Here is a 1,153,433-nt window from a genome sequence, read left to right as displayed (position 1 = left end):
TTTCACTTTATTGCGCTTTGCAAATATTGTGGTTTTTACAAATGGAAGGTTTTTGGCAGTCCTACATTAAGTGAGTCAATATATTGGCACTATTTTTTCCAATGGCATTTGCTCACTTTGTGTCTCTGCATCACATTTTGGTGATTCTCACATTATTTCAAACTTTTAAAATTGTAATCATATTTGTTAGCGTAATCTGTGATCAGTGAAATTGATGTTATGTTATGGAGTGCCCTGACCCATATTCATATAAGACGATGAACTTAATTGATTAAATCTTATGTTTTCTGACTGCTCCACCAAAAAGCTAGTCCTATGGCTCTCCCCTTCTCCTCATTCCTCCCTATTCCCTGAGACATAGCAGTATTGAAATTAGGCCAGTTATTAACCCTAGAGTGGCCTCTAAGTGTTCAAGTGAAAGAAGAAGCCACACATCTTTCACTTTAAATCAAAAGCCAGAAACTGGGACTTCCCTGGTAGTCCAGTGGTTAAGAGTACTTTCTTCTAATGCAGGGAATGTAGGTTCAGTCCCTGGTCAAGTTCTAAGATCCCACATGCTGTGTGGTGCAGCCAAAATCCTTTTAAAGAAAGAAGAGGCATTATTTATTTATTTTTAAAATTTATTTATTTTATTAAAAAGCAAAACACAACAACAACAACAAAAAATACAAAGTCAGCAACTGTTAATTTTAGGGAGAAAGACATATTGAAAGCTGAGATAGCCTGAAAGTTAGCCAACTTGTGAATGCAAAGGAGAAGTTCTTGAAGGGAATGAGCAGTGCTACTCCAGTGAACACACAGATGATGAGAAAGCAACAAAGCCTTAATGCTGATGTGGAGAAAGTTTGAGTGGCCTTGATAGAAGATCAAACCACCTCAATATTCCCTTAAGCCAGAGCTGAAGAGCAAGACCCTCACTCTCTTTAATTCTGTGAAGGCTGAGAGAGGTGAGGAAGCTTCAGAAGGAAGATTTGAAGCTAGCAGAAGTTCGTTTATGAGGTTTAAGAAAAGAAGTCATCTCATACCATAAAAGTGCAAGATGAAGCAGCCGGTGATGATGTAGAAGCTGCAGCAAGTTATCCAGAAGATCTAGCTCATATAATTAATGAAGGTGGCTACACTAAACAGTGAATTCTCAGTGTAAACGAAACTGCCCTGTATTGGAAGAAAATGCCAGCTGAGTCTTTTCATAGCTAGAGAGGAGAAGTCAATACCGGCTTCAAAGCCTCAAATGGTATGCTGTCTGTCTTGGTAGGGGCTAATGCAGCTGGTGATTTTAAGTTGATGCCAATGTTCATTATCATTTCAAAAATCCTAGGGTCCTTAAGAATTGTGCTAAATCTACTCTGGCTGTGCTCTATAAATGGAAATAACAGGAAGAATATTCCTTTTTAAATTCTACTGCTCATTCACAATACACTTGATCACTCAAGAGCTCTGATGAAGATGCACAGTGAGATGACTATTTTCATGCCTGCTAACTAACACAGTATTCATTCTGCAGCCCAATGGTCAAGTAGTTTTGAATTTCAAGTCTTATTTTTTTCAAGAAATATATTTCATATGGCTATAGCTATCATAGATAGCAGTTCCTTTAATGGATCTTGGCAGAGTAAATTGAAAATCTCAGGAAAGGATTCACCATTCTAGATACCACTAAGAACACTTGTGACTTGTGAAAAGAGGTCAAAATATCAACATTAACAGAAGTTTGGAAGAAGTTGATTCCAACCATCCTGATAACTTTGAGGGGTTCAAGATTTCAGTGGAAGAAGTAATCGCAAATGTAACCAGAAATAGAATTAAAAGTTGAGCCTGAAGATGTGACTGAATTGCTGCAATCTAGAATTTTAACAGATGAGAAGTTGCTTCTTATGATTCCATGGTTTTTTAAGTGGAATCTACTGGTGAAGATGATGAAGATTGTTGAAACAATAGTAGAGGATTTAGAGTGTTACATAAATGTAGTTGATAAAGCAGCAACAGGGATTGAGAGTATTAACTCATTTTGAAAGAGTTTCTTCTGTGGATAAAATGCTATCAAACAGCATTGCATGTGACAGAGAAGTTGTTTGTGAAAGGAAGAGTCAGTCGATGTAGCAACCTCCATTGTTGTCTTATTTTAAGAAACTGCCACCACTATCTCAGCTTTCAGCAACCTCTACCCTGATCAGTCAGCAGCCATCAGCATTAAGGCAAGACCCTCCACCAGCGAAAAGAATATTGATAAAGGCTCAGATGATGGTTAGCATTTTTAGCAGGAAAGTATTCCTTAGTTAAGTTACGTACATTGTTTTTTAGACGCAATATTGTGCACTTAATAGACTATAATATAGTGAAAACATAACTTTATATGAACTAGGAAATAAAATTCATGTGATTTACTTTATTGTCATATTTGCTTTATTGCGCTGGTCTGGAACCAAACCTGGAATATCTCCAAGGTGTGCCTGTGCAGTTTAATTATAGAGAGTCCTGCATTCAACTGTTATTACATATAAGTGTGTTTCAGTATTTTAAGTAAATTCTCCATATATGAAATAAACATGCATACTATTTTGTTTACATTAATCCTTGACTATTACTGACTTTGGTGAAGCTTCTATCTTCCTGCCTACCTTAGAATTATTTAAATTACGAAGACAGCCAAGTGGATCTCAAACTAACATATCTCTAGTTGTCTCTCTACTGCTACATGCTCATATGGAAATTGTCTTTTCTTTTGAACATGGGCAGCAGAGTGTTCTACTCCAAGGAGACCACGAGAATTTCAGTCTTTTCCCTTCCCAAGCCCTCTTGTCATTTGTGTAAAACAATACTAAAATTATCCAAATGTTCCTCACTGCCTCTTTCTACCATCTATATTCCTTTAGCAGTGGATTTACTCTAAAGCATATCTTCCTTGGGTTCTCGTTCCTGGTAGCTTATGATTTACTAGGGCTAAACATATGCATAGTACATCATGAGAAACGCTGGGCTGGAGGAAGCACAACTGGAACCAAGATTGCCAGGAGAAATATCAATAACCTCAGATATGCAGATGACACCACGCTTATGCAGAAAGTGAAGAGGAACTAAAGAGCCTCTTGATGAAAGTGAAAGAGGAGAGTGAAAAAGTTGGCTTAAAGCTCAACATTCAGAAAACTAAGATCATGGCATCTGGCCCCATCACTTCATGGCAGATAGATGGGGAAACAGTGGCTGACTTTATTTTTGGGGGCTCCAAAATCACTGCAGATGGTGACTACAACAATGAAATTAAGAGACGTTTACTCCTTGGAAGGAAAGTTATAACCAACCTAGATAGCATATTAAAAGCAGAGACATTACTTTGCCAACAAAGGTCTGTCTAATCAAGGCCATGGTCTTTCCAGTGGTCATGTATGGATGTGAGAATTGGACTATAAAGAAAGCTGAGCGCCGAAGAATTGACGCTTTTCAATTGTGGTGTTGAGAAGACTCTTGAGAGTCCCTTGGACTGCAAGGAGATCCAACCATTCCTCCTAAAGGAGATCAGTCCTGAGTGTTCACTGAAAGGACTGATGTTGAAGCTGAAACTCCAATACTTTGGCCACCTGATCCAAAGAGCTGACTCATTTGAAAAGACCCTGATGCTGGAAAAGATTGAAGGCAAGAGGAGAAGGGGATGACAGAGGATGAGATGGTTGGATGGCATCACTGCCACAGTGGACATGAGTTTGGGTAAACTCCGGGAGTTGGTGATGGACAGGGAGGCCTGGTGTGCTGAAGTCCATGGGGTTGCAAAGAGTCGAACACAATTGAGCAACTGAACTGAACTGCACATTAACCTAGGAACCGTGTACTTCCAATCCTGTCCCAGACATATCTAGATGTTTACAATTCACACTGACCTTGAGGTTCATTTTTTGAGGGCATTTTTGTTTATTTGTTTTTGTGTTAATTGGCAGTGCATTTTATCTCCATATTATAGTATTCTGTGTAAACAAAAAATCATGATACAAAATATAGGGTTTTTTTGATATTTATCTTATCCATTGAGTAGCTTTGATAATAAAAATTTTTAATAAAAAATAAAAATATAATCCTGATTAAAGTAGCCAAATAATGTAAGGAGGGAATGAGAGTATGTTGCAAAAATCTGTGTGTAAAAATTTCAACAACAGTATAGAAACAAGTTGGAGATATCTGGAAATTAGTATGTGGAAGACACAAAAATGCATTGTCACCATCAGTATTTTATATTAACTTCTTGAAGTAGAATAATGATGAAATATTCCTCTTAGAATATTTCATGCCACTAATAGGACCAAGGACATTTGAATAGCCCAAAGTTCTAGAACAGTGCTGTCCAATCAAATTTTCTGTTCTGATAGAAATTTCCTATATTTATACTATTCCCTGGTGGCTCAGAGGTTAAAGCGTCTGCGTCCAGTGCAGGAGACATGGGTTTGATCCCTGGGTCGGGAAGATCCCCTGGAGAAGGAAATGGTAACCCAGTCCAGTATTCTTGCCTGGAGAATCCCATGGACAGAGGAGCCTGGTAGGGTACAGTCCATGGGGTCGCAAAGAGTTGGCCACGACTGAGCGACTTCACTTTCACTTTTAAGAGATGTAAGAGACTTCCAAATTACCCTTAAGATTATCACCCATGCAAGGTTTCTAGGTCACTGTGTGATCATTCTCAGGCCAGTGCCATCCTACAAAGTAACACAAGTCCTATATCTAACAACAACCAACAAAACAAAACAACTCATCAACCAAAATCAAACACAAACAAAATTTAAAAAGAAATTTTTATTATTTTTTTAAATTTAAATTTATTTATTTTAATTGGAGGCTAATTACTTTACAATATTGTATTGGTTCCGTCACACATCAACATGAATCCGCCATGGGCGTACACATGTTCCCCATCCTGAATCCCCCTCCCACCTCCCTCCCTGTGCTATTTACTAATTATTTTTGGAAAAGTGACAAAAATACTTAAGGGTTCTGTTAACTCTTTGCTCTTCTTGAAGACCTCTCACCATGCTTTGGGATTCCCTCTTCCCACTTCCCTTCCAAACACTGTCCCCAACTGAACTTTTCATATCTTACGTCCCTCCACTGCTTTGGTCCCCTTATCTCACCTCTTCTCTAGACCTTTTCAGTTCTGCCTCTGTACCCATCATCACATCCAACACATCAACAGGCCCCTGACTAAGAACAGGAAACACAAAATCCTCATCCCCAGAGAGAGGGTGGGCAGTCTGTAATTGTGCTGTAGGAATAAATATTTGCAAGGTCTAACTTTGGGTTATATATTAGAATCATTTATAGATGTCACCCTTTTTCTACCCTCTAGGCAAGATTATTTCTAATCTGAATTTCATGAAGCCTCCAGAGTTTTACAACAAGCTAATGTTTACTGAATGCTTTGAGTAGTAGCAATACCCCAAGGCAAGAATAACATCTCAAGGTCTCTTCTGCCTCTTTGATCTGATGAAAAATTGAATAATAAATATGCACACTAGATATGATGCAAACCAATGAGCAAATGAGTTTGTAAGTGAAAGCAATTATCAGAGGCAAAAGCAAAAAACAGATACCCTCCATTTTCTCTGAATTGTGAGCTTACCCTTTAGACTTTAGGGTATAATCATTTGGAATTCATCCAACAAGTATTTGTTGAGATGTGACTGTGTTAGGCACTGTTTTTAAGATAATTTATATGTATTTCTAATAAACAATAGAATGTAGTCTTTGCACATATAGAACCTACAAGCTATAAGGGAGGCAGTCAGAAAACAACTAAACTCATATCATAAATATAAAATTACCTTGGATGAATGAATGGGATGAAATGATAAAATATAGCAGGATAGGGATGCTATACTAATGCATGGCTTAGAAACTAAGACCTGCAAAAAATATAGAGTAAGACATATGCATAGGCATTCTTTCACGGTTTGTAGATTTGACTTTGCAATCTATTTTTTTACATATTAAACATTGATATCTGTAAAGGACCTTTGGTAAACCATAGTCTGACCTTTTGAATAGCAGATGTAATGACTTCAGGTCCTTCCATGAAACTGCTAAATGGCAGGCAAAAGTTGAGTTTGAGTGACATTTCCCTTTTTGTGTAATGAGCACTAGGAATGCAGTTGTTTGCATTTTTGAAACTTGTCCATGTATTTTATGAAAATGAATAAAAATCAATAAATGAAATGCTGACATTGATAAGGATAGTCCCATGAAAATTATACATGTTGCATTAGCCTTAGGTGCATCTACCATTAGACATAAACTAATAGATAGTGGGCTCCAGTAAAGAAAAGTATCTCCATTAAAGAAAAATAACAAAATCAAAGAGAACATACAACATGCTAGCCCTGAAACATCCTCAGAGTTGTGCCCAAAAGTTAAGATCTAATTGAATATTTTTAAAATGTATGCTAAGTCCTGGTGACTCAGATGGTAAGGAATCCACCTGCAACGTGGGAGACCTTGCTTCAATCACTGGGTTTGGAAGATCCCCTGGAGAATGGTTAGGCTACCCACTCCAGTATTCTTGCCTGCAGAATTTCACTGTCAGAGAAGCATGACTGGCTGCAGTCCATGGTGTAGCAAAAAGCTGGACACGACTGAGCAACTTTCACTTTCACTTTGGGCTTCCAGTGGTGGCTCAGACAGTAAAGAATCTGCCTGTAGTGAGGGAATCCCAGGTTCGATCCCTGGGTTGGGAAGAAGGAAATTTCTCCAGTTCCTTCCTTGGAGAAGGAAATAGCAACCCACTCCAGTATCCTTGCCTGAAAATTTCCATGGACAGAGGAGCCTGGTGGGCTACAGTCCATGGGGTCACAAAGAGTTGGACACGACTGAGCAATTAACACACACACACATGCAATAGGAACCTGTTTCCTGTCATATATGTTCACTCAACTTGTGCACATTTTAAACTTCATTTAAAATTCATTGTGTATACATTAATTGGAGTATTTCTTATATATTATATTTATTTCCAAGGTGTTATTTCTTTCTATTTATACCTGATAAAATGGATGTTAAGTAACTTGAGCAACATAATGTAGCTAGGAAATTGCATACATAGGATTCAAATTCAGTATGATCTAGCTTCAAAGCTTATGCCATTTTTGTGGTGAATGACTTAGTTTAAACAGTATGTTTATCGTGGGTTTTAGTTGAATCATCACAAAACTGTTTTCTTCCTTCATTTATGTAGGCAGGAATAAAGAATGAAATTGCAGCAGATAAGGGAGTACTTTAAATATGCTCTTTTTTCCTGCTGTTGTCAAGGATGAGAACTTTGGATTCTGTTTTCTTTTTACAACCTAATTTACTTTCCTGCACAGAAAAGGCATCAATTTATTTTTAGAAATTTAGTACATTTTTGGGGGGCTAATCCAACAGGGAGGATTATTTCTTAGGATTAAGTGTAGTCAATTGGTATTAGGAAGATGGGAAGTAAAGTGAAAAATTCTATTAAAGACTTAGTGATTTGAATTTATCAAATGAAGAGCCATTCCCATTCTTTTAATGTATTTGTACTTTGATGTATATGCAAAGTTCTGTTTCAACTTCTAGACATAATTTTTGAATTTTCACCAATACCGTAAGAAACATTAACTTATTTATATTTTAGGATTTATCTTGTAATTGTCTTAGATCCACATATTATTGAAAGAATGTCTCCTTTGTGTGTTTAATTTTGAAATAATGCCTATAGTCAATTCCCCACCATTAGGGAAAGTGCAGGTTTTGCTAGAAGTCTGAAAGTCTACATAGGAATGTTGTTTTAGATAATATTCTGGAGATTATTTGGTTTAATGTAGTAGCAAAGTCAGTTTATATAGTAGTCTTCTTTGCAGAAACATGGACCTAGAGACTTGGTGCTCCAGTGTTGTGTGGGAGAATTATACTGGCTGATTTCAGGGGAAGTTACCGTGGGAACACATTTTATTTAGTATAGTTTTGCTGCTCAAGCCAGAAAGCTGGATGCTTTGTTCTTCCTGAAGTCCCCAAAGTAAAAATTCATGAAATCTGACATCCCACCTGCTCCCTATCTGGGCTAAATGCTGTGGCAAACTTTTCTTGAGGTTGAAATATTTGAAAAGAAAATCAGTAGGTAGATACATGCAGACACACACATACATATATATTAATTTCTTTACTTGAACAATGCTGTGGAATTCTAATTACTAAACTCATATGCTGCTTCTTCCCAAGGAATATAGAATATTATTGCTATCAAGATATTATGCCATACGTATCCACACTGGCTACCTTACCTCTCAGTTCTCCTTGGTGGTTGTTTGCATTAATATAGAGAAGCACAAGTCTTACATAGAAGGGATATGTTGACAGATGGTGGTTTTTGTCTTGAAAATTTTACCAAATGTATGAATTGACTTTGTCATTTATTGGAATATGTGTGTTGAATGCCCTCTGTGTGTCCATCAGGACAAGTGGTGTAATCAAGTTCAACTGTTCTGTGTCTATTTGGCTCGGCTTAATTAAAATTCAGCCCTGCTTTTGAGCAAGCCGCAGTGGTTTGGCAGACCTTCAAAGGGCTATACTGCAGCAGACAATAAAAGTGATAAAGGCACGCAATAACAATCAATACAATGTAAATACCCCTGTTACTTATAAATCAAGTAGAAAGTGGTTCCTTGAAGCAATCTCATCTGCTTTTGGTGATAAAATTAAAATTTTTGAAACACTTTATTTCTAAGTTTGCCTGCACTCTCCTTGTCAATGGGCTGCTTCCCACCCCCTTCCCCATTTTTGGCTACTAATGAAGGAAAAGAAAATGATAGTAAGATAAATCAGCACAGTGTAAGTCCTTTAAAAAATTTTACTCTTTATTTCATTGGTTCTACATGTGGATGAAAAACTGCATGAAGGGATTTTACCTGCATGAGGAAGAGAGCCCTAATTCATGCTTCCATTCATTCGTGATCATTGGTGGGGGGTTATATTCTTGGTGATCATCCTTTTTTATTCAGTCCACTGTTTTTGGCTGACTGCCCTGGTCCCAGATTTTCACACAAACTGCCATCTGGCATTGTCACTGTCCCCCACATATAGCTCCTTCAGGACCTCCTGCAAGCAGACTGGAGAATTTCACAGCTTGGGGGCATAGGAGTATACATAAAGTTGCAGCCACTTCAGGATGGATTTCTCACCTACAACCTATATATCTGTCATTGCTATATGTTGAGTAGGAAGAGCTGCTTGTGTACTGGGATCTGGAGACCTGGGAGGAAGACCCAGAATACCTGTGGTTAGCTGTATATCTTCAAATCTGCATTTGAAGAATGGAGGTTGAAAAAGCCAGATAGATCTCTCTTCTTCACAGGTTCATCTTGGAGCGTTAGTGTGTAAAAATTCTATGGAAAATGCTTTTAAAAATTCAAAGGAGATTATTATTACTCTTACAGCAAAAGTTATTATAGGGTTTCAAATTTATCAGTGAGTGCTATCTTTCATTTGGGCAGCATATGTAAATATCACTTCATATTGTAACAGATATAAGATAAAGAAAGTTTCACAAGCTATTAAAAATGTATACACAGAGACATGATTTTTCAGGAAGTCTGAGAGTATTTTGTTATCGTTTTCACCCCACTGAAGCACTGTCTCATCTCTTTGTAGGCTTTAGGTTTGATGTTTAACTTCTGGGTTTTATTCAAGCAGTGAGATAATTCTTATAAAATATGTTTCACCATTGTCTTAGCTTTATCACTGACTTCTACAGCTGAAAAAGAGATGTGCTGGGATAGAGCCATCACAACTGTTCATAGGATTCTGGCCAGTGGAATTGCTGGTCTCAAGGCCAGGATTTTGTGAACTGTTTCTATGGCTCCGTCTCAGTACATCTCTTATCAGCTGTAATGGAAGCCATGTGCTTTTCCATTTCTCTTCTGTCCATTACCTACTCATTGCTCTCTTAAATTACCTAAAGGTTTCATTCTTTTGTTGTTCTGTTAAGACCACAAATGGAAAAAAGTAAATTTGAAAATGTTATTTGATTATTAATGTAAGAACAACTACCTTAACACTTTGAAAGAAATTAATTGCAAATTCAAGAAGCCAGCTCAGGTGTTAATTTGCATTGAAGATGCAATATTAAGATAAGTTAATAGTCTTCATAAAAGACTTATGCCCGTAGTGATATACTAATGCATGTACAAGAGTCAATGAGATTTCTGCTGTAGGATATTTACTATGACATTTCAGTTTTGTATCAAACAATTATATGGATTCTAAATGTCTATAAGACAAAGTTGCAAGCACAACTAATATCATTTCCGTTCTTAGGTAATTTAATCAGAATCTCCATGTGAACAGAAAATATAGAATAGTGAATGTTTATTCATTCTTGAAATTTCCATCATTTCTTTGTGTAGTCAATATTTTGGGGAAAATATATGCTTGTAAAAACTGAAATTTTCATAAAATGTCATGAGTATATTGCTGAACTTTAATATTGTTATGGTAGAAAAATTATTTATAGGTAGTTATGTTAAACAATTATGACACAAAACAATGACTGTCAGATAAAAGAAGTCAAGTATGCAATATATTCGGTAAAGACTGATTTGGTAAATTTTTGTATTTTAGCAAGCATACGTCTTCTCTGATAATGTTCCTTATGTTCTGAATTATAATGTGTTAAACCTGCATTAGAGGAACTAAACAAAGGTAAAAATCTCAGAGAGTCATTTTACAAAGTCTAACACAAATAAAAACTCAAATGGATCAGCAGCCACCAAGTTGGTCCTGCTATTCTCCACTTGATCGGTTTCATTCTTGAATGGATATATCCTTAATCTGCTTTGGGCAGTGTATTGAAACTTCATTAGTCTTTGTTTCAGTCTGTCCCTTTTCTGAGCCAAATCCTCCAGCTTCCCTTTGAGATCATATCTGGAATAAGCTTATATTGTTGTATTAGATCACAAAAGTTTCTTAAAGCTAAATCAAAGATCATATCATTGGTCAGTAAAGTTTCATAGGTCTGGAGAGGAGATATCTGCATCAAATGTGAATTAATCTAAAATCCTTTGACATACTAAATAGTTCTCTGTATCTGGGAAATAGACACGTATTCGCTCTTTCTTTTCTGACCCTTATCTCAAGCTTAAGTTTCCTAGTTTTCCCCCACTCTCTTGCTCACTTTTGACTTATGTGTAAGAGTGAGGCTAAAGATATATGCCATGAAGTTGCTAGAGGAGAAATAAGATATATGTGGGATCTGAGGCCAGCTGCCCTGCCAGTAAACAGAGTTCTCAAACTTTTGAAGCTCTTGATAGAGCTCATGTTTTAGAGTCTATAGTTTTAACATTTTCTGAGGAAGCTAGGTAAAAAGTAAGAGTATTTTGTGCACGCTCTCACAGATAAACACATGCACACACATATAGCGGAACATTCCATATGCAGAGTCCACCAACTACAAAGATATAGGAGACTGAGACAGACCTTTGGACATCTCCAAGTAAAGAATTGAAATATCAGATTTGAGCACTGTTGTGTGAGTCACCCAATAATATTGATGTGTGTATGTATGATGGTTTTATTTTGGACTATTTTCCTGTCAAATCTGTGGGGGCTTTTTGAATAGGGATTTTTCTTCTGTGATTCCAAACACCTGAATGTCAATCAGGTATGAAACTCATAACTCCAACTTCTCTTACAAACTGTAATTTGAAAAAGAAATGGCTAAACGAGCGTGTATGGGCATATACACCCTCACATACAAATGTTTTGATAATGAATGCTCCCTCTTAGAAATCAGAAATGCATTCATATCAACTTACATTTGACTTTAATTCTGTTGTAAATGTAACTCTTAGGTCTCCTTTTTAATTTGTTATGGGAGTCTTATTTTTTACTATTTTTATTGAAGTATAGTTGATTTTCAATATTATATTAATTTCAAATGTACAGCATAGTGATTCAGTATTTTGATAGATTATACTCCATATATCTTTGTTGCATATCTGTTTTATGCATAGTAGTTTGTATATCTTAATCCCTTATCATTATGGGAGTCTTTTAAAGAGATGAAATACAGCCAAAATAAAAACTAGATAGATTCTGCTGTGTGTGTGTGCATGTGTTTATCTGTGACAACATGCACAAAATACTCTTACTTTTTTACCCAGCTTCTTCATAAAATGTTAAGACTGTAAACACTAAAACATTACTATCAAGATGAGCTTCAAAAGCTTTGAGAACTCTCTGCATATCAGATAAAATATGAAATGGTATTATAAAAATGTTTCTGGATCCCATTAAGATAGTTTAAAATTATGTCAAAGAAAGATACATAGTGTGACAGGGTTATTGTTCTTCTGACCTCATTCTTTATTAAAACTTAACCTTTGATTTCGTGATAAATAAATATAAAAATCCCATAACAGTAGATTTCTATCTTATTCTTGCTCTTTCAGAAAACATGGGTTGAATTATGCCTTTAATGTTGACTGACTGGATGATTTTGAAATTGAATGTTTTTAAAGAAGATTAACTTTTAAATAGAGTTTAAAACTTGGTGGACAGTAATGGAGCTGGGAAATGAGATCAAGCTTATTTCACCCTTAAGTTAATAAATTTTCCATTTTTCTAGATTAGATAATAAGTGTATAGGAGTGAATGAAAATTGCAGTTTTATAGAAATAATATAATTGTTATTTGATTTGGTTTAATATGTCTTGAAACTTCATTTATGTAATCAAATATTTATTAAATACTATTTGGCAAGCATAGCTTGAAATCTTGGGGATATTGTCAGAAATATAAAAACAGATCCTACTTTGCTCAGATTCTAGTGTGGAAATGTAGACAATATAAAGATTTACATGGGAAAATATCAAGTTTTGAGAAGTACTATGGTGAAAATAAATCAGGGAAACTATTTTAGACTAGATCATCAGGAAGTTTTCCCAAATGGACCCGAATGACTAAAAGAGCCATCAATGCCAAGATGTGGGCAAGAATGTTTGAGACAGAGGGAAAAAAAAAAAAAAAAAAGAAAAGAAAAACTAATGCAGAAACCTGGAGATTGGAATGAGTTTGATGATTCAAGTACCCGAGAAAAGTCAAATGTGACTAGTACAGTAGCTATCAAAGGGTCTTGTTAATGTCCTTGACTGGAAAACTATACTTTGATTAAGTAAGACCTTAACTTTGGGGGACCTTACTCTTTGTCCTATATTTGAAACTTATTTGTAAAGTTTGAAAATATTTGCAAATGAAAGTCTAAAAATGTAACTAGAAGAACTGTAAAGGCAAAGTGAACGATTTTAAACAGTGGAAGCAATGGAGTGCTGGGATCTAGTCTGTGTTTTAGGAAAAATATTCACGCTATGGTGTGGAAAATGGTTTGGAAGAGAGAACTAATGTTCCTGGAATGACCAACAGAGGGACTGTTAGCATTGTCCAGAGGAGAAATGGTGGTGTCAAGGTCAGGCAAGATGGTGGTTGTGGTAAGAACTGTGAGCAAATCCATAATAGAAGACCTTGAAGTTAAACTGACAAGGCTTGCAGATGGATTGGTTGTGTGAGATAGTGACAGCAATAGATCAGGTATGACTTAAGTTTCAGGCCTGAGCCATTGGATTGATGCCAATAGTAATTATTGAGAAGGCAAAGACTGAAGTAGGAGATTGACAAATAATGACATGTGATTAATTTTATAAGTAAATTGTTCAATCTAAACAAACAATTCACAATGCTTTTATGAGTAGTTGTGATTGGTAGCTTTAGTGACAAATTTAGCTTGATGGATGCCATATTGACCATAAATAAATGAACTCAACTTGGGTAGTCTCATAGTTATCCTGAGATTTTTAATTGAATGCATTTTTGAAACATGAAACTTAACTATATTAAAGGAAATAATTAATGATACTAATTGATATTCTTGATTAGGTCTTCTGAATTTTTATGTTTGTGTGTAATTTGTCAATTAATTCAACAAAAATTCGTGGAGTGACTGCTTGTACCAGGTGCTGCTCTGATCACTGGGGATACACCAGAGAACAAAACAGATCAAAATTTCTGCCCTGATAGAGTTTGCATTCTAATATATTCTAGTAGAGGTGACCCAAACAATTTAAGAGAAATAATTTAAATGTATGGCCTATGGGTAAAATAAATACTCTGGACTTAAGCAGAATGATTCTTAAGTCATATGGTATAGAGACAGAAAGCAGAGAAGAATTGGTCAAGTGAGGGGAAGAAGAGACTGGAGTCTGGAATGGATTTTATTTTAAAATAAAATTGATATGAATGATCTTGTAGATTGAGGGAGGGAGCTCTGAGGTGGATTACCCGGTGGCTTCGTGGTAAAGTATCCTCCTGCCAATGCAGGAGACACAGGAGATGTGAGTTTGATCCCTGGGTTGGGAAGATCCCCTGGAAGAGGAAGTAACAACTCACTCCAGTACTCTTGCCTAGAGAATCCCATGGACAGAGAAGCCTGGTGGGCTACAGTCCATAGGATCTCAAAGAGTCAAACATGACTGAGCGGCTGAGCAAGCTTGCACATTCTGAGGTTAACTGCTGAAAGAGCTTTCCAGACAGAAGAAAGGTTAAATGCAAAGTCCCATCTGTGGTGGGCAGGGTGAGCTATGTGCAGTCGTTAAGAGGTTAGATAAATGTGGGAACAGGCAGGTATAGAGGGCATTATATGCATCACTGTGAGGACTTTGCTTTATATTTTGCATGAGATGAAAAGTTTTGAGCACAAGGTGACATGATTTTCCTGGCCTAAAACTAACATTCTAGATCAGAGTGGGCCATAGACTAATGCAGAGACCAATTAGTTACAAGACTATTTTAATAATTTAAGTAAGAGAAAAGATTACCTAACCTTGGATGCTATTCCTGGAGGATAGTGAGAATTTGCTGGTTTCTAGATATATTTTGAAAGTAGAGCTAGTAGGATTTACTGATGGGTTGGGCATAGGCTGTAAATGAAAGAGAAATTTCAAAGATGACCTTAAATGATTAACCTGAACAACTGAACAGATGGCATTGCCACCTTTTGGTATGCAGAAAATGACAGGAAGGGTTGGTCTGAATTGTGGGCATGGTTAGAAAGTTACTTTGGAGCTGATAAGTTTGATATGCCCATTAGACTTCCAAGTGGAGATCTCAGTGGACAATAAGATGTAAGAAATCAGAAATCAAATGAGGAGACCAGATCTCTGAGTAGCAAATATCACTGCACTTATATTTTAAGTAGTTTTGTTTATGATGTTTTGCCAAGAATTGTAATGTATAAGAAGAGGGTCTTGTTAGGTTTAAATGCATTGAGGACTGATTTCCTCAATACTTATGAGAATTTGGTTCAGAATGATTTTATTTCAATAAAGAATCTGGAAGATCAATCACAGCTTAATTACATTACTATTATTAAAGGAATGGGACTTAAGCATGTGGTAAATTTAATTAAAATATTACTCTCTTATAGGAGAACGATCATAGTAGGGAGCTCTTCTTCTTTCTTAAAATAAATTGTATGTCTTCAGCAGCACTTAACTTTACAGAATGTGGAAGACTAAACATAAGATCACTTCTATCTACGTCATGTTATTATGGGATAGAGAAAGGAAGTACATGGAGCCATGCCATGCTAGCTTGGGTTATCTTTGAAGCCTTTGATTGGGATTGTTTACTAAATGCTATAAATGGAATATAAAAACTAAATTCTGCGTGTGAGTATGACCTGACATAGCTGTGAAGCCATTGAGTGCCCTCTGTTTTCCTGTCAAATGCATGGAGGCAATCACATCAGCTGTTCGGTATTTATATTAAATAGTTTGAGAATTAAAACAATTAAAATATCTTCTTTGCTCAGGTCAATAGTAGGGAAAGTGTGTAGTGGCAGAGGAGAGAGACAGAAAGCTAACTTTGGGAAATATCAGTACAGCAGATGCATTCCCCCCAAAGCTTCCTTTGTGTTGATATAGGTTCCCACACACTTAGCAACATCTACCAACCAAAAAAAGTCTCACTGGAAGGTGAACTCTTAACCACTGGACCGCCAGAGAAGTGGAAAGAACAGGTAGACAAAAAGGTGGGAAATTCAGAGAAATTACTTCTCTGAAGTAGGGATTGTTTGACACTGAACAAATGATGAAAGATTTCTTCTCTGAGGTTTTCACTTATAATCCTTGAACTAATATTTGTATTATCGCTGCCAAGGTTTTGTGGGTTCCTAGTTATTAGTAGAGGGATTCAGAAAGAGAGGCAAACTCCTAAATAAACTGTTCCACCACTCCCAGTCTTTGATAATTGATGGATTTGAGACTCACCTTATAGAACATCTCATTGCCAAGCAAATTATTCTGCAACTATCTGTCCCCTTAATGTACCTGGAAATTGTTAGTTAGGTCTAATGTTACCCACCAGTGAGGATTATTGTCTAGATTCATTAATTCATTAGAGGTTGCAAAATGATATTTAAATTCTATTATTCCTTTTTCATAGATTAGGTAGAATACTGTCTGTAATATGTCTCATCAACTGGTTATCTTCAAAGGCAGTTTGTATGGGAAAGAATGTTTGATTCTTTCCCCTTATTTACCAGTTTTAAAAATTATGAGCTGGTTTCTTAGAATCCTACAAAGATGAACAATAATTTTTATTCAATATTGTTATGAGCTTGTGGATTTAAACATTTTTTATCTGGTTAGTCCATTGCATTTGATCTTCAAATTATGCCGTCTTTTCAAGTTGGCTCCTGAGCTCTTTTAACATGATTTTAATTAATGGATGTATTGTATATACTTTTTTCGGCCGTGCTTTGTCTTTGTTGCTTTGCATGTGCTTTCTCAGTGGGGCTACCCTCTAGTTGTTACTTGTGGGGTTAATTGCCCTGTGACATGTGGGATCTTCCTGCACCAGGGATCGAACTCGTGTCCCCTCTATTGCAAGGTGGATTCTTCCACACTGGATCACCAGGGTAGCTTCTGAATTGTTTCATTATTTAATCACCGATGTCATAGGGGATATAGGTGGTATTTCATTATGCTTTTGATTTTTATTTCTTTGGGAATGATTTTGAACATTCTTTCATTGGCCATTTGTCTTCTTACATGGAGAAATGTGTATTAAAACCTGTTGTAAATTTTAAAATTCAGTTATTTATCTTTTCATTTGTTGAGTTGTAAAAGTGAAAAGACTCACTATTAATATAACTATGAATATGTTAAGTGAGAAAAATTAATCACCCAATGCTATCACTTTAAATGTATTTGCCAGTGACCCTGGGCTTACCTAGTATGAATATATGACATCTTTATGACACTGGAACATTTAGGTTGGGTGACTATATGTCTGAGATAGTGTGGAAGAAATTGTCCATAAGGCAAACATTTTCACAGCTTTATCTCTGAGAACATCCATCTCTGAAAAAACACATGTGAAGAAATATGTTGAAAGACATGAGCATTTGTGATGTAAGAGCAGATTACAGGATATGAATTTGTTTTGTTATAAGCAACAAGAAAATGCTTTGAAGAGGATTTTTCTTGAAATAAATTCTTGAGGAAAGTATTAGATAAAAAGATATTCCAGATTTCTTCACATAAGTGTACTCATTAGCAAGATGTCTCTAATAGTTGATGTGCTGATGAGATTTGGTCTATATTTTTGAGAGCTGAATGGAACTTTGTGTTTCCACTGTTGAGATGGAATGTGGTTCAAAATGAGACTTAGGATAGCTGATGGACATTTTGCCCCCTTTTAGGTTCGTCATTTATTTTGATATGATTTCAGAAGGAGGAAATCATCTTATTGGCATACTGTCTTATATAATTTATACAGTGTACTCAGTATGTGATAATGCAGGACTGAGTCAAGTGAGAGAATGTGAGAGTTCATTTTATTTGCAAAGGGCTTCCCTCATAGCTCAGTCGGTAAAGAATCTGCCTGCAATGCAGGAGACCTGGGTTCGATTCTTGGGTTGGGAACATCCCCTGGAGAAGGAAATGACAACCCACTTTAGTATTCTTGCCTGGAAGATCTCATGGACAGAGGGGCCTGGTAGCAGTCCATGGGGTCACAAGAGTTGCACACAACTTAGTGAATAAACCACCACCAGGTAACTACAGACATGTACAGTTATTAAACTGAAAAGGAATTGATGACAAAGCCAAGATCTTGGTTATCCCATTTACAGTTTCTTAGTCTGCTTCTGAAAAAGTTGAGTGCCTTCCAAGATCCTAACGCTCTTCCCATCCCCAATCCTCCCGCCCCAACCAGATTTCTTCCAGGCAATAGTAAATACACCTGGTATGCAAGGGAAAATATTCACTTTTAAGCCAGTTTTGAAGGAGTCTCCAAGACATTGAAAGGCGCCAGATGGTGTGCAGACCATTCTATAAAGTTTACGATTACTTTGGTTAAAGCAGCTGGTCTCTGCAGTGAAAAAGTTGTCATGGCAGAAAAATCCCCTTTTCCCTCAGTGCGGCTGGGCTTGTCCAAGGAAGGCCTTTCCCAGGCTAGTGTTCCGTCTATGTTTCATGTTTGCAAGTCTGTTGTACTTCAAGAAGGTAAACCAGTTTTGTTGAACCAAGTTCACAGAAAAACACAAATGAGCTAGCATTAATTTTTTTTTTTTTTTTTTTCCAGCTCAGTGTGGCTTAATTGCCTTTTCCCCTCAAGTTTTGCCTCTTTGCAGTCCTTTTCTGTCTGGCATCAGAAATAACAACTGAGACTATTGAGGAAAAAAAAAATGGCATTCTTCCAAAAAAGAAAGTGAACTTCAACACAATTCCTAGATTCAAAAGGATTGCAAAGGAGAATTATTTCTGCTAGCTTTGGTCATTTGACAGCTACAATTCTCCTTCTCAAAGATGTCATCTTAAATCTCCTTCAACATACTAATGAGAATCCTGCATTTAGTTCTTTCATGTTTGTGATGAGAGAGAGAGGAAGGGGGTGAGGGGAGGAGAGAAAGAACTTTTACTCTGTTTATGTGATAAGTTTAAATGTAAATAACTGTTGTTCTTTTGCCTTTGAAAATGTTATTATTGCATCCACAGCCTATGGATTTTAAATTGACGTTCAATGTGTTTGCAAAAAATGATTTTGCAGCGAATCTATATATGTAAAATAACAGATTTTATTGTAGCTAAAAGAATATTTATCAGAATAGAATCATAAGTGTTCCTGTAAAGAATGGATCTATTTTACTTTATCAGCAACTAAAACAAAAGTTAATGAGTATGATGTGTCTTTGCTGTTCTGTGTGAAACGTGCAGTGTTCTACGCTGTTGAGATTTATGGTGTGGAAGACAAAGCAGGTGCTATTCCAAGCCTTCTTTCACAACAGAGTGTAAACTTGGGCCAGAACTTATCTGGTCAAAAAGTAAGTTAAAAGAACTTGAGGGAAATCCTTGAATTTCACACTTTTCCACACCTTCCATTCTCTAGCTCAGGAATTTAGCCAGCGTGATTAATGATCACTGCTATTTGTGAGCTTTCCAAGTCCCTACAGACATAATGAACTTGACTCTTCAGCCACGTAGAAGAAAACAGGCTGTTAGAGGTGCACACCATGACACATTCGTGATTATGAGCTCTTTGTGCTTTGAAAGAGGAGGAAAGAGGAAATGTCATCCCTGCTCATTACATAAATATACCTTAAAACATTTTCAACACCCTCTCTTGTTTCTTCTCCCACCTTTCTGCCCCCCCAATACATACACACCCACATACATGCAGAATCTCTTCTCTGCTTTTTGATTATTCCCATCAAAGCCTGAGTCTTCTTAATCTTGCCTCTTTTTTGCCTTCATATGAAGTCAGTCAATCAAGCCTACTGATTACTTTGACAAAAATATCTTTCAGATTGTTTTTCCTCTGTTATATCTTACCTGCCCCTCATGTTGGTGTTATTCTAACCCCTTAATTATTTTATGCTCCAAACCCTCTCCCTGTCGTCTGGGGTCCTGTAGCCTCATCTCCTGTGTCCTTTGTTTTAACCCCAGTTGTTTCTTTTCTTGACACTCTTCTGACTCCACATCCAGGCTTGTACATTCCCTCTCTCCTTGTCCTCTCTAGTAGGCATATGTCTTTCTCACATTTACCACTTCCATCAATATGCAATTTACAATGCATGCTCTTTCATCATCCTCCTCAGGCCAGCCTCATATAGTAATCATATTCTTTACTTTTTTTGTGGAGATGAGAATCCATTCTGCTCAACTGCATGCAAGGGTTTTACTCTGTAACATCAATTATGTCTTAGACTCTTTAAAGAAAAGACAACTTCTAGCTCGTTTTAATTCTTTCTAGTGGTAATTACTCTGCTGTCTATAGTGTTGGTAGTGATGATGCCTTATCAAATATGATTCAAACCGGGTCACTTTGCAACATGAAGAAGCACTGACTGTAAATTTCCAGCAATTCCACTGATTCCCCAGTTCCTCCAGAGCACTCTTAGAAACTATATTCCTTATAACCCATTGAAAAATTTATATCGCTTGGTAGAAGAAGATTTCAGAGATAAGTCTGCTGGTTTATCCTGGTGCTATAAACCTTGTGTTGAACAAAAAAAGAGAACTTTCCCGAATCTCCCTGAGATATGATCAAGAAGTGGGGGAAAATTAATTTCCATCCCCTACCAGTGTTTGTATAAGATGCTGCTTAGTGTCTGTCCCAGTTGGTAGTGTTCTTTTGACTAGAAGAAGGATTAGGCATCACCATGGGAGAAAGTCACAGTGTGATGAAGTTAATAGGGATTTTCGCTCACATCCCATGTTTTCAGCTTGAACATGACAATTCTTTCTCTCTTGTTCCCACACCAGAAGCCCAACAGGTGAATGGCAATAATATGACACCATCTTGCTTTTTTATTGCTTGCTAATTCCCTTCTACTCAATTCCAAGATCCTTGAATATAGACCCTATGTCTTATTCACCTTTGTGTGCCTACAGTTATCTCTGAGCCCTGTACACAACAGGTGTTCAATAACTGTTTGCTGAACAGAATTGTCATTTTCAAAAATTAGTCTCTATAATTGACTTGGATGATTTCTGTTTATTCTACAAAAAGATTTTCTATCCTGATTGCCCTTAACAAGTATCATACCATTCACAATTCAGCATGCTCTTCCATCAGACCAGAAAATGTAGATGAACACAGCTGCTCAGGTATTCCTCATTTTTTTCTTTTGAACTAATTTTAAAGACGTTGATTCTCTCTGTTATGGAAAGTAATTATCCCATTTTGTGGTAGATCCCGTCTTACAAGTATGTCTTCCAGTAGACTGTGATTTTTTTTTTCAAAAAGGAGACAATTTCTCAGTATTCTCAGGACTTAGCAATGTGTTTGATAGTTGTTGATTGATTCATTTTTGTATAGGTTGATCTCCGTGTGGTCTTTTCATGCTTTTTCTGTCCTCTCTTCAGATTGTGTTTAGTTTGTCTTTGGATTTGTGTCATTGTCTCTTAGCCTCCTGCAGCCTTTCACCACCTCCATCTTTCTTTCTATTGATACATTTCTCAGGTGAGACATGTGATTATCTTTATTTATCCTAGGGAGCCTTCTCCTTAAGGACAATGTCACAATATGACATAGTATGCATTACCTGATCTGGAAAATAAGGCATAACACATGTGGGAATAGTTCCATAAATTTCACTGTAAACCAAAAGTATTTTTTTTGAAAAATCATACTTAAAATAATAAGTTTTCATTTCTCCCTGGTACCCAAGATGCCCTCACTTATTAATAATAAGCAAATAAATTGATTATTTGACTATAACATCTGGAAAGAGCCTTGGGAGACTACTTGGTATTTAATTAAGGTACAGAGAAGGTAAGAAGTTACTCTATATTCACACAAGTCGTCAGTGGCCGAGTGACTATATAGCCCAAGTCTTTTGGCATAATTATAAGGCCACATATCAATCATGGTGACTCATGGCTTTATTCACATTGATCTTGTCTTTTTTTTTTTTAATTTTATTTTATTTTTAAACTTTACATAATTGTATTAGTTTTGCCAAATATCAAAATGAATCCATCACAGGTATACATGTGCTCCCCATCCTGAACCCTCCTCGCTCCTCCCTCCCCATACCATCCCTCTGGGTCGTCCCAGTGCACTAGCCCCAAGCATCCAGTATCGTGCATCGAACCTGGACTGGCATCTCGTTTCATACATGATATTTTACATGTTTTATTGCCATTCTCCCAAATCTTCCCACCCTCTCCCTCTCCCACAGAGTCCATAAGACTGTTCCATACATCAGCGTCACTTTTGCTGTCTCGTGCACAGGGTTATTGTTATCATCTTTCTAAATTCCATATATATATGCATTAGTATACTGTATTGGTGTTTTTCCTTCTGGCTTACTTCACTCTGTATAATAGGCTCCAGTTTCATCCACCTCATTAGAACTGATTCAAATGTATTCTTTTTAATGGCTGAGTAATACTCCATTGTGTATATGTACCACAGCTTTCTTATCCATTCATCTGCTGATGGACATCTAGGTTGCTTCCATGTCCTGGCTATTATAAACAGTGCTGCAATGAACATTGGGGTACACGTGTCTCTTTCCCTTCTGGTTTCCTCAGTGTGTATGCCCAGCAGTGGGATTGCTGGATCATAAGGCAGTTCTATTTCCAGTTTTTTAAGGAATCTCCACACTGTTCTCCATAGTGGCTGTACTACTTTGCATTCCCACCAACAGTGTAAGAGGGTTCCCTTTCCTCCACACCCTCTCCAGCATTTATTATTTGTAGACTTTTGGATCGCAGCCATTCTGACTGGTATGAAATGGTACCTCATAGTGGTCTTGATTTGCATTTCTCTGATAATGAGTGATGTCGAGCATCTTTTCATGTGTTTGTTAGCCATCTGTATGTCTTCTTTGGAGAAATGTCTATTTAGTTCTTTGGCCCATTTTTTGATTGGGTCATTTATTTTTCTGGAGTTGAGCTGTAGGAGTTGCTTGTATATTTTTGAGATTAGTTGTTTGTCAGTTGCTTCATTTGCTATTATTTTCTCCCATTCTGAAGGCTGTCTTTTCACCTTGCTGATAGTTTCCTTTGATGTGCAGAAGCTTTTAAGGTTAATTAGGTCCCATTTGTTTATTTTTGCTTTTATTTCTGATATTCTGGGAGGTGGGTCATAGAGGATCCTGCTGTGATGTATGTCAGAGAGTGTTTTGCCTATGTTCTCCTCTAGGAGTTTTATAGTTTCTGGTCTTATGTTTAGATCTTTAATCCATTTTGAGTTTATTTTTGTGTATGGTGTTAGAAAGTGTTCTAGTTTCATTCTTTTACAAGTGGTTGACCAGTTTTCCCAGCACCACTTGTTAAAGAGATTGTCTTTAATCCATTGTATATTCTTGCCTCCTTTGATCTTGTCTTTAATTGTGTGAATTCCACAGAAAAAAAGATGGTAGCATTTTCACAGGTTAAATGAGTGAATACTTGGTGGTATGTACATTTAAATGTGACCTTAGTAGATTTGAAATTTTTAATTTTGTTTTTAGGGAAATATATTTAAATACACATGTTTAAGAAAACCTTTAAAAGTTAATCTAAAAGGCAAAAAACTTAAGTGAATTTATGGAAATTGAGCAAAGTTATTCAAAGTAACATTAAATGCAGTTTTTTTCTGAGATCATCAAATATTAAGATAATACATTTATCAGAATTATTTTTCATATTATAAAATTGAAGCGATTTCAATTGGAATGTTCTTGAACAGTAGAATGGTTAAGACATTGTGGTACATTTATACAATCGAGAAGGATTTGGAAATTATAGACCTTCAGTTATGTGCTATAGCATGGACGAAGCTTACAAACATAATCAAAAGAAATGAGACTCAGAGGAGTACTTACTATGTGATTCTATTTATATGAAGATATAAATTTCAATCTATCAGGTTAGAAATTAAGATAGTAGTTATTACTGAAAAGAGGGAAGTCATAGTGATTGGAAGGTGTTCAGCAGGGGCTTTTGAGTTCTGGTAATATTCTGTTTCCTGACCTGGTTGGTAGTTATACAGGCATGTTCATGCTGTGATAATTCATTAAGCTGGTGATGTATGTACTTTTTTGTATCTATGTTTTTATTTAATACAAATTTTAAAAAAAATCAGGAAAATTATTGAATACCATTGGCTTTTTTATGTTTTATAATTTTAATTTAAGAGTTTTAAAAAGAGTCCTATTTCTTTCTTCAGATTCTTTTTTCTATTTTAACTGAAATACCTTGTCTTGGTAAAAGACGACTTTTGAGGTTGCAAAATTGTTCGAAACTAGATGACAGTTTTTTTTTTTTTTTCTGGTGAAAGCAACATTAAAAAAAATTGCCAACTTAATCTGCCCTTGCATAACATAAAATAATTAATTGAAGCTTAAGAAATTTAACTAGTTATACTGTGTGTCTGAACACACACATACACACATTTACAGTATCATAAAGTGAAGCATTCATTGTAACGATGGTTTTGTGTATATAGTGTCCAAAGAAATGTTTTAGGCAGAGGAGGCAAAAGGGGAAAAATGGAACCTTCCTGAGAGAAAATATTAAATTAAATCCTGTTATGGGATCTTGGGGGAGAAGTGAAGGCCCCTCATTTGAGATTGGTTATGTAAAATGTTGGGTGCCTAAAACTTTCAGGCAAATAAAGCAATGAGGAAAGGAACTCCCAGCATAAAGTACTCTGTGTAACAAACTTTGGAGGTGAAAGCATAGACTTCCACATAGTACCAAGTGGATACATGAGGGTGAATTTAGAGAGAGGTGAGGATCATGTCATGAAGCCTGATACATTGATGAGTTCAGTCTGTATTTAATCAGGAACTTGTAGATCCTCAGAGATTTGAATCAGGGGAGGTTTTTCAAACTGATAAGTACCTGAAAGCAGAAAGACAAGGGAAGGTTGATATGGTTACAGTGATCAGGGTACATCTGAAAGACTTTTCCACAATAAAATTGGTGGAACTTGTGTTTTGATAGGAAGTATGAATATTGGGAAGCCACTGTGGGTGATTTCTGAAGATTTATTTTCCAGGAACTGCTACACAGTATGTCACAGACATGATGGGGAAATGCTTTTAAAGGGATTTGGGTTCTTCTAAAATTTTACTCAGTAAGTTTGAATGAGGTCCAATATACATTGTGACTATAGATTTTTATTCAGTTATACAATCTCAGTACATGTTATTTACTTAAGGTACTTGAAAATGAAAATATACTTGACAGTAAGCTGATGAGATATATGCTAATTTTATAGCATGGTAGATCAGAAATCTTATAATACATGTTAAATGGGGAAATGAAGAAAAACAAAACTGTGTATTGTGAAAGAAGACCCTGTTATATATGTAAGTTATAATTGGTTTAATAAATGCATATGATTAATGTATATTATCGTCTTTGAAAACAAAGATGCATATGTTCATTACATATTTTAACAGATTTTTTATATGATAGCAGATCTTTGAAATCAAAGTCTTTATAGAAAATGTATTAGTTTTATGTATATACTCTTGTAAGTAGTAAGTGCTAGTCGCTCAGTTGTGCGCAACTCTTTGCGACCCCATAGACTGCAGCCCACTAGGCTCCTCTGTCCATGAGATTTTCCAGGCGAGGATACTGGAGTGGGATGCCATTTCCTTCTCCAGGGTATCTTCCCAACCCAGGGATCAAACCCGGGTCTCCTGCACTGCAGGCAGATTCTTTACCAACTGAGTTACAAGGGAAGCCCTAATAAAATAGAAAAAACTGATTTGGGCTATTTTGCAAATGCTAATAATTATCCAGAGTAGGTAAAGGACTTGATGTATAAAATATACCCAATATCTTACAATAAATTTATCTGGAGGAAACTACTTTTCTTAGGCAGTGAACACATAAGGAATTTGATCTAAGTCTTACCAAAGAGAAGATTAATAGAAAATAAATTATCTTCTTAAAGGGATAAAATAATCCATGAAGCATTACTAACAAACACAGATTCAATTTTAGTGAAAATCTTTGGAAAAATTCTTAGAAATCTCATAAGGTCTATACCCAACATAAAGAGAAAAAATTCTAGTCAGCTCCAACTGTGGCTACTCCTTGCGGTTGTAATAAGTACCGAGTTTTGCTGACCTTTTAAAAATTTAAGTGAGCCAAATCATATTGTTTAATGAGTTCCACCTGACATTTTGAACTTGTTTAGAGACATAGCAAATAGGGCTATTAATAGTGTGTTGAACTGTGAATTGATATGATCCATCTGAAGTCAATTGAGTTTTTGAACTGTGTCTATTAGAATGGAGAAAAGCAACTTAAAGATTTTGAATAGCATGGACTTAAGAAATTTGGTAGACTAAACTACCTTAGAACTAATTATGTAAAAATGAAGCGTTTGCTCAAGGATCTGTTTAACAGTGCTTACTGTTGCTGTTTTATAAGGTTTTTTTTTTAAGCATTGTAGTAAAAAAATTCCCTCACATTGCCAATAATTTGGAATATTATATAACAAATGTGATAAAACACTAAAATTAAAATGTGTGTGTATCTGCATACACACATGTATATTTTATATATATATATATATACACAAACACACTGTTTCTAAAAGTACAGCTAGGGTATGGAGATCAAGATGGTGGAATAAAAGGACATGGAGCTCACCCCCTCCCACAAATATATCAAAAATACATCTATGTGTCGAACAATTCTCACAGAATACCCACTGAACCCTGTCTGAACATCTAATACAGCCAAAGCTGCAGGAAAGATCACCATGTTACAGGGTAGGACAAAAGAAGAAAAAAGTTAATTGAGATGGAACTTGTGCTCCTGGGAGGGACCTGTGAAAGAGGAAAGGTTCCCTCACCCTGGGTCACTCCTTCACCAGCTAGGATCTCAGCTGGGACAGAGAGGGAACTTCAGAAACTTGGAGTAGAGTGCAGCAGCTGGCTTGGAGAGGGCAGGACAGGTGGTCCTTGCTACTTTGCTGCATTTACCAGCCCGAGATATCTACCTGCTGTTGTGTGTGGTTCCTGGGTGCTGAAACTCTGCCTTTAGTGGACAGACTCAGGAAAAGAACTTGGTTTGACTGCCTGGAGACAGCCTGAAGGGTCTGGTGTGTGGTCTGGACTTCAGGTAGTGGTTTGTACAGAACAGAGCACAGATCTGACATAGGAGTCATACCTTTTCCCCTTGCAGTGAAAGTGTGGAGTCCTAACCACCCGATGACCGGGGAAGTTCCTACTGACACGTTATGATACTCCTAGTAGATCATCTGGATAAGGCAATGGCACCCCACTCCAGTACTCTTGCCTGGAAAATACCATGGATGGAGGAGCTTGGTGAGCTGCAGTCCATGGGGTCGCTAAGAGTCGGACACGATTGAGCAACTTCACTTTCACTTTTCACTTTCATGCATTGGAGAAGGAAATGGCAACCCACTCCAGTGTTCTTGCCTGGAGAATCCCAGGGACTGGGGAGCCTGGTGGGGTGCCATCTATGGGGTCGCACAGAGTTGGACACAACTGAAGTCACTTAGCAGCAGCAGCAGTAGATCATCTTTCCTGGACCAAGAAATTCACAAGAAATAGATATCTGAACAGACCAGTCACTAGAAGTGAAATAGAATCTGTAAAAAAAAAAAAAAAAAAATAAATAAAAATAAAAGTAAAAGGCTCGATGGCTTTGCTGGGGAATTCTACCAAACATGCAAAGAAGAACTTATACCCATCCTTCCCAAACTCTTCCAAAGGTTGAAGAGTCTCCAAAATCATTCTGTGAAGCCACTGTTACCAAAACCAAAGAGACTACCAAAAAAATGTATAGGCCAATATCTTTGATGATAAAGAAGTAGAGTGCTGAAGAATTGATGCTTTTGAACTGTAGTGCTGGAGAGGATTCTTGAGTCCCTTGAATGTCAAGGAGATGAAATCAGTCAATCCTAAAGGAAATCAACCCTGAATACTCCCTGGAAGGACTGATGCTGAAGCTGAAGCTCCAATAATTTGGCCATCTGATGCAAACAGCTGACTCATTGGAAAAGACCCTGATGCTGGAAAAGATTGAAAGCAGGAGGAGAAGAGGACGACAGAGGATGAGATGGCTGGATGGCATCACCGACTCAATAGACATGAATTTGAGCAAACTCCGGGAGATGGTGAAGGACAGGGGAACCTGACGTGCTGCAGTCCATGGGGTTGCAAAAAGTTGGGCATGACTTGGATACTGAACAACAACAATATCTTTGATGAACATAGATGCAAAAAGTCTCAAGAAAATATTAATGAACCAAATCTAAAAACACATAGAAAGGATCATAAGCCATGATTAAATTGGATTCATCCTAGGATCAAAAGCATGGTTCACAATATACAAATCAATGTGCTACACCATATCAACAAAAGACAAAAAAGACATTATCATCTCAATAGATGCAGAAAAGCATTTGATAAAATTCAACATTCATTCATCACATATACTCTCTCCAAACTGTGTATAGAAGAAAGAACATGTCTCAACACAATAAAAGCCATTTATAACAAATCTAAAACCAACATAATACTCCACAGTGAAAAGTTTAAAGCCTTAGCACTGACTTCTGGAACAAAATAATACTTATTTTTATTCCACCCTCATCCTTCTGTTGAACTCAGTTTTGGAAGTCTTAGCCATAGAAGTAAGACAAGAAAAAGAAATAAAAGGTAAATGTTAAGAAGTAAAGCTATTATTTTACCAGCAGGAGGAGAAGGGGATGACAATGGATGAGATGATTGGATGGCATCACCAACTCGATGGACATGAATTTGAACAAGCTCCGGGGGTTGGTGATGGACAGGGAGGCCTAGCGTGCTGCAGTCCATGGGATTGCAAAGAGCCGGACATGACTGAACTGAACTGAAAGTTATTACTATATACAGAAAACATGGTACTCTACATACAAAACCCCCAAAATGCCACACAAAAACTATTAGAACTATTAGAACTGATTAACAGATTCTGCAAGGTAGCAGAATACAAGATTAACAACAACAAAAAAATCTCTTTAATTTCTTTACCCTAACATTTAAATGGGAGAAGGCAATGGCACCCCACTCCAGTACTCTTGCCTGGAAAATCCCGTGGACGGAGGAGCCTGGTAGGCTGCACTCCATGGGGTCGAGAAGAGTCAGACACGACTGAGCGACTTCACTTTCACTTTTCACTTTCATGCGTTGGAGGAGGAAATGGAAACCCACTCCAGTGTTCTTGCCTGGAGAATCCCAGGGACAGGGGAGCCTGGTGGGCTGCCGTCTGTGGGGTCGCACAGAGTCGGACACGACTGAAGTGACTTAGCAGTAGCAGCAGCAACATTTAAATATCAGAAAGAGAAAGAAAAAAAATCACCTTTAAAAAATCACATGAAAAAAGCTACTTAAGAATAATCCTGATAAAAGGAGGTGAGAGACAGATAGACAAATATCACATGATATCACCTATTTGTATAATCTAGGAAAATTATAAAAATTAGCTTATTTACAAAATAGAAACAGATTCACAGATATAGAAAACAAACTTATGGTTACCAAAGGGGAAAGCATTGGGAAATGAAAAGTTGCAAGCTGGGAATTAACAGATACACACTGCTGCTGCTGCTAAGTCGCTTCAGTCGTGTCCGACTCTGTGCGGCCCCACAGACGGCAGCCCACCAGGCCCTGCCGTACCTGGGATTCTCCAGGCAAGAACACTGGAGTGGGTTGCCATTTCCTCCTCCAATGCATGAAAGTGAAAAGTGAAAGTGAAGTCGCTCAGTCGTGTCCGACTCTTAGGGACCCCATGGACTTCAGCCTACCAGGCTCCTCCGTCCATGGGATTTTCCAGGCAAGAGTACTGGAGTGGGTTGCCATTGCCTTCTCCGAGATACACACTACTATATATAAAACAGACAAACAATAGTGACCTACTGTATAGCACAAGGAACTCTATTCAGTATTGTGTAATGACTTATGGGGGAAAAGAGTCTGAAAGGAATATATGTTTACAACTGAATTACTTTGCCATATACCTGCAAGTAACACAATCTTGTAAATCAAGTGGAATTTTTTTTAAGTGATGCTAAATGTGTGCTATATATATTACTATACAATGTATGAGATTGGAATTAGGTGTTTTTTTTTCTCCCATTTGAAATTTTAGTACACTAATACTGGTGAAACTGAGTATATGTTCCTTTAAGGTCTTATAAAATGAGATTTTGGTGTCATATTTTATCTGTCCTTTTAAAAATAGTAAACTTTGCATACTGAGAATTCCATGAAAGCAATTGCAGAAAGCACTTATATAGCTCCAGAGTTTTCATTATGGATACAGAGTGGTAAAAATCAATTCATTCTTGTTGCAGCAAGAAAGATGTTTGAACATTATTTTAGCAACTATTACTTTTGAAAGCAAATTTTTAGGGGAAGACAGTCTGCATTTTTCTCCGTTTGGATTTGTCCATGTTTGTGAAAAAAGACATATATTAATTAAAATGTTTTAAATATACAACTAAGATAAATACGTGAAAGCCCCAATAAAGGACCATGCTTCATCATCATTGTAATTCCCCTTGTCATTGTAAATGTACATATTTACAACAAGGTTGAAATGTATAAACACTGAATTATATGTCTTGATGTTAGAACTTTGGAAAAATCTAGCTTACTAAAATGAAATCTTGTAAATGGACTGTGATTTAACAAATATATATATATATATATATATATATGTATACACACATATACTTATAAATATTTCTGTGTTAAGAAAGGGATAGAAGTCATGTTTCAGCTATAAACTCAGAGGTAATACCTTGAATATCTCTGTTCCTTTTCCCCCACATCCATCTCTAGTCATCCCCGCTATTATGTGTACCTTTGGATTAATACCTATAAGGAATATGTCAGGGCTTCCCTATCCTGTCTCTTCCAGGTGGATGTGGTCAGTGAAGAACATCAGAAAGAGTTCATTGAGAGGGAGAATATTGAGTGCGGTAGATTTGTTTTTCTGATTCTCTTTCTGCAAAGTAGTTTTTGAAGTGAACTGGTGGTCAGATCCATGGTCACCGCTCCTGTCAGAAAGCCCTCTCTTCTCAACTCACCCTCCATAACGGGGTTCTGATGTCTGTTCCATATCTTTGCTTTGTTTTGACAATATCGACAATACTGTTTTATTATTTTTTAATTTAAATCGATTTATTTTAATTAGAGACTAATTACTTTACAATACTGTTTTAAAAATTAGAGTCTCCTCAGATTTCTTGGTTCAGTGATGCTGTTTGTTTCCTAGAAACAAGAAAATGTCTGGAATCCACTTCTTTTTTTTTAATTTTTATTTTTTTAAATTTAAATTTATTTATTATTTATTTATTTTAATTGGAGGCTAATTAGTGCTGAAAATCTTGCAGTGAGAGTGGGACTTAATTCCAAATACACTGAGATTTTAAATTTATGTCATTTATACATTTATAAAATGTCTACATCAACTTATTTTTAATCATAATAAAATACATATCAAGTAGTTGAGTGGTTTAAAGGAAAACCATTCATTTTACTGATTTTTAAAATGTTATGTGTAGGTCATTTCAAAGTTTGGAATTTGTGAGTGGGAATGGGTATGAGCTTTACTAAAGAATTACAGTCTACTTTAGGTAAATATCAGCATTTTTGAGTTGTACACTCTTTAACACTGGCAACATTTCTAGTAGGACAAACATGTAAATTGTGAAAGTACTAACTGAAGAAATATAATTATTAATAAAAGCTAAGTGTCTGTTCAGAAATGCATTTTTAGAGACAACAGTTTTGGCTATTGGTCAGGTATGAAGGTCAGTGAACTCTTTCCCCCCAAAATGAATAATAAGGCTGGACAGTGTCAATTTAGCACTTTGCAAATTGACCCAAGTCATGTAGTCATCTGAGGGGTCGTTCATAGCTTTGTAGTATAAATTAAAATTGTTTAGTAACATATAGATGAGGGGAAGTAGTGTCATATTGTGATGAAGAGCTGCATCTCTGGGCTCAGGCGGCCAGGCTCAAAGCCTGACTCTGCCACTTGATTTTGTGATCATGGGCAACTTATTTATCTCTTCAGTTTTCTCATCCGTAAGATGGATTCAATTTTAGTACCTTTCTTCATAGGGTTATTATAAGTATGTATATAATATATATTAACTACTTCGAGACGTGAACATGGTAAGCACTGAGTAAATGTTAGGTGTTCTTACTTATTTTATTTATTTATTTATTTTTACTTTATTTATTTTAATTGGACTTCACCACAATCTCTTACTTGTGAGAAGGGAGGAAAAATCCAGTTTTATAATTGTTTAGAATAGTCAACTTATGTGTCAGTGCCAATAAATGGACTTCATCATATATAGTACACATTAAAGATTAGAAGGGATGCTTCTGTCTAGTAAATGTATGTATAGCCCTTGTGCTGTTAAGAGTACATGAACACAGAGCCTGTAGGAACCAACTGACCACAGGGATGTTAAACAGTATGGCCGTGTTAGAAAACAGTGTAAGCTTCTGAAAAAGTTAAAAATACATCTCTTGTATAACCTAGCCTTTCTACTCCTGGGTGTTTACTCATGAGAAATGAAGGCATATGTCCATGCAGAGTTGTCCATGAATGAACAAAGCAGCTTTATTTTGTAATAGTGAAAAACTGGAAACAGACCTGATGTTAATGAACAGATGATTTTTTCAAATGGTGGTTATTCCGTATGTGGAATCCAAGTCAGTAATAAAAAGGAATGAACTATAGACACACTTAAATACATGGATGAACCTCAAAATGATCATGCTGAGTGAAAGAAGCCATACATAAAAAGAGTACAAGTGGTATGATTCCATTTCTGTGACATTTTTGAAAATGCAAACTAATTTATAGTGAATAACTGCAGACGAATGGCTGTTTAAAGACAGTGGAGATAGGATGGAAAGGGCGAGATTACTAAGGAGCTTGAGAAAACTTTTGGATGTGATATATATGTTCATTATTTTTATTGTGCTGATGGTTTCCTGGGTGTATACATAGGCTTCAGTTCAATTCAGTCGCTCAGTAGTGTCCGACTCTTTGCGACCCCATGGATTGCAGCACACCAGGCCTTCCTGTCCATCACCAGCTCCCAGAGTTTACTCAAACTCATGTCCATTGAGTTTGTGATGCCATCCAACCATCTCATCCTCTGTTGTCCCCTTCTCCTCCCACCTTCAATCTTTCCCAGCATCAGGGTCTTTTCAAGTGGGTCAGCTCTTCACATCAGATGGCCGAAGTATTGGAGTTTCAGCTTCAACATCAGTCTTTCCAGTGAACACTCAGGACTGATTTCCTTGAGGATGGACTAGTTGGATCTCCTTGCAGTCCAAGGGACTCTCAAGCATCTTCTTAAACACCACAGTTCAAAAGCATCAATTCTTTGGTGCTCAGCTTTCTTTATAGTCCATTTCTCAAATCCATACATGACTACTGGAAAAACCATAACCTTGACTAGATTGAAGCATATCAAATTCTACTCATTCAATATGAACAGCCTTTATATTTGTATGGCAATTATAGCTTAAGAAATCTGTTTTAAAAATATATTTCTTCCATAAGCTAAATGGATATAAAATTTTAACATTTTCTTGAGTTGTTTTATTGCTGGTTTTTATTAGTGAGCTCAATTGGAATTTTATCTTTAAAATTTAAACTTCAGTTTAGGTTCATTGTAACCTAAGATGTCCTGCATTCTGTACAAGATTATTTATGCAAAGTAATAAATTATAAACTAACAAAAGTGATATTTTATATGACAGTATTTCAGTTGAGTGTGTTTTCTCTGTTAGGTATGGATTTCAGCAAGTTCAGTTCATGGAAATATTTGTTTCAGTGCAGCTTCAATCCCACATGTGTATCTACACTGCAGTTCTTTGGAGAGGGGAGAAGGTTATTGAAAATATTATCCTAGAATGATTATTTTACATACAGTGATTGAGTTGTAAAAATTTATTTATGTGTATATTATAGGGAGACTTGATCATTCAAAGGGAGACATGTGCATACAGTTATAAGGAGCCATTTATTTTTTTATTTGTAAGTTTTTGGATAAAATTGGTTAATAATAAGCAAACTTTGGTAGGGTATTTTAACAGAATTCTGAATATTCCATATTTGAGTCTGCCAAATACTAAAGTTATCAGGAATGTAATACTTTGTCATTATCTTAGGTCATTTATGTAAAATAGGCTCCATTTATTCCAAAATGAGAATTACTTTGAAACTTCTAATGCTTAGATATTTAAATGCTATGATTATGCTGTAATGAATATTTAAATCTTTGGAGTCAGACATAGTTGCTGCTAATGCCAATCAAACCTAGGATGACCAAAGAAACCCTGCTTTCATGAATAAGTAATCTTTCTCCCCATGAGTTTTCTGAATAGTCTGAGAACTCACGTGGGAATAGGGAAAACACTATTTGAATGACATTTTATCTAAAAAAGTGAAGCAACCACAGGAGCAGATGTAGTGTATTAGAGTCTGCTTGACCTGTTCACAAGGCTTTGTGAGTTTTGAACTCGAAATAAAATGCTTTCTTTGATTCTAAACTATAGCCAACAATATCAGATTGGTGTCTGAATATATAATGTCTTTATTATTCTTAGGAATTACATATTGGTAATCAAGTATGAATTCTCAAATAATTTAGTGGTTGCTATTTTAACTTTATGATGGTAATAATGTTCTTGTACAAATAAGCTTCCTAAATTTCAAAGGTCAGTATGACATTGCAGCTTTGCCTGTGAAATTTCGTAGTAGTCATGTTCAGTTCAGTTCAGTCGCTCAGTCGTGTCTGACTCTTTGCAACCCCATGAATCGCAGCACGCCAGGCCTCCCTGTCCATCACCAATTCCCGGAGTTCACTCAGACTCACATCCATCGAGTCAGTGATGCCATCTAGCCATCTCATCCTCTGTCGTCCCCTTCTCCTCCTGCCCCCAATCCCTCCCAGCATCAGAGTCTTTTCCAATGAGTCAACTCTTCGCATGAGTAGTCATGTTACTCTATTTTAAAACATTTTCTAAATATCACAGTGAACTGTATGAAATTGTTTAAAGTTTGAACTATATTATAGAAGTATTCTACTGGTGGTAGATGTCAAGATAGTTCAGTTGTAAGGTGTATTATTAAAAGAAAATTTCTCAAGAGGATAATTAAAAGTAAGTACTAAGAAAGACCTTGTATTAGACTTAAATCTCTACTAATACCAGTGGACTTGTAGTCTCTTTGGGAATATTCCTGAGGTTTCAGGATAGAGCAGTATCCATTGTTTCTGTAAGGCCTCTCAAATCCATCACCCAAAGACAGGACAAGAAATATTATCTTCAGAAAGAAGCTCATCTTGGAAACTAAAGCCTTGTGTATCAAAAGTCTTATGCCTATGGAGGGCAAAATTTCTCCAGTGGAACTCAGAAGAAAATGCAGAAAAGGGAATAACTGTTACTGCCAAAAAAAAAACCCATTTAAACAGTGATAGGAAATTTTGTGATTTGTACTTTTATTACTCCTAAACTTTGCACATCTCTAATTAAATTTTAATATTTATTACATGTCTAAGTAGTGTGCCAGAGGAAAATATATCCAAATATTTATACATATAAAACAGACCTGCATTTTTTGATCATTTTATTATTCAGTGAATAGGGGAAGTGGTCATTAGACATGTATATAACTACTAATCATACACAGTACATTACAATAAGTGCTATGCATTTATTACCATTTATTAATTCAGTAACTATTTATAGTCTGGCTCCATTGCTGGGAAGATCAAAATGCCTAAGGTGTGATTCTTGGTCTCAAAGAGCTCACAGTGTAATGTGGAAGATAAGCACACCGGTATAGAAGAAAAAATCGATAGTAGATGGTTCACAGGGAATGTAGGCATACAGCATTGGTATCCTGGTCTCTTCGGGAACAAATATTCTTGTGGAACTTCTTTCTAGAGGCTTTCACGGTTGTATAGGGTGTGTTTGCAAAATAGAGTGCAATAGAGGGAGTGATTCAAAATGTGCCACCTTTTTCCATTATTGTTGCTCTTTCGGAGAAACCTGTATAGATATTTAGCCCAATAGGATCAAATGGGTAAAAACACCATAAATAAATTTAATATATTTCATCTTGAATTTTGTAAACATTTGGAAATCTAGAACAGCATTTAGATACTGTTCAAAATAATTAAAAGTGAAATATTTTAATGTCATCATAGGTTGAATTTCTATATAAGTAAGAGGCCTTATATTTATATCCATACAGAAAATAAGCAGAATGTACATTTCAGTGATTGTCGTTTCAGTGTGCCAATGTATCATTTTGTTGAGGTTTTTGCATACCAAGTAATCAAACATTGTATGTATATGTGTTATATAATATCAGTATAGTAGCTGTAATGCATTTCAAGCTTGAAGCCAGTTGTATGGACTTAATTGTGATATTTGAAAAATCTTTTTAAACAGAATAATATATAAACATATATGCACATACATATATTATATATATATATTTCCAATAGATGTCTGAAAGTTCTATATCCTAGAGTCCTATGTTATTTCACAAGAACTGACAGTGAATTGCAAGTAAGAAAAAGTATTTTATTTTATTATTTTTAAAAATTGAGGTTTTGGATTATATTTAATAGTAAATCAGTGCTTCACTTTTTTTTTTTTTTACTTTGAACGTTTGTATTGAATGGATATAACTCTTTCCTATAAACTTTGACCGCATGTGATTCAGTGTGAAAATGTTAGAAGCGAATTGAATAATGAAAAAAGGTATAGAATTTCTCTTAAAATGTACTAGGACATTTTAAGAGAAAAGAAAACATGGAAGAAACATTCTGAATGAGTGGTGACTCACTCCCACACATTGCATATTGCCTCCATGAATTAATTGAAGGTGGATTTGTGTATTCATAGACTCCTTCTGTAGACTAAAAATGACAGTCAAGTCTCTACTTGCTTACAGTAAATGCTTCTCTCTCAAAAACCTTTAATCATATGAATATCACCAATGCAAAAATAGGATCCAGGTGAATCAAAGAGTTATTTCTTTGATGCTTTAAGAACTAGACATTACTATAGAAACAAGGGACTTTAGTCTATAAGGTTTTAATACCTCTGCTCTATTTACCATTGCAGATAAACAGAGGTTTACAAAAGGAGTCCTAAAGGCCTTGTTTGGATTTTCTAGAGCTTCAGCACAGTCATGGTGGATGTCAAAGCGAAGGAACCTTAAGTCCATGCAGGAGAAAAAACAATAAGCCAGACTTTAAATAGAATCTCTGATTCAGGATACAGGAAGCTTGGGGCTGGTGCAGTGGGATGACCCAGAGGGATGGTATGGGGAGGGAGGTGGGAGGGGAATTCAGGCTTGGGAACATGTGTACACCTGTAGTAGATTCATGTTGATGTATGGCCAAACCAATACAATATTGTAAAGTAAAAAAAAAAAAAAATTTAAAAAAAAAACAGAGACATCACTTTACCAATAAAGATTCATATAGTCAAAAATAAATAAATAAATAAATAGAATCTCTGTTCATCGAGGATGACCATCACCACGTCCATGTAATGGACAGTTTTGGATGTTTCCAGAATATAATATTTATAGAGGGTTTCAGTTTTCTGTGACATAATATTATTTAGAAGATCTACCCCTATCATATCATCAGTGATGGTAGGTATGTAGCTTATTTTCAAAACAATTGATATGCCTTAAAAATATATTGACTCTCCTTTCTGCTAATTATGATCCTATTGATCATTCAAGTCACTAATTTTCCTTGACCCTCATTACATTCCATTTTCTCAATGAAAAACTGTCTATATCTATATGGACATATCATTTATTATTGTTTTGTAATAAAATAATAAAATATTCATTTGTATGATCATGGAAATAATTAAATCTGACTCAGTTCTCAGTATAATTTTCCCCTTTCACCATCTCCAATTCATGATTATCAACCCTTGCATTGAAATTTTCTGATTAAAGGAAATTTACACTGTGCTAATTTCCAAATTTCAACTCTGATTGTCTCTCTCTTTTCCTGTAGCAGCTGATCTGTGTCTTCTGTTTTGTTGCTTTATGGATCAAACCAGTTTTGTATATGGTGTCTACTAATGTTTAAGTTAATTCAATTAATCACTACTCAATAGGCTTACATATTAATCTATTGATGCACTATTTATTCATACATTCACAAATACATTTGGAAAGCCTACCATATTCAAAGAATTCTACAGAGAACTTAGAAACAGAAATGAATATTTGGTCTTGTCATCCCAAAGACTGCAAAGTGTAGAGAGGAGAGAAGATAAGCAGGTAATTATAAAATAATGTGATTGATGCAGTAATATGCTTCTTCATTGAATGTTATGGAAAAATTGGGGAAGAATATCTTATCCTGGGGTGTTAGAAGAAGCTTCATGAGTAATCAAAAGCTGACTCTTAAAAGACAAGCAAGTGTTGACCAGGTAAGAAGAACATTCTGAGATGAAGGGACTTGAGCAGACACAGTGGGGGAAGAGCAGCATCAAGCTTGCAGGGAATTATTAAAAATTTAGTAGTGGCCATCTTAAAGCATGAGGCATTTGATGTCAAGGGAGACTTAGAGTTAGGCAAGGGTCAAATCATGGAATAACTTTTAAATCATGTTCAAGAACTTGGACTTCACCTGTGGGTGATTGTTAACCACTGAGGAGTTTTAAGCAGGAGAGTGATCTGGTCAGATTTATATTTTAGTTGAATCTACTGGCTCTATGTCACAAGGATATGTGGAATTGTCCAGAGAAACAGGGATGGCCATGAATACTTGGACTCTAGGAATTATTATGTGAAAACAGAACTAGATCAAGTACAAAGGACCATATGTTGCCCCAGATCCGTGATTCAGAAAGTAGATTGCCAGGTGCTAGGGAGAGTGTGGAATGGGGGATGACTACTAATTGGTGCAGGGATTCTTTGTGTGGTAATGAAAATATTCTGGAATTTGATGATTGTGAATATACTACAGGTTGTGAATATACTAAAGAGCAGTGATTGTACATTTCACAGGAGTGAATTTTATGGTGTGTGATTTATGTCTCAATAAGCTGGCATTAAAAAAGTCCTTAGTGGTGACTGAATGGAGAGAGATGGAAATACATAAGATGACTTACAAGTTTCTTGTTTTGGTGACCAGGTTGATGCTTGTGGTACCAATATAATAAAGGCTTCCAGATAAGGGGACATTATTGGATGGGAGTGATAATGAAATTGGGGGTAGGTGATGTTGATTTCAGATATAGAGAGTTTGAGGTCTGTTTAGCATTCTCTTGCACCTAAAATGGTGGTTGGTCTACTCCATAGATATAAATTTGGTAACACTTATCCTATGATTTCAGTGGCTCCCCCAATTTTTCTGCTTCTGTGTATTCCAGAAATGCAACAGAATTTCATGCATCCCTCTTGGCATGACAATGATTTCCATTTCGGAAATAAAATATATCAGAATTTACCATGTGAAGAATTATAGTTTAAACAGGTCTGCCTGTCAGAGATGTGTTCCATAGGGAATTTCTGGCCATGCTTCCCATGTCCCTCATTGGAAATTATTGATATCAATGATGGTCAAAACCATGAGGTTAGGTACCATTGCCTAGAGTTTTATGTTAAGTGAGGAGAACATTTAATGGTCAGAAAAGGAAGTGTAGTACAAAAATAGAGAATGAAAACCAACTGGAGGAAAAATACTTAGAAGATCTTGTTTTAAAATTTTTATTTATTTACTAAATGAATAAATAAGGAAATGAGTGCAATTTCCAGGAAACTAATGAAAGAATTTTAGGAGTGATAGAATGATCAAGTATTTTATAATTAAGAAATAAGTTCAGTAAGATAAAACTGAAGCATATCCATTGGATTTGATGATTAGGGAGGGATTCAGTTCAACTCAGTTCAGTTGCTCAGTCGTGTCCGACTCTTAAAGCTGAATTTCAGGGATGACTAGGACATAGCCAGGAGGAGGGGAAGACAATGGGTGTGGACTATACTCCTAGGAAATGTGGGTGGTAAAGGAGAGAGGGATTGAGAATTTAGGAGGGTTCTGAAAGAAGTTTTAATACAACTTTTTCAATATCAAGTAATTCTCATAAATAAGAATTCCTGTGATACTATTCAGGAATCATATTTAACCAATTTTTAACTCTTCTGTGATACCAGAATTAGACTGCCACCAAGTTTCTGATCATTTCTTTTCTTAATTAATGTAATGTAGAGGTCTTTAAGGGGCCATCCATTCAAAATGTCATCCATCTATGTATTCTATTTAACCCTGTACTTGGAGGTTAAATTCATGTATCGGTCTTTTTTTTTTTTTTTTTGTAGAATTGACTGATAAAACCTGGGACTTTAGTGATGTCATATCTGTAAGAGACGTGTCAGAAATTGATGACATTTCCATTGTTAGTAATTCTGTGATGTTCTGTTTTATTCTTCCCATTCGATTTTCTTGGTAAATCTCTGCTTTAAATCATAGAAATAAAAGTTCCACAGGTATTTGTTATACAAGCTGTACATATTAACATTTCAAAACATTTCATTATGCACTGTTGAAGCACATATTTCTATCAATACCAGCATGTCTGTCATTGAGAGCTATCCCCTTTCCCTTTCCTATTTCGTACTCTCTTCTTCTTTAATTCTTCCCTGGATCCCCCCCCCTTTTTTTTTTCTCTATCATTCAAAAATGTAAACCAGTTTTATTCAGTGTCATCCTTGCCTGTGACTGAAAGCAGGGGGTTGTCTTTCTGTTTTGTAGAACAACACCAACAAGTTTTATTTAAGCATTTCGTTTTACTTTAAGAATGGAGAATTCTAGAATGAGGATCTATTGTTCCTACTTTTTTCAGTACCTGTATACTGACTCCTTCACCCATTGCCCACGACTGTTGATTAAACTGTGCTTCTGAAATGCAAAAATCCTTTTATTATCAGTCTAGTGGCATTTGATAGATCATTATGCCTGAAATACAGGCAGAAGTAGAGATGGTTAATCAGTCATTTTTCTCCTTCTTGGCCTCCTTTCTGGAATTTCTTCCCTGCATGATGTCCTGATTCTTTCTCTGCATTCCACTGTCACATTCACCTGCTCCTTCAGTGGTCCTTTTCATGCCTCACTGCCAGTGTTTGTGTAAACAACGCAGCTGCTTTTTGTGCTATTTTTTTATCCCTGTTCACTCCCACCTTGCTCAAGACACTTATTACCCCCTCTGTGTCACCAATTTTGCAATGTAGATCACTCTCTAATCTTTGCCTCCTTCTAGACCCTGTCTGCTTTCTCTGACTTTGACCTGAATACTTATCTTTCCTACTGTAACTTTAAATTTGATATGTTTAAAGCTGTATTTGATAGATAAGTAGATTTCTTGCTCAGTAGAGAGGTAGCCTCAACACATGTCATAATATGCACCAAGAAAATATCATGTCAAATACAGAATTTAATTGATCAGGTTATAGAAAAGCCTCAGCTTGATGCTCTATGGTGACCTTGATGGGTGGGTTGGGGTTGGGTGGGAAGGAGATCCAAGATGAAGAGGATATATGTGTTCGTATGACTTACTCACTTTGTTGTACAGCAGAAGCTACACAACATTGTAAAGCAACTGTACCCCAATAAATTAAAAAAATGGTTTTGAAAAAAAAAGTGAACATTGAGAAAATAAAAATTCTTTTGAAATTTTCTTATGTCATTCCAAACATTGCCGAAAATGGTTTTGATGTGCACATCAGCCACAATGATATTAAGTGTTCATCATTGTGCATTTTGAGTTATCAGAGCCATTATAGTGGTAATTAGTCTAGAAATCCCATATTGAAATTAAAAAACAAACCTCCAAATTTCTTCTTTGAAAGGCTTATGCTTAAACCTGCCATTATTCTTCTCACCTAACACCCCAAACTGCACCTCATTTGATTATTTGTTTCCTGATTGAACAGTAATGTAACACACAATCTTGTTTAAACAAGTATTACAAGACAGAGTAGATTATACTTAACCATTTATCACAAACCTTTGGGCTTTATAGGAATAGCAAACTACTGTTGATTTTAATGTGTCATATTGTCATCATTCTTCTGATTTAAAAAGCAGATGGAATTTCCAATAAACCATTCACTGCAACCCACACTTGTTAGCATGATCAATTTATCACACTTGTTTTACAAAGTTGTAAGAAAACCCCACAGAAGGGTGTTACTAAAAATTACAGCTGATGTAAGCTTTTCACATTATGCCAAAGGAAGGGCAGTTGACACTACCAAGAAATAAACTCCACTGCGGCCTCCTTAATCATTTGTCAAGATATATTATGTCCTTGTCAATATCACGGGGTAAACACTGTCATTAATCTGCAAGTGAGGAAATAAGTAACCATGTCAGTGTTTGGATGCCTGGCTGTTAATGGAAATTCATCTTACTGCATCTTTCTTCCTTTTTAATTTTATCCTATTGTTCAGTTTCCATAAAATGTGCAGTTACATTGTAATGTTTGGAAAATATATATAATGCATTATTACCATGTTGGCCATTGTGAAATTTGCTGGGTGTGCTTAGTCAGACAGTCACTGACAATGCAGTAGTTAAGCTGAGCCAGCATAGATTAGTCTAAATGAGAACTCACCAGCCATAAATTTAACAAAGTGTTCATTTTCTGAAGTGATTGCTTTATGCATCTGCAAATAGAAAATAACAGAACATTCAACTGTGTTTTTTTCCTAGAAAAATGAAAACTTGGATCTCAAAAAGCTTTCTTTAGACCCTTTAAATAGTTATTTTAATTTTAGATGCTATCGCTGATGTGTTATGCAAAAGAGGGATATTACTTACAGTGGAAATGAGATGGAATTGCATTTAAAGCTCCTATTATTTGACTTAAATTGCCACTTATGTCTTGATACCTTCCAATGGAGAATCTATCAGTTATCTAAATTAATTAGATGAATATTAAATGAATGTAGTATATGATAATGTTTTATGTCCATCAGATTTTCCTATAAAATCCAATGGCATGATATTTCTCCTTTGTAGGATTTCTAGTTAAAACCAATATATTAGCAATGTATCCTGTTTATCTATCCATAGCAAATCAGTAACAGTTACCTTCAAAGAATTAACAAATGAGAAGCATAACCATGAAAACAGTTAAACTCCAGGAGATAACATTGGCTGATTGCCCCAATATAATAAAGAATAATAAAATACTATTTATTGGGTTTATATACAACCTACCTGCAATGTGGGAGACCTAGGTTCAATCCCTGGGTTGCAAAGATCCCCTGGAGGAGGGAAAGGCTACCCACTCCAGTTTTCTGGCCTGGAGAATTCCCATGGACTGTATAGTCCATGGGGTTGCAAAGAGTTGGACATGACTGAGTGACTTTCACCTGTGTCAGATACTGTGTGTTATCTCATGTAATCCGCTGAAGAACACTGTAAGATATGTATTATCATACTGATAAATTAAATGCCCTTCCTAGGACCACTCAGCTTAGTAAGTCATAAAATGTGAATTTGAACTCAAATATGCCTGGCTTGAAAATCTCAACTGTTATGGAGTGGGTTGTACTGCTTCTCAGAGGATTTGCTCAAGGAAAATATTCTTAGATTTTATTTGGAAAAATGTCAGATATGCTATGCCTAAGTCATTAAAGCACCTTAATTAGACATGAGGTATCTGCTTTCATGAAATCCTGTATTTACTTCTTAGAATTGTGATAGGCTATTCTTTCATACCGAATATGATAGGCTGAATCACATAGTGATCAACAGCACAGATTCTGGATGCCAGATGCCTGGGTTCAGATTATGGCAGTGATGTTTTGAGCATGTGTGACTGTAGGCATGTTACTGAACTGTTCTGTGCATCGGCTTAATGACTTGTAAAATAGGCCTAGTTTCATTGGGTTATTATGAATATTAAATGTGATGATAGATGTATAGCAATTGAAACAAGGCCTACAAAATAGTAACTGCGTAGTGAACAGCAGCTGTGGCTTACAATTTTAAGAAGCAGTGTCTCCAGCTCATGTATTTCTTAACATGAATGAGAATATGTATTTCACTTAACTCTGAAGTGTCCTTAATACCAGTAATTACTGTACACATTTTCTACCCATTCCTACCTTGATTCGTTCCCATTCATTCTCTTTCTCTACAGCTTTGATTGCAACATAAATCAAATAGCATCCAGTTCACCTATTTACAGGCCACAACTCAGTGGTTTAATATGTTCACAGGGTTGTGCAAACCTCACCACTATGTAATCTTAGAACAATTTGGTTCTCCCTAAAAGAGATACTATGGGCTTCCCAGGTGGCACAGTGGTAATGAATCCACCTGCCAATGCAGGAAACATAAGAGATGCCGTTTTGATCCCTGGGTCAGGAATATCCCTTGGAGTAGGACGTGGCAACCCACTCTAACATTTTGCCTGGAAGATTCCATGGACAGAGGAGTCTGGTGAGCTACAGTCCGTGGGGTCACAAAGAGTTGGACATGGCTGAGTGACTGAGCACACACAAAAGAGATACTGTACTCATTAGGAGTCACACTGTATTGCCCCCCCTCCTCTCCCTGGACAATTGGATTGTGTGACATGAAGTCTTTTGTGCCTCAATTCTTGTACCTAGCATAATGTTTCAAAGTTCTTTCATGTGTAGCATGTGTTGATTCCTTTTCTTACTGAAAAGTATTACATTGTGTGACTATACCACATTTTATCTCTTCATCAGTTACATTCATTTGGGTTATCTCCAGTTTTTGACTATTATGGGTAATGCTGCTTTGAACATTCACATATGAGCATGAACACAGTTTCGTTTTTCTTGGGTATGTACCTATGACTGAAATCGTATCAACAGCCTGATTGTATCTTGTGAGAACGATTGTGACCTACTTGGTCTTCCACCTTCTGGCCTAGTTCATTTGTGAGTGTTTTTGCACTGTTGCCAGGATGATCTTTATGAATTTCAAATGTGATCATGTTAATCTCACATTAATTGCCTTCAGTGGCTCTTCTGTTGTTTTGGAAATAAACTATGAACAACTAAGACAAAGATTTCTGCTTTAGTGTAGAGCACATTCTACTAGATGGATCTTTAAATTATATCCTAATTTTGCATGAACATTTTACTGTTTTCTCACTGACCGTCTTCATTCTAGCATATACCTGTGCCCTTTTTCCTACCTTCAGTTTGCTAACACCTGCATGTTTTTCAAAATTCAACTGAAACATTATCTTCTATGAGAAATCTTCTGAGACACAGGTCCCTTCCCCCAATCTTTATGGCCTGCAGATTAGATATATCTTCTCAACTGACTCATAACATGTTCTTCAAGGTTAGCAGACACACGGTTCTATCCAATGTCCATAAGACATTTGGTATGCACCAAAAGATCCTTGATATCTCATCCTATCCAAAATGTCCATGAATGTATATAATCCATGATGAATGGTTTTGGACAGGACTAAACATCAAGAACATTTTGGATTGGATTAAATAAGACAAAATATTAAAGAACTTTTGATGTGGACCACCAAATGTCTTATGGACATTTGGGTGAAGACTAGATGTGCTGCAAGTGTTCTTCAAACACGTGTCTTAGCCTGTACCATATTCCATTATAATAGACTATTTTTTTTGCCTTTGCCATTAAATTGTGAAGACCTACAGCAGAATCTTAACTCTCTTTATAGTTTTTGTTGCCGTCACAGTCAGTTCAGTTCAGTTCAGTCGCTCAGTCATGTCTGACTCTTTGCGACCCCATGAATCACAGCACACCAGGCCTCCCTGTCCATCACCAACTCCCGGAGTTCACCCAGACTCATGTCCATCGAGTCAGTGATGCCATCCAGCCATCTCATCCTCTGTCATCCCCTTCTCCTCCTGTCCCTAATCCCTCCCAGCATCAGAGTCTTTTCCAATGAGTCAACTCTTCGCATGAGGTGGCCAAAGTACTGGAGTTTGAGCTTTAGCATCATTCCTTCCAAAGAAATCCCAGGGCTGATCTCCTTCAGAATGGACTGGTTGGATCTCCTTGCAGTCCAAGGGACTCTCAAGAGTCTTCTCCAACACCACAGTTCAAAAGCATCAATTCTTCAGCGCTCAGCCTTCTTCACAGTCCAACTCTCACATCGCAAGAAGGTAATAATTCCTGGAAGAAAGAATTGGAAGAATAGTGTCTCTGCATGGATATACTGAACAATTATTAAGAGTACCACCATGTATCACCCTTGAAATCAGGGCCCATTAGAATAAATTACTACTAAAATCAAATAAATATTCTATAGGTGCTTCGATAATAAAAGAACATGTTACCATCTTTGCTTCTAGGCACCATGATGTATTTTTTACTACACCATGGTACCTAGGAGTAAAGATAAATATGAAAAGACATTACATGACTTTCTAAGTTAAATTGTTGGTAAGTGATTTTGATTCATGGAATAATAATAATGTATCATGTTTTCATCATTCCATACAGAGATGTTTGTTTTATATGACGTTTCCACATCCTTTTGAAAGGCATGGCAAATTACTCATTTCTATATTACATAGTGAAGTGTAGAGACTCAATAGATAACCAAAAGCACAATACTTGTGAAACTGCTAAATGTTTGTTGAATTTAACTCCAAACTTATTTGAAAACCACTGAAATATTAACAAACTAATTTTTAATTTTTATCTTTATCAATGGAGAGAAATGTACGAAGTGGGTAAATGAAGGCTTAGAAAGCTCTATGATCATATTTGCACCTTAGATTCCTGATTACATTTTCATCCCCTCTCATCTTATTCAGTTCAGTTTGGTCATTCAGTCATGTCTGACTCTTTGCGTTCCCATGGATTGCAGCACACCAGGCTTCCCTGTCCATCACCAACACCCAGAGCTTGCTCAAACTCATGTCCATTGACTCAGTGATGCCATCCAACTATCTGATCCTCTGTCATCCCCTTCTCCTCCTGCCTTCGATCTTTCCCAGCATCAGAGGCTTTTCCAATGAGTTAACACTTTGCATCAGGTGGCCAAAGTATTGGAACTTTAGCTTCATCATCAGTCCTTCCAATGAATATTCAGGACTGATATCCTTTATGATGGACTGGTTGAATCTCCTTGCAGTCTAAGGAACTCTCAAGAGTTTTCTCCAACACCACAGTTCAAAAGCATCAATTCTTTGGCATTCAGCTCTCATTATGGTCCAACTCTCACATCCATACATGACTGCTGGAAAAACCATAGCTTTGACTGGATGGACTTTTGTTGGCAAAGTAATGTCTCTGCTTTTTAATATGTTGTCTAGGTTCATCATGGCTTTTCTTCCAAGGAGCAAACGTCTTTTAATTTCATGGCTGCAGTCACCATCTGCAGTGATTTTGGAGCCCCCAAAAATAAAGTCTGTCATTGTTTCCATTGTTTCCCCATCTATTTGCTGTGAAGTGATATGGCCAGATGCCATGATATTCGTTTTTTGAATGTTGAGTTTTAAGCCAGCTTTTTCACTCTCCTCTTTCACTTTCATCAAGGGGCTCTTTAGTACTTCTTTACTTTTTGCCGTAAAGGTGGTATCATCTGCATATCTGAAATTATCGATATTTCTCCATGCAACCTTGATTTCAGCTTATTCTGGCGTTTTGCATGATGTACTCTGCATAAAAGTTAAATAAGCAAGGTGACAGTATACAGCCTTGACATAGTTCAGTTCACTTCAGTTCAGTCGCTCAGTCGTGTCTGACTCTTTGCAACCCCATGAATTGCAGCACGCCAGGCCTCTCTGTCCATCACCAACTGCCAGAGTTCACTCAGACTCACGTCCATCAAGCCAGTGATGCCATCCAGCCATCTCATCCTCTGTCGTCCCCTTCTCCTCCTGCCCCCAATCCCTCCCAGCATGAGTATCTTCCAATGAGTCAACTCTTCGCATGAGATGGCCAAAGTACTGGAGTTTGAGCTTTAGCATCATTCCTTCCAAAGAAATCCCAGGGCTGATCTCCTTCAGAATGGACTGGTTGGATCTCCTTGTAGTCCAAGGGACTCTCAAGAGTCTTCTCCAACACCACAGTTCAAAAGCATCAATTCTTCAGTGCTCAGCCTTCTTCACAGTCCAACTCTCACATCCATACAGGACCACAGGAAAAACCATAGCCTTGACTAGACGGACCTTTGTTGGCAAAGTAATGTCTCTGCTTTTGAATGTGCTATCTGGGTTGGTTATAACTTTCCTTCCAATGAGCAAGCGTCTTTTAATTTCATGGCTGCAGTCACCATCTGCAGTGATTTTGGAGCCCCCCAAAATAAAGTCTGACACTGTTTCCACTGTTTCCCCATCTATTTTCCATGAAGCAACGGGACCGGATACCATGATCTTCGTTTTCTGAATGTTGAGCTTTAAGCCAACTTTTTCACTCTCCTCTCTCACTTTCATCGAGAGGCTTTTGAGTTTTTCTTCACTTTCTGCCATAAGGGTGGTGTCATCTGCATATCTGAGGTTATTGATATTTCTCCCAGCAATCTTGATTCTAGCTTGTGTTTCTTCCAGCCCAGGGTTTCTCGTGATGTACTCTGCATATAAATTAAATAAACAGGGTGACAATATACAGCCTTGACGTACTCCTTTTCCTATTTGGAACGAGTCTGTTGTTCCATGTCCAGTTCTAACTGTTGCTTCCTGACCTGCATACAGATTTCTCAAGAGGCAGGTCAGGTGATCTGGTATTCCCATCTCTTTCAGAATTTTCCATAATTTATTGTGATCCACATAGTCAAAGGCTTTGGCATAGTCAATAAAGCAGAAACAGATGTTTTTCTGGAACTCTCTTGCTTTTTCCATGATCCAGCGGATGTCGGCAATTTGATCTATGGTTCCTCTGCCTTTTCTAAAACCAGCTTGAACATCAGGAAGTTCACAGTTCACGTATTGCTGAAGCCTGGCTTGGAGAATTTTGAGCATTACATTACTAGCATGTGAGATGAGTGCCATTGTGCAGTAGTTTGAGCATTCTTTGGCATTGCCTTTCTTTGGGAATGGAATGAAAACTGACCTTTTCCAGTCCTGTGGCCACTGCTGAGTTTTCCCAATTTGCTGGCATATTGAGTGTAGCACTTTCACAGCATCATCTTTCAGGATTTGAAATAGCTCCACTGGAATTCCATCACCTCCACTAGCTTTGTTCGTAGTGATGCTTTCTAAGGCCCACTTGACTTCACATTCCAGGATGTCTGGCTCTAGATGAGTGATCACACCATTGTGATTGTCTGGGTCGTGAAGATCTTTTTTGTACAGTTCTTCTGTGTATCCTTGCCACCTCTTCTTAATTTCTTCTGCTTCTTTTAGGTCCATACCATTTCTGTCCTTTATTGAGCCCATCTTTGCATGAAATGTTCCCTTGGTATCTCTAATTTTCTTGAAGAGATCTCTAGTCTTTCCCATTCTGTTGTTTTCCTCTATTTCTTTGCATTGATCGCTGAGGAAGGCTTTCTTATCTCTTCTTGCTATTCTTTGGAACTCTGCATTCACATGCTTATATCTTTCCTTTTCTCCTTTGCTTTTCACTTCTCTTTTTTCACAGCTATTTGTAAGGCCTCCCCAGGCAGCCATTTTGCTTTTTTGCATTTCTTTTCCATGGGGATGGTCTTGATCCCTGTCTCCTGTACAATGTCACGAACCTCATTCCATAGTTCATCAGGCACTCTATCTATCAGATCTAGGCCCTTAAATCTATTTCTCACTTCCACTGTATAATCATAAGGGGTTTGATTTAGGTCTTACCTGAATGGTCTAGTGGTTTTACGTACTTTCTTCAATTTAAGTCTGAATTTGGTAATAAGTAGTTCATGATCTGAGCCACAGTCAGCTCCTGGTCTTGGTTTTGCTGACTGTATAGAGCTTCTCCATCTTTGGCTGCAAAGAATATAATCAATCTGATTTAAGTGTTGACCATCCGATGATGTCCATGTGTAGAGTCTTCTCTTGTGTTGTTGGAAGAGGGTGTTTGCTATGACCCGTGCATTTTCTTGGCAAAACTCTATTAGTCTTTGCCCTGCTTCATTCTGTATTCCAAGGCCAAATTTGCCTGTTACTCCAGGTGTTTCTTGACTTCCTACTTTTGCATTCCAGTCCCCTCTAATGAAAAGAGATCTTTTTTGGGTGTTAGTTCTAAAAGGTCTTGTATGTCTTCATAGAACCGTTCAGCTTCTTCAGCGTTACTGGTTGGGGCATAGACTTGGATTACTGTGATATTGAATGGTTTGCCTTGCAAACGAACAGCCTTGACATAACCCTGTCCCAATTTGGAACTATTCCATGTTCCATGTCTAGTTCTAACCGTTGCTTCTTGGCTTGCCTACATTGTTGATAGCTCTAGTACTTTAAATAAATTGAATTAAATGATAAGTAGTATGACTAATGAAATTATTTGATTATCAGAAAACATGATAAACTTTTTCTCTGTCAAATTGTAAAAGACATTAATCTTCAGTAAGACGTATTTTTCAAATCTTATTGACAGAGTACAGTACTGTGGTTTTATTTGTGTTTATGTAATTAGAGCTTACATATTTCATCATATAGCTTTTATTTTATCTGAGTTATATGATCATATATGGATATTTGATTATATTAATGATGTATTTTAGGTGAGATAAGTTATATTTAAAATGGCCTTTTATAATTTGTTTTTTTTTCTCTTTTTTTATTGACTGAAATGTTCTTTACATTTTATAACACTTTGCAATTTTCAGATGTTTCACACATGTGATTTCATATAATCTTATTGTAATCCTACTGCCCCTGCCCTCACCCACTTTCCACTGATAATTGCTAGTTTGTTTTCTGTATCTGTGAATCTCTTTCTTTTTGTGTGTTTTTCATTAGTTTGATGTATTTTTAAATTCCATATATAAATGATATCATACAGTGTTTGTCTTTCTCTGACTTATTTTACTTAGCATAACGTCTTCCACATCCAGCAACATTGCTGCAAATGGCAAGTTTTCATTATTTTTTATTGTTGAGTAGTAGTCCAATGTTTATATGGACCACATCTTCTTTATCCAGTCTTCTGCTGATTGATACTTAGGGTGTCTCCATACCTTGGCAATTGTCAATAATGCTGCTATGATGTATCTTTCCAAATTAGGTTTTCATGTTTTTTTTAAAAATACATACCCAGGAGTGGAGTTGTTGGTTCATAAGGTATTTCTGTTTTTAGTTTTTTTAGAAGCCTCCATACTGTTTTATCGGAGAAGGCAATGGCACCCCACTCCAGTACCCTTGCCTGGAAAATCCCATGGATGGAGAAGCCTGGTGGGCTGCAGTCCATGGGGTCACTAAGAGTCGTTCCCGACTGAGCGACTTCACTTTCACTTTTCACTTTCATGCATTGAAGAAGGAAATGGCAACCCACTCCAATGTTCTTGCCTGGAGAATCCCAGGGATGGGGGAGCCTCATGGGCTGCCATCTATGGGGTCACACAGAGTCAGACACAACTGAAGCAACTTAGCAGCATACTGTTTTATACGGTTGCTGCACCAATTTATAATCCCACCAGTAGTGTATGAGGGTATGAGGTCACATTTCATTGTGTTTTTTAATTTATTTTTTATTTGGAGGATAATTGCTTTTTAGTGTTGTGTTTCTTTCTGCCATAAAACTCAAATCAGCCATAATTATTTATATTTATATATATATACATATATATATATCTCCTCCTTCATGAACCTCCCTTCCCCTCTGATCCCACTCCTCTAGGTAGTGACAAAGCATCAGGCTGCTCATTGTGGCTTTGATTTACATTTCCATGATGATTAGCATTGTTTAACATCTTTTCATCTGCCTGTTGGCCATCTGCATTTCGTCTTTGGAAAAATATCTGTTCAACTCTTCTACTCATTTTTTCATTGGCTTGTTTGTATTTTTTGATGTTGAGTTGCATGAAGTGTTTTTATAGTTCATTGGTTACTAACCCCTTGTCAGTCATATCATATGCAAATATCTTCTTCCATTGAGTAGGTCATCTTTACATTTCATCAATGATCTTTACTGTTCAAGAGCTTTTAAGTTTAATTATATCCCATTTGTTTACTTTTGTTTTTATTTCCATTACTCTAGGATATGGTTCCAATATTTATTGCTATGATTTATGTCGAAGAATGTTCTGTGTTTTCCTCTAGGAGGTTTATAGTATCTGGTCTTACATTTAGGTCTTTGCTCCATTTTATTTTCATATATGGTATTAGAGAATGTTATAATTTCATTCTTTTATGTGTAGCTATCCAGTATTCCCAGCACCACTTATTGAAGTGGCAGTCTTTTTTCCATTGTATATCCTTGCCTCCTTTGTCATAAATTGACATCAAGTGTGTGGGTTTATTTCTCTGCTCTCTATTCTGTTCCATTGACCTTTATGTTTTTTTTTTTTTTTTGTATACCACATTAATGAATTGAAGACTAAAAATCATATGATTATCTCAATAGATTAGATCATCTTTTGATAAAGTTCCACATCCATTAATGATAAAAAATGTACTTTTGCTCATTTTCTGCAGAAAATGAGCATAGAGAGAATATACCTTACCATAATAAAGGCTGTACTTGACAAACCCACAGCTAACATCATACTCAATAGTGAAAAGCTGAAGGCATTTCCTCTTAAGATTAGGAACAAGACAGGGATGTCCACTGTTATCACTTTTTTTTTTTCAACACAACTGTAAGAAAAGAAAAAGAAATAAAAGAAATCCAAATTGGAAGGGAAGAAGTAAATCTGTTACTGTTTGTAGATGACATGATACTCTGCATAGAAAAATCATAAAAGTGCCACCAGAAAACTACTAGAGCTTATCAATGAATTTGGTAAAATTGCAGGATATAAAATTAGTACACAGAAATATGTTGCATTTCTGTATGCTAACAACAGCCTATTAGAAAGAGAAACTAAGGAAGCAATCTCATGATCACATCCAAAAGAATAAAATGCCTAGAGATAAAGCTACCTAAGGAGGTAAAAGACTCCAGTAAACTTTAAGACACTGATGAAAGAAATTGAAGACAACACAAACAGATGGAAAGATATACTGTGTTCTTAGATCGGAAGAGTTGATATTGTTAAAGTGACGATACTACCCAAGGCATTCTATAGATTCAGTGCAATCCCAATCAAAATATTAATACCGATGGTGTTTTTCACACAAGCAGAACAAATAATTTCAAAATTTGTATGGAAACAGAGAAGACCTCAAATAGCCAAAATATTCTTAGGCAGGAAGATCAGAACTGTAGGTGTTACCCTCCTTGACTTCAGACTATACTACAAAGCTACAGAAATGAAAATAGTATGGTACTAGCACAAAATGGCCTTCTTAATTTTTAGAAATATAAAATGAAATAATTAGTGGATGAAAGATCTTTATATGGAGCTTGTATAAAAATAATATGATGGAAAGATGAATGAGAATAGAAAGAAAACAAGATTTTATGTAGATTATTTTTTGAAGCTCCGTAATAGATACATAGATACATGGCTATTCATTATACCCCTTTCTCTGTTTTTGTATATGTTTGACTTTTTACATAGTAATGTGTTAAAATATTTTGTAATTTTTTTCTTTTTGATTTTTTTTTTTGCAAAAATGGGGCAGAATGCCTAATAGAACACTGATATTTTGAATTTTCAATTCCAAAGCAGCTAGAAAAAAACTTGAATGTAAAAGCTTCATGTGGTAATTTGGTGGTAAAGAGCTGTGGTAAAGAGAGCAGATTAAGTGTAATGGTAATTCCATTAAGATCTTGAAATAATCCTATTTGAAGAATAAAAATGTCCTTTTGGGTTTTCAGAAGAAGAGTAAAGTTTGTGAGAAAGCCAAAAATAACTTTGATATTATATTAAAGTACCTATGAAATTGAAATTGATACTTGGGTCCTTCTGACTGATAGACTGTCTTAAATTATTTCTCAATTGTGCCATCATATTGTCTCCACTTTTCATCATCTTGTAAAACTTTTTTTTCTTAGTGCTAGCTTTTTAAATGATATGTTTAAAGCTGGTAATTAATTTACTTTGGCTTTGCAAGAATAATACTTCCTGGTATTCTACTTTGAGCTCACAGAGTATTTACATGTACTTTTTAATATCCTGGTTATTAATGGCTTACTTTAAGTGAAGGACTTCCTCAGTGGCTTAGCGGTAAAAAATCCACCTGCCAATGTAGGAGACATGGATTTGATCCCTAGGTTGGGATGATCCCCTGGAGAAGGAAATAGCAACCCACTCTAATATTCTTGCCTGGGGAATACCATTGACAGAGGAGCCTGGAAGACTACAGCCCATGGGACCACAAGAGTCAGACACAACTTAGTGACTAAGCAAAAACAACAACAAATTTTGAATGAAGGTAATAGCATATTCTTAATTAAAATCAGAAAACACTAAGAAGCTTGTGAAGCTAAAGCAGAATTAATTTTTTTTTTTTTTTGATACTGGTTCCTGGATATAAGAAATCAATTAGTCATTTTCCCTTGCCAATTTTACTAACCATTTTAGAGAAGCGATTCAGCACAACCATTGCCAATTTTACTCCAAATCAAGAAATCTTTTGAGTATCCTTAAAACCTACCAAAATAACCCCTTGGCAATGTATGTCTTTAGAAGATAATTTTCTTTTTCGGGTATTATATTCACTTAATTACATAAAGAATGAATGGAGGAGAAGGCAATATCTTCTCCGAGGAAGATGGAGAAGAGTGGTTACTGTGGATCAGCTAGATTTTTAGGAAAAATGAACATTTTAATTGCCTTGTGATTTTTTTTAAATTTTATTTTATTTTTTAATGTTTTTTTAAAATATAAATTTATTTATTTTAATTGGAGGTTAATTACTTTACAATATTGTACTGGTTTTGATTCATGTTGATGTATGGCAAAACCAATACAATATCGTCTTGTGATTTTTAATGAAACCATTTGAACACTGTCCTGATTTGCAAGTAGGGTCCTTTAAGGTTGCATCAAATGTACAGAGAACTTTCTTGTTATCCTTATCAAGGATTTGACAGAATAATGTACTCTAAAAGTTTGTGGGTTTAAAAAATGAAATGCTTATTTGATGACTTTCTTGGTCATTGCTGCAAGAGGATGATATATCCAGTGAGAGCATACTGTAATACATTATGGATACATACCTATGGATCCTTTCCCAGTTTGGAACAGATTTCTCAGGAGGCAGGTCAGGTGGCCTGGTATTGACATTGCCTTAAGAATTTTCTGCAGTTGTTGTGATCCACACAAAGATTTTGGCGTAGTCAATAAAACAGAAGTAGATGTTTTTCTGAAGCTCTCTTGCTTTCTGTATGATCCAGCAGATGTTGGAAATTTGATCTCTTGTTCCTCTGCCTCTTCTAAATCTAGCTTGAACTTCTGGAAGTTCACAGTTCACGTACTGTTGAAGCCTTTCTTGGAGAATTTTGAGCATTACTTTACTAGCTTGTGAGACGAATGCAATTGTGTGGTAGACTCAACATTCTTTAGCATTGCCTTTCTTTGGAATGGAATGAAGACTGACCTTTTCCAATCCTGTGGCCACTGCTGAATTTTCTAGATTTGGTGGCATATTGAGTGCAGCACTTTCACAACATCATCTAGGATTTGAAATAGCTCCACTGGAATCCCATCACCTCCACTAGCTTTGTTCATAGAGATGTTTCGTAAGGCCCGCTTGACTTTGCATTCCAGGATGTCTGGCTCTAGGTGAGTAATCACACCATCATGGTTATCTGAGTCATGAAGATTTTTTTTGTACAGTTCTTCTGTGTATTCTTGCCACCTCTTCTTAATATCTTCCACCAGGCTTATAGCAAATGTTAGTTGCTTTACATATCAAATTGATGAAGGAATAATTTCTAATTGTGTAACTTGAAGAATGCTATTTAAATTCCCTGAATGTAAATTTCTTCATAGGTATAACAGAGATGATAATACCTAACTTCAAAAATGTTATTAAGATTGATATATAACTTCTATTAGCTATATCTGTCTTTCTTTCTGTCTTCTGTAGCGTTGCAAGTGGCAGATTGTGGGTACCAAGGACATGTTAGTCCTCTCTTCTCCCATCATACCATGAACTTTTAAGGAAATGTGATTAACATCTGTCCAGGTTGTGTACTGTACAACTTCATAGAGTGACAGTCAATGAACATATAATATGCATGGCATAATGAATGAAGGGATGTGACCTGAAAAACTGAGTATAATGACTCTGCCTTTTTTCTCTATGCTGGTGATTCTGAAAATGTCAAAAGGTAAACTCTTGCATCAGAATTAGCTAGAAGTGATTTCTAAAAATGCAGATTGGTGTGTCCCTCTCCAAATCTGCATAAGCAGAATTCCTTGAGGCAGAACACATAGCATTAGTTGCTCAGTTGTCTTCGACTCTTTGCGACCCAATGGACTATATATAGTCTGCTAGGCTCCTCTGTCCTTGAAATTCTCTAGGTAAGAATACTAGAATAGGTTGCCATTTTCTTCTCCAGGGTATCTTTCCAACTCAGGGATCAAACCCACATCTCTTACATCTCCTGCACTGGCAGGCAGGTTCTTTACCACTAGAGCCACCTGAGAAGGTAGATCTTTATTTTGAATGGCTCCTCAAATAATTATTTCAATAGTTGTATTGTGATATAATGCAGAAGCCATACAATTCATCTATTTTGCCGAAGTCTTTCTTAATACCCCTGAGTCGTTGCTGTCTTGAATCCCTGGTATAGTGCCCTTGTCAAAGGGGAAAAAAAAAAAATGTCCCCAACCTTTTCTTTCTTTGTGAATCTTCCTGGCTTCAAAGTAGCAAATGTTTGTGCATATTTTCTTGTAATTGTTTCTTCTGGAATTTTCATCATGTTCCTTTATTCTTAGGGCTTTACATCTATCTTTACTTCTACTAGCTGGCATGTGCACATGGGCACACACACACACACACACACCCACACACACACAGACCTAGAGTCAAATTAGGTTTTAAATTGGGTGTGCCACTTTTAGTCAAGATGCACTCTCTTGGTTACCTGAAAAATGAGGCTACTAAATACCTAGTTCAGGTTGTATGAGAATAAAAGTGAATGGAATGTAAGGTGCTTAGTATATCATGTTGAAGTTAGTCATGTGCAACTCTCTGTGAGCCCATGGACTATAGCCTACTGGGCTCCTCCATCCATGGAATTTTCCAGGCAAGAGTACTGAAATGGGTTGCCAATTTCCTTCTCCAAGGTGATCTTCCTGACCTGGGGATCAAACCCAGGTCTCCCGCATTGCAGGCAGACGCTGTATCGTCTGAGCCACTAGGGAAGCCTCAACAAATGAGACTAATAATACCTATTTCATCAAGCTGTTTGAGAATAAAATGGAAGTTACTTAGCATATTGTGTGGAACATGCTGAACATCTGAAAATGATAGCTATAATTAAATTAGAGTAATATGTACCCCCTTATATTCCATAAATTTACTAATTTTAATAAATTAATCTAACATTTATTGATTACTTACTAAATACAAGATATTGTGTCTGTGGTGCAGTAGGGAACATAAGTATAAATATTTCATGAGCTCTGCCCTGAAGGACCTTACCATTTATACAGTACACAAATAACCACAAATAATAAATATTTTATAGTAGAATGATAGAATAAATGCTAGTGTGGATTTGCGAACAAATTTTTATCAGACAGAAAGGGGAAAGAATTTTAATTTCAGATGGGAATGAGGTGAGATTTCATGATGGAGGTTGGTAATATTTACTCTGGGACTTCTCAGATGGTGAAAATATGATTCTGGAGAATGGGAAGCCTAGTTTTACTGGGTAATAGATACAGAATAGAGAGTTTAGGGGGATATGGCTAAAAGGGGGTTTGAATCTTGATCTTAGAGGTCTAAAATGACAACCTAAAGCCTTCAAATGACATGCTGTAAGCAGTTGAGAACTAGTAAAGATTTTTGTGATCACTCACAGTCACCTAGAGCCAGACATCCTGGAATGTGAAGTCAAGTGGGCCTTAGGAAGAATCGCTACAAATGAGTTAGTGGAGGTGATGGAATTCCAGTTGAGCTATTTCAAATCCTAAAAGATGATGCTGTGAAAGTGCTGCACTCAAAATGTCAGCAAATTTGGAAAACTCAGCAGTGGCCAGAGGACTGGAAAATGACAGTTTTCATTCCAATCCCAAAGAAAGGAAATGCCAAAGAATGCTAAAACTACAATTGCACTCATCTCACACACTAGTAAAGTAATGCTTAAAATTCTCCAAGCCAGGCTTCAGCAATATGTGAACCGTGAAATTCCTGATGTTCAAGCTGGTTTTAGAAAAGGCAGAGGAACCAGAGATCAAATTGCCAACGTCCGCTGGATCATCAAAAAAGCAAGAGAGTTCCAGAAAAACATCTATTTCTGCTTTACTGACTATGCCAAAGCCTTTGACTGTGTGGATCACAATCAACTGTGGAAAATTCTGAAAGAGATGGGAATACCAGACCACCTGACCTGCCTCTTGAGAAACCTGTATGCAGGTCAGGAAGCAACAGTTAGAACTGGACATGGAACAATAGACTGGTTCCAAATTGGAAAAGGAGTACATCAGGGCTGTATATTGTCACCATGCTTATTTAACCTATATGCAGAGTACATCATGAGAAACACTGGGCTGGATGAAGCACAAGCTGGAATCAAGATTGTTGGGAGAAATATTAATAACCTCAGATATGCAGATGACACCACCCTTATGGCAGAAAGTGTAGAAGAACTAAAGAGCTTCTTGATGAAAGTGAAAGAGGAGAGTGAAAAAGTTGGCTTAAAGTTCAACATTCAGAAAACGAAGATCATGGCATCTGGTCCCATCACTTCATGGGAAATAGATGGGGAAACAGTGGGAACAGTGGCTGACTTTATTTTTGGGGGCTCTGATATCACTGCAGATGGTGACTGCAGCCATGAAATTAAAAGACTCTTACTCCTTGGAAGGAAAGTTATGAGCAACCTAGACAGCATATTTAAAAGCAGAGACATTACTTTGCCAACAAAGGTCTGTCTAGTCAAGGCTATGGTTTTTCCAGTGGTCATGTATGGATGTGAGAGTTGGACTATAAAAAAAGCTGAGCGCCAAAGAATTGATGCCTTTGAACTGTGGTGTTGAAGAAGATTCTTGAAAGTCCCTAGGACTGCAAGGAGATCCAACCAATCCATCCTAAAGGAGATCAGTCCTGGGTATTCACTGGAAGGACTGATATTGAAGTTGATAGAAACGCCAATACTTTGGCCACCTGATGCGAAGAGCTGACTCATTTGAAAAGACCCTGATGTTGGGAAAGATTGAGGGTAGGAGGAGTAGGGGACGACAGAGGATGAGATGGTTGGATGGCATCATCGACTCAATGGACATGGGTTTGGGTAGACTCTGGCAGTTGGTGATGGATAGGGAGGCCTGGCATGCTACAGTTCATGGGGTAGCAAAGAGTTGGACACGACTGAGTGACTGAACTGAACTGAAAGATTTTTGTTACATCAGCTTATCTGTATCTTAGAAAAGTTACATTAGCAGTGTGTAGAATATTTTCCTGGTGTAAGAGTTTTTAGGTAGTTATTCAGAATATTAGCAAGATTGTGAAATAGCTGTTGAGCATGGATGTGCAAAACTATCCTTTCAAACTCCGAACATAAGAGATGTGTCAAAGTCCCTACTGGTAAAGTCTTGTGGAAAAATTACACGATGAACTAGGGCAATGCCAGTGAGAATAGAGGGAAAAAAAGCAAAGAAAGGTAGGGGGAGGGGACACACACATACTCAAGAGATAACTGAATTAACTAATGGCTATATAACATGAAAAGAAATGAAAATATCTGCAAAAATAATGTAAATTTATTCTGAATAAATCAAGCAAGGCTATGTTGAAAACTACAGCAACCCTTTATATTGTTTTCTAAAACACGTTTTGGCAAAAATGACCACATATCAAAATATTGACTCTTTTCAGTTGAAAATTTTACCTGTTTTTCTATTGATGCATGCCATCTTTTGTGTCTCAAAGTATTTTGTTTTATTTGTGCATAAATTTTTAGGTATTTATGGATTTTTATATTTTGTTTATTTATGTTGATAGAAAGGAAATTTGTTGATTTACTTTTAATATTTTTTTGTAACCGAGTTCTCTAATTAGTCCTAATTATTTTTCAGATAGTATTTCCTATTTTTTCAGACCATCCTCTTTCCAAGATTTATGTTTCTTATTTTTCTTGACTCATATCATTAACTAGAACTTCTAAAGTAATATTAAATAGTGGCCATAATATCTGTCTACTTTTTCTCAACTTATTATTTTACTATTAAACAGGATTTTTGGCAATATAATTGACATACAACATTGTGTAAGTTTAGGGAGTACAAAGTGTTAATTTCATACAGCAAAGTGATTACCATCATAACTTTAGATAACACTTCTCTTACCCTATATTTTCTGTTTTTTAGTAGTAAGTATGTTCAAAGTGTACTCTCTTTGGAACATTCTGGAATATAATAGAGTATTATTAGCTATAGGTATTGTCCTGTACATTAGATCCCAGAAATTACTCATTTTTTACTTGGAAGTATGTGCTCTTTGATCAACATCTCTCCACTGTTAAATCCCTGATAACCACCATTCTAGTTTCTGTGTCTATAAGTTCAAAATTGTAGACATAATGGCCATTTGAATTAAATTCACCCATTTACATCCATTTTAGTTCACCGAGATGTCAGTGTTCACCCTTGCTATCTCCTGCTTAACAACATTCAATTTACCTTGATTCATGGACCTAAACTTCCAGGTTCCCATGCAGGTTCTTTAGTGCATTGGACTTTACTTTCAGCAGCAGGTGCATCCACAACTGAGCATTGTTCCCACTTTGGCCCAGTTACTCCATTCTTTCTGGAACTATTTGTAATTGCCCTCCATTTTCCCCCAGTAGCATATTGGACACCTTCTGACCTGGGGCGGGGAGCTCGTCTTCCAGCATCGCATCTTTTTGCCTTTCCATACTGTTTATAAGTTTCTCCAGTTGAGCATTCATCCTTTTAGTGCTTTTTATTGATTTCATTGGCTTTGGAATCTTTTGATTTTGGAAAATTTCCCAGTGTTTACTGGTAAAACTATTGAAGCCTGGAACTTTATTAGAGAAACTTCTTCACCAGCGCCTCCAGTTTCCATGATGTAGTTAAAAAAATCCTAGAATAAGTCCATGCAAAATGTTCAATTTTTCTCAAGAATAAAATGATCAATTTTACATTCTAATATTAAAGTACATACTATAGTTCCAATAATTTTTGTAAAGGTACTATTACTGTAAGGACAGACAGACACATTAGATACAACTATGGAACAGAATATACAAACTAAAAAGATAAATACAAATGCAGCACTTTAAAATATTTATTTCAAATAATGGCAGAAATGTTTTTCAAATGACATTTGGTGAAGTATTATCATTTTAAAACAAAGAAATTAGATACTTACTGTGTAGTATACACTAAAGTTAACATTAGGTGGATTAAAAGTATAAATATAAAATTGAAATGTTAAAACTACTGAGAAATTTTAGGTGACTATTTATGTGACTCTGGGGTGGAAAATGCTTTTAATAATATAACCGTAAAGGAGGAAGGCCATACTGGAAAAAGGCAAATGGATTTAACTAAATCATAACCTTTAAAGGTTGTTATTAAATATTTGAACTACTAATATTAAATCCAAGAATGCCAACAGTCCATGGTGAAAATTCTAAACTTTACTGTAATATATTTGTCATATTTATGTGATAGGATTTTTGTTTGTTGGTTTTAACAATTGAAAATGCAGCATTTTTTTATCTGCCTCTGATTGCTTTCTGTAGAAATTCCCCCAGCTGCCAGGCCAAATTTCTCACCCAGACTCAGGGACTTGCGTTGCCTATCCAACAGGGCATTGATGCTGCCAAGTTGGCATCAACTCTCTTATTAGCTTCAAGAAGACTTGAGACAGAAGCTGTCAGCACTTCATCTTTGGCATCTAAGTGGCTGTGAAAGATGATCACAATTTAGTCAAAAGACATAATCTTGTCCAGTTATATTTGAAGAAAATCATGTTTAAGGAATGTGTACACTTTTCCTCTCCTGTTTTTACACAGTTTTACAAACAGTATGTTTCACAAACATAAAAATGATTTTTAACTTCTGATACTATTTCCCTTTTTATTTTTAAGAAGAAATCCTGCAGAAATTTAGAGATAAAAAAACACTGATTTTCTGAAATAACAAAATATTTATGAATCAGTAGCCAATAATATTTAATTCCCCAAAGCAGAGCAATTGAAGCCATTTCCAGTCATCAATACACAAATAGACTGCAAAATGTTATAATTATCTTATGTTTAAAGACAATAGTTATTTAAAACAATTTGTTCTTACCTCTAGATTTTCTTAAGTCTCTTCATTATTGCTAGAAAATATTGTCAAGGTCCTTTTAATCATATCTTAGCATATTAAATGTTGGTATCCATATAGGTAACAATCGTTTATTTTTTAATCTTTTAGTATGTCTTGGGAATTAATGATTCCCCTATTTTTTTTACCTGCAAAAAAAAAAAAAAAATGTGAATTCTCTTGCCTGTTTCACCAAAGTTTGGTTCAATGTGAATTCTCTTGCCTGTTTCACCGGAGTTTGGTTCAAGACATATGCATAGCAGTGGAGCCAATGGTATCATAGTGTGTCAATTTTCTGTGAGATATTAATAAGTATTTGTTGATAAATAATTTTATGGTTGAACAACTTGGGAAAAAAACTGGTAGCAATATTTAATAAATGCTGGAAGGATTGCTCAGAACTTTTAATTTGCTAAAATGTATTTTGATGCCCTAAGGAACTTTCATAGAATCCAGTATATTTGAACATGGAATTCTTTTTGCATACAGTATATATTGATACCTTTTGAGAAAGTTGCACTAAATAGAATATAATTTGGAAACTGCTACTGCAGAGCCGTATAGGATATCCAGTAAGAAAAACTGTACATCATGTTACAAGAGCTGTTGCTATTAATTCATCTAAATGATATTTATTGAGGACATTCCCTTGAAGAACCCACGCTGAATGGCTTTGTAACTAGAAATCTGTTCTACTTCCTCTGTTCTGTGGTTTAGATTGTGTTTAATGTATATACACAAATAAATATGACCAGATCAAGCAATTCCATTCATACAAAAGACTATTTCACACACACAAAAGAGAGATTATTTCAAGTTTGATTATTTAAATTAAAGGACAGCTCACTGGTTTTTCCTCCTTTAAAGCATTGAACATATGGTCAATAAGTAAAGTATGAATGCCTTTCAATATTTTCATATTAATATATTTTTTATCATTGCCACTTTTAAAATTTGATATGGGAGTGGTTAGTCCCTAGACAAGGATTAACATGGGAGTTTTCTATTCCTTAACTTGTTTCTAAATTTTTACAAGCTGCTTTTCTGAGTTTTCCTGTACTAAAAATATAATCATATAAAATTTATATAATTCCCTTTCTCTATTTTGGGAATCAGTTTACCTTTGAATCAGATAGTAATTACTTCATAGAAGTCACTATGTTTTTTAAATTATATCTTGCTGCTGCTAAGTCACTTCAGTCGTATCTGACTCTGTGCAACCCCATAGACAGCAGCCCACCAGGCTCTGCCATCCCTGGGATTCTCCAGGCAAGAACACTGGAGTGGGTTGCCATTTCCTTCTCCAGTGCATGAAAGTGAAAAGTGAAAGTGAAGTCATTCAGTCGTGTTCGACTCTTGTATGCAGACCCCATGGACTGCAGCCCACCAGGCTCCTCCGCCCATGGGATTTTCCAGGCAAGACTACTGTAGTGGGGTGCCATATATGTGTTCAAAGTGAAGGATATAATTTGTGTTGCAATACTTTGGCACATTGACTATAAGGAATAGGAGTGTACATGTTAACTTTGATATGATACACTTTGAGAATTGTGGGTGGAAAGGCATAGTCTTTCCAAGACAAGAATGTACATCAGTTATTAGGGTGAACTGGAAATTACAGCTCTGTCTTATTGGGATGTAACATGAGCTCAAGTGACCACTGCTCTCATTGTTCATCTATTTCCTGCATTTCTCATTAAGAAGACACAGTTGGATTGCTATTCTGTGATCCAATATGGACTATTTCTGATAAACGGCGTTTCAAGTCAAGGTATCTTAGAAAGGCAGTTGGCCTCCTAGTGTCCTGACTGCCCTTTGGCTTGTGCGCAACTTCAGACCAGGTTCAGTCAGCGGAGGGCAACCCCTAGTTTAGCTTCTCTCCGTCCACATTCCATAACATCCAGGCATATCCTGTACTCGTGTTTAGTCATTCTGACTCTTTGTGACCCCATGGACTGTAGACCTCCAAGCTCCTCTGTCCATGGAACTCTCCGGGCAGAATACTGGAGTGAGCTGCCATTTCCTTCTCCAGGGGATCTTCCCAACCCAGGGATGGAACCCAGGTCTCCCACATGGAAGACAGATTCTTTATCATCTGAGCTACCAGGGATCCAGGCAGAGCTGCTCTGCAAAAAAAGATTTTCACATGGTGCCTTTTTTTCCCTCAGAGGGGCAATGTTTTAGATACTTGGAGACTTCGTGGCCTGTCAGGTAGACAAATTTAAAGTAGTACAGATGAAAGGTTTTCTGACAATTTATGGAAAGTAATGTTTTAATCTAGAGCTCTGCATTTGTGAGAGCATGGGACCAAGTGTAGATTTAAACCTGTTTGCTTTTATATATACTCTTCATAGATTTTGTAATTTGCTGAGTGTGTCCTCATAAATATAGTTAAATAGCTGTAATTAGAAAATGTGTTCTGGATGCACATCATAACTAAGTGGTAAACTTCATATAAGGCTATTTAAGTTTGTTACAAATAGTAATAGAACATTACAAAATGCATACATGAAATAAGCATGTATCTCTATTTAATGATTCTCAATATTGTTTTATTCCTGAACACAGTACTCATGACCCAGCACATTTCCCGTAGCGATACTTTCTGTACACACTGGGCTTCTGGAATGAGGGCCATTGGCTCCAATCTTTTTGGTTAGAGGAGTTGTGAAGGTTGAGAACATGTTGAAGCTTTTTCTGAGTGAAGTTGACTTATCTGGCATAATCAAGACAGATGGTATTTAGGCTAAAGCAAGATATCATACAAATAGATTATATACTTGAAATAAACATTTTTAAAATAAAAATGCAAGTACATTCATTTATAATCTTTTCATGTAAGGCCAAGACCTCTCCCTTAAATATCAATTTCCTTATTGAAATTTGAGTCTTTGGAAAAAACTCTATTTTTAATCTATCATCTACAATTTCCAATTTCAGTTCTTTAAAATGGAATAAAACATAAATGCAATCCTGTACTTTTTATTTGCCCCCATCTTTGAGCTGACTCATCCACACCTAATTTAACAGGAGTTGGTTTTAGTGACCTTTTGTTTTTTTTTGTGGTCAGATTATGAGGGACATTTTTAATTATTTAAAAACTTTTTTATGGAGGCATGCTTGGTATGTTAAAAGATATAAGTAATTAACATATATATAATTTTTTGTTTGGAGTTATATACACACCCATGAGACCATCACTACCATCCAAGGCCAAGCCTCTTGAAGTTTCCTCCTGCCTTCATCATCGTTCTTTTTGTGTGTGGTAAAAACACTTAACATGAGATCTACCCTTTTAGTAATGTGATCCAGCAATCCCACTTGTGGGTATTTAACCAAAATTTTAATAAGAGTCTTGAACAGATAACCTGTACTCTCATGTTCCTTGCCAAAGTATTCACAATAGCCCAGACATGGAAAAAAACCTAAATGTCCTTTGACATGAATAGATAAAGACAGTGTGGTACACACATACCATGGATTGTTACACCACCTTAAAAAAGAAGAAAATTCTGCTATTTACAACAGCATGGATGGACATGCAGTACATTATGCTAAGTGAAATAAGCCAGACACAGAATGACAAAAATGACAAATACTGTGCAATTTCACTTACATGTAGAGACTCTCTTCAGTCCAGCCTTTCAAAAAGTTTCAACCTGGTTTTTCTAGAAACAGTCTTTTTTTGTTTGCACTCACATTTCATCCCTTTGCATAATTTGTAATTGTATAATTACATTATGTAGCAAACTAGCACAATAGTTTCTAGGACAAACACAGTAGACTGTTGTTAAGTAGACAACTCTCTAGTCTAGGAAGCATACAGTGTGTTGAGGGAACAGAGACACCCTGTGATCCAAAAAGTCAATTATAAAAATATTTTTTGATCTCAAAACCTCCTTTCAAGAGTTTATAAATCCTTCCTAGTTCCCGGGCCTTTGCTCTACATTTCTATTCACGTGCTTCCTTGATTGAGGTCAATGCCATCTGTTAAATACAGTTTTTTTTAAATCAGTCAATACTATCTGTTGAATACAGTTGACTCTTGAACAACACAGGTTTGAACTGTGTAGATCCACTTACGTGCAGACTTTTTTCAATAGTAAAAATGATGGTATAACAGGATATGAATTTGACTGAATTTGTGGGTATAGGGGCACCATGGGTAGGGAGGGCTATAAGTTCTACTCGGATTTTGAACTGCCCAGAGGGTCAGTGCCTCTAACTCCTGCATTGTTCAATGGTCAAGTGTACTGTCATTATCCTGAATGAGTTGATTAACCCTTCCTATAAAACTGGAATCTGTTGATATTTTTAGTCCCCTGATGTGTCTTATTTATTAAGGAAGAGGGTCCCTTCTTGATTATCCATGAATTTATGAGCGTGGCATGGCCCAGGCAAGAGCAGGGAAGAGACTCCATTCAGTCTTATTTCTCTGCTTTTACCTCTTTTCCTCCCTAGTTTTTCAACAGTGTAATTTGCCCCATCTATCACAGAATGTTTTCAGAAGTTGCCACGCAACTTAAGCAGGATGAATTGTGAGCATCAACTTTAGAGGGCGCTCCCAAATTCATGAACCTTATAGAAAAAAATTATTGGGTGCAGTCCAACAGACACTGCCCCAAGACCTAATCAAGAGATTGAAGTTGCCAGGTTTGGCATCCCTCAGGAGGCACCCCTTTGCAGCACCCCACATATGAACAGCTAAAGAACAAAGCCATAAATCTTCATCTGAACTGTGCATCAAGATCAACTGTTGAGCTTTGAAAATACAGAAACCTGGGTCATCTCTCACAATCACCAAATTGGAATATTCCAGAGCAGGGGCCCAGATGAAGGAATTAGTTTTTAAAACATTACGGGGGAGTATAATCTTCAGCCAAGTTTGAAAAGTCGCTGGAATAAATAGATGAAACATAGTTGTATTTTTGGAAAAGTGAGTTTCTAAATGATAAATGTTTTCCTTCTTACATATGGATGTGCCTTTTAGTTTGGAATTGCTTCTACGACGACAAATGAAGTCATTGCAGAAACTGAAAAACACACCTTCTGATGTAAATCTGTCTGGGGAAAAAAAAAAAAGAGGTTGGCTCAGTAAATAGGTACCAGGCAGACAGCCTGTCCTCCAAGGTTCTTTGCGATTCCCTGTGAATCCAAAGGGAGGCTCTTGCTTGAATCACCTACTTCTCAAAATATTAATGTGCCTAAGGATCTCCTGGAGTGGGTGGAGGAAGTTGTTAGATAAATCTAAGTGCTGTTTAGGTAGGTCTGAGATGGGGCCTGGATCATGCATTTCTGATGAACTCCTTGGTGCTGCTACTGGTCCAGGGATCACATTGCATAGCTAGTTTAAGCCAGGGTTTAAACAACATTAATCCACCAGTTTTCAACAGCTGCATATTCTTGGCATTCAAAAATAGGTCTGCGTTCTCTGGTATTTGTTTTCCATTTACATCTGCTAAAAATTATTTTCTACCATCCATGAATTCTTTGTATAAGAAATAAAAGGAGAAGAAAAGAAATACAAACCTTTAATCACCTTACATGGAGAGATGAAGTATGGGATATATTCATGCTAGACCATTCATGATGTCAGCTTTTTGCTTGTGAATACAAGGAATGCTGTGTAATCAAGGAGATCAGATCAATTCCACTCCTAATAGAGCTGCTGTTGCTGCTGCTGCTAAGTCACGTCAGTCGTGTCCAACTCTGTGCGACCCCATAGATGGCGGCCCACCAGGCTCCCGTCCCTGGGATTCTCCAGGCAAGAATACTGGAGTGGGTTGCCATTTCCTTCCCCAATATGTGAAAGTGAAAAGTGAAAGTGAAGTCACTCAGTCGTGTCCGACTCTTAGCAACCCCATGGACTGTAGCCTACCAGCCTCCTCTGTCCATGGGATTTCCCATCTGGAGTGCGGTGCCATTGCCTTCTCCGCCTAATAGAGCTAGCCACATCCAATACATCTGCCCTCCAGGCTCAAGTCACTAAATGCCTTGTTTTTCTCCAGGGTTATTTATTAATTGTAGATGTTGTAGATAACTGATCAGTATGGCTTTCCAAAATTGATGTACATCATGGGGATGTTTGCCTTCCTTTCAATGTATTATCGTTGGTGCAGCATTTCTAGGATGATAGGAATTTTTTTTCTTTTATAGTGAAGTGTGAATATTTGGACTGAATTCTAACGCTGAGTATGTGAATCCTTCTTAGAGATAACTGTGTTCCTATGTTTCCTCAAAGAGCATAAATATTTTAGTGAATGTTGTCACTGTGTTTGTCTTCATGCAGCCCAGTGAATGTCTGCACCCTTGAGTATTGAGGAAAAACTCTCTTTTTCACATATAAAAAGGCCTGTATTGCATTGAAAATTGTAAACCTTTCTCAAATCCTAATCTACTTTCTCTGCAATCCCATGAGAAATATTCACTGGGGAGAAATTACTCTCATCTTTATTGCTTCTATCTGCTCTTCTTCGTTAGCATGTAGATGCCAGCCTTCATTTATCAACATTTGCTGGGACTCTACCCATGCTAAGCAGGGTGCTCTGCCCATGGATATAGCCTTAAAGGCCTGAGCTTTCAACCCTGCCCCTAAGGGGCTTGCCATCCATTTGGTCTCAATTTACACAAGAAGCTGAGCAGAAAATTATCAAGTTAAAAGATGATAATATGTTTAGATTTTAGAATACTTTCAAGATTCATTGTCACTTTTGTTTTCATGCACATTTTGGGGGAGAAAAAGAGAAGAAAGAAACAATCTAGGTTAGCAAGTAAGAGAGTATTCTGAAGGAGGAGATGGACTGTACTGTAATAGAGGTGCTGGGAATTCTAATAACCCACACCCTGAATCCGTGCTTCCTTTCTTCCACCAACGTTTACTGAACACATACTGCTGCTGCTGCTGCTGCTAAGTCGCTTCAGTCGTGTCCGACTCTGTGCGACCCCATAGACGGAAGCCCACCAGGCTCCACCGTCCCTGGGATTCTCCAAGCAAGAACACTGGAGTGGGTTGCCATTTCCTTCTCCAGTGCATGAAAGTGAAAAGTGAAAGTGAAGTCGCTCAGTCGTGTCTGACTCTTCGCGACCCCATGGACTGCAGCCTACCAGGCTCCTCTGTCCATGGGATTTTCCAGGCAAGAGTACTGGAGTGGGGTGCCATTGCCTAGGTTCAACCAAAAAGACCATAATTTTATGACAACGGTATGTTCCAGATACAGTATCAAAATGTTGTCTCATAAGAGGTTTCTGCAAACACTGAAATCTGTTCCTTCATTTGTAAGAACAGATAATATTTTCTTCCCTGTCCAAAGGCAGTGAGCTGAAAAGTGGCTTCTGGTTTTCTGTCTATGAAATAACCTCTGAGAAGTAAGGAGGACAGAGATGGGAAAAACTATGAGATGGAGCTTAAAATGACTTTCTCAGACAGTCTCAAAAGTGAAACCCAGCTCAACTAACACAAAATTGTAAATCAACTATACTCCAATAAAAATTAATTTTAAAAAAGTGAAACCCGATTTGCAGTTTCTCTCATTGAATATCAGGTTCACGCCCCCCCCCCCCCCCACCATACACACACACAACACACACAACAGATATCAGTTTTCCTTTTACCAGTTAACCAGTAACAGCTGGAACTGAAACATAGACTCACAGGGCCATTTCCTCTATAAGCAATATATATATCTATAATATATATATATATGAGCAATTATACACACACACACACACACACACTATGCTAGTTAGATGTTTCTGCTTGTTCTTACTCCATAAAAACCAAGTAGGTTTGGGGTCTAAGACCATATACAACTTGGTGTCACAACACTGCCTCTGAAACATTCCTTCCACCAGATGCTACCAGAAGACAACTAGTAGTTAATGTGCATAAGATTTTGAACCATGACTAGGCTCTGTCCTCTAATTCCCACTGGAACTTCCAAGAATGACTCTTGTCATATTGACTCTGTGGCCAACACAAAAGTGTTCAGTGACTTTGTAACTTTAGGCAAGATCCCTAAACTCTTTTCTCAGATTCTCATTTATAACATAGGAATAAAACTGTTTCAGGATTTAATGAGCTCATATACGCATAGTGCCTAGTAAATAGAGCAGTGCATTTTCAGCCCTCATTACATTTGTAATTATGACATTATTGAGTTTTATTATAGGGAAAATTTTACTGACCTGGAGAACAACAGAAGAGACATAAGACCTCTATCCTTCATTATAGAAGACACATAAAAATAGATACTTCTCTGAAGATTTTCCTACTGTTAGGTATAAAAGTTAATAAATTAGAAAATTCATAACTACTTGAGCTTTCTGTGAAAACTTAGGGAATAATATACCTTAATTGGTGTTTTGATTCCAAGCAAAAGCAAAGCAAAACAAGAAAAGAAAACCAAAAAAAAAAAAACCTCTTAGAAATAATTTAAAACTAAAATTTGCCTTTGGATACACTTCTTACCTGGCAGAAGTAGGCAAATTGATACAGATATTTCAATGGCTGTCACATGCCTGTCCTTGTCCCTAAAGCAAGTCAATCACAGGCATGATATTAAAAGAAAGTAGAGATGGTTACCAACTACATATAAAATCCTTGTTTTAGGGAACTACAGCCCTGTTGATGATGATGCATAAAGTACTTACTCTTCTCTTCTCATTGGCTGGCATGGTGCTTTATATTGACTTTGGGTCTTTTTACCCTTGTAACCTCTTTCTCTATAAAATCAATTTCCTTTGCCCTCTACTGAAAATCCATTTCCTGGATTTTGTCTTCAAACTCCATCCATTCTTTCATCTGTTCAGGGTAATGTATGTTTGTTACCAAGTGTGTAGCCAGATACACTCTTTTTTTTCAGGTCCTTAAACCCAGCAAATAATGTCTTAAAAGGACAGTACATTATGTTGCCACGTATTATTTTTTCCTAGTCCACCTGTTCTCTTGGAACTTTCTGCTCATTTAAGAATGCATCCAAAGCTTACCTATCCAGAGTTCATCCCAGTGATGCCAGAGCTCACCACTATTTTTAAATATTTCCCTCCACGTGGCATCTCTCCCTTTGAGCATAAATCACAAACTCACCCCTCGTGTTCTCTACCTCATGAAAATATGACTGTGCCAGAAAGCCAATAGCCTTCATCAGCCTGGCTAATCTATGAATCTGAATTCTCTTGAAATTCATTAAAGTAAAACTAGCTAATTGAAAATGAATGTAAAGACACCAAATGGGATCTTAAAACCTCATCTTTCAAAGTGATGTGCTTTACTCTTAATAGGGCTTTTATTTATTTAATTCCAGGCTCCCCTTGGTTTTTGTGACAGGGTTTGCAGAGGAAACAAACCCAAACGTCTTGTAAACTGTCAAACTGGATGCTCATCTCAGGGGAGCTCAGAGGGTATCACGTTTTAAGTGTTATCTTTCTGGAGCTTGGGACGTGTCTGCTGACAGACGGCTCCCCTAGCAATGCAACGCTGGATAATTGCATAAGCTGAATTAGACAAAGTATTTTATTAAAATAACAACTGGATGGAACTTTGAAAGTACTTTCTTATGTTGTTGTTTTTTTTTTTTTTTTCCTGAAGATTTAGATGTTAGGTTTTGTTACAGAAGTCATTTAAAAGATATTAATAGTGACTTTTCTTATTTCAAGTAGAAAAACTCAGAAAGAACTTGTGGCTCTTTTAACATTAATATGTGGCCAATAATAGAATCTTTCAGCCAAACCATGTTATATGCAAATTAGTACCATTCTTTTGTATTTGCAGATCTTATTTCTTCATAGTAATAGAAAATGCTGCCTGGCATTGTCTTATTAATCTTCATAATGAATGCTAAGGGGCTAGGTATGCAGTGTTTGGCATTATCCACATGTAATAGAGTTTTAAAAAGTGGGGCACAGGAAATAAAATAAGTCTAGCAACTTGTTACCATTCAAAGTGGAAGTTTAGCAGTGGAAATTAACTAATGTTACTAGAAAAGCTCTTACTGTCTGTTACTTTTCATAAAGACAAAATTGCCTATGCCATATTTGACACATGGTGGTTTTCCAGTTTGGATCAGACTATGTGTATGAATGTGTCTATGTGATGAATAAAATACGCAAGTATTTGATAGATTGGGACTATTTTGCCCTCTAGAGGCAGCTCAGTGGAAGAGGCAGAAACTATCATTCAGTGTTAAGGATTGAAAGATGGTAGGCCAATCTTTGGCAGGGCAATTTGAATGGTTCAAAGGCACCACCTCATTAGACTTCAGGTCTCACCGTGGACTAGATCACAATGGGACAGGTAGAGCTCAAAGCCCTTGCTATAGCCACATACAGTGGTTAATGATAACAGCAGAAGCTCAGGTTTTAACTTGGGTACTTCAACAGCCAGGGTGTCTGGGCCTGCCACCTAGTTCAGAATTCTGTACTAGAATTCACTTTTAGTTCACTGTAAGCTCTCAAAATATGCTAACTGAATGGATAAATGAAAATATTGCCAACTAATATAAGTTCTTTTGTTAGCAGAGTGTATGATAACCAAGTGAAAATATTTTTCTTTGTTGCATTCTTTTTACATGCACATGTACATATGAAAAAACAATTTTTTTCCTTTTTTTTTTTAAAGCTAGCTTTCAACTTGCTACTTATTACATATTGGTCTATCATGTTCCTAAAATCCAATTACTCCTCTGGTGGTTTTAAAAACTTGTTCCCAAGTGGCATGCCACTTGATTTGCTGTTTTATCTTTGAAGTAACATATTGATGGAAAGAGGTGTGGACAAGGGTAAAGAACAGCAGCAGAGTGTACATATTTGCTAAATGCCCTTTCTATGTCAGACCAAGTACTTAGTACCTTGATTCTCACAACAAGAATACAATGAATTGTGCCATTCTATAGATGACAAATCCAAGTCTTTAAGAAGTTAAGTAACTTACCAGGATCACATAAGCACAGAACTGAGATGTGAATTTGTGTGCTCTGATGACTGACTCAGATTATCTCATGACCCAGAACTACGGATTGGCCTCAGCTTTGCTCAGTACTGTTAGATATGGAAGCTGGTGTTGCCAGATTCTCTACCTCACCACCACTTTGGAGCCAGGCAGTGATCGCATCCTAGATTTTGATTGTCATAAGATAGAAGGATGCCTGCTGGTGGTGGACAGAAGACTTACATTCATTCACAGACTTGAATGTGTTAAATGGTCACAGGCATCATCCTGTCCTATGAATTGTTGCCATTTAGAAATAAGGGAGGGGGGCGGGAAGTACCTATTCCTTTACAGTTTATAAAACCCAGTGAAGTTAAGGGATCTCAAGGGGTATACTCAAGCACACAGTACTTTTGTGTGGCAGAGTCTGAAATGGAATCCACACGCCTTGATGCTAACTGCAGTGTAATCCCCGCCCTTCTACATGGCCTGAACTTCTTGTAGTTGTTGCTTGGCTGATGATACCTTTGAATAGAAAGTAAAAACCGGTTGGATATTTTCCAGAATATCTTTCATTTCAGATACATTCTTAATCCATCAAATAAGACATTCTACATAAAGGCACATCTCTACATGATATGTTAATGAAGAATGGCAGGGAAAAATAAAATGAAACCCTATCGGTGAAGGTTTTTCAAGCCAAACTCCAGCTGTTTGAAGAATGACAATACGATATCACACAACTGCCACTACTCCTAATTAATTGACTTTGGAGGTTTTTAGATATTCACTGACATGCCTTTTACTTATGACTAAAAACGCTCATTAACGATCTAGAGCAGTGTTACAACACAGATAGCACATTGTCAAATGCTGCCATGGCTATAAACCTCTCATTTGCTCTCGATCTGTTAGGATGAACCACTTGAGAATTACAGATGCATTTATCCCGGCACTTTCCAAACGGCAAGGACATTTGTTGCTAACAGTCTCTGATGGGAAGGAGGAATTTGGGATTAAGGTTAAAGTTAGGTAACACACTTCTGGAACTAGAGAGGGTGTTGACTAGGGAACATCTGATATTACTTGTGACCATTGAGCCTGAATCATGTTTAATGAAGATGCCTTCTTTTACATTTAACCTTTTTCAATATAAATCCAACCTTTGTCCTAAAATTTCCTTCCTTCACTTAAGTGGACATCCCGTTTTATTTTTCCTCCTCTTATCTCTTATATAATGTGCCCTGCATCTTTGTACAGATTTGTCATATTCTTCTCTTGTATGGGAACTATTTATGTATCATATTTCCCTATTTACTCCTCTGTCCATTCTCTACCCTCTTCCTTAAGAAAACTGCATTTTCCGTGAAAGAAAGGCTCATGCAAATTTTGTGTGTGTGTGTCATCAGCCTCCAGCACTTATTACTGTTATATATTAATGGATCTGTCTTCTATTAGTGTCTCATTATATGAATGAAGAAATGAATTAATGGGGAGTGAATTAAATGAATTTAAATGAATGATACAAAGTAGGCCATCCCACCTTAAATTTTTCAGTTTGAATCAAAACCAACATCCTGCTAAAATATGTTTTTTTTTTTTTTTTGTATAAAGGTGGTAGAATTATTAGCCAAATGTTTTGTTAGCATCTCATGCCAAAACTTCCACTCGTCAATGATTTATTTCAACAATAATTACCCAAAATCTCCAAGTGTAGGTATCAGATGTTGAATATTAGTGTCCTGGTGCTTGGGGAGCTTTTCCCAGGATTTTACATATGCTTCTCAATGTGATTCCAGTTTCAGCATACAGATCTTTTATTTCCTATCAAGTCACTTAGCTGATTGGTTAAGCAAATAGAGTGTTCATAGCATTTCTTGAATATTCTACACATTATCTTAACAATTCCTACTTGGCTGCTCTATTAACATTCAGGTAGAGAGGAAAATTAGGGAAGGATGCCAATCCCACATGTAAAACCAAAGTAGAAGTCATTCACAAGTATAATCTGCATCAGTCGTTTTCTCCTGTGTGGTTCAGTATTAGTGCTAAATATAATAGTACCAACTTGCATATGAAAAACAAAGAATTAGTCACCATTTTTTTTTCAAATGTAATATGCCATCAATTTCAAAACATCACTATTTTATGAACCATGGAGGAAGGAAAAACTGCTGCTAAATTAAACAATGTAGGTTATTTTAAGCTATATTTTGATTTTCAGTTCAGTTCAGTTGCTCAGTCGTGTCTGACTCTTTGTGACCCATGAATCGCAGCACGCCAGGCCTCCCTGTCCATCACCAACTCCCGGAGTTCACTCAGACTCACGTCCATCAAGCCAGTGATGCCATCCAGCCATCTCATCCTCTGTTGTCCCCTTTTCCTCCTGCCCCCAATCCCTCCCAGCATCAGAGTCTTTTCCAATGAGTCAACTCTTCGCATGAGGTGGCCAAAGTACTGGAGTTTCAGCTTTAGCATCATTCCTTCCAAAGAAATCCCAGGGCTGATCTCCTTCAGAATGGACTGGTTGGATCTCCTTGCAGTCCAAGGGACTCTCAAGAGTCTTCTCCAACACCACAGTTCAAAAGCATCAATTCTTCGGCACTCAGCCTTCTTCACAGTCCAACTCTCACATCCATACATGACCACAGGGAAAACCACAGCCTTGACTAGACAAACCTTTATTGGCAAAGTAATGTCTCTGCTTATGAATATGCTATCTAGGTTGGTCATAACTTTCCTTCCAAGGAGTAAAGCGGCTTTTAATTTCATGGCTGCAGTCACCATCTGCAGTGATTTGGGAGCCCAAAAAAAATAAAGTCTGACACTGTTTCCACGGTTTCCCCATCTATTTCCCATGAAGTGATGGGACCGGATGCCATGATCTTCGTTTTCTGAATGTTGAGCTTTAAGCCAACTTTTTCACTCTCCTCTCTCACTGTCATCAAGAGGCTTTTGAGTTCCTCTTCACTTTCTGCCATAAGGGTGGTGTCATCTGCATATCTGAGGTTATTGATATTTCTCCTGGCAATCTTGATTCCAGCTTGTGTTTCTTCCAGTCCAGCGTTTCTCATGATGTACTCTGCGTATAAGTTAAATAAGCAGGGTGACAATATACAGCCTTGATGTACTCCTTTTCCTATTTGGAACCAGTTTGTTGTTCCATGTCCAGTTCTAACTGTTGCTTCCTGACCTGCATACAGATTTCTCAAGAGGCAGGTCAGGCGGTCTGGTATTCCCATCTCTTTCAGAGTTTTCCACTGTTTATTGTGATCCACACAGTCAAAGGCTTTGGCATAGTCAATAAAGCAGACTTTCAATTAGCTACCAACAAAACATATTCCTTATATACCCTCTAAGTTGTAATGGTAGTCTAAGAGTATGAGTACAAATCTCAGCATACAATTATAATAACAAAGGTGAAGTAAGAAGGGTGTTGGAATAGGATGGTAAAGATGAGGGGACTTGGGCTTGCTGTTGTCTATTCCACACATAATTGACCTTCAGTCTTTCAACTGCAGGACAGCAAACTGACTGAGCCTACTCCTGTGATCCTTCATTATTTCTTCTCAGCTTTGTCTCCCATATTTATCTTCATTTCTGCTATGAATGCAATGGATAGTACATACTACCATTCCCACCGCTGCCATCACTACTACTGCTATGACCAAGTCATATATATTTAGCATTGGTATGTGCCTGGCAGTACTATGTCACATATATATAACCCACTCCAGTGTTCTTGCCTGGAGAATCCCAGGGATGGGGGAGCCTGGTGGACTGCTGTCTATGGGGTCACACAGAGTCAGACATGACTGAAGTGACTTAGCAGCATGTATATATATATTCTGATTATATATATAATCAAGATATATATTCATGCATTTACTGAAATATAGAATATATTTCATTTACAATGCTTGTACTATACAGGAAAGTGATTCAATTATACATATATATATTCAGTTATACACATAATTATATGAATATATATATATATATACCTTTTCAGATTCTTTTCTGTTATAGGTTATTATAAGATGCTGAATATAGTTCATGTATATTAATCAACTTAACTGATTTACTTTAAATAGCCTTTATATTTTCCTTTAAATTTAGCTTTACAGCAAAGTTGGAAATGTAGTACATGGAATTCTCATATACTCTTCATCCATTTCCTCCAGATGTTAACATCTTACACAACTGTGTTACATTTGTTGAGATTGATAAATGAATGTTGATTACTATTAACTAAATTCTAGACTGCATTTGGATTTCACAAGTTTATTCACTCATGTCATTTATCTGTTCCAAATTCCATTCCATGACACTATGTTGAATTTAGTCATTATGTCTCTCTAAGCTCCTCTGATCAATGACAATTTCTCAGTCTTTCCTTGTTTGGCATGACTTACTCTTTTAATGAGTACTCATTGGCTATTTTATAGAATGTCCCTCAATTTGGGTTGGCCTGCTGTTCTTTCTATGATTAGACTGGGATTATGGGTAACTCATTCACTTTTTCAACCTGTAAAATGACGCTTTTATGATTCTGTTTTACAGATGAGGTGACTGGGGCAGAGAATAGTTGAGTAATTTGAGGCCAAGGGTTTGAATGCACAAAGTCTTTTTGTAAACCCTGAACTCATAAATACTAGGTTATATTGAGTCAGGATTTATAAAGCAGAATCATTATGTCCTTCTTATTGTCTCTCTAATATGTGTTGGCTTCAGATTACTGTTAATCACAGATTAGCTGTGAAACAATAATAATTGTGCTTAACATGGTGCTGCTCAGCACAGTATTTTTTATTAAGTTTCCAGACCATGTTCGCTGTTAGCACAGCAATGATTTTTTTTAATGAAGTCGGCTCTATTTTTTTAGTTGCATAAACACAATTCTGTGAACCTGAAGGGGATATGAAATCGTAGGTTTTGGTTTTTTATTTCATAGGTTTTTTTTAATTTCACTTCTCGAAGGAAATGCACTGGCACTCTGTGTCCCTTATTTTTAGGGAGAAAAAACTCTGAATTCTGCAAAGCAATCCTTATGCAGAAGAGGAAAACAGGGCTGCTCTAATAGTCCCCACAAGTTTGGGAATTGATGAAAAAGATAAGGCCAGTTTCCAAATGAACTTTAAAATTTCTAGACAGCTCTCAGAGTTAGGCTGTAGAAAAAAAAAAAAAAGTAACATTGGAGAAAATTCCAAAAATGTGAGTTGAGCAGACTGTGTCTGTACATATGCTTATGCATGTTCTTTGGAAGCTCATCCTCTAGCATTTAGCTATACCAGAATTTCTATGCCAGTAACATTAAATGGAAATCCCTTCCTCTCAAACTGGAAACGGTCTTGTAGGTTAGCATGTGTATAAAAGTGCAAATGCCTTTCTTTGAATTTAAGACTTGAGGGAAGATAAAATACCTATGATATTTGTTCATTTACTGAGGAAAATATAAGAAATTACTCCAAAATGGTGTTACCAATTTAAATTAGCTATGTTTGTTTCTAATCTCACAGAGATTGAGTCCTTGCTGTGGGCAGGGCACTTTCCTTGGTGCTATGTCCTAGGTCACATGTTGCAGTTAGTACCGAATTTTCTGCTAAAAGGCTATAATGCTTGGAAAAGTATTTTTCAAATGTAGCAAAGGGAATAGCCTCTCTGAGGAGACTATCGATGGTCTTGAGCTAAAGTATTGAAAGGCAAACTTCACAAACCACAAGAAAATGCCCACATTGGAAATCAAAAGTAGTTTGGTCAAGGATCACACAGCAGATGTCCTCATTGGGTGGGATATGGATTTGGTGAGGGTTTGTGTGTGTGTGTGTGTGCTTTCCAATTCTAAAATCTTGAGATTTTTCTAATGTTAAGTTACCTGGTTGTAATCAGAAACCTCTGTCATCATTCAAAGATGTGGAAGTCAGACTCCCTGCTGGAAGTGTTAAAAAAATATACTTTGGAAGGATCAGTAAATAGCTTGACTCAGATTTTTCAGAAGTGCCACCTTCTCGGTGGCATGTGATGTTGCATCTGGGGCTGTAATGCCTGTGGCTGTGATTAGCTAACACTTGTCCAGCAGCTCATATTTTTAGGTTTCTCTCAGTAGTGCCAAGCAGTGGAAAACATTATTTGTTGGCCTAGTTTTCTCATTGCATGTGTATAAAATGATACTGAGATTCCATGTCTGTAAATGAATGAGACTCTGTAGCTACCTGCCCTGTGTTCCCGTCATATGAAAAGGAAGGAAATATATGTCTGGATTTAAATTGGATTCTAGTCCCTTTATTAAACTTTCACGAGGCTTTCATTCTGTGTTCTCAACGGGCTATATCACATCAAGCATGTTTATTTTTCTACTGTGTAAAATCAACCGAAACTCCTTATTTCTCTATGCTAAACCTGTTTCTCCTCCAGTCGGCTCTGTGTCCCAGAAGGCTGTTCCATTTCCTTAGTTACTCAGAGCAAAAACCTCGGAGTTTATTCTTGACTCCTCTCTCCCTCATACAGCGTGTCCAAATCAGCAAATCCTGTTAGCTTTATCTTCAAAATATCAATATGTCTAGAATCCTATCACTTCTCATATCTCTGTTACTAGCATTCCGTTCCAAGCCAGCATCTTCTCTTTCTTGAATTATTTTAAGAACTTTCTCCCTAGCCTGCGTCCAGCTTTGCCAAACTGTGTTCTGTTGTTCTCTGAAAGTAGCCTCAGTGATTTTTTAAAAATGTATGTCAAGTCATCTCTCTCAACATCTCCCTCAGATCAAAATTCAAATTCCATGCCATACATAGAAAATCTATGTCCCTTTATCCACCTGACAACATCCATTCTGCTCTTTGTTTTCTCCACACCATCCACACCACACATTTTGCCGTGTTTGAACACACCATAACTCTCCCACTCAGAGCTTTTAAAGTCACTTTTTTTTTTTTTTTTTCCTAAAATGCTTCTCTCCAAGGTATCCATCCTCAAGGTTTGCTCCCTTAACTTTCTTCATGGCCTGTCTTCCTGATTCACTCATCAGAGAGGCCCTTCTTGATTACCTCAAACCAAGGCCACAACCTCCAACTCACTCCTCACTCTGTGTCATTACTATACTTTGATTGCATATCATTTACTACCACCTAACATATTATTTTATTTTCTGCCCCTCCCCATTAGAATATAAGCTCCATGAGAGCAGAAAGGCATCTGTTTGTTTGTTTGCCTTATCACCGAAGTGTAGAATGGCACATATAGGAGATCGGTAATTACTAATTGAATGAATATAGTTTAAAGACACACTTTCATTAAATTGTACTAGGCCAAGTACATGTATAGATCAACTTTCAGTGGTATATAGAGAATGGCTTATATTTACACATATTCAAATCTGGTCTTCTAATGTATTTCATATTCCAAAACTATAAATATTTACTGCTATGAGAAGGAATGATGTCAATTATTTTACTTATATGGCATTTGAGAAACTACATGGAAATTGTACTATTTGTCAATTTTATTTTTTCTCTAGATCTAACAGGCCTTTTTTTTTTTTTTTTCCTTCTGGAACTTTCTCTTCAGTGCAGTTTTAAAAATTACTACAATTTTGAAAGCATTTTTGTTTATAAAGTCTAACTAGTCTAGATCAGGGCCTATAATACTGTCTATATAATTCAGTATCTTCCAGAATGTGTTTTTCTTTGTCAAAAACTGTGGTTCATTATCATGGATGTTGTGCATGCAGATTTAGAACTGAAACTGTTAGCTGTGTTCTTATTACTTGCTTCAATCATCATTGTCAAATGCATATCAATAGAAATTGCAAAAACATTTAATGGTATTGGATTGATACTAACATTCTTTCACAATGTAGTATTGACTGTGGTGCTAAAAATAGTAATTTCATTCAATAGAAAAAAAAATAACATGGCCTAGATGAATGAAAAAAAGATGATATGCCTATTTTGAGTAGAAAAATATATTTTCCATGTTTTTTTCACTTTTCTCAAAGCAACTGAAATTTGTAAGAAGATGATTTTTTAAAGTTATGTCCATGACTAAAATTAGAAAAATAATAAAGCTGATAATGATACATATTTTAAACTTAAAGACTCATTTTTGTGTGCACCCAATATGTAGTTTAGAAATGATTGTGCTATTAGATTGAATTTTTAACGTACTGGAAATTGGTGTTCTAATTTAGATGCATGTGTATGACTCCCATGTCTATTTTAGGATAGATTTAATCATAAAATGATTTACCTTGGGCAAATTAGAATAAACTCACTTGAGTAATTAATTTAGGTGTTTCAGGGAGTTAATTTAGATCACATAAATAAGAACCCTGTCTCAAGGAATCCTTTACTGTTCTGTATTGCTATTTGACCTAGACCCGTTTTTTTTTTCCCATCCCAGAAGAAAATCTGTTGATAAGCTATGTGTCATAGCTTATGTTTAGTATTAATGTTTAGTATAGTTTCTTTATTATATTGAGTACTGTATTAGTGTCTATAGAAACTGATGCTTCAATATTAACATGAATTCATTAGAAATGAAATTTTGAAAAAAAAAAAGAAATTTTGCTCAGTCCCTAGTTAGAATATTTGATTTCATATATATTTTTCAGGCTCACAGCTGAGAATAATTAATATTATTCTAGATTTGGGCCAATTTACACTCAGTCACAGACTGACAGAGAGGGAGACATCTTGTCAGTAATATGTGTGTTATGTATCACTATATATATATAGTTATCTATAGTTGTTTCAGAGAAGGCAATGGCACCCCACTCCAGTACTCTTGCCTGGAAAATCCCATGGACAGAGGAGCCTGGTAGGCTGCAGTCCATGGGGTCGCACAGAGTCGGACACGACTGAGCGACTTCACTTTCACTTTTCACTTTCATGCATTGGAGAAGGTAATGGCAACCCACTCCAGTGTTCTTGCCTGGAGAATCCCAGGGACGGGGGAGCCTGGTGGGCTGCCGTCTTAGGGGTCACACAGAGTCAGACACGACTGAAGCAACTTAGCAGATAGTTGTTTAGAATATTAACAAGAGAGATTTGTGCATTATCATGTGCATTTTTCTGTAGCTTGCAGTAGCTGCAACCCTTCAGGTCAGTAAAATCCTAGTGCTGATTAGGTTTAAATGTCTAATATAGATGTTCATAGTACGTTCCCTTGTGTAATGCTGGGCACCTATATTAACAGAAGAGTAACTATTTATATCACCTGTTAATAGAATGCACATTGCTTCCACTAAATAATTCTTCTTTTCTTCATTTGTGGCCTGTTATCCATTATCAGACATGGGGAAACATTAATCGTCATGACAGTTTAAGCATTTTGAAGCTTAAAAATAACTCAGTACTTGTTAGGCTGGGAAGGTATTTTAAAAATTCCAAACGCATGCGTAGGAAGTTTTATTTTTGCATTAAAAAATAAATTAGATGAAATTATCACATTAACTCTTTCAGACAAGTAGGATTCATTTACCTAAATGTTCATGTTAGTATAGGAATTGTTACCCTACCAATTTGAAGATGTTAATTGAAGCTCCAAAAATTATACCCAGGGGGTAATTTCTATCCTGGCAGCTATGTGCATATTAGGACAATTAAAGTGCCAAAGGATTCTCATTTTATTTCTTTGTTATTATGTCTAAGGATATTGATGGCACATTATTGAGGTTTGTTCAGGATCCAGTGATTAAAATAAAAATGATGATCTCATCATGTTATTCACACAGCACATTTATCCATTTCTCTTTTGATTTATAACTTATTTTTACCTAATGCAGTTTAGTCAAGTCTCCTGGGCTCATGTAGTTTTTTAGTCTTTGATAATCTATACTAATGGACTGCAAGGGTAGGACTATAATCTAATGATATGGCTAACCCAGAGTCTTGGGAATGGATTATGATAGTTTGAAGCAGATCATGTTGTTTAGTGTAATTTTATGACTGGTTCACATTTATTAAGCAGATTCTTGCTGGATGGGTAGTTCAGAGTGGCTGAGATTCAAATAGAGAGTTGGAGAGTATCAAAAGAGACAGTTTCTAGGAAGAGGAGTAGAAGTCCAAAAAAATATTTAAAATAAACAGTGTGAATCAACATTTGGTGTTAACTGATAATTCTCAAAACTCTATTATCTAGTTAACTTTGATACAATTGCCTGTTAGTTAATCAGGATGACTGTGTATATGACCAGGACTTGTGAGTTTTATTTATTATTGTCTTCCTGAATGTGACTGGCTAGTAAGGATGTTCTGTTCATGAAAAATGGCAGATCTAGTAATGCTAACATACAAAAGAAATGTACACTCACACCATTCCTAGGTAAAATATCACATCTGTAATTGAAATGTCTATTTGGATGAAAGCATTATGAACTGCAGCAGTTCTATGTATGCATTTCCAAATATAGCAACCTTAAAAAATAATTTTTTTCCTTTGTGTTTCATGTTTAGTACTAGGAGAAAGTGATTTGTGCCTATTTAACATTCAAGTAAAATTAACATTTATTCTAGGGCATTCTAAGTACTACAGCCTGTCCCATTCATTAGAACATTGTGTACTTATCTGCAGAACGACTATCCTCAGAAGAGAATCTGTTGAATTTCTGCATCTTATCCAGTATCAATCACTTTGATTAGGGTCTCACTCCATGATCCAGGCAGCTTCTCTCCACAGCAGCTCCATATGTCTCCTGCAGCTGTTCCACTTTCTAGGCAGAACGTGACTCCCTTTGACTCATAGTTTGTGTCCCTGTCAAAAAGATAGTTGATAGCTCCTTTATTATTTTGATTTGCCAAGTCTCTTAGGGCTTGGGATATTACCGGTGGCGAATCCTGAATCTGATAACTGTAGAATGAAAGACACTGTGTCCATGAATGTTTTGATGTGTGGAATATTTTTACATCAGTAATGATGCTAAAGAGCTGTTTGAAGAGCAAGTATAGGGCAGAAACTTTGCTTATGAAAAAATTGCTCCAGAGAAGTTTTCATTGTGCAACTCAGTGATGAAAGGCTACCATCTTTTGTGTTTTATGTTAATGAGGGTTAGATTGCCTTTTCTCTTTTCTATGGTTGGTTTACAGTCTGCAGATTTTATATTAGAAAATATTTTTTCACGTTAGCATACTTGTGTTATTATATTATATGATGGAAAGGCAGAACAACTATTTTACATTAACTTTAGAGCCAACAGAATTTTTCTGTGTATTTTAGAATCTCTGCAATAGCCAAAATGTTAGCTGCAATATTTTCACTGTAATGAAAACATGTAGAATAAATAAAATGGGAGAAAACAGATTCAGAATACAAGAAACTTTCATTTCTATAAATGGCAACCTGATTCATTCATATCTAAAAATGCAGAGTTTTTGTGGATCTTAATGTAAAAAGATAAAGCAAACATCTTTGAAGAAAAAGTACAGTATTACCTCCTGAAGCTTGTTGAACAAACATTTTTGGGGAATGATGATAAAAGTTTTGAGCTCAAACTTTTAGGATTGCAACTGAAATTTCAAACATCTAGAAACTTGATTATCTTGTTGAAAGAAAGATGTTGGGATATCTTAAACATAATTTGGTAAGATTTTAGTATTGAGCTTCTGTCTTTAATCAGAATATCTACCAAAAGCAAAAGACACTAGTTTATATGCCATGCATCATCTAAATGAAACCTCAGTGCACCTGTGCATGGATTTGGGAGGGTTATATGAACATTTCCTATCACCAATAGCATGTATAGTCTTTAAAAGTAACAGGGAAAACAAAAGTGTTTGACTCTTGATTTTAGTATGTTATACCCTTGAGTTTCAAATGGCTCGTTTGGTAGCAACTTTCCTTGTTTGTGGAAACCTAGAAGTGGTCTAAATATTACTTGACGATGTTTTATCTGAAAGGCAAAAACATTAGATGACTTCAATTTCCCATACAGATTTATACATTCAAGCTAATGTCTGGTTGTTGAAATGGAAGAAGGAAGAGGCAGATGAAATAATGTAGGTACAGACTTGACAGGAGGTGCAAATGAATAAGCAATTGGCCATTTGAGTTGTTAAGAACCATTGCACATTTTATTATAGCTATAATTCTTTGAGTTTGTGATGCCATATTCAGGTAGGAATACACACACATATTTTAAATAAGTATAACCATCAAAAGTAAGTCATTCTGGGATAAAGAAGATTGGTGCATGCATACAATGGAATATTACTCAGACATAAAAAAGAACAAAATAATGTCATCTATCGCAACATGGATATATTAACACATGACCCATACACTTAAAAAGTTCTCAGCCTCAATAATCCTGGGAATATTTTAGTACTGTCTTTACCCTCAGTCTCTCTTATTTTCCCGACCATTGACCTATTCAGTTGGGCACCAAATCTTATTTTTCCATCTGTTAATTTGTTCACATAATTAATTTCATTTACTCACATGTCTGTCCATTGCCATGACTTCTTAATGAGTAACATTCCACGGTGGTGTCAGATATTAGCAGTTAAGTGTCTACTGAATTAATGAGCATCAATGCTTTGAAGAATGCAAAGTAAATATTGATTAATATAGAGTAAAGGAAGGAAATTTCTAGGTGGTGGTACCAAAGAAACCTTTGTGATTGCTATGAACTAAGTCTTTACCTCTTGAGTATTAGAAATTCTGAACATGAGAGTTGGGGCATATAGGTAACTTACATGCTGATATTATTTCTACTTTAAATGGTGAAATGAATATATTGAATATATGTTCAGATTTAAAGTTTCAATCTATTCTTTTCTTTTCTATACCCAAGAGATATTATTAATGGAAATTAAATTTTCTATTTAATTATTATTAAAAGGAAGAGTCCACTCCTAGAGGCACTGAAATATGTGTATCTTATTTCCCTCTCTCTGTCATCAACTATATCTCACCTATTGCTCTAACCACTTGCTTATATTTCTAAAATGTATCTAGAATATCTATTACTTTTATTTCTAATATTTCCCTCCCTTACCCTCCATTATCTTTCTTATTTCTATAGTACCTTATACACTGCTGCTGATGTCTCTTTTTAAAACACATAATCTGTTCATATAATTACTAATGCTTGAAAATTTTTCATGATTTCCCATTAAGGAAAGTTATGACCAACCTAGACAGCATATTAAAAAACAGAGACATTACTTTGTCAACAAAGGTCCGTCTAGTCAAGGCTATGGTTTTCCTAATGGTCAGGTATGGATGTGAGAGTTGGACTATAAAGAAAGCTGAGCACTGAAGAATTGATGCTTTGGAACTGTGGTGTTGGAGAAGACTCTTTAGAGTCCCTTGGACTGCAAGGAGATCCAACCAGTCCATTCTCAAGGAGATAAGCCCTGGGTGTTCATAGGAAGGAATGATGCTAAAGCTGAAACTGCAGGACTTTGGCCACCTCATGTGAAGAGTTGACTCATTGGAAAAGACTCTGATGCTGGGAGGGATTGGGGGCAGGAGGAGAAGGGGACGACAGAGGATGAGATGGTTGGATGGCATCACTGATGCAATGGACATGGGTTTGGGTGGACTCCAGGAGTTGGTGATGGACAGGGAGGCCTGGCGTGCTGCGGTTCATGGGGTCACAAAGAGTCGGACACGACTGAGCGACTGAACTGAACTGAGAGCATATAAGCTTCTTAAAAAGGCATTCAAAATTGTGCAGTCTGTCCCACACATACATGTTCATCATTTTCTCTGTCACTCCTCTTCATAGCCTTTCCAATCTATGTAACCCACATAATCACCAGAGTTTAGGAAGCCCAATCCTTGAATGGTATCTAGTTCAAGGAAACAGTCTGACATCCAAAGACTAAATGAAGTATTTCAATATTATTTTGTCTATCTCACAATGAAACATCAAGGTGTTGGGGGGAACTAATTCTAGTTCACAGTTAACATCTTGAATATTCTTGTCTACCATTTGTGTCTCCCCAGATCTTGATTGGAAGGGCAGTCTTTTATTCTCTCTTCCATAACAATTCTTCCCACTTTCTGAAACTCAGCAGTCATTGCTTTATTTTTCTATTCCACCTGCCTCAGCATTTTAGTTGTAAATAAATTTAGCCCATTTGTTTTCTTTTGTATTTTATCTTCTTCACTCATTACTCAGTTTTTTTTTTTTTTTTTTTTTTTGGTTGGTTGGTTTTTTTTTTTTTTTTTTACAATTAGAGAAAAAAGCTTATAAGATGATTCAATAAACAAAGCTCTTCTCTGTCAAAGTCAGGGAAATGGGAGAAAGTTTGAAATGCTCATTTTAAAATAACTTTTGTCCTCATTGCAAGCCTATATCACAGTTACTTATTGTATGCTACTGAGAAAATGTTTCTGCTTCCTTTTTCTCCCTTTTCTTTCTATATTCAAAATACAGTGTCTTTTCAGTTTAAATGCCCCAATTCCTCAAGTCAGAATCGTCTGTCCCCTTCTCTATGCACTTTCAGATTCTTTGCCTGTTCTTCTGGTGCACTGTTTGCCTTCCTGTCTGCTTCATCTCCTAGGCAGTGAAATAAGTGCTGACTTGGACAGTGGTCTTATTTGTGTTGTCCCCAGTACTAAGTAAAGTTCCTTTGACAAAGGGGAGGTTCTTATAGGTGTTTGTCAAATTGCTTTCTTTTGAAGGACTATTATTTCAGAGGTGGGTTTTGGTAAATTCACAGGCAGTTATACTTTAGCCTGTCAATAAAAACCATGTAGTTTTGAATCAGTAACTGTATGCATTGAATGAATGAATCACTTATAAACCTTTATCACAGATTTCAGTATGAAATGTAATCATATCACTGGCATGATGCATTCAAAGTTATGATCAATGTATTTGACCAAAATAATTGTCTTTTCATATTTACAATTTTGTTGGAAGTAGTTGGACCAACATTATAAAATCATGTCTTTAATTTGATCAGCTTTACCCACTGTGTACATTTTCCTTATAAATGTGATTATAGATAAATTGCCTATTTTTTTGTATAAATGATAAATGTCTGCACGACTGTTGTTACAATGATTCTAAATTTTTTAATGTCATGTATAATGCCAAGGAGAAGGCAATGGCACCCCAATCCAGTACTCTTGCCTGGAAAATCCCACGGATGGAGGAGCCTGGTAGGCTGCAGTCCATGGGGTCGCACAGAGTTGGACACGACTGAGCGACTTCACTTTCACTTTTCACTTTCATGCATTGGAGGAAGAAATGGCAACCCACTCCAGTGTTTTTGCCTGGAGAATCCCACGGACGGGGGAGCCTAGTGGGCTGCCGTCTATGGGGTCGCACAGAGTCAGACACGACTGAAGCAACTTAGCAGCAGCAGCATAATGCCAAGATGACCATTATGTCTAGTACTGTGGGCAGGAATCCCTTAGAAGAAATAGAGTAGCCATCATGGTCAACAAAAGAGTCCAAAATGCAGTACTTAGATGCAAGCTCAAAAACGACAGAATGATCTCTGTTCGTTTCAAAGGTAAACCATTCAATATCACAGGAATCCAAGCTTATGCCCCAGCCAGTAACGCTGAAGAAGCTGAAGTTGAACGGTTCTATGAAGACCTACAAGACCTTTTAGAACTAACACCCAAAAAAGATGTCCTTTTCATTATAGGGGACTGGAATGCAAAAGTAGGAAGTTAAGAAACACCTGGGGTAACAGGCAAATTTGGCCTTGGAATACGGAATGAAGCAGGGCAAAGGCTAATAGAGTTTTGCCAAGAGAACACACTGGTCATAGCAAACACCCTCTTCCAACAACACAAGTGAAGACTCTACACATGGACATCACCAGATGGTCAACACCGAAATCAGATTCATTATATTCTTTGCAGCCAAAGATGGAGAAGCTCTATACAGTCAGCAAAAACAAGACTGAGAGTTGACTGTAGCTCAGATCATGAACTCCTTATTGCCAAATACAGACTTAAATTGAAGAAAGTAGGGAAAAGCACTAGACCATTCAGGTATGACCTAAATCAAATCCCTTCTGATTATACAGTGGAAGTGAGAAATAGATTTAAGGGACTAGATCTGATAGACAGAGTGCCTGATGAACTATGCACAGAGGTTCGTGACATCATACAGGAGACAGGGATCAAGACCATCCCCATGGAAAAGAAATGCAAAAAAGCAAAATGGCTGCCTGGGGAGGCCTTACAAATAGCTGTGAAAAGAAGAGAAGTGAAAACCAAAGGAGAAAAGGAAAGATATAAGCATCTGAATGCAGAGTTCCAAAGAATGGCAAAGAGAGATAAGAAAGCCTTCCTCAGCGATCAATGCAAAGAAATAGAGAAAAACAACAGAATGCGAAAGACTAGAGATCTCTTCAAGAAAATTAGAGATACCAGGGGAACATTTCATGCAAAGATGGGCTCGATAAAGGACAGAAATGGTATGGGCCTAACAGAAGCAGAAGATATTAAGAAGAGGTGGCAAGAATACACAGAAGAGCTGTACAAAAAAGATCTTCATGACCCAGATAATCACGATGGTGTGATCACTCACCTAGAGCCAGAAATCCTGGAATGTGAAGTCAAGTGGGCCTTAAAAAGCATCACTACGAACAAAGCTAGTGGAGGTGATAGAATTCCAGTTGAGCTATTCCAAATCCTGAAAGATGATGCTGTGAAAGTGCTGCCCTCAATATGCCAGCAAATTTGGAAAACTCAGCAGTGGCCACAGGACTGGAAAAGGTCAGTTTTCATTCCAATCCCAAAGAAAGGCAATGCCAAAGAATGCTCAAACTACCACACAATTGCGCTCATCTCACACGCTAGTAAAGAATGCTCAAAATTCTCCAAGCCAGGCTTCAGCAATACGTGAACCGTGAACTTCCAGATGTTCAAGCTGGTTTTAGAAAAGGCAGAGGAACCAGAGATCAGATTGCCAACATCCACTGGATCAGCGAAAAAGCAAGAGTGTTCCAGAAAAGCATCCATATCTGCCTTATTGACTATGCCAAAGCCTTTGACTGTGTGGATCACAATAAACTGTGAGAAATTCTGAAAGAGATGGGCATACCACACCAGAGAAACCTATATGCAAGTCAGGAAGCAACACTTAGAACTGAACATGAAACAGCAGACTGATTCCAAATAGGAAAAGGAATATGTCAAGGCTGTATATTGTCACCCTGCTTATTTAACTTATATGCAGAATACATCATGAGAAATGCTGGGCTGGAAGAAGCACAAGCTGGAATCAAGATTGCCAGGAGAAATATTAATAACCACAGATGTGCAGATGACACCACCCGTATGGCAGAAAGTGAAGAGGAACTAAAAAGGCTCTTGATGAAAGTGAAAGTGGAGAGTGAAAATGTTGGCTTAAAGCTCAACATTCAGAAAATGAAGATCATGGCATCTGGTCCCATCATTTCATGGGAAATAGATGGGGAAACAGTGGAAACAGTGTCAGACTTTAATTTTTTGGGCTCCAAAATCACTGCAGATGGTGACTGCAGCCGTGAAATTAAAAGACACTTACTCCTTGGAAGGAAAGTTATGACTAACCTAGATAGCATATTCAAAAGCAGAGATATTACTTTGCCAACAAAGGTCTGTCTAATCAAGGCTATGGTTTTTCCTGTGGTCATGTATGGATGTGAGACTTGGACTGTGAAGAAAGCTGAGCACCGAAGAATTGATGCTTTTTGAACTGTGGTGTTGGAGAAGACTCTTGAGAGTCCCTTGGACTGCAAGGAAATCCAACCAGTCCATTCTAAAGGAGATCAGTCCTGGATGTTGATTTGAAGGGCTGATGCTAAAGCTGAAACTCCAGTACTTTGGCCACCTCATGTGAAGAGTTGACTCATTGGAAAAGACTCTGATGCTGGAAGGGATTGGGGACAGGAGGAGAAGGGAATGACAGAGGATGAGATGGTTGGATGGCATCACCGACTCAATGGACATGGGTTTGGGTGGACTCCGGGAGTTGGTGATGAACAGGGAGGCTTGGCGTTCTGTGGTTCATGGCATCGCAAAGAGTCGGACATGACTGAGTGACTGAACTGAACTGAACTGATAATGCCAAGACAACCAGCAAAACTGTTTAAATATATTTTGAAAGTACTGAATTTGAAGTTTTGGATCTAAGTTATGAAAAAATTATATTAAAATTAGTTTTTTTTAAAGTAAAATACAATACAAAAACTTAAATAAAAGTTTTATTTAAAAATATTTTTGTCCATCTACTTTAGGGATTCTAACATCTGTATTATTATTGTACAGTAATTAGGCAAGGGAAGATGAAAGTGATATAAATATATTTTTAAATATCTTGACTAGTCTCTATGGAAACTGTCCTTTTTCTTCATGTGGAGATATCTTTTTAAAAATACCTACTCCTAGATATAATGTAAAATTCCAAATTTAATTAAATTTACAAACTGATATTGTAAATATATGATAACCTAGACAGTTAAAATTTGGAGACAAACTATATGATATATTTAGACAAGCTAAAATAGAATTAGATGTATAATTTTATATTAAGGAAAAAATAAGACTTTTATCAATTCTAAACTTAGGTAATTCTGTATGAACTTTTTGTCCCTTAATAAAATTAATTAAAATTACTTTGCCAAACTTGCTTAAAGAAGTAACACATGATTAATTCTTTGGACCCAACAGCATGAGTAACAAGATGGTGACGTATGAAAAGTTAAAGTCGATTTTTTATATGTAGGGTATACTTAACAGTATTCAACTGATGAAACAGTGGTTGTTTATGGTACTTACCTTCTGAGACAGTTTGGTAATGGCACATGTATTATTCTTTCTTGTCCTCAAATGGCCTGGGAGCTGTGGTGTATTCACTGTCATTTTGGTTTCTTTCCCACCAATGTGAAATAGCCCATTCTACTTTGAATTTCTTCACATCTCTTCTCTTCCTAGTTGCTGTGGTTTCCTAACCTCCTGGTGGTAGCCTTCATTCCTTAAAGCTTTGTTTTTTCTATATTTTCTTTGTCATTTGGACAACTACTGCAGAACACATTTTCTAAAATATTGCCCCTTTATTCCCATCACATGAACCTATCTGTGTAAACCCAAGTCAAATAGATTTATTTACTTGTCCAGGCCTATACTTGCAAAGCTGAATATTGGCACAGAAAAATCATACAGCCATGAAACATAGTGTCAATGTATATTGTAGTCACAACCTTTATCTGTGTCTTCCATACAGTCAGCCACTGTAGGCTTCATTGGCATTCTCCTGACTTTATCAGTAGTTATCAATTAAATATGCAGTGTATTTTAATGTTAAAATGTTTGATAGTGCTTACTTATCAAATTAGGGCTTCCCTGTAGCCTCAGTGGTAAAGAATCTGCCTGCCTATGCAAGAGACGCAAGTTCTATCCCTCAGTCGAGAAGATCCCCTGGAGAAGGAAATGGCAACCCATTCCAGTATTCTTGCCTGGGAAATCCCATGGACAGAGGTTCCTGGTAGGCTACAGTCCATGGGCTCACAGAGTCAGGCACGACTTAGCAACTAAACAGCAACAACTTATAAAATTAACTATTTTTAATAGCTATTATATAAGGTTATTTTTACTTAGGATGAAATTTAAAAGACTGGCTTATTTCAGAGTGTGTTCCATAATTTTATAACTGCTCTCCTCGTTAGTATAGTGGTGAGTATCCCCGCCTGTCATGAGGGAGACCCGGGCTTTGATTCCCTGATGCGGAAGCAGCACCCCCTTTGGGCTTCCCTGGCTCAGTGGGTAAAGAGTCTGCCTGTGTTCGATCTCTGGCTTGGGAAGATCCCCTGGAGAAGGAAATGGCAAACCACTCCATATTCTTGCCTGGAGAATTCCATGGACAGAGGAGCCTGGCGGGTTACAGACCATGGAGTCACAAAGAGTCGGACATGACTGAGTGACAAACCCTTTCAAGAATGTCAAGTCCTTATATTGTATATATGAAAAGTTTTACTAGGGTGGTTCCTTTCAAATACATATAGGTTTAAATTAGTGTCTGAAGAAAGGTAATCCATGCTTTTAATTTTATTTATTAATACAGTACTTTATTGATTGTGTTAAATACTATATTCTAGCAATAAAAATACAGTATTTAACAAACACAATAGATAAATGTTTATTTAATACCAACTGAACCATTGAGCAATAATTCTGAAAGTGCTTTACAAACTATAAAACACTGTGCCAAACTATAAAGTGCTTTTACTAATCAATTTGGAAATCATAGCACCTGGTCTAATGAGCATGCTTGTTTTAAACTGAACAGATGCAGAGTGTGATGATATACCGCATTAAAGTTATGAGTGAATGGATTTCCTTGCAGTTACAAGTCATATAGTGAAGGTAGTTAAGCTGTATATACTTCTGCCAATGAAGGAACTGTATAATTTCAGGTATTTTAAATTGTATTTATAAACTAGCCTTCAGAAAATGGACATGACACATAATGTATTTTGTTGATAGTATTGTGGTCGTTTTTCAGTTGTCATTTCAAACTCAAAGCTAAACTCTATACCAGAAAATAAAAATAAACCTAATCAAATTAATCTGTCCACAAAAATTCAGCATTATGGACCCAAGTACTAGAACTTTTTCAGTTTTAAAAAAGTTTAGAGATATAATAGGAGGAATTCTGAATATGAGTGATATATGATAAAAGGAAAAAAAATTATTCCCATTCCATAGCCTATAATGTATATGTTTTGTATGCAATTGTTACATGTACATACATACGTGTCTTGTATATAATTCTTGAATTAATATATTTTCAGACAAGAGAATGGTATTGCACTAGAGTTGGCTAACAGCAGTGATATGGAACTGAATTTCAAGTGTACAAGGAAACTTCAATTTATCTCATTGGTTATAGGTAATTTGAATATTCTTTACTATAACAGTACAAATACAAAGTCAAACACAGGTATATTCTCCTAGAAAATAAGCATTTCCTGAGTGGTGTTATGAATTGACACAGAATAGCCAGGCTTGCATTCTGTTTCCTGCAAAAGCCTTCTTTCCAAGTTGTATAATTTTTCTTAACACTGAAGAGTGCTATAATGAAATTTCTTCTGGAAAATTTATGTGTAATGATAAACACAAATCATTTAAAGAATGCTACAAGATAGAATATCATTAAATAGTACTGTCTCAGACCAGGTAAATGACTGCTTCTGTGATTCGGTGATGAGATGGTGTGATTCTAGAAGATGAATATTGCAATGTAAATCAAAAGCAAGATATGTAGAGACATTTTCTTAAAGTAATAATTAGCAGTACTTGGAGGTGGGCTTAATGTGAAGAAATAATAAAAGCAATAACATTTCAAACAATAAAAATTCATGCTGATTCGATTGTATGTTGCATAAATTCTCTTTACAACCCTATTATATTTTCCCTTGTATCAGTTTCATTTAGGATTTTTACCGTCTTTTTGTTTTGTTTCTATGAGCTTCCCCTTAACTTTTTCTTCATTTTTGTCCTTTTATTATGATTTCTTTGACTCCAGATTCTTTTGTCATGTCCATGTATTTCAAGATGGCATCCGAATGTTTTCTAAAATACTCTTTAGTTTCTGTGGAAAAAAATTCAAAAGACCTGTTCACTTTCTAAGCTTCAGGATTAGCGTGTTAATATTAATTAGGAAAATTTCTATAGGCAATTTCTTGTACTGCTCCCTGAGCCTTACTATGAAGACCCAGTATGTAGGCCCAGTGTTTGGTAGCAGCTTGTATGATTTGACTTTCTTCTCTTCTCTGTCTTCATAAGTGGAGATTGATGTATACAGCCTAAACTAGTTTCTGGTGCCTATTCAGTCTTTACCCAGTACTGCTTTTGGATGCATGTGGAGTTTATCCAAATAAAACTACAATATCCTCTAACCATACTAGAAAGAAGCAGTCTGTATTTATAGACATTTTCAGTTCAGTTCAGTTGCTCAGTTGTGTCCTACTCTGCAACCGCATGAACCGCAGCATGCCAGACATTCTACCGTAAACCTTTCTTATGGCAGTTTTGAAATGTATATAAAATAGAGAATAACAAATGAAGGCTCATACTCATAAGAAAATCTTGGTAATTACAAGCACTCTACCACTTTTTGCACTTTCTGTACAGGCTTTTTACATGTAAATATTGATCCCCAATATGCACTGTTCTAGATTCTCCTCTCTACACCCACATACACTGCTTTTCTGGAAATATGCACCAGTCTGAGCATGCTGTATGATCAACTGTCCACTTTTTCCTCCCAACTGTATTTTGATCTGTGAGTTACAATACTGAATCTGTGAAGGAAGAGAGAAACTAATATGGAAAGGCCAAAGGGAAAAAAATATGACAGATTTTGGTAGTTCTAATGAACCAGGCAGTGCCTCTCTTACCTGCGATTTCACCTTTTCTGGTGTCTGTAACTCATGGTCAACTGTGGCATAAAAATATTAAATGGAAAATTCCACAAATAAATAATTCATAATTTTTAAGTCATGTGCTGTTCCGAGTAGGGTGATGAAATTTCATGTTGTCCCACTCCATCCATTGATGCCAAGGGCATCAATCTTGCTTTTGTCTGGAGTATCCTGCCCATTAGTCACTTAACAGCACTGCCTTGGTTATCAGGTGGACTGTCATGGTATCACAGCACTTGCATTCAAGTATCCCTTCTTTTTAATTAATAATGACCCCAGAAGGAAGAGGAGTAACGCTGGCAGTTTGGTTATGCCAAAGAGAAGCCATAACGTGAAAGTTCTGGACTTAATACAGAAAAGAAAATCAAACCACATGATGAGATTTCTAAGATACACAGATGGAATGAATCTTCTGTCTGTGAAACTGTGAAGAAGGAAAAAAAAAAAATCCATTCGAGTTTTGCTGTCACTACCTTAAACTACAATCACTGCATAGTATATGATAACTGGTGAGTTAAGATGGAAATGTTATTAAATTTGTATGATCTTTTGAGAGAGCAAGAGAGACCAGATTCACATAACTTTCATTAGAGTTTATTCTTATGATTGTTCAATTATATTATTATTGTTGATAATTTCTTACTGTGTCTAATTTATAAATTAAACTTTTTTATAAGTATGTATAGGAAAAATATTATTTGTAAGATTCAGTACTCTCTTTGGTTTCAGGCATCCTCTAGTGGTCTTGGGAAGTATCCTCCTACTGTAAATGCCTAATTTATAGTTAGTGTAAGTATCGGTCACTCAGTCATGTCTGACCCTTTCCAACCCCACTGACTGTAGCCCGCCAGGCTCCTCTGTCCATGGAATTCTCCAGGTAAGAATACTGGTAGCCATTCCTTTCTCCAGGGGATCTTCCTGATCCAAAGATCAAACCTGGATTTCCCACAGTGCAGGCAGACTCTTTACCATCTGAGCCATCAGAAGCAATGCTGTATAACACAGTAATACAGCACCTTCTTGACAATGTCATGGTAGTTTCTGACCAGAGGGCAAACTATGCATAGTTCAGAATTGTATGCAGTCAATTTAACCCAGTACATATTTTAGACAATGTAATTTCCCCCCAAATTTGATATTTTGTCCATATTGTGTTTTTAAAACCTAGTTATTTTTTTTAATGTATATATAAGTAGGATAAGATAGGATTTCAGACATTGGTAATTTTTACAGTGTAAATGCCAGTTACTTTACAGGCCCATTTCCCTGTAATGTTGAAACTCCTGCCACAATCTGGCTTCCTACAGCCTACCCTACTGATTATTGAAATCTACTCAAAGAAAAATGAATGAATGGAGAAAGCATATACTCAGCCAGCTCCATGGACAATCATTACCCTACCCGCAACAATAGGGCAGGAAAAAGGCACATTTAATCATTTTTGAAAGATAATTTTTACTGGATATAAGATTTTTGATTTATGCTTTCTTTTTCCAGCACTTTGGATGTTTTCCCAGTGCCTTCTGGTCTTCATAGTTTCTATTGAGATGTGAATTGTTAATATATTGGAGTTCCTTTGTAAGTGATGAGTCATTTTCCTCTTGCTAGTTTCCAATTTTCTTTTTGTCTTTCAGCATTTTTATTATAATGTGTTTGGGTGTGGATCTCTGTGTTTTTCATACTTGGAGTTTGTTGAGCTTCCCGGATGTGTGGATTGATTTTTTTTTTTTTAATACCAAATTTGAGAAGTTTCAGCTACTGCTTCTTCAAATATTTTTTTCTTCTCCTTTCTTTACTTCTGATATTTCCATTACATGTAGATGTTGTGTGCTTATTGGTGTCCCAACTTTCTCTAAGGTTATTAATTTTCTCTCATTCAATTTTCTCTCTGTTCTTCTGATTGCATGCTCTCTGTTGATCTACTTAAAGTTTACTGATTCTTTATTCTGCTAGTTCAAATCTACTATTGATTCACCCTAGCAAAATTTTAATTTCATTTATTGTAAGCTTTTAACTCCACAGTTTTCATTTGGTTGTTTATATTAATTTATTTGTCTTTATTGATATCTTTAATTGATGCAACATTGTCATCATTGCTTCCTCTACATTCCAAAATATATCAGTATTGTCCTTTATTGTTTTCAACATAGTTATAATGGCTGCTCTGAGTACTATGTTAAATCTGACATTTATTCCTTTCCAAAGGCAATTACTGTTGCCCTGCTTTGTTTTCTGTTTATAGGACACATTTTTCTGCTTTTCTGTGTGTCTCATAATTTTCTTGTTGAAAATTGGACGTTTTTGATAATGTAGCAACTCTGAATAGTGACATTCCCTCCACACTCTCACATATACACACAGACACACACACTCTGGGGATCCTTGTTGCTATTTTATTGTTTATTTGTTTTGTGATTGGCTGGACTCTTTTAATGAAGTGTATTTCCCCCATAATATGAAGCTTCTGATACCACTTCTCAAGGGTGCAGCTTCAGACATGCACATAGGCACCCTGGATTGATAGAAGTTTCAGGAAGTCTCTGTTCATCTTTCTTTTTTCCTGATCTATTAAACTGTTTGTCTTTGCTGGTTTTAGACCCAGTTTTTAGGCTCCATTAATTGCTGATTGCTCTATTGTTTTGGAGGATACCTGGGGGTATAAATCACTCCACAGTCTTATTCCATTATACTCATGCTCCTGTGCAAGACAATTTTTAGGCACATGTTTGAATTATTGGGCTTCCCAGGTGGCTCAGTGGTAAAGAATCTGCCTGCCAATGAAGGAGACACAGGTTCGATCCCTGAGTAGGGATGATCCCCTGGAGTAGGAAATGGCAACCTGCTCCAGTATTCTTGCCTGGAAAATTTCATGGAGAGAGGAGCCTGGTTGGTTACAGTCCGTGGGGTCACAAAGAGTTGGACACGACTGAGTGACTGAGCACACATGCACTTTTAATGATTCCTCATCTCAGAGGGGCTTTTGGCTGTCGCTTTCCTTGATTCTGTCTGGTAAATTAGCTATCCCATGGTCTATCTAATTTTTCCTAATTGCCTCTCACCAGACTCTCCATTTATTTCAGGAGTACCCCTAGACTTGAACTCCCACATACTCTCATATAAAGTTTGTTCTAATAGAGAATGCTGGGTCTCTCTTACTGATTGATTTTTTCAGTGGGCAAAATCTTTGCTTCCAAGTTGGGAACAGGGAAGTAGACTGATTGACTGGCACACCTGCTTTACAGGCAACATGCTGGATAGGTTCTGTAGCCTCTGTCTTCTTAGCTTACCTCTGCCCTATGAATGAGATGTGGTGAGGGTGTTTGGCCCCAGCTCTGGTATTCTCAGCTTGGCCCTATGCGTGGGAGTCAAGTACAGGAAGAGAAACCCTTGTTCTCTCAGTTACATTCATCAGGAATTTAGCCACTGCAACACGGACGTTCAGCGGATGAGAAATGCTGATGTCCTGCTCCTGTTGTGAAGATACCATAGCCTTTGACTCGGGACTGGGGAGAGAGGGAGCCCTACTTTTTTGGCCACACTTGCCCATATTTGAACTTTGATCACCCTGCTGAGATGTGAAAGGTGGAGGGAAGGAGGGGATAGATGATGATTCAAATATCACAGAGTGTTCCTGCTCTTGTTGATATTTAGTAGAGTTTATTGAATAAATGTTCTTTTACTTGCTATATTCTCTTAGGATAATTTGCTCTGTGCCCTTAGGACAATTTAAATAGTTGTTTTGTGTGTGTGTGTGTGTGTGTGTGTGTGTGTGTGTATTTTAACAATTTCTTACCAGTTCTAGTTGTTTCCTGAGGAATGAGACTATGCAACTCCTCATATTGCCATTCTGAAAGTAGAAGTCCTCCATGATATATTTTCAAGCTCTTCTAGGTTCCTTGTTTCTTAAATATTTAAAACACTGAAGTGTTAAATATTTCTTTGTATGTTTCATGCTACTTGTAGGAAAAATAAAGCAAGATTTTCCAAACATCTGTGACTCAGATTAAGAAATAGTACACACTTGAAACAAAGCATCAATGTCTTGGTGAAATGAGGCAAATGTTAGCTTCTCGATCATAAGTGGATGTGGGCTTGGTTGTTTAAGTGAAACAATATTTCTCTTTTTTGTGTGTGTGAATGGATCAGAGCAATTTGCTATTGCAAACTCATAGACAATTTCTCATTGTTAAGCTAGAACACTTTCATCATTGAAGTGTTCCACCAAACAGGTTATTTCATACCAGTTAAGAGCTTAGCTAGAATTCAAGATGAATGCAAATAACAATGTTTATAATGAAGATTGTGGGATGCTAGGAACAACAACTTATATAATTTTCTCTCCTCATCCACTCTCACTCACGTGGTGCTGGAATCAGACTACTTCGTTTTGAATCCTGGATTCACCACTATGTACTGAGGACTTTGAAACTGTTACCCCAAACTTTAGTTTCCCATTTAAAGAATTGAAGTGATAATAGAGCATCCTTTAGGGTTGTTATGAGGTTTATAAGCATTGATCATTCATATAAAGTAGTAAGCAATCCCTAATGTGTAATAATAATACACATATGCATTAACAATGCCTGATGTATAAGTTTAACATAGTAGTAGAAGTAAGAAATCATAAGTCCAATTTAGTGAAATATAATCCTCTTAGCAACTTGACATAATCAATAAAAATTGAAGTCTACAAGCCTTTTTATTTAATGAAGTATAGATTGTGTAATAGAGAAGAATTTTCTAACTGTTGTTATAATCACTGGTTTCATGTTATGAGATTTTCTTAAACATTATATATTTCTGTTAATACCTTCTCTATGAGAATATACAATATTTTTCTTAAATATTAGCCTAAAACACATAAAATTATTTTATCAATGTAGGCAAACTAAATAATGAAACTGGTGGTGACAGCCTTCTCTCCAGTCAGTCATATAATTTTTAAAGAACTCAAATTGTTTTGTGTACACCCACCATGTAGTACCCAATATGAAATGAATCTTCATGCGAGGCTTTCTTCTACATGTTATTCATTCAGTAGGCTTTACCCAATCTTCTATTGTACCAGGCGCTCCATTAGGCATTTGGAAGGCCGAATTGATTTCTTCAGCTGAAACAAAGAGATAGCCATGAAAGCAAACCACTAGGATAAATTTTGATAAGTACTTTAGAGTCATATTCCAACATGTTGTAGAAACACAGAAAACAAAGACCCCTTAGGGAATCTTCAAAGAGGACAAGAAAGATCATTCATCTAATGTTGTTTATAGATGCCAACAAAGACTTTTCCTGGTATGGTGAGATGCAGGAAGGCCATTTCTGGGACAGAGAACAACAGATGAAAGCATGAAATAATTAAAGTGCTTGTGTTGTTCAAAAGATTATGAAAAGTTCAGATATTTGGAGAATCCAGTGAATGGGAAGGATAATAAGATGGGAGAGCAGGGGCAAGTAGAAGCCAGGTTGTGAAGAATTTTTATGCTGTTGAAGAGTTTGGATTGCATACTATAGGCAGAGGGAAGCCAGAGGGAAGCCAGAGAGAATTTTAACCAGAAGGAGTGGCATGGTCATTTAGGTCTTTAGAACAGTAAGTCTGCCTGCATTGTGAGTGATTGAAGGACATAGTGCTTAAGTTTCTATTGTAATGGTCTAGGTCAGGGTAGGTCAGAGCTGGATAAAAATAACTAAATCCAAGACTGCTTTTCTGTTCTGTGCAACAGAGTTTTTCCTCCCTAATCCCCCTTCTTCCCCAGAAAATGCATTCAGTCTTGTTATGAAACTGTTAAAAGTATTAAGTTTCAACCACCCAGGTTTTTGATTTTTTTAAATTTTTTTATTTTATTTTATTTTTTTTTTGCTTAGCCTGCTCAGATAAATTGCTTTAATGATGTCCATGTTTTAAGGGAAGCATATTCTAATTTGGGAAATATATATCAGATGCCTTTGAAATTATGCATTTTAGTGCAATGAAGAAATTGAAGTACATAGTGAAATGTTTTGAAATGTTGTTACTGGTGATATTATCTACTACCTACATAATATAATGTACATTTAGCAGAAATAAAATGACTTTTGTGTCTCTTCTGCCCTAATGATGAGAGACAAATGTTAAGTATTTGGGAGCTTAATCTAAAGTGTAGGTTGTTTTAAAGTGAGCTCTTTTCTTCCAAACAAAGAAATTAAATGAGAAAGTGATGTATACATATGATAAATTGTGTTAGCCAAAAAGTTCATTTGGAATTTTCCCAAACAGACTTTTTGGCCAACTTAACCAAATGATTTCCAGTGGCTAGTCCTAATTTATTCATTTGCTATCTTCAGCTTCAGATTGTTGCAAAGTCACTAAATGGCACTAAACACATTCACCCACTATGCTTTGCTTTCTTCAAATCTTTCTTACAGAACCCCCCCCCCCATACACACAGACACACACCTGTACACCTATCTCCCTGACATTTTTTTTAGAGAAACCTATGATCTTCTATCATATAATTATATCAAGACATATTTTGTTACAGTAACTAATTTTTATTTTGAACCTTTGTTCCCATACTAAGGGGAGCTTTTAAAATTGCTCTCTTTTCCTGAGCATTAACAGTGAGAGATCCAGCAGCCATTACTGGTGTTGCTATCAAGTAAACACTTGGAGTGTGTAGATTTAATGGAATGTTATTAGAGATAATAGCTCTTAACTTTGCTCAAGAACAGATCACCCCATGACCATCTGGTCCCTTGTCAGTTCATTTCTCTTATAATTCAGAAATGAGTGTTTTTGGAGTACATGCGATGTGACCTGTGCCTAGAAGCTTTGCCATATATGGGGTTTTCTTGAAATTTGCTGATTCTTCTGTTATCTTTGGGACAAGTACTTTTCATGCCTAGTGGGATAAAATACATTTATAGTCTTTATATCCTCATGTTTCCTGAAGATGGTTAGAATAAAAAAATATTTTTCATCCTGAAATGCTACTTTTAATTGTTAAAAACACTGAAATGATGTAGATTCCTTCTAAACTGAGTAGACTATTATCTGGATTATATTTTGCTTCAAGAGCCGTAATTTTATCTTTATTCTGTGAGCCTTAGAATGTTTATAATTTTCATCAAAGCAGCAGATATCAGCACTCTAATTAACACCTTCTACCATTCCTCTTCTGATACTTGAGAAGTTGGCTGTACTACAAATGAAACAGAGGCTGAGACACTAAAATGGGCCTGACACAGATGGATATCACTTGTCTTGCATGACCTTGGGTAATTACAGATTTTTGTGTATGTAATTATTCCCCTGGATCCTGCTTCCTGTCTTCCGATGCCATGTTTTTGCATGTTCATTTTTCAAACCTGAGACATCATGAGCCAAAACTAGCAAGTGGTCACGTAAGTCTGGCCCTCCTAACACATTTAATATGGGATGAGAATGAGATTGATGCAAGGAAATATGACAAGTTATACGAACACTTCAGGGTTACTAATACTTTTGCTGTACACTTGGGACACTCTGGAAAATTAGTAGTTGATAATTTCTAAAGGTAGTGGAAAGTAAGCTATAAAAAAAGTAAAAATGTTGACTCATGAAGATAATAATAGCTTAATGTTAATCAGGACTTTTACTTGTGTCTTCCTTTACTTTTCTGACTATATTTCCCCAAAATTCAGAGTCCTAGAGTTTTATAAAAAAAGATTATTATTTATCTCAGATATGATTAGAAATCAGTATCAGTTCATAAAATATACTTTGTTACATAAACAACTGAAAATGTTAGAAGTCAAATCATGAAGTGGTAAAGATTTGAGATACATGAAGACTGAGAATTAACTACTAAAACTTTTCAGGGCTTGAGAACTCCTATTAGAGAATCCTAGTGAAGTCTCCATCAAGTCCTCCTTTGCATTGGTAGCGTTTATATTTGGACTGCAAGGAAGAGAATCTGGCTTGGCCTCCTGTCTTAATACAGGAGAGCGAATATAACAGAAGGACATTGTGTCAGTCACAAGAGTTGTTTGTTGTACATCATAGGCCCTAAGGATGGACAGAAGGGCATTTCTAGACAGTGCAATATCAGAGTTTTATGAATAATCTCTGTAGAACCTTCTAACCAAGAGAAACCTGTTCTATTTTCCTTCTAAATTCCCAGTGGAGTGCCTGATTGGCTAAGCTTAGGTCTTATCCATACCCGTGGACTGATGTGTGGAAGCAGACACTGAGGCTGACGTGACTGCCAGGATCCCAGTCATTGAGAAAAGGCACTGCTTTTCTTTGCTTGCTAATTTGTTTTTCCTGTTGCTGAGCTACATGCCTGCCCGAGTCCTTTTATCCATTCCTGAAATGGAGCAGGATACAGAAATTCTTCCCTGCTGAAACGAACACTTTGTCATTTTGTATTTTTAGGAATTTTTACACTGAAGCAAAAGATCATCCATAAAAACAAGCAAATGATGCTAATACGCTTTGTCATCTCAATTCCTCTCTTTGTTTGCTTTGTGAATCCCACTGGAATTGTTAGTTTATATCCCAGGAATCTACTTTTATTTAGGTTAAGTTAATCTAAATAATTTACCTAGAGGTATATTTGGGTTGGTATCAATGTTGGAAATGATCAAATATTTGTTCTATTTCTAAATCTGGTTCCCAGCCATGTTTAAGAGTACCTTTTCATACACCCCCAAATTCCAGTTCTGGATCTGTGCAGTACTTCATTGAAGAAACATTTATTTAGGCCAGGCTTATCTGGTGGCTCAGTGGTAAAGAATCTGCCTGGCAATACAGGAGAAGTGGGTTTGATCCCTTGGTCAGAAAGATCCCCTGGAGAAGGAAATGGCGACCTTCTCCAGTATTCTTGCCTGAAAAATCCCATGGATATAGGAGTCCATTGGGTCACACAGGAGTCGGACATGACTTAGTGACTGAGCAACAAAAACATCAAGAATGTGTCAGTCCAAATATGGTAGATTTTGTTTTTAATCGTATGTGCCAACTCCTGAATCAGTAGAGGCTTACAGTGTTCTTTCCTTTGTGAGCTTGGGGCTAGTGCACTGGGACGACCCAGAGGGATGGTATGGGGAGGGAGGAGGGAGGAGGGTTCAGGATGGGGAACACATGTATACCTGTGGCGGATTCATTTTGATATTTGGCAAAACTAATACAATTATGTAAAGTTTAAAAATTAAATAAAATTAGAAAAAAAAACTAAAAAAAAAAAAGAATATATAAAACCATTCCCATCTCTACAAAAAAAAAAAAAAAAGAAAGAAAGGAAAGAAGTGGAAGAACACTGGAACCAATTAATAGCATCTGTTGAGACTCATGAAGGGGATCGTGGGTGCAGCTCCCACACACGTGCTTGTTCTGTTGTAGACACTGTAAGGGTTAAGATGACAAGTGTAATATGGTCATCCCTTCTGAAAATTATTATTAACTTGGTATCCCAGTTACTAAGTTCCCATAGTGTTCAAGGTGAGTGGAGATGAAGACTTAGATAGGACAGATACTCAAAAGGGAAGGAAATTGAAAAGTAAAGAAAGTGAAAGCTGCTCAGTCATGTCCAACTGTGACCCCATGAACTATACAGTCCATGGAACTCTCCAGGCCAGAATACTGGAGTGGGTAGCCTTTTCCTTCTCCAAGGGATCTTCCCAACCCAGGGATCGAACCCAGGTCTCCTGCATTGCAGGCGGATTCTTTACCAGCTGAGCCACAAGGGAAGGCCAAGAATACTGGTGTGGGTAGTCTGTCCTTTCTCCAGGGGATCTTCCCGACCCAGGAATCAAAGCGGGGTCTGTTGCATTGCAGGCAGATTATTTACCAACTGAGCTATCAGGGAAGCCCTGACATGGATAAGTGTAATATTTTCGTTGTTACAGCTAAAGAGATGCTATAGATACCCTAGCACTCTAGGCACATTCTTTGGTCATTTCAACACTGAAGAATGGGAGCCACATCGTTTTGTTGTTTTGCTTGCTTGAAGTACTTTTTATCCTTAGTTTGTGCTCCTCTTTTCTTTCCATTATCTTCAGTGTAGTTTTACAAGATATGAATGCTGTGTCTCACCAGCTTGGGAATCTGTTTGTTAAAGTCTTTTCTTTGCTCCCACCTAACTTCTTTTTATTTTTATTTATTTATTTACTTTACAATATTGTATTGGTTTTGCCATACATTTACATGAATCTGCCATGGGTGTACATGTGGCTCCCACTCAGTAACCAGCTACAGGATAGATAGGTAATATATTATTGACAAAAAAAGGTAGAACTATACTTGGCTCAAAGGGCTTACCTTTCCCCACTTACATGAATTGTCTAACTCCTTATTAAAGAAAAAAAATTTTTTTCTGTAGACTCTTTACAGCATTAGTTCAGGATATCAGCATTCCTTAACCATAAAAGGAAAACAGTAGTTACAGTTTTGTGATGGAGTCTCAAATTATTGACACTTTGCTGATAAATGAGTAGGGTAACATAGAGTCCTTTATTTTCAGAAATTGTTCTGACCTCCATTCCTACTGGGTCAGAGATAAACTAATTTTTCTATTATCTGATCTAAACCCATTTTAATCTGTATAATTCAAGCAGTCTCTTTAGCTTTAACTCAGTCTAATTTGAAGATAGCTTTCTATTGGAGACTCCTGTACTTCTGCCTAAAATAGCATCTGAAGTATGGAGAAGTGGCTCTTGTAACACTGTGTTGAAGACAGGAAACTAAACTCTTCCCTTTAAGCTGGTTCTGGGGGGAATTAACGGCAGAAATCCATGTACTGGGTGCTCTGCTCGTAGGGGATGAATGAAATTGGCAGTTGATAAACTTCAGAATCCAAATTCTCTCAATTGATTAAGGTCTTACTAAAATCCTTGGCTTATTTAGCTACTGTAAACCCATCCCTAAAATTGTCTACCTTGTCTTCCATCTTTCTCCAGGTACAGGCTGTTTTTCCATTGTAAGATTACCAGACCCTTGGGCTTAGTGGCTGGCATACAAAAACTGAGGAAGGCGTGGGAGGGCAAACGGATTCACCTCTGTGCCTAATTGTGTCAGCCTGCTTCATAAGCTGAGTTATAGATTCCTGTGTTTCCACAGTTTCCTTGCACAACAACTTTCTCTTAGTGTTCAAAATGGAGATAGAAAGGCCCTTACTGCTTCTCACAATGTATGGAACATACTTCTTCCTCTTGACCAAAGCATAAGGAAGGGGAAGAACAGATATGCGTCTTTCTCACCTGTATCTCTTTTCTGTCCTCTTTCCAAAAGCCTCCACTAAAAAGAAAAAAATAAAACTTATATTCTTAGTTTTCAAAAGTCTTAATCATATTACATTATCATTCAATAATAAAAATTATAACAATTTTATTGTTTTTCTTTGTGGTATCTTTCATCTTTATCTTTTTTTTTTTTAATTTTATTTTATTTTTTTTCTCATCTTTATCTTTTATTCACCCTCACTAAGGCTTCATTCTGTTACATTTGATTTATTGCAATAATTTTTAACATCTCTTACCTCTTTTTCTCTTCCCCCTTCAAGCTATTTTCTATTCTGTTGACAGACTTTTCTACTGATCACTCTGCTTGGATTATACCATTTTTTCCCTTTAAGTTACTCTAAAATTATATGTTTTCATACCCAATATTTTCTTTAGGTCCTATCTCTGCTGAAACCTAAGACCCCTTTCTTCTTATTATAATTTCCTTGGGACTTATATCTAGATTGATTTCTTCCTCATGGCTCCTTTGTTTTGTCATAGTATCTCTTACTAATAAGATGTCCATACATTGTCTGTTTCTTAGCCTTAGACCCACATGAGTGAAACTGACTCCCTGTATAACTGCACTGGTGCAACAGGTTTGCTAGAGAATTGAGTCTATAGATCGTATCTTGAAGTGACTTTGTAGGTTTTGTACTTACCTTTGCTCATAATTCAATTGTAAGCATCTTAAACAAAGAATCATGTTTTCGGGTTTTCAGTTTTCATAATCTCTAATAGGCAGTATTGAGCCTTAAATAGTTACTTTTTAAAACAAAATTGAGTAGGAATTTTAAAGTAAAAGTATATACAAAGACACACACAAAAACATGGGTTTGGATCATCAAAATATTGCCTTTTTGTGCTGTTTTTTGGATTTATTTTTTGTGTTCTTGTTAATAAACATGTATTATTCTTATAATTTAAAATTGTGAATTCAGTACTGTAATTTAATTACTCTGTGATATAAACAGACTGTGCAAAGTTTTCAGAAACACCAGTAAGTCTGCAGTTAATCTTAATGCAGTATTTCTTGAGCTCATTTCCAAACATTTTAATCTGTTATTAACTTAAAATATTTGTAACATGCTGTTTCTCAACTGTGACCATGATTATTCCCTCATATTTATATTTAATCATTGAGAAGAAGCTCTCAGTTTCTCATTATTCACTTTTAAACTAAATCAACCTAACATGAATCTGATAAAATTAGAGTTGTTTAGAACAGATGGTTCATCAGAGATTTGAACCCAGGCAAGGTTTGGTAGATTCTGTAGATAATTAAGGCTTTTAGTTTCAATTAACAACCATGTTCCACTTCTCTTACAAAGTTTTAAGGATTTAGACTTAACACTGCCTTTCAATTTATATATGAGAGAATTGGTTTGGCTGATGTCTTGATTCTTTCTAGTTGTTATGTTTTGTGCTTATATAGTCAGTTTGCAAGATCCCTTAGGGAAATTTGTATACTTGAGTTAGTAGGGACTTATAAAACTTAGGTTTTTCCGTAACATCCAGACATATTTAGGTATGGAAAACACTTGGACTCTTAGACAGTGAAGGTAATGAGTAATCTTTTTTTTGTATGTCAGAAGTTCTGTAAACTATTAAATAGAAATACCTCACGAACTAAAATGAAGAAAACAAGAGAAATATACCTATTTGATTGAAGGGAGTAATTACTGTACTCAGAAATTTCTTTGGTTAAAAAAAAAAAAAAAGCAATGATCCATTCCCTATGAAAGAATACATAATTGTCCACCCTTAGAATGAGATGTTCTTTAGCTCTAAACTGATGATTTTGAAGAAAATTCCAGAAAAAAAAAATAACAAACACTTCAGCAAATGTTGAAATAATGGTATAGGTTTACCATTTTCTCATCAAATTTAGACCAGCCTTGAGAGTACTGTAAGGATAATATTTTCTCAAGGATGAAATGTTCTGGTTCAATTTCTCTATAGAAAAGGGATATAAGTGAGCCTGTTATCTTAATATTTGGATACAGAGGTCATCTTCAAAATGTGTTTTACTATTTCTAAAAAGAAGAATATAAATGCACTTATCCTTGAGTTAGGCAGTACCCAGGGCTGATTCATAGAGGAAAAATTTGAGATCTGTCTATTTCAGGGCCCTTTCTCTCTTAGTGCACCTATAATAAAAAGGTCATGGTTCCTAATATCTTTTTAAAAACTATTCTTTCTAGAGTGTACTTGAAACTGTACATCTCAAATATTAATATTTTAGCAAATATCCCTAAATATACAGTTACTAAATAATTTCATCCATTAAAACATACTGCTTTTGCTTATATAAGAAATATTTCCTTCTCAAAAGAGCCTGCTGCTAAGTCACTTCAGTTGTGTCCGACTCTGTGCGACCCCATAGATGGCAGCCCACCAGGCTCCCCTGTCCCTGGGATTCTCCAGGCAAGAACACTGGAGTGGGTTGCCATTTCCTTCTCCAGTGCATGAAAGTGAAAAGTGCAAGTGAAGTCACTCAGTCGTGTCCGACTCTTCACAACCCCATGGATTGCAGCCCACCAGCTGCAAAATCCCCTGCCCATTGGATTTTCCAGGAGTACTGGAGTGGGGTGCCATTGCCTTCTCCACTCAAAAGAGCCTAATAAGACCAAAGAGGTTAAATCAGTTAGAATGATTAATTTAAAATCATATTGAAGTATTAAAAGTGTTACTCTTCCTTTCCTAATTTTCAAAGGAAAATACTTTATCTTTTTTCTTATTGTTTCCAGCTCTTTCTAACTCTGTTTTAATATTTGACATTAATACGGTATATTGTATATAAGTGTTTTCCTTATCTTTTTACTCTTCTATAGAACTCACTTTTATTCAAAAAATTATCTACCAAGATACCACAGGATGAAAGGTCAGAAAGATAAAAGAGAATTTCAATGTATGCCTAACTCTGAACAACTATGACCACCATCAAGGCATAAAGCCATGTGATTTCTGTCACAAATTCAGTATTTTTCCTAAGGTACACTGTACTATATTCTTAAAGCTTAAGCAACTTTGCTTTATTTCTAATTACTGGGTAGAATTTTCTACCCGGAAAACTTTCCTTCTATCCCTTGTGAAATTTCAGCTTTATATTTGGAGCTCTAACCCGGATTATTTTTCTGATGGATTTTCACTTCATTCATTCATTCACAGATATTGTTATTCACCTGTAGTAGGTCATAAGCTTTATAAGTCATGGAAAATAGTAAAATCCATAGCATTATCTTTCCCTTGAAGCATGTTTTCATGGGAGAAGTCAGAAATATTTATTTAAATTACATTGTGATAAATTAGATTGTTTAAATGTATGAAAGGGAAATGAAAAGCAAAAAAGGAGAGAGACCGCTTATATCTGAGTTGTAGATTTAGAAAGACTTCATGGATAAGGTGATCCTGAAGGAATCTATGAGTATTCCTCAGCTCGTGGTGGCAGGACAGACAGGGGCACGAAGCATTCAAACAATGTGAAAAGAATTTGCAAAGATATAACGTGTTCTGAGTGTAAAATGGCTTTCTAAAACATGTTGGCTCCTGAAAGAAGTGTTGAGATAAGTGAATAAAGCAGTAAATATAGAGATGATCATGAATGGCCTTGAAGGCCACATGCAGGAATTTGGACTGTATCCTAAAATATTATGGAGAGCTATTGGAAGATTCTGAGCAGCTGCACAATTAGGTTATTCTAGTGTAAGTGTGCAGAGTTGGCTGGGTGGGAAAAAAAAAAAAAAAAACGAATGGAGAAAAAGACCAATTTGAAAGCTGTTGTAATAGTCCAGTGAGAAATGATAAGAATGCCTACCAAGTGAGTGGAGATAAAATGAAGAATGCTAAGCCAGCCAGGATGTATTGAGAGGCTCAGGTAGCCACTTTGACGGCTCATGGAGACAACAGACAGTATTGGAGCAATTACAAGAGAAGACAAATCTAGGGAGGAATTAGTCCTGTTTGGTTTGAGGTGTGCTGCATTTGAAGTGCATAAGTAGAGGAGTGTTGAATAATTAGGATGAGAGGGTAGTGGTCATAAATCTGAAAGTCACTGAGGTATAGACTCTTGCTTGGGACAGTCTGAATATTCATTGGAAGGACTAACATTGAAGCTGAAACTCCACTACTTTGGCCACCTAATGCAAAGAACTGACTCATTTGAAAAGACTCTGATGCTGGGAAAGATTGAAGGTGGGAGGAGATGGGGATGACAGAGGATGAGATGGTTGGATGGCATCACCGACTCAATGGACATGAGATTGAGTGAACTTTGGGAATTGGTGATGGACAGGGAGCCCTGGCATGCTGCAGTCCATGGGGTCACAAAGAGTCAGACATGATTGAGCAACTGAACTGAATTGGGACAGTCTGAGCTTGGGAGTAGGAGGAGAGTCATGCTGTTGGGCTACAGTCCAAGGGGTGGCAAAAAGTTGGACTTGATTGAGTGACTGAGCACATACACACAGCATGTAAACAAAGAAAAATCATTGCCAGATGAAAGTCAAAGTTGCTCAGTCATGTCTGACTCTTTGCAACCCAATGGTTGCCAGATGAGATCCTGCAGAATTTCAGCATAATGAACAGCATGCAAAGAGAGAGTTTTTTCAATCATGGTTTTTAAATAGTTAAGGTGACTGAGTATACATAACTCATATTTCAACCATTTGAAAGGGGCCCCATCTCTTCATATACTTGCAGATGGAATCCTAATCACATATGGTTATAACCAGATTGGTTTGGTTACCGATTTGGTTACCCAGAGAAAAATAAGGCCATGACATAGAATTGAAGGCCAAAAAAGTCACAAAGTCAATATCTCATAGATAAGCTATTTAGAAGCACATTTTGTTCTAGGAAGATTCAAAGTGTTATTTTACTCATGATAACGATTTCCTTCTTATCAAAATTCCATGGAGAGATAATACATCATTGTTTATTTTATATTGAATATAGACCATGAAGATTAAAAATAATTCATGAATAAGGAAAATAGAAACTCTATATATGAGATCAAGGAATTAAGGTAACAATTCCTTGATCTTGTGGTCTGTTACATAAATATATGTGATTATAATTTCAAAAGCTGTGTTATTTACTCAGTAGTTTAGCAGCTCCTTCATAAAACAGTCACTTTCAGAATGCAGGAGATGTATAACAATACTTGCTAAAAGAGTAAGGATGAATATATTCCAGTGAATTTAAAATGTATTTTTATGAGCCAGACTTAAGAATTTAAAGATATACTTGCACTATTTTTACTTCCATACAAAACAGTACTGCTGCAGTATCACTCATTATTACCCAAGATCATATATGGCATACATGAAGACTGTTGCAGTGAACGGTCAGAATGAATTGGTGGTATACTCATCAGTTTTTCTGGGCCAGACTTATTTTTTCCCCTGTTGTTCAAGTGCCAGTCATAGGAGGTACATGAGTGCTCTAACCAGAGATCTACAATTTCAGGAAGAAGGAAATTGTCATCCATCCATTCAGTCAATGAATATTTATTCAGGACCAAAAATGTGCTATTCATGGGGCTCACTTTTGAGTATCACAGAAATGAATGAAGCACGTGTCCTACCATTACATGTCACTCATCCGGTAGAGGAAGACAGATAAATAAGTGTGTGAATTAAGTCATAAGGGTCATTATATTGCACTGTTTCTGTGAAGTCATTGGCCATTGCTGTAAAATATTGAATGTTTTACAAGTGTTACAATAGAAATTTATATAGGGCACAATTTTATATAAGTGGTGGTGAAAAAGTTGCTTGGAATGAGCGAAGTTTTAATATGTTTGTTAGGCAATCAGTGATAGGTGAGTGTGTGTCTGGGGGCACACACACATGTGAACATGCATATGTGTGTGCATGCATGTAGAGGGTGCATCATTCTAGAAAGATAGAATGGTGTGAGAAAGGCTAAGAGGTTTGAATCTTAGCATAAAAGTAATTATTTATGTCTAGAATGCTGCAAAGGATAAGGCCAGGATAAAACACAAATGCCTAACCATGAGGAACATTTTGTACCATATCATTAAGTGTTTTGCTGTGCTTTTGTAAGTAGAGGGCTGTTTAAAGTGCACGAAGTAAGGTGACCTACTTCTTTATTTTAGAGAGATGATTCTAGCAATAATGTGAAGGAAATCACACCATCAGCATATGAATAATAAGTTAATAATAGCCAACATTTATTGGATATGTCTGTGTGTCATACATTCTTCTCATGCTTACAACAACCCTGTAAAGTAGGTATTACCACGTGCCTTAGACTGAAATCTATGATTGATTTTTATCATAAAGCAACAATTACAGTATCATAAGATGACTATTTGAAATGGAAAATCAAAGGGCAATGAACAATCTGAGAAAAATGAGAATTTTCCATTTCTTTCCAGTTTGCATCTTTAATGCAGTTATTCATTTCATATGAAGATAACAGACAATGAGAAACAAGATGGTTCCTAGCTTTTTGGCTTAGATGTATGGTGATGTTATTCACTGAGAAAATTGGGCAAGAGGAATGCATTTGGAGAGAAGATAATAATTTAAATTGGGATATTTGATTATGTATTGCCAGAGAATATTAACTGAAGATATTTCAGAGGAAGTTGGATACATGAATCTGAAGCTTAGAATAAAGATGTGGGTTGGACACATGGATTTTACAATTATCAGAACAGAGGCAGTAGTGAAATTATCTCCAGAGGATATGATTTGAAAAGGAAGTTAAGCAAAGACATCCAGTGGCATTCATATTGGTATTTCAGTGATCAGCAGAGGAGAAAGCACCGTAAGAAAACAATGAGAAGGAATAGATGAGGTAGAAAAGGAAAAAAGAAAAAGCATGTTTTATCTAAATGTAAAGAAGGTGAATTCAAGAAGGCCATTGTTAAAAAGGCCAAATGTTCCATAGAAGTCAAGTATGATGAAAAGTCCATTGGAATCAAGTCATGAGCAATTGTACTGAGAGCATGTTTAGAAAAGATTTGCAAACAGATGAAAGGCAACTTGAGGAGACGGTGCCTAGACCAGTCAATTATGACCAATTCTTCTAAGAACTCTCATAATGAAGGAAACAGGGGTGGTGTTCAGGGTCTTTTTTTTTTTTTTTTAGGTTTTTTATTGTGTGGCTCAGGTTTTGTTTTCTGTTGTAAATATTTAAACATATTTATACACAGTAGTGGCTTCCCTGGTGACTCAGCAGTAAAGAACCCGCCTGCAATGCAGGAGATGCAGATTTGAACCCTGGGTCAGGAATTCCAGTCCCTTGGAGAAGGAAATGGAAACCCACTCCAGTATTCTTGCCTGGGAAATCCCATGGACAGGAGCCTGGTGGGCTGCAGTCTATGGGGTAGCAAAGAGTAGGACATGGCTTAGCTACTAAAGCACCACCACCATACACAGTAGAGGAAAGGGTGTTTATACACAGTAGAATTAGCAGGGAAAAAAAGAGAGGGGAATCAGATTAAGAATAAAGAAGTGGCTTTGATCCATGAATGAGATAACGAGTTCATCCTTGTGTGAAGCAGGAAGGAGGAAAGATGGATGGAATGGTAAATTCTGATATAAATGCAGGTAAATGGCACCCCACTCCAGTGTTCTTGCCTGGAAAATCCCATGGATGGAGGAGCCTGGTAGGCTGCAGTCCATGGGGTCGCTAAGAGTCGGACATGACTGAGCGACTTCACTTTCACTTTTCACTTTCATGCATTGGAGAAGGAAATGGCAACCCACTCCAGCATTCCAGAGTCCCAGGGATGGGGGAGCCTGGTGGGCTGCCGTCTATGGGGTCGCACAGAGTCGGACACGACTGAAGCAACTTAGCAGCAGCAGCAGCAGAGAGTCCATAACCTAATTTTTCATGTCAAATCACAAACAAAGACATTTAAAACTGTCACTAAAAAACTTTAACATGTGCTTACATTGCACTAAAAAAAATACTGTGTTTTGTGTTTCAGTTATCATTCTTGAGAGCAATACTTTCTGGCTTGAATGCCCTGCCTAATTAGTATTTGAGTTAATCTGTATTGTCCAAGGGACCAGCATGATTTTGCTTCCTAGGAAAGGACATTAAAATGTGTTAGTTATTTCTGACCAATATGGCTCACTTTTTAAGGAAGTTGTTCATTTCTTGAATGATTGCTTATCTTTGGGCTGTTTCAGAGAATGTATGATAGTGCAGCGATCAGAAATGACACACATATTGAAAAGATTATTGCTCTGATTTTAAATTGTTTAGTTCTGATTTTGGAAACTTCATCTGCCTATGAAAAACTTCAAACTTCTGTCTTACGCTTACCATATAGGAAGTGAATCTAGTATACCATTGAGGCCTTCTACTGGTAATGATTATGTCCTGACTCTGGCTTGAGGAATCCAAAGAGGAGGCAGAGAATCCGGTGTGGATATCCTAAGTACAGGCTACCTGTTCATAATAAACCCTTTCAGAAGCATTCCTTTGTATGAGCTCCCATAACAGATCTTTTTCTAGGACAGGCTCTGAAATGGAATTTCTGTACTTTCACCAAACTTTAAATTCTTGATTATTATGTTATCATCAATGTGTTCATAATAGAATATTACTAAAAAACCATTAACATGAATTTATGAAAACACATTGATTTGACAATGTCACACTCATATATAACATTTTGAATATGAGTCTTCCTATGAATCCATTGTTAGAAGTAGTTAATTGAAGTTTATTTGGAAATAATGGTATAATAATCCAGCTTTGATTTTTACTACAATATTTTGACTATTCATAACGTCCCCATACATAAAGGGTAACTGCATAATCTTTTTTTTCTGGTTCAGATATTATGCAGAAAATCCAAAATAACATTTTTATTATGTTTAAAAATATGAGGACATTTACAAAGAAGCTGCTGTAGGTTTTGCTGGGTTTAACCAAGTAAAATATGTGCCCAATAAACTTTTACAGAATAAAGTATACTCTGATAAAAAGTTACTTTGGGGCAAACTGACCATATTGGAATTGTTACCTATCACTCAGCTGAAACCAAATCATTGTCTGGCTTTGGGCAACCGTGCACCCTAAATTGAAAATTTTGTAATCCATTCATGGCTTACTGCTGAAGGGCTCTAGAGTCTGTCTAGGTCAAATCAAATCCCCAAAGAACATGAGATTTTGGTCAGTTTGCTTTTACCTACACCTGGAATCCTGTTCTGTCACGTGTAAAGACTGTGGCAGATGTCATGAGTCAGTACACAGCCGTATACATGGCTGTATGAAGGTCTACATGATAATGTTTTTATCATGATGTTTCTGTGTACTTATGGGAATAAATATCTGTCTGAATTCTCAAAGCCTCAGCATCTGGGACTAAATTAAACTGAAAGAGAATGTAATATGCTCTTTATTTTTATACTGTTGAATATATATATACATATATGTGTGTGTGTGTGTATACTGTTTATATATATATATGTGTGTGTGTGTGTGTGTGTGTGTGACAGTTATGTGTAAAGCTATCTCTGTGCACCTAACAGTGCTAAGTCTTCTATAGATATGGATGAAAATGGCTCTCATATAATCACTGCTCTTATATTTATAAATGCTCGTATGTAATTTTCTTTGGGAAGGTTTTAGGTTTGCATTTGTTTAGTAACATGAAAATCAATGAAAAGAAACTGGAAAGTACTTAGGGTGTGGCAACATTGGGAATGATAGAAATATTATTAGAAAAGTTTGTATTGATTTCTGTATGTACTAGTGATGCATGTATTCAAATTTAACCTCATGAGAATCCCAGGGAATAGAACTCTAAAGATCAGAGTATGCACAGTCTCTTGGAAAAATAGGGCTTCCCAGGTGGCGTTAGTGATAAAGAACCTGCCTGCCAATGCAGGAATCATAAGAGACATGGGTTCTATCCCTGGGTCGGGAAGATACCTGAGGGAGGGCATGACAATCCACTCCAGTATTCTTGAATGGAGATTCCCATGGACAGAGGATCCTGGTGGGCTACAGTCCATAGGGTCGCACAGAATCAGACACAACTGAATCGACTTAGCACGCACACACTTGGACAAATAGGGCTTGCATTTGCAAGCTCTGATAATAAAAGAGGCAGCCCTTCCATCTTGGTTGTACAAACTGGAAACCAATTTAGCTTGCAGTTATAAGAGATCATGATGCTGTAATAAATCCCTAAACATATTCATCAAAATGAGGGGCTGCCCAAGTTAAATATAGAAGCATGTCCTTGGAGAGTCAGAATTTGATTGTTTGGCATGATTTTAGTCAGCACTCCTTGTGTGTGCAGTGGTGGCCAATGTGGTTTGCTTGAAAGTTGACCTGCCTTGCCACCAATCAGCTGAGAGAACTTGGGAAGACCTCTTAATCTCTCCTGGTACTACAGCAACCTATGAGAAGAGAGACTTAGAGTAAGTGATTTCCAGTGTTCTTAATGTGTAATGATTTGATTAGTTTAGTACTAGGAGAAAAGTAAAGAAAACGATAACGCTGTCCTGTGGTGGGTATATATAGGGAGTGATTCAGATAGAGATTACATATAGCAAACAGCCTAAGAATTTCTTTTTCATGAAATAACTGACAAAAATTATATGAAAGTAAAGAGTTACACGGATAAAACCTTCCAAGGTAGTGCTTATGTCTTCAGAGAGCAAAAGAGACCAGACAGACTTATATTGTTGAGAAACAGGTAGCCAAGCAACTGCCTGAAAAGCCACCAAAGGGAGCCTTCTTCAAAGGGATGGGCGCATTGCTGTGATAATCCCGGGTTTAGCCTTTGACAGGCTGCATCTCAGACTCGCTTCTGTTTGAGCTATTATGTGCTGACTTCAGCATGGGAGCACTGAAATTGGGGCATGACTGCACATTTCATTACCAACTCTGCTCTCCCAAAACCTGGGAAAATAATACTTAAAAAAAAAAAAAAACAAACACCTATATCTGTCAATCCTATAAAAGGGGTATATACAATAGATAATCAACTTGTCTCATCAGATTATCCATTAATAGAAGAAAATCTAGGATGAAACAGTCTTTCAATCAGTAAATCTATGATTTTTATCAATGAAATAAAACTAACTGCTAAAACATTTTAACAACCAGTGAGCTTGTTAGGCTAAGTATAACCAAACAATCATATTTTATAAAAATGATTGAACCCAGGTTCCAAAATAAAGATATCTGCTTTGGAAAACATGCAATTAAAGGCAACAAAAGAATCAAGCCCTTATTCAGCCTAAGACTTTTAAATCAATATAATGTTAGTTTATAATATTCATACATGAGAATTTGTACATTTGCATTAGCTTAATGAACACCTAGGGAGTCTGAACAGTTAAGTTATATAACTAAAGTTAGTACAGATAATGAAGGTTTATTTGTGTATTGTGCAGTATTATCTGGTGTTCTGATGAAAGTCAGAGATCATATACTTTTCAATAAGCATAGATTGAGATTCCACTTAATTAAAGGCATACATTGATAAATAAGGACCCTGCCCTTGACACACATAATTTTAGTTATAAAGTAATATAATTCTATTAGAATAGACTAATAGAATTATCAGATATCAGATCAGATCAGTTGCTCAGTCGTGTCCGACTCTTTGCGACCCCATGAATCGTAGCACACCAGGCCTCCCTGTCCATCACCAACTCCCGGAGTTCACTCAGACTCACATCCATCGAGTCAGTGATGCCATCCAGCCATCTCATCCTCTGTCATCCCCTTCTCCTCTTGCCCCCAATCCCTCCCAGCATCAGAGTCTTTTCCAATGAGTCAACTCTTCACATGAGGTGGCCAAAGTACTGGAGTTTCAGCTTTAGCATCATTCCTTCCAAAGAAATCCCAGGGCTGATCTCCTTCAGAATGGACTGGTTGGATCTCCTTGCAGTCCAAGGGACTCTCAAGAGTCTTCTCCAACACCACAGTTCAAAAGCATCAATTCTTCGGTGCTCAGCCTTCTTCACAGTCCAACTCTCACATCCATATATGACCACAGGAAAAACCATAGCCTTGACTAGACGGAACTTTGTTGGCAAAGTAATGTCTCTGCTTTTGAATATGCTATCTAGGTTTGTCATAAATTTCCTTCCAAGGAGTAAGCATCTTTTAATTTCATGGCTGCAGTCACCATCTGCAGTGATTTTGGAACCCAGAAAAATAAAGTCTGACAATGTTTCCACTGTTTCCCCATCTATTTCCCATGAAGTGGTGGGACCAGATGCCATGATCTTCGTTTTCTGAATGTTGAACTTTAAGCCAACTTTTTCACTCTTGACTTTCACTTTCATCAAGAGGCTTTTTAGTTCCTCTTCACTTTCTGCCATAAGAGTGGTGTCATCTGCATATCTGAGGTTATTGATATTTCTCCCGGCAATCTTGATTCCATCTTGTGTTTCTTCCAGTCGAGCGTTTCTCAGGATGTACTCTGCATATAAGTTAAATAAACAGGGTGACAATATACAGCCTTGACAAACTCCTTTTCCTATTTGGAACCAGTCTGTTGTTCCATGTCCAGTACTAAGTGTTGCTTCCTGACCTGCATACAGATTTCTCAAGAGGCAGATTCAGAATTTTCCACAGTTTATTGTGATTCACACAGTCAAAGGCTTTGGCATAGTCAATAAAGCAGAAATAGATGCTTTTCTGGAACACTCTTGCTTTTTCCATGATGCAGCGGATGTTGGCAATTTGATCTCTGGTTCCTCTGCCTTTTCTAAAACCAGCTTGAACATCAGGAAGTTCACAGTTCACATATTGCTGAAGCCTAGCTTGGAGAATTTTGAGCATTACTTTACTAGCGTGTGAGATGAGCACAATTGTGCGGTAGTTTGAGCATTCTTTGGCATTGCCTTTCTTTGGGATTGGAATGAAAACTGACCTTTTCCAGTCCTGTGGCCACTGCTGAGTTTTCCAAATTTGCTGGCATATTGAGTGTAGCACTTTCACAGCATCATCTTTCAGGATTTGAAATAGCTCCACTGGAATTCCATCACCTCCACTAGCTTTGTTCGTAGTGATGCTTTCTAAGGCCCACTTGACTTCACATTTCAGGATGTCGGCTCTAGGTGAGTGATCACACCATTGTGATTATCTGGGTCATGAAGATCTTTTTTGTACAGTTCTTCTGTGTATTCTTGCCATCTCTTCTTAATATCTTCTGCTTCTGTTAGGTCCATCCCATTTCTGTCCTTTATCGAGCCCATCTTTGCATGAAATGTTCCTTTGGTATCTCTGATTTTCTTGAAGAGATCCCTAGTCTTTCCCATTCTGTTGTTTTCCTCTATTTCTTTGCATTGATCACTGAAGAAGGCTTTCTTATCTCTTCTTGCTATTCTTTGGAACTCTGCATTCAGATGTTTATATCTTTCCTTTTCTCCTTTGCTTTTCACTTCTCTTCTTTTCACAGCTATTTGTAAGGCCTCCCCAGACAGCCATTTTGCTTTTTTGCATTTCTTTTCCATGGGGATAGTCTTGATCCCTGTCTCCTGTACAATGTCACGAACCTCATTCCATAGCTCATCAGGCACTCTATCTATCAGATCTAGGCCCTTAAATCTATTTCTCACTTCCACCGTATAATCATAAGGGATTTGATTTAGGTCATACCTAAATGGTCTAGTGGTTTTCCCTACTTTCTTCAATTTAAGTTTGAATTTGGCAATAAGGAGTTCATGGTCTGAGCCACAGTCAGCTCCTGGTCTTGTTTTTGCTGACTGTATAGAGCTTCTCCATCTTTGGCTCCAAAGAATATAATGAATCTGATTTCGGTGTTGACCATCTGGTGATGTCCATGTATAGAGTCTTCTCTTATGTTGTTGGAAGAGGGTGTTTATTATGACCAGTGCATTTTCTTGGCAAAACTCTATTAGTCTTTGCCCTGCTTCATTCCGTATTCCAAGGACAAATTTGCCTGTTACTCCAGGTGTGTCTTGACTTCCTACACTTGCATTCCAGTCCCCTATAATGAAAAGGACATCTTTTTTGGGTGTTAGTTCTAAAAGGTCTTGTAGGTCTTCATAGAACCGTTCAACTTCAGCTTCTTCAGCATTACTGGTTGGGGCATAGACTTGGATTACTGTGATATTGAATGGTTTGCCTTGGAAACGAACAGAGATCATTCTGTCGTTTTTGAGATTGCATCCAAGTACTGCATTTCAGACTCTTTTGTTGACCATAATGGCCACTCCATTTCTTCTGAGGGATTCCTACCCGCAGTAGTAGATAGAATGGTCATCTGAGTTAAATTCACCCATTCCAGTCCATTTCAGTTCACTGATTCCTAGAATGTCAACATTCACTCTTGCCGTCTCTTATTTGACCACTTCCAATTTGCCTTGATTCATGGACCTGACATTCCAGGTTCCTATGCAATATTGCTCTTTACAGCATTGGACCTTGCTTCTATCACCAGTCACATCCACAGCTGGGTATTCTTTTTGCTTTGGCTCCATCCCTTCACTCTTTCTGGAGTTATTTCTCCACTGATCTCCAGTTGCATATTGGACACCTACTGACCTGGGGAGTTTCTCTTTCAGTATCCTATCATTTTGCCTTTTCATACTGTTCATGGGGTTCTCAAGGCAAGAATACTGAAGTGGTTTGCCATTCCCTTCTCCAGTGGACCACATTCTGTCAGATCTCTCCACCATTACCCGCCCATCTTGGGTTGCCCCAGGGGCATGGCTTACTTTCATTGAGTTAGACAAGGCTGTGGTCCTAGTGTGATTAGATTGACTAGTTTTCTGTGAGTATGATTTCAGTGTGTTTGGCCTCTGATGCTCTCTTGCAACACATACTGTCTTACTTGGGTTTCTCTTACCTTGGGCGTGAGGTATCTCTTCACAGCTGCTCCAGCAAAGTGCAGCCATTGCTCCTTACCTTGGATGACGGGTATCTCCTCACCACTGCCCTTCCTGACCTTCAACGTGGGATAGCTCCTCTAGGCCCTCCTGCACCCACGCAGCCACAGCTCCTTGGACGTGGAATAGAAGTTAAAAATGAAAACTATTCATAGATATACTAAGGTCTAATATTGTATTCTATAGAACTTGGAGGAATTTCAGCATCAATCTAGGTAAGCCAGATGTGATTTGGTCAGTTGAGTGAAAGGGTGGAATTACAAGTGGGCAGTCAGGAATCATGCTTGTTAAAGAGCTTATAGCAGTAGTGGTGAGGATGATGATGGTGATAATGAGAAAAAATAGAAGAAGGAAGAGAAAAGAAGAATATTAACTCATAATACTATAGAGCTTACTGTGTGCTAGATTTTTTTTCTAAAAGTTTTGCATATATAAACTGAGTTAATCTGCACAATAATCTTTTGAAACACAGTTTAAGTTCAAATGCTTTCCTTCTGAGATTCTGGGATTTTGGTACATGTAGGCAAAGGGTGCCTATGCAGCCAGCACACAATAAAAACCATAGGTGCAGAGTCTCTATTGAGTTTCCTTGTCAATTTTTACGTGCGTGCAAAAACAAGATTTTTACATCTCGTTGCTGAGGGCTTGGGGGCATCCTGTGTGAGTCTACCGAGAGAGATCTCTTGTTACCTTACCCTGGGATTCCCCTTGATTTTGTCCATGTTCCCTTTCCCTTTGCTGATTTTGCTTTGTGGGCTTCCACTCTAATAAACTGTATGACTTTTTAAAAAATCAAGAGAGACGTGTATGATTATTAGTCCAGTTTTCAGTTCAGTTCAGTCACTCAGTCATGTCCAACTCTTTGCGACCCCATGGACTGCAGCATGCCAGGCTTCCCTGTTCATCACCAAATCCCAGAGCTTACTCAAATTCATGTCCATAGAGTCAGTGATGCCATCTGACCATCTCATCCTCTGTTGTCCCCTTCTCCTCCCACCTTCAATCTTTCCCAGCAGTAGGGTCTTCTCAAATGAATCAGTTATACACAACAGGTGGCCAAAGTATTGGAGTTTCAGCTTCAGCATCAGACCTTCCAATGAATATTCAGGACTTATTTCCTTTGGGATGGACTGGTTGGATCTCCTTGCAGTCCAAGGGACTCTCAAGAGTCTTCTCCAACACCACAGTTCAAAAGCATCAATTCTTTGGCACTCAGCTTTCTTTATAGTCCAACTGTCACATCCATACGTGACTACTGGAAAAACCATAGCTTTGACTAAACAGAACTTTGTTGTCAAAGTAATGTCTCTGCTTTTTAATATGCTGTCCAGGTTGGTCATAGCTTTTCTTCAAAGGGGCAAGCATATTTTAACTTTATGGATGCAGTCACCATCTGCAGTAATTTTGGAGCCCAAGAAAATAAAGTTTGTCACTGTTTTCATTGTTTTGCAATCTGTTTGCCATGAAGTGATGGGACCAGATGCCATGGTCTTAATTTTCTGAATGTTGAGTTTTTAGCCAGGTTTTTCACTCTCCTCTTTCACTTTCATCAAGAGGCTCTTTAGTTCTTCTTCGCTTTCTGCCAGAAGGGTGGTATCATCTGCATATATGAGTTTATTGATATTCCTCATGGCAACCTTGATTCCAGCTTGTGGTTCCTCCAGCCCAGCATTTCTCATGATGTACTCTGCATATACGGTAAATAAGCATAGTGACAGTATACAGCCTTGATATGCTCCTTTCCCAATTTGGAACCAGTCTGTTGTTCCATGTCCAGTTCTAACTATTGCTTCTTGATCTGCATACAGATTTCTCAGGAGGCACGTCAGGTGGTCTGATATTCCCATCTCTTTAAGAATTTTCCATAATTTTTTGTAACTGTCCAGTTTGAGTTGACTCATTGGAAAAGACTCTGATGCTGGGAGGGATTGGGGGCAGGAGGAGAAGGGGACAACAGAGGATGAGATGGCTGGATGGCATCACTGACTCGATGGACGTGAGTCTGAGTGAACTCCAGGAAATGGTGATGGACAAGGAGTCCTGGCGTGCTGCGATTCATGGGGTCGCAAAGAGTCGGACACGACTGAGCAACTGAACTGAACTGAACTGAGTTTTATAGTTAGGGAAATTCGGGGACTGAGGAGCTAGCCTGTCCCTGACCACCCAGGCAATAAGTGAGTTCAGTTCAGTTCAGTCACTCAGTCGTGTCCAACTCTTTGCGACCCCATAAATCACAGCACGCCAGGCCTGCCTGTCCATCACCAACTCCTGGGGTTCACCCAGACTCACGTCCATCGTGTCAGTGATGCCATCCAGCCATTTCATCCTCTGTCGTCCCCTTCTCCTCCTGCCCCCAATCCCTCCCAGCATCAGAGTCTTTTCCAATGAGTCAACTCTTCTAATGAGGTGGCCAAAGTACTGGAGTTTCATCTTTAGCATCATTCCTTCCAAATAAGTGAGTGGTTGCTGTTAAAATCGGGGTTTGCCCATGGAACATGAACATGGATGTTCCAGAGAAGGACTGAGAAGCACTGGTGGTTTATTTCACTCCAGTATCTACAGTAGCCAGATAGAAATGTGGATGATTTGATCCATAAAATGATGGGTAGACAGTGGGGCAATCTGGAGAGGATGGATGGTAAACTTGAGAACTTACAGCCCATCTGATTGTGGCCCTCTAGCAGTGCTGTCCCCATGTTATCAAATCATCCAAGTTTGTAGTCTCAAATCTGGATTCATAAGTGAAACCTCCAGAGTATTAAGTATTTGTAAAATGAAACCTCCCAATTATTAAATTTTTGGCAGTTAATTAAATTTTTTTTAAAGATAAAATGTTAGATGTGCTCCAGAGCGCCATCAATCACAGAGTTCCCATGGGAGCCACCAGGGCACCGTTCCATCCTTATACAAAGCCATTGACTGACTTTCCCAACTTTCCAGTAGTCTAAACTCGGAACAAAATAAACAGTAGTTAAAAAGCACTTTCACTCAATATTAATAGTCCTAATTGCTTAGTGGGTTGATTTCAGTGCTAAAATATTTGTTTTCAGAACAAACACAGGAGCATGAAACATAAAAGTTCAGCTACATATTTTCAGTTTGGTGCCTTAGCTCTTATGCTCCATCATTGTGAGTATCCCTGGGTTTACTCTGATTAACTTCTCATGAGCTGTAGCTGTCTCAGTCCATGTATCTTATATAAGTTTATGAAGACCACTGGAAAAAAAGAAAAGTCTAATTTCCAAAGAATAAGTTAGAAAGCCCTGTTTGAAACCCATATGACAGCATTAAATCCTTTTATCTGACAATCTTGAAGTAGAATTTAGGCTCATATTTCTGACAGTATCAAATGTCATGAACTGTTTCAAAAGAGTTGACACATATACTGGTGTTTTCTTGCTTGCTCTACTGCTTGTGTTCTTGTTTGTTGCTTCATTCCTTCCTGTTTCCCTTTTGTCCCCATCCAGTTTACTTGTATTCTCTGTTTTCTGGATTCTTAATATTATCCTTGACCTCTGATGCAATCATAACTTGATTGTTTTGGCACTAGGTGCTACTTTACAACAAAAGGATTGAAATTATAAAAACATATGGACAAGATAAAACATGTCTTTGATAGAGTGATATAAATGGTGAAGAATGTCAGCCCCATGCCTCATGGGGAATATGTAAATAAATTATGAGAAAAAGAATATCTACAGGAAATAGGATAGCAGTTTTGAAATATTTAGAAGGTCAGCAATGAAAATCTAGTGTTTAGCTTGTTTGAAAGCTTATTCTAACTTGGAAAGTGTGGAAGTTATGGGAGGTAGATTTCAGTTTAATAAATAAAGTTATCTATCTGCAAAGATACCTAAAAGTATAGTAGACACCTTAGAAAATATTTAAGAATCTCATCAGGTTCCTGAATTGCCAGCAGAAGTAATTGACCTCTAAATGTGTGCTCAGCCTCAAGAAGTCAAAAGAAAATCTGTTAGTATAAAGCAATACCATTATTTAAGATGATTCCTATGATATAGAGAGGATACCATTTTATCTAATCTAACTATAAATATCAAAACAGATTACATCATAAGTTGACATTAATAGAAACTCAAAGTTTGTTGGTATTCAGGATGGGGAACACATGTAAACCTATGGCAGATTCATTTTGATATATGACAAAACCGATACAATATTGTAAAGTTAAATAAAATAAAATTTAAAGAAATCTTATAATAAATAAAAATAAATAAATAAAAATAAAAAGAACAAATCAAAGCAGAAAAAAAAATGTTACATTCTTCTGTCATATTGAGCCTATTTTCTCAATACATTGGTAAACAAATAATTGAGCAACAAAACTGGTGCATCTAGAAAAAAGTTAAGAAAACCTCAAAATGTTTCCAGAACTAGTCCCCTCTGCCATATATTTTCACGTTATAAGTTAAAGAGATGATGATCTTATTTTTAAGTTCAAAAAGTCTCTATAGCACTTTCTCATTGCTTGAGTTTTTCATAAAGCTATGAAAATATATGCATATTATATCGGCTTTTCAGCACTCTCTACTTAGTAATAGTTTCTTCAAAATATATTGGCCTCACTGTATTAACCAATCATGATCAAAAGATGGTGATGGTTTTCTAGGAAACTCAGAAAATTTAAGATTACTCCAGAAAAAAAAAAAGTTTTTAAGTTATATGGTTAATATTGAGTCATTTCTTCTCATTCACTCTACAGATCTGGCTTCAGGTGTAATACCAAGTGACTGGGAATTAAATGTTGATATTTAAGTGATTTTTATTGCATATTTATGTGAACACTAGGCTATTGTAGAAAATTCTAATAATGGTCTTCAGAAGAAGTAGATCTTAAATAACTCCCAGTTAACACATAATGCTTTACAAATGAAATGGAAATAAATCCCCAGTTATATTTAATGCAACAAAGGGTTACAGGATATCCTTATGAAGAAATAACATAGACTACATTGTAATCTTAGTCTGTGGCCCTGAAAATTTTAGTTGCTACTGTTATTCTCTACAGACTTCACTGTAGCATGCTTCACTGTTCACCAGTTGTCAGGGAAAAATATTTGTACCCTGGAGAAAATGAGACCAGTCTTACCTGTAAGCAAATTGATATTGATGCCTTTTGTCCTAGAAATGCACCTTCATTTTATTAATGTTCTGATTTGGATCACTTTGCTTTAACTGGTTATTTTTTTCTGGTTATTTTGCCTGGGGAGGGAGCAGAGAAGAAGAGAGCAGTGGGGTAAAGTAGAAACAAAATACTGTTGGATTTAGGGCCTGTAGACATAGCTTGAATCACTGGAAAGCAGATTTTCATTTAACGTTGAAATCTTTTCCTCTCGTTTCTTCATAGTCATTATTAATTTTTCTATTTGCAAGCAGATAAATGTGAGTGTACATATACATATAAAGGGCAGCTTCTTTCTACCTTTCTGCATTCCCTGTTTTGCCTTAAGTGGACAGTGAACTGCTCTGCTGGAAAAATGAGGGAAAGCTGACATGACTGAGGTTAGCATGCGCAAAACAAATGGTTTGGCTTTGTTTTTTGAGATCTTTTTCTTACTCATTTCATCCCAGGGAGATGGAAGCCTTTGCATGGCTTAAGTTTTGAGCCTAGATGTCAACCTGACTAGAGGGTATGACAAGTACAACTGTAATGAAGTGTTCTGCAAGTGATCTCAATTCTACTGCCTTCTGGAACATTCTGGGGTGTGTGTCTCAAGCTCCTTATTTTTCTTTTTCCCCCGCAATCTGTTTAAGCTCTTTTACTGTTTAGTAGTAATGCCTATTCAGAGAAGGCAATGGCACCCCACTCCAGTACTCTTGCCTGGAAAATCCCATGGATGGAGGAGCCTGGAAGGCTGCAGTCCATGGGGTCGCTAAGAGTCGGACACAACTGAGCGACTTCACTTTGACTTTTCACTTTCATGCATTGGAGAAGGAAATAGCAACCCACTCCAGTGTTCTTGCCTGGAGAATCCCAGGGATGGGGGAGCCTGGTGGGCTGCCGTCTATGGGGTCACACAGAGTAGGACACGACTGAAGCGACTTAGCAGCAGCAGCAGTAATGCCTATTGATCAGGGAACAAGATGGTTTGAAATATGATTTTCTTAAAGCTGGTTTGAAAGCTTAGAAGAAATAGAAGTTTTGTTTAAAACATTGTTTTGAAATCCAGAAATTTTCTTAGTATTTCTTTGCCTGTCCCTCATTACCCTAGATTATAGAAAACTGCCCACCCCAAATTAAAATCATAGGAAGAAAACAGTTCAAGTGGGAGAAGTCTTTATATACTCTTTAATAAAGCTCAAACTGAGAGGAAAACTTTTACATTTAATTAATGAGACTTCAACCCTTTAAAAGTTCGATGACTTATGAAACTTCTATACTTATATAATCTGATTCCATCTCTAGGGATGAAAAAAAGACATTTTGCTTTCATTAAAGGAAAAATGACCGAAAACGTTGACCATACATTTGCTATTAAGGATAGCTATATTTAATTCAACAGAAATCGGTTTTTTACCAAGTCTAAATGACCTGCAGCATTATAGATTTGGCTGCCGTTCTTTCAGTCAGAAACCAGGCTGTGGAAAGCCAGAACGTTCCTGTACATCCTAGTACAAAGATTGTGCTTAGGGTTTAAATAAAATGAAAAGAATAAGGTGGAAAATTAGAATATGTTGAAGGTTGAAAGATTTATCCTGTGACTTTTACATAACTCAGGAAGGAAATAACCCAATTCCTCTTCACTTTTAGTGGAAAAGCAAGTCAAAACCATAGAGGCTGAGAACTTTCTCTACAAGGATTTTCAAACGATTTATATAAAGATGTTGGGGAAATTCACAAAGACCTGGATAATGTTGGAAAAACCTCATGTTTTGAAGGCAGGACAGAGCTACCTGATACAACAATGCCATCTATCGGCTTCCAAGGAATGGCACTGACCATAGCTTGGTTTGAATGTCTGAAAAGGGAAAAGTTGAGCAGTTTGGAACTTGTGAATAGAAGCTCATTAAAGGAACATGTGCTGTTTCTCATGTGCTTTGCTCTTGAATGAGAAACTATATATGATGTGTATACTCCACACATAAAAACATAATGCATATGAATATGCTTACATCCAGTAAACAGCTCTCTCCTCTATGCTAAATGATGAGTTTTTATCATCTTATTTTTAGAGTAGCTGGGCTTTGCCTACCTAGTGACTTGCAGATGTCATAAGGGAGGATTTGCTTTTATTTTAATGGACAGCACTCTCTCTTTTTTCAGTATGTTGCTTAAGTCTTAGTTTCCTACCCCCTGCCCATTTCCATAGTTGTGATTTGTAGGCTGACTTAGAAAAAGCATAGAGGACAGGACCATCTCTTGAACCAGATCAATTTTATATTGAGATATTATAACTAAGCATGTGAAAGAGAGTTTTTGACTACTTTGAGGAAAGAATAAAATATTTGATTGTGGGTGTTTTAGTTTATTTGCCTATAAAGTTCATTAAAACTTATGTCTTTTAAAATCAGTTGTAAAAACAGGTGATAATTTTGGAAGATAGCATCTCGATTATAAAATAAACACATGCCTGATGTTTACATGATTCACAAGTATACAGGGAGTATGCATATTATTTCAAATAATATTAATATTAAGGGGCTCAGTAGTACAATAACCTAATAAACACTGAGGATACCAAATTTGTCCATCTAAAATGTAGCTAGAATTTAATGAAGTAATTAATTCTCAATACTTTTTGTTCTTGAATAATATTGAGAAAGTGCCAAAGAATAAGGTTCTTGACATGCAGTAAATTAGATGTGATTTTCCTTCATTTCCTAAACAATAAGAAAATAATTGGTGCAAGGAATTCTTGTGTTATATTTAATTTTATGTCAATAGTTGTATATGCATAATAGAATTTTTGAACGATCATTGTAGATAAAAAAATCTGCACTGAAAAACTAACATTTTTATTTAAATAATTCGCTTCTCCTCATTTTCATCAATTTGATCACTTACTTTAGCTTTTGTGGGTTCTAGGTGGCACTTCAGCTGACTCCTACTGATTAGTAATTTGGCTAATTGATTGTCAAATTGTAATTATTGCTACGTAGCATAAGTGTTTACTTGAGGGTAGTAAAGACTATCTATGTCTTTCTCATTTAAAATAGTTACACTAATAAGACTCTATTCAAACAGACACATTTATTAGCATACTGTGGCTCATTTGAAAGAATAATTGAGTTATAAAATAGGAACCTATTGTATTGTTTCTACCAGCCCAAGTAAAAACACAAAATAGCATGTTACTTCTGAAACTTGAGTCCTGTAAACTGTAGCGTGTTTATGTTGGCCATGTCGATTACTAACTGTGCTTTACATACTTAATATCTTTCCTTAAATTGACTCTTTTTTACTAAAATATATTTTTAAAGGAAGTTTATTATAAAAACTAGAGTTCCTACGAAGAGTAGGTTAACAATTTAAAAAATGGGGAAAGTCATAATATTGTTGTGTTATTTAATATAGTAAGTAAACTGTTATTACATCTAATTAATTTACCAAAAGTGAAATAACTGTTTCAGGAAGAAAAATTCAGGTATTTTTCATCAGTCAGCAATAATGGAATATTTGGCTTAATTAATGATAGTGTCGGAAAAGGCAATGGCAACCCACTCTGGTACTCTTGCCTGGAATCTCCCATGGATGGAGGAGCCTGGTGGGCTGCAGACGGGGTCGCTAAGAGTTGGACATGACTGAGCGACTTCCCTTTCACTTTTCACTTTCATGCATTGGAGAAGGAAATGGCAACCCACTCCAGTGTTCTTGCCTGGAGAATCTCAGGGACAGGGGAGCCTAGTGGGCTGCCGTCTATGGGGTCGCACAGAGTTGGACACAACAGACACGACTTAGCAGCAGCAGCAGCATAATAAAGTATGGTTCTTGGGATCAACAGGAAGTTTCTATCTTTTAGTTCTTATGTTAACTAGTAGTGAGAATCACAGCTTGCATATGTGAGTTTTCGGGAAGGTAAACATCATTCAATTCGTTTTTCCTAAGCATGTTGTAAGTGACTTTGATTCAACAAATCTTTTTCTTTTGCATTAAGAATCCATTTGAAGAACAGGTCAATTGTACTTCAAAAACAAAACAAACAAAAAGAACCTATTTGAAAAACATCTGCTCTTAACAAAAGAATCTGGATTAGTGCTCATTGCTGCTATGTTGCTTAGAAAAGTACTTTAAAATTTTATATCAAAGTGTTTAACCATCTCTTCATACTTTACAGTATAGTTTCAGTAGCATCCTCAGATGATTCCATAACCAGGTCAATCAGGTTACCTTGGCTATCAATAATTGTTGGTGGATTGAACATATGAATATTAAGAAGACATGTTCTCAGTTTGCTGGCAGAGCTAATGCAGAGTGATCATCTTCTAGAAGGGAAGATTTATTATGTCAGGCACTATGCTAAATGTGTCATATTAGGTATTTAACCTCACTGCCACCTTCCTATGTGCGTGATAAGTCACTTCAGGTGTGTCTGACTCTGCGACCCCATGGACTGTAGCCTGCCAGCCTCCTCTGTCCATGCAATTCTCTAGGCAAGAGTACTGGTGTGGGTTGCCATGCCCTCCTCCAGAGGATCTTCCTGACCCAGGGACTGAACCCTCGTCTCTTATGTCTCCTGCATTGGCAAGTGGGTTCTTTACCAAAGCTACCTTTCTATGTGGGTACTATTGTTATTCCCATTTTGTAGCTAATAGGCTGAGGGCCAGACAGGTGACGTGATTTGACTAAAGTCTCCTAGTTATGACCATTTAAAATTGTGATAGCAATGAATTCTCTGAAAATGTTTAAGTATGTATTTCATTTCTGAAAACCACAGTGAATGCCTATCCATTAACTGTGGCATTATGGTCACTGGGGGTTTTCTTAGTTGGAACTTAGTAGACAGCTTCTTGGTTTTCTTATGCATGTCTAGGTTTTTAAAAATTCTATTTCAGAGAAATGTGTATTTCTTGAGAACTTTTAGAAAATACATATAAGATAAAATAAATAAAACAATTATTAATCTCATTGCCTAGAGATAATCACTTTTAAGATTCTTTTGTGTTTATGTCTTTCTTCTTTCCCATTGGTTTTAAATTTTGGTTAAATGAGAGCACCATTTCTTTTTTATAGGTTTTTCTTTGAGGGAGCAATTTCCTTTATCTTAGTCGAGAATTTCATATTCATTCCTCTTAAAGATCCTTATTTCTTGTGGGTCATGTTATTGTTTTTTATGTGTAGTATAGACAGAGTACTTTTGCTTCCCCAAGTAGCAAATTGTATATTCAACAACATGTGATGCTATTTTGCATGCAAAGAATGTAAATGTTTTATTTTTTCACCTTCGAAGACTTATCTTTTCTCTCCCCCTAAGTTTTAGGAGGATTCTGATTTTCCCTTTCTTTCCAGGTTGCTCTTGTTAACAGGTAGAGTCACAGTAGAGAAGGCTGTTTTCACATATCAGTCACTTGATGGTAGTCTTTGCAAATCCAGAGGTTCTGTCTTCAAAGTTTTGCATTGGTACAATTCAGTGGTTTTCAAAACTGGATAAATGAATCACTAAAAGGGTTAGCATTTTAGGGAATTCCCTGGTGGTCCCGTGGTCAGGACTCCACTCTCACTGATGAGAGCGTGGGTTCAAGACCTGATTGGGGAACTAAGATCTCTCAAACTGAGCAGTGAAGTCAAAATAAGGGTGGTGGTGGTATGGTTTAGCATCTTAAAGAGCAAATTTCCAAACCTCACCTAAGCCAGAGTCTAGAAGATATTCCGGATATTTCATGATTGAGCGCTTCCTGATTGAACGTACTCCTGCCCACATTCTATCATAGGACCTGGCACACAATAGGCTTGATAAATGTATGTTTAATTTATTTATTTTGGCTGTGCTGGATCTTCTACATGACACTTCTCTAGGTGGGGCAAACAGGCTCTAGAGAGCAGCTCGTGGGCTTAGTTGTGGCAGGTGGGATCTTAGTTTTGTGATCAAGGATCAAACATAGGTCCCCTGAATTGGGAGCATGGAGTCTTAGCCTTGGACCATCAGGGGAGTCCCAATATATATGTTTTAAATTAATAGAATTTTGACAAGATTTGCCATCACTTCATGGCAAATACAAGGGGAGAACGTGGAAGCACTGACAGATCTTATTTTTAGGGGGCTCCAAAATCACTGTGAACAATGACTGTAGCCTTGAAATTAAAAGATGCTTGCTCCTTGATAGAAAAGCTATGACAAACCTAGACAGTGTATTCAAAAACAGAGACATCACTTTGCCAACCAAGGTCTCCATAGTTAAAGCTACGGTTTTCCCAGTAGTCATGTATGCATGTGAAGGTTGGATCATAAAGAAGGCTGAGCACTGAAGAATTGATGCTTTCGAACTGGGGTGCTGAAGAATATTCTTGAGGGTCCCTTGGACAGCAAGGAGACCAAACCAGTCAACCCTAAAGGAAATCAACCCTGAATGTTCCTTGGAACGACTGATGCTGAAGCTGAAGCTCCAATACTTTGGCCATCTGATACGAAGAGCTGACTCATTGGAAAAGACCCTGATGCTAGGAAAGGTTGAAGGGAAAAGGAGACTGGTACAGCAGAGGATGAGATGGTTAGATAACATCACCGATTCAATAGCCTTCAACTTGAGCAAACTCTGGGAGACAGTGAAGGATGGGGGAGCCTGCTGTGCTGCAGTCCATGGGGTTGCAAAGATTCAGACACAACTTAGCAACTGAACAACAACAACAAATGATGAGTTGGAAGCATGTAGAGCATTATTATTGGTGACCCTAATCTTTTGTACAGAAATAAATTATATAATGTTCACAGTTTTATTAAAAAAGAATGAGCCCCTTGCAAAAGAAATGGTTTTATACGGTGAGCTTTGGGTATAATTTGAATTCATGGCAATACTGCATTTGCCATATCTTTTAGTATCTTTGGAGAAGGCCACCTAGAGATAAGAATTTAAGTGGAGTGCTTTGTATTTTTGTCAGTACCTTGAGATCAGTTTTTGTTTTGCTTTTAATGGCGATACAAATAGAGCCTCAAAATCCTAGACATGGCTGATAAATGATTTAGTGATTTGGCAAGTAAATACCTCAAGAACTTCATTTGTACCACTTTGAAATATGATTGATTGATTGATTGATAAATGCGGACTTTAATTCTCTTACATTTAAAGAGGTAGCAATGCTCTTTGAATGTTTAATTTCCCTTGGTAATCACTCGATGAACCTTTGTAGAATTTACTGGAAAAGTATTTGTCTGTTTGAAACTAGAATGCTAGACAGTGCTTATTAGTATACTGTTTTGTGCAGTACTATACAAAAACATAGTCCGGTAGTTGCTTTATCTAATTTTCCTTTGGTAAGTTATTTTCATAAAAGTTGGAAAAAACACCAGAAAAATTTCATTTCAATGAAACACCTGTAAATACGGCCATTTTTCTTGCACTCCAACTGCTCATATGTCTTCTGCCTAAAGGGGAATATTGGTGAAGCCAAGATAGTTGTTAAACTAGTATATGTGTATTAATGACAATATTATTTCATTATAGACAGGCCTATCATTTGTTGTTCAGTTGCTAAGTTGTGTCCAACACTTTGCGACTCCATGGACTGCAGCATGGCAGGATTCCCTGTCCTTCACCATCTTCTTGAATTTGCTCAAACATAAGTCCATCGCGTCAGTGACAACATCCAACCATCTCATCTTCTGTTGTCTCCTTCTCCTCTTGCTTTCCATTTTTCCCAGCATCAGGGTCTTTTCCAGTGAATTGGCTCTTCACATCAGGTGGCCAACATATTGGACCTTCAGCTTCAGTTCCTCCAATGAATATTCAGGCTTTAGGATTGACTTGTTTGGTCTCCTTGTTGTCCAAGAGATTTTTAAGAGTCTTCTCCAGCACCACAGTTTGAAAGCATCAATTCTTCAGCATTAGCTTTCTTTATGTCTAACTCTCACAACCATACTCTTAAAGAATTTAATTTCTATAGATTTTTTTTCAAATACTGGCCAAGTCCTGAAGTATAATATACCTATATTATAAGGACAGATGCCAATTATAAAAATCATTGTTTAGATGGAAACCCAGAGTACTCACGCACAGTGATCATTACTTGTACTTATACATTGACATTCTGATCAAGTTGTTTCTTAATATGCAGCTTCCAGATGCTAATATTCAATTTAAAATATTTCTTAACTGAAAACAAAGATTTCTTTGAAGAAAGTAATTGATTTGAACAAGAAAAACATGTAAGAAATGTGTGCATATACATATATTTGGAGAGTAAACATATGTATATAATACAATATGTGTTTATACAATAAATATTGCAATAAAATACATTAAGATTTTCAAGGTGCTAGGTTGTTCAGTGTTAGGTCTTTACACATGCTGAAGGGTAAGATATTTCACTAATTTCAAAAGCATACACTTTGGTTAGCTTACAGTTGTTTGAGATCATTCAAAGATTATGCGGAAAAGTATACCATGGTGAGAAAGAGTCAACTCTAATATTTATTGTGAAACAAAATAAAGGAAAAGATGGATATGGCATATCATTCCATGTCATGATTTCCATGTCAAGGGCATCAGTGCAACAGAAATATGAAACAAGTCATTTTGGCTATAAACTTAGTTAATAAGCCCATATTTAAGTGTAGCTTTGGTTAGTTTATTCAGTCATAGCATCAGTAGTTTATAACATCTACTGAGAACTGAGAAAATATTGTAACACCCACACTTTGAGTCTTCTTTAAGTAATTTCTATCAGTATGTCCTAGGAATCAGAGAGGAATGATGATAATTCCTTGCCTGCCACAGTCCATGTTGTTCTTTTGCTGTTTTCACATCCATTTTGAGTGTTCTTTCATAAGGTATCCTAAACCCACAGGAAGATTATTAAATGGACTCGTAGAACTAAAAGGAAAGCTCTCATTCTTATAGTCCAGTGAATGTAGACACATTTGAATGCCTTAAATGCACACATAAGACAAAGTCTCTTTGTCAAAAGGGCAGAGCAAGTACTGAAGCTTTTCCACCTAGGAACAAGAGGAAAAAAATCTATTCTTAAGATCATTTGTTCATGTTCCCAAAGTGTTCGAGGAGTTAAACTTTCAGCTTTTCATACATTCAATCAAATATGAATATGAATTAGTGATTTCAATGGTTAAGACTAGTCATCCCCATTTCTTCCTTGCTTGTCTATATTTTGTTGGTTATTTAGGTCAGGAACTTTTCCTTTTACATTGAAAATCATTTGGTTAAAGTTAAGCATCGTATCCCACAGCACTCAGAAGCTGATTTCAACAGTTATTGTACAGCTTAACACACACACATTTAGCTCATCTCTCACGTTTGTGTTGTACAGGTTGAATGGGTTTTGAGCTTACAATTTGTGGGAAAAGTGTCAGCAAATGCACTTTCACCAAAAGAGTAGATATGTAGCATTTTTTCCCATCACTTTCATTATTTTTAAAACTCCCTGATGACTGTGTACCCTCTCTTACATGAAATTGCCTTTGACCTGATCAGATGTAATGGACTTAATTATGTCCTTAAACCATCTCAAACCTGATCATAGGCACAGCAAACCTGCTCGGGGTGAATGGCCTAGATTTAAATGACCTCCTTGCCTTCTAAATCCTTCTTTTGGTCATGGGCAGAGTTGATAGTCTCTTGCTCTGGGATTTAACTATGTATGGATTTACACAAATTTGTAAAATGAAAGTTGTAACCTCTATATCTGTTTTACTAGAAAAGACACCCATCTTCTGGTTAATGATAGTTTGTTACACAAACTTGAATGATCTAATGACACTTCACAGTTGTCCAGCCAGTACTTAATCAGGAGAATGAAGAGCTTATCATCTGCAGATGAAGTCAAGTCTACAGTTCTTCCATCCTTCTCTTCTGTTTCCCCTATGTTCTCTTTTCTTTTTCTTGCAAACTTCTGCTCTGTTCCCTTTGAATCCAGCTACACTTCCACACTCTCCACCACCACTACCTCTCAGCTTTTTCCTGATCTTCTTTTTCTTCTGTCTTGCATCTTCCATGGCTCCCAGTGTTCCCTCCAATTTTGTGTTGTTGTAGTTTAAAGATATATTCTCCCTGGTTTTCCTATTTACCTTTGGAATGAAACTATCAATTTTAAATTATTATAATGTATCATCACTTAAAATTTTCACTACCAAGTTGCATATTGGAGTCTTACTACTCAAACTATAATCCATGGAGCAGCAACTTGGACATCACTTGTGAACTTGTTAGAAATGCCAAACCTCAGGACCTTCCCCAGACCTTGAATCAGAATCTCCCATTCAACAAGATCTCCACATCATTGGAATACACCTGAAAGTGTAAGAAACACTGTACTAGAATACATTTTCTACATAATAAAGTAGCATTTTAAAAAAAGAGTTTACAAAACAATATTAGTTATTTCTTATTTAACGGGGAAAAATTGCTAAAATGGTGTTACCTTTTTTTGCTTTTACAACTAAAGCTTTGTGAGGACAGAGTTATTCTTCTTCTTATTCTTATTAAACACTTAATAGTGTTTAATAATATTCTTGAAACTTTAAAATACTATGGTATTAGCTATTATTCTAGGAATAATTTTTTTATTTATTAATTTACTCACTAAGTATTGAAAACATTAAGATCTGTTTTACATATACAAACTAAGGGCCCAGGTAAAAACAAAGATTCAGATATATCCCTCAACATCTGCAGATCAAATTTTATTATGTTTATGTTTGGATCATATAACAGTATATTGAGTGTTAATAATCATTATTTTAGGTAGTGATTGTGGAAAGTTTATAATTATGCAAGTTAGCACTAAATATTTCAACAATATTACAATATTACTGGGTCACAAATCTGTAATTCTCATTCTCAGAAGAGGGGACTGAAGCCAAGTTTCATAAGCTTATCAGTGGCAGAACAGGGATATAAAGCCAAGTCCATTAGATGCTAGAACTTATATTTTTAAAATTTGTGTTATACTTCCCCTCTTAGTGTTTAGTGTACAATTAGGTTCATTAGATGAAGCAGCAATTAAAAAACCTTACATCATAATAGCAGATTCTCATCTAGGAGTTTGGGATGGACATGTACACACTGCTATATTTAAATGATGTATGGAACAGTCTTATGGACTCTGTGGGAGAGGGAGAGGGTGGGAAGATTTGGGAGAATGGCATTGAAACATGTAAAATATCATGTATGAAACGAGATGCCAGTCCAGGTTCAATGCACGATACTGGATGTTTGGGGCTAGTGCACTGGGACGACCCAGAGGGATGGTATGGGGAGGGAGGAGGGAGGAGGGTTCAGGATGGGGAGCACATGTATACCTGTGATGGATTCATTTTGATATTTGGCAAAACTAATACAATTATGTAAAGTTTAAAAATAAAATAAAATTTAAAAAAATAAAATAGATAACCAAAGAGGACCTACTTACACAGAACCGGGAACTCTGGTTAATACTGTATAATAACCTAAATGGGGAAAGAATTTGAACAATAGATACATGTATATGTATAACTGAATCATTTTGTTATATACCTAAAATTAACACAACATCATTAATCAACATTGTTATTTTATTGTATAAAATAAAAATTAAGAAGAATAGACATCTGTGAAGTTTTCACAATGAAAGATTGGTATTCTTTCAGTTATCACAGTGATATCAGTAATTTCCCTTTATTTTAATCTTTTAACATTAGACATGTTGTTGTTGTTCAGTCCCTCAGTTGTGTCAGACCCTTTGTGACTCAACATTCAAAAACTCTTTGCGACCCCATGGATTGCAGCATGCCAGGCTTCCCATCTTCCCATCCTTTACCATCTCCCAGAGCTTGCTCAAACTCATGTCCATTGAGTCAGTGATGCCATCCAACCATCTCGTCCTCTCTTATCCCGTTCTCCTCCTACCTTCAATCTTTCCCAGCATCAGGGTCTTTTCTAATGAGTGGGCTCTTGCATCAGATGGCCAAAGTATTGGAGTTTCAGATTTAGCATCAGTCCTTCCAATGAATATTCAGGACTGATTTCCTTTAGGATGGACTGGTTTGATCTCCTTGCAGTGCAAGGGACTCTCAAGAATCTTCTCCAACACCACAGTTCAAAAGCATCAATTCTTTGGCGCTCATCTTTCTTTACAGTCCAACTCTCACATCCATACATAGCTACTGGGAAACCCATAGCTTTGACTAGACAGACCTTTGTTAGCAAAATAATGTCTCCACTTTTTAATATGCTGTCTGGGTTGGTCATAGCTCTTCTTCCAAGGAGCAAGGGTCTTTTAATTGCATGGCTGAAGTCACCATCTGCAGTGATTTTGGAGCCCAAAAAACTAAAGTCTGTCAGTGTTTCTATTGTTTGCCGGTCTATTTGCCATGAAGTGATGGGACCAGATGCCATGATCTTAGTTTTCTGAATGTTGAGTTTTAAGCCAACTTTTTCACTCTCCTCTTTCACTTTCATGAAGAGCTCTTCAGTTCCTCTTCACTTCCTTTCATAAGGGTGGTGTCATCCACATATATGAGGTTATTGATATTTCTCGTGGCAATCTGGATTCTGGCTTTTGCTTCATCCAGCCCAGCATTTCTCATGATGTACTCTGCATATAAGTTAAATAAGCAGGGTGACAATAAACAGCCTTGTCATACTCCTTTCCCATTTTGGAACCAGTCCGTTGTTCCATGTCCGGTTCTAACTGTTGCTTCTTGACCTGCATACATGTTTCTCAGGAGGCATGTAAGGTAGTCTGGTATGCCAATTTCTTGAAGAATTTTCCACAATTTGTTGTGATCCACATAGTCAAAGGCTTTAGCATAGTCAATGAAGCAGAAGTAGGTGTTTTTTCTGGAATTCTCTTGCTTTTTGTATGAGCCAATGGATGTTGGCAATTTTATCTCTGGTTTCTCTGCCTTTTCTAAATCCAGCCTGAACATCTAGAAGTTCATGGTTCACGTGCTGTTGAAGTCTACCATGGACAATTTTGAGCATTACATTAGACTTAATCCTTCTTTAATTTCTCAAAACCTCTAAACATTTCACTAATGTATTACCATGTATTAATATATTTTAAAATAGCTTTGTAATTATTTGTGTATTAGTTTTTCTTCCTCCTAGTATGACATTAGAGTTAGTCCCTTAGTTCTTGAATTCAGCTCTCTGGATTATCATCAGGGTTTCAGCATTTATAAGATATGTGACAAAAAATCCATATTAACCTCTACTTCAGTGATCACGTCTTTAAAATGGGAATATACAAGAGCATCTATCTCACAATTTTGCTTTGAGAATTATGTTGGATGATTTATGTAAATTGCTTAACATATTTCTGTACAAAAATAAGCACTTGTATCTATTAATATTATTAGATTTTAATGACTTGAGAATAAAGATTTTATCATATACATCCTTGTATATACCAGTTCTGGTATATGATGGTTATTTTGAGGACTGAGTTTGGCTGTAAGCATCAGAAAACCTGTCAGTAGCTTAAACTGATAAAGATATATTTTTCTCATATAAAAGGAGATCCAGAAGCATGCATTTGAGTACTGATGTGCTAATACACCACTAAGATTTCAAATTTTTTCTGTCTTTCTGAAGCACCATTTTTTAGTCTGTGCATTTTATCCTCACATGTTCACAGGACTGCTGCAGTAAGCCAGATACTGTGTTCATATTCCAAAAAAATGGGAGGTTTGGTGGGCAAGGAAGGGCAAAAAAAGAAACAAAAATGTAGGGTGGGGAATGTTTGCTGTATCTATCCATGGTAAAATCTTTCCTTATATTCCTAACACAGGATTTCTGCTTGCATCTTCTTGGCAAGAAATCAAGTTATCTAGCTACCTTTAGCTGCAGGAAAGCCTAGGAAGGTAAATATTTTAGATTTGTAGCTCCTAAGTAAAGAAAAACCATGGAGAAGAAGAGGCTGAACGCCTTCAGGGTAACTGATCCAAAAGATCTACTATAATATACATTGATCATTCAGTGTACCAAAGAAAAAAGTCAGTATGTAACCCTTTAAATAAAATGCATCAAGCCTTTTTATATAAAATAATTCCACATATTTATTTAAATATGATGATTCCCTTTATCCAGTATTTTGCCACTAAAGTGTTTGAAGTAAGGAATGCAACTTTACATCGATAATTTACTTTGGCAGCATTGTCATGGTGACAGCGGAGGGGGGAGAATTGTCCCTAGAACAGACCCTGAAAAAAACTGCTCTTAGCAAATACTTAGAGGTGTTTCTGCTGCTACAGATAATCGTAGGCATTGCCAGAAATTAAAATGTGCAAAGGATAAATACAAATCTTTCCCCTTCTCTGCAGTGTTGGAGAGATTTCTTTTTTAACCTCCATAGTCTAGTTGTTTATAGCTTCTTTCTTTGCAGTGTCTGTGACAGCTCAGTTATCACTATTTCCATCTGTGTAACCACTCAAACTTCTGTCAATTGTAGATGTGTGATTTCAGGAAATTGTTACCTGATCTCTTTGTCTTTAACCAGTCCTCCTTGAACTCATCCATTTATAAGGCTGCTGTATGCTTCTTATCCCAGCCTCAGTTATCTTCCATGGATTTTTTTTTTTTTTAATCGTGAAGGCCCTCCACAAGCTCTGCCCACTGTAAGTTGATTCAACTCTTCTTCTCCTTTCCATGCCTTAGTATGCTCACATTCATGAAAACTCTCACCTTTTTGTCTCCACAGAAAGTCTTTCAGCTTACAGCATAAAATTTTCCTTCCCCAATAGATTGTAATCTCCTTGAGAGCCCACTCTAAATTCTTTAATCCTATAAATCCTATGTTTAGCAAAAGGTCTGTGTATTTGTGCGTGTGTGCGTGTGAGCTGCTCAGTCGTGTCTGACTCTTTGCAACCCCATGGACTGTAGCTCACCAGGTTCCTCTGTCCATGACATTCTCTAGGCAAGAATACTGGGGTTGGTTGTCATTCCCTTCTCCAGGGGATCTTCCCAACCCAGGGATCGCACCCAGGTCTCCTGCATTGTGGGCAGATTCTTTACTGTCTGAGCCACCAGGGATGTTCCCAAAATATTTGCTAGTTCATCACTGAATGAATCAACCAATCAAGAAAGACATGTGGACAAGGAACTCAATTTTAGGGGGACTGTTTCACTTTTACTCCCTTGGGTGAAAACTGAATGCTCGTGATTTGTTCAAGTGAACATCTAGTTATTCAGGGGCATCCCTGGTAGCTCAGTCAGTAAAGAATCTGCCTGCGGTGCATGGGACCCAGGTTCAATCCCTGGGTTGGAAGATCTCCTGGAGAAGGAAATGGCAAACTACTCCAGTATCCTTGCCTGGAAAACCCCATGGACAGAGGAGCCTGGTGGGCTGTAGTCCGTGGGGTTGTGAAGAGTTGGGCAGGACTGAGCGACTAACATTTTCACTTTCTTTCTAGTGATTCAAGTTAACTCTGAATGAATTTGTTTTTCATCTTAATTAAGAGTAAGTTCCTTCCATAGTCAGGTAATCATTTTCAGTGATCTGTAGCATTTCCCAAAAAGTTAAAATCTTTGTGAGTGTTTGAATCTTAAATTATTGTTTGTTCTCTCTTGGCTCAAAGATCTCACTCTTTGGAATTACAAAACCCTTTCTCTTGTTGCTGAAAGCATTTAATGTATGCAAACTTACATTGGCTTGAAAGCATTTTTAAAAATAAACTTTTTCAAATTGGAATGTTCTTACTGAATTCAAGCTTTTATGATGCTGTTTGATTTGGCATATGTTGCTTGTGATATCTGCATTGAAAACACTTTGCATTTGAGAGACTTTCCCTGCCTTATTGGGACATTTCAACTCAATTTATAGTTATCAAGAGGAAAAGAAAGAAAACATTTCCATCCAAAAGAGATTTCAGTAGAATTTAGCAGTAAGTACTTTAGAACAGCATCAACCTTGAACCTTTGCCCACTTTTTAAAAACAAAGCAACATTACAAGATTATCTCTTCCTTTTTTAAGGATCCACAGAAGGAGGGTTCTTTCTAGCCTCCTTGAAAATTTAGTAGTCTTCTAGATTTTCAAGTCTTCTAGAAAAGTATTCAATAAATTTCTTTCTCTCTTACCTTATCCAGTTACACTCAGAATAAGACTAAATTTATTTCATGATGTTACCCTTAATTCTACAGTGTTGACCATTGGTTGTATTCTCAGATCCTTCACAGAGAACCTGTGTCTATCAGGATGCATTTGGCTTCACATAATAGTCAATTCTTAGAGGTTTAGACCATGAGGATAGTTACTATTTACTTACAGGGAGTTTGAGGGGTAGATATTCCCATAGTTAAAAACACATATCATGGTTAGAGGGCCCCCTGATTTTTCACAAATGGAAGACATCTGGAAAATTAGCATGTAACTTAGTGTTACCAAGTCCCCAGAAACTCCCTTTTTGCTCTCTTGTAATCATTAACCTGCCAAGGCACCCGCGGTTTAGGCTTCTGAAAATAGGTTATTTTTTCTCCTTTTTGTACCTTTTATAAATGATACCATACACGATGTACTCCTTAGTGTCTGACTAACTCCTTAGTGTCATGTCTTTTTCAACATGATGCTTGTGAGGTTGATCCCATGTTGTTGTATGTACCTGAAGATTGTAGTCATTACTGTGTACATATATTTTCAATTTTGTAAATATATTTTCCAATCAGGGGGGAAATATAAAGTGAAATATGTGTGCAACTAATTGTATTCAGTTGTAAATAAGGATGTAAAAACCAGGAGAGGGAGAGTATATTTATACTAGGTCACAAAAGAACATTCAGAAAAGCAAACAAGTATACCTTGGGTGTATTGTGCTGTGTGCTAAGTCACTCAGTTGTGTCCAGATCTTTCCAACCCTATGGACTGTATGTAGCCTGCCTGGGTCCTCTGTTCATGGGGATTCTCCAGGCAAGAATACTGGAGCGGTTTGCCATGCCCTCGTCCATGGATCTTCCCAACCCAGGTATTGAACCCAGGTCTCCCACATTGCAGGCGTGTTCTTTACCGTCTGAACCACCAGGGAAGCCCATTGGGTGTATTAGAGAGTTAAAAAGGATAAATCCAGGTTTTTTAAAAGTGGCCTAGCCTCCCCCCCCTCTTGTAAAGAATCATGTAAGTCATTGAGGGAAAAAAAAAAGAATACTTGTCATTTCAGAAAACATGCCTGTTCTATTTTTTTTTTTTGGTAGAAAGTAACATCCACATGAAAATTAAACTTCGAGCAGATCATGGGAGATAACTGCAGCCACCTAAACCCTGTTTTTCTTTTTTCCTTCTTTTTACATTTTTTTCTATATTATTGAAGTATTTATAGCTATATTCAAATTTCTTGTATTTCAATTTTTAATAATATTGAATTGTTTCAGGATATCTGATCTTGTTATAAGAAACATCAAAGATTTTGATGTAATTTTTAGTCAATTTTATACCTACCAATTCCATATTGTGTAGAGGAATGAAGTGGGGCTTTCTCCTGCTTATGATCCTTTCTGGGACTGTAGGAGATATTGACTTGAAGTAGAAAATGGTGGTTCATGTTTAAATTGATTTAGCTAAAATTTTTCAAAACCAAATCCTAGTTCAGTGGTATTCTTTCAGTTTATTTCTCACTGTCAAAAGTCTCCTTCAATGTCATTTCAAGTGAAAAAGTCACATGGTGTATTGAAACATTGGCTTGAAAAAACTGTAGCTGTTTGCTTTGATGAGAAGGGAAAATAATTTCCAATATTAGATTAGACCGAAAAGAAATATAAAAGAGAGGTTTACTGGAAGATCTCTGCCTTTTATCCTTTTAAGGTTTCATGCAACTGTTATAAGACTATTCTGTTTTGTCTAAGATGTTCCTTTAAGTGACTTTCTAAGCCTCAAGGCATTTATCTGGGGCTTTGTACTCTTGGGCTATATTGTCAGAAATCTTTGTTTAAAAAAGCCTTTAGTAAAATTCTTGAACTTTGAATTTAGGCCACAATAACAATAGCAACAAAATACTTAATATTGCTGCCTTTCTTTATGTAATAATCAACTCCTCTTCTGCTCTCCTTTATGTTGGTGAGCCATTTTCCTGAATCTTTTTTAAAATGAGGTTAAAGAATAATGTGAAATAAATCTTACATGTGTGCCCTGATTTTTAAAGCAGCTTCATTTTTACTTTTGTTGGTCTAAATATAGAAATGACCTCCTCCTACGCCCCTCTCCTCAATTAGCTGCCAATGGTCTGGAACCTAACGATTTTACCTCATGTGATTCTATTTGTTTATAATCCTATATTCAACATTGTACTGAAGTCTGTTAAACATTGATAAGCTGGTTTTTATGCAGCAGGTCCTCAGAGAGCATTGCACTAAAATGCTGTAAAGACTGGATTAGGTTTAGGTATTGTAAGGTGGTTTTGAGACATTTTCCTAGTGTCTGTTCTTCCAAAGGTGCCAACTCAACTTGGCCTTGATTTAATATTGTAAAATCGCAATGCTGAGCTGACTTGGGGCTTCACATACTTTAGAATGAGTCTTTCTAGCGGTGATTTCACAAATAGTTCTTTTTTTTTTAAGTCCTGTGGAATGCAGTGCACACATGGGAGATTATTGAGTGGTTGCTGTGAAACATTGAGTTCTTTGCCAACATCTCAAGTTCCTTTCATTGCTATTCTAGTTATACCTTCTTCTTATCAGTTGCCAGGATTATCAGTTATAGGTTGCCAGGATTCTAACAGCCTCATCTGATACTGTTTTTATTTAGTAAGGAGAGTTATATTGTGCTTAATTTCTTCTGAGTTGTACATAATTAAAATCATCCCGCATTGTAGAGATAACCAATATTAACATCTGTGAGTATATCTTTCCCACATATTATGCTTTCTATACATAGACATCTATTTTGAAAATTAAAGCAGTATCATGCAGATCATTTATAACTCACTTTAAACACTGTTTTTGATATATAATATCTCATACACAGATCATAATATACATGCATATTGTATGTATATTATAATAATGTATATGTAAGGTATAAATAATAATAAACATACTCCATAACCATCACCTAACTTCCAGAATGATGCTGATACTTTGAAGTACCATGTATCCCTGTGAAACAGTAGTCTTCTCTCTAATGCAAGGATAATTAGTCTTTTTTAATTATGTATTTATCATCTTCTTAATTGAAAAAAGTTCCAGCATATGTACATGTGTACACACACACATATATATATACATGTTCATGTACACTGAGTAGTTTTTGTGTGGTTTTCAACTGTATATAAATACTGTAATGCATGTAATCTTTTCTGACTCATTTGTAATTCAACATTTTCTCTGAGGTTCCTCACATGGGCAAGCACAGCTGTAGTTCCATCCTTTTGACTGCTATTTATATAACACTTTGTAGTTATGCTCTTGCTGATGGGAAGTGGCTTTATCTCAGGGTTGTTCTAATAAACCGTACTCCTGAGAAAATTATTGTTTATGTCTCCTGGTTGAACATGAGCAAGAATGTCTTCAGTGCCAGTGACTAGGAATGTAATTGATGGGTCAACTTATATGGACACAAACTTCAAGATGATACAGTATTATTTTCTAAAATGTCTCACAAAAAACCCTAAAACCATTAGTGTGTAGAAGCTCACATATTTCCACACTTTTACTAACTCTTAGTATTAAAGACTTGATAAAATGCTGTCTCATTTAATTTAGATTTCTCTGATTAATAGTGATGTTGAATAACATTTTACATTTATTGCTCCAGTCTTTTGTGTGAGGTAACTATCTAATCCCTCATATTCTGTATAATGATTTTTGTCAGCTTAGGGTTGATTATTAATCTTTTCTCTGTAGGTTGTATTTTCACCTTATTGGTATATTTTAAAAATCGGAAACTCTTACTTTTCATATAGTCATATTTGTTAATCTTTTCCTTATAGTTTGTCTTTGAGTTTCATTTAAAGAATTCTTCCCTACCATGAGATCACACAAATATTCTCTAGTATTTTCTTCAATCATTAAAAATGTTCTTTACCCCTTTAAATCTATAATCCATCAGGAATTCAGTCCTTTAATGGTGTGAGAGAGTGATCTGAAGTTTTTTCCAGTACGAATAATCATTTATCTGAACACTTTATCTTGAATAATATATTCTATCCACACTGAGTTGCAATAGTAATCTGTGTCCTATGTCAAATATTTTATAATAAAGTGTGAAAGTGTTAGTCACTCTGACATGTTCAAGTCTTTGCGACTTCATGGATGGTAGCCCACCAGACTCCTCTGTCTATGGAATTATCCTGGCAAGAATACTGGAGTGGGTTGCCATTCCCTTCTCCAGGAGATCTTCCCGACTGGGTTTCCTGCATTGCAGGCGGATTCTTTACCATCTGAGACACCATGGAAGCCCATAATAAAGTCAGTTGCTATGAAAAAAACTAGTCCCCCCGAAATTCAGATACCTCATACTATGCAACTGGCTTCAGTCAATATTCAAAACCCAAGCTCCTTCCCTCTTATGTCTCTACCATCCACTAGGACATTATGTAGTCTTCTGTATCCAGTTTAAAGATAGAGAAAGAACGGATTGAAAATGCATGCCAGCTTCTGAAACAACTTGGTCAGAAAATGATCATACTGCCACTTACGTCCCTCTCGCCAAAACTACTCATGTGGCCACTCGTAAATGAAAAGGGTGCAGAGACATATTGTTTGCTGGTGGACACTTCCCAGAGGCGTTGTTTCTTTATGGAAGAGTGTGATCTTTGTAGTGCTCAGTTAGCTTTGTTGTTCTTCAGTCATTCAGTTATGTCTGACTCTTTGAGACCCCATGGACTGCTGCACGCCAAGCTTCCCTGTCCTGTACTGTCTCCTGGAGTTTGTTCAGAGTCATGCTGTATCAGGTTTCCTTTTGTGCATGTTACCTATGCTGTACATTGCATTCTTATAACTTAGTTATTTCATGCTTAGTGGTTTATACCTCTTAATCCCCTTCGTCTATTTTGCTCCTCCTCCTCACCCCACTCACCCCGGTGACCACAGGTGTGTTCTCTATGTGAGTCTGTTTCTATTATTTTCATATTTGTTCATTTGTTTTATTTTATAGATTTCACATATAAGTGATAACATACAATATTTCAATGAGCACATTTCACTAAGCATAATGTCCAACTTCACAACCCAGGTAATCACAATGGTGTGATCACTCACCTAGAACCAGACATCCTGGAATGTGAAATCAAGTGGGCCTTAGGAAGCATCACTACGAACAAAGCTAGTGGAGGTGATGGAATTCCAGTGGAGCTATTTCACATCCTAAAAGATGATGCTGTGAAAGTGTTGCACTCAATATGTCAGCAAATTTGGAAAACTCAGCAGTGGCCACGGGACTGGAAAAGGCCAGTTTTCATTCCAATCCCAAAGAAAGGCAATGCCAAAGAATGCTCAAACTATCGCATAGTTGCCCTCATCTCACATGCTAGTAAAGTAATGCTCAAAATTCTCCAAGCCAGGCTTCAACAATACACAAACCCTGAACTTCCAGATGTTCAAGCTGGATTTAGAAAAGGCAGAAGAACCAGAGATCAAATTGCCAACATCTGCTGGATTATGGAAAAAGCAAGAGAGTTCCAGAAAAAATATCTATTTCTGCTTTATTGACTACGTCAAAGCCTTTGACTGTGTGGATCACAAGAAAGCAGACCACCTGACCTGCCTCTTGAGAAACCTGTATGCAGGTCAGGAAGCAACAGTTAGAACTGGAAATGGAACAATTGACTGGTTACAAATAGGAAAAGTAGTACATCAAGTCTGTATACTGTCACCCTGCTTATTTAACTTATATGCAGAGTACATCATGAGAAACGCTGAGCTGGATGAAGCACAAGCTGGGATCAAGATTGCCAGGAGAAATATCAATAACCTCAGATATGCAGATGACACCACCCTTATGGCAGAAAGTGAAGAACTAAAGAGCCTCTTGATGAAAGTGAAAGAGGAGAGTGAAAAAGTTGGCTTAAAGTTCAACATTCAGAAAACTAAGATCATGGCATCTGGTCCCATCCTTCATGGCAAATAGATGGGGAAACAGTGGCTGGCTTTATTTTTGGAGCTCCAAAATCACTGCAAATGGTGATTGCAGCTGTGAAATTAAAAGACACTCCTTGGAAGAAAAGCTATGACCAATCTGGAGAGCATATTAAAAAGCAGAGACATTGCTTTGTCAACAAAGGTCCGTCTAGTCAAGGCTATGGTTTTTCCAGTAGTCATGTTATGGATGTTAAGATTTGGACTATAAAGAAAGCTGACTGCCGAAGAATTGATGCTTTTGAACTGTAGTGTTGGAGGTGACTCTTGAGAGTCCCTTGAACTGCAAGGAGATCCAACCAGTCCGTCCGAAAGGAGGTCAGTCCTGAGTGTTCATTGAAAGGACTGATGTTGAAGCTGAAACTCCAATACTTTGGCCACCTGATTGAAGAACTGACTCATTGGAATAGTCCCTGATGCTGGGAAAAGTTGAGGGCAGGAGGAGAAGGGGACAACAGAGGATGAGATGGTTGGATGGTATCACTGACTCAATGGACATGAGTTTGGGTAAACTCCGTCAGCTGGTGATGGACAGGGAAGCCTGGTGTGCTGCGGTTCATGGGGTTGCAAAGAGTCAGACATGACTAAGTGACTGAACTGAACTGAATGTCCAACTATGATGTTGCAAATCACAAATTTTTTTTTTCCTTTTTGTGGCTGAGTAGTATTCAGTTATGTGTGTGTATATTTATATGTTATATCACATTATATTTAAAGCTCTATATAAAGATATATATATATATAAAATATCTTTGTCCATTCATCTATTGATGGGCACTTAGATTGTCTCCATGTCTTGACAATTATATGTAATGCTGCCATGAATACTGGGGTGCATATATCTTTTTGAATTAGTGTTTTTGGTTTCTTCTGATAATTACTGGCTGTAAAATTGCTAGATCACATGTTAGTTCTGTTTTTGAGTATTTGCGGAACCATCATACAGTTGTTCTCCATAGTGGTTGTCCCAATTTACATTCCTATCATACCAGCAGTGCATGTGGATTCCTTTTTCTCTGCAATTTTTATCTCTTGTCTTTTTAATGGTATTCATTCTGACAGGTGTGAGGTGATAGCTCACTAAGATTTTGAATTGCATTTCCCTGGTGATTACTGATGTTGAATGTCTTTTTATGTGTCTGGCCATCTTGTGACTCAGCTGGTAAAGAATCTACCTGCAATGCAGAAGACCTGGGTTCAGTCCCTGGGTTGGAAAGATCCCCTGGAGAAGGGAAAGGCTACCCACTCCAGTTTTCTGGCCTGGAGAATTCCATGAACTGTATAGTCCATGGGGTCACAAAGAATTGGACACAACTAAGCAACTTTCACTTCACTTCACTTCACATCTTATATTCCTCCTTTGGAAAAATGGCTATTCAGATCCTCATCCCATTTTGTTCAATTGGGTTACATTTTTTTGTTTGTACATTGAGTTGTATTAATTCCTTATCTATTTCAGATATCAACCCCTTATTGGATATATCATTTGAAAATATCTTCTCCCATTTAGGAGGTTGCCTTTTCATTTTGCTGATGGTTTGTTTCTCTGTGTAAAAGTTTTAAGCTTTGCTATGTATATACATTAAACATATCTTTTAAAATCTCTTTTATGAATATATGCATTCCTCTTCCCTTTATTTTGTTATCTTTCCTTTTGTCCTGATCAGTTTTCCATGCAGGTTTAAAATTTTATTATTCTCTTCAAGTCTTGCCTATTTTGAGGTTCTCTGTTAGTTTCTGTTTCTATTTTTGTACTTTTTAAAAATTTATACTTTGATAGAATTTGTTTAGTTCTTTCTCTGACTGTTTTATGATCTATATTTAGGTTAATTTCTCTGTAAATATTAACAAAAATTCCTCCAAGTACCTTAAGTGTTTTGTTTATTTCCAAGTATATTTAATTTTCCATTATGATTTCTTCTTTGACCCTTAATCATTTATAATGTTTTAAAATTTCTAGATGTATTTTCTAATTTTCTTTTTGTTATTTATAACTTGATTGTGTTGTGTGATGTCAGATTTTTGAAATTTGTTGAGATTCTCTTTATTGAACAGTGCATGGCAACTTTTTGTAGCTGTTTTATATGAGCTTAAAAAGTATTTAGACACATATTTGGGAATATGGTTTTTACATGTTTATGTAATCAGGCTTATTAACTGGATTGATGGGAATTTCTGTGTGTGTGTTGAAATCTACCACTAAGCTTGTAGATATGAACATTTATCCTATAATTCTTTCAGGCCCCTTTACCCTTCCCATATATGGAGACAATTTTAAGAAAGTCAAAGTTTAGAGTAGTTTAATTCACCTTGATTTGACCCTTTTGCTATGTAGTAACTTTTTTTTTTTGCTGCTGCTGCTGCTGCTGCTAAGTCACTTCAGTCGTGTCTGACTTTGTGCGACCCCATAGATGGCAGCCCACCAGGCTCCCCCGTCCCTGGGATTCTCCAGGCAAGAACACTGGAGTGGGTTGCCATTGCCTTCTCCATTGTGTGAAAGTGGACACGACTGAAGCGACTTAGTAGCAGTAGTATGTTTTATCATCAAACTTTTGTTCCACGTGTACATTCAGATATGTCTCTTTCTGTCTCTTATAAATACTATATTGCCAGGTTAAAAGCTATGTGCATCTATCTAGATAGATATCCACTCTGATCACATTTGCCATTTAACTGGAGAGTTTATTTCACTCATATTTTATATATATTTCTCATAATTACTGTAATGCAATTGATTGTTGAAAAATGATGGGGTTAAGATAGGTACCCTCCCTGTAGTCAAAAATGTAAGTATAATGTATAGTCAGCCCTCCCCATCTGCTGCTGCGGCTGCTGCTAAGTCGCTTCAGTCCTGTCCGACTCTTAGCGACCCCATGGACTACAGCCTACCAGGCTCCTCTGTCCATGGGATTTTCCAGGCAAAAGTACTGGAGTGGGTCGCCACTGCCTTCCCCATCTGCAATTCCCCATATTCAGTTTCAACCCCACTGTGGGTAGTGTAGTACTATTTTACTGTTTTTTACTATTTTTTACTGTATTTTTTTATAGTAAAAATATTTTATAGTAAAAAATATTTTACTATATTTACTGTTGAAAAAAAAAATCCAAATAGAAGTGAAGTTGCACAGTTTTAGCCTTTGTTATTCAAGGGTTAACTGTACTTGAATTTACATGTAATATAGTATTTTTTGCTATTTAGTTGCTTTGTCTTTGTTCCTTATTTCCCTTTCTTTACTGTATTCTTTTGGATTGTGTGAGCTTATATTCTTGTTCTAATTTTCCTTCTTGTATTTGGAATTTATGCACTCTTTTTTATTATTTTATTGGTTACCCTTAAAATTTTACTCTGGATTATTTTAGAAGCTGAAAAGTAATCATCTAGTTTTTCCTCCCAACCAAAGTAAGAACCTTTATGATCCATCACCTTCTTTTCATTTTACCTGCTCTCTTCATCTGGTATTTTGTTCTATTTCATACACTTTAATCTTCAATTTTAAATATTACAGATATGTTTATATGATTAGATTTACTCACATATTTACCATATTTTGTGTACCATTAATAGAAAGCTTAGATTGGAATGGAGATTTTATCCAGTAGAGAGGGGAAATTATGGACATATTTGATCTGAGGAAAGACGTGATCAAAGTGATATTTTAGGGAGATGAATGCCATGCAGTCAAGAAAAGAATGCAAGGAGGAAGAGATGAGAAATAGAAGCACAAATAAAAGATATTTCAACAGTTACAGCAGTTTGAAAGAACGATCTGTGCTAGTGGGATGGTTAAGGAGAACACATAGAATTAACAACTGGTTTGATGTGAAGTGGTGATGAAAAAAAGTGATAATACGGTTTTTGAATCCAGATTATTAAATGGTTGGCAGAAATATCAGCAAGTAGGAAAGTCACAAGGAATAGCTGCTTTGAAGAGATAGAAATAGCAATGCCCATAGCATATACCGATGATGCATATGTCCTCACAGAGTTCCACATACAACAGAGTACTTGGGAGATAATTACAACAGAGGAAACAGACATTATAGACATAAATGTATACATGCAGTAAATGGAGACAGATATATGAGTCAGTGAATGTGCCCAATCAAATGAAAGTGCTTTGTGTCAGACTTGTCATAGATTCACCCCAAAGATGTTCACATTTGGAAAACCCAAGAGTCAGCACTAGATATATAGAATTTGGTAATTGAGAATTCAGTCTTGTGAAGTATCATTTGCATATGATATTGAGATAGGTATTTCCTATCTATATTATCTCATGTAATAATCTAATGATGTGGTAGAGTCTCAGTGGAGAAAAAGGTTTTGAAAAGAACAATGTGTTCAGTGGTGTCAAATGATGCAGAAGTGATAAGAGGAGAATGAAAATTAAAGAAGAAGGATTGTGTCATTAGAATGTAATTGATAAATTGGGCAGAGAATCAGTTCAGATTAAAAGAGATGGAAGCACAACTGAAAGAACTTGATATAAGAATGAATCCTGTGCAAGGGAATCCAGAAATACAAACAAGATTTAATAATTCACTGGTGAAGAGTTGCAGCAAGGCTGCAAGAAGGTGCTTTTCATTTAACATAGTCGCAGATGAGCATCCTATCTATATATAATCACCACTTAACCAATGTATTTGGAAGGAAAAACTATATGTTCAAAGTTTGAAAAAATAGGATCCAGAGGGAAAGACAGAGACGCTATTGAAAGTTACTGAATTGATAAATTCTGTGATTTAAAGCTTCCAATAATATCTATAAGGAACACTGCCTCATGAAATTGCACAAATAAAGCATAAGCTTTGGATGTTTTTTGATTTTTTGTACATGTTTTTAAATGTACAGTATGTATAGGGAAATAAGACAAGCACTGATAAAGTATTACTTAAGAAATGGCAACTTGCTATCAATAACAATTGGCATTTAGTATTTAAAAGGCCCAAGAAAGAAGAATTTGGATACAAGATAGATTTTCACTTGAAAACATGAGTATGTAGGTACATAGAAGAGATATTCTTGATACAGAATTTTATAGTTTGTCTCAGATGTGAGTAGCCTTTTTATCTTTAGCTTTCAGAACATATCTTCCCCAATCATAATGCCAAACACTCCATGCAAATCTCACATGACTATTATTTTTGTTCACTTAAATGTGTATGTATCTACTGACTTTTAAGATCCCCAAAATGCTTTTCTCCAGGTTGATTACTCTCTGTATCTCAGCATTGCAGTAGTGCCTGGAAGAGATTTCACTAGCAAGATAAAAATTTGTTGACACATGTAAATAACTTTCCAACAAGGGATAGACTCAAATATCAACAATTGCAAAATGGTCTTTCATGCCTTTTTTTTTTTTTGCTTTTTTTTACACTTTAATCTGAAGTCTAAATGATTGTCTTAGTAGGACATATTTGCATGTGTATTGCTTTTCTGCATAAGTACTGAATGACTAAAACGTGATTTCTATATGTTTAAAGAAATGAAGTAGCTGTGAGGTATTGAGAATAATACTAGAAATATTTATTAATCACTTACTACATGCTAAGCTGTGATCAAAACACTGTATCAGTTCAGTTCAGTCACTCAGTCATGTAGACTCTTTGCGACCCCATGGACTATAGCATTCCAGGCCTCCCTGTCCATCACCAGCTCCTGGAGTTAACTCAAACTCATATCCATTCAGTCAGTGATGCCATATAACCATCTCATCCTCTGCCATCCCCTTCTCCTCCTGTCTTAAATCTTTCCCAGATTCAGGGTCTTTTCAAATGAGTCAGTTCTTCACATCAGGTAGCCAAAGTATTGGAGTTTCAGCTTCAACATCAGTCCTTCCAATGAATATTCAGGACTGATTTGCTTAAAGATGGGCTGGTTAGATCTTGCAGTGCAAGGGACTCTCAAGAGTCTTCTCCAACACCACAGTTCAAAAGCATCACTTCTTTCGTGCTCAGCTTTCTTTATAGTCCAACTCTCACATCCATACATGACTACTGAAAAACCATAGCCTTGACTAGATGGACTTCTGTTGGCAAAGTAATGGATCTGCTTTTTAATATGCTGACTAGGTTGGTCATAATTTTCCTTCCAAGAAGTAAGCATCTTTTAATTTCATGTCTTCAGTCAAAATCTGAAGTGATTTTGGAACCCCCAAAAATAAAATCTGCCACTGTTTCTCCAACTATTTCCCATGAAGTGATGGGACTAGATGCAATGATCTCAGTTTTCTGAATATTGAGCTTTAAGCCAACTTTTTCACTGTCCTCTCTTACTTTCATCAAGAGACTCTGTAGTTCTTCTTTGCTTTCTGCCATAAAGGTTACTGATATTTCTCACAGCAATCTTGATCCCAGTTTGTGGTTCATCCAGCCCAGCATGTTTCATGATGCACTCTGCATATAAGTTAAATAAGCAGGGTGACAATATACAGCCTTGATGTACTCCTTTTCCTATTTGGAACCAGTCTGTTCCATGACAGTTCTAACTATTGCTTCTTGACATGCATACAGATTTCTCAAGAGGCAGGTCAGGTGGTCTGGTATTCCCATTCCTTTCAGAATTTTCCACAGTTTCTTGTGATCCACACAGTCAAAGGCTTTGGCATAGTCAATAAAGCAGAAATAGATATTTTTCTGGAACTCTCTTGCTTTTTTGATGATCCAATGGATGTTGACAGTTTAACCTCTGGTTTCTCTGCCTTTTCTAAAACCAGCTTAAACATCTGAAAGTTCAGTGTTCGTGTATTGTTGAAGCCTGGCTTGGAGAATTTTGAGCATTACTTTACTAACATGTGAGATGAGGGAAACTATGCAGTAGATTGAGCATTCTTTGGCATTGCCTTTCTTTGGGATTGGAATGAAAACTGGCCTTTTCCAGTCCCGTGGCCACTACTGAGTTTTTCCAAATTTGCTGACATATTGAGTGCAGAACTTTCACAGCATCATCTTTTAGGATTTGAAATAGCTCCACTGGAATTCCATCACCTCCACTAGCTTTGTTCATAGTGGTGCTTCCTCAGGCCCACTTGATTTCACATTCCAGGATGTCTGGCTCTAGGTGTGTGATCACATCATCATGATTATCTGGGTCATGAAGATCTTTTCTGTACAGTTCTTCTGTGTATCCTTGCCACCTCTTCTTAGTGTTTTCTGCTTCTGTTAGGTGCATACCATTTCTGTCCTTTATTGTGCCCATCTTTGCATGAAATGTTCCCTTGGTATCTCTAATTTTCTTGAAGAGATTTCTAGTCTTTCCCATTCTGTTGTTTTCCTCTATTTATTTGCACTGATCACTGAGGAGGGCTTTCTTATCTCTCCTTGCTATTCAGTATCATTATATAAAACACTTGGTTCATCCTATGGAAAAGACAGCATTATTCCTATTTTATAGAATGGGAAGTCGCTGTCTGACTCTTTGTGACCCCATGGACTGTAGCCTACCAAGCTCCTCTGTCCATGAGATTTTCCAGGCAATAGTACTGGAGTGGATTGTCATTTCCTTCTCCAGGGGATCTTCCTGACCCAGGGATCAAACCCGGGTCTCCCGCATTGTAGACAGACGCTTTGCCATCTGAGCCACCAGGGAAGTCAGAAAGGAGGGTGATAAAAGAGGCACAGAGAAGTTCAAATAATTTGCTTATGATAACCAAGCCAGGAAGCTCTGAAGCTGAAATTCTAAGCCATGCATGCCCACCCCACCATATACATTCTAATCAACAGACTCTATTGTGATTTTATATTAGCTGAAATCCAGAGATGCAGAAGTTTTAATAACGGTTCCTATGCCTACCCATTTCTATTTTTAAATAAAAATAAATCTATAAATTTCCTCTCCTATGATTATATCTTAACAAAATTTTCATGTAAGCCAAGTGTTCATGTAAGCCAAGTTTATCATGTTATACTAAGTTGTAAAAATAAGTTAAACTCTAGTGTATACATATGTATATAGTTTGGAATCATATACTTATTATGCTCAAATTGTAGGTAGCATTATTTAAGAAGTTATGATTTAAGTGGAATTTTTAAAAATGGATTAGTTTTGAAGAAAACTGTAAAATTGTCACATTTTTACATATGTTGACCTAGGCTTGCAACAAGCTTGGAATCAATATTGCAGGGAGAAATATCAAAAACCTCAGATATACAGATGACACCACCCTAATGGCAGAAAGTCCCACATAATTGCACTCATCTCTCAGGCTAGTATAGTGATGCTTAAAATTCTCCAAGCCAGGCTTCAGCAATACATGAACTGTGAACTTCCTTATGTTCAAGCTGGTTTTAGAAAAGGCAGAGGAACCAGAGATCAAATTGCTAACATCTTCAGGATGATTGAACAAGCAAGAGAGTTCCAGAAAAAAACATCTATTTCTGTTTTATTGACTGTGCCAAAGCCTTTAACTGTGTGTATCACAAGAAACTGTGGAAAATTCTGAAAGAGATGGGCATACCAGACCACCTGACCTGTCTCTTGAGAAACCTGTATGCAGGTCAGGAAGCAACAGTTAGAACTGGACATGGAACAACAGATTGGTTCCAAATGGGGAAAGGAGTACATCAAGCCTGCTTATTTAACTTATATGCAGAGTACATTATGAGAAATGCTGGGCTGGAGGAAGCACCAGCTGGAATCAAGATTGCCGGGAGAAATATCAGTAACGTCAGATATGCAGATAATACCACCCTTATGGCAGAAAGTGAAGAAGAACTAAAGAGCCTCTTGATGAAAGTGAAAGTGGAGAGTGAAAATGTTGGCTTAAAGCTCAACACTCAGAAAACTAAGACCATGGCATCTAGTCCCATCACTTCATAGCAAATAGATGGGGAAACAGTGGAAACAGTGGCTGCCTTTATTTTTCTGGGCTCCAAAATCACTGCAGATGGTGATTGCAGCCATGAAATTAAAAGACGCTTGCTTCTTGGAAGAAAAGCTATGACCAACCTAGACAGCATATTAAAAAGCAGAGCCATTACATTACCAACAAAATTCTGACTAGTCCAAGCTATGGTTTTTCCAGTAGTCATGGATGTGAGAGTTGGACCATAATGAAAGCTGAGCACCAAAGAGGTGATGCTTTTGAACTGTGGTGTTGGAGAAGATTCTTGAGAGTCCCTTGACCTGCAAGGAGATCAAACCAGTCCGTCCTAATGACAATCAATCCTGAATATTCATTGGAAGGACTGATGCTGAAGCTGAAGCTCCAATACTTGGCCACCTGATGGGGAGAACTGACTCTTTGGAAAGACCCTGATGCTAGGAAAGATTGAAGGTGTGAGGAGAAGGAGACAAGAGAGGATGAGATGGTTGGATGGCATCACTGACTCAATGGACATGAGTTTGAGCAAGCTTCGGGAGTTGGTGATGGACAGGAAAGCCTGGCATGCTGCAGTCCATGGGGCTGCAAAGAGTCAGAGAGGACTTAGTGACTGAACTGAAATGATAATAAGTTCTTGTAACTTTGATTGTACACATGTATATTATATCATTGTGTGAATGAATTTGTATTTTCTAGTTAGTTCACAATAGATTCTTTAAAGTATATAGATCAAGAGTCAATAACCATTATGTTTAGATATTAGAAGTATGTATGTTAATCCAAAAATAAGAAAATCATTTCTATAAGAAACAACCCAATTATGAGTCCTTGAGACCATTTAAAATAGTATTTTGTATTTAACCATAAATATAAGTAAATGTATTAAATATATACTAAATACAGCAAAAGTACACGTATATATAGAAAAAAATATATATATAAGATGAATAAACATATGTTTCACATATTTAAATACTAAAAGAACACTGGGAAGAGATTATGGGTACATTTATTTCATTCTATATTCTTCAAATATCCAGAGGTGAGAGCCATCTTTTCGTCAAGGTCCTTTATGGACCAAAATCCTCAGAATCAACAGACCATTTTATAGTCACACTGAAAAGAGACTTAGCCAACAGTTAGGTGGATTTCCAGTTCATGGAATTGCAAGAAAGGAGCTTAGTAGTCACTACTCAGTCATGACAACAAGTAGAAAGATCAACAAATTGGGGGAAAAAAACATGACTCTTTGTAGAAACCATTAGAAGAAGTGAAGTCACAGGGTAACGACATGCTTCCAAAGTTCGACAAATAGGCAGATATAGAGAATAAGAGCTTACCCAAGTAGACACCCACAAGAAGAAACCTCCATTGGAACCAGTGCTGCAGTAGGAAAATAAACTGCAATTAACAAATTATGGGAGACTCAATGTGGGCAAATCTGAGAGTTAAAAACTCCAGCAGGGCTCTGTCTTGGGGGCTCCCAAGCTTTTGTGACTTTTACCTCTAGGATCACTACCTCATGGTGAATATCAGAGAAAACCTCCCCCTGTGATTTTGGAAAGGGGAAGGGAAAACTATTTCAAAAGATTTCTGGACATTTTGTTATTCTTTTTTTTTTCTTTTTTGTTGTCTTTTGTTTGTTTGTTTGTTATTCTTAACAAAGCCTGCCCTCAGGAGCCAAACCTGCTGAGATGTTGTCTCAGTCTTTGAGGCAAAAGGAAATACCAAACTCTAGTCCCTTCTGGCCATGCAGTTCCACCTAGGGTGGGTTAGGGAGAGCAATCTGAGGTATACTGGTGAAGTTCACAGTGCAGAAGGTCACTGAAAGACTGAAATTTGTAAGAGTATAGAATAATTCTCTTTCATGATAACACTACATCTCTCATGTAACTACTACTCTTTCAGTAGTAATAGTAACAGTAACTACTGTTACTCAAAGATAATACTACTCTTTCATTTTAACACTACACTACTAAAGGCCCGTTTACCCCAGTTCCTTTCATTCCCTGTATCTCAATAAAAAAAGTGCAAGGCTTACTGAAGGGCAAAATAAAAATACATGTTTTAAGGAGACTGAACAAGCATAAGAACCAGAGACAAATGACAGGGATGTTGGAATTATTAGGCCAGTCTTAAAACACACACACACACACACACAACGATTAATATGCTAAGGACTTTAATGGAAAAGTAACTTATAAGAACAGATAGGTAATGTGAGAAGAGAGATGGAAATTCTAATAAAGAATCCAAAAAATGTGCTAACATTGAAAAATGCTTTTCATGGACTTACTAGTATACTGTACACAGATGAGAAAGGAATCTTTGAGCTTGAGGATGAGACAGAAGAAACTTTGAAAGATGAAAAGTGAAGAGAAAAAAGACTGGTGGGAAAAACAGAACAATATCCAAGAACTGTGTATAACTATCAAAGGTGTAGCATACTTGTAATGCAAATATCAAAAGGAGAAGAAAGAAAAGAAATGAAGAAATAATAACTAGGAATCTCCTTTAAATTAATTCCAGACACCAAACCAAGATGAAGAAGTTCAAACGTCAACAGGCAGGATAAATGCCAACAAAATTACACCTAGTCATATAATTTTCAAACTTCACTAAATCAAGGATGAATAAAAATCAGGAAAGAAACCAGGGGAACTGGTATTTTACCTAGAGAGGAACAAATATAAGGATGAATCCATCTTTGCCTCAGAAACTTTTCAAAAAATTGAAGAGAATGAAATACTCATTCTGTGAAGCCGGCATTACCTTGATACTAAAGCCAGACAGTTACATTACAAGAAAAGAAAACTAAAGATCAATATCACTTGCAAACATAAATGGAAAAAGCCTCAACAAAATATTAGCAACTTTAATCCAGCAATGTTATAAAAAGAATTATACATGGTCTCCAAGTGCCATTTATCCAGGCATGAAAGGCTAGTTCAACATTTGAAAAATTTTTAATGTAATCCATCACATCAACAAGCTGATGAAGAAAAAGCACATGATGATATTAGTGGATGAAGAAAATTGATTTCACAACATTTAACATCCATTTATGATAAAACTAGGAATAGAGAGGCAGTTCCTCAACTTGATAAAGAGTATCTACAAATAACCTACAACTAATATCAAATTTAATGATAAGAAACTGAACAATTTCCTGCTAAGATCAAGAACAAGGCAAGGATGTCCTCTCTCACTACTGTTTTTTAACACCATACTCTAAGTATTAGCTAGTGTAATAAGACACAAAAGAAATAAAAGGTATTAGGGTTAGAAAGGAAGAAACAAAATTAACTGTTCATAGATTACATGGTTGTCTATGCATAGAAAAGCCAAAAAATTCAATACAAAAATACCTCCTGAAACTAATAAGTGATAATAGCAAGGTTGCAGGATATAAGGTTAATATACTAAAGTAATTTGCTTTCCTATATACCAGCAATTGATGAGTGGAATTTGAAATTAAAAATGTATTACAATTTAAATTGGTACTGTCAAAATGAAATTCTTTGGTATAAATTTTAAAAATATGTATGAGATCTATGTGAGGCAAATACAAAATTCTGACATCAAAGAACAGTTTAATAATTTCTTGTTTATAGATAGGAAGACTCAATATTGTCAACATGTCAGTTCTTTGCAACTTCGTATTTAGATTCAGTGCAGTTCCAATAAAATTTCAGTGAGCTATTTTGTGAATATCAACAAACTGATTCCAAAATGGAATATGGAAAGTCAAATATCCAGAATAGATAACTCAGTATAGAAGGGGAAAAACAAAGTCACAGAACTGACACTACCCAACGACAGGGATTACTGTAAAGCTACAGCAATCAAGACACTGTGATATTAGAGAAAGAATAGACACATTGATCAATGGAACAGAATAGAGAGCCTAGAAATGGACTGACATTAATATAGTCCACGAATCTTTTACCAAGGAGCAAAGTCAATCCGTGGACCAAAGATGTTATAACAAATGGTGCTGTAAAAACCTCACATCTACATGCCAAAAAAAGTGAGTCTAGACACATACCTAACACTCTCCACAAAATGCACTCCAAATGGAGTATGCTGCTGCTGCTGCTAAGTCGCTTCAGTCGTGTCTGACTCTGTGCAACCCCATAGATGGCAGCCTACCAGGCTCCCCCGTCCCTGGGATTCTCAAGGCAAGAACACTGGAGTGGGTTGCCATTTCCTTCTAAATTGGAGTATAGTGTGTTAGTTGCTCATATGTGCCTGACTCTTTGCGACCCCATGGACTGCAGCCCATCAGGCTCCTCTGTCCATGAGATTTTCCAGGCAAGGACACTGGAGTGAGTTGCCATTTCCTTCTCCAGGGGATCTTTCCAACCTAGGAATCGAACCCTGGTCTCCTGCACTGCAGGCAGATTCTTTACTGACTGAGCTATATAGACCTATGTAAATCACAGAACTATAAAACTGCTTTACATGACACAAAAGAAAACCTAGAATAGCTTGTGTATATCAGTGTCTTTTTAGATACAACTCCAGAGCCTTTACTACTGGAAAAAAAAAAATACTGTATCTATTTGGAGAAATGTCTGACTCCAGGTATAGAACAGGAAATAATCAAGATAAAACCTAGGACATAAGCCATTCCAAAAAGCAGGAAACCTGTGAAAGGGGTTCACAACAGCCAGCTGTAGAAATAAAAATTTTAAAAGATGGATATCTTCAAAGAAATTACATATATAAAATAAGTTTAAATAAATTCCTAAGAGCACTTACCCCCCCAAAAAAAAAATATGGGAGTCTTTGGAAAATGCAAGAGAACCAAATTATCAGTCTTTCCACTAGTAAGTAAAGATGAGAATTAAAGTAATTATTGTTTCCTTCCAGTCCAGACAATACTTTAGGGTAAGCAAATAGGCTATGAAGAATAATTCTGAGCTTGTGGCCCTCTCCCCTATCTTCAAACCCAGTAAAGTCAAATATCTCTGACCCTTCTTTCTATTATCACATGTCCCTGTGATCCTAGGTGAGAAAGGGACTCCAGTTTAAAGACTCGTTGTTAGGTTGGGCCAGCCTGGATAATCCAAGGTGATGTCCCCATCTCATCTCATCTCAGTTTCTTAACCTTAATCACATCTGCAAAGTCCATTTTACCATGTAAAATTGTATATTCAGAGGTTTCCAGGATTAGGATATGAACATCTGCATACCACATCCATCCATCCAGTTACTTCTAGTTTGCTACTGCTAAGTCACTTTAGTCCTGTCTGACTCTGTGCGACCCCATAGACGGCAGCCCACCAGCTCTCCCATCCCTGGGATTCTCCAGGCAAGAACGCTGCAATGGGTTGCCATTTCCTTCTCCAATGCATGAAAGTGAGAAGTGAAAGTGAAGTCGCTCAGTTGTGTCCAACCCTCAGCGACCCCATGGACTGCAGCCTTCCGGGCTCCTCCATCCATGGGATTTTCTAGGCAAGAATACTGGAGTGGGGTGCCATTGCCTTCTCTGTACTTCCAGTTTACAATCTAATTTATAGAGACTTGATGTTTGCCAGCATAGGTGATATTTACTACTTTAAAGTACCCTGTGAACTTTGTTATACTAACATTAAAGACATAGAGGGGAAAGTGCATTACCACAGGTTATTTAACTGAAGTAACTTATCTCTATTTCTGTACAATAATTCTCTACAAAGTACTTATTCAATAAGCAAGAACTATTCATTTTTTAAATTAGGAAACTATTGTTTCTTTAAGTTTTATTAGAAATATGACCCATTGTGAAGTGGACCATCATGATTTAAACTCTTACTACTCAGCATTAATTTACATTTTATATGTATCTTTGTTAGTATAAGAAAATTTCCATTTCTGATTAGAAAGCAATATGTGTCTTTTATAATGTGAACTGTATTAACAGATTAGATTAAATACTGTCTTCTACTTGTTAGAGTTAATTGCCATGAATATTCCACAATAAATACTCTGAACAATTAATTCACTTGGGTTAAAATGTTTTTTGACTTTTAAACTGTCCCTTGCTTGGCTGTACATTGGGTGTTTTTCTACTCCATCATGAGCCTAAAGGGAAGTCGTTGTATGTTTCTGTTACCTAAGATTCCTAAAAAAAGCATCATGAAGTATTCATTTTCCAAAGTTTGGTGATACCTATGACTTTAAGATTAGCAAAGGCAAAAACAAAGGTAGCAATTAATAACAGTAGGGAGGTTAAATGGTGTCAGGATTAAGGAATAACACAAAGTAGAATCATTGCAAGAGACTATTGGTTGCAGAGCCTCCTGGTGTTTGATATTGCTCTGACTTGACGCTTGGAGCTTTACTCTGACATTATGCTGAAGGACATGCTCAGAAAGAGCTTTCTTTTCTTACTATCTAGCCATGCCCTTGGGCTAAGCACAAGAAATTTCTAAGGGGCAATGTAAAAATAGAAGAGCAGTTAGTATTGGGAGTATATATGTACTTTCACATTTCAGATTTACAAATGCAAATGGATCAGGTCAATTGTAGAATAGAACATTTTTAGAGTGGTTTTATGTTCAGGAAACAAAAAGAAAAGAAAGATCCTCGAAAATTTAATTAGATTAGAAGGAAACTTTGTAAACAGATTAAAATAAAATTTGGTATTAAGAGATTCAGATGATACATATGAAAATATTCAACTGTAAAACATGGTTAAGATGTCTCTGTGATAAATATCATTATGACATAGTCCATAGTAAATTGTGGGCAATGTGTATTGATGTGATTTTATGGGATATCTCATTTCTTTTGGCTATGTCTTTATAGCATTACTTTTACTTATAACATGCAAATGAAGAGCAACTATATCAAGAAAGGAAGAGAAAATGTGGTACTTTTATAGTGATATTGCTATAGATTTTAAAATCATTTAAGTTTTATTTTGGAGCTGGGCTGTCTAGCATAGCAGCCACTGGCCACATGTGGTTGTTAAACACTTGAGATATGTTTAGTCTGAACTGAAATGTGCTGTCAGTGTGAAACACACGCTGAATTTCAAAAACTTAATATGAAAAAGAAGTAAAATACTATATTTTAATAATGATTGCATTTTGAAATGGTAGTATTTTTGATGTATTGCATTAAATACATATATTCTGAAAATAAATTTCAGCTATTATTTTCCCTATTTGAATGTGACCATAGGAACATTTAAAAACTGTATATGTGGCTCACATTTGTGACTTGCATAGTATTTGTGATAGACAGTATTGTTCCAGACTTTCCTAATCACTGCACTTTTGGGGGATGGAATTTTAATTTACAAGTTGGTGATAAAACTACAGAAATATAAATAAATATACTCTATGGTAAAATATTAAAATACTAAAGTTATCATTTCAAACATTTTCTTGAATTTTATTTTTCAGTCAGGATGTGGGAGAGAATTGGCCCAAAAGATATTTATAAACTGTCCACCAATCAAAAGTGAGATATGTAAAAAATACTGGAGCTCTTATGTGTTAGAGCCTGCCCTGAAGCCTATATTACTCATAAAAATCTGTCACTAATAATTAATACTTCTCACATAGATTGTAGGACATCATTTGCTACAATAGACTCCCTCTGAGAAAGTAAATTGCATAGAAAAGATTTAACATGGAATAAATGATATACTTTGCTCATTTTTTTAGAGCATGTGAAAGAAAACTTACTGTAATCACCCTATGGCCCTAAAATAGGCTGTGTATCCAACCTATATAGTCTACATCTAACATGAAGACTTGCTGAGAAGGATTGGTAAAAGAACGGCACTTGCTGGGAAAGGTTTTGTAGGTTAACCCACAGATTGGCAATTGAAATTGTTAAAGTAATGATTGAAACTGGAACATCAATGTAATTGGCAAGCCACATGTCACCGTTTTTGCTGGGGATAAAACAAATAATTCCCATTAAAAAAAAAAAAAAGAGCAGAAAGCCTATAAAGAATAAGAAAGTAATGATAAAGTAAAACTAACTGTAAACTTAAATAGGCATTTATTATAAAAATTTGGTGTGTGTGCATGTGCTCAGTCATGTCCAACTCTTTATGACCCCGGGGACTGTAGCCTGCCAGGCTCCTCTGTCCATGGAATTTTCCAGGCAAGGATCTGGAGTGGGTTGCCATTTTTTGCTCCAGGGGATCTTCCTGACCCAGGGATGGAACCTGTGTCTCCTGCATTGAAGGTGAATTCTTTACCACTGGGCCACCTGACTGAGTGATAATTAGGCCTAACAGATATATTGTTCACAAAAAGTACATTGAGACAGGAATAGTGTACCTTGTACTATTGTATCTCCAAAACCTATCCCAGGACTCAGCATTTTGTAGAAGGAAAATAATGAACCAATTACTAGTATTATATGTGTAGATAAAATATCAACAGACAAGATTGGGAATAGAGAAGACAGAGAAAAAGATTGTGATTCTAATGCTCCTCTAAAAATGATCAGGATTTATTCTTCATGTGTTTTAGCTTTTCCAACATGAATTCCTCTACCCTTTGCTTGCCTTCTTTAACCAACCTTCTTTTAAAGTGCCTTGGGTTGAGTAGCATATTTTTATAAAATGGCCCTCTGTGCCATTTCTGAGAATCATAGGTCAAATTAGTCAGACTGCTGTTCTAACAATGATAATTAGATTCACCCCCTACCAAAATCTGCAGTTAATTGGTGGAATTTCAAGCTTTGTGGGTTTCATTTGTTATAAGCATCATACGGAGAAAATACAAAGGCTGTCCTAAGTAAATGACTTTCAAAATTGACTATTAAAGGCTTTCCTTTAGTCGGAAAGAGTCATGGCCAGCTTAATGTACGTCCTTAAATGGATTGCTTATTGTGTTCATCATTATTATATTATACATTCCCCTAACTGCATATGATAAATGTACTCTTTGTGCTGAATATTATGCTAGTCTGCATTTTGAGTTTAGGAAACACCTTAGAATGAATGTGAACAAGAGATAAACGTGAATAGATTCAGGAAATGTCTCTGTAGTCGCTTATTCACCATTTGTTATTTGGCATGAGGTTTGGGCTGTGCAATACATGGTCATCTTACTCCACAGAACAGAACAGTAGGATTTCAGAGACTTGTGATTTGTTCTGTTCTCTCTGCCATCATTTTGCTGTGGATTTACCTGGTAAGGAATGGAAAGGCAAACAGGGTTTAGATCAGCAAAATGGTACTCAGTCAGAAAGACCTTTCAGAAACATATATGGGCTTCCTTTTAAATAAATTTCTAAAATATTTTTTAAAAGAGTCAGGTTAGTTAATTAGCATTAATAGAGCAAGATGACTGAGAGTTTAGATTTGGGGAGTTGCAACATAACCATTTAGTTCTCAAATATACCATGTGTGCAATATGAATAATTCTACCTATGATTTGGTGTTGGAAGAAGAATTAAAGGTAATCCATATAATTAACTTAATGGAGTGCTTGGCAATATTTAATGCTCAGTTTGTTGTTAGAGTGGCTGCTTCTAGGAACAGGTATTAATAATTTTACAATATAATGACACAGACACAGACTGTCAAGAGCAAATGGAATGGTTTGTGATTCAGTTTTTTTTCCCACATACAGCTTTGTGAGTTGAGTGCCCATTTTAGTTGAAAATATGTTTTTTGCAGAGAGATAATTTCTAGAGGTGATTAAAAGTTTGATTATAACTACTCTTGGGTTTCATAATTTAAAAACATTTTCACAAAGTCTGTGATTAATTTTTCTCATTTAAAATTTTTATTCTCAATAATGTGTTGCATTAAATATAATTAGAATTTCATAAGGTATCTTGGGAGTTACACTTTCACATATTAAGCTGTGCAGGAAAAGTTAAATTTCATAGCTGGTCAAGAACTCAGAGCAAAATGAAAAAATAAGAAGATAGTGAAGCATGGTTCATGGTCCTTAAAAGACCTTTTAATGTGGTTAGTTATTTTCTAATGAGTACGAGTCACAAATTGAATGCCCACCTATGAACAGACCCTAAATTAACAATTTAGAAATGGAAAAGTGACATAAAATTAAATGAAACTTTTATCATCACCACTTTTCTTAGGGTCATTTGTTGATTAAATTATATCCTGTGCTTGCTGCTTGTCTTACTGCATCAATCACCCATGAATTTAAATTAGAGGCATTTTGAACATATAATTAGTAAGTGATTGCTTGTATCTATTGAGTAGTAAATTTATATTTTTATAGTACCTCAGCTATAGTGTGAACCATTGACTAATTCATTTCTCACATGAAATAGGCAAATTACAAATATCTAGCAAGTTGTAATTCTGGATAATGGTTCTTTAAAGGATGAGGAACAATAGCTAAGCTGTACCTTCAGTCATGCATGGCAATATGTAATTACTATCTGTGGTTCTTCAAGATCAACTTAATCTCTAATATGTAATTCAAACACCTGTTGAACTATACCATATAATACATGGATAATTCAAATGACTCATTTCATAACATGATGCTGTTTTTTACAGACACTGTTTTTAAAGCAATTTGAAAGTTAGGTTTATTATCCTACAGTTCGGTGGTTTTGTTTTCCTCTTCCTCTTTCTTCTTCTTCTTCATCATTAGCATCATCTAAACTTACTGCTGCTGCTAAGTCACTTCAGTCGTGTCCGACTCTGTGTGACCCCATGGACGGCAGCCCACCAGGCTCCCCCGTCCCTGGGACTCTCCAGGCAAGAACACTGGAGTGGGTTGCCATTTCCTTCTCCAATTCAAAACTTACTAGATATAGACAAAATACTTTCCCACACAGTGTCCACTTTAGTAGTCTTCAACCTCTAGAAGCATTAAAATCACCTGGATGGCTTGTCAAAACACATAATTCTGGGCATCACCCCCAGATTTTCTAATTCAGTAGATATGAAACCAGCCTTTAGAAATATTCAAGTGAGGCCAATGCTGGTAGTCCAGGGACCACATTTTAAGAAATACTGCTGTAGCAGATGCCTCTCTCTCCTTATCTGTCCCCTATCTTTTAAATATACAATATCACTGTTCTTAGCCTCACTGTATCCCAATCTCTGTGGACTTCCCAAAATAGATCACTAGCCTTGATCTTTTGAGTATCAATCCAATCTAGGAACTACTATTTTTCATCTCCACTTGGAATTCCTACAGGCTTCTTAAATTTAACCTGCCCAAATTGGAACTTGTAGGTCAATGTCCACCAAGATTTTTTCACACAGTAATCATCAGGTTTTCATGAAGAGCTTATTTGCATGTTATCTTAGTCATTTCAGGCAACTGTAACAAAATATCACAGACTGTATGGATTAAATGACAAACGTCTATTTCTCACAAATCTGGAGTCTGAGAAATCCAAAATCAAGATGCTGGGAGATTTGGTGTATACCGAATTTGGTGTATTCCTCTCTGGTCTTGAAGATGTCCTCCTCACTGTGTCCTCACATGACAGAGAAAAAGAGCAACCTCTCTGGTCTCTTCTTTGGGCACTAATTCCATCATGAGGGCCCTACCACCTGAGTTTTTCTAAATCTAATTACCTCACCCCCAATAATAAAAATAATAAAGGCCTCACCCCCCATACAATCATTTTGAAGACTCAGGCTTAAACATGTGAATTTTGAGGGACACAATCTATAGCATATGGTCTTAAATAATCTCCCCACAAATTATTTATAGTTCCAAAGGGAAAATAATAACCATTTTATAGTAAATATACATTGGAGAAATTTAACAACACCTTGAATTTGGTGATAAAAAATACCATCACCAAGGAAGGCCAGTGAACACTGTGTGCTCACAGATGAGAGGTCCTCAGCCTACAACATTGCCTCATGGCCATGTGACCATAACTCATACCCATGGCCTAGCACATAAGGCCCCTGTTTAACTTTCTGGCCTCTCTTTTGTCCTCTTCCCGCCTCCCACTTAACAAACTCACAGTGAAGAACCTGCCAGGTTCTCTCTTGCTTTAGGTTTTTTTTTTTTTTTTCTAATTGTTGTTACTTCCTTTTCTTGGCTCACCCTTCCTCCTCCCTAAGCACCTTTTGTCTCTTTACTTAGCTAAAATCAACTGGTCCTTCAAGACTGAAATTATATTACCTTCTGGGAAGGCTTCACTGCTGATTCCCCTTTCATGGATAGTTTAGCATCTCTATTCTACTTATGGCCCTCATAGCACTTATTACACTGTATTGTTATAATTTCCTGCTCACTTATTTATATCTTTTATTTGACAGTGAGTTCTTGAAGGGTGGGAACTCTTATTCATCTTTGTTTCCTCCATTTCCAGGACAGTATTAGTTAAGAAATAACTTCTTATTGAGAATGTTAAATAAATGAATAGATGGGGAAATTTTTTAATGCCCTACATGAATGATTAATTCTTCATTTTTATTTTGTGGAATACCAAGTCAAGAAAAGAACAATGATATTTAATTTTATATTTGGCACTCTGTACTGGAGAGAGAGAGGTGAATCCGTCCCATGTTCTTTATCTCATTTGCAGTTCAAAACCACTACTTCTGGGGCCCTTTTCTGCTCTGCTGTCTAAGGTGGTTTACAAATATTCAGGAAAATATAGTTTACTTTCATTAAGAATCTTCTTATATGAATGTTTTAGATATATATAACTAATTTGTTACTGAATTGATTTTATTTAAATAGCAGGCATAAATGTCCATACTCATGATTTTGTGTTTGTATATTTAGGGATAATTAATAGGGGATGACTAAAATTACATGTATAATAAAATTTTATATCTAGGTTGTGGAATTAATCTTCTCTTCCATCTTTCTAACTTTTCTATAGTTAATGTAAATTAGCTTCTATAAAGAAATAACTGAGGATTTTTAATAGTCAAGTTTACTGTTAATGTGATTGTCTAAATAAAAAAAAACATGCTTCCTATTTTTCTGTGAAGGGGAAGATTTTCAGACTAACCATCATTACATCTGTAAAGTGGATTGATTCACAATTCTGATTCAGATGTAAAGTGGCTATAGGATGAATTGATTAAAAAAATCATCAGGACAAATTTACTAACCACTCCAAGCTCTGATATATTTATTAGAGAATGATAGAGGGAGACTGCCCTTCTGAGAGCTTCTTTTATTTGCAAGCATTAAGGAAGAAACAGTGGGTTTAAAAGTACCTCAACATAATAAAAACTATATATGACAAACCCACAGCAAACATTATCCTAAATGGTGAAAAATTAAGAGCATTTCCCCTAAAATCAGGAACAAGGCAAGGGTGCCCACTCTCACCACTACTATTCAACATAGTTTTGGAAGTTTTGGCCACAGCAATCAGAGCAAAAAAAGAAATAAAAGGAATCCAGATTGGAAAAGAAGAAGTAAAACTCTGTTTGCAGATGACATGATCCTCTACATAGAAAACCCTAAAGACGCTACCAGAATATTAGTAGAGCTAATCAATGAATATAGTAAAGTTGCAGGATATAAAATTAACACACAGAAATCCCTTGCATTCCTATACACTAACAATGAGAAAGCAGAAAGAGAAATTAAGGAAACAATTCCATTCACCACTGCAATGAAAAGAATAAAATATGTAGGAATGTATGTACCTAAAGAAACAAAAGACCTACGTATAGAAAACTATAAAACACTGGTGAAAGAAATCAAAGAGGACACCAATAGACGGAGAAATATACCATGTTCATGGATTGGAATAATCAATATAGTGAAAATGAGTATACTACCCAAAGCAATCTATAGATTCAGTGCAATCCCTATCAAGCAACCAACAGTATTTTTCACTGAACTAGAACAAATAATTTCACAATTTGTATGGAAATACAAGAAACCTTGAATAGCCAAAGCAATTTTGAGAAAGAAGAATGGAAATCAAGGAATCAACCTGCCTGACTTTAGGCTATAATACATAGCTACAGTCATCAAGACAGTATGGTACTGGCACAAAGACAGAAATATAGATCAATGGAACAAAATAGAAAGCCCAGAGATAAATCCACTCACCTATGGACACCTTGTCTTTGACAAAGGAGGCAAGAATGTACAATGGAGAAAAGACAATCTCTTTAACCAGTGGTGCTGGGAAAACTGGTCAACCACTTGTAAAAGAATGAAACTAGAACACTTTCTAACACCATACACAAAAATAAACTCAAAATGGATTAAAGATCTAAATGTAAGACCAGAAACTATAAAACTCCTAGAGGAAAACAGGCAAAACACTCTCCGACATAAATCACAGCAGGATGCTCTATGACCCACCTCCAAGAGTAATGGAAATAAAAGCAAAAATAAACAAATGGGACCTAATTAAACGTAATAGCTTTTGCACAATGAAGGAAACTGTAAGCAAAGTGAAAATACAGCCTTCACAATGGGAGAAAATAATAGCAAAAAAAGCCACTGACAATTAATCTCACAAATATACAAGCAGCTCCTGCAGCTCAATTCCAGAAAAATAAACAACCCAATCAAAAAATGGGTCAAAGAACTACACAGACATTTCTCCAAAGAAGACATACAGATGGCTAACAAACACATGAAAAGATGCTCAGCATCACTCATTATCAGAGAAATGCAAACCAAAACCACAATTAGGTACTATTTCATACCAGTCAGAATGGCTGTGATCCAAAAGTCTACAAGCAATAAATGCTGGAGAGGGTGTGGAGAAAAGGGAACCCTCTTACACTTTTGGTGGGAATGCAAACTAGTATAGCCACTATGGAGAACAGTGTGGAGATTCCTTAAAAAACTGGAAATAGAATTGCCATATGACCCAGCAATCCCAATCCTGGGCATACACACTGAGGAAACCAGAACTGAAAGAGACACGTGTACCCCAGTGTTCATCGCAGCACTGTTTACAATAGCTAGGACATGGAAGCAACCTAGATGTCCATCAGCAGATGAATGGATAAGAAAGCGGTGGTACATATACACAATGGAGTATTACTCAGCCATTAAAAAGAATACGTTTGAATCAGTTCTAATGAGGTGGATAAAACTGGAGCCTATTATACAGAGTGAAGTAAGCCAGAAAGAAAAACACCAATACAGTATACTAATACATATATATGGAGTTTAGAAAGATGGTAACGATAACCCTCTATGCGAGACAGCAAAAGAGACACAGATGTATACAACAGTCTTTTGGAGCCTGTGGGAGAAGGCGAGGTGGGATGATCTGAGAGAATAGCATTGAAACATGTATATTATCATATGTGAAACAGATCACCAGTCTGGGTTCAATGCCTGAGACAGGGTGCTCAGGGCTGGTGCACTGGGATGACCCAGAGGGATGGGATAGGGAGAGAGGTGGGAGGGGGGTTCAGGATGGGGAACACATGTAAACCCATGTGTTTACATGGGTTTCATGTCAATGTATGGCAAAAACCAGTAATTAGACTCCAAATAAAATAAATAAATGAAAAAAATAAAATAAAAGTACTACTAATCCCAAACATAGCAGTGTGCTCTTTTGATTTGTATACTTAAATGCTGATAAATCATGAGAGGGATAAGTGTTGACTCATCCATTATTATTTCATTTGGAAGGTGATCTGTAGTTGGATTCTTTTTCTAATTCTTGAATACATTTGCCCTTTATCCTTACTTGTCTATGTCAATCCAGTGGCAAAATACTGTTAATGAGTTGAGGCACTGTTACTTATCAGCTGACTAAGAAAATAGCCAAATTATTATAAATTTCATATTTGATTTAAGTATGGAGGAGATCACTGTTTATCTAGCTAAACATTCTGCAGTTTCAGAACTCCAGGCTATTTGACTCTTCATATAATTAAACACTGCCCTTCTTTTAACCATGACACTTGATAGTGACATTCAGTCAATGTTCCAGCACCATGATTCAACCTCTGGGACTCAGGTATAGTTTCCAGATACATCTGGCATTCACCATCATATATGACCTATATCAACTGTACTTTTTCCTATTCACTAGAGAAAAGCAAAAGACCCATTATCTGTACAGCATTTAGAGGAATGCACTCTTCACAGGTACTGGATGGATGTTAATTTCCTTTCCCTTTCCCACTCTGCCCCCCTTTACCTGCCTTGCTTACTTAGATTCTTAAAAAAAATATTTACTTGGCTACCAGTGTTTTAAAACACATTTTATTCTGAAAATGTCAAAGCATTAACAACACAGATTTGTTAAGTCAAATTTACCCTATCTTGGCAGTAATTAAGGATTGAGGCTGTTAGTCGTATGTACCATTCCATTGGAGTCTGTGTTGATTAAGAGCAAGAGTTTGACTGTGGTCGTATCAGCCACTGCTGAGAAGAAAGCAGTGTTCTTTATGCATATTCAGGTGCTGAGTGATATGTTAGTGCATTTCACATTACATATATTTAGTTGCCCAGTGCCAACTTGGTGCAGTAAATCTCCGTGCAAAGCTCTTGCCATTTTTCATAGGAGCAGAAAAAAATATATGGTGTTTCATTTTATTGAATAAATTTGAATTCATGAAAGGCTTTGAATTGTGCACACTCTCTAGTTCATATGCCTATATACACTGGCTAAATGAATGCACTAACCATCCTGAGCAGACTAATCAAAGAATCTTGTCTAATAATTTGGAAATATGATTTCTGTCTCTTTACCTTGCTTTAGTGTAATACTTCCCCTAAAGTCTGAGGAGGGTCATTTTGGGCTCATGTCCATTAAAATTTCTCATTTTTTTTTAAAGAAAGAAGGCAAACCTAACTGGTTGTAGTTTTAACCTTTCAAACTTTGAACTGGTGATGCAGCATTGTAAGAGTTCAGGAGTGGTTCCAGCTCTCGAATTTGGTGGCCATCAGTCACCTGGAGAACTGGGTAAGAATCCCAAAGGCTTAGAAACTATTCTACTCCAGGATGGGGAATTCTGGTCCATACTAGAATTTGAGAACCACTTCTCTGGGTATTCAAACAAAAAAGGTCTATTATTTGATCAAATAGAAGCTCAGGGAGCTTGAGTTATTCAGTGTGTCCACTGTCCTTGACTCCAGTGGCTGTGATAGAGCTTCATGAACTCCCCTGGGCTTTACTGGAGGAAGAGTGTGCAAGAAGCAGCGCTCCTAGTATCTGCAGTCCCCAAATCCCTAGCTGTCTCAAAATGATACTTTCTCTAAATCTGATACCAAAGTTCATTTGAGGGTAACTTGAGCTAAACATACTTATTCCCTGAAGTTTTAGTATTTATATGTTTAAGTGCAGAAATATTTGTATGTTTAAATCTAGGGTGCTTCCGTAGGGCATCCTGGGGACTTTTCAAAATATTTGGTATATACATACTGTATTAATTTCAAATATTCAAAAAGATTGTTTTTTCAACATATCTTGGTTCCAAAAGTTTCAGATAAAGATAACGCACAGTGTGCGTGTGTCTTGATAATAAATACTGTGCACCTTCTGAAGAACTGGCTTCTTTTTGTCCCATGGACTCTGCAAATGACTTTGCTAGCCATGATTCCCTGTAAGTGCAGGGGCCAGAGAGCTCTAAGCCCAACCACTGGTCTTCCATAATTAAGAGCTCTATAATGTTATTCCACCCTGATGTTGGGAAAGATCAAAGGCAGGAGGAGAAGGGGATGACAGAGGACTAGATGGTTGCATGGCATCACCGACTCAATGGACATGAGTTTGAGCAAGCTCCTGGAGCTGGTGATGGACAGGGGATCCTGGCGTGCTGTAGTCCATGGGTTTGAAAAGAGTCAGACATGACTGAGTGACTGAACAACAATGTTATTCTACATTCATTGCTAACTCTCTCTTTTTAAATTTATCTTGATATCACCATCCATCTTATTATTACTATTATTGCTGCTATTATCATCATCAATTATAATGATTTTGCTGAATGCATTTTGTAGTCTGACTTTTTAGGATTGGTTTGAATGTGCATGAATTAATTAGTTCTTCCTAAGATCCCCCGAAGAAGGTAATGGCAACCCACTCCAGTATTGTGGCCTGGAGAATTCCATGGACAGATGAGCCTTGTGAGCTATAGTCCATGGGGTTGCAAAGAGTCAGGTAAGGACTGAGTGACTAACACTTAGCTGGATAGATAGACTGGTAATGTAGACACATTCTCTGATTACTGGTCCTGGGACATTCTCTTTTGGAAAGATTGGGCATAACTGGCATCATTGCCTCTCTCTGTACCCCCATAATAAAATACCTTTAATTCTGAAAGTAAGTTTACTGGTGTAATAATGAACATCTTATTTCCTGCTAGATCAGACACCTGGTAGATGGCAGACCAAATGTTAGCAATCTCACACTCTGCTTACCTGAGTAAGTTTCCAAGAGCATCCACCTACAAAAACCACTTAAATCCCTCCAGTCTGGAGAACCACAGACTTTTACATTGTGCTTCTTGTGTGGCTCAGATGGTAAAGAATCTGCCTGCCAATGCAGGAGATGCAGGTTTGATCCCTGGGTTGGGAAGATCCCCTTGAGAAAGGCATGGCTATCCACTCCAGTATTATTGCCTGGAGAATTCCATGGGCAGAGGAGCCTGGCAGGCTATAGTCCTTGAGGTCACAAAGAATCAGACAGGACTGAGCAACTAACACTTTTCTAATTGGAACAGTTATTTCTGCACTGAGTGGTTATACGAAAAATGACACACCCTCAAAAGCAATGTCAGCCCCTCTGGGGAATACAAGGATCCCAAAGACAGCCCGTACTCAGTGATATCTTCGTGTCCCAGATCACTAGCTTGGAGCATGAAGAGGAAGACAAGTGACAAATCACTGAGTTCTCCCTCAGGTCTTGACTTATCAGCCTGGAATGCAAATAATTCTGATTTCATATTTTAGAAGTTATGCTTTCCTTAAAAGAGTAATATATTTTTAGAGCAGTTTTGGGTCTACTGAAAAATTGGACAGTAAATGAAGAGGGTTCTTGTAGACATCCTTTCCCTCCACCCCCGGTTTCCCCATTAACATCTTGCATTAATATGGTGAATTTATCACAATATGAACTAATGTTGATGTGTTATTTTTAAATTTTTATTGAAGAATAGTTGATTTGTAATATATATATACTTGTGTATATGTGTATATATATATATATATATTTACAAATATATTGCATTTGTATATTTGTATATTTCAATGCCCTAAAAATCCTCTATGCTTTCCTCTTCTCTCGCCCAACCCACCCCAACCTCTGGTAACCACTGATCTTTTTATTGTCTCCATAGTTTTGCCTTTTCCAGTATGTCATATAGTTGGAATAGTACAGACAAGCATTTCAGACAAGCTGTTTCTCTCTATGCATTTACATTTCTTCAGTATCTTGTCATGGCTTAATTCTGTTCATCATTAAATAATATTACATTGCAAGGATGTACCACAGAGTAGTTATACATTCACATGTTGAAGGGCATCCTGGTTGCTTCCAATTTTTAGCAGTTATGACTAAAGCTGCTACAAGTATTTGCGTGCAGGTTGTTTGTGTACATAAATTTTCATTTTGGTAAATGCTTAGGAATGTGTTTTTGAATGGTAATGTTATGTTTTTCTTTGTAAGAAAATGTCAAACTATCTTCCAAAGTGACTGTACCATTTTACATTCCCACTAGCAATGAAAAAATTTCCTGTTACTCCACATCTTCACCAGCATTTGGTGTTATTACTTTGGGGGATTTTTTTTTTTTTTAACATGCATTTATTAAGTGCTTAGTCCCTGGGATTACAATAAGAAATACTTTACTGAGACATTAAGGAAATCAGGATGTTCTGTTCAAGGAATTAGACACACCTAAAATAATTGTACTAGAGGAAAAGTATTATACTACAAAACAGAATGAGTGAGGAGTGATTAACTGTGTGCTGGGAGATTATAATACTAACAATTATATAAAACAGCAATATATTAAAGTAAAACCACAAATTTTAAATACATCTTCTACCTTCTGTGAGCTTCCCAGGTGGCTCAGTGGTAAGGAATCCACTTGCCAATACAAGAGATGCAGGAGACCTGAGTTTGATCCCTGGGTGGGGAAGAACCCCTGGAGGAGAAAATGGCAGCCCACTTCAGTATTCTTGCCTGGACAATCCCATGGACAGGAACCTGGCTGTGTACAGTCCATGGGGTTGCAAAGAATTGAACATGACTGAGAATGCATATACCTTCTTTAATGCTGGTAATTATGCAAGATGAGTGAATAAAATGGAAATTCATGTGAATTTTGAATGGATTGTGTATGTGCCTACAAATTTCAGAGGTTGATGAAATTGCAGCTTTGTTTTTTTTTTAAATTTTATTTTATTTCACTTTACAATATTGTATTGGTTTTGCCACATATCAAAATGAATCTGCCACAGGTATACATGTGTTCTAATACAATGGAGTATTACTCAGCCATTAAAAAGAATACATTTGAATTAGTTCTAATGAGGTGGATGAAACTGCAGCTTTGTTTTGCCTTTAAAATTTTTACTAAATTTGTTTTGCCTTTTCCCCCCTTTTTGTGTGTGTGTATTGCTTTTTTTTTTTTCTGGAGTATGATTGCTTTACAATATTGTGTTAGTTTCTGCTGTACAACCTGTGGGGAATTAAGCCAATCTAATAGATGTGCCATGATTCACTTTTGCATGTGTGCTCTGTCACTCAGTCGTGCTCCATTACTCAGTTGTGCCCAGTCACTCTTTGTGACCCCATGGACTGCAGCCCTGCACGCTCCTCTGTCCATGAGATTTTCTAGGCAAGAATACTAGAGTGAGTTGCCATTTCCTCCTCCAGAGGATCTTTCCGGCCCAGCGATTGAACCTGCGTCTCCCGCATTAGCAGGTGAATTCTTTACCAGTGTGCCACCTGGGAAGCCATGCTTCACTTTTGACATTCAACAAATAGCAATATTATGCTCACAACACACATTTCCACTATTTAACAAATTTATACCATCATGGTTATATAACATCATTGTCCTGCTTCTTTTTTCTACCCATCTTGGATCACTCCAGAGTTCACCGTTCTCTCTTCTCTCAACAAGTCTGTGGGTGACCATGCTTGTCTTGATAGTTCACTGTGCTCCCACATTCACTTAAAGTTCCTGTGTTGGCCTCTTTTGTGTCTAGCAAGATGGTGTTCCTTTCTCTCCACTCAGGACTCAAAGAGTGGCATCAAGAAGTCAATGAGTCCTACTCTAATTCCATTTTCCAACATGAGTCTCTTAACTTAGGTTTATTTGGTAATGCTTATCTAATTCTCTGGGTCTACTGCCTATGTTTTGTTGTTATGGAGAATTTCAAACATGCAAAAAAATAAGTAAAGAATGATGTACCGATCACACATTTCAACAGTCACCAAAATCACTAACCTGTAGCCAGTCCTGCCCTGCCCTCTCCCCTGTTCAGTTTTCCTGCTGTTGTATTATTTTGTAGCAAATCCCAGACAGTGTCATATTATTTCATATATAGATATGTCTCTTTTTAACATAAAGTGATTATCTCACCTAAAATAATACAGCCAGTTATTTTTAAAACAATTATAGAAACAATTTTCAAATTTAAATTAGGATCCAATAAAGTCCATGAATCATGATTGGTTCAACTATATTTTGTCTTTTTTAATTGATAGGTTTCCGTTCCATCTTTTTGCCCCCTTGCAGATTTTTGGTGAGGAGTCAAAGAAATCTGTCCTATAAAAATAGCTATAATCTGATTTTTTACTGAGTACATCCCTGAAATGTAGTTTAATGTGCTTCTCTGTACTCTCTATTTCCTGTAAATCAGTAGAACATTTATACAAGTTTTATTTTGACATGGCTACTATAACTTAATTTTTGCTTTGTGTTAATGCCAGTGCTTTACTAGTTCTCTCCTAACCTACCCCTACAGGGCATAACAGCATATCCATTTGTGCTAATTCTGAAATCTTTAATAAAGTTTTAGATGAATTCTGTAAAGACTTTCACAGTGTTGGACATTCAGTTAATGAGATAGCTGGACTAGAACCCTGGACTCCAGACAGTTAAATCAAATTCTCCTTCCCTCTAAGCATTCTGTTAGCTTTGTGAAAGTAAATTTTAAATTTCCTACAGCAGCAAATTGAAGAGTCCATTTGCAGAATGTTCTCTTTTGCTGTGTAACATGGTTGTAGTAAAAAAAAAAAAATACTTTAGTACTGTCACTACATAATCATATAGCTTGGTGATTAAAGTGTCTGGGCTCTTCACTTATAAATAGGCATGATGATTAAGGTACTTCCTGTGTGATCCGGAAGAAGTTTCCAAGCCTAATTTCTCTTCCTGTCAGGTGTGCTTTCTTTCAGTAAGGACCTTTTGGAATTGTTTCGATTATTCAGTAAAGATAATGTTGAAAAGATAATGTAGAAAATGCCTAGTACAATGTGTGGGGTGTAATAGTAAATGCTCAGTAATACTGGGGACTACAGGCAAGGAAGAATTGTTAGGAGAAAACTGAGGCAGAGATAGGGAGAGGAGATTGGCCTAATATGTAGCTGGAAAGTGCTGAATATATATTTGTAACATAATAAGAACTTGTATGTGAACTGACCCTGTTCAGCAGCCCTTAATTTGTGGAAGTAGGAACCTTATTAGATCTAGGCTGTGATGAGTTGAATCTCAAGTTGATGATCACACTCATATCGTCAATGGTACACAGCCATAAAGTCTGTTAGGCTGCTCCGGACTGCTTACTGCTAACCTTGGTTTCAGCCAGACAACGATTATTTGCTTTGTTTAAAAAAATTATACACACACACATGCATACACACATATATGCATATGCATCTGGGGGGAAGGGGTTCATCGCCAAAATATATCACATAGGTTTCTTTTTTTCTCCTCTGCACAAATGTCATAATGTTGATACATATAGTATGTTTAAGGCATAATTCTTTGGGGTAAAATTTAAGTAATGGAAATAACATGTACTACCATTTGGGTAAAAATTACAAAGGTGCTTCATACAGATTTTTTTTTCCCTTTCTGAACCACACTTATCAAGTGGTACCATAGCAGAATAAAGCTTAAAGTGTTCTAAAATTTTCCTGAGATTTTCTTCTTTCTTCATTTAATTTCACCTGAGTAGGCAGTGGATATATGAAGGTGCTAAAGCTGAAACTCCAGTACTTTGGCTACCTCATGCGAAGAGTTGACTCACTGGAAAAGACTCTGATGCTGGGAGGGATTGGGGGCAGGAGGAGAAGGGGACGACAGAGGATGAGATGGCTGGATGGCATCACTGACTCAATGGACGTGAGTCTGGGTGAACTCCGGGAGTTGGTGATGGACAGGGAGGCCTGGCGTGCTGCGATTCATGGGGTTGCAAAGAGTCGGACATGACTGAGCGACTGAACTGAACTGAACTGATATGTAATTCCTTTACTCTTCCTCTTACTTGAAGCTTCCCTTAGTACATCTTCTACTGTAAAGTGAGGATATTTCAACTTTAAATATCTGTTCTATTTAATGACTGTTTACTTTTTGTTAATTAACATATCTAAAATCCTAAATTGTTTGAAAAAGAAATAATTTCTCCTCTGTAACTTCTTAAATGTCGTATGTATGATTAGCAAACGCAGCAGCTGTTGGCTTGCCAGAACTCAAAGTTAAAATGTATGATAATGTTGATGTAATTTGTGACCTTTTATAAAGTCACTTTGCCCTTTGAAATTAAGTGTGCCAGAATCGACCTAGTATATTGAATAGCTTAACCTAGTGTTTTTGTTGACTTTTAACAAGAACTCTATAAAGCAAGTGTGCAGTGTTATTTATTTTAGCTTTTGGCACTTTCAATAAAAATCACTGAAGCAGTTTTAATTTGTACATGTAACTCTTCCTTAACATTTAAATACGTATTTTCCTTCATGTGCTTCCATTCCTTATGACTTCACATTTTCAAGTGCATACACGCAAGAAGCTGAATCCATAAACTCTCAGGTTTTCCTTGAGATAACCATCCCTTCAGCCAGACATTGTTACTTCCAAAGCTGATTCAGCCCTTTTCAAAGTAATCTTTGATTTTGCAATAAGAGAACTTGTCATCCTTCAGTGCATGATGTCAGAATGACAGTAGAGATTTCACTAGGAGAAATATGTCAGTGGTTAAATCTTGCTGGTCCACAAATAACTCTCCAGTTGCTAAATTGCATTTTACCATCACCTACAAGTATTTAATAGGAGAACTGACAGTTGAAAACTGAGTAAAACTGTATCAATTTCCTGAGGTAACTGGATAATGCCAGATTAACATTTAAGAGACATTAACAAGAATATAGGAGAATTAACAAAAGTTGAAATGTCATCACTTAATCTTTAATATTTTAAACATTTTAACTTACTTTGGTGTTTAAATTATTAAGGCTGTATTGAATAATAACAATGAGAATTTTTCCATCAGCATCATGTTGGAGCCTTTTAAGCACAATGTAAAACTGAGGAGAATCATTTCTCAGTCTGGCATTGGCTCCAGTCTCAACATAGTGTAGAGGAACTCTGGAAAGGGTGTTAAGTGTTTTCCAAGTGAGCCTGATCGCCCATGTCTTGCAGACAGCTACAGAAGGGCAGGCATCAATGGTAGAGTTCTGTGGTAAGCCATTTCCCCAGAGTCCATGAGCAGGATGAGGGAGAGGAAAACGGAGACATTGGAAAATCCTGGAGTCACAGGGGAAGTCCTTTTAAACTATCTTTTAGCCTTCAGAGAATGTTTTATGGAGCATGATAATAGCTGGGAGAGAAGAATGATAGGTGGAAAGGGAAGAGGAATTGTCTGAAGACTAACTAATGAGAAAAATAATAGAAAATGGTAGAACATTAGATCAGGCGTAGTAAACAGAAGAATAAAATTATATTTTTAATAGAACTCAGTAATATGCAGCTCTGTATACTTTTTTTTTTCCTGGCTTTAGCTTATGCTTTCATATTTGCTGTTCATTTATCTTGATTTCCCTGGTCGTCTTCTTATGTTACTGAATATATTTTTGTTAGCCAGTTGTATTAGTAAGCTTCTGCATAAACAATGATAACATATAACTCCCAGATCTCAGTACCTTTTAGTGGCATTGCTTTACGTCTCTCTCATGTTACATGCCATGTAGCAGCTGTGGCAATGTTCTGTGTGTCTTCATTCTTGGGTCCATGATAAAGGAGTAACCACTGTACAGAACATGGCATTTACATGGCATAGGGAAAAGAACAGTGGTGAAAACATGAAATGGATTAAAAAATCTGTGCTTGGGCATGAGTTGAAAAAATAAAATAATCTACTAAAATCATTTCTGGAATAGGTGTAGTATATAACATTCAGTTCAGTTTAGTCGCTCAGTCGTGTCCGACTCTTTGCGACCCCATGAACTGCAGCACGCCAGGTCTCCCTATCCATCACCAACTCCCAGAGTCCCCCCCAAACCCATATCCCTCGAGTCGGTGATGCCATCCAACCATCTCATCCTCTGTCCTCCCCTTCTCCTGCTCTCAATCTTTCCTAGCATCAGAGTCTTTTCCAATGAGTCAGCTCTTCGCATCAGGTGGCCAAAGTATTGGAGTTTCAGCTTCAACATCAGTCCTTCCAATGAACACCCAGGACTGATCTCCTTTAGAATGGACTGATTGGATCTCCTTGCAGTCCAAGGGACTCTCAAGAGTCTTCTCCAACACCACAGTTCAAAAGCATCAACTTTTTGGTGCTCAGCTTTCTTCACAGTCCAACTCTCACATCCATACATGACCACTGAAAAAACCATAGCCTTGAGTAGACGGACCTTTGTTGGCAAAGTAATGTCTCTGCTTTTTAATATGCTGCCTAGGTTGGTCATAACTTTCCTTCCAAGGAGTAAGTGTCTTTTAATTTCATTGCTGCAATCACCATCTGCAGTGATTTTGGAGCCCAGAAAAATAAAGTCAGCCACTGTTTCCACCGTTTCCCCATCTATTTGCCATGAAGTGATGGGAATAGATGCCATGATCTTCGTTTTCTGAATGTTGAGCTTTAAGCCAACTTTTTCACTCTCCTCTTTCATTTTCATCAAGAGGCTCTTTAGTTCTTCTTAACTTTATGCCATAAGGGTGGTGTCATCTGAATATTAACTTTCAACTAATGTATGTAAAGGGATATTATTAAGGTGGAAACTTAGTAAACAGTGGTAAGGGTGCTTTAATTCATTAAATTTTTACTGAACATCTGTGATAAGAAGACACTAGAAAGAAGCAAAGGTTAATAAGTACCTGTAGGCTACATTTAGCATGCTCTGATTTAAATAAGGAATACAGTAAAATATATAAAACCAACATACATGTGTCCATGGATAAGTGCTTTCTTCAGGAGTTAAAGAAGTGCTATTTTACCGAAAGTGTGAGTTAGATAAATTGTCAACCACCGAATTCTGGAAATTTGGGGATAGTTTCTGTGTGAGAATCTGTTAAACGATGGTAGTAGTAAAGATGATAAAGTAACACATGGCTTTTGTTGAGCATTTACTATATATCAATACTTTAAAATCTTAATGTAGTTTCACAATAAATAGTTAACATGTACAATTATTATCATTTTACAGATAAGAATATGAAGACATAGACACATATTGAGAGACTATTATTTATAAGGCTTGCTGAGCATGGGGTGATTAAGTGAAACACAGTGATTCAGTTAGCTTAAAATTGTTATGACTAATATTTATGTGTGTGTGTTTAAAACTTAGAAAAGTTTCTGTGCTTGCTTTCTTGGAATACTATGAATGTTGCCATACTGTAAGCTCAAAAGAAATCTTCCAACAGATGTAATCAAAAGCTATTTGCAACACAATCTCAATAAAACTTAGAGTAGAATCAATTGATAAGTTGCTACATTTCTTTATAAGAATTGTTGCAGAAAAATCAACATCTGGACTATTACTGATGTGAAGAAAAATTTTGGTACCCTTTACTTTCATTCTTATCATTAAAGCAAAGTTTTCATTTTTTATTGAGTCTGTCTTCACTCTGCCTACAGCCTTTACATGAGTGAGGGGTATTATTTTGAAGGGAAAAAAATGTAAGGAGACAAAGATTTCTACAAAATGCTTTGTTAATGAGCAAAATTGGGGCATTGTATCTTCTACGTGAAAAATGTAATTGTCAGGAAAAACTGTGGTACAAATAATCAGTATTCACTTATGTATTTATTAACTTAGGTCTTTTTATAGGTATTCCATTGTTGTAAAGCAGTATATGCTTTTCTATTGTGTAAGTGTTAATATTGCTATTGTTTTAAAAGGGCTAATTTCTATGTTTGGAACATATAATGAATTTGAAATGTGTGTACAGAAAGACAGCAGACAGTCATTACCTACTAAATTAACAAAACTATTAGAGGATATGCTATTGCACATACTGAAACAGTAGGGTGAAGAGACGTTATTTCTAGTAGCTTCTACAGATTTTTAGTTTTGCATTAAAATAGTAATCATAATAACATTTTTAAAACCCTTGTATGACTCCTGTTTCAGCCAGAACAAGAGACCTTAAAATAATGTTTTGATTTATATATTATTGCAGTTGCCTTTGAAAGAGTATGAATGAACAGTATTTATTTATTATTTACTTTTTCACTGCTTAGCTGTTTGTTTTATTGACATGAAGAAAGAACCATTGGATGAATATTATTTAATTTGTCAGGTTTGATTTATACCATGTGAAAATCATTAAATTATTTGGGATAATTTATCTAGTAATCTTATCTTCTTTAAAATGTAATTTTTATTGAGATAATAATTAACTGAAAAATAGACAGGGTTGTCTTATACGAAGCACTCAAAAGGACACAGCATCACTTCTGTGATAATTTTGCCACCAGCTGGAATTTCAACCTAGTTATGAGAATACATCAGACAAATCCAAATTGAGGGATATACTACAAAATAACTGACCAGGATTTTGAAAAGTTTCAAGGTCAGGAAAGGCAAGGAAAACCCTGGAACTGTCACAGGTTGGAGGAGACTAAGATATGATATCTAGTACAATGCGGGATCAGTTGGACCATACATCAGAAAAGAACCTTAGTGGTTCTAAGTGAAATTTCTGGTGAAATTTGAATAAGATCTGCACATCAGTTCATCATACTGTATGAACTATGATTTTCTGGTGTTAATCATTTTTTTGTGGTTATATAAAATATGAACAATAGGGGAAGCTGGATGAATCCTCTGTTCTACAGAGGAATGCGTATGGATGTTGTAACGGTATTTAACTAAAATATTAAATATCTGGGAGAGTCCTTGTAAGCATAATTATGTCCACAAACTTAGTGTCTACTATGTAAGGCATCCTACAATGCACGTGAGAGATAAAACTGGAGAAAACTTAATCTTTACTGTTTTTTTATGAAGACATTTTAACAAGTACCAATGATGTCATTTGCTAAACTGTAAAATTATGCAATATCTGAACACAAATGTTGAAAGACAAAAATATTCCCAGTGTCTGATAGGATGATCAAAGAGAGTATTTAAATCTGAGACTCGGTTACAGAATTTAGAAGATCTATAGAAACAACATCTTATTCTAGTTTGGGGGCTTGGGGGGAACAATGGTATATTGATATGATTCTGGAGACTAATAAGTCATACTTAGAGTTCTTAGGTATGAATATAGGGAAATAAGTCTGGAATTAATCCAATTATGGCAAAATTTAATGCCATATAAAGACATTTCATTTTCATTTTAGAGTCAGTCTTAATTGATCAAAGGATTTTGATTGAGTAAGCCTCGTGATTAGTTCTGTGCCTCAGAAAGTCAATGGTGGTATGAAGTGAAAATTAGAGTGAGGCAAGATGGGTAGCCAGGAAACTGGAGAGTAGAAAGTGGTGGTCATTCCAACCCACCAAATGCATGGGCCCAACTGCCTGCTGGACTCGCAATACGTATCTCAACCTCATCCTCATGTGTTGAAAACCAAGCTCTTAATCACTGTCCCCCAGCACCAAACCATCTATCACACCACTCCTTCCCCATATTGCTTAACTGCATAATTATTTTTCCTAGGAACTCAAGACAGACACTTTGATACCTTTCTTTTCCTCTCTCTCTCACCCACCATTTGATCCCTAAGAATTCCTACTCTCTTCCTTCAAAACATATTCTCACCAACTCCACCACAAGCATCTTGGTCCATCATATTTCACCAGGATGAATGCAAGAACCCTCTGACTTCTTTCTTCTACCTGGCTCTTGCTCATTTTATTCTAAACTCAGCTGGTGAAGAGAGACTGTTAAAACAGATAAGTGCTTCCTATTTCTTTGCTCAAAAAAAAAAAAACAAACAAAAAAAAACCTCCAAAGACCTGTGATCTGACTATGAGAAAAAGCCAAAATACCAAATTGCAGAGGTCGATAAGGCCCCACAAACTCTTGATCTGGGCTGATCTCCTCCCCTCCCATTCTCCCTCTTGTTTGCTCTCTTCAGCAACATTCACCTTCTTGCTCTTCCACAAACACTTCAGGAACGTCCTTGCCTCTGGGACTTGGCCCTCACTGCTTTCTCTAGCTGAACTCCTCTTCCAAAAATTTTTTTTTATATATTTCACTCCTTCAGGCCTTGAATCAAATCACTATAATTAAGGCATTTCCAGGCCACTCTAAAATTTGAAACCAACTCCCAGCCCCATTCTCCTTCCCTCATTTTCTCTTGAACAGTTATCAACATCACACTTTCTACAGTTTTTACTTACGTAAATTTTGTTTTTTCACTCTCATACACTTATCCATTTAGAATGCAAACTCCATTAAGGCAATAAGTTTTGCTTTTTTTTTAGTCAACTAAATACTGTATTATAAATCAGTATTTGTTGAATGAATTTAATAGAAAGTATGATCTAGAATCATCCTTGCTTTCCTTATCGATGTACTCATTTAACAAAATATTTTGAACACTGTTTATGTGCTTGGACTTGGGCCTAAGATTACATTGCTTTTTAGGATCTCTAGGTTCCTGGGAACAGTCATGAGAAAAATACATTTATAGTGCAGTGTTATAAGAGGAAAGGTACAATCTGGATTTTTGCTCTCTAGTTTTAGCAATAAAATATATCCTCTAATCTTTTATTCTGCTAGAACTATTCTGTAGAAGCAGCCAAGCAAATTTGTTACCTGGTTTTGTAGAAGTGACCCATAACTAACAAGAAAAAAAATCAAGGCTGTGATCTTTAGTTCTGCTTGAAATTTTAATTATAAACTCACCTATGTTTTTTTTTTTTTTCCCCAGTTTAGATGGTTTTCTATAAGGGAGGTCACAATCCCCACCAAGCAGCCAGTGCAAGGAAGTTTGGCACAATTCTTTGTGGTTCTTCAGGCTGAAGTTCTAGCAGTTTCTTCCCATAAGAAGATTCTCCTAGAGTGTGGAAGACATAGAATAAGAATACGATGGCAGTGATTGTTCTCTTTTATTGTCTTCTGAATCAATCCACAGCCCAACGAATCTGAGAAGTAACAAAATTGAGTGTTATTGGTTGTGGTCACATTCCTATTGCAACATAAGCATTTGAAATTTCTTGAGCATTTTAAGGTAGAAATTTTATGTTTTATTTGCAGGTCAGAATTATTCTGATTTAAGTAAAAATGCTCACACACAAAATTTGTATACCAGTTAGAATTTATGTCTATATTAATAAGTAAATCTTTGGTTTAGGATTCTTGGTCACTGTTTTCTAGAGGATTGAGTTTGTGCGGCTGTAAGTATATTTCGTTGCCAAGATTGGGGTGATATTACCAGAATGACCAAAACTAAGGCGAATTTCCCATTTATAAGTATAATGGTTGTACCCTCTCCACCTCAGAGAGGAGAAATGCCTGGACAGATTCATCATTGCTATGCTTTCTTGCTATAATTTTTTCTCTTCTACTTTCTGCACAAGTTCTGTAGGCCCTGTGACTTCATCAATCATAAGTTGTTTTATTATTTCAGAATCATAAGACTGTAGATCATAGTTATACTCAAAAGGCTTTCATACTGCTCTACCACATACAGAGAATATTTCTTCAAAGAGGCCAATTAGTATTTTTGATTAATCTTACCAACATAGAAAAATAGGTATTAAGTGTTACTGATGTATATTACAGCTCTAATAGAAGTCTCTAGAAGTCTGTGATCACTGCCAGTGGAGCAGAACTTTCCAGGGGCAATGCAGTACTGTTTTTATATTCAGTAATGATAAGTCAGACAACAAATGGGAGGTACCTTTTAATTAATTGCCCGACGCTAGAATTTTGTGAGAGATTTTTATAATGCTATTCAGTATTTCAGTTACCACTTTGTTTTAGAGTTTGTGTCAGAGAGTGTATACCCTCCACACATATAATCTGTATATACACACATGTACAGATTGACATGAATGTATGTAAATCTGTGTGATATACGAAATATGAATAGTGTTTATAAAGTGTACATAATGGGAGAAGGCAATGGCACCCCACTCCAGTACTCTTGCCTGGAAAATCCCATGGACAGAGGAGCCTGGTGGGCTGCAGTCCATGGGGTCGCTAAGAGTCGGACACGACTGAGCGACTTCCCTTTCACTTTTCACTTTCATGCATTGGAGGAGGAAATGGCAACCCACTCCAGTGTTCTTGCCTGGAGAATCCCAGGGACGGCGGGGCCTGGTGGGCTGCCGTCTATGGGGTCGCACAGAGTCGGACACAACTGAAGCGACTTAGCAGTAGCAGCAGCAATATATGTATAACATAGATATGCTCATACATAAATACATATACACACATATATTCTATATGTAGTATTTATGTATTCTATATAATCTCTGGAAGTTATAAGGGCTCTCAAGATTTTCCAATTATTTTGTTTTGGTGACTGTTTGGGTTTTTTGTAGAATTATGAGTTTGTGGATAACTGATCATTCCTCTATTCTCATCAGATAAGGGAGCATTTCAGTGACACACAGTCAGCAGAGCATGCATAGTGTCACATGAGCTCACTGTTGCCACCTCAGTTGTCAAGGTAAAGACATCATCTCCTTAGAAAAGACAAAATCAAATCACTTCAGATCAGTTCAGTCACTCAGTCGTGTCCAACTCTTTGTGACCCCATGGACTGCAGCACGCCAAGCATCCCTGTCCATCACCAACTCCTGGAGCTTGCTCAAACTCATGTCCATTGAGTCGGTGATGCCATCCAACCATCTCATCCTCTGTCATCCCCTTCTCCTCACACCTTCAATCTTTCCCAGCATCAGGGTCTTTTCCAGTGAGTCAGTTCTTTGCATCAAGTGGCCAAGTCACTTCTGTGTAGTTAAAATAGACTTCAGTCATTAAGCAAAAATGTTTTACTCAATATCTAAATGGTTTAAACACTGGGTTTCTCATATGGTCCCTTCAGACTCAAAGAGTTGTTCTTTGTTTTTGAAGAATATTATTTTTTAAATCAATAAAAACACTTTTACTCTCTTACCAGGACCTCCCCTTAGCAACAGAAAGCAAAAAGTTTAAACTATCATATTCCCTTTTGTCTGTATGAGTCAAAAAAAATCTTTAGGGTTACTAACGTCTTCCAGCAACCTGAGATCAGTTGTACAGTGGATAAACACAAATGGGGTTACTCCAGGCTTATGACCTTCTGAAGCATTTGTGGTGGTTTTATTTATTATGAGTTTAGATCTAATTTTCTCATGAAAAAAAAGCAGGCTGTATAGTTCCAGGTACCTGGATAATTCCAAATTTGTTTTGATGTAATCATTTAATTTCAGATGCTTACAGCTGTCTCATTCCTATCAATCCAGCACTCTAAAATTTTTCCCTGCTTGATAATCATTTGTCTCTGTGATTTCTTTACCACAGCTTTACTTGGGATCAGAACAAAGAATCCACTTAGATTAGAAGATACCAAACTATGATGGTAATTTTATGTGATAAAATATTTTGTAGACTCCTCCCAGGATAATTTGGAATAGGAAATGGCAACCCACTGCACTAGTCTTGCCTGGGAAATCCAATGGATACAGAAGTCTTGCAGGCTACAGTCCATGAGGTCAGAAAGAGTTGGACACCATCGAGCATGCACTCATGCATGCACAGGATAATTATGATACACGGAGTTGCTGCTGCTGCTGCTGCTGCTAAGTTGCTTCTGTCGTGTCCGACTATGTGCAACCCCATAGATGGCAGCCCACCAGGCTCGCCTACCCCTGGGATTCTCCAGGCAAGAACACTGGAGTGGGTTGCCATTTCCTTCTCCAATGCATGAAAATGAAAAGTGAAAGTGAAGTCGCTCAGTCGTGTCCGACTCTTCACGACCCCATGGACTGCAGCCTTCCAGGCTCCTCCGTCCATGGGATTTTCCAGGCAAGAGTACTGGAGTGGGGTGCCATTGCCTTCTCCGGATACATGGAGTAGCCACTGGTAAAAATGTCATAGTGAAGGATCTAATATGCTTTATTACTGTATCATATACATATGTTTAGAAAATATGAATACATGTTATGTATCTAATCCATTTGGATTTTCTGAACCCTTTCAATAATTAGGATGCTATCTCAGAGGTCTCTTTCTTGAAGCATGAGAACCACTCATTTGAAATGACTGATATCAGATGGGTGACATATGATATCCCATGACCTACCCTTTTTGACATTTGGCATACTTACTGAAGAAATGTTATACAACATGAAAATGAAAAAGACCTGCTCTTATCACCAATTGTCACATTACCTGTTTTCTCTCTGGACTCATAGTAGACCAAGAATTTTTGAAATAGGTAAATAAATGTGACCAATGGACATAGAATCATAAGAAAATTTCAGATTTGAAAGGGATCTGAGCAACTATGTAGCACATCTTTCCTTTTTCTTTTCTTTTAAAGCAATAGTCTAAAGCATTTACGTAACTTGTTACAGTCACACTAGTTGATGGCAAAGCAAGGCCTAAACCTCGTTTATACAAACTTTGAAAGTGTTTTGATGTATAGCAAGAACTATAGCAGTATCAGGTAATTTAGGTGCAAAATTGTCCAAAAGATGGAGATGCAGGTGGGCTCAGTCGTGTCTTACTTTGTGTGACCTTATGGATTACAGCCAACCAGAATCCTCTGTTCATGGAATTTTCTAGGCAAGAATACTGGAGTGGGTTTCCTCTTCCAGGGGATCTTCTTGACCCAGGGATCGAACCTATATCTCTTGCGTCTCCTGCATTGGAAGGTGGATTCTTTACCATTGAGCCACCAGGGGGGCAGGGGTGGAGTTGTAGAGGTTTAAATTGCCACACAAGCTGGGGAGTCATTGATTATAATGTATTTTTAAACATTCTTAGAGGCAAAAGCATGTGGTAGAAGCAGAAAGGAAAGTAAATTGTGGTGGAATGAATGCTGGATTTAGGGTCAGACTTGCTCTTTTAAGTCTCATTGCTACCAACAATTCGATATGTGGCCTGTGGCATATCCCTTAAATATCTCTGACCCCGCTATTCCTTTTCTGTAAAAATAGCAATAATAATGCATTCTCTGCCTAACACTTGAAGAGAATCAAAGTTGTTATTCAAATATACATTGTTAATCTGTATATGCTGCCCAGTCGCTTCAGTCATGTCCGACTCTGTGCAACCCCATGGACTGCAGCCTACCAGGCTTCTCCGTCCATGGGATTCTCCAGGCAAGAACACTGGAGTGGGTTGCCATTTCCTTCTCCAATGCATGAAAGTGGAAAGTGAAAGTGAAGTTGCTCAGTCGTGTCTGACTCTTAGCGACCCCATGGACTGCAGCCTACTAGGCTCCTCCATCCATGGGATTTTCCGGGCAACAGTCCTAGAGTGGGGTGCCATTGCTTTCTCCCAATCTGTATATAATTGGAGGTAAAGAAGCAATCCAGTTCAATCCAAATTTGTTGTACTTTTCTTTTCCACACATTGTGCAAAGCCTTAGGAATACAGTACTAAACAAAAGAGACATGATCATAACTTAAGGATTTTTCATTCTGCTAAAATGTCTACTTGGGTAGGGTATTATATAATTTACCGGGAATTTTCTTATTCATTATCTTGATTGAGTTTAAAAATAGTTCTAATATTAGGCTATTAGGCAGGCAGGATAGATCAAGTAATAATACTAATTAAACAATAACAAGTAACATTTCTAGTCCTTGAATGTAAAAGAAGAATTTTACATTGTTTAAATACAGCTATATGGTGGAGTAGAATGAAGGCCAAGATGGGGGAAACGGGAACCATAACACTAGAAGTAAATAAAACATCTTGGCTTTCCTTTCTGTGCAATGATAAGCATCTTAGAGCCATATGATCAAAGTAAACTCCTTTCAGTAGGTAAAAGTAGATATTTTTATTCTGATATTATAAATTGAGAGAATAAATCTTTATGTATATATATATGATTTTTTTAATTTAAAAATTTCAATAATGCAATTGTATCTATATACAAAACAGAAACAGACTCACAGACGTAGAAAACAAGTCCATGGCCACCAAAGGGGAAAAGGGAGGAGAGGGATAAATTAGGAGCGTGGGATTAACAGACACAAACTACTATATATAAAATAGATGAGCAACAAGGGGTTTACTGCATAGCACAGGGAGCTGTATTCAACATCTTGTACTAACCTATAATGGAAAAGAATCTGAAAAGTATTTGTGTGTGTTCCTTTTTTAAAAAATTATTTATTTTTAATTGAAGGATAATAGCTTTACAATACTGTGTTCTTTTCTGCCATACTTTAACATGAATCAGCCATAGGTATACATGTTTCCCCTCCCTTTTGAACCTCCCCCCATCCCACTCGTCTAGGTTGTCACAGACTCCTTGTTTGAGTTCCCTAAGTCATACAGCAAATTCCCAGTGGCCATCTATTTTACATATGGTAGTGTATATGTTTCCCTTTTAGTCTCTTTGTTCATTCCACCCTCTCCTTCCTCCCCCTGCCCACATCCATAATTCTTTTCTCTATGTCTGCATCTCCACTGCTGCCCTGCAAATAGGTTCATCAGTACCCACTTTCTAGAATTTATATATTCTATATATAAATCCTATATATTTATGTTAATATGCACTATTTGTTTTTCTAACTTACTTCACTCTGTATAATAGGCTCTGGATTCTTCTATCTCATTAAAACTGACTCAAATGTGTTCCTTTTATGGGTGAGTAATATTCTATTGTATATATAAATGACAGCTTCTTTATCCATTCATTTGTCGATGGACATCTAGGTTGCTAGCTATTGTAAATAGTGCTGCAGTGAATACTGGGGTACATGTGTCTTTTTCAGTTTTGGTTTCCTTAGGGTATATGCCTAGGAGAGGGATTGCTGGGCCATATGGTTGTTTCATTCCTAGTTTTTTAAAGGAATCTCCATACTGTCTTCCATAGTGGCTGTATCAATTTCCATTCCCACCAACAGTACAAGAGGGTTCCCTTTTCTCCATACCCCCTTCCAGCATTTATTGTTTGTGAATTTTTTGATGATCACCATTCTGACCAATGTGAAATGATATAAAATTGTAGTTTTGATTTGCATTTCTCTAATAATGAGCTGCTGCTGCTGCTGCTAAGTCGCTTCAGTCGTGTCTGATCCTGTGCGACCCCATAGACGGCAGCCCACCAGGCTCCCCCGTCCCTGGGATTCTCCAGGCAAGAACACTGGAGTGGGTTGCCATTTCCTTCTCCAATGCATGAAAGTGAAAAGTGAAATTGAAGTCACTCAGTCCTGTCCGACTCTTTGCGACCCCATGGACTGCAGCCTACCAGGCTCCTCCGTCCATGGGATTTTCCAGGCAAGAGTACTGGAGTGGGGTGCCATTGCCTTCTCCGTAATAATGAACACTGTTGAGCATCTTTTCTTGTGTTAGCCATCTGTATGTCTTCTTTGGAGAAATGTCTGTTTAGGTCTTTTGCCCACTTTTTGATTGGGTTGTTTGTTTTTCTGGTACTGACTTATATAAGCTGCTTGTATATTTTGGAAATTAATCCTTTGTCAGTTGTTTCATTTGCTATCATTTTCTCCCATTCTGAGGGTTGACAGATTGAAGTGTAAAATCACCGCATGACCTGCCCAAATGGCACATGTAATAAGTGGAAAAGCAAGGATTTGCATCCGGAGCATTCTGCTTCCAAAGCCTTGGTTATCATAATGGTACCAGGCTCCTCCCACTACCTCTAGATGCTGACCAAATCTAGGATATGAAGTAGGAGCTTCAGTACTGAAAACAAATTAAACTGTCCTATTCAGCAGCATCTCACCAACTACTCTCCTTTCTGAGTCTGCCCTGCCTGTAGGATTTGAAATCCTACCTGGCTCATTGTGCTTAAAATCAAAGTTGAGTCATCATTATTTGTCACCCCATATGAAATATGTTGCAAATTCCTGTCTGTCTCAGCTTCACAGTTTTTTTAGTCCTGCTGCTTCTGTGTGGTTTCGTCCTGGCTAATTCTTCTTGTCGTTGTTGCCAAAGCTCCAAACTGGGAGCCCTGGGTGGATCCTTCACCTCCCGGATGCAGCTGTCTTAGTTTGGATCTTCCCAGGCACAGATCATGAGAGAACACTTCAAGTGCCGGAGATTATTTGAAGCATGTTCCCCAGACCCACCAGTCAGAGAATGGGGTATGAGACAGGAAAGACAAGTCAACCAATGAAGGGTGTGCTATCATGAAAGTCATCGCTGGGGAGGGTCCTAGCAGCCATTGTGCAACATCGGTCTCAGTGTTGTTTTATCTGAGGGTCACAGGAGCTTCATTCATTTGCCAACTTCCATCAGCCATCAACTTAGGGCTATTCCTGAGGAGCCTTAATTTTTCAGTTCTTTCTGCTTATAGGATGGGTGGAAAGAGCCATTCAGGCAACCAGGCAAAGCCCTAGGTCTGACAGTTGAAAGTCAGGCCAGAGTGCACAGAAAAGATACCAGCCAGAAGATGTCTGAGACCCTGAACCCATCTGCTCCCCCAGTCTACTTACTGTTCCTGAAGTACTCCTAGCATATGACTCTGCTATAGGAAGCCACATTAGGCTGCTCATAGAACACTTTGTGGGCTTCCTGGCAGCTCAGCTGGTAAAGAATCCACCTGCAATGTGGGAGACCTGGGTTCGATTCCTAGGTTGGGAAGATCCCCTGGAAAAGGGCATAGCTACCCACTCCAGCATTCTGGCCTGGAGAATTCCATGGACTGTATAGTCCATGGGGGTCACAAAAAGTCGGACATGACTGAGTAACTTTCACTTTCACATGAATTAATTTGCTAATTCCTATCTGTTTCACTTTCACAGTATTTTTAGTCTTGCTGCTTCTGCATGGCTTTCCCCTGGCTAATTCTTTCAGTCGTTGTTGTCAAAGCTCCAAACTGGCAGCCCTGGGTAGGGCATGCTGTAGGCATTTGTGATTATATACTATCTTACTTAATATCGTAGCTTCATATCATCTACTGGCACAGTGTCCTGTGTATAATAAAAGTTTAATCAATGTTTGTGGACTCATTGTTTGAATGCATACCAACTTGTGAACTTTTCATTGTTTGTTGTTCAATCAAAACAGAAAACAGAAAAATTCTAAATAAGGAACTCCCTGAAATAACTGGATACAAAGTAGATTTATTTCTAGCAATTAATTCATAGTATCCACTTGAATAATAGAGATCAGTTTGGTTAATTACAGTATTTAGTACTTACAAGTAACTTTCCATTATGAGGGTATGATACCTTATATTTCTTAGAGTAAAATAATATTTCATCTTTGTATAAGTTTCCTGTTGCTGCTATAACAAATGAACACTAACTTAAACAACACCAATATATTATATTCTCATTCTGCAAGTCATGTGTCCACAAGGCACCTTGCTGGGCTAAAATAAAAATATTCCTTTTTGGAGGCTCTAGAAGAAAATATGTTTTCTTGCCTTTTCTAGCTTCTAGAGGTTGCATCTATTCCTTGACCCTCAGTACTCTTCCGTCTTAAAAGTCAGCAATGACCTTGTTAAGTCTCTTGCAGTGTTTCACCCTGACATCCCTCTTCTTCTTCCCTGTCACATTTAAAACCCTTGTTAATTACATTGGGACCACCTGGATAATCTAGGCACATCTTCAGATTATCAACTTGGATGATTAGCACCCCTAATTCCATCTATTATCTTATTAATAATTCCTCTTTGTCATGTAAGGTAACATATTCACAAGTTGAGGGGATTGGGATATAGATGTCTTTGGGAGGCCATTATTTGCTCGCCACATTTGGGATGTCTCACTTTCTCCCAGTAACTCAATAAAATAATCCTATTCATTTGAATTTATCAAGTAAAATATTTAAGATGTTATCCAAAGGCCCTTGATACGAGATATTGAATTATGACTTGAATAGATGTGCTTTCATGTATCATAAAGCAATATGGATATTTCATTTTTAAAGAAAGTTCATTTAGAAAATTAGAACTTCTGTGAGTGTATGCATAATAATGTTGCTACCTGAGGTACAGCTGTTGACCTACTTTTAGCATTTCCTAGATAAACTTGTCATTTTTTTCATTATCATAGCTAATTATAAAGTAAATTACACTGACCACATTGAACAAATTAAGTCCTTTAATTTACAGTGATCTATCATAGAGCATGGCTATTATATTTGTACATGATTTCAGGAGTTCCCTGGTGGCTTAGTGGTTAGGACTCTGGACTTTCACTGTAGTTGTCCAGGTCCAAGCATGGCCAAGAAAGGAAAACAAAACAAGTGTGCCTGATTTCATTGTTGGTTAAGGGACATTAGAAGGATAGGCTCCTCATCGTTGGATGGAGACCTTACACAGTAATTCAGAAATTGAATCATAGGGTAAGCATGTAATAACTGAACACAAGGAATTATACACTATAAAACAATTAGAGAGAAAACTTGAAAGAAATCCCCTAGAAACTCTTTTTTTTTTTTTTTTTTCCTTTTCAGCAGAAATAGCATTTGTTAGGTCTTGCATACTCATTTATTCCAGGGGATTTACTTTCTATCATCTCTGTGCACTTCTCCCACCAAGGCTTTACACACATGCGGTTTCTATGGTGCCCACCTGGCTCTTCATCTTCCGATCTTTGCTCATGATTCAGATATTTCTAGTTCTCTCAATCAAGAAAGGGGAGTTGGTGACTTCTTAACCCAGTTTTTTTTTCTTTTCATTTCTTGGAATCAAAATTCTTACTAGTTAATCTGGAAAATTAATCTGTGAAAAGTAATAAGAGTTTATCTTCTACATATGTGTCTTCTACGACAATACAAAGAATGCTTATTACCAGTTGCCTTCAGAGAAGTGTGGTTGTAAAATGATTAAGCTTAGCTTTTTAACCAAAGAAACTAGAACTTAAACAGTAATATTAGTGTGTTTTTGTTTTCAAAGCAGTCATTTTGAGAAGACAGGTTCTTATTCCAGTGGCCCTGACATTAATGAAATAGACTTCACCTGTTCACCTGCTCCTGCTAAGTCTCTTCAGTCGTGTCTGACTCTGTGCGACCCCATAGGTGGCAGCCCACCAGGCTCCCCTGTCCCTGGGATTCTCCAGGCAAGAACACTGGAGTGGGTTGCCATTTCCTTCTCCAATGCATGAAGGTGAAAAGAGAAAGTGAAGTCGCTCAGTCATGTCAGACTCTTAGCAACCCCATGGACTGCAGCCTACCAGGCTCCTCTGTCCATGGGAGTTTCCAGGCAAGAGTACTGGAGTGGGGTGCCATTGCCTTCTCCGACCTGTTCACTTAGTTGGTGCCAAAAGAGTTCTTCATTTTGTAAATTCTATCCATTTTTGCAACAATGTCAAATGCTTTCTGAGATGAGGTGTGCTATAAATACATATATGTAAAATAAAATCCACTCTTAATTGGCCATGAGTTCAAAATTTTTATTAAGTCAAAATTAACTGAAGGAAGCATTGTTTGCTTTTAGACTTGGACCCTCTATAGTGAAAGTTTTGCTATTAAGTTCATTCTTCCATGACTGGCTAAAAGCTCAATTTAACAGGAGCCCTCAGGTACATTCATTGTCTTCCTTAACTGCCTTTGTTTGAAACACTATTCATATAACAATATGCCCACCAAAAAGAAGTAGATGATTTTACTGATGCTGATTTTTGAGTTATAAACATATTGTAGAGATTTCTTATTAAATTTGGCTTAGTCATATTTCTTACAGGACTTCCCTAATGGCTCAGTGGTAAAGAACCTGCCTGCCAATACAGGAGATGCAGGTTCAATCCCGGGGTTGGGAAGATTCCCTGGAAAAGGAAATGGCAACCCACTCAAGTATTCTTGCCTGGAAAATTCCACGGACAGAGAAGCTTAGCAGGCTACAGTCCATGGGGTCACAAAGAGTTGGAGACAACTTAGTGACTCAGCAAGCATGCACATATTTCTCATGAGCCTTTCTTTTAAATATGAAATTGCACATTAAATATAGTAATTTCAAATATGCATGCATTTGAGTGTATTGTGTTTCTTGCAAGCAAGGATTTTGTTATATTCTACCTTGACTCTAACATGACATTAGTAGTTACTATTTAGAGAATGTATTATATTTCTAGCTCCTTCTTAGTCATTATTTTATTTTTGCTTTTATTTTTCTAACATCTGTTAGCATAATGTGATGGACACACACAAAGAATTAATTGTAAATCAATATTTGATTAACATGTACATTAATATATAGATCCTCAGTAGCATCTGAGAGTGCTCCATTTTAACCATCTTATCCCCCAATTCGTTATACTGTGAAACTAGTTCCACACTGGACATTTACAGGAATCACCGAGGTTTGAAAGCCTTATTCCTTAGTAACCAATATCTCTCATATCATCTGCAGTTATAGCCTCTAGAACATGCCCAGTTAAAAGTCATCACATTTATGGACGTTCAGTGACATGCACATCAGGCATTTATACATTTTCTTGTATGGTTTCTTCTAATCTGCTTGAGATTTACCAATCAGGACTCATTTTTACCATGATCATGCAGCATTATAATGTATTTGATATGCTGCCTTTGTTTCTGGCAGATTAGAACAGGAAATTTAACCAAATATCACATTCTAATGCAGAAGGTCAAAAATGTTCTTTACATAAAATCCCTTTACCTAAAATCATTAAGATATGGGATCTTGAAGAGTAGATTTAGGGATTAATTTTGTTATTAAGATGACAAGATTTGATTATGACCTCAAGACTTGATAGTTAAGATGGGGTGAAGGTAAAGGTCCTTGGTGTTGAGCTGAAGAGAACTGAGAAGCCAGGGTGTGAGACTGAGGACCTTGGTGTATGTTGAAACAATCAAAACGTAGATGGGAGGATGGAACAGTGACTCAGGCTCTACAGTTCTTACTAAAGGAGAGGACATGCCAGGGAGGTCCACGTGGCTCTAGCTTTCAGGGAAGGTAAGTGATGGGGTCTGATGGCATCAACTTTAAAACAGCTGAGTGTATCTGAGGACGAAGAGGGCAGTTAATTTGGAAGAAAGCACCTCTATCTCCACTTTCTACTCTTTATTGTCGTAATTCATTGAAATGTTCTGAAATATTTGAACAAATCTATTCAATGGTAAGACGGAAAACCAAACAATACAGTCAACACATGAATTTCTAAATGTTGTCATGTTTGTCTAGGTGTGTCCAATACCGTTTCTGTAGATCAGTGGTGAGTAAAACTAGGATTTGTAATAAATCAGGAACAAGAACAATGCTTGTGTTACTATAAGGAATAATAGAAGGGGTGTTAATAAGTCTTAATATAGAGAATGGCTAGGTGCAGTTTTTAGTGGATTATTATTGGCAGAATCTTTTTTGATAACAGCGGAAATAGATGTGAATTCTAAGTCTTACATTTTTTATTAGTTGCATGATCTTGGTCATATTCACTTACTTCACTATGCCTCAGATTTATCTCCTAAGACATTAGTACACCAATAACACCTACCTCTCAGGATTGTAGTCAGAGTTAAATTATATGATGCACATGAAGAGTTTAGTACAGTGCCTGGTATGGTAAATGCTTAATAAAGATTACCTGTCATTGTTTTTATTATAATTATATTAAATTGCATTTTAAGAAAAAAATTTGTTTTCCTAGTAGGTTAATATTGAAGAGTTAAAAGATTTAAGTCAAGAGGGTAACACATTCAGTTATTTTTTGAAATAAAGATATGCAATATTATAATAACCCAAGTCCCATGTGCTAGAAGAAAGAGAATAAATAAAGGATTAAAAGCAGAACATTTGTGCCCTTGACTTTAATTTTTTACTTTGGCCCTGATCCTTTGGTTATTTAGCATGATCCCAAGGAATTTTTCTTCTTATTTCATTTAAAAATGCTACACTTTTAAAAAGAATTTCTGTCCCCCTCACCTCACTCCCACTTTAAAAGACTCTTAGGTATTTCTTGCAAACACTTGAACTTTGTCTAATTTAGGATGACACAGGAAAGGATACCTTGTGTCCCAAACTCAGCTCTCTCAATCACTGGAAAATAATGCTGATTGCCGACTACTTAGGGTTATTTCATTTATCAGTTTTGATCCTTATGTAGAAAATATGCATGTTTAATTTGGTAATGATGTTTACTAATATTGCAATCTGTGGTGTCAATTTTTATTGAAAAAATTTCTCTAAATGGTCCTTAAGGGAACCTCATCACACTTGGCACACATCTTTTAGAAATCTCTGTTTTTCTGTTGCTCTTTCAACTCAAAAATACCTATTTCAGAGAATGAACACCATCTTCTCCTATCTGTGTGATCTCAAGTCACTTAATCCCTTACTTCATTTTCTGATCTGTAAGAAGAGAGTAAAAATGTGGGCTTCACAGATTTATCCTTGGGATTTTACCTGGATAATGCATTTTGAAATACTTCTAGAGTGCCTACCACAGAGAAAGTGACAATATAGTCCCTTCCAAAAGTATAACTCTATTAGTTACTTAACCACTAACATTATAATTAGAAGTTAATAAAATAAGTTGTGTAGCATTGTTTAAATGATGTGAACATTCCCAGTGTTCACTGGATGAGTTATGTCGCATATCTGTAGTTTATAATTCAATTTATGTGGAAATTCTTTTCTAGCTCTCCTCTACAAGTATTCAATCTACAGCTTGTGACACAGTGTACATGATTTTGGGTAGATGATGGCTAAGTGCATTATATAAAAGATGTATTATTTACCAGGTCAAAGGTCAATGTGTTCATAATTTAATATGCCAAGGGTCAGACAGTCCAGAAATGTCTGCGAATTTCTGAAGTGACGTACATTTCTGAAATAAAACTGCCATTTTATAATGGATAGCACTTCAACTGGGTAGCCAAGCATACTTATAAGATTTACGTGGCATAGCTCATCAGTGAGTCCCTCCATAAATCTACTCTGGGACAAATTTCCAGATTCCATTTATAAGTACCTCAACATTCTTTTCTCTTTAAATAAGTCTTTCTCAAGAAAATTATCACAGTATTGCTCTCGGGACTGAATGTCCTTATGTGGTAGACTATTACATTTTCTGAAAGATTGCTTATTAATTTGGTAAATGTAATGGAGTCATTTATCTATTTTAGTTTTCTTGGATATGTTCATAGCAAAATTACTGTCATCTTTATAGTGAGGTAGAGATGAAAGTAACTTTACTGTGATAGGGACACTGCATCTCATTTTTCTTAATGAACAATATATTATTGTTGTAAAATTTGTTCATTAGCTATGGCAGTTTTATTCTGTTTTAATCCTGAAGATTGTTTTTATGTTTTATTTTATAATATTGTGTTCCATTGAAATATTTTCTTTAAAGCATTGTCAATGGATTTCTTCATTTTACTGAAACTGATAGTAAGAATATATTGATGATAATACTAATAATAGCAGCTAGCATTTTCTTAATGTGTACCATGTCTAAGTACCAAGGCATGATTTACATACCTGATTTCATATAAAAAAAAATCCTGCGAAGTCAGTAGTATCTCATTTTACAGATATCCAATATTAAGGCCAAGCTGCTGCTACTGCTGCTAAGTCGCTTCAGTAGTGTCCAACTCTGTGCGGCCCCATAGACCGCAGCCCACTAGGCTCCCCCGTCCCTGGGATTCTCCAGGAAAGAACACTGCAGTGGGTTGCCATTTCCTTCTCCAATGCATGAAAGTGAAAAGTGAAAGTGAAGTCACTCAGTCATGTCTGACTCCTAGCAACCCCATGGACTGCAGCCTACCAGGCTCCTCTGTCCATGGGATTTTCCAGGCAAGAGTACTGGAGTGGGGTGCCATTGACTTCTCTGAAGGCTAAGCTAGGAGACCAAATTTCCATTAAAAATCTTGTAATGAATGTGTTCCTTGGTTCATTTATCTATGCAACAAATTTTATGGACTGCCTGCCATGTACCAAAGGCTTCTAAGGTGGGTCAGCGGTAAAGAATCCACCTGCAAATGTAGGAGATGTGGGTTCAATTCCTGTTTCAGGAAGGTCCCCTGGAGAAGGAAATGGAAACCCACTGGAGTATTCTTGCCTGAGAAATCCCATGGAGAGAGGAGCCTGGTGGGCTGCAGTCCATGGGGTCGCAAAGAGTCGGACACGACTGAACAACTAAGCAACAACCACCACCGTGTACCAGAGGACCTTGAATAGAGCATTTAATATTATAGGTGTAACCCCTGCCTCAGAGCACTTCTAGTCCTTGAGAAAATTTAGAAGTTAGCCAAGACCTTACAAAAAAGTGTGATAAGTATTTTGCTATAGCCAGTGGAAGTTTTTAAATGAATATCAAGGAGACCTAGCCTGGAAGGAGAGGGCAAGAGTAGCCTGTGCAGGAAAGAATTAGTCAGGTCAGTGGAGGTGCTAAGTGAAACTATGGAGTGGTTCAATAAGCTAGACATGATTCAGGGAAGAAGGTCTTGTATAGTGAATTCGCTAATCCATTGTAAGAAAATTAACTCATATTCTAAGAGCAGGCATAATTATAGAAAGGCTGTGTTACTGGAACCATAATCCAGGAAATAATCTTAAATTGTAATTTCACATTGTTTGACGATTATTGAAGCCAGTGTATTTTGAATAAATGTTTCTTATTTCTGGGTTAATATGACTTCCCCAATTGACCTTTCACAAATATCATTAGGCTTACCTTTCATTCAATAAATAAATGAAAATGCTAACTTTTAGCACTTTGCAGCAGCTTTCTTCTAAATGTGAAAACTTTTGTCTGACTGATGAAATGAAAAAATCCCACTTGCCTCTCTACATGCTGTAGTGGAATCCGTTGTAAAGCTTTTAGGTTCAGTTCACAAAGAGCTGTTTAATTCCTGTAGAGCACCGTATACTTGATGTGTCAGGTAGTGGTCTGCAAACATTTTTGATCATGCAATCATATTGGTCAAAATATTTTGGGGCAAGCAGTATTTATCTATTAACAAGGAATTGCTATGCATAATTATATTAATTAGGGCTTCTCTTGTAGCTCAGCTGGTAAAGAATCCGCCTGAAATGTGGGAGACCTGGGTTTTATCCCTGGGTTTGGAAGATCCGCTGGAGTAGGGCATGGCAATCCACTCCAGTATTGTTGCCTGGAGAATCCCCATGGACAGAGGAGCCTGGTGGACTATAGTCCATGGGGTTGCAAAGAGTCAGACACGACTGAGTGACTAAGAACAGCACTATATTAATATATAATGCACATTATAATTCTAAATAACATAGAAAATTAAAAAGTGAAAGTGAAAGTGAAGTCACTCAGTCATGTCTGACTCTTTGCGACCCCATGGACTGTAGCCTACCAGGCTCCTCTGTCCATGAAATTTTCCAGGCAAGAATACTGGAGTAGGTTGCCATTTCTTTCTCCAGGGGATCTTCCCAACCCAGGAATCGAACCCAGGTCTCCTGCATTGTAGGCAGATGCTTTTGCCATCTGAGCCACTGGGGAATTAAAGAGTAGGATAAAAATAAATTGAAAATGAAGTTGCAGATTTTCTTCTCATGGCCAAGTTGAGCAAGTGTTGAGTATCACCCAGAGAATGGGAACTTGATTTGCTTATCATCACACTGAGAGAGAGAGAGATGAACCATCTGTTAACGTCTACCTTCAAGGAAGTAGAAAATGATAATAAGACAAGTTCACCACAACAGAATGCTATGTTTTGTGGCATTTGAAATTGGAGCCTTTATGCAGTTCGAAGTCAGACTGGTGCTTTGGGGACTAATGTAGTTGTACAGTGGGGCTAAGGAAAGGGGCAATGGGCAAGAAAAACAGAAAGGCAGATTAGTGGTGCTTTGGAGCAGGGGTGCCCACCCTCCGGGATCTAATGCCTGATGACCTGAGGTGGGGCGCATGTAGTACTAATAGAATACTGTGCACAATAAATGTAATGCATGCACTTGAATCACACCCAAGCCATCCCACCCACCCTTTGTGGAAAAATTCTCTTCCACGAAACTGGTCCCTGGTACCACAGAAGTTGGGGATTGCTGCTTTAGAGCAGGACTTCTCAAAAGTTAAAAGTACCTGAATCAGAGAGCTGAGCTGAGGCCCGGGAATCTGCATTTCTAATAAACTCCAAGGTGATGCTGCCATTGCTGGTATGCAGACCACACTTTTGAATAGCCAGGCTTTAAAGGACTTTCATGTATCAGCTGAGAAGTTTTGTATTTAGTATGGGAGGCTGTTGGTGGCTTCTGAAGGTGTTCCAACTAGGGACAACATGATCAAGTTCAACTCCAGGTAAATTCATTTAGCAATAATTTATAGATTAGAAAGGAGCAGGGTGCAACCAGAGGTCTAGAGATAAGTCTGGAGGCAATTACAATAGTACAGGGTGAGAGGTACTTGCCTTTGAAGTAGGACACTTCCAGTGGAAACAGGAAGGAGAAGATAAAATTTGAAGGACAGAGTAGAAGTAGAAGCAACCTGAGAAGAGAGATAACGAACTAACACAGGTATAATATATAAAACAAATTAAATCAAGGGCATGAACTAACACAGGTATAATATATAAAACAAATTAAATCAAGGGTTAGAGAAACTAATAAGAAATCTAACCTCTTCTGTTCATTGAGTAATTTGGAAATTTGAATTTTCATAAATTTGAATACATACACATAAATTATGTGTTGAACTAACCACAGAAAGATGTCTAGTAGAAAAGATCACAAAATAAAATCAAAATGCTGGAAGTGGACAACTGGTTGGAATGTGTTTATCTTCTCTGATCTTTATTTCTGGAAGAAAATGCTTATCCTGGCAGTACATGTCCAAACAGGTTGAATAAATTTCAATGATTGTAAATAGTGCTTTATCCATCCTGAGCAAATGTTTCCTCTTCATTGGCCTCCAGATGAAAAACATGAGTGCCCACATAAAAATCCCTGAAGTTTTTGAAGCGTTAAAGAAGCCAGTGGCGGTGACAGGGAGAAATGTATTTTCTTTGTATGCTCTGAATTTCTGTAGCTGTTTTCTGCTGTTTGGCATGTCTTTCTTTGTGACCTGACTTTAATGCTGCACACAGTGTCAGTCAGAGAGACCACTGCATTCATTTCCCTTGTATGTGTTTAGGTCTGGCTTCTACTGGATGATAAGTTCCTTGACAGCCAAGGCTGTGGCTTACTCATTTTGTATCCATGGATCCCAGCACAGATGTTGCATAAACTGTTTTGAGTGAATGAGTTATCCCAGAACCTGAAACAGAAGTGAGCACAGGGAAAATTTTCTTTAAAAATGAATGAATAAGTGGGTGAGTGAAACAGCAACTGTTGACTTAGTCCTTAGAGTGGCCATTTTCCAGATTTTGTTTTCTTTATTGTGAGATAAGTACACATCTTACACAGCCCAAAGTATGCAACCAATATTTCACTCATCCATGCACACATTCTTTAAGTAGATTTTGTTTATATGGTGACTTTGAAATCAGAAGGCTAAATCTAAATTTTATTTGGGTCAAAATTAATGTGCTTTGCCTTATACTATAGTTTAAATATGTTTTCTTTACATCAGATCAATTTGCCATTTTTCACCCCGACTTTTTCATCATTGTTTCAAGCCTCCCATTTTTCTTTTTAATAAATGGTTTCTTTATACTATTATTGTTGTGTATGTGTGTTAGGAAAAACACTAACTACATTGGTGGGCATTTTGTTACTAGCCTCAGTAGTGTGATGTGGAAATCTGTATCGGTGAGCATTAACATGGTCAGACAAAGGATTTTAGCTCTCAGTTCCTTCTGCACTGGGTATGTGAAGCCTCTTACTTGTATTGACTGTGGTTAGGTCAACAGGAGACAAATATTTTAAACTCACAATTGCCCCATAGTTTTTATTGAAAGGCACCTTACATTCAGGTTGGTTTTTGTATCTGAAACCTGAAAATGTTAGTTACTCATGCTGCTGTATTGTTTTCAAACTTTCTAGGATTCTAGCACATTTTTTAAAACTTAGTTTTCTCTATTTTTTAAATGGTTGCATTTTTGGTGATCATAGATAGGAGCAGAGCCTTGGAGACCATCCAGCTGAATCCTTCTGTGGTAGGGATGGTAAAATAAAAAGTTGATTAAGTCACTTTGCAAAGGACACATAGCTGGTTATTGACAAAAATGGAGTAAAACTGAAAAATCTCCAAATCCCAAGCACTGTGATTTTCTCTTATGCTGTACTACATCATTAAAGGATTTTATCATTTCTCTGTGGCCAACAGAGAAGTTATGTTTAATGTTCAAATCTGTTTCATAGTTAATATTCGTTGGATCTGTTGGAAACCTAGATATGATCAAAGCAAAAGACAAGCACTTCTTATAAGACAGGATATGTCTTTAATTTGGATTGGAATCTCTTGAAACCCTCCCAGTTTATTGGTGTCCCCAAAGACTTACCAAATTTCTAGATTCACTGTTCTAAGGTTTGCCAGTAAGAGCAGTATTTACTCTTGTGATATTTTAGTTCTAAATTGTTTCCCTATACACTTTCTGTGTATAACAATAATGTTGGATCTTCTTGGAAATGTTATTGTTCAGTTCAGCATGAGAGTTTGTTGATCTAAATACAAATTCTGAAAATTGGTTTATGATTTGTGCTATCATACATTTTTGCACTGGAGGGCAGTCACTGGTATGTAGAATGTAACTTCTGTAGAGGCTTATAGTCTACAGTATTTCTCAGGATAATGACAGATAATGCAAGGCTAGTGCACATGGTTTTTTTTTAATGCCTTCATTCTTGGCAGTAACAGATTGAATGAGGCAACCTTTTACACAGCCTATTTCATTCCATTCTCAAAGGAGGCTATCATGCAATATGTCATTGACTTTAATTCTACCTACTTACTGTCATAGAGTAATCTTAATGGCTTTAAGAAGCCAGGGCCTCTTAAATCTCCTTCGAATCTATGCTTCTCTCCATTTCCACTACCAACAACCTATTTCAAACCATCACAACCTGAACAGTTGCAATTGCATCCACTTTTGCCCTGTTCAGCCCATTGTTTACTCAGCATTCAAGGTCATGTATAAAAATACAAATCTGATCCATTTATTCTCTGGCCTAAAACCAGTCAGTAACTTCCCATGGCTCCCTGATTCTTACTATGTCCAGAAGACAACTGCGTGATGTTTTTCTTCTCCCCTCTTCCTCCTGTCCATCTCTCCTTTCCCTCTAGTTTCCTCAGCTTCTACCATCCATGAAAGCACATGCTTTGACTTTGTCACCTCTGACATGCTTTGGCCTTTGTGTATGCTGTTTATCCTCTCTGCAAAATATTTTTTGCCCATTTATTGGCAGTGCTTCAGCAAATTATCTCCTTTTCATGCATGAATTTTCAGATTCAATGTCATTTTTCTTAGGTAAGCTTTTTCTCACTTATGAAACTAGGTTAGAACTTATTATATATGTACCTTCTAATGCTGTGCAATTCAGCTTTGTAGCAATAGTCACAGATACATTTAATTGTCAGTAATTTATTATAAATTTGTATTATAATTTTTTTTATTTTTATGCTAAGTATGGCCAAATATCCTTTATTAACCATTGCATCACAAGATACTGGCATAACTATTTTAAATATGATGGGTTTTCAGTAATATTTCTTGAGTGATTGTTTATCAAAGCTCAGTTTCCTACTAGATTTGATGAACCTGATGTTGATAAGTATGTCGTGAGAGAGTGGTCTTCAACATGGTGTTTTGAATTTTAAGGGAACCCAAAAAAGTGTATTAGTAAGGAAATATTGGACCATAAAATTGTATTTTATCATTAAAATTTTTGGTGCCTATTTTATAGTTCACGTAAAGTCTTGAGTTTATATGGACTTCCCAGGTGGCGCTAGTGGTAAGGAATCCACCTGCCAATGCAGGAGACACACGGATCAGTCCTTGGGTCGAGAAGATTCCCTGGAGGAAGAAACAGCAACCCACTCTGGTATTCTTGCTGGGAAAATAGCACGAATAGAGGAACCTGGTGGACTACAGTCCACGGGGTCACAAAGAATCAGACACAACTGAGCGCAGCACGGCACATCACAGCACACTGAGTTTATAAGTATACAATATGGAGATAAATGCAGAGAAATGTATATTCCCTGTTCCTTTTTTCTTTCCTTTCATTGTCTTTTCTTTCTTTCTTTCCTATTTTATTTTTTAAACTATTACATGATCAAAAATTCTGGAGGCTACTGATGTAGAAGAGCTTGATTTGTTTTTTACTTAATATATGTTTACCTTCTATTTAATAAGCAGAGATGGGCACATCTTTTAAATTGCATTTTCCTTGGCCTAAAATTCTACCCTATTATTTAAAAACTGCTCCATTATAACTTGCTTAAAAAAACATTTATTTTCCTTCCCAAATGAAGAGTAGTGGAAAAAAACAGTAAGAGTTTCATATTAATGAGTCAATATTTAAAACATGATTTTGATACCATGTTACTCTTATTATTGCTCTGTTGTCTTACCTAATCTGTGCTTTATGTGCCAGCACCTGTAAGTGGCTTCATATAGGGTAAATAAGACATTTCAAATTAAATGTCAAATTCCTCACCTCGCCTACATTATCAAGAGTAGAGTAAAATGAAATAGACCAAGAAATGAACTTACTGGCAAATGCCCAAATGGATTATTAGATGTGATGGTACGAATTTATCTAAATATCACATTTACCTCTGATTTTTTAAATTGAAATCTCAATCAAAGGGTGTTTTTTTGGCTACTTTTATATTCCTGTGGCTGTTTTATTTCTTTTTAATTTTTTAATGGATTCTGTAGGCATTGTCTTAAGCTATAGTCATTGTCTCACTATAGAGGTTATTTTATTCTCATTTTGTGATGTCATTGTTTTAAACAACAACAACAAAAATCATTTCTAATGATAATATTATAGCAGCTTTTTTTTTTTTTTTTTGCCTTTCTTCTGTAAATTAGAGTTTGGGGAACCTCCTTAAATACAATTTAAGCCAAAATCTCATGGGAAATTGGAGACAGAAAAATTCATAAGAATAAAAATAACAATAAATTTTGAATGGCTCTCCCTTGAAAGAATAGATGGTCATTTAGTTAAAAAAGCAATTTCAAACTACCTGGTAGAATTTAATTTAATTATTCTTACCAGATTTCTAAAAGAATATTCATTGTTGCCTCCCTTAAGTTTAATGAAAATAATTACCAAATCTCTCTGTTATCTAGAAATTGAGTAAATAAACTGGTTCATTAACTTGAAAACATTATCAGGATTCCAAAGTTTCACAAATGGAATTTTACATATTTAAATGAAGCAATAAAAGGGAAGAAAATACGTGATAAAATAGTTCTATTTAATGTCTGCATGTGGTCCATGGCAAAACCGAATGTCACTTTGAAACTTTATTCCTATAATAATACTGATTAAACTATAAATGAAACTAAATTACTCCTGGAAGTCCTTCTTATGAACTTTAGGTTTCAATTTAAACCATGTTTTTCCATGTCACCTGGAGCAGCTATCTGACTATAAAATAGAAATTCTGAATGGGGAACACATGTATACCTGTGGCGGATTCATTTTGATATTTGGCAAAACTAATACAATTATGTAAAGTTTAAAAATAAAATAAAATTAGAAAAAAAAATAAAATAGAAATTCTATAATGAATGTGCTAAATTTATACCCTAATATTAGAGCAAAATTCTGCAAAGATTACATACAATTCAATAAAGATAATGCTGATTCTTACATGGAAATAAAATATTTTACATTGTGGATATTCATATTTTATGTTATCCACAATGATGTTTTTCCTTTTTCAAGTCAACTTGCTACAGAATCCATCTTTCTAAAATATTTCTAAAATTCAATTCATATAGAAGTGACTTTCCCTAGAAATACGTGCCTATCTGAAAATAGCCAGTATTTCTTGGCATTTTCTCATGCAATGCTGTACAGGACCTTCCTTATCTGACAAGAAGAAAAAACTAGACATCAACTTTTCATCTTATTATTCATCAGAAAGACACAGAGTAGATATGTTTTCCAATTTGGCAAAGGCTAGATAGGAAGTTAGGAAGTTGAGGCTGGTATTGAAGTGACTTGCAACTCTGATTTTTCTTTTTCAGTTTAGAAGTTCTACATACCTATATAATTTTGGATTATACAAATATTCCCAGTGCTGCTTGATGAATTATTTGGAAGTGTTCTTTAGTAGGAAAATGGGAAATGTGGTTAGCAAATATGCAACATATATGTAGAATAGAAGTGATTGGTATACAATGTTTATAGCAATTTAGGAAAGTAAATAGAAAAATCACTGTACGTTATGAAGAAGTAATGCATAACATTCCAACCTCCTGATAGTATTTCTTGAAAGTCAGTATGATCATATAATTACTTCTGGTATTAGAGATACATATTTTAGTTTTATTTGAACTGAGATAACCTCAGGAAAATGTTATTAATAAGAATTACCCTTTCTCCCAGCCATTGTACTACATGCTTTAAGGACACAAAACTATGGGTGATTATTAAGTCATTGGTGAGAAATTACATTTAACAAAGTATGACTATGATTTGAATTTTCTATGGATCATGGTTTACTCATTTTTACTGAATGTTGTATCCATTATACTGAAGTCATAGGGTAAAATCGAAAGAGCATGTATGCTAGAATTAAAATTCAGGTCTGTGTGGATGATGTGAACTACTCTGGATCTTAATTTTTTTCACATGTCAAATGGGTATTAGACTTTCTGCTTTCCCAGCAAGTGGTAGGAATGGTATCATGATTGTCATAAAGTCAAAAAATTTAAATCATGTACCCACAGTATCTAGAGATTTCAAAATTCTAAGTTAAAATCAATTCAGTTACCTTTATGTGAGTATGATAAAAAAGAAACATTTCATAAGGAAAATGATGAAATCAGAGTGAAGATCAAGTCTATAGGTGTAAGTGAGCACTATCAGTAATTATGGAATGCATAAATAGAGGTAAAGTTAGTGAAAATTTGGGAAATAAAGTGTTCAATCAGTAATTTATTAGGCATGCAAAATTAAGACTGTAGACATACAAAAATAATTATCTGAGAGCAAACTAAATATCACATCTATGTTTCTAAATGTCAGTACAAATGGCAAATAGAGGAAGAGGGAAAAAAACATTTATTTTGCTTTCAGCATAGCACTGAATGCTTTTGAATGTTTATTGTGTGTGTGTTTTGTGGGTAAAATAGCATCTTCTTAACTGAGAAAATATAAATTTGTGTTCAAATAGTGCTTTTCAAGTTGTTTTAAATTTCTTACCAAATTCTAAATAACGATTCGTTTTGCCAATAATTACCTCAAGATGTGTTTAATAACTCAAGGTTTTTTTCAACCATTCAACTAGTTTGACTAAATTCAGCTTAATAGCACACATGTGGTTCCTTTTACATCAAGAAAATTACTACGTTTTCCTTTTCAAAAGGTTAAGTCTGCTGTATGACTGAAATTTTTCAAGTTTAAACTCTCTTTAATACTCTATAAGTACATCTAAAGCCTAGTTACAGAATTTGTTTCTAAAGGGAATTGTGTGATCTTAAACTATATCCATGGCTTTCAGTTCAGTACTTATAGCAATGATTCTCAAAGTGTAGTTCCTGGGCCAGAAACAATAGAATAATATGGGAACTTGTTGAAGATGTAAATTCTTGTTCTCTAGGTGGTTCTCATTTCTGGCACTTTAATGTCATAAAGTAGTGAGTGATGACAGCAGTGAAGTATAACATGTGAGGCGAAGCATCTTTTTAGAGAAGAGCAATGAGTCTTATGTGATTGATTAACAACAAGCCCAAGGAGTTGAGGAATCATGTTAAGGATGATGGGCATCACTGGAAAACTATTGGATAACTGTCTTTAAGATCTCACTTAAAGGATGGAGAATCAGGACCAAGTAGGGAGGCAGTGAAAAAAGAACTAGTGAATTTGACACAAGAGTATTTATTTGGCCACAGATTGAAAAGGGAAATTGTTGTGTCACACACACACATATAGTCATATTTCTTGCAGAACAAGGAGGTCATGAGTTTGCTGGTAAACCGACCCATGGCAACTGGCTTGAGGTACTTTTTAATCTCAAAAGAGTCTCATATTCCAGAGTATTTAGTAATCCCCTGAATAATTATTTCAATTGCAAATTCCTGAGCCACTTCCTCAGAGATTGTGACTTAAAAAGTCCAAGGACCACACTTAAAAAAACTGTGCTAAAGGGATTTGGGGGCTCCAAAATCACTGCAAATGGTGACTACAGCCATGAAATGAAAAGACACTTAGTCCTTGGGAGGAAAGTTATGACCAACCTAGACAGCATATTAAAAAGCAGAGACATTACTTTGCCAACAAAGGTCCATCTAGTCAAGGCTATGGTTTTTCTAGTAGTCATGTATGGATGTGAGAGTTGGACTATAAACAAAGCTGAGCACTGAAGAATGGATGCTTTTGAACTGTGGTGTTGGAGAAGATTCTTGAGAGTCCCTTGGAGTGCAAGGAGATCCAACCAGTCCATCCTAAAGGAGATCAGTCCTGGGTATTCATTGGAAGGACTGATGCTGAAGCTGAAACTCCAATACTTTGGCCACTTGATGCAAAGAACTGACTCATTTGAAAAGACCCTGATGCTGGGAAAGATTGAAGGCATGAGGAGAAGGGGACAAGAGAGGATGAGATGGTTGGATGGCATCACCAACTCAATGGACATGAGTATGAGTAAACTCCGAGAGTTGGTGATGGACAGGGAGGCCTGGCGTGCTGCAGTCCATGGGGTCACAAAGAATAGGACACAACTGAGCAACTGAACTGAAAGTGTTTTGGGTAGACAAAGGGTTTTACTCAAATTCCCTATGGAAATCAGTATTATGCATTGTGGTAAAAAGTAACTATTCAAAATATAAATAAGAATTATAAATATTTAAATAAAAATATTCTGAAGAAAGCTTTCTATCTTAGCTCTGTATTCCATATGTGGGGAATTCCTCTTGTCACTTTCTAGTTTCATCCACTTAATGAATGAAACGGAATCAGTACCTAAGGACTTTCTATATTGTTAAGAATAATGAATAAATAGCTCTCCCTGCATCGTTTTCTAGTGTTCTGTTTTATGAAAGAACAGAAAATTCCTACCTTATGTCTACTAACTCTAAGTGAAGTCTTTCCAGATTGATTGGTTTGATTTTTGATTGATCTAATTACATTTTCCTTATTATCACTAATGGTGATTACAAGGCCATTCTTTCCTTATTATTGATAATGATGATTACAAGGCCACTCTATTCTTATAAATTTGCTCAAGCAAGGTAGCTGAGGCTATTTCAATTATTTTCAAGCTATGAGAGTAAATCGATGGCTGAGAGATATACTGCAAATTTTAAACTATAATGACATATACTCTGTTTACAAAATGGTTTCAGTGTGTGTGACAATAACCAGTAGCCACATGTCACCTAGAGCCAAAGGGGAAATATATATGTTAAGAGGAAAAATGAAATATATGAAAGATATTTTAAAATGCATGTGATTTTTAGATTAAATTGATTATATATGAAGACATAGAAATTATAGTCATATCAAATGAAAACTTCTGAACTAAAGTAAGACATAATAACCATCTTTACATGGGAAGTTGGCAAACAGTAAATGACTTTGTTTAGTATTTTACTATCATTTAAAACTCACAAAGCTTCAGAAATACATTTATAGTAAGTGTGGTTTTAATGATATAGAATATTGGATATTTTACTCTGGTAAAGTACAGGAAACAACTTCTCTGTTGAAAATGCATGTAAGAGTTGATTTATTTAAATCGTGGTGGGTTTATTTACTAAATTCAGTTGACGAAGTTCTATACTATGTATAAGGAGGCATGAAAAAATCCAGGAATCTCAGCTTATGTACCAAGACTTCATGTTCAAAATTAATACAAGTTGTCATATTGTACTTAAAATGTTCTATGATAATTAATTTTTAAAGAAAAATGGTGATCCTTTTGTCATAGTGACAAGTCACTATACTTATTTATGTTTTGAATTTGGGTTTGTTTTTTCACTGCCTTATTACAAAACACAGTATGTCATATAAAATATATATCCAAGTGCTTTGGAAAGCCTACCAAGTGAGTTATGAGTGGGATGAGCTTAATCAGTTTATTATTTCTTAAGCTTTGTAGCTACAAGTAAAAGCAAAATGCAATTCAGTAATTGAAAATGCCACATATTGTACCCTGGAGTTTTCCATGCAGAAGGAGAAATAGAAAAATTATAGCTACTAGAATTTGGAAACTATATGTGAACAGCTTATTTTAATAAGATTCCAGTGTATGTTCCATGTAGAAATGAGAACATTAAATTTTTTTCTTGCAATAGTATATTGCCTCATATAATGCTTTTCTTTACTTTATCTTCATAGTTCTAAAACTTTAGCCTGCATCAGAATTCCCTGGAAGGCTAGAGAAACCCAATTTTCTGGGCCCCAGACCTGGAATTTCTGATTCTGTAGATCCCGGGTAGCATCTGATAATTTGCTTTTCTAACCAGTCCCCAAATGATGCTGATACTGCTGGTTCAGGGACCACACTTTGGAAACCATTGTCCTGCTGCTGCTGCTGCTAAGTTGCTTCAGTCGTGTCCGACTCTGTGCGACCCCATAGACTGCAGCTCACCAGGCTCCCCCGTCCCTGGGATTCTCCAGGCAAGAATACTGGAGTGGGTTGCCATTTCCTTCTCCAACGCATGAAAGTGAGAAGTGAAAGTGAAGTCACTCAGTCGTGTCCGACTCTTAGGGACCCCATGGACTGCAGCCTACCAGGCTCCTCCGTCCATGGGATTTTCCAGGCAAGAGTACTGGAGTGGGGTGCCATTACCATCGTCCTGCTGCTGCTGCTGCTGCTAAGTTGCTTCAGTCGTGTCTGACTCTGTGTGACCCCATAGATGGCAGCCCACCAGGCTCCCCCATCCCTGGGATTCTCCAGGCAAGAACACTGGAGTGGGTTGCCATTTCCTTCTCCAACCATCATCCTAGTCTTTCACAAATAAATGTGAAACCTCGAAAAACGGCAGCTTCAAAGGGATTCCTCAACCGTTATAAATATATTTATTATGAATCATTACCTTTAATTTTTAATGGAAAATCGTGAGCTTTTATGGTAGTTACTGAAAGAACTTCTGTTACATTTGATTTTTTTTTCCTTCTCTGGCAATTTAACTAGGTAAATGATCCATGCTTACTTAAATCTGATGATCATATCAGGGCTTGCAGAGGCACTACAGATCTTTCTTTTCTATGTGATGAATAGGCATTAGTTTGAAAATGTGCACACTTTCTGCTGCATTGCTATTGTCCCCCTCTATCAAAGTCATCAATCTTTTGGCCAGTGTATGTCTTTAGATTTCTGTCATTGACAAGCAGAAGGAGGCTGGACAGTGATTCAAATGATGTTGAGGAAGTCCAGAAAGCATTCCATTGCAGAACTGCAGAATGATTCACCATTTTCTTGAGTTTGGATTTAATGGTTTTGATAGTTCCTGAGTCATCAGTCTTTTCAGCATCTTTACTCTCTTTACAATTAAATTGAAGGCTGGCACTAGAGGAAGTAGGGCTCTGTCAAGGAGAATGCATCTCCACTTGCCTGAAAAGAGAGATGACTGTACAGCCAAATAAGCTGAATTCTGCTTCAGTGGAGATGAAGAAAAAGAGGAAATGCAGTTCTACCAATTGGAGAACATTCCAAGATGCCTGGCATATTGCTCTCTATCTGGCTAAGGGGGGCTTTCTCTTTTCTTTTAGAAAGAACAAAGTTGTTTTGCCTTAAATCACTTGTTTTACTGACTCATTATGACGATTTATTGAATGGTCATTTCAGTACATTCAGAATTAAAATAGATTTAATTCTTTCTTTTTTTAGATTTAATTCTTAACAAATGATTTTTCCTTGCTACAGTTACACTGTACTTTTCTCACACATTCTAGTGGTGTCTCCAGTTGAATATACCTTTTTTTTTGTTGTTGTTAACTGCAAAATTTTCACCAAATGATTATATTCTTTTACAGAGCAGAAGTGGTTAATTTTTTAATTTGAAATATATTTACTTTTCTTAAATATGGCAGTCAACTGTTCACACATAAAAACACATTCGCACAAAGCACATCATTTAAAAGAATTGCATTGTTTAACTGAAAAAAAAAAAAAAAAACACCCTCTTCCTAAAAAGTCTGTTTTATATTTTTCAGTTCAGCTCATTTCAGTCACTCAGTCATGTCCGACTCTTTGCGACCCCATGAACTGCAGTGCGCCAGGCCTCCCAGTCCATCACCAACTCCCAGGGTCTACCCAAACCCATGTCCATTGAATCAATGATGCCATCCAACCACTTCATCATCTGTTGTCCCCGTCTTCTCCTGCCCTCAATTTTCCCCAGCATCAGGGTCTTTTCCAATGAGTCAGCTCTTCGCATCAGGTGGCCAAAGTATTGGAGTTTCAGCTTCAACATCAGTCCTTCCAATGAACATCCTGGACTAATTTCCTTTAGGATGGACTGGTTGGACCTCCTTGCTGTCCAAGGGACTCTCAAGAGTCTTCTCCAACACCACAGTTCAAAAGCATCAATTCTGTGGTGCTCAGCTTTCTTTATAGTCCAACTCTCACATCCATACATGATCACTGGAAAAACCATAGCCTTGACTAGATGGACCTTTATTGGCAAAATAATGTCTCTGCTTTTGAATATGCTGTCTAGGTTGGTCATACCTTTTCTTCCAAGGAGTAAGCGTCTTTTAATTTCATGGCTGCAGTCACCATCTGCAATGATTTTGGAGCCCAAAAAAATAAAGTCTGACACTGTTTCCACTGTTTCCCCATGTATTTGCCATGAAGTGATGGGACCAGATGCCATGATCTTAGTTTTCTGAATATTGAGCTTTAAGCCAACTTTTTCACTCTCCTCTTTCACTTTAATCAAGAGGCTCTTTAGTTTATATTTTTGCATGTTCTAAAATAGTTAGTGTAGTAGTCACAATAATCATCCCTCAGAGATGTCAAATCCCCAGCACCGGAACTGTCTTACCTTACATGACCAAAGAGAGTTTGCAGATATGGTTAAGTTAAATATTTGAGATGGAGAGGTTACCCTGGATTATCTAGGAGAGCCTAATATTATCACAAGAGTCCTTGTAAGAGGCATGCAAGAAAGTCTGACACGGAGTCAGAGAAGGAGCTCTGTGTAAGTAAGGCTTCAGTAATCATTGTTATTGTTTAATGCATGCCAAATTGGAAGAGAATATGTTGTGACTTTCCCCTTCTTTTTTAGCAACATCAAACCATGAATGCAATTCTTTTCTTCGCTTTCAGTATGGAGTCTTTATTGACTTCCCAGGTGCCTCAGCGGTAAAGAATCCACCTGCAATGCAGGGATGCAGCAGGAGCCTTGAGTTCAATCCCGGGTCGGGAAGATCCCCTGGAGAAGGACATGACAACCCACTCCAGTATTCTTGCCTGGGAAATCCCATTGACAGAGGAGCCTGGCACAGTCCATGGGGTCGCAAAAGAGTTGGACATGACTAAGCGAATAAACAACAACAGAGGGTCTTTATTAGACTGAGTAAGAGAAGAATGATGTTTTTATATCACTGCTGAGTAGAAGAGTGGTTCTCAAATTTTATTTTGCCCCAGAATCACATGGAACACTAGCTAAAATGAAGAGTTTCTGATTCAATTAGGTCCAGGTGGGATCCACAAATTTGCATTTCTAACACATTCTCTGGCTGAGGCTGCTAAAGATCTGGGATACTTTGACATTTTTGAGATACTTCGAGAACTAATGGACTGTGTAATCCACTCATGAGCACTTGTGGTCCAGAATAGCACTTCATCTTTGCAGGTGATGAAAAAAACATGTCTCTTTTGGGCTTTGATCAAGTGAACAACAATAAAACAATTCATATTCATTTTTGCTCACTCTCTCTTGCTCTCTTACTCTCAAAAAATGTTTCTTAAAAATCTCATTCAATAGCACATATTACAATGGGGAACTTCACATAGAACAATGATTGTCAGTGCAATCAGAACTATTGTCTTTAAGAAAGGAAATAAAGTGAGCAACAAAGGGTAATGTTTTGCATGAAGAACCTCTGAAAACCTGCAGATATATCTAAGGTTTATTTTTACATATTTTAATCCTCTTGCATCTCTTTGAGATAGGTAAGATTTAAGTATTATTTATCCGTCCTTTTCAAGAAGAAAAGATTACGTTATTTTTATTTTTTGAGGGAGCAGTGGGACCTCAATTAGGCTGTTTTCCCTTGTTTCTAAATCTTGTGCTCTTTCATCTGATCCACTTTACCTACTACAAGCCTATTTCTTTTCCTGTATTTTGCTATATTGCTTAGAATTTAAATGTTACAGTGGAGTCTTAGAATCTTGTAACTTTATATGTGCATATGTACGTGTGTGTGTGTATCAAATTGTGTGAAGCAAAATAAGGGAAGCTTAATTCATTGTGTGTGTGTGTGTGTGTGTGTGTGTGTGTGTGTGTCTGTGTTTTCATTTTGTTTCCTTCTTTGGACAAACGTTATTACTAAACACAAACCAGAAAACCCCAAAACCTTCCATATTGCATTTCCACTGTGCGAGCTGCTTAAATTCTGTGGAGTAGGTTAAGTGAAAGTCATTCAGATGTGTCCAACTCTTTGCAACCCTGTGGACTTATACAGTCCGTGGAATTCTCCAGGCCAGAATACTGGAGTCGGTAGCCTTTTCCTTCTCCAGGGGATCTTCCGAACCCAGGGATCGAACCCAGGTCTCCCTCATTGCAGATGAGTTCTTTACCAGCTGTGCCAAAAGGGAAGCCCATGAAATAGGTTACATGGTGATTAAATACATGAGCTCTGCAAGCAGATGTGCTTTCAGAGCCTTGCTTTGTCACTTGCTAACATGTGAACTAAAGGAGGTTAATTAAGATCCTTTAGTCTCAATTTCCTCACCTGTAGTGAAAACTATACTAGTCCTATACTAGGGTTCTGATGAAGATTCAGTGAAATAAAATTAAGGCTCAGCATATCTCGTGTTTAAGAAAATTATTCATTGCTTTCTCAGCTGTTTAATACTATGTTCTCACTAGTATTTGTACAGTAGCAGTGTTGTGGTTTATAGAAGCTCAAAATGCATCTTTTGACTCTGAGAATATTTTACTTCAGAATCTTGGCCAAAGATATTACATATTAGGTAATATAGCTCGGTAATACATCTAGGCAATACTGTCACTGTTGCACATAGATGTGGATGTTAAGCCCCTAACTCTTCATTTTGAAAGGTACTTTCTCTACTTGTATTTTGAACACCTTGATCATTAGGCTGAAGTTCACTGATGTGGCAAACTTTAGATAGAATTCGGTAGAATCGTTCATTGACTCAAGGAATAATAATACAATGCCGATTTTGTACCACATATTCTTTTAGGGGGATTTAGCAATGAAACAAGCAAAGAAGAAAATTCTGCCCCTATGACACTTATATTCTAGTGGATTGACTGCTCTCAGATGTACATAAAATAAATAATTGCAATTGTATTTATTTAACTAAGTCAATTTTATCCTTTTCAGATTTTTGACAAAATGTTCCTTTTTAAATTTTCATACTGTAAAGCAGTTGCAACTGAAGAAAAATTGCATTCATTTTTTGCAATTTATCTGGACTCTTCACCATTTTTAATGTTAACTGTAAGTGATTTTTGAAAGTTAAACTCTCAAACACAGATATTGAGTTTTTAATTGATGTTATCAACATCAACCATTTTTGTCTCAGCATCCATCATCTTGCTTTAAATAGGGCTCAGATTTTCCTCCTGGAATCCACCAGGGCCTTGACTTACCTGCATCAAGTATTCCTAGATCCTTGGATTGGCCATGAACCTTCAGACTTGAACCTAAGCTGCTCAATACGGTCATTCCCCAAGCCTCATTGATTAGTTTGGAGATGAACGTATATGTGCCTTAGATTGATCAGTGAGGATTGGTGTTTACCTCCCTGATTTTGTTTGAGTGATAGGAAATCCAGCTGGATTTGAAACTGACGGGCTGTGAAACTAGAATTTCTGGTATTTATATAATGTGAGAATGAAGTCACTCAGGAAGGAAAGCAGAACTGAGCCAAGCCCAGAGACAGTGAAACTGAATCTGGCACCTTGCTTTATGCCTCTTGATTTAAACTAGACCCACCCATGGGCTTTTCCATTATGTAACATTCAGAACAGAAAATTTTGTGTTGGTTGATTTGCAGACAGGTGTATAGCACTGGTAATTCCATTCCAGAAGTGGCAGAGCTAAGGTGATTGGATTTTCTAAAATGGTGAAGAGGCCTTTGTAAAATTGCAAATGAAGCCAGCATCTTTTTTTGAATTGCACATAGTTAAAAGAAAAATCAATATATATTAAACTTTGAAAACTATTTTGCATGTTTGTATTAAATGGATTTAGGCTCTAGGTTCATGTAACTAGAAACAATTCTTTTCACTTTTGTAAGTGCCCAGAGGAGCATTCTAAAGTCATGCAAATAGTGGGACGATGCTTTGTCATTTGGGAATGGTAAAGGGAATGGCTACCCACTCAAACATTCTTGCTGGAGAATTCCATGGACAGAGGAGCCTGGCAGGCTACAGTCCATGGGATTGCAAAGTGTAGAGCACGACCGAACTACTAACACTTCCACTTTCATATATTCCAAAGATGTCCATGTCCTGATGCTCAGAACCTGTGAATATATATGACAAAAGAGACCTTGCAGGCACTATTGAATTAATGATCTTATGATGGAGACGTTATCCTGGATTATCAGAGTGGGCCTGTTGCATTTACAGGGTTATCTTATATGAGGGAGGAAAAGAGGGTCAGAGTCAGAGATGTGGTGAAAGGAGAGAGATGTCAGAGTGATGCAGAACCATGAGACAAGGAATGTGGGAAACTTCTAGAAAGTGGCAAAGGCATAAAAACGGATTCTTTTCTATAGCCTCCAAAAGGAATACAGCCCTGCCTATCTGTTGAAGACTTCTGATCTCCAGAACGGTAAAATAATAAATCTGTGCTGTTTTAAGTCGCTAGGTTTATGGTTAGTTTTTACAACAGCAGTAGGAGGCTAATACATGTTTTAAATACTAAATGTCAGTATTGTCTTCCAGTCAGAGTCACAACAAAAAGAAATCAAATCTTTCTAAAATGTGTACTGTGGAAATATCTTGTTCTGGTTTCTCCCTCTTGTAAATTATCAGTTCACCCTGATCTGGGCTAATGTACACCTCTACCATTTTCCCATTCTTCACATCTCCATATTTCTGATCCAGCCTCCCAACTCTGGATTGCCAGTGTTATTTTCTTTCAAATCTACATCTCGTTCTGTAAGTCGTTTGCCTGAGCATTTTCATGGCCTCTGAGATATCTGTGGAATAAAGTACAAGCAGGATAATGCCTTTAACAAAGCTCTCCACGATCTACTTCTTCATTATCTTTCCAAATATTCCCCTCATCACACTTTTATCTCTTCTCACACCCCATAGTCCAAACTGTCATCCCCAGTACATGGGAGACTGTTTTCTAGTTTCTGTCCCTTTGCTTAAGCTTTTCCCACTGTCTGATATGCCTTCCTCCCTTCTCCTTAACCCCATTCCCGTTTAAAAAAAAAAAAAAATCTTTTTTACCCCTCATTTCCAGACTCAAATTGTTTTCAAGATTTTCACTCAATGAAACTTTGTTATTCTTCTAGTTAGAACTGATCATGTTTTTTAGCCTCCCATTTCAGCCTGTATATACTTTTGTTATAAAATACACACCATCACCCTGGCTTGTTCGCACATCTAGTTCCCATTTCTAGACCATGAGTGCCTAAGCAGCAGCTATGGTATTTTAATAGTCTGTGTTTCAAGCAACTAATAAATTATTTCAGAGGGTAGTGCCTAATAAAGATTTGATGAATTAATTAAATTAACCAGTGTTCATAAGAGCCCATATGATGACATTTGATTGAAAGTTGATATTTAAATTATTATTAGGTTAAGGTTTGTTTTCTGCAAAGCACCACCTAACACACCCCTGTAGAATTAAATTGAGACATTTGAATTATGTGGTCTTCATAGGGACAGTGATCCTATTCTTTTCCAAGTTTTTTGATGAACACTATATGAAAATGATGGAGAAGACAATAACACCCCACTCCAGTACTCTTGCCTGAAAAATCCCATGGATGGAAGAGCCTGGTAGGCTGCAGTCCATGGGGTCGCCAAGAGTCGGACACGACTGAGCAACTTCACTTTCACTTTCCACTTTCACGCATTGGAGAAGGAAATGGCAACCCACTCCAGTGTTCTTGCCTGGAGAATCCCAGAGACGGGGGAGCCCGGTGGGCTGCCGTCTATGGGGTCGCACAGAGTCGGACACGACTGAAGTGACTTAGCAGCATATGAAAATGATGGGCTTCCCTGGTGGCTCAGAGGTTAAAGCCTCTGCCTGGAATGCAGGAGACCCGGGTTCTATCCCTGGGTTGGGAAGATCCCCTGCAGAAGGAAATGGCAACCCAGTCCAGTACTCTTGCCTGGAGAATCCCACGTAGGGAGGAGCCTGGTAGGCTACAATCCATGGGGTTGCAAAGAGTCGGACACGACTGAGCGACTTCACTTTCATATGAAAATGCAAATAAAATAATGTTCTCATGTCAAAACGATTTATACAGATCACTTTCTATTATTCCACTGAACTTAATGCAGAAGAAAATTTTGTTAGGCTATATAACATGTATTATGGTGTTCCCAGAAGCATGATGATTTTTATTGTTCCATGAAGGTCTCAAAAAATATTCATGGAGTTAATCGTATACTGTTAGAAATCTGTCATTTTTACCACTTTTAATGATATTTTTTAAATGATCATGTGTAATTTGTGATTTAAAAAATATATTTTTAGGTGTCAAGGCAATAAGAGCTTTTTGTCAAGTGAGTCACTATGTAAACCTTTGCATTTGTCATTCATATAATTACAGACTATTTAACAGACTGGAAATATTGCCTAGAGCTAAATAGGCATGATGGTAAATTTCTAATGTGTCTGTATTCTATTTTGCTTTCTGACAAAATCACTTAATGGCATGGACTCTTAATGTGACTTTATCCCTACCTTGCTGTATGATCTTGAGGGAAATTGCTTACCTGTGTTAGGTTTCCCTTTCTTTAACTCTAAAACTGAATAATGATATTGGTAATCTCAAAGGGTTGTTGTGAATATCAAATGAAAATTCAGGTAAAGCACTTAGCACAATGACTGACTCCAAGTAAATTCTCGATAAAGATTAGTGTAATTATCATTGTTAGCCCTGGCTCCCTATTGCTTTCTTGTTTCTAATTTAATACTCTTCACTTAGGATACATTCTATGAATAATGCTGACTCCTTACTACTGTAAGTCATAAAGCATAATTAAACTATAAACCTTCTTCTCAGGGTGATTTACAATGTAACAGAGGGAGATATTACTACGTCTATGACTGATTATAAGGAAGAATATGATTAATTGCTTGAGAAGGTAAAATGGGTGTGTAAGAAAGGAGAAACGACCTTCACCAGCTGGGCTCAGATATCAAGGTGGTGGTGGCAATGAAAGGCTCTATTTTATTTTTAAAGTATTTTTAAGTATTTTAAAATGGGTCTGATTTTGACTATGGCAATAAAGAGGTTATTCCAGGCAAGGAACAGGAAATGACTAACGAAGATGGAGAATGGGGGACTTAAATAAAATAAATAGGTCTAGTTTTAGTCCAAATAGTCACCCTACTGTTAGTTTTAGCATTTTTGCCACCTGAGTCTCTTAAAAAAAACCTCACTGTTAATAGGCTTTTTCTTATCAGACTGCAGTAAACTCTTAAAATTTATTTTCAAGTTGCTATGTGGAAATGTTTGTTTTCATTCACAAAAATTTATGACACATACAAAATATAATGATGCTATAAAAATGAATGATTAGCTTATCTGCTGTTTAAAAAACTAGGTACATGCAGCAGAGTTGAAAGACCATAACAAAAATAGTGGAATGAAATAATTATACATGTGGCCTCAAATGGCTTCTTTGCAACCAAGTTGGACAGGATGCCAGGCCAGTATGATTGGTTTTGCAGAAATGAAATATTAGGATGCCAGAAAACAGTCTGACTCCATGTGTCTAATCTTTTAGTCAAGTCTGTGACAAAGGCTAGGGACTCTACAAAGTGGCCCCTACAAAAAGGGAAAAACGGAGAGAATGTAAGGAAGAGGAGGGGGAATGACAGTGATATTTGTCATCCCCTTCCCTGTTCCCATTGTTGTGGTATTATGTTACCATGGTAACCTGAAAAAGAAACTCTGTCTTCAAACTGACACATTCTAATAAGGTTTAATATTATCTTTAATATATATTTGTCTTATGACTAGTAAGTATAACAATAATAATAGTTGATCAATTGATGAATATATGACAGATACTCTATTAGGTATTTGGATACATGATGTACACTGCTATGTAGATTTTTTTAAAATATTCATTTCATTAGGCAAGGAATTTGTTGTTGAGACAACAAATAAATGACAGAATTTGAAGGTTATACTGGATGACAGAAAAGCATTAGCCACTATTCTACACTGTGGGGCCTAGCATGGTGCTTGGCTTATATATTGAAGAGTGAATGAATATTGTATGAAAACATTTACTGATCTTTGCAACCCTCTCCTAAGAATTGTGACAGAGTCTGAGCAGACTGAGATTTGATCCTATTTATAGGCTAACGTGATGGCTTGCCATAGCTTTATGGTTACTGGCAGAAGACGTGGAGTCAGAGACTAAGGGCCTTTTTACTCATAGCGATAGCTTTTCGCCAAACCCCAGTTCCCTCGGTGTGGCGTGATGAGGGCCCACTGACACCTGCTTGCACAGCGAGTTCCATTACAGGAGGTGAACGCTGTATTAAGAAAAAACAAATATTTTACACTGAACAGTAAGCACATGTCTGCCCATTGCTCTGAAGGGAGACACTGTTTTTATCTTTTGAGGATATTGACTATACCAATATCTTTAAAAAGATAGTCTAAAAAAAGGACCTCTGTTCACAAGCTTTACAGAAATGTGAGGAACCCATGGAGAAGGTCTCTCAACACCTTTCATTTGCATAAATGCATTCTTAGGAACATGGTCATCTACGCCCCTAATTTTCTGTCCTCATACATTTTTTTCCCTGTCTTTTTAAAATAAATATTCATTTATTTATTTGACTGTTCCAGGTCTTAGTGGCAGGATGCAGGATCTAGTTCCCTGACCAGGAATTGAACAAGAGCCTCCCTGCATTGAGAACAGAATCTTAGCCACTGGACCACCAGGGAAGTCACAGGCCTCATCCTTTTTGGCTGACATGCCAGTTTGCTTCCTTATGGGAAACTCTAGCTGCAGTACTGGCATACTGACATTGGCCAGCCTGAAACCGGGAGGAAACCCTATATTGTACCGCACACAAGGGACCATGGCCATTTCTGATGTGGTGATCTAACCTGCCCTCTAGAACCCTGCTCTCTGGTGTAGTGTTAAACCAATTAGGTAAGTTCCCATACACATTCCTGTCTTTGTACACAGGAAGTCAGTGCAAAGGAAGGGGTGGATCCTCTAGCTTGGGTGGAAACTAGAGCACTTTTTCCAGGAGCCTGCACTGCTTACTGCCTCCCGGCGTGTGATTGGAATCATTCTTCTTCTACAGAATTCCCTCTATTTCTTTACAATAAACTTCCATTCCTTTAAACCATCTCTTAAAGTCTCCTCCTTTGTGACTCTGAGGAATTTGAATGGCAGGATAGTACTATATTTATCTTCCTAATTTTAAAAGCATTTAATTACTAATAATTACCGTCAATGTGTTTTTTTCCCCCCTGGTGCACATTAAAAACTTTGAATCCCATTTTCTATAATAATTTAAATCAATCTGGAGGGACAGAGAGTAGTTAATTATCTATAATTTCTCAAAATAGAAATGCTGAAATTATTGAATTGAAACAGAAATCTAGTGGAGAATAAAACTGAAAAAAAAAAATAGAATTGTGTGACAAAGGGGTATAGCAAAATTTAAATTTCCTTAAAAGTTGAAAAAGCTGTTTATTACTATAATTGAGTTTAAAAATACTCTAGTTGAATCAGTATTCCATGGCATGTTTCCTAAAGCACTGTTTTTCCACTGAAACTTAAAGAATATTGCTTGTGAAGTATTATTACTGTAATGGGTTTAATATGCAATTGTGAGCCACAAGAAGAGAACAATTGGGAAATGTGTTTTTTTTTTTTTTTTTCCCTTTTAGCTCCTTTCAGGACCAGTTGAGTTTAGATAGTCCGTGTATTTCACTTGTCAAACAAGTCTACCTTCTTTCTAATTTCTTTACAAAACAACTTCTTTGACATGAAGACAAAGCAAAATAGACCATGTGTATATACATTTTCCAATGAGCAATCATGTAAAGGGCATGGCTTTCTGCCTGTATGTTTGCATTTATTGAAGAGGATTAAATATATTTAGCTTCCCTGCTTATTTATATAACTAATTCTAGAGTACATTAGCTGTTAAGGTAATTATTTAATATTAGGTTGACCAAAAGTTTCATTCGAATTTTTCTGTAAAATCTTTCAACTTTTTGACCAACCCAATAGTTATAAGGATTAAATAAACAAGCACTTATACAATACAATCGAAACTCAACTTTACCTCCTACTTTTTTTTAAATTTTATTTCATTTTTAAACTTTACATAATTGTATTAGTTTTGCCAAATATCAAAATGAATCCGCCACAGGTATACATGTGTTCCCCATCCTGAACCCTCCTCCCTCCTCCCTCCCCATACCATCCCTCTGGGTCGTCCCAGTGCACCAGCCCCAAGCATCCAGTATCGTGCATCGAACCTGGACTGGCATCTCGTTTCATACATGATATTTTACATGTTTCAATGCCATTCTCCCAAATCTTCCCACCCTCTCCCTCTCCCACAGAGTCCATAAGACTGTTCTATACATCACTGTCTCTTTTGCTGTCTCGTTCACAGGGTTATTGTTACCATCTTTCTAAATTCCATATATATGCTTTAGTATACTGTATTGGTGTTTTTCCTTCTGGCTTACTTCACTCTGTATAATAGGCTCCAGTTTCATCCACCTCATTAGAACTGATTCAAATGTATTCTTTTTAATGGCTGAGTAATACTCCATTGTGTATATGTACCACCGCTTTCTTATCCATTCATCTGCTGATGGACATCTAGGTTGCTTCCATGTCCTGGCTATTATAAACAGTGCTGCAATGAACATTGGGGTACACGTGTCTCTATCCCTTCTGGTTTCCTCAGTCCTCTATGACCCACCTCCCAGAATATTGGAAATAAAAGCAAAAATAAACAAATGGGACCTAATTAACCTTAAAAGCTTCTGCACATCAAAGGAAACTATTAGCAAGGTGAAAAGACAGCCTTCAGAATGGGAGAAAATAATAGCAAATGAAGCAACTGACAAACAACTAATCTCAAAAATATACAAGCAACTCCTACAGCTCAACTCCAGAAAAATAAATGACCCAATCAAAAAATGGGCCAAAGATCTAAATAGACATTTCTCCAAAGAAGACATACAGATGGCTATCAAACACATGAAAAGATGTTCAACATCACTCCTTATCAGAGAAATGCAAATCAAAACCACTATGAGGTACCATTTCACGCCAGTCAGAATGGCTGTGATCCAAAAGTCTACAAATAATAAATGCTGGAGAGGGTGTGGAGAAAAGGGAACCCTCTTACACTGTTGGTGGGAATGCAAAGTAGTACAGCCACTATGGAGAACAGTGTGGAGATTCCTTAAAAAACTGGAAATAGAACTGCCTTATGATCCAGCAATCCCACTGCTAGGCATACACACTGAGGAAATCCTACTTTTGTTTTAAGAGTATGGCGCTATTGTTCCTCAGTTTCTCCATGAAATGTAGTATACAGCTGATGACCCTTTGGATCACCTTCAGAAGGCAAAAGACCCTCCTCTAAGTAATTAATGTGTCCAATAATAATCTAAAACTCTAAATGTATTTAAAGTACTGTCTTCCTGATTCCTGGGTTGGGAAGACCCCCTGGAGAAGGAAATAGCAACCCACTCCAGTATTCTTGCCTGGAGAATCCCATGGACAGAGGAGCCTGGCAGGCTGTAGTCCATGGGGTCACAAAGAGTCAGACACAACTGAGCAACAAACACTTTCATACTTTCCTTCTCCATAGCTCCTCCATTCCCTAGTGTGTCCCAGTTACAAGCTGGAAGGTGTGCATTGTTTTCTTATTTCTCTGCCATGCATTTAAAAAAAATTATTAGCCTATGGTTGATTTACAATGTTGTGTTAGTTTCAGGTGTACAGTAAAGTGAATCAGTCACGCACACACATATGTTGTTGTTGTTCAGTCGCCCAGCCATGTCTGACTCTTTGCAACCCCATGAACTGCAGCACACCAGGCCTCCCTGTCCATCAGCAACTCCTGGAGTTTACTCAAACTCATGTCCATTGAGTCAGTGATGACATCCAACCATCTCATCCTCTGATGCCCTCTTCTCCGTCTGCCCTCAATCTTTCCCAGCATCAGGGACTTTTCCAATGAGTCCTCTGTTCAGATGACTAAAATACTGGAGCCTCAGCTTCAACATCAGTCCTTCCAATGAGTATTCAAGGTTGATTTCCCTTAAGATTGACTGGTTTGATCTTGTAGTCCAAGGGACCACAGTGCAAAGGCATCAATTCTTTGATGTTCTGCCTTCTTTACGGTCCAGCTCTGACAACCATGTGTGACCACTGGGAAGACCATAGGCTTGACTATATAGCCCTTTGTCAGCAGAGTAATGTCTCTGCTTTTCAACACACTATTTAGGTTTGTCATCGCTTTCCTGCCAAGAAGCAATCGTCTTCTGATTTCACGGCTGCAGTCACCATCTGCCCAAGAAGAGGAAATCTGTCACTCCTTCCACCTTTTCCCCTTCTATTTGCCATGCAGTAACAGGGCTGGATGTCATGATCTTAGGTTTTTTTTTTTTTTTTTTTAATATTTAGTTTAAGCCAGCTCTTTCACTCTCCTCCTTCACTCTCATCAAGAGTCTCTTTCTGCCATTACAGTGGTATCATCCACATATCTGAGGTTGTTGATGTTTCTCCCGCTGATCTTGATTCTAGCTTGTAACTCATCCAGCCTGGTGTTTCTCATGATGTGCTCAGCGTATAGGTTAAACAAACAGAGTGACAGCAAACAGCCCTATGTAATCCTTTCTCCATCTTGAACCAATCAGTTTTTTCATACAGGGTTCTAACTGTTGCTTCTTGACCTGCATACAGGTTTCTCAGGAGACAGGTAAGATGGTCTGATATTCCCATCTCCTTAAGAGTTTTCCACAGTTATGATCCACACAAAGGCTTTTAGCACAGTTAATGAAACAGAGGTAGATTTTTTTCTGGAATCCCCTTGTTTTCTCTTTGTATGCATATATCCACTCTTTTTTTGTTTTTAGGCTATTTTCCTATATCAGCCATTAGGCGGTATTGAGTAGAGTTCCCTGGGCTGTACAGTAGATTCCTTTAGTTATTGCCATGCGCTTTTATATATTTTTCAATGTCTTGCCAACTTGGTTTTGGATTCCTCACAGTTAGCATGCAGGAAAGGAAAAGAGGTGAGTGGAGCAGTAGATGTTTACTTCTTGGGCATTGTGGTGATGGTCCACAGACTCCTTCAGAGAGCACTTACCTGCCCCTTTGTGCCACCTTGCACCTGTGGCTTCTATCACTGGGCAAAGTAGCTCCCTTTTAGCTTATTCCAGTCTTCTCTCCAGCCTTATGGCATTCAGTAGGTCTCCTCAAGTCTTCTTGCTGAGGTCTGTAGCCTTCCCAGAAATTTCTCTTGTTTAAGACCTAAGATGAAACCACACCATTTCTTTATCATGCACAGCCCACCTCTTTGCCATTTATGTTCCAATAAAATTTGGAATCAGTGCAAAGTCAGCTCTCTTTAACTTGACTGTATATCGCCCTAGCTGACCAGTCTGCTCAGCTGTCAGTCAGTAATGTATTCTTTTATTGTTTTCCCCCACAAATTGTAGAGTGAAGGTTTTCTCTTGATTCAGGATAAAGATGAAAATATTTCCAGCCACTCCACAGGGGACAGGACTCCAAGGCATACAGATAGGTGATTTCTTTCTTCAACTTTTTATACCTTCACTCCCTCATATAAGTGAGTAGTTAAAAGACATAGCAGATGGAATATGTTTTGTTCTTCAACTGAAACTTAAAATTTAAATCCTATTGTATAATTCTTTAGGATTTATATATTATCTCTTAAAAGCATATACTTACTGAAACAAGGCATCTGAGTTTTATAACATGCATTTGGTGCACCAAAATTTCTTTCCAGTGAACTCATTTACTAGATGAAGTGATTTTCTAATGCATAAGCATTTACCTAAGACTTTGAATTCTTATTTACAAGTAACTAGTTGCTATCATTTCCTTTGTAATGTAGTATAAAGAACTATAAGCTAGAAAACAAAAGATTGCAGTTGATCCTTGAATGACACAAGTTTGAAGTTATAATTTTTATCATAAAGAGAAATGATTAGAAAACTGTAAAGAAAGTTATCTAGACAAGATAAATAATATATTAAATACATGGAATATTAACAGCAATAACTATATAAATGTAAAATACTTAGCTTCAGAAATAGTCTTCATGCTAGTCAAAAATGATGATTATATTTGGGTGCATGGTCTATATTTATATGATAGAATCTGTGAAAGGTAGCATGCTGACAAACATTTCTCCTATAAAGCACAGCTATAAGGAAATTTGAGTGCCTGAAAAATAATTTTTTCGTTTTGTTTGTTTCTAGCTCACTTTGCTATAGCGATCCTTGCTACATGAATGTCATTGATAATCAGATTTTCCATTTCAAATTTTGTATGAGTTTTTTTTTTCCAATTGTCAACAGTGTTAATATTGACAAGTAGAAACTTAAAGGTAAATTGAACTACTAAAATGCATTAGTATTTCCTACTAATTATTTGAATTGCTAGTGATTAAACTAAGTGTTGTTTTATTTAACACAAACTCTCAGAACTCCCGCACTGCCATCTTCTAAAATAAAACTTTCTGTTCTTTAATTTATAAAGCCATTTTCCTCAATAGAAAGTGTGACAGAAAATAGAGCATTAAATAACCATTTCATTTAAGATTTTAAAAGACAGCCTTGTAGGAAAAAAAAATACAGGGAAACATACATGTATCAGAAATCTAGGAAAACTTGTTCCTTTATGGAAAGACAAGCCAATTAAACTATAGAATTCTTTTATAAAATGCAGTGTATTAAAAGATAAGCATGGGCTGGAGGTATAGGACAAGGGATTTAGTTTGATATGGTAGAATAAAACAACCCATGTCTTGATTGTGGTGTGGTTTCATGAAGCTATGCATATAGTAAATTTGTATAGAATTACATACACAAACACACGCACATACGAATCAATATATGTAAAAATTTGCAAAACCTGAATAAAGTCTATAGATTATCCTAATGTCAATTTTATCGATATTATCCTAGAGTTATATCAGATGTTGCTATTGAGGAAATTGGGTGAAAAGTACAACGGACCTTTCCATATTATTTTACAAGTTCTTTTGAATTTGTAATTATTTAAAAATAAAAAGTTAAAAAGAATAACCTCTTGAATGTTTTAAAGTTTCCTGCACTTAAGCAAAGTCACAGTTTATTTCCCTTAATAGATCTGAGTGAGGATTGCTAAAATTAAATAATAACCTGAGATATTAGTTACAACTAATATCTAATACAACTAATATTATATTAGTATCAAATATACTAAAACTCATTGAAGGAGCATTTTTTAAAAAATCACTGAACCTGAATATTATGAATCAACTATGAAAGAGAAATACTACCATACACAAATAGGAAAAAGTTTATGATTATTTAAAAAATAAGTGCTTCATTTCTTCATGAACAATTTCATTTATATTTGTGTCATTGTTAGGAAAAATCTTTCTGTTTACAGACTCCAATTTAAAAAAAAGTCTTTAGCACAAAAGAACTTCTACAACTAATTAAAAGATCATCTTTATGTTTATGGGCTATCTAAAGCAAATAAGATCTTGAGATTCAAATTTATACATTTACAAATATCTAATATGTACCTGACATGTGCCAGTCACTATTATAGATGTTGGTGGTTTAGCATTTAGTGGGGGGAAATCATGTTCTTAGGAGTTTTCTTTCTATTCTGGGGAGATGGGAATATAAATATATATATTTCAAACAAAATATTTAAAATAAAGATATTTGATCTGTAAAATTTTCTTTAAAGGCATTACTATTTAATAAATATTGGTGAAGTGAAGTGAAGTGAAAGTCACTCAGTCATGTCTGACTCTTTGCAACCCCATGGACTTATACAGTCCATGGAATTCTCCAGGCCAGAAAACTGGAGTGGGTAGCCTTTCCCTTCTCCAGGGGATCTTCCCAACCCAGGGATCAAACCCAGGTCTCCTGCATTGCAGGTGGATTCTTTACCAGCTGAGCCACAAGGGAAGCCCAAATATGGGTGAGGAATTACTTAATAATGAAATTATAGTAATAACACTTAATATTACTTCTTCAGGAACTTTCCAGTTGGTTCAGTGCTAAAGAATCTGCCTTCCAATGCAGGGAATTCTGGTTCAATCCCTGGTCGGGGAGCTAAGATCCAACATACTATGGGAAACTAAGCCTGCGTGCCATAATTAAGGCCTTATGCCACCAAAAAAAAAAAAATAATAATAATAATAACAAAATAGTAGTTATTCAAAGTGAGTTTTACTTAATTGAGTTATTTAATTTATTTTCATTTTGTTAAATAAAATTGAAGAAAAAACTCATATTAGGTCAAGTCTGAAGGTTGCCTGAAAGTTCTTGATTTCTACTTAGAAATGTAGACATCATCTTCAAGGCAAGTGTCTTATTGTAACCAAGGCTTGGTTTAGAAAAAAAATGATCTAGAATTTTTTTCCAGTTTTTTTATGTGTCTGTTTCTCTTTGGGGACCTATCTAAGGTTTTCTAGGGGGGGAAAAAAAAAGAATTAGTATGTGTGACTTCATGCTGCTGCTGCTGCTAAGTCACTTCAGTCGTGTCTGACTCTGTGTGACCCCATAGACGGCAGCCCACCAGGCTCCCCCGTCCCTGGGATTCTCCAGGCAAGAACACTGGAATGGGTTGCCATTTCCTTCTCCAGTGCAGGAAAGTGAAAAGTGAAAGTGAAGTCGCTCAGTCGTGTCCGACTCTTTGAGACCCCATGGACGGCAGCCTACCAGGCTCCTCTGCCCATAGGATTTTCCAGGCAAGAGTACTGGAGTAGGGTGCCATTGCCTTGCCCAACTCCAAACCCCGTTGTCAGCCCACATTATCATGAAAGTCAGGTCTGGTTTTGTTGAATGCATCACTACCCAGTGGTACAAATGGCCCTCTAAAATCTTTGCACTCTCCACCTATGCCGATGCCTCCTCCCTTTTCAGCAACCATTCTTAGAAAAGTGCTGATCTTTGGAATATTTCCTGTAACCTGGATTATGAGTGACTTTCTAAGTTTCAAAATGGGCAATTTGGACCATCAGTAAATGCATGATATTACTGATTTTTGACTTTGTGCTTTCATAATTTTTAGAGAGATGTTCCCGTGGAAATTCCTCAGTATGGATAGATGATTTTTCAATAACTAAAAAAAAGAAAGAAGAAAAACTGCTTCACGTGACACCATGTAAATCCTTTGGAATTTAGATGCAGGCTTAGGGCAAATAAGACAGTGTCTCAAATTCAGGTGCCCAGTGAATATTCATTTAGCTGTAGAAAAATAATAATAAAGTTTTGACTTTTATAAGCTTGAGATTCTACCCACTGTAATTACTCTGGGGATGGCATGAAGGATGACTGCTACAGCTGCTTCTAAGTCACTTCAGTCGTGTTGGACTCTGTGCGACCCCATAGATGGCAGCTCACCAAGCTCCCCTGTCCGTGGGATTCTCCAGGCAAGAACACTGGAATGGGTTGCCATTTCCTTCTCCAATGCATGAAAGTGAAAAGTGAAAGTGAAGTCGCTCAGTCGTGTCCGACTCTTCGCGACCCCATGGACTGCAGCCCACCAGGCTCCTCCGTCCATGGGACTTTCCAGGCAAGAGTACTGGAGTGGGGTGCCATGAAGGATGACTAGGAGAAGATAAAATTGGAGCCAGAGACTGATAAAGAAGTCCTCAAATATTGCAGGTCAAAAACAGAGATGAATTACATTAAACAAAGTAGCTGGAGACAGATGTAACATTCTCAGTAGCTAGTTGGATGTAGCAAATGAGAAAGAGAGTTTAGAATAGGTTATTGGAATGGTTTATTAATCTCATTATAGAAGTAGGAGATTATTAGAAGTAGGAAAATTATGATAATAATGAGGAATAAAGGAGAAGGAACAAATATATTCACTTTGGGAAGTACTGAGTTTAAGATGCCTTAAGTACATGCAAGTAGAGAAGTTCAGGAGGAAGTCAAATGTAAGGATTTGGAGTTTAGGAGTTAAATCTCAACTGTAGTTACAGATTTGGGAATAATCAAGAGTATTAGGGACTTCCCTGGTGGTCCAGTGGTTAAGACTCCGTGCTTCCAAGGAAGGGAATTCGGGTTTGATTCCTGGACTGGAAACTAAGATCCCACATGCCTTGTGGCACACTCTACTCCCCAAAAGATGATGTATTAAATGGTTGAAACTTGAACATACAGAATACGTGCTAAGTCCCTTCACCTGTGTCCAACTTTGTGACACTATGGACTATAGCCTGCAAAGCTTCTCTGTCCATGAGATTCTCTAGGCAAGAATACTGGAGGGGGTTGCCATTCCCTTCTTCAGCAGATCTTCCCAATCCAGGGATTGAACCCAGGTCTCCTGCACTGCAGGCAGGTTCTTTACCACTAGCACCACCTGGGAAGCCCATAGAAGTACATAATATGATTTAAAAAAAAAAAAAAAAAAGGGCTGAGGACAGAAGCCCAGGGTCAGTAAATCCTGGGAGGGGGGTCCTGTGAAATATAAGAGGGTTCCAAGTAAGTGAAGCCAGAGATAGAAAAGACGTAATGAAAAAAATAGGATAGAAGAAAGTGAAAAAAAAAAAAAATAAGTGTCATAGCAAAATCCATAGGAAGAGCATTTCACAGACTACCGAGTGGACAACGGTAGGAGATGATCTGATAGCCCTTACCGGTCCACTGCTTTTTCCTCATGAAATGTTAATCAGGCAAGTCAATTGAGCTGTAACCTGACAGAAGAGTAACCTGACAGAAGTGGATATTTAACACATTTCTTGTGTATAAAGCAGCTTAGACGAGTAAAATTTGTAATGAGATACTATTTTGAGTGTTAATATTTTTTCATGTTAAAGGATTTACTTATTTTAGAACTGAGACTTCACAGACACTGCATTTGTGTAGTTTATTGTATCAAAGAATGTAAACCAGGAATTTTAATAAAAGTTAAAAAAGATTTTTTGATCTGTATTCATTAGAGGTCAAATTATTATATCAAGAAGATTTTGCTATGTACATTAAACCGAAGTACATTATAGGAATACTGTTTTCATTTTAGTCTCCCTAGAAGTAAATAATGATGTCCAAAAGATGACAGTTTATTTATCTGAGATAAAAATAGTCTAGATGGAATGCTGGCATTTCTAAAACACAGTCATGATCATGCTTCTACTCTTTTCTTTTGGCTCTTGTGGTACAATATTTTGATGTGTGACTTGGATAAAGATAGAAGGCTTGTTTATTAAATTTATGGATTATGCAAAGCAAAGTAGCAGAATGAAGATTTATAAAATACCCTCAGACTAAAAGAAAGTGCCAGTGTAACAAGCTGAAAATTAATAAGGATACACAGAGTTCTCCATGCAGGCCACAGTAATGAGCTGCACAAATGAAGAATAAAGAAGATACAGCTGGATTCGGCAAACAAGACTTTAGGGAGTTTATGCACCAGTAAGCTCAGTGTAAGTTGACACTTTGATTTGACTGTTAAGAAGGCAATGACAATTGTTGGTCACCTTAACATAAATATATTACCTGGGTCAGTATTTTCAGAGTGTGGCCAATGGCATCAAAGGGACCTAGAAGTGTACATTCCAGGACCCAGCACGCTGTTCATGGAAACTGTTCACGGAAACGTAACCTCTAATGTTGGGGCCCAGAAATCTGCAGTAAAAAAACCTTCCTAGGCAGCTCTTATGTAAATTAAATTTTATCCATTGAAATAGACTGAGGGCAATTATGATACTATTCTGTTTTCTACTGTTTTATCATTCCAACATAATTGTATTCTATTACTGCTCTTATACTTTAATAAGAGAAATGTGAAATGTGCCCTGCATTCAGGAAAAAAGCAACTATTAGGAAAAGAGGGAGCTAAATCATGTCCAAGAGTAACGTATGGAGAGAACATCTTTGCTTATATAAGAGAAGGCTCCCAGGGGCCTTCATGAATTTGTTACATAATTGAACAATATGTGAATTAGAGTTATTTATTTGGCTGTTATTCATGAATATGCAATAAATATCCATTAGCAGTTAACAAATTGTTGTGAAGATCAAATAGAAACATGGCAAAATATTTGTTATATAGTAATATAAAAATTAAGCTATATTACTAATGTCAAAAACCAAGATGCCTCTTAAAGAATAACAGAGAAAATGCACCACAGTGATGAGTGATTTTGTTTGATAAATGTTGTTATAACCACTTTTATTTTTGCAAAATATTCTCTTTTTGTGAATATTCTCTCATATGGTTAAATTACTTTTCAGCATTAATTTTAAAAAACACGGAAATTACCCATTACATCAAAGAATAAACTATACTCTAGATGATGAAAAATATTATGATCTTTCCTAAAATAGGCAGATGCAACAAATGATCATATGAAAGGAGTTGGAAGTGCATTCAGCCTAGACTTAGGAAAATTATTTCTGGATCTCAACAGACTGTCATAAAATTCAATTGCTAAATCATATGTTCCAAGTTTTACTTTTAAAATATTGCTGAAGCAAGTGCGATTGATACTTTTTCACTCCATTTCCTTTCATTAAGCATCTACTGCTTGCTCAGGACATGCATATAGCTTCTTGCTGTATTAATCTAAGTTTCTAAGCCTATGCATTAAAGAAATAACATTCTAAGTTTTAAGTTGAAGGTTTAGAATATAGAACTGAGAGTAAAATGCTTATTTAAAAGAAACCAAACTCTAACAATTGAAGAAGCAACTCTGTATTATAATAAAGAAAACATTCCCTGAAAATTGTACTGCTTTACATTGCCCAGATTTTATCATTGCAATTGTGCTCCTGGGCAGAGCCATTCAAAGGCTCATTTTGGCTAAAACTATCCACTTGAGGGTGAGGGTGGTTCTCCTACTCTGGCCTAACCCCTGCTCAATTGCATTTGGTATCTCATACTCCGACTAGGGGCTTAGCATTTTCCAGTCAGAAAAAAAATGATGCAGCAATAAATTTCAGCTCTATGGAATGATCACTCTTCCTAATAATACATTATTTGGCATCTTTGAATATATGACTTGCAAATGGTTCATCTGAAATTTTAACAGGTTATTTTTCTCAATTCAAAATCATATTGAAAAGTAGAGAGAAAACTGCCACAGTTGAACATTTGTGGGTTCACCAGTGAAGCACTACTTTTTTCCCAATAAAATAATATTTTACCGTAAATTTGTGTGTGTTAACAGTGATACTTTATAGTGCATCTGAGCAAGATATAATATCTAAAGCTATGATAATTATTCTACTGTAAAAGCAAGTAAGCTCATATTAATACTTATATATTCATACTATTAAGCTCATATTAATATTACTATGTAATATGAGAGTTTGTGCTGGATGTATCATATACTGCATGTAGATTTTTCACTCTTTATTTTACCTAGTTTACAATGTATGGCATTTGATTAAGAGGAGCATGCAAAACAAGGAAAAATAAAAATAAATCTCTTTCCATTTGATAGTTTCCATTTGTAGAATCTATAATTCAGTCTTAAATCCTGTTTCATTTCACAGTATGAATCTTCTGATATTTATAAACCTTATATCTTATCAAGTACTTTGCAAATATAATTAACCATATCTTCAACTTAATACAGTTTTCATTAAATTTTTATTTATTTATTTGTTTTATATTTTCCATTGACCTTTCTCAGAATTGAATTTTTTAATTTCTAAAATGAAATATGTTTTGGTAACTGTCTTTTTCACTATAGCTGGTTCTGTACATGTTGGATAATTTTGACTATTTTTATAGTTGTTGTAACACTTCTGTAAAAATATAACAAGTCTGTAATTTATCTTAAGACAGTTTATGTTATCCATCTTTAAGAACTGATATTCTTTATCCCCAGGCAAGATTGATTGGGGGAAGGGACAGTTAAGGAGTTTGGGATGGACATGTACACACTGCTATATTTAAAATGGATACCAAAAAATAAATAAATAAATAAAATGGATACCAACAAAGACCTACTGTATGGCACAGGGAACTCTGCTCAGTGTTATGTTGCAGCCTAGATGGGAAGGGAGTGTGGGAGAGAATGGACACAGGTATATGTATGGCTGAGTTGCTTTGCTGTGCCCCTGAAACTATCACAACATTGTTAATTGGCTTACTCAAATATAAAATAAAAGGTTTAAAAAATGTAATATAAATAATCCCTCCCAGAAAGACCTCCATTTCAGTAACACAATTTAGAAAACAGTTGTGCATATGCAAATATCATGGCACCATTGTCAAACTAGCACTTTTATTTTTCTTTCTTTATTGGACATATTTATAGGCAGTTCAACTTGCAGCAAACTATTTTCACTTAGTTACAATTTCTTTTTCATTAATTTTTATAGTTTTCTATGATACAGTGTGATTATTAAAATTCCCCTCTTTCTGCAAAAGACAATTTTGCATGGGGCACTTGTTAAAAACAGCAAAACAGTAAACTTCCTCTAACGCAGTAGGAAAGAATAACTTCAGTATAAGGTGGAGTTCCTTTATATTAAATGGAAGAAAGTAGGGGAAACCACTAGACCATAAAGTTCCAGTTCAGTACAGTTCAGTCACTCAGTCGTGTCCAACTCTTTGTGACCCCATGGACTGTAGCACACAGGACTCCCTGTCCATCACCAACTCCTGGAGGTTACTCAAACTCATGTCCGTTGAGTCGGTGATGCCTTCCAACCATCTCATCCTCTGTTGTTCCCTTCTCTTCCTGCCTTCAATCTTTCCTGACATCAGGGTCTTTTCAAATGAGTCAGTTCTTTGCATCAGGTGGCCAAAGTATTGAAGTTTCAGCTTCAGCATCAGTCCTTCCAATGAGTATTCAGGACTGATTTCCTTTAGGATGGACTGGTTGGATCTCCTTGCAGTCCAAGGAACTCTCAAGAGTCTTCTCCAACACCACAGTTCAAAAGCATCAATTGGTATGACCTAAATCAAATCCCTTATGATTATACAGTGGAAGTGACAAATAGATTTAAGGGATTAGATCTGATAGAGTGCCCGAAGAACTATGGACAAGGTTCATAATATTGTACAGGAGGCAGGGATCAAGATCATCTCCAAGGAAAAGAAATGAAAAATGGCAAAATGGTTATCTGAGGAGGCCTTACAAATAGCTGTGGATAGAAGACAAGCAAAAGGCAAAAGAGAAAAGGAAAGATATACCCATTTGAATGCAGAGTTCCAAAGAATAGCAAGGAAGAATAAGAAAGCCTTCCTTAGTGATCAATGCAAAGAGGAAAACAACACAATGGGAAAGACTAGAGATGTCTTCAAGAAAACTAGAGATACCAAGGGAACATTTCATGCAAAGATGGGCACAATAAAGGACAGAAATGGTATGGACCTAAAAGAAGCAGAAGATATTAAGAAGAGGTGGCAAGAATACACAGAAGAGCTATACAAAAAAAGATCTTCATGACCCAGATAATCATGATGGTATGAACACTCACGTAGAGCCAGATATCCTGGAGTCTGAAATCAAGTGGGCCTTAGGAAGCATCACTACAAACAAAGCTCATGGAGATGATGGAATTCCAGTTGAGCTATTTCAAATCCTAAAAGATGATGCTCTGAAAGTGCTGCACTCAATGTGCCAGCAAATTTGAAAAACTCAGCAGTGGCTACAGGACTGGAAAAGGTCAGTTTTCATTCCAATCCCAAAGAAAGGCAATTTCAAAGAATGCTCAAAGTACTGCACAATTGCACTCATCTCACATGCTAGTAAAGTAATGCTCAAAATTCTCCAAGCCAGGCTTCAACAGGACGTGAACTGTGAACTTCCAGATGTTCAAGCTGGATTTAGAAAAGGCAGAGGAACCAGATATCAAGTTGCCAACATCTGTTGGATCATTAAAAAAAGCCAGAGAGTTCGAAAAAAACATCTACTTCTGCTTTATTGACAATGTCAAAGCCTTTGACTTTGTGGACCACCACAAACTGGAAAATTCTTAAAGAGATGGAATACCAGACCACCTGACCTGCCTTTTGAGAAATCTATATGCAGTTCAAGAAGCAATAGTTAGAACTGGATATGGAATAACAGACTGGTTCCAAATAGGGAAAGTAGTACATCAAGGCTGTATATTGTCACCCTGCTTATTTAACTTATATGCAGAGTACATCATGAGAAACACTGGGCTGGATGAAGCACAAGCTGGGATCAAGATTTCTGGGAGAAATATCAATAACCTCAGATATGCAGATAACACCACCCTTATGGCAGAAAGCGAAGAACTAAAGAGCCTCTTGATGAAAGTGTAAGAGGAGGGTGAAAAAGCTGGCTTAATACTCAATATTCAGAAAAATAAGATCATGGCATCTGGTCCCATCACTTCATGGCAAATAGATGGGGAAACAATGGATACAGTGACAGACAATTTTCTTGGCCTCCACAACCACTGCAGATGATTTTGTGACTGCAGCCATGCAATTAAAAGGAGCTTGCTCCTTGGAAGAAAAGCTATGATAAACCTAGACATCATATTAAAAAGCAGAAATGTTATTTTGCTGACAAAGGTCCATCTAATCAAAGCTATGATTTTTCCATTCTTCATGTGTGGATGTGAGAGTTGGACCATAAAGAAAGCTGAGCGCCAAAGAATTGATGCTTTTGAACTGTGGTGTTGGAGAAAACTCTTGGGAGTCCCTTGGACTGCAAGGAGATCCAACTAGTCCATCCTAAAGAAATCAGTCCTGAATATTCATTGGAAGGACTGATGCTCCTTCCAATGTTGTATTGTATTGCTCCTTTCAGTATTGTTCAAGCTCCAATACTTTGGCAACCTGATTCAAAGAACTGACTCACTGGAAAAGACCCTGATGCTGGGAAAGATTGAAGGCAGGAGGAGAAGGGGACAACAGAGGATGAGATGGTTAGATGGCATCACCAACTCGATAGACATGAGTTTGAGCAAGCTCCGGGATTTGGTAATGGAGAGGGAAGCCTGGTGTGCTGCAATCCATGGGGTCACAAAGAGTTGGGCACGACTGAGCAACTGAACTGAACTGAATTGGGTTGGCCAAAAAGTTTGTTTGGCTTTTTCTATAACATCTTGCAAAAAACCCCAAACAAACTTTTTGGCCAACCCAATAGAAGTCACATCTCAAAGAGACAGGTAAAGGATTTACAACTGAAAGTTTTCTAAAGTAAGCACTCTAAGAAAAGGGAGGCTGGATACCTATAATCAAGTTTTGATTGGAGCAACAGTATTTTCTTTTGGCAGTGTTGATTTTTCTAGGGAGGAATTTAAGGGATGGTGATATCATCTTTGGGATTTGGCCTTGACCTGTTAGAAATTATGCTAAACCTTGTTTGACACTCTTAAAGTGGAGGGTAGATAAAATCATCTGTGCTGAAACTTGCAGTTTTTATAGGCTAACGTTGAGGGCTAATTGAGAGGATTACTCAGAGGAATTTGACGCAAGTTCAGTCCAGTGGAGAGTCTAACCCTTTCCCTGATCTGGGGAAAATCGTCCACAGGTATTGGCTTATACTTGTGAACATAACTTTAGTAAATGCTTTAGTTTCTGATACTTACCGTTGCAATTCAAACATCTGAATTGAAGGAATAAGAATTTAGACCAGAATATTTGATTTTATTTTGTGAGATTCTCCCCAAATGTAAGCAGTTACAATGCAAGTCCAGTCATAAACATTGATGTTACTTACAGCATTCTCAACTTCATTCTTCATGATAGATGCAATGGATTCTGTCTTCAGACTGTGTGGTCTTGAAAACTGACTCTGTCTCTTACCAGGTGTATGTCTTGTGAAGTTAAGTAAGCTGTCTAAATTTAATCTTCCTCACCAGTTTGATTCTTGAGTGGAAAAGCTTCCCACTCCAGTATTCTTGGGCTTCCCTGTGGCTCAGCTGGTAAAGAATCCGCCTGCAATGAGGTTAGATCCCTGGATTTGGAAGATCCCCTGGAGAAGGGAGAGGCTACTCACTCCAGTATTCTGGCCTGGAGAATACCATGGACTGTATGGTCCATGGGTAGCAAAGAGTCGGAAAGAACTGAGCGACTTTCACTTTCATTTTTCATCTATCCAATGGATGATATAATAAATAATTGCTATTACATAAGATTACTGTTGGAGAAGACAATGGCAACCCACTCCAGTACTCTTGCCTGGAAACTCCCATGGACGGGGAGCCTGGTGGGCTGCAGTCCATGGGGTCGCAGAGGGTCAGACATGACTGAGTGACTTCACTTTCACTTTTCACTTTCATGCACTGGAGAAGGAAATGGCAACCCACTCCAGTGTTCTTGCCTGGAGAATCCCAGGGACGGGGGAGCCTCATGGGCTGCTGTCTATGGGGTCGCATAGAGTCGGACACGACTGAAGTGACTTGGCAGCAGCAGCAGCAACAGCAAGATTACTGTGAAGATTGGATGAAACAAGAGCTTGGCACTATACCTGGCAGGGAAGAAGGACTCAATAAATATTAATTTCTGTAATTTATTAGATATCATTAGTGTCAAATAAGTACAACTGGAGATAGAGGTTACCTGATCCATACATATCATTAGTTTTGAAAAATGGTGGCAATAAAAGGTTTCAAATTTTTATTTTTATTTTTCTCTCGTTTGCTCTGTATACTTGCTATTGTTAGCTCATTTTCCTTTCTATGTTATTTCCTCAATGCAAAGGAGATTTGAAAATGTGTCATATTTAAAAGTCAGACATTCATCAGTTAAATATGAATGTTGTTTTCAACAACAGGTGAAAATCTTTTTCATTCTGATTCCTATCATGAGATCCTTGAAAAAAACATATGTTTACTAACATTTGCTGTGATTGATAATTCTACCTAATATCCTCCAAAGACCTCTCTCAACTTCCAGGGTTGTATTTATTTATTTTTTGCTAACAAGAACCATGCCAAGAAATACAGATTAATCACCTGAGAGAGTAGACCTTTGAAAATGTATTACCTACATATGGACTGACTTTTTTTTAAAATTATGATTGAACAGAGTTTAAGAAAACAAATACATTTGGCAGTGTTAATCTTGGGCTCAGAGCAGCTGGGTTGCATATAGTTCCAAACTCTTTGTCAAGTGCTGTTAGATTTGTGTTTAATACCCAACTATAATGATTTTATTCCATTTTTAGATAAATAATGTTGATAGTACTTGTGTTTCCTGTGAGTAAAATATATTTGGATGTAATTTTACATGGATTACCTTCTTGTGACAAAAGTCTTATGAAATAACTAGAAAATATTTTCTCCCAGAAGGAAAAAAATAATATGTACATAAACCTTTATGTTTGTTTTATTACCAAATGGATCACTTCCTTCAAGGATACAAATATATGGCTAAAAAGATGAAATATATATATATATATATATATATATATATGAAAATTGAAAGGAATAATATATAGAAAAATAAGATTAAGTAGTGGTGAATTATATACAAAGTAGAAGCTGTAAGATCCTGTAAACTTTATTCCATTTGGCCAATATGCGTTTAACCTAATAGACACATTATAAACATTATGTTATGTTATAAAAGATAAAACTATCTTTTATAAAATTTTTCCCCCAAATTGAGATTTCATCTAAACTGGGAAAATTCCTTGTGTTCCCTACATGTCATCCAGTGGGCTGGAGATGTATTTTTATGTAGTTTTGCTTGTTTTAGGTTTTGAAAGAAGGAATGGTACTGTATGGCTAAATTTCAAAATTTTGTTCTGAAAGTAGAAGTTTTAATGTATTCTACATTTTCTAAAATTCAAGAAACAAGAGGTGGTATACACTATTTCCTGAAATAAATTTAGAATTATAGAGATTGTTCTCAAGTCGCCCAAAATAAGATAAAATTAAATGTAACTGACTGAGTTTGAAGGGTCTGCAAAAAGAAGAAATTCACTTTTCATTTTGCCAAATCCTGGTTCATGAAGATAGAATAAATGTGTCCTTCAGGGTCTAAACTCTTTGAAAACTCTGCTCTTATTCAAAAATCTAGAATTTCAATGTGTTTGTCTGCTTTCTAACTCAAAGTAGAAAAAACAATGATTTTTTTTTTTTTTTATTTTCTTGAACTGTGTAGAGTTCCATTACATCTGGCTACTGCTTTGTTGAAAAATGCTCCTTAATATTTCAGTGGATAAATATGTTATCCTAATAGCTTTCCTTCTTGTGATTTCTAGTCTGGTTTCTCAGGAGAACCTTTCTAGCCGTACTGACCTAACATAGAATATCTTGGCAGAATGGGTGTACTTACCTAAGAAAGTATGCTTTAATCATGTTTATCTTTATTTTACCACTTTGGTTTCAATCTAGTTACCTTACATAGATTGAAAAAACATGGATATATGAAGGCAACAGTTTGTACAAGAAAGAAGAGTGAACTACTAGCAACAGTTCAGTTCACTTCAGTCGCTCAGTCATGTCCGACTCTTCGCAATCCCATGAACTGCAGCACTCCAGGCCTCCCTGTCCATCACCAACACCCGGAGTATACCCAAACCCATGTCCATCGAGTTGGTGATGCCACCCAACATTCTCATCCTCTGTCGTCCCCTTCTCCTCCTGCCCTCAATCTTTCCCAGCATCAGAGTCTTTTCAAATGAGTCAGCTCTTCACATCAGGTGCCCAAAGTATTGGAGTTTCAGCTTCAACATCAGTCCTTCCAATGAACACCCAGGACTGACCTCCTTTAGGATGGACTGGTTGGATCTCCTTGCAGTCCAAGGGACTCTCAAGAGTCTTCTCCAACACCACAGTTCAAAAGCATCAATTCTTCGGTGCTCAGCTTTCTTTATAGTCCAACTCTCACATCCATACATGACCACTGGAAAAACCATAGCCTTGACTAGATGGACCTTTGTTGGCAAAGTAATGTCTCTGCTTTTTAATATGCTGTCTAGGTTGGTCATAACTTTCCTTCCAGGAGTAAGCGTCTTTTAATTTCATGGCTGCAATCACCATCTGCAGTGATTTTGGAGCCCAGAAAAATAAAGTCAGCCACTGCTTCCACTGTTTCCCCATGTATTTGCCATGAAGTGATGGGACCAGGTGCCATAATCTTAGTTTTCTGAATGTTGAGCTTTAAGCCAACTTTGTCACTCTCTCCTTTCACTTTCATCAAACAACTCTTTAGTTCTTCTTCACTTTCTGCCATAAGGATGGTGTCATCCGCATATCTGAGATTATTGATATTTCTCCCGGCAGTCTTGATCCCAGCTTGTGCTTCATCCAGGCCAGCCTTTCTTATGATGTACTCTACATATAAGTTAAATGAGCTGAGTGACAATATACAGCCTTGACATACTCCTTTTCCTATTTGGAACCAGTCTGTTGTTCCATGTCCAGTTCTAACTGTTGCTTCCTGACCTGCATACAGATTTCTCAGGAGGCAGGTCAGGTGGTCTGCTATTCCATCTCTTTAAGAATTTTCCACAGTTTCTTGTGTTCCACACAGTCAAAGGCTTTGGCATAGTCAATAAAGCAGAAATAGATGTTTTTTCTGGAATTCTGTTGCTTTTTCCATGATCCAGCAGATGTTGGCAATTTGATCTCTGGTTCCTCTGCCTTTTCTAAAACCAGCTTGAACATCTAGAAGTTCATGGTTCATGTATTGCTGAAGCCTGGCTTGGAGAATTTTAAGTATTACTTTACTAGCGTGTGAGATGAGTGCAATTTTGGGGTAGTTTGAGCACTCTTTGTCATTGCCCTTCTTTGGGATTGGAATGAAAACTGACCTTTTCCAGTCCTGTTGCCACTGCTTAGATTTCCAAATTTGCTGGCATATTGAGTGTAGTACTTTCACAGCATCATCTTTCAGGATTTGAAAGAGCTTAACTGGAATTCCATCACCTCCACGAGCTTTCTTCGTAGTGATGCTTCCTAAGGCCCATTTGACTTCATATTCCAGGATATCTGGCTCTAGGTGAGTGATCACACCATCGTGATTATCTGGGTCGTGAAGATCTTTTTTTGTATAGTTCTTCTGTGTATTCTTGCCACCTCTTAATATCTTCTGCTTCTGTTAGGTCCCTACCATTTATGTCCTTTATTCAGCCCATCTCTGCATGAAATGTTCCCTTGGTGTCTCTAATTTTCTTGAAGACATCTCTAGTCTTTCCCATTCTATTATTTTCCTCTATTTCTTTGCATTGATTGCCAAGGAAGGCTTTCTTATCTTTCCTTGCTATTCTTTGGAACTCTGCATTCAAATGGGTATATTCTTCCTTTTCCCCTTTGCTTTTCGCTTCTCTTCTTTTCACAGCTATTTGTATGGACTCTTCAAATAGCCATTTTGCTTTTTGCATTTCCTTTCCTTGGGGATGGTCTTGATTCCTGTCTCCTGTACAATATCACAAACCTCCATCCATAGTTCATCAGGCACTCTGTCTATCAGATCTAGTCCCTTAAATCTATTTCTCACTTCCACTGTATATTCATAAGGGATTTGATTTAGGTCATACCTGAATGGTCTGGTGGTTTCTCCACTTTTTTCAATTTACGTCTGAATTTGGCAATAATGAGTTCATGATCTGATCCACAGTCAGCTCCCCGTCTTGTTTTTGCTGACTGCCTGCTTCTCCATCTTTGGCTGCAAAGAACATAATCAATCTGATTTTGGTGTTGACCATGTGGTGATGTCCATGTGTAGTGTCTTCTCTTGTGTTATTGGAAGAGGGTGTTTGCTGTGACCAGTGCATTCTCTTGGTAGAACTCTATTAGCCTTTGCCCAGCTTCAACCTGTACTCTAAGGCCAAATTTGCTGTTACTCCAGGTGTTTCTTGACTTCCTACTTTTGCATTCCAGTCCCCTATGATGAAAAGGACATCTTTTTGTGGTGTTAGTTCTAGAAGGTCTTGTAGGTCTTCATAGAACTGTTCAACCTCAGCTTCTTCAGCATTGCTGGTCAGGGCATAGACTTGGATTACCGTGATATTGAACGGTTTGCCTTGGAAACAAACAGAGGTCATTCTGTCATTTTTGAGATTTCATCCAAGTACTGCATTTTGGACTCTTTTGTTGACTATGATGGCTACTCCATTTCTTCTAAGGGATTCCTGCCCACAGTAGTAGATATAATGGTCATCCGAGTTAAATTCGCCCATTCCAGTCCATCTTAGTTCTCTGATTCCTAGAATGTCGATGTTCACTCTTGTCATCTCCTGTTTGACCACTTGCAGTTTGCCTTGATTCATGGACCTAACATTCCAGGTTCCTATGCAATATTGCTCTTTACAACATCGAACCTTGTTTCTATCACCCGTCACATCCACAACTGGGTGTTGTTTTTGTTTAGGCTCCATCCCTTCATTCTTTCTGGAGTTATTTCTCCACTGATCTCCAGTAGGATATTGTGTATCTACTGACCTGGGGAGTTCATCTTTCAGTGTTCTATCTTTTTGCGTTTTCATACTGTTCATGGGGTTCTCATGGCAAGAATACTGCAGTGGCTTGCCATTCCCTTCTCCAGTGGACCACACAGAATGTGGTCTACTAGCATATTGTTACAAATGAGGGGAGATGTTAATATTAAAACAAAACTTCTGATCAACACATGAGCAATGTAATTCAAAAAACAGTTAAAACAACTTAAGAATATGAAACTTGATCTAGCTGGCTATTTTCAGCTGATTTGAAGTCACATTTGTTCCCTTTGGAGATGCAGGAGAGACATTTGTCTGCCTTTCTGTGGAAATACTCTTTTAACAGTCATATTGGCTTATATCTGGTGCAAAATAAATATATATCTAACATAAGCAATGCGATATGTTATGCAAGACTAGACAGGATATGAACAGAATCATGAAAACAAGAATCATGTTAGAAATCTTGTGCCTTGATTCTGGTTTGTCAGTGGTAGAAGAAACACAGTAAACAGGCTAATGGAGAGGTCCCCAAATCCCTCATGAGATAGCATCTCTCTGAATTTGTGATGAGAATTCAAACAGACTCAGTCAGTATCAGCCACCTTTAACCTCAAAACCCAAAATGAATTGATGACAAGGAACAGAGCCTTAGGAAAGAGTACTGAGCACAAAGAGCAAGAATCTATTGACTTGCAGTCATGTTTAGGTAGTTGGAGATTTTTAAATCTTGGCTAATCTTTCTCCATTTGTACTTCCCAAAGTAGAGGAGGAGTATATTACAAGGTCCAAGCAAGTGGGGTATAAGAGGTGGAGTGAAGTGTTAACAGTAGTCACATCACCTTAGACATCCAGACGTTTTCTGGCTTACTTCCTGCTGTAAGACAAAGAAGTTATCATCATTCCTATTTTTACAATGAAAAACATTGAGGTGCAGAAGTGGTAAATAATTTAAGAAGGTTTTGTATATAGGGAAAAAATAAATGAAACTACTAGTAGATCTTGATTCTCTTATCTTTTAATCAAGAATCTTTCACAGACACCATGCTGATAGCACTGTCTAAATGTATGTTTTTTGATGCTTTTGCCATTGGCTTGATACAAGGGATTATGTGGGCAGAGGTAACCATAATATCCATGATGCCATATCTGTATTAGTCTTGTCAGCGTCTTTAAGTGTGGGTGTACATATGCATTCCCTATTATCTCCATACCCGTATTTCATTTTCTGTTTTATATCGAGTACAATTATTGTGTTTAAGGTGTATCTTTTTTTTGAATGGTGTCCTCTCAAAATGTGAATTGTTTTCTGTTTGAGAATTATCATTTCTGTAAAATACATGCTGTTAATGTTTCATTGTTTATCTTTTTTCATAAGCTCTATTATGTGTTAGAATCGTTCATAGTGATGGGTAGTTAAGGTAGAAGCCTATCTTCTAGAGTTAGGTTGTGTACTTACTAAAGACCTTACGAGAATTAGGAGCAGCTAATTTCCCAGCTCTCCAGTGTCCTTGCCAGGGAACCCTTTGGCTAGATGTTCCTGTACGGGCACAAGTTACACATCTGTGCACATTTGCAGTGAGGGCTGTGATTTTGTATCTAGAACGTTTTACCTTTCTCTTTCATGTTGATGAATATCCTGTTTACTTCCAACTCACACCATTACGAATAACACTGTACTGAATAACCTGGCATATATGTCTTATGGACCTGTGTGAAAATTTCCCTGGGATAAATGCCAATTGTAGAATTGCTGTGTCAAAGGGTATGTATATACTTAATTTGACTAAGTAATAACAGATGGCTAGGCAGATTGCTGCTACCATTTACACTACCACCAGCAGAGCGCCAAAGCTCCTATGTCACCATATCCATGTGATTTCTCTTAAATTTTATGCATTCTTGCCTTGTCTCTACAGTAATGCTGGAGGAAGAAACTATGTCTCATACTTTTAAAATGGCCCAGATTACAAGTGCTAGGAATTATTTAACTCTAGTGATTATACTTTAATCCTGCAGGGAAAAATCAGTCACCATTCAAGTTGATTCCAATCGATCAGATGTCTTTTTAGGTACACTTGGTGTTTAGTTCATGTTTTTAGAGTTAAGGAGTGTTCTGCATCAGACCTAAATTAAGCTTGTTATAGCTTGATTTGATTTTATCTCTGGTTTGTTTCTTTATTCCATCCAACTAAACGTAATGATTTAATTTTACCCATTATTTGGTTTTGTAACTAAGATACAACAAAAATGGTGAAAATAAATATGTTGTTTCTAAATCTGTTCCGTATGAATGCCATGGATCATGAGGATTTATTGTTGCAGTCTGGGAAGTTACTATAATAGAAATGGTGAGGCTCTTCTTAAAATATTTGTTGTCCCTCTGAGCTCAGAGGTCTGACTTTTATGGCAAAGAGATACTGTCATTGATCTGATAATGTTTTAGATATTTCCTAATGAAGAGATCATTCAAATGTGTATCCTTTAAATGTGCTTTTAGACATTTTGTTCTGTCAATTGAGTTTATTGTTCCTAATAAAATAAATGATGATTATCTGACTTCAGACAGATGCAGAAAAGTACTTATTCAGTCATGTTATATTACTAGGGTTTCCCTTGTGGATCAGCTGGTAAAGAATCTGCCTGCAATGTGGGAGACATGGCTTCAGTCCCTGGGTTGGGAAAATCCCCTGGAGAAGGAAAAGGCTAATGTTCTCAAATGACACTGACTGGTCCTCTCATTCTGTTGTTGGAATTGTCTTTCTTCTAAGCCTGGATAGTAAAATTTCATTCCAGGTGTGACTTCAGAGCTGTGCTTCCTTTGGTCTTTACAATAATTCTGGGTAAATAGCAGGAACTCAGTAAATACCAACTGACTAATTAAAAAAACAGAAAAAGAAATCTTCCATTGTTAGACTCTATGTAGAAACTGTTTTTCTTCAGCTCTTGGTGGAAACCAGATATTCACTGGATCTTTTACCTTGCACTTGTATGTGCGCTTACATTTATGTCATCATTTTCCTTGTCTGGGCTTCCCTGGTGGCTAAGAGAGTAAAGAATCTGCCTGCAGTGTAGGCGACCCAGATTCGACCCTTGGGTAGGAAAGATCCCCTGGAGAAGGAAATGGTAACACACGCCAGTATTCTTGCCTGGAGAATTCCATGGACAGAGGAGCCTGGTGGGCTAAAGTCCATGATGTCACAAAGATTCAGAAAAGACTGAGTGACTAAGACTTTTCCTTGTCTAGCTGTTTATATTAGCAAAGGATATAATCTAAGAGTGGTAGATTAGTCGTGTTCCATCTTATAATAATTTATCTATCTTTGATGCTTTGCCAAATATGCACACATGGACACATGAATCCTAAAGGAAATATTCTCTCACGTTATTCTCATATATATGTGTGTGTACATATGTGTGTGTGTGTACGTTTGTGTGTGTGTACATATATGTGTGTGAGTGTGTGTATAAAAAACTGATTTTAGTAGCTGTTTTTAGAATACACATGGGGACAGGGCTGAGGAAAAGAAAAAAAATTGAGCAAAACAACCCATAAATCATTTGTTTAGAGTGAGCATCTCTTCCCAAAGTATTTGTTAAATGCTATTGATATAAACCTTTCTCTGTTCTAAAGAATTGACGGCTTATGCTTGATGATGAGTGTTCTTAAAAAGATCACCATAAAATTTATCAGGCATTCTGGGGCATTTTTTGGTCCTATTAATGATTTTGTTGACAACAGGGCTGAAACAAAACATATGCTGGTCCTGTCTGCAGGAAGCATCAATAAGAATGGGTTTTAAAGTCACTATCACCATGGTGACTAGAGAGATCAGAAAGCCACTATGCTTGATGCAAAAGCATCTGAAAAGTGGCCAAGGTGGTAATGAAAACCATATAACCAGAAGGAGTAAAGCCTATATGATGCTGAAGCGGGGAGTAAAATGATTCAAAGGTGGGGAGAGTGAACAGTAGAGATGAAATTGCTAATCTATCTGAGACTTGATCTCAATATGCAACAATTGAGAGTTTCAATATGAAATTTGAGAATAAATAAATCATTACAATAGTGATGGACATTGTTGTTACCTTTCTGGTTTCTCTAATCTCTATATGTTGGCAAGCTGTGGGCTTAATCTTTCGTGCCTCGGGTCTCTCTGCTCTTCTTTATGCTGACATTCTTGTATTCTCAGAAAATTTCCATGACCTTAAATAAAATAGCTATATGCTGATGACCCCCAAAATTGATATTTTTGCTCAATTCCAGACTCAGATTTGGATATCTAACTTCCTACTCAGCATCTCTAACTGATAGTCAGTGAACATCTCTACATCTCCAAACCTGATCTCCTGATTTTCTCTAGCCCAAAATCTGTGACTTGTAATTCTTATTAGATAGGAGCTTTATCATGTTCTTGCTCAGGCCAAATACTTTGGTGTAATCTTGACTTTTCTCCTCTTTTTATACCCCACCTCTAGTCATTCAGCCTCAACATTAAAATATACCTAGAACTAGACCACTTCGAATCTCCATTACTAATCTTCATTGTTAATGTTATTTCTTGTCTCAACTAATACACTGGCCTCCCAAGTTGTCTGAAGTTCTGTGCTCCCTGTCCATGCCTTAAACTGTCTGCTGCTAAGTCTCGTCAGTCATGTCCAATTCTGTGCGACCCCATAGATGGCAGCCCACCAGGCTCCCCCGTCCCTGGGATTCTCCAGGCAAGAACACTGTAGTGGGTTGCCATTTCCTTCTCCAATGCATGAATGTGAAAAGTGAAAGTGAAGTCGTCGCTCAGTCATGTCCGATTCTTAGCGACCCCATGGACTGTAGACTACCAGCCTCCTCCGTCCATGGGATTTTCCAGGCAAGAGTACTGGAGTGGGGTGCCATTGCCTTCTCCACTTAAACTGTCTAGTCTCCATGTATTAACTAGAATGTTCCTCTTAAAGCAAAAACCAAAAGGTGTCATTGCTCTGTAGCCAATTTTCCAATGGCTTCTGTTTTACTCAGAGGAAAAGGTCAACTTCATTGAGGCATTGACATTGCCTGCTTCCCCTTCTCCCAGATCACCCCAAATTACCTCATTCACCTTAAATCTTTCCTTGCATGTCTCCTTCTCAGTGGGCATGCAGCCCTTCTCAAAAATTCAGGCAGCCCTTCTTCCTACCATCACCAAAGCACTTACAGGCCTGCTATAATTTTCTTTGGTCCCTGTCATTTATTGTTCTCAAATATACTTTGCACTTGATTTCTTTTAATGTTTATATTACATTCTTCCAACAGGAATAGAAACTCCATAAGGACAGAGGTCTTTGTCATTTTTGCTTATAGATAATTCCCAAGTACCTTGAACAGTATCTACTAGATGCTGAATAAATAATTGCAGAATGAATAGATAAAGCAAAAAGCCTGGTGACATTTGAGTAAATGAATTACTTTCTTCACACCTCAAGTTGCAGAAACTGAAGCGATTAAATAAAATGGTCTCTACATGTCAACTCAGTGCAAATGTGTGCATCTTGTATTGATCAAGATGCAGAAATGAAAAAGTTAGAAAAAGCCCCTGATACAGAATATATTTGATCATGGTTTGATATTCATTGTTTTAAAAAAATTTTTGTTAGGGACTTCCCTGGTGGTCCAGTGGTTAGGACTTGGCACTTCCACTGTTAGGACCAGGATCAATCCCTGATCAGGGGACTAAGATCCCACAAGCCATGTGACATAGCCATTTATATATAATTAATATCAGTATGTGTAACAATTTTATTTTGGTAAAATTTTAAGGGCTTACCTGTTTGGGATGCAAAATAAAGTATTGATAAATGAATTGATAGGAGATCTAGGATTTTCTTTACAATGCTCCAGAAGAAAAATAAAAGGCATAGATCAAAAAATGGGCAAATTATTGATGTGAAGTGGTAGGTACATGGGGCTTATTATACTGTTCTCTCTAGTTTTGTGTATATTTGCATTTTTCCATAGTAAAAGTTTAAAAGGTGTGGTTTCTAAAATCCCTCCCTACTCAGAATATCTTTTATTGGAGTCAGAATTTGGTAAGTAGATCACCTAATTCACCAGTACTAAGAGACTCATTCATGTCCCCAAGACAAATAAAGGTCTTTCTTCAGTATAGCTCATCTCGACGAGCCAGCTCACTGGAAAAGACCCTGATGCTGGGAAGGATTGAGGGCAGGAGGAGAGGGGGCCGACAGAGGATGTGATGGTTGGATGGCATCACTGACTCAATGGACAGGAATTTGAGTGAACTCCAGGAGATAGTGAAAGACAGGGAAGCCTGGCATGTTACAGTCCATGGGGTTGCAAAGAGTTGGGCACAACTGAGCAACTGAACAACAGAAGTATAACTAAAACAGAAAAGAAGACATAAAGACAGAAAATCCAATATAACCTCATTTATAAACCAAGCTTAACTTTTCAATTATAAAAAATTTTTGTTCAAAATATGAGTCTGTCTAAAGAATTTTAACCAAATTTCCATTCATTTTGAATAATTAATGCAGATAAATGAGTAAATGATGTTTGCACATTTAGCAATTGTATAAGTAGGTATCCTGCATTTCTATTAGCAAAATGGAGCATATTGTTTTCTAAATAAATTCTCACTAAGTCTATTTAATAGCAATAACTATACAATTTGAGCAATAAACTAACTCTTAAACTATGTATTATATGTATCATTGCACATGTAAATACTGAAGACTGTCAAGATATTTTAAAAGAAGGATTCTTATTATTTTTCTTCTGCATGTATGTACATGGATACATAGGTCTGGATATAAATTGTGTAATACATAATGTATAGATGCATAATTGTGTAATCAAGCAATGAAGCACCATTAGCTGAATAAGTTCTGAATCATGAGTCACTGTGTTGATAAAACATAGAGGAGAAAGCGGTGAGATCATGGATGTAATTTTTTTGACAATGGTCTCATCCCATAAAACATATAGAAGCACAGCACTATAAATAAGACAGGTGAAGACAAAATATTTGGGATTTGGCACAAGAGTAAAATATTATTTTTAATCTTTAGAAATCTAAGGAAATTGATAAGGACAAGACACAGGTAATTGATTAGTTTAACCATTATTCCATGAAGCTGCTTCCTTTTGCTATGAGAAACTATCCTGAGATGGAGCACAAAATTAGTTCCAAAAAATCAGAAATGGTGAACACCTCCTTGTGTTTTATATTGTCATTTTTGTTTCATGGTCTCAAGTTGTTTAGTTGTTGCTATTTTTTAACTTTTATTAACTTTTATTTTTGCATATAATCTCGTGAACATTTCTGAAGCTTGGTCTTGTTCATCTCTCCCTAACCCTGCCCTCGGGACCACACCAAATGCTATCTCCTGGTCCCTTTTTTCAGTCTCAAAGATGGATTAAATCCCACATTCTCACCTGAGCTCAACTAGAAATGATCACTTCTCCATTAAACACAAATTCTCTCAAGCAATACTTTCTGCTTATTTCTTTGCATTTCAAAAGCAATGGTTTTCAAACTTTTTTTTGATACCTTGACACCTCCATAAGTGTTGGCCCCTGGAGTTGTGCAGTGCTTAACCTGTACATCCTTATACAATCCCTGTAATTCAAACACAAGTCTCCTGAGCCAGCACTTATTTTTACTCCATTTCAGGGAAGAACCCCAACCTGCTTGAGGATGTCAAGGAGTAGCAAGACTCCATAGGAGATGACTAAGCAAGTACCAGATTGCCGTGTTGCAATCCCATAGGTGCTCATAGTAGAGAGTGAGATTCCATGTGTCAGAGCATGACTGTTTTAATATTCACAGTACAGCAACTAGCAGGAACATCAGCTTAGTAGCACTGGTTTCTCTACCCCAAGCACCAGAGTAATACAATATGCTGAGACAGCAACTATATGCACAGTGGATTGCGCCACCACTGAAGAAACCAGGGCCAAGGACTCAGCACTTTTGTTGCAAACAACTAACAAGGTAGCCTCCCATCCCCCAATCTGCCCAAGCCCGAGGGATCAAGCAGCCTCATGGTAGTCATGCTTTGATCACTTTCACCTAACTAATTGCATGAAGTTCACACAGGGGATGTTATGAGATGCATTTCAGCACATTCAAAAAAGAACATGGAAGGATGGGTGTTGCCCATTGACAGACTACCCTTGCCAGAAATGATGTTGATTAATTCATCCCATTTTGAGAAAGTTCTGGTTAAGAGAAATAAATTGATTTCATGACCTATTAATAGATACAACTCACTGTTTGAAAATCACTGCCTCATGTACCTAGCAAACACCTTGCCCTTCTGGTTAAATGAACCATTATTAAACACCAAATATTTGCTGAATAGTGTGTGTTCCACGCTCAATATGCAGTGTGTTATAGCAAGTGGATTATGGTCTTTTTATCAGTGGTAGTTGAAGTTCCTGTTTTGCTACTTATTTTGCCATTTTGTAGTACTTTATTTTTTATTACCTTATTTTATTCTTGTGAAGCAAACACATGATATTCTAGGTAAGGTGCCTTGTAAAATGCCTGGTGGGTGTCAGGCATTAGTCTTAAATGGTCTTATCTCTGTGGATTCGTTTGCAGTGAAAAATTACACCCAAGAAGGAACTATTGGAAAGCTACTCTAAGAAACTGCATGAAAATTGAAATTATTGACCAAACCCTTGAACTTGGAAAACATGCATCATGTATACCCAGAATTATTTTTAAACACACATACACACACAAGTTTGTAATATGCACTAGTCAGTTAATGGAATATGAAATAGATTTGAAGCTCAGTGAGGCAAAAAAAAAAAAAAAAAAAACCAAAGAGCTCTGAAATTAAAAAAAAATTAATTTGTGTAGCCTTATATCCTATATGCAGCTTTGAAAATTTGCATGATTAACATTACTTAATTTTCACTGATTTTCCAGTTAAAATCTTTAAATACAAAGTCAGTCAAGTAGTGTATTTGCTTTTCTTTGTACTGAAATGAATCTCATTTGTCTCCCCTACCATTTGAGCACCCTGCAAATGTGAAATAAATATTAGTTACTTTTATAATGTAGGGTCATGCTGGATAGTACATGAAACTATTGTCCAGTGAAAGTTCTTTGGTGTGGCACCTTTTTATGTGAATATCAGTCTGGACCCATCTGGCTATAATTTTTATTTTGCAATGTTTAGCTTTACTAGTACAGTATCTTTATTATGACTTGCAAATGATTATGCTACCTTATTTCTGTAGTCTTTGGAAAAATACAGAAGCCTAAACTTTTTTTTTTAGAATAGCTATTTTATCATATCCTGGGTAAGGTATATCCAAAGCATGACAAAATAAAACCTGTCTTTATAGTAAATCTTGTTGACAAATATTTAAAGCACCCTGTAGTTACGCTATTTGGGGATTTCTATGTAACTCAAGATGAGCAATTAAGTCCTGTTGTTCTAATCAGTAGGTCTGTGGTCTTAACTTTTAAAAACCCAGAAACATGGGTTTTTGAAGGAGTCAAAAGTTGACTTTGAAGAAGTCAACCATATATATTGACTCCTTCCTAAAGATAAAGTGAAGATCATTATGAAAATAGTGTAGGCAAAAAGTTTGCATTATTTAAAAAAAAGCAATAATGTACATCTGTATATTCACTTTAAAAACTTGGGTTATTCATCTTTATTCGGGAAGCAGTGCTGATATCAAACAAGGCAAAGGATATTGAAGAATATTAAAGAAACATGCGATTCAGCATTAGTAGTCATGCTAATGGCCTCAAACTATAACATTTTAATATTACTGCCCTTTAGTCAGGTAAAATTAAAATCATTTAATGAAAAAGGTACATATTTTAGCAATCTGGGTTTTTATATGGAAGAAATATTGATTTAACACTCCATCTGTATGTCACCTCACATACTTCTAATATATCTGAGTAGACATGAAATCATTTTGAACCTATTAAAATGGACATAGGTGACAAATAGTTGATTATATGAAATGCAGTCTTTGAATCAACCTATGCTAATTTATAATTGCCTGTGTGTGATACATTTTTAATAGAAACCAGTCCTATAGCATATTAGAGTCAGAACCTGTATTAGAAATAATTTAATCCATACCCCTTGATGATTTAAAAAACTGGGAGATAAATGAAATGACAGGCCTCCCAACTAGCTTTTGAGAAAGCAAAGACTTAAATCTAGGTAAAGCATGTATTCTACTGTACAAAGAAATATCATTTAAATCATTATGTTCATTCATATGAATATTTTGCAGATATTTTCAAATACCTACATTGTGCCACACCCTGGTCTAGGTTTTTGGGATAGAAATAGAAAAGACAAGGGTCTGCACCTAGAGAGATGTAGTTTAGCAAAGAAGAGAGCTAATATTAGGAGAAAGAAGAAACATTATGATGGTAAATGTGGTATTGGTCAAGCTGAAAGTCATCGAAGGGAATTGGGATTGTGCCTAGGATCTTTGGCTTGTGGGCAGGGTGGAGGGCTCACTTGAATTGCAGCCTTTCTTAACTTGACTGTTGTCTCTCTCTTTTTTTGGTTGCACTGGGTCTTCATTGTGGTGAGTGAGCTTTCTCAGTTGTGGCAGGTGGACTTTTTCTAGTTGTGGTAGGTAGGTTTTCTCTAGTTGTGGCATGGCTTCTCTTGTTGCAGAGCATGGGCTCAAGAGCATTCAAATTTAGTAGCTGTGGCACATAGGCTTTCTAGTTGTGGTTCAGGAGCTTAGTTGCCCCACAGGATCTTAGTTCCCTGAACAGGAATTGAACCTGTGTCCCCTGCATTGGAAGGCAGATTCTTAACTACTGGGCCACCAGGGAAGCACCCTTGTTGTCTCTTAAGTGCTTTTTACACTTCCAGTTTGACCTTCCTCTAGATCTGTCCTCCACATTGCTGCCTGGGTGGTCTTTCTGAAATCTGATCAGAACTCTTGCCTGCGATGAGGGTCCAGGGCTTCAAATTCATTAAGTTCAAATTCATTATCTTAGCGTGAGACCTTTCATGATCTGACTGCAGTCAGTCATTCCAGCATTGTTTTCTGTTGCTCTTTCGGAAACATCCTTGCTTCAGCAGCATAGAACTACTTACTGTTACCTATCGGCATGGATGGATGAAGTTTAGAAACATTCTAGCCTGAAGGCCACCATTAACTCAGTGAAGTGGAAGCAAAGCCATCCTTAGAAATAAGAGGGGATGTGACAGTGTTGGTGGCCTGTGGGAAAAGTAAAAGTTGCAGGGGTAGGTACAGTTGGGGTTAAAAGTTCTTTCATTTCTCTGATCCTTAATGGGAAAACTGTTTCCCCTTGAAAACATGAAAGTTTCTGAATACAATAAATTGCTTACTCCTATCTGCTACTAGGTTTCTAGAGATTAAATTATTAAATTGGGTATAAAAAGGGGATATTCATATTATTTAAAACTCATTTTGACCAGTTCAATATTAATAGAATAAAAGGAAAACCAGATAGTCTGACGGAAAATTCAAAAGAAAGGATTATTTTGATTCTTGGCAGTTTCTTTTTCTGCTTTAGTTATGTGTGAAGGAAGTTTGAAACAGCATACTTTTAAAGAAGACTCTAGTTTATTTGATGATGGTTTTAATCTTTTGTAAGTTGACAACTAAGTTAATTGAAAAGTATGTTTGAAACTCACCTGCTCAGATGGTTGACAAATAAGCACTATTGAATCTTAAAGACAATTATTTTTTTCATTTGATATATTTTGCTATTCATGTCATTCCACTGGAATTTGACACAATAATTGTCTACAATTAAAAATCTGCCTGAAGTGAAAGATATTTACATGTCGGACATATCCAAATAGCTTAAAATTGCATTTAATGTTAGTAAATTTTTGGAGACTCTTTACCTTATCTTCTAAAAGATGGTAAGTGCAGATCAAACAGAATACAGGATACAGGTGAACACAGGATAGAAATTGAATAATTAGATTATAATTTTGAATAATGTGGAATCCTTTCTGATATAGAACTTTTAAAACTTGGCTTCATTACAGTAATGATCGTACTACTCTTGGTTGCAACAGAGAGTCTAGGCACGGATGGTGGCTATGTGGAAATTGTAAATGTCAGATCTCAGTTTAATTGTGGTGGAAATATGTGGTTGCTCATTCTGAGTATTAAACAGCTGTGCAAATATTGGCAGAGGAGAACATCTAACATAATATAGCTAATACTTAGATATTCTGAGAGTCTCAATTTTTTAAGCAGGAGCTAAAACCCTATGTAGGAAAAATAAAGGTTAGCATGCGATGTATAAATCATAGTTTGTCAACCCTGGCTCCACATTAGAAACACTTAGGGAGCTTTTAAAATAAACCAACGTGGGACCCCACTGGCAGGTATTCTGCATCAGTTAGTTTGAGATGATGCCTAGGCATTAGTTTTGTTTTTATAATAATATCTGCATCTAATTCTGCTGTGTATTTCCAGTGGAGAATCACTGGTGGACACAGGTGAACATAAAGTTCCACGGACTTCAGTTATAAAAATTAAGGTAGCTAATGTATCCTATCTTATCAGAATTTTTCATTCTACAACCATCATGCAGTGTGATATAGTTAACAAAAATTAAGTTGGCTACCTGCACTTTTATGTTTGAACTGGCCAAATGAATCTTCCGAAGATAAATGAAATAAAGCCCAAACCAGACAGAAGTGTAGATCACCCTGTCTTTTGTGATTTCACATTTACTTGACTAGAACTACTAATGCTCAGTAGAACGAATCATCCTGACAGTGCATTTTTATATACCTTGTGAAGGTCTCATAAATAAGACATGGCTGAAATCATATCAGAGGAGAATTTATGTTGAAAACCCAGAATCCCTAAAGCAAGGGATTATATATTACATATATTATAGCCATTATGCCAAAAGAGTAATAGATACACATACACACATATACATATGCCATGCTTCTTCAGCTATCTGAACTATATAACATGTATTAACAAAAGCTGCACATGTATATATATTCACTAAGTATATGTACAATAATGCAGCACTGTTATCTTAAATAATCTTCTGCCATTTTCATATAGCTCTATTACTTACCATTCTCATTTGGTATGAGAAAACTAGACCTCTTTCCAAAAGAGAATTCACTTGCAAGGGTTTATTTTTTGCCACAATTAAGAATACATGAAAGAATATGTTCCCAAACACATGCCCACAAAAATAGTACTGAGTCTGTGATCATGAGACTTAATTCAAATCTTATTTCTGTCTAAATTTTATGAGCCTTAACAATTTCATTGATAAAATTGTGATACCATTAAATGCCTCAATGAATTCTTGGGAGGATTCAAAAAGGTAAGAGCAATGAAGGCAGGGGTTATGAATGTTTGGTTCCCTGATCCTTCCTCTAGAACAATGCTCATAATAGGCACAGAGTCAGTATTTTTCAATGAATGAAGGAAACCTTAGTATACACAGTTGACTGTCCCACATCTAGTGATGCAATATTGTGCACCTGTTGGGCACCCTTGGTGTTGTGTTCTTCTGTAATGGTGTAAAGGATTGGTTCATATGTGTCTTCTTGAAAGCATTCACTAACTTTGTTTTAATTGAAAACAACAATTTTCAATTTAAATTGAAATTGTATAAATAGAATTCAATTTCAATTTAAATTGTATAAATAGAACCTAGACTATCTCAGAATATAATCAGAAAGAAAACTCAGGTAAAGAAAAAACAAGATGGTCAGGTAGTTGAAATAGAAATGGTTTTTACTATAATGTTGAAATAGATGGTGGTTATCTAATATTTGCAGGTTTTTTATCATTTGTACCCATGCTGTATACCAGCAAAAAGTGATCAATGTTACAGTCTAGAGAAGCACTTCTCAACTATTTTTTGACACTGGGAATACTCGGGGATCTTATTAAAATGGTATTCTGATTAGCGGACGAGGCTAAGAATCTTATTTTCAAAATGCACCTGACCAGTTCAGTAGTCAAGGAAGACTTTTTTCAGGACTAATGCAATAGAGGAGAGACGTTAACTCAACTGCACCGAAACAAAAGGTGAGAGAATCTTAAATGCTGGGGTAAACTAGTGGGAACGTACTGGAAGACAGAGGGGCCAGGAGACTGGAGACAGGAGCCCTATTTTTTTTGATAGTTACATTTCCAAGGGATAATTCCCAGGTCTTTGAGAAACTCATTCCTGGGTTGTAGCAGATTTCAATCTCAAAGAGACAGAGAAAGGATTTACAGTTGCAAGTTTTCTAAAGTAAATACCCTAAGAAAAAGGAGGTTAGGATCCTATAGTCAGGAAGAACCCTGTCTCAAATGTAGTCAAGTTAAGGGGAGCGCTAAGGCAGTCTTGTTCAGTGTGCCTTTCTAGTAAGCTCCCAGGTCGTATTAATGCCACTGGTCGGCAAACTGCACTCAATGGCACAGGTGTACACTGTTGCATTGATAGGTATGAGATATTCAATATTGGTGAACAGTGTTAACTTATTTTTTAGCTTCAAGAGTAGGTATAGAAGTGTGAATCTAAAGTGGTCAATACCATTGTCCTTCTAGTTGTTGTTCAGTCACCCAGTCATGTTTGACTCTTTGCAACCCCATGGACTGCAGCATGCCAGGTCTTTCTGTCCATCACCAACTCCCAAAGTTTGCCCAAGTTCATGTCCATTGCATCAGTGATGCCATCTAGCCATCTCATGCTCTGACACCCTCTTCTCTTTCTGCCCTCAATCTTTCCCAGCCTCAGAGACTTCCAATGAGTTGGCTGTTCACCTCAGGTGACTAAAATACTGGAGTTTCAGCTTCAGCATCAGTCCTTCCAAGAGTATTCAGGGTTGATTTCCCTTATGATTGACTGGTTTGATCTCCTTGCTGTCCAAGGGACTTTCAGGAGTCTTCAGCACCACAGTTCGAAGGCATCAATTCTTTGATGCTCCACCTTCTTTACAGTCCAACTCTCACAACCATACATGACCATTGAGAAGACCACAGCTTTGACTGTACAGACCTTTGTCAGCAGAGTTAAATCTCTGCTTTTCAACACACCGTCTCGGTTTGTCATTGCTTTCCTGCCGAGAACAAATGTCTTCTAATTTCATGGCTGCAACTATTAAAAATGCCCATGAGTCTTTCTTCATGAGATGAATTTTGGAATAAGGCAGGTCCCAGGGTCCAGAACATATTTGACATTGACCTCATTTCACTAAGAGTAAAAAGTGTTAAGTGAAGTTCCAGTGGTATATCTTAATTATTTTCTCTAACCCCCTAACAAATAGGTCACATCATCCATTTTTAACAGACAAAAAAAAAAAAAAAAAAACCTGTAGTCAGTTTTGGTCAGTGAAAGTGCAAATAGCACAATTCAATTCTGCAAACAGTTATTACCTGATAAAGTCAACATCGTAAATAATTAGGTAAACTAGAGCGGATATGCCAAAACTGTAGAAAATTATTAAAAATAGAATAATAAAATACTGTGGGGACTTTTTAAAACATTGAATTCTCCAAAGGACATTACTATAAACTAATTTTCCTAATTGCATAAGAATGGAGGATTTTTTGAAAAATGTGAGTCAAAAGACTTATATGGCATTTGAATCACCTGTGTGGACACTGGCTTTTATTCTGTTAAATTTGATGTGGTAATTTAAAGAGTTCTTATTAGAATAATCAGCATTCTAAAATGCAATCATTAACATATCTTATATAAAAAAACAGTGAGGTCTGAAATGCACTCAATAAACAAGCTTTAAATTGCTAAAACTAAAAGTATGTAATGATAACCCAATCCAAAGGTCAAAAAAGCATAATTAATTAAAACTGAAGAAAATAAATCAGTGAATTAATAGGATTATGAAAGCTTTGCCTTCTTTTTATCAAAAGCTAAAAAGCCAAAACTGTTATTTTTAAAAGACTAGCTTTACATGAATGGATTTTTTAATCCACTGAAAACCTAATTCAAGTTTTAGGACTCAAACAAAAAGTTCCTAACATTTTAAGTTGCACTCATTGGAGGTTCAGTCAGACCAAAACATTTAATTTGGCAGCCTCGTTTTTAACAGATAGAGCCTCGTCTTTAGTTTGCCTTGGTTAATAAAATGGATGAGTTCCAATGATTTTGGATGCAAAGTAATAATCAAGTGAATTCTATGTTCCATTGATTTTCATTGTCAAATTGTACATTTTCTTTTCCATATATCAAACATCACTCTCTGAAATGAACTCTGGAAGTTGGAAATTGAAAAAAAAGAGAGAATTAGATGCAGAACATCTCTTAGACCATCATACATCCACCACAGTTAGCATCACTCCCCCCTAATCTCCTAGTTTGCTACTTCTGGTTGCTTCCTAGATGGAACCATTTCCTGTAATAAGAGCTAATATCCTCAAAATACTTTCTATCTGCCACATGGTGTTCTAGAACCTTTACATCTGTTCATGTTCACAATTACCCAGTGAAATGGGTACCGCTGGCATTATCAATATCCATATTATTAAACTGAGGACATACTACAGCCAAGGACACATAAGTAATCAGTGTCAAAATTTTGGCTTGAACAAGGTCATCTGACTCCAGAACCTTCATTTAAAAAACTGTGTATGCTCTGTGTTTTTATAAGAAAGACAAATACTGAAAATATTTGTAAAACAAACTTTTAGTTAATGAATGTCTAATTAGTTACTAATTAGAGCAGACACCAGGAGAAGGCAATGGCACCCCACTCCAGTACTCTTGCCTGGAAAATCCTATGGACAGAGGAGCCTGGTGGGCTGCAGTCCATGGGATCGCTAAGAGTCGGACATGACTGAGCGACTTCACGTTCACTTTTCACTTTCATGCATTGGAGAAGGAAATGGCAACCCACTCCAGTGTTCTTGCCTGGAGAATCCCAGGGACGGGGAGCCTGGTGGGCTGCCATCTATGGGGTCGCACAGAGTCAGACACGACTGAAGCGATTTAGCAGCAGCAGCAGCAGCAGAGCAGATACCAGTTTTGCTGTCCTCAAAGTTGGTAGAAGGTAGACTCTTGCCAACCACTCCTGAAACCTTCCACATGCCTCCTACTCACCAGCACCCTCAACACACAAATATACAAATGTAAACACTTGAATGTGACTTTTCTAGAATCGCGGCCTTGCTTTTCTTCTTAGTTTTAACGGTCAAATATACAGCTCTGAACACTAGTTGTCTAATGTTCAAAATCTTTTAAGTCTCTTCCAATAGGCAGGTTTTCCCCTTGTATGAGAGTTCTCCAGAGAAAGGGAACCAATAGACTATATAGAGAGATATATAGATATTGATATATAATAGATTTATTATAGCATTAGGCTCATGAGGTAATGGAGGCCAGAAAGAAAGTGAAGTCGCTTAGTCATGTCAAACTCTTTGTGACCCCATGGACTGTAGCCTACCAGGCTCCTCTGTCCATGGAATTTTCCAGGCAAGAGTACTGGAGTGGGTTGCCATTTCCTTCTCCAGGGGATCTTCCCTACTCAGTGATCAAACCCGGGTTTCCCACATTGCAGGCAGATGCTTTACCATCTTAGCCACCAGGGAAGCCTAATGGAGGCCAAGAAGTCTGATGATCTGCTGTCCTCAAACTGGACAACCAGGAAAGCTGGTGTTATAATTCACTTGTAGTCTGAAAGTCTGAGAACCAGGAGGCTGCCAGTTGTAAAATTAGGTCTCTAAAGACCCAAGATCTAGGAGCTCCAAAGTCCAAGGGCAGGAAAAGATGGATCACCCAGCTCAAGAAGAGAGTAAGAAGTCTCCCTTCATCTGCCTTTTTGCACAATTTGTGTCCTCCGTGGACTAGATGATGCCCTTCTCACCTTGACCCCCATTGTTGAGAGTAGATCCTTGCTGCATGGCTTGGGGTCAGTTCCCTGACCAGAGATTGAACCTGTGCCCCCTGCAGTGGGAGTGGGGAGTCCTATCCCTTCCCTGGACCACCAGGGAAGTCCCAGGGGTTGATTTTCTTTACTCAGTCTGCTGATTGAAATGTTAATCTCTTCCAGAAGCACCCTCCCAAACATACCCAGAAATGTTTTACCAGCTGTCTGGGCATCTCTTAAGCTAGTCAAATTGACACATAAAATTTACCATCATACCTCTCTGTCATTTTCAAAGGGTTCATTTGTTGAACAAGCAGGGCTGTTTGTTCTGTTTTCCATGGTATGGCTTTTGCTGCCTGTGCTTTTGTGATATAATTTCATTTGTCCCACCACCCTTTGTATTAATTCCTGTCCTTTGTGTTATCCTGTGTTTCCTGTAAGCTCTTCTTACCTGCCCTGCTCCTGTGGTACTCAGGGCCACTCTAAATGTGGGTGACAGCTAACAGGGTTCAGCTGGAATCTCTCGTTTCTCCCGTAGGAGCTGTGAGCCCACATGTATTTGGCTTTGGGCATTGGTTCCTAAATGCCCATCCAGGGTCAAGTTCCAGAGATGACAGAGTGCTATATGGGTTCAGGGTAGAATGAAAAAAATAAGGACTACCTTTTTCTTAAAGTTAAGTTTACCCTTTTTAAAAGAGTATTATTTATTGTGAAATTTCAGCTGTCCTGTTTTACTATCATCATTTTCCCTTTATTTATACTTTTATTTGAACGAAATAAAAATCCAGTGTTGGCCTTCATTCTTTTTTATTATGCTGTTTACAAAGTTCAAAAGTTTTGGAAATACTCCTTTAGTCTAACTGTCCTACCAACAATCACAGTTTTTATTTTCATAAAATAAATTATTGCTCTGAACCAATTCTGTTTGATTAAACTTTGAAAAAATTTCTCTCTAAAATCTGTCTTAAAGAAAAGTACCTGTGATTTGTGTAAGCTTTTGTCTGTGTGTGTAAGCTTTTGAATACAACTCAAATTCTATCACAAATGTAGTTCACCACTAAAGCTGCTATTCCCCTTTATGAAAAAGGAAAAAGGCACCATTTCTTTTTTGATACAAGAAAGTTAAAAGTTCATCTCATGGAGGGAAAGGTGGCTAGGTAATCCTCCTATGGGCATTTCAGGACCTGTTCCTCAGTCAAATTGCTGCCTTAACTCTGCCTGTTCCCTTGAAAGTCCATGCCTTGCCTGTAACGCCAACATCAATTCTTAGTACAGAATCAGTTTTGCTTCTTGATGGAGGTATACTGAATTTCAGAAATTATTTTAAAAAAATATCCACTTCTACCTATCCTTTGGAAAGCAAGGAGATCAAACCAGACAATCCTAAAGGAAATCAGTCCTGAATATTCACTGGAAGGACCGATGCTGAAGCTGAAACTCCAATACTTTAGCCACCTGATGTGCAGAAGTGACTCATTGGAAAAGACCCTGATGCTGGGAAAGATTGAAGGCAGGAGGAGAAGGGGATGACAGAGGATGAGATGGTTGGATGGCATCACCGACTCAAAGGACATAAGTTTGAGCAAGCTCCGGGAGTTGTTGATGGACAGGGAAGCCTGGCATGCTGCAGTCCATGGGGTCACAAAGAGTCGGACATGACTGAGCAACTGCACTAAACTGAACCTGTCCTCTCAGCATACATATTAAATAGAGTGATCTGGGTGATTTTGTATTTGTGGAAGAATGGCAATTCAAACTTAGCTTATTACGTCTTCAGTTCTTGCAGACTGTGCTGTGCACAATCAGTCACAGCATACTGCTATTCACTGAGTATCCATGGTCGCTGGCTGACATAGCATTGAATATAATGTGGCATTGTTGCTCCAGGTCTTTTTGCCCTCGTGGTAAATGACTCAACCCATCAGAAGAAATTTATAAATGGGCATGCAGCTCACCTATTTAGACGTCATGAGATTGATTTGTTATGAAGTTACTGGTTGTAATGTCTTTGGTAGGCCTTCATTTCAAATTAAGACAGCCTCGTCTAGGGATTTCAAAGCATATCTGTATATAGAAAGTCTGTATTAAGGAAATAGGATGAAGCCAGCTGTTAAAAGTGAGGAACTGTGTGAAAGGGATTGGGATTAACTGTGTTCTACAGAGGCAGTAGATTAGGAGCTTCAGAGTATATGGAAGGTTAATATTATTTGGAAGTTTACTCTGAATTCTATGGAAAAATCGGCACTCTTATTTAGATCATGGTATCTTCATGCATTTCCAAGGTGTGTGCTCCCCATATCAACATCCCCTTCTTTCAAGCCCATTCCCTTTACTGTGGTCCCTCTAGGTACTCTATCATTATGTCCCTTAAAAAATATACGTATATGTATATCTTTTAGACAACCAGGAATTTTTGTCAGCCTACTTCCCCTCTACGCCTTCCTAGAGTCCTTTCCACCACAAGAAACTTGTAAAAACCTCATCCCATTCTCTTCTGGATGTCTAGACCTGCCAAAATTTCTTTCCTAGTCTGCCACATGACCACAAGCTAATCTGATGAACTGATTCTTACTCAATTGTTAATGAGCAGTGTCCCACCAATAGGCAAGGCCAGTCTTCAACCACTCAGGTTCTAATTGTAACTTAGTAGTCATCCTCCACAGGCAAGTCTGGTAACTGGGACTGAAAGTTTAGAATTTTCTGAGATAACAGTCTGATGACAGATGGGACCCTAGGAGCCCGATGACTGATACATGAGACCTTTGGTAGCAGAAGGAATCTGAAAGCCTCTAACTCACGGCAGTCTGAAATAGACATAGGCAAAGCCTTGTAAAGTCCCAGTGACATTTTTAAGAGATGTGCTGTAAATAATCGAGTATTACCAGTTCAGTCTGTTTTGTGTTTATCAGGAAAAAAAATTCTGCTGCTGCAAGGTTTTAGAAATAATGGCATCTTAAGCAAAAGGCTTGAATTTTGCTGCCCGGCTTCTTCCCTTTGGAGATGGAATGGTTGAGAAACAGGATGGGGCAATTGAGGGGGTTGAGGGGATAGCCACTTTATGCAGTGGCTTTTGTTTATTTTCTAACTGACCTGGCACAGCGTAGGCGGAGGCGATGCATGTTTCCTGACATTGGGCCAGTGATATATGGCCTGACCTTCAAAATGAGGAACATCTTCTCTGTGGGTGAGAGGAGAGCCGTGCAAATGCTTTTATCCCATATTGCTCGGCAGTTTGCAACCAGTTCCGACAAAAAGTACCCACCCCGCTGAGTTTGCTGAAGCTTGTATATTGGTTTTAGTTGGAACATTTTGGCAAATTAAGGACTGAGTGAAACCATAAAATTGATTTTATTTACAACAAAGCCTTGTGGTGTCTGTCAGTTGCCCTCGCATCTCTTTGCTTCCATCTTTGAGATAATTTCTGTAGGTGATTTATCCAACTTTGTAATGAATTTGCATCTGTCTCAGTTCAAGGATAATACCTCCCCTGGGTGTCCCTTTAATTGATACTGGGCATGGTCTGCCTTCTTTCTAGTCTTTGTTTCATGTAGGCCCGGTGGATGCCTTTCTTCCACCTCTCTCATTCAATATCGAGTCACTGGCAAGTGCTTTGTGATGAACAGATTACATGTCTGTTATCTGCTCTGAACTGTTAAGGCTTCTGTTTAAATTCCATCCTCTAACATTTCAAAGAAAGGGTGATACAGCAACATGGTTTGGGGGTTGTTTTTTTTTTAGTTTTAATTTATTTATTTTAAATTGAAGGATAATTGCTTTACAGTATTGTGTTGGTTTCTACCAAACATCAACATGAATCAGTCATAGGTATACATACGTCCCCTCCCACTTGAACATCCCTCCCACCTCCCTCCCCGTCCCACCCCTCTAGGTTGTTACAGAGCCCCAGTTTGAATTTCCTGAATCATACAGCAAATTCCCATTGGCTATCTATCATATATATGGTAATGTATGTTTCCATGTTACTCTCTCCATATATCCCACCCTCTCCCTGCAAACCATGTCCATAAGTCTGTTCTCTAGCAACACAGTTTTTATAGTGTGATGGCCAATATATGCGATACCTTTAAAAATATTTGAATATGTTTTCTTTCTGAAAGTACTATTATCATATTTGGAGCACCTTTTAGGGCACAATCACTTCTGAATAAACAGGAATTGTGGGGAAAGGAATGGCCTGTGTGTCAGAGATCTGGAGTCTAGTCCTAACTTTGCCAAGAACTTGTATATTTTACAGGAAGACACCTAACTTATTTGTGACCATAGTTCTGTACATATGAAATGAGGAGCTTTTCCTGAATTGATGGTTCTCAATCCCAGTTGCAGATTAACATCACTGGGGGAGCTTTTTGAAATATACTAATAACCAGCCCCCATCACAGACTAATTATGAAAGGAAACTCTTGAGGTGCGATTAGGGCACTGACAGGTTTCAAAAGCTCCCCTAGTTATTAGAACGTGCAGCAGGGTTAAGAACCAATGGATTACATGATTTCTAAAGCCCTTTACAGTCCTAAGATTATATGATTCTAATCTCTTCCCAAATCTTTTGTTATAGTTTTTTTCTATCTCTGGAGCTAAAAATAAAAGTATTAATTGAATTAGACAAACATGTTGAATCAGTACATATAGTCTCCACAGGAATAGGCAAAACGAAATGTGTCTTAAAAAATATATTTTTATACTGTCATTCTTGATCTTTGTACATAAATTGGATGACAGTACAGAATGCTGGTTCTCCCTCAACCCTGGTGATTCTGATCCAGTAGATACGATGTGAATACCCAAACTCCACATTGTCAGTAAGCACTGTGAGTGTCTTTCCCACATGAATCTATTGATCTTCTGTTTAGAAAAACTGTCTTATACGCTATCATCATTTTCTAACTCTTTGCTGAATAATAAAGGTGCACAAGACATGCCTCCTTTGGTTTACTGTAAGATGACTTGAGTTTCTCACTGTTTGGTGCAGTGGCGGGTATGGATGGCACTGGAAGAAGCTGCTAAGATTGGGCATAGTACATTTTGAATGAATTTTGAGTTTTCCTTAGAACAACAAGATTACAAGTTAGAATTGTAAGGGAGCCATCTAGTGGATAAGCATACAGACATGTGGCATCTTGTCCGAAGCTCTTTGCCTTATGGGCTTTCTCAGAATATAGATTTAAATATACATACAATTAAGTATAGATATATGCATTAAATATATATGTTTATATATTTCTATTATATAAAAATATAAATATAAAAATCCATTACATTTTAATGATATTTTGCTTGAGAAATAATAATTTCTCATTATTTTATAAATAACATTCTATATTTTATGTAGTTTAACTCCTTGTATGAAACATGGATACAGAGAAGAGTAAGATGTGATTTTTTAATGAAATAAAGCATTCTAATTGTAAGGACATAAAAATAGTCAAGTAACTAAAGCGTGGTTTTATAATCCCCACTAAATGTTCCTTGGAATTGAATGTAAGAGGAATTTTAGGACTTAAAAATAGTTTATGCAATTAGAGGATACAGACATAGTGTGAAGGATTCACAGTCTAAGATTACTCTGAAGTTTTTAAGAGTCCATAACACATGCATCGAGCTGATTTGGGCATTGCCAAAAAATACACATCATGCTGCTGCTGCTGCTGCTGCTGCTAAGTCGCTTCTGTCGTGTCCGACTCTGTGCGACCCCATAGACGGAAGCCCACCAGGCTCTCCCGTCCCTGGGATTCTCCAGGCAAGAACACTGGAGTGGGTTGCCATTTCCTTCTCCAATGCATGAGAGTGAAAAGTGAAAGGGAAGCCGCTCAGTCGTGTCCGACTCTTAGCGACCCCATGGACTGCAGCCTACCAGGCTGCTCCATCCATGGGATTTTCCAGGCAAGAGTACTGGAGTGGGGTGCAATTGCCTTCTGCAATACATCATACCACTTACCAAATTGTTTATAGCCGTTAGGTATTCGTTCCTCAAACAAATATCCTCCTGGTTTTGTGCATGTTACTTTTATAATGCAGTCATGATAAGTTAAAACATTTGAGTGACAGTGTTTGTCTTTTACCCATAAAGAAAAACAAATTTATAGGAGAACAAGATGCCCAAGACCTTCATTTTTGGAAGGCTTTATATTAATTTCAGTGTATTTTCACAAGAAGCATTTTAAAAGTTTACCATTTTAAATTAAATTGAAAATAGTCTATCACAGCTTACATTGTATCAAGTTCTTATGCTGAGTCATATCTCCCTCTCCTGTAGTCAGACTCCTGGAATCTCATTTATAGCTGACTCTGCTATTCAGGTAACTTCTAGGTTTCCCTTCCCCCTTCCCCCTTCCCCCTTCAGGACGCAGGCTTCCAATGCCTCCTGGACATCCCGTCCTGATATTCTTACAGCACCTTGACGTCTCCACATCAAATTAGGAAATTTTGGATGACAGCTCTTCAGTTGTACATTTCAATGAAAAGTTTCTAAAGTCGACAAGAAGAAAAGATTCCAATCCTCTTTAATCCTCTTTCTAATCCTCTTCTCACTTTTTTCCTGTTATATTCTGTTAATAAAATCTACCTGGCGTCATTCATTTGGGATACACTGCAAAGTGGGGGCTGTGATCCCCCTGCAAGGTTCCCACTCCCCCCTGGTGGACAGGTTCACTGTATAATCTTCTCCTCTGTAGCATCAGAGAGGCTGTGACTATGATGGATACACTGTTCTCGTGACTCAGTGACACTGAACAGGCAAAAGTGAAAGGGAACTTACATACATATTTGAGGTGGCAAATCCATTAATTTTGAGCTAATCAAAATAGAGATGATTTTGAGTGGGCCTGACTTAATCAGTAGAAGAGCCTTCAAATAGGTACAGGGCCCTTTGCTGAGAGAAAAGTTCTCTGCTGGAAACAAAGTTCTCCTCGATGAAATCAACAGCCAGGTTGTGAGAGGGCCACTAGGAATGAGCTTCAAGTGACCTCTAGGAGCTGGGAGAACTCCCACCAAGGGAACAGAGACCTACAACCACCATGAACCAAATGTGTTCCTTTAACCCGCTTGTCTCCTCCTCTGTCATTAAAATCTTCCAAATATTACTACAGTTTTTATTGTTGCCAACAACCACACAAGCTTGGAAGAGGACCCAAGCTCCAGATAAGAATGCATCCTAGCCATCATGTTGACAGACCCAGAGCAGGGGTCCCAGTTCAACTATGCCTGGACTTCTGAACCACAGAACTGTGTGATCATAAATTGTATGTTGTTGTAAGCCATGTAATGCTTGGTTCTTTGCTATGCAGTGATAGGGAACTAATAGATTACCTTGTGTTTTGGATCATTGGGATGACCTTCAAACTAAGCTCTCTTATCTATATCCATCAATCCTATATACAGAGTCATCTTCTAAAACAGACTAAAATGTAATCTCAATGAGGTAGTTTTGTTAAAAATTGTATCTCTAGAAGAAAACTAGAATATTGTGTGAATCTTAGAAAAATACTTATTTATCTTAGAAGAATGCTAAAACATTGTATGCAGGTTATTGACTGATGAGTGAATGAATGCATATCATCCATCCACCTTGACACACACCCAAACCATTGCTGGTCCTCCATTACATGCAGAGAGACATCCTTCTGATACAAGAAGGCTATGTATAAAGTGCTCAAGTATATGGATTCTAGAGGCAAAATTCAAACTCTAACCCTTACTCTAATATGCCCCAACTCTGATACTTTCTAGCTTTGTGACTTCTTGGAATTTGTATGACCACACTAAACCTCAGTTATCTCATTTATAAAACATAATATATGATAATGATTTGCACTGATGATGGTTTTAAAGACTAACTACGACAGTCCCTGGCCTATGCAATAGATCAGTAAGTGCTGGTTGTGGTTGTAGCATGGAAGCCCCTCTACTGTCTATATTTTTCTCCTGTCAACTGGCCATATGAAGCAAGCACCTCTATATCTCCTGCATTTGTGGCATGATGTAGAGTAGAATGCATGAATACTGGTTCATTTTCAGGCTCTGAACTGGTCATCGGACCTTGAACAAGATTTTTCATAGCCTTAGTTTGTCTGTCTGTGGAATGGGACAAGTTGTAACATATAGCACAAGAATTAGTCTTCACTCTATCTCTACACAAAGCAGTCACATTGAACTACAGCTCAAACTGGCCAATGAGACATCTACTATAAGGATGATACGATGGGTGCTTTTTCATAACATGTTGAAGAACCACAGAAAACATTCTCTCATTTTATTAGAAGTAGTTGTGTTGCTCTGAGTCCACGTGTTTTTGTTTTCATCTGACCAGGCTTTCTTCTTCCAGCTGGCTGCTAACTGAAAAAATCCATACTCGCTTTAGTGGAAACCTGGCTCTGTATCTTTCTATTTCCCTTACCAATTTCTCATGTATGTTTTCCTGTTGTATTTAGGTAATTTACCTTTAATTCATTCTTGAAAAAAGAAGTGAAAATAAATATATAAATGTCTTCCAGGGTTGTTACTTACATAGTAAGCACTGATATGCCATATTTCTAAGTGTGTGTATAAGCATCTTACTGGTAAGAATTAATAGATGATATCAGGAAAAAATCTGATACAGGGGAACAGACAAGAAAGCAAGTTTGGAAATCCTGTCCAGTGAGTCCCATTTCTTGCCATTGAATAGATCATAGATGCAATTCATAAAAAGGTAAATACAATGATTCTTACATTACTCACTTGGTTAAAATATCCTGATGGCTGTAGCATAAGGAAGTACGTGTGCTAGGCAGTCTATGGTTTAATGAACTGATGTTGATATTGAAACTGGTACTCTCTTCCCTCCTGGAGGTATGACTGAATCTATGTGTTAGCTAGACACTTTTCCACCAGATTTCTCTTTGAAAGTTAATTGTTGAATCATCCCAGATGCCTCATTGAACATAATATTGAGCAACAAGATTTTCTGTGGTCTGTGGATGTGTTTAAGTGGCACCAAACAACCAGACACATCAATGGAAATATTAGTCAGACCATGTCTCTATCGTTCTGCAGAAAAAACGGTTGACTGAAAACTTTCTGATTTTTCAGTTGTTTGGGTCGCTGTCTAATAAACATAAGTATATCTCTATGGAGATATACTTAACATGTCACCATGGAAGCATAATCAGGAAGTTTGATTCAAATAACACTCCCATTTGTGGATGGAGTCGCTCTTTCAAGATATTTAATACAACTTCAGTTTGCAGACTTAAAAGGAAATAACTTTTCTCTACTTCACTGAGCAGAGATACGATAGTCAATGCTGTATGTTGGGTTGGGGAGATTAACCATGCTCTGAGATCCTTAACAAAATGATGAGCACTCTTCTGGTTAGCTTAGAATAGCTGTAATTTGTGCTTGCCATCACTGACTTGCACCTAAAAGATAAATTATAAGTATAAGCAGCAAATGTCAAGGCCACTTAGGATTTTTATCCTTGTATTCCTTCTGTTTGTTAATATTTTTTCCCATTTTGAGGTCACAACGGTGACCTCATATAGCCAACATTAGAAATAAGGACATCTGTATTGCATTGATACTGTTAAATTGGTATTCAGTAAAATAAAACCATCCTTTGCAGTAATGGGTGAGAACTCGCCTTTCACCCAGAGCCAAGTTCATTGGAAATTCATGCTCACAGCCCAAAGAAAAACAGAGTTTTTATGAGGTTTCAACAAGTAATATATCTGCATGATGGGTTGTTCCAAGAAACTGAGCAAATGAAAATGTCAGTTTGCAGAAACTGTCAAAACCAGCATAACCTAATTTAGAATTGCTGCTTATTTAATAAACTACCAATAGCCCTACCAGATAGAGTCCTGTCAGTCTTGCATAAAAAGCACTCATTCCTTTTGCACTTGTTAGTTTTATTGACACCCTAGGATCTGCTAATGGGAAAAGAGCATTAACTAATTAGATACAACATCCAATCATTAAATAGCAGCAAGCATAGTTATTATAGTGTTCTTAGCTATGAAATGCCAGGAGCCTTGATCTGGGAATTCTATGGGAATTTGACCACTATGTCAAAGTGGGAGTCCAGTTTTTATGCAGTTATAAAACTGTGTGCCTTGCTCTGTGTTTTGCACATAGCACATCCTGAAAAAATACAAAATGATAACTAATTTTATTAATGTAATGTTTGATATGTGAGTTTGAGTGGCAAATATTTTCAATATGGAACTTCTAGAAGCAGTGACAGGCACTCATTTGTGTTTGCATCAAAGGGACTCAAATACTACTACCACATAATAACCACACCTTTACCAACATCATCTCTAGTTTCATGATTTGTGGTTTTTAGTTATCGTGAAACAAATGTGTTAGACTGGAAGTGGGTAACACTGCTTCCCTAGAGTAGATACATGAAGTGGATTCTAAACCAGTAATAGAGAAACTCTGAAGGGAGTGGGGCAGGGGATGACAAGGGTATGGAGTTAGGAGGGCTGTGTGGAGAGGTATTACCAAGGAAGAAAATATTCAGGCACTTTTTAATTGCATAGTATAATTTGATTGCAAGTTTCAAAGACAGACTGAAAAAGAATGTAATCAGTTCTCTGCATGTTGGCACAATAGAAATTTATGGGGAGACTGTGGTGGAAACAATATGAGAACAGCTGAATGAATTCAGTAGCTATGATGTGGAGCCTTCCTTACTGTTGAGAATGGAAAAGAATGTGAAAGCACAGCGCAACAGATTTGGCAGCAAGCTGTGTTTTCTCAATACAGTAGATCCCTATTGCTCATGAGCATTAGAGAAAGACCTACACACCTGCTTCTGTTATTCTCATGCTGAATGGTGATTACAGAGTTTATAAATAGCCTTTCTTTCCTTTCTGCTAATGTTTCCTTATATGTGGGAGAAGGTAGATCATCTGGCTAGCTAAATATCACCTGGAATTGTTACACCCTGCAGCATGTGTTCAAGAAATTAAAGCAGATGATGTTGGTTGAAAGTTTTAGATCACACAATATTTTCAACATCTATAATCATATCCTTCAGAGTTTCTATCTGTTCTTCCCTCACCACCTATGAAAAACTATCATTTTGATCCTAGAGGCCGGTTACCTGGAGGCATTTTGACATGTTTTTGTCATCATTGGCCACCGCTAGCCCAGTCACAACTGTGTAATTTTTCTTCGTATACCATTTCTTAAGGCCATCCTTGCTTTACTCTTTACTCAATCACTTGTGAATTTGTGAGTGATCTTCTTGTCCTACATGACAGCAGCCTCTCACATGGTTCTTTATCTCCTAGTTGTCTCTATTTCTAGCCATTAGAGATCCTCAAGACCCAGTTTGGTCATCCCTTGGGCTTGGGAGGGTAGAAACGTCATTGTATAGATACCTTCAGTGGCTCACATTGGTTCACTGTGAACCTGCCGTCATGTAGAATCATCAGCCTTAGAGGGTGTACATGGGCATGTGGAATCTGGAGACCAAATGCTGTTGAGGTCAGAGGCTGATGTGATTGTCTTCAAGAGTAGAGTTTTATTAGGGCATGGCCTTGAACTTAATTTCCAAAACAAAATGTGTGTATAATCCCCTCTTTTCCTTATCAATGACCTCTTAATATCCACTGAATTAGTACTGTGTATTATGATTTAAAGAATATTTTTAAAAACCTGAATTTAAACTGATTTTCATATTTCTCTATATGTTACAAAGCATTCATTCGAAAACATGACAGCCTTTAAGATTAAGATTTATGTACTATATATGCCTAGTAATCTAGAAAAATGAAAATATTGATAGGAAAATATTTTATGGTATTTATTAAAATACTATAGTGTAACTCATTTATTGCAACCTATTTAGAATTTATCTTTTATACTCTAATCTGTGTTGAAAAAGGATAGAGTAGTTGTTTTCCTCCTCATTAGTCCAGCTTTCTTATGTGATAGAGAATTGTTATTACTAAATTACATTAGTTTTGAAACATCAAAATTTGTACATAAAGGCCTTGGATATCACACCACATTCAACTTCCAGTTTTAAATGATATTAAAAAAAAATGAGTAGTGTGCATTTGATTTCCTTTGCTGCTGAAAACACTTTTCAAAAGTTTAGTGGCTTACCCAAACTTTTTGGCACCTGAGACCAGGTTCATGGAAGATAGTTTTTCTTCAAGATAGTTTTTCTTGAACCTGGGAAGGGGAGAATGGTTTGGGGATGGTTCAAAAACATTACATTTATTGTGCATCTTACTTCTATTATTATCACATCAGCTCCACCTCAGATCATCAGGCATTTGATTCCAGTGGTTGAGGATGCCTGCTTAAAATCACATAGTTTTATTATCTTACACTTCTGGAGTTAGAAATTTGACACAGGTCTTACTGATCAAGTTATTGGCAGAACTCTAGGGAAGAATTCATTTCCTTGCCTTTTCCTGCTTCTAGACGCTGTATGTGCCTCTTTCGCCATCTTCAAAGCTAGCGGTGTTTCATCTTTCTGACCGTTGTTCAGTGGCCATATCTCCCTCTCTGCCTTTATTCTTTCGTCTTCCCCCTTCACTTTAGGGAAGTTACAATTATATTAAACCATCTGGAAAATGCGGTGTATTCTTCCTATTCTGGTCAGCTGATGAGTCATATTAATTCTATCTGAAACTATAATGCCCTTTTGCCAAGTTATCCAACCAATTCACAGCTTCCTGGAGTTAAGATATGGACCACCTGGAGGCGGGCATTATTCTGCCTACCACATAGTAGTATATGGTATGTAAATATATTGTCCCCAAAATTTGCCTATTAAAACAAACACCAGTGGAAAAGAGTAAATATTTTTTAGTTTGTTATTTAGCAGTAGAATTTTTACTTATAGGATGAAAGGAAATAAGCCCAGTGATACAGTATGTACTTTGAATCCAAAGACTGAAGTCACAGAATTGCTAACATTTCCAAACTTTTCCTTACAAGCCACTAAACATTACTGATATCTCTGTGATACTGTGTTCCACAAATGAAGACACCATTTCTTTTTCTTGTTCTGTCAAGTGGAACCATTTTCAAACCCAATTCTAAAGTCCTAAATTGAGGGATTAGGAGCAGACTCTCAGTTGCTCTCATCCAGAAATCATCTGGCATTGTTGCATAGAACAGGTACCCATGAAACTTTGTATGCACTGCAACAGTGTTTTGTGTTTGGAGATTAGGACCTGTGATAATTTGGAGGGTTCCTATGAAAATAGTAACTGGTAGGGTCATAAGGTACACTGCTATATTCTTGAAGGAGCCATACTATGTGATGACATCAACTGAGGTAAGGAATTGATTTAAGGAACTCCCTTTGGGGCTGAGCTAAGTAGTTCTTAACATAAAGATACCATGATATCATGGTAAAAATAGTGGATTAGGATATAGGAGACTTAGTTTCAGTTCTGGCTCCATCTCTAATTATCTGTATCCTTTTGAACATATTAAAAGATAATCTTTTGGCCTCATTTCCTTCATTTTTTAAAATGAGTTGAGCTGGAATTATCGCTGAAGCCCTCTATCATTCAAAGCTTCTGTGATGTTGTGTTATAATCCCAGTTTTTACACGGCCACCATATGCTTCAGAGCATCTGTGGTGGCTCATGGAAGAAAGAGAGTTGGACTGAAAAAAAGTAATACAGCATTAGATGTGACATCACAAAGATATTGCAACTGCGAGTATAGAAAACAGAGCTCACTGAAATGCTAAAAGCTTAAAAGAGCTCTTTGGCACATCTTCTTGATACTTTACTGTTTTCTAAGTTCAATTCCAGTGGCACTGGTAAATGTGAAGGGGTCTTAAAAGAAATAGCATAAAGACGTTTTACTATAGGTTTGCCTTATTGTGTATGGAATAGACTTGATGCTAGAAAATTGATAGCAAAGTTAAATCCTCTGTATAGGATTTTTTTTTTTCCCCAACCGACTTCTTTTATAGAATTGAAGCTGCTCTCCTGCTGCTGCTGCTAAGTCGCTTCAGTTGTGTCTGACTCTGTGCGACCCCATAGACAGCAGTCCACCAGGCTCCCCCATCCCTGGGATTCTCCAGGCAAGAACACTGGAGTGGGTTGCCATTTCCTTCTCCAATGTATGAAAGTGAAAAGTGAAAGTGAAGTCGCTTAGTCGTGTCCGACTCTTAGCGACCCCATGGACTGCAGCCCACCAGGCTCCTCTGTCCATGGGATTTTCTAGGCAAGAGTACTGGAGTGGGGTGCCATTGCCTTCTCCAGAAGCTGCTCTCCTAGGGAAAGATAAATGATCCTCCATGATGCAACAAAAATCAGAGATTGTTACAGCAGTTGAGATAGGGGGGACCACAAACAATCTCTCTGATGCCCACATTTAATTGATAGGATGTGTAGACAGTCTTCATGGTTCATTCTGGATGATGAAGCCAGTTAGTTACAGAGTCAGGATTGAAACTGGAGCTATTCTTTCCCACAAGAGCTCTGTTCAACCTTTCATACTTAAATTGCATATGATAATGTATACTATTAAGGGGGGGCTAAATATTGATACTACTCAACATCAGTCACCAGTCATCCCATCTAGGTCATCACAGAGTGCCAAGCTCTCTGTGCTATACCAATTCAATATAAGATCAGACTGTTAAAAGTATATTTAGGAGTCCAGTGATGGAATGAATAGAAACAGATATGCAACTAACTTTCAACACGTGTGATTTTAACTTAAAAAAAAAAAGAATCATGACCTTTTCCCCTTTCCTGTTGCTCTTCTCATTTTTTTCCTCATCACTTCAATGTCGTTTCTCTTCTCTACCTCTGAAGACATACTCTTTGTAAGATCTGGAGCCTCCTCTGATTCGGGCACTCACATAGGAAGTGAACTGTCTCTCTCTCCTTTCTCCAAATAATGATGTGGTTTCAGCTTTTTATGCCTATTGAGTGACACTCTTGGAAAGAAGATTGCATCTCTACCTTTTATCTCTTTCTCCTTCTTGCCTCGCTCTTCCTCACAGAGCACTGTGTAAGTTTGTGTGTATCCCTGTTATCTATTAATATCTGTTTTTCAGTATTACAGTGACTTACTGCTTAGGAGTGTAACTGTATCTGTATTGTATTCAGATGGAGAATTGTTAAGACAAATATACAGTCTCCCTGACACTGATGCTTGCAGCCAACACTGGAATAGGAAGTTGAGAGCTGCATTAAAACTTTTGCAATTGGCTGCCATAGAAACCAGTACAAGAGTGGCTTTGCAATGAAATATGACATTGCAGGGATATGTCTGGTGAATCTTTGACACAGAAAGTGAACTAAATTAGAAAGCCATTTTATATAGACCCCCGGATCCTCAAAACCTGAGTCTCAAAACACTTGAACAAAGCAACTATGTAGAAAAAGACCTTGGTGATGAGCATTCTTAAATTAATTGAAAAGATTTTCTTTAGATGTCAATAGCATTTGACGGCAGAATTACTCTATCCAGAGCATTCAGCTCACCTGAGAAGTGAGTTAAAGATTTTATTTTATGCCTTTTAAAAAGTCAGCTTCTCATCTTCCATCCCTAAATCATTTGCAAAACTGTTAAATGATGATGATTTTCGCATTTGAAATGCAATTGCATTTGCATCATATATATTGAGGAATATGTTCTTTCATTCACTACATGTATGCAGCAATAAAGTTGGTGAATGAGTTACCTGTGTATTATGATTATTGAGGTTCCTCTAACCACTGGAACTTCGGTCTTCAATAGATGAACCAAACTTGGCAATCTTCAGATATTATAAAAGAACACCTTCATGTATATTCTAACCTCCATAGAATTCTTCAAACATGCACTTCCTGTCTTAATATACAAAGTATCTCAAACATAAATTTCCTTTACTCTCTTGGTGATTCCATATCTTATTTGTGCATCTTGGATATGGTGATCTGCTAGTGCTTGAGTGGAGGTACAAGTACAGGATAAGAATGGCTTAAAGCTCTTCTTCCCTTTTTTACAAATGTGGCTCTACAAGATGCCTTGAGCAATCAGTGCCTGAAGGACAACTGAGCCAGATGCAAACAGGCAATCAGCCTCCACCTTAGACCCCACACTTAGCACACGAAATCTCTGCCAGGTACAGTAGAGATGTCTTAGGCCTCCAGGTGCCACAGTGATGAGGTACAGGTCACTCCTTCCCCACGCTGCTCTTGACACTGACCTACCTCTCATCACCATCATGCAGCCTGGCCTTTGATGAGAGAGTTCTCATAACAGCCAGTGCAGCTTCTCTGAATCATTGCCATGGATTTGTTTCCTTTTGCCTCAGTTCCCCCATCCCCTTTTTCTTTATTCTGCTTTCTGTTGCTACTCCAAATTTTCTGTAAAAAGCTGGCTTGTGTCTAGATTACCAAACCATCAGAGAATATATATCCTTTCAAGTGGAAAGTCAAATAATCACAGCATGGTGGGCACTATTTTTATAGTTTTCTATGTTTTTGGTTTATTGCTTAGGTCCACAGAGAATGCTTCATTCTTCCTAAAGAGGAAAGGTTTGCAGTTCCTCCTTCTCTCACCCAAGTTGTCCTGCAGTCTAGAGCTATTCTCCAAGTGTGAGAGTTCTGAAAATCTGGCCTTAGGCAGGGAAGAGAGTAGTGTGTATCCATATGTGTGTACATACACACTCACTATCTTGGTCATGGTTAAATTAATTGGACATGCTGCATGCTGTTTATTTTTAACATAAGGTGAAGCACAGAAATGAACCACTATCTCAAAGATGTTGTGTGTTTTTTTTTTTTTTTTTTTTTTTTTTACACACTGGTACATTTAAAACAGATACCGAACAAGCACCTACTAGACAGCACAGGGAACTCTTCTCAATGTTATGTGGCAGCCTGGATGGGAGGGGAGTTTGGGGACAAGTGGATACATGTATATGTATGGCTGAGCCCCTTTCCTGTTCACTTGAAATTATCACAGCATGGTTAATTGGCTATATCCCAATACAAAGTAAAAAGTTTAAAAAGATAAAAATAAAAATGCCATACACACACAAAACAATTTTGCATCAAACATGAAAGAACCAATCAACAACCAATGATGCAATCATAACTCAATTAGGCTCATATATTTTGTTTTATCTGGGGCATACAAATTAGCTTTGTAAGGTTATCAGCTCTGCCTAGATATTCACTATAACCCACATTTTCCTAAAATCATATATGACTATTTAAAATTCATCAAAATTCTCTATCACAAAGTATATTAGATATTGGGGAAAAGAACTTATAAAACAAAGCACATATATTCATTAGTTTACTTATTTTAGTCTGAATAGATGGTGAAAGAAGAAAAAAAAATCAGTAGGATCCCATTATTTCAAGGACTATTACACAAATTAAACTACAACTCACCTGGCCCTAGGGACCTGTCACACGGGTATTAAAGACACCACAGTACCACACTCTAATAATACAAAGAGAGAAATAAAGGAACAAGAGATAAATACAAAACTGGGCCAATAGTAGTGCAAGGAAAGCACATTAAAAAACCAGAAGCTTTTGGAGAACAGAAAGTAAATGTCCTTTGTATAGTAAAGATGTGCAATTTAAGATGTCCTCTTTGGGATCTAATTTAGACATCATGAAAAGGAGGGGTTATTTGGTGGCAGGAATAACATGAAGAGATTAAAAAACAGGACATGTAAGACCAAGTGTGTTTTGGTGTGGCATTTTGAGCAGTTAGTGGAACCCGCCCAGGGTTCCCAACACTCTCTACTTTGGGAAGGTACTTCTATATTGCAGATAACTTTGTGGAGAGGTAGAGGAATAAGGGTGTGTTCTGAAGAGTTGACATAGTTCTGGATGCTTCAAATTTGCTGTAAATTAATAAAAGAAAAAAGCATGCACAAAAAAATAGAAAGTTGCATGCAATTCATACCACTGATGATCTAACAGGCATTAAAAAGGTTCTTACAAATCAATAACACCAACAACTCAAGACAAAAATGGACGTATTATATGACTAAACAGTTCCTAAGAAAGGATGTCAGCTAATTTTGAAATATGTGAAAATATTCAACCTCCTTCAAACTAAATAAATCTAAAGAAACAATGTCATCCATCAGGTTAACACAGTTAAAAAATGGCAAATGTGTAGACAGTTGGATGTTCATACATTGCTGATAGGAGTTTAATCAATGCAGCCTATGTTCAGAGCAATTTATCAGTATCTATTAAGACCCAAGGGCTTCCCTGATGGCTCAGATGGTTAAGAATCTGTCTGCAATGCAGGAGACCTGGGTTTGATCCCTGGGTTGGGAAGATCCCCTGGAGGAGGGCATGGCAACCCACTCCAGTATTCTTGCCTAGGAAATCTCATGGACAGAGGAGCCCAGTGGGCTACAGTCCATGGGATCACAAAGAGTCAGACATACTGAGTAAAGTACACACACACACACACACACACACTAAGACACAGATAGCACGTACTTTTTGACTCATCAATTTTCGAATTTATCCTGAAGTTACACTCATCCATGGCTACATTTCTGTTTATGTATAAGAGAGAGACTACATTCATTATCTTTTGCATTGCATAAGATTTGGAATTACTTAAATGTAAATCAACAGATGACTGGTCAAGAAAATTGTAGTTCCTCCACACAATGGACACCATTTAGGTATAAAGGAGAAAGACATTCCTGTATACACTTACATGGAAAGATCTTGAAAATGTATTATTAAATGAGAAAAATAGAGGGTGCAAAAATGGATATAAATATGCTACTGGTTTGGGAAAAATATGCTCAGATGCATGCACACATACACACACACACACACACACGTACACACTCTGATGAGCATAGGCTATCTCTGGCCTATTTATCATTCAAATTGGTTGAGGAGGTTACCTCCAGAAGATGAGACTGGTTGGTTGGGGAGATCGGACTGGGAAGAAGACTAAGTTTTTGATTCAGACACTTTTTCATACCTTTTATATTATATATCTTATTGTATCTCTCTCTACTAAAAATAATTAGAAATCAAAGCAATTAGGGGAAGATATGAGTTCTAAGATATATTGTGTCTGGGAGCAAATGTGTACAATGAACTTGAGCTACTTTCACTGTGTTAGGAATCTGGTAATAGTGAACATGAATCAGGAGGAAGAAAAACTTTCACAGATATTTTGACATCATACTGAGATCATCTGATAGTTTCTGCCTGGTTAATATGTCTTAAATGATTATGGAGAGGATGTTGTGACCCAGGACTGCGATAATTCATTATAGTATCTCAATGATATCCCATTAGCACTGACAGTACTCTGTTACCTTTAAAATTTTTCTGCATTGGAGTCTCAGTTATTTAACCATTTTCCAGTTATTAAGCAATATATGAATCAGACTCACATTCTGTATTCAGAACAGTGATCAAAATATGTATATCTTATAGCAGTTATAGATTATAACAGTAAAAATGGGTTTCAGAGTATGAAAAGAGTGGAGAACAAGTCAAAGTCTTATTTGAATGGGGGAGAACATTTTTTCTTATAATTAGAATGCCCCAATGGCCTAATTTTCCTCATTAATACTGAGTGATATTTTTGAAAAGTATGGAAATGTATGTATAACTTAGGATTCCAAATGCAAAAACAGTGAAATAAAGAAGAGATATAAGAAATAAAGACAAAGGAATCCCCATTTATTACCCAATTTACATCAAAATGTTATTTTAATTGGTAGCATAAAATGTATCAGAAATTTTTCACATCATTTTATATACCATCTCTTTCCTTGAGGTTTTGAAGGGATTATTTTAAGGTAAAAATTTAGCAAATCACGTACAAGTGACATAACTTAGATATGTATACTTTAGTTGTACATAGAATTGCTAATCCATTTTCTTCTCAATGTATCTCTCTAACTTACTGAGGAGAATATGACATTTTTTTTTCCTTTCATTCAACTTTGTTTCGTTACCACGCTTGACACTTGCATTTACCATGCTACTTAGGGATGGAAGTCCTAAAGAGGGTTAAAAAGAAAACCACAATTGAAAAATAGATACAACAACAAAAATATACCTAAATAATGAAAGAGATTTGGTAAGCATCCTGGTAATGTTCAGTTTAATGAATTCATTTGAGAGAAGGATGGGCATCACTCAATGTTTCTCACGTTTTGGAAATAACAAGAAAGCATGAAGCCAGTAAACTATTAAACTGTGGCTTGTGGATACAATTCCAGAGAGCCAGTTTAGCAAATGGTGGAAATGCTGCTCTTTTGAGGCCTCTCATTACCTTTCAGCATTTGGAATCCAAACTAGAGAAGGATTTCTCCTCAAATAACACCAGAGGCAAATTCATCATCATTTCAGTCTCTTCTGTAATATTGTTCTCTCATTTCTTCTGCTGCATCATATCTAAAATAGTGTGATTTATTTCTCTGCATTGTATCATTAAAAAGAAGAAGCTTTCCACAAGGAAAAAGAAAGGTGTTCAGCTAAGACCAGGGGCTTCCTTTGATACTTTTAAGTAAACTCCTGTTTGGTTCAGCAGTGGTACCTTGGCTGTGGTCCAGGAGTTTAATTGGCTCTCGTTTGCCTAATCTCCTATAACAGATAATGTTATTATGAAATCTCAGGACTCTAAAATCCCCCATCAGACAGAAGAAGCCTTTTAATGAAAATCCCTCATTTTACCTGGCTTTTGCCTTGGTCTGAGCCACTTAAATCCCTTCTCACTTGTGAGAAATGCATTACTTTTCTTAACAACCATGTAAATTCTAAACCAGGAAACATTTATTTTGGATCATTTCTTTTCTGGAATGACTCAAAGTTCAAGAAAGGAAAATTGAGAAGGAAGTTAAATTAGGCTGAAATAGCAAGGATACAAAATTAAATTGGATTTTATAACCTCTGTTTTGCAGCTAGGTTGATGTTAATTTGTATCTTCAAAGACAAAGCATTTGAACATTTGCTATTTTTGAGTTTACATTGTTTTCTTCTACACTAATAAATCAATGTATATAATTCATGTGTCTGGATTCTGTATTTTGTATTCATCCATTTAGTCATTCTTACATTCCACAAATATTTTGTGGGTACCTATTATGTTTAAGGCACTGCTAATAGAATACAGGGCTTCCCTGGTGGCTCAGCAGTAAGGAATTTGCCTGTGAATACAGGAGACATGGGTTCAATCCCTGAGTCAGGAAGATCCTCTGGAGAAGGAAATGGCTACCCACTCCAGTATTCTTGCCTGGGAAATCCCATGGATAGAGGAGCCTGGCAGGCTACAGTCCGTGGGGTTGCAAAGAGTGAGACACGAATTCAAGACTAAACAACAACAACAATAGAGCAAGGAAACCAACAAACACAAAAGAAAATCCTAACTCTAATGGAGCTTAAAAAAAATGGAGCTTATGGTTTCAGTTCAGTTCAGTTCAGTCACTCAGTCGTGTCCGACTCTTTGCGACCCCATGAACCGCAGCACGCCAGGCCTCCCTGTCCATCACCAACTCCCAGAGTTCACTCAGACTCACGTCCATTGAGTCAGTGATGCCATCCAGCCATCTCATCCTCTGTCATCCCCTTCTCCTCCTGCCCCCAATCCCTCCCAGCATCAGAGTCTTTTCCAATGAGTTTAGGTAGTGATAATTGTGCGAAGAAAAATAATGTATAGAGGACAACAGTACAGTATATATGTGGAGATGGGTTAAAAAAAATTTTATATTATATTGCATATAACATACCTATATCCATATCATATATGTCTTCATGGATACAGATTTTATGTTGTATTAAGGAAGTCAAGGGCTTCCCTCATAGCTCAGTTGGTAAAGAATCCGCCTGCAATGGAGGAGACTGCAGTTCGATTCCTGGGTCAGAAAGGTCCGCTGGAGAAGGGATAGGCTACCCACTCCAGTATTCTCGGGCTTCTCTTGTGGCACGGCTGGTAAAGAATCGCCTGCAATGTGGGAGACCTGGGTTTGATTCCTGGCTTGGGAAGATCCCCTGGAGAAGGGAAAGGCTATCCATTCCAGTATTCTGGCCTGGAGATTTCCAGGGACTATACAGCAGAGTTCCAAACAATAGCAAGGAGAGATAAGAAAGCCTTCCTCAGTGATCAGTGCAAAGAAAGAGAGGAAAACAATAGAATGGGAAAGACTAGAGATCTCTTCAAGAAAATTAGAGATACCAAGGGAACATTTCATGGAAAGATGGGCTCAATAAAGGACAAAATGGTATGGACCTAACAGAAGCTGAAGATATTAGGAAGAGGTGGCAAGGATACACAGAAAAACTGTACAAAAAAGATCTTCATGACCCAGATAATCACTATGGTGTGATCACTCAAAAAGAGCCAGACATCCTGGAATGTGAAGTCAAGTGGGCCTTAGGAAGCATCACTACAACCAAGGCTAGTGGAGGTAATGGAATTCCAGTTGAGCTATTTCAAATCCTAAAAGATGATGCTGTGAAAGTGCTGCACTCAATATGCCAGCAAATTAAGAAAACTCAGCAGTGGCTACAGGAATGGAAAAGGTCAGTTTTCATTCCAATCCCAAAGAAAGGCAATGCCAAAGAATGCTCAAACTACCACACAATTGCGCTGATCTCACATAGTAGCCCATTCTAGTACTCTTGCCTGGAAGATCCCATGGACGGAGGAGCCTGGTGGGCTGCCGTCTACGGGGTCACACAGAGTCAGACACGACTGAAGCGACTTGGCAGCAGCAGCGGCAGCAGCACACTAGCAAACTAATGCTCAAAATTCTCCAAGAAAGGCTTCAACAATATGTGAACTATGAAATTCCAGATGTTCAAGCTGGTTTTAGAAAAGGCAGAGGAACCAGAGATCAAATTGCCAACATCCGCTGGATCATCGAAAAAGCAAGAGAGTTCCAGAAAACCATTTATTTCTGCTTTATTGACTATGCCAAAGCCTTTGACTGTGTGATTCACAATAAACTGGAAAATTCTGAAAGAGATGGGAATACCAGACCACCTGACCTGCCTCTTGAGAAACCTGTATGCAGGTCAGGAAGCAACAGTTAGAACTGGACATGGAATGACAGACTGGTTCCAAATCGGGAAAGGAGTACATCAAGGCTGTATATTGTCACCCTGCTTATTTAACTTATATGCAGAGTACATCATGAGAAACGCTGAGCTGGAGGAAGCACAAGCTGGAATCAAGATTGCCGGGAGAAATATCAATAACCTCAGATATGCAGATGACACCACCCTTATGGCAGAAAGTGAAGAACTAAAGAGTCTCTTGATGAAACTCAAAGAGAAGAGTGAAAAAGTGGCTTAAAGCTCAACATTCAGAAAACTAAGATCATGGCATCCGGTCCCATCACTTCATGGGAAATAGATGAGGAAACAGTGGAAACAGTGTCAGACTTTATTTTTTGGGCTCCAAAATCACTGCAGATGGTGACTGCAGCCATGAAATAAAAAGACGCTTACTCCTTGGAAGAAAAGTTATGACGAACCTAGACAGCATATTAAAAAGCAGAGACATTGCTTTGCCAACAAAGGTCTGTCTAGTCAAGGCTATGGTTTTTCCAATAGTCATGTATGGATATGAGAGTTGGACTATAAAGAAAGCTGAGTGCCGAAGAATTGATACTTGTGAACTGTGGTGTTGGAGAAGACTCTTGAGAGTCCTTTGGACTGCAAGGAGATCCAACCAGTCCATCCTAACGGAGATCAGTCCTGGGTGTTCATTGGAAGGACTGATGTTGGAGCTGAAACTCCAATATTTGGCCACCTGATGAGGAGAACTGACTCACTGGAAAAGACCCTGATGTTGGGAAAGATTGAGGGCAGGAGGAGAAGGGAAGACAGAGGATGAGATGGTTGAATGGCATCACTGACTCAATGGACATGAGTTTGAGTAAACTCCGGGAGTTGGTGATGGACAGGGAAGCCTGGCGTGCTGCATTCCATGTGGTCAAAGACTCAGACAGGACTGAGCAACTTTTACTTTCACTTTCAATGATGTGAAAGATGATACCTGTCATAGGGTAACTTTTAAGAAAGTTTAAAGAAGTGAAGAGGAGTCATGTAGCTTTATGGAGCAAAGAGAATTGCAGGCAGAACACAGCAAATGCAAAGACCTGGGATGAAAGCATGTTTTATGTTTAAGGCAGAGAGTGATAGGAGTTGAGGGAAAATTGTAGGAAATGAGATGTTAGAGTCAGGGTGGTTGTGGAACAGGTCAAATAGGTCCTTGATGACTCTGGAATGATTTGAGAATGGCTTCTTTTAAATATTATGTACGTTCTTACTCACTCAGTCATGTCCGACTCTCCGACTCTTGAGACCCCATGGACTGTAGCCCGCCAGGCTCCTCTGTCCATGGGGATTCTCCAGGCAAGAATGCTGGAGTGGATTGCCATGCCCCCCTCCAGGGGATCTTCCCAACCCATGTATCAAACCCGGGTCTTCCGCATTGCAGGTGGATTCTTTACCGTCTGAGCCACCAGGGAAGCCCAATTTATACATGTAATATGTATACAATATGTGATATGTATCAATATGGTAATTAAAGTAGAAAACCATGGCCATGGTAAAAAGACTGAAGCATAAGTAGTGTATAAGAATGTTAATATGCTTTCTGTAGTTGAGCACCAGATCTCACTTTAAGTTTCTTAGTAGCCAGGACATAAAGTGAAATAAAAAAATTCATAGGTCTGATTAAATAAGTAAATAAGTGATCAAGAATACCAATTACTTATGGAAATTTTAACAAAATTACTCAAAAATTTTTGCTGTTGCTTGTTTTCTCTGTCAGCCAAACATGCTTTTGTCTTTAATTTTTATCATTTTGGTTCTTCATATTTTATTAAACAAATTTCCACACTGATTCACCTGATATGTATTTCCATCCAGTCTTTAAAAAGCTTGTAGATTATAAAATATCATGTCATTTTAAAATTATCTAGTACCATACTGAAGTTTTCATGATTTTGATATGATACGTTTTTATTTCAGTCCTAAGAGTCAAGTTGGCAACTGTAGTATGTTTTTTAAATAGAAATCACAATAAATTATTCATGTACCAAGAAGAAATTTACTTCATTGAGTATATAGATTATCTCTTTATATTCACTCTTTTATAAGTCATGTTGCAAACTCTTACATTGGGATTAATGTGTTGTTTCTTTTAATCTAGTAAACGCGTTCTTATGTCCTGTAATATTTCAGGTTAAAATACCCTGTAGTCAACTGAGATAAACTATATTTTATAGTCCAAAATCATAATTTAAGTAATTAAAAAATAATGTGCATAATTGTCTATCAAGCATGAGAGCTTACCTGTCTGAGAAGCAACAAGAAAGTGAGCCTAACATGTCTAAGACAGTTATTAGATACCTATTGTTTATAAAATTGAATAAACCCAATTACAGGAATATAGAGAAATGTGAATTATATGAAGAGACATAAAGGATAAGAGGAAAATATTGCCCTTACAATTAAAATCAATCATGTTAAATAATAGATAAAAAATCATGATAAAAAATGGATAAAATCATGATAAAAAATGGATGAGGAAAATATTGCCCTTACGATTAAAATCAATCATATTAAATAATGAGGTAGTGAGATCTCAAAAATGTTTTGGATATTCTATTCTAATATGGATAGTGATCTAAGCAAGCAGATTATAGTCTAATGCAATATAAATAGAAACATATTGTGTAGAAAGAGTTAAGATATGAATGACAAAAGACAGGAGATAGATGAAAGCGAAAGAAGGTACAGGCAGATGCTGAAAGATAAATTGTTTATGAAAACTTGCTCAGGAAGCCCCAAATAATAGTAAGAACATAATAATAGCAGCTAATACATATGGTAGTTACTGGGCAGCAGAAACCAGTGCAAGCATTTTATGCAAACTCTGCATTCAATCAGGACCACAACCCCATTTGGTATTGTTATTATTTTCATTTTACACATGATAAAACTGGGAGCAACAAAAGGATTGATTGGGTCCTAATACTCAAAGGCATTAGAATCTATAGTGTTAAGTAATTAAAGTATTTGATAAAGTTGGAGTTTATCACACAGTGTTTGGGCGCATCATTTCATGTCACTTACAGTAGTTGAGTTCAGTCAGGAGATCAGGAAAGGGACCTTTAATCAGGGTTGAAGAATGAAACTATGAATTTGGGGTAGGAGGTCGATTACTTAGGTAACATGAAAAATGGAAGGCAAACTGGTGTAGAGAGCCTATTGATTCTATGGTACAATGGAAATCACACTTGTTTCGGAATAAGGCATCTGGGCTTATTATAGCAAGCAATTTAAAAGGATAATGAAAATTTAGTTGACCATTGAACAATGGGAAGTGGGGTATTAGGAGTACTAGTCTTCTGAATGCAGTAAAAAATTGCATGTAATTTAGAGTTGGCCTTTCATAGCCAAGGTTTCTACATCCTGGGATTCAACCAACATGGATCACATAGGGTTGTAGTATTTACTTTTTAAAAAAATCTGCATATCAATATACCCACACAGGTCAACCGTGTTTTGTTCAAGGGTCAAATGTATCACTGCAGTTAGGCTGAATATAAAAGGGTGAAACAGGGAGGTAGACCCGTTAATATTTCTCCAGAGTTTACCATGAAACCAAAGACACTGTAGAAATGAAATTCAATAACTAAGAAAACCAAAACTGAAATGAATCTGAACAAAGAATAGCTGCCTATATTGGATATATTTCCTGGGAAAAGAGGCAGGAGTCCTCTCTGAAGCCAGGAGTAAATAAAAGAAATACCACCATCTTTCAAAATCTAACCTTTTCAAGGGACAATTTCAAATTTGTGATTTATATTTGTGGATATGATATTCTACTAAGAGACATAAGAAACAATTATCACAAACATTACAAAATGGAATATACATGTACAGATATTTTAGTGCTTGTGTGTGTGAGAGAGAGAGAGAGAGCAAAGTTTTAAATGTTTTACAGCTACAGGAGAGTTATGAGATTATATTAATGGTAAAAGGAAATGTTCCAATCTTAGGTGTATGCATTTATGCAGACTACTAGTATGATGAGGCTGGGGACAAGTCAAAGCACTTGAATGGAAGGCAGAAAATCATATATAAGACAGGTGAAGTATTCCAAAGTCACCTTGAAATAAATATAAAATTGATGTTGGCAGCTCAACAGTGACAGGAGTCAAGAGATTATGCTGCTGTGAAATCACAAAAGATGCAATTGATATTTTAATCGAAAATATCATGTCTGAGGGAACAGCCTGCAACTAGGAATTGTTCTTAAAAATAAAAGTGTATCTGTTGATATATATCTTACTTGACTGCTTTTCATTTTTTTTAACCCTCATACCAAGAATAATAATAAAAGTATTATAATTTTCTAGTTCAATCTATCTTTATTGTTTTTTTCTTAAATTGGGTGTCAGGTTTTAAAAAAGAAGACCCTAATTCCCTTTGAGGTTATGTCATTATATATATTAAAAACATATTGGAGATGTTTTTATTGTTAGAACACTACAATTCTTAAGATGTGAAGTGAACCTTTTCAGTTTTCAGTAACTAAGATTTGTGTGTGTGTGTGTTAAGGAACACTCATAATGTTTGTGCCTCTGTTTTCTTCAGTTCCAGTTTTCTCAGTTTGAAGCAGAATTTTATATTCCTTGTTGTGTGGGGGTGGAAAATAAAAGTATTTTGCATTTTTTCTCCCTCTTCTTCCTGACCCATTTAATCACCTAAGTGAATCATCCCCTCCTTTCCCTCCTTTCTTCACTAGACTTTTAATAAGCTCCCACAATGTTCCAAAAACTGATTCATCGCTTTTGAAGGGGCTCACATGACTCTCTGCCTACCAACTCTCATATCAACCTGCTGAAATTTCTTGAATAATCTTTTAATTATCTTCATGCTCTCTAATCTCTTCTCCTTTAAATGGTTTCTGCATTTTACTTTACAGGCCAGCATAACTTTCCTTCAAAAATATATTATTTGATTAAATAATTAATGTATTTTCCCCCTTTTCACAAATGATTTCTGGCTGTTCACATTAAAATTGCATATGATTAAATACTAGCAACAATAATATCAAGGGCAAAAATGATGCAAATAAATCAACTAAAAAGGGACAACAATTTTGTTGTGAGTGCTTCTCTAAGTATCATTTTAAAGTTCCTAGTAGTGAATATGAAGGGCAATACCCAGCCTCCTATGGAGGATTCAGCATTTGAGAGAAAGACATGTCAGTTGCTGGTTTCACTAAATTCCACCCAACCTTTTCATTCTAAAGCCTCAGTTTTTCCATCTGTACAATGAAGATAGTGCTAAAGTTCTAGCGCTATAATAAGTAATCTGATAGCTTGGTTTCCAACACTTTAGGTACCCAACCGTAACCTCTGTTAGATGGAGGTCAGTTCCATAAGGCCTTGTTTGATTGGATGATGATGATGGTGGTGATGATGTGATAATAGTTAACATTTATTGGCAACTTTTACAGTATGCTGGATATTATGCTAAGTATTATATTTGCCTGGTTTAACACCTTTAATCCTTAAACCAACCCTGTGAGATGGCTACTTTTTCAGTTCCCTTTTTGAGACCTTGGAGAGGTAGAATATCTTCATGTGCACATGTGTAATATAAATCTGCTCTACGCTTATATATGGAGTGTGTTCTCTTCATAATGATAAATATGGGAGAATTGCTCTGTTTCCTTACCTCTCACTAGTAGAAGTTATCACTTGAATGGAATAGGAGAGTAGTAAATCCAGAAGGTACAGAGTTATACTTTTGTAACACAAGAAACAAAATCTAAACATACAGAAATACTGTTAAAAAAACAGAGAGCAAAATACCTTTAAAAAATATCTGTCTTTTTAGAAGAGTAAGCGTAGTATGTTTCTGAAAGCTTTATCAATTTATCTAGTTATATTGTTAACATCAGTGTATTTGGAAATGACTTTTTTTTTTTTTTTTAGCAAAGTCTGACCCAGTGCATGGCATCACTTGAGTCCATGGAAAGATATGAACAGTGATAAGAAATATTAGTAAAACTGATTTCAGTTCAACAGCCTGTACATTGAGGTTGCTGCATCTATCTATTTACATCTCTCTGTTCTGTACAAAAACAGCATCTTAAACGATGCAGATAAATAATAGTGACATTTTATCTCCCTTTCTAAAGTTGAATTCCAGAAGGTAGCAAAGATCCTTTCATGCTTACATTACCATGACAATCTGAAAGAGATAAATCCCTAACGGATGGGACAAGATATGGGAGTTAGGGGATTGATGCTTAGATGCTTCTCCCAATTTATTTCTCCTATTATATGTGTTAAAAATATATACCATATGTCATGCAGCATGTCTTAATCCCATCAAAATTTCTCACACAATTCCTCAGGGGATACCTTTTTTTTGCTGCCAAGTTTTCACTGCTAGAATGCTGACTTATTATTCCTTTGTAGAGAGCTTCATGGTTTGTTTTATGATAACATGTTGCTATAACTTCTCCAGCTGTAATTTTTATAAGGAAAATTAGTCCTGAGGGAATTTATTTTGAGAGAAGTATGCTAAATGGTGACGGAGAAGGATAGAAATATTTCCAGAAAGCAATGCATCCTTCAGTTGTTTTAATAGAACAGAAATTCCTTTGACAGCACTTGTGAAAGCCTTTCTTATACTCAGCATTTAAATTCAGCCCTTGAACTGGGGTTTTCCCAGATCATTTGAGGGTCAATTTTGGAATAGTTCTTGCATCCTATGTCACTTGTCAATGATAGCACTTTACACAGAAGAGCAAATTTACGGGGGAAATTCTCTCTTGGCAATATTAAGTACACAGGACTTACAGCAAGTGACAGAAAAACTGCATATAATTGCCCTGAGAATTTTTCTTGCATCACATTTTTGTTTAAAGAAAAGTGTATACTTATAGTTGATTCATGTTGTTGTACAGAAGAAACTAACACAAAATTATAAAGCAATTATGCTCCAATTAAAAAGTTTAAAAAAGAAAACAGAAAACAGTCAATAAAAATGAATGCTGTTAGGTAAAGAAAGACAGCTTGAACTGATTTTCAAATGAAAACAGAGAAAAGGTTAAGACTTTACCTCAAGAATTAAGATCACATTTCCTTTTTGTTCCTCTGTGGTGGTGCTTTAGTTTTAAATCCCAATAATGCCCTTGAAGTTTTAATTCATTTTACAGACCATTGTTCAGCTAACTCACATAGGTTGGGGTCCACTCTGGTGCCCTGATATTTGATGTTTACTAATCAGGCATCACTATAAGCTTTATTTGACTTAAGTAATCAAACAAAATTGGAGTTATTTCCTTTTAAAAATTAAGTTGTTCCTAACTCTCTGTACCCTGTTTCCAATCAAATACTCTAATTATAATAACACCCCCCTACAGAGAAGCTGTTAACATTTATGGGCTATTTTCAGAAGAAATAATAAATATATGTGGGAACAATTCTGGAGGTGCTCTTTGGGTTTCCTTCCTATTATAAGATATAACATAAATGGATGACAGGTTTACAAGAGGCATATTTTTATTAGACTATGCCTGTCATGGTACAGATGCCATCTTAAAGTTCTTCCATGTGGCTTAATAAAGGCAGGGATGCAAACACAGGATTTACCTGATGACATAATACCATTTGCAATATACTGATGCTAAATGCCATTTGCAATATGCAGTGGAACTGACAAATAGATTCAAGGGATTAGATCTGATAGACAGAGTGCCTAAAGAACTATGGATGGAGGTTCTTGACATAGTACAGGAGGTGGTGATCAAGACCATCCTCAAGAAAAAGAAATGCAAAAAGGCAAAACCGTTGTCTGAGGAGGCCTTACAAATCACTGAGAAAAGAAGAGAAGCTAAAGTCAAAGGAGAAAAGGCAAAATATACCCATCTGAATGCAGAGTTCCAAAGGATAGCAAGGAAAGATAAGAAAGCCATCCTCAGTGATCAGTGCAAAAAAATAGAGGAAAACAATAGAATGGGAAAGACTAGAGATCTCTTCAAGAAAATTAGAGATACCAAGGGAACATTTCATGCAAAGATGGGCACAATAAAGGACAGAAACAGTATGGAGCATAAAGAAGCAAAAGATATTAAGAAGAGGTGGCAAGAATACACAGAAGAACTTTACAAAATTATCTTCATGACCCAGATAACCATGATGGTGTGATCACTCACCTAGAGCTAGACATCCTGGAATGTGAAGTCAAGTGGGCCTTAGGAAGCATCACTACGAACAAAGCTAGTGGAGGTGATGGAATTCCAGCTGAGCTATTTCAAGTGCTAAAAGATGATGCTGTTAGAAGTGTTTTACTCAATATTCCAGCACATTTGGAAAACTCAACGCTGGCCACAGGACTGGAAAAGATCAGTTTTCATTCTAATCCCTAAGAAAGGCAGTGCCAAAGAATGTTCAAACTACCACACAATTGCACTCATCTCACATGCTAGCAAAGTAATGCTTAAAATTCTCCAAGTCAGGCTTCAACAGTACATGAACCGAGAACTTCCAGATGTTCAAGATGGATTTAGAAAAGGCAGAGGAACCAGAGATCAAATTGCCAACATCCGTTGGATCATCGAAAAAGCAAGAGAGTTCCAGAATACTTCTGCATTATTGACAATGCCAAAGCCTTTGACTGTGTGGATCACAACCACCTGTGGAAAATTCTGAAAGAGATGGGAATACCAGACCACCCTACCTGCCTCCTGAGAAGTCTATATGAAAGTTAAAAGGCCACAGAACTGGACATGGAGCAATGGACTGGTTCAACATTGGGAAAGGAGTGCGTCAAGGCTGTATATTGTTACCCTGTTTATTTAACTTATATGCAGAGTGCATCATGCAAAATGCCAGGCTGGATGAAGCACAGGCTGGAATCAAGATTGCTGGGAGAAATATAAATAACCTCAGATATGCAGATGGCACCAGCCGTATGACAGAAAATGAAGAGGAACTGAAGAGCCTCTTGATGAAAGTAGATGAGGAGAGTCCCTTGGAATGCAGGGAGATCCAACCAGTCCATCCTAAAGGAAATCAGTCCTGAATATTCATTGAAAGGACTGATGATGCTGAAGCTGACTATCCCAATACCTTGGCCACCTGATGTGAAAAAGTGACTCATTGGAAAAGATCCTGATGGTGGGAAAGATTGAAGGCAGGTAGAGAAGGAGACAACAGAGGATGAGATGGTTGGATGATGTCACCGACTTGATTTTGAGCAAACTGAGTTTGAGCAAACTCCAGGAGTTGGTGATGGACAGGGAAGCCTGGAGTGCTGCAGTCCATGGGGTCAGAAAGAAACAGGACTGTGTGACTGAACTGAACTGATGGTAAATACAAAATAATTTTGCTTCTTTCCTCCTTCATCTTCCATCCCATAAAGTTTGCACATATCAGACTTCAGCTTCTTTTGTCAGACTCAAATTGGATTTCCTTTTGCTTCAGCTCTAGGCTCAGACTTCTATGCCCCTAATTTGGCATCTCTTCAAAGGGTTTATGGTGTAAGCCTTTTCTCTTTCAACAAAAAGTAGAGCTCATATCCACCTTATAGTAGTGAATTCTGTTTGAAGTTTTGTTTTTCCAAATTATACCATACTTTCAGAGTTCATTTTAAAAATTATTTCTACTGTTTCTATATTGAATAATCAGTCAATTTTGAGTGAACATGAATTGGTTTGAATGAAAAGTGTACATTAAGATTTCTCATATCCTGAGTTTATAGTCAAATTTGGGGCAGACACAGTACAAAGTACTTGATTTACTATAAGGTAAATTTTAAAGCCAGAATTATTTATATCTTAGGTGCTAATTCTTCATTTAGGTATTTAGTATATATTCATGTTGGCACAGATTTTAAGAGAGAGAGTTTGAAGTTCTTAAGACATAGTTCTTGAGACATACATTTTATTGTTTTGGGTGAGAGCTGTAATTATTGCAATAACTTTTCTTACTTTTTTTACTCTCTGTCCCAGTTCATTCCACCTGGGATTTAAATTATGGGGTAATTTAGTTTATCAAATTGTAGACGAAACAGAAACGAAAAGCATGTAGATGAAACAGACTAAAGATTTAACTGAGGTTTCAAGAGTTAACTGAGGATAAAACTAGAATTGGGCAGACTTCAGTGTCATACATAAGAGTGAGTGAACAACATCTTAACCTAATTTACCAGAGTGTAGCTAATAAAACATTGGGAGGGTAACACGGTTACCATTCCAGCTGTGCAGTATTTAGTCCTTCATCCATTTGCTACATTCCAAGACATAGACAATCAATTAAGAATTATAACTCCTGATTTTTCAACCCATTTGCCTATTGAAAGTTCAGTTCAGTTGCTCAGTTGTGTCTGACTCTTTGCAACCCCATGAATCGCAGCACTCCAGGCCTCCCTGTCCATCACCAACTCCCGGAGTTCACTCAGACTCACGTCCATCGAGTCAGTGATGCCATCCAGCCATCTCATCCTCTGTCGTCCCCTTCTCCTGCCCCCAATCCCTCCCAGCATCAGAGTCCTTACTCCTTGGAAGAAAAGTTATGACCAACCTAGATAGCATATTCAAAAGCAGAGACAGTACTTTGCCAACAAAGGTCTGTCAGTCAAGGTTATGGTTTTTCCAGTGGTCACGTATGGATGTGAGAGTTGGACTGTGAAGAAGGCTGAGCGCCGAAGAATTGATGCTTTTGAACTGTGGTGTTGGAGAAGACTCTTGAGAGTCCCTTGGACTGCAGGGAGATCCAACCAGTCCATTCTGAAGGAGATCAGCCCTGGGATTTCTTTGGAAGGAATGATGCTAAAGCTGAAACTCCAGTACTTTGGCCACCTCATGCGAAGAGTTGACTCATTGGAAAAGTTCAGTTACCCTTTGACTTAACAAGATTGCCACTAGAAGATGATAGTCTGAAGGAAGACCCAAAAATGTACTTAAATGGATCATGTTGACTCCAAAGAGAACACCCTGCAAGAGGATATGCATGTGTGTGTATGTGCATATGGGTGTGTGTACTTGTACACACACATACATGTAAGCACAATCACAGAATTAAAAGATTTTAGGTAAGATGAAAAATATCACACTCAATGTCCCATCATTCTAGTTTATATATGTATTAATATGTATGTATGTATGTATGTATGGTATGTCTATCATTCTTACTCTATGTGTGCAGCTAATTTTTGTAGTTGGAATAAAAACAATACATAGGTGGTGCTAGTGGTAAGGAACCCATCTGTCAATACAGGTAGATGTAATGAGACGCAGGTTCAATCCCTGGGTCAGGAAGATCCCCTGGAGGAGGGCATGGCAACCCACTCCAGTAGCCTTGCCTGAAGAATCCCATGGATAGAGGAGCCCAGTGGGCTACAGTCCATAGCATCATAAAGAGTCACAGGACTGAAGTGACTTAGCAGGCACATACTTAATAAATACATATTCTGATATATAAATAAATCCTTTTTCATTAAAATACCCCCACTGTTTTCCAACTCAAAATGGGCCTTCCTAAGTATGGTTTTAGTGGCTGTAATAATGCATGTCACTCCATGATCCCCCACAGTTGCCTTTGGATTGCTTCAAGACTTTAACTACAAACATCCGTGTGCAGATAGCATCTTCAGTGTCTGAATTATTTATTGGGAATAAACTTTAGGCCAAAAGATAAACCCTTCAGCCTCTTAACACATGCTTGTTTCCAACTTTCCAATAGAATTCCATGTTCTAAGCTGAATTCTTGATCTTCCTTGGCTTCAGGCCTCCTCAACTCAGTAAATGGTATCATTATCCACCTTGTTCAAATAAAAAACTTGGTTTATAGCTTTCCCCCTCTTCCCCACCCCATTTTCTTTCCTTTTAATCCATGATTGTTTTGTTTTGTTTTTACTTCGTTGCTGTGAGTTTCCTTAGAATAAAATCCACATTTTTTGATGCCATCTAAATACTTCCCACTCCTCTGTAACTCTCTAACACTCAGCCCTTCCAAACAAGCAAAGTGTCTAATATTAAATACCTGCTGTTTCATCTGTTTGGAAGGCTCTTCTTCCTGCCTTTCCGTGTCTGGTTTCTTCTTATCCTTTGGTGGTAACTTTTAGCATTCCACTTTTAGAGAGGTCTTCCCCAACTCCCTGTCTAAACTTCTCCCACTTAGCACTGTTCCTGCCTTTGGTGCCCTTTTTGCAGTGCATAACATGACTGAATAAGCATTTGTTGGTTAAATTGATCAATTTCTCTCTTTACAACTATATATAACTCCAAGAAGGTCAATCCTGTGTCTGTTTTGCTTTTCTCTATGCCCTTCTAAACGTATTGCCTGGCACAGTGGGCTATATGTGTTTAGACTGTGTTCACGTCCTGGCACTGTCACGTATTAACTGCTGTCCTTGGATACAAGGGTAAAAGGGGCATGACAATAACACCTAACGTATAGGGTTTCCCAAGAATTAAATGAAATTATTCACATATAGTTATTAGCCTACTGCTTGACTCAGCAGTGGCCACAGGACTGGAAAAGGTCAGTTTTCATTCCAATCCCAAAGAAAGGCAATGTCAAAGAATGCTCAAACTACTGCACAATTGCACTCAACTCACACGCTAGTAAAGTAATGCTCAAAATTCTCCAAGCCAGGCTTCAGCAATACGTGAACTGTGAACTTCCAGATGTTCAAGCTGGTTTTAGAAGAGGCAGAGGAACCAGGGATCAAATTGCCAACATCCGCTAGATCATCGAAAAAGCAAGAGAGTTCCAGAAAAACATCTATTTCTGCTTTATTGACTATGCCTTTTTTAAGGCATTGACTGTGTGGATCACAATAAACTGTGGAAAGTTTTTAAAGAGATGGGAATACCAGACCACCTGACCTTCCTCTTGAGAAACCTGTATGCAGGTCAGGAAGCAACAGTTAGAACTGGACTTGGAACAGACTGGTTCCAAATAGGAAAAGGAGTATGTCAAGGCTGTATATTGTCACCCTGCTTATTTAACTTATATGCAGAGTACATCATGAGAAACGCTGAGCTGGAGGAAGCACAAGCTGGAATCAAGGTTGCCAGGAGAAATATCAGTAACCTCAGATATGCAGATGACACCATGCTGGGAAAGATTGAGCACAGGAGGAGAAGGGGACAACAGAGGATGAGATGGTTGGATGGCATCACCAACTTGATGGACATGGATTTGGGTGGACTCCGGGAGTTGGTGATGGACAGGGAGGCCTGGCATGCTGCAGTTCATGGGGTCACAAAGGGTACGACACGACTGAGCAACTGAGCTGAACTGTCACAGTATAGGCTTTCGGCATATTAGTTACTATTGTTGCTGTTCTAATGGATATTCATTAAACATTTGTTGAGTGAGTGAAAGGATGAATTTGTTTTATGATATAAGTAAGTAGATAATTATCTCCTCAATGTATGGATGCTCCATTTTTATCTCTAGTTCATTGTGGTCATTCTTTTTTCAGTTACTAATAAGCAAAACCATCACCACCACCACCATCATCATCATTAGCAGCATCATCGTGATTTTCACTTCCTTACTATTGATTATTATAGGTAGAACCTTTTCCCATCTGCATGAGTATCTAGAAAACAACTCATGTTATTGTTCACTCCATTAATACTTTAATTGTGGAGATAACTATTTCCAAACCTATTTGATGACGTGTCCAACAGGTTCAATAGAGCAGTCAGAAATATAAACCATATTCACCTTTTTTCCCCCAGATAACTGAATTACACACAGTCCAAGTTTTATGTTAATGTAAATGAAATGTCAGGTACCAAAAGATTGAATGGCTATTAAGAGAATCTTTTGCTGGCAAGTAATTTACTATCAATTTGAAGATTTTCATTTCTCTACCAAGTGCTTAGTTAATATTAGAGGTCAGTGGCCTTTGCTCTGTTATCAGTGATCCTCAAATATTCTGCTTATATCATTTCACCATTAGTAATAAATCATATTATATTACAGTTATTTGTTTATGTGTTTGTCCTTCCCACTAAAGAATGAGCTGCTCATTGAGGGCAGAAATTATATTTTATTTTTTATGCATCTGGAAGGAGGCATTGAATATTGTACATTTGTTACTAATACTATTAGCAGTATTATTTTCCCCCAAATAAATTGATTTTACTAAACATAGACTGTGAAAGCATCAGTATCAAGCTAGTCAATACTCAGTCACCATGAGGAGGGTTAAGCAGACGTGTTTGTGTCTCAGTTGTCTTGCATATAATTCTCAGCAAGGCTGGTGAAAATATTCTCTCATGATAATGAGGGAAGAATCCAGATTAGAAAGCTTGATTATTCCTAAAATATTTGGCTGCTTTGACTCTGACCTTCAGTATATCCAGACATGCTGTGCAAAGTACAGAATTGAAATAAAATAATCCCTACTCAGATCAGAGGCTTATTTTACAGGGATAAGTAAAGTTTGTGGCTTCACCTGAAGTAAGAAGGCATTAAGTCTCCTTATCACATCCTACCATCACTATCAGATGAGACATAGAAAAGACACTAGAGGAAGAGGGAATAAGAGATAGTCCAGGAAGTATTTGGTTTCTGGTAAAATTACCCTGGAATTGGCTCACCAGTTAATCCCTTTTTATTTATAATCTTATTCATTATCCTTTCCATTCATTATCTTTCCTTCCCTCTCTTTGTCCTTCCCTCCCTCTCTCCCTCCTACCCTCCCTCCCTTTCCTCTCTCCCCAACCCTTTGCCAATAAAGCAAAGTTAAAACAGTTTGCTTTTCCTTTTAAAAGTTATAGCTCTCCAAATTAAACATGTTCTCATGTACTCGAGTCTCCCAATTATGGAAGAGTAACAAAATATGCTGTTTAGATTTCAAGTTTCTTTTAAAGTAATTCATAACATATAGGTTAGGTTTACATTAGATACACATAAACACATTCTATGGGCTTCTCTGGTGGCTCAGACCATAAAGAATCTGCCTGCAATGCAGAAGACCCGGGTTCAATCCCAGGGTCAGGAAGATCCTCTGGTGAAGGGAATGGCTACCCACTCCAGTATTCTTGCTTGGAGAATTCCATGGACAGAGGAGCCCGGCATGCCGTAGTCCATGGGGTTGCAAAGAGTCAGACACGACTTGAGTGACTAACACACTAGCTCTATACTATGCTCATTCTATAATGAAAATGATAAAATTTATATGATACCAATTTTTATCCTTTGCTTATGGTATCTTAGTGCTTACAGTATATTACGCTATTTTTTGTTGATGCTCTTAAGACAAATTGGCCCCAAAATGGACTATATCTAAAGTGTGCTGAATTTTCCTAAGCTTAATATGATTTTAATAGAGACAAATATAATTTCCATCTTTGAAGAAGTTCTGGGCTGGGGGCATCATCTCCCCACAGTCTCTGGAATATATATGTTAGCATTTTTGTGTCCTTGAATGTTCTGTAAGTAATGTACCTTTTCAGTAGTGAAGCACTGGGGACCTCAAGCACTGGGGACAGTTTTATGAGGCTATTCTAAGTTGTGAAGCCATCTGTGGTTGCAGACTGAAGACTGAAATTGGTAACAGTTCCATCTTTAAGTGAGCATTCTCAGAAGCAGAAGCGGGAAAGATTTAGGGTGCCTTGTTTTGGCTCCCATAGATCCTTTGTAACAGAATGGTAAAAATAGTGTGAAAATAATTTTTATTTTTTGTGGATTATACATTTATACTTTCTGAATATAAATGTATTATGTGACATTGACCTAATCATTGAAAAAATATACTTTCTTCTCAGGCAGTAGATCTCAATCATTGTATGTGTAGCTGTTTATAAAATACACACCAGTCCTGATAATCATTACACTGAAGTTTTTATTAAACTCTGTTTCTTGATCTGTCTTTCTGTAGAATATTATCAAGTTTATTGATCTTTTCAAAGAACCAGCATTTGGCTTCATTGATTTTCTCTGTTGTCGAACTCTGTTCCTACCAATTGTTTAAAGTGTATTTAATGGAGTCTAAGCTGCATAGTTTCCACTTATTCAGAAAGATTTAAATAACCATGAATTAATATGTGTCTGTTCAAAGCTCTCTAATTAGAAGTGAACTAACATGCAATTTGCTGGATGTGACATATCTGTTAATGCTAATGTGCAAAGAATATCTTCTCTCAAAATCAGTCAATCTTAGTTGGATTGGCTCCAGAGTGTTGCATTTATTTGGGGTTGTTGATATTTTTATTTTCTGCTAACTTAATTTGACACTTGTTCATTTACATTTTATAATAATCAGTGAGTGAATGAGAACCATGGAGGTAGAATACAAGTGTTATTAAGGACTTTCTGCAATATAGAAGGGGAAAGGAGTATACAGTTATGCTTATGTATCAGAGAAAATTATTTGGATATACATGATAATATTATCAAATATCTAGGCAGGTGCCCTAAAATGGGAATTTCACTGCATTCATTATATACTTAGAGAGAATCTGTATCATGGAACCAGTTTTGAAAGTGTGTAGTTTGTCTCTTTTAGGAGAAAGCACACCAAGTTTTCTTGGCAATATAATCAATATCGTTACTAATAGTTATCTTTGAAAAATATGATTTATCCCCACTTCTTTGCTTTTTATTTTATTTTATTTTTTTTAATTTTCAAATTTTATTTTATTTTTTAACTTTACAATATTGTATTTGTTTTGCATATATCAACATGAATCCGCCACAGGTATACACATGTTCCCCATCCTGAACCCTCCTCCCTCCTCCCTCCCTGTACCATCCCTCTGGGTCGTCCCAGTGCACCAGCCCCAAGCATCCAGTATCGATGCACGATACTTCTTTGCTTTTTAAAAATATAGATTTATAGGAGGGTCAGTTCATAATTGCAGTAGAAAGTTTGCATATGTTTAAGTGAATGTGAAATTAATGAATCTAGGTGACTGTTCAGACTGAAAGGCATATCTAAGGTGTTTAGAACTAAACAGCCCATTAAATAACTATCTTCTTGTTCATACTTCACATAACTAAACATCAGTTTATTTAAAAGGTCGAGCCTTAAGATAGTGATTGTGAGAGTTGGACTGTGAAGAAAGCTGAGTGCCAGAGAATTGATGCTTTTGAACTGTGGTGTTGGAGAAGACTCTTGAGAGTCCTTTGGACTGCAAGAGCCAACCAGTCCATTCTAAATGAGATCGGTCCTGTGTGTTCATTGGAAGGACTGATGCTAAAGCTGAAACTCCAATACTTTGGCCACCTCATGTGAAGAGTTGACTCATTGGAAAAGACCTTGATGCTGGGAGGGATTGGGGGCAGGAGGAGAAGGGGACGACAGAAGATGAGATGGCTGGATGGCATCACTGACTCGATGGATGTGAGTCTGAGTGAACTCCGGGAGTTGGTGATGGACAGTGAGACCTGGCGTGCTGCAATTCATGGGGTCACAAAGAGTCGGACACGACTGAGTGACTGAACTGAACTGAACTAACTTATATTAATTAATGAATACTTTGCCATTATTGTAGGATGATAACGAGCTTTTCCTTTACCATGTTTTAAATAGAACTGATTTATGTTTTTTAGCATTCATCTTTTGGTTATATTTTCTACGTATCCATTAAATGAAAATGCTCAGGAAAAGGAACATCTGGGATCTTTTTAATTTTTTTATTCTGGTGTCAATGTGTAATCTTTAAGATTTAAAATTGTTTATCAGTATGTACTAATGTAAAATGATGGATGCAAAATATTTGCATTAGCAATAAAAGTTAATTGTATTAGAAGAGATCACCAGCGATGACCTGACAGGTTGAAGAGAGGCACACGGAGTATTGTAGCACCTGAATAAGCAAGCCCTCCTCCCATCAGCAACTGCTATAATAAGAACTCATTGCATTTTGGGCTTTCCAAGTTTAATAAATGCATGACGGTTTTGAAAGTCACCAAAAAAGAACACAGATAGATATGTAAATTCAGAGTCATCAGTGTATACCTGGAAATTGAAGGAAAAAAATGTACAAAAATACATACACTGCAGAAAATCTCATCAGGACCACTACTGATTGTGGATTTGTAAGCAGATGTGGCAAGACTAGAATGAGCACTAATGTAAAAGAATGCAGTGGTACAGAAATAAGCTCATATAGCTAGGATGGTGTGAAATAGATACTCACATACACTGCATACAGGAATATAAATTGACACAATCTCTACTGAAGCAATGTGGCAAAACATACAATATTTTTTGACCCAGTAATCTTGATTTAGATATTCAATCTCCAAGACAAAATCAGAAATTCAAACAAAACATGTATAAAATGATATTGATCATAGTACTGTATATGAAAATAAAAATTAAAATAAATTAGATATATAACAATATGCATTTATAGAATGAACATATATGTAGCCACTAACGATAACCTTTAAAAATAATATTTAAAGAATGGTTCACATTATACACTATTAATGGATAAGGCAGAAAATGAAAGCCTGCTTTTTGTAGTGCAGTTCCAATTTCCAATGGAACTTTTCTAGGTGCAAAATTCAAAACTCTTTAAATAATTTTAAAATGTGCTTTATTATAAAGATGTATAGGATTTAGGTTCAAAACTTAAAAAAAAAAAAAAAAGGTCAAGAATTAAGTCAAGGGACTTTCTATGATCTCTGGTCCTTTCCTTAGTAGATCTCTTGGTCTCTGCTTTTTCTAAGCTTCTCCTCGTGCCTTGTCTCCCCCGTTATTTTTCTAGGAACGTGTGTGTTCTTAGTTGCTGAGTTGTGTCAAACTCTTTGTAACCCCATGGACTGTAGCCCACCAGGCACCTCTGTTCATGGGGATTCTCCAGGCAAGATTTTTGGAGTGAGTTGCCATGCCTTCCTCCAGGGGATATTCCAAACCCAGGGACTGAACTGAAGTCTCTCACATTGCAGATGGATTCTTTACTGTCTGAGGCACCAACTATTTATTCATAGTCGCTTATTCTGTTTTAACTTTGAATTGCATGTGATCAATGCTTCCCTGGCCTATATTTGCCATAGAGAAGAAGAATCTGATTGAACCAGTTCATTGCTTTTCTCAAGAAAGCAAGGCATGGGTTATTTGCCTACTTAGAAATTGGCAGCCCTTGGTTAAAAGGTCAGGTTCGTACTAATCAGTCATGGCTGGTCTGGTCATGAGGACACATTCACCCTCCCTCTTCAACTGCTTCCTCCAACACTGCCTGCCTTGGGTCTGCAAACTCTATAGTGTAGCCAAACCAAACTTCTTTTCAAATAAACCCCATTATTTCATGACTCACATCGTTAGCCTGCCTTTTCTCACTTCTTAGAATTGCTGTCATTGAATTTATGATAAATCTCAAAGCCCCATCTCTTGCATGCCCCAATGAAGTCCTTATCTGACTCCCCTAGAAAAAGAACTAACACTCTCATAGTGCACTTTTCATGACTGTATTAAAGAACTTGGGCACTGTACTTCCATTATGAGAGTGACAGACTTATTGACTAAAAGGGCATGCTTTTGACATCATTCTGTGGTGCAGTTTATGAAAGGAAACTGTGAGAGATAAGTTTATTAACATTGTAATACTGAATTTAGGGGGAAAAGTACCACACACACACACACCGCACTCCACCAATCTTAGTGTTCTAACATCCTTGCACATGGAAACTCTCAAAGTATTAGTTGCGTTGTTTTTCTCGAACATGAACCTTCATTCAAATGGTAGAAGTGATTTTAAAGCAAGGATGTCATCTTTTAAAACCCAGGAATAAAAATTTTCCATTTTCTGCATGAATCAGTTTTTTTCTGTGACTGTTGCAAGTAAATGAACAGTCACTGCATAAACTCCATGCTTTGTTTCAATGGTTTCCTTTGGGTGGTTTCACCCAAAGCCATGTATAAATTAGTCAGATAGCACATGAATTTAGATTTCAACCATCTTCCTGGAAACTTTGAAACTTATATTATTTCCCAGGACCCAGAAATTGAACTGAAGCTTGGTTCCAAAACCAGGTTGTAGCAATGGACCCAGGAGTCAGTAGCTCAATTTTCTACTTCTTTGTATCACATTTTCTCTTGAAAATGATGCATGCGATATTACAAAATGGCAGGGAGGAGCCTCTGTGAAGTGTTAGATATTTGGTTCACTGGGTCCTATCAGCAGGTAGGGCCTATAGGGAGCTTGTTTATCAGGCAGAACGATCTCATTATGAGGACAGTGAAGTAGAGTTTACTTCATACCCCGAAGCCATTCAAGGCAACAATGAATGAGTGATATTCATCCTGGGCCCTGTATTGTGCTATTATGACTTATGGTAACTGGCAGCATATTAGAATAGAGATCAGGGACTATGGCTCCTCCACTGAATGAAGTTCTGAAGTTTCAGAGCTGTTGAATTATTCAGTATTTTCCAATTTATAGAATAAAAGAATACGTGATTGACTATTTCATGATACTGTATGGAAATAAAGAAAGAGAATGCACAGGCTTGATGCATTTCACAATACGTATTTATTTCTCATAATTGCATGGTACCCAGTTGGGGCTCTGTATAGGCCAGCATGGCCCTTGCTGTCAAATCCAAAGATAAGAGCTTGACTTTAAAACCTAGGGAACAATGAAAGAAAAAAAAAAAATTTAAGCACATTAATGAATGATCACTACAAGGGGTCCACAACACTGCCTTGTTTAGCTTTGAAAATATCCATGAATACCAGATTGAAAAAATAAAGTAAGGTCTGAGACAAATATTCCTTCTTGCCCTTAACGGTCCAGTGGGAACAATGTAAGCTGTTTAGCATAAAGGAAGGGAACCCTGCTTAACGTGATATGCAATAAGATTACAAAATGCTTTCTTCCAGCCCCAGCAGTGCCCAAGGTAACAGGTTCTACATAAATATTTGTGTTTTTTTTCCTTCTTTTTTTAAAATTAATTTTATTTTATTTTTAAACTTTACATAATATTTGTTGAAATAAAGAATGAATCAGTGAATGCCTCCCTCCAGAGGTGACTCACACTAAATACTGTTAAATCATTCCTGCTGCTGCTGCTGCTAAGTAGCTTCAGTCATGTCCAACTCTGTGCGAAACCATAGACGGCAACCCACCAGGCTCCCCTATCCCTGGGATTCTCCAGGCAAGAATGCTGGAGTGGGTTGCCATTTCCTTCTCCAGTGCATGAAATTGAAAAGTGAAAGGGAAGTCACTCAGTCGTGTCCGACCCTCAGCAACCCCATGGACTGCAGCCTTCCAGGCTCCTCCATCCATGGGATTTTCCAGGCAAGAGTACTGGAGTGGGGTGCCATTGCCTACCCCCTCCCAATTCAAATATTTCCTTTTTGAAATATATTAAAGGAATGGGTCATGGTGTGACTACTAAGGATGTAGTTTTGAACCTTTGAGAGGTACATCAAGGAACCTGGGTTTGGTACAGCAGCCAAAGTAGGGATGTTGAGCTGGATGAACCATGAAGCAATATACGCCATGCGTTCCTCTTTTAAAGTATTTACTAGTGAACTAAATAAAAAGCGAACTGCCATTCCCTGAGAATTTAAACTTTTATGTAAATAATAATAACTAACTGTGATGAACATTATAATGAAGTAACATCTGCTGGGTCAGAAGATTCCTCTAGCTTTGAGTTTAATCAGTATTAATAAAAAGATTATGAAGATAATCTCAGTTAAGCCAGCAGTTTGATCTTTTAATTGCAAAGTAAAACTGAAACCGCATAAATTTGCTTTGAACTTAGTAGATGTCCATTTTAACAACTGCCCAGTATACTTTTTCACATAAGTGCTTCCTCTCAAATTTATCAGCCCTTAAAAAATGTATATAAATTTATTCTCATACCCAGAGACTACACTCTCAAAGACAGGGAAAACAAAACCCAAAACAACAAAATCTGAATCAATGTAATTTCCTACTATCTAAACTTGCTTTGATAATTTAAAGAGAAGCTGGGAGCATGCCAACAAAATCTCTGGAAAGCAGACTTTAAGGTTCAAAGAAACCTTCTATACTTGATATATTTTTTTTTTTCTTTCCTAGCTCTTTAAGTCAGAGAAGGCAATGGCAACCCACTCCAGTACTCTTGCCTGGAAAATCCTATGGACGGAGGGGCCTGGTGGGCTGCAGTCCATGGGGTCGCTAGGAGTTGGACACGACTGAGCGACTTCACTTTCACTTTTCACTTTCATGCATTGGAGAAGGAAATGGCAACCCACTCCAGCGTTCTTGCCTGGAGAATCCCAGGGACGGGGAGCCTGGTGGGCTGCCATCTATGGGGTCGCACAGAGTCGGATACGACTGAAGCGACTTAGCAGCAGCAGCAGCAGCAGCTCTTTAAGTATACATGAAAAAAAAAATCCCCCATTATTTTTTCTCTGAATTTATTACCACTTTTTTCTTGCTGCAGTCTGATAGTGTTTATGAAAATACTGTGTAAATGAAGGAATTCTGCACAAATAAAAAGGAACTGCTGTTTTTACACATGAAAAACAAAGATCACGCAGCAGGTACACAGATACTTGCTTATAATACCCTGGATAAAATATAGTCTGTCAATAGATTCCCTTCATGATAGATGTATAATTGCACATATAAATGCAGATGAATATCCAGATAGTTTTGTGTAAAGCTAATATGTGTACAGCATATTATGTATTTTCATGAGACTTCTACAGTGATAAAAATAGACTCAGCATCACTAAAAAAAAAAAAAAGGCTCTAACCTTTTATAAAATTCTGACTTAGAAATTCACTTGAAGGAGCAATATACAGACTGTGTGTGTTTAATTTTCCCCACAATCTCTGCAAGAAGTTAATCAAATAGACAATTAATCTCTGTGATATTATTCATATGAAAATACATGCATATTAAAATGCACACTAGACTTCATTCCCATTTCTCTTGAATGTTTCTCTAACTCTAGGGGTATCTAATGCCCAGCAGAGTTCACAATATGAAAGAGATACACAGAAGTGCTTTTGTGGCACAAACTAGACAATGCAAGCAATGCATTCTGCTGTATAAATACCTGTGATAAATGTCAAAAATGTGCTGGAAGAAACAAATGAGTCTTCTACCCCCACCCCACCACACTTGTCATCTGCTGACTTGAACCTGCTTCTACTCCTTGTTTCCTTTAATGATGTCACAATCATCTGAGGAATCCTGGGTTGAACTTCAAAGTCACCCTTGACTACTCCTTTCCTTCATCTGTCTTGTCTGATCAGTCCCCCCATCCTGTTGATTCCACCTCTACGATGTCCCCCACTTCTTTACTTCATCTCTATTTTCCCTGGTGTACACGGCTTTCCTGGTGGCTCAGATGGTAAAGAATCTGCCTGCAATGCAGGAGACCCATGTTCCATCCCTGGAAAGATCCCCTGGAGAAGGCAGTGGCAGCCCACTCCAGTGTTCTTGCCTGGAGAATCCCATGGACAGGGAAGCCTGGCCATCTACAGTCAAAGGATTGCAAAGAATCAGACACAACTGAGCAACTATCATTCACTCACTACTATTTTAAGAGCTTTCTAAATTACCTCCCTGTTTCTAGCTGTCTCCTTCCATCTATCCTTGATAGTGCCACTGGAGTTATCTTCCTAAAATGTAGATCAAACCACTTCACTCATGGATATTTTCCACTCTCTACATTGAATAGAGCTGTGATTGTCCAAAGTGTCATCACAGAAATATCATCCAGGACTTTTCAGAAATGTGAATTCTTAGTTACCAATCAACACCTTCTGAATCAAAGCCCTAATGGTAAAGCCAAATAATGTATCTTTTCAGAGAAAGATAAATATCATATGATATCTCTTTTATGCAGAATCTAAAAAGAAATGATACAAGTACATTTGTTTAAACAACAGTAAAAGATGCACAGACTTAGAGAATGAGCTTATGGTTGCTGCAGGCGGGGAGGGGATGGGGGAAGGGATAGTTAGGGAGTATGGGATGCACATGCACACCTGCTGTATTTAAAATGATAACCAACAAGGATCTACTTATAGCACAGGGAACTCTGCTCAGTGTTATGTGGCAGCCTGGATGGGAGGGGAGTTTGGGGGAGAATGGATACATGTATATGTATGCCTGAGTCCCTTCACTGTCCACCTGAACCTATCACAACATTGTTAATTGGCTTTACCTCAATAAATAACATTTTATTTATTGTTGTTGTTAAATTTTATTTATTGTTGTTAAAAAACAACAAAAATAATAATACAAAATTTTTAAAGACAAATCATCTTTTGATAATTCCTCCTGATGATGCTGATGCACACTGAAACTGGTCATCTACGGGATTCAGTATTAAGTTCAATTTCCTTTGTCCTTTCCTGGTATCTTGTTCATCCCACTTTTATGATCTTATTTTTACCTGGTTATGCCTTTCTGCCTACACCATCCCACTGTTTTAGAGCCTCACCCTTTATTATCTGAGATATCTCATTGACTTGGCATCTTCTCTTCCCAGTTATCATTTTGAATTGAGGCACAGTTAAAATTCCTTCTCCTTCTTAAATTCTTTTTGATCTTCCCCACTATATACTTCTCCTCCATTAGTTTACTTGAAAAATAGAAACCAGTTCTGGGTTGAGATGGAACAAAACCTCTGACTCTGTGTTTCCTCAGTAATGTTGCTTTTACTTGTAGCATTTCTCCATTCTGCCTTGTGTTATATGTAGTTTGTGACACGTACTTCCCTATTAAAAGATGATTTCCTCAAGGTCAACCCTAGCCTCAATAATCTTTGCTGTAGGCAAAGATTGTACACTCATGTGTACAATGAGTCACATGTAGTAGGTGGCCAGTAACAAATGTGGAAACACACTAAAACAGGATTTGGACTCTAATACATGATTTTGTGTCTTCATTGCTTCAAACAATAGCTCATTTGGAATTGCTCTAAAATTTAAGGACTTTTATTACTTGCAAGAATAAAAAATAGAAGTCTAGTCAGCTATATCCTCTAAAACAAAATGAAAGTAAATATGTGCCTTAAGCCTTGTTACTCTCTTTTAAGGATCAAATTGCAACAGACATCAAGAGCAAACTTCTGGACACAAGGGGAAAGAGAGAGGAGGGATGAGTTGGGAGATTGGGATTGACATATATACACTATTGATACTATTTATAAAATAATAACTAATGAGAACTTACTGTGTAGCACAGGACCTCTACTTAATGCTCTGTGGTAACTTAAACAGGAAGGAAGTCCAAAAAAAGGGAATATATACACATATAGCTGATTCACTTTGCTGTACAGTAGAAACTAACACAACATTGTAAAGCAACTATGCTCCAATCAAAAATTTTAAGTATTGGTTTGCAGGGTGCCTGTCCTGCCACATCTTTCCTGGTAGGTGTCTCTAAGATGGGGAAGAGATAAAATTTGATCTCTGTTTGGTTTGCTGCTCATCATGTTGATATTTAATCCAGTGTCCAACAAATGTCACAAAGGTATAAAATTCCTGAGATTGGTAACACTTTTGGACCTATTTGTATGCACATACCCTTTTTTGACTAGACGGTTTTGTGGAGATACAAAAAGTGAAATTAACCAAGTCTTTCATTGAAAATTTATATAGAAGTGAATGGATAAAATTATAATGTTGAATAAAAATAATTTTAAATAGAGCAAACTGTGTATGATGAGTTAAATCAGAGGTTCATAGTGAAAGAAGAGAGTGAAAAAGTTGGCTTAAAGCTCAACATTCAGAAAACTAAGATCATGGCATCTGGTCCCATCACTTCATGGCAAATAGATGGAAAAACAGTGGAAACAGTGGCAGACTTTATTTTTGGGGGCTCCAAAATCACTGCAGATGGTGATTGCAGTCATGAAATTAAAAGACGCTTACTCCTTGGAAGGAAAGTTATGACCAACCTAGACAGCACATTAAAAAGCAGAGACGTTACTTTGCCAACAAAGGTCCGTCTAGACAAGGCTATGGTTTTTCCAGTCATCATGTATAGATGTGAGGGTTGGACTGTGAAGAAAGCTGAGTGCCACAGAATTGATTCTTTTGAACTGTGGTATTGAAGAAGACTCTTGAGAGTCCCTTGGACTGCAAGGAGATCCAACCAGTCCATCCTAAAGGAACTTAGTCCTGAATGTTCATTGGAAAGACTGATGTTGAAGCTGGAAACTCCAGTACTTTGGCCACCTGATGCGAAGAGCTGACTCATTGGAAAAGACCCTGATGCTGGGAAAGATTGAGGGCAGGAGGAGAAGGGGACGACAGAGGATGAGATGTTTGGATGCATCACCAACTCAATGGACACGAGTTTGAGTAAATTCCGGGAGTTAGTGATGGACAGGGAGGCCTGGCGTGCTGCAATTCATGGGGTCTCAAGGAGTCAGACACAACTGAGTGACTGAATTGAACTGAACTCAGAGTTGATACATGATAGCTGTGACAGCATTGCCATTCAGTTATCAGATGAGTGATGTTTCTGATTACACTATATTTTTGTAAATAGAGACACAGAATTTTGCAAACTATACCTTGGTGCTCAGTTTAATAAATAGTGCATAGGAGTTAAAACAATCTTAGCACATAAAGTGATATATGCACTTATTTAGATCACTTTGGGCTTCCCTTGTGGCTCAGCTGGTAAAGAATCTGCCTACAATGCAGGACACCTAGGTTTGATCCCTGAGTTTGGAAGATCCCCTGGAGAAGGGCAAGGCTACCCACTCCAGTATTCTGGCCTGGAGAATTCCATGGACTCTATAGTCCATTTTGGTTGCAAAGATTTGGACACGGCTGAGTCACTTTCACTTTCTTTAGATGGCTATTATGAAAGGAGATTATGAAACAGTTTTTGAAAAATCTTAAAATTTCGTATAAAGCCTTTAAAAATGTATTATTTGATCCAGGAATTTTTCTTCAGGAATTATTTCATGAGGAAATTATACTTTTTTTGAGAGGAAGTTTGCAGCACACTGCATATTATATTATCGCATATTTAGAACAGTCAAAAATGGGGGGAAACTTTAAGTAGTCTAACAGCCAAAGAGCTAAGTAAGTTATATGTAACACGATTATGGGCTTTTATGTAGTTATTATAAAATATTCTGTAAAACATCATGATGTAACTTTTTATGGAATTATGATCTCAGCTGAGATAAGAAACTTATTAAACCAAAGGACAGGTTATGAAACTATGAAAATATTCCTGTAATTTCCTTTTTTTTCTTTTTATCATAAGAATACAAATAGTCTTAAGAATAAATTCTTACCAACTGTGTGTTATGCAATGCATGGGGTTTTGTATATTAGTGTCTAAAATACTTGCTAGAATGTGAAGGCTAAGGCATGACAGAGGGTTAACTATGCTGCTGCTAAGTCGCTTCAGTCGTATCCGACTCTGTGCGACCCCATAGATGGCAGCCCACCAGGCTCCCTGTCCCTGGGATTCTCCAGGCAAGAACGCTGGAGTGGGTTGCCATTTCCTTCTCCAATGCATGAAAGTGAAAAGTGAAAGTGAAGTCGCTCAGTCGTGTCCAACTCCTAGCGACCCCATGGACTGCAGCCCAACAGGCCCCTCCGTCCATGGGATTTTCCAGGCAAGAGTACTGGAGTGGGGTGCCATTGCCTTCTCCGGTTAACTATGCTACCTGGATCCTATTTGCCTTGGCATCCATCACCTGTCTCCTGATAAAGAGGAGACCATATCTTAGAAGAAATTTGACAACACCTGACCAAGGGCCGCTCCCACCTGGAGATGACCTAACATTTAGAGTGTAGCAGATGATAGCTTCTAGGCTTTGGAAATTGGATTCCTGATAATTGACAGAGTCTCTTGAGTTAACCTCAGTTCTTAACACCCACACAAATCTCTCCAACATATGTGAATGAGCTCTTTCAAAAGTGTTACATTGTTTGTATATACACACACACACATACACACACAGATATATATATATATATATCTGTGTGTATATATATATTTTTTTTAAAGATAAGAATCTGGCAATATCCCATATCAGAGAAACATAATCCAAAAAGTAGAGATGAAAATAAAACCTTGTGTGAAACAACATACACTATAAAGGTTAATTTATGACATAATTTGCTGCAATCCTTGCTGCTGACAATTTTGGGGCCATCTCTGCTTCTTTCCTGGATGGATTGAAACATTGCCAGGTTTCAATTTATGAAGTTCATATCTGGAAAGAGTAGCAGCCAGTGCAGGTAAAGAGCAGAATTCTCATTAAAATCTAGCCTCAGCCTTTCTGTTCTTTGTATGTGCATGGCTGACACCCTGTAACTATGGTCATGTCTGAAGCTTGCCTTTTCCAAGGACACTAGATGTAGAGACAAGTGATACAAATATGTCAGGTATGTGGTTTTGATCATTAGAAGTTTTAAAAAGAATATACACACACACACATTTAGGTCTGTGAGTCATTTAAAAAGTCATTATGTTTTCATTGCCTGAAAATTTTAAATGAAGGCATTATAAAAAACATTTCACAGATACCGCCACTGGACAGGAATAGCCAATTTTCAGTCTCTGATGAAAGATATGAATTGCAGAGTAAACTAACATAATGCCTCTTCTTTGATGCTTTTATTCAGTCATTCACCTACTCCTGCCAACTTTACCTCCTAAATCTTCCTCGTATCCACCCCATTTCTCCTTCTTTACTACCACTGCCCAACTTCAGACCTTCAGTAACATCACTCTCCTGGCTAAAACCTTCTACTTTACATGCCTGCCTTAAATTTCAGCCAGCACAGCACATCTGAAAATATGGGATGGTCTCCAAGAGCCTGCCATACTTTTTGCATCTCATAAAAATACCTCCACCATCTGTCCTTGCCCACTTGCCCCCATCTCTTGCTGTTTCCTTCTTTAAACTTGTTTGTACACCATAGAGCCATTTGTATTTCCTGCAAAACTCTGCTATTTCTTATTTCTGTGCCTTTGCATTCATGTAAGTGTGTTAGTTGCTCAGTCATGTCCAAGTCTTTGTGACCCCATAGACTGTAGCTTACCAGGCTCCTCTGTCCATGGGGATTCTCCAGGAAAGAATACTGGAGTGGTTTGCCATTTCCTTCTTCAGGGGATCTTCCTGACCCAGGGATCTAACCCAGATCCCCTGCTTTGCAGGCAGATTCTTTACCATCTGAGCCATAGGGAAGATCCTTTGCGTTCATGTCCACCTCCAAATTAAATATCTTTCTGCCAGTTCTTTGTATGGCTCCCTTCTGACAAACCTCTCAAATATTTTCTCTTCATGGAACATATTCCTGAGTAGCTCTGTGCATCCTTTTATCATTGCATTTCCATTGTGCTTTCAGTTTCTGTCTGTGTCTTCTGTTACACTCTGAGCTCCTTGAAAACAAGGGCTATGCCTTGTAGGTCTTGATGTCTCCAGCCCCGAGGACAGAAACTGGAATGAAAATAGTTCTTGCTCCATGGATAAATCTGTGTTAGATTGGATTTCTTAGAACAGGGCCGAAGACAAGATTTTGAGGTACACAATTGACTAAGGGAGTGCTCTTCAGGGAAAGCCTGAAAGGGAGGGAGAGAGAGAGGAAAGCAGGGCAAAAAAGGGGAGAGAGCTGAGTGAGGAGGTCACAGTTAACCTCTAAGCTTGGCCTGATCCACACACAGAGAAGCTCTGGAGCATTAACTGCCCTGTACAGTTGTTCCTACTGGAGGTAAAGGAACAACCTTTTTTTCCTTAACACTCACATCAGTCAGTTATTGGCAATAGGCAGACCCAAGGAGATGTAAATTTCCCACCAAGGTGGCTCTTGTTAATCAAGGGTAATTTTTAAGAGAAGGAGACAACTATAAACTGCTAGCAGGCAATACTCAAAGTTACTGGAGGATGGATAGATAAGTTTAATAAAGGTCATAGTGAAAGTGAAAGTCACTCAGTCGTGTCTGACTCTTTGCGACCCCACGAACTTGTATAGTCCATGGAATTCTCCATGCCAGAATACTGGAATGCATAGCCTTTCCCTTCTCCAGGGGATCTTCCCAACCCAGGGATGGAACTCAGGTCTCCCACATTGCAGACGGATTCTTTACCAGTTGAGCCACAAAGGAAGCCCTAGAATACTGGAGTGGGTAGCCTATCCCTTCTCCAGCAGATCTTCCCAACTCAGGAATCAAATAGGGGTCTCCTGCATTGCAGGCGGATTCTTTTCCAATAAAGGTGATGGGGGACCTCTATTACATTATCACAGATGCCTTAATTATTGTTTCATTATTCCAGTGTACCTATCCAAGTGGATACTTGAAGAGTAACATAATTTACCTTTTTATATGTAAAGTCTTACTTTGTCTTATTGGGATACATTACAGATAAGGTCTACGATTAGACTTTTTATTTTAAAGAATGCAAATTGCAAATTTGTTGCCATGATATATTTTGAGCCCTTATATCTATAGTAATAGTGACAATTAAAAATGCATTCGTGAATATCATTTGAGTGTATTTACATTTATCTAATCTATGGAGCCTTTGTCTATGAAATAGTACATCAATATGAATTACTTGTAAGGAAATTAGTTCTGAATCTTAATTCCATCACTGTCTTCATATAAGCTCCTACAACATTACAGGTGGTAACAAAAATAAATGAATATCGTGCTTCCTACTCTCACTCCCTCAGTGCAACTTTTTGGCTTCAGAAATTCACATTGACACTGAAGGAGTATGTGCTGTATAAGAGACATTCAACTAGAGTATTTCCATGGAATCCTCCCACCAGGGAAAGAGAATACTAATATCTAACTTTCTGACAGAGGCTTATAGAAGGGTGTTTTATTCTGAAAGGCAGAAAAACTGATTAAATGTTATTTTCCTGAAGAATTACCCAATGATAATTTAAAAATAATAAAAGTTACCTGGTAACTGACATAATGGAATTAACAGTGTCTAGAAATATAAAAATATTATTGGCTTAGAATAACTGTTTCCAAGCCAACAGAGCTTGTGTACTGAAGTAAGGAAATAGTGAACCTATCAGTAGCAATTCTTGTCATCAAGAGTTAGGTTTTATGTTACCACATATTCCTTTAAGATTTGAGACATCCCGTAGGATGAGATTTAAAAAAAATTCTTTGTGGCTATATAAGAAAAAAATGTCTTTATTCAAAGGAGATGCATACTGAAGTATTTCAGCAGTGAAATGTCATTATTTTATTTTCAAATGATTTAGGAGAAAATTGTGATACATGCAGAGTGAGAATGTGTGCAAATGTGACATGTTAACAAAGGAAAAAATAGCACTCCTCACTGATTTCATTTAGTAAAATGTTTTAATTTTTGAAAAAAAATATATGTTCATTTATTTAAATGTTTATCAAAATATTTGAAGATATCTTGAATTGTTATTTATGTTATTTTCCACCTTTCCCCCAAATGTACTAACATGTTACTAAGTTTATAGTTTACTTTTGAACATCATGTATTTATAGTTTAATGGTATTAAAACTTCCTAAGCCGTAGAACCTATGCACTATTTCCCTATTAAAATGAACATAGGTGTCTCTGATACCTAAGGGGCTGTTATTTCTTCATTTCACCTCTGCCTTTTCCTTGGCGTGTGAATCAAAGCTGTTTGAAACTTTTTTCTGCCATAGATAAAGTACTAAATAACTCAATTTTCTGTAATATTTATGGTTTTCTTTCAACATTATTCTTAGTAAGCAGATTCTGAAAGTATGTATCAATGTCTCTATCTGTCCCCCAACTCAACTCTTCTCTGTTCTCTCAATTGTATTTGTTACTAACTTTTTAGAAGTTTCTAGGCTAAATATTTTTGCTTTTAGCTTCAGGCATTCTGCTTTACCTTACAAATCTTTGGAGAGTCTGAGTAATTTCATGTCACTGTCTATACTGCTACATTAAAGGTGTTTCAGCCTTTTGCCCTGGCAGCTGTCTCCTGTGTGACAGATGGCCTCAGTTACAGGAGTGTAATTCTAGAATTATACTGTAATTCATATCATAATAAAACAAGATAATTTCATGCTTATTGCCAGAATTAACTGTTTAAAGATCCCACCTAGGATGCATTTCATGCAATGGGACAAATGTACAAAATTGTGTTGATAAGTACTGCATGTAATTGTGTAACCTTGACATCTCTGTGTACAGTTCTGTCATCCTGTTTAGTGTGGTGAGCCCACTAAGCAGCAATCATTGATAGGAATGAGGTAATGACTTGGACATTGCTGATGTCCACCAAGCTTCCAGCACATCTACTCTAGATAGTACCTTAATACAGTGTTTTATTAGGAATCTTAGACCAAAATTTGGTAATTAAAGTAACTAAATAATGGTGTGAAATTTAAATTGCCTTTATTAGGAGACAATACTATGGTGGTAGAGAAAATGAATTCTAGGGTCAGATGAGCTAGATGAGAATACCAGAAGTTTCATGTATTAGCTGGTATTGAGTCTGTTTGTTGATGTTGACATTATTTTGTTTATTTACTCAAGAATTCATTCACTGACTCATTCACTCATTCATTTAGTCAGTGTGTGTTGAGCTGGTTAGCAGGCACAGTTCTAGGCACTGAGGTTGAAGAAGTGAACTAGAGGGACCAAGTCCTTGACCTCAGGAGGCTTACATTCTACTGGGGAGACAAAGCAAGCAAAAAGTGGGTACATGACATCAGAGAACAATAAGTCCTATGAAAAAAAATATGAAAGAACAATCTGGATCAAATGACTAGGAAGGTGGTTTTGCTGGCAGGGCAGTTAGGGAGTCTTGGAGGAGGTGACATGTGGAGGAAGGTAAGGAGGAATCCATGCAAGTTGGTTGGTGTGAAAAGTTCAGTGTAGAGGGAACAATGAGTTCCAAGCCTAAATGAATATTTATGAAAGATGAATGAAACTTTGTAAGCTCAGCATGTAGTTAAGTGCTCATCAGATATTAGATAATACTTTAAGAAATTTGGCTAATTCCATAATGTGTCACCTTTGCTCTAATATACATCTTCATTTTCATTTTGATCATTTTCCCTGTCTTGAATTCTCCATTATTTTTCCTGTCCTTAGATCCTTTAGCTTGCCCTTTTGTTAATCTCAAGTGAGTTAAACCCTGCTTGCAGTACTCACACGCTCTTGCTGTTAGAGGTCCTCTTTTCTTTTTTTTTTGCCATTTTACTCAGCATTTATATACTGTGAGCTATGGCAAATTGATTATCTTTCTAGATGTGGGGCAACTTCCCTCTCTAAGCTGGAATCCACAACTTCTCTATGATCATAATAATGGTGATGGACCTGTCGTAAGGTGACCTGTTGCTGTTGTGGGGATATAGTGGGGGAGAAGTGATAAAAATGGTACCAAGATATCATTTGAAAGATGGTGCTACAAGGAAACCCAAAAAACCCAATTAGTCCCCATGCCATCAGCTCCATGTCCCACCGTGGTTTTTACTTTACTCTGCCTGATACTCCCAGAAATCAGGGCAAAGTAATGATCTGCCTCTGTCTCTGGCTGTGAAACCACTACTAAATAAACATGACCCACTTTTGTTGTCTTACTTTCTGCCTTGTTTGGCTGTATAAGACTTACTCTTCACTTTATTAGTGTGTGTCCAGAGAGAAAAAAAATCATACACTAATTTGAATACAGAGAGTGTGTGTAGAGATTGTTCAGTGCAACAGGTTATTGGAGTACTGAAGGATTGGCTAGTAAGAAAGAAAGATGTATTAGTCTACTCGGGCTGCCATAACAAAATACCATAGACTGGGTAGCCTACACAACAGAAATGTGTTACAGTTCTGGAGGCTGAGAAGTTCAAGTTCAAAGTGCTGGCTGATTTGGTTTCTGGTGAGGGCCCTCTTTCCTGATTACTAATGGCCACCTCCTTGGTGTGTGCTCACGTGACATCTCTCTATAAGTACGTAAGAGGAGAGAGACTGCAAGCTCTGGTGTCTCTTCTTATAAGAGCACCACTCTCTTCCTAAGGCTTCTGCCCTCATGACTTCATATAAAGCTAATTACTTCCCCATGGTCCCTCCTCCATGTTCCATTACATTCTCGATTAAGGCTTCAAAATACGAGTCTAAAGAGAATGCATTCAGTCCATAGCAAAAGAAAACCATAAAGAATAGGGGAATGGTTGCCGTCACCCCTAGCTGAGAGAGAGCCTCCAAGAAGAAGCTCGTGTCCTCCATTCCCAGAGTGAAATCCAGACCTCACCGGGAAAAGGCAAGGCTTAAAGTCACTGAGATGACACCCTGGTAGAACCGGTTGGAAGCCTGCCCTCTGCAGTTAGACAGAGATGCCTTGCCCTCTAAGGTATCGGGGAAAAGCTGTCCATAAGATGTCTCACCCGAGGCTCTGCTAAAAGATTATCAATCTGCTGCAATGCACACTGCAAGAATCTTCCAAGCAAGCATGCTGGAGCTAGGGAGCAAAACCCTTTCCTTTGCAGTCTCTCCAACACCCTTTACTAAGAAAACATCAGTGCCAACTAGCAAAGGAAACTATTTCACAGGTCCAGACCTATTTTCAAAAAAACAGACAAACATTTGGATTTAGAGTGGGAATGCCATAAGCCAGTAGCTGTCACACTGATTAAAGTAAGAATAAATATCATCAGAAGCAAACTAAGTGTTGAATATATTGTTTGTTAGTAGGATAAATTACTTTCCAGTGCCCTTCGGAGTTTTATCCATCACTGCACCATTTGTGCCTAGGGAAAAATTGTCCAATAGAGATGCTCAATAAATATTGTTGAATGAATAAATGAATGAATAACCTAATTGCTCCCATTGTTTTCTCTAATGTTTTTTTCTCTTTCTCTTTTTTGACTATAGCTGATGGATGCACAGATTGGTCTGTCGATATCAAGAAATACCAAGTTTTGGTGGGAGAGCCTGTTCGCATCAAATGTGCACTCTTTTATGGTTATATCAGAGCCAATTACTCCCTAGCCCAAAGTGCTGGACTCAGTTTGATGTGGTACAAAAGCTCTGGTCCTGGAGACTTTGAAGAGCCAATAGCCTTTGATGGAAGTAGAATGAGCAAGGAAGAAGACTCCATTTGGTTCCGACCAACGTTACTGCAGGACAGTGGTCTTTATGCCTGTGTTATCAGGTATGCTTTTCATCTTGTTACTGTTGAATCAATGATATCACAGGTTGCTGTCTTATATACCTAGATTTTGTGGCTCTCTCTTTAACCTCAAGGTATTGTCTCAATATTTGTGTGTGTTGCTGCTTTCTAACATTTAGAATCTAAATCATAAAACGATGGGATTGGAATTTATATTGAGACATTATTTCTGGCTTATGGAGAAAAGAGATACCATCTGGGTATCTACTTATGTTGCCAGAAATTACTAAACACTATGAAATAAAATTTATAGAGGAGGTGAAATGTTGCAAATAAAATGTAAGCAAAGACTTGCAGAAAGGATGCATAGTTTATTGCTAAATGGGTTGTAACATTCTGTTATTGCCCTTCACAGATAGTGCACAGATACCTCTGGTTCACACACATCTGCAAAGATGATTTAAGAAACATGTATGTGCACAGAAAGAGGAAAGCAGCCTTGCCTTGTTAGAAGTACAGAGACTATGTTCCAGATCATTTTGTTAACTAAAAGTGCTGTGTGTGTGCGCCTATGCGCTCAGTCGTGTCTGACTCTTTGTGACCCCATGGACTGTAGCCCACCAGGCTCCTCTGTCCATGGGATTCTCCAGGCAAGAATACTGGAGTGGGTTGTCATTTCCTTCTCCAGGGGATCTTCCCAGCCCAGAGATCAAACCCACATATCCTGGTCTCTAGCAGACATGGGAAGCCATAAAAGTGCTGAGTTAATACAAAAATATTTTGGGTCTCCCCATGCCCTTACTCCACAAAGAAACTGATCACACATCTACATATCTTTGTCTGCTTTGGGAAGAGACGTATGTGCTTTGCTTAATGATAATGCATTGAGACAGTAGCCATGTATCATATTAGCAGTGAAAAATCTTAGTTTAAGCATTAGCCCCACATGGACTCTGAATCACACCCTGCATGAATGCTTGCAGATGTCATTAGACTATAAGAACGTTGGCATAGCAGGGTATAAGCATATAGAAAGAGGCTTTAAATCGATTCCTTTGTGTCCCTATTTCAACTTACTAAGAGAAAGCCAAATCTAAAGCAGTTGATTCTCAATTTGGAGAAACTCTCAGAATCATCTAGTATCTTTTTCAATTCAAAATTCGACTTTCACTTCTGAAATTCTCATTGGCAGCTATTATTCCTCTAGCCATAAGGATTGTGTCTCCCATTCACTGTCAACCTAAAAGAATTACCTTTATGAAGAGTCATGGCTGCAGGTATATTAGGTTGTCAAAATGGGGAAAGCCACATGAAGGTTAAATATAATTTTATCTTTTAAACACTGTCAACATATAAGTTAGAGTTAAGTTTGGAAAATAAAAGTGAATGCAAATAAAGTTCTGCTTGGGAAAAATGTCGAATGAATTATATTAATAAAATAACAAAGGCATTATTCCTTTGTCAGCTTTTGTTCTTTCCCTTAAAAAAGGGAATCCAACCCTTTTATGTTTCAACTTAATTATTAATAGAAGTAGTTTTTTTAGGTACAATGATAATTAATTGCCATACTGTGTTGGCAAAGAGCCGACCCATTGGAACAGACCCTGATGCTGGGAAAGATTGAGGGCAAGAGGAGAGGGGGGCAACAGAGAATGAGATGGTTGGATGGCATCACCAACTCAGAAGAAAGTTAAAGACAGGGAAGCCTGCTGTGCTGCAGTCCGTGGGGTCACAAAGAGTCGGGCATGACTGAGTGACTGAAAAACAATATAGTTGGAGAGTACTGTTTGTACTGGCTATTCCTGCTGCTGCTGCTGCTAAGTCGCTTCAGTCATGCCCGGCTCTGTGCGACCCCATAGACGGCAGCCCACCAGGCTCCCCCGTCCCTGGGATTCTCCAGGCAAGAACACTGGAGTGGGTTGCTATTTCCTTCTCCAATGCATGAAAGTGAAAAATGAAAGTGAAGTCGCTCAGTTGTTTCTGACTCTTAGCGACCCCATGGACTGCAGCCTACCAGGGTTCTCCATCCATGGGATTTTCCAGGCAGGAGTACTGGAGTGGGGTGCCACTGCCTTCTCCGACTGGCTATTCCTACTTGACTAATAATAATTTGATTTAATTTCGCATCTGCATTTCTATAAAAAAAACATGATTTCTGATTGTTTATGCATGTGTAGAGGTGATTCTTTAAGATAGACCAATTTATGTCCTCCTTTATCTGAGATTAGAATTGAACTGAATGTTCATAGTCTAACATTCCATTCTACTATTTATTATTGATGGGAAAATAGTGATGTGTTCAGATTAGTAACCTGAATTTCTAAAGCACTGAAGTTGCAATTCTTTGATGTATTTAAGTATACATATTGGTCCAATGCTCTGAGAAATTGCACTAAAATGTCTCTGAATTTGTAGTTGCAATAATGAATGAAGGTCACAAAATTTTGAAACCATGACATTTGTCATATGTTCATGTGTCTACATTTTAATGGAAGGTGAAGTAAAAGACAAACACCTTTAAGTTTTATATGCGTCAAGTGGGATTCTAGAGGAAGCAATGAACTGCAGGAAAAGATGCTTTTGTCCCTGGAATTCAAGTGTTCCAATTGATTTGAAGCTAGTGTTCATCTGACTCCCTTTTCCAATTTGGAAAGCAGCACTCAAAATCATTATAAACAGCAGTTTAAGTAGAATGACTTGCTGTTGATGTAAAGGGAGCCCAGGGCTGTTAGTTGAATCACTGACTTTGACACATTGTTAGCTCTCAGGCCACAAAGTTGTCACCATTAGGTTTTAAATAATTCACTTACAAAGAGTTTCAGAAGTTTGAAAATGTTAGCTGCTACTGCTAGGCTCTAGTCTTTTTGATAGGTGCTCTGTGTTATTAACTTATCAATGAAATGGTTTAACAAGTGTTTTCATGTACAGCATTTATACCTAAATGGTGGTCTTGGCCGAACCTTGCGACCCCATGGACTGTAGCCTGCCAGGCTCCTCAGTCCATGGGATTCTCCAGGCAAGAATACTGGAGTGGGTTGCCATTTCCTTCTCCATTACACCTGCTGCTGCTGCTAAGTCGCTTCAGTCGTGTCCGACTCTGTGCGACCCCATAGACGGCAGCCCACCAGGCTCCCCCGTCCCTGGGATTATCCAGGCAAGAACACTGGAGTGGGTTGCCATTTCCTTCTCCAGTGCGTGCAAGTGAAAAGTGAAAGTGAAGTCGCTCAGTCGTGTCCGACTCTTAGCAACCCCATGGACTGCAGCCTACCAGGGTTCTCCATCCATGGGATTTTCCAGGCAAGAGTACTGGAGTGGGGTGCCATTGCCTTCTCCTTCCATTACACCTAAATATGTACAATTAAATGATGTTAAAAATGCAAACACTTAAAATTACTCTCAGTAGAATGAATAAGAACTTTCCTACTCCTTTCTGTAAGTAGCCATTTTGGATAGAATAATACCACATCATTCTTTGTTCTGTAGTACCTGTCTCTTTACTCAATTTTCTCCTCCTTGAATGTTTATTTTTACATGGAAAAGTGAGTGGAGGAGAGATGTGTAATAATTTCTTTCCTTTTTCTTTTGTTGCCATTTAAAGAATAAGTTTACTTTTTAAAAGAAAAACATTTTTTCTTATCCTGTTGACTCCCAGTTTTTAAATATGCCTCTTCTGAGTTATACTCTTTTAACAGTTTCATATGCATATCTGGCTGGTGCTCATGTAAGCAATTTAATGCCCCCTGAATTTTAACAGACTAAGTTGTTTGTCACTCTATTTTTCGACTAAAATTTTATTTTGTAGATTCATATTCATTTGCAAGATATTATAGTATAGGGAGGTCCCATGAATCCTTTAGCCAGTTTCCATCAGCAGTGACAGTTTGCAAAACTATAGTACAAAATCATAATCAGAATATTGATAATGCTACATTCAAGATACAGAACAATGTCATCACCTCCAGGATCCCTTCTGTTGTCCATATTTACTTCCCTACCCCAGTCCCAAATCCCTGGCAAACACTAATCTGTTCTCCATGTCTACTTTTTGTAATTCAAGAATGTTTTATAAATGGAATCATAGAGGATGTCACCTTTTGGAATTGGGTTTTTCAGTCGACATAATTCCTTTGAAATTCATCCAGGTTGTTCAACGTAGTCTGTTCTTGTTTATTGTTAAGTAATGTTACATGATATGGACATTACCCCAGTGTTTATTCACTCATTGAAGGACATCTCTGTTGTTTCCTTTTTTGGCTATTGAAATAAATCTTCTGTGAATACCCATGTACATTTTTAGTGAATATATGTTTTCATTTATCTGCAATAGATGCTCTAGAGTGAACTTGAGTTGTATGATAGTTTCATGTTTAGTCATATAAAAATTGAAAGTCACTCAGTCATGTCCGACTCTTTGCAACCCCATGGACTGTATAGTCCATGGAATTCTCCAGGCCAGAATACTGGAGTGCATAGCCTTTCTGTTCTCCAGGGGATCTTCCCAACCCAGGGATCGAACCCAGGTCTCCCACATTGCAGGTGGATTCTTTACCAGCTGAGCCACAAGGGAAGCCTGAGAATACTGGAGTGTGTAGCCTGTCCCTTCTCCAGAGGATCTTCCCAACTCAGGGTCTCCTGCATTGCTGGCAGATTCTTTGCCAACTGAGCTATCAGGGAATCCCTGTCATATAAGAAACTGCTATATTATTTTCCAGAGTAGCTGTACTATTTTATTACATTCCCACCAGCAATATGCAAGTGATCTGGTTTATCCACATGCTTGCAGCATTTGGTATTGTCACTATATTTCATTGTAACCATCAGTATATCTTGATATCTTGTGATTTTAATTTTCATCTCCCTAATGGCTAATGGTGGGATTTTGTGTGCTGATTTGCCACATCTGTGCTCATCAGTGAAATATCTGTTTATGTCTTTTGTCCATTTTATAACTGAATTATTTGTGTTCTAACCATTTAGTTTTTTTTTTTTTAATTTTATTTAACTTTACAATATTGTATTTGTTTTGCCATATATCAAAATGAATCTGCCACAGGTATACATGTGTTCCCCATCCTGAACCCTCCTCCCTCCTCCCTCCCCATACCATCCCTCTGGGTCGTCCCAGTGCTCCAGTCCCAAGCATCCAGTATCGTGCATCGAACCTGGACTGGGGAGTCGTTTCATATATGATATTATACATATTTCAATGCCATTCTCCCAAATCATCCCACCCTCTCCCGCTCCCACAGAGTCCAAAAGACTGTTCTATACATCAGTGTCTCTTTTGCTGTCTCGTATACAGGGTTATTGTTACCATCTTTCTAAATTCTATATATATGTGTTAGTATACTGTATTGGTGTTTTTCTTTCTGGCTTACTTCACTGTGTATAATAGGCTCCAGTTTCATCCACCTCATTAGAACTGATTCAAATGTATTCTTTTTAATGACTGAGTAATACTCCATTGTGTATATGGACCACTGCTTTCTTATCCATTCATCTGCTGATGGACATCTAGGTTGCTTCCATGACCTGGCTATTATAAACAGTGCTGCGATGAACATTGGGGTACATGTGTCTCTTTCCCTTCTGGTTTCCTCAGTGTGTATACCCAGCAGTGGGATTGCTGGATCATAAGGCAGTTCTATTTCCAGTTTTTTAAGGAATCTCCACACTGTTCTCCATAGTGGCTGTACTAGTTTGCATTCACACCAACAGTGTAAGAGGGTTCCCTTTTCTCCACACCCTCTCCAGCATTTATTGCTTGTAGACTTTTGGATCCCAGCCATTCTGACTGGCGTGAAATGGTACCTCATAGTGGTTTTGATTTGCATTTCTCTGATAATGAGTGATGTTGAGCATCTTTTCATGTGTTTGTTAGCCATCTGTATGTCTTCTTTGGAGAAATGTCTATTTAGTTCTTTGGCCCATTTTTTGATTGGGTCATTTATTTTTGAGAATTCTTTATATATTCTAAGTAGTAATCCTCTTTTGGATATGTGGCTTGCAAATATTTTCTGTCGATCTGTAGTTTGTCTTTTCATCCTCTTAACAGGCTTTTTTGCAGGGCAAAATTTTTATTTTTTTCCTTTTATGTATTGTGCTTTTGGTACGAAATATAGGCACTCTTTCCATAGTCTATATCCTTAAACTTTTCTTTTTAAAATTATTGGAGCTTTTACCACTAGTTTTGTAGCTTTAAATTTTACTCTCTGCTCCATCTTGAATTAATATTTATATACGGTATAATGTTTATTTTGGTCAAGGTGTAGCTTTTTGAATAGATGTCCAGTTGCTCCAGCATTATTTGTTGAAAACGTCTAGCTTCCTCCATGGAATTGCTTTTGCACGTTTATACAAAATCAGTTGGGTGGATTTGTGTGGGCAGCAGAAGATGAGATGGTTAGATAGCATAACTGGCTCAATGGATATGAATTTAAGCAAACTTCCAGAGATAGTGGAGGACAGAAGAGCCTGGTGTACTACAGTCCATGGAGTTGCAAAGAGTTGGACATGACTTAGGAACTGAACAACAACAACCAGTATCTCAATTCAGTATTATATACCTTTGATCTATGTGCCTGTTCCTTGGCTAGTACCACTCTGTCTTGGTTAGTGTGCCTATAGCTGTATAGTAGGACTAGATACCTTTCTTTTCAAGATGCTTTTAGCTGTTGTAAGGCCTGTTCCTCTCCAGATAAAATTTAGCATAAGCTTATGTATGTCTACAAAAAAAAAAAAAACATACTGGAATAATATTGATAGGAATGGAATTAAACCTATATAGCTCAATTTGAGGAAAATTGTTGTCTTTATGTTGGAACCCACAATCTATGAGTGTAGTAGGTCTCTGCATTTATTTAGGATTTCTTCTTCATTAGCACTTTGTATTTTTCATGATACAATCCTGTACACATTTTGTGAAATTTATACATAAGTGTTTCATTTTCTTTGGTGTATTTCTAAATGATAGTGCCTTTGAATTTCATTTTTAACATGTACATTGTTAGCATTGTTAGAAGTATGATTGATTTTTTTATTGGAGTAAGGCTGCTTTACACTGCTGTGTTAGTTTCTGCTGTAAAGCAAAGTGAATCAGACAGAAGGATGATTGATTTTTCTGTGTTAATTTCTTTCTAAAAGTGTACTTTTCAAAATTACATATATATAATGTATTTTATCTAGTATCTAGTTCCTTTGTCCAAGTCTTGATTTTCTCTTTAGAGACTAATTCTTCTTTCTCATCTATCAAAAGGTACTCAGTTAAATCCATTTACTCAGTCATCCATTTCAGAAACCTCAACTGATCACCAGGTGATATGCTAATGCTAGAATTACAAAGACTCCAAAAGAAACATTTTTTACCTTCAAATCATTTGCATGAGAGAAAATAAGTGTGCAATAAATTATTATAGATACTGTGTCACAGTTTAAAATAGAATGGGGTTCTGTCAAGATAAAGCAGCTGCATTCCTCACAGTCCTCCCCCTTAAAATTGAAAAGGCAGATATAACCCAGCAAAGAAACATAGCAGGTTGTGTGAAAGGTGGTAAGAAAGATTGACTAGGGACCTCAGGACTTGAGACATAACATGACCACAGTGCTTCAGTTAACCATCCAGATAATATTGGCAGGACCGCTTTGGTCCCTGTGCTGTGGTGTTGGAGAAGACTATTGAGAATCCCTCGGACAGCAAGGAGATCAAACCAACTAATCCTAAAGAAAATCAACCATGATTACGCATTAGAAGGACTGATGCTAGAGCTGATGAAAGTGAAAGAGGAGAGTGAAAAAGTTGGCTTAAAGCTCAACATTCAGAGAACTAAGACCATGGCATCCGGTCCCATCACTTCATAGCAAATAGATGGGGAAACAGTGGAAACAGTGGCATAATTTTTGGGGGGCTCCAAAAGCACTGCAGATGGTGACTGCAGCCATGAAATTAAAAGACAATTACTCCTTGGAAGAAAGTTATGACCAACTTAGACAACATATTCAAAAGCAGAGACATTATTTTGCCAACAAAGGTCCATCTAGACAAGGCTATGGTTTTTCCAGTGGTCATGTATGATATGAGTCAGTTTCAGTTTCAGTTCAGTCACTCAGTCATGTCTGACTCTTTGCGACCCCATGAACCACAGCACGCCAGGCCTCCCTGTCCATCACCAACTCCCGGAATCCACCCAAACCCATGGCCGTTGAGTCGGTGATGCCAACCATCTTATCCTCTGTTGTCCCCTTCTCCTCCTGCCCTCAATCTTTCCCAGCATCAGGGTCTTTTCCAGTGAGTCAGCTCTTCGCATCAGGTGGCCAAAGTATTGGAGTTTCAGGTTCAACATCAGTCCTTCCAATCAACAACCAGGACTGATCTCCCCCAGGATGGACTGGTTGGATCTCTTTGCAGTCCAAGGGACTCTCAAGAGTCTTCTCCAACACCACAGTTCAAAAGCATCAATTCTTCGGTGCTCAGCTTTCTTTATAGTCCAACTCTCACATCCATACATGACCACTGGAAAAACCATACCCTTGACTAGACAGATCTTTGTTGACAAAGTAATGTCTCTGCTTTTTAATATGCTGTCTAAGTTGGTCATAACTTTCTTCCAAGGAGTAAGCGTCTTTTAATTTCATGGCTGCAATCACCATCTGCAGTGATTTTGGAGCCCAGAAAAATAAAGTCAGCCACTGTTTCCCCATCTATTTGCCATTAAGTGATGGGACCAGATGCCATGGTCTTAGTTTTCTGAATGTTGAGCTTTAATATTTTTCACTCCAACTTTTTCACTCTCCTCTTTCACTTTCATCAAGAGGCTCTTTAGTTCTTCACTTTCTGTCATAAGGGTGGTGTGTGACAGTTGGATTATAAAGAAAGCTGAGCGCCGAAGAATTGATGCTTTTGAACTGTGGTGTTGGAGAAGACTTGGACTGCAAGGAGATCCAACCAGTCCATCCTAAAGGAAATCAGTCCTGGGTATTCATTGGAAGGACTGATGTTGAAGCTGAAACTCCAATACTTTGGCCACCTGATGCAAAGAGCTGACTCATTTGAAAAGACCCTGATGCTGGGAAAGATTGAGGGCAAGAGGAGAAGGGGATGACAGAGGTTGAGATGGTTGGACGGTATCACCGACTCAATGAACATGAGTTTGAAAAAACTCTGGGAGTTTGTGGTCAGGGAGGCCTGGCATGCTGCAGTCCATGGGTCACAAAGAGTCAGACATGACTGAGCCATTGAACTGAACTGAACTGAACTGATAATCCAATAAAATTAAAAAAAAAAAAAAAACTATTGGTGACTATGTACCATGTCAGATCTATTAAATACAGATGCCAGATGATCCTTTTTTTAACTAATTTATTTATTTTAATTGGAGGCTAATTACTTTGCAATATTATGGTAGTTTTGCCATACATTGACATGAATCCTCCACCGGTGTATATATGTTCCCCATCCTGAACCCCCCTCCCACCTCCTTCCCCATCCCATCCCTCAGGGTCATCCCAGCGCACCAGCCCTGAGCACCCTGTCTCATGCATCAAGCCTGAACTGTCAATCTATGTCACATATGATAATATACATGTTTCAATGCTATTCTCTCAAATCATACCACCCTTGCCTTCTCCCACAGAATCCAAAAGTCTGTTCTTTACATCTGTGTCTCTTTTGTTGTCTCGCATATAGGGTCATCACTGCCATCTTTCTAAATTCCATATATATGTGTCAGTAAACTGTATTGGTGTTTTTCTTTCTTACTTACTTCACTCTGTATAATAGGCTCCAGTTTCATCCACCTCATTAGAACTGATTCAAATGCATTCTTATTCAAATGCATTCTTCTTAATAGCTGAGTAATATTCCATTGTGTATATGTATCACAGCTTTCTTATCCATTTGTCTGCCGATGGGCATGTAGGTTGCTTCCATGCCCTGGCTATTGTAAACAGTACTGCAATGAACATTGGTGTACACGTGTCTCTTTCAGTTCTGGTTTCCTCAGTGTGTATGCCCAGCAGTGGGATTGCTGGGTCATGATGATTCTTTTATGCAGTCAGCTTATTAATCATTGCTCCCTGTTCTTATTATTCCAGTAGCTTCACTTAATAAGTATTTAATGACTCAAAAAATAATTCCAAACATTTTCACCAGCACTAGAAGTATATTTTCAGTTTCCTAACAGTCTCCTCTTTCTGTTTTCCCAAAAGACACATTGACGTCAACATGTACCAAAATGTATTTTGATACTTACTTCAACAAAGCTGTCTCCTCCTCAGATGTTTCCTTTTTTTAATGCATAGAATCACTGTTATTCCAGCAACACTATCTAGAAAATTATCACTTATCATTCTTTACCTTGTCTTAATTGCTATCAAGATCTGTCTGATCTACCCTTAGAAATGTCTTTTGGGTTTATTCTTTGTTGTTCATGCTGATTTCTACTCTGTCCTCTTAAATGAAGACACTGTGAGTGCACTGTCCTCTTGAATGGTTTCTCTGCCTCCAGATTTTTCCTGTTCATGTTACCATTCCTCACTGCTGTGGAATTACATGTCCACAACAGAGATCTTATTAAATTTCTCTACCTAAAAGTTCTTAATGGGCCCTGATACCCAATATGAAGTCTGAAGGCTTTGTTTGACATACATGTCCCTTTATAACCCAGCTACAACTTTTCCTTCTAGACTCATCTTTGGTGTTTGTCTCTGTGGATACTTTGTGCTATGTTCTCACCATCCTGCCTGCTGTTTGCAGATTAAAGTATAAATTTACCTTACTCTTTTACTTTTTGTTCCTTCATCTGAAATCCCATTTTTTTCACTGCTATCTGAAGAATATAGAGCTATTTCTTACAGAAGATCCAGTATGTGTTCATTGTCTTTCTACTTTTATCACACTGCTCCAAAGACAATTGATTCAGTTATCTATTATGTGGGGAAAACACTTCTAAACCAAGGGGTTAAAAAGAGCAATTATTTAATTTACATATGATTCTGCAATGTGAGCTGAACTTGACTGGGTGGGTCATCTGCTGATTTTGACCATAGTCACTTGAGGCTGGAATCAACTGGATACAGGATTTGCTCTGTCCGTAATCCTCAGGGCCTCCATGTGGTCTCTCCAGCTGTCTCTCCAGCAAGATAACCAGGCATTTTATAGGGCAACTCAGAAAGTATGGAGACTTATCAAGCATCTATTTGTATCATGCTTACTAATATATCCAATTAGTCGAGTCTAGAGCTCATAGGGAAGAAAACTTTACAAGAGGTTGAGTTGCACAAGATGTGGTTTTTTGGTCGGACCACCAAAATAACAGTACAGCAGAGTCTGCCCGTTAGCCTCTAGTAATCCATGCCCTAACACATACAAAATATACTCAACTTATTTCTAAGAGCCCTGGAATCTTATTATGACCTCAAGATAAGGCTAGAAGTCCAGGATCTCATTCTTGTCTTGTTCAGTCACTCATTCATGTCCAATTCTTTGCAACCCCAAGGACTGCAACATGGTAGGCTTCCTTGTCCTTCACCATCTCCAGGAGCTTGCTCAAACTCATGTCCATCGAGTCAGTGATGCCATCCAACCATCTCATCCTCTGTCATCCCCTTCTCTCCCACCTTCAATCTTTCCCAGCATCAGGGTCTTTCCCAATGAGTCAGTTCTTCATTTCAGGTGACCAAAGTATTAAAGCTTCAGCTTCAGCATCAGTCCTTCCAATGAATACAGGGTTGATTTCCTTTAGGATTGATTGGATCTCCTTTCAGTCCAAGGGACTCTCAAGATTCTTCTCCAACACCACAGATCAAAAGCATCAGTTCTTTGGCGTTCAGCTTTCTTTATGGTCCAACTCTCACATCCATACATGACTACTGGAAAACCCATAGCTTTGACTAGATGGACCTTTGTCATTAAAGTGATCTCTGTTTTTTAATATGCTGTCTAGGTTTGTCATAACTTTTCTTCCAAGAAGCAAATGTCTTTTAATTTCATGGCTGCAATCACCATCTGCAGTGATTTTGGAGCCCAAGAAAATAAAGTCTGTCACTATTTCCATTATTTCCCCTTCTAATTGCCATGCATGAAGTGATGGGACTGGATGCCATGATCTTAAAAACTGATGCCATGAGTTTTTTGAATGTTGAGTTTTAAGCCAGCTTTTTCACTGAATCTCATTACTTATGTGTGAATGAGGTTCTTCCTGCCTAATTCCTTAAGTACAGCTGTTCAGGACTTGCTCTTCCTGAGGTCTGTGAACTCGAAAGACTTGCTATCTAACCCTTATACACCCAACATTCTGTGGTCAGACAGGAATAAGGTAACTAAACTAAATAATCCTATTTAAAATGGGTGGAAGGTGGGGAGGGAGGTGGGAGGGGGTTTGGGATGGGGGGACACACGTACACCTGTGGCTGATTCATGTCAATGTATGGCAACTACCACAATACTGTAAAGTAATTAGCCTCCAATTAAAATAAATAAACTTTAAAAAAATTAAAAAATAAAATGGGTGGAAGGTACAGAGCAGTTGCTGTCCTATAGCCATTCTGAAATCCAGCTGGGCACACATCAGTAGTATTTTGGTTAGGGCCCAGTTCTGTTAGTGGGACTGGTTCTCTGTGGTTCTTGAGTCCATCCTCTGTTTTCCATGCAATGTTAAGGGGCCCAGCAGCTTCTTTTTAACTTAAACTTTACCAAAAAAGTAGTAAGATTCCTTAAAATGCTGTGCACCTTTTATGTATTTAATTATGTAGCTGTTCCATTTAACAGAGGCCACACCCACAACATTTGGGTTTGCCAAAAAGTTCCTTTCTTTGGGGTACATTTTTCAATAAAGGTCTTCATGAAAGTGAAAAATGTCTTGCATTTCTACCTAACCCTGAATGAGCTTTTGGGCCAAACCAATATATTTAAGACTAATGTCTCTCTACTTTCAAGTCAGGATGCTGGAAGACAGTACACCAAATTCTTAGACACCCCTTTGCTCAGCTAGTCCTAGTGTATGCCTCATATAACTTCACAGCTAAGTATCTTAGGATTTTCCTCCAAGACCCTTTAAGCAACCTTTTATGGAAGATAGAGTATGCATAGCATGCCAAACTTACTATCACTCATATGATTTCCCCTCAGAATCAATGTGAGATAGTGTTTGTCACTGAGAATGTACCCACAAAATAGTTACTGAATAAAATACTTCGTGATTGGAGCTAGTGTTCTTAGAATGCCTTGTAGAAAACACTGTCATAGCCAGAATTACACCATTCACTGATTCCTATCATTTTCCATGAAAAACGTAAAACAATTATGTTTCTTATGACATCTTCTCTGAAACTAACACCAGTTATGGACTGCTTTTGGTATTCCAGTTTTATTCTCTCCCTGTAATAGACCTTCACTGTTACCAGGTGGAAGTAAACAGTACTAATAAATTAGGCCTAAAAGACCAACAAGGAGGTCCAACCAGTCCATTCTGAAAGAGATCAGCCCTGGGATTTCTTTGGAAGGAATGATGCTAAAGCTGAAACTCCAGTACTTTGGCCACCTCATGCGAAGAGTTGACTCATTGGAAAAGACTCTGATGCTGGGAGGGATTGGGGGCAGGAGAAGGGGACGACAGAGGATGAGATGGCTGGATGCCATCACTGACTCGATGGACGTGAGTTTGAGTTAACTCCGGGAGTTGGTGATGGACAGGGAGGCCTGGCGTGCTGCGATTCATGGGGTCGCAAAGAGTCTGACACGACTGAGCGACTGAACTGACTGAAAAGACCAACAAAGAATGGCTTTTAGTAGAAATAACTTATCATTCATGTTAATCTGTATGATAGTATATAATTTTAGTATGTATTACTGTTTTATGTGATTGTTGCTTAAAAATCAAGTCACTTGGGATCAAAGGATAAATAATGTTGGCATCATTTTAGAAAGTCTTCAACATTAATGCCGCAAGGAGTCTTCATTTGTTCTAGAGCAATCAAAGTGCATATAAATGTTTTGTATCCTACCCAGAGATCTTAATGATCAGATGCATATGTGTCTCAAGGACCTGAAGTAGTTTCACTTTTTGGTCTCCTAATTGTTAAACTATCTCTTTTGATTGAAGCCACAGTATACCCTTGAGAATATCACCTACAATTTATAGGTTATAAAAAATACAGTTAAGTCCTACATAAGGTAGCCCTTTAAACAATCCATATACTATTGAAAGTCTTTAAAATAAGTTTTCAAGTCTGGATGTAGTGTCTTTTATGGATGATAAACTGAAATTGCAGAGCTGCACATCAGTTATTCTTTCTGTCATCTTTTGTTGGGAACCTATGTTTCTTGCCATCATAGGCCTCAAAGAGAATTTTCAGTTTTATAATTCTAATAATACTTGGAGATCATGCTGAGCTGGTAAATCAACCTAGATCCAATACTGAAGTTTACCCTTATTTCCATGCCTGAGACATGAAGATGTTTTCTAAAGGATCAAACTATATTTCAATAGGGCAATGATAAGCCAGATTGTTGTCTGAGTGCTTTCTTTTCAGAAACAACAAATCCAGTTGTTGCAAGTAAAAGCCTAAAGCTGTGTCAATTGCCTAGTCAGTTTATGGATTTTTTAAAGCATCCTGAAAATAAATGCACACCACAGCCATTTTTTTAATACTAAGAAGATGAAATAAATTCTGCTCAAGTGATGTTGGGGTAGTTTCTTAGGTCACTGGATTAAGAAAAGTGTTGTCTTATCTTTCCAAGCCTTAGAGAAAGTTTTGAGAACTATTTCAAATCAATGGTGTCAGGTTCAGGGAAGAGAGAGAGACTTATAAATTTTCTGCAAAAAGTATCAAACCAGTATGGAATTGTGGGCTATTGAAAAAAGTAACAATAACCTAATGACTGTAGAGAAGACAATAAAGAGACTGTTCATAGAAGGGCTCATGAAGAGCTTGTAATTTGAGCAGGACTTTGAAAAATAAACACATGGCTAGGGGAAGTATAATGGAGAAAATTTTCCTTGTCAGAAAGGTCTCATGACAGCACAGATGTAGAGAACAAATATATGGACACCAAGGGTGAAAGGGGGTGGGTAGAATAAATTGGGAGATTGGGATTGATGTATATACACTATTGATATTATGTATAAAATAGATAACTAATGAGGACCAACTGGATAGCACAGGGAACTCTACACAATGCTCTGTGGTGACCTAAATGGAAAGAAAATCCAAAAAAGAGGGGATATATGTATATGAATAGTTGATTCATTTTGCTGTACAGTGGAAACTAACACAACATTGTAAAACAACTATACTCCGATAAATTAAAAAAAAAAGACTAATGTAAGAAAAATTAAACAATGACCTAGAACAAGGGTTGGCAAACTATTTTCTGTAAGGGGCCAAATGGTATACATTTTAGCATTTACAGACAATATAGTCTCTGTTGCAGATATTCTGCTCTGCTGTTGCAGCAGGAAAGAGTCACAGACAATACATAAGTGAATGAGTGTGGCTATGCTCAAAAACACTTTCCAAAGTGATGGAAGTATTTAGCCTGCAGGCTAATGTTTGCTGATCTCTGGTCTAGAAAATGGTTTGCAACCTGCATATAGTTAAGCCAAGAGTAGAAACTTCTGTTGTTATACACAAAGGCAAAAAGAAAAACATAGTCTATTTGTAACAGAGTGATTAGATCAGTTTTTTTGGAAAATGGAGTTTTGGAGTTATGATGAAAGAGAAGACTTGTAAAGATGGGTGAAACGGATGCTAAGACCTAAATGGCAGATAAGTATAAAGCAAGGATTAGAAAGATAAACCAGTTTTTTCCAGAATTATGTTGCAGCAGGTATATGAATGTTTACAGAAATGGGAATGTGGAAAACAGGCACAGAGCTTTTGCAATAATTGGGTCGTGGAGTTATGGGGACTACGGTTAGAGTGTGAATGATAGGAATAACAAGGAAAAAATGGTTCATCACAGATAGTGCTTTACTGGATGTTGCTATGGGAAACAAATAAAAGGAAAAAAAAAAAAAACAAGAGCTACATCATACTAGTTTTCCAGTATAAACCTAAACTTTTTCACTGCAAAATCTGAGGGTCTTGATAAATAAAATTTATCAAGTGTTAAACCATTATTCTAGGGAAATCTTTGGAGAAGGCAATGGCACCCCACTCCAGTACTCTTGCCTGGAAAATCCCAATGGATGGAGGAGCCTGGTAGGCTGCAGTCCATGGAGTCATGAAGAGTCGGACACAACTGAGCAACTTCACTTTCACTTTTCACTTTCATGCTTTGGAGAAGGAAATGGCAACCCACTCCAGTGTTCTTGCCTGGAGAATCCCAGGGATGGGGGAGTCTGGTGGGCTGCCATCTATGGGGTCGCACAGAGTTGGGCACAACTGAAGAGACTTATTAGTATTAGTAGGGAAGTATTAAATAGAGTTCTCTACCATTGCTCCCTGACACATCACTTGAATAAAGAGATTTGGGGTCCTTTCTAGGTTCTGTGTGAGTCTACTTACTAGTTTTTTAAAAAATTAAAATCCATACTTCGTTCAGATCTCTTTTTTTTTAATTTTTTATTTTATTTTATTTAACTTTACAATATTGTATTGGTTTTGCCAAATATCAACACGAATCCACCACAGGTATACATGTGTTCCCCATCCTGAACCCTCCTCCCTCCTCCCTCCCCGTACCATCCCTCTGGGTTGTTCCAGTTTCTTTTTTAGACCATTAGCTCCATAAGGGCAGAAATTTAACATCTTGTTCATCTTTGCATCTCCGGTTATGTATATATGAGCACTGAGATCTGAGCAAAGAAAAATGTTTTGATCAGTTGTCAGGTTTGGGAACAGGCTATTTGTATATAACAAGAATTTAGAAGTAACAGTAGTTTAAGTATGAGGAACTTTCTGCTCAAAGGTTCCAGAATCAAAATTCCAGATATAGGCAGTTTGGAGCTTACATGATGTCTACTGTCTAGGCCTCAGGTTTGTTTACGATCTCCACTCTGTCCTCCCTGGGGTATGGTCCTCATCTTTGTTTTCCAAGATGAAGCTCTATCCATCATCTCCATGTTATTATAAGCAGCAGTATGTAATGAAAGGAACAAAGAATATGGCTCTTTCTGCTTTTAAGAACAAGACACAGAGGTTATCTGCTTAACTTCTCCTTACATCTCATTGGCTAGAACTCGTTCACATAATTATTAATACATCGAATGGTAGTGGTGGCTGGGATATGTAGTTTTATTAGTAGTACCCGTAGGCCTCCTAACAATATAGAAGTCTATTACTGGGGATCTTAAATTATTTCCCTAAAAAACAAAAGCCCAAGACAGGGATTCTTGGGCAAATGGTCTACTGAGGTGTATACTCAGCATTAAACCTACAAGGGGAAAAGCCAGGAAAAGAAGAGTTTTCAAAAGTCTAGACTCATCCTGATCCCACAGGGAGCTGTGAAACATAAACTGCACCACATAATTTATCCTTCCTTGAAGCAAAGGGGCAGGGCCAGGACTTTGCAGTCATCCCTATCCAGATGGCTCTTGTCATGCTACGGTGAGTCTCTAGAAAAGGATACAGGTGTGAGCTTTGTCCAGTCAACACTCACAGCGGCTGAGGTACGGGTACAACAGCTGCTGAAGCAATTCTGAGTGGAGCACCAAAAGTATCTGCTACACTGAGGAAGAAGGGGAAACAGATATTGAGGGGAAATTAGTAGCCGATTTTGGCACAGTGAAGAAGCATCCCTTCACGTATATGTGAAACTGTGAAAGTGTTAGTCGCTCAGTCGTGTCTGACTCTTTGTGACCCCATGGACTGTAGCCCATCAGGCTCCTCTGTCCATGGGATTCTCCAGGCAAGAATACCGGAGTGGGTAACCATGCCCTTTTTCCAGGGGATCTTCCTGAACCAGGGATCGAACCCGTGTCTGTTGCATTGCAGGCAGATTCTTTACCATCTGAGCCACCAGGAAATCCCCAATTTTGTGCCTTACATGTGGTAAACATTCTGTCAATGTTTGTTAAATGAATAATGAATATTCTTTTTAAAATTTTTATTTATTTATTTTAATTGGAGGATAATTGTTTTTCCTTTACAATATTGTGATGGTTTTTGCCATACATCAACATGAATTGGCTGTAGCTATACATATGTCTCCTCCATCCTGAACCCCCTCCTGCCTCCCTTTCCACACTATCCCCTCCACATTGTCACAGAACACTGGCTTTGGGTGCCGTGCTTCATGCATTGAACTCACACTGGTCATCCATTTTACATATGGTAATGTACATGTTTCGATGCTATTCTCTCACATCATCCCATCCTCTCCTTCTCTCACTAAATCCAAAAGTCTGTTCTTTAAGTCTGTGTCTCCTTTGCTGCCCTGCACATAGGATCATTGGTACCATCTTTCTAGATTCCATTACTACTACTACTAAGTCGCTTCAGTCGTGTCAGACTCTGTGCGACCCCATGGACTGCAGCCTACCAGGCTTCTCCGTCCATGGGATTCTCCAGGCAAGAACACTGGAGTGGGTTGCCATTTCCTTCTCCAATCTAGATTCCATATATATGCACTAATATATGGTTTTTGTCTTTCTCTTTCTGACTTACTGGACTCTGTATAATAGGCTTTAGGTTCATCCACCTCATTAGAACTGACTCAAACGCATTCCTCTTTATAGCAGAGTAATATTCCATTGTGTATGTACCACAACTTCTTTACCCATTCATCTGCCTATGGACATCTAGATTGCTTCCATGTCCTAGCTATTGTGTAAATAGTGCTAGTAATTAATGTTCTTGAGCAAACTTCTATTTTTTTTATTTGTGCAGCCTTCCTTCTTATCATTTCTGAAACAATTAAGCAGTATTAATACTCTGAATACTACCATACCTACCCCCAACATATGCATATGCATCATGCCTTCAGTACTCTCCATCTGTCCAGAATCACTCAGAACCAATTATGAATTACCTCATCAACATTCCTGAAGAAGCACTGGCTGGACAAATCCTTGTTCTCATAAATACTTCTAGTTCCGGTTCCAGGAAAACTTCTCATTCTCCAGGAAAGGAATAGACAACTAGCTTACTCTAATTAGCAAACACACACATTTCATGTAGTTATCATCTCTAAAGCTTAGGTGAAGAATCAGTAAGACCTTTGTCATCAGTTACCATGGCCTCAATTTCTGCAGGTTTTACAGTAGCATTTCTGGCTTTCAGGAGGGTCTCCATTTAGTAACTGCTTCATGATATAGAATCTAATGTTATAAAATGAAAACTTAAAAATTAATTGAATAAAGACTCAACTGATTGCTCTATATCTCACAGTTACAGATCCCCATTTTCTCCTATGAATGATATAAAAGATAGTTGTATAAAAGAGTCAGGCTTATAGAGTAAATGAGTAACATTTGCAATATGGTCCAGTGGTTTCAGGAAAATGTTTTGTATTGCCCTAAAGGCCAAAAAGAAAAAAAGGAAAAGAAATGAAAACATCACTTTAAATCAATATCACATCATTAGCTATAGTTCATATTATAGAAGGCTGACTTCAGTAAGATAGTTTATTCTTTCGTGTAAAGTAAATTTAAGCTATGCAACCTTGAACTTGTATGGTAGTTTCAGGGTTTGTCAAGCCCCAGATGCAGTGCCTAGCATGTGGTTTCCATTCACAAGGTCACTCCACAGTCCTAGTGCAGCCATAGACCTGAATTTTATTTTTTATTTTTTTTAAATTTTATTTTATTTTTAAACTTTACATAATTGTATTAGTTTTGCCAAATATCAAAATGAATCCGCCACTGGTATACACACATGTAGACCTGAATTTTAAATGTTATTTAATTTGAATAGCCACATGAGGCTCTTAGCCTTTGTTTTGAAATGGTGAAATCAAATCATTATTGGCTTTTTCCTATAATATGTTTATATTATATAGTTATATTTTGCCTAGAGTCCTGTAAGGTAGATGTGTAAAGGATATTAGACCACAAAGCTGTTATTTAGAAATACTGGAAATCAAACTGGTTCCTCTGTGTAATCACTGATGCTTATAAACATTCATTTAAAAATTATAATTAGGTGATGGATGTATTATTTTAATGTTGGTAGTCATTCCACAGTATATGTATGTATCAAACCATCACATAGTTCACTTTAAATGTGTACAGTTATATTCGTTAATTACCCCTCAATAAAGTTTTTTAAAAGATTTTATAATTTACTTATTTTCTTAATATTCCAAGGAGACTTTCCTTTCTTTGCCTCAAATAAGTAAGTTTATACACAATTATTATTTCATTCATTCTGATGGCATTATATTTGAAGAATGATTACAATAATCTAGCAACAAATTTTCAATCGATCTGTCCTAGTATTGAGAGCTAGGCTGTCTTTCTCGTCTTGACATTGTAAACCAATCCACTAATGGCAAACTAGTCAATAACGTACATAAAACAGGAATAGTATTTCTGTTACTGACAAAGCTCTCAAATAGGTTGCACTGAAGTTGATATGATTGATTTGGATAAGAATTTTTGATACTGTATTCATTCTGAATTGAATGAATTTTCTAGTAGATTATGAAGTGCCTACTCTATACCAGCTATTGGACTAGCTATTGAGAGCACAGTAGTGAATTAAGCAAGACAGTTCTTCCTAGACTAGGCTGGAAGTCTATTCTAGAAAAGAGTTTTTCACACAGTAATTGCTTGTGCCCTGGTTTTTAAGAAGGAAAAGATTAGGATGCCTTAAAATTAGCTAACAAGCCAACCTAGCCTACTTGGTGTACAAGCTTACCCTCAAAGTCTGCACTCTTCTAAATGAAATACAAATAAATCCAAATTTCTGGGGTTACACAAAGAATTGCCAAGGGATGTGCCACAAAGTTATTTTGAAGGGAATTCATCTCCAGAACATCACGTTCCATATGTATTCTTGCATAAAATTGCCTGATAATTCACAGTAGCACCTCTTTCACTTTATAGAGGGAAATTGCATTATGATGTATTGGATGCAACATGGACTTAGGTGCCAAACAAGGGCATAGTAGGAAATATTAGTTTGAAAAAATCAAGGCCACTTAAGCTCAGAGATCTTCTCCTGCCTGTCTTACAGTATTGCTGATAAGTTTGAAGCTTAATCCAAGTTCATATACTCTTAATTCAGAGCAGCCAACATATAGTATATGATAATATGCATATCAGATCAGATCAGATCAGTCGCTCAGTCATGTCCGACTCTTTGTGACCCCATGAATTGCAGCACGCCAGGCCTCCCTGTCCATCACCAACTCCTGGAGTTCACCCAGACTCACGTCCATCAAGTCAGTGATGTCATCCAGCCATCTCATCCTCTGTCATCCCCTTCTCCTCTTGCCCCCAATTCCTCCCAGCATCAGAATCTTTTCCAATGAGTCCACTCTTCACATGAGGTGGCCAAAGTACTGGAGTTTCAGCTTTAGCATCATTCCTTCCAAAGAAATCCCAGGGCTGGTCTCCTTCAGAATGGACTGGTTGGATCTCCTTGCAGTCCAAGGGACTCTCAAGAGTCTTCTCCAACACCACAGTTCAAAAACATCAATTCTTCGGCTCTCAGCCTTCTTCACAGTCCAACTCTCACATCCATACATGACCACAGGAAAAACCATAGCCTTGACTAGACGAACCTTTGTTGGCAAAGTAATGTCTCTGCTTTTGAATATGCTATCTAGTATACAACATATACACAACATATAGTAGTGATACAAAAATAAAAATGAAAGTGTTAGTCTGTTAGTCACTCAGTCACGTCTGACTCTTTGCAACCCCATGGCCTGTAGCCTGCCAAGCTCCTCTGTCCATGGAATTTTCCAGACAAGAATACTGGAGTGGGTTGCCATTCCATTCTCCAGGAGATCTTCCAGGGATAGAACCCAGATCTCCAAAATTGTAGGCAGATTCTTTACCATCTGAGCCACCAGGGAAACCCCATTAGTGATACAAATTAGATGTAATTGGAATGTTTTGCAGAACTGTCATGGGCTTCCCAGGTAGCGCTAGTGGTAAAGAACCCACCTGCCAATGCAGGAGATGTAAGAGATGTGGTTTCGATCCCTGGGTTGGGAAGATCTCCTGAAGGAGGAAATGGCAACCACTCCAGTATTTGTGCCTAGGAAATCCGTTGGTCAGAGGGGCCTTGCAGCTATAGCCCATAGGATCACAAAGCGTTGGACAGGACTGAAAAGACTTAGCATGAAGCATGTAAAACTATCGTATTTTGAAGATGCATTTGATAAAACCCAAGGGTAAATTTTTTTGTCTTTTTAATATATTTGATATACATGATTGCCTCCCCAAAGGAGTTTTCCTTTTTTATTACGGACCATTTTTAAAAGCCATATTGAATTTGTTACAATATTGCTTCTTTTTTGTTTTGTTTTTTTGGCTGCAAGGGATTGAACCCACAACCCCTGCATTGGAAGACAAAGTCTTAACCAATGAACCACCACAGCAGTCCTTATGAAAAAGAATATTTTCTTTCATCAAATGATGCCATAATTTATTCCAGTTATCCTATTTGATATTTATAATATCTACTATTTCTCCCTCCTATTAACAAATAAACTTCTTTAAACTTAGAAAAAATACATGTCAACTTAAATCACTCAGGATGTTTCTCTGGTCTTTTAAGGAAATTGTGACCAAAAAAAAAAAAAAAATGATAACTACTACCCACTGTTTCTCAGGTTATGATCTGATAAATAATTCGATTTTAATAATCACCAGAGGGGCTAATTTAAAAATAAATTCCTGGATCCTACCACACACCTGTTTAATCAGAATTTCTAGGGGGAAAGGACTGGGAACCTTATGGTTCAATGTGCATCCAGTTCTTCATTATCCACATTGTTTGGCAATTGATATTCAGATAGTGATCTTTTTAAGGGACTTATACCCCATCCAAATTCAGGGACAACAAAGTGCTTTATAAAATCATAAGAATATAGAGTCTCTTGATAGAGAACACCCAGAGCCTGACATGGCACCCAGCATGTAATAGATTGAAAGTGATTGAATACAGGTCTATATTAATACCTCCTTATAAAATATTCAGTTCAGTTCAGTTCAGTCGCTCAGTCGTGTCCTGCTCTTTGTGACCCCATGAACTGCAGCATGCCAGGCCTCCCTGTCCATCACGAACTCCCGGAGTTCACCCAAACTCATGTCCATCGAGTCGGTGATGCCACCCAGCCATCTCATCTTCTCTCATCCCCTTCTCCTCCTGCCCCCAATCCCTTCCAGCATCAGAGTCTTTTCCAATGAGTCAACTCTTCGCATGAGGTGGCCCAAGTATTGGAGTTTCAGCTTTAGCATCAGTCCTTCCAAAGAACACCTAGGACTGATCTCCTTTAGAATGGACTGGTTGGATCTCCTTGCAGTCCAAGGGACTCTCAAGATTGTAAAGTTAAAAAATAAAATTAAAAAAAAAATAAAAGAATAAAATAACAAACAAACAAAAAAGAGTCTTCTCCAACACCACAGTTCAAAAGCATCAATTCTTCGGCACTCAGCCTTCTTCACAGTCCAATTTTCACATCCATACATGATCACTGTAAAAACCATAGCCTTGACTAGACGGACCTTTAGACGATTTAATATAAAATTTTAAAGATGTACTCCATGGTTAACTTCTTCCAAAGACTATTTACCTTTTCATCCGAATGTAATTTACAAATGGAATCATAGGTAGTAAAGACATAGCAGGGAGCCTTCCAGATTCCACTGCTGTGATCTTCAAATGAACGAGCCCTACGGATTATTACACCTTCTGAAAAGTTCTTAATTAAGGAAGCCAGGAGTGTGCAGAGTAACAGCCTATGTGTTAACCTTGTTGACATGGCGTAGAAATCCCATATAGATATCTCATACAAAAGAATGAAAATGTTGTTTTAGTTCCTAAATGGCAATTTCCAAGTAATTGTACTTCTAATGGAAATTGCCGCCATGGATGTCTGTTCAAAGGCTTTGGTTGACAAAGGAAAGATTTGAAAATCTCAGACTTTCTTGATCTCTGGTTGTTGCTTTCATTAATTAGGTGAATATGACAGCTCTCTTTTACCCTAATAGCCCCCCTGGAGGAAATAACATTTTTGTTTGTTTAAACAGTACTTAATGACTACTCTAAAATTAGAGTTTAAAACCTTTAATTCTGGAGTGCAAAAAGCTCTATGTCCTTGACTCTGATGTTTTTCATGAATATTAATTTCTAAGCCAAGTCATGACTTAAGGTATTTGGTCATTTCAGGTTTTAATCATTTCCTTTGGGATTATTTTCCTATTAGGTAAGATTTATTTCCACTGTTCCAGACCCTTTCTCTGTTGGTCACAGAAAAATATTGGTTTCCACAGGATAGCTATCATGTTCTTTAAAACTGATTCAGTGCTGATATCTAATCATCAAATATCAGGCCATAGATATTCAGATTGTTTATCATTATTTAACTTTTAAATTATTTAAACAGTATATACACAGCCATACACAGATGCTTAAACACATATACTTTTTAAAATAAATGCAGTTCAATTGGAACATTGTTCTCTTTTGTTTGTTTGAAAGTTCAACAAGATTTATTGAACACCTACTAAGCATCAGACCTACAGTTTTGTCTGATGATATAGAGAAAGAAAAATGGATAAGAACATATTTCCTGAAGATACCACAGTCAATCAAGGAAAATGAACTCATGAGGGATTATCTGTATACTAAATGGCAAATTCTGTTCAAGATCTGGTAACAAAGTGTTACTGCAATGGGGAAGTTTCAAGGATGGATCCACAAAGTGGTGCACTGAGGCAACAGGAAATGGCTTTTTATTGATAGATAAATAGAAAGGACATTTTATATCACACAGTGGAAGTAGCACAATGCCAGCCATGATGATTTGGGAAGAGGTGCTCTGAGAAGGGAAGAACAACAGATGTATGTAGCTGGAATGAGGAGTGCACGATGGTGCGTGGGCAGATACAGAAGAACCTAGAAAGGAAGCTTGTGGGCAGATACGAGAACTGTCTGTGAATGGAATACCAGGCTCAGGAGTTTCATTTTTTTCTTAAGAGATGAAGACAGTAATCCAGGATGGCCTATATGCCATGGAGAAAGTTTTTTCTGGATATTATATCATCCAGGCAATTATTTAACTGTTCTTTGAGAGCTCAACTCGGGTCAGATGATGGCTCAGAATCAAAGCCAAGTCTTTGTCCTCAAGAATTTTATAGTATTTTGAAGAATAAAATTAATTAAGTTAGCAAATTAATGTCTAATATGAGAAAAGTTATGGGAGAGGAAAGAACAGAGTGTAATGGGTATATAGATGAGGCATGTAATTTTGAATAAAAATCAGGAAAGTCTTAATGATTTAAGTGTTGAGTTCTGTGCTGTGCTGTGCTAAGTCACTTCAGTTGTGTCCAACTCTTTGTGACCCCATGGACTATAGCGTGCCAAGTTCCTCTGTCTATGGGATTCTCCAGGCAAGAATACTGGAGTGGGTTGCTATGCCCTCCTCCAGGGGAATCTTCCCAACCCAGGGATGTAACCCACATCTCTTATGTCTCCTGCATTCGCAAGTGGATTCTTTACTGCCAGCGCCACCTGGAAAGCCTGTTGAGTTCTGATACAGGAATAAAATTTAGATAGATGAAAAGGAGGTTTTGGAGTGCGTGGGAAAATCATATAAAGCTAGAGTCATTATACATGCCTTCTGATTGTCTAGGACTATATAGCAAAGTGCCTATACTTTGTGTTGTTGTAAGATGCAACTATGAAAGATACCAGTTCATGGAAAAGTGAAAGTGAAAGTTGTTCAGTCATGTCCGACTCTTTGCAACCCCATGGACTACACAGTCCATGGAATTCTCCAGGCCAGAATACTGGAGTGGGTAGCCTTTTCCTTCTCCAGGGGACCTTCCCAACCCAGGGATCGAACCCAGGTCTCCTGCATTCCAGGTAGATTCTTTACCAGCTGGGCCACCAGGGAAGCCCAAGAATACTGGGGTAGGTTGCATATCCCTTCTCCATTGGATCTTCCTGACCCAGGAATCAAACGAGGGTCTCCTGCATTACAGGCAGATTCTTTACCAACTGAGCTATCAGTTCATGGACTTGGTGCAAAACTAAAGAGGTAAAAACATTTTACTAAAAGATGCAGGGACCCAGTGAAGGATTTTAAGCAGATGAATGACAATATCAGATTTGAGTTTTAGGGAGGTCATTTGACAACTATGTGCAAGGAAGTTAACTGGAGGGTTTAGAGCACCACCTAACTACAGGGTTGTCTTATATTGGGCATCCTAAAAAGTAGGCCCCAAGGAAGCATTACTAGAGAAATCGAGAGAAGGAAGTCAATAAAATTTTGTTATAAAGTTAGTTACTCTTTGAACAACTGGATGTTACATCCACTGGAAGACTCAAGAAAACACAGATTTGCCCTCAAGAGTTATCACTCACAAGGGAAGGGGAAGATGGGTTATTTATCCACCAGCTCTCTATCTGTTCCTTACTGAGGGCTTCTTCTAGAAGTTTTAGCTCTCTTGCATTGCTGGCTTGTCAGTCATGGAAACTTAGCTTGGTCCCAAGTCCACACAAAAGCCCTCAGATGGAAGGTTTCAAATGTGGATAGGAAGTAGCCTTTATATGGCTACTTATATGGCTATATATTTGGTCAGGGATCTGGCATCATGGGCTAGATGGGAAGTGTTGAGGACCTTCACTCATGATAGTGAGACTCCAGAGGAGATCAGGAGAGCTACTTGGCCATCACTTTCATATGATTTGACTGTGGATTTAATGTTAGGGATGAATCAGCAAGGATGATTTCCCAGAAAGTAGATAGATACTGAAGATGTTGTAAAATGTGTTTCTTTTTTAACAACCAAAAGGTTTTACTGTATGTGTGAAACCAATATTGAAGCTTCTTTATAATTGTATCTATTTCAAAAAAAGGATTATGTTATAGCACTATACACACTGACGAGGAACAAGAAGACATGGAGTAGTTATTGATGTTCAAAAATTTAAAGGTGAAGCTTGGATGATACTCTTAATATCTCAGAGTCTCTCGTGAAAAAAAAATGAGGTAAATATCAAAGCATCTTTTTATAGGCAACAAGAAACAAAGTGCATGTAAACCTCGTACAGAATTTTTGAGGGGACATATGTATACCTGTGGCTGATTCATGTTTATGTATGGCAGAAACCAACACAATATTGTTAAGCAATTAGCCTCCAAATAAAAATAAATTTTATAAATAAAATAGAAGTCACATCAAGTATTTTAGCCCTTGGACCTAGCAAGCTGTTTGTTTTTTAATTTTTTTATTGAAGTATAGTTGATTTACAACTTTGTGTTAGTTTCATGTGTATAGCAAAGTGATTCAGTTGTGTGTGTGTGTATCTATTCTCTTTCAGATTCTTTTCTGTTATATGTCACTGCAAGATATTGGTATAGGTCCCTGTTCTATAAATAGCTTTTGTTGTTTATTTTATATATAAGAGTATGTATCTGTTAATCCCAAACTCCTAATTTATCCCTCTTGCCTATGTCCTTTTGGTAACCGTAAAATTGTTTTCTATGTCTGTGAGACTTTCTGTTTTGTAAATAAATTCATCTGTATTATTTTTTAGATTCTTCAAATAAATGATATCATATGATATTTATCTTTCTCTGACTTACTTCACTTAGTATGATAGGACCATCCATGTTGCTACAGATCAAATTGTTCATTTTCAATGAATGAGTGACTCTAGTTAAAGAAGTTACATTTCTCCCATACCTGTATTTGAATGGTTGTCATTAAGTGATGTTGTGTTGTATAGTTATAGTTGCTATGTTGTGTTTGACTCTTTTGTGACCCCATGGACTGTAGCCCACCAGGCTCCTCTGTCCATGGGATTTTCCAGGCAAGAATACTGGAGTGGGTTGCCATTTCCTTCTCCAGGGGAATCTTCCTGACCCAGGAGTTGAACCCACTTCTGCATCTCTTTACCACTGAGCCACCAGGGAAGCCTGCCTTTAAGCAATAGTGCTTTGCTAAAATATCTGTACTTAGTATAAATTTCATATACTCTTTCTTTCTCTACCAAACAAGTGTCTCTTATAACCTTTCAGTCAAATAAATTAATGACTCTACATGCATATTTTAAGAAAAATAGACTTAGAGAGATAAAAGTATATTTTCACTTCTACCCCAGTAAACTTCCTCTTTATCTGTGCTAAAAAGAAATTTCCATAGGACATATTTATGAGACATTTGATTGTAACAAAATCCTCAGGTCATTGGAACTAAGTGTTGAGTTAGATCTCCACCTCCTCCAGTATGTGTATTAATTATCTAATGGGAAATAACCTTTATTCTTGACTTTTTCGAGGAAAGCCTTGAACCACATCTGGGAGTCAGGTTAGCGTTAGATCTCTTCCTCGTTCTCTCTACTTGAGAGGGGACTTATTTTTCTGGTTTTAAAGAAAAAAATTGTGATTCCTACAGAAATATACACAGGGCCAGCACTGCTGCTTTATCAGTCGAGATGAGGTTTCTCTTCCCACTTTCTCTTTCCTTTCTGGCTTTTGAAGTTCAAGCTTATATAAGAATTAATTTAAATGAATTTATTTCACAATATATTTCAATTACTTTAGCAAGCTTCTACCAGAGTATTGGGTTACTTTCTTTTTCAAAGAATTCAAGTTGTCTTTTCCAAAATGTGTGCTTAAAATTACTTTGAAAAAGAAGATAATTGGTGTTAGAAGTTTTCTTCAAAAGAATCTAGGTGGTGGTTCGGACATTGGGTAAGGATATAGATGAAATTAAATCAGCAACGTGTTGATAATTGTTGAAACTAGGTGATGGTATATGCAAGTTATTTAGATACCTTTATTTTTGCATATATTTGAAATTTTCCATAATTTTAAAAATTAAGAACACAAAAAATTTAAATGGTTGTCACAGTCTTGTTTACATAGCTATCATTCACCTCTTTTGTGTATCAGTGCTTCCCAGGTGGTGCTAGTGGTAAAGAACCTGCCTGCTGATGCAGGAGACATGAGAGATGAGGGTTCGATCCTTGGGTTGGGAAGATCCCCTGGAGGAGGGCATGACAACCCACTCTGGTATTCTTGACTGGAGAATCCCATGGACAGAGGAGTCTGCCAAGCTACAGTCCATGGGGTCATGAAGAGTCAGACATGACTGAAGTGACTTAGCACACATGCATGCCCTGATCATCTCCCCTTTGATCACCCATAAGCACTTTCCAGTCAATGACCAGGGTATTTTCCCTAAAACTCTCTTTTACTCCTCCCCCTATTTTCTTCCTCCCTGACTCCAGTCAATGTCATTACCATCCACTCATTCATCTCTTCATCCCTCTATCCATTATTAAATTGAATAAACATTTATTGAATACCCATTATGTGGCTAACACTGGGCTAATTATTGAAGAATCTAAGACCAGCAAAAACTGGTCCTTTGTCCTTAAAGGCTTTACAGAACACAGGCCAAGAAATATCAGTATAATCAGAACCTGTTATACAGAGTGAAGTAAGTCAGAGAAAAACAAATATCGTATATTAATGCATATACATGGAATCTAGGAAAATGGTACTGATGAACCTGTTTGCAAGGCAGGAATAGAGACTCAGACCTAGGGAACAAATTTATGGACCCAGCAGGGGCAGAAAAAGGTGAGATGAATTGAGAGAGTAGCCCTGAAATATGTATACTGCTGCTGCTGCTGCTGCTGCTAACTCTCTTCAGTTGTGTCCAACTCTGTGCGACCCCAGAGATGGCAGCCCACCAGGCTCCCCCGTCCCTGGGATTCTCCAGGCAAGAACACTGGAGTGGGTTGCCATTTCCTTCTCCAATGCATGAAAGTGAAAAGTGGAAGTGAAGTCACTCAGTCGTGTCCGACTCATGGCGACCCCATGGACTGCAGCCTACCAGGCTCCTCCATCCATGGGATTTTCCAGGCAAGAGTACGGGAGTGGGTCGCCACTGCCTTCTCCAGAAATATGTATATTACTATATGTAAAATAGATAGCTAGTCGGAAGTTGCTGTATAACACAGGGAGCTCAACCTGGTGTTCTGTGACAAGCTGGAGGGGTGGGATGGAGTGGGAGGTGGGAGGGAGATTCAAGAGGGAGGGGGCATATGTATACCTAGGCTTATTCATGTTGATATATAGCAGAAACCAATACAATATTGTAAACCAATTATCTTCCAACTGAAAATGATTTTTTTTAAAAAATCACATGAAATACATGTAAAATTATAATAATAACAGCTGTTGAAGGGGAAAGGTTATGGGAGAGTATAATCAGGTCTGAGTTTGTAATGATTAAACTGATTAGACCTGCAGACTGAGACAACATAACATAACCCTCAACCAACCCATGGCAGACATGTACCTTGAGTGAGTAATAAGCTTATTATTATTATTATGTCACTATAAGATTTGGGGCTCGTTGGTAGTCCAGCCTATCCTGATGAACATACATTGTGATGTGTCATCCTCCTATGTGTTGAAGACACCAAGGTTGATGACAGAGCTTGATGGGAACAGGAAACCTTGAAACCAGGTACCTAAGCCTCTTTTGAATGTGGCTAGAAAATGAGAGCAGAGAGGGCAAAAGGTTATAGAGCCAACTGGTTTAAATTTTTAAGGAGCAAGATTTTAGATGAGAGTTGTTACTAAGTTATTACTGAAAGTCATAACAGGAAGCAAGGACATCGGCAGCAACTCTTGTCTCTGAAGTGCAGACTGTGAGGAAATGAATAGGCACCACTTGAGGTGACTCCAGGGGGATTATATTCACAGAGGAGAGCCAGATTTTATTGGGTTAATGCCTGAAAGAGAAGGGAAGGCTGTGACTTTAAGGCAGTTATGTGATTATGGAAACATTATACCAGAGAGTATAGAGACTTTGATTTATGAGATAGGTGTAGGCACTGGATATGAATGAATGAATGAAATACAGAACATTACGGAGATGCATGTCTAATAAAGGTACCTGTGTCTTTGGGGAGGGATGCTAGCAGTTTTAACATCAATTTATGAAACTGAAGATGACAAACACGGTGAACTCAATCTGTCTCTTTGAGGACAGTGACTTACTTGATTAAGATGGAGGCACACCTGGAGGCCATTGGATCTGTTTTCTTTAAATATTGGGTTGCTGGTGAACCAGATATTCAGGTCCCCAGGGTCCATTACTACTCTTCAATCTCATCTCTCACTGTCACATGTTTAATTGCTTGTGTGTGTGTGTGTGTGTGTGTGTGTGAGCTAAGTCAGCTCAGTCGTGTCCAACTTCTTGCGACCCTATGGACTGTACTTGGCCAGGCTCCTCAGTCCATGAGGTTCTCCAGGCAAGAATACTGGAGTGGGTTGACATTTCCTCATCCAGGGGATCTTCCTGACGGAGGGATGGAACCCATGTCTCCTGCATTGCAGGCAGATTCTTTACCACTGAGCCACCTAGGAAACCCATTTAATTGCTTACAATCCAGCTATTGGAAAATTTTTTCCTCACCATTGATAAAGTAAGGTTTATAAATACAAATATAAACCTGAACTTGTTACTCCCTATCTTAAAATTCCTTCAGTGATGCCTCAACTTTTAAGGATAACACTTAAGACCTGTTAGAGCACAAAGGCTCTTTACCACGTCTCCTATAGCTTCTGCCCTAATAAACCCCCAAGCCACTTACCCCTACATCAGCCACTCAAAACTACAATGCTTTAAGTTTCTTATTTTTTATTTAATTTTTATTGGAGTGTGGCTGCTTTGCGATTATGTTAGTTTCTGCTGTAAGCAAAGTGAATCAGCTATATGTATACATATGTGTCCACTTTTTTGGGATTTCCTTCCCATTTAGGTCACCACAGAGTACTGAATAGAGTTTTTTGAGCTATACAGTATTTTCTCATTAGTTATCTATTTTATTTTTTTTAATTTTATTTTATTTTTAAGCTTTACAATATTGTATTGGTTCTGCCATATATCAAAATGAATCCACCACAGGTATACCTGTGTTCCCCATCCTGAACCCTCCTCCCCCCTCCCTCCCCATACCATCCCTCTGGGTCGTCCCAGTGCACCAGCCCCAAGCATCCAGTATTGTGCATCAAATCTGGACTGGCGACTCGTTTCATATATGATATTATACATATTTCAATGCCATTCTCCCAAATCCTGCCACCCTCTCCCTCTCCCACAGAGTCCATAAGACTGTTCTATACGTCAGTGTCTCTTCTGCTGTCTCGTATACAGGGTTATCGTTACCATCTTTCTAAATTCCATATATATGCATTAGTATACTGTAGTGGTGTTTTTCTTTCTGGCTTACTTCACTCTGTATAATAGGCTCCAGTTTCATCCACCTCATTAAAACTGATTCAAATGTATTCTTTTTAATGGCTGAGTAATACTCCATTGTGTATATGTACCACAGCTTTCTTATCCATTCATCTGCTGATGGACATCTAGGTTGCTTCCATGTCCTGGCTATTATAAACAGTGCTGCGATGAACATTGGGGTACACGTGTCTCTTTCAGTTCTGGTTTCCTCAGTGTGTATGCCCAGCAGTGGGATTGCTGGATCATAAGGCAGTTATCTATTTTAGACATAGAGTCAAGTGTGTAGATATGTCAGTCCCAATGTCCCAGTTTCTTAGATCTCATGTTGTTGTGCTAGTATCTGTGCTGTTAAAACTATCTACAGACTTTGTGCAATCCTTTTCATTGAGGTAACACTTCTGGCTATAGTCTGACATAATGACCCTTTGTATGTGTTTTTCTAATGGCCTTTGAAATTACTCAACTATCTGTAAATTTCAGAAACACCTTTCAGATACCGGTCAATCAGCTTATTTCAGTACTTTTCCCCTGAAATTTGGGAAGGCATGATTTTATTTCTTTTGGACTTTTTCAATATTTTATTTATGATCCCTGCTAACATAATCATGGTACATACAAACAGTTTTATGGATTTAAATACAATTAGATGAAATAGGGAGAAGAAGAAAACAAATAAGGATATATGAAAAGCCATTGCAGCAGAGAAAAATCTGTAGAAAACTTCAATGAAGATTTGGAACTAAGAGCTATACACAATCTAAAAGGGAAATATCAGAGTAAAATTTGAGTCATTACGTAGAATTGAAGTAACTGGACACATGGTTGCAGATGTTTATTTTGATAAGTGGAAAGCTTTGTCATCATTTCTACATTTTCTTCATAGTTAGTAACCTTCATAAGTTCTTTGCAAGCACTTATTTCAGTAAATGTAAGATGCCAAATATTGTAAGAGACACAATCAGTATCTGTGCCAATAAATTATGACACAATGCTTTCTATCACAGCGATTGTAAAAGATGTTCCAGTTTCAGAGATGATAAAATGTGAACAAAATGTACATCTTAGAATTGATGCAATCTAGAAATTGATGAAAATAGACAAGTCACTAAATGATTAAGTATGTGGCATTAGAGAACTTCCAGAGGAAATCAAGCCAGGCCATGAGAAATTTTTTAAAAAATAATTTAAAAAAAAATCAGTAAAATGGCTTGGCCAGTATTTGTTTGACAAGGTGTTTTTGAAACCTAAACATGTTAATTATTTCCAAACACATGATAAAGGTTATTATCTTGGACTCTGTGAAGTGAGATGTTAACTTGTAGAAAACTGATAAGTTGTAAATTATTTTTGTCTGGGAGAGATGCATATGAATTCTCTTCAAAAGAAAGTATAGTTTAGTTCAGTTGCTCAGCCGTGTCCGACTCTTTGTGACCCCATGGACTGCAGCATGCCAGGCTTCCCTGTCCATCACCAACTCCCGTGATGATGGGATCCATAAAACTGTTTGTATGTACCATGATTATGTTAGCAGGGATCATAAATAAAATATTGGAAAAGTCCAAAAGAAAGCTTACTCAAATTTATGTCCTTTCTTCTTTCTTCCAAAAGAAAGCTTACTCAAATTTATGTCCTTCGAGTTGGTGATGCCATCCAACCATCTCTTCCTCTGTCATCCCCTTCTCCTCCTGCCTTCAATCTTCCCCAGCATCAGGGTCTTTTCCAATGAGTCAGTTCTTTACATCTGGTGGCCAAAGTATTGGAGCTTCAGCTTCAATATCTGTCCTTCCAATGAATATTCAGGACTGATTTCCTTTAGGATTGACTGGTTTGATCTCCTTGCTGTCCAAGGGACTCGAAAGAGTCTTCTCCAACAAAACAGTTCAAAAGCATCAAATCTTTGGTGCTCAGCTTTCTTTATGGTCCAACACTCACATCCATACATGACTACTGGAAAATCATAGCTTTGACTAGATGACATTTGTCAGTAAAGTAATGTCTCTGCTTTTCAATATGCTGTCTAGGTTTGTCATATCTTTTCTTCCAAGGAGCAAAAATCTTTTAATTTCATGGCTGCACTCACCATCTGCAGTGATTTTGGAACCCAAGAAGATAAATCTGTCACTGTTTCCATTGTTTCCCCATCTATTTGCCATTAAGTGATGGGACCGGATGCCATGATTTGTCTTCTGAATGTTAAGTTTGTTTGTTTGTTTGTTTGTTTTTTTTTTGAATGTTAAGTTTTAAACCAGCATTTTCACTCTCCTCTTTCACTTTCATCAAGAGGACCTTTAGTTCCTCTTTGGTTTCTGGCATAAGGGTGGTGTCATCTACATGTCTGAAGTTATTGATACTTCTCCCGGCAATCTTGATTCCAGTTTCTGCTTCATCCAGTCCAGCATTTCACATGATGTACTCTGCATATAAGTTAAAAATCAAGGTGACAATGTACAGTCTTGATGTACTCCTTTCCCAATTTGGAACCAGTCCACTGTTCCATGTCTGGTTCTAACTGTTGCCTCTTGACCTTCTTATAGATTTCTCAGGAGGCATGTAAGGTGGGCTGGTATTCCCAACTCTTTAAGAATTGTCCACAGTTTGTTGTGATCCACACAGTCAAAGGTTTTGGCGTAGTCAGTAAAGCAGAAGTAGATGTTTTTCTGGAACTCTCTTGCTTTTTCAATGATTGAACGGATGCTGGCAATGGTCTCTGGTTCCTCTGCCTTTTCTAAATACAGCTTGAACATCTGGAAGTTCGCAGTTCACATACTGTTAAAACCTAGCTTGGAGAATTTTGAGCATTACTTTGCTAACATGTGTAAAGAGTGCAATTGTGTGGTATTTTGAACATTCTTTGGCATTGGCTTTCTTTGAGATCAGAATGCAAACTGACCTTTTCCAGTCCTGTGGCCACTGCTGAATTTTCCAAATTTGCTGGTGTATTGAGTGTAGCACTTTAACAGCTTCATCTTTTAGGATTTGAAACAGCTCAGCTGTAATTCCATCACCGCCACTAGCTTTGTTCATAATGGTGCTTCCTAAGGCCCACTTGACTTCACATTCCAGGATGTCTGGCTCTAGGTGAGTGATCACACCATCATGGTTATCTGGGTCGTGAAGATCTTTTTTGTACAATTCTTCTGTGTATTCTTGCCAAGTCTTCTTAATATCTTCTGCCTCTGTTAGGTCCATACCATTTCTGTCCTGTTGTGCTTATCTTTATATGAAATGTACCCTTGGTATCTCTGATTTTCTTGAGGAAATCCCTGGTCTTTCCCATTCTATTGTTTTCCTCTATTTCTTTGCATTGATTACTGAGGAAGGCTTTCTTATCTCTCCTTGCTATTCTTTGGAACTCTGCATTCAGATGGATGCATCTTTCCTTTTCTCCTTTGCCTTTACCTTCTCTTCTTTTCTCAGGTGTCTGTAAGGCCTCCTCAGACAACCTTTTTGCCTTTCTTCTTCTTGGGGGTGGTTTTGATCACTGCCTCTTGTACAATGTTACAAAACTCTGTCCGTGGTTCTTCAGGCACTCTATCAGATCTAATCCCTTGAATCTATCTGTCAGTTCCATGGCATAATCGTAAGGGGTCTGATTTAGGTCATACCTGAATGGTCTAGTGGTTTCCCCTACTTTCTTCAATTTGTCTGAATTTTTCAATTAGGAATTGATGATCTGAGCCACAATCAGCTCCTGGTCTTGTTTTTGCTGACTGTATAGAGCTTCTCCTTCTTTGGCTGCAAAGAATATAATCAATATGATTTTGGTATTGACCATCTGATGATATCCATGTTTAGAGACATCTCGTGTTCTTGGAAGAGGGTATTTGCTATGACCAGTGCGTTCTCTTGGCAAAACTGTTAGGCCTTTGCCTGCTTCATTTTGTACTCCAAGGCCAAACTTTCCTGTTTCTCCAAGTATCTCTTGACTTCCTACTTTTGCATCCCAGTCCCCTATGATGAAAAGGACATCTTTTGTAGGTGTTAGTTCTAGAAGGTCTTGTAGGTCTTCATAGAGCCATCCAACTACATCTTCTTCAGCATTAGTCATTGGGGCATAGAGTTGGATTACTGTGATGTTGAATTGTTTGCCTTGAAAACAAACAGAGATCATTCTGTTGTTTTTGAGATTGTATCCAAGTACTGCATTTTGGACTCTTTTGTTGACTCTGAGAGCTACTCCATTTTTTCTAAGGGATTCTTGCCCACAGTAGTAGATACAATGGTCATCTGAATTAAATTCACCCATTCCTGTCCATTTTAGTTCACTGATTCCTAGAATGTCGATGTTCACTCTTGCCATCTCCTGTTTGACCACTTCCAATTTACCTTGATTCATGGACCTAACATTCCAGTTCCCTATGCATTATTGTTCTTTACAGCATCGGACTTGACTTCCATCCCCAATCATATCCACAACTGGGCATTGTTTTTGTTGTTTTCCTTCTTCAGAAGAAAACCAAACCCCAAAGTTGCAGTTTATCACCCTGTAGTACATTAGCCAGTTTTGTATCTAATTTTGCAATCTTATTCCAGGACTTTTTCCTTTGTCAAAGAGATATTTCACCTGCCAGTTCTTACAAATGGCAAGAAGACTTCATTCAAGACTCACAGAGTAGGGACTAGAGATTGAACATAGTACATTTGTTTTTGTTTTGCTTTGCTTTTCTGGCTGCTTGGCTTGTGAGATCTTAATTCCCTGACCAGGGATTGAACTCATGCCCCCTGCAGTGGACGCCTGGGTTTTTAACCACAGGACCACGAAGGAAGTCCCATTGGGCATTTGTAAACAGCTCTCAGCTAGTGGAAATGTACTGGACAGCATTAAGGGAAGGCTGGTCAGCATGTTAGACCACCTGTGCTAACTGGTACTTATCAAAGTTATACTCCTACTTTTCCACAGAGACTGAGGGACAGGGGTGCTGTCCTTCTTGATGATTACATTTCAGAAGGATTCCTCCCAGGTGCTTGAGAAAGATATTCCTGGCTTGTAGAAGATTTACATCTCAAAAGACAGAACAAGAAGCTACAATTGCAAGGTTTCTCAAAAGCAAGTGTTCTGAGGAAAGGAACTTGGGCAGTGGGAGGTGATCTTCAGGGAAAAAAACCCATCTGATGTTTAGTCAAGCTGAGAGAAAGGTCAAGGCCATTTTCGTCATTTTCACAGATTGTATATCCCAGTCTCTGGTATTTGTTTAGAATGAAATTTGTTATCCTCTGGTTCTCTCCAAACCTTTCACATACGTTCATGGTGTATTTGTATGAGGTTAACGTTGTTTACATTTTTGAAAATTATACTGTGACTTCTTTTCCTCCTGTGATATAGTTGATAGAACAAGCAGAAATCAGACACTGAAATCATAAAAAAAAAGAAAACAAAATAAAAACAAAAATTCTCATTAAAACACGGATTTCGAAAGGGCCAAAAAAAAATCATTTCTGGAATCTGACTAATGAGACAGCATGGGGAAGGTTAATGGAGTAAGGAGAAGAATAAATGGAAATAATTGTGTTTGGAATGTGAACATTAACATAATGGAGAGCAATGAATAAGAAGCATGACAGTGTTAAGTATTTTATGTCATTGTCCCAAGAGATGCTCATTTGAGAGTTCACGCCAAAAAAAAAAAAAAAAAAAAAAAAAAAACCATTTCAAATCCTAGGAAGTGTATGTAATAACAAAATAATGAGGGGGCTCAGAAGAATCAGAGAATAAACAATTTATTACCACCTCTTAAGTAGCTTCCAATCCCCTTCCGAAATTTTCTTTGTAAATTCAAAAGTTAACTTGAATTCGGACTCAGACATAAATGAAGCTTGCAGCATTTCTTTCTTTATTGCCATGAGAAAGATTGATCTTGATCTGTTTAAATCCTTCTAGGCATTCCTATTTATTTAAATTTATAAATGTCCTTTTCTTTGATGTTGCTCTAAGTTTGTTTTTTTCATTGTCTGAGAAAATGAACTGAAAAATCTAATTTCCATTTCCTAAATTACTATTTTTCCCCATGAAATTTCTAGGACTCTCCAGCTGATTGGAGGAAAATAGAGTATGGCAAATTGCCTTCTAGAGGAATACTTCACAATTAGAAATTGCCAAAAATATAGATCAAAGCAGTATATGACAGCTTTAAAGCTAGCTCATGGATGATGATGCATAAAGATTTTTGCTTTAACAGTGTATATCTCATAATTATTTTTACCAAGTCACAATATAAAAGACATTTTGTACATAAAATGTATTCAATAAATGAAGGTTAAATTTTAAAAACAACTACCTGCTTTCTTTCCATTCTAAATGTAATCAGTATGCATCAAGCAGTAAAGAATATGGCAGAGCTATGTATCAGATTCCTGTAATAGTGACATCTCAGGAACAGGCTTCTCAAAGATTGTTTCCAGGACTGGTATTGTCTCTGGTTCAATGACATTAGCAATATCCAATATAACTTGAGAGTCCCTTGGACTGCAAGGAGATTCAACCAGTCCTTCCTAAAGGAGATCATTCCTGGTATTCATTGGAAGGACTGATGTTGAAGCTGAAACTCCAGTACTTTGACCACCTGATGCAAAGAGCTGACTCATTTGAGAAGACCCTGATGCTGGGAAAAATTGAGGGCAGGAGGAGAAGGGGATGACAGAGGATAAGATGGTTGGATGGCATCACCAACTCAATGGACATGGATTTGAGTAGACTCCGGCAGTTGGTGATGGATAGGGAGGACTGGCGTGCTGCGGTACATAGGGTCGCAAAGAATTGGACACAACTGAGCAACTGAACTGAATATAACTTTGTATAAAAAGGAAAGCATTCTGTTATTTTTATTAATTCAGTAATTAACCAGTAACCACATGTGACTTTTAAACTCTTAAGATGTGACTTTGTTGTTCAGTCACTCAGTCGTATCTTACTCTTTTCGACCCCATGGACTGCAGCACTCCAGGCTTCCCTATCCTTCACCATCTCCTAGAGTTTGCTCAGATTCATGTCCATCGAGTCAATGTTTCCAACCAATCATCTCATCTTCTGACGTCCCCTTCTCCTCCTGCCCTCAATCTTTTCCATCATCAAGGTCTTTTCTAATGACTTGGCTCTTCGCATCAGGTAGCCAAAGTATTGGAGCTTCAGCATCAGTCCTTCCAGTGAATATTCAGGGTTGATTTCCTTTAGGACTGACTGATTTGATCTCTTTGCTGTCCAAGGGACTCTCAGGAGTCTTCTCCAGCACCACAATTTTAAAGTTTCAATTCTTTGGTGCTCAGCCTTTTTTAATGGTCCAGTTATCACATCTGTACATCACTATTGGAAAAACCGTAGCTTTAATTATATAGACCTCTGTCAGCAAAGTAATATCTCTGCTTTTTAATATGCTGTCTAGGTTCGTCATGGTTTTTCTTCCAAGGAGCAAGCATCTCTTAATTTCATGGCTGCAGTCACCATCCACAGTGATTTTGGAGCCCAAGATCAGACTTTGGGCTGATAAAGACAGACTTTAAGGTCTGTCATTGTTTCCACTGTTTCCCCATCTTTTGCCATGAAGTGATGGGACCAGATACCATGATCTTCGTTTTTTGAATGTTGAGCTTTAATCCAGCTTTTTCACTCTCCTCTTTCACCTTCATCAAGAGGCTCTTTAGTTCCTCTTCACTTTCTGCCATTGGTGTCATCTGCATATCTGAGATTACCAGCATTTCTCCTGGCAATCTTGATTCCAGCTTGTGCTTTATCCAGCCCAGCATTTGGCATGATGTACTTTGCATATAAGTTAAATAAGCAAGGTGACAGTATACAGCCTTGACATACTCCTTTCACAATTTGGAACCAGTCCATTATTCCATGTCTTCCCTGATAGCTCAGTTGGTAAAGAATCCACCTGCATTTAGGATGGGGAACACATGTACACACATGGCGGATTCATGTTGATGTATGGCAAAACCAATACAATATTGTAAAGTAAAAAAAATAATAATAATAAAATAAAAAGACTGGAAAAAATAAAAATAAATTTATATTAAAAAATAATCCACCTGCAGTGCAGGAAAACCTGGTTCAATTCCTGGCTCAGAAAGATCCAGTGGAGGAGGGATAGGCTAACCACTCCAGTATTCTTGGGCTTCCCTTGTGGCTAAGCTGGTAAAGATTCCACCTGCAATGCAGGAGACCTGCGTTTGATCCCTGGGTTGGGAAGATCCCCTGGAGAAGGGAAAGGCTACCCACTCCAGTATTCTGGCCTGGAGAATTCCATGGCCTCTATAGTCCATGGGGTCACAAAGAGTCAGACACGACTGAGAGACTTTCACTTTCATTGTTCCATGTCTGGTTTTGGCTGTTGCTTCTTGACCTGCATATAGGTTTCTCAGGAGACAAGAAAGGTGGTCTGGTATTCCCATCTCTTTAACAATTTTCCAGTTTGTTATGACCCACACAGCCAAAGGCTTTAACATAGTCAATGAAGCAGAAATAGATGTTTTTTTTTTTCCTGAAATTCTTTCTTTTTCTAGATGTGACTAGGAAAACAAAAACTAAAATTTTTATTTTATATCATATAAATTAGTCATATATTTCTGATAGCTACTGTACTGAAAAACACAACCTTGTTTGATATAGTCTTTAATAATAAAGAAAAATGTTAAATTTTTTTGTTTAAAAAACAAAATCTTTCTTAAACCCTGCTTCACCTAGTAGCTCCCAAATTTAGTTGAGCAAGGAATTCCTCTTTTACCTCTGAAAAGAACATTGAGACTCATTTCTTTTTAAATCAACAATAAAATGTGATAAAGTATTTAGAGCCATTTACACATTATTCCTTCTTTTATTTGCTCATTCATTTGTATCTTTACTCAGCTAGCATCTCTTGAGCTAGTTGTAATGTGCAGGATTGTGATACAGTCTCATTCTCATTAAACCATCAATAGATTTAAATGTGGGTGTATAATCTTCAGTGTTCTCAACTGAAAGTGAAATTTGCTCAGTCGTGTCTGACTCTTTGTGACCTCATGGACTGTAGCCTGCTAAGCTCCTCTGTCCATGGGATTCCCCAGACAAGAATATTGGAATGGGTTGACATTCCCTTCTTCAGGGGATCTTCCTGACCCACGGATCGAACCCGAATCTCCTACATTGCAGAGAGATCCTTTACTGTCTGACTCACCAGGAAAGTTCACTGCTCTCAAAGTAACTCTCAAATTTTTAACCTGAAAGCAGGAACAGGCCTCTCATCTTTTAGTCTCCAATAGAACAGGCTCCCATGCAGGCACACACACACATGCACACACATTCATACTCACATTCTCCATCTTTTCCCACTTCCAGCAACCTGCCAGCTGATTTCTCCCATGCCCTTCTTTCTTTTCCTAATCTGTTCTCAGAAAAGTAAGAGACATTCTAAAATGTAAATCTCATTAGGACCCTCCCTAGATCAAACTCTTCTAGAGTTATCTCAGTTTCTATCAAGATAAATTCCATAATCTTGGAGCAGTTTTAAATTCCTGTAGGATGTACTGTTGTCCATGTTTATTCCTGAACCCAGAGAACTAAGCATCAGAGAAAGGTGTCTGCGTGCATGCATGCAAAGTCGCTTCAGTCATATCCTACTCTTTGTGACTCACGCACTGTAGCCTGCCAAGCTCCTCTGTCCGTGGGATTCTCCAGGCAAGAATACTGGAGTGGGTTGCCATGCCCTCCTCCAGGGGACCCAGGTATTGAAACCGCATCTCTTATGTCTCCTATATTGGCAGACAGGTTCCTTACCGCTAGTGCCACCTGGGAAGCCCCAGAAAGGTACCTTGCACACAATAAACACACAATAAATGTGAGAATTTATTGTAGGAAATGGTTCTCTGTCCAGGAAGCCTAAAGAGGTGGCACAATATAAAAACAAAAAGTGCAGCAGATGTACCAAAAAGAAAAAAAAGCAAATCCTAGAAATGTGACTAAGAACTCACCATTCCTCACAACACTAATCTAGCCTTCTAACCCTGCCTTCAGCCTACATACTTTGTAGTTTCAAAGCATGAAGTTTCTCCATTCATATCAAAACCTTTCCCTTTTCAGTTCAGTTCAGTTCAGTCACTCAGTCGTGTCCAACTGTTTGCAACCCCATGAACTGCAGCACGCCAGGCCTCCCTGTCCATCACCAACTCCCGGAGTTCACTCAAACTCACGTCCATTGAGTCGGTGATGCCATCCAGCCATCTCATCCTCTGTTGTCCCCTTTTCCTCCTGCCCCCAATCCCTCCCAGCATGAGAGTCTTTTCCAATGAGTCAACTCTTCGCATGAGGTGGCCAAAGTACTGGAGTTTGTCAGGAATGTGTCAGGAAGAATTGATATCAATACTTGAGAAACAGGTCCTATAAAGTTGATTGAAATCTTACAAGCTAATTTTATTTTACTAACAGAGACAATGTAGGATAGTTACCTCAAACTCAAATTTAGTTAAGGGTTTTTTCTTGACTCTGGGAAGTGAGTGCCATGAATTAGTGGCAAATTCCCAAAATAACCACCACTTTGATTAAGCAAAGCTGAGTTGATTACCTGATGCAGTAAAGGAGACTAACATCTTGACAGGTTCTTAATAGATTCTCAGAAGATGGAGTTTGAGGGGAAATATGTATAGATTGGGGTGGGGGTTGGATTCAAGTAGTTTAAAGCAGGTCTTTGAATGCAGAGATCAGAATGAAATTGGGAGAAATCCAAGATATAATATACAAGGATTGGTGGTTGCAGTGAATCAAGAATTTTTAATGAATAAAGAGCACTTAATCAGTGAGAGGTTTCATCCAGTTGAACAGTCCATTGTCCAATAAAGAGTTTCCCCCCCCATAATAACTTATTGTCTTTAGACAAAGCTGGTTGATCACTCTATAGTACAGATAAATGTATTTTCAGGAATTTCCTGAAGCCACCCGTGAAGCTCTTTAGTAGTTTACAGCATTATTTCCTGGGAAAGGATTTCTTGGAACAAAGAGTAAAGTCCTAACATAGGGACATTGATGATTAAACTATCTGGGTAACAACCTCTTTGAGTTTCCTGAGTTGTAAAATGGGGATACCCGTGGTAAATTTTTCTTTTAATTGTTTTGAGAACTCAATGAAGTGACATGAATAAAATCTTTAGCAGGACACCTGTCACTTAACAGATGTACAGTGACTGTAAATTATCTTTTTTAAAATAAGTATTCTTAATGTACAGTTGGTTCATTTATTCACTCATTCTAAGCCAGGAAATTAAAAGATGCTTACTCCTTGGAAGGAAAGTTGTGGCCAACCTAGATAGCATATTCAAAAGCAGAGACATTACTTTGCCAACAAAGGTCTGTCTAGTCAAGGCTATGGTTTTTCCTGTGGTCATGTATGGGTGTGAGAGTTGGACTGTGAAGAAGGCTGAGCACCGAAGAATTGATGCTTTTGAACTGTGGTGTTGGAGAAGACTCTTGAGAGTCCTTTGCACTGCAAGGTGATCCAACCAGTCCATTCTGAAGATCAGTCCTGGGTGTTCTTTGGAAGGACTGATGCTAAAGCTGAAACTCCAATACTTTGGCCCCCTCATGCGAAGAGTTGACTCATTGGAAAAGACTCTGATGCTGGGAGGGATTGGGGGCAGGAGGAGAAGGGGATGACAGAAGATGAGATGGCTGGATGGCATCACCAACTCGATGGACATGAGTTTGAGTGAACTCCGGGAGTTGGTGATGGACAGGGAGGCCTGGCGTGCTGCAATTCATGGGGTCGCAAAGAGTCGGACACGACTGAGCGACTGAACTGAACTGAACTGAAAACATCCACCATGATCCATATGATATGTCCTTTGCTGCATGTTAGAGGCACAGAGATAAAAGGACTGTGTGCTCAAATAACCTTTATACTAATAGACATGTTACCCTGTGACATGGAGCGTGCTCTGGGAAAAATATCAATGACATACCAAGGCAACCCAGTAAATTTAGAAAAGGTAGAAAAACTGTTCTAGTGAAGTTGATGTTTGACCTGAGCCTTGAAGGATGAAGGGTCAAAAGATCATTCCAGGCTAAGGGAAAAGTATGTACAAAGAGTAGGAGTTATTAATTTCCATGCTGGGCTCCAGATATGAGGGGAAAGTGTGGTTCCAGATAATTGTCCAGACAGAGCAGCAGATGAGTCAAGATAATAATGGTATAATAATACAAATCAATATATAATTACAATAATCTGTGTTTTGAATACACATAAGTTGATTCCAACCAGAGGGTCAATTTATATATATATGTATATATTAGGATAAGGAATTGGGCTTCTGCTTACATACTCTAGTGGTTATCAAATAGATTTGTACACTAAGGTCATACAGAAAAACTTTTATAATTGTCCAAGTTGTGCCTAAAACATCCTAGAAATTCTGCTTTCAATGATCTGGAATAAAGCCTTGGAATGTGTTTTTGTGTTTTCTTTGTTTAAAGCTCCCCTAGTGATTCTAATGTCTAGGCAAGGCAGAAAAACTTCCTGCAGTAAGGAGTTAAGTCTGAGACCAATAGGGAAGCCTCATATGAGTCATTGAAGCAGTAGCCTTATGGTCCATGTGAATAATTCTGTAAACAAGGCATTGAGATGTTTGCTAGTGGAACCATCCCATGATCACTCATTGTAGGAGGTAGTTCTAGCAGCAGAGAGAGAATGAATTGAAAGAGAGTGAGTTTTCAGTCATTCCTGCTTACCTGGATCTTGGTTTTAAAGAAGAAAAGGAAAGAGGTTCTCAGATCTTCCCAGCGATATTGGAATCATAGGCTAAGGTTGAGATGGTGTACATGAGATGAGATGCACTCAAAAGAAAAGAGTAAATGTTGGATTAAACCAAGATGTTGGGATAAAAAATAGAGAGGGAGCTCAGTCAAGGAAAAATCCAAGGGTTGTAGTTATTAGGGGCAGGAGTCGCAGGTATGGGCAAGGAGATAAAGATAGCAAATTCCGAAAGGTTGAGTGAAAGGGCTTCCAAACAAGTCATGAAGACTTCCTCAGGCATTCCTTCGTTCCAGACCCAGAATCCACTGTACAGTACCTTCTCTTCTGAACATCTTTACCAATCTGCTGTCTGTTCTCCTTTGTTGATAACCCCAGTGCCCTTTAGGATGTTCTTTGTGCTCTCTGTTCCAAAATATCTCCTCTACTCTTCTAAGTGTTGTTTTTTGGCTAGAACAGATCTTAGTTTATTTTTCAATCAAGAAATGAGTTATAATAAGCATCCCAGAATCAGAGAAAATGACAGGATTCCTGAACTGTCTCTGATGAACATGAAAAAAGTCAGATGTGGTCAGCTTCATAGGTGACCTCAGGGTCAAGCAAAACATTCCACCTGACCCATTGCCAAAGGTCCTGAGGCACATTATGAAAAATGAAAATTAAAGGCAAAGAGAAAGCTAAAGCATGTGTATTTTGAGTGAGAATAATAACTAGGCAGGATCAATGATGGTGTTATCTATAGGATTAAATCATAATTCTAGGACAAATTCTCTAATCCTTCCCAAATATTTTAGGATCTTGCATCATAATTGCTGAAACCCTAACTCTGGGTTTAGGGGAAGGATTAACATGGCTGCCAGCTTTTTATTGGTGTCAAGAAAAACGCTAGAAAATATGCAAAATGACTGTCAAGAGCAATGGTGTTAACATGACAACAAAAGCAAGTTTGTATTTTTTTTTAATCCCTCAAAGGTCAAGGGACTGTTGTCTTCTAGTAATTCATCTAAGAAATTAACCACCTTTGGCTTTTAAAATCAGACATATGTAGTTCATGAATACTCTCATTTTCTTTTCTTTTGAAGAATATTGTTCATAGGTGATTATTTGTTGGAAAATAGTTTTATACATAATGGTGTGTTTAGAATAGCATCTGCTGATGCACAATAGATAAAAACTGTTGTAGCTGTGACAGCAATTTCAATCAGAAAGGAATACCTTAAAGACTTCATAAAATTCACCACAATTTATGTTTCTGAGTCCATGCTATATATTTATTGATTTGTTTCATTACCTGAGGGATCAGTACTGCATATTTAAGTAAAAGAGGACATGATTGCACATTAAATATAATATGTCTTCTGGGAAGATAGAGAAATCTTTCCATTTTAACAGCATTCATGTTTGTGTGCCTGTATATGTGTGTGTATGTGTAAATTTATTCAATAGTAAAAATACCATCTTCCACTTGCATGATATTTTAAATATTTTTTCAATACATTTCTTACATATTCTCTCTTTTTAGTCCCTCAGTAATCCTGCTCAGTAACAATAATATATGCAATACTCTTAACAAAACCTTTAACATGCGACATATTATTTGAGATAACAAGCTCAGGAAGTAAGAAATGTTATCTTAATTTAAATAATGAGACAATCAGGCTCAAACAGGATAAGACAACTAGCAACCGGCAACAGGCTATTTGAGAAAGAACTTATACTTCAAACTAAGTTTTATTAGGCTTCCCTGGTGGCTCAGCGGTAAAGAATCCACCTGCAATTGTAGGAGACATGGGTTTGATACCTGGTTTGGGAAGATCCCCTGGAAAAGGAAATAGCAACCCACTCCAGTTTTCTTGCCTGGAGAATCTCATGGGCAGAGCCTGGCAGGCAACAGTCCATGGGGTCACAAAAAAGTCAGGAACAACTTAGCAACCAAACAACAGCAATGTCTTATTAACCTAGCACTGTGGTTGATTCAGAGAAAAATTTAATAAATACTTGAATTTTAATTTGTAATTTGTATAGAGATAGCATGTGAATACTGTTAGGAATTTTGGCTTCCTTTGGAAAATGTGGGTTATTATATTCCTGGGAGAGATTTTCTCTGTAGCCAAGTATCATCAGGAAGTTATTAGTTAACTGATTTGAACCATATAAACATTTCACTAATATGGGAAAGTACCCTATAATATAGGATTAAAGAGCCAAGAGACCTGCGTGGTGTGCATTATTTGGAAAGAAGCACAATATTTTAATACAAAATTACTCCTTACAAATTTGATGTGATATTTTCCCTTTGTTTCTGTCAGTATAAGTCAGCCTATCTTTAATCATTATTGGCAGACATAAAAAATAAAAGAGTTATTGAAAAATAATACTAATGGTCTAAGTATGCATAGAGTTCAGTGTTTGTTTTATTTCTCAGAAAGATACCTATAAAACTTGTATAACCAATTGACAGGCTAAAAGAATAACCTCATGTAAATGCAGAATGCAATTACCATTCTCACAAATGTGGTACATGTTGGAAATGTCACTTCAATCAGGGCTAATCATAATATGTCAGGAATAACTGTGATACCATAAGTGATAATGTTATGCTGCTCACTTTGTCTAAATTTGGTGGCAAAATATGCAAAGGAAAATTTTCAAAGAGCCAGTAAAATATGTTCAAGATTTTTCGTACTTTTTGAAAATATTTTCAGGGAAATATTCATCATTATAGAGCAACAATTATTTTGATAACTCAATTGGTCTTATACTAATCTCTTCTTAGAATTTTTGTCATCTGTTAAGTCAGGTTAAAAAGAACAAGTATCAGCTTTTAAGTGATAAGAAAATACTTTGTTGTATTTTTCTATACACATAAATTTAAATATTAGTTTTGAAAGTGTTGCTTGTTTCATTTTTCTTTTTAGCAAGTGTGCTTCTTTACTCATTATTGATAACAAGTGAAGTACTTAAAACAACAAACTAAGGAGCTCAGCATGAAGCTCCATGGGTATGTCTCCCCTTCTGCTCTTAGCACAGCATCCTAAGGGTTACCTAGATTAGAAACAATGGAGTTGTTCTTGTTCCCCAACATTCTCAATTTCTTGTTCAGTCAGACACCAAGCTTTGCACATTTTGCCAACTAAGTCTTTTCTTTTTACCCGCCATATCCTCTCTTTCATCCCTAGCACCATACCCTGATTCAAATATTTATTTTTATTTCTTTTTTGGTCTCCTATGGCAGCACACAAAATTTCACATAATTGAACATGACACACACTCTCATTTACAAAAGGATGCCCTTTTTGGATTTGGAATCATGTCATACATTTTAAACCATCTATAAGATGAGTTTATTTCCTCATGAATTCTTACATAATCACACAAACAGTTCAACATCGCTGCTTTATACACATGTGGCCTGTGTAATATGCAATTAGTTTTCTACTGTTGTCATTGTTCAGTGGTATTTTAAATTGTGAAATGTTCTGGTAAAGACCAAGCTACTCTACATTTTTTTAACCCATGCAAAATTAAAGATCATAAATATGCCTTTATATACAAACCAATCACCATAAATAAAGATTAATTTTTTTGTCAGTTTAAAAAAACAGCTGCTATTGGCTTTAACATTTTTCTATTTAGCTTTGTATGGATCAGCTCATAAATATTTGTTGATTCTCCCCCCTCTTCACATAGCATTGAAAATTCCTCCAATTTGACAGATATTTAGGTTAACTTATTAATATTATTGTCACTATTCATATTTGTCTGAACATGGAACAACAGCCTGGTTCCAAATAGGAAAAAGGAGTACATCAAGGCTGTATATTGTCACCCTGCTTATTTAAATGATATGCAGAGTACATCATGAGAAACGCTGGGCTGGAAGAAGCACAAGCTGGAATTAAGATTGCCAGGAGAAATATCAATAACCTCAGATATGCAGATGACATCACCCTTATGGTAGAAAGTGAAGAGGAACTAAAAAGCCTCTTAATGAAAGTGAAAGAGCAGAGTGAAAAAGTTGGCTTAAAGCTCAACATTCAGAAAACTAAGATCATGGCATCTGGTCCCATCACTTCATGGGAAATAGATGGGGAAACAGTGGAAATAGTGATAGACTTTATTTTGGGGGCTCCAAAATCACTGCAGATGGTGACTGCAGCCATGAAATTAAAAGACGTTTACTCCTTGGAAGGAAAGTTATGACCAACCTAGATAGCATATGGAAAAGCAGAGACATTACTTTGCCAACAAAGGGCCATCTAGTCAAGGCTATGGTTTTTCCAGTGGTCATGTATGGATGTGAGAGTTGGACTGTGAAGAAAGCTGAGCACCTCAGAATTGATGCTTTTGAACTGTGGTGTTGGAGAAGACTCTTGGGAGTCCCTTGGACTGCAAGGTGATCCAACCAGTCCATTCTAAAGGAGATCAGTCCTGGGTATTCATTGGAAGGACTGATGCTAAAGCTGAAACTCCAGTGCTTTGGCCACCTCATGCGAAGAGTTGACTCACTGGAAAAGACTCTGATGCTGGGAGGGATTGGGGGCAGGAGGAGAAGGGGACGACAGAGGATGAGATGGCTGGATGGCATCACTGACTCGATGGACATGAGTTTGGGTGAACTCTTGGAGTTGGTGGTGGACAGGGAGGCCTGGCATGCTGCAATTCATGGGGTCGCAAAGAGTCTGACACGACTGAGCGACTGAACTGAACTGATTCATATCAGTCAAGTATTTTGATATACACAATTAAAAAAAATAAAGTATGAATATATATTTCAATCACTTCCCATTTTCAGGGGACGAATGTGCATCTATTAATCGTGTTTGTACTCAGAGTACTTAGAATGGGATCTGTCCCAAAGTAAGCAGTAGGTAAACATTTTTTTTTAATTAATTAAGCTGTCAAAGATCACCCAGAAATTAATTCTGTTGGACAGATGAAATTTTTCACATCTTCATGTTGATACTCCATATTCTTCCTTGTGCAGTTATTCAAAGTTAATTGACAAGAATTGCCACTGTCCTTTTTTCATACTTGTTTTGAATTCTAAGACTATTTTGCCATCTCTATTCTTTTCACTTATGTGAAAAAATAAATATAAAATCAGTTACTGTTTAAATTGGTTGATATATTTCACAAGGGACCATTTCAGCCATTATTTTCTTGATCATTTAAAGATCCATTTGTCTACTTATTTACATGTAAGAGTATTAGTATATATTTGAAAACCTTACATATGTTTCTGTGAAGAAACACCAAAACTGTTCTTTCTCTTTTATGTTATGGAGGTTAAGATAAGAGAAAGTGACACCTGGTTTCATTCAAAGTATTTGGTTAATTCACTGACACTTGCCTTTGAACAATGGATTCTGTATCTCCTTGTCTTATTTCTGATGAATTGGTTTGTGTATAAAGGCATATTTATGACCTTAGATATAGTCAATGATGATATCTCTCTAATATAATATCTCAGTTGTATGCCTTTTTAAGGATTCTCAATTTTTATCTAAAGAAAAAGTTTCCTGTTGAGTTTGAACTTTTACCAAATAGAGGCAAAGTGTTAGCAGCCACTGTACTTTCAGTGTAGGAAAAAGATTGTATATTTTGCACATTGTTTCATTTTTATACTTGCATCTATAATCATGTTATAAATGTATTTTTAATAATACTTGAAAGATTAGTACTATTGGGAATGCATTGTTCTAAAGGGCCATAGACTTCACTATCTCATTAAATGAATGGCCTATAAAAAAGAGTTAATTATTTAATTTGTTTCAACTCTAACACTAACTTATTTGAATAATAACATAGCCACCATTTGTTATACTTTAATAATATGCTTTTTCCTATTCTCACAATGACACTGCAAATAAATGAACTATGATTATTTCCATTGCCCAGCTGAAAATTCAAGGCTCATAGCATTTATATGACTCCCCACTGTTCTATCAGGGCTAGAATCTGTACCAGCTTTGTAGAACTTAAGAACTTATGCTCTTTCTTATATAGCAATCGTTTTTAGTATTTTTCTGCTTCCATATTTCCACATAGCAACACACCCCCATTATTTTACACAAAACTTCTGCAAAAAGAAAAAGTAAAGTTATGTGTATAACCTAAACCTGTTGTCTTTTATATCCTCCTCTCAAACTCTAAAAACCCTGGATGCTCATGAAAATTATGACAGTGTACAGTAGTGGTTGAATGCTCCCTCCAGATTAGAATCTCTAATATTCAGATTTAATTTTCCTGGGTACTAGGATGTTGGTATATTTACAAGTTTCCTTGGTGATTTTAATGGATAGCTGGAGTTGAGAATGAATGCTATATATGCCATCTTCTCAAGGTTTCTCTTCCATTGTATTAAAGTGAAAAAGGCAAATTAAAATTAAAGTTGATCTATATTGTTTACTAACAATGACAGAGGTCAAATAACAAATAGTTCTTAATAATTACATTGGCACTTCATCTTTGAAATATATATCCTTAATATATCCTTTGATTTCCAGTTTTTCACCTATTTCTTTTCGGTTCATTTCATGTAACTCTGGCCTTGGGCAGTTTTCTGTTAGAGGTCATTTCTATTTTTTCTAATTCTTAAACTTTTAACTATGTAACACTATTTATTAGTTACTGTTATGTATAAAATGACTCTTTACTAAAGTGTGGCCGGGGGTAGGAGGATAACTGCTTATGGGTTGGGATTTTTTTTAGAGGGATACATTCTTTATGGATAGAAAAGGAAATGGCAATGCACTCCAGCATTCTTGCTTGGAGAATCCCATGGACAGAGGAGCCTGGTGGGCTACAGTTCATAGGGTCACAAAAAGTCAGACACGGCTGAACCACTAAACAACAACATACTTTGTGGTGATGGTTGCACAACCCTATAAATATATATACTAAAAACCATTTAATTTGCCCTTGAAATGGATGAACGATATGTTGTATGAATTATATCTAAGTGCTGTGGCTTTAAGAATGTATAAGTACATTTGGGTACATATGGGTGAAAGGATTCAAAAAGTACAGATTTCTCCTTCTCTCTCCTTCCCTGTCTCCTCCCTGTTCTGTCCATCTCTCCTCCCCGATCCCCTGCAGTTTCCTTGACTCCAGTAGCGGCATCTCTATTCTGTGTGAAGAAGACAGGTGATTATGTCCTTTCCTGAAAATCTAGGCTTCACCTCCAGGTTCTTGCTACTGAGGTTCCTATATTCTTGTTAGATGTCCACTGGACAGAGCCCAAGTCAACGGCATGTTGATGCTCTCTTCTGTGTGTTCTAACATTGTGCTTGTGTGTGAAGTCACTTCAGTCATGTGTGACTCTTTGTCACGCCATGGACTGTAGCCCACCAGGCTCCTCTGTCCATAGGATTCTCCAGCCAAGAATACTGTAGTAGGTTACCGTGCCCTTCTCCAGGGGATCTTTCCGACCCTGGGATTGAACCTGCATCTCTTACCTCTCCTGCATTGGCAGGCAGGTTCTTTACCACCAGCACCACCTGGGAAGCCTTGTTCCAACATTAAGATGACTATATAATTTATCATCCAAACTGACATACTTTTCTGAATAAAAAGGGAGGCTATTAATAATTAAGGAGAAGGCAATGGCACCCCACTCCAGTACTCTTGCCTGGAAAATCCCATGGATTGAGGAGCCTGGTAGGCTGCAGTCCATGGGGTCGCTAGGAGTCGGACATGACTGAGCAACTTCACTTTCACTTTTCACTTTCATGCATTGGAGAAGGAAATGGCAACTCACTCCAGTGTTCTTGCCTGGAGAATCCCGGGGATGGCGGAGCCTGGTGCGCTGCCATCTATGGGGTCGCACAGAGTCGGACACAACTGAAGTGACTTAGCATCAGCAGCAGCATTAATAATTAAAATGGAATAACACACAGAGAATGGGGCTGTTTTGTGGAGATGTGTCTTATTGACACCCAAGGCATAGTAAAACACTCACATGCTTGTGGCCCCAAAGTTTTTAACACAAGCTCATTTTTCCTGCTGAGGCAACTGCTTTGCCTCACTTGGATATGAGGTAAACTTCCTCTTCCACGTCTCCCAGCTGCTTAGAATACATTCCATAGATTTGGAAGGGGTCCTTGTAAGACCCCTTCAGTTGGCTGGAGACGATGGGTCATAATCGCCAACTCTTCCCCCAGGAGACAGATGACAGCTCTTTCCCAAAAGTATCTGCACCAAATCCTACCTCTGCACTTTTGTAAACCATTTATAATCTGAAAGTCATCAAAGTTTTCCAGAGTGAGGAACAGATGCTTACCAATTTCCTTTAAAAAATCTCTAGTGATTTGTAATTCACACAACTATTTCACATCTGTTGCAAGCTATTGCCTAGTTTCAACTCCAGTGTTAACATCTTGTTTCATGTATATATATACATACATACATATATTTTTTTTGTCATCACAAATGTGAGAGTTATTTTTGAGTAGAATACTAAAAGAGGTTCTTGGCTTAACTGGTTAAGTGTGGCAGAGTCTTTGAAAGCAGAAAATCAAGATTATTAGATTTATGGCTTTAGGAAAATGACTTGGTTTCTTGAAGTCAGAAATTTGTTCCCAGTCAAATGAGGGTAATAACAGTACCTTCCTCTAGGGCTATTATCATGATCATAAGCAATCACATATATAAAGTATTACTATGAGTGATAATAAGATCTGTATTAAACCATTAGTAGAACAAAAAGTGAAAAAGAGTATGGAATGTCACAAGCTATTTTTCAAGATACCATTCTAATGTCTTCAAAAGCAGGAGATGCAATTGAGAATTCCTCAGAGCACAAAATCACAAAACTACCTACATAGATTTGATAGATACACTTGTTTCATAGAGATACTCAATTAATATTGAATGAATGACACTAATTCTTTACTTTATCTTGTAGGTAACTTTACAAAGTATGGTTCAAAAAGTATATGATAGCTACAGATTTTTTGCCTGTTTATAAAAAGATATCTGAATCATATCAGTTATTCTTTTTTAAATAAACTTGACCTTCATATTCAGTTACTTGTATTAAACATATGTATAACCTGTACCATTCTGATTTCTAGCTTTATCTGTAAATACCTTTGTTTCCTTTTGTTTTTAAAGACGTACACACAAATATAAATAGTGTAAAATGTAAAATGCTAACCTCAAATGTACACTTATAAAATGGCTTTGAACATTTTACTGCAATACCTTAATAGATAACTGAGAAGATTTGCCTAAGTTTAAAAGATGTATGTGTAAATACTTATATGCATTTTTAATGTTTATCAGAATACTGCCTAGGATAGTTTTTGAAGTATGAAATTCAATTGAACCTTGTCAAGTCTTAAATTTTAAGCTGACTATGGATTATTTTATCTGAAAGCATTTTCAAAGGAGATAAAAGAGCATATCTGTATAAAATGACTTTCTTATTTATAGAGGAAAACAGATTAGTATTCTCTTTAAGTGAAAATCACAGCAGTAAAGGAATATATTACTGTACTGGCTAAAAGAGATGCTTTGCTGTTCATGATCCTTGAGTTCATGGTCATTTGTTTGTGACCTTGGAAAAGTATCTTGATCTCAATTAACTGCCATTTCCTAATCTGAAAAATGGGAGTTATAATAATGATACGTGCAGTATGTATCAAAGGATTTTTTCAGTATTAGATACTAGAAACAAAGTGCTTAAAATAAAAATTATTAACAGATACTAATTGTTATAATGATTATTCATTATATTAGAATTAGTTTTTAAAAACTTTTCTTGAAATACTCCTTTCTCTGGATTCAGCTTTCTAAGAACAAAGAGACCATATCTTGATTCTGTTTTTTGACTTCAGCAATTAGCACGGTTTCTATCGTTGAAGGCTTGAATAAATGACTCATTGAGTGAATGAATAAGTTGCTGGCTGAGTTAATTATAAAGTGCATGAGAGGCATATGAACTTAATTTCTTTAGGAGATGGTTACTTTTAGTATTATACGATAAATAGCATATATATGTATATATGTATATATCTGAGCCAAATGTATTTGAACAATGAATGCTGTATTTATAATGAGTCTAAAAGTGCTAAATTATAGGTTTTGATTCATTATAGTTTCAGGAAGGCTCTGTAGATATTATTAAAAGTTTGCTTCACTAGGTTGTTAAATATTTGCTTTTAATTTCAGACAACAATTGGCTTGAAAGAGAAGCCTGTATATTAGAAATACTGCTTTTTCATACACATCTTTTGTACTATAATTCCCTGAGGGATTAGTGACAGAACTACAACTCAAAATAGTTCAAAAGAAGTATCTTGATTCAGTAACTGAATATACGGACGGTAGAACTTTCACTGCCACAAGTGTAGATATAACTGAATCTACAAGTTCAATTGATGTCATCAGTACTTGGTCCCTCTTCTTCTTCCTCCTCTCTTTTCCTGTCTCTGTTTCTCCATCTCTTAAATTATTGTTTCTTCTGTATCCCCAAGTTAGCTTCATTCTAAGTCAGTCTCTATCCTTCTGATGATTGAAATGGCCCCTGATAGCCTCAGGCTTATATGATCCCTGGCGTCCCTCATTTGAGAAAGCTCTGGATTTTTGTTCGCTCTGGTTTTGATTTTGTGCATTGATCATATTCCCATGCCTGAACCTACCCAAGTGGCCAAGGAGACATATAGTACTCTGATTGGCCACTCTTGGATCATACGCTCATCCCCAAGGCCAGGGATAGGCTTGACCCACCTGAGTCACGTGGACTGAGAAATGTGATCCTTTCTCCCAAGCATATACTGATAATATTGTATCTCGCTATGATAATGACCCTTTGAGGAACATTGGACCAGTCTCCTAGTCAGCTTATCATACTGGAAGGATATAGGAAGCAGAACAGTTTAACTCATTTCCATTTTGGCCATGCACTCTTACTCAATTTACAAAGCTTTCTGAGCATCCATTCCCTCACTCTCAACTAAAGATGATATATAAGACTGTGATGAAAACTAAATGATATATTACATCAAGATGAACCTAATCTAGTACTTATAGAGTAAGATAGCAATACACTGATATAGACTCCTTCTGAACATATGTAGAGTCACCCACTTCCAGGGAATAAACCCCTAAAGTCAAAAGCATCTATGTAGCCCTGACTAACAGGTGAGGTGCTTTGCATTACCTGCTGATATCCAGTTAGGAGAGAATGAAGTGTGATAATTTATGGAGTAAAGAAATATATTGATTCTTTTGTTAAAAATATATAGTAAATGAGTCCAGATATAGATGCCCCAAATACTTCATTAGTGTATTTAAAAAAAAATTAAAAAGACTGCATAAGAGATAAGACAGGACATGTGCTTGAGTAAAATAGACGGAAGGGTAGTATATTGGAGCTGCAAAGAGAGATTAGAATAATGATGACTAAAGGTAAAGTTAAAAGAAATGGAACTGGAAGGACAATGAAAAGCCAGTAGTGGTTTTGAGAAGAAACATTTAGTTGGAACAAAATTAGGGGGGCGCAAAAGATTATTTTGGGAGGTGGAGAATTTTCAGTGACATGAATAAGATAAACTAATGACAGGACTGGAACATAGAATATGTTAATATTCCAATAAAAATAATGAATGCATTGAGAACAGTTTTAGGAGTGAAAAGAAGCTCAAAAATTATAAACGAACTGAAAGACTTTGTACCAATGCACTATGATTGCTATGACTTTTGTTTTTGTTTTTGTTTTAAGGCGGCTTCAGGATAAACTTTCTGGTATGAGGAAGTAGTAGGGGCTTAAACTAAGAAAACTAAGATCATGCCATCTGGTCCCATCATTTCATGGCAAATAGATGGGGAAACAGTGGAAACAGTGACAGACTATTTTTTTGGGCTCCAAAATCACTGCAGATGGTGCCTGCAGCCATGAAATTAAAAGACACTTGCTCCTTGGAAGAAAAGTTATGACCAACCTAGACAGCATAGTAAAAAGCAGAGACATTACTTTGCCAACAGAGGTCCATTTAGTCAAAAATATGGTTTTTCCAATAGTCATGTATGGATGTGAGAGTTGGACTATAAAGAAAGCTAAATGCCGAAGAATTGATGCTTTTGAACTGTGGTGTTGGAAAAGACTCTTGAGAGTCCCTGGACAGCAAGGAGATCCAAACAGTCTATCCTTAAGGAAATTAGTCCTGACTATTCATTGGAAGGACTGATGCTGAAGCTGAAACTCCAATACTTTGGCTACCTGATGTGAAGAACTGACTCATTGGAAAAGACCCTAATACTGGGAAAGACTGAAGGCGGGAGGAGAAGGGGACAACAGAGGATGAGATGGTTGGATGGCATCACTGACTCAATGGACATGAGTTTAAGTAAACTCTGGGAGTTGGTCATGGAGAGGGAGGCCTGGCGTGCTGCAGTCCATGGGGTCCAGAATAAGTCCTTCATTCAGATGCATTGAATGACAACATACTATGTTTCTGGACTCTGCTGGTTATCAGAGATTAAATTGTGAATTGAAAAAAATATGACTTTTGCCCTCATTAATCTTAGATGATAGTGGGATAAACAAGTGTATATTTGAACAGATAATAATAGTGCCGCATTTCCCCTAGTTTTAATTCCATGTAGCAGTAAGAATGCAGAATGAAATGAAGATAGGTGTGATTAGAAGGAGGTCAAGGATGTCACTTTTTTCTAGGGTGAATCATTCCACAAGTACATTTGCATCTGCCTATTAATGATGCATCTGGGCAACTTTCATCACTTCAAAAGTAGGTTATGACCAACCTAGACAGAGACAGAGACAGAGATATATTAAAAAGCAGAGACATTACTTTGCCAACAAAGGTCCATCTAGTCAAGGCTATGGTTTTTCCAGTGGTCACGTATGGATGTGAGAGCTGGACTGTAAAGAAAGATGAGCACTGAAGAATTGATGCTTTTGAACTGTGGTGTTGGAGAAGACTCTTGAGAGTTCCTTGAACTTCAAGGAGATCCAACCAGTCTGTCCTAAAGGAAATCAGTCCTGGGTGTTCATTGGAAGAACTGATGTTGAAGCTGAAACTCCAATACGTTGGCCACCTGATGAGAAGAGCTGATTCATTTCAAAAGACCCTGATGCTGGGAAAGATTGAGGGCAGGAGGAGAAGGGGACGACAGAGGATGAGATGATTGGATGGCATCACTGACGCGATGGACATGGGTTTGGGTGGACTCTGGGAGTTGGTGATGGACAGGGAGGCCTAGCATGCTGTGGTTCATGGGGTCACAAAGAGTCGGGCACAACTGAGCGACTGAACTGAACCGGGCAACTTTGCCTTCACCTTCCTCAGTCCCAACAAAAATGGACATCTGCAGAGGAAAGCTTAGAGAAAGGCAGAAATATATCCCAATATGAAGATTAATTTAGTCCAATGTTCTAATTAAATATCAGTGTTTAAATTGAAAACATGGCTTAATATGTAGACTAGTATCACCTGAATCATCTAATTATGCTATCATGCAGCATAAAATAATGATGGTAACACAAAATTTCTCTTTAAGTTCAAGTAAACATCATTAAAAGAAGCACAAAGCAAGTGGACTCTGTCATGTCAAAAAAGCAGTATAACAGGACATCACAGCTGGATCACAGGTCCCAATATTAACAGAGAATGAAGTCTGCTTTTGAGGGAATAGAATTTCAAAGATTAATGTTGAAAAAGTGCCCTTAGACAGCTCAATGTCATTACTTCTGGAGGTCTCTCTCTTAAGTGCCTGATGAAGAAGGCAGTTCCTAAACCATCTGCCAACAAGTGTTAATTACCTGGGTAATCAAAACAATATACATGTTGATTTCCCCTCTGTATTTGTCATTTAAAATGAAAATAGCTTTAACTTTTGCTGGCTGTTAAAAGAAAATACAAGTTCATTGGGAAAATACAGAAAATAAATAGCCAAATGATTAATAATGGAAATGGATTTCAGGTAATTTTTGTTTTTGTCTACTTATTTTCCATATTTTGTTCCCATGAGTCTAACAGGGAGAAGCTGAGATGCAATGAGAGGAGACCAAATGGCTCATGGGAAATGGTGGTGGGACAAAGAAGTTATACAAAGTAAATGATTCCATTTTTTTACTGTACACTAGGAATCCCCCTTATCTTGGGTCTAAGATGAATATTTTTCTTTGCTCCCAAAGACTCATTCTAAAATGGGAGCTACACTCTACTCTTGTGCTTATTAACTGTTATTCCATAGAATCAATGACATAGAAACTCAAGAATCAAATACCTCATTGATTGTATTAAATGCCTAATTTTCTGAAGATATGAAGTAGCATTATCTGATAGATATACAGTGAAAAGCATTCCATGATGAATTTCAGGAGAATGAAACACACCATAAAGTATGAGCCAACCTCATGGTATTATATGAGAAAATATTGATTTTGTTTGGCTTTTAACATCAGAAAATCCATATTTGTATATGTGTCTCTGTGTGTATAATAATCATTTAGTTAAGGGCTTAAACTTTCCCAACAAACATACATGAGAAACCCTTTTTAATTAAGCTTCCATTCTTGCCCTTCATTAGTCTCTCTCTAACACACACACATGCAGGTAGGAGAGCAAGAGAGGAAATTCTGCATTAGGGACACTTCAAAAGTAGGTTAATGCAAATGAACAAGATGCCAAATGCAGTATGAAAATTGACATTTATTAGCATACTTTGCATGAATTGCAAATTTTTCAAAGCTTTGCTATACATATGAAAATATTCCATTTTATGCCCATGTTTTCATTATTCAGTAACATGTATTACTTTTTGTTGTTCCCAAATGTAAGTTGTAAATCTGCTCAAAAAGTTTCACTGATGTGGAATTTCACTTAGTCTTTTATGATTGACCTGATCATTTCATTTCAGCCAGAAGAGTAATTCAATGGAAATGAGTAAGAATAAATAGAAATAGAAGGTCATATATCTTTGAAATTAAAAAATAATAAAATTAATTATTCATTTTTACTGGCTTATTTTTGGCCACACTCAAGTCCATATTTTCAGCTCTGGAGTTAAATCTTATCCCCATAAATATGAAATATATTTTATGTGCACAGAAAAGGAAAAATTTAAAGCCCCATTCTCCTATTTACTCATCTAGGTATTCCTTTTACATAGACATCTGCCTTGATTCATTTTCCCTTTTTAAAAAGTATTTATAGGAAATTCCCTAGCGGTCCAGTGATTAGGACTCCATTCTTTCACTGCCGTCACTTGGGTTCAATCGCTGGTCGGGGAGCTAAGATCCTGGAAGCTTCACAGCATGGCCAAAAAAAAAAAAAAAACAGTATAATTTCCATGTATTTTATGTAGACAAGTAAAACACAAATCCATTTCTACTGTAAAAAAAAAAATATTTCTGCAAATCCATTTCTAATGTGTAAAAAAAATAAAATGAATTTAAAAAATAAAATACACATAGAATGTTATTAGTTTCCCTTTGCCAGTAATCATCTCTGTTCTCTAACATCTCCAGAACACAAGTCAGATTCTTTTTTTACTGAAAGTGTATGAATTATTTTGCAAATCATCTTTGTTTTGCTATGTCAATGCATATAAGTTTACCTCATTTGTTTTAAGTCATGAGGAATATTTCACAGTTAGAGCACACAAAAATTTTATTAAGTCATTTCCTGCTGGTAGATATTTAGGATTGTCCAAATGTTATACCATTACAAATAATACTTGAGTTATAATCTATGATTATGCTTGACTGTGTACAGATAATCAAGTATTTCTCTAGGTAGATACTAGGAAGTGGAACAGATAGTCATAGGGTACAAGCATCTTTTATATTAATAAATACTGCAAAATTGCCCTCTAAAAGTCAGTATCAATTTACTTTCCCACCAGCAGGTTGTAAGAGTTCATAGGCCCCTATCATTTAGAAGCAATGAAAAGAAAAAATACTTTTGACGTTTTGTTTTAATATGCATTTCTGTGATTTCTGGTGAGTTCAGGTTTCCATATACTTAGCTGGCTCTTTTTCTCTTCTTTGAAATGCCTCTTTATAGCCTTGTTCTTTTAAATCCTTTGTATATTTTAGACATTGCAGATACTTTCTTAGAGTGTGTTGTTTTATCTTTTTTACTTTGCTTAGGTTGTTAACAATTTTTTAATTTTATAAGTGTTTAATTTATAATCAATCTTATTTTTCATGGTCTCCATCCACCCTCATTGTTGTGTGTTATTTAACAAAACTTTCCAGCCTTATCAATCCCAATATCAGTATCTAAACTCTGGTACATGTATACCTTTAAAAAAAAGCATTTTAATGTATAATTCAACTATGATTTATTATTGCGTGAATGGTGTACAGTAGAAACTGATGTATCTATGAATATGTGTCTGTCATAATGTATGAGAATTTCTTTGAAACATTAATTAATGTTAGGAATCAGAGTCCAAAAACTATGGAATATTAACTCAATTATGTGGATAATTGTTGTTGTTGTGTCACTAAATCCTGTCCAACTCTTTAAGACCTCATGGACTCCAGGCTCCTCTGTCCTCCACTAACTCCTGGAGTTTGCTCAGATTCGTGTCCATTGAGTCGGTGATACAATCCTCTGCTGCCTCCTTCTCCTTCTGCCCTCAGTCTTTTCCAGCATCAGGGTCTTTTCCAGTGAGTCAGCTCTTCAAATCAGATGGCTGAAGTATTGGAGCTTCAGCAACATCTTTCCAATGAATATTCAGGGTTGATTTCCTTTAGAATTAACTGGTTTGATCTCCTTGCAGTCCAAGGAATTCTCAAGAGTCTTCTCCAGCACCACAGTTCAGAAGTATCAATTCTTCAGAGTTCTTCTTTATGGTCCAACTCTTACATCCATATATAACTACTGGAAAAACAATAACTTTGACTATACAGACCTTTGTTGACAAAGTGATGGGTCTGCTTTTTAATATCCTGTCTAAATTTGTCATAGTTTTCCTTCCAAGGAGCAAGCGTCTTTTTATTTCATGGCTGCAGTCACCATTTCAGTGATTTTGGAGCCAAGAAAATAAAATGTGCCACTGCTTCCACTTTTCCACTTCTATGTGCTGTGCAGTGATGGAACTGAATGCCATGATCTTAGTTTTTTGAATGTTGAGTATCAAGCCAGCTTTTTCACTCTCCTTTTTCACCCTCATCAAGGGGCTCTTTAGTTTCTCTTCACTTTTTGCCATTAGACTGGTATAATCTGTATCTCTGAGGTTGTTGATATTTCTCCCAGCAATCTCGATTCCAGCTTTTGATTCATCCAGCCTGGCATAGCATTATGTACTTTGCATATAAGTTAAATAAGTAGGGTGACAATATACAGTCTTGTTGTACTCCTTTCCCAGTTTTAAACCAATCAGTTGTCCCATGTCCAGTTCTAACTGTTGCTTCTTGACCTGCATACAGGTTTTTCAGAGGCAGATTAGGTGGTCTGGTATTCCCATCTCTTTCAGAATTTTCCAATTTGTTGTGATCCACAAAGTCAAAGAATTTAGTATAGTCAATGAAGCAGAAGGAGATGTTTTTCTGAAACTCCATGGATAATTAGCAACTTTTGTATTTCTTTTCTCTGTGCTTTTAATGTTTCCTCTAAAATAAGAATGCTACTTCCTGGCTATTTAGGTTATCATCAAAATATATTCCTTCTTGTTTACTGAAGACAATTTAGTTATTCCATTTAAACCCCAAAAGGCTCCAGTGAAGAACAGATTCATTTCTTCTCTCTTCTGTAGGTGTCAGGATCCTTATCCAGTGTAGTAAGTATTAAAGTAACATCTACCTCTTTCCCTTATAAGGACCCTGGTGATTAGATTAGATCTACTTAGACAATTCTGGCTCATCTCATGATTCTTAATTTTATCACATTGGCAAAGTCCATTTTGCCATGTAAGGTAATATATTCACAAGTTCTGGAGATTCATATGTGGACATTTTTGGGGAACCCCTGCTCTGTTCTCTACAGTGCTCATCAATGTTCAACTCATTTGTAGGAATTTGTGGATGGGGAAGGGAGACAGTAATAGAGTTGCAGGAATTGGGAGGATGTTTAAGGTGCCTTCAGCTGAGCTTGAGTCTGTGCTCTCAGGGGCACAGGGCACTTTCACTTAAAAAGGTATGTGGCTAAGCAGGCAACATAAAAGATACCTTTAGCATCATTCCTCAATAGACAGGTTGAAGGAGTTAAGATAGGAAATTGCATGTTAAAATTAAATGAGTCATATTTCATAAAACAGAACAATGTGTGAGCAAAGTAAGCATTATAAATTGATGTAGAAATACATATAGATATAGTATATATATTGAATATGTACTATATAGTAAATAAAACTCAAAAAATGTTCACAAGGAAAGGAGTTTTAAGTACACAGTTGATTTGCAAATGTCATATATTCTTTTGACCAAAACAGCTGATAAGTTTTGTGAATTACTTTCCTTGGGATATATTAAACGCCCACTATTGACTGTCAGGAGAAAATATACCTTGCCAGGTTTTTCCACTGGTGGAGATGATTATGTATGTGTTATTCACTGTCAAATTTTTATGAGAATACCAAGTTAAAATCAAAAGTGAAATGTACATAGTAGAAAATGGCAGTATTAATTGGTCTATCTCATATTACTTATTGAACACTTACAATGTACCAGATTCTACAATTATGAGTTACAGTCCTTTTGCTTGAGGTTTTTGAAGTATAATAAGGTGAATTCTTCTGGATATGTAGATAATTATAATATAAAGTGGATTACATGGTAGCCTAAATAACATGTAAACAAAGAGCTGTAAAAGATTATGAAGGAGAGTAATTACAATGTAAAGATGTCTTAGAGTAAGTACTGTTTGAAATGAGTTTTTACTACAAAGGTGAAAAAGAGACAGGGACACTCCAGGCAAGGAATTAATGTTACCTAAGTTAGATAGAATATAAAGGATGTAAAATCAAAAGCTTTGGCAGAGATAGAGTCTGTTGCACCTATGATCACAGTGGGAGCAAGAATGGAAAGGTTCAGGGTAGCTTTTAGATCATATTCCAATTGTGAGGGTGTTGTACTTAATTCCGTAGGAGGTAATGAATTTTGAAGAGGGAGATGTGTCATCCAGCCTCCTTTTGAGAAAAATTGATTTGGCTGTCATGCATTAGATAAATGGAATGGAGGTAAGATCAGAGGGAGGGATAATAGTTAACAGCTCATTACCAAATGACTTAAGTGAGAGATAGTGGCAGCTTTGACTAGAATAGTGGGAAAGAACTGGAAACGAGGGGATGGATGGGAGAGACATTGTATAAAGCAGAATCCATATGATTTAGCAACTGATTCAGGAGGAAAAGGGAGGGGCCCATAATGACTGGTTGGTTGCCTGCTTGGATGACTAGGATAATGTGGTATCAGAAGCTGTTTAGTCATTCAGTTTTGTCCAACTCTTTGGGACCCTTTGAACTGTAGCCCACCAGGCTCCTAGGTCCATGGGATTTTCCAGGCAAGAATACTGGAGTGGGTTGCCATTTCCTCCTCCAGGGGATCTTCCAGACCCAGGGACTGAACCTGAGTCTTCTGTGTCTCCTTCATTGCAGGCATACTCTTCACTCACTGAGCCATTGCAAAAGGCCGAAAATGGGGCATATGATATATTCTGGTCTGTAACTGACTGGATATAAAATACTACAAGAAATTTGAGAATGACCATTTCAAACAAGTATTTGAAAATGAGGTTGGATGTTCAAGTGAGAGTTACAGACAAGAGATTTAGGAGTTTTAGTCTAAAATAATCTCAGGATGGCGGAGAAGGGACTTTGTAGCTCAGTTAGTCCTAGGAGCTCTTCTCACGTGCCTTTTCCCCATATCTGCCAAATGGCTGTCTATCCTATATTCAAACTTGGGGTCCATGACATCCTAAAACAGCATTTCTGTTTCCACCATTCAGTTAGAAATTCCTTCTTTACTGTGAGCTCTTCAAAGTCCCTTCTTTTTGAGCCAAGTTTTGTATCCTGAGACCCTACACTGGAGCCATTGCAGCTCTTCATTCAGTCTCACAAAAGTTCTTCTGCTATTTGAAGAAAGCTGTAACATCCCTGTTAAGGCTACTTTTCCAGTAAAGCAGGGCATGTGAATGATGCTCAGAGACAATGTAATATCTTTATGCCTTCTTTGGCTGTGATCCTTGCTAATTTTCCAAGATATCAATAAACTTAGGGAAAGCAGAAAACATAATTTGACTGGGTTCCAAACTCAATAAGTCTAACATTTAAAACTGAATTTTAAAAACCCCTAATGGGACACAAGGTGAAGGGGGAGGAAGGATGTAGAGGTGGGAGAAATGGAGAGAGTAAAATGGAAACACATACACTACTATATGTAAACTAGATAGTCAATGGGAATCTGCTGTATGATTCAGGGAACTCAAACTGGGGCTCTGTAACAACCTAGAGGGTTGGGATGGGATGGGAGGTAGGAGGGAGGTTCAAGAAGAAGGAGACATACATATACCTATGGCTGATTCATGTTGATGTATGGTAGAAACCAGAAATATTGTAAAGCAATTATCCTTCAGTTAAAAATAAATAAATAAATCCCTAATGGGAATCATTAGGGTTTCCCTATAGACAGATTCCTAGGGACACATGTATGCTTCTATTACATCTCCCACTACTTATATTCCTGTATTCTTATACTTCTTATATTCCTGTGAGAAGGAATATAAGGCTTCCCTGATAGCTCAGTTGGTAAAGAATCCACCTGCAATACAGGAGACCCTAGTTTGATTCCTGGGTTGGGAAGATCTGCAGGAGAAAGGGATAGACTGACTACCCACTCCAGTATTCTTGGGCTTCTCTTGTAGCTCAGCTGGTAAAGCATCTGCCTGCAATGCAGGAGACCTGGGTATGATCCCTGGGTTGGGAAGATCCCTTGGAGAAGGGAAAGGCTACGTACCCACTCCAGTATTCTGGCCTAGATAATTCCATGGACTATACAGTCCATGGGGTTGCAAAGATTCTGACACGACTGAGTGACTCATTCATTTATTCTTATACTTCTTATATTCCTATATAAGCTAAACAGTTCTAGTTCTCACAGTGATTCATATGAAGTAGTTTCCAATAACATCACTCTTCTTTGGTCTAACTACCATGGAGAAGACTAAGACTAGCCCCTCCCTCCATCTAAATATTGTTAATTAAAAAGAAATATTCGGGGAGGGAGGAGGGTTCAGGATGGGGAACACGTGGATACCTGTGGCGGATTCATGTTGATACATGGCAAAACCAATACAATATTGTAAAGTTAAAAAATAAAATAAAGGAAAAAAGATAAAAAAAGAAAAAGAAATATGTTGTTGAAATCAGTTTGGTTACATCCCCCAGCTGGCTTATAGTCAGCATGCTGCCACTGGTGCCTGTTCATCTCTGCAGCTGGCTGTGTAACCAAGTGGAGGCTCTTCCCTTAACTGATGATGCATTTTGCTTTGTTGTAGCTAATGTTACTCTAACAGACATGATCCTTTAGACCCTAAATTGATCATATTTATCAGGTTTGCCTTTCGCAATGTGAAATGGTAAACAATGTATGTTTATTATAGAATCCTTTTACCTAGCGGAGTTCTTCCAGTTTGATAGTAAGTTGTCAAAGTCTGGGAGGGAATTTGGTGGTCGGGGCGGGGCGGGAGAGGGGCGCTGGGTTGGGGGGATGTCATTAAAGTAGTATAGATATAAAATGTGCTTTGTAACATGGTATTGACTGGAAACGTATATGGCCACAAGCGTTGATTCCTGAAAAAATTGCCCAGTCAGTAACATGTTAAAATAAGATGATACTGCTCTTTTAATCTGAATTTATTCTCATATAAAATAATACTATGTTTAGTTAAGAGCCTGAGCTCATAAATCAGCAGACCTGAGTTCAAATCCTGTTCTGTCATTTTCCATTTATTTCTCCTCTAAATCTATTTTCTTAAGTGTGAAAGGAGGATATGAATTTCTTCTTTCTAGGATATTGTGAAGGTTGAGGAGATGATGTGAATAAAATACTTAGAACCTTGTTTGGTACATAATAAGTGCTTATTATTTTTCTCTGCAAGTTTGATTATAGTAAAACAAAAATCAGTTTATGCTATTTACATTAAATTTCATATTGAAATAAAAGGTATAATACTTGGGTAGAAACATGTAACATATATGGTGAGCATCAGTTTTGTTTTTGACTTTTCCTAAAAGTAGATTTTGATTTGCTCTATCTTCTTCCTATGCTTTATATAAGCAGCAAAACATTCATTTTAAGGATGAGCAAGGCTAAGGATACAGTCTATAAATATGTGGCCTTGATGTCTTTACATCTGTGCTTTTACCAAAGCTGACCTAGCATCATCTGTGACCTTTGAGAACTTTCCTATTTATAAAGAGTATTCCATTACCCATTTGTCATGGCTAACCCTGAGTAAAGAACGACGTTGGGCAGATGGTGGGTACTCCCCTAATCCACTGACTGCTGACTGCCTCCCCTCTACCACTGTGTATGTTTCATTTCTGTCCTCTCATCAGCTGTATTTAATGTTATATTTAACCTACCCCTTGATATTTAAATTTTATTTAATATATTTTATTTATCTTTTAGAAGTTCTAGGAGTTGCCTTATTTCAAATTGATTAGGTAATTTTTATACAGATATAGATATTAGGTAATTTTTATACAGATATATATATAAGTATATATCCACCTATAGGCTTTATGCTTATCTTTCATTTCTTCGTTTTAAAATTGCTGGCTGGTAACTTTAAATCTGTAGTGTTTCACTACAGAGAGTAGAGAGAGAGCTGCTCTTTATTCTTTCTAATGAATAGAATAGAAAGGCTCTTTATTCCCTTTTGTGCTTAGTTGGTTTTTGTTTGTTCATGTTTTCAATGAGCTGATCATTTTCCTTGGAATATTATTTGTGGGGGGGGGGGGGATTCTTTGAGGCCTAGTATGAAGGGGAACTCTTCTGGAAAGGATTTCCATTTGCCTTCACAAGTGCCTAAAGTGTGATCCTGATCCCCCTGGGATCACTGTAAATTAAATGAAATTCATGGCTTGAGGTTTGGGGGGAACTATGTAAGTCATATAAATGTGTGCTATAAATCTACCTTAAGGATGTGTAACAGGTTGGAGAGGGTCAAGCTTAGTTATGTTTCATCATTTTTTTAAATGATGTAGCCCTTAGCTTTACTGGATGGAGGTTTTCTCCAGTTTGAGATTTGACCAAATCCCCTATCCCTATGCTTTCAGGCCTGTGCCACCGTTAAACCGATCCTATGGTGACTGAACTTCGTAGGTTTAGTAAAAGCCCTCAGGAAAATGTCTTCAGTGGGTCACTTAATTCTTTGAGCTCAGGTTTTACTTAGATTTGGCCTACAAATCTATTTCATTTTGAGAAAAAAAAATCAGTATTTTTCCTCATTTTCAGTGGAAGGATTGGTTCAGATGACCTAGTTTGTCATATTACTAGAAACAGAACTTACCCACTGTTTACTTATATAGGAATTTTCTCAACCAAATTGTATATTTAAAATTTCGGATTTCTTGGACATAATTCTTATTCTCTGACCTTCCTTCTCTACTGTCATCTTTACTTCTAATCTCCATTTTAGCTTAATTTTACCATTGGGACAATTTCTATCAACCTTAAGCACCTTGAAATAGTTACTCTCATTAACATGATAGGGATTTTACCAAAAAATGGATGTGAGAGTTGGACTATAAAGAAAGCTGAGCACTGAAGAATTGATGCTTTTAAACTGTGGTGTTGGAGAAGACTCTTTTTTTTAAACCATTTATCATTTATTTATTATTATTATTATTTTTTACTTTACAATATTGTATTGGTTTTGCCATACATGAAGAGTCCCTTGGACTGCAAGGAGATCCAACCAGTCCATCCTAAAGGAAATCGGTCCTGAATATTCATTGGAAGGACTGAGGCTGAAGCTGAAACTCCAATACTTTGGCCACCTGATGCAAAGAACTGACTCTTTGGAAAAGACCCTGATGCTGGGAAAGATTGAAGGCGGGAGGTAAAGGGGACGACAATGGTTGAGATGGTTGGATGACATCACTGACTCAATGGACATGAGTTTGAGTAAACTCCCAGAGTTGGTGATGGGCAGGGAAGCCTGGCGTGCTACAGTCCATGGGGTCACAAAGAGTTGGACACAACTGAGCAACTGAACTGAACTTACAAAAAAATACGATCTAAAAAAAAACCTTCTGGATGATTTGGTTGTGTGATTTAAGAATGACTTCATGACTTTGAAGAAAGAGTCAGGACTTGGAAAACTGGGTGAAATAAAATGATGTAGTGAGAAACTCATAGGTAGAAAGAGAGCACTATTGAGATGATTGACCATACTATTTAGATTGTCAGGGAATTAAATGAAGCCAGGGAGGTGTTACGGAATATAAACTGATTAAAAGAGGTAAGACAGGAAGGAATGATGGAGGAAGTAAAAGCACAGGAGCCCATGTTAATCTTGGAGAATTCTAACCTGTATTCAAATTTTTATAAACTCAATAAATGAATATATAACTGTTGACCACATAAATTAGGGCTATTAGGTAGTCTTTTCTTAGAACTAATTATCAGATATTATCCATAGTAAGGGATTTTTTTACCCCAAAAGAATATACTTGGTCATTTACTCATGTAACTAATACCTTGAGATGGTAGAAAAATAGAAAGTTTCTAAAATAGAAAGTGAAGTCAAACAGAGAAAGAAAAATATCATATGATATCATTTATATGAAAATTCTAAACTTAAAAAATGATGAAAATGGACTTATTTACAAAACAGAAATAGACTCACAGAGAATGAACTTTATAGTTACCAGGGGGGAGGATAGGGGAAGGGTAGTTAGGGAGTTTCGGAGAAGGCAATGGCACCCCACTCCAGTACTCTTGCCTGGAAAATCCCATGGACGGAGGGGCCTGGTAGGCTGCAGTCCATGGGGTCGCTAGGAGTCGGACACGACGGAGCAGCTTCACTTTCACTTTTCACTTTCATGCATTGGAGAAGGAAATGGCAACCCACTCCAGTGTTCTTGCCTGGAGAATCCCAGGGACGGGGGAGCCTGGTGGGCTGCCATCTATGGGGTCGCACAGAGTTGGACACGACCGAAGCGACTTAGAAGCAGCAGCAGCAGTTAGGGAGTTTGGGATTGACATGTACACACTGCAGTATTTTAAATGGATAACCAACAAGGATCTACTGTATGGCACATGGAACTCTGCTCAATATTCTGTAACAATCTAATTGGGAATATAACTTGAAAAAGAATAGATATATGTATATGTTAAAAGAAACAAAACAAGAAAGTAAGACATCTGATATTTTATGATTCTTTTTTCATCTGGAGATAATAGAAAGAATTGGAGAAAATCTGAGAATCTGAAAGTCTCACTGTGTTATTTTCCTACCAGATTTTATTCCCCTGCTATGCTTTCTCATTTGTAACAGTTTAATGTACTACAGTTGAAAGGAGAGTATAATATGTGATTATATTGTGGAGTATAATACATGAAAAAACATATATAGATAATACTTTATCTCTAAATTTTGAAGTGCTTAAATGTTTAAATTTGCTTGACTAAGCAACTTATTGAGCTGTTTCTGTCTCTGGCGCTATGCTGTTTTGCATGTATTTTCCTCTTGAATCCTCAGAAAATCCTAAGAGCTAGAAATTTCTATTGCTATTTTATAAGTGGAAATAAGACTCATAGAAAATTAGTAACATGTAACTTTATTGTTCATGAGATTCTTCCACTTATATTTAGTTTCATGTACATTTTAACTGTGATCCTCATATCAATCCTATGAGTTAGGTCAGATATTATTACTTACTTTATACAAGAGGACAAAAAGACTCAAAGGAGTGAGACTTGCCGAACCAAGCAGCACACTGATATAGATGGGCGCTCAGTCTCAGTGCTTCTAATTAACAATGTATTAACTGTGCCATGGTGCCAACACTTCTTTGACAGATAAGTGATGATGATGATAACTTTAATGATTGTACAGAGCTTGGGATTTAGAAAACCATTACTGATCAACAGTAACTTCATTTAATAATTTGTATATCTTATGTCTAATGCTATGAGAAGAACCCAAGGGAGTTGCACAATGTGTGAAGAATTCTAAGAAGACTGTAAGAAGTAGACAATATAATCATAAATAACAATCTATATCCCAACAATTTATTTAGCTTTGTCAGATATATGTTTTAAAAAGTATTCTTTGTTATGTGCTCCAATGATTACAACCAGGAAATATTTGTAACATAAAACTATCACTCCAAGATAATTTTTTATTTCTTTTCAGATGTCAAAAATATCATGTTTGTAAATGTAGATATGATGATCAAAATCAAAAGGAGTGTTCAAGATAATACCATTAAGCTAATTGGCTAGAATTGGTTTTGCTTTGTTTATTTTAGATTCTTACTGCAGGTATGTCATGGAGTCACAGAATCAGTGGGAAAAAACCATATCTGTTAGCTATTAATAATTCTGACATTAAAAGGTCATATCAATGTATTTCAACTCTGGAATTTTAAAAATGTTTATAGTATAATACATTAAAGAGTTTGAATGTGCTTAGTCGCTCAGTCTTGTCAGACTCTTTGGGACCCCATGGACTGTAGCCCACTGGGCTCCTTTGTCCATGGGGATTCTCCAGGCAAGAATACTGAAGTAGATTGCCATGCCCTCCTCCAGGGGCTCTTCCCAAGCCAAGGATCGAACCCAGGTCTCCCACGTTGCAGGCAGGTGCTTTAAATTTGAGCCACCAGGGAAGCCCAAGAATACTGGAGTGGGTAGCCTATTCCTCCATGGGATCTTCCCAACCCCAAAATCAAACCAGGGCCTCCTGCATTGCAGGCAGATTCTATACCAGCTGAGCTACCTGGGAAGCCCTAATAAATGTTAGAGATTGGACTTAAAGCCCATGAACCTTACCTTAGCGCTATACTGTAAACCCTTAAATACTCCCAACAGGAGATAAGTGTTTCCACAATTTAAGGTCGGGTAAATTGGCCAACTGCATGTCTTGGTATCATGCTAAAACTGCAAATTTTTAGAGTCACTTAAATGTTTCTTGGCCATATAAGTCTTGGGTTACAGATGGAGTAGTCAGGAAATAATTATAGGAGTGAAAATTAAGATAAGGCTTAAAAAAATTAAGATAAAGCTCAGATTAATTATAGCTCACATATTTCACCCTTTTATATTTTTGCTTCCTTTTGGGGCATAAATACAAATTTAATATTTTTAACATTTCTGTCAAAACATTTCATAATGCTCATTTTTATTTTTACATTAATTTTCATTGGGGTAGAGTTGCTTTATAATATTTTGTTAGTTTATACTGTACTAACTGAATTCATTAACTGATTCACTAAGTGAATCAGCTATAAGTATACATATATCCCCTCTTTTTTGAATTTTCTTCCCATTTATGTCACCACAGAGCAATGAGTAGAGTTCCCTGAACTATACAACAGATTCTCATTAGTTATCTATTTTATACATAGTATCAATAGTGTATATATTTCAATCTCCCAATTCATCCCACTGCCCCCTTTTATCTATACAGTTGTTCTCTATGTCTGTGTCTCCATTATGGTTTTGCAAGTAAGATCATTTATACCATTTTTCTAGATTCCACATATATGCATTAATATATATTTATCTCTGACCTACTTCACAGTCTCTAGGTCCATCCACACCTCTACAAATGACCCAATTTCATTCCTTTTTATGACTAATATCCCATTGTATGTATGTACTACATCTTCTTTATCCATTCCTCTGTTGATAGACATTTAGGTTGATTCTGTGGCATGGCTACTGTAAATGGTGCTGCAATATTGTAAATAGTGCCCCTGCTTCATGACTTCTTACATCCCATTGGCCCAAGCAAGTCACATGGTAGACTCAGACTCAGTGGAGGTTACATGTCAAAGTATATGGGTACAGGCAGGAGTGAAGAACTGGGACTATTAAGAACTGGACATGCTTTACTAATTGAATCTAATAAAGTATATAACCTTCTGATTCTCTAATTAGAACTGAATCCTAAAAGACACACACATACACACACACTGTTCATTTTCTGCTTATCTTGTGCTTTTTGCTAATATGATTCATTAGCTAAAATATTCATTTCTGTAGAGTCTGAGGAAAAGAATAGCAGACTTTAAAATAGAAATATCACATAGTATGGACTGTGTACTCAGGATACAAGACAAATATCTACATGTTTATCAAGTAAAATTTGTGTGTATGGACGTTTACAAGCATACCTTGCAAGAAAAGCACATTTAAAAAATAAAAATAAAAATGAGCTGATCATTCTAAAAAACATTCCAGTTGCCTGTTATAATGAAATTGTGCTAAGTGTCACTCTTAAAGCAATGGAAATGGTATTTGCATATCAGTTTAATTGCTTTGGATTAAACATTGAAAGATGAGAGCCAAGAGAGCTTATTAAGCTGAAATGAGGGCAAGTGATAAAAAAGTGATATTATGTCAACACTACGTCTGGATGTCTTTTACTATTTCCAGTTTAAAACCTAATTTGCAGCGTTTCTTAAAATTATCACTGAATGCCATAGAGTCTTGAAATATAATATCAAAAATTAGAAAGTTAATGCATGAATTGTGCTTGATCAATACAATTTGAAAGCTAAGCTTGAGTTTTCTCTAGTTTATTTATATTTATTTGTTCTTAATGTACTAGACTGTAAGCATTTGAAAGAGATTGTCTCATTTATAGCTGCCTTTAGGGATTTTCAGAGAAGGCAATGGCATCTCACTCCAGTACTCTTGCCTGGAAAATCCCATGGATGGATGAGCCTGGTAGGCCACAGTCCATGGGGTCGCCAAAAGTCGGACATGACTAAGCGACTTCACTTTCACTTTCATGCATTGGAGAAGGAAATGGCAACCCACTCCAGTGTTCTCGCCTGAAGAACCCCAGGGACGGGGGAGCCTGGTGGGCTGCCATCTACGGGGTCACACAGAGTCAGACACGACTGAAGCAACTTAGCAGCAGCAGCTTAGGGCTTTTGGTCTATCTGGTTATAGGTGGTCAGTAAATATTTGTAAATGAATGAATGCGAAGTATGACATCCCCATCATAGTTACAGCTGTGAAGCATTTTAGGTGAAGGGTTGGGCACTGCTGGTTTCCACTGGTGCCTGCAGCTGTACCCACAGGCTCTCTTTCGCTCTGAAACAGTGTGTGTTCTCTGGCCAGCTCCCTCTTTGTATAAGGGAACCATCAGTCATTAAAGTCCTCATCCATCTACACTGAAGCAGGCTATGTGGAGTGGGGCATGTGTTAGACAACTTAATTTGCAATTTATAGGGTCTCCTGTAGCGATGTTTGGTTTGGGGCTTAGATAAGCAACTACCATTTGTTGGCTGTGTCCACAGCATCAGAAAATGATGTCACAGCATTTGATAAATCAACAATAATGCTGATCTCATTCATTTGCATTGGAGAATTAGTACCACTTCCAGGTGGCCCCCATTCCTCATCAGAGTGATTTCACATTTGCCAGATAGCCTATCTTGTTATATCATCTAAAACATATCCTCTGAATTTGTGAGAATAACTCCTCCATTTCAATCATTCTGGATAATTTACTTATGGAATATCTAAGGGTTAGTATTAGTTGTTCAGTTGTGTCTGACTCTTTGCAATGCCGTGGACTACCGGACTCCTCTGTCCATGGGATTCTCCAGGCAAGAATACTGGAGTGGGTTGTGATTCCCTTCTCCAGGGTATCTTCCCAACCCATGGATTGAACCTGGGTTTCCTGCATTGCAGGCAGATTCTTTACCACCTGAGCCACTGGGGAAGCCACGAGGTTCCCCTAAAGCCCCTGAAAATGAAGCATTTTATATGCCACAACTGTTGTATTGTTGTTGTTTTAAATTTTTATTCATGGCAAAAAAAAGCACACAAAACATTACATTTGCCATCTTAATCATTTTTAAGAATACAGTTCAGCAAGATTAGGTATATTCACACAATTTCTGTAACATTTTCATCTTGCAAAACTGAAAGTCTACTCACTAAACCACTCCCCATTTTTCTCACCATATCTAAGTTCTATCATCCCAAACATAGCATTCCAATCTAATAACACTCCATCAGACTGTTATCACATGACAAAAACATGGAAACAAAGACAGGAGAACATTATCTTATTTGCATACATTGGTATATGCCTGGAATTTAAAACTTCTAATAAATGAGGTGGTTTGAAATAAAAAGGAGTATCTTACTGATTAGTCATCTTCTTGCTCCTTAGTAGCCTTGGAATTTTATAAAAAGAAACTTTTATGTTATGTATGTCAGAATGACCTAGGACTGAACTGTGAATTCAGGAATTTTTTGGTTCAAAGTGAAGAAAACAAACAAGAGCTGTATTTAATTTTCTTATTTCTCATCATTATATTAACCTCTGCTTAAAGTTAAATTACTTTTAAATAGAAATAATACTCATTTAGTATTCTTTTAATGTTTTAAAGACACTTGTGACATTAAACACAGAGTTAGAGAATATGTTTATAATTATATAAATAGTAAAATTTTAACCATTTAAGTAAAAACACTAATATTCTATAAATATAAATGCAAAAATCATAAAATCTATGTTTGAAACAATTAATATGGCACACTGGAAGCACCAGTAGTTAAGTACTGCCAAAACCACAGATGTGAATGGAGAAGTGGTGAGAGATGGGGAAGAGATACAGGACAAATCCAGGTTAAAAAAAGATTAGCCAAACAATATAGTCTGAATTTGATTCTACAGAATAAGCAGATAGAGGAAGTATATTAAGCAAAAGAGTGTGACATGGTCAGAAATGTCACAGATGAAAATATTTTATCATTAATTCATTTGCTAGTCCCAGGACTTAATGAGGGTGGGTGATTGTTCAGCTATTAAGAAGGAATCCTAAGAATTTCTCTAGGAATCCTTCAGAGTTAGAGTGGAAGGAGTTTGAGATGAGAAGGGTATGCAGATAGATTTTGTATTTTTTAAATTATTTAAAATTACTTGGTGATTAATTCAGTTACTTGGTGAATTATTCTAACACCAAATAGTAAAGACTATAATACCATCAACAAAAAGATGAATGTCACCATATTTGGACATGTTAAATGAAAGATGGTTACCAGTCATCTAAGGGAATGCTTCAAATAGCAAATATCATTACAATAAAATTAAGTCTTTCAACAAAAGTAACTATTTACAAAATATTTTTTCTGATATTTTCAAATATTTCATTCTTTTCCAGCAAACTTCAATTCCAGAAAATCAGGAAGATGACATTTTTGAGTGATATAAATCTTTACATTCACATATAAGATATTTTAAAAGTATTTTCCACATGAATGCATTTACTCAAGTTTTTTGGAGGGAGGACGTTTGAACTAGTCATTTAATTTCTTACATTGGTATCCTAAAATATATTGTTTAGGAGCTATAGAGATTTTTTTTTTTAAATTAGCTAGCATGTGTATTAAGAGATATCTTCATATTAAAATTATTCATTCTTACCCCGTTGTCATTTCCTTCAACAGCTCATCTAAACTTACCATTTTTTATTCACCCATCCCTTATAAGTCAAGAAACTTTTACCCTTTCTCTCTTGTGATCATTATCTTATCTGATAGGGACAAAATAATTGAGACAGAATAGAGGAGCAAGATGAATGGCAGATAGCAGGTGCATTTGTATATTATGAAGTGTTTGCAAAATAATAAGCACCACATGAATAATGCATTTGAAGAATATTGTCTGGCAAATGATATTGGGTCATATATCCAAATCGTCCTTCAATTACTGAAGAATGAAGTACAAATGCCTAATGCATCCAGTTTGATCAGACAGAGAAAGAATTCACCATGTGGTGCATCTACTTAGAGTAAAAATGCCACGGTTTTTTAAGACAGGACTAAAATCTTTGTATTTATATCGACAATTTGAAAATGTAAGCAATATGTAATAATAAATATGTCTTGTGTTGTTCTTAAAAAGATTCTGAAGTAATGCAAGTCAGGACTTTGGAGGGGTTGGTGTGCTCTCCGTTTGACCTTTTGACTGGCTTGCTGTCTGCTCACCAGGTGGCTGTGGCTGAGCTGCTGGGGCCACTACTGTTGCCACAGCCACTGGGTGCTGCAAGATTCTGAACTGTACAGGCCGAGGCTGTGGGTGCAGCTGCAAGGTGGAGGCGAGCTGAACTCTGTGCTGAGGGAGGCTTGGCCGGGGGCCTCTCTGGGCAGAGCCCACCTGAGACAACAAAACTGCCTGGGGCTGCAGAACCATGGCTTGCTGAGCAGATAAGGCCATTTGACTGCCTGAACCTTCTGCAGGATCCTGTGGCACTGACTGTGGAGGATGTGAAGTTGTGGGCTGTTGAAGTTGTGGCTGTGGCATCAGCTGGTAAAGCCACTGCTGTGTCGGCTGCTGCAGCTGCTCCTGGGCCTGCTGGGGGTTCAAAATGAGTGAGCCTGGTGAAAGCTGGAGTAGAGTGAAGGGCATGAGACTGGGAGTATTTTTAACAAGTTGAACACCTCCTTGAGAAGAAACTGGTAGTGCGGTAGTCTGCACATTTGGTGGCTGAGCTCCTGCAGGCAGGGGGCCGGGCTTGATCCCTGTGGGCTGGCTATCTGGCTTGATCCTTGTTGGCAGGAGGCCGGGTGTGATCCCTGTGGGCTGGCTGTCCGGCTGGATCCCTGTGGGCAGGGTGCCTGGCTGGATTCCTGTGGGCAGGGTGTCTGGCTGGATCCCTGGGGATAGGACCCTGGGGCTGATCCCTGTGGGCAGAGTGTCTGGCTTGATCCCTGCAGGCAAGGGGCCAGGTGAGATCCCTGTAGGCAGGGGGCTGGGCAAGATCCCTGTGAGCAGGGTGTTCGGCTGGATCCCTGTAGACAGAAGCACAGGCTTGATCCCCATGGGCAGGAGCTTGGGCTTGATCTCCCTGGGCAGGAGCCTGGACTTGATCCCTGTGGTCAAGGGGCCGAGCTTGATCCCTGTGGTCAGGGGGTCGAGCTTGATTCCTGTGGGGAGGTGGCCAGGCTTGATCTCCATCGGCAGAGGGCTGGGCTTGATCCCTATGGGCTGGAGGCAAGGCTTGATCCCTGCTGGTTGGTGTTCAAGCTTGGTCCCTGTGGGCAGGGGGCGAGGCTTGATCTCTCTGAGCTGGGGGCCAGGCCTGATCTCTGTTGGTTGGTGGTCAGGCTTCATCCCTGTGGGCAGGGTTCCAGGCCTGATCCCTATGGGCAGGGGGCCAGGCTTGATCCCTATGGGCTGGGGGCCAGGCTTGATCCCTATGGGCTGGGGGCCAGGCCTGATCTTGGTTGGTTGGTGGTCAGGCTTCATCCCTGTGGGCAGGGTTCCAGGCTTGATCCCTATGGGCTGGGGGCCAGGCTTGATCCTTATGGGCTGGGTGCCAGGCCCAATCTCTGTTGGTTCGTGGTCAGGCTTCATCCCTGTGGGCAGAGTTCCAGGCTTGATCCGTATGAGCTGGGGGCCAGGCCTGATCCCTATGGGCTGCGGGCCAGGCCTAATCCCTATGGGCTGCGGGCCAGGCTTGATCCCTATGGGCCGGGGACCAGGCTTGATCCCTATGGGCCCGGTGCCAGGCTTGATCCCTATGGGCTGGGTGCCAGGCCCGATCTCTGTTGGTTGGTGGTCGGGCTTCATCCCTGTGGGCAGGGTTCCAGGCTTGATCCCTATGGTCAGGGGTCCAGGCTTGATCCCTTCAGGCTGGGGGCTAGGCCTGATCCGTATGGGCTGGAGGCCAGACTTGATCCCTGTTGTTTGGTAATCAAGCTTCATCCCTGTGGGCAGGGGGCCAGGCTTGATCCCTATGGGCTGGGGGCCAGGCCTGATCCCTGTTGGTTGGTAGTCAAGCTTCATCCCTGTGGGCAGGGTTCCAGGCTTGATCTCTATAGGCTGGGGGCCAGGCTTGATCCCTACAGGCTGGGGGCCAGGCCTGATCCGTATGGGCTGGAGGCCAGACTTGATCGCTGTGGTTTGGTAGTCAAGCTTCATCCCTGTGGGCAGGGTTCCAGGCTTGATCCCTATGGTCAGGGGGCCAGGCTTGAGCCCTATGGGCTGGGGATCAGGCCTGATCCCTATGGGCTGGAGGCCAGACTTGATCCCTGTTGTTTGGTAATCAAGCTTCATCCCTGTGGGCAGGGGGCCAGGCTTGATCCCTATGGGCTGGGGGCCAAGCTTGATCCCTGTTGGTTGGTAATCAAGCTTCATCCCTGTGGGCAGGGGGCCAGGCTTGATCTCTATGGGCTGGGGGCCAGGCTTCATCCCTGTGGGTTGGGGGCCAGGCCTGACCTCTATGGGCTGGGGGCCAGGCTTGACCCCTGTTGGTTGGTGGTCAAGCTTCATCCCTGTGGGCAGGGGACCAAGATTGATACCTGTGGGCAAGAGTCTGGACTTGTTGCCTATGGGCAGGGGATCCAGCTTGATCCCTGTGGGCAGGGGTCTAGGCTTGATCCTTCTGGGCTGGAGGCCAGTCTTGATCGTTATGGGCTGGAGACCAGGCTTGATCCTTATGGGCTGGGGGCCAGGCTTGATCCCTATGGGCTGAGGGCCAGACTTGATCCCTGTTGTTTGGTAGTCAAGCTTAATCCCTCTAGGCAGGAGTTCAGGCTTCATCCCTGTGGGCAGGGGGCCAGGCTTCATCCCTGTGGGCAGGGGGCCAGGCTTCATCCCTGTGGGCAGGGGGCCAGGCTTCATCCCTGTGGGCTGGGAGTCAGGCTGGATCCCTATGGGCAGGGGGCCAGGCTTGACCCCTGTTGGTTGGTGGTCAAGCTTCATCCCTGTGGCCAGGGGACCAAGACTGATACCTGTGGGCAGGAGGCTAAGCTTGATCCCTCTAGGAAAGGGGCCTACCGTGATTCCTGCAGGAGCTGTAGTAGAGTCCTGCACTGGCTTAGAGCTGCTCCCTAAGGCCAGGCCTCCTCCACCAGGCTGCACCTCTTTGGTGATATTCAGACCAGAGGATGTGGCTGACGCTTCAGTCCTTTGTGATGAGCCCACAGTGGACAGGGCCATGGCAGGAAATGAGCTAACTTGACTCACCTCCATAGAAGATTCCTGGGAAAGACTTGGTAGCTTAGGAGCAGAGGCAGGAGATGGAAATTTATGAGAGCTGCTTGCCTGCTGAGAAGTGAAACTGTCACCCCAGGAGCTCTTTCCTGGGTTCAAGGGAAGTCTGATGGGTGAAGGTGGATGTTTGGCTCCCTTGCCCAACACTGAAGACTGAACCGACCCGTTCTTAGGCTGTTCTGGTTCTTTCCCTGGAAAAGGCTGCCTGAAACTAGCTGAGTCATCAGAAGACTGAACTGACCCAATCTTAGGCTGTTCTAGTTCTTTCCCTGGAGGAGGTTGCCTAAGATCAGCTGAGTCACCAGAAGACTGAACCGACCCAGTCATAGGCTGTTCTAGTTCTTTCCCTGGAGAAGGTGGCCAGACATCAGCCAAGTAACCAGAGCTGTATGACATCTGCACTGGATATTGGGTGCTCTTCTGGGATGATTCCTCAGATGGACTGACCATCCTCACATCATCAGTCTCTGGCCCAGACAGGAAATTACAGGGATGGTCATCTGTGAAGGAATGGTAGGGAGACATCTGTCTCTCATATACGACTTTTCTTTTTTTTTTATGGGGCATGCTTTTTCCAGAGATAAGTGGATCATTAAGTGGATGCATGAGCATCTGCTTTGTTGCCGGGGAATGACTGCTGTCTTCATATCCAAATATAGAATCTTCTCCTACTTCATAAGTTGGCCAGACTGTTGGTTGTAAGTCATCATATTTGAAAGACTTAGTATGTTTCTCCACATCCACTTCAGAAGGCACAGCCAAATCACAGGGTCTCTGTTTCCACGTATCTACACACTTGCCTGCTTTCAAAGTTTTGAGGTCATACTGCTTATCTGTTTTACTTTCTTGACTTTTTGCTAAAGAAGGCAGGGCTGTTAGCTCAGGAGGAAGTGGGCTGGGAGGAAAATCCTGCTGCCGATTCAGAGAGGCTGTAGAAAATCTCTTCAAATTCCTTTTCATGGGACGAGTGTTCAGTTTTTGTTTGTTATAGAGCAGTCTGTTTTCAGTGCAAGCTACTGATACAAAAGGGTCTAAACACAGTGGTTCAGCTGTAGCTAAGATCAGTTGGCTCTCAAGCAAAAGTTTGTCCTCCTGAGTCCAGTTGTGGTGATCGCTGGCTATGGCCTCTACATCGCAGGCTAACGTCTGCATGGTGGGACGTAAGAGAATATGTCTGCTTTGGTAACTCGGAGGCTCCCCTTCACTGAACTGCCTGTAGTTCCGTATTTCCGCTATGACACACCCCTCATGAAAAACGTTAACCAGAGACTTCTCTAGGAGATTCATCAGAACAGGAGGTAATTCTTGAGCATCTAAGTATTCGAGCAATTCCCCTTCTTCATAAGGCAGTTGAATGCTCTCTGTAAATGATTCATTTTCCCCCTTGAGCATCAGCGAATAGCCCCGCTTTCCTGGGTACAGGTTAACCACCAAACAGGGCAACGATTCTCTCCTAAGGAGCTTCTCTAATAGGTTCACGTTGCTTCTTAATTCCTCCGCAACCTCAGGCTCTTTTTCACTTTCTTCTACATAAATGTCATAAAGTTTTTCATGGAGAGACATCTCCCCACTCGAGTTTTTTCTTTTCGGAGGTCTTTGTTGGGCACTTTCAATGACAGACTCTGCAAGATCCAAAGCTCTTTCTAGAGATTGTTCCATTGTAGTACAAGAGGGGGGCCGAAAGGAAGAGAAAATGGACGTGTCCTGACAAACAGGGTAAAAATCGTCTTTAATATCAATGTGTAGATCTGAAAACCACCCCTCCCGAACTTCACAGTGGGACCACCAGCCTAACTTTAGTACGCCAAGAAACTTGCCTCCACGGAAGTGTTACACAAAATTCTTGTGAGTTTCTGAAAATATTTCTATCTATAGGGGTTATGGCCTTTGTGCTAGGCCTGGCCTCACCTTTCCGTCATCTCCTCAGGCGCAGCCGGAAGTCCTTGATGTCAGGGACACAGGGACTTCCGGCGCTGACGTGCTCCTCAACAGCCTCTGCATTCGGCCCGCCTCCGTGGCGGCAGTGGGCTGGCTATTGAACTGCACTTCCGGTTCTCCTGCCTGTACTTCCGAGGCGAGTTGGGCCAGACTTCCCTATCCAGTCTGTGCGGCTTTTCAGTTCAGTTCAGTCGCTCAGTCGTGTCCGACTCTTTGCGACCCCTTGAATCGCAGCACGCCAGGCTTCCGTGTCCATCACCAACTCCTGGAGTTTACTCAAACTCATGTCCCTCGAGTCGGTGATGCCATCCAGCCATCACATCCTCTGTCGTCCCCTTCTCCTCCTGTCCCCAATCCCTCCCAGCATCAGAGTCTTTTCCAGTGAGTCAACTCTGCGCATGAGGTGGCCAAAGTATTGGAGTTTTAGCTTTAGCATCAGTCCTTCCATGAACACTCAGGACTGATCTCCTTTAGAATGGACTAGTTGGCTTTTTAAGGTGATAGCAAAAAAACTTTTTTTTTTAAGGAACTGAGGCAGTGTTATTCCTTTTTTAATGTGTAAAGTCATAGCTTTTATTTCAGCAAACTTATCTAGAATTATTTTCTTAGAATCTTTCTTCTGTTTCTTTGATTTGCTTTTTTCCCCTTTAAGGATTTCAGTTATAAGTACACTGGATAATCTCTTCCTGCCTTTTCTATCTTGTTCTTTCTAAAACTTTTTGTTTTATTTCCTTCTTTCTTTTCTATCCTTTAGATCTTTTAGGGTATCCTTGATGACCCTTTGTTAATTGTGGTTATACCTCTTCTCCCTAGGGAACTCCATATTGCTGCCATGACAAATTGCCATGAACTTGGTGGTTCATGCCATGAACACCCCTGTTTTGTTTGTTTGTTTCCTCATAGTTCTGCAAGTCAGAACACAGAGCAGTCTCAGTTTAGGGTCTTATAAGTCCAAAATCAAATTTTCCTGTGCTAGGCTCTTAACTGGAGGATCTGGGGAGGAAACCACTTACCTGTAAGCTCATTCAAGTAGTTGGCCACATTCAGATTTTTGTGGTTATAGGATTATGATTAAATTCCTTTTTTTTTTTTTTTCTGATTTCTGTCAGGATCCACTCCCAGCTCCTAAAAGTTGATCACATTCTTTGCAAGTGCCTTCCTCCATCCTCAAGCCAGTGATGACATGTTGAATCCTTTTTATGCTTCATGCACCTTTGACTTCCTCTTCTACCACCATCTGGAGAAAATTCTATGCTTTTAAGGGCCCATGTGTATAATCCAGGGTAATACTCCCTATTTTAAGTCATAGTGCCATATAATATACTATAATCACAGGAGTGTTAACTCATTATTTTCACATGTTCTGAGAATTCAAGTAGACCATCTTTCACTGGCCATTTTAGAAATTCTGCCTGTCATAGGTACTTTGTAATTCAATCTTTATTTATTCTGTTTCTACTAAGTTTGATTAGCTCCTGTTTCATAATTCATGTTGTTCTTTTGTCTTTAAAGTTTAAAAAAAAGTTTATGATTTCAATTCTGCAATGCTTATTTAAATATACGATTCCTGTTGGAGTGTCAAGTTAAAATTTTCCTCAGTTTTGTGCAAATGTGAATGTGTATGTTTGCATATGTGTTCTGCAGTGGTTTTATCTGCTGAATTAATTCTCATTGTTTACTTTTTTTTGTTCCTCCTGAACCAGCACTAGAAGATACTTTGAAGTGGGTAGGTTAGGGGATTGCATGGCTTATTTTGATTTCATATTTTAAGGTCACCTTTTTTTTCCTGTCATTATGACATATTGATTTTATTATTATTAACGTTGGTTGTTGTGGTGGTATTTTTCAACAAATTGTACATTTTTTATAAGTCTGATTTCTTCTGATTCTTAGTCACAGCCTTCATTCATTCATTAGAGTCCTTTATCTTCAGTCAGTTCCTTTTTTCCCCTCAGTCTTTGAAGGACATGTTTCCTCTTAAAGGTACCTCACTCTTCCTAAGAAGGGATGACCACCTCTGGTGCTATACTTTTTCTGTACTCCTTTCTTCTGATTTCCCAGTAACCAGCACTCTAATATACCTGGTCTCAAATCATATCTCAGTATTTCCCATCTCAGAGTTTGACCTCAGAAGTCTCCTACAAATTGATAAAAATAAGACCATTAATCCAGTAGAAAAAAAAATCAAGATGACAGTTCACAAAATAAGGGATACAAATGCTATTTAAGTATATGAAAAATATTCAACCTCAACAATTAATAAAATTGCAAGTTAAGACAAAAATAAATAAAAGACCATGTTTTAACCTATTAGATTACCAGAGATGAAAGCAATTCATAGCTTACCATGTTAGTTAATGGTATGAGAAAACTGGCACTCTCAAACATTGTTGTTGAGGGTGTTAATTGGTCCAATTCCTGTGGATAACAAAGAACCTAGTAACAGGATTTGCCCTGAGGATTGGCTTCAGGGTGTCTGGGGCTCATCAGTGGGGATTTTTTCACCATTGGCATGTACTTATTAAAAATTGACTTTTCAATTTTTTAAAAAAAGTGCAGCATTTACCCTATTACTTTGTATACCACTAACACATAACTGTGATCCATCAGTGGGGCAGCAATATTTCATCCTGAATATCACTCAACAACATGATAGTACTCAAGAGGAAATGAATAACAAGGACAAAAGCCCAGGGAAATTCTGTATTTAAGGGAAAATGAGAGAATGAACCAATATACAAAAGGAAAACCAGGAAAATAATAAAAACTCAAGATAAATGGACATAAATAAAATTAAATTGTAATATGCTCCAGCCAGATAACAGTTGAAAGTCAGGTTACTGATAATCCTACTAACAGTATTTTCTGAGAAATATTGGTGAGAAAAATCAGACGATGGTAGGAAAAGAGATGAGCCTGGGTTGAGAAAGTGAGGAGAGTAGTTAACACTCCCACTGAAAGATTTTTATTGGTGAAGGGAAAGAGGTAAGTCATAGGTAGATATAGAGGACACACACAGGCACATGAATATACAATATCTCTCTGTAAAATCTCTCAGTATTGCACCAGTGGATCAAGTAAATATTACATGCATAATGATATTATCAATAATACTATTTTGGAATTTGGGGAAAGGATGTAAGCCCTCTTGTAGACTTTTATTCAACAAATGACAAACTAACATACCCAGAGCCACAATTCAAAGTAATAATTTGTTTATCTTGTGTGCTTTATACATTATTGACATGAAGTGAAATGAAGTCGCTCAGTTGTGTCTGACTCTTTGCAACCCCATGGACTGTAGCCTACCAGGCTCCTGCATCCATGGGATTTTCCAGGCAAGAATCCTGGAGTGGGTTGCCATTTGCTTTATACTTTATTGACATGATAAATGGTAAATAAAAACACCAGTAACTGCACAGTCAAATTATGCCACGATACTTTGTACAATTTGGACTCCAAATAAATCCATGTTAGTAAAGAATACAAGAAGCCAGAACTAATGTAATAACTTTTTAAATTAGTCACCAAGGTGGTCAATTACCATCGTATTTAATAGACTAGTGAACAGAAGGGTTTTGAGAGTGGGAATGATTACAATGCTGTTGCATAGATTGTAGCTTTGAGAAAGCACTCAAGGAAAAGATATTTGGTTAATCATTATGATACTCTTCATGTATGTATGAGAAATTATTTGGGAAAACCCTGCATCCTGATAAGGCTAAATATAACGTGGATGAATTCTTCCCTTCCATAAGAGTTCTCTCTCCCTTTGTTTTCTTGCTATTATCATAATGGACTTTTAAGGAAAGAAACTGATTTTGTGATTGGAAATCATGTATACAGTAGAGCTATTTTCAGTACTTTGTAATAGTTGTTTCATGCACGAAGAACATGAGAAATAATCTGAAAGTATTGATAGAAATGTATTGTGACAGCAGACTGTTACACGGTCTCTTTTGTAATTATTCCATCTCTCCTCTGGCTTGGGATAAATGTTTTTCATATACCCATACTGTTGAATACTGAATTTCAAAATGTCTGTTCTAAGTTAACATCCACAAATATTCAACTATCCAGTTCTAGAATCTCCTTGGTGACTCATCCATCTCAAACCAGGAGAGCACAGCTAATAAGAAGCCCTCATTCATGGTATTTTCTTCCTTCCTTCCTTTCTTTCTCTCCCTGATGCTACATCTAGGGTTGTCTTCACATCAACGGCAGTTCTTTCTGGCAATGATATGAGATGAGTTTAACTGAATTTCCAAATATATGAGACTTCACTCCTGGAAAGGGTGTTCTGTTTATATTGAGCCTTTCTATAAAAATGAAAAGTTGAATCTGAAGAACAGCAATGGTAGATGGTTATATATGCAGTAGGATAAGGAGATTAAATATAAAGAACTATATGATTTATCTCTTTTATGAAGTGCTGCTGAAAAAGAGATTAAGCTTTTAAAAGTGGTGACCTTGATATAAATTCCCTGTTTAACCAGTGGTGAGAATACTATGAATAATGAAGGGGATGTGGAACACCGCCAGGCCTATGCGTGAAGATTCAGAGATGCAGTAGGTTGACAATCTAAAAGGTTAAACCTTCAGAGCAGAAAATGGTAACAGCAATAAGACATACTATGTAATGGTTTGCTCATTACAAAGTGTTTTTATATCAGGATGTTGTTCACTTCTCACAACAACTCTATGAGTTTAAGTATCCTCACAATTTTATCATCAGTTAACTGAAGTTCAGGGAAGGACAAGTTATTTATCCATGATCACAACAGCTTGTTAGTGGATTTCTTTGCCCTCGCAAATGTCCTCTTCTTTAGTATTCATTATCACATTTTGATAAAGATGCAACCCACTTATATTTTGTTTTTAACACTTTTAATCATATCTCTAATATCACTCCATGACATTGCATTCTGCCAACCTGAGTGTATTTTATTCCTACCTTCTTTGTTGACAAGAATCCATAGTACAGTTGTCACAGTCTAACCATGTTTATATTTATAAGGAAATATAAATCATGAGCTCATTTTCTTTTCCCTGAAAATGGCCTATTTTCACCAAGTAAAGTTATTAGATTTCTGATATTTAAACCATTTGTTCTTTTAGGGAATTGTAGGTGATTCAGATTAATGGCTCTTCTTTCAGGTCAGAAAAATGTAAAAATTGCAGTTGACTGGAATTGATACTAAAATTGCCTTAAAAGTATTGAAAAGAAACCAACTGTGAAATGTGCATAAATTATACAGAGTAAAAAAGTCTCTTCTCAAAAACATCTAATTCTGCTTTTAAATTAAATTAACTCACAGTTTAATTCTCTCCCCCGCCCCTTTGTTTTAGATACACAAAGGAAAGGCTTTCCTCATAGATAGGAAAATGCAAAAGCACCCTTATTTATTAAATGGGCCATGTTTAGAGATGTTATATGTAATATTTGCAAATATGTAATTTGTTTACCTCTTTATTTTACCTCCTGGGTGACTTTTAGCAATTTATGTGTAATGTAGATTAAACAGTCATATATTTGTTTCCTAAACTACTATATTAGCCAAGATCTAGTCAGTTAAAGCAAGTTCATTCTAAGCAGTTCAGTAGGGATAATTTAATGTGGGAAATGGGTTATAAATATGTGAGAAGTGCTGAAATGGTGGGACATAGGCAATCCAGGGATTAGCAACCACCCCTATATATGAAGGGAAGAAGAGAGGAAGGAATCGGTGTTATCAGACCCAGAAGCTGAAACAACACATCCTTTCTTGAAAAAAATCCAACCTGAAAGTCAGTTGTCATGAGAGCCTGGGACATGGGGAACGTATTTATGGGACAAAGTGGTAAACAAGATGAATAAGACTCCCTTTCTTGTGGAAGAGAAAATAAAAATAAAGTCAGGAAAAATATAAATTAGTGATCATTGATAGGATAAATATAATACAGAGTGGTATACTAAAGAATTATAAGCCTTTATTGTTTTCATGGATTATTTTTGTATTAATTTGGTTTTATTCAATATTGCATTGAGGTAATATTTACCTTAATTTTTGAGTTTTTGGCACCCCTCACTTGCATCACAGGCTTCCCTGGTGGCTCAGTGGTAAAGAATCTGAAGAGACACAGGTTTGATCCATGAGTGGGAAAGGTCCCCTGGAGAAGGAAATGCCAACCCATCCAGTATTCTTGCCTGGAGAATCCCATGGAAAGAGGAGCCTGGAGGGCTACAGTCCGTGGGGTTGCAAAGAGTCAGATATGACTTAGTGACTAAACAGCAAAAACACTGACATCACACTAGTTCCATTGGGACAAAACTAACATTTCAAGGGATTTCTAGTTATTTTGCTTGAGCAACTAGATAAATGTTGTGTCTGTCAGTGATAGAGGGGAGACTACTGCTGCTGCTGCTAAGTCACTTCAGTCGTGTCCGACTCTGTGCGACCCCATACACGGCAGCCTACCAGGCTCCCCCGTCCCTGGGATTCTTCAGGCAAGAACACTGGAGCAGGTTGCCATTTCCTTCTCCAATGCATGAAAGTGAAAAGTGAAAGTGAAGTCGCTCAGTCGCATCCGACTCTTAGCGACCCCATGGACTGCAGCCTACCAGGCTCCTCCGTCCATGGGATTTTCCAGGCAAGAGTACTGGAGTGGGGTGCCATTGCCTTCTCCGAGAGGGGGGGGGGACTAGGGTAAGAATAGATTTGAGGGTAGAAGTAAGGATTTATTTATGAGTCATATTAGATCTAAACTAATTTTTTGATTTCAGTTAAGTATGATAAACAACTAGGCATATAAATCTAAATTTCAGATAGAGGTCAGAGCTTTAACCTCTGAGCCACCAGGGAAGCCCAGAGATATGCATATAGGAGACAAAAACATAGAGGTGGTATCTGAAGTGAAAGGGATAAATGAGATTACGTCGAGGGAGATTAAATGAGATAATACATATAAAGATTTTTTTTTAAATAGTAGCTTTGTCGAGATGTAATTCATATATTATATTTTTCCCATACAAAGTATAAAATTTAAATTTTTATTGGGGTAAAATGCACTTAACATAAAATTTACCATTTTGACCATTGTTAGTTGTACAATTTAGTGACATTAATTGCATTCATACTGTTGCTCAATCATCACCACTATTTCTAGATATTTTTCATCATCCCAAATAGAAACTCTGTACCCATTAAACAGTAATCCCCCATCCCTTCCTCTCTCCCCAGCCTTATCTCTAGCAGTTTGCCTATCCTGTGTACATTATGTAAGTGGAGTCATAGGATATTTGTCCTTTTGTGTCTTGACTTATTTCACTTAACATAATGTTTTCAAGCTTCATCCATGTTGTAACATGTATCAGAATTTCATTCTTTTACAGTCCAAATATCCTGTTGTATGTCTATACCATGCTTTGCTTATTCCTTCATCTTTTGGTGGACATTTACACTTCTGGGCTATCATGAATAATGCTGTTATGAACATTATTGTACAAGTATCTGTTTATGTTTCTGTTTTCAGTTCTTTTAGGTATATGACTAGGAGTGAAATTGCTGGATCGTATGGTAATTCTGTGTTTAACTTTTTGAAGAACTGCCAAGCTGGTTTTCCACAGCAGCTGCACCATTTTCCATTCCCACAAGCAATGCACAAGAGTTCCAACTTCTCCATATCTTCGCCAAACTTGTTTTCCTTTTTCTTTAAAAAAAAAAAATAGATATCTTAATGGGTGTGAATTAGTATTTCATAAAGTTTTTTGCCCTAGCATTTTCTCTCAGTAGAGTATAAGTGCCATAGGACCAAGCACTTGTTTATTCACTGCTTTATCCCCAGTTGGGCCAAGCACATAGTCTTCATTCAGTAAATATTGACTGACTGAATGAATTTGAAATGTTCAATGAATGATATTTAATTAGCTCCTGTAGCAAATGATAGTTAATATATTCATTCCTGTATTATGTGAGTGTCTCCTACTGGGCTTAATAGTTTTGTTTTGTTTCTATGAATTGGCCTGCCTTTGCTATGAAAAGTTTAAGAGGCAATATGCCAAAATTTACTTAGAATGAAACTATCTCAAACCATAACAAGAGAAAAGGAAGTAAAAGACTTGAGACATTAGAAAGTGACGAAAAAGCAAGCAAGACCTCACTTGTTATCTTCAAATTGGAGCTGTGAACAGGTAAATTCAGGGAGGTCCCTGCAATCCCTTCTTCAGAAAGTAATTGTAGTTCCATATCCATTTCCCCCAAGCTTTTCTTGAGTGAGGAGTAGTTTTCCCAGATACAGATACACTGTCTGTCTTCTTTGTGTATGCAGAAGTTGAGCCACTTTTAAATATGTTACGTTCCAAGTCACTCTTTACATGAAACTCTTGACTGTGCATTTTGGTAAACATTGTATCTTCAAAATAACACCAGTCTCCAGAGTCTGGAAATATGCACCTCTTGTCAATTTTATGGAATAGATTCAGTTTTTGTGTTTTACATGTAGTTAAATATATGATATAAATGCCCATTATAATTTAGTTTATCTACCATTTTCACAGTTAATTTTGCTTATCACTTGTATTTTTATCTTGAAGTCAAGGAAAGCCAAGCTATTGTTAGGAAATTTTGACCCGGAAAGTGAAAATAAATAAAGCATATGACCATTATTATATTCATAAAATACTTAGAGAAGTATTAGTAGGAAAAAAATCACTGATTATAGCAACTATTTGGTAACATTGTCCAGATTTGGTTTACATACAGTAGGGGGAAGGGAGAAGGCAATGGCACCCCATTCCAGTACTCCTGCCTGGAAAATCCCATGGACGGGGGAGCCTGGTAGGCTGCAGTCCATGGGGTCGCTAAGAGTCGGATGCGACTGAGCGACTTCACTTTCACTTTTCACTTTCATGCATTGAAGGAGGAAATGGCAACCCGCTCCAGTGTTCTTGCCTGGAGAATCCCAGGGACGGGGGAGCCTGGTGGGCTGCCATCTATGGGGTCTCACAGAGTCGGACACGACTGAAGCGACTTAGCAGCAGCAGCAGGGGGAAAGTATGGCTTTAAATTTCAAAACATTAGGCTAACTCTGAAAAATCTATTTGTACATGGGTAAAATTTCAGCAGACTCTGGTAGTTCTCTGTCTTCTTTAAAGATCAGTATAGATTTTGTTTTACTCTATTGAAATTTTCCCTGGAATTTTCATCATAAAATGAGGGGTGGGTTGCAGGATTAGCCGAGTGTGTGAATCCTAAATCACCTCTTTTCCACAGCAGTCTCGGAGCAAGATTTAATAGTACAAGAGTTATTAGAGTCACTTTAGAAAAACCTCCCTGTGTGATGGTTGGAGAGAAAAAAAGTGATTTGCAACTGACCCAAATGTGGCTCAAACATTTATGCTCCCCTTCTCTCATCTTTCCCTTATCTTTCAAATCAAGAAGTCTACTATGCTAAAAAGGTCTGTTGTAGGCATGGTGGGAGGAGATTAACCAGGTTAGGGTTCATTGCTAGGAAATCTTTACAGCTGTGTTGCAATTTTTGCCTGGCTTGCAAGAGACATTTTCTTGGCACATCCACATTCTTGACATGTGCTATGTCAAAGAAGCATACAGAGAAAGGAAGTAAAAAGTATTGGGTTGGCAAAAAGTTCAATCACGTTTTTCTGTACCAGCTTATTCAAAAACCCAAATGAACTTTTTGGCCAGCCCAAAAGTATGGTGGGATATAGGTGAGGATTGTTTAGAGGGCTTAAGCAAAAAGCAGTGTAAATCAGAACTTTGTAGCCATGAACTAATAGTTCATTCATTCATTTAACAAATGTTTATTCAGAGTGCCTATTATATGCCTGGCACTGTACAAGACACTCAGGGATATCATTAGGTTTCTTAAGTCCTTATTCTAAATCAGCCATCACTGAACAAATTCCTATAATGTATTATTCTCCATATGTCAGGAGAAACTGGACTGTTTAGAAAAGTAGAAGAGTTTAAGAGATTTTTTTTTGAAAAGTCCCTGAATCATTTAAAACTTAAGCATAGAATAACCACAGGACTCAACATTTCTACTCCTAGATACACACACAAAAGTATTACAAGAAGTATGTAATGCATGTGTGCTAAGTTGAGTCCAACTCTTTGTGACCCCATGGACTGTAGCCCATCAGTGCATGGACTTTTCTAGGCAGGAATACTGGAGTGGGTTACCATGCCGTCCTCCAGGGAAACCTTTACCACCCAGGGATGGAATCTGAGTCTCTTGTGTTTTCTGCATTGGCAGGCAGATTCTTTACCACTGCACCACCTGGGAATCCCAAGACACATGCAAACAAATACTTGTAGATGAATGTTCATAGCAGCACTATTTTTAATAATCAAAATATGGAAGCAGGAAACTAAATATATCCATCCAATAGGCTATTGTTCAGACAAAAAGAAAAGGAATGAGTTACAAATACATATCACAATGTGAATGAACCTTGAACACATGATGCTAAGTGAAAAAGAAAAAGTCTCAGACACAAAAGTCCACATGTTATATGATTTCTTTTCTATGAAATATTCCAACTAAGCAAATCCATAAGGACAAAAATCTGATTAGTGGCTGTCGGGAGCTACGGGGCTGGAGAAATGGAGAGTGATTGCTAATGGGTCTGAGTTTCATTTTGGAGTGATGATAATGTCTTGGAACAAGATAGAGGTGATGGCCGCACAACATTATGAATGTGCTAAACGATGCTTCACTGTGCACTTGCAAATGGTTAATATTATGTTGTGTGAATTTTGAAAAAATATATGCCTTTAAGAATTCAGCCAGCATAGAGCTAACTCTCTTAATTTACCTATTACAAGAAGAATATCTATTAACAGAGGAGGCAGCAAAATAAGGGAAAACAGGTAATTATAAATTGTGATTGTTATGAAGAAAATAAACAGAGACAATCTGGATAGTGATAGAGAGGTCAGTCATAGCTTCTCTGAAGAAATTTGAAATTTACATGACCCTGAGCATACTTCCTGAGCCTCAGTTTCCTTTGGTGACATGTTTTGTATGTGTGTGTGTCTGTTTTAAATCTGTCTCTTTTTCTTCAGAAGAGGTCTAGAGGGAGACCTCAGGGTCTATAGTAATGAAGTTTCAAAGTTCTCCTGCCCCAGTAATAACTCAGGGGGAGAAATACTAGACTAGAATTTCATACAAGTCCTCTTCACATCTAGTATTCCAGGAATACCAGGCTAGAAAGATTAAAATGATAAGATTATGTTATTTGCTTTCCATCAAAAAAGAGGGAGATAATTGTTTCAAATGTATAGTTAGCAGAAGATTGTAGATGAAGTTCAACTTACCAGTTGCATTTAGGAAAAAGAATTTCAAACAAGAAGGTACTAAGCTGGTACTTTTAAGTGAAGTGAAGTCACTCAGTCGTGTCCGACTCTTTGCAACCCCATGGACAGTAGCCAACCAGGCTCCTCCGTCCATGGGATTTTCCAGGCGAGAATACTGGAGTGGGTTGCCATTTCCTTCTCCAGGGGATCTTCCCGACCCAGGGATCAAACCTGGGTCTCCCACATTGTAGGCAGACCCTTTATCATCTGAGCCACCAGGGAAGTCGCTTAAGCTGGTACTTTTAGGTCTTATCAATTGCTCCATGTTCTTATTCTTGTCCTTTTACAAGAGCTGATTTCAATCACAATTAAATCAATAGGTCCTCCAGAGCTCTTCTGAAAAGAAAACCTAATGCAAACAAATTTCACATTTTTCGTAAGTCACTGTAAGCATAGGGTGTGCTGAGAAAGATGAGATAGAGGGGCCACATGCATAGCTTCAGGCATCACTGTAAGGACTGATAAAAAGAAATACAGATAGAAAAATTATAAGGCTTTAAGATTAGAAATGAATTATCAATGTATATGTAAGCCTTAACAAACTGTAAGATGTTCCTGCCACAGTCTAACGCTGACGTTTTTGATTCCCAACATCCGTTTTCACAATAAGTGGTTAAACACTACAGTCGAATCTATAGTTTAAGAAGCCACCTTTGAAACAGTTGAGCTCTGCTCCATTCTGTAGTAACTGAACTTTCAGATTTTCCACACCTCTGTGCTGTTTTTCAGTCCCCAAACGTTTGTAGTGCTTCAAAAATACTCTCTGCTTTTGTTTTTACAAAAAAAAAAAAAAAAAAAAATTATGTACCAAAGATTATGACTTGAAAAAGAAGAATGTTAAACCATATAAAACATAGAAGCCTAAAACAACTTAATCCTTTAAAAATATCGATCAAATCCCCATCTCTTTCAGCACTTCATAAAGTGGGAAGAGATTTCTGAACATTATGGAAATATTATTATTTCCCCTAGGGACCAGGAAATTAACATAATATACAGGTCAAGTGTTCAGTGACGCCTCCATAGAGGACATATTTAACAATCGTGTTGCTGGTAATTCTGTTGGAGTGGAGAGAGACACTGAATACCATACATTATCATGCATAGGGGGTGTGATTATAGAATAATTGAATCTGTGCTACCATTAGGTATGGAATAACATGACTTTTATTATACTCTATAGCTAATCAGGTAATATACAAAATTTCTCTTCCCACATATGTTTTTCTTTCTTACCTCCTGCCTGCACTACCCAGATTTTCACACCTCGATCTGTAGCTGTGTAATACTGTCATCCTTTGAAAGATAAATTTAAAAATCTCTGGTCTCTTCCTTGCACGCCAATTCAGACTCTTGCTATTTCAAAGTAGCACACTGCTAAGGAGCCTGTGGAGAAATTTAGTACATTGTACTGACTTCCAGTGACTGTACTTACAGAAAGTATTTTAATTCTATTTTCTGTGTCATAGATTTACTTCTTGATTATGTCCAGAAATGTTTGTTAATCCCTAGTACTTGCTCTGTATTTAGGCTAGCTTTCTTTTTCCCTTATAAACACCACCCTAAGTCAGTCCTATCCAAAGCTGTTCCTTTTACAAGTATGTATATACATGTAGAAAGTGTATAGTAGAAAGAGTTGATGAAACCATGATATTTATTTAATTCCTGCTGCTTGCACCCTTTTATTCCTTTTTAGATGTTTGAGAGTTTTAAGGACCTAACTTTTCAAAGAAACTCAAGTTAAAGCACCTTCTGCCTTTCTCCCATAGGCATCTATTCTAGAATGTAAAATAATATAAAATCGGGGCTAAAAGTAGGTAGTTTTCTTTTGTTTTAAACAGTGTATATATAGTTTATGTGCACTAACCCAGCACTACTTATCTTCAGTAGTGTACAGAAGAGACCAATGAATTAGAAGTTAGGAGATATGAGTTCCAATCCCATTTCTGCCACCAGTTAGTAGAACTTGGACGAATCATTGACTTACTTGAAGTTTTGGGTCCCTTTGCTGTAACCTCAGGAGGTTGAAAGAAATAACTCTATCTGTGTTGTTTGTACAGTACGTTTTGTGCACTTGTGTATCCTGCAGGGTTGCCCTTGCTAGAACAAAGTAGGTTTTAAAAACATTTCACATTAATATTTCTTCACTGGAAATGATGAATATTAACTCTCAATTATGAACAACCATTTTGTCCACATACATGTAATATCCTGTCTCTCTACCCATTTGACAAACATTGGAACCAGCAGTCATGATTTAATTTTTGCCTACATTGCAGCTCATCTGATAAAACAATAGAAGCTGAGTTGATATGTGCTCATGATTTTTACTGTAAATCCTGGCTGAGCACTCTTTTCCCATTTACCCCCTTCCACCATATCTCCCTGAGTACAGTGACCCACAGTGCCATAGCAGTCATACTGCAGATTTAATGATGACGGATGGGACTCTTTACTTTGAGAGTGTGTCACTCCCCTCAGGGGGTCATATGTTTATTAATGTGTCACAAGTTGCTTGCTTCCTGTTAGCTCTTCTCAGTAAATAGGACTGTAGCATTCATTGGATGCTGCTTTATTTTTAGCTTTTAAAACCACCTGCTGATGAACAGAAACAGTAAACAAGTATTAAAACATCGCAAGTAATTTGAAAATAGTGCTATCCTGGGGAGTCTGGAATTTCAGACATTACCAGACGGTAGTAAATCAACAATCGCCTCACAAACCTGGGAATAAAAGACAGGAAAATAAGAATATCTAAGTTTGTTCATCTGGAGCCACATTGTGAAAATTAGGGTTCAGTTTCATTTATAAGAGAGCAAGACAGGGTGACTGAGGTGAGGAGTTTTATTTTTTATAAACTTTCCTCATTCTTGTCTAGCCCAAACACATATCCCAGAAGACAAAATAAGGACTTATCTGTATTCTTATGCTTCACACTAATTAAACACCGAGGAACTGAAGGCATCATCATGGTGATGCTGTCTATCTAACCTACCTTCTAAACAAACACTGTTTAGCCCTACTGCAAAATAGAAATATAAAGGAAGTAGGAAAAGGGAATCCAGTACAGATAATAAGCTCTAATACTCATTAAAAGACTGAAACTGTATTTTAAGGCTTCCCTGGTGGCTCAGACCATAAAGAATCGGCCTGCAATGCAGGAGACTCAGGTCCCATCCCTGGGTCAGGAAGATCCCCTGGAGAAGGAAATGGCTACCCACTCCAGTATCTTGCCTGGGAAATCCCATGGACAGAGGAGCCTGGCGGGCTACAGCCCATGGGGTCTCAAAGAGTCAGACATGACTGAACGACTGAGGCCCACACTGGCTTTATAACAAGACCATGTTTTAACATGCTTGATTCTCACAGCAGCCTATAAGGTCTTTTGTATTATTTTCTCCTTGTATAAATGATGAAATGGAAGCCTAAGGTGAAGTAACTTTCCCTGTTTTCAAAAGTAATGAGTGATTGGGCTGAAATCTGAACCTCTGCAGTTGGGCTTTAGTGATCTTACTGTTGACCCAATGGCCTTGTATTTGATACAAGGAGATGTGGGAAAACCGACAACAAAGTAAGTCTGAGGAGAAAGAAGACCTAAGACTCTTGAATTTAAAAGATTAATGTGGAAGGTTCAAAATCAGAATTCACTGATTTACTTCTTAGAAAAGTCTGTTCTTTAAGAATTCTACCATGTTCTACAAATATCAGTATGTTTCTAAGCCTCAAATGTTTTAAGACAGTTGAATGTATCCTAAAATAGTTAATAATTTAGTAAATTATTTTTTCTTAAAAAGAATTATCTCAAAAGGAGCCTGAGAAGAGCATGCTTTAGTCTGTACTGGAGTGAAATTAATAAATAATGCATGAGCAATATTGCTGGCAGACCCAAAGAGGATTTTTTTCCCTCTTGGGTGTGAAGCTCAAGCTAAAATTTAACATGCTTTCTTTGCTCTCAAAGCTTTTTCTTTTTCAATATCTTCCATGTTGAAAGATTGATGCTACCTTTCATATACTCATCTGAGAAAACTTCTTTATCATCTTATATGTCTCTCTTTCCCTTGCTCCTTCACTATCACATTGATTCTATATCTTAAATATATTTTAAACATGATCCCTCCTTTTTACCTCAATGGACATTGCCATTGTTGGAGTTGCCATTTTTTTTCCTGAGTAAATACAATTGCTTCCTAATTTGTGTCATGTACTTAGTCCTCCTTCCAATCCGGTTCAATTCATTTTTTCACTACAATCAGAAAAATCTTTCCAAAATCCAAATGTCACCATTTCCCAGCATAAAGTCCAAAGTCTTTATGGTGACTTTACAGGACTTTCAACCTGGCTTCTGCACACCTCTCCAGTTCCAATCCCTGCTGTTCTTTATCACTACCTTATAATTCAGTCACACCAAATTATTTGCATTTCTTCAAACATGCCAAGTTGTTCCATGCCTTCAAGCCTTTGTGCATAATATTCCTTGAAATAGCCTTTCTTAAAATTACTAATACTTTAAAGTTATTCATACTTTAAGATAATCATATATGACAGTTTATCAAGTCTTCTTCTTTCTTTCTTTGGCACTCCTGTGGTGGTACCTGCCACCTTTGTAGTATTTATCACGTTGAATTTCAGCTGTTTACTTGTGTATCACTTCTAGATTGTGAGGGATTGGGGCAGGGAATATGTCTCATCATTCTAGAAAAATCCCTGAGCACCTTCTCTGAGGACGTTTTTCAGGCTACTAATTGACTGTTTAATAGCTAATGGTTTCACGTATTAAGTATTGTAGATATACTTGTAGACTACATATTATATGAAGCTAGAGAAATCTAAATTCTATTTTTTTGTGGAAGTTTTCTCTGCTACCCGATATAAAGCTGAATAACTAACAGTAATGGTAAACTCTGTTTTGTTCCTTTACTCTCAAACTTCTCACACCAGATGCATGGGGTTTTTCCCACATGACATCATTCTTCAACCAGCTGGATGTCTTTTTACCATTCAGTTCAGTTCTGGCACTATCTTCCTGGACTTAGTGTCAGGCCTCACAGGTTAAGGGCTCAGTCCTGGGAGAGGCCAGTTGCAAGTCCACAAATTACCTACACTTCTGACTGACCAGCTGTCAATCAGAGGTTTGCAGAACGCACTCAGATTCTGTCATTTGCTAGAATGGGTCATAGAACTCAGAAAGTCAGTTTATTGCTATTGCTGATTTATTGCAAAGTGTATTTCAAAGGATACAAATGAACAGCCAGATGAAAGAGGTGTGTAGGGCAAGGCATGAGGGAAGAGGCACAGAGCTTGCACAAGCTCTCCAGGCCTGCCACTGACCCAGCCCTGCCTTGTGTTCACTGAAGCTGAAGCTCATCAAACCTTTTGCTTTAAGAGTTTTTAAAGCGCTCAGTCTCCAATGCCTATCCCCTTCCTGTCAGTGGGTGGGGCTGAAAGGCCTAACTCTGATCTCTTGGTCTGTCTTGCTCCACTCAAAGTCAGCTCTTAACACAAACCCAAATGTGATCAAAAGGGACCCCTTATAAATAATACTCAGGAAAAATCACTCAAGAAATTTAAGAGTTTTAGAAGATCTATGCCAGGAAAAATACCAAGTATGTTCTCTATTATACCACAGCAAATCTGGCTATCTTCTGGTCATTCTCAGTGTGTCATATTAGCATGAGAAGAAAAAAAAGCAGGAATCTAAATCAAGTTGCTGCTTAAACAACAAAGCATCTTGACTGAATAAGGAGGAGGACTTGGGGGCTGTGGTCCATGTACGTCAGTGCAAAGCAGAGAGGAATCAGCATCACTGAATACCTGTGTGTGTGTTAATCAGTCGTGCCCAACTCTTTGTGACCCCATGGACTTCCGCCAGGTACCTCTGTCCATGGAATTCTCCAAGCAAGAATACTGGAGTGGGTAGCCATTGCCTTCTCCTGATTGAACACCTAGAACAGGCCAAACAGGTTTTAATTTAGTATCACATTCAATACTTGGAAAAGTGTTGTCTCTGCACACCACTTGAGAGTTTCAGAGGTGTTTGGTGAGTTGCCTCAAGTTGTAAATATAACAGTAAGATTCAAGTCCAGGACTTTGATGGCCATATATATGCCATCAAGCACTTACCAAAAGAGTTCTCTTAAGAAAACCTTAAGTCTGATGTCTAATTCTTCTCTTTATTCTCACTGCCTGGCACAATGACTGACACGTTATTAGTGTTCATTGACTGTCCAGAAGCTAAATTAGCAAACAGAAATGGTGCAATTTACAAGAAAACTTCCTTTGGTCCGACTTTTTCAAAGAGATCTCTGAACACAATTTCTATTTTAATGCATTACATTATAAACCTAATCTCGGATCCAGCAAAGAATAAATTGATGTGCTGATTTAATCAACTGATTCTGTAGAATTTGTCTAACAGGATGGTGTTGTCCTTACATAATATATCAGTATGTTTCTCCCGTCTCACAACCTGGACTGCAGTCCAAGTGGGTATGAGTCTGTAAAGACAGATTGTAACAGAGCAATACTTTTATCCAAGACTGTTTACTGCCCATAGTCATTGAAAATGTCTCCTCTTAGCAGACAACCAGTAAGTACTTTATGACTTGAGCAGCCTTATTCCTGTCGTTCCATTATGATTAATAGACCAGTTACATTTTCCTATTTCTTTGTTCAGTTTACCAATCTTATTTTATTTTTAATTAATTTTTATTTAGGAAAATACATCCTCAAGGCATGCATGCCTTCAGGGCATGCCGACCCAAAAGACAGGAAGAGAAGAGAGGCCCCTGGCCCAATTTTGGCTTCTCTTTTTATGTTTTTTCTCCTCCCCCTGGGCCTGCCCTATGTAAATTGGGCTAGCCAGGACTGCTGTTTGTTCTACCTGAGGTCCTCACTCAGGTTCTCAGAGCTTCCTTTGTTCTATTTTCATGGGCTTTTCCCTTCCTTATCTTTTAGCCACCACCATTCTGGACTCCTTTTTCCTATTCTAACTACCTAACAAAATGAAAGTATAAAGTTCCTTGTAGATAAAGCAGGAAAAAGTGTGATTATGATAAAATATAAAGTGTATGTCTTTAAAACATTTTTTTTCTGAAAAACTTAGGGTGATAGATGAATAAAAACAAAGTTACAAACAGTATGTGTTAGTTTCTTTTTATCATGAGGGTATGCAACTACATCTCATGCAGTGTAAATTATTTCCCTAATGACCAATGAATGCCTGACTCCCTGGTGGCTCAGCAGTAAAGAACCCAACTGCAAAGCAGGAGACTTGGGTTCTATCCCTGGGTGGGGAAGATCCCTTGGAGAAAGAAATGGCAGCCCACTCCAGTACTCTTGTCTGGAAAATCCCATGGACAGAGGAGCCTGGTGGCCTACAGTCCATAGAGTCTCAAAAGAGTTGGACATGACTGAGTGAATAACAACAATTTTTATTGGAATATAGTTGATTTACAGTGTTGTGTTAGTTCCTGCTATACAACAAAGTGAATCAGTTATACATATACATATATCCACTCTTTTTTAGATCCCTTTCTCATAAAGTCAGTACAGAGTATTGAGTAGAGTTCCTTGTGCTATATGGTAAGTCCTTATTAGTTATCTATTTTATATATAATAGTGTGAATATATGTTAATCCCAGTTTCCCAATTTATCCCTCTTTGGTAACCATAAGCTTGTTTTCTATAGCTGTGACTCTATTTCTGTTTTGTAAATAAGTTAATTTTTACTATTCTTTTTTATATTACACATATAAGCAATACCATATGGTATTTCTCTTTCTTTGTCTGACTTACTTTACCCAGTAGGACAATCTCTAGGTTCATCCATGTCGCTGCAAATGGCATTATTTCATGTGTATTTATGGCTGAGTATGAGTTTACTGATTTTAGCATAATTATACCCAAACTTGATTTCTTTCTTGACCTAAATATTTTTATTACTTTTATTTTTCTAGATAACAAAAATCTCTATTGAACATTTTTTCAAACCAAACCTGTATATATTATAAAACTTTCTTCCCAGCATATGAAAAATATATAAGTGGTTTAACAGAACCAAGCATTGTTTAGCTGACAGATAAGAGCCCTGTGGAATAAGCCATGATACCATACATTAATTAATCAATAGAGTTTTTATCCTTCTTTCCCTTTTTGACTGAAGTAAATGTACTCCCTTGGCATCGGTTGCTATTTGTTCACACCAGGCCACCATATTTATTCTGCTTTGTTACAGAAACTCCACTTACTGTATGAAAGTATCCATCTCACTGACAGTAGGCGAAAATGACACTGGACTCTGCTACAATTCCAAGATGAAGTACTTTGATAAAGCTGAACTTAGCAAAAGCAAGGAAATTGCCTGCCGTGACATAGAAGACTTTTTGCTACCAAGCAGAGAACCTGAAATCCTGTGGTATAAGGTATGGACTATGAATGATTTTATTGCTCATAAATAGATTCATGTGTATCTTATAGGGTAAGTTGGATAAAAAAAACTAATGGGTGTTCTGTAGTTCAGTTCTGCCTTTATAAAATACTACAGCAAGTTGTGCTGGTCATTGTAAGTTTTAAAACGAGTGACTTTGAAAATCCTAGTCAATGTTTATATGGTAGTCCACTGTAGTAAGCTATTGTGTGAATGTTTAGATATAATTTATGCTGATAATCACTTCAATTCTATTATAATCTGTGTTGATAATTTCAAGAACTGAAATATGTCAAGCATTCATTTTAAAGCACTCATATAAGCAGTCTAAAATATCCCCAAACAGCAGAGAAAGGATTGACTTGCTTCTGTGGTAAAATTGTATACCAGTTTACTGAAATATTCTGTTTAATGGAAGTACCTATGTGCATATTCTAATCCTTTTCATATAAAAGTATGCATATTTTTGAAAACCTGATGAAAATGTATAACATTATAAAAATAGTGTTAGATTAACTTTTTTTCCCCCAAAAACCAAAAGAAAATTTAGCCTTAAACAGAATAAGCAGACACTGTTCTTCCTGTCACATCATTGAGTGAACTTCAGGACTTGAACATATTCTTTAACTATTTATATCATAAAAGATAGTTTTGTTATTGAACATACTCAAGAAAATACAGTATACAGGCTGTGAACATTTGTCTGGAATATTTTATCCATGGTTTAAAGATTCCTAGTATAAACTTTGTTTTGTCCAACTAACTAGAAATAGGAATGTAGGAAGCTGGATCTTTTACTAACTAGATTCACAAATATCAGTATACAGAATGTGAGTCCTCAGGACTGATAGCTTTTGAATTCCAAACTTGTTAGAAATGAAACAGGAAATACATCTTTCAGTTCAGTTCAGTTCAGTCGGTCAGTCGTGTCTGACTTTTTTGCAACCCCATGAACCGCAGCACTCCAGGCCTCCCTGTCCATCACCAACTCCCGGAGCTTACCCAAACTCATGTCCATTGAGTCGGTGATGCCATCCAACCTTCTCATCCTCTGTCGTCCCCTTTTCCTGCCCTCAATGTTTCCCAGCACCAGGGTCTTTTCAAATGAGTCAGCTCTTCTCATCAGGTGGCCAAAGTATTGGAGTTTCAGCTTCAACATCAGTCCTTCCAATGAACACCCAGGACTGATCTCCTTTAGGATGGACTGGTTGGATCTCCTTGCAGTCCAAGGGACTCTCAAGAGTCTTCTCCAACACCACAGATCAAAAGCATCAATTCTTTGGCGCTCAGCTTTCTTTATAGTCCAACTCTCACATCCATACATGACTATTGGAAAAACCATAGCCTTGACTAGACAGACCTTTGTTGACAAAGTAATGTCTCTGCTTTTTAATATGCTATCTGGGTTGGTCATAACTTTTCTTCCAATTTCATGGCTGCAATCACCATCTGCAGTGATTTTTGGAGCCCCCCAAAATAAAGTCAGCCCACTGTTTCCACTGTTTCCTCATCTATTTGCCATGAAGTGATGGGACCGGATGCCATGATCTTAGTTTTCTGAATGTTGAGCTTTAAACCAACTTTTCCACTCTCCTCTTTCACTTTAATCAAGAAGCTCTTTAGTTCCTCTTCACTTTCTGCCATAAGGGTGGGTTCATCTGCATATCTGAGGGTATTGATATTTCTCCTGGTAATCTTGATTCCAGCTTGTGCTTCTTCCAGCCCAGCGTTTCTCATGATGTACTCTGCATATAAGTTAAATAAGCAGGGTGACAATATACAGCCTTGACGTACTCCTTTTCCTATTTGGAACCAGTCTGTTGTTCCATGTCCAGTTCTAACTGTTGCTTCCTGACCTGCATACAGGTTTCTCAAGAGGCAGATCAGGTGGTCTGGTATTCCCATCTCTTTCAGATTTTCCACAGTTTATTGTGATCCACACAGTCAAAGGCTTTGGCATAGTCAATAAAGCAGAAATAGATGTTTTTCTGGAACTCTGTTGCTTTTTTGATGATCCAACGTTTTGGATGTTGGCAATTTGATCTCTTGTTCCTCTGCCTTTTCTAAAGCCAGCTTGAACATCTGGAAGTTCATGGTTCACATATTGCTGAAGCCTGACTTGGAGAATTTTGAGCATTACTTTACTAGCATGTGAGATGAGTGCAATTGTGTGGTAGTTTGAGCATTCTTTGGCATTGCCTTTCTTTGGGATTGGAATGAAAACTGATGCATGTTTAGTAATCTTTAAAGGATTTTCCAATATTAGCAATGCCCTTCTCCAAATGACTTACTTTCATTCTTGATTATAAACAATGGAGGATTCAGAACATCAAGGGAACTGTTGAAATAGTTTTTTACTTTTCCCTGGATTTCTGTCTTGGACAATGTTAAATAGCCTTAAAATTAGCCCCATTATTTTTGTTCCTGTGCACATGAGCTTTGTATTTTATGTCTTAATTGTATGAATATTTCTAATCCTGATTTTCTAAAATTTGCTTGCTTTCCGTTGGAAAATTCTAAGCAAGCCCTGATTATTTCCTCAAAAAAGAAGGGATATTAGGAGAGTTTGACCCAGGTCTTCAATTGCAAATATTTTTCATGTGTACATTCAACTCCTAGATACGCAATTCCTTTGTTGTTTGCTAAGACATTCATCCTGGAGCAGGAAATGGCAATCCACTCCAGTAGTCTTGCCTGGAAAATTCCATGGGCAGAAGAGCCTAGCAGACTACAGTCCATGGGGTTGCAAAGAGTCGGACACGACTGAGTACACACTTGCACGCACAAGAAGGTGATCTTAAGAGTTACACACTTTTTCTCATTTTTTGCAAATAGTAGCTCAGAATTTGCTGAAATATTAGAGACTACACACACGTGCACACACACTCCCCACACAGAGTCTTACATTCAATTTTTTAAATGACTAGCCTCATATAGGTCCTTTAGTTATGTTTCCACCATCTCCTCAGTCATTGTGACCTTAAGCTAGATAGACCATAACTAGTGAAGTGATGGGTGAAGATGCAGTATATCTGGAATTTTAAAAAGTCTTCAGATTATTTGTCCACAGTCAAGGGAACATATATGGCAAACATTTAGTGTATAATTCATGTAAACATAACCATTTATACAACTAATATGAAGATATTAAATGTGTAGTTTGCACTGAAATAGCCAGATAATTGTGCCCCAATTACACAGAGGCATTGAGATACATACTCAAAATAATGATCTGTATAAATTTGTTTTGCCAATAAATTTTTTAAAAGATATGACTTCTGGATAATGTTAAAAGTTTTAAAGCTATTTTATCCTCATTCCGTTGATTTTTAATTTGGCTAGAGAAAATGAACTCGTGTTTCTCAAAAACAGAAATCTCCTGAGCCAACATCATTATAATCCAAAACTTGAAGCAGAGACCATAATTTGATATTAACAATGAAAATTGGTATTATGGAACTATAAAGATCTTACATAAAAATCATGGCCATTTCTTCCATGAATTGCAGAATATGTATGCTATGGAAAGATCAAATTATTTCTATATGTGGCATTAAAAGATTTAAAATATTGAATTAAAGCATTTTTCTCCATAGAGTTAGTTTTTTTTTTTACTTTCCACTAAAAAATTCATTTTATGTTTTATGTTATTAGTATCAAGGTAGTTAATTTCATAAAAATCAAACATAAAATATTTTCTTCTAAAAGTGATGTCAAAAGTAATCTTAATAAATGTTCCTTTTATTATATCTAATACATCAACATGTAACTATCTGATTTAGAGACACTAATCGTATGCATTAATAAAGTGAATCTTGAGTACTTTTTTCCAAATTGAGAACCTGATTTCCTGGAAATATGGAAAAGGTTTGAAAATCTTTAGCATTAATTCCAAACTCTTCAGCATTTTTAAAATATAACTTTAGAAGTTTTAGTTTAGTCATTTTAAATATTTTATTTTTAAGTCACTGTATGTACTATAAAAATTTTATATTCTTCATGTAGGAATGTAGGACAAAAACATGGAGGCCAAGTATAGTATTCAAAAGAGATACCCTGCTTATAAGAGAAGTCAGAGAAGATGACATTGGAAATTATACATGTGAGTTAAAATATGGAGGCTTTGTTGTGAGAAGAACTACTGAACTAACTGTTACAGGTAAGCTAGTCTTCAGTATTTCACTTGCAAATAATGAAACTAACATTTTAAGTTTCACTTTTGTGCTTCATATTGATTTTTTCAAATCTTTGCAGTGAAAGAACCACTTAACCAAATGCTAAGTGTATTCCTATAGGTGAAATTTATTCCTTCTTGTTTTCAAATCATATTGCCCTGAAATGCATTTGAAAGGTTAAAGAAAATAGGCTTAGGGGATTATAGAAATGTTAGGTTTTGAAAGTACTTGAAATAATGAGTATACAATTTCAGAAAATTATGCTTATATTTTGTAGTGGTGTCATTTTTGGAAACATTTCCTAGAGTGTTGAAATGGAATATATGAAATTTACCTTGATCTTCCTGTCTTGTTGCAAATTAGAAAAATTACTTTTTTACTCTGTGAACTTGACACATGTTCTCATGAACTTGAATATAACAAAATATCACGTGCAATGTTTGAATAATTATGTGAGATGCGTTGCATGGTCTCATTCCTGTATCTGGTTACTAAGGTGGAAAGGCATGAGGGCAAGATTCAGGACAGTGTGTAATCACAGACCTACAACTCACTAGTCACGTGAATATTTTAATCACTATAACCTTCAGAATATCAGTTTCCTCATGTATAAAATGGTGATGATAAAGTTTGCCTTGTTTATTTCATAGGATTTTTGCAAGAATTGAATGAGATAAGCTAATATGTATGAAATCAATTAGCAAGATACAGAATTACATATAAATATGCATCATTTTTGTCATTTTAAGTGATATATTCTTAAATAATTTATTCATCCCTCATTTTATGTTCTTGTGTACTTCTCTCAAAGTGGTTCCAACAGATAAAGTGGGGGGATCAAAATCAATCCTTCAGTCAGTTAAAAATTCATTATTCTTATCTTATTAAGAGAGATTCTTAATAAGTGGTATCTCTGCTTTTTAATATGCTGTCTGGGTTTGTCATGGCTTTCCTTCCAAGGAGCAAGCGTCTTTTTTATTTCATGGCAGCAGTCACCATCCACAGTGATTTTGTAGCCCAAGAAAATACTATCTGTCATTGCTTCCAGTTTTTTCCCTTCTGTTTGCCCTGAAGTAATGGGACCAGATGCCATGGTTGTAGTTTTTTGAATGTTGAGTTTTAACCCAACTTTTTCACTCTCGTCTTTCATCTTCATCAAGAAGCTCTTTAGTTCCTCTTTGCTTTCTGCTGTTTAGAGTGGAATTGTCTGCATATCTGCGGCTGTCAGTATTTCCCCCAGCAATCTTGATCCCAGCTTTTGATTCATCCAGGCCAGCGTTTCTCATGTTGTACTCTGCATATAAGTTAAATAAGCAGGGGACGATATACAGCCTTGACCTACTCCTTTCCCAATTTGGAACCACTCTGTTGTTCCATGTCTGATTCTAACTGTTGCTTCTTGACCTGCATACAGGTTTCTCAGGAGGCAAGTAAGGTGGTCTAGTATTCCCATCTCTTTAAGAATTTTCCAGTTTGTTGTGATCCACACAGTCAAAGGCTTTGGCATAGTCAATGAAGCAGAAGTAAATGTTTTTCTGGAATTCCCTTTATTTCTCTGTGATCCAACGGATGTTGGCAATTTTGCTGTATGGTTCCTGTGCCTTTTCTGCACCCAGCTGTACATCTGGAAGTTCTTGGTTCACATACTGCTGAAGCCTAGCTTGGAGGATTTTAAGCATTACTTTGCTAGCATGTGAAATGAGCGCAAATGTGAAATAGTTCAAACATTCTTTGGTATTGCGCATCTTTGGGATTGAAATGAAAACTGACCTTTTCCAGTCCTGTGGCCACTGTTGAGTTTTCCAAATTTGCTGGCATATTGAATGCAGCACTTTCACTGCATCATCTTTTAGGATTTGAAATCGCTCAACTGGAATTCCATCACCTCCACTAGCTTTGTTTGTAGTGATGCTTCCTAAGGCCCACTTGACTTCACATTCCAGGATGTCTGGCTCTAGGTGAGTGACACACCATCATGGTTGTCTGGGTCATTAAGGCCTTTTTTGTATAGTTCTTCTGTGTTTTCTTGCCACCTCTTCTTAATCTCTTCTGCTTCTGATAGGTCCTTGTCATTTCTGTCCTTTATCATGTCCATCCTTGCATAAAATATTCCATTGACATCTCCAATTTTCTTGAAGAGATCTTTAGTCTCTCATTCTATTGTTTTCCTCTGTTTCTTTGCATTGTTTACTTAAGAATGTTTTCTTACCTTTCCTTGCTATTTTCTGGTACTCTGAATTCATTGGGGTATATCTTTCCCTTTCTCCCTTACCTTTCACTTCTTTCTTCTCTCAGTTATTTTTAAAGGCTCTTCAGACAACCTCTTTGCCTTTTTGCATTTCTTTTCCTTTAGGATAGTTTTGGTCATTGCCTCCTGTACAGTTATGAATCTCCATCCATACATAATTTTTCAGACATTCTGTCTACCAGGTCAAATCTCTTGAATCTATTAATTACCTCCACTATATAATCATAAGGGATTTGATTTAGGTCATACCTGAATAGCATAGTGGTTTCCCTACTTTCTTCAGTTTGAGCCTGAATTTTGCAATAAGAAGTTCATGATCTAAGCCACAGTTGGCTCCAGATCTTGTTTCTGCTGACTGTATAGAGCTTCTTCTTCGGCTCCAAAGAAAATATAATCAGTCTGATTTCAGTATTGACCGTCTGGTGATATACATGTATAGAGTCATCTCTTGTGTTGTTGGAAGAGGGTGTTTGCTATGACCAGTGTGTTCTGTTGACAAAACCTTGCTAACCTTTGTCCTGCTTCATTTTATACTCCGAGGCCAAACTTGCTGTTATTCCAGCTATCTCTTGACTTCCTACTTTTGCATTCCACTCCCCTGTGATGAAAAGACATCTTGTTTTGTTTGTTAGTTCTAAAAAGTCTTATAGTCTTCCTCAAACTGTTCAACTTCAGCTTCTTCAGCATTAGTGGTTGGGGCATAGACTTGGATTACTTGATATTGAATGGTTTGCCTTGGAAATGAATCAAGATCATTCTGTCATTTTTGAGATTGCACACAAGTACTGCATTTTGTACTCTTTCACTGACTATGAGGGCTACTCCATTTCTTCTGAAGGATTCTTGCCCACAGTGGTAGATATAATGGTCATCTGAATTAAATTTGCCCATTCCCATCCATTTTACTTCACTGATTCCTAAGATTTTGATGTTCACACTTGTCATCTCCTGTTTGACCACATCCAATTTACCAGCCCTGGGATTTCTTTGGAAGGAATGATGCTAAAGCTGAAACTCCAGTACTTTGGCCACCTCATGTCAAGAGTTGACTCATTGGAGAAGACTCTGATGCTGGGAGGGATTGGGGGCAGGAGGAGAAGGGGACGACAGAGGATGAGAATGGCTGGATGGCATTGCTGACTCGATGGACGTGAGTCTGAGTGAACTCCGGGAGTTGGTGATGGACAGGGAAGCCTGGCATGCTGCGATTCATGGAGTCTCAAAGGGTCGGACATGACTGAGCGACTGAACTGAACTGACTGAACTCAATTTACCTTGATTCATGGACCTAACTTCCCAGGTTCCTGTGCAGTATTATTCTTAACAGCTTCAAACTTCCTGTATATGAAAAGTATTTTGTGGCAGTCACATTCATCTTATAATAATCTTTAAATCTTGAAATTTTGATTAGTTTAATTTAAAAACAAAATTTGATATCATGAAATTCATTTGATGGCTGTAAGTATTCTGACTGAAAGGAAATTTAGTTAAATCATATACTCTTTGGTGATGCCTTTGAGAAATATTAGACCCAGAAGATAACTGACAGTAGCAATACATGTTATGTTTAAATAGTAACCACACATTTAATTGTGTAGTATGTACCTATGATGTACATACGTATGATTTGCACTCACTTGGTTTTCAGTTTTGTTGTGTTAATAGGCTTTTGTATAGAAAATTAAAATTTACCCCTTTATCACTTTACCTCCCTGTTTAATGGAACAGTGAAAAATACAGCTATCTATACTTGGATTTTCTCTACAATAAATATTGAATATATTATTTTTTCTTTTTTTTTTTTAATAGTTAAGGCTTTTATTTATTTATTTTTTTTATATCTGAAATTAAAATGGTATTTTTTTTCTCTTTTTTTTTCTTTAATAGAAAATTATTTAATTAGTATACATGTGTTCCCCATCCTGAACCCTCCTCCCTCCTCCCTCCCCGCACCATCCCTCTGGGTCATCCCAGTGCACCAGCCCCAAGCATCCAGCATCGTGCATTGAACCTGGACTGGCATCTCGTTTCATAATGTATACTGAAGTAGCTTTTCAAGGAGTTAAGTACTGAGACAAAGAAATCTAAAAGTATAATGAAAAATACCTATTCTGAAAAGAGAATAGAATGACTTTCTAGTCTTTATTCTTTGGGATGTGAAACTAATCTTCAGTAAACATATCTTTCCTCTTTCTAGAAACACTTGGTTACTGAAACACTGTCTAGTAAGAGGAGACTGGGAACAGTCTCCTAGAGATTGGAAACTGGATCCCAAAGAGTAAAATGATATAAATGAGTCTATTTTGTACGATTAATAATAGAATTATGAGGGGGGCTCAGGATGGGGAACACGTATACCCCATGGTGGATGCATGTTGATGTATGGCAAAACCAATACAATATTGTAAAGTAAAAAATAATAATAATAATAAAAAAAGAAAAAAAATAATAGAATTGTTTTCTCCTAAATGCTAACCAGGGCTATTATATTTTTGTGCATTCATTTTGCCAAAAATATATCCTTTTCTTCATGGAAAAAGGAGGAATAATTATTTCTTGATATCCAAGAGAAAGTTACAGCTTCAATGAAAATTTCCATCCAACTGATTATTATCATTACCTCTAACTTAGGTAGATCTACGTGTGAAATTGATTTGGGAAAATACAATATAAAGCAAAATTAAATTGTATATGAAATTTTGGTTGAATCTTAGAACTGCATATTCCAGAATCAAAGTAATATATTAAAATACATTTTAGAGTTTAATAAGAAGTCTATTGATAGGGTATACTTATCCATGACATTATTTCAAATAGTATTACTCTATAGCCCATTTAGGATTCCCTGGTGGCTCAGTGGTAAAGAATCTGCCTGCAATGCAGGAGACTCAGGTTCGATCCCTGGGTCAGGAAGATCCCCTGAAGAAGAGCATAGCTACCCACTCCAGTATTCTTGCCTGGAGAATTCCATGGACAGAAGAGCCTGGTGGGCTACAGTCTGTGGGTTGCAAGGAGTTGGACAAAACTGAGCAACTGTCACTTTTCACTTTATAGCTCATTTACTTTGCCTGTGGCCAAATTGAAAAGTAATTCTTAGAACCCGGGTTAAACTCTCAATATAGTAACAGAGGTCAGCATTTCTCTGCATGATAATTAATCACTATTTTGTATCTTGGTTTTATGTACATCATGATCATATTTTAGTTAATGTAAATCTTACACAAAGCATGGTATCATTTAATTTTAGTGGATCTGCCTTAGATGATATCACGTATTTTGAAGTGTGTTATAATGTTTCTTTAAAATAAAACCAAAGAGTCCTATATGTAAAGAGAAAAGGAAACATGGGGATAAGTAAAGTGGCATTGTACAGGTCATACTGTAAGCTTTTATGGGAGTTTTTTTTAATTGAAAGTATATGGGTCTACTAACTGAAGTAGTGGTTTAAGAGAACAGATCACAGTAAATGAAATGATAAACCTACTTGACACTTTTGGTATACTTTAAACATTTTTGAGAAATTAAATATAATATGTTTTGGCATCGTCTGTAGCCTCCAGCTGCTTCTCTATGCCTCAGCCACACTATTTCACTGTTCTCCTCCAGATATCCTCCTTCTGAACCCTTACTCCTGGAGTGCTCCTCGGGAAAGCCTTTTCTTCCATGTTGCCACAGAGCTGACACTTACTCTTTCTTTGAGGCACAGCTAAAACCTTCCCTCTGTTCTGAGGTGTAAAGTTCTTCATGACTCCATAGCATTTTTAGAATCGCTATTGCAGCTCTTACCACATTGCATTATAACTATTTGTTGACACTCCTCGATTTTCACAAGAACATGAGTTTTTCAGAGCCAAGGGCAATGTCTCTTTTTTCCTAAATGTTTTACTTTAGAATAGTTTTACATTTACAAAAAATAAAAATAAAAAATAGGGAGAAATCCCATACACCCCACACCCAGTTTTATCCTCCTATTAACATCTAACATAAGTATGGCACACTTGTTACAATTGATGAATTAATGTTTCTGTATGATTATTAAGTCTATATTTTATTCAGATTTCCTTAATTTTTACCTAATGTCCTTTTTCTGTCCCAGCATCCCATTTAGGATAGCACATCGCTTTTAGTTGTTTTGTCTCCTTAGGTTCTTTTTAGCTGTTACTATTTCTGACTTTCCTTGTTTTTATAATGTTGATCATTTTAATGAGCACTTATTTTATAAAATGTCCTTCAACTGTGATTTGCTTGATTTTTTATGTTTAAATTTGAGTTATATATTCCTGGAAGACCACAAATGTAAAATCACAATATATCATACCATCAACACGGCTTCATTGTTGATGTTGACATTCATTGATGTTGATGTTGACATTGGTAGCGTTAGTCACTTGCTGGTCAGACTTGGCCACTATAGACTTACTCTTTTTTCTCTGCTTTCACTACTCTACCCTTTGGAAGGAAGTAACTATCTGTAGTCTACACTTAAGGAGTTATGCACCTACCTCTTTGAAGTCAGAGTATATACTTCAATTATTTGAAATTCTTCAGAAGGCATATATCTATTTTCTGACATTTATCTACTTATTCCATCATTTTATATATCAGTATGGACTCATGGATGTTACTTTTATACTTTGGTTTGTATCCACCGTCACCATTGTTGCTCGAATTGTTCCAACTTTGGCCCTTTGGAGCTCTTTTAGTTGTGTGTGTGTGTGTGTGTGTGTGTATACACATTTTTGCTCTTGTGTATGTTTGAGTATTTCTTTATTTTCGAATCCTACAAGATGCTCCAGGATCATCCTGGGCATTTCATGCCCCAGTCCTACAATCAACAATTTCTTCCAAAGAGCCCTTTTTCTTTCTCTTGGAGAATGGTACTAGAAACTAAGATCTGGGCAGTGGGAGTACTCTTTGCTAAAGGAGTATAGTTGCTTTTAAGACCTCTCAATTGATAGAGCAAGGACATAGGTGTATACTAACCCAGGCATAAACATACCTAGAAATAGTTCTATATGTAACCATCCATATCTATATTGAACTAAATATGAGTTCATACTTATGTCGCTAATCCATTACCACAGAGATCATTCTAGCCTCTTCTTTTGGTTTATCTGTAACCTCCCTGTCCAATAGTGAGAAATCTGGTTACCACCAACTGCTATCTGTTTACTTGTTTACTTACAATATAGATGTGTGATGGGATTAAAATGGCTGACCTGTATTCCTGTTAGGAGCAACTTTATAGCTTCAAGTGCATTGCCTATATACAGTTTCTTTTCACTTTAGTCTTATGGACTCCACTCATTTCCCAAGTTACTTAGGTCAGCACCTTTCCCTCCCATCCCCTTCAGTGAGCTTATAATAGAGTTAGATTGTTTTATCACATTCTGCATTCCATCCTTGGATCTTCCATTCTCCTAAATAATGTCTTTAAAATTTTACAAACATTAAAGTTTGTAGGGGAGGAAGAAGAATTCTCTGTTTACTCTTCAGAGTTCTTGGCTGAGGTCCCCTATAATAAAAGGCAGGTTAACAAGAGAAAAACAAACATGTTTATTAAAATGTACATGTACCTGGAAGATACCTGGGAAACTTATTACCTTGCCAAGATGGCCAAAGCCACCTCCTCAAATATCATCTTTGGCTAAAGACAAAAGAAAGGTTTTTCAATTCAAAGGGGAGAAAGGCCAATTGTGGGAGGTTTACCAGGAAAAGCACAGCAAACCAGGGTGAGTCTAAATCTAAATGCCTTCTCCATTGGTAAGAGTTGCTGAAGATTTAGTCATTTTTCTCTTCCTGGTATAGAGAAGTCACCCTTACATAAATGAAGATTTTCTTTATAAGTGTAAATTCCTCTTACGATAGGATAACTCTTGTTTTGTTTTCAGAGCTTCTCTTATTTCTATAGTTTCTTAAAAAAAAAAAAAAAACTCAAAATAATCTTTATTCTAAAGGGGCATATTCTGGGGTGGCACTTTCTGCTCCCCTTTATTCCCATCTTTGAGACTTCCCCATTAAGTTTTACAATCTAGAAGCTGAGTTGGTAGATGGCCTCATATCTCAATGAATGATTCTTACTCCTAAGAATAGGTTATTTTAGTTAAAGAAATGTGTGTTATTTCAGGACACAGTTTTGCACATGAGCTCCCAAAGTTAAGTCTTTATGGTGCAAGCAATCAGGGGTTTATTAACAGGCATTTCTATGCAGGAGACAGGTTCGATCCCTGAGTCTCGATCCCCTGGGGCAAGAAACAGCAATCCATTCCAGTATTCTTGCCTGGAGAATCCCATGGACAGAGGAGCCTGGTGGGCTACAGTCCATAGGGTTGCAAGAAGTCAGACACAATTGAGTGACTGAGCACATAGACACATAGAAACATAAGAAAAAAAAAAAAAGTGATTCAAGCAGAATATAAGCCCAGTTTCTGAGTCATGAGGGCAGCTGGTTAAGAATATTTCTTGATATTAGGCTCGAAGAATCTTTTTTGTTTTATTTGTAAAATGTAACTAACAAAATTTACCATGTTAGCCATTTTTAGATATACATTTCACTGGCATTAAAGTGCATTAACATTGTGTGCAATGATCGCCACCATCAACCTTAGAACTTTTTCATCTTTCCAAACTGAAACTCTGTATCCTTTAAACAGTAACTCCATTAGTCCCTGGAAACCACCCCTCTATTTTCTGTGACCATAAATTAGACCATTTTAGGTACCTCAAATAAGTGGAATTATACAGTATTTGTCTTTTTGTGTATGTTTTATTTCACTTAGCATAGTGTCTTTAGGGTTCATTCACGATAGCTCATTTCTTTCTGTCACTGAGTAATATTCCATTGTGTGGCTGTACCATAGTTTTTCCATTCATGTTTTGAATGATGCATCTTGGATACTTTCAGTTTTTGAACATTATGAATAAAGCTACTATGTACGTTATTGTGGAGGTTTTTCTGTTGATGGGAGTTTCAAATTAGTTTAAAAAATACCCAGGGATATAATTTCTAGAGTATATGGTAAGATTATATTCAGCTTTGTGAGAAGTTGCCAAACTCTTCTAAAGTAGGTATACTGTTTTGCCTTTCCATCAACAATGAATGAAGAATTCTAGTGTTCTCCATCCATCTACCAATTTTGTTGCTTGGATTTTAGCATTCCAGTAGTTCTGTAGTGGTATCTCACTGTGTTTTAATTGCCAATTCCCTAATTATAAATTATTTTGACCGTCTTTTTATATGCTATTAGTGTTTTGTGTATCTTCTGTGATCTTATGTCTGTTCAGATATATAGCTCCCTTTTCAAATGGAATGTTTGCTTTTCCATTGCTCAGGTTTAAGAATTCTTCGTGTACTTTTGAATTCTTTGTATTCTTAAAGAATTTATGAATTCTTTATAGCTCTTTTATCAGATCTGTGTTTTCTAAGTTTTTTCTCCCATCCTGTAGCTTTTCTTTTGATTTTTCTTAACAATAACTTTCACAGAGCAGAGATTTAGGGGTTTTATTTTAAAGTTCTTTTTTTCCCCTAAGACTTAGACTTAATTCTATAAATTTCTTCTAAACATTGCTTTTGCTGTGTCCCACAAATTTGGTAAGTTGTGTTTTCATATGTTCAAACATTTTTAAATTGATTTACTTTTTAATTGAAGGTTAATTGCTTTATAGAATTAAATGAATCAGCCTCAACATGAATCTGGAGAAGGAAATGGCAATCCACTCCAGTGCTCTTGCCTGGAAAATCCCATGGACAGAGGAGCCTGTAGGCTACAGTCCACGGGGTTGCAAAGAGTCAGACATGGCTAAGTGAGTTCACTTTCACTTTCTTTCAATATGAATCAGCCATAGGTATACATGTATATTTAAAATTTCTCTTGCAAAGTATTCTTTAACCAGTGTGTTAGAAATGTGTTAATTTCTAGACATTTGGTGATTTTCCCAGCTGCTTTTCTCTTACTGATTTCTAGTTTATTTTCAGGGCGATCTGAGTACATACTTTGTGTGATTTCTATTTTTTAAGAATTGCTAAAGTGTCTTTAATGACCCAGAATGTGATCTTTCATGGTGAATGTCCTATGAGAGCCTGAGAGAAATGTATATTTTGCTGTTATTAGATGGAGAATTCTACAAATGTCAATTAAATCAAGTTTACTTATTGTATTGCTCAAATCAACTGTATCCTTACTGATTTTCTGCTTGCTGGATATTTCAATTAGTGAAAATAAAGTGTTGAAATCTCCAAAAATAGTGGTCAATTTTTCCATTTATCCTTTCAATTCCATATGTTTTTGCCTCATAACTTGGATGTTCCTGTTGTTAGGTGCTTAGAGTTATTATGCTTGGGTGTTGTTAGATGCTTAGGTGTTTAGGGTTATTATGTCTTCTTAGAGAATTGATCTCTTTGTCATTATGTAATATCCCTCTTTATTCACATTTTCCTTGTTCTGAAGTCAGCTTTGTCTGAAATCAATATACCTAGCTTTCTTTTGATTAGTATTAGCATGATATATCTTTCTCTATCCCTTCACTTTTAACTCTTTAAAAAATTTTTTTAAAGTGGGTTTCTTTTCTTTAAAATAGTTAGATCTTAATTTTTTATCCACTTTTACTTTCATTATATTTTAACTGATGTGGTTAGACCACTTATAGTAATTACTGAGGGCCTTCCCTGGTGGCCCAGTGCTTAGGACTCTGTACTTCCACTGCAGTGGCTCAGATTCTATCCCTGGTCAGGAAACTAAGATCCTACAAGCTGTGCAGCGCAGCAAAAAGTAGTAATAATAATTTTTTAAGTTTAAAAAAGTAATGATTGAATCATTAGACTAGTATGTCTGTCAATGTTTTCATTTGATTGAACTTATTCTTTGTTTTCCTCTCTTCTGCTTTCTCTGGTTGTATAGTTCCACTTTGCCTCTCCTTTCTTATTACAAATTTTACTTCTTTTTTAAAAAATTTGGTGTTTGTCCTGGATGTTTCAATACTTTTTAAAAACCAATCTCAGTTCTTCTCTCTCATTCCTTATGACATTGCTGTTATTCATTTCACTTATCTGTATGTTGTAATCATCCAATAAATTATTTTCTTTAATTTTTACATTAAAATTTTTTTAGATTGTATTTATTTATTTTCAGACACAGTTTGTGAGATCCCCAACCAGGGATCAAACCCATGTCCCCTGCAGTGGAAGCACAGAATCATCCAATAAATATTAATTACTACTTTAGACAAGTAGTGGTCTTTTAGATCAATTTATAATAAGATAAATAAAATATTTTATTTTACCCTCATTTGCTTCTTCTCTAACACTCTTATCTTCTTTATGTTGATCCATGTTTCTGAATCACTTATACTGACATTTCTTGCAGTGAATTTCTGGTGGTGATAAATTCCCTGTTTTTGTTTGTTCAAGAATGCCTTTAGTTTTTACCAGTTTAAATGTTTCACTCCACTCTCTTCTTTCTTGTATGTTTTTTGACAAGAGCTTCGCTCTGATTCTTACCCTTGTTCCTCTATAGATATCATTTTTCCTGCTTTTCCCAGATATTCTATTTGTGGTTGCAGTTTGAATATTTCTGGATGTTGTGATTTTGTTATTTATCCTACTTGGTGTTTTCTGAGCTCCAAGGGTTTTTTATTTGGTGTCTGTCATTAATTTTGGAAATTTCTTGGCCATTATTATTGCAGATATTTCTTTTAGTCTGTTTTTTCTTTCTTCTTGCTGTACTACTTCCTTCTCCTGCCTTTTGAAATTATCCCACAGTTCTTGTATGTTCTGTTTCATTTTTGTCATTCTTTGTTCTTTTTGCATTTTGGTTTATGAAATTTCTATTGTTCTGTCTTCAGGATAACTCAGTCTTTCTTTGGCTGTGTCCAATATACTTATAGGCCCATCAAAGACAGCCTTCATTTCTGTCAAGGTGTTTTAATTCCTAGCATGTCCTTTAGATTCCTGCTGAGAATTTCAATTTCTGTGCTTGAATTATCCATCTGTTTTTGCACATTATCTTTTTTCCATTAGAACACTTATGATATTAAACATAAATATTTTAAATTCTCTGTGGATAATGTCAGTATCTGTGTCATATCTAAGTTTGGTTCTGTTGGTTGCTGACAGAGTTTCTCACTCCAACGTCTTCTCCAAATAAACAGATCTCCACTGTGACTCTCTGTATTCACCCGTGTTTCCAAATTTTGGAGTGGTGGTTTGCCCTGAAACATCAGTCAGTTCTCTTAGAGGTCTAAGAAAAGCTTTTGGTTTTCAGGTTGTTCTTGTAACAGTGGGGATGGTGGCTTCTAAACCATTTACTCATGGAAGCTGAAACCAAAAGTAGGAGTGTTATTTCCATCTTGGGGTGAAAATCTAGCATGTCTGCCCCATAGTAGTCACTAAACAGATGTACATTCTTAAATATATCGATTGAGTATCTTGGACAGATTCCACGTTAAGTCAGTTGCTTTTAAATTGTGTTTACAATTGAGCAACATGATTGCCTTGTCACCCCAAAAGCGTAACAAATGGAGGCGTAACTCCCTCAATCTAGATCCCATGCTCCACTTTTGCTAACACTATGGGATATTACATCAACCTTTTTTATTACCTACATTATATTATTACTTTGTAGTGAGCTTTAAGTCAAATGACATTATATTCCATATATTAATTGTTAAGTGCTTACCTGTGGTTGAACTTATAGGTACAAATATAGAACTGAATTTTCCTATTAAGATTGCTTAATGTTCATTTTTAACATGTTTTCCAGTTTATCAAGTATTTTTCTATTCTAGATTCTTTATTCTACCAGAACAACTTCTGTTTCTGGACATGTGTGAAGAGATTTTTATCAGAAGATATCACTGTTTTGATTGAAATCATTGTTTAAAGTATTCTATGCAAGAAGTCCTATATAAAGCTGTGTAGCATTCTGTTACACTCCTCTTTTCTGTTTCTTCTTTCCCCATTAATGTATTATTCACCTCTCTTTAGGTACAGTTTGTTTTTTTTTTAATACTACTAAGACAACCATGGGCTTCCCTGGTTGCTCACTGGTAAAGAATCTGCCTGCCAGTACACGAGATACAGGTTTGATCCCTGGATCAGCAAGATCCCTGGAATAGGAAATGGCTACCCACTCTAGTATTCTTGCCTAGGAAATCCCATGGAAAGAGGAACCTGGCGTGCTACAGTCCATGGGGTCACAAAGAGTTGGACATGCCTGAAGTGACTTAGCACACACACAAACAGGCAGAGTCCATTCCTCTTCCCCTTGAATCTGGACTGGCTTATTTTGGTAAATGTATTGCAACAGAACTCACAACATGTCAGTTCCTAGCCTAGGCCTCAAGAGACCTTGAGTATTCTTGCCTGCGAAATTCCATGGACAGAGGAGTCTGGTGGTCTATATTCCAGGGGGTTTCAAAAGAGTCAGACATGATAGTGACTAAACAGCAAGAAATCCATGACCCAGCCCATATTTCTTCACTTGTTTCTTTTCACTTAATAGTCAAATACAAAACAAAGTACATAAAATATAAATATGTAGTTGCTTAGCATATTATCACATGAACCCACCTAGGTGAAGAAATTGAACAGTACAGGCATCACAGAAGTTCTCTGCCTACCGTTCTGAATATAAATTCCTTCTCTGCTACTGATTATGTTAATACCATCAGGAATTTTATGTTATTTGCTTTCTTGTCTTTTTTTTTACGTTATGCTTACTGATAGTGTATACACAATAACTAAGCAATGTAACTAGCATTTTTGCCTGTTTTTAAAACTTATAAGTTTGAACCCACACATTGTGTATTCTGTTGTGTCTGGCTTTTTCAGCTCCGGTATTTGCTTTTAAAATTCATTTATGTTATTCCACTTATCAGCAATTTGTTTATTACTTTTATCCTATAATATTCTATTATGTGGATATCTCACAGTTTGTTTTCAGACCATTTTAATTGTGTTGACTTTTTGCTAATGTGTGTAATATTGCCATTAACCATCTTGCAAGCACACACACAAACACATATTTTTCCTTGTACATACAGGTAGGAATTTCTGGAGGATTTTTACCTAGGAGTGGATTTGTTTATTCACAGTACGTGTATTTTCAAATTAGATATTGTTTCAGCTGCTTTGGGTCATGGGCCTTACCCCAACCAATTGGACTCAGATGAGGAGTAGTAATCCAAAGGAAATTTGAGGTACCAAGAGATGGTGAAAAATATTCTAGAGAATATAAACAACAGATACTCATTACTTCTAAACATGGTGATGTCTTGGAGATTATAAAATGTGTTTTGATATTCACAAAATTATGTTATGGATTATTTAACAATTTTCTGTACTTTATTTATTGCTAAATAACAATGTGAAAATTCAAGTTTGTATTGTTATACATTTTCATATCCTAGGGTTCCTTATACGAAACTCTAATTCACACTCTATATCCTTAACCCTAGCCCTCTGCCAGATTATTTGTGGGAGTATGGATATAGGGAAAACATATCTAGAGGTGGGCTGTAAAGGACCAAGTAATTCCAAAATGATTTAGATGAACTTGACTATACACCGTGACCCATGTAGACAAAAGTACAGACATTATTAGTTTATGGTACATGTTTTTGAATTTGTTTAGGTCTAAGAACAAAATACACCCTATATAAATTTTTCCAGAAGTAAAGATTAAATTATGTAATATTCCCTTTTATCTGTTAATACTTATTTTTCCTTCTGGTTGAAACATTTTTCTTTAGTTTTCAAAAGAAACATTCAAAACAAAATAATAATATTTCCATCATAAAATTTTGAATGAATCAGACAAGTTGAAAGCCATTTAATTTCTAGGGCTAGATCATAAAGTTATGAGAAGAAAGTGGATTGTGAAAATGTTATGTCAGGAAAATTTTTTTCTCAATACAATGTAAGAATCAGCAAGAATAGTAAGGAAGTGAGGAAAAGAAAATTGACTTGAAAAAAAAAAACAACAACAAAATGAGTGAGGTGATTGCTACAAGGATGTGATGATTTTAGTAGCATTTCTATAGTTAGTATGACATTTTTAACAGAGTTAATGTAGCAATATATTTAAACTACTTTCCAGTCAACCATAGGCTGAATTTATGTTCTCAAAAGGTACATCTTCCTCCTGTTTATATGGATGAGGAAGCTGAGGCAAAGAAAGGTTAAGTGGCTTTATCAAGGTCACAAAGCATCATGGTGACAAATTTAGGAATAAAATTTAATTTCCTGAACTTCAGTTTATGATTTACTACACTGGATAATTAATAGTAGGGCATCGTACTTTTCATATGAGCTCTACTGATCACTATGAAAGATTTATCTCTTAGGTTCAGCTGAAACACATTTTACTATGAGACCTTTAATTCTTCTGCCACTGATGTAATTACATGGTGTATTTGTGGTCTAGCCTGGGGGTGTCGTGATTACTTTTATTGTTTTTTCTATTTCTTTAAAAAATGGTGCCTTTCATCTCCCCTTTAAAAAACTATTTTTGTTGAAATATACCATAGACTTCAGTGTGCTTTGCTAACTGTAACTTAACAAGAATTGATGAAATTGATGCTAGGCACACGTTTCCAGACTTTGCGTGTTTGGTAGTGTGCTAGAATTAATGCCAATAACAACCATCATGTATATTATTTTTGATAAAATGGAGATATTACAGTCTTAGCTTAAGTAAATGTCATATTTTACAACTGAAAGATCATGTGTAAAATTGAAACTTTTGATAGTAAAGAGATTAAAGCTGATCAATATAGTAAAACTGAGTTTAATCATTTTGGCTGTCTAATCTTAATTTGGAGTTCAGTACCTAAAGTAAAAGATGTCTCTTATGAGTGATTTCTAATGTTAAATCTCCTGACACCAAATACCTTAAATTATTGTTTAATCTTTCAATATATTGAGTTATCTAAAACATATTAATCAAGCCATGTTTGATTAATGTCATTTAATGTCAAGATGTGATAACTTTGAATTAAAAGCATGATGGTTTTACTCTTAGACAAAAAAGTGTACATTTTAGATTATATCAATAGCAAAGTTGGGATGTGCCATTTCTAGCCATAGTGAAACAAAGCATTATTCATTTAGATGATTTCCATCAATATAAGCAATGATAATAAGTTTTAGTAATGACACTAGTTAATACTTACTATTGGTTCTGTGCCAGGATCTGTTCTAAGTTCTTATTTTAATGACTCATCTAATCCACACAACCCTTTAAAACACCTTTCAAGTACTTGTTAAAAAGTACCTGATTTTCTTCTGGATTTTGTAAATTGACCTTAAAAATAATCCACTTTTCATTGTCTACCTCATATGATGCTTTGAATTTAAAAAGTAACAGATAGCCATTTTGAAAATGTGGTTGACTGGGTACCCTCCTTCCCTGTTTGGAAACACCTAGAAATGCTGTATTAAGTAGAATCAGTTCAGTTCAGTTCAGTTCAGTCGCTCAGTCGTGTCCGACTCTTTGCGACCCCATGAATCGCAGCACACCAGGCCTCCCTGTCCATCACCAACTCCCGGAGTTCACTCAGAGTCATGTCCATCGAGTCAGTGATGCCATCCAGCCGTCTCATCCTCTGTCGTCCCTTTCTCCTCCTGCCCCCAATCCCTCCCAGAATCAGAGTCTTTTCCAATGAGTCAACTCTTCGCACATGAGGTGGCCAAAGTACTGGAGTTTCAGCTTCAGCATCAGTCCTTCCAAAGGAATCCCAGGGCTGATCTCCTTCAGAATGGACTGGTTGGATCTTCTTGTAGTCCAAAGGACTCTAGAATAGATGGGCCTTTTAAATGATTAGCTGAGCTTGCAAGCAACTTTGTTGTTGTTATTGTTTTGTTTTAATCTCAGGGGCCAAAAGTAAAGAAGGAATTAAAACCTAGAGCAATTCAGTGAGCCTGAGTTTGAGGCCACCTTGGGGTTGGGGATGGTGGTGGTGGAAGCAGCTAAGTGTTGAGATTGTAATTATCAGCAACCAAGTGCTTTTGTTTTGTTAGTTGCATTAGGACTTGGACTTGGACCCTCAAAGGGCGAGGAGTTAGAACGGAAGTTCCCATCTAAACCAAGGTTTCTGAATGGGTTGCCATGAAACTGAAAAGGAAAATAAATACGACCACTGGCACAGGAAAAAGACAGCCAGTTTGCCTGTCCTGGTATTAGCTCTTCATTAATTTAAAACAAGCAAAAAAAATGTATCCTATTAACCCATAGCCTTGTGTGTTTGGGCATTTGAGTTTATACCACCTGCCTGCCCTGAAAGTCATTGATCAAAAAAATTTACATAAAATGGTGCCAGGCTGGTGCTATCCAAAACCAGTATAAAGCAGAGTATCTAGAGGGATAGAACCTCAACACACAGTACATAATATTCCCGTGGATGAAACCCCACTGAGGGTTGCAAGAAGAAAATGAACATGATTGGCCACAAAAAGTATCTGAGGACAAAATACAAAGTAGGCTGGGACCCCCATTTTATGAGATTTAAACATTCTGTTGATGACAAGACACAACACACTGAGTTGAGATAAAAGGCAAGAACTCTTTATTACTTACAGATCCAACTGAGAGAAGGCTGCTTGGCAGGAGCAAACAAGGTTGTACCCGGAGATGGGATAATAGCAAGCTCCAGCTGTGGGGAGTAGCCGATGTATGACAGACAGAGTGGGGCTAGCTAGATTTTGAGGGCTCCCTGCTGATTGGCTAATTTGATTAATTTCACCAACTCAGGGACATCGGTGCTGTCCCTAGTCCTGACTGTGTGCCTTCCAGGGTGAGAGCCAAATAAGGGAAGTGCTTGAAGTATTAATACATTAATCAAATGCTTGAGAAGGGGAACTGACTGATCTCCATCCAGGGCCTTAAGTGGGCCTGGGTCAACACAGCCAAAACTGTATTATGCCCCTAAGAATGTTAGGTACTAGAATCCATAGATACAGGCTATAAAATGCTTATGCTCAAAATGATGAGTGATATCCCTTTTTTAAATTTATTTTTAATTGAAGGATAGTTGCTTTATAATATTGTGTTAGTTTCTGCTGTAGAGCAACATGAATCAGCCATAAATATACACATATCCCTTCCCTCTTCCCATCCCCCCCTACCCAGTTCATCACAGAGCACCAAGCTGAGCTCCCTATGCTATACAGCAGCTTCCCACCAGCTATTTTACACATTGGTAGCACGTATATTTCAAGCTATGACGAGTGATATTTTAAAAATCTAAATGCATGCTGCTATTTTTCGTGCTGTGCAAACACATACATCTTAAGAAGAGCACTTGCTCAGCTCTACTCCTAACCTCAGACCTCTGTGCCTTTTTGATTCCATTAAATTTTCTGGCCTTGATTTTGGTATTACCTTGTTGTCTGACAGTTTATCAGCAAGACCTAGCCTTGAATTTCTTGTTGCTTTTGATAGCATTGGATTTCTCAGTGCTTTTAATGTTTCCATTGATAGTCCCACCACTGCAATCCCATGAACTGCTTCTTTCTTAGAAACGGTTCATTATCCCTATCACAAGTCATCTTCCTTTCCTGACCCAGGTGTTAGAGCTATATTGCTCCTAGTCTTGCAGACCACTAACCAGACTCATCCCTCCCTCCTTGTTAGAGAATAGCTACTTTTTCCAGTGACTGCTAGTTTTATGGCAGGCACTGTGCAAAATGATTTATAGGTGTTATTATCTACATTTTACCAAGGAGGAACCTCAAAGTACATTGTGAGCAGGAATTTATAATTCTCAGAATAAATCATCATCATCATTTCTAATGAAGTTCCATTCTTTTATTTGCACCCTACTGCTTCCAATTCTCTTACAATCATTCCAGCAAACTCAAATGTGAAAATGGAAGAGCTGTCCAATAAATACGGTTTGATAGAATGATTAGTTAATTAGAGAAATGGGTAAGTGTCTGTTAACCATGCTGTCCAGTACAGTAGACGTTAGCAACATGTGTCACTTGAAATGTGACTCGACTGGATTGAAATGTGCTGCAGTATAAAACATCAGCTAGATTTCAAAGATTCGATATCACAAAATAATGCAAAATATCTCATAATTTTTTGTATTGAAGTGATGGTATTTGATAATATAAAATATATCACTCAATTAATTTTACCTACTTTTCACTTTTTAAAATGTAGCTACTAGAAAGTTTTTATATTTTGTATGTGATTTACATTATATTTTTATTTGGACAGTGCTTCTCTAGAAAATGACTGTGATCTCAGTCTTGAAAAGTGTAAGAGAAAGACACAGGACCCAGAGCCTTGGGTGTAGTTTGATGGGTGATTCTGTCATGCCTGTGCTAAAAGACTTTGTCCATGTCACCTGACTTGACTAGGTATTGTCTTAACATTGAGACTGTTTATACCCACTCACCATGCTCTAGTGAGGAGTACACTATCTCATGCACATGAAAACAGGCTATAGAAAAATGTACAAACGGAAGTGCACAGTGTGCACTGTCGTGATTTGGTCTGATCTGTGAATCTTTACCTTGGTTTGTTATTAATTAATGGAATGTTAATATTTCTAATATTAACCAAGTCTTTCAAAGGGCACTGATTATACAAATCATTGATTAATATTCATTGTTCACCAACGGTTTATATGTGGGAAGACATCTCAAAAAATCTTATCTCTAATGTAGTCTATTAACAAGTGAAGTCTAATGTTTAAAAGTGGTGTAAATAATGAATGAATGTATGCATTTCTGTTTTTGATCTGATTATATATACATGTTTATACATTTATATGCAAATATATATATATATATATAAAACTTGACTTTTTACCAGCACACTTTTTTTTTTTTTTTTTTTTACAAAACCAGTTTTTCTTTATGGTCACATTTCAAAAACCTATTTGAGTATGTTTCTACTTACATGAGATATCAACAATAAGTAAATTCATAGAGACAGAGAGTAGAATAGTGATTCCCGTGTCTGGGAGAGGGCAGAAAGGTGAGGTATTGTTTAGGAGGTTCAGTTTGGGATAATGAAAACATAAATGCACAAAATGTCACCAAATTGCATACTTAAAAATGATTAAAATAATAAATTTTATATCCTGTGTAGTTTACTACAAAAAAGTCCAGTTTAATATACATGACTATCCTTAACATTTTGGAGTATACTCTAAGCTTAGCATATCACATATTTTTGTAAAAAAGAACATGCTTTCCCTACTTCATGTTGGCTCTGTTGTTTGACAAGCATTGATTTTTCCATAAAACTTATGAAACTCTAGCCATTATGTTGGCACTTTATATTAACTGCTTTTAGTTTCAATGTCATCAAAATTAATTGAGGACTCAACATTGCACCAGTTTCAGCGCAGAAGCTCTGGAATGGAAAGGTTAGTAGGATGAGCTTAAGGAAACCTCTGTTTCCCAACATCCTCCATCATCTCCATCTCATTAAATCTGAGACTGAAAATGAACTCTAGGATTAGGCTTCCCTGGTGAGGATAGATAACTGCCTACCTAACAGTAAAACTTTTAGGCATAAAATGTAACATAGTAGGATCTAGACTCTTGATGAATGATTCCAGCATATTTTATGGTAATTAAGTCTTTGAGCCCCATGAATAAAGATGACTGTAACCTCAGACCTAAATTGAATGTAGCACTTCACTTCATGCAAACTCTTTAAAACATGAAGATTAAACTTGAAATATAATGTCAACAGTAACACTTGCTTAAAACGTATGTGATATTGGATAAGATAAATAGTTCAGTAAATTAATTAGATATTTTAGTGTGATAACACCTATATTTTCATAAACACATGTATATACATATATATTTTTTATTTTGTGAGTTAGAGAATTATCAGACTTCTTTTATTTTATATATATTTTATATATGGCTCCTGTATTCCTAATTTTATTGTTGCTACTTAGTTGCAAGAAATTTATTACTTGGTATAAATAAAACCAAGTTGATTTGTTTAAGCAGTAGGTTACTACTGGACTTAATGATATTATATCATTCCAATATTAGTTTGAATAAATTCCTATTATCTTATTTTTCAAAATGAACAATAATACCTAAAGTCTACAGTTGAATCATTGCAAAAGCAGTATGATCATGCTGCTGCTTCACTATGGGGTTTTTTTTTTTGTTAATAACTGAACTCTGTCAGCTTAATGTATTTAGGACTAAGGAAAAAATTAAAACCACAAGCCAATTTCCTATCGTACTCACTTTGTGTATTACTCTTAATTGAGTCCCATGTTTATTTATTTTATTTCCTAGACATTAAATTATGAAAGACAGTAAGAACTTGTAGAGAACTATGGGGGGGAGGACACTAATGATTAGAGATGGAGAAAATAGTAAAGGTTAAATGGACTGAGAATATTATTATAATTATTTGGATTTTAAAAAAACATATGATGTGATACAATACGATGCTAAGAACTGGGACAATTCAGAATAATAGAGAGACTAGCATTTAGTGCATTAAAAATATAAGTAAAGATTCCATCACGATTTAGAATATTTAAAAAAATTGTCTACTCTATACTTGGCAGTATGTTTACTTTCCCTGGATTTCATCTTCATCTCAAGGGAGGGCATTAAATTTATAGCTCTATGAGGTTAATATTTGACACTGGTTCCTGAAAAATTCATTACTCAATACTGGGAGAGATTGCTGGTATTGTCCTCTTTGCTGGTTTCTAAAATATGATAGATCCCCACCTGAGATAGGATTAAGCATAGACAAGCTGGCAGAAGGTCACTGGGAGTCTAGTGATTTTGCATTATGTTAATTTTTTTACTCATATTTTTCAAAGATATTTTATAGTTGAAAAAACAGGAAGCAGTTAAGAAAATCAAAATATTAGGTTTTGATATGACATTTTCATAATTACATAATAAGATATGTAAATGATGGATGTTATTTTCAAAAGGTTTTGACTGCTTGAAAGAGCTTTTATTATTTTTGTACTATGACAAAACCCACTAAGTATGTTCTAGGGTTTTTGCTTGTCTTTCCTGTAGTGTTGAAGGCTCTTTCTTGATGATGAAATCAAAAGGTAACTCTTAACTTGCAATTGATGCAGATATTGTGTAATACATATTTAGAAGAATTTTTCAAACTATCTTTGAGAAAACTGCATGGAAATGGAGTCAGTTTTACTCGTGTCAAAATATATGGCTCCTACATCATAAGAGGATTTAATGTTTTCATTTCTTAAAATGCTTGACCAAAGCTTTTAGTCATTATGTTAGCATCTGTTGTTCCATCTGGAGGACTGAAAAACTCCAATGAATTGTAAATGGACAGTTCAACATGAATATGCAAATTGAAGCCATTTTCTGAAATCTACGTAAGATGTAAAGTAGTAGCTTACTCTGTGCCTTAACTTGAAGGTCTTACTATATATTTCTTAGTCATCTGTTAAATTTAGCAATGAGTTTCACTCCGATATATCAATCAGGACTTCCTGGAATATAAGCAGCATCCATGGTTCATGATGATTATTATAGACTTTATCTCATGTGATACAGTGTGATGTGTTTACCAGGGAAATTTTCTTAAGTGCAAACTAAACAGTTAAGAGGTATTTTAAATATGAAAGCATTGTCTGTAGTCACGGCTTTGTTCTGGTGTCAGCAAAAGAATCTTTGGAACTTTTAATGGGCAATTATTGTTAATGTTCCATTAGATAATTATGTTCTGTTTACATACTGCCATTTTTTGAAGAACACATTTCCTTTCTTCACTAAATCTAGAAACATACCCTAAATACAAACATAAATGCTTCTCTTTCTCTCCTATGACTAATTCTCAAAGTCTTTTCTGTAAGTCTCGTAATTTCTAATCTTTGTTCAAAATTTTTGGTTTTCAGTATTTCACTTATGATAACAAAGCACATGCTGAGCTTTTTTTAAAATTGAGGCTTGTTCTGTCAAATTAGGGATGAAAGAAAGATACTGAAACATATGTCATCTTTTTTAAAGGAAAAATACATTTTAAACTTTTTAAGGAAAATTATGGCTTCTGGATGTCATGAGCATGTCATGTTTCTTCTATGTATCAACTTTTATGAATCCCTGATTAAAAATATAATTTGAAGACAGAATGTATCTAATTAGATATTGTTGCTATGGTATTATTGAGCTAGTTAATGATACAGCCCTTTCAGAATAATGAAGTTGTTAACAGTTGTCAGCATCAAACTTGAAGAAAGGGGGTGAAGTAGCAGAGATGTGGAAAATATCACATACTATTAAAACAGTATGTTATGAGGGCAGCGAAAAGGTCATAAGCTATTTACTATTCACTCATTGGTTGTGACATTGCTAAAATTAGATTAAAGCAAAAAATCTGAGTACCAGTATAATGAAATAGTTCTGTTGATGTTTTCCATTTGGGGTACATAATCAGATCATTTTTTGTTGATCTAATTTCTCTCTGAGTTAAATAAACTCAATAGTGTTGACCTGCCTTTTCATGTGTTTATTTTTCTCATTCAACAAAATCATTCAGTAAACATTTTGTAAGAAATAGAATTATATACAGAACAACAATTGTATACTTAAGCAAGCTACTTACATAATTGTATAAATGAATGTGACTTATAGTTACAGGATCTGTCTTTATTGTTTCAGGTGGAGTTTAGTTATATACGCTTTCACATTTGTTCTGTACAAAGTATAGAGTGGAAGTAACATAACAAAGGGTTGTTAACTTTGATAATAGTTACGTCTTGATGGCAGACAACAAAGGACTGAAACCCAGGAAAGAGAGGGAGTTTCAAGAACAGGTAATAGGTATGAGATATATGTAGGAGGCAGGACAAAAGAATTAGATGATTCAGTGCATGTGAGCATTGATGGAGTGGGGCTGAATTCTTGTTTGGAAAATTTGAATTTTGAGAGATTTCAAGATGAGCCTGTTTAAGAAGAGTACATTAATTAAATTTTTTTTGTTTTTTTGACTGCAGGCAACGAATGACTTACCAAGGACATGTGTTATATTTTCTAACAAGAATTTAGAAGTAGGATAGGCCCAGGGTCGGTTATTCAGCATCTAAAATGATACTATCAGAGCCACTTTTTCTTTTATCTTCCCTCTCTGCCATTGTGAGCAAGTGACCTCTCAGACTAGCTTCCCAAGATGGCATCATATGAAAGCCCTGGTGTCTACAGACAGAAAGATCGCCCCTAGTTGTATCCCTTGGATAAGAGCAAGGACAACTTTCCCCAAAGCTCCAAAAGTAAATTTCTACCCACATCCAATTATCCAAAATTTCCCATGAATAGACCAATCGCTAGAAAGGGGGCCAAGATCACTCAAGTTGAACAATTTTAGGCCATTCAGGATTCAACCCTGGGGCTTAGAAGGATCTCCACTTCCCCCTGAGTCACATGAAAACTTGGAGTAGGGTGAACAGTATCAGGGTATCAAGGATAGCAAGGAAGCAGGAGTGAGGGGTAGATTTGGGATAGGCCACTGGATTGTGTACCCAAGAAGTGACAGTTAAAGTTTGGTAATGTTGAGTATGGGATGTCTGTGGGTTATCTATTAGAGAGTCCAGTAGACCATTGGAAATATGGGCGGCCTGGAAGATATTAAATATTTGGGATCTCTACACAGATGGTACTTGAATGGGATTATCCCAGGACAGTATTTAGAGTACAATGTGAAGTGTACAAAGGGCAAAATACTATAAGGATAATGAAGATATTAAGAGAAGGTGATTTTCCAAAGAGATGGAGTAAGAGCCAGAGACACTATTTATGTGTGTGTATGTGTATATGAGAGAGAGAAAGAGAGAGATACAATTAAATTCTGAAATACAAATTTGTTATTGGCAAAATTTTCCTACCTCAGAGAAGTTCACCTTGGCCCCTGCATTTCTAATTGATAAGAATCCTCTTATCACAAATTGTTTCTTACTTTAGTTTAGAAACATATGTAATGATATATCTTTCTTATCATTCAAATAATCTCTAGGCTTTGATGCCAATTAATTAAATTCACTCCAAGAATGTGTTTTTGATCTATGCTACTTTTTTCCCCCCTAGTTATGGCATCTGGAATCCTAGAGCTTAATGACAGAGTATTTTAACAATGCCCCATGAATAGTGGTTAAGTCTTCCACATCACTGTAGCTGTTTGAGTCATAGTTATCAATACAGGTGAAGATCCCCAATGTAAACATACCAAGTGTACCCATTGGAGTCTAAGATGTTTTCATATGTGTTTCTGCACTTTGCCAAATGGTTCCCAAGTGGGTAGGTGTGGCTGAGAAGCACCTTCTTACCCAGGAATTGTATCTCCCAGCCCCTACTGCTTCTAGGCCATTGACTAGTTTTCACCAGTGAATACAAAGGAAAGGAAGAGGGGTCACTTCTGAGCCAGAATGGTGAGGCATTGAGTCCTCTTTCTTTCTGCCTTTTCTCCCTCATGAACTGCTGGATGCAGACAATGCCAAGGCCTCAGAGGAGGGAAGGAGCCCAGGTCTTTAAATCCCATCATGGGGGAAAGCTGATCCCTGACAGGAAAGACTCTCCTTGCATACTTTTGTGAGTGAGAAATGAGCATCAGTTAAGTTAAAACAATGCAGTCGTGAAGTTTACTCTTTCTGCAGCTAGCTTTACCTAGCCTTACTGCAAGCAGTGCACTTAGGCAGATTTTGCTAACACAGAGTAGAGAGATATTTATTGTCAAGTCACCAAAGACCTTAAAGGGAAACTACTATGCTGCACACCTCCCAGCCTCCTGTCTGACTGCCTCTCTCTACGCTGTTTCTCTAAGCTACTATACACACCCACAGGACCTCTGCGTGTTCAAAGTCCACCTGTCTTTCAAAGGCCAGCTCACAAACTCATACCTCCAATCAACCAGTGCAGCCTCCTATATCAGGACAGCCTCTTCTTCCCTAGAGGTCAAGTTGCTTCCACATTTTGTTTCCTGGGTGTTGATCTGATTGTTTGAATATACGGACACTTTCACAGTGGCCTCCAAGTTACTTAAAATAAGACTTTGTCTTATTTATTTGGGTTTTATCAGTAATCTCACATTATTTAACACATAGTAGAAGATGGTTAATGAGCACTTTTTGAATTATTGAATACATAGAAGCTGAATTAGGTGTGTATTTTAGGAGTGTATTATATTGTAAATAGCTCAGCTAAATGTGCTTTTAGTCTTAATCAAAAACCCCTTAGATAAATAATGATTTCAGGGCTTTCAGCTTATTCACAAAATAATTTAGAATGTACATCTTTTGTTGAAAAGCCGTTGTATATTCATGATTCTCAGATTAATATGCAATAATCCTAATGAGCTATAACAGCTGTTATTTCTTCATGATGATTCTAATGATATGATTTTCTTTTAAAGTCATCACAAAATATTTTCTTCATAAAGGGTCAGCTGAAGTGTTTTTAGAAACATTGCGTAGTCTGACCATTCATAAAGCACATAGCAAAATATTTTAAAGTTAGAATATTCAAACAAGTACTATAATGTAAAAAATAAGTAAGAATAGCAAGGCACCTTGGAAAACTAATGCTAACACACAGAGGAAAAAAAAAAGAGACATACAGAATGAATGAGCAAATGAATGAATAAAAGAACGAGGGTGGAACAGGAGGAGACGATGTGAAGGAGACAAATGAAAGGGAAAAAAAAATCCCTGGTCTTCTTGAGGAGGGTGTGTTTCCTAAGCATTGATCTGAGAGAGGGGGATGAGTGGTGGAGTGGCAATTGTCATCATGCCGTCCGTTTGCAGTATTATCTGTAACAGGACAGTGCTAGAAACAAGGCATATGTCAAAAAAATGATAAGAATTTTAAATTATAAATTATGTGAGGCAATAACATATAGTAGAAAGAATCTGGGTTAGACTGAGATGACTTCAGTTATGATCCTGTTTCCAACACTAGGGAACTCTATGGTTCCTTCCAGAGCTAAAACTTACTAATGCAATAAAATGTTTATAAGTTTACACTGTTCTGATTTTAGCAAGTTTCTTGAATGGCATATTTCTTCATAGTGTGGGGGAGAGCAGAAAGCTATTCTTGAGAGAGAAAAATCTCCAAAAGACATTAAACCAACATTCATTCTTTCAAGAAATGCTTACTAAATACCTGGATTCCAATCTAAACCAGGATTTTTCCCCCAAAAGAGTTCTATGGGCAAGTTAACCATTAGAGTTAATTTATGTTATACACATAAAATCGTGATGAGAGAGAAATTATTAATATATTTTGGCACCTTTTAGCATGTCACAGGCTTTCAATAAAAGCTTGTTTCCATCTTCTGGTATATAAAACAACAGCAAAATGCTAAATAAAAGCAGTGATAGGTTAGCTGCGTGTCTGTTCTGGTCCCAAAGGGTTATTTCACATCGCAATTTGTCAATCATTTTTCATTACTGTGATACAAACCATGGTAAAATTATATTTTTAAAAAAATTATAGGAGAGAAAAAAATAATGAATATGGTTAACTTTGACCGTAATGATTATATACATTGGGTGTTCTCCATTAAATGAGCATCTCTTTAATTCAGTGAGAAGAAAAGAGAATTTTGATGATGATGATAAGTAGCATTTACTGAATGCCTACTATATGTACCATTCTAAGAATTTTGCATATATTATCCAATTTAAATTGTATATTAAGCAACTAGGGAAAGAAAGAACAAGTAAAACACAAAGTTAGTAGAAGAAAAGAAATCATAAAGGTCAGAGCAAAAATAAATGAAATAGAAATGAATAAAACAGTAGCAAATATCAGTGACACTAAAAGCTGGTTCTTTAAGAAGTGACAAACCTTTAGCCAGACTTAATTAGAAAAAAAAAAAAAGGGAGAGGACTCAAATCAATAAAATTATTGATAGAAACAAGAAAGGAGAAATTACAACTGACACTGCAGAAATAGAAAGAAAGGATCATAAGAGACTACTGCAAGCAAATATATGCCAGATCCAGAAAGCCCAGAGAGTTCCAATGAGAGAGAGAATCCAAAAGACCTACCCTGAGATACGTAATTAAATTGTCAAAAGTTAAAGTCAGGTAAGAGAAAAACAACTTGATACATACAAAGGAATCCTCATAAGACTATCAACAGATTTTTTAGCAAAAACACTTCAGGACAGAAGGGAGTACCATGATATATTCAAAGAGCTGCAAGAGAAAAACTTCCAGCAAGGTTGTCCTTCAGAATTAAAGGCATGATCAAGAGTTTTCCATTAAAAGACAACCCACGGAATGGGAGAAAATATTTGCAACTGAAGGGACTAACAAGGGATTAATCTCCAAAATATACGGACAGCTCATGCAGCTCTATGTCAAAAAAACAAACAATGTAATCAAAAAGTGGGCAGAAGATAATAGATGTTTCTCCAAAGAAGACATCTAGATGGCAGAAAAGCACATGAAAAGATGCTCAACATCTAATTATCAGAGAAATGCAAATCAAAACTACAATGAGGTATTACCTCACCCTAGTCAGAATGGCGATCATCAAAGAGTCTATGAAAGATAAATGCTGGAGAGGGTGTGGTGAAAAAGGAACCCTCCTACACTGTTGATGGAAATGTAAATTTGTACAGCCACTATGGAGTACAGTATGGAGGGTCCTTAGAAGCTGAAACATATAATGCTACCATATGATCCAACAATCCCACTTCTGGGTGTATATCTGGAGAAAACAATACTTCAAAAAGATACATGCACCCCAGTGTTCATTGCAGCACTATTTACAATAGTCAAGACACGGAAGCAACCTAAATGTCCCTTGATTGAGAAATGAGTAAAGAAGATGCAGTACATACACACAATAGAATGTTACTCAAGCATAAAAAGGAATGAAATTGTGCCATTTGCAGAGTTGTGGATGGGCCTAGAGACTGTCATACAGAGTGAAGTAAATTAGAGAAAAACAAATATCAACTAATATCCCTTATATGTGGAATCTAGAAAAATGATACAGATGAACATATTTGCAAAGCAGAAATAGAGACGTAGATATTAAGAATGAATATATGGATATGGGGGTCGGGGGAAGGTGGTGGGATGAATTGGAAGATTGGGATTGACATATATACAGTACTAAGTATAAAATATATAACTAATGAGAACCCACTGTATAGCATTGGGATCTCCACTCAGTGCTCTGTAGTGGCCTAATTGGGAAGGAAATCCAAAAAGAGGGGATATATGTATATATATAGCTGATTCACTTTGCTGTACAGAAGAAACTAGCACAATATTGTAAAGTAACTGTACTCCAATGAAAAATTAATAAAAATAGCAAACAACATTGTAAATCAACTGTATTCCAATAAAATCAATTAAAAAAAATTATATAATAGATGACATAATAGCTTAACGTGTCCTATTTATTGACCACATCTTACTACCTACTACAACTTGATAGACTCTATTGATGTACTAAATCCATTCTTTATTCACTTTACAAAAACTAAGTTCCATGTACTGTATACTATGTTAGGCACACTATGATAAACTGAAGAATGAATGAGTCAAAAATGTCCTGGCATAGTTATCATTAAGCAGAAGAGATAAATTATGCATGTAATCAGATGCAAAATGAGAAGTGCAACATAAAAGACAGTCGTAAAGGGTGGTGGGAATCTGGAATGGTCATGGAAGATTTCCTGCATAAGTGGAATTGTAAGTCCTTCTTCAAAGGGAGCAAGAATGTGGACATGGGGTGTCAAAGTTGAAAAAAAATGAGCTTGATAAAGCTTTTTTTGGATGGATTATTGCGAAGAGGGAGACTATTGCAATAGGAGGAGGGAGATTGTTTCTATAGGGATTATTCTGAATATAAGATCTACCAATCTCTCATAGGTTAAGCAAAAAGAGTTTTTCTTTTATAGTGAGGAGAAACAAGGCTGGAAAGAACAAGGCATGAGGAAATGGGATGAACAGGAGAGGTATCATGGGACTGTAGATTAGAGAATGTTTTACCCTGAATCAGTCTAGTCTGTGGACAGGCTATTGAGGAAGGGCTGCATGCTCACTCAAGCTGAGGGGAGGACAAAGCTTGGGGGCCTGATGGAAGGAGAGAATCTTAACCAAAGTATGCTTAGCAAGCACTGTGTTCTGGTTGATCAGTGGGTACAATAGTAGAGCTGATCATTTATGAGGCAAAGAGTGGGAATTGAGAGGTCTGTGACTGACCTTATTATAGGTGATCAAAGGTGCATATGTGAGTCTTACCTAAGTCACATGGGAAAGAATGGTTTCTTACAGTAGGCTGTTTTCTGGAACACAAAAGGACGGGGGATTTTTTTAACCTCTACTGTTTTCCAAGATCTTAGGATTTGGTAGAGTTCAACATTGTCAGGGGTGTGGGGAGAAAACATCAGTGAGAACCCCCTAATGAAGAGATGTGTATAGGAAAGGATTCCTTTAGCTAGGAGGTAAAGATTATGAAGGAGAGCCCTAATTAGTAATAATAGTTTTCTGAGTGCTAGGCACTGTTCCAAGCACCTTATGTCTGTCAATTCATTTAATTCTTACAACCACCTGATGATACAGGCACGATTATCCTCCTCTTTTATATCCAAAGAATTTGAATCCCCCAGAAGATAAGTAACTTGCTCACACCACTAGTAAGAAATACAGCTGGGACTCTAACTCATGAAGCCCATGTCTCCCAACAGCTGGTCCAACCTCTTTTAATTACTTAGAACTGTTCCTTTAACCCAAAGCCAGATGGGATGAAACTGCTTGAACAAAGAGGACATGCATTGATTTTCCACCTTCCCCAAAGAAAAATGGACTCCAGCAAATACTTATGGAAGTAGTAGAATACAGAAAAAGGACAGAAAACCACACAATCTGACTTTGGATGTGGTGTACTGCTAATAGCAGCAGCCAGCAGGGGTTGCCAAAAGAGAATGATTATCAGCAGGAAAGGCTCTGGATGCAGGGAAAGAAAAAAAACAAAAACCTAAACCAGTCAGGACAGAGGGCCCACTGGTTTTTCTGATTTTTGTTTATGTGTGAATGGAGGTAGGGGTGGAGACCAGGGTCAGCCTTAACACAGTCATCTTTGTAGGCCCAGGTTTCCAGGCTTTCTTTGGCTATGAGCAAGATTATGGCAGATCTGGAGGTATGGGAGATAGGTGAAAAATGCCTGCTGTTTTAGTCCTTGGAAGCGTCTCTCAGCTATACTGAAAGGCATCCCCCAGGTATAGTGGTTAAGACTCTGTGCTTCCAATATCCAGGGGCACAGATTCTATGCCTGGTCAGGGAATAAGATCCCATATACTGCTCAGTGTGGCCAAAAGACTTAAATAAATCAACAAACAAACAGGCCTTGGAGTTTTATACTCTGGTAAGTTTGTGGTTTGTAGATAAATCAAGTATAATTTAAAGATTTGCAACAGCAACTGTAGGACATTGTGAAAATTATACTGAAGACTAAAGTCTTAAATACTTTAAATATAAAATATTAAACCAACTTCATCTAGAAGTTCCACTGTGTCTTCTATTATAGCTGTGACTTATGTCTGTTGCTGCCTGGAAGTTGAGGAGAAAAGATAAAACAGTGGCCTTTATCTCCAGCCCATAGTAAATGATCACACAAATGACTAGTGATATTTGCTTTGCTGGCGAACAGTGTCTTTCTATTCTAGAACATAAGATGATTAAAAACAATTTAAGACTGCTTAAGGACTATACTGGTTTCCTCAAACATACAGAGGAAATCAGTATAGTCCTGAAAGAACTATGATACCATTTATGCAACCTGAGACGTGAAGAAATTGGATCCTGTTTGCTAAGATTAGGGCATCTTTCTGCTGCCACCTTGCATGCCTCAAAACCATTCTCCATGTCCTGAAAACCAGATGCTCAAAAACCATCAGTGACTCACTCCATATTACTCAAAGGATAATCTAAAATCCTTAGTTGTTTTGTCAAACTATCAGTCATTAGTCCCCACTCAGACTCCTTACCATCATCCATCTCTCTTTGCCTTATTACATTTTAACTTACCCAAACTGAACTTTGACGACCACATCCCATCTGCCCAGATCACTGTCCAACCTCATCATAAACATTTACTTGATTAACTCCATTGCATTCTTCAGATCTAATTTACTGCTACACAGTGAAGTCTCCTAAAGTGAAGTTGCTCAGTCATGTCCGACTCTTTGCCACCCCATGGACTGTAGCCCACTAAGCTCCTCTGTCCATGGGATTTTCCAGGTAAGAGTAGTGGAGTGGGTTGCCATTTCCTTCTCCAGGGGATCTTCCTGACCCAGGGATTGAACCTGGGTCTCCCACATTGCAGGCATGCTTTACCATCTGAGCCACCAGGGAAGTGTCTCCTTAGCCCTCAAATTAATGGCTTCTCCTTTTGTGCTTTCCTAGTGTCAAGGCACATCTATTTCATACACTTTTATACTCATATATTTCAAGCAGCCTTTCTCAAACCAGCGTGCGTAGGAATTACACAGAGATCTTGTGAAAAACCATAGCTGTGACTAGACAGACCCTTGTTGGCAAAGTAATGCCCCTGCTTTTTAATATGCTGTCTAGCTTGGTCATAACTTTTCTTCCCAGGAGTAAGCGTCTTTTAATTTCATGGCTGCAATCACCATCTGCAGTGATTTTGGAGCCCAAAAAATAAAGTCTATCACTGTTTCCACTATTTCCCCATCTATTTGCCATGAAGTGATGGGACAAGATGCCATGATCTTAGTTTTCTGAATGTTAAGCTTTAAGCCAACTTTTTCACTCTCCTCTTTCACTTTCATCAAGAGGCTTTTTAGTTCCTCTTCACTTTCTGCCATAAGGGTGGTGTCATCTGCATATCTGAGATTATTGCTATTTCTCCCGGCAATCTTGATTCCAGCTTGTGCTTCTTCCAGCCCAGCGTTTCTCATGATGTACTCTGCATAGAAGTTAAATAAGCAGGGTGACAATATACAGCCTTGACGTACTCCTTTTCCTATTTGGAACCAGTCTGTTGTTCCATGTCCAGTTCTAACTGTTGCTTCATGACCCACATACAGGTTTCTCAAGAGGCAGGTCAGGTGGTCTGGTATTCCCATCTCTTTCAGAATTTTCAAGAGTTTGTTGTGGTCCACACAATCAAAGGCTTTGGCATAGTCAATAAAGCAGAAGTAGATACAGAAAGCTATTATCTGGATGGTCCTCGGAAATGGAAATGAACATTGTATCAGTCTTTTGTTTCCACAGGTATTTGTCTTACAGTGTCTAAGAAGAGACTTGATCTTGTCTTTAGCCTATAAAAAAAAAAATATGTTTCAGTGAATACATGCCTAGGTACTAGGAGTAGAGAAGACACGTGACCCTTTTATTCCAAATGTTTATATTTTCATGGACACTGAAAATGGAAATATGAAAATAACGCAAACTCCCTGTGGTCCCCTTTCTACCCATATTCACAGCCCTGTCTAAAATATTACAAGTAAACAGAATCTTAGAGAACAAGTGCTATAATAGAACAGTCACTGCATCCAAGGAGGAGATAGTAGAAACATTTCATCAAAGAATAATTTTGCTACTAGGTCAACAAGCTTTTAGTGTTAGAGGCAGTGCTCTTCTCCATTAGGCTTAACTGTATTTCTGAGCAGACAAAACATCAAGTAAAACTTTTGTGGGGGGAGAAAATGTGTCGTGAGAAACCTGTGGTTTTGAGAAATCACAGGGTGAATTTTATAACAAGCCTTTATTAGATTTCAAGTTTCTTTACCATCCAAAGGCACAATATAAACATATAAGGAAGAGGGTTATTTACTGTGGATTTCCATGTAAAATATGTTGTGTGACTTAGCCTGCTCTATGTATGTATGTATAGATATAGTTGATTTATCATATATATGTATATATATGTATGTATAGATATAGTTGATATATCATATATATCAGATCAGATCAGTCGCTCAGTCATGTCCGACTCTTTGCGACCCCATGAATCGCAGCACGCCAGGCCTCCCTGTCCATCACCAACTCCCAGAGTTCACTGAGACTCACGTCCATCGAGTCAGTGATGCCATCCAGCCATCTCATCCTCTGTCGTCCCCTTCTCCTCCTGCCCCCACTCCCTCCCAGCATCAGAGTCTTTTCCAATAGTTGTATGTATGTATGTGTATATATATATACATATCAATAGAAAGAGGTATAGAGAGAGATAGACACAGAGAGAGAAGAGAGAGGGAGGGATAGAAAGGGATAGATGTGATGTGGTCTATATCTACATGACATGTAAAATGTGTGTTTATATATATATATAGTATGTATTTTTATCCATATGTATGCCTTTCATGTATATGTGCATGGGTATGTGTTTGTGTATCAGTCTATATTTTCATTTTCTGGTGGCTAAGATGTTAAATCAAAAGAGAAAGTTTGTAATGTGTAGATCTATCTACTAACAAGATGTTAGATATACTCTAAATTTCATACTAAAAGCACCTTCCCCACCCCTTCAGATAAGAGAATGGAGCAATTATACTAGGGTGTGAATTCTAGCAAATTAAAAGAAATATCTGCATGATCCGCATTTCTAATTATCTGACTGAATACTGTTAATAATGCTCTGGAAGCCATAAGCACAGCAGTAGCACTTAATTATAAGGCACTCTTACAATTTATAATGCAATGCATTTTTTCGCTGCCTTCAAGAACACATTGGCAGCAGAGCCTACCATAATGAACTGTCCTAAAGCCTCAAAATGCTGTTTTCAGCAATTTTGCATTTGAGTATTCACATTGTAACATGTGGGAAGTCTGACTTCAACGTGCTCCACCATAGTAATTCTTACTTCAAAATATTAACATGTTCCTTTTTTCGATGAAAGACCACAGAGTGTTGAAAACAAATAGCTATAGTGAGCTAGCAACTAGGTAGAACCCCAAGATTCTTCAGGATGTGCTGCTGATGATTTTGTCCAACAGATTTCTTTTTCCTGCAACACATATGTTAAAAGTACTACATCCTCCCTGCATGGTTCTCAGTGATGAACACACTAGCCCATAATTATTGGCACACAGTTATTCAGTTACCCACTTGAAATCAAGAAAATATATCACTTCTTTTCTTTTGATATTTTGGTTCATATCATTCAAGTATATAGAGCACTAATAAAGTTATAATTTACACATTTGATGATTAAATAGGAGAAAATCTCTTAAATACTCTCAAGTTCTCTGTGATTTTCTTCCCTTTACCAATATTACTCCCATTTTCCTTCTCCTTTTACCTTAATTCAAAAGAGTAGCAGAGGGTTTGGTAGATGAAAAAGTTAAGTCTTCCTAGTAAGGAATATTATGCTTAATACTACTGCAGTAAATCATCATTCAGTGGGAATCAGAAGGAGTCCTTAAATGTGCATACAGTGCTATTTTTTAAAGCTTTAAAGTATTTTACTCCAATTTTTAATTCACCAGTATATACCACATTGCTCTTTATAAATTATAGGAAATTTTTACAACTCATTTCTCTTTTAAATTTCAAAGGCGAGCTTAACTGCTCTTTTTTGGAGTCAATTGTTAGCCCTAGGATAACAATTAAAAAATAATTTTAGTAAACCATAAAATAACCTAGGGGTCTCATAAATGAAAGCAGTTTACAGAGTGCTTATTGACTAAGGCAGACTTAATGTTCCCTCAGTTCCACTAACTTGAGACATTTCTTCATGACTACAGGCCCCTGACGTCCAGGTTCTTAGAACACTCACTTTAGAAAACCTAAATTTTCACATTCTTTTGTACCTCTTTGAGATGTAAATCATTTTCCAGACTCTTGTCAGTTTTACATCTCAGAAATATCTTTCTCAAAGTCCTGAGAGCCATTACTTTGAAATGTAATCCTGGAAGACAGGGCTTCTCTCTCCCAGGCTCTGTGGGAGCATAGGAGACTAACTTAAAGAGAGAAGTTAGGATTAGCAGACACAGATGGCCTAATCACATGACCCACCCTTCCCTCAAGGTCCCCCAGTACTTTTTCACTAGCTCATGCTAGTGCTTAAGACTTCTTTGTCTTTTTTTAAAAAATCTATCGGAATATAGTTGATTTACAATGTTGCATTTCAGTTGTATAGCAAAATGACTCAGTTATATATATATCTCCTTTTTTTTCCTTTAGATTCTCTTCCCATAGAGACCATTACCTTCCTTTTGTTTCCATGGAATTGCATTCTGTCTCTCTCCCCTTTTGCAATTGTCTTTCATAAAGTCTTCCTTGCCTTTATAATTCTGTTTGGTGCAATTTTTCTGTGACACTATTTAGACCTCAAGTTTAACTGTAAAGGAGTCTGAATCAATGTACATAGATTTTTAAAGGGTTTTAATGAACATTCTAAGGCATAGCAATGACTTATCTATCTGTAATCACTGTCTTAGCCTTTTAAGCCATGCCACATTTTTTTGTCTAGTTTTATCATTCATGATAGAAATTGTCCTAAAATGTAGTAAGAAGCCTTCTATTTTTCTCAGATAAAGAAAACTTTGCTTCTCAAACTGAAATAGTTGTGTGTGTTTTGTGTATGTGTGTGGGGAATGTTGGTGATTAAACAAAAGTGCACATATAGAAAAGTTAAACACCAAAAACCATAGATGAAAAGTGTCGTCTTACTGTTCTAAAAATCTAATAATCTATAATCTAATGCCCTCTAAGGAGCATTTTAAGATTTTCTTTCTTACTCACCCCACCCCCCACTATGAGGTTTCAATACCATGTGTCTGCTTATGTACTCTGACCCTTTGGAGTGCTATAAACTATTGTAATAACTAATACTTGTTTGCCCCTCAATAACCAAATTTTACATCCATGGGACGATATTACACATTGAAAATGCATGGGTTAAAGCACGGAGTAAAAAATCACCTAATAGTCTACATCACTACTTATATTTAGACATAAATCTTTTCAGGTATCTTGCTAACAGTGTTTTATATTTTTCTTTCATCTGTTCTTATGCTTTAATATATCCATATTGATATAAATAGACATCAACCTTTTCAAGTGAAAGTGATAGCCACTCAATTGTCTCTGAGTCTTTGCAACCCTGTGGACTGTAGCCTTCCAGGCTCCTCTGTCCATGAGATTTTCCAAGCAAGAATAGTGGAGTAGGTAGCCATTTCATTCTCCAGGGAATTGTCCCAACCTGGGATCGAACCTGGGTCTCCTACATTGCAGGCAGATTCTTAAATCAATTTTCTGTGACATGCATTCTTTTTTCTTCTGTTTTGTATTTCTTATAATGCTATGGTGAATATCATATCTGTGCATTTGATATGATATTTTCAGAAATAATTTCTGGACAAAAAGCTATGTCAATTTTATTTAATAAAACCTTCACATTATTTTTATTTTTTTAATTTATTTATTTTAATTGGGAGCTAATTACTTTACAATATTGTATTGATTTTGCTTTACCAATTTAAATTTCTTCATATTCTGCATGAGGAATCCTATTTACAATACTCAGTATTATCTATTTTTTAAATCTTTGCTCAACTTATAGGCACAGAGTGAACCCTCAGTATTGTTTTAATTTTTTATTATTTAATAAGCATTTGGGTTGTATTTTTAAAAGAATATTAACTATTTGCATTTTCTACAAAGATTTCCTTGATCTTGAACTTTCAGCCATTTTCCTACTTTTTTCTTTTTTTGTTCCTCCTTGAACACATTCTTTAAAATATAATCATCATGTATAATAATTCACTCTATAGTACAGTGGTCCTTGTGGGAACTTTATATGACTCCATGCCCTTTCATATCACAAATTATTTTGCTTCCTTCTAAATTTATTCTATGTATAAATGAAGTTTCTGATAACTCTAGGTGTACTGGTGTGTGTGAGCTTACTATTCACATATGATTCTTAAAATAAAGTTCATAATAATTTTATGCAGACATATTTAGAAAAACTTTTAAGACAACTGCAGATCCTTCATTATCACAGGAAGACAATTCTCTTTTATAGTTAAGAACGCTCTCATTCTAATATAATTTTTCATACTGAAATTTTTAAACTTCTCAATTCCCTTCACTCCTCAACCACTTTTTCTCTATACAATTTGAACTGACATATTTAATCTCTTTTAATCTTCATTTCTTTTTTTAAAAGTGTCATTAGACTAAGAAAAGTATAGATTTTTTTTTTTTCTGTGAAGTACCACCTTAAAAAGAGATTTTTTTTTTTTTTTTTTTTTTATTAAGCACCTTCTACCTAACAGTCACAGATGCTGGTATTAAGGCAGTAAAGGAAACAGGCCAAAATTTAAAAAAATAAAGTAGACTTTATAAATAATTTATTTATAAATTTTTATTTATAAATAAATAAAAAAGAGATTTTATGGAAATATAAATATCAAGAAGATAACAAGGAGACTCTGAACATATCAGATTAATGTATACATTGCTCTGGCTCCAGTTAGGCATATTCCAATTATTTTTAAGTGCTGATCATTTGAAGCAATACCTGTTTTCATAGTTGGCACATTATTTTATGTTGTCTATTGTTTATTTCTCCACATTTTAAAATAATGTTGTTTCATATATGATATTATACATGTTTCAATGCCATTCTCCCAAATCATCCAACCCTCTCCCTCTCCCACAGAGTCCAAAAGACTGTTCTATACATCTGTGTCTCTTTTGCTATCTCACATACAGGGTTATCGTTACCATCTTTCTAAATTCCATATATATGCGTTAGTATACTGTATTGGTATATTTCTTTCTGGCTTACTTCACTCTGTATAATAGGCTCCAGTTTCGTCCACCTTATTCGAACTGATTCAAGTGTATTCTTTTTGATGGCTGAGTAATACTCCATTGTGTATATGTACCACAGCTTTCTTATCCATTCATCTGCTGATGGACATCTAGATTGCTTCCATGTCCTGGCTATTGTAAACAGTGCTGCGATGAACATTGGGGTACATGTGTCTCTTTCAATTCTGGTTTCCTCGATACGAATCACCAGTCCAGGTTTGATGCAGGATACAGGATGCTTGGGGCTGGTGCACTGGGATAACCCAGAGGGATGGTATGGGGAGGGTGGTGGGAGGGGGGTTCAGGATGGGGAACACATGTACACCCATGGCAGATTCATGTTGATGTATGGCAAAACCAATACAATATTATAAAGTAATTAGCCTCCAATTAAAATAAATAAATTTATATTTAAAATAATGTTGTTTATTTATTTACTTTTGACTGTGCTGGGTCTTTGTTGCTGTGGGCTTTTCTCTAGTTGTGGCAGGTGGGAGCCACTCTCTAGTTGAGATGCACAGGCTTCTCACTGCAGTGGCTTCTCTTATGTGTGGAGCACAGTCTCTAGGGCTCACAAGCATCAGTAGCTGCAGCATATGGGCTGAATAGTTGGAGTTTCCAGGCTGCAGAGCAGAGGCTCAAGTTGCGGCTCATGGGCTTAGTTGCTCCTCAACATGTGGGATCTTCCTGGATCAGGGATCAAACCTGTGTTTCCTGAACTGGCAGAATTCTTTACCACTGAGTCACCAGGGAACCCCCTCTCCTCTTTATTCATAAGAATTGTTATTGATACCGTTTAATGCTTTGCTCATGTAAATTCCAATGTTTCCTCCATATTTTTGTTTATAATAATCCATATCTTAAGATAAAATTGATGGCTAATAATTATGCTTTGGTTTTGATGACTTTTTAAAATAACCAGCTACGTAATTTTGGAGTATTTTGTTAAGTGCTAAAGAAATGGAATACTGTTACATTCTACAACACGGGAGAATCTTAAAAAAATTATACTAAGTAAAATAAGCAAGTCACAAAAGAAAATCTATTATATGATTCTATTTGTATGAAATATCCAGGACAGGCAGGTTCATAGAGACAGAAAGGAGGTTCCATGAAATAAGAGGGGGGTATTGGGAAGTACTCATTAACTAGTGTTTAAATATGTGTATTAGGTCCATAAATGCATTTTTACTGGATGATTTTATAGATTTTATTATCTTCACTGCTGCTGCTACTGCTGCTAAGTCGCTTCAGTCATGTCTGACCCTGTGCGACCCCATAGACGGCAGCCCACCAGGCTCCCCTGTCCCTGAGATTCTCCAGGCAAGAACACTGGAGTGGGTTGCCATTTCCTTCTCCAATGCAAGAAAGTGAAAAGTGAAAGTGAAGTCGCTTAGTCGTGTCCGACTCTTAGCGACTCCATGGACTGCAGCCCACCAGGCTCCTCCGTCCATGGGATTTTTCTAGGCAAGAGTACTGGAGTGGGGTGCCAATTATCTTCACAGTGCTGTGCAATCATCACCATTGTCTAATTTTAGAACATTTTTTTTAAGCCCATGCTTCTTAATTCCTTCCTCCCTCCATTTCATGGCAACTAGTAATCTGCTTTCTGTATCTATGGATTTGAGTGTTCTGGACATTTTATTCAAATAGAATCATACAACAGGTGGTCTTTTGTGACTGGCTTCTTTTCATTTAACATAATGATTTTAAGGTTCATCCATGTTGTAACATGTGAGAGTGCTCCATTTCTTTTTATGGCTAAATTATATTCCATTGCAAGAACTCCATTTTGTTATGGTGCATAATTATGTTTATATATTGCTGAATTATGTTAACTAATAATTTGTTAAAGATTTTTGTGTATCTGTTCATAAAGAATAGTTGGTATCCGATGACCCTACATGCAGGGCGGCAAAGGAGACACAGATATAAAGAACAGACTTTTGGACTAAGTGGGAGAAGATGAGGGTGGGATGATTTGAGAGAATAGCACTGAAACATGTACATTACCATATGTAAAACAGATGCAAGTTCCATGCATGAAGCAGGGCACCCAAAGCCAGTGCTCTGGGACCAGCCAGAGGGATGGAATGGGGAGGGAAGTGGGAGGGGTTTCAGGATGGGGGGGACACATGTACATCTGTGGCTGATTCATGTTGATGTATGGCAAAAACCATCACAGTATTATAAAGTAATCATCCTCCAATTTAAATTAATTGATTAATTTAAAAAAACGATAGTTGGTATCATGTTAATACTAGCCACATGAAAGGAATGGAAAGCATTCTGCCTTCTATTTTTTGGAAGATATTGTGTTGAACTGGTACTAATGCTTCTTTAAATATTTGGTAGAATTCTCTAGTGAAATCATCTGGACATGGAGATTTCTTTTTTTAAGAGAATTTTAATTATGATTTCTATTTCCTTAATAGTTATAAGGCTATTCAACTGATCGATTTCTTATTAAGTTATTGTATCACTTTGTGTTTTTTGAGAAATTGGTCTGTTTCATCTAAGTTGCCAAATTAATATGTATAGAATTGTTCATAGTGTTCCCTTATTATCCTTTTGATGTTCATACGGTCTTGGTGATAGTGATTGTTTCATTTTTGATATAATAACTTATGTTGTCTCTGTTTTTTTCTTCATCAGTCTTGCTAGAAGTTTGACAATCTGATGGAGCTTTTCACAGAACAAGTTCATTATTTCATTGACTTTTTCCTCTTACTTTTCTATTTCTATTTTAGTTTATTTATTGCCCTTGTCTTTTATTGTGTCCTTCATTCAGCTTGCCTCGAGTTCATTTTGATCCTCTTTTTTTGTACTCTTGAGGTGAAATCTTAATTATTGGTTTGAGATTTAACCTCTTTTCTAACTCATGCATTTAGTACTATCACATTTAATCTTAGCACTCAGTTCAGTTCAGTTCAGTTACTCAGTCATGTCCGACTCCCTGTGACCCAATGAATCCCAGCACGCCAGGCCTCCCTGTCCATCACCAACTCCCGGAGTTCACTCAGACTCAGGTCCATCAAGTTGGTGATGCCATCCAGCCATCTCATCCTCTGTCGTCCCCTTCTCCTCCTGCCCCCAATCCCTCCCAGCATCAGAGTCTTTTCCAATGAGTCAACTCTTCGCATGAGGTGGCCAAAGTACTGGAGTTTCAGCTTTAGCATCATTCCTTCCAGAGAAATCCCAGGGCTGATCTCCTTCAGAATGGACCAGTTGGATCTCCTTGCAGTCCAAGGGACTCTCAAGAGTCTTCTCCAACACCACAGTTCAAAAGCATCAATTTTTCAGGGCTCAGCTTTCTTCACAGTCCAACTCTCACATCCATACATGACCACTGGAAAAACCATAGCCTTGACTATGTTGGCAAAGTAATGTCTCTGCTTTTGAATATGCTATCTAGGTTGGTCATAACTTTCCTTCCAAGGAGTAAGTGTCTTTTAATTTCATGGCTGCAATCACCATCTGCAGTGATTTTAGAGCCCCATAAAATACAGTCTGACACTGTTTCCCCATCTATTTCCCATGAAGTGATGGGACCAGATGCCATGATCTTCATTTTCTGAATGTTGAGCTTTAAGCCAACTTTTTCACTCTCCTCTTTCACTTTCATCAAGAGGCTTTTTAGTCCCTCTTCACTTTCTGCCATAAGGGTGGTGTCATCTGCATATCTGAGGTTATTGATATTTTTCCTGAAAATCTTGATTCCAGCTTGTGCTTCTTCCAGCCCAGTGTTTCTCATGATGTACTCTGCATAGAAGTTAAATAAGCAGGGTGACAATATACAGCCTTGACGTACTCCTTTTCCTACTTGGAACCAGTCTGTTGTTCCATGTCCAGTTCTAACTGTTGCTTCCGGACCTGCATATATTATTATTAGATACTATTAACTGATGGTTTTATGTCAAGTCAGAAGATTTGGATGTCTTATTCCTGAAGAATCTAACCCCGTATATAATTGATGGTTAGTAGGAGTTTGTTGAGTTGCATAAACTTTTTATATCATTTTCCTCCTTTCTGCTACCTCATCAACCTTTCCTGTCATCTGCTAAAATTTCCAGGGGAAAAGCAAGCAGCTAACAATGTGACCCACCATGAGATCTGACTAGGTAGGGTACAGTGATAATGCTGCATAACAGACCACCCAAAAGCTCAGAGTTTGCAATGCTAACAATTTATTTCATGGTCAAGGGTGTACACTTTGGTCGTATTTTGACTGATCTTGTCTGTTCTTGCCTGAGCTTTACTGAACTATGCTGGACTTCAGGTTTAGGGTTAGATTCAAGTCTCTTCCACGTGGGTTTAATTTTTGAATCTATGCTGCAGGAGCAATAGCTGTCTGGAACATGTTCTTTTCGTGACAAAGGGTGGAAGCTCCCGGGGAACTGGCAGAAACATGGAATATTTCTTTAAAGCTCAGCTTGTAATATTCACAGTGTGACTTCCACTGCCCATTGTTCCTTTGGTCAAGGGAAGTCGTCCATTGTTCCACTGGTCAAAGGAAGTCATAACAATATCAAATGCTAATGTGTTGGAAATACACACTCTACCTTTTTCAGTGGCAGACACCTCAAAATCACATGGGTTTTGAGGCATAGAGGTAATTTTATTACAGTGAGGATTTGAAGAATTGAAACTAATGATCCAGTTCACCTCTGACTTACTTTCTGAATCTCTTCTACTTTGTACTCTACACAAGGGTCAGGAAAATGAAAATTAACCCTCCACATGAAAAAGATCCTTATTTGACTTAAAAACTGTAAAGGATATTTTCCTTAACATAAAATTAAGTTCTATGCATTATGGTTTGGAGAATTTGAAGAAATAACTAATGAGAAAGTGGTTTAGAATATACTTCATACTGCATCAACAACAGTGTATTTTTAAACCCAGCCTATTTCCTCTGACTCTTTTGGTCTTCAACTGTACGTAAGCATTTGATTGGGAGGATTGGGGTGGGGGGAATCCTTTGTAACCCTCCACAGCTAAGCTAAATAGACAGACTTAAAATAGGATTCAGTTGTATTAATTTGACATGGTATGTGAGTGTGTGTGTATGTGATTGTGTGTGTGTGACTGTGTGTGTATGTAAGTGTGTGTATGTGTGTGAGTGTGTGTGTGTGTTTGTGAGTGTATGGAAATGTTTGCACTTGCCATTTATTTTTATCAAACATTTTCTAGGAATCAGAAATCTATAGACTGATACCTCTCAGATAGCCGTCACCCAATCCTATAGGATGATAATTGTCCAGGATTTTTCAGGTCACTATTTGAATTTTATTTGAAGAGTCTCAATAGTCATCAAAAATACAACAACAACAAAACCCTGGAGAAAGAATTCTTATTTTAAATCCAGAACAGGCATGTACTACTGCGTATTTCATATACTCACAGGACAACAGAGAACTTTCCTTACCTGCAGAGAATAAAGGAAATGGTTCCTCAGAGTCAATTCAGAATAGTAATTGGTTACAGTTGAGGTAGTGGTTTTAATGACATGGACACTTGTTCCCCAAGAATTGATTTGGGACCACCAAGACATTAACACAGACTATTAAGCACAGAAAGAACCAGTGGTGACTTTCAATCACTTCTTGTCAGATTGATTTGAACTAAAACCACTAACCCGGAAGACAGGCACCACCTCATTATCAGTTTTCTTAGGTCAATATCAAGCAAAATAAAAATAAAGAGCCATATATGAAAAGTATTTGTGTTCATAGGCATTCATATGAATGACATTTGTAACACAATCATTAGAACAAAATAAAAGTAGCTGAATTAAAATTCAATGAGAACCTTTATAATATTTGTCAAATAGAAAGGAGCAAACTTCACTGAAAAAATGGAGACAATGTAGAACATGTTTATTGCTATATGAATTTTGTCAGTTGGAGGGCAGGGAATATAGTAGAAGTATTGGCAGCAAATAAACTTTTAAGTTATTAGTTTTTTCTTCTAGTTTTCCCTTCCATAATTACTTCCAATTTCTTTTTTTTAATATAAATTTATTTATTTTAATTGGAGGCTAATTACTTTACAATATTGTATTGGTTTTGCCATACATCAACATGAATCTGCCACGGGTATACACGTGTTCCCCATCCTGAACCCCCCTCCCACCTCCCTCCCCATCCCATCCCTCTGGGTCATCCCAGTGCACCAGCCCCAAGCATCCAGTATCATGCATAGAACTTGGACTGGCGATTCATTTCATATATGATATTATACATGTTTCAATGCCATTCTCCCAAATCATCCCACCCTCTCCCACAGAGTCCAAAAGACTGTTCAATACATCTGTGTCTCTTTTGCTCTCTCACATACAGGGTTATCATTACCATCTTTCTAAATTCCATATATATGTATTAGTATACTGTATTGGTGTTTTTCTTTCTGACTTACTTCACTCTGTATAATAGGCTCCAGTTTCATCCACCTCATTAGAACTGATTTAAATGTATTCTTTTTAATGGCTGAGTAATACTCCATTGTGTATATGTACCACACCTCATGTGAAGAGTTGACTCATTGGAAAAGACTGATGCTGGGAGGGATTGGGGGCAGGAGGAGAAGGGGATGACAGAGGATGAGATGGCTGGATGGCATCACTGACTCGATGGACATGAGTCTGAGTGAACTCCGGGAGTTGGTGATGGACAGGGAGGCCTGGCATGCTGCGATTCATGGGGTCGCAAAGAGTCGGACACAACTGAGTGACTGAACTGAACTGAACTGAACCACAGCTTTCTTATCCATCCATCTGCTGATGGACATCTAGGTTGCTGCCATGTCCTGGCTATTATAAACAGTGCTGTGATGAACATTGGGGTACATGTGTCTCTTTCAATTCTGGTTTCCTTGGTGTGTGTGCCCAGCATTGGGATTGCTGGGTCATATGGCATATCTATTTCCAGTTTTTTAAGGAATCTCCACACTGTTCTCTATAGGGGCTGTACTAGTTTGCATTCCCACCAACAGTGTAAGAGGGTTTCCTTTTCTCCACACCCTCTCCAGCATTTATTGCTTGTAGACTTTTGGATAGCAGCCATTCTGACTGGCATGAAATGGTACCTCATTGTGGTTTTGATTTGCATTTCTCTGATAATGAGTGATGGTGAGCATCTTTTCATGTGTTTGTTAGCCATCTGTATGTCTTCTTTGGAGAAATGTCTGTTTAGTTCTTTGGCCCATTTTTTGATTGGGTCATTTATTTTTCTGGAATTGAGCTGTAGGAGTTGCTTGTATATTTTTGAGATTAGTTGTTTGTCAGCTGCTTCATTTGCTATTATTTTCTCCCATTCTGAAGGCTCTCTTTTCACCTTGCTTATAGTTTCCTTTGTTGTGCAAAAGCTTTTATTTTAATTAGGTCCCATTTGTTTATTTTTGCTTTTATTTCCAGTATTCTGGGAGGTGGGTCATAGAGGATCCTGCTGTGATGTATGTCGGAGAGTGTTTTACCTATGTTCTCCTTTAAGAGTTTTATAGTTTCTGGTCTTACGTTTAGATCTTTAATCCATTTTGAGATTATTTTTGTGTATGGTGTTAGAAAGTGTTCTAGTTTCATTCTTTTACAAGTGGTTGACCAGTTTTCCCAGCACCACTTGTTAAAGAGATTGTCTTTAATCCATTGTATATTCTTGCCTCCTTTGTCAAAGACAAGGTGTCCATAGGTGAGTGGATTTATCTCTGGGCTTTCTATTTTGTTCCATTGATCTATATTTCTGTCTTTGTGCCAGTACCATACTGTCTTGATGACTGTGGCTTTTATTAGAGCCTGAAGTCAGGCAGGTTGATTCCTCCAGTTCCATTCTTCTTTCTCAAGATTGCTTTGGCTCTTCGAGGTTTTTTGTGTTTCCATACAAATCCAATTTCTTGTAATATTGCAATAAACAATATGTAAGTAGGTCAGCACTGTATATGTGTCTGCAGTTGCTACGGTTGATATATTCTTCTCCAGGGATGTCTCTGTCATGACTCTTCTCTTTTCCCATCTTCTATCATTGTTGATTTGTCTCCTTCCTTTTTTTCTTCCCTTATCTGCTTTTATAACTTTAACAGTGATGCTGCATATACTGCACCAGCCTCTCTTCCGAGGAACCCATTCCATATATCCAGCTACATCCTGGAAGTGTTCACTAGCACCTATATCCATGTTACCTCAACATCTCCTCTCCCTCTTTTCCCATCCTTTGTCTGCTCTCCGCTTCCTTCAAGTTAAACAAAAAAATTTAACTCATTATTTCTTAATTTACTAGTTAGCTAATTCTGCAACCTATGTCAATATCTCCATTATCTTAGATTCTTGCCTATTCTTTAACTCCACATCTCCTTTATTACTGGAAGACAAATTGGCATGTATTTCCAGATGTGCCTCTGGTTCTCAGTGTTAATGCTTTATTTGTTAATTATGTTAGTAGTCTTAATTCACATCTGCTTCATAGTTTCACTGATCTCACTTGCTTCAAATTCTTACTAACCAATGTCTAGGTCAAAAAATGGTAAGCACATGACACATGCTCCTTAGCAGGCATTTCATTTGACCCTGACATTCTTTCTTGTTATTCCAAGACATGGCTTCAAAATGCATGTATCAGAAAGTCAAAATCAGAACAGTATCACTGGCGCAGTAGGAAATCTCTCTGCAATCTTGACCTAAATTATTATATTACAATGTAAAACCCTCTTCTGCGGATATTTCTACTCTGAATATGTTGTACAAACTTCCTTCAGATAAATCTGCCTAAAGCGTACTTTTCGTTGTGTCATTTTACCATTCCACATGAATGTGATCATTGACTATGTACACTGGTAAGTGGAAATGTTTGAGAAGTCCTGATTAAGAAGTTTACGTGATTACTACTTCATAATTTTGTGTCTCTGAACTCATTGGTGCTAGTTTGGGAGGGTCTCCCGAGATCTACTGGGAGGAATAGCTCTTCAATGTACAGCAGAATCCACCTTCTCTTCTTTGGGGTAGAAATTTTCTCAACTCTGGTTCCTCAGACAAATGATCCCACCTGCTCAATTGTATCAGCAAAATTCTCACATCTTCTAGTTAGCTGATGGCACTGATCATGTTAGTATGAAAAAGGAGACATTCTTTCCCTTATCCAATTTTTTATGTGAATTGGATTTCACTGAAAAAAAAAATAAGATAAAAATGTGCTTAGTCTAGTCTTTTATATATTTTCAACACCTTTATTTTGAAATAATCGTAACTTAGAAAAATTTTCTGGAAACAGCACTTAAAGTTCCTGTGTATCCTTTGTCCACCTTCCCCCAATTTAACAACTTGTATAATCATAGTACAATGATTGAAATTATGAAATTATCATTGATCAATAGTATTAACTAATCTACAGATTTTTTTGCAAAGTGTAATGTTTAAATATCAGTATGTTGGCTATATTTATCTAAATTTGTTTCACTTAAATACCGCACTTAGACATAGTGATTCATCTTAATATTGATAAGTAAAATAATAAAAGGTCTAAAATAATGTTTTCACTTGGTACCCATTTTCTAATTTTTTTATTACATGTTAAGTGAAAGTCACTCAGTTATGTCCAACTCTTTGTGACCCCACAGACTATACAGTCCATGGAATTCTCCAGGCCAGAATACTGGAGTGTGTAGGCTTTCCCTTCTCCAGGGGATCTTCCCAACCTAGGGATCAAACCCAGGTCTCCCGCATTGCAGGTAAATTCTTTACCAGCTGAACCACCAGAGAAGCCCAAGAATACTGGAGTGGGTAGCCTATCCCTTCTCTAGCAGATCTTCCTGACCCAGGAATCGGACTGGAGTTTCCTACATTGCAGGCAGATTCTTTACTAACTGAACTATCTTACATGTTAGCTTTTAGTTATATTATTAATATTTATCTTAGTTAACTATTTGGATTGCAAACAGCAACCTTCATGTTTGATATGGGCATGGGTCTTTGTTCTTTACAACCTAAACACTAAGAATCTTTAGCAGAATCTTATAGAGGTCTGTACACAGGAACTAGATTCTCAGTCAAAGTGGAACTGGGGACTAGAAATTAATTAGGAACCAAAATATGCACACGTTCTCTCTCTTGCTCGCTCTCCCTCTCCTTCTCTCACTCAGTGGTCACAAGTTGTCCATTTAGTACTCAGTAGGATTTTTCAATCTTTTAGTATGTCATTGTGTTCTCTCTTGTTCAGACCTTTTTCTATTCTAACAAATGGCCCCATAATGGCCACTCTAGTCAAAGTGAATCATTTTTCAGCTCTATTATTCACCGTAGACTGGAAACTCCCTTTGTTGACTCTTTATTCAAATCCAAAAGAGGGCTTTGTTGAATCCAACTTGTTCCAGAAGCAGCAAGAGAGTCCATGCCCTGATACAAAAATAATAATCATTTCTGTTCTTGTGTCAGTTTTGCTGATGTCTCATTGACCAAAACAAATTACATGACCAAACCCAGATTCAAAGAATGGAGTAGATTTTACCTCATGTTAGAAGTTACAACAGCACATTGAAAAGAGATATCATGCAGAGATAGAAGAATGTATAACCTGTTTACCATACTAACATAAGAAATAGAAGTGTTTTCTATAGAATAGTAAGTATTAAGGGCTTTCCTGGTGGCTTCAGATAGTAAAGAATTTGCCTGCAATGCAGGAGACTCGGGTTCAATCCCTGGGTTGGTAAGATCCCCCTGGAGAAGAGAATGCTACCAACTCTACTATTCTTTCCTGGAGAATTCCATGGACAGAGGAGCCTAATAGAATCCAGTCCATGGGGTCACAAAGAACTGGGCACAATTGAGGAACTAACACTTAACAATTAAGTACAGAAGGGGATGTGAGCAAATGTTTCCCCAGTCAGGTTTGTGAATGGGCAGCTCCAGAATATACTTCATACAGTGACGTCAGCAGGGTGCTGTACTTCATTTATATTGATGTGGTTCATTTTGCTCATAATTATAGTATTCTCAATAACAGAGTCATGAAATAGTTTGAGGAAAGTATATTAGTGAAAAGTGCATATTGTGTGTACAGTCAATCCTTTGATTGTTATCTAAGATCAAATAGCAATGACTGGAAACCATGTCCCCTGATGGCTATTCTGTAGCATAGATAAGTTAAAGATGTGGTGCCCTTCCTGGTTTAAAAGAACCCACACTGGGAGGGGAAAAAAAAAAACAAAAGAGGAAACCATTATCACAGTGAACACTAATTGGGAACAGTACTGGAAAAAGAAGAGAAGTTATTAAAACTTTCCTTTCATTATAGTGACCCTTAAGTGTTGAAGATAAATTACACTTATTGGTTTTGCTAGAATGTTGTACTGGTACTGCCTGTATTGTGTTTTTTCTGTGGGTAATAGAAGCAATAAATTCCCAACAGTTAATGTATTGCTGTGTAAATATAGACAGTTCATTTGTACCTAGTCCTGTGAACCTTTCTCTTCTGAAATACTCCTCAGATATAAATATTAGAATTGGACATATTCATGAAACAGAGTTAACTATGAGATCAACAGGATGCCATACTTCTTTCTGTGCACTAATAGACAAACATTGGTTCTGAAAGGCTTAATATACTTTGAAAAAGTGACACTCCATTCTCCACTTTGCTTTAGAGTCACTCTTGTGGAGAGAAGGGAACCCATGAGTGAGCAGAAAATCAATTGCTGACTTTCTGGAACAGGTTTTACCTACCAGTAGGACACCATTATCTCTTTTGGAACCCTGCTGGCTTAGCCATTAGCTCCCTTTTCACCAAAAGGGTCAGCTCTTTGCTGCTTGTGAGTCAGAGGTTTTATACATTATACAGAAATGCCCTTGTTTTTAAAAATGGAATTGCATCTAGAAATGTGTTGGTATTCCTCAGAGGTAGCTATTATCCAAGAAAATCTACAGTGAAGTAGACTATTATTGACCTCTGCCTGGCCCATTATCCGGCTATATTCAGAGTTTCGTCTGTATAGAATTATTGCAGTACTGTCAAGTGCTAAAAATAGCTGTTTAAGTTCATTTGAATCAGATGCTTTAGTCCTTTAGTTATTCTCTGTCCTAGTTCAGACATATGGGCCCTGAAAACACGTGGCCTAAAGGTTTAGATTTCTGAGTTTAAAAGGAACAATGAGCCTTTGATTTAAAAAGGGAAAATGATTCTTTACCATGATATAATTCTTTTAATGAAGTTGCTGTTTTTCAAGTATCATTTATTAATTCCAAAATCAATTTGAAAACCGCTTAAATATCTTTTAATAATTTCAGTATACTAATAGAAAATTGTTTCAACTGAGAGAAAATTGAGCTAGAAATAAATATCACTTGAGTGAATATTGCCTTGAGTTTGAAATAATAGTTGAAAGCACCATAGTTATCCAAAATTTATTACACAGTACCAAATGATTCTCAAGATCTTTTGCCTTGTATATCTTTTTAATTATAAAAATCTCTTTGAAATTTGTGACTCCTTAAAGCAAAGGCATATTGTGAAAAACAAAAAAAGCAATGTGGTTAAATATTTGAAGAATTGTGAAACATTAAAATCCTCCCTGTTGAGTGGGAACTTCATTTGATCACATCTGTGAAAGTTGTGTTATGTATTCTGAGGCCTAAATTGAGGTATATGAGACAATGCTTAGATTATTCTTCTTAAAAGCTAATAAAGACATTTTAGTGGGAAAAAGATTAACATATACTATATTAATTAATCACCTAAAGTGAGAGCCAGTTATAGTTCTTATATTTCCTAAATCGTGATTAACCCATATTATAGCCAATGTAGATGGAGGAGCCTGGTAGGCTGCAGTCCATGGGGTCACGAAGAGTCGGACACGACTGAGGGATTTCACCTTGACTTTTCACTTTCATGAACTGGAGAAGGAAACGGCAACCCACTCCAGTGTTCTTGCCTGGAGAATCCCAGGGACGGCAGAGCCTGGTGGGCTGCCGTCTATGGGGTCGCACAGAGTCAGACATGACTGGGGCGACTTAGCAGCAGCAGCAGCCTGATAACTGAGGGACAATACATACCTTAATTTCAGGTAGCTGTTTTCTTCCTGTAAGGTAATACTTAGAAGGAATGCTTCTTTGGAGTTAACGCACCTGACAATCCCCAGCAGTAAACATATTAATCATCATTTAGCAACATTCAAGTAGTCATACACATAGTACACCTGGGGAGAAACCAGTTATATTTTCAGAATACAGCCATCTTCACAAGCGAGAATGCTGTTTCATCTGGAATGGTCTCAGAACATTAAAACCAGTGTTAGGCTGAAGCCAACTTGTGCCTCACAAGGAACTGACTGACAAATTGTCCAAATCACCCCTTACATTGTGAAACTGTTGCTATACATGCACCAGCACACCACTGAATTTTCTAGGGTTTTTCCCAATGTTATTGAAAAATAATTGGTATACAAGCTTAAGCCTTATAGCATGGTTGTTCGAATCACGTATGTTGTGAAATGATTGCCACAGTAGTTTCAGCTACCATCCAACTTCTCACACAGATAGAATAACAAGAAAAGAGAAAAGAAACAAAAAAAAATCCTCAAGGTGATGAGAAATCTTAGAATTTACTTTCGTAACTTTTTAATATGTCGTGCAGTGCTGTTAGCTATAGTCATATATATCATTTTAAAATAAGTAGATTCTCTATATGATTTGGAATGAATATTCATCTTTTATTTTTCTTACTGTGGACTTTCAGTTTAAGTTAGCAGGATCAATGAAGCACTTAAAATAGTCTTTAAACTTGAAGACCATGATACATCTGTACTTATCATATTTGTTATTACATCAGACTGCCTGGCCTAGTCCTCATCTATGTTCATGAGGTTTGATTGCCTAGTGCATGTGAAAACCCTCTCAATTCCCCAAATAGATGCTTCATCTTGACTATAAAAGCCGAATTTCTACCTGATTAGTTTTCATTGTGAAGCTGCCGTTCACAGTTTCATATTGAGGCAATTATGTGAAACACATATTTTAAAAGGAATGTTTCATTAATTGCCTTCTGAAAGGAATCAAAATAATGTACTTCCTCAAAACAAGGACATGATTCTCAGTGTTTATGCATGAAGTTTATAATTGTATATATATATATATATTTTATAACTGTCCTAGAAGCACTTTTCACAATAAGATGTTTTTGTAATTATCCATCTAGAGTAATTTGGCATTTGAAGCATTGATATTAAAGGCTGGACAATGACCATAGGTTACAGAGCTTTGCTTTAGCATTACTTGTTTTACTGCAGAATTCAATGAAAGGCAGGTATCTTGTCTCATGGACTTTACTACAGCAGTTATGAACAAGAGCTCTTATAACATTTTGTCACTTAAAATGTCCATACTTAGAATAGTTTAACACAGAAAAGCTCTTCCTTTAAGCTCCAATAATGCAATTCTGCAATTCGGTTATAGGAGGTATCATCTGGCGATAAAACTGTTGACTTTCTCATCTCTTACCTACTCAGTGATAGAAAGCATATATATATATATATATATATATATATATATATATATATATCTCATTGTATATATTGTTATATTCTGGAGTCACTCAATATCCATTGCACAATAAATGAATGATGACTAAGAGCAAATGTTGGTGGTGTAAATAATAAGTCCATTCATTAATGAAAGACATTGATGGGACTTCCATGAGCACTGAGTTTATATATATAAAGTATAGCAGAGTGGTCTGGGCAGAAAAGACTTTATGAGCAAGGTTTCTGAGGTGTAACTAATGCATTTGAAGTTCAGTAGTGGGACAGGTTGGTTGAAGCCAAGGTTCACAGAAGTTAATTCTGGAGGTTGAGTGGAGAGTCGGAGTAAAACCAGGTCATGAGAAACGTTGAGAGTTTATCCTGTTGGTTATGGGGAACCACTGAAATTTTGCTTAAACACTTAATTTTAGAAAGATTTCTCTGAAATAAACTGTGACAGGGGTGAAATTGAAGTCGGAGAAAAGTGAAAGCCTGAACTATTAAACTATTAGTGCCGTGAAATTCAATGTTATTTAAATGTGTTCCCATTCTCCCTGCAAAAATCTATAAATAATCTTAAGGCAAAATTATTCTCAAATATTAAATTGTTTTAGACCTTTTTCTAGGAAAACAATACTTCTAAATTCTATGTCCATATTATGGAGACTGAGTGTAGCAAAGATTCTCAATTTTATCACCAGCCAGTACAAATCTATTGATTGGACTAGTCAAAAATGTGAAGAATTAGAGTCAAAATAATTTTAAATATATGTTAATATTTACTGAGACTCATGGACAAACAAAATACAGAAGCAAGAGTCATGGAAGCGAAAGCAAAAAAAGAAGAAAACTATGCAGTGGGTAGTTGAGAAATTAAAAATAATTAAATTATTATTTCACTTCTCAGAGGGAATTAGTTAACATTTGCCAAGCAGTACTATATACTAGGTATAGAATTTTTCATTTGCAGTTGTTTCAGCTCAGGCTGTTATAACTAATGTAGTATGTATATACCACTTCTTCTTTATCCATTTATCCATTGATGGACACAGAGTGTTTCTTTATCTTGGCTCTTATGAATACTGCAAAAAATATGAGAATGCAGATATCTTTTTGATTACCTGATACCTCCAACTTCTCACCAACACTTGCTGTCTATCTTCTTGATAACAGTCATTTTTAAAATTTTATTTTATTTTTAATTAGAGGATAATTACTTTACAAACTTGTGATTGATTTTGTCATACATCAACATGGCATTGAGACAAATATATTACCATATGGAAAATAAAGAATCAGTGGGAAGTTGCTGTATGGTGCAGGGTACTCAAGGCTAGTGCTCTGTGACAACCTAGAGAGATGGGATGGGGAGAGAGGTTCAAGAGGGAGGGATGCATATTGATGGTAGCCATTCTAACAGGAGATATATATGTGTGTGTGTGTGTATATCATGTACACATACACAATGGACTATTTATTCCCCCATAAGAAAAAGGAAATCTTGCAATTTGTGACAACATGGATAGACCTTGAGGGCATTATGCTTGTGAGCTAAGCCACAGAAGGAAAAATATTGTAAAATACCACTTATATATGGAAATTAAACCTAACTGGCAGAAATAGAGAGTAGAATGTTCATTACCAGAGGCTAGGGGAATTAGGGAGATGTTCAAAGATACAAACTTGCAACTACAAGATGAATAATTTCTGGAGATTTAATATAGATATAATATGATATAATATAGTGATTATAGTCAACAATACTGTATTATATACCTGAAAGTTGCTAAGAGACTAGGTTTTAAATGTTCTAACTGCAAAAAAGAAGTAATAATTAAGTGATGTGTTAGAGATGTTAGCTAAAGCTATGGTGGTAATCATTGCAATATGTAAATATATCAACATATTGTGAACTTTAAACTTACATAGTACCATATGTAAATTTTAGCTAAGAAGAACTACAAATGAAAAATTCCATAGGAAGGGTGCTTTAAACAACAAACATTTATTTCTCATCATTCTGGAGTCTGGGATGTTCACCATCAAGGTGCTTGCAGATTTGGTTCCTAGTGCGAAGCATCCACACTTCCTGACATGATGCGCCCTCACATGTCAGAGAGGGAGAACTCTGATGTTTCTTCCTCTTTTAATAAGGACCCTAATCTCATCGTGAGGGCCCTGTCTTCATGACTTCATCTAAACCTAATAATCTCCCAAAGGCTCCACCTCCAAATACCATCACATGATGGGTAAAGACTTCATCAGATGAACTTTGGGAAGTTGGGGACACAAACTGTATCTGGACAGTCAAAACACGTCTTGCTAAATCTAAATTGGGCTCTGTGTGAGGTGCTAGTAGTAATGTGTCGCTTTCATCCCAGAATCTCTCCTTAATAGTGAAGAAACATTTTGCAGTGTCGACTAATAAACAAAGCTTGTTTTAAACAAGACTAATTTATGTGTACAACACACATGCACACATACAGAATATAAGGAATAAAGTAATCTTATCTCATAAGACACTGTAGTTATATACCAGTGTTCTTCCTACTGAAAATAAGAGCATATTTAGTTGACTCAAAGGAAAAAAAAGAGGAACGAAATAACAAGGAAATGAAAGGAGAAAAGAGCCGGTAGAAGAAAGCTATATTAAGGGAGTTCTCTTGACAGCTGGTATGCTTCTTAGCTTTCCAATTTCTACTTCCTTGACAATAGCAGCAATTTTATTATCATAACCTTAATGACTTGGGAAATGCAAACTGGTTAGAAAGTGTCAAGGTAGGAAGGAGATTTTCCAAATTTCAGGCTTTCTAATGAGGGCTTCACTTGACAAATCTAAGTCCTTTTAGCATAATGGGAAGATATGTTATCAATTAGGAACACTTAGCTAATGTTGGAGTAAAAAATTTCAATACTTTACCATCTACTAAGTGCTGAAATGGCTGCAGTGTGTTTAGAGGATACGATGGGTTTTAAAGACACCAGGACAGGAGACACACACATATAAACATGCATGTATTTTCAAGTATCTATTATAATAGAGGGGTGGGCAAACTTTTTCTGCAAAAGGGTAGAGTAAATATTTTAAGCTTTGCAAGCCAAGTGGTCTCTGTCACAACTACTCATCTCTGCTGTTGAGACATGAAACCAACCACAGACAATATGTAATCAAATGATCATGGCTGTGTTCCAGTAAAGCTTAATTTATAAAAATAAGGAAGGAGCTAGATTTTTCCCATAAGCCAGTTTGCTGACCCTGATCTAAATTTTTTTATATATGAAATTTTATTAATTTTTGAAATTTATATGAAATTATAATGGATGTACATGTAACTTTAAGCCTCAAATAGCTAAATATATATCAAATTATTCAAATTTTTAAGAAATATTGAACATTTCTATATTTTATACTTTTTGCAGAAGTTATTTTATATTAATGTTTAATTCAAGGGAAAATCATTAAAATGAAGTGGCATCTTCATTTTCAAAATCTCCTTAAATATATTCATGCTTGTCAGTGCCTTAAATAGAATCTGTGAACAATTCTCATAAAAGAGCTCCTAAATTATGTCAAATCAACTTGTAAAATAATCTCTGAATGTTTATTTACCACTTTTTATATAAGGTTAAGGTTCCAATATTTGTGAATAATAGCAAATTACATGCTGATAGCTTGGTATTTTTCTTAAAAGAATCATAATGACATTTGGTACACATGTATACGTGTGGTCAATTCATGTTGATATATGGCAAAAACCATCACAATATTGTAACATAATTATCCTCCAGTCAAAATAATTAATTGAAAAAAAGAAGAAACTCTAAAAAAAATAAATAATCGGTAAGAAACAGTCAAGTTCAAAGGAGGTAAATGCAAAAAGATGGGGAAAATTTGTTTAGATATAAAATGAAAAACAGAGGAGCCTGACAGGCCACAGTCCATGGGGTCGCAAAGAATCAGACACGACTGAGTGACTAACACTGGACTGGATGCCTGATAGGAAAAAAGAACTAGTAGACGTTTTTAAAATATTTTAATCATAGTTTTATAGTGATCTGGGATATAGAATGAATTAATGTCTAAGGAGTCATTTGTTCTTATTTAGGAATTTGAACTGGTGTCTACCTCTGCTTAAGTCTGTCTGCCTGTCTCTCTGTCTAGAGAGACAGAGACAAAGGCAGAGACATTGCTGTTATGTATTTGTGAAAACAGTGCTCCCACATTTATATCAGTACTCATTTTGCTTGTCATTATTCAGAACAAAAGGGTATTTGGTGCCTGAACAGAAAAAGAAAATTAATTTAAAATTAGAGTGGAAAGTAAACTTAGTAAATATGATATTTTCCATCAGTTCTGTAATTTATTTTAATAAGGAAAGGATACAAGTTTCAATGCAGTATTGTTCTAAGGCTTACTATGCATATCAGGATATGGATTAATGTTTCTGAAAAGAGAAATACTTGTCATGGAAAAAGGTATGTAGTTAATGAAAGTCAAGGTGACAAAATAAGAACTATCAAGTAATTACAAATAACCTAGGTGTTTTGAAACCAGGATAACAAACTGATCTCATCAAGTGTCTGAAAACTCCATCTCTAAAAGAGTGAAGCTATCATATAAATAAAGTGTCATTACTTTTACTATTTTAAATCTTAAACTGTAGGAAACGTGTAATTTGCTTCACTTAAGAAGTTGTCTCTCTTCTCCAATTACATCTGTCGGTTTCAGATGAATTTTCCAGAGCTGATTCTTACTAAGGTTTAGGCAGTAAAATGTTGGGATAGAAAATGCACCCCCTCCAGTGCAGTCACTCATGTGTAGGAAGTATACTACAACAAGCCACTGGGAAAACATCCCTCTGGAATGGCGGTTTCCTTGAAGCTAGTGCCAGGGGATATGCATGCATGCTCAGTTGTGTCTGACTCTGTGACCCCATGGACTGTAGCCCTCCAGGCTTCTCCGTCCATGGAATTTCCCAGGCAAGAATATTGGAGTGGGTTGCCATTTCCTTCTCCAGGGAATCTTCTGGACCCAAGGACCGAACCTGCATCTTCCTGCATTGGCATGCAGATTCTTTGCCGCTGAGCCACCTGGGAAGCCCACCAGGGATTGTACCTACCTTTTATTTAATTATCTCAAAGACAATTAATAGGGCTGGGCAAGATTTTTGTGACTTATCAAGCAATTCCAGAAATTTTAGTTAGCAATATCAAACATGGATAGTCTAGCTTTCTTAACATTTCGTTTGAAGATGCTTTAGGGTAGGGACCATTTTCTCCAAGGTCCATAAGGGATTTTTGTTTGTTTCATTCTCAGCTGTATCATAAGCTCCTACAACAGTTCTGAGCCCAGGATAGATGCTGGATAAATATTTTTGAAAGTAACAAGCTTTACATTGCCAGCAAAAACTTAGGATGAACCCATTCTAACAAGTGCCTATTAAATTAAGTGGAAATAACAATTACAAATAAAGAACTATCATGCCACTCCCCACAGTGGGTCTGCAAATTTACCCTTATAAAGCTGTGGAATTTGTCCCTTTGAGAGTTTACACAGATTCTTTTTTTTCCCTACATAATGAGAAGCTGGATGCAATATAAATGCTATAAGGGCTTCCCTGGTGGCTCAGAGGTTAAAGCATCTGCCTGGAATGTGGGAGACCCAGGTTCGATCCCTGGGTTGGGAAGATCCCCTGGAGAAGGAAATGGCAACCCACTCCAGTACTCTTGCTTGGAGAATCCCATGGAGGGAGGAGCTTGGTAGGCTACAGTCCGTGGGGTCACAAAGATGAATGGATAAGAAAACTGTGGTATATATACACAATGGAGTATTACTCAGCCATCAAAAAGAATATATTTGAATCAGTTCGAATGAGGTGGATGAAACTGGAGCCTATTATACAGAGTGAAGTAAGTCCGAAAGAAAAACACCAATATAGTAAACTAACGCATATATATTGGAATTTAGAAAGATGGTAACAATAATCCTGTATATGAGACAGCAAAAGAGACACTGATGTATAGAACAGTCTTTTGGACTCTGTGGGAGAGGGAGAGGGTGGGATGATTTGGGAGAATGGCATTGAACCATGTATAATATCATATATGAAATGAGTCGCCAGTACAGGTTCGATGCATGATGCTGGATGCTTGGGGCTGGTGCACTGAGACGATCTAGAGGGATGGTACGGGGAGGGAGGAGGGAGGAGGGTTCAGGATGGGGAACACGTGTATACCTGTGGTGGATTCATGTTGATATATGGCAAAAACCAATACAATATTGTAAAGTTAAAAAATAAAGACAAAAGAAATCAATAGAAAAATAAATCAATGAAACAAAACAAAACAAAAAAAGAATGGTTTACCCTGCCTGAATATAGTCTTTATTACTATTACTTTAAAGAGAGGAGATAAAAGATACTTTTAGTTCACATGCCTATATGTCAAGTAAAATATACTTTTGATTTACAGATATGTGACCTTTTGCTTATACTCTAAGAAGTCATTGATTAGGGGAAAAAAATCCAAGAAACATAAATAATTGGATTTTTAGGTTATCGTGTTTTGTAGTCTAGTTTCAACGTTAGTAGTTACCAAGGCAACAATTCTTATTAATTACGGCAGCCACAGAATTACATGGGGATAAATATTAGGATTGTTGACTTCAAAATGACTATAAGATCATCCTCAGTAGCAGATCACAATGCAGTAGTTCTCAGCCCTGAGTGTAAGGGAGAATCACCTGGGGGAGCTTTTAGAAAATTTTATCCTCAGACCCAGATCCTAGCTTAAGAGAGTCCACAGTGGTACCTGAATACCTGTATTTTTTAAAAAAAAGGCAGCTCACGTGATTCTTTTGTGCAGTTGTGGCTGAGAAGTTTTAGTGGTCTTCAAATTGTTTCTCTCAAATAACTCTAAAGGAATTTGGAAAAACTGTGTAATCTTTCACATTTTAAATATAAAACATTTCATCATGTATTTAAAGAGCTGCAAAGAACATAAGCTCCTTTGTATCATATATATGCTATAAATACATTCTTGTTGAAAGTTAGAAGCTGGATATCTTACTCATTTGATTTATGGAAAATGTCCTAAAATAAGATAATCTGAGATAGAGAACTTTTCCCAAAGTTTGTTTCTCAGATAAAATACGGGTCTATTCCTTTTAATATTTCTTTAAGAAATGCTCTTAATGAAATCTTTCAAAGGACCAATGCATTCTCTAATAATTCCTTTGTTTGATGTCCCAGAGGGTTTCTCTCCTTGGAGCAATACCCATTTTGAATTAATTTTTGTAAATGGTGTGTAAGATAGGGGTCAAGTTTCATTCCTTGGCATGAGAATATCCAATTTTCCCAACACAATTTATTGACGAGATTATCTTCCCCCACTGCGTATTCTTGGCTCCCTTGTCAAATATTAATCGACCATATCATAGCTCAGTTGGTAAAGAATCTGTCTGCATTGCAGGAGACTCGGGTATGATTCCTGGGTCGGGAAGATCCCCTGGAGAAGGAAATGGCAATACACTCCAGTACTTTTGCCTGGAGAATCCCATGGACAGAGGAGCCTGGTGGGCTACAGTCCATGGGGTTTCAAGAGTCAGACATGACTTAGCAACTAAACCACAACCATATATACATGGGTTTATTTCTGTGAACTTTCTGTTTTAAATTCAGAGGAGGATGATTAGGAAAGATGAAAGGCTGATCACAGGCATATTATCAGATCAATTTTAGATATATTCAAAAGGCAAAGATCTGGACATGGATTCCCTTAAATATATCTATGTTTGTGTACTTCCTGAAACCTTCACATTGTAGTATGTCTACCCAGGTTGGAAAGTAGCAGCATTAGAGATGGAGCTGGTAGTATGGTGAACATACTTTTGGATAGGCATGAGAATTAGCCTGTCCCTCACTGAATCTCACAGTTGGCCACCAAGTGGATTGGTAGTTGGGAATGGTGAGCATTTTTTAATTAGAACAGGGGTGTTTGGCACATGTCAGAAAAAGATAGGTTAAAACTGAACAGTTCAGTTCAGTTCAGTCGTTCAGTCGTGTCCAACTCTTTGCAACCCCATGAACCGCAGCACGCCAGGCCTCCCTTTCCATCACCAACTCCCGGAGTCTACCCAAACTCATGTCCATCGAGTCGGTGATGCCATCCAACTATCTCATCCTCTGTCGTCCCCTTCTCCTCCTGCCTCAATCTTTCCCAGCATCAGAGTCTTTTCAAATGAGTCAGCTCTTCACATCAGGTGGCCAAAGTATTGGAGTTTCAGCTTCAACATCAGTCCTTCCAATGAACACCCAGGACTGATCTCCTTTAGGATGGACTGGTTGGCTCGTTGTAGTCCAAGGGACTCTCAAGAATCTTCTCCAAAACTGAACAGACAGGCATCAAAGTATACATTCATACCAACAGAAGGATAATAAACCAGGAAAGTAACTAGGAAAAAATTCTGAAGTGTAGGAGAAAATAGGAGAATTAAGAGGTGAAGTTGTTCAGTAATCAGCAAAACCACGGGGAATGAAAGATTATGATAAACAGGGCTAGAAAATCATTGAAAGATGCCATCACCAAATTGGTGAGAATATGTAAGGCTCCCTTCTCTCTTACTCAACAATCTTTCATGTTTCCCCTTTAAAGCAACAATAACCTGTCATGCATAGTAAATGAATACCTGCAGGCAAAAGCAGGAAATGGATAATTCCATCTTTTTGGTGTGAAAGAGGAAGGCAGCAACAGAGAGGGAGATCCTGACATCTAAATTATGGTGAATGCTCAGAAAATTTACTTCTGTTCAATGAAAAGCCATAAAATCCAACTATAGATGGCATTGACCAGAGATACAGACCCACAGCTAATGACATTTTTTACATATCTCTTTTCTCTGCAATATTTTTAAATAAAAGATTTTATAGACTTTCCCTTTTTGATAAATTTTCTTGATTCCTGTTTTCATCCAAACAGAATCCCAACCGTTATCTCTTGAATGACTAAAAGTATTTCTTAAGCTTTGAGTGCTACTTAAATATTGCAGGAGAACATTTTTTTATCTCACATTATAATAAAGACTTCAATGATTTTTCTAAAAGGAAAAGAAGCAGAGTGATAATTTTTAATTATTTAAAAGTGTGGAGACAGAAGAACTTTTACCTTGAAAGACTTTACTCTTGAGCATCAGATAAATATAAAAGTCCCATGGTATTTGGAGGAGCATATTTAAAATTGACCCTACCCCAGAAATCTGGATAAGGGTTAATATAAATAAAATATAGCACAATATTAATTTACTTAAGTGTTTATGCAGTGTTATCACAAATACAAAATGTGAGTTCACACTTGAGTCCCTTATATTTTCATATTGCACAGCATTTGTCTTTTTAATTAAGAAAAAAAAACACATTTCTATTGCATTGCCATGGGGTTCTTCATTTAATTTCCTATTTAAAAGTAACTTCATTTCTCCTTTTAATTTAATTAAAAACGTGAAAATTATGAGAGAAAAAATGTTAAAGAAAATCCTGAGTCATCACTCTTTCCCTCTCTAATTATTCACGTCATTGATGACTGTGTGTCTAGAACAAAACACTGATACCCCTCACTGGGTGATAATGAGCCTTTGCAAAATTTTAGATCAGACATGAAATGAAATGTATTTAGCCCTTTAAAAGCATTGGAACACTGGAAATTGGAATTTACTTGTTTTGTGAAAATTAATAGAAAACATATGTATACTTATGGCAGATTCATGTTGATAAACAGCAGAAGCCATCTCAATATTGTAAAGTATTTATCTTCCAATTAAAAATAAAATTAAAAAAGAAAACAAACAACCAAGGTATTTCTTTCCTTTCTGACCAGTTTTTTAAAATTATGGAAACAAAATTTCCTATGTATAGAAGCCCACAGTTACCCTACCCCCAAAGGAAGAAAGAAAATGTTTTCTTATAAACCTGGAGTTAATATATGTTACAACATCTACTTTAAGTGGATTTTGGTCAAAATATTTTATTACAGTTTTTTGAAGTGGCACATCTTGCTTTTCAGAAGCTCAGCTTTAGGAAATGAAAGAGCTAAATGGTATTTGGTTTCTCATCATTGCCCAAGTCAGGGCAAATTTGCTGGGGCAGGAATGCAGGGAGACGGGGTGCTAGTAGTCATGGCTAATACCTAGAAAATTTATATTGATGCTATTCAGTTGGGTGGCGTGCTATTGAATATGCTCTAAGACTTTTGGTTAAAGGAAAGTTGTTTACTGGGAAGTGTTCCACCAGAAATTTGCCCAAGTCATAGAACAGAAAAATGGAGAAATGAATCATTCATTTGTTTAAAAAAATAAATATGTATTGAGCCACTACCAAATGCTGTCAGCTGTACTAGGTGTGGAGGATACAGTAGCAACAACAACCAAATACAGTCCAGTCATGGCAGCAGAGATTGCAAGGGGGCCTGTCTCTTACAGAAGTCTCCAATGTTTCTAAAGCTTTAATACCACCTACTTTTTATTGACCTTTTATTGTCTTGTTTTGATTAGTTAAGGAGAACGAAAGAACATTTACACATGTGCATATTTTGATCATTATTTACATAGAGTAAACTATTTTCTAATAACACTGGAAAGTACATTGAAAAAATTGATTTATGGAAGAATCTTGAGCCCAAATCATTCCATTAAAATAAAATTTTATTATGCAATTTATGCCAGTTTTTATATGCCTCTGTTCTGAAAAGTTCAGTCATGCGCCATAAATATTTTATTGTAGTAAGTTAAGTAACATATTTGAATAATTAATTCAACACCCTGAAGTATGGATTACTGCCAGATCAATAGAAGAATGTGTACAAAAGGGATTGTACTACTTGAGTAGTCAGATTACACACACATACATACACACTGTGTTCAAATGGATCCTTGGACCATATCAAATAACATTGAATTAAGCACTAGTTGGTGATTATATGATGGTGATATTATATTACAAAAATCTGTATTTTATATATTTTCTTTAATTAGGACAATTAGTTATAAAACATTGGTATTTCCCTGATCAACATCATCTAGATCCTGGGTCAGAAAACTTTTAATATGAAAGGCCACATAGTAAATGTGTTTGACTTTGTGAGCCATGCTGTCTCTATCAAAACTACTCAACTTCAAGCCACGGCAGCATGAAAGTTGATGCAGACAACAAGCAGGATGAGCAGGGCTGGATTCCAATAAGACACAATGAGACTGATTTGGCCTGTGGGCCACAGTTTGTTCACCACTGATCTAGACAGCAGAAAAGTTGAAAGGAGGAAAGTACGGTTTCCATTTCAGGAGACTGAAAAGTGTTTCATTGAAGAGGGAGCATTTGGGACAAGCTTGAAGGCTGGGAGGATTTTGGTGAGCTGAGATTGTGATTTCTAGTGGAAGGAATGTGCAGAGTATGAGACGCAGAATTGTCATGAACACCAAGTGGTCTATTACGGAAGAAATGTAGACTCTATATAAGGAATAACTCTATAGAGAAGTTCAAATGTAGATTCGCTCATTTTTGACAGTGTTCAGTGTTACTATGAGGAATTTATACCTAATTTGATATGCAGTAGCAAGTTATTAACTATTTTATATTACAAAGGGATCTTTATAGAAAACAAACTTGAAGATAGTCCATCTACGAATGGTATACAGAGTGCATTAGAGAAGTGAAGGACTGTGCACAAAAGGACACATTAGAAGACTATCATAATAGCTTCAAAGGGAGATAATGAGGGCCCTGCTTATTGGGGCAAGACAGTTTGGAAATAAGAGCTGTTAAAGTGAACTGTAACATTTTAATGATTAACAACTGGGAATTTAAATTACTCCCAAGCTTTAGTGCCACTATATGCAGCAGTCCTGTTTCTGCTCAGTTCCTATTTCTAGAAAAGTTCTCAATGAAACATCTGTCTTTTGAATCCTGTCCTCTGGCTAAGCCATCTCCTAGAGACAAAAACTTGCCTAGATTCCTGAGGTCCACTGTTTCCAGACCTTGTAGTCTTGTAAGTTGCCTCTATGAACTTTCAAGTTGGTCAAGTCAACTCCCCTGACATGAGTTTGTAACTCCCTACCCAGACCCTATTGCATCTCGGGCCTTGTAGATTTCTGTCTCAACTCTCGTTGTTGGTGGTGGTCGGTTGCTCAGCTGTGTCCGGCTCTTTGTGACTCCATGGACTGTAGCACACCAGGATTCCCTGACCTTCACTATCTCCCAAATCTCATTAGAAACATTCATATTTGGAGGGCAGTGTTGTAATGACCCATCATATGGATTCATGACCACCAAGCCTGTGGTTGGGCAAATTCTCCCCACGGCTACTGTGTCCCACTCTGTCAAATACATGCCATGTCCCATTTCTGTTTACTCTTTTCTCCTCTGAAAAATCACCCATACCACAGACCTGAATCCTGAGATATGCCATTCTTTAGCTCTTTTTTCTTAAACTAAAGAGTAAGAATTATAGACATTTGATGTATCCCCACCTATATATATACTAAATCAAGTGTGTGACTTATCAAAAACTATTACAGAGAATTAGAATTTATATTTAACATAATTTACAGCTGATACTGTCTGGTCACTGATCCATCAAACCAGTTGCCAGACATGAATAACTCTTTGCATACCAGCTAGAAATATCAGTCTTGCCTGTGAAAAATAGAATAAATCTTTATAAAAAATACTAGAGATAAGAGATGAAACTATAAATGTCTAGAAAAAAACATAGCAGATAATCTCTGTGACCTTGGGACAGACCAAAAGTTCTTTTCATACTAAAAGCGTGAACATTATAATAAAATATTAATAAATTAAATTTCATGCACATTAAACTCTTTTGTTCTTCAAAAGATATCTTTAAGGCAATGAAAAACTAAGGTACAGACTTGAAAAAAGTATGTGCAAATTATATATAAGATAAATGACTTTTATCTCAGTTCAGTTCAGTTCAGTCACTCAGTCGTGTCCAACTCTTTGCAACCCCATGAATCGCAGCACACCAGGCCTCCCTGTACATCACCAACTCCCGGTGTTCACTCAGACTCACATCCATCGAGTCAGTGATGCCATCCAGCCATCTCATCCTCTGTCGTCCCCTTTTCCTCCTGCCCCCAATCCCTCCCAGCATCAGAGTCTTTTCCAATGAGTCAACTCTTCGCATGAGGTGGCCAAAGTACTGGAGTTTCAGCTTTAGCATCATTCCTTCCAAAGAAATCCCAGGGCTGATCTCCTTCAGAATGGACTGGTTGAATCTCCTTGCAGTCCAAGGGATTCTCAAGAGTCTTCTCCAACACCACATTTCAAAAGCATCAATTCTTCAGCGCTCAGCCTTGTTAACAGTCCAACTCTCACATCCATACATGACCACTGGAAAAACCGTAGCCTTGACTAGACGGACCTTTGTTGGCAAAGTAATGTCTCTGCTTTTGAATATGCTATCTAGGTTGGTCATAACTTTCCTTCCAAGGAGTAAGCATCTTTTAATTTCATGGCTGCAATCACCATCTGCAGTGATTTTGGAGCCCCCAAAAATAAAGTCTGACACTATTTCCACTGTTTCCCCATCTATCTGCCATGAAGTGATGGGACCAGACGCCATGATCTTCATTTTCTGAATGTTGAGCTTTAAGCCAACTTTTTCACTCTCCTCTTTCACTTTCATCAAGAGGCTTTTTAGTTCCTCTTCACTTTCTGCCATAAGGGTGGTGTCTTCTGCATATCTGAGGTTATTGCTATTTCTCCCGGCAATCTTGATTCCAGCTTGTGCTTCTTCCAGTCCAGCGTTTCTCATGATGTACTCGGCATATAAGTTAAACAAACAGGGTGACAATATACAGCCTTGACGTACTCCTTTCCCTATTTGGAACCAGTCTGTTGTTCCATGTCCAGTTCTAACTGTTGCTTCCTGACCTACATATAGGTTTCTCAAGAGGCAGGTCAGGTGGTCTGGTATTCCCATCTCTTTCAGAATTTTCCACAGTTTATTGTGATCCACACAGTCAAAGGCTTTGGCATATCAATAAAGCAGAAATAGATGTTTTTCTGGAACTCTCTTGCTTTTTCCATCATCCAGCGGATGTTGGCAATTTGATCTTTGGTTCCTCTGCCTTTTCTAAAACCAGCTTGAACACCCAGAAGTTCACGGTTCACATATTGCTGAAGCCTGGCTTGGAGAATTTTGAGCATTACTAGCATGTAAGATGAGTGCAATTGAACATAGAAAATGTATGCAGCTTGATAATAAGAATACACAACATAAAAATAGGCAAAATATCCGAACAGTCACTTCGCTAGTGAAGATCTACCAATGGCCAATAAGCACATGAAAAGATATTCAACAGCATTAGTCATTAGGGAAATACAAATTAAAATCATATTGAAATATCACATCACGCCCACTACAGTGGCTAGCATCCAAAACAGTGACAGCACTAAGTATGGGCAAATTGATAGAGAAGCTAATGTCCTCATACATTGCTGGCACAAATGTAAACCAGCAGGAGACATAAGAGATGCAGGTTCGATCCCTGGGTCGGGAAGACTGCCTGGAGGAGAGCATGACAAACCACTCCAATATTCTTGCCTGGAGAATCGTATGGACAGAGGAGCATGCTGGGCTACAGTCTATAGGGTCACACCGAGTCAGACATGACTGAATTGACTTAGCACACACCAGCACACACACATAGCCACTTTGAAATGTACATTTATTATAAAACTCAGCAGCTCCACACTTAGATATCCACTCAAGATACATGGAAACATGTCTATACGAACACTGGTACTTAATTGTTCAGACTTAAATTATTCAGAGCAGCCACAAACTGTAGATTCTTTATACTTTCATTAACTAGTGAGTGAATAAATGAAATACAGTATAAGTACACAATAGAATGATACTCCATAAAAAAGTATAAACTGCTGATACATGTCATAACATAAATGAATCTTCAAGAAGATAATGCTGAGTTGAAATAATCCAGTCACAAAAGACTACATATTGTATAATTTTGTTTATATAAAATATTCAGAAAAGAAAAAACTAAAACAGCAGAGACCAACCAGATCAATGGGTGCCTCTGGCCCAGGGGTAGGAGCGGAGATCGGCTACAAGTGGGTATGAGGAAACTTTCTGGGGTGATGGAAGTGTTCTAAAATTGGGTTATGGTAATGGCTGCCTAGATGTATAACTTTACTAAAACTCATTGAACTGAACGCTTAAAATGGTGAATTTTACTGTATGTAAATCACACCTCAGAAATGCTGTCCAGAAGCTATAGACTGCTGTTATTGGAAGATATATTTTAGTTTAAAAGACAATTTTTGTATTAAAAAAAAAGCTGTTGATAAAACTTCATCACAAAGATTTTTAGAATATCTCAAATATAAAATAGTGCATGTAAGTGCATTATAAGAGAGTTAGTGCATATAAGTAAGGCATCTTTTTTGTAGGCGTGCATATTGCAAAATTGTATAGTTCTGTTTATGACCCACAAAATGAAACTTTTTATAGAGAAACTATATTCATAGTTTTGAAGGGAAAAACAGCTCAGTGAAATAAAATATTGCTTGGGGAATTCTTTCTTACTGCTTGTCACCAAGCATTCTCACTAGCTTATAAGTTATAATTGCTCTGTGATAAAGGCATGTGCATTTCCTTCTCTCTTATAAAAATTTTAATGAGAACTTGAAGTGAACTCTCACTGAACCTATTTTCATTCCAAAATCTGCCGATTTTAATCTTATGATCCTCCTGAGACCCAGCACTGTGGTCTGTGACAGCATGAGTACTTCATAATTATTCCTCCTGTTTGGAGAAAACACCATGAAGCATCCATCATTCCCTCTGTCTCTGCTGCCTCCAGGGAGCCACAGCCTCTAGCAAGGTCAGTAATTGCAGTTTGGGTTGACAGTTCCAGGCCAAGTGAAGCACACCCAACTGGTGAAGTCCAGCCACGATGGGTACTGACTGCCTTCCCTTCAGTTTCTATCCTCCCGGTTAGTTTGGCCTCAAAATTCTTCCTTAGCTATGTGATATATGGCCTTGAATCATCTCACAGGAGATTCCCCAGAACAGAGAAAATGAATTGTTTCTCTACAGCCATGTGTATGTGTGTCTGTTGGTATTTGGGGCACAATTGATCTAACAGTCCTAGGATAAATCAAAGGTCTTTCCCGTGAGTATCACGAGAAGATCGTGTTGGAGCTTGACATTTAATATTAAGTTTGGCATTTCACTTCATTGTAGATGACCTGCATAAAATAAAATATTCAGCCATGTGGATTAAGATGGTGTTTTGGAAATAGACGTGTTTCATTTTGGTAATGTTAAAAATTTTAACTACCATAGTGGCCTGTGCATAGAAAAATAGGTGTTTTAGAGGCAATTCAAATAATTAAAATGTATCTACCATTTTATTTCTTAACAAATGCATAGAGAGATTCACACAAGAAATAATAAAGGAATACCACATGCTTTATGAAAAGGAATATATTAGCAGCCATTTAGCCTTCATAATGCATACAATAATGGTTGATGTAGATTTAGGAAAAAGATAATTTTTTATGTGAAATACTGGTGAATTCCAGAAAAAAGGAACGCCTTTAAAAGTGATATAGTTGAACTTTCTAACTTCTCATTTTGTGCTTTACTCATTTGAGTACATATGAAAATACTTGCAGAAACAAACCCAATTAGGGACAGTCTATGGCTGCCTAGAGATCCTACAATGTCTTTAGGTTTCAAATAAGTCAGGATTTGAAGTTTTTCTTTTTGGACCTCTGTTTCTGGGCTTAATTGGAGCTATAAAAATGGACTTGCTTGAGAATAACTTAACTACTCACTGTGGAGGAAATTTTAATTGAATTTAATGAAAGGCTTAAATTAAATATTAGTATAGTTATAATCATTACTCCAAAATTATTTGACATACCTTCCATCAAGATGTGGAGTCTGAGCAGGCTTGTGGTTGCTCTAATCAATAATAATAACACTATATAACTTCTAAGGCTACTTTATAAAAGGCTATTTAGTTTCTACCTGGTTCTCTTGGGATGTGTACTCTGGGGAAACCAATTACCATGTATAAAACTACCCTGAGACTACCATTTGGGGAGGCCACAAGTGGCCACTGCATTTCACAGCACCAGCCAACAGCCAGCACCAAGTACCAGTCCTGTGAGTGAGTCACCTTGGATATCCAGCCCAATCCAGCCCTTGAATAACTGCAACCCCACCTGGTGATTGACAGCAGTCCCATGAGACGCTAGGTGCTGAGGGACAGCTGCCCAGCCAATTTCTTCCCAAATTCTTGTCCCACAAAATGTTGATAATTTAATTTATTTGTAATGGTAAAACTGCTTTTACTCTCTAATTTTGATATTTTTTATATACTTATTTTCTATGTTCTTCATGCCTCATGTTCAAATAATAATTGAATTTATATTATGGACCCATGTTCAACCCATTTACCATGACACTTAAAAATGCCCCAATCATAGTCTTTGTCTTAGAAGAACTAAATTGTTAGTGGAGTAGATACAGGATCACCAAGTATCAAAATTCTGGCACATCCCATTCACATGATATTCTGTGTAAATGGTGCCTCCTTGGGTTGTGAACTGGGATGTTACTGGGAAGATAAGATAAAGAGCTATTTTAGCAGTAAGCATTATTTTATTGGTAATGTCTCAGGGATTGCTGCATAAGAGCGGCAAGGAATACTACAAAATTGTATGTTTTCAAACTTCTTTACTTTGTTGACAAAAAAGAATAAAAATCTAGTTAAAATATAAAAGTAACTAGGAATATATTTTTAATTTTGAAATTTAGAAAAATCAGATTTTTATATTCCCTGGTGGCTCAACAGTTAAGAATCTGCCTGCCAGTGCAGGAGACACAGGAGATGTACGTTCGATCCCTGGGTCAGGAAGATTCTCCTAGAGGAGGGCATGGCAACCCACTCCAATATTCTTGCCTGGAGAATCCCAGGGACTGAGGAACGTGGTGGGCTACAGTCCATAGGGTTGCAAAGAGTCAGACACGACTGAAGTGACTGAGCACGCTCACACACACTATATGCAATAATTTGTAAATGTTTGTGATGCTCTTCTAATACTTCTAGACACTTCACTCTCATGAGAATATGCCAGGTTGACTGACTAAATATAAAAGTTCCATCCTTGACTGTACATCGGAATCACCTGGGGACTTTAACAACCAGTTAATGTCTGGGTTCTGTCCAGAAGGAATCAAATTTAATGGGCCTGGGGTGCACCCTGAACTTTGGGACTTTTAATAGTTGCCAGTCTATTCTAACAGGCAACCACAAATAAGAACCACTGATATGTTTCTTGTTTTAATTCAATAATTCTCATTCTTAACTGCTTATTATATCATCTGTGGAACTCTAAAACTATCAATACTTGGTCGCATTTCCAAATATTCTGGTTTGATTGTTCTGGGGTTGGGCCTGCTTTTTGTGTGATTGTGATTGAACTTCTACCAACATGTTCATCCTGGGCTTGTAGATGAATGTTTATCTCTCTATACACACATTTCTCAGACAGTTACCATCTCATTACTAATAGGGCACAGCTAGGATTGCCAGATTTTGCAAAGAAAAATACCAGGGTATTATGCCTGAATAAATGATTTAAGATAAATGATGAATACTGGTTTTAGTATGTCTGATGAAATATTTGGCAGACACTTGTAATAAAATAATATCCTCTTTAAAAAATCTAGAATTCAGTATTATCTGGGAACCTGTATTTTATATGGCAGCTGTAACACAGGTTTTAGGCAAGAGACAGAAGCAGACCCGAACAACACATTAGGTGATGTATGATCACATTGGATTTAATTCATTCTCAGGGACAGAGTTAGAATACTCTCACTGTCCCCTAACAGCCACGGTGTAATCATTCTATCCCATAATACTATTTCTAGTTATCATCATCTGTAGCCTATTCTTTATTGAGCAGAAGCAATGGACAAATGTAGGAGAAAAAGGGGAAAGAACTAAAACCTCCTCCCGCCACGAGTATTAAGTCTATTGGCAGCAAAAACAGGATAAGGTGAAACGATGAGAATGCACTTTATGACTAAACCCCAAAACATACAAATAAACAGACTATACCTTGTGAGTTTCAATTGCTAGTACTTGGACAATTTCTGAAACATTTTTTTTTTAAATTATAGAAGATAGAAAAAGATTAGTGCCAAAGTTCTGATCTCTGGCAGAACTTCAGAGCCTTGGAGGCCACTGTGAAGCTCAAAGATTCTCTGTCCCATTTACAATGACAGCATTTCCCTCAGAGTTACAGCACTTGCCAGCAAATACCATCTCACATTTGCCAAGGGTTTGCATTTCCCATGCTCATTTTATCACTTGTTCTTCTCAGCAATGCTGCAAGGCAGGCAGGTCAATTATTATAACATCCACTCTATAAATAAGGAGAATATGACTCAGATTGCCTTGTCCTAGAGTAGTAGTGGGCTTCCCTGATGGCTTAGATGGTAAAGAATCTGCCTGCATTGCAGGAGATGCAGGTTGTATCCCTGGGTTGGGAAGATCCCCTGGAGAAGGGAATGGCTACCCACTCCAGTATTCTTGCCTGGAGAATTCCATGGACAGAAGAGCCTGGTGGGCTACAGTCCATGGGGTCGCAAAGAGTCAGACACGACTGAACAACTAACACCTTCACTTAATCCAGAGCTGTTTTCCTCCAAGTGTGGTCCCCAGACAAGCAACCTCTGCATCACCTGAGAACTTGTTAGAGATGCAGGTTCTCAGGTCTCACTCCAGACTTCCTGACTCAGAAACTCTGGGGTGCATCCAGCAATTTGTGTTTAACAAGCCTTCCAGGTGATTCTCTTCTATATTCAAGCTTCAGAACCTCTGCCCTGGAGGATGTAGTTAATAAGTGGGCTAGTAAGAAACAGAAAATTTCAATCCATATCCCTTGAGGATATTGGTAGTAGGATTTGCATGATTTTACATGGTCTCCAGGTTCAAGAGGGAGAGGATACACACACACACACACACACACACACACACACACACACACACACACAAACACAGAGTTATGGCTGATTTGTGTTGTTGTACAGAAGAAGTTAATAAAACACTGTGAAGTAGTTATCCTCCAATTAAAAAAGAAAAAGAAATATATGAATTTAAGGAGGGCCATATCTAAACCTAAATGTTTATAAGCACATTTATTTGATTATGTCCAAATTCATTGATTTATAGAAAGATTCCTAACAGCTTTTCATTTACTTCAGGATAAAGTTCAAATTTCACCTGAATAAAATTTCCTTCAACATTTAATATCTGCCTGCCCTTCATGCATTGGCCAAGATCCTAACTTGAAACATTACTGTTAAAATATTTACTTGTTGAATTTCTAGTTTCTCTTTCCCTACTGATTTTTAAAATCTATGAGGTCAACTGTGGTGTCACACTACCTGGGCACATCAAAGTAGGCAATAAATCTTTCAAATAAATTAATGAACACTAGAATGGAAGAATGTGTCCCACATGTGAGGGTTTCCATTGGCAAGACTTGCCTTACCAGAAGTATCCTATCCTAGAAAAGTCCATTGCTTGGGCACCATGGAAATGCTCATTCTCTGTTTGATAAGATCTCAGCCATTGGGAAGAAAAATGGTTGACTGCATCAATTTACCCAAAGGGATATATGTTAGTGTTTAAGTGTTTAAGAAGAAGATTTTATATTGTTTACAATAGGAAGAAACTGGAATTAAGGGTTTGATACTTTTGTAACATGGTAATTTTTAGATATATTAAGTGAAATTAGGTTCTGCATAAAAGTGTTTATGAAGTAATCTCTTCATTTATAAGATGGGAGCAATAATAAGTAAACACATCTCACAGAGTTGCAATAGCAAGTTAAGTAGACTTTCTTGTTAAGAGCCCAAGGACAATCCATGGCACAGTCAGATATACTTAAGATTATTAATGTTGTTGTTAACATCATTATCATATCTGGATGAAGAAATTACAAGCAGCCTCCTTGTTTTTTCCTAAATTATGACACTTTACCAAAAATATGTGTTGAGTTTGTTGCCAGATACAAACAGTTTAAAAAGGAAAGCTACTTGATTCAAAGAAAGTCCTAACCCTAGGAAATTTTTGAGGTTGTCCATTTTACTCGTTTTCTACTTCCTCACTTTTCAAAACTCCCAAGGTTGCCCTTGTCTGCCTCATTCTTGATGTGCCTACTTGACTGGCTGTGAACTAGCTCTTACTAAATCCTTTCCCAAAGATGAGGTTAGTTATCAGCTTTCTCAAGGATTATCATTTTCATAAGGATGCTCTAGGAAGAAGACATCCCAAGCAGCTGTTTATTACCTGGAAGGTACCATAGAGTCTCCCTAGTTCATTCCTCTCGTTGTTCACATGAAGAAACTAAATTTGCAAAAGGTGAAATTTGTGCAATAAAATACTAGAAGTGTATGGACTAGAACTAGAATTTCTTAATTCCTTAGCCTTTCATACTCTTAAGAATAATTTTGAGCAGTTTATGAAGAGTGTTTGAAATCTCATCATGGAAACTGTTCATCCTGCTGTCTCTATTTTGACTTATGGTGGAAATTTGTGTTTTTGAGAGAAGTAATGTTTCAGAGACCTGTTTTCTGACCAAGGGAAAGTGTTGATTACTTTTCCCTTCAAAGTAGGAAAAAATAATATGCAAAAGTTTAAGGAAAAATGCAAACTGACCTCTTAGCCAAGTGTCTATATTAATGTGTTCAGTCAGGGGGTTAAGATACTTCTATAATTCTCAAATATTAATTCATTGTTTATTCTACCAACAAAGATACCATACTGACTGCAGTATGTTTTAGGGAAAATATTTCTCATAGGCATGGCAGCCACTTCTTTACTCTGCTGTCTTGGCTCATCACAGTGACCTTTAATTCATTTTCTCTTGTCTGCTTTGCAGACATTATGAAACCACTATATGGTGTCTATTGAGCTAAAGTCAATTAATCACAGGGTGACTTTTAAAATCAAGATTAATAATAGGCTATTTCATAGCCAGAATACTTGATTAAGATGGGCACATTTGTGGTTCCCCTCAAGTTCAGAAATAATTTAGTCAAATTCCAATATCTCAGATAACTTTTTCTCTTGTATAATTTGCCTAACACGAACTGCTCAGATAAATGGACTTTCGTAAACTCCCACCAGGGGTTCCCAGAAATGTTTTACAAAATCGCTCCTCTTGGCTACTGGTTACCTCCAGATAGCAGCATCTTTGTAAGCCACAAAGCACTGGCATCTCCCCAAAAAAGGTGGGTGGAGGAAGAGAAAAATAAGAGAAAGTCTGTCTGAAAAGATAACAGTATCTGTCATCAACATTGTACACATCTCAGCCATGGCCTTGTGGTGGTGGGAGAAAAGTGGTTCTCTTTTTCTCTCTGTTTTTGGGCCAAATTTTCACTCCCTGTCTGCCTGAATCCGCTAATGTCCTTGGTGGGAGGGTGTTGGTTTATTAGTAGATCTAAAGCATTTCATATTCATATTCTGCTTAACAATATGATGCTACACCTTAGCAGTTTAGCAAAATGGCAATTCTGTTTGTTTAATAAGCCATATAATGTGCTGCATCATCAATTTGATTTTGCTGGGTAAACTAAGAGAGCCAGTCAGCACTGATGAAGTTGAATTTTACAGGTCATTGCACCATCCTGTATGAAAGAAATCCAGGACACCCCATGTACATATACATTGTAGCTAGGGGCTGAATACATTTCGTGCAACCTTTCATTTTCTGTTATAAGGGAAAAAATATGAAGCCCCGTACAGCTCCTATAGAAATCAGTGTTAAAATTCTGTTGCTACATTTCTATTCCTCGTATGGACCCTTTCCTAGCATTTCTACCCTAAACACAATTGCCTCTGAGTTACCAATATATGCCTGAATAGATGACAATTTCCAAACTCGACTTGGAAAACACAGTGCTAATCCTGATGTAATAAAGTTGAAGTACAAGGAGTTGTTAATGGGGTCAAATATATTCTGCTCTATACTCTCTTGAGAGCTTATGAGAACCACATCCTGATATCCTTGTTTATTGAAGAGGACTAGTTTATTTGCTACTAATCAGAAGATGGATGCCATATCTCAGCTCCCTGAATGATTGGTTTTTCTCAATCTAGTGAAAACATAGGGTAGATTTCTCCTATAACACTAATACAGTTAATGATAGGAAGACCACAGAATGAAGACTATAAAGCTAAGTTTTACTGCAAGAAAATAGTTGACTTTAGCTCTTTAAGGCAAAATTGTTGCCTTGTTGCTGAGTTGGAATTAATATCTATTTTACCTCTCAAATGTGGTATCATCTGAGTTTCACTGAAGCATCTAAGAACATACTAGTTGGATGAGGTGCAGTCTTCCCAATTACACGTTTGTCCTGTGGTTCCCCACTTTGGGAAGATATACCCATGTAGGACTCTTTCCCATTCCTGCTTTAGTCATGTGAAAGAGAATACTTCTTGTTGCATGTTACTTCATCAGCATCTTGCTGAGACGTGTCTCACCCTCACAAGTCCCCAAGTTCATTTATTGGTTAGATTTCATACGCTGCTTTGAATTTTACATTAGTGATTCAGTAAAGGCTTTTTATTCCTACCTTATCAGAGCCCCTTCATGGTTGTAAATCATATAGTGATGTAAAAAAAAAAAAGAATAATGGAAAAAAGAATTTTGATTCATATAACCTATTTTCCAACAATTATTGAAATGTGACAGGTGATACCTCAATAGCATATACCTCTCCAACCACAACCTAATATCTGTCATTTCCTTTATAACCAAACACCAGTCTTATAAAAACATAGATATAATTCATATACCAGAAGCTATCATTTTAAAGTGTACAGTTGAGTGATTTTTAGTGTATTCATTATTGTGCAGATAATTACCCCTAATTCCAGAATATTTTATCACCCCAAAACAAATCTTTTACCCATTAACAGTCATTTCCTATTCTCCTTCCTACCCAGCCCAAGGCAACCACTTATATTTCTGTTTCTGTGGATTTCCCTATTCTGAATATTTCATATAAGTGAGTTTATATAATATGTGGCTCTTAATGTCTGACTTTTTCCCTTTTATGACTGAATACTATTCTGTTGCATAGATATACCTCATTTCATTTATACATTCATCAATTGATGAAAATTTACATTGTTTCAGCTTGGAGGCTATTATGAATAAGGCTGCATAACCATCCATCTTGATAGAGTTGTCTATATACACTGTCATCTTTTAATTTCCCAGTCATTCCTCCACCTGCTTCATTTGATTTTTGCTCCAACCACTCACCTAAAGACTCTCTCTCCGGTATCACTAGCAATGGCTATGCTAGCAAATCTCTACCACTTTTTAGTATAGCTTGTCCTGACTCACAGCTGCAGTTGACACTGTAGACAGTGTCTCTTCTACCTTTGACATTTGTGACACCACATTTTTATGCTTTTCCTACTCTGAGGACAGCTGTTTCATTTCTGTCTTTGAAAACTGAACTTCTCTTCTTGGCCATTAAAGTACGATTTGTTCAAGACTAGATCCTGGCCACCTTTTCTTTTCGTTCAAAAGTCTCTTCCTAGGCAAAGTGATCTCCACCTGTGCTTTGAACAGTCATCTGTGAACTTTCAACAGTCATCTATGAATCATCTACAAATCTGTGTGTAGAAGTTAAATTTCAGGGTAAGACATCTATGTGTTCACTGGTGTACTGGAGTATTTTAAAGATACCTTAATCTAGTCAAAGCTAAACTCATCTTCTTTAAACAAGAATCGTCTTTTCTTTTTTTTAATTTATTTTCTGAATGGAATGACTTTCCTTATCACCCAGCTTAGGAAAGCACAAAATAAAGTATCTTCCTGAAGGTTAATGTTGGAGTGGTTAACAGCTTTGGAGACTGACTGTCTGGGCTTAGTTTCAAGGTCTATACATACTCCCTGTGTGAACTTGGAGATGTCACAACCATCCTGTGCATATTGCCTCCTTAGTAAGACGAGTAATCCTCAGAGTGGTTGAGATGATTACACTAGTTAAAATTTTAGTGAAGACTTTAGAACCATGCCTGACATGAAATCAGAACTTTAAATGTTCACTCTTTTCCCTCTGACTCATCTCCCATTTCTAGTACTTTATTTCCTAAGTAGTTCTCAAATTCCTCAGCTCACCTCTATTTCTACCACCTTGTAACAAACTCCTATTACGACTCAGATTCATTGATGTCGTCTAAACTGGTTACCACACTTTGGCTAAAATCACCTTTTTAAAGCCCACACTACTATATATAAAATAGATAACTAATAAGGACCTACTGTATAGGACAGGGAATTCTACAGAACACTCTGTAATGGCCTGTATGAGTAAAGTGAAGTCGCTCAGTCGTGTCCGACTCTTTGTGACCCCATGGACTATAGCCCACCAGGCTCCTCCATCCATGGAATTTTCTAGGGAAGAGTACTGGGGTGGGTTGCCACTTCCTTCTCCAGGGGATCTTCCCAACCCATGGATCGAACCCGGGTCTCTTGCACTGTGGGCAGATGCTTTACTGTCTGAGCCACCAGGGAATCATCTTTAAAAAAGAAAGTGTGGATACATATGTATAACTGATTCACTTTGCTGTACACCTGAAACTAACAAAGCATTGCCAATCAACTGTACTCCAATAAAAATTTTAATATATGAATTTGAGACTGGAGGGGGGCAAATCCACCCATAACATCTGATTGGTGCCCCACCAACCTCTCCAGGCACAAATATGCTTCATGTTCTCTAAGATTTTCTCCCTGTCACCCATAAATGAGCCTTACTTAAATGGGGCACAATATTCCCACCTTTCTAGAACTCTTTCTGGAAGAGTTTCCAGAAAGAAACTCAATTGGAAATGTAGTTCCTCAATTGGAAACATTCTTCATTCCATCTTCCCCATCCCCAAGCCATTTTTCCTGACTTATTCCTTTCATCATTCAGACTTGAAGTCAGTGAATTCCCTCATCTCCTAGGCTGGGTCACTTGGATATTGAATTTATCAAAGAATGCAACCTCTAAAGCATTTATATTGATTTTTAATGGTACATAAGTTTTGTGTCTTTTTTCCCCCCAGTCATGCCTATTTCACCCTGAATAGTTTGCTTTACCCTTTGTACTGTAAGTCCTTTTAAACATACAGTGGGAACTGAATCAGTATTTCTTAAATATAAACATAACTATAGTATTGTCATTTTAACAAATCAATATCCATGCTATTTATTACACACAGTCTCTTTTTACTCATTCCCTCTAATAACATTCCATGCACCTTGAAATCCTTTCACTTGACTGCATCTTTTGCTTGAGGAAGGATTTGAGAAAGGACACATTTTTATCAGATGCTGTATTCCCAACACAGAGAAGTTGATTGAAAGATTCTTCTTTGTTACATACTCGTAATATTTAACTGATTATTACATTAAAGGTGATTTCCAAAAACAACAAAGTCAAGCCCTTTGTTTCTATCCCTCAAATCTTAAAACAGATGGTTAATTGCTAGTATGTGTATATTTGTGTATACATTTTGACTTCCTCAGAGACATGTACAATGCAGTCTCTAATAATGCAATTGAATGTGAAATTTGAAACTGAAGTCGAAGCCAAAGTTGGAATCCCATCTCCTATACTACTCCAGCTGTGGAGCAGATTGCCTGTGAACTAAATAGCATTTACCTTGTAGCGTTATTGTAAAGATTAAATGAGCTAATACTTTTGTAATTATCATGTGGTAAGCACCAGATAAGTGTTACCTAGTAGAAGAATGAGGAGAGGATTAGTAGGAGTAGTAATATTTATAAAGTAGTGTCTCTCCCCCTAGAATGATGTGTTTTTCCCTTCTGTATCCTCACAAGAAAGAGATCTCTTTCAGTCATCTTTGCATCCTCAGGACTTGGCACAGAGTAGGTACTCAATAAGGAGTTAGTTCTATTATCTAGTTTTTAGTTGTGTATGCTTGTTATACCAGCGGCTGTCTGTACTTTACTGCAGGTCTGGAAAAGACATTACACTTTAATTGGGGTGTTGGTTTGTCATCAAGACAAATCCTTTGAATATATGCCTATTTGAGATAAGTAATGCAGGATGTTAATTAGTACTCCAATACAGTTGATGTATATTTTATAACCTGAGGTACTCCTGCTTTTTAGCATCTATGTGTGAATTAACATTTAGAGATATGAGTAATTGTTTTAATGAGAATTTCACCTCTACACCACTCCACTTTCACTTCATTGTGAATGCAGTTAGGTTTGCCATAGCCTTCTCCCTGTGAACCTGTAGATAAGGCATGGAAAAAATTATTACTTTTCCTATAATCCTTCTGCTGAAATATGATAGGAAAGCACCAATGAATTTAGGATCGTTAATGTTCTCTCTGAACTGGAACTCTTTAAATCATAAAATATCACATAATATATTTTTATTAAAGTGTTGACATTATTTCAAAATGTGTGTTTTAGAGCAAGTTTTATACAAGTTCTTACAACATATGGATATATTCTTCATCTCGTCTTTCAATTAATGTGATGACAAAGACTGTTTATTTCTGCTATGGATGTGTTGTTTTCCTGCCATTAGTTTTCCTGCATGTTGCCTGCAATAATTTATCACACATTCTGAAGTGGTGTTCGACATAAATATTTAAGTTTGTGCAAAAGTAATTGTGGTTTTGCATTGTTGAACTTTGCTATTTGATATCAGAATGCATTCTTAAGTAAATGTTGTTATACATCATTTTTAATGTACATTTCTTGCTTTATGTTATTTTGCTAATGACTTATTACTTGCTGTTTATTTTATATATGTTTTAGACTAGGGAAATGATGTTAGACAAAAAACAAATTAAAACAGTTTTCTTATTCAAGTTCAAAACGGGTCATAAAGCAGCAGAAACAACTCGCAACAGGAACAACACATTTAGCCCAGGAACTGCTAGTAAACGTACAGTGCAGTGATGGTTCAAGAAGTTTTGCAAAGGAGATGAGAGCCGTGAAGATGAGGCACTCAGTAGCCGGCCATCGGAATTTGATGACAAATTGAGATGAATCATCAAAACTGATCCTCTTACAGCTATACAAGAAGTTGCAAAAGAACATCAACATCAACCATTCTACCCTCATTTGGCATTTGAAGCAAATTGGAAAGGTAAAAAAGCTTGATTAGTGGGTGCCTCATGCATTGGAGAAGGAAATGGCAACCCACTCCAGTACTCTTGCCTGGAAAATCCCATGGATGGAGGAGCCTGGTAGGCTGCAGTCCATGGGGTCGCTAAGAGTCGGATTCGACTGAGCATCTTCACTTTCACTTTTCACTTTCATGCACTGGAGAGGGAATGGCAACCCACTCCAGTGTTCTTGCCTGGAGAATCCCAGGGACGGGGGAGCCTGGTGGGCTGCCGTCTATGGGGTCGCACAGAGTCGGACACGACTGAAGCGACTTAGCAGCAGCAGCATGAGCTGACCACAAATCAAAAAAAAAAAAAAAAAAAATCGTCATTTTGAAGTGTGGTCTTCTCTTATTCTATGTAACACCACCATTTCTCAGTCATATTGTGATGTGCTCTGAAGAGTGGATTTTATATGGCAACTGGCAATAACAGCTCAGTGGTTGGACTCCAAAGCACTTCCCAAAGCCAAACTTGCACCAAAAGAAGGTCATGGTCACTGTTTGGTGGTCTGCTGCCTGTCTGATCCACTACATCTTTCTGAATTCTGGTGAGACCATTACATCTGAGAAGTATGCTCAGCAGATTGATGAGATACACCTAAAACTGCAGTGCCTGCAGCCGCCATTGGTCAACAGAAAGGGCCCAATTCTTCTGCATGGCAACGCTCAACCACATGTCACACAACCAATGCTACAAAAGTTGAATGCCTTGGGCTACAAAGTTTTGCCTCATCCACTATATGCCTGACCTCTCATCAAACAACTACTACTTCTTCAAGCCTCTCGACAACTTTTTTTGCAAGGAAACCGCTTCCACAACCAGCAGGAGGCAGAAAATGCTTTCCCAAAGTTCATCAAATCCTGAAGCACCGATTCTTACGCTAGAGGAATAAACAGTAAAAAAAAAAAAAAAAATTCTCACTGGCAAAAGAAATGTGTTGATTGTAATGATTCCTATTTTGATTAATAAAGATGTGATTAGCCTAGTTATAATGATTTAAGTTTCAGGGTCCAAAACTGCAATTACTTCATCACCAACTTAATAGTTTCCTTTAAGTTTTTCCTTCAATATACCTCTGATGATGTTTACCTACATATCAGAATTTTTCTTTTGGAAACTTAGCATGACTACATTTTAGTTTCTTTAGAATGAAAGAATATTAACAGATAGATTTAAAGAATAAATTTTTTAGAGTTTCTCTCCTCAAAAATTGGAGCTCTTTAGGGCTCATAATGGCATCTTTGTCTTGATGTAGCAGCCAAGGCAGAGCAGAACATAAAACCAACACTAAGGTCATTACCTGATCCGGATGGATGAACTATCTCTCTGACTGAAGATCAGAAACTAAACAAGATTTCTCAAGGCACCCACAAGTTCTGTGACTGTGTGACTTTTTGGCTATTGAGCATAACAGGACACAAGAGGACCATGTTGTTAGAAATCATATAGAAGGAAAAATTAGCTTACATAAAAGGCAAAAGCAGTATTTGGATCTGAAGTTCGATAGTTAGTGGTGATGGCTAAGGGTATCTTGTGAATAGCATCACCCCATCTTTGCTAAGATAATCCTAGGCATTTTCCTCTCTGTATTTCTATCATAAATTAGTGCTGCTATTAACACACTTACTATGTTACATTATTGCCACGTTTTTACATGAGTTTATTGTAGGTAATCATTCTTTATCTGTTCTATGCAGGACCTAGCAGAGTATCTGGTACCATGCATATCAATACTCATTAGATTAGTGAGCTAACAAATTAAGTGTCTTACCACATCAATAACAAACAATAAGCCCAGAACAATCATTTTGTTCAAAACATTTGATGTCTTAACATTAACTGATTTTTGTAGTCTATTGTAAGTTCCGAGAGGTCAAGGGCTATATTAAACCACATCTTTGAAATTAACTCTGTACTTGAACAGAGCAGGCACTCAAAACTACTTTTTGAAAGAAGCAAACTAATTCTTACAATAATAGCTTTCATTTATACAGCACCTACTATGTGCCACCCAATGTTCTAGGCACTCCATTAGTTTTTTTTGTTTGTTTGTTTGTTTTTAACATATGCCTTTAAGTAATACACAATATGGATTCTACATGATATAGATCAGCTGTGCTTTCACAGAAGCTATGATTCATTCATAAAATGGAGAAAAAAGGACTGATCTCCTAGGATGTTTTGTGATGATTAAGTGAGGCAATGCTTGCAGCATACGTGACCTAGACTGGCAGAGCAGATTTGCTTAAGATATTTTAGCTATTATGACTATTATTGCTACAACTATCATCTCTTCCAACAGTGGATAAGTTAGGCTGTAAATTTAGAGGGCTTAAATAGAGAAATCTAATGAAGTCTGTGCAATCAGCAAGATGATAGGTGTACATTTTGGCCCCTCATTTCCACACCTTCTACTTCATAAGGAAGCACCATTTTCCAAGATTTCCTGTCAAATGGCACTTACCTAGCTCTTGGTATATGTATATACTGCAGATCTGAGTAGACTGAAAACAGCAAAAATGGTAATAGGTAACACTTCTTTTTAAAAATATTTATTCATTAATTTGGCTGTGCTGGGTCTTAGTTGTAGCATGCAGGAACTTTAGGTGCAACATGTGGGATCCAGTTCCACAGCCAGGGTTTAAACCTGGATGCCCTGCATTGGGAACGTGGAGTCTTAATAGCTAACACTCCTTTAGTGATTCTCTCTGCCTGGGACAGTATCTTCTGTCCACACCCTTCACTCTCTGTCTGCCCTCCCCTTAATTAGTTTCATGCTACCAGACATTCTAAATATTTAAGTGGTGAATTCCTTTATTCTCTGCTTCCTCCTCACCCCTTGTAGACTATAAAATCTGAGGACAGGAGATCATTTGATTTCCTCACTTAATGTATTCTCAGCATCAGCCCTTAGTGTAGAGTATCTTTTAAATGAACAAAAGAATATGAGTATTCTTCATACTCATCACAAATGATCAGTTCATTCATTCATCATAGCTGTTGAAAAATGTTTAAAACAGTAAACTTTCACAACCTTCTCAAAGGATTATATCAATGCAGTTCAGTTCAGTTCAGTTGCTCAGTCATGTCTAACTCTTTGCAACCCCATGGACTGCAACACGCCAGGCCTCCCTGTCCATCACCAACTCCCAGAGTTTACTCAAACTCATGTCCATTGAGTCAGTGATGCCATCCAACCATCTCATCCTCTGTCGTCCCCTTCTCCTCCCACCTTCAATCTTTCCCAGCATCAGGGTCTTTTCCAATGAGTCAGTTCTTTGCATCAAGTGGCCAAAGTATTGAAGTTTCAGCTTCAGCATCAGTCCTTCCAATGAATATTCAGGACTGATTTCCTTTAGGATGGACTGGCTGGATCTCCTTGCTGTCCAAAGGACTCTCAAGAGTCTTCTCCAACACCACAGTTCCAAAGCATCAATTCTTCAGCACTCAGCTTACTTTATAGTCCAACTCTCACATCCATACATGACTAATGGAAAAACCATAGCTTTGACTAGGTGGGCCTTTTTTGGCAAGTAATGTCCCTGCTTTTTAATATGCTGACTAGGTTGATCATAACTTTCCTTCCAAGGAGTAAGGGTCTTTTAATTTCATGGCTGCAATCACCATCTGCTGTGATTTTGGAGTCCTTCCCCCCCAAAAAAATAAAGTCTGTCACTATTTCCACTGTTTCCCCATCTATTTGCCATGAAGTGATGGGACCGGATGCCATGATCTTAGTTTTCTGAATGTTGAGCTTTAAGCCAACTTTTTCACTCTCCTCTTTCACTTTCATCAAGAGGCTCTTAGTTCTTCTTCACTTTCTGCCATAAGGGTGGGTTCATCTGCATATCTGAGGTTATTGATATTTCTCCTGGCAATCTTGATTCCAGCTTGTGTTTCTTCCAGCCCAGCATTTCTCATGATGTAGTCTGCATATAAGTTAAATAAGCAGGGTGACAATGTACAGCCTTGACGTACTCCTTTTCCTATTTGGAACCAGTCTGTTGTTCCATGTTCAGTTCTAACTGTTGCTTCCTGACCTGCATACAGATTTCTCAAGAGGCAGGTCAGGTGGTCTGGTATTCCCATCTCTTTCAGAGTTTTCCACAGTTGTGATCCACACAGTCAAAGGCTTTGACATTTGACTAGAAGTAGATGTTTTTCTGGAACTCTCTTGCTTTTTTGATGATCCAGCGGATGTTGGCAATTTGATCTCTGATTCCTCTGCCTTTTCTAAATCCAGCTTGAACATCTGGAAGTTCACGGTTCATGTACTGTTGAAGCCTGGCTTGGAGAATTTTGAGCATTATTTTGCTAGCGTGTGAGATGAGTGCAATTGTGCCATAGTTTGAGCATTCTTTCTCATATCCTTTCTTTGGGATTAGAGTGACAACTGACCTTTTCCAGTCCTGTGGCCACTGCTGAGTTTTCTAGACTTGCTGGCATATTGAGTGCAGCACTTTCACAGCATCATCTTTCAGAATTTGAAATAGCTCAACTGGAATTCCATCATCTCCACTAGCTTTGTTCGTAGTGATGCTTCCTGAGGCCCACTTGACTTCACATTCCAGGATGTCTAGCTCTAGGTGTGTGATCAGACTATTGTGATTATCTGAGTTGTGAAGATCTGTTTTGTATAGTTCTTCTGTGTATTCTTGCCACCTCTTCTTAATATCTTCTGCTTCTGTGAGGTCCATACCATTTCTGTCCCAGGCACAGGGATTATATGGCTTATGACAATTTAAAATGCATATAAACTTTGATTTGATTTTTTCCAATTTCAAATCCAAAGGAAAAAAGCATAGAGAGTGGAAGATTAATGCACAATTTTAGTCATTCCAGCATTGTATTCAATGGATAAAATTGTCAACAATCTAGATTATGTTTAAAGAGTTAATGTTCATTTATTCTACAGAATATTATATATCAGTATTGGAAAGAATGGAGTAGGTCTCTGTATTTTTTAAAATTCCCATTCATAGGGGAAAGATAAACTGAATCCTAGATAGCATATTGAAAAGCAGAGACATTACTTTTCCAACAAAGGTTCGTCTAGTCAAGGCTATAGTTTTTCCTGTGGTCATGTATGGATGTGAGAGTTGGACTGTTAACAAGGCTGAGCGCTGAAGAATTGATGCTTTTGAACTGTGGTGTTGGAGAAGACTCTTGAGAGTCCCTTGGACTGCAAGGAGATCCAACCAGTCCATTCTGAAGGAGATCAGCCCTGGGATTTCTTTGGAAGGAATGATGCTAAAGCTGAAACTCCAGTACTTTGGCCACCTCATGCGAAGAGTTGACTCATTGGAAAAGACTCTGATGCTGGGAGGGATTGGGGGCAGGAGGAGAAGGGGACGACAGAGGATGAGATGGCTGGATGGCATCACTGACTTGATGGATGTGAGTCTGGGTGAACTCCAGGAGTTGGTGATGGATGGGGAGGCCTGGTGTGCTGCGATTCACGGGGTCGCAGAGAGTCGGACACGACTGAGCGACTGAACTGAACTGAACTGAAACTGAATCCATCCCTCCTTTTTTAAATTGGGGTATAGTTGCTTTACAGTGTTGTACAACCAAGTGAATTATCTATAATTCGTACATACATATCCCCTCCCACTTGAGCCTGCCTCCCACCCCACCCTCATCCCACCCATCTAAGTCAACGTAGAACACCAAGCTGAGCTTCCTGCACTAAACAGCAAGATTCTTACAATGGTTTGTTGTTGTTGTTAAAAATATAAGCTGAAAAAATATTGTGTATAGAATAATTCCTTCCCCTATAGGCTCATATTATTCTCTCTTCCCTGTTTTCACTTTTGCCGTATTATTTTCCTCACATCTAGTTTCAGGTGCTCGTGGGTGACCACTGTTGTCCATTCATCCCACTAGTCACAACTCCATTGCTCTTTCAGTTCATAAAGTAGTTTTATTTTCTGTTCTATAGGTTCTATTTGACCCACCTCTTCCATCCCTCTTGTTTGGCTTCAAGCCAGCCACTTGGCAGAAGCCAATCTCTCTTTGCCCTCCCACTCTTCCCTGGTCACTAACAAATATTCAGGGACCTTTTCTTGTCCAGATCCAGTGGCTGCATTCTTTCTGACCTGGAAGGTCCATTTAGTACTGTGGGCCCCAATATTTACTTTTTGGGGAGTAATAAATTAGTTTGCTGGACTGATGGTTTATTGACTATATGTATCTGTGTATGCCTATGCATATATATATATGTGTGTATATATGTATGTATATATGTATACATATGTATGTATATATGTATATACATATATGTGTATATATACATATATATATATACATATACATGTATGCTGCTGCTGCTAAGTCGCTTCAGTCGTGTCCGACTCTGTGCGACCTCATAGAGAGCAGCCCACCAGGCTCCCCCGTCCGTGGGATTCTCCAGGCAAGAACACTGGAGTGGGTTGCCATTTCCTCCTCCAGTGCATGAAAGTGAAAAGTGAAAATGAAGATGCTCCGTCGTGTCCGACTCTTCGCGACCCCATGGACTGCAGCCCACCAGGCTCCTCCATCCATGGGATTTTCCAGGCAAGAGTACTGGAGTGGGGTGCCATTACCTTCTAGAGTTACACTATTACAATCATTGATAATATATTGAACTATACATTTGATCAGCTGCTTCAATTCTAGTCATCATTTGCGTTGAAGGCTTAGTCATATACTTGTAATACAAGAAATAATAATCTTGTGTAACAAGCAAAATACAAATGGTATAGTTAATAACATTAGTGGAATTAAAAGTAAATATTTTAGTCATGAGCCTCCCACACCAGTTTTTTTTTGAAGATTGTCAAGACTAGGGAATGGGTCACTTAGAGCAGAAATCTTATTTTTCATGTGGTTCAAATGTGTGTGTGTGTGTATATATATATATATATATATATATATATATGAATATATGTGCACAAATATAGTATATTATAATATATGGTATGTATATTACAAATAAAATCTCTGGGTCTGAAATATCATTTATTACCAAAGAAATGTGTCAGTCTAGCCTGACGTACTCCTTTTAATATTCTTCTATGTCTGTTCTCTTCATTAAAGGAATAAAATTATTTGAAAAGAAAGGTTAAATTTATCTCTTTATATCACTTAATGTAATATTTGTGTTGGCACTTTTGCCTTTGATGGAGATAATTTCTAATATGCATAATTAAAATTTCAGCCTTTGCAGAACTATTTATTTTGGGGGAGGGGGTAAAATGTTTTAATAAAGGTAACCCCTATTTTGTGTGTGTAATAGTAAACATAAATAAGTAAATTACAAAAAATAAGTTAAGTCTTATCATTTTACCACAATACCAATGAATAGTTTGATATATATTGTTTTCCTTTATTCCTTCTATCCTCTAGTGGAATTTCAGTATTTTACTACTTGATGTTTTTTAACAGTACATAATAGCTACTGTAACAAACATAAGAGTTTGCTATTAAATATACTTCCGTACTATCATTTTATGACTAAACAAAAACACCATCTTTATCTTAATGTTTTTACTTGTTCCAGTAGATTTCTTAGTTATATTTTCTTTATTGCAAAAGTAAATATTAATAACATCAGTCCTCCAAACAAATTATACTTAGTGATTCTATTTTATACATGATCTACTTTGAGATTTTGTTGATGCTGTATTTTTAGGTATTTGATGATATATAACACAGTATTCAGGAATCAGCCAATCATGTGACTTTCTTTTTTTACATTCTCTGCTTCTTTTGGCTAAAGTAAATACATCTTTAGCAACTAGATAAAATGATAGTCATTTGTCAGTTAATGCTGACCTTTGAAGTTTAGTATAGAAATTCTTTTGACAAATGGGATGTATATGCCAAAGCTTTTGCATTAATTGCATCAGCATGATAAATTTAGTCAGTACACTTCTTTCAAAAATAACTCTTATAGGCCAACTAACCTTCAATCATTTCAGAAAAGCAGTAACATATTATAGTCCAAGGTACTAGCAATCCAAGCATCCATCCCTTATTCCAGTAACTGAGAGAGTGCGTCAAGAACTTCGGCAGCCACCCACATTTGAAGATCAAAGCCATAAGACATTCTAAGCTCAGAGAGCCAATAACAGTTGCCTGCTTAGCTGAAATAGAGGTGTCAGTCTGAAGAATCTGCTGTAGGCCCTATCAGTTCTGTGCAACCAGATTCCGGGAGGAAGACTGTGAGAGATTTGGGGGACTTTGGGTAGATGTGATGGTGATAAAGAGAGGCCATTCCATTTTCATCCCACTTTTCATGTGAGAAACTAAGCAGTGCTTTCTGAGCAGAGCAGTTAATTGGCTGGCTTGTTCCTGCTTCCTTGAAGTCAGCCATCATTTAAGAAGGGCTGTGTCCCTAATATGAGAAGCTCCAGCTACATGGTGAGTTCCTGGAAGAAGAGACATCATGGGGACAGAGACAGGCCAAGAAGCACCTAGGCCACAGACTTGTATGTAAAGTGGGCACCTTAGAGGGAATCCTTCTGGTGAGCTGCTCTAGCTAATACCACAGATAAGAGATGAATCACCCAGCAGAGAGCTTCCTAGATTCCAAACCCACAAAATTGTGAGCAAAATAAAATGAGTTGTTTTATGTCAGTAAATCTTGGATTACGTTTTCACATGAAAATGGATAGCTGAATTAAAACATACTTGTGAATCATTCTATCATGTCATCTAATATTGTCAGGCAGATTTTTCTCATAAAAGCCTTGAGCTTCTGGGACACAGAGCTTCTGGGACACAAGAGAAGGAGGAGGAACGGGTAGATATGTTTACCTGTATAGACTTCTTTTACAAAAAGTTAAACAGGAACTTGTCTAATATTTATATTTTTTAAATTTTTAAAAAAATTTTCCCTGTTATGAAAATAACATGATCAATATGGAAAACTTAGAAATAAACATGAACAAAAACTGAAATGAAAATTAGTTTTAAATTGCTACCTGTGTTTTCCATTCATTATTTACCACTGTTAATGTGGATTAAACCTTTAAGGCATTTTTTTTTTCAATATAGGTGACTATATCTGATTATACCTATGTGTTTAGCAGGGGCAATATCACATAACAGTTGAAGACCAAGGCTTTGGAACCAAATTGTTCAAACCCCAGTATCTTCTCCTCTACTATACCTTATTGGCTTTGTGACCTTGGCCAAATTTCTTAACGTCTCTGTGCCCTATTACATATTATACATATAGGTATGATACTAGTATCTACCAGTCACAGAGCTACCTCAATTATGAGGATGTTTCACCATTTAGATTTATACTTTCTAAAGAACTTGGAATATGCCTGGCATGTAGCATGTACAAAATTAGCATTTGAGAGTATAATAGTTACATTTGAAAAGAAAAACCAAATCATAGAATATATAGCATTTTGAAACATCCTTACTTCACTTAATAATATAGAATAAGTATTATTCACTAATAAATACATATTTTGTGGCATCAATTTTTAAAAGCTGTGTAAAATTTTATTATATAGACATAATTTAGTTCCCTATATTCAGACATTTATATCATTCCACTTTTGCTTAAAGTACATTTTAACTTTTATTATGTGAGTTTTTAAACAAAGGTAGGTCAACTTGTATAGTGAACCCTCATGTACCCATTCAGTTCAGTTCAGTTCAGTCGCTCAGTCATGTCCGACTCTTTGTAACCCCATGAATCGCAGCACGCCAGGCCTCCCTGTCCATCACCAACTCCCAGAGTTTACCCAGACTCATGTCCATCGAGTCAGTGATGCCATCCAGCCATCTCATCCTCTGTCATCTCCTTCTCCTCCTGCCCCCAATCCCTCCCAGCATCAGGGTCTCACATGAGGTGGCCAAAGTATTGGAGTTTCAGCTTCAGCATCAGTCCTTCCAGTGAACACCCAGAACTGATCTCTTAGCCAGATACAATAATTAGCAACACATGGACATCCTTATAGTTCACTTTAAATACTCATTTTAAATCATCAACTCTGATAAAACTAAAATGATAGCTGTGTCCTAAGTATAGGAGCCTCCATATCTTAAGGAAATGCTATTAATTATTTGTGTTTACATTAGAAAGACACACTTAAGAGCCTCAAGATACTAGCTTTTATCTGATTCCAAACATAAAATGGTCAGTTCCCCTTATTCAGCTCCAGTGCACAGCCTTCATTATATCTTGTTTCCTCTGATATATCGAAGAAGAAAATGGAATAATTTAAAAGATGCCAGTGGGATAAAACACTATATTCCTAAATTTAGTGACATTTTCAGAGCTATTTTAACCAGTGTAATTGAAATCCTCTTGTTCTCCACTGACATATTTTAGAAGTTCATATGTTTAGAGTCTGAAATTTCATTCCAAAAATGATAGAAAGCCTCTTGAACTCAGTGGAGAGTTACTGAGCTGAATTATGATGGGCAAAGGCTTCAGTGAGCTTAGGGAAGCCTATATGCTCTTCCACATGGATTAATTTCACAATCTCTCCTAGACAGTATGGTGTGTAGGTAGCTAGTGTGAAAAATATCATGTCATCGACTTCCATGTGCTACCACATTACAGTTGAAGCCGTAAATTCTGAGATGCTATTTTCCAGGCAAATATGTTTCTTTGGAATTATAGTGGTATGTTCAGTAGCACACAGAAAGAAGTTAAAATTATGGGAGGGAAATAAGTTCCCCTAGTCATACTACAACTGTGAAGCTGTAATAAACGGTTATTAATGTAGAAATAGCTGGTATTTGTTTTTATAACACATAATATAAACATTTAATATTGTTGTGAGCATTACATGAAACCATTTACTAAAAATATTTTTTGAGCACCTATATTGTGATAGGCACTGTTCTAGCTGAGGATAAAAGAGGGACATCTCATTCCTCCAGAATCTTGCTTTCCATAGAGAAAGACAGATACACAATAAATAGGTGAACAAATAATCATATCAGTAAATCTACTTTCTACCCTAAAACACATTAAAAATTAACTTTTGCAGATCCCCAATGGTTCTTGTGATCAGTGAATGCTTTTACCAACTGCCACTAGAACCCTCCAGCATCGTGCAGTGTCTCTCTGATTCTGTTTCATCATCTAAAAATACATAAACAGAAAAACAATAGCTTTTTGTCAAAGAGACCCATTTCTCTCTTATGCCATCCAGAGTACTGAATTAAGAGCTGCTTGACTGGGAAGAGGGGGGTATGAAGAAGCTGGAAAATCAACACATAAGATCTTGGAAGGCATTAAAAGCATGAAGTTCCTACTAACTGTGTGGAAGATGACATCAAGATTACCTATGAACTACCAGGGACACCTTGCCCATAAATCCGCTCTGCTGGCTCGTGTATAACACATAATTCTGTATGCCTCACTCACATACATACCCCATCCTTTGGTCAGTTCTGGATGCACAGCCAGATGAAAAGCAGCAAGAACAAGGTTTAACAGACACTTAATGAGCATGCACAGAAAGCAGGGCCAAATGAGCCAGGGAGAAACAACAGGTTTGAAATTTACCACCATCTTTGGGAAAACAAAAAGAAGACCTGGCCTGCTGTGTTACAGGATCAGGAGAAGGCATATAAGATGAAGAATTCTGTCACAAGAGGGAGTAAGTAGCATGGAGCATATATATCCATTGGTGGTCTGAGAAAGCCTCAGAATCAGTAGGAGGGATGATGGGAAGATAGCAATGGAAAACTTCAAGTAAATGAAAAATCAAGGCAACATGACACCACCAAATGATCACAATAATCTTCTAGTACGTGTTCCCCAAGATATGGAGATCTAGGATTTACCTGGTAAAGAATTCAAAGGAAGATTTTAAGGAAACTTGGTGAGCTACAATAAAACACAGAAGGATAATTTAGCAAAATTAGGAGAACAATACATGAACAAAATGGGAACTTTAACAAAAACATAAAAATAATTTTAAAAGAACCAAACAGAAATGCTGACAGATAAATGACTGAAATTTAAAACATAATAATGAGCATCATAAGCAGAATGGATCAAGCAGAAGAAACAATCTACAAGTTAAAGACAGAAACTTTCAAATTATCCAGTCAGAGGAGAACTAGGAAAAAAGAATGAAAATGAGTGAAAGGAATCTACCTGATCTATTAGAATATGATCAAAAGAAACAATTTATATAGTATTGAAGTTCCAAGAGAAGAGAGGGAGAAGGGGGACACAAAACCTATGTAAAGGAGTGATGGATGGAGAACTTCCCAAATCTGGAGAGAGATTTAAATATCTAAGTTCATGAAGCTCATAGGTCACCAGACAGGTTCAACTTGAAGATATCTTCTCCAACACACTATAATAATAAACTGTCAAAAATCAAAGACAAAGAGAGAATCTTTTTTTTTAACCATTTATCATTTATTTATTATTATTATTTTTACTTTACAATATTGTATTGTTTTTGCCATACATCAACATGAATCCACCACGGGTGTACACATGTTCCACAACCTGAACCCCCCTCCCACCTCTTCCCCATACCTTCCCTCTGGGTCGTCCCAGTGCACCAGCCCCAAACATCCTGTATCCTGCATCGAACCTGGACTGGCAATTCGTTTCTTATATGATATTATACGTGATTCAATGCCATTCTCCCAAATCATCCCACCCTCTCCCGCTCCCACAGAGTCCAAAAGACTGTTCTATACATCTGTGTCTCTTTTGCTCTCTCGCATACAGAGTTATCGTTACCGCCTTTCTAAATTCCATATATATGCGTTCATATACTGTATTGGTGTTTTTCTTTCTGGCTTACTTCACTCTGTATAATAGGCTCCAGTTTCATCCACCTCATTATAATTGATTTAAATGTATTCTTTTTAATCACTGAGTAATACTCCATTGTGTATATGTACCACTGCCTTCTTATCCATTCATCTGCTGATGGACATCTAGGTTGCTTCCATGTCCTGGCTATTGTAAACAGTTCTGCAGTGAACATTGGGGTACACGTGTCTCTTTCAATTCTGGTTTCCTCGGTGTGTATGCCCAGCAGTGGGATTGCTGGGTCATATGGCAGTTCTATTTCCAGTTTTTTAAGAAATCCCCACACTTTTCTCCATAGTGGCTGTACTAGTTTGCATTCTCACCAACAGTGTAAGAAGGTTCCCTTTTCTCCACACCCTCTCCAGCATTTATTGCTTGTAGACTTTTGGATCACAGCCATTCTGACTGGCGTGAAATGGTACCTCATTGTGGTTTTGATTTGCATTTCTCTGATAATGAATGATGTTGAGCATCTTTTCATGTGTTTGTTAGCCATCTGTATGTCTTCTTTGGAGAAATGTCTATTTAGTTCTTTGGCCCATTTTTTGATTGGGTTGTTTATTTTTCTGGAATTGAGCTGCAGGAGTTAAAGCAGCAAAAGAGCTTGTAACTTACATGGGAACCTCCGTGAGACGATCAGTGGATTTCTCATTAGAAACCATCCAGGCCAGGAGAGATTGGGATGATATATTCCCAAGTGCTGAAGAAAAAATAAAAATGCCAGCCAAGAATATTCTTTTGAGCAATGTTATCCTTCAGAAATTAAGGAGAGATAAAAACTTTCCCAAACAAGAAAAGAGCTAAGAGGCTCCTTTACCACCACACTTGCCTCAAAAGAAATGCCAAAAGGGGTTTTTCAAGCTGTTTACTGCAGCATTATTCATAGTAGTCAAGATGTTATTAGTGGATAAGTAAGATGTGGGGTATGTGTATGTGTGTGTGCATGAAATTATTATTCCGTGAGAAAGAAGGAAATTCTGTCATTTTCAACAACAGAGATCTGAGAGCATTATGCTAAGTAAAGTAAGTCAGACAGAGAAAGACAAGTACTGTCTGATATCACTTTTGTGTAGAATTTTAAAAAACATAACTTGTAGAAACAGAATAGAATGGTGGTCTCTGGGGCTGGAGAGTGGAGGCAATTGAGAGATGCTGATCAAAGGGCACAAACATAAAGTGCGTACATTCTGGGGATCTGATGTACAGTATGATGATTGTAGTTTGCAATACTATATTATATATGGGGAAGTTGCTAAAAGGGTAGATTGTAAATATTCTCATCACACATGCAATATCAATTAAGTGAGGTGATGGAAATGTTCACTAACCTTATTGTAATCATTTTGTAATATAAGTACGTAAAATCAACATGTTGTATGCCTTAAGCTTACACAATCTGATATGCTAATTATATCTCTGTAAAGCTAGAAAAAAAGAAGAGCAAAGGATATCCTGTGTAACTTAGAAAAAGGAGCTTCTTTTCCTGGGAAGATGAATTTCATTGAGTGAGATATGACTGGATTTCCACTCCCATCACCCTTTGGCTAGATCTCTTGTGCAGAGCATGGCTTACCCACCTGATACTGAATGTGGTCTAGTCCATTTCATCTATCTAGTATCTTCTTTCTCTAATGGCATTTTACCCATTGTTCTCTAGCTTCTCTTTTTAAAACTGTTTATTTTTTCTTTCATATATAGTATTCCCAAGGGTTTCCTGGTTTATTTTCAAGGATGTATAGATAGAATCCAAGTCCTTAACTAGGTCTACATCTGTATTGCACAATTCAGTAGAGAAAGACACCACTGAATCACATAGCCCAACTCCATACCAGAGCATATGCTTTACTGATATAGGTACACATAGAAACAATGGCATCCAAAGCAGAATTAAGTTCTTACCAGTTTGCTTGGACAACTCTAACATGCTAACCAATGGAAAAAAGGGTTCTGAGAAATCTAAACTTAACAAAAATTTTAAAAATTTATTATTTTACCATTAACCCGTCTTTTAGTGCTCTTCTAAAATTACAAATATGGTGTTTATTTTATATTGACCCAGTGTACCAGTACTACAATCATTTTATCTTCTTTAAAGAGTAATTTACAAAAAAAATGTATAATTTTAATTTTCAATTCTCCTAATGACATCACTATCATTATATTTATAAGGGGATTTATCATCTATTATTTTAAAATATTCTGATAAATTTGTGGGTTTTATATCTGCTACTATAATTTCATAATTAGAATAGCACATGAGACAGTGGTTGTACAGATACTTATTAGAATAGGCTTAAGAGTATGCAAGAGAAGAGATGATTTCACTGGCCTTTGGTTTTCTCACAGAAAAGTTACTTCCTTGAAGATCTGTACAGCAAAGAGTAGAGCATTTGGCCGGATAATGCTATCCTCTTCAATGTCATTATCATTCAAGACCTTCCCTGGCCCCTAAGGTTAAAGAAGTTCAAAGATCACCTTATTTAATTCTCTGCATAGTACTCATTAATCTCTGATATTCTGGGGGTGATTTACTATTATTTAACTTTTTTTTTTTTTTGCTATCTTAATTTCAAGAGAGTAAGAGACTTCTATTATTTGTTAATTGATGTATTTCAAATGTCTGAAAAAGTTCCAGGTATGTTATATAGAGTCACAGTAAAAATTTTGGACAAGAAACTAGTGTTGGCAAGAATATGGAGGAAAGGGAACCCTCGTGCACTGTTAGTGGGAATATAAATTGGTGCAGCCACTATGGAAGACAGTATGGAGGCACCTCAAAAAAAAAAAAAAAAAACACGACCATTGTTGTTCACTCACTCAGTCGTGTCCGACTCTTTGTGAGCCCGTGGACTGCAGCACACCAGGCTTCCCTGTCCTTCACCATCTCCCAGAGCTTACTCAAACTTACGTCCATTGAGTCAGTGATGCCATCCAACCATCTCGTCCTCTGTCATCCCCTTCTCCTCCTGTCTTTTATCTTCCCCAGCATATGATCAAAGAACTACCATATGATCCAGCAATTCCATTAGTGGGTATTTATCCAAAGAAAACAAAAACACTAATTCTGAAAGATATATGTAAGCACTATGTCCATTATAGCATTATTTACAATAGACAAGATATGGAAGCAACCTAAGTGTGTATCCACATATTGATAAAGAAGGTGTGACATATAGATAGACACATATATACACATACACATACATACATACATAATACACATACACACATACATAAATATACAATGGAATATTACTTAGTCATAAAAAAGAATGAAATCTTTCCATTTGCAACAACGTGGACCTGGAGGGTACTATGCTAAGTGAAATTAGCCAGTCAGAGAAGAACAAATGCCATATGATTTCTCTTATACATGCAATCTAAAAAGCAAAATAAACAAACCAAACAAAATAGGAGCAGATTCTTAGGCACAGAAAGTAAACTAGTGGTTGCCATAGGGGATGGGGGTTGGGAGACAGATGAAGTAAGTAAAGGAGATTAAGAGGTACAGACTTCCAACTATCAGATAAGTAAGTCCAGAGGATATGATATACACATAGAGAATATAGTCAATAATATCATAACAACTTTGGTGAGGAGTGGTAACTGGTCTTACTGCAGTGTACATCTCATATTGTATAAAAATATTGAATCACTATCTTACACTTGAAACTAATAATATTTTATGTTAATTATACCTCAATTTATAATTGTTGAAAAAGTGAACAAATATATTTTTAAATGTCTTAAAAATAATATTTGAAAAAATGGAAGCAGCTCCACAAATATTTTGAGTAATGTAACTAGTTTGATTTTGTATTTCAAAATTTAATGTAAGCAAGACTTCGTTCTTTTTCTTTTCTAATATTTTCCTTTTGTTACTCTATAGCATGCCAAAATTTCCTTAGTAAAGGGAATTTTTTAACCTTTCATTCTTCCTAAAAGTAGTAAACATTTACCTACATACACACAGAGGTGTTTGTGAGTAACAGATTTCTACCCAGGTATGTGTGTATTATGTATTTTTTATAGCTATAGAAGGAATGATGCCAAAGCTGAAACTCCAGTACTTTGGCCACTTATGCGAAGAATTGACTCATTGGAAAAGACTCTGATGCTGGGAGGGATTGGGGGCTAGAGGAGAAGGGGACGACAGAGGATGAGATGGCTGGATGGCATCACTGACTCGATAGACATGAGTCTGAGTGAACTCCAGGAGTTGGTGATGGGCAGGGAGGCCTGGCGTGCTGCAATTCATGGGGTCGCAAAGAGTCGGACATGACTGAGCAACTGATCTGATCTGATAGTTGTTTATGAATGTGTTTCTCACCACTTATAGTCATTTTATGTCCTTATCATTATCGTCATTGTTTATAGATAAATATGTGGTAATTGTGTCTCCATCATTAAGTTGCAAATTCCTTTTGGGCAGCAAGCATCTTCTAATGAAGAAATTAAAGAAGTCAGAACCATTAAATTAAAAACGATGCTTTCAAGAACACTTTTGAATGTTCACCTCAGTGTTCTAATTAAATTATAATTTCAGTATACATATCTGCTTATCTGGACGCCTTTAGCAATTTGAAATGACTTACTGAGTATTCTAACTCATCCCATATTGAATGGAAGCATATAAAAATTGTCTGCTATTCAAATGTGCTTTCAGAAGCTATAAATAGAATACTGCTTGCTGCCAAAGGTGAATTAATTGTGATAAAGCTATTTTGATAAAAGTTATTCCTCACTTAAGTGAAACATGAAGTAGCTGATTTATTTCTACAGCAGCTATGTTAAAAGCTTAGTATTCAGTAACAAACTTCTACTTCAATATATGTCACCATAATTTTTTTTAGAAAAATAGAAAAGCCCTTGCATTTGATTAGCTTCAAATGATGCTTCATTGATGAGTGGAAATAATTCAACAAAAGAACCTAATTGTGTAGAACAAGTAAATATTATACATACAGTACTCATTTGCCTACAATTACACAGGTAATGTCTGTATTTAGTTTCTTAATTTCTCATTATAAGACAATTGCATCTCATCTAGCAGTGTTTAATTGCATTGTTTCTATTGCTAGAATAATAGCACATTCCTTTTTTTAAGATGTTGGATGACAAATAAATTTAGATTGTAATCACTTGTTATTCCTTCTCTAAGCAAAACCACTCAAAAGTTTCAGTTGCAATGAAAAAACTTATTTCCTACTAATGATGACCAAATGGGAGCACTCTAGAAAAGATTGTATCTTGTCTCACATCCCCTTCAATTACAGTCATAACCATTATCTTAATAAGTCTAGTTGGCTAATAACATTACTGTTTTCTAGAAGTGTCACTCTGGAACCTTATAGGGGCTTCTCTGATGGTTCAGATGGTAAAGAATCTGCCAGCAATGCAGGAGCCTCTGTTTTGCTCCCTGGGTCGGGAAGATCCCCTGGAGAAGGGGATGACTACCCACTTTTGCCTCGAGAATTCCACGAACAGAGGACCTCAGTGAGTTATAGCCTATGGGGTCACAAAGAGTCGGACATGGCTGAATGACTAACTCTTTGTAGGGCTTCTCTGGTGCCTCAGTTGGTAAAGAATATACCTGCAATGCAGGAGACCAGGGTTTGATCCCTGGGTCAGGAAGTTTTCCTGGAGAAGGAAATGGTAACCCACTCCAGTATTCTTGCCTGGAGAATCCCATGGATAGAGGAGCCTAGTGGGCTACAGTCCATGGGGTCTCAGAGTTGAACACAACTTAGTGACTAAACCAACAGAACTTTATAGTGTTTCATCTCACATCTGAAACCCCTATAATAATCTTTCTTTCTTTTCCCAACCTTATATGTCTGCATTGGTGAATGTTAGGAGTAACACATGTGTCTGATTCATAGTTTCTTACCCTAGTTCTCATTCAGACCTTAATATAAATTCTACTGAGACAAGAATGTTAGATAAGATGATCACATAGTTTCTGAGTTATCGTTTAACAGTAGATTAAGTCTTGCTGCTGCTGCTGCTAAGTCGCTTCAGTCGTGTCCGACTCTGTGCGACCCCATAGACGGCAGCCCACCAGGCTCCTCTGTCCCTGGGATTCTCCAGGCAAGAACACTGGAGTGGGTTGCCATTTCCTTCTCCAGTGCATGAAAGTGAAAGGGGAAAGTGAAGTCGCTCAGTCGTGCCCGACTCTTAGCGACCCCATGGACTGCAGCCTACCAGGCTCCTCCATCCGTGGGATTTTCCAGGCAAGAGTACTGGAGTGGGGTGCCATCGCCTTCTCCGAGATTAAGTCTTACTCACAGCTAATATTTACACGTGCTTTTCCCAATTTATTTTCTGAATAATTCACCTTCTCCTAATGTTTTGTGAGATGTCATTATTTTTATTACTGCCATAACAAATTACCACAAACTTAGTGGCTTAAGGAAGACAAATTTATTATCTTACAGTTCTGTGTGTCAGAATTATGACATGGGTCTTTATATGGTATGATCAAGATTTTGGGAAGGCTTCATTTTCTTCTGGTATCTCAGGGGAGAATGTTTTCTTACCTTTTCCAATTTTAAGAGACTGCCCAGATTCCTCGGCTTATGGCTTTTCTCTCCATATTTAAAGCCAGCAATGGTCAGTCACGTTCTTCTCACATCACATCACTTGACCCTTCTCCTATCATCACATTTCTCTCTGCTGCGAGAAAAGCTTCTTTACATTTAGGGTCTCATGTGATTACATTGGGCCCACCTAGGTAACCCAGGATAACCTTGCCTTCTTAAAGTCAGTAAACCTTAATCACATCTGAAAGTCTCGTTTACCATGTAAGGCAACACATTCACGGGTTTCAGGGATGAGTGCATGCATATCTGTGGATATTTTTGGAGGAGCTGATATTCTGCCCACTATATACAGTCTCTTACTAATCATTGTATCTAATGCAGCTGAGTGCTTCCTGTGGATGACATGCTGCATTTCATAAAATATGACATTTGGCTTATGAAGCCAAGCATTGCGATCATTACTAATTAATTCTGGAAAAAGTTTGAACACAGACTTCATTTTCAGCCCCAGCTTTCTCTTGTTCTTTTCTCATTTATTTATTTTTTTAATAAGAATGGATGATAGAGTAATTTTTTTTTTCTTTTTGCAGTATTGCAATGCAACATTGAAGAAATTGCCAATTTTGTTGATGAGCAGAGAAAGGCTGAGAGTCCAGTTAAATTTGTATCCATTTAGGAGCAAGAGCTCAGCTTTTTCATACTGGGGGATTCTCCATTTTCAGCCCAAGAATTATGGGAGAATTGGTTTTATCTGGTGAGAAAGAAGTCCCAATCTCTATGCAGCTCTTGCTAACTAATATTGTAGATAACACTGATATTGCATAAGGGCACTTTTACAAATTTCTATCATTTGATTTGTTTAATAGTCATAGTAATTACGAATATTAATTCACATTTAATACTCACATGTTGCTTGGATAGATAATTAAAGTGTAAGTCGGGCTGATTTATTCTGGCATTCTTTAATGAATGACACCCTTAATAGCTGTACCTTTTAGGAATATCTCTACTTTATTTTGCAGTATTTTACCCACCTCTCACTTTCTTCATTGCTTTGTGCATTTGGTTAAATAAATCAGGATACAAAGTATGCAGTTTACTTTTTAACCATTTTGATAATTCGCTCAGAGGAAAAATTGGTCAGCGCTTGTTGAATAAACAGCGTTTGTATGTGAACTTATAAGTTAAAAATCAATTTCCAAAAATATAGCAAAATGTTGGATATTCCCTTATATTTTAGACAATCCATTTTGAAATGTGTGTTATTAGGTTCAATCAGTTCTCATATAGTTACCTTTGTCAAAAAAGACTGTGCCAAGTTGTACTGTTAAAATTAAGCATGTTATTTACCTTTTTTTTCCTAAAGCTGTTTTGTGCGACTATTTCTGTATAAGGTAAATGTAATGAGGTTCCTGAATTTGTTCCTCTCAACATCTAATCTAACTAGTGCCTTAAGGAGGGTAACTGCTTGTATTGTGTCTCTTTACTGAAATCCCTTTAGACAGGCTTAAGATAGGCATATGACTCTAAACCAACTAAATGCAGAAACTTTAACTTTACTTCTTTCATCCTTAGAAAAACGAGCGTCATTTTGTTGATTAACTTTCATTTAAATGCTTATTTTATACTGTATTTGGACTGTGCTTCATTAAGCCTCAATTTCCATTTAAGTTTGTTTGTGTCTTATTGCTTAAGTTCCTGTGTCTCAGTTCGCTAATGAAATGTTTTCTAACCTGTGACAATTCAAAAGAGCTCAAAGACCGATTTAAAAGTACATTTCAGGTTTCTAAAAGAAAAATTCAGGTCTTCTGGGGTTATGGTACACTGCCAACCATAAACACCATTCTTACCACAAGCTATAGTCTTTGAAGTCTTTTGATTTCCAGTTTCCATATGTTAGAACTACAGATATGATAATGACATCAATTGCAAGTGCCTTATTATTTCTCTTTGTATTCTGTTTCAGTGATTGTTCTTTGTGACTTGATCTCGAGACATCTCCAAATTCATTTTGAAAATATAACTAAGCTGTGCTTCCCTTGTAGCTCAGTCAGTAAATAATCTGCCTGCAAGGCTGGAGACCCAGGTTCAGTTCCTTGGTTGGGATGATCCCCTGGAGAAGGAAATGGCAACCCACTCCGGTATTCTTGCCTGGGAAATCCCATGGACAGAGGAGCCTGGCAGGCTACAGTCCATGGGTTCGCAAAAGTCAGACACAATTTAACAACTAAACCACAACCACCATTTGTAGAAAATGAATATTAAGTGGTATTATATACATATACACACATATTTAGGTAAAATAAGAGGAGAGTGCACAGGTACAGAAAAAATATTTATTGCTACTGCTGTTGTTATTTCAAAAGATATGTAGGTTCAGGTTATAGAGTAGTTTGGGGAAAAGACAGTAGAAATAAGGACACAGAAGACAGTAGAGTTTGTCAGTCTTGTGTCTCTATCTCCTACTCCCATATCTAGGTTCATGGGACTTTACATTGAATCACCTTTCCAGCCCAGGGTTCCAGTCCCAGCCAAAGTTACTTTCTCCACCACTTATGCCCAAATCTCTCTTACTTAAACTCTAAATAGAGATTGTAGTGCCTTAGAGGTGAGGTATTGCAAGCCAATAACTCAGTGGTCACTAGTCCCTATTTCTGCTACTTTTGCCTTGTTTATAGACTACAGTTCTTCTTAGTTCTGATCTAGAGCCCTACATTAGATGTCTCTTCTTGTGATATATTCTTATTTTTTTCCCTGCAGTCCCTATCTAGGTAGATCTGAAGATTGCCAACTGTCGAACATCTAAGTAAACTTAGCAACTGAACCGACCCCACCCTAATCTTTACTATATTTAACTTTTATAGATACTGTCTTTTAATATATCATATACATCATAGATAACAAGTTTCATTATATTTATTGCTAACATAAATAACAGTCCACTCAAAATTTCTGGATTTACCATTTACCTGTATATAAGGTACTTCCTACATGAGAATATTAAAATTTTCTGAACTAAAAAGTGTGTTTTTCTCATTACAATCTCCATAATTTGATAAAATTAAATCACATAGTTTAATTTAAGACTTAACACTCATTCATTTTAGTAGAAATATCTCCACTTTTATGCATTCATTCATGAAAATTTTGAGAAAAATGCCAAATGAGGTTTTCACTACTAACCATTGAAAGAAGGAAGCACTAGTATAAATTCCTCATCCTCCAAAAGCTTACAATTTGTTGGGTGAAACAGACTGGCCATAAACAGCATTCATGAATTCCTAGTGATTGGAAATACACATAATACTCCATTTGGAAGTGACATCTAGTTGTGAACTTCTCTGGGGGTAAAGTGGATAGGAGTCCATCTGCCTGTGCAGGGGACATGGGTTTGATTCCTGGTCCAGGAAGATACCATATGCTCCAGAGCAGCTAAGCCCAGGCACCTGGAACCTGTGCGCCTAGAGCCTGTGCTCTGCAACAGGAGAAGCCACCACAGTGAGAAGCCTGTGCACTGCAAGGAAGAGTAGCTCCCACTCACCACTAGAGAAAGCCCATGCACAGCAGTGAAGACCCACCACAGCCAAAAAGAAAAGTAAAATCTGGTTGTAATAAGCTTTGGGAAATATTTATACTTTTAAACAGCAGAGCCTTCAATATTCCAGGTATGCAGACTCATGGGACATGAGAGACAACATAATACTGATAATGTGAGTCATTTTGATGAGTTCTCCATGTTTAAAGCTAAACTAAGTACATTTATAGTGAAGTCCTTAGTTTCAAGTTTTTTTTCATATGTTTTGGGAAAACCTTGGAGGCTTTTAAGTTATTTACAATTGATATGTCAGTTAAATGTAGAATTTCCTCTACTTTGATCACTGTTTAATGTAGGATTTTGTGTATGCATTAAAAGACCATTTAAACTGGATGTTTCTTAACATTTCTTATTAACAACAGATATTTTGTCATTTACTCTTTCAGAATTATGCGATTCTCACTCTTAGATTCCCTCATGCCTCTATTGACCTGTCACAGTAACATAATTCCCTATGCCCCATTTTTTAAGAGTTATCCATATGTTGAATAATATCTTTCCTCAAATATAGAATATTTTATTTTTCTACTTAGTCTTCATCTGGTTTCCCTTTGAAACCTGGTCTTTATCAAGACACAGGTTCCAATGAGTTGCTAACGCAATTTCTAAACTTGTTTTGTTTTAAGCAATAACTCTACCTTTAGTTTTTAAAAACTTTGATTGGAGTATAGTTGATTTGCAATGTTGTGTCAGTTTCGGGTGCACAGCATATACACATTCTCTTTCAGATTCATTTCCTGTATAGGCCATTACACAATATTGAGTATAGTTGCCTGTGCTGTTCAGTCCTTGTGGGTTATCTATTTTATGTATAGTAGTGTGTGTATGTTAATCCCAAGCTCCTAATTTATCCATTCCCCACACATTTCTCCTTTGGTAACTATAAGTTTGTTTTGGAATCTGTGAGTCTGTTTCTATTTTGTAAATAAGTTCACTTATCATATGATATCACTCATTATGGCATATATTTTTTAAAATGATATAAATGAACATATTTGCAATACTCTATTTTTGTTACCATAATTTTATTTTGTTGTACTCATGATTTCCAATATTCATTGATCACACATTGGAGTTTATAGTTTTCCCTTTCATAGATACTCTTTAATGTAATCTTGTATCTCATCAATTATTTCATACACCTTTCAGTGTCTTACTACTAGAAACCACAACTGAGCAATTTATTGAAGCATTTTTTTTCTTTTTCATATTCAGAATGTGAAGTTGTCTTTTTAAGCAATAACATCTTTCTATAGTTTTGGTAATGGCACTGAAGTGAATAGAAAACAATGTGGAAAGTATATTAAGAAATAGTTTAGGCATACATCATCAAATATAGACTAGTACTAGAATAACACCAACATTTGGCAAAGCATCTTTTGAGGTTCATATTGGCTTTTCCTGTTTGTCTACTTTTGTCTTGTTTAATTTTTTTTCACTCCTAAGTTTGTAGACATTTCTAGTTCAGCTCATGTTATATCCATTCAACAATTTCAACATCTTTAAAGCACCATTTAAGTTTATTTTGCTCATTAAGAGTTGCTACTTCCTTACACTTTATGAGACATTTGAGGGAATAATAGGTGTTGACAGTAATTAATATTCTTGCATGTAGCAGCTACATAGCAATTATTTATTTTTTAGAGAATTATTTTCACCATTAGTTTGTTAAAAATATTTCTTTCTGTGATTTTTTTTCAGGATTGTCAGTTTTCTAACATTAATATAGCTTTAATTCATGTGTAAGCTGAATTCATTTCAGTGTCTATTTATGCATCCTTTTGTTTTTCTTCATTTTGCTTATGTTACTTTCCATATGAAAAATACATAACTGTCTCTTTGACTAATTTCCTTCTGAATAAAAGCTGTGTCATTCTTTACCAACTCTGGGGGAAGATGTAATCACTTAAGAAAATACATTATGCCATTACTTGCATTGTATTTTAAAATCACTTTTATTTTTACGCTATCTTAAATGCTAATTGGTTCATCTTAAATTTGATGAGCCTCCATAGTTTAATAGTTGCCAGAACCAAATGTTTAATTAATCAAGAATACAGCTAACAACTGTCAGAGTTTTCTGACATGGGCTTTTTCTAAAACTTCTTAAAATAAGAAAGACAGACAGACAGACACTAAAATAGTTACTGAGAAGTCACTGGAAAATTTCTTACTAGCTACTTGGCAGGCAAATAAGGTTGCTCTTGCCAAAGGCACTAACCATGCTGACATGTTCAATCAAGAAACAGTCATTTGTGTCAATAAAGATTGAGTTCCTCTCTTATTTCCCCTTTGACAGTCATGATTTTTCTGTCAGTCCATGTCTCCTTTACTTCAAAATATGAGGCTCCCTCAATCCCTTTTGCTGGCATACCCAAGTTCCATCCTGCTGTGCTCTGAGTGGCTGCAAACAGTGGGGGCGGGGGGTGCAATTCCTGTGACGGCTTTGCAGTTTACCTTGTCTATTACATTCACTAGCACTTAATTCACTTCTACTTCATTTATTTTGTTGTCCTCTCATTTCTCCCTTATTTTCCTTTCTTTCTTTACTTTCATCTTTATTTCATTTCTTTTTTTATGCCATTATTTAAACGTAGTCCACTCATTTTGTCATTCTTAATGAATTCACTCATTTTTTGTCCATTTCTTTAGTTTTGATCATTTAAAAAATTAGTCCAGGTGAAATATGCCATAGGTTAGACACAAAAATATTGAATACTTCACAAAATGCTATTTCTGTTGATTAACACTAAAGATCCTGTCCCATAAATTTTGGAATAATTATTCTATTACCTAGCCATATCATACTTCATTCTGGATATGTGTAAGTTGCATATTTAGGCATTAAGAATATCATTCAATGACAGATATTATCTTGAGAAAACCTTTTTTGTTGAGAAGAAAAACTGTAAATTTTATGGAATATACATCATAGAAATTATAATTAAACAGTTGAGAAGCGGTAAATTCAATGAGAATTCAAAAATTAGTAAGAATCAAATCACAAGTGTTCCTTATTGACTAAAGCAGCAAGTGATTTTAGGATACAAAAATATTAGTGCAGTAATTTTATTATTTTGTAAAGTGTTATTCTAAATAAGAATTACTAAAGATAACATCTGAGGTCCCCAAGATAGCAGGTTTGAAAATTATCACTGCTAGTTGAATTTTATGTGATATAAATGCGTAACTATATAAATGCTGCTGCTGCTGCTGCTGCTAAGTCGCTTCAGTCGTGTCCAACTCTGTGCGACCCCATAGACGGTAGCCCACCAGGCTCCCCTGTCCCTGGGATTATCCAGGCAAGAACACTGGAGTGGGTTGCCATTTCCTTCTCCAATGCATGAAAGTGAGAAGTGAAAGTGAAGTCGCTCAGTCGTGTCTGACTCCTAGCAACCCCATGGACTGCAGCCCACCAGGCTCCTCCATCCATGGGATTTTCCAGGCAAGAGTACTGGAGTGGGGTGCCATTGCCTTCTCCGAACTATATAAATAGGGCATATTAAAAAGCAGAGACATTACTTTGCCAACAAAGGTCTATCTAGTCAAGGCTATGGTTTTTCCAGTGGTCATGTATGGAGTAAGAGTTGGACTGTGAAGAAAGCTGAGTGCTGAAGAACTGATGCTTTTGAACTGTGGTGTTGGAGAAGACTCTTGAGAGTTCCTTGGACTGCAAGGAGATCCAACAAGTCCATTCTAAAGGAGATCAGTCCTGGGTGTTCTTTGGAAGGACTGATGCTAAAGCTGAAAGTCCAATACTTTGGCCACCTCATGTGAAGAGTTGACTCTTTGGAAAAGACTCTGATGCTGGGAAGGATTGGGGGCAGGAGGAGAAGGGGACGACAGAGGATGAGATGACTGGATGGCATCACCAACTCGATGGACATGAGTTTGGGTGAACTCTGGGAGTTGGTGATGGACAGGGAGGCCTGGCGTGCTGTAATTCATGGGGTCACAAAGAGTCGGACACAACTGAGTGACTGACCTGAACTGAACTGATTGAATCTGGGAGGATTTGGTTTTGCCTTGTGTGTTGGCATGTTTCATCAAGAAAAAGACATTTATATCAAAGAATTGTGCTTAGTAGTGAAAGCCACACCTTCATGGATCAGAGCCTTGTCATGGCAGAGGGACTTGTGTAACTCAATGAAGCTATGAGCCATACTGTGCAGGGCCACCTAAGACGAATGGATCCTAGTGAAGGGTTCTGACAAAACATAGTCCACTGGAGGAGAGAATGGCAAACCACTCCAATATTCTTGCTATAAGAACCACATGAACAGGATGGAATGACAGAAAGATATGACACTGGAAGATGAGTGCCCCAGGTCAGAAGGTGTCCAATATGCTACTGGGGAAGAGCGGAGGGCAGTTACAAATAGCTCCAGAAAGAATGAAGCAGCTGGGCCAAAGTGGAAACAACAGAGTTGTGGATATGTCTGATGGTGAAAGTCCAATGCTGTAAAGAACAGTGTTGCATAGGAACCTGGAATCTTGGGTCCGTAAGTCAAGGTAAATTGGATGTGATCACATAGGAGATGACAAGAGTAAACACTGACATCTTAGGAATCAGTGAACTAAAATGGACGGCAGTGGGTGAATTTAGTTCAGATGACCATTATCTCAATTACTATGGGCAAAAATCCCTTGGAAGAAATGGAGTAGTCCTCATAGTCAACAAAAGAGTCCCAAATGCCGTACTTAGGTGCAATCCCAAAAATGATAAAATGATCTTGGCTCGTTTCCAAGGCAAACAACATCACAGCAATCCAAGTCTATGCCCCCAACTACTAATGCCAAAGAAACTGAAGTTGACCTTGAAGATCTACAAAACCTTCCAGAACTAACACCAAAAAAAGATGTCCTTTTCATCATAGGGGATTGCAATGCAAAAATAGGAAATCAAAAGATATCTGGAGTAACAGGCCAGTTTGACTGTGGTGTACAAAATGAAGCAGAGCAAAGGCTAGCAGAGTTTTATCAAGAGAATACACTCATCATAGCAAACACCCCTTTCCACCAACAACATAAGACGACTCTCCACATGGACATCACCAGATACTCAGTACCAAAATCAGATTGATTATATTCTTTGCAGCTTAAGATGGAAAATTCTATACAGAGCTAGTGAAGGTGATGGAATTCCAACTAAGCTATTTGAAATCCTAAAAGATAATGCTGTTAAAGTGTTGCATTCAATATGTCAGCAAATTTGGAAAACTCAACAGTGGCCACAGGACTGGAAAGGGTCAGTTTTCATTTCAATCCCAAACAATGGCAGTGCCAAAGAATGTTCCAACACAGTTGAGTACAGTTGCATTCATTTCACATGCTAGTAAGGTTATACTCAAAATCCTTCAGGCTAGGCTTCAGCAGTGCATGAACCAAGAACTTCTACATGTACAAGCTGGGTTTAGAAAACACAGAGAAACCAAGGATCAAATGACCAACATATGCTGAATCATAGGGAAAGCAAGGGAATTCCAGAAAAATATCTACTTCTGCTTCACTGACTACATTAAAGCCTTTTACTATGTGGATCACAGAAAACTGTAGAGAATTCTTAAAGAAATGGAAATATTAGACCACCTTACCTCTCTCCTGAGAAACCTGTATGCGGGTCAAGAAGCAACAGTTAGAACTGGACATGATACAGTGGACTGGTTCCAAACTGGGAAAGGAGTATGTCAAGACTGTATATGGTCACCCTGCTTATTTAATTTCTATGCAGAGTACATTATGTGAAATTCCAGACTGGATGAATCACAAGCAGGAATCAAGATTGCCAGGAGAAACATCAACAGTCTCAGATATGCAGATGATAAGATTCTAATGGCAGAAAGTGAAGAGGAATGGAAGAGCCTCTTGATGAACGTGAAAGAGAAGAATGAAAAAGCTAGCTTGGAATTTAACATTCAAAAAACTAAATTCATGGCATCTGGTCCCATCACTTCCTGGCAAATAGAAGGGAAAAAAGTGGAAACAGTAACAGATTTTATTTTTGTGAGCTCCAAAATCACTGCAGATGGTGACTGCAGCCGTGAAATTAAGACGCTTGCTCCTTGGAAAGAAAACGATTACAAACCTAAACAGCATGTTAAAAAGCAAAGACATTGCTTTGCTGACAAAGGTCCATCTAGTCAAAGCTATGGTTTTTCCAGTAGTTATGTACCGATGTGAGAGTTGGACCATAAAGATGGCTGTGCACTGAAGAATTGATGCTTTCACGTAAGGGTGCAGGAGAAGACTCTCGAGAGTCCTTGGACGGCAAGGCGCTCAAACCAGTCAATCCTAAAGGAAGTCAACCCTGAATCTTCATTGGAAGGACTGATGCTGCAGCTGAAACTCCAGTACTTTGGCCACCTGATATGAAGAGCTGACTCACTGGAAAGACCCTGATGCTGGGAAAGATTGAAGGCAAAACAAGAATGGGGAGGCAGAGGAGGAGATGGTTAGATAGCATCCTTGACTCTGTGGACATGAATTTGAGCAAACTCCACAAGATACTGAAGGACAGTGGAGCCTGGCATGCTGAGTCCATGGGATTGCAAAGAGTCACACACGACTTAGCGCCTGAGCAACAACAAGGTGAAGGCTAGTACAGTCATAGATTCAGTCAAAATATTCAAATGTTCATGGCATACTCTGGCTATTACAAGCTTTAAGGAGGCTTTGTTGCCACCCTTTTTAAAAATTATTCATGAAGTTAAAGTATGGCATGTATATCAGCCTTGTGAATTTGTTGAAAATATTATTTATGTTTTATTTATTTTGGATCCCCTCTTTGAACTATTATTATTTTCTCTTCTATTACACACACACCAGACGAGATTCATTGTAGGATAAACAGATTTAGGCTGTAGGTCAAATATAAATATGTAGTACAAATAGAAATATATAGGTCAGTCCATTTATCATTCTCCTTTAGCAGTGGAAGCCTTAATGTAATCGATTCTACAATCCTAGTACAAATGTACCTCCAAATATTCTTGTGCTAGGTCTCTGTTTGCTTCCTCCAAGTTAATGTGAAGTGAAAGTGTTAGTTGCTCAGTCATCTCTGACTCTTTGTGACCCTATGACTGTAGTCCACCAGCCTCCTCTGTGCATGGGATTTTCCAGGCAAGAATACTGGAGTAGGTTGCCCATTTCCTTCTCGAGGGGATCTTCCTGAACCAGGAATAGAACCCAGGTCTCCTGCATTGGAGGCAGATTCTTTACAATCTGAGCTATAGGGAAGTAATGTAGCTAGCTTTAAACCCTACATTAAACAAACCAACAACAACTTTAATTCTGCTCTGCCTGTTGGATTATAATCTTGTCATATTTATTATTAAGACAACTACATGTGTTATAGTCACAGAAGGACTTAAAGTATATAACACCCTCAAAAGCTTCCATTCTGTGTAGTAACAATAGTGTGCTCAACAAACCAGGTTATCAGTTGTTAATTTCTCTACTGACAATTTTAAGCCAATGTTTATAGATATGGTATTTGACATAAAAGTAAGCTTTAACTGTGGCTGTTCTAATAATGATAACTGTTCTAATAAATGATAATTTATATTCTTTAAATTTTTATAGAAAAGTTTGTTGAGAATTGTATTATTTGGGAATTTCATTGATTTCTTTTAAGGCTTTGTTTCTGTGGCCAGGAACTATTTGGAGATTAGTCTGTATAAGATCAGTATAAACCTTACACCTTATACCTGGAGAATCTCCAACTTATTTCCTTAGAAATGCTGTAAGATTCAGGAACTCTAAGTATGGTCTTCCCATAGATAACAGTTTTGATGACATGAATCTTTATTCTGCAATCAGTCCCCTTCCTCCATTGTTTATTTTTTAACTTTTTTTTTTTTTTTTTGCTTTTAAAAAATTGTTATCTGGGTTCTTTCTCTGTCCAGCAGAAATTGAAAGTGAAAGTGTTAGTTGCTCTGTCCTGTCTGACTCTTTGCAACCCCATAGACTGTAGCCCACCAGGCTCCTCTGTGCACGGAATTCTCCAGGCAAGAATATTGGAGTGGGTAGCCATTCTTTTATCCAGGAGATCTTCCCGACCCAGGGGTTGAACCCAAGTCTCCTGCATTGCAGGCAGCTTCTTTACTGTCTGAGTCATATAATTGTTATCTAACACTGCACACAAGGCACATGTAAATAAATGAATTCCTGATCCCAACTCAGATGGACTGAATCCAAGTATCCAACACTATGCCCCAGGATTGGGAATCCTTTTTGCAATTTGTGAATTTGAATCTTGCATCACCTACAAGGTTAGAATCATTATAACCTAAGCCATGTTATGGGCTTGCTATCTCTTCAAAGAAGGGTGTCTATTAAAAAGGCTAGCTTAATTCCAATGGTTATGAAATGAAAATATTTTTGTAATGTAATTTCTAAAAGGTGAATCAGTTCAGTTCAGTCCAGTCACTCAGTCATGTCCGGCTCTTTGCAACCCCATGAACCACAGCACACCAGGCTTCCCTGTCCATCACCAACTACCGGAGTCCACCCAAACCCATGTCCATTGAGTCGATGATGCCATCCAACCATCTCATCCTCTGTCGTCCCCTTCTCCTCCTGCACTCAATCTTTCCCAGCATCAGGGTCTTGTCCAGCGAGTCAGCTCTTTGCATCAGGTGGCCAAAGTATTGGAGTTTCAGCTTCAACATCAGTCTTTCCAATGAACACCCAGGACTGATCTCCTTTAGGATGGACTGGTTGGATCTCCTTGCAGTCCAAGGGACTCTTAAGAGTCTTTTCCAACACCACAGTTCAAAAGCATCAATTCTTTGGTGCTCAGCTTTCTTTATAGTCCAACTCTCACATCCATACATGACCACTGGAAAAACCATAGCCGTGACTAGACAGACCTTTGTTGACAAGGTAATGTGTCTGCTTTTTAATACGCTGTCTATGTTGGTCATAACTTTCTTTCCAAGGAGTAAGCATCTTTTAATTTCAGGGCTGCAATCACCATCTGCAGTGATTTTGGAGCCCCCCAAAATAAAGTCAGCCACTGTTTCCACTGTTTTCCCATCTATTTGCCATGAAGTGATGGGACTGGATGCCATGATCTTAGTTTTCTGAATGTTGAGCTTTCAGCCAACTTTTTCACTCTCCTCTTTCACTTTCATCAAGAGGCTCTTTAGTTCTTCTTCACTTTCTGCCATAAGGGTGGTGTCATCTGCATATCTGAGATTATTGATATTTCTCCCGGCAATCTTGATTCCAGCTTGTGCTTCCTCCAGCCCAGCATTTCTCATGATGTAAAGGTGATTGGTTTATATCTATTAGCTATATACAGTATTGCTAAAGCAAAAGCTTGCTGAAGCTAAATTAAGTTCCGTATTTGGTTCTGAGCCTCCTGATAATGAAAGGAAAAAAGGAAGTAGAGTTAATTGTAAATGCAGTATATCATCTATGTTGAATTTTTTAAGTCCTTTAGGACTGTTGACCTCTAATACACTCGAAAGGTCAAGACACCAGCGGTGAGTCCACTCTCATAAGTCCCTTAAAATCAACCAATATGGCATGGAAGAAGTCTTTCCAGAAGGAAAAACTAAAGTAGAATTGGTGGAGGACTGGAGATTTTTATATTAGTATTTCTAGGTACATTCATGTCTTTTGGTAAATTTGTTACATTAATCCCATTCTCTTTTAATATAGGAAACCTGACAACTGGTACCTATGAACTGAGAAAGTAACCTGTACTTCTTTATTTTTGTTAACACGTATTAAGTACTAGCCATTCTACATATACTTTATGCCAGTCACCAGGCTTATCATCCTCATAAAAATGCTGTGGTAAGCAAAACAAAGCTGTAGGAAATATATACTAAGAATTTTTTTTTTAAACAGGGAATTAGTTTGTGCAATTTGGAGACCTGGCAAATTTAAAATATATAGAGCAGGCAGTTAAGAAGGGCAGGCTGGAACTCCTGGACATGAACTGAAGCTGTAGTACACAGAGAGTGCTATAGAGTAGAGACTCAGAGGAGCCTCAACTCTGCTCTTTAAGGCCTTTTACCTGATTGAATCATGTCCACTCAGATGTCCAGAATAATCTCTCTCACTTAAAGTTAAATGTGGACTTTAATCACATCCACAAAATTCCTTCCAAGTAATACCTATAGGTATAGTGTAGCTACAGTGTCATACAAAACTAACCATCACAGGCGAGTACTTTTATTGTTGTAAATCCCAGATTCAGAAAAAAGACTTCAAAAAAGTTGAATTGCTACAAGTAGTAAGTGATGAAACATGATTTAAACCCAAGCCTGTCTTAGAGCCCGTATTGTAAAACCCAGATGCTAAACAGGAAAATTGACATTTGACCATTTACCTGTTAAAGAAATGATTTCTACACACATACAGGGACACACATGTCCACACCCATCCATGGATGCTACCACCACCACACTTCTACTACTATTCATGTAATAATGATAAAGAAAATATTTAGGACATCTGAATGCACTTTTTATTATTGTGGAGATTGGCTAGCATTTTCATTAAATCAGGTTAATTTTCTTTTTGGAAGTCAGGAAAAATGATCTGTTCATTGTGAATTAAAGAATCTTGGAAATAATTTGACAGTCAATCATCATTTCATAAAACTGAAATAAAATGTCAAGAGTAAACTCTTAAAGTCAATGGGCTCACTCATAGTAATTACTGTCAGTTTAAACTGAAGAAAACAGAATGTGATTTCTATCATTATTGGAATTAGGTAGTAAGTGAACTACAAATATGAATCTATAAAGTATTGTGTTTAATTGATTGAATTTCTGCATATTGGCTTAATAGATGAGTGGCAGAAATTTGTACAACAGTCACTCTGACACCCTTAGCACATAGAGTAGGCAAAAGCAACTCAGAAAGTATTATTTTATCATTACTGATTGAATTCATGATACATGTTATTCTTTTCTATGTATTCAGAAATGGTATTCTAATCTACTCTAGCTCTGAAATACGTATGTACTTTGAAAAACAGGAGAGGCTAAATGGAGGCCATTCACTCCCCACAAAGTGCTAAGATATAGAAAGACAAAAAGAGAACAAAAAAGAGTACAATCAACAAAAAACCCTGTGAAATGTGACTTTTGTTCTGAAGTTTTGTGTTTTCCAGAGACACAGTATTTTAGCTTGCTCTAAATCATTTGTGCATACTTTGCTTCACAATTTTACCATTTTACTTTTGTTCAAATATCAGAAAAATTCCCAATTAGACCAGACATGTCTTCAAGTAGCATCCCTGCTTTGGTTGCCTTTTTTGAAAAGTCAGCCTTATATAAAAAGCAAGACATCCTTCCTACAAACGTTCATTTTTTTTTTTTTTTTCCACTAAGTCTTTGCTCAGCATGAGATAATGCCCGTAGACTACAGGAAACTTTTCTTTCTAGACCCCAAATTACCATCCAACACTTACATCCTTTTACTTTCCAACACAGACATCTTCTTGTCATACTGGACTATTCATCCTCATCACAATTCTACACATTCCTGGAGCCATACTTCCACTTCCACTGTTGGCTTAATAGTCTCTCTTTTCCACATCAGATATCCTGTCCATTTCCAATTTCAAATCTTATGAAATTTCCTCTAGTCTGATCTCTCCTTTCACAAAGTTCAGATAGGAGACTAAATCTGAAAGGAACTTAACAGTAACTCTAGAGCTAGAAAAGAGAAGACTATAAGGCCAATATTTTTGTATTCCTTGAGTCTGTGAATGGCACCAACATGCACTCAGACATCTTGGTAGTCATCTGTAATTTCTTCTTCTTCCTAACTCCTGGGAACTCTTCCGACCCAGTGATAGAAGAGGATTTCCAGGATTGCAGTCTGTTTATTTGTTTTACCTGCTGAGACTATGTAATAATTTATTTCAATAAGGGTTTGCATAGTTAAAATAAATCTGAAAGGAGCTTGAAGATAACAGGTATCTGATTCTTGAATCCCTTATTTTATGGTCAAGTCAAATGATCTGTGTCCATGGAAATTATGCTTGAAAACTACTGGCAAAGGGGAACTCATTACTTTCCAATGAGGTACAGTCTTTGAACAATTTTGAAGGTTAGAAAGTTCTTGTATTAAGACTCGCCTCTGTGTAATCATTATCATTTTTCCTTTACTCTCCTATTCCCTGATACTAGTCTCTATAATTTGTGGAGAGCAAGGATAGGTTTTTATTCTCCAATTGCTAGCATGATATTGGCCATGTAAATAGATTTTAAAAATATTTTTAAATACAACCTGTGCTTGAGTTCTTTCACTCTCCTCCCCATTCTTCTCCTTATGAACCATGGTTTGTTTATGTGCCCCAGGGGGAATACACAGGTATAGACTTATCTTTATAATCCCTGATGGAATATACTCACTATAACAAAATTATTGTATTTTCCAGAAAGGCAGCCCATGTTCACATTTGCTAATATTTCATAGCTTCATCACCCTGCTGACAATAATCGTGCTTGTACTCAAAACTAAACTCTACTACTACTGCAGCTGCTACTATTTATTTTTTATTTTTATCCTGAATCATATCTTCCTTACCCTGTTTTTGTACCTTTTGTGTTCTGAGATCCGAATGTACAATATATTTTATTCTTGTTAAATTTATCCTATTATATTAGGTCTCACTCAATCCCCCTCATCAAGATCATTTTGGATTTTTATTCTGTTATCTTCTATTTGGTAATCCATCCAGATTCACATTACGCGGAAATTGCATATTTATTTATTGTATGACTTTATCCATGTCATTGACTTAAGATATTTTGAAGAGAATATGAGAAAGGCTTGAGACCTGCCATTAGAACTTTTTCTCTCTCTATCTCAAATAGATTCACTAGCCTATACTGTTTTACTATAATATTATATACTTATGCTGTATTTCTATATATTACATATATATATATACTCTATTACTATATACTAGTGTATATAGGAATACATCCTTAACTGGTTCCTTTCATGTAAATAAACTGGTGGGGTGAGATTTGTGATAAGAATATAATGAAATGACAGGCCTTATTCAAAATAAAAGGATTGATAATATAAATATAGCACACTTAATACAATCATATAAGACTTTAGGGAGTACATAGCACATGCATATTGAAATTATTAGTTGTCTTTATTATGTATATTCTCTCCTTCTAATTGGTAATTATTTGACTATACTTCCTAAAGTCAAGCAAAAGATTTCAGTGGAAATTTTCAAAAATATTATAACTTCATTATAGAATAAAATATATTCCCAAACATATCAGGAGTAGTGTAAAACAATTAATTTAATGCTAAACAATATTCTCAAGACATAAAATGATGTGTACTCTCTAAAATTTGTACGGTAAAACCCCTAAAACTCCTTAGGGATGTTTACTGTTGCTGAGGTTGTTTAATTATTTGTTTTGGAAAAGCTTAAAGATACTTAAACCAGTAAATTTCACAGACAGTTATATAAGCTTGTCTATTCATGTTGCTAAATGATCACATAATGCTTAGAACTTGCCATTTGTCACTGATTGTCTCCCTGTGATCAGGTGTTCAGCATTGTATATTCAAAAGAATAAATGACTCCACAGTTCATGGATCATGAAAATAACTACTCTTTAACTGTCAGAATATAGATAAGCACTCTCTTATCTATAGTAGTAAAACCAAACATTTATGATATCTTTTCAAAACAATCCTTTACTCTTCAAATGATTTGCATCTATTGGAAATTCCAAATTGTTTGTCTCACTTAATGACTCATGAAAATGTAACCTAAAAGTAAAAACATTAACATAATAAAATAAATAATGTCATTAAATTACTAGTGATATGGTCCATTTGTGTTAATGGTCTGGATTTCTAGACAAGTAATCATGCCCTCTTGTCTTAATTCTGTTTCAGTTACAAATCTTGCTCTCTAATTTAGCAGAAAATGTCAGTTTAAAAATATTTGTTGTTTTACTTACGACAAAGTAATTGTTTTCACTGAGGTAATTTGGAAAACATAGGAGAAGCATAAAAAGTAAGGAGGAGGACATCCCTGGTGGTCCAGTGGTTATGACTCTGCACTTACACTGCAGGGGGCACAGGTTCAATCCCTGGTGGGGAACTAAGTAAGATCCCACATGCCCTGTGCCACACCCCCTCCTTCCTAAAAAAAAGGTAAGAGGGAAAATTTGTTACCATCCTATCACCTAAGACTGCTGCTGCTGCTGCTAAGTTGCTTCAGTCGTGTCCAACTCTGTGAGACCCCATAGACGGCAGCCCACCAGGCTCCCCCATCCCTGGGATTCTCCAGGCAAGAACACTGGAGTGGGTTGCCATTTCCTTCTCCAATGCATGAAAGTGAAAAGTGAAAGTGAAGTCGCTCAGTCGTGTCCGACTCTTAGTGACCCCATGGACTGCAGCCCACCAGGCTTCTCAGTCCATGGGATTTTCCAGGCAAGAGTACTGGAGTGGGGTGCCATTGCCTTCTCTGTAAGAATGCTCTATATCAGTGTAGTTTCTTTTATAAAATGTAGATTATAATCTTCATACTTCTAGGTAACATTCTTTTCTTTCTCTTAACAATGCATCTGAATACTTCTTTGGCTAGAGCAGAATTTGCTTACCAATCTCCTATTGATGGGTGCTTAAGTTAATTTTAAGCTATTGATAAAGCAAAAACTTGATGTTTCTAAAAATGCCTCTTTAAATGAACGGGTAAAACTCTGAGCCTGGTTCTGTACAAGAAGTATATATTTGTCTTATACACATTCAAAAGAGCCCATCATTTATTCTCCACTTAAAATTGTAGAATTATGTCAATGTTGTAATGAAACAAATAGTTAGCTAGAATAATTTTTAATGCATTCTGATGGAAACTTGGAGATGCCTCTATTAAAACCTAGATTTGGACTTTGAAATTACTGCAATAGTATTGAGTATGTCTAATATTCCTTAACATGCAAGTAGCTTTTTAAAAAAGGATCTAATTAGTTGGTTCATTTATAAAAGCACTGGGTACCTTACCAAAAGAATCAAATGTCTATTAATATCCTCAATGTAAGAATATATTTTTACTAAATTTCATTAAAAAATAATCAAGTCTTATAAAAACAGTCAAGTTTACCATGGTTCTTTAGTTGAATAATTGTTCCTTAATTTCTGGAAACTTCTTTAAAATGCTACTGAGCTTAACCTGGTTTGACCTAACATTTAGTATATATGTATTTATTTTTCTATTTCTATGGATGTAGGTGATTTTCAGGGTTGTATTGGTCCATAATACTAACACAATTGTAAGCAAACAATTAATTACAAGTGAGAAAATGTTAATGTTCAATCATGTTTTCATTATATAGTAAGAAATATATGTATGTATAATATTCGATAGGTTCAATTTTGTCATAAAATTATAAAATATAAACTGTCTACTGAAATATATAATATCTGTCCTAGATTTACCTGAATACCAGAAATTAAGTATACTAAAGTAAATAACTTTGGAATTTTTTTCACACATTTTTCATATTTTGTTTTAAATGAGACACATTTGTATCATACATATTTAACTGACAACACAATTATGTGCTGAGTTTTCATTTTTAAAATGTTTTTACCTAAGAAATAAGCATGAAGACACACAAGTTTCACTGCTAAATGCAGTTATATTTATCCAAATGAACATATTTAATAAAAGTACACTGTAACTGATTTTTTAAAATCAAAATTGACTTATAAAACCCAAAGAATTGTAGTGAAATGAGTCAAGTTGGTTGTACTTTAACTGAATTTCTTAGTGTCAGGTCCTTGACATTCACTTTTTCTCTTAAAATGTAATACGCTCTTTTGCTTTCTTTATACAAATGCTGTGCATTGTAGTAAAAGCTGTCACCTCAATACAGATAAAGAATCAGTTGCATTTCTAATAATTACATTTTTCATTGAAATATATTGATCCACAGTAACTCTCAGTCAATTTTTCCTGGGTAAAGACATGTATCAAATGAAATAGTAGCAGTGAAATTATTTGGATATGTGTATTACTTTTTAATGAATATCTCTTTTTAAAAATAATTTTTATTGAAGTAAATAATTTTTATTGAAGTATAGTAGATTTGCAATATTGTATTAGTTTAAGGTATACAGCAAAATGAATCAATTATAGTAGATTTGCAATATTGTATTAGCTTAAGGTATACAGCAAAGTGAATCAATTATATATGTATACACTTATATACACTCTTTTTCAAAAAACTAATTAATTTATTTTAATTGGAGGCTAATTACTTTACAGTATTGTAGTGGTTTTTGCCATACATTGACATGAATTTAAAGTTATTTTCCCATGTAGGTTATTACAGAGTATTGAGTAGAATTCCCTGTGGTATACAGTAGATCCTTGTTATCTATTTTATATATAGTAGTGTGCATATGTCAATCACAATATCACAATATCCCTTCCCACTTCCCCCACCCCCCGGTAATTGTAAGTTTTGTTGTTTTTTTTTTCCTCCATCTGTGAATCTATTTCTGTTGTAAATAAATTCATCTGTACCATTTTGTTTAGATTCCATATATAAGTAATAGTATATGACACTTTTCTTTCTCTGTATTAATTACCTCACTCAGTTTAACAATCTCTAGGTCCATCCATGTTGCTGCAAATGGCATTTTTTTCATTATTTTTATGACTGAGTAGTATTCCGTTGTGTACATGTACCACATCTTCTTTATCCATTCCTCTATTGATGGGCATTTAGATTGCTTTTATGTCTTGCCTACTAGTACGACAATAAATGTTGGGGCACATGTATCTCTTCAAATTATGGTTTTCTCTGACTATGTGCCCAGGAGTGGGATTGCCGGATCATATAGTAGTTCTATTTTTAGGTACTTCCATACTAGTCTCCATAATGGTTATACCAGTTTACATTCCCACCACATGTACGAGGGTTCCCTTTTCTCCACACCCTCTCCAGCATTTATTATTTGCAGATTTTTTAATGATGACCATTCTGACTGATATGAGACAGTACCTCGTTATAGTTTTGATTTGCATTTCTCAAATAATCAGTAATGTTGAGCATCTTTTCATGTGCTTTTGGGGAAAATATGTCTTTCTTGGGGGAAATGAATGTCTTCTTGAATGTCTTCTTGGGGGAAATAAGTATTTAGATCTTATACCCATTTTTTGATTGAGTCATTTGTTTTTTTGACACTGAGCTGTTTTTGATATTGACTTGATACTGTTTTTTTGATATTGATCTCCAAAATATTGTATATTTTGTTGGTTATTGCATTTGCCAGTATTTTCTCCCATTCTATGGGTTGTCTTTTCATTTTGTTTATGGTTTGTTTTGTTTTGTTTTTTGCTGTTAAAAAGTTTAATTAGAATCCATTTGTTTCTTTTTGTTTTTATTTTCATTATTATAGGAGGTGGATCAAAGCTATCTCTGTGATTTATATCGAATAGTATTCTGCCTATGTTTTCCTTTGAGTTTTGTAGTATCTGGCCTTACATTTAGATCCTTAATCCATTTGAAGTTTATTTTTGTGTATGCGGTTAGAGAATGTTCTAATTTAATTCTTTTACATGTAGTTGTCCAGTTTTCCCAGCACCACTTATTGAAAAGACTGTGCTCCATTGTACATTCTTGCCATGGACATACATGTGTGAGTTTCTCTCTGGACTTTCTATACTATTCCATTGATCTGTATTTCTCTTTTTGTGCCAAACAAATTGTAAAATTTTTTGTTCTAATTCTGTGAAAAATGCCCTTGGTAATTAGATATGGATTACATTGAACCTGTAGATTGTTCTGGGTTGTATAGTCATTTTCACAATATTGATTCTTCCAATCAAAGAACATGATATATCTCTCCATCTTTTTGTATCCTCTGATGTCTTTCCGTTTTCTGAGTACAGATTGTTTGCCTCCTTAGGTAAATCTATTCCTAGGTATTTTATTATTTTTGATGTGATGGTAAAATGGAAGTTTCCTTAATTTTTCTTTCTGATCATTCATTGCTAGTGTATTAGAATGCAAGAGGTTTCTATATATTAATTTTATATCCTGCAACATTACCAATTTTATGATGAGTTCTAGTAGTTTTCTGGTAACATCTTTAAGATTTTCTATGTCTAGAATCATGGCATCTGTATACAGTGATAGTTTTGCTTCTCCTTTTCCAAGTTGGTCTCTTTTTATTTCTTTTCCTTCTCTGATGACCATGACTAGAACTTCCAAAACTATATTGAATAAAAGTGGCAGAGTGGACATCCTTATCTTGTTCCTCATGTTAGGGGAAATGCTTTCAGTTTTTGAACGTCCATTGTTTTTGAAAAATGGTTTTGTATACTTGCAGACCTTTCCATTGTAAATTTAATAATCCTGTTGTAAACATAATACTAATTTTACTAATATTTAATATAAAATTTAAGTAATTTGGATAACATTTTGGTTAATAAAGTTTTACATTGTGCCACTCACAAGTAAAAGCAGAATGTTCAGTGACTTTGGGTATCATAATGATTGTTTTTGATGAAAAGAATTAGGACACTCATTTTGGCAGGAAATGATATGCAATTCCCTTTGCTCAGAAGTCTGTGTCCTTCTTAAAGTTAAATCACTTAAAAATTATATTCCCCATTTATTTTTATTAAGATATTTGTTTCAAACTAAAGTATAAATGTGTGTGTTTTTTTTTTTTTTTTTGATTTCTAAACTGATTGCTGCATAGGGTATTAAAACTCGTGCAGTTATTATTTTTTTAACATTTTCAGAAACCTTTCTGAAAAATATATTGAGCCAAACATGTGCACATGTATTTTCTTTGGATTCATGAAACAAATATCAAAGCATTTAGAACATAAAATGTAGTCTGAATTTCTGTGGAAATCTTTTTAATGAATTAAGAATTCCCAGGAAAGCTGGAGAATTTTTGTTGTTGTTCTGGTGAAAAACATAGGTTTGGCCTTTGTTACTATATAAAAACCACATACGTGACACAAACCAAGTGATCTTACTGTCTACCTGTAGGAATCTCGCTGTGTTGCTGAAGTACACTTTGAGTGGGTTTGCTTTGGTTTTTTGAAGTGATATCTTTGACGAAGTTAGTTAAATGAGTTGCAGTCTCCTTCCTTGGCCCTGTCAAAATCAAGAGGGCTAATATGAACAAACCTATTTGAAGTGCCTCACTCCAGTGATCTCTTACTCAACTTCAACTTCCACAGCAAACTGTGGAGATGTTTACTGAATAGAATTTAAGTAAAACTTTTGAAGAGGTGGAGAGAATGAAGCTCTAATATAAAGATATGAAAAAAAAAAGAGTAGCAAAATAAGCATATGCTTCAACACAGTAATGGCCTACAGAGAAAAAGATATCTTAAATGATGTCAAGGATATTTCATATTAAGGTACTGAGAAAAATTTCTCAATTCAAGGAAAGTCATAGAATTTCCAGCTCAAGAAATTTTCAAGTTATCTCGAAGATGAGTTTTAGGAATAGTTAAATTAATTAATTTAATTTCAGTGGTGCTGTGATTCCCTCACAGCCCTTCTGATTCTAGGAATTTATTAATTACTTCTAGTTGCTTCTGTCAATTTAATTCTACAGTAGGTACAGCAGAAAGTGTAATACAAATCTCCATCATGTACATGTCTAAATTGGACTGTAGGAAATACCTACACAGCTGTTTACATTGTATAAAAGAATGATTGGACTTCCCTGGTGGCTCAGCTGGTAAAGAATCTGCCTGCAATGCAGGAGACCCCAATGCAGGTTCAATTCTTGGGTTGGGAAGATCCCCTGGAGAAGGGGATGGCTACTCACTCCAGTATTCTGGCCTGGAGAATTCCATGGACTGTATAGTCCATGGGTTCATAAAGAGTCAGACACAACTTTCACTTTCAAAAGAATGGTTACTAGAAAATATAACGATATAATTTAACAGATTATGGAAAAATTATATGTTGATATACTGTAATGCCTTTTAATATACCTATTTATACTTTTAAAGAAATGTGAAATATGTTATAAATACAAAATAATGTATGTGCCACATTCAGAAAGTTTTAAAAATAACAAAAATGAACTCCTTTGTATCAATCATCAGGTTTTGAGAATAGAGCAGTACAATGCCTCACTTGATAAACACCCTGGGGCATGACTGCCTCGATCTCAACTCCCATTTTCCCGTCCGACACAACTAACTTTATGTGTAACTACTGTCCTAAATTTTGTGTTACTCATTCCTTTCCTCTTTAGTTTTAAAATATTGTATATATTAACTAAAAATACGTAGTTTAATTTTCCTAGTTTTGTTATATAAATGTGTTCATTTGAATATATTCATTCTTCAGTGACCTATTTTTTATTTACTGTCTTTCAGATAATGCTATAATGGTGGCAGCATCAATATTTATTTGTTTCTATTGCTGTATAGTATTTAATTGCATCAGTATATCACAATTTAATTAACTGTTTTACTGTTGATGAGCATATGAGCTATTTCAAGGTTTTTTTTTTGCTATTAATATTATTATTCATAACAATGCTGCTAAGACTATGTCTATATTTGTCTCTTGGTGTACATATGGAAATATGTCACCAGGGTATGAACTGCCGAGTCTGTGTGCATATTTTGAATTATGTTAGGTAACACTAAATTCTTCTCCATACGTGTTATAACACTTACATACCAGCAAGCATTTTCAGCCACATCTGTAACTGGGCCAGTTGCCTTTGTTTGACCTTTTTACTTTGTTATTTTTCTTAAGCCTCTTGATTCAAAGGAGTATATTGCATATTCTGCATGCAATGCCTTTGCTAATAATACTGCAAATATCTTCTCTTAGTTTGTGACTTATCTTTTTATTCTCTTTGTGTTACCTATAATCAAAATCAGTTTTTAATTTCATTCTACTAAAATTTATTATCCTTTTTCTTTCCAATTTGAACTTTGAAAATATTTTTAAATTTTGTTTCTACTAGAGTGTATAGCTTAAGTTTCATATCAGTAAAATATTTACCAGAATAAGACTATTTATCTAGAATTATAACCTGTACTTTTATAAAAATTGTTAGGGTACACACATATGTAAAATGTGAGATGGCTTCCCCAGTGGCTTGGTGGTAAAGAATCCACCTGCAATGCAGGAGTCGCAGAAGACACAGGTTCAATCCCTGGGTTGGGAAGATCCCCTGGAGGAGTGCTTGGCTACCCTCTCCAGTATTCTTGCCTGGAGAATCCCATGAACAAAGGAGCCTGGCAGGATATAGTCCCTGGGGTCACAAAGAGTCAGACATGACTGAAGTGACTTGGCACACACACACACACACACACACTCATATAATCTCTCTATATATATGTATATATGTATACATGTGTATATATGCACGTATATATGTATATATGTACATATATATGTGTATACACACACACACACACACACACACATATATATACACACACTTATAAACATACACACACAGCTGACCTTGAATATCATGGGGAAGGGGCAGTTAGAGTCACTGACCATCTCCAAAGCTTAAACCTTGAGTATAATTTATAGCTGGTCCTTCATGAACATGACTCCCCCACATTCATGGTTCTACATCAGTAGATTCAGCCACTGTGGGTCATGTAGTACTATGTTATTTACTTTCAAAAAACTTTGCATATAAGTAGATCCACACACTTCACACCCATGTTGTTCAAGGGTCAACTATACACACACACATAGCAAAGTGTCTTTTAAGGTTTTCAGCTTAAGTTTTCATTTATCTGCCTTCTGCATGAACTGCCTTTTGCTAACTTTATTACTGTAGCCAGCTCCTGAAAACACTTCTACTTGGCAGAAGGGGTAGTAGCTGTGGATTTTCAGTTGTTTGCGTTTTCTCTTTGATAGATACTGTGATTTTTTTCAGCATCATGAGAGAAACTGTGGGATTTTTAACTTTGTGAGATACCATCATGCTCATGATTTATTGTTCTTTGGACAATTGATTCCAACTCAAATGTCCCATGAAATAAAATAATACATTCAGTGCAATTTGTTTTAGTAATTATTGTGTGTAACAATCTTTTGACTGTGCCAATCAAGTTTTACTTTCTAAAAGCTCCTTCCATTAGTGCTAATGTGTTTGGCTCTTTTTTTTTTTTTAATAAATCCAGTAATCATTGGGCAGTTGGTGAGGAGGAACAGATTAGAAGATTGTTCATTTGTATTTTCAGAGTGATGAAATAGGATTTTTGTCTTTTATAAACTTTTGTTGGTTGGTTTCTAGCAGAGTGTATTTTTGATTGTTAAAATGTTAAAGCACTGACTGTAATTCATCCAGAGAAACAAGGAAGGTTAATTGTGATTGGTTAAACACTCAGTATAGGTTAGACAGTGTTCTGGCCATCTTATCTCAGATTTTCTTTATTCATGCATGCATGCATTCATTCAGTCAACAAATATTTTTGAGCACTTTTCTATGTGTCAAGTTCTGTTATAGGAATTGGAATAAAGCAATGAATTAAAAAGAAAAATAATCTTATCCTCATGGAATTTAGGCAAAAAGTATAATAGATTATTGGCTTAAAGGTATGCAAAAGTTAACAAGTTCTATAAAAAAATAGCATATGGTCCTGCTTCTCATATTTTAATTTACATGTGAATCACCTGGAGATTTTGTTACAATGCAGATTATTACAGTTGTTTTTGAGTGGGAGCCTGAGATTCTGCATTTCTAGCAAGTTCCTGAGTGATGCCAGTGCTGCTAGTTTAGGAACACATTTTGAGTATCTAAGATTGTACAGCAAATGGTGGGTGGAGTGTGGGGATCAAGAGTAGAGAATGAAAGGAAGACTGGCTTCAATTTTATTTTCTTTTATTTTAATTTATTTTGGCCAGGCCACGCAGCACATGGGATCTTGGTTCCCTGACCAGAGATTGAACTTGCGACCCATGTATTGGAAGCACAGTCTTAACCACTAAACTGCCAGGGAAGTCTCTGGTTGCAATTGTAAATATAACGATTAGGATGAGTCTTACCGAAAAGGTGATGATTCAGGAAGGATATGAAGAAGGTGAGAGATTTTAGCCATACACTCAACATATGGAAGTATAGCCAGACAATACAGAGGCCTTAGATGGGAGCATGCTGGCAAAGGAGGCCAGTATGGATGGAACAGAATGAACATGTATAGAAGTGGTAGATCGGATTTGAGAGGCAGTGGATGGGGGCTGAACTTGCAGACCGCTTAGTTCTTTGCCTTTTACTTTGTAAGGAGGACCCATTCTGGAGTTCTGGGCAGGGGAGTGGCGTGTTGTAACTTTTGTCTATAAGATCACTTTAGCTGCTATAGAGACAATAAACTGTTGAAGGGCCAGAGTAGAAACAGTGAGACCAGTTAGGCTTCTTCAAAATGTATGCTGACTCAGACAAAGGTTGTAGCAGAAAAGATGATGGGAAGTGGTCATATTTGGAATCCACTTTTAAAGTAGAGGAAGTACTGAGAGGGATTCCCTGGTGGCTCAGATGGTAAAGAGTCTGCCTGCAATGTGGGAGACCTGGGTTCGATCCCTGGGTCAGGAAGATCCCCTGGAGAAGGAAATGGCAACCCACTCCAGTATTCTTGCCTGGAAAATCCCATGGAGGGAGGAGCCTAGCTGGCTGCAGTCCATGGGGTCACAAAGAGTCAGACACAACTCAGCAACTTCACTTTTACTTTTCACGTTCTTTGAAAGTAGAACCAAATGAACTTTTTGACATGCTAGATATAAGCTGTGGAAAAAGAGAAAAGAGTCAAGGATGATGACAAGGTTTGAGCCTAAGTTTTTCGAAGGATGGAGGTATTATCAACTGAAGTGGGACAAAGACTGTGTTTCTAGAAGCACGTTAGAATTTCAGTCTGTGTCTCATTGTGTCATTTAGTCCTCCAAGTCGCTAGGTGGAGTCTGGAGGTTGAAATTTGCTGTCTCATAACATTCTCATTATCTTCTGCTGTTAATCCTTTATCCTCGTTTTGGAGTTGGGAAAATATGATTAGAGAACTTAACTGACTTCACTGACAAATGGGGGAATGGAAACTCAAGAGCGTATCTGTTTAGATCCAAATGTAACACTCTTCCACGTGCTTTAATAGTAAACCAGTCAGAACTGGTCACTGCAACTGGTTATGCCTTAACTCAGAGCAAGTCGATAGTATTCTTAGGCCGGGAAATAGAGTTGGCTGTTCATCTTTTTAGCTGGCTTGTTTGCTTACTATAGACAGATTTCTTTAGGGCAATACTTGGCAGGTTTCCATGTGTTCTGGAGTGCCATGCTCATGTAAATGTGACTCATGTTTTCCTCTATCACTCTTTTCCTTTACAGCTTACTAGGGGAGAGAATAACATATGGTCTGTGATCTGGGGTTCATAGTGAAGAAATCTGTGCTTTCTCGGTTTTAGAAGGGTAGAGAAGCAGGTGGATAATATTGGAGCTTCCCTATCCTCCAGGGAGATGATTATGAAGAATGTTCTGCATGGTTTCTCTGAGGTCCGACAGCAGAACTGAGCCCCAGTTTCCCAGAGCAGCAACCCACTAATTAATATCATTTATTGACTTTCCTTGGGGCTTCCCTGGTAGCTCAGCTGGTAAAGAATCCGCCTGCAATGCAGGAGACCCCGGGTTGATTCCTGGGTCGGGAAGTTCCCCTAGAGAAGGGATAGGCTACCCACTCCAGTTTTTTTGGGCTTCCCTTATGGCTCAGATGGTAAAGAATCTGCCTGCAATTCGGCAGACCTAGGTTCGATCTCTGGGTTGAGAAGACCCCCTGGAGGAGGGCATGGCAACCGACTCCAGTATTCTTGCCTGGAGAATCTCCATGGACAGAGGAGCCTGGTGGGCTACTGTCCGTGGGGTCTCAAAGAGCTTGACGCGACTGAGCGACTCATCACCCACACACATTGACTTTCCTTATATCTATCCCAACCTCATCGTTCCCATTCTTCACTTCTTCTTGGGATCACCTCCCAAATAGACTGTCTGTACCCAGGAACATGTCTCTGGCTAATGTAAGGCAAGTAACTGTGTAAAATGTGCTTAACTGATCTATCCAGAATAGTTATTTCTGATTTCTACTACAGCACCTGGCAAATAGTCTCAAAAAATATTTGCCAGTCACCAAATGGCTCCAACTTTCCTTAATGATCACTAAGCAATAATAGTAGTTGGTGTTATGGTTATTTTAGGCAAATCCATTTTTAATAGAATAAAAATAAATTCCCCTTTTTCACTCCTGCCAATGAGACTGCTGCCAGTCTCATTCTTTTACATATCTTCCCAGAAGCCTTTTTATCAGATTTATGATTTTTAGCTCTATCCATATTATATATTTTCCACATTCCAGTTGATAAAGTTTTCCTATCTTCCCCCCTCTACAGGGTTAGAAACTATTTAGTTCTATTTATTTTTCTAGTGATTTTCTGTAAATCTTTAAGGAACACATGAATATATATTTTTATATGTGACTACAAGTAATGAGCTAATATTTTAACAACGTTACCATTAACACACTTCTCTAGTCTCCCCAAAATATAAGCTATAGCTTACTTTTCCTCCTAGCTACTCTTGTCTACTTCCACGTTTCCTAAAATTTTTGTTTGAAATTGTTCTTAAGCAAAAGAACTCTTTATTATTATTTTCTTCATTGGTTCTTATTTAAATTAATGACTTTTCATTTCTTTCATTTTCTTATTGAATCCATTTCTTTCTTCAAATACATATTTTCTTGTTGGTAAAGTGTCTGCTTTAGTCAGTTGACTAATATAGTTAACCTAGGTCTTAACAGTAGGGTTTTGCCTTGAAGAGGGAAAAAAGGAGACTATGCAAGGCGATTGTGTCTGCATTTCCTTTGCATATGTTGAATGGTCTATGCATTACCCTCTGACAATGGCTTTATGTTGCTGTGATGTTTGCAATGCAATCAGTGGTATAGTATATATATATTTATTTATATATAAATATATATATATATATATATATTTATATTTTAAAAATTGTTGAGAAAATGTACAAACTGCATGTTAAGAGGTGACCCAAAAGAAAGTGTTATCTTAGGCAGTATATTTGGTTTGTTAAAATACACAAAGATTTGCTTGTAATTACTTCCCATATTTCTTATAGCCTCATCAAATATCAGCATAATCAAATACACTGAAATTAATGAAATTAGTTAAATTTTAAAACATAATTTCTTCATGTGTTTAGCTTCAGTGGGTAGATATTATGACTATAATCGTAAATTACTATAGATCGTAAAATTACTGTAAACATAATTTTCAATGTTTGTAGACTGTGGGTCATTTATTTTTCTGGTATTGAGCTGCATGAGCTGCTTGTGTATTTTTGAGATTAATTCTTTGTCAGTTACTTCGCTTTCTATTGTTTGCTCCCATTCTGAATGAAGGCTGTCTTTTCACCTTGCTTATAGTTTCCTTCATTGTGCAGAAGCTTTTAAGTTTAATTAGGTCCCATTTGTTTATTTTTGCTTTTATTTCCATTATCCTGGGAGGTGGGTCAAAGAGGATCTTTCTGTGATTTATGTCAGGGAGTGTTTTGCCTATGTTTTCCTCTAGGAGTTTTATGTAACTTTTTATTTTATATTGGAGTAAAGCTGATTAACTGTGTTGTGATAGTTTCAGGTGGACAGCAAAGGGACTCAGCCATACATATACATGTACCCATTCTCCCTCGAACTCTCCTTCCATCTAAACTCATAGAGTCATTTTTAAGTGCTAGGCCAAACTCATTTTCTCCCTGCTCTCTTTGATGCTCATGTGATAGTATACCTAAATTAGTTCTCTAGTTATTAGTTTTATACATCACTTCTACTTCATTATTAATACCTCAGTCCTCCTGTTAGCATTCCTAACAAAGAGTTATTAGAAAATTTCAGTGACTACTATATAAAACATATATATATATATATATATTCTTCACACTGCTAGAATTCCACTCTTACACCTTTCAGATCACCTTTACACTCCACTTTGATCCTGCCGCTTTACGTGAGGTCATCCTGGCTCTTAGCTTGTTGCAATTTGCATGGTAGATGAAACCTCTGGTACTTCTAGGACCCCAAAAGTTCAACCCAATTCATCAAATCATAGGCCATGTTTTGGCTCCCCATAACAGTTGAAATTCTCCTATATATTCCTCAAAGCCGAATAATGGGAAAGAAGGGACAATGTACTTTTTTTCTCTTCTCAAGACATCTTTAATCCTTTCTGGTTTCTCTTTCCAATTACCTCATTTACTTTTTTTCTGTGATCTTTCATGTGTTGTCTCTGTGTTATTCCCTCTTGGGGAAGGCAATGGCCAGGCTGGCGGTTTGTTAATATCACCTCTGTCTGATTATAGCTTTGTTACACATGTGCAACAGAACTGCATGTCCTTTAAGAGGCCACTGCAATATTTATCAGTCTTTGTGGATTTTAGACTAATTTGACCATTCATTTAGACTTGAAGTCCACGCCATGGGCAATCCAAAACCACCACCATGACAAATTAATGCTCTGTCACAGGCATTGCTGTTGTCTCTATATCCCAAGACCCTCAGAGCATTGTTAAAACATGGCAATGCTAAATGTTAATTTTTATTGCCCAATGGAGTTAATCACACATATCCATGAAGAGTCAATTTTCAATTAAAGTTCTCTATTCACTATTTATAATTCCTTAAGAGAAACCAGTCATACTGAAAAAGAATCAGAGCCTGTTATAATTCTTACTCTCAATTTTCAAGAGAACCTGTACTTATTGTATTGGATTTCTGGAATCTAGTGTTGTAGAAATATAAATTCCATTGTAAGTGCCATTAAGTCTCCCATCACCAAAATGAACAATGAAGTTTTAACTTCTCACGCACACATATTTAGTAGTTCTCAAAATTTAAGTTTATACTGCAGGTTCTTGTATTGACAAAGTTTTAGAATCTGGTAAGCTTAGTTCAGAAAATGATGTTTTTTGGTTTTTTTTTTTTTTTTTTTTTTATATTGGAGGCTATTTTTAGCTAGTCATTAAAATACCTAATTCATACTAAAGCTTGTTAAAAACAGCCGCTTCTCATGTTTATACTATTATACTACTGGGGCTTCAAAGCCAGTTCTCTAATACACATTCCAATTACTGATTTTTATGTTATATTCTCATTCTATTTTCATCTGAAAGGAATTTATGACTTCATAATATTTTGTTCTGGCATCACGATTAAAACGTTAAGTCCACTAAAAATTGCATTTTGAGTAACCGTAAAGAGATAATAGGGCTTCCCAGGTGGCTCAGCAGTAAAGAATCCACCTGCCAAGCAGGCAACTCAGGTTTGATCCCTGTATCAGGAAGATCCTCTGGAGGAGCAAATGGCAACCCACACCAGTTTTTTTGCCTGGGAAATTCCATGGACAGAGGAGCCTGGTGGGCTACAGTACATGGGGGTTGCAAAAGAGTCATTCACTACTTAGCAACTGGGCAACAACAAAAGAGAACTCATTGTGACCCCATGAACTGTAGCCCCCCAGGCTCCTCTGTCCATGGAATTCTCCAGGCAAGAATACTGGAGTGGGTAACCATTCCTTTCTCCAGGGGATCTTCCCAACCCATGGATTGAAACCAGGTCATCTGCACTGCTGGATGAAGCACAAGCTGCAATCAAGGTTGTGGGGAGAAATATAAATATCTTAAGGTATGCAGATGACACCACCCTTATGGCAGAAAGTGAAGAGCAACTAAGGAGCCTCTTGATGAAAGTAAAAGAGGAGAGTGAAAAAGTTGGCTTAAAGCTCAACATTCAGAAAACGAAGATCATGGCATCTGGTCCCATAACTTCATGGCAGATAGATGGGGAAACAGTGGAAACAGTGACTGGCTTTATTATCCTGGGCTCCAAAATCACTGAAGATGGTGATTGCAGCCATGAAATTAAAAGATGCTTACTTCTTGGAAGGAAAGTTGTGATCAACCTAGATAGCATATTAAAAAGCAGAGATATTACATTGTCAACAAAGGTCCAGCTAGTCAAGGCTATGTTTTTCTGGTGGTCATGTATGGATGTGAGAGTTGGACTATAAAGAAAGCTGAGCACCAAAGAATTGATGCTTTAGAACTGTGGTGTTGGAGAAGACTCTTGAGAGTCCCTTGGACTGCAAGAAGATCAAACCAGCCAATCCTAAAGGAAATAAGTCCTGAATACTCAATGGAAGGACTGAAGTTGAAGCTGAAACTCCAATACTTTGGCCACCTGATGCGAAGAACTTACTCATTTGAAAAAACCCTGATGCTGGGAAAGATTGAAGGCAAGAGGAAAAGGGGACAACAGATGATGAGATGGTTGGATGGCATCACCGACTCAATGGACATGAGTTTAAGCAAGCTCAGGGATTTAGTGATGGACAGGGAGGCCTGGCATGCTGCATTCCATGGGGTTGCAAAGAGTCGGATATGACTGAGTGCACTGAACTGAACTCCTGCACTGCAGGCAGATTCTTCATAGTCTGAGGCACCAAGGAAGCCAATATGGTATATAGTCTTCTGAAAACACAAGTTCAATAATTTCTTTCTTAATGAGACAAGGTTTTAGTAATTCAACATATGATATTTAAAGTTTTTTTCAAACTTTGTTTTACTATTGAATCTGTCTCTCAGTGTTAAATCTAACGAAGAAAATATCTTCCCATATTTCTTCTAGTTTCAAGAACACTATCCACTTTCCCAAGGATTTCATTGTATCTGAAAAAATGTGAGAAGGTATAAACAACTCTGAGGCAAAAGCATTTGAATTTGATTAATGTTTTCAAAATTTAAGAAATCATTCAGGCTAACTTTGAAAATTAAATTAATTTATAAATAGTAAAATGATAAATAAAGCAATTTATTATCACTGAGAATATTAGACCATCTATAATTATGTCTTTTATAAAAACATTAAATGTAGCTTTCATGGATCATACCACTTTTAAGGTGACACTGTCTCCTATGTGTTAGATAGTAAATAAAGATAATCTTGAGAAAGATTAAAGTGCAACAGAGTACATCATGTTTGAAACTAAGTTTTAAATTATGTGACCAACACTTTTATCTTTAGACTGGACCTGAATGTATTTTTCTCAACCATTAGTTAAGTTACATGTATTTCTAACATTCTACTTGTTTTCCTGTGACAGTTTAATTTACTAGCTTCTCTGTTTTGCCCCAACGGTGCATGTTGTAAAGAATAGTTATTCTTTATTTCTTTGGTAAATTTATTTCAAATCTACCCGTGGGAGGAAAATACTCCCTAACATGTCTCCGTTTCTTTCAGCATTTGTTCATATGCTATTTCACCCAGGAATATTGTTTTTTATTTATGTCTCTTATCTAGTTGAAAACAAAGATGAGTCTGCAAATCTAAGAGAACAAAGACACATAAACAATAATACCTTATAATCTATTTTGATGATGAAGTTGCCATTAAAATGTGTAGTTTCCTGAATGTTTCCAAATGTACATTTCAGGACAATGCTGTAAATATATTTTTCTCTCATTTAAGTTTAATTTTTGCATACTTGAAGTATCTGCTCTTATGTGTATTGTCTTTTTTAATTAGAGTATAATTGCTTTACAATGTTGTGTTAGTTTCTGCTGTACAGCAAAGTGACTCAACTCTATGTATACATATATGCCTCCCTCTTGAGCATCCCTCCCCACCCCTACAATGCCACCTGTTTGGGTCATGATAGAACTGCTGAGCTGAGCTCCCTGTGCTCTATAGCAGGTCTCTACTAGCTATTTTATACACAGTAGTGTATATATGTCAATGCTCCTGTTCCCAGTTCATCCCACCCTCTCCTTCCCACCCTGTATCCACAAGTTGAATATTCTTAAAAAATTTCCCAAGTCACACTTATGTAAGCTAAGCAAACCATGCAATAGATTAAAAAAAATCATTATTTTACAAGCCCTCTTCATTACATAACAAAAGATGTATTTCTTTGTGTATTTGTGTGTGTGTATATGTATGTATGTTTGTATTTAAGTGTATGTATATGTGTCTGGGGGCTTGCCAGGTGGCTCCGAGGTAAAGATTCCACCTGCAACTCAGGAGATGCAAATGCAATCCCTGAGTCTGGAAGAAGAAGGAAATGACAACCCACTCCAATATTCTTGCCTAGGAAATCCTGTGGACAGAGGAGCCTGACAGGCTATAGTCGCAAAGAGTCAGGCATGACTTAACTAAACAACAATACGTATCTGTATATTTATTAGACACATATTTATGCAAAGAGCTGACTCATTTGAAAAGACCCTGATGCTGGGAAAGATAAGGGCAGGAGGAAAAGGGGATGACAGAGGATGAGATGGTTGGATGGTGTCACCGACTCAATGGACATGGGTTTGGGTGGACTCTGGGAGTTGGTGATGGACAGGGAGGCCTGGCATGCTGCAGTTCATGGGGTCGCAAAGAGTCAGACACGACTGAGCGACTGAACTGAACTGATTTATTAAATTTATAGAGACATATGTATAATGGATTTTAATCTTTGATATAAATTATATATAATTGCAGTGATACATACATCTGCATGTCAGCTTAAGTATTTTAATCACAAGATTTCTATGTGATTTGTTTCTAAAGTTCACTTTTTTCTGGCCATAGTAAATTTTCTATACTTTGACAAGAGCTTTTGTTTATTATCACTAGAAATACTTTTCTTGGAGTTGGTTGTTAATTAACTGTCATTTTTTTCCAGGTTGTAAAAGAAAAATGAAAAGAAGAATACATGAGCAAACTGAATTTCACACACTATTGATTGCTATAGTGTCTTCAGATTTCAAAAATATGTATTGAAATTCTTATCCTATTTACTTTCATCAGAAGCACGACATTAATCTTTGGTTCATTACACTAGAGCACTGTATAGAAACTGTTTAATATTGGATGAGAATATATTAATATAGATTTTAAAGTGGTCATTAAAAGCAGATTTCTGCTTTTCAATTTGTGTATTTTCTATGAAGACTATCATTGTGATTGTAGCTGGCTTTGTGTACATTTACAAAGCTTCCATTTTAAATGTAGAAACAGAAAACTCTGAGAGCAGCAGTGTTTCACCTTTAGCCACTATTATAAATTGACAAATGACCTAATTGCCTTTAGATTTTTTTTAAATAAACAAAGCAAGTAGGACATATGCATTAAATCATTAGGGTCATCTCAAAGAAGCCACACTTCTTGATTTCAGTGATCCATTAGCCCAAATACAATACAATTTCCCCTTTTAAAATTGCTTTCACTGGCTAGTTTATGGACCAGAAAATAAAGATTCATTTCTTTATAGTTAAAACCTCATATCTGGCCAAAAGTTATATTGCCCAGCATACCACTTAAACTCTTATTGAATCTGATTCTCAATGAATTTTGTTTCTAAAGTTCAAAGCAGTTCTTAGAAGAGTGAAGACTTTCAACCACTGAGACTATTGAGAAGGCTGAGCTATAAGATTTAAAAATTCAATAATTACAAATGCCATCACTACTTTTTGTTTCCAAAGAAGGTGAGAGGTAGGCAGCTTTCATCAGAAATCCCCAGAGGTTCTAGGGAATGCACATCCTGTTCAAAGTCATTAGAACTAGAGGCAGAGTGCCATGACACAGATTGTGAAGTCCCTAAACTTTAAAACTTATTATAAGAACATAACAGCTCATTCGAACAGATAGATAAACTTTTTGCCTTGCAGGACAGAGGAAGCACTGCAATCCCAAGCTCCAAGCCCCAGCAGGTTTCTCAACTAAACACTGGCGCTTTAGAAATCCCCTGTTACTGTAAATGTGACTTGGGCCATTAAGGTGAAACATGAAACTCCATAGGGAGCTTGGAGCTGGAGGAAAAATATAGGTAAAGGAAATGGGATGGAATGGTTGAAACAAGGGTCTGTTTAGACAGTTGGCTGGTGGCTTGTTTCACTGTTAGTCCAGACAGAAAGCCCTGACACCTTAGCTGAGGTTGGTCATTATTTCACTGCCAAGGATCAGCAGGGATGACATACTTTCATGTGCCAGATGTGTTAACATCATCTGTACCACAGATGGTGGAAGTCTGCAATCTGAGCAGGGAAGAGAGTTGAGAGTGTCCCTTTATAAAGCATGTAAGTGCTGCATGTAAAGAAATCTAATAAATAAGAGAAATACTAAAAATAGGTAACTAATGAGAACCTACAGTATAGCACATGAACTCTACTCAGTGGTCTGGGGCAACCTAAATTGAAAGGGAATCCAAAAACAGAGAGGATAGATGTATCATAGAGCTGATTCACTTTGCTGTACAGCAGAAACTAATACAACATTGTAAAGAAACTATACTCCAGTAAAAATTAATTTTAAAAATAAATTTAAAAAGAAATATCAAATAATCTTCACAGAGTGAGGTGAAAGAAAAAATGATATAAATGAGACCAGTGACAAGGGAAAAAAAAAGTTGAATTTGTTTATATATATGCATCATTGTTTGCAATTAAGAGTTCAGTGAACTCTCCATCAATATGTCTTTGTCATATCATTGAGGATTTAAAATATATCTAGAGATAATTCAAAATAAAATATAATTGAATAGACTCCAGTATCACATTTTGAAAATAATCCAATATGACCAAGTAGAATTGCAAGAATGTTTTAATATTGGAAAACCAATTATTATGACTCACCATAGTAATAGGTCCAAGAAAAAAATGTGCATTTACTCCACAGATGCCAAAGAGATAAATCAATTAGAGGCATATAATTTAGAAAAGAAGAAGTAAACTCCAATTTGCAGATGGCGTAATAGTATAGCTGCAAAATTATAGAGAATAAATGTTATTACTAACTCAATCAATAAAATTTTTCAACAAGTTGGCAATATGTAAAATTGACAAGTAAAAATTGATACTCACTATATGCAAAAAATAATAACTAAGAAGAGTTTAAAAAATTTTTAGACTGAACTGAGTTATAAAATCATATTACAAAAACAACAAAAAAGATAAAATAGGAATAAACTTAACAGAAATGTGTGATACCTATAGGAAACTATGGATTCCTTCTGAAAGTCTAGAAAGTAGACTTTAACAAAAGACCATCCCTTGTTCTTTGACAGGATATCTCAACATCATTAACATGTGTTCTCCCTAAATTATTTTATAGATTTAGTGTTATCGCAATAAAAGTAACAATACTCTGTTCTATGAGCAACACAAATTCAAACTAAGCTTTATATGGAAAAATAGGTGCAAGAAATAGCTGGGAGAGCACTAAAGAGGAAAAGCTATGAGAAGGACTTGCCCTGCAAGGTATTAGAACATGTTATAGTGCCTCAGTAATTAAATTTAATGGCACATGAATAGACAGACCAATGGAACAAAATCAAAAGTCCAAAAATAGACCCAAATACATATGGAATTGTAATATATAATAAAGTTAGCATCTCAAATCACTGAGACAAAGGTGAATTTAATAGTAAATAGCATTCATAAAAAGAAGTAATTAGATTTCTTGCTTAATCCATGCATAAGAATAAACACTAAATAAATCAGGAAGCTAAATGTATAAAATAAATTTATACAAATACTAGAAGAAAATGTTGGAGAATTCCTTTGTATCCTGAGTGTAGGGAAAGACATTCTAATTTTGACTTAAAAAATTCAGATGCCACAAATTTAAACATTAATAAATTTTTGACTATACATGATAGAAAACTTTCACAAGGAAAAATCAAAAGACAAATGAAAATTGGGGAAAAATTATCTAATATATATCACATAGGTTTAGTATTCCTAATATTAAAGAACTTTTACATCTTAAATGGGAAACAAAAGTCCTATTAAAATGCATAAAACATTAACAATTTACCAAAAGTATTAAAATGATCCTTGAAGTGAAAGTCTCTCATTTGTGTCTGACTCTTTGCGACCCCATGGACTATACAGTCCATGAAATTCTCCAGGCCAAAATGCTGGAGTGGGTAGCCTTTCCCTTCTCCAGGGGATCTTCCCAACCCAGGGATCGAACCCAGGTCTCCTGGATTGCAGGCAGATTCTTTACCAGCTGAGCCACCAGGGAAGCCCCAAAATGATCCTCAATCATATGAAAATGATTGCTTTCAGTAACAGTAAGAAAAATGCAAATAAAAACTGTAATGAGGTATTGTTCTCAGCCATCAGATTTGCAAAAATTTGAAAGCTTGGCAATACACTCCGTTCAGGAAGTACTCTCGTACATTGTTGTTAGAATTGCAAAATTGTTCACAACAAAAAGAAGGGAAGTTGGCAATTTCTCATAAAAGTGGATACGTGATTAAACTTTGACTTAGCAGTCTCATTTCTAGGAATTAACCTGAAGATACACCTATAAAACAAACATACATATGCAAAGAGTTCTTCATTGCAGTATTACTTTAAACTGCAAAATATTGGAACCTCCCTAAATAGCCAAACACAGGATATTAGTTGAATAAATTATAGTGCATGCACACAATAAAGCTGTAGGCAGATATAAAATAATGAGGATATATTGATTGACTCTTGTATCAGTAATTTCTAAGGGAAAGAAAGTTTCTCCTGTATGCTGCTTTTGTGTAAAAAAGTAAAGAAGATGAGGAGAGACTGGACATTGCCTTATGCACATATTCCCTGTGTGGTACAATATATCCTTGTAGCTTATTTATTTTTTACCTAGTAGTTTGTACCCCTTAACTCTCTACCCCTATTTTGTCCCTCTTCCTTCCCTGTACCCATTGCTAACCACTAGTTTGTTTTCTGTATCTGTTTCCGTTTTGTTATATTCATTTGTTTTATTTCTTAGACTCCACATATGAGTGATAACATACATTAATTGTCTTTCTCTGACTTATTTCACTAAGCCTAGTAACCTCCAGATCCACCCATGTTTTTGCAGATGGCAAAATTTATTCTTTTTTATGGCTGAGTAGTTGAGAGAGAGATCACACACACACGTGTGTGTGTATGTATCACATCTTCTTTATCAGTTCATCTGTTGATGAACAGTTGAATTGCTTCCACATATTAATTGTCGTAAATAACGCTGCTATGAACATCGGGGTGCATGTATCTTTTCTAATTGCTGTTTTCAGTTTTTCTGAATGTATACCTATGAGTGGAATTGATGGACCATATGGTGGTTCTATTTTTAGTTTTTGAGGAACCTCCATACTGTTTTCCACACTAGCTGTTACATCTGCATTCTGACCAACAGTGCACCAGGGTTCTTTTTTCTCCACATTCTTGCCAACATTTCTTATCTGTGGTCTTTTTGATCATGGCCATTCTGACAGGTGTGAGGTGGTATTCTCATGGTGTGATTTTTATTTTGCTTTTCTCTGATGATTAGTGGTGTTGAGCATCTTTTCATGTGCCTGTTGTCCATCTTCTTTGGAAGAATGTCTGTTTAGGTCTTCTGCCCATTTTTGTAATTGGATCAGTTGTTTATTGATGTTGAGTTGTATGTGCTATTTTTATATTTTGAGTATTAACCCTCTATCACTCATATCATATGCAAATAATTTCTCCACTTCAACAGATTGTCCTTTTGTTTTATCAATGGCTTCCTTTGCTGTTAAAAAGCTTTTAAGTTTAATTAGATCCAATTTGTTTATTTTTGCATTTGTTTCCTTTGTCTTAGGAGACAGATCCAAAAAAAAATATTGCTACAATTTATGTCAAAGAGTGTTCTGCCTATGTTCTCTTCTAGGAGTTTTATGGTCTTACATTTAGACCTTTGATCCATTTTGAGTTTACTTCTGTTTATGGTATGAGAAAACATTCTAATTCTATTGTTTCATGTAGCTGTCCAGTTTTCCCAGCAACACTTATTGAAAAGACTGTCTTTTCTCCATTATATATTCTTTCCTCTTTTGTCATAAATTAACTGACCATAAGTTTATAGTTTTCTTTCTGCACCTTCTATCCTGTTCTATCGTTCAGTATGTCTATTTTTGTACCACTGTCTTGCTGTTTCAATGACTGTAGCTTTGTAGTGTTATCTGAAGTCAGAGATTGTGATGTCTCCAGCTCTATTCTTTGTTTTCAAGATTATTTTGGCTTTGGGGGTCTTTTGTGTTTACATATAAATTCTAATTTTTTTTGTGAGAAAGGCCATTAATATTTTGATAAGGTTTGCATTGAATCTGTAGATTGTATAGGCTAAGTGGTGACCAGAATTTCTTCTAATTTAGTGTCACTGAATTAATTGTTTGAATTTGGTCCCCCCATAAAAAGGCCCTAGATCCTGGGACAAAGATTCAAGAACAAGTAGTTTATTTGGGAAGGGATACTAGAAAATTAATAGATAAGGGCAGATGAGATAGGGAGGGTTTTGTTATTGTTGTTCAGTCGCTAAGTCATGTCCAACTCTTTGCGACCCCATGGACTGAAGTCCACCAGGCTCCTCTATCCATGGAAGTTCCCAGGAAAGAATACTGGATTGTCATTTCCTTCTCCAGGGGATCTTCCCAACCCATGAATTGAACCCACATCCCCTGCATTACAGGCAGATTCTTTACTACTAAGCCACCTTTGAAGTCCCAAGATAGGAAAGGGAAGGCATCTAATAGAGGGTGTGTTATTGACCAAGTTACCACTGGGGGACTTGAGCTTAATCCCTTTGGGAAACTCTGGACAACAATGTAATACACGTCTGAGAGTTATCCTGCCCAAGGAGGGAAGGGGATGAATTATCTATACCCTGACTCTCAGACTGATTGAAAGCTTCTGGAGCATGTGAATTAATTCTTGGTACTTTCAGACTGCCCCAGTACTCCACCAGATTCCCCTAAGCAACCAGTTACAAGAGCTGATATTTGGGACATAAGACTGCATGTGTGAAAAATGATGAACACCAGGGGGTTAATGGTGAGTGCCTCCGATGAAGTGGAAAGCTGCTGAATCAGTCCCCCTGGTATTTCAGCCAGCACTCCGAGTCACTGCAGCCATAATCATGATGAGGTCTTTACCTTAACTCTGTTTCCAGGGTCTGACAGATCGGAAGTAAATTATTATCTCTTCCATTTACTAGCTCAACAACCTTGGATAAATTATTTGTTCAAAACTTTGGTTTCCTCATCTGTAAAATAGGGACAATAATAGTAAATCATGATAGAATTTCTTTAGGTGTAGCAAAATCTTGCTTTTGAAAGCTTAGTCCTAGAAAATGATTGAAAGTATGACACTGAAACTCACTCAGTTGTGTCCGACTCTTTTGCAACCCCATGGACTATACAGTCCATGGAATTCTCCAGGGCAGAATACTGGAGTGGGTAGCCTTTCCCTTCTCCAGAGGATCTTCCAAACCCAGGGATCAAACCCAGGTTTCCTACATTGCAGGAGGATTCTTTACCAGCTGAGCCACAAGAGAAGTCAGAAAATGATTACTGACTATTAATTTTAATTATTATATTTGTATCCCTTACAGTTGTTATTACTTTTCATTTTTAGTCAGTCTATTAGAGATAATTGTTCTTATCTTGAAGTATAAGGTGCAGCCCAACCTGTTATTAATGTGTATCTTGGCTTCAACAAATGTGAAATTTTTATAACCATTGAAGACTCACGACTATAGGGACTCCTATTTGCCATCTATTCTTGAAAATGACAATCAGTTACTTAGGAAAGTGACATTGGAAAAAAATACAAAGGGAAGTCAGAGAGATTGGAACCAAATAATGAAGCTCAAACACCATCAAAAATATAAGTTGTGAGTGACACATAAAGGGAAGAAAAATAAACATTATGAGGCCTGGACTAGCCATGTGCATTATGCTTTGGATGTATTTATGGAATAGTCATAGTTTAACTGGTTAACTGCATGAGCTAGATTGGACTGGGTATAGAAAACCATCTGTTCTTTCTTACACTGTACCTTCAAAACTGCCATCATGTGTTATCCTTTCCCCACCCATGAATGAAACCTCAGGACAATGCTAATCAGAGTGTATTAGTTTCCTAAGGCTGCCACGATGAAACACCCCCACAAGATAGGTGGCTTGCAAGAGTAGAATTTTGTTCTTTCATAGTTCTGGAACCTAGAAGTTCAAGATCAAGGTTTTGACAGACCTTTGTTTTCCCTAAAGTCTCTAGAAGATGATCCTTCCTTGCTTCTTCCTAACTTCTTATACCTACTTCACTATAATGTCTACTTTCATCTTCATATAGTGTTCTCTCTGTGCTTCTGTAGCTTCACAAGGCCATTGTTTAATTACATGTACTAGTCATACTGAGTTAGGGGCTCACCCACTCCATTATGACCTCATCTCAACTTAATTATATCTCAAAAAAACCCTATTTCCAAGTCAGGTCACACTCTGAGGTTGTGGAGGACTTTGCCATATCATTTTGGGGGGAGTATATTTCAACCCATAGCAAATAGATAGTTATAATCTAGCCTCATCAATAATCAAATCCCTATATCTCCTCCATTCTAAAAAGTTTCCCTTCCTATTCAGGACTTCGTTATGCCTGAAAGCCTACATATTGGGCTGAGCATGACCTGAATGGGGCTGACTTTCAAGATTTAATCAGGTAGATAGGGTAAAGGTGCTGATGTTGGAAGGAGAGGAGAGAGGAAAGGATGAAGAAACCTCTTCTTTTGACTGGTAGGATTATTTTGGCTCTGGTGTCCCCTGAGGCAGCAGATTCCAAATTCTGATTCTTCTTCTTACTCTCATTAGATTGTTTTTATGCTTCTTCAGAAACTCACTTACCCTGAATTCTAGGTATCTCTCACTTAAAGATTAATTTATATGTACAGTGTCTCTATCACAAACAATAAAATCTTCAGTCCCTTGGTGTCTTATTCTATTTCTCGGTTGGGATCTCTGTACCCTCCAGGCAGTCATCTTGAGTGGAATCTCTCTTGAAATGAACTCAGCATCCTTCCCCAAGTTTGACAGTGGCCCCACAATAAATCTGTGAATCCTTGTCCCAAGAAGCTGGAACTATTTCCTCAGACATAAACTAGTAAAACTCCAGCCTCAGATACTTGCTTTGAATTTTTAAGAGTGAGTTAGATATTAGTCCCTACAGTCATCAGTCTCCAGAGGATATATTTTAAGCTCTCCAAATCAGTTTTCTCTTATGGGGGTTCTCTCACTAAGCTTGTAGTGAAGTGAAGCACACCTCTTCCTTATACCTTTGGAAGGGGTGGGCAAAGAAAGAGAATGGATTTTCTGTCTTGCAGAATCACAGCATACTAACAATTCCCTCCAAAGAAAGCCACACTGCAGGACATTCTGACTTGCCCAAAGATTTCTTGTGTGTGTGCTAAGTCTCTTCAGATGTGTCCAACTCTTTGTGACCCTATGCACTGTAGCCCGCCAAGCTTCTCTGTCCATGGGATTCTCCAGGCAAGAATACTGGAGTGGGTTGCTGAGTTAAATAGCAGCCTACTCAAAACCTGGAAGAACGTGTTAGAATCTGTCTTTTAATACTTTCTAATATGTATTTTTCTAAAGTGTTCTACTGAAATACAGTTCACACAGCACACCTTTTACCCACTTAAAGTACACAATTCAATCTTTTTTAGTATATTCACAGTGTTTCACAAAGATCAGTTCAGTTCAGTTGCTCAGTCGTGTCCGACTCTGAGACCCCATGGACTGCAACACTCCAGGCTTCCCTGATTCACACAGCACACATTTTACTCACTTAAAGTATACAATTCAATCCTTTTTAGTATACTCAGAGTGTTTTGCAAAGATCACACAACCAAATTTTAGAATAAAAACCCTGTACCCATTAGCTATCATTACCCATTTCTCTCTCCTTCCAGCCCAAAGCAAACACTAGTCTATTTTCTGTCTCTGTAGATTTGCCTATTTGGGACATTTCACATAAATAGAATCAGATAATATGTGGTCTTTTCTGACTGGCTTCTTAGCACAATGTTTTTAATAGTCATACATTAATTTGTAGCATGTGTCAGTATTTTATTTCATTTCCAAATAATATCCCATTGCATGCATGTATCACATTTCATTGATGTGTTCATCAGTTGACAGGTATTTGAGTTGTTTCTACATTTTTACTATAAGTAATGCTGCTATGAAAGTTTGTGTACAGTTTTTATGTGAATACCTATTATCATTTCCTCCTAGGTATATACCTAGGAGTAGAATTTCTCCATTATATGGTAACTTTATGTTTAACACTTGAGGGACTACCAGGCTGTTTAAGTGATTATATCATTTTACATTTTTTTGACTGCCTCTCCATATTCTCACCAGCACTAGTTTTTGTCTGTCTTTTCTATTGTAGCTATTTTAGTGGCTGGGAAGTAATTGTTTCATATTATCTCAGCATATTTTTGTAGATGTTCTATTGCTCTTTCTTTAGGATGACTAAAGAGTTTGTACTTACTATATTTTTTTCTCAGAATTATTAGTCCTCTGCTAAATCTTTAAAATGACAAGAAAAATGGCAATATTTAGCACTCAGTTAAAATGTCAGTTTCCACAGCAATCAGATAAGAAAAAGAAATAAAAGGTCTCCAGCTTGGAAGGAGAGAAGTAAAGCTGTCACTACTTGTAGATAACATGATGCTTTACATAGAAAACTCTAAAGTCTCCACCCAAAAATTACTAAAACTAGTAAATGAATTCAGTGAGGTTATAGGATACAAGGTTAATATACAGAAATCTGTTGTTACTATACAATAATAATCAAATATCAGAAAGAAGAAGTAAAAAACCAATCTTGTGTAAAGTCACACCAAAAAGAATAAAATACCTAGTAATAAACTTGGTAAAAGACCTATACTCTGAAAACTATGAAACATTGATGAAAGAAATTGAAGGTGATGCAGAGAAATGGAAAGCTATCCTGTGTTCTTGGATTGGAAGACATGCTATTTTTTAAATGACCATACTACCCAAAGTAGCCTACAGATGTAATGCAATCCCTATCAAAATACCCATGAAATTTTTCATAAAACTAGAACAAATAATCTTAAAATTCATATGGAACTACAGAAGTCCCCAAAATGCCAAAGCAATTTTGAGGAAAAAAAGAAGCTGGAAAAAGAATCCTCCCAGACAGTATTATATGTCAAAGCTACAGTCATTAAAACAGCATGATACTGGTTTGAAAACAGAAACATAGGTCAATGGAACAAAATAGAGTGCCCAGAAATAAAGTCACCCACTTATGGTCAGTTAATCTACAACAAAGGAGGCAAGAGTATATAATGAAGAAAAGATAGTCTATTTAATAAATGATGCTGGGAAAACTGGACAGCTCCGTGTGAAAGAATGAAATTAGAACATTTTCTCACACCATTTGCAAAGATAAACTCAGAATGGGTTTATCATATGCAATGGTAAACTCAGAAACCATAAAATTCCTAGAAGAAAACATATATAGAATACTCATCAACATAAATTATAGCAATATTTATCTGGATTCAGCTCCTCAGGCAAAGGAAACAAAGCAAAATAAACAAAGGAGACCTAATTAAACCTAAAAGCTTTTGCACAGCAAAGGAAACTATTGACAAAATGGAAAGAAAGCCTACAGAAAGTATGGAAATATTTGCAAATGATGTGACCAACAAAGAATTGATCTCAAAAATATATAAATACTTCATACAACTCTATCAGAAAAAAAAAAAACCAACCCAATCAAAAAATTGGTAGAAGATCTGTGTAGACATTTCTCCAAAAAGACATACAAATGGCTAGTAGGCACATGAAAAAATGTTCAACATCACCAATTATCAGAGAAATAAAAATTAACACAACAGGGTATCACCTTACACCTGTCAGAATGACTGTCATGAAAAAGACTGCAAGTAACAAATGTTGGCAAGGATGTGGAGAAAAGGGAATCCTCTTACACTGTTAGTGAGAATGTAAATTGATGCAGCCACTGTGGAAAACAGTATGGAGGTTCCTCAAAAACCTAAAAGTAAAACCACCGTATTATCCAGCAGTTCCACTGCTGGGTATATATGCAGAAAAAAGCAAAAACACAAATTTGAAAGTACATGCTCCTTGAAGTTCATGGCAGTGTTTACCTAGCCAAGGCATGGAAGCAATTGAAGTGCCCTTAAACTGACAATTGGATTAAGACAATGTGGTATATTTATACAGTGGAATATTTCTTAGCATTAGAAAAGAATAAAATACTGTCATTTGTAGCAACGTGGGTTGGCATAGAAAATATTATGCTAAGTGAAATATGTCAGAGAAAGACATATACTGTATGATATCACTTATTTGTATAGTCTGAAAATTAATATAAATGAATATATATGTAAAACGGAAACGGACTCACAGATATAGAAAGTGAACTTCTGGTTTCCAAAGGAGAAAGGGATGTTTGTAACAAGCATTGTTCTACATATATTTTACATACATTAACTTCCTTGATTCCTATGAGAACATTACTAAATAGATATTATTATTCTCAGTTCTCAGATGAGCAAAAATCTGTAGATGACAAGATTAATCTCTCCTGTTCACAAGTAGGGGGAAGAGAAGATTGAGAGTATATTAAAAATAGCTGATGCATAAAAATCTGCAAAGGTTAAGAGCAATTATTTTGCTTATCTCTGCCCAGATCCTTTCAGGTCTGTTTTGAATATTTTTGTAGTCTGTCCTTTCCCCAGTTTCTGTGCTTTCATGCTCATTATCCAGTTCTTTTTCTAGGATTGTTCTCAGGCTACTACTGGAGTCTATCTCCTTACCTACTCCCAAGTGGGAGAGCTTAAAGACATGGAATTTTCCCTGAAGTTTTAGAAATTTCCTTAGTGATGAAACCCTTTCCTGTCCTGCTTTACTCACTGGCTTGCCCTGAAAGCGTTTATTAATTTTTTAAATGAATCACTTATACACAAATCCTCATCTCAGAGTTGGTTTCTTTGCATGGAGAGGTGTAGAAAAGGAGAATTTTAATGACATATTTGAATAGAACTTGTGTAAGGAAGAAAATTTGCCATCTCAAGCTAAAAAAAAGACAAGAACAATAGCAAATTCTCTTAAACCAGCAGGAATTTACATTAGAATTGTCATGATTTGAAAATGTTAAAATGGACTATTTACCCAGAAAAATCTGTGTACTTGCTTTCTGTGAAGACTTTAAATGTGTATAACCATTTGGGGGGAGTTGGTTTAGATATATTGAAATCCTTCTGGAATAAAATGACTAACTCAGTGTCTTCCAAGAGCCTCTTCAGCTCTGAAAATTGTATAAGAGCACAACATTATCATTAACCTAAGCAGTAAAACCTTTTTGATTATGCATTGTGCTAAGGGCTTTATCAGTTCAGTTCAGTCACTCAGTCGTGTCCAATTCTTTGCAAATCCATGAACTGCAGCACGGCCAGGCCTCCCTGTCCATCACCAACCCCCGAAGTCCACCCAAACCCATGTCCATCGAGTCGATGATACCACCCAACCAACTCATCCTCTGTCGTCCTCTTCTCCTCCTGCCCTCAATCTTTCCCAACATTAGGGTCTTTTCAAAAGAGTCAGCTCTTCACATCAGGTGGCCAAAGTATTGGAGTTTCAGCTTCAACATCAGTCCTTCCAATGAACACCCAGGACTGGTCTCCTTTAGGATGGACTGGTTGGATCTCCTTGCAGTCCAAGGGACTCTCAAGAGTATTCTCCAACACCACAGCTCAAAAGCATCAAGTCTTCTGCACTCAGCTTTCTTTATAGTCCAACTCTCACATCCATACATGACCACTGGAAAAACCATAGCCTTGACTAGACGGACCTTTGTTGACAAAGTAATGTCTCTGCTTTTTAATATGCTATCTAGATTGGTCATAACTTTTATTCCAAGGAGTAAGCATCTTTTAATTTCATGACTGCAGTCACCATCTGCAGTGATTTTGGAGCCCAGAAAAATAGTCAGCCACTGTTTCCACTGTTTGCCCATCTATCTGCCATGAAGTGATGGGACTGGATGCCATGATCTTAGTTTTCTGAATGTTGAGCTTTAAGCCAACTTTTTCACTCTCCTCTTTCACTTTCATCATGAGGCTCTTTAGTTCTTCTTCACTTTCTGCCATAAGGGTGGTGTCATCTGTATATCTGAGGTGATTGATATTTTTCCCGGCAATCTTGATTCCAGCTTGTACTTCCTCCAGCCCAGCGTTTCTCATGATGTACTCTGCATATAAGTTAAATAAGCAGGGTGACAATATACAGCCTTGATGTACTCCTTTTCCTATTTGGAACCAGTCTGTTGTAATGGTTAAATAAATTCAGACTCCATCTTTTAGGAACTTAAGAGAAAAAACTTTGAAAAAGAAATAAAATAAATCTACCATTTATTGTATGCTACAAAGTAGCATTGAAATAAATGAGAGTGAAGATCACTTCAAGGGAACATTAATAAATTACAAACATCAGTATTTCAGAAAAGGAATATTTTGAAGTGATATCCATGTTGATTTTACAAGTGAGATATAGGCAAAAAATATATTCATCGCATGTCTACTCCAAATTGATCCATTTTTTAGGAAAAGTAGAAAGCTAAAGGAGAAAAACATTAATGAAAAAATAGCTTTATCATTATTTAATATTAGAGGAAAAGATAAGGAAATACATATGTCAGAAAAATGTGAAGATATGATGCATATATAGGAAGAAATTGTAGCTGTTTGGAAGAGAAGTTTCTGGGGAGTGATTTTATTTTATACTTTATAATTTGGAACAATGTAAGGAAACAATAAAGGCCAAAGATTAAAGGATAAAGAAAGATAATAAAGCTTAAAAGTTCTTCAGTTCAGTTCAGTCGCTCAGTCGTGTCTGACTCTTTGCGACCCCAGGAATCACAGCACACTAGGCCTCCCTGTCCATCACCAACTCCTGGAGTTCACTCAGACTCACATCCATTGAGTCAGTGATGCCATCCAGCCATCTCCTCCTCTGTCCTCGGAGTAGTAGGACTACTAGATGATAAAGTTGAGGCAATCAAGATCAAACCACAACAAAATGAAATAAAACAACAGTAACAACAAAAAAAAAACTCAAATACTAAATATTTGGTAAAAGAATTGAAGAGTTTTCAATACAAATAAACATAAAATTGGAAATAAAAGACCAAATCATTTGTAGAATAGTATGTAAATGTTATAAATTTAGAGAAGTAAGTTAATTAAAAAATGAAACAAAAAGAGGGACAACAAGCTTATTTTCTTGTTTTTCCCACAGGAAAGCAGTCAGTCTGGCTTAAAATTAAAATACTTATTTTAAAATATAATTATACTGAAGCTGACCTTTTAATATTAATTTTTTTTTAAATTCTAAAGCACCTAGATGGATAACTAACAAACTGATAATTATTTTGCTTCTGATTATTTCTTCATTTATTTGCAAATAAAATTGTATCAATTATATGTCATTCAAAATGTATGACCATGCTTAACATAATCCCCTTTAATAAAATATTATCTATATATCAGCAAACTACAAGAAATTTCAGAAAAGCAGTTCAGTGCGCTCATGTATAAAAGTAACGAACAGAAAGAATATTTTACCAAAAAGATTGAAGCTCTGATAAAGAGCTGAACAGAAATTCTAGAAGAGAATAACTCAATAAATGAGATGAAGGGTGCATTCAAAAGCATTGGAAATAGAGCAGACCCTATGGAAAAGAGAATTAGAGTTTAAAGATGGAAATCCCGAAAATTTCAGGTAAAGAGCACAAACTAAGATTTTTTTAAAAAATGAACAAACTTCACACAAAGTATTCATCTCCATTAGAAAAGGCAACATAGGAATAATGGGTAGCCAAGGAGGAGAAGAGCAGGAGAAGGGAATAGAGAACTTAATGAAATAATATCTGAGAACTTCCCAAATATGGAAAATGAACTGGATATATTAATACAAGTCCACAAAGCTAATAGAATGCCTAATAATCTCAATGCAGAAAGACCTCTTCAAGACACACTATATTAAAATTGTCAGATGCCAATGGTAAAGAAAGAGTTTTAAAAGCAACCAGGGGGGAAAAAGACAGTATCTTACAAAAGTGCCTTATTAGTCTAACAGCAGATTTCTCAAAAGTAACTCTACAGGTCAGGAGAGAGTAAAATAACATTCTCAAAAAAAATTGAAATATAAAAATGGTCACTCAAGGATATTCTATCCAATAAAGTTATCCTTCATATATGAGGAGAAATATAGGTTTTCCCAGGCAAACAAAAGCTGTGGGAATTCATCACCACTACACCTGCCTTATAAGAAATGTTGAAAGTAGCTCTTATACCTGAAACAAAAAGGCTAAAGAAACTTTCAGTAAGGTGATAAATAGCCGGACAGAATCAGAAAATGACAACTCTATATCAGAATAGAAGGCTAAACACTTAATTATAGCATAAATATTAAAGGGGAAATGGCATTAAAATAACTATAGCTGTTTCAATTTGGTAATGAACTTAAACCGTAGAAAGGGATAATTTGGGAAAACAAAAACCCAAAAGGGTAAATGGAAAAGGATGGAACCTGTATGGCAAATGAAGTACTGCCAGCAGAAAAAAAGACCATTTATCTATGAGATACTTTATATAAACCTCATGATAACCACACACACTCACAGAAGCTGGAGTAGAAACATGAAACATAAAAAAAGAGGAAGCTGAGAAAAACATCATTGAAATCAGCAAAGTAAAATGGCAGATGGAAACACAAGTATAATACAAAGAAACAATAGAGATATAAGCAACCAGAATACAAAAGATGAAACGGCAGTACTACATCCTCATATATCAATAATTATCCTAGATGTAAATAGATTGAATTTACCAGTCAAAAGACACAAGTGGCTGGATGGATTAAAAACCAAGACTCAACTATAGATTGCCTCCAGTAGACTAATCTCAGCTCTAAAGAGCAACATAGACTCAAAGTGAAGGAATGGAAGATGATACATCAAATGGCAGCCAAAAGAAAGAGACTGTAGCCCTACTCCTAAGATAAAATAGACTCCAAGCCAAAAAAAGGTAACAAGAAACAAAGAAGGTCATTCTATAATGGTAAAGGGGACAATCCATAAAGAAGACATAACATTTATTAATATATTGGCATCTATAATGGGAGCACCAAAATATATAAAGCTATTACTAACAGATATAAAGTGAAAAAATGACTGCAACGCCCCACTTATATCAATGGATAGATCATCCAGATAGAAAATCAACAAGGAAACAGTCGCCTTAAATTAAACATTAGATCAGATTTACCTAACAGATATATATATGAACATTCCATCTAAAAGCAGCAGAATATCTGTTCTTTTGAAGTACATGTGGAGTATTCTAAAGGATACATCATGTGTTGGAACACAAAATAAGTCTTGTTATGTTCACAACTGTAAATTTGATAATATAGCAAAATATCCAGAGTATAACCTTAAAAGTTTTTTTTTTTTTTCAAAATAATTCAGTAGCCTTCTAAATTATCACTATTCTTATACAAATATGTAGTCTTCACTCTATTTTCAACTGGAAAATAATTTTGCATTAGGGCATAATTGCTGACCAGAATCTTAGTAAGCCTGTAGAACTGTAGCATAAGAGAATTTAGATTAAAAATACAAAATACATTATTGAAAAGATAATGGTCATAGTGGAGTGAAGTTCAACACAAATCACTACCTTTCTTTTGCAGTATATTTCAAATTTTGTGAACTCCTTTCGCCCTTCAAAGAATGTCTGGAAATTGAATATATTTGCTTTTACTTACAAATGGACAAAAACAAACAATAGTATCTGGTATAGTTTAGAGGCATAGAATATTTACTGGTTTGAATAAGAGCATACATTGGAAAGCATCAGTATCTAAGATAGGCAGGCCAAAAACACTAATTTACAACCATCTAGATGCTTTCATAACTGAATTTATTATAGAGAGAAAGCCTAACCTAGGTCAAGTATTCTACATGCTTTTCATTTACCAGTGAAATTAATCCAAGACTGAAACCAAGGATATCATCGTTTGTCATCTGGCCCAAGCTTGCTCTGCTTCATTTGCTTCCACTTCTTGTTTCCCACCAGGTCACTGATTAGCAGACCATGCAGCCCATAATTATGACCTGGGTTGATGAGTATGAGTTTTTAATTTTTAATAGGCATCTACTTTGTAGCAAGCACTTCCAAGTTTATTATCAGAAATATGTATTTAAAAAACCTTATACTTGGACCAATGGGTTTGTGAAGTAACTTATATTCAGATATACTAATGTGCTCTTGAAATGTTTATAAATATATTTTTGTTGATCTTCTCTGATCCATATTAGTTATCTGAGTAAGAGACTTGACAGCCATCCTTCTGTAGCCAGATTTCCATACTTCCTATAGTATTAGATATCCCATAACACTCACTATTTCCTACTAGCATCACAGGAAAATGTTGGGTTGTAATTATTCTTGTACACTCATCTTACATTCAGATAAGTTTATGTTATTTCTCCATTGGTTCCTGTCCCAGGAATGCCATTTCTTCTTACCCTTTTCTATCCAGCCATACTTCAGGATGTACAGTACATGAAGAACTTTCTTGTTCTCAGAATTCCTGTGGAGACTAACATGCAGCTCAGCATTTCATCATTCTCTAAATGTTTCCTACAAGCTAATTTTATCTCCAAAACCAAATTGTACATTCCCTGAATGTGGTAACATTCCCAAATCTTATTTGTCTAGTACTGCCATAAGCAGTGTGGAGCATATTTGTTACCTGTTTAACAAATAGTTGTATGATTATTTGAGATTAAGACTTAGGCTAGTGATGCGGACCTGCTTTCAGTTAAAAATAAACACAAAGATAAATAAAACAAAACTTCCCATCTGTTATGCAACACTTCTAGGCTCCTCTCTTGGCTCCCCTGAATTACTTTCACATTTTTTATTTGAATGGCTCCAACCAGAATATACTTAAAAGGAAATCAAGTTGTTGTGCATGTCTATTAGAATGACTCAGGGTAAATAAAGAAATGATAACTCAGATGATAGACTGGAAACCAAGATTCAGGGTTCATATTTCCAAATACAGGTCTATGTACCTTCTGTGATCCAGATAAGTTAGCCACTGGTTAGTGGATCCTATTTGTTTGCCTATAATACCATGCATTTCTTTTTTAGCACTTTTCCCATTAGAGTATATACCTTTCCCTATCATAGTAAGCACCTCTTTTCTGGGCCTACGGGCCCATTATGTGGCCTGGCAACCATCTTCTCTTCACCATAGTATTATCAATGCTGAATCCAAGGCCTAACACTTAGCAGGTGTTTAAAATATGTGTTGGAAGAATGAATGTATGGACTGATGGATAGATGAGAGATGAAATTACTTACTGGGTAGTGAAATAAGATATCCTTTCCTGTGAAAATAAGTGCCCTTTTTTGTTGCATTGTCTGATGCTCTAAGATATTAAGAAAGCAAAAAGGACAGAATAGAGATTAAACCTAATCAAGACTCTCTCCCCATACAAATACACAAATTAGAACATGGAATATGAATAGCTGCTTTAATCATTTCAGGGTGACATTTAATAACTCCTTTAAGCAAAAGATGCCCTTGTAACTAAGACTCAATAGTCATTTAACCTTCTGTTTTTCAATGTTCTCCTGTCTAAAATGACCATAATTTTTTTTTTACCCATTTCATAACTGGATTAAAATGTAGATCTTACTGTATGACCATTTAGACAATAGCCATTCTATACCTTTCTGTGGATCCTGACATATGGTAGAGAGGTCAGGGAAAAGAAATTTATAGTGACAGAGTGGAGTGACAGCAATGGGACAGTAAAGGGAAGACTATGTGAAAAATTCATTCAGGAAATAGGGGCACGATTCTACAGACTTAATGCATATCTCAAAGGAGAGGGAAGTGTCAAAATGATTAATATTAGAATTCAAAATCTATACTGAAAACAGATTATTAAAAATTGATTCTTTGTTTACATGTCACATATATGGTTATACAATATCATTTGAAAGAATTTTGAGTTTTAGGGTCACATAGGTATTTTGACCTAAATGTCTTCTATATAAGGGCTCAGGGACTTGGCTAATTTTATATTTTTTAACTTGTCACCCAGTCCTTTGTTTTCTCTCTCTGGATGTGCAGAAGGATTCTAAAATCTATTTATGCCAAACATTTCTCTTTCATGGGAATTTGGTTTAAACCAGCTCTGTTGCTATGGTACCTAGGTTTCAGTTAATGGAAAAATACAAAATCAAAATAATACTGAATGTGAAGTATATATATGTGTGTGTGTGTGTGTATACCCAGTTACGTATTGCTTACATCACATCAATTAAATATGCAAGTGGTCAAAAGTTGCCAAGTATATTAAACAATGTACCTAATTTATTTAGAATTCACACAATAAATACATAATGATACTTATATCTTTCAAATATATATGTGTATCTGTGTCTGTGTGTGTATTTCGTAGAAGAGATGGCTTGATGTGATGGATACAGGGGAATCCCTGATATAATAGCATTTGGGGGTAAAGAGACCAGTGATTGAGTCCCAGTTTAGCCAACTAAAAGCTAGCAAAGCTTGAATAAGTTATTTAGTGCTCTGGATCTATTTTCCCACCAGAAGTGAGTGTTAATAATTAATTACTTATTTTAATTTTAATAAATAATTTAATTTTAATAAAATTCAACAGTGTTTTAATTGTGTAAAGCAGTTGGTGGCACTGAGCAGGTTTGCATACTAGTATTTTTTAAATGTGAAGGTTTTATAGAATTTAGTCCATTGTATGTATTGGACTAAATTGTTTTCCCCCTCTTCCAAAACCACATGTTGAAGCCCTAAACACTAGTACCACAGAATGTGGCTGTATTTGGACATAAGGCCTTTCAATAGATAATTATCAATAAGTTAAAATGAGATCATTAGTGTGGGCTCTAAGCCAATCTGACTGATATCCGTACAAGAAGAGATGATTAAAACACAGAGAGAGACACCAGGGGCTCTCACACAGAGAGAAGTCCATGTAAAATCCCATGGAGGAGGCAACCAACTGGCAGCCAAGGAGAGGGGCCTCAGAAGAAACCAAGGCTGCTGATACCTTGATCTTATGTGTCTAGCTTCCAAAATTGTCTGGGGTACACATAGTCCCCAACTTACAATGGTTTGACTTAGAATTTTTTAACTTCAGAATAAGCAATACACATTCAATAGAAACTGGACTTTGAATTTGGAACTGTGATCTTTTCCTGGACTAGTGATAGGCAGCATGACCCCCTCTTGTGTAGCTGGGCAGCATCAGCAAGCACGGTTCTCAATCAGCTATGTGACCACAGGGGTCCACTGCCTGATACAAATGTTCTCTCCTGAGACAATGATTCTATTTTTTATCTTTAGCATGGTCACTCAAAAATTCCATGACATAGGCTTTGTGTTAGATGATTTTGCCCAAATGTAGGCTACTGAAAGTGTTCAGAGCACCTTGAAAGCAGGCTAGGCTCAGCTATCATGTTCAGTAGGTTTGGTATATTAAATGCATTTGTGACTTACCATATTTTCAGTTTATGAGGGGTTTATCAGGATGTATCCCCACCATAAGTCAGAAAAATATCTGTACTTTATTTGGCAGCCCTCACAAACTAATACTCTTTATTTATTAATATCTATCTAAAACAGGTCAAAAATGGTTGTAATAATATAAAAATGATAATAACATGCTGTGTTTTCCTGAGTCTTTTTCTTATTCATTCACTGCCTAAAGTATATAGATTTTTAGTTATTACTTACTTTTTATTGACTAATAACTTATTTGGTACAAAGAACCAGCCTACCAGGCTCCTCTGTCCATGAAATTCTCCAGGCAAGAATACTGGGTGGGTTGCTATTGCCTTCTCCAGAGGATCTTCCTGACCCAGAGATAGAAGCTGAAACCCCCACATTGCAGGCAGATTCTTTACCATCTGAGCCACCATGGAAGCCCCGGTATAAAGAGCACAAATCTTAAATGTATTGGGTTGGCCAAAAAGTTCATTTGGGTTTTGCTGTAACATCCGAACGAACTTTTAGGCCAACCCAATGTATACCGTTGAATCTGTGCGCATATACACATTCGTGTATTCATCACCCATCTAAAGACTTAGAACATTTTCAGTTCCCTAGAGATCTCAGTCATGTTCCTCCAAATCCCCAACCACTCCTCCCTGTCAAAGTAACCACATGTTACTTCTGGCATTGCATATATTTTGAACCTCATATAAATGGAATCACACATTGCTCTTTTGATTCTGCTTTCTTTCACATAACATTGTATGTGTGAAATCCATCCATGTTTCTATATGCTAAATAGTTCATGATTCCCTGTTTTTTTTTAATTTATTTTTTATTTTTTTCCCTGTTTTTAATATTATTCCATTGAGTGAATATATTCCAGTTTTTTTTTTGTTTTTTTTTTTTAGTGTTGAACATTTAGGTAGTTGCTTGTTTTTCATAATTACAAATGAAGTTGCTGTGGACATTCTTGTAGCTGTTTTTGGTGGGCCACTGGTTTCTCTTGGATAAGAAGTACATGACAATGCTATAAAATGTCTCCATTTTAATGTTAGTAGCACTATGAACTCAATATTTTTCTATATTTTGAGTACTTCCTTTTACTCTCCCCACTAGAATTTTCTAACATTTTCTGAACCAAGGATGGTTTTGCTCCCTAAGGAATATTTGGCAATATTTTGTCTGGAGATTTTTGGTTATCACAACTCCTGGCATCTAGTGGGTAGGGGCCAGGATTGCTACAATGGCCTACAACATACAAGATAAGTCCCGACAACAAATTGTCCTTTACCAAATGTTAGTAGTGCTTGTTGAGAAGCCCTGTATATTAGATCAATAACATTTAACTTTGTGTTTTCACCTTCTGGATATCAACACCAGTTTTTATTGCTTGACCAACCAGCCTATTCCTTATACTGGATTTTGTTAGGAATTCTAAAAGGTAGTTGTAAATGGAGCATCATCTTCCCCATTCTGTCTGCAGTATCAACTCTCAGCACCTATGTGGCCTGAGTCAAAGGAGCTCAGGCATCAAATGAGCTTAACTTTGACAATAAATATTTCTAGAAAAGAGAAATAGCATGTCTCCACTTTAAGCTTATAATACTGCATTCTATGCAAGAAAAAAATCATATATCTATCTTTATAAATGCCATCGATTGTTTCTACTTAGGCATCCATGCCATGGACTCTTACTCTGTTTCAAAATTTGTACAGAATATTCCTGAAGTCCCTCCTGTCAATATTCCCACTCTCTGGAACTGATCAGTCCATTCTGACCGCCACATGTCATTCATTGTTTTATCAGGCAGCCTCTTCTAACCTTCAGAGTAACTGAAAGTATATTATATTCACTAGCTATCAGAAATACTTAAAATAAAAAAATGAACATTTTCTGTTTCATATATCTGAGACCTCTTCTCCCATATTCCCACCCGTCCTTGCTTCTGGAAACTGAGCTTAAGGGCAGTACCTTAACTTACACTTTTTGCTGATTTTATATCATCTGTCTAGCTTCAGGTCTGACAGAGGGGATTACTTACCTCTCCAAATAGGCATAGAATTTCCACCTCATATGATTGCCTTCATTTATTTCAGTGACATTGAAATGGAAGAATGGTGTTTTGTTGGCTTTGGGCTTTAAACACACAATATGCAATATTTTTGGCTGACAACTCAGTAGTGCCTGACACTAAAAAACTGAAAAGTCATCATTTGCTCTCTTCTCTTTCAAAAATTGAAAACCACTGGTAACTAAGACTACTAAATGTGAATAGAACCCATTTAATACTCTATAACTGCCTCTTAAATTAAAAATTATTACAAATAATTCTGTCTGTGCAGCTCTAACATGTCAAGAGATTTTGGTGGGCGAGTGCTTTTATAACTTAAACTTTAGCTCTCTGGTTCCTTAATTTTAAAACTCATAGTTATTGATATTTAGTGCCTTGGCTCTGTGATGTTCACAGTCTTACTATTAAAGTGTCTCATAGAAAGAAAGACCATATATTTTTAAGACATACTAATGACTTCCTTGGCAATCAGTAACATAAAAGAGGATAACAATTTTTCAAATGATCCTCAATCTGCAATTCTAGAATCACAGAAAAGCTATGGGACACACTAGATCTGCACTCAAACTCTTGAGAAATATTTTCTTTAAGCTATTAACCATTATTGTAGAGAAATTACTTCTTTGGTCTTTTTAAAGAAAAATATGTTTTTTTCCTTTCATCTTCAGCAGCATTAACTAAGCATTAACTGTGATATATCCTTGGAAAGAAAAGGGTTCTGTGGCTGTGATGGTAAATTTCATATGTCACCTTGACTGGGCTAAGGGTTGCATAGATAGCTGGTAGAACATTAATTCTGGGTGAGTCTGTGAGAGTATCTCTGGAACAGATTAGCATTTGAGTCTGTAGACTGAGGAAGAAAGGTCAGATGTGTAGACTGATGTGACTGAGCATCATCCAGTCCACTGAGGGCCTGAATAGAACAAAGGCAATGCTTGAGCTGAGACCTTCTTCTTCTCTTGCCCTTGGATATCAATGCTTCTGGTTCTCAGACTTTTAGACTTAGATCCAGACTTATATCATCAAACCCTGATTCTCAGCTCCTCAGATTCAGATCTATATCTTTGGTTTCCCAGTTTTCAGGCCTTTGGACTTATACTAACCACCAGATTTCCTGGTCATCCAGCTTGCAGACTACAAATCTTAGGACATCTAGGGCTCCAAAACTATTGGAGTAAATTCTTATAATGAATCTCTTCTTTTATGTGTATTAATATATCCTTTCGGTTCTGTCTATGGAAATCCCTGACTACTGCTATGGTGTAAAAAGTTAGTTAAATACTGCATAAAGTTTTCCTCCACCCCTATGATGCCTTAGTTGAACCATGTGGATTTGCATATTAAAAGCTTTCAGTTCAGTTCAGTTCAGTCATGTCCAACTCTTTGTGACCCCATGGACTGCGGCACACCTGGCCTCCCTGTCCATCACCAACTCCCGGAGCCTACCCATACTCATCTCCATTGAGATGGTGATGCCATCCAACCATCTCATCGTCTGTCGTCCCCTTCTCCTCCTGCCCTCAATCTTTCCCAGCATCAGGGTGTTTCAAATGAGTCAGCTCTTCACATCAGGTGGCCAAAGTATTGGAGTTTCAGCTTCAACATCAGTCCTTGCAGTGAACACCCAGGACTGATCTCGTTTAGGATGGACTGGTTGGATCTCCTTGCAGTCCAGGGGACTCTCAAGAGTCTTCTCCAACACCACAGTTCAAAAGCATCAATTCTTCAGTGCTCAGCTTTCTTTATAGTCCAACTCTCACATCCATACTTGACCACTGGAAAAATCATAGCCTTTATTAGACGGAAGAGTCATTTTAATCTTTTTTTTTTCTTTTCTCTTCCTTCCTTCTTTCTTTCTTACTATGGCAAAAACATTTAACGTAAGATTGACCCTCTTAACAATATTTTAAGTGCATAATATAGTATTGTTAACTATAAAAGCACTATGTTGTATAACAGATCTCTAGAATTTATTCATTGTGAATAACTGAAACTTTATTATCATTGAACAGACACTCCTTACTTCCCTCCCTCTTCAGTCCCTGGCCGCCACCATTTTACTATCTGTTCCTATGAGTTTGACTATTTTAGGTAGCTTATATAAGTGGAACAATGCAGTATGTGTCCTGTGACTGGCTTAGTTGGCTTACCTTGTGTCCTCCGCGTTCATCCATTTGTCACACAGATGTATAGACCAAAGGAAGAGAATAGAGGATCCACAGATAAGCTCAAGCACATTTGGTCACCTAATCTTTGACAGGAGTTCCAAGAATACACAATGGGAAAAGCATAGTTGTTGTTGTTATTGTTGTTGTTGTTTTTTACCACAAATGTGTGGGGAAACTTGGATATCCACATGCAAGGGAATGAAATTGGACCCTTATACTATACACAAAAACCAACTCAAAAAAGATTAATATAAGACCTGAAACTATAAAACTCCTAGAAGAAAAACACAAGGAAAAACCCTTATGACTTTGGTCTTGGAAATAATTTCTTGGTCATGACACCGAAAGGATGAGCAACTAAAACAAAAGTAGATGAGTGGGACTACCTCAAAGTAAAAAGTTTCTACATGGCAAAGGAAAAAACAGAATAAAAAGCAACCTATGGAATGGCAATAAATTTTTGTAAAACATCTGACAAGAGTTTAATATCCAAAATATGTTAGAAACTCATACAGCTCAGTAATAACAATAACTGCCTGATTAAAAATAGGGCCTGAATATACATTTCTCCAAAGAAGCCATACCAATGGCCAACAGATATCTGAAAAATCACAAGTCATTAGGGAAATGCAAATCAGAACCAACCGCAGTGGGATCTCACTTCACACCTTTTAGGATGGCTGTTATTAGAAAAATAAAAGAACAGGTTTTGGTATGGATGTGAAGAAATTGCAACACTTGGACACTGTTAGTAGGTAAAATGGTGCAGCCCCTATGGAAAATAGTGTGGCGGTCCTTAAAAAATTAAATATGCATTATTTTTTTAAGTGCATAAGATTACAGGCTACTTTTTTTCACCTAACATCTAATAATATCTCATGAACTAAATGTTCTATGAAAAACATTTTGAAAAATGACTGTGGAAAGTCAAAGTATCCAGTAATATTTCTCATTCCAGTCGAAATTTAAAAATAATATTCAAAGCCAGCATTTTTATTACATAGAATAAAAGAGTTTAGTGTTTCATAGTACCTTAAAAGATCCCCTAGTAAACCTGCCTCTTAAATCTATGGTTTTAATTATCTAACTGGTAAATCCAAACAGATTCTTCAACATTATCTTCTCTTTATTAAGACCACCCTTACGTTGCTATCTTAAGGATAATTTGCATTTCAACAAAGAACATAAAGTGAATCATTTCCTTAAATAAGACTCTGACAAAGCACACATAATGTGAAACCATAATAATCACTGTTGTGAACTGTGGTCAGTAATTTGGTAGAAAATATTTTTTTTCAACTCTAGAAAGAGGGTGTGATAGACAAGTTATTCTTAAACACAGAATCAAAATCAGTTCCATATTCACAGTCATTATGTGTGACATTCTTCTGAATAAAATTTCAAAATAAATGCTGCAAAATGTTCTGAAAAATAGAACATTATCATTAATCATATTCATGCTCATTTCCTTCTCCATTTTCTAACAAAGATTTTTTTCTGTTTTACCTTTTACAATCTTTGGCTATACTAGAGATACACTTGTTCCGTTTCAAGTCAAGCAACATGGTTAGTTAATTAGTGTTGTGACTTCGGAAAATAAGATCTGAAACAAAACACCTGACCTTCAACCCTAACTTGTTCCTGGCTTATGCAAATGAAGAGAGCAGTTTTACATGTCTTACTTCTCATAAGATGCTTTGAGGTTTATGCTGACAAGGGACATTTAATGTTTGTAAAACTAGTTTTCCTAATCTGATTTGGTTTTAGCTTTTTTTCTCATTGGACAGGTTGTCACTGCTGTCTTTTTCTCTTTGTCTGGAGAGCAGATGGAAGTTGCACAGGTTTAAACTTGCACATAAAAACCAGGTAGAGTTTAAGTTTAGGTGTCTGCATGATTTCAAGAACTAGATTAGAAATTCATCTGTTGACTTAGTCATTAAGTCGTGTCTGACTCTTGCGACCCCATGGACTGTAGCCCACCAGGCTCCTCTGTCCATGGGATTTTCCAGGCAAGAATTCTGAAGTAGGTTGCCATTTTCTTCTCCAGGAATCTTCCTGACCCAATATATCTATGAAATTTTACCCATATCTTAATGTTTGTTTTATGCATTATGACTGTCCCAATATGATATGTTACTATGTAAATATTTTCAAAACTAATATAAATTTTTGTTTAAAAATAGAAATTGCAATTGAGAGAGTAGCACTGACATATATACACTGCTGCTGCTGCTGCTAAGTCACTTCAGTTGTGTCCGACTATGTGCGACCCCATAGACGGCAGCCCACCAGGCTCCCCCGTCCCTGGGATTCTCCAGGCAAGAACACTGGAGTGGGTTGCCATTTCCTTTTCCAATGCATGAAAGTGAAAAGTGAAAGTGAAGTCGCTCAGTCATGTCTGACACTTAGTGACCCCATGGACTGCAGCCTATCAGGCTCCTCCGTCCATGGGATTTTCCAGGCAAGAGTACTGGAGTGGGGTGCCAGTGCCTTCTCCACGTATATACACTACCATGTGTAAAACAGATGGCTAGTGGAAAGCTGCTGTATAGCACAGTGCTGTATAGCACTGTATAGCTCAGCTCGGTGCTCTATGAAGACCTAGAGGGGTGTGATGCAGTGGGGTGAGGGGAAGGCTCAAGAGGGAGGGAATATATATATATATACTTATAGTTAATTCACCTTGTGAGAGAGTCAGTTCCTAGGCAGCTTGATAGGGAGTCTAGGGGTCCCCAAGGAGAGAGGGGTCTCGAATTCTCAAGGAGGAAGAAAGGACAAACTTTTTTTCTTTCTCCACATTCCTTAGGATTATATAACAATAATGTATCCTGCCTAAGGACAGTCTTTGGATTCAACCTTCTGTTATCTTAAAATGTTAATTATGGGAGTAGACCTGGTCTTTACAAGGATGTATCTTGCCTGAGGACAGTGTTATCTTAAAATGTAAATTATGGGAGTAGGTCTGATGAGGTCTTTACAACCTCCAGACATTCTTTGGATTATATAACCTCATTGTTAACACTAGCAAGCGGGTACTCTTTCTGCCCCCTTCTGAAGCCTATGTCAGAAGCTTTCTCTATCTCCTTTAAACTTTAATAAAACTTTATTACACAAAAGCTCTGAGCGATCAAGCCTCGTCTCTGGCCCTGGATTGAATTCTTCTCCTCCAGGGGCCAAGAATCCTGGTGTATTCCCGTAATTCAACAACAACCTTTCACTTGTTGTACAGCAGAAACCAAATTGTCAATTTGTAAAGCAATTATCCTCCAAATTTAAAAAAAAGTGCTTTCCTGGTAGCTCAGATGGTAAAGGAGTCACCTACAGTGTGGGAGACCTGGGTTCGATCCCTGAGTTGGGAAGATCCCCTGGAGGACAGCATGGCAACCCACTCAAGTATTCTTGCCTGGAGAATTCCATGGATGGAGGAGCCTAGCGGGCTACAGTCCAAGGGGTCTCAAAGAGTCCAGATGCGACTGAGTGATTAAGCACAGCACAGCATAGCACATGGGGGACAAAAAGAAAAATAAATAAATAGAAATTGTGAAACAAAAGCTTTTATATGAAATCTACTCATCAGCATGAAATGTTCAGTCATTTAGTACCCATTTAATAAATGTATTGATTTTAATGCTTGTATTTTCTCCATTAAATTTCTCGATAATAATCCCCTGTATACAAAATAAATCCACTCATATTATTTTAAGGAAAATAAAATAAAACTCCTTGGAATGAATTGTGTAGCTGAACTTTTGTGATGATTTATTTCAATAGGGATAGAAAAGATTATTACTATGCAGATATGGTGGCAAAGAAGTCCAATGAGAAATAAAGCCTATGGACATTGCTTGCAGTAAACTGGTGGCCCTCAGTCTTCAAGGGGTTTCCAAAATGTTATTTCTAAGTTCTTATTTTCAATAAATCACATCATAGATGAAACTTTTTTAAAATGAATAGGCGTTTATAGCCCTGAAAATCATCTATTGGAATTCTCGGCAGGAAAGTGAAACCAGTAAGTTATTTATTTGTAAGTTTTTCTATGTATATATTGTATAGAGAAATGGGAATATTCTTTTTGATTAGAAAAGTTTTGACGATGGGAAAGTTTTCCTGTAACAGTGGAAAACTCATTTTTGTTATGCATGTATCCTTCTAGGTGGAAATAATGCTTTTTAGGGAATTTAAAATATATTTGGATGAAGGTGCTTTAAAGTTTTTAAGCTCTTTTTATGTTTTAACTTTTGTAATGATGATTGTATAAAGTGAATAGCATTACAACTCTGTTGTTCAGCTAAAGAAAAGTCTTTAAAACTTCCAAGCCTAATGACTTTGAATCATTATTTCCAGAATTATATGTTATATGGTCATTCCTTCTGTCACCTCCAGATATTTCTCCTACCTTAAAGACATTCACTTCAAGCTATATTGTCACAACCTTTTTTAGGTAATATATATCGATGTCTAAAAATTCAAACTAGTAACAACAAATTTGACATATAAAATCCTTCTCAACATACAAAGTTATTATTTTACAACCTCTTTTAGTGCAATACATTTTAGTGCATAAAAAAGTCTCAAATTTAATGTTTAGAATTTTCCTCAATCCAAGTATGGTATATGTATTCCAGATCTCTGCCCAATTTTTTAAAATACTTTTATTTTTGGCTGCGCTGGGTGTGTGTTGCTGTGTGGGTTTTTTCAGTTGCAGCTAGTGAGGGCTACTCCCGAGTTGTGGTGTGCAGGCTTCTCACTGTGGTGGCTTCTCTTGTACAGTTCAGGCTCCAGAGCACATCGGTTTCCGTGGTTGCAGCACATGGGCTTGGTAGTTGTGGATCCCAGTCTCTAGAGCACAGGCTCAGTAATTGAGGTGCACAGGCTTAGTTCCTCCATAGCATGTGGAATCTTCCCAGATCAGGGATTGAACCTGTGTCTCCTGCATTGGCAGGTGGACTCCTCGCCACTGAGCCACCAGGGAAGCGCCTAGATCTCTGCCCTATTAAAAATGAAAAGCCTATTCTCAATACTTTTACTTATAGGCACAAAGCTTTATTTGAAAAATTCATAACTTGCTAATTCTCTAGACTTTCTTTTCTCTTAACTGAATAATACCGTTAAACGTTCTCTGGCATGGAAGTGTAGAATTGGTTGAAGTAGGTCTATATTGAGTGGAAGCCATCTCAACAATCCAGGCAAAAAATGATGATCATTTAGATTCGGAAGTTAGAAAAGGAGAAAAAGATAAGTGGGCAGATTTGAGATATATTTGTTAAATGCTATGGACTGTGTCAGAGAAGGCAATGGCACCCAACTCCAGTCCTCTTGGCTGGAAAATCCCATGGACAGAGGAGGCTGGTGGACTGCAGTCCATGGGGTCACTAAGAGTCGGACAGGACTGAGCAACTTCACTTTCACTTTTCACTTTCATGCATTGGAGAAGGAAATGGCAACCCACTCCAGTGTTCTTGCCTGGAGAATCCCAGGGACAGAGGAGCCTGGTAGGAGGCCGTCTATGGGGTCATACAGAGTCGGACACGACTGAAGCGACTTAGCAGCAGCAGCATGGACTGTGTATGAAAGGTAATGAAGAAATTGTTATAAGGAAAAAAAAAAAAAAAAACACCTCTCCAAAAATATAGAATGCAATTTGAAAGAGTTTTTTTTTCTGAATGTCAAATGCTGATCTATTGAGAACATGACTAGTGTATCATAGCATCTCAATAAATTTACTTTTATAAATCAGTCTATGGAAGGGATCTATAAGAACTGATGTAAATGTCTCTTAATCCCTGGATGTATTAATTTCACTGGCCTTACCTTGTTTCTCCAATTTCACATTTGTTTTAATTTATTTTTCCAGGGATACACATTATCTTTTATTATATCTGAGTGTGTAGTTCTGGTGATGATTACACTAAATGGGACATCTATGAATACCTGTGGTGTACATTTAGTTCAGTTGCTCAGTTGTGTCCGACTCTTTGCCACCCCATGGACTGCAGCACTCCAGGCTTCCCTGTCCATCACCATCTCCTGGAGTTCATCTTTCAGTGTTCTAACTTTTTGTCTTTTCATGCTGTTCATGGGGTTCTCAAGGCAAGAATACTGAACTGGTTTGCCTTTTCCAGTGGACCACGTTTTGTCAGAATTCTCCACCATGACCCATCTGTCTTGGGTGGCCCTAATGGCATGGCTCATAGTTTTATTAGTTAGACAAGTCTGTGGTCCATGTGATCAGTTTTCTGATGATTGGTTTTCTATGATTGCAGTTTTCATTCTGTCTGGCTTTGATGGCTAAGGATAAGAGGCTTATGGAAGCTTCCTGATAGGAGAGACTGACTGAGGGGGAATCTGGGTGGTGTACATGGTTTCACTCAGTTTTAAAAATTAAATTAACTTTTTTTATTAATACCATGGTTAAATATAAGTAACATAAAGTTTACCATTTTAACCATTTTAAGTGTACAGTTTTGTGGCATTAAGTACATTCACATTGTCATGTAACAGTTTCACTCATTTTATAAAGTAGAAAATATTTGCTTTACTGGCTAGTATTTATTAATTTCTTGTAAGGATTCTCTTTCCACTGATATTCAGTAGTGCTTTTAGATGTTTGAATCTGTACTTATTGTATAATTAAATCATTAGCAAACTATTTTAAACTTTAAATTCTGGTATACTAAGTTCATTCACTTAAAAAATTTTTTTTCCTCCTTCCATTTTAATTTGAAAAGTTTCTCTTGACAGAGTCAGTTGATTTTCCTTGGTTGTGTCAAGTCTACTGATGAGTCCATCAAAGACATTCTTCATTTCTGTTACAGTGGTTTTGATTTCTAACATTTCCTTTAAATTCTTTCTTGCAGTTTCTGCCTCTCTGCTTATATTACTCATATGTCATTGAATGTTGTCTACTTTTTCCATTAGAACCCTTAACATATTAATCATAGTTATTGTATATTCCCTCTCTAGTTCTTTCAACATGTGTCATATTTAAGTTTGGTTCTGATGTTTGTTTTGTCTCTTCAGACTATTGTGTCTTGTCTTTTAGCATGACAGACTTTTTACTGAAAGCAGTATGTTTTTGCTTTGGGTCAAAAGAATTGAGGTAACCGGTCTTTCAGTGTGAGGATTTATGTTAATATGACTAGGAGCTGGCCTGCCTCTAATGTTTGCTGACCTTTGTAGGCAAAGTGATGTCTGCTTTTCAGTAAGCTGTTGCCATTCAGCTTCCAGGGGTTCTCAAAATTACCCTTTGATAAGACCATTTAAGTATTAGCTGCTCCAGCAGCTTTATCAGTTCTCAGCTATGATGCTCTGGTCTTGCCTCTCTCTCCAGATTTCAGGGTGGAAGTTTGCTTTGGGATGTCATTTCTTCATGGATCTAAGAAAAATCATTGATTTTCAGTTTGTTCAGTTTGTTTCAAAGACACTTTCTCCTTGGAAGAAAAGCTGTGACCAACCTATACAGCATATTAAAAAGCAGAGACATTACTTTGCCGACCAACATCTGTGTAGTCAAAGCTATGGTTTTTCCAGTAGTCGTGTGTGGATGTGAGAGTTGGACCATAAAGAAGCTGAGCACCGAAGAATTGATGGTTTTGAACTGTGGTGTTGGAGAAGACTCTTGAGAGTCCGTTGGAGTGCAAGAAGATCAAACCAGTCCATCCTAAAGGAAATCGGTCCTGAATATTCACTGGAAGGACTGATGCTAAACTGAAACTCCAATACTTTGGCCACCTGATTTGAAGAACTGACTCAATATAGAAGACCCTGATGCTGGGAAAGATTGAAGGGTGGAGGAGAAGGGGACAACAGGGAATGAGATGGTTGGATGGCATTGATGGACATGAGTTTGAGCAAGCTGCAAGAGTTGGTGATGGACAGGGAAACCTGGCGTGCTGCAGCCCATGCGATTGCAAAGAGTCAGACATGACTGAGCGACTAAACTGAACTGAACTGAGTTAGTTCAGCTTTGACTTGTAAAGATGGAAGTGTAACTTCTAAACTCTTCACATGTTGAAGCTCTTTGGTGGCCTTTTAAACTACTAATTAGTCCAGTGGGATGTAGTAAAGGTGAAAAAAGATCATCAGACAGCAGAGCCTGGACCACAAATTGGCCATCTAATTCAGCATGTGTGTGTGCTCACTGGTGTCTGACTCTTTGTGACCTCATGAACAGTAGCCCACCAGGCTCCTCTGCTCATTGGATTTTGCAGGCAAATACTGGAGTGGGTTGCCATTTCCTCCTACAGGGGATCTTCCCAACCCAGGGACTGAACCCATGTTTCTTGTGTCTCCTACATTGGCAGGTGGATTCTTTACCACTGGCGCCACCTGGGAATCCCCTAATTCAGAGTAGAGAACAAAAGATCAGTTATCCAAGTGCCTCTGTCACCAAAACAAATATGTCATTTCCTCTTGTAAACTTGGGGGTGAAAGGGTTCAAAATTATAATACATGATTTATATACAAATGAAGGGTCTTTGATTTGAGAGAGTTCAGTGGTCTGCCCCCTCAACATTCTTCATATGATGTCAATGCTGACACCTCTTTAGCTGATTTCTGTGGGGACCGAACCTGTTTATTTAGTCAAGTAAACAGCCTTCTAAGGTCTTCATTAGAAAGATTATCTAGCCAGTGCCTTAATAACCCACAGGAGAGGTCATACTATAATATATTCAATATACCCTCTCAGATGGTGGCTATCTACTCACTCACTCATTTTACAGTTTTAAGTTCTACCCTAGGATTTGTTTAAGTGTCCTCAAGGCCACAGTTTATAGCCTTATATTCGCTTTGTCCCTCCAACAGGAGTCCCCAACCTCTGGGATCTAATGCTTAATGATCTGAGGTGTTGCTAATGTAATAATAATACCAAAAAAGTGCATAATAAATATGATGTGCTTGAATCATCATCCCAAAACCACCCCCACCCCCAGTCTGTAGAAAACTTGTCTTCCACGAAACCAGGCCCTGGTGCCAGAAAGGGTAGGGACCACTGCACATATATGATGCACAGTGGTGTAGTGCCTTGGGCTTTTTTCAAAGGCTGCCTCAAAAATCAATCATGTACATTAGAATTCTCTTTTTACTATAAAACTGAGGTCACTGAGAGCATACCATGTGTATACTTATGTACACAACCACACATACACATTCCTTGTTTAACTGTTCACTGACTCTGTCCATTGTTTTCCATAGTGTTTTTTTTTTTCCTCCTCTCCTCTCAAACAGCAATTTTGAATGCTTTCTAAAATACCAGTTGAAATAACCCTTTGCTACAGATGTTAGGAAATCCAGGTGGCCTTGAAAGTCCACCCAGAGGTCACCCCCCTGGTGGCAGTGAGACTGAGAAACTCCCTAAAATGAGTTGCCAGACCACCTGTTACACTTGGATAATTCACAAATAGCTTTTCCCATTGATTCATGCCAGGCATGAACCAAATCCTAAATGAGGCATGTTATATAGCATTTGGATTAAAAATAATGCCATTATAACCATATGCCTGCATTTACAAATGTGCTCTCAGTGTTGTAGCATCATTCCACAGTTTTCACTGCCATATGTATTTGACCTGTAGTGCTCTATGAGCAGTTCTAAATGAGGGGTAAATGTTGTGAGGGAATCATTTCGTAAGTAGCTACAAACTGTGTACAAGTTTGAAGCACCCTGAACCTAAGGCTTCTGGCACCTCACTGGTACACCATTTCAAGCCAAAGAATTAGCTCCCTTCAGCCCAAATTTTGAAAAACAAAAAATGAGCAGAAAAGTTTCTTAGGTTTTGCCTCCATCCTTGTACATGCCCAGTGACATCCTTGTCACACTCTCCCGAAGTCTTGGAAAGATGGCTGGCCATCCCTTCTGTGATAGCTCAGATGTTTCCAAGCTTCAGTATAGTCTTTCTAACCCTTTAAGTTACCTGGGTGCATATGTGTCTTTTTCAGAGCCTTCAATGTCATGATAAGATATTGAGATCAGCTTTATAATGAGTTATTTCTGCATTCCTCGAAGCTCTGGCATTAAGCCTGGCACATAATTGGTATTTGGTGGGGTTATTCAATAAGTAATTGGATGGCCCATAGGTGTGTCACATTTCAGTTTTCCTTAAAGAATAACTATTTAAGAAGAATGAAGAGTGTACGTGTATGTGTGTTGGGGAAGTAACTTGGCCACGCTGACATCTGTAGCAGTGTGTACTGTATAATCAAGGTAAATAAGCCCAGTGCCTTCCGCCCTTCAATCAAAAACCTTGCTTTTCTAGAAAGAAGTAGCAGAACCCAGTGTCTGTATTTATTTCCATGATTTGTTCACCTTCTGCCTCAACCATGGCTTCTCCTCACCTGGTACTTCCTCGGACATTATCTTCCACCTTCATTCTGTGTAGTCATATGGGACAGACTGAAAGGCATAGATGGTTTTCTCTTTATCTCTATGCAGTAACTGTTGGCTAAAAACAAAACCAAAAAACAGTACTTGTGCATTTAATTATGTGTTAATTGCATCTGATGAACTCTTAAGAATCATATTTTAATATCAAAGCTGAAAGTATATTGTGGTTTGAGTGTGTGGTGTGGAAACTACTTGATGAAAGGTATACTTGGTTTAGAAAAAGGGCTGACTTCATTTTAAAAATATGTATCTTTACAAGGAAGTAAACATGGTGTCACTTAAAGTAGTGCTTTTCAATTCAGTTTGTGCATCAGAATTGTTGAGAAGCTTTTAATTAATACAGACAGATACCTAAATCCAACTCCTAATTCAGGTTCCTTTGGTCTGAAGAAAGCTTAAGCTTTTTATACCACTGACCCTAGATTACCAAGTAATTCATAATCATTCTAAGGAAAACTATTTATCTTTTCAGCCCTTTCTTTTAAATACATAGATAGTAATTTTCCTCAAAGTGGAAAATACTCATGGAAAATCCAAAAGGGATGTGCTTTGCATTAGGGGAGCCTTCTTCATACAAACTAAGTTGGTAGCAAGTAAGTTGCTGGCTGTCTAACTTCTTTTTAGATCTTTGGAAAGATGTTTCTTTTATCAGAAAACCAACCAAATGACAACCAATGAGCAGTGTGTTGAAGAAAGTAAGGGAGCTTTCACCTTCTTTAAAGGCATGGTTTACAGTGCAGCTACTTCTGGGAAAATATCCCAGGGTAAAAGGTACCTATGAGTTTTTGGGTTTTTTCATTTCTTTTCTTTTCTTTTTGAAAGAAGGATTTGATTAAAGAAAGTCATAGATTATTCATTGGATGCCAGACTCCTAAGAAAATCATAGAATGACCTTTCTGGCAGGAAGGAGAGACACAAAAATGATGGGCATTTGGAGATGCTTAGCAGGTCTCTCATTTGAAGCAGAAAGTGATAAACTTGGAAAGAAGGGCAAAATAAAATCATGATCATGGTGAATTGTCAAGAATTAGGTCATTATTAATATATAAGCATTAGTGAAGTGAAGTCACTCAGTCGTGTCCAACTCTTTGCCATCCCATGGACTGTAGTCTACCAGGCTTCTCTGTCCATGGGATTTTCCAGGCAAGAGTACTGGAGTGGGTTGCCATTTCCTTCTCCAGGGGATCTTCCTGACCCAGGGATCAAACCCGCGTCTCCTGCATTGCAGGCAGCTGCTTTACCCTCTGAGCCACCAGGGAAGCCCCATATAAGCATTATTGGGATGCAAATTTAGATAATAAAAGACCAAAAGGTGAGTTTCAAGAGAGTAATTACTCATCCATGAATATTTATGTTTACGTGTTGGCAGAGCGTGTTTGCACCTGTTCATATTGCTGATTTGGGTATTAGAGAGTTAAAGTGCTTACTCCTTGTGGATATTGTTTCCCTTCCCCCCAAGATTCTTTCTATCACCAAACCTCCCAAAGTTTGTGTTACTCTATGAATCTCATTTTGATAGTTAATGGCAATCAGAAAAACAGATGGAAAGGCATTCTTATTGGGAGTGGCAAAGGTAAAGGAGTTGATACGTTTGGAAAGATGGAATAGACAGGCAGAACATGACCATCCCATCAACAGTGCACCACATGATGGGTGAAATGGTGTACCCATCAGGATGTGCTCGGTTACCAGGCAGAAGTAAATAACCTTATTTTTAAAATTTTATTTATATTTTTCATAAAACTTTAGAAATATGACCTCATGATAAACATTTTTGGAAATACAGAACTACTTATATAAATCCAAAATAGTATAATTTTATATGTTACATATATACATATGTATATATAGTTTCATATATTACAGAGGTGCTTTCTAAATAAGAACCTACATGGACCTTTATATTTGGGTCATTCAAGTTCTTTCAATTCTGAATAAGTTAATTTTGGTCCCACTAGACTTTCAATAACAGAGTTAAATTAAAGCTGTTATTCAAAGGTTTTTTAAAATTTATGTTAATAAAGAGCTCCTCAGAGATCTTATACCTAGTTTTCCAAAAATAGTTCCTATCTTCTTAGTAATCTACAAGTCAGATTTTAGGCAGCAGCTGGTAAGAAGTTTAAGACACTCATTTCCAATTTTTCAGATTGTAAGGTTCTAGTGCTGGTCACTGCAGTTAACATATCCATCACACAGCATTATTTTTTCAAATATAGCTTAGAGATTATCATTAAATGCTGACTTCTGAAAGTTCCTGTTAAATGAAACTTTTTTTGTTTTTGAGATCTCTGAGCAGGAAGAAGGACAGCTCCAAGCTTAACTCCTTATTTTCATCACTTTGCACACAACTCTTAAATTCAAACTGACTACCTTATTTTCAGTCATCAGCTTACTTGCCTGTAGTGCTGACATTGTTGATATAGTCAAAGTAGTGAAACTGGCAATGCTGTATCTAATGCTAAAGTCCTAGGAGCAAAAAAGGGAGGCTGAAATCAAATACTCATATACCTCAGTTTTTGTAAATCATAATATATTTTTTGTTTTGTCTTTTCTTTTACCTTGGAGAAGAGTTTCTTTACTGCTATAGACAATTATACTCATTCAGTATATAGAAAGGTCTTGACCTCTCTTAAATATTCAACTTTTCTTTAAAAAAATTAATCTTTATCTCATCAAGAGTCTATTTTAAACTGATGTGAGCTGATTCATTTAAACTGTGAGGAAAAGGTATTATATCTTTTGGGCCCAGTGGAAAAGTCAGTGTCCTAGAACTTACTGATCGCACCTTCAAAGTGATTCAGCTGACCAGTAAGTGTTGATTTCCACTTTGTGATTTTAAGAGTAAGTGACAATGAAAGGATATTTCAAGACCTCGGGGCAGTGAAAGTAGCAAATAAGCACGATGATCACAAAAGCTTACTAGATTGAGTAAAGAGAAATGCACTGATGTCAAAAAGCTGAAATGTATAATAGGCAAACCGTCTTCTATCACTCTTAATAGCAAAAAAAAAAGAAATTGAGGAAGATGCTATTAAAAGACTCAGAACCTGACTCGAGAAAGACCTGCAAAAACAAACAAAAAAAACTTAAGTCCTTGGCTTTAGAGTCAAATAAATAAGTAATTGGATCCAACCTTTTGTGAACTTAAAATGAAAGGGGAAAAAAAAAAAAAAAAACTAGGGCAGGGTTGTGTATTCAATGAGATGTTTTGGGCTCTTTGGAGTTCCAAGGAAGCACAGCCACACTTGGATTGATCGTGGTTGGCTTTAAAGACCTGTGGGAACCTGAAGGTGATAGGCAGTCATTTCAGCAACATCCTGGTGAGACTCTAGAAAGTAGCGTGAGTGCATGTATGGTAAAACTGGAGCTGTCACATCATCTCTTCTTAGGGGTCAGAATGCCTTGTTATTTATGTTTCTAGTAAACTCAGCCCACTTGCTCTCCTTCTAGTACCGGTGCCACCGCTGACTTAGTTTTCTCTTCTTTCCTCTCTACTTCACTACTTGCTTGTGAGGCTTGTGGCTTCAGCTTACTGACTGGGTATAGCATGCATTTTCTGCCCCTCAGCTATTTGCTAGCCCTTCTGTTTGCCTCATTTCAAGCTCTCCAAGAGAGATGATTTCCTTGGTCAGTTCAGTTAAGTTCAGTTCAGTTGCTCAGTCTTGTCCGACTCTTTGCGACCCCATGGACTGCAGCACGCCAGGCCTCCCTGTCCATCACCGACTCCTGGAGTTCACTCAAACTCACGTCCATCGAGTCAGTGATGCCATCCAACCATCTCATCCTCTGTCATCCCCTTCTCCTCCTGCCTTCAATCTTTTCCAGGATCAGAGTCTTTTTAAATGAGTCAGCTCTTTACATCAGGTGGCCAAACTATTGGAGTTTCAGCTTCAACATCAGTCCTTCCAGTGAACATTCAGGACTGATCTCCTTTAGGATGGACTGACTGGTTGGATCTCTTTGCAGTCCAAGGGACTCTCAAGAGTCTTCTCCAACACCACAGTTAAAAGCATCAATTCTTTGGCACTCAGCTTTATAGTCCAACTCTCAAATCCATACATGGCTACTGGAAAAACCATAGCCTTTGTTGGCAAAGTGATGTCTCTGCTTTTTAATATGCTGTCTAGGTTGGTCATAACTTTCCTTGCAAGGAGTAAGTGTCTTTTAATTTCATGGATGCAGTCACCATCTGCAGTGGTTTTGGAGCCCCCAAAATAAAGGCTGCCACTGTTTCCACTGTTTCCCCATCTATCTGCCATTAATTGATGAAACCGGATGCCATGATCTTAGTTTTCTGAATGTTGAGTTTTAAGCCAACTTTTTCACTCTCCTCTTTCACTTTCATCAAGAGGCTCTTTAGTTCTTCTTCACTTTCTGCCATAAGGGTGGTGTCATCTGCATATCTGAGGTCATTGATATTTCTCCTGGCAATCTTGATTCCAGCTTGTGCTTCCTCCAGCCCATTGTTTCTCATGATGTACTCTGCATATATGTTAAATAAGCAGGGTGACAGTATACAGCCTTGACGTACTCCTTTTCCTATTTGGAACCAGTCTGTTGTTCCATGTCCAGTTCTAACTGTTGTTTCCTGACCTGCATACAGATTTCTCAAAAGGCAGGTCCGGTGGTCTGGTATTCCCATCTCTTTCAGAATGTTCCATGGTTTATTGTGATCCACATAGTCAAAGGCTTTGGCATAGTGTGCTGTTGCTGCTAAGCCGCTTCGGTCGTGTCCGACTCTGTGCGACTCCATAGATGGCAGCCCACTAGGCTCCTCTGTCCCTGGGATTCTCCAGGCAAGAATACTGGAGTGGGTTGCCATTTCCTTCTCCAATGCATTAAAGTGAAAAGTGAAAGTGAAGTCGCTCAGTCATGTCTGACACTTAGCAACCCCATGGACTGCAGCCTATCAGGCTCCTCCGTCCATGGGATTTTCCAGGCAAGAATACTGGAGTGGGTTGCCATTGCCTTCTCTGAGAGAACAGTATAGAGGTAACTTTAAAAACTAAAAATAGAGCTACCATGGTCTGTGCCCAACTCTTTGTGACCCCATGGGCTCCTCTGTCCATGGAATTTTCCAGGCAAGAACACTGGAGCAGGTTGCCATTTCCTTCTCTTGGCATAGTCAATAAAGTCAGTAGATATTTTTCTGGAACTCTCTTGCTTTTTCAGTGATCCAGTGGATATTGGCAATTTGATCTCTGGTTCCTCTGCCTTTTCTAAATCCAGCTTGAACATCTGGAAATTCACGGTTGACGTAGTGTTGAAGCCTGGCTTGGAGAATTTTGAGCATTACTTCACTAGCATGTGAGATGAGTGCAATTGTGCAGTAGTTTGAGCATTCCTTGGCATTACCTTTCTTTGGGATTGGAATGAAAACTAACCTTTTCCAGTCCTGTGGCCACTGCTGAGTTTTCCAAATTTGCTGGCATATTGAGTGCAGCCCTTTCACAGCGTCATCTTTCAGGATTTGAAATAGCTCAACTGGAATTCCATCACCTCCACTAGCTTTGTTCGTAGTGATGCTTCCTAAGGCCCACTTGACTTCACATTCCAGGATGTCTGGCTCTAGGTGAGTGATCACACCATCGTGATTATCTGGGTCATGAGGATCTTTTTTGTACAGTTCTTCCATGTATTCTTGCCACCTCTTCTTAATATCTCCTGCTTCTGTTAGGTCCATACCATTTCTGTCCTTTATTGAGCCCATCTTTGCATCTTTCCTTGGTCAGTTAATCACTATTCAGGACAGGTTATCCATCTTGAACTGGGCTATTATGCAAGACCAGATGTGATGGCCTTTGGCAAATACCCATCTGGAGTCAAATTGCAGTGACCACAGTTTGGGTAAGAAGCTTTCATTTGCTCGTTTAATGCATATAAATCAAACTCCTCTTTTGTGCCAGGCTGAGTGCAAGATGCTGGGGTTACACCAGTCATCCAATAAGAATTATGAATCTTAATTATTAGTAAGAGAAGAACAACAACTCTGAAATAGATTAAACTAAAATGAACGCACATACAAAGAAACATAGGTTTGAAAGGCACCTCTCAGAATGAGGCTGTTGCCATGACAGTCTCGATGCAGCTCTCCTGGGGGGGAATTTGTAGTCCAGCAGGTGACTTTGTATGACCTGTTCAAGTAGTTTTGGCCAAGATAATTCACATATGTGGAATTTAAATGAGAAAGAAGAATTGAAAGCAAAAAGTGAAAAACATATGTAGTCCATGTTATTTCCTTGTTGATACCATCAATCAAGTAATAGTTAAGTTGATACCATCAGTCAAGTAATAGTTAAATGTCTTTTTGTTGCTGTTGTTCAGTCACTCAGTTGTGTCTGACTCTGCGACCCCATGGACTGCCACCTGCCAGGGTCTCCTGTCCTTCACTGTCTCTCAGTTTGTTCAGTTTCATGTCCACTGAGTTGGTCAGGCTATCTAACCATCTCATCCTCTGTCAACCCCTTCTTCTAATGCCTTCAATCTTTAAATGGCTTTAAGAATAAAGAACAAGAGGTCACTTTAGGTGACATGTTTCTTTATAGTTGATTATGTAGTTTGGGTAGGACCTTGAGAAACATTCCCTCATAAATTGGAAAGTCTTTCATAAGATTATGATGACAACCATAATCTTTTGTTTTTAAATTTTTTCTTGTTAAAGGGAGTGTTGTTGTTGTTTTAACTAAGTTGAAAAAATATATAACGGTAATACATGAGAATGTAGAGAGCTTTCAGGTACTTTTGATTGGTTTATTTTATTACTGATCATTATCATTTATTTCTTTGAAGATATCAAGAGGTGATACTGGATATAAGGGGTACATTAGAGCCTATCAACCCTGTTCCCAGATTTTTTTTTTTTTGAATAGTACATAGAGTTTTTTTATTTTTTTTATTTTTTATTTTTTTTGCATTGATTGATTTTATTTTTAAACTTTACATAATTGTATTAGTTTTGCCAAATATCAAAATGAATCCATTGAAAAGTGGTGTCCATGGATTCTTACAGTAATGCAGATTGTAGTGTACTGGATTAGTGATATTGTAATACTAACTACTTGATTTAGAATTCTGTTCTGCATGTCCAATTTCCCTATAACACTTGGCATGAAAAAGAAATGAGGGCCTCTTTTCTGCTAAACAAATTTTTTCACTTGGATATAGTTTTAAATACGTATTACATTTTATAAAAAGTTTCTTTTTTTTTTTTTTTTTGCAAACTTTTGAGATGGGAGCCATGTGGCTCGAATTCCTCCTTTAAAATTTTTTCTTTTATGGTCATTCCTGCATCTTGACCCCCTCTGAAATAATGACCACAGTAATCAGAATTGGCAAGATACTCTGGAAAGTATTTGGTTCAAGATGTTGCCACTTCTGCAAGTTCTGTATGTTTTCCTTATCCCAAAGTCTAAGAGGAGGGGAAAACTTTTGAAAGTTTGAGTGTGTGAAAGGGAGAAACAGAAATGAGAGGGGACAAATAGAGCAAGACAGGAAATGGCTAGAAATTATAAATGTATTCTTTGTTTGCTATTAGAATAGTAGGGCAGTCTCTGGCATTACTTTACAAAACTGTCTTCACCAACAAGTCAGTAAAATATTATCATTATTTTTCTAATAGTAATAATGAATAAAATATAAAAACAGATAAAAGACATATACCAACAAAGTAAACCTCTCTAGACCAAACACAAAAGGCAGAAACAAAATATGCACAGTTTGGCAGGCAGATCTAAGGGCATAGTGTGCTGGGATCAAAACCTGGAAGTAAGAAGTGATGTCCTGGAATTTATATCCTTTTGGTCTATGGAACTAACCGTGCCCCTTGTGAAGGATGTAACTAGGGCTGAGCTCACTGTGCAGACTGGTGAGTGGGATGGAAGCTGATTGACGAGATCTTCCTATTGGCAGAGTCTAACTCTTAGGAGGCTACAATGGAGCAAGCTATGTTTCCTATTATTGCTGTAATAAATTATTACAAACTTAGTGGCTTAAAACAACACAGATATATTATCTCGTATTTTGTAGGTCAGAAATCTAACATGGGTCTCACTGGGCTAGATCAAGGTACCAGTAAGGCTGCATCCCTTCTGGAGGCTTCAGGCGACAATCTGTTTCCTTGCCTTTTCCAGTTTCTAGAAACCACCTGCATTTCTTAGGGGCTTGACCCATGCTTTCATGTTCAAAGTAGTAGCATAACACAATCATATGTTTTTCACCAACTCTCTGCCTCTGTCATGTCACCTCCTCTCCTCTGTTTCCTCTTACCCTCCTGCATTCCTCTTTTTATTTCTTAAAGAAACAATGGCAGTAATATGACTAAAAAAGATACTTGATCATATTTTGTAAAATAATAATAACTTTATCCAAAATGACAACAAATTAAAAGTTTAAAAAGAAAACAGACAGTGAATTGACACTCAAGTTATACAGTTACTTCATATGGAAATAAAATAATGGGTAAATACTAAAATAATTATATTCAGATTGCCTAAGATATAAATGGATAGCAGTTATTCAAAAAGAAGAGTTATTAAGAAAACAATAAGAGGCCCTAAAAACACCTAAAAGAATGAACTTAGTGAATAAACTAAATTTTATTATTGGAGAAATTTTGTACAGTATATAGAACAGGATCACTATTTTGAATATGCAAATATTTCCTACTTAACAGGAAATAACCTAATTCAACATAGTAAAAATATTTAAGCAGATAAAGAAACCAATAAGCACCGAGGTTTTCTCAGCTTCATTAGTAATCATGAAAATATCAATTAAACAACATACATGTACTGTACCATGTTCTACTGAAGAGACTTAAAATTTTGAATAGTCGTTTTTAAGGTTGATGGCACAGGTACACTTTTATATTGAGTAAATCTAAAACCTTATCACCCTCAAATTTGACCTTTTGGTGTTTCCCCTAGAGAGATACGCATGCACGTGTATCAAAAGACATGCACGATATTGTTTTTTTTTTTCATTGATCTTTATAATAGAGAAAAATTGATGACAAAAATAGGCAAAAGCTAACAAAAGAGGAGTAAATAAACATGATGTGGCAAAACATATAATGAAATTAAATGAAATTCTCTAAATTTATCTGTTTCAGCATATGGGGGAATGTAAAATATATTACTGAATTTACATGGGTACGTATTCATATATGTTCATATATATGTGTGTGTTTTAAAAATTACTTGAAAGTTATAAACCAAAGTTTTAATAGTATTTACATCAGTATAGTGGAAGAATGGATCAGCAATGGAAGTGGTGATTGAAGAGAACTTGAGCTTTATGTGTGATCTATTTTGGTTAAAAATATACCTATTTTCATATTAGTTTTTAAAGCACACAAATGAGGGTAAGAGATGTTAATTATTAAATTGCAAAAGTGATTAAATCTGTCAGCTGGCATTATAGGTGCCTCTTATTTTTATTTATTTTTATGTGCTTTTGAAATGTATAAACATATTTTCAGGGTAATTTTACCAGAAGAAATTTTTTTTAAAAGCTTAACATTAATTTTAGAAAGTACAGAGTCAATATGAAAATTAGTGAGCAGAGGAATTTATACCAAAAGCAGAATAAGGAGACAAAGAGATTCAAAATAGACACATAAGAGAATAATTAGGAGACAAGGAACATAGCTTGTGAACTTTCAACATTATTTTATTGTTTTATATTCCTATTTTATAGGAAATGAATAAGAAAGTGGCAGAGGAGCAATATTTGAAATGGTAATGTCGGAGAATTTTCCAGAACTGAGAAGTACAGGAGTCCGCTGTTTACGTGTGCACATCAAATGTCCAATAGGACCAAATCCATATCTAGAAACATTAAGTTTAATGAGAACATCTTATTAGCTGCCAGGAACCAAAGGCAGACTACCTACTAGAAACTAAAGGAAAGACAGTTAGAACAACAGCAAACTTGTCACAGCAAGAATTGATGCCAGAAAACAATAGAGGGATTTCATGAAAGCACCAGGGTTAAGATATGTCAGCCTCAAACTCTATGCCTAGCTAAACTATTATTAAGAAGGTAATATCTTCTGGCATTGAAGAACTGAGACCATGTTTTGCCCATAAATTCACCTGAAGGGTGGGAGGCTTCAAAAGCAAGAAGAAAAGTGAAGCCAAGTGACCAGAATGGATTTAAGTAGCAATGCAGGTTTTTTTTTTTTTTCCTTTCCTCTTCTCTCAAAAAAGATAAAGCTTCTGTTTGAGTCCATCTGATTTCCAGTATTTTTCCTTTAGAATCCAAGTAAAAAAAACTTGTATTCTACTTCTGAAAGTTTATTCTTGATGCAACTTTATGAAAAGTTCAAAATAAGTCAACTGACTATAGTATGTCAATTATTTGATAAAATTGATGTAGTTCATGCCAGTATACAGAAATTGGCAGTCTTTGATTCTAAAGCAGACTGACAGGAAAAAATGTAAAATGACATGTAATGTTACTTTCATTACCAAAGAAGAAGAGCTAGACATTTAAGTTAGTATACAGATACTCTGTTTGTATACAGGGTACTAAGATTTTCTTTCATTTGAAGTTCTTTTTGGCAAGTATCTTCCCTGTTAATAGAAGGCAGGAGAGCTGTGGCATTTTCAAAGGGACTTGTGAGGAAAAAGTAGTGCAGAAAACCAGCACCTGGCTACGTGAGGGTTGTCAATATTTTCATACAAATGCTTATGAAAAGGGAATGAAATCACCCCTAATTCCAACGTAATGTGTCAGATTACTAAAGGAAGTCTGTTGTGTGGTTCATAATAAGCACTAAGTGATTATATGTTGAGCTGTTAATAAAATATATCTATCTGTTCTGACCTATTAAACTTATTTTTAAGATCAAGAGTAATTTATTCATTATTATATTATTCATCTAATATACAATGATGGTGAAGGACAGGGAAGTCTGGTGGGTTGGGGTCCATGGGGTCGTAAACAGTCGGACATGACTGAGTACCTGAACAACAACAGAACAACAGATTCATATGATTATAAGTAAAATTAAATCAAATAAAAGAGAGCCATGCGTGAAAAATGTTATAAACTCAGGATTAAGAGTATACCAGTTGTGTACGCAGACACTTTTTCAGGAACAGTGAACTTTATATTCTTTTGAGAACTTTCAGTTCAGTTCAGTTGCTCACTCGTGTCCCGCTCTTTGCGACCCCATGAATTGCAGCATGCCAGGCCTCCCTGTGCATCACCAACTCCCGGAGTTCACTCAGACTCACGTCCATCGAGTCAGTGATGCCATCCAGCCATCTCATCCTCTGTCGTCCCCTTCTCCTCCTGCCCCCAATCCCTCCCAGCATCAGAGTCTTTTCCAATGAGTCAACTCTTTGCATGAGGTGGCCAAAGTATTGGAGTTTCAGCCTCAGCATCAGTCCTTCCAATGAACACCCAGGACTGGTCTCCTTTAGGATGGACTGGTCGGATCTCCTTGTAGTCCAAGGGACTTGCAAGAGTCTTCTCCAGCACCACAGTTCAAAAGCATCAGTTCTATATAAATGCAAGATGATTTACTCTTATTACACAAGCATTAAAATGGTGATTTTCTGGGGAAATCTTCCATATAGTTTCAAACTAAATTATTTACAGTTATCAAGTGAACACTCAGTTGAGCATATTTATTTAGAACTATGGGTCATATATAATACAGAAGGAGTTGTTAAAACAAATAGTATTTAGGACTAGGCCTCGGTAATGTTTTCAACTGGGATGATTTCATAAATTTAAAAAATAGGATTTGCCATAACTAAATACAGTATAATAGAGACCAAAAGTTTTCCATGCCTTGAGAAACAAGATCTCAATTCAATAGAAAAAGAAAAGAGAGCCAGGAAGGTCTTAAACAGAATATTTATTCAGCCCTGTATCACTTGGTTAAAAAAGAGATGTGGTGGTCCTTGGGAACGTCCATGAAGACAACTGCAGATGACTTTGAGAAACTATCCACTGTAGATTTTGTTGTCACTGAGCCTTGACAGCCACGTTAAATCTTTTCTGGTATACCAAACAGATGAACAATTCTGGTCATCAAAACTGAAAAGAATTGTTTACTATATAATATAGAAATATGCCTTATTTCTCCACTTTCTAGCAGTTTAATGCCTTATATTTTTTAGTTAGGTGATCCCAACCATTGAAGCTTTATCATTACAGAGTTGGGGATGGAGCCATGAATATGAGATATGGTATGTTTTAACAGTATTCAGGTTCTGACTAGAGTTTGACTGAAAAAAAGTAACTGAGTTGGTATTTTCTTCTTTGTTGCCTACTCTCTCCATGCACCTCTTAATATGATTATGACTTCAACCTCAGAGAGTCTGAGGAACTTGTCCAAGACCACACGGCTAGAACATGACCCACCTGAGGTGTATAAACAAGGGTCATTTTTCGGGGTGAAAACAGGAAATACTTTACATTTTGAGCATGTTCATAAACAGTTAAAAAATAAAAATTACTATATAACTTCAAAGCCTAATTCTCGCATTTTATCATATTGTCCCATCACTATACCCTTAGTTCAGTGTAAAGAATATACGATGATTAATTTTCTTGTTACTTTGTCATGACCATAAGTACTATGCAAAATAATGACAGATGCCATGTTTTTCTATTTTACATGTAATAATAAGAAAACAGATTGTCTAAGGAAAAATCTAGCTACCTTTTAATAACTTATAGTCATGTTAAAATGCCTATCAATATGAGATAAAGGCTTCCTAGGTGGCACTAGCGGTAAAGAACCCACCTGCAATGCAGAAGACACCAGACACAGTTTCCATCTCTGGGTGGGGAAGATCCCCTGGAGGAGGGCATGGCAACCCACTCCAGTATTCTTGCCTGAAGAATTCCATGGACAGGGGAGCCTGTGAACTACCATCCATAGGGTTGCACAGAGTCAGACAGGACTGAAGTGACTTAGCACGCATGCATAAGATAAATGAAAATATATTATTATTTGAATAGTAACATTTGCATAATTCACATATTCCCAAGAATTTATCAAACTAATGCTTTGGGCTAGAAATTACACAACCAAACACAGGTTTATAATTTAGAACCTAGTGGTCTGGTAAACCCATGTGTGTTATGATGGATATAGGAGGGCATTTAAGTAATGTTTTAATATGATCCATCATATGGAAATGTGTGAAGGCAGTTCCAGTCTTTTGTGAGGACATAGCAATGTCACTGTCATATAGAACAGTGAAATGATTATTATTTTCTCCATCAGACAGACGCATTGCTAATAAAAGATAAACATATTGATATATTGGACCCTAAAACTAATATAGCTAATTATCCAAAACTGTGAGATTTATGTTTCAGAAAGATTTTATAGGTACCCAATTTACAAAATTTATTATCAAATGAATTTTTTAATCAAAGGGATCTATGTAGTGTGTGTGTATCTATCAATCTGTGTTCATGTTCCTTAATTCTAAGTTGGCTTCTAAAACAGGTATAACTAATCTAAATGACAAATGAAACAAAAACATGTCCAATGCATATGAGAAGAATTATTTAATATAGTGGACATTAGATGCTTTCTTAATAATATAGTGGACATTAGATGCTTTCTTAATAAAAGATATAAAGGTGAAAAGGCTCAACAGTTTGACCTTTGCTCTGCTATTACCAACTGGTTAAATACAATTACATTAGTGAGTTTACCTTGATATCTTTTCTGCTGATACATGACTACTAAAAGTAAGAGGGTGTTGAGAATTTGGACACAGTTGTTCAGATTGTTAAGACTTTTATGGTAGCGATACATGATTCCTTACTTCTAGCTCTCAGTTACAAAGAGGACATTAATAAGCATGAAAACATCTACAATTTCTGCTGTTCCCTAAATACTAGGCTGATTTAATACTAAGTCTGCCTAAGATCATAGCCTTGAAGCCTCCCCTGACAAATGGTACTGGGTACTAGATTGCACTGAATAAACTGCCCACAAGTAGTTGTGATAAGAGCTTCTAATCTTATACTCGGATTGCTTTATTGTACTTGTATAAATGAAAGCAGGAGAAAATATATGAAAAGGCTTGCATATCTTATTTGTCTTTCATCCCAAAGATATCTGTAAAATCATTTGTCTAAGCAGTTACTCTTGAGCATACTTTTCGTATTGTGATGCTGATTCGAAGTCCCAAAATATTCCAGAGTTAGAATTTTAAAACTGTACCTGAAGACAGGTATTCTCAAACTAATAAATATATTGAAGCTTGTCACTAATGCCCTTTTATGTAGGCTAGAATACATGAAAATAAGATTAGTTCCTAGTAGTTACTATGTATCCATTAGATCCATCAAGAGACCTGAGAACATTTGATATCAAGGAAAATATAGCACTTTATTTCCAGTTAAATTGCAGTTTTCCTTGTTGTTCTAATAGATGCCTTTCTAATCTTGTTTCTTTAATCTGTAGCTGTTGTCTCCTCTTTTATCTTGTATATTTCCCCTTCCATATATAAAGTATATCATGTACAGACATGGGTATAGTGGCAACGTAGAACTCTCCCAATTGCATTTCAGTAGCTGTGTTGTGGCGTTCTGAGTTTCTGAGAGGGTGAGATAAAGAGAATGGATACAAAGAATGGGTTTTTCAGTGCTAAATGATCATAGTATTTATGTCCCTTCTTCCTGTGATGCCACTATATTCTGTAATTCTTGTCTCATAATTCAGAGCCCCTAGAGGTCTTGAAATTAAATGACGCTGCTTTTTGTTATTCAGTTTATTCAATAAATAATTATTCAGCAATATTCAGTATAACTGGGATAACCCAGAGGGATGGTACGGGGAGGGAGGTGGGAGGGGGGTTCAGGATGGGGAACACGTGTACACCCGTGGCGGATTCATGTTGATGTATGGCAAAACCAATACAATATTGTAAAGTAATTAGCCTCCAATTAAAATAAATTTATAATTTAAAAAATTAAAAAATATTCAGTATATATCAAGTACTGTTCTTAATTGTAAAATTTGGCAAGACTCTTTGTTCCTATTTCTCCCCAACTCCAATAAATTTACAAATAAATAATTGTTTTCTAATAGGTCTGTTATTGGAGAAGGCAATGGCACCCCACTCCAGTACTCTTGCCTGGAAAATCCCATGGATGGAGGAGCCTGATAGGCTGCAGTCCATGGGGTCGCTAAGAGTCAGACACAACTGAGCGACTTCACTTTCACTTTTCACTTTCATGCACTGGAGAAGGAAATGGCAACCCACTCCAGTGTTCTTGCCTGGAGAATCCCAGGGACGGGGGAGCCTGGCGGGCTGCCGTTTATGGGGTCGTACAGAGTCGGACACAACTGAAGTGACTTAGTAGTAGTAGTAGGTCTGTTATACTGGTCTGTTTCTTGAAAATTTGTTTTCCCTTATGAAATGAGGCTTCTCTTTGGTAAAATGAGAGAAAGGAAAGGTGAATATCCTGAGGCACTTTCTTGACCATATAGGAACTTGCATTGAGTTGTATGAAAGACTTACCTGGTTTAAAAAAAAAAAAAAAGGAAAGTTTTTTTTTGTTTGTTTGTTTGTTTTTTGTACTTCATCATCCACAAATTCCTGGAACTTCTCTGTAACAGTGAGATGATACCAGCAATAACCATTTAGGTAGATCCATGTAAAAATATCACTTGGGGAATTGTGTTTATGATTGTGGTATTAACAAAACCATATTGCAAGAGAAACTGACTTATGGCTAACCACCTTGCTTTACTGTCCTGGCTTTACTATCTTAGAAACCTAGGTAAGATAGTATGCTATTTTAATAGATTAAAATGCCTCCTAATGGGTTAAATGCACCTGGACTGGAAAAACCATACATATTTTTGCAGATTTTGAAGTTGTGGGCTTCCTTTGGCATAGGGGCTCTTGTTTTGTTTTGTTTTGTTGTACCACGTAACATGCTAGATCTTAGTTCCACAACCAGGGACCAAACTGCATGCCCCCTGCCGTGGAAGCACGGAGTCTTAACTGGGGAGGTCCCCTGTAGGGACTCTTGATATGGGGCATGCCCCTTGGAGGACTTTGGAAGCTATGCCAGTGGGATGTTTCAAGCAACTTTTGTATCTATGAGGAGTGAGACTTCCAATCTAGGGCAGTTACTCAACTGCCTGATGCATTAATAGAACTGTTTCCTTGAATCTGAACTGTGTCATCTGGGAAAGGCTCGCTCTCAGAGGGCTGTGTGAACTCTCATTTACATGAACTGCTGCAAGAATTCTGATGGAGAGGACCTCTATCCTCTGATTTCTGTCTTCTCAGTAGACTTGTGGCAAGTGTGACTGTCCCAGTCTTGAGACCCTGAGTGTTTAGTTGACTGTAAAAAGAACCCCTGGGCATTACAGTGATCTATCTCTACTCTTCAAATATGCAACCTCATTCTCACCCTCTCTGTTATCCTTTATAAAATGAAAAGACTAGAGTAGGGTTTTTCTAAGTGTGGACTTCAGATAACCCTCAGCAGAATCTCCTGAACTCCAGATTCTTGGGTCCCACCTTAGAACAATGAAATCAGAATCTTTGGAAATGGTGCACTGAAGTCTACATTTTTAACCCCTCCTACCCTGGTGGCTCAATGGGTAAAAAGAAAAAAAAATCCACCTGCAATGCAGGAGATGTAAGAGACCCAGCTTCGATTCCTGGGTCGGGAAGATCCCCTGGAGGAGGGCATGGCAACCCACTCCAGTATTCTTGCCTGGAGGATCCCATGAATGGAGGAGCCTGGCGGGCTATGGTTCACAGGGTCACAGAGTCAGACGGGACTGAAGCAACTGAGCATGCACGCATCTATGATACATGAGTACACAGCTGAACATGACACTGTTTAGATTACGTTTTAATTCCAGCTCTCTATGACTGTATAATTCTAATCATTTATTCCCCTCATTCTACATTGTGTCTTAATGCAATTAAACTGTTCATTTCTTCAGAAGACTGTCAAGGAGTAAGTAACTGGGAGTTTCAGAGATGGCAATACTCTAAAAGAGATCTTTTTAGTTAATTCAGATCAGGGACTCTGGGACAGTTTCTTATCATTATCCACCTTTTTCAAAGTCCCCTTGGTCCTCTATGATCCTTATGATTATTCAGACATATAGGTTCTTAGTACCACATGATAATTCTTTTTGAACTGTTGATTTATTTCCCATCATGTTATCACTCTTGTCACTACTGCCTTGATTGTAAGATAGTGACTCTACCTAGAAGGTCGGAGATTATATTAGGTCTTACAAAACAAGTGAAAATCAATACTTTCACTCTCTTTAGCAGAATTAGTTTCAGATATACCTCAGATGAAAGAAAAAAAATCCCTTTGTTGTTCTGCTGAAGTTGTCAAGCCTTCCATTAGTCTAGGTTAAGTTTCTGGGGTTTTGAATTTAATTTTGGTTTCTAATATTGATTTATATTTCATAAAGATGTTGCTGGTTAAAAAAAAAAAAAAAACCTTCAGTAAATTCTTCCACTTCTAGGGCACTGCTTTACTTCAAAATGAGAAGTGTTTGTCAGTGATTCAGTTTCCATTTTAGGAATTAAAATTATCAGTGAAATAGAAAAGTACTGTGAATTACAAAAGGCTATTAGACAGTAATTCAGGCCAAAGTTATGCATTTAATATAGGCTCTTGAATTTAAGAAAACTAAATGCTATTCAATCTTATTTTCTCTATTTTATCCCGATGTTATTAAAAGTTGTTTAAGATTTTAGACTCCAGGAGGGCATATATCTTTGACATCTTTGTATTTCCAGTAGTGTTTTCTTATACCACAGATACTTTGTGCATATTTCATAAATGAGTGAACAAACACATGTTATAAAGAAAAAGGAAACGTGCTATTATCAGACTCTAGGTGGAAGTAAAAAGCAATACTTAGCACAGTCCTCCATATATTGGCTTAGCCAAAAAGTTTATTCAGGTTTTTCCATAAAACCCAAACTAACTTCTTGGCCAACCGAATACTACTATACCTCACCCTAGCCTGCAGGTTCTGTTCCTTACCTCCCCGCTCTCACACACACTGTCAGAAGTTTCAGACTTCATTCCTCTGTTCCCTAGGAGAGCCACAACTCCCAAGAGTAGTGATCCACAATCCAAGAGCACATTTCCCTTTCTCTAGCATTAGACTTCATAAACCCTCAGTACCCCAATCTAAACTTCTGACTGTTCCGAGGAGAGTGATCTGGCAACTGAAGAATCGTAGCTGTAAGAATTCCATGAGCAAGTGTGTCCTCTCTGGGGGTAAAGGAAAGTGTATTTGGACTTTAGAAAATCATGGTGGAAAAATACAGTGATATAAACTTTAACACCTCCCAATGGTAAAATTTCAAGCAGTGCAGCGTATGAGAAAGGCATTTTTTGGGACAGGATCCTGAAAATGATGTCAGGAAGACTTTTCTGCCTCCTAGTACTGCTGGTTCTGCTATAACCTGACTTGATTTTTTGATTTACAAGGTCCTTTTTATAAGTACCTTTCTTCAGAAGAGCAGAGTGGCATAATAAATACTCTCTCATCACTATGTACCAGTTATTCTTTCTCATCCTTGGCTGTACATTAGAATCACCTGGGGAGCTTTTAAAAATCCTGATGTCCAGGCCATACTCCAAACTAATTAAATCTGATTCTCTGGGAGTGGAATACAGTCATTGGGGTATTTAAAGCTCCCAGAACCAGTGCTTTAAACAAGGATGAGGAATGCAGTAGATGTTAGATGCCTACAGAGGACCAATCTCAATAGTTACACATTAAGAAGCCATGCAAGAAAAATTGGAGATGATGGAGTCTGTGGGGACTGGAGAGTGAAGATTTTGGCTACTCAGCTCCAATCCAGTGTTGAAGGGAGGGAAACAGGTTGATTAAGAGGACCAAACAAATCCCCCAGATTAAAGCACTTTTCTGCCCTTTAGTATGTGAGCTTGAGCAAGATACTTCTTTATGCTTCACTTTTCTTATTAGTAAAATGAAGTTAATAATTATACCTGTTCCTTAAGATTGTTGTAAGGATTAAATGAAGTCATAAGCATAAAGTACTTAGCCTTATGTTGGGCCATAACAAACAGATATCCCATATTTGTGCTAATTATTATGGTAATGACCCCAGAAATACCAGAGTCCACTTTTCTTTTCAGTAGGCGGACCACACAAAAACTACGGAGATGGACATCAAAAATTTCTGAAAACGATCTTACTATATTTCTTATTTTTCCAGCACCTTATCCCCACTCTCAGCCTCCAAGTATTTCTTGCTCTTTGAGATTCTTATACCCACAGTTCCGTCCAACAGATTGGAAGTGTTATTTATACGTGAGTAGATGAATTAGTAGATTATCAATTGAGAGTTTACTGTGTAGCACACTTCCTCCGAACAAACACTATTTTGTGGCTTAAAACAACTACTGATTTTGCCTCACTGTCCTTTGAGTTGGTGATTTGACCTGTGCTCTGCTGGGTGGTGCTCAATCCGTAAAGAATCTGCCTACAGTGCAGGAGATCCGGGTTCAATCCCTGGGTCAGGAAGATCCCCTGGAGAAGGAAATGGCAAACCACTCCAGTATTCTTGCCTGGAAAATCCCATGGACAGAGGAGCCTGGTGGTCCATGGGATCACGAGCCAGACACAACTTAGTGACTGAACCGCCACCACCACCTGCTGGGTGGTTGTGTTTCTGGACTCAAACGTGCATCTGTGTCAGCTGTTATTCATCCTGCCAGCTCTTTATTTTGGGGCTGTCTGGCTGCAGTTGGGGTGATAGGCAGGACTAAGCCATGGGTGTCTTGTTACCTAGCAAGTTAGCCTGGGTGTTTTCATGTGATGGTAACAGTTTATAGGAGTGGAAAAGTGGAAGCTCTTGTGGTCAAGGATCAAACTGACACCATATCATTTCTGTTACATTCTTTAGGTTAAAGAGGTCATGTAGCTAGCCCATGTCCAAGGGATAGGGAAAAGTACTCCACTTTTGATGGAAGTTGCTACAAAATATTGTGGCCATTTTTTGTCATCTTTCACAGTAGCTGTTGAAATAGGACTGATAGGAGGAATTGAGGTCAGAGTAAGGGTGACGGCTTGGGCATATAAAAGACATATTAGAGATAGGATTTGGCAGATAATCTGGTGTGCATGGCAAGGGACAGGCATATTTAAGTGGAAGCTGAGACCTCAGTTATTATGCAAACTGAACTTTGATTAACTGAAATAGGAAAGCAGAAGGCAGCAAATGAGCATGGGGTCTTATCTATGTATTCTCTTATAACAGACCCGGGACTGTATTTCCTTTCTAAAATTGCTTTCTTTTGATAACCATTTTTTTTTTCTCCAGGGGCAGGGCGTATTTTAAAACTCATTAATTAAGGACTCAAATGACCAATTAAATATTCTATTTCTTAGTTGACTCCTTCATAAACTTTTAGAATGCTAATAAAAGGTATAAATAATATATGTCATTTCTAGTTCAAAAGGAAATTCCTCTAATCTCAACTCCAACGCAGGTTATTCGGTTTCAGAACCAAAATATCTAACTCTGAGCCAGGACCAAAGTCTATGTAACATTCTAAGAGAACCTGAGAGAAATTTATGAGAATAAAAATGATACAGTGGCACTTAACCATTTTCTGTATTTGTTTATGGACTCTATATAGAATTCTTCTCCAAATTTTATAGACATTTTTGTTACAGATTTGCTCTCATGAATAGAATTTTAAATTGCTTTGCTCCTACGTAACCATTTTATATAGACCACTAGACTGTGAAATAAAATCAGACAAAGGTAGACATTATTTTTTTTTTTCCTTTCTTGATTTAGTATTCAGTGATTTTGCTATAGCAAGATGGCCTCTCCTTTTCCTTTTGTGGTATTTTGCCCCAGAAAATCTTTCTTTACCTTTTGATGCATACTATTTCAAGTACTTTTAAAGGAACATCTTTTCATGAATTAAAATTCTTTAATATTAGCTTAGAAATATCCAATACCACTTCTACTAGTGCTTTTTATTGATTTTTTATTACTATTACTATTGATACTTATCTTCATGACTTAAAATGTGTTTCAAAGTAATTAAACTACTTTTTCCTCTTTTTCTCTTCTCCACTAAGCTTGGGCCCATGTTACCAGCCCTGACTGTATGTTTCTGTCTCCACGTGGAGAGCTCAGTCTGCAGGTGGGAAAAGCCTGTGTTTCTGTCTCAGGAAGAAGAGCTATTTCTTTTTATTCCCCTATAGTCTTTCCTCGGAGAAGGCAATGGCACCCCACTCCAGTACTCTTGCCTGGAAAATCCCATGGATGGAAGAGCCTGGTGGGCTGCAGTCCATGGGGTCGCTAAGAGTCAGACATGACTGAGCGACTTCACTTTCACTTTTCACTTTCATGCATTGGAGAAGGAAATGGCAACCCACTCCAGTGTTCTTGCCTGGAGAATCCCAGGGATGGGGGAGCCTGGCAGGCTGCCGTCTATGGGGTCGAACAGAGTCGGACACGACTGAAGCGACTGCAGCAGCAGCAGCATAGTCTTTCCTTGATCTATTACTTAGGTACTTTCCCATTGTGTGTGCGTGGTAAGTTGCTTCAGTCGTGTCCAGCTCTTTGTGACCCTGTGGACTGTAGCCCACCAGACTCCTCTATCCATGGGGATATTCCAGGCAAGAATACTGGGGTGAGTTGCTATGCTCACCTCCAGGGGATCTTCCCAACCTTAGGATTGAACCCCTGTCTCTTACATCTCCTGCATTGGCAGGTGGGTTTTTCACCACTAGTGCCACCTACGAAGCCCCATTTCCCCATTAAGGCTGCGTAGTAAACCATCTGAAAATTTGGTGGCTTCAAACAGCAGTCCCTAATTCTCACTCATGCATCTGTGGATCTGCTGGTGGGGAAGGGCTCACCTAGTCTGGACTCAGCTGCATTAGACTCCAAGAGATGTAGGTTGGATCTAGGTCAGTGTCATGTGTCTGTTATTCTCCTGGGACCCATTGTAGGTTTTAGAGCTTGGTGTGGTTTTGGTAGGTGACTGACAGCAATTTTTCTATTTGTTAATTTGAATGCAGACAACAATGTCTCAGTATATAAGATGTGAAGACAGGAAACAACATGCAAGGCTACCTTATTGACTTATACAAGATGACAAGCAATTCCATTTTCCTTTACTATTGCATCCTCCATTCTATTTGTGAACTTGAGCCTTCTTCATCAATTTATGAAATTCACATGTGACTCCTTTTGTCTTAATCTAAGTCTGAAATAACTTTACATTATGGAAATAAAACATCTTCCATCTCAATAGAGTCCAAAATAGGTTCAATGAGATGGTTTCCCCTGAGCAAGTGGAGTGGGTCTGCAGTATCACTTTCTCCACTCATGTTATGTCATGTATTCCGTTAGCATTTATATGAGCTGTGTATATCAAACAGATAGGCATACATAAAGGATAACAGAGCAAAGATGCTGTCACAATACACATTTTAAAACTGCTTTATCATTTTGAGATTTTGCTTGTGCTGATTTAAAAGGAAATCTACAAGTATGTGTGTGTGTGTGTGTGTGTGTGTGTGTGTGTGTATATTTAATTCAAGTAAGGGATATGAACAAGAATTCTAAACTGTTAACACTACAAATGATGTTAGAGATCATGTATTATATACAACTTCCACATTTTTCAGGTTACAGAGTACAACTCAGATACATCTAATAGCTTCTCAGACATTGGATTATAAATTATTGAAAGAGTTAGAAATGAAATCCAGCTCTCCTGAATAACCAATGGGATTTTTCCATCTTACCACTATACCTCCCAGGCCCTTGTTGGGACGAAATGCCAACAGAGTTTGCAGAGGGGAAAATGAGACACAGTTGTGTCCTGAACTCTATTATTGTGGAGACTTTTTAAAAAGTGTTTTGATTCCTAAATTAGTCATGCAGCACCTCAAAGTCCTTCTGAAACTTCTCCTGGAATCCTGTGAGAAACATTGTTGACACTATTTCTCATCTTTGAATTCTTGTGGCACTTACACATTTTGTCATAAGGATAAAGTTCTTAAGGCTAGAAAATATATCTCTTTATCCTTTGTACCCTCTCTCAGAGTTAAGAGCATGTCTGGTTACTTAATGCTGTTGACTGGAAACTCCCCCAAACCACAACAGAATAACCTGTTGACTGAGCAAAAGCTAAGTTAATTAATCCTACTGCAGTGAAGGAAGAACACTGATTACTTGGAGTCTTGGGAGTGTGTTGAAAAGGGATATTTGGAGGCTTTCTAGCCCAGGCTGGATAATTTCATGGTGGTTCTTGGAAAGTGACAGAATGGTTGGGGTTGGACTGAGTTTATATCACAACTGCTTTGGATGAATAGACACATGATATGTGGAACTTTATATGATTGTTAGTGAGCATTAGTCTTTTTTAATGAAGTGTTTGATTGGTTCACAGTTATTCTGTTCAAGAGCAGTTATTTCTCAGAACATACAGATAAATTATACTTGTCTGATTCCAGCGCTTTTAGAACAAAACCAGGAAAGTTTACATCTTCCTATAATTGCTTACCACCAAAAAATATGTTGGTATATGTCTTCAATATTTATTTGTTAATGAGTCATCATTGCATCATCCTAAAAATGAAACTCAGTCAACCCAAAGTTCCATGCCAGGGGCATTTCTCATGAACACCTTGGAATTTGAAACCATATAACTTAGACTGCAGATCCATTAGCCATGGACATTGCAAGGTCTTATGTGGAGCTGGCACCAGCGGGAGGTGCCATTCGAATTTTAAGGAGCAAAAGAGGGGTTGGCTCAGTTATTCTTTCACATGTTATTGAAATCATATCTTGAGTTTCAGTCTCAAAACTAATGAAACAAAAGGAATGTGAAAGAATTCTTTCTAGACTCAGTCCCACCTTTCCTTCCTTCCTGAAAAAAAATGGTATTTGGCAAAATCATTTGATTTTTATACATGTGGTTCAAAAGATATAAGCCACTGGGCTGCTCCCTTTTTCTCTATTGCTCTTCCCTGAGAAAACTGCCATCAGAGGCAAGATAACATGCCCAGTGTTGCAAATGGGTAAATGATACCAATGGGCCTCTAATTAAAAATATCTACTGTCCATGTTCCGTCACTTGCTGTGGCACTCTTGAGTTCTGCCCATGCACACCATTGAATGCTAAATTATAGCTCCATTTCCCTTTGCTTTTTTCTATTCAAACTACTGCAGACCCTTCATTTGCACCTTTTGTTTTGTTTTTTTTCCACCCAGTGGTACTGTTTGGCTCTGGTTCAGTCATAAGCACAGATACAACTCCAGCACTGAAGTCTTGTGACAATGCTTAATTATATGGTAGCTAATAGTTTTGGATTATCTCCAAAGTGAAAATACAATACTTTAAAATTTCTCTTGTGAACTCTTAAAACTCAGTTTAACAAATACTGCCATTGAGGCCTACTGGCATTAACATGCTCTCTTTGAATATGCACACATTCATTCACTCAGTAAATATTTCCTGAGCACCTATAATATGGCAGCCCCTAAGTTTGGCATTAGAAATTTGGTGGTAAGCAACAATAGATAAGGCCTCTGCCCCTATGAATTTACTACATAATGGATAAGGCTTTCTTTGCATAAGCCAACATGAAAATGAGCAAGGTAATGAGGAACATGGTATTACTGATGTGTAGTATGGAGAACTGTAGTGCTGAGAATGAATGGAAGCTCTGAGTCATATTAACTTAGAGTGAAATATTTTAACTACTGAAACTGTCTAAAACCTGCCCATGAGACCTGAATTGTTTAACATCATCATCACCTTGTCATCATCCACCTTGTATGTGGACAGTGTGGTTAAAAGAGGGAAATTTATTTTGTAGCATGTGATTTCTTGGTAGAAACACGTTTTGAAGGTGGGCCACACTCTGAAGGAGAGTATAAAGGAATGGGAAAGAATAAGGAGAGAATCAGGAAGGCAATAAGGATACGCTTGGCCTCCATCACTTTTTTCCTAGTGCTAACTGCATGGAAATTAGAAAATAAAGAAAATTAGAGATACCAAGGAAACATTTTATGCAAAGATGGGCTCAATAAAGGACAGAAATGGTAGGGACCTAACAGAAGCAGAAGATATTAAGAAGAGGTGGCAAGAATACACAGAAGAACTGTACAAAAAAGATCTTCACGACCCAGATAATCACGATGGTGTGATCACTCACCTAGAGCCAGACATCCTGGAATGTGAAGTCGAGTGGGCCTTAGAAAGCATCACTACGAACAAAGCTAGTGGAGGTGATGGAATTCTGGTGGAGCTCTCTCAAATCCTGAAAGACGATGCTGTGAAAGTGCAGCACTCAATATGCCAGCAAATTGGGAAAACTCAGCAGTGGCCACAGGACTGGAAAAGGTCAGTTTTCATTCCAATCCCAAAGAAAGGCAATGCCAAAGAATGCTCAAACTACCCCACAGTTGCACTCATCTCACACACTATCAAAGTAATGCTCAAAATTCTCCAAGTCAATCTTCAGCAATACATGAACTGTGAACTTCCGGATGTTCAAGCTGGCTTTAGAAAAGGCAGAGGAACCAGAGATCAAATTGCCAACATCTGCTGGATCATCGAAAAAGCAAGAGTTCCAGAAAAACATCTATTTCTGTTTTATTGACTATGCCAAAGCCTTTCAGTGTGTGGATTGCAATAAACTGTGAAAAATTCTTCAAGAGATGGGCATACCAGACCACCTGACCTGCCTCTTGAGAAACCTATATGCAGGTCAGGAAGCAACAGTTAGAACTAGACATGGAACAACAGGCTGGTTCCAAATATGGAAAGGAGTACATAAAGGCTGTATATTGTCACCCTGCTTATTTAACTTATATGCAGAGTACATCATGAGAAACGTTGGGCTGGAGGAAGCACAAGCTGGAATCAAGATTGCTGGGAGAAATATCAGTAACCTCAGATATGCAGATGACACCACCCTTATGGCAGAAAGTGAAGAGGAACTAAAAAGCCTCTTGATGAAAGTGAAAGAGGAGAGTGAAAAAGTTGGCTTAAAGCTCAAATTCAGAAAACGAAGATCATGGCGTCTGGTCCCATCACTTCATGGGAAATAGATGGGGAAGCAGTGGGAACAGTGTCAGACTTTATTTTTCTGGGCTCCAAAATCACTGCAGATGGTGATTGCAGCCATGAAATTAAAATATGCTTATTCCTTGGAAGGAAAGTTATGACCAACCTAGATAGCATATTGAAAAGCAGAGACATTACTTTGCCAACAAAGGTCCATCTAATCAAGGCTATGGTTTTTCCTGTGGTCATGTATGGATGTGAGAGCTGGGCTGTGAAGAAAGCTGAGCACCGAAGAATTGATGCTTTTGAACTGTGGTGTTGGAGAAGACTCTTGAGAGTCCCTTGGACTGCAAGGAGATCCAACCAGTCCATCCTAAAGGAGATCAGTCCTGGATGTTCATTGGAAAGACTGATGTTGAAGCTGAAACTCCAATACTTTGGCCACCTGATGCGAAGAGCTGACTCATTTGATAAGACCATGATGCTGGGAAAGATTGAGGGCAGGAGGAGAAGGGGATGACAGAGGATGAGATGGTTGGATGGCATCACCGACTCAATGGAAGTGGGTTTGGGTGGACTCCGGGAGTTGGTGATGGACAGGGAGGCCTGGCGTGCTGCAGTTCATGGGGTTGCAAAGAGTCGGACATGACTGAGTGACTGAACTGTACTAAACTGAAGTCCCTGGAGATCATCTAAATGAAGCTCTGGCAGATGGTCAGAAATTACTGATTTCTGGTGAATTATGTTAAAGGAAAACCAGGCACCAGCTGAGCTAAAGAATAAAGAATTCAGTAGAATGCTTATATAGGTTCATCAATGACATCAAGTCTGATTATTTATGCTACTTGCATTCAGTGTTGTTCTGAGCCAGCTAGTCTACCAGTGCTCCAGATCCTAAGAGAGAGATCCCCTGACAATCATTTATACCACCCAGGCGAGCTCATCCCTGCCACTCAAAGTATGGCCCTTGAATGAACAGTGTGGATATCTGCAGGACTTGGTCGGAATGCAGGATCTCAGGCTCTAACCATACCGAAACACAATCTGCATTAGAACAAGATCTCCAGGTAAATATTTGGAAGAATATTCAAGTTTGAGAAGTACTTGTCTAACACAAACTGATGTAGCTTTGGTGTTAATCACTGCTCTAGAAGCTGTGGATAGAGGAGTGACCCCAACAAGCCATGTAACTGATTTCACGAAGCTTTAGTGGAATGTTTTTTCCTTGGCAGTCTTATTTTCAGATACTCTCTTTGCTTTCAGACTATTGGTCCTGATTTTTGGCGTAAAAAGTTAACAATTATCTTCCCTCTCCTATTGTAATAAAACCAATTTTACTTCTCAGTTCAGTTCAGTCACTCAGTCATATCTGACTCTTTGAGACCCCATGAATCGCAGCACGCCAGGCCTCCCTGTCCATCACCATCTCCTGGAGTTCACTCAAATTCACATCCATCGAGTCGGTGATGCCATCCAGCCATCTCATCCTCTGTCGTCCCCTTCTCCTCCTGTCCCTAATCCCTCCCAGCATCAGAGTCTTTTCCAATGAGTCAACTCTTCGCATTAGGTGGCCAAAGTACTGGAGTTTCAGCTTTAGCATCATTCCTTCCAAAGAACACCCAGGACTGATCTCCTTTAGAATGGACTGGTTGGATCTCCTTGTAGTCCAAGGGACTCTCAAGAGTCTTCTCCAACACTGCAGTTCAAAAGCATCAATTCTTCGGCACTCAGCTTTCTTCACAGTCCAACTCTCACATCCATAAATGACTACTGGCAAAAAACAACACTCTCCGACATACATCACAGCAGGATCCTCTCTGACCCACCTCCCAGAATATTGGACATAGCCTTGACTAGACGGACCTTTGTTGGCAAAGTAATGTCTCTGCTTTTCAATATGCTATCTCGGATTTTACTTCTATTTACATAATAATTCCAATCCTTCTGATCAATATTCCAGTGTCTATCTTTGGATCCCTTTTTGGAACCATTTGTAACACCTACACATTCACTCATGGGTTAAATTAGAATCTTTGTAAACATGTGCTAATTTTATGTCTATATGAACACCATGACTTGATCCTGTTTGAAAATAATACTTTTTAACTGTTTTGGAAATTGCAACAAGATGTCCAATAAATCCACCTGACAGAGCCAGGTAAATTTCCATGACAGATATGTGTATGTCATATGCAGTTGAAGCCCACATGTGCTTTTTTTAGCTCTCCTTGGGTGAATCCAAAGCACCAAGAGAACATTGTTGACTCTGTTTTTCTGGTTTTAATTTTCCTCTCTAATAATTTTGTGTTTCTATTCTATTTTGGTTCATTTACAGCCAGTAAGTTATTACCTGTTTTTGGCAGCAATGGTTGGGAACTTGATTTTAAGGTCTGACAATTTGGAGATCCCTCTAAATGGACTAATGGTTTCTAGAACTCTAATCTCTGTTGAATGAGTGACAACAGGGAATCTGGTTTGTTCGTCTTTTTGTCTGTCTATTTTTGAGCTCAAATCAATAAAGAATGTTATGCTGTCCAGGAGAACAGCTCTTTCCTCTGAACCAGGCAGTATTTCTGTTTCTTTGTTGGCTCTTGCCCTATAGCTGAAATTATAGAATTGAAGTTATAAGGTCTATTTTTCTGTGCCTGTATGTCTATATGTCTATAATTCAGAAATACCTTCACCTCTTTTTATGTTAGTGTTTATTTTCCTACCTCCAGGTGGTATTAATATATTAGCTTATAAAGTCTCTTAAACTAGAGAAACTCCATTCTGAGAGGCATATCAAAATACCTACTTATATAAGCAGAACTTTTCTAAAATTCCCTGAAAATAAGGAAGTTGAACTACTGATCCTTTAAATGTACTGGATTAAAAAATGTGTTCTCCAAAAATACAGCACAGAAGCATTGTAAGATTTCAAATTTATGTAATTTAGGTAAAGAGTTGGTAAGAAAAGGCACATTTAATCTTTAGTGTTTAATAAAATCAACCATATCTTCTGTGATTTGGCAGTGTTAAGTATCAAGTATCACACAAGCATAGTTTTGTTTTTTTTTTCTACATGGATATGTTTTTACTAATATATGCAGATCGACTGATCATAAAACTAACATTACTCCTAGTTATCATTTAACATTATGAAAAACATACATTTATGTTTGGCCAAACTGAATCATTATTCTGACAGTTTTTTTTTTTTTTTTTTTTAACAATTTCCACAGTAAGTAAGTTTAGGAATATGTCAGTTTGAACAGAATTTCCAAGATATTCAGCTAACCCTTGAATAGATATTATATTGAAGTAATTGATGGACATCCATAGGATGCCTAGATCATTTCTATATGAGACATAATACCGAAGTACTGATTGTTAAGCATAACTTTAAGCTTTTAAAATTTTGCTTCTTATATATGCTACAGAGAGGGTATATCTTTGGGTTTGTCATTGAACATGTTGTAATCTGCCATGTTGAGAAACTGTCTAAAGGGATTGTACTGCTATAGAGAACTGAACTGTGTATATTCTGAGCTCTGCTAGTCCACCAAAATGACAGAGTATTCACAATTATCCATTGTTTAGTTTGCTCTGTGAAATGGAGGTAACTGTTGAAAAGTTGTAATTAATATGAATAAATGAGACTCTATTATAAGTTTCAATGTAATAATGCAAATTTTAGTTAGATTAAGGGGAAAAAGGAGAATGCTCCTTTCCTGAAGTGAAATGACTTTTGTTGCAGAATAAGAAAGAACATGGCGAAAGACAATACTGAGCATATGGATCAATCAAAAGAAGATTCACAGAAAGATAACCTGAAAAGGAGAACAAATTTTTGTTAATATTTTGCCAAGTAGGACTCAGTGGGTTTCATCATGAGATTTTTAAAAAATAGTTTTTGTTCCTGTAGAATCAAATATTTCAGTGGGGCAAACCTAGAGTTTTATTTCCTCTCTGTGACAGAATTTCCTTAAAGTGTTCATTTGCTCTTTTTTTAAATTATAATTTTTATTGAGTTATAGCTGCTGCACAATCTTATATGTTACAGGTGTAAGAGTATTGTGGTTCACACTTTTTTAAAGTTTATACTCCATTTATAATTATCATAAACTCTTGGGTATATTCCCTGTTGTACAATATATCCTTGTAGCTTATTTTATACATAATAGTTGGTACCTCTTACTCCCGGACCCCTAGATTTCCCCTCCCCCCTTTCCTCTCCTCATTGGTCACCACTAGTTTGTCCTCTGTATCTGTGAATCTCTCTCTTTTTTATTATAATCACTGGAATCTTGTAACTGTTGGTTTCCACATGTAATATCCTACAGTATTTTGTCTCCGTCCTCTCTTAATAAGAGATTATAAAAGTTCGCTCTTTGCCTGAGAGGCTAGTTTTTCCCAAATAGCGAAGATTCTGTATCTCAGCAGAATGACATTCTACACTGTGTTTCTGACATTGTCGTGTCCTTGATTATTCTCCTCAAAATGAAAGAAACAACAAATTTTCTTCATCTGTGAAAACGTTGAGGATTTTTGTTTTTTAAATATCACAGTATCACAACCATTCACGTTCACAGGCATACACGATCCCATCTGAAGTGATCAAATCTGGCAATTTTTGATTTCTGCCTTCCTCAAACTGAATCCTTGCTGGAAAACGGAATAAAAAGCATGAAACTTTCACAGAATCTTTTCTTTCTAAATCTTTCTTTAAGATTCCCTAGAGGATCCCTGGAGAATCACAGAAATTTGTTCTTATGGAAATAACTATAAGTTTATCGGTTATGTTACTGTTGATGAGCTTCAGAATTGTCAAGCCGAAAGACTTGCTATTTAGTACTTTTAGAGACTGCTCTGTTTTTGTTGTTGTTGTTTCTCTCTTGAGTCCCTTCTATATATCCAGTTGAAGATCTGATACAATTTTAGCATCAAAGACAGTTTGTTTGTTTGTTTGTTTTTATACAGTAGGCCCTTGTTGGTTATCTATTTTAAATATAGCAGTGTATACATGTCCATCCCAAACTCCCAATCTCTTCTCCCCCACCCTTCCCCCCTGGTAACTATAAGTACATTCTAAAGGCTACTCTGTATTTACATCATATAATCATCATTTGTGAATGAATGACAAATAGTTATGGGTTTTGATAATTTATTGCAATAGTTAGAATCAAATTCAGATATAATAGTTAAAACTGTTTATGAAATCTGTTCTATATAGTTAGCATGATTTTTAAGAAATAAATATTTACAGAAATTTTATTTTTCCCAGAACTTTGGGAGTAAGGACCCCCAAATGAATGTCTTCAGCTGATAAGTGCTTGGTTAGCTGGACTTGAAGAACCACGATTGGTATTTCAAGCATGTTTTCCAACATGCAGATCTTTTTATTGAAATTTAATTAGTCAGTTTTCATTTTCCCTGAAGGCAACTAGTTATATTTCCAATGTAGTCAATTGTTATATTTTTGTACTTTATTCACAAAACTGACAAATATTTCGTAGAGGAAATTTTAACAATTTAGAGTTTGACTTCTGTTTCTCAGTTTTTAAATGTGCATATATGATCACTTGGGGCCCAAAATTACATAATAATGGAACCATTTGCAAACATGCCATTTTCAACATTTTCTCTCCAACAAACAGTAATTTTTTAAATTTACATTCTCATTCTTAAAGTGAATCCTCAACTTTGAGTAGACTGACTCTGTGCCATTTATTGATTGATTAAGTATCTTTTAAGAAATAGGTTACTGACAAGCAAGGTGGCAAGTTGTGAACACCTACCTTTTTTACACTAAAAGACACCTTAAAAAATTATATGTAAATCTGACAGCTCTTTTAAGTACTTTGCCATGAAATAACCCATAAACTTCAATGTGGACTGAGGGAGTTTCATAATCGCTTTTCATTTCATTGCAGAGTATTGAAAAGATTTTACTATTTAAGATGATGAAACCGATAAATCTCTTTACCTTGATAATATCTCAAAATATCCTGAAGATATAGAAATGAATGAGGGGGCATTGTCAAAGCCTTCCCTGTTTGACCTGTTGTTCTCTCCATATAGCTGGTGTGGTGTGTCTCATAAGTGTCTGACACAGACAGAGGGAGGGTCAAGGTCAATCTATATGAAGAAATGTTAGTAAAGCTTTGATTTTTAAAAAATAAGTGAATAAAAAGAAAATGAGCATAAAAAACAATATAAAAGGTTTTTTTCTTGTACTCAGATAGTTTGGCTCGTGTACTTCCTTTTCAGAAGCCAGTGAAATAAACTGTTGCTTTGTATTCTCCCTCTTCACTTTATGGTGCTGGTGAATAACTAAGAGTTTCTGATGCAGGAGAAATGTGCAGCATGTAAATCATTTTTGAATATTCTAGCAACTTAAACACTCCAAACCATATATCCAAACTGAGAATGAAATGGAAATTGGCTTTTGATCACAAAGCTTCCGGTTAAAGATGCTGCTGGTTGCCTGTTATATTCCCCAGCTTTGACCTTCTTAACACAATCCTTATCTTGTTCATGATCTTTTCTGATTTGCCAGGTACTGTCAGAGTAAACTGACTCTTTTCCCCACCCAGGCCAACATGGTCTAAGCCAATCATGGCAGGCTCATTCCCTGTGCCTCTGTTTCATTTTGGAAAGGGTACATGTTACACTCTGACCAGTGAGTTGAGAGGCATAGACTTTTAGTGGGAATGCTTCTCTGCAGAAATTCCTGAGTCTTGAAAAACGTACATGAACAGGGAAGAAAAAGTTCCCTTTTACTCTTTTGTATGTTAGGGCATGGTGCCTGAAGATGCTGTAGCCATCAATCACCTGAAAGACAAGCAACAAGTGAATAAGGCTGAAGATGGCAGACTAGACTTAATATTTATGTGTGTCAATAACATCCTCTTTTTTTTAAGTAGTTGAGTTAGAGTTTTCTTTTTCTTGCAGTTTATAACCTAACATATACCTACCTATACTTTGATCATAGACTTTTGTATGTTAGAGTTTCATTCATTGTTACTATTATTCAGCAATAATTTTTTTTTTTAAACACGTTTCCTTGTCTAGTTTCCCTTCACATAGGGCTTTCGAACCAGGAAATCTTAAGATTAACATCAGGTAAGAGGCTGTAAAAAGCAACAGATGACAGTAGGAGATGTGAAAGCTGACAGGACCAAAATACACAAAATGGACATGAGTTTGAGCAAACTCCAGGAGATGGTGAAGGACGGGGAAGCCTGGCATGCTGCAGTCCATGGGGTTGCAAAGAGTCGGACATGACTTAGCGACTGAACAAAAACACAGAATGGATGCTCATAATGATGACTTTGAGCCATAAAGAAAAAAGTTAAATTATCCTTTTATTAAAGACTGAGAAGTATATGTTTTACAAACACGTCCATCAAAAAATCTGAAAATGTGTTAAATGTGCAATGCTGTTTGAAGGAAAAAGTTAAGTAGAATGTTGATTGACAAGATATTTTTTACTTCCTAACACCTAGCACAGAGAAGGGCATGGAAGACATAATGAAAAGTTGGCTAAATGAAGAAATAGGTGGATTTAGAGGATGGATGATATATGATTATAATCTAATTCCATTTTACGCAATGTCATAACTCATCTGACATAGAAATGATCACCTCTAAATACCTTTCTCCTATTAACTGTCCATGAAGTCTATCCCCCCAGTTTGTCTTTTTCAGGATATTTCAGAGAAAACACTGCAAAAGAGTTTTTATGGTTTTCCACTGTAAGTTATGCCTAGAAATGCATCAACAAAATTTTGAATTTCTCATTCAATTTCATTCATGTTGCAAGATGAAATTTCAGGTACAAAATGAAAGGCTACCAATGAAATCCAAGCGTTAAATCAATTTGTATCAGTGAAGCATGAGGTGGGAAGTAATAGAAAGCCATCCTCCTAATGAGTTGATAATGAGGCGGTGAAGTGTCTGTAGGATAACAGAAACAAACTTTGACTAGGACTTTGTTTTCCTTTCTTATTGTCACCATATACCACCAGTTCTAAACAATGTCTGTGATAAAATACTTCTTCCCCAAAAAATATTTTGTTGGCCTAATTTCTAAACAATTGATGTGGCTACTGCTGAGTTTAATATTTGTGTAAGTTTCAGAGTAACACATTTTTATTACTTATCCTTGAACAAACATTTAATTCAACTTAGCAGTTAACTTGAACCTCCTAATTATATGTTAGATCCTCAACATACATTCTCAGCTACAATGCATTTATTTCTAGAGTAAATTTGAAATAGCTTAGAACTGGCTTGAGCTGACTTTGAAAAATGTTGTTGTCTCCAGTCCAGTGGTACTTGATATTTTTTTATTTAAACAGGAGATTTGATTTAAACAATGGTGGAACAGTGTTTGTAAAGATGAACAAATAGAACTTGAATTGCTTCCATTTTGACATTATATATGACCCCTTAGGGTTTTTGTTTTTGTTTAAAATTTAAAAGATTGATGCAGAGTGTGAACTACAGGGAGTAATATTTTTGTTTGGAAAGAGTATATCTTTGATACATGAAATATGTTCCTGAAATTGAAAAATACCTTTATAATTGAAATCTCTTTTTTCATTTTTATTGTTCTGAAACTAAAGAATAGATTGGGAAATTGACTACTATTGAGTATTATATAGATTTTAATGAGACTAATTTTAGCAGATAGAAGAAGATAGTAAAATATGATCCACTTCAGTAGTCAAATTGAATACCCTTGTTACTCCACTAGATCATCGCTTCTATGTAATGTGCACAGTTTTATGGCATGAATTATTCTTAATTATCATGGAAGTCCTAATTATCATGGAAGCTTAAATGCTCGATAAGCCAGGGCAACAATTTTCCAGTCTCTGTGGATCAGTTCGGGAGCCAGCAAAGGGATCACGGTGAGCCTCCTGATATATAGGCAACCTTCCAATTCATGCCCTTGCAATTAAGTTAAAACTGTAGCTGCTTGTTCATTTTCTATCTTGAAATGATTATGTATGTGTGTGTTAGTCGCTCAGTCATGTCCGACTCTTTGCAACCCCATGGACTGTAGCCCACCAGGCTCCTTTGTCCGTGGGATTCTCCAGGCAAGAATACTGGAATGGGTTGCCATTTCCTTCTCCAATAATTATATTTGAATTCAAATATAAATAAGCATTTACTTGGTGGAAGATGAAATGGGTATGTCATGGATTGGTTAATGACATGACATCAAATATGTCTTCCTTGAGGAAATTAATTTTCCAGATAATGTTAATGATATTAAACCTCTTGGAGGTACTTTTCATTCTGTATGTAAACTGGAGCCTGTCATCATACTTCTTGGCAACATTCATAACAGAGGTTAGTGTTTCTCCTTCATGGGACCCTTCTCTGAGTCATAGTGATTCCACATTTTTTCTATTTTTCTTCTCTGTCTCATTTGTTGTTTCATTCCATATGAGCTGTACTTGTCTTCCCTTATGAGAGTTTGGCCTAGACTCCTTCCTCGTCTCATTTTATATTCTCCTCATAGATAATCTCATGAATATACTTGATTTCATTCATCATCTTTGAGTTAATGGCTTCAAAAATCTGTATTTCCAGTTTCTCTATGAGCTTCTATAGCTACTTACATCGGGAAATCTCTGCTTGTCTCAGAGACATCTCAAATTTACCTTTCTCTTTCAGTTTTCCCTTACTTCATAAATATAGTAGCTAAAACAATGAATGTCTATAATGTTTGAGAATTCTGTTCATTGCCTGGGTAGTTTTCCTGCCTCACTCGGTGTGGGTTCTAGGGTCATGTGGCTGCTTTCAGCTGGAGGCTTGGCTGAGCGAAAAGATCCAAGATGGCCCCAGTTTCCCCACAGTGTCTTTCCCTCTGAGACCCCTCCATGTGGCCTCTCTCTTCAGTAGGATAGCCCAAACTTCCTGATAGCATGGCAGCTGGGTTCCAAGAAAGCAAAGGTGGGAGCTGCCAGACCACTTAAGGGTTGATCCCAGAACTAACCGAGATCAGGGAAGCCTACTGCTTTAGCCAAAACGATATACCTGTAACAATATTCTTAAGTTTTAGGGGTAGAATAGCTATCAACACCCTCAAAGAAAGCTTCTAAAAATGGAAAGGAAAGGAGGAAGGAAGGAGAAGGAAGAAAGGTAGGAAGAATGGAAAGTTATCTTCAATTAACTTCCAAAAATAAAAGGGACAAATATTCAGCAGTATGAGTGGAGTCATTGTTACTCTATGGTGTATTTGCTTTCTTGGTATTTGAAGTGTGAGCTGCCTTTTAGCAATTCCCCCTTACACCTATCCAAAAAGGATATAGAAAAAATAAATTATATATACATTATAATTATAAAAATAGTTCCTTCCTTGGACTGCCAAGTTCTAAGTGTTATTGCTCTTCCATGATTTATGCTGATGAGCTTGGAGCTTGATGAGTTTGTTTGGTCTAACCCTTTCCCTTCCATATCAGTTCAGTCATTTATCAAATCTATGGAGTCCCTCTTTGTATGATTTCTCCCATCAAGTAGTCCATTTTCATTTTTATCACCACCATCCTGCTCCATTTCCTTTATACCTGGAATGTGAAATATTATGAAAATCTCATACCTGCCCATCCTTCATCCAATCTTGCCCTGAGTCAAGTTATTTTACACATTAAAGTAGCTATACAGATTCTCTATTGACTGCACAGCACATCCCAAACATCTTAGCATGGCTTTGAGTGTCTTCTAACTGTTCAGCTTTATTCCTATCTCTCTCATATACAAACTCTCCCTAGTGGCCAATTGGATAAGTTTCCTCTATGTAATTGGTCAAGCTGTTCCCCACCTGAGTTTTTCTTTGCTCACATCAGTTTTCTCAAAATCTATCCCTTTTTGTGAGTTTCAGTGCATGTCACATCTTATATCTTTGTGAACTACCCCAGACCTCAATAATCCTCTCAGTCATTGGTGTACCTCTTGAACTCTTGAGCCATCAGTGAACCTCTTGAGCCAGTTGGCCTTCACTGTAAGTCAACTTACTATTTTTCAATATTTCACGTCTCAAATAAGATCACAAAGTCTTCCTAGGTAGATCAGTATTTTGAGCCCTCAATAGTTGATGGAGAATAGATATTCAATTCTTCTCTTTTTTACTTTTGAGGAATAAGTAAATGACTAGTCTCAGGTTATGTATCCACTTCATAAAGAGCCACAGTCTACCACTGAATTTATTGGAAATTAAAGAAGAAGCATAAGAATCTAATTACAGAAAGATTCAGAGACAGAATTCCTCTGGGCATCCAGTTACTAAGAACCTTCTAGGCTCCTCAGGGTCTGACCATCAGGATGAATGAAATCCCACCATTTCTCATTTTTTGATTACGTTCTGTTTATAACAGTGCAATCTGAAGAAAGAGTCTGATTGCCCAAGCTTGAGCACACATTCTCCTCAAAATATGTGTTGGGGATGGGTCTGAAGTGAACCTGATTGGCTTCACATTAAGACTCTCTCTACTGAGTGAGAAGTCATTTTCCAAAACAGACTTGGCAAGCTGTTATCAAAAAAGAGGGAAACAAAGATAGGGAAAGCATCTCATTCCTCCTTTGAATCAAATCCTATGATTTATCTGAATTTAATATATTTAGAGTCTAAGCAAGGAAGCTTAATGGCAGTAAGAAAAGAGATATTGATTTGGTTAGGGTGATTGGAGGTATGGGCAGAGGAACAATTTATGTTGGGATATTGTAAAGTAATTAGCCTCCAATTAAAAAAAAAAAACTAAAAAATAAATAAATTTTTCATCATGGCCAAAATTGATTCCAAAAATACTATATTTCCAGTAAACAGTACATAGATTGGCATTTTCAAACATGTTTATAACTGTTCAGTTATTTTTTACTTTTTAGATTATTTTACCATGTTTTAAAATGCTAGTTGGGCTATCTGAAATCTCTAAAGAAAGTTCTAGAAAGTCAGATCTCTTCAGTAAGGTGCAAAAAACAGAAAAAAGATTGAATGCTTTTCAACCAGAGGATAACTTTTCCTAATGTTGAAACCCAAGCAGGATGTACTTTTCACCCTGATCCTATTCAGTGTTGCAATAGAGCAGTGGCTTGGTAATATGTTTATTAAGTCACTGGCCCTATTTTGAAATACTGATACAAACATAGTATTCTCTCTCCAAAACATACATTTGCACAAATACAATTTTCCCACAGTTTTGGAGGATTCATATGTTCCTGAAGCCCATCTATCAATGCTAGATTTAGCACCTTTTTGAAAATAAAAACCTACAGTCAAAGGGCACAATACTTAGTTCTGTTTCTATGTTGTATGGTAGCAAATTTCACGAAAAAGGAACCAAGAGATCCCAGACTGTCACCCCTCCACTCATTCCCCTTCTGTGATATATGTAAAACAAAAGGAAGTCTCTAATAAGTTTCTGAAACTTGTTCCTAAGTTTCAGACTAATAGTGACCCTTAATTAGGGACTTCCCTGGTAGTTCAGACCCTTAATTATTACTGAAGAATTTCTTTTTGATTTAGAATTATGTAAGGATCTTAATACAGGGTTTTTGTAATGTTTCGGTGACAAAGTAACACTTTCTACTTATTTTATAATTCTAATTCGATTCATTATTCATGTATTTATTTACTGAGTACTTAATATGCACCAGAAACTATGCCAGGTGCTGAGAATATGCAGGCAGCTCAGTGGTAAAGAGTCTGCTTGCCAATGCAGGAGACGCAGAAGACACAGGTTCGATCTCTGGATTGGGAGGATCAATCCCCTGGAGAAGGAAATGGCAGCCCACTCCAGGAAACTTGGCTAGAGAATCCCATGGACAGAGGAGCCTGGCAGGCTACAGTCCATGGGGCCACAAGAGTCAGACATGACTTAGAGACTGAGCATGCATGCATGACACACTTGGCTCCTGCTCTCAGGGAATGTGTATCATTATTTATTGGCTTTTAAATTCAACATGTACCTCTGTTAATTTGACTATTTTAAATCTCTAGTTAACTGGCTTAAAATATCTTTTACCCATTCCTTCTGAAGTGGACCTTCTAAATCAGCACCATGGAATGGAATTATAATGTCAACCACAATATGTGATTTTAAATATGATAATAGTTTTATTAAAATAAAAGTAAAAAGAAACAGGTAAAATTAATTTTAATTATATATTTTATCTAACCAAATGTTTCTGAAATATCTAACCAAGCATTTCCAAAATTTTGTCATTACATGTAATCATCATAAAAAGTTATTGAGCAATTTTGCAGGGTTTTTTTGTACTAAGTCTTCAAAATCCAGCCATATTTCAAGTGCTCAATAGTGACATGTAGCTAATGACTACCCTTTTGGATAGATTAGGCCAAAATATTCAAATCCACATATTTGCTCCCTCAACATTTCTGTCTGTCTATCTACCTACCTACCTGTTTTATTGAAGTAAAGTTTGTTTTGGCGTGGTGGTAAAGAATCTGCCTGCCAAGGAAGAAGATGCTGGAGACACATGAGATGCAGAGTCAATCTCTGGGTCAGGAAGATTCCCTGGAGAAGGAAATAACAATCCACTCCAGTATTCTTGCCTGAAGAATCCCGTGGACAGAGGAGCCTAGTGGGCTATAGTCCATGGGGTCACAAAGAGTTAAACACGACTGAGTGACTAAGCAGACACACACACACAGTCTGTTTACAATATTGTATTAGTTTTAAGCGTTAAGCATAGTGATTTGGTATTTTTGCAGGGTATACTCCATTATAAGTTATTACAAGATAATGACTATAATTCCCTATGCTATACAACATATCCTTGTTGCTTATCTATTTTATTCATAGTAGTCTGTGTCTGTTAATCCCATAACCCCTGATTTGTCCTTCCCTTCTTCCCTCATCAAATAGTGTCCTTGTTTGTAGCAGAAAACAAAAAGACAGAAAGACTGTTACCATGAACTGTCTGCCTAGGAAGGCAAAGAAAAGTCATAAATGTAATAGCAACAACAAAATATTTTGCCAGGAATGGTAAGACTAAAAGGGATGAATGGGCTTATTAGCTCAGTGAAACTTTGGACATGGTAGCATGTGACAGGAGAGATCGATTTTTAAAATACTGTGTTACTAGGTTATCAAACACTTATCTGTCATCTTTTATACTCAAAACTAGGGCCAGGGATCTTCTGAGAGATGGAACTCACCTGGAATAATTATAGCAGCTGACAAATGCACTCACGCTGCCCGTGGTCTACTTGCCTTATTTGCTCAAACTTTTGATTTTTAGGCAAACTGCCAGATTCTCATGGTAATATCCGTGTCCCAGCGGAGACTCTGGTGTGCACAAATCTTTATTGTGACAGCTCCCTTTGGTGCTTCTGTGGTTCAATGAAGTGAAAATAATGATGAGAGATTTCAAGATTTTGGAAAGTAGTTTTGACTATTTAAAAAGTGACTATTTTAGTTTCTATTTTATAGGATTTAGAGCTTAAAGTACTGAAAAAAAATTCTGGAAACTCTGACACCCTTAATTTTATTTTTTCAGATTCTGAATAGGAAATACTTCCTAATTGACCAAGTTAAAGAGAGACAGACATTGATGCACATTTTCTTTCAACAGTAAAAGAAAGAAAACACAAAATAGACTCACCTCCTTTTAATTACACATGAAGTTAGTATTAGTCTGAACAGCTAGGAAAGGAGCAAAAAAAGTGTGTTCATTCCTTCAAAAGCTGCCTGAACAAATACTTGATATTCTTCTTAACAAAGAATAATATCTATATATAGCTTTAAAAAACAGAATAGATTATGTCTATTATTTGTTGATGTGTAAAAGTGTGAAGTCACTCAGTCGTATCCGACTCTTTGCGACCCCATGGACTGTAGCCTACTGGGCTCCTCCGTCCATGGGATTTTCCAGGCAAAGGTACTGGAGTGGGTTGTCATTTCCTTCTCCAATTATTTGTTGATAGAAGTTTTTAAAATCATTTATTGTTGTTATTATTATTTGGCTATGCTGTGTCTTCATTGCTGCACGTGGGCTTTCTCTAGTTGAGGTGAGTGGGGGTACTCTCTACTTATGGGGTGCAGGCTTCTCATTGCAGTGGCTTCTCTTATTGTGGGGCATGGCCTCTAGGCTCCAGGGTTTGGTTGACCCATAGCATGTGGGATCTTCCTGGACAAGTGATCGAACCCATGTCCCCTGCAGTGGCAAGTGAACTCTTAACCACTGAACCACCAGGGAAACCCTTTAAAAAAAAAAAAAAAAAAACCTTCTATAGAGGTCGATAGAAGGTTTTTTTTTAGGAAACAAAAGAAGTCTTCTCTCAAGAATTTACTGCATAATAATACCATTTTCAGAGTTCTCAGAATTCCGAAATACTTGTTGGAATATGCACACACAGATGGACACATACACACAAAAGTGATCTACAGAGTTAATCACCACCTCCAAAATCTAAAGAGGAGGATTTTATGGTGTGGCTCATTTTGTTAGTGAATGGTGAAAATATAGGTGTGTTTACAAAAAGTACATATTATACAACTCTTCTAAATGTATCACCACATGGGAGAAAATAGGAAAAGCAATGTGGTTGTAAATCTAATTCTCCTGCCAGAGTAAAACAATATGTTGTGACTTTTCTAAAGCCTTACTCTGTGTGGTTTAACAGAGCACCATTTCCACCAAAAACACATACTTTTTACAAACCTTAGAAACCGCAAAGTCTCTCGATCCAAATGTTCAGTTCAGTTCAGTCGCTCAGTCATGTCCGACTCTTTGAGACCCCATGAACCACAGCACCCCAGGCCTCCCTGTCCATCACCAAATCTGGGAGTTCACCCAAACCCATGTCCATTGAGTCAGTGATGCCATCCAACCATCTCATCATCTGTCGTCCCCTTCTCCTCCTGCCCTCAATAGTTCCCAGCATCAGTGTCTTTTCCAATGAGTCAGTTCTTTGCATCAGGTGGCCAAAGTATTGGAGTTTCAGCGTAAACATCAGTCCTTCCATTGAACACCCAGGACTGATCTCCTTTAGGATGGACTGGGCGGATCTCCTTGCAGTCCAAGGGACTCTCAAGAGTCTTCTCCAACACCACAGTTCAAAAGCATCAATTCTTCGGTGCTCAGCCTTCTTTATAGTCCAACTCTCACATCCATACATGAGTGCTGGAAAAACCATAGCCTTGACTAGACGGACCTTTGTTGGCAAAGTAATGTCTCTGCTTTTTAATATGCTGTCTAGGTTGGTCATAACTTCCCTTCCAAGGAGTAAGCGTCTTTTAATTTCGTTGCTACATTGCTATCTGCAGTGATTTTGGAGACCAGAAAACTAAAGTCAGCCACTGTTTCCACTGTTTCCCCATCTATCTGCCATGAAGTGATGGGACCGGATGCCATGATCTTCGTTTTCAGAACGTTGAGCTTTAAGCCAACTTTTTCACTCTCCTCTTTCATTTTCATCAAGAGGCTTTTTAGTTCCTCTTCACTTTCTGCCATAAGGGTGGTGTCATCTGCATATGTGAGGTTATTGATATTTCTCCCGGCAATCTTGATTCCAGCTTGTGCTTCCTCCACCCCGGCGTTTCTCATGATGTACTCTGCATATAAGTTAAAGAAGCAGGGTGACAATATACAGCCTTGACGTACTCCTTTCCGTATTTGGAACCAGCCTGTTGTTCCATGGCCAGTTCTAACTGTTGCTTCCTGACCTGCATATAGGTTTCTCAAGAGGCAGGTCAGGTGGTCTGGTATGCCCATCTCTTGAAGAATTTTCCACAGTTTATTGTGATCCACACAGTCAAAGGCTTTGACATAGTCAATAAAGCAGAAATAGATGTTTTTCTGGAACTCTCTTGCTTTTTCAGTATCCTGCGGATGTTGGCAATTTGATCTCTGGTTCCTCTGCCTTTTCTAAAACCAGCTTGAACATCTGAAAGTTCATGGTTCGCATATTGGTGAAGCCTGGCTTGGAGAATTTTAAGCATCACTTTACTAGCATGTGAGATGAGTGCAATTGTGCAGTAGTTTGAGCATTCTTTGGCATTGCCTTTCTTTGGGATTGGAATGAAAACTGATCTTTTCCAGTCCTGTGGCCACTGCTGAGTTTTCCAAATTTGCTGGCATATTGAGCGCTGCACCTTCACAGCATCATCTTTCAGGATTTGAAATAGCTCAACTAGAATTCCATCACCTCCACTAGCTTTGTTCGTAGTGATGCTTTTTAAGGCCCAATTGACTTCACATTCTAGGATGTCGGGCTCTAGGTGAGTGATCACACCATCGTGATTATCTGAGTCGTGAAGATCTTTTTTGTACAGTTCTTCTGTGCATTCTTGCCACCTCTTCTTAATATCTTCTGCTTCTGTTAGTTCCTTAGCATTTCTGTCCTTTATTGAGCCCATCTTTGCATAAAATGTTCCCTTGGTATCTCTAATTTTCTTGAAGAGATCTCTAGTCTTTCCCATTCTATTGTTTTCCTCTGTTTCTTTTCATTGATTGCTAAGGAAGGCTTTCTTATGTCTCCTTGTTATTCTTTGGAACTCTGCATTCAAATGGGTATATCTTTCCTTTTCTCCTTTGCTTTTCACTTCCCTTCTTTTCACAGCTATCTGTAAGGCCTCCTCAGATAGCCATTTTGCTTTTTTGCATTTATTTTTCTTGGGGATGGTCTTAATTCCGTGTCACGAACCTCCATCCATAGTTCATCAGGCACTCTGTCTATCAGATCTTGTCCCTTAAATCTATTTCTCACCTCCACTGTATAGTCATAAGGGATTTTATTTAGGTCATACCTTAATGGTCTAGTGGTTTTACCTACTTTCTTCAATTTAAATCTGAATTTGGCAGTAAGGAGTTCATGATCTGAGCCACAGTCAGCTCCCAGTCTTGTTTTTGCTGACTGTATAGAGCTTCTCCGTCTTTGGCTGCAAAGAATATAATCAGCCTGATTTCAGTGTTGACCATCTGGTGATTTCCACGTGTAGAGTCTTCTCTTGTGTTGTTGGAAGAGGGTGTTTGCTATGACCAGTGTGTTCTCTTGGCAGAACTCTATTAGTCTTTCCCCTGGTTCATTCTGTACTCCAAGGCCAAATTTGCCTGTTACTCCAGGTGTTTCTTAACTTCCTATTTTGCATTCCAGTCCCCTATAATAAAAAGGACATCTTTTTTAGGTGTTAGTTCTAGAAGGTCTTGTAGGTCTTCATAGAACTGTTCAACTTCAGCTTCTTCAGCGTTACCTGTCGGGTCCTAAACTTGGATTACCATGATATTGAATGGTTTGCCTTGGAAACGAACAGAGATCATTCTGTTGTTTTTGAGGTTGCATCCAAGTACTGCATTTTGGACCTTTTTGTTGACTATGATGGCTACTCCATTTCTTCTAAGGGATTCCTGCCCACAGTAGCAGATATAATGGTCATCTGAAGTTGAAGAAAAACAAAAGAGTAAGTATAAATATTGGGCTTCCCTAGTAACTCAAATGGTAAAGAATTTGTCTGCAATGCAGGAGACCCAGATTCAATCTCTGGGTCAAGAAGAAGCCCTGGAGAAGGGAATGGCAATCCACTCCAGTATTCTTGCCTGGAAAATTCCATGGACAGAGGAGCCTGGTGGGCTCCAGTCCATGGGGTTGCAAAGAGTCGGACATGACTGAGCGACTTGCACTCACTCACTCACTTAAGTATAAATAATCGGTTGGCCAAAAGGTTTGGCCATACTATCTTACAGAAAAAACAAACAAACAAACTTTCTGGCCAACCCAATATTAATTACATATGCAAAATGTTATGTACCATAGCATTTTAATCATATAAAAATAGCATGTATCTACTTTTGTTTCTCATAGTGAAAGTACTACTCAGGGATGGAAATGTGGAGAGGGAGGTTCTGGAAGAGTTCTTGAAGTATAGTTGGTGGAAGAGATACTAGGATCCTATCTGTAAAAATGTATTCTGCCAGCATCCTGTCTCTGCTAGATTGTGGGCAGTGAGTGATGTGCCTTGAATGAATGAGGATTATGGGGCCCTCCAATGAGTGGGGGCTTCCCCAATTCCTCAGCAGGTAAAGAATCCACCTGCCAATGCAGGAGACCTGAGTTCAATCCCTGAGTCAGGAAGATACCCTGGAGAAGGGCATGGCAGCCCATTCCAGTGTTCTTGTCTGGAGAATCCCCATGGACAGAGGAGCCTGGTATGCTACAGTCCATGGCGGTTGCAAAGAGTCAGACATGATTGAGCATAAACCCACATTTTTTTTTCCAAATGATTAAGGCTCATTGGAGTTTTTGGAGATCATTAAATGCTAGAGATCATACATTCAAAAAGTTTCAGTAGAAACAGGAGACAGGGACGCTACAAAAGTATCACTGTGGATACTAGAATGGGTGAGAGGGCTTGTCTTTGTGCATGAGGGCAGTGATCAGAGTGTCATCATTGCTCTGAGATGGAGACTGGTTAGAAGTAAATTTTCTGAGATAGTTCTTTTGAGAGTCTATGAGATAGGCAAGAAGGCAAGTCTTCGAAATGTCTATTTTTATAATCATAGCTATCAGTTTAGTGGTACAATGTGTCCTGTTGCTGCTGCTGCTGCTGCTAAGTCACTTCAGTCATGTCCGACTCTGTGAGACCCTATAGATGGCAGCCCACCAGGCTCCCCCATCCCTGGGATTCTCCAGGCAAGAACACTGGAGTGGGTTGCCATTTCCTTCTCCAATGCATGAAAGTGAAAAGTGAAAGGGAAGTCGCTCAGTCGTGTCCGACTCTTCACAACCCCATGGACTGCAGCCCACCAGGCTCCTCCATGCATGGGATTTTCCAGGCAAGAGTACTGGAGTGGGGTGCCATCGCCTTCTCCAATGTGTCCTATTATGTTATGCTAATTCAGAGTCATTAAAAGCCTATCAGAGACCTATTTTAGAGGAATGAAGTGAATGGGCACAACTGGAAGATCCAGGAAGGTTTCTTCAGGGAATCCAGGCAAGGGGAGTGTATGCATCAGGAAAATCCACTCCTGAGCCCCTGACAGGTGTGTTTTCCATTGGACACAATACTGGGGAACTCAGTTGAGGGTGACAAAGTCTAGATCAGGTATTGTCCATTATACTGGACTGTTATAAAGGCTTCTTTTCTGATTTCTCTATCATCCATCTCTACCTTTTCAACTCTGCCCTCTAAGCTTACTCATTCACTGGATACCCATTTATGGATCATCTAGATGTTAGACACTATTCTATATTCTCCTAATATCAAAATGAGTAAAAATCAAGCATCTGTCCTCATAGAGCTTCCAATCCAAGCAATCCCAGTGAAGTGGGTGAACTGGAGTTGGGTTTATAGGAGCATGTAGCAGTGACTTCCTAGTGTCTGATTATCACTTTTAGTGATGCCAAGATGGATGCTGCTGCTGCTAAGTCACTTCAGTCGTGTCCGACTCTGTGTGACCCCATAGATGGCAAGATGGATAAGCAGGTTCAAGTGACAACAGCCTGATCTCTGCATTGTCAAATTACCCATCAGCCTTAAGATTCCTAGAATGTAAAGATCCTGGAGAATAGTTTTGTCAGAAGACGCATTCAGAGTTTCCTTTCATTCAATCATAGAGCAAGCATTTATTCAGCTTATTCTAAATACTAGGCACTATGCTAGTGATGGAGATACAAAAAGAAATAAGCCAAAGATGCGGTGGAAGAGACAGATAAATGAATAACTTCAGTGCAGTAGGAAAAATGTGCAGGGCTGGATGCAGAGCCCTCTGGGAACATAGAGGAAGCAAGGTTCCTAATAATGGCAGTCTCCAGCAGTCAGTAGTGCAGTTCATTTAGATCAGGAGCTGATAGTTATCATGAGTTATCCAGCAGCTAACATCCAGCTAGGAAACTCAACTAGACACCTTGAATTTCCGTGTTTAAAATCCAGCCATCAAAGAAACTTTCAGAGGAAGCTTGATACAGCAGGGACTTCCCTGGCAGTCTAGTGGTTAAGACCCCACAGTTCCACTGCGGGGGGCCTAGATTCAGTCCCTGAGAACTAAGATCCCACATGCCGTGTAGTGAGACAAGAAAGAAAAAGAATCTTGATTACATCAAACTTTCTGCGTTCATCCTGTTGGCTCCATCTTTTTTTTTTTTTTTTTTTTTACTTTAAAGGTCATGAGCTCCTCAGGTAGCACACTGGTAAAGAATGAGATATGAGTTTGATCCCTGGGTTGAGAAGATCCCCTGGAGGAGGAAATGTCAACCTACTCTAGTATTCTTGCCTGGGAAATCCCGTGGACAGAAGAGCCCAGCAGGCTACAGTCCATGGGGTAGCAAAGAGTCAAATGCTACTAAGCTACTCAATGCACACGCAAAGCTCACATGTGTGCATTGGGCAACCCTGCTTCATCCCCTTGAAAAACAGGCAAGGATGCTCTATGTTCCCTGGCTCCTACAGAGTGCCTAACGTTGTTCATGTCAGTAGTTCAAGGAAAAATACTCTAGGTACTCTGTTTCACAGCCTGGGTCCCCACTCATACAATCTTTGCAGTTGAAGAACTGTTGTTTCTTGCCTGTTTTGTCACATCAAATGTTGAAGCTTGACCAAAGGAAATCAGCTTTCAAATAAGAATGGTATGGCCTCTTGGGGCTCAGATGCTCTGCAAATCATGGATTATGTAAATTACAAATAAGATCCAACCTTTCAGCCCAGAGAGGACGAAGAGGCCCTATTTTCCCACTGGGTCTTATATTCTAGAGTAGGCCTTTTACTTCATATCCCAGAGAATACTGAAAATGTAACCAAAAATACAATAAGAGAATGCTGCAAATATTATCTAAACTACAATAAGAAAAGCCAGAAAAATGTATAACGGCCCTGAAATTATCCTCTTAGGATTTTAGTATTAGATAAAAAATGCTGATTAGCCTGTAAGTTTTCAACCCCAACCTCAAGCAATCAGCAATTGATTTCCCTGCATTCTGGGTGTAAAATACCACAGACTAAATAGATTATAAATAATAGAAATTTATTTCTCAGAGTTTTGGAGGCCAGAAGTCCTAGTTCAAGGTCCCGCATTGTTGGGTGAGGGCCCTCTTCTCCATTGCAGACCTCTTGCTGTGTCCGAATGTGGTGGAAAGAACAAGGAAGTTCTCTGCTGCTAAGTTGCTTCAGTCGTGTCCAACTCTGTGTGACCCCATAGATGGCAGCCTACCAGGCTCCCCCGTCCCTGGGATCCTCCAGGCAAGAACACTGGAGTGGGTTGCCATTTGCTTCTCCAATGCATGAAAGTGAAAAGTGAAAGTGAAGTCGCTCAGTCGTGTCTGACTCTTAGCAACCCTGCAGCCTACCAGGCTCCTCCATGCATGTGATTTTCCAGGCAAGAGTACTGGAGTGGGGTGCCATTGCCTTCTCCGAGGGAGTTCTCTAGGGCCTCTTTGTAAGGGCACTCATCTCATTCATGGGTGAAGGTGTTAGTTGCTCAGTCGTGTCCTACTCTTTACGATCCCATAGACTGTAGCCTGCCAGGCTCCTCTGTCCATGGTATTCTCCAGGCAAGAATACTGGAGTGGGTTGCCATTTCCTCCTCCAAGGGATCTTCCTGACCCAAGGATTGAACCTGGGTCTCCTGCAATGCAGGCAGATTCTTTATCATCTGAGTCACCAGGGGCCTCTTCATTCATGAGGGTGCCACACACACACAAATTCATATATTGAAATCCTAGTGCCCAATATGATGTTATTAGGAGATGGGATATTTGGGTTCATTAGGAGATGGCATATTTGGGTTTATTCATGAGGGTAGAACCCAAATATCCCATCTCGTAATTCCATCATATTGGGCACTAGGATTTCAACATATGGATTTGTGTATGTGGGGTGCACAGACATTCAGATCATAACACTGGGCAAGTATCCTATGGTATATGATACTTTAAAATATTTTACTTCCAATGAAGATAAGTAGTTCTTCATGTCATCTTAGGTAGATTCATTTCTTGTGGCTGCTGTAACAACTTAGCACAAACTTGGTCGCATAACACATTATACATCTATTCTCTTTAAATTCTGGAAGTCGGAAGTCCAGAATCAGTTCTACCAGAGCAAAGTCAAGGTGTCATAGGCTACACTTCCTCTGGAGGCTCTAGGGGAGGATCAGTTTCCTTGCCTTTTCAAGCTTCTAGAGCTCCATTTCTCACATTCCTTTATTCCTTCTTCCATCTTCAAAACTAGCAGTGTAGCATTTTGCATCAGTCATTCATTGATTTCTGTCTCTCTAGGCCAATCTCTCTGCCTCCTTTGCCAAAGGAGATTTGTGATTAAACTCATGGAACCCACCTGGATAATTCAGAATAATCACCATCTCACAACCCTTAACTTCACTGTATCTGCAGAGTTCCTTTTACCATATAAAGTGACATTCACAAGTTACAGTGATGAGGACCTAGCTGTCTTTGGGGGCCAATATTCAGTTTACCACAGCAAGTAATTAAGATAGTATTCTCAGCTGAAGTATCCATCTTCTCAAATAATGCAGCCCCTTTGGTCTAGTAAGGTTGTTTCAAACAATCTTTTTCTTCAAGTAATTTTAGCTGGCAAATTATAAATTATTATGGATGGAATCATTGTAAATTTGTAGTATACAGTCTGTTGAGCTAGACATAAATAGCTTTTTATCACTCTGTGGCATACACCATGGTCAAAGGAAGAATGTTTCAGTGAAAACATTATTGAATATTCAAAATGGCATCCGTTACATTGTTGAGTGTTCTGTAATGAAAAATTCCTGAGTTTTTAAAAAGTTGTGTCCCTTAGATTTAGAACTCAAATTTGTCTATCTTGATGAACTAATACACAATTGCATGCTTGCTAAATTGCTTCAGTCATGTCCAACTCTTTGTGATCCTATGGAATGTAGCCAGCCAGGCTCCTCTGTCCATGGGATTCTCCAGGCGAGAATTCTGGAGTGGGTTGCCATGCCCTCCTCCATGGGAACTTTCTGAGCCAGCGATTGAACCTGTACCTCTTACATCTCCTGCATTGGCAGGCAGATTCTTTACCACTAGCAACTCCTGGGAAGCCCCATATATTATTCATACTGATTTTTAAACATTTGTCTGGCTTCCAGGAAGTACAGGCTAAATTCAGTAGATACTTAAACTATTCTTAGCTAATATTTATTGTATAATTAAATGTTTCTCACCCCACCCCCAAATAACCGTTTCTTCTATTCCTTACTGTGATGCTTTTGATAATTTATCTTCCTGTTAACAAGCCTATTGCATGGACCTTTTATTACAATCTACCTCAAAATCCTTTTTGAAAGCAGCAGACATAAATAAAGCAAACAAATAAACAAATTTGGATGATATATAAACCCTATGAATTATGGCCCATCTGCATCTTTTTTGAGTGCCAAAAGCATAGATTTAGCAATGAATGCATTTTGTTACTACAAAAGCATTTTAAAATTGTGTTTCTGTGCATTATACAGCTTATTAGAATAGACAGATAGATAACCTTAGAAGTCAAGGATATGCAAATTAATGCCAAGATAGTCGGTAGTTTTCTTGATTTCATTCAGTATATTCCAATTTTAATAATTTACAACTAGTACCAATGTTGCTAAGAAAATTTTTAATGGAAATGTATGAGCTGGCTTTTGTTAATACCTTCTGCAGTAAAGAGACATAAACACAGTTTTGAAATCCTAAGTCTATTTTCCAAAAGATTTCCACAGGATAAGGGCTTCAGTTTGGAACTATTTTATATAGGTTCATTCTTCCACCACCTTCCATTCAATTTATTAGAACTTAATATAATATCTGTAATAAGTGATACATAAATGTGTTAAATAATTTGTATTCATCAGAGGCTAAGCATATTCACTATTGTAGAAGCATTGAAACCCTGTCCTAGTAGAGAAAAATAAGGAAAATATATCTATAAATGTGAGAGTCAAAAATCATTGGCCTTCTTTCTCATTTATTCTCTTAATCTAGTTTCTGATGGATACTCATCATGTTAGGATTTCTCATTACACTTCTAGAGTTAAAAATCTAAGAAACCTAGATGATGACTAATTTAAAAATGGTATATATTAAGCTTTAATTCAAATACAGCAAAATAAATATGTCTGAATGGGATTTAAGATTTAGAAAAACTTTGACTTATAAAGAGCAATTGAACTCAGAGAACTAAGCATTAAATTGTAATTCAGAGACTCTGAGTTCAGATTTCATGTTCACTGATTCATCTATCTATTTGAGATATAAATATTTTTAAAGATATATTTAACATTGGAAGTGATTAAACAGACCCAATTCTTTCTGTGATTTAAAAGTTAACATTGTCTTTAAAAATGTACTGATACTCTATTTTTGATTAATAATATATTTTTAAAATTTAAACATGAAATGATTCGAACAGATAGAAGTGATACAAAATAATATAATGCAGTATCTTTAAAACATTTTTACCCAAAATTCATAGAAAAAAAAAAAACTACTTTATATCACATTTACTTACATACATGCATATACAAGTAACTGAAGCAAACTATCCATAAATCACTGCTTAGATGTACTGTAACGGACACTAATATTTCCTTTTTCTTCTTTTTTTTTACTTTATTCTATTGTTTTTAAAAAGATAAGTTGCAGTCTTGCAAAGTGATTTCAGACCCACAATTTGGGTATCATCCGACAGTTTGAAAAACGTTGATATACTATTTACATTTATATATCTACCATTCATTCAGCTGCTTAAGATATTAATATTTTGCCGTATGTGCTTTAAATAAAAAGAAAATAAAACATTAGATAAATTCCAAGTTCTCAATATAGTCTTTCTTTTCCCTTTTCCTACTTTCACCACAGAAGTAACTGCTATTTTAAACTTGCTGTTTGTTTTCATCCATGTTTAATGGTTTTCACTTCCTATAGATGTCTCCATAAAAATATAGAGTATAATTTTGAATATTTTAAAGTTTACATAAAGATATTATGCTTACCTACTCTTCTGAAATTCGTCTTTTTTTAAATGTATCATTATGTTGGGTTTTTTAAATTGAAGTATAGTTGATTTTCAATAATTTATTAGTTTTATGTGTACAACATACTGATTCAGTGTTTTTGAAAAGTATACTGCATTATAGTTTATTATAAGATAATGGCTGTAATTCTCTATGCTATAAATAATATCTCTATTGCTTATCTATTTTATACATAGTAGTGTTCTTGCCTGGAGAATCCCAGGGACGGGGGAGCCTGTTGGGCTGCCGCCTATGGGGTCACACAGAGTCGGACACGACTGAAGTGATTTAGCATAGCATAGCATAGTGTACCTATTATTCCCATATCCTTACACTGTCCCTCTTCCCTTACCTCTCCCTTTTGGTAACCACATGTTTGTTTTCTATATCTGAGTCTGTTTCTGTTTTGCATATATATTCATTTGGTTTATTTTTTATTTTCCATACAAGTGATATCATACGGTATTTAACTTTCTATCTCTGATTATTTCACTAAGCATAGTATTCTCTACGTCCAACCACGTTGCTGCAAATGGCAGTAATGCACTTCTATGGCTGTGTAATATCCCATTGCAGTTCCATTCTATTGTTTATCATTATGTCTATATATTTATCAAGTTGATACCTGTAGCTCATGTTTATACATTTTAACTGTTCCATAATAGCCCAATAAATAAATGTTACTCATTTTTATTAATCAATCTATTGTGGTTGCTAACTTAGATTTTCTTATTGTTGTGGCAATAACGAATAATACTATAATGAACATTCATACCTGCATCTTTCTGCTCAAGAATAAGTGTTTCCATAGGGCCTATAACTAGAAGTGGAAGCAAAGCAATAAGCCTTGTACATGCTTGACATATATTTCCAAACTGTTCTTGCAAATAGTTGTTCTGATTTGTATATACAGTAGTACTGTCTAAGAGTTTCTGTTTCTCCATATCCTTGCCAATTCGTGTCTGTCTCTTTGCAATCCCATGGACTATACAGTCCATGGAATTCTCCAGGCCAGAATACTGGAGTGGGTAGCCTTTCCCTTCTACAGGGGATCTTCCCAACCCAGGGATCTAACCCAGGTCTCCCGCTTTGCAGTCTGGTTCTTTACCAGCTGAGCTATGAGGGAAGCCCCCTGCCAGTTCTACACATGATTAAACAAATAATATGATTGAAATCCAAGGGAAGCCCAAGGATACTGGAGTGGATAGCCTATCCCTTCTCCAGTGGATTTTCCCAACCCAGTAATCAAACCAGGGTCTCCTGCATTGCAGGTGGATTCTTTACCAACTGAGCTATGAGGGAAGCCCCCTGCCAGTTCTACACATGATTAAACAAATAGTATGATTGAAATCTTGTCTAATTTCAATTTGTATTTTATTGTATATTGTATAAAAATTTTTATACAATATTATACAATATTGTTTGTTGTATAAAATATTGTATATTGTATACAATTTATACAAATTTTAATTTGTATTTATCAACTCCACAATAGTGAAGTTGAAATATTTCATAATTTTGTTGTCAAGTTCCCTCTTCTATACATTTTCACCATTTTCCTAATGGAATGTATTTTTTATGTATGAATGCTCTGGATATTTTTCCTTTTTCTATCTTTTACAGTAAGGCCAGGTCTGTAACATCAATATTATAGGAAAAATTAAAATAATTAACCAAATGAACATAAAAAAGTTCTCAGACTTGCTGTTCATGATTACAATCAAAGTTTAGGAGTTTTTCTTGTTTCAGTTTTGATACTTGGTTCACTCGGCAAGAACAGCATTTAAAGCAGGGTTTGAGGCCAAAATTGACCTGAGTTAAGCTCATAACAATAGCTTTCCACTTGGGTAATATGTAGTACAGACCTAAATGTGTTCTTGTATTTCTCATTTTTCAAAATTGCAACAATGGAACTTCTCTGGCGGTCCAGTGGTTAGGACTCCACTCCCAATGCAGGGGGCATGGTTTAAATCCCTGATCTGGGAACTAAAACCCTGCATGCTGCATGATGCAGCAAAACAAACAATGCTGGAACAGTGGATCAAATATCTGTGGCTTGGATAATCTACCTCTGACAATTCAATGTTTCTGTATCTGTCTTCATTCCAGATTATTGAGAAAGTCAGGTACAGTGTGAATGAAGAAAGCATACATTTGATATAAACTTGCTATGTGCAGTAGTTGAGAGATGAATAGGTAGATGAATTGAGATATGAATATTATCATATCTCATTTCAACCAGAATATGATTTCATTAAGGTCTTAAAACCAGTATACATAAATACAGGGACCATATACTAGGTTGGATCTGGATCTCAGGTTTTAGTTCCAGTCTCATTCCTTTATGACCATGCCACCTTAGCCGGCTACTTTCTCTGTGGCTTCTAAACACTTAGATATCTCAAAACCATGTCTTCTTTCATTTTTTAGAATATAAAAAATGACATGCCAAGTCAGGGTTGCAAATTGATATTCATAATATTCCTATGTAATTTACTAACTTCTACCATAAGATGACATATCTTTTATTATTCAAAAGAATAATGATGAGATTAACTTTTAAAAATGTCAGTTCATCATACCAGCTGGTTGGTATAGACTTGTAATTTAACACAAATATAAAGAACATGAATTTTTTCCAGTTCTATCAATAGCTCTTTGAGTGAATATATAAATGCATTTGTAAATGATATTAGGTCTAAATTTGAATTCTTGAATCTAAGGCATGGGCCAAGGGCTCATTTGCCCCTCATCTTTCTCCAAATACCAGGGAACTGCCTCTGACCTCACCTCTGTTGACTTATTACTCTTAAGCTGTAAAATGATTTGTAAGATCCCATCCACATCTCACATATCATGGTTTTAAAGACATTCTCTTGGTAGTTATTTGTGATATTCCAAATGTGGGATAAATTTCTTTGATGAAAACAGTCTTATTTGATCTTGATGTACCATTTGGCAGGCTACTCTGGTGGCTCGGACAGTAAAGAATCCTCCTGCAATGAGGGAGACCTGGGTTCGATCCCTGGGTTGGGAAGATCCCCTGGAGAAGGGCATAGCAACCCACTCCAGTATTCTTGCCTGGAGAATCCCAATGGATAGAGGGGACTGGCGAGCTACAGTCCATGGGGTCGCTAAGAGTCAGACATAGACTGAGGGACTAAGCACAGCACAGTACCATTTTGGTATTTTTGGAAACAGAGCAACTCTTCTGCTATGTTGTTCCAGTGAAAAATTCCTGTATGATCCCAGGCTCTTCAATATAAGGCTATCGTGTGTGTGTGTGTGTGTGTGTGTGTGTGTGTGCATGTGTGTGTGCGCGCATGAGCCTGTTAGTCGCTCCGTTTACTAGTAAATCAAGTGTTTGTTTTATCACAAAATCAGTTTCTGGCAATATAACATATATCATTTTAACTTCATGAAGAATTAAACATACTAATAGCCTTATAAGGGCTTCCCTGGTGGCTCAGAAAGTAAAGAACCCACCTGCAATGCAGGAGACCCGGGTTTGATCCCTGGGTTGGGAAGATTCCCCTGGAGAACGAAATAGCAACCCATTCCAGTATTCTTGCCTGGAGAATCCCATGGACAGAGGAACCTGGCAGGCTACAGTCCATGGGGTCGCAAAGAGTTGGACACGACTTAGTGACTAACCCAGCACCACCATGGGCATGCTACAAACAGGACCTCACTAGAGAGGAATTCACGCATTTCACTGGAGCTGCAGCTCCCCCAAACTAAAATGACTCTGCTACTTAAGATCTCAGGATTTTAGTAAATATAAAGTGCAAGAAATTGTCAGTGCTTCAAAAGCAGAGATGATAACTTATCCTCTGTGTAGTCCCTATTATTACCTGGAGCTTGCCACGTAATAGGAGATTTAAGGATTGGAGTATAAAGTCATTGAATATAAAATCCTTTGAATAACAAAGCATTGTCTTCTGTTATTTCTAAAAAGGTGGCTATGTGGGCCATAGGTTTCTTACCTTTGCTTTCTATCCCTTTAGATCTATAACACAAACTAAAGCATTTTTTAGAAAAAGGTACTCCTAAAATATTTTTGTTAATGTTTCAAATGTGCAGTTGTAGTCTGAAGATCATCGGGGCATAGGTAAGTGCCTGTGGCATCCATTTTTTATAGTGGCGGCCATTGTTTACATGTTTCAAGTGCTGCCTGCAGGAGTTTTTTATTATATGAGGATTATAAGTAAATCAACATTTTAAAAAGTCTATAGGATCTAAAAAAATACAACAACCTAGTGAATATAACAAAAAAAGAAACAGGCTCATAGATAATAGAATGAATGAGTGGTTACCAGAGGCGAGAAGAGGAGGGAAAGGGGCAAAGTAAGGGTAGGGGATGAAAATAAACTATAAGGATATATTATGCAACACAGGGAATATAGCCAATATATTATAATAACTGTAATTGAACCATAACCTTTAAAAATTGTGACTCTCTATAGTTTACACCTATAACTTTTATAATACTGTGACTCAGAAGGTAGAGAATCTACTTGCAATGCAGGAGACCCAGGTTCAATCAACGTCCCCACTGTATCCCCACTGTAAGATGGCTGCCTGCCTTTCTTACCATATTCTAAAGAGATTAATCAATATTATGCCCAAGTGCCCCAAGTATCACCAGCCTTACTCCCATCTTAAATTTATCACAGATTCAACATAGTCATAAAGGGAATAATCAAAAATTCTTCTCACATCTTATCTCATTATACTATTGTGCATAAGGGAAAAATAGTTTTAAAGTTCAGAAAAGAATGAATTGGGCCATGCAGCTGCTTCCCAAGTGTTAAATTTCCTTCATTATTTTCTCCCTGAAATACAGAAATTGTTCATATTGAGATACAAGTAGTTTCCCCCAACCAAGTCTTCAATTCCTGTGGGTTTTGGTGTTTTTTCTTACATTATAATAAAAGTTAACCGTAAGGATGTCGATGCAAATGGCAGGCAAAGATCACCAAATTTTTTCTTCATACAACCCTCTGCAAGGTTTTGCTTTCCCAGCACGCCCATGTCTGTGGGAACTGGCTTTTCTTTCTCCCTCCTCCTTTTGACTGGTTACAGTGGAAGCAACCACTGTTTTTACAAAGTCACCCCACCTCATCTGTAGAGATGAAGCCAGAGGTTGGCCCTTGGATTTTAGTTAGAACTGGGAAGTGATGATGCAGTGAAACTTTGAGCTTTTAAATGGAAATGTTGCAAACTCATAAGCTGTTGACAGTAGATATTTTTCTGACATGTCCTCTAGAAATAGAACCAATTAATTTTTCTACCAGGATCGAGTCAGGGAGGGGCAGCATGGAGAGAGAGAATGAAACAAATATACAGAGAGACAGAGTTGAGATATGAAGAGCAAATTCTAGTTTCTCTACAGTTTTTGGCTAAGGCTCCATTTCACATCACCCAGTTGAATCCCTGCCCTTGGGTTATTTGAGATAGCCATATGTTCATTTAATAAATTACCTTTTGCTAAAACTAGTTCCAGTAAGTTTCCACAACGTAAAATCTAAAAAACTAATTGCAAGGTTTATTTCATACTATAAACATTCTATAAAATATAGACTATAAATATAATGTCTACAAAAATATTCTTTTATGGTGTTAAATTATTGAACAGATTTAATCACCCACAAGATACTCCCCAAAGAAAGAGACCACAAAAGATGTATGTGTATATATTTTTTTTTTCAAAAAATAAGTTTTGAGTGCCTTCAGTGAACCGGGTCACAGTGGTAGGTAGGCATATGTGCTAAGTCGCTCAGTTGTGACTGACTCTTTGCTACCCTATGGACTGTAGCCTGCCACGTTCCTCTGTCCATGGGATTCCCCAGGCAAGAATACTGGAGTGGGTTGCCTTGCCCTCCTCCAGAGGATCTTCCCGATCCAGGGATTGAACCCACATCTCTTATGTCTCCTGCACTGGCAGGCAGGTTCTTTACCTCTAGTGCCACCTGAACAAATATAAGGTCTCTGCTGCATTGAGGGAGAGACTTATTAACACAATAATCACAAAAATAAGTAAATGATTAAAGACTGTGGATAATTCTATGGGATTTTGAAGAGGTTTTGGATAGGGAGCCGGGTAGAGGAAGTAGTATATGTGAAGGCCCTGTGGCTAATTTGAAGAATTCCAGTGTTGCTAATCCAGAGGATTTTTTTCACAAAGGCATCAGTTCTGCTTTCTGATTACCATATTGATCTCTCATATAGGAAGAGCATTTTTGTTTGTGTTCTACATTTATTTCTCAAATAATCTGAAACCCCTATTTCCTTAATATTATCCAGGAAAGGCACATAGTATATGTTATTCGCACCATCAGTTGGTTAAGCAAACTTTCTTTGTAGTGAGATAAAAAAAAAAAATTCATCTCAGGTGTTTTCATGGTTTCCCCCATGGATCCATGAGCGGATTAATGGAATCGTCCTTAGAGCTGTGTGATTGTGGTGGTATTCCAGTCCATTATTCCAAGCCACCAGCTCCATCTCACTCAGGTAGGGTCTACCAAAGGCATGTGAACCCAGAGCCATGGGAATGTTTGGCTCCATTGAGAATTAATAGGAAAAGACAGTAACTTTAGTAAAATTTACTTAGGGAAGCAGCATTCAGTGCTTTCTTGGGTTAGCATCTCTTTGTTCTTAAACTGCAACCACTGCTGCTATAACATTTCAGTAGTAATCTAACAAAGGGTGTCAAGGATATAAGAGAAAATTACACTATATGATTTCTCCAAGTTTCTGAGCGATGCATGAACTATTTAACTGCATACACAAAGAACTGTACATTTAGTTGCCATGGCACTGCTTATCTGTTGTCTTTAGGGAGAATAAACTGGCATTTTAACTAGTATGACTCATCCCCCCCACCACGAGGTATAATTGATAAAGCTACTTTTCCTGACTTTGAACCAGAATCCTTCAGCAGGCAAAGACTTTTTGTTGCTTTTGTTATTGTTGCTGTTGTTAAAAGATACTTGTTCACAAACCTAGGCTTAACTCCATTCTCAACAGTTGCTAGCTTTAAGCAAAGATCACAGTTTACTGAATCTAACTGTGATAATTCACATATAATAGATGGATGACAAACCAAATGGCTATCAGGGAAAAAGCGTTTTCCCAACATGTGTTATCTTGAGTTACTACATCTAAGTTTTGACGGATGCTTACCAGTAATGACCCCTAGCATTAATAAAGAGGTTCTCATCAAAGATCTGATACATAGTCTGCTCTTGATAAGAAATATCTAGTGTTCCTTAACATACAATCAGGGAAGAGTCCAATGAGTATATGAATTTGAGAATTCCTCACTATGCACCTTAGTGATCAAAAGTATGGGTGATTCTTGGACAAATGTGAGAATCCAAGTGTATACTTGTAGGTATAAAACCCTTGCACGTTTATTAAGACTCTCCCCTGTGCTCCCATAATTCTGTGTCCATGCTTCCATTATGACACTTTTCACTCTGCTTCTTAATTACATTTCTTTCTATACCATTAATTACCAGCTTTTGAAGTAGATTAAGCCATTATTATTTTTGTTATTATTATTCTTGATTGCCAAGTGCCTAAGAAAAGGGGTCAATACATGCTTGCTATATTCTTCCCAAAGAATCTGCTTTGAGAAATCTGTGTTCATTATGTCTTAACATTCTGCAAGAGATACAAAGAGAAGAATGAATTAAGTCTGAGAACCGCTGGATTGCGCTTGCGTGCTCTGTCATGTTTGACTCTTTGCAACCCCATGGACTATAGCCCGCCAGGCTCCTCCAGGCAAGAATACAGAAGTGGGTTGCCATGTCCTCTTCCAGGGGATCTTCCCTACCCAGGGATCGAACCCGCATCTGCCAGCGTCTCCTGGATTGCAGGCAGATTCTATACCTACTGAGCCACCTGGGAAGCCTGGATATTTAAATCAACTCTATTCTCAGGAACTGCTCTGGGTTGAGTTTGGCTTAGTTATAATAACTCGAGGAGCTTAGGAGAAAACACCCCAGGACTGACAAACCACTCTTTCATTTTTATTACATAATTGATACCTTTGAGAAGGCTCTAGAACCTGCACTTTTGGAAGTCCTTAGGAGCAAAGACAAGTTATTTCCTGGACCCAGCATATATTTCAGAATGAAACAAATGAGACATCCTACATCCTAACAAATTTTCCTTTCCCCCCTTTTTTATTGAAATATAGTTGGATTTGCAATGTTGTATTAATTTCTGCTTCACAGCAAAGTGATTCAGTGATACATATATATACATTTTTTAAAAATTTCCATTATGTTTTATTACAGGATATTGAATATAGTTCTCCCTGTGCTATACAGTAGGACCTTTTTGTTTATCCATTCTATATATAAAAACTTACATCTACCAGCCCCGACCTCCTAATCCATCCCTCTCCTTCTTCCCCTCCCCTTTGGCAACCACAACTCTTTTCTCTATGTCCATGAGTCTGCTTCTGTTTCACAGATAGGTTCATTTGTGTCATATTTTAGATCCCACATATAAATTATATAGTATTTGTCATTCTCACTTCAGTTAGGATTATAATCTCTAGTTGTGTCCATGTTTCTATAAATGGCATTATTTCATCCCTTTGTACTATTGAGTAGTATTCCATTTATTCCATTGTATATGTGTACCACATCTTCTTTATCTCTTCCTCTGTTGATGGACATTTGGGTTGTTTCCATGTCTTGGATATTTTCAATAGTGCTGCTATGAGCATAGGAATGCATGTATCTTTTTGAATTGTAGTTTTGTCTGGAAATATGCCCAGGAATGGAATTGCTGAATCATATGGTAATTCTATATTTAGGTGTTTTGTTTTGTTTTGTTTTGTTTGAGAAATCTCCATTCTGTTTTCCACAGTGCCTACACCAACTTACATTCCCACCAACAGTTATAGGAGGATTTCCTTTTCTGCATATGCTCTCCAGCATTTGTCATTTGTAGACTTTTTAATGATGTCTATTCTGACTGGTGTGAGATGGTACCTCACTGTAGTTTCGATTTGCATTTCCCTAATAATTAGTGATGTTGAAAATCTCTTCATGTTCCTATTGGCCATCTGTTTTTCTTTGGAGAGATGTCAATTTCAGTCTTCTGCCCATTTTTTGATTGGGCTGTTTGGGTTTTTGTTGTTGTTGTTTAGTTGTGTGAGCTATCTGTATATTTTGGAAATTAAGCCCTTGTTACTCACATTGTTTGCAAATATTTTCTCCCAGCCTGTAGGTTGCCTTTTCATTTTGTTTATAGTTTCCTTTCCTGTGTAAAAAGCTTGTAAGTTTGATTAGGTCCCATTTGTTTATTGCTATTATTGTTATTATTGTTGTTTTTATTTCTATTGCTTTGGGAGACTGACCTAAGAAAATATTAGTATAATTTATATTAGAGAATGTTTTGCCTATAATCTCTTCGAGAAGTTTTATGGTGTCATGTCTCATGTTTAAGTATTTAAGCAATTTTGAGTTTATTTTTGTGTATAGCATGAGAGTACATTCTAACTTCATTGATTTACATGTGGCTATCCAACTTTCCCAGCACCACTTGCTGAAGAGACTCTTTTTTCCATTTTATATTTTTACCTCGTTTGTCAAAATTAATTGACTATAGCTATGTCGGCTTATTTCTAGGCTCTTTATTCTGTTCCATTGATCCATATGTCTGTTTTTGTGCCAATATAACACTGTTTTGATTACTGTAGCTGTATAATATTATCCAAGGTCTAGGAGGGTTATGCCTCCTCCTTTGTTCTTTTTCTTCAGGATTTCTCTGAGAATTGTGATTCTTTTATGGTTCCATATAAATTTTAGGATTATTCATTCTAGTCCTGTGAAAAATGTCATGGGTAACTTGATAAAGGTTGCATTAAATCTGTGGATTGCTTTGGATAGTATGGCCATTTTAACAATAATTATTCTTCCAATCCAAGAGCATAGGCTATGTTTCAATTTCTTTTAATCGTATTCAGTTTCCTTTATTATAATATTTTATAGTTCTCAGCATGTAGGTCTTTCACCTCTTTAGTCAGATTTATTCCTAAGTATTTTATTTGGCGGGGGGGGGGGGGACTGGTGATTTTAAAAGATACCCTAACAGATAGTCTTGAATCAGATAACTCCCTGGCAGGAATGAGGCAGAATTTTCATCACTAATTTTACCTTTTACAGTAAAATTCCTAAAGGAATAAGTTAATTAGGCAATGGTGAAACAAAAAATTCTGCCCCATCAATACTACAGACAGAAATGATACTGAAGTTAGTAAAATTGAGAAGTATACATCTTTCACCTTAGTAGTAATCTTTATATTAAAAACTCATAACCCAAACTTATTAAAGTTATGGTAGGTTATACCAAAGGTTTTATGAAATATCAATATGATAATGTCAAAGGGATTAAAATTTTATATTCTGTGAGATTTTACGATTGATTCTTCTTTATTGATACAGAAACAAGTATTGAAATCTCAAAGTTATTCCAGATAAGAATACTACAAATACAATAATGTATTATATTTAGAAAACTTGACTCAAAGTCACTACATACAAGTGTTATCTTTGTTTAGAAAAGTATTAGTATTTTGCATAGTTCAATGTGGCCTTCTAAACAAATGCATTTAGTTCTTATTCTCCTATGATAGCCTCTATGTTGTCTAGTCTAATTCTTTGTGATCAAATGTTCTCTGTTTTAGTTTCTCTAACCATATGTAATTTTGATTTAATTAAAAAATCAGATCCCTCTCTGTGATAGTCTGTGAACCTGTTCCTAGCTTGGTGGCCATCCCAAAGTCTTCTCTGCATCTTCTATTCCCAAGTTGCCTAGAATATTCAACTGGAATCCATCATTCAACACTGTTTGCATTCAACAACACTCAGTATAGTGGGGGAATTTTCCATCTATTTAAAAATATCTAAATATAGTTAAATTATGGTAGAGTAAGACTCAATTAATTCAAGCTAACTGGGGAGAAGATGTTGCTATTCAGTCACTAAGTTATGTCCAACTCTTTGAGACCCCATGAACTGCAGCTGCCAGGCTTCCCTGTCCTTCACTATCTTGGGAGTTTGCTCAAACTCATGTCCATTGTGTCAATGATGCCATCCAACCATCTCATCCTCCGTCGTCCCCTTCTCCTCCTGCTCTCAGTCTATCCCAGCATCAGGGTCTTTTCTAATCAGGATCTTCACATCAGATGGCCAAAGTATTGGGGCTTCAGCTTCAGCATCAGTCCTTCCAATGAATATTCAGAGTTGATTTCCTTTAGGACTGACTGATCTCCTTGCTGTCCAAGGGACTCTCAAGAGTCTTCTCCAGAACCATTTAAAAGCATCTTGAATTTATTGGGAAGGAGTTTGTTGCTATAGTTGTATAATTTAACGTTAGTGTTTTTACTTGGAGTGAAATCTAAAGTCAAGACCTGTGGAATGGCTTTCTATTAGAGAGCCTTCTTGTTTACTAGGTAACATGGTATTTCAATGTAAAGAGAGACCTCTCATAGGTTGAAAAGTTTTTTATCCTTAGTAAGCCAAATAATCTCTGAAGTCTTATTTACATTGTCTAACAGCATAGTAAATCTATTAATAGGAAAAAACATACCATAAATAACCTCCCTACTTTTATGAGTAAATGCATTAATTTACTAACATGATCTTGTTTAAAAAAAGTTCAAACAGGATAATGTGTGTGGGGAACATGTAAATTTATGCTATTTTACTCAGAACTCTTAAGAATCACCAGTATACCTAACTGTTGGCCTCTTATTTGAAATGCACTATTTAACAGTCCATAGAAAGTAGTTTCTCCAGATATTATCTAAATGTATATCAGGTTTAAATATTTAACTTTCATATATCTTTTGTCTTTTTATTCAGTTTGAACATTGACTTTTTAAAATGTAAAGAGTGCATTGAAATTATACATTTTAGGTTTAAATAGCTGAATCATAGGTGGCCAACTATTAAAAATATGCTCCTATAATGAGACCGTGTGTAGTGACAGGAAAAATATCAGTGAATGGAAGAATGAGATTGTGACCTTTAACTAAACAAGCAGTTCTTATAATCATGATTGTCTTGGGGTTAATATATGTGGCTATGACATTTGTTTCCACCATGATTTTGTACCTATTTTAAAAGACATGCCACATGTCACAGGTATTAATTTAAAATATTTCAGTGTAATTTCAGCTAATTAAATCATATACACAATCACACAACTCCATTCAAGAAATATTTGGTACAAATCTAAAAGGAGTAAAATTTAGTGTGAAGGGTCAGATAGCACTGCCCTTGATCTTCCTAAGAAACTCTAATCACTGTCAATTGAACTTCTAGATGTTAATTAATGTGACACAAAAGTTGAGCACTGTCTCACCTTTCTTTGACCAATTATGCATTTTTTTTGAGTTTTAAGCTCCTTCCATTCAGTTTTAAAATGGTGCCTCCAGCTTATCAAGCCCCTCAGAAGATTAAGGATAAGGCAGATATAATTTTGATTACAATTTTAAGTAACTAATTTATTTCATTGAACTCAGTGCTGCTAAAAATAAGTATTCTTGGTTTTGTGGTATCTGGAAAACATATGTTTAAAATTAAAATTGTTCATGTTCATAGGATCATAAGACTGCTAATACTCAGGTGACAATGAGGTCAAATGGATTGAAATAGCATTCTTCATGCTATGCTGATGATGTCTTGTGTGTTAGCATTGTCATCTGTGTACACAGGCAGGTGCCTCGTTGTCACTTCAACAAATCTAAGCATTACCTGAGTAAGAGTTTTAGAAGTAGATAGGAATGATGTCATTCCTCAGCCTTTTCCAAACCTTTATAGTGATGCAATCTTGAATGGATATGCAAGACACTAATGATTTCATGTCAGTCAACACCATGCCACATTAGCTGTGCATGATGCCCATTCATAATAATGGCACCAGCAAGATACCTAAGCATTTCTGAGTAACCTCAAATACTGATAAGGGGATGTATTTTATCACAATCATTTTGTAAAATTGTTTACTGTGCGTGCTAAGTCGCTTCAGTCATGTCCAACTCTTTGCAACCCTATGGACTGTAGCCTGCCATGCTCCTCTGCCCATGGGATTCTCTAGGCAAGAATACTGGAGTGGGCTGCCATTTCCTCTTCTAGGGGATCTTCCCGACCCAAGGATCGAATTCATATCTCAGTCTCCTGACTTCTAGTGGGTTCTTTACCACTAGTCCCCCTTGGGAAGCCCCAAAATTGTTTATTAGCTAAACATCTACAAACTATCCTTTCCCTCCTAGGTCTAGATCCAACATATATACATACATAACATGTACAAGAATGTTTTTAGCAGCAGTATTTGTAGTTGCTATAATAAAAGCTACAAACAATATTTATAGTTTTCAAATTGAAAACTACCTAAAGGTCCATCACCAGTAGAAGGAGTAAATAAATTGTGGAATGGTCACCTAATGGAATATGTTGCATTGATAAAAATGAACTCTAATTGTATACAGTAATGTGAATGAATCCCATAAACATAGCATTATGTGAAAGAGGCCACACTGAAAGAGTATATATGATTTCATTTATGTAAAATTTAAAAATAACACAATTAAGTAATACTGTTGGAAATCAGGATAGTGATTACTTTTGCTGTAGGATAGGGGAGAAGTGATGGCAAGGGATCATGAATAGGACCTCTGGGATATTGATATAATACTCCATTTCTTCATCTGGTTGCTGCTTATATGGGTATTTTCAGTTTGTGATGATTCATCAAGATATAGACTTATGATTTGTGCATACACACACATGTACATATAGTCATACATAGATATATAAAATACTTCAACAAGAAAATAAAATTCTTGAGAAGTTCTGAGGTTAAATATGTTTAATTGAACCCCAGTGTTAGTATGTGCTTGTGTTAGTTTCCTTGAGCTACTATAGCAAATAACCACAAACTAGGTAGCTCAAAACAACAGTAATTTACCCTCTCACAGTGTAGAAAGCTAGAAGTCCCAAATCAAAGTATTATTGGTAAAGCTGTTATGCTTTGGTTTTTTGTTTTGTTTTGTTTTTTGGAGCATCTACAGGAGAATCCATGTGGCTCTCCTGGCTTCCGGTGGCTGTTGCCAATACTTGCCATTCCTTGACTTGTAGACATATCACTCCAATCTCTACTTCCTTCTTCACATGATTCCCGGCCCTGTATTTCTTCTCTGTCTGATATGAATACTGGTCCTTGGATTTAGGGTCCAGTAATTGAGATTGTTATCTTAATTACATCTACGAAGACCCTTTTTCCAAATAAGATGGCACTCACAGGTTGTAATAACAGTCTTTTAATACAGGGGTCCCCAACCTCCAGGATCTAATGCTTGATGATCTGAGGTAAAGCTGATATAATAATAGTAGAAATAAAGTGCACAATAAATAAAATGCACTTGAATCATCCCAAATACATCCCCCCTCCAAGTCTGTGGAAGAATTGTCTTCCATGAAACCAGTCCCTGGTACCCAAAAGGCTGGGGACCACTGGTTTAGTAGGACCACCATTCAATTTCCTGCCATATTCCATTCCCAATCTCCATGTAAATCATAGTAAAAATATATAAAAATATTACACAGACAAAAATTATGAGAAGAATGGAAAACACAAGAGATATTTTCAAGATTTTGGAAGATGAATAGTGAATATTGGTTGATTTAGCAGAATGCAAGAAATGAAAACTGGGTACCAATAGGAAATGACTACAACCAGGCACAGAATTTGGAGACACCAAGTACTTCTGGATGCAGGGATACGAAGTAAGGGAGAAAATAGGAAGTCTGTTTGAAAGACTGGACAAGGAAATTAAAGATATCTTCCCCAGGCCTAGGCATCCAAGTGACTAATTACTCCACACTAGGAAGACAAGAAATGAACAATCAATAAAAAAAAAGGAAGAATCAAAGTAGCCTTAAGTTTGTGGACCTGAGAAATCGCCAAGGTGGAGGGGCAGGCGCTGTACTAAAACAAAGAAATTAAAAAACAGTCTGTAATTTGAATGGTGCTGACACCTACCCCCCCCCCCCCCCACCTTTCGGTGTTCTTCCAAGAGGACACTGGCAGTTAGGCTGCTAACCTAGTCAGGAGCTTAGAGGTTTCTTATCTGGGGAAAACTCTGCAGCCAAAGAGAAAAGACCTGCCCTTGACAGGGTTGCCTCCAAATGAAAGGACCAATACTTCCCTGATCACATGCACTAAAGTCCACTCTTCAGTCGCATCACCATACACACAGGACTTTCATTCAGCTTTTCAGTACCTCACTTTGACATGGCAATAGTCAGCCAAGAGTTCCTGTGTATTTGAGGAAAGCTAACATGTAAAGGACAGATTTCTTTTTTTAAAAGCATACAGATGAAAAGAACTGTGAAGAAACAAAGACTGTTCAGGGAGAGGAAAATTTCAGAAAAGGATCATGAATACTCCCAAGTAGATTAAGGAAGCAATTTATAACATCCAGGATACTATAAAAATGGACATTCAGGGAGCTCATAAGAACTCTTGAGAGATTAAAATATTATAGCACAAACCTTCCAGAATGTAGAGCAAATTATCAAAGAGAGAAGATATTTTTTCAAAAGGAAATCAGTACAGGAGGTCTATTTGGAATTTTAAAGAGCTGGGGAAAATGGAAAAAATTAGAGAAGAGGAAATTATAAAATGAGTCATGTAAGAAAGTTTTCCTTAATTGATAAACTGGATTTACCATATTTAAAAGGGTTCCATGGGTGATCAGCAGAAGGCATTTAAGATGATTTGTATCTAGGCGTATTAACCAGATGTTGTAGGACACCAAGAGTAAAGATTCTAAAAACTTTCCAGAAGTAGGTAGAGGACGGGAATCAGAATAAAATGGACTTCTCAAATGCAATGTTTGAAACCAAAAGTCAGCTAAGTAATGTCTTCCAAATTTTGACAAAAAAAATTACTGTTTATTTTCTACCTATAATTCTTTCTATAGCCAATTAATCAGTTAACCTACAAGTACAGATGTGCAGAGTTTTTCAGAAGTACATGGTCTCAAAAATATATCTTTAATATACCCTTTCACAAGAAGGTCCTAGTGGACATAGTCTGCCAAAATGAATGAATAAACCAACAAAAAGGGGTTAAGAATCAGAAAACAGAGTACACGTGGAGAGGAGAGGGGAGAGGAAGAGAAGAAAAAAGAAGTATATTGCTGGCAAGTAATAGAGAAAACAGAAAAATGAAAACATGAAAGAAAAATGATTTTCAGTGGAAGAAGCCAGTAGGAATTTAGATGATGTACGTATAAATGGAACACTGTCAGAAAAGCAAACCGCTCAATATCTCTGAACACTTGCTATATGTTTCTACCTTTTCTGTTTCTTCTGTTTCTCCTTGACAGGCACTTTCTTCATCCTCATTGTTGATGCAACTAGACCTTAAAAGACCTAACTCAAGATGTAATTGTTGCCAAAATGTAGGGGAGTAGTTCTTAGTTAAGGGAAACTTTCTTAACATAGATATAAAATATAGCCATAAAAATACAAACTAAGATCTGACTGCATTATAATTTTCAACTCTTGCAAAGCAAAAAAAAAAAAAAAATTCATCAATTTAGGAAGAAAGTGACAAAATGGAAAATTGTATTTCCACTGTTTATCATGAGAAAAACTTGGTACATAAGATATATTGGGTAACATCTTATGGAAAAACCCATATATTTTTGGCCAACCTAATATAAAGAATTCCAAGTCAATAAGAAAGTTGCACAATAAAATAACTTCATGCAAAAATGGAAAAGTTCTAACATATAATTCAGAGATGAAAAAATCCAAATATTAGAGGATGGGCAATTTCACTCTTATTAGTGCAAAACAAATTAAGACAATGATGAATTATCCTTTTTACCCATCAGATTAATTTTAAAAATATAATTAGAAAATCTGGTTATTAATTGTTTGGAAAAATTGTTAGGAAAAATGTGGGGAAAAAAATTATACTTTCAGATGCTGCTAGTGGAAGTATAAATTGGTGCAACCATTTTTGGGAACTATTTGGCAGTAGCCCATAGAATTATAAAACTGTATGCTAGGATGAATATATAATTTATTATTCAATCCAGTACTCCTTTGAACCTAAAACAGAGGACTATTAAAACTTCTTTCTCTGTGTTTTCTCTTGTGTACTGAGTTGTGTCTGACTCTTTGTGACCCCATGGACTGTAGCCCGCCAGGCTCCTCTGTCCATGGAATTCTCCAGGCAAGAATACTGGAGTGGGTTGCCATTTCCTTCCCCAGGGGCTCTTCCCAACCCAGGGATTGAACCCACATCTCCTGCATTGGCAGGTGGATTCTTTACCACCGAGCCATCTGGAAAGCCCTGTTAAAATTTATGCCGGAACAAATGGGTAAACTGGGATTTTCCCAGGCCATCTGGTTATAATGTCACCTTTGTATGACCCACTCTGTGCATAAACCCTAGATAACTTATTGTCCATATGTCCTATTGGTGTGTAAAGCTACTCTTTGTTGCATCGTTCATACCAGCAAAAACATTAGGAATAATATGTCAAACATATAATACAGAATATTAAACAGAAAGGGAAAGAGATAAACTAGATTTCCAGAACATAAACTTCAGCTATGAACAGAAAATTCCAGAAAACTATACAGGAAAATAGATTGATAGATTCATTGATTGGTTGATATTTATGTAATAGTAATTGATAAGTACAATTTAATACAGCTCAAAATTATAACGGTGGTTGCTTCTGGTAATTGAGAAAGGGAATCCTGGTCATGGTTTAAGGGTAATTAAGCTATTTTAGTAATGTCTTATTTCTTGAGAAATAATTTTAATCAAGTATGACAAATGTTAAAGTGGATAGATCTAGATCGGGGCAAAGTATATGCATATTTTAAGAAATATTATTCTTTGTATTTTAGTGACTTATTTTTCTTAAAATAAAGATAAAATGCTACCACTTCCATGAAGCCTTCCTTGATCTCTAAGCCAAACGCCATCTCTATTACTCCTGTCTCTGTAGCTCTCTCTTACAAGAGTTATGCTATTCTGCTTATTGGATTTGTCTCTTCCATCGAATTGAAAAATTCCTAAATGAAAAAACTGGTGCCTTTGTCCCTTTTTGTATCCCTCTCCATAACACTTGTCCAGAGAGCTAATACAGTTCATAGCCTCTAAGATTTAATAAACAAAACACAGAAAGAATAGCGTGATCCACATAGAAATACTTGTCTCTCTTTAGGTGACTCTAGAAAAATTTTAAACTTTCAACTCCTTGTTTTTCTGTGCATAATGGACCTAGGTTTTGTGCCAGCTTTTATTCACGTACTTTTGGAATAGATTTCTAATAAAAGCAAATGATAGTGTTCTATGTCTATATGTTCCTTAGCATGCCGAAGGTTCTGCAGACAGTTATTACCGAAGCAAACCTAGGCTAGAATGGTGATTAAAAGCATCGACTTCAGTTTCTGCTTTCTCAAAAATACCTATTCTTTTTTCTAAGGCTGAGTTCTAGATTGTCGAATGGGCTGTGACATTTTTCTCAGTTACTCTTTTGTGTCACTTCAGCTCTGTTGGCCACTGTAGTAATGTTAACTTCTTCCTGTCAACACCAATTAACAATTTTTGTACATCTACTGGATCCACAGCAGAATTTCAGTTACCTGCTGTTCATTTAGAGTCTTCTTGTTAAGCAAAGCTTGAATACAATATGGCATTTGCTTTGCAGTTTTTTTTTATATATAATTTCTAGTTTCAAGGCTTCAGTTTTTCCACTCTCATAAATAAAACATAACGCTTTTATTTTTTTCAAAGTTATCAGAATTTGTTCAGTTGAACAATGCCCAACTTGCAAATGAATACTTTTGAAAATACATATGGTGAGTATATAAGTACATATGTGAATTCATTTGGCTCCAATGTGAATTTATTAAACGTGCTATGCCGAGTTATCTTTTATCAAAAGAACTGTTAGTAAGTGAAGATATCAAGTGTGCTTCCTCATACATACACAAAATGCTAAATTTAGGTTTTAATGCAGCTTTGAAAGTGACTTCTTTGCTTGCTACTTATACTAAAAGGATTCTTGAAAGTGAAATGCATTTTTAAAGAATACTTAACCTTATTTTTTTTTTCCGATTCTTTTTGTCATCGTTGTTTTCAGCTTTCTCTGCTGTTTCAGACTTACGACCAGATAATGCCCAACTGCAATGCCCCCCTCAACCATTATCTGGCTTTCCTTTGAGACAGGACTTTGCATAGAGTGAGTTTTCTTAGCTGGTTGATTCCTGTGATGGCTGGACTGTATGTACTATGTGATGTATCTCACAACTGGATCTGACTAGTGATCTTTATTTGAAAGTGTTATTTTCAGGTACCTTTTCACCCCTACACACAAAAGATGTGCTGATAATAGCACTGACTTTTCAGAGTGATCTTTTCATCATAATTAACATTAAAAAAAAAAACAAACCTGAGTTGAAATCTACAATCCCGCGTGGCTTTGAAGCTTCTGTAGTTAAGAAGAGCAGGAACAGCCTTGGGGAACACATGCTGACTTGGCAGCATAAAGCAACTCTTTAGACGAGCAGACAAGCAAGCTGATTTCATTCATTTTACCCTCAATGTCTTACATGGACTGGCTGGTCCGTTTCTTACTCATGTTGTCAAAGCCGACCCTTAAAGACAATTAATCTGGTTAAGATTCAAATACCTTATACCCAGAGTATGGGATATGCTTCTGAGGTGGCTAGGGTTTTAAGACAGGAGCTGTATTATAAGTACCTCGCCTTTAGCAGGCTCTTGTGAGCACACTGTTAGGCAGTCAGGTATTAGAAGGGTTTTGGAAGTCCTGCTCAGCCTGTGGCATCACTTCAGCCCTCTCTAGATCTCTAGTCCAGCTGTTCAATTAAAAGAAATGAAGCTGAAGAGGCATCAGTGTGGCTCCAGCTGGTGCCATGGTGGTTGGCATTATGCTACCAGATCATGCACGCATTATTTTTACTCATGTGGAAGGCTGCCTTACTGTGTATTTCTCAGGCTGTCAGAAAGATGGATTCTCAAAATATTTTGTAAAAATGCTAAGTACTAGCTGCTTTGGGTATTTACCCAGGGGCATTGCAGCTGCCTGGCATTGCTGTGTGGCAGCTGAGCAGTAATCGCTGCTATTTCTTGGATTTGTTTGTATCTTTGTCAGCATTTGAGGAGGGGGAGGTTTAGACCCAGAGTGGAGCCCATGTCCCCAGTGATCTCATCCAGCCTGTGGCTTTCAATGCTCTGTGAGTTGCTGAAAGTGAACTGAAACCGTTAGTCACTCAGTCATGCTTGACTCTTTGCGACCCCATGGACTGTATAGCCCACCAGGCTCCTCTGTCCATGGAATTCTCTGGGCAAGAATACGGATGTGGTTGCCATTTCCTTCTCCATGGGATCTTCCCGACCCAGGGATTGAACCCAGGTGTCATGCACTGCAGGCAGACTCTTTACCATCTGAGCCATGACTCCCAAATTAATTTCTTTGGCCCTGACTCAGCCCTGCATCTCAGACGCATATATCCAGCTGTCTGCCAAATAGCTCAGATGTGGTGTTCAAGAGGTATCTCCACATTAAAATGGACAGAAGCAAGCTCCTGACCTGTCCACCCATATGCACCCCCAAATGCTCCTCCCACCGTCTTCCCGCAGCAATAAATGGCGACTCCTTTCTTGGAGTTACTCCAGCCAGAACCTTGCAATCAGCCTTGATTTTACCTCACCTTTACCCCATGGCCCACATTCCAAGGATCCATCTTGAAAGTATTAGGTTGGCCAAAATGTTTGTCTGGGTTTTTCTATAAGATGTCACAGAAAAACCTGAATGAACTTTTTGGCCAACCCAGGAGATTTGGTACCTGAATACTTCTCTGCCATCACTACTGCTGGTTTAATCCAAACCAACGAATTTCATCTGGACTCCTGTGACTGCCTCCTGACATGTCCACCTGCTTCCCCATTCCAATAGTGGATTTGCCCTGCAAAGTCAATTATAAAACACAAGTTGGATCATGTTATTCTCTGCTCAGAAATCACCAGTGACTTTCAGTCCCTAGGCCCTCACCAAACGACCAAAGCCAGTGTAAGGGATCTGACTCTGGGGTATTTCTCTAACTTTGTATCCTTCTGATCTTTCCTTAGCTCATTTCCTCAACTCATTTACCTGTTCTGACAATGGCCTCTTCACTACTTACATGCTCCAGGCATGGTTCCACCTGAGTGTTTTTGAAATTGCTCTTCTCTTTGCCTGGAATGCTCTTCTCCTGGATATTTCCATGGCCTGTATCCTCCCTTCCTTTGAGTTTCCACTCAGATGTCTCTTTATCCATAAGCTCTTCCCTCACCAGCCTTTATAAAACAGACTACTGTTCTCAATTCTCTTACTTTGCTCTATCTTATTTGCCTCTATAATTCCTGTGCATCTTTCCCCACTTTGTACAGGCTTTGTTTTATTTGCTGCCATTTCTCCAGAACTAAGAACAGCACCTGGCACACAGAGGTCTTCAGTGGGTATGTGTGCAGAGCACAGCCAGACAAATTCTTGGTTCTGCCTCTGTCACCACCAGCTGTAAAATATTCAGTAGTACTTAGAATACCTGGTTCTTTTTTATTTTTTTCCATGAGAATATTGTGTGATATCTTTAGCTCTTCAGTGGAAAAACCCATTAAAATCCAAGAACTTATGGAGTTCATTTCTCCATTTCTGACTTGACTAGTCCATGCTTCTGGAAACTGGGGCTGTGAAAAGCAGATCTTACTATATCTTGCATTCCTTGGATTGCCTAGTACTTAGTGCCAGAGTGATAATGCCTGGATAACAAAGGCTTTTCCTGTGACTTAAAATCATCATAAAGAAAAGACACTTTCTGTATTTTGGGAAGCAACTTGAACATTCACAAATGCTTCAGTGCTAAAAATTTCCTAGACAATTGACAATTTCCTAGTCAATTGCCATTGACTTCCATCCACTTTTCAAATAACCACGGTATCTGCAGTTCATCGTCTGTGTCCACAAGTAACTCACCTTTCCTCTTCCTCCTTGTCTTTTTGTTTTAATGAGAAAGAAGCCTTCCTACTCTTATTTTGTCTTGAAAATTTATCCCAAGATTTCAACATTCTGTTTTGTGATTTACATTGCCAGCAAGTTTGCTAGTTCTTTGTGATTGCAGGAACCATGAAATTCAATCCCAGGGTTTGTCATAGCATTTCACAAAAGCCTTCACCATCAGCAATATCTTTCAGCTTGGGTTTTAGCCTTTTTCAAACATCTTTGACATTCCGATCACCTATCATTTTAATTAGAAATACAAACCTGATTAGTAAGTATTTTTCAAGAGGACAAGACACTATACTTTTCTGATTGTGTGGGATTGGATACCATCAATTAAGGCACAGCTTTCTAGCTGATGTGCTGTGACACTTGACTGTACCCCAAATGGATTTCAGATCTGCTAAGATACCAGTTCCTCTGAGCTCTTTGAGGCAGCTGGAGCATCTAGACCAATCACTTCTCATCACGAAATTGTTTATCCCGGGGTACCCCACAAAAATAATTTCCAGGTAGGTCGTGGCATGAGAAAGGTAAAGCCTAACAGAACTTTCTGCAGTAATAGAAATGTCCCAGATCTGCCCATCTCATAAGGTAACCACATGACACGTGTGATTATTGAGCTCCTGAAATGTGGCCAGTGTGACTCAGGTTAGGAGTTACCATAGTGGATAATGCACCTCAAATACAGACTCTCCACTATATAATCTGTTAGGAACCAAAGATGAAAAAGAAGCCCAATATAGCAGTTTATCAGGCTCAACAAATATTAATTTGAAGCGTTAAGAACTCATTGTGGGACCAGCAGGCACACATGAAATTAATAGTGTAGTGACTTGAGAATACAGGCATCAAAGCAGACATAATTTTTTAATGTGGCTAACATAGTTGGATATTTGCTGGCTGACACTGTTCTCTTGTTTTTTGTTGTTATTTGATGATATGGCAAACTACTGTCATTGCCTGAAAGTGGCTTCAAAGTCACACCTGCAGGCCTTACCTTACTGAGTTCAGGTCAGTTGTGGCATTTACATTGTTCTTCTGATGGCGCCTGGAGCAATCTAATCATTTGCCTTTAGGTCTTACAGACTGCGTGGTATTTACCATCCACTTCTCCATCTTAAATGATCTGACAGTCATTGATGAAGCTAGTGCTCTGTGTTTACCAGCGCTTTTCTGCTAGGTTAATCAGTATGGAATTAGCTATTGGTTGCAGCCATTGTCTTTGAAACATCATTTAATCCAAGCAAGAGCATTTTGGAGTATGTAGATTTATGAATCAGAATTCATAACCTCATTCCAATTTACAGTGAAGAAAATCAGGTTTAGATAATCTATTGTTTATTTATACATTAATCCTAGGAGATTAATTTATCTGGCCTTTACTTCATGAGTCCTGTATTTGTTAATTCTTCCAATAAAATGGTTTTGAAGATGCCTATTTGCCCATATTTCTCAAAATGCCTCTGATCCACTGCCTCGTTAACCTCTCAGCTTACATGATGTATCAAGTCCAGCTGTTTCTGTATTCATGCTAGTCCCTCTTCTTGGAATGACCTGTTCCTCCTCTCTTCTCAGTTACATTTTGTCCTTACTTCTGGAGGTCTTCAAATCCCTAATATCAGTGTTAGTGCACACTTAACATTTTTGAAGCACATTTTCTGTCCTAGGCCTAATACCTTTCTGTGCTAGGCCTACCCTTATGAAGCACCTCCTTTAAACTTCATGACAAACCTATAAAAGATCAATTTTTCAAGAAATATATTTGATATCTACTTTATAGATGAGGAGACTGAGTTTCAAACATGTGAAGGAACTTCCAGAAAACAATTTTGTACTGGAACAAAGCCAAGGTTTGAACTTAGGACTTCCTGGCTCTAAATAAAGCCTTTGACTTTTGCACTGCAAATATAAGAGACAAAGAGGTCTAATAAAGGAGTCTGATAAAAGGGTTTATTAACTATTAACCTTGTATGCTTTTAGAACATACGTTATGTCTTCCTTGCTTGGCTTCTTGGTTTGCAATTCTTATTTACATTGTGTCATCTCATATCTTATGGTACATTCTCATACCAACAGAAAAGCAATTATTTGCCAAGTGTGTGAGAGGGATCATGGCAGACAGGGAAAGTTTTGGTCTTTTTGGGTAGTCTAGTTCAGGTACAGTTATCTACTCTACCTATTACATGTCCTCATCCGTGAATCTCTCTGGTTAATATCCTATCTTTTCTGTCTTTTAACTTAGAACTGTGGTATCACCCATAGCCAGAACTACATAGTTCAACTTTTTATTATATAGGCTCTTTCATTTGTTGTTGTGTTATTGGTCATGTATCTTCAACCAGAGTGTAAATTACTTGTGAATATCTTGTTCTGGACTTAACTGGCCTTGCCCTATGGCAACAACACAAATGCTAGGCTAATCACCGGCAGCTCTTACATACTATTGATTGAGTGATTGATTATCTTCATCTTTACATTATAAGTAGACAAAAAGAGACGTAATAAAATTAAGATTGATTCCCCAGATATGAGAAACAGAAGAATGTACTAACTCCTGGTCATATATTGCTCAAGAAAGATGACATATTCTCATGTAACTATGCAAATAACTGGTAGTTATTTTTCAAAATGTATTAACAGTTATTTTTTGGAGTCATGTAGTGTATTTTCTAGATGAGTAAGTTTCCTAAACTAACTGAAGCCTGTCTCATTAGCCATTTAAAATGTATTTTTAATGAACAGTTTTCAATGTAAATCTTTAGGAAAAAAAAAAAAGCATGCAATTACTGCCTTTTAAAATGGAATGCATGAAATACACTTAAATTTTTCCTTGATGAGTCATTCTACAAAAATTTTTTTAACATCTACTATATTCTACCTTATATAGAAAAAAAACCTGAAAACATTAAGGTTATGGGGCTTCCCAGGTGGCTCAGTGATAAAGAATCCACCCGCCAATGTAGGAGATATGAGAGATGCAGGTTCAATCCTTGGGGCAGGAAGATCCCCTGGAGAAGGAAATGGCAACCCACTCCAGTATTCTTGTCTGGGAAATCCCATGGACAGAGGAGCCTGGTGGTGGGCTACAGTCCATGGGGTTGCAAAAGAGTCAGACACGACCTTCTACAGAAAACACTGAAAACATTAGGAACATGCAGGTTAAAAAAGATTTTTTTAAAACCACGTTAATCCCTGTTCTCATGGAGTTTATACTTTCAAGAGTCAGTCAGATGTGTAGAAGGAAAAGTTATAACCCAGCCTCTTAAAGGCTGGATGGAGATAAGGAAGTTGTGTTTTGGGACCCCATCTGGAGGCAGGAAATTTTCACCTAAAAACTGATATCTGTGGTAGTTACGGAAGGTGCATTAGGATTGAAAAAGGAGCAGTATCACCTTTCAGAATGAGCACTAGAGGCACATTCCAGAAGAATCTAAGAGAATGGTGAACTGGGGAAATGGCAGAATGTTCAGTGTCCATGATGCAGAGCAGCCCGAGGCTAGTGCTAGGCTAAAGGAGCTTAAACATTTCACATAGGATCATGTTACTTCCCTCCTTACAAACCTCCATTGATCCCATATCAATTACTGAATAAAAGTCTCAGCTTGTAAAGACTTACATCCAAGAGATGTAAGCAAGCCCAGCCCAGGTGAGCAAAGCCACATGTTTGACTGAGAGTGGACCACAGATGCATGAGTGAGCTGGGCAAAGATCATTCCAGTGTGGGCCAAGATCCACTCTCCTCCCAGCTGTTTGGTAGACTCACAGAAAATAATAAATGGCCACTATTTTAAGCTACTAAGATTAAGGGTAATTCGTAATTCAATAATGTTGAACTGATAAATTGTATTAGTGCTTTTTTCCTAGAGTAAAATGCCTTTGCTATATTTATTATAAACAAAGAAATGTGAAGACGTATAGAAATAAATTTTGCTGAGCAAATAGAGCTGTGGTATTGCTTAGAGCTGGCATAGATGCAATTCAATTTCATTTCATTTCTTGTTATAAACTTGGCTCAAATTGGTAATTTATTCTTCACTATATGGACATATGTAGATATATGCACATATTCATGCTATAAATAGCATTCAAAAATTTTAGCAACCCCTAAAGTTTTCACATAGTGATATTTTTAAAAAACTATTTTTATGTTGGATAATTTCAAGCATAATAGACACAAAAATAGAGTAGCAGAATGAAATTCCATGTACCCATCACTCAGTTACAGTAATTATCAACATCTTGTGGATGTTGTTGTTTGTAATTGGCTTTTGTTTTGGTTCTTATTTTCTTTTCTTTTGAGGATATGAGTGGTGTTCGATGCAACTAAGAACAAATTTGCAGTTTGTTCCTGCATTGCTGAAAGGAAAATTCTTAAAATGACTAACCCCCATTTGCTGCCAAGTAACTCTTGGCTATATACTGATAGCAAAAGTAATATAACAGCATTTGCAGCATAATTAGATTTGAATAGCAAGTTTTATTTAAAGAGTGCCTGATCTTATTGCTCATAGGCATGCTTTTCTTTCTTGGACTGTTTTTCGTGGTAATCACGTTTTTAATGACTTGTGATAGACTTTTCTTTTATGAAACAATAAAAAACTGCCAAAGGAGCTCTTGAGTAAGCGTTTAGACATTGTTGAAGCTGCTTCAAATCCTTTTAGGTAGGAGGTTATTATTTGATAAATTACCATTTTTTATAAAATGATCTCTGCGAAAAAGATCATTCCCAACAGTGTTACTTGAATGAATGATAACAATCTAAATAGGAAAAAATGGTGATTATGTAGGCAAGTAAGTTATAGCCGAATAAATGAATGAATGGAAATTTAGGTTTCTGTTTTTGCACTGTAACCAGCGAGAAAACAAAATGCTTTCCCTTCAGTCTGCCTTTCAGTTGGATTTCTTGGGAAAGAAGGAAATATGACATGAAAACAGGGAGGGAGGGAGAAGAAAAGGTAGAAAAGAAGGAAAGGAAGATGGGAGGGAAGGTAAATAGAAAGAAGGGAAGATGAAGGAAGAAAGGGAGGGAGAGAGGCTATTTATTTGTAGGCATATTTCTTTAACAGTCATGTCATTAGCTGTCACAGTCAGCCTGTAACTTAGTATACAGTGTTTCTGTTACTATTATATTGGAATTGGGAGGTTCCAAGTGTATAGAAATTGGACTGGACTATCAGAGGAATCTGTGCTGTCTGCCAATGCAACCTTATCATTGACAGAGGTCAAGAAAATTAAAGCCAGTGCAGAAGTTGCATATTCATGAATATTTGACAAATCTACTGTTATTGCCCCATAGGAAGCTGATCACCAATGAAATTTGATTCATCTACAAGAGTACAATTCAGTAATAGTAGAATCATTTATTTAATTTGTGTTTCCACATTTTATGCAAAAGTGATGTTATTTTTTACAGGATATGAGTGGTTATGAAATTTCACTCTAAAGGAAGTCTCTAATACTTATACAATTACTACAAAAAATTTAAGATTTCAGTTCATATTTATGGACCTTGGATTGTCCTGGAAAATGTACTTATTAAGGTTCATTTTCTCTTTGGTAGCAATTTTAGTAGGATTTCTAGAATGCTCCCCCCACCTTTTTTTTTTTTTTTGGTCCACTGTCATAATGAGAGCCTCAAATTGTATGTCATCCTCAAGTTCTGTAATCAATAAAGGGTTCTACTTATGAGAGCTAATGATAGATGTTAACCCTCCTTTCTAATCTTAAGAAATAAGTGTTAGGCTTATTTAAATTCTACAGTAAAAGCTTCATGATTGTGAAGTACAGTTTAGTTCTAAGACAGACCTTTCCCTCTCTCTGTTTCCAAAATATATCAAAATGTTTCCCCCAGTCTGCCCCACATCATCAGACTCTCCAGAAAAACAATAAGGTGTCTAATAGAAACTACATTAGAAATCACAAATGTTGGAAAGCAGACTACAGAAATGGAAAACATGTGACCATTAAAATCCGATGACATAGGTTCAGATCTTGGCATCTGTCCTCACTGGCTATTGGTTTGGGGGGAAGCTTCTAGACTTTTTCATAGTAGGAAATGGATGATCAAATTAAATAATGTAACTGCACACCCCAAAATACCATGTGTTAATTTTTCCTACACATATACTTATTTGCAATCTTAAATTTATGTTTTTGTGTCTTAAAGGCCTTAAATTTATGCTGAGAGTTCCAGCTTACATGTCAATTTAACAGGTTGTGAATAAAATTAAGTGAAGTATGCTCTGTTAATTTTTAGTGCTAAATTGAGATATTACATGGACTACATTTTTTTAATCCCTGGCTAACTCCTCCTTGCCACTTACAAAAAATTTCTAGAAATTCTTCTACATTGAAGTATAATATAACAAACCAACCTGAGATAATTGGGAAGGACATTAAATTACATTACACTATACTCTGGAAATGTGATGTCTTACTGTGAATAAATAAGCAGAGAATAAAATACTTTCTGACTTTCAGTAGTAACATGATGCCTTTTGTGTATTCCACAATTTCCCTTAATAAGCATTTCCAGACAGCCTGGGATTTATTATTTTCATTTCTTGAAGGCCTTTTATCTACTAATAGAAAAAGAAAAAAATGATATGCTATGATAATTTTGCTTTCTTTCTCATTGCTGGGGAAGAGATACTTTCACTTATAGGACATAATTTTTTGGAATTGACTATTGTCCCTAGAAGCTAATTGGTGACCATTAATTCTTTCCTTGCCTGTCAACAGAAGTGAAAACAGTAGTTGGCATGCTTACCTACTTGATTATAGCTATTATATCAATCAGCATTCTTTTCCTTGGGTTCATCATAATTTCCACAGATAATTATGTATTGTTTAATTTTTCTCACCATTTTTTTGCTTTAGTTTTGACTACACACAAATTTATTTAGGAGGATTGAAATTAGTCATGCATTCATTTAAAAATTAGCCTCACAACATTTATGTAAAAGTCAGCAGCAGTTGTTTTAAAAATAAAAATATTAAGCCACCTTTATTCTGCCTACCTATGTTCTCTTTTGTTTGCCCTCCATATTACTCTCAGCTCATTAGGTCAGAATCATGGTGTAGTGTAGTGGGTAACTGGACGAAGTTCTAGAATCAGCTATGAGTCTGGGTGCAGCAAGTGGGGCGGTCAATAATGGAATCTGGTAAGTTGGGGCTTAAGAGATAACTGTAGAAGGTGACAAATGAAGACAGAACCTGAGCCCTAACATTAGCTCCATGTTAGTTAACTTTTCCTATGATGTTCTTTAGTGATTCTATTTTAAAAATAATTATTGAATGAAGATAATCTTTCACTGTTTATGTTCCCTGGGAGCTTCAAGATAACGGAAAGTGATGAAATATAAATCCCATAACGTCTTTGTTAATACTTTGCAGTTTGTTGTTGTTATTATTCAGTTACGAAGTTATGTCTGACTCTTTGTAAGCCCGTGGACTGCAGCACTCCAGGCTTCCCAGTCCTTCACTATCTCCCGGAATTTGCTCAAATTCATAAATTCATGTCCATTGAGTCGGTGATGCTGTCTAACCATCTCAATCTCTGCCGCCCCTTCTGCTCTTGCCCTCAGTCTTTTCCAGCATCAGGGTCTTTTCCAATGAGTTGGTTCTTCACATCAGCTGGCCAAAGTATTGGAGCTTCAGCTTAAGCATCAATCCTTCCAATGAATATTCAGGGTTGATATTTTTAGGATTGATTTCTCCTTATTGTCTAAAGGACTCTCAAGAGTCTTCTCCAGCATCACAATTCAAAAGCATCAATTCTTTGGCTCTCAGCCTTCTTTATGGTCCAACTCTCACGCTCATACATGACTACTGGAAAAGCCATAGCTTTGACTATACAGACTTTTGTCAGTAAAGTGATGTCTCTGCTTTTTAATATGCTGTCTAGGTTTGTCATAGTTTTCCTTCCAAGGAAAATGCATCTTTTAATTTAGTGGCTGCAGTCACCATCTGCAATGATTCTTGAGCCCCAAAAAATAAAATCTGTCACCATTTCCACTTTTTCTATTTGCCATGAAGTGATGGGACTGGATGCCATCATCTTCATTTTTTGAATGTTGAGTTTTAAGCCAGTTTTTTCAGTCTCCTCTTTCACCCTCATCAAGAGGCTCTTTAGTGCCTCTTCACTTACTAAATTATGTCTGATATTAAATTTTCTGATTAAATATGTGCCACATATTGAATCAGGGAAATACTAGAGAATTGTTCTTCATATCTTGGCTCAGCATGGTCCTGATTCTATTAGTCAAAAATGAATTTGCTGGTATATCATTTTTCATGAATGATGTTAAAGCAAGGGAAAATAGAGATTAGCCAAAGTTTATCTCATGATAAATGAATATGGCATCAGCCTGAAACATGGAACTTTTTAAGGTTATTTTCTCAATTCTCTGGGGGACCAGAAGGAGAAGATGAGTTGTCAGTCAGTGGCTTGCTTTTTCAAATATAAATCATTGATCAATAGGAAAGTTCTCTAGTCTCTTTGGATAATAGGCTGTGACTGAATTGATTTATAAGCTATGTCTCTTGATTCCTATCGCCTTCTTAAACTGCTACTCTTGTACTTCCCTCCATATCAGTAAATGACACTGCCCTTCATGTGTTTGCTCAAGCGCATATCTTGGGACCTCCCCCCACTTAATGCCTAGATTTTCATTTACATTTCGTATCAAATCCATCAGAAAATTTTAACTCTACCTACCAAATAGTTAAAGGAACAATACCCTACCATTTTTACCACCAACAGCAACGTATCATCACCAGTCATTGTATTGGTTCAAACTCCATCCTTCTAGACTTGAACACCAAGGTGCCAGAGTGATATTTCAGGCATAAAAATGCTGCCATTCACTCTTTCCAAAAATCTCGAATGCAGTCGCATTACATTTAGAATAGAACCCCCTTCTTTTCCATGTTCTACAAGGCCATGCCTGAATTGGTCTATGGCTGTCTCTGAACTTGTTGGCACTCTTTCCTTTTGTCAGGATAACTAGAATGATCTGTGCCTTCCCTCAAACATGCCAAGTGAATGTCCATTTCATGCCCTTTGCACTTGCTCTTCCCTCTGCCTGCCATAATTTTCCTCCAGGTCCTTTCCATGGCTTGTTTCCTCCTTTCACATAGATCTGCTTCAAATGATCTTCAAAACCAGCTTTCCTGACATTCCTCTACAATAGCACCTACATTAGTCTCTTTCCCTTTGTCTGCTTTATTTTTTATAGTACTTAGAACTACCTGATATTAGGTTATACATGCATTCATTTACATGTGTATTTTCCATCTCCCCCACTGCAATGCAGGCTCCATGAGAGCAGGAGTTGTGTCTGGCTGGTTCAGTCATATCCCCTTATAACTAGAGAACTTTCTGGCAAAGGGGAGATGCATTAAAAATATTTGTTGAATGAATGAATGAACGTGTTTTTAATTTGCATTATAAGCAACACTTATCAAACTATATGAATAAAATATCAAGTATCAAAGCTAGTCAAATTAACTTTTGATTTTCCTGAATACATGCATTCTAATAGATATAGTAAGAGTTCCACCTTGGGAGCATTTGCTTTATCACTTTGACATGACTCCAAGATCAAGGTTATCACGTATATGGTGTTAGTTTATTCATAAACTGCTCTCCCTGCACTCTCTGCTCCCTTGCTTTGTCACTTCCTGCTCTCTGAGGTTTTTGAGGCTCCATGGCACCCCTGGGAGCTAACATAATTGTTTGCAACAGAAAAGATACATTTTGCCAATCCTGATGCACTGGAGACAAGTGAGGAGTAGAGAACCTCTCTACCCCAAAATAGCTTCACCTAGTATACTTGGATATTCTCTCTGAGCCTTTCATTTTTATTCTCCCAAGGAACACGATACTTGCTATATTTCTCACAATGGCTGTGCTCCATTATTAAGAACTGCTGCTGCTAAGTCGCTTCAGTCGTGTCCGACTCTGTGTGACCCCATAGATGGCAGCCCACCAGGCTCCCCCGTTCCCGGATTCTCGAGGCAAGAACACTGGAGTGGGTTGCCATTTCCTTCTCCAATGCATGAAAGTGAAATGGGAAAGTGAAGTTGCTCAGTCATGTCCGACTTTTAGCAACCCCATGGACTGCAGCCCACCAGGCTCCTCTGTCCATGGGATTTTCCAGGCAAGAGTACTGGAGAACTAATAATCCTCAAATATTCCAGACCAAAGAAAGCAGAACTGAAATCCTATTTTGAGTCACTGAAGCTCTATGAGTAGTTTGTGTTCCCTTGACTTGCTAGGAAAATAGGCAGTTGTTTGTCAAGGCTTTAAGATAAAAAAGTACATGCAGACAACAAAACAAGCTGAAAAAAACCCACTGTAAAATGAAGCCTGTTGGTGGGTTTGCCACAGAGCATGTTTTATTGTCAGCTGAATAAATCTGTGAGTATTGTTTTGTGACCATATTTAGTTGGTAGGTTTAAATAGGTTCATAAAGTAATTATCTCTGAGTACAGCACTCATCACAGGGCTTCCCTTGTGGCTCAGCTGGTAAAGAATCTGCTTGCAATGCAGGAGACCTGGGTTTGATCCCTGGGTCGGGAAGATCATCTGGAAAAAGAAAAGTCTACCCACTCTAGTATTCTGGCCTGGAGAATTCCATGGACTGTATAGTCCATGGGGTCGCAAAGAGTCAGACACGACTGAGTGACTTTCACTTTCACTTCATAGGGCTCATCATGGGGTTTCCCTGGTGGCTAAGTGGTAAAGAATCTGCCTGCAATGTAGGAGACCAGGGTTCGATCCCTGGGTCAGGAAGATCCCCTGGAGGAGGGCATGGCAACCCACTGTAGTATTCTTGCCTAGAAAATCCCATGGACAAAGGAGCCTGGCGGGCTGCAGTACATGGGGTGGCAAAGAGTTGGACACAACTCAAGTGACTAAGCAGCGCGGCAGCATAGCGCTCATCACAATGCCTCATATAGGTGTTCTCGTTTCATACATTCTTATGTAGAACTCCATGCCTTATTGGTCTTTTTATATGTAGTACTTATTATTCGCAGATACTTGAAAAGGCACTTGATATTGATTTGTGGAGTTATGTTTTAATTATTTATCTAGGTTGTAAGCTCTGTAAGGGTTAAAAGCTGAATTTTATCTTTGAGTCGTTTACATTCCCAGTACATTGCTTGCACATCAAAAAGTCTTCCAAATGCTGTTGTTAAATTGTTTTTGAAGATGGAACAGTTGTTCTCCTCTTGAAACTAATGCAGGAAATATTCCTCATTCTTTTTCTTTTTTCGTGATTCTTATAGTCAGAATCTAAATGTCTTTTGAATTAGCTAATTCTCTACTTCATTATTTTACAGACAATAATATTTTTCTTCTCCAGCTACAAAGAATGCTAAATGCTACTGTCCCAAACCCAAACTTTGATGGGTATCATCATGTATTTTCCATCTAGCATATCAAAGCATTTAATCTGTTATCCTTTTTAATCCTCATACCAAGCCATAAGGGAAAATATCACTTTTTATATATAAGGAGACTGAGACTCGGAGAGCTTAAATAAATTCTTTAACTTGCCAAGCCAACCAGGCAGAATCAGGAATTAGTAGACTCATGTCTCCCTGAAAACTATGTGTATGATCTTTCTTACTCCACCGTAATGCTTCTAAGAAACAAAGTAGAGAAGGCACTACTTAAAATACATTTTGAAAAGTATCTGTGATTTTGAAAGAACAGATTTTTATAGTAGGACAATTTTAAGTATCCAAGAGGTATTGATTGTTCTCAATAGTATTTGAGGGACTAAAAACAAATTTTAGAGGGATGTCAAAACAAAGATCCACTCATTCTAAATATTTCATACTTCTCTTTAAGATTATTAGAAAAAATGGAGAATACTGGCCTCATTACCCTGGTCTCTTGTCACTTTTGCTTTGGAATATTGGATCCTATTTTTTTGTTATTCCATAACCCAAGTGTACATGGCACAGGGAAAAAAGAGAGAAACTTCATCTCTTCATAATTATTTGTGGAATGTTAACACAGCAATTATTCCTATATACAACTTTGTGTATACCAGCTTCTAGATGTTTCTCTAACTAGCAGCTGGTAAGCAGCACAAATGTTCTTTATAATTTCCCTTCTACTCTAAAGAATGATTTGTCAATTGGGACATATTAATAACTTTGTAAAAGATTTTTTATTCTAAAATAAAGATTTTAATTTTAAAATAAAATAATTTTTATTTTAAAATAACTGTGTTATCTTTAATGTTGTCAATGGAGTGTTCTGAAAAATAAAATGAGAAAAATAAAATAAAATCTCTGAAAAATAAAATAAAATGAGAGACAGAAAATATATTTTTTGGTGGATGTGTATAAATATTTCAATGCAGAATTAGCCAGAGAAACATCTCTACTGTACTTGTTGTATTTTTTTTTCATAGAAAAATGTGATTAAGATTTAAAATCAACCTGTGCTTCCTATCACTACTGTCAGACTTGCATTATTTTTTCAATGATTTCACCTTTGTGTGTGTGTGTGTGTGTGTGTGTGTGAGAGAGAGAGAGAGAGAGAGAAAGAGAGAGAGAGAGAAAGGAGAGAAAGAAAATGCCCCGAAAACCAAGTTGTTTTCTTGACAATAAAATGTCAGTTGGTCTAGTCATGGTCTAATGCTTATTCCTTTTTTTTTAATTGAGCTAGTTTGTTTGAGTTTCCTTTCAGTCCTACTTTTGCCCAAGCAGAAAATGAAGAGGGCTTTGTGTTTGTGTGCATGTGGTCATTTTGTTTGGTCATTACCATTCCTGCATTTGTTCTGTCACTTAGATTCAACTAATATTTATTAAACACTGTAAAGTGTCAGGAACATTCAAATAATGGGTAATTCAGCACATTTCTTTTCTTTGTGGCAGCACAATTGGTCACCCTCAAATGACTGTGGAGGTACATCTTAGCTTTAATGGTCCTCCCATTAATGGTCCTCAGTCATTGTCAGATCTGAGGTCAGTTGTTGTGCTCTCTGATAGATTCAGTTCACTTTTATCAAAGACAAGTGAATCGTACAAGAAACATGCCTAAATGATATCCTCTTATAGCATAATATCAAAACATCGAGATGACAGATTGCACAATATGAGGGCTCTGCTGTAGTAGGTCACTTACTTGCATGTTTTTGCTCTCCTAACAGATTGCTCACACCTTGAGGGGAAACACTGAGCAGAGCTGTAGTAGTTGCTTGATAGAATTTTCAAGGATCAGGTGATAAAGAATTGAGAGGCAAAGTTCCAGCAAGGACTCTAGCTGGTCTTTCCTCTGTCATTTTGGCACATTGCTTGTGCTTTTCGCACCTCCGATCATTGATCTCTAAAACAGGAGAATTGACCCAGCTCAGAATTTTTCCACTATGGCTGTTTTTTTAACTTCTAATTACTATAAGAGGTAAAGGCAAAAACCAAAGCTATTCCAAAGCCCCTGTCACAATGCCTAGCACATAACAGTGCCCAATATACAGTACATCAGTTAAGTTGGATTGGACTTTTTTGGTTAAAATCTTGGACAAAATACTGATGTGTAAGATAAATAAAAGCAGGGATATTTTTGTCAAGAGAGGAATAGGTGGCACAACAAAGTATGAAGTCAACTCCCAGTCCACCCCTTATCTCTGTCTGCATTTCATCTGCCCAGAGGGATGCTATGGAAACCATGGGGCTTTAGGGAATACAATTTAAATATCAAACAACTTCATAAGCTTAGAATTTTCTCTGGCTTGAACATTCTATGATTCTTCTGCTAACTTGGAGCTGTCCCATGAGGATAATATAAAAAGGTCTTAATGATGCAGTACTATGCCATGCGGTGGGTGGTGAATTGGAATGGAGAACCATACAACCATTTTATATTTCTGAACAAATGTCCTATGTGGGGATTTTATTATCTTTCTCTACAGATAAATTAGTCTAGAATGTGTTTGAACAGAGAATATTTTTCTCAGCTACTTACTATAACTGTTGAATTGTCTACTTGTAACTACACAATCACAAGCTTTTCTAAACTGAGTTAATTTACTGAATAAGCTGGTTATTTTGATGCCGTCAGTCGGTTCATTTCAGTTGCGTCCGACTCTTTGCGACCCCATGGACTGCAGCACACCAGGCTTACCTGCCATAGTTGCTTTCCAAGTTTACTGAAATTATTTGATAACCACGGTTTAGGACCTGTGGCTTTTTTAACCTATTAGTGGTGAACTGCTTTGCCGACATTCAGTGAATAATCGACTTATTTAGCTGATAGGAGAATAAAAAACTGTTAAGATCACTTTAGGCAAGGAATACAAGTGTTTAAGGTTAATCAGAGTGATGTCAAATTTTCGAGAAGAATTTCAAAGTGATTTATCTCATCCTATTACCCCAGCTTTCCTTCCCCCTTCCTTCCCAGCCTGGTGTTAAATATTAATGAAGATGAATAATGTATTCAATTAGTTATGAACAAAAGCTGTTGATCCTATGTGAGGTTGGTCTTTCAAACCAGGACTCTTAAAACTCATCCCTGTTTTTCTGAGTTAGGATGCATCTTCCATTTGCACTGACTGTGTTTTCTGTGAAAGAGAGAGAGTGGTGAGCTGCCAAAGCAGACTGAATTCTTGAATCCTCTGGTGAGGAGGATATGTGGCTGACTCGGGGCACTGCTGTCTAGATCAACCTTCCAGTTACCAACCACACTGGCATGTCCTGGCAAGGAAGGAAGAAAGCCCTCGATGCAAAATCATTTAATTTTTCAGTCAATTTCAGCAACCCTTAATTGGTCATTTCTGTACTTCCTACAGAGTTGAAGTTGCAGTGGCAGATTTCACAGGGACCTGGCAGGCTTCTTAGTCCAAGAGGGTGAGCAGGGAGTCTTTAATGAAGGATCACTGACTATTTGCCTAAAGTCCAGATTGTCTAGTTTAGCTCAGGATGAAGTATGGAGTGGGAAACCTATCTTCAAGATGCTTAATAGCCCACTCTTAGATCTGTGTGCTGATCATTGATAGACTGATAAGTGCACAGAGCAATAATGTGTAGAAGCTAAAAATCAGACAGTATATCATGCAAATTAGCAATAAGTATTATAAAGTATCACAGATAATAGCAATAAAGTGTTCTGACTAAATGGAAATATTTTAAAATATAACTTGGTGAGTATTTATATGCATGTTGGAGTATGCAGCTTGTACTTGTAGTAATGTAATGCCACATTGCTGTTTCATTTATAGGAGATGTATGTGAGAAATACTTAATATAATTACTAAATTAAAAGACGCTTACTCCTTGGAAGGAAAGTTATGACCAACCTAGATAGCATATTAAAAAGCAGAGACATTACTTTGCCAACAAAAGTCCGTCTAGTCAAGGCTATGGTTTTTCCAGTTCTCATGTATGGATGCGAGAGTTGGACTATAAAGAAAGCTGAGCGCCAAAGAATTGATGCTTTTGAACTGTGGTGTTGGAGAATACTCTTGAGAGTCCCTTGGACTGTAAAGTAATCCAACCAGTCCATCCTAAAGGAGATCAGTCCTGGGTGTTCATTGGAAGGACTGATGTTGAAGCTAAAACTCCAATACTTTGGCCACCTGATGCGAAGAGCTGACTCATTGGAAAAGACCCTGATGCTGGGAAAGATTGAGGGCAGAGGAGAAGGGGACGACAGAGGATGAGATGGTTGGATGGCATCATTGACTCAATGGACATGGGTTTGGGTGGATTTCAGGAGTTGGTGATGGACAGGGAGGCCTGGCGTGCTGTGGTTCATGGGGTCGCAAAGAGTCGGACACGACTGAGTGACTGAACTAAACTGAATTACTCAATTATGGATTTTGAGGCAATGTGATCCAGAGTAGGAAATCTAGGAATGGGATTAGGAAGAAATAGACAATATTATGCCCCCCAAAGTCATTGAAATGCATGATACAGTTATCATGTGTATCTTTAATTAACACAGAAAATGTAGGGTACCCTTTAAAAAGGAAAATACAATACCGATTAAAATATTTGGTAAAGTACAATCATATATTCATAAGGTCTGAGCAATCTTAATTCTGTACTTCAGCAGTCTCCTGTGACTGTCAATTTGGTAGTGTTATATTTGACTCATGTATAATCTAATAGCTTTTCAGCTTGCCTGAAGGTACTACTTGCAATATGTAAGTCACTACCTGGTAATATGTTTTGACACACTACTCAGAGAATGAGAAATATTTATGAAAATAAACTGTGTTCTCTCCTTCAGTTTATGCAGCATAACTCTAAATCTGTATTATTATTGTTTTTCAGCCCCTCTGACAGATAAACCACCCAAGCTGTTGTATCCTATGGAAAGTAAACTGACGATTCAGGAGACCCAGCTGGGTGAGTAATGCCTTAATTCTTGTTAGTACACTTTTCTTGTTACATTCTGACCATTACTAAGCCTAGATTGTAGCCTGGTGTAATACTCCGAGCTAAGGCCATGTTTATTTAAAGGGAGCAAAATTAGAAAACACCAGCAAACATGGCATATTGCATCCTGCCATGCCTGCATTAGGATTAATTTGGACATATGGATGTCAAATCTCATGTGTTATTTAGATGGTTGTTGAGAAATTAAGTGGTTGTTGAGAAATTAGATGGGCAGAGAGTTTTGCTGATATTATCTTGTCATTTTATAAGGCTTGAATTGGTTTTACAACAAGTAATGTGGAACTATTTGACTTATAATACCCAGTAATACATTAAAGTACAGTTTTTAAAATTGGGGGAAAGGGTAGAGATTCATTAAAATGAATGACACTATTACAGTTATGGATAATGTATTTATAAAATGTGAGCAAGTGGCTTTTGATTAAAGGGCTGAAACAGTAGAATATGGACAGAATATGTTCTGGTGAAAATATCTAGTTGTCCACAAATCTGAATTTTAACATATTTATCTTAGAGTTAAGTCTAGAGTTTCTTAGTCTGACTTATCTGTACTAAGTTATACCAAATTATGGGAAATTTCCCCTCTTGTTTATAAATACATACAGTACATTCAATTATATTTTTTATTTGAGATATAGTATGCATGTGTGTATATATCATAAACTTTAGCAGAAAATTATTTGCTTTTAGTGGTTTATTATGAAAGGTTGTCAAAAATGTAATTCTAGCCATATATTCATGTTTTTTAAGGAATATTTTGTTACATTAACTGTTTGAAAGTAAAAACGCATTTAATGAATACAACTAAAAAAATTGATTGCCCATCGGTTATGTTGTCAATGTTGTTATTGTTACTGGGGTGAAAATTTAGATCAAAATTGTAAATCTGTCTTCAAAATGAAGATTACAGATCTGATCATCTTACTAATAGCATATCCAAAGTTGTAGTGCAAAAAGGTAAGGTGATGGGTTTAGAGACTATAAAATAATTGTAGTCAACAAATTTCCAACACTGGAAATATTCACCAACTTTCAGGCATAAACATATGTAATTTTTATACAAGTCAGAGCAGTAATGTTTCTTTGCTGATAAGCCCAAGCCTTTGGATTAAATCCATCTGACATGCAAGTAGTATTGTAATTTCATTATTTTGAGGTAGGAGACCACAAGCAACATTAAAGCAATGCTGTATATAAAACAAACATATTAAAATTGTATTGTGCTCTTTATTCATATTATGGTATATTGAGGTATATTAGATTTGGTATATTATTAGATTAGGTATAGTATTGCTACTTTGAAAAGAAATTTTGAAATATAGATTTTCATAAGTTACAATGTTCATATAGACCTTTCAGTAACCCCTAGGAAGATGTATTTCTAAGGAGTTATGCAAAACTATGAATATCTTGTACCAAGAAGGAGTGGTTTATTGTACTAGTTATCTGTAATGAACATTGCCAAAGTGATATTAATTGTATCTCTGAGAACATAATTCAAACAATTTTATGAAAAATGGCTGCTCGTTGAATTTCCTTATATTTTCCCTAAATTTTGAATATATCAGATTGTTTCCTGTCTTCTACTAAAATGTTCTACAAAATGGAATAAATAATTCTTAAAGCTCTATTTTTTAAAAAATCACTCTTCTTGAACAAAAATTACAAAAACTAATCAAATCACATTGAAATATGAAAAATTTTGTGCAAATTAGAAGGTGTGTCTGCATATTTGTTTGAGGAAAAATGGGCATGTCTGTTATCAAAATGCTCCAGAAAAATACTCTAATTAATTCCTTTATTGTCACTGTCTAAAGGAACATGAGCTCACTTTAAATTCCAAGTAAACCATAGACATCAACCTGGGACTTACATTCTTCTAGTCAACTTTTGTTTTATTTTCTGACTCCAGTTCTCCATGTGATAAATCATTTACTAGTTTGAGAAATATAACCTTAATCCATGAATTTCTGAGCAACAGTTGATTTGAAATAACTACCCTTTAGTGTTTTAGCTTGTATAGTATTGAGGGAGATAAAGAAAGGACAAGTGAGAATAGGAAACAATGTTAAGGGCCAAAAAAAGGAAGGACTCGAGACGCCTAAAATATGTTCTCTACAAGGTGTACTTTGATTTTTCACCTCCTTTGGGGTTTGATTTTTGCCTTTTCCAGGTCTGAAAAAGCTATTACTTTCTATAGGCTCAAAATGCGTTATCAAATCCTAAGGAAGGGAACTGAGTGAAGAGTCATGGCGGCGGGGGATAGTAAGGAGGGTGGCCAGGATCAGTGAAAGGGAACCTGTAAGTTATGCCAACTTTCATGAGAAGGTAAAAATCTTCAACAAAGTTCCATTGACCAAGAGCTCAGGGGTCTGACTCAACCTTGTCCTAAATTGAGGGTTAACCTCAGTGGTGAATAAAACTACCATGTGCATTAATTACAAGAGCAACTATTAGAAATTACACAAAGCTGAGTTAAATACACGTCTGATGACCTAACACGAGCATCTTGGCTAATTTAAACACATATCTAGCCAGCAAATCTCCAGTTTGTGTGTGAATATATAAAACACATTCATAATGACTTAGACAAAAGCACGAAATGCATAGATTCGTCTTCATCTCCAAATTCTGCTTTCTCTGCTGTTTACTAGCCATGCCTGCCTTTCACTTTCCACATCCCTCGCGTCTTCTTTTCTTCTAATTCTTTCATCTTCTCAAAACTGTAAAGATTCTGATAGTGATCATTTAAACTGTTTCAGTACAGAAAGCAAAAGGCACCAAAAATTTCAAAATACTTGGGAAAAAACTAATATAATAGTAACTAAACTCATATAAAACATGTAAATTGGGTGGTTTTGAATTCCAATCAATATGGGGTTACAGCTAGTGATTATAAGTGGCATCTGTATGTTATTTCTAAATGTTAAAAAAAAAAAAAAGACTCTGTCCCTTTTAAATAACTTTCAGGCATCAGCAAACATGTGGACAGAACTTTCTTGGGCAAAAGGCCCAGAAATCATAGTGTACAGTTCTGAAGGTCAATCCAGGGGGTGAGCCTGACTTATTCTTTTCAAGCAGCTATAGTCAAAGGAATCAAAGGATATACACCATTGTCTTGCTGAACTTGAGCCCTAAGGATGTCAATCAGAGATGTGGTCTTCTTATGGCCAGGAGCCCATTTTCAAAAACTTCTAGTACAGAGGATGTTATATTAATCATTACCAGACTTTCAAAGAGTAGAAATTCATTCCATCCTTGTCCTAGTGAGACACATTATAACTTAGAATTTACTGAAAATTATCATTAATTACTCATCTAGATATGAGAAGTACTTTATTTAAATTTTGCTTTTATTTTTGCTTTAAAAATATAGGTTAGTTTCATAGATTAATTACAGATAGACCTTTGGAGGAAATACAGAAAAGAATTGTGTTTTTTATACTTTATATTGTAGAAACATTCTGCTCCTATTAAATATTCTCAGAAAATACCCCTTTAATAGCTGTATGACATCCTTGTGAATGGTCCCATAACTTCATAGATATTGCTGGAAATTTGGGTTTTTCCAAGTTTAATTATCATAAATAATGACACAGTTATCTTTAGCCATACATTTTCTGACTTATTTCAACAAGACAGATTGCTAAAAGGAAAATTACTGGATAAAAGGAAATAATTTCTCCAAAGTTTCTTGATACATAACTTTAGAATTCTTACCAGAGAAGTACAGACTCTCACTAGAAGTGAATTTAAGAACTTTTCATTTTTTTGATACATTGCATAAAGTATTATATCTTTATAACATAGGGCCCTTAAACAAAAAGCCACTTTCCTTAAGTATCAGAATCACTTATTCCTTCCCCATCTTAGTTCTTTCTTTTCACTTGCTGAATATGACTGTGGCCTCTTTTTTCAGGATTATCCACATTTAGAGGGTTTCAAATAAATCTAATCCATATTGTTGAAAAGTTTGCAGTCTCTATCCATTTTTTCTCTTGCTTATCTTAATGCTCAACTGAAAACTTCTTCTAGAGTCTGTGTGTCTTAATATAAGTACACAGTAATTTTGTGATGTGCTTTGGGCATCAGTTCAGTTCAGTCGGTCAGCCGTGTCTGACTCTTTGCGACCCCATGAATTGCAGCACGCCAGGCCTCCCTGTCCATCACCAACTCCTGGAGTTCACTCAAACTCACGTCCATCGAGTTGGTGATGCCATCCATCCTCTGTCGTCCCCTTCTCCTCCTGCCCCCAATCCCTCCCAGCATCAGGGTCTTTTCCAATGAGTCAACTCTTCACATGAGTTGGCCAAACTATTGGAGTTTCAGCTTTTAACATCATTCCTTCCAAAGAACACCCAGGACTGACATCCTTTAGGATGGACTGGTTGGATCTCCTTGCAGTCCAAGGGACTCTCAAGAGCCTTCTCCAACACCACAATTCAAAAGCATCAATTCTTTGGCGCTCAGCTTTCTTCACAGTCCGACTCTCACATCCATACATGACTACTGGAAAGACCATAGCCTTGACTAGACGGACCTTTGTTGGCAAAGTAATGTCTCTGCTTTTGAATATGCTATCTGGGTTGGTCATAACTTTCCTTCCAAGGAGTAAGCATCTTTTAATTTCATGGCTGCAGTCACCATCTGCAGTGATTTTGGAGCCCAAAAAATTAAAGTCTGACACTGCTTCCACTGTTTCCCCATCTATTTCCCATGAAGTGATGGGACTAGATGCCATGATCTTAGTTTTCTGAATGTTAATAAATACTAATTGACAATAAGATATACATGTTACAAAGGATATACATCTCCAGATTTTCTGTTAAAAAAAATAATGAGACTGAACTGAATAAACTGTTCAACAGGGCTGTTGTTTTTCTTTAATATTCGCTTCCTGTTGTTAAATTTGTTGAAAAGAAGCCTTGTGTATCAGAATGAGTTATAAGGACTCACCAGACATTGCCATCTTAAGGAAAGTGTTTGATGACAATGTTGAAACCTCAAATTTTTAAATGTCTGTCCTTGTAAAAGACACACTACACATGTGACTAGATCCAATTTAACTACAGGCTAATTAAAGTAAAATGTCACACTAGGACTTAACTAACACATCTTGCTCTGATACACCATATTATAGTTTTCAGAATTTTAAATTTCAAGCAGACTGAGGGAAAAATGTTCATGTATTATATAATAGATCCTGATTTATAATTTAATAGGAAAACTTTTTGTCATGAAAATTTTATGCTTCATTTTGTTGTTGTTCGGTCGCTAAGTCATGTCTGACTCTGCAGTCTCATGAACTGTAGCATGCCAGGCTTCCTTGTCCTTCACTTCTTCCTGAGTTTGCTCAAACTCATGTCCATTGAGTCAGTGATGCCATCCAACCATCTCATCCTTGTCACCCCCTTCTCCTTTTGCCCTCAATCTGTCCCAGCACCTTGGTCTTTTCCATTGAGTCAGCTCCTCACATCAGGTGGCCAAAGTCTTGGAGCTTCAGTTTCAGCATCAGTCCTTCCAATGAATATTCAGAGTTGATTTCCTGTAGGATTGACTGGTTTGATCTCCTTACAGTCTAAGTGACTCTCAAGAGTCTTCTCCAACACCACAGTTGGAAAGCGTCATTCTTTGGCACTCAGCTTTCTTTATGGTCCAACTCTCACATCCATACATGACTATGTTTCATTTACTATCTTGCTAAAGTGGTTATTGAAACATATTCTGCTTCAATCCTTTATATGTAGTAAAACTTATGTGTGTATATATATACATATAGTGCATGGAATTTGTTGTATTACATATCTTCTAGTCGAGTTTTTAATCCAAGAAAAGTATATAGGGAATTATTTTATGGAGTGAAAATTAGCTCTCTAACATTTACTGTCTAGGTCTATATTTTCATAGCTATTATTTTCTCGAAACAAAACACATACTATCTGAATAGTTACTTATTTAGGAAGACTGTTTCCTTTCTCAGGTAGGGAAGTTCTTAATGTCAGTATCCTAGAAACAAAATAATTCAGGTGTTAAATTTGCTACCTAATTCTGAAAGTGACACACATTACTGTTGATGCTAAAGAGTACTTTGTTGCTGAGTTATGCATCTGATTCAAATATGACCTTCCCTCCCAGAGATAAGAAAGCCAGATTTGACTGTTTGGGTTTTTCCATCTGTAAATACTCTTCTGGTTGTCATCAGCAAATGTAATGCTGTTGACTTTGGTTTTACTGCTCCATGGGGAATGTACAAACCATATTTTCACTGAAAAACTCTTATAAAGCACCATAAAACTTCCTTTTCACTCTGAATAAAAACGTTTGTATCTATGTCTTGATTTAAGATGACAAATGATGTACTTGTTGCCCACTTAAGAAAGACATGCAGATCAGCGGAGTTCTACTGCCTGAAATAAAACTTGCTAGACATAAATTAGAGCTTCTGGGAAAATAGACATCATGATTAAAGCGTGTAAAGGCAAATAGAGTAGTGTTATAATTATTTAAACTAATGGCATTCAGTTCTACTCAGTACAAATTTATTGCACCAGGATGAATGAAAGTAATAACTCTTGACAGCTGTTTTGGTCTGATATCTTATTTTTGAAACCAAAAAGACCTTAAGAATTGTGATTTTTAAGCTGAAGAGTGATATTTTCATATTAATATTTATTTAATATGTCATATCCTTATACAAATGGTAAATCAATAAATGCAAACCAGTATTAATGTTTTTAGATCATTAGATGGCCTAACATGTATGATATGAATATTGCAGATTCTCAAAATCAGAGTCCTTAGTGCTAGAGAGGAAGAATAGGTTGGGGGAAAATGCAGCTTTGCATGTTTGCTTTAAAAATTGCCAACTAAAAACCCAGAGATACAGAGAATAAACTAGTGATTACCATCAGAGAGAAAGGGGAAGGGGCCATATAGGAATGGGAAAGTGGGAGCTTCGAAGTATTGGGTGTAAGATAGACTTAAGGGTGTATTGTACAGCACAAGGAATATAGTCAAGGAATATAGTTTTGTAATAACTGTATATGGAAAGTAACCTTTAAAAATTGTATAAACTTGTTTTAAAAAAGCTCAAGACGAGCTGAGTGGCAACAATGAGAACAAACGTACACTATTTTAAAAATAACTTACTATTCTTAATATTAAGTGTCTTATTGCAGTTTCTCAGTCCAGAATAAAATCAAGCCAAAAAAAAAAAAAAAAAATGCTAGCTAAGCAGAAATCACACTTCCTTTTTAAGTATTATATGCTCAAGGCCTACTGCTAGGTCAGGCTTGAAACTCAAAGAAGATGGAGATGAAGGTTAAAACAACTCCTATGGGCCATTGATTTCTGAAAGTTTAGAAGTCAGTTGAAACATTTTTTAAAATGCTTTAAAAATGGAATAAACTGTAAGTGAGTCTGCTTGTTCTTACTTTGGGAAAAGGCCAAAAGAGAGAAAAGGAAGGAAGAAAAAAAAGGTTCAGGAAAGAATGTTGTCACAAAACCAATGCAGAGAGTCCTTGGAAATTTTCATCTCCTGGTGTAGTTCTGGTCTAGTTTGTTGAACACCAACATGAATCATATAGCTTGCTCTTTTGCTACAGCACTAAGAGTACAGTTTTGTTTGTTTGTGATCAACTGAGAAACTAGATATGTGAAACTCTTCACATTTCTAGATTTTGAAACTTTATGAAGTGGAGGGACTTTGATAGGTAGTGAGTCAAATTCTCCTTAAACTGATGAGAAAACAGAGACTAAAAATAGCTACATGTTTCTGTATCATAAAATTTGCAAAAACAAACTTATCGTCACCACCATCATTTTTTTTTCTTTTTGTTATTAATCATGATGATTATCATGTTATTATTTTGGTTACTTACACTAAAGAGGCAGCATATAGCAGTGGTTCCAAATTCAGGACAATCGAGCTCTACCATGTACTTCTGCTGAAATCTTTAACAAATAGCCCTCATTTTCCTAATCAGTTAAAAAGATACCATGATAATACCTAGCTCTGTAGAGTTAGTATGGGCATTTAATGAGGTAACACATGTAAAGATTAGTACACTGCCTGGTATATGTTTAGGTGGTCTATATGCTTGCTGCTGTAAGTTGAGCTATTTCAATGCTACACACACAAACACACACACACAGAATGCTGTATATATGAGATTTCTGAAATGCATTTGAATGCCAATGATTGTTTGATTTTGCTTATATTCTTCGATCTTGCTTATATTCAGTAAGCCTGTTACAGTATAGTATAGACAATATTTTAGAAAATTTCCACCTCTCATCTAAGAACAAAATATGCATACTATATTTTTCAACTTAAATGAAACTGTGTCTAAAAGAAATTATTGGCTTTAAATTATTTAATTCTTCAACAAATCTATCCAACTGCACGGCCATAACAGAAGAAAATGATTGCCAGCGTCTAAACATTGACCATGTAATGGACACTATGCCACATGAATTTATCAGTAACCATCAAGAAGAAAGTAAGAGTGAAAAAAGTACTTTTTCAAGTAAAGAAATTCAGATATGATATTTCCTAAGACAAAAGACATGAGAAAAATTTAGAAAACAAAGCATCAACCATTATGCCTGTCAAGTTCCTCCTGAAGGTTTTGGAAATAGTCTTATTCATTTTATAGAAAAATACTGCTTTTCCTCTGACAAGTACTATTATCACCAAGCTTTCTGAGTCATTCCTAATGATTGAAGTTTACCAGCATAGAAAAATGTAGTGAGTATCCTATGTTAACATGAACTTCTGTATTTGCAAAATAAATGCCAATTTCTCAGAAGTAAACCTATCAAAGGACTTAATGGTGTAGAATATTGAAAGAGGTTTCAGAATAAGAGTATGTACCACATGACTGATGTTCATTAAAGCAGAAACTATAAAAAGACCCACATCATTTTAAATTTTGAATATAAAGAGATGTTCATCCATAAATTTCCTTTTGAATTTTGGCTAAATAACTGAGCTTTCCTAATTATATGCAGACTTTTCATGAAAAATAACTCGTGCTTGAATATGATTATAAAAATAGGATGCCAGTAATTTATGGTCTAATGTTAACTCATTTAGCATTCCAATCATACCTTACTCTACCAACTTAGTATGTTCCTACAGATTTGTGGGTAAATTGAATCATCATCATTTCAGAGAAGTATTCCCTCCATTTCTGATTGATCTTTCATTGGTAGTGGCTTAACATGTCAGTTTTAAGAGAGTCTGTCCCCCAGTCTCTTTTAAGCAGCTAAAGTTCAATGAAAGATTTATACGCACAAGGGAAGTTCTATAAAGTAACTCTGTGGTGAATTATTTTATATAAGATTCCTTTTGTAATTGAGTAATCGCCCCTAAAACATTTCTCTGTGTTAGTGAAGATTTTTACATTTTTGTAAGATGTGGTTCACTGATATAAAACTGGCAAGTGGTATTTCTAATTAACCCAAATAAAGGATCAGCCACCTATCACTTCAGTATGTCTTCCTCTTGTCTATCAGTGGAAAATGATATCCCCTTTCTGACTTTTGCCTCCTCTGAGGAAATACTAAATTTTTCCCCAGGTACAGAATCAGCAGTAATTAATTTTAATCTAATTCTCAAAAATTCATGTGGTAGGGTACATTGTTGGAGTAACAAGAATATCTCATGCTCAGTTATGACTAAACAGTTTATTTTCATAAGAGTTACATTGTGAAGGCCATCATACTGTCTTGTCTGCCTTGATTTCATTGAACAATATCCTAATGGAATGACTGCCCATGGTATCATTTGTTTTTCCATAGCTATAACTGTTATTTCCAATTTTAAAGAGAGCGTTCTGTATTTTGATGCTTCTGGAATTTATGTGGACCTTTTCATTACATCATTCTGTTGACCACTTCTTTTTTCCTTAATATATTCCTATGTATTTAATGATATTTTTCTCTTTAATATGAAAGTATATACAATGAAATTTGTTTTGTTAGTCCATGAATACCTAAACATTCAGATTTTAAGATGTAACAAAATATATGCTCCAAAACATGCCAGATAAGTCCAGTGCACAGAGTATCCAAAAGGTTTTAAAACCTGCACTTCACCACAAACTCTCAAGAAGAGACCTGTCTTACAGTTTACCACATACAAGCCCAATGTTACTTTCTCAGAGAAACTAAGGATTTTAAAAAGTTTTATAGTTAGGATATGTAAATTTTAATTATAGCATATATTATCTGATCAAATAATTAAGAAAAGAAAAAAACTTGATAAAGTTTTTACTTTCCATTGTTCTGGTCAGAAGACACCTTCCATTTCCACTTCTGGTCCACAGTGAGCATGAGAGAAAGACTTCAAGATCCTGAGGAGTCCAAGAAAGTCAATACTCCCCTCTCCCCTCCCACTTCCCTGCAGTGATCTTCTCCTCAAACTTACAGGCAGGCTACAGGCTTTCTCAGTCTTGGAGAGATTTTGTTTCAAGTTTAATAAAAGCAGGGCACTCACCTCAGACTTGCCTGACAAAGAACTGTGTTTATAGAAACTTGGCAGTTCTTTGAGTAGGAAGAGAGTAAAGGAAAGTCCATTGCTTTTCTAGAAAAATTAAATCGAATTCATTCTGTCACATCAAGCTATCACTAGAGATAGGGTACTCACATAACATGTTCTAGGAAAATTTGAGATTGTTACCACAAATGTTCAGTAAGAAACTATTATAGGAAATAGCTTAGGTAAAGTTCAATAAATATGTTTTTGTCCTCTTATCATAAGGAATCTTCTAGTGTTTCTGATAAATAGTTCTGATTTTATCAATTATCTTGGCGACTTTAGGACTTTTAATTTAGAGATTAAAATTTTAAAATATTTTCTGAGTAATATATCTAATTTTGGACAAAATTACTTGAAATGCAATTAGACTATTATTTTATACTCTGCTTATTATATACAGCCTCTTTATAAATGGTACAAATATTTGCTTCAGAATTATATATCACATATGATACATACATAAGGATAAATATACAAAGATAGTTTTCTTAGGTATAAATGGAATTTGTAGTGATTATTTTTTTGACAAAGAGCCCTTCTCTATTTCCCATGAATAATGCATTTTTGTTCCAATGCTGTTTATTAGAATTTGCTACTACTTAGAGAGGAGGAGTAACATTTTTATGTAATGGAGATAAATAAGTGAATCTTAGATTAGATGAATATAAGAACTGTTCACTTCAGGTGATATTAAGTGTCACAGAGAACATGTTGCTATATACTAAAGAAATTTAAACCAAGAGGGAATTCTTTTGACAAATTCCAGAGCATATAGGGCTTTATTTTCAGTCACTAATACACATGAAATAAAGTAGAGAATTAAGGCAAGTAGATAATTCAGAGGGAGAATAATCCCCAAAAGTTTAGTTTTCTTCTCAAATACATGGCTATTTCAAGCAAAAGTTAATTTGAGGAATTTGGAGGTACTGAGAATCAGCTTCCTGTGCCTAGACAATTTACACACGAGGGTCACGGATTCTGATATTGCATCATCAGGGCTCTGATCACAAACATCAAATCACTTAAAAGACAGGAGCAATGCTGGCTTCAAGGGTGATGGGAACAATGCTAGAATTTTCTCTGTCTTTCTTCTCTCCTTCTTTCTGTTGATCATCATTCCTTATAGAGGTGAAGTGTGGCAAGGGTGCTGGGGAAGCATACAGGGTAAGGACAGAGCTTTTCTCAGTTCTTCTAATCAGGAGGAGCCCTAGCTGGAATTGGAGATTGCCTAAGGAGGAATTCTGACTGGCATAGCTTCGGTGGTTGTTGTTTAGTCGCTAAGTTGTATCAGACTCTTTTGTGACCCCACAGACTGTAGCCTGCCAGGATCCTCTGTCCCTGGGATTTCCCAGGCAAGAATTCTGAAGCGGGTTGCCATTTCCATCTCCAGGTATTTTCCTGACCCAGGAGTTGAACCCACATCCCCTGCACTGGCAGGCAGATTCCTTACCACTGAGCCACCAGGAAAGCCCATAGCTTTTGTTACAGATATAAATGTTGAACAGATGACTCTGGCATCAGGGTAAGGGGCATTGCCTCAGTGGCTATTGCATGCTCTGTTTCTCCTGTGGTGAGGAAGCCTGTATTTTGTGCAGGTACATGAATGAGTGAAATGGGGTTGTACCAGTTGAAGATATTATCTGAGAATCAAAGAGTTAAGAGCAACACAGTTATTTGTGGAAGGAAAATCACCCCATCAGGTAATATAGGAGTCATAGACATAATCAAATGGGCAAATTCTCTTTAGTGTTCTGGCCCTACAGAGAAATAATTATACCAACTTTATTTTCATAGACTTTTTAAGTTGACGAAAGTGGAAATATTTGTCAATTATCCCAGCAGATAGTTTTACTTCTCTCACTACAAAATTTTCCATGTATCTATGGTCCGAAGCATAAAAAGCAGAGACATTACTTTGCCAACAAAGGTCCGTCTAGTCAAGGCTATGGTTTTTCCAGTGGTCATATATGGATGTGAGAATTGGACTGTGAAGAAAGCTGAGTGCTGAAGAATTGATGCTTTTGAACTGTGGTGTTGGAGAAGACTCTTGAGAGTCCCTTGGACTGCAAGGAGATCCAACCAGTCCATTCTAAAGGAGATCAGTCCTGGGTGTTCTTTGGAAGGAATGATGCTAAAGCTGAAACTCCAGTACTTTGGCCACCTCATGCGAAGAGTTGACTCATTGGAAAAGACTCTGATGCTGGGAGGGATTGGGGGCAGGAGGAGAAGGGGACGGCAGAGGATGAGATGGCTGGATGGCATCACTGACTCAATGGACATGAGTCTGAGTGAACTCCGGGAGATGGTGATGGACAGGGAGGCCTGGCGTGCTGCGATTCATGGGGTCGCAAAGAGTCAGACACGACTGAGCAACTGAACTGAACTGAACTGAACTGGATGGTCCGAAGGCCCCATACCTGAAAGTGGGCATTGCCTAATTCACTTGCAAAGATGTACAAAGAAAGAATGAACTATGGGATCCATAATTATCTTTGCCTTGTTCATTGGAGTCTATACATAGTGCCTTTTGTGAGTTTAATGCAGTCATCATGTATAATTATCAGAGTGAAGATTTGGGGCAACAGAGAGTAGAAATCCTATAATGGGCATACCAAAAATTAAAACAGAGTTTGTCAGACTCTGGGCTTATTTTGTTAAGAAAATTATCTTTGTAAATTAAGATAAATGTTAGGTTTGCTGCTTAAAGATAATATATTTGCCTGTTGCCTCAAAGATAAAGGCCAGTCTCTTCACCATCTGACCCAATTTTTTTCCACAGTTTCATTTACTCTCCTACTTAGGTCACAGCATTGGCCAGGCACTCATGCAGTGGCTGCCATCTGGAAGTCCCTTGTGCCTACTGCTGCTGCTAAGTCGCTTCAGTCGTGTCCGACTCTGTGTGACCCCATAGACGGCAGCCCACTAGGCTCCCCCATCCCTGGGATTCTCCAGGCAAGAACACTGGAGTGGGTTGCCATTTCCTTCTCCAATGCATGAAAGTGAAAAGTGAAAGTGAAGTCGCTTAGTCCTGTCCCACTCTTAGCGACTCCATGAACTGCAGCCTACCAGGCTCCTCTGCCCATGGGATTTTCCAGGCAAGAGTACTGGAGTGGGGTGCCATTGCCTTCCTCCTACTACTCAAATTTTAAGATGTATCTCAATGTCACTTTTATGAAGTCTTTCCTAACTCCATTCCTACTGGTCAGAATTAAGTAACACTTGTCAAATACTAACAAGTTTTTCACATTTTTATTAGAGTATTTCTCTCATCATTTGGTGTACATACCATTGTGTCAATTTCCCTTATTGCACTTGGAACTGTTAAAGAATGGACTACAGTGTTTTCATCATCACAAGCCTAAAATTTTGGTCAATACCTAATACGCAGAAATATATGAATGAGCAAATAGTGTAGCATTTACTCAGCTTTAATACTCATATATGAAAACCAATATTTATAATTTACCCTTTCAAGTAGCTGCAAACTACAAAGTGCCAGAATAAACCAAACTAAAACTGTTGGTTTTGATCTGATTGCCTGGTATGATTAAAGATCCTCCTTGATGGATGAGGGAGACAGATCAAGAAATGCCTAGGAATCTGAGCTATGAAGATATAACTGGGAAGCCCAGCAATAAATCAAATTCAAATCAGACAGAGGAGTAAAAATCAGATTGCTATTGAAGGGAAACAGAACAGTAGGTTGAGCTTGGAAAAATAAATAGAGGTTCAAAGAACAGTTGCATATCACAGTTCAGCAAATAAACTGTTAATGGTTAGAGAGTTAAGTGGCATCTTGAGTTTAGGGCAGATCTCTAAAGTTTAGTCTATTAGACTCCATAATGTTAGAGAGCCAGAAAGAGAAATGGGTTCACTAGTTCCATTTACTACTGTCTTATTGTCTACTGGGCACAAGGTCTGCTAACAACTGCATATATAGGTATGTATAGGTAGGTAGATAGATAGAAATAGACATAGACACAGCATGTCTACAAAAACTTTATATTACAATTTTGATTAACCTCAGGAATGATCCTTGTTCCTCAAGAATAGGCCGATTTTCTGTCCTCGTTTATAACTTCAGCCATAAGTGAATGTCAGCTGTCATTATATGAGCTTTTTAATCAACTGGAAAGTCAGGACCCTGTGGGTTCAGCTTTCCTTGGTTAATGATCATAATCTCTCTTTGCTCTTAGAGTATCTTGCATTTGCAAGACATTTTCATATGTTGTCTCATTTCATCTTTTTAACAGTCTGTGATGTTTGTATTGTGCTTCCATTTTATAGACTGTGACAGAAGCTTATGTGCTATACTTCTTGGAACATTTCTATACACAACTGTATTGATTATTGTTTCTTTTTTCATTCCATTGTTAAATTCTAATTGTGAATAAATGCTCTCTTAAATCCATGACCCTTCTGCAATATTTAGAATGATTTCATATTATCCTTATGGACTACAGTATTTAGAATGGTCTCATCCTTATGGACTGTTTCATTTTATTTTATCCCACTGTTAACAGGTTCTGTGTCTCATCAAATAGAACATCTAGTAATAATGCAGTTGAATATGAACTTGTCCTTGAAATGTTTCTCAGGTTTTGTTTTTTTTTTTTTTTCCCTAGTCACTTGCATGGCTTCTGGATCTGCTTCTGTTCATCTTTGCCTCCTATTTCCTCATTCCCATTTTTTTGTACTTCTGCTCTCTCAAGTATATTTTAACAGACACTTTTCTTCTTCTATTGATCTTCAAGCATGAAATTTCTTTTCAAGGCACTTAAGAAAATGGAAGTACTTAGAACATTCATGAACAGAATGTCCTGTGAGCTGCAAAAGTGAATGTGAAAAAAAGCAAATAGAAGAGCCTGTTAGTTCATCAGAGATTTTACTCTTTAAAGACAGCAAATTGTAGTCCTTTCTTAAAAACAAGCAAAAAGCAAGTGGTCTCATTTTACTTCTTAAAATAGACAAAATAAAACTAATAATTGACATGTCAATTTACTGTGACTATTAATTCCCTGTGCACAAAGTTGGCTTTTGTTAATTTAGGATTTGCATTTTCTTTCTGAATATAATTAACTGACTATACATAGATGAGTAATTGAAAGCCAACTCATGATTGCTTGAGCATTTAAAAACTATGCAGACATTGGTAAATTATCATTAAAAAAACCTGTAACAACTATATTAAAATTAATGTTAACCCAGGAGTTACATAGGACTTAGGATATTTTTATGACATTTACAAAACATCATGCACATGGCTTGTAAATATATGTTAACTTTAAAGAGCTTGGTGAGGTATTCATAAAAATGAAAATTCTTTTATAATGTAAATGTTTGCTGCATTAACATAACAAAGTAATTTGCAATTTTCCCTCTGGGCTGACATGTACTAGGTCAAGGCCCCATAAACAATGGTATCAAAATGTGAATTTCCACCAACTGTGAAACTGCTTATACAAATTAAAGTAGCATAGTAACTAAGTTAACATTCCATTTTAAACTTCAGTGACTAAAAGGACCTAAGCATTAATTTATTTTATTTTCACAATAGCAGAATATTGAAAACAAGATAAAGTTGACTTTATTCTGGCTTATGAGAACAGTTTCTCAATGGGGAAAAAAGACTAAGATTCTAAAAGGTTGTTGAAATAATAATAAATTCTCTTAAACACAGAGGAACATCTGATGTTCAGTTCAGTAATTTCGAACACATGTATTTCAATTATTTTAACATTATAAGTTAGCATTTTCACTTTTAATTTTTTTTCTCTTGATTAATAAGGTCCTTGGCATCATGGTATACTGACATGAGCCAATGGTCTAGTCTTGCCCCTGACTATTTGAAAATCTCAGTAGCCTGAAAATCTTCATCTCCAACTGTCTATTGCAATGATTTTTAACAAGGAATGAATGACATAAATACCTGTAGAGCAAAACACATACATCCAGTTTTTTATCTCACCTGACTCGCTTGTTTTTGAAAATTTATTAGATCTGTAGGCTGAGAATCACTGTTCTCTGTCCTGTTGGGACTTTTAAGTTCTGCAAACAGAAAATTCCTGTAGTAATGTCTCAATAGCTACATATATCTATGTCTGTATCTCTCTATATTTGTATCTCTTCTGATCTAGTGAATCTGATGTTTTCTTTGTCATAATCATGATATCTATACTTTCTGGAGCTCTTTGCTATGCATATGAGGGAGCTTAACAGATACAAAAACTTCTGATTATCTCATCAGTCAGGTTGTTATTGTCAAGAAAGACAGACTCTGTAAATCAGGCATGGGGGTACAAGTGACATCTGAATATCCTTCCAGGTGGAAACTATGTACTACACTACAGACTGAAAGTAGGGATGAAGTAGAAAAAGAGGGAACTTCTCAAAGCCTAGTGGAAATTCAGCAACAATTTGAGTCACTCACCTTTCTGAAGGTAAGAAGATATTAAGCAGAAGATATTAAGAAGAGCTGGCAAGAATACACCAAAGAACTGTACAAAAAAGATCTTAGGAACCCAGATAATCATGACAGTGTGATCACTTACCTAGAACCAGACACCTTGGAATGTGAAGTCAAGTGGACCTTAGGAATCATCACTACCAACAAAGCTAGTGGAGGTGATGGAATTCCAGTTGAGCTATTTCAAATCCTAAAAAAATGATGCTTTGAAAGTGCTGCACTCAATATGCCAGCACATTTGGGAAACTCAGCAGTGGCCACAGGACTGGAAAAGGTCACTTTTCATTCCAATCCCAGAGAAAAGCAATGCCAAAGAATGCTCAAACTACCACACAATTGCATCATCTCACACACTAGTAAAGCAATGTTCAAAATTCTGCAAGCCAGGCATCAACAGTATGTGAACCATGAACTTCCAGATGTTCAAGCTGGATTTAGAAAAGGCAGAAGAACCAGAGATCAAATTGCCAACATCTGTTGGATCATCAAAAATATAAGAGAGTTCCAGAAAAACATCTATTTCTGCTTTATTGACTATGCCAAAGCCTTTGACTGTGTGGATCACAATAAACTGTGGAAAATTCTGAAAGAGACGGGAATACCAGACCACCTGACCTGCCTCTTGAGAAATCTATATGCAGGTCAGGAAGCAACAGTTAGAATTGGACATGGAACAACAGACTGGTTCCAAATAGAAGAAGGAGTACATTAAGGCTATATATTGTCACTGTACTTATTTGACTTATATGCAGAGTACATCATGAGAAACGCTGAGCTGGAAGAAGCACAAGATGGAATCAAGATTGCTGGGAGAAATATCAATAACCTCAGATATGCAGATGACACCACCCTTATGGCAGAAATTGAAGTAGAAGTAAAGAGCCTCTTGATGAAAGTGAGAGAGGAGAGTGAAAAAGTTGGCTTAAAGCTCAACATTCAGAAAACTTAGATCATGGCATCTTGTCCCATCACTTCATGACAAATAGATGGAGAAACAGTGGAAATAGTGGCAGACTATATTTTTCTGGGCTCCAAAATCACTGCAGATGGTGACTGCAGCCATGAAATTAAAAGACGCTTACTCCTTGGGAGAAAGTTATGACCAACCTAGACAGTATAGTAAAAAGTAGAGACGTTACTTTGCCAACAAAAGTCCGTCTAGTCAAGGCTATGTTTTTTCCAGTAGTCATGTATGGATATGAGAGTTGGACTATAAAGAAAGCTGAGCACTGAAGAATTGATGCTTTTGAATTATGGTGTTGGAGAAGACGCTTGAGAGTCCCTTGGTCTGCAAGGAGATCCAACCAGTCCATCTTAAAGGAAATCAGTCCTGAATATTCATTGAAAGGACTGATATTGAAGCGGAAACTCTAATACTTTGGCCACCTGATGCGAAGAACTGACTCATTTGAAAAGTCCCTGATGCTGGGAAAGATTGAAGGTGGGAGAAGGGGATGACAGAGGATGAGATGGTTGGATAGCATCACTGACTCAACGGACATGAGTTTGAGTAAACTCCGTAAGTTGGTGATGGGCAGGGAGGCTTGGTGTGCTGCATCCGTGGGGTTGCAAAGAGTCAGACACGACTGAGTGTGAACTGAACTGAACCTTTCTGAAAACTTATCTCAATATCTTTATTAGTTTTCTGTGGCTGTTATAATGAAGTACCCAAACTTGGTGACTGAAATCGACAGAAATTTCTTCTCTCAACAGTTCTAGAGGGCAGAAGTCTGAAATCAAGGACTGCAATCCCTCTGCAGGCGCTAGGGAAAAATCTTTGACTCCCTTAATGAGTGTTGGGAGACAGTCAGCCCCATTGACTTGTGGTCACATCACTCCTGTCTCTGCTGTTAAGGTCATTCTTGTTCTCTTTTTCAGCTGTGAGTATACGTGTGTTTTGTCTTCCGGCTATCTCAAATCTCATTATCCTTTTCTTTTAGAAGACACTTGGAATAGAATTTAGGGCCCACATGGGAAATCAAGAGTGATCTCATCTCAAAAGCCTTTAATTACATCTGAAAAACCTCATTTTCCAGAGACAGGCACACCTTGGAAATATTGTGGGTTCATATGCAGACCACTGCAATAAAGTAAATATTGTAATAAAGTGAGTCACATGAATTGTTTGCTTTCCCAGTACATATAAAAGTTATATTTATTCTATATTATAGTCTATTAAGTGTGTAATAGTGTTATATCTTGAAGAAAAGCAATGCACAGACCTTAATTAAAAATACTTTATTGCTAAAATATGCTAACTTTCAGGGAGTGGTAGTGGTAGAATCAAAGATCACCATAACACATGTAATAATAATGAAAAAGTGAAATACTGTGAGAATTACCATGTGACACAGAGACACAAAGTGAGCAAATGCTGTGTGAAAATGATAGCAATAGAGTACCAAGGCAGGGTTGCCACAAATCTTCAGTTTGCAAAGACAAAACAAAACAAAACAAAACAAAAAAAACACCATATCTGCAAAGCACAATAAAACAAGATATGCCTATAAAGTGATAATCATAGCTTCCAGAGATTAGGATCTAAGCATATCTTTTGGGGACCAGCATTCAAACTACTACAATATATATCACATGTTCTATTAATACTATATTCATAGAAGTGTGATATTGAGTAAAAGTTCACAAGATGAATGAACAGTGTAGTATTAACAAGAGCCCTCATTCAGTAATTATCAGGGTTTGCTCCTGTGTGTGTGTGCATGAGCATGTGTATTATGTGTATTATGCTGAAGAGTTATTTTTCCAGGTAGCCCTTGAGGTTAAATTGAGAAAGACATCATTACAAGTTGCCCATAACACAAGAGTTAAGTGCCTAATACAGGAAGCAAAGGGAACCCTTTCCCAAGGGGAGTGGGGAAAGACTGTCCTATAGTTCTGAGAGAACAAAAAGTTTGACCATAACTCTTCAGAGGTGAATTTGGCAATATTCAGTTGTCTTTTTACATTTGGCAAGAATTGACTCACCTATATGTGTTAGAAACAAATGTCTACTGATAAGTGGATTGATTATGTCTACTAAGAGAAAGTCATATATTGTTTCCAAACAAAACATTCACAAATTAAATGTTAAAAATAATGTATCTCTCTCCATTAGTAGACATTCTGATATCTAGCCATAACAATTATAGGCATAACTTCTTCAAACTACAGAGTTAATCACTTATATTGTGAAGTGTTCTAAGACTTATGATTCATAAGCAGAGTTATATTATATTAAAAATTGTCAAGGTACTAAGATATAACATGTTTAATCAAGCACTTGTTGAATGCTTGCCATATGACCAGTATTAGGCGTGTGCTAAGTAAAACCAAGAAGACTGTACTCTGTGAGTTTAAAGAAGGGATGTTTTCAAAAGCAGAGTCAAGCAAGGCTTCATTGTGAAAATGTTAGGTGAGCTATACCTTAGTTTAGAAGTAAGATTTAAGCAGACAGATATGAACCATAACGGCATTGCTGAAAGACCACTTTAGGAAAGGCGGTGAAATGAAACATATGTTAGCTTTGGGAACTGGGCAGTATTACAGCCAACTGAAGCAGTTGAGTCAGCTGACCTGATGAAAAGGAGTAGTGCCAGAAAAATTATGAATTTAGATGCATTTTCTCTAAAGTGAAATCTTCACCCCACTGAAGGCTTAATTTTTTTTCAAAAGAGGAAAGGAAGACAGCCTAGTTGGTAAGGTGGTCTTGTAGTATACTGTAGAATGAATAAGAGAAAAAAAAAGCCAGTACCCTGGGAACCAATTGGGAAACTAATTACCTTGGTGAAAAGTAATAGACTAGCCTCTGAAAAAGGTCAGATTTCAGGGGGATCAGAGACAATCAGAGATATAAATGTTGTTAATGTATCAACTAATAGAAAGTAAACTTGACAGAGAGAGGAGTTAAGAAAATAAGTGTTAATTATGGCTGACTGGGAGGAAGGTAATGCCGGTAATAACAACAAGAATATCAAAAAGAGGAGCAGTACTTGATGGGAATATATTGACTCAAACTGTGGTTAGAAGACTGTGATACATTTCGGCAAGGCTTTTCCAAAATTGGAAATGCAGTCATAGCTTGACTAAGGTGTTTGAGCTGGACAGGCATTTGGGAGATCCTCCTGGAGATGAAGTGAGAAAATTATTGGTCTGAAAGATTACTTATTTTTCTCACCTTGTCTCAAATTATTATTATGATAAATAGTATACTAATTTAATTTTTTAATGCCTTATTTTCCTGTTGAGAATGAGAGATGTGTTTTATTTATCTCTGAGCAACCAGTGGGTGGATTTTGTTCAATAAGTTCTTGATGAATAACTGAAAGTTAGCTACAATGTTCTTGAGAGTATCTTGTTTTTCCAAGTATAATGGAAATTGTTTTGTATTTACTATTGTGTCCTTTCACAAGCATTTTAGGAGTTTTGCTACAATCATATTACCATATCATTGTCTAATTTTCAAATTTCAAAGTATTTTTAACTTATTTTATTTCAAAACATAATTATAAGGTATAACTAAGAAAACTGCTGATTATTTTAACAATTGAGTTGTAGACATTCAAAATCACTCATCCACAAGTACATATTATCAGATTAATACTCCAGTAGAGATACCATAAATTATGCCTTTTCTTTTTGCTACTGCTTAATTTTCTTCTTCTGTCCAGGGAAGAAAGGTACTATATATACATATTATTAAAATATTTAGTAACTGTATAATTTAGACATCATTAGGGATTTTTAAAAAAGATAATTGACTCAATTTTTTCCAACAATTTCTTTAAAATATACAGATACATATTTGAATGGTATTGACTTGGAACTGTGCTATATACATTTGAATTCCTGTGACCTGCTTACCACTTTAAGGTTTTATATTGTTTTACTCTTCCTTTGCCTATCCTTCCACGTTATATTGATTTCTAAGTGTTCAGGGACTTCCATTTTCCACCTCATTTAAGTGCATTTCATCCTACTGTGTTGGTCATCAGCAAGTCATGAAAATAGTACACAAATGGCCATATAATGCAATATGATTTGAAACGGAGGAGAATTGCACTTGTCTACAAGCATGGGATTTTTATCCTGGGTTGTTCAGTGTAGTTAGAAAGTAAAGAGTTATTGGAATGTTTTTTCTTCATGAAAGGAATGAGAATTTTCAGTGCCATTTAGAGCAGCAGTTCCAAAACACATAGATTTCAGGAACCAGGTGAACTATATAGGAAGGGAGGAAGGAGGCTGGAAGGAAGAAGGCAGGAAGGAGACCATCACAAAGTTGTCAATTTATTTAGTTTGCCAAATTATATTACTAAGAAAATAAAGGAGTTAATGCTTACTTAAGAAATATTCACAACCTAAGAGTTGAGAGTTATGTTTTATTTGATGGAGATTTTTAGGACTTCAAGCCCAGGAGGCAGCATCTCAAGTAACCCTGAGAACTGCTCTGAGGTGGAGAGGAGGGAACCAGGTTTTATAGAACTTTTGCAACAAAGGGAAGGTAGTTGGAATTCAAAAGATTGCTGTTAATTAAAGAAAGCCTGATATCCCAAGTTATGGAATTTAGTGCTTTTCTATGTAGGGGAAGATGCAAGAGTCTGGGCTGACAGAAGCCATTCTTTTGATATACACCTCCGCTGTCTGGGGCCAGTATCCTGTATTATCACACCCTGAGTTTCCTTGGGGCTCACCAGGAGCAGTGGCTGCAGTCTGATGGCTGCTAGATAGCAGTTCTTTCCTTTCGAGTGTGCTCAGGACTCACTCACTCACATTGGAGGATTGCAATTGCTGATGACTGTGTCATGTTTGTTTACTGATATGACCTGAAACATTGCGTTTCTCACTAACATCTGCAATTAGTGTAATTTGTAATTTCTTAAAAGGGTAATTTAAAATCCAAAACCATGAAAGTTTTTCAGAGGAATGACTAGTCATTTGAATTGAGCAGGTCAAACTTTGTATCTATTTCTAAAATATACTATATTATCTTCTCTCTCTCCCAAAATTTTGCATCTAAGAGTATCTCAAGACTGTTACTGACCATGCCCCGACTCCAGAAATGACTCTAATTCTAATACTTCTGAATTATTCCACGCTGAAATAAAACATTTGACAGTGAAAGCTAATTAAAATGCACAATTGCATTTCTTCTGTGTTTTGTAGTGGAATATCTTCATTGATATATGTGTTTGTATATTTCACTTTCAATGCTATTTTTGTCATGGTTACATGTGCTCACACTTTGGAGTCATGTTGTAAAGGCCATATTATATAAAATATAAGCACCCCTTCTACACAACTGTGCATCTCCTGCTTACACATCCTCCTATATAGTAATTATGATTTCATCACCATCTACGGCTTCCTTGTGATTATGGAAATGCTAGTGAAAGTTGAGCAACTCAGCATAGTAATTTCCATCTCTTTCTCTTTTGCTTTACTTTCTGAGGCATTTCCTAAACTTTATCTTTCAACCCTCTTACTGATTCTTTTTCCTTTTCTGGTACATACTTTGAATTATTAAGTGTTTTTTCTTTGTTTTCTACATATGTCTTTTTCTACAGCAGCCTGTTCCTGTCATGTGGAAGCAATGGCATCTCTTCTCTCTCTGAGGGTATTTAAGTTAGATCTTTGGGATTTTTGTGGTCTGTTTTAGAAGCTTTACTTTTCTCTACATATTTTATCTTTATTCTCCCCCAAATTCCTATTATCTATTTGCATGTTGGGTTCTCCCTCATGTTAAAGGCTTCCCTCACTTTTTTTGGTGGTCCTTGATTGTCTACTCATCAATAAATATATGGCAGCAAGGAGATGCTTGGTCACTCTTCACAGTCATTTGATTTGGGGCTTCATGCTTTGTTTGTCTGGCTCATTGGGAAAACCCTGCCATCTGTATCTTTGCATCTTTTTGTACTGGTCAGATTCATAAAGAAGAATCCTTCAATATTCCACTTCTCTCTTTGCGCTTGATTCCATTGTTTCCCCACCTATTTGCCATGAAGTGATGGGACTGGATGCCATGATCTTAGTTTTCCAAATGTTGAGTTTTAAGCCAACTTTTTCACTCTCCTCTTTCACTTTCATCAAGAGGCTCTTTAGTTCTTTTTTGCTTTCTGCCATAAGGGTGGTGTCATCTGCATATCTGAGGTTATTGATATTTCTCCCAGCAATCTTGGTTCCAGCTTGTGCTTCATTCATGGAAACAATGGAAACAGTGAGAGACTTTGTTTCTGAGCTCCAAAATCACTGCAGATGGTGACTGCACCCATGAAATTAAAAGATGCTTTCTCCCTGGAAGAAAATCTATGACCAACCTAGATATGACCAACTTAGCATATTAAAAAGCAGAGACATTACTTTGCCAACAAAAGTCTGTCTAATCAAAGCTATGGTTTTTCCAATAGTCATGTATGGATGTGAGAGTTGGACTATAAAGAAAGCTGAGCACCAAAGAACTGATAAACTCTGGTGTTGGAGAAGACTCTTCAGAGTCCCTTGGACTGCAAGGAGATCCAACCAGTCCATCCTAAAAGAAATCAACCCTGAATATTCGTTGGAAGGACTGATGCTGAAGCTGAAATTGCAATACTTTGGCCACCTAATGCAAAGAACTGACTCCTTGGAAAAGACCCTGATGCTAGGAAAGATGAAGGAGGGAGAAGAAGGGGATGACAGAGGATGAGATGGTTGGGTGGCATCACCAACTCAGTGGACATGAGTTTGAGGAAGCTTTGGGAGTTGGTGATGGACAGGGAAGCCTGGTGTGCTGCAGTCCATGGGGTCGCAAAGAGTCGGACCCGACTGAGCGACTGAACTGAACTCACTTGCGCTTGATAGACGAGTGGGAAAAGAATTTACATTCAGCAGAAAAGCATGCACTCAAGTGTGCAGAGAGTCTCTTTGACCCTTCCCACAAAATAAACTTCTTGTCTCTGTCATAGTGGAGAAAAAAAAAATGGTATCTAATTTTCTTTAAAATATTTTTGAGCAATTCTCTTTTTCTGCCCCATGCTCATCCTCCCTTCCATTGATATCTGGTATCATCTATTCCCTTTGGGGAATCTAACCCCCTTTGGGGGTTCTGCATTGACAATCATGTTGTTTCTTGGCATCAGCATATGTTAGGTTGGCGTTCAGCTCTTTCAGGTCTTCTGAGTGAGTAACTACTTGTTCTCTGTCTAGCTTCTAAAATTCTGTTGCTGTGGCTCCCTCCCATCTTTCCTTTATGGGCTTGTGCCTAATTATAAAGCCCCTCATGTATATTTTTGTGTGTACCCAGGAGGGAAAAAAAAACCTGTATTTCTGTGTTCATTCTACCATCATTACCTGATAGTCTGTAAGTAACTTTACGAAATTGGTTCTTGACATTTTATATGATGATGGCATAAAAATAAACTGTCAACAAGTCTTCAAGGAGGATTTATGAGCTTGAGTAATAATTGTAATACTCTCTATTAGCTAATCTGACACAACTCTAAAGTGAACCCAGTTGTGTTTGCTATTGTTGATATGCTATGAACAATGTGAGTGACAGTCATTTTTAATTAGTCCATGGATAATTGCAGCCATGTACCTAAATCCCATTAGTGGCCACATTTTAACATCCGTAGCATGAAAATACTGAAACTGCTCTTCTTTTCTTCTTCTTTTTTTTTAATGTGGTGGAGAAGTTCAACCATGTTTTATGGGTTGGAATTATTGATAGGGTACTTTTCTTTGGCTTAGCATTTTCATATCTTTTTAGCTTAACTGTATCCTGTGAGACTAAGCTTATTACTGTCATGTAAGATTTGTTTAGCAACACTAGTCATATCTAAAATCTAGCATGTGGAATGATTTATCCTCATTTCAAAAAAAAACATACACCAGATAAAACAGGCAGCCATTCTTCTTTTTAACCTTTTAATATAAAATATATAGTATGGATAGTGGAATCCAAGCAGAATCTGCAGTGTCATCTCTTTAGAACCCAGGCACTTCGAACACTTGGAGGAAGTATACCCTGGAACCATCTATAAATGCATCCTGCTGAGTTCTGCTTTTCCTCAGTCATTTCATCCTGTCAAATATGGGACTTTTCTCCTCTTCAGTTTCTCAGTGATAAAGATTTAATTTCAGCTTGTAAATTCGATTTTATCCTTTATTACTAGAACAAGATATTTCCTAGTACTGATCCAGTTTTCACATTTACGTAGGGCCCTGTTTGCCTGCCATACAGATATCAATCAGGGAGCATGTCATTCCAGCCAGGAATATTGATGCTTGTGTGCGTGTGTATATATTAATGATGATATAATGTGAAGGATGTGGATTGAAATCTTTAGGGTGTGTTATGGGGAAAGATCTTTAAGGACACCATAGATAGCAAGGCTGTGTCAGTTCACAGGAACTAGACAGGCTTCCTTCAGGGAGGTAGTGTTAATTTAGAGACTCAAAGGATGAGTTTAATTTTTCAAGACAGAGAAATGCACACTAGACACCCCCCAAAAAAACTCAGTATCATCGAATACTTATGGGTAGCAATAAATCTGAATGACTATAATAAAGAAATGCCCTGGAATATAATGAAAACTCACCTTCACACCTAATTATAACAATAGCTAACAATGACTGAATATTTCTTATGTGTCAGATACCATGCTAAGATCTTTTCGTGAATGATCTAATTTAAAACACGAACTCTGTTATCAATCACATTTGAAAATGAGGAGCTTGAGGCACAGAGAGGCTTCCCAAGTTCACACAGTTACTATGAAAATGGGTCTTGAGCCAAAGAAGTCTGAGGCTAAGACTCATGGTATTCATCACTATGTTGACAACAACTACATAAACCCTTCCTTCTGTGAACTCTAACTGTTCTTTGGCCTCTAATTATATAATTTGGGAATATGGAGTACCCAAAGAGACACCACATGTGGAATTGTGGTTGACAATGGTGGTATAGATGCTTAAACTCTTGTTCCTCTTAGTGCTAAAAAATAACCACTCTATGTTTTAGTGGAAAGTTTTACTATAGATGGTAATGTTTATTTTCATAATAGAAAAAAATTTTCTTTTGGTAAATTTAAATACCTATGTGTCAGGTGGGTAATTTTTTTAATATGGAAATTTCTATTCATAAATTTGGAATATTTCTCAATTTATAGAGATATTATAAGGTCTTTTAACAAAACATTATAACATTTTTGGAATGCCTTATGGATAAAAATTTAAAGCAAGGTCAGGTCTTAAAATGTGTTTCTCACCCTTGACACTAATGATGTTTTGGGCGAAATAATTCTTTGTTGTGTGAGGAAGGGTGTGAACTGTAGGATATTTAGCATTCATGGCCTCTACCCACAAGATCCCAGTAGCAGTCACTCAGTTGCCTCTGCTGCTGCTGCTGCTGCTGCTAAGTCGCTTCAGCCATGTCCAACTCTGTGCGACCCCATAGATGGCAGCCCACCAGGCTCCCCCGTCCCTGGGATTCTCCAGGCAAGAACACTGGAGTGGGTTGCCATTTCCTTCTCTAGTGCATGAAAGTGAAAAGTGAAAGTGAAGCCGCTCAGTCATGTCTGATTCTTAGCAACCCCATGGACTGCAGCCTACCAGGCTCCTCCGTCCATGGGATTTTCCAGGCAAGAGTACTGGAGTGGGTTGTCATTGCCTTCTCCCAGTTGCCTCTAGACATTGCCAAATATCCCCTGTAGGGTAAAAAAAAAAAAGCTCCCACCACTTAGGATGAGAAACCTCTGCCTTACAAAATTCTAGTACGATTCCTCAACTTTACACAAGAAGGGAATTAAAGTGCTATAATGAAGGTCACACTGCTAAATAGTGGCAGAAATTTGATAGATCTCAGGTCTCTAATCCCAATTCCATATTTCACATACAACAAGCTGCCTACGGCAGTCTTCCATTTAAAGTGATACCTCCAGAATATATGGTTTTAAAAGAGCCCACACATTGTCTGTAGCAGGTCAATAAATAGGTTGGGAAAGTGGTATAAACCCAATTTTCTCAGAGAAAGAGCAAAACGAGGAAGGTTATGATTTATCCAAGATCACATATTTAGTGGAGAATAGAGACCGGACATGAGATTTCATATGTCAACTCTATTGCTCTTTCCAAAATCTATACTTGCACCAGTGGGTGGTCATGGGCTTGATTTGAGGAAGGAGCAACAAAAAAATTATTGCAGAACATTTCCGCATTATGCTCTTGTTTCTAGCACTCTGATCCTGTATCTCTGGCAGGCAGAAAAATAGCAAATAGTCTTTTTAAAATTGGTATAAAGAAGGGAGTCATAATACCTTCAAGGATGTATACTAGCTTGTATCTATACTTTTTCTTCTATCTGAATGATTAAAGAACGAAGGACTTCAAAACATAAAAAATAAAATTAGGTTATTTTATGTTATGTATGCCTCAACTATAGAAATCTAACTACTGATGACTTCCAAGGACTTATAGAGAGGTATGAATGAAGGCATTTTCTAAAACTTCTCCTGTCTTGGATTTTGTTATAGGTCTCTATCATGTAGTGATATGAAATCTAAATATTTAACTACCCGCCCCTTTCTATTCATCATTGTGCTGCCAAAAGAGAGGCCTTTATGGAGATAAATGATCTCTCCTTGATCAAAAACCTAGCAGGTCACCATGGTAAAATCTCAGCCCTTTCTAAGAAGTGAAGAGTAAGCAGTTGTGAACAGGCTTCCCTCCTATTACTCTATGCATGTGAGTTGTTTCTCTGCATTAAAAAAAAAAAAAAAACTTAGTCTGAAAGTTTAAAGTCTATTTTGTTTGTTTAGTGGCTTACATAAAACTATAAACATGATTGAAAGAAAGTATGAAGAGCAATGTTTCCATATCTGCATAAAAAGGTTTTAAGTTTAAAAAATGGCCCTAGGCTAACACAAGACCTGTCCATTATGTTTTGAACTTACTGTTGCCATCTGTGGGCAAAATGTGAGTGTGTGTGTGTGTATTGTCTGTGAATGTTGTGTGTATTACCTAAAACTAAAATTGGTCTAATAAGATGAAATTAGCAGCTGTAAATATCTAGAATAAATTCAGTAATGTTCTGTATATACTCCAGAAATTTCTAAATAAAGGGATTTAAACAATTTTCTCTGCAGTTTATAGTTCTGTGGCTAGTAGAACAGAATGTATATCTGACCCCTTACATCTAATGAATCACCAAGTTCTGTTGACAGCGTTCCCTGAATACATCCCAAACCTTCCCATTTCTCTCCTTCGCAGCCAACAGGAACACATTAGCCAGTGTCTGCATCTCATTAGGAGCACTGCAGTTGCTTTTTAATTGTTCTTCCACATCTTCTTTTGCCCACTTCTAATTAATTTGGCCCAAAGCAACCAGAATGACCTTTCCAAAATGTAAAATGGGCCATGGCATCATCTTTCTTAAATCCCATCCATGGCTTTCCATCACACTTGGAATAAAATTCCAAAGTCTTTACACAGAACATAAGGGCTCGTATAATCTAGCTCTCCCCAGCCTCTTCTTTGGCCATTTTACCCCTTCCTCACTAATCTCTATGCACACCCCATCATGCATCAGGCTCTTCCCAATTGGAGCCTTTACATATGGTTTCTCTTACTAGAACATTCTTTTTCCATGCCTTCATTTGGCCAATTTTTATTCATTATTCATTTCCAAGCTTAAATATCATACCCTCTAGGAATCTTTCTATGATTTTCCCAGAGTATCCTGGATATTCATTGTTGGTACCTTGTAACAATAATAATTCACACTTTTTTCATTTAACAGTGCTCTCATGGAACTCTGAAATTATTTGTTAACTGTCTGTCTTTCCCAATAGATCCTAAGCCCCCAAACAACATGTTCTAAGTCTGCTTTGCTCATAGTGCATCACTAGTGGCTAGCACAGTGCCTATAGGTAGGCATGCCCTGAAAGAACTTTGGATGGATCAGGAAGAAGGAAGGACGGGTGGGAGGGAGGAAAGAAGGGAAGGAGGAAGTTAGGAGTGGAATAGCCCTACCTTTAGTAGTCTAAGCCTTTTGTTTAATTTTTATTACTTTCTCCATGTAGTAATCCTATATAGCACAATGAACATTCCTAATTTAATAACTGAAATTATTTTAGAAATAGGCCAACAGTTTTAAGTTTTGAATATAAAGTTACATATTTGTTTTATATTATGTGAACGTGTGTGTGTGTTAGTTGCTCAGTCATGTCAAACTCCTTGCAAGCCACCAGGGAGGCCCCATGTGTACATATAGAACCTATAAAAGTAGCCATCTTATTATTAAGTATAGAATTTCTGGTTTTATTTTATTGTTTAGAATTTAATTCATCTTCTTGAGTATATAACTTTTGCTAGACCATAATTCAAAAGTTATGGAAAGACATACAATGAAAAGTTTATGTCTCAATTCCAGCCACACAGTTCTTTCTTTTCCCTGCATGCCAAATGCATGCCAAAATTTGATTTTGATTTAATGATTACTGAATTGGTTTACCATTTGGTTTCCTTTTGTTTTGCTTTGTTGTTCTCAGCCTTGACATTTGTCAGCATTGAAATTGTTACCTTAAATGGTAACAATTTACCTTACTATTATATAATTCACATTGCTATAACCTGTATGGATTACAAATATCTTCTAGTGTGCTTGATTCTATAATAGTTATTTCATTTTCAAATATTTCTGACTTGTAAAATAGTCATTTATCAAATGGCCTTGATTTTATAGTAATTGAACTTCAAAAACATTATTACCATGATTCCTCAGGTTCTTTGCAAAAAAAAAATTCAAAGCTTTATTCCAAAGACCCTATGCTTTTAAGAAACTCCAGTCAGAGATCTGAGTTCATAAGTCACAACAACTTAGATCTTAACTTTCTCTTCTCTGTAAAAAGTGACTAGCTCTCTAATCAGAACTTTTTGATCATGCTTTGATTGGTCTCTCATTTCCAAGTTGACTAAATGTTAGTGGTTTTTTGAAATAGCTTTCAGCAGATTCCTTGTGATTGGCCACATCTAGACTGGCCCAAAATGAAAAGATGAGTTCACCCAAACATTTATGAAAGGAGAATATGAGGACAGTCAGCCTTTTTCTTCATAAGTTGAATTTTTAGAATACAAATATGATGGTGACAATACTGAAAGTCAGTCATTTTCTTCATAAGTCAAATTTTTAGAATAGGAATACAGTAGCACAACTTTCTGTGTGGTTTCTATCTCCTGGGGGCTGTGGGCATGGTGAAGAAACCTTCAAGATGGAGGAATCAAGAAACAGTCTTCTTGACCTTACTTGGCATTTCTCTGTGTGATCTTGTATTAGCTGGTTGACTACTTGATACTTCTATTTTCTCTTCTTTAAAAGAAGAGGCATGGGAAAAAAAAAAAAAGCAGAGGCATGGATTATCTCTGGGAAACTCCCAGGCCTAAAATTCTTTATTGAATGAAAAAGGAAATGAATGAAATAAATCCAAAAAATTGAATGAATTTAAGGCCAAAGACTGGTTTGCTTTTTTGTTGTTTGATATAAAATTCACATCACACAATGTATACTTTGATCTCCACTAGGGTCTATTAGAAATCACAGTATCACATCATGTAAAACATAAAATCCTAGTTCTACATTAATTCAGAAATTATAGAACATTTTGAATATTTATACATGTGAGTGACATGCTTAATACTTTACATCAGAAGTCACTTATCTACATGAATGGGGTTCAAATTATAGATTCAATTTTCAACCCCCAAATTTCTCACATTAAAACCTCCTTGCTTCAGTTCTTTTTGAAGATACTAAATATATTTTCCTGACATTATTAATCTCCTGTTTTCTCCCTCTGTCTTATTATATGATCAATTGATGTGGAAAATGAAAATGTCATGGAATTTCACAATCTTTGAGTAATCTTTAAAAGTATTAACTGTTATTTCCTTGAAGAAGTTTTTCACAGATATTTTACTTAAATGCTATTTACTTTTTTGTCTCATCAGAGTAATAGTATTACAGTTTTACAAGAAGTTTATGTTGAAAGAGAAATGACATAAATTCTCACATAGTGTATATGTAAAGGAAGAATATGTTGACAGTTTTTCTTTCTGTGACAGATCAGAAGTTATGAGGGAATTGAGCCATATGCAATTACTGTTTGACTACATGAAATTACCATTTGAAAAGTATTCATTTAAAAAAAATCAAAGAAAATCAGTTTGTAGACTTGTATAAGAAGACATTATCAGTTCAGTTCAGTTGAGTTGCTCAGTCGTGTCCGACTCTTTGCGACCCCATGGACTGCAGCACACCAGGCCTCCCTGTCCATCACCAACTCCCAGAGTCCACCCAAACCCATGTCTATCGAGTTGGTGATGCCATCCAACCATCTCATCCTCTGTTGTCCCCTTCGCCTCCTGCCTTCAATGTTTCCCAGCATCAAGGTCTTTTCAAATGAGTCAGCTCTTCTCATCAGGTGGCCAAAGTATTGGAGTTTCAGCTTCTAAAAAATAGCTGAACTTTTAGCAAAGCAGCAAGTTCCATAATTTGCCATAAATGTAAATTTATCTATGAAGAGTAGTGACATTATGATATAGGCAAAAACTCACTAGAAAACATTGAATCAAACAACCTTTAGGAATATTGATTATAAAGAATATCCAAGAAAGGAGAACTGAAATTTCATGTTATAAAATTGTTCTGCCGACACATTTAACCCACTGTTAGAGTTAAATCAAACATAGAGTCATTGTATAGCATATTATATTTAAAAGAAAACAGCCATTTCTTGTTTACCTAGAGGCCTGTTCATCAAAATGGTTTAAAAGATGGCCTCTGAAGCCAGACCACCTAGTTTCAAAATCTGGTCTTAAGAAAATTACTTAACACCCTGCTGGGATTCAATTCATCCATCTTGAAAATGTTGGTAGCATGCATGGTTAGTTCAAAGGCTTGTTGAGAGAATTAAATAGGCTAATATGAATAAGGACAGAAAAACCATGAGGAGAACAAAGCAACATCTCAAGACATTTTAGTTGTTGTTTTTGCTGTTTATTGTTCTTACTAGTAATATTTAATAGGATGTGAAAATTGAAGTTTTGCCCAAAGTGCCAATATATAATAATTATCAGATACCCAGCTGAGTGTGAGACAGAATACCCTGGAGGAATCTTCAAAGTGGATAGATCAGAAGAGAGTCTGTGACTGTTTAAACTTTCACCCATTTTGAGAATATAAAAGAGTCTAGAACAGAGGGACAGAGAGGAGCTGGCAAAGTTTTTAGAGAGGTACTAAGGGGTCTTCTCTCTGTCTGGTGGGGTGAGCAGTCCCTGAAATTCCGAAGGGTGAAATTTTTAGAGTAGCCACTAAGAGAAGTTAATGGATGTTTCCTGGAGTTAGGAGATGGCTGTATGCTCATGCCTCATTCACACCGGTGAAAGGTAAAGCGTGTGTGCTGGTGGGTGGATTGGGAGGGAGAGAGGAGAAGGAGAGGGGTGGAGAAAGAAAGGAGAGAGAATAAAGGAACAGAAAACGATACTCCTGCAGGGAGTGGGGCAGGAGAAGGGTTAAGAAAGCACAAATGTTTCCCATGGGAGCAGATTTGGTCCACATGGAAGAGAAAGCCTATTTGGAGAGGTGGTAAGTCCTGCCCAGGAAGAGATGAGTCCGCAGAGATGCTTGATCTAAGGGAACAGTGGCCAACCAAAGGGGAGGCTCTTACCATCTGAGAAGCTTAGTCCAAGCTGGAGACCAATGACAAACTCACATCTGTACCCTTAAGTGAAAGATTCAGCTTCACATATTTGCCAGTCACCAGCCAAATAAAAATGGTTCTGTCCTTATGTCTCTATATTCCTCTGTACCCCTTTGTACCTGAGTGTGAATATGACAAGAAAGACAGGTAAGCTGGTCACATCGTTCACCATGTATAAGGCATGTCCAGGAGGATGGGAGAGGAGAGTGCTTTAGCTTTTGTGATCTTAGACCATACACTAAGGTCAGACTCATAACTTAGAGTGATTGTATGACCAAACCTTTCCTAAGAGCATGGAATCATGGGAAGTTCTGAGTTTTCATTCAGTAGCAGGAGAAATTATCCTAATAAAAATAGTCCTTAGAAGAAGAGAAACATTCCCCAAATTTTGAAATGCTTATACTGTTCTGCTGGATTGTTACAATAAAGGAGAAAGGAACTCTGAACTATCATTACAGAGGACATGAATACATAGGAAGGGTCATGGCTTAATACAACACTGATAAACTACATACTTATATGGTTCAGTACCTAGGCTACCACATGAATTTAAAACGACCTTAGGTAATGAATTAGTTTCCAATATGAATAGTGCAAAGTAAGAAAATAAACCTTAACATCTTCTTATCTTAAATGAATACAGAAGAGATCAATAAGATATGGTATTGTTTCCAGATGATTCGAATGTGTTGAAAATATACTGCATCAATTGTAAGTGGTCATAATTTGCAACCTTTCTACTAGGTTTTGCATAAATGCACTGTATTAAACAGTTTAATTGCTCTCTCTCCACTTTTTGAAAGGTAGATCCCCAAATGGGGTATACTGATTTCAATAAGACCTAGTGAAAAATATGTATCGATTGATGATGCATAACACAGAGTCTTGCACATGGAAAATGTATTTTAATACCAAGTTTTATTTGTTTTACCTTGATTTTAAGTTCAGCAGAAATACAGAATTCATATACTTACTTATGGATAAAAGATTTTTCACTTCAAAAGCATGAAACAAAGTGTACTATATTTTCCTTTGGGATAATTCAAGTGTTGAACTTACAAGCCTAAATCTTGAAAGTCATAAATATTTTTGTTGTGAAAAAAAATTACCTGCAGGAATAATTCTGAATATCAGACTTTTTAAAATGTCACTATACTAGTTTTCATATCAGATTTTATATTTTTAATTGTAATTGTTGATATCATAAAGGTTTCCTCTTACATTTTAGTAAAATGTATTATTTATTATATATACTGGAAGCATATGATATTGATATAATCTATTGGAAAATCTACTAACATGATAAAAAATCCAAACAAAATACCTGCTTTAAAACTATAGAAATTTCAACTAGATTGAACTAAATTAGGCTTACTTTTCCTCTGTGTGCTCTAAGAGAAATTGGACGTCAGAAATGTTGTTCAAAAATATTAAATTTTGTTTTATTATATGTTATATTGTCTAAAAATAATATCTGCTTGGATCCAACTCTTATAACTATAATTTCAATTTAACCTTATTGCAACTCAGTGAGCAAAATATTCTACTCTTCAAGTATTAAAGTAATAGTTCAATTTCAATAAATTTACTATGAGATTGTAAATCAATATTAGAAGCATCAATCTTAGAAGATCCAATAGTAATGAGTGATAAAATAGTAAAGTAATAAAAATGAGCACCTGTGCTTTAATATCCTAGGCTATGTATGTGGGCTTTATGAGTTGCAAATGTCATATTCCACTCTTTGCCTTTGTCATACTTAGATTCTGGTTTCTTATGCTATCATTAATATTAATGCAATCAAACTCATCTGTGTTTTTAGTTGATGCTGTTTTTTTCTTTAAAGTGCTTTCATTCCTTAGAATTAAAAATATCCTCACATATATTCATTTTCAAACTAAATGTTTTTTCTTTTACTCTGAGCGTTTTTAATCTAATATTTATTTTAGTATCTAGTGTGAAGTTAGGAATATACTTTTATATTTTTCATGAAGATAGTTAAATGTCTCAGAATTTTTTATTGAATAGTTCTTCTTATTTTTTGTAACAACTTTATTGTTTAATAGGTTTCCATCTAAGTGTGGATCTCATCCTGCGTTATCTATTTTATTTGTCCATTCCTTTGTGCAAGCCTCACAACCTTAATTAGCATAACTTCATCTAAAAAGTCTAAGTAAATCTTGATATCCAATAGATATTGAAAGAGTTACTCTCTACTAGTCTTAATGTCTTTCACTTTGCTATCAAATGTGATTGATTTATTTATTTATCTATTTGTTCATTTTGCTGAAGTATGAAAGTGTTAGCTACTCAGTTGTGTCCAACTCTCTGCAACCCTATGGACTGTAGCCTGCCAGACTTCTCTGTCCATGGAATTCACCAGGCAAGAATACTGGAGTGGGTAGCCATTTCCTTCTCCAGGGGATCTTCCCAACCCAGGGATAGAACCCAGGTCTCCTGCATTGCAGGTGGATTCTTTGCCATCTGAGCCACCAGGGTAACTATACCTACTGAATTATAGTTGTTCTAATTTTATATTAGTTTCAGGTGTACAATGTATTAATTCAAAATATTTATACATTGCATTCCATTTTAAAATATTGATATTTCTTATGCCATAAAATATATCCTTGTAGTTTTTTTTTTTTAATTTATACATGACAGTTTATACCTCTTCATCTCCTACGCCTATCTTTCCCCCTGTCCCCTCCCCATTGGAAACCACTAGTTTGTTCTCTATATCTGTGAGTCTATTTCTGTTTTGTATTATTCATTTATTTATTTTTTAGATTCCACATGTAAGTGATAACATACAATATTTGCCTTTCTCTGAGTTGTTTCACTATGCATAATATCCTTCAGGTCCGTCCATGTCATTGCAAATGGCAAAATTTTGTTCTTTTTTATAGTTAAGTCGTATTTCATTGTATATATGTACCACATATGTATGTATGTTTTATATATAGAGAAGCCTGGTAGACTACAGTCCATGGGATTGCAAAGAGTCAGACACGACTGAGCGACTTCACTATACTATACTGTATAAATATATACATATACATATAAGGTTGCTTCTATATCTTGGCAGTTGCAAATAATACTGCTGTGAACACTGGAGTGCATGTATCTCTTCCAGTTAGTGTTTTTTGTTTGTTTGTTTTTTCAGATATGTACCCAGAAATGGAATTGTTGGGTCATATAGTAGCTCTATTTTTAGTTTTTTGTGGACTATCCACCAACAGTTCCCTTTTCTCCACATCCTTGACCATCATTTGTTATTTGTGGTCTCTTTGGTGCTAGCCATTCTAACAGATGTGAGGTGACATCTCATTATGGTTTTGATTTGCATTTCTCCAATAATTAGCAGTGTTGAGCATCTTTTCACATGCCTCTTAGCCATCTATGTGTCTTCTTTGTAAAAATGTTTGGTCAAGTCTTCTGCCCATTTTTTAAAAATTGTCTTTATTGACTGTTGTTTTGCCTGTGATGGGTCTTCACTGCTGTGCAGGCTACTCTCTAGCTGCAGTGCTCAGGCTTCTCACTGCAGTGGGTTCTCCTGTTATGGAGCACAGGCTCTAGAGCATGCACAGGCTTCAGTAGTTGACCTCCCAGGCTCCATAGCACAGGATCAAAAGTTGTGGCATACAGGCTTAGTTGCTCTTCTGCCCATTTGTTAATCACGCTTTTTTCGTTTTTGATATTGAGTTGTATGAGCTGTTAATATATTTTGGATATTAACCCCTTATTGATCATATCATTTGCAAATATTTTTTCCCATTTACTGGGTTGTCCTTTCAGTTTTTCCTTTGCTGTGCAAAAGCCTTTAAATACAGTTAAGATCTGTATTTACAGATCTTACAAATAAGATTTGTTTATTTTTGTTTCCTTTGGCTTAGGAGACACATCCAAAAAATATTGCTACAGTTCATATAAAAGTGTTCAATCTATGTTTTCTTCTAGGAGTTTTATGGTTTCCAGTGAAAAATTTATGTCTTTAATCCATTTTGAGTTTATTTTTGTACGTGGTGTGAGAAAATGTTCTCTAATTTCATTATTTTACATGCTGTCAATTAAATATGAATTTTAAGACCAGTTTGTTAAATTCCATGAAAATTCCTACTGAAATTTGTTATTGAATCCAATTTATATATTGATTTGGAGAATCTCTATCTTTACAGTTTTGAGTCTTATGACACCCTTCCCGTATTATGTGTATGTAATAGATATAGATGAATTCTGTAATTTATGCCTTTGGTATACCATTGGTATACAGTATAGATGTACAAACTGGATTTAGAAAAGGCAGAGGAACCAGATATCAAATTGTAAGATTCCAAGGAATGAAGCCATACACAGATAACATACTATAATAAATGCTTTTAAAATAGCACCTCACACATTGTTACCTCATACATAAATTACCTCATACATTGGAGAGTGATATTAAGATACAACAATCTTTTAATAGATAAAAATAAGGAGTTACATCTATTAAAGGAGTGATCTATCTATGTGTGGATCACAACAAATTGGAAAATTCTTAGAGATGGGAACAGCAGACCACCTTACCTGTCTACTGAGAAACTTGTATGCAGATCAAGAATTTGAAGTTAGAACTGAACATGGAACAATGGACTTGTTCAAAACTGGGAAAGGAGTACATCGAGGCTGTATACTGACACCCTGCTTATTTAACCTCTGTGCAGAGTACATCATGCAAAATGCCAGGCAAGATGAATCACAAGCTGGAATCAAGATTGCTGGGAGAAATATCAACAACCTCAGATATGCAGATCATGCCACTCTAATGACAGAAAGTGAAGAGGAACTGAGAAGCCTCTTGATGAGGGTGAAAGAGGAGAGTGAAAGAGATGACTTAAAACTCAACATTCAAAAATATATGATCATGGCATTCAGTCCCATCATTTCATGGCAGATAGATGGGGGAAAAGTGGAAACAGTGACAGATTTTATCTTCTTGGGCTCCAAAATCACTGCAGACTGTGACTGAAGCTTGCTTCTTGGAAGAAAGCTATGACAAACCTAGACAGCATATTAAAAAACAGAGACATCACTTTGCTGACAAAGGTCCATATAGTCAAAGCTATGGCTTTCCCAGTAGTTATGTATGGATGTAAGAGTTGAACCTTAAAGAAGCCTGAACACCAAAGAATTGATGCTTCTGCATTGTGGTGCTGAAGAAGACTCCAAGAGTCCCTTGAACTGCACGGAGACCAAACCAGTCAATCCTAAAGGAAATCAACCCTGAATATTCATTGGAAGGACTGAGGCTGAAGCTGAAGCTCCAAAACTTTGGCCACCTGGTGCAAAGAGCTGACTCATTGGAAAAGACCCTCATGCTGGGAGAGATTGCAGGCAGGCAGAGAAGCAGGCAACAGAAGATGAGATGGTTCGATGGCATCACCAACTCAATGGACATAAGTTAGAGCAAGCTCCAGGGGACAGTGAAGGACAGGGAAGCCTGGCGGGCTAAAATCCATGGGGTCTCAAAGAGTCAGACACAACTTAGCGACTGAACAACAACAATAACTTTGGTAAAACTATTTGTTTAGAAGAAATTTAGATGTGTTTTGTTCACTTCCTCAGGTCCAAGGTTTCTCATTTGTAAATTGAAGATAATTATTTTTTCCTACCTACTATTCCAGGGCTAATATGAAGCAAAAAATGAAATGATACCTATGAAATAAATGCATAAAGAAGATTTTGGTTATTATTATTTTGAGCCAGAGGTATGGGTATATGCTTAATGATACTCTATGATTTTCTAGGATTCTATTTAATTAATCTCTTTCCTCCTAGTGTAAAACTTTGGATCTTATAATTATTTAAGTAAAATCATTGTTCTATTTAATGATTTCTACAATGCTCTGTGAACCATAACTTTTATTAATTCTGTGCAGTCTTTGATTAATGAGGAGTGTAAAAGTTCATTTCCTCAAGTATTTATTATATCACATACTGTGTTGCTAGCACTGAATCAGTTCTGAGATAATTATTTTTAATTTTAGGGAACAAAATAAAAAACAATAAGGAGTTTTAGTGTCCTGCTGCTGCTGCTGCTAAGTCGCTTCAGTCGTGTCTGTCTCTGTGCGACCCCAGAGACGGCAGCCCACCAGGCTCCCCCGTACCCGGGATTCTCCAGGCAAGAACACTGGAGTGGGTTGCCATTTCCTTCTCCAATGCATGAAAGTGAAAAGTGAAAGTGAACTCGCTCAGTTGGGTCCGACTCTAGCGACCCCATGGACTGCAGCCTACCAGGCTCCTCCGTCCATGGGATTTTCTAGGCAAAAGTACTGGAGTGGGGTGCCATTGCCTTCTCTGTTTAGTGTCCTGTCACCCATCAATTTTTAAAATAGTTATCAGCCTAGAATCTCTAGTAAACATAGAAGTTTTAGGTATTATTTTTATTATTGTTACTTTTAGGAGAAACAGTTCCAACATTTTAAGTTTTTCTTTCGTAATGAAAGTGAAGTGAAATATACAATTTATTTTTCTACTGTCTTCTTTTAATTAATCATTTCAGTAACGTGTATTATCTAGACTTGCCAAATCAACTATATGATCACTTCTAATTTTATCAGTGCATTATCTGAAATCTAAGGTAGTATCAGGTAATATCCACTTGAATGAATAAAGATGAATATATATATATATTTTTTTCTTTTTTTTATTTTTTAGAACATGTTTATTTTATAGCATCAGTAATATATATATATTTTCTAATCAGATAATTCATAAAGAAAATGTGAGATTCCAAGGAATGAAGCCCTACAACAGATAACATACTATAATAAATGCCTTTAAAATAGCACAAGTTACCTCATACATTGGAGAATGATATCAGGACACAACAATCTTTTAATAGGTTAAAGTAAGGAGTTACATCTATTAAAGGAGTGATCTATCAAGTCCAACTGTGAAATTCTTCACTCAGGTTCAACAACTCTGTCAGATAAATGCAGACTTAAGTGTACTAATATTGTTAGGAGTTAGTTGATGATGACCATATGTACATGTGCTATGTGGATTTAAACATTTTCTGGATACTTAGCTCATTTGAAGAGAAGACATTCAATCAAAGGGCAGGGCATTTTGATATTAGCCGTTCTGGTGAGGGTGAAGTGATAGCTCACTGTGGCTTTGATTTCGCATTTCCTTGATGATTAGTGACATTGAACGTTTTTCATGTGCTTATTGGTCATTTGTATGTCTTTGGAAGAATGTCTGTCCAGGTCCTCTGCCCCCTTTTTAAATGCATTGCTTTTTTGTTGTTGTTCAGTCGTTCAGTTGTGTCCAACTCTTTGCAACCCCATGGAGTGCAGCACGCCAGGCTTCCCTGTCCATCACCAACTTCCGGAGCTTGCTCAAACTCATGTCCGTTGAGTCGGTGATGCCATCCAACCATCTTTTCCTCTGTCATCCCCTTTTCCTTCTGCCTTCTATATTTCCCAGCATCAGGGTTTTTTCCAATGAATCAGCCCTTCGGATCAGCTGGCCAGAATATTGGAGCTTCAGCTTCAGCATCAGTCCTTCCAATGAATATTTAGGACTGATTTCCTTTAGGATTGACTGGTTTGCTTTTTTATACTGAGTCAAATGTGTTCTTTATGTATTCTGTGTATTATGTATTAACCCCTTATAAATGTGTGATTTGCAGATTTTTTTTTCCATTCAGTAGCTTGTCTTTTCATCTTGTTGATGGTTTCCTTCAGTGTGCAAAAGCTTTCTGGTTTGGTGTAGTCCCATTTGTTTATTTTTGCTTTTGTTTCCCTTGCCTGAGGAGACATATCCAAAAAAAAATTATAATAATATTGCTAAGACCAAAATCAAAGAGTGTACTGCTTCTGCTTTCTTGTAGGAGTGTTACAGTTTCAAGCCTTATATTCAGTCTTTAATCCATTTTCAGCTTATTTTTTGTACATGATACTAAGTTACTTTTTGTAATGCGTGCTAAGACACTTCAGTTGTGTCCGACTCTTTGCAGCCCCATGGACTGTAGCCTGCCAGGCTCCTCTGTCCATGAGATTCTCCAGGCAAGAATACTGGAGTGAGTTGCCATAATGGTGAAATAGGTGAGTGGGATTAAGGGAGAGAAACTTCTAGTTATAAGATAGATTAAGGCATGGGGATGTAATATACAAAATAGGGAATATAGTCAATAATATTATAATAAATGTAAATGGTGAAAGATGGTAACTAGACTCATTGTAGTCATCATCTCATAATGTGAAGTGTCCAATCACTATGTTGTACACCTAAAACGAAGATAACATTGTATATTGATTATACTTCAATAAAGTAGACTAACAACAATAACAAAAAACCAAATAGTGCATCATGCATCAGCATGCTGTGTTAAAAGAACCAGTTTTTAAGAGGGTTATTGAAAAATTAAACAATATTCTCATATAAGTAACTAAGTTGATGAAAAAGACCTGAAAACTCTTCCATAGGAATGGGTTAGAGGTCTAGAGAATATTATACTGAGAAGGGAAGACTTGTGTGTGGACACACGAGATAAAATATTTTAATAGCTGTTACATGGAACTAGATAAAATTTAATTTACTACATAAGTCAAAACCATTAAACCTTTTAAAATTAATTTATTTATTATAATTGGAAGCTCATTACTTTACAATATTGTGGTGCTTTTTGCCATACATTGACATGAATCTGTCATGGTTGTACATGTGTCCCTCCCCCAATCCTGAACCCCCTCCTACCTCCTTCCCCATTCCATCCCTCTGGGTTGTCCCAATGCACCAGCTTTAAGTGCCCTATTTCATGCATTGAACTTGGACTGGTCATCTATATCACATATGGTAATATATATGTTTCAATGCTGTTCTTTCAAATCATCCCACCCTCGCCTTCTCCCACAGAGTCCAAAAGTCTGTTCTTTATATCTGTGTCTCTTTTGCTGTCTTGCATATAGGGGTCGTCGTTATCATCTTTCTAAATTCAACATATGTGTGTTAATATACTGTATTGGTGTTTTTTTTCTCTGACTTACTTCACTTTGTATAATAGGCTCCATCCACCTCATTAGAACTGACTCAAATGTGTTATTTTTAATACCTGAGTAATATTCCATTGTGTATATGTACCACAGCTTTCTTATCCATTTGTCTGCCAATGGACATCTAGGTTGCTTCCATGTCCTAGCTATTGTAAACAGTGCTGCAATGAACACTGGGGTACATGTGTCTCTTTCAATTCTGGTTTCCTCAGTATGTATGCCCAGCAGTGGGATTGCTGAGTTGTATGGCAGTTCTCCTTCCAGTTTTTTAAGGAATCTCCACACTAGAACCATCAAAATTTTAAAGGTCAGCTTCAGCTCAACCAAAAGTTATTTTTAGACAATTAAGTTATCTAAACATGATAAGGCCTTCCCTGGTAGCTCAGCTGGTAAAGAATCTACCTGCAATGCAGGACACCCCAGTTCAATTCCTAGGTCGGGAAGATCTGCTGGAGAAGGGATAGGCTACCAACTCCAATATTCTTGGACTTCCCTGGTAGCTCAGATGGTAAAGAATCCACCTGCAATGCAGGAGACCTAGGTTTGATCCCTGGGTTGGGAAAATCCCCTGGAGAAGGGAACAGCCACCCACTCCAGTATTCTGACCTGGAGAATTCCATGGACAGAGGATCCTGGTAAGCTACAGTCCATGGGGTCACAAAGAGTCAGACACAACTGAGCAAATTTCACTAAACATGATAAAGCCTCAATTATAATTGGTGGAAGGAAGAACTTCCTAATTTTAGTGGAAGACTGAACTGCATCACTCCATCACCCATGTGTTAAAAAATATGCATAAAGTACCTACAATGTGCTAGGTGTTGAAATTTTTTTAAGAAATCACTGATCATTAATAATATATGATTCTAGATTTTAATCTATAATGTTTCCGATAGACATTTTAACACTTCAAAATTTGATAATGAACTTGTGATACTTATTACATATATTACATCATGTTGAGTGCTTACTAAGTCTACAGTTCTGCACCCAGTAGGGTGAGTAATCTGAAAACACTGACACGAAAAGACAGCACTTGATTAAATTTTAGGAATGGATTCGATGGTTGTATTAATTTGTCTAGAACAGGAGAAGAAATGATACAGGTGACCTAATAAAGTGGCAGTTAAAGAGAAACAAAGAATGGAATAGAAGAAGGGTCCCCAAGCATAGCACATGGACCAGCAGCGTAAGCATCACCTGGGAACTTGTTAAAAATGCAGATTCCTTGATCCCCCGCTAGACCTGCTAAATCAGAAACTCCTTGGGTGAGGCCCCACGGGCTATGATTGAACAAGCCTTCCAGGTGATTGTACAGTAATTCATTTTCAATTTGAGAACCACTGATGTGGGCTGCTGGTGTGAAGTAGAGTCTTGATATGATTTGGAAGCCAATTCATCATCACTGCACATCAGTGGAAATAAAGGATGCAGTGACACCATAGTTTATAGAAGCCATGTGACTGAGTGGCTAACTTAGGTAGGCATAACCCAGAGAGCACTTAAAATAGCCAGTGTTGGAACTCTTGCTTTGAAAAAAAATGACAGAGGTTTTTGTCTTTTTTTTCAATGTTACATCTACCATTTTAAATGATAGAGCTAGGTATTGTTGTCTGCCAGAACCAAGGCCTATATATTTTGTTTCACACATAATGAATTCTTTCTTCCTCTAAAATAGTGTTGGGTAATGTTCCAAAAAAGTAATTACAGGCCAGTTAGTAAATACATGCTGAGACAGTGGAGTGCCAGATAGCAATAGCTATGTCTGCCACTGCTGATTAATCAGCTAGAGAACAGACCTATTTTTTGACTTAATATGGAATAGGGACTCCATTAAGGACAGCATCTGTATCTCAGGTACTAAACATATTCCCCCACTGTTTTCATCTCAAACGCATATATTTTCTTTTCTTTTGTTGTCTAATAGAAGGACAATCAGGGCTGCACACTTTTTTACAAATTGCTCCTTCACCTCCTGTTTCTTTCTTTTATTTAATCAGCTTGTCAAGCTGAAAGAGATTATGAAAGTTTGGGGAGTTAGAAATCACAGCCAGTTCAATCTCATTTTCATAGAAACCAAATAGTACATTATTATATTGTAACAGCTTATCATTTTGGATCTAAATTACAGCAAAGTAGTTTGTAAATCCCATAACAGAGATAGAATAGTCCATTTATGTAGACATGTTACTTACAGTTTGCTATAACTTTCAGCTTTAACACATACACTCATGATCTACTGGACTTTCTGATTTTCTCTCTAATGTTAATTGCTGAAGTGAGTTAGAGACTCTTTTTAAGTTCTGGAAATGGCAACCCACTCCAGGGTTCTTGCCTGGAGAATCCCAGGGACGGGGGAGCCTGGTGGGCTGCCGTCTATGGGGTCAAACAGAGTCAGACACGCCTGAAGTAACTTAGCAGCAGCAGCAGCTTCATATTCTAGGATTATTCCTGTTTTATGTCCTAGGAAATATAGTAAGTGCTATGTCTGTAAGTGGAAGTGGCCACTGAGTCAGCCATGCTCCTTTGTCCATTTCTTGTGTCATACTTCTCTGTCTGATAATTTGATTCTTGCCATGTTACTTATGATCATACCTTTTTCTCACACTCAGCAACTGCTCTACATTAATTCTCAGCCCTGTCCTCTCTTTGTTTAAAAAGTATTAGGGAAATCTTGCCAGAATCTGCAATCTCACTTCCTCCCAACTGCTGACTATATGTCCACTCAAACAGGTATTAGAGCATTTTGAGTACCCCCGTTTGATTTGCACACTTTTTGAGCCATCCTGCTTTTTGGCCTTAAAGATTTATATGAGTATGGTCTTTTGTTGCTTCAGAAAATTCTTTGATCATCACCTAGAGTGGATGCTGTTGGTACCATACCTAGATGCTCTTAATCTGCAAGTGCACTCATTCTACATCTACTGAGAGTATTGAGTTATAACTCACAGTTATAAGAACATCACCATCTTATTTTATATATAGTAGTGCGTAACACGGAGAAGGCAATGGCACCCCACTCCAGTACTCTTGCCTGGAAAATCCCATGGGCAGAGGAGCCTGGTAGGCTGCAGTCCATGGGGTCGCTAAGAGTCGGACACAACTGAGCGACTTCACTTTCACTTTTCACTTTCATGCATTGGAGGAGGAAACGGACTCCAGTGTTCTTGCCTGGAGAATCCCAGGGACGGGGGAGCCTGGTGGGCTGCCATCTATGGGGTCGCACAAAGTCAGACATGACTGAAGCGACTTAGCAGCAGCAGCAGCAGCAGTGTGTAACAAGCACCTACTCAATATCTTGTAATAACCTATAATGGAAGAGAATGTATAAAAAGAATATATATATATATATATATGCTGGTAAAGAATCCACCTGCAATGCAGGAGACCCTGCTTTGATTCCTGAGTTGGGAAGATCCCCTGGAGAAGAGATAGGCTATCCATGCCAGTATTCTTGGGCTTCCCTGGTGGCTGAGACAATAAAGAACCTGCCTGCAATGTGGGAAACCTGGGTTCAATGGCTGAGTTGGGAAGATCCTATGGAGGAGGGCATGGCAACCCACTCTAGTCCATGGGGTCGCAAAGAGTCAGACACGACTGAGCGACTAAGCACAGTACAGCATATATATATATATATGTGTATATATATATATATATGTATATATATATATAGTGTTATATATAGTGTTTCCTAGGTGGTGCAGTGGTAAAGAATCTGCCTGCCAACTAAGGAAACGCAAGAGATGAGGGTTCAGTTCCTGGGTTGGGAAGATTCCTTGGAGTAGGAAATGGCAACCCACTCCAGTATTCTTACCTGGAGAATTCCATGGACAGAGGAGCCTGGTGGGCTACAGTCCATGGAGTTGCGGAGTCAGACACAACTGAGCACCACCACCATATACACCTAAAACTAACACAACATTGTAAAATCAACTATATTTCAATAAAAATGTTACAAAACAAAACAAGAAGAAACCCACCACTATCCTGTGGAGAATTGCCTTTTAGATCAGGGATTTTCAAGCTTTAGGTTGCCTCTGAATCACATAGAAAGTGAAAGTGAAAGTGAAAGTCGCTCAGTTGTGTCCGACTCTTTGCTACCCCATGGACTATACAGTTCATGGAATTCTCCAGGCCAGAATACTGAAGTGAGTAGCCTTTTCCCTTCTCCAGGGGATCTTCCCAACTCAAGGATCAAACCCAGGTCTCCCACATTGTCGGCTGATTCTTTACCAGATGAGCCATAAGAGAAGGCTTGTTAAAACAGGTCAGTGGGCTCGGGTCCCATTTGCTGATTCAGTACATCCAGGGCAGAGCCTAAGAATCTGTATTTCCATTCCCAAGGATGCTGATGCTATTGGTGTGAATAACAAACTTTGAGGACAACTGGTCTAATCTAAACGGGAATGTCTCTGTCCCTGGAGGCTGTGTTTTCCATCTCCTCTCCTCAGGACACACCATGATCAGTTACAGGTTGCCACCAGTTTTAAAGGGCTCTCCTGGATCCAGGTAGTATTACCTCTGTGTTTCATTCATGCTCCAGAGCTGCCTGGTGAGATCAGAATTAAATAGTCACCATGAGAAACCATATTGTGGCTTAGCTTTTTACCCTTATTCTACCCTATTTCTTTACTCTCCTTTTGAAGACTTTCTGTCAGTAAATTGCCTGAACAAAATCTCCATCATAGACCATGCTTCTGGGAAGCACGACCAGAGACTTGTACCTGTGGATTTCTGGTTTCCAGTCTCTTTGGTTCAATTCATTCAGCAAACTTCTATTGAATGCCTTTGAATACCCCAGGCAGTATATGGTATATGGGAAGAAGTTAAGACCCAGTCTCTTTTTCCCAGTCTCTCTCTCAAACAGCCCACCACTTTGTCAAAGACTGTTTAAATAAATATACAGTGTAAACACAGTGTGGCCAATGCTATGCTCCCTGGTGGCTCAGATAGTAAAGAATCTGCCTACAGTGTGGGAGATCTGGGTTCAGTCCCTGGGTCGGAAAGATCCCATGGAGAAGGAAATGGTACCCACTCCAGTATTCTTGTCTGGAGAATACCAAGTACAGAGGAGCCTGGCAGGCTACAGTCCATGGAGTCGCAAAGAGTCGAACACATCTGAACTAACACTTCCACTTTTCTCTTAAGACCCAGTCTCTTTCTCCTCGTCTCTCTCTGAAACAGCCCACCACTTCGTCAAAGACTATCAATAAATATAAAGTAAAAGGACATTGTGGCTGTTGCTATGCTAGACTAGTGCTAAGAATTTGAAACTATGAAAACTTTTATCTGAACCTTGGAGGGTGTCATAAACCATGGGAAAGAGACTCTGAGTTGGAGGTTTGCGGGTAGGAGGTTTACTGGGGCATATTTTGGGAAACACCAGTGATAAAGTAAAGGAAGCATAATTGTACAGATGGAGAGGTTGGCTGAGGCCTCAGGCAAGCCCATGGGGGAACTGTGAAGATGTCCAGGTGCCAACTGCCTACTAATAGGGACCTAACACTGGGAGAAGCAACTTTTTGGCTAAAGGATGCTCAAAAGGGATGCTCAACTGTAAGGTACCATTAGCCAGTTCTTGCAGCTGCTGGAGAAGTAGATGTCTCAGACCTGTAGCAAGAATCTGGGTAGAGAACCCCAGAATCCAGTACAGGGGCAGATGGATACAAGGAATGATCAGTCTTCAGCCATGTCATCCCAGGACCATAAAAAGTAGGTTGGACCTCGTGAGAAAAACGTTGGAGGAACCAGCTTGAAGAATATACACTCACAGGCGCACATACACACAGAGACACACACAGCGATACACACACACAGACATGCACACATTGGTTCCTAGATACCTGTCCTTGTGATCATCTCAGTTAATATATACTGGCTTCAAGCCAAGCAGCCAATAGTCCTAGTCCACCCAGTGGGAATTTTCATTGAGTCTATTCTTGAGCATTACATTTCTCAAATAGCACAGATGCTAAATGCAAGATAAACCTGAAATTTCCCAAAAATATATCCTATAGAAGGACCTGAAAGTGTTCCAAACCTTGTTGCAGTGACTCTGAGGAGCAGTGCAGCAGGTAACAAATCTGCCGACAAGCAGCAATCTTCTGAATAAACATATGTGGGCCCAGAGTTCAGAGGCTAAAGTCAATTTAATGAGAAAGCTGTCGCTGTTCTTTTTTATGTGAATTAAATGTATTCCAAGTAGCCAAAGTCACAGCCTAACGGTAAATAGTCTGGTTGCAGAGCTGAGCATTTGTTTTATGCGGTTCTCAGGGTCACCTAAAGATGAATGTGAGTTACCTGGATTGAATAGTGTTCCATCCGGCATGTCGTAAATGTGTGGTGATAAAATTGGAGAACCTAATTAAAGAGGACGAATTTGAATGTAAAATTGTTTGTTTTGCAGCTCCTCTATGGCAAACATTGAAAATTTCCATTGAGATAATAATAGCACATAATTTGTAAAGCAGAATAGAAAGTCTTTGTGCATAAAGGGCAGGCTATTAATAGGTCCCTATAAAGTTAATTACACAATATTAAGACAACAGAAGGAAGATTCCAGTAACCTATCCAGAGTAAACGTCATAAAAGTTCACAAATTTTCTTTTCCGTATTTAGTGCCAGAAATCCAACCCATGCAGACATCCACAAAAGAATGAAATAGGTCCGCATCTCTCCCTGCAGTAGCTGAAGTCTGTCCTGATGGAATGGCCTCTGGCAATATTATGAATCAGCATGAAAGCATAGCAAACCTGGTCTCTAGAAACCATCTCCCCACTGAAATGCGTGTTTAAATTACCTTGTGCAAGGCCAGTGACATTCAAGGATTGAGAATGAGGTTAGAAAAATGGAAATGTTTCTCGACTTTAGGGAAGGTCTTTTGCCTGATCAACATTATGTAAACATTTTTGCCGAAGAAAGAGTTGTACCAAAGTTTTGCAGCCAAATGATTATAGAACAGCAAACCACTTTTATGCTCCCTATGCTCTGGTCCAAGGGTTGGCAAACTGGCCTTGGGCCACATCCAACCTGCCACTCATTCTTGTAAATACAGTGTTATTGGAATACAGCTATGCTCATTTGTTTATGTACTGTCTATGGCTGTTTTGGGGCTGCAGTGGCAGAGTGGAGTAGTGTGAAATAGACCATATGGCCCACAGAGCTTAAAATATTTACTATCTAGCCATTTACAGAAAAAGTTTGCTGACCCCCTGCTTTGGTCTCTTCTAGTTCAGTATATCCCAGATTTACTAATGATAAAAATTGCTTGGAGTCCTTGTTAAACCCATAGCCCCTCAGCCCCTCCTTTGGAGATCCTGATTTAGTGAGCCTGCATGAAACACAGAAATGTGGGTTTTTAGCAAGTACTGGGATTTTTAAGAAATGGTCTAGTTCTTTGACTCCCCAGTTCTTCAGCATACCTTTTAATGGGCATCAAGTTCACATTCTTTTCTTCAGATTCTCCTTCCTCTCCCCACATAAATGTGAAGTACAGGCCCATGTCTTGGGTGACATTGTCATGAGTGGGGTTTGCTAGAAGCCGAGGGTATGTTGGGTGTGTGTTATTTGTGGAGGGAGCATGCTTAGGAGCAAGGAAGTTATGGATGCAAGATGCAGTGGGAGAAGCAAGCTAAGCAAGGTCATGGTCTCCACTAGAGAGGTACTTTGGCCTGATCCCATGAATACCTCTGTAGCATGAGATGTGCTACAGATTGTTTCCACCTTGAGGCAAGAGGTCTGGCCTTTTGTACACCCACCCCCACCCTGCTCATGTCATCATTGGATGTAGGATGCCCTTGAACAGGGGACAGCTGAGAGCCATTAACAGCAATAACTAAGGCACACAGGCACCTGCCATAAAGGAGGATGGGGGGAGATGTTCAGTATCCAGCACAAGAAGGAAACCCCCAAATGAATAATATTTATATAGACTTCACATGTGCCCTTCAGAAAGTCATATCTGCAATATTCTTTAAAAGGTAATTGGAAATGTATTTCTAAATTAGTCTTTGGGAGTAATTGATGTATTTGCTAGAATTGAGACCTTCCACTGTCCACCATCTTTGAAAAGCAAGAGGAAAACATGTCAGAGAGAAGTGACTTTTCCAGTTAATAATCATTGTTTTGTTGACCAGTGGCTTTAACCAGATACTTAGTAAGATTTCTCAGTTATTATTATCTCTGTTAGGATGAAATGGGGTTCTAATGTATTTAAATGCATGCAGCCATTAAGAGGCCACTTGGAATAGGCCTCTTATCCTAGAACATATTTTTCCAGTCTCCAACATCTCTTAGTAGATCCACTAGCATCTTAGAAAAGGTACATTATGGAAATGTAAAGTGAAGTTCATCTATCCATATTATGATTTACTTTCCAAAGAATGATAATAGCTACCACTACTAGCAAGTAGCAAATTAGCTATTAGTATTAGCAATTAGCAAATCCTCCCAGCCAGCAAGGGAGGCATCATTTTCCCCATCGTCGTCCTAAGTCACACAGCTAGTCAATGGTCGAGTTGAATGTTCTGTAGAAAGTGTTCCACAAATCTTATTTTTAAAGTTATCCTGCTTATTTCCCCCAAGTTGTTTGAATAAAATTAGAACTTACAAGCCTAGAGCAAAGACTTTCAGACATTTCCAAATTATGAATTCTTGGATTTTTCAAATAAATATCCTTTAAGCTCTCAGGAGAAGTTGATAGGAGAAGGAAAGGGGAAATGTAAAATGATGGAAGTAACACTTTTTACTATTCTCTGACCAGTTCTCACTTTCATACTGAACTTGCTGAAAGATGAGCAGTAAAAAAAAAAAAAAATCTGTGAACACCCCTCGAAGGATCCTTACTGTGAATACAGTGGGAGCAACTCCAGCAGTAAAGGTGGAGAGTATTATTACTGTTTTATAAACTTGGGAGAATCAAGTTAAAAAGAGCACCTAGAATCTTATCTCACTCTATTCTGTTTTCTGTCTCCTTGAGGCAAAGTTGGCTTAACCTCTTCTGGAAGAAAACACTGTGTGAAATAGGAATTGTTTTCCCCAAACAACTTAAGGATATTTTCAACAACTTTTAAACACAAAAACAGCTAACAAGATATGGCTGCTCAGAGGAAATGTGTTTTTGTAAAGTTGGTGGCAAAAATATAACTTTGATTTTATCTCATGTATTTTGAGGAAAGAGAGTCAAAGGCATCATGTCATGGTGAGTGGAAAAAAAGAGAATTGGCAGGGTCCCAGATTTTCCCATGATTCTACTGTGAGCTTGGGATTCCAAGCCACATCCAGCTAATTTCAAAGCCAGTGTTCTTTCTAATCTGCTGTGCCCATCTATTACAGTTCTCCTTAGACTAGGGCCAAGGAGTAACATCCAGGAAACTGACCCTGACCAAGGGAGGGCTGAATATGGGAACCAGTGAACCACTTCAGGGAATGAAACCAGCACACAAGGGTCAGCATGAACTCCTGGCTCATTTCATCCCTGAAGCCTTTCCTTCTCTCTTTGGATAGACTTTGGTGAATCTTTCCTTTCCTTATATCTGTAGTACTTGTGCTGCATTCCTCTGGTTTAGAACCTAACACACGGTTGTATCTTCTTTTTAACAATATTTTCAGATTAAGAGGTTAAGAGATTAGATTGAGCCCACCAATATCAGGTTTAGTATTCTGTCCAATCTGGTGTGCTGTGCTCCGTGAACTCAGTCACTTATTCAAAACTCATTTATTGAGTGCCTGTAGGTATTGTTTTCAGTGCAATAGTGAGACAGACAGACCAAAATTCTTGCCTTTAAAGAGCTTTCAATTTAGTGATGGAGATTACATATTGTATATTCTGTACAGATGACTCCTGAGGTCTAAAACGTAGGCTAGAAGTTGACTTGAGTGTTTGGGGAGGGTTGACATTTTAGACAGGATAAGGGAAAACCTCACAGAGAAGGTGACATTTGATTAAACACTTAAGGAAATGAATGAAGTAGTGTACAGATATTTGGAGGAAGAGAAGTCCAAGGAGGATAAAGCATGCCCAGTATGTTCAGGTAACAGCAAGGAGGCTTTTTAGGTCTGGAGTAGTGGCCACAAGGGGAAAAGTGACAAGAGAAGAGGTCAGAAAGGAAAGAAAAAGGTAGGGACGGAGATCACAGATGGCCTTGGGAGGCACAATGATAACTTTGGCTCCTTCTTTGAATGTTATTAGAAGCCACTGAAGGCTTTTGAGCAAAAGAGCTATATGAACTTTCAGTCTTAATAGGATCATACTCATGCTGAAACAATTAATGAATTAACTAAGTTACATGTATATTCAAGAAGTACACAGAAAAAAAAAAAAGTACACAGAGATGCCAGAGATAGGGTTGAATTGGAGCAGTGGATCAGATCAAGCCTAAGCACACATTCCTAGCACTTGAGGGTTCAAGATGACACCATGAGTCTTATCAAGTAGGAAAGGAGAAGACAGCCACAAAGAGTGAAATAATGCAAAATAAGACCATTTGGCTGCAGTCCACGGGGTCACTAGGAGTCGGACACGACTGAGCGACTTCACTTTATTTTTTCACTTTCACGCGTTGGAGAAGGAAATGGCAACCCACTCCAGTGTTCTTGCCTGGAGAATCCCAGGGACGGGGGAGCCTGGTGGGCTGCCGTGTACGGGGTCGCACAGAGTCGGACACGACTGAAGCGACTTAGCAGCAGCAGCAGCCCTGACAGTCTTGTATAACTCCTACTTCTACCTACATGTGCAATAATTTTCTGGGGCACAGTTAACTGAGGTTAGGGAATGTGAACAATTCCTGAGTAACAATAAGCTAGGTAAGGAAAATTGTAGTCAGAAGATACATATCCCACATACCTCTCAGTACCCAAGACTGGGCCCCTGTATCCCCACATATATTAAAAGGTCTGACCATTTGGGTACTTTAAACATACTTAATGATATGTTGAGTCCTCTTTTCTTTAAATCATTGTGGAATATTTACCTGGCCACTGTATAAAACCCTTTAGTACACACTCAAAAAACAGAATAAGCTCCCAGAAATGTTCAGTCAGAAAGAATTAAACAATGAAAAAAAAAAAAGAATGACAGCAGTAGACACACACCCCCAGGACCACCACCATGGGAGATGTTCAGGTTGAAGGAGTCTCAGTAAATTAGGAGATGAAGCCAGTTTTAACTCTTATTTTATGTCTGGTTTCACTCTTGTCACAAGGCTAATATCTTTAGTAGAAAATGTTGATTATGACAGAAACAACAGTGTCTTATAAGCATACATTTCCAGGATGATGAAAGATAATCAGGAACAATTTTACTTTGAGAGTATATGAGATTTGAAGAATGTTAAGACAGTTTACTTCACACACACAAAGGCTTAAAGTGTGTAATTAAAAATAGCTTTGTAATAGTAATACTTAAATTCCATAATTGGAATTCTTGGACCGTTTATCCAGGATTTTTTATAATCAGTCTCTGTTTTAAACACAACTTCCCATTTCTTGGAATGACCATCTTTGGTTTTTTTATTTTGTTCGTTTTTAAAGTCTGGGTCATTCCCCATTTTGTATGTATCTGTAACTGAATCACCTTCACCTACTTTGCCCACCCTCCAACCCATCATCTCTAGCAACCATCAATCTGTTCTTAGTGTCTATGAGCTCATTTTTCTTGTTGTTTTTCAGATTCTACATCTAAGTGAGACCATACAGTATTTGTCTTTCTCCATCTGACTTATTTTAGTTAGCTTAATGCTCTCAAAGTCCATCTACCTTGTCACAAATGGTAGAATTTCCTTCTTTTTATGGCTGAATAATATTCCTCTGTGTGTGTATACCACATTTCATATATCCATTTATCTGTCATTGGACACTTGGGTTCTTTCCATGTTCTGACTGTTGTGAATAATACTGCTGTTGTGCAGATACCTTTCTGAGATAGTGATTTGTTTCCTTTGGATAAAAATTTTGGTTTTCCATAGGTTATGTTGATGAATATGAATGTTTAATTGTATTTCATTTGTAAATTGCCTGTTGCTATCTTTTTGCCCACTTTTCTCTTGGCACAATCATTATTTTCTTATTGATTTTTGTAAATATTTTATATTTCAGTAGTATCAGAAATGCATTACTTTTTTGTCTTTTGCCTTGAAAGCTTACTTTAAAAATTAAATCTATATTTTTTTAGATAAATTCTGCTCTTTAGTATCTGTTTAGAAAGCTTGTTTTTACCTTAAGATAAAACAAATAAACATCTACATTTTCTTCCAGTGCTTTCCAAATTGTCATTTATCTGAATATTTTTGTATCTGGATTATCTTCTTTTTCTTTATTTTTTTCCCAAATGAGTTAACACATCAGAGTGATAAGTCCCCATTGATGTGAGTTGTTATCTCACATCAATGGGGATGTGTTTCAATAAGTGATTACATATGCTTGGCCTATTTCTGTACCTTTCTCTTGTACTTGATACCTCTGTTCTTGCACCAACAGTACATCAGGAAAGTTCTTTTAATTATTATAACTTTCACTGACATTTTGAAGTCTGCCACTTCAAGCCAATTAAAACTTTCTTGACTATTCTTGCATTTAATTTGTCCAGACTTTAGACAAGAATTTTAAAATGCCGTTGGGATTTTTGTTGAGATTACATTCAAATATTTTTATTAATTTAGAAATAATAGGCAATTTCACCATATTAACTTTCCATCCAAAGCATATGCTTTCTCTTTCTCTGTTTTTCTGTGTCCTAAAACAATTTCTCACTGTGAATTGTTATAGTTTTCTTAATGTAGATCTTGCACATTTCTTATTAAATTTATTCTTATTTATTTTATAACTTTGTTACTGCTGCAAATGGAACTTTTGAAACCATATTTCTAACTTTTATTGCTGGATATGTAAGGAAATGATAGGTTTATTTATATATATATATATATATATATATATATATGTAAATATTTCAACAGATTGGATGGAATGAGGATCTTGCTGATTTCATGTGGCTATAAATAGAACATTAGCACACTTGTATATTCTTCTACATTCCCAAGGATTTTAAAACAGTATTTCCTTTGATAATGAGTTATTCCTGAGACCTTTACACAGCACTCTGCATTCCTTTTTATGAATATTTTACCTCCTATCTGTAACTGATAGAACAAAGGAACAATGAAAAGCAACGTGATTAATGCTAGAATTGACCATCAGTTTTTACAAAGCTGCTGCTGCTGCTGTTAAGTCGCTTCAGTCGTGTCCGACTCTGTGCGACCCCATAGACGGCAGCCCACCAGGCTCCCCCGTCCCTGGGATTCTCCAGGCAAGAACACTGGAGTGGGTTGCCATTTCCTTCTCCAATGCATGACAGTGAAAAAATAAAGTGAAGTCGCTCAGTCATGTCCGACTCCTAGCGACCCCATGGACTGCAGCCCACCAGGCCCCTCCGTCCATGGGATTTTCCAGGCAAGAGTACTTTACAAAGCTATCCCTTCCCAATGAGATAACGCACGTGTTCTGGATAATTTAGCAATCAACAAGAAAGAAGTAGTGAAGTAAATAAACTTCATTTTCATTATGTTGGTATTTTAAGTTTTCTAAGTCAAGCAAGTGGTGTAATATGTGTCTACTATTAATTAATATGAAGATATTGATATGCTTGAATGACACCTTCCTGGAGTTGATGTAAGAGTTACAAATCCAACATGGCCCCATTTATTTCCCTATTCTCTTCACTGTATCATTGCTCAGATTTTCGATGACAGATATCTGAGGGCCATTGACCACTCCCTCAGGAAATCTCTGGAGCTATATAAACACCAGAGATCGATAGAAATAAATTGCAAGCTATACTTTCAGCTCTCTAATTAGACTTTCCAGTCTAATTGCAGGAAATGAAATAGAGGGAGATCAAATTTACCCAGATGACAGACTTTAGACTCGTTACAAAGAATCACATTGACAAGTACAAAGCTAGCATGCTCCTGGGAATAAAAGCCACCCGTCCTCTGCCTCATCAAAGTATCAGATGGGAATGAAACTATCTTGTCTCCCTAATTCACATGCTTGGCCACCTGATTGTAAAAAAGAAAATGCAAATAAACATGCTTCAAGGCAGTGCATGTAATATTTAATTATTTTGACTCTAGAGTTAGATCTTTATTCAAATCCTGACTCTACCACTCTAAACAGCTCACCGATGAACAATTTCTTTAACTCCTTAAGCCCTTTTTTTTGTCAGAAAAATTAGGATAATTATAGAATCTATTGGATATGGGTGTTTTGATGATAAATGAGATTTATCTTTATACAGGTTTTATCCTATCATGTGATACATAGAAAGCATTCCATAATATCACATATTGTTATTTTTATCTTTGCTAATTTCCCAATTGTTTTAAAGTATAAAAAAATATTATTCAGTTTTAAAGAGTATAGACAATTATTCAGGTAGGAGTGAAATTCTAAAGAACTATTTTCCTGGACATTTATTTTGAAAAGAATCTTAATGAAAATCTTGTATTTAGAGTGAGGAAAAGAGTCAGTTGTAAAGGTATCTGTATATATTTATGTACCTTTACATCTGCAAAAATATATACATCTATCTATTTATCTACCGATATTTATTTACCTAGCTATCTCTCTCCCTGGTGGCTCAGATGGTAAAAAAAAAAAAAAAAAAAAAAATCTGCCTGCAGTGTGGGAGGTCCGGGTTCAATCTCTGGGTTGGGAAAATCCCCTGAAGAAAGAAATGGCAACTCACTCCAGTATTCTTGCCTGGAGAATTTCATGGACAGAGGAGCCTGGTGGGCTATAGTCCATGAAGCCGCAAAGAATCAGACACAACTGAGTGATTAACACTACTACTAACTCTCTATCTATAGTATATACTAGAACCACAATTCATTCTTATGATATAAGAAGTGCTGAGAAAAATATTACTCCTTTATCTTAAACGGATTTGGTCTCCTTCAGGAGTCCTCATCCATTATGTAGTAGAAGACTAATAAATTCTCACTCGGGTTTAAGCTTTCTATTTAGGGTATAATCTTTCATAGATAGGAAGATCCAGTCTCTCATTCAGCTTTCTTCTACCTCTGCTTATTGCCAATAAGATGTTGCTCATACGTATGAGGTAAAAGGGAGGCTTCCGAGGCCCTCACATCTGCTAGGAAGAATCCATGCCCTTGGGCATAACGTTCCCTGTTTTCTGAGATAATATCCCTTCTCCTCTAGCCATTGATGAACTTGTCAGTTAGTGGAATGCATAGTGAGTCTCCTAACTGGATTAATTAGTGTCCAACATCACTTTGTGTTTTGCCGGGATTCCCTTTATATTGGAGTGACTCCAGACCCCCATATGTCTGCTCTGTTTTCTGTAGAGCCTTCTGGCCTCTGGTCCATTGGGCCAACTCATTCTGCCACTGTAAGCCTGCAACAAGCTCCTTGGCAGCATCCAACTAGAATTGTGTCTATAGATGTGCATGTGTGTATATGTGTGCATATATGTGCAACAGTGTCTATCTCCATCTTTACCCAGATATGTATCTATACACTAGACTGTCTCACAAAATTTATATGGCAAATTTTGTTCCACCCCAGCTAGGGTAGATTCTGAAATGTCCCAAAGTAGACACTGTGGCTCATTCATTTGTGGTTCACCAGCACCTCCCCCAATATTTGGAACAAATATAAATAATTCATGTGTATTGTCTTCATGACTGGCAAAAATTCTCCATTCTTAGTGATGGTGGGTTTGTGACCACTAAACATGCACCCAGTTTTGAATGTATAAAATATTGATACAATAGCACAAATGGAAAAGAAAGCATCGAGGGTCAGGCTGGGATAATAATAGATTTTTTGGAAGGGTTCTATAGATTCCATTTGATCCAACTTCTGAATTTATAATGTAAAACTTGCATTTATACTCCATCAGTTCCTCTAGTCTGAAGAGTTATTGTGGTGATTCTGGACCCAAATGCAAGAATATAGTGAGACTAGCACAGTCTCCTCTTTTTGCTTTAGTGATTTTTATGTAGCATTAAACATATAAATGGTGCTTTACAAAGTACCAGAAAGCTATCAAGACCCTGATCTCAAATACTTACATGAAGAGGCTTTACAGATTTTTTTTAAGATTTCCTTTAAGAAAAGAAAGAAACACCTCCCTTGAGAAAGGGGCATGTGGGGAAAAAAAAAAGAAAACAATAAGAAATAATTCAGAGGTGGGTTGACATTTTGAGGTTAAACTAAAATGATGCCTTCATTGCAGTGAGAGCCTTTGACGTGTGTTGAAGGTGGTACACAGTCATTGATGATGACTGCATTCTCTCTGACTTGGGTTCACAGTGCTTTGCAGTGCTGTGTTATTCAGAACTAAATAACTGTTGTCACTGCTCTATAATTTGGCCATGAGATATCTGGTTACTTTCAGACAAAAGAAAATGTCTCATAATAATGGGATTTTGTATGAGTTTGCTCTTTCTTCAAGAAAAAAAAAAAAAGCATATTTGAGGATTTATCTCTGTTCGCATTGAGGAAGAAAATAAGCTTTAAAAAAGTTTTACTCCTCCCTCCCTATAGCAATTCTCATCTGTCTTTCCATCGGGAAGAAGTGTTACCTTCAGCATATTCTGTGTATGAAATAGACAGTGCCAGATGCTTCAAATGGTCATAATTGTGAAGGATATGAAAAAGGAGACATCTTCCTACTGTGTTTCATTTCAATGTGGAGGGAAAAAGCCCTTTGGGTAAATTAGCACTCGGAGGATTTAGCAAAAGTGAATTAACTATGACAGAATCCCCTAACACATCTATGTGATGATCTTGCAAGTCTTATTCCCGGTTACCTGGGATACTCCACTGCTTTGGGATGCCACAAGGTCATTAAAATGTGAGACAGATTCTCTAGAAGAGAAAAACCAGATGAATCTTGACTTGCAGACAGGATGTCTTGCTAAACAGCATTTACTTTGACCAGCCCTACCTTTCCCTCGTGCTGAATTTCTCTCTCATATATTCATCTGAAAAAACAAAGAGCTGACTGAATTTCAGCTGCCAAAGCCAAAAGACCGTTGGGAAGACTTTTTCCAAGCAGTTAGCAAGTGTGTCATAAAAAAATGAATATACAGATGATTTTTAAAATTTATAAATTGGTATGAAAAGCTAGCCTCTATTATGTTATAAAAATAGGGAAAAGAGAAATGAAGGCAGAAGCATGTGATAACTACCTTTTGAAAAATATATAAATATGAGTCTGAAGTGAAGTGAAGTCGCTCAGTCGTGTCCGACTCTTTGTGACCCCATGGACTGCAGCATACCAGGCTCCTCCCTCCATGGGATTCTCCAGGCAAGAGTACTGGAGTGGGTTGCCATTTCCTTCTCCAGGGGATCTTCCCGACCCAGGGATCAAACCCTGGTCTCCCGCATTCCAGGCAGATGCTTTAACCTCTGAGCCACCAGGGAACCCCTATGCAATTCCTTGTACATGGTCAAAAATAGCTAGGGGTGCAAATTCCTTGGTGATCCAGTAGGCTATGACTCCGTGCTCCCAATGTAGGGGGCCTGTGTTCCATCCCTCATTAGGGAACTAGATCCCACATGTCACAACTAAAGATCCCACACGCCACAACTAAGACCTGGCACAGCCAAATAAATAAATATTTTTAGAAAGTTATCTAGACTTTACAAGATAGCTAGAGAAAATTCAGTGTTTTTGTGGTAGCTCATTCAGCCTAACTTGGATGAATTTGGCGGCTAAGTCTTACCTGATCTACTGTGAATTAAGTGGGTGGGTAGAAAGAATTCTCTTCTCTCTTCATACTGCTCTTACCTCATTGAGCCTGACTTCATCCCATGTTTAAAACCCCCACCTCAATAAGGAGAGAATTTGGAAATAACAAGGAAGACTTAATGTGAGGAAGAGACAGGAGGAAAGAAGAAAGGCATACATTCTGGAACATTCCAACTACAGTGAGCACCCTTATTCCTCCCTCTACTGCCCCTCTACCCCTAAACTCTAATGTATTCTATACTCTAATGTATTCCTTCTACTAAAGTATAACACATTTCATGTTGATTCTTGTCAATATTTGCTCCAGCTCCTAGCACAGTGACTGGCACACATTAGTTCCCATTTATGTGGCAAAAATTGGGGAATAAAGCTCTGAAGACCAGTGGATATGCTTCCCAGACATCTCACTTAGGACCTGTCTGTACCCTCTATCCAACCAGAAAGTAGGGGAAAAAATAGCCGAGGCATGCTTGTTAGCTGACAAAGTTTTAGTTTGCACTGTAATGAGATGTTGAGTTGTTATCACCTTTGTGAGTTAAGCTTCAGAGTCTGACCAACTTGGAGACAAATAAAGGGAGCCTTGAGGATTGAGGTTCCATCCTGATTTATGGAGGCATTATCACAGTGCTGTTTAGAAGGAGAGTTGATACACTTTAGGTCTCTTCAGGGAAAATCACAGCTTCACTGGGATTTCACTAACTGGCAGTCATGATTTTGAACTCTATTCCCATTTGGCCAAACTTATCACATGTGTCAAAATGACACGGATCTTCCAGGGGGCTTTTGGGAGCGAGACCCACAGCAGGCAGCTATGCTGAACAGTACGACTGAAAACAGCGCTATGTTAGTCGTTAGTTAGTCTTCCTTAGAGACATCTGGCATTTGCTTTCCATCTCCTTTCTCTCCCCAGCCTCACCTCCTGAGTTCTGAAACAGAAGCAGCCTTCCTTGGCATCTTCACCTACCCTCCCAATTAGTACACAACTTACTTGATGTTTCTTAAACAAACTCCATGGTTTCCTGATTCCTCCCAGGTTTTCTTGTCGAATGAAAACTACTGATGGCTCCTTCCTACAAACACAAGTGTAACTGCCTGGAACATTACTGAATTTCAGGTCATTAGCATAGGGGCATGTAACAAGTATGGCTTTATAGGGCTTACCCCTCTTGTTTGAGTGAAGATGCTGCAGTGGCCAAAAATACCTTCTAAGAGAGAATACTGGCCCTCAGGGCCAATTTTTTAAGCTCATTGGTCATGGTTGCCATGATACACACACCAAGAGAGGATTTGTTGCCTTCCCAGTGGTGGAATTGTTACAGATCAACATGGGAGGGCTTTGGGGGTCTCCTCATCCAATTGCCTCATTTTACCTGTTAGGGCTTCCTGGGTGGTGCTACTGGTAAAGAACCCATCTGCCAATGCAGAAGACATAAGAGATATGGATTCTATCCCTGGGTCAGGAAGATCCCCTGGAGGAGGGCATGGCAACCCACTCCAGTATTCTTGCCTGGAGAATCCCATGGACAGAGGAGTCTAGTGTGCTACAGTCCATGGGGTCACAAAGAGTCGGACACGTCTGAAGTGACTTAGCATGCACCTGTTAGGAAATTGGAACCCAGGTAGGCAAAGCCATATTCCCATGTATCTGCAATGACACATTTGAAGCTCTAAACCAACCCTCCTGGCTCCAGCTAGTTCAGTGACCATTCCACAGTGCTGCATTCAATTCAGAATTTCTGCCTTTGTCCATCATCATATCCTGAGTGTTGTAGTCTATACTATACTTCCACAACCCCTGGGATTTATACTCTTATCACCTCAAAGCTATTTTTAATTTTCTAGATCTCCCTTAATGGGTGGGTGCATTGGCCATGAGAGTTTTCCTTGTTCTCATTCATTTTCTTCCAACATGTGTTCTGTACTTGTGGAGCAGGTGAGCCTATGTTGGCAGGGAAACTGGCATGTCTCTTGGCTAAAAGAGTAAAGGGAAGAGAATAAGATAAATCTGCAGGTCATAATATAACCTTCCCTTCAGTCTCACCATGCCTGGCTGATAGAAGAGATTTGTCCCCTCAGCAGAGATTATAACTCCAACAAATAGTGGGCTGTGTTCCCCATTCTACACTAGCTCATGAGGAAACACATCCAATGGGGAAAAGTCCCTAAGTACAGTGTAGCCATCTTCAGAATCTGTGACAGAATCCCATAAATTAGGGCATGTGTCAAAGACATCTGATGAGGAGATCTAGTCCTCATTCAGTATCTGAGAGACAGTGACTCTGGTCCAGGTATCTCCATGGTGATCTCAGTGAGGGAGCACCCAGGAAGCAAAAACAGTGCAGGGTGAAAGTGGGATGCTCCTGCCTTTGACATTTCAGATAATCTAATAAACTTACCTTTCTCAGGAAAAGAAGTTGGAACTGACCTTTTGTTTTCGGCAACTGGGTTCTGACAGTGGGCAGCTGGCTATGTGCTCTGACAGCAAAACTAGGGTTTCATCCCTCAGCTGGGAGCTGGAGTAGAAGCCTATCTTCCACAAATCCTTAGCATGTTTGAGAAACATTAAGTTGAACACTGGAGCCCGATTTTCCTGCAGCTCTTTTAGAGAACAAGAGCTGAGGAAGAAACGTTGTCAGAAAGGAATTTCCTCCAAAGGTCTTAAAGCAGAACCTGGAAACTCGAGAACTGGGACATAAATTCTTTTTTTTTCAGCAAAGAAAGCTCATGTTTTTAGTCAATAGGGAGCCCTTCACTTCCTTCAGACAGCTAATGAACTACAAAACCAACTATATTTAGTATTGACTCTTTTTATAAAATAATCAACTATATTTTATAAAAGGAAAATTTTATATTCCTTATGCTATTAAATTTGAGTTGCATAGTCTCCTTTTAAAGGGATATATACTGTACTCAAAATGACTGGCAAACTTAGACAAAGAGCAAGAAATGGCCCAAGGGACTTACTTCCCTGGTGGTCCAGTGGCTAAGACTATGTGCTCCAAGGCAGGGGGTATGGGTTTGATCCCTGGTCAAGAAAGTAAGATCCCACATGCTGCACAGTGCAAAGTTATTTTTAAAAAAATTTTAAGTCTATTATTTTTATAATTAATGTATTTATCCTGGAGAAGGAAATAGCAACCCACTCCAATATTTTGCCTGGAAAATCCCATGGACGGAGGAGCCTGGTGGGCTATAGTCCATGGGGTCACAAAGAGTCGGACACAACTGAGCAACTAACACTACTACTATTTATTTTAATTGGAGGATAATTACTTTACAATATTGTGATAGTTTTTACCATACATCAGCATGAATCAGCCACAGGTATACATGTGTCCCCCCAATCCTGAACCTCTTCCCCCGCTCCAAAATCTATTCATTAAAAAAAGAAAAGAAATGGCCCAAAAATGCTTAAAATAACATATTCCACTAATGAAGTGCTATTGTGTGATGAAAAGACATAAGGAGTTAGTCTTCCTCAGAAGTAATGTGTAACAGGATTTTGTTAATTGTCATAGCTTTTTCGCCACTCACCATCCCCTCCAAACAACTGTAAGTAACTCTTTTGGTAGCTAGAACCAGGCAATATGGGATTAAATTTATCTGGTCATAATTTGACTGGTTTTCAGTAAAGTTATTTGCCTAATTTGCTTATCTTAAAATTTGCTACAGGTATAAAGGTCGGGCATCATTTGTCCATTCAGACCTGTCACCATGTCACCTCCATCTTTCTCTCAGGCATAAACTCGTGGAATTGGGTTGGCCAAAAAGTTCCCTCATGTTTTTCTGTGTTTGGCCAACCCAGTACTTCCCTTTGATTTACCCCTTTTCTGCCCTAACTCTCCTAAACTAAATGCTCTGAACTTTCAGTAAACACATGCTCCTTCCTTTAGTGGAATATGCATTTCCTTTGCTTCTATCTGATAAACCATTACTGTTCCTGGAAGTTCCATCTGACTTATTTCTCCTTCTACCAGACTCTTGTTATAGACTGTATCATATTCTTCTGCCACATCTTTCTGAATCTACCTTAGAAAATGTCTCCTTCAGCTGATCTCAGACTCAGAGCAGTTTTCCTCCACTGAAACAATGGGTTTCTATTTGTGTGATCAGTACTAAATAGTGACAGCCACCCAGTACTCCTTTTTAACAATGGTTTCCAGAACTTTCCAAGCCAAAATTGTAGCCTATCTACATTTAATATGAATTTTTCAAGTACATTCCTGACTATATATATATGTATGTATAGGTATATATGTGCGTGTGTGTGTATATATATATGTTGTTGTATGTATATGTGTATGTGTGTGTGTGTGTGTATGTTGTTTGGTCACACTGCTCGGCATAGGCATATGGGATCTTAGTTTCCTGACCAGGGATTGAACCTCCACCCCCTTCATTGGAAACATGGAGTCTTAACCCCTAGACCGCCAGGGAGGTCCTCCTGCCTATATTGTGTAAGCTGAACTTTCCTTTTCTTTTACTCTTAAATTTGGTATTTTGTCTGTAATGCATCATTTTATGGAACTCCTTTCTGGAACAAGGTAGCTAGGGATGCAAGGGAGGGAAAGGAAGGGGAGGCAGGGGATCGGGGAAAGAATCTAGACACAAAAGCTAGTTTACTTATGATTCTTTAACCTGGAAAAGTTAATAATTTTCCCTCTGAGCTCTCCTAGCACTTTGAAGAAGCCTTTATTATAGCATATATATAACTGCATGTCAATTCTTTATTTTCTTGGGTTTTTTTCTCCTACTTGACTGCAGATTTGTTAAAAACAATGATTACTCCTTACTTTTCTTGGTATTCCCAACTTCTGGCTCAGTTCCTGGCTCAAGTAACTGCTCAATATATGTTTATTGAGTGAGCAATAGCTGAAAAGTAGCTCCAGAGATTTAATCCAATCACATAAATTGATTTAACTAATTGGAGTTCTGTTCAAGATTTAGATTCATTCTCTGAATCAGGCTTCTGACCTTCAGAACTTTATATGTGACGAGTCACAGTCATATTTTTCATTGTACTTGTCTCCAACTGACTTTTAGCAAATAACCTGCAGGTTTATTTAATACAAATCAGATCATATTAAATATAATTAAAAATTCTCTCCATGAAATAGGATAAGATCCCATTGGGGCACCGCAGAACACAATTATACCTTCATGGCATATGCTCTTTTTAAGTAAATCTGTTCGTGAATATTAAAGTCTGAAAATGTTTTCTCAAAGTTTGTATCATTCTATAAATAGCAGCACACATCAAAGGAGAATTAGAAAGCCATTGTATTATCTATATCCTGGATTATTTCTCTAAGCAGAATCATCAACATTGAAACACACCAGGGCTTTACTTAAATTTAATGGTAAATTAGTTACATTAGAATAACAGATAATTATATTCATTCTCTTTAATAGATGATGAAATTCTACAATATGTATATCCCAGTAAGCACCAGGCAGGTACAAACTTCCTTTATTTGCAAGCTGAAACAGGTTTGACCACTAAAACATTTATTCATTTGAATCTCCAAGGTCATTGCTAGGGCAATCGCTTGAAATGTCATTTGAAACATTAAAATAGAAACAAAATAGTTGAAAGAAATTATTATTGATTTTGTCTTTCTCTCTGTTATTTGGAGAAGTCACAGGCATGGGAAGAGAGTGTTGTTAGCTGGAGAACCTTACACACTGTTTATCAGGTCGGGAGAATGGAAGGATTTGACAGCTTCTTCAAACAGTCATGGACACACTGTCATTTAAATAACGGGACAAGTGAAAGAAAGTGAATGAACCGTTAACACAGATGCGTGTTACATGTACATAGCTTCACATGCATAAGCACATGTGGGTCAGAGCTGCCTCTGGGTAAGTTAAAATGCTTTCACCGTAGTCACCAACAGTGAGCAGAAACCAGAGCAGAGCATATGACCTCAGAAGCTAGCTCTAGCTCCCCACCTTGCTGACATGCCGCCTTGCTGAATTTCAGTCAAAGAACAGGAAAATTAATCAATATCTGCAGCAGATGGTGTCTGGAAATTTACTTCCTAATCTAGTCAATAACTGTAGTTCTTTCAAAGATGCATCGTTTCCTTGACAAGGTATCTCATCAGTGACTTAACAATTTGGAAACATCTCCTTTTAGTTTAGTGTTCAGCGTTCTTAAAATACCAGCTGTTTCAGCCAGAAAAGGGCAAGTCACCATGTCTTTATATTTTCCTTCTTCCTCAGTCTCAGCACCAATTATAAACTGGAGGGCAGGGTACAGATTATAATGTAAGGAGGGGAAACCCAAGGTTGTGAAATAAATATGACCATTTTTGCCCCCCCGATTCCTAGGGGAAAGCACCTATTTTACACTGTTCATCAGGAGTTTCCTTTAGATTGCATCCTGGTTTTCTTTTCTTGTTTTCAAGTCCTAAAAGAGGATGAGATGATTGGATGACATCACCAACTTGATGTACATGAGTTTGAGCAAGCTCCAGGAGTTGGTGATGGACAGGGAAGCCTGGCATGCTGCAATCCATGGGGTTGCAAAGAATCTGAGATGACTGAGCAACTAAACTGAACTGAACTGAATAATTAAATCATCCTTCTAAAGTGAATATTAGTTTTCTATTACTGCTAGAACAGTTACCCCAACCTTCAGTTCGGTTCAGTCACTCAGTCGTGTCCGACTCTTTGCGACTCCGTGGATTGCAGCACACCAGGCCTCCCTGTCCATCACCAACTCCCGGAGTTCACTCAGACTCACATCCATGGAGTCGGTGATGCCATCCAGCCATCTCATCCTCTGTCGTCCCCTTCTCCTCCTGCCCCCAATCCCTCCCAGCATCAGAGTCTTTTCCGATGAGTCAACTCTTCGTATGAGGTGGCCAAAGTACTGGAGTTTCAGCTTTAGCATCATTCCTTCCAAAGAACACCCAGGACTGATCTCCTTTAGAATGGACTGGTTGGATCTCCTTGCAGTCCAAGGGACTCTCAAGAGTCTTCTCCAACACCACAGTTCAAAAGCATCAATTCTTCAGTGCTCAGCTTTCTTCACAGTCCAACTCTCACATCCATACATGACTACTGGAAAAACCATGGCCTTGACTAGACGAACCTTTGTTGGCAAAGTAATGTCTCTGCTTTTCAATATGCTATCTAGGTTGGTCATAACTTTCCTTCCAAGGAGTAAGTGTCTTTTAATTTCATGGTTGCAGTCACCATCTGCAGTGATTTTGGAGCCCCCCAAAAATAAAGTCTGACACTGTTTCCACTGTTTCCCCATCTATTTCCCATGAAGTCATGGGACCGGACCCCATGATCTTCGTTTTCTGAACGTTGAGCTTTAAGCCAACTTTTTCACTCTCCTTATTCACTTTCATCAAGAGGCTTTTTAGTTACTCTTCACTTTCTGGCATATGGGTGGTGTCATCTGCATATCTGAGGTTATTGATATTTCTCCCGGCAATCTTGAGTCCAGCTTGTGCTTCCAGCTCAGCGTTTCTCATGATGTACTCTGCATAGAAGTTAAGTAAGTAGGGTGACAATATACAACCTTGATGTACTCCTTTTCCTATTTGGAACCAGTCTGTTGTTCCATGTCCAGTTCTAACTGTTGCTTCCTGACCTGCATAGAGGTTTCTCAAGAGGCAGGTCAGGTGGTATCATACCAACTTATTTCACAGTTGTGAAGGTTGGAAGTCTGGAGTAGATCTCACTAGGTTCAAATCAAGGTGTCGACGTGGCTACATTTCTTTCTATAGGGTCTAGCAAGTCTTGGTTTACTTGTATTTGTCAGCTTCCAGAGGCGGCCCATGTTCCTTGGCTCATGGCTCATCTTCCAAGCCAGCAACGGCCAGTTGAGTCTTTCTCATGCTGCATCCCTCTCTCACTTACTCTCCTCCTTCCTCCTTCTTCATATAAGGACCCTTATAATTACATTGAGCTCACTCAGATAATTTAGGATAATTTCCCTCTTTTAAGGTCAGCCAACTTGCACCCACAAATCCATCTGCTACTTTAATCCATCCTTACCATGTAACATAATATATTCACAGGTTCAAGAGATTAGGACATGGACATTTTTAGACTCTACCTAAAGCAGCATCTTTCTGGAAGCCTTACCTTCTACTCAGAGAGACAGACCTCAATCTAGGGGCCACTTCCTCCCATTTGTGAATTTTTTTTTGATTGGAGTCCTTCATTTGTTCAGTATGGCATGGGAGTAGGCAGTGGCATTTCAGGAGGGTGAGATATTTTTGCCATTCCGAGCTCTGCAGAGGTAGAGCTGGCAAGGGGCACTAGGCTTGTGATCTTTGTCTCTTCAAGCCTAAGAATTTACACAGGGATCTCATTTATAAAAGTTCCACCAGCAGGTCTTCATTTTCTTGGAATTTTTTGGTATCTATTGGAATCATTGTCAGTTGCATATTTGCACCCACTGGAAAATGAGTTCTCAAAACAGAGACCGCAAACAGCCAGCTACCAGATAAGGTACATTGTTTTAAAATAAAGGGGAATAAAGCAATACATATAAGACTACAAAGGTATAGCAGATGGTACACCAACTAGTCCAGGGCTAGTTCTGGACATAAGGCTAATTGGTAGGTATTTGGCAACTGTGCTTCAAAACCAGGGAAACTGTTGTAGTCAGCCAGATCATAAGGAGAAAGGAAGCCTGGAAGAACACTGATGCTTGACTCTGCTTCCACAAAGAGTTGATTCTAAATTGGAGGATATGCATCCCCAAGGTTGCTCAGTCCAACCCACTGGAGCCTGGGAAGACCATGTAAGCATTTTTTTTTTATCCCCATCTCTATTTTTAAAAAGAACTTGAGGTTTACTGATACTTAAAATCCAAATTGATACTCTCATGATCATTTGGTTTGTATCTTGTGCTGTGCTATGCTTAGTCACTCTGTGTCCGACTCTTTGCGACTCCATGGACTGCAGCCCGTGAGGCTCCTCTGTCCATGGAGATTCTCCAGGCAAGAATACTGGAGTAGGTTGCCATTTCCTCCTCCTAGCCTTGGGGATTCTCCATGGGGATTCTCCAGGCAAGAATAATGAAGTGGATTGCCATGCCCTCCTCATTATTTACTTGTTTTAAGTAAGTTAACCTTCAAAACATGTGGTTTAAAAATAGTTAACTGTTTAAAGATTCCTATAAGAAACTATGGGCTTCCCTGGTGGCTCAGATGGTAAAGAATCTGCCTGCAATGCAGGAGACCTGGATTCGATCCTTGGGTTGGGAAGATCCTCCTGGAGAAGGGAATGGCAACCCACTCCAGTATTCTTGCCAGGAGAATTCCATGGACAAAGGAGCCTGGTGGGCTGCAGTCCATGGGGTTGCAAAGAGTCAAACATGACTGAGAGACTAACACTACTATAAGAAACTGTGTATGAAGATAATACTAACAAGGTGAACATGGATGAGTACCAAGCAAATAGAAGAAATGTGTCTCTGACCTCCAGCACTCTCTGCATCAGTTACCAAAAATCCCAGTTGGGTCAGATCTGACTCATTCCATTTTGAGCAGAAATTATTTTTGGATTTTACATGAATACAGTAAGTAAAAATGAGTGTAATGAATAAAATTTACAAAATTAAATCATTTTGCACTAATACTTATTCCATCTTCTGTTTCCATTTCTGTTTAGTGCATATTTTGTTTGTAATATATTAGTAAATTAGTCCACCATGTCTGTCTGTACTTTATAAATAAATATGTACACATATTCCGAGGATATGTTTTAACATTTGTTTTATGGATAAGTGTACATTATCAAGTTGTTTGTAGGCTGCTGCTCTACAGGACAGCTCCTTTTGGAAGAGGGAAGTGAATACCCCCCCAAAAAATGGTTCAACATGGAAGAAAGTTTAAAAGGGCATTAAAAGCAGCTGTGTGAGGGAGTTCCAGTGCAGGTCACAGGACATGTTTACACTAAGTTGTGAGTTTATCCCAGTCTGACACTACCAGGAACCTGAGTCTTAAACTGACCTTTGGGGGGTACTTCTGTCATTTTAATAGGGTCTATGATGTATTCAATAAAGAAAATAAGTCAGGACTGCCTTGGCAGTCCAGTGGTTAAGACTTTACCTTCCAATGCAGGGAGTGTGGGTTCCATCCCTGGTGAGGAAGCTAAGATCGATCCCACATGCCTTGTGGCCAAAAAAAACACAAAACGCAAAACAGAAGCAATATGGTGACAAATTCAAAAAAGACTTTAAAAATGGTCCACATTAAAAAAAAAAAAAAAACTTAAAAAAAAAGAGGTCCTAAAGCTCTCAGTGAGATCCTTAAACTTTTAAATATCCTCTTTGCTTAGAAAATGAACTGCTGCTAAGGTTACAGCAAAATAAGTCTTTCCCTATTACTCTGATCCTTGAAGCATCGCAGAAATATATTCATTTGAACATTAAAATATCAATCAAATTTTCTACAAAGTGGATTTAATTGGCAACTTAGCTGCAGCTACCATACAATGAGTCCTAATAATCACTAGTTCCTGTTTCTAGACACAGGGATCTTACATTCAGATATTTTATTGACTTAACAAGTATGCAACAATATGCATTTTATATTAAATGACTAAAGAATTTCAGCTACAAAGTGTTCCATCCTATGATGGTTGATGATTTCATGGATTAGGAGATTTTCATAACTTCTGTTCCAACATAACACAGAAACATCCTTTAGATTGCTGTCTTTAAGATCACAGAAGCTAAGAGATTTAAATTTCAAAGTGAATATTATCCATTTTCTATTCATTCTTAGCACTCCCAGGCAAGCTCTCTCATGCCCTCAATGTTTGTTTAATGTATTCCGTTCTTCCAGCTTCTTTGGGAATCAATTGCAGATCACAAAGGAGAAAAATCCTTTTTCCTTCCTCCAGCCCCAAGCTCACCTTCCCAGACAAGATTTTTATCTGCATTAAATAGATTCACTGACCCATTGACTAGCAACCTACCCATAGCAGCAGCTTCTGTGGTGCTCAGTGGAGCATGGGAAGGGCTCATAATGCTTGATTAAAGCCATCAGGGAAGCCTGAGATCATTTTAAAGGATTCTGGGGCAGAATGGCCCTACAAGCCATTCTTGAAAGTCTGTGTCATTTTATTGCCATTAATATGATCCTCCAGCTCTTAGTCCTAATGCGGAGAATCATGGGAATTTGAACAGAGTCCACATGAAGAGTCGTACATCCTGTGTTCTGGGACAGAAAGATAAACTCTTCTTCCCTGGTAAGATGCCCTGCCAGAGGTTCCTGCAGGGGTTTCCCCTAGGTGGTATCACATCAGTACTTGCTTTAGAGATAATGTTTTGGATTGCACCAAACAGCTAAGTATAATCTCACAGGGATGATAACAGCTGACCTGAACATTGAGGCAGTTCCTCCACGTTATCACATTTCATCCTCACAGATCAGAGAAACCCAGTTAGGTTGTATTCATAGACCAGGAAGGAAATTTCTGAGAGGTTAATTGGTGTGCTGAAGGACATATAGTAAAATGCCAGGCCCACTCCAAATTCCTTTCTAGTTCTTCTTTTTTTTTTTTATTCAACACATTAATATTAAATGAAATTTATGTTTCAGGGGAATAGAGCTCACATGACTAGTTCTTCTACATTATGCTACTCATTCTGAAGGGATTATTAGGTTGATCATGCTACTGTTATTAATTCTGCCCAAATGGTGGATAACAGACAGATCATACATTTAGGATATTGGCACTTATGTCAATTTTATTACCATCGATATTTCAAACTTTTTTATCCTAATAGTTTTGGAAAAACATAACTTTTCCTTATATATCATTTCTTCGGTATGTTTCCTGTTAAGTATTTCCCACCTTTGTCTATGACAATCCTTACAATTGATTCTCTCTACTGAAGTTGTTAACTCTCTTTTAAGCAGCAGTCACCATGGAAACACTTGTGCTACATGTCATGCTTCTTTAAATGCAATTACTCACAAGATGCAATCAATATATGAAGTGTATTTATTTGAATATTTAATTGTTAAAGTCATATAGCTGTGTTTGCTGTTAAGTCATCTCCTCATACCTCTGTGGTCATAGCTACATAAGGTGCCAACCTTTCTTGCATCCTGGTATTAAAAATGACATGTTTCAAATTTAGAGCACCTTCCTATGAGCTAGTTGTAAATATTCATTCCATAGTAAAATCTTTCCAGCCAGTTGGTATGCTGCTGCTGCTAAGTCACTTCAATCGTGTCTGACTCTGTGCGACCCCATAGATGGCAGCCAACCAGGCTCCTCTGTCTCTGGGATTCTCCAGGCAAGAACACTGGAGTGGGTTGCCATTTCCTTCTCCAATGCATGAAAGTGAAAACTGAAAGTAAAGTCGCTCAGTCGTGTCCGACTCTTAGCGACCCCATGGACTGCAGCCCACCAGGCTCCTCCATGCATGGGATTTTCCAGGCAAGAGTACTGGAGTGGGGTGCCATTGCCTTCTCCTCAGTCGATATGCACCATGCATCAAATTATACCCCTTGTCCCAATTCACATAACACATTAAACATCTAATGTGATATAGTAAGTGCTTTCTCCTTTGAAGATCTGATATAATCTCAGAATTTACTCTTTCACCTGTATAAATTTACTTTTTTAAATTAATTTTTACTGGAGTATGGTTACTTTACAATGTTATGTTAGTTTCTGCTGTACAGCAAAGTGAATCAGCTGTACATATACATATGTCGCCTCTTATTTGGATTTCCTTCCCATTTATCACCTGTATAGATTTACTCTTAAATCAGATTCTATGGCCGAGACAAGTGTCCTGAACTTTAGTTCATCATCTCTACTTTCCTAGGAGAAATAGCCAACTAGATGTCCCACTGTCAATTCAACTGGTCTAAAATCAAAATCGTTACCTTTCCCCCAAAGTTAAAGTTCTTTCAAAACTCATTTCAGTATTCAATCTGATCATTCTCTTAGTTACTCAGACTTGAACTTTTGTCAGGCTGCAGTCTCTTTTGCTCTTTTTCTCTCATGTCCTATGTCCTATAAATTATTCTGCTTATAACAGCCCTTCCATTTCCATTGCCTCCCTCTTTAACTTGCTGGGACTACACTATAGTGACTTCACCAGTCTCCCTTCCCCTCCTTCTATCTGCCTTCCAAGCCACTCAATGGTTATGTTGAAATCAACATTTCACCTGTACCCCTCATCTCCCCCAAACCACCACTCCAACATCTACATCACTCCCCAACATGGCAAGAGCTGATGGAGATAGTATGGAGAAAGAAAAAGAGACATTCTTTTTTATGTAGACCATTTTTAAGGTCTTGATTGAATTTGTTACAGTGTTGCTTCTGTTTTATGTTTTGACTTTTTGGCTGTGAGGTAAGTGGGATCTTAGCTCCCTGACCACCCCCTGCATTGGAAGGGGAAGTCTTAACCACTGGACCACCAGGGAAGTCCCCCCAAAAAGACATGCTCTAAACATTTGCCTTCTTATATCTGTGTTATGTCATTACTGAGTCAGCTTTTGCTTGAAATAAGAAAGCAAAGATTTATATATTAGTTTAATTTATAAAATTTGATAATTTCAAACAATTCATTTACATCATTTTGATTTTTCTTCTGGAGTCTGGGTAGTTTTCCAAAAGTAAAACTAACATTCCATGTTTTTCCATAGAGGAAACTTTTTGGTAGTGTTCAGGTCAACAATTATTAGAAAAATTTTAATTTGGGAATTAAGAAAGATCCAACTAATGTCAGTTCAGTCAACAGCCCGCTTGAGGACACAGCTAGACTTATGTCCATCATTTTAAGCAATGATTTGTAGGCTTATTTAAATATGGTTTTCCTCCACCTGTTATAAAAATGAAGCAGAGACCTAGGGTCTAGCATGTTAATCTTGCAAGTAAGGGATTCTTAACTGAGACTGACTCTCCACATCTTTGGGACATTTTTGCAGTCAGAAGTCCAAGGAAAAAAGTCCATGTCTCTTTGCTGACCACATACAAGTTTTTAATTAGCACAATTTTGTTGCATTTCAGCCATCTCACAAAACAGCATTTCTGTTCTGAAATCATTTTGTCTTTCCCAGAGAGACTGATAGAGGAAACAGTTTCCTGAGTTCATATCCTGGTGCTTGCATAATATTAGGAAGCTGGTAGGAAAAATATTCTCATACAAGAGCTATAAACATTATTTGAGAAAGAGAAAAATCATGTGTGTACTAAGATGAAATGGTGCCTTCGACACTTCTATATGATGTTTTTAAGCCTAAAGTATCATGAAAAGTCAAGTAAATGAATTTGTAGTGACTAGAGAAAATGAAACAGGAATATAGGTGAACAAGTATTGAATTTCTTTTCAGGTCATTTACTTTTATACTCTTTTTTTAAACTTTTAATTTTGTAACAATGTTGTGATTGTTCAGGTGAACAGTGAAAGGACTCAGCCATATATATGCATGTATCCATTCTTCTGCAAACTCCCCTCCCATCCAGACTGCCACGTAACACTGAGCACAGTCCCCTGTGCTATACAATAGGTCCTTGTTAGTTATCCATTTTAAATATAGTAGTGTGTACACGTCCATCCCAAACACCCTAACTATCCCTTCCCCTCATCACAGACTTAGAGAATTAACTTACTTCTAGACTCTTAAAGAACATAGTAGTTACTAGAATTGGTGGCCAAACTATGCTGCAAATGGAGCTAAGGTCAGAGTTAAATTCTATTTGGACCTGAAGAAAAACCTGGCTATGGCTGTAGTTGGCGCTCCTAAGACCAATCCACCAACTCCGCTGTGTTACAAAGTATACAATGAAAAGAAAAGACTGATTATATTTTTAAAGCCTTAAATATCAGAACACATGTCTTAAGGGGTTAGGTTTATTGCAACAACTTCTATGAAACAAAGCAGAATGGGAAAAAAATCAAAATCATACATTGAACCAGTGAAACATACAGATTGGTATTGCAAACAGAAGTCATCTTCACAAAATACCCATCATTTTTAGTTTGTTGATGATCAATAATCATAAACATTGCCATCACATTTAGAATATGAATATTCAGTCTGAGTTAGTAATACATAAAATCACTCTGTATCTTTCAAATATTTTTTTCTGGATTTACCAAGAGAAGAGGTTGCGGCATGGAAAAAGACCAGAGATCTTAAAGAAACTCAGATTTAGGTTCCACTTCTGCCCTTTCTTAGCTGTGTGACCTTGATCACATCAACTAAGCTCTCTGAATCCTATCCCTTTACCTGAAAGTAGAAAATTAATATTTTATAAATGATCATTTTATCTAGATATATATATGGGACATATATAGAATATATATATGACATGTATAAATAATACATATGCAATATAATACTAAAATAAACTACTTACATATTCTATATTAATATGATATATTAATATAAATACATGTATATTAAATATATATTATATAATATTATTATATATATGCATGTGTGCTAAGTTGCTTCAGTCATGTCCAACCCTGCAACCTCATGGACTGTAGCCCACCAGGCTCCTCTGTCCATGGGCTTTCCCAGGCAAGAATACTGGAGTGTATTACCATGCCTTCCTTCTGGGGATCTTTCCAACTCTGAGATGGAACCTGCATCTCTTACATCTCCTGCATTGGCAGGCGAGTTCTTGACCACTAAAGACACCTGGGAAGTTCCAATATTATATATATATTAATACAATTTCAGTATTCTCCTGTAACCACATATAGATGACAAAGCATGTATGTATATAATATGCTAAGATACTTCAGTCGTGTCTGACTCTTTTTGACCCTATGGATTGTAGCCCGCCAGGCTCCTCTGTCCATGGGATTCTCCAGGCAAGAATACTGGAGTGGATTGCCATTTCCTACTCCAATGTATGTAATATATGTACATGCATATATATGTAAATCTGTACATAACTATGTAATGTGTGTAAGAAGAAACTACATTAATTATTATGTACATTAAGAACTTTACAGTCAAAAGATTTTAAGTCAATGTTATTAGACTATAGGCAAATTTAATGCAGTTGGCTTATAAAGTAATTTACTTTAGAAGAAGCCGTTGATAAGATGATCTATTTTCAACATTGTTTTCAATACCTGGCTTGACTTTTATGCTATTATATTAGGTAAGCATTAATTTTCCACTGAAACAGATTGCAGTCAAGCACATGCATAGACATAGTGCAGTGAGGAGAATGGAACCAGTGGTAAAGTTCTTTTTCTGAAAGATAATACAGCTTTTCTTATTACTGCAAGTGCATGAATGAATGAACAACATTGTAAGCATAGGCATTCCATACATTCTGTCACCAAACAGCCCCATCACTTCCTCAGTACTTTTTTCTGTTCAGCGTTATTGATTTTTCCAACAATTGAGCTTGTTTGCAATAAGCTGAACCAGAGCATAGCCTTCCATTAATTAGAAAAAAACATGTATGGGTGTTAACTTGAGGAAGCGATAGCACTCCTTGTGTGTTTTCTAGTGCAAACTCACAGTTTGTTTGATTGCTATTGTTTTTTCCCTTGTGACAGTGTTGTTAAGTGTGATGCAAAACAAATCTGAAAACCTTTTAAGTAGTTTGTGTTCATTGCAGAGAGAAAATGACCTACCAAGTTCAGCTCTGAATAGATGTGAAACTAGCATCTTAGAATACAAATCTGTGCCATTACCCCACATACTTCTAAGCCTTTTTCATCAGTTTACAATTGTTTTTACACTCTAGTCTACATTGAAAATAAACATCTTAATTGTCTTCTTTGTTTTAACTACAGAATTTTGCATGTATTCCTTGATTCATATTTATATTCCCTTGATAATTATCACTAGGAAATCATACTGAAATAAGAAGCTAGGTTTATATGTGATTTGCTGTTGAGTTTTTCACCATTTCTGGTCTGGTTGATTGAATTAGCCAATGCAGATTTCTTAAACTCAGCAATGCTTAATCATGTAAGTAATTTAATTACATAATAAATAAAAGTCACTTTACCTCAGCATATTCACAGTGATCTATTTTTGCTGCACAGTGATTAAAAATGACTCGTTTTTCTTAAATTTGGAAATCTGACAGTATTACTTGAATGAAATAATTTATAGTAGAAATAAATTGAAAATGAAGACAGCAAGGGTCACTGAGGTGCAACCAGATGAAGGTAAAATGCAGCTTGGAGTTATTGACCAGAAATCAAGGTGCCTATACAAATGAATCAGAAGTTCTTAGGGAAATCTCTAGTAGGAAAAAGAAGGCACAAATTATCCCATTTGCATTACCATGAGATGTCATTCTATTTCTTTAATGTAACGGGTAAAGAATCTGCCTACAATGCAAAAGATGTAGGAGATGCAAGTTCAATCCCTGGTTTGGGAAGATCCCCCTGGAGGAGGAAATGGCAACCCACCCAATATTCTTGCCTGAAAAACCTCATGGAGGGGGTCACAAAGAGTCAGACATGACTGAGCAACTAAACAGAACAGAAGAGCATCATAACTCCTCCGTTTATATGAAGGAGACTAAACAGGTAATGGTCTTGAAACCATCTTTTGAAAAACTTAATAGCATAAGGTAGATATTTGGTAATGCATTCTTGCCTGAACAAAACTCCTCATGATCAATAGGGCACTATTGCTGACTTTAAAAGAAAAAATGCAGAACGTGAGAGTAGCTAGTTAAGTTTTATTTGGAGCAAAGTGAGGACTGTGGCCCGGGAGAAAGCACCTCAGATAGCTCTGAGAAACCGCTCTGAGGAGGTAGAGTGGAAGGACAATATACATGTGATTTTGGTGAAGGGGGAGTACATGCAATGAAGCACATATTTTTTTTTTTTTTTACAGAAGAATGATGCTAGTCATAAGGAACAGACTTCACCACGAAGAAATTTAGTGCTTCTCTAGATCTGAGGAGATGCAAGAATTAGGCTCATAAAATCAGCTCTGTAAAATATCTAACTCTCTGAAGACCTGTTCTGCCAGCTTTCCCCAAGCACAGAGTACCTCATTCCTAATGTCCACCTTGCACTCCTTTCAGGAGGTGGTGGAGGTGAGCAGCTGCAGCAGCACCTGGTTTAATCCTTGTAGAAGTAGATGACAAGTGCCCACAGCAAGTGCTGATTTGTAGTTGATGCTGTCATTAAACAACAAAATGCTGAATGCTAAGAATAAGTTAATTCCCCTAAGTTCCATTCCCTCATTACGGAAGATCATTCTCATAAATGGGATTCCATGTGTGATGTCTGAGAGCAAGCATGTTATTGGTTGGACTATCAGTGGCTCTGTGAGCATGAGTAGGAGGGGAAAATGATCCTTCTCTGCCTTCTCTGAGTTTCCAATAGCTTTGGTCCTCACTAGGGTTACTATAGGGACATACTTAAGTTGACCGCTGATGAGGATTATAAATCCTATTAATATTTAAAATATATGCACAAAGAGAAGGTCTCTGCCATGCCAAGACAGGTTTTGGTCACCATCAGTTGCTTCAGTTACTTTGGTTCTCAAGGAGTAAATCTACCATATTCCCCATGATTTCTACCTATTGATACCTGAGCATTACTAAGAAGCACATTATTTGGGGACATCAAAATTCAATTTCTAGTCTGTATTTTATGTCGAATTAGCACAAAGGACAGATGTATGCTTCTTGATTTACTTTTCTTCTTTTTGCAATGTGCGTTTCCTACATAAAAAATAATAGTAGCATATTTTGGCACTTGTGGAACCAACTAGCAATATGTAAATTCCCAAATAGCGTATTGTTAAAATGCTTAAATGCTTCTATTCTTCAAATCCTAATAAATTTCTAAGAAATTATAGTAATACATTTTTGAGGAATTTTTGCTCAGTGCACAGAAAACTGTGAAATAGTAATACTTTAGGAAAACATATCACTTAGAGAAATAATTTTATTATAAGAAAAGTTAAAAATTTGATAATAAGCACAATTTAATGAATAATTTTCTGTGGTGAGTCATCACTTCTTTGTAATAAAAAGAATTTTTCTCTCTATGTATGCACAGAGCAAGTTTCTGCTAAAAGAATCCAAAACTTCAGAGGAAAAGAAGCTAAGGGATTACCAAAAACTATTTCTAGCATCTTCCAGGTATTATATGATATTTGATAATACATTAAATGCCTCTTTGTGAAATATTTAATAAAAGAGAGTGGAGGAGGAAGGTTATTAATCATGGCATTACTTTTTAAAGTAAATAACAGTATGTCATTAGGTTGGTTTTGTTCACTGATATAGCCAAAGCACCATAACATGGCATGGAACATAATAAGACCTCAATAAATAATTATTGAAAAAGCTATCTGATTAGTCCCCATACACAAAGGCTGAAGTGAATTGATGGATAAAAGCTACTGGATAATCAAGCACATAATGCTGGCCTTAATTATGTGGCTGTTCCAGAGTTCAAAGGGGATGTCGGGACTCAAACCTCTTTATGCTTTGGCCACTGGGCTACTTGGGTGGCCATGGGCTTTTTACTCTTACTCCATTGTGGATTTTTGGAGCAGAGACAGTCTTATTAGATATGGAGCAGATACTACAAGTATATGGTGAGTGCCAATGTTTCATAGAGTGATAATATTTCATACCAATTAACAGTAAATTCCAAATACCATGCCAGTAAAATTTAAAGTAACATTATCCCATTGGCTTGTCTATGAAGGCAATAATGTATATTTATTTCTTTACCTACAGAATTCTTATTGAACAACTGAGCTTTCTATCACTTATCTCCTTTGCACACTGTGCCAGCTCATTAGAAATAGTCCACAAAATAACAATGGAGTACTGTTAAATGACCTCAACACAAATTCTGTGCAAAAAGATTTCTGGTAAACAATCTCTCTTTATGGAGTTTAAATTGTCTTTTAGGAACTGGAAACTAATGGATAAAATGTACAGGAACACTCTGGTTTTCTAAATAATTTCTCCATCACTTCTAATTTTTTAAAAAGGGAAATGATGGCTTTAAGAAAGTAAAATAATAATTATCAAGCCATTGTGTATGGTATAGGAGACACTTAAAGGATAAACATGTCTAGGTATCTTATTGTTACCATTTATCTCCATATTTGACTTCACTGGCAAATGTGACACCTTAAAAAAGAAATCAGGCCATTTCAGAATTTATTGCTAAAGAGCTTGCTTTTTCCTCCCAGTCTTAAGAGACTTCATGAATATTTTAATGTCAGAGTTCACAATTTAACATATCAAGACTTGATTGCTAAAGACTGATAATCCTTGTCTATGCTACCTCCCCGATTTCATTACTGTCATGCACACTTGGGACACTTCTAAAGCCAGAATCAACAACTGTAATAGAGTGTGGAGGACTAGATGCCTTTAGTTTCACTGCTCATAATATCAAGTACATTTCAGAGTATTTGTTGAAGAGCAGCATGAAAGTATCCTTCATGAAAGGATCCTTTCATGATATTCTTTATGAAGTATCCTTTTACTTTTATTTTTCTTTAAATGATATTGTTCATGGCTACTAATGTAATGAACAGATCATTCAGTAAGTAAACACATTTGATTACCAAATATATTCCAGGCTCCAAAAAAACTTTCTGGGCACACACAGCGGAGTTTAAATCTCACAAGAGGGCCAGACATGAACATCCAACTATGATCCAATAAAATATACAATAATAGAACTATGCAATTAGTGCTTTGGAACAGTTGATGATGCCATTAATTTTCCTTTGGGAAGTAATAAATATAACAGCTAATATTAACTGAGTGATTACTGTGGGTCACATTCTCTTTTAAGTGCTTTATATACGCTACCAGAAGTAAGAATGAATGGATATTATCTCCATATTTTTAGACTCTAAATGATGATGCATTTTTCCCAAGGCCATAAAGCTAATAGACAATGTGGCTTGGATTTGAACTCAGGAAATGTGGTTCCAAAGCCAAGACTCTTGATTCCCAAACCACGCTGCCTCTCTGTTTTCCTTTGAAGTCACAAGGGAAATGGTCAGACACAAGTTCATATTTGAGTTAAACGCCAAAATTGAATGATGGGTGTGTGTGCTCGGTCATGTCCGACTCTTTGCAGCTCCATGGACTGTAGCCCTCCAGGTTCCTCTGTCCATGGGATTTCCCAGGCAAAACTACTGGAGCAGGTTGCCATTTCCTTCTCCAGGGGATCTTCCCAACCAGGGGTTGAAACTGTCTCCTGATCTCTTGCATTGGCAGGTGGATTCTTTACCACTGTGCCACCTGGGAAGCCCCATAGAATGATGAATTTATCAGTTAGAGAAGGAAAAGAGAATTTTTAGCAAAGGAAATATAGTGAGCAAGGTCAGGAAGAAATGAGAGAGATAAGATACAAGTGGAAAATTACCCAAAGTCTGAGTTGCTCTTTTGGACAGCACCATTGGAGACAGTGAGGGGAATGAGATTATAAAGGTAGCAGCCTTGAGTTGGAGTGGCCTGGTAGGCCATAAAATAGGATTTGGCCTTATTCTGTGGGATCCTCTAGGAGATATTATTATACTTACTCTAAAGATTATACTGACTTCCGAACCAGGTCCAAGTACAATTTAAGCTGTCAATGAAAATTACAGGCTTTAACTTTTGTCACCGTTTTTAAAGTGCAGTATGGTATTGAATCAATCAGCTACATTCTATAGACAAAAGAAAACATTTTACTCTAAATAGTCTTAAGCAATTTGAATAATGAATGGTCTAAATGTATTCCTTTCACATAATTTATATAAACTCTCTTTGAAATGAGGTATTAAGTAATTTTAGGTTAAAAATTTAAATACTTAAAAAAATGTTCTTGCTGAAGCCCCACGTCATATGTGCAGTATGTAGTCTTTTGTATTGGAGATGCTCGTGATAAAGGAAAACAAACAAGATATCATAACCACCACTACCATCCCCACCAACAAGAAAATCTGACTTGGCTTAAGACTTTATGTAGCTTTCAAATAGCTAGATTTTGTTTAAAACATGCAGTAGAATGTGTAGAAAATGTGATGGTAAACAGAAAACACCATCAGCTAATATGAAGTTAGAAGATTCCATGTAGGGACCAAGACATTCTCACGTTCCAGTCTCTTGGAAGTTTATTTATCATGAACAGTGCTCCGTCTAATTCCCTCATCATCCATATGGCAGTACGTGCAATCCCCCTGTCTCCAAAGCCACAGGTCTTCTGTCCTCATGCTTATGGCCAGATATCCTATAATATGGCCTGTTCGCTTGATTTTGGAGTCCTGGGCTTTCTACTTTCTGTCCTTCACTCTGTGTGGTTTTGTTTAGTATGGGGGGAGCTGCACCTTTTCTTGAGCACATCTGGAATCTTGTCAGAGAAGCAATCAGTGCACTCTTCTCTCATGGCGCTTCAGTGTTCCATCCCTTCACTCTGATTGAAGCGTCCTTTCTCCAGGGACGTGTAAGGAACAACAAAAAGCCTCCTTTAAGTGTCACTTTCCTTTCAGAATTATCTTTTTATTCTCAGAAAACTTGTAGCTACTCTCCATCCAAGGTGAAAAGCCTCTTATCCACGTTTCTATTTTAAGAAAAGCTGGGTAACTTAAGAATATGACACATCAAGCAGCAGACGGGCAAGCTGTTAGAGATAATGTGTTTTTCCTATTTGCATCCTATGTCCCATTCCCCACTTTTTTTTTTCAGAAAGCAAGTCCATGGCTTTGAACTCAGATGTTTAAGAAACAAATAATTGATTGTAATTAATAATAATAATAGATTGTATCTCAAAATACATTTGAATTTTATGTGTTAACATACAGATGGCTATGGTGCAATTTTGAGGAAAATTAACATTATCAGTTTTTAGTCATTATAAATAATTGCCAGTGGTCACACTAAGAGGTAAAACATTATGAGCTTCATAAAGGATCCATTGTTTTGAACTATTAAAGGATGGCACCATATTTTACTAGATCCCCTGTCTTTCTCTCATTAGATATTAATATGTCTATATCTGTAATGAAAGGTGACACTTAGAATTCATTACAGATAATTGAAGTTTGTTTTTGTAAACCATTTAATTTCTTTTTTAACCAAACAGAATCTTTTAAAAATTATTCCTATAATTACATTGCCCTAACATGTTTTCAGTCTGATATGTGTCATTTTTCATAAGGAAGAGAGATGGAATTGGAGCCACACACTAGCTTATCTAGTAGGCCATGAAATTGAAGCATATGTGCATGTCATTCATCTCATGGGACTCAGTGGAAAAAAGGACGACAAAACTGTCCGGAATAGGTCACTGAGCATGATAGATATGCTTAGAGTCAGTTCTCAAACTCCGACTTTGGATCAGTAGAAGCCCACTGTTGGTTGAAAGCTGTACATGGAGAGGTAAAGTAATTGAACTCAACTCTTTTCTCTGCTTATTGCTATATGCAAAGTCAAGCCCTTCCTTCATTCTAGAAAGCATAGTTTTATACATGTGTATATATATTTTTAAGAAATATAACATGGGTATGTGGATTATATCACAGTGAGAATTGAAAACTAGATTCTAGTTAATATTTTGAGAAATATTAATTAAAAACCTACTATGTGGTCACAAACTATTGATACACATATAATCAAATTGGACATAATCCCTTCTCAAGTATTCTGTGTACAATGGAGATTGAAAGTGTTAGTCACTCAGTTGTGTCCGACTCTTTGTCACCCTGTGGACTGTAGCCCTCCAGGCTTCTCTGTCCATGGAATTCTCCAGGCAAGAAGACTGAAGTTCATAGTCATTCTCTTCTCCAGGGGATCTTCCTGATATAGGGATTGAGCACAGGTCTTCTGCATTGCAGGCTGGTTCTTAACCATCAGAGCTACCAAGGAAGACCCACAATAGAGGTTGGCTTTAAATAAATTATCATGCACTCACCAAAATAAATAGATGATTATCATTATTGAATCTCTGATGTTCTTGCAAAAACAATTTGGAGAAAAATTATAAAAATAGAGACTTCCCTAGTGGTTCAGTGGTTAAGACTTCACTTTCCAATGCATGGGGCACAAGTTTGATCCCTGATCTGGGAGCTAAGATTCCACATGGCTCAGGGTCAAAAAAAGCAAGAACATAAAAAGCAGAAGGAATATTGTAACAAATTCAGTAAAGACTTTAGAAATGGTCTACATAAAAAAATATCTTTAAAAAATGCAGAAAGCTATAAAGATAAATATGTTTAAGAATATGGTAGGGTATTCACCCCCTAAAATGAAATCTGCTGTAATTACTGAGAATGAAAGTATGTTTTTAAATAACATAAAATAATACGTGTTTTGAGATAAATATGAAACTTTTTAACAAGTGATTTTATTTTTGATGGTGCAATTTCAAAAATATGTAAAAATGTGAATCTGAACCTATGTATATAAACTTGTTCCATAGACCAAAAATATTTTTGAATGCTTTTATTTTAAATAAGTATTACAGGAATTGGATATAAAAAATATTGTGATACTAAGATTTGCCAATTATTAGGTTTACTGAGGGAAATAATCAAATCTATTCCTCTAATTAAGTAAGATTCTCATTCACTAGGACTCATTCCTCTGGAAATAATTGAAGGCAAGGGAGGGGATGTTCATGTTTTCTTCAACCCTTCTCTAATTGTGGCTCTATGGTTCCTTCACACTTTATTTTTTTTTTTATATAAATTTATTCATTTTAGTTGGAGGCTAATTACTTTACAATATTATAGTGGTTTTGCCATACATTGACATGAATCCACCACGGGTGTACATGTGTTCCCCATCCTGAATCCCCCTCCCACCTCCCTCCCCATCCCATCCCTCTGGGTCATCCCAGTGCACCAGCCCCGAGCACCCTGTCTCATGCATCAAACCTGGACTGGCGATCCATTTCACATATGATAATATACTTTAGTTTGTTTTACATCTTCAGGTATTTTACAGTAATTGCAATCTCTCCACCAACTGGTTTAGAAATAATAGAGGACAGATAATAAAGGTAACCAGTATTAATATGAGTCATTGATATTATCTTTTATCTGTTTCTAAGAGAAAAAGAACGGAAAATCAAACAGCTTTACAGAGTGACCTCATACCAATCAGTTAATGTACACAATGAAATCTATAACAGATTCAATATATTTTCCCTTAGCATCTTTAATCTAGTGCCTATATGGTTGGGGCTTCATAAAATGAGATGTTATAAAGAGAGGGGTACCCTGAAAGAGAAAGTAAATTAAAATATGTGCTTTGTGACATAGTTGAACAGATGGATAGTTAACTTACAATCAGGTGATTTTGGATAAAATGAAAATCTGCTGAAAACATGGTAGTCATTTAAAAACAAGTGGTAAGTAAAATAATGGAAATCACAAAAGTTATTTTATTTATCAGTCACAAACACATAGAATAATTTGATACCATTAATACTTCATTCAAGCAGGTGTTTCTCAGAGGCACACACTTCACTGTTTATTTTTCATCACTCCTAATAAACATGTACTTGAGTTTATGTCATCTGAAAATAATTGGCATGCCCTACGGAGACATGGAAAACTGATGTAGTGTTATGCCTACCCAACATTTAATGACCTTAATCTATCTCAATGACTTGCCTTTCTATTCAAATAACCAGTTTGGGATGTAATTTACTAAAATCAACTTTTGTAGTATTATTTCAACAAAGGACAGCCTTTTGTGTGACAAGCTATAATATTTAGCTATTGAAAGGCCTACCATATTTCTCTCCCACTGAGAACTATTTGTTATCTAATGTCACTTATAGACTGCATGTAAATCAAATTATTATTTCCGGCTCTGCATGGTGCAGTGCTGATTAAAAACTTGTCAAGCTATCAGAAGAATAAGGCCATTTCCCAGCATGGAATGATGTTATTTATTCTAGGCCCAATGATTGGTAACAGAACCAATGCCTAATAATAATATCTATGACCGAGGGGAGAAATCATTTTAAATGATCTCTCTTATCACAATCCTAAGGCATTTGAAATTTTGACAATGCTGAAATAATTGTGTAGCTTTGAGGACATGTTCAAGAAGGTAGGTAAACTCTCACTGAGAGAAACGTTGCCGTTCTCATCACTTAAGGCTTCACAAAAATATTTAACACTATTGGCCACTGTCCTCTTGATATACTCCTGCCTCCCACACTCTCTCACGTTCTCCAGCTTTTTCTCTACTCCTTCTCAATCTCCCTGGCTGGCCCCCTGTATTCTGTTCCTCTATTAAATGTTGTTAATTCCATGATTTGTCTTGTGTTCTCTTCTTTTTTCATTTGATTGCTTCCCCTGAAAATTGTATGTCTTCATGCATGTTCACTGCTACCCAGATATTCTCCAAGCACAATCTTTTTCTTGACCTCCAGGCCCATACATTCCATGAGACATCTCCCACAGATAACTGAAATTCAACCTGTGTAATTTCATTATCTTCCACCCTAAACTGGCTTTTCCTAATCTGTGGCTCCAGAATTCATGCAATCATGTGGCAAAATTCCCAAGAATCATCCTAGACCATGTTGTCCTCACTCACATTCCCGTTCATTAAAACCTGGGGAGTCAACCTCTTGAACACTCCTCAACCCTATTCAGTGTCTTCCCTCCCCACCACTCATGTTTGTGTTCCCTTCAGCTATGCATCATCACTGTCCCCAAAGGCTACCTGCCTACATGCTTTCACATTTCTATTCCTGGCATCCAGAGAGTGGCCCCTCCCAAACCTGAACTACTTATGTTATTTCCAGCCCTTCAATAATGCCACACTGCCTGAGGTCCACGCTCATCAGCATGGCGTGAGTAGCCTTCGTGGTTATAGCTTGGTTTGCTTTTCCACTCAGTCCTTAGCCTGAACGCCTTTATGCTCTAAGTTTCAACAAGTGTAACAGAGTACTGGGGCACAGAAAGATGTTCCACACTGTCTCTCTCTCTCTCTGTTGTGTGTTTTACACAGTTCTTTCTGCTTATAAAGTCTACTGTATTAATTATCTATTGTTATACCAAATATTACCATAAACTTGGACTTAAAACAACAAACATTTGTTATCTCACGATTCCTGTAGATTAGGAATCCAGGGGAAATCCTGTTGGGTCCTCTACTTCAAGATGCCTTAAAAGCTATAATCAAGGTGTCAGGACTAGGATCCCAGCTGAAGGCTCAGCTGAGGAAGGATCTATTTCCAAGTTCATTCAGTAGTTGTAATAGTTTAATTCCTTGAGGTTCAAATTCCACCTGGCTGTTGCCTGGAGACTTTCCTTGGTTCCTTGCCTCATAGGCTTGCTCATAGGCCACTCCTTTACAAATATGGCAGCTGTTCCATCAAAGCCAACGGGACAAGAGTCAGAATCTAAGGCGACCTTATCATACAGGTGACATCGCATCACCTTACTATATTGGGTAGAATCAAATCAGTAGATTCAGCCCACACTGGAGGTGAGGAGATGACACAAAGATACAAATATCAGGAAGTGGGATTATTGGGAGCCATTTCAGAAGCTGCCTGCCACATCCTCCAACCCGAACTTCCTTCACCCATATCCGCCTCACAAGACTTGTGCAATTTTTGAAGACTCATCTCAATTATCAATACATCAATTCATCACTGAAGATTTCCCCAACCAATCCACCCCAAAGTTGATTACTCTGTCTCTCTTTTTTTTAACTCCCACTGTACACCTAACATTATTTTAAAATTATTTGTTCAGCTTGCTTTTTCTTTCATCAGGACCTGGAGAGCAGAATTGCAGTTTACTTTTCCATTGTCTGGTAGGTTGTCATCATTCCAAAAGAAAGTACTCATTAAGTGTAAAATAATAAATGTTTAAAAATAAATGATACTGTAAATATTATGCATTAATACATGGAATTATCTGGAAACATAGTATCCCCAGGGGGATACTAACATCAAATAATCTAAGGTCTGAGCATTGCATTTACTTTAGCTAAGGTACAAAAGGCAATCTTCTTTAAGTCACATCACAAAGTGACAGATTTGTCTCTGTTATTTTAAAGTCCCTTCAAATGAAAGACTAAAATGAAATGCCATGTGGCTAATATGAAGGAAGGGTTAAGAGCATCAGTTCAGTTCAGTCATTCAGTCGTGTCTGACTGTTTGCGACCCCATGAACTGTAGCACGCCAGGCTTCCCTGTCCATCACCAACTCCTGGAGCTTGCTCAAACTCATGTCCATCGAGTTGGTGTTAGTATCAAACCATAAGATGGAAACACAAGTCTTCCACATACTATCTATGTAGTCTTTGGCAAATTATTTAACCTCCTGTGCCTTGGCTTACTCATCTACAAAATGGGAACAGTAATCAGACCTACATCATAGGGCTGTTGCAAAAATATTAAATAAAATAATTCATAGAAAGCAATTAAAATAAACCTGTTTATATTGGACTCTCAGTGAATATCAGTCATTATTATTTCCTACTGTGGAAATAATAACATGGAAAGATGTCCATGATATGAAAAAAAAGAAAGGCAACTTGGAGAACTCTATTTAGAACCTCTATTACCTTTTGCAAAAAAAAAAAAATACATATACTTAGTTCATCTGTATGTTTATATGTTGGGAAAATTTGGAATTATACACGTTAGACTTTAACAGTGATTATTTCCAGAGATTGGGGAAGCAGGGGAGGATGGAGGTGTTATCTTTATTTGTTATTTCGCAGACATTTGTATTGCTTGAGATGTTATTGAGTTGACCCAAAAGTTTGTTAGGGTTTTTCCCTACCATCTTATAGAAAAATCAAAAGAACTTCTGGGCCAACCCAATAAATAAGTATATGTTGCTTTTATAACTTGTTAAGAGTGGTAGAGAATCCGTCTGCCAATGCAAGAGACTCAGGTTTGATCTCTGGGTTGAGAAGATCTTCTGGAAAAGGAAATAGCAACCAACTCCAATATTCTTGCCTGGGAAATCCCATGGACAGAAGAGCCTGTTTGGCTATAGTCCATATGGTCGCCAAAGAGTCAGACATGACTTAGTGACTGAGCATGCACACGAGGGCTGCATTATTTCTTCTAAAATAACATGTTAAGCTCCTAACCCTCAGTACTTCAAAAATGTGACCTTATTCGGAAATAGGGTCATTGCAGATGTAATCATGAGGTTACATTGGAGTAGAATGGGCCTTTAATCTGCTAAGACTGTTGTCCTTTTAAGAAGAGAAAAGACACACAGACACACAAAGAGAATGCTGTGTGATGATGGAGACAGAAATTGAATTTGTGCAGGTACCAGCCAAGGAATGCCAAGGACTGCTGGCGAAACACCAAATGCTAGGCAGAAGTCAGCAAGGACTCCCCTATTTGATGGTAAAGAGGTGATTGTTTTCCAAACTCCATTTTTTCGTCATGATACTTGCTGGAATTTAGGAGTTTTTATTTTTATAACAAACTGACCTAATTTTCTGAATGGGTTTCTCCTCTGTACCAAAATTATTATGCTTTGATTTTGGACTTCTAGCCTCTGTAACTGAGACAATACACTTCTTCTTCTTTTTTTTTTTTTTTTTTTTTTTAATACACTTCTGTTGTAAACCGCTCAGTGTTTGGCACTTTGTTAGAAAAGCCCTGGGAGAGTACTATATAACAAAAATAAAATAATTAGTAGTTTTAAAAGTATAAGTAAAATGCTGAAAGACAGGCAGTTACATAGCTGGTAAGATTATAATTTTTGGTGAAGTTTAAGCTACAGGGTCAGTTTGACTGTAACCCTCTCCAGCCTTGGCAATAAAATTATTCTTCTTAGAAATGGCAACGAAATCTTTTTTAAGTGGTTCATAAACTCGTGAGAGGTAGTAAGAGATCTGAGGGCTCTTTCTTTACATTTTGTCCCTTCATGCAGTTTCTTCTATTTGATTTCCAATTATGTAAGTCATATCAACAAGATAGATGGTCCAAGGACTAAGTAATAGTTGATTGGCTACTGGGAAAGTATATACCAAATACTAAAGAGGAATATCAAGTAATTTTTCTGTATTATGTGATTCAAATGATACATGTTTCAGAAAAATAATTTTAAACAAACATTCAATTAGTTTCCAGCTGGTCTTTCAACTGTTTAAAATATAGTGGTAAAATGAACCTCTTTTTCAGAGGTTTATTTTCCTAATGACATCAAAGCTATTAAAATGGAGAGTCAGTTATAAATATATATACACAACAATATACATCCATAGTTTTAAAATGTTAAAATGCATATCAAATGGACAAATTGTTCAAATATTTGTAGGTAAAGATGTGCTGTGTGTGCTAAGCTGCTCAGTCGTGTCTGACTATTTGCCACCCCATGTACTGTAGCCCGCCAGGCTCCTCTGTCCATGGAATTGTCTAGGAAAGAATATTGGAGTTGCCATGCCGTCCTCCAGAAGATCTTCCCTACCTAAGGATCGAACCTGCATCCCTTAAGTCTCTTGCATTAGCAAGGGGTTCTTTACCATTAGCACCACCTGTAGGTATAGTTAGAGCTCTTAAATGTTTTGTTTAGTGGTGAAGCTTTCCAATTTTAACTTTGTTTTTTTGTATTGTAGCTGAAATTCAGCCTCTATACTCCGGGACTGAATTGAGTCTCAGAGAGAGAGTTTGGAGTGAAGTAGAAAAGAATGACTTTATTGCTTTGCCAGGCAAAGGGGACTACAGTGGGCTAGTGTTCTCAAAACCGTGTACCCCATCCCAGAGGAGGATCAGGGTGCCTGTAGGGCCTGCATTCCTGCAATCCAAGGATCGTCCTTGAGATGGGCTTCTATTGTTCTCAAGGTCTCAGGGAAGAGTGCTTCAAGTAGTTAACATCTTCTATTTGGAAGGAGTTTTAATTCTGCAGCAGAGCCCAAAGATATTGTTATGTATATGTCTTGAGGGGGAACCAGGACCCTCCCCCAAGGCTGCACTATCGTTTCTTGACTGCTCCTCCCTTGTCGTTTGGAGAAGGAAACCCTTCTTTGGCCAGAGTGGCCAAAGACTTCCCTGTTCTTCCCAATAGACTCTAGTATTCTTGCCTAGGAAATCCCATAGACAGAGGAGCTTAGTGGACTGCAGTCCATGTAGTCACAAAAGAGTCAGACATGACTGAGTGACTAAACAACAACCCTTGTCTCTGCATCATCTCCCTTCCTGCTCAGCAGCTATTTGTAACATGCCGTTTGGAACTCAGGGAAGGTCAGGAAGGCTGAATGAAGCCTGTTTCCTGCAAACTAGAGACGGAGGACCCAGAATGACTTGTATCTAGGAGCACCACAGGGGTTTCTGGGGGCTTCCCTGATAGTTCAGCTGGTAAAGAATCCACCTGCAATGCAGAAATCACGGTTCGATTCCTGGGTCGGGAAGATCCCCTGGAGAAGGGAATGGCTACCCACTCCAGTACTCTGACCTGGAGAATGCCATGGACAAAGGAACCTGGCAGGCTACAGTCCATGGGGTCGCAAGAGTTGGACACGACTTAGCGACTAAAGAGAGAGAGAGTATAGTCCATGGGGTCGCAAAGAGTCAGACACGACTGAGCAACTTTCATAAAAAAAAAAAAAGAAGAAGCCCCACAGGGTCCTGCTTCGTTTCAGTATTAGAAAGAATAAGATCAGAAATTAAGAGCTTTTTCTTTTTTCAATGTGTGTAACCATGGAAGATAGCAGAAGGAGCAGAAGAGAGTGAGGAAAAATGTAATCATTTTGATTAATAAAATAAATGGAAGAAGGGAAAGAACCAATAACCCCAAATAGTGCAGCATATATTATTATTTCTTTTCTTTGCCTCTTTCTCAAATATCTAGCTTATTCATCAAGTAGACTTTCCCTCCAAGGATTACAAAATTGCTTACGATTTAAATTTATCACAGTTTTATTATTTTTTCACAGGATTACATGTTTCTTTTAAGACTCTTCCAAATTAATGAAAACTGTTTAAGGTTGATGCTGTCCAAAGACTTCCCTGTCCTCCAATTTAAGAGATTGTAAGGAATATATGAAAATTATGTTACAAAATATGGCAAGAAAAATAGGGAAAAGAAAAGGAAGGAGATAGGGGAGGAGAGAAAGAGGAGGGAAAGAGGAAGGAAGGAAAGAAACTGAAAATGGAAATACAAATCTCTCTATTATCCATGATCAGTATTATTTGCCATTATCAGTACAGAAAACAAAACAAAAAGGTATGTGTCACATTGTCCTTGTCGTTACTGCTACTTATTAAGAGAGCAAACCAACAGTGTTTTCCTCTGGTACTAAAGCAAAGGTTAAACAGCCTGAGAATTACCAGTGCCATGGAAATGTACTCTGGGGTTAATAGGCACAAAGTGTCCATCTTTGAGCTATTTTAACAACTACCTAGAGACCAAAGATAAACCAAAGGCCTGTAAGGAAATATAATTACATTGGACACGAATGTCATGAAGAGTTAATTAGGCTTCAATGGATCGTAACTTATTTTGAGGATGTGGAATTTCAGAAAACCACCTAGCTCTCTTCATATTACCTTCAGACACTAAAGGTGTAATTGTTGTCATTATTGTTTTAATCAGTGCTGCAGTTTAATGGTTATATATGTGGTGGTTATAAAGTCTTTTAAGCTATTAAGGATTTCAGTATTTGACAGGTTACCTGAAAAAATAATTATGGCATTTCAAAGATTAAATATTGCTCTTCTCAGTTGATAATAATATTGCATTTTTGAAATGATTATTATTGGTAGAACACATGCTCAAATACCTTGCATGGCTGCCTTGTACTGCACCTCATTTATTTTCCTTGGAAGTCACTAGGATTATCTCTTTAGACCAACACTGCCGCCCTTTCTACTCAGTATATACTGTATGGTAGGCATATTGCAAAATACTAAAAGGAAGGAAAAAGATACTTGCAATTGCTTATACTGGAAAAACATTATAATTACTACAAAAGATAGCAGGGATAATATTTTATTAACAGTAGTTCTTGATTTTCTTGATTGCAAATGCTAGGTACCATATTAGGCACACAGCTTGAAATATATGTAGCACAATGAATAGAAAAGCTTACTCCCCTAAAATATAAAAGGAATGAAGAATAGGTTTTCGATGATCCCATTTAAATATTTTCAAAAAGGATTATTTTCTACCCAGCAGTAGAATAATTGATATATAATTACAAAAGAGGCTATGCCAGAATTATTGCTAAACCCTTTATATTGAGCACAATGGTCTTTATATAGTGTTTGATGGGTACTCTATCATTTCCCTTGGGGTAATGGCCAGTTCTTTTACCACTGTAACAGCTTAAATGCCTCTGTTGCTAGATTTTCTGTTAGCCACACTTGAATCTTGAAAATGGGCAAAGACAAAATATTTCTAAGACAAAGACTTAATGGACTGCCTTCACTTAGTTCCTAGGCTGACTCTCAGCTTCCAAGCCTGGCTTCTGCTCTGTAACTAGCCCAGAAAGCCCTGAGTATCATAGTACAGCAGTGGTTCTTACTCTGGCTTCATATTAGAGTCACTGGGGCTTTGGGTAGGGGGGTGCTCACTGACCCTCATCAATTCTGAATTAAATGGCCCGGATCTGGGTCCTGGGTTTTTTTTTTTTATAATGCTCTCTGATGTTCAGCCAGTACATCAGTGATTATTAGATCAGTCGTCGAAATAAGTTTGCTTCACATGTGTGAGTTGTATAGTGTTAATATTCCTGGTTATGTTATTACACTATGGTTTTGTAAGAAGTTCCTATTGAGAAAAACTAGGTACATGGAATGGGATTTCTCTATACTGTCTCTTACAACTGCATGAATCTACAGTCATTTCAAAGAAAAAGTTTAAATTAATTATTAAAATTGTCTACCCATGAATTCTGTCTAACTCATCTGGGACTCTTAAGACAAAAACTGGATCCCAACTGATCAAAGTATCTGCAAGTGGGTCCTGGAACCTTCATTTTCAATAAGCTCTCCAGGTAATTTCACTGAAATTGCAGACATTGATTTAGGTCCTTACATGTTTAGATTTTGAGGAATACTAAGCACCTGGCCAGTCTTAGGTAAGGGAGAATTAGACAAACTGACATTCTCGGATCACTCTCCTGTTCAGTATTCCCCTGTGATTCCCACTTCACTTGTCCAAAAAAAAGAGGTGGGGGATGGGTAGGAATTGTAAAGTGAGGAGCTATGATCATTCAGTCATTCATTCCACCAAAGCAGTAAAAAAATAACCTTTGTAAACCAATCAGCTCAGGCATTGTGACAAACTATACACAGATTTCTTATTTCATACTCAAAACCACCCTGAGATAGAAGTTTCTTTATTTTTCCCACTTTGTAGAAGAAAACACTGAAACTTAGAGAAACTATGCTACTTATATATACATTGCTAATGAGTTTTGGATCTAGAATTAGAACTCAGACTCTGAAATCAGAGGCTGTTTTTTGTGGTAAAATACACGTAACATTGGGCTTCCCCAGTGGCTCAGCGGTAAAGAATCCACCTGCAATACAGGAGATGCAGGTTCGATCCCTGGTTCGGGAAGATCCCCTGGAGGGGGGCATGACAACCGATTCCTGTATTCTTGCCTGGAGAATCCCAGAGACAGAGGGGCCTGGTGGGCTACAGTCTATAGCATCACAAAGAGTCAGAAAATTTTTACCATTTGAACCATTTGAAAGGGTACAGTTCAGGAGCATTAAATACATTTACATTGCTGTGCGACTATCACCACCATCCATCTTCAAAACTTCATCAACATCCCAACTGAAACTCTGCCCATTAAATGATATCAGAGGATATTTCTATTAATATTAGGCAGTATTCCCTAATCCCAGTCCTTTCTCCCTAAAAAAAAAAAAAAAAAAAAAAACTTTGAAGGTAGAATTTCAGGCAAAAAGTAGTAAAGAAAACAATTTGAGAGACAAACCTCTTGCCAGAATTCCCCAAATCACACCATGTAGACACAGCTCTGTGTCTAATGCTAGTCTTGATTTGGCTGCATTTTTATTGAATCTAAAAGAAGTAGCTGTCAGCACTATCGTATATTGATCAAAAACCCAGCTGTAAAACCAGGCTGCCCAGTTTGAAAGCCAAGGTGGCCACTCGTTAGATGAGTAACTCTGGTTAATAATTTAACCTATTTGTGCTCCACTACTTGTCATCTGTGAAACAGACATATTAATGATGCTGAAACAAAGTTTCACTCTGAGGATTAAATGATTAATGCACCTGAAATCCTTAGAACCTTGCCTGGCACCACCTCAGTTTCCCTGCCAAAAATTAGCTATTACTATTTCCCCGGTTGTCAATTTTATGTATTTAACTTCATGTACTTAATTTTCTCACATCTGTTTCACTGTTAATCTTGTAATTTAATAGTAAACACAATATCTAGCAGCCTACATTTATTTTGAGTATAAGTATTTTTTAAAAATTACAGTAATACATCCTCAAATTTAGGTCTCAAGCAATTTGACTTGGAAAGATTTTCAGGCACTGAACCCAGTCTTGAGAAAATAGTAGTATCACCCAGTCTATAATCTTTGAACACAAGAGAAATTGCTTTCATGAGTGCTTGTTTCTGTTTTTCTTCCACTTGATTAGAAAATGCACTGTTGATGGTCAATCCTTGAGCAATCTAAATATATAATTGATTAGAGGGACAAATTAAAATTGACCAGATCTGCTCAGATTTCTCAGAGTTTTGAAAAAACTACTTTTCAAATGGTTAGAACAATTACTTAGAATTGAGGTATGCATTTAAATGCAAGTCAGTGTGCAGTGGAGATACAAAAGAAAAACCAGGCTCTCATTATATTATAAGTACTAAACCTTGCTTCTTAAAACAAACCGAAGTCTCTTTCTATTGTCAGTGGCTGTCTTCTAGGACAGATAGTTTGGTATTTTATAAAGGAAAAAAAAAACTTACCAAAAACATTTCTATGCAATGTATCTCTTTTGAAAAATTACTCCTTGAATTTGAGTAAAAGAATTCATCGAAGCTAAACTACGGAGACATTTCATCTGCACAAAAGAAAAAATACTATTTAAGAAGCACATTTGAAGATGTGTCATTGAAAATCAAAGAGGATTTTAAAAATGAACTTCAAATGGGAAAAAAGGGAGAGAAATCGATGATTACAGTCATTGGTGATTTAAGTTTAGAAATTAGTGTCCATTTGTTACTTGATTATATTGCAATATAGTGGTAAACAAAATAAGCAAGAATTTGGGTTTTCTACTCTAGGAAATTGAAGCATGTATGAAGCTTCGCAACTGATACAAATTTTGCTTCAATGGTAATTATGAAACAGAGTGAGCAGGGGTTTCACTTCTAGATAAAGATGGACAATGTAGGTCAATTTCTGACTTGCCTTTTTGGATATTCAGTAGCAGCATGATTTAATTGGGATCAGATAATTGCTCAGAAGGCTACATTGAATGCATTAACATCCCTCAGTGTCACTCCTGCACAGCTAGTTAGCCTGACGTTGTTTGTCAAAAACTGTCACAAGGGAATGCGTCTCCCTGAGAAAAATAACCTGCATGTCATTGCTCAGAGTTTCAAGACCAAACCCTAAAGTGATGAAAAAAAGAATTTTTTTTCAGCAAAACTACCTTTTTTCTAAACTGATTAAATCAGCCCATATGGTAATGTGAGAACATATTAATATAAATTACTTAGGAGGAGGTTCATTATCTTTGTTCTTCTAGCTTTAGTGTGATAGTTTCAAATGTCCCTCTTACTCACTCTTAGCTTTGAAGAATATTATATCAGTCTTGAATATCTTCTGCACAATATTCTGAATTATGCAAATAAAATATGTAAATATTGTTTTAAGGACTAGTATGGGGGATTTAATTTTTATTGCAAATAATCTATCTTTTCTGTGATTTTCTGATTCTTGAAATAGAAGCAAAACCTCAGAAATTCATTGTGGCAGTATTTATCCTTTTTATTATGAATGATGACTATGAGCTCAGGAAAAGTCTAATATCATAAAAATAAAAACACCTAAGAAGGGTATAACATAATATATAATATGTATAAAAGAAATTCATGTTATTTATAATAATTGTAACATTTTAATGTTGTTTGAATTGACATTCTTAAGTTTTAATACCCACCTGTGACTTCTGACTTCTATCTACTGATGTGAAGACTAAAAAGACAATAATAAGTATAAGATTTCTAGTCTGTTAAACCTAGGCAATGAACGAAACAAATAAATAATTTGTGGTACATTTCTATCTGTCTCAGGACAGGGTATCAAGATAATTTCTACTTTTATAAAATGAAAGCAGTGACAAAGAAGCCACCAATTTTATTTCTTCAGAGTAATAGTACATAATACTATGCACTATAAGTTTTACACAAATACTGGAATGAAAAAGGAGAACTATTACAAATAAGTTGACCACTGTATATATATATAGATAGATAGATATACATAATAGCATTAATTCTCAAAGGAAATATACACATTTAACATGTATTTGTAGTGAATACATGAGAAAAGGAAATAAAAAACTGTAATATCTCTGCAATTAACATGATTAAATTATATAAATGACTTTTAATTTATAAAGGCCCTCAGAGCATGTTATAAATGAGACAGAAAACAAAATCAAATTTAAACTTCTCTAGTATTAAAGTTATTTGCATGATTCTTTTCCCTATTGAAAGTGCATGGTTTCTCATTGACATACAAACTTTGAAGAAAAACTTGTTACCAGCGTGTCATGAGACAGATATACAAAACCAAGGCCACTTTTCAGAGGGCTTCATGTCTTCAAGTGTTGCTTGCATTTTTATATGTGGAGAAGACAAGGTATAGGTGTAGCTATGAGAAAGGATTGTATATAGAGACAATTGCTTTTTCTCTTTGCCTTTGAGTAATGGGCACTCAGGCCTTCCCTGGTGGCTCACTGGTAAAGAACCTGCCTGCAATGCAGGAGACCTGGAGTCAATCCCTGGGTCAGGAAGATGCCCTGGAGAATGGAATGGCAACCCACTCCAGTATTCTTGCCTGGGAAATCGCATGGACAGAGGAGCCTGGCGGGCTACAGTCCACGGGGTCGCAAAGAGTCAGACAGGACTGAGCGACTAAACAACAACAACGATGGGCACCCAAGTGGTTTTAAGGGAGATGAACCCTTGCACTGGCTCACATGACTCTGATGAGATGCCATCTTTCTTAGTTTGAATTATTGATAGCAAGTCCTTTTTAAGGATCAATAAGGCAGAGGATTTAACGTTGATACTTTTTTTTTTCCTTTAATAATTTTGCCTGGTTTAAAAAAAAGCATTTCCTTTGTCCAACTCATATGGTGTTTGCACATTTAGCTGTAGTATTAAAATAGGGGAAAAAAATGCCATGTGTGTTGGCAAGTAGGCCCCTCTTCTGGGCTGCCCCCAATGGTAGGAACATACTTTTTAATCATTCAGAAGCCTGTCACAGTAAGGGAGTCCGTTTTACAGTCTTTGTGCATCAAGAAGTGGATTCGTTCTCCCTAGCCAAGTCAGCTCATGGCTGTGAACAGAGCTCACCAGCCTGCTGGAGGACAAGATACTCAACAAGGACAAGAGTATCAGCTGGAAACTAATTAAAATTGCTATTACAATGAATGAACCCTCTACTCACTGAAATGACAGCAAAGTGAAAAAAAAAATCATCCTTTGCATTTCCTTTGTTTCGTACAGTGGGTTATGTGGTCCATTCATTATAGGCTTTATTCTCAAGTGGAACAAAACAGGCAAGTGAAAGAAGGCATTTTATTCTTGGGCTTCAAAGAGGTTTTCCTTTTTTTTCAAACAGGTACAACTCAGCTCTCAATTGCTTTAGGTTGAAGTTAATGGCAGTGGTTCTCTGCTTTTTTTTTTTTTTTTTTAATCAGTGGCTCCTCAGTTGTCATCCCTGGTTCTTTACATGTGAATGTAGAGGCTGTATTCTCTCAGCTCTTAGACTGCCAGGACATTGCCACTGGTATAATTTATAACATGACTAATTAAAATGAATTTGCCTGCAGTAACATTCCACACGCTATTTGTGGGAAAGAAGTTATTAAAATATTCAGTACAGCAACAGTAAACTTGAATGCAAAGTAATAATAATCATACATTTTTAATTACACGTTTAATACCCATTTGGCTAATATAGAAGTATTCTGAAAATTGCTTAGGCTCAGCATAATGTTTTTGTGCTTAGTGGTATTCAAAGACATCCTTGTGAATGGGCTTAGCATATACCTTGTCATTGAGATACGGCTGTTTAAAATCAGACACACATTGTCTTCCTATGATACTTTGCATAAGAGTAGCTATAATCAATATGAGTTTATTTTGCTTATTGCAGGCATATTGAACGATCCCCATTTGTCCAGAGATTTTTTTTTGAAAAGTTTCAAACCTGCAAAAATTGCAAGACTAAAACAATGAACAACCATATACCATTCACCCAGAATCAATTGCTAACATTTGAAACCTGTTTGTATCTGTCTGTCTGTCTCTTTCTATATATATATATATATATATATGTGCTCAGTTATGTCTTACTCTTTGCAACCCCATAGACTATGGCCACCAGGTTCCTCTGTCCATGATGTGTCCCAGGCAAGAATACTGGAGTATGTTGCCATTTCCTTCTCTAGGGCATCTTCCTGACACAGGGATCAAACTTACATCTCCTGCATTGGCAGGCAGATTCTTTACCACTGAGCCACCAAGGAAACCCCTAGATATATACATGTGTGTATATGTGTAAATGTATATATGTGTGTATATATATACATATGTATAAAATGTAAAAATTATTAATACTTATATAATTTCTCTGGAGCCATTTTAGAGTTAACTTCGATATGTCATTTGATACTTTACTTCTAAATGCTGTTAACCCTTGAACAACAGGGACGTTAGGGGCACTGGCCCTCTGTGAAGTCTGAAATCCTGCTGTAACATAGTCAACCCTCCTTAACTTTGGTTCCTCCACAACCTTGGTTCCTCCATTGTCAAATCCTTTGTTCTTTTAACCTGGCAAGATGTTTCCCTTCACTCATCTGGAAGATGTTTCAATTTGTGTGTGGCAAGCTACTCTCTTATCTTGATGCTATTGATTAAAATATCTTAATATGAAGAAAAGTATTGTTACTATTATTGCCAAGGAAATTATAGTCTAAATGCTGAAAGGAAAAGGAAACATGGGGGAAATCAATATAACAATTGAATAAGGTTTAAAGTAAAGATACAGTATATGTTATGAGGCAGTTTAGCATTAATTGCTAACTGAATGGTATAGGAAATGTCTATATTGTCTGAAATGTATAAAATTATTGATTTTTATAATGCAATACCAATTGTGCAAAGTGGGCAAGAGTTAATGTTGGCTCTAGTAATAATCATTTACAAAACAGTGCATGTGATTTCAAGGAAAATAAGGTAATGGTGGCTCATAAATATGAAAATTATTCATTGATCAAAACTGTGCCACAAACTTCTGGTGTCTGATCTTTTAAACTGTTGCACTATGCTAAAGTAATTAAGAAGAAAATTGAGGCAAATAAGGCTGCTTTTAAAACATATCTTTGCACGGTGCTTCATATTGAATTAGATCATTACAAATGTGACAAATCTCTCTGCTAAGTTTACTATTTAAGAATTCTAAATTAAAAAAAAATTTCCTCTATTATATTTATCAAGACTTCCAAGCTTTATTCACTATTTAAAAAAATTTTGATTTTCTACTTCCTGACCCCAGGCAAATAGTATACAATGTTTAACTCTAACTCTTTAAAAATTATACTGATTCTTTATATTATTATGACAAGTGTTATGATGGATCTTCTTTTGGAATTCAATAACCTAGGGATGAAAAACTATTTTAGATTCAGTGATTCTAACTTCATAAATCTTCTGATTAATAAGCTTTCTCAAACGCATTTTAAGCTGCAAGAAAATCGCTGAATATAAACTAAAACTGCTCAGAGAAACGCTTTTTATTTGGCCTTTTCAAACAGAAATGAATGTACAATGAGCCCAGTTTTCTCTTTAGCACTCAGTGCATAGCTCAGGGCTACAGTGTTAGTCCAATGCCCTCCACTTCCTAGTTCCCATTTAGTATCGATTGACTGAAGGATTGCACACTTGACATCGACGATCACTGAGATACACCAACCCATGTGCAGAGCTGGCCAGGCCATTGTGTGTGCCTAGTGTTTTTTTTTTTTTTTTAATTTTTTTTAATTTTTATCATTATTATTATTATTATTTACTTTACAATATTGTATTGGTTTTGCCATACATCAACATGCATCCGCCATGGGTGTACACGTGTTCCCCATCCTGAACCCCCCTCCCCCCTCCCTCCCCATATCATCCCTCTGGGTCATCCCAGTGCACCAGCCCCAAGCTTCCTGTATCCTGCATCGAACCTGGACTGGCGATTCATTTCTTATATGATAGTATACATGTTTTAATGCCATTCTCCCAAATCATCCCCCCCTCTAGTGTTTTACTGGAGTTCAATAACAAAACTGGAGATCAGTTTCAATCAATCATATGTAGAGTACGGAAAATGCTCTGTCTTCCTATGACTGCTGACTTTTGCTTAGTGATTGTATTTTCCTAGTGGTGAATGTTAATTTTATATTACACGTAAAAGTTATATTATATTTCATTTTCCCTCATCTTCTAAACTTTAAGAGTCTGTTCTTTTTATTTGTGTTATTTAGCATGCTCGAGGCACTGCTATGAGGGCTTTAGAAATATTAGTTAATGTGAAAGACAACACAAACAAGCTCTCATATACATTTCTCTTGTGAATTCAGTGTTACTGTGAATTTTAGTGGAAGATGTTTCTGTTTATAGACAGGTCACAGAACGACTGCTACTCAGGTGCCCATCATCTGTTTAATATGGAATCCAAAACAGCCTCCTTGCAATCTGTCTGCCAACACGCTGGAAAGAACCCATGTCCCTTACCAGTCACTCCCCAATCCCTCATCCCCCAGCCCCTTGCAACCTGCAATCTGCTTTCAGTATCTGTGACTTTGCCACTCTGGATATTTCATATCAGTAGAATCCTACAGTATGTGACCTTTTGTGTTTGGCCTCTTTTTTTTTTTTTTTTTAAAGATAATGTCTCCAGGGTTCTTCCATACATGTGGCAGCCTGTGTCAGTAATTTACTCCTTTCTGTTGCTGAACGATATTCCTTTGTGTGGCTATTCCACATTTTCTTGATCTCGCTGATAGAGATTTAGCTTTTTTCTTCCTTTTGGCTACTATGAATAATGCTGCCATGAACATTCATGTATACATTTTTGTGTGGCCCTGTGGTCTCCATTTTCTTGGTTATATACTGTGAGTGGAATTGCTGAGTCCTGTTTTTGAGAAACTGCAAAACTGTTTTTCTAAGTGGTTACACATTTTACTTTCCCAGTAAGTATGCCTCTATATTTCAACTGACTGATAAAAATGGAAACACACAAAGCATATAAAGAGATTTTCACTTCAGGTTACATCTGAGATATTTGGCTATCTTTGAAAGTGGATATTCAGTATTTAACAATAAAACCTAATAACATGCCTGTTTATGTGCCTGACATTATCATGCTGGATGGCAGCAACACAATCACAGGGGAAGCACAGGCTGAGGGATTACAGAAATAAAATTGGAGGCATGTGGCCATTTAGCCTTCCAAAGCCCAACATGAAGCCAAATAGATTTGGGTCCAGTACTGAGGTGGAAGCTGAAATTCGGTACACCTCCCTTTCTATCTTCTTCCATTCCCATATCAAAAGAAAAGAAAATTCTTCCTTACAATTTATTTTTCAGTGTGAGGAGCAAATGGTATCATGAGAAAGCTAAAGTGCATACCAGTAAGGAAACCTGATAAGAGGCAGTTTGTCAAGTATGAAACTGGTAGGACGTGACTTGTATTGAATGCTCGCTGTATGCAGACACTATTGTACGTTCTTTACATGATTAATATAAGCCTGGGAGGTAGGTGCTACTGCTCTCCATATTGTGCAGATGAGGACACGAAAGCTCAAAAGGAGTAAGTGCCCCTGCTGCTGCTGTCACTTCAGTCCTGTCCGACTCTGTGCGACCCCATAGACGGCAGCCCACCAGGCTCCTCCATCCCTGGGATTCTCCAGGCAACAACACTGGAGTGGGTTGCCATTTCCTTGTTCAATGCATGCATGCATGCTAAGTCGCTTCAGTCGTGTCTGACTCTGTGCGACCCTATGGACAGCAGCCCACCAGGCTCTTCTGTCCACGGGATTCCCTCGGCAAGAATACTGGAGTGGATCACCATTTCCTTCTCCATAAGCACTTTGTGTAAAACAGATGGCTAGTGGGAAGCTGCTGTATAGCACATGGAGCTCAGCTCAGTGCTCTGTGATGACCTAGAGGGGTGGGATGGGGGAGGTTGGGAAGGAGGCTCAAGAAGGAGGGGATCTATGTATACTTATAGCTGATTCATGTTGCACAGCAGAAACTAACACGGTATTGTAAAGCAATTATCCTCCAATAAAACAAAAAAGAGTAAGTATCAGAGCTAGCAGTACAGAGCTAGAATTCAGATCTAGACAGGCTGGCTAGAGAGCATATACATTTTTTTTTAAATTAGTGAATTAAATTATTTTACTTGGCTGCATTGGGTCTTAGTTGTGGCATGTGGGATCTTCATTGCTACATGCAGGCTCTCTGGTTGCAGCACTCGGCCTTAGTTGCTCTGCAACATGTGGGGTCTTGGTTCCCCAACCAGGAATTGAACCTGTGTCCTCTGCATTGCAAGGCAGAGTCGTCACCACTGGAACACCAGGGAAGTCCTGAGAGTATGTACTTTTTAACTACTGCTCTATCTTGCTAAATGGTACCTATTACCGCCATTATCTTATTAGGAACTTTAAATGTGTTTTGTGTAATACTCGGCAACTTCACACACTATAGCATTTTGTATGCAAAGTTAAGTAAGTACGTGTCTCCAATATCTAACTTTCTGATTCAGATTTGCAGATCTACTCTGGATATCTGAAGGGCATGTCCATCCACTAACAAACTGTTGACATATCTTGTTTTGTGAGAGAGTACAATTCAGTGAGAATTTCCACAGAATGAAAGCATGATGGAGGACTCTCATTGTTGTTGTTGTTGTTCAGTCACTCAGTCACGTCCGACTCTTTGTGACCCCATGGACTGCAGCACGCCAGGCTTCCCTGTCCTTCACCATCTCCGAGTTTGCTCAAACTCATGTCCATTGAGTCGGAGATGCCATCCAACCATCTCATCCACAGAAATGGTAATTCCACGTCAATATTCATAGTTCAAACAAATGATTGTTTCCTGAGACTATTCTCCAGACTGTTATTGTGTGTGCCTGACATGCCTTTTCCCTGAAAAAGAATGCTGACCTTATATAGTACAGATTTTATGCTACTATGAGTGTCACCTCCAAGTTAAAATATCTGAAGCAGGAGAGTGTGTGAATTCTCAGAGACAAAATTGTGTCCAAAAAATATATGTCCACCTTTGATGAGCATGACTGTGTATCATAGATCATAGTTTTGGGGTCACTCCATTTCCTTCCAACAATGTTCCATGTTTTTCAAAAGAAAGTGTTGTTATACCATTTCAGATAAAGAAGGTTGCACTGCATGAGTTTTCTCTAAATGAAAGGGAGGAAAAAGTAATTCTTCCATGCTTTGAGGTTTAAACCCTGTCATTGATAGTATATCTGCACATGAAATCAGTCAAGGCTTTGCAGTAGATAATATATTTGGTAGGGCTTCTCTGTTGTTTGAATTCCCATTACAGAAAGGAAAGTGTAAGAAAAAAAAAATGAAACAAATGTCTGTTTTCTTACTTGCTCTTCAATAGCTTAGGATCACTGTTTGGGAAATCATAAGAAACCGTAATGGCTTGAGTAAATAGTACAGAGCAAATGATTTTAACCTGTGTAGTTATCTATTTGCTTTTCCCATCAATTTCAGCTCCAGTTTTAAGAGAAAAAATGCAACACAATATTTCTGACTTAGACCACATTGAAGTAGTGCTTTTTCCCACCCTTGAAGAGGAATTTCACCCTTGCCTTCTAAAATGTGAAGTTAATTCATTGTCAGTGGAATTATATAGTTATTATAATGAGATAGTTATGAGGTGACAGAATCTTCTCAGACAGTATCTGTTCATCCATAAAGGGAGTATATATTTATATCATATATTAATGACTGTATTACCCTTAAGAACCATTTATGAGTGTTCTTTGTGTGTACATCTATACTTATGTGTATGTGTTTGTGTGTGCACCAAGCTTTGTGAAGGATGCTGATGTTCTCTAAATGTCCTTCTTCTAATCTTTTATTTGAAGTTCTGAGGTCTGTGATCAGAGTCAGTGTCAAAGAAACCACTCAACTTCATGACTGGGCTTTATGCTAAATTCCAGCAGTACTGGCTTGTTTATTTCACTTCAAGTTTAGATTTTACATGTTTTTGTTCAATAGAGTGGGTAGGAGTTAATTACTATGGTCTATTGGAGGCGGGGAAGGGGGTTAACAGTGAACCAAGTGCTGATTAGTTTCTTCTCCTCTTGCTTTGGGCTTCCCTGGTGGCTCAGACGGTAAAGAATCTGTCTGCAATACAGGAGACCCAGTTTCAATCCCTGGGTCAGGAAGATTCCCCTGGAGAAGGAAATGGCAACTCACTCCAGTATTCTTGCCTAGGCAATCCCATGGACAGAGGTGCCTGGTGGGCTACAGTCCATGGGGTCACAAAGAGTTGGACATGACTGAGCAACTAACACTATCCAGAACTATCCTCTTGCTTTAGTCCTTGATAAGTAGGCACCTTCCACTTTCATTCCCAAAACTGTTATAGAGAGATGGCAGTACAGTAAGTCTCCTACACATACAAACCTTCAAGTTGGGAAGGTTCACATAAAGATGTGAACTTGCATTCATATCTCCTATCACATGTTAGTTCATGTGTCTGGTGTACATTGCCACGTGAATGCATCCTCTGCAAGTGGTTGTGCTTTCGTGTACTTGACTGCACAGTACTGTATAGAGTACAGTAGTACAGCATCTTTATTTCAAGTCCAGTATGTCTAGAAGCAAGTGTAAAAGCGGCAGTGATGTAGCTGGTGCTGCTAAGAAGCACCAAGTGGTAACGATGGAAAGAAAAGTGAAAGTAATTGAGAGAATGGAGTGAGGCAAAAAGAGACACAGCTGTTGTGCAGCACAGTACTACTGTGCTTTTTAAGGTGCTATACTGCAAGATCAAAAACTCTTCTTCATTTTTTGTGTTTGTTTTTCAATGTACTATTTGTGCATGAAAAGTTTTATAAACCTATGATAGTACAGTACTATATAGCCAGTTGTGTTAGTTGGATACCTAGGCTAACTTTGTCGGACTTACAAACGAACTGGACTTGTGAATGCACTCCTGGAACAGAACTCATTCGCATGTAGAGGGACTTACTGTGCTCTTCTCCATTTGTCAGAAATTCCTGTGGATCATTCTTATTATCATCTCCTCAAGAATTCCTTTAAAGGATCCTGCTGCTGCGGCTGCTGCTAAGTCGCTTCAGTCGTGTCCAACTCTGTGCGACCCCATAGACAGCAGCCCACCAGGCTCCCCCGTCCCTGGGATTCTCCAGGCAAGAACACTGGAGTGGGTTGCCATTTCCTTCTCCAATGCATGAAAGTGAAAAGTGAAAGTGAAGTTGCTCAATCGTGCCCAACTCTTAGCGACCCCATGGACTGCAGCCTACAAGGGTCCTCTGTCCATGGGATTTTCCAGGCAAGAGTACTGGAGTGGGGTGCCATTGCCTTCTCTGAAGGATCCTGCAATGATACTATAATCAAGCTTTACCCCTTGCTACCTATTCAGTGTCATTTCCAGTGTTTTGTTGCTGTTAAATCACATGGAAGAGAGAGTTGATAATACTACAAGGGGAAAACTTTTTTGTCTGCTCAAAATGTGAGAATTTGAAGTTATGCTAGTGGGTGGAGGCAAATACAAGTAAATATACAATGAGCTCTTACCACACAACTTGACTGAAATTGTGAGGAAATATTCTAAGGCTAGTAAGGCAAAGAGTTTCATTCCTAATGTTTGTCCCTAAGTAATTGTTGCTTGTCTACATGCAGCTAGAGATGGCATTGAGGATAAAAACTTTTTAACCTTGTCCTCACTACTTTTTTCTGCTAATTTCCAGCAGTGGAATGAGTTTCCATTACTTATTCAAGAACTGGATGTATTGAACTACCATTGCTTCTCTCTCTGCACGCACAGGTTTCCATAGCTCAGACATTTGCCTTTGAGTTTATATAGTGAGGATTTTTTATCTGTCCCTGTGTACTACCTTTAGCATAATTGCATTTAGATTTAGAAATTAAAGCTTATAACTTAATTAGGAATCCAACTACATAAGGAAGAGTTAAATTTAAATTTATTATTTTTATACCAGTGCAGCTCAATTCATATGTATTCTTATTAAATTGTCTCTCATTGAATTCATCTTTGTCATCACCTTGGACATCAGTACTTTTTCAGAGTTTCTGGCTGTAGCAACATAACAGTACAGGCCTGACTTGGGTGTGGACTAATCTTTAGATAGGATATAGGCTAATAAGCATCTTTAGAGTTCATCTGGGTTAGTAAATGCTTTGGGATGTGTGTATGTGTGTGTGTTTGCACGCACACATGCACATGTACACATATGTGTATCTTGCTATGCTAGGGCCTGGACAAAGAACATGATTAAAAATATACCTACAGGGACTTCCCTGGCAGTCCAATGGTTAAGACTCCAAAAAAATAAAAAATAAATAAAAAAAAAAAGACCCCAAACTACTGGGGTTCAATCTCTGGTCAGGGAACTTGATACCACAGGTCACAACTAAAGATCCTGTGTGCCACAACTAAGACCTGTATGATGCCAAATAAATACTTTAATTTAAAAAGTAAAACAAAAAAATGCATGCAAGACCTGACCTAAAACAATAAACCCTTGTAGATGATGTTTACAATGATGCACATTTGTGGTCTCCTAATTTTGTGCTTTATGAACTACAACATTATGTACATATGTATGGAACTCTATACGCACAGCACACACGTATATGTAGATGGTACTTGTAACAGCAGGGTAATGATAAGTATTCAGGTATGAGAAGCCACAATGTATAGACACCCTTCAGTACTCTCTCCATCTCTTGCTCTCCTCCTCCTTCCCTCCTTCCTTCCTGTCCTTCTTGCTACTTCCCTTATCCCTTTCTTTGTTACCAAAGAAGAATGGCTTAGTCAGGTAAATAACTTCTAAAGTGTTCCTTTTTAGAAAAAGAAAATGGAGGACTTTGTGAAGGTGTTTTGTTCTAAGAAATAACTGTTCTTGCAGGACCAATCTGTGCATATCAGGCATTTTATTATCAATGGAAATCTTCCATTTGTCCTTAGGTTCACAACAATATCAGAAGTAGGAACATATACAGTATCTCAAAGGAAAGTGTGGGGGCAAAGAAGTGATTAAAACATATTGCAGTATGTGAGTATGTCAGATCAACAGTCTATACACCTTAAACTCATACAATAATATGTCAATTATATCTCAGAAAGCTGGGGAGAACAGTGAGCAGTAGTGAGAGACTTGAATAAGTCCCTTTAGGAAACAACGTTAAAGCAATAATAAGAATTTAAAAATCTACGTGAGTATCATGCTAAGGTAGTAACTGCTTATTTTTCTCTCCATCTAGTTAAAATCCTAATTTATAAGGTTTTAGTGGATATAATTCTTTATATATAAACACACTGCTATATTTAAAATGGATAACCAACAAGGACCTACGGTGTAGCACAGGAAACTGCTCAATGTTATGTAAAAGCCTGGATGGGAGGGGAGTTTAGGGGGAGAATGGATACACGTATATGTATGTATGGCCGAGCTCCTTCACTGTTCACCTGAACTCTCACAACATTGTTAATTGGCTGTACTCCAATACAAAATTAAAAGATTCTTTTTAATCCACCACTTTGCAAATCCGCTATACAAAGAATTGTTGTACATTTTGGTTTCAGAAATTTTGAACTAGAGATGTGTCCGTGTAGAAATAATGTAGTTCAAACTTCTTCACCAGGCATTAGTGAGGTGCTTGTGTTGGGAAAACATGGATACTATGGTGGGGATCTGTCAACAGCTTGACTTCACACCAAGTAGCTCCATTTCAGTGTGTTTTTAAACTGTATCTTCTGGCTTCTCTCCAGAAACTAACCCTGAAGGCACCTTGATGTTGGGTTTCCAGTCTCTAGAACTATGAGAAAATAAATTCCTTTCGTTTAAAAAAAAAAGAAAAAAGAGTGGAATGCTGGTTGTCAGGGACTGAAGGGAGGAGAAAATGGGTAGTCTCTAATCAGAGGACATAAATTTTCAGTTAAGCAAGATGAATGAGTTCTCTAGATATGCTGTACAACATTGTACCTATAGTCAACAATATTGTACACAGAGTAGATCTCATATTAAATGTACTTACCACTATAAAATAAAAAAAATTTAAGTGAAATGAATGAACTAGAAAAAAAGGAAAGAATAAAAAGAGTGCCATAAAATGAGGGTAATTGAAACCTAAACAAAATCACTGAGTAGGATTTTAATTTTGTACTTTGAGCATGATGCTTAAGGAGAGCAGATGGAATTAGGGGAGGACAGGAGGCAGATGAAGTCTTTGGTAGAAATTGTAAACAGAGAATTAGGGCATTTTCAAAGGCCTTGAGCTTGAGAGAGTCATTCTATCCTAATTCACTTTCCATTTCCTAGTTGTTACTTTCATTACTCCTACACTTATTCATCATCAGGGTTGTTCAGAAGGTTACAAGTGAGTTAAAGAGCTAAGAGAGAGAGAAATCTCCTGTGATGATTAGACAAGCAAAGAGGGAAAAGAAGTTAGGAGAAATGGTGTGCTTTTGTGTGATGTGCTTGGGAAATAGTTACCCTGTGAGAAGCAAAAGGGAGACACAGACAGGTCATCTGTCATTGCTAACCCCATTGACAAAGAAACTCATCAGGTATTTGTTAACTTACTTAATACTTACTGAACAAGTTTATATGAATACTGTGTCCTCAGTGAAGGGCATTCACTGATGAACAAGACCTGCCTCGAGCTTTCAGTCTACTGGGATAACAGGCATAGAATAAAGAAGCAAGTATCCTAAGTGCTAAAAAGAAGTAGAGCGGAAAATGAGAACCTATGATAAGGCATCTATTACTGTCTCAGTGTTGAGGGAAGATTTCTCCGAGGATGAAATGTTTTAGTTGAGACCTGAATGATGAGCACAAGTTAGATTGTGTGTTGAGGGATGGGAACAGTGTTCCTGATGGAGGGAATAGCAAGTATTAAGCTGAGGAATGGATGTTGTGTTTTATATATGTATATATATAATCTAAGACATACTCTTTCTGTGGTCTTCCCTGAATGATGTGATGAAGTCAGCATCCTTCCGGTTACAAAGCCAAAGACTTAGAGTGATTTTGGAGCCTACTTTCTTTGCCACTCCAGCATCTTCTTTACTCTTGTTAATCACCATATCCATTTGATCAATTCTTTCCTTTCCTATCTCCAGATCTCTCTCAATCTCTCCATCTGTACGTCCTCCTCAAATTTATTTGGATATTTCTCACTTCTACCAGAATTAAGTATTATAAATATTTGATCATGACATCCTCACCACAAACTTACTGAATGACATAGCCCTGCCTACAGAGTAAGAGCATCATTTCTATATCGTCTCTCTCTCTCTTTTTTTTTTTAAATAAAGACAGTTTTTTTTTTTTCAAACTATGTATTTATTTGGCCACATAGCATGTGAGATCTTGGTTCCCCCACCAGGGATCCAACCCATGCCCCCTGCAGTGGAAGCATGGCATCCTCACCATTGAACCACCAAGGAAGTCCCTATATGGTCTCTTGAAAGAATCTAGATCTCCTCTCATCTCCTGCCCCTTTCTTCACCTTCTGGCCATGTGCATCTCCTTGCTATTTCCTGAGACAATAGCAGGCACTCAGGGCCTTTAAAGATGCCAGCATGGCCATCCTCCCTAATTGCCAGTCACAGTTCTTCCATCCAGCCTGTTGATTTCCTGGTCACCATACTCACAATTAATCCTGCCTGCCTCCCTGTACTCCTATCACTTTTGCCTGCCTCTCCCACTCTCCAGCATTTGCTTCACTCTGCTTATACTGTAATGTGTCATTCATCATCTCTCCAAACTAAATTTTAAATTCCATGAAATCAAGTAATTTGTCTTATTCACTTTTGTATTCCTTTGATGCCTTCTTTTTATAAATTTCCATAGTTGGAAATATAAGTTGATACTCTGGACTTTTGCAATTTCCTACAACTGAGGAGAGGGGCCTGGGGAAGAAATGATAGTTAAAAGATGCTTGAAGAAAGTAATTTAGACTATTTGATGGTTTATATTCTCTTTCTGATCATCTGGGGGTACCCTCAGAATCTTGGTTGTTGATAATGACCTAACATGAATCATCCAATAAAAGAGACTCAGGCTTTGTCTCTATGAGGCGAAACACTCACCTTTTTCCAAATGAACATTTTTAGCAGCCACGGTAAAGCTCCTTAATAATATCTGGATGTCTGGTGCTAGAGCAGACAGCTTTAAATGCTTGCTTTCAAAGACTTGCATTAGAAAAACTGAAGATTTATGATCTCAGACAAGATGTTATTGAATATAATTTATTCATTCAACAAATACTGATTGATTACTCACTGAGGATCAGGTACAATAAAACCCGAAAGTCCTTCTCAGCTTTGGTCATGCTTGCTTTACTTTATTGCTAATTGAGTCTTAAGGCTCTCACCCAGTCTAAAAATTACCTGACCTCTATCATTGGCTCCTTCCCTAACCCTGACTCTAATCACAGGCAGACTCTGAGGTAGAGAGCTGCCACATTCTCACCCTTTATGTTAGAGATCTTATTTTTCCTTTAACCAGTTTCTTGTAGAAACCAAGAGACATGCGGACAGAATAACAAATGAAAATCCCTTTCAGCCAACAATAAAATATTTCCGTAAAAATGAAAGTGCACAAGATGGCAGCCATCTGTTGTTTAAAAACAAGAGAACTATATTTAAACCTAATTACTGTGAAAGGTCTGTGCCTTGAAAGCAAGGGCAAAATTGTTTACATTCATCCAAACAGGAGGAGCTTTTGTGTTCTACTCTGTCTTTGTTCCTCTGTGCTGGTATCAGATTGGGTAACTACTGACTGAATACAGTTACTTGTATTTAATTATAGGCAAGAATGGTTGAAAAAATTGCCCTTTTGTTATTCATGAGTCACGTGGACATATCAAATTGGATGATTCTGATATTTTTTTCCACTTTGAGTGGCTTGAAATCCAGATGTATTGGCTTAGCAAATCCATAAGAAATCAGTGACAATAGAAATCACTAACAGAGCCTGAGCTTTTTCTCATTTTCTTCCCCTGAAACTTTTAAACATATAAATCATGATATTAATAAAAATAACAAGTAGCAATACAACACTAATGATATTAATAGAAACATGAAATAACGCTTTCAGTGAAGTACATACTAATGTGAGTTAGAGCCTTACTAAAAAATATTCTTCCAGATAGTCCACAGAAGTGATCCTGTTAAATTATATTGTTGATCTTGTTTACTTATTAAAAATGACTTCTATTAAAATCTTCTACATTATTCCAGCTCTTGGTATATTTTCAATGTTTATTAGAGGAATTGCATAAGTTAATCATGTAAAAGGTTTTCATCTGTCCCATTATGCTTTATATAAAGGAAACATGTGTGAGATATACATTCTTTGAAAAAGATGTTAATACCACTAATATAGCAGATTGTTTACAGAGGCTAATAAGCTATGTCCAGCAAGCACATGCTCCTCATATATGTTTTTTTATTCAATCTGCATTGTAATCTGAAAGCATGTGAATTGTTGCCAGTATTTTGCCAACATGAAAATCCAGATTCTTTTCTTCCTTTATAAAGTATAGGGCACAAACACTGCACATCTTAGCTAGGAGGTAGGGTGTATGTCTGTGTTAGTTGCTCAGTCATGTCTGACTCTGTGCAACCCTGTGGACTGTAGCCCACCAGGCTTCTCAGTCCATGGGATTCTCCAGGCAAGAATACTGGAGGGGATTGCCATGCCCTCCTCCAGGGGATCTTCCTGACCCAGGGATTGAAGCCAGGTCTCCTGCATTGCATGTGGACTCTTTACTATCTGAGCCACGAAGGAAGCCTCCAGGATGCAGGGGACAATCTCAAAACAATCTCAAAATACCTAAAATTAAATGCCAGTGCAGGATGTGAAGGGGAGGAATGTATTGCTCTTTTAAGAGGACTGTGCTCTCTGAAGCCATGATTGAAAATGAAAAACATTTCTACCTGAATGAGACAACTTATGAGGTTACATTTCAAACTTGAAATCTCCTTCACTAGAGTACAAATTCCATAAGGGCAGAGATTAGGCGCTGCTGTGTCCTCTAATCTACCAGAGTGTTAAATGAACAAATGAATGAACACACTTTCTTTCTTTCACCCTCATCTCATGCTTGTCTATCCTACAATATTCCTCTGCCACTTAAAGTTAGGTCCTGGGCTTCCCAGGTGACTCAGTGGTAAAGAATCCACCTGCCAGTGCAGGAGACGTGGGTTCAATCCCTGGTCAAGGAAGATCCCACATATCACAGAGCCCCTGGAGGTGATGGTTTAGTTGCTAAGTCATGTTTAACTCTTTTTCCACCCCATGGACTGTAGCCTGCTAGAGTCCTGTTCCATGGGATTTCCCAGGCCAGAGTACTGGAGTGAGTTATCATTTCCTGCTCCAGGGGATCTTCCCGACCCAGGGATCAAATCTGGGTCTCCTGCATTGCAGGCCATCTCCTGGCGGTCACTCATGGTTACCATATTATTTGATGCCAGAAAGCCCTCTGACGAGAGTACTCTCTTCCCTTCACTTTTATGTGTATAGTACTAGCATGAAACGGAGAAGGCAATGGCAATCCACTCCAGTACTCTTGCCTGGGAAATCCCATGGACGGAGGAGCCTGGTAGGCTACAGTCCATGGCGTCGCAAAGAGTCAGACTCGACTGAGCGACTTCACTTTCACTTTTCACTTTCATGCACTGGAGAAGAAAATGGCAACCCACTCCAGTATTGTTGCCTGGAGAATCCCAGGGACAGGAGCCTGGTGGACTGCCGTCTATGGGGTCGCACAGAGTCGGACACAACTGACGTGACTTAGCAGTAGCAGCATGCAAAGCCCCAGATGCTGGGAAAGATTGAAGACAGTAGGAGAAGGGGATGACAGAGGATGAGATACTTGTATGGCATCACTCAATCAACGAGTTTGAGCAAGCTCTGGGAGTTGGTGATGGACAGAAAAGCCTGGCATGCCACAGTCCACGGGGTTGCAAAGAGTCAGACATGACTGAGTGACTGAACTGAACCAAACTAGCATCAAAGGAGCCCAAAATCCATACATTGAGCTGTGGTTTAGTCAGACATATTTCAAATTTAAGAGTGAGTGTATTAACTGCCTTTGAAATTGACATGAAATGTTTTTTCTCTGTGGCTTATCCCTCCATGTAACTGCAGGGCAAATTCCAAATCATAGATATGGGAGTATCCTATAGGAAACAGCATAGGCAGTCCAGTCAACATTTGTCAAAGCATGGAATGAATTTTGCTTTAACCCCTATTCTAATTTAAACAAACAACAACTGAAAACCCACCCTAAACAGACTTTGACCACAATTAATTAAAAGTGTTCCTTTCCTTTGGCTCTGCTTTAATTCCTTATCTTAATTTACCTCTTAGGTTGAGCACAGGTATTTAATATAATGAAAGGGAAGACCACTTTTACCAGAAAAACGAACAAATTCATTTCAGGTTCTAACTTTCATTCCTGAGCTGCTATGTTCTCTGGTCACCTACAATGAATATTCTTAAATGAGAATTTCTGAAGTGTTAAATATTTATGACTGCATTCTCCATTTTTAACTTTTGGTGTAGTACTAAAGGTTGTGACTATCATATTCTAGCACAAAATATGGATTCACTTGCAGTCTGAAAGTTTGAAAGTTAATGTACTGGTTTTGCCAGTTGTGTCAGATGATGATATTTGAAAATCTGCCAGAACTAAAGCTGATACCAAAATTAAAAAGTGAGTGTATTAAGCCAAATGTATCTCTCATAATAAAATATAAACTATACACTGATATTAAAAGTTTCAAATTGTACATGAGAAAAAACTGGGGAGAAGGAGTCTAGTAAGTACTAAGCCGTGTGTCTCAAACTTTTGTGAATCGTGTGGAGATCTTGTTAAAATACAAATTCTTACTGGGTAGATCTGGAGTGGATCCCGAGAATCTGCATTTATAATAAGCTCTTAGGTGATATTGGTCCATGGACCACACATTGAGTAAGAAGATATTAATCAACTGATTAAATTATTCCTTGGAAAACAATCATGCTTTGAAGCTGTATGTGATAAAATTCATTATCTAACCACTGGAAAAAGTAGATTGCTGAAAATGGCCAAATGAGACACATACTTGGAGTAAGAACTGTATAGAAACAGACTGCAAAGAACCTGAGATGTAATCTGTTGCCTCATATTGCACTATGCGACTCTGAAGCCCAGAGATAGTTAGTAACTTATAGAGAGCACACAAACCACTCTGATGTGGCACCCAATTGAAACGCAGGTTTTCTTATTCCCAGATCTACCCTCTTTAAAATAGAGCATACTTCCTCTTAGATATTAAAATTATAGTAGTATTCCTTAAATAAAACATTAAAATGTTATTGAACTTTCAAATATACTTAATCTCACTCACTATTAAGTGCTTCACTAAAGTCAGTCAAAATGAAAGGAAATGGTGCATTTGTTTCCTACTAATTTTCATTTCTTATGTGCAACATTTATTAAATTTTCAGTTATTTCTCTCTACTAAATATTGAAAATAACACTGCAAAACTTTAGAATGCCTTTATCAAGCATTACTGAATATTAGATGATGAATGACATCAGTAGACTAGTTTGTTTTTTCCTTAAGAGAAAATTTAGTTTTATGACCAAAAACATAAAAACTTAGAAAAAGAAAGCAACAAAAACAACAAAAATTAATTTTACTGCTTTTACTAGTGCAAGATATGTTTTTAATTAAGTTGAATGTTTTTTGGTTGTTTTTAATATGTAAATATTTCAGTACATATTTTTTTAAAAATTGTTATTTTTTATTGGAGTATAGTTGTGATAGTTTCAAGTATACAGCAAACTGATTCAGTTATGCATATACTTAAATCTATTCTATTTCAAGTTCTTTCCCCATTTAGGTTGTTAAAAAATCTTGAGCAGAGTTCTCCGTGTTATACAGTAGGTCCTTGTTGCTTATCTGTTTTAAATATAGCAGTGTGTACATGTCCATCCCAAATTCCCTATCCCTCCCTTCCTGCTCTTCCCACCTAGTAACAATTCATTCTTAAGTGAGTCTGTTTCTGTTTTGTAAATGAGTTCTTTTGTATCACTTTTTTTAGATTACACATTTAAGCAATATATGATATTTCTTTCTTTGACTTACTACACTCAGTATGACAATCTCTAAGTCCATCCATGTTGATGGAAATGGAATTATTTCATCCTTTTTAATGGCTGAGTAGTATCCAATTGTATATATGTATCACATCTTCTTTATCCATTCCTCTGTTGATGGACATTTAGGTGGCTTCCATGTCCTACTTATTGTAAATAGTGCTGCAATGAACATAATTTTTGGAAATCTTCAGAGAGTCCCCCTCAACTCCAATGTCAAAAAGGTTTATACTTTATCCTATAGTCTTTCACATCTAATCAAAACCACCTTATTTTTACTGTATATGTGTATAAATGCAAGTGTTACAAATTCTTAAAAGAGAATTATTTTTACCCCAGTCTGCTATCAAATAACTTGAAAAGTGAAATGATCTAATGTGCTTAGACACTTAACATTTCATTTACAGTCTTGTCAAACTTGAAACAATTAGTTGAACTCAAGATTTAATCAGATTATATCACCAACTCTGAGATTATATATATCCTTGGGATCTTCCCTGGTGGCTCAGACGGTAAAGCATCTGCCTGCAATGTGGGAGACCAGGGTTCGATCCCTGAGTCAGGAAGATCCCCTGGAGAAAGCAATGGCAACCCACTCCAGTACTCTTGCCTGGAAAATTCCATGGACAGAGGAGCCTTGTAGGCTACAGTCCATGGGATCGCAAAGAGTTGCACATGACTGAGTGACTCCACTTCACTTGGGATCTTAATGGAACATCTTGGGTTTTCATGGGGAGAAGATGTTTTCATGTGGAGTATAAGAAGCCATCATCAGCTCCTCTCCTCTGTTCTATCTTTAGCCTTCTATTTCCCTGATCCATGTTAACATTATAAGAGCAACAAATGGAAGCTTCTTCTGACACAGGTTGTAAGAGCACATTGCTATGATGTGGAGAGCATAGAGGGAAATTCAGGCAACATAATTACTGTGCTAATTAGGTTCAGGCCATCAAAGATCTTACAACATTTGTCTTGTTGTTGTTGTTGCTGCTAATATCACCTAAATATGGTCTCACAGATCATAAACCACTTCCTCATATGTTATTTTCATGTCATAGATTATGAAATGCTAGCATAATAGAGCATCATGGTATTAAAAATATTATTTTAATAGCATATGAATCCTTGATTTTCAGTAAAGCCATTTTGTTTCCATAGTGACTGTGAGTAACTAATTGTTATAGATTCTCAATCAGTGTTTTGAGAGTTGACAACAGATGCTGGCATTTGAACAAAAAATAAATAATCTATGGCATGATCAGATAATTGAAGTGGTGACTAGGAATTTTTAAAAATCATAATGATGCCTGGGTGATGCCTAGAATTTTCTGCTACATAAAAATTCTTTGGTGGAATCTTAAGAAGCTTTACTGCTCATAAAAAAAAGTATCAAAACAAATACTCTACAGTGGAGGTCAGTTGGGCAACTCTTTTTTACTCACATGATAGCTTTGCCCTTATTTAGATGATAGAACTTGTAGAATTTTTTAAAAGTTCATTTCTTGTAGATTTTATTTTAATTCTATGTATAATTTTTAAAACGAAGGAATGATCTATGTTCACTTCCAAGGCAAACCATTCAATATCACAGTTAATCCATGTCTATGCCCCAACCAGTAACGCTGAAGAAGCTGAACGGTTCTATGAAGACCTACAAGAACTTTCAGAACTAACACACAAAAAAGATGTCCTTTTCATTATAGGGGACTGGAATGCAAAAGTAGGAAGTCAAGAAATACCTGGAGTAACAGGCAAATTTGGCCTTGGAATATAGGATGAAGCGGGGCAAAGACTAATAGAGTTTTGCCAAGAGAAAGCACTGGTCATAGCAAACACCCTCTTCCAACAAAACAAGAGAAGACTCTACACATGGACATCACCAGATGGTCAACACTGAAATCATATTGACTATATTCTTTGCAGCCGAAATTGTAGAAGCTTTATACAGTAAACAAAAACAAGACCAGGAGATGACTGTGGCTCAGATCATGAACTCCTTATTGCCAAATTCAGACTTAAATTGAAGAAAGCAGGGAAAACCACTAGACCATTCAGGTATGACCTAAATCAAATCCCTTATGATTATACAGTGGAAGTGAGAAATAGATTTAAGGGCCTAGATCTGATAGATAGAGTGCCTGATGACCAGGGATCAAGACCATCCCCGTGGAAAAGAAATGCAAAAAAGCAAAATGGCTGTCTGGAGAGGTCTTACAAATAGCTGTGAAAAGAAGAGAAGCAAAAAGCAAAGGAGAAAAGGAAAGATATAAGCATCTGAATGCAGAGTTCCAAAGAATAGCAAGAAGACATAAGAAAGCCTTCCTCAGCGATCAATGCAAAGAAATAGAGGAAAACAACAGAATGGGAAAGACTAGAGATCTCTTCAAGAAAATCAGAGATACCAAGGGAACATTTCATGCAAAGATGCGCTTGATAAAGGACAGAAATGGTATGGACCTAACAGAAGCAGAAGATATTAAGAAGAGATGGCAAGAATACACAGAACAACTGTACAAAAAAGATCTTCATGACCAAGATAATCACAATGGTGTGATCACTGACCTAGAGCCAGACATCCTGGAATGTGAAGTCAAGTGGGCCTTAGAAAGCCTCACTACGAACAAAGCTAGTGGAGGTGATGGAATTCCAATTAAGCTATTTCAAATCCTGAAAGATGATGCTGTGAAAGTGCTGCACTCAATATGCCAGCAAATTTGGAAAACTCAGCAGTGGCCACAGGACTGGAAAAGGTCACTTTTCATTCCAATCCCAAAGAAAGGCAATGCCAAAGAATGCTCAAACTACCTCACAATTGCACTCATCTCACACGCTAGTAAAGTAATGCTCAAAATTCTCCAACCCAAGCTTCAGTAGTACGTGAACTTGAACTTCCTGATGTTCAAGCTGGTTTTAGAAAAGGCAGAGGAACCAGAGATCAAATTGCCAACATCCACTGGATCATCGAAAAAGCAAGAGAGTTCCAGAAGCATCCATTTCTGCCTTATTGACTATGCCAAAGCCTTTATCTGTGTAGACCACAATAAACTGTGGACAAATCCTTCAAGAGATGGGCATACCAGACCACCTGACCTGCCTCTTGAGAAACCTTTATGCAGGTCAGGAAGCAACAGTTAGAACTGGACATGGAACAACAGACTGGTTCCAAATAGGAAAAGGAGTACGTCAAGGCTGTATATTGTCACCCTGCTTATTTAACTCATATGCAGAGTACATCATGAGTAACGCTGGGCTGGAGGAAGCACAAGCTGGAATCAAAATTGCCGGAAGAAATATCGATAACCTCAGATATGCAGATGACACCACCCTTATGGCAGAAAGTGAAGAGGAATTAAAAAGCCTCTTGATGAAAGTGAAAGAGGAGAGTGACAAAGCTGGCTTAAAGCTCAACATTCAGAAAACGAAGATCATGGCATCTGGTCCCATCACTTCATGGCAGATAGATGGGGAAACAATGGAAACAGTGTCAGACTTTATCTTTTTGGGCTCCAAAATCACTGCAGATGGTGACTGCAGTCATGAAATTAAAAGATGCTTACTCCTTAGAAGGAAAGTTATGACCAACCTAGATAACATATTCAAAAGCAGAGACATCACTTTGCCAACAAATGTCCATCTAGTCAAGGCTATGGTTTTTTCAGTGGTCATGTATGGATGTGAGAGTTGGACTGTGAAGAAAGCTGAGCGCTGAAGAGTTGATGCTTTTGGACTGTGGTGTTGGAGAAGACTCTTGAGAGTCCCTTGGACTGCAAGGAGATCCAACCAGTCCATTCTAAAGGAGATCAGCCCTGGGATTTCTTTGGAAGGAATGATGCTAAAGCTGAAACTCCAGTACTTTGGCCACCTTATGCGAAGAGTTGACTCATTGGAAAAGACTCTGATGCTGGTATTTTTATACCTCTTGTCAAATGTACTTCAAAACAAAATAGCTCTTGTAATAGAGTGTGCCACTGACTTCAAGTCTGTCTTACCAAGTGACTCTTGAAAGTGAAATTGAAGTCACTCAGTTTTGTCCAACTCTTTGGGACCCCATGGACTGTAGCCCAACAGGCTCCTCCGTCCATGGAATTTTCCAGGCAAGAGTACTGGAGTGGGTTGCCATTTCCTTTTCCAGGGGATCTTCCTGACCCAGGGATTGAACTCCTTGCATTGCAGGCAGACGCTTTACTGTCTGAGCCACCAGGGAATCCAATTTTGAACTTCTTCAGCATCCTTAAAAGGAGTTGACAACTGTCTCCTGCTGGTCCGTGTGGCTTGAAGGTATATTTTGTTTAGGTCATATACTGTTTCTATTTCTGTGTCAAGTGGCTGCTCACATTTAAAGCTTGAGAGTTCTCCCGAACACATTCATTTTTCCTCTTGAAAAACTGAAGATCTAGCCATATCAGACTCATGCTGAAGCTGAGTATCCCTCTCTCCTTTGGAAGGACCCTCCCCTGTCCAGTTTTCCAAGTCCTGGCAAACCTGCTTCTCTCTGTGGACACAACTGTTGTGACACCTATTGGCTTTCAATGCAGAAATGGCATTCCTAAAATTTGACCTAAAAAATGCAGTGATTGATTAATTATTTTATAGAGTTGAATGAAACATTTTCAATTTTATTATTGCTCTGTTATACACATTGAATATATAAACTGTGGTGGAAGTTAGACTTTTAAATTGGCCAGTTAACCATCATACAATTTTAATGCCTACATTGAAACAAAAGATAATTTTGAACATGTTTTTCCATTGAAAGCTACATGTCTTGCAGGTGTCAACATGGAAGGAAAACAAGAAATAGACCTTTGTATATCCTGCTAGTCCTAAGTGTGTAAATATCACATGTTGAAGTAAAGAATTATTCATCAAGATTCTATGCTGTGCTAGAAATGCACAGTTCCTCTTCTCTCAATCATGCTCGAGATGAATAGAAAGTGCTCCCTAGTTCTGTCTCCATTGCAAAGTCTGATGGATATGAAACTAAAATATAGTAATAATTAAGATAGAATGTGCTTAAAGCTGTAGTACAGGCAGGTACACACCATATGGAAAAACTGGGCAGAACTTATTCTGCCTGAGATAGTCTATGAAAGTCCCATAGAAGTGTTCATGGAACATATTCTAGGCAAATAAGTGGAGTTTTATCTGACAAAGAAAATAGGAAAAGACATTCTAAGGTGGAAATGGCCTAAGCAAAGATGTAAACATGTGAAAGTTGATTTTATATTTATTAAAATTTCTGACTGGGGACTTCACTGGAGGACCAGTGGTTGAGACTTCCTACCAATGTGTGGGGTGCAGGTTCGATCCCTTACTGGGAAGCTAAGATCCCATATGCCTCTTGGCTAACAAACAAAAACATAAAACAGAAGCAAAATTGTAACAAATCCAATAAAGACTAAAAATGGTCCACATTTTAAAAAAAAAAACAACACCTTTAAAAATGTCTGTTGGAATTTTGGAATATGTTGGAAATGAGGGATAATCAAGGAAGATGTGGAAGATAGAATAGGTGGATAGTGAGATTTGAAAAGGCCTTTTATTGTTTCTCAGAGAGCTGGAACTTTTCATGATGGGCAATAAGGAGTAGTAAATGCTTGAGGGGTGGATATGAGTGATTGGAAAGGCAACTCTGGTAACAATGCATAGTTCTGATGAGCAGTGGGGAACAAGTGAAGTCAAGAGGCTCTTTAGGAAGCTTTAGGGATTGGCAGGTAGAGAAGCTATGAGTAAGAACAGAGGTAATTGGCAATAGAGGGGAATCATAAGAGCAATAACTGAATGCTATCCTTGAAAATGTTCCCGATTGGATGGGGGTGCTGAGAGCACTCAGTGAGTTTGAGGTGTGTAACTTGAGAAAGAGTGAAGAAATCATACCAAAATCAAAATCATGATATCTAGGAAGGGAAGTAGCTTCCATTACCCTTCCCATCTTATAATTTTCTATTGCAGTAGATTGAGTGTTGTTTGATGTTTACTTGACTTGCATTGGTTGTTCACACACAGGCATGTATCTTATATTCAAAATACAATAGTGGTTATTGTTATTAAAAACATACTACATCAGGGGTCTTTCTATCATAGGATTAGCCACAAAAAAAAAAAAAGATTGTCCTTTTGAAGAATACATGGGACTATGAAAGATCCTGAGTAGCTGTTCTACTTTGTCAAATTCAGAATTAAAATAGGATTTAAGTGATTAAAAATAGAGGCATTTTGAGTTTATGGACTTTCTTATTATCTTAAAAAAAAAGCGATAGTAGGGTTTCCAGCTGAGAGGAATGGTTGTGAAAAACATTTTGTTCCAGTTAGTTAATTTTTCCCTACATGTGCTATATTCATCGTATCCATTTTAAAAGCAAATGAGCCGTCTCTATCTCCTCTCGCATTTGTGGCAAACTCTTGCTGTGCCAATTTCAGATTACATGTGTCTTAGGGAGAATAAGATGTTCTAATCTTGATTATAATTTTAAATTAAAAGAATGAAAATAGTTCAATATAAGAGTACTGCTAGATTGTGCTAGTCAGACTGCCTTTGTTTCTTTAAAAAAAAAGAAAATTAAAACATGCCTGTATACTCGATGGTAGGTTCCTGTATTAAAATACATAATAAAATTCATGATACTATCAATGCTGCTAGATTTCAACTCAATCAAGTAATCAGTTCATCAAAGCTAAAATTTGTTGATAAGCATGCTGTATACTTGAGAGTTCAGCCATTTTGCAAATAATTGCAGTGAACTTTCAATGAAATTATTTTCATTATAAAAACAGATACTTTGCCAATGAAGATATTAGTATAAGAATGGATAATAAGAACATTGAAAGATACTCAGCATGATTAGTCATCAAGGAAATGTAAATTATAAGCACAAGGAGATATGATTATGTACCTATTGTTGTTTAGTCACTAAGTCATGTCCGACTCTTTTTGAGAACCCATGGACTGTAGCCTGCCAGGCTTTTCTGTCCATGGGATTCTCCAGGCAAGAATACTGCAGTGGATTGCCATTTTGTTCTCCAGGGGATCTTCCTGACCCAGGGATCAAACCCTTGACAGGCAGATTCTTTACCACTGAGCCACTAGGGAAGCTACACATCTATTAGCATGGCTAACAAATGGGATGTGGAGGAATGAATGAATTGGAAAAACCCAGATGATCCATCAGTCTTTGTTTGAGCTTTGTGCTATTTACAGAGCTATAAAATCTGGATGTCAAGGCAGGACATCAGTGTGAGAAAGTCAATGTGTCTAATCAGAGGTTTAGCAGGAAGGATGGCATTCTTGCATCCTTCCTGAAGGAAGGATGGCATACAGGTAAGATGAAGAGACAGACTGTTTCCAAAGAAGTACAAAATGGGTAAGAACAGTAAGGAAAGTATTGTACCCTGGGGTTAGTACTGATAGGGAATCGCTACTATCCCTAGGGCTTCCCAGGTGGCATTAGTGGTAAAGAACTCACCTGGCAGTGCAGCAGACATAAGAGACAAGGGTTCGATCCCTGGGTTGGGAAGATCCCCTGGAGGAGGGCACGGCAACCCACTCCAGTATTCTTGCCTGGAGAAATACATGAACAGAGGAGGCTGGCGGGCTACAGTCCATGGGGTGGCAAAGAGTCAGATATGACTGAAGCAACTTAGCACACACACACAGGGTATAACAAGTAAGGGGGACAAGTTAGCATGGTTTTATGGAGAGATCTCCAAATAGGAGGTGAGGTCCTCAGTAGAGGAATCCAGCAGACCCATAGAAACCTGGCGGGAAGGGCCTTTGTTCTTTTTCTTGTGGCTGGAGTACATTCTCATGGGCCATACCCAACCTGGACCTGGAGGGATGGGAGGTCATAGGGGATCATGGGATCTAGGAGATGGGAGATGGTGTTGACAGTCACTCAGTCCTCAGAGCATGGAGAGTGGATCTGGAAGGGCATACACACCAAGATACCTGGTATCATGTCCATATGCTGAATTCTATATCATTTCCAAGTCCATTAAACTTTCTCAACCCATCTTAAGTGACAGCCAACATATTTTGCAACAATGTAGACATTTTTATTGCTAAGAATTTTAACTTGGAAGGTTGTTTTAGTTATGTATTCTTGTTTTAATACTGATTAGAGAACATTTTTCCATGTGATCAGTTTTTGCTTAGTTTTCTGTGATTGTGGTTTTTATTCTGTCTGTGGTCTGATGGATGAGAAAAAGAGGCTTGTGGAAGCTTCCTGATGGGAGGGACTGGCTGTGGGGAGAACTGGGTCTTGCTCTGGTGGGCAAGGCCAAGCTCAGTAAATCTTTAATCCAATTTTCTGCTAATGGGTTGGGCTATGCTCCCTGCCTGTAGTTTGGCCTGAGGCGGCCCAGTCCTGGGGTTTGTAGTCTCTATGGAAGGGCTTTAGTCTCTATGGTAGGTGTAATGGCAACCTCCTTTGGAGGACTTACGTCAATACTCCACACCTCCCAGGACTGCTGCTGCCAGTGTCCTTGACCCTGCGGCAGGCCACTGTCGATCCATACCTCCAGAGACTCCTGGACACTCACGGGCAAGTCTGGCTCAGTCTCTTGTAGGGTCACTGCTCCTTTCTTCTGGGTCCTGGTGCACACAAGGTTTTGTTTGTGCCCTTCAAGTGTCTCTGGCGGGTATGAGTTTGATTTTAAATGCGATTGCACCCCTCTTGTTGTGCCTTCTCCTTTGTCCTTGGAAGGTGGATATCTTTTTTTGATGGGTTCCAACATCCTCCCGTTGTTGGCTGTCCAGCAGCTAGTTGCAATTTTGGTGTTCTCGCAGGAGAAGATAAATGCACGTCCTTTTACTCTACCATCTTAGGGTAAAAGTTTTCCCACTTACCTTGTATAAAATCAGTCATTAATTAAAGAAGAAAAAAAGTATATGAAGGATTATGGGGTGCTCAAAAACTGTAGACAACTTTAGCGCTAAAGAGGCTCTTGAGAATACTAGACAGATGGAACTTAAGAATGCACACATTACTTTACCGTTAAGACCTTGCTTAGGTGTTTGTGACATTTGGAGCTGGGATAAGGAAATCAGGTTTTATTCCATATGCTCAAAGGCTGTATTATGCTTGTGAATCTTACTTAATCTTTTTGGCTATCATATTTAATTCCATTTCTACATTTTGCTGCAATTGTCTGACAAAGACAGCATCTTTACATTCTATAATACAATCTATGCAATGGTCACATTGGCTACTATACTCTGTTTGGAAAGTTTGTTTAAGAAGCTCTCTGGGTGTCCCTCACTGTGGAGAAACTTTTCATCTTTAACCTAGATGTTTTATCAGAAGGTACTATTTTTAAACGCACTGACAATTTTTAATGGTATCCTCATTTAAAACAAATATTTACTATTTGTCCTATATGTGTTGCTCTGCATTATTTTAATTCTATAATCATGCACGGATTGATTACCAACAGATAATAAAGGCATTAGAAGTAATGATTTAAATTCTATGTATGTATGCATGTATATGTACAAATTATTCCAAGAGATAATGGCTTTGAATTTATTCAGAACTAAAGAACATGCGACAGAATGATCTCTGTTCATTTCCAAGTCAAACCATTCAATATCACAGTAATCTAAGTCTGTGCCCCAACCAGTAATGCTGAAGAAGCTGAAGTTGAATGGTTCTATGAAGACCTACAAGACCTTTTAGAACTAACACCCAAAAAAGATGTCCTTTTCATTATAGGGGACCAGAATGCAAAAGTAGGAAGTCAAGGAACACCTGGAGTAACAGGCAAATTTGGCCTTGGAATACGGAATGAAGCAGGGCAAAGACTAATAGAGTTTTGCCAAGAAAATGCACTGGTCATAACAAACACCCTCTTCCAACAACACAAGAGAAGACTCTACACATGGACATCACCAGATGGTCAACACCGAAATAAAATTGACTATATTCTTTGCAGCCAAAGATGGAGAAGCTCTATACAGTCAGCAAAAACAAGACCAGGAGCTGACTGTGGCTCAGATCATGAACTCCTTATTGCCAAATTCAGACTTAAATAGAAGAAAGTAGGGAAAACCACTAGACCATACAGGTATGACCTAAATCAAATCCCTTATGATTATACAGGGGAAGTGAGAAATAGATTTAAGGGCCTAGATCTGATAGATAGAGTGCCTGATGAACTATGGAATGAGGTTCGTGATATTGTACAGGAGACAGGAATCAAGAACATCCCCATGGAAAAGAAATGCAAAAAAGCAAAATGGCTGTCTGCAGAGGCCTTATAAATAGTTGTTAGAAGAAGAGAAGCAAAAAGCAAAGGAGCAAAGGAAAGATATAAGCATCTGAATGCAAAGTTCCAAAGAATAGCAAGATGACATAAGAAAGCCTTCTTCAGTGATCAATGCAAAGAAATAGAGGGAAACAACAGAATGGGAAAGACTAGAGGTCTCTTCAAGAAAATTAGAGATACCAAGGGAACATTTCATGTGAAGATGGGCTCAATAAAGGACAGAAATGGTATGGACCTAACAGAAGCAGAAGATATTAAGAAGAGGTGGCAAGAATACACAGAACAACTGTACAAAAAAGATCTTCAAGACCCAGATAATCACAATGGTGTGATCACTGACCTAGAGCCAGACATCCTGGAATGTGAAGTCAAGTGGGCCTTAGAAAGCATCACTACAAACAAAGCTAGTGGAGGTGAAGGAATTCCAGTTGAGCTCTTTCAAATCCTGAAATATGATGCTGTGAAAGTGCTGCACTCAATATGCCAGCAAATTTGGAAAACTCAGCAGTGGCCACGGGACTGGAAAAGGTTGTTTTCATTCCAATCCCAAAGAAAGGCAATGCCAAAGAATGCTCAAACTACCTCACAAATGCACTCATCTCACACGCTAGTAAAGTAATGCTCAAAATTCTCCAAGCCAGGCTTCAGCAATACGTGAACCGTGAACTTCCTGATGTTCAAGCTGGTTTTAGAAAAGGTAGAGGAACCAGAGATCAAATTGCCAACATCTGCTGGATCATGGAAAAAGCAAGAGAATTCCAGAAAAAACATCTATTTCTGCTTTATTGACTATGCCAAAGCCTTTGACTGTGTAGACCACAATAAACTGTGGAAAATTCTGAAAGAGATGGGAATACCAGACCACCTGATCTGCCTTTTGAGAAATCTATATGCAGGTCAGGAAGCAACAGTTAGAACTGGACATGGAACAACAGACTGGTTCCAAATAGGAAAAGGAGTACATCAAGGCTGTATATTGTCACCCTGCTTATTTAACTTATATGCACAGTATATTGTGAGAAATGCTGGGCTGGAAGAAGCACAAGCTGGAATCAAGATTGCTGGGAGAAATACCAATAACCTCAGATATGCAGATGACACCACCCTTATGGCAGAAAATGAAGAGGAACTAAAAAGCCTCTTGATGAAAGTGAAAGTGGAGAGTGAAAAAGTTGGCTTAAAGCTCAACATTCAGAAAACGAAGATCATGGCATCTGGTCCCATCACTTCATGGCAAATAGATGGGGAAACAGTGGATACAGTGTCAGACTTTATTTTTGGGGGCTCCAAAATCACTGCAGATGGTGACTGCAGCCATGAAATTAAAAGACACTTACTCCTTGGAAGGAAAGTTATGACCAACCTTGATAGCATATTCAAAAGCAGAGACATTACTTTGCCAACAAGGGTCCATCTAGTCAAGGCTATGGTTTTTCCTGTGGTCATGTATGGATGTGAGAGTTGGACTGTGAAGAAGGCTGAGCGCTGAAGAGTTGATGCTTTTGAACTGTGGTGTTGGAGAAGACTCTTGAGGGTCCCTTGGACTGCAAGGAGATCAAACCAGTCCATCCTGAAGGAGATCAGCCCTGGGATTTCTTTGGAAGGAATGATGCTAAAGCTGAAACTCCAGTACTTTGGCCACCTCATGAGAAGAGTTGACTCATTGGAAAAGACCCTGATGCTGGGAGGGATTGGGGGCAGGAGGAGAAGGGGACGACAGGATGAGATGGCTGCATGGCATCACTGACTCAATGGACGTGAGTCTGAGTGAACTCCGGGAGTTGGTGATGGACAGGGAGCCCTGGTGTGCTGCGATTCATGGACTCGCAAAGAGTCGGACACGACTGAGTGACTGAACTGAACTGAAAGAACGTGCATTGATACCACAAATATTTATTGAGTGCCTACTATGTGCCAGACACTCTTCTAGTCCCCTGGGCTACATTAGGGAACAGAATAGTTCCAGATTCCTTTTTCTGTGGATTTGATATTCTAGTGAGGGACCATAGACTATGAATAACACGTGTAATAAAAAATAAGTGCCCTAGTATGTTAGAAGGTGATACATTTATGGGAGAAAATAGAGAATGTAGAAAATACAGCAGTTTTCATCAGGGTCATGAAGCAACCTTAATCCTACTCTAATCTTATCTCCTTGAATTTGAAATTGAAGCTTTTGCAGTTTTTGTAGACATCAATTCTTAAACGGTCAAGCCAAGATCTTTATCAGAAATCTCTGATACATTCATGCTTAGTCTGTTGATGCTTTGAATCACTGAATAAATGTAAAACAATAGACTAGTCTTTCCATTTTAATTAATAACGTGCCATAATTAACTATGTTTATGCAAAGGAAGAGAAACAATAATACTTTAGGTAACTTCATTTAATAATCAATCAATTCAGGTTGTGTTTATTGTAGCTTTTTTTGGTGCATCATTTGTCTCATTATTTTTGCATATGCTTAAAGCAGTGAATCTGGAACATCAAATGTTATGCTTTGTTTTTTGAGGAATTCTATTCACATGAATTTTAATCCACATGGATATCTCTTTCTAGTGTTGAATACAAAGGAAAAATGTTCTGTTGTGTATATGTGGGTGTTGGTTTTGAAGAGATTATATTCACATGTGGCTTAATCCACCTTAAAGTTTTCTTTTATTAAAGCTTATGGGAAATTACACAGGTAAAATTTCATGATAGCAAGTCACTCAGTAACATTCCCCAAAAATAACAGTTAGAAGTTATTTTGTTAACTGTCAGGAGAATGAACTGAGGGCAATCATCTCTTTAGGCAGTGGGCAAACAGCCCAGTTATGAACCCTGAATTCATTCAGCTAAGAAATCTATATATGATACTGTTGTCTATTAAACTTGACTTCCTTTTAACCAGCTTTTATGCTAGGTTTGGATTCTCACTTTTTATTGCAAGGTACACTGGAAAAATTGAAGAAAAGGATAATCTTGTTCTGGGTGATTGGTAACTTTGGAAAAATTAAATTTCTTGGGTATCTTTCTGGCAATAGTTAGAAGTGAAACAACTTTTTTTTCTCCAACAGATTGAAACAACTTATTTCCTCCAGAGTAATAGAGTTTGCATTTGACATCAGATAAGTGATTCTTCTAATTTGTCTAGGCTTTCAGCAAACTATTGAAAAAAATCCTTTCATTTATTTTCCACCTTTCTTCTTGAGATTCTTTTTATAGCTCAAGGTGTTCTTGGAGATTGGGGGTTGGCAATCCAGCTCGTAATAGGAATTTCAGAAAAAAACTTACTATTAAGCGTTCAAGCTTCTCAAATGAAACTCAGTATTTAACAGCAAAATAATATTATGCAGAGTTTTCTGATTATAAAAAGACAGATAGTGACTTTGGGAGAATGATTGTATCTGTAAGCCATTGAATGAACATTTATAAGCCTAATACTCCTTGATGAATTTCCTTCTGTCTCATATTATTCTTGGGTATTTAGCTCATGAGGCTAAAGGAGAAGCTAATCAGCATAAACATTTTATCACTGACATATATTTGGTGCCTTTCTGTTTCTTTAAAGAAATAAAGTTGCTCTTTAATGTTTTGGTGAATTTATATGATTTCTTTGGGAAAGTTACCACTAGGATTCACCATAAATTACAGCAGTATACTTAGTGCTATTCAGAAAACATTTCATCCCTTTCCCTGTTTCTGTGAAGGTTTATTTCCTTTTAATGTCTCTTTAATTCCCCTAATTTAAAGCCTAAGTCTCAAACATTCATGGCTCTTATTACAGCCTATAAAATATGTGCTTAATGCCATTATCCTTTCTAAAAATTTTCTTCAATCCTTACAGTTTAATCACATATCTTGCTTGTAACTAAACTCAACAATATACGTAAATTGTTAGAACTTGGGTAAAACAAAATGATGAAAAATATTATATGGTGTTGTGACTTTTTAGCAGTGGTTACATCACTTGTTTTATAAAATTATTTTATTTAACTTTTAAAGTTATATTTACACATCATCTGTATCTAATAAAATCAAACCAACGTTTAGGTAGAGTATTTTTAAAACCAAGAACCTTGGTGCCATTCTTGGTTTTTCCTTCTTTCTCACCTCTGACATCTAATCCATCAGGCCCTATTGATTGTGTCTCAAATTTGGCCCTGCACCTGTCCATAACTCTTCTATCACCATCTTATTCCAAGCTTCCTCACTCTTCTCTATAATCCATTCTCCACACAGCAGTGAAAGCCACTTCTGAAAGGTTAATTGGGTTGAACCACTTTCATACTTAAAACTGCTCAATTACTTCCTGGAATCAAGTATAGACCAGTTGCTACATCAACAGGCCCCCCTCCTTCCTTCTCTGATCTCATCTCCTGTCACATCCCTTTCTGGTCACATACCAAGCTCTACTAGAGTTTTGGCTCTTGTTGTTCCTTCAAATGCCACAAACCTCTTTCTCTGCTTCATGAGTTCTGCCTTCTCATCCCTCAGGTCTAAGCTCAGATATCATCACTCCAAAGAAGTCTTCTGACCACCCAGCCCAAAGTAGCCCAAAGTCAATCACTATTATAGGTCCCAATTCTGTTTATTTCATTTTGGTTAGCTACATCTGAAATTACTTGTTTATTTATTTGTTTCCTTGTTATTCCATCTCCCCCTCCCCACAACCCCCTTATAATTTCCAAGAGCGTACGGTCCTTATCTTAGTACAATATTTGAAATCTTAGGTCATGATCTAACACATAGTTAATACTGTACATAGATTGCTGAATGGATAGTATATTAATGTGTCAAAATTCAGGGCATGTATTGAACAAGTTTTTTTTTTTTTTGAAGCATTGATTCTTAAACATTTTTATCTCATGAACTGTCAAGTTATCTTACTCTGAAGAGTAGTAAAAACTACTCTTAGGTTTTAAGTCAGTTTAAAGTTTTTAAGTTTTTAAGTCAGTTTAAAACTGACAGTGTTAGCAGGCTTTTCTGTTCATTAGAAACACATTTCCTACCAGTGGAATTTAATTTTGGCAAAGCATTGAACAGATCTTTAGTTACAGAAATCATGCTCAAGTTGTCTTTCATCCTCACTTATTCCAGAAATCCCATGTTTAGAGTTGGGTTTTTTTTTAGTTTACATTTTGATTCATATTAAGATAGAAATATTCCTGGAAGGATTAGCACTTTAAACTAGTTCAACCATTTGAGTATAAGGTCTGAGGCTCTAAGAGGATGTTTTGAGAAGGAAGAAGGGCAAACATGAGAATACCAGGAAGCTGAGACTTAGGCAGAAGGGAAACACCCAGAGGGCAGGAGCCACTCAGAAATTATCTTCTTGTAGGGCAGGCAGAGGTGTATCTTCCTGGCTCTGTCACTAAATGTGTAAATTTAGACATGTTATTCTGTCTTTATGTGAAAAATCAAGAGATTCAGCTGGTGTTCTCTAAATAATTCCAGGTTGGTGATTCTATGCTCAGTCATTTTTACCCATGATCAACACTACTTCTCATGTATAATGGGAAATATAAAAGAGCTGATGTAATTAAAAACCAATATGGTTTCTGTAAATGCAATAATACAGGAAAAACAGCAAAAGACCTTGAATTCAATTTTTAGCGTATTATTTCATTCCACATGTATTCATCATGTTTCATTATGCATGTGTTCAGACATGAATGTCTATGCATGTGCACATTCACAAGCACATTGCCTCCTTCACTGAGAAATTACAGCACTGTTATCCATCCAGAGGCACTGACTCTGAGAAGTGAAACAGAAGACACTTTTCTCTTATGCAGGAGCTTATAAGCCACTCCAATTTCTGATTTTCTTCGTTATATTGCATTGTATTTTAGCAGTATTAGTTTGAGCCACAATGTGCACAACCATAAGAAGTTGAGAAGATTAACAAGAGATCATCTATTTCTTCCTTCAATTCAACTTCCTTTCAGAAAACTCATTCTTGGTGATTCTCTTTTTTTAAATTACTTTCCTTCCTTTCAGCTAGCTACTCCCATGATTCATCTATTAGTACATGGTCCATTGTAATTGACAATGTGATTGTTAACGTGTAGTTGGTAATATGATTGTTGTTGTTGCTGTTGTTCAGTTTCTCAGTCATGTAAGACTCTTTGTGACCCCATGGACTGTAGCCTGCCAGGCTCCTCTGTCCATGAGATATTCCAGGCAAGAATACTGGAGTGGGTTGACATTTTCTTCTCCAGGAGATCTTCCCAACCCAGGGATCAAACCTGCATCTCCTGCATTAAAAGTGGATATTTTATCCCCTGAGCCTCCAGGCAATGTGATAACCATGAGCAATTACTGTTGCAGTGATATTTTAATATTAAACTTAATATTTTGTGAGTATTTTTATTCTCAGTCAGGGTCACAATTACCCTTATTATATTATTATACATAATACACTTATTGCTTATTGTATTTACAATAATCATCATGATCAAAAGTTATCCACTGATTCTTTCAGGAAACACTCAGTACATAGTTGGGGAGTGAGTGAATAAAGGTAATGTTGGAATTAAAATGCTTTCTAAACATTTCCACAAAACACTTCATTAAAAACATGGGGCTGGGAGGAGCACAGGGTTGGAAGCTATGTACCAGAACAGTTCTATCTTTTTTCCATAGCATGAGATCCTATCCTCATTAAAATACATATAATATGTAGCTATTGCTCCAAGAGGACCTGCTGTGTCCTGTTGAAATTACCCTTGCTAGTCTGTGGATTAACTAGCAGTAGGGGAGAAGAGAGCTTATGTTTGTTTGTACCTGTGTTTAAATGACTGAAAAACATAAGTAGTAATGATTAACATTCTGCTTTTAAAAGTATAATTATAAATTTGACAAAGGAGCAGCTTTATTTTTAGTGTACTTCATCTGTTTGTTATGAATGGTATGTTCAGGTCATGCTTTTTTTTTGCATTCATTTTCCATTTTTGTGGAATTGGAGCAAACTCATCCAATGTGTCAGTGAAATTTAAAACTGTACTTGAAAATGAGAGAAGGCATTATTTTTAAGGAGTGAGTATAAATAAATCATCAAAACTTTAATACTTTTCCAAAAATAGTCTAAAAACATACTTACCTCAATCTGTTGTTTCCCCCAAGTAGATGCTTTAAATTTCAATTAGAAAAACTAACCAGACCAATGTGTCCATTCAGCAATTTTCAGGTTCGTAGAGCTAACTTTGTTAGAATCCTACATTTAGAGACAGGTGGGAGATCCTTGGGTCTTCCCTGGTGGCTTAGATGGTAAAGAATCTGCCTGCAATGCAGAAGACCTGGGTTCAATCCATTGCAACGTGCCAGGTTAACCAAATTATGTCAAATGTACCAACACTTAGTCGCAAATAAGCACAAAAACTGTTGCTGAGCTTAGGCCTTTAAGTCTTCACTCACAATCTGTAGGAACTTCTAGTCACCATGATAAATGAGAGACATTCATCATGAGGACAATCAGCCAACCTTCCATTTAGATCAGAGAACAGAATCTTCCATGAAATAGAATAGAGGGCAGACCAAAGAGAGTTTAGATCTAGACCTAGTGCACTTATCTGAAGGTATTAGGCTCCTGGTATTGCCAAGGACTTGTGCCTTATTCATGGTAAGGCCCATAAAATCCCCCTAGCTATCTGAACCTCTTGAACACCACTTATTTCATCAATGAATAATTATTTTGAGCATGTCTTTTTTGAATTCATGAAACCTCTAGTGTAGCTTTTGTTAATGATACTTGAAATTCTTATATAACCATTTTTAAAGTGTGAATTTTTATTAGGGAACCAAAAATGCTCTCCACCTTAGATAAGAATCAAAGTTAATTTACAGATACATAATTCACAAGGAAGTGAATTTTTTTATTAGTGTAGTGTTTAAATTTGCTTTAATTGGAGAATAATTGCTTTACAATATTGTGCTGATTTCTGCTGTACAACAGAGTGAATCAGCTTGCTGTGTGCTGTGCTTAGTCTCTCAGTTGTGTTCAACTCTTTGCGACCCCATGGACTGTAGCCCGCCAGGCTTCTCTGTCCATGGGAATTCTTCAGGCAAGAATACTGGAGTGGGTTGCCATTCCTTCCTCCAGGGGATCTTCCCATCCCAGGGATCAAACCCAGGTCTCCCACATTATAGGCAGATTCTTTAGCATCTGAGCCATCAGGGAAGTGAATCAGCTATATGTATACATATATCCCCTCCCTCTTTAGTCCCCGTACAACCCCCTATCCCATCCTTCTAGGTCACCACAGAGTACCCAGCTGAGCTCCCTGTGCTATACAGCAGCTTCCCACTAGCTATCTATGTTACACGTGGTAAGTATGTCAATTTTTACCATGTCATTGCTACTCTCTCAGTTCATCCCACCTTCTGTTTCTCCCGTGTGAGAGAGAGTGTGTGACTTGTGTCCACAAGTCAATCCTCTATGTGTGCATCTTTATTCCTGCCCTGTAAATAGGTTCCTCAGTTCCATCTTTCTAGATTCTGGAAAGCTCTGCCCTCTGATATTCACATATGGTTCTTCGATATCCAAACCTCAAGTCATATGTCACACTGCTTTGAGACCTTCTCTACCACCTTCCCTCAGATATCTCAGCAACACTCCTAGCCAGGCACTCTTTACCTCCATACCTGCCTTCTATTCTCCAGAGTACTTTTCACCAACTAGAAGTTTCTTATTTGTGTTGGTTGCTTTTTGTCCTTGTACTGTGAGTATAATATAAATTCAGTAAAATCAAGAATCTTGCCTCTTTTCTGCTCTATTTTATATACTTTGGCACATAGTAGGAGTCCAATTTGTTGAATAAAGGAATGAGGACTCCCACCTGGCAAAGTTCTTCTTTTAAGAAAGGGAGAAACGATGTGACTTTTTCTTTTCTTTTTCTTGAAGGAGCAAAGGTGTTTTATTCAACATAGTGTGGGTATATTCAATGTGACTTTTTCCAGTGTGGTTGAGGTCCTTGGTAATAGGCTGACTTGCGAGAGCTATTCTGAGAGACCCAGAAAATGGTCCACCACACTTACGTCCAATTCTGACTGTAGTAACTGCTCAAGGAGCCACCAGGGCACCAATAGTATCACTCTGAGTGTTTCCCACTCCCTCAGCCCACCCTCCTCAACCTTCTGTTTGATAAATCACTACAAGAGGAAGAAGCTGCTGCTGCTAAGTCGCTTCAGTCGTGACTGACTCTGTGCGACCCTGTAGACGGCAGCTCACCAGGCTCCCCCATCCCTGGGATTCTCCAGGCAAGAACACTGGAGTAGGTTGCCATTTCCCTCTCTAATGCATAAAAGTGAAAAGTGAAAGTGAAGTCTCTCAATCGTGTCTGACTCGTAGCAACCCCATGGACTGTAGCCTACCAGGCTCCTCCGTCCATGGGATTTTCCAGGCAAGAGTACTGGAGTGAGTTGCCATTGCCTTCTCTGCAAGAGGAAGAAGAGTGGTATCATATTCAATGACAAGGATGGCCAGTGATCACTTGCATATTTCCAAAGAGAAACCAAAGCCACTGACTCAATCTCAGAGCCCTGGAGCAGTGGTTCTTAAAGTGTGGTCCCTGAACCAGCAGCATCACCACCACCTGGGAACTTGTTAGAGATGCTCATTCTCAGGACATGCAGAATCTGAAACTTTAATTCTGTTTGAGCAAGCCCTCTGCTAAAATACGAGATCTTTTGTGCTAGGGCAGTACTGCCCAACCTCTGTTGCACTTTATAATCACCTCAGTTCAGTTCAGTTGCTCAGTTGTGTCCAACTCTTTGCGACTCCATGGACTGCAGCACACCAGGCTTCCCTGTCCTTTACCAACTCCCAGAGTTTACTCAAACTCATGTCCATTGATTTGGTGATGCCATCCAACCATCTCATCCTGTGTCATCCCCTTCTCCTCCCGCCTTTATTTCCCAGCATCAGTGTCATTTCAAATAAGTCAGTTCTTCGCATCAGGTGGCCAAAGTATTGGAGTTTCACCTTCAGCATCAGACCTTCCAATGAATATTCAGGACTGATTTCCTTTAGAATGGACTGGTTGGAACTCCTTGCAGTCCAAGGGACTCTCAAGAGTCATCTCCAACACCACAGTTCAAAAGCATCAATTCTTTGGCGCACAGCTTTCTTTATAGTCCAACTCTCACATCCATACATGACTACTGGAAAAACCATACCTTTCACTAGATGGACCTTTGTTGGCAAAGTAATGTCTCTGCTTTTTAATATGCTGTCTAGGTTGGTTATAACTTTTCTTCCAAGGAGCAAGTGTCTTTTAATTTCATGACTGCAGTCACCATCTGCAGTGATTTTGGAGCCCAAAAATAGTCTGTCACTGTTTCCACTGTTTCCCCATCTATTTGCCATGAAGTGATGGGACCAGATGCCATGATCTTAGTTTTCTGAATGTTGAGTTTTAAGCCAACTTTTTCACTCTCCTCTTTTAGTTTCATCAAGAGGCTCCTACCAAGAGCCACCTACCAAGCTTTAAAATTTCTCATTCCTGAGTCTCTCTGCTAGAGGTTCTGATTTAGTTGGTCTGTCATGGGCCAGGGCTCTGTTTTATTTTTAAGTTCTCCTAGGTGATGACGATAGATCTCCCAAGTTTAGAACACTCCCCTAGTGTGGGAGCAGGGTAATTTCTAAGGGTTTATCTTAAGTACTTGGCAGAGGTTCTTCCTGGAAAGGAATATAATTTGGGATTCAAAAATTGTTTGCCTCACAGTTTTACAGTAGGGGAGAGGGGAAATGACTTGGCCTAAAACACAGCATAAGGTTATAAATGCTAGTATTATATAGCCTCATCCAAAGCATCAATTCATAGGGAAGCATATTAAAGCAATGTAATGTTCAAAACCAAGTTCCGTAGTAAGCATCCGCTGTAATAGAATGACTTATTCCAGAAGGGAAGTTTCATTTCAGGGAGCGTATCATGATATCAAATATGTTTTGAGTTAATGAAAACGCAGGAAGCACAAAGTTAATAGGGCAATTTTAAACCATAAAACCTAATTTAACTGCACTAAGAATGACAATGCTCCACACAAAGGAAGTTTCACAACTTGATTGATCAAATGGAGAATTACTAGGATGCTTTGTGGCATTTCTTTTGAAGAAGAGAAGTTGGCTGGGAGAGGCAGGCTTCTTTAGAATATGGTTATTTACTTCTTAATTAAACACAGAATGATTAAAAAGAGATTTCACTTTAGAAGGCCACAGAACTGCTTGTTTGGTAAAATTGTTGTATGCCTTGAGACTCATTTTCATTTCAATTCCTTATGTTTGTTTCAAAAATATTTAAATAGAGGTTCTTCCAGTTCAGTTTATACATTGGGTTTTTTAGTTGTTGTTAGAAGTAAGAAAACATTTGAATGACGGGAGAAAATGTGTTCATTCTCATTTAAAAAAAACCCTTATTTTGTATAATACTGAAACTTTCCCTTTTGATATACATAACTATATTTTAGCTGCTTAATTTAAAATTGAATTATTTAGTTGAAAAATTAAAAGTCAATACTAATGAAACTGAGCTACTTGTTTCTCTCATTTTATGGATATTTTATAAAACATAAAACCAGCTGTTTCATTATAATTTTCCTGAATTGAATCTCCTTAAGGGCTCTGCTGAAATTATATTTGATCAATAGCTCTTTTAAAACTTCTCCTATAAAATTTTCTTCCTAGTAGTATTCTCTTTACATATAAAAACTGATACCACTGTTGTGTGTTAAGACCTTATGTTAGGTCTTCTTAGTTCATTAGAATGCCATATTATGGTTTCCAGAACCAATTAGGCCAATTACTAAACAGAGTATAAAAAATGTGCTACATGCAACAAGCAGTGTGCTACAAGTGGTTCACTTTTCTAATTTTGTAATTAGTTTTGGAGCATAATATATTTAGAAAGTGTGAGTAGTTGAATTTAGAGTTAAAATAGTTTAAAGGAAATATTACAAATTTAGTTCCTCAGTCACACTAGGTACATTCCCAGTGTTCAATTGCCATATGTGACTAGTGGTTACTGTATTGGACAAAATATGGAACACTTCCATCATCACTGAGTTCTACTGAGCAGTGTAGGATAGGCCTGATTGTTAGAAATATTTTTTAAAAAGCATTGCTTTCTGGAATGTAATAGAATAATTGTAAGAATTCTTAAATAGAATCTTAGATAAGGAAATATTATGCCACATATGGACTATTTCTTAAAACAATTGACCCTCTAGAAGAAGAGCCCTGAGTGCATTGCACGCACCATTTCCTATCAGAGTTGGTTGCCTGGAGCTGTTGGACATCTCAGCTCTGTAACTAGGTCATAAGGGTTTTGAAGGCCACATCTTTTAGCCAGTGTCCTCACGGCGCTAGCACCCAGAAAGAGTGTTGTACATAAAGGGGGCACTCAACGAATTATTACTAAAAGCACCTGGATGGCATCACTGACTCGATGGAAGTGAGTCTGAGTGAACTCCGGGAGTTGGTGATGGACAGGGAGGCCTGGTGTGCTGTGATTCATGGCGTCACAAAGAGTTGGACACGACTGAGCGACTGAACTGAACTGAACTGAATGTGAAGCAAGGAGAGACTCCATAAATACTGACTGTGTACTTGAACAGTAGTTTGTGCCTCCTGACCCAATCCAGCACTCCACTGTATGGTCATGCTGAACATTACTAAGTCATGTCCTCCCTCTGAGTCAGATGCTTCACGGTACAGTCAAAAAAGCAATGTTCTCTCAACCACTCCCTGAACTAGAAGTTACCTACACTAATACAGAACTCCTATTCCCCATCATAACCTCCTTACACTCAGTCTAGAACCAGCCACTGAACATACACTGGCTCTCCCTGTTTCTCATGATTTAATTATTCACCTTAAATTGCAATATGGCTACCTCCAAAAAGTTTACCCATCTTTAATAGTCTCTACTGCTTTCCTTATTATGGGTGATTGATACTCCAAATACACACACACACACACACACACACACACACACACACACTCTCTCTCACATATACATAAAAGCAGTGATGAACTCTCTCCCAAACTCAGTAATATCATTTTATTTCAAAATATTTGCAATGTGTAAATTTCACAAGATACTGACCTTTCATTAAAAATTTAATTTAAGAAAGATTCTTCAGAAAAAAGTAATCTTTGAATGTTAGTTTAAAACTTTCAGAAGCACACACAAACAGCTTCATTTCTAGATTCAAGCAAGGCAAATATTTCCAAGTATTTTCTAATCTTTTTATGATTATTTAACTCAGAATAGCATATCTCTTTTCCCACTAGACTGTATGTATTGAAAAGGTACTGAGATTATTGCAAAAGAAGGTAGGATTGGAAATATTGACATGATTGTGGTCTGAAAATCTTCCCTTAATACATTGCATGTGTTTTTGAGACAGATGTTTGGAGGACATGTTTTTTAGGGCGGAACCAGCAGAAGTGTAAAGCTATGGCTGGACACCTGTTAAGCCCTTCCATGCCATCTGCTTACAGGAATGTACACATGACCTTAAAATGGCTGCTACTTTTGGAGGTCATTTACTAGGGTTGAGACTATACCTCCCACAACCATGAGACTTAAAAAGAGATTTATCTCAGAAGGCAATGTTGTCTCTAAGCATGAGCTTCATTTTATGATCTGAGATCAAAGTCCCTGACATTTAGAAACAACAGTGTGTCAGTGTGAGGTTCTTTTGAATAATCCTTCTTGGTTTTATCAGCTTTGTAAAATGTTACTAAGTGCAGTATTCAGTTTATGAAATGTTTTAACTGTTGAGAATGTGATGTTGACCAGAAAGGATAGAGTCTTTAGCTAAGATTGATCAAAGATAGTTCAGAGAGTAACTGTTTTAAAAGTGGGATGGTGGTGGTGATGTTTGATGGTTTTGAAGAGAGATAAAAGGATTCCCTAGTTGTTGTTTTAAAATAAATGTTCAATTTTATGTCTTTTAAAAGGTTTTATATCATAACATTTTATGTTTGGAATTACAATGAATCAAGGAAATGTTTTTAAAAATATTCATTATTCATAGTTAAGGGAAATATAATTCTGCTATCTAAAAAGGAATTTAATGACTTCCAATACATCTTAATGTTAAACACTTATATGATTTTGGAATTGTTCTTGGAAATTTTATGAATGAATATCCCAAGAATGTGCATGTTTCTGTGTGTACAGATATGTTTGTCTGTGTTTGATTTAATGGAAGCCATGGACAAGTTACTATCCCATTTATTTGAATAACTTGCTCAGTGTAAGAATCACTGAAAGAAAATAGGCATAGAAATGTTTAATAACTAGCTTCTAGTAGACTCATCAGAGAAAAATTGTGATAGAGGAACTGAGACTTAAAAAAGCAAGCTTGGTAATATCCTAGATTGGTTTATATGAGAAAGAAAAAATTAATTTAGCTTTTAAAATTATAATAACATAACAGCAATAAAACACACCAATGATTCTGAAACTACCTGAGGTTAAGTACCAGGGTTTTTTGTTTTGTTTTGCTTTCATTTCCAGTTCCTTAAGGACCAATACTTCAGTAAAAAAATCATAAAAATCAATAACTAGAAATGGTAATTTTTTTAAGAAAACAAAGCCATACAAAAGTAGCCAAGGATTTTTATTGTTTCATTCAGAAGATGTTATCAGATTGCTATAAAAGTTATTAAATGCTTACCCTCACTTTATATACTTCTTTTATGGAAGAACAATAAAAACAATTTGTAGACTAGCTCTGGTCTGTGGCCACATTTTAAATAGAATTGCTCTACAGCACCATGTATTAAACTGAGGACGTGAGTATATTCTCAGGGAGTTAGGAAATATCTGCAGAAAAATAGTATATATTTATATATTAGGTATATCATATTTTATTTTGATGATAATATTAAAAATAGGATAAGTGCATTTTTTGTTATCTGTCTGACCAGAAAGTACCAATGCATGATATAAGTGTCCAGATCTGTGTTTGTGTTTTCAATCAAGTCGGCCACAAGTAATATTCTAAATGTCAAGGTCTGATGAATAAAGACAAGAGGATAAATAAAGAATGTGATATTTTGGAGAGTCACTTTTGTTAAATGGGAAAGCTGGGCCTTGAATCAAAATATTTTAATTCCAACTTTAATGTGCTTTGTTTTAGTTTTAATACAAATGCATACCATAAATGAATTGATTTATGGGAATCTTCCATTTTGAAGCAGATTTTATCACTTCATACCATATGAGAAAGTAATAAAACCAGACCCTTAATTCCACTCTTTTTCTATCACAACTTACATAATATTTTCCTCTGTACTGCTTTTATTTGTATAATTGCACATTTTAATGCAAAAGTAGAAGCCAATAATCAAATATTTGTGAAATCCACCTTTGACTCAATGAGGAAGCACATTAAATGTAAATATTAGAGTCATGATCCATATCCTCGAGGTTTTTAATTTTCCTTCTTTTGGGGGGGTATGTGGGCAAAGAAGAGTTACAAGCATGTAAATGCAGAATAATATCTTATGCATTAATATTTCATAACTAAATATACAAGGAATTCAGAGAAAAGCAGGCTCAAGCTCAATTTGAGCTGGCTTCATCAATGGTAGCCTCACCAAGGAGCCTGACCAAACTTCAGTATTAATTGTGTTTGCCTCCTTTAAAAAAAAAAATAGATGTACAGTTGACCTTTACACAGCACAGGTTTGAACTGCACAGATCCACTTACACACAGATTTTTTTCAATAAATATGTATGACAGTGCTACATGGTCTGTGGTTGGTTGAATCTATGGATGAAGAACCATGGACATGTAGAATCCACTGTAAAGTTTTATGTGAATTATTGACTCTGTGAAGGGTCACCCTTCACCCCTAACCCCTGCCTTGTTCACAGGTCAACTGTATATTATGGCTGCTTGAATCATTTTATAACACTGAACATCTGAACATTAATTGTGATGTAAAAAATAAACTAAAAACTTTTGTAGGTCCCACTAATTTAGTAGTAAAGACTCTGGCAATTAGTTATTTTCCTTAATCATTGCAGAAAACTGATTAGTTAAATTACAAATCTTTTATTTGTAGATGAGTTTTCAGTATTTCTACTTTTTGTATAATGTCATCTCTCAATGACAAAACATTACTTAGTGAAGGATTTGGGAACGTATTAAAGTTATTTAACATTCATTGCAATGGTACATGGTGAAATATGCACTTCCATTTGTGCAATATGTCAATCATCATTCCACCTTGACAAAGGGAACAGCAGTAAACATTTTATCAATGAAGAATTCCCAGGGTCACATTGTAGCAGATGAGTTGGGACTGATATAGCTTCCCCAAAGATCCCATTAAAATAGCTACACATAAACATGTGCTGGTGTGCAATGTGATGTGCTTGTGTAAATGTTTCCATTTAGGGAACTGTCCAGCATTAGTACCAAAAATACTCCACTTACTTTGTGCATATGCCAGGACTGAGTAAATCGTTTTTCATCGGAAAAAGGGTCTGTACCTAACTTTTTCTAAATAGTATCTATTAAAATTGTTCTAGATTGTAAGAGAAAGGAAAGATTTTCCTGAAGGTTCAAAGTAGCAACATTTTTCTGACAGTATGTTCCCACTAAAAGAGGTGAAAAATTTAGAAGATATCTTGGTGTCCTCAAAAAGAAGTAAGAATACACGATCACTATTAATTAAAAAAACTGGGAACTCTAGGGAGAAAATTTAATGATGAAGGGCAGAGGTGCAAAAGAACTTGTTAAAACAAGAAAGGCATGAGAGGAAAATCAAATGCAATGAGGAATCTAAAAGCTGCATTTAAAGGTATTATAATATGAAATGACAGAGAAAGCTGAACAAATTATATCAGTCAATGAAGCAATGTCTCCAGAATACAAAGTAAAATAAAAATATATAAGAGAATGAATGAGTTGTAGGGGGCAGAAAATATATATCTAACCTCATAAACACATATGATTTAAATGAAGAAACCATAAAATCAAAAAGTGGTCAGTATATTTGCAACAAATAATTACAAAGACACGATAATGGTAGTGATGTAGTCCAGGAACATGGCCGCAGTTCCTGAAGCAGTCTTATGACCTAACTTCAATGCTGCTCTTCCATAATCAGAGGCATACTTGCCCCTCCAGGGACCCACCCAATGGGCTAGGCAGAAGTCAGGCCTATGGGCACCCCTGGTATTAGGTCCCAAGACACTGAAACAGACTTGAAGATGCAGAAGAAAACTCAGTGACCCCAAAGACAAGCCATTTGAAATTATCCAGTTGGTAAAAAAGAGTGAAAAAGAATGAAAAAAACCTACATGATTTATCGACCATCATCAGGATAACCAGTATATGCATTAAGGGAGCACAAGAAGGAACAGAGAATGAGAAAGGGTCAGAAAGCTCATTTAAAGAAACAATGAGGAACATCTTCCAAAATCTGGAGAAGGAAATGAACATTCAGATCCATGATGTTCAGAGAACCTCTAGTAGGCTGAACTCAAGACAACTTCAGTGAGACACTGAGACACATTATATTGTCAACAATCTAAGACAGACTTCCAGTTTCTGATTCCACACATAAGGAACTTGGAGGATGCTTCTCCATCCTCACAGCAACTAAAAAGCTGAACGGACTGAAAAACCAACAGCTCTTCATGGGTCCACAAGAGAGATGAATAAAAAATAAAGACACAGACAAGGACATACAAAAGAGTCATGGCTCACCAGAGCGGAAACTCATGAATAGTAACTGCTACAGAAAACGGTGCTGGGTACGAAAACCTGAACTATAACTCACAAAAAGTTATCTTTTCTGACCACAGTCGTATGAAACTAGAAGTTAATAACAGGAGGAAAGATGGGAAATTCACAATTATGTGGAAAGTAAACAACACACTCCTGAAAAACCAATGGAGCGAAACAGAGAAGTGAAATTAGACAATACTCGAGATGATTAATCATACACTGAAGAGATATGTGCACTCCCGTGTCCATTGCAGCATTAGTCATAATAACCAAGATATGACAACAACCTAAGTGTCCATCGGTGAGATGAGTGGATAAAGAAAATTATACACATACACACTGGATTATTATTCAGGTGTAATAAAGAAATCCTGCTAACTGCAACAAATGGATGAACCTGGAGAACACCATGCTAAGTGAAATAATCCAAAGAAAGACAAATACTGTATGAACTTACTGCATGATCTCATTATGTGGAATCTAAAAAAGTCAGATTCACAGAAGCAAATAGTAGAATGGTGGTTTCCAGAGCTGGGGGGTGGGGAAAATGAGGAGGTATTGGTCAAAGACTGCTGCTGCTGCTGCTAAGTCACTTAAGTTGTGTCCGACTCTGTGTGACCCTGTAGTCGGCAGCCCACCAGGCACCGCCGTCCCTGGGATTCTCCAAGCAAGAACACTGGAGTGGGTTGCCATTTCCTTCTCCAATGCAGGAAAGTGAAAAGTGAAAGTGAAGTCGCTCAGTCGTGTCTGACTCTTCGTGACCCCATGGACTGCAGCCTACCAGGCTCCTCCGTCCATGGGATTTTCCAGGCAAGAGTACTGGAGTGGGGTGCCATTGCCTTCTCTGGGTCAAAGACTACAAAATTCAATTATGCAGAACCAATAAATCTTGTTGTTCAGGTCGTTCAGTCGTGTCTGACATTTTGCGACCCCATATACTGAAGCACACCAGGCTTCCCTGTCCTTCACTATCTTCCAGAGCTTACTCAAACTCACATCCATTGAGTCGGTGATGCCATCCAACCATCTCATCCTCTGTCATCCCCTTCTTCTTCTTGTCTGACAAAATGTGGTCCACTGGAGAAGGGAATGGCAAGCCACTTCAGGATTCTTGCCTTGAGAACCCCACAAACAATATGAATAAATCCTGGAGAAGTATTATATACATCATGATGACTATAGTTAATAATATTCTATTGTGTACTTGAAATTTGCTAAGATAGTGTATCTTAAGTGTTCAGTTCAGTTGCTCAGTCGTGTCCAACTCTTTGCGACCCCATGAACCACAGCACGCCAGGCCTCCCTGTCCATCACCAACTCCCAGAGTCCACCCAAACCCATGTCCACTGAGTCGGTGATGCCATCCAACCATCTCATCCTCTGTCATCCCCTTCTCCTCCCGCCTTTATTTCCCAGCATCAAGGTCTTTTCAAATGAGTCAGCTCTTTACATCAGGTGGCCAAGGTATTGGAGTTTCAGCTTCAACATCAGTCCTTCCAATGAACACCCAGGACTGGTCTCCTTTAGGATGGACTGGTTGGATCTCCTCACAGTCCAAGGGACTCTCAAGAATCTTCTCCAACACTTCAAAAGCATTAGCTCTTTGGCACTCAGCTTTCTTTATAGTCCAACTCTCACATCTAGCTCAAAAAAAAAAAAAAAAAAGGTAACTATGCAAGGTGATTTATGTTAATTAGCTTGATAGTGGTAATCATTTCACAGTATATATGTTTATCAAAACATCATGGGAACGTTCCTGGAGGTCCAATGGCTAAGACTTTGCCTTCCAATGCAGGGGAGGCAGGTTCAATCCCTGGTCTGGGAGCTAAGATCCCACATGCCTCATAGTCAAAAAACTAAAACATAAAACAGAAACAATATTATAACAAATACAATAAAGGATTTAAAAATGGTCCACATTAAAAAAAAAAAAAACCTTAAAGAATAGTGTTGTACACATGATGTACATACAAGTTTTATTTATCAATTATGTCACAATAAAGATGGGGGAAAAATATGGGTCTAACTTATCTTAAGATGAGCAGACAAGTCAATGGATAGGACAAATGACCCTGAATTAAATAAATTAAAAATATAAGTATTCATATATACACAGACACACATATATATAGGCATACATATATGTGTGTATTTTTATGTAATAATTTAGGGAGCTTATATGAAAAATGAAACCATAAGACATGTGGAAAAGTTACTGGTTAATGAATCTCAAGATAGATAACAATTTTCCATGATTTTTTTTTTGTATTAAAAAAGAAGAGAGATGGTCCTCACAAGAGAAAAGATTCTGACTACATTAAAAAGAACAAAATCAAAAGATAAAGAACTTAATGAATAACTAACTAGGTTAAGTATATTCAACAGGCATGAAGAGATTGAATTTCTAATACAAAAATTGTTCTGTAAATCCACTTTTTAAAAGCAGCAAAGCTGTGCTCGCTTCAGCAGCACATATACTAAAATTGGAATGATACAGAGATTAGCATGGCCTGCAAGGATGACATGCAAATTAATGAACTGTTCCATATTTTTATGAGAGAGAAACACCTATAACCCAGATTACTGTACCCAGCAAGGATCTCATTCAAATATGAAGGAGAAATCAAAAGCTTTACAGACAAGCAAAAGCTGAGAGAATTCAGCACCACCAAACCAGCTGTTCAACAAATGCTAAAGGATCTTCTCTAGACAGGAAACACAGAAACGGTTTATAAAGTCAAACCCAAAACAACAAAGTAAATGCAAACGGGATCATACTTATCAATAATTACCTTAAATGTAAATGGGTTGAATGCCCCAACCAAAAGACAAAGACTGGCTGAATGGATACAAAAATAAGACCCCTATATATGCTGTCTACAAGAGGCCCACCTCAAAACAAGGGACATATACAGACTGAAAGTGAAGAGCTTGAAAAAGATATTTCATGCAAATGGAGACCAAAAGAAAGCAGGAGTAGCAATACTCATATCAGATAAAATAGACTTTGAAATAATGGCTGTGAAAAAAGACAAAGAAGGACACTACATAATGATTAAAGGATCAAGAAGAAGGTATAACAATTATATATGCACCCAACATAGGAGTACTGTAATATGTAAGGCAAATGCTAACAAGTATGAAAGGGGAAATTAACAGTAACACAGAAATAGTGGGAGACTTTAATACCCCACTTACACCTATGGACAGATCAACTAAAAAGAAAATTAGCAAGGAAACACAAACTTTAAATGATACAATGGACCAGTTAGACTTAATTGATATCTATAGGACATTTCATCCTAAAACAATGAATTTCACCTGTTTCTCAAGTGCACACGGAACCTTCTCCAGGATAGATCACATCCTGGGCCATAAATCTAGCCTTGGTAAATTCAAAAAAAATTGAAATCATCTCAAGCATCTTTTCTGACCACAATGCAGTGAGATTAGATGTCAACTACAGGAAAAAACTATTAAAAATACAAACATATGGAAGCCAAACAACACACTTCTGAATAACCAACAAATCACAGAAGAAATCAGAAAATAAATCAAAATATGCATAGAAATGAATGAAAATTAAAACAAAACAACCCAAAACCTATGGGATTCAGTAAAAGCAGTGCTAAGGGGAAGGTTCATAGCAATACAAGACTACCTAAAGAAACAGGAGAGAAATCACATAAATAACCTAACTCTACACCTAAAGCAACTAGAAAAAGAAGAAATGAAGCACCCCCAGGGTTAGTAGAAGGCAAGAAATCATAAAACTTAAGGCAGAAATAAATGCAAAATAGACAAATGAGACCATAGCCAAAATCAACAAAGCTAAAAGCTGGTTCTTTGAGAAGATAAATAAAATAGACAAACCATTAGCCAGATTCCTCAAGAAAAAAAGGGAGAAGAAGCAAATCAACAAAATTAAAAATGAAAATGGAGACATCACAACAGACAACACAGAAATACAAGAGATCATAAAAGACTACTGTCAGCAACTATATGCCAATAAAATGGACAACTTGGAAGAAATGGACAAATTCTTAGAAAAGTATAACTTTCCAAAACTGAACCAGGAATAAATAGAAAATCTTAACAGACCCATCACAAGCACAGAAATCGAAACTGTAATCAGAAATCTTCCAACAAACAAAAGCCCAGGACCAGACGGCTTCACAGCTGATTCTACCAAAAATGTAGAGAAGAGCTAACACCTATCCTACTCAAACTCTTCCAGAAAAGTGCAGAGGAAGTAAACTTCCAAACTCATTCTATGAGGCCACCATCACCCTAATACCAAAACCAGACAAAGATGCCACAAAAAAAGTGGCGTGGCTGATTCATGTCAATGTATGGCAAAAACCACCACAATATTGTAAAGTAATTAGCCTCCAATTAAATTCTTTTAAAAAAGAAAAGCAGCAAAGCACATGATTGAACAGGTTAAAAAATGATAAGAATAAATAAAATGGTCAAGAAATTTATGGACTGTTTTCAACATCATGAATAATTTGGTAATCAAAGATATGCTAATCAAAATGATAAGATTATAATTTTTTCCTGATAGTATTATCAAAAGATTTGTAAAATAGACACCTTCATATCCTGCTGCTCAGAGTAAGATTAGTAAAACTTTTGTGCAACACCTACAGGGAATTTTAGGTCGAAAGGTTTACAACATGATCTAACATTTCAAATACTAGGAATATACCCTTAAGAAAGTAATTAGACTCTTACAAAGACTTACATAATAGGAGCTTTGTCCCAGTGGTATTTATAGTAGCAAAAAATTTAAATTACCCAAATCACAAGCAATAGAGTAATTATGCCATGATCATTCAATGAAAATTTAAAATGCCTTAATAGTATGCAGCATGATAATTTACTTTTTTCCAATAAGTGAACTGTCCCTTTTTTTTGGATTAGGATTTTTTTTTTAAATATGATCTCACGTATAATTTTACCTTGCAGATAAAAGCAACATTGTATTAGGGTAAATTTATTTAATGATTTCTAATCTTTTAAAATTTATAGAGTTGCAGTAAGGCTCATCATATTATTTTCAGTAATGCTCCATATGTGTTTGAAAAGCTTTTATGTTCTGAAATTGTTGGATACATTAGCTCAAGCTAGTTGGTTGCATTTCTCAAATTTTATATATTGTGCTAATTTTTCTTTTTTGTTTTTGCCTGCTGTATCTATCAATTGGTAGGAGGAATTTTGAAAACATTTACTCACCTGGCCTATTTGTGTATTTGTCTTCACAATCTGTCAAGTTTTAAAACATTATATATTTTGACAATGTATTTTGAGATGCATAATTTTATAGTCTCAGTATGTATTCTAGATCTGTCTTTCTGATAAGGTGAAATTCTTACTATTATATGGTGGCCTTCTTTATATCTAACAATACCTTTTCTTTAAAATCTATTTCATGTATTATTAATGTTGGCAGGCCAGCTTCATTTTATTTATATTTGCTATATATGAATATTTTATATACTATTTTGTGCACTTTTAATTTAGATGTGCCATTTATGAAGACATTTAGTTGGATTTGATCTTTCTGTTCCTGTCTGAAAATCCTTGTTAACTAGAATTTTTAGTTCATTTTTAATTGGTATTTACTGGAAGAAATGAACAGATTCTTAGAAAAGTTCAATCTTCCAAGACTAAACCAGAAGAAATAGAAATTATGAACAACCCAATTACAAGTACTGAAACTGAAGCTGTGATCAAAAATCTCCCAAAAAACAAAAGTCCAGGACCAGATGGCCTCACAGGAGAATTCTATCAAACATTTAGAGAAGAACTAATGCCTTCTCCTTCTAAACTCTTTCAAAAAATTGCAAAGGAAGGAACACTTCCAAACTCATTCTACAAGGCCACCATCACCCTGATACCAAAAACCAGACAAAGGCAACACACAAAAAAGAAAACTACAGGCCAATATCGCTGATGAACATAGATTCAAAAATCCTCAACAAAGTTTTAGCAAACAGAATTCAGCAACACATCAAAAAGCTCACACACCATGATCAAGTTGGGTTTATTCCAGGAATGCAAGGATTCTTCAGTATAGGCAAATCAATCAATGTGATATACCATATTAACAAATTGAAAGATAAAAACCATATGATAATCTCAATAGGTGCAGAAAAAGCCTTTGACAAAATTCAGCGCCCAGTTATGATTAAAACTCTTCAAAAAATGGGCATAGAAGGAACCTATCTCAACATAGTAAAGGCCATATATGATAAGCCTACAGCAAACATTTTTAATTGGTATTTGGAATCATCTCTACCATATTTTGTGCTTTCTATTTACCTGACATTTTTTATGTGTCATTTTCTCTGACTTTTTTCCTTCTTTCATACTGACTGAGTTTAGAAGTTTTATACTTTATCTCTGTTCTTTCCATTATATCCTAGAAAATTTGCATATACACTTAATTTAGGGAAGTTTACTTTTAGCTATATTTTTATTCTCCATCAGAAAAAAAAAGTAAAAACTTTGGAAGACTTTATTTCTGCTGCTTTTCTCAACTTTTCTTATTGCTGCTCAGTATCTTAGACTTTTTTAAATTCATGAAAGGTGCATTGTTATTGCTTTATCCAGCCAATATTTGTTTAGGTAGGCACTAGACTATACTTCAAGTACTTAAAACAAGGCCTACCACATAGTCATTACTCATAAATAATTATTGAATCTGTTGATTGAATATACTCAAGTATTTAACACTTTTTTTCACATCATACCTTCCTGCATCTCTCTGTAATCATTTTATTAGTGCCTGAAGATTAATTCTTTATACTTTCCTTTAGTGAGGGTTAACTGCTACCAAATTCAGTCTGTCTGTTGTCTAAAATGTTTGTATTTTTCATTCATGAAAGGTACATGTAGTTCTAATTTCTTTTCAGCACAATGAAATATTATTCCACAGGCTTTTGACTTCCTTTGCTGACTCTGATAATTTGTTTGTAAGGTTTGATGTAAGTACTCTTGAAGGTGCTGTCTCTTCTCTATTTTAAAAGTTTTCTCTTTGTATTTAATTTCATATAATTTCATTATACATACCCTTCAGAGGATTTCTTTTTATTTATCCTTTCTGAGAGTCATTAGTGTTCATCAATCTTGAAATTGGTATCTTTCATCTGTTACGAAAATTCTCAGATGTTATCACTTCAGATATATGTCAGTCCCATTCTTTCATTCTTTTTCTCTTATGGAACTCTGCTTAGAATAAGACGTATCTTCTTACTTTATTCTCCATATCTCCAGCCCTATTTTGTATTTTCCATGTTTTTGTTTTTCTTCTGCATTGTAGAATATATCTTCAAATCTAACTTTCAAATCACCAATTATTTCTTTAGATGTTTGTAATCAGCCATTAACCTAAACATTCAATTATTCAATCATTTTTATATTCAATGATATTTTTATTTCTGAAAGTTATAGTATTTTCATTTCCAAATCTGCTTTGTCATTTTCCATAGTCGCTTGCCTCTTATTAATATACTCACCCCTTCCTTTTTTTTCATAGCTTGTTAAACATACTTTATACTCAGTCTTTAATGATTCAAATATCCCAGTAATTTGTTAAAAGTTGCTGTTTATATTTTCTTCTGGTTCTCAATATGCTGCCTGGGGAGAGCTTCATGATGGAATGTTGAGTAAGCAAAATAATACACAACTAATTGTTCACCCTATGGTAACAATTTTATAAACATTCAAAGACAAAGAAGACAAACCAAAATATTTACAATTGTTAGTTACCTTAGGAAAGTGGAATTGCAGGTAATTTTTATTTTCTGTTTTATGCTTTTATTCATAGTCCGTATTCTCTACCATGAATATGTATTCACTTCTCTCATAAAAAATATTTAGAAAATGACTCAAAGGAATTTTCCCAAATAATTCCTTTTATCTTTCAATAAGATGGCTTTTTAAAGAATCCTCTCATAGAGGATTTCAAGCAGGTCAAGAAAATTGTTCCAAGCTGCTGAGAGTCTTATGGTGAATGTGACAAGGTTATATTCCAACTTTTGACATGTTCATCATTAACGTTTCACTGGTCCCTGGCCTGTCTGAATGAAGAGATGAATTCATTAGAGATGGGTAAATAAAAAAGTGATTTTCTCTCTAAATTAATATAATGACACACTTTCATGATGAATTTTCTAAATCATTTCAGGTTATACCTTCCTCTCTGTGAGTTCAATTATCTTTGTCATAAAAAGCTTTTTTTTTCCATAGACAACCTTTACCCATTTTTCATAGCCTAATTTAACTGTAAAGCTGTTAACATCCCATTTTAAAGCTGATGATAAATTGCCTTTTAACCTATTTGAAATTTTTGAAATTAGGTGGTATAATATTCATAGATATAACCTTACCAATTATGAGGAGAAAAAAAATGAAAATATAAATATGGCTTTAACCTTGAAACCTGACAGGCGTTTGGATAAGAAAGAGATGAGCTTTTTCATGTATTTAAATTTGTCTAGACTCATAGCCCTGTGTGTCCCTGTTATGATTAGACCTTCTTAACATTTGTCTCCTACTAAATGTGTGGGAAACATATGTTTCCTATTGTTGGTGACTCAATAAAAAACATTGCATAATCTAACAAAGTTCCAACAGTAAAGAAAATTAACATTAGCATTTCCTGGTTATTTGTATATATGCTTCACACCTTTTTCTTTGTAAGTAATCAAAATAGTGTGAAAATTCAGACTGAGGCTTAGAACAACAGTGTCTCTTACCCTAAGTCTCTTAGAAAAGGTCCCTAAAATTAATCACAGTGAGCACCGTATCTTATATTTTAAGTGAATACCTTCTAACACCTTTTTAAATTATACCATGCCATCTACTAACCAAATCCATTACTCTGACATAAAATAGTAAGCAACTTGTAAAACCATAAGAAGAATATCTTTTTAAAATTAATTTGTTTGGGGCTTTTATTTTTATGAGCCATTATTTTCTAGCATTTTAACAATTCATGTGTATTCCAACTATCAATGATGCATGTTCATATACTATTTTTTAAAAAGGGCTTTTAATGTGTCTCTTTTTTCCTCCTTTTTCTGACATTTGCTTCTACCCCATGGTTTTTGTTGTATTTAACATTAAGCAGGTGTCTTAGGAAGTAATCCAATATCATTTTGTAAATGAAGTTCTGCAGTACCCTGTATGATAATATCATTTATCCTTCTGTCTTGTTACCAAGAACTTAGTGTGAGGGGTTTTATTATAGTCATTTATTCTCTCTCTGTCTTTCTCTCTCTCTCTATGGCACATTTGAGAACATTAAAGCCCCAATCAAGTATTTCAATTTCTACATGCCATCTCAACTAGAGTTTGGGAACAGTGGGAGCATAGGACACATTTTCCATTTCTTCCTCTTTGCTTTTTGCACAATATCTTTTGGCTTGAATGGAGTCTTCTTCTATTTCCTGCACAATTAGCCTAACATTCACTTCAGTTTCAGGGATCCCTTAGCCTGCTTTGGTAGTACCAGCCTGTTGGCCTCATAGATTACAATGCATCTCACAGTACATATTTCTTGGTTGTCCCTGTATAATGTGGCTGGTGAAGTTACACTCACTCACCGATTTTGTAGAAATACTTCCCAGTTGATCTGCACTGTACCTGTGGCTTATTTCCCTGGGTTGGAAAAACCCTTAACTGGAAGGAGTTTGAGATATAATGCATTTTCTTAGCACATTCTTGGTAGCAAGTTGGCTCTAAATCTGCTGATGCATATAGTGTATTTCTACATTGATGTCTCTATGGGAAATCCCATTTAATTTGAGTTACAAGCAGCAAAATAACAGTAATGGCATAAATGCAAACTTCTCAGAACTTTTAGAGGACAACAATTTCGGATGATTCATAAGAATTAAGGTATTTTTGGCTACAAGTAACAGAAATTGATTCAAACTGACTAAAAAAATAAAGAACAAAAGATCTTACTTGACTGGAAGGAAGTTCAGTGGTGGAGTGGGCTTCAGGGCAGAGGGATTCAGCAATGTCATCAAGGGCCCCAGTGCTTTCTATCTCTCTGCTCATAATTCCAAGTGTGGCTTTATCCTCTGTGTAGCAGGATGACTGCAGCGGTCCTCAGCATCATATCTACATCCGATAATATCCAGGGGACATTCCTATGGCTATCTCATAGGGGCAAGGAATTTTCCTTTTCTCACTGAAAGAATTCCCATTCAGGTCAAAATGGGAACATATGCTTATTCCAGGACCAATCATAGGCAAGATTACTCTTGAAAGAATCCCTTCCTAAAATTGGGGTGAGTTCACTTTCCCTTGAGACCTATGGCTACATGGAATTAAGGATATATCTAATTGAGTTTCTAAGATACAAAAAAGTGGATAAATGAATGCTAAATAGGCCAAAATAGTCTCTACTACCTGGTTGTATCGTTAACATTGGACCCTGAAAAAATACAGAGGGAAATGAGAGTCACTGTGGCCAACTTGCTATGATCAGCATGTATTTTCTGAAGCATAGGTTGGCAAAAAGAAAAGGACAATGAGATTGCCTATCTTTTAGCCTGAAGCTCAAATAATTAATATAATTTTTTAGTGAGCAGATACTATATAGCTTGGCTCACTCAACATCCTTTCTATCCCCCTTTTCCTGTTCTTTAGTGATTGTAAAGTACTGTCCTTGATTTCACAGCCTCTCAAACAGCTTGGGTTGGCCATGAGCAGGTTATGACCAATGAAGTTTAAGAAGTCACTGGAACAGGCTGCCTTTCCAGGAAAGAAATGTTACATTTGAGTATGGTTTTCAGAAGTGCAATGTCTGCCTTGAAACCAGGAAAATAAAAGTCACATATTAAAGATGGTGGAATAAGAAGGAGCCTAGGGTCTCAATGGTATCAATGAGCTGCTTGATGATGAGCAGCCCTGAACTATCTACTCTCAAACCGTGTGTTATGTGAGGAGATACCACAGTAGTAGCTGAAAGTGAGTAGAAAATATAGATTATCCAAATCACTTCTATACATGTAATCAAATTTTATCTCACTGAATTTAGCCTTTTGTTGTTTCCCAAAGGCCAAATTAGAGAAATTCCTTAAATAGCATGTATCACAAATATCTTGACTAGAATAAACCCAGGAAACCAACTAATCATGCTCTTGGTGCCTAAGCAGAGATGATGGCCATTTATATGAATAAAGCTTTGCAGGCACAACTGCCACGTGAACCATCACAAGCTTCACAAATCAGCAGTCCAGTTTGAGCCCACGTCAGGCTTACTGAAACACTGACTGCAACTTAAGTGAGCAAACAACAGTTAATTATATTTTATCATGTAAACTGATCCTGAGATAGGTCTGAAAACATTACCATGCACGAACGGGGTTGTATGACATCAAGGAAATGAAGATTTATTTAAGGATACTTTGTTTAACAATAATATTTGAGCCCCATAACAGTCAAATAGTAAGCAGACGGTCTTCTTTTACTTGGTTAAAAGCACATTGCTTAGAAAACAGAACTTTTGACTACATGCAACCAGATGATAAAAGATGTTAGCTGGAGGGAAATTTGTTCTCTACCAATACATAAAAAGTACCTTTAAAATACACCATTATGGCACAGAGAAACTATTTTTAGTTTAGTATTACAAACTCCTCAACTACTTTTATACCACAGTTTCATTCCATTTGCCTCTCAACTCTTCCTACTGGGGCTTCTGCAGTCTGTTGAGGGTTTCCATTACCTTTGAAAAACAAAACAAACAATCGTTTTTCAAAAGACATTAATGTTGTCAGTATATAATTATTTCTGATATTAAGCATTCAATATGTTACTGAATGTAATGCACACACAGACTACCTCCTCACTGGGATAAACTAACATTCCCACAATGGTGTAAAAAAAAAAAAAAAAAAAAAGCTATTAAAAGAAAGACTTTTAAAAAGTTCTCCAGTATAAATATGATCTTAGGTAAAGTTGGGACAAAGAGGTCCCTGTGAGACATTTTACCAAAATAGTTCTGCTAAAGGTAAGATTCTGCTATATTTGGAATCTGATTTCCATCAAAATAGCTCATAATTGTCTAATTTCCTACAGGTAAAACAGAAATGGAAGGATGAATCTAGATAAACATGCAGGGGCTTTTGTCCATGCTCATTTACAAAGTTGGGCTTCCCTGGTGGCTCAGATGGTAAAGAATTCAGCTGCCAGTGCAGGAGACCCAGGTTTGATCCCTGGGTCCGGAAGATCCCCTGGGGAAGGAAATGACAACCCACTCCGGTATTCTTACCTGAGAAATCCCATGGACAGGGGAGCCTGGCAGCTATAGTCCATGGGGTTGTAAAAGAGCCGGACGTGACTGAAACGAGTACACAACAAACAAATTCATAATGTTAAAAGTGCTAATATAAGCTGCTTCATGGTACATGGATAGTTTATTCTCCTCAGGAATGCCAACCATTAACATCCTATATCACAAGAGAAAGACGAAGTGTTCAGGATTCAATAATATACTGGGGAATTTGTCACTAATAGATGTATGTAAAATTCAAAGACAGTGACTTTAAAATGTTTATATATCTATTTTTAGCAGTGTAATCCTTTCTTGAAACCAGAGCTACAGAGAAGCCAGTGCAGAATACAGATAAAAACAGAGCTTATTGTAAAGCAGAGCTGGCATTTAAAGTCTGGCCTTCTTAGCTCACACATCCCCTGAGCAGGCTCCTGAGACACCTCTGGAGAAGTATTAGAATCCATCATAAGGTCCCAAAGACATTTGAGACACCAATGTTTTCTCCTCTATCCCTAATCATTGTACCTATTTTAGCTTCCCCGTGGGGATGATTTACGTGGCCAAGAACTGGGCAGAAGGATCCCTCTCCTGGGAAACAGGAAGAGTCCTGATTTCTTTTTTTTTTTTTTTTACATTTTATTGTTGTATAATTCTTTTTTTTTCTAATTTTATTTTATTTTTAAACTTTACATAATTGTATTAGTTTTGCCAAACATCAAAATGAATCCGCCACAGGTATACATGTGTTCCCCATCCTGAACCCTCCTCCCTCCTCCCTCCCTGATTTCTAAACTGCACTTCCTATTGTCTCTCTAGTCCTCTTAAGATATCTGATTAGTGGTATACAGGGGGTGTCTTAGGGTTCTTTGGAATTTGCTAATTGGAAGTTCCAACTCACACTTACTGTTTTCATAGCTGTATAAAGTTGATACTGCTATCAGATGACTACACAATAGAGATCTTTTTGAAAATATTGATTTACTTATTTGGATGTGCCAGATCTTAGTTGAGACCTGCAAATTCTTAGTTGCAGCATGTGGCATCTAGTTCCCTGACCAGGGATTGAACCCAGGCCCCTTGCATTGGGAGCATGGAGTCTTAGCCACTGGTCCACCAGTGAAGTCACCCCAAAATGGAGATCTTTTTGCCTTCTTTTTTTCCCCTGTTACTTTTTCTCATGTATCATATAGCACTGGATACTCTTGTAGTCAGTGTGTACGTTGTACACATACATGTGTGTTTCCTGACTTGAAGTTTAAAACCCTCCAGTTAGCTTTGGGCCAATTCTGAGAAGTCCACAGAGCTAATATTAGTATTGCTTTAAAACCTTGCTGTTGAAACCTGTAAAAACAGAGTGAACTTTAGAAATGGAGTGACTGTGCTATTTTGTTCTGTTGCCTGAAGTCCTTTAAGCAGAGAGACTGGCCTCTGTGGGAAACATAAGGAACCACATGAGATGTGACACTGTCACAGATGCTGTTTTCCTGTAAACTGCCTGAAAACCACTTCTTATATTTCAAGCCACCTGGAGTCCCCGTTTATGCCTTTACTTCAGATTGAATACACATCTTCATTTTTTCTAGTTAACACTTGGGCTTCTCTTGGATACATTAGGCTTTTTGTACCATACCAACAGTATACACGTAGACTCTCATGTATTGGGGTGTATTCAGTTAGAGTTAGGTGGCAAACAATGCGATTGTGTGGAGAGAGAACATGATATGGCTGCAAGGGGGAGTGGGGATCTGCCCAACTTGACCTGTGACTTTTGATAAAGGGACACAACCAAAGAATGCTCAGCAGAGAGCTGGGAAAATAAATGCCTTGACCCCATTCTGTCCCACTCTTCTGCTGGCGCTGCCCATTGGTCATACCCAAACTAAAGCTGAAGTCATCTTCTGGGGCAGGTAAAGAAAGATTGAAAAGTAGAGTAGTAAACGGGGGTGGGGGGAGGGAAAAACTAGCATTCTTGTAAATGCCTTTTCTGTCTAAACCTTCTTATCTGGAAATGTGTGTGTGTGTGTGTGTGTGTGTGTGTGTGTGTGTGTGTGTGTGTGTGTGCAGGCTCAGTCGTGTCCAACTCTTTGCGACCCCATTGACTGTAATCTGCCAGGTTCCTCTGTCCATGGGATTCTCCAGAAAAGAAAACTTGAGTGGGTCGCCATTTCCTCCTCCAGGGGATCTTCCCAACCCAGGGATCAAACCCATGTTTCCCGTGCCTCCTGCTTTGGCAGGTGGATTCTTTATCACTGAGCCATCTGAGCTTCCCTAATATCAATAACAAAAGCTATTATTTATCTCAAATTTGCCATATTCCAGTTTCTATAGTAAGTATTCTATAGGCACTATTTAAAATCTGAGTACTATTTTTCTTCTCATTTTACCTACAAAGAGTGTGTAAATTACAGAGTTTTTCAAGAACTTAAATACAAGTAAATATGAGTCAGGTCTTGAACCTAAGTAGGACTCTAAAACTCATGCTTTTCATTAATTTTTATGTAGTCTCTGATTGGTACCCCAGTTGCATTCTCAGTCATCTGAGAATGGTTTTCTCAGTTGGAATTCTTGAAATCTTAGACTGCATTGGACAATCCCTTCCTTTATTTTTTTATTTTTTATTAAGTTTTATTGAAGTATAATTGATGAACAATCTTTTTAACATATAAGTTTGAAACTGTAGAGCTCCATATTGTCACTTAATTGTGACAACATTAATAAGAAAACCTTAAAGCTTTTCTCTTTTGTAGGAGGATGATATAACATACAGAAGTTTGGGGAGAAGACTAAATAAATCCAGTAGTATCCATAGATCTAATCACTTAGCAGTTAAAAAGATGAGTGGGTGACCATCCAGAAATTGAAAAATCCTTACCTCTTATTCATGCAGGCAAATAGTAATGTAACCAACCTGATATTGCCCCATTAGTAATCAATTATTTCTCTCTGAGTCAGGTACCATAGAGAATGAATTTCAAAGTCACATCCTTACTTAGAACATTAGTTTATTTTCCCCAGGTTACTTACAAAACACCACTTATTTATGACAAATTTTGATCATGACACAACCCACGTCATTAGCATGACATTTAAGAGTCTAGTTTAAAGCTCTTTCTATTCAAATGGCTAGGACTAGAGCTATATAGAAAATTAATTTAACTTTTTAATATGTGAAATTATTTTCTGCAGCAATAATGGCTTTCTTTTCAAAAGGGGAAGTTTTGTTATCTAAAGACACTCATTTTTCTGAACTAGAATGGACATAATCCTATATGTTAGACATTTTATTGTTAGCACTCTAGCTTTCTATTGAATTAGACTGAAAGATAGGTTGGCTCTCAGTGGGACTTCATTTTCTGGTGAGAGCAAGTTGACATTGATCTGAATTATCTTGTATGCTTGTTGAATACGCCATCTAAGCTTCCAGCAATGTGTGTGCGCGTAGCATATAAATATCAGAGTGAGGGGAAATTTGCCTTAGTTGTCTTCCAAATCCTAGCTTACAATCATTCATATAGAAGCCAAAAAATGAAGCCTAAGATTTCAGTTTTCTTATATTTATTATTCTTATATTTAACGTCATTTAAAATAACAATCTGGATACTTACTCTCCTGTCTTATTTATCAGTTTGTTTGAAATAATGTAAATATGATTGTCAAGAAAATGCATTTAATTATTACTGTCTCTAAATAAATTCAGATTAAAACACATGTGGTCAGTATTTGCAGAAAATTATTGCATGTAGCAAGCATGTAAATATTGTAATGTTAAAGAACTAATAGAATTAATTAACAGGGAAGGTTTATCCTGTGTAAATCAAAGAATATCAAGAAATTATTGACAGTAGAGAAATGTATATATCTGTAATTTATATAAAAGACTTGAAATTTTTCAAACTTCTTTTGTCTTCATGTTTAAAATATATTTTTTTCTTTTTATGTCTGCATAGTATCATTTAGATATTCTGAAGGTTAATCTGGAAAAAAATCTTCTTCCTGAATAGAATTTCCTGTTAATTTATTGTGTTATAAATCAGAACTTACATTATTGAAAATGAGATGGACTACTCATTATTTATTCCACATATATTTTTTCAGTACCGACAATGTGCCTGACATTGTACTGGACAGTGGGAAGACAAAGATTAGATTTTATTCAACTTGGCAGCTTCCATAGTGTCTAAAACATTGTTTTAAAAGCTACTGGTATTCTGTAAATATTTGTTGAAAGAATGAAGACAAGGTCCTTGACTCTGGGGAATTACACACGCAGATAATGACAATGGTGTACTAGAGAAGAAGGATAGTTCTGATACTTGCAGAGCTCAGAACTTCTGGTTGGAAGCAAGGGGAAATTTCCATGAAGGGGAGATATTATGACTTGACATTTAAAAGATGGGTAGGAATTTGTTATGTGGATATGGTCATAGGAGATAGTGTGGTCAAAGGCACAGCTTCAGAAAAGAATCAAGTATGCATTTTTAATATTTATTTATTTGACTGCACTGGGCCTTAGTGCAGCATGTGGGATCTGGTTCCCTGACCAGGGGTGGAATCCGGGCTCCCTGCATTGGGAGTATGGAGTCTTAGCCACTGGACCAACAGGGAAATGCTTAAGTGAGCATTTTTGAAAAAAGAAGTGCGGACAAGTTTGGCTGGACAAAGTCCCATGATGAAGGCAACACATTTGGAAAGGTTGTTGATGTTTTCAGATGCAAGCTGAGAAGGCTGAACTTTATTTGGGAGTCACTGGAGGCTTTCGAGCATAAGCATGGGAAGACTGAACCACCCGTCATGAAGATGAATCTAGATACAGTGTACAGGATGAGTTGTCGCAACAGGAGATGAAAATGAGGAAATCCACTATGAGATGAATGTCCTTGTTCAGGTGAAAGTAATAATAGTATGAGTGGCCAAACAGTGTTCCTACATTTGAGAATGATTTTGTTTCTCCAAAGTGCTTCAGACTTTTTCGAAGAGATTTCAAAAAGTTTCAAGTGTGAAGCCACCTGTGTTACTCTAAAATAGAAACATACTGTGTAAAGCTACTTCATTTACTCACTTCTTTAGGATATCAGGCATTCTAAAATGTGCAAAACACTGGAACACAGTTATAAATCTGAACTTTTTGAGAGTCTCCATTTGGAGACTATCTTAGACCTTCACCAAGCATCTATTTAAATTTCTAAATACAATTTAATGAACCATATTACATTGATTACTATAATATATGAGATTAGAATAAACTAATCAGAAGGTGGCTGTAAGCTATCAAGAAGCATAGACCATTCTGTGTGGGCAGAGAAACACCTGAATAAATTCTGATGCTATTAGTGTTCAGTTTCAGTTCAGTTCATTCTCCTTCCCTGGTGGCTCAGGTGGTAAAGCATCTGCCTACAATGTGGGAGACCCTGGTTCAATCCCTGGGTCGGGAAGATCTCCTGGAGAAGGAAATGGAGACCCACTCCAGTATTCTTGAATGAAAAATCCCATGGACAGACAAACCTGGTAGGCTACAGTCCATCGGGTCACAAAGAGTCAGACATGACTGAGTGACTTCACTTCACTTCAGTCTCTCAGTTGTGTCCGACTCTTTGTGACCCCATGGACTGCAGCACGACAGGCCTTCCTGTCCATCACCAACTCCTTAAGCTTGCTCAAACTCATGTCCATCGAGTCAGTGATGCCATCCAACCATTTCATCCTCTGTTGTCCCCTTCTCACACCTTCAATCTTTCCCAGCATCAGGGTCTTTTCAAATGAGTCAGTTCGTCACATCAGGTGGCCAAAGTATTGGAGTTTCAGCTTCAACATCAGTCCTTTCAGTGAATATTCAGGACTGATTTCCTTTAGGATGGACTGGTTTGATCTCCTTGCTGTCCAAGGGACTCTCAAGAGTCTTCTCCAACACCACAGTTCAAAAGCATCAATTCTTCTGCGCTCAGCTTTCTTCACAGTCCAGCTCTCACATTCATACATGACTACTGGAAAAACCATAGCTTTGACTAGGTGGATCTTTGTTGGCAAAGTAATGTCTCTGCTTTTTAATATGCTGTCTAGGTTGGTCACAGCTTTTCTTCCAAGGAGCAAGCGTCTTTTAATTTCATGGCTGCAGTCACCATCTGCAGTGATTTTGGAGCCCAAAAAAATAAAGTCTCTCACTGTTTCCATTGTTTCCCTATCTATTTGTCATGAAGTGATGGGACCAGATGCCGTGATTTTAGTTTTCTGAATGTTGAATTTTAAGCCAACTTTTTCACTCTCCTCTTTCACTTTCATCAAGAGGCTCTTTAGTTCTTCTTCGCTTTCTGCCATAAGGGTGGTGTCATCTGCGTATCTGAGGTTGTTGATATTTTTCCCAGCAATCTTGATTCCAGCTTGTATTAGTGTACTTTGGTAAATAATATTCAGAGTGATAGTAGTTATCACAAAGTACTTAAAATGTTTATCACAAGTTCTTTTTAAGAAAGCTAGAATATTCTCTTTGAGGGAACTGAAGTTGTATATCTTGTTTTCACTTCATAACCAAGACCAATGTCTTGAAGAGTGAAAATTGAAGTTGGAGAGGCAAATAAGACTGTCTATAAAATCATCACTTTTTAAAAGGTCTGAGTCTTAAAAATATATTCCAGCCTCCTGGAAAACATATTTCCAACATAGAACTTAAAACAATGATGGATATTGAGGTGTTGTGACTCCATATTCATGGAAGCATTGTTTCTCCATGCAAATGCCTTAATGTATCATTTGAAATTTAAAAATTCAGGAATTTGATTTCATTCACTGTCATTTAAGTTCTCTTATTTGATTTTTTCTTCCCTCTGAAGAACAGCTGCTCTAAAGTACAGTCAATATTTCTGCCATGGTGATAGCTGCATGCATGCATGCTAAGTCACTTCAATTGTGTCCGACTCTTTGGGACTCTATGGCCCATAGCCTGCCAGGCTCCTCTGTCCATAGGATTCTTCAGGCAAGAATATTGGAGTGGGTTGCCATGCCCTTCTCCAGGGGATCTTCCCGACTCAGGGATCGAACCCAGGTCTCTTAAGTCTCTTGTATTAGCAGGCAGGGGTTCTTTAACACTAGCGCCACCTAGTCCTACTCAAAAATTTGATATTGGTAAAATTTGTTGTGGAAGGGTGTGTGAGTGTGTGTATGTGTGTGTGTATGTGTGTGTGTGTGTGTGTGTACTCAGCCTTCCTTCTTTTTCTCACTTCCGCAGATAACCAATATCCTTATGACTTTCATCAGTTCTCAAACCTTAAAATACATACGTATCACCAGAAGCAATTCTGGAAAATATGTATTCCTGGCCCTACACTCCCTGGAGATTCAGATTCCATAGTGTGGGAAACCTGAGACTCTGCATTTTTTTTAAATGCCGCTCTGTTTTTATTAATTTATTTTTTACCGTATTGGATCTTCATTGCTGCATGGGCTTTTCTCTAGTTGCTGCGAGTAGCAGCTACTCTAGTTGCGATGTGCAGGCATTTCATTGTGGTGCCTTCTCTTGTTGCAGAGCACCGTCTATGGAGATCACAGGCTTCAGTAGTTGCAGCTCCCCAGCTCTAGAGCTCAGGCTCAATAGTTGTGGTGGCTTAGTTGCTCCACGGCATGTGGGATCTTCCCAGATCAAGGATAGAACCTGTGCCTCCTGCATTGGCAAGTGGATTCTTTACCACTAAGCCACCAGGGAAGCCTGGGGATGCTACATTTTGAATACCCCACTAGGTAATTCTGAGGCAGGGGTAACTTAAGTTTTCTGTAAGTGGCTACAACTTAAGCCCTCTGTCTCTTTTCTTTTGTTGGGTGTCATGGTCCTGATTTTCAATAGCTACTATCAATTGCTTAGGACTTCCCTGGTGGCTCAGTGGTAGAGAACCTGCCTGCTAATGCAGGAGACGCCAGTTCAATCCCTGGGTTGGGAAGCTCCCCTGGAGAAGAAAATCACAACCCGCTCCAGTATTCTTACCTGGAGAATCCCATGGACAGAGGACCCTCGTGAGCTACAGTCCACGGGATTGCAAGAGTCGGAGACAACTGGGCGACTAAGCACATCAATTATTTAAATCAATTAATGAGTAAAGTCAAGCACTGTAGATAGCCAGGAAATCTCTACTGAGTCAGAAAAATGATGTTCCCATATAGAGTCCGATCATTATTAGCATCACCCACCTTGAGAACTGCAGTTTTACATTGTCAATCCCTAGATGTTTTATAGTAAGTTAAATGATCTGATTTATACTAGGTGCTGAGATGTTTCCAAAGAGAGATCACTTCCAAGGGTAGTTCCTTTTATGCATTTAATTACATTTGGGTTCCAATCCAATTCAAAATCATGTCTACAAAGGTTGGCATTTAGTCAGCTAAACACTTGAATGCTTCTTTGTTCCTGAGGAAGAAAGTACAAGACTAATTTCTGTTCAGGTAATTGCAGGTGCAGGTTATGTTTGCAATCTTGAAAAAGGAAGTGTCTCAGTGAAGGGAAATTAAATGAGAGGGTTAAGTGCATGACCTGGAAAGGATATTTGAATCAGTTGTGATTTTCTGTCCTGGTTTAGAACTCATCTTTCCTTTGAGGTGGGACCACATTACCAGCTGTGTTCCACTTAACAGGAGCAAGTTGGATACTGGAGGCAGACAAAAGATAGAAAAAACTAGCCAATTACAGTTGGCTTTTAAAGATCTATGCAATAAAGGGATAAATAAAAACACATTATGAAAAAAATAATGGAATGCTTCCCCATCCACTAAAGACAATGACACTCTTTTGCTACACAATAGATTCTAATTAGTTATCTATTTTATATATACCACTATAATAACATAGTATATTAAAGTAGTTCAAATAGTGCATAGTGTATAGTATTATATGTGTGGTAGATTCACTTTGAGGATAATAAAGCTAAAAGTTTAGTTCCCTCACTCATATGTACCTCTTCTGAGGCCCTCTATTGAATTTTGTATATGAAATGTCATATTCTTTCTTTTTAAAAAATACCCTAAAATGTATGAGCCCCAGACCTTACATAACGTGAACCTAGCCCTGATCTTAGCTACCACTTGCTTATCTCTGGGATAAATGATTCCAAAGGCAACAAGATGTTGCAAAGGCCCAGAGGCCAGAAGAAGACATTGTAACTGGAGGAAAGTCCATGAGAGGCAAAGAGAGTGAGTGCAGAGGTGAGTCAGAGATGACCAAGGGTAGATCATGAACTGAGGGATATGGGAAAACACTGGAAGTTTTGAGAATAGGGGAGATATGAATTGATTCATGTTTTAATAGGCCACTCTGACTAATGTTTAGAAAATAGATCATTGGGTGGGATAGGATTAGAAGCTGAAGTCCCATGAAGAGGCAACAAATTAGGAAGGAGATAATGGTGCCCAAGGCTAAGGTGAAAGTGGTAGGTGTTGATAATTTCTGAATATATTTTGATAATGGAACAAACAGGATTTGCTGACAGAATGTGTATGTGAGAGAGCTGTTACTGAAGATTGGCAAGTTTGGATCTGATCATGTGACTGAGAATCAGGATTGGACATGTATGTGAAATGGAAATCAGGTGTTTGTTGTGAGATGCCCATTTTATCTGTAAGATTATGGCTTTTTCATTCCAGGCTATATATATATATATATATATCTTGATGGACATTTTTCAGAATCACTATAATTAAATTACTTTATAGTCATATGCATGTTATAAAATTCTATCCAGTATGCACCATATAGGCTCTTTGGAGCTATAACACGGATGATATTATGGCAAATTAATTTTTGAAATAGGATAGAAGTAGCTTTCTTCTAATAAAGCCTATATTACATATATCATTACCTGTTGACTTTTTAGGAGCATCTAAAACATTCTTTATTGCTTTTCCATCTAACACAGTGTTTGAAGTCCATCTTACCAGCTTCAACACATTCTATTTTGTTTGAATTTAGTTCTTCCACCTTGCACAGGCTTTAAGTTTTGCCATGGGCATGGGATGTTTAAAGATACTATGTCTGAAAGAGCTAAGTTTATTTTTATTTAAGAAAATACTTATTAAACGATATGGTCATTGATCCCAGAGTTCCAAGCATTAGCTGTTCTCTACACAGAGAAATATCCATTGAGTTTTTTTTTTCTTTTTCTTTAATTAAAAATACTAAATATGTCAAACTTGTAAAAGATAAAAAGAAGGATTTAAAGAATAGGCTTATATCTTCTCATTTCTTGTGGCCTTTATCAATTTACCCTCCATAGCACTATCATGAGTCCTTCCCTTTTATGTCCCATGATATGCAAGATTTCAATTTAAAATATCTTATCTACCTAGATAATACTATCCATATTATTAAAAGTATTTTATTCTGTTAGACTCTAAGGCCCTGGGGAGAAGGTTCATGTTCACTCATCTTCAGTAATCTACTGCCTGCCTCTGTGCTTGACCGCTGTGCTGTGCTGTGCTTACTTGCTCACTCATGTCCAACTCTGCCACCCCACACCTTCTTGACCACAGTAGGTGCTAAAGATGTTACATGAATAAAATTTTTAATTATTTGTATTGAGAATGAGCTCTTTGTAGCATTTTATTTTTGTCTAAAGGAGACGTCGTATCCATAAGGCAGTGACTACCAAACAGCTTAAGAATGGATGGTGTGTTAAAGGCATGTGACTTCAAATTCCAAGTCTACCCATTTTTGGTTTTATTAATTTGTCTGAACTTTATTTCTGAAATGGAATTAATAGTATTTGTCCTACTTCACAGTGTTGTAGTCAGAATTGAGTAAAATACTATATAGAAAAACATGATCTAGAAAGTACCAAAGATTGTATCTGGACCGATCTAATCTGGAAGAATTTTTATTGACAGTGTCTAATCCTTATTCTGAGAATAATGTACTTTGCTATAGTTTCCAAATATTGTGCATAGCAGTGGCAAAATGGACTTTCAAAAACTGCATTTTCCTTAATATAATTTACAAAGGTTCAGTCATTTAACTTCAATTCCCATTACAATATAAGAGTCTTTTTAGGCTAAATTAGCTGTCTTTTGAGATTCGTATGTGGAAAATAATCCAGTACAGGAAGGCTTACTGAAAAAGTCCTCTGACATTTGATTTTGAATTTGACATTTCAATTCAATTATTCTGAACTTAGGGTTTGTTAAACAAATGAATAAATTTGAGGGATAAAATATCCCTGTACCTTTGAATATCATTCATAACCTCTTAGACATTAGCCAGAATTAGAAAAAGAAATAATCTAATCATCTACCCTGCCTTAAACTGAAATAGAATAGTTGACACATTTAAACAATAATGATGAGAATAAGTGACACTGATAAAAGTTTCACTGAGTCATTATGAAGCCCACCATAGTTCTATTGGGTGATCATATGCAAATTTCCATATAATTCAACACTTTATCCTAATTATGGGCTTCCCAGTTGACTCAGTGGTAAAGCATCCACCTGCCAATGCAGGAGACTCAAGAGATATGGGTTCAATCCCTGAGTCAGGAAGATCCCCTGGAGGAGGAAATGGCAACCCACTGCAGTAGTCTTGCCTGGGAAATCCCATGGACAGAGGAGCCTGGCAGCTACAGTCCATATGGGGTCTCAAGGAGTCAGACACAACTTAGCGACTAAACAACATCCTAATTATACTAATATTTCAAATAATATTTATTCTTTACATGCACTTTCTTATTTTCCCATCCTTCAACAAGTATTGATTCACCATTAACCAACTCTCAGACTCTTTGAAGAGACAGTTGAATGGGGTTGACCCAGTGAATACAGATTCTAAAGAGCAGAAGCTGGGAGCTCCTTATGTCCATACCTCTACTTCTCAAGTAGCAGAGAGACTAAATCATATTCAGAAGAATTTCAGGCTACAAGGCTAGAAATGTCCTTTAGCCATTTGCATTCTCAAAGCAAGGACAATATGAATCAGGCTTTAGGAGATGGGTTTTGGAAGTGGGCCTGAGAGCCAGTGAAGAATGGAATAAGATATAATGCTTCTAAATTAGAATTCATGAGAAAAATTAGAGACAATGTCTCTGGAGACTGAGGACCCTGTTGCTCTTATTCACTATTGTAATTTCCATGGGTAGTACATGGAACATAAATATTTATTGGCTTGCAAAATGCTGTTGTTCAATTGCGTTTGTACATGCTCCTGCTAAGATGTCATGTGAGCAAACCAGATACAATGAGTAGACTAAGGAAAGGAAGAACAAACTGCTAAAAACAAAAAGGTGAATAAGGTGTAGTTCTTGCCCTCCAATTCTAGGGAATTAATCTCCCATGGAGCTCAGCTTAGAGAAGCAGTACTTCTCTAAGAATGTAAGAAGCAGCACTTAAATTTTCTGAAAGAGAAGGGTCTCAAAGGATAAATAGAAACTGCTGCTGCTGCTAGGGCGCTTCAGTCGTGTCCGACTCTGCGCGACCCCATAGATGGCAGCCAACCAGGCTCTGCTGTCCCTGGGATTCTCTAGGCAAGAACACTGGAGTGGGTTGCCATTTCCTTCTCCAGTGCATGAAAGTGAAAAGTGAAAGTGAAGTCGCTCAGTCGTGTCCGACTCTACCAGAAGACAAAAAAAAAAAAAAAAAAGGAATGAAATCCCAGGAAGAAGCAAAAGGATGTGCAAAATCTTTGGGCTGTACAAAATGGCAGGTTATTTGGAAGATGTCTTACAATTTAATATGAACGTGATGACAAATGACAGTAGGAAAATAGACACGAACCAGATTATGAGACATCTTCAATACTGTGCGAAGGAATTTGGAGTTTGTTAAGACTAAGCCTCAAATAGTTCTAGTTTAGGTATGACCCAAATATTTTACTCTTTTTAGAGGGAAATTTAGTTTTGTAGTAAAAGTATTAAACTGACCTAAAGGAGCATACTTTTAAGTCTTGAAAGTGGAGAGCCTTTAGTTCTAAGGAAGAAAGAAAGTATATACTTTGTCAGAAACAGTGATAAAACAGTCACCTTTCCCCTCCCTTTCCAACATTATCTACTTAAAAATCTTTTATCTCAGCCTCCAGGGATATTATGTTCCAATATGTGTGCCCTCTAGTTTTATTTTATGAGTATTAATAACCTCGTGTGTATTTCTGATTATGATTAATATACATAAAGGATTAAATTTATGGTAGTTCACAGTTTTAGTCATTGTTCATATAGATTTTTTTTCTTTTTTGTCATGTTGTCAATCTGTAGAACCACTGATGACATTATCAGGAACCAGCATCACAACTACGAGGGTATGTGAATCTAAAATAGCAGAAGAAATAAGACATGGTCATGAGACAAAAAGAAATGATTCTGTTTCTCTTAGATTGTTTGAAAAGACTGAGAAAACATCGTACTCTAGGTATATTTGGTAGGAATGATTTAATGTGTGCCATTGAGAAGAATGGGATTATAAAGGATGAAATGAAAGCCATACTCTATCTGCCTTACAAATAAAATACCTATATTATCTCTGCACTCGAGAATATCTAGCATCCTTATATAAAGGAAAACAGTTAACAAGTAATTATTTCTTTCCTGCCCATCATATCCAAGCCATCAAATACAAGCCCTGTTTTCAGTTTGAAGAAAGAAGGAATAGTCACCTACAAAACACTGGGCTGGAAGAAGCACAAGCAAGAATCAAGATTGCTGGGAGAAATATCAATAACCTCAGATATGCAGATGACACCACCCTTATGGCAGAAAGTGAAGAGGAACTAGAAAGCCTCTTGATGAAAGTGAAAGAGGAGAGCAGAAAAGGTTGGCTTAAAGCTCAACATTCAGAAAATGAAGACCATGGCATCCAGTCCCATCACTTCATGGGAAATAGATGGGGAAACAGTGGAAACAGTGTCAGACTTTATTTTTTTGGGTTCCAAAATCACTACAGATGGTGATTGCAGCCATGAAATTAAAAGATGCTTACTCCTTGGAAGGAAACTTATGACCAACCTAGACAGCATATTAAAAAGCAGAGACATTACTTTGCCAACAAAGGTCTGTCTAGTCAAGGCTATGGTGTTTCCAGTAGTCATGTATGGATGTGAGAGCTGGACTGTGAAGAAAGCTGAGTGCCGAAGAATTGATGCTTTTGAACTGTGGTGTTGGAGAAGACTCTTGAGAGTCCTTTGGACTGCAAGGAGATCCAACCAGTCCATCCTAAAGGAGATCAGTCCTGGGTGTTCATTGGAAGGACTGATGCTAAAGCTGGAAGTCCAGTACTGTGGCCACCTCATGCGAAGAGTTAACTCATTGGAAAAGACTCTGATGCTGGGAAGGATTGGGGACAGGAGAAGAAGGGGACGACAGAGGATGAGATGGCTGGATGGCATTGCCGGCTCGATGGACCTGGGTTTGGGTGGACTCCGGGAGTTGGTGATGGACAGGGAGGCCTGGCGTGCTGCAATTCATGGGGTTGCAAAGAGTCGGAGATGACTGAACTGAACTGAACTGAAACTTGAGGATGTGAGTAGCCAACTAGAGGTAAAAAAGGAGAGTTGGAAAGAGAAAGCTTTATGAACATCCCTGACTTTCTACTACAAAGGAAATTGAACATTTCATGTATAAAACTAAATATCTCTTGTTAGGCAGCATATGATCAAATCAAAGGAGTAGCAAATATCACCTGCCACTGACTGACTGGTAAAAGGAAAATGTGCTCATATAGTTCAGGACTCACTTCTCAATGCCTCACAAGCTCTCCCACCCTGCTCTTATTTCTTCAGCAAATACCCACTGTCACTTTTTTGGCAAGCAAGTGTGCACACATATGTGCTTACACAGGCACATTGTTACATATCACTTTTCCTTCTATATCTGTTCATTGTTTAAAGTCCTGCCTGGATTCTTCCTTAATGAGTATCTGTTGGCTTTGATGTTCACTGTTGGGGATAAAGGATTTTTACAAATGTTTGATGCATGCTGCTCAAACCTGTGACATTGAACAAGATGTTATTCATTAATAAATGGTGGGGGAGAAGCTCAAACATTAAAAATGCTGTCATGGTTGCTGATGGAATAGGATACACACACACACACACACACACACAAATACCCCCATTGCCCTCTTGCTAGTTTAAAGTACAAATATCAAGAAAAAAATAAAATGTATATTTAAGGTACTAGGTCTAATAAAAATATCTTCAGATATAAAGTAATGATTCTATTGGTATAGACTAAAAAAATTCAACCCCATAAATTCTCCCAGAATTATCTTATATGATAAGATAAAAATATAAAGTTCAGAGTATATAGGTGCATATATGCATATGTGCCCACATACATGCACATATATGTGATAAAATGGATGATAAATAGATATAAATGGATGATAAATAGGTATGATAGTCTTCATTCTTCCTTGCTGAATTAAAGAGGCAGAAAATGAAAACTAATTGTATTTGTACAGTGATCAGATTTTCATCATATGTAGTAGGGGGCATGAGAAACCCTGGGCTGGATGAAGCACAAGCTGGAATCAAGATTGCCGGGAGAAATATCAATAACCTCAGATATGCAGATGACACCACCCTTATGGCAGAAAGTGAAGAGGAACTAGAAAGCCTCTTGATGAAAGTGAAAGAGGAAAGCGAAAAAGTTGGCTTAAAGCTCAACATTCAGAAAATGAAGACCATGGCATCTTGTCCCATCACTTCATGGGAAATAGATGGGGAAACAGTGGAAACAGTGTTAGACTTTATTTTGGGGGGCTCCAAAATCACTACAGATGGTGATTGCAGCCATGAAATTAAAAGACGCTTACTCCTTGGAAGGAAAGTTATGATCAACCTAGACAGCATATTAAAAAGCAGAGACATTACTTTGTCCACAAAGGTCCATCTATTCAAGGCTATGTTTTTCCAGTGGTTATGTATGGATGTGAGAGTTGGACTATAGAGAAAGCTGAGCAGCAAAGAATTGATGCTTTTGAACTGTGGTGTTGGAGAAGACTCTTGAGAGTCCCTTGGACTGCAAGGAGATCCAACCAATCCATCCTAAAGGAGATCAGTCCTGGGTGTTCACTGGAAGGACTGATGTTGAAGCTGAAACTCCCAATATTTTGGCCACCTAATGCAAAGAGCAGATTCATTTGAAAAGACCCTGATGTTGGGAAAGATTGAAGGCAGTAGGAGAAAGAGACGACAAAGAATGAGATGATTGGATGGCATCACCGACTCAATGGATATGAGTCTGGATAAACTCTGGGAGTTTGTGATGGACAGGGAGGCCTGGAGTGCTGCAATTCACGGGATCGCAAAGAGTTGGATACGACTGAACGACCGAACTGAACTGAACTGATCTATTTTTATTTTTAGATCCTGGTTATTCTGACCCACACTTAGGTTCTCAGCTGTGGAGCTGAAGGTTGCCTAAGTGGTCTTGCAGTATCACACCTTCTTATATGAATCACCTATAGTGCACTTTCCCAGAATGTCCTCAAACACTTCCCAGAGATTTTAGGGACAATGTTCTACTTTGAACACTTTTAAATTTAGCAACTTAAATAAAATCTGCCTCTGGGTCAATTGTGTTTATTCTACTTGGAGCTCACCTCAGGAATTGTGCTTATTTCTGAGATGACAAATATAAATTTTGTCTCTTGAGAAAAGTCCCACTAGGAATAGCTGGCTGGAGTGTTAGGAACAATTCTAAGGTATTTCTCATCAGGGAGAACCGCTGTGATCTATTAGTGATGCCCGCCTGCCATGGGCAGGGTATAGGACTGGCTAGGTTTGGATTCGGAGAAGGCAATGACACCCCACTCCAGTACTTTTGCCTAGAAAATCTCATGGACAGAGTAGCCTGGTAGGCTGCAATCCATGGGTTCGCTAGAGTCAGACACGACTGAGCGACTTCACTTTCACTTTTCACTTTCCTGCATTGGAGAAGGAAATGGCAACCCACTTCAGTGTTCTTGCCTGGAGAATCCCAGGGACGGGGAAGCCTGGTGGACTGCCGTCTATGGGGTTGCACAGAGTCCGACACGACTGAAGCGACTTAGCAGCAGCAGCAGCAGGTTTGGATTGAGTCTAATGCTTCTTCCTCACAAAATTCCTTCAATTATGTGGCTAGAGCAGTCATTCTTTTTTAAGGAATATCTTTTACCTACATCTGAAATCTAGCTGCCTCACAATACATGGTGCACATCCTTTCTAGCTTCCCAACATGGTAAAACTACTTCTATGACTGGCCTTCTAATTAGATTGGTGCAAACATAATTGCAGCTTTGTACCATGAATTTTAAATCATTATAATTAGGCTCAAACACATCTTTATTAATCAAACTAGGAACCATTACAATCAACACATTTTTGCCAATGAGAAATAAGGTGGTTTATTCCTGTAGTGTACAAATCCATGCTTTGGGATTCAGTGAACTCTTGGAAAGCATTTTCTGCCTCCTGCTGGCTATGGAAGCATTTTCCCTGCAAAAAGTTGTCGAGATGCTTGAAGAAGTGGTAGTCAGTTGGTGAGAGGTCAGGTGAATATAGTGGATGAGGCAAAACTTCACATTCCAATTTGTTCAACTTTTGAAGCATTCATTATGTGACATGTGGTGGGGCATTGTTGTAAAGAAGAATTGGGCCCTTTGTTGACCAATGCCAGCTGCAGGCATTACAGTTTTCAGTGCATCTCATCGGTTTGCAGAGCATATTTCCTAGAGGTAATGGTTTCACTGGGATTCAGAAAGCTGTAATGGATCAGACCAGCAGCAGACCACCTAACAGTGACCATGACCTTTTTTCTGGTGCAAGTTTGGCTTTGGGAGCGATTTGGAGTTTCTTCTCAGTCCCACCACTGAGCTGGTCATCACCAGTTGTTGCATAAAATCCACTTTTCGAGGCTCGACACAATCCAATCCAGAAAGTGTTCATTGTTGTCTTGTAGAATAAGAGAAGGTGACAGTTCAAAACGATGGCTTTTTTGATTTTCAGTCAGCTCATGAGGCACCCACTTATCAAGGTCTTTCACCTTTCCAGTTAGTTTCAAATGTCAAATGACCATAGAATGGTCAACATTGAGTTCTTCAGCAGCTTCTCATGTAATTATGAGAGGACCAGCTTCGATGATCCTCTTAGTTGGTCATTGTCAACTTCCCATGGCCGGCCACTACACTCCTCATGTTCAAGACTCTCATCTCCTTTGTAAAACTTCTTGAATGACCACTGCACTGTATGTTCATTAGCAGTTCCTGGGCCAAATGCGTTGTTGATGTTGCAAGTTGTTTCCACTGCTTTGCAACACATTTTGAACTCGAATAAGAAAATTGCTCCAATTTGCTTTTTGTCTAACATCATTTCCATAGCCTCCAATACAATAAACAGCAAGTAATGTCACTAGCAAAAAATAAAAAGCATAAAGCAAGAAATGTGCATTAAAATGATGTATGACATAACCACATTTATTTAAGAAGGTATTCCAATATCAAACAGCAAAGTTCAACAGTGCAAAACCGCAATTACTTTTGCACCAACCTAATAGTCATTCCCCTCACCCGTAAAGCACAGAGCTGTTTCTCTACTTGCAGAAGTTCCTCAGGAAAACCTTTCTTTCAGGGTCGCAAGTGAAGCTTGAACACTTCTTAAAAGTTCCTCTGAGTTCATATCTATATGCAATTCAGTGTGCTAAAAACAAAATATCATCTTGTCATTTGACTACTAAGATAGCTTGCCATAACCATGAAAAATGTGCTTAAAATTGCATTTTTCTTTTTTACTCTTTTAAAGGGCATTGCTGATCAGTTACATATTCTGTTTCTACCTTGAAGATTTTGTATCCTTATATGTCTGTATGGACATAGCTAAGGGTATATTGATGACTCTAGTAGTGAGTTTAAAAGCACAGTTGACACAAAAACTGCTTACACGTGTTAAATCCAGCTCTGGAAATATCACAGCACAGCCCCTCACCCCTACTCCCTGCCAAGAGGGTGGGAAACCAGCATGAATTTTTTGTTTGTCATTCTATTGGGATGATGCTCTTTTAAGAACTAGTGAGACAAGGTGGAATGTTATCACCTTTAGTTCTACTCAAGTCTGGAGTCCAGATGACCTCGTGGAATGGACTTCTGGAATAGCCCTGCATCAACCAATAAAAGATCAAATGACATACTTTGAATTGCAAACCTATCAGTGCAAAATGATCCAGTTGCAAATATCTTCTATTCATGCTGCATTACTGGTTAAGTAAAACCATGTTGACGTTATGATGGACTTCCATTCATATTTTATTTTTGATGTACTGGTATGTTTAGGATTTTATCTTTCCATTGTATATGCTGGGTTATCTTACATCAACAACATACATAAAACTGTTCACGTTTCCTGTTGTGACAGCTGTACAAAGTCCATGTCTTCAAGCTGTATATCAAAGCGGCAAACAATAACGAAACACAGATCTGTTTTGACACTAATATGGATTTCATGCTTGTTCACAGCCCCTTGGCCAAACATTCAAAAACATTGTAGTACCCAGTAAGTAACAATCCAGAAGCAAAATCCAGAGACTGTATCTATTATTTCAGATCAAAAATTATGAGATACAAGAATGTACAATACAAGATACAGTCATTTTCTACATTTTGCACTTTATTCTGTATCCTGTTTTTAGGATTAAAGTACTTTGCTCCCCAAATTAAAAATGTGACAAAGGTGTGATCAGAGGCTTCTATAGAGGGTTCTCTTACATTTAAAACAAAAACACTGCCGTTTTGCCACCAGTCCTCTTGATTTCTTGTCAGCTCACTATGCTAGGCACATTTTCCTGCATTTTTATAAGACCTAGGTTGTGTAAGTCTTAAGAATGACCCTATTAGGTAGATTATACTATTGCTCCATGTCACAGGTGAAAATAAAGAGGCTCAGAGGGGTTTAGTGACATGCTGGAGATTCCAAAATAGTAGTAGTATGGTCAGGATTTGAATCTGGAAAGTATGGCTCCACAACCCACAGTTACCAACATATCAGGCAATCTGGTATGTACAATATAAGGAACTTGAAGGGTTGAGTAAGGTATTTAAGTTTGTTGAGTCTCTACTTTATACCAAGAATTATGACAGTCAACATCAATTATCTTAATCCTCACAACAGCCCCTGTTAGGAACCAGCATTGCTTTCTTCTGTAAGTACAACTGGAAAGATGAACCAAATAGGCAATAAAATTAGAAAAGTGAAAATGACCTTAGTCACGCATCTGGTAAGGGAAAAAAGCTGGATGTAAACTCCTATCCACTTATATCTGAACGAAACAGTTCTTTCAGCTTTCACATCACCTCTATTCTAAAATGAAGTTTCACCTTAATAAAGTTATCGACTATGTTTTCTTATCTCTTTTCTCATCTTCATTATCTTTCTATATTGAAGTCCAAGAAACTGAATGAACTTGGATGAAATAGAACCTACCCCTGTGTTTAAATATCTCCAAGCCACATCAAAGTCATTTTAGAGTCATCTCATGTTAATTTTTTCTTGGAAATGGAGTGACATTGTTAGTGTTTTGAAAGGTGGCAAATATAACTGCATATTATATCATAAGAATAGACAATTATAAAAAATATAAGATGAAGTACCTTTACACGAGCTGTAATTGCAGCTGGTAATTAAACTGAAGTGTTTCATTTTCCCAGTCAGCTCATCAGTGACACCAGAAAATAAACAATTTGAAAGTGAAACCTTAGGGGCAAACAATTGTAATTAATTGCATTTTCCAAGGGAAAAAAGCATTACTAAAGCCCGTTTGGGGTGACCTCTTGAGCAACATACACAGTGATTTACGCTGTGAGCAGGAGTGTGGGGTTCAGAACCAGACCTGATTTAATTTGAATATTCATGAAGTCTCCAGCATGATTTATACTTCAAATCTATCTCCATTGTCAAATTTATTGTCCCCTAGGTGCAAAAAGAAAGCAGATTTATATTCTGAATAATTCACATTGCACAATGAGATTATCAGCATGGAAAGACTTTACCATGGTGAAAATGCATAAAGTGAGGCTGCTATTCATTTGTTCCAACATGGAATCCCCTCAAGTATCAAGAGTATTTTCTTTGAGATGCTTGGGAGCCGAAACAAAAATATTTATGCATATAAATGTAGGTCCGTATCTCATAGCCCAATTGGATTAGAATCATAAAATTCAGGCAGTCTGGTGTCATTTGTACAGAAAGCGACATTTGGGATTTGAGCACATCTTTTTGGCCATTCAGATCACAGGGAACAAATTACTGTGACTTTAACTCTGATTTGTGCTGCTTGCTTTGGGACCTGACCTGGGCTTTCTTCAGTATAATTTCACATAATTTAATCAAGAGCTCTAGCACCTCACTTCTCTTATTTATGTTGTGAACATGGCCTTTCAGACACAGAAAGGCATGGATACAGAGCTCAGCTCACTGAATCAGTTAGCTTTTCCCATGTAACAAAGAACCCTACAACTTAGTGGCTTAAAATAGTAGCTATTTATTTAGCTCATAATTCTGTAGGAAGGCAATTGGGGCTGGGTTCTACTAGGTGGTTCTTCTGGTCTAGGCCAAACCCACCTGATCTGAGCTAGGGTTCACGTATGTGTCTGGAAGGAGCTGTAAGGTTGGGTGGGGTACGGTGGCCTAGGGAGACTCTTGCTGGTATCGCCTATCTCTGCTCCATGTGGTCTTCTACTTTTTAGCAGGCTGACCTGAACTTTGTCAGATAGTGGTGTGGCCAGGATCCCTAGATCGTTAAAGGAGGCTGAGTCCAAAAACACATGCATTTTTCAAGTCTCTGCTGTTGTCCCATTGGTCTCATTGCCAAGCCCACAGACAGAGTGAAGATTGCTACCAAAAACTAAGTATACCGAGAGGCATGGACAGATTGGAAGCTATTACTACAACAGCTTGACTACATACCAATATAAGAAACATGGGCTAGTTTCTTAATCCTTCATTCCCAATTTCAGCATCATCTCATAGGGTTGCTGGGGGGATTAAAATGAACAAATATAAGTAAATTTGATGGGTAGACTGCCTGGTGCATGGAAGGTACTTAATAAAAGAAGGATGCTTTTCCCTTTAAGAAATCAATATAGTCTCATTTATTAGTTACATAAAGCAAGTATTTTAAATATGAGAGCAAACTCTTAGTGACATGCCATACCACTCACCTCTGTTTAATATTTAGTTGAGAGGCTAGCATCTCCTTCTTCCTTGACAATCTCATGTCAATCTCTACTGAAGCTATGCATTAAATTGGAAGATAAACTTCTGCAAAGCAGTGTATTCCGGAACCTAATGTATAGCACAGGGAACTCTACTTAATGCTCTGTGGTGACCTAAATGGAAAGGAAATCCAAAAAAGAGAGGATGTATGTATACGAATAGCTGATTCACTTTGCTGTACCATAGAAACTAACACAACATTGTAAAGCGATTATACTCCAATAAAAATTAGCTTAAAAAAACAAGGTTGGAAATTATTAATACTAGTGTATAATAAACTCCAAGCTTGTTATACACTGTAAATAAAGGAAAAGACTCAAAAATAAAGAAGTATATTCATAAAATAGTATGTGATTGCATACATGGATATAAACTGTATTTCCATAAAAACTGAACATTTATGAGCCATTTATTTAGCTTCTCTCTCTTTTTTTTTGGCAACCTACCAATCAGGCAAAATTAAGCCAACACAATCCATGCCTTGCATTGGGAGTCATGGGGTAGAAGAGGCAGACCATAAAGGTTCAAAGTTTTCAATGTGTTGACCATGGCCATTGGAGCTGTTAATGCATTTTAAAGTTAGCTTGACACTGTAAGCAAATAATCAAAAGAGCCCTTAAATTGAACTCAACTTTGGCCTGATTGTCTTTAAAACCTGGCTCTGATATTAATGCACGGATGTTCACATCTTTAATTTGGAACTAGGCCACCAACACAATAGAGTAGATGAGCTTCTTTAATTTTCAAGTGCACCCATCCTTTTTCCCATTGATCTGTGGATAATAGATCATTCTATTGGCATCACTGCAGCATTCAAATATAGTCTGCATAATTCAGAACTGATCAGTACCTTGAACTGATTCAGAACTGAAGTACCTTGACCTGAAGATAATATAAATGAAAATCATTAAAAAAATTCAAAATAGTTCACTGTACTTGTCATATTTACTCTCTGAAATACAAAAGTTGTTTATTTGACAAAAATACACTTCTCATACATCTATTATTTTCTAGGTCATTGACATAGTGCAGAGCATATCAGGTTTATTTCAGTGTGCAAAGCCATCTTATCTGTATCTCTTGGATCTTTTAGGATTGATGGAACCTCTCTGATCTTTGCTGACTTTTTAAACAAAAAGTAAAAGAGCATTTGGTCAGCATGAGCTGAGGCAAAGAGCTGTGTTTATATACTTGACAGTGCTTTGCTATTGACTGTTTTGACCATAGGAGAGTGAAAGAATTTGAAGACTTCTTTGGGATCATATGTTTATAGGGGAAAAACCAAAGAACTACTTTTTAAAATATAATATTGTGCATGTCTAAATATCCTTTTCTATTAGTACAATAATAATTTAACATATATATATATATATATATATATATATATATATTCAGTGCAGTTCACTTCAGTTCATTTCAGTTCAGTCACTCAGTCGTGTCTGACTCTTTGCGACACCATGAATCAGAGCATGCCAGGCCTCCCTGTCCATCACCAATTCCCGGAGTTCACTCAAACTCAAGTCCATCGAATCAGTGATGCCATCCAGCCATCTCATCCTCTGTCGTCCCCTTCTCTTCCTGCCCCCAATCCCTCCCAGCATCAGAGTCTTTTCCAATGAGTCAACTCTTCACATGAGGTGGCCAAAGTATTGGAGTTTCAGCTTCAGCATCAGTCCTTCCAGTGAACACCCAGGACTGATCTTCTTTAGAATGGACTGGTTGGATCTCCTTGCAGTACAAGGGACTCTCAAGAGTCTTCTCCAACACCACAGTTCAAAAGCATCAATTCTTCAGCTCTCATCTTTCGTCACAGTCCAACTCTCACATCCATACATGACCACTGGTAAAACCATAGCCTTGACTAGACGGACCTTTGTTGGCAAAGTAATGTCTCTGCTTTTGAATATGCTATCTAGGTTGGTCATAACTTTCCTTCCAAGGAGTAAGCATCTTTTAATTTCATGGCTGCAATCACCATCTGCAGTGATTTTGGAGCCCCCCCCAAAATAAAGTCAGCCACTGTTTCCACTGTTTCCGCATCTATTTCCCATGAAATGATGGGACTAGATGCCATGATCTTAGTTTTCTGAATGTTGAGCTTTAAGCCAACTTTTTCACTCTCCTCATTCACTTTCATCAAGAGGCTCTTTAGTTCTTCTTCGCTTTCTGCCATAAGGGTGGTGTCATCTGCATATCTGAGGTTATTGATATTTCTCCCGGCAATCTTGATTCCAGCTAGTGCTTCTTCCAGCCCAGCATTTCTCATGATGTACTCTGCATAGAAGTTCAATAAGTAGGGTGACAATATACAGCCTTGATGTACTCCTTTTCCTATTTACAACCAGTCTGTTGTTCCATGTCCAGTTCTAACTGTTGCTTCCTGACCTACATATAGGTTTCTCAAGAGGCAGGTCAGGTGGTCTGCTATTCCCATCTCTTTCAGAATTTTCTACAGTCTGTTGTGATCCACACAGTCAAAGGCTTTGGCATAGTCAATAAAGCAGAAATAGATGTTTTTCTGGAACTCTCTTGCTTTTTCCATCATCCATATATATATGCTATGCTAAGTCACTTCAGTTGTGTCCGACTCTGTGCAACCCCATAGACAGCAGCCCACCAGGTTCCCCTGTCCCTGGGATTCTCCAGGCAAGAACACTGGAATGGGTTGCCATTTCCTTCTCCAATGCATGAAAGTGAAAAGTGAAAGTGAAGTCACTCAGTCATGTCCGACTCTTAGCGACCCCATGGATTGCAGCCTAACAGGCTCCTCCGTCCATGGGATTTTCCAGGCAAGAGTACTGGAGTGGGGTGCCATTGCCTTATATATATGTATAATTTTTTGATTAATCTGTTTCACTGAGTCAGTGCTAGAAACCAAAGTGATTGGATCTCTCATCTCAGAGCTTTCTGAGATGAAAAGATTTTATTTTTTTAATATAAATTTATTTATTTTAATTGGAGGTTAATTACTTTACAATATTGTATTGGTTTTGCCATACATCAACATGAATCTTGGAGAAGGCAATGGCATCCCACTCCAGTACTCTTGCCTGGAAAATCCCATGGATGGAGGAGCCTGGTAGGCTGCAGTCCATGTGGTCACGAAGAGTCAGACACGACTGAGCGACTTCACTTTCACTTTTCACTTTCCTGCATTGGAGAAGGAAATGGCAACCCACTCCAGTGTTCTTGCCTGGAGAATCCCAGGGATGGGGGAGTCTGGTGGCTGCCGTCTATGGGATCACACAGATTCAGACACGACTGAAGTGACTTAGCAGCAGTAGCGGCAGCAACATGAATCCGCCACAGGTATACATGTGTTCCCCATCCTGAACCCTGCTCCCTCTTCCCTCCCCGTACCATCCCTCTGGGTCGTCCCAGTGCACCAGCCCCAATCAACCAGTATCATGCATTGAATTTGGACTGGCGATTCGTTTCACATATGATTATTATACATGTTTCAATGCCATTCCCCCAAATCATCCCACCCTCTCCCTCTCCCACAGAGTCCAAAAGACTGTTATGTACATCTGTGTCTCTTTTGCTGTCTCGTATACAGGATTATCTTACCATCTTTCTAAATTCCATATGTATGCGTTAGTATACTGTATTGGTGTTTTTTGTTTTTTTTTTTTTCTGGCTTACTTCACTCTGTATAATAGGCTCCAGTTTCATCCACCTCATTAGAACTGATTCAAATGTATTCTTTTTAATGGCTGAGTAATACTCCATTGTGTATATGTACCACAGCTTTCTTATCCATTCATCTGCTGATGGACATCTAGGTTGCTTCCATGTCCTGGCTATTATAAACAGTGCTGAGATGAACATTGGGGTACACGTGTCTCTTTCAATTCTGGTTTCCTCGATGTGTATGCCCAGCAGTGGGATTGCTGGGTCATAAGGCAGTTCTATTTCCAGTTTTTTAAGGAATCTCCACACTGTTCTCCAGAGTGGCTGTACTAGTTTGCATTCCCACCAACAGTGTAAGAGGGTTCCCTTTTCTGCACACCCTCTCCAGCATTTATTGCTTGTAGACTTTTGGATCACAGCCATTCTGACTGGCGTGAAATGGTACCTCATTGTGGTTTTGATTTGCATTTCTGAAAAGATTTTAATTTTATTTTTGTAGTTGAATGAATCACTTCTAACCAGATACAGGATTCCAGGTAGTAACTACCTGTATTTCTTATTAAAACCTGATTGACTCAAAGGAATGAAAAATCTGTGGAAAATGACCATTTGTAGAATCTGTTCAAGGGGCTTAACAGAAACATTAATAGGGTAATTGCTGATTTGTCAACATTTTTTAAGAAGCGAAGTTTTAAGACAGAACTATTCATGAATTGGCTGAGATTCTATCTTAAAATACTACATACATGAACACCACAAGATTTTCTGAGTTGTTTCCTATATTAGTTTGATTATTGATGACTTCGGTCACCATCTCTATGGCAAAGCAGTCTTTCTCGAAACATACAGTGATTTAAAAGTAATCAATTTAAGGGAAAATGTAGAATGGCAGTGCTTTGCAAAGTATGCACATCTAATCAGAGAAGATCAAGCATATGAAATAAAATGGCAGTTATTTTTATTTGCTTGTTACAAATCATGACAAATGCCATTCTGAAAATAAAATTCAAAATTTAGATCTTTTTGTGTGGACAGTATATGTGCTTTATTATATTGTCATGTTTTGCTTTATAATCAAAAGTCTGTTTATATGCTAAATAGTTGGCTTATGCAAAAATATCTTTAGTTATCAAGAAAAACTAAGAATATAAGGATGCCAAAATTTGTGCTTTTGGTTTTATTCCTGTGATTGTATTTGACCCTCTTCTTACAAGTTGCACCTCTGATGACCATTCCACTGATCTAGTATTTATTGAGCAATTATTTAGTTTATAGTCTCTGTGCTAGAACACAGCGATACAAAGATGAATAAAGCATGATTCCTGTCCTTACAGGAAATGGAAACAGCAACTGTAATATGTCCTTTAAAAGCCATGCAAGCAGTATAAATTGGATTATTCAAAACAGTCGAGGGTGTGATTCTTTCAGGGTGGGAGAAATGGGAGAAGGTGACATTTGAGCTGAGAATACAGGGAAGTGTGTCAAGGGTCCCCAAGGCCATCCCTCTATGGTTCACTAGACAGATTCACAGGACTTCGCATATAGTTGTTTCCACGGCTGTGATTTATTATGGTGAGAGGATACAAAACACGAACAGCAAAGCGAAAGGGGGCATGGGGTGAATCCCAGAGGAAAGCGGGCACAATGTTCCAAGAGTCCTCTCCCAGGTGAGTCACACAGGATACACATAATTCTTCCAGCCAGGAATTGTGACAACACAGGTGAAATGTTGTCTGTCAGGGAAGCTCATTAGAGACACACCGTCCAGGGACTGTATGGAGGGTTGGTCACATAAACACCCTCTGCCTGGCACATCAAAATGCCAGACTCCCAAAAGGAAGGCATGCTCAGATGCTCAGCAGGAAGCATATTGTTTGCGCAAACCATTTAGGCACAGTGAGCCATACTTATCAGGGAATGATGGGAGCTCTCCCAAAATCTATGTTCCCACAGGCGGGTGGAGAGCTAACCTTGAAATCCAGCCTTTCTAAAGGAAAGCAGGCTCAGTCCTGGTAGGTTAACTCTTTTCTGCACAGGTGAACAGGACCTGTCCAGACAGAGTTGGTGGAGAAATGATTTCAGGCTGAGGAAACATCAAGAAAGGACTCAGAGGTATGAAAAATGATTCAGAATATTTCCTTCAGCAAGATGTTAAAGCCTAAATACAATTGGAGCTGCTCAGAATGTAAAATCCACACTCCTCAGGCCCTGAGGTGATCCCAGCGTCCCTAAACAGGCATCATCTTATAGAGAGGAATAAAGCAGTGATTGTGTTCATTCAAAACATTTTGCCTCCTTTGTCTATGTCATTCATATAGGGATGTATTTCTAGTTTGGAATATCTAGCTATTTGTCTTGGTTCAGTGTTTTGTTTTTTCTCACAGTGTGTAGAGTTTCTGACAATCACACATTTGAACTTTTTTAGTTCAAAGATCTCTCTCACAGTACAAGGGAGAGTGTAATGTTGTCCTGGGTGAGGAATATGTACTATCAGAGATGACACTTCAGAACAGAGTACATTTATAAAAGTGATCGAAGCAAAATGTTATTTTTATCACTAGTACTTACTGCATTAACTATAAACTGTGGAATTGTGCTCTGTCTTTTTCCCAGCCAGATGAAGACATGCTTCAGTGTCTATCAGATCCTATACTTGTACAATCAAAAGCTGAACCATCCCTCTATTTCACTGAGAAATGAAAACTGTTAAGCTCATAAATATTTCGCTACAGATTGCTATGTATTAGCTGCTCACTGTTGAATGCAGCTGCTGTGAAATGCAGATAATTCTCTACTGAGGGCTTGAGGACAACCTCTATTTCAATAAATATTATGACTCGTACTGATTTATGAGTTCCATGCTTTCTCTGACAGGCAAAATGGAATATGTTAGCCTTATTAATGCAATTGGTATAATGTACTCAAAGAACTAGGCCTCAATTTTAGAGATTTAGCTGCTTGGGTATGTTACCATTAACAACATGCATGGACCTTAGTGGTATAGAAATGTATATCTTATAAAACGCTGTACAAATAATATCTCTGCTTTAGTTCAGAAATATATTAGAAAATATATATTGGTTATCTTTCATTTTGTTAAATTTAGGAAATTTTGAAGGAATTCCAAAACTTAAAAAAAGGCATAAAAACAAAGGTTTCTTATCTTTTTTATTCTCTTCTTTATGGAAGATAAATTAGGACTCTGAAAGAAATGTGTGTGTGTACTATTGCTGGTTTAACAAATTACCACAAATTTAGTAGTTTAAGGACTTCCCAGGTGGTGCTAGTCGTAAAGAACCTGCCTGCCAATGCAGGAGACATAAGAGACACAGGTTTGATCCCTGGGTCAGGAAGATCCCCTGGAGGAGGGCATGGCAACCCACTCCAGTATTGTTACCTGGAGAATCCCATGGACAGAGGAGCCTGGCAGCAACCCAAATATATTATCTTACAGTTGGGGCGTCAGAAGTCCAAAATGGGCTTTACAGGGCTACAACCAAGGTATGGGCATGGCTATGTTCCTTTCTGGAATCTTGAAGGAAAAATCTGTTTCCCTGCCTTTCTCAGCTTCTAGAGGCTACCTGCATTCCTTGACTTGTGACCCCGTTCTCCATCTTCAAAGCCAGCAGCATAGCACCTCCAAATTTCTCTCACTCTCACCTTTGACTCCATTGTCACATCTTTTTTAACTCTGATACTCTAAGAAAGATCCTTATCATCAACAATGGGCCCACCTAGAGAAACCAAGGTTATCTCCCCATCTCAAGATCCCTAATTTAATCACATCAGCAAATTCCATTTTGCCATGTAAGGTGTCATAGTCCCAGGTTCTGGAGATTAAGATGTGGACATTTGGGGACTTCTCTGGAGGTCCAGTGGTTAAGACTCTGTTCTTCTAATACAGGGGATGCAGTTTTGATCCCTGGCTGGGGAACTATAGTCCCACATGCTGCGTGATGTGGCCCAAAAGAAAAAAAAAATGTGGACATTTTGGGGAAGTCCTTATTCTGTCCATAGCAACCCCCATATCTCTATTTTGTATAATCATAAACACTATAACAGTGATAGTGAAAGTGAAGTCACTCAGTCATGTCTGACTCTTTACGACCTCTTGGACTGTAGCCTACCAGGCTCCTCTGTTGGATTTTCCAGGCAAGGGTACTGGAGTGGGTTGTCATTTCCTTCTCCAGGGGATCTTCCCAACCCAGGGTTCAAACTTGGGTCTCCTGCAATGCAGGCAGATGCTTGACCATCTGAGCCACCTGGGAAGCCAAGCACTATAAATTATTCAAAGCCAATTAATGGTATTCAACCAAATTTGAGCCATTTAGTAAGTATTGACTGAATACCTCCTACTTGGCTTGTAATATTCTAGATGCTGAGGAAACAGCAGGTAGCCAAATAAAATGTATTCTCATGGAGATTACATTCTAGAAGGAGAAATAGATAAATTGATATTTGAAATACTCTGAATAGTTGGTACTATGAAGAAAAGTAATTCAGAGTTAGATGGGAGAGTGTGATAGTATATGTATTATAACTACTGCTCATTTACCATCGAATGTGGTCAGTGATGACCTCTCTGAAGGTGCAACCTAATAAGTTCAACAGTGGCCCCCCCAAAAGATATAGTGTGTTAGTCACTCAGTCGTGTCCAACTCTTTGTGACCCCATGGACTGTAGCCTACCTTGCCCTTCTCCAGGGGATCTTCCTGACCCCAGGATCAGACCTGAATCTCCTGCACTGCAGGTAGAGCCTTCACCATCGAGCCACCAGGGAAGCTCCCCAAAGGACATATCCAACCCAAACCCCTGGTATTTGTGAATGTGACCTTATGTGGAAATAGTTTCTTAGCCGATATAATTAAGGATCTTGAGATCATTCTGGTTTCAGAGTGGGCCTCAATTCCAGTGATGGGTATGCTTAAAAGAGACAGAACAGGAGATGACACAATGATGAGGGTCATTTAAAGACAGGGGCAGAGACTGGAGTGACCCATCTACAAGCCACGCATCACCAAGGATTCTTGGCACTGCCAGAAGCTAGGAGAGAGGCAGGGAAGGCATTCTCCCACTCAGCCTCCAAAAGAAACTAACCCTGCCGACCTCGATTCTAGACTTCTGGCCTCCAGAATTGTGAGAGAATACATTTCTGTAGTTCTAAGCCACTCAGTTTGTGATCATTTCTTACAGTAGCCTTAGGAAACTAAGACTGTCAGCGCTTGAACTTAGACCTGTTTGGAATGAGAAAACAAGTCGTACAGATGTTTGAAAGAAAAGCAATATAGACAGAGTACACAGATGTGGGAGCAACTTTGTACTATCCAAATAACCAGTAGGGGGGACAATATGAATGGAACCCAGAAAGGAAGGGGGCAGAAAATGTTGAAGATGATTTCCAAACTCCTCTACAGACCAGATCTGGCAGGGAGTACCTTGTGAGCTATAGTAAGGACTTAGGATTTTACTCTGTTCTGTACTTTAGTATGGGCTTCCCTGGTGGCACAGATGGTAAAGAATCTGCCTGCAATGGGGGAGACCCAGGTTCATTCCCTGTGTCGGGAAGATCTCCTAGAGAAGGGAATGGCAACCTACTCCAGTATTCTTGCCTGGAGAATCCCATGGACAGAGGAGCCTGGCAGACTAAGTATAGTTGTGACCTAGCAATAGGTAGAATTCTATATTTAATACTTTACCTTTTTTCTGGTACATGACAGTTTTTAATAGCCAGAGGAAGTAATTGTGACATAATTCACTAATCACAAAATCAGATTATATTCTGATAGGCTCCAGCAAATTCCAGTAACTTAACTATCAAATTTCTAAGTAATATTGGCTTTGGCCTGAACTAAGATTGATTGGTCCCTCCACCTCCAACACACAAGCATGCCTTTCCTTTTGTGTCTGCTTATAGAAAAATCTGTTCAGCTTCTTAAGCAGCACTATTCTGTATACAGTAGTACTGCTGATACACTCTGATATTCACACAAGATAACCCTGCCTATCAGCAAAACCAGGGGTCACAGACTGTACAGTGAGAATTCCACACAAAATGTAAAAACTTTACTTGCTCATCGAAGTGTCAAACTGGTAGCAAAATGAATGAATCTGTTTCACCCTCCCCTGCTGGTCTCCACTAATGCTGACTCAAGAATCCAGAAAACGTTATCAAGAGGTGGCTGAAGAAATAGACTCAAAATGAATGAATGGCTTATTAAAATTTGCAATGTGTTATCATAGTTGCTAAGAAAATTATAATGAGATAGGAAGTTATATTTCTAACGACGTCTCTAGGTTAAGAAATAAAGGTCAAGTCTTAGAAAATGAAAGATAATGTTCTAATGGCTTTCAGTCAGTTCAGTCACTCAGTCCTGTCCGACTTTTTGCAACCCCATGAATCGCAGCATGCCAGGCCTCCGTGTCCATCACCAACTCCCAGAGTTCATTCAGACTCACGTCCAATGGCTTTAAAACTGTGTAATTTGGTAGGGTCATCTCAAGGAAATAAGTAATGCAAAGAAACATTATCAATGTGAGTTTGCTAAGAGATGCTTTACTTCTGTAATACTTGTGCCTCCCTCTACTGTGTACAGTGTAAAGATTTGCATTGTGTATCCATCAATGAAACTAAAATCAACCATCCTCCAACTTCTGTCTCCATATGTGTATATATACTTTGTATACATATATAGACAGTGAGTCCTGTGGCAGGAAAAAGAACAAAAGATGCATGTAAGATTGTATCTCTGCTCATTTTCCAATGCTCTTTCATTTTGCTTTTTATCTCATATTAAAATGTTTAAAAGAAAATTTCAGTTGTGTGAAATTAAACATCAAAAGAAGACTGAGTCTTGATTTTAGAATCTTAACTGTTACTTAGAACATTTCACACCCTTTTCTAAGGGAGCACCTGCTAAGTTCATTTGATTCCAGTGAGGAAATCTCTGTAGCACTTTGAGTAGATAAGGATAATCTAGAAGTGTGAACTTGAGCAGAGGAATGATGACAGGTCTGTGCCTACAAAAACCTTTGCTTTAATAAGAGCTATTATAATCCAGTGAAAGTCACTCAGCCATGTCCGACTCTTTGTGACCCCATGGACTGTATAGTCCATGAATTCTCCAGACCAGAATACTGCAGTAAGTAGCCTTTGAAGGAGTCTATCCGTATAGCCCACTAAGTTATCCTCAGAGAGATTGTCACCATACAGTGATGCATTTATATTGAGTGCCAGGGTTAGCATTGCAAACCCAGGGTTCTAGTTCTGCCTTTTTATTAGCGGAATGAGTGACCTCATGCAGGTCACTTAACCTCACTGTAATTCTGGTTCCTTAAACTTAAACTGAGCTGTGTGTGGGGGCGGGGGGGTGGGGGTGGGAGGGTTGGGGGAGAGAACAGGAAAAAAACCCACATTGTCATTTTAGGCTCTATAAAATATGGAAAAAGTTTCATTTTAAAACATCACCGATGTTATCAAAACCATATATCTAGATACCTACAAGTGATCTAAGTACAACTTATTCATATAGATGGTGTATCTAGACTGCATATACTACTTACGTGTCCTTTTTAATGTGAAGGTGTTAGCCAAAGATGTAAATTCTGTCACTGAGGAAAGTTAGATACCTTGAAGGAAAATATAAATCAGTCTTTTCAGTTTTAATTTTCTATCTCAATCTGTGCTATCTTTGGTTTGACATAGTTAAGTATTTTATCCTATGCACAAAAGTGGAAACCTTATGATCTGAAGCCATTTTTAGTTACTTCTCCCATGCTTTTTCATTCTGTTTATAGTTTAATATGCAAATAAAATGTTTTAGAAACATTATTGCCAAATTTATATATTTTGAAGCTTTATTTCATAAATATGATCCATTCTGTTCAACCATTACATATTTTATTTAAAATAATCTGATATGAAGAAAAGTAGATGCATGTTCCTGCCCAGTAGACACAGACACAATTCTTCAATATAATTCAACCCTTTATCAGTGAGCAGAAGTATATTTCACTGAAAAATGTGAAACTGATCATAAATTTTCAAATGATGACAACTAACAGTAAAGAAAAGAAAAGCTATGAAGAAGAAGAAAAGCTATGACCAACCTAGACAGCATATTAAAAAGCAGAGACATTACTTTGCCAACAAAGGTCCATCTAGTCACAGCTATGGTTTTTCCAGTAGTCGTATATGAATGTGAGAGTTGGACTATAAAGAAAGCTGAGTTCCAAAGAATCGATGCTTTTGAACTGTGGTGTTGGAGAAGACTCTTGAGAGTCCCTTGAACTGCATGGAGGTCAAACCAGTCCATCCTAAAGGAAAGCAGTCCTGAATATTCATTGGAAGGATTGATGCTGAAGCTGAAACTCCAATACTTTGGCCAATGCAAAGAACTGACTCATTGGAAAAGACCTTGATGGTGGGCAAGATTGAAGGCAGGAGGAGAGGGGACAACAGAGGATGAGATGGTTGGATGGCATCACAGGCTTGATGGACATGAGTTTGAGCAAGCTCTGGGAGTTGGTGATGAACAGGGAAGCCTGCTGTACTGCAGTCCACGGGGTTGCAAAGAGTCTGACATGACTGAGCAACTGAACTGAACAGTAACCAAGACTCTTGCAGAAGAATGTACCTGTTAGGTTGTAGGAGAATGAACACCTATTATCATGCATGTAAATGAAAATTGTTGACTCAGCCTCATAATCTATATGACCTGTGTAGAGTATTTTCCTCCACTTTGGGTTATCCCCAGTTTAATTATTTTTGGTCATACCTTTTCATTGGAACTAATATTTACTTCTGGTTCCTTCCTAATCTTCTGTGGCTAAAGCTTGCTAGATGCTATGTGGAAAACTAAAATCAAGTCAACACATCTGTGAGTTGAAGCTTTTTTTTTTTCTTTTCTCTAAAAGAGCAAGAGTCTATTTTATTATTTTATCCCCAAAGGAATAGCCCTTTTGACATATGTGTAGACCCTCTCACCTCAGGGGTTTTAAGTAGTAGCACATAGGACGTTGGTGATACAGACTTTATATAAAAGGCAAAAGCAACTTTTGTTTGTATTTATGCTTTTGTTTGTATTTAATATTATTTTTGTTTGGGATACTTGAGCCATGTTTTTCATGGAAGCAATAAAGTTCAATAGAAGTTGGACCAAACAGAGACTGGACCAATGCCAAGAAAGTTGTGCTCTGGTCTGGACTATACCACTGACTTATCATGTACCTCCAGTTTACCTGTCCTTAAATAAGAACATCAAAACTTGCTTTTGTCATCCTCATGAGGATAACTGCAAGAAAAACTATAGTAAGCTGCTAGAAAATCTTTTATTTTTAAGAAGAAGTACAATTTGGTCTTTGTTGCTATATTATGAAATTCTCACTCATGTTTCGATCTATATTAAACTTTTAAAATGTACCTGAATATTGCTAGCCTGCCTCGAGGCCTGTCTCTGATACCAGAAACTTGAAGACTAGTCCCAGTTATACAATCTGTATTTTCTGAGATGTAGTATAAGGCAGAAACTTGTCTAGGTGCTGGAATGCCTGATGACCAAGAAAAAACAGTTCCCCTAACAGTTTGTATTTCATAGAGTAGACAGAACTCTGTACTCTATATAATGAACCATTTTTTTCTCGGGTATTGATAAGTACTCTGAAGAGAAGAATGCTGTATATTGAATAGGAAGTGTCAGGAGAAGGGGATACTTCAGTATAGAGAGATAAGTGGAGATCTTTCTGAGATATGTGACCTGAGAGTTGAGACCTGACAATTGAGAACTACTGAGCAATCCAAAGGTCTTAGAGACAAACATTCCAGGCAAAGGAACAAAAGGGCCTAAGACTCCTGAGACCTGAAGGAGCTTGGCAAGATGGAGGAACCTGAGGCTTACTGGACTGGACAGAAATGAAGTGGGCCAAGAGTATTGGATCAGGTTGGAGAGACAGCCAGAGGCCAGATCAGATGAGACTTTGCCAGCCAGGACAAGGAGTTTGCATTTTATTCTTAGTCCAAAGGAAAGCCATTGGGGAAATCTGCGGATCGTTAAAACGAATTTCCTCAACATGACAGAACTGGGGCGGGGAGTGTTTACTCAGCATATTATCTAGAAAACTTCACCCCAGTTCCTCTACAGCTTTCTCTGTCTCTTTCCCAACAAGAGTGAAACTGTTCCATTTCCTTCCCCGCCCCCCCCCCCCAAAACACCTTCCTCTTTGGCATCGGTGTACCTATTCTCAGCCCCCCTGGCTGAGGATAGTCCATTGGGTATATTGTTTCTCTTCTCAACTCTTCTTCTTACAATGAGAATCCTCATACTTTTCAAAATGGGAAAAGTTCAGGTGAGTAAAATTCTTCCATTCTACATACCATCTACCTACTTAAGCCTTTGCTCAAGGGCACAGTATTTATTTGTACATTCAAGAGTACTTCCTGTTCCTGGCCTTGTGGAACTCTTCCTTTGGATTTTTCTCAAGGGCCTTTGGAGATGCTTCCCGGTTAGGCATGACCATATATTTCAAAATTTGGTCCATCAGTTCTTGGACCTCGCACATGTGCCAACCATGTGCCAACTCTCTGTGCCAAATCTCATTCGGGTTTAATCAGGACCCCACCAAGGCCTTTCCAAGGAACAAGAAGATGTGATTACCTTATGGAAAGACTCAAGGTATTGGGTTGGCCAAAAAAAGTTTGTTTGGGTTTTTCCATAAGCTGTTGGCCAAACATTTTTGGCAAACCACTACAAGATCACAAGTGAACTGGTGTGGATCATCCTCTCCCTTGCTGGAATTCACAAGGTGGTCTGGGGTGGGTGGCAACTGTGGAGGGCAGGACAAGAATATAGTAACCTTCCAGAGGGCCCATAGTTTCATTGAGTTAGACAAGGCTGTGGTCCATGTGATCAGTTTGGTTAGTTTTCTGTGATTGTGGTTTTCATTCTGTCTGCCCTCTGATGGATAAGGATAAGAGGCTTATGGAAGCTTCCAGATGGGAGAGACTGACTGAGGAGGAAACTGGGTCTTGTTCTGATGGGTGGGGTCATGCTCAGTAAATCTTTAATCCAATTTTCTCTGTTTCCCTCCCTGTTGTTTGACCTGAGGCCAAACTATGGTGGAGGTAATGAAGATAATGGCAACCACCTTCAAAAGGTCCCATGTACTCACTGCTGCATTCAGTGCCCCCAACCCTGCAGCAGACAACTGTCAACCCATGCCTCCACAGGAGACTCCTGGACACTCACGGGCAAGTCTGGGTCAGTCTCTTGTGGGGTCACTGCTCCTTTATCCTGAGTCCTGGTGTGCACAAGGGTCTGTTTGTGCCCTCCAAGACTCTGTTTCTCCAGTCCTGTGTAAGTTCTGGTGGCTCTATGGTGGGGTTAATGGTGATCTTCTCCAAGAGGGCTTATGCCACAACCAGGTCTTCTGCACCCAGAGTCTCTGCCCCTGTGGCAGGCCACTGCTGACTCGTACCTTTGCAGGAGACACTCAAACACAGTTCTGGCCCAGTTTCTGTGGGGTCTCTGGGTCCTGGTGAACACAAGGTTTGTTTGAGCCCTCTGACTGTCTCTGGTAGGTAAGGTGTTTGATTCTAAACATGATTTTGTCCCTCCTACCATCTTGCTGGGGCTTCTCCTTTGCCTTGGACATGGGGTATCTTTTTTTGGTGGGATCCAACATTCTCCAGTCAAAGGTTGTTCAGTAGCGAGTTGTAGGTTTGGAGTTCTCACAGGAGAAGATGAGCACATGTCCTTCTACTCCACCATCTTAAAAGTCACTGTACACATGGCTATCACCAGATGGTCAATACCAAAATCAGATTAATTATATTCTTTGCAGCCAAAGATGGAGAAGCTCTATACAGTCATCAGAAACAAGACCAGGAGCTGACTGTGTCTCAGATCATGAACTCCTTATTGCCAAATTCAGACTTAAATTGAAGAAAGTAGGGAAAACCACTAGACCATTCAGGTATGACCTAAATCAGATCCCTTATGATTATACAGTGGAAGTGACAAATAGATTCAAGGAATTAGATCTGATAAACAGAGTGCCTGGAGAACTATGGACAGAGGTTCATGACATTGTACAGAAGACAGTGATCAAGACCATCTCCAAGAAAAAGAAATGCAAAAAGGGAAAATGGTTGTCTGAGGAGGCCTTACAAATAGCTGAGAAAAGAAGAGACGCTAAAGGCAAAGGAGAAAAGGAAAGATATACCCATTTGAATGCAGATTTCCAAAGAATAGCAAGGAGAGATAAGAAAACCTTCCTCAGTATTCAATGCAAAAAAATAGAGGAATATAATAGAATGGGAAAGACTAGAGACCTCTTCAAGAAAACTAGAGATACCGAGGAAATATTTCATGCAAAGATGGGCTCAATAAAGGACAGAAATGGTATGGACCTAACAGAAGCAAAAGATTTTAAGAAGAGGTGGCAAGAATACACAGAAGAACTGTACAAAAAACACCTTCACGACCCAGATAATCATGATGGTGTGATCACTCACCTAGAGCCAGACATCCTGGAATGTGAAGTCAAGTGGGCCTTATGAAGTATCTCTATGAACAAAGCTAGTGGAGGTGATGGAATTCCAGCTGAGCTATTTCAAATCCTGGAAGACGATGCTGTGAAAGTGCTGCACTCAATGTGCCAGCAAATTTGGAAAACTCAGCAGTGGCCACAGGACTGGAAAAGGTCAGTTTTCATTCCAATCCCAAAGAAAGGCAATGCCAAAGAATGTTCAACCTGCCACGCAATTGTACTCATCTCACACACAAGCAAAGTAATGTTCAAAATTCTCTAAGCCAGGCTTCAGCAGTACGTGAACCATGAACTTCCAGATGTTCAAGCTGGTTTTAGGAAAGGCAGAGGAACCCAAGATCAAATTACCAACATCTATTGGATCATCTCGGAGAAGGCAATGGCAACCCACTCCAGTACTCTTGCCTGGAGAATCCCAGGGACGGCGGAGCCTGGTAGGCTGCTGTCTATGGGGTCACACAGAGTCGGACACGACTGAAGCGACTTAGCAGCAGCAGCAGCAGCAGCATTGGATCATCGAAAAAGCAAGAGAGTTCCAGAAAAACATCTACTTCTGCTTTATTGACTACACCAAAGCCTTTGACTGTGAGGATCACAGCAAACTGTGGAAAATTCTTAAAGAGACGAGAATATCAGATCACCTGACCTGCCTCCTGAGAAATCTGTATGCAGGTCAAGAAGCAATGGTTAGAACTGGACATGGAACAACAGACTGGTTCCAAATAGGGAAAGGAGCAGGTCAAGGCTCTATACTGTCACCCTGCTTATTTAACTTATATGCAGAGTACATCATGCAAAATGCTGGGCTGGATGAAGCACAAGCTGGAATCAAGTTTGCCGGGAGAAATATCAATAACCTCAGATATGCAGATGACACCACCCTTATGGCAGAAAGTGAAGAAGAACTAAAGAGCCTCTTGATGAAAGTTAAAGAGGAGAGTGAAAAAGTTGGCTTAAAGCTCAACATTCAGAAAACGAAGATCATGGCATCTGATCCCATCACTTCATGGGAAATAGATGGGGAAACAGTGAGAAACTTTATTTTGGGGGGCTCCAAAATCACTGCAGATGGTGACTTCAGCCATGAAATTAAAAGACGCTTGCCCCTTGGAAGAAAAGCTATGACCAACCTAGACAGCATATTCAAAAGCAGAGACATTACTTTGCCAACAAAGGTCCTTCTTCTCAAAGCTATGGATTTACCAGTAGTCATGTACTGATGTGAGAGTTGGACCATAAAGAAAGCTGAGCGCCGAAGAATTGATGCTTTTGAACTGTGGTGTTGGAGAAGACTCTTGAGAGTCCCTTGGACTGCAAGGAGATCCAATCAGCCCATCCTAAAGGAAATCTGCCCTGAATATTCATTGGAAGAACTGATGCTGAAGCTGAAACTCCAATACTTTGGCCACCTGTTGTGAAGAACTGACTCATTTGAAAAGACCCTGATGCTGGGAAAGATTGAAGGTGTGAGGAGAAGGGGACGACAGAAGATGAGATGGTTGGATGGCATCACTGACTCAATGGACATGAGTTTGAGTAAGCTCCAAAAGTTGGTGATAGACAGGGAGGCCTGGCATGCTGCAGTCCATGGGGTTGCAAAGAGTCTGACATGACTGAGTGACTGCACTGAACTGAATTCCAGAGGAGACTTACATCATCACTGCTCACAGAAGCCATGCTGATTTGGGGTCCTGTGGCTTCAAGCAGCTAGGGCACAGCTTCATCCCTATAGAGTTTTCGGTTGGCTTTGCACACCTTTCTCTTTTTCAGACTTGAGCAGCTTTGCAGACAGTGCAAATATTGCCTATGTTCTTTCATTCAATGAAGTCTAAGATTACTCAATAATACTTGACTATTCATCATTCCCGTAATAAGTGGAACTTCCCACGTTCCAGACTCAGTCTACTATGCCCTCCTGGGTAGCCCTTCACAGGCATTCTCCCATTTCTTTACATGTAGAATAGAACTGCCCCCTTCTTTTTCTTCTCTCTGAGATAAAATTAGGGATTTGACATCTGAGTCCTAATATCTGTCCACATCACTATGCTACCTTGCTTTAAGTCAGTAAGAAAATATGCCACCAAAGTTGTAGTTTTTATTAGTCTCTTTGGGGACACTGAGGAGATTGCCAAAAAAAAAATCTAGATGATCTTTCACATAGGCATTTCTTAGTATTTCTAACTTTAAAATCATCTTGACCCAGATTTCTATATAGCTCTGGTTGTGTTTTCAAGACTATCATTGCTCCTGCCTCATATATCATTCCACTTTCTACCTAAGTTCTTGGGATAAGTCAGTCATGATGAAAATACACAATTAGCTTAGCATTTTATCTAACTTGTCACTAGGTACCTTTGGTCAACCCTGAGAAAGTAGCCCTAAGTATCATTTGATTATGTAGTTGTGTTGTGTTGTGTTGTGTTGTGTTGTGTTGTGTTACTCGCTCAGTAGTGTCTGGCTCTTTGCAATCCCATGGACTGTAGCCCTCCAGGCTCCTCTGTTCATGATATTTCCCAGGCAAGAATACTGGAGTGGGTTGCCATTTCCTTCTCCAGGGGATCTTCCCAACCCTGGGATTGAACCCACATCTCCTGCATTGCAGGCAGATTCTTTACCATATGAACTACCAGGGAAAATATAGTAAATATGTAGAAAATATAGTACTGCCCCTAAAAGGCCTATTGATCCACCCATAAAAACAAAAAGGTAGATTCAATTCCAGATTCCTAAAAAATAGATTCTATGGAGGGCTTTTTTTCTTATTTTTTTAGTTTTCTGCCCCATATTAAATTTCACAAATATCCAACTAAGGAGGGTTTTAATCAGTGCATCATACTGAAATGGTCTTAAGAATCCTTCTTTAGGTATTTATGACTCCCTCTGAAGTTCCCTCTTCAAATCAGCCCCTCAAATTTCCCTCCCTCTCTGTTATCTGGACCCCTCCAAGGTCACCTCCATTGTCTGTGCACAGTTCTGCTCAGTTAAGCCTTGATCTGCACACAGGTTATGCTCTGACATGCATCTACTCATGGGAGCTTTGGGTCCTTTTCTGTTCTGACTGATTTTCTTGTGAGCCATTTCTTTTTTTTAATATTTAGTTATTTATATGGCTGTATCAGGTCTTAGTTGCAGCATGAGAACTCTTAGTTGTGGCATGTGGGAATCTAGTTCCCTGACCAGGGATTGAACCCAGGCCTCCTGCGTTGGGAATACAGAGTCTTAGCCACTGGACCCCCAGGGAAGTCCCATAAGCTGTTTCCTTTCCCTCTTCCCATCCTCACCTCCACAACTCTGGTAAAGAAAAAGTTAAAATAATAATAAAACTAAGAAGCCTTTCTTGGCTCTTGCTTATTGCTAGCACAAGTTTCTGTTTAATTCAACAAATATGTATGGACTGCCTAATGAATATTATGGATGGCAATAATCAGAATTACAAGGTATTCTTAAAACATTGTTAAGCTCTTCAAATATTTTAGCATGAGCTGTTTGCTTCAATTCATATTCACACAGAGGCTGCTCTTGAAAAATTTCCCACAAGCCCAGGGACCACTTCTCAGATTTACAGCAATGAAAACATAAATGAAGCCACTCACTTAGGGGTGACCAAGCTGTGGAGAAGTGATGAATGCCAAGCCAGGTTGCCAGAAACTGATTTATAAACCAGAATGCTGATTCATCAAATGAAATAGGAAATGAATCTGGTAAGATAACTGGCATCAATCATTTGAACAGGGCACACTCCCTGTTAATGAATAAGTCCATTGAAGAGACTAAATTGCAGATCTGAAGGCTTCTTGAGACAAGTAATTAGAAAGAAGAGGAAGGAATGTTAAGGGGCATTCTTTTAAACTCAGGTTGCTCAGACACTGTGTTCCTCCCAATCCTGAGGGTTTTATGATCTGAAAAGTCTGGCAGCTGATACTGCCAGTTCTTACCTTTCAGGTGGTTTTTGTCCTTTCTTCATTCAGGCCACCACCCTTGTCTTGAGACAACAAAGTCCCAATACTGTTAGAAAGATTTAGGTTAGAGCTTACTTTGCATTCATGATACTTAGTCTCTTCTGCTTTTAGGAGACAAACTAGAGAATTCAGTGCAAATATCTGGGGAGCACCTTAAACTCATCTTCCACCTTTTAAAAAAATCTATTTTATTGAAGTATAGTTGATTTCCATTGTTGTGTCAGTTTCTGGCATACATAAAAGTGATTTGTTATATGTAACAGTTTGCATCTACTAATCCCAGAGTCCCACTGCATCCTTCTTCCAAGCCCCCTCACATTTGGCAAACATGAGTCTGTTCTCTAGGTCTGTGATTCTGTTTCTGTTTCATAGATAGGTTCGTTTGTGTCATATTTTAGATTCCACATGTAAGTGATATAGTATGCTATGTCTTTCTCTGTCTGACTTGCTTCACTTAGTATGATCATCTCTAGGTCCATCCATGTTGCTGCAAAAGGCATTCAATCAGTCAGTTCAGTCATTCAGTCATGTCCGACTCTTTGTGACCCTATGGACTGCACACACGCCAGACGTCCCTGTCCATCACCAACTCCCGGAGCTTGCTCAAACTCATGTCCATCGAGTCGGTGATGCCATCCAACCATCTCATCCTCTGTCGTCCCCTTCTCCTCTGCCCTCAGTCTTTCCCAGCATCAGGGTCTTTTCCAATGAGTCAGCTCTTCGCATCAGGTGGCCAAAGTATTGGAGCTTCAGCTTCAGCATCAGTCCTTCCAATGAATATTCAGGCAAATGTCTTTATTTCCTTCTTTTTATGGCTGAATAATATTCCATTTCATTTATGTATCACATCTTCTTTATCCATTCATATGTTCATAGACATTTAGGTTGCTTCCATTTCTTGGCTACTGTAAATGGTGCTTCAGTGAACATTGGGGTGCATATATGTTTTCAAAGTATGGTTTTCTCCAGATAGAGACCCAGGAGTTGGATTGCTGGATAATATGATAGCTCTATTTTTATTTTTTAAGGAACCTCCATACTATTTTCCATAGTGGCTGTACCAATTTATATTCTCAACAACAGTATAGGAGGATTCCTTTTTCTCACACCCTCTGCAGCATTTATTATTTGTAGACTGTTTAATGATGGCCCTTCTGACTGGTGTGAGTTGATACCTCATTGTACTTTTGCTTTGCATTTCTCTAATAATTAGCAATGTAGAGTATCTTATCATGTGCCTATTCATCAGCTGCTTTTTATGTAGACCATTTTTATAGTGAGTTATTTCAACAAATGGATAACCATGTCTGTTTCATCTTAATGCTTATTAGCTTTAATTTTCAAAAAGTGGCCGTTTTCCCCATTCAGTTTAGCAACTACTTAATAAGGTCCTTGAGAGCAAGAAAACTCTTGGGAGGAAACAGAAATAAGCAAGACAGTCCTCTACAGAAATTTACAGGAAGGTTCAAGCAATAACAACAGTGAAACAAGTTGGGAATAATTATTGTACAGAATTAAGAAAACACATAAGATAGTCTTTTCCAGAAAATGAGATCATCACACATCTGAGTATGAGAATGGGGTGAGTTTTGAGCTGGACCTTCTAAGGCATATAGTTTTTTGCCAAGAGGAATAGGAAAGAGGCTGCTCTGCACAGTCGAAGAGATCTTGGTAAGCCACATTCTAGAATGAGAACAGCCCCCGTCACATCCAGAGACAAGTGATGGCACGGACCATATTTGAAGACTGTAAGGAGGACACATGTTGGGTTGGCCAAAATAAACCCAAACTTTTTGGCCAACCCAATATAAGAACTGCCCTGCCAATTCTATTATGGCTATCAAAAGTCTAAACAAACAAAAAACACCCCCCAAAACACTAACCCTAATTGTAACCACAAGTAAGTTAGCTTGTATATTTTTTACTTTTCTGGGTAACACCTAAATTTGAAAAGCCAGGACAATTAAAAGATAAGTATTAAGGCAATAGCATAACATTTAGTGATTAAATAAATATGTTGGGAGCGACTTGATTATAACCAGTCATCAAATGCTGACCCATATTTAACCATTGTTCCTCAAAAGTCTATTCTCAGTAAAATGAAACATGCAAAATTAGTATAAAGCCTTTAATTTCTGAACTTCTGGCAGTCCTGTTCAGCTCCAGAGTGCCTGGTCATATGTCATTTTCTATTGTGTAATTTCACTCAGAGGTGCTGTATTTTTTGGTATTTTAATTGGTGAGAAATCGATAGTTAATCAGAAGAGAGTTGGAACTGTTAATTGGCAAGATTATTTTTAATTCATTTGTTTTAACTAATTAAAATGAATAACTTATTTTCTTTGTGTCATATAAACGATGGAAAAGAATCTCACTATATCTAACTTAGGACTTTTTTTTTCTGAGTCTTGTCTCATCCTCCTTCCAAATTTCTGAGGTATAAAAAATGACTTTCTGCCTTCACATAAATTGCCCCTGAAATGTCTCTATAGTTTAGTGACAGCCATCTTCCACTTCCTTCCAGGAGAAAGACTCTATTCACGCACTGTTCAGGCTCTTTCACTGGCTTGAGCAGCTTGCAACAGGGAAAAGAATGTGACATTATCAAAGACTTTCTTGTGGCTTTTACTGTCTGCTGTCTTCCAATAACACATACTCATACCTGAGTGCTGAGGGGTGAGAAGATGGAGTGAAGAGACCAGAATGAATTGACCTCATGGAGACAGGGGCTTTCTAAGATGAAGTAGGAAAGATGTTGATGAGGTAGGAGCCAATTTAGGAATAAATGTTTCATATGATATATATTTTTTATTTTAATTCATTCTCGATTCAGCTCAAAGTAAAAAATATATATATATATATTGGAAGAACGTTATTCTACATGGTCATTAGAATTGGCAAGCCACCCCAGGGCAGGATTGTGGGCTGATCAGATTCTGAAATGCAGTGGCCTCACTTGCCTCCCAAATTTCTATTCTTACTGTGACTTGAGCCAGTGATTTACTTCTCTACCATTAGATCAATTTTCTAACTTATCTAATAGAACTATACATTCTTCATATTATAGTAATGATTAAAGTACTGCCATGTATAAAACATTAGCACAATGCCTGGAACAGAGTAATCAGGCAATCCAATATCATGGATTGATAAGAGATATCAATCTCTTAAGAGATGATAAGAGATAAGAGATGATAAAATAGATGTTGTTTCTTTATAGCACCTATTTCTTTGCTGTAGGTGGTTGTATACCTCTTTTATAAAAAGTATGTCTTCATAGACTATAGGGAACCCATGGCTGTTTCTGGGACACAATGTAAGTAGATCCATCATCATGCACAGTGGAGAAATAGAAGACTTTGGGAACTGGCATCCAAACCATTGAATCATGAAGACATTATTAGTATAGGAATTTGCAGCTAGCAAATTTCTCTCTCTGAGAAGGATGTCCTTTCATGTCAGTACAGGAGGAGATTACCCATTAATTTTTTAGAGACAAACAGTAAGCATCCACTGGAATTCACCTACCACCAAGTATAGACAGTATGTCCATGTATGTGTACACACAAGTACAGCACCTACCGTGTAGGCTCATATAACATGGGATGGGAGAGGGATTTGTTGATGAATTCTTATATCTTTAAACACACTTGAAAGCTCTTGAGAGAGTTATCTATTAATTAGTTATTTTAAAAGTTATCACCACAAAAATGATAATTACGTGAGGGGATGCAGGTGTTAACTAACATCATATTGGTGATCATTTTACAATATATTCATGTATCAAATCATTTGTCTACCTTAAACTTACGCAATGTTATATGTCAACAATACATCAATAAAGCTAGAAAAATAAAAACAACTATATATATATATATATATATATATATATATATGTTCAAGTCCCCTAGGTTTGATTTTAGAAAATACTAGTCAGCACACTTAAGCTGCTGCTGCTGCTAAGTTGCTTCAGTCGTGTCCGACTCTGTGCGACCCCATAGACGGCAGCCCATCAGGCTCCCCCATCCCTGGGATTCTCCAGGCAAGAACACTGGAGTGGGTTGCCACTTCCTTCTCCAATGCATGAAAGTGAAAAGTGAAAGTGAAGTCGCTCAGTCGCATCTGACTCTTAATGACCCCATGGACTGCAGCCTACCAGGCTCCTCCGTCCATGGATTTTCCAGGCAAGAGTACTGGAGTGGGTTCCCATTGCCTTCTCCGACACTTAAGCTACTCGCTTGAATTCTTTCTCTTGAATCTTGAGATCAAGCTCAGAGTCGCTAATGTGCTGATAATTCTTCAGACTTCCTAAAAGTACTTCACAGTGGAAAAGGGGCAATGTTGAAGTCGATCAGCTTCTCCTGAGGGTCGTGGACAAGTTGTGGTTCAGAAGTCAAAATTATTAGAATGCAGTAAAATAATAGGTTGTATCTGTATCATGTATGACATTCCATCCTAAGAGAACTCAGGGGCAGAACCCCATAATCAGAGTACTATTTCTGCAGCAAAACATGAATATTCACACTAAGTATAATTTTTAAAAAGATCGTAAATAGTCTTAAGCAGTTTCAAGGACACTTCTGCCACCAAATGATTTATCTTACTAAAAAGCACTTTCAGTTTTTAGACCTTCTAGGAATTCTGAATTACAAGTAAGGAATTGCAGATCCATAGGTGAATTCAACTGTCCAGGGAATCAGTATAAGACTCGCATTCCTCTCTGTTTTTCCACAGCCCCTAAAAGATTGGAAATTACTTCTAGAATAGCCCTATATCTTACAGTTTAATCAAGATGGAGAATTTGTGAATTATGTAATCACAGACATGCATGCGTGCTCAGTCCCTCAGTCGTGTCTGACTCTTTTGCTACCCTATGGACTGTAGCCTGCCAGGCTCCTCTATCCATGAGATTTCCCAGGCAAGAATACTGGAGTGGGTTGCCATGCCCTCCTCCAGGGGATCTTCCCAACCCAGGGATCGAACCTGCATCTCCTGCAGATCCTAATTTGGCAGGCAGATTCTTTACCACTGAGCCACCTAGGAAGGCCCAGTCACACACATAAGCACCTAAAAATTCATATACATATTGCATTATATTTATTGTCCTGTATAATTCTTCTTTTAGCAGCATTTACCAATGCATCCCAGTAGCCCCACTTGAACTAATATAAATTGCTTGCCTGGCCCAATGCAAACATCTAAATCATTGAAAAAAGACTTGGAAACCACAGCTGGAAATTAGACACCTATCTCTGCAACGAGATATTATTATGCAAAGAGAAAATGAGTTGAATACTTGAATCTGGAGCCCCTCTCAGCTTCACTTGAAATAATTCTGCCTGAAAATTGCATAACATGAGTTCACTGATAAGAAAAGCAATGGGTTTTAATAAAATAAGTATGTCTAAATTTAAACTACCTTTCAGATTTCAAATGGTGTAAGGGAAAAAGTCCCTCAAAGGTTTAAAACCTACTGAAAACAAGAAGAGAAATGCAGAATAAGAATAAAGCAAGCCAAATCAAAGCATCTATATCCTGATTTATATTTAACAATCCATCTATCTATTTATCTAGCTAGGTAGCTCTCATATTTTATTCAAGCCACTGTTAAAATGCAGTGTTATTAATGGAAAGCTAAAGACAATTGCTCCCTTTCAAGTAAAATCTAACTTTTATGTATGGAGAACACCGTCTTATGCCTCCTGCATCTTCTGTCTATCAAAAAAACATTATATACCTACTGATGCTCCAAATGTGGCTTTGTAAAGCTTTGGATCTAGGAGGGGCAGCAGAAATCCCATTCTACTAAAAGAACTTGCAATCTAGTTAGAAAAGATGCTACTAGGGCCATGTGGATTGAAAGGGCACACAATATGCCATAAAGTGTTATGCCCATGATAAGAGTTGCTTGATTATCAAGCATTCACATTCACAGCTAGTACCTCAGAACCCTTATTCTCCTATTTGGACTCTGTTCAGATCCAGAGACCACATGTGCCTTGGTGGAGAAAAAAAGATTTATTACATTGACCATGAAATGACTGCTCTGTAGGTCTGAAACACAGGCAGTTCCATATGGTGCACTGACAGAGGATGAGATGGCTGGATGGCATCACTGACTCGATGGACGTGAGTCTGAGCGGACTCCAGGAGTTGGTGATGGACAGGGAGGCCTGGCGTGCTGCGATTCATGGGGTTGCAAAGAGTTGGACACCACTGAGCGACTGAAATGAACCTAAGATGACTTGATCTGTAATCTGTTGCCCTAGGTCAGTTCCTCTTTTGTGCCTCTTCTAACCTTGATCCTGGACATTTTGTCCTGGGGCAACAGCCACTCTCTACCATGAGTTAGTCCCTAAAATCTTTGTGCTTCCAGATCTCCCGAATGCTACCTGCTTAACCTGGAGTTTGGCCATTGCCTGGGCATCTGGCCAATGGGCTTTTATCTGCCAACTCTTCTCTCCAGACTTGCAGGACCCTGAGAGTGAGTGCTTTCTTAAATCTTCTTCCCTAGGCACCTTGTTGGACTCAGCCTAGTTCCAGCCCTGCATGACATCACACTTGATCATCAATCCAGAGCTGTCTGAATTCAACCATCAGAATTCAATTGAAAAGGTCTCGCTCCTAGGGAGATATTTTCACCCTAATCACATTACCTCCTCTGCTGCATTTGACCCTGTGAGTCACTCTCCTTCCCGAGAGTCTTTTCTTTTACAAGTTATCATGAAGTCGGAGAAGGCAATGGCACCCCTCTCCAGTACTCTTGCCTGGAAAATCCCATGGACAGAGGAGCCTGGTAGGCTGTAGTCCATGGGGTCGCTAGGAGTCAGACACGACTAAGTGACTTCACTTTCACTTTTCACTTTCATGCATTGGAGAAGGAAATGGCAACCCACTCCAGTGGTCTTGCCTGGAGAAACCCAGGGATGGGGGAGCCTGATGGGCTGCTGTCTATGGGGTCGCACAGAGTTGGACACGACTGGAGTGACTTAGCAGTAGCAGCAGCAGCAGCTGCCTTTGTTCTTTGTTTTTGGTCCTTTGTTCTTTTGTTACTCTAACCAAACAATTGCCGCTCACCTCTTGGAGCTCCCAAAGCTTGGTCTCCTGTCCTCTCCCCTTTTCAAACTCTCTCTGGACAGTGACACCCCAGAATGGCTTTGACTATCAACTATGTGCTAATGGATCTCTTAACTCCAGACATCTACTCTCCATTGCCATCTAGACCTGGAGATGTCACAAGGGTCACAGATTCAACTCTTCCTCCTCTTCCAGTGCTTACTTTCTTTTTTAAAAAAAAATAGATTTATTTATTTGTCCATGCCTGGTCTTAGTTTGGGCAAGTAGGATCAAACTCAGGCCTCTTGTATTGGAAGTACAGAGTCTTAGCCACTGGACCATCAGGCAAATCCCCTCTTCTAGTGATTTCTTTTCCAGTTGGTGACACTATGCATGCATGTGTGCTAAGTCACTTCAGTCATGTCTGACTCTTTGAGACCCCATGGACTGTAGCCCACCAGACTCCTCTGTCCATGGAATTCTCCAGGCAAGAATACTGGAGTGAGTTGCCATACCATCCTCCAGGGGATCTTCCCAACCCAGGGATCGATCCTGCGTCTCTTCTGTCTCCTGAATTGGCAGGTGGATTCTCTACCACTAGCGCCTCCTGGGAAGCCCAGGTGATGATATACAGTCACCTAAATTAGGACTTTGGTATTCATCTCTGATCCCTCTCTCTTGCTTCCCCATGGACCAATCCACTACCAAGTCTTTTCTTTCTCTTTTAGTTAAGGATTTCTTAAAACTGTTTCTTCCTCCCCATCTTTTCTAAAATGGAGTGTCTTTTTTTTTTTTTTTGTAATGAAGTCCACTATAGTTTACCCAAAGTCCTTCTCCTATAAGACCTCTGAATGTGATATTTGCCCTTTCCTCTGACAACAGCATCAGAAACATCTAGAAACTGATGTCATGATAGCATCAATGATTTTCATACCCCCTTGTATAAACATAATTTCCACGTAAGAAAAGATTTTCCACACTGATTCTTATTACACGTGTTAAAAAATGAGATAAAATACTTATGCTTTTAAAACAATTTTCAACAGTGTTTCTATAAGAGGTAAAGATACACCATATGTAGTGAGTCCAATTGCCATTTGTTTTTACTATAAAACTCTATTAAATCTAAATCTCTAGGGATAGAACCCAGGCATCTGCAATTTAATAAATGCCCAAAGCACTTCTAACATATAGTCACAGTGGATAGCCATGCCCCAACAGATTTGAAGAGAAATGGCAGGGAAGACTTTAACGAAGAATTTGAGAGGAAGTAGATATGTCATCAGGCTTCCATGGTGGCTCAGATGGTAAAGAATCTACCTGCATTGCAGGAGACACCGGTTCGATCTTTGGGTCAGGAAGATCCACTGGAGAAGGAAATGGCAACCCACTCCAGTATTGTTGCCTGGAGAATTCCATGGACAGAGGAGCCTGGAGGGCCACAGTTCATGGGGTCGCAAAGAGTCAGACACGACTGAGTGACTAACACAGACTCAGATATATCACCTTCAGCTCATGTTACCTATCCAGCCAATCCTGTTAAAATTGGTAGGAATATAGCAGCCAGTATTATCAAGGAGGCCCTCATATCTTTACCAGAAAAAATGAGAGGGTTGCTTTGTATGATCTCAAAAATTCTCAGTAGCATTCTGAACTGAGTAAAACTGAAGAGTTATATATAGTAAGGGTGGAAAACTTTTCCTAGCTCTTAGATACTTGATGTGTTATTTCTTCTAGCCTGCATCTAAAATGCTTGGTTCACTAATAAGCGTACACTCACCGTAACACACATTAAATGATCTAAGCATCCAGGAAGATGATAATATGGAAAGTCAGCTGCAAGGCTGCTTTGTGGATGGGTGATTTCAAAAGCTCTTAGCTCTTGATATCGGTAAATGTATTATATTTTTCCTTCCTTATAAAATTCATGTACTGTTTATTGCTTCTATAGTCCTTCTGAGTGTGTAAAGGCACCTCTCACTCATTCTCATTCTTAAAATGCGCCAGTTCCTTGGTGTATAAGAAGGAAAGCTACAGTTGGTTATAAAAACGTGATGGATGATTTAGGTGGCTGTATTCAGCTGTAAGCAATAAACGCTGAGCTTGGCAGAAAATACTATAGGCAAAACGCAAATGATTTACTAGCTATCTAAAGCACATGAGATTTGTAATGCATGAGGCCCTCAGGCCCATCACTTCTCTTCAGTAATGGGAAACAATATTTTGGTGAGAAATGACACGTTTAATTTCAACTCTGTGTTGTAAAACAAAAAGGCAGTCTAATTTTCATTTTATTATTTTTTTCTTTCATAAAGCATCTTTGCATCTTATTGAAAGTACAAATGGTTTCTTAAGGAGCAGAAACAGTAGAGCATGTTAGGAAAAATATCTACAGTAGACATTTATTATTGGCTGCATGTTTGCACATGGCTGGTGAGATCAAAATGAGAAACTCAGAGTGCTGTGACGGATCCATGGTATTCTGAGACTCTCTGGAGAACTGATTCTAATAGCTTAGCTCTTTGAGGCAGATGTGTGTGTATCCAGGTGATTGCCATGGTTACATATGGATACTGAATACAGTTTTGGCATTCTCCCAAAAAATTAAAAAAAGGAAAAAGGCAGAGCAAAAACACAGTAAGAGAAGTAATGTTAACTGAGGGTAAAGCAATGTGGTTACAAAGGACCATGAACTCAGATCCCACCTCTATTAATGATATATAGTGTGAATGCCATAAACTTTCTGCATCTCATTGTATCAGCCTGTGAAATACAGATCTATTTTGCAATTTTAGTGTGAGAGATAAATAAAACCTCTTCCAAGGCACTTTGAAAATAGAGTCTGCATTTCAGAATAAATGTTAAACAATAATATGATGATGAAATAGCTGACACAATGCAAAGTTTAAATAGAGCAGAGTAACTTTCTAATTATGGGCTACATTTTATTCTTTGTAACTGTAATTAGAAAGCGACCATGTTCCCTTAATTAGAAAGTTAATTAGATTGTGACCTCTTTTCCTATCTTATTGTCTTGGACTGTAGGCCAGAAGTAAATTACAAATTCCACTACCTATATGCCTAACCTCCCCCCAACCCCGCCCCCCCCCAGTAAGACTGTTAAATATGATTACAAGGAATAAATTAGGACTTACAAGTCAGATTGGCTATAGAATAGATCTCCCATTAGAGAAAAGTTGATCTGGATAAATGAAGAAGATATTTTTGAGGTCAGGTGTACAAAGTAAGATCCCTAAATTTGTTATTTAGGATGCTGGTTCTCATATTTTTAGTATGCATGCATGATGGTCACCTGAAGGACTTGTTAAAACACAGATTTATGGGCTCCACACATGGAGGTTCTAATTCCGTGAATCTGGAATGAGTGGGACTTAAGAGTTCCCATTACTAACAAGTTTCTAGGTGCTGCTGATGCTACTTCTCTAGAGGGCATACCTTGAGAGCTATTGCCTTAAAATATTAATAGTGTTAAGCTTCACTGTTGTTGTGTTATCAAATACGTTCGAGAGTTTTTAAGAGTTGAACAAAGCTAAGCAAAGCTCCCTACTGTGTGAGATTGCAGAACCTTTTATAGGTTATTATCAAGAGTCCAAGAGTCAGACACAATTGAGTGACTGAACACACACACACACACACACACACACACACGCTTTGGGACTCTTAAAGAAGGATCAAGTGTGCATGCATGCTCAGTCGTGTCCGACTCTTTGTGACCCTATGGACCATAGCCAGGCTTCTCTGTTCATGGAATTCTCCAGGCAAAAACACTGGAGTGAATTGGTATTTCCTCCTCCAAGGGGCTCTTTCTGACCCAGGGATCAAACCCACCTAGTGTCTCTTGTGTCTCCTGCATTGGCAGCCAGATTCTTTACCACTGCACACCACCTGGTAAGTCCTTAAATAAAGCATGTGTTGCTCCTCGAATAGTCAAAGCTATGGTTTTTCCAGTAGTCAGGTACAGATGTGAGATTTGGACCACAAAGATTCTGAGTGGTGAAGAATTGATGCTTTTCTGATTGTGGTGCTGGAGAAGACTCTTGAAAGTCCTTTGGATGGTAAGGAGATCAAAGTAGTTAATCCTAAAGGAAATCAATTCTGATTATTGATTGGAAGGACTGTTGCTGAAGCTGAAGCTCCAATAATTGGCCACCTAATGCAAAACCTTGACTCACTGGAAAAGACCCTGTTTCTGGGAAAGATTGAGAGCAGGAGGAGAAGTGGGTGGCAGAGGATGAGATGGTTAGATTGCATCATCGACTCAATAGACATGAATTTGAGCAAACTCTGGGAGATAGTGAAGGACAGAGGAGCCTGGCATGCTGCAGTCCATGGGGTCACAGAGTCAGACATGACTTAGCGACTGAACAACAACCTGTTACGATGTCTATGCAGTAAGTCCCCTATATACAAAACTTCAAGTTGTAAACTTTCAAAGATGTGAATGAGTGTTCACATGTCCAATCACGTCTGGAGTACACTGTCACATTTGTGCATCCTCTACAAATGGTTGTGTTTTGTGTGATTTACTGCACAGTAATGTATAGAGTAAAGTAGTAAAGTATCTTTCTTTATTTCAAGCCCAGGGTGTCTGAAAACAAGCATGAAAGAGCAGTATATAGCAATTGTGTTAGATACCTTGGCTAACTTTGCTGGACTTACGAACATAATCTTGGAACAAAACTCATTCGTATATAAGGGACTTACTGCAATTTTCTTTAAAATATGTCAGCATTGACAGTATGACAGGCCATCTGTATTACTCTTAGTTTATGCTGAACTCTAGAGGTTGTGAGTTTCCCTTATAGTGATAATTTCCAAAGGAAATACAAGCGCTTTGGCTCTTTCCTCAGAACTCCACCAGAGGATTTGCTGTGAGAAAGGGCTGTTAGAATGATTGGTTAATTAGCATTAACAGCAGAATATTAAGAGTTTTCATTGGTGTCATTAGTGATTTTCCCATGTTTGTACTGGTTCAAATATTATAGAGACACTCCCTACCCTTATATGAACAGAATATACAAATCTACTAATGTGAGAAATAGTGTTCATAATTTGATTCCTAATTCTAGAAGCTTCTTGAGTGACTACTAGCCTAATTAACTGAATTCTTTCCCTCTAATATTATATTTGCCTCGGGTGAAATTTTTATGCAAAATGATGTTGGATCACTTTAAAACAGATTTGTGACTCCACAGTATAGACTAGATGTTTTGTGATTGCTTCTTAACAAATGTCTAAAGGAGAATTTGCTTTGCCATTTGCCCACATTACAGTTTAGGAGTAAGCTCCTAGAGGAAGAGGCTAACCCTTCTCCCACCTCTAGCCAGTAGCAGTTATGGATATCTACAAGAAAAGGACGTAATAGTTGCCCCAGATGACATTGCCTTAAGTCAGATCAAAACACCGCCCCTGCTCCCCATTCCTATTCTTGGTGGAGTCTTTGTGAAGCATTTCCTAAAACCAGCGCTCTTGAGAAACACTTGAGGAAATGCTATGTAATTATTTTCAACCTATTAGAACAAAGGAGGCCTATGTCACAGGAAACCAAATAGCATTAGTAAACTGTTCTGTAGCATCTCTGTTGTGGTCTATGTGAAAATTCCATGCAAAGCAAAATAGAAGCACAAGAATCACACAGAAGCAGACAAGTGGAGGAGGGGCAAAGATTTCATGTTTATGTACGTGGTAGCAGTTACCTAGGGAAATAATAACTTGGGAGAAATCATCAGTTTGCCTTACTTGGTGGTATAAATTGCATTTTGTCTTGAAAAAAAGTGCTCTAGAGTAGTGGTGTTTGGCAAAAAAAAAATTGTGCACATAAATCATACTTGGAAATTCAGAGATATTCTTCTGGTCTGCTCTTGTTTTGCTTCATTGAAAGCGAGATGCTCCCTTGTATGTAATCTCAATATTGAGTGAAATGCAGAAATCTCATATCTAATATGATGTTACATACAAAATAGATGCTCGGTAGATGTCTGTATTTGCTTTGGGAATCACTGCTGTTCATACACTGTTGTCATTTCAATTTCAACTTACATGAGCTTAGATTCTGTTTTTAAAGACAGGTATTTTGATGGTACAATGATCCTGATCTAGGATGTTGAATGAGTGCTAGTTTAGGCCAGAATTAATGGAGAACACTCTGTTTTGGAGTTAGACTTTAGTCTAATTGTTGCCCATATCATTTACCAGCCCCAGAATACTCTGGAAATTACTTGAGTTTCAGTTTGACACTCCCAAAATATGACTAATAGAACCTTACCTCATAGGATGACTCATTCATTCACTCAACATCTGTTGACTATCCACATGTGACAGGCACTGCTCCAGGACTTGGTGGGGGGAGGGTACAGCACTGAACAAGCATAGTAACTATTGTCATGGAGCCCCTGTCTAGTTGAAGACAAGAAGGACCACCACCAAATATGTTGTATCATATCTGAGGATGATGAGCATCATGAAAAAAAAGAAGTCGGGATAAAGGGGCAAGAGAGAATTATAAAGCTGCTCTTTTTATTAGGAATCAAACACAGCCTTTGTGATAAATGGACATTGAACAGACATGAAGGAAGTGAAGTCTTCTGTGCTTCAAGAATAAAATCAGGTAGAACGTAAAATACATTGTAAAATATCTGACCCAAGATAGGCATGCAGCATATGGTATATATTCCATTTTATTACGATTATCTTTATCCACATGACCAGGGATGTTGATACATGTTCATAATCTCATGCCATTGTTCAGTAGACAAACCTGAGGAAGGAATTCCTAATAAACAAAAGACCCTCATAAATGAACTATCACTTAAGGAAAGCACCAGACTTCTTGACATCACTGCAACAGGAGTTTGAGCTCTGACACTGCTTGAAATCAGAGCCTTTTATGATCAGCAAAATAGCTTGTGCTTCCAGGATTATTGGTAGGGAAAATGTGTGGGATAGTAGCTATTAAAAATATTATCAGGGACTTTCCTGGCAGTCTAGTAGTTCAGACTCCATGCTTCCAATGCTTAGGCCATGGGTTCGATCCCTGCTTGGGGAACTAAGATCTCACATGCCACGCAGCATAGCCAAAGGAAAAAAAAAGTAAAAAATAATATCAGCCACCACCATCAATTACTTTTTATGCATCATGCAATGTGCTAAGTGCTTTATGTTCACTGTTGCTCTGAATTCTCCCAGCAATCCCGTAAGGTAGATATTGTGAGCATGTAACTTGCTCAGGATCACCCTGAAAGTATCATGCCTAAGATTGGAGCCTGGAGAGATGTGAAAACAATGTCCATGTCCTTAGTCACTACATTCACAATGCAGAATGTAATGGCAAAAAAGAAAATTATAAAATTGTATGTGTTGAAATTGTATATATTCTAGTTAACATTATGGAATAAATAACTAACCTTTTGCTCCTGACTTTGGAACCCAGATTTCTACATGTTTTTGGTTGGTTTTTTTTTTTTTTTTTTTTTGCTTGTTTTTAAATGATAAGCGTATTTTTGATGGGACTTCCCTGGTGGCTCAGTCGTAAAGAATTGCCTGCCAATGCAGGAGATGTGGATTCAATCCCTGGGTCACGAAGATGCCCTGGAGAAGGAAATGGCAACCCACTTCAGTGTTCTTGCTTGGGAATCCCATGGACAGAGGAGCCTGGCGAGCTACAGTCCATGGGGTCACAAAAGAGTCAGACACTACTTAGGGACTAAGCAACAGCATTTTTTTTTCATCATAAAATAACAACAATTTTTGATACTATATAACAAACATGAAAATTAACTTTTGGAGAACATATTTGTTCAACCAGAACTTCCTAGAGATGATAATTCTTGGAATTCTAAGCACTGAGAATAAACACTGTGCTTTGGCTTTCTAAAATCAGGCAGCCTCCCCTCAAATTTATATTAATCTGCCATCTCCCTCCATTGTTGTAAGTCACAAACTCTTGAATAGAATCATTCATACCACTGTAAATCATCACTAAGACCTATGTAAGACGTGGCTATTTTATAATTTAGGTGTTGTTTGAGAAACTGAATACCTAACTAAGACAGTTCATTCAATTTTTGAACTTTATTTAGTGGAATGATCTCTAGTAGCACAAATAATATAAACTGGTTTTGAATTATTATTCAGGGTAGCTTGTGGCTGGCTATGAATAGACAGACAGGTAGTGAATTTATTACAAAGTAAATCCCTAGTGACCTACTGTTTTTCTTTTCTAGTGAAGTTTCTCCAAGCATAATCCTATCACTTTTGACTTGAATGAACTAGTCACTGTCTCCAGATGTGAATTATAGCACCGCATAGAGGTTTAATTTTCTTTTTGTTTAATTTGACCTTGAGCAATCATAAAAAGGCAATATGAGCTCCAGTTCTAAACTTTATGCATCTTGTAACTACTCCACCCAGAATGATTCCCAAGAGACCTTGTGAAGTAAAAGAAAAAAAATTGGCCAAATTTTCCTCCTCTACTTTTATTACCCCAGATATTTTGGCATCTCTTTCTTCCTATCAGTCAGTGCCTCTCACACTCTAGTGCACAACCTAGATGGACAACCCTATGCATGGGGAGAAACTTACAATAATAAATCCCAACATCATCTTCTGGCTGGATTCCCTGCTCTAATGCTTACCACAATGCCTGGCACATAGTTGACAGTCATGTGGTATTGGTTGTTTAAACTACTAACTCAATGAATTAATGAACAGAACTGCCACCCAAAAGAAAAACAGAGTGCACCTTCCACTGTCATTTGTTTGGAGTTCAATTCAGGGCCAGAAGACAGCTGGGAAAAGTATGGTAGATACTGACAGTTTCTACGGTAAAGAATCTGCCTGCAATGCAGGAGACCCAGGTTTGATCCCTGGGTCAGGGAGATCCCCTGGAGGAGGGCATGGCAACTCACTTCAGTATTCTTGCCTGGAGAATTCCATGGACAGAGGAGACTGACAGGCTACAGTCCATGGGGTCGCAAAGAGCCAGACACAACTGAGCGACTAACACACACATCATAGATATAGTAGCAAATGATTAATGATTGACATTTTCTGGAAACATATCTTACTCCGACTTTCTGTAAATATCAAATTAAAGTAATGCTTAATTGTAAACTTCAGTTCTCACTGGCAAAATCAAGAGGGAGGCAGTGTGGAGAGGTGACTGTGTGCTTTTTTTTTTTTTTTTTTTGGCCTCTTTTTACATCCTAAAGCATAAAGTGTGAGTTAGATTTCCACTCAGTCAGTGGGAATTTCAGGTTTCCCAAACTGTATCCTCTCTATTTCCTCTTTATACTTTCATCTGCAGATAGAGAGTTCACTGAAAATAAAAGTGAAAGTCGCTTGGTTATGTCCAACTCTTTGCAACCCCATGGACTATACAGTCCATGGAATTCTCCAGGCCAGAATACTGGAGTGGGTAGCCTATCCCGTCTCCAGTGGATCTTCCTGACCCAGGAATCAAACCTGGTCTCCTGCATTACAGGCAGATTCTTTACCAACTATAGAGCATAAAATGAACACCACCTTAGGTAGACAATGGACAGGACAAGGGAAACTGCTAAGAGCCTTCTTTTGATATAATAATTTCTTAGTGTATGCACCAACACCCAAGAGTTTACCTATCCTAGAATTTCAAAGTGGTGACTATAGTGACAAAGCAATAGTAAGTAATTAAATGCATTTCAGAGCTTTGAAGCACACTTCAAAATACATCCATGCCCATTATTTGATCATTATGAGATTAACATGCATCCAAAAATATCCTTGGCATTTGAGTGTTGTGGAATGTCAAATAGTTTTTTCAGGTTAAAACACCAGAAGATATAGCTGATTCACAGTATTGTACAGCAGAAAGTAACACAACATTTAAAGCAATTAAACTCCAAGAATAAATTTTTTTAACAAAAATTTTTTAAGACATCAGTAGTCCCATATCCTGATGGGATACTACAAGAAGGGGAGCCACTGTCCTGCAGCTTCTCAGTAGGGCTGGTGATGGTTAGTGCTGTCCATGAGCAGCTAAATGGAGGTCACCAAATGTACCTCCATAAGCTGGGGTGGAACCCAGAGCACTGGGCCAAGCCTTGTGAGCCATGGGCTTCAGCAGAAGCTGAGTCTCATTGTAGAAGTCTTACATAAAGTCAGACTATTTTGAGCAAGAATTAGGGTAGTGACATGAGCTTCTTGCTTTAGTCCCCTCCCAGTTGTAAAATTTGTTTGATTTCAGAGAGAGATACAGCAATACTGTTTATTCTGTGGACCACCAGGGTGAGCACTCCACATTATCTGTCAATTACCATGAACTATTTGAGAATTGTTGAGTTACTTGTTCTTGAGAATTAGAACAAAAGGCCTTCCTTTGGTTAGTTGGAGGATGCTGCACAGGGAAGAAATGGAAAACTGGAATGGGAAGACTTCCCTAAGTATGATAGAGTGCTCACAGAAGAGTTGGAGCATTTTTATAAATACGGACACAGTAGATCAGTATGCCTTCTTTGGCTTCATTATGGAAATGTGATAGAAAACTAGTGTGGGAGTAAAAGATAGTAGTGACATAAAGCAGATGTTACTGACAAGATGATAAGCAACTCAAAGAGGCTGCCTTAGAGGATGGCCAGTCAGGCTCAATTCTGAAAGAGGACAGGTGGCAGATATTCAGCATGCTGAATGGACGTGGCTTGGTGGCACACTGGCTAATGAGAGCAAAGTCAAGGAATCTGCCTCTTGTCAGTTACAGAGAGAGATGAAGAAGAGGGAAAGTGTGAAAAGGAGGAAAAGAAGAAGAAATTTTCAATGATTATTTTCAGTTTCTTCATTATTTCTTCTACTTCTAGTTGTAGTTCTTCTTCTTCTAGTTCCCCACAGCTGGGAGGAAAGAGATGGTCCCACTGAGAGGACCCTGACTGAGGCAGAGGGTAGTGAGGCTGTTCTGGCCCCTCGCAGTTGGTGGGAGGTTTAGCGTTACTTAGGGAATATGGGATGCTGATGCTGAACTGCTAAATCTACTGCCTCTCCCTCAGGCCTCCCTACTCACAGCTCCAATAGACTGTGTGTTCCACTTCCCAGGAACCTCTTCCAGCCTCCTTCCTAGTTATTCCGGCTTGCCTTCATCAGAATTGCACAAAGCAAGCGCCCCTCCTTCTTGTGTGACGGTTGTGCTTTGTGAATTGCTCTCCTCATGGTGACCCTCATTTAAGATTCTAACCACTGACCAGTGCCAAGCATAGGAACAAATCATGGCTTGAAAAGGGTGTGATTTTCAGAAACTGTCTTGCCTTATGGCTATATGTCTCCAATTCTGTCTTGGTCACCTGGTCATTTTCTCCAGCTTCTGCCTCATCCTAGAAAGCTGCTGTGGTCTGTAATAGTTATCAACCTACTATGGATGACAATAGATGGAAGACTCCCTGATAGGTACCCTGCATATGTTATCTCAGTGGATCTTAAACTGGGTATTCTGAAAAGTAGATCTCATGACTTTTGCAGATGACAAAAACTGCACCTCCCAAATATTAAATAAAATAACATAAGGCAGAAAACAACAGAACCAGAACTTCAAGTGGAGTCTGTTTGAGACTTGCCTTTTGTCCAGGGCATTACAGCAAAAAATTGATGGGGAAAGCTGTTAGGAGATAGCTTCCTGCCTGTTACCACCTGTTTTGTTTGCCAGAACTAACCATGAGACCTCATATCTCAGAGTCAGTATGATTGTAATTCAAAAATTACTAAGGGATATATTTAAAGCTTGATATTCTGTAATTAAGAAGAAAGTGAGAAAAGAGTAGGTACAACCAGAATACTAGAAACATGGATTGGAAATTTGTCTATATGCAGATTATGTTAGATATCTATTGCTTCTGTAACAAATGACCACAGGCTTAGTGGCTTAAAGCAACACAGATTTGTTATCTTATGATTTAGTATGTCAGAAGTGTGACATGGGTCTCATTGTGATAAAATCTTGAGGTCCACAGGGCTGAATCCCTTTCAGGAAACTCCAGGAGAAACTTAGTTTCCTTACCTTTTCCAGCTTTAGAGGCTGCCCACATTCCTTGGCTTATGGGCCCCCTTCTCTGTCTTCAAAATCAGCAATATCTCATCTCCCTTCTCCCTTCATGGTATCTATTTCTGACTACAGCAAAAAAGATTCTTTGCTTTTAAGAACTCATGTGATTAGAATGGGCCCACCAGGATAATCTCCCATCTTAAGTCCATAACCTTCATCACATCTGCAAAGACTCTTTTCCCATATGAGGTAACACAGTCAAAGGATCTATGGGTTAAGATGTATATGCATCTTTGGGTGGCCATCATCTGCTTTCCACAAAGATGTTTTCTGAACCAATGAGAATGTGTGAGAGTCTCATATCCAGTATCAACATGAGCCATTTTGATACACAACACAGCCACCCAAATGACAAAGCTATCCTCTGAGGCTGTGTAGACAGTGATACTCCATCTTTAATACTACTGAACTATAACTTTTACCTCTATGGGAACATGGTGTCTTGCCTCAAAGTGATGGTGACTTGCATACCTTGCTAGATAATACCACACACCTCAGTTTAGCCCATCTAGCCATTAGAAGGCAAACTTTTTTGTTTAACTAAATGAATCAAAGAGATTTCTTTCATTTTCTGTTGTTCTTCCCATAGTTATCTGATTTTATGGTCATTGGAAATCTAGACCTTTTCCTAAGTTACTAAAGTTGACATATTTCCTTCCTTGCCAATTTCTCCCCATCTGGGTAACCATAGGCTAGGAGAAGAACACACATGATGCCTTGAATCTTCTACCAGTTGAGTCTGTAGGAGAATGAGTATTAGTAGTGTCTTCTAACCTCTTCTCAGATTCATGGGTTATCTATTTGACCTGGTAATTCATGATAGAGATTCAATTCATCCTAAATATCATGAGAGGAGAGCATTACTCAGAAGGAATGTTATGTCAGGTAGCTTTTCAGCTATCTATAAATATAAAGCCTATAAATTATCCTACCTTATATAAGAAGGAATTTTGTAGCAAGTGCTGGATTATCTATCATCAGCAAGCACCTAGCATGTCTTGTCTGCAAATGATCCTTCACCATTTCTTTTTCTAACTAACTGTCAGATTCCGCTAACAAGTCCTCCCTTTTGCCTTGATGAACTGCTTTTCCACGATTGACCCCCATGTGCCTACACAGAGCACAGCCCAGCATTATTTCAGACATTCAAACTAGGTCAGAATGGATTCAGGGCCTTCATCACAAAACACTCATCTCAGCTGGATGTCACTATCAAAAGCACAATTCCAGGTCTCCCCCATATTGGCCGAGAGAACAGAGTTTCTAATTTAAAAGGTGAAAGAATGGAAGAGTAACAATAGGGGACATAAGCAACATGTATACTTCTTTCTGCTTCCTTTCTTTTTTCTCACTAATTAAGACAGGAAAAAGAGCCCTTTGGTCATGACCACCCACCTTTTCAGGAGGTCGCCTTTGAGGGTGCAGTATCGATGGTCAATGGTGGAAACGAGAGCAGTGATGAGCTGGAAGACTAGGAAGGCAAAAGAATCTCAAACAATGTGAATGAACCTTAGTAGCAACCCTGCTCCATGCCATAACTAACATCACTTACCAAAGAATGCCTGTTAGATAGACAGTCTTTTTAATACAGTATGTAATTAAATACCAGGTGATTCTACTGTAGCATCTGTGATCACCAGCAAGTGTGAACTGCCTTTTCATTGATATGGTTCGCTTGGTCCTGTGGTGGTGTGCCTGAATATCTGCCATTGGTGGGCTCCAGTGGTCATGTTTCTAGAACCTGGGTTGTTTTCCTGTCACTTTAACATTAATCAGGATAGCAGTGTTTGTCTCTGCTGTGGTACAGTCCCTTTTTTACAAATCAATATGGATAAAGGTAGAAGTAGATGTTGACAGGTACCAGTTAGTGCCTTTCTAGTCTACCCTTTATGTTACGCAGTTTTTATGTTAGGGCCATCTTCCCATATACTATGAACCACCCATCTCATAAAAGCACAATACAAATTCTAGCCCCCAGAGGTCATTGCTCTGAACTGCTATTTCCCTCCACCCATGAATTTGCTTGCAATTGAATGTATTTTGAATCATCTGCATATCCCAGGTTCCTGGCACTCATATTCCTCTTTGGACTTCCTCAGTTAAATCGATTCTTTGGGATTACCCTTTGGCTAGTAAACCCTTGGGTTATCCCTGTCTGAGTGTCTTATTCCCTAGGTGACAATTACCTGTTCTAAACCCTTACCCAAGTGGAATTCCACTCCTATCCAGGGTATATACCTACCCTCTCCCTGCCATTTTCAACAAGACAATTAGGTGTTTCATGTTTACTGTTTTGTGGAAAAAGATATGTTCTAAGATGGTTTAAATCTCCTCCTCAAAATAAGAAATGTGAGGTATATAGATTGATATGTTAGCCTCCCAATCATGTCTGACTCTCTGCGACCCCATGGACTTTAGGCTGCCAGTCTCTTCTGTCCATGGGATTTCCCATGCAAGAACACTGGAGTGGGTAGCTATTCCCTTCTCCAGGGGATCTTCCCAACCCAGGGATCAAACCTGCATCTCCTGCATTGCAGGAGGCTTCCCTGGTGGCTCAGAGGTTAAAGCATCTGCCTGGAATGCGGGAGACCTGGGTTAGATCCCTGGGTTGGGAAGATCCCCTGAAGAAGGAAATGGCAACCCACTCTAGTACTCTTGCCTGGAGAATCCCATGGAGGGAGGAGCCTGGTAGGCTACAGTCCATGGGGTCACAAAGAGTCAGACACGACTGAAAGACTTCACTTTCACTTTCACTTTCTTTACTCTCTGAGCCACCAGGGAAGCCCATAGATTGATTTAGATATTTAGATATAGATATCCATTCAAAGACATTGCTCTGCCCACTTTCTTCTCTTTACCTAACATGATAATGTGGAACTTTTATATTTTCTTCCACAAGTTCATGCTTTGTTATTCCATTCTCAGGACCATATCAGATTATATTGTCATTTCTGGGATCCTTGAAGTGAGATCTTTGAGCAATTACAGTACCAACAGAAATTATAAAATAAAGGTACTTACTGAAGAGGAGTGATCACATGCCAAGCATTTGTGGATTCACATCGAAAATTTTACCTCTCAGTTTTACTGAACAGTGGGTTCCATTGTTTCAGTCACAATATACAATTGTACACTTTGGGAAAAGCATTTTGCAAAGACTCTTTCAGCAACATGAACAGTGAAAGAGATCCTGAAATAGGTGCTGGGAGTATCTTATGAATACAAAAATCTTACACTAGCACTTAGCTTTGACTTAGGGTGGTCAACTTGAAATATAACTGGTTCTTTTAGTAAAATAGATTTCTTTCATTTTTTTTTCTTCTTCTTAAAGAAAATACCACTTTAAGGACTTTGTCTCTTTTTGTAAAATCGGTGTACTGGCCACAATACTACCACCGCTGTTTCCCCAATACACACACACACACACACACACACACACAGCTTTTAAATTCACAGTTCTTAAAAACAGTCTCTGTTCAAAATGCTTATTTACGTGGTGTGAATGCTTTGTACACACTGCCTCCTGGTGGTGTGCATCAGTTCTTCTCCAACTATCTTTTATTGTCCCCTCAAAGTGAATTCTAGAAATCCATCTAGGATAGAATCATTATTTAGTAATGATTAAATATTCAGAAAACTGGTCATTTCAGAAATATGGGGAAATTGCCTTGTAAAAGCAGACACTGGAAGCAGCTGTATAGATTTTAATCGTAAGATGTTCTGAGGAACCTTCTTTATCAGCTCCCCCTGAGATTCTTGCTACCAAAGTTCATTTCCAGGCCTCTTGCATACATACCAAACAAATGCCTTCCAGAAGGAGGCCGAGAAGGGGAGTCTTCTTTGGTGATTTTCATGCACACTAAAATTGGAGAACCATTGTCCCTCAGAGCCGTTAGAAATCCAATTTGGGACAGCCTGGAATTCTTTATAAAGCATTCACCACAAGGCATCCGAAAAAACCCCATATTGATAATCCTCAACCCAAATCTGTAAATTTCAGTTGTTTAGTTCCTCCTAAATCCCTTATCCCCAGAATAGAGACAGGAAGGGATAGTGGGAAAAACACTGAAGCAAACATGTGGCAATCAGGTAGCATGAGTATGATCTTTCACTATTTTTGTTCCTTTTTTTTTCCTTTGGCCACACCAATGTGGGATCTTAATTCCCAGACCAGGGGTTGAACCAGCACCCCCTGCAGTAAAACCATGCAGTCTTAACCACTGGACAGACAAGGAATTACTGATCTGATGCTTTTATTAGCTCAAGGGAGAGGTGAATGATAGAGAAAGCAGATCCTGAACAACTTCAGCTCAGAGTTGGTTCTGCCCTCTTTGACTATGTGACTGTGACTCAGACAAGTGAAATGATGTGGATGGTCAAAATGTGAATGGTAATATATGTCATCATATTGTTGGGAATGTTAATGACAGTAGTAGACAGGTAGTACGCCTCCACACATTAGTTACGTTTCTTCTTGTTTGCTATTACTTCTAGTCAAAAGGGAGACTTTAAAGCTTTGAGGGAGATATAATGGCAGAGTCTAAAGTTCGTTTATTTATTTATTTGGCTGCAGCGAGTTTTATGTGGTTACAGCACTCAAACTCTTAGTTGCAGCATGGGGTTGTAGTTCACTGACCAGGGATCGAACCTGGACCCTCTGCTTTGGGAGCCTGGAGACTTAGCCACTGAACCACCCAGGAAAGTCCCTTGATTTTGTTGACTGCATGAGTTCTTATGTGAGAACCTTACAGAATATATTCCTAAAAAATTCATTTCACTTCTATATACTAGTGGTAGAAATAGAAATAAATATTTTTTAAAAATAAAGTTCCTTTGCTGCTGCTGCTGCTGCTAAGTTGCTTCAGTCGTGTCTGACTCTGTGTGACCCCATAGACAGCAGCCCACCAGGCTCCCCCGTCCCTGGGATTCTCCAGGCAAGAACACTGGAATGGGTTGCCATTTCCTTCTCCAATGCAGGAAAATGAAAAGTGAAAGTGAAGTCACTCAGTCGTGTCTGACTCTTCAGGACCCCATGGACTGCAGCCTACCAGGCTCCTCTGTCCATGGGATTTTTCCAGGCAAGAGTACTGGAGTGGGTTGCCATTGCCTTCTCCAAAAGTTTCTTTAAGCTGTGCCTGTAGGCAATAAAGAGATATAGTTTGTTTGCCAAAAAGTGTAGTCTTCTGTACAATTCAGGAAATGAGTAGCACTATGCTTTATCCACTAACAGCAACAGTATTCTAGTATTGTTGCCGACCTCTGGGTGAGGCTCCTTTGAAACCTTCCCAAGGGTACATCTCATAAATGAAAAAAGACTAGACCTACAGGTTAAGCTGCACAGAGGAAAGTCTCAAAGGAGGAGAAATAGCATTGTAGTCTCCAAGACTCTGATGCTGGGAGGGATTGGGGGCAAGAGGAGAAGGGGACGACAGAGGATGAGATGGCTGGATGGCATCACTGACTCGATGGACGTGAGTCTGAGTGAACTCCGGGAGTTGGTGATGGACAGGGAGGCCTGGTGTGCTGCGATTCATGGGGTCGCAAAGAGTCGGACACAACTGAGCGACTGATCTGATCTGATCTGATGGTCCTTACTTTCACTTTCTGAAAAGAGAAACTAATAGGAGAGAGAAGAGTGAACCACCCTGGAAAATGGCAGCCCAAAAGAGTAAATAGGATAAAACAGACTAATAAAGTGAATAGAGTGTAGAGAACCTAAAGTAGGCTGACAACTCATGATAAATGATCTTCATATTTTGACTCCTGGTTCCTAAATCAGAATCCTCCACTAACAAACTGCTAAATAGATCAGCCCAAATATGCTTTAGCACCCTCTGCACGGTACAGTGTACTCGACAGAAGGACCCAGAAATAAACAAGACCCACCCTTGCCTTGTAGTATTTTGCCAAATAGCTGGAAACCTCAACCAGTTTGGCACAGGAAATAGGTAGCTAATCAGAAAAACTTAAGCTTCTATCAATGTACTTAAGCTAAGAAGAAAACGTCCCATACTTCTTGTTAAGAATAAATGTGGTTTAATTGCTGAAAGAGATCCCAGTCCACAGATTATCACAGTAAATAATTGCACACCCATCTCTTTTGCAAATCACAGAGCAGCCTGCTCCGTGCACCTCACATGCTTTTCCAAATCACCACAGAGGGAGGCTTTTAATCATTTTGACAATCAGAGCCCCAACTTTGTTCTCGAATAACGCTGGAAGGTTTCTAACATCTCTGCTATCTGTAACACTATACTTTTTTGGCTTTACATAGGCAGGATTTCATTTAGTTTGTTTGTTGTTTTGTTGGCATTATCATAGTCCACAAACAAAACAGGCCTGCAAATCAGTGCCTCAGATACAACTATGCATATATATTCTCCTCTTCAAATTTCTGTTTGCTTAACTAGGACTACATAGTGGCTAGAGGTATTGCCTGCATCTGCCTTTCCTCCTTAATTTGGGCAAAATGAGTGGAAATGGACTCTTATACATGCTTTTTTAAATTGAGGATCTGAAATTAGCCCTGGCTATACAGGTCGCAGTGTGAAACTACTTGGTGAGCAGCATTGCTGAAGAGCCAGCATCTCATCTTGTTTATCCTTAGGAAAGAGGACAAATTATGGACAAATTAGCATCAATATGAACTATTCTGTAGAAGAGTCAGAATACAAATACAATACAAAAACCACAGAAGTGAATCTTTTTAATCACTACAGTTTCAATAACATTCTACTGAAAAGAGTAATTAACAAATGACATTAACCTAGAAATAGGACATAGTCACTATATAATCACTAAAACATTAGATACTAATAAACATATGTTTGCATGTCCACACATACATATATTCTTATCTCAGGAATCAGATTCATTAACCCATAAAATGAGTAAGATATTAGCTAACTGGTGAATTCTTGCAGTGATAAATGCCTAATGTGAGTCCAAGTTAGCTCTGATTTTCAAAATTAGTTAAACAGAAGTCAAAACTGTTTTAATAATTTATGAGTACATTTCTACACCTTAGAGTTTGGTTTAAGGCTTAGACCAGAACCATCATGGAAATACACAAATGTCTAGTACTAAGTCACTTTGACTTATATGAGAAACTCAGATCCAGGAAGACAGGTATTTTTGTCTATTTTCGATCACCACTTTATCCACAGTGCCTCAAAGAATACCTGGAATATTGTGAGCTATTAGTGAATTTTCATGAAATGGACAACACTTAAACATTTCATTCCAGCTTCTCTGTCAGAATTACTATCATCAGTCAAGCCAGATAATAGGCACAGAAATTTTTATTGGGAACTAATAACCATAGGACAACATGGTCCTGAAAGCTAATTCAAGGAAGGTGTGGATCAAGGTGTCTCATGGCTGTCCCATGTCATAATGAGCTCTGTGCAACCCTAAACCCAAACTTACTAGACAATTAGGACAGCCATTTCTCTGTCATATCTCTGGCAGCTTCCAGACTCTGTTTCCATCTAGACACAACTCAGGGAGCTCACCTTCCCATTTTTTCCCCCCTTGGTTTCTTTATTAAGAGCTATTTACCTTTCAATTCTCCTCTATTATGTTTATAAGCATTTAGGAGGATGATGTGTGTTGTCCTTATAAGTTCATTTTTGCGATGATACAAAAACAATTTAAAGCAATTGAGATGAACAAAAAGGCAGCAAATTGCCTGAATCCACCCTTTATTTCCCAGCCCATTCTTAACCTTAACTACATCATGAGGATGTGGGAAAAGTTCAGGAGACATTGTTACCGTAAAGAGAACTTTGAAATAACTAACGATGCTTTTGTGTTATCTACAATCATAATCCTTCTTGTTACCTAAGTAATGAGGGGAAAGATTTTTGTTTCTAAATGAAAGGCAACTGTGTTATTTTTCTGAAACTTTTTAGAATTTCACATCTCAGAAATGGCATGAAGATATATCCATTACAGAGGAGGACTTTTGTCTGTCTTTTTCGTATTATATCAGTGAAAGTGAAGTTTGCTCAGTGGTATCCGACTCTTTGTGACCACATGGACTATACGGTCCATGGAATTCTCCAGGCTAGAACACTAGAATGGGTGACCTTTCCCTTCTCCAGGGGATCTTTTCAACCCAGGGATCGAACCCAGGTCTCCCACATTGCACTAGGAAATCCCAAGAATACTAGATGGGTAGCCTATCCCTTCTCCAGCAGATCTTTCCAACCCAGGAATCGAACCTGGTCTCCTGCATTGCACGCAGAATCTTCTTTTTTTATATATATTTTATTTTTTAAAATCTATTTTAATTGGAGGCTGATTACTTTACAATATTGTGGTGGGTTTTGCCATACATTCACATGAATCAGCCATGGGTGTACATGTGATCCCCGTCCTGAACCCCCCTCCCACCTCCCTCCCCATCCCATCCCTCAGGGTCATCCCAGTGCACCAGCCCTGAGCACCTTGTCTCATGCATCAAACCTGGACTGGCAATCTGTTTCACATATGATAATATACATGTTTCAATGCTATTCTCTCAAATCATCCCACCCTCGCCTTCTCCCACAGAGTCCAAAAGTCTGTTCTTTACATCTGTGTCTCTTCTGCTGTCTTGCATATAGGGTCATCGTTACCATCTTTCTAAATTCCATATATATGCGTTAATATACTGTATTGGTGTTTTTCTTTCTGACTTACTTGGCTCTGTATAATAGGCTCCAGTTTCATCTACATCATTAGAACTGATTCAAATGCATTCTTTTTAATGGCTGAGTAATACTCCATTGTGTTTATGTGCCACAGCTTTCTTATCCATTCATCTGCTGATGGACATCTAGATTGCTTCCATGTCCTGGCTATTGTAAACAGTGCTGTGATGAACACTGGGGTAAACATGTCTCTTTCAATTCTGGTTTCCTCAGTGTGTATGCCCAGCAGTGGGATTCCTGTGTCGTGTGGCAGTTCTAGTTGCAGTTTTTTTAATGAATCTCCACACTGTTCTCCATAGTGGCTGTACTAGTTTGTATTCCCACCAACAGTGTAAGAGGGTTCCCTTTTCTCCACACTGTCTCCAGCATTTATTGTTTGTAGACTTTTGGATCGCAGCCATTCTGACTGGAGTGAGATGGTACTTCATTGTGGTTTTGATTTGCAGTTCTCTGATAATGAGTGATGTTGAGCATCTTTTCATGTGTTTGTTAGCCATCTGTATGTCTTCTTTGGAGAAGTGTCTGTTTAGTTCTTTGGCCCATTTTTTGATTGGGTAGTTTATTTTTCTGGAATTGAGCTGCAGGAGTTGCTTGTATATTTTTGAGATTAACTCTTTGTCAGTTGCTTCGTTTGCTATTATTTTCTCCCATTCTGAAGGCTGTCTTTTCACCTTGCTTATAGTTTCCTTCTTTGTGCAAAAGCTTTTAAATTTAATTAGGTCCCATTTGTTTATTTTTGCTTTTATTTCCACTACTCTGGGAGGTGGGTCATAGAGGATCCTGCTATGATTTACGTTAGAGAGTGTTTTGCCTATGTTTTCCTCTAGGAGTTTTATAGTGTCTGGTCTTACATTTAGATCTTTAATCCATTTTGAGTTTATTTTTGTGAATGGTGTTAGAAAGTGTTCTAGTTTCATTCTTTTACAAGTGGTTGAGCAGTTTTCCCAGCACCACTTGTTAAAGAGATTGTCTTTTCTCCATTGTATATTCTCGCCTTCTTTGTTGAAGATAAGGTGTCCATAGGTGCATGGATTTATCTCTGGGCTTCCTATTTTGTTCCATTGATCTATGTTTCTGTCTTTGTCAGGCAGATTCTTAATACCAACTGAGCTATGAGGGAACCCCACTGTATCAGTGCTTTGATTTGATGTTTCAAATATCATATTGTATCTTGTAAATGGTTAAACATACACATACCATTTGACCCAGCATTCTCACTCCAGAATACTTACCATAGAAAAATGAAAACTTATGTTTATGCAAAAACCTGTGCACAAACATTTGTAGCAGCGTTATTCATGATAGAGCCAAACCAGAAATAGCCTAAATTGCCTCATTTGGGTGATTGAATAGATCAACAGTAGTACATCCGTGTAACAGAATAGTATACAACTCTAAAAAAAAATAAGAAAGAAAGAAAAAGAACGAACTACTGATGTGAAAAATAACTTGGATAGATATCAAATACATTATAATGAGTGAAAGAATCCAGTCTCAAAAGATCATATACTGTATGCTTTCATTTATGACATTCTAGAACAGAACAGAGTGGTTGCCTGGGATTAGGAGTAGAGGAGGAGTGGCATTCTAAAAGGATAGCACAAGGGAGATTTGGGGGTGATGGAACTGTTCTGTAACCTGATTATGGTGATGGTTATATGTATCTGCATATGCATTAATACATTTAGAATTGTTGTTTAGTTGCTAAGTCATGTCCAACTGTTTTGTGACATCATGGACTGTAGCCCACCAGGCTCCTCTGTCTATAGAATTTTCCAGGCAAGAATACTGGAGTGGGTTGCCATTTCCTTCTCCAGGGGATATTCCCAACCCAGGGATCAAACCCATGTCTCCTGCATTGGCAGGCACATTCTTTACTGGATTGTACACCAAAAGAAAACAAGTCAGTTTAGCTGTATGAAAATTTTAAAGGTAAAATTTTAAAGGTTAAAGACATCATAATGTTCCTTATGAATCTATACACACAGAGGGATACCTAGAAGGGTATTCACCAAAATGTTATGATGTGTATGAAGAGACTTCAGAAAAAGAATATATTTCTTTTGTTATTTGAAAATAGCTATTTCTATTTTTTAAATGTATAGTAGGTTTATTTTTATTTAGAAATGGTCAAGATGCTTTTTCCATTTAAGTCATTCTCATAGCTTTTGATTAATACAAAGACCCAAATCACTAATAATTATTTTTATACAGTATTTTTCTGGTAACACTAATACTATTTGTATATGGTAAGTGTTATATTACTTCCTGCCAAGCTTGGAAACCAAGATGACAAGTGTCATTAAGTGTTAGAAATATATAAAATTAATAGATTCGTGCCTAAGTGCCTCTCTGCACATGAGATTAGTACACCATTCTTAGTTTCATTTTGTAGTATAATTTGCCTCTTCAAAGAGCTCACTTTATTCTATTCAGTTGTAAAGCTGGAATGATTGCTATGCCTGTAATAAATTTAGAAAATTAAGTTATTACTACAGTGAAGTTTTCAAAATTCCATCCACTCACAAGTATTTTAGCCATACTTTTCATTAGAGAGTGAATAGAAAAACAGGTACTATTCATATTTCTTTCTTTCCCAAACTCATCCTCTAATGCCCTAAAAATGAGAGCATGATATGACACACCACATATGAAAAACATGTGTGTGCATATGAAAGAAAGATAAGCAATTAACATACCTTTGTAGTCATATCTTTTTGCTCTATACTTTAATTTCTAAATATAGCAACCTTTTCTTATGTTAGAATTTTTACCAAAGAAAATTAAATACCCTATATAATTAATACTTCCTTTTTATCCCAGAGTAGCTTTCTTCCTGTGTTTTGCATATACTATAACACAAGTTTGTCAGGGGTTTTTTTCATTGACTTACATTAAAATAAATCTTTAAAATGATCATGAAGCATGGTCTCTAGAACTATATACATATGCATCTGATGCTAAACAAGAATAATTAAATGAGGTATTCAAGTGGATACTGAGAGGTGAATGAATTGTTATGTTTATTTTATGACAGCAGTTAAATTTTTCATGTTTCCATTTTATGTCACAAGTTAATCTTTAACTGGAAAAAAATTTCCTTTCTTGTAAACTCAGTTGATTTAGTAGTTTTATGCATGAATTGAAGCTTTCAATCAACATGTTTTTCTGTCAAATTTCCCTTTTTATGGGAATTTCTGCGCCTGGTTCCTTTTCCTTTAAACATCATTGAAAAGAATAATAAAAGAGCACCAAATGTCTCTTTTGGTTGAAAGAGTTTTTAAAGAGACACCACAATAACCCTGTATGTTCTTGTTTGGAAGTTGCCTTTATGAAAAGGGTAATTTTATACTGGAATCTACTATTAAAATTATATGACTAATGGTTCACTGTGAATCAAGGTCACAAAAAGGGTCGTTGTATATGGCACTGTTTAAGGGTGCTTGTCAACAACCATTCAAAAATAAATATTTGAATGAGTTTTTGGTTGTGTTTCCCCTATTTTCACGTGAAAAATCCCCCTCATTTGTTTCTTCTCAAAGCATCCCCTTTCACCTACCCTTGGTCCTCCTCCCATCTGAGCTCTCCTTTTCCAACAGACTGTCATCCACTCCGCAGTCCATGGCCTGTGAATCTGGGGGCGTTCCTGAAGCACTTTCAAAGTTCGATTCCTTTATTGAGTCTTTATGACAGCCCACAGCCTAAAGCAAAACAAAAGTGAGGGTTAATTGATCATGAACAGGGCTGAGACCACCCAGAGGAGCTGTCAGGGGCCAGGCTACTGAGTGGATTAAATTTCCAAAGTCATAGAGGATGTGTATAGCCAGAGGGAGACTGCTTTACTTTGCAGTCATGAGCTGAGGGCTAAGGAAAAGAATATTCTGTGGCTTTTAGAAGAAAATGGTAACTTCCCTCATAGTTCAGTTGGTAAAGAATCCACCTGCAATGCAGGAGACTCCACTTCGATTTCTGGGTCAGGAATCGAATACAGGAATACTCCAGTATTCTTGGGGTTCCCTCGTGGCTCAGCTGGTAAAGAATCCACCTGCAATGTGGAAGACCTGGGTTCCATCCCTGGGTTGGGAAGATCCCCTGGAGAAGGGAAAGGCTACTCACTCCAGTATTCTGGCCTAGAGAATTCCATGGACTGCATAGTCCATGGGGTCGCAAAGAGTCGGACATGACTGACTTTCACTCAGAAGAAAATAAGAATGTTGGTTTTCCCATAACAAGACTTTCGGCGGTTACTTTTGCCTTTTGCTAAAGTTCTTGCTATTCTGCCTTTTCTTTGATTTTGTTCCATTCTTTTTTTTTTTTTTTTTAATCTTACTTATTTGGCTGCACCGGGTCTTGGTTGCAGCATGTGAGATCTTCAGTTGTGGCATGTTGGATCTAGTTCCCTGACCAGGGATAGAACCTGGGCCCCCTACATTGGGAGCATGGAGTCTTAGCCACTGGACTGCTAGGGAAACCCTCCATTCTCAGTCTTGATTTTCAGAAATCCCTGGTCCATATTACTAGAGACTTAGTAATATTTATTGATCAGAATATAACATTTGAATAATTTATTCTTTTTTAATACATGCAAAGCAGTGATTAACTAGGAAGAGATCTATGTTCAAATATTTACTCTGGCACCAGCTACTTGGTGACTCAATCAAGTAATCCAGACCTGGTATCCCAGCTCTGAAATACCTACATACTCTACTGTGAGAGATAAGTGATTTCATAGATGGGAACTTTTGCAAAAGTTATTTGTTTTCTACTAATATATCTGTATGTAGTGGGACTGGTAGTAGATTGTTTCATTTATATAGCATTGATTACAGTTTGACTGGGGCTTCCTAGTTGATGCAATGGTAAAGAATCTGCCTGCCAATGCAGGAGACACTGTTGATGCAGGTTGGGAAGATCCCCTGGAGAAGGGAATGGCAATCCACTCCAGTATTCTTGCCTCGGAAATCCCATGGACAGAGGAGCCTGGCAGGCTACAGTCTACGGGGTCACAAAGAGTCAGACACAACCTAGCGACTAAGCGGGTAGGCATGCAGTTCAGTTCAGTTCAGTTGCTCAGTCATGTCCTACTCTTGGCGACCCCATGAATCGCAGCACGCCAGGCCTCCCTGTCCATCACCAACTCCCGGAGTTCACTCAGACTCACGTCTCCATCGAGTCAGTGATGCCATCCAGCCATCTCATCCTCTGTCGTCCCCTTCTCCTCCAGCCCCCAACCCCTCCCAGCATCAGAGTCTTTTCCAATGAGTCAACTCTTCGCATGAGGTGGCCAAACTACCAGAGTTTCAGCTTTAGCATCATTCCTTCCAAAGAAATCCCAGGGCTGATCCCCTTCAGAATGGACTGGTTGGATCTCCGAGTTGGACTTAAATTTTTCCCTCTAAGCAGTTGGAGTTGCCTGCCAAGTAATAGTCTGTCTATATTCATCACGTTTCTTTGAAACTGAATAATAAAATGTTGCTAAGTATATCTAGGGTCATCCTCTTATTTTGAACACAACTTTCCTCTGCACTGTGATGCTCGTATTACTTCTGCATATATGGTGATCTTCAGACATTTGGGGGAGGTATTGCACGTGGTAATTAGATCCAAAGTTTGGAAACTAGTCTTAGATTCAAATTTTGGGTCTATTATTTTCTAGCTTGTGATATTAGGCCATTTATTTAACTCCTCTGAGGTTCAATTACCCTTCTTCCATAATCTTGGATAATATTAGTATTTACATCAGGGGTCAACAGATGTTTTCTGTAACAGACCAGACAGCAAATATTTTAGGCTTTACAGACTATATCATATACTGTCTTTCACAGCTACTCAACTCTGTCTTTGTGGTGCAAAAGCAGACCTCAACAGTATATAAAAGAGTGGGCATGGCTCCAATAAATCTCTATTTACAACAAACAGGCAACAAGCCAGATTTAGCCCACTGACCCTAGATTTCTAACCACTGATCTGCATTAATGCTTGGCACAGTTCTAAACATTAATTTTAATGAATGTAAATGTAAATTATATTAATTCTGTGACATAAAGGTAAACTTTTACCATTATTCAAGACTGTGTCACAATCATATGGGGATATGAATACTGTATTAATCACAGGCTATATTACATCAAAAATGAAAACTAGATCCTAAAGGAAAATACTGTGGTTTGAAGATTTACGTTTGGGCAGAATTCTGCAGTAGAATCTGCTGGTCTGATGAAAGGGAAATAATAATCATTGAATATTCTGCCATGCTTTCTAATCAACTAAATAGACAGGGAATGCTAGAATATTAAACAAAAGCCTGTTAGATGAAATTTTCAGTAAGCCAGGATCACACATTTATTCATTCTTCAAAGTGTTTATCCTTTGACTGTCATGTCCTTCCTAAATGTTGCTAAACATATGCACCTAGTGGAAGCCTAATGTGCTGAACTTGTACCATTAGAGTCCTGTTCCTTGTCTTCATAATATAATGAAGCTGATTATATCCCTTGTTTTATAATGTTCATCCTATTAGGATAAAGAAATTCATTGACTACTGAGCACAGCCTTATGTTCACGTTCTTATCATTAGCACTGTTCCGGCTATGGGCCTGTCAGCATTTTCAGCCTAAATGCTGCTTTCAGGGCTTTGCAACTCAGTCATAAAAATTAGCTGCAGGCAGAAACTTGACATATAAAGTCCAGACCCAAGAGAAAAAATTTATTACATTTTTAACAGGAAGAGGGAAGTACATTTGGCTATTATAAAAAGCATAAAAATCATTGTGGTGGACTTGCACTGGATCCTTTGCTGTCCTGGCATAGTTTAAGTTTGCATTTGTAGTCTGCCTCCTCCATTTTCCATATATCCATGCAGGAACCCTACAGACTTCCCATTTTCGAGGACTTTACAACAAGTTCCCTTAAGGCTACTGTCCTATTTAAGATTGAACCAAAGCAGCTTTTTGAGTACCATTTGTCAATGGGAAAAGGAAATTTCAACCTCTTACCATAGCCTTCTATGAATTCAAAATTGGAATCACTCTCCCACCATAATACAGCACAGGGTATGACCTGCCTCAGAATTCATATACTTGAGTTTTAGAAATGGCTTGTGTGTACAGAGACATTTCTTTGATGCAAGATTGAATTAAGGAAGCTTAATTAACATTTTCTAATTAAATACTGCATGGTGAACTCAATCACATTGTACTCTGCAACTTTGATGAGATCACTCTGTCTTTAAGTAAACAAAATGGGATCTAGCTTTGAGAGCATGGATGATAACCATTCCATCCCTTCTTTGGCTGTCACCCCTGTTTTTCAGAAACATTTTTAGCCATTCATCTAATTTTAGGAATTGGTAGAAATGCATTTCTCAGAAGTGCTCAAGGATATTTAAAATGATGCCTTACCTAGGAATTGACAGGAATCATATTCAACCCATTTAATACCTAATTTATAGTTAACCTATTCATTGGCAATTAAGTCTATTTTTCTTCCCTCTAAGCTTATATTCAGTATGAAATATATGATATATAATATGTATCATATAATACATAAGATGTGATTTCCAGTGACCCCCATGGTGTTCTGTTTAATGGCCAATGTACCAGCCTCATGTCACATGGTCTGAGAATAGCACCCCTGCGTGAAATGCCTTTGCCACTGGCTTCCAGGACACCACAGTCTCTGGATTTCTCTCCTGCCTTTCTCGTCTCTTTCTCTCTCACTTTCCTTTGATGGTTAGTCCTGTTCCTCTGGGGCTTCCCAGGTGGCTTAGTGGTAAAGAATCTGCCTGCCAGTGCAGGAGATGAAAGAGACCTGGGTTCGATCCCTGGGTTGGGAAGATCCCCTGGAGGAGGAAATGACATCCCACTCCAGTATTCTTGCCTGGAGAATCTCATAGACAGAGAAGCCTGGCGGGCCACAGTTCATGGGGTTGCAAAGAGTCAGACACAACTGAGTGACTGAGTACTCATGCACCTGTTCCTCTGGCCTCCTCATCTTGCAAAGCCCAGGTCTCCTCCATAATCTCATTCTATCCATATGCCAGTGACTTCAAAGTGTATATCCTCAGCCCTGATATTTCTTTAAAGTTGCATCTCTAACCATCTACCCATCCCCACTGGAATAGATAGATACCCCCCCAATACCACATCTCCAAAAACGAGCTCCTGGTCTTTCCTTCTGGACCTGCATCACCCATAGCCTCCTCTGTCTCAAGGACAGAAACTCCAGTCCTCAGTCTCTCAGGCCAAAATCTTTAGAATCATCCTTGACCTCTCTTTCCCTCACTCTTCACATTCAACCTGTCAGGAAATTCTGATGGCTCTAACTTTACAATTATCCAGAGTCAGATGACTTCACTTCCTCAACTGTTACTGCCCTGGTCTGGGGCACTTCTCATTACTCATCTGCTCAAAAGCTCCCATTTCACGTTGTGAGCAACAATCCTTACAGTGGCTTACAACAGCAGTCCTCAACCTTTTTGGCACCAGAGACTGATTTTGTGGAAGATAATTTATCCATAGACTGAGGTAGGGGGATGGTTTCAGGATGTTTCAAACACATTGCATCTTTTGTGTACTTGATTTCTATTACTGGGCTTCCCTGGTGGCTCAGGCAGTAAGGAATCTGCCTGCAATGCAAGAGACCTGGGTTCGATCCCTGGGTCAGGAAGATCCCCTGAAGAAGAGAATGGCAGCCCACTCCAGTATTCTTACCTGGAGAATCCCATGGACAGAGGAGCCTGGCAGACTATAGTCCATGGGGGTCACAGAGTCGGAGATGTCTGAGCAACTAACGCTTTCACTTTTAACTTTTATTTCTATTATTATTACATCAGCTCCACCTCAGATCATCAGGCATTAGATCCCAGAGTTTGGGAACCCCTGGTTTACAAGGCTCTACCCAGGTGAACTCTCCACCCTCTGTATGACACCATCTCTACCCTCTCTGTCTTTCTTATTCCACACCAGCCCATTGGCCTCCTTCCTGGTTGTCTAACGTGCTAGACACTTGTCCTTCTTAGGGCTTTGAGCAGTACGCTGTTTGTCTTCCTGTAATGCTCCTCCATGGCATATCCACCCAACTAACTCCTTCACCTCCTTCAAGTCTTTTCTCAAATTTCAGTATTTCAGTACATCCTGTTTTGATCCCCTGTTTAACATTGTAGACTTACCCTTGCCTGCATTCCTGGGTCCTACTTTTTCTCCTTTTCCCATATATCTGATCACCTTTGAACATGCTATATTGTTTTTGTCCATTCCCTGTCATCCCACACCAGGATACAAGTCCTGTGGGGGCTAAAAGTGTTGCTTTGTTCTTTTACATTGCCCAAGCACCAAGAGTAATGTCTCACGCTAAGAAGTAACTCAATAAATATCTAAACTGCTAAATGCATGCATAATTATTTTAAAAAATCATAATATATAGCCATAAAAATTCAAGCATTCATAACAGATAGTAACAATGCCAAATGATTTGTTAAAGATTTTTAATTTAGGGGATTTATTTTATTTACAAATAATATTTGTTTTAAATTATTCTTATTAGCATTTTAAAAGATGGATTTTTTATATAATTAAAGATGGATGGTGACAGTCTATATCAAGCAAATTTCAAAGAAATAATAGTCACATTGTCATAGGGTTCTAAAGAAAATTGTCACATGGAGAATTAAGCATGTAAAGCAATTGCATCTTCATGATTTAGTTAATAAAATGTCCGAAAGAGATAAGCTCAGTTGTAGATCTAATTGCCTCACCACATGAGCCATTTTTTACATTGACAGCAAAAGCAAGAACTTTAGAAGATTTTTCTCCAAATTTTTTGATGTTGTTATTTCTTCCTAAAGTACAATAATTTATTTAGCTATACATGCTTACCAGAAGCAAGCAACGAGGAGTCCCTTTCATCTTTCATTTCTAGAATCTCCTGCTCTATGGGTATGTTTTGTCTCATGTTCTTCTTTCTCCACTCCAGAGGTTTTGATCATATCAAATTTCTCTTAATGAAGATGATTAGAGGGTAAAAACCAATAAAAATTAGCTGGGTGGAGGGGAGTAGAAGGTTCCTTCAGGCACTGAATTCTAACCAAGTTAGTTAAAGCTATTATTGATACTCAGAATATCATATTAAAGCACTGCAAATCTTTAAGAATGAAGATTGTGGAGTCACTGCTAATAACATAATGGCAAAAGAATGTGTTAAGTGCTAAAAAATAATGAAATAGGCCTAGATGGCAACTCCTGACTCAAATAACTATAATAGTTTTTTGATAATCACCATTCTCAGAATACAATTTAGGAAAGAAATAAAAGCAAGAGTTAGATGCAATATGGAGTAGACTTAATAGGACCTAGAAACCAGAGTTAAGTTGAAAATTATAGCCTAATGTAATTGTGTTGCAGAAGCCTTTCAAGAAAAATATAAACTATGAAATAAAATTTGTATGGAATCCTTACTGAAACCTCATCTTTATACACTCACTATTTTGATGATTTACACTTCTAATTTTACATCTTTTGTTGAGTGTGCCCTAGCAAAATTATGAAAACATGTTTCTCATTAGAATACTTGGAATCCCCTGCATATAACTTGTCCCAATCAATGAATAGGAATTTCCTTTCTGTAATGAATATTGCTACTATCCCATAATCTATATTGTACTTGGAGGAATTATTAATCCTTTAGTTATTAAAATAGCCTAATCAAGTCTCACAACTCTCGCTCATAAAAACACAAAAATGATCAGAGTAAAATCACTAAAGATTATCTCTTCAAATTACAAGAACAAGAAAATTGTACATTTTCAGCCAAATATGCTTTTAGTATCATTCAACTGTTTTGCATAAAGCACTTAATGTTAAGAAAAAATTGTACTCTGAACAGTTTGCATAATAACTTACCATGTTTGAAATATGTGATAGCTGTGTTTCTTCAGCTTTCTACACCAGCAGACCTGACAGTGGAGCCAATTTGGGCCTTTTATGCTTATTTCCACATTAAAACTTTTAAAAATAATCTACCATTGTAAGCTTATTTTTGCACTGGTTAATGAGTGAGATCCAATTATATTGAATCTCTCAATTTAAAAAAAACTGTGCTGACACTCATTTCAGGACTTCTCTGATGGGGTGTCACAATATTTTATTCAAAAGACTTATATTACATTATGAGGATACAAATAGCAAGAGATTGTTTTTGTTTTTAAATCTTTTGATCTTGGTCAGAAAAATTTCTAAACATAGTTACCCAAAATAATGTTAAGAGGTGGAAAAGAGCTACTTTTTCAGGCTATGGGTAGATATTTTAATGTCTACCTTAAGGTTTCTTAATAGGTGAACTCACCCAGAGTCCAATTCAGTTCAGTTCAGTCGCTCAGTCATGTCCAGCTCTTTGCAACCCCATGAACCACAGCATGCCAGGCCTCCCTGTCCATCACCAACTCCCGGAGTTAACCCAAACTCATTTCCATCGAGTCAGTGATGCCATCCAGCCATCTCATCCTCTGTTGTCCCCTTCTCCTCCTGCCCCCAATCCCTCCCAGCATCAGGGTCTTTTCCAAGGAGTCAACTCTTCGCATGAGGTGGCCAAAGCATTGGAGTTTCAGCTTCAGCATCAGACCTTCCAATGAACACCCAGGACTGATCTCCTTTAGAATGGATTGGTTGGATCTCCTTGCAGTCTAAGGAATTCTCAAGAGTCTTCTCCAACACCACAGTTCAAAAGCATCAGTTCTTTGGCACTCAGCTTTCTTTATAGTCCAACACTCACATCCATACATGACCACTGGAAAAACCATAGCCTTGACTAGATGGACCTTTATTGGCAAAGTAATGTCTCTGCTTTTTAATATGCTGTCTAGGTTGGGCATAACTTTCCTTCCAAGGAGTAAGCATCTTAATTTCATGGCTGCAGTCACCATCTGCAGTGATTTTGGAGCCCAGAAAAATAAAGTCAGCCACTGTTTCCACTGTTTCCCCATCTATCTGCCATTAAGTGATGGGACCAGATGCCATGATCTTAGTTTTCTGAATGTTGAGCTTTAAGCCAGCTTTGTCACTCTCCTCTTTCACTTTCATCAAGAGGCTCTTTAGTTCTTCTTCACTTTTTTTCATAAGGGTGGTGTCATCTGCATATCTGAGGTTATTGATATTTCTCCCAGCAATCTTGAGTCCAGCTTGTGCTTCCTCCAGCCCAGCGTTTCTCCTGATGTACTCTGCATATAAATTAAATAAGCAGGGTGACAATATACAGCCTTGATGTACTCCTTTTCCTATTTGGAACCCGTCTGTTCCATGTCCAGTTCTGACTGTTGCTTCCTGACCTGCATACAGGTTTCTCAAGAGGCAGGTCAGGTGGTCTGGTATGCCCATCTCTTTCAGAATTTTCCACAGTTTACTGTGGAAATAAACACACAGAGTTTAATAATCCACACAGTCAAAGGCTTTGGCATTGTCGATAAAGCAGAAGTAGATGTTTCTCTGGAACTCTCTTGCTTTTTCCATGATCCAGAAGATTGTAGCAATTTGATCTCTGGTTCCTCTGCCTTTTCTAAAACTACCTTGAACATCTGGAAGTTCACGGTTCACGTATTGCTGAAGCCTGGCTTGGAGACTTTTAAGCATTACTTTACTAGTGTGTGAGATGAGTGCAATTGTGTGGTAGTTAGAGCATTCTTTGGCATTGCCTTTCTTTGGGATTGGAATGAAAACTGACCTTTTCCAGTCCTCTGGCCACTGCTGAGTTTTCCTAATTTGCTGGCATATTGAGTTTTGCACTTTCACAGCATCATCTTTCAGGATTTGAAATAGCTCAACTGGAATTCCATCACCTCTGCTAGCTTTGTTCATAGTGATGCTTTCTAAGGCCCACTTGACTTCACATTCCAGGATGTCTGGCTCTAGGTGAGTGATCACACCATCATGATTATCTGGGTTGTGAAGATCATTTTTGTACAGTTCTTCTGTGTATTCTTGCCACCTCTTCTTAATATCTTCTGCTTCTGTTAGGTCCCTACTGTTTCTGTCCTTTATTGAGCCCATCTTTGCATGAAATGTTCCCTTGGTATCTCTAATATTTTCTTGAAGAGCTCTCTAGTCTTTCCCATTCTGTTGTTTTCCTCTATTTCTTTGTATTGATCACTGAGGAAGGCTTCCTTATCTCTCCTTGCTATCTATTCTTTGGAACTCTGCATTCAAATGGGTATATCTTTCCTTTTCTCCTTTGCTTTTCTCTTCCCATCTTTTTACAGCTATTTGTAAGGCTTCCTCAGACAGCCATTTTGCTTTTTGGCATTTCTTTTTCTTGGGGATGATCTTGATTCCTGTCTCCCGTACAATGATGGATGTAAATGGTCTATGATATACTGGCTAGTCTTCCTTATTGCCTCAGGGAGAAATTAAAAGGCTTCATCATTAAGAAAACAATGACAGTTGGAGTTCCATTTTTAGGACTTATGGTATAATTTTGAATTTGTCAATCAAATAAGAATCGTAAACTACTCATAATCCTCATGAACTCTTCACCCAACACTCAATATTCACTTTCACTGTAGTGAATTTATCATGAGTAATAAAAATATTCATAGCTTTGTTTACAGTTGTTAATGATGGGGGCTCAGTTTGAGGGGAAAGTCTTATCTTGGTTTCTACTCTTCCTTACTGTATCACTTAAGATAATGATAACTGTTCTAATGCAGGAATACAGAGCAATTCACTGGAGCTTAATATATTACAAGTTATTCTTGGATCACAAGAAACAAAGTCCACTGGGGCAGGGACTGTTGGTAGAGTGCGTTCCACACCATCATTTAGAGACCCAGGAACATAGAGACTCTGTTACACTCAACACCCGGCTTCCAAATTCACCTTGGGTGTTGAAATCCTGGATGGATATTAGAGAAATGAGTGAGTTTTGCAGGGAGGAGGAATAGAATGAATAGGTCAAGCCTGGAAGTTTCATTGAGAACTTCTGCCCATATTCCATTAGCCAGAACTCAGTCATATGGCTACACTTGACTGCAAGGAAGGCTGGTAATGTTATGTGGCTGTCTGCCTAGAAGGAAAGGTATACAAGGCTGGTGAATGGCTAACCAGTCTCTGCCACAGTTGTGTTTTATTTGTTTGTTGTCTCCATAAAGATAATTAACAGTTATGCATAGAGTCTGAAAATTCTTCCCTGTGCCATATATCACACATATGTGCAATAAATGGGCTTTTAAGGTTACTTCACATTATGATAGCAGTATGTCTAAAGGATGGAAATTTCAACCACAGTTTATGCAATTTATTATTTTTACCACTGTGTTGAGCTCCGTGAAAGAATAAGATGGTGAGTTCTTTGAGATGGTGTCTTTTGTGAACAATACAGTAGCTGAGAAATTTGGGGTAAAAAATAGCTCCAATGATGGATACCATACTTTACCTCTATCTTTTTTGATGTGACTCTTTCAGTGTACATATCCTTCTAGTTACTTTTCCAATTTCCTGCTCACTAAAAAAATATATACCTTGCTGAAAAACTTCTCAGCAACTATTTTCCATCAGTTCTTCACAAATCTTCATAGGAATCATCATTCTGGATATTGGAAATCAAAGACTTCATCAAACATCAAATCATCTAGAGATTCAGTACAGCCCTTTTGTAGCCTGTAATAAAACTATAAGAAATGATAGAAGCAATCTGAATCTAGCAGGCAATTGTTCTACACTGATTTTGAGTACTTTAAAAGATGTCCCTTCTTAGTATTAAAAAACAAGGGCATGTATTTTTTTTTCAGCTAGGCTACCTCCTTTTGTCTCCGAATAGATTCTAGCATCTTTACAATCCAAGTTTTCAACCAAATTTTCGACAATATTGTAAAGTAATTAACCTCCAATTACAATAAATAAATTTATATTAAAAAAAATAAATAAAATTTAAAAAAAAGAAATTCACTTCCAAAAATGATACTTCCAAGATGAATTTTATATTCTCTCTCTTTTTTATCCACCCCACAAAGCTTGTGGAATCTTAGTTCCCCAACCAAGAATTGAACCTGGGACCTCCACAGTAAGAGTGCAGAGTCCTAACCACTGAACCACCAGGGAATTCCCAAGATTTATTTATTTGCTTTTTTTCAATAGCACAAATTGTCTTTTTAAATGGTTAAAAAAATGTTTTTTTTTTTTTTTAATGTGTGTGATTGATTTTAAAATGTCAGTGAATAGTGATGGTTTCATGGAACATAGCTTCATGTTTTGTTTTGGTTTGGTTTTTTTATGTGCCAGATGCTAAAATGGAGGCTCATTTACATCACCATGTTAAAAATCCTATTTGAAATAAGAAACTAGATTCACTGCTGTTTATTACTGATTGAAAGTGTGGGTATGAAATTTCTTGACTGTCATAACCTTTCATCATTTCAGATTGTTATTCCTCATTTATCTTGCGTATGTTCACCAGTTTCAAATTTATTCTTCAAACTTCCTATATTTATCCATGACCCATTTAAAAATATATGCTATACTTTACTGTAAAGATATCTATTCAAAGAGGTTGAGTACAGCCCTTTTGATAATAATAAGTACCAAAAGTTACATTAAAATATTCATGAATATGAATTGGTGAAATAAGCTCTGATTCACATACTAGAATACTCTGTAGCTGTTGGAATGATAAAACTCTCCAAGCCAGGCTTCAGCAATACGTGAACCGTGAACTTTCACATGTTCAAGCTGGTTTTAGAAAAGGCAGAGGAACCAGAGACCAAATTACCAACATCCGCTGGATCATGGAAAAAGCAAGAAAGTTCCAGAAACACATCTATTTCTGCTTTATTGACTATGCCAAAGCCTTTGACTGTGTGGATTACAATAAACTTGGGAAAATTCTGAAAGAGATGAGCATACCAGACCACCTGACCTGCCTCCTGAGAAATCGGTATGCAGGTCAGGAAGCAACAGTTAGAACTGGATGTGGAACAACAGACTGGTTCCAAATTGGGAGTACGTCAAGGCTGTATATTGTCACCCTGCTTATTTAACTTATATGCAGAGTACATCATGAGAAACGCTGGGCTGGATGAAGCACAAGCTGGAATCAAGATTGCCGGGAGAAATATCAATAACTTCAGATATGCAGATGACACCACACTTATGGCAAAAAGTGAAGAGAACTAAGGAGCCTCTTGATGAAGGTGAAAGAGGAAAGTGACAAAGCTGGCTTAAAGCTCAACATTCAGAAAACAAAGATCATGGCATCTGGTCCCATCACTTCATGGCAAATGGATGGAAAAACAGTTGAAACAGTGGCAGACTTTATTTTTTTGGGCTCCAAAATCACTGCAGATGGTGACTTCAGTCATAAAATTAAAAGACGCTTCCCCCTTGGAAGAAAAGCTATCACCAACCTAGACAGCATATTCAAAAGCAGAGACATTACTTTGCCAACAAAGGTCTGTCTAGTCAAGACTATGGTTTTTCCAGTAGTCATGTATTGATATGAGAGTTGGACTATAAAGAAAGCTGAGTTCCACAGAATTGATGCTTTTGAACTGTGGTGTTAGAGAAGACTCTTGAGAGTCCCTGGAGCAAGGAGATCCAACCAGTCCATCTTAAAGGAAATCAGTCCTGAATATTTATTGGAAGGACTGATGCTGAAGCTGAAACTCCAATAGTTCGGCCACCTGATGCAAAGAGCTGACTCATTTGAAAAGACCCTGATGCTGGGAAAGATTGAGGGCAGGAGGAGAACGGGACAACAGAGGATGAAATGGTTGGATGGCATCACCGACTCAATGGGCATGAATTTGAGTAACCTCTGGGAGTTGATGATGGACAGGAAGGCCTGGCGTGCTGCAGTCCATGGGGTCACAAAGAGTCAGACACGACTGAGCAACTGAACTGAACTGAACAGTTGTTATTTAGTTGCTCAGTCGTGTCTGACTCTTTGTGACCCCCGGGATTGTAGCCCTCCCTGCTCCTCTGTCTGTGGGTTTCCCAGAGAAAAATACTGGAGGGGTTGCTATTTCCTTCTCCAGAGGATCTTCCCAACCCAGGGATGAAACCCGTGTCTCTTATATTGGCAGGTGGATTCTTTACCACTGAACCACCAGGGAAGCCCTCCACCAAATTCATTCTGCCCCCAGAAAAAGATGATGATTTGATCCTAATCATGCTAACTACATTTCAATAGTCTCCAGAGAAAATGTCTGCTTTCCAAAATGCAGATCATTAGACTTTATTGTACTATTTAGCAACTCCTACCACTGAGAAATCAAGGCTTATCCACTTATCCCAACTTTACCTGATTTTAGCCACCCCAGGGTTCCAGTCCAGTTTTCTCATAAATTCTGCCCACCCTTTAATCAGATCTACCTGCTAGTCTTGGAGGCTCTCCTTGAACACCATTTCTAGGCATGTGAATCTTCAAACCTTCGTGATTACTCTGATCCACTCAAGACAACTCAGGTTCCAGCTGGGAATTACACTGTGGCATATGCAATTGCTGGGCATTGCGCACACTCTGAAGGCCCCATCCACTGCCTCTAGTATTTCAGGTTCATTCATTTCTGTCAAGGCAGATAAAAACCCAGAGGTTCCAGAACCTGCTATGCACCTGAGTCATCATGAAAGCTTATTAAATAAATAGTTCATTGGTTTCTGGGCTACAGTGATACACAGCCAGGTTTGAAATCTCTTCTCTTGGTTCACTGCCCCTGAATCCTGTGTACTGGAGCACCATGAGGGCTGCATCAGTGCTAGCCTCCTCCTCTTGGTAAAGGGGTTCCTATGTTCCATTGTTGGAGAAGGCAATGGCACCCCACTCCAGTACTCTTGCCTGGCAAATCCCATGGATGAAGGAGCCTGGTAGGCTGCAGTCCATGGGGTCGCTAAGAGTCGGACACAACTGAGCAACTTCACTTTCACTTTTCACTTTCATGCATTGGAGAAGGAAATGGCAACCCACTCCAGTGTTCTTGCCTGGAGAATCCCAGGGACGGGGGAGCCTGGTGGGCTGCCATCTATGGGGTCGCACAGAGTCGGACACAACTGAAGTGACTTAGCAGTAGCAGCATGTTCCATTGTGTATAACCATCCTTTTATACATAAGCTGCTTTCTCTTTCTTTCACTCTCAGTTTCTTTTTTATGAACTATTCAAATCAACTCATTAAAAATAGTATAAAAGATGCTAGTACCAATAGGAAAACCCCTGGAGAAGAGAATGTCAACACACTCCAACCTGGAGAATCCCATGGACAGAGGAGCCTGCTAGAGGAGCCTGGCAGGCTATAGTCCATAGGGCCACAAAGAGTGAGATACCGCTGAGCGACAAACACTTTTACTTTACACCAGTAGAATAACAGTCAAGTCTTTGCTTTGGGTCAGATTTCCCTCTGTTCCTCTGCCCCTGAGGAAGGTCTAAGCTTCCATAGTCTCTTGATTCAGGATAAGAGTCCTATTGATACTTTCCCAAATGACCATGAACAGAAACTGAGAAGCTGTCGCCATTAATATCCACTAAAAGTCTTTTTAGTCCAAACTAAACTTTAGTCCTCACAAGCTGTGAGTCTCAGGATCCTTTGAACCTCCTCTAAGAAGTCTCATTTAAATGGATGTGTTGGAGATGTTATTGATGGACATTGTTATATTCGTGTAGATTTTAAGAAGGAGGCTTCTATTCCCTATGACTTACCCAAAAGATTAAGATACACACTCTTAGGAATGAATAGGAAGCCAATGTTTACACGAAAATCTTCACTTAAGAGGGATGAGTGTGATGGTTTGATTTATAATGTGAGTTGCAACACCTATGAAAATCTTCCTCAGTTTACATAGAAGGATATTATTTTTTTTTAAGCAGAAAGGAGATGAATCAAATACCAATGTAATGTATCTTAAAAAAAAAAAAAAACTTTATCTTGTAGCCAGTGAAGATTTGGAAATTTTTTCATTAATTTTAAGTAAGTAAATGTTAGTCACTCAGTTGTGCCCAACTCTTTGTGACCCCATGGACTGCAGCCCACCAGGCTCCTCTGTCCATGAGATTTTCCAGGCAAGGATACTGGAGTGGGTTGCCATTTCCTTCTCCAGGGGATCTTCCCAACCCAGGGATCGAACCTGGGTCTCCTGCACTGCAGGCGGATTCTTTACCAACTGAGCTACAAGGGAAGCCTTCGTTAATTTTATGTGATTATTAATACTATTTCGATGAGTTTGCTAAACATAGAAAGTCTTTAGTAAGTAATTTTACACATACCTCATGGGCCTTCCCAAGTGGCGGTAGTGGTAAGAACCCATCTGCCAATACAGGAGACTCAAAGACACAGGTTCAATACCTGGGTCAGGAAGATCCCCTTGAGTAGGCCACTCTAGTATTCCTGCCTGGAGAATCCCATGGACAGATGATACAGTCTGTAGTGTCAAAAAGAGTCAGACACGACTGAGCGACTGACACTTCTCTTCCCTTCATAGTCATTGGAAGTCCTTTATTTTGTTTGCAGCATGCACACATGCATGCCTACCTCATTCATACTCATTCAATTTCATACAGATTTGAAACATAATGCAGGAGAAGGCAATGGCACCCCACTCCAGTACTCTTCCCTGGAAAATCCCATGGACGGAACTAGCCTGGAAGGCTGCAGTCCATGGGGTCGCTGAGGGTCAGACACAACTGAGCAACTTCACTTTCACTTTTCACTTTCATGCATTGGAGGAAATGGCAACCCACTCCAGTGTTCTTGCCTGGAGAATCCCAGGGATGGGGGAGCCTGGTGGGCTGCTGTCTATGGGGTCGCACAGAGCTGAAGTGACTTAGCAGCAGCAGGGAAATAGTCCATTGGGCAGTTATGAGTCTTTGCACTAATCTAGGTATAGTTGCTCATAGGTTCTGAAAGTGTTAAATATAATATCATGGCGTTGATTACATATCACATTTTATTTTCTCACTCAAGTGTGATTTGATATAGTTGCCTAGATTTAGCTTCTAATTTACCTACCTTAGACTCTCACTTAAGTATACAGTTACTTTTTCAGTATTGACAAGAATGTGTTACTGTAAATAGTTCCTAAGAATAGGACAGCATTTTCTAGTTCTCTGGCATTGAAGACTTTTTGTTTGTTATCTTGTTTGCTTATTTGTTTGTGAATCCTCATAGGACAAGGAAAAAGCTCTTGTGTTTCCTTATGGATTTAATCTCTGAAACTTTTACACTGTCACTAATGATGTCCCCGGAGTCCTTGGAGCTCAAATAAGAGGGTGTACAGTTCATAAATTTTTATTTAAATGCAACTCTTGCTTTTATATAAGTTTACAATCTGGTAAAGAGACAAGGAGATAAAAAAAGATGTAAAAGAAAAGCCCTAGCCAAAGACTTAAATTTAGAGATCAGTAAAATTGTGGGTGGTAAAGACATCTAGCTTATTGATCTATATGATCCCATCCATGAATGCAAAGCATGTGAAGAGGGTTAAAGGGAGAAACAGCCAACATAGAAAATGTATACATACATGTATATGTTTATACAAGCTTCTCTGGTGGCTCAGCAGGAAAGAACACCTGCCAATGCAGGAGACAGGTTCAATACCTGGATTGGGAAGATCCCCTGGAGAAGGAAATGGCAACCCACTCCAGTATTCTTGCCTGGGAAATCCCACGGACAGAGGAGCCTGGCAAGTTACAGTCCATGGGTTTGCAAAAGAGTCTGACATGACTTAGCAACTAAAACAACATGTTTATACATATAAATTTACTTCTGTGCAGGGGAGGTTAACTAAGCAGTCTTCACATGGCTGTCTCTGCATCTCATGCTGAAGCCTGAAGTTCACAGGCAGGAAGTCAGGAAGAGTCAGATAATAAGTGAGATAGAACCCAATGAGCACAAGCTGGAATTGCAGTCCACAGGGCAAGCCATCAAGTGGGGAGAGAATGAGCAGGCTTGAATTCTCCTTGGACGGACTGAAACCCATGTCAAGTTCTTGTTGCCTCTAAGCTTACCAAAGAGAATGATCCAGGGCCCTTTATCATAGAGCTAAACACACACCACTGGTGCCGGAGTCAGAGACACTGGCAGAAGACCCAGGGGAAAAGAGCAATTTCAGGCCCAACTGCTACTTCATGTCAGTGAGGCACGTCAGCTCATCAGTAACAACGTACACATGGTCAGACACACATACAAACTCACACTCCAAAATGGCTGCTCCCTCTTTTCCATCCTTCCATTAGTGTGAGAGAATCTCTCTTGTAGCCTACCCTAACTGGGCACATACAAAACAATGGAATTCTGGGAAATGCAGTTCAGCCTAGTCAAGTCAGACAATTCATTACAAAGCTGTCCTGGAAAGTCCCATGGATGGAGGAGCCTGGTAGGCTGCAGTCCACGGGGTCACTAAGAGTCGGACACGACTGAGCGAGTTCACTTTCACTTTCATGCGTTGGAAAAGAAAATGGCAACCCACTCCGGTGTTCTTCCCTGGAGAATCCCAGGGACAGGGGAGCCTGGTGGGCTGCCACCTATGGGGTCGCACAGAGTTGGACACGACTGACGCAACTTAGCAGCAGCAGCAGCACAATATGCAGTCTCAAAGGTGGCAGGCCATGGTGGGTGCCAGGGTGAGGGGTCTGGTAATCATTGTATTTCATGAACATACTGGCACTCGGAGGAGCAGTGAAGGAAGTAATGTAGAAATCAGACGATGGGATAAAAAAAAATCAGCTTATTTATCATCACAACTGATCCAAGGGCACGGCTTACCTGTATGTATGCAAATATTCATTTTACCTTTCTCTCTCTCCCATCCCAAAAAACCATTCCTAATATTGAAAGGAAATATGTCTACTTTCCACTTTTTTTCAGGCCGTATTTTTCTAAGATGAATAGTCTTGATTGTTACAGTCAGAGTAGAGGCTCTCTGAAAATTTTAAGAAAGTAATTGAACAAAGGGAAGTGACAGTGCTTGCCTTAGTAAAATAGAAAGCATAAATACTGTTCACACCTCTTGTTTGGCTCTCTAAGAAGAACAAGTGTTGCTACAGGTTATAACCTTATTTATTGCTAGGGGGGGAAAAAAAGCTCTTAAGTGGAAGGGTTTCATTCATACTGTACCAAACCCCTGTTTTTGGAGTAAGATGATGAAAAGAGGAAAGCTAGCCTAAAAATGAACACACTTTCAACAAGGCTGATTTTAAAATTTTACCTGTGTTGGAAAAACCCATAGTCCCTAACTATGGATGAGAAAGATGTCTCCTCTATTAATTAATGAATTTAGTTTTAGCTGCACTGTGTCTTCATTGCTGTGCGGGCTTTCCCTCCCTAGTTGTGGTGAGCAGGGGCTACTCTTCATTGTGGTATACAGGCTTCTCGTGGTGGTGGTTTCACTTGTTTCAGAGCACGGGCTCTAAGCATGTGGGCTTCAGGAGCTGGGACTCTGGCTTAGTTGTTCCCCAGCAGGTGGGATCTTTTCAGACCAGGGATTGAGCCTGTGTCCCCTACATTGGTAGATGGATTCTTAACCACTGGACCACCAGGGAAGCCTGAAAGGTATCTTCTCTAATACATATGTTAATGCTGTGATTCCAAGGAGTATCTCTAATCTATAGTCTTTACAGCTGTACTTTTCTCAGCATATTTCGAGTCACAGAGCAGATCTAGATTGAGGGAGAGGTGTTTCTTCAAGAGCCTTCTATGACTGTAAACTGTTGGAGAAAAGAGTTAGAAGAAGAAGATGGTACATGGTCTGCTCTGCTACCTTGAAGTAGAATGTATTATGACATGTTAATGCTGTTGTTAATTTTTTTCCTAAATTATAAAAGCATTATTTCTACATTATATAAATTTTGAAAAATAAAGGCAAAGAAGACAAGAAAGAAATAACCAAGATATGTCAAAATGCTTTAAAGCTTCCTCTGTGGAATCTTAAGCATCTTTCTCTTACTTCAAATGAATAACTCAAGGAGCGTATCTTTGGGCTAAGTAGTGCCAGAAAAAAGTACTAATTAAGTAATGTTTAACACTGCAATTTTCTACTCACAAGAATCTGGTTGGGTTTAATAGCTTTATTAATTTTGTCTTAATTTTTGCTATAGTTATGTTGTTTTACTGTGTGATGGGCATGGTCATGGCAAATTAAAGTATCAGATTGATCAAGTTAATCAGATCAATGAGTATTTTGATTAACTCAAGATGCTGTTGATTCAGAAGGTACATCCTATTAACTAAACTTGCCATTAACTTCTCAATACAGCATATTCCAACAGCTAGCACCAAGGACCTACTGTTATAAAATATCATCCAGATATGAACAAATGACTTTATTTTTGTCCTCTATCTTGGGCTGTGTAAAAGTAACCAGGGTTTCCTGGAAAACATTTAGAAGTAATTGCTCTATTTTACCTATATCGATTAGGGGTATTTAAGGGCATTCTGCTTGAGACTCAAGTGTTAGGGGATAAAAAAAACAGCTTATTAATGTAACTACAGGTAGAACAACAGAAATAGGTGGAGGAAGCATTCATCTGTCTTCAATGATACAAGTGGTCATTTTTCTAAAGACAAGAAGATTCCGTTATTTTCATTTACTTCTATAACTTTCCCCCTAGAGAGTTGCCAATATTAGAACATACATTAAAAATCACAGAATAATAGTAATGGGCACAAAAATAGACTTCAGAAAATCATATACTTTCTGTAGGTAAGAAAGTTTAAAGATATTCTCAAGCGATAACCTTTATTAGATGCTGGCAAGTCTCAGATGCTACATTGTAGTCTCTTTTATTGAAGACATCTTGACGGTTATAAAACTTCTGGATCAGCATCTCATAAGCCTTGCATAAGGCAGTTGTGATTAAAAATCACATAGAAAATCTCTCAATAACTTACAGAAAAGCAACCAGTCTGGTCTGGTATTGGGGTATGTATGAGTTTTAATAAGATGTTGGTTTTTGCTAAAAGGGCCAAAAGTAAAGATAACCCCATGAGGGAGAATTGAGTTATAGAAAGTGAGATTGGGAACCCCAAAAGGAAGGAAAAAGTTAATAATAACACCATAGCTTCAGAAGAAATTGCAGGTTGAGAGACAATAAAAATACTTTTAAGCATGGGGGGGAAATATCTCCTTGAACCTCAGGTTCTGAGATCAGGAAAGAGGCATGAAAGTGAGAACAGCAGGGTTGCTTTCAACTCATTTTGAAGACACCAGTGGTAGAATAGACTGAGAAGGGAGACACAGGTTCCAAAGAGAATGACATGTCTTTTTCAAGAATGAAAAGAACTGAAAGAAATAGCTGTTTTGCAGGCTGGAAATGAAAATAACAGTGCATTTCTTTAAAGTACTGAAAATATGAATGCTATCAACTTCTGAAACTTTTCCTGATTAACTCAGCACAAAAACTTCAAACTGCTATCATTTCTCCTTCAATCAAATGTGGACCAAGAAACCAAGCTTCATAGTATAGTTTAGGCTCAGAAGCTGTCAGAAGCATTTTACTAAACCACTGTGGAGGAGAGACAAGCACACAAAGCATTATATGAAACACCAGCAGTTACACTGAGTACTTTTAACATAACGCTGACCAACAATAGCCCTTCTAGGCAGGAACCAAGAAAACACAAAACTGTGAGTTCACTGAATGTTCATTTACATTTTAAATAAACATCATGCCTGAGCTATCATTATGTCCTACACTAGCCATGTTTTAAAAGCTTATAAAACTTCCTGCAGAATATTTCGTTAACCTTGAAAGCCACATAAACCTAAGGATTAAGGCTTACATTTTTTAAAAGATAAGAAAAGCAGGATTTATGCCTATCCAAATTATCTCTTAAGACCCTGAGTGTTAGGAAACTTAGAGAAGGGTGTTTCATTAAAATGCAGCTATAGCAAAATGTAATTGGAATTGGACCTTTTATTTCAGTACAGTCAGTCCATTTAAGAAGCAATGAAACAAAACACCCTTTTTAAATCACAAGGTATTATATGTGTTTTAGAGCAAATGCTATAGGGACTTCCCTGGCAGTCCAGTGGTTAAGACTCTGCACTTCCACTATGAGGGTTGTGGGTTTGATCCTGATCAGGAAACTAAGATCCCACATGCTGTGTGGCCCCTCAAAATAACCCAAACCAAAAGAAACAACAACAGCAAAAATAGAACAGATGCTATTGACTGTATTACTGTTGTTGTTTAGTCACTCAGTCATGTCCAACTCTTTTGCGACCCCATGGACTGTACCCTGCCAGGCTCCTCTATCCATGTAATTCTCCAGGCAAGAATACTGGAGTGGGTTACCATGCCTTCCTCCAGGGATCTTTCCGTCCCGGGGATCAAACCTGCATCTCCTGCACTGGCAGGTGGATCCTTTATCAGTGAGCCACCAGGGAAGCCGATTGACTATATTACCCTTAAGTAAACCAAAACCTAAGTAAACTCCTTATAGATTTCCTCCAGTTAAAGCCACATTCTTTCTTAAAAAGAGACTCATTTCTAATGCCATACTTTCTTCCTCAAAAAGGGCATTTGTAGTTTTCTGTTTCTGTATTTTGTATATAGGTATTGTGGGAAATTACTAGAGGATTCAGATCAGATCAGATCAGTCACTCAGTCGTGTCCGACTCTTCACGACCCCATGAATCGCAGCACGCCAGGCCTCCCTGTCCATCACCAACTCCCGGAGTTCACTCAGACTCACGTCCATCGAGTCAGTGATGCCATCCAGCCATCTCATCCTCTATCGTCCCCTTCTCTTCTTGCTCCCAATCCCTCCCAGCCTCAGAGTCTTTTCCAATGAGTCAACTCTTCGCATGAGGTGGCCAAAGTACTGGAGTTTCAGCTTTAGCATCATTCCTTCCAAAGAAATCCCAGGGCTGATCCCCTTCAGAATGAACTGGTTGGATCTCCTTGCAGTCCAAGGGACTCTCAGGAGTCTTCTCCAACACCACAGTTCAAAAGCATCAATTCTTCGGCGCTCAGCCTTCTTCACAGTCCAACTCTCACATCCATACATGACCACAGGAAAAACCATAGCCTTGACTAGACGAACCTTTGTTGGCAAAGTAATGTCTCTGCTTTTGAATATGCTATCTAGGTTGGTCATAACTTTCCTTCCAAGGAGTAAGTGTCTTTTAATTTCATGGCTGCAGTCACCATCTACAGTGATTTTGGAGCCCAGAAAAATAAAGTCTGTTACTGTTTCCACTGTTTCCCCATCTATTTCCCATGAAGTAATGGGACCAGATGCCATGATCTTCGTTTTCTGAATGTTGAGCTTTAAGCCAACTTTTTCACTCTCCTTGTTCACTTTCATCAAGAGGCTTTTTAGTTCCTCTTCACTTTCTGCCATAAGGGTGGTGTCATCTGCATATCTGAGGTTATTGATATTTCTCCCAACAATCTTGATTCTAGCTTGTGTTTCAGGAGGTAAATGTGGTTCTTCTCTATATCATTAAGTAGATTAAATTATTTGGTATAGTGGCATGAATATTATCCTGCCACACTGCAGCCTGAGACAGAAGATTTTTTTAAAAATCCTTTCTAGAGGTATCAGATAACAAGGTACCCCAAAATACAATGTCTTTAGCAAACTAAATGTGTGTTTCTCTCACCAAATAGACCAATATAGAGAAGTTCAAAGTGGTGGATGATTCTGTTTCATGATGTCATTCAGGGACCCAGGTCCATTACATCTTATTGCTCTACCATTTTTGTCTTCATCTATATGACAGAAACCAGTTCACTGGCACATCTGCTTTCCAGCCTACAGGAAAATAGGGAGAAAGTCCAGGGCTGAGGCTTCATCATAAAGGAGATGAATGCGAAATTGTATACATCACTTCTTCACATTATCTCATTGGCCTCATCTCTGTTGTTTAGCCACATCTACCTGCAAAGGAAACTAGGAAATATCGTCTGTAGCTTGGTAGCTGTGTGTCCAACTAAAATTTGGGGGGTTATATTACTCAAAGGAAGAAGGATAATAGACACTGAGAGGCATTTATTGATCTCTGCCTCAATAGATATCAGTCAGGGTTTGGAGAAGACAGACTAAGCACAAAAAAGTTGGCAGTATTCTTCACTCAAGAACATGGCAAACTCAGTGTAACACTTACACTTGCATAAGCTGTTGGGGACAATGCTCTTCATCACCACCACTAATATACCTTCCTTTCCTCCTCGTTTCATTTTCCTTTTCTTCTCATTCCTCCTCTTCCTATTCCTATTTTTCCTCTACCTCTGTTATTTTCTTTCTTGCTTCAGTTGCTTTTGAAACTAAGGTCTACCGAATTTGCTGGCCACAGACAAATGCTTTCTCTATGTATGTTAATGACTGATTTAAATATCCCTGGAGGCTGAAAATGGAATAATTTGTTTTAAAAATGTGAATCTCCGGAAGGATGAGAAAGCACCACAAGAGTTAAAAATAAATCGATGAGAGATTTAGTACCACAGCTATGTAATTAATGGAGCAAAAATAAAGGAGATGTCTTCTCAAGATGCAATCACAGAGAGTTGAGATTAGTTAAGGCCTTAACAACAAAAAACCTAAAAATGCCTGCATTACCAAAAAAAGTCTATTTTGTGGATGACTCAAAACAATTTTAGAAATGAATACAATTATAAGTGGTTCTGATGTCTTTGGCAGAAAGCAAACCACAAGTCTCTTTTCCCATCTACTTTTTTCAACTAATGAGCAAAAATGGCCCTACTTCCCTGTTGCATTTAAAAATGGCTAGGCTGGTGAATTTTACATGTATGTTGACTCAAAAAAATTCCCCCAAATTGTTCTTCCCGTACATCATCACCAAGAGTTTCTGAATAACCTTTTGGAGCAAATCCATTCTTTGGCAATTAAATGTTTTCCATTGAGCACTTATCAGTTTCCTACTTCTGTTATATAATACCCATTTTCAGGACTTCCCTGGAGGTCCACTGGTTAAGACTCTGCACTTCCACTGCAGAGGGCATAGGTTCCATCCCTGGTCAGAGAACTAAGATCCCACATGCTATATAATCAAAATAATAATCATAATTCCCATTTTCTCAACACTCAGGTACAACATCATACCTCCCAAGGATGAAGGACTCAGGTGGCACCAGATATTTGCTGATTCCTGATGTGTCCCTCCTCTTCAGCTTGGTGTCCATTAATTGTTCTAGATGCTTCTAGGAAGGGAGAAATTGCCTTCTACCCTTTTAGTTTCTTCTGGTTGGTCTAAGAATTAAATTGACATGAGACAATTCAGCAGGAGAAAATCAAACAAAAGTATAATGACATGTATATTCGGGAGAGACCCAAGAAAACTGAGTAACTCACCAAAATGGACAAAACCGTCGCCTTAAATACCATCTTCAGCTAAAGACAAAAGAGGATATTGGAGGTAGTGGTTTGGGACTTGAAAGAGGAAGACGGCAATTCACATGGAAATAGAAAAAGAAAGGTTTCATAAACAAATGTTTGCTGCTCCAGGCAGAGACCATGGAATGCAGAGTGGAAGCATCTCTGCTTTAGGAAAGCAGAGAAAGCATCTCACCACCACACCTGGCCCATTGCAGATATCTCTGGTGATAGCTCTATTCCAGGAACAAGCCCTCTATCTAAATTCTTTTACACAGTTAGGGGGGAAGTCAGGGTTTCTTGCTGAGTCTTTCAGGCCTTGATTTCAGCTTGAGATAATCCACAGGCCAAAGAGACATTTGGGGATGACAAATGTGGCTCCCCTATCATGCAAGAAACTTTTAGATCATTCATCTAGAAAGCAGCCCTCATGAGCTAGCATACAAGTCCTTGCAAGAATCTTTGAGCTATCTAAAAACAGTACAGTAATAATGTTACCATTTTGTTCACCCTTTCCTCTCAAATGCCTGAGATTTCCTCTCCATTCTGGAGAGGCTCTGCCACTTCCTGCCTTTCTCTAGTTGATGTGGGAAAAATTCCAATAATTCATTCAAATTCCACTATGCAACCCCCAGGCTCCTGAAGGGCATGCTGCTTCTGCTACTGCTACTAAGTCGCTTCACTCATGTCCGACTCTGTACGACCCCATAGACGGCAGCCCACCAGGCTCCCCCTGTCCCTGGGATTCTCCAGGCAAGAACACTGGAGTGGGTTGCCATTTCCTTCTCCATAGTTTGGCCTAATTCAATGCTTGAACTGTAAGTCATCACTTATAGAAAAGTTTAAGTCACAGTGTAATGATAGCAGTAGTAATAGTAATAATTGCTAACAACTTGTGAGCACTCACTCACCAGGGGTACTGTGTATGTTCAGTTCAGTCTCTCAGTCATGTCCAAATTTTTGCAACTGCAGCACGCCAGGCCTCCCTGTCCACCCCCAACTCCTGGCATTTACTCAAATTCATGTCCATTGAGTAGGTGATGCCATCCAACCATCTCATCCTCTGTCATCCCCTTCTCCTCCTGCCCTCAATCTTTTCCAGCATCAGGGTCTTTTCAAATGAGTCAGTTCTTCTCATCAGGTGGCGAAAATATTGGAGTTTCAGCTTCAGCATCAGTCCTTCCAATGAATATCAGGGTAGATTTCCTTTAGGCTGGACTGGTTGGATCTCCTTGCAGTCCAAGGGACTCTCAAGAGTCTTCTCCAGCACCATAGTTCAAAAGCATCAATTCTTCAGCGCTCAGCTTTCTTTATAGTCCATCTCTCACATCCATACATGACTACTGGAAAAACCATAGTTTTCACTAGACAGACCTTTCTTGACAAAGTAATGTCTCTGCTTTTTAATATGCTGTCTAGGTTGGTGATAGCTTTTCTTCCAAGGAGCAAGCGTCTTTTAATTACATGGCTGCAGTCACCATCTGCAGTGATGCTGGAGCCAAAAAAAATAAAATCTCTCATTGTTTCCCCGTCTATTTGCCATGAAGTGATGGGACCAGATGCCATGATCTTTGTTTTCTGAATGTTGGGTTTTAAGCCAACTTTTTCACTCTCCTCTTTCACTTTCATCATGAGGCTCTTTAGTTCTTCTTTGCTTTCTGCCATAAGGGTAGTGTCATCTGCATATCTGAGATTATTGATATTTCTCCCAGCAATCTTGATTCCAGCTTGCACTTCATCCTGCCCAGCATTTCTCATGATGTGTGTGTGTTAGTCACTCAGTCGTGTCTGACTCTTTGCGACCCCATGGACTGTACCCACCAGGCTCCTTTGTCCATGGGATTCTCCCGGCAAGAATACTGGAGTGGGTTGCCATTTCCTTCTCCATGTGTATTCTGCATATAAGTTAAATAAACACGGTGATGATATACAGCCTTGATGTACTCCTTTCCCTATTCGGAACCAGTCTGTTGTTCTATGTCCAGTTCTAACTGTTGCTTCCTGACCTGCATACAGATTTCTCAGGAGGCAGGTCAGGTGGTCTGGTATTCCCATCTCTTGAAGAATTTTCCATTTTGTTGTGATCCACACAGTCAAAGGCTTTGGCGTAGTCAATGAAGCAGAAGTAGATGTTTTTCTGGAACTCTCTTGCTTTTTTGATAATCCAACAGATGTTGGCAATTTGATCTCTGGTTCCTCTGCCTTTTCTAAATGCAGCTTGAACATCTGGAAGTTCATGGTTCTTGTACTGTTGAAGCCTGGCTTGGAGAATTTTGAACATTACTGTGTATGTACATGAACTCATTTACCTCCAGGTTATTTGTGGTTGCTTAAATCCCCTTGCAATTTACTGACCAGCCAAATAACTTGTTTTGTTCTTCAAATAGACAGAAATATGTTGTAAGATAGTATAAAATGCATTTTCGTAAGGAAATCTGACACTACAGCAGAATTATGGTTAGCAAATTTAAAAGTGCATGTCTTGTTTTTCTGTAATTTTTTTCCCTTGAAATTTGAGCAGACGTTGTTACATCCTGCAGGAATAACATCCTCAACTCTGAGCTTAATATAACCTATCTCTTTCATTTCTTTCTTCTCTTTTGGGATTCTTAGCTAAATCTCTGATTTTCAAATAACTCTCTGTGGTTAGATCCTGGCAACTGTTACGTGCCATAGGTCCTAATACTTATTTGGGTAAAATGTCTTGAGCAATTTCCAAGGATACTTTGTGTGTGTGTGTGTGAGAGAGAGAGAGAGAAACAAAGACAGAGATTCTTCATTTCAGAATAAAGCTTTCTAGAAGAAGAGCCATTCTGTATACCAATGACACAAGATAAATATGTTTTGTAAACCACTTTGCTTTTATCTTAAATGGACGATGGAAATGGAAATGCTTTTACTTAAAATTAAAGTAATTTTAATATCCATGATTAATGGTGCAAATGAAATTAAACCCCCCACTACTATTCACCATCTTATTTAAGAACAAAATGCTCACTGTTTCTTAATTCCAACTAGTAAGATCTCTGGATGCTGATGCTTTTAATTAGGGAAGAAATTTCCTTTTAATTGAAAAAAAAAGTTTGTTTTTTTTTTTTTTAAATAAGTTAGAGAGTGTCCTCTAGTGGAGAGAGAATCTCTGTTGTCAGCGGTTTTAGAAATGGCCAAATTATATCTAATTAGAAAAAGGTCGCACTAAATAACAAGCGTCCCTAGTGCCGATTGGAGTCTGTGGGTTCAAGAGAAAATGTATTATTTTTCCTCTAAGGCCCCCTCACATTGTAGCCTACTTGAAAGCCTGCCCTATGACAAGCATTGTTCTCATTTTTGATAGCAAATGATTTTTTATGATCAGTTTTAGAGTGCTTCCTTCGGAACCTGGTAAGATTGAGCTAAAGCATTTAGTGCAATTTACTGAAGCTTTTACAGATATCAACTTGAGACAGCAAGAATACCATTATCTTCAGGGCTTCAACCCTGGATGACTGATATATTTGATGTGTGTGACTCCCGAGGTGATAGCTTAAATTTTTCTGTTATTATTTGAAGGAAAACAAAAAAAATCAAGGAGGAAATTAAATTAATGTGACTCTTTTCTATAACCTGTGAAATTCTAATGCTAATTTCCTGTATTTCAGATTAAGTAGGGTAAATAGTATTAACGTTATCACTTGGGTATCTCAGATCAGACTGGAGGTTTTTTTTTTTTTTTTTTTTTTTTTTTTTAACTTAGAAGAGGATAAGGGAGAGCTTTGGTGCTTGACTCTCTAAATCTCACGCTAGGCTTGCCTTATCAGAAATTGCATGTTATAGCAAATTAGAGAGCAAAAGATAGAAAAGATGGATAGTTTCTCTTGATAACAAGTTAAATAGTTTGGACTTAGAGTAAAGATAAAATTACATTGCTTATACTTCTATTTGAAAAAAGAAAGGAATAAGGAGAGTGTTTTTAAATCTTTCAGTAGTTATACAGATGTCAGAGACATACTGTGAACATATGAATATCATGTGTGTGGCTTGTATGAATGGTAATAATCAGCAGTGAGTTGAATATTGTATTCCTATTAACATCATTTTCAGAAAAAAATGTACAATTGTGACTTTCGTATAGATATTGAAATGAATACATGTTAAACTGTAAAAAAATTTTTTTGCTCATATGATAGGAAGGGAACAGACAGATGTTATGATCAATTCAAAGTAAAGTCAAAATAGTTTATAAAACAGAAGAAAGGAATGCTGAGATAAATTCCAAGTAGAGACAAAATTGATTTTTCCCTGAGTTGAGGTGGAGAGCAAGGCTAGGGGAGCAGATGGGAAATTAAGTCAAATGGCTACCAGATATGAGACAATTTTTACATTGATATGTTTTATTTTCATTTTTATTCCATTCATGGACTTTTCTTTCTTTCTTTGGCCTCGTAACATGCAGAATCTTAGTTCCCTGCCCATTCCATGACCAGAGTTCGAACCCAAGCCCCCTGCAGTGGAAATGTAGAGTCTTAACCACAGGACTACCAGGGAAGTCCCCAGACATGAGAGCATTTCTATATCAGTTACTTACAAAGAGTTCGGAGAAGGCAATGGCACCCCACTCCAATACTCTTGCCTGGAAAATCCCATGGACTGAGGAGCCTGGTGGGCTGCAGTCCATGGGGTCGCTGAGAGTTGGACATGACTGAGCGACTTCACTTTCACTTTTCACTTTCATGCATTGGAGAAGGAAATGGCAACCCATTCCAGTGTTCTTGCCTGGAGAATCCCAGGGACGGGGGAGCCTGGTGGGCTGCCATCTATGGGGTCGCACAGAGTCGGACACGACTGAAGTGACTTAGCAGCACAAAGAGTTACAAAGAGTTGAAGAATAGCTCAAAGACAGGGAAAGGGCTAAAAATCTGGTAACTCAGAATGGTGTGAAGTAGAAAAATGAGTAGTTTTCCATTGGAACACAAATATTTTTCCTACATCCCTTTGGAAAGCTGGCATATTTCTGTAGCTTGGGTTGGCTCATCAGTGACCCAGTTGTACAAGCTACTTCTTGTCTATGCCAGTTACCTCTCTACCTACCACTGTCATTATGAACCCTCTTTCCTAGGCACCCTGTCCTTGCCTCCTGCTTAAGGACCCTGACGGAATGTTTTTCAATCTTGTTGCTTTTCTCAGCCCCGACTCCAATTTAAAGAGTCCAAGATAAAAAGAAATTGTTCCAGACGGTTAACTGTAACCACTTGCATGAAAAGCACCTGGGAGTGCTTGTTAAAAATTAAAATCCCTGGAACCTTCCACACTTGCTGAGTCAAAATCTGGTTTGGGGGGAGTAGGAGTAAGTCTTTTTTTTTTTTTTTTTTTTTTGACAATGAGTTCAACACTCAATGGATTAAGTAAAGAAATATATAATATCTGAAGCCATATTCATCTAAACTAAATGATATTGTAGAAGATATGAGTGTATAAAATAACCTCTGACCTGAAAGTTAGTGGAAGTTTGCTAAAAGGAACAAGGTTAATGGTAGCATTAGGAGTTGCAATAGTAATAACCTTTCCTCTGTTCTCTGTCATGTCAGACTTTTGGCAACCCCGTGGACTGTAGCCTGCCAGGCTCCTCTATCCATGGAATTTTCCAGGCAAGAACACTGGAGTAGGTTGCCAGTTCCTTCAGGGAATCTTCCCAATCCAGGGAATGAACCTGCATCTCCTGTGTGTCTCCTGCATTGGCAGGCGGATTCTTTACCACTGAGCCACCAGGGAAGCAAACCTGTTCCAAGAGGAAAAGGGGAGAAAAGACAGAGTTGACTGACGATTCCTAGAAAAGCCAAGTCAGTCTTTTGTAAGAGGTGCTATTTTAAATAGAACTTAATGGAGGAGAAGGAATTTGCTACGTGGAAGTGAGGAGAGTTTAAATCAAAGAATATAATATTAAAAAGTGTGAAAATGTGGAGGGAGGCTCAAGAGGGAGGAGATATATGTATATGTACAGCTGATTCACATTGTTGTACAGCAGAAACTAGCACAACTTTGTAAAGCTATTATACTCCAATAATTTTTTAATAATAATAAATATGTTGTTTAAAAAGAACTCTAAACCATTAATCACAATTTTATAAAAAGCATGAGAATGTGAAATAGATCATGGATGAACTACTCATAAAATTCAGATGCTAAAATCCTATTATGTAACTGCATATACTGCTTCATCAGCCCAAGGTACAAACACAGTCATATTATTTTTATTTTCCTAATTCCTCTTTCATAATTGCCTAATTAGCTTTCTAAACAAAATTTGCTAATTATATTTTCCTAATTTTCCTAGTTATACTTATGAATTCCTATCTACCCTTATTGAGTAGAAGTGCATCATCTCTCCCTGGGCCCCACCCTGCCCCATGATATTCTATTCACTCCTGTTTTTCTTTAACCCGAGGGGAAGGATTTATAGTCATTTATTTCTGCTTTCAAACACAGGCAGTACACACTTGGGGTCTGAGGTCACAGCTCCTAACAGATGCTCATGTGATTAGCCACCATTTCCCAAATGAAAAGTATTGGGTTGGCCCAAAAGTTCATTTGGGTTTCCCTTAAGCTATTAAAAAAAAAACAAACAAACAAATGAAATTTTTGCCCAACCAAGTACTAGATGGATTCAGCTTTCCTCACCAACACTTTAGCGGTTGGTGAGTCTCAGGTGAGCCTGATGTCACCTGGCCTTCTCTCAAGATTGACTCCACTGGGCTTCTAGTGTCCTCTCTTGAGAAACAGAGCTTTGCATAAGAATGGGAGTAGTAACTTCTGTTCAGACACACAAATAGGTATCATTAAGAGAAACAATTTTAAAAATCCCTTCAAGAAAATTAGAGACACCAAGGGAGCATTTCATGTAAAGATGAGTACAATAAAGAACAGAAACAGTATGAAACTAACAGCAGTCCATGGGGTCACAAAGAGTCAGACATGACTGAGCAACTGAACTGTACCAAACTGAACAGAAACAGAAGATATTAAGAAGAGGTGGCAAAGATACACAGAATAATTGTACAAAAATGGTCTTAATAACCCGGATAACCATGATGATGTGATCACTCACCTAGAGCCATACATTCTGTAGTGTGAAGTCAAGTGGGCCTTAGGAAGCATTACTACGAACAAAGCTAATGGAGGTGATGGAATTCCAGCTGAGCTATTTCAAATCCTAAAAGATGATGCTGTCAAAGTGCTGCACTCAATATGCCAGCACATTTGGAAAACTCAGCAGTGGCCACAGGACTGGAAAAGGTCAGTTTTCATTCCAATCCCAAAGAAGGGCAATGCCAAAGAATGTTCAAACTACCGCACAATTGCACTCATTTCACATGCTTGCAAGGTAATGCTCAAAATCCTTCAAGGTAGGCTTCAAGAGTAAGTGAACTGAGAACTTCCAGATGTTCAAGCTGGATTTAGAAAAGGCAGAGGAACCAGAGATCAAATTGCCAACATCTTGTTGGATCATCAAAAAAACAAGAGAATTCCAGAAAAACATCTACTTCTGCTTCATTGACTACACTAAAGCCTCTGACTGTGTGGATCACAACAAACTGTGGAAAATGCTGAAAGAGATGGGAATACCAGACCACCTTACCTGCCTCCTGAGAAACCTGTATGCAAATCAAGAAGCAACAGTTAGAACTGGACATGGAACAACAGACTGGTTCAAAATTGGGAAAGGAATACATCAAGGGTGTATATTGTCACCTGGCTTATTTAACTCACATGCAGAGTACATCATGAAAGATGCCAGGCTGGACAAAGCTCAAGCTGGAATCAAGATTGCCAGGAGAAATTTCAGTAACCTCAAATATACAGATGACACCACCCTTATGGCAGAAAGCAAAGAGGAACTAAAGAGCCTCTTGAGGAGAGTGAAAAGCTGACTTAAAACTCAACCTGCAAAAACTAAGTTCACGACATCTGGTCCCATCACTTCATGGCAAATAGATGGGGAAAAAATGGAAACAGTGACAGACAATTTTTTTTTGAGTTCCAAAATCACTGTGGACAGTGACTGCAGCCATGTAATTAAAAGACACTTGCTCCTTGAAAGAAAAGCTATGACAAACCTAGACAGCATTTTAAAAAGCAGAGGCATCACTTTGCTGACAAAGGTCCGTATAGTTAAAGCTATGGTTTTTCCAGTAGTCATGTATGCATGTGAGAGTTGAATCAGAAAGAAGGCTGAGCACCGAAGAATTGTTCCTTTCAAACTGTAGTGGCGAAGACTCTTGAGAGTCCCTTGGACAACAAGGAGATCCAACCAATCAATCCTAAAGGAAATCAACCCTGAATATTCATTAGAAGGACTGATGCTGAAGCTAAAGCTTTAATACTTTGCTCACCTGATGTGAAGAGCTGACTCTTTGGAAAAGACCCTGATGCTGAGAAAGATTGAGGGCAGGATGAGAAGTGGGTGACAGATGTGGTTGGATGACATCATCAACCCAATGGACATGAGTTTGAGCAAACTTGGGGAGATAGTGAAGGACAGGGAGACCTGGCATTCTGCAGTCCATGGAGTCGCAAGGAGTCTGACATGACTGAGCAACTGAACAACAACAACTTCACAGAACAGACCTCTACTCAAGTTGACTTTCTCTCCTGATTGTTTTTGTTTGTTTGTTTGTTTTGTTTTGTTTTGTTTTTTGCTTTTCCAATTAGAGTATATTCATGATGGCATTGTACAACTGAGTGAGCACCCCAAAGTGGACGGGAAGGCAGGAGGTACGGTCCTGGGTGGCCGGATTGCACGTGAGCCACGACAGAGCGTTGTACTGCTCCAAAACAAACCTTAAAACATCAGACGTGGTTTTGGAGTCAAGAGAATGTGGAACCCGCTGAGAATTCCTGGTGGGGAGAAGTTTGTCCGTCTGTGCTACAGAAATGTGGTGATGCAGCGAAGCCTTTAGGAAGAGGGGACACTGGTTCTGAGCCTGGGGACATGATGACCAAAACCACTGGGGGAGATTCTCGGCTTTGGCGGTTGACACAAAATACCCAAGGGCTAGAGGCTGCTGTTTCAGCTCCTCGGGTGCTTCCCTAGAAAGAAGACACTCACCCTGGCTCCGACTGTGCTGAAAGTGAGAGCCCACGCCGATTCCAGAAGGAGAGCCTGGGGAGGGGACTGGGGAGGAGTTGGGAGAGGAATGGAGATTCCCAGTCATTAATATGCCAATATCATTGTCCATATCATCTGGGAATGGAAGGTCAACAAACATGTCATCATTGTTTCTCCTGATTGTTTTGAGAAGCAGCTGGAAACCGTTTAATCTGTCTGTCTCTCTCTCCTACACACACACACAGTGATGCAGGTAAATTATAAAAATAAAAAATGTATTTTCTACCTTATCAGGCTTCCTTGTAATCTGTGCTTTGAGAGGCTTCCTACTATCACATTGATAAAAAGCACAGTGATCTGTCATCAGTGCTATAACCTGTACTTTGTCCTTTTAAGAAACTATGCAGAGGGACTTCCCTGGTGGTCCAGTGGTTAAGACTCTGAGCTTTCAATGCAGGGGGCTGGGGTTCGATTCCTGGTTGGGGAACGAAGATCCCACATGCCAAGTGGTGTGGCCCAAAAACAAGTAAGAAAGGAAGGAAGAAATGATGTGGAAATAATCCTCTCTTTGCAGTGATGGTCCCTTATATGGTCCTGAAGTATCATAAAATTCTCAATCTTTCTCAGTTCTCTTGGAACTCTCTCCAATCCCAGTTTGGCAAATACAAAAAGAGTGATTTCTTTAGACTGCAAGTGTGCCCATGTCAATCTCCTACCTGAAACCTTTCCCCAACTTAGAATTGCCCTTAAATGGAATTCCCACATCTTCAACATGGCCTTCATGGGAGATCAGGGCTGCCACTGCTCTGGCCTCATGATTTTCCCCCAAATCCTCACCCCAACTCTACCCACTACATGTAGTTTAGCTTCAACGACTCTGGAGTTACTGACTTCCTCCAAAGTTCCCTGACATTCTGTCACTCAGGTTCTTTCCTCTCTACCTGGAGTGCTTTTCTATTTTTCCCTCCACCTTCTTTTATTCTTTGCCTGAATTCCACTCTCTAACCCACAGTAAGCCCAACCCAGGTCTGAGTAGAGGCCCTCCGGGTGCCCCCATAGCACTTGGGATACCCCCAGTACTGGAGCTCAAGGCATGATAAGTAGTCAAAAGAAGAGGTGAGCAAAGATGATTGAAAAAACCAATCGTTTCTTACATGGGTGCAGGAGCCATTTACTAGGTGTGGCGGCACAAAGCCAATAGTTGAGAAAAAGGAGGAATTAGATAATAGCAAATCAGTTGATCTGGGAAGGTAGGAGGGTGACAAGAGAGAAAAATTCAGTTCCCAGCGAGGGATTCAATTGACTTCTCTGCTAAAGAATGTCAGGCTGAGTTGCTAGTGACATGATCATTATTTATGATCCCCCAAATTTAGTAAAACTGTAATGGAAAATGAGATAATTTCTGGAGATTTCTATTTATGAGTTTCAGTCATTAACTCCTACCTAAAAGCTAAATCTTGTTCCCTTAAAACACAGATTGTGTAAATTATTGACATGTAAATTTTTGAACTCTGTAATATATGCTGATTCTCTTGGCATATGATATTAATCATCACACTATATAGTATTTTGAGATTTACTGTTGAATTTATGACTACCTTGACACTGTAACAGGTAGTTGAGTTACATAAAAGCCAGTGCTCTTAGAAAAATGTAAAAGCAAAGAATACTGGATTTAAAAATTGTTCTGAACCATTGGGTTGACATTTCCCATAGAAATCTGTGGTTTCCAATCAGTAAGATTGACATTCAATTATCCATTGTGTAAGGTAAATTATTCTCTCAGGGAGGGGGTTGCATATTAAAATATTAACAAAATATTTATGTATCAAAATTAATAATAAAGGAGATTATTTAAAGCTCTATTTGCCTCATAAAATTTGCAGACATTTTCTGAACTTATCTGGTCACTAATAATGATTATTGCATATAGAATCAAAGTCTCTAAAGAATCACTTACTTGGAGGACATTCAGATGTAAAGAAAGATAAGATAAAAGGAAAGGCTGTATCATGCTATCTTAAAAATATTAGAGGAGCAAGAATTCAGTTATGAACTAGTCTTATGCACGGAGAAGGCAATGGCACCCCACTCCAGTACTCTTGCCTGGAAAATCCCGTGGATGGAGGAGCCTAGTAGGCTGTAGTCCATGGGGTCGCTAATAGTTGGACACGACTGAGCAACTTCACTTTCACTTTTCACTTCCATGCATTGGAGAAGGAAATGGCAACCCACTCCAGTGTTCTTGCCTGGAGAATCCCAGGGACGGGGGAGCCTGGTGGGCTGCCGTCTATGGGGTCACACTGAGTCGGACATGACTGAAGCAACTTAGCAGCAGCAGCAGCAGTCTTATGCAATGGACATAAGATAATATGAATTTTATCCAATAAAAATTTTCTTGTAGAACTTGGAGAATAAAGTTTACATACAGGTTGACCCATACCAGGACTTACAAAGAGTGCATCTGTAAGTGAATTATGGTTTTCTCTAGGTTTATATGGTAGAATCACTGATAAGCCCAGTTTCAGGCAATGTTCACTATTAACTCATAGCTTAGCTTTTAGACTTTAGGAACCTCCTTCTCTTCACCTTAAAGTCACATATTTGTCAAAGTCCTCTAGAATATTCTCAGGAATTTAAGAAATGAATAAATTTGCCTTACTTAAGGTATCCTTAAGAGTTCCCCTGCTCCAGTCCATTCTGGAGTAGGTCCCTATAGGTCTCTTTGCCATCCCACATTTTCTAGCTCTACTTGGAGGCAGCAAGATCTTAAAACTATAATAGTACTGGAATATTTCAGTTCTCTAATGCTGCCTGAGGCTTGAGGAAATCAGGTGTTTGCAAAATCATGTTACTTGTCCAGAAATATGCCTTAGTTTCTGTTGGCATTAAATTCACTCCCACTTTTCAGTCAGGGACTTCCACTTACCTTATTAAGTAATCAATCTGTATTCATCATTACAGTGGCCTCTCTTGAGTAGTGCACTGGAAGAAACTCATCTCCACAGTAGTATTATTGATTTTATGTTTTATAAACAGCCCAAATATTTATTCTCAGGTGTTGTCCATTTGTATTTTAATAATGTGTTTTTTTTACCTGAATGTGTGCAGGTTTCCCTAATTAAAATACTATTCCTCACATAGTACAAATATTTTAGTAACATTTGTAAGGAATCCTGTATTTTGCAGTTCCATTTCTTTCCCATCGAAACATTTGGTTCTCTTTCTTTCCCACATTCAGGACTGAGAAACATCTTCTAACTGCTTTATAAAATCTCATATTATCAACATTATGTACTTGTCTGATATCGCAGTAGTAAAAAACCTACCTGCCAATGCAGACCCAGGTTCGATCCCTGGATCGGGAAGATCCCCTGGAGAAGGGCATGGCAACCCACTCCAGTATTCTTGCCTGGAGAATCCTATGGACAGAGGTGCCTGGTGGGCTACAGTCAGCAGGATGGCAAAGAGTCGGACATGACTGAAGCAAGTGAGCATGTGCTTTGAGAAGTGCACATCACCTCTGAAGTACCCTTCCTAATAATTCATAACCTCAATCTATTCATATGGAAACATCAGCCAAAGTTAAATGAAAGTAAAGTTCTGTAGAATAACTGACCAGTGTTCTTCATAATCTGATAAGTAATTCACATTCCATTAAGCAAGCTGCCAAAAGTACACATTCTGTTAATTTGACAGAAAATATGTGAAAAATATTGATTTAGAGAGATGTTTCATTAAATCAATGAAGTGATTTAAGTTTTATGTGCCAGTTTGCCTAAAATAAGAGTGTATCAACAGTTTTACAACACATTTCTATCGCTTCTCTCCACAGGTGATTCAGCTAATCTCACCTGCAGAGCTTTCTTTGGGTACAGTGGAGATGTCAGTCCTTTAATTTACTGGATGAAAGGAGAGAAGTTTATTGAAGATCTGGATGAAAATCGAGTTTGGGAAAGTGACATTAGGTAAAGTAATTTGTCTCTTTTAACTTGTACAGTCAAGATTCACATTTGCTGTGTTAGTGAATAGAAAGTGAGCTAAAAAAGAAGGGGGTTGAGGGTGTTTTACTATCATACTAAAAATGTTACAACATTTAATGGCAAGGAGGAAAAATATCCTTGAGGGAGTGACTATGAAATTGTAAAACCTGAGTGCCATTTGCAAAGAATTTAAGAGAAATATGATGCTGGATGCTTGGGGCTGGTGCACTGGGACGGCCCAGAGGGATGGTATGGGGAGGGAGGAGGGAGGAGGGTTCGGGATGGGGAACACATGTATACCTGTGGCGGATTCATTTTGATATTTGGCAAAACTAATACAATTATGTAAAGTTTAAAAATAAAATAAAATTAGAGGAAAAAAAAAAAAAAGAATTTAAGAGAAATAAAAAGGAATTTTCCACTAAGGAATAAACTGAATGTGAGTTTACCAAAATAGCATCAAATATGGAAAATGTGATATTGTACTTTTGGTTGATAAGAGCTCTTTTTTTTTAATTGCTGAGAGGAAATATTGGGTGGCCAAAAAGTTTGTTTGGGTTTTTCTATACCATTTTCTGGAAAAACACAAAGGAACTTTTTGGCCAACCCAGTGTTAACAGGCTTTTAGAATTCAACATCATGTTTTTAGGATTCAAACATCGTCTCTGTCACTTCCTTTTATATGTTGCTACATATTTGAGGCATCGTGTAGACTATAAAACACTTGATAGGAATGGTAATACAAAAATGCTTTTATTACCTTTTTTAGGCTGACTTTAAGGTCTAAATATTAATATAGTGGAATAATAGCAAATAATCATAAAAATACACTTATTTTGAGGGCATAATGCTTATGCATCTTCTTTTTTGAAAATTAACATATTTGTTTGCTTACTTTTAAATATTGAGGTATTCAGTTATGACTAAAAGTACACTTATATACGGGTACTCATTTTTATTCATAATGTAAATAAGCAAATATATTAATTAATAAATTATAAGTGAATCAAAATGCAGATCATTTGTAAACATTCTCCAATCTAAAGATCACCTCTTTGGGGTATATTTGAGCATTTTAACCAAATTCTTCTTCTTAAATGTGAAGACTTTTAAAACTTTAGGAAAGGTATAAGAGAAAAAGGTTTTCAATAGAAAATAAAAACCTATAAAACTGTCACAGAGGGTTATTTCTACTGGAATTTTCTTCCTGGCAACAAATACCCAGGAATATAACATTGCAGTCAGGTTCTGAAATGCCCAGATGAGCAATTCTTCAATACATACTAAAATGCTCCTCTGCCATTTTTCATGTTTAAAACTTCACTATTATCTTATACTCATATACTCTGAAATGCTAAGGTTATAGGACAATAACCAATAAACCTCCTAACTTTCCCCTTCTCTACTTTTGTGAGTGCTCAGGGAATGTTCTAGAAAGGTATTTTTTTCTTTGATTCTTCATGAGGAAGTATTGTGCAAGCATGAGTTACCAAGGGGGTGGGAGAGTAAAGGTGGAAACTTGGTGAGCATGGCAAGGGAGCCCTACTTTGAAGTTTTCCATTTGTTCTAAAAAGATTGTTAAAATCCTTGACAGTGAGGTTAGTGAGCATCTACTGTGAATTTTAAATGTCAGAATTAAATGCTTCATCAGAACATTTAGTCTATAGTTTTGTAATTTCATATTTCTTTAAAAATAGGAATTGATTTGTACCTTTTAAAACAATGCCAGACTAGAGGTTTCAACTGAAATGTCAAAATAGCTCAGAAATTTTCTATCCTTCCTTTCTTTAAAATTAACCTGATAGATAATTAGTCCTCCAGCCTAAGACATTAGAATTTCTTATCCCACCCTTACATCATATTTCTTCTTAAAGGGAAAGCAATTTGTAAACTTTTCTTCAAGGTCTCTCTCACCTCTTTATTATGACAGTGTGATTGTCCTGCTAAGAGAGATAATTAACTGCAACTTCATTAGCATCCACAAAGACAAGCTTCCTTATTAGAAGTGAAAAAGAAAAGGGCATGATATAATTTAATTAAGATAGCATCAATCCATGACCAAATTTGAAGCACAGATGCTGTAGGTTTTTTCATATCAGATTCACCTAAAATTTTTTCTTTCATGTGTGTGTATGTTTGTGTGGGGGTTTTTTGTTTCATTTTGCTTTATATTTTAGAATCCTCAAGGAGCATCTTGGGGAACAGGAAGTTTCCATCTCATTAATTGTGGACTCTGTAGAAGAAGGTGACTTGGGAAATTACTCCTGTTATGTTGAAAATGGAAATGGACGTCGGCATGCCAGTGTTCTCCTTCACAAACGGGGTGAGTGTAACCTTCTAAGTTTGAGTAGTTGACTTAACCTTTAATGAAAGTGAAATAATTGGAAGGTAAAAAAAAATTGTGTTTTTAACATAAATTTATTCCAAATAAAACAATTACGTTAACAGTAAGGCCATCAAAGCAGATAGCACAGTGGATGGGTGACTAGCTCAGGCACTGGAGTCAAATTTAGATATTCAGATTCCTTTTTCTTGCCCTCCCTCAAGCTGTGCCATTAGGTATGCAGGATCTTAGTTCCCCAACCAGGGATCAAACCTGTGCCCCCTACAATCAAAGTGGGGAGTCTTAACCACTTGATCATCAGGGAAGTCCCCCTTTCTCTGTTTTAATACCAGCTATATAATCTTGGGAATGATATCTAACTTCCTTAAGCTTCAGTTCCCTGATAATATGGAATGGGAAAAATAATATTATCAACTCTTAGTGGATTTTACAGATGAAAAAAAAACACTAAGTGTGAAGAGCTTGGGACAGAGCCTATGCACAGGAAGTATTTAGTTAAATGCTATTGATAATATTAGAAGTAAGCAAACCAATTAAAAATAACCAAGAGAGTTTTAAGTCAAAGATTATGCTCTTAATTGAAAGGTTGTTCCTTGAGTGTACAAATTACATCCAATTGAGTCCCCATTTTACTTCATTATTATTTTTTTCTGCCTTAGATAACTTTTACATGTGTAATATCCTCCCATGATTAATAATAATTCACTAGTGAATTATTTTTCAATTATTATTCATCATTAGCAATTTAAGTAAGGTATGTTTTGGTTGAGTATAACATCGGCTACAATAAATCTGATTCCACAGCAACCCCAATACCTTACACACAGGGTTAAAATATATATATAAATATATATTGAATTGTTTGAAATTATAGACGATTGTAAAATTTGAGCCATGCCTTTTTGTTGGTGAAATTTTTTCATGTACGTTACAAGAGAAAAAAAATTTTTTTTCTACATTATGCTAAATGAAAACATTCTCTTACTCAGCGAATTTACAGTGATTTTAATTTCAAAGCACATGTTTCATCCTAAACTCTTTGAGGTTGGAAGAGAAAGAGAATGCCAAAGACTTTATTGGAAAATAGATTCCCTTTGAATAATGTTACTGAAAGCTATTAAAATAGACACCTCTGTTGTCAAGGTGACTGTAATATTCAAATAGTTTACTTTTGGGGAGATGTTAATGGAGGGAAAAGATAAGCAGCAGCTAGTAAGCAGTCTGATTGTTTGTCAGTCAATGAAGGGACTTAAAGTAGAAATATTACACATATAAAAGGACAAAAATATTCCCAGGGTTGGAAGTAGCCTAGATGTATAATTGAACTATTCATCAACATCTTCCCTAGTGATCTGTCAGCTTATACTGGATCACGTTCCTCCTCCAGGAAGCCAGTTCTATCTTTGGAAAAATGTAACAATTAGAAAACATTCCTATTTCACTATCTACCCCATGATCCCGTTTTTAATCTCTCTTTCCCAAAATAGCCCTTCAAAAGTTTGATGACAGTCCCCATAATCCTTCTGGGCCTTCACTTCCATAGATTCAGCTTTAGTTCCTTTTATTCATTCTTCTTTTATGTGGATAAAATACTTTCACCATTCTGATCACTCTTTTGAATTGAAGAGTCTAATTACAGAGTCTGAATTATTCTTCAAGAAGGAAGGTAATAGAGAAAAGATAGAGGGCTCATCTAAAAATCTGTTGGCTTTAATGATGTTTATTTCTTTTTAGGATAAAGTGGGAGTGACAGTTAAGTAGAGATCATAGGAAGAAGGAAGGAAGCTGGATCATTTCCAAGGAGGATGCAGCTATTACAGCTCTTATCTAGCAGACAGGCACTCAAGGGTCAGGAAGGGTCAAACACCGCCAGGCTATTTTTAGCATGTGTGGCTTAAGGTTAAGTTGCCCATAGCTAAGAAAGCTTCCGGTACTACAAACATAAATGACTGAGGAATCAAGGAAATCGTTTGAAAAGACTTTTCCAATACTGCCTGATTTCCTAAACATGAAGAAGAAAGTGGTGGGCAGTGTTAGAGCACTCTTCAATACTTACATCTTCCACAGTGTTTCTCAAATATGTATTTATGCCACCAGCATTTTATCTTCCGTAAAATAAAAGCTAAAGCCAGAAAGTATCCTTCAAGGTCATGTACTCCAAAAGCCCCTATTAAAGTTAGTGTTCACCTTCCTTTTAAGGGAGCTGCAGCAAATGAGTCATCAATTCACAATGGTAGTCAGACATCTCCTGCCCTGGAGAGGCTTACCAGCATGTGGAATGATCTATCCCAACCATCTGTGGGAAAAAACAATGGACTCTGGTTAACAGATGCCATAACTACAAGTTCCCCAGCCCTGAAAGGTTCAGAAGCTCAAGGAAGGCACAGCACATGGGAGCTGATAGTTTTGGTCACAGGGTCCCTGCGAGAGTCAAATTGTTGTCATTCTAGCAATTGTGTAATGACCAAGATGACTGACTGTATTGCTCAGAAGCCTAAAGCTCAGAGAAGAGCTGGAAGCTGTTACTGTGAATCATATTCTTCTGCTGTTGACTTATAAATCCCTTAACTATCTTACAGGCCTTCAAAGTCTTTCTTCTTAAAACTTGCATAGAGAGATATGTTAAAGCATTTGATGAATACAGATCTCATAAATCAGTAATTATCCATTCTTCTGACAAGTAAACTTGCCAGGACGTACCTTTGCCAAAATAACTTAAGTTTTTTTTCCCCCTCCACTGTTACCTTTAGTTCAGTATTGTTAACATAATAAAAATGATGTCAGAACCCTCCAATGGGTGTTGCGGATTCTTTGAGCTATCACCTCCTGTTATCAGCTGAGTTGTCCTTAATGCCAAGACAATACTATAAATAGTATAGCTAGGATTGAGCTAGGCTAGATTCTGGGCCAGCCTTTTCTCTTTAAAAAAATCTAATTTCCACAAAAACTGGCTGAAAATTTACTAGGAAATTTGACTTTTGCTTGAGAATATTCAGGGTTGTTGATTCCTACAGCCAGGGAAGGTACTGGGACAGTTAGGGTCATGTCACATGCTCTACAGAGAACTAGGTCATAGAATAAAACAATGGCCAATGGGCCACATTAGTGTATGACTGCCTTGCGCCCTATTCCTCACTCTAGTCCCTGGCCTGAGAAGCTTGAGAGTTAGATCCTTGTCCCAAAAAGAACCGAAGCAAAGAGTAGATACATTTCCTTCTGTGTTATCTCTTGTCTCCACCATTGCCTGTTGAATTGAACTCCCTATGTAAGTCTCTGAACCTTTTACCCAGATGCCTTTGCTTAGGTTCCTAATCACTGCTCCCCAATTTGACCATGCATCCAACACTGACTTTCAGCTTCCCTCCAAAACCCCAATCTTTTATTTGCCCATCATTTGTATGTTTTCCATGTCTCTAGCACAAGCAATTCTCCAGACAGATATCCAGCATCATTGTGCTCTGACTTTGGCCTAGTCACTCTTGCACTCACCAGGCCATCCTAAGTTTCTTTTTCATTCTCTGAGTTCCTTGTCCACACTGTAATTCTGGATGACTTCACAGTGTGGACGTGTTTACTCTCTGGAGCAAAGCAGTTTAATATTTAAGGGTGTGGACTCTGGAGTAAGGCTGTCTGTGCAAAACCCACTCTTTGCATATTAGCTGTGCTATCTTGGACAAATCCCATACTCTCTGTGAGCCTCAAATTTCTCTTGTATAAAATGGGGAATAATGATAGTACTTTCCATATAGAGCAGCTACGAGGAATAAACTTAGTGTGTATCAATATGTATCACAGTATCTGACATATTTATCACCATGTTAGCAGCTATTACATGATTTTTCTACTCCAACTATGTGATAATCTGGATAATTTAGGATGCAGCAATAACATGTCTCATTAAAAATTCCCTCACATCTAATTTATCTTTCATTAAAATGGTCAGCTTTAGCACTGGCAATTTTGCTCTGTTGATTCTATATTTTTCCTTATAATAGATTTACTTTAGTTTGAATGTGCTGTCCTACAGGAGATCTTCATTAATTTATTCATGCATTTAATGGCAATTGTTAAAAACCTACTATGTGCCTGGCACTCATAAAATTAAACGATCAGGAAATCAGAACCAATATAATTTGAAATGCCATCATCTGCTTTTTAAACTACTTTGATATTAAGCATTTCTAATGTAGAATTGTGCTTCTAGGGGACGTTTGGCTTTGAAACTGTCACATAAAGGGAATGTTCATTAACAGTCCTGTAGTGAATTGTTTAGATATCTTGATTACAATAATATGGCAATTCATTCATCATGAAGTAGTTTGGAAACTGGCAAAGTATCTGTCTCAGAGACTAGCACTAGTTAATAATGATAAACATCTAGTTTTCTTCTATTCCTCCTCAAACCCATTTTAACTCTTGGATGCGAAATCTCCCTCCCTTTCCCTTTCTCCGTCCCTCCGAAGAGTGTGTGTGTTAAATCACTTCAGTCCTGTCCCACTCTTTGTGACCCTATGGACTGTAGCCCACCAGGCTCCTCTGTCCATGGGATTTCCCAGGCAAGAATACTGGAGTGGGTTGTCATTTCCTCCTCCAGGGGATCTTCCTGACCCAGGGATCAAACCCACATTTTCTGCATTGGCAGGCAGTGTCTTTACCACTGAGCCACCTAGGAAGCTCAAATTTTAGCTCCTTACTACAGGAAATACTTGTTTTTAGAAGGTATGTGTATGTTAGTCGCTCAGTCAGTCATGGCCAAATCTTTGCGACCCCATGGATTGTACCTCCAGGCTCCTCTGTCAGTGGAATTCTCCAGATAAGAATATTGGAGTGGGTAGCCATTCCCTTCTCCAGGGGATCTTCCCGACTCAAGGATCGAACCCAGGTCTCGTGCATTGTAGGCAGATTCTTTACCATCTCAGCTACCAGGGAAGCCCCCCAAAGAGTGAAATCCATGGGAATTAGACTTGCTCTCTAACTCCCTAGTCCTTGGAATATCTTCAGTAACATAATTAACATGCATATCATTTAGGATACATTGTTTTAAAGCCAGATGAATTTAGACCCAGTGGACTCCTTATCCCTTCATATAATGGATCACTTTTGTAATATGTGCCACCATCCTTGTTAGTATTTACCTCGTGTATTTATTTGCTGCAAGATACAGGGAGACAATAGAACTGTATCAAGCTCTTTTGGGGCTCATCCTTTAACATCTTTGACCACTGATTTCAAAATATTGAAAAGCCAAACTTTGCCCAGACATCAAAACCTCCTACTTCTCTATACGGCTGCATCTTCCTAAAAAGACCATTAAAAACTGAGTTGTTGTTCAGTCACTAATTTGTATCTAATTCTTTGTGACCCCATGGACTGCAGCACACCAGGCTTCCCAGTCCTTCACTAGGCATACACAGAAGAGTCATTTTTTTGAGTTGTTGCTGTTTGGAAGGAAAAATAATTTTCCCTCTACCCTTCTTAATTGCTTCCCTGGTGGCTCAGAGGTTAAAGCGTCTGCCTGCAACGCGGGAGACCTTGGTTCAATCCCTGGGTCGGGAATATCCCCTGGAGAAGGAAATGGCAACCCACTCCAATATTCTTGCCTGGAGAATCCCATGGACGGAGGAGCCTGGTGGGCTACAGTCCATGGGGTCACAAAGAGTGGGTTCTTGGCTATATAAGATAGATTAATGGGAGAAAAGCAAACATAAATTTACTAACATATCTTCCTCCTAAATACATGTGGAATAGCCAGGAAAACTGAGTAACCCCCTGAAATGGCCCAAGCCAGCACCTTCAATACCATCTCCAGGAAAGACAAAAGAAGAGTTGGGGAGCCTGGGAGGCCAGTTATGGGAGGTGACCAAGAAAAGCACAGTAATGATGGGCGTGGTTGTTATGCAGACTTAAGCCTCTGCCTTCTCCATTGATGAGTTTCTGGAGATTGAAAGTCATCCTCTTCCTGGTACAGGAAGGGAAACACCCTTACAAGGGAAGATTTCTTTTATAACTGTAAAGATCTCTTACAAAGAGTAACTTCTACTGGAGTTTTAGAGCTTCTCCTGTGTCTGCTGTTTCTTAAAAATGATCAGCCTTAAATTATCTTTATACCAAAGAGACATATTTTGAGAGGTCATATGTTATCCCTCTTCTTTGCTTATGCAATACCAAAACATTAAAGAACTTTAGTTATGTCACTGCAGCATCTCCAAATGAGAGCCATCAGGTTTAACAGATTCTCTTTGGATAAGATCTGGCAGTCAAAGTTTTATTCTATCCTGTAACATTTTTCTTGCTTCTTTGCTCCTCAATTACATAAGACATGTAAGCTGACCCCAGTTCTTTTTTTTTCTTCTTCTTGATAACTAACACCAAAGCAAAGAAACAAACAAAAACTACATTGGAGCCTATTATGAATGCCAGGAGCCCAAATTGTCTAGTATTAGTGATTTTTGTGCTGATGAATTTCTTGATATGGACATCCCAATGAGGTTATTTGACAGCCACCAAAATTACAGGCATGAAAACTAAACTTCTGAGCTATTTCCTCAAATACAGAATATATTATTTAAGTAAAGTTAACTCCAAGTTATTTTTGCCTCAGCTGTGAAATATCTTTTCAAAGGTCTGTCGATCCCAGTTTTTCCTGACCAGCTACAGCATGGATATTTGTTATATACTATAGTTTTGCCTTTCCGTTATTTTGGTTATTCAGTTTTCCTAAATGTGAATTGGAATATCCAAGCAGCATCTTTGTTAGGAAAGAAAGGACCACTCTTAGCTGATGATTAGCATATTTCTCAAGTAATGAATAAAAAGGGAATGATCCTGAATAAAACCAGTCCTTCCATTTTTATTATTCCTGTTGAATTAATTATGTGGTTCAAAGCTCTTAGTATTTAATTTATATATGGACGCAGTCATTGGAGGGCTTCCCTAGTGACTTAGACAGTAAAGAATAGGCCTGCAACACAGGAGACCCAGGTTCGATCCCTGGATTGGGAAGATTCCCAGGAGAAGGGAATGACTACCCACTCTTGTATTCTTGCCTGGAGAATTCCCATGGACAGAAGAGCCTCCAGGCTATAGTCCATGGGGTCAGAAAGAGTTGGACACGACTGAGCAACTAACACTTCACTTCCCTTCATAGTCATTGGAAGTCTTTATTTTGTTTGTTTTCCTAACTATACATTAAATTCTGAATAAAGATCTTTAACTGTACTTCTCTCTTGTATCTTTAACTTGTACATCATCACAGAAATGTGATGAATGGAATGGTTACCTTTCAGTAAGGAATCTCCAGATTGAACTTTTAAATGTTCTCTCGAGGTGAGGAAGCCCAGCAAAAGACTTGCCATCATGCTTGCCTGTAATACCTATAGTTTTGGGTGAATTGCTCTCTTTTTGAGGTCCCCAAAATATCCTAAAGTTTCTCCACCTGCAGGAAATGACCTTCTTTACTCACATGGTAAGGCTGATGGGAACACTGTGAGCAAGGTGCCTAGCTGTTTTTCCAAGGGCTTTGTCAGCTCCACAAAGTCAACCTTAGTTCCTTAAAGCTGTCTGGTCATATCTGAGTCTATACTTGTATATCTCAAGTACGACATTCCAGTCAAAACTTTAGTAATATAACAAGTTTCCAGTTGCATCCTCTTCTAAGAAGAAATTCTTATTTAACTCATATAAATATAACTATAATGGGCTTCCCTGGTTCTTAGGTGGTAGAGAATACGCCTGCCAATGCAGGAAACATGGATTCAATCCCTGGGTTGGGAAGATCCCCTGGAGAAGGGAATGGAAACCCACTCCAGTATTCTGCCTGGAAAATCCCATGGACAGAGGAGCCTGTTGGGCTACAGTGCATGGCATTGCAAAGAGTCAGACATGACTTAGCAACTAAACAAGAACAAAATATAACTATAATGCCCTGAAAATAAGAGTATTCACCATGAGTTTCTGAATTCTGGAGGGATCAGGCAGGGAGAAAAATATAAATGTTTCAGTTCTGCTTATAATGATATAATTTACTGAATTACTGTAAGTCATGGTATAAGATCAAAGGTTTTCTTATATCTGGAAAACAAAGATTAAAAAGGCAGTAATATTTCAGACAAAAGAGTCATAAAATTATAATCATATTCATCAGTTCGTTCAGTCCCATGTGATTAACTCTTGTTGATCTTGTCTTCTGTTAGCAGTTTTGTAAAGCCATTAGTTTTTCCATTAGAGTTCTATTTTTTCTTACCCAGTTCAGTGGTATCATCTGAAAATTATCAGAAACCTATGTTTGTCAAAAAGTCCTAAGGAACTTCTTTACCAACTGAGCTAAAGAAGATCTTTAGAAAGGATCATTGCCCAGTCATTGATGTGACTGGTGATATAAGTACAGTCCAATGCTGTGAAGAACAATATTGCATAGGAAGCTGGAATGTTAGGTTCATGAATCAAGGTAAATTGGAAGTGGTCAAACAAGAGATGGCAAGAGTGAACATCAACATTTTAGGAATCAGCGAAGTAAAATGGACTGGAATGGGCGAATTTAAGTCGGATGACCATTATATCTACTACTGTGGACAAGAATCCCTTAGAAGAATGAAATAGCCCTCATAGTCCAAAAAGAGTCCAAAATGCAGTTCTTCGGTACAATCTCAAAAATGACAGAATGATCTCTGTTCGTTTCCAAAGCAAACCATTCAATATCACAGTAATCCAAGTCTATGCTCCATACTGAAGAAGCTGAAGTTGAACAGTTCTATGAAGACCTACAAGACATTCTAGAACTAACACCCAAAAAAGATGTCCTTTTCATCATAGGGAACAGAGATGAACAAGTAGGAAGTCAAGAGATACCTGGAGTAACAGGCAACTTTGGCCTTGGGGTACAAAATGAAGCAGGGCAAAGGCTAACAGAGTTTTACCAAGAGAACGCATTGGTCATAGTAAACACCCTCTTCCAACAACACAAGAGAAGACTCTGCATATGAACATCACCAGATGCTCAATACAAAATCAGATTGATTATATTCTTTGCAGCCAGAGATGGAGAAGCTCTATACAGTCAGCAAAAACAAGACAGGGAGCTGACTGTGGCTCAGATCATGAACTCCTTATTGCCAAATTCAGACTTAAATTGAAGAAAGTAGGGAAAACCACTAGACCATTCAGGTATGACCTAAATCAAATCCCTTACTATTATACACTGTAAGTGACAAATAGATTCAAAGGATTAGATCTGATAGAGTGTCTGATGAACTATGGACAGAGGTTCGTGACATTGTACGGGAGGCAGGGATCAAGGCCATCCCCAAGAAAAAGAAGTGCAAAAAGGCAAAATGGTTGTCTGAGGAGGCCTTACAAATAGCTGAGAAAAGAAGAGAAGCTAAAGGCAAAGGAGAAAAGGAAAGATGTACCCATTTGAATGCAGAATTCCAAAGAAAGCAAGGAGAGATAAGAAAGCCTTCCTCAGCGATCAATGCAAAGAAATAGAGGAAAACAATAGAATGGAAAAGACTAGAGAGCTCTTCAAGAAACTTAGAGATACCAAGGGAACATTTCAAGCAAAGATGGGCACAGTAAAGGACAGAAATGGTATGGACCTAACAGTAACAGAAGATATTAAGAAGAGGTGGCAAGAATGCACAGAAGAACTATACAAAAAAGATCTACATGACCCAGATAACCACAATGGTGTGATCACTCACCTAGAGTCAGACATCCTGGAATTCGAAGTCAAGTTGGCCTTAGGAAGCACCACTACGAACAAAGCTGGTGGAGGTGGTAGAATTCCAACTGAGCTATTTCAAATCCTAAAAGATGACACTGTGTAAATGGTGCACTCAATATGCCAGCAAATATGGAAAACTCAGCAGTGGCCACAAGACTGGAAAAGCTCAGTTTTCATTCCAATCCCAAAGAAAGGCAATGCCAAAGAATGTTCAAACTACCACACAATTGCACTCATCTCACACACTAGCAAAGTAATGCTCAAAATTCTCCAAGCCAGGCTTCAACAGCACATGAACTATGAACTTCCAGATGTTCAAGCTGGATTTAGAAAAGGCAGAGGAACCAGAGATCAAATTGCCAACATTTGTTGGATCATAAAAAATGCAAGAGATCCAGAAAAACATCTACTTCTGCTTTATTGACTATGCCAAACCCTTTGACTGTGTGGATCACAAAAAACTGTGGGAAATTTTTCAAAAGATGGGAATACCAGACCACCTGGCCTGCCTCCTGAGAAAACCTGTATGCAGGTCAAAAAGCAACAGTTAGAACTGGACATGAAACAACAGACTGGTTCCAAATAGGAAAAGGAGTACATGAAGGCTGTATATTTTCACCCGGCTTATTTAACTTTTATGCAGAGTACATCATGCAAAATGCTGGGCTAGATGAAGCACAAGCTGGAATCAAGATTGCCAGGAGAAATATCAATAACCTCAGATATGCAGATGACACCACCTTTATGGCAGAAAGCAAAGAGGAACTGAAGAGCCTCTTGATGAAAGTGAAAGAGGAGAGTGAAAAGTTGGCTTAAAACTCAACATTCGGAAAACTAAGATCATAGAATCCGGTCCCATCACTCCTGGCAAATATCTGGGGAAACAGTGGAAACAGTGAGAAACTATTTTTTGGGGCTCCAAAATCACTGCAGATGATGACTGCAGCCATGAAATTAAAAGATGCCTGCTCCTTGGAAGAAAAGCTATCACCAACCTAGACAGCATATTGAAAAGCAGAGACATTACTTTGCCAACAAAGGTCTGTCTAGTCAAAGCTATGGTTTTTCTAGTAGTCATGTATGGATGTGAGAGTTGGACCATAAAGGAAGTTGAGCACCGAAGAATTGATGCTTTTGAACTGTGGTGTTGGAGAAGACTCTTGAGAGTCCCTTGGACTGCAAGGAGATCCAACCTGTCCATCCTAAAGGAAATTAGTCCTGAATATTCATTGGAAGGACTGATGCTGAAGCTGAATCTCCAGTATTTGTCCACCCGATGCAAAGAACTGACTCCTTGGAAAAGACCCTGATGCTGGGAAAGATTGAAGGCCGGAGAAGAAGGGGACGACAGAGGATGATGTGGTTTGATGGCATCACCGACTTGATGGACATGAGTTTGAGCAAGCTCTGGGAGTTAGTAATGGACAGGGAAGCCTGGCATGCTGCAGTCCATGGGGTCGCAAAGAGTCAGACACGACTGAGCGCCTGAACTGGACCGTAGGATCTTCTTGCAGTTGAAGTTGAAGTTTTGCTTTGTTTGCAAAAGCATCAGAGTAACACTATAATTTCCTGTAAATGACAAAAGACTTAAAATGGCATGGTTAAAGATCTGAGTCATTATAATGCAATTGAAGAGGAAATTTGGTTATTTCTGTAACACATAAAATTTTAAAATAATAACTAGAATTATGACTAATAACATTGTACAAGGACATATCTGAATTTTAAAAATTTTATAAATTTCTAGAGCACTTATAATAACGTTTCCCCAAAGAACATTTAGCAGAGACATTACTTTGCCAAAAAGGTCCGTCTAGTCAAGGCTATGGTTTTTCCTGTGGTCATGTATGGATGTGAGAGTTGGACTGTGAAGAAAGCTGAGTGCGGAAGAATTGATGCTTTTGAACTACGGTGTTGGAGAAGACTCAAGAGTCCCTTGGACTGCAAGGAGATCCAATCAGTCCATTCTGAAGGAGATCAGCCCTGGGATTTCTTTGGAAGGAATGATTCTAAAGCTGAAACTCCAGTACTTTGGCCACCTCATGTGAAGAGTTGACTCATTGGAAAAGACTCTGATGCTGGGAGGGATTGGGGGCAGGAGGAGAAGGGGACGATAGAGGATGAGATGGCTGGATGGCATCACTGACTTGATGGACGAGAGTCTGAGTGAACTCCAGGAGTTGGTGATGGACAGGGAGGCCTGGCGTGCTGCGATTCACGGGGTTGCAAAGAATCGGACACGACTGAGTGACTGAATTGAACTGAACTGAAGAACATTTATCTGACTTATTTGACAATGCTTCCCATGAAATTTAGCCTACTCAATAAGCCTAATTATTTTCATATCTGTCTTTTATTAGAAGAGAAAGTGAATATTTTGCTGTATTCCAGGGGCTTTTGGAAAGCCCCCAAATTATTTCCAGGTCAATAAGATTTCATTTGAATTTGATTTGAGGGAACTTCGTCAAAAATTTCAAAAGATTTTAAAACACTTTTTCAAACAGGGTCACAGGTCACTGTGACGCTATAGTTAGTTATCTATTTAATCAAAATGACAAAGACTTCACAGGCAAATACAGAAAGTTAGTTAGCTCTTATAAATATTGAACAATCTCAGTTTTTTTCCTAAATAGTCAAAGATCTGATGAAGATAAAAGATTGGATTTTTATTTTTATAGACAGATGGCATGAATGACAAAGAAAACCTTTGTTTACCACTGCTTATTAAAAGCAAAAGGAGAAGGGGGCAGCAGAGCATGAGATGGTTAGATAGCATCACTGACTCAGTGGACATGAATTTGAGCAAACTCTGGGAGATAATGGAGGACAGAGGAGACTGGTGTGCTGCAGTCCATGGGGTCGCAAAGAGTCAGACGTGACTTAGCAACTAGACAACAAGAACATAGGTAGGCAGTGTACTTTGATGCTGAAATTCATTCACATGATTAACTTTATTCCAATCTTAGCCAGGTTGATCACACATACAATTTTTTTCCCAAGATCCTTTCTTCAGAAAAATTCTACAAATTTCTATGTCCAGTTTAGTCTGTCCCTTAATCTCTTTTCTATTTTGAAATAATCAACTGTTGGACAAAAATTGCTTTTATTTCTCCAACAAAAATGCACCTCCATATCTCATGCCTTTTCTTACCCAAAAATACATTTTCATGTCCTTGCACACATCATTTCCCTTATTATCTCTGGCACCCTTAATCATATCAACCATATATTAATTAGAAACCTTAATTTCTAGTGGAAATAAACAATTGTGAACTACATTAGGATTTTGTGGTGTAAAGAATTTATAAATACCTTTTATAATCTCTAGACATATGTGCCCTTTTAAGTAGTGCAGTCTTTCAGTGTGGAATGAGATCTAGTGACTAAAAAACTGAAATTCATCTTTAGTCTCTCTGTATTAGCAAGTCAGAAGTAGATGAAACAATGTATTAATATTTTATTGTTTTATCTTATTCAGAAATGATCTAGATATTTAATGAATTTCCCTCATTCAATTTGAGATAGCAAAACCCTAAGGGTTTAATTTCCCAAAAAGATTTGGGAAACTATTTAACCATCATAAAACAACCATGTTTTGAAAGTTTACCTAAAAGAGTTTATCTCATTTGCATCTCTTTAATACATTTGTCTTTAATAATCACACTTAGATTACCCCTGAAGGTTTTATGAGACATTAAAGCAGTTAACTCTTTTAAGTTATTTTTCTTGTTGACAAATTTTATAACAGAGATAGAATGAACTTATTTGACTTTTAGTAAACCTAGATAGAATAAAAGTATTACACTGAATGCTGACAACTCTAAAGATATACCTGTTTTAATTAAACCAGTAATTTTAAATTTGCTTTTATTGACTAAAGATGAATCTTAGATCACATGAACTTGAGAAACATTTGAGTTAATTCCTATTATATTTAGAAATAATTTCTATAAGTGCTTACTTTAAACTAAGTAAATAGAGCTTTTTTACAAATTGATTATGGTATTGCCATCTAGAGGTATAAAAATACCCTATCTATAATGTACATGAAAGTGAAGTCGCTCAGTCGTGTCCGACTCTTTGCAACCCCATGGACTGTAGCCTGCCAAGCTCCTCTGTCCATGGGATTTTCTAGGCAATAGTACTGGAGTGGATTGCCCTTTCCTTCTCCAGGCAACCTTCCCGACCCAGGGATCAAACCCGGGTCTCCCGCAATGTAGACATACGCTTTACCATCTGAGCCACCAGGGAAGTCCTCAGTTGTTTAGTGGTTAAGTCACGTCCAATTCTCTTGTGACCGCATGGACTATAGCCTGCCAAGCTCCTCTGTCCATGGGATTTCCTAGACAAGAATACTGGAGCTTGTTGCCATTTCCTTCTCCCAGGGATCTTCCAGACCCAGGAATTGAACCTGCATCTCTTGAATTGGCAGGTGGATTCTTTACCACTGAGCCACCAGGGAGGCTCCATAATGTACATATCAGGGAGAATATCCCCACTGGTCAAAAAGTCAAGCTCTCAGGACATAGAACAAATGACACAATAGACGAGGCAAAAAACAGGTTACCATCTTTAGGAGGAAAAGGATCAATAAAGCCAAGAACACTCTGTTGAATTTACCAGAGTTTCTAAGAAACTAACTCCACAAATATTTTCTCTTGCTAAGCTAATTTTATAAAAGAGAAAAAGAACTCTTGCTGCTGCTGCTAAGTCGCTTCAGTCGTGTCCGACTCTGTGCGACCCATAGACGGCAGCTCACCAGGCTCCCCCGTCCCTGGGATTCTCCAGGCAAGAACACTGGAGTGGGTTGCCATTTCCTTCTCCAATGCATGAAAGTGAAAAGTGAAAGTGAAGTCACTCAGTTGTGTCCGACTCTTAGGGACCCCATGGACTGCAGCCTACCAGGCTCCTCCGTCCACGGGACTTTCCAGGCAAGAGTACTGGAGTGGGTTGCCATCACCTTCTCCGAAAGAACTCTTACCACTCTCATTTCCAACAGACCCACAGGCAGAGATCTGGGAGACCAAATGACATGGTATAAACTCTTACCTTTGGCCAGTTTTGGTCAATTATTGAAGAATCTCTTAGCTACAGTATCCTCGGACTTAGTAGTGTCCAGCTAGTCAAGTTGAATCCTGCCTGCTACACTGACTGTCAGGGAGGAAGAATTTTTTTCTGTACCTATATAAGTTCTTTTATCTGAGTTAAACTGACATGAGACAGATCAATGGGAGAAAATTTAAGCAAAAGTTTAATAACATGTATGGGCTTCCCTGGTGGCTAGATGGTAAAGAATCTGCCTGCAGTGCAGGAGATATGGGTTCAATCCCTGAGTCAGGAAGATCCCCTGGGGAAGGGAATGGCTACCCACTCCAGTATTCTTGCCTGGAGAATTTCATGAACGGAGGAGCCTGGGGGACTACAGTCCTTGGGGTCACAAAGAGTCGGACACAACTGAGCAACTAACACTTTCACTTTTTTTCACTTCATACATCAGAGAAACCCAGGAGAACTGAGTAACTCACCAAAATGACTGAAATCCTCACTTAAATACCATCTTCAGCTAAAGATAAACAAGAATATTGGGGGTAGTGGTTTGGAACCTAAAAGAATAGGAAGGCAATTCATGTGGAATTGGAAAGGCAAATGTTTGCTGGGCCAGACAGAGACCATGGGACACAGAGTGGACTCTGATCTCTAGGCCCTGCTAGGTTCCCCTCGCCATACCTGGCCCTTGTTCTTTACAGACGTCTCTGCTGATAGCTCTATTCTGGGAATAGGCCCTTTACCGAAATTATTGGGTTACCCAAAAAGTTTGTTCAAGTTTGTCCATAAGATGGCACAGAACACCTGAACAAACTTTTTGGCCACCCCAGTATTTTGGGCAACTAAGCTGGAGGAAACAAGAAAAACTTCCTGAGTTTCTTTTTCTTTAAAATAATCAGACTAAGTTAATCGTCACACCAAAGAGACTGGGGTAGCAAAATTTGCTCCCCTATACCACTCTGGGAGAGTTAACTAGAAGTCCCTAGAGCAATGCTTTACAATCTTCTGCTGTTGTTGTTATCACAATCTTTACAGTTCATAGAAATCACCTAGGAAGTTTGTTTAAAAGTGATTTTTCATGTTCTTATTATTTCCTTAGTCTAAGGTGAACTCAAGATTTGAATTTTGAATAGGTTTCTTATTGGTGCTAATGCTGCTGGTCTGTGGATCGCATTTGGCATGCCAAGGTCTTTGCCTAGACATTAGGTCCTCTAACAAACTTGGTAGAATCTAATAGGTGAAAAGCAACTAACTCTCTTGAGTTCACTGTTTCCATGACAGAGGAATGAAAAAGGGGTAGAGCCAGTCAGTGGGATGAATTCTAATTGCCCCATTCTTTTTATATGATCAACACCTTTGAACCTAGTTGAACATTGGTACATTGTCCTCACATCCCCTCTTAATGAGGTTGCTTGCCTCATGTATTCAATGAAATTGTGCTTTATAGAACACATTTGCTACTCAGGGCAATATCTGAGAGAACACTCTTCAACTATTAAATAATTACCCTCTTACAGGAAGAGGGCCTTCATTCTTGGACACAGTTCCTACATATCCCTTTTGAAAATGGAAATCCACTTAAGAATGTCTCAACAACCTATATATGGGTATATACATGTATTTCAGCCTATGCAAATAGGCTAGATACAGAGTTCAGTCTGTGAAAATAGCAATTACCAAGGAGAAACAAGCCCTATGATGGGCAGTAAATACTGCTGATTTCCTGTTTTAAACACTTGCTCAGCTGAATCTCAACTGTGTGTTGTAAGGAAGGGCAGACAGTATGAAAACTGAACCTCCATGGTCAATGATATGATTACAAAACAGGCAAAGAAGAAATAACCCAGTAACAGAATCTGGATAAACAGGCCTGCATGTTTGGAAGTTCAAATCATTTTTTATAGGCATCTGTCTAGCATCTAAAGAGGTTATAAAAACACAGACCTACAGTGAGAGCAGAGGGAATCCACTGGAACTGGGATCTTTGTCTTGGAAAGCAACACATAAGCAGTTTCAACAATATTAATTCAGTTTAAGATATTTGCAAGAAGCCACAGATATCATGAGGCACACACATTGCCCAATTTCACATATGTGATCGGAGATCGCAAACAGAATACCAGCTCTGTGACCACTACCCACTGACACACCACTCCCTTCACTTCTCAGAACTTCTTTCATGTTCTCATCATTTCTAGGTCAAAACAACCTAGTAACTGACAATTTCTCATATCCTGCTCAAAATCTCACTTTACCGCTAAAAATAATTCATATATTCATATAATGCTATTGCATGAGAAAGCAATAAATCATTCCCATTCACTAAATATGTACTAAGTGCCAGCTCTGGGCAAGGCACTGGGTTAGTTATCCTTAGTAGTTGAGTCACTGCTGCAGAAAGAAGGTCAATCACCATCCTGGGCATTAAAACAGCATTGTTGGGGAGAGGGAGATGGCTGTACCTTTTTATGGCTGTGAATTCTTGCACTCAGTTGAGAAATGGCACAACTGGGTCAAAAATGCAAGGTATAACTTTTAATAAGCAGTTCCCTGTATATCGAACTTTGACAACCAGGTCAGTAAAGTGAGAAATTAGACTTGACACATTAAAAAATGCTAACTGTTCTCTCAGGTCATATAGTAGGAAAAGAATGTGTTGATTTCCAATAAATTACCATGGTAACTTGTATTAGATTTTAGTGTTGAGAATTGCATTTGCCATCTGTAAGAAATATGTTAGCTATTTGTCTCTACTTTTAGGGCACATATGCTATTCTTAGCATGTGTTCTGTGAGGAATGATATATCCAGAGGTTGATTTCTCTAAATTACAATTGGACATTTAAATACTATTAAAATAGATTTTGTTTGTACTTGACCAAAAGAAATCCAGTGGTATACTTAATAAAATATAGAATGGTCATTTTAAAGATCACCCAAAAGTCATTTCGATGAATTAGAGTTTGATATGAATGAAAATTGACTGAAAAATTGTGAACTGTGATGGAAAAACAGTTACTTGAGAGTGTTTTGTTTTTGACTCGTGTGTGAGCTAGAGCAAGTCTCTTTAAGTCATTGTTCTTCATTTTTATCATTTACCTAATTGTCTTTAAACCACAATGCAGTAATCTTGTAAGAACATATTAAACCCTGGGTGACTAATAGTATGTATAAACGCATTCATCAGATTTTGCAGGTTCTCAGAGTTTTGTATCATTGTACCTCAGTTTTCAAATCTTGAAAGTGGAATGGAACAGTTGCTCTTCCCAGGACTTTGGTTACATTTTTAACTGTTTGTAAAGTTGATTCACATCTTTAGATGACAAGTTTCTCTAATGGCAGAATAGAAATTAGAATTCCTTAAGATATGTGACTAGTAACGGTGACCAAATTCACGGAAACTAAAATGGAGGAGGCCATTATCAAAGCCTGAAGAATGATACTTAAATTACTTGACTTAAATCAGTTTGGAATTCTAATTCTAGTATGAAATATAAGATGAATATGACTTGAAAACTCATTTATACTTTCACCATTTCCAGATAATGACTTACAACTGCTCGGGTGCATTTCTAATTCTCCCCAAGTGAACAAGTGTGTCTATATTATCTAAATATATCACTATTGAAAGTAGCTAAAAGGAATACATTAAAGATGTCACAACAAAATTCCATACTGGCTGTCTTCCTGGGCAAACTAATGTTGGTGGCAACTCAATAGTACCATAAAAGTTGACAATATTAGAAAATATTTTCAATTTGCCATGTGGCATTCGGGATCTTCCTCCTTCAACCAGAGAGCAAACCCACATCTCCTGCAGCGGAAGTACAGAGTCTTAACACTGGACCACCAGGGAAGTCCCTCAAGTTTTAACTATTTACAAACCAGGTTAGTTTGCTTTTTGGTAAAACAATGCAACTCGTTTTTAAATGTAACTTGAAATCCATATTTTCTCTAAAATTGGATTATGTTTTAATCTACTTTTTCAAGGAATATTTGTAAACTGTTGCAAAAAATGATTATTTTGTATACAGAGAAAAGCTCCATGGTAGAGTTAAATAATTCCTGCTTGACTTGCCTTCCTGAATCAAGCATCTATAAATAATGATTGGGTAGATAGGTGAATGAAAAATTAATTAGGATAAAGAGTTTACCATGAGGACCCTCGGCAAAACACAGATTATAAACCACCGTGGACAACTCTATTCCAAAAGTGTCCAGAGTAAAAGACAAAATATAAGCTTTTCTGAAATATTAGCATTTAAAGCTATAGGTCACTTGCCTCTGTTACGTTCACTCGACATCTAACACATTAGAAAGAGATTCATTAAACAATTGTAACTGGAGTAGTAATAGTGGTTATCCCAGGGTGGTCTGATTCCATGTGACCTTTAATTTCTTTTTCTTATTGTTATATGATTTTCAAAATTTTTACAATAAGCGCATTTTATAGTCAGGAAAAAAGGTGAGAAAAAAATCTATTGCTACAGTCTGGAGTATTCAAAATGCTTATAGGAAACCTACCATTAATCTGTTTTCTATAATATCAAATTATTTCCACATTTTGGAAGTATATTAAAGTCTGTTTCCTTGAATGTACTCTTGCTTCTCCTTTGTATCTGTCTATATTAGAAAACTTTGCATACTGGGGGACACCTTGACTTCTGCATTTTCTCAAACCGCTGCTAATTTTCATACACCAAAAACCAGTACATAGAGTGAGACAATAAGATAAGGCCTTAGTCCGTGTGAGGCAGGGCAGTGTTATTGCTGTTTTGGTAAAAGAGAATTCATTATGGAAAATGGGCTCTTCATATATCCGGACAACACAGGCCAGTAAAAGATATAAGAAACCCACCTTATTCTCAACTTTGTCGTTGCTTAAGGACTCTTAGGAGGAATCAAGGAATGGTAGGTCCTGCTATTGGTAGTTCCCAAGGCATGTCTATTTCTTCATAGAGTGTTGATGGAAGGAAAAAAAATACTTAAATGTTGATAAATTCTTGATTAGTATCTATTTTCAAAATGAGAAAGGGAAAGCAAACTTACCACTATTTTCTTCAGCATTTTTATGTTTTCAGAAATCAGAGTAGTCAAAAAAGATTCAACAGGGATAAGAAATGGATTTTTCTGTTACTTCCATTGAGGGAAATGACCCAGCATGTGGTTTGATTATTATTTTTACCTTAATAGTCTCTAGCTCTGTTGAATCACCAAGATTTTGAATGAAACTTGTCTTGTGAGAGAGATAGCTTTTGCCAAACACTTTTTATTGTAATGCTCTCAATAATTAAGAAATATGTTAAAAATCCTAAGAAAGAAATCCTAAAGGGAAAAAGTTGTAATAACAACATAGAATTCTGAAGTTTATCAAAACATCCCATTTTGTCTATTGCAGTGCAATTCGTTTCTACATGTGTAATATATTTTATAAATCTATTCTTAACAACTCAATATACTGAATATACTGCAAATCATCATACAGGTTTTTTTTAAGAAGTGTTCAGTGTTTCTGTCAAAAACATGGTTCCTTCTATTGGTTATCTAAGCAGTCCAGATGTTCTGGGTTCTTTGGCCAGAAGCAATCCCAGTGGAAGACCAAATTCTTCTAAATGTGACAATATATCCTCTGGTGGAGGGTTGCGTCCAGGATAAACACTGCAGCCCTTAACACAAAGGAGTTAAATGGCAACGCCACCTTCACTCTGACAGTTTTCTCTCCAGAGATGTTTTGTAACACTCCATCTGTGACTGTCTATTTGTATGACATGTTGAAAGGAAATGCATAGTAGAGATAAAGTAAATACTTTTTCTTCTCAGAGATTTTCTTTTAGGCATCAGTGAAGTTTGACACCTTGATGTACAATGGCTGTGTCTTTTCTAAGCTGGTCACCTGAGGCCCATTTTGTTGTTCAATATAGTTCTTTTGTCTGGTTTCTCCCCATCACGCTAAGTCCTACACAATCTAAAGTGAAGGGGGCCCCATCGAATATTTGGTATGTTTCTGTGTGTGCAAATACACGGTAGTCTGTGCACAGCCCACCTTATGGTCTCTGGATTTTGACCTGTTGCAAACAGTGCTTTTAGAATCCAAAGGGGAAATGTTTTCAGCGATAAAGCTCTGTCTGTTAGTAAGACCACATGGTACATTTTGAAAATATATGTCAATTTTCCACTGGGGAGAATCTTTGCCCTATTTTCTCTGACCTAATTTTAAGAAACCTGACTTAATTGACACCATGAATCCTTCAAACAAATATTTATTTTCAAGGTACATGCTAGTTGCTTGGAAAAGGAAAAAAAAAAAAAAAGATAAACGATATATACCAGCTGAGAAATCAGAGCATAAATTTGCTTACCATCACTCATCATACCATATACTTGCTTTCCCTGTTCTTCACACTCAACCTTGCCAAATTCGTTTGCAGCCTCTGTCCAGCAGTGTGCCATACAGCATCTGATCTCTGTCTCTAAAATCCCCCAACAGAAACACAACACGCATACACAAAGCACCCTGAGTGAGATGCTCATCTGGTCCTTGATTATTATTCTTACAGTAGAGCATTTCTTACCCCTATATAAAAGGCCTAGCAGAGTGACACTTAGGTGCACAATAAAGACTAGCTTTTTAATTTTTTTAATATTTTTTTTTTAAATATTTCCTTGCATGCCTGACTTTGCAACTACACATCAGTTCCTTCAAGGCAAGGAGTATATTCCATCCATCATTTGATCACTAGAACTCAACACACTATACCTAGTACATTTAAAGCACTTAAAGAACAAAAAGAAAGTGAATGAAGGAGTGAGTGAAAAGACAAAAATGAGTAATAAATAATATAATAATATCAAAGATGTAAAACAATACAAGATTGATTCCTAAATGCCAAGTGAAAACAAACTCTCCTAGTTCCTTAATTCTACAAAGACTATGTATGTTATCATCGGGTTTATAGATGGAAGAATCGTTTTAAATCTGTACTATGAAGTTAACCATTTTTTTTATAAAATGAAGTTTTATCAAGTTAATAGACTGTGTATTAATAATTATACATCAGTTGCTTGAACCTCATGACACCATTGTCTGGAAAAATGGCTCACAGAGATATTATTCTAATTTTAGAGTGGAATACAAAAAAAGCATAACTTTTCATTAGAAAATTGTACTTTTTCTTAGTCATTCAGTCATCCACTTATTCAACAAATATTCACTGAGTTTCTTCTATGTGTCAGGTAGATTTCAAGGCACTTGAGATAGTATCAGTAAAAAAAAAATATGGACAAAATAGACAAAGAAAACCTTTCCCTGATGGAATTTAAATTCCAATGGGAGGAGATAGACAATAGATAATAAATATAGTAATTAGAAAATTAAATATTATATCCTATAATGATAAATGCTATAGTGAAAATCTTTTAGTTTGAAAAAGAAACCTGCAGACATTCCAGAAGAGATGTAAGAATAATACAATAAACTTATAATACAATAATAATACAAAATACAATAATACAATAAACAATATAGCCTCTTCAACTAGATTCACCTATTATTAACATGTTGCCACACTTGCCTTATATCTCTTCATCTAGACAGGTTAGATAAGATAAATCTACAGAATGTATATAAACACATATTTCTGAATCACATGAGAGTAAATTGCAGACACCATGACTAAATTATTCAATGTGAATCTTCTAAAAACAAGGAAATTTTCTTACAACATCAGAGTATATTTATCAAATCTAGGAAAATTGAAAATTGATAGACTGCTATTATCTAATATATAGTCTATATTCACATTTCAAAGGGTATTCCCATAATATTCTTGTACCACCTTTTCCATCCAGAATTATGCAGCTCATTTAGTTGTCAAGTCTTTTTAGTCTCTTTTAATCTGGGATTGTTCCTCAACTTTTATTTGCCTTTTATGCCTTTGACTTTTTCAAAGAATAGAAACCAGATGTTATTTTTTATACCGTGTCCCTCAGTTTGAGTTTGTAATTTCCTCCTTGGGCAGATATTTTCTTACATGTGGCTGGAATACTGCATAAATGTTGTTATGCCTTCTTAATGCATTACGTCAGGAGGTACACGGTGTCATGTCCCATTAGTGGTGATGCTCATTTGGGTCACTTCCTTAAGAGGTGTCTGTTTCTCCCTTAATCATTAGTAAATAATCAGTAAGGAGGTGCTTTAAGATAGTATGAATGTTCTGCCTCATCAGTCTTTTATCCATTAACTTTAGGCTCTGTTGATAATTCTTTCCTGAGTCATTTATTATTAGGATGGTAGAAAGTGGTGATTTCCAGCTCTATTATTCCTTCTATATTTGCCAATTGGCATTCTGCTGTAAAGGAGAGCATTCCTTTTTATTAATTTGCTTATAATTAATATAAACTCATGGATTCATGTTTTACTTGATTTCTGTCATTACTCATTGTAAACTGTCTTTTAATACATACCATTTATGAACATTCCCCTACTTCACAGAAAAAAAAAAATACAAAATGAAACTTAGCACCCTTCCTGTCTGGTTGGAGAAAGAAAAAGGACTTTCTGAGGGTAACTATATAAAAAACAATGCATTTCTTCTGTCTAGTCTTTCATTTAATTCTTCATTTTAATAGTATATGAATGTATAACATTTCCAATCCAAGGGCTTGTGGGAGCTTAGTCTAACTAGGCCTTAATCATGGGTCTCCGTCAAGACCCTATTTGTATTCTCAATTGACACTAAAATTTACTTTGATACTTTGGCTGAAAACCTCTTTCCAAAATGGCAAAATACACTACTTTGAAGGTCATCTTTTGCCCAAATGTTTGGCTGCACAGATCAAGTTGTTAAATTCAGAGACCATTTTCATTCAGTATTATTACTATTACTATTATTATATCTATTCTTCTTTCTTCCAAAAAGCACTTTTTCAAGAGCTAAACTACTCTTTACATACCAGTTTATACCTTCTGAAAACATTTTCTTGCTATTATGTGAATAGCAATTCAGTTTCTTAATGTGTCATCAAAAAAAATTATAACTGCTTCTAAATTGCATTGATGTATTATAGAATTGAGTTGAATATCTTTGTAGGCTGAGTATAATTATCCTCCTGCCAGGAACAAATAAGTTATACTGCTCCAGAGAAATAAATATGCATATGAATTTATGTGGATGGATAAATCCTTATAAAGTTTAGCTCTTTATAACACAATGAGAGAAAAAGAAATGTACTTGGTGAGGCTAATGAATAAACTAAGATCATTATATCGTCTATCAGACATTTCCCCCACGAACTTACATTTTACTGCATATAAATCAGGGCAGAACATTTGAAAGGACTTTATATAGTGAACTATATAAGTCACCTAAAATCTTCAGCTATACTTTAAACAAGATGATATGTATAAATAGAGAGAAGAAAATGGATACTCCAAGGGAAGAGTTCAAAATTATAAACTGTGATTTAACTCTGTTAACATCCTTACCTCTTCAAAGATACCTAGCAGAAAAAATTTGCAAAAATAACACCAGGTACAGGCCAATAAAAAAAAAAAAATAGGATTCCAGACTACACTAGGTAATTGCAGCAAGATTAGTGTAAACCAAATGCATTTATTATTTGCAATGTAATCCAATATACTAGCGGATGGCATGCGCTTTATTTTAATTAGCTGTTTCTTTTAAAGGGTTGCTTGGTCCAACTGTCTTGATAAGAAAAAATTGTAGTCATTGCTCAAAATGCTTGTAGCAAATCTAGTTTTAAATTGAAGCAATTTATTCTGAAAGCAGTCTACTACTGCAGCAATAATCAATGTGTTTTCCCTTAGCCCATACTTGAGCTTTCCATGGACTATTGTTAATTGCCTGTAACTAAATGACTGCTGGTGCCCTTAAACGTAACTCTTTGGCACTTGTTCATTTGTTGTGTTTAACCAAATGCCTGTTTCCCTTAGGTTTTGCCTAGCGATTTTGCTTTACAATTTACCGTATTCCATCTCAGTCCCTTAAAGGGGGCAGAGTCTATCATTTTAACAACATAACACAGAGGCTAAACAGAGTTTTAAAGGTTTGCATTTTCTTTTTCCATCCTCTAATGTTGAATTGTGCTGAAATGGAATCTTTTTATTTTTTAAATGCTGCCACTCTAGGCAGCTTGAACTTGAGCTGAAAAGTAGATCCCATTTCAAAAGGAAATGACATTTGCTAGGGCAACACCATTCACATTGTAATGTAAAGATAAAATACAGCAGTGGGTTCCCATCATTTCTTTTAACTGTAACAGAATTTAACCCCTAGTAATTTTGTCCTCACCTAATGTGTAAGCAATATTGGCTGGCACTCATATTAATGAATATGTCCAGCTTAGAGCAAAAAAAGAATGTGGAACTGAATCTAATATATCATTTTCTTTGGGAAAATTTACACGTGCTATGTAAACCAACATAAAAAACCTAAATGGAAAATTTTTTAAGCTGCATACATTTATACTACCTAAGCCATGTTTATTAGTCTTGCATAAAAATAATGTAGTCATTGAGGTAGCAGGCATTAAACTGGGGAAAGACATTTCTTTTCCAACTTGCAAGTTTGTTATAAGACACTGTGCTTCTCCGTGTAGTACTATAGTTTCTGAGGAAAATCTGAGATACTGTCATGATCTCAAGATAACTTGTTGTTATTCAGACACTAAGTTGTGTCCAACTCTTTGCAACCCCATGGACTGCAGCACACCAGGCTTCCCTGTCCTTCACTATCTCCTGGAGTTTGCTCAAATTCCTATCCATTGAGTCAGTGATGCTATCTAACCATCTCTCTGTCATCCTCTTCTCTTGCCCTCAGTCTTTCCCAGCATGAGGGTCTTTTCCAATGAGTCAGCTCTTTGCATCAGTTAGATAAAGTATTGGAGCTTCAGCTTCAGCATCAGTCCTTCCAATGAATATTCAGGGTTGATCTCCTTTAGGATTGACTGGTTTGATTCAAGATAAGTTAGCTTTTTGCAAACACTGTTTCTTGGACTAATTTTTGGTATCCTTATTATTAAGTAAATGATTGCCATATGGCTCAGAAGATTTTTCTTGCTTTGTTGCTCATACTCTAGGCATATACAACTTTTCATGTTTGTACCTTAAAGGAGGGATTCATGAGACACAAGAGCATTTCTGTAATTGCTAAGCCTCACCTACCCTGCTCTCTTTTTCTCATTATATTTTAGACAGTATTATTGGTTAGCCTAGTAAGCAGCGTATTTAGTTAGTATATGCAATTTTTGAGGGACTCATGACATCTACCAGTGGGAATAATTCAGATTTGGGCAACTACTTCCCTAAAAATAAGAAGAGCTTACTTTCTTAACATTTTTCTCTTACACGTACTTAATTTTTAGGAGTTATAAAAAATGTGTGTAGAGACCACTGTTATAAATACTATCTGAGGGAAAAGAATTCTGCTTATTGAATTAATAAAATTACATTTCAGGCATAGTTTTTGATTGTTACATAAGCTATTCAGCGAGATATGAGTATGTAAGGCATGGTTCCAGAATCAAAGGATATGCTTAAGGGCACCATGGAAGAACCATTCCCTGCCTGGGCACTTGTCTACAGCAAAGCAGCTGTCTTGACTCCCTTCTTTCCTTAAAGCTTCTTCACCCATATCCCTTGGATTAGAACTTATAATGACTCTTTTTAAAAATATCAATATTTTAAAGAGTTGAAGTGCAATTAACCTAAGGTAAAACATAAAAATTTTAAGTGTCTAGCTCAGTGAGTTTTGACAAATGTATATACTTGTATTTATACCTGAAAAAGATAGAGTTTTTGTTTTTTGTTTTTAACCCCATAATGTTCCCTCTTTCCCCTTTCCAATAAATCTTCCTGTCACTCATCCACAAAGCATCCATTTTGTGATCTTTATCACTAAGGTTTAATTTGGCCTGCTCTTGGACTTTATTTAAATATATATACTGAAGGTATTTCTTTGTGTCTGGCGTTCTTCAGCGAACATCATTTTGTGAAATTCACAAAGGCTGCATGTTATCAGCAGTGTATTCTTTGTACTGCTGAGTGTATTGTATCCTATTGACACACAATAGTTTGTTCATTATACCCTGTTAATGAGCATTTGGGTTGCTTCCAGTTGTGATTACTATGAATAAGACTACTCTGAACATCCTGTACAAGTCTTCTTGTAGACATTGGCTTATTTTTCCTTTGAGTAAGCACTCTTGCCTGGAAAATCCCATGGACTGAGGAGCCTGGTGGGCCGCAGTCCATGGGGTCGCTAAGAGTCAGACAAGACTCAGCGACTTCACTTTCACTTTCATGCATTGGAGAAGGAAATGGCAACCCACTCCAGTGTTCTTGCCTGGAGAATCCCAGGGACGGGGGAGTCTCGTGGGCTGCCGTCTATGGGGTCGCACAGAGTCAGACACGACTGAAGCGACTTAGCAGTAGCAGCAGCAAGAACTTAGGAGTAGATCATATTTAGGGTAGATTCATATTTAACTTTATTAGCAACTACTCAAACTTTTCTAATATAGTAGTATCATTGGGCATTTCCAGTAACAGTGCTTGGGAGTAGAGGCTACACATTCTCCATTATTTTTTTTAATTTCTTTTCTCACACAAGTTTTAGAGTGATGAATTCCAAGTATGAAATGCGTTATATTAGAAAAAAGAAGCAATATGAAAAGAAGCCATAGCCCAAATGCTTATCTCTCCCATTATATCCAGTATAATTGAAATCAGATTTTCTGGTATGTAAATTAGCCTATGGGCCTAAGTTAGAGTTTTATGCAGGTGTCTATGTGTGGTGGAGTTTAACTGATATCCTGAGAAAACAAGACCCAAAGTACCACACAGAATTATATACACACTAATCCTTTCTGTTCACATAGTAGTAGGAAAATAGTATACTGAAGCATGTTTTGTATTTCATTCCTGGTACTTTTGTAGACTATCTTGCATAGTCCCTCACAAGATTCAGCAGATAAAGCTGTCTGATATTTATAAATACAAACTATATAAATTTCCTTGAGATACTTCTTAGTAATTCACACTTCATATTAACTTAGACTCTTAAAGGTTTAATAACTCACTTTATTTTTTCTTTCTTAAATTCATAAATTCCAATCACTTTTTGTAAGTTTTTCTTCTGCGTCCTATTTAATTTTAATAAGAGCAGAAAGCTACACTTGATTAAACACTAGTTATATGTATCTTTTTATTCAACTGTTGAATTAGAAATTAATAACTAGATAAGAAGAAATATGGCTGAGGTTTTGTTTTTTTTTTCCTGTAATCGTCACAGATAAGTGACATCACATGCAAACATACACACAAATAAAAAAATGTCCTTGTGAGAAAATTATGGCCATACTTTTCAGATTATTTATCACTGATACTGCATTGCACCCATAATGATTTCACCCCATTAGTAAGATTTCAAGAGTGATCTTGGAAGCCAAGAGTAGTTGTCACTGCAAAACCATAGATTCTTTTAAAATTCTCAATCTAAGACTACATTGACTATTACAGAGTTAGATAACCCTTTGGTGAATTGTAAATTACAGAATTGAAAATACCATTACTTTAGGGCCGTAATTTCAGGAATAGTTATCTTTAGTGGTAATTAAGGAAACTAGTACTTTTCAAGGTAGCTGTCAACTGCAAGGAACAATAACAACCCATCAGTAATATTTGGACTATGATGATAAAGGTCACAATACATACACAGGCAGTTTAACTAGCATTTCACTAAAGTGGACTTCAAAATCTGTGCATTGTGGCCTAATGTTTAAATACCAGTATCATTGAATTTGTTACATTGTGCATGAGCTCTGAAGGAGAAAAAAGAAGTGAATGTTTTATCTCTAAAATTGTCTGATCATTTTTTATGTTGTATAGACATTCTATAGGAATAGGAGAACTTGTATACAGAGGCAAGAAAATTACTTGTAATCAGTGGCAAGAAAGTTACTCTTTTGGATAGAATGTAGTAACATACCAAGTCAAAGGGGAAAGAAAGGATAAGAAAAAAATATTTAGCTCTGTTGCTGCTGTTTAGTCGCTAAGTCGTGACTGACTCTTTTGTGACCCCATGGACTGTAGCCCACCAGGTTCCTCTGTCCATGGGATTTCCCAGGCAAGAACACTGGAGTGGGTTGCCATTTCCTTCTCCAGTGAATCTTCCTGACCCTGGGACCAAACCAGCATCTCCTGCACTGGGCAGGCCAATTATTTACAACTGAACCACCTGGGAAGCCCATTTAAGAGCTTAGTGAAAGGAAAATATGACCATATAGTCCAGTGTGACATCCACTAGGGAGCCTAGTTCTTAATCCCAAGTTAGCACTCAGCCTCCAAGACTGCGGTCAGCCATATTGGCACCACTCTGTTGAGAAAGACAAGTATTAGTGCTTCTGGCAGAAGCCAGCAGACAGTATTCATTAGATGGTCCACTCAAACTATGCGACACTCCACACTGCCCTTCAGGAACTGTGCTGTTCACCCCTCATTTTTCCTCAGCCCCAACCTCCAGGTGACAGCTGAAGTGGGAAAGATTAAGATTCAGATTGGGTAAGTTCAGAAACCATCCTGGCTTAAAAGCTTCGTCTCCAGAGGAACCAGTATTTCTTTTATCAACTCCAGCATACCTTGCAGGATTCCCACAAGAATAGGTTTATGTGTAAGAGTCACTTTCACTCTAGCAAGCCCCAAATTATAGTTTCCAATCAGGTATTTACAAATCAGCCCAAATGCAATCTACCAATGTAGGTTCATTCTTACCGTAAGCAATGTTGCTTAGCAACACAGTAACACATACCACCTTATCAGGTTACCAAGGAAACAGCTAGAAAGTTATCAAGAGGTCACATTCTACTGCAGAAAGGAAAGGGGTTGTGTCAATCCATTACCCACATCTGATCTCATCCACAAAAGTGTGAAATCAAGTTGAATTTATGATTTTGTATGTGAATATAATTCCCTCTGGTAATTTTTTTTTTCTAGAGCTGATGTATACAGTTGAACTTGCTGGAGGGCTTGGTGCTATCCTTCTGCTGCTTGTTTGTTTGGTGACCATCTACAAATGTTACAAGATAGAAATCATGCTCTTCTACAGGAATCATTTTGGGGCTGAGGAGCTAGATGGAGGTAAGCTGAGTCCCTTCTTGTAATGTTCTTTCTATTCATATTTGTTTCCTGCTTTTGTTTTGTTGAAGGAAAGAAAAGTTACCTGAATAACCATTTGCAGCATCTCTTAGAGTCTTTCAATGTTGAGTTTGTAAATTCATCTTTTATATGGAACGCTATGTGTGATGCTTTGGAGCCAATAGGTATTATCCTCTGAAAATTGGAAAGCAACACCTACCGTTTTTAGAATGGTGTTCCAAAGAGCACTTCTGAATTACAAACACTGACTACAGTGTTATCAGATTGTTCATTTCTCTCACCTTGTCATCAGTACTGAAAGTCCAGCTTTACTCCTGTATAGGGAAGGAGTGTCTCTTTTAATCATGCTCCATAGCTCAGTGGTTTGAAGTGAATCTTAATTTGTCTCTTGTTTAGCCTGATCAGTTATAACAAACAGTACTGAGTATTTTAAAATTCATCCAGCAGTCTTTCAACCCTGTTTATTTAGCTTTATTTGGACAGGCTAATTTTTATTCCAAGTGGGGACCCACAGAGAGGGAAGTGCACAAACACGTTGTTTTCATAATAATAAATCTAATACTTGTGCTCCAACTGGGTAAGTAAATATTGTTTTCATAGAATCATTATTATTATTTGCCTCTGGTCAGTCATAAATATGTTTACAATCTAAGAAGAATTTGGAGCCGTTAAAATTGAGCTCCATAAACTGCCCGTTAGTGGACTAAAGTTTTGTGTTTTTTTTTTCCTTTTTTGGTCATTTGAAAGTGATTCATATATAACATTAATTTGCAACATAGGAAGCATATGTGAAGTGACAATAAACAGTACATACGATCAGGATTTCTTGATCATTTTCATAATCTCTTTTTATTGACTATCCATTTTTCACTTACCATTACAAAGGAAAATGAAACAATTGCCCGTGGTACCACATTTCCACAGGCCTCTGGAATAAGTCACAGGTAGAGTGTAGGCTGTCAGACTTATGAAGAGGAGCAATTTATTCAGCATCCCGAACACTCCTCTCGGAGAAGGCAGTGGCACCCCATTCCAGTACTCCTGCCTGGAAAATCCCATGGACGGAGGAGCCTGGCAGGCTGCAGTCCATGGGGTCGCTAAGAGTCAGACACGACTGAGTGACTTCACTTTCACTTTTCACTTTCATGTATTGGAGAAGGAAATGGCAATCCACTCCAGTGTTCTTGCCTGGAGAATCCCAGGGACGGGGGAGCCTGGTGGGCTGCCATCTATGGGGTCGCACAGAGTCGGACACGACTGAAGCGACTTAGCAGCAGCAGCAGCAACACTCCTCTCTGTAGCCTTCTCCCCTTTCCATTACAGTGAAGTCTGTGCTACAGCAAGACTGCTTTTTTCTCATTTTAAAGTACTGATTAGCCTATTTATTCTTTGTTTCTAACTTTCTTGCCCATTCATACAGATTATTAAGTTTTTTGCTACTGCTTCAAAGAGATATGAGAAAATTGCCAATGTCAGAGTACTTGTTGAATGAGAATCAAGCTGAGTACTAGGCCTTCTTAAAGTCATTTTTGGTAAACCTAAGAAAAACTCAGGTCAATAGTATAATCTTTCTTTTACTGATAAAGCAACTGAGGCTCCCAGAGTTAAATAACTTACTAAAGAAGATACCACTAATATTATTGTAAGTGGCCAAGATGGGATTTGAATATAGGTCTATTTTCAAAGCATTTATTTGATTGAACACTGAGCCCTTGTTATTTTTAGCCTTTTAAAAATTTGATATGTTCAGCATAACTTCAAGACCTGCTGTTATTTGCACAATTAACACAGTAGAAGTTATTTGAAAAGGTATTACCTAAACAAGTCTCATTTTATCTATTAACCTTATTTTGGACATAGTTTTTGTTCTGAATGATATGAAGGATTTCACACAAATGATAAATTCCCGGTATAATTTTTTGTCACATTCTGAATGGTAGAAAATTCTAAAGTTTCAGTTCAGTGCAGTAGCTCAGTCATGTCCGCCTCTTTGTGAGCTCATGGTCTACGACATGCCAGGCTTCCCTGTCCATCACCAACTTCCAGAGCTTACTGAAACTCATGTCCATAAAGTCCATGATACCATTCAAACTACTCATCCTCTGTCATCCCCTTCTCCTCCCACATTCAATCTTTCCCACCATCAGGGTCTTTTCAAATGAGTCAGTTCTTCACATCAGTTGGCCACAGAATTGGAGTTTCAGCTTAAACATCAGTCCTTCCAATGAATATTCAGGACTAATTTCCTTTAGGATGGACTGGATGAATCTCCTTGCTGCCCAAGGGACTCTCAAGAGTCTTCTCCAACACCACAGTTCAAAAGCATCAATTCCTTGGCGCTCAGGTTTCTTTACAGTCCAACTCTCACATCCATACATAACTACTGGAAAAACCATAGCTTTCACTAGACAGATCTTTGTTGGAAAAGTAATGTCTCTTCTTTTTAATATACTGTCTAGGTTGGTCATAGCTTTTCTTCCAATGAGCAAGCATAATTTAATTTCATGGCTGCAGTCACCATCTGCAGTGATTTTGGAGCCCAAAAAAATAGTCTCTCACTGTTTCCATTGTTCTCCATCTATTTGCCATGAAGTGATGGGACCGGATGCCATGATCTTTGTTTTTCTGAATGTTGAGCTTTAAGCCAACTTTTTCACTCTCCTCTTTCACTTTCATCAAGAGGCTCTTTAGTTCTTCTTCACTTTCTGCCATAAGGATGATGTCACTGGCGCTTCTGAAGTTATTGATATTTCTCCCAGAAATCTTGATTCCAGCTTGTGCTTGATCCTGCCCAGTGTTTCTCATGATGTACTCTGCATATAAGTTAAATAAGCAGGGTGACAATATACAGCCTTGACGTATTCCTTTCCCAATTTGGAACCAGTCTTTTGTTCCATGTCCAGTGCTAGCTGTTGCTTCTTGACCTGCATACAGGTTTCTCAGGAGGCAGGTAAGGTGGTCTGGTATTCCCATCTCTTTCAGAATTTTCCATAGTTTGTTGTGATCCACACAGTCAAAGGCTTTGGCATAGTCAATAAAACAGAAGTAGATGTTTTTATTGGAACTCTCTTGCTTTTTCAATGATCCAGCAGACGTTGGCAATTTGATCTCTGGTTCCTCTGCCTTTTCTAAATCCAGTTTGCACATCCAGAAGTTCACACTTCATGTACTGTTGAAGCCTGGCTTGGAGCATTTTGAGCATTACTTTGCTAGCATGTGAGATGAGTGCAATTGTGTGGTAGTTTGAGCGTTCTTTGGCATTGCCTTTCTTTGCGATTGGAATGAAAACTGAGCTTTTCCAGTACTGTGGCTGCTGCTGAGTTTTCCAAATTTGCTGACATATTGAGGGCAGCACTTTCACAGCATCATCTTTTAGGATTTGAAATAGCTCAGCTGGAATTCCATCACCTCCACTAGCTTTGTTCATAGTGATGCTTCCTAAGGCCCACTTGACTTCACATTCCAGGATGTCTGGCTCTAGGTGAATGATCACACCATCGTGGTTATCTGGGTCATGAAGATATTTTTTGTATAGTTCTTCTGTGCATTCTTGCCACCTCTTCTTAATATCTTCTGCTTCTGTTAGGTCCATACCAGTTCTGTCCTTTATTGTGCCCATCTTTGCATGAAATGTTCCCTTGGTATCTCTAAGTTTCTTGAAGAGCTCTCTAGTCTTTCCCATTCTATTACTTTCCTCTATTTCTTTGCACTGACCATTGAGGAAGACTTTCTTATCTCTCCTTTCTATTCTTTGAAACTCTGCATTCAAATGGGTACATCTTTCCTTTTCTCCTTTGCCTTTAGTTTCTCTTCTTTTCTCAGCTATTTGTAAGGCCTCCTCAGACAACCATTTTGCCTTTTTGCATTTGTTTTTCTTGGGGATGGTCTTAATCACTGCCTCTTGTACAAAGTCGTGAACCTCTGTCCATAGTTCTTCAGGCACTCTGTCTATGAGATCTAATCCCTTGAATCTATTTGTCACTTACACTGTATAATCGTAAGGGATTTAAGTTTAGATGTTTAGAGTTTAGATGTTACTGAACTTTAGTTGCATCTCCTTGGATTCTTCTACACATTGTTATAACTGAATAAATATCTACTATTGCACTGTTGATGGAGAAGGCAATGGCACCCCACTCCAGTACTCTTGCCTGGAAAATCCCATGGATGGAGGAGCCTGGTGGGCTGCCGTCTATGGGGTTGCACAGAGTCCGACACGACTGAGCGAGTTCACTTTCACTTTTCACTTTCATGCATTGGAGAAGGAAATGGCAACCCATTCCAGTGTTCTTGCCTGGAGAATCCCAGGGACAGGGGAGCCTGGTGGGCTGCCATCTATGGGGTCGCACAGAGTTGGACACGACTGAAGTGACTTAGCAGCAGTAGCAGCAGCAGTATTACAGTGATTGTTAATAACAGATTCACTGACCATTTCTTAAGTATGTATTAAATGACAAGTGTTGTGTTGACTATTTTATTGATACTCAGAGAATCATACAACCAGAAAGACAGAATTGAAACCCCGTCTAAATCCCCAAACTTTCCTAATATCCATCACTGTATCAGACTGGGAGATGGACTGTTTGGCATCTGGACACATTCAGTCAGTTCCTTTCAAGTCTTTACAATAGGCATTATCTGACTGTATCAGTTTTGTATCAGAAAGATTCTATTTTTCTAAGATGAAACATATTGATGCTTTGCTCTCTTGGTTTGTTCACATCAGTCTTTGTACCCTTCTACACAACCTTACATTGTAATGTTTTCCCTAGACACGGGCCTTAGCATTTCTCTTTTAATTCTGCAGCACCACCTTTTCGGGTAATATGTACAACCCTGTCTACAGCTGCATTTGTGTACGAATGTACAAATTACTCTTAAATGTCTTTCTCCAAGTTCTCTTGTTTTATTATCGTTTTCTCATAACCTTTTGGTTTTGTTACACTATGATAGGAACCAAGGCCAGCTTTTGCATCACCCATCCCCCACACTCATTCCTTACCTTTTCCGTTTTACATCTCAATTCTCTGTATCATTCTTTACTTCATTTGCTTCACTTCCTCTCCATCTGCCATTTCCAATTAGTTATCATGATCAGCTAACACATTATTAACAAGAGACATATTAACACATCTTTTGTTACCCCAGCATTATTGACCAGAGATATATCAATATATTTTTATACAGAGTGATACAATTAACATGACTGTGCATAGTTTTTAGAGCTTTAAGTTAATCAAGGGTTCATTATACAACTTACGACTATTGTTATCATTCATATTTTGCTCTGTTCAGTTTTTATCCCAACCTTCTGTGTATTATAAATGCAAGTTTATTACCATAAAACTTTCAAAAATGCCACATCACAAAATTTTGAGTAAAGGACTTTACAGTGAATTTTATGCAGATACTTTCTCTGATCATCTGGATGACATATATAATAGTGTCTTAGAAGATGATAGTTCTTCAGAATATAGTGAACATTCAGTTCAGTCACTCAGTCATGTCCGACTCTTTGTGACCCCATGAACCACAGCACGCCAGCCCTCCCTATCCATCACCATCTCCTGGAGTCCACCCAAACCCATGTCCATTGAGTCGGTGATGCCATCCAGCCATCTCATCCTTTGTGGTCCCCTTCTCCTCCCACCTTCAATCTTTCCCAGCATCAGGGTCTTTTCAAATGAGTCAGTTCTTCACATCAGGTGGCCAAAGTATTGGAGTTTCAGCTTCAACATCAGTCCTTCCAAAGAATATTCAGGATTAATTTCCTTTAGGATGGACTGGTTGGATCTCCTTGCTGTCCAAGGGACTCTCAAGAGTCTTCTCCAACACCACAGTTCAAAAGCATCAATTCTTCGGTGCTCAGCGTTCTTTATAGCCCAACTCACATCCATACATGACTACTGGAAAAACCATAGCTTTCATTAGACGGACCTTCATTGCCAAAGTAATGTCTCTTCTTTTTAATATGCCGTGTAGGTTGGTCATAACTTTTCTTCCAAGGAGCAAGTGTCTTTTAATTTCATGGCTGCAGTCACCATCTGCAGTGATTTTGGAGCCCCCAAAATAAAGTCTGTCACTGTTTCTACTGTTTCCCCATCTATTTGCCATGAAGTGATGGGAACAGATGCCATGCTCTTCGTTTTCTGAATGTTGAGTTTAAAGCCAACTTTTTCACTCTCCTCTTTCACTTTCATCAAGAGGCTCTTTAGTTCTTCGCTTTCTGCTATAAGGGTGGTGTCATCTGCATATCTGAGATTATTGATACTTCTCCTGGTTATGATTATTGGTATTTCTTCCTGCCAGAGCAGAAAGCTTTCTTAGTTCAGAAAACACCTACTGTAACAGGGTAACCCAACTAAACATGTGTAGCCTTGCCAACCCCATAGAATCTGATCATACATAGTTCCCAGTTAGAATGAGATGCTGGTCTTTAGACAAACACAGCTATTGAGAATGGGCCCAAGACAATGCAGTTCCCCATAATTCTCAGGTCCCTTTGGTAAATGAGCTAACTCTAATGGTTAGGGGTAGGAGAAGATTAATTACTACTCTACCACCTTGATTCCATAAAATATTGAAAGAAAATTTGGACAAATTCTGCTGCATATACATTTCTTAATAAACAAATATTTAACCTATCCTATCAACTTGAAGAAGTTCCAACTCTGTATCACATGAATGTTTGTGAGAGTTCCCAAAAAAACCTTGCCCCTGAGGCACATGTGACAATCCCAGTGTCAGGATTAGGCTAACCATCTATTGATGTCTAAGAATATTCCTCATCAACTGGGAACTACATATGATACAGAAAACTGTCATGGTATTCAATGAAAAGCAGAATATAAAAAGATTTGTATACTATGATGATCAGCTTTGAAGAGAGCTATGTGTCCATGTTGATAAGAACTGAAAGGTACTATTCAGACATGAAAACAACATTGTAGGGCATTATAATTTGAGATGTTATATCTATATTTTTTCAAAAATTTCCCTAATATTTACTGTCTTTTCTATTACATATAACTTTTAAAATTCTTTCTGAAATAAATTTGGATGTATAAGAAACCCAAAAGGAATATTCTTCATTAGGACACAGGACCATTTAGAATCAAGTCTGAAACACTTTCCCTAAGCGGAAAGGTCTCTGGCCCCACTAGACATCTGAGGAGTGGGATGTGTCTCTAAATGATGTTAAGTTACTCATGTCTTTTTTTGTTGAAGTATAGTTGATTTACAATGTTGTGTTACTTTCAGGTGTATGGCAAAGTGATTCAGTTTTATATGGGGCTTCTCTGGTGGCGCAGAGGTTAAAGGGTCTGCCTGCAATGTGGGAGACCTGAGTTTGATCCCTGGGTCGGGAAGATCCCCTGGAGAAGGAAATGGCAACCCACTCCAGTATTCTTGCCTGGAGAATCCCATGGACAGAGGAGCTTGGTAGGCTACAGTCCACTGGTCACAAAGAGTCGGACACAACTGAGCGAATTCACTTTCACTTTCTACTTTCATGTGTATATGTATATACACACATAAATATATTTATTCTCTTTCAGATTTTTTTTCCCATATAGGTTCTTCCAAAATATTCATTATAGTTCCCTATCAGTTCAGTTCAGTCGCTCAGTCGTGTCTGACTCGTCGAGACCCCATGAATCGCAGCACGCCAGGGTTCCCTGTCCATTACCATCTCCCGGAGTTCACTCAAACTCACGTCCATCGAGTCGGTGATGCCATCCAGCCATCTCATCCTCTGTCGTCCCCTTCTCCTCCTGCCTCCAATCCCTCCCAGCATCAGTCTTTTCCAATGAGTCAACTCTTCTCATGAGGTGGCCAAAGTACTGGAGTTTCAGCTTTAGCTTCATTCCTTCCAAGGAACACCCAGGGCTGTTCTCCTTTAGAATGGACTGGTTGGATCTCCTTGCAGTCCAAGGGACTCTCAGGAGTCTTCTCCAACACCACAGTTCAAAAGCATCAATTCTTCGGCACTCAGCTTCCTTCACAGTCCAACTCTCACACCCATACATGACCACTGGAAAAACCATAGCCTTGACTAGACAGACCTTTGTTGGTAAAGTAATGTCTCTGCTTTTTAATATGCTGTGTAGGTTGGTCATAACTTTTCTTCCAAGGAGTGTCTTTTAATTTCATGGCTGCAGTTACCATCTGCAGTGATTTTGGAGCCCCAAAAAATAAAGTCTGACACTGTTTCCACTGTTTCCCCATCTATTTCCCATGAAGTGATGGGACCAGATGCCATGATCTTCATTTTCTGAATGTTGAGCTTTAAGCCAACTTTTTTCACTCTCATCAAGAGGCTTTTGAGTTCCTCTTCACTTTCTGCCATAAGGGTGGTGTCATCTGCATATCTGAGGTTGTTGATATTTCTCCTGGCAATCTTGATTCCAGTTTGTGCTTCTTCCAGCCCAGCGTTTCTCATGATGTACTCTGCATATAAGTTAAATAAGCAGGGTGACAATATACAGTCTTGACGTACTCCCTTTATGCTATACAGTAAATCCTTATTTGTCTATTTTATATATAGTACAGCATGTATGTTAATTGCAAACTCTTAATTTATCCCTCCCCCACTTTCACATAACCCTAAGTTTGTTTTCTATCTCTGGATCTATTCCTGTTCTGTAAATAACTTCATCTGTATTCTTTTTAGATTCCACACATAAGTGATATCGTATGGTATTTGTATTTTTCTGTCTGGCTTACTTCATTTCGTATGATAATCTCTAGATCCATCCATGTTGCTGCAAATGGTATTATTTCACCCTTTTTATGGCTGAGTAATATTCCATTGTATGCATGTATGTGTATGTGGACATATTCCTTGTCCATTTATCTGTCGATGGACATTTAGTTTACTTCCATGTCTTGGCTATTGTCAGTAGTACTGCAGTGAACTCTGGTGTGCATGTATCTTTTTGAATGAGAGTTTTCTCTGGATATATACCCAGGAGTGGGAATGCTGGATCATATGGTAATTCTGTTTTCAGTTTTTTAAGGAGCCTCCGTACTGTTCTCCACAGTAGCTGTACCACATTCCCCACAACAGTGTAGGAGGGTTACTGTTTTCCACACTCTCTCCAGCATTGGTTATTTGTAGATTTTTTTAAACGATGGCCATTCTGACAGGTGGGAGGTGGTACCTCTTTGTAGTTTTGGTTTGCATTTTTCTAATAATTACTAATGTTGAGAATTTTTTCATGTACCTGTTAACCATCTGTATGTCTTCTTTGGAGAAATATCCATTAAGTCTTCTGCCCATTTTATGATTGAATTGTTCATTGTTTGTTTGTTTGTTTGTTTTTTATTGAGCTCTATGAACTCTTTGGATATTTTGGAAGTTAATCCCTTGTCAATTGCATCATTTGCAAATATTTTATCCCATTCTATTAGCTGTCTTTTCATTTTGTTTATGATTTCTTGGGCATATGTCTTAAGTAGCACTGATTTCAACATTGAGGGTCCGTTTCCAAAATCCACTATACTTAGTAAAAAAGTCACTAATTTTAGCAGTGAAACTTGATTTCTAATATCCATTGTGCTAATTTATGAAGCATCTACTTTTGATCAGAAATAATTATAGGTGAAGTGTTTGTAGTGGCTCTAGAGTGTTCCCTTATTCTAATTAAATGCTAGCTGACCATCCTGATAAAGGCAACCTACTGTCTCTAGAGCTGAATATACACTAATATGATGTCTCACCATATTTGCCAGCATATTTACAAAGAAAATACTGTTATCCCAATAACATCAGACTAATTTGCCCCTACATGCCTCTGACTGGGATTTCCCTTCCACTCTGTTTAAATGTTTGTGTAAAGATAGGCCATCCTTCTTTCTTTCCTTCCTTCTTGTCTCTTCTCCCTCCCTTCTCTTTTCCTCTTTCATATACAGCTAATGGTTCTCCCTAACTTACAGAGATTCCCCTCATGATCCCAAGATGTAGTCATTTTCTCCTTCATCTATACTAAAATGGCACTTCAGGCACATCATTTTTATAGCTCTTTCACTTTGAATGATGAGCACTTACTAGTAAATACTTACTACTTGTACAGCATTATGAATTCAAGATTCCATACCACATTTGTTTATTTATGGGAACAAAAGACTAAAAGTCATGAATAAAAGAATTGTTCCAAAAATCTTTCAAGGATGTCTAGATTTTAGAATTGACTCTACAAATAAAAAAATATAACAGATATTTAAAGAAAAACAAGATTATAATGTTATAGTCTATGAATAAAAGAAAACAGCAAAGAGTAAGCTGTCTTACACTGATGATTGTTTTGGTAGATGTCAGTAAGGTACTATGTAAGATTTCATTAAGGTATAACTTATGGGAACAAGCTTAAGACTTCATTTGGGGGGGTGGATCTTGTGCTAGACAGGGTGAATCTACTTTTTGTTTGTTTTTCTCAGATTATAAAGTGCTTTCTTTAGCTTTTATCTCCTGTGTATGGGATTTGAGGGATGTGCTTATTCATAATGATGGCAGGGCTTGGCAGGGCAAGCTTATGCAAAGACTATAATAACTAATATGATTCCTATTTTAAAGATAAAGAAAGAGATCTCTTCTAGTTCTACTTTAAGAATTATTACAGATATTGGACAAGGTGAGTCAGAGCAATCTTTCGTAATCTCTACCCACTGACCCTGGAAAATATGAAGAACTGCTCCATTTAAAGCATTTGAAATAAATTGGTATCTATACAGTCTTATGTCATAGAATTTATTTTTCATTCTTCTTCAATTATAAGGTTACTATTAAGTGTTTCCGGAGAAGGCAATGGCACCCCACTCCAGTACTCTTGCTTGGAAAACCCATGGACAGAGGAGCCTGTTAGGTTGCAATCCATGGGGTCGCTAAGAGTCGGACACGACTGAGCGACTTCACTTTCACTTTTCACTTTCATGCATTGGAGAAGGAAATGGCAACCCACTCCAGTGTTCTTGCCTGGAGAATCCCAGGGATGGGGGAGCCTGGTGGGCTGCCGTCTATGGGGTCGCACAGAGTCGGACACGACTGAAGTGACTTAGCATAGCATAGCATTAAGTGTTTCAGGAATCATTGTCCTCATGATGAAATACTGTCTTCTGTGACACACAGTACTTCTGTAAAATCATTTAGAAACACCCTCGGGTTTTTTGTTTGTTTGGGGGTATTTTTTGCTGGTGGTAATTAGATAATTTGCCTACACGTAAACGATCTAGACTGTGTTTTTGAGTTTCAGAAGGAGAAACCAATATAGCAGATTTTGGTGTATACCTTACTCAAAATCGTAAGCTAAGTGATAGGAATCAAGCCTTTTTACTCCAAATCCCATGTTCTCTATAGTATGCTGCCAACTCTTACCCTCTTTTTTTCTTTTTTCCCCTAGTTTTATTGAGAAATAATTGACATACATCATTTTGCAAGTTCAAGGCATATAACCTAATGGTTTGAATTACATGTATTGTGAAAAAAGTACCATAATAGGCTCAGCTAATATCCATCTTCTCATATAGATACAATAAAAATAAAAGAAAGAAAAAAGGACAAAAATTCTCCTTGTGATGACAACTCATAGGATTTACTCCTTGTTAACAACTTTCCTGTATATTAAACAGCAGTGTTAGGTATAGTCATGCTGTACATTATATCCATAGTACTTACTTATTTTATAACTAGAAATTTGTAACTTTCCCTCTTCTACCTTCCACCTCTGATAACTATAAGTTTGGTCTTTTTTCCATGAGTTTAAGTTTCAAAACTACAAAGCATTGATGAAAGAAATTGCAGAAGACACAAACAAGTGGAAAGGTATCCTGTGTTCATGGATTGAAAAAATTAATTCTGTTAAAATGGCAATTCTAGCAAAAGCCTTCTGTAGATGCAGTGCAATCCCTATCAAGGGTCCAGATGCAGTTTTTACAGAAGTAGAAAATACACTACTAAAATTAATATGGAAGCATGAAAGACCCTAAAGAGCCAAAGAAATCCTGAGAAAGAATAAAGCAGGAGTTATCACACTTCATGCTCAGATGGTAAAACGTCTGTCTACAATGCAGGAGACCTGGGTTCGATCCCTGGGTCCGGAAGATCCTCTGGAGAAGGAAATGGCAACCCACTCCAGTACTCTTGCCTGGAAAATCCCAGGGACAGAGGAGCCTGGTTAGCTACAGTCCATGGGGTCACAAAGAGTCACACACGACTGAGTGACTTGACTTTACTATCGCACTTCAAAACAGTGTGTGTATGTGTGTGTGTATGTGTGTGTGTGTATATATATATATATATATATATATATATACACACACATACACACTGGCATAAAAAGACAAGTAGACCAATGGGATAGAATGAGAACACAGAAATAAACCCAAGCAAATATGGTGTTACCCTCCTAATTAAGACTTTTACCATCTACGCTGCCCACTGTCCTCTTAAAGATTCAAAGGAAAGAAACTAGTATCTACTGAATACTTGCTTTGGGCCAAGCATTTCACTGTATGGTGGAGACTCATTTAATCCTAGACATATTCTTTCAGTTCAGTTCAGTTCAGTCGCTCAGTCGTGTCCGATTCTTTGCGACCCCATGAATCACAGCACGCCAGGCCTCCCTGTCCAACACCAACTCCCAGAGTTCACTCAAACTCACGTCCATCGAGTCAGTGATGCCATCCAGCCATCTCATCCTCTGTCGTCCCCTTCTTCTCCTGCCCCCAATCCCTCCCAGCATCAGAGTCTTTTCCAATGAGTCAACTCTTTGCATGAGGTGGCCAAAGTATTGGAGTTTCAGCTTCAGCATCAGTCCTTCCAATGAACACCCAGGACTGATCTCCTTTAGAATGGACTGGTTGGATCTCCTTGCAGTCCAAGGGACTCTCAAGAGTCTTCTCCAACACCACAGTTCAAAAGTATAAATTCTTCAGTGCTCCGCTTTCTTCACAGACATATTCTTTAGGGAGCTGCAATTTTATAGATCTGGAAATGAAGTCACAAATGAGTAAAATAAAATTAATGGCAGTCTGAATTTAAGCTCAGCTGCTGTTTTTTTCCTTCAGTGTATCATATCGTAGGTATTTTAATTAGTGACACATTTCAGTATTCAAGGTCCTATGGAATCAAATAGTCCAGAAGAGTACCAAGTAATCAAACATGTAAACTAGAACAATATTGTTAAATTTTCAAACTGTAAAAATCAAGCAGATTCATTTTAGAATATAATGGTCAGAGGCTGCCCTGGCTGAATTGACATGAAATGTGGAATTTATTAAAACAATGCCATTCAGTAATCACAAAATCAAAATATTAATTTGTGCATAATGTTTTTTATTCAAAGATCTATTTCTGCAGATGTTTTAAATGAAAAATTATTAGTTGGAAATGTAAGAAAACATATGAAGGTCAAGTCTGAAATACAAGAAAGAAATGACTTAATTTTAAAAAAATCTCTTATTTATTCAAATTATATCAATGCTAGTTGTTAGTGATCACATAATTCTCTGCTAATGTACTACATGCAAATGTAGAAAATCATCTTTAAAATGAAATACACAGTTTATCATGGAACCCTACCCCAGTCTCATTTTGGTAATCCATTTGTTGAATAATAGCCTCTGTCACTAGTCAGTTTCACATATGTGACTTATAAATATTTTAAAATAAATTTTAAAAAGAAATGGCCACCTGCCAATAACATCTGACAACTATTCAATAGGTTTTTAAAGGTTAAAAACTCCCAAAGACCTGAATGTCAATCTCAAGCCATTTATATTATCAGTAAATCTCTTTCCTAGTGCACATTCAATATATCCACCACCTTCATCTTGATAAGGGAGTCTTCATTCTACATTTTCTTAAAAGCTTTATTGTTCTAAAAAAAAAAAAAAAACAATCCATGGATTCTTCGGCTTCTCAGTCCTTCTAAAGAGAATTGACTAATATCCTCTCACATGTCAAAAAAAAAAATGTTTATCATTTTTATAAACCACTTTTTTTTATTCCTGATACACAGTTCTATATTTTCCTTCTCTCATCAAAATTTCTTAATAATGTTTTTAATTTGTATTTTTATTTCTTCACTCTCCAGTGTCCAAGCTTTTTTCTCCTCAAATATATCTTTTTATAAAACATAGTAGTTGATTCAGTAAATTGAAGGAGAAAATTCTACTGGACTAGTTGTTTGACTTAAAGTAACAAAGCAGCTAGTTAATTGATTAGGTTTGGTATTTTTTGTTTCTCTTTTTACCCCCAGCCTTATTGAGATATAATTGACATATAACATTGTATACGTTCAAGATGTACAATGTGACAATTTGACACATATATACATTGTGAAATGATTACCACAATAACATTACCTAACATATCCATCACCACACATAAATATTTCTTTTTGTAGTGAGAACATTTAAGATCTACTCTCTGCCACACTCAAGTATATAATACAGTATTGTTAACCAAGGTTTCTATGTATCCCTAGAGATTATTCTTCTTATAGCTGGAAGTTTATTTATTTTGACCAGCATGTCCCCACTCCCAGCCCCTGACAACCACCATTCTACTCTCTTTTTCCATTAGTTCAGCTTTTGCAATTCTACATTGCAAGTGAGATCATTCAATATTTGTCTTTCTGTCTGACTTGTTTCGCTTAAGCATAATGCCCTCAAGGCCCACCCAAATAAAATAGATTTCCTTCATTTTTATGGCTGAATAATATTTTACAAAACAATATTCTACTGTCTTCATATTTTATGTTCATATTTTTTTGGCCACACCATGTGTCATGTGGGATCTTTGGTTCCCTGGCCAGGGATCAAACCTGTGCCCCCTGCATTAGGAGCACAGAGTCTTAACCACTGGACTTCCAGGGAAGTCCCCTAGCCTTTATTATGTTGAAGCATTTTCTTTCTCTACCCAACTTTTTGAGAGCTTTTATAATGAAATTATAAACTGTTTTGTCACATCCTTTTTTCTGAATCTATTGACAGGATCATATGATTTTTATTCCTCATTTTATTAATGTGGTATACCACATTTATTGATTTGCACATGTTGATCCATCCTTGCATCCCAGGAATAAATCCCACTTGATCATGTTATATTATCTGTTTAAGGTACAGTTGAATTTGGTTTGCTAGTATTTTGTTGAGAATTTCTGTATCTGTATTCATTAGGGATATTGACTTGTAGTTTTCTTGTAGTATTCTTAACTGGTTTTTGTATCAGGATAATGCTGGCATCATAAAATTCATTTGGATATGTTCCCTCCTCTTTTATTTTTTCCTTGGAAGAGTTTGCAAAGGATTGTGTTAATTCTTCTTTAAATATTTGGTAGAATTCACCAGCCAAAGTGGTTACTAGCTTGAGAATTTCTGTCTGGTTCTTTTTTATGGTTTCTGTTTCTTTATTAAATGGAAGATCCCCTGGAGAAGGGAACAACTACCCACGCCAGTATTCTGGCCTGGAGAATTCCATGGACTGCATAGTCCATGGGATCATAAAGAGTTGGACACAACTTCATGACTTTCACGTTTTATTCATGCATTATTTTCCTGACTTTGTTAAACTGTCTGTATTTATTTTCACTGATTTTCTTTAAGATGATTATTTTTACTTTTTTATCTCACAAGTTGTAGACCTCCATTTCTTAGGTGTTGGTTACTGGCACATTATTACTTTCCTTCAGTTCAGTTCAGTTCATTTGCTCAGTCGTGTCTGACTCTTTGCAACCCCATGAATCGCAGCACGCCAGGCCTCCCCGTCCATCACCAACTCCCGGAGTTCACTCAGACTCACGTCCATCAAGTCAGTGATGCCATCCAGCCATCTCCTTAGGTGATACCATATTTGCCTGATTCTTTGTGATCCATGTATCCTTGCATTGGTGTCTGTACATTTGAAAGAGCAAATATCTCTTCTAATATTTAAAGACTGACTTTAGCAGGTAAAGTTCTTCTGTCTGTTCCCCAGGCCAGTGCGATTACTTCCAGAAACCTAATCATACTGGGTTGGAGCTCAGGTTCACATGGGTCCTATCTGTTCTCTGGGTGGATAGGAATACCTCTAGAACCTTGTTCAGTAGTATAGCACTTGGACGGTTTTCACTTCAGGATCCACAGTTGTGTCTTCAGTCGGTGGACTCACTATCAGGAGTGTGGATGGGTATGGCTCCCACCAGGTCACTGGGAGGGCTAATACCTGGTCATTGGATGGGTCCTTGGGTGGACAGGACTGGCTCTGTGCTGCAGAAGAGAGGATACATGCAAATGATATCTTATTTGACCATCTTGATGACTTCATTCCTATTTTTCTTTTTTTGTGGGACATTACAGTGAGAATCTCTTGAAAATCATGGAAAGAGTAAACCAATGACTATATTAGAACCTATAAATATTATTAGAAAAGGTGTGTATGTCAACTGCTTTCCATCTCTGCAGTCAACAGAATTATACTTGAGGGTTTAAATTACAGAAAATAAAATTTACAGAATAAAGTTCAGAATAAGATATAGATTGTGGTACTATCCTTCTATGACATTTAATTCATTTTCAGCTATTTATAAACTTAAGTTGAATTTGAAAGATCACAGTCCTATCATTTAAAAATCTTAGCATAATTTTGTTTTTTTCTATGATTATAAAAATCTCACATTTTCAATTTCTTATACACATTAAGATTAGTCAATATGCATTCTTACAGACATAAAAAATATCTAAGAGATATTTCCCATGACTCTGACTCAGCAGGTAACTGAGAAAAAAGCAGAAACCTTAGAATCCAAATGTTATTGCATTTAGCATGAAATATGACATGGTATTTTCAGTTTGAAAATTTTCAAATCAGGAGTTTGCTTCTGTTGGCAAATAAATGCCTAGCCCAGTACTGCACTGACATAGACTCTGGGGAGAGAAATTAGATATCAATCAAGTGTCCATTGATTTGAGAAAGGATGCTGCTGTAGCTGCTTGCAAGGGGCCTTTTAGTTCTATTTCTTACCAGAATAACCTCCATGTGAACATCTCCTTTTTACCTGGGGGATGTTAGCTTAAATCTTGCAAACTCATCCAGATGACATAAAGAGATAGAAAACTGACTGAGACCACAGTACCTATTCCTGGGGTTCATTTAATCTTAATATGGTTACTGACTATATCAGTCTAGGTACGAATTTATCCCCTTTTTGATGAAAGTGTGGATTTTCATGGATTTTCATCTCATTTCTAGATAAAATAGAGTACATATCTTGTAAGTATCAAGTCCCCTTATCATGAAGCTGAGGCTGCAGTGTGTAGGCTTTGTGATACTTTTGATCAGTTACCTGGCAGCTGACTGCACTTCTTTGATACCTTTGAGACCTTGGAGTACCTATGAAAGTGAAAGTGTTGGTCACTCAGTCATATCCGACTCTTTGCAACCCCATGGACTGTAGCCCACCAGGCTCCTCTGTCCATGGAATTCTCCAGGCAAGAATACTGGAGTGGGTTGCCATTCCCTTCTCCAGGGTATCTTCTCAACCCAGGGATTGAACCCAGGTCTCCTGCATCACAGGCAGATTCTTTACCATTTGAGCTACCTGGGAAGCTCCAATACCTATGCCTGGAGTACCTATACTCTGTTGTAAAGCAAAGTTTCTCAAAGTGTTGTCCCTGGGCTGGCATCAATTATCACTTGAGAGTTTTCTATAAATTTCAATTCTAAGGACCTATTCTAGATATTCTGAATGGAAAACTCCAGAGGTGGGGCCTATCAGTCTGTATTTTAGGAAGTCTTCCAAATTGTTGCCATTCATGCTTAAGTATGAAAACCACTTTTTCAGAGACGCTTACAAGGACTCTGAGCCTTCAATGAGTCACAATAAGAAAGTACAGTTCAAGATTATTCCAAAGAAACTTTGCTAAACTTTGACCCTGTCACTCCTAGTAATTGCTTGAGGAGTCCAGGCAACTTGGAGTATGTATCACCAAAGCCACCTCTCCTAGGAAATGGCCCAAATCTTGAGAAAATCTCTCCATTAGCCATAGATATATGTCATGTGATACCCAAACTAGAGGCCATTCATTCATTTAATCAACAGATATGTTTGAACATCTACTAATCCCTAGTCATATATCTGAATCAAGGATCTTGTGGTCAAAGAAAGAAGATAAGATGTGAGCACAATAATATAATATGTGGTAAAAGAGATCACCTTCAACTCAAAGATATCAGACTCAAATTGAAAGGAAACCAACTGCAGAGATAGCTGCTGGCTTTTTGACAATGGGTAGCCATAAGTATTTTTCAAGCTACCATAAATGTAATCAGTTGTGAGGTTTGAAAAAATAAATTTTCTGATTCTATGTGGAATGGGCCAGAAGAATAAGGAAACAGAGAGGAAAGACCCAATAAAATATAATTATAGCAGCTGAGGAGAGAGTAGGACCTCACCCTATATGGAAACAATCCAAAGGATTTTTACCAGTGAATGGCTGTGAGATTATTGATAATGAGAAGAGATAAATGGAATATGCATCTGACATTTAGAGACTATAGACGTGAGATTCTTATGTTACTAAAATTTAAGTGAAATAAAACATGAACAAAGCTTGAGGTGGAAAGTTTGTTTGGTTGTGAACATGTTGAATGTCCAGGTTACAGGTTCATGAGAAAGAAGACAAGATTGGACATCTAAGTTAGGGAGACATCTACATAGACGTGGTTGTTGATGTAATGGGAGAAAAAGATTTTTAAGGGAACATAGGCTGAGAGACAAATGAAACAGGCCACAGGAAACATCTTAAGAAATGATAGCATTTATGAATTGGAAGAGAGATGTCCATGGATGAGGCAGGAGAACCAGAAACAGTGTCATGTAAGCAAAAGTGACATCCATCTGGAACTTACTAGTATTGGTGGACCAGTTGTTTACATGTGGTCATAAGTGCACTATTCTCTTTGGTGTTTGTATTGATCTGGTTTTCAAATGCTTTTGAGCCTATACAAGACAAAAGGTGAAAAATGAGGATCTAGTCATTACCCATCCCAGATTGGGGCAAACTTCAGTACTTTATAGTACGTTGTAAAAAATTAGAAGAGAAATAATCCCAGAAAAAGAATAGTATATGCATGAAATCATTCTGCAATCTTCAATCTGGCTTAAAGAGTCCTCCCATTGGCCCATGACGCTTGTACTATTCTTTGCAACATATTTATCCTCTGGAAATAGATTGTGGACTTGTCTACATCTTCTACTAGACTGGAAGTTACTGACCCATATTGTGAAGGAAGATTTTATCTCATAGATATGGCATGTGATTATCTAATAAATGGACATTTTAATTAAATATTAACTGGTATTATACTGTAGCTTTATTGTGTGCTATTTTCTATTATTTCTTAGTCAAGTATTTACATCAACAGAGTGGTACCACTATAGACCACTGGCATATCTGCATATATATGGTATAATAAATATAATTATCATTTTTGTGAAAATTGAATTACTGTGTACAACTATATCTTGTTGTAAAGAAAATGACAAATACCCAAATATGACATGATTGGGATGATTACTTTTTTTTTATTACCTGAAAGTTGCTTTTAAAAAGTTTTCCATAGCTTAAGGTTTTTTTATTTCCCCAGGGATCCTATAGTAGAGTTGCTAGTTTCTTATATGCCTGTGTTAACCTTAAGTGAAGTAAACAGTTCTCTGAGTTTTCCATAACAAGCTATAGAATGACTTCTAGGTAGCTCAGGATTATCAGACTACTAAATGAACATACATATGTACCTTCAGAAGTGAGTTTTAGTGTCTTTGAAGTCAAAAGGAGTGTCCCAGAGCCACCCAGAGCAAGTCATGGATGCCCCTCTATCTTTGATATTTTATATCCCAAATATTTAAAATTTTCTATACCAAATGCCAAGATCTTTTTGTTCTGAAATATAGGAATGTTTCAACTCAACTTGATCTAATAATCAAATAATACAATGACAATCATCAAGGAAGCACAAAAGAGACCTAAGCATATTGATATTGATAGACACAGCCTACTGATAGTATTTAGAATTGAGGTGAATTATGAATCCTGATATCACACTCTGAAAAGGAAATTGACAGATGAGATTCTGCAGAAGAAGATCAATGACTTCTTGTTCTAAGAAAAAACAAATGAGAATTTTGGGATGTTTACACTAAGATAAAGATAATGCACAATAGTAGTCATCAAATATTTGAAGGGTTCTCATGTAAAAATGGAGAAGAATGAGGAAAGAAGTCAAATTTTAGAACTGTTTAATTCATTTGTATTATAATTTTTGATTCTTTCAGTCAAACTGATTAACATAATGAAATAAAATTAGGCAGTAATTTACATGTAAGATAAGTGAAGATCAGGAAAACAATATGTTTTTCTATAATAATTCAGCGTATTAATAGTCTTAATACTGAACTCCAAGAACCAGCTCCCAAAGAAAAATTAATTATTCCAAGTTTTATCTTTTCCCCAAAAGAAAATCAGCACAATGCACACAACCTAAAAACCACTCCTCAAGCCAGCCAAGCCAATTTCAATTTTCTTTCTTTTTTTTCAACAGGGTAAAATCATCAAAGGAAGGATTAGGTGAAATGTACAATTATGTAGAATAAGAACATATTATCTAAATATGTGGCTATTATAAGCTGTCAAAATTGTCTATGATCTGTGCATCAAAAATGTTTAATGTTAACATTTCATAGCTGTTTTCATTAATTTTTCTCCTACTGTCTTAATAACAACAAAATATAACTCCTTTATACCCCCAAATTCATTCCATGATACTTGGCATTATTGAATTATTAATGAAAATTAATAAAAACTTCTTCCTCTGGTCTCCGAGAAATGGGACATTTGGAGATACTTATGAAATAAGGTGATTGTTCTCATGTCCTATTGATTTCTTTGTAGAGTAGTGACTTCAGCTTTACTCTGTAATGTTTTTGACAGATAATAAAGATTACGATGCATACTTATCATATACCAAAGTGGATCCTGACCAGTGGAATCAAGAGACTGGGGAAGAAGAACGCTTTGCTCTTGAAATCCTTCCTGATATGCTTGAAAAGCATTATGGATATAAGTTGTTTATACCAGATAGAGATTTAATCCCAACTGGAAGTAAGTTCATGTTTTCATTTAAGAGTGTGTGTGTCCTTGTATCTGTCTGTGTAGTCATCATTTTTAGACAAAATTTTAACTTTTGCTTCTTCTACATCTGTCAGTTTCTCAAGAAAGAAATGGCATGATATGTTCAAATGAAAAATAAGTTTTGATACCCCTGAGGAAACCACTTCCACTATTCTATAAAGCGTCTCATATTATGAGCCTTGACATTTAAAAAAACCAAATGAGAGATTTGTACCTGGGAAAATATTTCAATCACTGAGAGAAGCAAAAGCCCCATCCTCTATTCTAAGTGATCATTGGCTATTTTCATCTTCTCAAGGGTTTACCTAACAACCAACAATTCTCATTTTCCTGTGTGAAAGAGAATCCACTGGGGCTTTCTGGACCAAATGTTCAATTTACTTATTCTGATAAACCCTTTTCTCTGTTGTAGCATACATTGAAGATGTGGCAAGGTGTGTAGATCAGAGCAAGCGGCTGATTATTGTCATGACCCCAAATTACGTAGTCAGAAGAGGCTGGAGCATCTTTGAGCTGGAGACCAGACTTCGAAACATGCTTGTGACTGGAGAAATTAAAGTGATACTCATCGAGTGCAGTGAACTACGAGGAATTATGAACTACCAGGAGGTGGAGGCCCTCAAGCACACCATCAAGCTCCTGACCGTTATTAAGTGGCATGGACCAAAATGCAACAAGTTGAACTCTAAGTTCTGGAAACGTTTACAATACGAAATGCCTTTTAAGAGGATAGAACCCATTACACATGAGCAGGCTTTAGATGTTAGTGAGCAGGGGCCTTTTGGGGAGCTGCAGACTGTCTCAGCCATCTCCATGGCTGCCGCCACCTCCACAGCTCTAGCCACTGCCCATCCAGATCTCCGATCCACCTTTCACAACACTTACCATTCACAAATGCGTCAGAAACACTACTACCGAAGCTACGAGTATGACGTACCTCCTACTGGCACCCTGCCTCTTACCTCCATAGGCAATCAGCATACCTATTGTAACATCCCTATGACACTCATCAACGGGCAGCGGCCACAGACAAAATCGAGCAGGGAGCAGAATCCAGACGAGGCCCACACAAACAGTGCCATCCTGCCGCTGTTGCCACGGGAGACCAGTATATCCAGTGTGATCTGGTGACAGAAAAGCAAGGGACACCCCGTCCCTGGGAGTTTGAGTAGAGTCTGCAGTCCAGTGCCTGGAACTAAATCCTCGACTGCTGCTGTTTAAAAAACAAAAACAAAAACATGCATTACAATCTCTAGAACATGAGGAAAAACAGGGTCTTGTACATATGTTTTTTGCAATTTCTTTGTAGCATCAGTGTCTTCCTGTTTTACCATGTCTCTTACCATTACATTTTTTGACTTTGTTTTATATGTCATTGGAATTTGTAAATTTACCTTTTTTTAAAGAAGAGACTTATGTATAGATAGAAAACCCTTTTTTGCTTCATTAGTTTAGTTTTAGAATGGGTTTTTATTTCCTTTCCTTGATTTTTGTTTTGCTTTTAACATTTCCTTGGGGTGCTTGGACAAATCTATCCGATGGGACAAGGAGCACCGGATCCTCTTTTGGGTTCTACCTAGGATCAGCAGGGCCATGTGGGCCTTCAGAAAGCAGTGCAACGAATGCCAGCATTGCCACTCCGGAAAAAAAAATGAGAACACTTGCTCATAGGAGGGCCCCACCAATCAGAGCCCTGAATCTCTTCCTTGTCCCACCTCATTCCCCACCTCTACCCTTCTAATGGCGGCATGACGTGTAAACTCTGAGAAGGGGTAGGGGGGTGGGGTCTAACTGTCTTAACATTTAATTCACTGCTCGTCAGAATACACTCCAGACCCAAAAGTGTGCTAGTCACTTGACAGTGACCACTACAGAGTGCTAAGAAGAGAAGATCAAGGGCATGAAAATGGGGGAGAGTGTGTTGTTTCCGTTTTTTAAATGAGTTGATGTACCCTTATATAAATATATATATATATATATATAAACACAGAACAAAACAAAAGAAACAAAAACAAAAAAAAACAAAAACAAAAAAAAACAACAAACAAAAAACAAACAAAAAAATCAAGCCCTATATTTGATCACTTCCTGGAAAGGCATGAATGTGTTTGTGGCTGTTTTTGTTTACTATTCTACTTCCTCTTTTCCCTCTATGATTTTCTGCAAATGAGATTATGTGCAAATGCCAGGCAAGTTAACTCAAAAGGGTGAATCAACACAAGTCAAAATGAAATTTACATTGAAGGCTTCCAAACCAAAGGGAAGGACAGGATGTGTCATCAAAATATGTTTTGTCACCTTGTATTATAGAAATGTTATTTTCTAAAGAGTCAGTGCAAATCTGTGAAACTTATTATGGGGTCCCCTTGTATTTAAATGTTACTTCACTGTATTTAATTTTCAGTGCTATAATCAGAATCAAGTGTTTGGTTTCAGTTTGTGAACATAAGCAACACTTATTAGTCTCAAAGTGTTTATATAAGAACTCAGGAGGTCAAACATATGAATACCAACAGAAATCAGTATTTTCAAAATAAACATTATTTACACAAAATAGTTTTTAAATTAGATGAGAAAGTATTTAAAATAATTTTACTGTATAAAGAATTAGTTTTATTTTAATTGTATAATTCTGTCAGAAACAGAAAGCTGATGCTCCCAGGAAATTCATCTCTTACCATTTAGCTTTATGTTTGAAATCAATGACATAAGTAGCTAATACATATTCATGTTGAAAATGATACAAAATCTATCCTAAGGGAACTTGCAGAGGGCAAAATTGCTAAAGGGAAATATTACCTAAGTAGCTTTTAGTTTTTAAAAAAAATCGATGTGATGAAAACACTGATAATAGAACTTATGCATTACTTTAGTGATTCAGTGTAGGAACTTCCATTCCAGCCATTGTCCGTGGGCTTGTGTAGTGACTACTATATGTTTGGTTTATTCCTACCACCATATAATGAGAAAACAATTCTACAGTTTTGGTCACAATACTAAGGTATGAGTTGGCCACACACAAAAAAATGTAAACTTCAGTAGAGTTCATTGGTGAGGGGAAAATTGAATTGCAAATGTATGAGAGATGATTATAAGAATTTTGTAAAGCTGCGAATATCTCATGTTTGTGTGACAAGGTAAAGGAGCTTTAGGATGTGCATTGGTTTTTATTTGCTAAAAAAAAATGCTTATTTCCCTGACAACTTGCCTGGGTCCTTGTCCACGATCTGTTCTTTTTATTCCCGTGCTCCCCTTGGACCTGTGTCATGTTTTCACAAACCAGAACTGAGGCTGCAAGGACACATAAACTTTAAGGTCAGCTTTGCACATTGGGTTATTTTCAGAATTCAAGAAGGCCATTGTTTATAATATGGACACCTGTCAGGGACTGGTAGCAGTGACCTCAGTGGACTGGATTCCAGATTTCCCCAGTGCTCAGAAAACTGTAAACATGACAATGGCCTGGTTTATTTCTTTGTTTGTTTTTGTTTTTGTTTTTAATTTTTTTAAATGCACGATGGAAGTGTGGAATAAATGTAGAGGAAGTATTCAGACCACAGTCATATTTTAGGCATCCATAGGTGTTAATTTAGCTGCATTGGGAGTACATTTTTTGTTCTATTTTTAGTGTAGATTTAAGCACTTTGAATAGCATGATTCAGGGGTTGATGGGTAATATTTGATATTCTCACAACTTAAAAATGCTTTTCTTTTTCCTCTAATGCTTTGTCATATTTCTAGAAAATCAATGGAAGAAGAAGTTCTCTATGGCTTTAGAAACATTCCTCCCGAGTATTCCTCTATCAGCTACATGTGAGAACAAATGAAGGAAACTGTCATATGTTCACGTGCTCTATGTTTAACAAAAGTTATGTTAGAATTCACAATAAAGAGAGAAAAAAATGTATTTTCCCTAGTGCTTAGGTTTCATCCTTCTCTTTTTTCTCTGGGGGCTGTGGGGGATAAGAATATTCTAGTTGTAAAAACACAGTTGGAAGTGTGAATTTGTTAGCCAAGCTGAGGGAGATAATGGACATCTGGACTTGGATATGTATGATGTTTGGTATTGCTTGTTTTTCATCATTTGCTACTCAGACTGCAAGTGACATGTTACGGATTCCTAAGTCCACCTGGTTTTTTAATGTAACCTCTACTTGCTGCCTATGAGCGTCCTACCCTTTATACTGGTGCTCAAATCTTTGATTATTTAATTTGTAATCCGTTCCTTAGGTCTTCTGTGGGCAGAGAAGGATTTTGTGTCTCACGCAGCCAGCTGATTTAAGATCAAGTATATGAAATAAATCCGAGACACAATAACCTAAGATACCTGAACCTACTCTATTTCTATAGCTAAACCCCTGATTGTTTCAGTCAACTATTTTGTGTTGATTACTTTTTTCATAGTATATGCATTTGAACCCTATGGACTTAAATACCTAAATACTTCTTCTTTATTTCATTACTATTTAGCATTTTATAACAAGAACAGATGTTAACTGAGAGCTGACCCTAAATGCCAAGTAAGTTTTGTTTATCCTAGAATAGTCATTAACTTTGACAGGTACCACTTAAGTAAATTAAGATCACCACTTCTAAGAAAACATTCATTCGTATATTTGTCAATTATTTTCAGGTTCTGGATGCCCTAGTTCTCCTTTTTGTAAGAAGTATTTTTCATCTTGTGCTTAGTTTCTTTCTTGTTTTAATTTAGTTTATATCATTAGTCCCAGAAGAAAGCTTATTGAAATTCAAAGATCACTGATACCATGCAAGTAAAATGACAGACTGGAACTAAGAGAACATAGAGACACAGAAGCAGAAAATTCCTTACTGTTTCTGATCTGAACTTACTTGATCATTATTCCCATTATTAAATGGGTTAGAAATTATATCTATAGGCACATATTCCCTATTACTAAAGAATTTTTTTAACAACATATACAGTTATTACAAAGAGATGATGATGCAACTGAGTTCCCTAAAAGGAGCAGCTTGTCAATGGAAGCAGAGCTACTCCTTGCCTTATCACTAACCCTTCCCACTTTATTATTCTGAACAAAGAAAGCAACCAACAGTCAAATTTGCATTATCCTTAACAATAGACCTTAAAGGTGGGTTTAAGGACACCTTAAGTATGTAAGACTGATTAAAGGAAATAAGGAAACACTTGAAATTCCAGACAGAATTGTGAAAGTGTACAAAATTGTGTTTCTGGGATGTAAGTCTCAAAGACATCCATCACCTAAAAAGCTATGATATTTGGATATAAAGCATGTTCTCAGAAACTGACATTGAGATAAACCACGTATCTTGCAGGCACTGTTATGGCTACTATTTCTTACCTTCATTCATGAAAATTCAGGGAATGATTATTGTTCTTTTAACAGAGGCAATTGCTCCAACATGACCCAACTTTGTGGGAGACTTGGTTTATAGTGAGGCAAAACTTAGATGACCAAGTAATTCACATCCAAATAAATGAGAGTTGATAGTTTATTCATTTCTTAATTTACTCAAAAGATAACCGAGGGGTAGGGAATGTGAAATCATGCAATTTGGCATGATGCCTTATGTCATTAAACTTTTTTCTGGGTTGATTTGTTTTCCTACAACAAAATTAAGAAGAAATAACTTAGTGCAGGAGTAGAACAAACAACCATTTGACATGTTTTTCCAAAGGGACCTGGTTTTATGCCAAGATTTAGAGTTGGTTATATACTTGGTTTTCAGCAACTGAGTTTATGCCAGTTTCAGGATTTATGATATAACTTTGGGGCAATATGAAGAATTTTGAGAATGAACTGACATGGTAGTTATTTCAAGTTTTACTTTTTGCTCCTGGTGGGCAGCAAGATGAAAGTTGGTGCTATGTTAATTAAGATACTGTCACAAGGAACTGTAAGACCTGACTCAGTGTGAGTAAAGAGAAGGAGGTCGATGATGGTGATGATGATGATGATGATGACTTAATCCTAATCTTCTCTGTTCTGTCATCATCAAACTTCAGTCACATGTATAGAAAATGCCCAGACTGAAAAGAAAGAACTCAGCTCTGATTTTTCCATCAAGTATTTCTTCCTTCCAGGCTCAGAACACAAAACATCTCTACAAATAAGAGACATAAAAAGAAAAATTTCCTTCTGCCCTTTAGGAAGTGCCCTTCTAAAGTCTCTGAGTCCACTGACAAACACGTTTCTGAATTGTTCACTGAAATAAGTTAAGTAAGGCACTGTTGGTTTTCTACCATTCACTACCTTCACTACCTTCACAATACATCCCCCAGCGCCCACAGCCTGGAAAATCTTCTCTTTCTAACAAAGACAAGTCATTACACTATTTCCTCCACTACTAAATGAGTAGAAATCGAAGAACTGCACATGAACTTGAGACTCTTACATGTAATATTGATGTTGTGTAAATTTCAGTCTTCATAGTCCAGATAACCTTAAGTTTCAAAGGGCATGCTGGTCATTAAAAAAAAAAAGATTTAATGTAAAATGACATATTACATAGTGCATGAACATGTGGCAAAGTAATTTGGATCTATCCTTACTAGTCAATGAGAGTCTAAATTTGGGGAGATTGGATGTGAGTGTTTTAGGTTAATTCTAAACTGGGATGAAGACATCTTTCTGTTAGTAAACGTGGACAGTTGTCCATATTCCTCGCAACATATGCTCCTGGTAGCTAGAATCCTTAGTGTGTTTTTTCCACTGAAGTAGTGGAGATATGTTCATATAATCTGCTATTAAATTGTAAAAACTTTTACATTTTCAGAGTTTGAGAGAACCCAAATAGGAAAATGAATTTGGTCATTTTCCTCTGCTGGTGTTCAAATCAAATTTTAAACTCAGACGCTTTCAAATATGTTCAACAGTCAGTAAAAAGTGCATTTTTCATAGTGTTTCCCTTTAGTTTTGCCTACCCTCTTTGATTTTGTACAATCTAGAATGTATGTAACATGCGTAGGTGATGGAGGCGCTCTTTTTTTTCTTAGAATACTTACAATTATATATTTGGTTTTGCTTTGACTAGCAATAGGACAATAGACAAATACACGTGTAAAAATGAGAAATTTTAAACTTGAATTATAATTTGTGTTTTATAGTCGTTTCATAAGTCTGTTGCTCTCTATGAGTATGCTCTCTATATATCCTGTAAAAATAAATTTATATGTTACATAGAAATTCAAGAAATTAAATTATTTATTAAGCTACATATGTTTCTTCTGGTTTCTACCTGATCATAGATGAAAATAAATTAAATAATGTGTTGTTGGAACCTATGTAAGTACCTTCGTTAATTTGACAACTCTTGTTATATTTCTCTTTCCCTCTTTGTTTATGTCTGTATATGCTTATAATTCTTAGACAAAATTCATATTAAGATTATGGAGAAAGGGACTTAAGAAATGGCCAACTGGCTGAACAAAAAGAAAAACTTTGTTTAAAACTCAAGTTCACTTACAATCCTTCTTTATTTTCTTCACTTCTCAATTTTTGAGAAATTTGAGTCACAAATTCAATCTCTTAAAAGTTATTATCATGTTAATGATCTTTTCAAGGTTAAATTCTGCATTTTCCTTTCATCTATTTCATACAATCCTTTGAGGAACAGAAATGAAAGGGATGATAACATGTAAATCTTCTTTGCTGCTTCTTTTCCTTACTTCTTGATCCCCAGGTATTTTATTCCTTTCTTTTTAAGGTACCACTCACATAAGGACGGGCTTCCCAGGTGGCTCAGTGGTAAAGAACCTGCCTGCCAAAGCAGGAGACATGGAAGTCACAGGTTCGATCCCTGGGTCAGGAAAATCCCCTGGAGGAGGAAATGGCAACCCACTCCAGTATTCTTGCCTAGAAAAATCACATGGACAGAAAAGCCTGGTGGGCTACAGTCCATGGGATCACAGAGAGTCAGAGACGACTTAGCGACTGAGCATGTGTGCACATAAGGACCTTGAAATAAAGTCCCCTCAGGTAATATTTTAAAATGATCAGCATCTTTAATCAGTGTTTCTTTTCTTTTTTTTCAACTCGATTTCCACCTAGTTTTCGTGCATACTTACTCCTAAAAGGAAATATTTTTGCCCTTTTCATTTTATGTTAAAGATAAATAAAATTGTTATTTATTTATTTGGGGGAGGGGAAAAGTGGTAAATCTTTCCATCACAAGGATAACAAGTGAATAACCATAAACCTTTTAGAATAAATGGGCTGTTTCAGCAAAATTCATATCTTAGCACAGACTTTTAAGAAGCACTTATTAAACATGAAGCAGAGATAAATTATTATGAAAAATGGAAAGTATTATTTTTTAAAACTTAAGATTATTTCACATTGAATGTCAAAGTAATTGATAAATTTAAAATTTCATAAAGTCATTTCTACCTCAATAGGGTTTTTCAGTGTGAAAAAAATAACTTCTACTGAGAAAGTAAAATGTTGTATGAGTTATGACTCAGTGTATATTTTATATATTATATTTTAAATTGTGAGTCATAGGACCTGACCTATTATTAAAAATACCAGGAGAGAACTCTATAGTTGAAGAACATTTGGGACTATGTGTGCGCATCACACACACACACATACACACATAAATTATCAGAAACTTTGAATTACACTCATATTATTAACAACTGGTTAAAAGACTGATACTCATGAAACATCTTTCTTATTTCTAGAAGACTCCTAATTGATATCAGATCCTCATTTACTGGAATAGAAACATACAATAAGGCAAATATTCAGAAAATTAAAATAGTAGTAACCCAATCACTTACTGCTGTGGGATTTTTATCATGTATGTATGCCTGTAGAGTAATGCAAGCAAATTCGTTGATTAAGTGATACTGATGTGTATGGAGGAGGGTGGGGTGAAATTCTGAAGGATAAAGAACATCTAAATTTGATGAATACTTTAGCCAATTGTTTGCCCAAATTAGGGATTTTTATTCCAGTGATATGTTGGTTTGAGATGGTACACAGAGGGAAGTTTTCGTTTGAATAGTTATGTATTTGATTTAAAATGTGTTAAAATTAAAAAAAAAAAACTTAAGTAGTAGATCAAACAACTTTGTGGATACTGTTTCAGATAGAATAATATATAGTAAATGATTAAACAAAAACATAGGTAAATAATAGCCTAGGAAAGGTGATATATGGCAAAAGTCATCAAAATGGTTTATGAATGACTGGATTATGGAAAAACTGCTAAGGCAGTCCAATTTCCAACTTCTGGGAAATAAAAAAGAACATCCTCAAAATCAGAGAGCAGAATAACATGTCAAAAACCCATGTATATGACAAACAGAACTATAAAACTATGAAAATCAGTAGCTGGTTTACATTAAACAATGAAGTTCTTCAATTGTCTTTGGCAAATAAAGAACTGTTTACACAACTATGAACTTCAAAGGAAGACCAAGCACAGAATGAAAATCCTTCCTTCAGTGGCCTCAGCATGCTTTTCCTCAATAAAATGGGAAAATTATTGCTAAATGTTCTAATGTATTAGATTAGGATTTTGGCATGCTTGATACTGTGATATAAAGGTTTGGTGAGGAGTGGAATGGTTCTTTCATAGCATCCTTCTAATGGGCCTGCTAGTAATAATTCTAAGACCTCGGTGCACCAGGGAAATTTGAAACGTCCCAAAGTCCCAGAGATTTTGGATGAAACTAGTCCAGTTTGTCCCTATTGTTAGTCCATTGCTTTGTTTGTTTAATACCCTCCAGGTGATTCTATAAGATAACCAACAGTTGAAAACTATAGGAGCCAAACAGATGAGTCTCAAATTTTAGACTTCAGAACAGTTGCTTGGGAAGTTAGTTAAAAATGGAAATTCAGATTGAATGCCTATGGTAGGAGAGTGGAGTTCAGAATCTATTACTTAAGCTCCACAGGTAACTCTAACGTGGTAGCCCAAGGACCTCCCCTCTTTGAGAAACACAGGGTATAGGGTTTATTGTTTCTATCATTACAACTGGTGTTACTCTTTCGAATACAAAATTAAAGTTTGCAGTGGATGAATGTCACCATAAACTGGGTCTTTCTTTTAATAATTCCTCCCAGTTTGTTCACCAGAACTCACCAATGAAGCCCTGAGAAAAGCTGAACTATATAGAAGAACAGTTTATGTGAGAATTTCTCAAAAAGAAGGACACACACACAAGAACTAGTCAAGACAAGCAACTTTGTCATGAAATATATGACTTCAAAAAAGTAATCATACCATTGTAGGGAGGAGGGTTTAGGATGGGGAACACATGTATACCTGTGGCGGATTCATTTTGATATTTGGCAAAACTAATACAATTATGTAAAGTTTAAAAATAAAGTTTAAAAAAAATTAATTAATAGGTAAGCATTAAATAAAAACACCTTCCTTCTAAAAAAAAACACATCTATTGTTACTTCTCTTTCTGTTAAGGAAGAAAAAAATAGCATTATACAGGGATACCAAAGATGTTGGTTGTGAAAATAAATACATCAATATAAAATGTGCTAAATTTTTTAGACTTAATTAAAAATTATTTTCCTCACATTAACAATGAATTCATAGAAAGATAAGCTCTGATGAAGACTTTCCCAAATGTCCTTTAACATAAGAATTGCTTGTAGCATTTCTTAAAAGCATAGATTATTGGCTCACACTACAAAACAATTAAATTCCAGGAAATGTTTATGAGCATGTAATTTGGGGAACCCTATTTCAGTGAATGACATACAGTTCAAGACTATATTGGTTTGGTGACAATAAATTTAGTTAATTCTATGTGAGATGATCCATCAAATGCATCATCTCTCATCATTTCAGAAAAATGACAACCTACACAACAATGACAAACCAGTTGGTTCTGTATTTCACACCTCAATCACTTATTCTAACAATATATTTCTAGCCACATAGATTTATCTCACTAGGCTAGCATTGGTCTTTATGTTCTGTGTTATGCCAGGAACGAGTATTAGTGATGAGTTTGCCAGTTTCTGTTTCTTAAGAAGAAATGTCCTATTTGATATCTGAGTCTCACAAACAAATCACATCACTCATCCTAAGTGCAAATTTCAAGGACACGGCTTCTGTTAGTTAAAAGAAAATATGCTTATATATTCTTTGTAGAGTGGCCACATCAAAGAGTTCCTAGAGAATTGGTTTCAGTTTTCCCACTTTTCATGTGTTAGTGACTTACACAGCCACTATAGGCCCACTTACCATCTTTTATAACACTAGAACATCCAAAAAAATCATATTCAACAGTAGAATTTTATTGAGCGCAATATAGCCTTTTTTATTTCTACACTGAACTGAAAGAGACAATATACCAATTAAGCTGGATTTCTTTTTAGAAAGCATTCTGGACAACAATAGTTCAAAACAGTCGACTTGGACAACATGAAGTATTTAGTGTGTGTGCGTGTGTAAGGTATGTGCAATCTAATCAAAAATGCACACTGGCATTACATTTAAATAACCTTAATCAATATATGGGCTACATTAGATAAAGACTTATAAGAATTACCAAGATAATGCACTCCATCAGGAAATGACCCAATGAATCATTTTGGCACAGGCTAAAAATAAATACTCACATTTCTGTTCAACTCACTTTTCTCCGAGAAGATGCATTTTATCTTAAAGGAGAGGGTCAGCTCATTCTTGTTTTCCCATAAAAATTCTGTGATTGTTTCCATTTCTTACTTTTTCCATTACATTGTAGCCCGGAATTATTTATTTATAAAAACAAGGAAAGGCATTGCACTCAGCAACTATGGTAAGAAAAGTCTATGAAAGCCCCAAAGTTATTACCATGAGTTTCCTATCTTTTAGTCAATTTTATTTTTCCAGGGCTGTGAAATAACTTATTTTTTCAGATTCCATTTAAATTATGTCCTGAGCAAATAACATGTCCTCAGCAAAACCTAACTTTAGAGATACAGTTACTGGTAAGTTTCTTTCTTTCTTTTTTTTTTAGTTTTCTCTTACTTTACAGAATCCAGGCCATCACTGAAGTGAAATAGAAACACAATAGAATTAAGTGAACTTACAACCGAGGATTTTATGAGTACTGCACCTTAAGTATTCTTTGCCTCGAGGTGACCTTGTAGTCATAGTCATCTTCAAAATGGGCATCTGAATAACTTGCTGCGTATTTTCATGAGAAAACTGGACATGCAACAACAAATTACAGAAAGGGGATAGCAGATTGCTGCTGGTATAGCATTTGTGTTGATATCTTAAAAGATCTTTAAAGAAGTATACTTTTGTGTTATCTCTAAAGACTTAATTACTTAATAGGTAAGACTACATAATCGGCTCTAGTAAGTATAACCTACTTAGCATTTTGTACTTTCATTTTAACAAAGGAAGGAGATCACTCACTCACTATGAATGCTGCATATGTTAGCAATAGATATAGTGATTTTGTAATTTTGATTGCACTTGCCTTAAAATTTTTTCCAAAAAGAAATTATATATAACAAATATAGATGAGGATGGTTAAAGAACATTGTTTAAAAATAGGCAAGTTCTGCACTGATTATACTTTTTTACATAATTTAATGGATAATGGCAGAGTATATTTGCCAGATCCATGTAAAGAGTATATGAGCACATGATAACAGCAGTTTATATAAGCACAAGGTGTTCTATGTTTAGATTAAAAGTTAACAATGATAACTTTTGGTGTGACTGCTTTAAATTTCAAAAAAGTTGGATGTTTAAAGATACATTTATTACTTGCATAAGAATATTTTTGTATAATATTGGGAAAAGTTTAAAAAATGGACTTGCTTTATGGAGTGCATTTTTCAGAGAAAATAAACAGGGTATGTGTCTAGTTTGTAAAATGTTTTCTTTCAAGATGACTCTTTCACTTGGTTAAATGCAAGGATATGATGACTTGAAGTACCTTTTTTTGTGTGAACTGAACAATACCAACAACAACAACAGAAATAAAGCAATGTAAATAAGTTGCGTATGCAAACTTCTTTTAATCAACGCCAGTAGATCTTAAAAACCATAGCAAGATCCATTTTTGTGAGTATAATGCTAAAAATAATTATCTAAATGTGGTTTGGCATTTGATGCAAGAATATATATCTATTATAAGAAAAATATAAAGAGTGTTTTGATTTTAGGAAAACTTTTATTCTTCATTCTTCAAAGTTATATTTATTTCTAAAATTAAGAACAATAAGACAATTTAATAGCACGCCATGCTTCTTATTACATGTTTATGACATCAAAGCTAATACATAAAGAAAATTCTTACATTTATAAAAAGTTCTCTATGTACTTGGCTATTAGGTAATGTATGTCTTGGGCTAAAAAAGTTACAAGGTTTATTAGAAAGAACATATTTACAAAAAATGGAAATGGCGTACTGATATTTACACACACATAAACTTACATTCTCAGAATATATATATATATATACACACATACATACATAAACATACACATATATCTCCTTATCATGTACCTGTATTTAGTTAAATGCCCTGCTTTGAAATCTATACATGTGATTGTGAGGTGGTTTGGAAACCAAGAAGTATTTCCAAAGCTGAAATGTCTCTTGAAGATTAAAATAGGAGGCTGGATCATTAAAGAAGACAATAATCCTAGATGTGTAGATTTTCATACATGCTCTTATAAGTATTATCCAGTAAGTGGTTTTCAGAAACTTCTATGAACTTTTTTAGGAGTTAAATAATGAATTTATTTTTTAATGTTTTTTAATTAAGTTTTATTTGAGTATACTTGATTTTGTTGAGTTAATTTCTACTGTACAGCAGAGTGAATCAGCTATATGTAATACACATATCCCCTCTTTTTGGATTCCTTCCCATTTAGGTCACCACAGAGCACTGAGTAGAGTTCCCTGAGCTACATAGTAGTCTATAAACTTTTGATTAAGAAAAAAATGTGGGAACTGAAAATAAACCTTCTTTGCTTGGGAAAAGACTTGTGACAAGAAAACCAGAAAAACAATCACATTTTTTGGACATGAGATTTCATGCCTACAGCACTATGGGAGGTGGGAAAATTGCTGAAGTAATGCAGAATTTTTTTTTTTTAATTTGTAAAACATTTCCTTTTCAAGAGGCCAAGGGCATTAAAATGAAAACCTAATTTCGGGTGTATCACAGACGTTCCTATACCAATGGTAAGTATTGCTACTTCTTAATGATGCATAGTTATTCTATATTTTTAGCATCTGTATAAAACTGTGCAGTTATTACTGTATTAGGTCACACCCAGGAGGGAAGTGTCCAAATCAAGAGTGGGTGGATGTAGTCACTCCAAAAACTGTTACAGACATTTTTGTGTAAAAGAAAAAGAGCATCTAAACTAATGAAAATAACAATGAAACCTTAACCTATAGAAGTTGACCCTTAATGTCTTACTCTTCCCCACCCCCAACAATTGTCCTACTGACTCAAATATATTAACACACCCTACTTTTTTCTTATGATTCGTCTAAGAATTTGGCTAAATTAACAACATAGAGTCCTCCTTTTCATCCCATCTCTCTGATCTCAGTCTTTAAAGAAAAAGGAAGACAAAAATGAACTTTAACTGCTCCATTCCACACACACCCAGAGGGCATAAGTGATTTTCTTTTTCCTCTAATATTCCAAGCATCTCTGTTCCAGTGCTGGTGGATGATCATGTATATACAAGTTCCAACTTTTCTATGATAGTGTCAACACATTCAGGGAATCAGCTTAGGGCAGGACCCCTGGGACAGCACTTCAATGGGCCTTCATGTCTAAGGGTCTGAAAATATGATCTCCCGTTGTCTAAGTCAAGATCTGTTAACAGACCTATGAAAGATCCTGCTCTCATGTACAGACTCATGCTAATCGGGTGTTTAAGACACTGTCTTCAATGCAAATGACAGTTATTAATAGTGGACAGACTGTTCTTATCACCTTGTAGGAAAGTCAAATCATAACTAAAATTGGTTTGCCCAATGTGGAATCATAAAGAGGAAAATTAGTAGAAAGAACTTAATGTCTTGATACACCTGTCTCCACCTCTGAGATACAGCTGTTAGGCAAAGTCTCTATCCTGGCCATTTTCTTCCTTACACAGAACTAGACAGATAAATTCTGACTACTGACTTTTCCCTTTTCTGGACTTTCAGATGCCCCTTAGCCTCCTGTTACATCGTCCGCTTTAAGGAAGATAAGACAGCCATGCCTTGTTCTGGCTCTCTGGAATACTAGTGTTAACAGAACTCAGCCATCCATTTGTCAATATCTGCTTTGGGCAGCTGATCTCGTTAAGCTCTCTGTCTACATTCAGTCTCAGAAGACAACCTTATTTTTCAACTCTTGGTCACATGTTATTTTTGGTTAAGTAAGATCATTACACCACTAAGACCTATTGATTTGAGCTGATGATGTTTAATAATTTACCTTAAAGACCTCATTTACCTCTTAAAATGTATAGGAAAAATGCACCAGAGAAATGTTCTAGGGCCTGTTTTGAGATTCTAGCAGCGGAGAACGACTGTTTACTCTGCTCGGGTCATCTGTTCTGGTCTTTTCTAGACCCCCTTTAAGACAGAGTTGTTTATTTGCTAACCTTACCACCTGGAAGCCCTGGAGGGGACAGCAGGATAGGCTGAAGGACAGACAAATCATTTACTTTAAGTTGAGAGACCTTGAGCGTGTTATGTGACCTCTTTTACCCCTGAATTCCACATCTGAAATACAAGTGGACAATAATACCTTTTCTGAAGGTGAGTTGTGAAAGTTCCTTCTTCCTTGCTTCATTTACTCATTAATGTCAGACATCTTTCTAGTTGCTGGAGACATAATAAAAAATCAGAGAGACAGTATTCTTGACCCATGGGTCTTACTCTGTTTGAAGGTGACATATACAGCAAGTTTTCGAATCAATGAGAAAATTTCAGACAGTAATATCATGCAATGACAATATAAACTAAGGGGATGTGATAGGAAGTGACTACTTGAGGAGGTTAATTTATAGAGTGGCTATGAAAGGCTACTTGGAAGAAATAAAATTATGGCTGAACCTAGAATCAAGAGAAGGGGATAACCAGGAAAAGACCTGGCGTTAACAGCAGTTGAGTCCAAAGGACAGACTAATACAAAGCCGTGGAGGCAGGAATGAGCTTGGTGTGTTGAGGAAGAAAAGGGAGACCATGTAGCTGGGTCTTTGTGAATACAGGTTAGAAGTAATATATAGAAGGCATAGTACATAGTAGGTGATAAATAAAGGGTAGCTAGTATTATTGAAAGCAAGTTGGAGATTACATTTTAAAATTCAGGTTGTCTTAATGTAAAATGAAAATATATGTAGTCACTTTTCATTCCACCTTTTTTATTGTTCAAAACATCTTTGACTTGTAGTTTATCACTGTGGTCCAGGAAGGACTTCAATAGGTTGTATTTAAGAGCATTTATTCTGTAATCTCTAAGTATGTCACCAAATCAGCTAATAAGAAAAACTAAAACATTCTCGCAGCTTATGTACTTGATGTGCTATATCTGGCTACTCAGAGTCTATATGGTTCTTGGGGGTGTGGGCAGCAGAAGGCCAAAGAAGGATATGTAATGTCCACAAGCTGGAGTACGAACCAGTGCAATAGTCTCTCACCTCTCACCTTACCATGATGTGCAAGGAAAGAAGTGGAAATGAGAGGCTTGGGGAAAGAGACCTAAGAGAAGTGCATTGATTTAGCTCTCTATTGCTACTGTAACAAACTACCCCAAAAGCCAGTCATTGGAAACAATAAACTTTCTGCTATCATTCTTGTGAATTGACCAGGATCAGCTGGGGGGTTCTTCTGCTGAGCTCATTTAGGAACTCTCAAGCAGTTGTGGTTATAAGACCAATGGAAATGGACATGTTAGGCCTGACAGTATCTAAACAAAACTGTCTAATCTCGGATGGTCACGAATACCATTAAATTTAAATGTAACAAAATGTACAGGAAGAAAATCTCTTCCTTCTCCTCTCCCAGCCCATAAGGGTTCTTTCTTAGTCAAAACTCACTCTGCTTACAGAACAGGCAGCTAGCTAGGGGAGGCCATATATTAAGGTTTCATTTTACTAGTAATGAACTAAGGCCAAACCTCTATCAGCAAAGTCCCCAGGGATAGTCCTGCCACAGATAAATAAAAATTCTGTAGTCTGGCCACTCAGGATAGCTGTTCTCTTGCTATCTGTCCACCCACCTCCCGACAAATGCCTGTTTCACCTGTATCTTATGCACAGGGCTGACCTTCCTCCATATTTGCCCCAGGCCCCAGCTGGCCATTGTTCTCATCAAAGGGGTGGTGAGGGGCATGCCCTCTTCTGGTTTCCCTGGTAACTGATGAGCCCACCTGAGGTCAATTGCCCTCTAACTGGCTCTATCCCCTTCCCTTGGGGAATGAAGACTGCCACGATGCTGTCTGCTGCACACTCTGGGGTGTCCTCCAGGACCTTGCTTCAGCCATGTAAGCTCCCCCATCCATTAGACTATTGATGTCTGTGTTGCTGACTCTGGGCTCTTTCTTCTGCCTTAAAGCTAAGCAAGTGCAGGCCTTGTAGCCTACGGGGCGCAGCCCAACAAATGTCCGGAGAGGGAGGAAACTCCTATGAGCGCCGAGATGTCGGGAAATACTGAGCGGGGAATAGAAAGTTGCGGGTATAATCCTGGGGTGGCCTACCACTAACTCGTGGGGCCCCAAAGCTGTAGGGGTGATCCCACAAGTTAGAGGAAATCCCAGGGTGGCTGTCTGCTGGTCTGTGGGGCCCCCTGGTGATTGGAGCTTGCTGGAGGGCTCGAAACAGGTCTGGAGAACAAAGACCTCTAATGGCTCTGCTGTTGTTTCAAAGTGCGCCTTTTGTAATTGGTTAAGCTAGCTTTCTAGAAGGAATTGGTACTTCTCTTGTGCCTTTGAGATGTAAATTGTCTACCTGGGCTCTCTGGAATTTGAATCTTCCATGATCTCTGAGAGTAAAGGAGAAAAAGAAGAACTTTTAGGTAAACTCTATAGAAATAATTACCTTTTGTGAATGTTTAACACAGTCTGTCCAGATTTTGGTAACTTGAAACTAAACTGGGTTTTTTTAGCTTTTAAAATTTTTTATTTTATTTACTCATTTATGCCTGCGCTGGGCCTTCAGTGCTGCACGAGCTTTCTCTAGTTGAGGTGCACCGGCTCCTCTTGTGCTGGCTGCTCTTTTGCAGAGCTTGCCCCGTGGGAAGTGGGATCTTTCCAGACCCGGGATCGAACCACTGTCCCCTGCATTGCAAGGTGGATTCTTAACCACTGGACCACCAGAGAAGTCCCTAAACTAAATTAAATGAAAAGAATTCATTGACAACGTAGATCATTTCAAATAGAATAAAATATTAGAACATTAGTTGCTGAGCAGGTCTCAGTTTACCTACTTTTGCATGCTTAGGAAAGGAAAACTAAAGCATTAAGTTTTCCAGTCAGGAAATGCTTGGACTGACTGTATTTGGTAGAGATGAAGGTAATTTTAGAGAGAACAATATTATGCTTCAGTGGATGTTAAATTCTAGTTCTGTTTGTTGAGGTCTGTATTTATGAAGTTGTGTTAGGAGTACTTTTGCCTTGATGTTCTGGATGGAAAGATTACCTAGTGAAATTGTCACAGAGTATGACTACTCATGAAGTATAACACTGCTTGCTTTAAGTCAGCTGCTAAAAGCCCATATACAATGCTTGTGTGACAGTGGGTATAAGTGATAAAATGCATAGCCTGTAAAGTATGTCCCCATTAACATACCTCTGAGCCTGTTCAGGAGATCTGATTAATTTTCCCCCAACATGAATGACCAGGGAAACACAAAGGAGACTTAGTATTAAGGGACATGATCTGAACCTGGGGTAGGAGCCAGCAGGCCAGCATCAAAGGATGTATATTTTGATCATCAGTGCTTTCTATTGGAAGATTTGCAATCAAAAGGGGAATTGATGGGAAAATCTGCATGTACTGAGGTATGGGGAAATCATTCAGGCTTATATGTGGTTTTACTTAAATTTTATTGACCAGAGCAGTCTGTTTCGTGGCCTTTCAAACATGTACCGTATATCTGCTTTGGCCACTGAGGAAGGGAATGCGTTTGAAAGTCAAAATGGAGTAGCTGTGGTTCAAACATCCAAAGTAGAACTAGTCATTGGTCATTGTAGATGTGATTTTAGATATGTTCTTATTAAAAAGTTGAGTTTCCTGAACTGTGTTGCAGACTAGGACAAAAACCAGAGGCAGGTGTGGTATTATCTCAGAATGTGGTTACTGCTTGTATTTTGCTTAATGGTCATCATCTCCCCTGTGTTGTGCCTGTTATATGTCTTACATTTCATCCCTTGTCTGAGGGAGGAAGTCTGTTTGTGGCAACACTGGCCTCACAGAGAGATGCTGCTGTCATGTTGCTCTATAGTTCCATGAAAAATCGACCCGCCTAATGTGACTATGTGGGGATTGCTGACAATGGGGAAAAAAGACTCACCATCTTCTGGTCTCATATGCCAGTACGTCAGAAGGACCCTCCCGGTAAGCGTTACTGTACAACTGACAGCCCATGAGTCCCCCCGCCGCCCCGCCCCCTGCCCCAGGCTATGTATGTTGTGTGGAGTGGAATAGGCTGGCTTCTATCCAGAAGTGCATGGGATTAACTGGTTTTTGTTTGAAAGGACCTACTGGGTTCACCCTTAATGGCCCTCAACATAACATGAAGTGACACATCTATACGGTGTCTGCTGAGTCCTGGTTTGGCCACCAGACTGTTTCTTTTAAAGTTGGGCTTTCCCTTCCCCATGGGGGTGGCTGTGGGTTTGTGAAAACCAGGCGTGGCCTTACCTTCCTTTTAACTAAACAGGGCACTGCTGCTGTTACTCCCTTTCCATTGACCCTATATGCGCTTGGCTCCAAAATTTGGCCACATCCTGGCAAATGACTATTCTGAGCATGCGAGGTCTCTTACTCTTATACTCTTTGGCTGCTGCTGTCTGTGTTGTATTTGTGGTATCTGGTTACAGTGCCCCCTACATACCTAACTCCAGAGATATTGTCAAAGAAGGGCAGACCAAGATTGTAAGGGTCATGCATGATATTCAGGGGGTGGAGTGTATGGTCAGGCCACTCAAGATGGCTATTGTCTTGCTCTCTGTCCACCTCCTGCCTGACCAGTGCTGCTTCACCTGTATCTTAAGCACGTGACTGACTTTCCTGCATACTTGCCCCAACTGGTGATTGTTCCCATCAAAAAAGCTGTGAGGAATGTAGCCTCTACTGATTTCCCTGGTAACTAATGAGTCCACTTTGAGGTCAGTTCCTTAAAATTCCCTCCCCCTTCCCCCAATGAAGACTGCTGCCTTGTCCTGCCTGCCAGCTGTCTTACACACTGGGGTATTGCTCCAGGACCTTGCTTCAGATATGTAGGTTTCCCCATCCATTAGACCACTGATGTCTCTGTTCCTGAGGCTCCTTCTTCTGTTTTGAAGTTGAGCAAGAAAAGGGCATGTAGGTCTGTTGGTGTAGCCCAACATGAGGAGAGTCTTCACATTAAGGTTTCCATTTACCAATCACTGAACTAAGGCCAAACCTCCATCAGTGAACTCCCCAGGGATCATTCTGTAGCTAAAGATTCTAAAACACATAGAGTTCCTACATGATGTCCCCAGAACTGAGAACAAACCACAGAGAGTTCTCTAGCCAAGAGGCCATGCTAACACTTTGAACAGGAATGGAAAAGTTGAAGCTATATTAAATTCTCATTAGCATTTCTTTGATCAAATGTATATTTTCCTTCTTTCCACAACTTTTTTTTTCAAATGCAAATATGTGCTTAAACATTAGCCACTAAGCTACAACTGGGAGAGCATCCAAAGCATATTTAAATATGCAAATGAGCACCTTAGATAGGAAAAGATGAACCTTCCCTACTTGGCTCTTCTGTACACAGCAGCAAGCAATGGAAAGTACAATTAAATAGTCTGATGAACCTCTCCATCAGAAAGTATGTACTATCAACTGCACTATATGTGGCTGGGCTGCCAAAAGTCTTAGCAAAATGCCACCTGTGTCCCAAAGAGATTCCAAATGGAATACAATTGCAGTTAAATTGAATCACTATTGAGGAAAGTAGCCCAAAGCCATGTTCATACACATCAAATACAAAGTTTTGTTTGAAATTGGCCTCAGTCATTTCACTCTGTGGATTAGGATTTTCAAAGTAAATATGGATTAAGAATAGAGAAGGATGAGGGCAAAGGCCTATGGGAATAATCCACGCATGCTGGGAGGAAACTGTCCAGGTTAATAAAGAGCAACATTTACTAAAATTGTGAGATTTTTTCAAAAATATGAACAAATTCTAATAAAATCATACAGATGCTAATTAGGTGATGCACCAAGTGTTGCTGAGATCATCAGGAGATGAGGTAATGGGTGTGCTTATTTACTGTGGGTTTATTTACTATGGGTTAAAGAGTAAGTTGGCACAGTGATTTCTTCAGAGCCAAAAGACAGCATCAACTTTTGTCTACCTGGAACTTTTCTTTCTCTTCTTCTTCTTTTTTTTTTGTTTTATTGAAATATAGTTGCTTTACAATGTTGTGTTAGTTTATCCTGTACAACATCTTGAATCAGCCATAAGTATACATATATCCCTTTCCTCTTAAGCCTCCCTCCCACCCACCCCCATCCTACCCCCTAGGTCATCACAGAGCACCAAGCTGAGCTCCCTGTGCTATACAGCAGCTTCCTACTAGCTATCTATTTTACACATGGTGTTGTATATATGTCAGTGCTGCACTCTCAGTTCATAACCCTCTTTCTTTTCATTTTCAAGTCTGTTTAATAATCTATAGTCTACAGAACGTTCCACTGAGAGCCTTATTCAAGGTTTCTAGAATACCATCCTAACGGAGGTATATATTTTACATTGGCATCCTCATGCATAGAACCCCCCTCCTTTGAACTCTACTCTGCTTCTCCTAATTCTATGTCTCCCCATCCCCTCTTCTTTCTTCTCCTAGCATGATATAAAGAAAATGGCATGAGTTTTTTATTTGGAGAAACATAATTTTCAGTCCTAGCTTCTCAGCTTTCTCATGGACCTTTGTCAAATTAGATTTAATCCATTTGAGCCTCCATTTTTTTCATCTGTAAAGCAGAGCTAATAACACATAATGTTTTGTGAACATTAAAGTTATATGCATTGGTATGACACACAGACCGTATCTAGCTGGGTTCTGTAATGCCAGGTACTACAACAATTTACAATATCCAGGTGCCGAACTCACTCAAATTTTATTGCGGTAGGAGTTTCTGGTTAACTGAGACCCAATCCTAACTGTTGGAATTTTTCCACTGTGTAGCTCTACCTTCCCCTAGGTCTTAGACAAGCTATGGAGTATCCAGGAGCCTGTCCCCACCTCACTTCTAAAAGTTCTATCACTCCCACTCACGGTCCATGAAGTCAAAACTAGGCAGTTGTTGACTCCTGATCTGAGTGGGCCAGAAAAGTATAGACTGCTATTGGATTGTCCTTCTCAAGCCATAGCTCCATGTTACAGACATCCCCATTTGTGGTGGTGGAGTGCTAGAATCTTTGTAATGTTGCTTGCCAGTGTTTCAGAATTTCCATAAACCAGTGACCTCTCTGTTCCTTATTCTTCTTTTTCCAGATGTATTTTTTTAAATTATGTCTTTCTATCCTTACTCACTGTATCCTAGAGATAAGGAAAGGGCATAGCATTTATATTTTAATCCACAGATCAGGGCCAGAAATTGGGCACTGGTGCTATTCCACAGAAGTCCTCAGCTGACACCCGTTCGGAACTGTGAAGCTGAGATGGTTCTTTAGAGTTGTCCCATGTTTATGACAAGATTGCCAGTCTTCTGTACTCTGGTATAGCTTCTCAGATTCTTGGGTTCAAAATTAACAAAATAAGGATGATAATGCCTACTTCAAAGGCTTGTCACTGGAGATTAACTGAGAATGGTTTTAGAGGTAGGATTATGAGTAATTTTTCTCCTCTGCATGCTTGCCAATGCCTTAATATTTTTCTAAGATCAGGTGTGCAGTTACATTTTTTTCAAACCTGTGAAAACACCATTTAGGGTATATTAGATGTTCCAGTTAATATAAGGTTACCTTATTTAGTTCTATACCTGGACAACTAAATGTAAAGTATCTTTGAGCTATGGATTTGATGAGGCCTTAGTTTTCTTTTATTTAGAAGTTAATCACTGCAAAATAATCATTACATAGTGATTAACTTCTAAATAAAGGAGAAAGAAGAGAGCAAATTCATAGCTCAATGCTGTATGCAGATTGGGAATCAGCCGCATCAATGTTCAGTATACAAGAAGCTGATAATTATATTGGGTGGATGAGACCTGCTTTATCATGTACAAGATTCTTGCTACCACATAAGAGAAGAAATCTGAATACTCTAAATGCAGGCAATTTATCATTGTTTTGATTCACAGCAACCTAGGAACTCTTATCTAATTTCCTATTTAATATTTGCTAAACAAACACTTAGAAGGCTCTGTATTGTTGCCCTGCACTATTTTCTCTATTGTTTCCCTTCTGATACAAAGAATGACAGTGTTTTTTTTTTTTTTTATAACAGTCTTTCTTTTAAATGCATTTTAAGCTCATTCATTCCACAAACATTTAATGAGTTTTTAATATAACCAAAGCATTTTGAAAATTCAATCTTAAAAAAAAAAATGTACTCACTGACCTTTAAAAATCTTAGGATCTATGAGAAAAATTATATGTTCATTAACAAGATGAATACTGTGAAAATGATCAATTTAAACCAGTGTTAGCAACAAAAGACAACATTAAGTGCCATTTGACAGGGGACTAGAGGCCAACATTTGAGATGTGTGTGGGGAATCACAGACAGTGGGTCAAAATATAATTTTCAAAATGTCAAAAACATGACCTTCATACAAATGCAGAATGAGTGTGTATCAAAAATTTAAATCATTAGTGAGAGAACCAGCAGAATGGTAAAAATGGTTCAAAAGGGAGTTAAAAAAACTGAGATTTATATAGACAGTAAGTCCAAGGCACCATGGAATTTCCTGGTAGATGAAAAATTAATATCCTACAGAGTAATAAAACTGTATCTTTTGAAGTAGCCTTTCCTCCTAAATAGATATTTATAAGTTAACATGTAACTTCAGAATCTGAGCCCTGATGATCAGTAGTAAACAGTGAATCAAACAAAGGTACATCCTCTAGAAAATGAAATAATCATTGGGTAGGGCTGTCAGGCAATGCTTCACTCTGACATCAAAATGACATGCACTCATTCTTTTTTCTTATTTCTGCGTTTTGTATAATTTTCCTTAACAAGGATAAATAGCGTGTAGATGGCCACAGAGGTATATTTTCAGAGAACAGCACACATAAAGGGGTTAGCAGACTTTTTCTGTTGACAGCCAGATAGTAAATATTTGGGGCTTTGAGGGGGCCATATGATCTCTGCTATAGCTACTCATCTCTATGATTTTCTTAAAAAAATATTGATTTATTTATTTGGCTGTGTCAGGTCTTATTTGCAGCATGTAGGATCATAGTTCCCTAACCAGATATGAAACCCAGGCCCCCTGCATTGGAAGTGCAGAATCTTAGCCACACTGGACCACCAGGGAAGTCCCTCATCTCTGTCACTGAAGCATACAACAGCCATACATAATAAGTAAACAAGTGAGTATGACTGTGTTACCATAAAACTTATTTTATGAATGCCGAATTTCCTACAACTTGTACATGGCACAAAATATTCTGTTTTTTGGATATTTTTTTCTAACCACTTAGTAACGTAAAAGCCTCTCTGGGCCACAGGAAAACAGGTGGTGGGTTAGATTTGCTCTGCGTGTCATAGTTTGCTGACTACGTGAGACAATGACTAGCTATTTTACATCAGTGGCAAATAAGACAGCAAAGTGGTTGGGGTCAGAAAATGCATGCTCTTAATTCCTCTTCTCAGACACAGAAACAGATAAGATATCAATCTGAGCCTTGGTGGAAGTGAAAGTATTAGTCGTGTCTGACTCTTTGTGACCCCGCCAGGCTTCTCTGTCCATGGGATTTCCCAGGCAAGAATACTGGAGTGAGCTGTCATTCCCTTTTCCAGGGGATATTCCTGATCCAGGGATCAAACCCCAGTCTCCTGCATTGCAGGCAGATTCTTTACTGTCAGAGCCAGCAGGGTTTGCTAAATGATACTGCAATGTTTTCATCAGGTTAATATGCAAGAAATGCTTTAGATGAGGTGCAGGAGGCAGAAACCAGAGATAGAAAAACGAGGTAGGAATTTTTCACTGGTTCATCTTGAGTAGATAATCATATGGTTCAGAGTCTGGCCAAAGAAAAATTTCTTGACACATCAGATATATGGGGTGGGAGAGGGCAACTATTAAAAGCTTATGCAGAAGATTCAAACCAGAGACACTGGGGAGTGACGATTTCCTTGTCAGAAAAGGAGCACAGTGACTATGTTAGCTGTAAATCAGCTGTGCTGGACGTAGCCATGGAATTTCAGCTGTAGAAATCAACCAGAGAGTTGGAAAGGCTCAAATGAATTTGGAGAGACAGTACTTGCCCACAAGTGAAAATTTGTGGGAAAGTTTTTCATGGAAGCGAGAGTGAGGGGACAAGTGAATGGCTGGAGTGTCCAAAAAAATACATAGCCAGAAAATCCAACTAAAGACAGAAGCTGATGTATGCGGTCGGGGAATGGGAGTGGCTTAATGGAATTCAGGAAGAAAACCCTATTCAAAGGTAAAAAAATATAAAATCTATAAAAAAAATAAAATCTGGAAAATTAGGATTATTTAGAATTTCAGAAGTCAGATTCTTCTTTCATTCTGAGGGAAAATGATACCTAAGAGACTAAAGTTCACAGACTATCATTTATGGATGCTTGTTGATTTTGCTTTTGTTTGTTTTAATTTTTTCCGTAATTAGAGATGGAAATTTAGCAAATAAATTTCTAAATTGGCAGAATATCAAATACAAGCTAATAGAGACTTTAGGAAGAGCCTTCTGTGGTGTCTCTGAAAGTGGCATTAAAGCATGGAAAGAAATAAAGGGCCTGAGTTATAATTCTGACTGGTTCTCTAATTGTGTAAACTTTCCAATAGTGTTCAACAGCTTAGGACCTTAGTCTCTGTGTGTGCATTATGAGCTATCTCTAAAATTCCTTGCAGGTATAAAATTCAGTGATTCTCTTTTACGCCTCTTATATATAAAAATAGTCCTGTATAATCCTGAAAGGAGACAGTTAAAAACTGCATAACAACTCTGGATCCCAAATGCTGAATCCCCAAGGAGTTATGTGGAAATAGTAATGGAGATTTTGAGTTTTTTTTTTTTTAATATTCTAATGGACTTCACTATTTTAAAATCTAAAAAAATAAAATAGTATCTGTTTTCACAGGACAGTTTGAAAGACTAATGGAAACAGTAATATGCTTTGTTTGGTCCTGAAATCTTATTAATTTGGGGGTGGAATATTTTCCTGTGGATCAGAAGCTCCGTCTAACAATGAGTCTTTAAACTCATTGACATACATGAACCATGAACTTCCAGATGTTCAAGCTGGATTTAGGAAAGGCAGATGAATCAGAGATCAAATTGCCAACATCTGCTGGATCATCAAAAAAGCAAGAGAGTTCCAAAAAACATCTATTTTTGCTTTATTAACTACGCCAAAGCCTTTGACTATGTGGATCACAACAAACTGGAAAATTCTTAAAGGGATGGGAATACCAGACCACCTGACCTGCCTCCTAAGAAATCTGTATGCAAGTCAAGAAGCAACAGTTAGAATTGGACATGGAGTAACAGACTGGTTCCAAATTGGGAAAGGAGTACGTCAGGCTGTATATTGTCACCCTGCTTATTTAACTTATATGCAGAGCTCATCATGTGAAATGCCAGGCTGGATGAAGCACAAGCTGAAATCAAGATTGCTGGGAGAAATATCAATAACCTCAGATATGCAGATGACACCACCCTTATAGCAGAAAGTGAAGAGGAACTAAAGAGCTTCTTAATGAAGGTGAAAGAGGAGAGTGAAAAAGTTGGCTTAAAGCTCAACATTCAGAAAACTAAGATTATGGCATCCAGTCCCATCACTTCATGGCAAATAGATGGGGAAACAATGGAAACAGTGAGAGACTTTCTTTTGGGGGGCTCCAAAATCACTGCAGCCACGAAATTAAAAGATGCTTGCTCCTTGGAAGAAAGGCTATGACCAGCCTGGACAGCATGTTGAAAAGCAGAGACATTACTTTACCAGCAAAGGTCTGTCTAGTCAAGGCTATGGTTCTTCCAGTAGTCATGTGTAGATATGAGAGTTGGACTATAAAGAAAGCTGAGTGCTGAAGAATTGATGCTTTTGAACTGTGGTGTTGGAGAAGACTCTTGAGAGTCCCTTGGACTGCAAGGAGATCCAACCAGTTCATTCTAAAGGAAATCAGTCCTGAATATTCATTGGAAGGACTGATGCTGAACCTGAAACTCCAATAGTTTGGCCACATGATGCAAAGAACCAACTCATTGGAAAAGACCCTGATGCTGGGAAAGATTGAAGGCAGGAGGAGAAGGGACAACAGAGTATGAAATGTTTGGATGGCATCACTGACTCAATGGACATGAGTTTGAGTGAACTCTGGGAGTTGGTGATGGACAGGGAAGCCTAGCGTGCTGCAGTCCATGGGGTCGCAAAGATTCGGACATTACTGAGCGACTGAACTGAACTGAACATCCAAAAATAATTTTAAAGGGGGCCTTTGTGAAAATTATGGAAATGACTGGTCAAAATGGATCCAGATGTAATTACTGTAACAATACTGATGCCTACTGATCAGGTTGACACAGCCTGATATTGGCAACAATTCACAGCCTGATGTTGACAACAATTCCAACCTAAGGTAAAATGTCATTGACTCTTAGAAGATGGGGGAACTCCACAGCTGTGGTTTGCTTCTGCTGAGAGTCATACTCACACACACAGTTTGCCACCTGTCAGATAAGAGAGGGGGTTTCCCAGGTGGCGCTAATGGTAAAGAACCCACCTGCCAATGCAGGAGGCATAAGAGACATGGGTTCGATCCCTGGGTCAGGAAGATCCCCTGGAGGAGGGCATGGAAACCCACTCTAGCATTCTTGCCTAGAGAATCCCATGGACAGAGGAGCCTGGAGAGCTATAGTCCATGGGGTCACAAAGAGTCAGATGCACTGAAGTGATTTAGCACACACATACACACACACACACAGATGAGAGAGAGCACAATGTCCTGGGTGTGCACAAGGTATTAAGAAAAGTTTCTGATCACCACTAGATACAAAGGGAGATAGGACGACATGGTGGCGGCTCTATAATAAAAGTCATAATAAAGTTAATTTGGAGCACATTTTTTCTTTTTGCAAAGAATTTCCACATGTATTATGTTGTTTAATTCAGTTTAACCAACAATAAGTTGATGAAGCAAAAAGGGAAGATATTCTATTTTTATAAGCTGAGGCTCAACAAGGTAAAGGGTTTGCTTAAGATATCACAAGTGGTAATCTTGAAGCTAGAATGTGTTAGCATTCTTATGTGATGTCAGTGCTGTGTAACAAATACCACAGAACTGTAGCAGCATGCAAAAATGGGTATTTATTGCTCATGCATCTGGGCTATCAGTTAGGCATCTCTGTTGGTCTTGGCTGGATTCACTCTCTCGCTTAGGGTTTGACTCTTCGGTCTCTGATCTACGATGGCCTTGGCTTGAATGACTGAAGAGACTTCACTCTATGCCAGCATCCTCCATCTACCAGCTCATAAGCCTGGGCATGCCCTCTGGGCAACAGCAGAACATGACCATGAGCAGAGACACACAAGTGCTTTCCCAAGCCTCTGACATCATCTCACTGTCCAAAGCATATCACGTGTTCAGAGAAAAAAATCAGAATCAAAAGGAAGGCAGGGATGAATATGTGCACCCACTAATATTTACCACTTGGAATATAAACCTATGGTTTTCTGCTTCAATTGTGTTCTGTTCTGTTCTACTCTTTTCTAATCATGGAGTCTCTTTTTCCTTTTCTAATGTATATATCACTTCTAAACTGAAGCACAATTTCAAGGGAAATAGCTGGGCCTTAATGAATGAATGTGATTTCTACTCAGATATATTGGGCTTCCCTGGTGGCTCAGATGGTAAAGAATCTGCCTGCAATACAGGAGACCTGAGTTCAATCCCTGGGTCAGGAAGATTCCCTGGAGAAGGGAATGACAACCCACTGTAGTATTCTTACCCAGAGAATCCCATGGACAGAGGAACCTGGTGAGCTACAGTCCAGGGGGTCACAAAGAGTCAGACGAGACCAAGTACTCATTATACTCTCATTCACTTACAAATATTTATTGCCTACTGTATGCTAGTTACTATACTGAGAAGCTTGTCATTTATAAGTGAAGAGTAAAGTCACCTCGACATTCTTTTTGAAGATTTTTTTGATATGGACCATTTTTAAAGTATTGAATTTGTTACAGTATTGCTTCTGTTTTATATTTTGTTTTGTTTTGTTTTTGACCACAAGGCATGTGGGATCTTAGCTCCCCAACCAGGGATTGAACCCGCGCTCCCTGCTCTGAAAGATGAAGTCTCAACCACTGGACTGCCAAGGAAGTCAAATCATATTAGTATAAAATGTTTTCTATTTAAGCTCCCCTTTCTATTTAAATCTCCCATACAGATACCAGCACCTGAGAAACAAAGGGGAAAGCAGGTTGCAGTGCAGTGCAGCAGTTCTGCTCAAGTATCTCACACAGCTCCTGTAGTAGCTGCTGCATTCTTCACAGTCTTACACACCAAATGCACCTTCAATTCCTTTCTCTCTCCTCCCAGACCTGACCCTACTCATGAAGAGTCAGCAGTTCTTTACCTACGGTAGCACACCTGCAACTGCCTCAAATTTCAAAATTCAGTTCAGTTCAGTTGCTCAGTCGTGTCCGACTCTTTGCGACCCCATGGACTGCAGCAGGCCAGGCTCCCCTGTCCATCACCAACTCCCAGAGCTTGCTAAAACTCATGTCCATTGGGTCGGTGATGCCATCCAACTATCTCATATTGAACAGGTAGAAAAAGCAGGGCCATTTCTCCCCAGGCTCTCAGATAGGATGCCATATGTATTGACGTTTTAGAGCTGGAAGTGACAAAGGATCTTTTAGTTCAGCCATCTTCAAAATCCTTATTTTTATTTATTGGGTTGGCCCCAAAAGTATTTTCATTAGAAAGCAATGGAATTCCCTCTTCAAATTTCCCAAGGAAATCTTGGGTAAGGCCCATGACTCCAAAGAGATGGAAGCAGATTTTTCTGGTTAAATACAGAGTAGAATATTCAGAGTCCCACCAACTCAGCTTGGACCAAGCTAAAACTAATGGAAACATTGTGAAAGAAAGCAAAATGTCCTTACATAAACTGTGCCCATTTTGAAGATCGAGTTCTTTTTTCCTTCTGTAGCACCAATATGTGCTAATTTATGGCATGTATGTTGCCACCCCACTTCCTGTCCCTGTGCAGGCATGACTAATAAAGTATAGCACTCTTTCCTACTAAACCTGAATTTCACATCAGAGTTCTTATAAGAACTCCAAAATGTCACTATTTATCAGTATACTTTTGAGTTTGCACTGAAGATGAAACCTATTTACAGTTCCTGTGAGACCTTCTATTTACAGACACACACACACGCACACACACACACAAGTATATCTTCTTTATGCACACGTTACTTGCCCTATCTTTAGTACTGATGTTCCCTGGCTATCCACTCATGTGAACAAGCTATGAACTCTGTAGAGTTGAACTACATAGTTACAGCCAGCTCTTAGAATCTCAACTGCCTCCCTCACCCACGCGGAATAAGTCTTAAGCAAACAGCCTGTCCACCCTCCTGCAACTGTGATGAAACAAATACTGGTAGATGTGTGGGTGTTTGAAGAGTCCCCCAAAACCAGACCCTGGAGAGACCTTCATTAGTTTATAATATTCAGAGGCTGATTGATGGGACATTATTCCCTCTATTAGGGCACAAGCCATTTTTTAAAGTGAGAAATGACATTTATATTGGGTTAGCCAAAAAGATTGTTTGTATTTTTCCATAGCAGCATATGGAAAAACACAAGCAAACCTTTTTGGCCAGCCTGGTATATCTAAACAGTTTACTACTTTCCACCAATCCAAAACGTGTTTATACCCATCCTTCACTAAACTAGTCTGGCCTGAAAGAGTTAGAAAAGGTGAGCAGCATCTTAGTGGACTTAAGGTCTGGATGTTACCTTTAAGAGATCTTTGTTTTCATGAATCAGTTTTCCCCCACCTTGCCTGCTTAGTCTTTGGAGTGAGTTAGATCAGGGTCTACCTCTCAGCTCTGTCTCTTGCTTGCTATGGGATCAAACATAGTTTCTTATTTGGAATATCTCAAAGTTCTGTTAGCCCAAAGTTACTGTAAAGAAGACATACCAGTGTGATGTTTCAATGTCCCTAAAGTCAAGAACCTGAGGTTCCAGTAGCTGCCCTGTGCTTTAAAGATCCCTGTGAATTTCAGTGTCTTCATTTGTCCAAGACAATTAGGTTTGTATTCTGTGAGGCAGCCATTGCAGATGCACCAGTCAGATTTTCCATCAAGAGAAATCTTTTCATTCAGCTACAAACCGTGCAAATCTTCCTGTTTGCCTTCTTTTGATCTGAGGCCAGCAATTCCTGAGAAGCCTAAGCCAGGGACTGTGCATAGCAGGGGCACAAAATTTCTTCTTTAATGGGCAACCTTGGTTCCAGAGCTCCCAGCTGGATTGGCTGAGACTTAGAGCTGCACCGTGGTCACATGGTCATGATTGTGACCAATGCTGTTCTTTTCTTTTCACAAGTGTCAGATCTGACAGACAATTAGAAAGCTTTCCTTGTCCATTCTGTCTTCCCTGCTCCTTCATCATTCACTGGTATTATCCTCTTTCTCCCTTCAAGAAACCACTTGCACTCCTAAATCCATGTCAATGCCTGATCCTTGATTGACCCAAGCAGCACACACATTGAGATCTATTAATGTTTTAACAAATAAGATCATGTTTAAAATGATTCTGTTTTCTCTTTCCTTTACCACGTTAGCTTTAGACTTGGGTAGGGTGAATGGGATGCTTAGGAGATCATATGTGTTGGTTTGACTGAAACAGTGCCAACTGATCCCTTTTGTCCAGATGTCCCTTCTGACCTAATATTTGCTACTATAAAACCTGTTTGGGAGACCATGCATTGTGGTCTCCCTAGTGATACATCTTTCATTCCTTCCATTTCTAAAATTTTAAATGCTCCTATATATTTCCAAAAGAGCTCAATCTATCCATCAATTTGATGATGTTCTATCCATTCATATAGTCATTTAATTCTAGAAATATTTACTGAATTTAATTCAGTACAATATTATAGACTGTAAGACTTGGGTAAAAGACAGTAAATACTTGAGTAACATTTTAGATCAAGTTGTTGTATTTTATTGGCCAAAAGACTAATTTGAAAGATCAATTTTTCCTTGATTTTCTATTTCACAAAGAGCATTTGTAATGGCTAGTCTACCATGACAGATCCTTCCTCCACTGGGGAAATAACAGGCTTCCCTTGGGGAAACTTCTCTGGGCAGCTGCGACCATAGTGCAGGTTGCTGACTTCAGCTAGATCATATTCGACAGATTGAAAGCTCACAGGTGCCTGAAGTAAACCAGAAAACATTTGTCTTTCTTAGTAGGAGAATTGGAAGGATTTTAGTCGGCTGTGTTGTTTTTTTCACTTATACATGTTTTAATGGTACAGTTCCGTACTACAGAAGTTACATGGCCAGGTGATGGGCTGCTATGTGTTAAAGCATTAAAGATTCTTCACATTATTCATAATTTTGGTGCAAATTCATTAAATATCTTTCCTAGAATATTCACTTCTTTATATAAGTCTAGAGACACTCTTGGGATTTTTCAATGTTTCTAGTGGTTTAAAAAAGCCTCCTTGTGTCCACTCCTCCACAAATCCCTGTTTGCCCTTCCCATGGCAAAATCTGGGCTTTTCTGGTGGCTCAGAGAGTAAAGAATCTGCCTGCAATGCGGGTAGACATGAGTTCATTCCCTGGGTCAGAAAGATCCCCTGGAGAAGGGAATGGTTACCCGCTCCAGTATCTTTGCCTGGAGAATTGCTTGGACAGACGAGCCTGGCAGGTTACAGTCCATGGGGTCGCAAAGTGTCAGACACGTTTGAGTGACTAACACTTTCACTTTGGCAAAATCTAATAAGCAGGCTTCAAGTGGGATATCACAGAGTATACTCATTTTTTATTGAAGTATAGTTTATGTACAATATTATGTTAGTTTTAGGTATATAGCATAGTGATTTGACATTTAAATAAATTAAAAAATAGTCACAACGATAAGTCTAGTAACCATCTGTCACCATAGAAAGTTATGACAGTATTCTTGACTACATTCCTTATGCTGTATATTACATCCCTATGACTTAATTTTCCTAAAACAACAGAATGGGAAAGACTAGAGATCTCTTCAAGAAAATCAGAGATACCAAAGGAACATTTCATGCAAAGATGAGCTCGATAAAGGACAGAAATGGTATGGACCTAACAGAAGCAGAAGATATTAAGAAGAGATGACAAGAATACACAGAAGAACTGTACAAAAAAGATCTTCACGACCCAGATAATCACGATGGCGTGATCACTGACCTAGAGCCAGACATCCTGGAATGTGAAGTCAAGTGGGCCTTAGAAAGCATCACTACGAACAAAGCTAGTGGAGGTGATGGAATTCCAGTTGAGCTATTCCAAATCCTGAAAGATGATGCTGTGAAAGTGCTGCACTCAATATGCCAGCAAATTTGGAAAACTCAGCAGTGGCCACAGGACTGGAAAAGGTCAGTTTTCATTCCAATCCCAAAGAAAGGCAATGCCAAAGAATGCTCAAACTACCTCACAAATGCACTCATCTCACACGCTAGTAAAGTAATGCTCAAAATTCTCCAAGCCAGGCTTCAGCAATATGTGAACCATGAACTTCCAGATGGTCAAGCTGGTTTTAGAAAAGGCAGAGGAACCAGAGATCAAATTGCCAACATCCTCTGCATCATGGGAAAAGCAAGAGAGTTCCAGAAAAACATCTATTTCTGCTTTATTGACTATGCCAAAGCCTTTGACTGTGTGGATCACAATAAACTGTGGAAAATTCTGAAAGAGATGGGAATACCAGACCACCTGACCTGCCTCTTGAGAAATTTGTATGCAGGTCAGGAAGCAACAGTTAGAACTGGACATGGAACAACAGACTGGTTCCAAATAGGAAAAGGAGTTCATCAAGGCTGTATATTGTCACCCTGTTTATTTAACTTATATGCAGAGTACATCATGAGAAACTCTGGACTGGAAGAAACACAAACTGGAATCAAGATTGCTGGGAGAAATATCAATAACCTCAGATATGCAGATGACACCACCCTTATGGCAGAAAGTGAAGAGGAACTAAAAAGCCTCTTGATGAAAGTGAAAGTGGAGAGTGAAAAAGTTGACTTAAAGCTCAACATTCAGAAAATGAAGATCATGGCATCCGGTCTCACCACTTCATGGGAAATAGATGGGGAAACAGTGGAAACAGTGTCAGACTTTATTTTTCTAGGCTCCAAAATCACTACAGATGGTGACTGCAGCCATGAAATTAAAAGACGCTTACTCCTTGGAAGGAAAGTTATGACCAACCTAGATAGCATATTCAAAAGCAGAGACATTACTTTGCCAACAAAGGTCTGTCTAGTCAAGGCTATGGTTTTTCCTGTCGTCATGTATGGATGTGAGAGTTGGACTGTGAAGAAGGCTGAGCGCCGAAGAATTGATGGTTTTGAACTGTGGTATTGAAGACGACTCTTGAGAGTCCCTTGGACTGCAAGGAGATCCAACCAGTCCATTCTGAAGGAGATCAGCCCTGGGATTTCTTTGGAAGGAATGATTTCAGCTAAATTTGAATGATTTCAGCTAAAGCTGAAACTCTGGTACTTTGGCCACCTCATGCAAAGAGTTGACTCATTGGAAAAGACTCTGATGCTGGGAGGGATTGGGGGCAAGAGGAGAAGGGGACGACAGAGGATGAGATGGCTGGATGGCATCACAGACTCGATGGACATGAGTCTGAGTGAACTCCGGGAGATGGTGATGGACAGGGAGGCCTGGCGTGCTGCGATTCATGGGGTCGCAAAGAGTCGGATATGACTGAGCGACTGATCTGATCTGGTCTGATCTGATGACTTAATTTATTTTTATAACTGGAAGTCTGTAGTCTTAATCCACTTCACCTAAGGGAATACTCATTTTGAACACAATGGAACAATTGTTTCTGAAGTCAGCATCTACTTTGCATTCTAAGAGCTAGCTAGGCTAGATTCTACCTCAGCTGAAAGACTGGAAAAAAATGATACATGTCACGAATAACCTAAAGATTGGTTATTCCAGAGACTAATTACATCTCTAACTATTCCCTACATTTAAATTCTCTCTTTAAATCAGGAAATGCTTGAAACTAGCATAGTTATATACTCAATTCTGTTTTGTTGTTGTTTATGCTATTCATTGGCCTCAGACTGTTCTGAATTTCTACTTAGGGCACAAAACTTAGGTCTTAATGTTTATTGTATGAAGGAAGACATTTTAAAAGATTTTTAATATTACAAGGTGCCGTGGTAGATTATCGCTTAAGTCTTTCAAGTGGTTGCCTTAAACTTTGTACAAATATCACTTTGATTATGGAGAAAGTATGAATTGTTCCACAGCATATGAGGTAAGAATAAGGTTACAGTTAATCATTTTCCCCAAGTTAACTAAAATCAGCTCCAACCCCTACCTATAAGTCCTGCATCACTCTTTTGGGAGGACATCTCTTCACCTCCTCTACAAAGTCATTATTCAAGTCAGGAAAGTGGAAATCACTGTAGATGTTTCTAGTCAGAAGACATTGTTTAAAAAGATTTTTTTGATGTGGACCAGTCTTTCAGAAGTCTTTATTGAATTTGCTACAATATTGCTTCTCTTTTATGTTTTGTTATTTTGACCAAGAGGCATTTGAATCTTAGCTCACAGACCAGGGATCGAACTCACACCCCCTGCATTGGAAGGTGAAGTCTTAACCAATGGACCATCAGGGAAGTCCCCAGAAGGGATTTTTGATACAGGGAGACAGAGGCTTCCACAGACTTTGTACTGCTACTGAAATGAACAAAGCAGAAAATGCAGGGATCAGAGGGAACTGTTACTCATCACCTCAAGCATCTGTAGGAGCCATGTGACTCCCAGAGATGCTTGGAAGAGGCTGAGAAGCATCAAAACCCGTCTGTTTCAGCCCAGCCCTTGCCTACAACTTCTATAGGAGAGGGAATGGATTTTTCTTTTATTACGTTTTCCATATTTCACACAAGATCCTTTCCATGGTATCTTCTAAGCTAAAGACTTGTTCTCAAGGGGATCCTGAATATATACTTCTGGGATTTCTGTTTCTGGGGTGACATATAAGAGCAAAAAGGATACAGATTCAGGGGATACAACATCTGACATCATATCGCCACCTTGGAAGGCATACATAGCCCCAGTAAGACAGCCTCCCATGTTTCTCGTCACGGTAGCCCATGGTTCTTAGTGCATGACCATTTCCACTGCTCTTATGTTTTGCTGTGACTTGTAGCTGCAGACAAGCAATCCCATTTACATGCTCATTTTTCTTTTCTTGGACACCTTGGTCCAAGTCCCTTTGCAAGTGAACAAGATCATCCCAATGAGGCTCTCTCTTTATAAAGAGTTCTCCCCTGGCTAAACTCAGCATTGGCCTACCTTGCAGGCTCCCTGGGCTGTGGAGTTAGGCTCCACCCTACTAACCGAGTCCTACCATCACCTGCTGCACCATCGCACTCCATCCCCACCATCCACTACCCAGAACACTCCACGGTTTTCCCTCTGTCCCAATTGTGGAGTTACATCTAATATAGTTTATAAAAAATTTTAAGCACAAAGATTGTTCTGACTGTTTTCAATAGTAATGCTTAATAGCATCCATGGGCCTTTCTATGCCCTCTCAACAGAAAACTCTGTTATAAGGTAGACTTCTGTTGCCACCCACATGAAAATATCTCCTTCAGAGCCCTGAAACCCAAAACCTGATTAGCCTCCAGTAGAGGAAAGGGAACCCCAAACCTTAGGGACAGAAACATCCGAATGGCTTCCTAGTGGGGTAAAAATCACTTTTCATTCTTTCCCAGTGAATATTCATCAGGGAGAGCTTGGTGCTGTTTCTCTTTAGGTCACCCCGTCACATCAAATTTGCAATAAATCAACCTGCCACGCTTGCTAGAGGATTGTCTTTTCCCATAGATGCTGAAGTGAAAAGCTCTCCTCTAGAGAAATCATTGTGGATTTAGGGCTGTGTCTGTCTTAACTTAACTTAACTGCTGTTAGATGAGGATGGATTCTTACTCTATGCTCGTCTCTTCAAGGAGAAATAAAAGCTCAGGGATCCCCAATATATGACCTTTTGAGGAAACCTAGTGATGTTCTTAGATGGAAGTATGGGGGGTAGTCACACTAGGTTTGGAGGATGGGAAAGAGCAGGAATTCTTAGAGCTCTTGCACAAGGGATGTGGTAAGTGGCTCATTGGAGGGACCACTGAGGGAGAGAGTAAGGGAGTGAGTGAGCAAGCCACAGGGAGTTGATGGGCATGGAAGACAAAATGCTTAAGGCAGCTGAGCTGAGTAAGAGGCTGCAGAGCATCCATGTATGAAGAATTAGAATCCTGAAAGGTACATATTCATACCTGACCAACAGGGAGAGACGGAAAAGAAGAATTCAGGATCTGAAAATTGATTGATTTGTAAAAGTGGAGCAGGTACAAAGTCTTGAGATGAAGCCCAGACTTGAAGCTAAGCAGGTGGAATTCAGAGGGTCTAATACCAACCTACGGAGAAGGCAATGGCACCCCACTCCAGTACTCCTGCCTGGAAAATCCCATGGACAGAGGAGCCTGGTAGGCTGCAGTTCATGGGGTCGCTAAGGGTTGGACACAACTGAGCGACTTCACTTTCACTTTTCACTTTCATGCATTGGAGAAGGAAATGGCAACCCACTCCAGTGTTCTTGCCTGGAGAATCCCAGGGACGGGAGAGCCTGGTGGGCTGTTGTCTATGGGGTCGCACAGAGTCGGACATGACTGAAGCGACTTAGCAGCAGCAGCAATGCCAACCTATGGGATATCCTTATGGATAAACGCTATAGTGGAAAATCACAGAACAGGCCAAGTGCAGAAATATACAAAAGTAAGTAGGTTAACACCCATCCAGAAAGTCCACCAGTAGAAAAGGGGACTCCTTTGGGATTTCCCTGGAGGTCCAGTGGTTAAGACTTTGTGCTTTAAAAAAAAAAAAAAGACTCCATACTTCCACTGTAGGAGGGATGGTTTGATCCCTAGTCAAGAAACTAAGATTCCAGATGCCATGGCACAACCAAAAAGAAAAAGAAAGTAGGACTCCAACTGCTTGGTTGGGGTTCAGATGGATATCATAATCTCTGAGAAGACAGGGCAGGCATAACCAAGACAGAAAACCATGCCTAGATGATTATGGTATAGGGCAGATTACTGGTTCAAAGACTCCTGTCATAATTTATTCACTACTAGAAGAGTACAAAGTGTCCTAAAAATAAAAAAGTGTTTCAGTTGTGAGAGTCAGGAATAAAGCCATAATTGAAATGACAAAATTAATAATACAATAACTAGTTATTATATAATAACTAATAATATAGTAATATGATAATAATATAATAACTGTAGACATATTACCATGTTCCAAGAACTCTGCTTTATCTTTTTCATATTATTTCCTTTAATCATTATAACTACGAGTGACGTAGGTGTTTTTATCTGATTTAAGATTGAAGAAATCAAGTTCCAGGGAGTTAAATTATCAAAATCATACACCTTGTAAGGGGAAGAGCCATGAATTGAACTCAAGGCTCTCTTATTTCAATTATGATTAAATGTGAAGCACAGAATTGAGCTTGATTTCCCTCAGTCACTGTAGTGCACAAGAATATTTTCCAAAGATGGCTGCAGCATGGTTTTCTGCAATGTCGCTTTACCCCTCCCCCATTAAAAAGAGTCCATTTCTCCACTCCCTTGACCTGGGCATAGAATATGGCAGAAGTGATGCTGTCCCACTTTAGGATTCAGTTCTTAACTGGCCTAGCAATTTCCACTTACAGCCTCTTGGAATGTGTACTCCTGGGAATGCTCCATCACAGAACACAACCACTGTGCTGCAGGAAGCCTAGGTACATGGGAAAAGTCACATGTAGCCCAACTGACAGCTCTAGCTAGGTCCTTGCTGACATCTAGAATCAACTGTCAGGATTTATAGTGGGCTGTTGTGGCCATCCAGTCTAACTGAGCCTTTCGATGACTCTAGCCTCAGCTGCCATTTGTATGACTGAACTGCATGAGAACTGTCCAGATGAGCCCAGAATCATGTGACTTAACAATATATTATTCTTTCTGGCCACTAAGGTTTGGCATAATTTGTTATGTAGTAGTGTGATCCTAGCTATTGAGAATGAGCCTGGATGTGAGGGTTAGATGTTGGGGGTGGGGGTGGGGGTGGAGGATAGGGGAGACTGTAAAGCAACTACATGATACCTCGGTTACTTTTAAGTTTGGAGTAGAAGATGAGTAAGGTAATTAACATGCATTTTGTACCCGTTACTTTGCTTCATTGTGATAGTTGTTTTCTATGTTAGTTTTCTATGCACATAAAAAATTACTATGAACTTAGTCACTTAAAACACATATAATCTCACAGTTTCCATGCGTCAGGAATCTGGACAGAATGTAACTGGATCCTTTACTCAGAGTCTTGCAAGCCTACAATCAAGGTGTTGGCCAGACTGTGTTCTCATCTGGAGCTTGGGAGCCTCTTCCTGGCTCACCTGGTTGTTGGCAGAATTCAATTCCATGTGACTGTAGGGCTGTGGTTCTTAGTTTCTAGAGGCCACCTGCAGTGCCCTGCCACATGGCACTCTCCAGGAACTCACTTCTTCAAACCCAGTGGGAGGGTATCTCTAGTGCATGCTAGCAGCAGAGATAGATGGATGGATGGCTAGATAAGATAGATGGGAAGAAAATGTTTATATAAAAATAATATAACCACAGAAGTGACACCCTTTACCTTTGCCATATTTCATTTTCTTTTGGCCATGCCACACGGCTTCTAGGATCTAAATTCCACACCCAGAGATTGAACCCGTGCCCCCTGCAGTGGAATTTTAATCACTAGTCTGCCAGGGAAGTCTTCACCTTTGCCATATTCTATTTATTAGCAGCAACTTAAAGGGTCTGGGTCTGCCTACACTCAAGGGAGGAGATTACTCATACCAACACTGGGATCACTTGAGGATCTGTCCCCAACAGTTTCTCTTCCTTAATATATTCAGCACTCAATATCCATTCATCTACTGATCCATCCATTCATTCATTCGTTCTCTAGACATGCTCCCTTAGAACCTTGGCATTTACTTTTCCCTCTATCTGGAACACTTCCCCAGAAATTTACACACCTCCTTCTTTCTTCAGGTTTTTGTTCAACTGCCACCTCATTTGTGAAGGATTTCCTAGACCAGCCTGTCCACAACAGCTGATCTTGGGCCCTCTTATCCTGCTTTATTTTTCTCAATAACTCTTACAAAAATTTGATACATACATATTTACAGCTTTGTTTCTCCCACCATAGTTTATTCACTACTGAAATCCCCAAACCTGAAACTATGCCTAGCCATAGCTGGAACTCAATAAATATTTGCTAAACGAATGAGTGAATGAATGAACAAACAAGTGACTGTTTATAAAACACCTACATATGTGAAAGATGGCACTAACTGCTTTAGGGACCTGAATAGTTTGAGCTATGAAAGAAAGAGTTTGCTAGGAGAGAACAAAAACTTGAGCCTGAGAATGAAGATTTTGGAACAAAAGGGCATTTAAAAATCAAAACCAATCTGGAGCAACTTAAAGGAGGCATCAGAAATTTCTGAAATTCCCAGAGAAAGCACAAATTAAAACTGAGGCAGCTGGAATTAGTGTTTGACTGAAGACAGGCTCTCAGAAAATTACAACTGTCTCAAAACAAAAATGGAAAACAAATCATTTCAACAGCAGTGGTTTCAAGATTCACTGTTCTCAGAGGCTGAGTTATTAAGAAGACCACTAATTTTGGCAGTATTAAGAAGTGCTTTACCTGAGGGCTGGTATGCGAGTTTTAATTGTTCCAGTGGATAAGGTAGCTTCTTGTAGATGCCACTTGACAGGCCCTGGATCATCTTGAGATGTTTTCTAGAGCTGTGTATTATGTTGCAGGCGTGAGTATTGTTCCAATGAGAAGACATTGAAAAGATTGATTTTCAGATGTGGATCCGTGTTGAAAAGAATATGAAGGTATTGCTTAGAAGCAAATTTTGGAGCTTACAGTAGCTAAAATGAAGAATATTCCTGGGAAATAGAAGAGTGTGCAGGGACAAAAATTTAGCCCTTTAAAGCTGTTCTTGGCAATGAGGAGTGAGGATGCAAGTGACAAGATGGTATAGTTCAGTGATAAATCATAAATAAAAAACAGTCCACAAGAGGAGAGGACATGGGCCAGTTCCCTTATGTTTCCAGTCATTTTTTGATGGTGGGGATCACGCCCAAAATGTCAGAATCCTCATGGATTGTCAGAGCAGCCAGAGTAGGACTGAGTGGCCCACAGCACTTCCCTCCTTAGCAAAAGAAAAGCATAATTCCAGTTTGCAAGTGTGAAATCAGCTTGCACTTTGGCTTTCAGCTAACTGCCTAGCTTCCACTATCCCTTGCCATTGACAAGAAGAGCAGGGGACAGCTGATTGAAACAACAGTGCAAGAATTATGAGTGGGTGATGGTAGGGAAGTAAAATTAATTTCACTGTGAACACTGCATATATTGCCAAAGCACAGTGGGAACTACCTGTGCACTGCCTGGTGCCAGCCAGACACAGCATCTATCTGCAGAGAAATGCAGTAACTAAAAGGATTGGTGGCCAAGGAAGCACACCCAGCTCTATGACATCTGGGTGCCAAAGCCTTGTATGTTGCAATCAGCTGTTAAGCGATCATAGACTGGGAGTAATTGGTATCTCCGCAAAATATAATATGTTTGCAATTTGGCAGTGCCAAATTTTAAAGCACCAGTGTCAGTGAAAGTGATATTTGGCAATGTTGGGATCTCTGAATGGAAAAAAGAAAGATGGCTCACTGAAAGTGTTTTTGTCACATAGACGATACGTGTATGTCAGATTTGCCAAAGGAACATTTAAGTTACGTTTAAGTTATCTCTGTCTCCTGGAGATCATGGATCAATAGGTCCAAGATTCAGAATCTGTATAGTTTTTTAATTCCAAGTGATTCTGATGGGCATTTTGGAGAACCTTGAAAACAAATGACCTGAAGGAAGTTTACATGTCCTTGTGTAAATAAAAGATTGAAAGATGTTTTAGAAACAAATGAATGTTATAATCTAGGGGTATATAATACTTTGGCCTCAAATGACAGAAGGCCACTGAATTGAAGATCTTAGAGGGCAGATTCTGGTTCAATACAAAGAGGAACCCTCTCAAAATTCGAGCCAGTAAAAAACCATGATCAAAAATTAATAAATAAATAAGAACCATGATCAAGGGGGTTGATAAAAGTAGGGACCAGACTTCTGTCACATATACAATTGCACTCATCTCACACACTAGTAAAGTAATGCTTAAAATTCTCCAAGCCAGGCTTCAGCAATACGTGAACCGTGAACTTCCAGATGTTCAAGCTGGCTTTAGAAAAGGCAGAGGAACCAGAGATCAAATTGCCAACATCTGCTGGATCATGGAAAAAGGAAGAGAGTTCCAGAAAAACATCTATTTCTGCTTTATTGACTATGCCAAAGTCTTTGACTGTGTGGATCACAATAAACTGTGGAAAATTGTGAAAGAGATGGGAATACCAGACCACCTGACCTGCCTCTTGAAAAACCTGTATGCAGGTTAGGAAGCAACAGTTAGAACTGGACATGGACCAACAGACTGGTTCCAAATAGGAAAAGGAGTATGTCAAGGCTGTATATTGTCACCCTGCTTATTTAACTTCTATGCAGAGTACATCATGAGAAACGCTGGGCTGGATGAAGCACAAGCTGGAATCAAGATTGCTGGGAAAAATATCAATAACCTCAGATGTGCAAATGCTGCTGCTGCTGCTGCTAAGTTGCTTCAGTCGTGTCCGACTCTGTGCGACCCCATAGACGGCAGCCCACCAGGTTCCCCTGTCCCTGGGATTCTCCAGGCAAGAATACTGGAGTGGTTTGCCATTTCCTTCTCCAATGCCTTTCTCTGATTTATTTCACTAAGCATAATATTCTCAATGTCCATCCACATTGCTGCGAAAGGGAGAATTTCATGACCGTAACTGAGTAATACTCCATTATGTATTCACAACGGAGTATGAATAGCTTCATTACCTATCTGTTCATCTGTTTTTTTGTTTTTATTGGGGTATAGTTGCTTTACAGTGCTGTGTTAGTTTCTGCTGTACAGCAAAGTGAATCAGTCATATGTATACATGTATCCCCTCTTTTGGGGATTCCCTTCCTATTTAAGTGACCATTTAGAGCACTGAGTAGAGTTCCCTGGGCTATATTCATCTTTCCTTCTTCCCGAACCTTTTGGCAACCACAGATCTTTTTACTCCCTATTTAGGTTCTCCCCAACCCTGTCTCCCTCCCCATCTACAAACACACTTATTCTCCAGGCACAATCACAAGGACTAATCCCTCCAAACACAGGCTTTGAAGAAAGATAAACCTGGCCCTATAATTTCCCTCTTCCTCATAGAATTTTAGAGCTCTGAGGCATCTTTGTTATTGTCGCTGAGCCTTTGAGTCATGTCTGACTCTTTTGCAACCCCATGTACTGTAACCTGACAGGCTCCTCTGTCCATGGGATTCTCCAGGCAAGAATACTGGAGTAGGTTGCCATTTCTTCCTACCGGGGATCTTCTCTACCCAGGGATCAAAACTGCGTCTCCTGGCAGGTGGATTCTTTACCACTGAACCACCAGGGAAGCCCCTTAAGCAATCTTTCTGCTGCTAAGTCACTTCAGTCGTGTCCGACTCTGTGCGACGCCAGAGACGGCAGCCCACCAGGCTCCTCCGTCCCTGGGATTCTCCAGGCAAGAACACTGGAGTGGGTTGCCATTTCCTTCTCCAGTGCATGAAAGTGAAAAGTGAAGGTGAAGTCGCTCAGTTGTGTCCGACCCTCAGCGACCCCATGGACTGCAGCCTTCCAGGCTCCTGCGTCCATGGGATTTTCCAGGCAAGAGTATTGGAGTGGGGTGCCATTGCCTCCTCCTTAAGCAATCTTAGAGGCTATTTAATCCAATTTCTTTGTCCTTCACTATCTTTTGTACTATTTATCATTCTGTTTTGGAGAATGGAGCTGGAAGGAGGTATGAGAAGGAAGCAACATGGCATTTTAATTTGTATAATAGGTACAAAAAGTGAGCAGAATTATAAAATACAGAACTGGAGACCCAGGGCATCTTAGTATAGTCCTGTCAATCCAATCAAGCCTGCTTAGACCAGTGGCATGTTGGCCTGTGATTTCACATCCCCAGGTCTGTACAGAAGAAGAGTTAGAGGGCAAAGGCCCAGGTAAATATTACCTGGTGTGATGTTTAATTTTATGTGTCAACATGATTGGGACACAGTACCCAGATATTTGATCAAACATTATTCTAGATATTTCCATGAAGGTGATTTTTTTCCCAGATGAGATTAACATTTAAATTAACATTTAAATGGACTTTGAGAAAAATATTTTACTCATCCTAATGTGGATGGGTCTCATGCAATCAGTTGAAGGCCTGAATAGAACAAAAGGCTCAGCTAGCCTGAGCAAGAAGTAATTCTGCCTGCAGATGGCGTTCTGACTTGAACTGCAACATGGATTCTTCCCTGGGTCTCCAGCCTGATGGCTCACCGTGCAGGCTTTGTACTTGGCAGCTTCTGTATTCATGTGAGCCTATTCCTTAAGAAGATCCCTATCTATCTATCCATCTATCCATCCATCTATCCATCCATCAATCATCTACATTCTATTGGTTCTGTTTGTCTGTAACGCGTTAACTAATACACATGGCTAAAAATCCACGGGAAACCCTGAGTTGTCTTTTTGGTAGACAGGATTGAGAGTGTGTTAATTCTTGCAAACTGTTATTGAAAACCCACATTCCACCTGGACTATTTCTGATTCCCACTGTGGAGTCAAAAGGTGGAAAGAGAAGAGAATGGGAGGTGTGTGGGAAGCTAGGGGTGACTGAGTATTACCACCTTCGCCTCCTAGCTTCCAACTGAATATAACTCCCTGAATAATATATATACCCATGGCAGGCAGTGGCTTTCAAGATAATTACATTGACTTTATGACTCCTCAAGTAACATGATTAATACTCCTGTGGTAGGGGTAATGATAATATATCTTCCTCAGAAAAGGAATTTTAAAAATCAGGTCTGATGCATAGTTTTTCTCTCGTATACCTTCTTATCTCCTCAGCTTATAGAAAGGTACAATATGGACTAAAAAAGTAATAAACTATTGCCAAATCCTTCCATCAGTGGTTTCAGGGCTCCAGAAAGGTGACATCTTTTCTCACTTACTTCTGTCTTTACAGGAAAAATATTAGCAAGGACTTTTCAAAGGAAACTTCAAAAGAATCAGTTAAAGAATTTCTCAGACTAGTAGGAAGGAATGGAGCTGCTTTCAAGTGTTAAGACAGTTTGTAGAATGCATCAAAAAGGCAGCAATAATTGTGTATGGATTTTGTTACATATTCATTTAGTTAACTAATACTTGGGATGATTTACTGTGAGAAGAAAGGTTTTGTGTTTCAGGACCTGTTTACAATGACGAGTAAGACATTTTCCCTAACTCCAGAAAGTTCATCACTTAGAAGAAAAGTAGTAGTTAAGCAAATAATTACCTATAATACATATGATACGCATTATAATAGAATTATCTGGAGGATGCAGGAAGAAGTCTGTGAGGAAAAAACTATTTAAGAGTTCTTACAGTCTGAGTAAAGATATGAATAAACGGCATGAGACAAAACTCAACTGCTAAGTTCAGTTTTTAAAAGAATCACTCTCATAGTAAAGATAGTTTATTTTCAAAAAACAGTCATTTTGGAATGAGTAATGTTATTTATTTGTTTATTTTTGGTTGTGTTGAGTCTTTGTTGCTGCGTGCAGTCTTTGTCTAGTTAGCAAGTGCAGGGGCTACTTTCTTGTTGGTGTGTGGGCTTCTCTCTGCAGTGGCTTCTCTTTTTGCAGCTCTTGGGCTCTAGAGCACAAACTCAATGGTTGTGGTGCATGGGCCCAGTTGCTCTGTGGCATGAGGGATCCACCCAGATCAGGGATTGAACCCATGTCTCCTATATTGGCAGGTGGATTCTTTACCACTGAGCCACCTGGGAAGCCCAGAATGAATAATATTAAGTTCATGGTATTTGACTTTCTTAAGTCTTTAAAACTGTATTAATTTCATGTCTTAGTTTTTCACCTTTCCAGAAGATTACAGAAAGCAAAATGGCAAAGATGAACATATATGTGCGAGAATTGAGAGATAAGTTGTTTCCTTTTTTAAAAATATTAAATTGTCACATTTTAAATTATGCTAAATAAATCATAAAAAATAAAGACTAGCTGTATAAATGTTTGTAAGAAGTTTTTAGATGAATCTATAATCTTCAAAGTCTTATGAGAAATGGATAATCACGCTTGTCTGGGTGAGGTATACATTGTTGGTTGTTTATTAAGGTTTTATGACTAACTTTTAAAATGAAGTATGTTCTATTATTTAATCTAGTGAAATACCACACTTCAAGAGCAAACACAATAGGGAATAGCCCAGTTTCTAAGACAGTGTAGAATTATTCTGGCTAAATCAAAAAACAAGTCATCTTCCTTGATCCAAAGTATTTACAAATTATAGAAAGAGATTAAAATGTGAGAGTATTAAATATCTTATTTGCCTTTGAGTTTATCTTTATTTCTTTTCTCTTACTTATATGTCTATAAAAAGTCTGAAAAAAATTTAAAGTCTCTGAAATTTTTGAGGATAAAAGGACACAATTGATCTCTCTTTTCTGTATTGCCCTGCAGGAAGCCACTGTCTGCACTAATGGAGCTGCAATGAAAGCATATGTATCCCTGTGAATTAAAGTGATTGGACATTGTTCTAACAAGGATTAAAATTTTGTTTTTTAAAAAAGAATGTTCATATGGTAGATATGTGCTTATATTATTTTATCCTAAAGTGTAACAAATTACATAAATTAACTTCACACTGAGAAGTTGAGATATTATTCAATTGTACGAAACCTCATCCCGAGTGAGAATTATTGTACAATTGCCTCTGTGTTTTGAATGAGGCACTTCAGTGTGAATAAGAAGATACACATATTGCATTCCAGAAAGGAAAAGAATGGCTTCACATACAAAAGATTCATGCTATCATTTTTCTGTTGTTTTAAGCAATTCAAAAGTGGCATGAGTGCAGATGGGAGAACTTCTGCAAATCATAAGTCTTCATTTTCAAAACAATACACTTAACAATTGCATTAGCAGTAGAGAGGTTTCTTCTGAGCTATTGTTCATGATGACTATGTCTCAATTTGGAATTTGAAAGGACTCTAAATATCAGGACTCTGAACAACGTGAAAATCACCACCTAAGGCTACTACAGGCACATTTCCACCCGCCCCCGCCCCCTTCATAGACCTTGATTTAAGACCTGAAGAATAATAAGAGAAATAAGCTTTTGAAACATAGTTATCAAGCATTGGGCTATATACAACAGTGTGAAAGGAATAAACTAATTTTAAAGATGCAGGCAAGTAGATACTGTGAATATGAAATATGGCTCTGACACTCCTCATGTTTTTCTTTCTTCCCCAAGACTTAAAACTGTCCCTTAGTGGAGTTGCATTCTTGGTCTTACAGGTAAATAGAGTTGGGTAACTAGAGTTTTATAGGAATTTTTAAAAAATCAAACATACCTTTCAAAATGATAGGTAAGGCTTGAATAAGCTTTAGCCACATTAATAGAAAAATTAGACCTCTTTTAATAGTTATGCCATGAGAAATACAAGGAAATGAATGAAATAACATAAATGATGTGGACTTTCAAAAGTGGAGAAATTATATAGTGGCAGTTGCTTATTCATAGGCCCAAAGGAAGAAATTAAGAGAGAACAAAGAAGTGGAGACTTATCTTTTTGAATATCTTCTATGCATCTTCTGTGTATCCCTGCAACTGTGGTAATTAGTCAAATCAATGTCAGCTGCCTTCACTAATAAAAGTCATAATTGTTGCTACAAAGGCCTCGCATATCCTGTAAGTGGCACGTAGCATAAACCCGGGGTCCCCAACCTCTAGGATCTAATGCTTGATGATCTGAGGTAGAGCTTATATAATAATAATAGAAATAAAGTACACAATAAATGCAATGGGTTTGAATAATCCAGAAACCACCCTGCCCCCGTGTCCGTGAAAAAATTGTCTTCCATGAAGCCGGTCCCTGGTGCCAAAAAGATCGTGGACCACTGACATAAACAGTAAGTTTGCCGGAATTTTTTTTTTCCAGGAACTTGGGAGTCAGTTGTGTCTCACTTGAGGTAAGCTGCTTAAGATTGGATGGGATTACCGACCCTCTAACTAGGCACGCGTGAGTGTCCCCTTGTCAACCTTTTGACATCAGAGCGCTGAAAGCTTTATCCCTAGAGTGTGTTAAAACCTCCATTTTGGAACATGTAGAGGCCTGAAGTTTAGTTACGCCTGCACAGAATAGTGTTTACCTGCACCTTTTTTTTTTCCAATCGCCTCTCCCCAGGTTCCCCACGCCCCAGACTACTCTGCTTCTTCATTTGTTATCCCCAGTCCTCCAGCTCCTGCTTTGGGAAGGTGGGTGTGAGGCATCCCAGTCTCCTCACTTGGCTGCCTTGCCAGTTTTTGGCAACTCAGCATTTGGCTTGCTGCCTGTCAGTCAAAATGGACCTGGTTCAGGAATGACCCAGTGCTGGATGAAGAAGACCTGGCCATAAAGATGAGACATGCAAAACAGAATGTATAGTCTCAGTAAATGTGGCCTCAGGCTGGAACAAATTGCTCCTCCTGAGGTCCTATCTCCAAACACATCATTTTTCTCTGAAGAACTGTGTAAGAAATCCATATGTGAAATGTTTGAGTATTCTGTATACTGCAGTGGGTATATAAGTGGGTATATTGCTAAATAAGTAGCAATGGGCTTCTATTTTTGTGAAGTTACTGGAGTCAAGTACAAATTGGCACTTACCATCTACCTCTATAAGGGTTAAATCAGGTGCTGCTGCAGTTGCTGACCTTCACCACCCCCTGAAAGGAGTTCAGGGTAGAGATCAGGAACCAGGCACTCTGTGCTTGGGGAAAGCTGGCAGAACAGGTCTTTGGAGAGTTAGATATTTTCCAGAGTTAATTTTATGAGCCCAATTCTTGCATCTCCTCAGATCTAGAAAAGCACTAAATTCCTTCATGGTGACGTCTGTTCCTTGTGACTAGCAGCAATCTTATGTAAAAAATATGTGTTTCATTGTATGTAATTGCACTTCACCAAAATCACATATATACTGACCTTCCCCCTATCTCTTGGGAGAAGTTTCTCACAGCTATCTGAAATGCCGTCTCCAAAGCTATAGTCCTCATTTTGCCCCAAGTAAAACTTAACTCACAGCTTTCACATTGTGTATTTTTTTAAGTCAGCACTAGGAACAAACTTGCCCTCCTGCTGTAAACAACTAGAATATGGCACAAAATATATGAAACAGCAGGTTTCAGACATTGGATATCAGACATTGAGTTACAGAGATCCCTAAGAGAAGGGAAACAAATGCAGTGAGCCCTGGGATTATCTCACCTTTCTTTCAGGAGGCACTTTCTGGGATATGATGCCTAGAGGGAAAACCCAAGCAGATCATGGTGATTTCTTTAAGTTCAGGAACGGTTTCAGGAGACTGATGTAGCTAGAATTTCAGAGCAGAGTGTCAGAAAGGAGTTATACAGAGAAAGAGCACTATAGACTTCCCAGGGGTTCCCTTGAGCCGGTAGGTGAGTACTGTGCACGTGTGGTGGGTAAAGATCTACAGGGCTGGGCATATTATGATCAGGGAGCTGACACTGAATGGTTTCCAGCAGATCAAGTCTTTTTATTCATTTCGTTACTCTGGAGCAATTTGAGATTTTGATCACAGTTTTAGGGGAAAGGTGATTTTTTAGTTTGAGGTGTTACTAGAACATCTAGGTAGGCATGTGAAAATGATGAAAGAAAACACACTATTGAAAAATGAATGATAGAACCTGAGGGACAGATCTGAGAATCAATCAATAGAGGTAGGAGTTGAAGTCATGAAAAGATATACATTTTTTAGAGAAGGTATGTACAAAGGCATGAAAATTAGCAGTTATTGAGCATCTACTTCGTGCTAGCACCAAGGTAGGTGTATTCATATACTATATTAACTTAAAAATTCCATCAGCTGGGTCATTGAATACCAGATGTAAAGATCAGAAAAATAGAACTCAGAAAGGTAAAACAATTTGCTCAAGGCTCTACAACTGGAACTTACTGAACCAATCACAATAGTTACCCAAATGTGTGAAATCTAGTCTCATTCAACTAAGATAGGCTGACAAGATTCCTGTAAAGAATTTCCAAGAAGAAAGGGAAACTGTCTTGGTGCCCTTGAGGGTCTAACCATGGACTATGAGGCCTCCCTAACCCATCTCTTGCGAACTTCTCTGTTACACTTCCCAAATACTCACCTCTTATTTGCTCTCATCAGCCATAATGACTCATAAGTATTGTTTATGGGCACAAATCATGTTTCTACCTGAACAGTGAACCTCAACATTCTTTCCAGAAATGCTCACTTCCCCAATATCCATGTGGATAACTTTCTCACCTTATCCAGGCTTCTGTTCAAATCTCAGTATCCCATGGAAAACTGCCTGACCAACCTATGTAAAATACTGTTTTTTCCCACTCTATCTCCTAGTTGCTTCACTTTTTTTCTTCACAGCTCTTTCCTCTGTCAGAAAATATGACATATAATTTGTTTTTATTTTCTGCTTTTCCAAATAGAATTAACTTTCATGAGGTCAGAGATTGTATCTGTTTTAATCATTGTCCTTTCCTCAGTGTCTAGTACAGAGCCTGGCATATCGAATATTCTCAGGTAAATGAATGAAGTAGCAAATCTGTTTTAGCTTACAGACCATTTGATTGAGTAAAAGTATGGATACCCCTGGAATTCCCAGGTTGCTCAGTGGTTTAAAAAGAAAAAAAAAAAAAAAAACCTGCCTGCCAGTGCAGGAGATGCAGGTTTGATCCCTGGATTGGGAAGATCCCTTGCAGAAGGAAATGGTAACCCACTCCAGTATTCTTGCCTAGGAAATTCCATGGGTAGAGGAGCCTGGTGGGCTACAGTCCATGAGGTCTCAAAAGAGTTGGACATGACTTAGCAACTAAACAACAACATCATGGCACCCCTAAATCATGTATGTATGCCTTTGCTTCCCAGTATAACCAATAATATATAAACTTATTTGAATTCTACATAACTCCATTAAAAAACTAGAGAATTAGAGAAGTACAAAAATGAAGGTAGTAATTTTTTGAAACAGGTGCAGGAGTAAAAGAGATAAGTGAAAATAAAAGAATGGCTAATTGTGTCAAATAAACCAGAGAATTTAAAGTGAATAAATTTGATACACTTACTTGATTTGGCAAAGACATTGACCTTTAAGAGTTCAGTTAGGGCTTCCCTGGTGGCTCAGAGGTTAAAGTGACTGTCTCCAATGCTGGAGACCCAGGTTCGATCCCTGGGTCGGGAAGATCCCCTGGAGAAGGAAATGGCAACCCACTCCAGTATTCTTGTCTGAAGAATCCCATGGACGGAGGAGCCTGGTAGGCTACAGTCCACAGGATCGCAAAGAGTCGGACACGACTGAGCGACTTCACTTTCTTTCCACTTAGAAGAGGACAGATACAGATGGACAAGGCATTAAACAAAAACTGAGTTGGCAAAGGACTGGAGTCAGATTAAAGACAATTTTGGATCAGAGTAAAGGATGACTACATAGGCTCTTAAAGAAAGGTGACTTGCTTTCTCATTGATGTAGGAGATACTGGCAGGATTAAGACTAAATCCCTAGATTTCTTGATAGCTGTCTTTGAAATAAAGTGTGGTTGCAATGCTTCCTAAGGGTAGCAACAGAGGGCAAATTCTAATATTGAAACCTTTTCAAGTTTCTTTTTGCATAATATTGCCACACTGAGCTGAGCGAGGACTGTGGTCAAGAGTCAGTGTGGGTAGGCACAGCCCAAGGTGTGAACCACAAGAAAGGTAAACATTGGGGCCACTGACATATTAAAGACACTCTGAGGGTAAATCTCATAATGCAGTGTATTCATTGCAGAAGGCAAGTTGTTGATGAAGAAGACGAGAAGAGTGCATAGGACCAAGAATTCTCAAGAGCCAGAAGGGGATAAGTCTTCTTCTGAAACTAAAAGGAGACATGAATCATGGATACAAATAGAAGATGTCTTTGGAAAGAGAAAGAAGGCAGTTCACAGCAGACTTCTCTTATTCAGTCTTGGTCAGATGTCTCAGTCATCTTGCTCCTCCCCTTTCAGCTTCTCTCTGTTGTTGCTGGTGCTCTCTAAAGCTTCTGTCTTAGGCCCTATTCCTTCTGAGCTGCCAACTTCTCCTTCATGTTTGTACCATATGAGAAGACTCAAAACCCGGAAAATATTCTAAAATTAGTTATGCAGGCACTCAAAAACATATTGAGAACACTTTCTTGCTAGTTGTTCACGGATTCCAGATCATCTCAGTTTGATTCCATGAGCTATGGAAAACCCCCCAAACTGAAGTTTGTATGTACATAATTTCCTCTCCGTGAATAAACTGATCCTTGAGCCAAAGCATCCTGGCAGACCCATATCAATTTGACATCCTGTAGACGGATTTAGATCTAACCACTTTTTCTCAGAACACTTCAAAGCTTCATTTTTAAAATAATAGTTATTATAACAAAAAATTAATCTTAAAATTATGTTTTAAAAATGTTTTAGAAGATACTACTTTCAACTTAGGTTTAAATTTTGTTAAAAAGCAATACATAAATATTGTATACAATTTCAAATAGTAAAAATGTTACTTAAAAGAATGTCCCCCTTTCTCAAAGACAACTACTGTTAGAAGTTTCTGACTTGAATCCCACATAAGCTGTTAATAGTAACAGAATAGATCATTTTGCTTAGGTGTGATAACTGTACTATTTTTTTGAGTCATTGTTTTCTATAGATAAATATTTTTGGTCAAAAAAGTTTCTGTATCCAAAATTTAATTTTCTATGCATCTCCTGATACACACACACGTACACTTCTGTATGCATTTTGAATACTGGCATTAGCTTTGGGTTGCCATATAGCTAGAGTAGTTTCAACTGACAGCATGTTACAAGACCAAATCAAATTTGCTAGAAATCATGTTGTTTCATTTTCTTTCGTCCCATTAGCCAAGGACATTATCTGGGACTACATCCAAATAAGTCTTTACTAGACACTCAGCTTAATTGGTATTTCTCAATAATTTTATGTATTTTTAAATAACTGAAAAGTCACCTGAAGGGAGCTTAATATGTAAATATGATAACAGAATTCAAACAACAGAGTGAAGAATCATGTTTTCAACCACAAAACACTTCTTTTTATTTTAATAGACATTGAATTATGATCAAGTAGCTAAGAGGTGTGGCATTCAACAGTAAGCAGTTCATTGACTGGTTGTTCCATGTAGCTGCATTTGTGGGACAGAATTCAGAGGCAAGGGTATTGGAAGGGTAATTAGTTCATTGATTTCATGGTTGTCTTCAACAAAAAAAGTAAATAGAAACTCACGATACGAGAGAAATTCAGGCAGTTGTTTTATTCATGAGACAAGCTGAATTCTTCATACTGTTTAAAAACAAAAGACATTGGTGCTGTTTGAAAAAGAATGGCTAGATCCCGATTCAGGAAAATTCAGAACAATACAATCTGAACTCAAAAACAAACAAAAAAAAATAGGAAGTGTTTATTCTTATTTTAAAAGATCCTTTGTTATCAATGGAATAATAACCAAAAGTCTTCTATTAAGTATGATTCTGATTTTTAGAAGTCAAATCTCATATTCTCTCAACAATTTTGAAATATAGTTACTATCCTTCCCCAAATTAGGGTGCCGGGTATGCTGAGGAGTTACGAGATCTCTTGGTCTTGAAATAATTTATTCCTATGGGAATCTGCCAAGTATAATCTCTTCACAAGAAAAACAGTAGTATAGCAAGATGAAAGGGGTTTAATGGACTTATTCTCAAATAGCTTTGTTAGTGCCTAGAAGAAGCTACAAGGATTACCCTAAATTGTTAACAATATAAATGTTTTTCAACTTAAAAATAATATGATCTTTTGCATCAACTATATGTGGCTAGTTAGATTTGACCTGTATAAATATCTAAAAATTTTAAAATTTCTTATGTGTTAGCCAATAAAGAGAAAAAGCTTAAAGGATATTTCCTTTTCTACATTTTTTTCTAAATGAAGACATTATTAATAAGCATTGTTAATGTTTTAAAGACATCAGGTTGGATTGGTTAGTTACTGTTTTTTTTTTTTTTTTTTTTAGGGGGATGGGGTGTACGTACCACACAGCATTTAGGATATTAGTTCCCCAACCAGGGATCGATCCCACATCCCCTGCATTGGAAGCCTGGAGTCTTAACGGCTGAACCGCCAGGGAAGTTCCTGTAGTGTTTTGATTATAACCATTATAAAATAACTTGAATCATTCCACTCTTGAATTGTTTTATGGTCTAATCTTGCAGATTTTAGGAAAAGTAAAAGTTGGAGAAGATAACTGAGTGACACATACAGGAGGGAGCTACATCCTACATATTCTGTAACATTTTCTGCGTAAAAGTTATTTATCTAGTAGTGTTACCTTAAAGGAGTCAGGCAAACCCAAGATGATACGTTATTACTACTATTCCAGTTGAAAAATATGAGATATTAGAAATGGTTAAAAGATACTGAGACTACACCAGAATGCCTCTGGTAACACTTAAGATGAAAAGTGGAATTGTTTATCTACTTACATTGTCAGAGTCCTTCATCTGTAATTAAGGTCATAGAATCTTTCTCAGTATCTCTACCTACGTCTTTTTTTCTTCTATTCTAGCACTTAAAAATCTAAAAGAAGAGTCATAGACAAAAGAACAAAAACAGAAGAGGTAGACCCTTATGGTCTGTACCTCTATGGCATCTGCTTTCTTGAAAAATTTAAAAGTTCTAAAAGGACATCCACAAATAAGTGGAAATTTGCCATCATGGAGATCCAGCTTCATTTGAGACTAGAAATTAAGAGCTATGGAAACTTACTCAGAGAATAATATGGGAGAAAGAATAAATTTTGCAGTCAAACAGATAGTTTGTATCCTGGTTCTGTCATTTACAACTAGAATAGCAATAATAATTGAGTGCCGTGCTTTAGAATAATTACTTGTATGCTCAAGTCTTAGTTTCCTTACCTGCAAAATAGAGGTAATATCTATGCTTGTCTTTGATATGAATGTACATGAACTGCCTGAGTAAAAATCCACTAAACTTTGTTTTCTTGTTCTTTTGGCTAGAAAATGTTTAACACTTAACATGCTCATTTGCCCTAGCCATAGATTTGATGGGAAGTGATCCTCTCACAACTTAGTACATGTGATTTTTATGTAGAAACTAGATTTCTGCCTCCCTGTTTCTTTCCTTTGTATTTGTCATGCTCACTTCCTATCTGAAGTGAAGTGAAGTCACTCAGTCGTGTCCGACTCTTTGTGACCCCATGGACTGTAGCCTACCAGGCTCCTCAGTCCATGTGATTTTCCAGGCAAGAGTACTGGAGTGGGTTGCCATTTCTTTCTCCAGAGGATCTTCCCCACCCAGGGCTCGAACCCGGGTCTCCCGCAGTGTAGGTAGATGCTTTACTGTCTGAGCCACCAGGGCCTATGTAGAATACCTAAAATCCTAGCAAAAAGTTTAACAAACATTTCTAAGCTATATTCTTGACAATTTGATTTGCCTTCACATTAACTCATTTAAGTACTTTACTAAATAATCTCCCGAGAATGGAAAATTAAACAGAGATTTATATCTTTAAGAATTTTGGATTCAGTTATGGAGTTAAGAGATCATCTACCACAATATATTGTGAAAAGAGGGCTAGGATTATCCATGGCTTGCAAATGGAGCAGGATATGAGAAGAAGCATTGGGGTGACAGTGGGTATGACATGACAGGTAGTGGTCCAAGAAATTTTCTTCTCAAAGAAGAGAAACTGGAGATAAGTTTTACCAAATGAGTATTACTAAGTTAATCAAAAAGAGGCAAAGACACTTCAGGAAGTGTGAACAGCATTTATGAAAGCATAGGAGTGTGAAGAACCAAGATACTTCTGAAAAGATTTCTGTGGCAGATTGTGTTTTTCAAAATATCGGCAACAATGTTTCCAGTCCTACACACTTTCCAGAACCTTACCACTCCTCCATCAAGAGGTTGGGTCTGTATCCCTTTCCCCTGAACCTGGGTTCAGTTCGGTTCAGTTCAGTTGCTCAGTCGTGTCCGACTCTTTGCGACCCCATGAATCACAGCACACCAGGCCTCCCTGTCCATCACCAACTCCCGGAGTTCACCCAGACTCACGTCCATCGAGTCAGTGATGCCATCCAGCTATCTCATCCTCTGTCGTCCCCTTCTCCTCCTGCCCCCAATCCCTCCCAGCATCAGAGTCTTTTCCAATGAGTCAAATCTTCGCATGAGGTGGCCAAAGTACTGGAGTTTCAGCTTTAGCATCATTCCTTCCAAAGAAATCCCAGGGCTGATCTCCTTCAGAATAGACTGGTTGGATCTCCTTGCAGTCCAAGGGACTCTCAGGAGTCTTCTCTAACACTACAGTTCAAAAGCATCAATTCTTCGGCGCTCAGCCTTCTTCACAGTCCAGCCCTCACATCCATACATGACCACAGGAAAAACCATAGCCTTGACTAGACGGACCTTTGTTGGCAAAGTAACGTCTCTGCTTTTGAATATACTATCTGGATTGGTCATAACTTTCCTTCCAAGGACTAAGCATCTTTTAATTTCATGGCTGCAGTCACCCTCTGCAGTGATTTTGGAACCCCCAAAAATAAAGTCTGACACTGTTTCCACTGTTTCCCCATCTATTTGCCATGAAGTGATGGGACCGGATGCCATGATCAGCCCAGGGAATTGCCTCATTAATAAAGTATAGTAGCTGTGACACCATGTGAATGGCAAGGCTAGGTCATAAAAGACGATATGACTTCCTCCACTTCTGTCTTAAAAATGTGCCTTTGAAGTCCTGGGCCACCATAGAAGAAGTCTAGCCTATGCAAAGCTGCTATGCTGAAGCAAACACACAAAGATGGCCGAGATGGCTAAGGAACACCACACCAACTGCTCCAGCTTCCAGCTGCCAACGACTTCCCAGCCCAGACACATCAATTAGGAAGCCTTTGAGATGGTACAAAAACTTGGGGATTGAAATCACTGAAACCACATGAGAAACTCAGAATAAAAGCTACTGAGCTGAGTCATTTCAAACTCAAAACCATGAGACAATAGTCTTAAATGATGGGTACTGTTTTTAAACTGTACCTAGCACAATGCCTGGCACACAGTATGTGTTCAGCGTATTTAATGAACATATATATTTATATATATTCAATGAATGGATGGATTATCTTTTTATGTTTAGAGAGTGAGAAAGGCAGGGTTAGTGGGAGCTGAGCCAAGAAAAGGAGGTAGGAGACAGGTCATGAACATGATTGTGTACTAAATTGAGGCTTCTGGCTTTATTTTGAAAGCTACAGAGACCTACAGAAGAAGATTTTAGGCAGTAGACGGACATGATCACATTCACACTTAAGATCAAAATAGTAGTGGTATGCAGGATGGAATAAGATCAATGTAAGGAATACATGTAGCTATATGTGAAAGGTGGGATCCAAAGAAGTGGCAGTGAAATTCCAAGAAAAAAAGATGAATGCTGAAATGTTGAGGATAGAGAATTTACATGGTAGATTTAATAGCCATCTTCTGCCACAAGGGTTTTCATTTATAGTTTAAAGAAAGTTAATTACCTCTTTTACACATGCCCCTTTAGGGCAATTTTTAAAAGTTTCTTTGTTTGATTTTGTATTGTCTTCATAATTACTGATTATTTCTGACAGACAGAAATCAGTCCCAGTGGTACCATCTCCTAGAGATAAGCAACTGTGCCTTATGTATTAATTTCTTGTGATCTCAAGCAGTTAATAGATTTGAGCTAGCTCATCATAATAATCTTTCAGGAAATGAACTTCCTAGCTACTCCTGTGTCCTCTAAACTTAGGCATCTTTTTCCTTGTGAAATGTTTTCCAACCAAGTTGACAATTATTAGCTGTAACCCTGAATGTTCAATATTAGGAGAGTATATGTTTTCTAGTAGACTCATTAACCATGAAATACTAGTTACTTTCTGTGTTTCCAGTTGCTTTGAATAAAGTGTTAGTTCCATGGGGTGAGTATGTGTGGAGCAGAGGGCATATCAATAACCTCAGATATGCAGATGATACCACTGTTAATGGCAGAAAGTGAAGAGGAATTAAAGAGCTTCTTGATGAAGGTGAAAGAGGAGACTGGAAAAGCTGGCTTAAAACTCAACATTCAAAAAACTAAGATCATGATATCTGGTCCCATCACTTCATGGCAAATAGATGGAGAAACACTGGAAACAGTGAGAGACTATTTTCTTGGGCTCCAAAGTCACTGCAGATAGTGACTGCAGCCATGAAATTAAAAGACACCTGCTCCTTGGAAGAAAAGCTATGACCAACCTAGACAGCATATTAAAAAGCAGAGACATTACTTTGCCAACAAAGGTCCGTCTAGTCAAAGCTATGATTTTTCCAGTAGTCATGTATGGATGTGAGAGTTGGATTATAAAGAAAGCTGAGCACCAAATAATTGATGCTTTTGAACTGTGGTATTGGAGAAGACTCTTGAGAGTCCCTTGGACTTCAAGGAAACCAAACTAGTTAATCCAAAAGGAAATCAGTCCTGAATATTCATCAGAAGGACTGATGCTGAAGCTAAAACTCCAATACTTTGGCCACCTGATGCGAAGAACTGACTCCTTGGAAAAGACACAGATGCTGGGAAAGATTGAAGGCGGGAGGAAAAGGGGACGACAGAGGATAAGGTGGTTAGATGGCATCACCGACTCAATGGACATGAGTTTGAGCAAGCTCCGGCTGTTGGTAATGGACAGAGAAGCCTGGTGTGCTGCTGTCCATGGGGTCACAAAGAGTCAGATGTGACTGACCGACTGAACTAAACTGAGAGGGCATATAGGGAAAGAGGAAGAAGATGGGATGATCATCATCTTTGGAAAAGATGAATAATCCTTGAACAGTGGAAGACCAAAATATATCTGAGCAAAAGTAACGTTCCAATAATAAAATGATCATTAGTGAACCTAAAAACCAAAGTAAGTTTAAGGACCAATCCACAGATTTGAAGGGGTATGGCAGACACTGCTTTTAGCTTATCCAGTATCTCTTCTTTTCTGTTAGAGTAGAACACCTACTCTGCTTGGGCATTGTGCCCAGCTAAAAAAGCTACATTTTCCAGCTTCTCTTGCAGCTAATGATGGCCATGGGACATAGTGAAGGCCAGCATGATAGAAGTGAAAGTTGCTGGAGGGAACTTCTGCGAAATTTCTTTAAAGGGTAGACTTAACTCACTGTTGAGTTTTTAACTCAACATCATCTGTCTTTAATTTTTCCTCTTTTCTAAAACACAGTAATGATGTTGATAGTGCAATAACTACCTTGCCACCATGATCATATGGACAAAAGCTGCCAGCTAAGTAAGGACAGAGGAGTAGAAGGCTAGAAGGATCTCAAGTGTCTGATGGTAAATGAAGTCATTGAACTCACAACCTCTTAATTGCTTGTTTTATGAAAATTATGAGCTCTGTGGATTAGAGTTCCTCAGAGAGACAGAACATGCACGACACAAACATAATGTATATGTTTGTATACACACACGTACAAACACACACATACATAGAAACAAATAAGTGAGATTTATTTTAAGAAATTGACTCTCATGTGATCATGGGAGCTGGAAGTTTGAAATTTGCAGAGCAGGCTAACAGGTGGAAACTCAGTCAGAGTTTCCAAGTTGCAGTCTTAAGGCAGAATTCCTTCTTCAAGAAACATGTCTTTGCTTTTAAGGTCTTCAGCTAACTGGATGAGGTCACATCTACATTATGGAGGGCAGTCTACTTTGTTTAAAGTCTGCCCATTGTAAATCCTAGTCACATATAAAAATATCTTCACAGCAACATCTCAACTGCTGTTTGACCAAACACCTGGACACCATAGCCTAGCCAAGTTGATGTATAAAAATGATCACACTTTTTAAATTGTTTGAACCCCTGGTTGACTGGGTTTCTATTGCAAAGACAAGTACAGAATGTGTTAATTATTAATGGCAAGGAAAAGAGATCACATCTGTAAATATGAGCATTATAGATGGTAGGAGTGGAAGTGAGCAGGCGTAGGGATGGAAGAAGGGGAAGAAATCAATTAGTAATCTTGTATCTGCTTGTTCGTAGCCTGTGTTCACATCTGATGATATTCACCTTTTAGACTTCAAAGTGTCTGAATCTAAAAGTTCGGAATCACCTGACCTATCATGGGAAACAGTGGAACAGTCATTGCCCTTCCTCTTCACAACTTTGTTATGAGTATTTAAATATTACTGATTAGGCAAAATGCACTGACAAATTGAGCTAGCTGTTTGAACACATATCAATGAGAAATGAGAAATGTTAGAGTTCTTTATTTCTCTGACCTTTGAAGGTCACTTAGCCTTGAAATATAACTTTCTTTCCCCAACCTGCAGGATCATAATTACATCGTATTGCATTATTTTGAAGGTCTGGTGTGGTGCTTTTGTTTCTTGGTGAGATTTAACTTGTAACATTAGCTCCTAGGATTGCTTAGATTCATTTGGATGACTTGCTTACAATTTGGGGTAGGTCTAGTAGGATTGTTCTGAGGGCCATTCTGTCCCAGCTTGTAGACTGGGTTTCTTGGATGAGTCATCCAGCTTCTTTATTTCCTTACCTGTAAAGTGAAGTATTCATCCTGGATGATCTCTAAGTTCATTTCCAGTAAAAAAAAAAAAAAAAAAGTTAGAATTTTGTGTTATTATCTGAGAGCTCTTTGTACCTTAACAGGGAAAAAAATTCTTTAACTCTCTCTCCTGGAATTCATAATTTCACTGTCTGCACATACAAAATCAAGTGCTAGGACTAACCTAGCTGAGTGTACCCTATGTGAATACTGTCACAGTTTTCAGCTTTTATTGAAGTATAATTTTGTGTGATAAAATTTACCCTTTTAAAGTATATATTTGTATAATCATGACCAGAATCAAAACATAACCATTTTCATGATTCCCAAAGGTTCCTCATACCTCTGCCTAATTGGTTCTCTAGAAACCACTGATATGTTTTCAGTCCCTTTATTAATATTTTTTCCTTTATTAGAAGTCATTTAAATGGGATCAGGCAGCACTTAGTGTGACTGGCTTTTCTCACCAAGCATAATGACGTGAAATCTGCCTATGTATCTACATGTATCAGTACATTGTTCCTTTTCAATGTCGAATAGTGATCTCTTCTTTGAATTTGAAACTGTGTGTTTATCCATTCACCAGTTAAGGAAATTTGTGTTGTTTTCAGTTTTTTTGTTTTTTTTTTTAAATTCTGAGTTAAGCTTCTATGAACATTTGCATATAGGCATTTTTCTTTTTCTTGTGTAAATACCTAGCAGTGGCATTGCTGAGTCATAGGGTAAATATATTTTTAATTTTATAGGAAGTGATCAAAGTGGCTGAATTATTTTGCATTCCAACCAGTAGTGTTACAATTTTCCCACATTCTTAGCAACACTCAGTTTCTTTTTTAAAATTTATTTATTTTTTAATTGAAGGATAATTGCTTTACAGAATTTTGTTGTTTTCTGTAAAACATCAGCATGAATCAACCATAGGTATACATATGTCCCCTCCCTCTTGAATCTCCCTCCCGTCTCCCTCTCCATCCCACCCCTCTAGGTTGACACAGAGCCCCTATTTGAATTCCCTGAGACATAGCAAATTCCCATTGGGTATTTATTTTACATATGCTAATGTAAGTTTCCATGTTACTCTCAATATATCTCACCCCTTCCCTCCTCTCCCCATGTCCATAGTCTGTTCTCTCCATCTGTTTCTCCATTCCTGCCTTGCAAGTAAATTCATCAGTACCATCTTTCTAGATTCCATATGTATGCATTAGTGATATGATATTTATCTTTCTCTTTCTGACTTCACTCTGTATGATAGGCTCTAGGTTCATCCACCTCATTAGAACTGACTCAGATGTGTTCCTTTTCATGACTGAGTAATATTTCATTGTATATATGTACCACAACTTCTTTATCCATTCATCTATCGATGGACATCTAAGTTACTTCCATGTTCTAGCTATTGTAAATAGAGCTGAAATGAACATTTGGGTACATGTGTCTTTTTCAATTTTGGTTTCCTCAGGGTATATGCCTAGGAATGGGATTGCTAAATCACATGGTGGTTTTATTCCTGGTTTTTTAAGGCATCTCCATACCGTCTTCCATAGTGGCTGTATCAATTTACATTCTGACCGACAGTGCAAGAGGGTTCCCTTTTCTCTACACCCTCTCCAGCATTTGTATTTTTATTGTTGAACTACAAATGTTCTTTATATATTCTAAATACAAGACCTTTATTAGATATATGTTTTGCAAATATTTTCTCCCAGTCTGTGCCTTGTCTTTTGAAGCACAGACGTTTTGGCTTTTTTTTTTTTAATATAAATTCTATTGTTTATTCTTTACAGTTCATATTTCTTTGTCTAAGAAATACTTATTTGATAACCCAAGGTCACAAAGATTGTCTCCTATGTTTTCTTATAGAAAATTCATTGTTTATCTCTTATTTTTGGACTCATACACTTTAAGTGTAGCGAGCATAATTTTTAAAATTACTTTTAGTATTGCTTACTTTTGTACCATTGTCAAAAATTAACTTATCATTTATTAGTGAGTCTGTTTCTGTAGTATCTGTTTTTCTGCATTGATCTACATGTTTATCCTTATATCAATACCAAATAGGTGTACATGAGAACTCCAATTTTGTTGTCTTTTACAAAAACATCTTGGCTGTTTTAGATCTTATTAAATATAAACTTTATACTTGTTGGTTAACTGCTCTAAAAATCTTTCCATAATTTTTAATAGGATTACACTGAATTTAGAGATCACATGGAGAGGATTAGCTCCTTACCAACATTAAATTTTCTGATCCATGAACATAAGATATATCTCCATGTAATTAGATCTATTTTAATTTCTATCAGCAATACTTGGGAATTTTCAATGTACATAACTTTCACATATTTTAAAAGTATATCCTTAAGTGTTTCATACTTTTAGGCTATTGTAAATAGTATTTTAAAATTTTAGTTTTCCGCTGTACATTAATAGTTCATAAATATATGTTTGACTTTTGTATGTTGACCTTTTGTCCTGTGGCTTTGATAAACTCACCAATTTTTTGGTAGATTCCTAGTGATAGTCTATATAGATAATTGTGAAATCAGATAATAAAAACAATTATATATCTTCTTTTCCAATCTGTATACCTTTTTTTTCCTTTGCCTTACTGCTAGAACTTCCAGTTAATGTTGAACTGAAAAGGTGAGAACAGACACTCGACTTGTTTCTAATTGTAGAGGGAAAAAATTCAGTATTCACTATTAAGTATAATGTTAGCTGTGTTTGTAGAGCCCCTTCATTAAGTTGAGGAATTTACATGTAATTTTTAAATTAATGAAAATTTTGTCATAAATAAATGTTGAAGTTTGTGAAATGATTTTTCATATGGTATATATTTTAGTCTGTTAGTGTGGTGAAATACAGTTGTTGAGTGTTGAAACAACTGCATTCTTGAGAGAAAGTCTACTTGTTCATGATATTATATCTACTTTATATGTTGTACAAGTTGATTTGCCAATAATGTATTAGGTATTTTGCATTTATGCTTAGGAACAATCCTGGCCTATGGTTTCTTTTTCTTGTAATATCTTTGTCACGTGTTAACATTATGGTGGAGAAGGCAATGGCACCCCACTCCAGTACTCTTGCCTGGAAAATCCCATGGACGGAGGAGCCTGGAAGGCTGCAGTCCATGGGGTCGCTGAGGGTTGGACACGACTGAATGACTTCACTTTCACTTTTCACTTTCATGCATTCATTGGAGAAGGAAATGGCAACCCACTCCAGTGTTCTTGTCTGGAGAATCCCAGGGACGGGGAGCCTGGTGGGCTGCCGTCTATGGGGTCGCACAGAGTCAGACACAAATGAAGTGACTTAGCAACATCATGGTAATTCTAATGTCAAGTAGTGACCTTTTCCGTCTCTTCCTCAGGCTTTGCCTTCATTGTTTTGTAGTGTTCATTAGTGAAGCCATGTGAACCTGTGTTTTCCTGTACAAACATTTTTAACTAAAAAGGCAGTTTTAATTTTTAACTAAAAAGTCAGTTTTAAGGATTATTCAGGTTACCTATTTCTTCTTGAGTGAGAGATGGTAGTTTGTGCCATTGGAGGAATTTTGTCCAGTACATCTAAGCTGTCAAATTTACTGGAATGGAGTTGTTCAAATATTCCCCTGTTATTGTTTAATGTTGGAGGCATATATCCTCTGGCAATATGATCTCTTGGCTTTTTTTTTTGGTCTCAAAAAATATCTTTATTTCACTTTCATTTTTGAATGATGTTTAACTGGGCATAGAATTCTAGGTTGCCATGAGATTGTTACTTGTTTAGTTTTCCATTAAGGACTTTAAAGATATCATTAAGTCTTATTTGCATATTTTCTGATGAGAAATCTGCTGTCATTCTGTTTTTGCTTTTTAGTTTGGTTATAATATGCTTAGGTTTTTTGGTGGGGTGTTTTTGCATTTATTGTCGTTGGGATTCTCTGAGCTTCTTGGATTTGTGGTTTGTTGTCTTTTATTCAAATAAATAGTCATTATGTCTTCAAATATTTCTACTACTCTATTTTTCTCCTTTTCTTTTTGGGGCCCCAATTACATGTATAATGGATGGTTTCCCATAGCCTTTGAATGTACTATACTTTCTTCCCTCCACTTTTTTCTCCTTGTGCTTCGATGAGTTACTTTGTTTCTTTCCATTTTTAAAATTAAACTTTTAAAACTTTTTTTCTGTTTTTTAAAATTTTAATTTATTTATTTTAATTGGAGGCTAATTAGTTTACAATATTGTATTGGTTCTGCCACACATCAACATGAGTCTACCACGGGCGTACACGTGTTCCCCATCCTGAACCCCCTCTCTCACCTCCCTCCCCGTACCATCCCTCCGGGTCATCCCATTGCACCAGCCCCAAGGATCCTGTATCGAACCTGGACTGGCGATTCATTTCTTATGTATTAAAACTACTTTTAATTTATTTTTGGCCATGCTGGGTCTTTGTTGCTGTGAAGGTTTTTCTCTAGTTGCAGCAAGCGGGGGCTACTCTCTAGTTGCATTGTGCAGGCTTCTCTTCGCCGTGGCTTCTCTTGTTGCAGAGCATGGGCTCTAGGCATGTGGGCTCAGTAGTTGCAGCTCCTGGACTCTAGAGCACAGGCTCAATAACCATAGCACACAGGCTTAGTTACTTCACGGCATTTGGGATCTTTCTGGACCAGGGATCAAACCCACGTCTCCTGCATTGGCAGGCAGATTCTTTACCACTGAGCCACCAGGGAAGCCCTTAAAATTAAACTTTTTATCTGGAAACAACTTTATAGAAAAGTTACAAATGCAGTGCAGAGAATTCCCACATATACTTTATTCAGCATTCCCTAATGTTAACCAATGGTACATTTGTCAAAACATGTGTTAAGACTGTTAACTGAACACCACCATTTTTTCCTTTCCATGTTCCAGGATTCACTCTAGGATACTATATTGCCTTAATTATCACATATTTTTAGTCTTATCGTATCTATAATAGTTCTTAATTTTTACTTGTTTTTCATTATTTGTATGCTTTTGAAGAATATTGGTCAAAAACTTTCTAGAATATCCCTTAATTTAGGTTTGTCTGAAGTTTTCTCCTGATTAGACTGGATAATGGGCTTCCCTGGTGGCTCAGATGGTAAAGAATCTGCCTGCAATGCAGGAAACCTGTGTTTAGTCCCTGGGTTGGGAAGATCTCCTGGAGAAGGGAATGACTATCCACTCCAATATTCTTGCCTGAAGAATTCCATGGACAGGAAAGCCTGACAGGCTACAATCCATGGGGTCTCAAAGAGTCAGATACAACTGAGCGACAAACACTACCACATTTTAGTTGCATGGGTTGCGGGGAAGGAGACCACAGAGAGGTAGCGCTCTTCCCATCGCATCATAGCAGGGGGTACATGCTACCTGCATGACAATCACCAGGGAGTCTGCCAGCTTTCTCCCCTGCAAAGTTTGTGTTTTCCCCTTTTGGAAGCAACTCACTAATTCCTTCACTGGGCCACTGCTCTTGCTTTGTGTTTAGTGTGATGCCTTGAATGCTGTAGTTTCTCTCATTGTTTTTCCTCCACCCTCAGCTTTCAGCACACTTGCAACATAGAAGGAGGCTTTTCTGTACACTGTTGCCCCTCTCCTCAGTGGTAGACTATTAGTGTGAAACTTGTGGATATAAGGGGAATTTCTCTTTCTCCTGCTACAGCCTCAGTCTTCAGCATGCCCTGTGTAACTCAGCCTCAAAGGTGGATCTTCCTGTGTTTTAGCCCTCCCCTAGTGATGGACCTTGGAAGAAAGGTTATGACCAACCTAGATAGCATATTGAAAAGCAGAGACATTACTTTGCCAACAAAGGTTCGTCTAGTCAAGGCTATGGTTTTTCCAGTGGTCATGTATGAATGTATGAAGAAAGCTGAGCGCCGAAGAATTGATGCTTTTGAACTGTGGTGTTGGAGAAGACTTTTGAGAGTCCCTTGGACTGCAAGGAGATCCAACCAGTCCATTATAAAGGAGATCAGCCCTGGGTGTTCTTTGGAAGGAATGATGTTAAAGCTGAAACTCCAGTACTTTGGCCACCTCATGCGAAGAGTTGACTCATTGGAAAAGACTCTGATGCTGGGAGGGATTGGGGGCAGGAGGAGAAGGGGACGACAGAGGATGAGATGGCTGGATGGCATCACTGACTGGATGGACGTGAGTCTGGGTGAACTCCGGGAGTTGGTGATGGACAGGGAGGCCTGGTGTGCTGCGATTCATGGGTTCGCAAAGAGTCGGACATGACTGAGCAACTGAACTGAACTGAACTGAGTGATGGACCATCTCTTTCTCCCACTCAGTGCAGCATCTGTAATGCCCTATATATCCACCCTGTATGGTGGATCTTGAGCACGAATGAGTTTCCTGCCTGTCTCCTGGAGGCAGGAGACCTGTGCCATCAGTGTAAATTTTTGCAGACAGGCAGATTTCCTGTTCCTCTCCCGGTGTCAGATGGCTTTTGAATAGTGTCAATGCAGGGCTGAGAGAGTGGGTTTTCTATTCCTCACCCAGCAGCAGCCAAACTTTGTCCACTGTGAAATGGGACAGTTTCCTTCCTCTTCCCTGGGGGCAGGTAGCTTTTCCTATCAAAGTGTGGTCAGATTCCAGATATAGGTGGGTTTCTTTCCTTCCTCCATTAGCAGATGCCTTTGCTTCATATCAGAGAGGAGTTCAAGGTGTGGGCGTGTCTGTCAGGTTTCTTGTCTATGACTCAGTAGCAGTTGCTCATTACTTCATGCACGTGCAGATTCTACAAGGAACACAGATAAGCTTCTCTGGGCACTTTTGCTCAACCTTCAAATGTTGACAGGCCCTGCATGGCTTTATCACAAAGAGAGTATCTCAGAGCTCACACCTGACCTCACCTTTGCTTGTGAGCACTGGGGAACGTTCACAAGCATTGCCAAATGGCTGCAGACTTGTCTTGTGTATGCCATTCCCAGAAGTTATAAACTCTCATGCTCACACATACTTTAAGAATTTAAGAATTCATTAAAACTTACATGCTTTCTTCTTACCAGCTCTATCGAATGCTAACCCTTCCTCCCAAGTCTGTCACAGGTAAAACAATGTTGGTGTTCTTTTGCCTCCTCAGAGAGGCCTGTCACCCTTTGGAACTTAGTTCATCTTGTTTGCAGCTCTCCAAGGGGCTCAGAAATTTATGATTTTGCAAATTATTCATGTTTTTCTCTTAGTTAGAATAGAATCATTGTTCTTTTGTGGCTTTCTACAGCCTAAGATGAAGCTGAAATCTTAATATGTCTTCATTATCAAGGCAGTAAATGTATCTCCCTAACCAATCTGTCTGCAATTGCAGGAGACCCAGGTTCAATTCCTGGGTTGGGAAGATTCTCCATTCCCTGGAGAAGGAAATGGCAACCCACTCCAGTATTCTTGCCTGAAGAATCCCATGGACAGAGAAGTCTAGCAGGCTACATTCCCTGGGGTCCAAGAGTTAGACCCGAATTAGCAATTGAACCACCAACCAAGAGCTCTAGTTGAGGATTTTTTTCTTTAATTTTCAAAATTTATCTATTTTTAATTGAAGAATAATTGTTTTGCAGTATTGTGTTGATTTCTACCAAACATCAACATCAATCAGCCATAGGTATGCATATGCCCCCTCCGTCTTAAACCTCCGTCACACCTTCCACCTGATCCCACCTCTCTAGAGTAGGGGATTGAATATGAAGGACAAAGGAAAGAAAGCTGTTAACTGGAAATAATGGCTCTGCATAGATGTATGACACATTCTACCTCAGAAAAATTCTGAAAAGCAGGTAGTGATTGGAAACCCATCCCATCACAGCAGACACTCTTCATGGGGAGCCTGAGGATTTTAGATGTTAATGCATTTGAATTTGAGATTAGGACGACTGTAACTCGTAAGCAAATTCTCTGTAACTCGTAAGCAAATTCTCAGAGATGATTTCATATGCTTCCATTTACATGTATAGAGTACATAACTTACTTTATTATTTTGTTTAACAAATATTTATTGAACACCTACTATGTGCCAGAAACTCTTCTTGACTCTGAATATTGAGCAGTGAATAAAACACAGAATGGATTTCATAAAGCTCCATATATAACAACTGGTAGAAAACTGAGAAACACAAGCGTGCTGATTATGGGGCTTCAGTTAGATGAAGAACCCAGCTAATTCCCCCCAATCTGGCTAGTTTGAGTAACTATATTTTTATTCAGGCAAACTGGAATTTTTCCCATTCACTGTAAGGATTTCTTGCCTTTTTACTTACTCAAGGGGAAAACAATTTTCCTAAGTAGAACTCAGCAATTCTCTCTTTGTTAGGGTAGATGCCAATTCAATATTCAGATAACTTACTCTGAAATATGCTTAATTATACTTAGTTGGGGAAATCCCAATAACATTAAAATATTCCATTTGGAAATATGGTATCTGTATTTCTTTCAGGATTTATTCTAAATCTTCTAAAAGCAGTGAGGACAGAGGTAATTATAAATCTAAAATCTGAAAGAGTTTAGACTCAACACAGTGTTGAGTAAGTGAAAAGGATGCTTGAAGTATAACTGCCTGACTAGAAATTACACATTTTCATAAACCTCCTTTTTATGTAAGACATTGGAATTTTAAACCTTGTTACGTACTGTGGAATGCTGACATCCTAGGTATCACCAATGCATCTTATTGATAAAGCGAATACAAATGTACCATTTACCATGGTAAGAGAGACCACCACCTAGACAGGTTTTGATCTTGTCTCAGAGGACTCAGATTTTTGATAAGCATCTGAAGTTTGGTTTAAGATGATTTTTCACTGTGGAGGCTTACTTAGGATTAAGTGAGGATCATGGCGTATTTAGGGTTGAGGGCACAGCAAAGTGAGGGCACAAATTGTTAATAATTTCTATTGAAGAATCAGTACCTTTGGGGAAGTCCTATAAGGAACAATGTATTTATTTGCCTGGGCAAGAGTCATCTAGAATATTCAAATTATACCAATGTAGACAACTGAATAGTAATACCAGGTCAGTGATTCTCATTGAACCATGAGAGTGGCTCTCAACTGTGACTGATTTGCCTCCCAGGGGGCTTCTGGCAAAGTCCAGAGACCTCACACTTGTCACCAGAGGAGTTGGCGGCTTTGGTGCTACCGGGCATCTGATAGATAGCTATCAGCCAGGGATGCTGTTCAACATCCTGTGATGCAGAGAACAACAAAGAATTATCTGGCCAGTTTGTTAATAGTGCCCAGGTTGAGAAATCCTGGTGTGGCCCAGGGGTTTATAAAGAGCCAAAGAGTAAAAAATGTTAAGCTTTGGGCCATGCCTTCTCTGTGGCTACTACTCAACTCTGTGATTGTACAAGAGAGTCACAGATAAAATATGCAAATAAATGTGCAGGACCTTGTGCCAAAATGCATTCACAAAAACAAGCAAGGAGCGAGATTCAGCCTGGTGGGCTGTTGTTTGCTGACCCCTAATGGAGACAGTAAGCCGTATGGGGATAGGTAGTCTCAGTTTTCTGTGTCTAAGTATATGAGTTTCTGGTCTCAGCCGTATGCTTTGAATCGTCAATAGAAGCAGAAACGTTTCAAGTAAACATAGATCAAAGAGCAAATAAATATGGAATGTCACATGGAAACCCTAAACTTTCCTAACACCAGCAACATTTCTGTGGAGCGGATTTTCTATGCTATATGAAGTACACTGAAACAACAATCTGTGTGCTGGCACAGCAATTTTCCAGGATGAACTAATGAAACTAAAACTACTTTTTTTGCTGGGTTTTATCTATACTTTCAAACTCACTTAAATAAAAAAGAATGGTGACATGGACTTCCCTGGTGGTCCAGTGGTTAAGACTTCCCCCTCCAATACAGGAGGTGTGAGTTCAATCCCTGGTCGGGGAGCTAAGATCCCACATGCCAAAATACCAAACCATAGAACAGAAACAATATTCTAATAAATTCAGTAAACACTTTAGAAATGGTCCACATAAAAAATTTTCAAATGGTAACATGAAACAAAATAATTGTTTCCTTTAAGATAAAATATGACACTCATTGACAATGGCTTGAAAATTATCCCTTTAACACTTAGTGCTCTTTTTTCCTTCTTTTTTCAGTTTTCTTTTTGCTGCATTTATCACTTGCTGAGAGTGTATATTTTGTTTATTGTCATGCCCTCCCTGTTGAAGAAGGAAATGACAATCCACTCCAGTATTCTTGCCTGGAGAATCCCACGGACAGAGGAGCCTGGTGGGCTAAGTCCATGGGGTCGCAAAGAGTTGGGCACAACTGAATGACTAACACCCACACATAGTACGCCCTCCCTGTGAGGTCATGGTCATTGTACATTTTAGTCACAGCTGTCTCCCCATCACCTAGGGGACCAGAATGAATAGTTGCACCACTCATAGAGAGCTATAACTATCATCAGAGATAATACAGAGCACTTATTATGTGCCAGCTACTGTTCTAAGGACTTTACATGGATTAGCTTGTCTGATCACATAACAACCCTGGGAAGAGGGTACTGTTATTATTCACAGTTTATGAGATGAGAATAATGAGACATAAAGAGGCCAAGTGACTTGTTGAGGCCCACTAAACTAGCAGGTGACAGAGCTAGGATTTGAGTCCACATTGTCTGGCTCCAGAATCCACACTTTGAACTATCACACTATAGCTACTTCTCACACTAACCTGTTGCATAAACACACATATAGACATACATGGTTTGCATATTTCACAATTTCTCTATTGTAAAGCAGGTTACACCTTGACCCTAGAATGAAAATTCTGGAGTGGCATCATGATATTTAGGATGCAGGTCCTTAGATGTCTGTGAGGCACTGAGGTGCCTCCTGGGAAACAGCTTTTCCTGGGCTTCCCTGGTGGCTCAAATGGTAAAGAATCTGCCAGCAATGCAGGACACTGGGGTTGGAAAGATCCCCTGGAGGAGGAAAAAACAACCCACTCTGTATTCTTGCCTGGAGAATCCAATGGACAGAGGAGCTTGGCAGGCTACAGTCCATGGGGTCCCAAAGAGTCAGACACGACTGAATGACTAACACTTTCACTTTCTTTGAAGGAAATAGTTGGAAAACTTAGCTTGTTCCATTGTAGGTGTTCCTACAATTGGAGAGAAAGATAGTATTGATCAGAGACAAGATGTATTGCTTCCTGTGAATGGATATCTGAATCCTTCCTGTGAATGGACAGACGCTTCCATTGGTAAAATCTCAAAGGGTAATTTTCTCACAAAAATCTCAGAGACATCAGGACCACTACTTGGTAATAAAGCCTGACACAAAGGTAGAGGTTGGGAAGGATCCCTACTGCACCAGCTTACTGCACTCAGGCTTACACTTCAGCACTGCCTAGTATCCATAGCCACCAGTCTTGCTCCAGGGCCAGGGCCATATTATCACATGTGGCAGCCAGGCAGCACAGACCACCAGAAACTAGGGCTTGACCACTGGTATTGGCAGCAGGAGGGTGGTGGCAACTGTCACAGAGCAGCTGCAGCTGAGGGGAGGAAGAGCATCCTGGGAGGTCTCAGCAGCAGACATTACTGCAGAGGAAAGGTATTTCTATGTTGCCACAGAGAAGGCCACATTGACGCCTGTGAATACTCCAGAGATGTACTCCAGAAGGGCCCAAATGATTGGATCAGGAATAGGACTTTAGACAGAGCTAAGGGTCAAGTGCTTGTTACAGTAGCATAACAAATGGTAGCATGTTAGAGTTGCCCCCATTTTTCTCCTAATGACTGTGGAGCTTCAGAACAATGGCTTACAACCATTATGGAGCTAAGGCCAATGCTACCTCCAAGAGTAAATGTGTGTGGATATGTGTTTATTTGAGGGAGAGAGAGGCAGATAAGCGGTATATCTGTATATTTAGGTCTAAATCGTTTTTGGTCCTACAAATTGAGTCAATTAACACCAATGCATTGGGTCTTTAATAAAAAAACACAATGGTCGTTGTTGTTCTCTGAATTACTAATGCCCTGAAACTGCCGGAAAGTCATTTGAATATGCTTGCTGATAATACTCTTGATGAGGAATAGAATTTATTTTTTACTTGAGAGCTAATTAATGTAATCTTTAAAATATATAAATCCCATGGTGAGCCCAAATAATTATAATTGAAATGTGGACCTTGCCAAAACTGAGAAAATTAAAATGCAAACAAAATCTGTTAATATATCTAAATTAAAAAAAAAAAAAACAAAGAGGAAAGAAAACCAATTAACTTCTGGAACCAGGGTTTGGTATTTAGAATGAGGAGATTAAATTATGCAGATATCAAATTAGCACTTGGAATGAAGATGGTGTTGCCCAGCTGCCTTTCAGAGCTTTGCCTTGCACAGACTAAAGTTGCTAGGGAGCAGTGAAGTGAGCTGTTTAAAAGGCCACAGTTGTATTCCCTAAATGGTCCACACAGGGATCATAAAAATTCCTGATGGTATCTTTAGCAGCCTGGAGGTAATTGGAAGGAAGGCCTGGGGCTAGTAATTAAATCACAAATCTTTTCTGGGGAGATCATATGTAGATACACATATAGAGAGATATATATAAATAGATGAGATAAACAATATGTACAGGTATGTACATATATATTGTAGTCATTAAGTTGTGTCCCGACTCTTTGCAAGCCATGGACTGTAGCCCATCAGTCTCCTCTGTCCGTGGGATTCTCCAGGCAAGAATACTGGAGTGGGTTGCCATGCCCTCCTCCAAGGGATATTCCCCACCCAGGGATTGAACCATCTCCAGCATTGCAGGCGGATTCTTTACCACTGAGCCACCAGGGAAGCCCATGTACATATATATATTTCACTTATGTAACATCTAGTCAGACAGCTAAGCAACTCCATTAAAAAAAAGAAAGACACGAGGAGTATGGGGCTGCTGCTTCTTCATTTTTTTTTTTTTTTGATTGTAAAACTTTTAGGATATACATCATCATGTGACATCTTATTCTCTGGTGAAAGTGAAGTCGCTCAGTCGTGTCTGACTCTTTGTGACCCCATGGACTGTAACTCACCAAGTTCCTCAGTCCATGGAATTTTCCAGGCAAGAGTACTGGAGTGGGTTGCCATTTCCTTCTCCAGGGAATCTTCCCAACCCAGTGATCGAACCCGGGTCTCCTGCACTGCAGGCAGACACTTTACCATCTGAGCCACTAGGGAAGCCCATTGCAATTTAGTCAGAAAAACAAAACAGCCAAATGAGTTTTGTTTTGTTTTGTTTTATGGCTGAACAGGCCAATCAACTCAATCCAGGGCCTCTGGTAGTTCTATGTTATGACTACATTTAGGAAATCAGATAAATGTGTCTTTGGTTCTTAGGGATGTTGCTATGTGTTCCTCACTTTTCAAGCAGCTGTCTTTAGCGTTGCGTAGGTACTGTCACAGGCTCTTCCACTAAATTATTATAAGGAGTTCACTATAGGAGCAGTTTCTTTAGACATACTACCATACAGGTTACAGTATATCAGTATGGATGGATCTGTTCTTAACCTCATTGGCCAGCCAGCCAGAGTAATTTTGAATATCAGATCTGGACCCTGGGGGAACTTGGCCTTTTCTGAGACAAGCTGTTGAGTGTGTACCCTGCTGCACAACCTTGAGATGACCATTAACACTCAAAACTCCATTGTGGGTGCCATCACCACATGGCCAGATTCATAGTACACCTGAGAGAGCAGTTGGAGATGAGAATGGTTTCAGAGACTTATAACCTGGCATTGACAGGGACACGAGTCATTCATCTTACTCTGATTATTCTGGCTTCTTAGCCCAGAGGAGAGAAAACAAGTCAGAAAAGCAAAAAGGTTGTGGAATTAGTTTGGTATCATTCTGTCTGTTCCCCCAAGGCAACAAAATTGCAGAGAATGGGGAGAAAATCAGAGGGAGAATAATTTCTTACCAAGTACTGTGTTCGAAAAGCAAACTGGTAAAATGAACAGTTAATGAACACAGCAGCTCATTTAGCAAATATGTATATATATATATTTTTTTTCATTAACTATGTAGCAAATGCTAAGCTTGGAGTTACTAGGATGAGGTAAATCAGAGAAGGCCCCTGCTCCAGTAGAACTGCAGCCTCGTGTGGGGTGCACACTTTCGTTGAATAGTTACTCTGATAGAAAGAAGCACAGCTCTATAGACATGCATTAGGAAGGAAGCAGAAGAATGGGCATGAACAAAATAATGTAGTTTTTGTAATATGGCTAGGCTAAATCCTACTCTAAAGTGGAATGAAGGCCTACCTAAATCATTCTTATATTTGATCATATCTGCCAAAAACTTTTGTGATGATCACATCTCTGGTATTGTATCTACAAACCTCTTTTCACACTGATTACAGCAGAACTCTCATTCTTTGCAACAAGTTGGAACTTTGGGAAAACAAGCAAGTATGGTACATCTCTTTAAAATATACTACAACATAATTTTAGAGATGGAAACTTTTTAAATTAGCTCTGCATACTTTGATACTATTAATATACACCAATATGCAGTATTTGTCTTTTTCTTTCTGACTTACTTCATTCTATGTAATAGGCTCCAAGTTCATCCACCTCATCAGAGCTGACTCAGATGCATTCCTTTTTATAGCAGAGTAATACTCCATTGTGTATATGTACCACAACTTCCTTATCCATTCATCTGCCGACGGACATCTAGGTTGCTTCCATGTTCTAGCTATTGTAAATAGTGCTGCAGTGAACACAGGGGTACATGTCTCTCTCTCAATTCTCGTTTCCTCGGTGTGTATGCCCAGCAGTGGGATTGCTGGGTCGTTTGGCAGTTCTATTCCCAGTATTTTAAGGAATCTTCACACTGTTCTCCATAGTGGCTGTACCAGTTTGCATTCCTATCAACAGTGTAAGAGAAAAATGGTACCAAAGAGCCTACGTGCGGGGCAGCAAAAGAGACACAGATGTAAAGAACAGACTTTTGGACTCAGTGGAAGGAGGAGAGGGTGGGATGATTTGAGAGAATAGCATTGAAACATATACATTACCACGTGTAAAACAGATAACCAGTAGGAGTTTGACGCATGATGCAGGTCCGGTGCTCTGGGACAACCTAGAGGGATAGGGTGGGAGGGGGTTCAGGATGGGGGGACTTATGTTTACTTGTGGCTGATTCATATTGATGTATGGCAAAAACCATCACAATATTGTAATTATCCTCCAATTAAAGTTAATTAACTAAAATGTACAAATTACTATAAAATTTTTAACTTTAAAAATTATTGTTAAAGATTTTTTTTCCTATAAAGTTTCCCTAGTTTGATATCAGCCTAAAATACCTTATTTCTGAGGTAGAAATGAGGACGTGGATATGTGCCTGCCACTGAAGATTATTTTGCAACTTTGCAGTCTGTATAAAACTAATCTATTTTACGATAAAGCTGGTGTGGTAGGTACAAAACTGAATCCACATGTTGATGTGTGATGGGAAGGTAAAAGAATTTTATTTACTGTTTCTACTGGGTAGTGGAAATTTAATTTCATTCATTTCTTCCCCTATCCCTGTTTTTCTTTCAGGGTTCAATCTAATGAGAGGGAGATTATATACTGCCAAGGCATAGGAAAGGGGCTTTGGCCTGAGTAGTCTTTGCATCTGGGTGTCTTCCAAGTGGTCCTTATTCCCATCTGTTCATTGGTCCCCATGAGTCATAGCCAAGTCCCACTCCCAACTACAGGCCACCTTCAGTTTGCTTCTTTGTATGCCACTGTGGATGCATGGAAATTATCCTGTTTTTTTTTTTTTTTTTTTTTTTACCTTTGGGCACAGTTACTCAGAGCTCTCAGTTTCATTGGCCTAGGCACCCGGTGCAGACATTTCTAAACCTCTTTAGGCTTGCTGCCTCTCTATAGTGTGCTGGAAAAGCAAGTCCAACATCCCTATGTTCTTGAATCTCAAATTTATCAGGATTTCCCTTCACACCCCACCTCACGATGAGGCTGAACTTGGTATTAATAGAGGTGTAAGGCTCAAGTCTAACCTTTCTGAGGGACCCACAATGACTATACTTCATTAATGTTTTCCAAAGAGGTTTCCTGAAATCCCATTAATCTGGAGTATCTTTTCTAGTCTTGGGATCGATAACCTTGCTCTACCATTATGTAATCTTTCTGCCATGAATCCTTTTATTAAAAGTTCTCCGCTCCTCTTACAACATCCATTTTTTCAGCTATAGTTCCTGTATTTTCTGGTTTCCTGAATGGGGCAAGGTCATCAAAGATCACAGATTACTGAATATGCCATTGAATAATAGCATACAGCCTTATGTTAATATAAATGTGCTGCTTTTTTTTTTTTTTAAGATTAATAAGTCATTCAAACCTCAAGCAAAAGCAACAAACTGTTTTGTCTGGGTCTTGAAAGAATCTCAGTGTTCTGGAAAGAGAGGTCACACTCAGATAACAGGTACTTCATATTTTCACAGAGAGCTGTAGGACTATATGCTTATCATGTTAATATTTCCTGTAGGCTTCATCTTCTTTTGATGGAGGAGGGCATTACTGTGGATTAAAAGGTTTATTGGAGTTTAGATTTTTTGAAAATTCCAGAAGTGAATGAGCAGCAAACGTTTTTTTAGAAATTGTTTTTGTTCTCTGTGTTTTCTTTCCAAAGTAAAATATTCTCTGATTTTTTTATTTCTCAGAATAGAAGAATGATATCAGTGTGTCTTTGTGTGTGTACGTGTACCACTGATTCAATTATCACCCTCCAGTGTTTTTGACTTCTTGGTCTTTTCATGACCTTCGTACCCTGTCAGACTCTCAGGAATCAAGCTTACATGAATGCAATTGTTTCTTCTCTACAAAAGGAGGCGTAAAATGATGTTTTCTTTCAGATAATGCCCCTTGGAAATCCAAACAGGATATGTTTCTTTCTCTTTAGTGATAAGTGAATTGTATGAAATCTTATTGCTAGGTATACAATATTTATTTACAATGCCACCATACCTCTCCATTTATTTTATTATAGCATGATATGGAGGAAATAGTGCTAGACTCATTTCCAGAATTTCTAAATATGTGTCTCCAGTTCTACCTACCCATTAATGGTGTTCATATTTATCACATTCACAACCTCTTTTTTTTTTCTCATTTGTAAAATGGAAATAATATTTTCCAACCCATCTGACAAGGCTTTTGCATATTTATTGTTATTGCTAAGTATTTTGCCTTAAGTAGTTCTTAATCTTTCCATTTATAAAATAGAAATTTTGTTTTCTCATTGTTGATTTTGAGTTTTCCTTGATGCTGCTAAGTTGCTCAGTCTTGTCCGACTCTGTGCGACCCCATGGACTGCAGCCTACCAGGTTCCTCCGTCCATGGGATTTTCCAGGCAAGAGTACTGGAGTGGGTTGCCATTGCCTTCTCCTAGACAAGGATAATACATAGTATGGAAAAGACTCCCAAGTTCAGTATAATCTTCATAAAGCTCCAGTCAACCAAGACATTCCCATAGTAAAGGTTTTCTTTGGTGAGTGGAGCGAAGTCAGCATCATGGCAATGCGGTTGGTAAGAAGGTCAAGGAAAATGGCTGTGGGTGAATTTCTGAGCGGACAAATGGCCAAATCCATCTCCTTCCAGGGATGTAAAGGAGACTGTTATTTCTTAATCGGTCTAATGATGTTCAACCTCATTGCCCAATTTGGTGAGCCAAATTCATGGTGATAAAGGCATCGTATTATAGTGAATGGATCTTGGGGTGATAAGAGCACTAAAATGGTGAGAAGGATTATATCCTCTAGGTAAGGTAGTCTAAATGCTTGGATTTGCTAGATTTTTGGTGTGTTTTTTTTTTGTTTTTTTTTTTATGTTCATAGTATTTTATTTCTTCTTTTGACCATGTGGCTTGTAGAAACTTAGTTCCCTGACCAGGTATCCCTGTACCCCTTGAGTTGGAAGCACAGAGTCTTAACTTTTGGACCTTCAGGAAAGTCCCTGTTGATAGTATTTTAGAAAGACAAGTGTCCAATAAAGTGTTAGAATGTAAAGTTTATCTATTTCAGGGCAATATATCCAGTCCTTGTGAAATTTGAAGACTGAAGTACATTCCAGATGAATCACCAACAGCCTGTTCTGCTGTAGTAACAATATTAGTTATTGATACAGCTGAAATGAGAGGACCGGCTGGGCTGTCACAGGCCTGCTTTCTCCGGCAGGGGACCACCGTGTGCAAGAGGCTTCCTTTAGTAGTGTGCTGCTGTTCACTTGCTAGGTCATTGGTTGTTTTCCCTGTTTGTGCCACATGTTTTGCATGATGAGCCCAAAGTGCATCAGAAAATAAGACAAAGGTTAGGAGAAGAGCAGAGCGAACAAAGATGTTCAAGCTTTTGTTGTTTTAGGAGCACAGTGATTCAATATTAGACATTTTGTTTATTTTGAATTCCTGTATATTATGTTTCAGTGAGTTGAGGTAGAATTAGTTTATAACCGAATTTGAAAATAAGATGTTTTATTGATTACAAGCTTATCCATTATATAATATATTTTACTGATACCAATCTAATATCTCCTGGTGATGAAAATGATATCTAATTTAAAAGAAAAATAAACAGCAGCATATAGTGTGCACTCACTCTAAATGGCTATTCAGCTACTCAGTAACAATTAAATATGGCCTCTCCTTTGATTCTTTATAGCCAATGCACTTTAAAAAATTTATTTGGCACACCTCACACAGTCTGATAACATTCAATATCCTTACTGAAATGTTGAGAGAATTTTAGTCTATCTTGAAGGAAAACCAAATGTAAGGTAGAAGATTGAAATGCAAGCTTATAGTAGAGAGAACCTAAGTGTTTGCCATTATCATATTTCTGTTTTATCTAGGAGAGTGTTTCTCAACCATGGATGATTTACCGCTCTCTGCCTGAGGCAACATTTGGCAATGTCTGGATACTTTTTTGGTTGTCACAACTGAGAGGTGCCACTGGCATCTGGTGGGTAGATGCCTTGATACTGCTAAGCACTTTACAATGCATAGGACAGCTCCCACCCCCTGCCTCCTTTCACCTCTCATTCGCAACAAGAATTATCTGGGTAAAAATGTCAGTGGTGCCAAGGTAGAGAAATCTTGACCTAGGACAGACATCTGATGAGATCTTAGGATTTTTGAGGAATAAATTTCCCTAACACTTAACAAGTGAAATCGACTATGACTGAGGGCACTGTTGCTTTGAGTTCAAGCACACAGACTTCTTATCTGAATTCAGGGAGTTATAACTTCCTAGTGTTAGCGTTAGCTGCTCAGTCGTGCCCTACTCTTTGTGACCCCATGAACTGCAGCCCACCAGGCTCCTCTGTCCATGAGATTTTCCAGGCAAGGATACTGGAGTGGGTTGCCATTTCCTTCTCCAGGGGATCTTCCCACCTCAGGGATCGAACCCAGGTCTCCTGCACTGCAGGCAGATTCTTTACTGAGTGAGCTACAAGGGAAGCCCCATGCCTCAAAAAATAATCTCTTATACAATATAAATTCTGTGAAGAAAAGTCACCATTCCTGCTTGGGAAAATGATATACTTTCCATTAAAAATCCATTAGATGAAGAGATTATCATTAGGATTAAACTATAAAACATTTATGTTTCTGTAGACCAAAGTTATCAAGTATCAGTAATATCATAGGTTTCAACTCTGTACTATGTCATCTATTTTCAGATAATCATAACCTGAAAGAAAGTCCTATTTGGGAGAGAGATGTCAGGATGCCTCTTCGGTGTGCCTTGCTTGTATTTCAGCCTATCACAATAATTACGGCTAGGCTTCCCTGGTGGCTCAGAAGGCCAAAAATCTGCCTGCAATGCAGGACACCTGGGTTTGATCCCTGGGTCAGGAAGATCCCCAGGAGAAGGGAATGGCTATGCACTCCAGTATTCTTGACTGGAGAATTCCATGGACAGAGGAGCCTGGCGGGCCACAGTCCATGGGTCACAAAGAGCAGACATGACTGAGCAACTAACACACACACAGAATCTGATTACATTTTGTGGTATCTTAAAAATTAGTGACATACTGTTCACAATGCATTTTTGCAATAACTTTTGCTGACATCATTTCAGTTGACATACATTTTTGAGATCACAAAGTTTACTATTGCTTGGGAATTGTGAGAATATCTGTATTAGTCTGGTTTGGGAATTTTAAAAATCACTGTAAGAATTGAGTAAATAAGAGGTTCCATATAGCAATTAAGGATTAAAATGAGAATTATTAGAGTAAAGGTCTGAAAGAATGTAACCGAAGGATCAGCTGAAAACTCACTGTGATATTAGTCTGAAGACTTGGAGTGAGTGAAGCTGCCAATCCTGAGGAAGTCCAAGAAACTTCAAATACCACAAAGTAGGAGTTTGCAGAGTGGTCTGGAACTGAATGCCCACCCCTCTGATTTTCATGATGTATTGAGCAATGATAGCTTTTGTATCATTTCTACTTTCCAGTTTTCTCAAGGGTTCCTCTCATTAGTAAAATCGAACTTGGACCTGTAGAGTGAAGGTGGTGCTGAGAAACAATTCCCAGACTTAGGAGGGACTGGAAGCAGTGAGGCCAGGTTGACCATGAAAATCTCCTCCTTGATGGATTGCTTGCACTCATCGTTGAGGGTAGATAAGAATGGGCAGCTTCAAGTTTCACAAGATTTCACAGGGTTATAACTGCATTTTCATAAGGATAAGTGAGGATGGGCAGCTGATGTCTCAGTAGAATTCGCAGTGTTACAACTGCCTGATAATGAGGGGATGTGAGGATGCACAGCTTAAAAATCTCACAAGATTTCAGTGTTATAATTGCCTTTTAATAAAAAGTCATCAACATTAAAATAAAGGTCATGAAGAAAGATAAAGAAGGACATTATATAATGATAAAAGGGTCAATAGAAGAAGAGGATATTACACTCATTAATATATATGCACACAATATAGGAGCACCTAAATACATAAAACAAATACAAGCAGACATAAAAGGAGAAATTGATGGAACTACAATAATGGTAGAAGAATCTAACATCCCACTCACATCAATGGACAGATCTTATAGACAGAAAATGAATAAGGTTACAGAGAATCTAAATATCAGAATATTTAATATTTTCAAGATATTACATTAATAAAAAAATACACATTCTTTTCAAGTGCAGTTGGAGCATTCTCTAGGATAGACCTTGTACTAGGGCAAAAAACTAGCCTCAACAAATTTAAGAAGATATAAAATTTTCAAGTATCTCTTCTGACCAAAAAGCATGAAACTAGAAATCAACCACAGAAAAAGAAATGAGAAAGAAAAGATTACATGGAGACTAAACAACATGCTACTAAAAAACAAATATATCAATGATGAGATCAAAGAGGAAATTTAAAAATACCTTGAGACAAATGACAATGAAAACAGCTATACAAAATATATGGGATGTACAAAAACAATCCTTAGAAGTTTATAGTTATACAGGCCTTCTTCAAGAAATAAGAATAATCTCAAATAACCTAACTTACTACCTAAAAGAATTTGTACAAGAAGAACAAACTAAAACTAAAGTCAGTAGAAGGAAGGAAATAATAAAGATCACGAAATAGAGATTGAAAAACAGTAGAAAATCAATAAACTCAAGAGCTGGTTCTTTGGAAAGAGTAAGTTTTAGTGTTAGTTGCTCAGTTGTGCCTGACTCTTTGTGACCCCATGGACTGCACTCCACCAGGCTTTTCTGTCCATGAGATTTTCCAGGCAAGGATACTGGAATGGGTTGCCATTTCCTTCTCCAGGGGATCTTCCCAACCCAGGGATCGAACCAAGGTCTCCTGCACTGCAGGCAAATTCTTTACCGACTGAGCTCCAAGGGAAGCCCTTTGAAAGAGTAAACCAAGGTTAAATCAACAAATCTCTGGCAAGGCTCACCAAGAAGAAAGGACCTAAATAAAAGAGAAATGTAAGGTGAGAAATAACTGCTAATACCCTAGAAATATAGAAAAACATAAAAGAATACTCTGAGCAATTATTATGCCAACAAATTGGATAACCTAGAACAAATGGAGAAGTTTCAAGAAACATATAGCCTACCAAAATGGACTCAAGAAGAAATAGATAATTGAAACAGACCAATCACTAGAAGTGAAATAGAATCTGTAATTTAAAATAAGAATAAAAAAAACTCCCCACAACAAGAGTCCAGGACCATAAGACTTTACTGGGCAATTCTGCCAAACATGCAAAGAACTTATACCAATCCTTCTCAAACTCTTCTGAAAGACTGAACACTTTCCATTCTATGAAGCCATTATCACCCTTATATCAAAACCAGACAAAGACACTACCAAAAAAGAAAATTACAGGCCAATATCTTGGATGAATATAAATGTAAAACTTCTCAACAAAAAATTAGCAAACTGAAAGCAAAAATGGGAAAAAAAATAATTGTATACCATGATCAAGTTGGATTCATCCCAGGATCACAAAGATGATTCAACATATGCAAATAAATCAATATAATATGCTACATCAACAAAAGACAAAAACCACACAATCATCTCAATAGATGAAGAAAAAGCGCTTGAGAAAACTCAATATCCATTCATGATTAAAAACTCTTGCCAAAATGGGTACAGAGGAAACATATGTAAACATAATAAAAACTATGAAAAATACACAGCCAACACAATATTCAACATTGAAAAGCTGAAAGCCTTCCCATTGAACTCTGGAACAAGACAAGGATGCCCACTCTCACCACTTCTATTCAACCTAGTATTGGAAATGTTAGCCACAATAGTCAGAAAAGAGAAAGAAATAACAGGTATCCAAATTGGAAGGGAAGAGGTAAAAATGTCATATGCAGATAACATGATACTCTGTATAGAAATCATTTAAGACTCCACACAAAAACTATTATAACTGATACCTATGATGATTCATGTTGAGGTTTGATAGAAAACAGCAAAATTCTGTAAAGCAATTATCCTTCGATAAAAAATTAATTAATTTTAAAAAACTGTTATAACTGATAAATTCAGCAAGGTAGCAGGATACAAGATTAACCTATAGAAACTGATTGCATTTCTTTGCACTAACAGTGAAATATCAGAGAGGGAAAGTTTAAAAAAAAAAAAGTCCCTTTAAAAATTTCATCAAAAAAGTAAAATACTTAGGAGTGGACCAAGGAGGTGAAAGGGTTACATGCTGAGAACTATAAAGCATTGATAAAGGAAAGTGAAGATGACTCAAAGAAATGGAAAGCTATCCCATGCTCTTAGACTGAAAAAATTAGTATTGTTAAAATGGCCAAACTACCCTAAGTAATATATACATTTGATCCCTATCAAATTACCCAATCCATTTTTTATAGAACTAGAAAAAATAATCCTAAAATTTATATGGACCATAAAAGACCCATAATTGCCAAAATAATCCTAGGGAAAAAGAGTAAAACTGGAGGCATAACCCTCCAAGACTTTAGACAATACTGTAAAGCTTTAGTAATCAAAATGGTATAGCACTGGCACCAAAACAGACATATGGATTGATGGAACAGAAAAGAGAGTCCAGAAATAAACCCATACACCTATGGTCAATTAATATTCAGCAAAGGAGACAAGAATAACAATGGAGAAAAGATACTCTTTTTTTTAATAGATTGATAACTTGTTCACATTTAATTAATTAATTTATTTTCATCTCACATGCTAGTAAAGTAATGCTCAAAATTCTCCAAGCCAGGCTTCAGCAATACGTGAACTGTGAACTTCCAGATGTTCAAGCTGGTTTTAGAAAAGGCAGAAGAACCAGAGACCAAATTGCCAACATCCACTGGATCATAAAAAAAGCAAGAGAATTTCAGAAAAACATCTATTTCTGCTTTATTGACTATGCCAAAGCCTTTGACTGTGTGGATCACAATAAACTGGAAAATTCTGAAAGAGATGGGAATACCAGACCATCTGACCTGCCTCTTGAGAAATTTGTATGCAGGTCAGGAAGCAACAGTTAGAACTGGACATGGAACAACAGACTGAATCCAAATAGGAAAAGGAGTGTGTCAAGGCTGTATATTGTCACCCTGCTTATTTAATTTATATGCAGAGTACATCATGAGAAACGCTGGGCTGGAAGAAGCACAAGCTGGAATCAAGATTGCCGGGAGAAATATCAATAACCTTAGATATGCAGATGACACCACCCTTATGGCAGAAAGTGAAGAGGAACTAAAAAGCCTCTTGATGAAAGTGAAAGAGGAGAGTTAAAAAGTTGACTTAAAGCTCAACATTCAGAAAACGAAGATCATGGCATCTGGTCCCATCACTTCATGGGAAATAGATGGGGAAACATTGGAAACAGTGTCAGACTTTATTTTGGGGGGCTCCAAAATCACTGCAGCTGGTGATTGCAGCCATGAATTAAAAGACGCTTACTCCTTGAAAGGAAAGTTACGACCAACCTAGATAGCATATTGAAAAGCAGAGACATTACTTTGCCAACAAAGGTCCGTCTAGTCAAGGCTATGGTTTTTCCAGTGGTCATGTATGGATGTGAGAGTTGGACTGTGAAGAAAGTTGAGCACCGAAGAATTGATGCTTTTGAATTGTGGTGTTGGAGAAGACTCTTGAGAGCCCCTTGGACTGCAAGGAGATCCAACCAGTCCATTCTGAAGGAGATCAGCCCTGGGTGTTCTTTGGAAGGAATGATGCTAAAGCTGAAACTCCAGTACTTTGGCCACCTCATGCAAAGAGTTGACTCATTGGAAAAGACCATGATGCTGGGAGGGATTGGGGGCAGGATGAGAAGGGGACGACAGAGGATGAGATGGTTGGATGGCATCACTGACTCGATGGACGTGAGTCTGAGTGAACTCCGGGAGTTGGTGATGGACAGGGAGGCCTGGTGTGCTGCGATTCATGGGGTTGCAAAGAGTCGGACACGACTGAGTAACTGAACTGAACTGAACTGAACTGAAGCAAGCGATGTTGGAAAAGCTGGACAGCCAATTGTAAATCAATCAAGTGAGAACAATCCCTCACATCATACACAAAAATAAACTCAAGGGCTTCCCTGGTGGCTCAGTGGTAAAGACATGGATTTAATCCCTGATCTGGGAAGATTCCACATGCCACAGAGCAACTAAGCCCGTTCGCCAGAACTACTGAACCTGTGCTCTAGAGCCTGGAAGCCACAACTACTGAATCTACGTGCCTGAGAGCCCGTGCACCACCACAAGAGAAGCCACCACAGTGAGAAACCTGTGCGTCACAACTAGAGAGTAGCCCCACTCACCGCAACTACAGAAAAGCTCGTGCAGCACCGAGGACCTAGGTCAGCCAAAAATCAGTCAATTAATAAACAAAATTATAAAAAGTAAACTCAAAATGGCTTAAAGATTTAAGTAGAAGATATGACACCAGAATAGGACATAGGCAAAACATTCTCTGATGTAAATCATAGCAGTGTTTTCTTAGGTCCGTCTTCCAAGGCAATACAAATAAAATCAAAAATAAACAAATGGGACCTAATGAAATTTATAAGCTTTTGTACAGAAAAGGAAACCATAAAAAAAATGAAAGAACACTCAAAGAATGGGAGAAAATATTTGCAAACAATGTCACCAACAAAGGCTTAATTTCCAAAATATATAAACAATTCATGCAGAGCAATATTAACAAAACACATAAAAACCCCAAACAAGAAGACACACACACAAAAACAAATAGAAGACCCCAATAGACATTTCTCCAAAGAAGGCATACAGATGGGCTGATAGGCACATGGAAGAATGTTCAACATTGCTAGTTATTAGAGAAATGCAGATGAAAACTACAATGAGGTATCACCTCATACCAATTGGAATGGCCATCATTAAAAAGTCTGCAAGTAGTAATTTCTGGAGAGGGTGTGAAGGAAAAGGAACCCTTCTACATTGTTGATGGGAATGTAAATTGGTACAGCCACTATGGAAGTCAATGTAGAGATTTCTTAAAAAGCTAAAAATAGAGTTTCCATATGATCTGGCACCCTATGCTTGGGCATATATCTGGACAAAACTATAATTAAAAAGGATGCATGCATCCCAATATTCATAGCAGCACTATTTACAATAGCTAAGACAGGGAAGAAACCTTAACATCCATTGACAGATGAATGGATAAAGAAGATAGTGGTACATGCACACAATAGAATATTACTCAGCCATAAAAAGAATAAAATAATGCCATTTTCAACAACATGGATGGACCTAGAGATTACCATACTAAGTCTAGTAAGTCAGAAAGAGAAAGACAAATATCATATGCTATCACTTATATGTGAAATCTAAAATATATATAACTTGCTATATATATATATATATATATTTTTTTTTTCCCTTCAGAATGAGCTATCTGATGTCTAGTCTTTCCCAATCTATTTTGATGTCCTTCTAGGACATTTCTTTTTGCTTTGGTATATTAAGGTAGAATGGGCTTCCTTTGTGGCTCAGCTGGTAAAGAATCTGCCTGCAGTGCCAGAGACCTGGGTTCGATTCCTGGTTTGGGAAGATCTCCTGGAGAAGGGAAAGGCTACCCACTCCAGTTTTCAGGCCTAGCGAGTTCCATGGACTGTATAGTCCATGGGGTCTCAAAGAGTCGGTCGCAACTAGGCAACTTTCACTATCACTTTATCAAAGTAGAATAGTCAGTGTTTATCAAACACATCTGTACTTTTAGTGACAAAATGAAATTTTTTGAAATAAAATAACATGAAATTTAAAAATTATTAGACACAAAAAAAGGAGAGTAAATTTGAGACATATTAATATAAAGTATCCAAAATGAACCATCTAGGAAAAAATAGAACATCAATGAGCAGGAATAAGATAAAATGTACTAATGTATATGTAGTTGGATTTTAGGAGAAAAGAGAACAGTTCAGGAAAAAAAAAATTTAAATAGCTTTAAATTTGCCTGGTGGCTCAGACAGTAAAGAATCTGCCCACAGTGCAGCAGACCTGAGTTCAGTTCCTGTGTTGAGACAATCCCCTGGAGAAGGGAATGGCAACCCACTCCAGTATTCTTGCCTGGAGAATCACATGGACAGAGGAGTCTGGCAGGCTATGGTTCATGGGGTCATAGGCTATGGTTCATTGGGTCGCAAAGAGTCGGACAAGACTGAATGACTAACACTCGCTTTTTAAATTTGAAGAATAAATATCAGTACACAAAGTCAAGAAGTTAAGTAAATTCCAAGCAAGAGAAATAAGAATAAAACCACAGACACATTAGTCAAACTGCTAAAAACAAAAGATAAAAAGAAAAACCTTAAAATCAGCCAAAGGGAAGAAAGATAGATTACATGTAGGGAAAAGATTATGATAAATTACTTCTTATCAGAAACAGTAGAAGCTAGAAGACAATGTACGTTTTTTAAGTGCTGAAGGAAGAGTGAATTTAGAATTCTATATTTAGTGAAAATATTTTAAAAGATTAAATACAGATATTTTAAATAAGTTGAAACTGAAAAAATTACAAATCAGATCGGTACTATAAGAAATGTTAAGGGAAGATCTTCATTCTAACAGGAAATTGTACCATATGGAAACTCAGCAAAACAGGGAGAAAGAAAGAGTCCAAAGAGGTGATTTTATGGGTAAATTATAAAGTATATTTTGTTTCTCTTAATTTTTATAAATGACAGTTTATTTAAAGAAAAAATAGCAATAATTTATTTTGAAGTTTATGACAAATGTAGAAATAAACTATATGATAACAGCAAAATTAATGCTGCCCTATGAGGTAAACTCAACCATGTCTATTATTAATTTAAATATAAATTAAACTCTAAAAGATTATCATAATGGTTAGTACAAATAGCTCGATCATGTCTGACTCTTTGTGACCCCATGGACTGGGTCAGGAAGATCCCCTGGAGAAGAGAATGGCTACCCACTCTAGTATTCTTGCCTGGAAAACCCCATGGACAGAGGAGCCTGGTGGGCTATAGTCCATGGGGTTGCAAAGAGTCCGACACAGCTGAGCAACCAACCCTTTCATTGGAAAAGCAAGAATGTTTTCAAATCAATGAAGTTTCTATTTATCACTCAGAAAAATAAAAACCCAAAGTGTATAGAAAGAATGTAGAAAATAAGAATAATAGGAGTAGAAATCAATAAAATAGAAAACAAGGATAAAGCGAAGCCAAATTTGATTCCTTAAAACGTTTTTTTTTTTAAATTTTATTTCATTTTTAAGCCTTACATAATTGTATTAGTTTTGCCAAATATCAAAATGAATCCACCACAGGTATACATGTGTTCCCCATCCTGAACCCTCCTCCCTCCTCCCTCCCTGTACCATCCCTCTGGGTCGTCCCAGTGCACCAGCCCCAAGCATCCAGTATCATGCATCGAACCTGGACTGGCGACTCGTTTCATACATGATATTTTACATGTTTCATTGCCATTCTCCCAAATCTTCCCACCCTCTCCCTCTCCCATAGAGTAGCAAAGTTGTCAAACTAAGGTTGAAGAAACAATACAAGGTATAAATATTGTGAGTTAAAGAGTGACTATTACTACAGATGCTACAGATATCAAAAGAGTAATAAGAGAACATTAGGAATTCCCTTATGCCAATATATTCAATAAGGTAAATGAGAGCACCGAATCCTAACCACTAGACCAACAGGGAGCACCTCAATAAGCTAAATGAAAATGACAAATTCCATGAAAAATACAACTCACCATTTCTACTCTCAAGAAGTAGCAGATTTGAATATGTGAATATCTCTTAAAGAAATTTAATATATAAATAAGTTACAGGTATTTTCAATAACAAGTAAAAGTAATCTATAGTGAAAAAACTCAGAAGAGTAATTAGTTTCCTCCACAAGGAGATTGATGAAAGATAAAGAGACAACATTGTGGGGTGATGGGAATATTCTTTATCTTATTTAAATATTGGTTTCATAGTTGTATACATTTGTCAAAACATATCATGTATACTTGTGATCTCTGTGTTTTAATGTTTATAAATTAAATCTCAAAAAATACCCTTAGTTTGAATGAAACTAAACACATGTTAAAATTGCCATGAGCAAACTCTGGGAGATGACAGGGAATGCTGGTATGCTGCAGTCTATGGGGTGGCAAAAAGTCAGACATGACTGAGTGACTGAACAACAATAACCCACCAAGTGCCAGCTTACCCATCAGTCTGCCTATTCATAGCACATCAGCTTTATTGGAGGATAATGCTGGAATCGTCTACAGTGTTTTCCTTTTGTCTCAGATCCTTGCTTCTTTCTCACCTTTGTGTCAGGACAAACAAGTATCTGAAACATGTTGGTGCCAGTGGAGTTTGGTTTTAAACTCCAGTCTGTCTTTGAAGATATGTTTTCTCAAAGGGACTGCTCTTTTCTTTTAACTATCACAGGACATTTGAAGCACAAACGCCATGCCAAAGTCCCCATTATTAATAGTAGTACTACATTTTTACCCATGGTATAGGTATCATGCAATGGAAATAGCTGAACGCTTTCAGGCAAAACTTTCCTGATGCCAATTTTGATGATAGTATTCCACTACAGTTATGGTCTATTCCTCTCCAAAGCAGCATTGTTGAAATCACTCTTTTATACGTTGGTGGTGCAAATCCAAGTGAAAGTACTGTGTATCTCTGCAAGGGCTGTGATGAGGCCTTCCCAAACTAAGTAACCAAGATCAGTTCTCTCAATCAAGTAGGGGAATGCCTATTACCTGTGATAGCCAATACATATGGATTTAACATGTACTAGATGCTTTGCATTGTTTATGTTAGGTTACCAGGAAGCTTGATTCAATTCCTGTCTTCAAGGAGCTTATAATTAAGTGAGAAGATGACATAAACACAAGAAAAGTGGCAAAGAAATAGCCTAATGAGTAAAGGATTTTCTCTTTTCATTTTCTGAGTCTGTGATAGTTGAAAAACTGTATGTCAAAAATGTCAGACATACTAGATATTGGAGCAAACTGACAAGATATTGTGGGTAATTCTATATCTCTGTTAGGCAATACATTGTTACATAAGTCTATAATATGTTGGCACTTAAGAAATAAGCTGTATGTAAAAATAATTGTACTATATAAATTTGCAGTCAACTCATCCTGTGAAAAAGTACCAGGAAGAAATTCTGTTTCAGTTTCCTTTCTTTCATTCTTTAACATGGAGAAAGCTGAGCATGCATTATAGATTCCTTCTTCATGTTTCCTTCCATCTTTGTAGAAGCTCTGTTTCAAGACAAGGACTTTTTTTTTTCAGAGAAATCCAAATTGTATGGGGTAATTTCACTAGTTTTTATTCATAGGTAAATACGTGAGAATATTATAGGATAGAAGTGTGTGTAGCTAATTATGTTCTTCATTTCTCTTATTTTTAAAATATTCAGGACCATTAATGTGGGAGGCAGTTTTCCCTCACTTGCTATATGAATTCAAATCAAAATAGAACAAATACAGGAGCTGGGATTTGTTGCTACTCTAGAGTTTACAGTGAGATGTGCAGGAGGTGATCAGGCTGAGACAAGTTGTTTTGTATCAGTTTTATCAGTCTAACATTTCTTTGACTCTAGGATTAAGCACAGTATCAGAATCTAGAGTCATTCAGGCAAGAGAAAGGTCCCCATTACTAATAAATTTTTAGAATTTTATTGCTGAAATTTACAAACTTTAGAAACCATCTGGTATAACGCATGTTTTTGGTTTTTTTTCCATGGAGAAACTAGCAAGAACAAAGACAGTAAGTGACCTGACTGTCATATGACTTGTTAGTGGCATAGTCTGGTCTCCTGCTGGTCTGTTTTCCAGCAAACCATCCTGAATCTGCTGTCTCCAAAAACATATTGGGAAATGTACTGAGTATGTTTATTTTCTTCTCTTCCACTGACAAAACATTTCCATTGTGTGAAAAGGCCTTTGAATCAGCATGCTTGTAAAAGTAGATTGGTATCAGTATCTCCAATAGTGTGTTTCTCTCTCCTGTGCCCTCACCTTCCACTTTTTCCTCCCTCATTCCACTCTGCCCTCTATTTTCTCTCCTCATTCATCTCTTTTTTCTGTACCTTTCCTGATAACTGTAAAAGGGTAGCATACAGAATAAATGTCACATGAAAAGATGCTCAACATCACTCATTATCAGAGAAATGCAAATCAAAATGAGGTATCATCTCACACAGGTCAGAATGGCTGCTATCAAAAAGTCTACAAACATTAAACGCTGGAGAGAGTGTGGAGAAAAAGGAATCCTCTTACACTTGGTGGGAATGCAAACTAGTACAGCCACTATGGAGAACAGTGTGGAGATTCCGTAAAAAACTGGAAATAGAACTGCCATACAACCCAGCAATCCCACTGCTGGGCATATACACCAAGGAAACCAGAATTGAAAGAGACACATGTACCCCAATGTTCATCACAGCACTGTTTACAATAGCCAGGACATGGAAGCAACCTAGCTGTCCATCGGCAGATGAATGGCTAAGAAAGCTGTGGTTCAGTTCAGTTCATTTCAGTTGCTCAGTCGTGTCCAACTCTTTGCAACCACATGAACTGCAGCACGCCAGGCCTCCCTGTCCATCACCAACTCCCAGAGTCCACCCAAACCCATGTCCATTGAGTCGGTGATGCCATCCAGCCATCTCATCCTCTGTCTTCCCCTTCTCCTCCTGCCCTCAGTCTTTCCCAGCATCAGGGTCTTTTCAAATGAGTCAGCTCTTCTCATCAGGTGGCCAAAGTACTGGAGTTTCAGCTTCAGCATCAGTCAAACCAATGAATATTCAAGACTGATTTCTTTGAGGATGGACTGGTTGGATCTCCTTGGTGTCCAAGGGACTCTCAAGAGTCTTTTCCAACACCACAGTTCAAAAGCATCAATTCTTCTGCACTCAGCTTTCTTTATAGTCCAACTCTCACATCCATACATGACCACTGGAAAAACCATAGCCTTGACTAGATGGACCTTTGTTGACAAAGTAATGGAATATTACTCAGCTATTAAAAAACCAGAATTGAAAGAGACATGTGTCCCCCAATGTTCATCGCATCACTGTTTACAATAGCCAGGACATAGAAGCAACCTAGATGTCCATCAGCAGACGAATGGATAAGAAAGCTGTGGTACATATACACAATGGAATATTACTCAGCTATTAAAAAGAATGTATTTAAATCAGTTCTAATGAGATGGATGAAACTGGAGCCTATAACACAGAGCGAAGTAAGTCAGAAAGAAAAACTCCAATAGAGTATATTAACGCATATATATGGAATTTAGAAAGATGGTAATGATGACCCTATATGCGAGACAGCAAAAGAGACACAGATGTGAAGAACAGACTTTTGGACTCTGGGAGAAGTCAAGGGTGGGATGATTTGAGAGAATAGCATTGAAACATGTATATTATCATATGTGAAATAGATTGCCAGACCAGGTTCGATGCATGAGACAGGGTGCTTAGGGCTGGTGCACTGGGATGACCCTGAAGGATGGGACTGGGAGGGAGGGTCAGGATGGGGAACACATATACACCCATGGCTGATTCATGTCAATTCACATGGCAAAACCACCACAATATTGTAAAATTATTAGCCTCCAATTAAAATAAATAAATAAATGAAATAAATGTCACAAACCATTATCAAATTAATTGTATATGCAATAATTCTCTTCAAGTAGATTTTTTTAGTCAATAAGTTGACCTTTGTTTCAAATTAATAGTATATAATAGTAAACTGAATTTCACATATGTAACTAAAGAATTGATGTTTTTGAACTATGGGGTTATAGAAGACTCTTGAGAGTCCCTTGGAGTGCAAGGAGATCCAACCAGTTCATTCTAAAGGAAATCAGTCCTGAATATTCATTGGAAGGACTAATGCTGAAGCTGAAACTCCAATATTTTGGCCACCTGATGAGAAGAGCTGACTCATTTGAAAAGACCTTGATGCTGGGAAAGATTGAGGGCAGGAGGAGAAGGGGACGACAGAGGATGAGATGGCTGGATGGCATCACTGACTCAATGGACATGAGTTTGAGTAAACTCCGGGAGTTGGTGATGGACAGGGAGGCCTGGTGTGCTGCAGTCCATGCTGTCACAAAGAGTCAGACATGACTGAGTGACTGAACTGAACTGAACTGACCTAAAGTTTCACATCTTATATTTCATATGAGGAGAGCAAGCTCTGTCAACACCTTCATATGGAAATATTTCTAAATGGAGGAATAAACCAGAGCGTCAACAAACAATCATTCTTCCTTTGGACATATAATCAGAATTAATGAGTTGAAAAATTGTTTTTACTGCTAGTAACACTGGCCAATAAATATCTAAAATGGCCATAAAATTGAAGTGTGGTTGGCTCTGACCGAGACCTTCAAATGTTAGCTGAAGCAGAAATGAGCAAATGAGAATGATGTGCAAGTCATTGGCTTGTTTGCTGTCAGATCCTCTGGGGTTATCCACTGCTATTTAACAGCCCACTACACCACTTAGTGGGTCTAACAATGGCAGTATTTATTTTTTGCTCATGGATCTGCAGTTTGGGAACATCTCTGTTCCATGTGGCATCAGCAGGGGTGTCTTGAATACTGGAGTTAGAATCACCTAAAAGTTCACCCCCTCACATGTCTGGCCCTCAGTTCCATCTGTCAGACCAGACCACCTGCACATGTTCTTTATTCATCTCTGCTTGGCTGTTGCTAATCCCTAGACTGCCTCTCTGCCCTCTGTTTAATTTTTCAAGTCTTTTGTCAACTACTGTTTGCAGTGAATTCCCTGTATTAGATTCCCTCTGTAGGACTGCAATTGCACTTCAAACAACTGGCTTCCAAGGATGGAGCAGGAAAGAGAATGAGGTGGAGACTATCTTTTATGCATTCATGCATTCACATTTGCTACCTTCTGTTCCTTAGAAGTAAGTCACTAAGGCCAGCAGTATTCAAGAGGAGAGGCATTAGACTCCACTTTTGGTAGTGGAAGTGTCAAAGAATTTATGAACATGTTTTAAAACCATTGTAGTTTCCCTTCTCTAATCATTGGCTTGTTTGCACTGATCCAACACTCGCTCTTTGCCTTCTCTTACCTATATTTCAGGACACTTATGTATTTCTGCACACTACACTCCCCAGAACCTCTTGCTTTATGGCTCTGGAGAGGGGCAGCCAGTGGAAGGCATTGGAGGGTCATACAAGGGAGGAAGGGGCTTCCCAGGTGGTGCTAGTGGTAAAGAACCCACCTGCCAGTGCAAGAGACTGAAGAGATGTGGATTCAACCCCTGGGTCGGGAAGATCCCCTGGAGGAGGGCATGGCAACCCACTCCAGTGTTCTTGCCTGGAGAATCCCATGGACAGAGGAGACTGGCTGGCCGGCTACAGTCCATGGGGTTGCACAGAGTCAGACACAACTGAAGTGACTTAGCACAGCACGGCACAAGGGAGGAGGCCAGGATGGTTATTTGTCCTCTTTCTGCTTCAGACAGTCTTTGGCAGTTGATGTACCTCCTTAGTTGTTCCAGTTCTCCCTGGAAGTACCCAGTCCCTGTGCCCTGATCCCTAAAGAACCTGTACTTTAGCTCCCCAAATTTTTCTTGTCCCATTCACCTCGTGTTGCTGAATTGTTTCTGTGATAAATTGACTTCTTATGTATTCTTTTTGCATGCTATCAAATTGTAAGGAACTTTGCTACATGTTCAATTAAAGAGTTTTCCTTTAGCTTTCAAATACAAAAATAAGTGTTAAAAACTTACGATTTAATGACAACAGCACCATAGTCTTTACGATTTTTGGAGCAAAGTGGGAGGACAGTTTGGAGGAATTTTGGCACTCAGTGGGATGGCATCATAGGAGCTATGAAATTTCAACTACTTCCTCTATTTACATTATGGATACAGTTTATTTGTAATTTCTTCCACTTTAAAATTGAAGTCACTAATCTTATGATTCCTGTGCTGCCCTGACTTTGTTAATAATTAATTTCCTTTGCTTGGCATATCTTTAATTTGCACCATAGTGTTTGAGAGCTTCCAATCTGTGGATCTGAGCAAATGCATTATTGAACATTCTTCCAACAGTTCTCTTTTCATTTCGCTCCTCTGGCCTTCTCATTACCCAGTCTCTAAAACATACCAAGCTTGTTGCTGTTCTTAGCTAGTACATTGCTGATAGCTTATTCTTTTTGTTTATGTCACTCCTCTTTCCCTTTGTAGGGGAGTCTTTAAGTTTTATTGGTACCACTGTCAATCAGGACAGGTAGGTTTGTGTCAGGTGGAAGAGCATTAACCTGCTTCTCTTAAACTGTAGCATCTATGGTTCCAAAAGGTGTCTTTCTCAGAAAGAAGAAACAGGGTCACCTAACACAACACATTATGTGAACACATGAGTGTTTCTGCAGCGGAAGTTTACAGATATCAAAGGATATATCTGGTATATTCTTCAAACATGCAGCAGACTCTGACAAGGACAGTGCAGCTCAGGCACAGTTCCTAGGGAAATTTCATAATCTCTCCTTTTGCTGGCCTCAGGCAGAGTGGGAAGAACTAGAGATCATCCCAGAGTAAACTCTACCAGGCTCCATAGAGAACTCACTGATTCATATGAAAGGGATGGTTGAATAATGAGATGTGTAGGGATCTGAAGATTATTTTGATGCTTCCTAATCCTAAATGTTTAGACTTCAGATGTGAACTGCCACATCAAAAATCTTAACTTGAGTTTGGGATGGACAGGTGAACATTGCTATATTTCAAACAGATAACCAACAAGGACCTGTTGTATAGCACAAGGAGCTCTGCTCAATGTTACGTGGCAGCCTGGATGAGAGGGGAGTTTGGGGGAAAATGGATACCTACATAAGCATGGCTGGGTCCCTTCGCTGTCCATCTGAAACTATCACAACACTGTTAACTGGCTATACTCCAATACAAAGGAAAAAGTGGTTTTTTTTTTAAATCCTAACATTATGTGTCCTCAATATTCCCTTGACTGTGAAAATGTTAGCTGCTTAGTCATGTCTAACTCTTTGCAACTCCCCTGTAGCCTGCCAGGCTCCTCTGTCCATGGAATTCTCCAGATAAGAAGACTGGAGTGGATTGCCATTTCCTTCTCCAGGGGATCTTCCTGACCCAGGGATTGAACCCGGGTCTCCTGCATTGCAGATAGATTCTTTACCTTCTGAGCCATCTGGAAAGCCCCCAATATTCCCTTGCTGCTGCTACTGCTAAGTCACTTCAGTCGTGTCCGACTCTGTGCGACCCATAGACGGCAGCCCACCAGGCTCCTCTGTCCATGGGATTCTCCAGGCAAGAACACTGGAGTGGGTTGCCATTTCCTCCTCCAATGCATGAAAGTGAAAACTCAAAGTGAAGTTGCTCAGTTGTGTCCGACTCTTAGCGACCCCATGGACTGCAGCTTACCAGGCTCCTCCGTCCATGGGATTTTCCAGGCAAGAGTACTGGAGTGGGGTGCCATTGCCTTCTCCAATATTCCCTTACTATTAAATAAATGATCTTAGTCTAACTCATCTTGATAAGGATTATAAGTTCTACAGGTCACTTCAAAATTTATGGTGTGCTTACATCCTGAGTTAAAACATTTTTTAAAGGCACCTAATGAGCCTTCATTCAACATTTATTAAATCCCTACTCTATGCCATGCTCTGTGATAGACACTGAGAATTTATAGAAAATGGAAAACATTTTCTGTTCCTAATATACCAATACATATTAGTGGTAATTCATTTCCTACTGAAGTTACTGGTTTGATGATTTTTGTACTGTCTTCACTCTGTAAACAATCACACAATATTTGCACTGGTTATCACTTCTGCTTGAAAGTTCCTCTTCTCCCTTCTCCATGGGTGAATGCCATATTTATTTGTTCTTCATATCACAACGAGTCAGACACGACTTAGCAACTAAACAACAGCAACCATCCAGCCCCAAACAGCTCTTATCTCTGCAGTGAAGACTGCATTTTCCTTCTTCTCAGCTCCACAAGGACTAACCATTTGTGTGTGTTGTCTGTTTTTGCATTGGTGTCCTTGTCAGCAGTGTGACATTCATCTTGTTATCGTTAGCACCTAGTGCAGAACCTGACACACAGTAGATGTTCCTATAATGTGAGCTGCGTTGACTTGGGTGAAATAGCTCAAGGGCATCTCACCTGTCTGTGGAGAGTGCAATTTTATAATAGAGTGATCTGAAAAGACAGCACACCCGGCTTGCGCAAGGAACCCGAAAGGCATGAGAAGGTGAACCCTGTCCCTATCTTAGGGAAAGTTGTTCTTTTGTGACACATTTTTTGAAAGCAGAGTTGGCCATTTTCTTCCACTGCCATGGGCTGTGGCCTCGCAGTGCTGAGGTCCCCGTTGTTGACACAGCTGACCATGTTTTCATGAATTCAAATAAAGAAGCTGTTTGGCAGCAGAGTATTGACTGACATTGGCATGCTAATCATGTTGGCCCTTTCCTCCCTTTTCTGACCAAAGGGAAAAGGTTACAAGGAGATCGCTGCCAGGGAGTGAAGGAAAGCAGGTCATGAAAGGCTCCATGCACAGCCTAAACTGGTATTAAAATATAAGAATATTTCACAGATTACTGGATGTCATAAAATTTCCCCAGAAATTTGTAAGAGTGGAATGCTAATCTTCGATTCAGTTGTGTGGGTGTTGATTTCCACAGAGGAAATAGCACAGGTGATAGAGTTGAACTGATGGGTGCCAGGATGTGTTGTAGACTTTGACTAGGAATTCAAGATTTAGTTGTGCCTTTCTTTAAAAAAAAATCATAGTCCAAAACTAATGTGAAAACCCAAATTCTCCAACAGGTCTGGACTCAATGAGGGCTGAAAATCCTCAACAGAAACTCATAACTTGAAACCGGTAATCAAGCAGCACCTGGCAACAAATGAGCCCTGGTGAGAATTACTAGACAGTATAAAATTATGTCAGTTCACTGAGATAAGTTGTTTGTCAGGTCTTGAAAAAGGTGGTGTTTACCCACCCAGTATTATGCTAGTATATCGCACTGAGGCTGTGCCTATAAAGAAGGTTAAGGGTCAGGAGTTGCGGCGTTCCCCAGGTACCGTATGGCACAGGAGCTGTGCTGGCTGTCTGCCGTCCCCCTCTCTAGGTGTGCTCTCATCCCTTCTCTTCCCTGCTCCTTGCCTCACATCCCTTTAGACCACAGCCCCAAGTCTCCTATAGCTCCTGTCTTCTGGATGGTTTTAACTTACTTGGAGCTCTGGAAGACTGAAGAGAAGAAAGAGAGAAAAAAGGGTATTTTTTCTCCAAGATCCTTTCCTACAACCTTGCCTTAGACTGGCTCTGTTGCTCAAATTATCTTCTTGAGGTAACCTACTCTACATAATTTTCTCACGTTCTGGGTTACAGTAACTTCTCCCTTGTTTCTTAGGCCCTAGAAGTGGTGACAACTCCACTGTTACTAGCCTCAGATTCTTGCCCTATATCCTGTGGTTCCACCTACACTCAAATGGATTCTCTGTACTTAGAAACTTTATAAACCCTCTATGAATTACTTTAATTTTAGATGCCACGTGCTTCCTGACAAGAGAAGGTAAAACCGACAGCAGCAAAGGTTTGTTGAATAAAGTATCCTCAAACAACACAACAGAAGCTGGGGTATACAAATGTCATTATGTGATATGGAAAACAAACTCCTTTTGTTATTGTTGTTTAGTCACTAGTCATGTCGGACTCTTTGTGAGTCTTTGCAACCCCATTGACTGTAGCCCGCCAGGCTCTTCTGTCCATGGAATTCTCCAGACAAGAATACTGGAGTGGGTATCCATTTCCTTCTCCAGGGATCGAACCCACATCTCCCGCATTGATTGACAGGTGGGTTCTTTACCACTGCCACCAGGGAAGCCCAAAATCCCTTTAATGAAAGTCAAAAGAGGATGCATAAAATGTGCTAGCCTTAAAAGAGAAAATGGGTCCCTGTTTATGAGTTTTAAAAGATGAGCAAAAGAACATGCAGGTGGCTCAGACCACTGTTATTTTACCAATTTGTAGGATATTAGTTCTCAGAAAGAAAAGCCTCAAACATTGTACAGATCCTAAGTGCAACTGGAATTTTATAATATACCCACTTAAGTCATCTCCATCATTTTTTGGATGAATAGGTCTTAGTGGAAATAAGCACTCCTGTATTTGAGTAGTAAAGCATGTGTACAAGTATTCATTGTATTTTTGGCGTTTGAAATTGACTTAGCATTAAAAGATTGGGTATAATTGTCAAAAAGAACCAAATAATAAGACTGAAGAATGATTTTACAAGCATAGCCCATTCTCTGTACTGTTTTACAATGCTAGTAAAATAGACCTATGTAAGCAGAGGGTGCCAACTTCTACTCCGACAGGGAGCAATAAATCAAATGTCCCACGCTTTAAGCAGAATATAGACCTCCTTACATTATCTGGTGCTACATGTTCTAATAAAATTAAACCTTCAGCAGTTAGGAATTTTCACCTTACAGCTTTTTGAAAGTAACATTTTTATATTTACCAGATACCTTAAGGAGTCCAAGTTTTATAAATGAGAAAATGTTCATTCATAATTATCTCACATTTTTATCTTAAATAATACATCTCTTAAGTTTTTAAAATTATAAAAATCTATGGCATATTAACTATAGCTCTTCAGTAGTCTGGAAAAGTAAATCTGCATATCTAAGGATTCTTATGATTAGGCTAATGGTACAGCTACTCTATAGTCATATCAAAATTGTTACACAACTTTTTCACTTCGAAAGCTGAACCAACATTTATAAGCATACTAGAAATCATATTTTATGAACTACTAAATATGTAAGTCATGCTATTTGTTTGTAAAACTCAATACCTGTTTCTTAGTAATATAAATAAATCAGACTGTGACTTAGGTAATCAGTTAATATATTTGCTATTGAATCTATGGATTAAATAAATTTAAATAATAGAGTTATACTGGTAATATCAGAACAAAAAAGAACATTTTCAAATCATCCACTAAGTTTCAGGTGCTGTTGGAGATAGAAAGATGACTAAAACACAGTTCTTTTTTTTTTTAATTGGAGGAAAATTGCTTTATAATGTTGTATTGGTTTCTGCATAGTTCATCGGGCACTCTATCTATCAGATCTAGGCCCTTAAATCTATTTCTCACTTCCACTGTATAATCATAAGGGATTTGATTTAGGTCATACTAGAACGGTCTAGTGGTTTTCCGTACTTTCTTCAATTTAAGTGTGAATTTGGCAATAAGGAGTTCATGGTCTGAGCCACAGTCAGCTCCTAGTCTTGTTTTTGCTGACTGTATAGAGCTTCTCCATCACCTAAATCAAATCCCTTATAATTATACAGTGGAAGTGAGAAATAGATTTAAGGGCCTAGATCTGATAGATAGAGTGCCTGATGAACTCTGGAATGAGGTTCGTGACATTGTAGAGGAGACAGGGATCAACACCGTCCCCATGGAAAAGAAATGCAAAAAAGCAAAATGGCTGTCTGGGGAGGCCTTACAAATAGCTGTGAAAAGAAGAGAAGCAAAAAGCAAAGGAGAAAAGGAAAGATATAAACATCTGAATGCAGAGTTCCAAAGAATATCAAGAAGAGATAAGAAAGCCTTCTTCAGCGATCAATGCAAAGAAATAGAGGAAAACAACAGAATGGGAAAGACTAGGGATTTCTTCAAGAAAATCAGAGATACCAAAGGAACATTTCATGCAAAGATGGGCTTGATAAAGGACAGAAATGGTATGAACCTAACAGAAACAGAAGATATTAAGAGATGACAAGAATACACAGAAGAACTGTACAAAAAAGATCTTCACGACCCAGATAGTCACGATGGTGTGATCACTGACCTAGAGCCAGACATCCTGGAATGTGAAGTCAAGTGGGCCTTAGAAAGCATCACTACAAACAAAGCTAGTGGAGGTGATATAATTCCAGTTGAGCTATTCCAAATCCTGAAAGATGATGCTGTGAAAGTGCTGCACTCAACACGCCAGCAAATTTGGAAAACTCAGCAGTGGCCAGAGGACTGGAAAAGGTCAGTCTTCATTCCAATCCCAAAGAAAGGCAATGCCAAAGAATGTTCAAACTACTGCACAATTGCACTCATCTCACACACTAGTAAAGTAATGCTCAAAATTCTCCAAGCCAGGCTTCAGCAATACGTGAACCGTGAACTTCCTGATGTTCAAGCTGGTTTTAGAAAAGGCAGAGGAACCAGAGATCAAATTGCCAACATCCGCTGGATCATGGAAAAAGCAAGAGAGTTCCAGAAAAACATCTATTTCTGCTTTATTGACTATGCCAAAGCCTTTGACTGTGTGGATCACAATAAACTGTGGAAAATTCTGAAAGAGATGGGAATACCAGACCACCTGATCTGCCTCTTGAGAAATTTGTATGCAGGTCAGGAAGCAACAGTTAGAACTGGACATGGAACAACAGATTGGTTCCAAATAGGAAAAGGAGTACGTCAAGGCTGTATATTGTCACCCTGTTTATTTAACTTATATGCAGAGTACATCATGAGAAATGCTGGACTGGAAGAGGTACAAGCTGGAATCAAGATTGCCAGGAGAAATATCAATAACCTCAGATATGCAGATGACACCACCCTTATGGCAGAAAGTGAAGAGGAACTCAAAAGCCTCTTGATGAAAGTGAAAGTGGAGAGTGAAAAAGTTGGCTTAAAGCTCAACATTCAGAAAACGAAGATTACGGCATTCGGTCCCATCACTTCATGGGAAATAGATGGGGAAACAGTGCAAACAGTGTCAGACTTTATTTTTCTGGGCTCCAAAATCACTGCAGATGGTGACTGCAGCCATGAAATTAAAAGACATTTACTCCTTGGAAGGAAAGTTATGACCAACCTAGATAGCATATTCAATAGCAGAGACATTACTTTGCCAACAAAGGTTCGTCTAGTCAAGGCTATGGTTTTTCCTGTGGTCATGTATGGATGTGAGAGTTGGACTGTGAAGAAGGCTGAGCACCAAAGACTTGATGCTTTTGAACTGTTGTGTTGAAGACTCTTGAGAGTCCCTTGGACTGCAAGGAGATCCAACCAGTCCATTCTGAAGGAGATCAGCCCTGGGATTTCTTTGGAAGGAATGATGCTAAAGCTGAAACTCCAGTACTTTGGCCACCTCATGCGAAGAGTTGACTCATTGGAAAAGACTCTGATGCTGGGAGGGATTGGGGGCAGGAGGAGAAGGGGACGACAGAGGATGAGATGGCTGGATGGCATCACTGACTCGATGGACATGAGTCTGAGTGAACTCTGGGAGTTGGTGATGGACAGGGAGGCCTGGAGTGCTGCGATTCATGGGGTTGCAAAGAGTCAGACACAACTGAGCGACTGATCTGATCTGATCTGATCTGATTGGTTTCTTCCATAGAACAATGTAAATCAGTCATAAGTATACATATGTCCCTTCCCTCTTGAACCTCCCTCTCACCCCCCACAAAAAGTAATTCTTTTTTTTTTTAACTTTATTTTATTTTTAAACTTTACAATATTGTATTAGTTTTGCCAAATATCGAAATGAATCCACCACAGATATACCCGCGTTCCCCATCCTGAACCCTCCACCCTTCTCCCTCCCCTCCCCTCCCTCTGGGTCGTCCCAGTGCACCAGCCCCAAGCATCCAGTACCGTGCATCGAACTTGGACTGGTGACTCGTTTCATACATGATATTATACATGTTTCAATGCTATTTTCCCAAATCTCCCCACCCTCTCCCTCTCCCACAGAGTCCATAAGACTGATCTATACATCGGTGTCTCTTTTGCTGTCTCGTACACAGGGTTATTGTTTCCATCTTTCTAAATTCCATATATATATGCGTTAGTATACTGTATTGGTGTTTTTCCTTCTGGCTTACTTCACTCTGTATAATAGGTTCCAGTTTCATCCATCTCATTAGAACTGATTCAAATGTATTCTTTTTAGTGGCTGAGAGGTACCATTTCACGCCAGTCAGAATGGCTGCAATCCATAAGTCTACAAGCAATAAATGCTGGAGAGGGTGTGGAGAGAAGGGAACTCTCTTGCACTGTTGGTGGGAATGCAAACTAGTACAGCCACTATGGAGAACAGTGTGGAGATTCCTTAAAAAACTGGAAATAGAACTGCCTTATGATCCAGCAATCCCACTGCTGGGCAAACACACTGAGGAAACCAGAAGGGCAAGAGACACGTGTACCCCAATGTTCATCGCAGCACTGTTTATAATAGCCAGGACATGGAAGCAACCTAGATGCCCATCAGCAGATGAATGGATAAGAAAGCGGTGGTACATAAAAAGTAATTCTTATCCCTAGAAAACTTATAATCAAAAGGAAGGGAGAGAGCATGCATGTAATTGAATAAAATGTTAGTTTAAACATGGTAAACTATTTCAGAGAAATACAAGTATTGCAAGGTTTAATAGGAGTAGATCGTTTTGGTTGAGTTTATCAAGAGAGAAATCCCTGAGGATGTCTGAGAATGAGATAGACCTTGAGGGATCAGTAAGATTTCAAAAAAGAAAAAATGAGACCAAGGGTAGGAATTAATGGAAAAGAGCATTACATGGAGAAACAACATTAAAAAGGCATGGCAATAGGAAAACCTAGAGAATATTCAAGGAAAAGCTGGAAGTCTGAGTTGACAAAACATAGGATAAGAGAATTATTTTCAGCATGCAACAGACTTTGTACTATGTACATATAGTATGAGTAAAGAATTTTGCTAGTGTCTGTGCTGTCAATAAAAGGACAGTCAATAAAAGGACACCATCTTTGCCTTCAGGGAGCTTGCATTCTTCATGGGCAGAAAAAGAAAATAAATAAATGTCTATTTAATTAAAATTCTAAAGCCTCACATGGCATGAAGAATGGGAGAAAAAGTGACATAAATGGATGTACTTTGGTTTTGAAGAATGACTGTTTTGTTTGTGAGCATGCTCGCCCTAGGGAAACCAAGAGGAAAGGTCAAGCATGAGGTGTGGTCTTGATCTCAAATCTCTCTAATCAGGTTTCTGATCCACCAAAGAGGATCAAGTGTGAGGTAGAAAGAACAGTAATTCCTAAAGAAGGCATTAAGTGTACATGACCATTTGTCTTTCATGGACAAGAGAAAAGAGTTTCCTTTCTACCCCTAAAAGATACATATGTAGAGAACATTAAAGGCATGGTTAATAATTTAACACTTTATTTAAAAATAAAAATATTTCTACTTACTACTAAATAATTGACTACTAGAAAACAAGAGATTATAGATATTCTTTCTAATTATCTCTCCAAGTCCTCAAATCACAGACTTCTCTGTGAAACTTGTATTCCAGCCTCAAAATATTCCTTGATATAAAGGGTTGTTTCAGTTCATGATTCATTTCTTTTTTAAACTTTTTGAAGAATAATTGCTTTACAATGTTATGTTGGTGTGTGCAGTACAATGTGTATCAGCTGTAAGTATACACATATCCCTTCCCTGTTGAGCCTCTCCCTCCACCCCGCTGCATTCATTTCTGTTTAAAGCATTTTTACTTAAAACCAGGCAAAACATACATGATCTGTTTATACCTTGATAAAGAAATCAAGGTGTCGACTAAAAAAGATATAAAACTTTCGAGTTGTGAGTTAAGTTTTATTTGGGGCAAACTGAGGACTGCTGTCTGGGAGGCAGCATCTCAGATAGCTCTGAGAGATGGCTCCAGAGCAGCAGTGGGGGAAAGTCAATATATAAGGTTTCGGTGAAGGGGAAGTTCAATACCATGAAGCACTCAATTTACAAAAGGTTTTTTGTTAGTCATGAGGGTCTGATGTCACCATGAAGAGATTTAGTGCTTCTCTAGATATGAGGAGATGCAAGGTTTGAGATCATAAGATCTGTTCCTAAAAACATCCAACTATCTAAAGACCTGTCCCACTAGATTCCCTGGAGCACAGAGTGCCTCACTCCACCCTGAACTCCCTCAGGGATTGTTGAAGGTCAACAGCTATAGCAGCATGGGGTTTACTCTCCCTAGAGGCAGATGGCTAATGCCTTGTTGTTCAGTCATTGGCAATGCTCTTGGTAAGTGCCAATTTGTAGTTGACAAAGGTAAACATTACATATAGATCATCATGCTGTCATTTCCTATTTTGTATCAGGAAAAGAAAAAAGGGAAAGCACAAAGTTTTATTATTATTGTTATTCTGCAGTACGTATTGTTTTGCAGTCTCTTTCTCACACTTGGTCCTCTCTAGTGGATCAGAAATCTGATTAGACAGATTGGAGATAAAGACTACAGCTCATGCTTGGCCTTTCCTCCTGGTCTCCCTAGGATGAGCATGCTACAAATAAAACACAGTTACTCCTCAAAGCCAAGGTACATCCATTTCTGTCACTTTTTCTCCCATCCTTCATGCCAAGTGAGGCTTTAGAATTTTAATTAAACAGATTTTTTTTATTTATTAAGGTAACTACAGTGTATGAACATGCACTGACTCATGTTAGTCTTCCAAAGTCCATAGTTTACATTGGGGTTCATTCTTGGTGTTGTACATTCTGGGACAAATATATAATGACAGGTACCTACAATTATAGTATCCTACAGACTGGTTTCATGGTCCTAAAAATCCTCTTTGTTCTGCTTACTCATCCCTCTCTCCCCACTGATCACTGATGACCCCTAATCTTTTTCTTGCTTCTATAGTTTTTTTCTAGAGTGTCATACAGTTGGAGTCATAGAGTATGTAGCCTTGTCAGATTGCCTTCCTTCACTTGGTAATAAGCATTTAAGGTTCTTCCATGTCTTTACGTGGCTTGAGAGTTCATTTCTATTTAGCACTGAATAATATTCTATTGTCTGGATATACCACAATTTATTTATTCATTCTTGTACTGAAGGACATGTTGGTTGCTTCCAAGTTTTAGCAATTATGAATAAAGCTGCCATAAACAGTCAAGTGCAGATTTTTGTATGGACATGTTTTCAGTTCATTTGGGTAAATACCAAGAAGCACAATTGCAGGATCATATGGTAAAAGGTTTTTTTGTTTTTTTTTTTTCACTTCTGTAAGAATCTGCCAAACTGTTTCCTGAAGTGGCTATACCATTTTGCATTCCCCAATCAATCAATGTATTGATTGAGTTCCTGTTGATTCACATCCTCAACAGTATTTGGTATTCAGACTCTGGCCATTCAAGTAGGTGTAGAATGATGTGTCATTCTAATTTGCAATTCCCTATATATCATGTTGAACATCTTCTCATATACTTACTTGCCATCTGTGTATCTTTGGTGAGGTACCTGTTCAGTTCTTTTGTCCATTTTTATATTTGGATTGTTCACTTTTTTTTTTATTTACTTTTAAGAGTACTTTGTATGTTTTGGATAACAGTCCTCTTTCAGATGCATCTTTATGAATGTTTTCCCTATTTTCTGTCTTGTCTTCTCATTCTCTTGACATTGTTTTTCACAGAGCAGAGGTTTTATTTTAATGAAGCCTGTCTCATCAGTTCTGTCTTTCATGGATCATGCCTTTGGTGTTATATCTAAAAAATCATCACCATGCCTAAAGTCATTTAGATTTTCTCCTGTGTTATCTTCTAGGAGTTGTATAGTTTTGCATTTTACATTTAGGTCTTTGGCCCATTTTGAGTTAATTTTTGTAAAGGGTATAAGGTCTGTATCTACATTCATTTTTTTTCATGTGGATATCCCCTTCTTCCTCCCTCCCTTTCTTCTTTCCCCCTTTCCTTTGCTGACTTCCTATTCTGGTTTATTTTTGCTTCTGTCCCTTTTCCTCCCTTATTGGGGAACATTTTAAATCCTGTCAACCCCCAAAATCCTCTCCACAAAATGCTGAAAAGAAAGAAAACAGATTTATTTTTTGAAAAAGTATTAAGTCAGATTACAGTGTGCTTCTTCATAGGAAATCAGATAAGAATAGAAAGAAAGAAATCCTATTCTTTTTATATAGCCAAGCAGTTAAAATCCATTAGATACATATTCACTACATTAATGGTAACTTTTCTTCTTATGAGAAAACTTGACAGCACCCTCTGCTATGCATTCTTTCATAGTTCATCCAGAGTTCACCTGATAATTGAGGCAGCCTTTTTTTTTTTTTTTTTTTTTTTGCTAATTGCTTTTATCAAAAGGAATACTAAAATTTCTCTTATCTCTTTGAGAAGGAAATGGTTAATAGCTCAGAAAGAATCTAGCACCTAAGCTAGATTCCCAAGGTAACAGAAAAATAGAGGCACTGTCTTCCTTAAGGTTTACATTTCAAAGAGATGGTTCTTAGACCCTTAACAAAAACATTGCTTAGTTGTAAAGTTGACAGAAGGTTTACCTAGCCCTTGCAAAGATTTGCATACATATCAAAGAGTTAGAGAAAGAAGTCACAGATATTAGATTTCTCAGGGGAGTGCTCTAATGGAGAGGGAGAAGACAACACTTTCCCTTTGACAATAGGGAAAGTTCAATTTTTAAATTTACCTTTATATTTTCAACAAAGATCCTTTACTATTTGCTAGGCACTCCAGCCTGCAATACGGGAGACCTGGGTTCGAGCCCTGGGTTGGGAAGATCCCCTGGAGAAGGGAAAGGCTACCCACTCCAGTATTCTGGCCTGGAGAATTCCATGGACTGTATAGTCCATGGGGTTGCAAAGAGTTGGACACGACTGAGCAACTTTCACTTTCCAGCATGTATAGGTTTATGACAGTGAAGTTACTGGAATGTAGTGTAGAAACAAACTGAGAGATTGGTCAGGAGTCGGGGGGAGCATGCTTTAGCATGAGAATGGTATTAGTGATAGGATGATGGTTATGGTAATCTGGTCTTTTTAACACCAGCAGCATTGCTTTCTTCTGCAAGTGGCCTTCATCAGGGTAGGAGCATGAAGACCAAATTTACTGTTATCCTTGAAGATATTGACTGTAACAAAACTCCTTTTGTTGAGATACATAGTGTATGGTTGAACCAAAAAGGCATTACATGTAAATGGGATATACTCTCATTTCACTTGACTTTATCTGCAAAGACCTAAAGGCAAATTGGTAGAAAGTAACATGATATATTAAGTAGGACCTGGATTAACCACTACTAAAGACATGGCTCTTAACTGCTATGAATCTGTTGGTTCAACCCTTGAGAAAATTACATCAAGGGATCTTCAAGGCTCCTTTCAACGCTACCCAAAACGTGGTCCAAGGACCCAGAGCAGCACTTGGGATTGATCAAAATGCAGATTCTTGGGTCCAACCCAGCTCATCTGAAGCAGAATCTCCATCTTGACAAGATCCTCAGGTGATTGTATACACCTAAAAGTTTGACAAGCACTGCTATCAGGTACTGGAAAAGACAAAAAAAAGGAATTACAAAAGTGGTCCAAAATGTGAAGGGATTTCTGGAATAAGGAGACTGGATGATGACAGAGAGGAACAAGAAGAGTAAATTGCAGTTCCAAAGAGCTGAAGGGAGGATTTCTGCAGCATGAGTTGTGGCTGGAAAAAAAAAGCAGAACAGAGCCTGGCAACTTTTGGACTTCAGAAACAAACTGAGGAGAAATGTGAAGGGAAGAAAGAAAAAAGAAAGTCAGTTCCTTGAAGGAGTAACACTAAACTTTTTCAGGCCCAAGAAAATTTTTTATTACACTGGAAATCATGAGGATCCTCAGCAAGCTTCCTGCTCCTTTCAGATAAAATGGATGATTCCCTAGAAAAATATAAATTCCCAAATCAGACTGAAGAAGACAAAGATAGACTGAAAGGGTAAATAGCTATAAAATACTCAGAAAGTAATAAAAATAGCCATCCTTCAAAAGGTAACAGGCCCAATTAGTTTCTCAGGTCAATTCTACCAATCTCATCAAGAACAGAAAATATTTTTTCCACTTAAAATTTATTAGAGCATAAAAAGTGAAGAAAAGTTTGCCAATATATTAGGCTAGCATAACCCTGATATTCAAGTCTTATAAAACCTTGTAAGTCAATCTCACAAAAATAAATGTAGAAGTCTTAAATGAAACGAGCAAAAAAAAATTATAAGAGTGAAAGAATATTAGATCTAAGGGTTCATTCCAGGAATGCAAGGATAATTTGTACCAAGAACTATATTAATATAATTAATCACATTAACAAAATAGAAAATCATATTACTTCTACTCAATACTAAATTATTTTGATAAAATTCAAAAACTTTCCTAATAAAAATTCTCAGTAAATCTAAGAATATAAATTTCTTGACTTGAGAATGACTACCTACCAGAAACTTATAGTAAACATCATAGTTAACAGGGAAATTTGAACAGCATTCTCATTATCAGTAGGAACAAGACAAGAATTCTCATTATCTCCACAACACTGTTCTGGAAAGCCTAGCCAATATAATAGGACATTAAAATGTAAGAAGAACTAAAAATATTAGCAAGGAAAAGAAAAAATTATGAAAATTTACAGACACTATGAATCCAAGAGAACCGACCACAAACCTATAAAACCAATTAGGAAACCCATAAAGGTGGCCATATATACAATAAGAATACCAAAATCCTTAAAGTTTTGCTATGCATCAGAAATAACCACTTTCAAATACAGTGGACTCATACCACCTATCAATAAATATTTCTTGAGTGAACAACAAAAAAAAATTGGTATGTAAGAAATACCCCACTCACAATAGCAAGAAAAACTGTTTTCAAAAATATCCTGTGAATAAGATGAAAAAGAAGTGTGCAAGATCTATTTTAGGAAAAATCACTGAAAGTCATAAAAGAAAATCTAAATAAGAGTCATACTATGATGATGAATTTAAGAATGAATATTTAAAAATATCCAACTTTACAGAGAATCGATTGATGGTTGCCAGAGGTGGGGTGAACGGTGGGAGGAATGGGTGAAGGTTGTCTAAAGTTACAATTTTCCAGTTATAAACTAAATAACTTTGGAGGATGTAAATGTACAGCATGTTAAAATACTGTATTCTATATTTTAAAGTTGCTAAGAGAGTTGGTCTTAAAAGTTCTCATCACAAGAAAAATTTATGTGATAATGAATTTTACACTTATCAAAGCATTATGCTATACACCTGAAACTAACATAATGTTATACGTAAATTATACCTCAACTTGAAAACTGAATTTTTAAATATGCCTCAAAAATATACCAAATTATTACATGGATTCAGTAGCAAACAAAATTCTTAATAAGATATTTAATAATGTACTACAAATTAAATTTTGTGTTCTTTTGAAAGGTTAAAACATAATAGCCAAAGATATTTGGAAAAGAGGGCTTCCCTTGTGGCTCAGCTGGTAAAGAATCCTCCTGCAATGCGGGAGACCTGGGTTCGATCCTTGGGTTGGGAAAATCATATGGAGAAGGGAAAGGCTACCCACTCCAGTATTCTGGCCTGGAGAATTCCATGGACTATACAGTCCATGGGGTTGCAAAGAATTGGACACAACTGAGTGACTTTCACTTCACTTCACTTCATTGGGAAAAGAAAGAAGTGAGGGGAGAATTTATCTTACCAGATTTAAAATATTCTACAGTATTTCCAAGTTCCCACCCCCCAACCCCAGCAACCACTATTTTGCTCTATGAGTCTATGAATTGGATACATAATATAAGTGGTATTTATCATATTTATCCTTTGTGACTGGCTTATTTAGCCTAGCATACTGTCCTCAAAGATCACCCATGTTGTCATACGTTGCAGAATTTCCCTTTTTTTTTGTAAGGCTGAGTAGTGTTCTATTGCATGTATATTTCACATTCCCCCCAGGTCTTTAATGTCCCAAAGTTATCCACTCATTAATAATCGCAAAGATGGTCATAATGTAGTAATTTGCTATTTTGGTTTCTCACAAATATCTGTATTAATTTTAAATGAATTGACTTCTGTTTTTTACTGAATATATTTGACACATAACATTGTGTAAAGTTAAGGTGTACAATGTGTTGCTTTGATACATTTATATATTGTAAATAATTGCTATTGTAGTGATATTTATCACATTAGATAGTTATATAATAGTACAATGAAAGAAAGAAAGTGAAGTCACTCAGTCATGTCTGACTCTTTGCGATCCCATGGACTGTATGTAGCCTACCAGGCTCCTCTGTCCATGGGATTTTTCCAGGCAAGAGTACTACAGTGGGTTGCCATTTCCTTCTCCAGGGAATCTTCCCAACCCAGGGATTGAACCCAGGTCTCCCACACTGTAGACAGACGCTTTACTGTCTGAGCCACCAGGGAAGCCATAATAGTACAATATTATTATCTATATTCATTATCCTTATTACAGTTTATCCATTCATCTATTGATGGACATTTATATTGTTTCTATGTGTTGGCTGTTGTTAATAGTGCTGCAATGAACATGAGCATGCTAATATTTCTTTGAGATCTTAATTTCAATTCTTTTGCCTAAATATCCAGAAGTGGGATTACTAGATCCTATTGTTAAGATAATAGATCTCATGTTAAGTGTTCTTGGGTTTCCCTTGTGGCTTACCTGGTAAAGAATCTGCCTGAAATGCGGGAGACCTGGGTTCGATCCCTTGGTTGGGAAGATCCCCTGGAGAGGGGAAAGGCTACCCACTCCAGTACTCTGGCCTGGAGAATTCCATGGACTGTGTAGTCCATGGGGTCCCAAAGAGTTGGCCATGGGGTCACAAAGAGTTGGACATGACTGAGCGACTTCACTTTCTTTATTCTTACTGCAATAAATTGCCACACTCTTTCCCTGGGCATATTTTATGGTCCAGGCAACTTAGGTCTGTGCATCCTGACTCATTCCTGCCAGTAACGTCTCTTTGCATGTGCCCACTCTCTGTGCTATGTCTTTGTTGCTCTCATACACATGAAAGACATTGAGATCCTATACCACTCTAGAGTCTAGGGTACCCCACTCAAGAACATGGGTCCTTCTTTCACAACCATACCATAGAATGGCATGGGGAATCCTTGGAGACTGTAGCAAGCCCCATGAATGGACAGAAAATAGAGATAGCTCGTTTGCTCCTAGAAGCCACCGAGCTCTCAGCTCCCCCAATGAAAACAAAAAAAAAAAACCAAGGGTTTCTACACCCTGATTCCCTTGAGCCAGGAGTTTGGTTGAGGGCTGGAGTGGGAGTTGAGGGCATAGGACCCCTTCTCAGGACTTTCTAGTCTGTAAGCTCTCAGCAGTTCCCCTCTGGGCTCCCCTCTGCTTTCACCTAGAAAATCTCATCTATCCTTGGGTCAAAGGAAATTTACTCTGAGTCATCACCTTTAGGTACGCTACAATCAGGCTTCTGAAATTCACAGAACAAGACTGAGCCTTTCCTTAAAGGGTTTCACCTTTTATGAGACAACATGTTGATATCTTACAGAATCCCAACCAGAGATACCAAGAGCAAAAAAGATCTGCTAATATGTTTTTGATGTATGTGTATCTTCACCTATTTTGAATGTGGATTTTGTTAAAGCCTAGAAAAGGTTTATTAGGTTTTACTCCAAATCAGGTCACAAGGCTACCTGCACAGAAGTGGGTACTGGTGAATGGAGACTTTTGATTTTCTTCTTTCTTCTGAATTCTTTGAATACTTTAGAGCAGTGATTCTCAAATTTTTGCATGACTCAGAATCCTTTGGAGGACTTGGTAAAACTCTGATGACTGGGCCCCAACTGGTAGTTTGTATTTCTAACAAATTCCCAGGTGATGTTCACATTACTGGTCCAGGTACCAAATTTGGAAAACCATTGCTTAGAGCACACTCATATTAGTAAATATAAATTTAGTAAATATAAATTATATACAAATTATAAAATTAAAGTTTATGATTTTTTACAGCATTTGCACTGAGGCTACTACTACTACTACTAAAACGTGCCCCATCCCCTAAGGCAGTGAGTGTTCAGTCCCCAAGGCAGCTGCTGCAGGGAAAATGATCAGGTGTGACACCTCTGTCCTCCTTCACCCCAGCCCATTTGTAAGTTGACATGAACCTCCTCCATCTGGGAAGGGCCTTCCCATCACTGGCTTTTGGTGATTGAAATTCATTCTGCCTAAGTTACTCCTTTTTCATTTTTCTTGGAACATTTCCTCCCCACGTCTTTTCAAAAGAGAAACCAAAATGCAGTGAGGCAGTGAGGAAACATTAAAACTTAAAAAGGAAATAGCTGAATAGATAGATTCCCTGGATTCCCCTGTCAGTTCCATCAGTGTGATCCATTTCTCTGGATATTTAATGAACACTTATCAGTAGACTTTTCAGTATCTTTTGCAAGTGGCATTACTTTTTTGCTTCAGATTGTAGTTTCTTGCATTTGTCCTATAAAGAAATATATGTGGTTCGTGGGTTGTTGTTTTTTTAAAGATGTCCTTAGAGACCTGGCCTGATTTCTACCCTTTATGGCTTTCTCATTTGCCTTTCATGTCTCTGGATTTGGCTACAGCTCTTAAAACTTCCCTATTTTTCTATATTCTGGCAGATAGAATCTTACTGTTTAGGGAATTGCTTCTGTGGGTTAATGTTTTTACCTGCTATTTTCTCCTGGCTCAGTGAATCTAACCAGTAAACCCACTTTTTTCACACCATTTTATTTGCTCACACAGCCAATTGAGTATTCCAAATATAGGGAATATATTCATACCAATTTCTTCTTAAGCTGCTCTTCTAGCATGACTGGGACTTTCTGTCACAGACATTTTCTTGCCATGTTAGTTTCCACTTGTGTTTTGTCTGTCCTACTTTTGGGTATGAATGCTGCAAATGCCTCGAGTCTATCTTTGCGTCCTTGCTTGTTTTCCAGCAAAAGTGAATAGCTCAACTGATGGAGTCTTAATGTGAATGTGTTTTAATGAAAACTTCACATGTAGGCCGATGAGAATGTCTAATTTAAACTGGCTTCTAAAACCTCTTTTATTTTAATCATGGATGTAGAGTGGCATGTTGTTTCAAGCTGCTGCAGAGGTACTCTTTGGAGACAAATAATAAAGAACCAGGAGAAATTATTATTGTAAAAGCAGGGCTTGGCATTATCATATTTTAACCCATTCAAAACTTTCAGGCCTAGAATTTTTCCTCATAGGTATATACCCAACAGAAATGCAAATATATACTCACCAGAAGACTCATACTGCAGTGTTCATAGCGGCAATATTTGTAATAATCCAAAGCCAGGACTTAAATAAATGCTCATCAACAGTAGAATGGATAAATGCCCTATTGCCACATAAGGGAATATTATACAGCATTAAAATAAACCATGGAAAATACATATAATAGTATGGATAAATACTGTTTATAAATACTCACCACCACTAATAATGTCAAGTTAAAAAAAAAAACTAGTTGCAAAGGGAAGCAGTCACAAAGAATATATATCCTACGGTTCCATTTAAATTAAGTTCAAAAACAGGCAAAACTAATCTATGGTTAGTAGTTACCCTTCAATAGTGTTAACCCTTGGGGAGTGGTTATTGATTAGAAGAGAGTACAAGGGGTGTTCCGGGAGCAGGAGATCAGCCCTTTGTTGATCTGGGTTTTGATCCATTTTGAAAGTTGAATTGTAAAAATATGATACATGCATCACCCTGTGTGTATATTATACATCAGTAAAAAGGAGAAAATAATATCAAAGAAAAAACTTTATTATACATTACCCTGCCCTCTCCTTTTCACCTATTTCCTCTTCAAACCCACTCTGTGTTTGTCTTTGTAGGGGACCGTGTTTCATGTTTCTCTCACATGTCTGCACATCTTTGGAGTAGAGGCATTGTTTGCTTTTGTTCTAGACTCACTTTTCCAGGATGTTTGTAAGCCAGCGATCTTGGGCAATAGAGATGGCATCTCCCTCTGGGGAAGAGGGAAGATTTGTTAGCAGTGAAGAAGAGTAAAGATAACCTCTCCATCGGGGCAGTTTGGGCAGGTTTCCTCTCAACCCCTTCTAAAAGATTTGAAGTGCCTAAACACAGGATTCTTCCTGTTTTGCCAACTCACTGCAAACAGGGATCCACCTGACAGGCTCCACATTCCCCTCAGGAGGCTTGGGGTCAGGGAGGGGAACACAGGGAACTGATCCAAATATGCTCATGCTGCCCACCGTGCTGTTAGTAGTAACGTAAAAATCAGTCCTTCATGTCTGATTCAGGAATCTTGTGCCATCTGCCAACATGCACAAAACTGCATCAAGCCACCCAGTTAGCTTGCAAGTAGGATGAAATCTCAGATCCTTCATAGTGCTTGATCTCTTCTAGTCCAACAGTCCATGTTGGGTTACGGTGCTGTCATTTGGGGGTCTTATTTTGTTGACTTTGCCAACAAAGGTCTGTCTAGTCAAAGTTATGGTTTCTCCAGTAGTCATGTATGGTCATGAGAGTTGGACTATAAAGAAAGCTGAGCACTTAAGAATTGATGCTTTTGAACTGTGGTGTTGGAGAAGACTCTTGAGAGTCCCTTGGACTGCAAGGAGATCAGACCCAGTCCATCTGAAAGGAAATCAGTCCTGAATATTCATTGGAAGGACTGATGCTGAAGCTGAAACTCCAATACTTTGGCCATCTGCTGGGAAGAACCAACTCATTGGAAAAGACCCTGATGCTGGGAAAGATTGAAGGTGGGAGAAGGAGACAACAGAGAATGAGATGGTTGGATGGCATCGCTGACGTGATGGACATGAGTTTGAGTAGGCTCTGGGAGTTGGTGATGGACAGGGAAGCCTGGCATGCTACAGTCCATGGGGTCGCTGAGTTGGACATGACTGAGCAACTGAACTGAACTTTGTTATATGGGCTTATTTATCACAATGAATCAATTTATTGTAACAATAACCATATTAGACAAGATAATAAGAACCAACGTTGATCGAGCACATACTAGGTGCAAGACACCATGGTAAAAGAGATACATACCTGTCTTATTAGTTGCACTGCTCTCAATGATCCATAAAATAGGTTTTCTTTTTCTTCAGTTCATAGATGAGGAAACTGAGGTTCAGAGATCAAGTCACCATAGTTACTATCTATTACACAGCCAGCTAGTGACTGACTGTGAATTTAAACCCAGTTGCTCTGACTTGAGAGCCCATACTCTCAAGTCTTTAGTCTCACATATGGACCAAGTTCATATAACAGGGTCAAGAACCACACCTTAATTACCTCTTATGGTAGAACTGGTGAAAATCACTGCAAATAGACAAGTTTAAAAGGAACCATTTGTGGAAGCATCATCACTTCACTGCCAAAGAAACCACCACTCATAGCAGCATGTTGATGTTTGTTTTCCCATAAAACATTACTTCTGACAAATATTCTGGTATAGAAATAGCTGTCACTAATAGCTTCTTCTCATTATATCCCAGAGTCTTTAAATCAAAGGAATGGTGTGGCCCACCAGTCCAATATTTACAATGAGTTTTTCTATTTTAGGGAACACTTAGAGAAAAGATTAGATTAAACAGACAACAATGTGCAACAAGAGAATCTCCATGCAGAGCAAGGTCTTAACATTTAGCTCTCTTCTTTTTTTACACCTGCTCTTTTACTATCATCAGGATTTAATGAACATGTTTTTCTTTGAAAAGAAAAACAATCAAATGTTCTAAATGTAATTCTTCTAGGTCTCAGTTTAGCCTCTTTTCAATAAGAAACCTGCAAGACAATATAAAGAGGGAAAAATATGTGCTTAGTTGATGGTTATATACTCTCAGTTACTGGATGGTAGATACATTGCATTTTTCTTAAATGTAAATTTCTCAAAGTAAATTGAAAATTTCTCTCTGTGATAGAATTATCTAAATAAAAAAATGCACTTGCAATGGTTGGGAAAGTTCTTGTAAAAAGGACTTCACATGGAAGTGAAGGAACTTCCCAAGTTCAGCTAGGAACAGCTGAGACAAAATCAACCCCTAGGTCTATTTTTCATGTATAAGATGTATGTTCTGGTGTGAGTGTGGCTGCACTCACTGCATTTCTCAGAAATCACTTACAGAAAATACACTTAGCAAGACTGGGGAATGCATGCTGAAGGGCAAAAGCTACTTTCCTTTATAAAACCGAATGCAGACTATGAGAGACCCAGGCGGTAGCAGGATTCTTCTCCATGCCCTCTCCCAGGTCCTGCTGCTTGTTGGATTCAGTTAGCTCGCATAAACCAGGCAGTTGAGGCTCCATGGAGAATCACTGGAGCAAGACTTATTCCTAGGAGGCAACCAGATTTTATGGCAAGTGATAAGAGTAGCAGGGAAAACCAGCTAAACTAGAATGTCATCTGTTCTGTCCCCACCTACAGGAACCCCTTGCAATTAGCTAGCCAGGAAGACCATACTTAGAAGAGAAAAAATAATAATAAAGTAATATAAAATGAGACAACACAAGAAAAAACAAGAATAATTTTTCAAATTTAATTTTTAATTTTTGTAGTTATCAAATAGAGCACACTTACTAGAGCACGCACACAGCATGAATGTGCTGCTAAATAGTTTATCATCAAACATCCATGTAACCACCAGCCAGTCTGAGAAATGGAATATTGCTTGGACCCTAGAAGTCACCCTCATTTTTCCTATGACTTTCTTTCCCCCCAAAATAACCATTACCCTGACTCCTATGATAACTATTCTTTGTATTTCATTATAGCTTTTCAGCTTATTCATGAATCCTTAAAGTTATATTTAAGTGGAATTATCAGCATAGTTTGTTTCATGCTCTGCATTCTGTCTGTGAGAGTCATCCATGTTGCGGCGTATAGCTGTGGTTTATTTATTTTCAAGGAGTTGAATTGCCAGCTCATAGGGAAGGCCAGGCTGTTTCCCACAGTGCTTGTGGTCTATCTGTCCCCAGCAGTATATGAGAATTCCAGCTTCTGCACATCCTCATCTTCTCTGAGTGTTTTCCATCTTTTTCACTTTACCTATTCTAATGGGTGACTAGTGATATCATATTGTGTCCACTGATTAATGAGGCTTAAATTCTCTTATATGTTTATAAAAGGCATGACATAATAGCCATTATGTAATTCTGTTTTGTGAAGTACCCATTCAATTATCTTACTCATTTTTCTATTGGGTTGTCTCTCTTTTTCTTAGGGCTTTATAGTAGCTTTTAAAACATATTCAAGATAAGAGGTTTTCTAAGTTATAAGTATTGGAACTATTTTTTACCACTATTTTGATGGCCTTTTTACACTCTTTTTTTAAAGAAATATTTAGTGAATTTCCTCAAATGAAGAAAACTTAAATGATACAGAACTGAAAATATCAGAAATCTATGTACAATAAAAAGTGAATATAAATTAGTCAGTTCCATAGACATTTCCAGCTAAGCATTCATACAAATACAGATTCACCTTTTTCTTACCTATGGGAATAGCATACATACATACATGACGTGATTCTGGGGGGAAAAAAAAATCAGAGATACTGAAAATATTCTCAAGTTTTAAGAATGGTGTGGAATAAGTTTTAACAGCAACATTCTACATGAATGGAAACCTCTGATTTAATTCCATGATTTTATCATGCCAGAATCATGCTTGCTTTTACTTTTCTTAAACACATATTGGTATCATACACATTGGCTTATTAATAATTAAGGCATTTTGCATACAGAGTATCTCAGTGTCAACAAAAATTTTTTAGTACTGATTATTTGCTATAATGGTTTAAACTTTCAAAGTCTTTTCAACATAAAACAGTAGCTGCACACATTTAAGTGTTTTCTTATAAAACACAATCTTTAAAAAAAAGTAATATCATGTATGAAATGAGTCGCCAGTCCAGGTTCGATGCACGATACTGGATGCTTGGGGCTGGTGCACTGGGACGACCCAGAGGGAGGGTATGGGGAGGGAGGAGGGAGGATGGTTCAGGATGGGGAACACAGGTATACCTGTGGCAGATTCATTTCAATATTTGGCAAAACTAATACAATATTGTAAAGTTTAAAAATAAAATAAAATTAAAAAAAAAAAAGTAATGATGATTGGTCTTTGTGATTCCTAGTAATAAGTCCTGTCTTATTTTTCACATAGTATAAATTATATTCTTATGCAGGATTGCATTAAGACCCAGTACTTCTTAAACAATGTTGCTACATAACCATATAAATCCCAAACGCAGCAAAGGTGAACAATCTTGTAGTGCACTTTCACCTCCTTGAAGCTGAAGCTGCTCCTTTTGGATCTTTTTCCACTTCAATGTGAAGTAGCTTGGTAGCATTTCATTAGTGGTTTCATTATGTGGTTTTTTAAAGGAAAAAAATGGTTTTGATTTCTTCCATAGTTCTCAGATGGGATATTTTTGGGGAAATCATATAGTCCAGGGATGTTTTGAATAGCCAAATGTATAGATGAAGTCTTTCAATGCAACTCTAATAATTAAGCATCTACATCCTTGGCTATATTACCAGTATATCCTGGAACCAAAGTAAGATGGTTTTCCTGTTCCCACAACCCACTTAATTGCTGTTTTAAAATCTGAATATTTCCATCATTCACAATTTCTGTTTTGGATGATAGTTCTGACCACCACCTTTTTATGACTGCTTGAAGCCCGTTTAAACCAAATTGTTATATATTCTTCAAATCTGCTTTTAAGTAGTAACTTTACTAAAGGCAACACATCTACACAGCAGCCAAGTGAGATGTACTGTTTTTCTTCCTGTAAACTCTTGGTGAGCACGGGAAGGCAATCCACCACAACTCCAAGGTCCTCTATCCTTATCAAATACGCTACAAGTTCACTGGTACTTCTCTTTCTCCAGAAAGTTAAAGCTACATTCAATCTCAAATTCCTGCTGAATAAAACTTGTGCCATTGTTTCATGGTCCTGAGAAACATCAGAAAAAAAGCCACTATATTTTGATGATGAGCTTTCTGTCTGTGAAGAACCAGAATCACTGGAGTTAATCAAGTATGTTCGACATCATGCCATAGTTTTTCAAGGAGGTGGCCTGCACAAGCCAGTTCATTTTCTTTATTTGCCATGACACAGCCCCCACTTTTAGGGGGCTGCTTTTTTCTGTAACAAGGATTTTGAATAGGATGATGAACTTTCTTTCTTCTATAAACCTTACATTGTTTATCTGGGTTTTTCACAGCTTGTCCAACTGTTCTAGTTATGTAAGCAGCCAACTATTTTGGAGATTTCTTAACCTCCTTCATGTTCTTATTAGTGAAATTAGAGGTCCTTTTTCTAGGAAGATCAGTGGAATGATCCTCAGTATTATTACAAAAGTTGCATTTTTTAACATTGTGGGTTTCAGATGCCATCAGTTCAGTCACTCAGTCATGTCCGACTCTTTGCGACCCCATGGACTGCAGCACGCCAGGCCTCCCTGTCCATCACCAACTCCTGGAGTTCACCCAAACCCATGTCCATTGAGTCAGTGATGCCATCCAACCATCTCATCCTCTGTCGTCCCGTTCCCCTCCTGTCCTCAATCTTTCCCAGCATCAGGGTCTTTTCAAATGAGTCAGCTCTTCACATCAGGTGGCCAAAGTATTGGAGTTTCAGCTTCAACATCAGTCCTACCAATGAACAACCATTTAAGAGATAAAGAAACTTAAATCTATTATCAAAGGCAGTTCAGAATCTGAAGAAAATGTGTTATCTTAACAGAAAAGTTAAATTCAAATTTTTACACCAGCTTACTTTAAGGTAAACTTAATTAACTTTATTTTAAACTTAGTCCTAACCGTATACAAAACTCTCCTCATGTTTCACTTTTCACAAACTTTATCACTTTCTGTACCCATTACTGTGTTCCACCATCCTAAAAAGCCACGTGTAAGTCAAGCTTACTTCCTTTTCCTTTCACAAAATGCAATTCCATTCCTCATACCTTCTTTACTGAAAACACACTTCCTACTTCCCTTAAGCAACCAAGAACTGACTTATATTAGCATTTTATAGATTGGTGAGCATAAATACCAGTGATAATTTCTAAAACCTTTGCTTTCTTAGAGAGAACATTTTAGGATGGCACCAAACATCATTCATTTTTAATCCCAAATCTCTTTAGTTTCTCTGTAAGAGAAAATTAGTGTTCAGTAGTAAGTGTTTCAAAATCTTATTTTATTTGGAAATGACCTAGACTTCCAACACTTAGTTTAGCACAACCCTTAGAAATTCAAGTTACCCCAATCAGGAGTGACTATTTTAGACAGACATTCCTAAAGCATAATTATTCTTAACAGAGTTTATCTAAAAGCTCACATCTCATTTACATTTTTTAGATGTTTCTTCACTCAAAGTAATTTCCTTGCTGACAAACTTGTAACAGATATAATAATATTTAACTTCTATTAAACCTAGGTACAATGAAAATATTCTGCTTAATGTTAATTACTCTTAGACATGTCTACATTAGTTAGATCAATAAACAAACATTAATTATCACATATTTAATACTGAGTATTTTCCACTTCACATGAACCTAAAATTCATTTAGGTTAATTTCTCCTGTATTTAGAATTATTTGATTTGTAAGTGCTTACTTTTTTATAAGGCCAATTAGATTACAGCTCATTTACAAACAGATATCAGCAATATTATCCAAAAAACAAAGACACACACTGTTCAGTTCAGTTCAGTCGCTGAGTCTTGTCGGACTCTTTGCGACCCCATGAATCGCAGCATGCCAGGCCTCCCTTGTCCATCACCAACTCCCGGAGTTCACTCAGACTCACATCCATCGAGTCAGTGATACCATCCAGCCATCTCATCCTCTGCCATCCCCTTCTCCTCCTGCCCCCAATCCCTCCCAGCATCAGAGTCTTTTCCAATGAGTCAACTCTTCGCATGAGGTGGCCAAAGTACTGGAGTTTCAGCTTTAGCATCATTCCTTCCAAAGAAATCCCAGGGCTGATCTCCTTCAGAATGGACTGGTTATCGGATCTCCTTGGAGTCCAAGGGGCTCTCAAGAGTCTTCTCCAACACCACAGTTCAAAAGCATCAATTCTTTGGCGCTCAGCTTTCTTCACAGTCCAACTCTCACATCCATACCTGACCACTGGAAAAACCATAGCCTTGACTAGACAGACCTTTGTTGGCAAAGTAATGTCTCTGCTTTTGAATATGCTGTCTAGGTTGGTCATAACTTTTCTTCCAAGGAGTAAGCGCCTTTTAATTTGATGGCTGCAATCACCATCTGCAGTGATTTTGGAACCCAGAAAAATAAAGTCTGACACTGTTTCCACTGTTTCCCCATCTATTTCCCATGAAGTGATGGGACCAGATGCCATGATCTTCGTTTTCTGAATGTTGAGTTTTAAGCCAACTTTTTCACTCTCCTCATTTACCTTCATCAAGAGGCTTTTTAGTTCCTCTTCACTTTCTGCCATAAGGGTGGTGTCATCTGCATATCTGAGGTTATTGATATTTCTACCAGTAATCTTGATTCCAGCCTGTGTTTCTTCCAGCCCAGCATTTCTCATGATGTACTCTGCATATAAGTTAAATAAACAGGGTGACAATATACAGCCTTGACGTACTCCTTTTCCTATTTGGAACCAATCTGTTGTTCCATGTCCAGTTCTAACTGTTGCTTCCTGACCTGCATACAAATTTCTCAAGAGGCAGATCAGGTGGTCTGGTATTCCCATCTCTTTCAGAATTTTCTACAGTTGATTGTGATCCACACAGTCAAAGGCTTTGGCATAGTCAATAAAGCAGAAATAGATGTTTTTCTGGAACTCTCTTGCTTTTTCCATGATCCAGCGGATGTTGGCAATTTGATCTCTGGTTCCTCTGCCTTTTCTAAAACCAGCTTGAACATCTGGAAGTTCACGGTTCACATATTGCTGAAGCCTGGCTTGGAGGATTTTGAGCATTACTTTACTAGTGTGTGAGATGAGTGCAATTGTGCAGTAGTTTGAGCATTCTTTGGCATTGCCTTTCTTTGGGATTGGAATGAAAACTGACCTTTTCCAGTCTTGTGGCCACTGCTGAGTTTTCCAAATTTGCTGGCATATTGAGTACAGCACTTTCACAGCATCATCTTTCAGGATTTGAAATAGCTCAACTGGAATTCCATCACCTCCACTAGCTTTGTTCGTAGTGATGCTTTCTAAGGCCCACTTGACTTCACATTCCAGGATGTCTGGCTCTAGGTGAGTGATCACACCATCGTGGTTATCCGGGTCATGAAGATCTTTTTTGTACAGTTCTTCTGTGTATTCTTGCCACCTCTTCTTAATATCTTCTGCTTCTGTTAGGTCCATACCATTTCTGTCCTTTATCGAGCCCATCTTTGCATGAAATGTTCCCTTGGTATCTCTAATTTTCTTGAAGATATCTCTAGTCTTTCCCATTCTGTTGTTTTCCTCTATTTCTTTGCATTGGTCACTAGGAAGGCTTTCTTATCTCTTCTTGCCATTCTTTGGAACTCTGCATTCAGACACACACTAATAAAAAGGACATCTTTTTTGTGTGTTAGTTCTAAAAGGTCTTGTACGTCTTCATAGAAGCATTCAACTTCAGCTTCTTCAGCGTTACTGGTTGGGGCATAGACTTGGATTATTGTGATATTGAATGGTTTGCCTTGGAAACAAACAGAGATCATTCTGTCGTTTTTGACAGAGTAACAGGCAAATTTGGCCTTGGAATACGGAACGAAGCAGGGTAAAGACTAATAGAGTTTTGCCAAGAAAATGCACTAGTCATAGCAAAGACCCTCTTCCAACAACACAAGAGAAGACTCTACACATGGACATCACCAGATGGTCAACACCGAAATCAGAGACATACACATATCCAAATAGACACAAGAGATCCTATAGCTTTGTTTTCCAAACTTAGTTATGAATCAGATATCACAATGCAAAACACACTAATTGTAAAAAATGGTTGGAATAAGATTTTAAAAGGCTTTATTCCCCCTTTTTTTCCTTTTGGTTTCAGGAATTAGAGATAGTTTAGATAAGTGATCCAGAGAGCTCTGGTCTAAAGGTATAGAAGGAGTTATTTCCTCAGGGCAAAAATTTTTATAGAGATAATTTTTTTCTTCTTCAAGCTTTCTCTGGAGTCTAAAGAATATTGTGACCACATTGTTAAAAATTGTATTTTTCTGTGATCATAGTTTTATAGGCAAAATTTAGATCAGATAGTGCTCAATTTGGCCCTGATATCAAGGGCGGATTGGTCCCAGCAAGGATTTTCCCTTGAGGAAGTGGGGGTCTTAGTTTGATCAGCCCCAGGCTGTTGATTACAGGAGGAAGTCCTGGACATAAGGGAACTTCAGTCCATTTTCCTATCCTATGTCAATGAAGATCTAATATTTTTAGGCCATTTTTCTTGTATGTGGGTCATGGATATAGATTGACCAGTCAAAAATATGTTTTTTTCCCCAAGGGGTTCCCAGGTAGAGTGTGGAACCTTAGAGTGAGCAATTCCCATATGAACTCAAGCAGTTTGTACTAGATATCTGTGCACTCAAACCAAACCAACAAACCAAACCAGAACTTCACCAGCCAGGAGTCACACTCCAAATGAAACAAAAGGCAAAGAGATGCCCAGAAATCAAAAGCCAGGTGGCAGGAGTGCCCCCAAAAAGATGGGAAAGTGACCCCCAGAAATCAAAAGCCAAATGGCATAAATACCAAACGTGACTCCCCAGTTCCACTAGACCTGTGACCTGGCAAAGTCAGTGCTAACAGCCTTTTTAGTTTTGATATAGTTTCAAGAATTTCTTGTTGATTTTCTGCAAAGAAGTTACTCTACCATTTCCTCTTTTAGAAGCTTCTAGATACCAGTCACAGTAAACACGGCTGGCCTTTTCTAAATGTGTGTGGAAAAATATCAATTTTAGAATATCAAAAGAACCCCAATTTGGCCATTTTAGGTTGAGATCTCTTTTAATATAATTTCCCTAATTAACTAGGTACTTGCAAGTATGAGCTCCGTACGTATTGTACATGAATCTGGCTGGAGTGTTAGTCAGAGGCTGGCTTTCTGACACCCCTTTGTTTCTGTTTTTGAGAGATTCTGTTTCCCATTTTAAGCTGAATTTGTCAGGGAGAAAACTCACTAGTGAACTTGTGTAGTGGGCCCATGTGCTGCTTGTGAGCTTAACTCCTCCAGGAGTCACCCCAGAGTCGTTTCAGCTCATCTTATGTGTCTTGGATTCTGCCTCTGGCAATCTAAGACCACCATGGCTTCTCAGGTCGCTGAATGGCCAGTTCTTATGTGCGACCCCTAGACGGGCAAGTATTTTAATTAATGAGTGGGTTTCCTTATGCGACCATTGCGTGGTATGAGGACTAGGCCTCCACCACTCCCATAAATTTCTGTCACCTGAGAAAACCAAAACTGGCCAGGAGGAGTCTTGTCCCTTTTCTTTAGAGCAAAACTCTCATTTATTTTCCTCACTTTTACCCTGACAAATTCTATAATGGCAGTCAAATTGAGGAAAAGTGTCAGATCAGCCTCTTAACCACTCAGCCAAGACCATTCAGTCCCCTACAATGGAGCAACCTTGGCATCTTTCAGCCGAGCCCAGTTATTCCTCGATTTTTTTTTTCCCCAATTGAGCCCCCCTACCCAGTGCCTTTCCACTAGGTGGGCAATTCTCCTGGCATCTTTAAGCCAGCCCCCCACCCAGTATCTTTTGCCTGGGTGGGAATTTCTTTGTATCTTTCAGCTGAGCCCTACTCAGTGTCTAGACCATGAGTGGGTATGTCCCAGATGTTTCACCCGGGCCCCACCCAGTATCTTTCCTACTGTGATGGGGCAGGTAACCTGCTCCACCACTAAATAAAACTCAGAATCTCAACCAATATGGGGCATTTGACAACCAGGAGAGACTTAACTAAATTCGTCTGCACTCCCCGAGGAGGCAGATGGGCACAAGGGGCTGCTGCTGGTACCAAAGCTCCAGTTCCTTGTGGAGTCCAGTTGAAGGAAGGAAGTCCACTCTGGGTCACTTCGTCAGTCACCATAATTGTTGACTAAAAAAGATGTACAATTTGAGAGTTGTGAGTTAAGTTTTACTTGGGGCAAAATGAGGACTGCAGCCCGGGAGGCAGCATCTCAGCTCTGAGAGACTGCTCCAAAGTGGCAATGGGGGAAAGCCAACATATAAGGTTTGGGTGAAGGGGGAGTTCAATACCATGAATCACTCATTTTACAAAAGGTTTCTGTTAGTCATGAGGATCTGATGTCACCATGAGGGGATTTAGTGCTTCCTAGATATGAGGAGATTGTGATTGAGATCTCAAGGATTGAGATAATAAAATCTGTTCCTAAAAACATCTAACTATCTAAAGACCTGTCCCACCACATTCCCTGGAGCACAGAGTGCCTCACTCCACCCTGAACTCCCTCAGGGGTTGTTGAAGTCACCAGCTATACCAGCATGGAGTTCAATCTCCCTAGAGGCAGATGGCAAATGCATTTGTTGTTCAGTCCTTGGCAATGCTCTTGCTAAGTGCCAATTTGTAGTTCACTTGTGTGACTCTTTGCAACCCCATCAACTGCAGCACACCAGGCTTCCCTGTCCTTCACTATCTCTCAGAGTTTGTTCAAACATGTACATTAAGTTGGTGATCCAACCATCTGGTCCTCTGTCTTCTTCTCCTGCTGCCCTCAATCTTTCCCAGCATCAGTTCAGTCACTCAGTCATGTCCAACTCTTTGTGACCCCATGGACTGCAGCACACTAGGCCTCCCTGTCCATCACCAACTCCTGGAGTTCACTCAAACTCATGTCCATTGAGTTGGTGATGCCATCCAACCATCTCATCCTCTGTCATCCCCTTCTCCTCCCACCTTCAATCTTTCTCAGCATCAGGGTCTTTTCAAATGAGTTAGTTCTTGATATCAGGTGGCCAAAGTATTGGAGTTTCTGCTTCAGCATCAGTCCTTCCAAAGAATATTCAGAACTAATTTCCTTTAGGATGAACTGGTTGGATCTCCTTGCGTCCAAGAGACTCTCAAGAGTCTTCTCCAATACCACAGTTCAAAAGCATCAATTCTTTGGCACTCAGTTCAGTTCAGTTCAGTCGCTCAGTCATGTCCGACTCTTTGTGATCCCATCAACAGCACGCCAGGCCTCCCTTTCCATCACCAACTCCCAGAGTTCACTCAAACTCACGTCCATTGAGTCAGTGATGCCATCCAGCCATCTCATCCTCTGTCGTCCCCTTCTGCTCCTGCCCCCAATCCCTCCCAGCATCAGAGTCTTTTCCAGTGAGTCAACTCTTCGCATGAGGTGGCCAAAGTACTGGAGTTTCAGCTTTAGCATCAGTCCTTCCAAAGAACACCCAGGACTGATCTCCTTTAGAATGGACTGGTTGGATCTCCTTGGAGTCCAAGGGACTCTCAAGAGTCTTCTCCAACACCACAGTTCAAAGGCATCAATTCTTCAGCACTCAGCTTTCTTTATAGTCCAACTCTAACATCCATACATGACCACTGGAAAAACCATAGCCTTGACTAGAGGGACCTTCGTTGGCAAAGTAATGTCTCTGCTCTTCAATATGCTATCTAGGTTAGTCATAACTTTTCTTCCAAGGAACAAGCATCTTTTAATTTCATGGCTGCAGTCACCATCTGCAGTGATTTTGGAGCCCCCCAAAATAAAGTCTGACATGGTTTCCACTGTTTCCCCATCTATTTCTCATGAAGTGATGGGACCAGATGCCATGATCTTCGTTTTCTGAATGTTGAGCTTTAAGCCAACTTTTTCACTCTTTTTCACATTCTTCAAGAGGCTCTTTAGTTCTTCTTTGCTTTCTGCCATAAATGTAATGTCATCTGCATATCTGAGGTTATTGATATTTCTCCCGGCAGTCTTGATTCCAGCTTGTGCTTCATCCAATCCAACATTTCTCATGATGTACTCTGCATGTGAGTTAAGTAAGCAGGATGACAATATAGAGCCTTGACATACTTCTTTCCTGATTTGGAACCAGTCTGTTGTTCCATATCCAGTTCTTACTTTTGCTTCTTGACCTGTATACAGATTTCTCAGGAGGCAGATCAGGTGGTCTGATATTCCCATCTCTTGAAGAATTTCCACAGTTCGTTGAGATCCACACAGTTAAAGTCTTTGGCATAGTCAATAAAGCAGGATTTTCTGGAACACTCTTGCTTTTTTGATGATCTAGTGGATGTTGGCAATTTGATCTCTGGCTCCTCTGCCTTTTCTAAATGCAACTTGAACATCTGAAAGTTCATAGTTCACGTACTGTTGAAGCCTGGCTTGAAGAATTTTGAGCATTACTTTGCTAGTGTGTGAGATGAGTGCAATTGTGCAGTAGTCTGAGCATTCTTTGGCTTTGCCTTTCTTTTGGATTGTAATGAAAACTGACCTTTTCCAGTGCTGTGGCCACTGCTGAGTTTTCCAAATTTGCTGGCATATTGACTGCAGCACCTTCACAGCATCATCTTTTAGGATTTGAAATAGCTCAACTGGAATTCCATCACCTCCACTAGCTTTGTTCATAGTGATACTTTCTAAGGCCCACCTGACTTCACATTCCAGGATGTCTGGCTCCCAGCATCAGGGTCTTTTCCAATAAGTCTTCTCTTTAGATCAGGTGGCCAAAGTATTGGAGCATCAGCATCATCATGGAAAGGCTACATGAAAACATATTTCTTTAGCCTCAGCATTCTAGCCATTTAGACACCAGACATGAAAATGAAGAAGCTTTATTAGACGTTCCAGCTGCAACAAAGGTGATGTGAAAAATAAGGAAGACAGCCAGCCAGCAGCCACAACCAAAACCTCAGACATAAGACCCTAACTGAGCCATCACAGGCCTCTCTAAGCATTCACACCACCCAACTAAGACCCTAGTCATTGTGGAATGAAAACTATCTATCCCTGGTGGTCCCTGCCTAGATTCCTGACCCATTAAATCTCAGGCATAATAAATGTTTTCTGATACCACTAAGTTTTGGGTGAATATTATGCAATGATAGATAACTGATACTGAGGTTTCCATGAGGGTTGATGTGGAGCCAGGCTCTGAAGGACTGGAAATCATGCAGAAGAGTGATTCCGGGAAAGGGAAACACATGAACTAAGCTGGTAAATGAAGAATAAACCTAAAGCCTTCAGATGCCCATGAGGTAATCATACCAGCAAAGTGGAAAGGTTATTTGGAGATAAATGTTGCAAGATGTTCTTCACCTTTTTTACTTATTAGAACAAAGAGAGACTTTGTTAGCATAATGGCACATTAAAATGAAGCTATATAGTTGTCATGGCAAGAAAAATATGATATGACTTGTGGATGTTTCACTCTGAAGAATCTGAAGTCACAGCTTCTGGAATGGACCCAGAGCCCTGACTGAAGTCACCTTTAGAAAGGAAAAGAAGAGACAGAAGGGAGAATGATCTCATAAGTGTTTATCCTAGATATGCCTCTTCTGTACTAAATGGGTGATGGCATGGGAAAAGACTATTGGTGGTTTATTTGTTCTCATTCCTCTAATAGATTCTGAACTCAACCTATATCCATTATCAGCTGTTGATAGTGAGACTCTTCTCAGGATATAACTTTACCTTCAAGATCTACAAGATTTACCAGGTTTATGTATGAAAGTGAAAGTGAAGTCGCTAGTCCTGTCCGACTCTTTGTGACCCCATGGACTGTAGCCTACCAGGCTCCTCCCTCCATGGGATTCTCCAGGCAAGAGTACTGGAGTGGGGTGCCATTTCCTAACTTAATTAGCAAGAAGCACTGAGTTATGAAAGACCTTGCCAGAGGTAGGGGGTGGGGCTTAGGTGAAATGGGTGAAAGTAGTTAAAAGATATAAAGAAGATTAAGTCATGGGATGTACCATTCAGACATGGTAATAACACTATATTGCAAATTTGAACATTGCTAAGAAAGTAGATCGGGAAAGTTCTCAAGAAAAAATTGTGTAACTGTGTAGCAATGGATGTTATCTAGACTCATTGTGGTGAGATTTCTCAATATATACAGATATCTAATCATCTTGTTTTGTATAGGAAACTAATATAATGTTATGTGTCAATTGTACATCAATTTTTAAAACAAAAATTACAAAACCTCTTGAAAACAAGGAACAGGTATTTAGATGTAGTTTGGGAAGCAACTGAGAACTTCTACTGTGTAAAAGGTTTATAAGTATATATTACAAACATACTTCTTATGTACCTTTGGGGACAGAAGAAAAAAGGAGACACATGAATTTCTGGACTGTAGAACTGGGTAAAAAGATACATTGGTGAAGTTAGTACCAGAGCAAGACCAAGAACTACCACAAAGTGAGAATAATGATGAGATAGAGTTGTCTTATCACTGTGTCCCATTCCTTTCATTTCTCAACCTTGAAAATTGCTTCTGAAGCCATAAATGGAATGCGATGGCAATTTGAAGGGAAGTTTATGAGAACCACATGCCCCAACTATGAGTAACAGCACAAAAAAATGTGGAGTGAAACTGGGTAGTGCATATTGACTTTTCTTGTCAACATCTTGTATGATAGCTTATCTCATAATGCTGGCATTTTGAACTCTAGTAAATAAAAACTTTCTGCAGCAAGAAGACTGTATTTTTATTCCCAGTGATATATAACTTCAGGTATCTTTAGAAGGAAGGAGAACATACTGGAGTTCAATAATAAAATGTTTATTACAGTACTGAATGTGAAAATGTCTCAGCAGTAGTTTTTAAAAATGCATGATGAGAATACATGGCCCTTCAATGCAGTGATAATAAATAAATAAAGCCAGAGGCAGAAAAACCCAACCAGATTTTGCAGTCAAAATATGACCTAAAAAAAAAAAAAAAGATCTAGAAAATGCAAAGTTAGTGAGACTCTACTTCCTATATATAGTTTGTCTTCTGAGCTCTTCAGTCGTTTTCCTTGATCAAATTAGACACTCAGATAATTACATAGTAAAAATAAACATCTTTCATATTTCTTTGCTTTGTTCTTTATCATGCTAGATAGTAGATTTTGTGTCGATTTTGTAGGTAGATTTTGAGCTGTTAGTCAGTTAAATTTTGGCATCGGGAAATTTGGAGTTTTGAAATCTGTTTAATATTTTCTCTTAATATGGAAATTTAATCTGTGAAAATGCATAGTATTTCTGATGTCAAGACTAATATAGGATAATGCATAGAAAGTGTTTTGAAAACCATAATATGTGAAATAAGACGTTAAAATTGTAATGTTGATGTTGATGATGATAATAGTGTTACCAGGTGCACATACACGGAAACAACACACATCACATGTCTTTAGGTGTTAAGTAGAAAGAAAACTCGGCATTTTTCCTTCTGAAAAAGGAAAACTGAGATTTTCCCCAGCCATGGTCTGTTAACATAGGCTATTTTCTTTATAGTAGTCTGTCAGTGTGTATTTATTGAGATCTGCTTTGTGTAGAATTCATTTCTTGCTGTTTTGGAGAACTGTAAAAATGCTAGTAAAGTCTCTGCACCAGAGGAATTTATTTTCTAAAGGAAAAGAGAAAAAAAGAAAATTCACATACTTAACCTGTATGTGAAAGCATGTGTCTCTTCAATTAGGTATATTATGTACATGCCTCATTGCACACTTCTCACCCACACATCCACTTTCTCAGTGATTTAGTAAAGGGATGGCACACTGTATCCTGAGGACCAAATCCAGCCAGTGACCTATTTTTGTATGGCTCTTGAGCTCAGAATGTTTTGTATATTTTTAAAGGGACTTAGACTTCCCTGGTGGTTCAGACGATAAAGCATCTGCCTACAATGCGGGAGACCCGGGTTCAATCCCTGGGTTGGGAAGATGCCCCGGAGAAGGGCATGGCAACCTACTCCAGTATTCTTGCCTGGAAAATCCCAAGGACAGAGGAGCCTGGTAGGCTACAGTCCATGGAGTCACAAAGAGTCGGACACAACTCAGAGACTTCACTTTCTTTCACTTTAAAGGATTTAAAAAAAAAAATAGAAATGATGAAGAATATGCAACATAGACAATATAAGTCTTGAAAAGCCTTAACTATTTACTATCTTTACAGGCTCTTTATAGGAAAAAAATGATTGGTCCTTGATTTAGAGTGCTGTGTGAATCTATGAAGTTTTGCCAAACTAGAGAGATCAGAGTTGTCCCAGGTTAGTGTGAGAGCCAGTGCCAAATGATGTATAACCCTATAACCACACAGGACAATGCTTGCCTAAAGCTACCTCGTATTTGTACTGCATCGGCCTTCAAAGCCTTTCTTGTATGAAAGGCGGAAATAAACACAGAAGTCATACTTATTACTGCAGGAAGTTTCACGTGTCGATTTCAATGCAAGTATCTAAATCTCTGCCATCTCTGATAGTACAGATTATTCAAGTCAAGCAAATCTAGGTCTCCGTCCTCTCTTCCCTATTGCCAAGTTAGTTTACAATGCTTTAGCATTCTGTTTATAAAATGTGCCAAGAAGGACCCTTGGTGACCACTCAGCCTCTAGACTCGAGTCTGTGGCTGATTGTGACGTTACTGCTGATTGAACTTGCCACTGGATATGACAGAAAAGACCTATCTTTTCCCACCATCTCTTTGAAAGCTTCTTTTTATTTCAGAGCTGTAGTTGGAATTTGTAATATGTGACTCAGCTGTTTGGTTTATGCTCTTTCCAATGCCTTTGCAGGGAAGTGTCCTTTCATTTCTGCTTCAAAAGCATTCTTTATGAGAGTTTCTCCTGGCATTTAAAAGAGTTTCTCCTGGCATCCCACTAGCATCCCACCGCACCCAAGCAGCTCTCAGCGCTGCCGTATAATAACTTGTCTGCCGGTTTATTATTTGAGTGTGGTTTTTGTGTTTTCATTCAGTGTCTTCATGAATATTCCATTTTCTATTACTGAGCACAGTTTTAGGGGACTTCAGTCTTACCTAGTGGAATGGTTACCTGCAAAGTCCCATTTGGAGGTCATGCCCATCCAAGACTCTGGGAGCCGCGATTCCAGTTTATGCTCTTTATTATTCAGCTTTAGTGGATCAAGTAGCCAAAAGGATGCAGAAACAACAGATTATACATCTCTTGAAACTTCCTGTGCCTCACTGTCCTCGTATGTTAAAATGAAGACAATAATAGAACCTAACTCGTAGGCGTGCTGGGGAAATTAAGTGAGATAATTCATATAATTGTTTAGCTCCGTGCTTGGCATAGAGCAAACACTTGCTGCATGCTGATCCCATGATTGTCGTCATCATCTCTTCACTCAGACAGCACTTTCCTTCCCTAGAGTATTGGCTTAGTCATTCCACAGATATAGGTGCCTACCATGTACTAGGCACTGTCTTAAGCACTGGATTATCAAAGATATCTTTAAATCTTCACTGGAAACATGACAGATTTCGTTCAAGCACAGATCTGGTCAGGTGTCTGACATATGCCTAAATCAGTGGTTTGGAGGGTGTGCCCAGGCCAGTGAGCTGATTTCAGTCTATGTGGTGGTACTTGTCTCTGAGAGGAAACCCATGGGCTGCCACACTTGCTTACATGGACATCTTAGTAATCTCTGCCTAGTTAAATTGATTATTCCATCATCTTATCAGTGCACCGTGTTTGTTCTACTTTGACCTCTCTGTATGTACCACTGTCTATGCTCAATCACAGAGTCACCATACCGGCCTGCCGTGGGTACAAAGATAAGCAGTCTTCAGCTGTGAGGCAAGGTTACCTCCTACCTGCTGATACCAGGGATGGCCTCAGGAACCCCTCGGTGTTACAGAGAACAATGGCTTCTGACTAACCAAGTCCATAGATTCCAGGCTGAGATGTCACTGCATAGACAGCCACTCTAGATTTCCCTTGGCAGAGCCCCTTCCAAGGAATAGAACTGTACGTGTGGGTGGTTGCTGTAGAAGCCGTTGGTAAATCCCGTGGCTTCTGCTGATAGCTATTAATCCTATAAGTGCCTTGGATTCTCAAGCAAGACAAGGAGAGGCAGTTGAGGAAGTGCTTGATAACTTCCCATAGACATGGGGCCTCCTTGGGAAAACCTCCACAGCTGCTTCCTGTGACCTTCCTCAGAGCTATAATAGCTGATTTAAATTCCTTGTCTACTAGAGATAGTCAGCCATGTTCCTGCCACTCATAGAGACCTGAGAATGTAGAGCCAACCCACAGACACCCAGAGGTTTTTCTTTTCCTGAATCAAGAACAAGAGACAGAGTGACTCTTAGGAGTGGCTTCTGACTCGAGGCTCCAGGGGATTCCCTGATTCACACAGTTCTCCCATTCTGTGAACCTCCACTATTTGCACCCCAGATTCCTATTTTGACTTAAGCTACTTCCAGTGGTGAACATGTAACTGACAACTGAAAGAGTTCTGTCTAAAATCCTCTCTAATCGCTCCCTCTCTTTAAATACCAACAGTGACTGAGTTTATTCTTTTCCCAAACAGGTTATAAACTCTAAAATGACCATTTCCTTTTAAAATTATTACAAGGAAAAACTATCTTAGCCATAAAAAATGATATAATCTTGCCATTTGTGACTACATGGATGGACCTTGAGGCTATTATGCTGAGTGAAATAAATCAGAGAAGACAAACACCATATGATCTCTCTCGTATGTTGAATATTAAAAAAAACAAGCAACACCCCCCCCCCGAAAAAGTGAACATACCAAACAAAAATAAACATGTGGATACAGAAAACAGAGTAGTGGTTACTAGAGGGGAAGAGAAGGAAGGTGATATGGGTAAAGAAAGTACTGTATAGTGACAGGTAGAAATTAAAATTTTGGTGGTGAGTACTGTATATACACTCTAGTAACTACAGAAGTAGAAATATAATGTTGTACACCCCAAACTTATATAATATTGAACTGTAGCCTGCCAGGCTCCTCTGTGCACGGGGATTCTCCAGGAAAGAATACTGGAGTGTGTTGCCATGCCCTCCTCTAGGAGACCTTCCCAACCCAGGGATCAAACCCTAGTCTCTTACATCTCATGCATTGGCAGGTGGGTTCTTTACCACAAGTGCCACTTGGGAAGTCCAATAAAACAATGTTGTCTCAATTAAAAAATATCACTACATTAGGCATTTGGCTGCCTTCTCCTCATTGATCAGAACATCTCTTCTCCACATCCATGGGAGGACCTGCAGCCCAGCACCCTCTAAGGCCCCCAAGAGGAATTTGGCTGACGAGCCTACTGATTCCTCATAGTAAAAGTATTGGGGATGAAAATTAATAATACAATAAAAATATTAGGGATGAGTCACCCGTGGCAATCCCAAGGGTTGGACAAGGAGAAGAGTTGCCAGAGAAATACAGGGAGAGTGATACGTAAGTTTTAAAAACAATACAAGATGACAAATTCAGCTAGAAGTAGGACCAGCTCCCTTTGGGGAAGAAAGGCCTCTCTTCTGAAGATGACTCAATGGAGCAGGTCAACCTTGGGAGTCGTGTGCTGGAGAGAGCCAGGACCACATGAGGGGTGGTGATGGGATCCCTGAGTCAGCACTAGAGGAGAGTCATTGTCTTCCAGGACACTAGGATTAAATAGGAAAACACTGGCTCCACAGAAAATCCTGAAATATTAAGACATTGCCAGTTCCAATTGATTTTTCCCAAGTCCTTGAACTGAAAAACAGCTTCTCTAGTTACTATCTTTGATGAGACTAAGCAAGGCCAGACTTCCTTGTTGCCCAAGGAAACTTGAAATCAGGACAATGATCCTCACCCAAAGAT

The 1,153,433-nt window shown here is 37.6% G+C and overlaps 2 protein-coding genes, 2 non-coding genes and 2 pseudogenes across 4 annotated transcripts; 3 read left to right on the top strand and 3 right to left on the bottom strand.

Annotated features, from left to right (window-relative positions):
• Nucleotides 1–321,238: 321,238 nt before the first annotated feature.
• Nucleotides 321,239–1,023,477, top strand: IL1RAPL1 (interleukin 1 receptor accessory protein like 1). The gene is made up of 9 exons (XM_059883865.1): nt 321,239–325,251; nt 427,009–427,195; nt 431,206–431,359; nt 693,720–693,794; nt 962,678–962,810; nt 965,003–965,148; nt 994,943–995,086; nt 1,016,069–1,016,239; nt 1,016,682–1,023,477. The coding sequence occupies exons 1-9, from the start codon at nt 324,905–324,907 to the stop codon at nt 1,017,398–1,017,400; spliced, it is 2,076 nt and encodes a 691-aa protein (XP_059739848.1). The 5' UTR covers nt 321,239–324,904; the 3' UTR covers nt 1,017,401–1,023,477.
• TRNAS-GGA (transfer RNA serine (anticodon GGA)) lies at nt 490,513–490,584 on the top strand. The gene has a single exon. It is a non-coding gene; the product is annotated as a tRNA-Ser (tRNA).
• LOC112445222 (uncharacterized) lies at nt 841,442–841,541 on the top strand (annotated as a pseudogene).
• Nucleotides 936,467–936,539, bottom strand: TRNAK-CUU (transfer RNA lysine (anticodon CUU)). Its single transcript has one exon. It is a non-coding gene; the product is annotated as a tRNA-Lys (tRNA).
• Nucleotides 1,023,478–1,135,174: 111,697 nt separating the features above from the next.
• LOC781308 (KATNB1-like protein 1) lies at nt 1,135,175–1,138,053 on the bottom strand (annotated as a pseudogene).
• LOC132344357 (uncharacterized) lies at nt 1,135,175–1,141,458 on the bottom strand. Its single transcript, XM_059883864.1, has one exon. It carries the CDS (start codon nt 1,141,093–1,141,095, stop codon nt 1,140,403–1,140,405), a length of 693 nt encoding a protein of 230 aa, XP_059739847.1. The 5' UTR covers nt 1,141,096–1,141,458; the 3' UTR covers nt 1,135,175–1,140,402.
• Nucleotides 1,141,459–1,153,433: the final 11,975 nt, after the last annotated feature.

Source organism: Bos taurus, chromosome X (assembly GCF_002263795.3).
Source record: "Bos taurus isolate L1 Dominette 01449 registration number 42190680 breed Hereford chromosome X, ARS-UCD2.0, whole genome shotgun sequence".
NCBI lineage: Eukaryota > Metazoa > Chordata > Mammalia > Artiodactyla > Bovidae > Bos > Bos taurus.
The sequence above is the reverse complement of the archived record's forward strand: the minus strand, read 5'-3'. Positions and strand labels throughout refer to the sequence as shown.

Excerpts from the sequence above, each read along its gene's own strand:
- IL1RAPL1 (XM_059883865.1), top strand. The coding sequence starts at position 324,905 with ATGAATAACCTAATTGCTCCCATTGTTTTCTCTAATGTTTTTTTCTCT. Across the intron at positions 693,795-962,677 it reads GATTCAGGAGACCCAGCTGG|GTGATTCAGCTAATCTCACC; the intron begins GTGAGTAATGCC and ends TTCTCTCCACAG. Across the intron at positions 1,016,240-1,016,681 it reads AGATTTAATCCCAACTGGAA|CATACATTGAAGATGTGGCA; the intron begins GTAAGTTCATGT and ends TCTCTGTTGTAG.
- LOC132344357 (XM_059883864.1), bottom strand. The coding sequence starts at position 1,141,095 with ATGGGAAAGACTAGAGATATCTTCAAGAAAATTAGAGATACCAAGGGA.